General features: G+C 41.1%; 5 protein-coding genes across 12 annotated transcripts; 1 reads left to right on the forward strand and 4 right to left on the reverse strand.

The window, feature by feature from the left end:
- Window positions 1-12,490: 12,490 nt before the first annotated feature.
- Window positions 12,491-26,959, reverse strand: ntpcr (nucleoside-triphosphatase, cancer-related). The gene is made up of 5 exons (XM_063071612.1): window positions 26,829-26,959; window positions 14,781-14,943; window positions 14,582-14,687; window positions 13,538-13,747; window positions 12,491-13,092 (listed from the first exon to the last, which is right to left on the reverse strand). The coding sequence occupies exons 1-5, from the start codon at window positions 26,860-26,862 to the stop codon at window positions 13,012-13,014; spliced, it is 594 nt and encodes a 197-aa protein (XP_062927682.1). The 5' UTR covers window positions 26,863-26,959; the 3' UTR covers window positions 12,491-13,011.
- A 29,097-nt stretch (window positions 26,960-56,056) lies between these two features.
- Window positions 56,057-61,639, reverse strand: map10 (microtubule associated protein 10). The gene has a single exon (XM_063071625.1). It carries the CDS (start codon window positions 61,407-61,409, stop codon window positions 58,644-58,646), a length of 2,766 nt encoding a protein of 921 aa, XP_062927695.1. The 5' UTR covers window positions 61,410-61,639; the 3' UTR covers window positions 56,057-58,643.
- A 329-nt stretch (window positions 61,640-61,968) lies between these two features.
- On the forward strand, window positions 61,969-583,747 carry LOC134341524 (signal-induced proliferation-associated 1-like protein 2). Of its 3 annotated transcripts, none has more exons than XM_063039398.1 (22): window positions 61,969-62,131; window positions 110,665-110,804; window positions 198,942-200,865; window positions 243,959-244,092; window positions 260,074-260,262; window positions 313,239-313,413; window positions 315,876-315,979; window positions 339,648-339,805; window positions 351,606-352,182; window positions 414,177-414,451; window positions 458,820-459,077; window positions 480,049-480,201; window positions 491,641-491,747; window positions 493,658-493,755; window positions 495,871-496,268; window positions 505,720-505,944; window positions 509,236-509,398; window positions 536,281-536,500; window positions 541,103-541,234; window positions 555,802-555,925; window positions 577,542-577,623; window positions 579,202-583,747. In XM_063039398.1, the coding sequence occupies exons 3-22, from the start codon at window positions 199,356-199,358 to the stop codon at window positions 579,346-579,348; spliced, it is 5,229 nt and encodes a 1,742-aa protein (XP_062895468.1). In that variant the 5' UTR covers window positions 61,969-62,131; window positions 110,665-110,804; window positions 198,942-199,355; the 3' UTR covers window positions 579,349-583,747. The 3 variants fall into 3 exon arrangements, with proteins under 3 accessions (XP_062895468.1, XP_062895472.1, XP_062895479.1); XM_063039402.1 differs by having other exon boundaries at window positions 491,641-491,720; XM_063039409.1 differs by lacking the exon at window positions 458,820-459,077.
- disc1 (DISC1 scaffold protein) lies at window positions 561,222-769,387 on the reverse strand. Of its 6 annotated transcripts, none has more exons than XR_010016777.1 (16): window positions 769,160-769,387; window positions 755,324-756,360; window positions 751,731-751,800; window positions 747,962-748,118; window positions 738,858-738,978; window positions 736,185-736,417; window positions 733,705-733,759; window positions 728,235-728,337; window positions 703,226-703,414; window positions 663,499-663,559; window positions 662,572-662,830; window positions 658,642-658,686; window positions 598,736-598,859; window positions 581,425-581,546; window positions 563,564-563,699; window positions 561,222-562,232 (listed from the first exon to the last, which is right to left on the reverse strand). XR_010016777.1 is itself a non-coding variant. In XM_063039422.1 (14 exons), exons 1-14 carry the CDS (start codon window positions 769,272-769,274, stop codon window positions 643,101-643,103), a joined length of 2,679 nt encoding a protein of 892 aa, XP_062895492.1. In that variant the 5' UTR covers window positions 769,275-769,387; the 3' UTR covers window positions 639,411-643,100. The 6 variants fall into 6 exon arrangements, 2 of the variants coding, with proteins under 2 accessions (XP_062895486.1, XP_062895492.1); XR_010016779.1 differs by having other exon boundaries at window positions 561,222-562,246; XR_010016778.1 differs by lacking the exon at window positions 581,425-581,546.
- A 24,011-nt stretch (window positions 769,388-793,398) lies between these two features.
- On the reverse strand, window positions 793,399-894,790 carry tsnax (translin-associated factor X). Its single transcript, XM_063039435.1, has 6 exons — window positions 894,480-894,790; window positions 889,039-889,143; window positions 885,663-885,777; window positions 875,444-875,574; window positions 810,879-811,006; window positions 793,399-797,247 (listed from the first exon to the last, which is right to left on the reverse strand). Exons 1-6 carry the CDS (start codon window positions 894,490-894,492, stop codon window positions 796,861-796,863), a joined length of 879 nt encoding a protein of 292 aa, XP_062895505.1. The 5' UTR covers window positions 894,493-894,790; the 3' UTR covers window positions 793,399-796,860.
- Window positions 894,791-947,592: the final 52,802 nt, after the last annotated feature.

Genomic DNA, 947,592 nt, shown 5'->3' on the forward strand with positions numbered 1-947,592 from the left:
TTCCTGTTGTTAGCAACATAAATGTTTGGAGTAAATACAAATGCTTGGATGTAATGCTTGGAGAGCAGAGAAAATTTACAAGGATGTTGCTGGGACTTCAGCACCTGAGTATTTGGAAAAGGTTTTTTTTTCCTTTAAAAAAAATTTTAAATCTTTTTTATTATTATTAAAGATCAACAAAAAATACATTAAGGTAATCAAGTCAGTATGTCAATATGTACAATGAAGAATTAAATTAGCAAATAACTGATTAACAAAGCTAAGCAATATATCAATAATAATAAGAAAAAATAAAGTGTTAAGAATATTTTTTGGAAGAAAAAAGAAAGAAAAGAAAAAGAACCCCTACTAACTAAAAAAAACCCCGAAAAAAAAACCCCATTGGGAGCACAACCCCGGAGCTCTACGTCATATAAGCTTCCATAAAAGAAAAATATCAATCCACCAACTCAAATCCATTTAAACAAAAATTGGAAGGAAACCATATTAATTACCTCAAATCAAATGATTGATGTCTTTTGAGAAACTAGTAGCTAAATACTCGCTCTTCTATTCACATTTCCTGCAATATCTTCAGGTCAGACACTTCTTACAAGAATATTTAAGTAATTTTCCATATATACAGGGTTCTGACCTGTTAGATATTATTTTAAAAATGAACCCTTTAGTGAAAGGTTTTATTGGGAAAATTTATAATTTATTGTTACAACAGCACAATTACCCTTCACTTAAGATTAAGCAAGATTGGGAGAGAGAGCTTAACATGACCTTGATAACAGAGGATTGGTTGCGGATTTTGAAGTTGGTTAACTCTTCTTCGATCTGTGTCAGTCACTCTTTAATTCAATTTAAAATTATACATCATTACTATTTGACAAAAGAGAGACTGTCTAAAATGTTTCCTAATGTTGATAGTGTGATAGATGTAAAACTGAGACAGCTATATTGACACACATGTTTTGGTCGTGTTCTGTACTGAAACATTTTTGGAAATCTATTTTCTCTACAATTTCTAAAGTTTTAAAAATTAATTTACAACCTAATAAATTGACAGTTTCGTTTGGTATAATCCCTCAATATATTCATGGTATTTCTCTATCAGACCAATATGCAATTGCATTCGCAGACACGAGGAAATCTGCAGATGCTGGAAATTCAAGCAACACACACATAAGAGTTGCTGGTGAACACAGCAGGCCAGGCAGCATCTATAGGAAGAGGTACAGTTGACATTTCGGGCCGGGACCCTTTGTCAGGACTAACTGAAAGAAGAGATAGTAAGAGATTTGAAAGTGGGAGGGGGAGATCCAAAATGATAGGAGAAGACAGGAGGGGGAGGGGTGGATCTAAGAGCTGGAAAGTTGATTGGTAAAAGGGATACCAGGCTCTCCTATCATTTTGTAGATCCACCCCTCCCCTCCTCTCTTCTCCTACCATTTCATAGATCCACTCCTCCCCTCCTGTCTTCTCCTATCATTTCGGTGGCCACACATTTTAATTCCACCTCCCATTCCCATTCTGATATGTCTATCCACGGCCTCCTCTACTGTCAAGATGAAGCCACACTCAGGTTGGAGGAACAACACCTTATATTCTGTCTGGGTAGCCTCCAACCTGATGGCATGAACATCGACTTCCCTAACTTCCGCTAATGCCCCTTCTCCCCTTCACACCCCATCGCTTATTTATTTATTTAATATATCATATATTTTTTATTCCCCCCCTCCCTTTTTTTCTCTTTTTCTCCCTCTGTCCCTCTCACTATAACTCCTTGCCTGCTCTCCACCCTCTGGGTGCCCCTCCCCCTTCTCTTTCTCCCCAGGCTTCCCGTCCCATGATCCTCTCCCTTCTCCAGCTCTTAGATCCACCCCTCCCCTCCTGTCTTCTCCTATCATTTCGGATTTCCCCCACCCCCTCCCACTTTCAAATGTCTTACTATCTCTTCTTTCAGTTAGTCCTGACGAAGGGTCCCGGCCCAAAACGTGGACTCTACCTGTTCCTATAGATGCTGCCTGGCCTGCTGCATTCACCAGCATTTTTTATGTGTGCTGCATGTAATTGCATTTGTTACATTATTGGCCGGAAGGGCTATTTTGTTGAAATGGAAAGATGCTTCAGCTCCCACTTTGATACAATGGTTCTCTCAGGTGATGCTATGTCTTAGTTTGGAGAAAATCAGAAGTCGAACTTTTGATCTTCGAATTGATTTCGAGTAAAGATGGGGTTCATTTGTCCACTACTATCATTTGATTTGAGTTAATTAATAGGAAAAGGTTGAATAGGTTAGTACTTTACTCCCTAGAACGTATAAGGTAGAGGGGAGATTTGATAGAGATATACAAAATTATGAGGGGCAAGTTAAATACATGCAGGCTTCTTTCCCCTGAGATTGGGTGAGACTACAACTAGAGGCCATGGGTAAGGGGTAAAAGGTGAAATCTTTAAGGGGAACATCAGGGAGAACTTCTTCATTCAGAGGGTCATAAGAATGTGGAATAAGCTGCCAGGGCAAGTGGTCGATTCTGTTTTGATTTCAATACTTAAGAGAAATTTGGATAGGTGCATAGATGAGAGAAGTATGGAGGGCTGTGGCCCAGGTGCAAGTCGATGGGGCTTGGCATGTTCATGGTTCAGCACAGACTAGATGAATCAAAGGGCTTGTTTCTATGTTGCAGTATTCTGTGTCTATCTGAAATCGCTTTGCATGATACAAAAACAAAACACCTAATGTTTAATCGAGCAATTCTTCAGTCATTTTGCTCTAACTTTCTATCTGTGTTTAACAACAAGCAACTTGATAAATTATAAACACAAGAGATTCTGCAGATGCCAGATAAGTGATAAGATTCTTGTTGAATTCTGATAATGAGTTGCTATGGTACACTATGCAATTATATCAATTAATCCTATTAGCCTTTTGCACTGTATTAGAATACAGAACAAGTTTAAAATCTGGCAATTTGAAAGATGGTCTGAATACAAGCAATTAGCTCAAGGATGCCACAACAGGTTTCAAATGCTAGGAATGTTGAAATCATTGACTATTTGTGCTAATCACTGTAACAGAAAAGTTACGAGTACCAGATGCTGAGTCATTGCATAGAAAATGTTTTTTGTTTGTTATCATTCCTTCTAAAGTTGATCATAAAAGTATCTTTTTAACTGCTTGATGGTAAATATTTTGGCTTGTTGCAGGAAGCATGTTTTACTATATGATGGTACAAAATGACCACTTGAAATTAGTCATTATTGGTTGTAAAACTTTGACTAATTGCCTTTACAAGGGTCATTAGAACTGCTTACAATATACTCTGTTTGGAATAATAGCAGTACTGTATATTATTGTGTCCTACTTGTTTTGAATGTAATACATTTATGCATTTCAATTTTACTTCTTGCAATATGAATCTTCTTGGAATATAATAATTATTTCTTTGAAATGTTGAAATGCAATTTTAATGTAAAACCAAAAATGATACATTTACTGTTATCCTTACAAAGATAGAAATGAAAGTTAAGAACTCTCCATTTCATAGTCTAATGATGCCTAGAAAAAAAAAATTAATTGTGCTTTAGACTATTCACAGTTTCCCATATTAAATATAAGTGCATGAGGTTGCCTATGAAATATGCTAACCATAGGCTTATAAGTTTACTGCCTTGTTAGGTTAAGTGCAAATTGAAGGCATGAAAATGTTTTAGAATTGAAAATAATGTAATGTTTAGAAAGATGATAAAAATGTAAAGAAAACTGCACTAAGGCTATATTCTTGAACCATGTGTACACTCGTACACATACACATGGAAATATGCAATTTTAATATCAGATTTTGAACTTTATGCTAACTTAAAATGTATATACTTGTAATGTTAATTCAATTGTCTTGGTATGTATGGGTACTTTAAATATTGGAGCATGATTCAGTATGGAATATTATTTCAGAAAATTAAAGTGCAATTTTTACTTTGTTTGCTGAAAGGATCATTATTTGTATATGAACACTACAGATATTGCTTTAACTTTTGAAGGTAGAGCAATTTTAATGTATTACTTAGAGATTTCTTTATAAATCTATCAAGGCAAAATTATTTTAGTGCCAAATGATGCTGTGGGTGAGGTTAGACTTTATCCTGACACCTCTCTCCCTTATCTTGATCTCTCTGTCTCCATCTCTGGAGACAAACTGTCCACTGATATTTTTTAGAGACCTACTGATTCTCATGACTATTTTGACTGTACCTCTTCCCACCCTGTCTCCTGTAAAAATGCCATTTCATTTCTTCAGTTCCTTCACCTCCATCGCATCGGTTCCCAGGATGAGGCTTTCCTTTCTAGGACATCAAAGATTGCCTCCTTCTTCAAAGAACATGCTTACGCTTCTTCTGCCATTGATGCTGTCCTCACCCGCATCTCCACTATTTCTTAGGCATCCGCACTCACCCCATCTTCCTTCCACAACAGGAATAAAGTTCCTCTTGTCCGTAGCAACCACTCCATGAGCCTCCGGATCATTCCCCACAACTTCTTCCATCTTTAACAGGACGACCACAAAACACAACTTCACCTCCCTCCCCTCACCCAACATTCCACTTTCCACAGGGATTCCTCCCTCCATGATTCTCTTGTCCATTCATCCCTTCACTCTAATGTCCCTGCTGGCACTTAACCCTGTAAGCGGCAGAAGTGCTACACCTGCCCATTCACCTACCCCCTCACTGCCATTCAGGACCCCAAACAGTCCTTCCAGATGAGGCAACACTTCACTTGCAAATACGTTGGGGCTGTCTCCTGTATCCAGTGCTCCTGATGTGGCCTCTTCTACATCAGAGACCCAACATAGATTGGAGGACTGCTTTGTCAAGCACCTCTGCTCCAACTGCAAAAAGCAGGATTTTCTGGAAGCCAACAGTTTAAATTCCTATCCCTATTCCTATTCTGATGTGTCAGTCGATGGCCTCCTCTTATACAGTGATGAGGCCACTCTTAGGTTGGAAAAGCAACACCTCATATTCCATCTGGGTAGCCTCCAACTTATACTAATTTTCCTCCTCCTCCTTCTCCCTGTTCCCTCTTCTTCAATTCACCACCTGGGCCTCTTACCTTTTCTCCTCACCTGCCTATTACATTTCTCTGGTGCATTTTCTCCTTCCCTTTCTTCCATGATCTACTCGCCTCTCCTATCAGATTCCTCCTTCTCCAGCCTTTTACCTCCCAGCTTCTTACTTCATTCCCCCCCCCAACCCACCTGGCTTCACCTGTCATCTTCTACTTTGTCCTCCTTCCTCTCCCCCACCTTCCTATTCTGGCATCTTCCCCTTTCCTTTCCAGTCTTGAAGGGTAACAGATTGAAATAAGACTGCTTACTCAATTACATAGATGGTGCCGTTTCCATAGATTGGACAGCAGCACAGATGCAGTAGAAGTGTTCCTGTGCAGGTCTGTAGCGGAGCTTGACAAAGCAGCCAGTTTTCAGTGGGAGTCTTTGATTGGATAGTGGCACGGACATAGTAGAAGTGTTCCCACACTGGTCGGCGAGAACAGGCAGAGGTGAGGTAAGTAGGTAAGTTTACTTTTTATTTCTTTTTCTATTTAACTCCTAAAAGAATAGGGGGTACATCTGCAAGGCTAGGGTTCTGTTCTGGGTGTCAGATGTGGAATTTCCAGGAGACTTCCAGCCTCCCCGTGGTCACACCTGCACCAGATGCATTGAGATGCAGCTCCTTAGAGACAGTGTTGAGGAACTGGAACTACAGCTTGAGAACCTTCGGCTTGTTAGGGAAAGTGAGGAGGTGATAGACAGGAGCTGCAGGGATGTAGTCTACAGGAGACAGATAAATGAGTGACTGCCAGGAGAGGGAAGGGAGAACATTAGATAGTGGAGAGCACCCCTGTGGTCATCCCCCTCAACAACAAGAACTCCATTTTGAGTACTGTTGGAGGGAGGAGAGACCTACCTGGGGGAATCAGCAGCGGCCATGACTCTGGCACTGAGTGTGGCCCTATGGCTCAGAAGCTTAGGAAACTGAAGAGGATGGCAGCAGTAATAGGGAATTCTGTAGTCAGGGGGACATATAGGAAATTCTATGGATGTGATAAAGAAACACAGATGGTAGTTTGCCTCCCAGGTGCCAAGGTCCACATGTTTCTGAATGCCTCCACCATATCCTGAAAAGGGAGGGTGAGCAGCCAGAATTTGTGGTACAAACTGGTACCAACAACACAGGTGGAAAAAGAGAGGAGGTCCTGAATACAGAATACAGGGAGTTAGGAAGGAAGTTGGGATGCAGGACCTCAAGGGTAGTAATCTTGGGATTGCTGCCTGTGCCATGCAACAGTGAGGATAGGAATTGAATGGGGTGGCAGATAAATGCATGGCTTTGGAATTGGAGCAGGAGGCAGGGATTCAGATTTCTGGATGATGGGGACCTCAATAACTCTACTGGCTGTTTTTTATAGACCACCCAATAGTAACAGGGACATCAGGGAGCAGATAGGGAGACAGATTCTGGAATGGTGCAATAATAACAGGATTGTTGTGATGGAAGATTTTAATTTCCCCAATATTAATTGGCATTGCCCTAGAGCAAGGGGTTTAGATAGGGTGAAGTTTGTTAGGTGTGTTCAGGAAGGTTTCCTGACACAAAATGTAAATAAGCCTACAAGAGGAGAGGCTGTACTTGATCTGGTATTGGGAAATGAACCTGGTCAGGTGTCAGGTCTCTCAGTGGGAGAGCATTTTGGAGATAGTGATCACAATTCTATCTCCTTTACCATAGCATTGGAGAGGGATAGGAACAGACAAGTCAGGAAAATGTTTAATTGGAGTAAGGGGAAATATGAAGCTATCAGGCAGGAACTCGGAAGCATAAATTGGGAGCAGATGTTCTCAGGGAAATAGAACATAGAACAGTACAGCACAGTACAGGACCTTTGGCCCACAATGTTGTACCGACCCTTAAACCCTGCATCCCATATAACCCCCCACCTTAAATTCCTCCATATATGTATGGCAGAAATGTGGCAAATGTTCAGGGATATTTGTGTGGCGTTCTGCATAGGTACATTCCAATGAGACAGGGAAAGGATGGTAGGGTACAGGAACCATGGTGTACAAAGGCTTTTGAAAATCTAGTCAAGAAGAAAAGAAAAGCTTACAAAAGGTTCAAAAAACTAGGCAATGATAGAGATCTAGAAAATTATAAAGCTAGCAGGAAGGAGCTTAAGAATGAAATTAGGAGAACTAGAAGGGGCCGTGAGAGGATTAAGGAAAACCCCAAGGCATTCTACAAGTATGTGAAGAGCAAGAGGTTAAGATGTGAGAAAATAGGACCAATCAAGTGTGACAGGGGAAAAATGTATATGAAACTGGAGGAGGTAGCGGAGGTACTTAATGAATACTTTGCTTCAGTATTCACTATGGAAAAGGATTTTGGCAATTGTAGGGATGATTTGCAGTGGACAGAAAAGCTTGAGCATACAAACATTAAGGAAGAGGATGTGCTGGAGTTTTTGGAAAGCATCAAGTTGGATAATTTACCGGGACCAGATGAGCTATACCCCAGACTACTGTGGGAGGTGAGGGAGGAGATTGCTGAGCCTCTGGCAATGATCTTTGCATCATCAATGGGGATGGGAGAAGTTCCGGAGGATTGGAGGGTTGCAGATGTTGTTCCCTTATTCAAGAAAAGGAGTAGAGATTGTCCAAGGAATTATAGACCAGTGAGTCTTACTTCAGTGGTTGGTAAGTTGATGGAGAGGCAGGATTTATGAACATTTGGAGAGGCATAATATGATTAGGAATAGTTAGCATGGCTTTGTCAAACGCAGGTCGTGCCTTACAAGCCTGATTGGATTTTTTGAGGCTATGGCTAAACACATATGAAGGTAGTGTATATGGATTTCAGCAAGGCATTTGATGAGGTACCCCATGCAAGGCTTATTGAGAAAGTAAGGTGGAGGCATGGGATCCAAGGGGACATTGCTTTGTGGATCCAGAATTGGCTTGCCTACAGAAAGCAAAGAGTGGTTGTAGATGGGTCATATTCTTTATGGAGGTCGGTGACCAGTGGTGTGCCTCAGGGATCTGTTCTGGGACCCTTACTCTTTGTGATTTTTATAAATGACCTAGATGAGGAAGTGAGGGATGGGTTAGTAAATTTGCTGATGACACAAAGGTTGGGGGTGTTGTGGATAGTGTGGAGGGCTGTCAGAGGTTACAGCGGAACATCGATAGGATGCAAGACTGGGCTGAGAAGTGGCAGATGGTGTTCAACCCAGATAAGTGTGAGGTGGTTCATTTTGGTAGGTTAAATATGATGGCAGAATGTAGTATTAATGGTAAGACTTGGCAGTGTGAAGGAGCAGAGGGATCTTGGGGTCTGAGTCCATAGGACACTCAAAGCTGTTGCGCAGGTTGACTGTATGGTTAAGAAGGCATATGGTGTATTGGCCTCCATCAACCATGGGGTTGAGTTCAAGAGCCGAGAGGTAATGTTACAGCTATATAGCACCCTGGTCAGACCCCACTTGGAGTACTGTGCTCAGATCTGGTCACCTCACTACAGGAAGGTTGTGGAAACTATAGAAAGGGTGCAGAGGAGACTTACAAGGATGTTGCCTGGATTGGGGAGCATGCCTTATGAGAATAGGTTGAGTGAAGCTGGCCTTTTCTCCTTGGAGCAATGGAGGATGAGAGGTGACCTGATAGAGATTGAAAAGGATGATGAGAGGCAGTGATCATGTGGATAGTCAGAGGCTTTTTCCCAGGGCTGAAATGGCTAATACGAGAGGACACAGTTTTAAAGTGCTTGGAAGTGGATACAGAGATGTCGGGGTAAGTTTTTACGCACAGAGTGTTGAGTGTGTGGAATGGGCTGCCAGGGACAGTGGTGGAGGCAGAAACAACAGGGTCTTTTAAGAGAGTCTTGGATAGGTACATGACGCTTAGAAAAATAGAGTGCTATGGGTAACTCTAGGTAATTTCTAAAGTAAGTATATGTTTGGAACAGCATTGTGGGCCGAAGGACCTGTATTGTGCTGTAGGTTTTCTGTTTCTATGAGAAAACAACAAGTAGAGTGGACAAAGGAGAGGCAGTGGATGTCATTTACTTGGATTTTCAGAAGGTGTTTGATAAAGTGTCACAAATGAGGCTACTTAACAAGATAAAAACCTATGGCGTTATAGGAAAGATACTGGCAGGTATAGAGGAATGGCTGACAGGCAGGAGGCAGTGAGTGGGAATAAAGGTTGGCTGGTTGGCTGCTGGTGAGTAGTGGTGTTCCTCCAAGGTCAGTGGGACCACTACTTTTCACACTGTTCATCAATGATTTAGATTATAGAATTGATGGCTTTGTGGAAAAGTTTGCAGATGATATGACAGGTGGAAGGGTAGGTAGTGCGGAGGAAGCAATACAATTGCAGCATGACTTACACAAATTAGAAGAATGGGCAAAAAAGTGGCAGATGGAATACAGAGTTGGGAAATGTATGATAATGGATTTTGGTAAAAGTAACAAACGTGCAGACTATTATCTAAATTGGGAGAAAATTCATAAATCAGAGGTGCAAAAGGACTTTGGAGTCCTCGTGCAAGACTCTCAGAAGATTAATTTACGGGTTGAGTCTATGGTAAAGAAGGCAAATACAATATTGGCATTTATTTCAAGGGGAATAGATTATAAAAACAAGGAGATAATGATGAGGTTTTATAAGACACTGGCCAGGCCACACTTAAGAGTATAGTCAAGAGTTTTAGGCCCCATATCTCTGAAGGTATGTATTGTCATTGGACAGTCCAGAGGAGGTTCACAAGGATGATTCCAGGAACAGAGGGGTTAACATACGAGGAGCATTTTACAGCTTTGGGCCTGTATTCATGAGAATTTGAAGAATGCGGGGATCTCAATGAAACCTACCCAACGTTGAAAAGACTAGATAAAGTGGATGTGGAGAGGATGTTTTCTATGGTGGGAGTGTCCAGAACACAACCTCAAAATTGAGAGGCGACCCTTTAGGCCAAGACTGTGGGTATATTTAAAGCAAAAATTGAGAATTTCCTGATTGGTCAGGGCATCAAAGGCTATGGCGAGAAGGCAGATGTATCAGGTTGAGTGGGATCCAGGATCAGTCATGATGGAATGGTGGGGCAGACTCAATGGGCTGAATGGCCTTACTCTGCTCCTATGTCTTCTGCTGCCTGACCTGATTTCCTCCAGCATTTTCTGTGTGCTACCCTGGATTTCCAGCATCTCTTGCATTTTGCATTTTATTTGGTCAGTAGGTAGTATATACATAAGATTCAGATTCTGTACAGGTATTCATCATTACATCACTATCATGCAGTAAAGTGTAATTTAATTTTGACCTCCATCTCCATACCACTTAGCCTTTGCAGACATCCTTTCTTTGATAGAACTTCCTTTAAAACTTTTAACTACAAAATATGAGCATTATTTGGGGATAGGGTATTTGATTCACTTTTTTTTTGATCATCCCAGATAAAAAAAAGAACTAGGTTTAAATCTGTAACAGTATGAAGACTTAACCTGCCATCAGTATAAAATGAACTGGCTGACTCCTTAGTTAATTTACTGAAGTATTCACACGCAACACCCATGATAGGATACCTGCACTAACTTAGGACTTTCCTGTTCTATCTGACAGTACATTCATCATATTGCAGACTACTATCGCTGATGGGTTCTTTATTCCAACATTGTAAGCACTCATATCACTCCAATGTGGGAGGGTTTACTGCTTTTCGGTGTGATTTCCTAGTTCCATTTGTTTTCACGTGGTCCACAGGCTTTACATTTCAGTTAAGGTGGGCAGGACAGGTCTTTCTTCTGCACAAAAAGTAATGGTTGCCTCTGTCTATGGTGGTAGCAGTGGAGGCAAAATTCAAGAATGTTTAATGCTATTTCCAATGCACAAGTGCAAAGGAGAATGAAATAATTGTTACTCTGAATCCGATACAGCACAAAAAAATTAAAAAACCACAATAAATACAGTACTGTGCAAAAGTCTTAAGCACATATATATAGCTAGGGTGCCTATGATTTTTGGACAGTATTGTATTTGGCAACGTGGAGCAGAAAGCAAGTTTGTAAATCTGGCAGGAGCAAATGATGTTGGGAATGGCAGGATGCAGCACTGTGGAAGAGATGTGGGACAGATGGAAGAGGAGTACCGGGGCAGGGGGTGACACAAATGCAGACACACCCAGCTCTGAGACACTGTGCAAGGTCATTGGATTCCAGACAATTGGTTTACTGATCATTACAGAATGTCTCTCTGGTGCTTCCCGCTCCCTCCCCACTCCCTTCCCTTTTTCCCAACCATGATTCCCTCCTCCCTGCCCAGTTCCCACTCTCAGTCCACAATTGTGAACCATTATCAGACTCAGCTTTATCATCTCTCGCAGATATCATGAAATTTATGGGTGTTTTGTAGCAATACAGTGTAATACATAAATTTACTACAATACTGTGTAAAGTCTTAGGCAGGCTAGCTCTGTATACATTGTTAAGACTTTTGTACAGTACTGTATAAACATGCAACCTTTTACATTCCATGCATCAATTTTTTCACACACAAGTTCAGATGCGATTTTTCCACGCACGAGTTGTTACAAGAATTGAAAGGGGGTACAAGAGTTGTATGGCATATCTGAACTCATGAGTGAAAAAATTGACGCATGGAATGTAAAAGGTTGGCCACCCCAATCTAGATTGATTAATTGTATGTCCATAAAGTGACACTAAGGACAGATGTGTCTGTACTAAAGTGATTCTAACAAGAAATGGTAAAGTAGTGGTGGTGTGGGGTGTTGGGGGGGGGGTGTATGACTGCCTGGGAAAGTAACCATTTTAGAGTCTGGTGGTCATAGCATGGATGCTAAGTAGCCTCTTCCCTGATGGGAGAGGGATAAACAGTCCATGAGCTGGGTGGGTGGGATCCTTCAAGATGTTACTGGCCCTTTTCTGACACCTTTCTGTACATATCTCCTTGATGGCAGATGGGCTGGTGCTAATGATACACTGGACCATTGTAGAGCATTATGACAGAGGAATTTAACAGGCTCTTATATAGGCACATGAGTATGGCGAGATTGAAAGGATACGGAGTATAGGTAGAAACAATTAGATGTCATTAGTTTAATTAGTTTGGCACACCAGTGTAAGGCAAAGGGCCAATTCCTAATATATTATGTTCTAATCAGCCCTCTTGACCAATGCCTAGGGTTTGATGATGTTATAATAACTACAATTTTTCTTTGCAATTGTATCTCACTAAGTATAAAAATATAATGAAGATCTGGAATTTTACTAAATAGCAACATTTACAGAACAATTAAAGAGTGATTTTTGGTTTGCTTTTGTCTTATAGGATTATAAATTTCAATAGATTAACAATAGAGCAACACCAATAGATATGCAGAATCAAACGGATATTTTAAATCAATAACTCAAACTACCAACTTTTGTACTTCCAGGAATTTATTCAAGAAGATTGGATGGAGGGAGCAACCTTAATACAGTATTCAAACAAATTTCATTACCAAGACAAAAATAATTACCAGAGATACTGAAAACAAATGAACTTTCTAACATTTAGAAAATCTTCATTTTTAAATAATTTCCTGTTGAAGGACTAGCAATGCTCCCTCACAAATATATTCAGCACACTTTGAGATCCTTCACTATACAAAAAAGCAAATGTCAACACATTCTTCTAAGTATTCAGTGCAAAATTAAACACACACATAAATCAGAGGGTAAGTAAGAATGACCACTTTTATATACAAGAGCAAATTATCATATTATCTTGGAAACTGAAAGAGCAAGTTGAAGTATTTGAAATCCATAATCATTACTGAAGGTTGCTTTGAAAAAAAACAAAAATATCTAAAGCATAAAACAAAACTAAGGCCCATCAACACCTGTGCTGTTTACAGAGCACATACATCGTATAATTATCACAATCCAAATCTCAGATTCTTGATAACTCTTCAGTCTCCATTCAGCTTTCTGCAGTCTTGCACCGTTGCAATAATCTCTTTAACAATACTGTTCCTATTATCCTTTGTAATCTGGAAATAAAAAATAATGTTTAGTAGTTTTTATATATATTACACTCTAAATTATTTTAAAACCTGGGAGTACATATGGAAAAGTTTGTATTAATCAAAATTTCTAGTAGTTATGTACTCCAGTATAGAGGTATATTTGGAAAATACTTATACTTTACTGCTTATTATTCGATAGTTTCCACAATACTGAAATCTGTCAGCTTTGCTATTAACCTACAGGAATTACAGAGAAAGAAGCACATTAGAGAGTTACCCTGTTAATCTATTGATTTCTCTGATGGCACTAACAATGTTCGTATTTCCAAATAGAAAAATAGAGGGCTATAGGTAAGCCTAGTAATTTCTAAGGTAGCAACATGTTCAGCACAACTTTGTGGGCCGAAGGGCCTGTATTGTGCTGTACGTATTCTATGTTTCTATGAAATGTCAATATTCAAGTACTTACATTGAAGATTTTAACATCCCTTCTGCTTCTGATTTCTTCCACAAGTCCCAAAGGTTTTCCCTTAGGGACCGGAATAGTTCCAAGTATAGTGGCACCAGTTCCATCTAGGATTTGACGTACACCCTGGATAAAGGATTGACTAAAGAGCTCCATTTTCCCTATCTCATCTATCACATATACCTTTTTTTCTTTGTCATCTTTGCCATTAACCTACAGGAATTATAGAGAAAGAAGCACATTAGAGTGTTACCCTGTTAACCTATTGATTTCTCTAATGGCACTAACAATGTTCATATTTCCAAATAACAATTTTTTCTAACTGTCACAACTAGTCAGTAACGTCTTCTACTTTAATCTGAATCTTCATGAGAGTGAATTTATAAAGATTAGCTGTATTTATCATGTGCATATCAAAACATACAGTAGTGAAATGCGTCATTTGTGTCGAAGATGTACTGGGGGCAGCCTGCAAATATTGCCATGCTTCCAGCACCAACAAAACACTAACCCTAACTCATACGTCTTTGAAATGTAGGAAGAAACCAGAGCACCAGGCGGAAACCCATACGATCGGGGAGAATGTACAAATTCCTCTACAGACGACTGATGGAATTAAACCCTGATCTTACAGCTGGCACAATAAAGTGTTAAGTGTTGCACCTCCACATAGTTAAAGATTAAAGAGATTAGCTTTACTTATCACATGTACATTGAAACATACAGTGAAATGCGTTGTTTGGGTCAGACCAAGCATATGCTGGGGACAGCCTGCTTCTGGCATCAACACATCATGCTGATAACTTACTGTCTTTAAGTCTTTGGTATGTGGGAGGAAACCAGAGCACCCTGAGAAAACCCACGCAGTCACAAGTAGAATGTACAAACTCCTAACAGTCAGCAACAGGAATTGAACCTTGGTCGCTGATGCTGTAAAGCATTATGCTAAGCCCTACACTACCACGCTGCCCTCTTTCCCTTCGCTGCAACTGACGATAAACAAATCCAGTAGCAGTGAATTATTCAAGATCAAAACTCACCACCTACTTTTGTGAGAAGTGGGAGAGCCAGGCACTCAAAGGATGGAATATCTACTACATATTGACCAACTCTGTACTCGCATCTTCCACTGCTCAAAGTACCCGTATCATCCCTTGGGGACAAGAAATCACAACTTTTAAAACTGAGTAAGCACGTTACCCCTTAGAAAAAACTTCAAAGATTTGTAGAATGAAAACAATTTTACCTAGTTCTGGACAAAGTTCCTCGCTTACCAGATACTGTAACAACATCAAATCCAATTCTTCTTCCATTTTTCCTGACTTCTTCAGTATAAAATCCATCAATAGGAACCCCAGAAGATTTCAAGACATCTATGGTTTTGTGAATTAAGGTTGTTTTACCAACACCTAATGAAACATCAAACAGCATCTTCAGGTTAAATTGAATACATAACTGGTATTAGATGTGAAGTAGACTTTGTGGATTAAGTTTAGACCATATGACATAGAACAGAATTAGGTCTGCTATGCCATTCCATCATAGCTGATTTATCAATCCTCTCAACCCCTTTCTCTATCCTTCCCCACACCCCCCTCCCCCTGTAGCCTTTGCTGCCCTGACACCCATGAGACAATCCTTGTCGGAGGATCAGAGGTAGAGTGTCAACAACTTTAAATTCCTTCGTTTTATCATTTCCGAGTGCTTGACCTGGGCCCAGTACATAAGTACAATTATGAAGAAAGCACAGCAGCACCTCTACTTCCTTAGGAGTTTAACTCTGACAAACTTCTTTAGGTTTGTGGTGGACAGTATGTTGACTGACAACATCTACACAGAGCCTTGCCACAGGAAACCAGCATCCATCATCAGGCCATGCTCTCTTCTTGCTGCTGCCATCAGGAAGAAGGTACAGGAGCCTCTGGATTCACACCACCAGGTTTAAGAACAGTTATGACCCCTCAACTATCAGGTTCTTGAACCAAAGGGCATAACTTCACTCAATTTCACTGACCCCATCACTGAAATGTTCCACAACCTATGGACTCACTTTCAAGGACTCTTCATCTCATGTTCTTGATAATTATCACTTATTTATTTAATTATTATTATTAGTAGTAATTCTTTCTTTTTATATTTGCAAAATGTGTTGTCTTTTGCATACCGGTTGAATGCCCAAGTTGATTTGATTATGGTTATTATTCTAATATGGATTTATTGAGTATGTCCACAAGAAAATGAATATCAGGATTGTGAATGGTGACATATATGTACTTTGATATTAAATTCTTTTGGACTTTGAACTTTGACTAATCAAGAACCTATTAACCTAAACTTTAAATATACCCAATGACTTAACCTCCACAACTGTCTGTGGTGATGAATTCCAGATTCACCACCCTCTGGCTAAAGAAATACCTCCTCATTTGAGTTCTAAAAGGACAGCCTTCTATTCTTAGACTGTGCCCTTTGATCTTAAACTCCTCTCCTAAAGGAAACATCCTTTCCACATCCATTCCATAAGGTCCTTTCATTATTCAATAGGTTTCATTGAGATTTCCCCTCATTCTTCTAAAATTTTTACTGCATTTCTCATTCTTTAGTTTTTCCTCTCCCTTGGCAACATCCCCAGTCCTTGGAAAACATTGTGTACTCAATGCCATTCTATAATTAAGTAGTTTTTTCCCCTTTTTTTCAATAACAGTGGTTTCTCCAGCACTCAATACCTTCCTTAGTGGCTCTGTGACATAAAGAATTCATCACATGAAAGCTTGTTTCCGTGAGAACACTAAATATAACACTGACACAGTTATTACAATTTCTGGTTGTGGTTTTTGAAAAGAAAAATCTCACAAATTACAAGTGGATCATTTCCAATGAATAAAAATTAAACCTTCCTTAAAAAGGCAATAAGCTTTTACAGTCCTCCATCATACATTAAACAATAAAATAATTAGCCGAGTTTAAAACATCAAAGATAAACATTAGCACCATTTCAATCATAGAGCACCTTCAAAGGAAAAGGCACATCCTGTAAAATACTCTATGACTAACATTTCCCTAATTAAAACTGAAAAGTACACTTTATTCTCCCAATTTCTCAAATAATTTACAGGATTCAAACAGCTAGCAGTGTACAAATACAGCATCAGGTTAACTAACTGCAAAAGAAATGCTTAGGTATAGATTTTCATTGATTTTTAAAAATCTTGCAGTGTATATTTTATAGTTAGATGTAAAGAAACTTACGACATTATTCACTCTCCAGATGTTTTACTACTCTTACTAAGCTTTGCTTGCCAGTCTATTGTTTTTCTTTGGATCTGTATAAATTTTTGATTACACTTCAGTAAAGAATCATGGGACAATTATGCAATATGTAAACAACATTTCTTTTTATTTATGATGAATAGTATCTTTTCAGGATTTTGAATATTTCTTACATATTCACTACCATGCTGTAGAAACTATAAAATCCTGAAACAATTTTGATTAGCTAAGGAAATACATTCTCAGGGATTAGCCATATAACTGATTTCCTTACTTTTATTCCTTCAGTAATAACTTGCACAAACAGTACACAGACACAAACTGCTGGAGGAACTCAGCATGCCAGACAGCATCTAGGAAAAGAGTACAGTCAGCGTTTCAGGCCGACATTGACTATACTCTTGTCCTAGATGCTGCCTGGCCTGCTGAGTTCATCCAGCATTTTGTGTGAGTTACTCAGATTTCCAGCAACTGCAGATTTTCTCTTGTTTATAATTGGAATACAGTACTTTTAATAGTGAAATATCTGAAAAATATGTAATGGGACTTTTACCAAAGTTTGAGACAAGCCACATCTTCCTCACTCAAAGATGTCGCATGTTTCAAACATTGGTACTCCTGTCACCAATCGTCGCAGCGCCATCGCCTGAGTGGACAAAGTCAGAGTAGTGATCTTAAAGCTTTAGCTCTTTGAGGCTTCCGCAGAGAGAAGCTTCACTCAGAGAAAGCACAGGAAAGAAAAGCTCAAGTTTTTTTCCTTCCCTCCTTTATATCTGCTCAGCTAGGACAGTAGAGATGTCAGGCAGAATAGTAAAATGTTCCTGTTGCGGGATGTGGGAAGGCAGTGAGACCTCCAGTATCCCTAATCACTACAACTGCTGGAAGTGCAGCCAGCTGCGGCTTCTAACAAATTACATTAAGGAGCTGGAGCTGGAACTGGATGAACTGCTAATCATTCAGAAAGCTGAAGGGGTGATAGATTGGACAAATAGAGAGGCAACTACAGCCGAGGTGCAGGACACAGAAAACTGGGTGAAGAAGCCACTGCATAGCCCCCATGACCATCCGCCTCAACAACAGGTACATTACTGTGGAAACTGTCAGGAGAGGAGAGTCACTGTGGTCGGATCTCTGGCACTAAGTCTGCCTTTGTGACCCAGCAGAGAAGCGGGGGTATAAGCACAGAGTGGTGACAGGGGATTTGTTAGCTATGGAACAGACAGGCATGAGGTTCTGTGAGCAAGAATGAGATTCCCAGATGGTATGTTGCCTCCCAGATGCCAAGTCTGGGATATCTTGGATTGAGTCCTCAGCATTCTTAAGTGGGAGGATGAACAGCCAGAAGTCATGCTCCACATAGCTACCAACGAGAGGGGTAGGACGAGTGACGAGGTTCTGCATAGGAAGTTCAGGGTGCTAGGTGCTAAGTTAAAGGACAGGACCTCCAGGGTTATGATCTCAGCATTGCTACCCATGCCACGTGCTAGTGAGGCTCAAATTTAATACGTGGTTAAGGAGCTGGTGTAGGAGCGAGGGCATAAGATTTTTGGGTCACTGAGCTCTCTTCCAAGGAAGGTGGGAACTGTACAGAAGGGGCAATTTCCACCTGAACTGAGGGAGACTAATATCCTAGCAAGGTTTATTAATGCTGCACAGTTGAGTTTAAACTAGCGTTGCAGGGGGTGGGAACCAGAGTGCCAGAACAATTAGTGGAAAGGTTGTGCAGGCAGATGTTGTTAAAACCTCAGACAAAGTTAGGAATCAAAAGGTTGAGCATGGTGTGACTCGTGTCCTGAGCTGCCTGTACTTCAATGCAGGAAATATCTTAGAAAAGGTGGATGATAGTGCTGAAGATGAGGTACACTTTGACCATTGGGACCTGAGGAGTGCCGGATTAGTGAAAATGCCGAATTACAGAAGGATCACATTAAGCATAATCGGTGCCGGATTATCAAAGGAACCGGATTACAGGTCGTCAGATTAGTGAAAGTCGACCTGTAGTTGGTTTACAAAGAGAGGCAATGTTCAGTTTGGAGAGGCTGTTGATAGGGCAAAATTGCAATCAACAAAATGAGTTGCAATGTAAAAGACGGACAAAATCGAAAAGGGTGAATACAGGACTGATGGTGATGTATCTGAATGCACGCAGTATTTTAAAAAAAGGTAGATGAACTTGCAGCACAGATACAGATCGGCAGGTATGATGTTGTAGGCATCACTGAATCATAGCTGAAAGATTATAGCTAGGAGCTTAAAGTCCAAGGCTACACATTGTATCAAAAGGCTAGACAGTAAGGCAGATCTGTTGGTGAAAAAATGAATTCAGATAATTAGAAAGAGGTGACAGAGGGCTGGAAGATGTTGAATCATTGTGGATAGAGCTAAGGAAATGCAAAGGTAAAAAGACCCTGATGGGGTTTGCATACGGACCCCAAACAGTAGTAAGGATGTGGTTTACAAATTACAACGGGAGATAGAAAATGCATGCCAGAAAGGCAATATTACAACAGTCATGGGGGAATTTCAATATGCAGTTAGATTGGGAAAATCAGGTTGGTGGTAGATTACAGGAGGGGGAATTTCTAGAGTGCCTATGAAATGGCTTTTTAGAGCAGCTTGTGGTTGAGCCTATGGGAGGATCAGCTATTCCGGATTGGGTGTTGTGCAATGAACCAGAATTGATTAAAGAACTTAAGGTAAAAGAACCCTTAGGGTGTTCATAATGTATTGTAATATGATTGATTTCACCCTGAAATTTGAGGAGGAGAAGCTAAAGTCAGATGTATCAGTGTAACAGTGGAGAAATGGGAATTACAGAGGCATGAGAGGAAGAGTTGGCCAGAATTGATTGGAAAAGAACAATAGCAGGGATGATAGCAGAGCAGCAATGGCTTGAATTTCTAGAAGCAATTCGGAAGGCACAGGATATATACATCCCAAAAAGGAAAAAGTATTTTAAAGGAAAGATGACACAACCACTGATAACAGAAGGAGTCAAAGCCAACATAAAAGCCAAAGAGAGGGTATGTAATGGAGCAAAAAATAGTGGCAAGTTAGAAGATTGGGAAGCTTTCAAATACGAACAGAAGGCAACTAAAAAATCATTAAGAAGGTAAAGGAGGAATACAAAAGTAAGCTAGGCAATAATATTACTGAAGATACCAAAAATTTCTTCAGATGTATATATAGTGTAGCAGAGTGATGAGTGTGGATATCGCACCACTAGAAAACAATGCCGGAGAGGTAATAATGGGGACAAGAAAATGGCAGACGAACTGAATAAGTATTTTGCATCAGTCTTCACTGTAGAAGACACTAGCAGTATGGAGGAAGTTCCAGGAGTCAGGGGTCATGAAGTATGTTAAATTACCCTAACTAGAGAGAAGGTGAGATTACATTATTAGATTATGAGAACACTCAGTCCTCTTTTATTGTCATTTAGAAATGCATACATACATTAAGAAATGATACAATGTTCCTCCAGAGTGATATCACAGAAAACAGGACAAACCAAAGACTAACACTGACAGAACCACATAATTATAACATATAGTTACAGCAGTGCAAAACAATACCATAATTTGATAAAGAACAGACCATGGGCCCGGTAAAAAAAAGTCTCAAATCCCGATTGACTCCCGAGTCCCCGATAGCAGGCGTCAAAGGGAGAAACTCCCTGCCATAAACCTCCAAGGCACCGACAACTGCTGATGCCTTGGAAGCAGCCGACCACAGCCAACACCGAGTCCGTCCATCCAAAAACTTCGAGCCTCCGACCAGCCCCTCCCATACAGCCTGCCGAGCACCTTTGACCTAGCCCCGGCTGCCAAAACAAGCAACTCTGAGGATTCGGGGCCTTCTGCTCCGAAGATTCCGGTTACCACACAGTAGCAGCGGCAGCGAAGCGGGCATTTCAGAAGTTTCTCCAGATGTTCCTCCGTACTCTCACGTCTGTCTCCATCAAATCAGAATTGTGCACGGTACTCTACTTGACAGATAACAGATATCATTCACCGGAGAGGCCGGGGGCACTGCGTTGCGTCGCCACCTTCTCCTCCTCCTCCTTGGGAAACTGAAAAATTTGAAGGTAGATGTCACCTGGACCAGATGGTGTACACCACAGGGTTCTGAAAGAGGTGGCTGAAGAGATCATGGAGGCATCAGTAATGACCTTTCAAGAATCACTAGATTCTGGAATGGTTCTGGAAAATTCCAAATGTCACTCCACTCTTCAAGAAGGGACAGAGGAAGAAGAAAGGAAACTAAGTCCAGTGAATCTGACCTCAGTGATTGGGAAGATGTTGAAGTCGATTATTAAGGATAAGGTCTCAGGGTACTTGGAGGCACATGATAAAGTAGGCCATAGTCAGCATGGTTTTTTCAAGGGAAAATCTTGCCTGACTAATCTGTTGAAAATATAACAAGCAGAATAGACAAAGTAGAGTCAGGTGATGTTTTATACCTAGATTTTCAGAAGGCCTTTGACAAGGTGCCACACGAGGCTACTTTACAAGCTAGGAGCACATGGTATTATAAGAAAGATTCTAGTGTGGATAAAGCATTGGCTAATTGGCAGGAGACAAGAGGCAGGAATAAAGGGAGTCTTTTCTGGCTGGCTGCCGATGACTAGTGGTGTTCCACAGGAGGGTCTGTGTTGGGACCGATTCTTTCTATGTTATATGTCAATGATTTGGATGATGAAATTGATGGCTTTGTTGAAAATTTTGCAGATGATGTAAATATAGGTTGAGGGGCAGGTAGTTTTGAGGAAGTAGAGAGGCTACAGGAGACAGATGAGGAGAATGGGCAAAGAAATGGCAGATGGAATCCAGCATCAAGAAGCGTATGGTCATGCAATTTGGTAGCAGAAATGAAAGGGTTGACTATTTTCTAAATGGAGAGAAAATACAAAAAACTGAAGCACAAAGGGACCTGGGAGTCCTTGTGCAGGATTCCCTAAAGGTTAATTTGCAGGCTGAGTCTGTGATGAGCAAGACAAATGCAATGTTAGCATTCATTTCAAGAGGACTAGAATGTAATCTTGAAACTTGAGGCATCACTTGGGAGTATTGTGAGCAGGTTTGGGCCCTTCATCTTAGGAATAATGTGCTGAAGCTGGAGAATGTTCAAAGGAGGTTCATGAAAATTATTCCAGGATTGAATGGCTTGTCATATGAAAAGCGTTTTGTGGCTCTGTGCCTCTATTCACTAGAATTCAGAAGAATGAGGGGTGACCTCACTGAAGGCTATCAAGTGGTGAAAAACCTTGACAGAGTTGATATGGAGAGGATGTTTCCTATGGTGGGAGAGTCTATGATCAAAGGACACAACCTCAGAATAGAGGGGCGTCCATTTTGAACAGAAATGAGGAGGAATTTCTTTAGCCAGAGAGTGGTGAATATGTGGAATTCTTTGCCACAGGCAGCTGTGGATGCCAAGTCTTTACATTTATTTAAGGCAGAAGTTGATAAGATTCTTGACTGATCAGGGCATGAAGGGATATGGGGAGGAGGAGGAGATTGGGGCTGAGAGAAAAATTAGATCAGCCATGATGAAATGGCAGAGCAGATGCGATGGGCCAAATAACCTAATTCAGCTCCTATATCTTATGATCTTATGTTACATTTCTTCAATAGTTCACTGTTAAAAGTACTGTGTTCTGTAGGTCCAAGTTATTATGAAAGGAAAAAAAGAGCAGTTTGGTCAAAATGGTTGATTTTAAGGAGCAACTTAAAGATGAAAGGATGCAAAGTGATTTGACGAAGGGATTTTAGAGCTTTGGGGCTTAGGTAGCTAAGGGCGCAAACACAAGTACTGAAGTTATTAAAATTAAATATATACACGAGCCTAGATTTGAAGAAGTGATCTTAAAACTCGCGGAACAGAGTTAGGGAGTTCCAGATCACAATTTCGACTATGTATTATCAGCATGTACTTCCACTTCCATCCTGCTGTTGGTATCTGCACGTCTTTTAATGGAACAATGTAACTAACATAGGACAGTAAGGTATTACATCAATTCCATTATACAAGTGGTTAAAGGCATTTAAAATGGAAATGTGAAACAAGAGTAGAATGAATGTATCTGACATCTGGACTGAATCATATTCCCAGCCCAAACACTCACTTGAATATTATATTTGGTTTTTGACTTAGACCATAAGACCTTAAGACTTAGGAGCAGAAATGGGCCATCTGGCCATCGAGTCTGCTCTGCCATTCAGTCATGGCTGATCCCTTTTTTCTTCCTCCTCAACCCCAGTTCCCAGCCTTCACCCCATAACCTTCGATGCCATGTCCAATCAAGAACCTATCAATCTCTGCCTTAAATACACTCAACGACCTAGCCTCCACAGCTGCATGTGGCAACAAATTCACCACCCTCTGGCTAAAGAAATTTCTTGCATCTCTGTTTTGAAAGGGCGCCCCTCTATCCTGAGGCTGTGCTCTCTTGCCCTAGACACTCCGACCATGGGAAACAACTTTTCCACATCTACTCTGTCTAGGCCTTTCAACATTCGAAAGGCTTCAATGAGAACCCCCCTCATCCTTCTGAACTCCAGCAAAAACAGTCCCAGAGCTATCAAACGTTCCTCATATAATAACTCTTTCATTCCTGGAATCATCCTTGTGAACCTCTTCTGGACCCTCCCCAATGCCAGCACATCTTTTCTAAGATGAGGAACCCAAAACTGTTCAAGGTGAGGCCACACCAGTGCCTTATAAAGCCTCAGCATCACATCCTTGCTCCTGTATTCGAGACCTCTTGAAATTAATGCTAACATGGCATTTGCCTTCCTCACCACCAACTCAACCTGCACATTAACCTTCGGGATGTTCTGCACAAGGACTCCCAAGTCCCTCTGCATCTCAGATTTTTGGATTTTCTCTTTGTTTAGAAAATAGTCTACACATTTATTTCTACTACCAAAGTGCATGACCATGCATTTTCCAACATCGTATTTCATTTTCACTTTCTTGCCCATTCTCCTTATCCAAGTCTTTCTGCATCCTACCTGTTTCCTCAACACTACCTGCCCTCCGCCAATCTTCATATCATCTGCAAACTTGGCAACAAGCCCATCTATTCCATCAGCTAAATCATTTTATATAAATGATATAAATGAGCATAAAAAGAAGTGGTCCCAACACTGACCCCTGCGGAATTCCACTAGTCACTGCCACCCAACCAGAAAAGGATCCTTTTATTCCCATCAGCCATTGCTCTAACCATGTAAGTAACTTTCCTGTAATACCATGGGCTTTTAACTTGGTAAGCAGCCTCATGTGTCGCACCTCGTCAAAGGCCTTCTGAAAGTCCAAATATACAACACCCACTGCATCCCTTTTATCTATCCTACATGTAATCTCCTCAAAGAATTCCAACAGGTTCATCAGGCAGGATTTTCCCTGAAGCAAACCATGCTGACTTTGTAGTATCTTGTCCTGTGTCACCAAGTACTCCATCACCTCATCCTTAACAATGGACTCTGACTTCTTCCCAACCCCTGAGGTCAGGCTAACTGGTCTATAATTTCCTTTCTGCTGCCTTCCTCCTTTCTTAAAGAGCAGAGTAACCTGTGCAATTTTCCAGTCCTCTGGCACCATGCTAGAGTCCAATGATTTTTGAAAGGTCATTTCTAATGCCACCACAATCTCTAATGCTACCTCCTTCAGAACCCTAGGGTACAGTTCCTCTGGTCCAGGTGACTTATGTACCTTTAGGTCTTTCAGCCTTTTGACCACCTTCTCTCTTGTAACAGTTACTGCACCCAATTCTCTTCCTCACACACTAACAACAGACTTCTAACAAATAGATTTATGACATTTAAAGAGTTGCTACGGTTTCCTGAAATAATGCATGATAATCTGATTAAAAGTGTGCATGCCTGCACAAAAACAACTGTAAATATAATTTATTCCATTTTTGTTTTGCTTTTTCAGGATGCAGGCAGAAATTGCCAGGGCTCTAGCAGAGATATTTTAATCACCCTGAGTGACAGGAGAGAAACCAGAGGATTGGAGGATAGCTAATGTTGTTTTGCTGTTTAAGAAAAGCTCTAAGCATAAACCAGGAAATTATAGGCCAGTGAGTTTGACATCAGTAGTGGGAAAGTTATTGGGAGGTTATTCCAAGGGACCAGATACATAAGAATTTGGATAGACACGGACTGATAAGTATAGTCAACTGATAAGTATAGCCTTTGACAGAGTCCTGCATGGAAGATTGGTCAAGAAAGTTCAGTCGCTCAGTATTCAAGATGAGGTAGTTAATTGGATTAGACATTGTCTTTGTGGGAGAAGCCAGAGAATGGTAGTAGACAGTTCCCTCTCTGACTGAAAGCCTGTGACTAGTACAGTGCCATAGGGAATGGTACTGGGTACATTGTTGTTTGTCATGTATATCAAAGATCTGGATGATAAGGTGGTCAGTGGATCAGCAAATTTGCAGATGACACCAAGATTGGGGGTGCAGTGGACAGTGAGGAAGGCTATCATACCTTGCTAACAGATCTGGATCAGCTGGAAAATAGAGCAGAAAATTGGCAGATGGAATTTAATGCAGACAAGTGCGAGGTGTTGCACTTTAGTAGGACCAACAAGGTTAGGTGTTATACAAGTGAACGATACGGCACTGAGGAGTGTGGGAGAACAACAGTATCTGGGAATGCAGGCCAATAATTTGTTGAAATTAGCATCACAGGTAGATAGGGTCGTCAAAAAAGTTTTTGGCACATTGGCCTTCATGTACTGAGTGCAGAAGATAGGATGTTATGTTGAAGTTGTATAAAGCGTGGGTGAGGCGTAATTTGGAGTATTGTGTGCAGTCTTGGTCACCTACCTACAGGAAAGATGTAAATAAGGTTGAAGGAGTACAAAAAAAATTACAAGGACGTTGCCAGGTCTGGAGGACCTGAGTTATAAGGAAAGATTGAATAGGTTACGACTTATGGGAACATCATGGGAAACTTCTTCACTCAGGGGATCGTGAGAGTGGGGAACAAGCTGCCAGCACAAGTGGTGCACACGAGCTTAATTTCAACATTTAAGCAAAGTTTGGATAGGTACATAGATGGCGGGGGTACGGAGGGCTATAGTCCCAGTGCAGGTCGATGTGAGTAGGCAGTTTAAATGGTTTCAGCATGGATTAGTTAGGCCAAAGGACCTTTTTCTGTGTTGTACGATGTGGACAATGATATGTAGGCTTTTATATGCAAAGCCTGCATTTTCTGTTCATTCGTAAGTGCCCTTTAAAACATGCAGTCAAATCAGAATAGACACGTGGTGAAAATGGAGTTAGAAGAGGGAAGAAAAATCTCTTCATATATACGTACATTAAAAAATAAAGTTTCATTTATCCTAGCATCTGCAGACTTTCCCTTGTTTTTCACTTATCCTACCAATGTTTGTTTAAGTAGTTTAAGTAGTTTCCTTTCTTGTCATATGCACCAATTAAATTCCTAGCTCATGTGAAACAGTAAACACTATACATAGTAAATAATAAACAATAATTACAGCAACAAGCGAACAACAGAATGGTGCAAGATAGTACTGTAATGCAAAAACAAATGCTTACGTGACGACAGACACTCCCCCCTCCCCCAAAAAAACCTCGTGGAAAAGCAAACCGGTAAGATTAGCTATGACAAAGTGGAGCAAGTTCCGCCCTCTTCTCCAGGGATTATAACACTTGGGTTAAACTGAGTTTATCTCAATCTGTTCTCAAACAAGGGCTCTACTACAAACAGTATTGCCCGAGGTACGGAAAATGTTACCCAAGCTCGAATCTGGCGACATGGGTAATAATGTCATAAATATTACTCCCCCGCGTTCAAATTAAGTAAATTGATGATGTCTTGAAATGGGACAAACGTCACTACCGAGCCTGCTTGCATCAAAGACCCACGATCAGTAATAGAAAAGGGCTAGAAAAGGTACGGATTGGGAGCAGGCCGCTGCTCTGTTATTTTCTTACACCAGACACGGACTGGAGCGCCGGGACTCGCTTTAAAGCGGAAAGTACCTGGCAGGCCCGTCAGGAAAACGTGGCGTCCCATCACCAACACCCACCGTCACCTGCCCAACGACCGCGCAACGTCACCGAGCACCGCGCTGTCACCTGACTCCCGAGTCCGGCGTCTGACGTCACCCAACCTGGTGGGGCGGAGGTGATGGGGAGGGGGAGGGGAGTGCGCGTGCGCAGTTGTGGTCGCCAGCTTGGCCGCTGAAACTGCACGGCGTTGTAGTGTGTGCTTTACTCTGTACTGTATTACCAACGGGTCACTCCACATCAATAGCTGTGTCATTCTTTCCCCCACACCGATCAGAATCAGGTTTAATATCACTGATATATGTCATGAAGTGTATTATTTTGTGGCAGCTATACAGTGCAATACATAAAAAACCTGTAAGTGCCTTACGTTGATGGGAAAGACGTGGGCTGGAATGTCCGTTTCTCTCCATAGGTGCTACGTTACCTGCTGAGTTCCCTCAGCGTGTTGTGTGTTGGGACCAGAATCATTGACTATTTCAGATATTTCAGACTAAGGAGCTGGTGGTAGACCTGAGGAGAGCTAAGGTACCGGTGACCCCTGTTTCCATCCAGGGGGTCAGTGTGGACATGGTGGAGGATTACAAATACCTGGGGGTACGAATTGACAATAGACTGGACTGGTCAAAGAACACTGTGGCTGTCTACAAGAAGGGTCAGAGCAATCTCAATTTCCTGAGGAGAATGAGGTCCTTTAACATCTGCTGGACGATGCTGAGGATGTTCTACGAGTCTGTGGTGGCCAGTGTGATCATGTTTGCTGTTGTGTACTGGGGCAGCAGGCTGAGGGTAGCAGACACCAACAGAATCAACAAACTCATTCGTAAGGCCAGTGATGTGGGGATAGAACTGGACTCTCTGACGGTGGTGTCTGAAAAGAGGATCCTGTCCAAGTTGCATGCCATCTTGGACAACGTCTCCCATCCACTACATAATGTACTGGTTGGGCACAGGAGTACATTCAGCCAGAGACTCATTTCACCAAGATGCAACACAGAGCATCATAGGAGGTCATTCCTGCCTGTGGCCATCAAACTTTACAACTCCTCCCTTGGAGGGTCAGACACCCTGAGCCAATAGGCTGGTCCTGGACTTATTTCCTGGCATAATTTACATATTACTATTTAACTATTTATAGTTTTATTACTATTTAATTATTTCTGGTGCAACTGTAATGAAAACCAATTTCCCCCGGGATCAATAAAGTATGGCTATGATTATATTTACTCCCCCTTTCCAGCCATGCTGGTAGGCCAAATCAAATGTGGTGAGGAATCAGCATATAGGAGGGAGATTGAAAATCTGGCTAAGTGGTGCTACAGCGACAACCTCTTACTCAATGTCAGCAAGACCATGGAGCTGATTATTGGTCGCAGGGGGCGGCAACCTGAGGTTCATGAGCCTGTCCTCATGGGAGAATCAAATAGGCACAGGGTCAATAACTTTAAATTGTGGAGTGTTATATTTTCAGAGTACCTGCTCTGGGCCTAGCATGTAACTACAATTACGAAGAAAGCACACTGGCGCTTCTACTTTCTTAGGAGTTTGCGAAGGTTTGGCATGCCAACTAAAACTGACAAATATCTACAGCTGTGTAGTGGAGAATATATTGACTGGCTGACTCATAGCCTGGTATGGAAACGCCAGTGCCCTTGAATGGAAAACCCAACAAAAAAGTGGTGGGTATGGCCCATTCCATCATGAGTAAAGCCATTGAGCACATCTACATGAAGTGTTGTCACAGGAAAACATCATCCACCATCAGGTCCTCCACCACCCAGGTCATATTCCCTTTTTGCTGCTACCATCAAAAAGATACTACAGGAGACTCAGTACTCATGCCACCAGGTTCAGGGGCAGTTATTACCACTCAACCATCAGGCTCTTGAACCAAAGGCAATAACTTCACTTGCCACATCATTGAGATGTTCCCACAACCTGTGAACTCACTTGGTGACATATACACTGTGTACATCGATAACAAATTTACTTTGAACTTTGAACATTCTCTTCTGGACACTATCCACTCTTGCCATGAAGGGCATATCCAAGGAAAGCCAAATGTCACCAAGATGTAGGACCACTTCCTCAGCAGCTGATCGTGGGAGATCCTGTACAAAAACACAAATTAAGTTGGTCAACATACAAGAGACCAGTGATGATTCGATCTGGAGCTGATTTAGTGCAATAGACCCGCGCTGTCAGGATCTCAATGCTGCAAGTTTCTGCAACTCCAGAAATCTGATTAAAATTGAGAAAGGTTAGTGTGTCCTTTGTTGAGGGAGACCAATCAATGTTGTCAGGTTGCCTAAATTCTTAGAAGGTTTTGTGATTAATAACCCTTCAAACCCAGTGAATAAACTACTGTATAATCCTTACAGTAAATTCATAAAGACTATAAGACATAAGAGTGAATTAGGCCATTTACCTTCAAGTCTGTTCTGTCATTTGCTGATTTATTTTCCTTCTCAACCCCATTACCATGCCTTCTCTCTATAACTATTGACAGCCTTACTAAGTAAGAACCTGTCAACCTTCACTTTAAATATACCCAAAGAACTCAGCCATCTATGGCATTGAATTCCAGATTCATCACGCTTGGCTAAAGAAATTCTCCTCATCTCTCTTCTAATGGGATTTTCTTTTATTCTGAGAATGTGCTGTCTGATCCTAGATTCTCTTACTATTGGAAACATCCTCTCCATATCCAACGTATCTATATTCAATAGATTTCAATGAGATCCCCCTCATTCTTCTGAACTCCAGCAAATACTGGTTCAGAGCTATCAAATGCTCCTCATGCATTAACCCTTTCATTGCTAGGATCATTCTTGTAGACCTCCTCTGGACCCCTTCCAATGCTGGCACATCCTCTCTTAGATATGGGATCCAAAACTCTTCACTGTACTCCAAACGTAGTCTAACCAAAGCTGTATAAGTGAGATTAATTACAGTTTATAAAAATTCACAACTCTCAAAAATTGAAATTTTGTTCAAGTATGCAATATTCAAAGTTAAAAGTACATTTATTATCGAAATATGTAAATGTCACCATATACTACCCTGAGATTTGCTTTCTTGCAGGCATTCACAGTAGAACAAAGAAATACAATAGAATAAATGAAAAACTACACACAAAGACTAGCAAACAACCAAAATGCAAAAGAAGACAAACTGTAAATACCAAAAAAGATAAATAATAATAATAATAAATAAGTAAATAATTAATGCTGAGCACATGAGTTGTTGAGTCCTTGAAAGTGAAAGTGAGTTGAAATTGAGAATTGTAACCAGTTCTTAATTTTATTGGCCTATTTATTCTTAAAAGAGATTAGCCATCTGTAAAAAGCCTGTCTAGCATGCTGTTCATACAGATCAATTCATTACACAGTACATTGAGGCAATGCAAGGGAAAACCATAAAAGAAGGCAGGATAAAGTGTAGCAGATTCAGAAAAAGAGCAGTGCAGGTAAACATAAGATACAGGTTCGTAACAAGGTAGATTGTGAGGTTATGAGTCCACCTTGTACTAGGGAATCATTCAATAGTCTTATAGCCATGGGGTAGAAACGGTCTTTGACCTAGTGGTACATGCCTTCAAGCTTTTGTATCTTCTGCCCAATGGAAAAGAGGGAGAAGAGAGAATGGCCAGGACGGGTGGTCTTTGATTCTGCTGGTTGCTTTATCAGGCAGTGAGAAGTGTAGACAGAGTTCATGTGTTCTCTGTCCTTTGGTCTGCATCGTCCAGTTGATCAGGAACTGAGATTGGAGGCAAATTTGAATGTATAGCTTGAAGTTTTTTTTTTGAAATTCATGACAGTCAAGTATTAAATACAAAGTATGTCAGTTGTAATAAACCAGATTCTGATTTTGAACTATTACGTATCATTCTCTTCATACTATTTATCTGTTTTTCATTTTTTAAATCTCTTTGAAATTAACTTTTGTATGGTCAACCATGACTGAATCCACTTATTAATTCTTCCTTTGAACAAAATTCTATTATGGACATTAATTTCTAAAGCTCCTTTTGCCTTTACTTTCCTTTTGGCCAGATTGTGTTGAAAGTTAGCTCTCTTTTCTTAGCAAGGAACTTTATAGAGCTCTGCTCCTTTGAACCATATCTGATTTGTTTCCCACACTCTCTTTAAACTCACTGATGTCTTGTCACCCACACTCCCTTTAAGTTTATTCACTGGAATATGTCTCATTGCTCTGTGTAGGTTTTAAATAAAAAGTGAATTATATCTGTGATGATAGTCGAAAAGATCTTCTAGTCAAGCAGATCTAAAGTCCCAAGGAAACCCCATTAAATGATACTTATCATATTCTGTTCCCTCATCCTCTTTGCCAAATACATTATCTCATACTTCTCTGGATTGATTTCCATTCACCAAATTGTGTCTGCCCATTGACAGCTTCCTGTAATTCTGAAACTGCTAATTTCATCAACAAGCTTCTTAGTTATGACCCCTACATTTAATTGATAAATGTTCACAAAAGGGAAGAGATCTGTTATTAAGTGCTTCAGAGCCAACTATGCACAGTTCTCCAGTCACTATAACTCCCTGCCTTTGCTTTCTTCTATTGAGCCAACTCATAATACAACTCACCTGAGCAACACACACAAAATGCTGGAGGAACTCAGCAGGTCAAGCAGCACCTCTGGAAATTAATAAATAGTGGACATTTCAGTCTGAGACTCTTTTTCAGGACTCAAAAGGAGGGGGGAAGATGGCAGAATAAGTGGGTGGAGGAAGGGGAAGGAGGATAGTTAGAAGGTGATAGGTGAAGCCAGATGGGTAGGAAAAGTAAAGGGCTAATGAGAAAGGAATCTGATAGGAGAGAAGAGTGGACCATAGGAGAAAGGGAAGGAGGAGGTGACCCAGGGGGAGGTGATAGGTGGATAAGAAGAGGTAAGAGGCCAGAGTGGGAAACAGAAGAAGAGGGGAGGGGGAGGGAACTTTATTTTGTCAGAAGAAGAAATCAATATTCGTGCAATCAGGTGGGAGGCTACCCAGATGGAATGTAAAGTGCTGCTCCTCCACCCTGAGGGTGAACTCTCCACTCTCCCTTATTCCTATGGTTTCTTTTGGATCGGGACTACAGAGCATCATGGGAGCTGAATTCCGAAGGAAGGCAGTTTTTTAAAAAACTTCGAGTGCAAGAAGGACGAGACTGCACAGGTGCGTAATGTCAACAGAACAGCGCAGAGAGTTTAAAAAGGAGACCACCCTATACAGCGGGCAGCGGAGTGAGTGGGAGCAGAGTGTAGGGCTTTGTCTTCAATGGGCTTCGGCGGTAAACGGGAAGAGGTGAGAGCAAAGCACCAACTTATTTTTTCTCCTCCCCCACTTTCGCGCATCGGCCCGGACAGACAGGAACAGCAGGTGTCACACAGCTAACGGTATGAGCTAACGGTTTAAAAAAGTTCGCTTGTTTGGCGAGGTAAATGGGTGAATAGACTTATGTTTGCTGTTTCATTTCTGTAGAATTAGATAGCATGCCTACAGGGTTAGTGCTTTGTTCAGGGTGTCAGATGTGGGAATCCTAGGAGACCTCCAGCCTCCCTGATGGCCACATCTGCGCCAGGTGCACCGAGATGCAGCTCCTCAGAGACCGTGTTAGGGATCTGGAGCTGCAGCTTGATGACCTACTGCTTATCAGGGAAAGTGAAGGGGTGATAGACAGGAGCTACAGGGAGGTAGTCATCCCTAGGCTACAGGGGTCAGAAAACTGGGTCACTGTCAAGAGAGGGAAGGGAAATGCCCGGATAGTGGAGAGCACACCTGTGGCTGTACCCCTCAGCAACAAATATCTTGTTCTGGATGCTGTTGAGGGGGATGACCTGACAGGGGATGCCCACGGTGACCGGGTCTCTAGCACTGAGCCTGGCGCTGTTGTGCAGGAGGGAAGGAGGGAGAAGAGGAATGCGGTAGTCGTAGGGGATTCCATAGTCAGGGGAACGGACAGGAGACCCATGGTGTGTTGCCTCCAGGTGCCAGGGTACGGGATGTCTCGGATCGGGTTCTGAATATTCTGAAGGGGTCGGTGAGCAGCCAGTTGTCTTGGTACATGTTGGTACCAATGACATAGATAGGACAAAGGAGGAGGTCCTGAAGAGAGATTTCCAGGAATTAGGAAGGAAGCTGAGAAGCAGGACCTCCAGGGTAGTAATCTCGGGATTGCTACCTGTGCCACGTGCTAGCGAGGGCAAGAATAGTAGGATCAGGCAGATGAATGCGTGGCTGAGAGACTGGTGTAGGGGGCAGGGCTTCAGATTCTTGGATAATTGGGATCTCTTCTGGGGGAAGTATGACCTGTTCAAAAAGGACAGGTTACACCTGAACCCGAAGGGGACCAATATCCTGGCGGGAAAGTTTAATAGAGCTGTTAGGGAGGGTTTAAACTAATTTGGCAGGGGGATGGGAACCAGAATGACAGAGCAGAGGAAGGGGAAAACAGAAATAAATCTAAGATAGTGAGCAGTAAAGATGTCAGGAAAGACAGGCAGGTGATGGGGCAAATTTGTAGCCATTGGGATGAGTTGCAGTGCAATAAAGTTGCAGTGAAATCAAAGCAAAAAGTATCAAATACTGGTCTTAAGGTGTTATACTTAAATGCACGCAGCATAAGGAATAAGGTGGATGATCTTGTCATATAGCTACAGATTGGCAGGTGTGATATTGTGGCCATCACTGAGACCTGGCTAAAGGATGCATGTCTCTGGGAGCTGAACGTCCAGGGGTACACGCTGTATTGGAAGGATAGGAAGGTAGGCAGAGGGGGAGGCGTGGCTTTATTGGTAAGAAATGATATTAAATCATTAGAAAGAGGTGATATAGGATCGGAAGGTGCAGGATCTTTATGGGTTGAGCTAAGAAATAGCAGGGGTAAAAGGACCCTGATGGCAGTTATTTATAGGCCTCCAAACAGCTGCAGGGATGTGGACTACAAATTACAACTGGAAATAGAAAAGGCTTGTCAGAAGGTTTGTCATGCTGCACACTACATGTTACTATGCATTTTGAATTATATTTTATGAATTTATTTATGGTAATATTTTGTTTTATCTGCTGTGTGTGATACTATACATGTTTTAAGGATGCACTGTGGTCCGGAGGAACATTGTTTTGTTTGGTCTTATATAGGAACAGTCAGATTACAATAAGCTTGAACTTGAACTTCCAAGACTGAGATACCCTACCAAAATAGGGCAAACTGATGTCAATCCACAATTACTGTAATTGTGTGCTGACACCTGTTTCCATACTTTGAGCTAATTCCTCGACTTCTCATATTGGTACCTAATAATGCAGCTTATGCCTTCATTCCTGTGATCTGGGTATTGTAACTGTATCTAGAATATGTAGTTATTCAGTGGCATGATTTATATCGTTTTTATAATATGAAAACTGTTATGTGTCCCACTTATTCCTACTATCCTAATTTGTTGTCTGACATGAAGAGACAGTGAGGCAGCGGTTTAATAGCCTCAGTAACTAGGATTCTGAAACATTACAGGATTATTCTAGCAAACTGCTTATGTATTCATTGTTATGGCTTTTATAGCATGGAATAAATTGTAGCAAACATTTTGTTCATGTTACCATAAACCTGATGTATCTGTATATTTCTCACATCACATTGTATAGAGAAGGTTAAAATGCAGATATGGGCTTTAATCTGGAAGTTTTCATCACATAAAGTGAAGTGATCATTAAAAGAACCTCAACTGCCATTCCTGATAAGTCCATTAAAATAATGAACCCGGCTAGTAGTGCAGCAGTTGAGTTATTTCTCTTAATTACTGGTTTAGCTTCACTTGTAATATGGTACCACATATAATAATCAAGAACAGAATTAGCAGTTACCTGGCATAGTTTGGACTGATTAGTGAAAGCCAGCATGTATTTGCAAAAAAAACAAATCAAGTCTAACCAGCTTTGTAGAGTTATTGTTTTAATGCAGTAATAGAATGAATTAATGAGGAAATACAATCAGCATGGACCCCCAAAAGGCATTTGGAAAGCACCCATAAAATAAGTAAGCTTGTCATCAAGACTGAAGACTATAAAAGATTTGGTAGCAGCATGGATAGAAAATTGACTAGATAATAGAAAACAAATAAGACATTCCCCAGGTTTCAGCAGGCTTCCATTCCTGAGAACTATTCATAACCCAAAATATATGTTGGAATTGCTGAAGGTAGCATAGCAGGGGTGGCATGGTAGTGTAACAGTTAGTGTAATGGTTTACAATGCCAGCTGTAAAAGCAAGGTTGAGTTTCTGCTGCCAACTGTAAAGAGTTTGCACGTTTTCCCATGACCACATGACTTTCCTCCGGGTGCTCTGGTTTCCTCCCTCATTCCAAAGATGTACAAATTAGGATTAGTAAATTATAGGCCTGCTATGTTGGCTTCGGAAGTGTATCAACAGATGCAGGCTGCCCCAAGCACAATTCTCACTGATTTGATTTGAAGCAAACAAAGCAGTTCTTTTTCTGTTTCAATGTACATGTGACAAGTAAAGCTAATCTTTATCTTTAGAAACAGTTTGTGGAAGGGAATCACAGAAACAGTTGTGATGGTAGAGCGAGCATGTGCAGAAAGAGCAGCTGCTAGCCAGTCTCACTGACTTAATGAGTGAGCCTAATCAGTGCTCACAGCTCTACTTGAATCAAACCAGCCCCAATTTTTGTAGCTCTGTTCCAATCTGACAGAAACTGCCCTGTAAGTCCCAGCAAATTCATCCCCATCCATTCCACCAGTCTCCCACAAGCTCATTTGTACATACTATGTACTCATAAGTTGGGTGTTCCGAACCTGAGAAGGACCTGTAGTTCTGCTTGGTGTGTCACGTTGGAGAGAGTAGTTCATAAGTTCTTACAAGATGCATTGCTTTTTATCATGTATATCGATGAAATAAATTTGGATTTGCAGGACACAGTTTCCAAATTTTTCAGAAGGGACTATGGGGAGGTTAAGTGTTGACTTCAAGAAGATACAGATAGGTTGGTGGAATGGACAGGTAGGTAGGTGGTCGATGAAAGTTGATACAATGAAAGGTAAAGAATTGCATCTTGCTTGGAAGAATGCAAAACAACATAAATTGGAGGGCAAAATTCTAAAGGGGTACAATTACAGAGAGATGTAAGTATTTGTATAATTTGTTAAAACTAGCAGGACAGGTTGAGAAAGTAATTTTAAAAAGCACATGGGATCCTGGACTTTACAAAGACTATAAAAACAAAGCAATCTTGATGAATATTTATAAAACACAAAGTTTGCCATAATCAGAATATTGTGTTGATTTTAGAGTGTCACACTTTGGGAAAAATGTAAAGGCTTTAAAGAAGTACTGAAGAGACTTACTAAAATGATTCCAGGGATTAAGGACTTTAGTTATGTAGATAGAATGATAAATCTGGGGTTGTTTTCCTTGGTATTGGGGAGATAGCAAGGGGATCATAGTTAGGTAGTGGTAAAATGTTCCAATTAGAGCAGCTAACTAGAATTAGGAAACTTTGAAAGAAAATATTTGGCAAAATTAAAATCTTACCCAAGTAGGTACTTATTTTACACAGCTAATGGCTAGGCATGGAATGCACTATTGAGGTAGTGATGTAGCCAAATTCAGTCCACCAGTCAAAATGAAGCTAATAAGTACTGTATCTGAAATGAATGGATGTTTGGTTTCAGAGGTGTATGGATAACTGGAGTGCTCTTGTGTAGAATTCAAATATGGTTGATGGTCCAAGTAGCCTCCTTTCATGCTCTAACCACTCAGTGATTATATGATAAGCAGCAACTGCTCTGAGCATTTTCTAAGTTGAAAGAAAGGGACATTGTTGTGGAAAGATAATCAGCAGGGAATCTAAGATGTTTATGAATGATCTGCATTTTTGCTCTGTCTCTGACCTTGAACTGGTTGCTATGGATACTCTTCAACTGTTTCCTTTATCAGTCATTACCTTTTATTCACAGAATTCACATTTTCACAGAGAACATTGGCATGCTTTAAATAATTCCTTTTAACAACTGATTTTTCAAGACATGGTGTTCCCTACCCTTTAACTTTTTGGTATAAAAGCACAAATCCCTCAATAGTTAAAGCAGATTTATACAGATTTTCTCTGCTTTCCCTAGCTCTTCACAATTTCCTCAATGTTTATCCTAATTTTATGTTGTATTCTTAGTTCATATTTCCTTAAGTCTGCAGTGAGACAATAAATTGACCTGCCTGAGCTGATAACTACATGAGCCTCCTTATCTGTCTTTATCCTTGTCATTTTTTTCTCCCCCGTACTGAACTAGCTTCTCCTAAATCTAAACTATCTGTTTCAACTGATTTTTATAGGTATAGCACATAGCACATTTTTATTACTATTTGCTCTCCTCAGAGATTTGTCCTGAATTTTCTAAGGTTTGACATTGAAAGCCTTTTGAAAATCAAAATATATTAAATATAGCAGATTATTCTTGTCTACTCTTTCTATTATGTCTTTGCAGAATTTAATAATTCATGGAATTCAATCATAACCATTCTTTTTGAAATACATGCTGGCTACATTTCATGATATTTTTGTTTCAATTACATCTTTGAATAAGGAATCCATTAGTTTTCTTATCATCTCCGTAAAGCTAGTGGGTCTATCGTTTCCTGAACGTTTTCTGTCTCCATTTTCTAACTGTCTGATTAGCATTGGCTATCCTCCAATCCTCTGGTACTTCTCCCTCATCACATTAAAAAATATATTTATGTCATCGTATTTCAGTTAACTTTCCTCAAACTTACAATATTTGTGGATTTGGTCCATCTACGTCAGGGCTTTTATGTCCTCATTAGTTTCAAGTTTGTAAATTATTTATTGCCCTTTCTACCTTAAATGCTTTATATTTTTGATCTCTTATAATGTCACCTGTTAGACATCCTTTAAATACCAAGCTGAGATATCTTTTCAATATTTATGCAATATTCTTCCCATTATCTGTGAGTTTAGCTTGCCACCTGAAACACATCCTGACTTTTCTTGCCTTGTTGCATTTGTTATTTCATTTCATGTTCTATTATAATTTAACCTTGTAGTTTTTTTATGCCTTTTTATATACTTTGTAAATCTCTTCATATTTCCTTTTGTCATTTTCACATAGGTACTCAGTATTCTGCCTTTATCCTGTTATTTATTCATGGTGTACCATTGTTGACTAGTTTGTCTTTCATTTAGACCATTTCCTTTGAAATTCATAGATAATTATTTTTAATATGTACCACTGCTGTCCTATCACTATTTTATTTCTGGTTTGAATTCCCTGATTCTTCTTCTTCTGAATTAGCTTGTTTACAATTTAAAATGCCGGAGGAACTCAGCAGGTCAGGTCAAGAGATATCCTTCCCATAGATGCTGCCTGACTGGCTGAGTTCCTCAAGCATTTTTGTATGTGTTACTCAGGATTTCCAGTATGTGCAGAATCTCTTGTGTTATTGTCTACGATCTATGGTTTTATCTGATCTTCATTATGTATGTCTTTACCATCATTGCTTAAACGTTTACAATGTTGTGATTGCTGTAATCTGCACTAACTATTCTTGTCCATATCCTTCACAAGAATCAAGCATGATACTCTTTTTAAAAAAATTAGGTAGCTATTTTAAAATTTTATTTGTTCATTTTACAGAATCTGATTCATGCCATACTGCAAGATCATTTCTAATAGCCTTGGAGAACCAGTTGTAGACACCTTCTAGAGTAGCTGCAGGCTCTTTGGTGAGGCTACGCCCGCAATGCATTCAATAGGAAATTCCAAGGATAGACCCAGCAAATATGAAGGCATGGTGACATGTTTACAAGGTGGGATCATGTGCAAATTGGAGTAGAATGTTCAGGTGATGATGTTCACCTGCACTTGAAGCCCTTGTCCTTCTTGGTGGTAGGGATCCTGGTTTTGGGAGATGCCGCCAGAATAGCCTTGGTACAAAACTGCATTTTGCTGTTGGGCCACACCAAAGCCACAATGCACTGCTGGTGGACAGAATGAATGTTTAGGTTAGTATGTAGGATCCCAAGGGCTGTTACATCCATAGAACATTACAGCACAGTACAGGTCTTTTGGCCACAATGTTGTGCCGACCTTTTAACCTACTGTTATTCTGCCCGGTCCCATTGACCTGCACCCGGACAATAGCCCTCCATACCCCTCCCATCCATGTACTCATCCAAACTTCTCTTCAATGTAACAATTGAACACACATCAACCACTTCTGTACCACATTTGTACCACTCTCTGAGTAAAGGAATCCCCCCTCAGGCTTCCCTTCAACTTTCACCCTGGTGTGTATTTAATATTTCAGCAATATTTGACTAATGAAGAAGAAAAAGAAAGCCCTTAACTCCGAGTGGAGTCATTGGGACGCTGTCGTGACTGCGTTTTTTTTTAAAGCAGGCTTTCTTATTTTTATGAGACTGAGTTGCTAGCTCGACGCTCAACCCAGCACGGATGGAAAACGTGCAAGGGACTGGCTGGATTCGAACTCGGGAGCCTTTGCTCTGAAGTCCGGCGCTGATGCCACTACACCATCAGCCGGCTAATAGTCGATTAATATTGTAAATATATTGTTTTATTAAGCATTCTTTGTTGATTAAATAATTCATTATGGGTTATATGTAAAACTACGTGAATTGTATACTTCATTATACCACGAATTCAAGAGTAAGAAATCCTTCACAGCAATTAAATCTTAAGGCCAGAATGGGACATCTTAAAATTTACCATGCTGTTGATGTCTATATAGTAGTTGCACTATATAGTATACTGTGTATGCATCTCAACTTATACCAGATAAGTTGAGATACATTCTATATTGAGTTGGAGTTTATAGATAAGCAGGAAGGGGTGTTGTGTATTTAATATTTAAGCAATATTTGAGAAATATTGTAAAAATATATTTGATTTAGTATTCTTTGTTGATTAAATAATTCATTAGAGGTTATATGTAAAAATCTGTGATTTGCATATGTCATGACACCACCATGGTATATGTGCGGGCCTCATTTAAAGTAAAAACAAAGCTAAACTTGCATTCCGGACTCCCTTGTTTTCCTTCCAAATAACTTTTAGGCTTTGGAGTTACAAAATGTAACACACACTTAACCTATGACCTCTGGTTCTAGAGTGACTTTGTGGTAGTGGTAACTTTGACAGGCACTGGTAAAGCATGACCACCAGATTCCTGTAGATTATAAAAGTACCAGTTGTCCAAGCAAATGAAGTCTTAATTCAAGACCCTAAATTCTACAGCATAAATATCGAATATGTTGGTCTCATAGATCAAGACCCTAAAATATAGATCATCCATACAAATTTCCAAACTGATGAAAACAAATCCCTCAACGTAAACACGAGGAATTCTGCAGATGCTGGAAATTCAAGCAACACACATCAAAGTTGCTGGTGAACGCAGCAGGCCAGGCAGCATCTCTAGGAAGAGGTACAGTCGACATTTCGGGCCGAGACCCTTCGTCAGGACTAACTGAAGGAAGAGCTAGTAAGAGACTTGAAAGTGGGAGGGGGAGGGGGAGATCCAAAATGATAGGAGAAGACAGGAGGGGGAGGGATGGAGCCAAGAGCTGGACAGGTGATAGGCAAAAGGGATCATGGGACAGGAGGCCCAGGGAAAAGGAAAAGGGGGAGGGGGGAAAACCCAGAGGATGGGCAAGGGGTATAGTCAGAGGGACAGAGGGAGAAAGAGCAGAGAGAGAGGGAAAATGTGTACATATAAATAAATAACAGATGGGGTACGAGGGGGAGGTGGGGCATTAGCGAAAGTTAGAGAAGTCAATGTTCATGCTATCAGGTTGGAGGCTTCCCAGACAGAATATAAGATGTTGTTCCTCAAACCTGGGTGTGGCTTCATCTTTACAGTAGGGGAGGCCGTGGATAGACATATCAGAATGGGAATGGGATGTGGAATTAAAACGTGTGGCCACTGGGAGATCCTGCTTTCTCCGGCGGACAGAGCGCAGGTGTTCAGCAAAACAATCTCCCAGTCTGTGCTGGGTCTCGCCAATATATAGAAGACCACCTTCGGGAGCACCGGACGCAGTATATCACCCCAGCTGACTCACAGGTGAAGTGTCGCCTCACCTGGAAGGACTGTCTGGGGCCCTGAATGGTGGTAAGGGAGGAAGTGTAAGGGCATGTGTAGCACTTGTTCCGCTTACATAGGGAGCGATCCCTGCGGAAAGCGGGGGGGGGGGAGAGAATAAGGGAAAGATGTGCTTAGTGGTGGGATCCCGTTGGAGGTGGCGGAAGTTACAGAGAATAATATGTTGGACCCGGAGGCTGGTGGGGTGGTAGGTGAGGAAAAAAAATCCCTCATCAAGGTTACTATGAACAAACCTTTTCACAGATGCAGGTAGCTCTGAGGTGTTAGTATAGGTACATTTTGTTGCCAGATTTTCAACCTCTCAAAAGCCTTTCTGTCAGAAGTGTTTTTCAGGAAACTCATGGATCCAAGTAATATTGTGAAGGCAAATTAATATCCTGTCATTTAGCAATTAATACTTTGAAATTGACAGTCCTGCTGTCCCATCCGTGGTTTCAAGCACAAAGTCTAATATCCTGTAGTTAAATACTGAAGTTGGTGGTTGGAGCAGTTTCTGGACAGTCTGTCAATTTCTCTGGTTTTAAACACTGACTGCTCCCAAAAGCATGTGCTCATGCACATAAAATTCAACCCATTGTCTTCATCTAAATGCATTCCTTTCCAACGAAGTGTTTGTTATGTTTCCATTGTCTCTAATTAGTGTAGCCAGTTTACCATCCCCCTTCCTTCCCTAACTTTTCTAAATCATTACATCCTATCATATTTAACTTCAATCCTGCTCTCTAGTTAGTTCTGTTGCAGTTATTTCTACTGCATATTTTTACTTTCAAGGTTCTGCTTGCTTTATTTTTGTCCTGAACTATTATCTCCTTTACCCTGCCACACAGAAACCCAGTGTATGCGTTGGATGATTTTTTCTTCTCTGCTAGTAAATTAAATTAAATTTATTTTTCATAGTCCAAACATTGCACACATTTTTGTTAGTTTTCCAAATCATTCAGATTTTCAGAATTTTTGGACAATATAATGTACAGCTACTTTTCAATGAGCAAATGGGGAAACAATTGTGACATTAAAATTATTTCCCTTTTCACTGTTGGTTGAAGTTATCGCTTCCAGAATGTTGCGGATGTAAGAATGTCAGAGGATGTAAGAATGTCAAAGGCTGTAAGTGGTATCTTGTGCAGTTCACATTCAATTGTTTTGCACTGGTAGCAGGAATCTGGCTGCAACATGGCTTCAATAAATTCTGCCCTAAAGGGGCTGCCAGCGTCATACTGAATGATTACATACCTCACGTCCCCGAGTGGTTGAGCTACCTTATGGCAGAGGCGTTTCTTTCAACCTACTGAATTCTGATATCAAATTCTTCTTTCTATATTGATTTTAAAGGATAGTAGGATGGGGAAACTATAATAGAATTATTTATTCCTGAGGCTAGACAAATCTATATAGAACTTTCAATTAAAAGTAATTCTAATAGTCTCCTCTCCAGCATTCCAGAAGATTAAATCAAAAATAAAAGTTAATAGGTTTGTAAATATTTTAAAAAGCGTAGAAGCCAATGCAGAAGATTTCCATATGACAATTTTAATCCCTTGGGCTATTTGGGTTTAAAATGAAATAGTTCCCTATCAATTATTAATACAATAATACCATGAAATCTAAATACTGGCTGTGCAATATTCCTGTTGTCAAAACGACATTCAAAGTGGAAAACATAATGGACCAGTTTTAGCAATTTTATACACTATATGTAAGACTATCTTCATTAACATAGAAAAACGCACGCGCGCGCGCACACACACACACACACACACACACACACACACACACACACTCATGCACACACACAGAGTTGAAGCCACAGGGAACAAGACAGCTAACATTTTTGAAGAGGGGACTGGAAGCAGGTAGTTAAAACCAGAGGGGGTTATTTTTCTCTTTGACTGGTAGTGATAGCTCTTTACTTACTTACACTTACATATAGAGCGTACAATAAATGATATCTGTTTTTAGTAAACAAAGCTATAACTGTCCACAGAAATATTAACATGGATATTTGCATAACAAAATACCTAATTAACAATTAAAATTTGATGTCTATTCACTTCAAAATACAAATTTGTTAAAAGTCTCCTTTTTAACTTTTTATATTGGCTGAAAGAGATGGATCATTCAGGTTGATAAAGCACATCAACACATCAGATTCAGGTTTATTATCACTGATGTATGTAATGAAATTTGTTGTTTTGTGGCAGCAGTACATTGCAATCCATAAAAATTACCATAAGTAATAATGGACAGACAGACAGACCGAAAGAGGAATAGTGAATTCATGTTCACGGGTTCGGAATCAGGCAAGGATAACTTCAAACTCCACTACCTATGAAATGATGATATAACCTACAGACTCACTTCCAAGGACTCTTTACAACTCATGTTCTCAGTATTATCTTTACTTGCATAATATTTGTCTTTATTTGCACTTTGGTTGTTAGCCAATCTTTGTCTGCTTATGTATATTTTTTTGTAATTTCTATTTTTTTCCTGTAAATGCCTGCAAGAAAATGAATCTTAAGGTAGTATATGGTAATATACAGTATATGTACTTCCATAATAAATTTACTTTGAATTTTGAGGTTTATCACTGACACATCTAGTGAAATTTGCAAGACTTGAAAAAAAGTTAAGTTACAATAAATAAATAAATAAATAATGCAAAAAAAGAAGTGGTGTTCTTGGGTTCATGGGCTGTTCATCAATCTGATAAACAGAAGAGATTCTTCAGATGCTGGAAATCCAGAGTATAGCACAGACAAAATGATGGAAGAACTCAGCAGGTCAGGTAACATCAATAGAAAGGAATAAAGAATCAGCATTCTGGGCCTACTTCAGGACCAAACACATTTTCCAGTGTGTTAGTTGTGAAGGCAAAAGATGCATTTCACTGTATGTTTCGATGTACACATAATAAATAAACTTGAGTCTTGATTCTTGATGGGCTGAATGACCAACTTCTCCAACTTTTTAGATTGTGCAGTGATTCTATTTGTTTCAGGATCATGTTGACGTAGGAAAAATTACCTTGAACTACAGTAGTCAGGCAAAATATGTATCTGCTCCTATCCCATCAACTGCAGATAAAACATCGACAGTAGGGTTTTACGAAACATCTTTTATTTGCAAAAGTAAGCTTGAGGTAACTGTGAAATTGGCTCAATTCCTTGCAGCAAGGTTCCACATGTTGATACGGTCACCCTGCCACAAGATCATCAAATTCATGGTAACAAACAAGCTTTGCCATAAAAAAAGCTTAAATCATTGCTTTTGAAATGACATGTGTCCAGTTTTATATGATATGATAGTTGAATCACAACCAGAAAACATCCATCATTCTATCCTTGCAGTTGAAACTCTGACTTCTGGCAGACAATGCAGGAAGATGTCATTATATCTCTGAATACCATTCTTCAAGGAGATTTTGATGTTGTCATGGCACATTAGCAACTGTCTTCTCACAGATTACCAGAATCCCTGTGGCACAAGAAAGTGATGGTGACTCAGTAAAGCACAGATCTGCTTTTCAACATTAAGATGATTAGTTACAGAAGGAAGATAAGACGGGAAGATGTCATGGAAATATTTTTTTTAATATACTTACTCACTTGTGGGTGATGCTAGCTAAATCATCATTAATTGTTTGAGAAGGTGGTATGGATCTGCCTACTGACCTGAATGTGACCTAAACTGATAAGAATGCAATGCTTCACTGCCCTCTGGAAAGGCCCAGTAAGTCACTCAGTTCATGGAACATTTTGACATTCATATACTGTAGCAATGATCAAGGTAGGCAACTTTCGCCGTAATGAATGCTCGTGTCGAATGTAGCACCACACCATAATGTAGCAATTAGCATAATGTTTTACAACACCAATAATTGTGATCAGAACAACCCAAAGAAACGTTCAAAATTATGAGAGGCATAGATACAGTACACAGTATGGAAATGCCAATGCCCTTGTATGGAAAAACCTACAAAAAGAAGTGGATATCACACAGTCCATCACGAGCAATGTCCTCCCAACCATTGAGCATATCTACATGGAGTGCTGTTGCAGGGAAAGCAACATCCATCATCAAGGACCCCCATGACCTATGCTCTCTTCTTGCTGCAGCCATCAGGAAGAAGGTAAAGGAGCCTCAGGACTCGCACCACCAGGTTCAAGAACAGTTATTACTACACAACCATCAGACTCTTGAACCAGAGGGGAGAACTTCACTTGCCTCAGCATTGAACTGTTTCACAACCTATGGACTCATTTTCAAGAACTCTTCATTGTATGTTTTTGATATTTATTGCTTATTTATTGTTTATGTATGTATGTATTTCTCTTTTCGTGTTTGCACAGTTTGTTGTCTGTTGCACACTGGTTGTTTGTCCATCATATTGGGTGCAGTCTTTCATTGATTTTATTGTGTTTCTTTGATTTACCGTTCATGTTCACAAGAAAATTAAGCTAAGGGTTTTATATGGTAACATATATGTACTTTGCTAATAAATTTACTTTGAACTTTGGTAACAATCTTTTCCTGAGGGTAGTGGAGTCCACAACTAGGCAATATAGATTTCAAGTGAGAGGAAGAAGACTTAAAAGGACCCTGAGGGGCAACATTTTATGCAAAGAGTTGAAGAATGTATGGAATGAGATGCCAGAGGAAGTGGTAAAGCAGGTACAATACTATCATTTAAGAAGCACTTGGGTAAGTACATTGAAGGGAGGGGCCAGGAAGGATATGGGCAGAATGCAAGAAATTGGGACTAGCTTGTTGGATAACATCGTTGTAGTGTATATGGATTCCAGCAAGGCATTTGATAAGGTACCTCATGCAAGGCTTATTGAGACAGTAAGGAAGCAAAGGATCCAAGAGGACATTGCTTTGTGGATCCAGAACTGGCTTGCCCACAGAAGGCAAAGAGTGGTTGTAGATGGGTCATATTCTGTATGGAGGTCAGTGCCAGTGGAGTGCCTCAGGGATCTGCTCTGGGACCTCTACACTTCGTGATTTTTATAAATAACCTGGATGAGGAAGTGGAGGGATGGGTAAGTAAGTTTGCTGATGACATGAACGTTGGAGGTGTTGTGGATAGTGTGGAGGGCTGTCAGAGGTTACAGTGGGACAATGATAGGATGCAAAACTGGGCTGAGAAGTGGCAGATGGAGTTCAACCCAGGTAAGTGTGAAGTGGTTCATTTTGGTAGGTTAAATATGATGGCAGAATATAGTATTAATGGTAAGACTCTTGGCAGTGTGGAGGATCAGAGGGATCTTGGGGTCCGAGTCCATAGGACACTCAAAGCAGCTGCGCAGGTTGACGCTGTGGTTAAGAAAGCATATGGTGTATTGGCCTTCATTAATCATGGAATTGAATTTAGGAGCCGAGAGGTAATGTTGCAGATATATAGGACCCTGGTTAGACCCCACTTGGAGTACTGTGCTCAGTTCTGGTCACCTCACTACAGGAAGGATGTGGAAACTATGGAAAGGGTGCAGAGGAGATTAGCAAGGATATTGCCTGGATTGGGGAGCATGCCTTATGAAAACTGGTTAAGTGAACTCGGCCTTTTCTCCTTGGAGTGATGGAGGATGAGAGGTGACCTGATAGAGGTGTACAAGATAATGAGAGGTATTGATCGTGTGGGTAGTCAGAGGCTTTTTCCCAGGGCTGAAATGACTGCCACAAGAGGACACAGGTTTAAGGTGCTGGGGAGTAGGTACAGAGGAGATGTCAGGGGTAAGTTTTTTACTCAGAGAGTGGTGAGTACGTGGAATGGGCTGCTGGCAATGGTGGTGGAGTCAGATACAACAGGCTCTTTTAACAGACTTCTGGATACGTACATGGAGCTTAGAAAAATAGAGGGCTATGGGGAAGTATAGTAATTTTTAAGATAGGGACATGTTCGGCACAACTTTGTGGGCTGAAGGGCCTGTATTGTGCTGTACGTTTTCTATGTTTCTATGTTTCTAAACATGATTGACAAGGACTCATTGGGCCGAAGGGCATAGACCTGTGCTATGTTGCTCTGTGACTCTATGACTCACTGTAAGTTTGAAATTACCTGTAAGATTCAAGATTGATTAATGTAATTTCTAGTACACAAAGGTAAAGGAGAACAAAATAATTGTTAATATAGAGCAACACACATAAAAGTTGCTGGTGAACGCAGCAGGCCAGGCAGCATCTATAGGAAGAGGTACAGTCCACGTTTCGGGCCGAGACCGAGACCCTTCATCACGACTAACTGAAAGAAGAGATAGTAAGAGATTTGAAAGTGGGAGGGGGAGAGAGAGATCCGAAATAATAGGAAAAGACAGGAGGGGGAGGGATGAAGCTAAGAGCTGGAAAGTTGATTGGCAAAAGGGATATGAAAGGATCATGGGACATATACATATCTTGCAAACCCTTCAGTAGTTGCATAGGCACCTGAAGAGCAGACTATCTGTTTGCTGGAAGTGACCGATAGAGGCAGATGCCAACTTTTTAAGCTCACCAGTGGGAGGTGGTGCTTTAGCACTGCTGGTCCACCACCTCGAGGGAGTCTTGATCATAAGTGGGTGGAAACTCCTGAAGACAGGTGGCAGATCAACTGATGATCCCACTGGTGACAGCACAGGACAGTTAACATCTTAGTCCACGTGTATTTTGTAACTCTAATGTAATCTTCATTCCCCCTCCCCCACCCACCTACCTTCCCCCTCATAAGGCTTCACCTATCACCTTCCAGCTTGTACTCGTTTCCCTCCCCCATCTTCTTATTCAAAGTTCAAAGTTCAAATTAATTATGCAAAGGCATATATTATATACAACCTTGAGATTCATCTTCTTGTAGGCAGCCACAAGACAAAGAAATGCAATAGAAGCCACAAAACAAAAACACAACAAGTATCGACAAACATCCAAAGTGCGAAAAATATCAAGAGATTGTGCAAATAATAATAATGATAAACAAATAATACACAGACCATTATGCAGGGTCCCCAAAAGTGAGTCCACAGCCACGGAGCCAGTTCTGCACTGAGACAAGTGCCGATAGCTGCAAAGTCAATTCAGCATGGAGGTGAGTAAAGCCTCATGTTTTCTGGCTTATTTCCCCACCTTTCCAGTCCTGATGAAAGGTCTCATCCTGAAACATAGACCCTTTATTCCTTTCACAGACACTACCTGACCTGCTGAGTTCCTCCAACATTTTGTGCGTTACTCAAGATTTCCAGCATCTGCCTCGTGTTTAAGATATTGTAATGGTCCCTGGTTTCAATCATTAATGTCAGTAGAACCAGATATTATACCTGGTTGTTTTTAGAACTCATATTCAAATATTGCAGGAAATGTATTATAACCAATCCATTACAGAGATGACTATATATTCAGAAAAAGTTAATAATTGTATTTCATTTGTTACCTTTTTCCCATTATAGCTTATAATCACTTAGATGCACATCTATCTTTCTTAGCTGAAACAATAATATGTCTTCTTTTTATATTTCACCCAATAATTACTCACTCCCATTTTGACACTGATAATGGACTTTTTATTGCACTTTCTTCTATAGGCTTTTCCCTTCAAGGTGCCACTTGCTCCCAATCCAATTTCCTCTCCCTGACTTGAATTAAGCAGACAGGGCAGTCAATGTTCCAGACATTACCAGAACTACCTTAGCTCCATGATTGAAGAACAAATTGAGATAATCAGTCAATTTTTTTTGCCATTTCTCTTCCCCGAAAGGCAAATATTGAAATGGAATCATTCACTTGCATGGAGCATTTCATTTAACAGCTGGGATTCAAATCTCCAGCTGGAAATCTGTCATATATCTGTTTAAAATATTGGGCCACTTATCATTTATAGTATCATTTTTTCCCCTCACTCTTACATGCTGGAAATGCAATTAATTCTGGTGATAAAGGCGCATTGGTTTAATGATGATTTTCACAATTTTATCATTATGAAAATACTAAAACGCACTCCGCAGGTATGGACTCACGTCCAGAAACTCTGCAATTCACGTTACAAGTGTTCTTATTTACTTTTTTTCACTATTTGTGCAACTTGATCGAGGTGCTTCGGTGCAGAGCTAGCTCTGCGGTTGTGGCCTGCAGTCATGGACTGACTGACTGACTCATCAGCTCCTGGACTGGCTTCACTCATCTCAGCAGCATGTGGAGTGGACTCACTTTTGGGGACTCTGCAGTTTGTTGATTAATATTCTATGTGTTACTTGTTTGCTTTGTGTTATTTCCACAATTTGCATGTTGGGTGTTTGATGGTCTTTGTTTTGTGGCTGCCTGCAGGAAAACAAATCTCAAGGTTGAATACTGTTTACATACTTTGAAAATAAATGTTCTTTGAAACTTTAACTGTAATTATTGAATTAATACAGTATAATATCACAACATCAATCAAAGCACACTACTCAGCACCAGAAGCAAGTAGCTTCAGGAGTTTATGCAGGGCAAATCTCATTCATGTTATTATAATTGTAACCACGGCCTCTGATGTTTGGGATTGATAATAGATGCTACGTCCTCGGTGTCTTAAGTCAATACAGAAGCCAGGGCAGTACAACATAGAGAGCAAGCTGTTGCCCATGCAGCAGACTCCCCCTCCCCATGCAGCTGATGAATCCAAAGAAACAGCAGAGACCGATACAATTTGGACCAGCAGTTTCACAGGAGTTGCCAGTAAGCATTGAACTCAATGTAGGACGGCCTTAGGGACTCCTGATTTTCCTCAGGGTTTACTCCGGAAGCATTCCCCATAAGTGTGTGTAGTCACAAGACAGCGGAGGTTTGAGGTCAGAGTTTTCCTTCTCCAAAAAAGAGGAAGTTTTCTTAATGAAACAAAAAGAGTGTAAAAGGGCTGGAAATGATCTGGATGATGGAATTTTGTGGCCATGTTAGTAGATGATACAAAGGTAGGTCGAGGAGGAAACAAAGATTCTGCAGAAGGACTTTGAACAAATTAGGAGAATGGGCAAAGAAGTGGCAGCTGGAATACGGTGCAGGGAAGTGTTTGGTCACACATTTCAGTAGGAGGAATAAACATGTAGACTATTTTCTAAACATGGAGCAAATTCAGAAATTGAAGGTGCAAAGCAGAGGTTAATAGATTCTTGAATAGTAAGGGCATTAAAGTTTACACAGAGAAGGCTGGAGAATGGGTTAAGAAGGGAAAAAAATCAGCTATGATTTATTTTGGAGCAGACCAGACAGGCTGGGTGGCCTAATTATGCTCCTATGCCTTATAATACTGTATTATGAAACATAGGAGAAATTATTTCAGCATGTATTAGAAATCCTGATGATCTTTATCAAATATTTTTACAACTGATTTATGGCAATAATGCTATAGTGCATTAATTCTATAGAGTATCTTTTAAAAATTTCAACCCAAAACGTAACTGGAAACAACAACATGAAAATTAATACACAGATACAGTACAAGAAATAGTGGACAGTGTCAGCTGAGAATTTGCGATATTCTTCAGGCATGACTTGGTTAAATTAGTAGCTGTATGTTGCACAGGTCTTGAAAAGGGGGAGTCTGTACTTCAGTCTATGCTTACTGGCCTCACTACTACGCAGCTACACTGAATCATAGATTTTTGACTTCTAAGGGAATTGAATATGTATGTTTGTAATTATAACAAGAAATGTTTTGGTTCTGTTAGACTAGTGATAATGAATGTAGGAGCTCTGCCTTACTCATCTTAAGTGAAATGCAAGCAAATTGAAAACATAGTCTTGTTTGTCTAACTGTCAGGCAGAAAAGTTTAATTGGATATCTTTTGTTTTCCTCGATTATATTTTCCTCCCTCTTGCTTTTTATCAATACCTATGTTTCTTCTAATTCACAACTACTATTATTGAGAAGAAATGGTGCATTAAGATTACGTTGTAAAATGGACAGTTTATAGACTTGTGTTGTTTTTTTTCAAAAGAGAATCTTTCCTCCTTCTGACATCATGCATGAATGCAAGGCTAGCAGCATGTTACTATTCCCAGAGGGTGGGTCTATAATGATTTTTTAAATAACATACATGAACTGCTGGAAGAATTCAGCAAATCAGGCAGCAGCTATGAAGGGGAATAAGGAGTTGACATTTTAGGGATGACCTATTTTTTAGAAATCCATGCTAGCTGTTCCTGGTCAAATAGAAATATCCAGTGAGAAGGGATCCACCAATCATAGTTCGGAAATAGGTATTGATTCGCCAAATAAAGATTCAAATCTTCCTTTGGAGAACAAAAAGAGCACTCTGCTCTTCCTGGCTGGCAAGATTCCCAGAAAAACCCCTTGGAACCAAAGGATCCCATATTCATCTTCTCTTGTAACATGCAGCTGTTTTTTAAATGCTCAGTGGGATTTTTTCTCATAAATGTTTGACTTCTGAAAGGCATACATGCATGTGTTGCAATCATTGGCATAAAAATGGTGACATATCTATACATGGCAGGTTACATGTTTCCAGATATATCTTTACCCATCTCTTCAGATGTTTGTTGTCATCCGTCTGTTTCAAAGGACAATGGGTGATGATGATCATCACAAACCTGGGCAGAAGGAATGGAGATCCTGAGATGTCTAGTTGTCAAGATCCCCCTCTTGGCCTCACCAGTGTAGTCCAAAGGAAAACTTATGAAGCAATATGTTTGGCACCAGCTTGGCTGCAGGAGCTGCTGGAAGGATGTTCAATGATGTCAAGCCACCTTAGGGCTCCACTCTGGTTTTGCTGTCGGGGTTTTCTCCTGTAGACTTCTTCTGTCCTGAGGCTGCACACAAAGCAGTGAGGCTGTTTACCTATTGCTTGGGATCTGATTCACAAGCACCAGGACATGTCCTTGTGCTGGTGGGCCTGCGTGCTACATGTGCAGGGGCCAGACCTCCTCCCTGTCCTCTGAAGTTCAGCCTGCGTCTGAAAGGAGTCAAGTTTCCATGTGTTGCCAGCGAGGAGGCTCCACACGAGGCTTGCTGTTGGAGAAGTTATGTATAGGCAGGCAGAGACTTACACATTCAGCTCTCCTTTTCATAACACTGCTATCCAGTGCTGGAAGCTGAAAGGGAAAGCAACAAGCATTACCCACTCCACCACCACACTTCTCGTGATTTTTATTAACGACCTGGATGTGGGGGTAGAAGGGTGGGTTGGCAAATTTGCAGACGACGCAAAGGTTGGAGGTGTTGTAGATAGTGTAGAGGATTGTCAAAGATTGCAGAGAGACACTGATAGGATGCAGAAGTGGGCTGAAAGGTGGCAGATGGAGTTCAACCCGGAGAAGTGTGAGGTGGTACACTTTGGAAGGACAAACTCCAAGGCAGAGTACAAAGTAAATGGCAGGATACTTGGTAGTGTGGAGGAGCAGAGGGATCTGGGGGTACATGTCCACAGATCCCTGAAAGTTGCCTCACAGGTATATATGGTAGTTAAGAAAGCTTATGGAGTGATAGCTTTCGTAAGTCGAGGGATAGAGATTAAGAGTCGCGATGTAATGATGCAGCTCTATAAAACTCTGGTTAGGCCACACTTGGAGTACTGTGTCCAGTTCTGGTCGGCTCACTATAGGAAGGATGTGGAAGCATTGGAAAGGGTACAGAGGACATTTACCAGGATGCTGCCTGGTTTAGAGAGTATGAATTATGATCAGAGATTAAGGGATCTAGGGCTTTACTCTTTGGAGAGGAGGAGGATGAGAGGAGACATGATAGAGGTATACAAGATATTAAGAGGAATGGATAAAGTGGATACCCAGTGCCTCTTCCCCAGGGCACCACTGCTCGATACAGGAAGACATGGCTTTAAGGTAAGGGGTAGGAAGTTTAAGCGGGATATTAGAGGAAGGTTTTTTACTCAGAGAGTGGTTGGTGCGTGGAATGCACTGCCTGAGTCAGTGGTGGAGGCAGATACACTAGTGAAATTTAAACAACTACTAGACAAGTATATGGAGGAATTTAAGGTGGGGGGGTTATATGGAAGGCAGGGTTTGAGGGTCGGCACAACATTGTGGGTCGAAGGGCCTGTACTGTGCTGTACTATTCTATGTTTCTATGTTCTATGTTCTAGACGCATCACAACAACCATTTGTTGTCATGACTATTGTCAATATGTAAATGGTGTCTGGGCTTGTAGGCACTTTTATCCATAAAGTATGCTGTCTGTAAGGACTTTTGTACGTTCTCCCCGTGATTGCTTGAGTTTCTTACGTGCTCCTGTTTCCTCCCACATTCCAAAGATGTACGGGTTAGGGTTAGTAAGCTGGGGCATGCTATCTGCTGAATTTAATCTTTCATCTGAAAAGATCTTGTAAATCTCAAAGTATTGCATTTGCCTTTTCTGAAATATATTGTTTGACCATTGGAGGAAAGGGTGGTTCACTTCACTTGGGCCTGAATGCCCAAGTGAATACTTATATATATAAATTCTTAAAATGTTATAGTTTATTTTATGTATTGCACTGTGCTGCTGTCACAAAACAACAAATTTCACGATATATATCTGTGACAATATACCTGATTTCGATTGCTGAGGTTAAATTAACTGGAAAGTGGTCATTGTTCAAACTGGTGCATTATGACCAACACAAAAGTACATTCTCCTTCAGTGGATGGAGAGAGTTTGAGGATCATTTTACCTTGAAGTGTTGTACTTCTTGTTTGGTGGGCATAAATGATGCCCTTAGTTCTGAAGATTCACTAAGCAAGTGATCTAACATCACTCTTTGAAGAACCATGTGGAGATTGTAAACTAAAAAAAACAGATACATAGTTTTCTTCTGATGCTGAAGCATAATTAATACTACATCTAAAATTAATGAGCTATATACATAATTCAATCTGCAAATTATAGAAGCAAAGCCATTCACCTCTTTTGGACAATGGGCTCAGGTATTAAAACATCTGCAGGTGAATCTTTTTTCCTCTAAACCTTTAAAAAAAACAAGTGATACTTCCTGTTTCTGTTTGTTTGATACACCTAGTTTGTGAAATGGTACCCACGTACTTAAGAAGGTACTACAGGGTCAGATGCAACAACAGATAAAGTTAGCAAGAACATACATTTATTCTCTTTTTTAAAGTTAAGTATAATACCAAATATTATCTCCAGACTTTCTGAGATTGTTTTAATGAATATCTGCAAATACTGTAACTTAAAGTCACCATGTTTTATTCAGAATGTCCTCAGACTAATGGCTATGAATTTTGAAGATACACACTTCATGAAACGCAATAATCTATCCATAAAAATCCTGAATGAATGCACAGAGGGAAAATGCAATACATTAAGTCCCAAGTTCTGTAACTTATCACAATATATAAGAACTGTTGTGCAGTTTGCTTTTCTGAAATGAGTTTCTATTTGTGCCTTCACACCAATCACTCAGATAATCAACCAAACAGAAAATCAGACACGAGGCACCGTGTGTATAATAAACTGAAAGTGATGGACTGTAAAAGAATGTATTATCACATGTCGAATGTCTTCCATGGTACATTTGGAATTTCTGCTGCGGAATAGGGTGACATTTCTGGGACTATAATAGCAAGGAGCACATCTGGCAATTACTATCACATTTCACAGAATTCTGCAGCTGCTTGTTGACAAAAATGTTAATATCTGTGTTTGCTACTCCAACTTAAAATAACAACGATAATTGGCATACACTTATTTCTTCATTTAAAGATGATTTGAAAGAAAACTAGAACAGACATTTATCATAAAAGTGTAAAAATGACGTTTGCTATAAACTCAGGACTAAGAATTTCAAGTAAATGAATACTGTGGCATGATAAACCTACATTTGCAAAATTTTGGGGATTGCAAATGTTAACCAGCAGGAAATTGAATGAGTTCAGTTTAATATCAGAGAAAATTTGAACTCATCCAATAAAAGATTTGAGGCCATATTAATCCTTGACTGCACCACTATGAGTGACTCCTTTCAAGTTAAGGTCTATCTCTCTCAGGATTACTAATTGTAGTTGTTCTTGTTTCTACCGTGGAGTGTTTTACATTAAACTATTTTAACATATGTGTTGCTTCATTCACAGATTCACTTTCTACAACTGACACCTCCACTTTGATAAGTATCAGGCATGCCATCAATGAACAAGAATGACTCTTGTTGCTCAATTAGGGGTATTTTCTTGACATCGGTATATATCATATACAACAAGTACAAGTCCATATCAGGGTGAAATCAGGTAGCATTACAACACTGACAATGCATCAGAAGTACTTCATTAGCTGTGAAATTCTGAGTTCAAGAAGGTCTCGAAGGAGGCTATGTAAATATATCTTTCCCTGAGGATGTTAAAATTGTGAGTTTTACTGTTCAATGAAAAGCAATAACTTGAGGTTTGCCAAATCTCACCATATGAATGTCATCATAAAATGAAATATTCTCTTTTGATTGTCCTAAGTAGATTGACCAGAAATAACATATTGTTACTATACAGCATGTTAATACTTACTGAGCATATTCCAGCTTTTTGTTAACTGTTGTGAAAATTAAATGTTCCTTTCCTAGATTAAATAATTATGAAAAGTTTTTTATTGTCTAATAATTTAATAATTGATGTTAGATAACAGATTCTCTCTATATATTTTAATGCAAAGTTACTTGAGATCTTTTTACACTACACTAAGATCAACATTCAAGTCTCTGCTGTTGTATAGTTAAATTATAAAGAAAAACTCAGAGGTTATGTTGTATAGTTAAATTATAAAGAAAAACTCAGATGTTAATTGTTGGTGTGTTTAGATAGATCAGATGCATAGGAATTTCTTAATGGGCTGATTTGACTCACGTTGAACAATATCAATATTTGTCCCAGAGAATGTTTCAAGAGCCACTGCTAATGGTGCGAGAGCAAAATGGGTAAGTAAGTGGTATATAAAAAAGTAATCAGGTACAGTATATGTCCCTCTTCCCTAGATCCCTACCCATGTCACATCACTTGTGACCTCCAGTTTGAAAAGGAGCTCAGGCAGAAATATATTAAGCTTTTTAAAGACAGTGCAATTTTTAATTGGATGTCAAAATATTTTAATAGTATAAGTTGTAATACCCATATTGTAATATTGATACAGTATATCTACCAGAACCACATTTTCTTCAGATGCAGTAAAGGTTTCCACTGCATCAAACTGCAAGTTGTCAGTAATCAATACACGAACATCTATTTAGGTGCCAACAAATTGGTTCTGGAATTTGCTGCTGAGAAGAGATGGCTTGTGTAAAGCTATTACAGTGCCAGTGACCCAGGTTCAATTCCACTGCTGTGAGGAGTTTGTATGTTCTCCCCATGATCATGTGGGTTTTCTCTCATGCTCCAATTTCCTCGCACATTCAACAAGATGTACAGGTTAATTGGTCACGTGGGTATAATTGTGCGGCACATACTTGTTGGACCAGAAGGGTCTGTTATCACACTGAATTTCTAGGTAAGTAAATGCAATCATGGTTCAGGACACCAAATGTAACCAGGACACAAAATGTAACCACCACTTCAGACGCCAGCCGCTGTCACGAAAAACAGCCTGATAATCAGACACATTAAGGATATTGGAAGTACCTGCTTGTACCAGCATAATGAAAATGGAAGAATATTTGTACTGATCTAGAGTTTCCGTTATGCTAAGTTGCCACGTATTAAACATTCGAAAAGGGTTATAGTGCGGCCAGACATGCAATTGTAAAATGACAATAAAATTACTTAAAAGTGTGTTCTGATATATTCAAACAAAAAGATAAAAGCTTACAAATCCTGTAAATCTGAAAATAAACATGAAACTATACACTAAGTCTAAATTTGTAAAGCAAAAGGTGAGATAGCTTTATTCACAATTGTATTCAGTCGATAAGAGCATAGTTTGGCTGTAATCATTCGTAAAAATATAATTTACACTTGAAGTATTAACATCTTTTTATCATGAACACAAAAACCAAAAAGAATTTCTGTTACTTTTATTGCATTTCATGTTATCCACAAAAATTGATTTCTCAGACAATTTTTGATGCTTTCCCCAGTCTACTGAAGTTATGCTGCCTGATATCACAATTCATTTTCAGTAGAAATTGCTAATTAAATTCTTTGGTAATGGGGACGTATGCGATACATATGACTCAAAGGTCAGCTTCGAATGGTGGGAGGAAGTGGAGAGAAAAATACAAGAGTCAGAATTTAGGTTATTGCAACATCTTAGTATTTGCTGTACTTACAGGTTATGGAAAAATTAAACACGAGGATACTATTTAATGTAGCTTGAACTTCTGGAAAACTGTTTAGATAGTTCATTATGAACCAGAATGATACACAAGTGAGATATTATGTGGAACACAGCCTACTTGGAAGAGTTTGGATAAGATAAAGTTCATTGAGAGTGAGTGATAAAATGACGACTAGTCCAGAGAATAGAAGGATTAAATCTGAAAGCTTGATGAAAACATGTAAGGAGAATCCAGGACCACCAAATAAACTGAGTTAGGAGCAGAAGCAAGTGATGGAAATAGAGAAATTTGTGTCAATGACACTAAAAGCCTGAGGCCATCTTGGCTTTGGGCCTGTATTTACCTGTTTAGTAGAATGAGGGGAGAACATTCTTTGAAAACTATTGAATATTGGAAGGCCTAGATTGAATAAACGTGATGAGGATGTTTCCTATAATGGGGGAGTCTAGGACCAGAGGACACAGCTTCAGAATAGATGTCCCTTTAGAAAAGAGATGAGGAGGGTGGTGAATCTGTGGAATTCACTGCCACAGATGGATGTGGAAGCCAGGGCAATGGGTATATTTGAAGTAGAGGTTGATAGGTTCCTGATTAATAAGGTGTCGAAGGTTATGGGGGCAAGGCAGGAAAATGGGGTTGAGTGGGATAATAAATCAGCCATGATTGAATAGCCTAATTCTGCTCCTATGTCTTAAGGATGCAAAGTTTGATTCAGCTGGAATAGATCAAAGCTCAAGGTAAATTTATGATCGAAGTATATATGTCACCATATGCAACCCTGAGATTCATTGTGGCAGAAGAGAGGAATGGAGTTGCAGAGAATTTGTGATGGGTGTGAAAACAATTGCTTTTCTTTCTCCAGTTGTAGAATTTTATGTTTAGGGTGGTTGTGAAACAAAGGTTTTACAACATAAGGAATAGCAGGCTCAAGAAAAATGCTGGCAGACATAGGCGGGGCTTGTTAACATGCAGTTCGAACCCAATCAAACAAGTAATGCTTGCAGGGGGCAGCACATAGAGGATGAAATGAAGGGGTCCTCAGGAGAATTGAGGTCCAAGATTGGAAAGAGCAGGAATTGTTATAAATTTTAATGCTACAATTGAATAAGTAGAAAACAAGGAAAGCATAAGAGTGGACAATGGAGGAAAGCTTTTAAGAAGGAGGGTATTGTTACATCAAAGTAGTCACAGAGGTTGAGAAATAGAATACTTTCAGGTGAAGTCTGAGAATTCAATCTAGTATGAATTTAGTCACATACTGTACATGATACATAGTATATTTGCAGATAAAATGTTCCCAAGCGTAACTGAAATATAACAAGTTAGAAGACACTTTTATGTTGCTGAGTACACATTCACATTCGTGGAAATCTCAAGAACTATGGTGATAGATCATAAAGTATATCCAGGAAGCTTGTTGGCTACTAGTTCAGAAATATGTCTGCATTCATTAACTATTCCTGTGCTTCCCAATTCATTAATTTCATCTGTTTGAATATCCTTTGCAGTTATGCCAAGTCCACTGCAGACGAGATCAAACTCACTGGATGGTGCGTAAGAGCTCACCTGAGATATCCCCAAAGACTGGCTCTCCTCCAGTAACCTGTGACCATTCCTTGAACTTGAAAGTTGAAGGACCTCAGGGCTAGCTCGATTGATGTCAAATCCAGAATCTGACTGAACAATTGACTTAAGTTGTTTCTCAGTCTCTTGTTTGTTTGATGGGTTCAGTATTTTTTTCGGTTGATTTTCCTCTGTCAAGCTGGTTGCTTCTTCAGATAGATTTGAGGTTGTTGAAGACAATGTCATTCTCTGATGGTGACTACTTACAAGACTTGTACCTTTTAATGATTGAATTGGAGATTGCTTAGAGAGTGCCAGCAGTGGGACTGAATCATCTTCTGTCTCACTTTGAGCTGCCCCCTGATTGTCACTGGAATATTTGGAAAGGCTCGAATCCAATTCATTGTTAGAACATCTGTGCTTCACCCTAATAGTTTCAGCTTCTGGACTGCTACCTAAAGTATCTGCATATCTATTTGTAGGTTCAGGACTGGTAAAATCTTCTGAGTTGCCAGTTGGTTCAGGGCTTGTGAAGTCCTCTGAATACTTGGGTTCATCACAGCTACTGTAAGAAATCTGTGCATCAACATTTTCAACTATTATTGGATCACTAGTAATGCCAGGATTCATATTTGGAACATCCACTGCTTTACAATAAATCTCATTCACACTGCGGTCAGAATCATGGTTGATTATTTCAGGCAGTCTGACTTTTATATCTTTTTGGTAAAGGTTCCTGTCATTAGCCATCTGTAAATCTGAAATCTCCACATTGTAATCTAGTGGGCCTGGAGGTCGAACAGATGTCTTTCCTGTTCTAGTGGCACTTCCCCGTCTCAAAGTTGCTTCAAAGCTATTATTATCCATAAGCTTTCCACTTCTCTGGACATTTGAAGGATAAGCAGTGTCAGGTTTGATGCTGCTTTGAATCAATGTTTCAGCGTTTACTTTAGCTCTGCCACCAGAAAGTTGTTGGCCTTTTTGAAGAGTTGAAGAACTCCTTTCCCCTTTGCCTTCACGACATTTTTGACCAATCTTCTCTTTCAGTTGTTTCAATTGTCTTCTTCTGGACAACTCTTTCTGTTCATGCACTATCAACATGCCTGGATTTGTCTGTTGGAGCCTTAACCGTAATGTATTTGTTAACCCATACATCAACTTTCTTTTGGGATGTTCCAAATCTTTCTTTGCATTACATCGCCTTGGGTTATTTTCTTTATCAAAGTTTCTAGGAGATACAGGTTGCTTTTGAACTTCTTTCTGCTGCTTAAAATGTGAATTAGATTGTTGTATTGTTGATTTGGTTGGTTCATAAAATTCCAGTGAATCATGCTTCAAATTACTATAAAGCCAAGCAAGCTGAGGATGAACAACGAGAGGAATCTGCTGAGGTAACTGCTCATGATGTAGCAAAGAAAGTTCCAGTAGGAGTGCGTTCAGCAGAGGCAACTGTCTGATGGTATTATATGCATCAGAATTGGCAGGACTCTTTTGAACTTGTTTTTTTAATGTACCTGTTGCTTCTGAGTGACCTTTGGGCAACTTAAAATCACTTTGGTTCATGTTGAACAATTCTTCACTTTCATCTGAATCCAGCTCCTCAAGAAGAGCTGACTCTTCCTCAGGCTCCATTGTTTTCCACATTTCAGAGACCTTCTCTTTGGGCCCTTCCTTTGATTGGCTGTAGTACATAGGGGGTGGACAAAAAACATTGTCCACTTTGATATCCACAGTAGGTTCGAATTTCAGAACCTGTTGTTTAATCTTAGATGCTGCTTTTGCTAATGTGTTCAGCTTATGGTCCCCCTTTAAAACAGAAATAATAACAGGCTCTTTGATCTGTTCAAACTGTCTACCTTCAACAGCCTGGTCACCAGAAATGTGGTTGGGGTACTTTTCAGAGTCAGTCGGAATGTGTCCAGTGCCTTGATCTGCCACCTTCTCATTCTCCCCTTGTTCTGGCACCTGTCCTTCACTGGGCAGGTGTGCAAAGTCCGTGTTTTGCATTTCAGCCTTCAGGACCTGGTTTTTTGGAATATGCGGCAGCAAACCAACTCCCAAACTCATAAGTCTATATCCTGCCGATATTTGGCCAATCTCGACACCCATCAGATTATAAAGAGGGTACAGGCCCCTCTTCCCTTGCATGGATGGTGTTGTAATGCCGCGTCCCTCTACATCCAATCTGATTTTCTCCACGGCATTCGCCATCGAGATCAGGCAACTTCCCACCAATTTGGGTACTTGCTGTGACACGTCTAGTAGCATGGCGTACAGAGGGGTGTTGGTCAGATGGCGGTGAAGGGTTGACATCCCCATCTTGAACAGGCAGGACTTGCCTTTATTGAAAGTGATGCCAGTGCGGGCCCCCGTTCGCACGGGTGCCTGTCTCTCCTGCCCACGCTCCCAGCTCCGCCGCAGGGCTTCCGCTCGCTGCGGCTCGGTCTGATGGACCAAGAGTGTGGGGAAGTCCAGCAGTCTGAAGGCCACCGCCAGCAAAGGGCCGGGCTCAGGCTGGGTTTCAGGTCCAACGTTCACGTAGTCCACTAACAGTTCCAAGGAGAACAGCGTCTCCACTTTGGCGGCTGTATCCATGGTAGTTGCTTTGCCCCTGGTGGCACCGGCGTTGGCAGAACCGGTCCCCACAAACGGATTACATCGGACACCTTGGCAACACCGCACTACAAGTAAACGCGGTACTTTGAGCGCAATGAAGTCTGGGGGCTGTAGTCCTTCAGCGCAGTTACCTTCATCGCTCTTTTGACTCCAACTCCCATCCTGCCTCTGGACTTCATCTTGTCCATTTGAGCAAAAGGAGCGGGCGCGTGGACGATGGCAGACGTTTGACCAAGAGAAAACCGTGGGTGGTGTCTCGTTACAGACATGTAGGATAGACCAATGCTGTGAGGGGCAAAGCCAGCGGTTGACCAATGGGAGAGCATCCAAAGCCAAAGGACAGCGAATAGAAAAAAGGAGTACGGACCAAAGACAGCCAATAGGGAGGAGGGCAGGGCTAACGATGGCCAATGGGTGGAGAGAAGGACCAAATTTCATCCAATCGAGGAAGAGTGAGGGGCCCAGAACAGCCAATGGGAGGAAGGAAGAGCCGGCGGGCGAGGGGGTGGAACATTGGTCGCCAGGTTGTGTTGAGGTGCGGGAGAATGTGAAAAGTTTCCAGCCTGCTGGCCGCAAGAGGTGGTGCTGCGAACCTGGCTTGCGAGCGGTAGCGGGATCTTTGATTCACTGTCTGTCCCATGGTGTGGATTGTGCAGAAGGTCTCCTCGCGTGCACGTGCGGCTCGGCCCCGCGGCTGTCAGGTAAGAGAGGTGGTGGTAGCGGAGGGGGAGTGAGGAGCCCTGGGCTTGTTGACAAGTTGAAGGTCGTAGAGTCGGTGCTGGGTCTCAGGCTGTCCGTTAGTACACTTGCAGACCGTTGGAAGTATTTCCCTCCTTCACGCCATCCTGCCCCCCGACACAACTCGGACCCTCCCTCACCCCCACCATTTTAGTGCACCCCCCCGGCCCATCTTCAGCCCAAACTAACCACCGCCCACTCCCGAAAAATGCCCTCTCTTTCAATCCCTTCACCTCCCTTCTCTCAAATATCTGCCGAAATACCTCAGAACATGTTCGTACATCTCGTCTGCGCCTGCCATTCTTTAGTTGCCTCCCTGGCAAGGGATGCGACTTTCCTCTCTTTCCCCGAACCGTTCACCAATGCAACCCCCGTCTGAAAAATGCTTTCCTTTCTTCACACCCCCTCATCTCCCGGATCTGAGATAAAATTCCTAGCAATCATGTCTAATCCTTCTCGCCCCAAAAAATTGTTCAAATTCCGCCTCCCACCCCCATCTCCTCTCAAAAGGCAGTTCGCACCCTCCCCCACTGCAAAAATATCATTAGCAGATCAGCCTCCCCCTCTTCCCCCAAGGCAGGATAACAACCCGTCGTCTTGCGGGTGGTTGTGTTCTTGGTGAAGCCGAATGGGCTGCATGTTGCGATCGCGGGACCCTTCCGTGAAGCCGGCAGGCTTTGGGGTCAGGTGCTATTCTCGGTTCCGCAAGCGGACGGCAGCCGGCCAATTATGTTGTGTGTGAAATACTCCTCCTTTCTACTCTAAATGAAATCAAACTGGGAATGAACAAAAGGGTTTGTGTCCCGTTCTCTAAATCCAGAAGATTTGGGCTCCCCTCAATTACCTTCAAACTTCAGGATTTTGAGAATAAAAATCAAGTATATCATTGATTGTGTATGTGCAATAATATATTTAATTCGATGCCATTGTTCACGGCGCGTGTACTACGGAGTTCTACTGAGAACCTAATTGCGCGTCGCTGTTTCTCTGGAAGTTGTAGCGATCGGTTGATTTGTTGTGGAATTGGATTTGTTGATTTCTTTTCTGTCTTCTAACTTTATCCGCTAGATGGCTTTGCATGACACAATGGTCAAGGATTTTGGGTTCACTTTGTACGGAAACACTTCCTACATATTTATTTGGTCTGAGCTGTTTACTTTTTTTTGAAGATTTTTAATATATTGCTTATATGTGTAAATCTACAATGAAGCTATGACCATTTTCTGAAAGTTAGTTTCAATTATAAATGTTTTTGCAGCTCTAAGAGACGGGAAAGAATAAAACGAGCGCTGCAGTGCATTTCGTGTTGTTGATCAATACCCTCATCAAGTTTACCAGCTGTTTCAGTGAAAATATTAATATCGTATATCATCTTCACTGTTGTTTACTGGGATATATCAGTCTCCACAGTTAACTCATTGTAATATCTGGGACGAAAATATCCTCTTCCAGCTCGAAATTATAACGCTGTCACTCACTAAGAACAATGTAGTCGATTATTTTGGTTGGTCATTTACAATTTACACAAACAATGGCTCTGGAGGAAAATTTTTAAAAATCTAAGAATACAATGTGCCTGATTTCTGAGGTGATGATTTCGGAAATAGTGTTGGGCTCTTTCATTCTATGCAGTTACTACTGGCAGTGTTTGTCATGGTAACATTACAGAAGGTTTTTGCCTTCATAGAAGGGTATTGGTTAATAACCTTGTTTCTTGTGATTGATCACCTATTGTGATCATGTGTAATAAATTGGTAGGCATGAATTATGAGTTGAATATGAAAACTATTGCAGTGCTTTAGGTACTCTAAATAGTTTACCATCTGTATATATGACATTTGACATAGTTGTGCAAAAATTATTCTAGATAGAAGCAAATTACTTTATAATATTGTAATAAGGTTTTGTCCACTTTGGAGTGAATACATTTAACAAATTGCATTGCTGGAACCAAAATATTTGACACAATTTATACATGAACACGTGTAGCATGAAGGTAAATGGTCAGTCTCTGGAAGTCAATGTAAATTGTTTGATTACTGACATTTTTGAACATGCTAAATAAAAAGGCACTCAAATATCAAAACTGTTCTTACATTAAAGAAAAAAACATTCATGTGACCTTGTTATTGTCTGGTAAAGCTGGTCTTACTGTGTGATGCTTCCTTATTTTAATACAACAGCTGTTGAAAAATTATTCCGAAGTGCTGAAGGCGAAAAGGTTATCCTTGATGTTCTGCTGGCCTAAGTAAGCTCAGTCTTTTGGATTTAGAAGTTGTCAGGGCAACGGTTGATTATCTCCAGTCTTCAATTGCTTCCATTCATTGAGTGTCTTGCTCAACAGCAGAGTTGCCAACGATGAGATCTATGACGATGGCTGTGTAAATGTGCCCTGTAACTAAAGAAATTCTTTCATTTGGTAGTATTGAAAAGTGATCTCAATTTTGCTTTATTTGAGTAAAATGTTTATGGTTAATGTTTCAATTTTTAAAAATGGCTAAAATAGTTCTTTCAACCCTGGGTACAGTAGAAAGTTTCTCCAGGCTTGGATTGTTCAAAGTAAGTATATTATCAAAGTACAGTATGTACCCTTAGATTAATTTTCTTGTGGGTATTCTCAGTAGATACAAAGGAGTACAATGGGTTCAATGAAAAAAATGGGCAAACAACTACTGAGCAAAAGAAGATAAATGGTGCAAATAAAATAATAATAACTAATACTGAGAACATGAGTTGTGGAATCTTTGAAAGTGAGTCCATAGGTTGTGGAATCAGTTCAGTGTGAAAGTGAGTGAAGTTATCCATGCTCGTTGCAGGGTAATAACTGTTCCTGAACCTGGTGTGTGGGACTAAGGCTCCTGTACTTCCTATCCACTGGCAGTAGCAAGAAGAGAGGAAGAGAGCATGGCCTGGAGTGTAGAGGTCTTTGAGGGATGTTGCTTTCTTGTGGCAGTGTTCCTTGTAAATGTGTTGAATGATGGAGTGGGGAGAGGGATTTTCCTGTGATGGACTGGACTGTATCCACTTCTTTTTGTAGATGGTATCGTACTGCTTAATTTTTTCCTGAATAGCATGGGCACTGACTGAGCTTGTAACTGAATGAAACCTGTGATCTGAAGGAAATAATTGTATGCTGTGTATCAGAGCAAACCGAACAGACTGTTTTGCTACCAAGTCTAAACAATTATAGAAAGTACATCAAAGAAAGAATGAGTATAACCTGTCCTCTTACTTAAGTGCAGGGTAGTGAATCATTGTAGAGTGCTGCAACTTAAACTGTAATTTTTAGTCATTGAGTAAGTCAGGGTGATTGGCAATGCAGATCGAAATTATGAAAAGCTGCTAGTTACTGAAATGAGTATTTTTGAAAATTGTGGATAATGAATAAAGAATGTAACAAGCTTTTTAACTAATTGTCTAAAACTAAATAAAATTTTACACAACTGCAGTTTGATTTATGAAGTGAATAGACTGTGTTTCTTTGGAAGTAAGCCCCTTAGTTTTTAAATAAATTGAGTCCGACCTTTGCTCATTCTATGATCAAAAACAGAGTATCATGTGCGTAAAAGTGCTGATGATGCATTGGGAGTTTTTTTTTAATGTTCTTGCCTGAATCTGACTTAATAGATTTTCTAAAATAAATTATTTTCTTTTTATAGATGTGGGGATAATTATATTAGAAGAAAAATGTAGTTCTCAAGTATTTAGTTAAAATGACAAAGTGAAAATGTAAACTGACGTCGGTATAAATTAAATTGAAGAACCACAGAAGATTAATGTTGGATCAATAGTTTTGTGATCAGTCAGATTTTGGTCAGGTTGGGGTATTTCAAAAAACATTCAAATGCAGCTGCCTTAAATATTAAATTTGTTTTCTTCCCTCCCTGGCCCCACCTAATTCCTAAGCTTTAATAATTATTATATATATTCAACTGTTGTATCTGATTCTAATTAGATAAATAAATTGTTCTTTCCCATAAACTTGATGTGGATCTTTCTGAAATCATTCTGATGTAATCACTTATTCCCAAATGCACTTCTTTTGATATCAAAAATCTTGTGCAGTAATAATATAGAGCTTGGAAGGAGGGTTTTTCATTTATGTGGTGGCTCAAATGAATGATAGCTTCCCTATACACTGAAAATAGACCTAATGCATTATATGTTATTTAAAAAAACTATAAACAGAAGTTTTAAAATGTTATTGCTAAAACTTATCAAAGGATATACACTTCCTATCCTAAATGTTTGACATTTTTCATGAATTAGAATAATCCTTCCAAACCTCCAACTCATAGATCTGGTTTAAAAGAAGTTTTTGGTGTTTTGGTTAAAGACCTTTATTTGGTGAGAGGAAGAATGTGACATTGTACTTTTAAAAAGTCCAACTCTGGATCTTGTTCCCTCGTTTCATTTCTAATTACCTTCAGAACATTTAAATAACTCTATCTATGCCTGCTAATGATCTTAAGCCTCTGGGATAATCATTGAAGCAGAGGCATCATTCTGCTGGATTGTGAGACCAGTTGTTGATGGATTGTGTGAACCATTTCAAAAAACTTGTACGTGAGGTCATCCCTATGCAGTTGCAGTGTGCTCATTGTGCTAATTTTATGCTGATGAGTTAATCATTAGGAGGGAGCTGAGCTTTTCCCAAGTGGGAACCAGCAGTCATTATGATACCTTGAATATTTTTTGGCTGGTATGTTGCTTGTTCCTTGAATGGGGGTAGGAATTTTAGAGAAGTTGCAGATGGTTTGGTCATGGTTTTTACTCCACCAATCCGAGAAGGCATTTGTACACTTTGGCTTATCCTGGAACACTGTTAGAATTTGCAGTTAATTAGCTGAATCAGGGTTTCATGTTGAAATGTGTCATGGGCAGATTGGAATAAAATGGTCCACTGCATTATACTTGCACAAGTGATGATTAGAGAAATGTATTTGGGACGGGGGGTGGGGGGTGCAGTGGGAAGTAGATGGAGGAAGGCATGGTGGGGAAAACTTAAACAGAAGAGATTCTGCAGATGCTGGAAATGGAGCAACGCACACAAAATGCTGAAGGACCACAGCAAGTCAGGCAGCATCTGTGGGGGGAAGAAACAGTTGGTTCAGACTTTCAAGATATTGTTAAGGAAAAGGGGACTTTTCCTATTGAGAGGAGGGGACAAAAAGTAGCAGTGGGTCGCTACAGCGAAGAAGAGTTTTGGCCAGCGGCCAACCTGGACATCTGAGGTTTTGAGAGGAGGCAGACTTCAATTAGGTTCACTGCCCCAGTACAAAAGGCAGCAGCGGGTGGCTACAGCATAACAAGAGCTTTGACCAGTGACCAATCGGCACTGGGATTGATTGATGGGAGGTGGGGCAAGCACAGCAGCTGTCCTCTGAGTGGACAGAGTCAAGACTGGTGATCTTGAGGCTAAAGCTCTTTGAGGCTTTAGTGAAGAGAGGCATCAGTCAGAGAAAGCAAAGGAAAGAAAAGCTGAAGGTTTTTTTCCCCCTTCTTTATATCTGGGATGTGGGAAGGCAGTGAGACCTCTGGTGTCCCTGATGACTACAACTGCAAGGTGTATCCAGCTGCAGCTTCTAACAAACTGTGTTAAGGAGTTGGAGCTGGAACTGCATGAATCTGAATCATCTAGGAGGCTGTGGGGGTGATAGAACATGTAGAGAGGTAGTAACACTCAAGGTGCAGGACACAGGAAACTGGGTGACAGTCAGGAAAGGAAAAGAGGTTATGAAATCAGGGCAGAATACCCCTATGGCCATCCCCCTCATCAATAGGTATATTAATTATTATTTTGGATACCATTTGGGGAGATGACCTAACAGAGGAAAGTCACAGTGGTCAGATCTTTGGCACTGAGTCTGCCTCTGACTCAGAAGGGAAGTGAGAAGAAGAGACACACTGTGGTGATAGGTGATTTGTTAGGGGAATGGACAGGAGGTTCTGTGCTTGAAAATGACAATCCTGGATGATATTTTGCCTCCATATGCTAGTGGCTAGTGAGGCCAAAATTAGGAAGATTATACAGTTTAATACGTAGCTAAGGAATTGGTGTAGGAGGGAGGGCATAAGAATTTTGGATCATTGGGCTTTCTTCCAGGGAAGGGAGATTCTGTACAGAAGAGATGGCTGGCACCTGAACTGGATGGGTCTAATATCCAAGCAGGAAGGTTTGTTAATGTGGGAAGGTGGGGATTGCGAATATCCGGTTGGTGCTGCATTCCAGGAGGGGAACTTTCTGGAGTGCCCTCGAGATTGCCTTTTAGAGCAGCTTGTGGTTGAGCCCACCAGACGACCAGCTATTCTGCAGTGGCTGTTGAATAATGAACCAGAATTGATTAGAGGGCTTCAGGTAAAAGAACCCTTTGGGGAAAGTGATCATAGTATGATCAAATTAACCTTGAAATTTGAGAAGGAGAAGGTAAGGTCAGATGTATCAGTATTACAGTGGAGTAATGGGAATTGCAGAGGCATGAAAGAAGAGATGGCCAGAAATGATTGGGGAAAAAGAACTGCCAGGTATGGTGGTGGAGCAGCAGTGGCTAGAACTTCCAGAAGCAATTTGGAAGGCACAGGATATATACACCCCAAAGAGGAAGAAGTATTCTAAAGGAAAGATGATATAACTGTGGCTAACAATGAGGTTTCAGGGTACTTGGAGATATATGATAAAATAGCCTGTAATCAGCATCATTTCCTCATGGGGAAATCTTGCCTGACAAATCTGTTGGAATTCTTTGGAGAAATATCAAGCAGGATAGATAAAAGAGAATCTGTTGATGTTGTGTACTTGGATTTTCAGAAGGATTTTGAAAAGTTGCCACAACATGAGGATGTTTATCAAGCTACAAGCCTTACAAGAAAGATTCTAGCATGGATAAAGCAGTGACTGATTGGCAGGAAGCAAAGAGTGGGAATAAAGCGAGCCTTTTCTGGTTGGCTGCCAGTGACTAGTGGTGTTCCACAGGGGTCTGTGTAGGGACTGATTCTCTTACATTTGTATGTTGATGGTTTGAACGGAATTGATGGTTTGTTGCAAAGTTTGCAGACGATGTGAGGATAAGTGGCGAGGCAGGTAGTTTTGAGGAAATAGAGCAGCTACAGAGTGGCTTAGATTGGGAAAATGGACAAAGAAATGGCAGATGGAATACAGTGTCAGGAAGTGCATGGTCAGGAAGTTTGGTAGAAGGAATGCAAGAAACTAGTTTCTAAATGGAGAGAAAATACTGAAAGCTGAGGCGCAAAATGACATGGGAGTCCTTGTGCAGGGTTCATTAAATGTTAATTTGCAGCTTAAGTCTGTGGTAAGGAAGGCAAATGAAATGTTAGCATTCATTTCAAGGGGACTAATACCAAGCATGTAATGTTGAAATTTTATACAGTATTGGTGAGGCCTCACTTAGAGTATTGTGAGCAGTTTTGGGCCCCTTATCTCAGAAGGGATGTGCTGAAACTGGAGAGGGTTCAAAGGAGGTTCACAAAAATGATTCCAGGATTGAATGGCTTGTCATGTGAAGAGTATTTGATGGCTCTGGGCCTGTATTCATTAGAATTCAGAAGAATGAGGAGTGACCTGATTAAAACCTATCGAATGTTGAAAGGCCTTGGTGGAATGGATGTGGAAATGGTGGGAGAGCCTAAGACCAGAGGACACAGCCTCAGGATAGAGGGCTGTCCTTTTAGAACAGAGATGAGGAAGAAGTTCTTTAGCCAGAGAATGGTGAATATGTGAAATTCTTTGGCACAGGCAGCTGTGGAGGCCAAGTCATTATGTATATTTAAAGCAGAGATTGATAGATTTTTGATTGGTCAGGGCATGAAGAGATATGGGGAGAAAGCAGGAGACTGGGGCTGAGAGGAAAATTGGATCAGTTACGATGAAACGGCAGAGCAGACTTGATGGACCAAATGGCCTAATTCTGCTCCTGTACCTTATGGTTTTATACTCTTAAATTGTTTTTATCTAAGGTGGAAATTCCTAGGGATTAGAGGAGCAAATTGTTCATTGAACGCATGGGGAATATTTTATTTTACTCACAGATGCACGCAGTATTCTGTGTAACACTGTTAATTGCTGAATGTAAAGTTAAAGCTTGAAGCAAATATTTACCCTCTTGTATAATTTTAAAATGCTTTGAGTGCATAGATATATTGATCTTTAAGCATGTTTGTATTTAACATTTTTAGAGGCATCACCAATTCAGTACAGGAATTTTTACATAGATCTAAATAGTTAAATCTGCTACTAAATTGATTACTTTCTCTTCCTAATTGTTCAGTGTCTTGGTTTGAACTTTGAGCTTTGAAAAAGTAGCTCTCAAAGATTGCTTCATAAACCTGTTTTTATTCCCCCCTTTGGTCACCACCTGATATTTCTTTTATGGCTTGTTGTCTGATTTTTTTTTAACATATCTCATAACACTCCCATGAAATGCCTTGTATATCTTTGCTATGTTAACTATGAAAGGATGGAAATTCAAACTAACTTGGAATTGTGTTGTTTGAGATTAATTTTGATCATCAGTTAGTAGGACTTAATTTTTTCAAAATTTGTCTCCTTGCATAAATTTATTATTTAGCTAAAACATTTTATCAAATGTTAGGAAAAACTTGTGGATCAAATGCATATGTTTAACCAAACTATTCCCAGTTTTGTGAGAGTTCATTATTTTAAGACAATTCTATTTCTATTGAAAACACTGAGAAGTTTGATATTTAGTGAGGACAGTACATTTTGGGCTGCTGGTCTGCTTTTGTTTTGCTGATTCAGAGGAGCTGTTATAATTTGACTGAGGATGAGGAGTTTATCTTGGTTACACTGCCTTCAAAATTTCTAGTAGAAGGAGACAAAATGTTATACTCCTACAGTTATCTCCTGTGGAACTGCTTATTTGTGCATCATGACTACAGCTACCACCTCGTTTGAATCTGATTTGAAGTCTTACAAGCTCCATGGCAGATAAACCAAGGTAGCTTTGCCAGTAAAATCTTTTTATTCAGGGCTGTGGATTTTCCCATGCTACTACTCAGCCACTATACCAATATACTGTAAAGGTTTTCTGTGTATTTGTAGAATGATTTCTGATCTACCCCCTCCAGCCTGCACACCTGAGTTACCATTTCTGGTGGGTTTGACCTAGTCCTGGGACTAAATGTACAGTACCTGGAAATTGAAGTGGAGGAGCTTGAAACATAGTCCAACTTGCTGATGGTCTTAGGCTGTTGCTTGACTAGCTTGTGGGATAGTTTTTCAGTTTGGGTACCTAACCCCTGATGTTTGTGACTTTGTCATGTTTAGAACGTAGAAGACTTACAAAACTTTGATCTACAATATTTTGCCAACCCTTTAACCTATTCCAAGATCAATCTGACCCTTCCCTCCCACATCGCCCTTCATTTTTCTTTCATCCATAGGCCTATCTGAGAGTTTCTTGTATGCCCCTAATGTGTCTGCTTCTACCACCACCCCAACAACATATTCTATGCACTTGCCAATGTGTTTAAAAAGAAAAATATTACTTTGGAAATCTTTCTCCCTTTTTTTCCCTCCAAGCTTCTTAAAGTTAAGCCCCCTCATGTTAGCCATTTCTGACTTGGGGACTCTATCAAGTCACCTCTCATCATCCTTCACTCCAAAAAGAAAGGCCCTGGCTCTCTCACCCTATGCTCATTAGACATGCACTCTGGTATACCTCCTCTGCATCCTTTTTAAAGCTTTGAAAATTTTGAATTTAATGCCTTGGTTGATGCCATGTTGTTGGTCCAGTTGTGTTTTATCATTAAAAATGTTGTAATAACTGTATAACTGAGGCCACTTCACAGTCTATTGAAGAGCCAAAATTTATGAAGTTGCAGATAGTGTAGAGGTCTTGGGTAAAGAAATGGACATTGGTGAACTAGATGTTTTTTTTGCCATGAGCTAGTAGTTTTCATGATTACCAATATTACATCTAATTGGAATATTCCCTTCTCCCAAATTCTAGATTTTCAAAACAATTTTTGAAAATAGTTTCAAAATATGAAATTGTGGTACTATTTTTTTTACACCAATCCTCTTGAAATAAAAACTAGTTTTCCATTAAGAGGTGGGGAGAGGGGAAGAAACACATTGTTTTCTGAAATAAAACCATTTTATGGTACAGATGCCTAGAAATTCAATATTGTAGTGCTTCTTTTCCGATATTATTTGCAGTAAATCATTTCTGGATCCAGCTGCGCCAGTTGTGAAATTTGATGTGACATTTCTAGTCACTAGTTACTCTTACATTCCCCCCATCACCATTATAACTCTTGTATGAAGAACAGACAGATGACATCATCCCGTGTGCAGCACTCCTTTTGGTGGGGGACAGCAGCAACATGAGGAGGATTGGGTGATGATTAAGGCAATTAGGTTATCTAGAATGACTTTATAGGAGTGAGACCATGTTCTCTTTGGACAAAATAGCTAGAATATCCTTGCAACAGTTTTGCCTAAATTGTCAGTTACCCACTCCTCTCAGTGCTGTTGTTTCTCCACCTTCATTATTACTTCATGATGCCACCCTCTAGCCTTTCTTCTTGAATGCAGCAGGCCAGGCAGCATCTCTAGGAGGAGGTACAGTCGACGTTTTGGGCCGAGACCCTTCGTCAGGATGTCCTGACGAAGGGTCTCGGCCCAAAACGTCGACTGTACCTCTTCCTAGAGATGCTGCCTGGCCTGCTGTGTTCACCAGCAACTTTGATATGTGTTGCTTGAATTTCCAGCATCTGCAGAGTTTCTCTTGTTAGCCTTTCTTGTTATTTCTCTTCCCTGGATGAACGCTGGAGAGTTTCTGTAACCTGGTGGTGCAGTAGTCAACACTAGTTTATGGTAGCTTCTTATTGCTGTGAGTTCTATAACTCTTCCCTCTCCTGCACCCTCCCCTACAGAAAAATTCACCTTGTGTTTCTCTTTTATCCTAATAAAGTTCAAAGTACATAAATGTCACCATATATAACCCTGTGATTTTTTTTTTCTTGAGGAGGTCAATCAGCTTATTAAGTCAATGTTCGCTTTCTGAATAATTCCATTGATCCTTCCTCACCAACATCTCCCCCACATTTCTCTATAACCTGGTGCCCATCCACTCCATCGTAGTTCTCTTACCACTCCCCTGGTAATTAGCAGTAACCAATTTACTTACTAACCTGCAGATTAAAGATTAGTTTTGTTTGTCATATGTATGTGTACATCAAAATATGTAGTGAAATACATTGTTTGTATCAATGACCAACACAGTCCAAGATGCACTGGCGGCAATCCACAAGTGGCACCATGGTTCCAGCGGCAACATAGCATACCCACAATTTACTAACACTAACTCATCCATTTTTAGAATGTGGGAACAAACCAGAGTTCACGAAGACAACCCACGTGATCATGGAGAGATTGCTAACTTCTTGAGGGTGGCAGGAATCGAACCCCGATCTTACAGTTGACACATGAAGCATTTTGCTAATTGCAGTGCTACTGTACCTTACCAAATGCTTTTGGAATATTGGCAGAAACAGGGTCCTGTCTAACCAATCTTAAGAGTTTTTTGGGGAGGTTTTGAGGAAGTTTGGTGTAGGAAAGGCTGTGGATGTTGTCAAAGCCTTTGCTGAAGGCCACATAGACAGTTCCACGTGGTAGGCTGGTGTGGAAGGGTATGTTGCTTGGCATTCAGGATGAAGTGGTAAAATTGGATTCTGTATTGTCTTGGTGAGAGAAGATGGAGTATGGTGGCGGATGGTTGTGTCTGACTCGACGCCTGTGACTGGCGGTATGCCACAGGGATCGGTGCTGAGTCTGATGTTTATCATTTATATTAATGATTTAGATGATAATGTAGTAAACTGGATTAGCAAATTTGTGAGGAAGGTGGTCAAAGCTTGTAGTGTAATTTGGACCAGCTGGGAAAGTGTGCTGAAAAATGGTACATGGAATTTGATACATAGTGGTGTGGGGTGTTACACTTTGACAGAACAAACCAGGCTGGGAGGAACACACATAAAAGTTGCTGGTGAACGCAGCAGGCCAGGCAGCATCTCTAGGAAGAGGTACAGTCAACATTTTGGGCCGAGACCCTTCGTCAGGGTGGGAGGAGTTAGTGTGAGGCACTGGAGTAGAATAGGGAGACCTGGGATTGCAAATCTATGGTCCTTTGAAAGTGCTGTTGCAGGTAGCTAGGGTCATGGGGAGAACTTTTGGCACATTGTCCTTCATAGATCAGAGCATTGAACGTAGAAGTTAGGATGCAGTCTTGGGGCATTGCTAAAGCTAAATTTGGAGTATTGTATGATGTTCAGGTCACTATACGCAGGAAAAATATCAGAGCACTGAGTTCAGAGAAAATTTTATTTCGAGTTACAGGGCAGTAACAGGTCCTTCTAGCCCAGTGAGCTCACACCACCCAATTACCCCCATTTGACCATTTAACCTACTAATCTATACATGTTTTGGAATGTGGGAGGAAGCCCACGCAATAATGGGGAGAACATACAAACTCCTTACGGACAACAGCAGGAATTGAACCTGGATCACTGGTGCTGAATTGGCGTCATCCTACTATGCCCCCCCCCCCTCGCCCCCAAAGTTTGCAGCAATGTTGCCAGAACTTGAGGACCTGAGTTAAGGAGCAGTTAAGAAGACTGGGACTTTACTTCCTCGTTAGGCAACACAGTCAGCATGGACCTGGAGGGCTAAAGGGTCTGTTTGCATGCTGTATAACCCAGGAAAAACCCATGTGGTCACAGGGCGCACATGCAGATTTTCTGCCAATAGCCTCAGAGGTCACTGTTGAACTTTCATTGGAGCTGAAGCACCAGTGTGTCCTCAGTTGGGGTCATCTACTGTATCTGGTGCTCCTAGTGTCGTCTCCTGTATATCATGAGATCTGACGTAGATTGGTCTCTACTGTTGCGATGAGGCTAGGCTAGACTCCGGTTGGAAGAACAACACCTTGCATCCCGTCCGGGTAGCCTCCAACCTGATGGCATGAAGATTGATTTATCGGACTTCCCATAATGCCCCCTCCATCACCAATCCCCATTTCCATTTCCCCTCTCTCACCTTATCTCCTTACCTGCTCATAACCTCCCTCTGGTGCTCCTCCCTCTTCCTTTTCTTTCATGTCCTTCTGTCCTCTCCTATCAGATTCCTCCTTCTGCAGTCCTTTATCTCTTACACTGATTGACCTTCCAGATCTTTACTTCACCCCTCCTCCTCTCCTGGTTTCATCTATCACCTACTACCTTGTACTTCTTCCTCCCCTACCCCAACCTTACTCGAACTTCTCATCTTTTTTTCTCCAGTTCTGATGAAGGGTCTCGGCCCAAAGTATTGACAGTTTTCTCTTTTTCATAGATGCTGCCTGACCTGCTGAGTTCATCTAGCATTTTGTGTGTGTTGCGCGGATTTCCAGCATCTGGAGATTTTCTCTTGTTTCTAAATTATAGACTGAAAATGTCTCTTGTACTCTAACCTGCAAGCTTTCCTAATGAAATGTATTAAACCTGGGGTCCAGATTATGTTTACTTAAAAGTCTTAGGCTTCCAATTTCAAAAAGCACACATTCTTAAACAAATTTAGCAGCAGAATAATACCTGGTGCAAAACACTTTATTGCCAGTATAGTACTCCATTTCATCCAGTTTACCATGAGAAACATCATAATAGATCTCTAGTTTATGGTACAGTACCTTTTTCAGCTATCTATTTAATTTCGTGCAATGTTGCAATTTAACCATGTGGTTCTAGAGATTGATGACTGCCCTTGATATGGATATAATTAATCTGCATAAAGTAATCTGTAATTTGTAGTTAATCTTGTTGCTGTAGATCCTTGAATATTCAAGTACAGTAAAGGACAATGTGCAAGTGATACCCCACTGTGAGTCATGTAGCAAATAGCACAGCATACATTAGGTTGGCTAAAGGTGTACTGTTTGGGAAATGTGAACATGATGTAGAGTAATTATTGGGCGGCAATGTAACCTTGGGAGGGTGAAACATGTGTCTTCAATGCCTTCTATTCAGCAGTAAAGAAGGCCATTATTAAATTAGACAGTTTTGATCTGGTGTAACTGTTGACTCTAGCAATGAACATTTGAATAATCATTGTTTGAGGTTTAGTTTAAGATTAAGTTTTGTTACATTGCTGTTTTCTATAGATAATTAGAGGTAAATTGAAAGGCTGTAACTTGATTATTGGGAGCCCAGATTATAAAGTACTTAAGCTTGGTTCTTGTTGAATGTTCAATTGTAGAGCTATTTATAGTGTAATTATACCATGATATTTGAGTAGAGATAAAAGCAATTTCCCTTTGACTATGAAGCTACTGTGCTTGGTGACATATTTATCACATCTATCCTTGCCAGTGTGATAATGCATAATAACTAGGGGATTCTGGTTCTATTCACTCCAGATTCTTTTCCATGCGGTTCCTGGTGTGGAATATATTTGTTATTTTAGGCTCTCTGCAGCATTGAAAATTTTGGAGAAGGAAGACACTGAAATAGTTATGAATGCAAATTTGTGTTGAGATTGCTTTGGTAGCCTCAGCGATCCATGTACAGGTTCTAAAAGAAAATCTGCATCATCCAGCACTGTTGTGAGGCCCAACCAGAATTTAAGGAACAGCACATTGAGTTCTGTCAGCGCATGTTGCAGCCTTTCAGGCTACACATTGAATTCTGTAACTGTAGTCAATGCACTCTTTCTTACTATCTATATCAGTCTTGCCATTTCTACCAGTCATGCATCTGCAGCTTTGGCTCTGTTTTTCTCTCCTCCATCAGTTCAGTCTGGCTTGCTGTTCATGTGCCACAGCCTAGCTACTAGCAACCTGTAATGGACAAAGAAGTATAATGTGCTTCTGACTTCCACATGATGTAACCTTGGTCTCACCCTATCAGAGCTATTCCCATTTATTCTACTTCACCACCTCCTGTACTACTGTTTTCTTTCTCAGTTTTGATGAAGGGAGATGTGAGATTGTAGATGCTGAATCTGGAATGTAAACATTGCTGGAAGAACTCAGCAGGTCAAGCAGAACCTGTGAATATAAAGGGATTGTCAGTGTTTTTCCTTTCAAGGAAGTCCCTTGAGAACAGATTAAGAGGAATTTCTTTAACTAGAGAGTGGTGAATCTGTGGAATTCATTGCCACAGACAGCTGTGGAGGCCAAGTCATTGGGTATAGAGTGGATTCCAGTTAATTGGAACACATTGGGACCAGGACATTTTAGCCCAATTAAGTGGCTGCCCCAACTAGCTGAAGTTTCATGGAAATAGTTAAAAAGGTATTTAAAAAAAAAATTAAGTATTTAAATGAAATGTAGAACAACTTGCAACACTACCAATACTACTCCAGTACTATAAAACTGTATTAGTTCCTGATACTTATTGATGGAGAAATTCATCTACAAGGGGTTCTTTTGACTGTAAATGTACAAAATCAAGACAGAGCTGGTACAGATAATGGTCTGCTTTCTACAATACTGTCGTCTATTGTATCCTACAAATCTTCATTTTTATTGTAACGTTCAAGATGATTGTCAATACCTTCAAATTCTTCATAGCTCCTCATTTGTTGAAGCAGTGAAATCATTTCATTTTCACTCTTTGCCATTTCTGGCATCTCCATTGCTGAATGCTTGAAAGCACAGTGAGCAAAACAGTTCTGCGTTGTCTTGTTGCATGCTTTTTGAACATGAACACACATAATTGATGCTGTTTAAAAACTGTTTTGCTCTAAGCACAGTGTAGTGTCTAACGGCCATTCAAGCGCATGTGAATGACGCTAATTGGAAACTGTTTGGCAACAGTCTCCTGCCCCATTTAAGTAGCATTGAGTCCCATTTTAATAAAAAAAAGGAAGGGAGCCCTGGCTGTTTTCTTGATAAGTTTTTGTTCTTTAAGAGTTGTCCCAAATAAGCGACTACCCCAGTTATGGTCCAAATAACCAGAATCAGCTAGACTAAGGGCTTCTCGGTCAATCTGAGCATAGTTGAATTCTTCGCTCGTCAGTGATCTTGAAGCAAATGGAATCAGACTTTCAGATTCGTCTTTTGTAGTGTGTGACAGAATGGCACCGATGCTATAAGGGGACGCATTGCACACCAGTCTAATGGGCTGAGATGGGTCATCATGGGTGAGTAGTCCATCTGATGTTGTTAGTCTCTTTGTTTCCTTAAATGCTCTTTCACATCTTTCTGACTGCTCCCACTTTGCTCCAGTCTTCAATATTGCATTCAATGGGTGTAGCACTGTAGCAAGATTTGGAAGAAACCTGTGGTAGTAGTTTACAAGGCCCAAGTATGACCTGAGTTGTGACTCATTTCTGGTTTGGGTGCCTGCAGCACTGCTTCAGTCCTCTCTTGTGCCCTGTGTCGGAAGCATATGATATCTGGGGTGGCACGGTAGCACAACACTTCATAGTACAGATGACCTGGGTTCAGTTCCCTCTGCTGCCTGTAAGGAGTTTGTACGTTCACTCCACAACCTTGTGGGTTTCCTTTGCGTGCTCTGGTTTCCTCCCTCAGTCCAAAAATGTACAGTTGGTAGTTTAATTGGCCATTGTAACATTGTCCCGTGATTGGGCTCAGGGGATTTCTGTGCAGTGTGGCTCGAAAGGCTGGAAGGGCATATTCCATGGTGTATCTAAATAAATAGGTAAGCCATGCTTGTCAATGACATGTCCACAATATGAGATTTCATTCTTGAAAAACTCACATTTGTCTCTATTTGTACTCACTCAGCCTGTTAAGTACTTTACCAAGGTTCTGGAGGTGCTCGTCATCATTCTTGCCAGTCATGATGATGTCACCTAGGTGATATTGTGTTCCTGGGATATCTTGCAGCACTTGGTCCATTGCTGTTTGACAAATTGCTGGAGCTGCTGTGAGACCAAAGACGAGATGATTATACTGGACCAGTCCCTTGTGAACTGTGATTGTGAGGTATTTCCTGCTTTACCTCTCAATCTTCATTTGCAGATAGGCTTGTGACAAATCAATCTTACAAAACCTCTCCCTGCCTGCTGAAGATGCAAAAATGTCTTTTATGCGTGGTAGGGAATGCTGCGTGGCACAGTATGCAGCACAGGGACTTCACCTTGAAGTCCCCATATATTGGAACAGCTGCAGCCTTCCCTTTCTTGATCACTGGTTCAATGGGCACGGCGGTAGCCTCTTTTGAGTGCTTTGATTATGCATCCCAGATACAAGCCTGTCCCTTTAATGCCTCAGAAGGTCCATCTCTAAAGTCACAGTACTAGGAAAGTTTGCACAGTTCTGCAATGTATTCAGAAATGCTTTCATGTTTTGACTGATTCCTTTTGTGAAATCTAAATCTCTTAGCTATTACTTGCGGTATTGGGTTCGTGATTTTGTAAAATTGCAACACTTTTGTCAAATGTCTTGCTGGCTTTTCAGGAGTTATTAAGTTGAGTAAGAGACTGTATGTTCTAGCATCCATTAAGTTAACCTCACCTTATCCACATTGTTAACAGTACAAAACATTCGACCTTTTCTATATACAATTCCCAGTCCTCTTTAGCACTATCAAATTTGTCAACTTTCCCAACTAAGGCCATCGTCATGTTCTTTTTACTTTAGCTTTGCTATTTGTGTGTTTCTCATTATGTACTGTGCATTGTTACTCATGCACCTTTTCTAGCATCCATAACCATCTTCACCATATTGGTTCAGTTCACTCTTCCCTGTCCCTGTCTCTCTCCCTTCCTCCAAGTTCTGTTGTCTTGTAACTCTTGGTACGGTTTGTGATATCTGCTAACATTCAGGTTTGTACTCATCGCCAGTTTGTTGTGTGTCTACAACTACATATCAAACAGAGACAGATTTGGAGGAGAAGTTAACTGGTATAATCACTTTGCAGAGAGAGCAACAAATCAATGCACATGCATAAGTTGTCGGTGAATAATTAGTGCTAAGAGGAGTCCGCACATTATAGTCTCCTGTGTTTGTTAGTTTTCCACTGTTAAAGAATGGGTTGGGAATATGGCAAAAATATGTAGTTGGAGTCATGGTGTATGGAAACAGGCCCTTCAGTGTAAACACTTTACTCTGAACAAGTTTCTCATCTAAATTAGTCTCATTTATCTGCATTTAGTCTATATCGCTCTGAAATTTTCTTATCCATGTACCTGTCCAAGTACTATTTAAATATGGTTAATGTACCTGCTTCAGCCAATTCCTCTGGCAGCTTCTTCTGTAGAGGGACCACCCTCTGAGTGGAAAAGATGCCCCTTATCCAGGTTTCACCCTAAACCTATATCCTCAAGTTCTTGATTTTTCCCAATTCTGGAAAAAAAGACTGTGCAGACAGCCTATCAATGCCCCTCATGATTTTATACAATCTTATAATATAACCCTCTTTCTCCTATGTTGCACTGAAAGAAGTCCCACCCTATTCAACCTTTCCCCTTTACTATTTCCGTGGGTACCAACAATATCCTTCCAAACATGAGGAAATCTGCAGATGCTGGAAATCAAGCAACACACATCAAAGTTGCTGGTGAACACAGCAGGCCAGGCAGCATCTCTAGGAAGAGGTACAGTCGACGTTTCGGGCCGAGACCCTTCGTCAGGACTAACTGAAGGAAGAGCTAGTAAGAGATTTGAGAGGGGGAGGGGGAGATCCAAAATGATAGGAGAAGACAGGAGGGGGAGGGATGGAGCCAAGAGTTGGACAGTTGATTGGCAAAAGGGATATGAGAGGATCATGGGACAGAAGGCCTAGGGAGAAAGAAAAGTGTGGGGGGGAAAACAGAGGATGGGCAAGGGGTATAGTGAGAGGGACAGATGGAGAAAAAGGAGAGTGAGAAAAAGTATGTGTGTATATAAATAAATAACGGATGGGGTACGAGGGGGAGGTGAGGCATTAGCGGAAGTTTGAGAAGTCAATGTTCATGCCATCAGGTTGGAGGCTACCCAGACAGAATATAAGGTGTAGTTCCTCCAACCTGAGAGACGGAATATATTCCATCTGGGTAGCCTCCAATCTGATGGCATGAGCATTGACTTCTCTAACTTCCGCTAATGCCCCACCTCCCCCTCGTACCCCATCCGTTACTTATTTATATACATGTTCTTTTTCTTTTTCTCTCTCTCCGTTTTCTCCCTCTGTCCCTCTCACTATACCCCTTGCCCATCCTCTGGGTTTTTCCCCCCTCTTCCTTTTCTTTCTCCCTAAGCCTCTTGCCCCATGATCCTCTCATATCCCTTTTGCCAATCAACTGTCCAGCTCTTGGCTCCATCCCTCCCCATCCTGTCTTCTCTTATCATTTTGGATCTCCCCCTCCCTCTCCCCCTCCCACTTTAAAATCTCTAACTAGCTCTTCCTTCAGTTAGTCCTGACGAAGGGTCTCGGTCCGAAACGTCACCTGTACCTCTTCCTAGAGATGCTGCCTGGCCTGCTGCGTTCACCAGCAACTTTTGAGTATTCTTCCAAGTTTCTGTTGCACTCTACCTAGCTTAAATGACATCTTACCTATCATGGGATAATCAAAACTGCATACAATATTGTAAATGTAGCATTTTGTACAATGTAACATTCCAGCTCTATACTCAGTGTCATGATGAAGGTCAGCATTCCAGAAGTCAGCTTCACCAAGTGGAGCCACTTACACAGAACCACCTACTTGTACTCCTCGGTCTCTCTGTTTTACTATGTCCCACAGCCCTACCATAAACTCCGCAAGTCATGCCCTGATCTGTCTGCTAAAGTGCAATACCACCTCCTTATGTGAATTCAACCTCCATTTGCCATTCCTCAGCTCACTTTTTTTCTGCTAATGGACATGTCTCTGTGATTCCTGATAACCATGCCTTATGCATTCTTGTCCAGGCCATTGATATAGATAACAAATGGCAAAGAGCCTAGCATGAATCACTGGGGAATAGCATGAGTCATGGACTTTCTACTATCGGCATCTGCTTCCCACTATGAAGCCAATCGAGTATCCAATTGGATTGCTGTCCTTGGATCCCGTATATTCAAACTTTCCATATCAGCTAACCACACAAAACCTTATCAAAGGACTTATTGAAGTCCATATAGACTACATTTACCACTCTGTTCTCATCAATCTTCTTGGTTACTCCTTTTAAAAAAAAAACTCAAGCCGACATGGTCTCATGCAAACAAAAAAGCAATGCTGAGTATCCTTAACCGACCAATGTCTTTCCAAAGCTTGTTTATCGTACTTACTGGTTTATAGTTCCCAGATTGTTACTTACAGCCCTTCTTGAATAAATGTACAGCATTAAGTACCTTCTTTCGCACTTCAGCTGTCACTAACTATGATGCATATATTTCAGCTAGAGCTTCTGCAATGTCTTCTCTAGCTTTTCAGTGTTTTTTATATACCTGATCACACCCTGGAGATTAATCTGTCTTCATTGTTTTAAGACATCCTGCACCTCTTCTGCTGTAGTATGAATTATCCCCATTAACTATGTCAGATTCCAAAGTCCTCATGTCCATCTTCACAGTAAAAACAGAGAAGTATTCATTGAGGACCTAGCTGTCTCTTAATTTTCCACATGAAGATGTCTACTTTGGTCTTTGAGGGGACGTGCTCTCTCCAGTTGCTCTTTTTTCCCCTTAAATATACTTAATAAAATGTCTTTGGTTTCATGTTAATCATCTTTGCCAAAACTATTTCATGCCCCCTTTTTAGCTTTCTGATATCTTTAAGTATACTCCTGCATCTCTTATACCCTGGGGATTGACTTGATTTGAGCTGCCTGTGTCTGACCCATGTCTCTTTTTTCTAATTTCCTGACCAAAACCTTGGTATCCCTTGTCATCCAGGGTTTCCTACCCTTCACTCAACAGTACCTTGTGTAGTTCTTGAATTCTCATTATTTCACTTTTAAAAGTCTTACAATTGTACCTTTGGGTCTATTTAAAGCAGAGTTTGAATAGGGTTGAGAGGGAAGATAAATCAGCCATGATTGAATAGCAGTGCGTTATGTTCCTGTGCCCTATGTTCTTTGCTTGCAAATGATCTCTGGTCCAATCAACTTCTGCAAGTTCCTGTCTTAAATTTCTCCAGGTCACCAATTCTTGTTTCTTCTCTTTCCTCATCACACCCCTTCCCCCACCCGCCCATAAATAGATAGCAAAAGGCATTGGACTCTTCATCCCATCTCATTCAATAAGATCATGGTTCATTTTCCATTTTGGTGCAACTTTCTTGTATTAACTCTATATCCCATGGTTTCCTAAATGTTTAGCCTTTACCTGTAGGTAAGACTGTTTTGTTAACAATGAGAATACTGTGCTTTAATCCTGCACAGTCTAATTAATCATACTTAATTTGTGATAGCACATCAGAAGAGAGATGTGAAGCCACAATGGGTGTTGAATCCTTTTTATGGAAATTTATATTCCTTGAAGCACATTCATCACTGTTCTATTTTTAAAATATCTAATTTTCATTTAATATTCTCTTCATCCTAATTTCTGGATTTGAATAGTGTAGTTATTCTCTTTCTCAACCCATATTGCCACAAAGGTCTGGAAAATGTTTCATGAAATTTAATATATTTATGATACAGTTTTGTAAATTGATTATTGTAACTAATGATTTCAATTAAGGGGTGAGGTAACAATGTTTTATAAAAGATTAAATTGAAAAATTCAAAGTTAATTTATTATCAAAGTACATATATGTCACCATATACAACCATGAGATTGATTTTCTTGTGGGCATACACAGTAAATTCAAGAAACACAATAGAATCAATGAAAGACCACACCCAACAGGAACAACTGATGCGCAAAAGACAGCAAACTGAATATACAAAGAAAATAAATAAATGAATAAGCAATACATATTGAGAACTTGAGATGAAGAGGCTTTGAAAGTGAATCCATAGGTTGTGGGAACAATTCAGTGAGAAGTTGAGTGAAGTTACCCCCTCTGAGTGTTGATAACTGTTCCTGAACCTGGTGTTGCGGGTCCTGAGGCTCGTGTGCTACCTTCCTGCTGACAGCAGTGAGAAGAAAGCATGCATGGCCTTGATGGTTAGTTCCTTGATGATGGATGCAGCTTTCTTATGACAGTGGTCCATGTAGATGCGCTCAATAGCGGGGAGGGCCTTGTATATGATTTACTTGGCTGTATCCATTAATTTGTAGGATTTTCTGTTCAAGGGGATTAGTGTTTCCATACCAGGCTGTGATGCAACCAGTCAACATATTCAACAGCACTGTCGAAGTTTTAGAAATCATGCATAAATTTCACAAATCTTCAAAAACCACTAAGGAAGTAGAGCCACAGTGATGCCTTCTTCTTAATGGCATTTATGTACTGGGCCCAGGACAGATTATCTAAAATAATAACACCAAGGACTTTAAACTTGCTGACCCTCTCCACTTCTGATCTCCTGATGAAGACTGGTTCATACACCTCTGGTTTCTTCCTCTTGAAGTCAATGATCAGCTCCTTGACATTGAGTGAGAGGTTATTGTTGTAGCATCACTCAGCCAGATTTTCAATCTCCGTCCTATATGCTGAAATGTAATATTAACATATGAACAATTTAAGTAAGATTTGTGTTCTGAATAATTTAAAGTAATAAGGAATTAATGTTCTACCCTTCATGCACAGGGTGTTCTTGTGGAAGATAACCTGCCCAGTTGATCTAGATCTCAGCAAGCTGCTGCTTGAATGCACTAGGTAGGGTGAATAATTCCAAACTGTTGGTGTTTAATTACTGCAATTATTTGTGACTTTAACCATTAATTAGTTCATGACTTGAAGGAGTCAAGCACATTTATACACAATTGCACTTCAGTGGCAGAACTGTGCTTGGATTACATGATAAAATGCTTCCACTCTTGTTAACGTTTCTGTTTAACCATAATACTGAGTGAGTAGGGATTTTTCTCATTGAACGTGGTGATCAGAAACTGCACAGGATTTGCTTATTGAGACTTGGGATTATTTCTTTACCAGATAAGTCATTCTAGTTTTTTTAAAAATAGTGTTTACTGCCGTGTTGCCCAGTCTCTTCCTTTTATCTTTGATACTTTGGACAAGTTGTATTGCACGTAGCTCCATTTTGACCCTTCAGTGAAAACTAATGTATATTTATTGCATTTTAAGTATACATTCTGCGTAGATTATTGAACATTGTTCTTGAGGGATCCTGTTTTGTTACTTTAGTTGTTGGATCTGATGATATTGTAATCCAGAGGTTCTTTGGAAGTGAAGTGTGAGGCATAAAACAACTTGGTTGTTACAGCTATTTATTGAGTGTTAAAAGAATGATCAAAGAAAGGAAAAGACAATGAAGTCCTGGTTATCTTAAAAACTAGCTAAAGAATTCTAGTGATAAGGACTAACAACCTATGAAATAATTGGGTTCAGTAGCATGACAAGCTGTTGAGAAACTTCTAGAAAAATACAGAATCGGCTAAACTATAAATACTGGAAATTCACTGAACATTTACACATAGGCGATTATATAAAAATTGTAAGCAAGCATTGGAAAGTTAAACTACAAGGAAAATACAAAAAAATAATAATGCTACACCCTAATCCAATTCATCTAACCATACACTATTATGGCAAATTGTAACCCACTTCCTACCTGGGATATGCCTGATTTTTGTTTTGCATTTACTCAAAATCACCCTGCTTTTGGAGAAACACACAATCACTCAGTTTTGGAGAAGCTGAGTTAGGTGATTCTTGTGAAAATGCATGTTGATTGAATATTAATTCCTTTTAGTGGGAATTGAACAAAATCCATGGTTTTGGCTAGATAAACAACAATTTATTTTTCAAATTATTGAGTATGTTAAGGTTAAGCACTTTAATCTTGTGCTGTTAATTATTCAATAGTAATAGTTTTGTTTTCTTTGAGCAATGTTAAGTACAATAAACTTACAGTCTCTCTTTTGGTATTGAAAGATCTATCGTGAGTAGGTCTTTTCATGAAGCCTATATACCTGGTAATCGTTCCTTTGAAGTTGAGGTGCTTTAAGTCACAACACTACATTAGGTAACTTTTTTTTCGTGTTACTAATTTATCAGTGGCATTCTGGATGAAAACTTATTTCCTGTTTCTTTGCACCCTCCATTATTTTCTCTGGAATACAACTGAATGGTTAATTTATCTGTCAGGGCAGCCTTGCTATGTGAACTTGTCTAGTTATTTATTCATTCACTTGCCTAACAGTGTCTTGGTATGATAAAACTGGGTACCATGCCTACCACATTCATTCAATTTCAAAATAATTTTTTACAGAGCATGTTTTGGGACAACCGGAGATTTTGCAATTCTATATAAATGTAAATACATTCTTTAAAAATAGTTTGTCAATGTGATTTGTTAAAATGTTCTAAAGCTGAGCATAACTTATGAACTATAGTATTTCTTCACTTCTCCATAACAACAGATCAAATAGTGAACATGGTTGTAAGTTTCTGACCGATACTTTGTTTCTCCTGCTTTGGTGCAGCAAATTTCAGTGATCCAAATTCTGAATTAGAATTGTTCCTAACATGCCCACCCCAACTTAACCCACCTGTAAATGGTCAGAGAATTTTCATTCTGATTTTTCAATGTGTTTGTGTGATGATTATGTGGCATTTCTGGAAAGACAAAACACTTCACTCTGATATTACAGTTGGATGGTAAATGTGAGACAAATTGTTATAAAGGATCTTCAAAATTCCACTATAATATAAATTTGGTGCGACCAACATTGTATCTGCAATCTGACATTTATCATTTCCCTTGGTGTAGATAAAAAAGAATGAAAATACTTGAGTACCAATTTAAAATTGGAGCACTCTGAAAATGGGTCATTTGAAATTGTTCTCTGTAGTGTCTTCTGGCTTTAAAAATTCCTCTGTTGTGTTTCTGAGTGCTAAAACAGTATTGTGTGGTATTCTGCTACTGTTAACCAGATTTCCAAATCTTCCAAAGCATTGTCAATTTCCTCAGCATAGCAGTGTGCTCTTTTTAAAACTTCAGCACGCTCACAGATTGATGTTATGCATTATTGCACAGATGAAACCTTGGGAGTTGAGCATCACAAGAATCACTGCTAGACCACAAAACCTGATCTATTTTTCCTCTGGGTGACTGGTTCTTGCTGTATCAGGAAATAAGGTAGAATGTGCTTCCAGGTTCTTCACTGATGAACCTGTATTGATTGAAGATTACCCACAGTAGGGATGTTTGTAAGGGGCTGTTCAGTGATACAGTTAAGTAAATCTGGTAAATCTGCACAGGAGACCTCTGCGTTAAGTCATGTTACTAGGACTTTAGAAAATTGGCAGAACAATTTCAGATGTAGTATTTCTAGTTAATTGGGCCATCAATTAATCAGGGCAGCAGCTTATTTGGGGCAACTCTTAAAGAACAGCAACTAATGGAGAAAATAGCTTGGAATTCCTTTGTTTATTTGGTACACAATGCTGCTTAATTGGGTAGGTGATTATTGCCAGTTTCTAATTAGTATCAGTCACGTGTACTTGTGTACCCATTAGGTGCTACACCGTATTTAGAGCGAACAGTTTTTAAATAGTATCAGTTACATGTGCTTATGTTCAAAAATCAATGACTTTTGTCATTGATAGTTGTCAAGTAATGAGCAGTAAGACAATTCAAAAATGTTTTGCTCGCTGTAGTTAAAGCATTCAAACTTGGAGATGCCAGAAACAGGAGTGAAAATTAAACAATTTCACTGCTTTAACAAGTTGGGAACTATGAAGAATTTAATGGATTTGAAGGTATCGACAATCATCTTGAATGTTACAATGAAAGTGACGATTTAAGGGATGCAAACATCGACTGCATTGTGTGTAGCTAGTCCATTATCTGCACTAGGTTTCTATGCTGATTTTGTTCATTTACAGTCAAAAAAATGTACACTGGATGAATTTCTCTGTCTAATACGCAGGAACTAATACACAATTTTATAGTACTGTAGTAATATTGGCAGTGTTATAATTTGTTCTGTATTTCATTGAAATACATTGTTACTCAGTTTGTCCTTTTTATATCATCTTAACTATTTCTATGAAACCATGCTAATAGGCTTGAATTTCCAGCATCTGCAGAATTCCTGTTGTTTGCTAATAGGTTCAGCCGTTTAATTGAGCCAAAATTACTGGTACTGATGCATCCCAATTAACCATAATCTACTGTAGATGCAGATAAGTGCTTGGCAGACTTAACACCTCTTAATAATATTTATAGCCTTTGGGTTTGGCTAATTTCACAATGCTGTTGTAAAATCAGCTAAGTAGTTTTTCTCCCACATACTGTATTTGCCACTTGCTCAAGAATATTGATACTAACTTTTCAATCTTACAATCACCTATTTTCCACTTGCATTCTTGTTTGCCAAACCCATTATCTTTGCTCACTGTTCCATGAATATAGCTTCCCCTTCTTACTAGCTCAGCCACTGACTACAAGGCTTTGCTCAAACACACTTTGCACTCTAATACTCACCGTGGCACATAATCTACAGAGGGTTTTGCTGTGCAGAAGCTGAGTATGTGAAAAGGATTGTAATATTTTCTTATTCTGAAGCCAGTAATAATAAAATCCATAACTCTGCCATGGAATGAGGCAATGTTTCTATAAGTAGAGTTACTTCCCATTCATTTTAGTTGGCTTTAAAAATCGGACAATCCCCTTCACTGTCTTGCACTACAGGGTGTCAGACAACATAAGGGCATTGCATTCTTCATATCTTTTCATTTGTGAAATATCTATCACACAGTGGTACTCATTTATATATCTCCTTTTAAGCACATCTTTACAGAAATATGTTATCTTCTTTGGCGATAGATTATTATGCCATTATAAAACAAAGTGCATGCTTTCTTCTGCAAAAGTTAGTGAATAGAAAGTGGCGATCTTTGAGGGATTTTACACTGCCTTCCAATGATGCCACAGGACTAGTGTGCATTTTTTTCCTCAACTGAAAGATTTACCATTTGCATGTGATGCTTGAGCATGCTATTACATTTAGATGGGATTAGTAAATGCCCTTATGACCTCATTGATTAATCCTGCTGTTTTGCAGTGCATAGAAAACAGCAGATGATTATGCAGTATGAATGTCTGGCTGGTGGGGACTGGAGTGATGTAGGCAGTGAATCTCATTTTATTAAGACCCTTGTTATGGTCTTCACTAAGCTCCCAGTAGTGCTTTACTTGTAGTGCTGTTCAAATGCATTTTCTGGAGCTTTCAGGAGTGAGAAGCTTGCTACCTCATTATGTATATCCATCTTTTGGAGTAGTGCAGTCTCTGAAAGCTAGGTTGACCATCTTAAACCGAAGTTGGAGCATACAGTAGGGTGGGGGGAAAAGGGCCCCATGCCTGCATGGCTGATACTTCATTGCCATTTTCCTGCACAAGCTCCATATCTATTGAATCCCTCCTTGAATACCCAGAAACCTATTGAACTCTGTCTTGAATATATTCAGCAAATGAACCTTCATAGTCCTGTCTGGTGGAGAATTAAAATGATTCACTGGTTGTAGAAATTTCTTCCCGCCCCAGTTGTGAATGACCAACCTCTTTTAAGACTGTGACCTTTGCTTGCAGGAATTGATATCATCCATTTATGTAGTTAGTGTAGTATGAATTATATGTTTCTTAGTTATCTTCTCATTCTTGTAAACTCGGGGAGTTGACCCATTCTACTAAATCTTTCCTCTTAAGACAAATATCACCCCCTAGTCCCGGACATCAATCTGTTGAACCTTCACTGTACTCCCTCTTGAAAATACATCATTGCTACCTTCTTGTACTCATCCTCTCACAGTGGAAGGTTGACTGGTTGATTTCTTAATGAACCTGTATTTGAATTAACTTTATTTCTTACATCCTTCACATACACGAATAAAAATCTTTACTTTATGTCTCCGTCTGAATGTGCAATGTGCAAATTATAGTAATCTGTAATAAATAGTATGTACTGTAAGATATACAGCAGAACGGTCAATGTAGCTTAGAAATACAATTGTGTCAGCGTCATTTAATCAGCCTGATGCCCTGGTGGAAGAAGCTGTCCTGGAGCCTTTTGGTCCTGGCTTTAATGTTGCAGTACAGTTTCCTGGATGGTAGCAGCTGGAATAGTTTGTAGCTGGGGTGTCTCCAGTCCCCACTGATCCTTTGGGACCTTTTTACGCATTTGTCACTGTAAATGTCCTGAATAGTGGGAAGTTCACACCCACAGATGCGCTGGGCTGTTCGCACCACTCTCTTGTCCTGCGATTGAGGGAAGTACAGTTCCCATACCAGGCAGTGATGCAGTCAGTCAGGATGCTCTCAATTGTGTCCCTATAGAAAATCCTTAGGATTTGGGGGCCCATACCAAACTTCTTCAACTGTCTGAGGTGAAAGAGGTGCTGTGTGCCTTTTTCACCACATAACCTGTATGTACAGACCACGTGAAATCCTTGGTGATGTTTATGCCAAGGAACTTATGCTGTTCACCCTCTCAACCCTAAATCCATTGATGTCAATAGGGGCTAGTCTGCCTCCATTCCTCCTGTAGTCCACAGCCAGCCCCTTTGTTTTTGTAACATTGAGGGAGAGGTTGTTTTCTTGCCACCACTGTGTAGGCTGCCTCATTATTATTTAAGATAAGGCCAATCAATGTAGTATCATCTGCAAATATAATTAGCAGATTGAAGCTGTGGGTGATGACACAGTCCTGGGTGCACAGTGAGTAAAGGAGATTGCTTAGGACACAGCCCTGGGGGGCTCCTGTGTTGAAGGGCAGAGGTGAGGGAGACCACTCTTGCCACCTGCTGGTGATCTGACAGGAAGTCCAGGATCCAGCTGCATAAGGCAGGGTGAAGGCTGAGGTCTCTGAGCTTCTTGTCAAGCCTGGAGGGAATTATGTTATTGAATGCTGAACTGTAGTCCAAGTACAGCATTCTCACATAAGCAATCCTCTCCTCCAGGTGTGTAGAGCTTTGACTATTGTGACATCCGTCAATCGGTTGTGTCAGTAGGCAAATTGTAGGGGGTCCAGTGTGGACGGTAGCATGCTTCAGATGTAGTCCTTGACCGGCCTCTCAAAGCATTTGCTTATTATTGAAGTGACAGGACGCCAGTCATTCAGACCATGTTATCTTGGTCTTTTTAGGTACAGGGACAATGGTGGATATTTTGAAGCAGGAGGGCACTCTACACTGGGAGAGATTGAAAATATCTGCACACACACACTGCACATATTCCGAGTACCTGCCCTGGGATGCCGTCCGATCCCGCAGCCTTGACCCAAATCAAATCACATCAGGTTTGAGTGATTGTTTATTGATCTGTGTAGATGGAAATTTAGATATGGTTATGGATCCCGAAACACGCTGTATGGATAGCATTTAGTGATGAACTCTTCTGTGTCTCTTTTCATTGATCCTGCTCATGCCTGTGGTGTCTTTGTGTCTTCCAGCAACAGAGTGATACATTGGAAATAACTTAATGTGCCATAATATCACTGCCTGATGACTCTGACATTGGTCATCATGAAGTGTTTTGGGAAGCTGGTAATGGCACACATTAATTCCAGCCTCCCAGACAATCTCAACCTACTGCAGTTCACCTATAGGTCTTACGCTGACACCATTTCCCTGATCTTACTCTTATCTCTGGAGCATCTGGGTGATAAAATAAATTGTTTATTAACTACAACTCTGCTTTCAATTCTACAGTTCCAAGCAAACTGATCCCCAAGCTCCTAGACCTAGGATATAAACCTCCCTTTGCAGCTGGATCTTTGGTCTCTTGATCAACTGACCATAATCAGTAAGGATAGGCAGCAACAATTCTGTCACAATTATACTCTACAATGAGGTCCCACAAGGCTGTTTCTTCCGCTCCTACTCGACTCCCTATACACTCTCAACTGCTTGATCTACAAGTTTGCAGATGATACTGTTGTGAGCAGCACCTCAAATAATGATAATTCAGAGTACAGGAAGTAGATAGAGAGCCAAGTTACATGTGTCATGATAACAATCTTTTCCTCAGTTTCAGCAAAACAAAAGAGCTGGTTACTCACTCACTTCAGTAAAGAGGGTGGTGCAATGCTCCTGTTTATATCAACTTCTCTGAAGTTGAGCATTTTAAATTCATAAGATTGAACACCCCCCCATTAGCTTGTTTAGTACAACCAGATTGATGCCACTGCCAAGAAAGCTCACCAGCACCTCTGCTTCTCAGGAGGCTGAAGAAATTTGGCATGTTCCTTTGAAACATCAACAATTTTTACTCAATGATCCACAGAAATCCTCCTATCCTGATGCATCACAGCTTGGTAAATGCGGAGAGTCGTGGATATAGTTCAGTACATTATGGAAACTCTGTTTATAAAGCAAAGCAGCCTGCATAATCAAAGGCCCCACCTACCCACGTTCTTTCTTCTCTTTTTTTTTATAAAGGATACAAAAGCCTGAAAGCATGTACTACCAGGTTCAAGGACTGCTTCTCTTCTGCTGTAATAAAAATGTTTCCCTAGCATGATAAGCTGGAGTCTTGATCTCAATATATCTCATTATGACCTTGCACTCTATTGACTACCTGCACTGCAAGTTCTCTGCAACACTTATCTTACATTCTGTTGTTGAGGTGCCACAGTAGCATAGCCATTAGCACAGCACTATCACATCTCGAGGCATTGGAGTTTGGATTTAATTTCTGATACCGTCTGTAAGGAGTTTGGATATCCTCCCCGTTAATGTGTGGATTTCCTCTGGGTGCTCCGATTTCCTCCCATGTCCCAAAGACCTGCCAGTAGTAAGTTAATTGTCCTGTGATTAGGCTAGGGTTAAATAGGTAGTTTGCCGGGTAGTTTGGCTCATTGGGCTGGAAGGGCCTGTTGTATGTTGCACCTCTAAATAAATAAATACAATAGTTTAACCTTGGACTATCTCAATATACTGTTATGAGTTGATCTGTACGAACAGTATGCAAGTTAAGTTTTTCACATGTACATGTGGCAATAATTAATTTACTGAATTGACCAGTTTACTAATGTGATGCTGTTGCTTGAGGTCTAAAGCAAGCCTGGAGTTAAATGTGTGCAGTAAACCTGCAGAGTGCTGTAGAGCAGCTTGCAAAGAATGTTCACTGTGTGATAGCCCTTTAAACAGCAGAGCTCCAGAGGAAGAGAGCTAGAAAATATGACTGGTCCTTGGTGTTAAATAGGCAAGTGGATGAGATGCCTTCACAGAAGAGAAGACAGTTCAAGGAAAAAAAAGGAAGATATTTCAAAGGTGCTTCTGTGTCTCTTTCATTTCCCTCCAATACAGTAATCTTGCCCTCAGTCCTCAATGACGGTCTTCATGGACTGCACATTTACTAACAAGATGCTGGATAGGGTGGGTCTTATCGCTCTGCATTTTAACGTGGCTTGGAGTCTCTCACCCCCCCCCCACTCACTTCCAGCCATGGTGATGAACCTTTGTCTGCTTAAAGGTGCCGTATTTGCTTGCTTGAGAGTTAAGTCCCGCTGAGTCCATCGTAAGATCATGAAATCAGTCGATCATTAAGTCGCTTTAAAAGTACGTTGCTTAAAGGCAAATTGCATGCTGTAGGTTGCAGTGAGAGTAATTCAAAAGAAATATGTTTTGTGTGTGTTGCTTAAAAGTACATTATCCTTTTAGGTTTTAATCCATACAAAGTTAAAAGGATAAAGTAGGAACTATCCAGCAATAAACAGTGGTAATAGATTACTTAAATGTCAATATTAAGGTTCATGATTGACTATTCATCCTTTCTGATATTCACATTATTTAAACCACATTCCTTTCCTCTGGTGAAAAAATAACCTGGGTCTGCCAACCACCAATATAAATGTAAACCAGCCCTCAAAGATGTCTTACAGGCCACATAGAAATAAGATACTGGTTGTTAGCTTGAGACATTCTTGCTATATGAAATCCATCACTCCAAATAAGTAAGACCATAAGACAGAGGAGTGGAATTAATCCATTCAGCCCAACAAGTCTGCTCTGCCAGTTCATCACGGCTGATTTATTTTCCTTCTCACTCACATTCTTTATTTGTATTAATAAACATTTAAGCTACCTAAGTTAAGTTTGACTTAAACTTCTAAAAGGACCCATTTTCAATGTTTCCTCAATAAGATTATTAACTGATTGATTCAACTATGGTATATTGTCAAATTTAAAACATTTCACTAGGTGTACTGAATTCTACTCGTTTTTAAAATAAGCCTATATAGTTTTTCCTAAATTAAATAGGTGAAAACGCCATTCTAAATGAAGAAGAAACAGCAGAGCAGAGCTGAAGGACCCAGAATCATTACGTCAGGGCCTCGGGCTACATGCACAATAGCTCAGAGCCCTGTGCATTACATGGTTCCAGTTCAATCCATCTTTTCTAAATAGCCCCAAATTAAAAAAAAGGTTACTATCCCCAAAACAATGGACAATTTTATAAAATTCTATTTCCTTCCTACAATACAGTAAATATCCTGTAAACAAGTACAATTTCCACTAGCTACAACAAATCATTTTATGGGTAGACAGGAAAAGCTCAGGAATTAAAACATTTGCCTCCTCATTTTTAAGAGAACAAATGTTGGGTTCTATATCCTGATTTGCAGGTGGCTTCACAATACCACTGATCAAAACTTAACAGCCACGTAAGTCACACATTTCCTGGCTGAGGAACATATTGACATCTGTGCTAATAGTGAAAAGCATTCTTTATTTTCAATGATGCCCTATGATTCTTGCATAGAGAATCATTCTCTTATGGCTTCATTGTGCTCACATTCAAAGCAACAAGCTACCTTTAGCAAAAAAAAACATAACTCTCTTGTATCAGATCCTTTGCGTTATAATTTAAATACCAAAGAGAATTTTACTGCATGATTTCCTATGATTTTCACACAAATAGCAATTCACTCAATCTTCTTTACTCACCATCCTACTTTTTCCATCTATCTTTTCATCTCTCCATAAATGACAGGCACTTCACCATTCCTCACCCTCATTTTATGCCTGCATTTTTTGTAGATAGTCAAAGGCTCAAAGAATATAGCACCACTGGATTCTTACTCAATATTGCAAGTGTTCATGAAGCGGTGTTGATCTTGGGATGCCTCAAATGGCAGTGGTATGCTAAAGGGAGCAAAGTAAAGGAAGGTTTGAATAAATTATTTCTTCATATCTGTGATCCTTGGTTTAATCATTTGTCTTTAAGGGTGACAATTTATAGTCCTTCGACTGGGGAGAGTTGGAAGAACAGAACAAAGTTACAGGAGGCCAGGTATAATGGAAAAAGCCACCTTCGGAGATGCATGGGCTCTGTTGGCCCTTCTAAGGACAGCAGAGGGACGGGATGACTGGAGAAAGTGAAAGCCCTGATGAAGTGGGCAGGAGAAAGAAGGGGAAAATCTCATGCAAACTGAAGTGTAAATGGGTTAGGGGTAGCAGGGAGGGATTGGGCAGAAGTCTAATTCAGTAATTCAATGTATGTTAGTACTCAAGCTTAATACAGGTGAAGGCCTGTCTACAAATCCTTCAGAGATATGGCACTGCAAAAGTCATATTTTAACAATTTTAGTAATGCATATTTTGAGCTTTCACTGTTAATGACACTATTGGAATTCATTAAATTACTGAAATGACTTCAACGTTATTTCATCATCTTACTTAGTGCCACTAGGGATACATTTAGTTCATAACTATATGTTCAGTCCTTTTGTTTCAAATTGCGTGGACAATTTCTGTTGTGATTCTTGCTGCTTGCATTTAATTTGGGTGTAATATATTTCTGCTTTCCTATTACCCAAAAACAAGGTTAAATAAGATTGCATGAAAATATATTTTTACTGTTGATCAAGTCTCAGTAGTTATCCAGTGAATGACGAGATCAAATTGCTGTAGAGGGAACTGGACCGTTGTTAGAGATTGGAGATGCCAGTTTTCAGGCGGAATGTTAACCAGAAAACATCCCCCATTCCAGGTGGCAATAAAAGATTCCATTATCCTACAGCAGAAAGCTCTCCTCACATCCTAGGCCAATAATCCCCACCATTAAAACATCACTAAACTGGCAGTCAGATTTTGCACTTTACAAGTGTGTTTCCATCTCCATGTAATTGGTTGAATAGCATTTTAGTACTCTTGAAGTACTGAAAGATTAAGATAGAATCATAACTTTATGACAGATAAAAATTATAACCATAATTGATTTACTGTTGGCAAGTGCCGGAGGTAATATTCAACAGAAGAATTCATGACATTCCTCTGTACCTCCAAATCTCCACAAAAGTTCAGAAAGGATTAACTCTCCATTACAAATGACTAAACTAGAGAGCAGGAATGTACAGAAATAATTTATTCAAACCTTCCTTTCTTTGGCTGTATCAGGTTTATCATACACCTTTCAGCTGTCACGTTCAATACAGGAGGTGTGTACAATTGTACTCCTGTCTCAAATCTCAAATCGGTGTTCTAATTTTGAAAGGTCATTTAACATTCAAACAAAAACAGCTTTCAACAGCCTGAATGCATTCACACAGGACACATTCACTCTTCAGCCCTCAAAGTACTGCAGGTTTTAAAACTGCACAGCCAGATTCAATGTCTACAAGTAGTATTTCTACTTTCAATTGTGCAATTGAACAATTAGTTACAATTTGTATTGTATACAGTTTTGCAGCAGCTGTAATGAACATAGCAACTGTTGATGGGGAATGTGATCAAAATTTAGTCTATCTGGAAAAACCTGGCAGGAGATTGATACACAGAAGTTTATTCAAGTTCCCATATCTTGCATCCTATGCAAGGGTGCTGCCTCATGTTGAAGTTGAAGAAGTTAGTCATTTGCGTTTGGTAATTCTGGCCGTATTTGAAAACAAATTAGCATGTTTTTATATAGAACTCTTCACAATCTCAGATATTCCTAATGTGCTTTACAGCCTAAAAAGTACTTCCATGCTAATCAATATTCTAGTGCAAATTTAACCCATAAATAGTATATGTTTGTAACCAGAAAATTTATCTTTTATTGATAGTGGTTTTCATCTTTTATTGATAGTGATGACAAGAGTATAGTTGACATTTCAGGCTAAGATCCTTCAGCAGGTTCTGCTGAAGGGTCTTGACCCGAAACGTCGACTGTACTTTTTTCCATAGATGTTGCCTGGCCTTCTAAGTTCCTCCAGCATTTTGTGTGTTGGGATTTCCAGAATCTGCAGATTTTCTGTTGTTTGATATTGTGCTTTTAACTAACATGACTTGCCTGAGAAAAAGCTTAGTGATGAATGCTTCAGAATATCTGGAACAGGAACAGATGCAGTCATCTTCTGCTTCTCTACTCATCACGCCTTCTCCTGCCCATCACCTCCCTCTGGTGCTCTTCCACCTTCCCTTTCTCTCATAATCCACTACTCTCCTCTCCAATTCCTTCTTCAGCCTTTCACCCCTTCCACCATCCACTGCAGCAGCTCATTTCATCCCCTCTCCCCTACCAACTCACTTTCCCCCTCACCTGGTTTCACTTTTCATCTGCCAGCTTGTACTCTTCCAGCTCCTCACCATTTTATTCTGGCTTTTCCCTCCTTCCTTTCTGGTCTGAAATATCAACCGTTTATTCTCCTTCGTATATGTTGCCCGACTTGCTGAGAACTTAGTGTGTTGTTCAAGATTCCCAGCATCTGTAATGTCTCCTATACCTAAGAAATACTTCTATTTGTTGGGGAGGTGTTAGGGGAAAAAGTATTGGTAATGCAGTATTTACTGTTACCTAGATGACAATGAGAAGTGGTGAGGGTGGAGTGCTTTGACAGCTATGCCTTCTCTTTGAAATAGTAATTGGAATCCTGCTGTTAGAGAAGGAGCTTACAGGACTGCTTTGAATCAATGGACTGGATCATATTCAGGGATTCATCTTTGGATCTGAATGAATATGCCACAATCATCACTGACTTCATCAAGATTCCATAGCTGCCTGAAAGTGGCTACATAGGTTGATAGGGTGGTTAAGAAGGTGTATGGCATACTTGCCTTTATTAGTTGAGGCATTGAGTTCAAAAGTCAGGAAGTTATGTTGCAGCTTTATAAATGTCCTGTTAGGCTGCATCTAGAGTTTTGCATACAGTTCTGGTCACACAATAAGAGAAAGAATGTTGAAGCTTTGGAGAGTGTGCAGAAGAGGTTTACCAGGATGTTGCCTGGATTAGAGGGCATGTACTGTAAAGAGGTTGAACAATAAATTTCACAAGATGTCAGTGGTAATAAATCTGATTCTGGAAGCGGGGGGGGGGGGTGGTGGTGGGAGATGTGATTAGCTTTTTATCACTAGTGCAGATTTCATTAGGTCATACAAAATTTTGGAAGAATTTAACAGATGACTGACAAAGGGCTGTTTCCTTGAAACATAGAACCAAGAATTGTTGGGATATTTTGCCCAAGGTAAGTATTGGGCACAGCACTATAGTAAAGCAATGACTGCATTACCTTACAGGGCCAGCAACTGGGTTCAGTTCCTGCCGCTATCGGGAAGGAGTTTATATGTTCTCCCCATGACTGCATGGGTTTCCTCTAGGTGCTCTGGTTTTCTCCCATGGTCCAAAGACGTGCCGGCTAGTAGGTTAATTAATCACATGGGTGTAATTGGGTGATGCAGGCTCGTTAGGCCAGAGCAGCCTGTTACTATGCTGAATCTCTGAATAAATAAAAGGCTGACCACTTATCACCTGACTGGAGCAATTTCTTTAAAGGATTTCGGAATCATTGGATAATTTCTCTACCAAAGGGGCTGTAGTTGTTCAGTCACTGAATATATATGGTTGTGCCTAATTGTTCTTTTGAGAATAAAGGAACCTTTCAATTTGAAGTTTATTATCATTCAACTGCATGCACGTATACTACCAAATGAAGCATCATTCCGCAAAACCAAGGTGCACAACTCAGTGAATATAACTCACACACAACACTTAAAGTAGCATTTCCACAATGTTTGATAAAACAGTATTTTTACTTTGTTTGTTAGCTATTACTATTGAGCTGGTTGGCCATGATAACTAACTTTTGATCTAATGTGAAAGTACTTGATCAACATTCCACTGAACGTCACTAATGGAATAAGGGACAAAGTAGAATGTGCTGCACAGAGCTGAATCTCGCAATATAACGTGTATATGTCACATGGGTGAACTAACTTCCCTTTTGTAGTCAATCCAGAATGACTAAATATGGATTGGACAGTGTGCCGAACAGATTTGCCTCTTTTTCTGGAGTATGTAAAAATTGTGTAATGCCTGGTATATATCTGCCTATCTGATATAAATTATTTGGCGTGAGCTTGGACATTTTTATAAAATATGGCTGAAAGTTCAACCAGGAAAATCATTTTTTATCTAAAAGCTACTATTGTGGTACTGTAGAAGTATATACAGTGCATTCTGGTTAATTGGGACAAATCAGGACCCGTATGTTTTAGCCTAATTAAGCAGCTGCCCCAATAAGTCGAAGTGTCACGGAAATAGTTAAAAACGTATTTTAAAAAAAAAGACAAACTATTGTCTAACTGAGTACCAAGTTATGTATTTAAATGAAATACAGAACAAATGAGAACACCACCAGAACCTCTATTATAAAACTGTATAATTTCATAATACCATAGTTATCAATGGAGGAATTCATCTGATTTACGCTGCCATGTATCAGTGTCCATAAAGGGGTAGCACCTCTGGTGAAGGAGCTTGTTGTGTCTGTTCTGGGCAGCTTACTCAACTTTGGTCCCCATCGGACATTCAGCTGTCAACCTGTGACAATGGCTACACCCTGGTACACTCCTTTGACAGTGGGCTAAACCAGGTTAGGGTAGCTGGTGGGCCACGTACCCCAGTGAAATAGGGACATGTCTGTTTTAGCATGTGAAGTCAGCTCTGGTGGACTGGGCAGATGAGCTGAACATTGAGATCTAACGGCCAAGAAGGTGGTTCTGCAATACTTTCAGAATTGATAAGGCACTGAAGAAGTCATGGTTATCCACTGCAACCAGGGAAGACTCCACTTTGTTACAACTACTCATACCACTGGAGTCAGCCTTCTAAGATTGAGAGAGTGGAGCTGTCCCAGTGCAATAGCTTTCCTACTTCAAAAACTCTCCTGCACAGATTTCACAGCCATGATTGGATATGATGGACAACCAACAAGCTGCCATGTTCTTTTGATTGACTGTAAATGAACAAAATCAGCACAGACACCTTAGTGCAGATAATAGACTGCCTTCGTACAATGTTTTAGACCATTGCATCCTCTAAATCTTAGTTTTCATTGTAACATTCAAGATGATTGTCAATAACTTCAAGTTCTTTATCGTTCCTAACTTGTTGAAGTAGTGAAATTGTTTTATTTTTCACTCCCGGTTGTTTCTGGCATCTCCAAATCTGAATGCTTGAAACTGCTGTGAACAAAACAATTCTAAATTGTCTTGCTGCTTATTTCTTGCTATCAGTGACAAAAATCACTGCTTTTGAACACAAACACATGCAAATTGTGCTATTTAAAAACTGTTTACTTTCCGTGGTAGTCCAACAGCCACACAAGTTCATGCTACTGATGCTAGTTATAAACTGTTCAGCAACAGTCTCCTGTCCCAGAGAAGCGGTATAGTGTTCCAAATAACCAAATGGTCGTGTTCTCCACTTAGTTTTTGTTCTTTAAGAATTCTCTCAAATAAGTGGCTCCCCTAATTAACCAACAGCCCAATTAGCCGGAATCCACTGTATTGAATTTGTGAAGTTCTCTATTGTAGCTGATTATTTAAAACCAGTAAAGTTTACTTGGCATAATCTATCAAATGTATTCATTCACCGAATTTTTATAACATGCTTCAAAATGTTTGTGAACAGATTGTACACTTCATACTATTTGAGTTAATGGACTATTTTATCATTCAAAATAACTGCCAATGCTCCTGTGACTTGTATTGCATGGCACTGACACAGCACAGCATGCCAGGCACAAGCAAAGGAGTGAAGTTTCATATTCTTCCTGTGTCCCTATTTGAAATACTTCAATATACGATTTGAAAAATGATTGAGGGTTGACCTGCCAAAAGAGAAGCATTCTGTTTGTGTGCAAAGCAGTGCTAATACAAGATATTTGCTTTAAAATGTAATGCAGAGTTGAGAATTATCTTTTCTGAATATGAATGTATGAAAGTCATGACCACAGTAAATAACAAGTTGATGCATTTAAAGAAAATTGAGATGGGTGTATTAGAGAGAAAGGAACAGAACTGGCGGTTGATAAGGTTGGACAGAGAAATGTGGAAAAACGATTAAGCAACACACACAAGATGATGGAGAATCTCAGTGGGTTTGGCAGAATCTATGGAGGGGAAATAAACAGTTGTCATTTCAGGCTTCAGTAGTACTGAAAAGGAAGGGGATGGAAGACAGATTCAAAATGGAAAGAAGCTTGTGTCCAACATAGCAATACTAAGTGAGAAGTCTTGCATCATATATGAAAAATTGTAAATAGCTAAGTGTTGCATTGATTATTTATATTTTTATGAATTGGAGATTTCAAAGTTCATGGTAAATTTATAATCAGAGTATGTACAAGTCACCCTAGATTAATTTTATTGCAGGCATTTACAGGGTTGTATATGGTGATGTGTATGTATTTTGTCAGGCTCGCTAGTTAGATATTTGTATGTCATGTCGTAACGAGAGGACTGTACAACCTAATTTTCAGCCAAAGCTATGCGAGTCAAATGACTTGTCTGAAAACAAATTGGAGAGCTCAGTAATACCACAAAGGGCTGGTGCGTTTTCGCGGTTTCAGTGAGGCACTGTCATCGGACTCTAATGAGGGATGAAATGACCTTTTTTTTTCCTAATTGGAATAACAGCTGCAGCTGTACAGTCTATAAAAATAGTTGCAAAATATAATGTGCATGTGCAGATGGTGCTCTAGCAATGCAAGAATTCGCACTGTTTTGCTGTTTTTCTTATGTATTCAAATAATGAGAAAGATAGCATTCATTCTGTGATGGTGATAAGGCAGATCTTGGCTACAGATTAACTCTGTATGTCGTTGAGCTAGCACTATTTTTGTTTCTTCATTGTGGACCAGACATTCCACCTCTCCTGGAAGTTCCGGGAGTCTCCCGCGTATTGATAGTGGCTCCCTGATGCCCGTAAATTATATACAATATCCGGAAATCAATTTTTTTGAGAGCGCGAGAGAGAGTGCGCCATGGCAGAGTGTTCCAAAAAAAAAAAATGCACATCACCCTAGACTACACTAAAGTGTACCCCTGCCTAATAGGGGTCAACAATAATGACAGTGTTGCTTGCTGCACTGTTTGCAACAGTGACTTTTCTATTGCCCATGGTGGGTTAAGACTGCAAAAGACATGTTGAGGTGAGTTTAATGAGTGTCATTCATTCATTAGCATAGCTAACATTATTTAAACTAGCTGGCTAGCTGCTAAGGAGCTACTCTATTGCAGACATCCCACCTCTCCCGGAAGTTCTGGGAATCTCCCGCAAATTGATGGTGCGACCTCCCTGAAATGAGTTTTTGCAGGGTGGGATGTCTGTTGTGGACCATCCAGTTCACTGCTTAGTTTGTGGAAACTGCCAATATAAATGATCTTGAGGAATTTGGGGCACAATGTAAAATTTGTAAATTTAGCTGATTGATTAGGAAAGAAACAAAAACTACAAATTCTGATCTGGTGGCCTGAAATATTAACATATTCTCTCACCCATAGATGCAGCCTGACTGCTGAGTATTTTCAGTTCATTTTTATTTCAGTTTTCTAGCATGTGCCGTTTTTAATTCCCAGGCATAAATTCTGCTTGGCATTGATTGATTTCAGCAGGTTATTTGATCTTAGACCAGATAGTGCTTGCCTTCTGTCTTTGTATTTATTTATTTATGAGTGTGGATTAGGCCCTTCAGGCCCAACAAAGCACCAACCAGCAACCCACCAATTTAATGCTAGCCTAATCACAGGACAATTTAGAATGACCAATTAACCAACTAACTGGTATGCCTTTGGACTGTGGGAGGAAGCTGAAGCACCTGGAGAAAATGCACGCAGCCGTGGGGAGAGCAGGCAGCGTCAGGAATTGAACTCCAAATCTGAAATGCTCCAAGCTGTAATAGTGCTGTGCTCACTGCTACGCTACTGGGGCGCTCTGTTGACTGGCACCCAGTATTAACTTGGTATGTACTGTGTGCATAGAATAAAATTATAACAAAGCCATTTATAATGTGTGTATTTTAATTAGTGTATCAGTGTTTTCCCATCTCATTACTGTACAACATCCCCATCCCTGCTCTAGCTACATTTTGTTCCTAAAATCTTAACTGAACTTGTGAAATTCCTTCCTAGGGCCTCTCAGACTTAACCTGTAGCATCTTTACTGTAGTAAAATGTTTCCATTCTACATTTTATTCCCAAAAAGTATCATGGAGACATTTTTAAAGGTGCTATGTAAATTCACATTATAGTGCTGTCTTGTTGAATGAATGCAAAGTGAAGTTGAAATATGGGGACCAAAGCAAAACTCACTGGATGGCAAAGGAAACAAAAAGAATGGATGCAGGTGAATAATCCAAATGAGAACAAACTGAAGGGAGGTGAATAGGAAAATAAAATTGGGCAAAGAGCAAAATGGGAACAGAATTAATGCAAAAAAAACTTTCAAAAAATTTCCCCATCCACTTGAATAGAAAGTGGATAATTGGGGGAGGGGTGAAATTTAATGACGATCCAACAGAATAATCTAATTAATGTTGCATTGCAGGGCCACAATGTTTTAAATGAGCCTTTATCTCAGAAACAGAATGTTGCTGGTAGAGGTTAAGAGATGAAAATTGATGAGGTTTTAGAAAGGCTGGGTGTGCTTTGGTAAACCATTCACCTGGTCTGTGTGGGTTGATTATGGATGGCTGATGGAACTGGGGATGGAGATTGTAATAGGGCTGCTGTAAACTCCCAGTAGTCCCTGCATTATGGAGATTGTAATAGGGCTGCTGTAAACTCCCAGTAGTCCCTGCATTATGGATAAGTTGTTCGGAAACTGGAGGTTTACAATTATAACATCCTTGTTTAAATTTTTTTAGCTGATGTAATGGCGAAGTTTGAGGAAGGAGATGGATTGTTTCACCTTTATATCTATGTAGAATGGATGGTTAGCAAAATTGAGGCTGGTGGAGTAAATGGATTAACTGGAGTAACAACTAGAAAAAAGTGATTGGAGGATGAATCAGAAAACAATGTTCCAGCCTTGTATTAATTAATTTGGGTGGGGATGTTAAAATTTGCAGGTGGCATCAAGCATGGAGGTGTAGCAGACAGTGAGGAGGATAGCAATGGACTGCATAAAGATGCAAACTGATGGATAGGCAAACAAATGGCAGAGAAATTGCAGTATAGAAGTGCAAACTGTATTTTGGCAAAAAATGAGAGACTAAACAAGCTTAATGAGCCTATTGGTCATCAAGCATCTATTTACAGTAATTCAGTCTGTTAATATTTCTCACAGTTACCTAAATCACCAGCACACTCATACACCCATACACATATATGAGATTCTACTGTGTGTGTGTGTGTGTCTGTGTGTGTGTGTTCACTCTCACTCACTCTGCAGATGAGGATTGAATGTGGGTCACTAACTGTGATGCAGCTCCAATAACTGTGACACCATTCCTTGACAAGTACACTGACTTCTCAAAGGATCCAACATTGTTCTTACTGAACAGCTTGCTGTGGAATGAGCTACCAGAGAAGTGGTTGAGGTAGATACAATAACATTTAAAAGATGGCTAGGTGAAAAGGAAAGTTTGAGGGATATCGGTCAAATGCAGGCATATAGGGCTGGTTTAAATGGGCACCTCTGTAAACACAAAGCTAAGGGGCCTGTTTCCATGGTGTATGACTCAATGGTGCTGATTATATATGGCAACTGTACTGATGTAGCAATTACTGCAAGCTGAAAGTAGATGCTGTTTTCTTTGTGATAGATCTGTTTAAATACTACTTGCAATTCACAGCAGAATAGGCCATTCAGACTAACTGGTCCATGGTCCTTTTATCTCCTCTTTAACCACCTTAACCTGCAGTATATACCAGACACTTACTTTGAAAGAATAATGTGGCTTTGTATGAGACTTTAACATTGTTACTGTGAAATTGCAAGGGGCATGGTAGCATAGCAGATAGTGAAACGTTTTACAGCACCAGCAATCACCGATCAGGGTTCAACTCCCACCACTATCTGTAAGGAGTTTGTACATTCTCCCTGTGAACTCATGGGTTTCCTCCGGGTGCTTCAGTTTCCTCCCACGTTCCAAAGATGTATGCTTAGGGTTAGTAAGTTGTGGGCACGCTATGTTGATGCTGGTAGCAGAGCAACACTTGTGAGCTGCTCCCAGCACAATCCTTGAACTGTATTGGTCATTGATGCAAAGGACGCATTTCACTCCGTGTTTAGATGTATATGTGACAAATAATTCGAAGAAGGAAGTCTGAGAGTCAGAGTGGGAATGCGGAGGAAGACGTCTTTGAATTTTTCGGTTTTTTTTCCGTCGGCGTTCAGAGAGGCGGGACTGCACAGGCATGTGACGTCGGGCAGTGAAGCGCAGAAGATTTAAAAGGAACAGAGCCTCATACAGCGGGCAGCGTAGTTTGTGGGCTGCGGAGTGAGCCGGCAGCAGAGTGAAGGCTTAAGGGCTTCGGCTCAACGGGCTTAGGCGGAAACGGGTGAGGCGAGGAAGATTTGGTATTCAATTTTTGTTGTTATTTGAGGAGAGGGGCAGTATGAGTGTGAGGGCAGTTTGTTGTTCTCGGTGCCGGATGTGGGAGGCCCTGGAGTCTCCAAGCCTCCCGGACGTCCACATCTGCGCCAGGTGCGCTGAGATGCAGCTCCTAAGGGACCGTGTTAGGGAACTGGAGCTGCAGCTCCATGATCTTCGTCTGGTCAGGGAGAGTGAGGAGTTGATAGAGAGGAGTTACAGGCAGGTGGTCACACTGGGGCCATGGGAGGCAGACCAGTGGGTCATGGTTAGGAGGGGGAAGGGGAAGAGTCAGGTAATAGAGAGTACCCCGGTGACTGTGCCCCTTGACAATAAGTACTCCTGTTTGAGTACTGTTGGGGGGGAACAGCTTACCTGGGGGAAGCGACAGTGGCCGTGCCTCCGGCACAGAGTCCAGCCCTGTAGCTCAGAAGGGTAGGGAAAGGAAAAGGAGGACAGTTGTAATAGGGGATTCGATAGTAAGGGGGTCAGATAGGCGATTCTGTGGACGCAGTCCAGAGACCCGGATGGTAGTTTGCCTCCCTGGTGCCAGGGTCTGGGATATTTCTGATCGTGTCTGAGATATCCTGAAGTGGGAGGGTGAGGAGCCGGAGGTCGTGGTACATATAGGTACCAATGACATAGGTAGGAAAAGGGAAGAGGTCCTGAAAGGAGAATATAGGAAGCTAGGATAGGAGTTGAGAAAAAGGACCGCAAAGGTAGTAATCTTGGGATTACTGCCTGTGCCACGCGACAGTGAGAGTAGGAATGCAATGAGGTGGAGGATAAATGCGTGGCTGAAGGATTGGAGCAGGGTGCAGGAATTCAAGTTTTTGGATCATTGGGACCTCTTTTGGCGCAGGCGTGACCTGTACAAAAAGGACTGGTTGCACTTGAATCCTAGGGGGACCAATATCCTGGCAGGGAGATCAGCGAGGGCTACTGAGGTGACTTTAAACTAGAATGGTTGGGGGGTGGGAATCAAATTAAAGAGGGTAGGCGAGAGGAGGTTAGTTCACAACAGGGGGACGGGAACCAGTGCAGAGAGACAGAGGGGTGTAAAATGAGGGTAGAAGCAAAAAGTAGTAAGGTGAAAAGTAAAAGTGGCAGGCCGACAAATCCAGGGCAAGCATCAAAAAGGGCCACTTTTCAACATAATTGTGTAAGGGCTAAGAGAGTTGTAAAAGCGCGCCTGAAGGCTTTGTGTGTCAATGCAAGGAGCATTCGTAACAAGGTGGATGAATTAAAAGTGCAGATTGTTATTAATGAATATGATATAGTTGGGATCACAGAGACATGGCTCCAGGGTGACCAAGGATGGGAGCTCAACATTCAGGGATATTCAATATTCAGGAGGGATAGACATGAAAGAAAAGGAGGTGGGGTGGCGTTGCTGGTTAGAGAGGAGATTAACGCAATAGAAAGGAAGGACATAAGCCGGGAAGATGTGGAATTGATATGGGTAGAGCTGCGTAACACTAAGGGGCAGAAAACGCTGGTGGGAGTTGTGTACAGGCCACCTAACAGTAGTAGTGAGGTTGGGGATGGCATTAAACAGGAAATTAGAAACATGTGCAATAAAGGAACAGCAGTTATAATGGGTGACTTCAATCTACATGTAGATTGGGTGAACCAATTTGGTAAGGGTGCTGAGGAAGAGGAATTCTTGGAATGTATGCGGGATGGTTTTTTGAACCAACATGTCGAGGAACCAACTAGAGAGCAGGCTATTCTAGACTGGGTATTGAGCAATGAGGAAGGGTTAATTAGCAATCTTGTCATGAGAGGCTCCTTGGGTAAGAGTGACCATAATATGGTGGAATTCTTCGTTAAGATGGAGAGTGACATAGTTAATTCAGAAACAAAGGTTCTGAACTTAAAGAAAGTATGAGACGTGAATTAGCTAAGATAGACTGGCAAATGACACTGAAAGGGTTGACGGTGGATATGCAATGGCAAGCATTTAAAGATCGCATGGATGAACTACAACAATTGTTCATCCCAATTTGGCAAAACAATAAATCAAGGAAGGTAGTGCACCTGTGGCTGACAAGGGAAATTAGGGATAGTATCAATTCCAAAGAAGAAGCATACAAATTAGCCAGAAAAAGTGGCTCAGCTAGGACTGGGAGAAATTCAGAGTTCAGCAGAGGAGGACAAAGGGCTTAATTAGGAAGGGGATAAAAGATTATGAGAGAAAACTGGCAGGGAACATAAAAACTGACTGTAAAAGCTTTTATAGATATGTGAAAAGAAAAAGATTGGTTAAGACAAATGTAGGTCCCCTACAGATAGAAACAAGGGAATTGATTATGGGGAGCAAGGACATGGCAGACCAAATGAATAGTTACTTTGGTTCTGTCTTCACTAAGGAGGACATAAATAATCTTCCGGAAATAGTAGGGGACAGAGGGTCCAGTGAGATGGAGGAACTGAGGGAAATACATGTTAGTAGGGAAGTGGTATTAGGTAAATTGAAGGGATTAAAGGCAGGTAAATCCCCAGGGCCAGATGGTCTGCATCCCAGAGTGCTTAAGGAAGTAGCCCAAGAAATAGTGGATGCATTAGTGATAATTTTTCAAAACTCTTTAGATTCTGGACTAGTTCCTGAGGATTGGAGGGTGGCTAATGTAACCCCACTTTTTAAAAAAGGAGGGAGAGAGAAACCAGGGAATTATAGACCAGTTAGCCTAACATTGGTGGTGGGGAAATTGCTAGAGTCAGTTATCAAAGATGTGATAACAGCACATTTGGAAAGCAGTGAAATCATCGGACAAAGTCAGCATGGATTTGTGAAAGGAAAATCATATCTGACAAATCTCATAGAATTTTTTGAGGATGTAACTAGTAGAGTGGATAGGGGAGAACCAGTGGATGTGGTATATTTGGATTTTCAGAGGGCTTTTGACAAGGTCCCACACAGGAGATTAGTGTGCAAACTTAAAGCACACGGTATTGGGGGTAAGGTATTGATGTGGATAGAGAATTGGTTGGCAGACAGGAAGCAAAGAGTGGGAATAAACGGGACCTTTTCAGAATGGCAGGCAGTGACTAGTGGGGTACCGCAAGGCTCAGTGCTGGGACCCCAGTTGTTTACAATATATATTAATGACTTGGATGAGGGAATTAAATGCAGCATCTCCAAGACTGCGAATGACACGAAGCTGGGCGTCTGTGTTAGCTGTGAGGAGGATGCTAAGAGGGTGCAGGGTGACTTGGATAGGTTAGGTGAGTGGGCAAATTCATGGCAGATGCAATTTAATGTGGATAAATGTGAAGTTATCCACTTTGGTGGCAAAAACAGGAAAACAGATTATTATCTGAATGGTGGCCGATTAGGAAAAGGGGAGGTGCAACGAGACCCGGGTGTCATTATACACCAGTCATTGAAAGTAGGCATGTAGGTACAGCAGGCGGTGAAAAAGGCGAATGGTATGCTGGCATTTATAGCAAGAGGATTCGAGTACAGGAGCAGGGAGGTACTACTGCAGTTGTACAAGGCCTTGGTGAGACCACACCTGGAGTATTGTGTGCAGTTTTGGTCCCCTAATCTGAGGAAAGACATCCTTGCCATAGAGGGAGTACAAAGAAGGTTCACCAGATTGATTCCTGGGATGGCAGGACTTTCATATGATGAAAGACTGGATGAACTAGGCTTATACTCGTTGGAATTTAGAAGATTGAGGGGGGGGATCTGATTGAAACGTATAAAATACTAAAGGGATTGGACAGGCTAGATGCAGGAAGATTGTTCCCGATGTTGGGGAAGTCCAGAATGAGGGGTCACAGTTTGAGGATAAAGGGGAAGCCTTTTAGGACCGAGATTAAGAAAAACTTCTTCACACACAGAGTGGTGAATCTGTGGAATTCTCTGCCACAGGAAACAGTTGAGGCCAGTTCATTGGCTATATTTAAGAGGGAGTTAGATATGGCCCTTGTGGCTAAAGGGATCAGGGGGTATGGAGGGAAGGCTGGTGCAGAGTTCTGAGTTGGATGATCAGCCATGATCATACTGAATGGCGGTGCAGGCTCGAAGGGCCGAATGGCCTACTCCTGCACCTCTTTTCTATGTTTCTATGTAAATAATGCTAATCTAATCTTACAGTCAGACAATCTACCTCATTAAAGGCACGATATAAATGAAGCTGTTCATCCATCCATATGTAATTATAATACTAGCAGCATTTTTTTCCCCTATGTTTTCATTGGCGAATCTTTCTTTTGATTTCCCAAGCTTTCTGCTAGGTTTCCCTTTGACATTTTTAATCTGCAGATTTCTCAGAATTGCATTCAATTCTTTCAATTTTATACTTGCTCTCACTAGTTAACAGTTCAAGTTGGAAGCATTGTTGCATCATTGGAATTGCTGTAGATGTACATAGCCTTGTCAGATTTTAAATGAAAATCTTTTAAGTAACAACTATTTGTCAAGTTTTATACAAAAGTGGAAATTGCAGGGTTTTGATGTAAAGTTGAGGTCTTCCATGAATACTACCTCACAACTTTTTTATTTTCGTACTGCTTATTTAATTTAACTATTAAAAATATATATATTTACAGTAATTCAGTTTTTCCCTCCTATGTATTGCTCTGCACTGCTGTCGCAAGACAACAAATTTCACAAAATATGCTGGCAATATTAAATCTGATTCTGATTCCTTTCTTTGCAGGGCTTATGCAAGTAGTGCTGCTACTTCCCTGGTGATCGAGACAGAATTATGACTTGTGCCTTCACTTTCAAGGAAACTGCTTCATCATGGACTATGGAAGGTGAAATCTGAACTGATTTTCTGTGATTTCAGGTGAACAGGTGAGTACTTAGTGAGCAGCAAAAGCCATGTATGCTCCTGCTGCTGGCCACCAATTGTTAATATTCCTCTTCTTTGTTCATTTGCTCTGAAGAGTCATTGAAAATGAGTCTCTAAACAAGATTGAAGTGTATTGCCTGAGCAGAAGTACAAAATATCCAGAGTATTGATCTTTAATTTGTCTCTTTTACATTAACTTGGCAGTATCTTTGGAGATAAACAGAAATACATCTTCTGAATTCAGCTTATTATGGTATCTTTGTTGATTAAATAAGACATAAATAGTTTTGTACTTGTCTTTAAAAGAAAGTTACAAACTTCTTACTGAACTAGTGCTGCTGTCACTAGCAGTAAATTCAAAAGATCTGATACAACCTTTTGATGGGTGAATAGTTTGAAATAAAATGATATGAATAATAAAGATCTTTCTGTCTCAGCAAGTGTTTTTTTTTAAATCATCCACACAGTCTGTTCTGGTATAGACTGTGTGAACAGCATCCTGTACTATAGTAAATCCCTCAAGCACTTCATTGAGTGTGATAGAAAATTGATCAAATGTGAGGGCAAAGATTGGCAGTAAATAGTTATTTTTCAGACTGGATGACAATGTAGTGTTTCCATCTCTTAGATTTTTGTTTTTGTTTTTTTTATTTTACCTTTACTTCCAAGGTAAAATTTTAAAGGTTTGCAATAGCACAAAGCTTGGAATGAAGTGAACAACAATGTTTAGTAGCAGAGTGGAAGAGAACATGGATGGACATTCTGAAATGTGGTAAATTAATTTTTCTTGTAAAAAGACATTGCAATGATATACTGTATATTGGTAGAATGAATAAGAAGATGCAGTGCAAGGTAGATTGTAAATTTTCTATGGGTGTTCACTTAAAGGACAAGCAGTTAGGTACTTACATAAACCACCAAAGGTAGCAGGAGAAGTTGATAAGAATGCATTTTATTAAAAGAGTAAACGAATACAACAAGATATAGATCAGATACAGATATGGGCAGAGAAGTGGCGGGAGTTTAATCCAGGTAAATGTAAGGTTTTGCACTTTGTATATGAAAGGGGAAAATATACAGTTAATAGTAGGCCTCTTCATAGCATTGAGGCACAGAGGGATCTTGATGTCAAGGTGCATAATTCATTAAAAGAGGCTATGCGATTGGATAAAATGGTAAGGAAGTCATGGGGCATGCTTGCCTTCATTGGTTGGAGTCTTGAGTGTAATAGTAAGGAAGTCATGCTGTAGCTTCAGTCAGACCACACTTGTATTATTGTATGTAGGTCTGATTGTCCCATTATATGAAGAATGTGGAGGGGGTTTGCCATAATGCTGCCTGAATTAGAGGATATGAGCTGTAAGGTAAGGTTAGACAATCTTTGATATTGTTCTCTCTTGAGCATCAGAGTCTGAGGGCAGGCATGATCGAGGTTTCTAAAATTATGAGAGGCTTAGATAGGATAACCAGTCAGAATCTTTTCCACAGTGTAGTAATGTTGAAAGCATTTAAGTTTGGGGGAGGAGTTTAAAGATGACTGAAGGGCAAGGTAGGTACCTGATGTGGATTACCAAAGGCAGGGGTAGTAGTGTACACAGGCAGTTGGGTAGAGTTTAAGAGGCTTTTAGACAAATACGTGACTATGAAGGGAATGGAGGGATACATATGATATACAGGAGGACACAGTATAAATTGGCAGCAAGATTGGCCAAATGGGTGTAGTGTTCCAGAGGTTTTAAAAATTCAACCTCATTTTGGGTGTTATAAATAGAAGGTATTGTACAAATTGAAGCTATAAAATGCTACCAAACTCTCAGCTAGTGTGTTTTGAGCAATTCTGATCATCAGACACTGGGTAGTAATGTTAAAGTATAGCAACTACAAAAGCAGAAATTGTTCTCCTTGTAAATAGTCATAGTCATACTTTATTGATCCTAGGGGGAAATTGGTTTTTGTTACAGTTGCACCATAAATAATAAATAGTAATAGAACCATAAATAGTTAAATAGTAATATGTAAATTATGCCAGTAAATTATGAAATAAGTCCAGAACCAGCCTATCGGCACAGGGTGTCTGACCTTCCAAGGGAGGAGTTGTTAAGTTTGATGGCCACAGGCAGGAATGACTTCCTATGACGCTCTGTGTTGCATCTCGGTGGAATGAGTCTCTGGCTGAATGTACTCCTGTGCCCACCCAGTACATTATGTAGTGGATGGGAGACATTGACCAAGATGGCATGCAACTTAGACAGCATCCTCTTTTCAGACACCACTATGAGAGAGTCCAGTTCCATCCCCACGACATCACTGGCCTTACGAATAAGTTTGTTGATTCTGTTGGTGTCTGCTACCCTCAGCCTGCTGCCCCAGCACACAACAGCAAACATGATAGCACTGGCCACCACAGACATGTAGAACATCCTCAGCATCGTACGGCAGATGTTAAAGGACCTCAGTCTCCTCAGGAAATAGAGATGGCTCTGACCCTTCTTGTAGACAGCCTCAGTGTTCTTTGACCAGTCCAGTTTATTGTCAATACATATCCCCAGGTATTTGTAATCCTCCACCATGTCCACACTGACCCCCTGGATGAAAACAGGGGTCACCGGTACCTTAGCTCTCCTCAGGTCTACCACCAGCTCCTTAGTCTTTTTCACATTAAGCTGCAGATAATTCTGCTCACACCATGTGACAAAGTTTCCTACCGTAGCCCTGTACTCAGCCTCATCTCCCTTGCTGATGTATCCAACTATGGCAGAGTCATCCAAAAATTTCTGAAGATGACAAGACTCTGTGCAGTAGTTGAAGTCCGAGGTGTAAATAGTGAAGCGAAAGGGAGACAAGACAGTCCCCTGTGGAACCCCAGTGCTGCTGATCACTCTGTCGGACACACAGTGTTGCAAGCATACGTACTGTGGTCTGCCAGTCAGGTAATCAAGAATCCATGATACCAGGGAAGCATTCACCTGCATCGCTGTCAGCTTCTCCCCCAGCAGAACAGGGCGGATGGTGTTGAACGCACTGGAGAAGTCAAAAAACATGACCCTCACAGTGCTCGCTGGCTTGTCCAGGAGGGCACAGACACTGTTCAGCAGGTAGACGATGGCATCCTCAACTCCTAGTTGGGGCTGGTAGGCAAACTGGAGGGGATCTAAGTGTGGCCTGACCATAGGCCAGAGCAGCTCCAGAACAAGTCTCTCCAGGGTCTTCATGACGTGGGAGGTCAATGCCACCGGTCTGTAGTCATTGAGGCCGCTGGGGCACGGCGTCTTCGGCACAGGGACGAGGCAGGACATCTTCCACAGTACAGGAACCCTCCGGAGCCTCAGGCTCAGGTTGAATACATAGTGAAGTACTCCACATAGCTGAGGGGCACAGGCTTTGAGCACCCTGGTACTGACACCATCCAGTCCTGCAGCCTTGTTTGGGCTGAGACGTTTCAGCTGTCTTCTCACCTGTTCAGCCGTGAAGCTCACCGTGGTGGTTTTGTGTGGGGGAGGGGTATAGTCATGAGAGCAGGGTGGGGGACTGAGAGGAGGGGTAGGAGGGGAGAGTGGAACATGTGTTGATTGGGGGCCGACAACAGATGGCTCATGTGGGGGATGGGCAGGGGTCACATGTTTCAAGAGGATTTGACAAAGGTATGGAAAATCATGAATGCTTTGATAGTGTAGACAAAGGAAAAATGTTTCACTACTTAATGGTCCAGGAATTGAAGTTTATTTGCAGTGATGCCAGGGACTACATGAGAGTATTTCTTTAAGGTAATGAGTAGCATTTTTGGGTTTAGAACATAGAACAGTACAGCACAGTACAGGCCCTTCGGCAAACAATATTGTGCAGACCCTTAAACCCTGCTTCTCATATAACCCCCCACCTTAAATTCCTCCATATACCTGTCTAGTAGTCTCTTAAATTTCACTTCTATATCTGCCTGCACCACTGACTCAGGCAGTGCATTCCACGCACCAACCACTCTCTGAGTAAAAAACTTCCTCTAATATCCCCCTTGAACTTCCCACCCCTTACCTTAAAGCCATGTCCTCTTGTATCGAGCAGTGGTGCCCTGGGGAAGAGGTGCTAGCTATCCACTCGATCTATTCCTCTTAATATCTTGTATACCTCTATCATGTCTCCCCTCATCCTCCTTCTCTCCAGAGAGTAAAGCCCTAGTTCCCTTAATCTCTGATCATAATGCATACTCTCTAAACTAGGCAGCATCCTGGTAAATTTCCTCGGTACCCTTTCCAATGTTTCCACATCCTTCCTATAGTGAGGCGACCAGAACTGGACACAGTACTCCCAAGTGTGGCCTAACCAGAGTTTTACCACCACGGTAGTTCCAGCACAAACATTAATTAGCTTTGTAAGAACTGGCATGTAGAAATATAACCTTTGTTCTGGGTGATTATACAATAGTTGTCATCCTTAACTGATTAAAAGCAAATACAGTTGAACAAGTTTAATATTTGTTTAGACTTTTAATCCTATCATTCTAACCAGCCATGATGTGTTATTTACTGCTCAAGAATTAAGAATGTATCTGTGTTCTGGCCTCCAGAGGCACAGTTTGTTTGGTATGAACATCATTTCCTGTTCGTAAGCTGCTTTTTAAAATATCATTTCCTGCATGGGTTAATTTGGATTTCGACTTGAAGCATACAGTGTATAAAGACATCCATCTCTACCGCCTCTTTATTTGCCCTTGAAACAACAATATCTTTTTATGAGTAAGTTCTCATTTAAAAACCCTGAAGACAGCTTCTGGCTTGGGTGACTTTTGAGAAGATGATTTTTAGCTCCCTGCTTAGCTTTGTACACGCGCACTGCGAGGGCAGTAGAAAATGGGTATTGACAGTTTCAACAGTTACAATGCTTACTGTGAAATATCATAGTTTATTATTGTTGGTTTATTAATGTCACATGAACCAATACAGTGAAAATTTTAGTTTTGCATGCACCATCCATACAGATCATTTCATTACATCAGTGTGTTGAAATAGTACAAAGGCAAACAGTAACAATGCAGAATAAAAGTTTACAGGGAAAGTGCAGGCAGGTGATAGGTACAAGGGCGTAATAAGGTAGATTGTGAGGGCTATGTAAATCCAAGTTACTCTGAAGAGTACTCCGTAAATAAGGATAATGCAGAAATTCTTTGACACAGAAGGAAGCCTTTCTTGCCAAAAGAGCTACCTACCTAATGTTGCCTCACTAACCGAAATACGCAGGCAGGTGCTAGCTCTTTAAGTACACACTTCACAGATGTGGGGAGGAATGTTGTTCTTCTGTATTTTCAAGCAGCATCTTCCAGACACCCACCACATTCTGGATGGAAAAATTTTCACACCTCTTGTCTAATCCTCGGCCAGTACCTTAAAATCAATACCTTTTGTTTATTTTTACCTTTTTCTAGCAAAGGAAAAAGATTAATTCTCTGTAGCGCCACTCAGAATTCTATGCATCTTAATGAATTGTCTCCTTAATCTCCTCTGTTCCTGAGAAGAAAACCCTAGTTTATATCAAAGTTCTGATCTTACAATTCCCTCAGTTTCCTTGTAAATCTGCATTCTCTCCAGTGCAAGTGCCTTTCTTCTGACTAGAAAATCAGAATCAGGTTTAATATCACTGGCACTTGTTCTGAAATTTGCTGTTTTGTAGACTAGAGTTGTGGTCTAACTGGAGTTATATACAGTTCTAGTATAACTATCCTAGTGCTTGGAATTTGTGCCTTCAGTAGTAAAGGAAAGCCATTCTATTTGTCTTGTGCATCTTATTGACTTGCACTTGCTGTCTGTTAAGTATCTGGGCACACAAATCCAAGGTCTTTTTGTACCTCCATGCCATTCAGCATTGCACCATTGTACATCTCCTTGTCTTGTATCTCGACAAATGCATTTCCTGACATTCTGGATTAGATGCCACTTTTCAGCCAACTAACTAGACCAGTTATATTCTCACTAAGTTTAAAAACTTTCCTCCTCACTGTTGACAACACATCTAAATTTTGTACCATCTGGTAAAATTCCTTATTAGCCTCCTTGCATTGAAGTAAGGACTGAGCACCGAGTCCCATGCATTCCCATTAGTGACAGCTGTGGAAGCTGACTCTTTGGTTCACCTTGTCCGTGCCGACCAAACCTGCATGGACAAGCTGGTCCCGCTTGCCTGCATTTGGCCCATATACCTCAACCTTTCCTGTTTTATGAACCTGTCCAAATGTCTTCAATGTCATAACTGCATCTACTCTAACACTTCCTCTGGCAGTTCATTCCATATACTCACCACTTCTGCATGGAAAAAATCACCCTTCAGGTCCCTCTCATCTTAAATCTATGCTGTCTAGTTTAGCATTCCCCTGCCCTCAGGATGGCTCTTTGGCTATTCACTTTATCTGTGCTCCTCTGGATTTTATAAAACTATGAGATCACCCCTAAACTCCAGGGAAGATATTCCTAGTCTGTTCAGCCTCTCCATATAACTGAAGACCTTATTTCCGATAATATTCTCATAAATCTTCTTGTTTACCCTTTCCAGTTAAATGACATTATCCCTCCTGTTGTTGAGTACCCAGAACTGCATGCATTACTCCAAATATGGCCTTATATCAGGCCGCAAAGCACTCCAGTGGGTGGTGAAAACTGCCCAGCGGATTATTGGCACCCAATTGCCCACCATTGAGAACATCTACCATAAACGCTGCCTGGGCAGGGCGAAAAGCATATGCAAGGATACATCTCACCCTAACCATGCACTTTTTACTCTCCTCCCATATGGTAGGCGCTACAGGAGCCTCTGCTCCCGCACCAGCAGCCTCAGGAAGAGCTTCTTCCCTGAGGCTGTGACCCTGATCAACCTCACATCACAGCGCTAGGCGGTATTGCATCCATATGGTACTGTCTCAGTACTTTTATATTTGTGTGCTGTAGCACTTTTTATTCGCAGTTATTTTGTAAATAATACTATTCTTTTGCACTTCTGGTCAGATGCTAATTGCACTTCATTGGCTTTGTATCTGTACTCGGCACAATGACAATGAAGTTGAATCTAATCTAATCTAATTATGGTCTTGTATAACTTTTATGTGATGTCCCAATTCTTGTTCTCTATATTCTGAGCAATGAAGCAAGCTTGACAAACACTGCTGTCACCACCCTGTCCACCTGTGTCACTGTTGAATCCTTTTGGATTTTAATGTTGACTTCGTGAATTTGTGAAAATCTCTGCTTAATTCCCTGAGAACTATAGGGAAAGTGTTGTCCATGTCAAGTACCCACAAAAATCCAGCCAGGTTAGTGATATTCAGCCTTCTCTTAAAGCCATACTTACTAATTACTGTCAATCTCTTTGAAGGTCAATTTATGCCTTGGAATTGATTCCAATAATTAGTTCACCACTGAAGTTATACTAACTGGTCTATAATGACACTTTGTTCTTTCCTCCTTTTTTAAACCTATGTGTTTGTTAGCAGTCCTCCAATATTCTGCCACAAATGCAGTAGCCAGGGAGGATTGAAATCTTGTGTTCAGGTAATGAAGACTTGGAAGGAGGGAGATTTAAGGAGTTATTTGATGCAATGATTGAAAATTATGATGAGTAGGACAGTAAATGAAAAGTTTCCCTGATAGGTTTAGAACACAGGGACGTAAATCTCCCATATGTAATTTAATACATTTATAATGGGATAATCTTTTTTTTAAAACACTGATTACAAAACTGTGGAAAACACTGATTGCAGCAGAAGCTATGTGAATATTTTTAACTTTTTATGACATTGAAGGGCATGTATTAAAACAAGATGGGAACAGAGCAGACATGGGATCACCAATGTTGATAATGTGTACAATTAGCCAAACAATTTTTTTTATATGTTACATACATCAAAGTTGCTGGTGAACGCAGCAGGCCAAGCAGCATCTATAGGAAGAGGCGCAGTCGACGTTTCAGGCCGAGACCCTTCGTCAGGACTAACTGAAGGAAGAGTGAGTAAGGGATTTGAAAGCTGGAGGGGGAGGGGGAGATGCAAAATGATAGGAGAAGATAGGAGGGGGAGGGATAGAGCCGAGAGCTGGACAGGTGATAGGCAAAAGGGGATACGAGAGGATCATGGGACAGGAGGTCCGGGAAGAAAGACAAGGGGGGGGTGACCCAGAGGATGGGCAAGAGGTATATTCAGAGGGACAGAGGGAGAAAAAGGAGAGTGAGAGAAAGAATGTGTGCATAAAAATGAGTAACAGATGGGGTACGAGGGGGAGGTGGGGCCTAGCGGAAGTTAGAGAAGTCAATGTTCATGCCATCAGGTTGGAGGCTACCCAGACGGAATATAAGGTGTTGTTCCTCCAACCTGAGTGTGGCTTCATCTTTACAGTAGAGGAGGCCGTGGATAGACATGTCAGAATGGGAATGGGATGTGGAATTAAAATGTGTGGCCACGGGGAGATCCTGCTTTCTCTGGCGGACAGAGCGTAGATGTTCAGCAAAGCGGTCTCCCAGTCTGCGTCGGGTCTCACCAAGATATAAAAGGCCACATCGGGAGCACCGGACGCAGTATATCACCCCAGTCGACTCACAGGTGAAGTGATGCCTCACCTGGAAGGACTGTTTGGGGCCCTGAATGGTGGTAAGGGAGGAAGTGTAAGGGCATGTGTAGCACTTGTTCCGCCTACACGGATAAGTGCCAGGAGGGAGATCAGAGGGGAGGGATGGGGGGGACGAATGGACAAGGGAGTTGTGTAGGGAGCGATCCCTGTGGAATGCAGAGAGGCGGGGGGAGGGAAAGATGTGCTTAGTGGTGGGATCCCGTTGGAGGTGGCGGAAGTTACGGAGAATAATATGTTGGACCCGGAAGCGGGTGGGGTGGTAGGTGAGGACCAGGGGAACCCTATTCCTAGTGGGGTGGTGGGAGGATGGAGTGAGAGCAGATGTACGTGAAATGGGGGAGATGTGTTTAAGAGCAGAGTTGATAGTGGAGGAAGGGAAGCCCCTTTCTTTAAAAAAGGAAGACATCTCCCTCGTCCTAGAATGAAAAGCCTCATCCTGAGAGCAGATGCGGTGGAGACGGAGGAATTGCGAGAAGGGGATGGCGTTTTTGCAAGAGACAGGGTGAGAAGAGGAATAGTCCAGATAGCTGTGAGAGTCAGTAGGCTTATAGTAGACATCAGTGGATAAGCTGTCTCCAGAGACAGAGACAGAAAGATCTAGAAAGGGGAGGGAGGTGTCGGAAATGGACCAGGTAATAGTTACTATTCTTGAGAAATCCAGGATATCCTTTGTTCTTTCACTGCAAAACATGAGAAATAGGATCAGAAGTAGGCCATGTGGTGTCTTGACTGCTATACCATTCAACATGTTTGTGGGTGAACTTCAACCTCAAATCCTAATGTCCTGCCATATCTGAATATGATTCCTATAATATCCCAAAATATATCAATACCAGTTTTAAATAGAATCAATGCCTGAAGCTCCAGATCTTGGGTAGATGATTTCAAAGATTTATCATCCTTTGAAGATGTTGCTTCCCATTTCAATTCCCACTTTGAAAGTATTAATGATGCATTTGCAGTTGAAGGCATTTATAAACTCATATGTCTTTACTGTTCTTGTCCAAACTCTGAAGTGCCAGCAATCGTGTAAAGGTAGAATGCTTCAAAAAAAAAGGGAGAGAATGAATGCATCAAATCAAAATGTACTTACCAGCATGAGAGGGTAATCAGCAAGTATGCACATAGTCTGAGCAGTACTGTTTTCTCCAGTGGTTAAAGACCTGTGGTGCTCACAAACTAACAAAAAATCTGTCTCTTGCCTGTCTGCGTCTGTCCTTGTTGTGTTCTGGAGAAGTGCAGTGCATAGTGGGTTTATGTTACGAGAGAAGTCCAACTGCTGATAATTGCAGACGGTATCCTGTTTGGGAAGGGTTTCGAGTGGAATACTTCAAGCTAAAGTAGGCTGCTTAAGCTCCGTGGAACAAAAAGGCATGAATAAATATTATCTTTTCCATCCACAATCATTTGCTTTGCATTTGATTCAGTCCAATGGAAAGGAGGAAGGAGGCAGACACCCAAGCAAGGTGCTTGGGTGGGTCGGAAGCGAGACTGTGTTTTGGCAGCTGGCAAGGATATGACCGTATTTTTAAAAAAAGTGAGAAGCAGCACAGGCATATGGAGCAAGTATCAGGCAGACCTCAAAGTCATCATTTGAAGACAAAAATTTCACAACAATTAACTGGGTTTCACCAGCTGAATGAAGAGGACGGTGAGCTATTTCAGAGAGGTGTTTCCATATTCTGGAAATACAGGTGAAAGTTAATGCTTACAGTTTCAACTTAAATCACAGTAGTTCAGAATAGCAGTTATGGAGAGGAGTCTGCACATGAAGAATATTCCTGCTGCATTGCTAACTATAAGGAAGATTATTGCAGCACAGAACACAAAGGCCACACATATTTTCGGGAATCTTCTACAAGGATGATTCTTGATGATGTTTACCAGGATGCTGTCTGGATTAGAGAGCACATCTGATGAGGAAATACTGAGTGAGCGAGGGCCTTTCTCTTTGGAGCAAAGAAGGATGAGAGGTGACTTGATAGAGGTGCATAGGATGATAAGAGGTACAGATAGAGTGGATAGCCAGAGACTTTTCCCAGGGCAGAAATGGGTAATACGAGAAGACATAACTTTAAAGTGATTGGAGGGAAGTTTTGAGGGGGGTTGTCAGAATAGTGTTTCTTTTTTATATTGGTGGGTGCATGAAATACTCAGCTGGGTTGGTGGTAGAAGTGGATACATTAAGGGCTTTTACGAGACTTTTAGATAGGCACATGGTTGAAAGAACAATGGAGAGCTATGTGGGCAGGAAGACAAAATGATCTGGGAGTAACTTAAAAGGTTAGCACAATATCATGGGCTGAAGGGCCAATATTGTGTGTTGTGTATTTAATATTTCAGTAAAATGGTTAATATTATTTGATTAAGCATTCATTGTTGTTTACATAATTCATTATGGGTTATATGTAAAAGTACATGAATGGCATATGTCATTATATCATGTACGCGCTTTTCTAAAGTAAAATGAGCTAAGGACACGTGATCCCCGAGTTCGTGTTTTTCTTTTGATTAGTTTTATGTTTTGGAGTTGCATAACTGTGATGTGTTTTATTATGTTATATGTTTTTAAGAAATCTTTAAGGGCCCTCAAGAAAGATTAATATGTTGCATTTGTTGAATCTGAGAATGCCCAAATGCAAACTTAGGTTGTACAGGCCAAAACCACATGCGGAGTCACCAAGATAGATCACTAGGCTTGAGTGGGAGCATATCAATATTGTTATGGATTCCCAATATACATAAATGACATTGATATAAGTGGATTATGGTTGCTGTTGACATGGTGTCACCTGAGCAAAGCAGAACTGACTTGAGGGTGTGTTGTCAAAGACCAGAAGAGAAACAGTGTCAAAATCTGCAAAATGAAGCCTCAAAAGGAAATTGGTGGAGGACCAGAATAAGAATAGGAGAGCTTGAGTTTGATATAGCATGGAGTACAGGAAACACAAGAGTGAAGTCTGGGAGGTAGAGTGCTTTGGGTGTGGAGGGTTCTACAGGAGTTTATAAAGGCAAGTGTTTGCAGTGATTTCAAACAGATGTAGCATACGACTGCTGATCCACGGTAAGAAGGTGGTGCAGGTCAAAGGAAAGCAGCAGAGGTGTCTGGAGCCTGGAATGTGTCAAGGAGTTGACACCATGTGCAGATTCAAGATACAAGATTGTTTAATGTAATTTCCTGTACACGTGTACAATGCATTGTTGAATGTAATTAGAGTTAAAACTTTATTTTTGTGTTGACTTGAATTGATTGTAGAATTAAGGGTCCTCCTCCATTAACTGGCACAAAAGAGGAGTTGAGGCCAGTGTAAATTTGTCATGATTGTGTCCAATATTGAGAGTTAGCTTGAGGAGACTGGTGACTACTATTTTTTTCTTGTGTGTTCCTTTGCATTATTTTATAGCTACCTGATGTACATTAATTCAAAAAAAGGTAAAATCCATTTTTCCAAGACCAATACTCGGAAGTGTGATTTAACAACATATGGTAAACATTAAAGAGCTAAGGGTAATATTTTTTTGACAATTTGGCTAAATGTCAATTAGAAGGTGGTGATTTAGCTTCTTGAAATATCGGCTTCCTCACCAGGTCCCATATGTTCAGACTCTATTCACTGTTACATGATAACCTGATTCCTGATGAGTATTTGATTAAATACCTGAATCTTTCTTTACACCTCCTCTTCGCACCATTCTGTTATCATTTTTCACAATGATACATGTTTTGACAGTGTTTCGTCGTAATTGTATTTTACTGGATAAATCAATACTTTCTATTTCAAGCATCCTTGTTATCATACAGCAGAAGCATGTTAATAGGAGCATTTTGTTTAAAAAGTATTAGTCCGGATCTTCATTTGTGACCTTGTATTTATAATATTAACAGTATTTGTATGCAGGCTATGTTTAACATCTGTAGAGTGCTCCTATTTAAAGGCACTTGTGTAATCTTGGCTTTGTTCAGCCAAAACAAATTGAACAAAATATGTAATGGGTTCCTTAACTGCAGTTTGTTTTGATTTTCTTTCCCTTTCTGTCAATGGATCATTATTTACTGCACTGTCCCTTTAGTTTTTATCCACCAACAGTGTCTAGTTACACAAGGTGTAAAGGTGCTGCTGATCCTGCAATTGTTTTCAATAGAATGATCCAGAAGCTCCTGCAAAGACCATGTAGCAATTAATCTAAAAATATTAACAAATGGAAATGCCCACTTGATTTGTACACTTCCTTCCTTCCTTCCTTGCGTCCTTAACTCCTGGTGGAGTCGTCGGGGCGCTGTCATGACAAGCTTTGCACCAGTCTATTCCATCTGTTGCGGTTGTGTGCCAGAGCCTGGGTCACCGCAAATGTTTTCTCTGTCCATTCTTTAATGTTGTCCATCCATCTTTTCCTCTGTTTACCTCTCCTTCTTTTCCCCTCCACAGTTCCTTGTAGAACGGTCTTTGCAAGGCCACTGGATCTTGTTACGTGGCCATACCATCTCAGCTTTCTTCACTGTTGTGAGAAGGTCTTCATGGGAGCCAGTGCGGTGCTGGATGGTCTTGCGGACCTGCTCATTTGTGATGTGGTCCAAGTATGAGATGCCCAAGCTGTTGCGATAGCATCTCATTTCCAATGCCTGTATCTTCCTCTGTAGCTGTGCTGTGAGGGTCCATGTCTCACATGCGTACAGGAAGATGGAGAATACCAACGCACACAGGAGTCTGATCTTGTACTTCATGGTGATGTTGCTGTCCTTTCATATTGTCTTGAGTTTGGATAGTGCAGTCATTGTCTGTACGGTTCTTGCCAGGACTTCTGGTCTTGATCCTTCATCACTGATGATTGACCCCAGGTACTTGAACTGCTGCACTGTCTCAAGTTTCCGACCATGGACTGAGATGTCTGTTGTGATGGCACCGTTGGCATTTGCCATAAGCTTGGTTTTCTCAGCACTTATTTTCCATTCCAAACTTTGTGGAGGCTCTGCCAAGGTGGCTGACCAGGTTGGCCAGTTCGTCCTCTTTTCCTGCAAGTCCATCAATGTCATCAGCAAATCTTAGGTTTGTGATGTTCCTCCCTCCGATGCTGACTGTGCCCACATGATCTTCAAGGGCAACACTCATGATTCATTCCAGGAAGACGTTGAAGAGAATGGGGGAGAGGAGGCAGCCCTGACAGACTCCTACAGAGGTATGGAACCACTCCCTGATGGTGCCCTGAGCAAGTACTGCACTGGTTGCCTTGGCGTAAAGCTGATGGATTGTATGAATCAGCTTCTGCCCCATGTCGAATTTCTTCATGGTGGCCCATAAGGCATCATGCCAGACTCTGTCAAACGCCGCCCTGAAGTCTATGAAGACGTGGTAGAACTCTCTCTGGTGCTGAAGGTGTTCCTCAAAGAGGGTGCAGAGGTTGAAAATCTGCTCAGTGGTGCTTCTGCCCTTACAGAAGCCTGCTTGTTCCTCGGCAATGATGTCTTCTGCCTGAGGTCTCAGTCTGTTCAAGATGATTCTGAGCATTACCTTGCTTACATGGCTGATCAAACTGATCATACGGTAATTCTGGCAAAGCTGGAGATTACCTTCCTTGATTTGCACACTGCATGTTAAAAGATTAGCTTTATTTGTTACATATATATCAAAACACACAGTGAAATACATTGTTTGCATCAATGACCAACACAGTTCAAGGATTATGCTGGGACAGCCCACAAGTGTCAGCCCAGTTCCGATGCCTACATAGCATACCCACAACTTACAAACTCTAACTGTACGTCTTTGTAATATGGGTGGAAACTGGAGAACTTGAAAGAAACCCACGTGGTCATGGGGAGAACGTACACACTCCTTACAAGCAGCATCAGGAATTGGACCCGAATCGGTGATTGCAGGCTCTGTAAAGTGTCGCGCTAACCGCTACCATATAGAAAAATGTGTAGGATTGAGCACCAGGTTGTCTTCCTTGTCTGTTGCACAAGTGTGGACAGTTAATGTGCTATCAGTCCTAGTACACTAGGTTACTTTGTTTTTTTTAATTGCTCATTGTCTGGCCTGTGGGGTGCAATTACGTTGCTGTGGAGCAGTCAAGCTGACTCACCTCTGACTCGTGCTGTGTTTATAAAAACAAATGTGAAAAGTGAGTCGAAGGAAAATGAATAATTGGAGAGAGAAAAATCAATTAATCCATTTATATCTGGCTTGCTAATTTTATGGTTCTGTGTCAGTTATCTAGCAATTATGTCTCACTACTAAGATTTTTCTGTGTTCTTGGCAGAGACATGTTGTCCTCCAGTTACAATAAATCTGCTATAGAAAAACATACAATATTACCTATAAATATTAGAGCTTCCCAATCATGATGCTAAAGATTTGTGGAGAACGAAATATTTCTATGCAATCACCAGAGTCTTTTATCCTCTCTGTGATGGATATGCTCATTAATCACAACTGAATGGGTTTTTAGTTGAATCCTGCATAATGAGCCACTGACTTAATTTTGCTAGAGCTCGCTTGTAGAAAAAGATAAGCACAGATTTTTCTTTGAAAATATTGCAGTTAGAGAGGGAACTGATGATGCTGTTTAAATTTACTTGCTGGAAGCTGATTGCATAGATTCTTAATTTTTTTTCAGATTTCTTAGATATCTGCATAGTATTTAACTTAAATGGGCTTTTGTCAGGTGGACTTTGTACAAAATTTTGGAATCACCTTTTTACTACTTGGCCAGTCCCTCAGGTTTCCCAGTTTGAGAACCAGAATTGTTTATTATCACTGATTTGTATGTTGTGAACTTTGTTGTTTTCCAGTAGTAGTACAGTGCAAAGACATAAACTTACTACAAATTACAAATAAAATTCTATAAAAAAACAGAAGAAGTTCATGGGTTCATTGACCATTCAGAAATCTCATAGTGGATGGAAAGAAGCTGTTTCTCAATCATTGAGTGTTCGTCTTCAGTCTCCTGCATCTCTTCTCTGATGGTAATAAAGAGAAGAGGGCATATATGGATGGTGAGGATCCTTCGTGTTGGATCATGCCTTCCTGACCCACCACCTCTTGAAGATGTTCATGATAGTGGGGGAGTTGTGCCTGTGATCAATCTAGCAACATCTGCAGTCTCTTACAATCCTGTGCATTGACAACTCCATACCAGGCTATGATACAATCATTTTGAATGCTCTCCACTAAACATTTAGAAATTTACAAGAGTCTTTGGTGACATACCAAATCAACATAAACTCCTAACAAAGTAGAACTGCTGATGTGGCACCTTTGTGACTGCATCATTGTGTTAGGCCCAGGACAGATTCTCTGAGATGTTGATGTCCAGGAGCTTGAAGTTGCTCACCCTTTCCACTGCTGACCATTCAAAGAGGACTGGTGTTTCCTCCTGATTTCTCCTTCTTGAAGTCTATAAACAGTTCGATGGTGTTGTTGATGTTGATAGTGAAGTTGTCATTGTGACATCACTCAACCAGCTGATCTATCGCATGCCTCCTTGTCACCTTTTGAGATTCTGCCAGTGGTGTCATTGGTGAATCTGACTTGGGTGGGGTGGAGTGGGGGGGTGGGGGAGGGAAGAAAAATCTTGTGTCTTCAATCAGTAACCCCTGTATTTATTTTTCAGATTGTATCCCTAGATCTAGAATCTCCCACAAGAAGGAACATTATTTCTACATTCATCCTATTATTATCTCAGAATCTTTTAAGTTCATGAAAACCCTTCTTCCTCCCTGAACTCCAGTGGAGTCCTACTTTTACTTTTCAGGCAAGCTGCCCATTTTGGCCATTAATCTAATTAACCATTCTGCTGGAACAAACAAGTTCACATTTTCCCAACATTGTTTACTTGCTGGACTTTTTCTTCTCTTTTCACTATTTTTTCCCCATATATTCTACTGTTTCTGAGGAACTGTGTGCTTGAGGGAATGTGTAGAGCACAGTGGTGAAATAATTAGCAGTGCTGCATCATAGCTCGAGGCACCTGGATTTGATCCTGGTTTAGAGTGCAGTTCATGCAGAATTAACTTATTTTCTCTGTGACCATGTGGGCTTCTGTGGATGCTCTAGTCTTGGATATCTCAAAAATATGATTGTAGGTTAATTGGCCATGATAAATGGCTCCCTTGCTGTAGATTAATAAGTAATTAAAGGGGTAGATGGTGGCATGTAAGAAGAAGTGAGCTGCAGGGTTGCAGACAAGTACGAAGCAAGCAGTGAAGGGATTACTTGGTGCAGGCATGGAGGGATTCATCAGGTCAGGTAAGATATCTGGGCACTGGGCCTTTGGGCAGAATTGGCTTTGGTCTGAGTCATTAGTCGAAACTTAAGTTGCTGCTGTCATCGTTGAAGCCTCTCGGTGCCACAATTTCTATCAAGGAGCACTCTACGAATGACAACAATCTACTCATTGCTGGAAAATGTTGTTTTTCAATGCACCTTGGAAGTTTTGTACCCTGTGGAGCTCAAGTCTAATCTCCAGCATATTAATCAACTGTGGCCATACATAGAAGAATCAAAGTATTTTCAATTTATAGTACATTTTAATAAGTGATTAAAACCTGAGGGAATGGTGTTTCAGATCACCATTATGTGATAAAAATTGCACTATTTCCTTTTTACTTAAAATTTGCAAGTTTACTAAAGGGTTGATCGATCAAACATTGTCAGCCAGTAATCATGTTTTGTTTCTCACATAATGATCTTTTTGATTGCTGGAGGTTGGTAGTGTGCCAAACTAATTAATGAGAATTCAAAAATTAAAGTTTAACAGCATTTTTAAACATGATTATTATACCAGTGAGACAACTGTGATTTAATGAAGAAGGTAATGGCCCAGAATTTGCATTTGTAACAATGGCAAAATAGTCAGCATTTGCTGCTGCTGCTCTTTAGAATTGACAACAACTTTTGACATCTGCTCACGTGTAATTAAATGCAGAACTCCAGAAATTTTTGTAGAGATGCCCTGCACCTCCGTGGGCTGAACCCTTTGCAGTATTTGCACATGCATTCAGCAAAGGATCAATCATTCTCGTCATGAACTTCAGTATTTTGTGGCACTCACTGAACATTTCAATGCATATTATATTATATCTATCTAGACAAGATGAAACTATGCTTTTAATTTCTCTGGCCTGATAAAGCAAATAGTTATAAGGGTTGTGTCATCTTTGCTGTCCCCATCCACTCGAAATAATATGCTAAAATCAGTTTTAATTTTTGATCATCTCCGTTTCCACGGTAATCCCATATGCAAGTTCCTGTCTTATTTTGTTTTCAATAGTGATTTAAAAAGTGCATTATAATTCTAGTTTATTGTCTATGGATTCTTTAATCGAATGGGATGCTCAACCTGGATACCCTGTGCACGGTCCAGACTGGAAGGTTAGTAGAATGGGGGGATGGGAGAGGGGTGTAATCTGTGTTTGAGAGCACATTTAATCTTTCAGGGCGCCTTTATTGGCCTTTAAATCCATGAAATTCTGGCTGTTGATTTGGAATAGAAATCTGTCTGATATATTAAGTATGGTCTATGAACACCACCTCACTTTTTTGCTGTCCTTTTGCAGTATTTATTTTTATATACTTTTTATAATTTGTGATAATATTTTTCTGTATTGCACTCAATGTTCTCTCTAACATTTTTTACAGCTGTGTGGACCAACTATTGCTCTGAGCGTGAAATTTCCATGGCCTGGAAACTGCATGGTTCTTTAAATGGCTTTTTTTGTAATATGCATACTATGAATATTTAGGATGGAATTTGAAAAATCACATTTTTTATTTTTTAATTAAAGAGATAATGAAATACGGTACAACAAAGAAAGTCGTTAACGTTTTGTAAACTATTTCTCATCTGTCTTTATTACAAATCCATTGTCCATAAACACTGTTCAGATTAATTTCACATCCAGATGAAATATGCGTCTTAATCCTCATTAGATCACCCAAATGTTCCACTTCTACTGTTTCTGGATTTGCATTTGATTGAATTCATGAGGGTAAATCCAAGTTTGCAGTCAGCACTAGAAGCTTGGAATGTTTCAATGATGTCAACAAGGATTGACAGTTCTTCAAATTCTTTATTTCTAAACAAAGTTCAAAACATAGTTCAAAATATCAGCAGATGTCTTAATTGAACCAATCTTAACTTTTTCAGAAACGACAAATTTGAAATCACAGTATCGCTGGATATTTTTGAGGTAATGCTTTCATTGTAGTTCATAATAGTAGCTGAGTAAGAAAATTCCTGCTGCGCGGCAACAAAGGCTACGTGCGCGGGAGCATCTCAGTTACTGCGTGGCTGTGCACCCGCACAGCTTAGAGGGAACAGTGATTGCACTGTACTACTGCTACAAAAAGCAACAAATTTCACAACATATGTCAGTGATTTAAAAAAAACCTGATTCTGATTCAAAGGTGATCAGGGCCACATTATATATAAAGCAACTTCAAACTTCAAAGATTTTTTTCAAGTTTCACAGAAGAAACTAGACTAACAATCTCTTTTAACAGCAATTAATGTTGCCCATATGGCACATCCATAATAAATATTCACATGCAGTGCTGGGAGTTAATCCGTACCAAGAGATAGCATGTGTTTTTGCTGCTTTGCATAGTAAGTGTCTGCTGCCAAAGCAACGGTGGTTTCCAGTGGAGTCTTTCAAGTTAAGCTATGTATTTTTGACAATGCCAACACCTTCTTGTTGTTTTTGTTTATCACTAGAAACCAGTGTCTTGTAGCTCAATGTGCATCACCCAGTGTTGCCTTGTATTTACGCATCAGCATTTCATTTACAGACTGTACTAACTCTTTGGTTTCCTTTCCTAGTTAAGACCAAGCAATCTAAGTTTCTCAGGGAAGATTTAAAAGGAAGTTTGAGTCAAAATATTGCTTCAAAATGAACTTTGCTTTACTTCTGCCCTTTTCTGTTCCCTGATTTTTTTTTCATTAATTGACATCCTTGGCACTATGACTGAAATATTGCCAAAGTAGCAGTGAATGTTTTGAAACAGTGTCGAAGGAAAGAGAACACCAGTTATTTCCAGTTGACTTTCCAGTCCTCGAGATGACCTTGTCTTTCCTCTGCAGGAGTTGAGCAGCTGCCACACCAGAGAAACCTCTACCAATAGCAGGAATGATCAGGCAGTTGACGCACGGATGTACCTATTTAGATCGCTTCTGCCCAGGGAGTATCTGCTCAGTGGCCTTGAGCAACAATCCAGATTTTCAGCTAAATCTCATTTCTGTTCTCCTGACCTGAGTATATATCAATCATAGAGCATAGAAGAAACAACATAGAGCATAGAGTATGGAACAGTACAACACGGAACAGGCCCTTCAGCCCACAATATTGTGCCAAACCCAGTAAATTAGTATTCAAATTGCCAGCTAAGTGAATCCCTTGTCCCTGTACAATGTCTTCACCCTTCTATTTTCCTCACAATCATATGCCTATTTAAACAGCTCTTAAATCATATCACATGATCAGGCAATATGAAGAAAAAATGGATGTCAGAGAGCATGTTTGGTGTTCTAATTATCATATGGCATTCTATGTGTTTAATTTTAAATAAATGCCAATGAAAATTGCAAATTCTATCTCTAGTATTTAAAAGAAAAAACAACCCCAACTCATCTCTGTTCTAAAGGGATGTCCTTCTATTCTGAGGCTATGCCCTTTGGTCCTGGGCTACTGCTGATCTCCTGGGATTTTCATGCACAACAGTCTCTAGAATTTACAGAGAATAATGCAAAAAACAAAAAAAAAACATCCATTGAGTGGCAGTTCTGTGGGGGAGAATCGCTTTGTTAATGAGAGGTCAGAGGAGAATGACCAGACTGTCTTAAGCTGACAGGAAGATGACAGTAACTCAAATAATCACACATTACAACAGTAGTGTGCAGAAGAGCATCTCTGAATGCACAACATGTTGAACCTTGATGTGGATGGGCTAAAGCAGCAGAAGACCACAAATGGGGTATCTAATAAAGGGGCCACTGAATGTATACTGTGAAGGGCATTGTGTTACAGTGGGGGAAAGTTAGCAGAGGACCTTGGCCTTGAATATGTTAACTGCAAATTGGTGTGATTGACTCTGAAATACACTTTTGAAATGCCCTGTCAAGCCACTCATTTGTACTATTGCTGCTCCTTTGAAGGACGCCTGCAGTGCCTTCAGAACAAGGACTGCTTTGTTTGAGGCCCTTGACATCACTGCAAAGGGCAATTAGGGATGGACAGTAAATGCTGGTCTTGTCAGCAATACCCAAGATTTACAAAAACTGAGAATATTAAATACATTTCAAGTCAAGTCTCTTTCATAGTTGTAAGAATATGACAAAATTTGCAACTTGTCATAGTTCCCAATAGAGGCAAGAGTTTATTCTGCACAGTATATATTGATGTAGCTTCCAATTCTTTATCAAAATGCTGTGGAAGGAGAGTGTCCTTGCTTCTACAGTTACTTTTCTATCTGTTATGTAACCGGCAACAATGAATATCGATCGAGACAGGTTATATAAAAACAACCAAACATTTATTAAACATGGATAAACAATAAAACACAAACAAAAAAAACCTTAACCAGAAGTTAACTGCTATGCAGCCGTTCAACAAATCGTCACTCAGCACTGGTTCTTAAAGCGTTAAATGCGAAAACAGTTCTTAAAACGGTAAAGTCAGATATAGTTCTTAAAATGGTAAATTTGAAAGTCCAACAGATTTATACTTTCAATTGGGAGAGACTTCTCTGGAGAAGGATTTCTTCATAGACGCGACTTTCCTGTTGGTTCTATCCAAAGGATTCGTGATGCAGGAAATAAACAGGTTAAAACAACTGACCTTAAATTCTAGAGAGCACCTTGCATGAACTCTTTTCTCTTTTGGCAAGAGTTATCTTCGATGCAGGTCACTACTCCTTCAACGAAGACTCAATAAGGTCGATCCTTTGTTAAACTGCCAATTGATGCCGACTCATCTCAATCCTTCGGGTCCTGTACTTCGATAAAGTCTTCACTCTCCAGTACTACTGCTGGAATAAGGTACATCAACACATCTAGCAAAAATTTCCAGTCCAGCACTATTGTACCTTGCAACAGAACGCAACACTCCATTTTAAAAATGAAACTGTGTCATTAAAGCAAATACACAACAGAAACGGAGGCACATCAATGTTCTAGCTGGAAAATTAAAAACTAAAAACTAACTGCGTCATCTGAGGTCTTCCCTTATATACCCGTGGTGCACATGTCATCACGTGACCTCACATCGGCGGGAAAATTACATCAGCTGACCTCCAAAAGACCATTACATCATTCTCACAAAAAAAAATCTCAGATCTCCTTGAGGTATGTAACATATCATAAACATGCCAATTGTTTTTCTTCACTTTTTAGACTTTTAAAGATATTGCTGCTCATTCTGACTGGTCACATCACAGCCTGGTATACAGGCAACAATGCACAGGATCAGAAGAAGCTTCAGAGGGTTGTAGACTCAGCTAGTTTGATCACAGGCGCAACCTTCACCTAGCTTCAGTGACTTCTTGTACATCTGGATCCTCAATTTCCTCACTTGCAGACCTCAGTTGGTTTCGATTGTCATCAGTCACCATCAGTACAGTCGCACTAGTGCCATAGTTAAGTTTGCTGAATTTTTGTTGATCGAATCAAAGATGATGATGAATCAGACATAAGAGGGAGATTGAAAATCTGGCTGAATGGTGCCACGATAACAACCTCTCACTCAATGTCAGCTAAACCAACAAGCTGGTTATTGCCTACAGGTGGAAGAAACCAGAGGTCTAAAAGCCAGCCCTCAGGGGATCTGAATTGGAGGGGTTCAGCAACCTTAAGTTCCTCAGCATTATCATTTCAGAGTACATGAGCCTGGATCCAGCACATAAATGCTATTATGAAGAAGGCATGTTCTTTGATGTTTGCAAAGATTTAGCATCTAAAGCTTCCATAGATGTGTGTTGGCACATACTGACTGGCTGCATCACCAGTATGGAGTCACTAATGCCCTTGAACAGAAAAGCCTGCAAAAAGTAGTGGACAGAGCTCAGTCCATCATGGGTCTAAATGAGGGTTTAAACTAATTTGGCAGGGTATAGGAACTGGAATGATGAGCATTTGATATACAAGTAGATGCAGTGCGTAGTGAGACTGAGGAAGGGCAGACAGATGATAGGGCAAAATTGCAGTCAGTGGGATGAGGTGAAGTGTAACATGGGGCCAAAATAGAAAAGAGTGATGAATACAGGACTGAAGGTGTTGGTAGATGATCTTGATCGCAGTTAGAAATTGGCAAGTACAATGTTGTGGCATTGTTGAGTCATGGCTGAAAGATCATAGTTGAGAGCTTAACATCCAAGATACATAAGACCATGGACCATAAGACAAAGGAGCAGAAGTCAGCCATTCGGCCCATCGAGTCTGCTCTGACATTTTATCATGAGCTGATCCATTCTCCCATTTAGTCCCACTCACCCGCCTTCTCACCATAACCTTTGATGCCCTGGCTACTCAGATACCTATCAATCTCTGCCTTAAATACACCCAATGACTTGGCCTCCACTGCTGCCCATGGCAACAAATTCCTTAGATTCACCACCCTCTGACTAAAAAAATTCCTTCGCATTTCTGTTCTGAATGGGTGCCCTTCAATCCTTAAGTCATGCCCTCTCGTACTGGACTCCCCCATCATGGGAAACAACTTTGCCACATCCACTCTGTCCATGCCTTTCAACATTCGAAATGTTTCTATGAGGTCTCCCCTCATTCTTCTAAACAAGGAATACAGTCCAAGAGTGAACAAACGTTCCTTATATGTTAACCCTCTCATTCCCGGAATCATTCTAGTGAATCTTCTCTGTACCCTCTCCAACGTCAGCACATCCTTTCTTAAATAAGGAGACCAAAACTGCCCACAGTACTCCAAGTGAGGTCTCACCAGCGCCTTATAGAGCCTCAACATCACATCCCTGCTCCTATACTCTATTCCTCTAGAAATGAATGCAACATTGCATTCGCCTTCTTCACTACTGACTCAACCTGGAGGTTAACCTTAAGGGTATCCTGTACGAGGGCTCCCAAGTCCCGTTGCATCTCAGAACTTTGAATTCTTTCCCCATTTAAATAATAGTCTGCCCATTTATTTCTTCTGCCAAAGTGCATAGCCAAACACTTTCCAACATTGTATTTCATTTCCCACTTCTTTGCTCATTCTTCCAATCTATCCAAGTCTCTCTGCAGACTCTCCGTTTCCTCAGCACTACCAGCCCCTCCACCTATCTTCTTATCGTCAGCAAACTTAGCCACAAAGCCATCTATTCCATAATCCAAATCGTTGATGTACAATGTAAAAAGAAGCGGCCCCAACACGGACCCCTGTGGAACACCACTGGTAACCGGCAGCCAACCAGAATAGGATCCCTTTATTCCCACTCTCTATTTCCTGCCAATCAGCCAATGCTCTAGTTACGTATGTAACTTTCCCGTAATTCCATGGGCTCTTATCTTGTTAAGTAGCCTCATGTGTGGCACCTTGTCAAAGGCCTTCTGAAAATCCAAATGTACAACATCCACTGCATCTGCCTTGTCTAGCCTACTGGTAATTTCCTCAAAAAATTGCAATAGGTTTGTCAGGCAGGATTTTCCTTTAAGGAATCCATGCTGAGTTTTGCCTATCTTGTCATATGCCTCCAGGTACTCTGTAACCTCATCCTTGACAATCGACTCCAACAACTTCCCAACCAGCGATATCAAGCTAACAGGTCTATAATTTCCTTTTTGCTTCCTTTCCCCCTTCTTAAATAGTGGAGTGACATTTGCAATCTTCCAGTCCTCTGGAACCATGCCAGAATCTATCAACTTTTGAAAGATCATCGCTAATGCCTCCGCAATCTCCACAGCTACTTACTTCAGAACATGCGGGTGCATTCCATCTGGTCCGGGAGATTTATCTACCTTTAGACTATTCAGCGTCCCAAGTACTTTCTCTGTCGTAATTGTGACTGTGCACACTTCTCTTCCCTGCCACCCTTGAGTGTCCGGTATACTGCTGATGTCTTCCTCTGTGAAGACTGATGCAAAATGCTCGTTCAGTTCCCATTACAATTTCTCCAGCATCATTTTCTATCGGTCCTATATCTACTCTCACCTGAATGACAAAGGAAATCAAAGACAACATAAAAGAAAAAGAGAGAACGTATAATATAGTAGAAGTTAGAGGATTGGGAAGCATATTGTATTGAAAGAACAGTCAAGTACACAGGGGGTTCAGTGGCTTTGTGGGTAAAAAATGAAATTAACTCCTTAGAATGAGGTGACATAGGATTGGAAAAATGTAGTATCCATGTGAGTAGAGTTAAGAAACTGCAAGGGTAAAAAGACCCTGATGGGAGTTGTATACAAACCTCTGAACAGTAGCTAGGATATGCACTACAAATTACAACAGGAGATAGAAAAGATATGTTAAAAGTGCAGTGTTATAATAGTGAGGGAATGAATTTCGATATGTAAGTAGACTGAGAAAATCAGGTCAGTGCTGGATCCCAAGCGAGAGAATTTGTAGAATGCCGACGAGATGGCTTTTTAGAGCAGCTTGTGGTAGAGTACACTAAGGGAAAGGCTATTCTGAATTGGGTACTGTGTATTGAATCAAATTTGATTAGGAAACTTAGGGTAAAGGAACCCTTGGGAGGCGGTGATTATAATATGATAGAATTCACCCTGAGTCTGAGGGAAAGAAGCTGAAATCGGATGTATTATTTTTACAGTGGAGACAATGGAATTATAGAGACATGAGAGAGGAGCTGGCTAAAGTTAATTGGAAGAGGATACTAGCACAGATGATTCCAGAACAGCAATGACCAGGAAGGTGCAGGGTAGATGCATCCCAAAGATAAAGAAGCGTTCTAAATGGTGGATGAGGTCACTATGAATGACAAAGGAAATCAAAGCCAACATAAAAGAAGAAGAGAGGACGTATGATATAGTAGAAGTTAGAGGATTGGGAAGCTTTCAAAAACAAATAGACGGCAAGTAAAAAACCATAAGGAGAGAAGAGATGAAATATGAACATAAGCTAGCCAATAATATTAAGAAGGTTAACAAAAGTTTTTTCAAATATATGAAGAGTAAAAGAGAGGCAAACGTGGATATCTGATTGCTGGAAAATGATGCTGGAGAGGTAGTAATGGAGGACAAAGAAATGGTGTACAAATGTAATAAGTATTGTGTCTGTATTCTCTGTGGAAGACACTAGCAGTATGCCAGAAATTCGAGTGTGTTATGGGGCAAAAGTAAGTGTAGTTATTACTAAAGAAGTTTGTATGAAGCTGAAAGGTTTGGAGGTAGATAAGTCGTCTGGACCTAATGTTTACACCCCAGGGTTCTGAAAGAGGTAGCTGAAGAGATTGTGAAGGCATTAGGAATGATCTTTCAAGAATCACTAGATTTTGGAATAGTTCCAAAGGATTGGAAAATTGCAAATGTTCACTCCACTCTTTCAGAAGGGAGGAAGGCTGAAGAAAAGAAGTCAAAGGTCAGTTAGCCTGACTTCAGTGGTTGGGAATATGTTGAAGTCCATTATTAAGGATGAGATTTCAGGGTACTTGGTGGTTGTGGTTGGCATCAGTCTTTCTCGAAGGATAATGGGTGATGATAATCATTGCAAGCTTGGGCGGAAGGTATAGAGATCCTGAGATACCCAATCATCAAGATCCCCCTCTTGGTCTCCAAAGAAAGTCTTATGAAACAATATGTTTGGCACCAGCTTGGCTGCAGGAGTTGCCGGAAGGATGTTCAATAACGTCCAGCCGCCTTAAGGGCTCCAATCTGGGTTTAATCCCATTGCCTTCGTCTCTCCAGAGACTGCCCACAAGGCAGTGGGGCATCTACCCAAAGCTGGGGATCTTGTTCATGAGCACCAGGATGTGTCCACACACTGGTGCGTCTGCGTGCTATGTCTGCAGGGGCCAGACCTCTTCCCCATCCTCTGTAGTTCAGCCCGAGTCCAAAAGGAGTTAAGTTTCCATGTGTCGCCAGCAAGGAGGCACTGCATGAGACTTGCTGTTGAAGAGGCTATGTACTGACAAGGAGAGATTTGCATATTCAGTTTTCCTTTTCGCAAGACAGCGGTGAAAGTTGAAAGTGAGAGCGACGAGCACTACCCACTACATTACCACACTAGATGCATCACAACGACCATTTTGGCACTAAGGTACTTGGAGATTCATGATAAAACAGGCCAAAGTCATCATGGTTTCCTGAGGGGGAAATCTTTCCTGACAAATCTGTTGGAATTCTTTGAGGAAATAACAGACAAGATGGACAAAAAAAAATTGGATGTTGCTTACTTTGATTTTCAGATGGCCTTTGACAAGGTGCTGCACATGAGGCTGCTTAAGACGATAAGCCACCATGATATTACAGGAAAGTTTTTAGGATGGATAGAGGATTAGCTGGTTGGCAGGAGACAAAGAGTGAGAACAATAGGATCCTTTTCTGGCTGGCTGCTTGTAAGTAGTGATATTCTACAGAGGTCAGTGTTGGGACCACTTCTTTTCATGTTGTATCTCAATGATTTGGATGATGGAGCTGATGGCCTAATAGCCAAGTTTGAGGAAGATACAAAGATAGGTGGAAGGGTAGGTAGTGTTGTGGAAGCAGGGAGTCTGCAGAAGGACTTTAGACAGATTGAGAGAATGACAAAGAAGTGACAGATGGAGTGTAGTGTAGGGAAGTGTATGTTCATGTACTTAGGTAGAAGGAATAAAGGTGTTCCTCTATAATTATTGCGAATGTCTGCAAGAAAATGGATCTCAGGTTAGTATATAGAGACATATATGTACTTTGATAATAAATTTACTCTTTGAACTTTGAATATCCACACTCAATATTTTAGGAACAGCTTCTTCCCATCTGCTATCAGATTTCTAAACAGTCAATTTAACAACACTACCTTGCTTTTCATTTTTTGCAGTATTTATATTTGGAACTTACTGTAATTTTTGGTTTGCACTGAATGGCTGCCATGAAGCAATAGATTTTACAGCATATATCAATGATAATAAACCTGATTCTGAATCTAAAGAATGATGTACATATTGCACTTCACATTTTCTGAACTTGTATAATTTTCATTATTTTCAAATTGAAATCCTATATTTTAATATCAGAATAGAACCAGGCCAGATATGTTGCCCTATGAATTTTTGGAAAGATAAAAGACTCCACAGATTGATTTTGAAATCGTATGCACAGTCATAAAATTGTAAATTTGGATTCCAGCTTTTACCAGCAGCTTCTTTCGCTTGTACCCGCTGTCATTTGATGTTTCTTCACTTGTCCAAACTATTGGTTTGTTTCAGACAATCAGTTGATTCTTTTATATTAACCAGAAAAGTCGAATGTTATGGTCCTTTACATATGCTAATTGTAAGCAGTTGGTCCTTTTTGTTTGACCATAGGTGGAAGAAATGGGGATTATAGATCAGCTGCTTGGATTTTCACTAATTGATTCCCAACGGTAGTCAAACTTTTCTTTTCACAACCCTGGGAATGTTCAGCGTTTGCACTTCCAAAGAAAACTTCACTGTCAGCACTAAATCATGCTGACAATATGTACAGGAAAAGTGGTGTACGGTGTAATGTTTTCAGAAATGAATACCATTGAGTCACAATAAGTGACACAAGGAATGCAAAAATGCGGGCAGATAATTCAGGAGACCCCTGAGAGCATCTTAGTCTCTAACTAGTGTTCAATTCTGAATATAGATAGAAGAGTTTCCCTGTGAGTGAAGCCAGAGCTAATAAAAAAGCACTAGAGAGAATATACTGGTGATAGTTAGCCTTTAAAGAAAGAATACACAAGTTTGAAAGAAATATATTCCCTTTTTAAGGCACAAAACCCCAAAAGGAAAAGTGATTGATCTGAGGCTGAGCAAACAAATTAAAGAAATTTATAAAGTTGCCAGAAGCAGCAGTAACTGAGAACTGAATGCCAACATGCAGGTATGGCAAGTGACTAGGAGGACAAATTATGTCTGAGTCTTTATTGAGGCAAGGATTTCATTACAGGAATAAATAAGCCTTATTACAGTTGTATGAGGCTTTGGTGGGACCTAATGTGTACAATTTTGGTTGCTCTGACCATGAGATCTTATATTTGCCATAGAGGGAATACATTGAAGATTCTTAGGTTGCTTCCAAAGATGATGATGGGTTTACTAAATGAGAGATTCAGTCGAAGAGGTGTGTACATTTTAGAGGGCTGAGAGAAGATTTCAATAAAGCTGATAAAATTCAAATATTTTGATAGGCAAGACGTGGGAAAATTCTTCCCCGATGAGTTTTGGACTAGAATCATAGTCATACAAAAAACTAAGTCATAGAGTAATAAAGCATGGGAACAGGCCCTCAGCCCAACTGCTCTGTGCCAATCACAACTTCCTCCCTGGTTGTCCCAGTGGCTTGCATTTAGCCTATAACCCTCCAAGCCCTTTCCTCCCTTCCATGTACTCATCCAAATGCCTCTTAAATGTTGCAATTGTACCACCTCTCGATCACTTCCTCTGCTAGCTCATGCCAAATATTTTCTGCCTTCAATGTAAAGAAATTACATCTCAGGTCTGTTTTAAATCTTTCTCTACTTATTTTGTATCTACACCTTCTAGTTTTGGATTCCCCAACTGGTGAAAAGACTTTGACTGCCCCCCTCATAATTTTATGAATTTGAGGTCACTCCTCATTCTCCTGCAGTTGAGGGAATAAGGATCCAGAAAGACCAACCTCTCCCTATAATTTAGGTCCTCTAGTCCAGCAAGGTATAGTCTGAGAATAAAAGTGACCTACTTAGGATGGAAATGAGGAGAAATGTGTTTAATTGGAGGGTGATGAATGTTTGGAATTCTTGACCCTGGATAACTGGAAAATTACCTTATGTCATTCAAAATAGAGATCAAGAAGTTTATGGACATTTAAGGAATCAAGAGATATGGGGATATCTGTTTCTTATGTTTCCATTGATGGGTCAGCTGTACTAGCAAGTATACAGAAAATTAAAAGTTCTATCATTATATGGGCTTTTGTCCCTGGAGAAACATTCCTGAAGTCACAGATGTAATTCTAGGACTGTCTGTTGTATCACACTGTCGAGAGGGTCAAGAATGTTACTCATTAAGACCATAATACAAAGAAGTGGAATTAGACGATTTGGCCCAATGAATCTGCTCCACCATTAAAGAAATTCCTTCTCATCTGTGTTGTAAAGGAATGTCCTTCTGTTCTGAAGGTCTATCCTTTCATTTTAGACTCCCCACAATTGCATCCTTTCATTTTAGACTCTCCTGACAATTTTCCTGTCTACTGTCTCAAGGCCTTTCATTAATTAGCTGCAGGAATTTTTGGAGGGAGAGGGTAAAAAGACAAAAGATAGTTTTAGTGACATAGACCATAGAAATTTATAGCAAGGAAAAAAATGTTTGTGACTGGTGGACTTTATCACATCTCTGCTAGATCATTATAAAGCTAACCTCACTGTCATGGCCTTTACTCATGGAAATACACTGTTCACTGCTTCAAATACTCATGCCATTTTTTAAATCTTGAAAAGTAACTGTGTCTCAGTCACTTGTGTGTCAAAGCAACCTGTCCTTGTGTAAATCACATTTAATCTGGTTGCTGTGTGGCCATGTAAAATTAATGATCCATTGTTACTGATTCCATGGCCAGAGGAAATTGTCTTTCCAAAGTCATTCAATCAAATCTCCTTGTGCTATTTAAAACTTGTGCAATGTCCTGTATGCCTTCTCTGCAGAAATAGTAGCTGTATTAGGATCTTGAGTCTCACAGCATTATTGTATTCAGCCTCATTTTGGAAACACCAATGATTTGATATGTTTATCCCTTTGTATGTGTACTAGATACTCTTAAATATAACTTGATGCATTTTAAAAAATTCTATTATCATTACCCAGGTATTTTAAATTCTGATAATGGCTTGCACTTTTAGTGAATTGTGTCTGTGGGTACTAGTAATGCGTTCAAAGTAAATCCATTTTCAAAATATGTATACAGTGCCTTGTAAAAGTATTCAGCCCCAATCCCTTTATTCACATAAATAAGTATTACAAACAGGGATTTTGATTAATTTAACTGAGATTTTTTATTTGTGAATCGCATGCTCCATTTTTCACAGTGAAACCCAAAAGACAGGGAAAATTGTAAGGCATGACAAACTAAAAATTCAAAAACTGAAACATCAGCAGTTCAAAAATATTCATCTTCCTTTCCTCAGTTGGTTGAACTACCTCTTGCATCTGTTTCAGCCAGTAATGTTTTTGGATAAGTCTCTGTTAGCTTTGCACAATGTGAAGGAGCAAGATTTGTGTATTCTTTCATTTGAAGCCACTCCATGGCACTGTGCTTTGGGTTGTTCTCCTGCTGAAAGACTAACTTTGTTCCCAGTTTAAGCTTTCTGGCAGAGGCTAGCAGGTTTTTTTTTATCCAGGATATCTCTGTATTTAGCAGCATTCATCTTCCCATCAATCCTGACCAGATTCGCAGTCCCTACTGCTTAAAAAGTATCCCCATAGCATGATGTAACTTCCACCATACTTTATTGTAGGAATGGTGTTATCAGGCTGTTATGTGGTATTAGATTTGTACCACATGTACCGCTTAGTGTTGAGACCAAGAAGTTCCACTTTAGTCTCATCCATGCACAAGACCTCCTTCTACATCTTTACAGTATCTTCTGAGTAACACTTTGCAAAGTGTTTATCGGCAAGGGTATGTTTTTTTTAAAGCTACGGCTTCTTCCTTGCCACTCTTCCATAAATACCCTTTGTGCAAGGCCTTGGAGATTGTGGAGCCATGAACTTCATCTCCAGTTGCAGCACTGACTTCTGCAGCCCACTCAGAGTGACTGTTGGCATCAGAGTAGCTTCTCATACAAGTGCGATTCTTCTCCGGCAACTAAATTTAGAGAGGCGGCATGACCCAAGCAGGTGGCTATGGTTTCATATTTTTTCCACTTTTTAACGATGGATTTCACTGAGCTCCGAGGTATGTTCAGTGCCTTTGAGATGATCTTATGCCCTTCCCCAAGTTTGTGCTCTCTATTATCACTGGCGAGAAGGGACAGTAAAACTTTATTTTTAGTGCAATCACTCCAGACCATTTTGTGCTACAACCTATTGAGGCTCTTGTCACTGACATTTTTTTTTTGAATTTGCTTCTTCTATCATTGAATGTTGGCCACTGCCGAGTCACTAACTGATTCTGTAAGGAACCTGGTTGTATTATTAATCACTATAGAAGAAAGCATTTATAAAAGATGTTGTGTAGTGCTGGTGGTTACTTTTGGTAAATCCTATTAAAATTGTTCAGATTTGTGTCAGTCTGTAATGTTGCAGAGTGCTTTTGAACAATGACTGCTGATTATCCTAGTATTTTCTATTTTTCAAGCTTGATTTAGGTTTCTTATAACACGTGGTTACTTCAGAGTTACTGATATTACTTGAAGCAGAAGGTCTAACGTGCAGCTTCCACTCTCCAACTCCTTGAAGCACCTATTGTCCCATCTATCCCGAGCCCTGGCAAGATGTTTCTTGAAGGGCTTTTCACTTTGGAGCGAAGGAGGATGGGAGGTCACTGGATAGAGGTGTGCAAAGTCATAAGAGACATAAATAGAGTAGACAGCTGGAGACTCCCCCCACCCCCAGGGTGGGAATGGCTAATATGAGGGGGCTTAATTTTAAGGTGATTCAAGGTAAGTGTTTTTTACACAGTGGTGAGTGCGTGGAATGTGCTACAGGGGTGGTGGTAGAGGCAGAGGCAGATACATTAGGGGCATTTAAGAAACTCTTGGATAGGCACATGGATGATAGACAAATGGAGGGCTATGTGGGAGGGAGGGGTTAGATTGATCTTTGAGTACATTAAAAGGTCGACACAACATTATGTATGGAAGGACCTGTACTGTGATGTATTGTTCCATGTTTTATAATAAAGACAAAATTGTAAAATTGTTTATATTAGTAACTGCAATATACAGTGTCTTATAAAACTATTCAGCCCACAAACCCTTTGTTCACATAAATGAGTATTACAAACAGGGATGTTGATCGATTTAACTGAGAATTTTTATTTGTGAATCAGATGCGGCTTTTTTTTTCCACAATAGAGCCGCAAAAAACAGGAAAAATTGTTAAGCATGAAAACTAAAAATTCAAAACGTCTGCAGTTCAAAAGTATTCATCCCTCTTTGCTCAGTACTTAGCTGAACCACATCTTGCAGCTATAACAGCCGGTAGTCTTTTTGGATAAGTCTCTGTTAGCTTTGCACAACATGATGGAGCAAGATTGGTCCATTCCTCTTTGCAAAGTTGCTCAAGCTGCCAAATCAGTTGAGGAATGGCGGTGGACAGCAATCTTGTGGTCTTGCCAAAGATGTTCTGTTGAGTGAAGGTAAGGACTCTGGCCAGTCCAGGACATCAATATTTGAAGCCACTCCATGGTTGCTCTGGCAGCACAATTTGAGTTCTTGTCCTGCTGAAGGACTATCTTCCTCCTCAGTTTAAGCTTTCTGGCAAAGGCTAGAAGGTTTTTATCTACATATACTGCTTAGTGTTTAGACCAAAAAGTTCCACTTTAGTCTCGCCCACCACAAAACCTTTTTCCACATCTGAACAGTATTCTCTAAGTGATGCTTTGCAAAGTCTTTACAGGAAAGCGTATGCTTCCTTGTCACTCTTCCTTAAATACCCTTTTTGTGCACGGCCTTAGAGATTGTGGAGCCATGAACTTCGTACTCAGTTGCTGCCACTGACTGCAGCTCACTCAGAGTAACAGTAGTCTCTCTTACAACTGCCATTCTTCTTATTTTGGTTTGGTCTGTTATAAATCTACTATAATGTTGGACCTTACAAAACATTTATTTAGGTGATCCTCCAACTTTTTACATCAACAAATTGAGTAAGGTGGTCATGTAATAAATAGTATTGCAGCATAGGAATGTTAGTGTTATAATTAAAAGGGATAAATACCTTATCAGCCTCTCAAATTTTGGTTTTTAATTTTCAGTAAATTGTTGACAGGTTTTTGATTTTTTTTCCTTTTGATTTGACATGATGCACAATGTTTTGTAATTAGCTTAAAAATCTTACAACTTATGCAATGTCCTGTGTGCCTTCTCCACAGAAATATTATCTATGTCAGGATCTTGAGTCTTAAGGCATCATTGTATTCAGCTAGAGAGTGGTTGTAGATGGTTGCGGCTGACTGGAGGCCTGTTACTAGTGCTGTGCCTCAGGGGTCTGTGTTGGGTCCATTGTTGTTTGTCATCTCTGTCAATGACCTGGATGATAACATGGTGAACTGGATCAGCAAATTTGCAGATGACACCAAGTTTGGGAGTGTGGTGGATAGTGAGAAGACTATCAAAGCTTTGCAGCAGGATTTGGATCAGCTAGAAAAATGGGCTGAGAAATGACAGGTTTGGAATTTAGTACAGATTGGTGTGAGGTATTGCACTTTGGGAGGACAAATCAAGTTAGGTCTTACACAGCGACCAGTAGGGCACTGAGGTATGTGTGGTATAACAGAGGGATCTGGGAATACAGATCCATAATTCCTTATAAGTGGCAACACAGGTAGTTAGGGTTGTAAAGAAAGCTTTTGGCACATTGTCTTTCATAAATCAATGAATTAAATGCAGGAGTTGGGATGTTACGTTGAAATTGTATAAGACATTGGTGAGGCCTAATTTGGAGTATCGTGTGCAGTTTTGATCACCTGTCTACAGGAAAAATGCCAATAAGTGCAGAGGAAATTTACAAGGATGTAGCCACAACTTGAGGATCTGAGTTATAGGGAAAGGTTGCGTAGGTCAGGACTTTATTCCACAGAATATTAAAGATTGAGGGGAGATTTGATAGAGGTATGCAAAAATAATGAGTGTAGATAGGGTAAATGCCAGCAGACTTTTCCATTGAGATTGAGTAGGATTATACTTCGAGATGCAGGACAGCTGGTTCAGCAAGAAGGCCGATGAAATCCAGGGCTATGCAGACAGCCACGACATAAAGCGCTTCTATGATGCACTTAAGGCTGTATACGGACCCCAGTCCTCCGGCTCCTCACCTCTCCTCAACGCAGATGAGACGCAGCTGCTGACAGAGAAGAAGCAGATTCTGGATCGGTGGGCTGAGCACTTTAACAACGTCCTTAACCGCCCTGCCGACATCAATGACGAGGCCATTGCCCGCCTGCCCCAGGTAGAGATCGACAAGAACCTCGACACCCTCCCCACAGTAGATGAAGTCAGGAAGGCAGTGAAGCAACTCTCCTGTGGCAAAGCGCCAGGACCCGATGCAATCCCTGCTGAGGTATACAAAGCAGGAGGCCCTGTCATGATGCAAAAGCTGACTGTTCTCTTCCAGTCCATGTGGAAAAAGGGACGGGTCCCGCAACAGCTGAAAGATGCCAGCATAGTCCACATCTACATGAGGAAAGGCAACCGCCAGTCTTGCGACAACCACCGAGGCATCTCCCTCTTGTCCATTGCGGGGAAGATTCTGGCCCACGTCCTGCTCAACCGCCTTCTCCAACATCTTGAGCAAGGTCTGCTCCCAGAAAGCCAGTGCGGCTTCCGTGCTGAACGTGGGACCGCGGGCATGATTTTTGCTGCGCGCCAACTCCAGGAAAAATGCCAGGAGCAACACAGCGACCTCTTCGTGACCTTTGTTGATCTAACCAGGGCTTTCGATACGGTCAGCAGAGAAGGCTTGTAGAAGATCATGGAGAAGTTTGGCTGCCCCAGCAAGTTCATCACAATCGTCCAGCAGTTCCACGATGGTATGATGGTGAAAGTTCTGGATGACGGCGACGAGTCGGAGGCCTTCCCAGTGACAAATGGCGTCAAACAAGGCTGCGTTCTTGCCCTGACTCTGTTCAGTATGGTATTCTCTGCCATGCTGACAGATGCCTTCCGTAACTACGAAGAAGGAATCCACGTCAGATACAGGACTGACAGCAGATTGTTCAACCTTAGGCGCCTGCAGGCAGTTACAAAGGTGCGAGAGACTGTCATCAGAGACTTGTTGTTTGCTGATGACTGCGCACTCAACGCCAGCACAGAGCAGGAGATGCAGCGTGAAATGGACTGCTTCTCACAAGCCTGCGACAACTTCGGACTCACTATCAGCACCAAAAAGACCGAAGTTATGTACCAGCCTGCCCCAGGAAAGCCATACCAGGAGCCGCGCATCACGGTGAAGGGCCAGAACCTCCAGGCAGTCAACAACTTCACCTACCTGGGCAGCATACTCTCTCGCGCAGTGAATATAGACGCTGAGGTCAGCAACAGGATTGCAAAAGCCAGCGCCGCCTTTGGGAGACTCCGTGAGAATGTCTGGGAGTGGAGAGGACTCAGCCTTACCACCAAGCTGAAGGTCTACTGTGCAGTGGTCCTTACCACCCTCCTTTACGCCAGCGAGACCTGGACTGTCTACAGCAGACACGCCAAACAGCTCAACCACTTTCACCTGAGCTGTCTCCGCAGACTCCTCCACGTCAGGTGGCAGGACAAAGTCCTCGACATGGAAATCCTGGAACGAGTTGGGCTTCGCAGCGTCTACACCCTCCTGCTGAAAGCCCAAGCCAGGTGGGCTGGACATGTGGTCAGAATGCCAGACAGCCGATTGCCTAAGCAGTTGCTGTACGGAGAACTGTGGCAGGGCAAGCGCTCAGTCGGGGGGCAGAAGAAACGTTACAAAGACTGCCTCAAAGCGTCCCTCGAAGGCCTGGGTGTCAACATCAACACCTGGGAGACGCTTGCCCTCGACCATCCAGCTTGGCGCAGCAAGATCACCACAGGAGCCCATGCAGCTGAAGTCAGGCGCATCATCGAGGCGCAACGAAAGCGTGCTGTGCGCAAGGCCTGAGCAGCATCCACTGCCACGACAGCACCCACCCACTTGTGTCCCACATGTAGGCGAGCCTTCAGGGCCCGGATTGGCCTCATCAGTCGCCTCTGGACCCACAGCCACCAATCTCCCATTTGGCTTTGAAGCCATGGTCATCTTCGATTACGAAGGACGAACAACAATTAGAGGTCATGGGTTAAGGATGAAAGATGAAATATTTAAGGTGAACATGAGGAGGATCTTCTTCGCTGAAAGGGTGGTGAGAGTGTGGAATGAGCTGCCGGCACAAGTGGTGCATATGGGGTTGATTTCAACATTTTAGAAAAAATTTGGATAGGTAGATGGATGTGAGGGTATGGAGGGCTATGGTGTTTGTGCAGGTTGATGGACTAGGTAGGTTAATGGTTCATCACAGGCAAGATGTGCCAAGTGGGCTGTTTCTGTGCTGCATTGTTCTATGACTTTGAGTATCAAATTAATTTGTTTACTAAGGTGAAATGCTAGCTCTGGTAGTAACATGGAGGAGTCACATTGCTGATTCTCATTGTCTGAGATCTTCAGTTGTGAGGAAAGAATGGAGCGGTTAGGACACTTTAACTGGAGAGATAGTGTCAGAAATGAACTACAGTATCTGAGTTGGTATCATAAATCGTGGGAGGTGAGACTTGGGGACAGATGGAAACTAGCTGGTAATTTTGCTGTTATTGTGAAATTCACCAAATACTACAGCAATCCCAGAGTAATGGAGGTGAAAACACTGTCAGTTAAGGAATAATTACATGATGCAGTGAGAGAGAAAGTCTTTCTGAATGGCTGAATTAAGATGGACAAACAGCCTCCCCTGCGAATACCTTTCTAATGTTGTGCTTTTATTTGTATATTTGTACTTGGAACTTCAATTTGCCTGAAGCAAATACTTTCATCTTCTTAAAACTTAAAAAAAATTAAAATTTCAATGACATGATTTCCTCTTTGGTGTCTTCTTTTTTGCTTTCATTATCCCCTTCACTCATGCCCAATCAATTTTTCCATGTTCTTTATCTTGGGAATTGTAGGGAGTGGAAGATTTGAATTGTTTTGGCATGTTAACTCACTCACCATCCTCTCTATTCCCTTCTCATATCCATCAAATGAGCTTTAAACACTTCTGCATGTGTTGCTCATCGGTTTGTTAGCTAAGATATACTGTAATAGATTATGTCTTTAAAACTGCTTTGATGTATTAAAAATAAGGCAAACTTATTTTCTGCTGTTGCCAGAATGGTTGCAAAGATGTCCATGCCTACTTCCAATCTGTTCTGCAAGTAGAAGAATGAATATTATAGGAAATTCTGCGTAAAAAGCTGTAAGAAACAAGACTACAGAAACAAAATGTGAAAACTTCAAAGATTATTAAGTAATTGAGGTAAAAATTTAATGACAGAGACAAATAGAAAATAAAACAGCTTTGACCAGCAACCAATCTGGAAGTTGGAGGTATGAGAGGAGGAAAATTCACTCAGGTCCGTTGCCGGAATAGAAAAAGGAGCAGTGGGTCGCAGCGGTGTAATAGAGTTTGATCAGTGACCAGTTGCATTTGAGACTGATTAACAGGAGCAAATTAAAGGAAGGCAGGGGCAAGTGCAGTGGCCGTCGTCGAGTGGACAGAGTCAGAGTGGTGATCTTGAAGCTTTAGCTCTTTAAGGCTTCAGTACAGTGAGATTTCACTTCAGCTGCATCCAACTATAAGACCTTCTTCCACAACTTTGCAGTATCTTCTAAGTGGCACTTTGCGAAGTGTTTACGGGCAAGGATATGCTTTTTTTTTAGTCAGGGATTCCTTGTCACTCTTCCATAAATCCCTTTTTGTGCAAGGCCTTAGAGTCATGAATTTCATCTCCAGTTGCTGCCATTGACTGCAGCCCACTCAGTGTAACTGTGGGTGTCTCAATAGCTTCTTTTATAAGTGCCGTTCTTTTCTGGCGACTAAGTTTAGAGGGACAGCCTGACATAGGCAGTGTGGTTGTGATTTCATACTTTTCCCACTTTTTCATGAGGGACTGCACTGAACTCCGAGGTAGTGTCAGTGTCTTTGAGATAGTCTTGTACTATTTCTCCAGATTTGTACTTTTCTATTATCATTTCCCTGACTACTTAATGCCATTTTGTCTTCATTTTGGTTTGGTCTGTTGAAAATCTACCATATTGTTGGACCTTACAGAGAGAGGTGGTACTTACTCAGGTGTTCCTTCAATATTCTACATCAAATTGAGTGAGTTGGTAAGGTAATATACTATATTGCACTGGAGGAAGCATTAGTGTAGTAATTACAAAGGGGAGGAATATATTTCAGCCTCTCAATTTTGGTTTTTAATTTTTAGTAAATTGTTGAATTTATCTTTTAATTTAACATGATGCACAAGGTTTTTTTTAATCTTAGACCAGATGGTGCTTGCCTTCTGTCTTTGTGTGTGTGTGTGTTTATTTGTTTATCTGTCTGCCTGTCCATCTGTGTATCCATTGTAGGACAAGCCTTACTGGCCCAATGAGCTGTGCCGCCAGCAACCCACCTATTTAACACTAGCCTAATCACAGGGTAATTTATGATGACCAATTAACCTACTAACTGGTATGTCTTTGCACTGTAGGATGAAACCAGAACACCCGGAAAAAACCCATGCATTCATGGGGAGAACGTGCAAACTTACAGACAGCACCAGAATTGAACAAAGAATTCAGGCCCGAGGTGCAATGGTGCTAACTAATACACTACTGTGGCGCTATATTCAGAGGTCAGAATGGATGTGGAGTTCAGGCAGTCACACTTGTGCTCTGTACAAGTATGTTCCACAAAGCTGTGTTCCAATCTTTTGTTTTGTTGAGGTTTCTTCACTTACAGGGGAAAACACATTGTGAGCTTCAGATTCAATACACCAAATTGTAAGTGCAAGTAAATTGCTGTGTTGTGTGGGGGAATAGAAGACCTAAAAGGACAGGTGTATCTTCTGTTGTTATGTGGGAAATTGCTGTGAGAAGATTGTTTAGTGGAGATGTGAAGGGAGCAGTCCTTTAAAATGCAGAAAAGAGTAGAGAATTCTAGATTGTCCAGTTGAACTGAGGATTGAGAAACTTGAGAAAATGTGAAATGAGATTTTTGCGTTCTATACACGAAGCAGCACCAGTATAGTCTTCAGTGTTCTGGAGAAAGAAGTGAGTGACCTGAAATGGATTGAGATGAAATTTGTTAACACATATATCTACTTTTCTCTTTGGATTGAAGGAAGATGAGAGGTGACTTGATAGAGGTATATACGATGATAGGAGACACATAGATAGAATGGAAATGGCAAATGCTAGGGGGTGTAATTATAAGGTGATTGGAGGAAAGTATAGGAGGGATGTTAGAGGTAAGTTTTTTTTTTACACAGAGTGCCTTGTGCATGGAATACAATGTCAGTGGTGGTGGTAGAGGCAGAGACATTTGGGATATTTAAGAGATTCTTAGATGGCTACGTGGATGAATGAAAAATGGGGGGCTATATTGGAGGGAAAGGTTAAACTGGATTTTGAAGTAGATTAAAAGATTATGTTCTAGTTCTATCCCATGAGGGAATGGACATAGCACTAACAAAGTAAGTGGAATTAATGACAAGCTTGAGTAGGTGGGAGGGATGGTGAGGTGCGTCAGTATGATCATGGCTGATTTACCCCAGGCCTCAACTTCTCTATGCCAACTTTCCAGAGCCCTCATTCGCCCAATCTTTCAAAAATTATTTGCATTTTAAATGTGTGTACAGGGCTAGCCAGCATTATTCACTGTGGTGGAGAATTTTAGCAATTTCCTCTGAACTCAAACACCTCTCAATCATTTGACTTTTTAAAAAAAAATCAGTTTGTTTTTATTTTTTCTTTACCAAGAGGATTTCCATATTTCTGTAACATCTGTATTTCATCTGCCACATACTCAGCCATCCTCTCAAACCTGCTATAATTCCCCTGTAGTCCCTTTACAGTCTACCCCTGCTGCCACCAGCTTTGCATCATCAACAAACCTGGCCACGTTACACTTAATCCCCTCAACTAAATTGATAACAAAGATTGTGAACAGCTGGGCCCTCAACACTGATCCTTACAGCACCCCACTGGTCACTAGTTCCCAAGCTGAACATGACCTGTTTATTCCTTCTGTTGTCTGTCTGTTAATTATCCCCCAGTCCGGACCAGTAGCAAATGAGTTCCTCCAGCATTTGCACTTTCTTGTGCCTCGCACCAGTATTTTATTCCCAAATTCTGTATTCTAATCTTGCTTAATGGCCACTTGTGTGAAGGCCTTCTGAAAGACAAAGTACATCACATCTACTGGTTCACCTTGCCTTTTCTACATTTTACAACTTTAAGATAAAGATTTGTCAAATGGTTTTTCTTTCCTAAATCCATAATGAGTCTTGCAACCTTAGTATATCTTTTAGCTAGGCTGTTACAACATCGAGATTCAAGCTTATTTGTCACATGTACATCTAAAGATACAGCGAAATATGTTGCTTGTGTTGATAACCTACACATCCGAGGGTGGCCTGGGGCTGTCAGCAAGTGCCGCCATCCTCAAACAAGTCCTCGCATAAAACTATGGCTCCTGCAGGGTTGCTTCATCAGAATCAGAATCGAGTTTAATATCACTGGCATATGTCATGAAATATGTTGTTCTGCAGCAGCAGTAGATTGCAATATATAATTATATAAAAAACTATAAATCGCAAAAGAAAATAAATAATAAATTTTAAGTAAGTAGTTGAAAGAAAGCAAAAAAGGAAAAAACAATGAGGTGGTATACATGGGATCATTGTTCATTCAGAAATCTGATGGTGGTGGGGAAGAAGCTGTTCCTGAAATGTTGAGTGTGTGTCTTCAGGCTCCTGTATTTCCTCCTTGATGGTAGCAATGGGAAGAAGGCATGTCCTGGGTAATGAAGATGTCCTCGATGCTGGGAGGTTAGTGCCGATAATGGAGCTGGCTGAGTTTGCAACTTTCTGCAGCTTTTTCCCATCCTGTGCAGTGATCCCTCTATTACAGACGGTGATGCAACCAGTTAGTACACCTGTAGAAATTTCCACAGTGTGACACATCTGGTCACACTTGCTAAATTCCCTTCACCCTCAAAGAGTGTCACCTGTATGTTTCTTCTCTGGCATAAAGATAAAGAAAAGTCCAGTTTATATTCCTGATCTTTCATGAACTATCCAGTGTTTGGGGAGATGGGAGTGTTATTGTGTCTCAGCATGTTGACTGCCAGCTGCATGGTAATTGGAATCCTGCCAATTTATCAATGCTCATCACTACAGTGAATCACTGATCAGTGTAGTTAGCATAGTCTGTCCTTGAATCTCTTAGTGTTTCCTATTTCTCTCCATTAGTCCATGTTTTTTTCCCCAGCATGAGCAAAAGATACTCTATTCTATTGTGGCTGCACTGAGACAGTACTGCTAACAGGAGTCTGAATTGGAAGTGAGGAAATCTATTGATTTGCTCTGTTTGTAGTGCTAGCTTGTCATTTCAATAAGCAGTTATGAAAAAAGGTTTTACCCGGTCTACTAAACAACCTGTTTATACATTGACATATATTCTTTGTTTTCAGATTCTGCTTTCTGAAATACACTCAGTGGCCACTTTATTAGGTACAGGAGTGGAACCCAATGTTGTAACCTGCTGTAGCCCAATTACTTCAAAGTTCGACGTGTTGTGCGTTCAGGGTTGCTCTTCTGCACACCACTGTTGTAACACATGGTTATTTGAATTACTGTTGCTTTCTGACTGCTTGAAGCAGTTTGACCATTCTCCCCTGACCTCTCGTCCCAGAACTGCAGCTTACTGGACATTTTTTTTGCTTTTCGCACCATTCTCTGTAAACTCTGGAGACAGTTGTATATGAATATCCCAGGAGATCAGCAGTTTCTTATCTACTCAAAACACCCCGTCTGGCGCCAAGAACCATTCAACGATCAAAGTCACCTCAATCACATTCCTTCCCCATTCTGATGTTTGGTCTGAACAACAACTGAGCCTCTTGACCATGTTTGCATGCTTTTGTGCATTAAGTTGCTGCCATGTGATTGGCTGATTAGATATTTGCATTAATGAGCAGGTGTACATGTGTGTCTAATAAAGTGGCCACTTTGTGTATATTGTTGATAAAACAGAATTCAGGTTAAGATTTATTTATCACACGTACATTGAAACATACAGTGAAATGCATTGTTTGTGTTAACAACCAACACATGCAAAGATGTGCTGGGATAGCCCACAAATGTTGCTACACATTTTGATGCCAACATAATGTTCCCTCAAACAGTAGCTATCTTTTTGATAAAACAGATACTGTAGTCCTTTACCCTTTGCACATTATGAATAACTTTTGTTTATTTGAATCTATAAAACACAACACTATGGTAATTAAGTGTGATCTTAAAGCAAAAATATAAAATAAAATCAGGGACTATAGCATAAATAAATGACAAATAACGGCCAATGGTGTTATTAGTAAGTGTCCAGGGATTAGATCAAGGAATTAGATGAGCTCCAGAAAAATGGGATGCGACAATCCAGAGGAATATGCAGGAGTTTTGTTTGAAATCAAAGTTAGCATAGCCATTCAATTACTAAGAATGTCCTCCCATCAAAAGATATGCTGCTATTACTTACTGACAACAGCTATATAGAAATATTGCTCTAATTTTCCTTGCATAAAAAAGATCAAGGCTGATTAGTTGAAATATGATAGCCAGATTAATGTGTACTGAGGAGGGAATAAAAAGCTCAATTTTAACATGTATTCTTCAAGAGTACTGCATAATCTCTGCCAACCACTTCAATTTAACATTTGTCTGGTAAAGTAGTGAAATGGAACTGGAACTACCAGGCTCCTACAGTTTCTCATCTGCACCATTAATGAAGATTCAGAAAACCACTGGCCCTAATTTTTTGGACAATAGAGGTGAACTCGACCTCACGATCTACCTCGTTGTGGCCCTCATACCTTAGTGCAGTGCAGGCAGACAATATGTATGTAACTACAACACTATATTCTGCATCCTGCAAATTGCTTTTTCCTTATACTATGTTGACGTATATACGTTTTGGAATTATCTGTATGGATGGCATACATAAAATGTTTCTTTCGCTGTATCTTGGTACATGTGACAATATTCAACCAATTACCAGTTAGTGAGCTGCAAACTACATAAACTCACTGGCTACCTACCTGCAATTCCCTCTCTTATCTGAAACGGGCATTAACTTCTGCCCAGGGTCTTTGTGATCATGAGTATCACATTCTACACATAGTATTATCTTAACAACCAGTTAAGCTATTACCAGCTGTGAGAGATTGAATGTTTATGAATCTGTGTCACTGCTAGAAAAATCTGCAGAGGATTATGGACTCAGTAAAGAAATATCACATCTCGCTCTTAAATGGCCAACCACCGATCCTGTACGCTATAAAAACTATATTTGGGGAAAAAAAGAGAAACAATAATACCACTAAATTCACTTCTCCCCAGCAATACTCTTTTGTAGACAAGAATGCTCTTGGAGAGTGCAGTAAAGTGAAGGTCACTTTATTTTAATCTCTAATTCCACTGCAGAAAAGTCTTCTAATTTTCTGCTTGATGGAACGGTAACTATGAGGTAAGGCAAGCAAAACTACATACTCACAGTACATCAGTGATTGTATGTCCTCGTACTGTATAGGTTAGCTTTTCTGCCAATTTCTTGCCTGATGCTGACAACTGCAGTCTGTGGTCAAAGCCAAGATGTTATGCTTCTCATTTCTATCCACTAATCCGCTGGCTCTTCTTCTGATGGCCCACAGTACAAAGATCACCAGAGAACCTGGGCAGGATTCTGAACCGTGAAAGCAGTGAACAGATGAAAAGTAATTGTGTGATTGTGTGGTCTGTTTCTCATACAATGTAAGTCTTGAGTATTGTAGCATTGCTCTAATTCACTATCAGCTCTCACAAGTGTGTACATATCCACTCCACCCAGTCCGTTTTAAGAGAGCTTGTTCTACCACAAGCATCCAAAGTTAGTTAGGATCTGTTTTTTTGCAGTTTAGAAGAATGAAGGGTGATCTTATTAAAACGTACAAGATCCTAAAGGGGCATAACAGGGTGAATATTGGGAAATTTCCACTTGTGAAACATCCTAAACAAGGAGAAACAGTGATAAGATAATAGGGCCTCTCATTTTAAAAATGAGGTGCACAGGATTTTATTTTCTAGATGATGAACCTCTGGACTTCTCTACCCCAGAAGGCTATGGGGACTAAGCCATTCCAGGTATTGAAGAGAAGACGTTTTTTTTGAAATATTGGAGAATTGGGTATATGAAACTGGCTCAATCAAATTGATTTACAGGGCAGGCTTAAAGGCCTACTCTTGCTCCTATTTTCTTGTGTTCTGTGTAGTAATTAATCACATAGCTGCTGCATCTTAGCACAGGTTTATTTTTGTGCTATAGGTAAAACAGAACATGAAGGGAAAATGCAGCAAGTCGGGCAGCATCTGGGGAAAAAGAAACAGTTAACGTTTTGAAAAATTTAGATTCTCAAATAATTTTTGTGACATTGTACTTCAAAAAAACCTGAAATCTCAAGTATTAGCAAGAGACTCATTAGATGGAAAAAAAAAGTGTGTGGCTGATAACCAGAGTAATGTCTTAAGTAGCATGTATTCCAGTAGCTAACATTATATTTCTACTGCACTTCAAACTGCTGTTTGAACAAGGAAGGGATTTCCCAGGAGGGTATTGATCACAGACTTTAGTTTACATTTCCATCTCAGTTTTTGCTCTTGCATGTATAGTCCTGCCAAGAACAGCAAATAAACCTTTGTCACTTACAAGTGCCTCTGGGTTTAGAAGCACACTGCAAGATTGAAACAGATACAAATGAAGCCCCACAGATCTTGCCTTTGTGTAGAGTTAAAATCGTTGGACCACAGAATCAAATACAATGGGCAACAGCTGAACTAACCATGTGCAAATGGAACTTCCCCAGGGAGGAATGTGCCATTGATTATTCCACTACAGCTGTTAAAACACAAGTGAGGGAGTGTGTGTGCTGGTAGTGAGTGAAATAACCTCCTGTTATACAGGCAACCCACCAAAGCTCTAAACTATTGTCCAAAAATTATTTAAAAATAAAACAAACCCTTTAAATAATAGCAAGCACCTCACTTCTAGAAAACTTTGCATGGATGTTACAAACTGCACTTGGGGCCTATTTTGTAGATACACCTGCTCATTCATGCAAATCTAATCAGCGAATCATGTGGCAGCAACTCAATGCATAAAAGCATGTGGACATAGTCAAGAGGTTCAGACTAAATACACAATGGGGAAGAAATGTGACTTAAGTGACTGTTTAATGATTGTTGCTGCCAGACTGGTGGTTTGAGTATCTCAGGGACTGCTGATTTCTTGGGATTTTCACTCACAACAGTCTTGAGAGTTTACAGAAAATGGTGGGATAAACAAAACAAAACATCTAGTGAGGGGTAGTTCTGTGGGCGATTTTAATGAGGGAAGTCAGAGAAGAATGACCATACTGGTTCAATCTGACAGTAACTCAATAAGCATGTGCTACATTGATGGTCTGCAAAACAGCATCTCTGAATGCACAGCACATGGAATCTTGAAGTGGGTGGGCTGTACCAAGTTCCAATCCTGTGCCCAATGAGTGTATGTTTCTTTCCATAAAGTTTCTTCGAATTGTGTATTAAATTTCACATCTTATTTTAGTCAGCCATGAACAAGATTTTAATTCATTCTAAATTCAGTTATTGTTCCCCCCCCCGCCCTTAGTTAACAAGGAAGGTAAAGCTCTGTAATGTGCAGTGCAGAATGCAAAGATATAATGACATTGCAGCATTTTGCAATGTTAAAGTGAATCTCTGTAAATGTGCACACAATGAAACTGCTATTTGAGTTGAATAAGACGGAGTGATAAGGCTGCATTGACATTGCACTTTTAATGTAATAAATGACTCGCAAGGTGCACTATCAAATTACATGTTTGATGCGGAATGGGACAAGGAGATAGTGAGCAGTTTATATGGATTTTAAGGGGTGTTTAGGAGTATCATGTGGGATAGATGTGGTTGGTAATAAAAATCCAGAGCTGTGGGCAGCTGAAAACGCAGCTGTCAAAGATGAAGCTGTTAAATTTTAGAAGGTCTGAAATGGATAAACATAGAAATCTGAGGTTGGAAGTTGGAAGAAGATGGTTTAGGAAGAGATTTGATTTAGAGAAATTTGAAATCTCGGATGGAATTTTTCCAATTGGGGTGCTGCTGAACTAGGAAGCCTGTGTAATGAACCAGCATAATGAACTAGTTGTGAGTTAGGATGCAGGCAGCAAAGGCTTGGTTGATCTGAACATTCAAATTCAGATTTAATTGATTATCAAAGTAAATACCACAAACAAGAAAAAATCTGCAGATGCTAGAAATCCAAGCAACACACCTGAAGGAACTTAGCAGGCCAGGCAGCGTCTATGTAAAAGTGTAACGACTTTTCAGGGTGAGACCCTTCATCAGGACTGGGAAGGAAAGGGGAAGATACCAGAATAAAAAGGTGGAGGGAGAGGAAGGAGGATAGTTAGAAGGTGATAGGTGAAGCCTATTAAGGTAAAAGGCTGGAGAAGAAGGAATCTGAATAGAGAGAAGAGTGGGCCAGGGAAGAAAGGGAAGAAGGATGCAGGACTGAAAAATACAGATCTGACATATACAGGACTGAAAGTATTGTATTTGAATGCACACAGTATATGAAATAAGGTAGATGATCTTGCAGCGTAGTTAGAGATTGACAAGTATAACATTGTGGGTATCACAGAGTCGTGGTTGAAAGAAGATTATAGTTGGGAGCTTAGTATCCGAGGATACATTATTAATCCAAAGGACAGGCAGATAGGCAGAAGAGGAGGATGGCTCTGCTGGTAAAAAATGAAATGGAATCTTTAGAAAGAGGTGTCATAGGATCAGAAGATGTAGAATCCATCTGGGTAGAGTTAAACTGCAAGGGTAAGAAGACCTTGATGGGAGTTACTTACTGGCCTCCGAACAGTAGCCAGAATGTGGTCTTCAAATTAGATAGAAAAAGCATGTTAAAAAGGCAATGTTACATTAGTCATTGAGGATTTCAATATGCAGATAGATTGGGAAAATCAAATTGATGCTGGATCCCAAGAGAGACAATTTGTGGAGTGCCTCCAAGATGGCTTTTTAGAGCTTCTTGTGGTTGAGCCCACTAGTGGATCAGCAATTTTGGATTTGGTGTTGTGTTATGAACCTGATATGATTAGGGAGCTTAAGGTAAAGGAACACTTAGGGAACAGTAATCATAATATGATAGAATTTACCCTGCACTTTGAGAGGGCAAATCGAAAGTTAGTGTGTGGAGTAACGGGAATTACAGAGGCATGAGCAAGGACCTGGCTGGGGTTGATTGGTAGAGGACACTAGTAGGGTGACGGCAGTGCAGCAGTGGCTGGAGTTTCTGGGAACAATTCAGAAGGCGCAGGTTAGACATGTACCAAAGAAGAGGAAATATTCAAAAGCAGGATGTGACTGACGGGAAGTTATAGTTAACATGAAAGCAAAAGAGAGGGCATATGATAGAGCAAAAATTAGTGGTAGGTTGGAGGGTTGGGAAATTTCTTAACAACTATCAGGAAGCAACAAAAAGCCATGGGGGGGGGGAGATGAAATATGCAGTTAAGTTAGCCAATAATATAAAAGAATTACACCAAAAGTTTTTTCAGATGTATAGAGGGTAAAAGAGGCAGGAGTTGATACTGGACCGCTGGAAAATGACTTTGAAGAGGTAGTAACACACATCAAAGTTGCTGGTGAATGTAGCAGGCCAGGCAGCATCTCTAGGAAGAGGTACAGTGGACGTTTCGGGCCGAGACCCTTCGTTAGGACCCATGTCCTGACGAAGGGTCTGGGCCCGAAACGTCGACTCTTCCTCTTCCTAGAGATGCTGCCTGGCCTACTGCGTTCACCAGCAACTTTGATGTGTGTTGCCTGAATTTCCAGCATCTGCAGAATTTCTCGTGTTGAAGAGATAGTGAGATAGTAATGGGGAACAAGGAAATAGCAGATGAACTGTATCGTTCTTCACTGTGGAAGCACTATTAGTACACTGAAAGTTTGGGAATGTCAAGGGGCAGAAGTGAGTGAATTGCCATTACTAGGGAGAAGGTGCTTGGGAAACTGGAAGGTCTGAAGGGGGATAAGTCACCTGGACCAGATGGGTTACACCAAATGGTTCTGAAAGAGGTTGCTGAAGATATTGTGGAGACATTAGTAATGACCTTTCAAGAATCAGTAGATTCAGGCATGGTTCCAGAAGACAGGAACATTGCAAATGTCACTCCACTCTTCAAGAAGGGAGACAGGCAGAGTGAAGGGAAATTATAGGCCAGTTAGCCTGACTTAAGTGGTTACAAAGATGTTTGAGTCAATTGTTCAGGATGAGACTTCAGAGTACTTGAAGGCACATGATTAAATAGGGTGTAGTCACCATGGTTTCCTTAAGGGAAAGTCTTGCCTGACAAAATCTCTTGGAATTCTCTGAAGAAATAACAAGCAGGATAGACAAAGGAGAATTGGATGTTGTGTACTTGGATTTTCAAAAGGACTTTGACAAGCTGCTGCACATGAGGCTGCCAAAAAGAACTCAGGATATTACAGGAAAGATAGTAGTATGGGTAGAGCATTGGCTGATTGGCAGGAGGCAGAGTGGGAATAAAGTGATCCTTTTCAGGTTGGCTTCCGGTGACTAGTGGTATTCTGCAGGGGTCCATGTTAGGACCCCTGCAGAACTTAATAGCTTTGTGGCCAAGTTTGCTATCAATATGAGGATAGGTGGAGGTATTATTGAGGAAGCAGAAGGACTTAGACTGATTAGGAGAATAGGCAAAGAGGTGGTAGACAGAATACTGTGTCGGGGAGTGTATGTTCATGCACTTTGGTAAAAGGAATAAAAGACCATAAGACAAAGGAGCAGAAGTCGGCCATTCGGCCGATCGTGTCTGCTCCGCCATTCTATCATGTGCTGATCCAATCTCCCACTTAATCCCATTCCCCCGCCTTCTCACCATAACCTTTGATGCCCTGGCTACTCAGATACCTATCAATCTCTGCCTTAATTACACCCAGTGACTTGACCTCCACTGCTGCCTGTGGCAACAAATTCCACAGATTCACCACCTTCTGGCTGAAAAAATTTCTTTGCATCTCTGTTCTGAATGGGCGCCCTTCAATCCTTAAGTCATACCCTCTCGTACTAGACCTCCCCCACCATGGGAAACAACTTTGCCACATCCACTCTGTCCATGCCTTTCAACATTGGAAATGTTTCTATGAGGTCCCCTCTCATTCTTCTAAACTCCAAGGAGTTCAGTCCAAGAGCAGTCAAATGTTCCTCATATGTTAACCTTCTCATTCCCGGAATCATTCTAGTGAATCTTCTCTGAATCCTCTCCAACGTCAGCACATCCTTTCTTAAATAAGGAGCCCGAAACTGCCCACAGTACTCCAAGTGAGGTCTTACTAGTGCCTTATAGAGCCTCAACATCACATCCCTGCCCCTATACTGTATTCCTCTGGAAATGAATGCCAACATTGCATTTGCCTTCTTCACTACCGACTCAACCTGGAGGTTAAACTTAAGGGTATCCTGTACGAGGACTCCCAAGTCCTGTTGCATCTCAGAACTTTGAATTCTCTCCCCATTTAAATAATAGTCTGCCCGTTTATTTCTTCTACCAAAGTGCATAACCATACACTTTCCAACATTGTATTTCATTTCCCACTTCTTTGCCCATTCTCCCAATCTATCCAAGTCTCTCTGTAGACTCTGTTTCCTCAGCACTACCGGCCCCTCCACCTATCTTTGTATCAGCAGCAAACTTAGCCACAAAGCCATCTATTCCACAATCCAAATCGTTGATGTACAATGTAAAAAGAAGCGGCCCCAACATAGACCCTTGTGGAACACCGCTGGTAACTGGCAGCCAACCAGAATAGGATCCTTTATTCCCACTCTGTTTCCTGCCAATCAGCCAACGCTCCATCCACATATGTAACTTTCCCGTAATTCCATGGGCTCTTATCTTGTTTAGCAGCCTCACGTGCGGCATCTTGTCAAAGGCCTTCTGAAAATCCAAATATACAACATCCACTGCATTTCCCTTGTCTAACCTACTTGTAATTTCCTCAAAAAAAAAATTGCAATAGGTTTGTCAGGCAGGATTTTCCTTTAAGGAAACCATGCTGAGTTCTGCCTATCTTGTCATATGCCTCCAGGTACTCCATAACCTCATCCTTGACAATCGACTCCAACAACTTCCCACCCACTGATGTCAAGCTAACAGGTCTATAATTTCCTTTTTGCTTCCTTGCCCCCTTCTTAAATAGCAGAGTGACATTTGCAATCTTCCAGTCCTCCAGAACCATGCCAGAATCTATTGACTTTTGAAAGATCATTGCCAATGCCTCCGCAATCTCCACAGCTACTTCCTTCAGAACACGAGGATGCATTCCATCTGGTCCAGGAGATTTATCTACCCTTAGACTATTCAACTTCCTGAGTACTTTCTCTGTCGTAATTGTGACTGCGCACACTTCTCTTCCCTGACACCCTTGAGTGTCCGGCATACCGCTGATCTCTTCCTCAATGAAGACTGATGCAAAATACTCATTCAGTTCCTCCGCCATCTCCTTATCTCCCATTACAATTTCTCCAGCATCATTTTCTATCGGTCCTGTATCTACTCTCACCTGTCTTTTACTCTTTATATACAGTCGGCCTTCCTTATCTATGAGGGATTGGTTCCGGGACCCCTTGCAGATACAAAAAAATGCGGATGCTCAAGTCCCTTATTCAACTTGTCTCAATGCGGTGGACCTCAGGACCCAGTGGAACCCCGGACCTTATTTAACCTGTCTCAGTGCGGTGGACGTTAGGACCCGGCAGTGGAGCTTTGAATCCGCAGTGTTTCTGTTCACGAAAATAACCACGATCACGATTGAAAATAAAGTGGAAATAATAAAGCGATCGGAAGGAGGTGAAACGCCATCGTTCATTGGAAAAGTGTTAGGCTACAGTCGGTCAACGATTGGAACAATTTTAAAGGATGAAGTGAGAAAGGCCCTGCCCTGATGAAAGCTACAATTATTACTAAGCAACGCAGTTGTTTAATTATTGGGTTTTGGGGTTTTGGGTTTTTGATCCTCCACATCAACCAGCCATGGATGGAGAGCACGCTCAGGAGCGGTCTGTCACTGGATCGAACTCGGGAAGTCCCGTTCCCAAGCCTGGCGCTGAAACATACATTTCTTATGTGTTTTATATGCTTAGAAAGATAAAATGTATACTATATACTAAGACAAATGTTTGACTAACTGATGCTAAATAATACCGGATGTACCTGTTCCGACTTACTTAGTAAGAGAACTTCCGTTTTTTTTCCGATCTTGATCCATGATAACCTACGCACATCCTCCCGTATACTTTAAATCATCTCTAGTTTACATATAATACCTAATACAATGTAAATGCTATGTAAAATAGTTGTTATACTGCATTGTTTGGGGAATAATGACAAGAAAAAAAAGCCTGTAATGCTTGAACAACAAGTGCTGGAAGAACACTTCTGGGTTTTCTTGATTCGCGGTTTGGTTGAATTCGCACATGCAGAACTCGCGGATAAGGAGGGCCGACTGTACTTGAGAAAGCTTTTAGTATCCTCTTTGATATTATTTGCTAGCTTCCTTTCATAGTTCATCTTTTCCCTCTTAATGACCTTCTTAGTTTCCTTTTGCAAGCTTTTAAAAACTTCCCAATCCTCTGACTTCCCACTAATTTTTGCTTCCTTGTATGCCCTTTCCTTTGCTTTAACTTTGGCTTTGACTTCTCTTGTTAGCCATGGTTGCATCCTTTTTCCATTAGAAAATCTTTTCTTTTTTGGAATATATCTGTCTTGCACCTTCCTCACTTCTCGCGTAACCAGCCACTGCTGCTCTGCTGTCCTTCCCGCCAGTGTCCCTTTCCAGTCGACTTTGGCCGGTTCCTCTCTCATGCCACTGTAATTTCCTTTACTCCAGTGAAATACTGACACATCGGATTTCAGCTTTCTCAAATTTCACAGTGAACTCAATTATGATCACTGCCTCCTAAGGGTTCCTTCACCTCAATCTCGCTAATCATCTCTGGTTCATTACACAATACCCAGTCCAGTACAGCTGATGCCCCAGTGGGCTCAACAACAGGCTGTTCTAAAAAGCCATCTCGCAGACATTCTACAAATTCTCTCTCTTGAGATCCAGTGCCGACCTGATTTTCCCAATCCACTCACATGTTAAAATCCCCCACAATTATCATAACACTGCCCTTCTGACAAGCCTTTTCTACTTCCTGTTGTGATTTGTAGTCCACATCACGGCAACTGTTAGGAGGCCTGTATATAACTGCCATCAGGGTCCTTTTACCCCCGTGTTTTCTTAGCTCGGCCCATAAAGATTCTGCACCTTCAGATCCTATATCACCTCTTTCTAATGATTTGATATCATTTCTTACCAATAAAGCCACACCACTCCCTCTGCCTACCTGCCTATCCTTCCGATACACCGTGTATCCTTGGACGTTCAGCTCCCAGAGACATGCATCCTTTAGCCACGTCTCCATGATGGCCACAATATCAAATCTGCCAATCTGTAGCTGTATGACAAGATCATCCACCTTATTCCTTATGCTACATGCATTTAAGTATAACACCTTAAGTCCAGTATTTGGTACCTTTTGCTTTGATTGCACTGCAACTCATCCCAATGGCTGCAAAATTGCCTCATCCCCTGCCTGTCCTTTGTGACATCTTTACTGCTCAATATCTTAGATTTATTTCTGTTTTCCCCTCCTCCACTCTATCATTCCGGTTCTCATCCCCCTGCCAAATTAGTTTAAACCCTCCCTAACAGCTCTATTAAACCTTCCTGCCAGGATATTGGTCCCCTTCAGGTTCAGGTATAACCTGTCCTTTTTGAACAGGTCATACTTCCCCCAGAAGAGATCCCAGTGATCCAAGAATCTGAAGCCCTGCCCCCTGCACCAGTCTCTCAGCCACGCATTCATCTGCCTGATCCTACTATTCTTGCTCTCACTAAAACATGGCACAGGTAGCAATGCTGAGATTACTACCCTGGAGGTCCTGCTTCTCAGCTTCCTTCATAACTCCCAGAAATCTCTCTTCAGGACCTCCTCCCTTTTCCTATCTGTGTCATTGGTACCAACATATACCAAGACAGCTGGCTGCTCGTCCTCTCCCTTCAGAATATTCTGGAGCCGATCCGAGACACAGATTATTTTCTAAATGGGAAGAAAATTCAAAAATTTGAAGTGCATAGGAACTTGGGAGTCCTTCTACAGGAATCCCTAAAATTCATTTGTAGGTTGAGTCAGTGGTGAGGAAGGCAAATGCAATGTTAGCATTTGTTGCAAGAGTACTAGAATACCAAAGTAAGAATGTAATATTGAGACTGTATTAGGGACTGGTGAGGCCTCACTTGGAATATTGTGAGCAGTTTTTGGGCCCCTTATCTAAGAAAAGATAGGCTGACATTGGAGAGGCTTCAGAGGAGGTTCACAAGAATGATTTGGGAATGAAAGGGTTATCTTATGAGCAGCAAACAAAAGCTCTGGGCCTGTACTCACTGGAATTTTAAAGAATGAGGAAGGCTCTCATTGAAGCCTATTGAATATTTAAAGGCTGAGATAGAGGGATGTGAAGCGGATGTTTCTGTTGGTGGGGGTGTCAAGGACCAGAGGGCACAGCCTCAAAATATTGGTACATCCATCTAGAACAAAGATGAGGAATTTCTTCACCAGAATGTGGTGAATTGATGCCACAAGCAGCGAACACCAATCAGGCAACACACAAAATGCTGGAGGAACTCAGCAGGCCAGGCAGCATCTATGGAAAATAGTACAGTGACTGTTTCGGCCGAGATCCTTCAGCAGGGCTTGGCCCGTAACGTCGACTGTACTTTTTATCATAGATGTTGCTTGACCTGCTGAGTTCCTTCGGCATTTTGTGTGTGTTGCTTGGATCCAGCATCTGCAAATTTTCACTTGTTTGTGAACACTGATTGGGGTTTGATTCACGTCATCTGTAAGGGGTCCATACGTTCTCCCCACGGCTGCATGGGTTTCTCTGGGTGCTCCAGTTTTCTCCCACGTTCTAAAGACGTACAGTTAGGGTTAGGGCTAGTCAGTCTATGTCAGCACCGGAAGCATGGTGATACTTGTGGGGCTGCCTTCAGCACAATCCTTACTAATATAATTTGATGTAAATGACATATTTCACTGTGTTTTGATGTTTCATGTGACAAATTGTGCATGTGACAAATAATCAAATCTAATCAATGATCTTCAATCCTCCCTGTCACTGTAAAGACGTTACACTCCATGTAAAGGCACAAGCTTCTTCATAAAGCCATTAAAAGAGTTAACATACTGTTGTTATTTGCCCCAAACTGTTGTCATCTTGTGTCAAAAGCAATTAGATTCTGATCCTCATTTCCTTAGTCTTCTCCCAAGAAGAATGGGACTAGATATTAAGTTTTCAAAAAAGCAGGCTGTTACCATGTATTAGCAGAAGCTTCATTCATGGACTCTTCATGTAACTGTCAGATCGCATAAGCAGAGTCAAAAAGTTGAATATTTGAAGTTACCACACTGAGCAGCTTGGGTCTGGGGAATTGACTCTTTTATTCTGTGCCTCATTAAACCTTGTGTATGAGGCCCCATTGAGTTCAAAAAGGAATTGTAAGGGGAAGGATTAGGAGGCAAAGGGGAAGTTAGTTTTAATTATTTCTTTTTTTTTAGAATAATTTACGTTTTTTAGTTAAGTTTATATTTTAGATGATTTACTTTTTAAGTATTTAAATACAATTTAAATGTCTGGTTTTTACAAACCATTAAAAGTCAGTTGCAGTTTTTTTCAGTTTGCTTCCACGAATGTCAGCTTTCAACGGCTTATGGAGATGATTCACATATGGAGTCCCTACACTCTGCAGCTGTCACTGTTCAAGCTTGCTGGTGGAGTCCTGGATGCAGAGGATCACAAGCTGATTCTTTTGTATCCAAATAAGTGTGGGGAGTAGTTCAATATCACCCTCGAGATCACAGTTAGATGTGGTGACAGTGATTAGCAATCCTTGAACTGGTAACTGGGTTAGCAAGATCCAACCTATGATTCCTCAAAAGGAGAATTAATGAAATCACTTGTCCAAGAGGCTTGTAGCTGAAAAATAATACCAGCTAAGTTTGAGAGATGATGCCTTAGAGAAATGCTTTGAGATAGCAATCTTAATTTTATGTGAAATAAAAATGAAAATACTGGATGTATTCAGCAGGTTAGAAACAGGGAGTTGATGCTTCAAATGAATAACCTTTAGTTTATAACTGAGAAATGTTAGAAATCCAAGTTTGTTTTAAGTTGTTCTGAAAAGGCAATCTGTGTCAAGAAAGTGGAGTCTAAGGAGAGACTGAATGACACAAATAGTGATAGGTTCTGGCTGAGAGGAGGTGGTGTGTGTAAGTGCCAGGTAGGGATGTTTACCGTAGGAAATAAATGAAAATACAGAAGAAAGAAAAAGAAGAAAACAGTGCTGGAACTGAGAGACTCAAACCAGAGAAGCAAAACTCGGGGAGGGGTGAGTAGGAAATCTAAAGAGTGCTGAGAGTACTCAGCAGGTCACGAAGCAGATGTAGAGTGATGCTGCTTGCAGTTTAAATTGTGGATAAACTAAACTTAAAACAAGGATGTCACTTGCAAAATTTTGTATGGTATCTTATTTACAAAATGTACTGTGCCATAATTTGGCCCAAGTAATGTGTGATATTATTTTCTTTTTTGATATCATGGGAATATTTATGTCCAGTAAAGAGGGAAGAGAAACTCTTAACTTCGTACAAAAGTACTTCCATCTACTCTGTATGTCTGGGATTGTTTTCTAGATTGTTAAACTGAACAGTGCAGCACAGGATCAGGCCCTGTGCCAACCATGACGCCAATTTAAGTTGCATGTATGTTTACAAGTGGTCCTTTTCCCTTCAATGTCTGCCTGTTCATGTGTATGTTTAAATGCCTTTAAAATGTCCTAAAGATTTGATCTCATAACTAGGGTGAAAGTTATTGCTTGACATCTGACTTCTTCCTTACAGTCCAAAAACTCTATTTTGACATTGAATATATTTCATCTACAGCCCTATATGGATGGAGAATTGCTAAGCTTCATAACCCTCTGAGAGAAGAAGTAACTGACCTATATCCTCAGGCTATGCCTATCCTTCATCAAGGGAAACTCTGGCTATGTCCACACTACGCTAGATAATTTTGAAAATGAAGCTTTTTCTCTTCGTTTTGACCTTCCGTCCACACTGAAACGGTGTTTTCAGCCCCCGAAAATGGAGATTTTCAAAAACGGTCTTCAGAGTGAATAAATCTGAAAACGCCTAATATCCATTGCAGTGTGTACGGGATAACCGGAGCTTTTTAAAACCGCTGTCATAACGTGCCGGAACAAATGGCGGCAGCACGGCATTTCATTGTTTTCTTCTTCTTCTTATTATTATTATTACTTTATTGTCACCAAACAATTGATACTAGAGTGTACAATCATCACAGCGATATTTGATTCTGCGCTTCGCAGAACCTAACAATTTCAGAACAGATGGCAACGAGACTGAAACCAGAAGAGTTAGAAATGTACTCACCAAGTACTTTGACCCGTAGCTTACTGAATAAATAGGTATACTCACTTTGCCCTGTTTTCTGTCCTTGCTTGTATGAAGGTGGTTTACCTATTTATGCAAGTACTTCTCTGACAATAGATGTGTAACAGCCTAATGTAACATTGTATGGAAATACAAGATAACACTGATGCAGACATGTTTTAGAAATTTAACAAGGTGCTTTATTAATGCAACAGAGTTAGTCAGTTTTTCAATGTTTGTCGTCAGCCGGGTTATACTGTCCGTGAACTCCCTGTTGGTTGCCTCCATACGCTCCAGTATTTGTTTTTATTTTGTTTTAAGTCCTCCTGCGTGAGAGCCAAGAGCAATCCTTTTAAGTTTTTCTACTCTGTAACTGGACAAACACGCACTAAGTATACAGTTTCCTCTTCGGTTGTTTTCTGTGTGTTCTGCACGTGCCCAGTAGAGGAGATTTGCCCAAATATCCGTGTTAGCGTGAACAGAGATATTTTGAAAAATGCTTAGTGTGTACGCCTGTCGTTTTTACTCGAAACCGGCGTTTTTGAAAATTATCTGGCGTAGTGTGGACGTACCCTCTGTGTCAACCTCTTCCTTCTTCCTTTTTTAATCTTTTTATTAGTTTTCAGGTTCATAAACAAAATAATAGCGATACAAAGAGATTGGAATTACCTTATTGTTAATAAACATGTACAAAAAAGACTTCAAATAGTACAGATGTAATAGACTTCCAAACCCTTGATATAATTAATCATGAAGAAAAAAGAAATAAAAAAAGGATATTGCAAAGAAACCCCCCCAAACAAAAAAAATAGAACTAATTGCTAAACCCAAAAAAACAAACAGAACAAAACAAGGCTGAACCAATATCTTAAATCGAATATATTCATTAATATCGTCAACTCCGCTCCTCTGTTCATATATTCTAAGTTAATAAAAAGGATTCGGAAAAGGTCAAACGACATCATATGGAAATGTTGAATAAATGACTTCCAAGCCTCTCTGATTTTTTTCTAAATTTAAACATGATATAGTTTGGGAAAACCATTGAAATGTAGTAGGAGGGTTGGTCTCTTTACAATTCAATAAAATGGATCTTCTGGCCATTAGTGTAACAAATGCGATCATCCGACAAGCTGAAGAGGCTAAAGATCTATCTTCCGTCATTGGCAAACCAAAAATTGCCGTAATAAGATGGAGTTGTAAGTCAAGAGGCAAAACTATTGAAATAATATCAAAAATATCTTTCCAGAATTTTTCCAAGAGAGGGCAGGACCAGAACATATGAGTCAAAGAAGCCACATCAGAGTGACATCTGTCACAAATAGGGTTTATATGGGAATAAAAATGAGCTGATTTATCTTTAGACATGTGGGCCCTATGCATTACCTTAAATTGTATCAGTGTATGTTTAGCGCAAATAGAGGAAGCGCTAACTAATTGAAACATTTTTTCCCATTTCTCTAGAGGTAGGGGAAGTTGAAGTTCCCTTTCTCGTTCATTTTTAATTTTATCAGATATACCTGGCTGTAATTTCATAATTATATCATAAATAGTTGCTATTAATCCCTTCTGATAAGGTTTTCCTGAGGAGACTGAGGTTCTTTAACATCTGCCGGACGATGCTGAGGATGTTCTACGAGTCTGTGGTGGCCAGTGCTATCATGTTTGCTGTTGTGTGCTGGGGCGGCAGGCTGAGGGTAGCAGGCACCAACAGAATTAACAAACTCATTCGTAAGGCCAGTGATGTTGTGGGGATGGAACTGGACTCTCTCACGGTGTGTCTGAAAAGAGGATGCTGTCCAAGTTGCATGCTATCTTGGTCAATGTCTCCCATCCACTACATAATGTACTGGTTGGGCACAGGAGGACATTCAGCCAGAGACTCATTCCACCGAGATGCAACACTGAGCGTCATAGGAAGTCATTCCTGCCTGTGGCCATCAAACTTTACACCTCCTGGCTTGGAGGGTCAGAAACCCTGAGCCAATAGGCTGGTCCTGGACTTATTTCCTGGCATAATTTACATATTACTATTTAACTATTTATGGTTTTATTACTATTTAATTATTTATGGTTTGCAACTGTAACAAAAACCAATTTCCCCCAGGATCTATAAAGTATGACTATGACTATTTAAACCTAAAATTTTATCCGTGATATCATTAGGGTGTGAAATCGGAAAGGTGGGCAGTGTGGTATTTAAAAAGTTTCTTATTTGAAAATATCTAAAAAAAGAAAAAAAAATGGGATCTGGGCAAATTATATTTATTATATAAATGTTCAAAAGACATGAAACAGTTATTCAGAAGTAAGTCATGGAAACATGTTATACCTTTCATTTTCCATATCAGAAAGGCTTGATCCATATCCGAGGGTTGGAAAAAAAATTGGATATAATAGGGCTTGATAATATAAATTTGTTCAAACCAAAAAATTTACGAAATTGGAACCATATTTGTAATGCATGTTTAATTATTGGATTAACCATTTGTTTATTCAACTTAGAGAATACAAAAGGAAGTGAAGTTCCTAAAACGGAAACCAAAGAGAACCCTTGTACAGAGTAACCTTCAAGGTTTACTCATTGTGGACTTGGAATTATATCCCAATCTTGTGACCAAAATATTAAATATCAAATATTGATTGCCCAGTAATAGAATCTTAGATTCGGCAATGCTAAACCACTATCTTTCTTGGACTTCTGTAAATATTTTTTTTACTTAACCTGGGATTTTTATTCTGCCATATATAAGAGGAAATTTTAGAATCAATAGTATCAAAAAAAGATTTAGGAATAAAATTGGTATTGCTTGGAGTAGATATAAAAATTTAGGTAGAATAATCATTTTAATAGCATTGATTCGGCCAATCAATGATAGAGACAATGGGGACCATTTAGTAATCAGTTGTTTAACCTGACTAGTTAACGGTAAAAAATTGAGCTTGAATAAGTCCTTATGTTTCTTAGCAATTTTAACCCTCAAATAAGTAAAATAGTTAGTAATCAATCTGAATGGTGAACATCTATAAATGGGAACCTGTATATTTGATGGAAAAAGTTCATTCTTGCCAAGATTCAATTTGTAACCAGAAAAACTGCTAAACTGAGCAAGCAGAGATAATACTGCCAGAATGGATTTCTCAGGGTTAGAAATATATAACAGCAAATCATCTGCATATAGTGATAATTTATGTATCTCATTCCCACAGGTAATACCAAATATATTAGGAGAGTCACGAATAGCATTAGCTAATGGTTCCAGGGCAATATCAAATAATAATGGACTAAGAGGGCAACCCTGCCGAGTACCACAGAATAACTGAAAAAAGGGAGATCTTTGATTGTTAGTAAATACCAAAGCCAAAGGAGTAAGGTATATCAATTTAATCCAAGATATAAATATCTGACTAAAATTAAATTTTTCAAGCGTATTAAACAAATATGTCCATTCGACTCTATCAAAAGCTTTCTCAGCGTACAGTGAAATGATGCATTCTGGAGTTCTAGGTGAAGAAGTATAAACAATATTCATTAATCTCCTGATATTAAAGAAGGAGTAACGATTTTTAATAAATCCAGTCTGATCAACAGAAATAATTTGAGGCAATACGTTCTCCGATCTCGTTACCAATATTTTAGAAAAAATCTTAGAATCCACATTCGGCAAAGGTATAGGCCTATAAGATGCACATTCAGTAGGATCCTTATCTTTTTTTAAGAATTAGGGAAATAGAAGCTCGATAAAAAGATTGTAGTAGTTTACCTATAGATACTGCATCCCTAAAGATTCTACATAACCAAGGAGAAAGTATAGTAGAGAAAAACGTTTTAAAAATTCTACTGTGTAACGGTCTGGGCCAGGTGCTTTATCTGAATTCATCAAAGAAATAGCATTTTTAAAAAATTTCTTCTATCGTAATAAGTACATCTAGTTTTAACATTCATTGAGTGATAATTTTGGAATATTCAATTTCTTTAAAAATTCATGCATTGTAGTGGAGTCATCAGGAAATTCTGATGGGTATAGAGAGGTACCTCTGACGTCTCTATACCATGTCAACCTCTTAAGCACACTTGAAATCTTAAGAAAATCTCAATGGGATCACCTTTCATTCTTGTACATCAGACAAGTTAGAACCAAAGAAATTGCCATGACAATGAAGGAGGCCATTTGGTCCATTGTGTTTGTGCCAATACTGAAAGAGATGATCCTACCTTCTAGCATGAGGCCTTTCATTCTGCAGGTCATGGTTCTTTGTACATTTCCTAATGCATTTTAAATGTATCCTTACCTCCCACTACACAAGCCTCTGAATCCAATGCCACATTCTCCATAACTTCCACCATCTTCAACAGGATCCTACCACTAAACACATTCCACCCCCCCCCCACTCTCCTTTTTCTGCAGTGATTGTTTGCTACATGATTCCCTTATCCCTCTCTACAGATTTCCCTGCTGGCACTTACCTCTGCAAATTGGACAAGTGCTACACCTTCCCCTACTCCCTTTCCCTCACCACCATTCGTGGCCCAAACAGTCCATCCTGGACAGGCGACACTTCTCTTGCGAGCCTGCTGGGGATTATTTACTGTATCTGGCGCTCCCTTTGCGACCTCCTCTCCATCAGTGAGACCGCTTTGTTGAATATATTTGCTCAGTCTGCCACAACAGGTGAGATTTCCTGGTCATCATCCATTTTAATTCTACTTCTCATTCCCTTTTCAACATGTCAGTCCATGGTCTGTTTATGGTCCTGATGAGGCCACTCTCAGGTTGGAGAAGCAGCAGCTCAAATTCTGTCTGGGTAGCCTCCATCTTGTTCGCATGAACATTGATTTAGATTTAGATTATGAGGACACTCAGTAGTCGTTTATTGTCATTTAGAAATGCATACATGCGTTAAGAAATGATACAATGTTCCTCCAGATATCACAGAAAAACAGGACAAACCAAAGACTAACACTGACAGAACCACATAATTATAACATATAGTTACAGTAGTGCAGAGCAATACCATAATTTGATAAAGAGCAGACCATGAACACAGTTAAAAAAAAGTCTCAAAGTCCCGATCGATTCCCATTAGTCCCCGATAGCAGGCGGCAAAAGGGGAGAAACTCCCTGCCATAAACCTCCAGGCACCGACAACTGTTGATGCATTGGAGGCACCTGACCACAGCCGACTCTGAGTCCGTCCGTCTGAAAACTTCGAGCCTCCGATCAGCCCCTCCGATACAGCCTCCCGAGCACCATCTTCTACCGAGCATCTTCGACCTCGCCCCAGCCGCCGAAACAAGCAAAGCCCAGGATACGGGGCCTTCTCCGGAGATTCCGGACCACACAGTAGCAGCAGCAGCAGCAGCAGCGAAGCAGGCATTTCAGAAGTTTATCCAGATGTTCCTCCGTGCTCTCATGTCTATCTTCGTCAAATCAGAATTGTGCACGGTACCCTAATTGACACATAACAGATATCATTCAACGGAGTGGCTGCATGTGCTGCATCGTGCCACCATTTTCTCCTCCTCTTAACTAGATTTCTCTAACTTCCAGTAATTTCTCCCCTCCCTATTCTAACTCTCCTCTTATCTCTTCTCCTGCCCATCGTTTCCCTCTGGTGCTCCACCTTCTTCCCTTTGTACTGTGGTCCACTGTCCTCTCCTATCAAATTTCAATAGAAGGGTCTCGGTCTAAACCTACTGTTCATTTCTCTCCATAAATGCTGCCTGATCTGCTGAGTTTCTCCAGCATTTTATGTTTGTGTTGCTCTGGATTTCCAGCATCTGCAGAATATCTTGTGTTTATATCATGTTTTTAAGCCTCTGTCACATGTCATACCCTGTCAAGACAGTGTGGTTGAGACGTCAATCACTTTTAGATGATTTTTTTCCCCAGCCTTTCCCTCTAATCCTTCTAATTAATTACTTTAAATCTATATTCCTTTCTTTAGCATCACTGCTAAGGTAAATTGATCCTTCCTGTTAACTGCAGGCACCCTATCATTTTATGCACTTCATTAAAGTTTTTCATGAATCTTCTCCTTTTGGAAAAGAAACAGTATTAGTTTATCTAATCTTTGCTGGTATCTACATATCCCCTCTTCTGCCAATACCTTTTATAAATTTCTACTGAAAACAAGCTCATAATCTTAGGAATTGATCACAAACTTTTTCGTCACTGCTGTCAAGGTAATTATATCCTTAAATAATGATAATAAAATTGTACATTGTATTTCCGGCTGGTCTTCCCAAAACCCTGCTGCAAGGGTGGCTAGGTTTATCCACTTTAGCACTCCATCCTAATTCCAATAAAGGCCAATGTTTTATTTACCTTCCGTATTACTTGTGCTAAGTGTTGGCCTTCTGCATTACCACTCAGGGTGACTATTCAGGGTGTCTGTCCTAACCATGTATACATTTCTTGAATGTAAGATCCAACTCCCTCTGAACATTATATCTCTAATGAACTAAACAATATTAAGCTTTACCATTTCCCTACCAAAGTAAATAATATCTCATTTCCCCTGATTATATTCTACCTGTAATTTATTGCCCAATAAATTGGGACAGCACAGTAGCACAGTGATAGGCGCGTTGTTTTTGCAGCGCCAGTGACCCGGTTCAATTCCTGCCGCAGTCTATAAGGAGTTTGTACATTCTCCCCGTGATCACATGGATTTCCTTCTGGTGCTCTGGATTTCCACCCACATTCTTAAGACGTGGGTTAGTAGATTGATTGGTCACATGGGTGTAATTAGGCTGGAAGGGCCTGTTGCCATGTGGTATCTCTAAATAAAATAAGTTTAGCCTTTTCTGTCCTTTGTAGATTTTATGTGTCCTCTATTTTGGAGTTTGGAGTTCAATTGCAGCACTGTTCTGTAAGGAGTGTCTGTATGTCCTCCCAGTGGAATGTGTGGGTATTCTCTAGGTCCTCCGGTTTCCTCCCACAGTCCAAAGACATACTTGTTCGTAGGTTAATTGGTCATTGTAAATTCTCCTGTGGTTAGGTTAAGGTTAATTGGGTTTGTTGGGAGTTGTGGTGCAGGTAGGAAAACCTACTCTGTGCTGTATTGTGGAATAAAGTATAACTTCTTGCCTCTTGTCAGTGAACTTGAATTCATCACACTCCTCCCCCTTGTTTAAGTCAGGTAGATTGTAAGTAATTGAGATACCAGCACTGATCACTGAGGCACTCCATTTGCCAAACTCAAAATGACTTCACTATCTCTACTGTTTCCTTTAAGTTAATTGACTCTTTATTTTTTTTTAAATAAATAGTATTCAACTCCATGAGTTCTCTTCTGCAGAAGCATTTTGTGTGAATAAAGGCCATTTCTCATTATTTAGTCTTGATTTAAACTTAAAGCAATTTTCACTCTTATTTGCTTTTTTAGGATTCCACTTCTGTCTTCCCAATTTGTTGTTGCAGATATTCTCTGTTTCTCCGTCCCACCTTGCAATGATTTCTGTCCTTCCTTTCCCTGTCACTTGACCTCCACAATTTCCCTCTCATTTTAAAGATGAAAGAAGGCTCTTAGTACCTTGTTAAATCAGTGTTAGGGGCAAGTAAAAAATAAACCTTTGAAGAGCATTTTCATCTTTGGATCCTACAGGGTGCCATTAACTTAATGATGGGTTGCTTTTCAAGGAATAATAAACCCAATATAGTTTTATTAACAGATTTTATCTGCAGAGGGAAGTTGGAATAAATAGTTATTGAAAGATTTATTTGTTAATCATGTTACATCAAAACATGCAGTGAGATGCGTCATTTACATTAACAACAAACAGAATTTGAGAATGTGCTGCTGCTGTCTGCAAGTGTCACTACACATTTCAGTGCCAGCATGGCATGCCCACAATATCTAGCCCAACAACATGCAGCTAACCTATGAAAAGTTATTGATGATATAAGAGAAAAGAAATTATTGTATTATCTTTGGAGGAAAGATCTGGATAGGTTATTTAAGGAAGCTTGCTGAGCTAGAAGACAGTGACAGCATTTAAAAAAAGTAAGTAATCTAATTTCAGGTATGATAAATTCTCAAGTCTTATTTGGTTCCCTTCAAACATATTAAGACATTTGGGAAGGGACAATTGAGACATTCTCAAGCATTTATAAAAAGTCATTACCTAGTGAGACGGTGCCAAAAGACTGGAGGACAACTAATATATTTATAAAGCAACTTGGAGCAAGTACAGGGAACTACAGACTACTTAGCCTATCAGTGACAGGAGCGGTTATGGAATCTTTACTCAGTGTTATAGATAGACATCTAGAAATTGAAAATATAATTAAGAACAGGCAATATTAATCCTAAACCTTTGTGGAATATTAATCTCAAATTCTTTGTGGAAGTAACTGAGGGTCTGGGTCATAAAGTTGATGTAATAAAGAATGATTGATTTTTAAAAGCACTTCTGTGAAATACAACATATCGTACAAATGACTCAGGTCAGAGCATCTGGAATATGGCAAGCAGCAGATGGATAGAATACTGGTTACAAAACAGAACATAATTCAGTTGTGCATGGTCATTACTCAAAGTGGTCCATATGGTTTGATATTGTTTCACAATGTATAAACAATTTGGATACAAATCTACAATTTTGATATTTACAATCATTCACAAAGTTTGGGACAGCATGAGAGGTATTGCTGAATGTTGGCTTAAATAACACTGACAGGAAGGCTTGGGTTTAGATAGCAAATTTCACAACTTTCCAATAGCTGAAAATAGATTGCATTTTGAAGTACAGCCCCTGTTGTAATGTAGGAACAGCAGCATCTTGTGTCCAGAGAAGGTTCCCTCAAATAGCCACATGATGTAACCAAGCAACACACACACAAAATGCTGGAGGAACTCAGCAGGCCAAGCAGCATCTATGGAAAAGGGTACTGTTGATTTTTTGGGCCAACACCCTTCAGCAGGATTGGAGAAAAAAAGATCTGGCCTACTGAGTTCCTCTAGCATTTTGTGTGTGTTGCTTGGATTTCCAGCATCTGCAGATTTCCTCTTGTGCATAATATAACCAGATATTTGTAATGATGAGAGCTGAGAAATAGATATCGGCCACAACTCTCAGGGTAATCCCTCCCACCCACCTACCCTCCTGTTCCTTGTCAAACAGAGAGCAGATAGACCCTTAATTTAACATCTCATCTGTAAGAAAATGCCTTCAACAATGTGGCATTTCCTCAGTATTGAACTGGATTATCTGTCTAGATAGTTGTTCTGGAAACACTGGAGTGCTCTTGAGTTTGTAATCTTCTGAACCAAGAAGCAGGAACCAGAAAAGCTCCACAGAGGAAGATTCTTTAATTACAAGGCCATCAATAAGTTCATTTAATAAACTTACATAATGGACATAAAATGGAAACCGTATAATTTAATTTAGATATGAATTGGTGTGCTTTCACAGGGGATGGTGGGGCCTACATATTCTGTGAAAGACAATAGTCTAAACAAGGTGGAGAAATGAAGTTCACCTAGATATCTGAAAGTAGTGACAAGCAGGCTAACAAGGATATAAATAATCCAAACCAAGCACTGCTGTCATTTCAGGAGCAATAGAATTGAAACTTTGAGAACTTGTATTAAATTTCTATAGAACCTTGGATTCCGTAAGATGAAAGTATTTTCCTGTACTGACAACTTGCAGTAATGTTACACCAACTATTATTTCCCATAATAATTCACTAGTAACAAAGCTTCACTTGTGAGGATTGGGGATGAAACATCATCTCCTCCTTTTACAGGTTATAATCAAATAGGATAGAGAAGAATCGAAATTTCCAAGGCAATGCACAATGATCTGGAAATGAACATAAATGTGCTTCTTTCTAGGAATAAAAACAGGCAATATATATTTGAACTTCTAGATGCCAAGGTCTTGTAGAATTACATGATATCTTTAACTTTTTTGCATTATGGCCAGTTTTCTTAGAATTGTACTAGTTTCAGACTGCAGAACTGCACTACAGCCACATATTCTGATATTTGTGGAGACCTGGAGTTGGAATTAAATCATTTTTGATGTTTTATAAACAAAAGCTAGTATCCAAAAGAGCTTTAGGATTTTCCTTTTTAAAAACTTGTTTCTAATTGTATGATTATGGAAATGACTTAATTATAATATTACTTTCCCAAACTTAGGAAAATAATTTAAGTAGGTATTATTATTTTCTGTACAGATATCAATGTACACAGAAAATAACAATAGAATTGGATAGAATTAACAGTTGTATGAAAGGAAAATCGTATCTGATAAATCTTGGTGGGTGTTTGTTGTAGATCAGCTGAGAGGAAACAAACGGATGTGGGCAATTGGGCTTCCCAAATGCCCTCGATAAGGTGTCCTACAAGAGATTATTGAATAAAGTTATGTTGGATTGGGGGTAATAAACTAAGATGGATTGAGGACTAGTTACCAGACAGAAAAACAGGAGTAAATAGGTATTTTTTAAAATTAGGCTATGACTAATGAGGCACCACAGTGAGAATTTCAAAATCTGTATCATTGATTTGGATGAGGGGCTTAAGTGTCCTGTATCCAGGTTGTTGGTCATAAAAGATTGTGTGGTAATACAGCTTGTGAGATGGATGCAATGGAAAAGTCTCATATAGAAACATTAAGTGAATGGAAGAATTTATTGTATTTTGAATGTACAGTAACTTTAAAAAATGTGAAGACATCCAATTTGAGCATTTTTAAATGGTGAGAGATTGAGAATTATTAGTATTCAGAGGAACTTGTGTATCCTAATACATAAACTCTAGGAAGTTATACAGGTAAAATAAGCATTTGGGAAGTGAAATAGCATGTTAGCTTTATTGTAACAGGATTTGAATACAAGGGTTGAGATGTATTGCTTCAAATACATAGTGTCCTGATGAAACTGTATCAGGCATATTTTCACAGATCACATCATCTTACTTCTTCAAGAGGAAGACTCAACTAATCTAACCCCCTAAGCATTCACTCCCTCCATTACAAGTGCAACATGGCTGCAATGTGTATCCTCCACAAAATGGATTGCAAGTATTTTCTAGCAGAACCTTCCAAACCCACAATTGATAACACGTACAAAGTTGGCACAGGAATAGTAATGCCTACAGGTTCTCCAAAATGTACCCCAGTCACATTTGGAACTATATTATCATTCTTTCACAATCAATGGGTCCAAATCCCAACAGAATCAAGTGTACAATCCTAAATAGGGGTTTATCTTTTTTTTTAAAAAAAGGGCTCACTGAGGGAAATTAGAGCATAATGACAGTGATGACACCCTCCCAAATGAATAAGAAAAGGCTTTTTTGTAGGTGGAAGTACACCACTGTTAGTTCTTCAAAAAGTTCAAAGAGTATGGGTAACCAAGACTAGTTTTCTTTTAGAATTGCTTTTCATGTTAAATGCTTTTGTTGGATATCTGATCTCCATGTTTAAGTTTTACATTTTGATCATTTTGCCAGGAATGTATTGTGTTTGCTGGGTCCATCATATCTTCTCAATTATGCTTGAATATGTACAGCAGTAGTTTGTTTTCAGTCTTCTGTTACTTTGTCAAAGATGATCAATTTTTTAATGCAATATCTTTCAGCACACTTGAATAAATATCACTTATTTCTGGGGATTTGATTAAACTGTCTTAAATATCATCACTCACCACCAAAGTAATTGATTTTGCTTTTGTTGTCTTTGGATATGAGATGTTGCTTTTTCTGCTCAGTAATCTGGAGAAAGTATTCATTCAGAATCTTTACAATTTCAGAGTCAGTAGTTTAATGCCTTTTTATTCCAATTATGATTTAATTTTCATCTATTTATCCATCACGTAATTTATCGTCCAATTCTAATTGCTCCTGACTTGCAAAGCTAACGCAATGAGGCTGTTGAGAATTGACCATAATCCAACTTCTGGTTTAAGATGGTGATGCAGCTCAGAGACTGCTTCACGAGCCAGATAAACAAAGGAAACAACTAAATACTTTTTCTGCTAAACGATCACTGCAAACAATAGGCTGTAACTTCCCTGTCAGAGTTGAGTTTTTGAACCGCTTGTACAACCTGGCATTTTTACAGTGAGAGCTGAAGACTGGAAAGTCCAGGATGCTTGCAACATGGCATGTACAGGCTGAATCGAGGTGGTGGGTTCCAGGCTGGAGGGTGTGGAATGAGCCAGTGTTTGGCTGGTGCAGAGTTGGAGGCAATTCAATTCAGCAGAACCGAGGCGAGGAGAGTGGAGATGATGCAGAATCAAGATGGTGGGGCCCGGACCTGCACCTGAGAGCGAGGAAAGAACTGAGGTTTGATCGATTTAAGTACTGAGCAGAATTGAAAAGTTGGGTACAGGCCGCATTGAGGTGAGGGGCACTGGCCTGAGAGTGCATTGAAGTGGCAGGGTCCAGGTCCGAGAGCAAAATCTGGACAACTTAAGCACTGGGCCAGATTGAAAAGGACAGGGTGTCAGGAATAGGCTGATTCATATTGCTGCTCTGTGAGTTTTACTTGACTTTGCACTGAACTTCTGCTAGTTGCACAGTGAGGTTTTCTCATCTCTTTACCAAACTGTGACTGTGGCCTGCAACAACCACACTGTGGACTCCATTTTTGTGAACTGAATGCTATTTGCTCACTATTATTGTCTGCACATTGGGCGTTTGACAGTCTTCTTTCATTTTAATGGGTTCTATTGGGTTTCTTTGTTTTGTAGCTGCCTATAAGAAGACAAAGCTCAAGGTTGTATAAAGTATACATACCTCGATAGTAAATGTACTTTGACTTCGACTTTTGACTTTGGCTTGATATAGCAAGAAAAATTAAGATCAGCATGTTTCCTTTCCTGAAGTGGAAACAAGACTGCATTTTCTCATTCATTGCTCATATTGATACCAGAGTTTGCCTGCTTTTTCTACACAGAACTTTTGGTGCCTTGTGCTAGTGTTGTGGGCCAATGCAGGCAGCAGCATCTTCCTGCTCTGGCTCCATATCAGTGGACTCCCTGTTGTGGTGGGATTCAATGGGACAGTGCAAGCTCCATACAGAATCTGGGCAACTACAGAGTTGCAGCAACACAGCAAAGTTGCTGGTGAACGCAGCAGGCCAGGCAGCATCTCTAGGAAGAGGTACAGTCGATGTTTCGGGCCGAGACCCTTCGTCAGGACTAACTGAAAGAAGAGCTAGTAAGAGATTTGAAAGTGGGAGGGGGAGGGGGAGATCCAAAATGATAGGAGAAGACAGGAGGGGGAGGGATGGAGCCAAGAGCTGGACAGGTGATAGGCAAAAGGGATATGAGAGGATCATGGGACAGGAGGCCTAGGGAGAAAGAAAGGGGGAGGGGGGGAACCCAGAGAATGGGCAAGGAGTATAATGAGAGGGACAGAGAGAGAAAAAGGAGAGAGAGGAAAAAAATTACTAATAATAAATAAATAACAGATGGGGTACGAAGGGGAGGTGGGGCATTAACGGAAGTTAGAGAAGTCAATGTTCATGCCATCAGGTTGGAGGCTACCCAGACGGAATGTCCTAGAATTTTATCTACTTCTGATAGTGGGTGAATAGTTTCCTGTGGTCTATCTATACCTCTCATAATTTTACACACCTTAACCTCCTCCACTCCAGGGAGTACAGTCACAGACTCCCCAGTCTCTCATCATAACCTTCCATCCCAATCAACTTCCTGGTTAATCTCAACATCTTTCCAGCACCATCAAATCTTCCCTAGAGTGCAGTTACCAAAATTGCACACTGTACTCCTGTCTGATCAATGTTTAATAAAGTTGGAGCCTAAATACCATCTCGTACTTGCTACCCTGACTAATTAAGGTCCGTATCTGATATGGCTTTCAAAACACAACATCTACCTGTGCTACAGCCTTCAAGGGTTTTCATACGTTAAGGTCCCTCTGTTCTTCAATACTTCCTAGGACCTTGCTATTCATGGTTTATGTCCTAGCTTTATTAGTGCTCCCAGAATGCTGTAGCTCATGTTTATCTGGAATCAGCTCCATCTACAATTTTCAGCCTATATCACTCTTTAGCCTAAAACTATCCTCCACATTATCAACAACACCATCAATCTTTCTGTCAGAATCAGAATCAGATTGTGACATGAAATTTGTTAACTTAGCAGCAGCAATTCAATGCAATACATAATATAAAAGAGAAAAACCCAAAATATAATGATAATAATAAAAAATAAGTAAATCAATTACTGTATACGTATATTGAATAGATTAAAAATTGTGCAAAAAACAGTAATAATATATACTAAAAAAGTGAGGTAGTGTCCAAGGGTTCAATGTCCATTTAGGAATCGGATGGCAGAGTGGAAGAAGCTGTTCCTGAATCATCTGTAAACTTACTGATCATGTTTCTTGTATCCACTCGACAATCATTCACATATATTACAAACAGCCAGAGACCCAGCACTGACCTCTGTGGAACATCACTGTCCACCAAGATCCAATCAACCCTCCATCATCGTCTTCTTCATAGAGTTATCAGGGAGATGCTGCTATTTATAACTGTTGAAAACATGTGCTTCTGGAGTGGCACCATTTTGTCTGCACAGAATTCAACCAAATGTAAAAATTGCATTAAGGATCAAATTGTAAGTATATGTCCAGCAAGATTTCAACATTAGAGGAAAATAAGTCACAGGAGATTTAGTGAGACAGAGAAATCTAAGGGTTGGTAAAGTTGTAGGAGTGCAATTTATTAAACTGGGATGTCAACAGCTATGAGAATCCAGTACAACAAAGTATATTTTAACTAATATTTCATCAGTTCTCTGCTGTTTCAACTTGTAAGGGGCTATTTACATCCACGTACTTATCTAAAATTCTCTTAAATGTTGAAATCAAACCTGCATCCACCACTTCTGCAGCAAATTGTTTCACACTCTCACCACACTCGTGAGTGAAGTTCCCTGTCTAGACTGGCTGTATAGAGGCCTTCTAGGATCATTGGGCACCACAGAAGCTACAAAGCATCTTAGACAAGGATGGTTGTGTTTTAATTTGAGGATAATATAAATATAAAGAAATTTGTATAGATATGTGAATATACCTTGACTTTTTTTTAAACTGAAGTATACCTTGCGCTTTTTAAAAGCAACCTAGCAATATCACTCAAGCTTAACTGCATATGCAATTGAGAAAATACAAGAATTTTAAAAGATTTAATTAAAGTTTCAGATTATATGTGAGAAGAGTAAATATAGACAGCAACTTTCAAGAGATTATTACAGTTTGATGACTTTATTACAATTGAGATGTTTTATAGCAATAGAGATTAGCTTTATTTGTCATGGTGTATATCGAAACATACAGTGAAATGTGTTGTTTGCATCAACAGCCATCACAGTCCAAGATGTGCTGGGGACAGTCCACAAGTGTTGCCATGATCTGATGCCAAATAGCATGCAGATTATTAACCCTAACTTGTACGTCTTTGGAATATGGGAGGAATCTAGGGCACCCATAAGGATACCCATGCAGTCATGGGGAGAACATACTGTATAAATTCCTTAAAATAGTGGCAGGAATTGAATTCCAATCTTATAACTGGTGCTATAAAATTTATAGGTGGTACACAAACTGTTACGCCACTGAGCCATCCTAACTGTGAATGAAATATCATCAAAGTGAAACAACTATGGAGTATTATTAATTACTGCTATTAGAAGCTTTTTACATAATTCCTTCCTGCAGTCTCAATCAGCTGGAGGTCTTCTGCTGTTCAGTGGACCAGATTGGAGCATAAAATCCTTGGGGGAAACTCGAGGCACTGTAGATGCTGGAATGTGGACCAACACACAAATAAAGTATTATTTATGTGTCATAAATCAAAGTATTTGATACAGCAGTTGGAGTGTTATGTTGAATTGGTGAGGCCTAATTTGAGTGTAGTTCCAGTCACTTACCTACAGGAAAAATATCAATAAGACTGAACAAGCACAAAGAAAATTTACAAGGAGGTTGCTGTGACTTAAGGGCCTGGGTTAGAGGGAAAGGCTGAATAAGTTAGGACTTTATTACCTGGAGTGTAGGAGAGTGGCGGGAGATTTGAGAGAGAATTAAAATTTTGAGGGTTACAGATAGCGTAAATGCAAGTACGCTTTTTCCACTGAGCTTGAGTAAGACTAGAACTAGAGATCATGGGTTAAGAGTGAATGGTGAAATGTTTAAGGGGAACATAAGGGGAACTTCGCTCAGAGGGTGGTGAGGGTGTAGAACGAGTTGCAGTAGAAGTGGTGGGTGCAGGATCGATTTCAACATAAAGAGAAGTTAAGATAAGTACATGGATGGGATAGGTATGGAGGGCTACGGTCCAGCTGCAGGTCGATGGGACTAGGCAGAATAATAGTTCAGCGTGGACTAGATGGCCAAAGGGCCTGTTTCTGTACTGTACTGTCCTATCTCTATCTTTTGATCAAACAGTATGCTGGATGAATTCAGTGGGCTCAGCAGCATTGGTGGAAGGAGATCAATTGTCAATGTTCCGGTTCAAAATTCTGCACTGGGAGGGTTTTGACCCAGAACATTGACAATTTTTTTCACCCCACAAGTTCTTGGTAGAGTTTGGTCTGCCAGAATAGGAGGAACTATGTAGTAGTTCCTAGTTCTCTAGTGAAGAGCCAGCTCACTGAGAGTGGGCGATTGGCAGTTCAATAATCTGCAAGGACTGCTGGTTCACCTTCCTTCCAACCAAAAACAAAGGCTTACTTCTCCACATGCTTGCGCTGTACTCTTTCAACTGTTCTTTGTCTTTGACTAGACTTCTTATTCCTTAAACCATGCTAGCTTGAACTTTTTTTTTGTTGTTTCTTCACTTATTTGCCTTTTTTAAGGAGAATACTCTTCAATAGCTTTAACCAAGTTACAAACTTGGCATCAGAATGCCTTGTGATTCATATTTGAGAAAAAAATGAAATTGGATGACTCAGTACAATTATATGAAACAATAGCAGTAATTTTTAGTTTATTTTAGCTGAAAAATTAAACTATTCAGTTGGATGATTTCTCTCATGACAAATCTATTAATATATTTATTTGCTTATAACCTGAAATTGTAAATTGGCATTTTCTGTACAGACAAAATAACAGTTTTAGAAACTGCTATAAGGGCAAAATGATTAAGGGACAAATATTTTCCATATTAGAAGCAGAGTCAAATCACCTGTGAGACATATCCCAAACCAAATTTAAATGAATAACATTGCTTTTTTGCCTTGAGCTGGAGAGCTAACATGCAATCTGCTGCCTTTTCTCTGAGATTCACTCAGTATAACACCAGCTGCCTTCAGAGCCACTTCAGCAGAATGCAGGGTGACACGACTGATTTACCCTAGGCGGGCATCTCCAGCAGCATCAGCTGTTGGTTGGCAGGACTCCCCAGCCCAAATGAACCAGATTGCCAAACCATGCTATAAAATTTTTGTGCATCCCTCTGACACAATTTCCATGGATTTATAAAATAACCACATGAACAGAGCAGCAAATGTTATTTGGTTCCAGCCTCCTGCATTTGCTGCCTCTTTTGTCTTCAAATGGTATCATTTATTAATCTGGAAAGTTGACTTCTAGTATCTTTTCATTGCTATCTATGAATGGAAATCTCCCAGTCTTTTTGTGTACAATGGCAATAGTCATGTCACTTCTTAGATCTTTGTTCGAGGTATTAGTTCTGCTCCAGCATTTAACAACACTCTTCTAAGGGCATATAAGGTAAGACAAGTATGTTATAAAAGAAAACCATTCCTTAGAATATAAGGAACAGAAATAGTTGTATATTATGACCCAACTCCTCAGAATTATAGGGAAATTGTTAAAATGTGACTCTGTCTGATCTTGTAGATATAAAACTTCCCATGGTACTAGTCAAAAGAAATTCTATAAGAAATCACAGTGGGATTGTCCATTTGGTCCTGGATACCTCATTGACTTTATCTCTGAATACAGCTCTGTAACAGCCTAACAAACTCATGCTATGCATTTACACCCATGTAACCAATTACCCTACTAACCTGTACATCTTTGGAATGTGGGAGGAAACTGGAGCACCCAGAGGAAACCCACACAGTCACAGAGAGAACATACACACTCCTTACAGACAGCGATGGAATTGAACCAAGATCACTAACGCAGTAATAGAGGTATGCTAATTGTACCATGCCATGCCACCCTGCAACATCGCATTCTTGCAGTGACCCCATTTCCTTTGATTGCTTTAATATCCAAACACAGTACCACTCCGATATTCCGCTATCTCACTAATTAGAAATCTAGATAGTTTGGCACCAGGATGAGTGGTATTACCCTTCCACCCTTTGACATCCTCGGCACTCCGCTTCCTGCCCTGCTTTAAAAGTTGCCAGGTTCACTAGAAGATTTATCTTAATACTGTAAAGTCATAAAAATGAGATAATTCAAAGTGTGCTGGTGTATTAGAACAAAGAACATAGAAATCTACAGCACATTACAGGCCCTTTGGCCCCACAATGTTGTGCTAACCATGTAACCTACCATTAATAGGAACAATATGCAATAATCCGGAATATCTGCCTGTCCAGCAGTGCTCAAGTCACAAGCATGCCAGATTAATGGAATTTTTTTTTGTACCTTGATTATATTTAGTGACTGAAGGTTCCAAACATTTGCAGTCTCTAGATAAATAAAGTTCTTCATTCTATCCTGAGTGGCAGAACCCATTTTTCGAAACTGGCAGCTCTCTGTTTTAGAATTTGCAGCCAGGAGTGATATCATCCCTGCATACACCTTCTCGAAACTCTGTAATAATTATGTAGATTTCAATGAGTTTACCTCTGTCTTCTAAACTCTGGACCTTGTAGACTCATTTACTCATGGGAGAATTCCCATCCTCATTCCAGAGATCATTCTGGCAAATTAAAAGTTCTAACTAAATAATTATTGAAGTGCATTTATACGTCACCATATATTCTGAGATTAATTTTCTTGTGGGCATATTCAGTAAGTCAAAGAATCATACTAAAATCAATGAAAGACCACACCCAACATGGCAGACAAAGAACCGATGTTAAGAAGCCAACAAACTGCAAATACAAAAGAAAATAATAATAATAATAATAATAATAAATAAATAAGCAATAAATAAATATTGAGAACATGAGATGAAGAGTCCTTGAAAGTGAGTCCACTTTGAAAATCTTTGCAAGTATATACAACTTTAGTTTGGAAGATTAGTCCCATGCACCACTTTCAATGTGTAATCTCATCCGAACCTGATATAGTTGTGGCTGGATTCTTTAATTTTGTATTCAGTTCCTCTTGCAATAAAGAGCAGCGTGCAATTTTCCTTCAGAATTGCTTGTTGTACCTGCACATTAATTTTTAGTGATTTGTGTGCAAGCGACCCAGCTGGTGGCATAGTGGCATCAGCGCCAGACTTTGGAACTTCCTGAGTTCGAATCCAGCCAGCTCCCCTGCACGCTTTCCATCCGTGCTGGGTTATGAGCTGGTGATCTCTTTGGAAACTCAGCCGGCAGAAGGCAATGGCAAACCTCTGCTGTAACTTGCCTCGTGCGCGGTTCCCCACTACTTCAGAGAGGCGTGGAGGGAAATCGTCTGCTAACTGGAGAAACTCCGGATGCGGCATACCTTTCCTTGTTTGCAAGCACATAAAGTTCTTTCCAAACACCAATACCTTTCATTCTCTGATTGTTTAAAAATTACTTAGCATTTTTTATTTTGTTGCTATAAAACTGAAGCCCACATTTTTTGCATTATATTCCATCTGACATATCCTCATCTATTTACTTAGCCTGTGTATATCATAAAAGCCACTCCATTATCTTAACAACTCTCACTGCCGTCAACTTACTACCATCAGCAAACTTGGATATTTATTCCTTTCATCGTTATCAGTAAATTGCTAATAGAAGGGGGCTGTCAGTCGTAATCTCCCAATACAAAATTTATTCCAGTTGTTTTCCCCTTTGAGTCCTTGTCAATAGTAATCCGCCAACTAACACCAATAACAGATAATCCACATTTTTTTTGTGTGGGTGATTACACTTCAAATTTGCATTGGTGGTAGACTGTTTTACTTAGTAAGTAAAGCTAGTTACCACTTAGAACTTGGTACATGTCATGAAAGAGACAATATAGATGTGAGTGTCATTTTTTAGGTAAATTTAGGAATGTTTGCCTTTGAGTTAAGTTCTTCTGTAACAGATACCAAGTGCAGGACATTTTGACAGTGAAATTTAATTGGATGAAGGAGAACTGGATCTGCTATCAGGGAATGTGACAAGGCAGGTGACAGAAGTTTGTGTAGGGGAACACTTTACATCCAGTGACCACAGTTTCATTAGTTTTAAGGTAAATAGGCAAAAAAAAAATGTCTGGTTCGCCAGTTGAGATTCTAAATTGGAGAAAGGCTAATTTTGATGGTATCAGGAAATTATCTTGCAAGTGTACATTGGGACAGGCTATTTTCTGGCAAAGGTGTACTTGCAAATTGGGAGGCCTTCAAAAGTGAAGTTTTGAGAGTACAAAGCTTTTATATGCTGTCAGAATAAAAGGTAAAGGGAACAAGTGTAGGGAACTTTGGTTTTCAAGAGATATTGAGGCCCTGGTTAAGAGAAAAAGGGAGGTGCATGGCAGATATAGGCAAATAGGAACAAATGAGGTGCTTATGGAGTACAAGAAATGCAAGAGAACACTTAAGAAAGAAATCAGAAGGGCTACAAAAAGGCATGAAGTTGTGCTAGGAGACAAGGTGAAGGAGAGTCCTAAGCTATTCTACAGGTATGCTAAGAGCAAAAGGAGTTGCAAGGGACAAAATTGGTCCTCTGGAAGTCCAGAATGGCAATCCATGTGCGGCGCGCCAAAGCAGGTGGGGAGTCTTAAATGTATTCTTTGCATCTGTATTTAATTGGGAGACAGATACGGAGTCTATAGAAGTGAAGCATAGTGGCATCAACTTCATGGATTCTATACAGATTATAGAGGAGGAGATGTTTACTACCCAGAGGCAAATCAGGGTGGATAAATCCCCAGGGCCTAATAAGGTGCTCCCTCGGACTCTATGGGAGACAAGTGCAGAAATTGGTGAGGCCCTAGCAGAGGTAATTTAAAACATCCAAAGTGACAGGGGAGGTGCCGGAGGATTGGGAGATGGCCAATGTTGTTCTGCTGTTTAAAAAAGTCTCTAAACAGAAACCAGGAAATTATAAGCCGGTGAATCTGACATCATTTGTGGGGAAGTTATTGGAAGTTATTCTAAGTGACCAGATATATAAGTATTTGGAGAAACATAGGCTAATAAGGATAGTCAGTATGACATCATACATGGTAGGTCATGTTTGACCATCTCAGAATTTTTCGAGAAAGTGACCAGGAAAGTAGATGAAGGCAAGGCAGTGGATGTTGTCTGCATGGACTTCAGTAAGGCATTCAACAACGTCCTGCATGGGAGACTGGTCAATTGTTTGGCATTCTGAATGAGGTAATAATTGGATTAGACATTGGCTTTGTGGGAGAAGTCAGAGTGTGGTAGTAGTGTGTTGCCTCTCTGGCTGGAAGCCTATGACTAGTGGTCTGCTGTGTTGTTTGCATCTGTACCTGAACTGGATGATAATGTGGTTAACTGGTTCAGCAGATTTGGGGATGACACCAAGGTTGGGAATGTAGTGGACAGTGAGGAAGACTATTATGGCTTGCAGAGGGATCTGCATCAGTTGGAAAAATGGACTGAAAAATGGCATATGGGACAATGCAGACAAGTGCAAAGTTTTGCACTTTGATAGGACCAACCAGAGTAGGTCACACAGTGAACGGTAGGGCATTGAGGAGTGTGGTAGAAAAAAGGAATCTGGGATACAGGTCCATAATTCATTGAAAGTGGCGTCACAGGTAGATGGGGTCGTAAAGGAAGCTTTTGACACATTGGCTTTCACAAATCAATGTATTGAGTACAGAAGATGGAATATTATGGTGAAGTTGTAGAAGATGTTGATGAGGCCTATTTAGGGGTATTGTGTGCAATTTTGGTTGCCTACCTACAGGAAAGAAGGTTGCAGAGAAAATTTATAAGGATGTTGCCAGGACTGGAGAGCTAAGGAACGATTGAATAGGTTAGGACTGTATTCTTTAGAACATAGAAGACTGAGAGGAGATTTGATAGAGGTATACAAAATTATGAGGGGAATAGATTGGGTAAATGCAAGCAGGCTTTTTCCACTGAGGTTGGGTGGGATTACAACCAAAGGTCATGGCTTAAGGGTGAAAGGTGAGAAGTTTAAGGGGAACATAAAGGGAAACTTCACTCGGGTGGTTGTGAAAGTATGGAATGCGCCACCAGGATATGTAGTCCATGCGAGCTTAGTTTCAATGTTTAAGAGAAATTTGGATAGGTACATGAATTGTAGGGATATGGAGGTCTATTGTCCTGATGCAGGTTGATGGGAGGAGACAGTTTAAATGGTTTTGGCATAGACTAGATGGGCCGAAGTGCCTGTTTCTGTGCTGTACTTCCCTATGACTCTAAATCACCAAACACACAAACTCCATTTGCAGTACTGAGTAGGGCGTAAACAGTGCAGTAAGGCCAGTTCAAAGTAAATATATTATCAAAGAACCTATATGTCACGGTATACTACAATGAGACTACATACAATATAAAGATATACAACAGAATCAATGAAAAACTGCACACAAAAACTGACAAATAGCCAATGTGCAAAAGACGATGCACTTTGCAAATGTAAAGAAAAGTAAAAATAAATACATACATAAATACACACATGCATACTGATACTACTAGTGGCGCAACAGACCCAGTTCCCTGTTGTAAACTTGCTGCTTATCTTACCATTTATAGAAATTGTTTTCCACCCCACAACTCTACTTTTACTTAACTGTGCATGTAATTTTTTAAAAATTGGCAAATTCCCCTTTTGTATTTTAAGACAGAAGAAACAGAATGGTGTTTAACAGCACTGGAGAAACCTTATCACAATTGTAAATTTCATGGCAACTTGACATTTGAAGTATAACAGTTCTATAAAACAGCAGATTGAATGTTTGCTGAGAAAATAAGAACCCCACAGTGCAAGCTGGTTTGTTTCAAATTACAAGATGACAATGTTTGAAAATGGTGTTAAATGACACAATACTAATGTGAGATGTGGTTTGTTTTATATTCTCTGCCAGGCATATGCAATCAAAATGCACTGTATTCTCGCTTAATAAAATATTGCACTTGCATTTTCACTGTTGAAAAAAGGTAGTTTTCTTTTTGTCAAGAATAATGTGAGCTGCCTTAATGACTATCACCTGGTAGCACTCATCTACAGTGATGAAATGCTTTGAGAGGTTGGTCATGACTGGACTGAATTCCTGCCTCAGCAAGGACCTGGACCCATTGCAATTTGCCTATCGCCACAATAGATCGGCAGGTGCAATCTCAATGGCTCTCCACACGGCCTTGGACCATCTGGACAACACAAACACCTCTGTCAGGATGCTGCTCAGCATTTAACACCATCATTCCCACAATCCTGATTGAGAAGTTGCAGAACCTGAGCCTCTGTACCTCCCTCTGCAATTGGATCCTCGACTTCCTAACTGGAAGACCGCAATCTGTGCAGATTGGTGATAACATCTCCTCCTCACTGATGATCAACACTAGTGCACCTTAGGGGTGTGGGCTTAGCCCACTGCTCTACTTTCTGTATACACGTGACTGTGTGGCTAGGCATAGCTCAAATACCATCTATAAATTTGCTGAGGATACAACCATTGTTGGTAGAATCTCAGATGGTGATGAGAGGGCATACAGGAGCGAGATACGGAGTGGTGTCACAGCAACAACCTGGCGTTCAATATCAGTAAGATGAAAGGGCCGATTGTGGACTTCAGGAACGGTAAGACGATGAAACACATGGCAATCCTCATCGAGGGATGAGAAATGCAGAGAATGAGCAGCTTCAAGTTCCTGGGTGTCAAGATCTCTGAGGATCTAACCTTGTCCCAACCTATCAATGCAGTTATAAGGAAGGCAAGACAGTAACTATACTTCATTAGGAGTTTGAAGAGATTTGGTATGTCAACAGATCTACTCAAAAACTTCTATAGATGTACTGTGAACAGCATTCTGACAGGCTGTATCACTGTCTGGTATGGGGCAGGGCTACTGCACAGGACCGAAAGAAGCTGCGGAGAGTTGTAAATTTAGTTGGCTCCATCTCGGGTACTAGCTTTCAAAGTACTCAGGACATCTTCAAAGAGTGGTGTCTTAGAAAGGTAGCGTCCATTATTAAGGACCTCCAGAACCCAGGGCATGCCCTTTTCTCACTGTTACCATCAGGTAGGAGGTACAGAAGTCTGAAGGCACACACTCAGTGATTCAGGAACAGCTTCTTCCCCTTTACCATCCGGTCCTAAATGGACATTGAATCCTTGAACACTACCTCATTTTAAAAATATTTACTTTTTACATTTTTGCACGATTTTAAGTCTTCCAATATACATATACAGTTCTGTATTTAGTTATTTTTTATTCAATATTATGCATTGCATTGAACTGCTGATAAATTACATATTTCAGAACACATGCCGGTGATAATAAACCTGATTCTGATTCTGATTGTGATTCCAATAATAGTTGAGGTCATAGAAATTTAGTAAGTATGTAGTGGTTTGCCATTTGACAAGAAAACTCATTTTGGAATATGCGGCTAAGTCAGTTTACTTCTTAAGAGTCATAAATGCATTGTTAATTTTCTCTCTGTACAATGCCCTGTGGACAACATTAAAGATGTTACTGGCTTCACCTGATCTGATGTATATTGTATCACCTGAAATTGCTTTGTTTATATCTGTATTTTCCCGTTTTCTCGGATCTGACACAGTTCAGTTAGAGCTGGCTAGATCAATTTGGTATGTGAAAACTGGGACTTATTCAATACAGCAACTTCTTATCCAAGCAACACACATCAAAGATGCTGGTGAACGCAGCAGGCCAGGCAGCATCTGTAGGAAGAGGTGCAGTCGACGTTTCAGGCCGAGACCCTTCGTCAGGACTAACTGAAGGAAGAGTGAGTAAGGGATTTGAAAATTGGAGGGGGAGGGGGAGATCCAAAATGATAGGAGAAGACAGGAGGGGGAGGAATAGAGCCAAGAGCTGGACAGGTGATAGGCAAAAGGGGATACGAGAGGATCATGGAACAGGAGGTCCGGGAAGAATGGGAATGGGATGTGGACCGTGGATAGACATGTCAGAATGGGAATGGGATGTGGTCCGTGGATAGACGCGACACAGACTGGGAGACCACTTTGCTGAACATCTACACTCTGTCCGCCAGAGAAAGCAGGATCTCCCAGTGGCCACACATTTTTATTCCACATCCCATTCCCATTCTGACATGTCTATCCACGGCCTCCTCTACTGTAAAGATAAAGCCACACTCAGGTTGGAGGAACAACACTTTATATTCCGTCTGGGTAGCCTCCAACCTGATGGCATGAACATCGACTTCTCTAACTTCCGCTAAGGCCCCATCTTCCCCTCGTACCCCATCTGTTACTTATTTTTATGCACACATTCTTTCTCTCACTCTCCTTTTTCTCCCTCTGTCCCTCTGAATATACCTCTTGCCCATCCTCTGGGTCCCCGTCCCCCCCTTGTCTTTCTTCCCGGACCTCCTGTCCCATGAGCCTCTCGTATCTCCTTTTGCCTATCACCTGTCCAGCTCTTGACTCTATCCCTCCCTCTCCTGTCTTCTCCTATCATTTTGGATCTCCCCCTCCCCCTCCAACTTTCAAATCCCTTACTCTTCCTTCAGTTAGTCCTGACGAAGGGTCTCGGCCTGAAACGTCGACTGCACCTCTTCCTACAGATGCTGCCCGGCCTGCTGCGTTCACCAGCAACTTTGATGTGTGTTGCTTGAATTTCCAGCATCTGCAGAATTCCTGTTGTTAGCTTCTTATCCAGTCGTTTTTGCTTGTTCAACTGCACAAAAGAATGTATAAAGAAATGACTGGATCTGAATTTCCTGAAAGATTCCTGTCAAAGGCAAACTGCAAAGCTATTATTGGTTCAAAGCTCAGAAAAATTGTCCAGTTATCTGCTGTCTGCATACATCCAATTGTATTATCATGCATTTTATGGCCTGTCTAATAAGTAAATTGTATTCTACAACTGTGTCAGCGTCTACAGACCTCTGCTTTATTACATAACAGCTATTAGAATGGGTGTTTAAATTTGCTTTTAAAATATCCTAGTACACTGATGATAAAAAGAATTGTGCTAATAATAGTAGTAGAATGGGGTATCAATTGAAGAAATAATAGGCGCAGATCCAGAATAAAGTTTTGTACGCTCTGTCCCCTCAATATTACGAGGCTTTGAGGCAGTGTACGTGCTTTGCACTACTGACAGTGAAAATGTCGAGTAAATAACATCTTGTATAGAAGGCTGGAAATGAATGCACTGCAATATAGTCAAAGTAAATTTATTATCAAAGTACATTCATGTCACTGTATGCTACATTGAGATTCATTTTCTTGTAGGCATTTACGGAAAATAAAGAAATGCAACAGAATTTGTAAAAAAAAAAGTGCATTAACACTGACAAACAACCAACATGCAAAAGATAAATAGTGCAAAAATATATAAAATGACACTGAGATCATGAGTTGTAGAGTTGTTGAAAGTGTGTCTGCACATTCTGGAATCAGTTCAGAGTTGAGATGAGTGAATTTATCAACACTCGTTCAGGGGCCTGATGGTTGTAAGGTAATAACTGTTTCTGAACCTGGTGGGGTGGGACCTAAGGCTCCAGCATTTCAACATGGTAAACATCTTAAGATACTTCACAGGGGTGTTAACAAAATTAATTTTAACCTTGACTCACAAGGCAATATTTGTGCAGATAACAAAAACCTTAGTGAAAGAGGTTTTAATGAGTTGTCTAAGAAAAATTGCAAAAGGATAGATCTATTTAAGGAAAATTTAAAAAAAATGCAGGAATCTTAGTGTAATTACAGTGTAAGTACCGATTTTGTTTCCTGAATACCTTTGGGTGTATCTTAAGAATTTTGGGCTACTGACCATGAAATTTCCCTATCACGCACCATTTTTTGAAATCACTTATGTTTATTATTTCCATTCATAATTCAAGTCAATTAATATGTTGCCAACAATGTAAGCTGGAAGGTTTCCTATCTTGCCCAGGCATACTTAGGCGACACGGTTGCTGCATGTCAGGACAGGTTTTAGTAATAGTTATTGGGTTCAGGACTGTAAGGATGGAATTTGCTATCACCAGGCACAAAAATTTCTATGAAAGATTTTGATATTTGAGACAGATGCTTCCCAGAATAACTGATGCCAAGATTAAGGAAAGCGTTTTTGTTGGTCCACAAATCAAACAGGTCATCAATGGCAGGCAATTTGAAGAATTTCTAGTGGGACTGGAGAAAATGACACGGAAGGCATTCAAGAAAGTTGTCGAAATTTTTCTCGGCATCTACAGAGCACCAAACTACATGCAGCTGGTTGAAAGCATACTTCAAGCATATAAAACCATGAAATGCAACATGTCACCAAAGATTCATTTTCTGCATTCCCATTTAGACTTCTTCCCTGCAAATCTTGGTGCTGTTAGTGACAAGCATGGTGAAAGATCATTGTGGTCATGGAGAAAAGATACCAGGGCAACTGGAATCCATCAATACTGGCAAATTATTGTTGGACACTTAAGCGAGAAGCCTCAGACACTGAGTACAACTGAAAATCATTTTAAAAATATTTTTAACTTAGTTGAACTATTGCATCAGTACCTTTATGCAATTAAACATATTATATTCAATAAAAGTTAATTTGTTGTTTCTCCAAATTCCAACGTGATACAAGTAGTCTGAAATTATATTTGTGTTCATCTTCAAGCAGTCTATCACAAACAAAAAAAATTATGAGGAAGCAACACTTCTGAAAAAAATCTGTTGTCCAGTGTTATATGATGTGGTTTAAATTAGAAGCACAGGCCTATCGGAATGCTGGAGAATATAGGGGTGAGGCAAGACATAAAACGATTTGAAAATGGACTCGATAATTTTAAATTAACACCAGTACACGTTGAAGTATACAAGCAGCAGATATTGAAAAACCTGATGTTTTAAATGGTGTAATTAGAGGGGGTGGTTTGCCAAAGATTCATAATAAAATCATGAACTGAAGCAGGGCAGAATCACATGCATCTGGGAGTAGTTTTAACGTTGAGACAGATAAATGGCCTAAAGCTTATCTTAGGATCAAAGATGACACCAAAATTACTGAGCTAATTGTTTAATTTGACTGATGCTTCATATGAAACAAGACTTAAAGAATATGTGCTGCTAAACTTTTACCATTTTTATGTGTTTCTGTCACTCTTCAGAATGTTGGTTTTAAAATGGAGCTGCTTTTAATGGCCATAACTGTGTCTACCTTTAAAATTGGTTGTAGAGTGTTGAAGGCAGAGTGAAAAAAACCTCAAATCAAAATGTAGTGCATTGTTACCTTGAATTGTATTGATCATCTGGTTTGGTGTGTACACCTGATGATATTTGTTATTGCAGTTACTAAAGTTTCTGAAAAATATTTAGATAATTAAGAGAACAAAATAATATGCTTTGTAAGGAGGACATTTGGGACTAAAATACAGTGTGTGCGGCTGGAGTTAATAAGCTACACGATTTGATTTGACCCAGTTTGCTAGAATTATTGTGCCCTGTGTGAATTTTCTTACTTAAAAAACACAAAGTAATTTGGAATTTTTTTTGCTAAATTTTAATCTTCTGCAAGAGAGGTAAATATTTGTTCTTGGCAATATTTGTTAATTGAAAAGCAACCTGATGTGTTGAAACATGTAGAATATGCTAGAGGAGCTCAGCTGATCAGGCAGCATCTACGGAAATGAATAAACGATCAACGTCTGAGGCCAAATGTTTTGGGAAAGATGTAAATAAGATTGAAAGAGTACAGAGAAAATTTACAAGGATGTTGCTGGGACTTGAGGACCTGAGTTATAGGTAAAGGCCATATAGGTTAGGACTTTATTCCCTGGAGAATAGGAGAATGAGAGGAGATTTGATGGAGGTATATAAAATTATGTATAGATTGAGTTAATGCAAGCAGGCTTGTTCCACTAAGGTTCAGTGAGACAAGAACTAAAGGTCATAGGTTAAGAATGAAAGGTGAAATAGTTGAGGGGAACAACTCAGGGTGGTGCAAATGTGGAACAAGCTGCCAATGGAAGTGGATGTGGGGTTGATTGCACCATTTAAGTGAAGATTGGGTTAAGTGGATGGATAGGATGGGTGTGGAGGGTTATGGTCAAGGTGTAGATCAATGAGACAATACAGGATAACTGTTCAGCATTGACTAGATGGGCCAAAGGGCTTGTTGCTGTGCTGTAGTACCATATGATTCTTCTGGCATTCCAAGTCACTCAGAGAACCAGTCAAGTGATACTCAATGCATTTTAACTGTACATAACTAGATACTGTAGATTCTTCTTGCATAAATGAAGATTTAGATTCTGGAATATATGAATCTCGTCAGCTTGTTACCAAATAATAATTATGTTGTGTTATATTTGACAATATAATCTGCTTGGAGTCACCAAAATTATTATAGTGCTTATCAAGCTGAGCCAAAGATGGGGTAAGCCATTTTGTACTGACAGGAGGATGAATTTTTGGTGAATCTTTGGAGTAATCGATCCCATAGACGTAGATTACCCAGCCAGCTTCTCCTAATTTCCTGCATTGAGCCCATATAACTCCAGGTCCTACTCTTCCATTTCCCTCTTTGAGTGCTTCTTAAATTATACTAATGTACCTGTCTTTATCACTTCCTCTGCAGCTTATTCCATATACTTGCCTACCTCTGCATGAAAATTTTCCCTCAGGTTCTTTTTAAAAATTTTCCCCTCTTACCCTAAATTGCTCTCCTAGTTTTGGACTCCCGTACCTTGAGGAACGGACTGTTATCATCCACATTAACTATGCCTCTCATAATTTTAAATATTTTTTATAAGGTCACCCTTATTCTCCTGCATTCCAAGGATCTAACTTGGCCAACCTATCCCTGTAGCTCAGGCCCTCTAGTCCTGACAACATCCTTGTAAATCTTTTCTGTACTCTTTACAGCTTAATCACATATTTCCTATAAAAGAGTGAGCTGGTGTCAGCATAAAGTTAGAATGAATATGATTGAGGATCTTTCAGGATATTTGGCATTGCTAGGCCAGCATGAATGCCCTGAGACACAAGAGATTCTGCAGATGCCCAAAACATCAGTTGTTTATTTATCTACATAGATGCTGCCTGAGTTCCTCCAGCTTTTTGTGTGTGCTGCTCATGTGTGTCCTCAGACTGTCTTCGATTGTTATCCTAAACCCTCCTGTGGAAACATTTTGAATCAGTGGTAAAGAAAATAGTACCAAAGAAGAAAATGTCAAATTATGCTGATGTTTGTTCTCTGTGTTCATAGTTTTCCTTTCAGCCTTGGTGGTTTTTTTATCAAATTCTACCAATAGTTTTCAATAATAATGCCAGCTCTTATCAAAGCTTGTGTATAGCTTAAATATTGTTAATTATGAAGAGTTTTAAAATATTACTAATAGTGAATTGCAGCCTGGAAAGTCAGATTCAATTTCCAGTTTTCTGTAAATCAGTAGTTGCATATTTTGGTTTAAGTTGTGTTTTTTTTTTATTTTCCATGCAATTACTAATGATAATTTTATCTGTGTTTGTTTTGCAGATTCTTAATCAAAATCCACTTCTGAAACACTGGTGTAGCCCATCTCTGCATTGAGTTGCTGCCTTACTGCACGTTTTGATGCTATTGAGTTATTTGCAATTTGACAAACTGAACACTGATGCAAATAGGATACAGGATGCACAACTCTGACTGCAATTTTCCTTGATTTAATCCAGGTGCTGTTAAAATAATTCAGTGGTGAAGATGGTACACCTGAATGTTCAAATTCTGCAACAATATAGCTCTCTTCAAATTACAAATTAAATTTTTTATCTAAGTACATATGTGTCACAAAATACAACCCTGAGATTCATTTTCTTGTGGGCATTCCTCCCAGTGTTTATACATTGTTAGCACTTCACAACATTGACTGTATGGTGAAGTAGACTAGTGCCATGGTTGCTTGGTTTCTGGATGGATATGAATGACAAAAAGCTAGCACACGAAGAACAGCTTTGTTCCAGTGGTGCTCCAGGATTCTCGGTGGAATCTGTTAGAAGTATGCAGTCCGATGATTTATTTGCTAGGAAATACAAAGTCTTTAATGGTAACATGGGACCTCCCATTCCTTCTGGTACACCCTGCAAGTCAGACAGCAGTAGCCAGGTTAATGGAACACCTGCTGTACCGAAGATGGGTGTTAGGGCAAGGATCTCTGAGTGGCCTCCAAAGAAAGAATTTTCGAAGGAGGGAACAAATAGTAATCTGATGTCGTGGGATAGTAGATCATTGGCCAGTTATGATACCGTACCCATGATGCGAGCCAGTCAGAATGGACAGAATGATCAAACTATTGAAGGTCTAGCTGAAGAAACCACAGATATTACTGAGGACTTGGAATTTGCAGATACTGGATATATTTTTGGAGACCTCTTCACTCGGTCCCCACAAAGGGGACTTCACCCAATAAGACAGAGAAGCAACAGTGATGTTACGATTAGTGACATAGATTCTGAAGACATTCTTGATCAGAATGCAGTAAATCCTAACACAGGTGCTGCTCTTCATCGTGAGTATGGAAGCACTTCTTCAATTGACCGCCAAGGTATCACCGGTGACAGTTTTTTTGCCATGCTTAGAGGATACAGAAATGAAACTGTAGAACCAAGGAGCCCTGGCCCACTTGGGTTTAGTGACCTGTTGTGCTCAGACTCTGGAGTTTCGCCGAGCCTGCAGGCAGCAGCTCGTATTTCTCGAGCTGAATTTGTCAGAATTTCTGGATTTGATTATATTGATAGCCCACTTTTCTTTTGTAAGGACAAGGATAAGTCGTTCAAACGTAGGTTGAAACCTGAAACAATGGAGGCATCTCTTTTTCGAAAATTGAGAACTGCGAAAAGTGAACATGATTCATTAAAGTTCTCTTTTGAGCAAGATGAAAACAGATTGGAGAAAAACAGTCAATTGTGGATGTGTCATAAGTGCTTTGCACACTATGATGTCCAGAGCATTTTGTTTAATGTGAATGAAGCAATGGCAAACAGGGCTAACGTGGGGCAAAGAAAAAATACAACCACTGGGGCTTCTGCTGCTTCACAGCATCCGGTCCCGGGAGGTTACTCCACTAATTGTGAGTCACCTACAGGCAGCAAGGAGGAGCTGAATTCAAAGGACAGCCTGGATTCTGACGAAGGAGATGGAAAAAGCAATAACTTGGCTTTGGCTTGCCCTTACTTCAGGAATGAGATTGGAGGGGAAGGGGAGAGACGCATTGCACTTTCCAGGGCCAACTCCTGTTCATTTACTTGCAGTGAAAGTTGCTCCTTTGAATCTTCACTCAGCTCACATTGCACTAATGCAGGAGTGTCTGTTCTAGAGGTACCAAGAGAAAACCAAGCAATCCATCGAGAGAAAGTGAAGAGATACATCATTGAGCATATTGATCTTGGAGCATATTATTATCGCAAATACTTCTATGGAAAAGGTAAGAGGCATTTTGTTTTCAGGGTTGTCAGCTTTTACAGTATTTGACCTATTACTGAAAAATTCACGTCCTTTAGTTATATTTATTGCTTCCACTTTCTTAATTCTTCCCAAATTGGAGGTCCGCACTTGTCTTTGACTTCCTTTCATTCTGTTTCATATCCAATTTTTTTTGTATCTGTTCATATCTGTTTCCCTTCTTTGCTGTGATTTTTAAAAAGAGGGCATCATTAAATTAAAGCCATTTCAAGAAGTGACATCAGATGATGTTATTGGTAAAGGATGATAGAAATGATCAAGGAACACACACAAAATGCTGGAGGAACTCAGCAGGCCAGGTAGCATCTATAAAAAAAAAGTACATTCAACATTTTGGGCTGAGACTGTTCGGCAGGACTGGAGAAAAAGGATGAGGAATAGAATCTACTCCTCATCTTTTTTTCTCCAGTCCTGCAGAAACATCAACTGTACTTTTTTTTTTACAGATGCTGCCTGGCTTGCTGAATTCCTCCAACTTTTTGTGTATGTTGCTTGGATTTCCAGCATCTGCAGATTTTTTCTTGTATTTGTTAGAAATTATCAAGTTCTTTTTTCCCCAGTCTGCCCCAACCTAACCCACCATTAGAAAAATAAGGAATTTTCAGATGCTGGATTCAACTGAAACTTCCAAGCTTGAGATGTGTAATTTTTTTCTAGTTGGATAAAGTGATTAGAGATTAAAGCTAAACATACATATATCTGCATTGAGGTCAGATCAATCATGATGTAATTGGATAGATGAACCGAAATAGTGCTGCTCTTAATGGCTGAGTAATAGTATTTAAAAGCTAATTAGCAAAAGTGTCATGACTTACCCACAAAATTGTTCTCGCTAAATTTTAAAACACTTTTTTTCCTTTTAACTTTTTTTTAAGAGCATATCTGGCAGAGCGGCCTTCCTGCTGTTTTGGAGTAGATCACATGCATTTCACAAGTATGTAGAATCAGTGGGTGGGTGGTAAACTAGTGGTGAAGGTGGGTGGTGGGTGGGTGGATTACCAGTGGTGAAGGTGAAATATGATCTACTGAAGATGAAAATTAACTTGGTGGTTCAATTACCAATGAAGATTTAAAAATTTGCCTTTTTAGACAGAGTAAATCCCCATCAGTCCTGGAATTTATTCATGTTTAGGCCTGAGGATCATTGAGTACCTCCTCTTCATCTGTGGGGACTTGCATTAAACTTTCATATAACACTTCACTGAATTCCTGAACTATGATGTTGAGATATGTCATGGTAGCCTCTGTGACTGTCCTGATGACTCTTTTCTTTGCAGCCCCCTTAATGCCGAGGAGAGAGTAGGTCCTGCAGAGCAATTAACCAGCAAAACTACACTCCACCTCTAAAGGCTCATGTTATGCACTCTATCCCTGTCTCTGGCACTGCTCTACCAACTCTTGGTATTTAGTTTTCTTAGGTTTAAAGACTTCCTCAATCTGATCTTCCCAAGACACTGTCAGTTCTACCATGACAGTGGATCTGCTTTGAGGTTTCTGACAATGACCACGGCAGGCCTCAGTGATGATGCTGATGCTGTTATGCCAGGGAACTTTAATTGTTTCCCAAGATCAGCTTTTAGTTGCCAGTCAGACACTGTGGCAAGCAAGCCTGTTGGTGATCTGGGCTAAGGCTGTGGTTGGTCTCCAGCTTTGACAAAAGCTATGAGCTTTCTAGGTTGGTGGAGGTGCTTACTGTTGTTAATGGCTGAGGAGATATTTTCTGCCACCTGGTCATGGTGCCACTGGTAGTGGCCTTCTCCCAGGGCTTTCGGGCAGCTTTTGAGGATGTGTTAAAGGGTCCCTCTGCCATGGCAGAGAAGACATTATGGTGCTTCGCTCTTGCCCCAGTCATGAACTTGATGCACTGGGGTTCTACCTGCCAGGTTTTGGACTAGGAGATCTTTAGCTTCAGCACACCTTCCAACCTTGTCTAAGTTCCCTGCCACCCTGTTCCTGCCATCCTGGTGGTACGCACTTCCTCGACAGCTGCTCACACCTCTTCCTTTTGGGTCTGTCTCTGCCCTGGTCCTTGTCAGAGCAGATGGAACAGAAGCTGTTCAGCCCCACCTCACCAGATGCCATTGTCCCTACTGTAATCCTATGCTTCAGATGTGACTTGGTCATCTCCACTGCCTCCTTGGCCTTCCACATTCTGCCTGTCTGGACCTCAGTGCCTGCTGCCGAGACTTTGGGGTTGTTTGAAACTCTATCAGAGTCATAGAGAAGTATAACATTGAAGCAGGTCCTTCGGCCCATCTAGTCCATGCTGAAAGCATTTAAATTGCCTACTTCCATTGACCTGCACCAGGACCATAGTCCTGCATACCTCTACCATCCATGTACTTATCCAAATTTCTCTTCACGTTGAAATCGAGCACGTATGCACCACTTGTGCTCCAGCTCATTCCACATTCTCAGTCCTAACCTGTTCAGTCTTTCTTTATAATTCAGGTCTTCCAGACCCAGCAACATCCTTGTAAATTTTCTCTGTACTCTTTCAACCTTGTTTACATCTTTCATGTAGATAGGTGACCAAAACTGCTCACAATACTCCAAATTAGCCTCACCAGTGTCTTGTACAACTTCAATATAACATCTCATCTCGTATATCAGTGCATTGATCTGTGAAAGCTAATATGCCCAATGTTTTCTTTACAACCCTGGCTACCTGTGATGCTACCTTCAATGAATTATGGACCTGTATTCCCAAATCGCTTTGTTCTCCCACACTTCATGTAGTCCATGTAGACAACATTCACTGCCTTGTCTTCATATACTTTCCTGGTAACTTCTTCAAAGAACTCTAAGCTTGGTTAGACATGACTTATCATGCACAAAGCCGTGCTGACTATCCGTAGTCAGTCCATATCTATCCAAATATTTGTATTTCTGGCCCCTTAGAATACCTTCTGATAACTTTCCCACAACTGTCTCACCGACCTATAATTTCCTGGTTTATGTTTTGAGCCTTTATTAAGCAGTGGAACAACATTGGCTCGTCTCCAGCTTTTGGGTACCTTTCCTGTACAGGGTCCATGAAGTTGATGCCGCTTTGCCTCTCTTCCATAGACTCTGTTTCCATCTCCTGAGTAAAACAGATGCAAAAAAAAATTAAGATCTCTCCCATCTGTTTTGACTTCATATGTGGATTACCATTCTGATCATCTAGAGGACAAATTTTGTCCCTTGCAATCCTTTTGATCCCTTAGGATTCTCCCTCATGTTGTCTGCTGGAGCAACTTTATGCCTTCTTTTAGCTGATTTTTTCCAGTGTTGTCTTGTATTTCTTATAGACAACAAGCACCTCATTTGTGCCTACCTGCCTATACCTACCATGCATTTCCTTTTTTCTCTTAACCAGGGCCTCAATATCCCTTGAAAACCAAGGCACCCTACACTTGTTATCTTTACCTGTTATTCTGACAGACATGTATAAGCTTTGTACTTTCAAAACTTCACCTTTGAAGGCATTCCGCTTACCAAGTACATCTTTGACTGAGAACAGCCTGTCCCAATCCACACTTCCCAGATCATTTCTGATACCATCAAAGTTGGCCTTACTCCAATTTAAAATTTCAACCTGTGGAACCAGACCTATTATTTTTCATATTTACTTTGAAATTAATGGCCTTGTGGTCACTAGTTGCAAAGTGTTCCCCTATACAAGCTTCTGTCACCTAACCTGTCTTATTCCCTTTTAGGAGATCCAGTATTGCACGCTCTGTTGGTGTGACTTCTATGTACTGATGAAGGAAACTTCTCTGAACACATTTGACAAACTCTATCCCATCTAGTCCTTTTACAGTAAGGGATTCCCAGTAAATATGTGGAAAGATAACATCACCTACTATAATAACTTTGTATTTGTTGTAACAGTCTGTGATCTCATTACAAATTTCTTCCTCTAAACCCCTAGGACTGTTGGGTGGTCTGTAGTATAACCCTGTTAACATGGTCATACCTTTCTTACTTCTCAGTTCCACCCAAAATTCCTCACTAGGGTTCTCTAGTCAAGTCCTGACAGAGCGCTGTCGTGACATTTTCCTGACAGGTAATGCCACCCCTCCTCCTCTAATCCCTCCCACTCTGTGATGTCTAAAACAATGGAACCCCAGAATATTGAGCTGCCAGTCCTGCCCCTCCTGCAACCAAGTCTCACTAATGACTGCAATATCATAATTCCAGGTGTTGATCCATGCCTTGAGCTCAACCGCCTTTCCTACGATACTTCTTGCATTAAAATATACTCAGCTCAGGACACTAGTCACACCATCCTCAATCTTTTGATTCCTAACTTTGTCTGATGTCTTACCAATATCTGTCTCCACAACCTCTCCATTAACTGTTCTGGCACTCTGGTTCCCATCCCCCTGCAACTCTAGTTTAAACCCCACCATGCAGCATTAGCAAACCTTCTAGCTAGAATATTAGTCCCCCTCTAGTTCAGGTACAAACCTCCCCTTCTGTACAGATCCCAACTTTCCTGAAACAGAGCCCAATGATCCAAAAATTTTATGCCTTTCTTCCTACACCACCTCCTTAGCCACATGTTAAGCTGTATAATCTTACTAGTTCTGGCCTCACTAGTACGTGGCATGGGTAGTAATCCTGAGATCACAACCCTGGAAGTCCTGTGCTTTAACTTAGCATTTAACTCCCTGAACTCCCTACCCATGTCATTGGTACCTACATGGACCATGACCTATGCTGTTCCCCCTCCCATCTTAGTAAGCCGAAGACTACAGCAGGAATTCTCATGTGCGGGGAAACAATGAATTCCTTGTTCATATTCCTGCAGGAGGCTGATTTAGAATACTGATGAAAAGAATTCAAAGAATTCTTTGTTTTTATTTAGTACATATATTGCTACATAGAAAAGCTAGATAAACAAGATAAGGCAAGGTCAGAAGGAAGACAAGAACTACTCAAATCAATCCTCCTGAAGACAATTCAAGCATTTCCCAAGTTTAAATATTTTAAATTCATATTCTAGACAACTTTCTCCTGAATGTCACCCTTGTTTACAATTCCTTGTGCTCAAATACTTAGACATCAGGTTCTCAACTATATTGAGGCAGTTTCTCAGTGCTTATCTAGTGCTATAGCATGGTGTAGGCCTTTCTGGTCCTTCAGACAACACCATCCCAGCCCCGATTAACCCTAACGTAATGTGAGGTTGTCCACTTTGGTGGTAAGAACAGGAAAACAGATTATTATCTGAATGGTGGCCGATTAGGAAAAGGGGAGGTGCAACAAGACCTGGGTGTCATTATACACCAGTCATTGAAAGTGGGCATGCAGGTACAGCAGGCGGTGAAAAAGGCGAATGGTATGCTGGCATTCATAGCAAGAGGATTCGAGTACAGGAGCAGGGAGGTACTACTGCAGTTGTACAAGGCCTTGGTGAGACCACACCTGGAGTATTGTGTGCAGTTTTGGTCCCCTAATCTGAGGAAAGACATTCTTGCCATAGAGGGAGTACAAAGGAGGTTCACCAGATTGATTTCTGGGATGGCAGGACTTTCATATGATGAAAGACTGGATCGACTAGGCTTATACTCGCTGGAATTTAGAGGATTGAGGGGAGATCTTATTGAAACGTATAAAATCCTAAAGGGATTGGACAGGCTAGATGCAGGAGGATTGTTCCCGATGTTGGGGAAGTCCAGAACAAGGGGTCACAGTTTGATGATAAAGGGGAAGCCTTTTAGGACAGAGATTAGGAAAAACTTCTTCACACAGAGAGTGGTGAATCTGTGGAATTCTCTGCCACAGGAAACAGTTGAGGCCAGTTCATTGGCTATATTTAAGAGGGAGTTAGATATGGCCCTTGTGGCTAAAGGGATCGGGGGTATGGAGAGAAGGCAGGTACAGGGTCCTGAGTTGGATGATCAGCCATGATCATACTGAATGGCGGTGCAGGCTCGAAGGGCTGAATGGCCTACTCCTGCACCTATTTTCTATGTTTCTATGTTTCTAATCACAGGACATTTTAAAATGACCAGTGAACGTACCCAGTTCGTCTTTGGACAGTGGGAGGAAACCACTTATCTGCTTTCTTCTTCAATCCATCTGCAACCACTTTACCCCATTCTCAGCATTCAGCTGGTGGCTCAGTACAATTTAATACACTGTTAGTGAGTTTGCCAGCTTGTGCTGTACTAAATAAAAACATAAAGACAATGTTCAGTACTTAAAGCTGGCTAGCTTTTGAAAATGGAGAAACATGATAATTCACAATAGATTTTAAGATAAACTAGTGAAGAGAGGAGGAAGTGCCTTTAATAGTTGATTGATAGCCAAGGAAGCTGCAAAATTATCACTGTCTTGGTGGATTAATCTGACTGAGTATTTTATAATAGAAAAGTTCTTAATATACAGTAGGTAAATTCAACCTTCAGTTTTGTTTCAAAACCTCCCGAGGGAATAAGTTGGATTCTAACAATGAAGGACACACCTTCAGTACTTGTGCTTAAGATATGTTAGGATATTCTAGATGCAGCTGAACTCAATGTATAAATTATGTGCTGGGAAATTTTACATATACTAAATCCAGTGATATGATTGAAAGTTCCAACTGTTAGGGAAAGTAAAGTCCAAATAAGAATGTTCTGATTGATCCAAACTTTAAAAAAAACAACTGCAAAAGACTTCAATAGATGAATATAATTTTTAAATCTAATTTTTATTCATTTTCATTCCAGCTTAAATATATATTGCATTTCAGTTTTGAAAACTGCTGAACAATGTGATTGGCTTTACGAGGTTGAAAAGCTGACAAGGTTTTCCCATTAGAGCATGTGGACATTACATTTTTCACTTTTTGTCACACATGTCGGAGGGCAAAAGTAAACTTCCTGTCCAGAAGGTTTACATTCTATGTAGCATTTAATGTTTGTACAGAAAGTACATACATCCATGTGTGAAATATGATGGAAGGTGTGAAAGATGAGATGGAGTTAGCTCCAGGATCCTCTGTGGAATTTGTAGGAGTAGGCAGTTGTATTTGCTATATTTCCTTATAATAGAACTGCACTAAGTTTTTTTGTTCCAGGGTAAAATAAATCGAGAGAAATATTTTTGGTAGTAATTATCAACAAAGTATGTGTAACTTACTGGCTTAAGTGACTACAAAAAAAATCTTTAACAAAATATTTACAGAAGAACATTGTAATTCTTCATCCTATTCTGGGAATATTCTTTAAAACAAATGTTTATTAATTTAACATTGAATTAAAACCCCAAGCGAGATCCTTAAACTGTTCCTTACCAACTTTGTGACCTCTTGCTACAATGGCCTGTTAATTGTTTGGATCTGGTGGAGTGAAAATTGTTTTCTCCTGAGTATGAGCCAGAAATAAATTAAAAGCATTTTCTTATTCCAGATTTGAAATGATGCAGAGGTACAATCATAATTTACTCTCTTTTCCACCCCACCCCCCCATCACACCTCTAATCTTTGCTGCGTCATTAACATTCCCTCTGACCTTCCCCTCTCCGAGGCAAAATGTTCTGTCCTCAGCAAGGACCTTACCCTTCTCCCCCTTCATCCACACCTCAGTGAGTTCTGCATCTCCCACAAGGCCGAGCTCTTCTTCCATCGCCTCTGTCTCCAAGCCTATCCCTTTGGCAAGAATTCCACACCCATACTGTTGACCCTTCTCCCGTACCCAACCCTCCTCCTCTTCTTGGCCACCCAGCTGTGGTTCTCTGCCTGCTCCAGATCTTTTCATCTCATAATTGCCAACAAAACGTTAACCAGCTGAAATTAAGCATTCCTCACTCCTCTTCAAACCTTATCTCCTCCGAACGCAGCACCCTCTACTCTCTCCACACCAGTCCCAACCTTACCATAAAACCCGCAGAAAAAGGGGGCTCTGCTGTGGTATGGCAGATTGACTACCTTACTGAGGCCAGGCGGCAACTCTCAGATACCCCCTCATACCTACACCTTGAAGAAGACCTCATCGGACAATCAGAAAGCTATCTCCAACACCATCGCTGACCTCATCCACTGCCACCAAACTCACAGTTCCCTTACCCTGAACTGCTCGCTTCTACCTCTTACTCAGAACCACAGACCTGACTGTCCAGGTAAGCTTATTGTCTTTGCCTGCTCCTGCCCCACTGAACTTGTGTCCTCATACCTCAAATCCATTCTATCCCCCTTGGTTCAGTCCCTTCCCTCCTATAACAACGACATGTTATTCTCATGTTCTCCATCTCCTCAGTAACTTTCAATTCCCTGGCCCTGACTCTGTCATTTTCACTATGGATGTCCAGTGTCTATGCACTTCTCTTCCACCATCAAGAAGGCCTTAAAGCTCTCCTGAACAAGAGAAAATCTGCAGATGCTGGAAATCCAAGTAACACACACAAAATGCTAGAGGAACTCTGAAGGCCAGGCAGCATCCATAGAAAATAATACAGTTGACGTTTCAGGCTGAAACCTGCTGTACTTTTTTCTATGGATGCTGCCCGGCCTGCTGAGTTCCTCCAGCATTTTGTGCGTGTTGCTTAAAGCTCTCCACTTCTTTCTTAATAAAAGAACCAACTAATTCCCCTCCACCACCACCCTCCTCCGTCTGGCTGAACTGGTCATCACCCTCAACGACATTTCGTTCGGCTCCTCCCATTTTCTCTAGACAAGGGGTAGCCATGGGCAACCGCAAGGGCCCTAGCTAAGCCTGCCTCTTCACTGGCTATGTAGAATAGTCCATGTTCCAAGCCTTCCCCGGTTAATGCTTCCCAACTCTTCCTCCAGTACATTGATGACTGCATAGGCATTGTTTCATGCACCCATTCTGAGCTGGTCAGTTTCATCAGCTTTGGCTCCATCTTCCACCCTGCCCTTAAGTTCACTTGGTCTATTTCTGACACCTCCCTCCCCTTTCTCAGTATTTCTATCTCCATCTCTGAAGACAAACTGTCAACTGACGTCTTTTATAAACCTGATTCCCACTGTAATCTTGACTATACCTCTTCCCACACTATTATAAAAATGCTATTCCCTTTTTTTTCAGTTCCTTCATCTCTGTCACATCTGTTCCCAAAATGTGGCTTACTTTTGCAGTGCATTAGAGATGTCCTCCTTCTTCAAAGAGTAGGATTTCCCTTCCACCACTACTGATGTTGTCATCACCCACACCCCTATTTCCTGAAAATGGTGCACATCCCTTCTTCCCTCCGCCTTACCAACCATCCCATGAGCCTGCACATCCAACACACCATCCACTGCGATTTCTGCCATCTCCAAAGGGTTCCTATGACTAAACATATCTTTACTTGCCACCACCCCTCTCCACTTTTCGCAGGAATTGTTCCTTTTATTTATCCCTCTTGACTAATCTCCCTCTCAGTACTTATCCCTGTAAGCGGTCTAAGTGCTACACCTGCCCATTCACCTCCTCCCTCACCTCCATTCAGAGCCCCAACCAGTTCTTCCAGATGAGATAACACATCACCTGTGAATCTGCTAGGGTCATCTATCGCGTCTGGTACTCCTGCTGTGGCCTCCTCAACACTGGTAAGGCCAATCGTAAATCGTCGAACACCTCTGCTCCATCCGCCAAAAGTGGAACTTCCTGGTGGCCAAATATTTTAGTTCTGATTCCCATTCCCATTCCGAAATGTTAGTTGATGGCCATGCCGTGCTGAGACCACTTTCAGAGTGGAGGAGAAACACCTTATATTCTGTCTGGGTAGCCTGCAACCTGGTAGTGTGAATTTTGATTTCTCCTTCTGGTAAAAGAAAAATCCATCCCCCCTCCTCTTCTTCCCCACTTTGCCCTCATGCCTCCTCTCACCTGCCTATCACCTCCCCCTGGGCACACCCCCCTACCTTCTATGTTCCACACTCCTCTCCTCTAGGATTCCTCCCTCTCCAGTTTTTTAAATCTTTTCTGCAGGCCTTGCCTTGCCTGTCACCTTCTAGCTATCCTCCTTCCTCTCTCCCCAACTTTTTATTCTGGCATCTTCCCCATTCCTTTCCGGTCCTGAGAAAGGGTCTCTGCTTGAAACATCGACTGTTTACTCTTTTCCATAGATGCTGCCTGACCTGCTGAGTTACTCCAGCATTTGTGTGTGTTGCTTTTCATAATTTACAGTTGCATTTAATTAGGCAATCTCATTCCAATAGTAGATTTCAGGATTCTAAATTCTTGGTTTATCTGTTGGTGTTTGATACATATAAGTTACTACAAGAAGAGACCTCTTCTATGTGTTACCAGAAAGTGTAATTATAGGATTTAAATAGTAACTGGAAACTGTGCTAAAACTAGTATTTCCTTCCAACAGATTGCACTGAGATTTTCAGAATCAGTTTTAATATTACTGGCATATGTTGTGAAATTTGTTATGCAGCAGCAGTCCATTGCAATACTTAAAACTGTAAATTACAGTACTGTAATCTACAGTTTTATTTTAAATACATATATATTTAAAAGCTACGTTAAATAAGCAGTGCAAAAAGAGAAGAAAAGACGAAGTCGTGAGGTAGTGTTCATAGGTTCAATGTCCATCAGAAATCTGATGGCTGAAAGGAAGAAGGTATTCCTGAAACACTGAGTGTGTGCCTTCAGGCTCCTGTACCTCCTCCCTAATATAGCAATGAGAAGAGGACATGTTCTGTGGAGGCTAATGCCCGTGATGGAGCTGGCTGAGCTTACAACTTTCTGCAGCATATTTTGATCCTGTACAGGTCTAGGATAGATCTTCACAGATGTTGACATGCAGGAAATTGCTCACCCTTTCCACTTCTGATCCCTCGATGCGGACTGTTGTGTGCTCCCTTGTCATACCCTTCCTGATGTCTACAATCAGTTCTTTGGTCTTTTTGACTTTGAGTTCAAGGTTGTTGCTATGACACCAGTCAACTAGCTGATCTATCTCGCTCCTGTATGCCTCATATCACCATCTGAAATTCTCCTAACAATACTTGTGTTGTTAGCAAATTTATAAATGGCATTTGAGCTGTGCCAAGTCACATAGTCATTGGTATAGAGAGAGTAGAGCAGTGGACTAAGCGCACATCCTTGAGGTGCGCCAGTGTTGATTATCAGCGAGGTGGAGATGTTATTTCTGATCTGCACAGACTGTGATCTTCTGGTCAGGAAGACTGAGGATCCAGTTGCAGAGCAACGTACAGAGACCCAGGATTTGGAGCTTTTTGATCAGAACTATAGGAATGATTGTGCTAAATGTTGAGCTGTAGTCAATAAACTGGAGCCCGACATAAGTATTTGTTTTGTCCAGCTGATCCAAGGCCACATTAGGAGCCAATGAGGTCACATCTGGTGCAGACCTATTGTGCGATAGGCAAATTACAGTGGGTCTAGATCCTTGCCTACGCAGGAGTTGTTTCTAGACATAACCAAGCACTTAAGTGTGAGTGCTGAGAGACGATAATCATTAAGGCAGCTCACCCTGCTCTGTGTGGGCACTGGCATGATTGTTGTAATCTTGAAGCAGGTGGGAACTTGAAACAAAGAGATTGAAAATGTCTTTGAACGCACCCGCCAGCTTGTTGGCACAGGTTTTCATAGCCCTACCAGGTACACCATCAGGGCCTGTTACCTTGCAAGGGTTCACCCGCTTGAAAGATGTTCTGACATCAGCCTCTGAGACAGAGATCACAGGATCATCAGATGCTACAAGGATCCTCGTAGCTGTAGCTCTTATTCTTCCTTTCAAAGCATGCATAAAAGTTGTTGAGCTCATTTGGGAGTGAATCTTCACTACCATTCATGGTTAGGTTTCGATTTGCAGGCAGTATTGTCTCCAATTCTGCCTCTAGCCTCAATTGGAATAGTTCTTTTGCTCTTGAGATAGCCCTCCGTAAATCATACCTGGCCTTTTATAGTGCAGGATCACCAGATTTGAATGCCACATATCTAGCCTTATATCTGGATAAAAGAAAAGAAAATTTAGACATAAACATAGTTTGAAATTTTCAGGTTAAAGAAGTTTTTTTTAAAGTAGAAAATCGTTCCTAAAGGCTGTCCTGAAAAATTTAATTTGTTTTAGTAGAGTAGAATACCATGTGGCTATAAATGTCAACCATATGTCTTTTACACTTTCATTCATTTTATTTTAATAATGCTGCACATGGTTTTTAAATTGTTGCAACATCTGTTTGTGTGATAATCTTCAGGGGCATGGTATGGTGAAAATAGTTGTAAAAGGACATGGAAATGGGTAATACACAAAATGTGTGGGGTGAAAGAAAATGAAGATATGATCACAAATATAAAGCAAAACCTGAAAAAATATAACATTGTTATTATCACTTTAGATTTAGTTGTACTTAATAAGGAAGTCAAGGCAGTTGTGATCATCTTTTACTTTAACAACTTAAATATATAATTTTGCTGAATACTTTTTTACGTTCCTTTTTGGATTTGGGCATCTCTGGCCTGACCCACATTTATAAACAGGAGATTCTGCAGATGTTGGAAATCCAGAGCAACACACACAAAATATTCGAGGAACTCAGCAGGTCAGGCGACATCTTTGGAAGGAATTAAACAGTTGACATTTCAGGCCAATGCTTTTCATTAGCACCTGATGAAGAGTCTCAGCCTGAAATGTTGACTGTTTCAGAATCAGAATCAGGTTTATTAGCATGTGACTGAATTTTGTTAACTTAGTAGAAGTAGTTCAGTGCAATACATAATATAGAAAAATAATAATAATAAATCTTAATATACTTTATACAGTATACATATATTAAATAGATTAAAAATCCTGCAAAAAATAGAAATACTAAATCTTTTTTAAAAAAGTGAGGTAGTGTCCAAGGGTTCAATGTCCATTGAGGAATTGGATGGCAGAGGGGAAGAAACTGTTCCTGAATCACCAAGTGTGTGCCTTCAGGCTTCTGTACCTCCTTCCCGATGGTAACAGTGAGAAAGGGGCATGCCCTGGGTGCTGGAGATCCTTAATAATGGATGCTGCCTTTCTGAGACACCGCTCTTGAAGATGTCCTGAGTGCTTTGTAGGCTAGTACCCAAGATGAAGCTGACTAAATTTACAACCCTTTGCAGCTTCTTTCAGTCTTCTGCAGTAGCCCTGCCCCATACCAGACAGTGATGCAGCCTGTCAGAATGCTCTTCACAGTACATCTATAGAAGTTTTTGAGTGTATTTGTTGACATACCAAATCTCTTCAAACTCCTAATAAAGTATAGCCGCCGTCTTGCCTTCTTTGTAACTGCATCGATATGTTGGGACCAGGTTAGATCCTCGGAGATCTTGACAGAGATTTATTCCCTTCAATAGATGCTGACCAACATTTACTTGCCCTTGAGGTGGTAGTGTGTGTTAGTGCCTTGATTGTCTGCGTTTCTTTAGGTTAAGAAAGCACCGTTGGGCTGGGAATTCCAGGATTCAGACCTGCAGTGATGGCACCGGTGATATATTTACAAATGTGCACTGTGTGCAACTAGGAGAGATCCCCACTGGTGCTGATGTTCAAATCTTTCTGCTTGTCTTGCCTTTATTTGTTGTATGTAGATGGCATGGCTTTGGAATCTGCCGGCACAGTGGTGTGGACAGATTACAGTGCATCTTGCAAATGGTACACACTGTAATCTCTAATCAACAGTGTTGGAAGTGATCAGTGTTTAGATTGTTGATCAGGCTACTTTCACTTTGAGGCTAAAGTGATTAAAGATTAACTTTTATTTGTCACATGCACATTGAAACATACAGCGAAATGCATCGTTTGCGTCAGCGACCAACACTCTGAGGGTGTGCTGGGGGCAGCCCACGAGTGCTGCCATGCTTCCAGCACCAACATCTTGAGAGTTGGTGGAGCTGCACTTTTGCTTTATGCTTTGTAGGTACCAAAAGATTTTGGGTGTCAGCAGGTGAATTCTCGCCTCCTCCACTTTACCATAGGATACCAACTGATGACCTATTCTTCTACCCAGTATGCAATGTATATGCGGCTGGTCTAGTTGAATTTCTGGTCAATGGTGACGAATAGAAAAAAATATAATTTGAATTAAAAATAAAACATGAAGTTCAAAAGCTAGAAATAAGTAGCTCTTGAGCTGAAATGAGATGGTAGATACAGTACTAAAGTTGATATGAATGCTCACTGTTAAAGTATCCAATACTGAGCCTTGTGATCAATGGACTGAATTCAAAATGGTCAGATATGTCAGTGTTTGTGTTTGGCTGGTATATATCTCCTTCGAATCACTAGCATCGTAAGTGACAGGTATGAATTTGAATTATATTTTTCTAATTCTGGTTTAACACTTGGCTGAGTGATTATGATAATGAAGGGTCAGAAATATTTAAAAAATTCTTGAACTTTTAAAAAAATATGTAGTATTAATTGCTACATAACTAGACATTGTCTTGTTACCCTTTTTCAGGACAGGTTTTTAAACTCTGAACAATGCCCCCAGTGTTTAAGATAGTCATTAAAACAGTTACCCATTTTCTATGAAATTTTCTTCAGCTTTCACTCTTGTTAGTAATCAGCTTGTACAAGTTCTTTTATTGTGTGTGTGTGGCTACAAATTTCTCTGGTTTTAGAAACACAAATCTGGTGTTAACTGAACTGTGCTAGTAGGAATCAAAACATTGTGTACTGATAACTGGAATATATTGGCACAAAATTATGTAAAGTTAATATATTGCAAAAGAGTCTTGTGGTTATCTTCCTAGAATAGGCTCTCAAGCTTTGCTGTTCTTGGATATGGTCAGGGGGTGGGTGGTTGGTGTATGATACACATACATTCATATTGTCTCGCTCACACAAAGCAAGGCAGTGGGGAAACAAATTATTTACTGGTGGCTTGGCCTGCAGGATCGGGTGTGCTAATGGAAGCAGGATGAAAAGGAATCATTACAGCATTATGTATAAAAGATGACAGTCTGCTTTGCCAGGAACTTTGTGCAAATCACTGTGCAGAGGCTGCTTGTGAGGACTGACTGTTGGCTATTCAGCACTGATGTGTGGATCTCTGACCTGCACCCTGGCCAACACAATTGAGTGTCTTGGAAGCTTCTCTCTTCCCTCCACTCCCCCCTTTGTTTATCTATACAGCTTTTTCCAGCCCAGAGGGCTTTCCATGATAACAAGTTCAACAGTTGACCCTAGAGGTTGATACTATAGAAAAGGGAGCTAAGCAGACATATAAAGATGAGAGATGGCAACTTCCATCTCATTCCAACTGGAGGAGGGGGACCAAAGGATGTGGGTATATTCTGTAAACACAAAGCAGCTACTGTTGATCCCTGGCATTGTTGATGCTCACTGTAACAGATAGGGTGCAGCACTGAGCAGTATCACAGACCCACCCATCAATGGCCTTCAGTGGTAGCCACTCCAAACTGATACCTGGGCACTTCATTGATGGGAAAAGATAAAAACAATGTAAAGGATGTAAAACCCATGTTGGATTTGCTTTTCGTTGTAACAGATATTTAGTTGCATGTGCAATATATTGCATGAAGTATTAGATTAACTACATAGAAATTCCAATCAGAGTTATCTTAGAGAGCACTAATTTGTTGAGAACATCTTTTCGCCCTTATAGTTCCAGTGACCTAGCTTTAATCCTGCCTTCCAGGGCTGCTTGTGCACTTTAGGATTGTGCCAACTTTGCACAATCTTTCAGTGACTTCAATTTCCTGCCACTTTTTAGATGTGCAAGTTGTAAATTAACAGGTACCAGCTCCCCTCCATAGATTCTGTCTTTACTTCTTACTGCCTCAGTAAATCAGAATCTGGGTACTGTAATTATCACCGGCTTGTGTCGTACAATGCAATACATGATTAAACTAGAAAGAAAAAATATAAATAAGTAAATCAATTACAGTAAGTATGTATATGCATATTAAATACTTAGATTAAAAATAGTGCAGAAATAATGTATTTTTTAAAAAAGTGAGGTAGTGATCATGGGTTCAATGTCCATTTAGGAATTGTATGGCAGAGGGGAAGAAGCTGTTCCTATATCGCTGAGAGTGTGCCTTCAGGCTTCTGTACCTTCTTCCCGATGGTAACAATGAGAAGAGGGCATGTGCTGGGTGATGAGGGTCCTTAATAATGGACACCGCCTTTCTGAGGCACTGCTTCTTCAAGTTGCCTTGGATACTGTGGAGGCTAGTACCCAAGATGAAGCTGACTAATTTAATAATTTTCTGTAGCTTCTTTCAGTCCTGTGCAGTAGTCCCCACACCACCCTCATGCCTAATAGTGATATAGCCAGTCAGAATGCTCTCCATGGTACATCACTAATGAAACATAGCTGCTGTCTTGCCTTCTTTATAGTAGCATCGATATGTTGGGACCAGGTTAGATCCTCAGAGATCTTGATACCCAGGAACGTGAAATTGCTCACTCTCCACTTCTGATCCCTGTATGAGGATTGGTTTGTATTCCCTTGTCTTGGCCTTCCTGAAGTCCACAATCAGCTCTTTCATTATACTGACATTGAGTGAAAGTTTGTTGCTACAACACCACTCACCTAGCTGGTATATCTTGCTCCTGTATTCCCTCTCATCTCTATCTGTTGTATCATCAGCAAATTTATAGATGGTATTTGAGCTATGTCTCAATGGCCAAGCAGGGCCAGTGGACTAATTGGGAGAGCCTGGAAAAGAGGAAACTTAGCTGGCGTGACATCTGGGAGATGAAGGGATCTCAGCTAAGTTTTGTCATCAGAGCCACTTATGACCTCCTACCCACACCCCAGAACCTGAACCAGTGATGGGGAGAAGACCCCGCTTACTTTCTTTGTCAAGAACCTGCATCACTAAGGCACATTTTAACAGGATGCACCACGAGCCTCACCCAGGGGCAGTACACTTGGTGGCATAACCAAGTTCTCAGACAGCTGGCATCAATCTTGGAACAGAGGCGAATCACCACAAATGCTCTCCCACAAACATCGGCAGGAAATGTCCACGTCACACGATTTGTACAAGCAGGCCAACCTCCAGAGCACCATATAACATGAAAAGATGTAAGCATTCTGCAGGTTGCTCGGGATTGGAAAATGGACGTGGACTTGGAAAAAAAAGCTTGTGTTTCCCCCAGACATTGCGGTTACAACACTCCGGCCAGACCTGGTCCTGTGGTCCACAACAGCCAAGCTGGCATATATTGTGGAATTGACAGTACCATGGGAAGATGGTGTCGAAGAAGCTTATGAGAGGAAAAAGACCAAGTACTCTGAACTGGCAACTGAAGCTGTCCAGAATGGCTGGAAGACCAAGATTTTCCCTGTAGAAGTGGGATGCAGGGGATTCGTTGCTACATCTATGACCAGTCTATTGAAGAAGATGGGGGTGAGGGGTCACTCTCTCCAACAAGCAATCAAGTCCTTGTAAAATAAAGCGGAAGAAAGCAGCAATTGGATTTGGATTAAAAGGAAAGACAACAACTGGGCTGCAAGATGAAGACAGGAGGGTATGGAACTGAGGGGGGTGTATCTGGGACGCCAGGTAGCACCGTTGAGCCCTCTGGAGACGTTGTGGGCTTATCAATGAAACGTCAAAGAAGGAGGGAGCCCACCTGATGACCCCGATGATGTACCTATCCTCCCTCCTTGTCACCACTCCAAGCCCACTGCCAACATCAAGAGTGCCAACTTACCATAGGGATTGAAACATCAAGTCCTAGTAGCTCTACTATACTACTATACCTAGCCACAGTCATTGGTATAGAGGGAGTAGAGCTTTGGGCTAAGCACACACACCAGAGGTGTGCCAGTGTTGATTGTCAGCAAGGAGGAGAATTATCACCAATCTGCACAGATTGTGGTCTTCTGGTTAGAAAGTCAAGGATCCAATTGCAGAGGGAGGTACAGAGGCCCAAGTTCTGTAGCTTATCGATCAGGGTCAAGCAGCCAGCATGATCAAAATCTTCATCCACCCCAGGGATTCTCTCTTCATCCTTCTCCCATCAAGCAGAAGGTACAAAAGCTTGAAAGTACGTGCCACCAGACCCAAGGACAGATTCTACCCCACTATTATAAGACTACTGAATGGTTCCCCAGTGCGATAAGATGGACTAAATCTACCATGTTATGATCTTGCACCTTTCTGTCTGACTGCATTACACTATTGATTTACCTTGTGCTGCCTTAATACACTCTGATTTGTTTTGTATCAACAGATGCTTTTCACTGTACCTCAGTCCATGTGTCAATAATAAACCAATGCTAATTAGCCACTGCAAATTGCCTAAGTGTGTATGCTCAGATTCAGATTCATTTTATTTATCACCTGCACATCAAAACAGACACTGGAATGCATCATTTGTGTTAACAACCAGGGCACTTAAGAAATGTGTCGGGGGCAGCTCATAAGTGCTGAACTCTGGGGATAGTTGAGGGGAATATTGAGTTAACTAAAATAGAATTAGTATTGGATTAGTGTATTAGTGTAAGTGAGTGACTATTTGTGCAGATTCAATGTGTTGTAGGACCTGTTTCCATGCCATGTTACTCTATGACTGTTTCTCTTTATCTGTTGTTTGTACCTATTGTGATTTCCAAGGACAAAATCGTCTATAAATAAAGCTGGATCTCTGTATTCCCTCTGAAGCCTTGCATCTCTCCTAAAGCATGGCGACAATTAGAACTCAGCTTTTGGATTTGCTCTCCCTGTATGCACATGAAAAGACATTTCCCATATTCTGAGATTTATGTAATTATTGGTCTATATATTGGTTTCCTTCAGTTTTTAGCTGTTTTCTTTCTTGTGGAAGATTGGTGGGGAGGGTAATCTGTTAATTTTTCGTGTGTGGGGGTGGGATTAGGGTTTGGTGCTACTGTTACTATTCTTTAAGTGAGAGGTCGGGGATTGTTATGTGTAGACGGGTCATTGATTGTTATTGTAACTGTCTTTTGCTGTGGGTGAGGGGGGTATTTTGGGGTCTGCAAGTTTTGTTTCTTTTCTTTTTTGTGCCGTTGGGGGGAGTCGATAACTGTTTTTTCATCAAATACATGGTCTTTCTGTGTTTAATGGCTATGTGGAGTAGACAAATATCAATATTGTATTGTACATGCATAAGTTGATAATAAAATGAACCTTTGAAACTTTGTATTTTGAGATACCCACTTGTTTAAAAATTGCCAAGAGATAGCAGTTGTATTTTCTCAAAAGAGATGAGATGCCACCATGTCGTAGATTTTGCTCAACTGATTTCTCCTGATAATATGGTGTGATCTGCACTTCAAGAACATTGAGTTTGTTAGATCTTTAGCTGTATAATTCGTCTTTTATCTCTCAGGATCTTGTCTTTATCACAGTGGGGAATGTCATTTTATAGCATCTGCTTTATATGAATGTTTGCAGTTACTATTTAGTATGTCACTGCTTGTGAGATTTTGCTCACAGTAAATAAGCGTAACTGATCTCATCCAGAAAAATATTTTCAAGGATGTTGTAATGTATGCAGCTGAACTTCTCCGCATTACCACACTGACCATCACAGGTTGCAGCTTTTATACAGAAATAAAATGGATTCCGCAATTGTTATACTGTTACATGCTGCATGTAATTGTATTGTGATCACTGAGTTGAGGGGTTGTCAATTAGTGGGTCCTCAGGTGGCTGTAGAGGCCAGTCTGGGATCCACATATTCTGGTGCAGTGTGGGCAAGAGTAAATGGTGGCAGTGGTTAGTGGTTGTGTCTTTTGGTTGTTCTGTCTCTCCTTTTGCTGCTGCTTGTTCAGTGCAAGACAGCGGTGGTTATTCTCATGTAGTGCTGCTCGTTGAACAGATTTCTTCAAGGTGTATCTATTAAGTTCAGCGTCTTCCCAGTTTTTAGATGTAATGTTAAACTTCTTTAGGCTGACTTTGATGTTATCTTTGAAGTGTTTCAAGTTCAAATTCAGGTTTAGTTTATTGTCATTTAGCTGTACACTGCCAAATGAGACAACATTCCTCTGGTCCAAGATGCAACAACACAGTACATATAACTCACACACATAACACATAAAGCAATATTACATCTGGTAAATTAATGAATAACAGTGTAACACATAATGAGACCTGGAAGGTGGCAGGGAGTTCGGTAATCTTATGGCCCAGGAAAAGAAGCTGTTGTAGCGATGTGCTACACACAGCGCTAGAATAACCACATGGAGTCGCTGAGTTGGAGTTGCGATGAAAGAGGTTTATTCAAACTTCGTGGCCCGCTTTTAAAGCCTTCCCGTTCCCGCCCTTTTTGCTGCCGGCCCTCTGCCTGCGCGCGCTGTTTCGTGAGCCGGTTCGTGGGTGTCAGAAAGTGGGTCGCCACATAACCCCTCCCCCCCCAGAACCAGCAATACCTCCCCCAATGTCCACAGTCTGGATCGGCCTCTGTTTGGGAGGTCTGCCCCTGCGCCGCGGTGCCTGAGCCTGGACCGATTGCGCCAAGTCCATGTGGGCCGGTTTGAGTCGGTCCACCGTGAAAACCTCCTCTCTCCCCCCAATGTCCAGCACGAACGTGGACCCGTTGTTCATGATCACCTTAAACGGTCCCTCGTAGGGCCGCTGTAGCAGTGCCCGGTGTCCGCCCGGTCGTACAAAAAGAAACTTACAGTTCTGCAGGTCTTTGGGTACACAGGTCGGGCTCTGTCCGCGCTGTTTCGTGAGCCGGTTCGTGGGTGTCAGAAAGTGGGGCCTACCTTCTAAGAAGTACCTGAAATGCCGGATTGCCAGGTATAGTGCCAATAGCTCCCGGTCGAAAGCACTGTATTTGAGTTCGGGTGGTCGTAGGTGTATGCTGAAGAACGCCAGGGGTTGCCAGCGACCCTCGATGAGTTGTTCCAGCACTCCACCGACTGCTGTGTTGGATGCGTCCACCGTGAGGGCAGTAGGAACGTCCGTTCTGGGGTGCACTAGCATCGCGGCGTTTGCCAAGGCTTCTTTGGTTTTAACGAAAGCGGTTGCGGCCTCTTCGTTCCAGGTAATGTCCTTGCCCTTACCCGACATTAAAGTGAACAAGGGGCGCATGGTTCGGGCTGCTGAGGGGAGGAAACGGTGGTAGAAATTCACCATACCCACGAATTCCTGCAAGCCTTTGATTGTGTTGGGTCAGGGGAAGTTGCGGACCACGTCTACCTTGGCGGGCAGCGGGGTTGCCCCGTCTTTAGTAATCTTGTGGCCCAGGAAGTCGATGGTGTCGAGTCCGAACTGGCATTTGGCTGGATTGATTGTAAGGCCGAATTCACTCAGGCGGGAGTAGAGCTGGCGGAGTTGGGACAGATGCTCCTGCCGACTACTGCTGGCTATGAGGATGTCGTCCAAATAGATGAATGCAAAGTCCAGGTCGCGTCCCACCGCGTCTATTAGCCGCTGGAAAGTCTGTGCGGCGCTCTTTAGACCAAACGGCATTCGGAGGAATTCGAAAAGTCCGAACGGGGTGATAAGTGCTGTTTTGGGGATGTCGTCCGGATGTACCGGGATTTGATGGTATCCCCGGACGAGGTCTACCTTGGAAAAGATCCTTGCGCCGTGTAGGTTTGCTGCGAAGTCTTGAATGTGTGGCACAGGGTAGCGGTCTGGCATTGTAGCCTCGTTCAGTCTGCGGTAGTCACCGCATGGTCTCCAGCCCCCCGTTGCCTTGGGCATCATGTGAAGGGGGGAGGCCCGTGGGGTGTCGGACCGTCGTATGATCCCTAATTCCTCCATCTTCTTGAACTCCTCCTTCGCCAGTCGGAGCTTGTCCGGGGGAAGCCTTTGAGCACGGGCGTGGAGGGGTGGTCTCTGGGTCGGGATGTGGTGCTGTACTCCGTGTCTGGGCATGGCTGCCGTGAACTGCGGTGTCAGTACTGATGGGAAATCCGCCAGGACCCTGGTGAATTCGTCGGACAGCGTGATGGAGTCCAGGTGTGGGGCTGGCAACTGTGCTTCACCCAGGGAGAACGTTTGAAAAGTCTTGGCGTGGACTAATCGCTTCCCTTGCAAGTCGACCAGCAGGCTGTGGGCTCGTAGAAAATCTGCCCCCAGCAGTGGTTGGGCCACGGTGGCCAGTGTGAAGTCCCACATGAACCGGCTGGAACTGAACTGTAGCTGCACCGTGCGGGTGCCGTAGGTTCGTATTGTGCTGCCATTAGCGGCCCTCAGGGTGGGTCCCGGTTCTCTGTTGCGGGTGTCGTAACTCGTTGGAGGTAAGACGCTGATCTCTGCTCCGGTGTCGACCAAAAAGCGGCGTCCCGACTGCTTGTCCCAGATGTACAGGAGGCTGTCCTGATGGCCAGCCGCCGTAACGATCGGCAGCGGCTGGGCCTTGGCGTTTCCCGGGAATTTGCAGGGCGGTCTGCAGCGGCGGGCCTCTGTGCCCCACCGCTGGTGGTAGAAACACCATTGTTCGTTGGGCTCCTCACTCCCGTCGCCGGATTTTGTAGGCTCTGCTGCCGGGCCTGGTCTGGTCTGTCGTTGGGTACGCGGCTTGGTGATCTGTGCGACGGATGCCCCTCTCTCTTTCCTGGCATTCCACAGCACTCTGCTCGGGCCGCCACCTCCTGGGGTTTGCTGAAATCTGTGTCGGACAGCAGCAGGCATATGTCCTCGGGCAGTTGCTCTAGGAACGCCTGCTCAAACATGAGGCAGGGTTTGTGTCCTTCAGCCAGGGCCAGCATCTCGTTCATTAATGCTGACGGCGGCCTGTCTCCCAAACCATCCAGGTGCATTAAGCGGCGTGCTCGTTCGCGCTGTGGGAGTCCGAAAGTCCTTATGAGCAGGGGTTTTGAATGCTGTGTATTTGCCGTCCTCCGGGGACGACTGTATGAACTCCTCAACTTGTGCAGCAGTCTCCTGGTCGAGGGAGCTCAGCACGTAGTAGTACCGAGTGGACTCCGAGGTTATCTGCCGAATGTGGAATTGTGCTTCTGTTTGCTCGAACCATAAATGGGATCGCAGCGTCCAGAAGCTTGGCAGTTTTAACGAAACTGCGTGAACAGATGCAGCGTCGGTCATCTCTGGTCCAAATATCGTTTGGGCCGTCGGGGTCACCAATTGTAGCGATGTGCTACACACAGCGCTAGAATAACCACACGGAGTCGGTGAGTTGGAGTTGCGATGAAAGAGGTTTATTCAAACTTCGCGGCTCGCTTTTAAAGCCTTCCCGTTCCCGCCCTTTTTGCTGCCGGCCCTCTGGCTGCGCGCGCTGTTTCGTGAGCCGGTTCGTGGGTGTCAGAAAGTGGGTCGCCACACTGTTTCCCATCCTAACAATTCTTGTCCTAATGCTGCTGTACCTCCTACCTAATGATAGTGGGGTGGGGCAGGGAGGTGGAAGTCAGAGATTGTTGGACAGATGGGAGGGATCATTGACAATGCTAAGCACCCTGTGTATGCAGCACTCCTGGTAAGTATCACTGATGTGTGGAAGATGATTCTCTCAGCAGTTCTTGTAATTCTTTGTAGTGACTTGCAATTCCCATACCTGATGGTAATGTAACTGGTCAGGACTCTTGTGTGCAGTAGGGTACAGTAACAGTGCTACTGACACACTGTTAAAAGTGAAATATACATTTTAAATAAATTCATTCATTCTACAAGTTACTGTAATTGACAAAAAACAGGTTAGCTGCACTTGTTTTTAAAAACGCAAACACGACGAATGCTGGAAATTCAAGCAACTTTGATGTGTGTAGCTGAACTTGTTGATGATTGGATTTAAATGAAAAGTGACAGAGCTGCAAAATTAGTGGATCATATCAAAGCTTTGCAGTCCTGTTGCATCTAGTCATAAATAGTGCTGGACAATTAAGTAGCTGACAAGAGAAGGAAGCTATGAGATAACCCTCATCTTATCAACGTCCGGCATGTGAATGACAAACACGGACAGGCATGTTTAGCCATTTATCCAGAACGGCTGTGTGGATAGTCTAACGAAGTTCAAAGTTAAGCACCTCTAGCATATCCTTGGGTGTGTTGGTTGTAAATGCAAATGATGCATTTCGCTGTATGCTTCAAAGTATGTGTGATAAATTTACTTCAGATTCGGATTTATTTATCATCAAGTATGTATATGTCACCGTATACTACCTTGAGATTCATTTTGTTACAGGCATTCACAGTAGAACAAAGAAATACAACAGAATCAATGAAAAACACATAAAGACTGAGAAACAACCAAAGGGAAAAAGAAGACAAATATGCAAATTAAAATAATACTGAGAATGTGGCTTCCTATTAAGGTAGCAACTAAGAAACTGTGACATGGCTTCCTGCTAAGTTGTAAGAGAACATAACTTTGGGTGATCTCAGTTGACAGTTATGAGAACTGGATATAATAAAGACCATGGAGCTATGGAAACAAACAATATCCTACTAATACAGAGAAGATACAAAAGATCAGTCTACATCTCTGACCTAGCTATTCCAGTACATTTACAATAGGGGCACTTAACTGACAATGTGAACGGCTCCTTAACACAAATCATAAATCCAGTCTGCCTAATTACTGCTCATTCGAACATCTCTTTCAATCTTCAGTAAAATGAAGGAAGGTTCCTTCAAAATTGATATTAAGTGGCACTTCCAGACCAGTAATTTAACCAGGACATTTGGCACCAGACCGCTCAATCTTGTTCAAGCACACATTAAAAAGCTGAGCTAGAGAATAAGGTGAGAACAATGCCTCTTGATTTCTGGGCAAAGGCTGACTGACTTTAGCATCAATAAGCTCTTTAAAAATCTGCAGTTTAGTGAAAATACTCCAAATACTGGGAAGCATTTTCACATACAAAAGACAATGATCTGTTAGACAGATTGCTCTCTGTTTACCTTAAGACCAGAAGATACGGAATTAGGCCTTTTGGCCTGCCGAATCTGCTCTGCCATTTCATCATGGCTGATCCAATTTTCCTCTCAGCCCCAATCTCCTGCCTTCTCCCCATATCCCTTCATGCCCAAACCAATCAAGAATCTATCAACCTCTACTTTTAATATACATGAAGACTTGGCCTCCACAGCTGCCTGTGGCAAATAATTCCACAGATTCGCTACTCTATGGCTAAAGAAATTCCTCCTCATCTCTGTTCTAAAATGACACCCTTCTATTCTGAAGCTGTGTCTTCTGGTCTTAGACTCTCCCTCCATTGGAAACATCCTCTCCAAATCCACTGTATCAAGGCCTTTCACCATTTGTTAGGTTTTGAAGATGTCACTCCTCATGCTTCTGAATTCTAGTGAATACAGGCCCAGAGCCATCAAATGCTCTTCGTATGACAAGCCTCAATCCTGGAATCATTTTCGTGAACCTCCTTTGAACACTCTGCAGTTTCAGCACATCCTTTCTGAGATAAGGGGCCCAAACCTGCTCGCAATACTCCAAGTGAGGCCTTTATAAAGTTTCAACATTACATCCTTGCTTTTATAGAAACATAGAAAGCATAGAAAACCTACAGCACAATACAGGTCCTTCGGCCCACAATGCTGTGCTGAACATGTACTTACTTTAGAAATTACCTAGGGTTATCCATAGCCCTTTATTTTTCTAAGAAACTTTCTATCCAGGAGTCTCTTAAAAGACCCTATTGTATCCGCTTCCACCACCGTTGCCAGCAGCCCATTCCACGCACTCACCACTCTCTGCGGGGAAAAACAACTTACCCCTGACATCTCCTCTGTACCTACTTCCAAAGAAGAAACTGTGTCTTCTCATGTTAGCCATTTCAGCCCTGGGGAAAAAGCCTGTGACTATCCACACGATCACCTCGTCCACCGTCACTCCAAGGAGAAAAGGCCGAGTTCACTCAACCTATTCTCATAAGGCATGCTCCACAATCCAGGCAACATCCTTTAAATCTCCTCTGCACCCTTTCTATAGTTTCCATATCCTTTCTGTAGTGAGGTGACCAGAACTGAACACAGTTCTCCAAGTGGGGTCTGACCAGGGTCCTATATAGCTGTAATATTATGTTCTAGTCCTCTTGAAATAAATGTTAACATTGCATTTGCCTTCCTCACCACAGACTCAACTGCAAATTAACCTTTAGAGAACCTACACAAGGACTCCCAACTCCCTTTGCACTTCAGTTTTTTGTATTTTCTCTCCATTTAGAAACTAGTCAACCCTTTGATTTCTTCTACCAAAGTGCATGAACATACACTTCACAATATTTTATTCCATCTGCCATTTCTTGCACATTCTCCTGATCTGTCTTAAGTCCTTCTGTGGTGCCTCTACTTCCTTAAAACCTGACATCAGTTAGCCTGAATTCAGTGGTTGGGATGTTGGTGGAATCGATTGTTAGGGATGAGATTATGGAGTACCTGAAGGCACATGACAAGATAGGCCAAAGACAGTATGGTTTCCTGAAAGGAAAATCCTGCCTGACTAACCTCCTGAAATTTTTTGAGGAAATTACAAGCTGGGTAGACAAAGGAGATGCAGTGGATGTGATGTACTTGGATTTTCAGAAGGCCTTTGACAAGGTGCCGCACATGAGGTTGCTTAGCAAGTTAAGAGCCCGTGGAATTATAGGGAAGTTACTAGCATGGGTGGAACATTGGCTGATGGAATAAAGGGATCTTATTCTGGTTGGCTTCCGGTTACCAGTGGAGTTTCACAGGGTCAGTGTTGGGACAGCTGCTTTTTACAATGTATGTCAATGATTTGAACGATGAGGTTAATAGATTTGTGGTTAAGTTTGCCGATGATATAAAGATGGGTGGAGTTGTGGGCAGGGGCGTATCTACGGAAAATAGCGCCTATGGCAAGCACTGAAATTGCACCCCGTCCAAACATCTGACACCCATCTTTTAGATAACTTTGCCATAATATCAGCTGAAAAATACAAGTCAAGCTCGTTAATCTTTTAATTAACAAATTGTGGCACTAGCTGAAAATTATAACTGCACCTTCCTGGCTTTCACGGATGCAAATTGGTCTATGATGTGATCAAAGTCAGTTTTTTTCCAGTTTCTTCTCTTTCTACACTCAGCAGAGCAAGATCACGGAGTCTGCCTTGATCCATGGAGGCTCTTAAATATGAAAGTATTTGAGAGGCTCTCAAAACTTGCTGAATGATCTCTCACAGCTGGCGATGGAAACTGCAATGGTTAGCATTATCTGAATAGCAATGCGAAGATGGGGAAGACACTGTCATCTCCATAGTGAACAATAAATTCAAGAAGCTCTTCAGGCCTTGATATTTTCATGTTGACCCACCTTGATAGCAACATTCTGCAATCCAAAATTTCTTCATATCGCTGCTGTCCATCAACATCAGAGCTGTACAATTCGCCCAAATTTTCACACTCCTTTAGGCGCCGTAACACAGTCCCTCGCCATCGAGGAGGAACCCAAACTTGGCGTCAGTGTTGTGCAAACGAGCGAACCTTTCATCCATTTCTCTGTGAAGATGGTTGAGTGTTCCCTTCATGACTCTTTCCATTTCCTCCTTAGCTGTTAACCCAGCGTCTCTCGAGTTCTCATCAGCCATTCATTTCTTTAGTCTCTGACGTCTTTCAACTTCAATATTCCATTCTTGACAGAGACCGACTCCTTCTTCGAGTGACTCACTGACCAACACTTCTCTTTCATCATAAAAATGATCTCAGAGGGCTTTCAAATCCAGGGCAGCATCGTGGAAGTTCATGCTAGGATTCTGCAGCCTCTTTTGAATGCGGTCAATGTGAATGAGTACTTTGTTCCAAAATCCTAGCAAAATCAGAAAATCGTAACTCAACATGCGGTTGTACAGCTGCCTTGCGTCACTTCTTGTTTCACTGGTCTCGTTTTCATTGTCTGTCACATCCTGGAGAACTTGAAGTATCTCCTCAAGGTACTTGTTGACAGGCTTCACTGCTTCTGCCCTGCACTCCACTTGGTTTCAGACTCCGACTTAAAAACCACAGGCACGGTGTTTTTGAGTTTTTCCCAGTGCTGTTTTGAATGAGAGAAAAACACGTAGAGGTTCCAAAAAATGTACCATCATTGTATCATGCTTGGCTGCATGTACACCCACCAAGTTGAATGAGTGATTGTCACAATTCACAAACACTGCCAGGTTGTTTTTCTCACTTATTCTTTGACGAACACCACTTCTGTGTCCAACCATCACAGCAGCGTTATCATAGCACTGTGACCGACAATCTTGTAGCCCCATTTTGTCCTTCACTAGCTGTTTCAAGATGTCTTCAACCAAGCTCTCAGCATCCTTCTGGCTTATCTGGATAAAACCAAGGAAGGACTCTCTGACACGGACTGTTTTCCTCTCAAAATCAACTTCCACATACCTCACTACTTCTGATAACTGCTCACGGTGTGCCTGATCAGGAGTCGAGTCGAACAGGAGACTATAGTGCTTGGCTTTACAAAGGCTTCTCAGTAAACTCTGGCGAACAGTGGATGCCATCATGTGGATGTATTCATTCTGGACACCTGGTGAAAGGTAAGACATGGATCCAGGATGACTTTCCAAATGAGTGAGGTCTTCTTTTATGACAGGGTCAAAGATGGCCAGTAGTTTCAGTAAGCCAAGGAAATTTCCCACATTGGAGTCATCGACTAGCTGGACTGACTCTCTGTGTCCTCGCAAAGCCAGGTCCTGAATCGCAAGGAATTTTATGCAGTGAAGGATTCTCGTCAAGATATCACACCACTTCTGCTTTTCCTTCTCAACCTGTGTCAGTAACCCCTCTGTTTCCAGCTAAATTTCTTTCCACTGTGTGAAGCATTCCCAATGATTCTGGGCATTTTCATGAACACCAATCCTTTCAAGTGCTTTCCACTGGTTGAATCCACTTTCCTGCTCCAATGAGGATTGATGGTCTGACTGGGAATAGAGAAGACAACAGATACAAAATGCAAACTTTTTAGAAGAGGGAATAGACCAGCCATGAGAGAGTCACTTCCTCACCACGACCATTTCCCAATTTCCTCTTGAATTAAGTTTTGTTCATTGAGTGGTTATTTGTTGGTAGGAAAGGCCCCTCATTGTTCTGGAAATACTTTGAACTCAGCTTTATTATTTCTGTTCTCACGCGTCAGGCAGAATTGCTTTTCCTTTATCCTTGTCGAACTTCAGAAGTCCAATGTCATGCTGTTCAATCACTTCTGGTATGACAGTTCGAGGCTCTTTGACAGCATCCACTTCACTAGGTTCCGAGTCGTCAGGTTCAATCTGGTCAGGTAAAATCTCATCAATAAACTCAACATCACCACCAGCACCATCATCTTCCCCTCCTGTCATGTCCATGTTCTCTGTGGCAGCCTCACTCTCGTCATACTCGGATTTATCTGACTTTACTTCCTTCTCGGCTTTTGACGTATTTGTACTTGATTCATCTTCGGATTCTAACAAACTTGTAGCAAGTGCAGGCGACTCGATGGAACGTGAAGAACTACTTGTTCCGGGCTTTTAAAGAAGGGTATGAAGAACTTGCTCGACTTACTGGCTTCCTCCACCTCCAACTTTCGTCTCTTCCGTCCTTCAGCTCCACTTTCCTTCTTCTTCGTGAAGAAACGTTTCATGGTCTTCTAACACAATGCTCTGAAATAAGGCCATCCTAGTGCTTCTCACCCATGATAATCAAAGACATATCATACCTCTGAAGAAAATTGTTTTTTCACTCTCCGAGGACGGCTTGTCTGACTTTAATAGAAACTGCTCGGTGGCGCCCCCCTTCAAATGGTGCTCAGGGCACGTGCTATACCTGCCAGACCTTAGATACGCCACTGGTTGTGGGTAGTATTGAGGAAACAGACAGCCTGTAGAGAGTCAGCCTGTAGCGGGCAAAAAAGTGACAAATGAAATACAATGTTGGAAAGTGTATGGTCATGCACTTTGATGGAAGAAATGAACAGGCAGACTATTATTTAGATGGAGAGAGAATTCAAAATGCAGAGATGCACAGGAATTGGTAGTCCTTGTGCAGGATACCCTTCACGTTAACCTCCAGGTTGAAATGGTGAAGAAGGCAAATGCAATGTTGGCATTCATTTCTAGAGATATAGAATATAAGAGCAGGGATGTGATGTTGAGGCTCTATAAGACACTCGTGCGACTACATTTGGAGTATTGTGTGCAGTTTTGGGCTCCTTATTTTAGAAAGGATATACTGATATTCGAGAGGGTTCAGAGAAGATTCACGAGAATGATTCTAGGAATGAAAAGGTTACTGTATGAGGAATGTCTGGCAGCTCTTGGACTGTATTCCCCGGAGTTCAGGAGAATGGGGGGAGGGATCTCATAGAAACATTCCGAATTTTAAAAGGCCTGAGCAGATTAGATATGACAAAGTTATTTCCATGGTAGGGGAGTCTAGAACAAGAGGGCATGACTTCAGGATTGAAGGACATCAATTTAGAACAATTTAGGTGTGGAGAAATTACTTTAATCAGAGGGTGGTAAGTCTGTGAAATTTGTTGCTACGAGTGGCTGTGGAGGCCAAGTCATTGGGTGCAGTTAAGGCAGAGACAGATAGGTTCTTGATTAGCCAGGGTATCAAAGGGTATGGGGAAAAGGCAGGAGAATGGGGATGACGGGAAGAATTGGATCAGCCCATGATTGAATGGCAGAGCAGACTTGGTGGGCTGAATGGCCTACTTCTGCTCATATATCTTATGGTCTAAACCTATTTGCCTCTCCAGCTATCTTCACATCATCTGCAAACTTTGCAACAAAACCATCAATCCCATCCTCCAAATCATTGACATATAACGTAAAAAGAATCTGTTCCAACACAGATCCCTGTGGAACACTTCTTGTTACTGGTAGCCAGCCAGAAAAGGGTCCCTTTAATCCAACTTTTTGCCTCCCGTCTATCAGCCACTGCTCTATCCACCCAGAAGGGCGATGCTCCAACACGATTCAAGTCCATTTCATTGCTGTGCCATCTCAGCCATCATCCTGAACATTCACTCTCTTCTGCCTCATGAATACTGTACAATTAACAAAGTGCTCAGCATCTACTGAACTCGGCAATTCTGACAGTACCATCATAAACTATAGAGGAGAGGAAACTGCAAAATTATGAGAGGCATCGTTTGGATAGATGATCAGAATCTTTTCTCTGGGGAAATTGTCAAATATTAGAAGGCACGCCTTTAATCAAATCAAGTCAAGTCAAGTCAGTTTTTATTGTCATTTCGACCATAACTGCTGGTACAGTACACAGTAAAAACGAGACAACGTTTTTCAGGACCGTGGTGCTACATGAAACAATACAAAAACTACACTGAACTACGTAAAACAACACAAAAACTACACTTGACTACAGACCTCCCAGGACTGCACAAAGTATGCAGAACAGTGCAGGCACTACAATTAATAATAAACAAGACAATAGGCGCAGCGGAGGGCAGTAGGTTGGTAGTCCAATGGCTTGGGGGGGGAAACCGTAACATAAATAAACAGCTGAACGGCGGCATCCAGGATCATGTCCGTTTCTGTACTCCTGCCGAGTATTTCGTTGGAGTCGGATGTAGTCCAATTTAATGTCCATTGGAGAGCAGAATGGACGGGAGAGCTGGCCGGCTAGGGCTTGCTTTCTTCCTGGCATGGACTCTTGCCTGCTCGCCTCGCTTCCGGTTCCTTGCATACCGCTTACGACGTCCCCACCTCCGGCCACTGGCATCAGGCGACTCCGAGGACTGCGGGCCTGATTTCCTCAGCAAGTGGACATTGGAGAGCAGAATGGACAGGAAAGCCAGCCGGTGAGAGCTTTGTGAGAGGCACAAAGCAAATGTTTTTACCTGGAACCAGAGTGGTGGTGAAAGCACCAATGATGATGGCATTGAAGAGGTTTTCCTGCACATGATTATGTAGGAAATGCAGGGATCTGGATCAAGTGTGGCTAGAAGGGATTAGTTTAATTAGGCATCATATTTGGTACAGATGAATAGTCTGTTCCTGTGCTGTATAGTTCTAAGTGCACCACTCCCTAAGATAGGAAATAGATCACAATTACTAATCATCATTCTTTATAAATATTTAAACTCTCTACCCAGTGGCTCTCTGAAACTACTTTAATCAGAAGGGCAATTTCGGATGAACAGTACAAATAGACCATGGCAGCTTTAGCCACATCCCAAAAATTGTATTGAATGTTTTTCGATGAAGTTGGGAGAGAAGTGTGGGGAGAGAGGGTGAAATGGCATCAATGTACTTAAAAAAAAAAAGATCATTGTAAAATTCACTTTTTCACAGAAGAGGAAAACCATTATAGAATGCATATGGTGTACAGTTGACCTTCACTAATCTGACTACCTGTAGTCCGGTTCCTTCGATAATCCGGCACTGATTATGCTTAATGTGATCCTTATGTAATTTGGCATTTTCACTAATTTGCCACTCCTCAGGTCCCAATGGTGCCGGATTAGTGAAGGTCGACCTGTACTTAGAAAGTGGCAATGTACTGAGAGTCCTCCGTTGGTCGAGGTTGGCCATGGATTCTGTGTCCTCACTGTCTATATAATATGCAAGTCTGGAAAGTCGATGTGGAGAGCAAGCTGTGCCCATGCAGCATGTTCCCCGTCTTCACACTGCCGATGAACTCAAATGAATGGCAGAGAACAGTACAGTTTGACACCAGTGGCATTGCAGGAGTTGCTAGTCAGTGTTGAACTCAATGTAGGACTGCCTTAGGGAATCCAGCTCTGAATTTTTCCTCAGGGAAGGGGGAGGCTTCAGGGTTTGAGATCAGAGTTTCCTTCTAGATGAGCTGCCAATGATGGCTGACAAGCCCCCATCTGCCTGAAGTAACTGGTTTTAAAGCTCTAGTAATGTGCCTTTGCCCCTTCTCCAGTCAGTAGAAATGGCTCCACCAGGGTTGGTAGCTAAGCCACATGTGAAGGCCAGGAGCTAGACCTGGTTGTCAAAAGCTTTTTGGGGCACACACCACTTGGAACATTTAATAGGTAGTGGAAGCTTGTGCCCCGTACATGCCCCACCCCCACCACTACTTATAACAACCTTAAGGAACCAGCAACATACTAGAGCCTAATATTATAATCTGCAGACTTCTTTAAGATCCACAAATGTGTTGTAACTACTATTTGATTCAGTAGTTTTACCTGCACTATGTTACTTGGCAGCCAACACGTGGGTTGTGCTACAGTGGAATATATGTCAGTGTTTAGTATAAATCCAATGTAGTAAATGAGTGATAACTTTTTAAAACAAAGACAGAAACTGCTGGAAGCACTCCGTAGTTGAAGCAGCATCCACAGGGAGACAAACAAAGACAATGTTTTTGATCAGGGATTCTTCATTGAATGAATGCTGCCAGCATTTTCTGTTTCTGTTTCAGAATGCCAGCATCAGTAATTTTTCTCTCAAATGCTGCATTAAATTGTTTTGCACTAATTAGAATATGATTCATTTCAATTTAGTTTTTCCACAATATTTTGCAAGGAGAAAGAAAAGAGCAATATTTATTGTGGGGGCGGGGTTTAGATGGGGACAGACAGATGCTTAAGTGATTATGGATATTACCAGGAGGGAACATTCCTTCCTTGGAGCCAGAATCAAGGGTGGAGGAACAAGCCAGATATCTTGGAGCCACAGTCCATTCGGTAACCTACAATGAAGTTAGAAAGGTGTGTGGTCCTGTAGATAGAAATTGGGAAGCTTTGGAGAAGACTGATTGCAGAACCCTAAAGCTAGTAATAGTGGAATGAGGACCTGTGTTTTGTATTAGTGAGTGCAGTAAAAAAAGAAGATGAAGTAGTGAATGCTTGATTGGAAATATAAGAGGGAAAACTAGATTCCTAAGGAATTTGGTCTCTTTCTAGTAAAGATGCCATTCAGGTTGTACCTTAACAGGAATGGGACCAATGGCTTTGCATGGGAGCTTACTATTTTTGACAAGAAGTTGGGAGCCTGTCGAATATGTTAACAAAAAAAAAGTTAAGCTAGAAATGGAAGGTAGGGTTCAGATGAGGTGTGTTCAGAAAGGAAAAGGCAATATTGTGGTCAGGGAGACTGTATTGGGAAGGGCTAAGAAAAATATTTAACTTAAAAGCAAAAAAATAGGAGAAGAGGGGACAGTCCGTATATATTAGGTCAACATAAGGGTTTTGTTTGGGTCAGTGAAAAAGGAAATAACTGTGTTTTGCATTACCAAGCTTATATGGGAATGTGCTGAGTGTGGTAAATAACTCTATGAATAGCAACTATGATGTGGCATTGATATCTTAAACTTGGCTGAAAAAGGGGGTGTACTATTCATTAAATTTTCCTTAAGACACAGACCAAGCCTGAGAGAGAGAAGAACAAATGTACATGGAAATTTCAGAGCAGTTGCAAAACTGTAAAGCTATTACATAGGGTGAACTTAATGGGGGATGTTAATGTAATCTGGGAAAGTTATTATGTTGAGGTCTGAGATAGCGGGGGTGGGGCGGGGTGAAGGGGTGCCCAGGATAATTTTCTTGAACAATAGGTTACTGGAAATCTATGCGGAATTGCTGGATCTAGCTGTGGGGGATGAGGTGGATCAAGTGCACTGTCTTGGTAGTGGAATGATCAGAAGATGATGGTCGTAACATCATAAGTTTTAGATTAACTTTACTACTGCTAGTGGTGAACTGACCCCTCTGCTCATTAACTGTATGTCTGCTTCTGTTTATTGATTAAAATAAGAATTGTATAATGATTAGCAGCTGAGCTCCACTGTACCCACGCCAATCTCAATGATTGCTTTTAGTTACTGCATGTCAGAATCTGGGACATCTGACTGCCAGAACACTCAATCTCATATTGTTTAGAGGTACCCTGTAAATTATTTTTCTTTCTTCAGATACTGCTGATACTTAAGTACAACCTACCAAGGTACTTGGCTATTGTTCTGCTATTATATTTTGTGGAACAATGCTTACATAAGGCAAGTTGTGTAAGTAATACCTAGTCTGAGAGGGTAACATTTTCATTTTCTTCTCTGTATTTGCAGATATTAGCTATTGCAGTGTGAATACTGCCTCAGTTGAGTTATTAATGGCAACTGATCATAGTTATAGAGCACTACAGCACAAAAACAGGCCCTTTGGCGCGTTTTATTATTCTGCCTACTCCCATTGATCCACACCTGGACAATAGCCCTCCAAACCCCTCCCATTCATGTACTTATTCAAATTTCTGTTAAATGTTGAAATTGAATCCCACATCCACCATTTCTACTGGCAGCTTGTTCCACACTCTCACCACCCTCTGAGTGAACAAATTTCCCCTCATGTTCCCTTTAAACATTACACCTTTCACCATTAACCCATGAACTCTCATTCTAATCTCACCCAACCTCAGTGGAATAAAACCTGCTTGCATTTACCCTATCTCTACCCCTCAGGGTAGAACATTTTTGTGACTTGGGACAATTATCAATACAAGTTTGAAAGACCACAAACCATTACTGGTCATATTTTCTCCTCCCCTGCACTTTGCACCTACTATGGGGACCACCCTATCCATCACTTCCTGATCTGCTCATATCTCCCAATCCACTCCTCCCTTTACTCACACCTTTACTGCAACTGCAGTAGTGGCAGCACCTCCCTCACCATCATCCAGAGACTTAAACAGCCCTTCCAGGTAAGGCAGAGATCCACACGCACCTTCTCCAACCTTGTCTACTTCATTCCATCTCCACTCTTTGTCCTGATACAAGATCTTGACTGAAACATCAGCAACTCCTTTTCCCTTGGCTGATGCTGTTTGACCTGCTAAGTTCCTCTAGCAGTTTGTCTTTAGCTCCAGATTCCAACATTTGTAGTCTCTTGTGTCTGTATTGTTATTCTGCTTTATATTTCTGTGTTTTCTAGAATAAAAGTTGTTTTGATGGCCTTTCACTCTTCTTTAGTCCACCAAGAAAGGATAAGCAGTAATATAAAAACAACACCAGGTTCATGTTCCCTTAAGAATATTTCAACAACGCTAGTCTAAATTCCTGACAATCTCTGTCTTATCTCATTGTAGTGATTGTGCTTTTGCACTGATTGCTGTGATTCAAGTGGAAGCCTCATCACCATCCCTACTATCTTCACATTATGCAACAACGATCAGTAATCATTCAGAATAAACATTGTACCCATCTCCTTCCCTATTCCTGCCTTGAAACAGATATTCTAAAATTCTGAAACTGTTGTACAATCTTTTTGGATAAACTCTTGTTTCTATTCAATAACTTGCCCCCGAGTTCCTTATTTTACTACAGATAATAACTTTCTCTTATTTTTAGTTCCCATTGACAGGAATCACTGTCATACACATTAGTGATATCCTTAATGTAATTAAGGGACTGAAACCGCACATGATGTATTTGGAGAAATGCAGCAGGAAAAACTGGCTTTTGTTCCATGCTTTTGCTAATGTGCAACTCAATCTTATCTTACTTACCTTTCTTCTGAGATGAATAATGAAATACCATGCAGTTGCATTTGCAGGATTATCGGCACCCTGGTCTCCATTCTGTATTTCTGGCTTCATTTAGCATTTAAGACCAAATTTTACATCAATACTGCAAAATTATTTACTGAAGAATTTTATGCTGCTGGGATAAAACTTGCATGATGAGCCTTATAATCTGATTCTTGAATAATACTGAGACACTCTCCCAGAAGGCTGAACATATAACCCCTGTGGCCTGGGTTATCCAAACTAATAGAGCTATTTGAAAGCTTAAAAATTCTTAAAACAAAGTTATAAGAAGTTGTTCATGGACTTTTCAGACATCAAGACATTCACTGGCAATTCTGATCTACCTATGCTGCTGTTAAAATGTGACTGAATAATGTGATACCTGCTATAGTTTTAGATCTGGCATTCACCTAATGTGTCTGTCCTGTTTCATATATGTGACGTAATTCTGCTGTCTGTTCTGATATTCTTGGGGACTGCACTTTAAAATTTAAATAGTAGAAAAAAATCTGTGCACTTGATGGATGGAATGGCAAAATGTAGTCTTGCCAATGATTTACCAGTGATATGCAGTGAATCTGGGCATTTTATTATCATGGCCTTTAAGATAGTCTTGATGGTTAGTTGCCCTGTGATTCAGAGGTCAATAACAAACATTGAATAAGCATTATTTAAACAAATTACTCATCATCTGAATAGTGAAATGTTTGGGCATCCAGTTTATGTTCAAAATGTTGGTACATATCTGCATTTAAGAGAATATAAGATATAAGACTAGTCCTTGCTAGATTTGATCCAGTATAACTGTTCCTTTGGTGATTTCAATATTGTGACTACTTATCAGTGATCATTTTATGGAGTGGGCTTTACCATTTAGATGATATTTCAAGATTCTATCCTTTTATTTCTATAAGTCTTGAAAATATAGTGTGTTTCTTATATACAGTATTTCAGGAGATAACAGAATAGTTAGTTTCAACTTTGGTTGGAAACAAATTGATGCAATGCTGTAGATCTTGGTGCTTTATATGATATTGGAATAGCAATGTGGGAGGTCAGGGAATCCCATGGTCTCCATCTGTGGAAAGTGCACCCAGCTGCACTCCTGACAGATGGGGTTAAAAAACTGCAGCTGGAGGCGAATGTACTTCGGGTACAATCGGGATGCTGACTGCATCCAAAGTACAGGCTTCTGATAGATAAGCGTCCGCCAGGAAAATTAAGCGGTGAAGGCAGAGAGAGTAGGGTTTCCTGTGGTCGTTCCCCTAACTATCTTTGGATATTGTTGAAAGGAATGATCTTTCAGGAGTTAGCAGCAATGTGATTGGTTCTGAGGCTCAGAAGGAAAAGGTGCAGTCAGGCAAGGCAATGGTGATAGAGGACTTGATAGGTAGAGGGAACATACAGGAGATTCTGTGGCTACCCAAGAGATGCCAGGGTCAAGGTTGTCTTTGAGCAGGTGTTGAAAAGACCTTGTGCCAAATGAAAAACAAAGCCTCCAGGAATAAGTTCTTCGTGGAGGGGAACCTCAGTCACCAATCCACAATCTTATCTCCCACATCTGGGAAGATAAGGATATGCCAGGGGCTTTGTTGACAAAATCAAAATTAAAGTAAAATTTATTATCAAAGTATGTATATGTTACTATATACTACCTTGAGATTCATTTTCTTGCAGGCATTTACAAAAAATGCAATAGAATTTATGAAAAACTTTACGTAAAGACTGACGAACAACCAATGTGCAAAAGAAGACAAATTGTGCGTATAAAAAAATAATAAAGAGCATGAGTTATATAGTCCTTGGAAGTGAGTCTATAGGTTGTGGAATCAGTTCAAAGTTGTGGTGAGTGGAATTATTCAGGCTGGTACAGGAGCCTGATGGTTGAAGGATAATAACTGTTTCTGAACATGATTGTGTGGGACCTAAAAGGCTCCTGTACCTCCTGTCCAATGGTTGTAATGAGAAGAGAGCATGGCCTAAATGATGGGGGTTTTTGATGATGGATGCTGCTTTCTTGTGACAGTGCTCCATGTAAATGTGCTCAATAGTGGGGACAGCTTTGCCTGTGATGGACTTGGCTAGATCCACCACCAAGTATTGGGCTAAAAATTGAAGAATATGTCTAGTCATAGTCATAGTCATAGTCATACTTTATTGATCCCGAGGGAAATTGGTTTTCATTACAGTTGCACCATAAGTAATTAAATAGTAATAAAACCATAAATAATTAAATAGTAATATGTAAATTATACCAGGAAATAAATCCAGGACCAGTCTATTGGCTCAGGGTGTCTGACCCTCCAAGGGAGGAGTTGTAAAGTTTGATGGCCACAGGCAGGAATGACTTCCTATGACGCTCAGTGTTGCATCTCGGTGGAATGAGTCTCTGGCTGAATGTACTCCTGTGCCCAACCAGTCCAGTATGTAGTGGATGGGAGACATTGTCCAAGATTGCATGCAACTTGGACAGCATCCTCTTTTCAGACACCACCGTCAGAGAGTCCAGTTCCATCCTCACAACATCACTGGCCTTATGAATGAGTTTGTTGATTCTGTTGGTGTCTGCTACCTTCAGCCCGCTGCCCCAGCACACAACAGCAAACATGATAGCACTGGCCACCACAGACTTGTAGAACATCCTCAGCATCGTCCGACAGATGTTAAAGGACCTCAGTCTCCTCAGGAAATAGAGACGGCTCTGACTCTTCTTGTAGACAGCCTCAGTGTTCTTTGACCAGTCCAGTTTATTGTCAAATCATATCCCCAGGTATTTGTAATCCTCCACCATGTCCACACTGACCCCCTGGATGGAAACAGGGGTCACCGGTGCCTTAGCCCTCCTCAGGTCTACCACCAGCTCCTTAGTCTTTTTCACATTAAGCTGCAGATAATTCTGCTCACACCATGTGACAAAGTTTCCTACCATAGCCCTGTACTCAGCCTCATCTCCCTTGCTGATGCATCCAACTATGGCAGAGTCATCCGAAAACTTCTGAAGATGACAAGACTCTGTGCAGTAGTTGAAGTCCGAGGTGTAAATGGTGAAGAGAAAGGGAGACAAGACAGTCCCTTGTGGAGCCACAGTGCTGCTGTTCACTCTGTCGGACACACAGTGTTGCAAGCACACGTACTGTGGTCTGCCAGTCAGGTAATCAATAATCCATGACACCAGGAATGCCTCCACCTGCATCGCTGTCAGCTTCTCCCCCAGCAGAGCAGGGAGGATGGTGTTGAACGCACTGGAGAAGTCAAAAAACATGACCCTCACAGTGCTCGCTGGCTTGTCCAGGTGGGCGTAGACACGTTCAGCAGGTAGACGATGGCATCCTCAACTCCTAGTCGGGGCTGGTAGGCGAACTGGAGGGGATCTAAGTGTGGCCTAGCCATAGGCCAGAGCAGCTCCAGAACAAGTCTCTCCAGGGTCGTCATGATGTGGGAGGTCAATGCCACCGGTCTGTAGTCATTGTAGTCTAGATACTCTTTAAGTTGGGAATTTTATTAGTTTGCATATACTGATCAATTTGAAGACACCCTTAATCTAACCATGTCATTTTGTATGGGATCTGTATGTTTAATATATTGTAGTTCATCTAGATAAAATACTTGAGCTTCACAACATGTATCTGTTAATGAACTTCGAGTCTTTGAGCAGATATTAATTTTTCCATTAGTATTAATGCAATTCATAACATTTGCCAAAGATATTAAGTTTGCAATTCAGATAACAGTGCTGTATCCTGAAAGGTAGTCTGTAAATGAATTATGCAGCAAATCTTCAACTTATGCTGTTTGGCCAAGTTTCTGTGGTGATGGTTGGTTGTTGGTGCAGCAGTAATGCAAAATTTATCATTTGACTTGTTTGCTGTAGGAGAGCTTGATGCAGAGCTGCTAAAGAAGAAATACAGCCCTATCACAGAATAGATTCATCGTTAAACAAATAGGTACACATGGATGATATCCTGCTATTTTCCAGGACAAAGCCTAAAGATAGCATCATCTTAAAAAGATTAGAAAATGTCAATAAAAAAGGAAATCAATAAAATATTCAAGTCATTTTAAAAATTATGAGCAATAATGCCTGTATAATAGTGAAAACGCAAATTACAGAAAAGTAAAATTGGAATGGAGCTAGCTCATTTGTCCATGTTTGTATCAGAGAGAAGCTTCTTGTATTATCAGCATCTATTGGTTAATGATTTTAATGCTGTGTACTGACCTCTGTGATTGTTCAAGGAAATAGTTTATATTATATCAGTTTTGGAGTTGTCTTCAGTCGTGGTGTGCGCTTTGCTTTGTTAAATGCTCTATCATCTCAATCAGAAAATCATGGATTTTATGAAAAACAAAGAATTGTAGATGCCGGAAATCTAAACCAAAAACAGTAAATGCTGAAAATACTCAGCAGGTCAGGCCACATCGCTGCTATCAGGACGGAAGTACAGGAGCTTTAGATCTCTCACCATCAGGTTCAGGAACAGGCTCCTGAACTAGCATGGATAACTTCACTCACCCCAACTCTGAAACGATTTCACAACCTATGGACTCTCTTTCAAGTTTTTAGCTCTTATCTATCTATCCATCTATCTAGTATTTGCAGTTTGGCTTCTTTTGCACATTGGTTGTTTGTCAGTTTTTGTATGTAGCTTTTTATTGATTCTATTGTATTCCTTTGTTTTACTGTGGATACCCTCAAGAAAATGAATCTCAGGGCAGTATATGGTGACATATACATACTTTAATAATGAATTTGCTTTGAACTTTGAACATCAATATTTCAGGCTGAAGACTGTCAGAACTGGAAAAGATTGAAAAGCAGCTTGGTGAGAAGATGGGGTAAAACTAGGTGCCGGGTGATAGACTGAAAACAGTTTATCTAGTCACTGAATGAAAGAGACTAATTAAGCGAATTGAAATGTAGCATGTTGGAATTGTGGAATGCAGAGCTGGAGAATATGCCCAGCCGGTTAGGCTGGGAGGTCTTCAACTCCCAAAGATACTACGGAGCTATGAAAAGTAGGGATGTTCTCCGCTATTTAGATACTACAAACACTTTTTGGGTGAAGCTTTGCCATGCACAAATTAACTTCACTGTTTCCTATATGACGTTACAATGGTGACTGCCGTGCAGATAGGTGCATTAATGAATTGCACTCTGATGATCTGAGATTGTGAATGACATTAAATTAATCCAATTGGATTCTTTTCCTTTCTCATTCACCATCTGGCAAATCATTATGTGGTATGACTACAAGGATATTTAACCAGTTCAAATTATTTACTTAATATTGTTTTATTATTTGCATTTATTTGTTTCAAAGAGATGTTTTGCTTTGCTTCATCAAATATGGAAAGTTACTTGACACCAGGTCAGATCAGACTGTGGACAGCGAATAACAGTAATTCTAAGTAGCTTTTTCCCTTTGGAATGGTAGTGTTATTACAGTACAGAAGGAGGCAAATCTGTTCAAGAGTTACATGTTAATGATCTGGATGACAGAATTGACGGCTTTGTGGATAATTTGTGGATGACACAAAGATAGATGGAGTGGCAGATAGGTTAAGGAAGCAGGGAGTTTGCAAAAGGGCTTGGGCAGATTAGGAGAACGGGCAAAGAAGTGGCAAATAAAGTACAGTGTAGGGAAGTGTATGGTCATGCACGCTGGTAGAACGAATAGAGGTGTAGCCTATTTTATAAGCAGGGAGTGAATTCAGAAATTGGAAGTGCAAAGGGACCCGGGAGTCCTAGTGCAGGATTCCCTAAAATTTAACTTGCAGGTTGAGTTGGTAAGTAGGTTAAGTAAGGGAAGGCAAATGCAATGTTAGCATTCATCATAAGAGGACTAGAATATAACAGCAAGGATGTAATGCTGAGCCTTTATAAGTTATTGATCAGACTGCATTTGGAATACTGTAATGTGAGTAGGTTTGGACCCATATCTAAGGAAGGATGTGCTGCAGAGGAAGTTTAGGAAATGAAAAGGCTAGCATATGAGGAACATTTGATGGCTCTGGGCCTGTACTCACTGGAATTTAGAAAAATGAGGGGGATAAGACCAAAAGCATAGGAGCAGAATTAGGCCATTTGGCCCACCAAATCTGCTCTGCCATTTCGTAATTGCTAATTTATTATCCCTTTCAACCCCATACTCCTATCTTCTTCCCATAACCTTTGACACCCTTACTAATCTTATTGAAACTTACCAAATATTGAAAGGCCTAGATAGAGTGAGCTTGCAGAGAATATTTCCAAAAGTGGGAGAATCTAGGACCAGAGGACCCAGCCCCTGAATAGAAGGTCCCTTTAGAACTCATGAGGAATAACTTCTTGAGCCAGGGGGTGGTGAATCTGTGGAATTCATTGTCACACGCGGCAGTGGGGGCCAAGTCATTGAGTATATTGAAAATGGAAGACGAAAGGTACTTAATTAGTAAGGGTGTTGAAGGTTATGTGAACAAGGGAAGAGAATGGGGTTGAGGGGGATAATAAATCAGACATAATCAGACTTGATAGACCAGACTTGATGAGTAAATTGCTTAATTTCTGCTCTGATGTCTTATGGTCTCATTCCATCCCATGCTATATTTTTTAATATAGCATTCTCATTTTGGACTTTTCCAAGGTTAATTTCTCTGATCCTGTTTCTAGCACCCCCCCCCCCCCGCCTTTAGTTCGTTTACTCATGCACTCACAGTTTGCTCTTCTGTTTCCCTCTCATATCTTGCATTTACACAGAGCACCAGAACTACTTCGGAACTGATGAAAGCTTGGGACCTGTGGCTGTCAGTATCCGGAGAGAGAAGCTAGATGAATCAAAGGAGAAAGAAGGTTTACAGTACAACTACCGGATAGCTTTCCGGACCAGTGAGGTGAGTTTGTAGTGTTGATGCTCTGTACTGTACTTTTATTTCTAAACCAGATTTCCCAAAAATTGACAAGAAAAGCTTAAAAGACTGGGCGTAAACCCTGAAATAAGAATGTAGCTGTGAAATTATTCTTGCGCCTTATTTGTCTTTTCTCATATGTTCAGCCTATATGTGCAGCTGGGATTTGCCAACATGTGAGGAAGGTAGGGAGATTTTTTTTTTACCATCTCTGAAGTGATTTGTTGGGTTACAAGCTTTCCCAGATCTAAAAAAAGTAAGCCCAGGATTTTGTCACGCAGCAACAGCAGCAATTTTCTCTGTTTTGACATACAGTATAAAAATTTTTTTTAAACAGTGCAGTGTTTTTTTGTGCTGGAAAATTCAAGCTTTGTGATAAATTGCTTTTGTACCCCAGAAATCTTTAACCGTCTCACTTTTATGTTATTCTGAAATTTCTTTCAAAATGTGCTATTTTTATTACTTTGATTGAACCTATTGCTCAATTATTATGCTGTTTTTCACCAACAGATGTTGGCTATTGCATGAGACGGTGGTAGGGGGTGTCCTTTTTGACCAGCTAGTTGGTTATTTCTAGCTGATGTTTAATGATGTTCATTTACCTTTTAGTCTGTATCAGTGTCCTGACAGGTGTTGAAAATTCTTTTCAGTTGGCTGATAGAATATCTGTTTGTGTTACCTTTGCCTTTAGAATGCTCAAAAGTCTCCAAAAACAAGATCTGATTCATGGAGACCATTATTTGCAACAAAAAAAGTTTTTAAGGACCCCTAAAGTTTCAAGTTTCCCAGGAACCACAAATCCAGGCAATACTCTCTGTCTTATACAATGCCAGCTGGATTGCAGAGATTTTCTTCAGCTGAATGCCAATCTATGTTGAGTATTATTCTTGATGTTTTAGAACTAAATCGGATAGAAAATAGCCATCTAATTCTTCAGCCAATGTTCAAATTACAGTCGGCCCTCCTTATCCGCGAGTTTCGCATGCGCGGATTCAACCAACCGTGGATCGGGAAAACCTGGAAGTTCTCCCTCCAGCACTCGTTTGAGCATTTTTTTCTTGTCCTTATTCCCTTAACACTATAGTATAACAACTATTTACATAGCATTTACATTGTATTAGGTATTATAAGTAATCTAGAGATGATTTAAAGTATACGGAGGATGTGCATAGGTTATATGTAAATACTACGCCAATTTATATAATGGACATGAGCATCCATGTTTTTTGGTATCCGCGGGGGATCCCGGAACCAATCCCCCGTGGATAAGGAGGGCCGACTATATATCCTAATCTTGAGAATGATCTCAGTGCCATGCAGTTGAGTTCCTTCTGCTGAAATTCATTACTGCAGCAAAACTTGATAGTTCAATACCCTTCAGTACTGTGGTGCTCCACCAGCAGGTTTTCCATATTATTGGATGTTATTATTACCTAGACACGGTAATATTTTGCTTTGTTTTTATGCGTTACACAGTTGTATAATAAATTTTACATTGAATCTGCTGAGTTTAAAGGGAGGGTAAATAGAGCCTGGTGATTTTTAGTTTGTTTTAGATTGAACTCCGACTCAAGTTATACCCTAACTGGCCTTGCACAGCTACAATTAAATGGTCTTTCATGATGTCCTTACTCTGTTAATTATTTAGTTTCTTCGTATATTGAGATTTGTTTAAGTTTGATTATTGATGTTTGTGATTGAGACCGTTCTGCTAATTGTTGATTGCTCATGGCTGTTTACACTATTGTCTTGTAAATTGTTGAATGCTATTGTGTTGTCTGTTATGGTATTGTCCAGTGTTTAATGCTTGGCACAAAACCACAATTAATCCTGACATTAAAGTGATGCTGATTCTGAAAATGCAACAGCTTACACTTATCCAAATTAAATTTACCAAGCTGAACAAGATCTCCTTGTAATTTATGATAACATCTGCAAACATCTGTAGCTTCCAGCCAAACACCCAGCCACAGTCTCAACACCTGCCCCAGCCATGGTCTTTACCCCGCCTCCAGCTAAGCATCTCATTCGTAATCCAGTAGCTGAACTCAAGAGTCTAGACTAATGATTGAGCCAGATACTGATCCATTAGGATCTCTGAACATTTGGACAGTGAATTATCAGAGTTTTATTGTAATTGAAAGAACTGGGTGCAGCAAGAGCACCCATCTGAGTCCTTTCTGTCTGCTTGCGTTGACCTGTCTTCCTTTACTCACGGCTACCATTGTGTGGGAGGTGCAGGAGTCTTCGGTACTATGCCCCCAGGTTGGGAACAGATCTTGCCCTGCAGCCATGAGGCTGCTTGACTGGCTTTGCTCATCTCAGCGCTGATCCCATCCGCGGCCTGTGGACTCACTTTGGCCGATTCTATAGGTCATGTTCTGCATATTATTTGTTTACTTTTATAAAATTATTTGCATGATTTGTTCTCTTTTCCACATCGGATGTTAGTTGGTCTTTGTTATGTGTGGTTTTTCGTGGATTCTTTTGTATTTCCTTGCTTTCCTCTTTGTGCCTGCAAGGAAGTAAATCTCAGGGTTATGTATGGTATACATACATTAATGATAAATTTTCTTTCAACTTTGAACTTTGCTCTGTCTGGCCAATAAACCCCTGCCATAATCACATTCTAAAAACTGATCAAAATTCTGAATTGTGAAGACAAGTTGTAGTATTCTACTTCTTCTCCATCCTACATTTTCTTAACCCTACACAAGATTATTTGATGAATTTGATTCCTGTAATTTCTGCTTTTCCCTTGAATCTTGAGTAGGCTTTTTTTCCTGTGGAAAGCTAAAGTTCAAAGCAGAATCCAACTTGGGTTTGAATTTAGTGTCTGTAGTTACGACATCACCTTGTGTTGTCAACGCTATTTTTAATTGCCTTGTAACACAATTAATGTTCTGTACTAAAATGTCCTAAAGAAACCAATTGCCTTGACTTATCAATGATTGCTCCTGTGCTCAAAATATATTTAATTGACCAGAACATTTTCTATATGAATATTTACAACAAAAAATTCTATTCAGCAGTAATGTGTACTATTGGTTCCATAAATTAGTCTCTGGAGATGAGCTAAAGAAGCTTTTTCTCTAGTTTACTTTTTCTACACTCTGGTCCTTGGTTCCCTACTCCCAGTTAAATTTGTTCTTGTCAAAGTGAAGATAATAAAATTCATTCAGTATGCAATGGCACTTAGAACAAGACAAGGGAGAATTAAACCATCAAACCTGTTTGACTATAGTTGATCTTATAAGTCGTCTGTCTCCTTTATATGCCTTGATTTTCCTTTTGCGCAAAATCTATCAGCTTCAGCCTTGAATACACTCAATAGCAACCATGCCAGGTTTCTGGGATATTAATTTCCAAAGATTTATAAACCTCTGAAATACCATATTATATCAGAATAAGAGGTCCTAAATATTCAACCTCTTAATCTAAGGTAGCCTGTCAGTTCTTGCTATTAGAATCAGATTTATTATATCTAATATATTTTGTGCAATTTGTTGTTTTGCGGCAGTACATAAAAATTAAAATAAGTTACAATAAGAAATGTAAACAAAATAAATGGGTAGTACAAAAAGGGAGGTAGTGTTCGTGGGTTCATGGTCCATTTGGAAATCTGATGGTAGAGGTGAAGAAGCTGTTCCTGAAACGTTAAATGCAAGTCTTCAGGCTCTTTACCTCCTCTTTAGCGTTAGCAATAAAAAGACGGCATGTCCTGGATAGTGAGGGTCCTGAATGATGGATGCTGCCTTTTTGAAACACCACCTTTTGAAGATGTCCATGAAGAACTAGCCCCTCAGCATCTACTCTGTCATAATGTTGTATGTCAAAGATAGGGCACCTCTTGCTCTTAAACTCCAGTGAGTGTATGTCAATCTTCTATTAATCTTTCATAGGCCAACCCAATCATCCAAAGGACCAACCAAGTGAATGTGCACTTGCAAAGGATTATATCCTTTCTTGGCTCTGGAGATCAAAATTGTACACAATATTCCAGGCGTGATCTCTCAGTGACCTTTGTTATTGTAACAAAAGATCAGATTTTTACCCTTCAAATGTTTTTTCTTGAACACTCCTGTTGTACCCTAAAATTAATTAAATGTTTTTCCCCCTCACACTAGGGTGTTATACGCTTGTAGTTACTAAAGCAACCTTCCAAACATTTAACTTGCTTTGTCCACAAGATTATTTCCATTGAAGATCACAGTCTCAGTTGGTCCTCACATTGCAGGAATACAATTCTTGATGTGTGCCTGAAGTTTGTCATGTAATGGGGAATGCATCAGTAGCTGTATGTAGATATTTTGTTAATGTTAATGGAGATGTGATAGTACTGGCCTCTGAGTTAAATTGACTTTAAAACATAAGAAAAAATTAGTCTGTTTTATTGATTTAAGATTGAGTGTTTAGACCCTTCGGTTAAATTTTCATTGTGGAGATAATTTAGACTGAAAAGTTGCAATTTTGCAAAGTCGTTGGTCAGATTGAATTGTCAAAATTGTAAATAAGGATTTTTATTTGTTTTACTTGCTTTTGTTTCATGAACATATTTTTGTAACTTTTCTGTGCAGACGTTATTTTAATGCTGTAAATTTGACATTTTAGAGATTACAAACATGGTGTTCTATTAGCCATTTTAAGAGTTTGCTAATCTATCAATGTGATGCTGAGACTTTATAAAGCACTGATGAGGCCTCACCTTGAGAATTGTGAACAGTTTTGGGCCCCTCATCTTAGAAAAGATGTGCTAGCATTGGAGAGGATCCAGAGGAGGTTTGCAAGGATGATTCCAATAATGAAAGTGTTATCATAAACAAGGAATGTTTGATGGCTCTGGGTCTGTACTCGCTGAAATTCAGAAGGATGAGGGGAGATCTAATTGAAACCTTTCAAATGTTGAAAGGTCTAGACAGAGTAGATGTGGAAAGGAGGTATCCCATGGTGAGAGAGTCCAGGACAACAGGGCACAGCCTCAGGGTAGAGGGGCGCCGTTTCAAAACAGAGATGCAGAGAAATTTCTTTAGCCAAAAGGTGGTGAATTTGGAATTTGTTGTCACATGCAGCTGTGGAGGCTAGTTTGTTGGGTGTATTTAAGGCAGAGATTGATAGGTTTTTGATTGGACATGGCATCAAAGGTTACAGGGAGAAGGCCAGGAACTGGGGTTGAGGAGGAGATGAAAAAAAAAGGATCAGCCATGATTGAATGGCAGAGCAGACTCAATGGGCTAGATGGCCTAATTCTGCTCTTATGTCTTATGATCTTATGGTCTAATCTAGGTGAAATTTAACCTTCATTTTAAGACCATAAGATCATAAGAAAGAGGTCAGAATTAGGTGATTTGGCCCAATGAGTCTGCTCTGTCATTTCATCATGGCTGCCCCAAACTTCTGCCTTCTTTCCATCTCCCTATGTACCCTGACTAGTCAAGAATCTATCAACCTCTGCCTTAAATATACTTACAGACTTGGCCTCTGCAGTTGCCTGTGGTGAAGAATCCCACAGATTCACCACTCTCTGGCTCAAGAAATTCTTACTCATCTCCGTTCCAAAAGGACATCCCTCTATTCTGAGGCTGTCTCCTCTGGCCGTAGACTCTCCACCATAGGAAATAACCTCTCCACATCCAATCTGTCAAGGCCTTTCAACATTCGATAGGTTTCAATGAGGTCACCCCTTATTCTTCTGAAATCCAGTGAATACAGGTCCAGAGCCATCAAACACTCTTAATATGACAAGCCATTCAATCCTGGAATAATTTTCGTGAACTTCCTTTGAACCCTCTCCAGTTTCAGCACATCCTTTCTAAGAGAAGGGGCCCAAAGTTACTCACAATACTCTTGAGTGAGGTCTCACCAGTGCTTTATAAAGTCTCAGTGTTACTTCCTTGCTTTTATATTCTTGGCCTCTTGAAATGAATGCTAACATTGCATTTGCCTTCCTCACCACAGCCTCTACCTGCAAATTAACCTTCAGGGAATCCTGTACGAGGACTCCCAAGTCCCTTTGCACTTCAGTTTTTTGTATTTTCTCGCTATTTAGAAAATAGTCAACCCTTTGATTTCTTCTACCAAAGCACATGACCAAACACTTTCTGACACTATATTCCATCTGCCATTTCTTTGCCCATTCTTCTAATCTGTCTAAGTCCTTATGTATCCTCTATTTCCTCAAAGCTACCTGCCCCTCCACCCATCTTCATATAATCTGCAAACTTTGGCATCATGCTGATCATTGACATATAATGTAAGAAGAATCTGTCCCAACACAGGCCCCTGTGGAACAACATCAGTCACCATCAGCCAGCCAGGAAAGGCACCTTTTATTCCCACTCTTTGCCTCCTGCCAATCAGCCACTGCTTTACCTATGCTAGAATGTTTCCTGTGATATCATAAGTACATAGCCTTCTGTGTGACACCTTGTCAAAGGCCTCGTGAAAATCCAAGTACACAACATCAACCAATTCTCCTTCGTCTTCCCTGCTTGTTATTTCTTCAAAGAATTCCAACAGATTTGTCAGACAGGATTTTCCCTCGAGGAAACCATGCTGACTATGGCCTATTATATGTCTCCAAGTACCCCGAAACCTCATCCTTAATAATAGACTCCAACATCTTCCCATCCACTGAGGTCAGACTAACTGGCCTATAGAGTCCTTTCTTTTGCCTCTCTCCCTTCTTGAAGAGGGAGTGACATTTTCAATTTTCCAGTCTTTCGGAACCATTCCAGAATCTAGTGATTCTTGAATGATCATTACTAATGCTTCCATGATCTCTTCAGCCACCTGTTCAGACCCTGGGATATACTCCATCTGGTTCAGGTAACTTATCTACCTTCAGGCCTTTCGGTATCCCAAGAACCCACCACCATACTGCTAATGTCTTCCGCAGTTAAGACTGATGCAAAATACTTATTCAGTTCGTCCGCCATTTCGTTGTCCCCATTACTACCTCTCCAGCTGTCCAATATCCACACTTCCCTCTCTTTTACACTTTATGTATCTGAAGAAACTTTTGGTACCCCTTTGATATTACTGGCTAGCTTACTTTTGTATTACATCTTTATGTTCTAAGTAATTTTTTTGGTTGTCTTCTGTTGGTTTTTAAAAGCTCTAACTTCCCTCTAATTTTTGCTCTATTATATGCCATTCTTTGGCTTTTATGTTGGCTTTGACTTCTCTTATTAGACACAGTTGTCTCATTTTCCTTCCGAATATTTCTTCCTCTTTGGGGTGTATATATCCTGTCCTTTCCAAATTGCTTCCAGAAATGCCAGTTATTGCTGCTCTGCTGTCATACTTGCCAACTCCTCTCTCATGCCTCTGTAATTCTCTTTACTCCATAGTAATACTGATATATCTGACTTCAGCATCTCCTCAAATTTCAGAGTGAATTTGATCCTATTACGATCTCTTGTTCCTAAGGGTTCTTTTATCTTAAGCTCTCTAATCAATTCTGGTTCATTGCACAACACTCAGTCCAGAATAGCTGATTCTCTAGTGGGCTCAACCGTGAGCTGCTCTGAAAAGCCATCTCGTAGGCATTCTAGAAATTCCCCCCTCCTCTAATCCAGCACCAACCTGATTTTCCCTTTCTACCTGCATATTGAAGTGCCCCATGATTATTGTAACATTACACTTTGGGCGTGCAGTTTCTATCTCCTATTGTAATTTGTAGGCCACATCCTTACTACTGTTTGGGGGTCATCCTGTTGACTGCAATTTGCCCTATCAACAGCCTCTCCTCACTACACATTTCTTCTGTTTGTAAACCAGTTACCTCATCTTCAGACACTATTATCCACCTTTCCTTTGATACTTCTTGCTTTGAAATATATGCTGCTCACAACATTAGTTGCACCATGCTCAACCTTTTGATTGTTTGAGGTCTTAACAACTTCTCTACTAACTGCTATGGCACTCTGGTTCCCATCCCCCTGCAACTCTAGTTTAAACCCCACCGTGCTCATGAACAAACCTTCCCGCAGGTTCCTCAAGTTCAGGTGCAAGCTGTCCCTTCTGTTCCACCTTCTCTGGAAGAGAACTCAATGATCCAAAAATCTTATTCCCACCCCCCCCCCACACCAACACCTTAACCACGTATTAAATTATATAATCTTCCTAGTTCTGACCTCACTAGCATGTGACATAGGTAGCAATCCTAAGATCATAAGCCTGGAGTTCTTGCCCTTTAACCTAGCACCTTATGTCCTGAACTCCCATTGCAGAACCTTGTCACTTGTCCTACCCTTATCATTGGTACTTATATGGACTAAGACTGTTCACCCTTCAATTTAATGCTAAGGACTCTATCTGAGATTTCCCGGACTCTGGCATCTGAGAGGCAACATACCATCCGGGAATCTCGTTCTTGCCCACAGAGCCTCCTGTCAGTTTCCCCAACTAACGAATCCCCCATTACCACAGTGTGTTCTTCTCCCCCCTTCCCTTCTGAATCACAGAGGCAGACTCAGTGCCAGAGACTCAACCACTGCAGTTTTCCTCTGCTAGGTCATCCCACACCCCCCATACCCCCATCCTGAGAGTATCTAAAGTGATATTCTGTTTTGAGGGGGATGGCCATAGGAATACTCTGCACTAGCTCCTTAACCCCTTTCCCTTTTCTGACTGTCACACAGTTACCGGTGCTCTGCACTTTGGGTGTAATTACCTCCATCACCCCTTCAGCCTCTGAATGATCCAGACTTTATCCAGTTCCAGCTTCAACTCCTTAACGTTTGTTAGAAGCTGCGGCTGGATGCACTTCCTGCAGTTGTAGTCGTCAGGGACACTGGAGGTCTCCCTGCCTTCCTACATCCCACAAGAGGAGCATTCCACTATCCTGTTTGTCATCCCCACTGTCCTAGCTGTGGAAATATAAAGAAGAAAGTGAAAAAACAAGCTTTCTTTTCCTTTGTTTTCTCCGACTGAAACCTCTCTTCTCTCAAGCCTCAAGATCACGCTCTGACTATGTCATTTTGTATTTTCATACAAAGACAAGTCTTTGGAAGGGGTCTGTATGTTTCACAAGCCAATAAGAAGAAATAGGTCAAAATATTTGAATCTCTAATTTGTATAATTTTTGTTCATCAGTGCAGCTATCAGCTCCTCGCTTAATAAATTCCTGTCAGAGCAAATAGGTTGGATCCCACTGTTTTAGCTTGAAACTTCATTAATTCACAACTGGATTTCCTTATTAATGAAAAGAAATTTGATATGATACGATGTTTAAACTGGTTTTCATACATCTGAAAATTATAATATAATTTTAAGTTCTTGTAAAACTACATTTTTAACCCTAATTTTCTGCAAATATTACTGGAATGAGATGGCGAGGATCTGTAAAGAGATGGAGTGCTTATCGAGAGTACATATAATCTTTATTGTTGTCAATAGACACAAGTTTTGTGTCATCAGTTTTTTCTTTCATTGAGCAAATGAGTGCATTGCCTCCACAGTGTTACCTTCTGTTATCAAATCCGTTTCCAACTTTTCCCCCTTCAGTTGGCTGAAGTCTCTCTTGGCATACTGGAGGTAGTAGCACCTTTGATATCTGGCTTCACTGACTGGTAGCTCCTTATATATGGAAAGTAATCCACTTTTTTCAGGGTCACATCAAAGATCTTAATTGTTAGGTGAGTGGTAGAGGTTTGATTGAGGGCTTCTGTCTTTTCAGCATAAAACCATATTTGCATGCTCTTGTTGTAAATTGATGGAGGTTGCAATGTTCTTGGCTCTGGAGTGGAGGTGTTGCAATAATCTCAGATTTTACTGGGGTTGATGAGGACAGTGGTGGTGAACTTGTGAGGACACCACTATTTCGTAAGTGGATGATCATCAGCCATCCAGGAGGACATTGTCAAAGCCAATGGGAGTGAACATTTGGGAAAGGTGGAGTTGTGGCCTTGTCCAAGGAGAGAGTTTCTGACTTACTGAAGAGTGCAGAATTAACAGAGGAAGGGAAAGGTGGCAGCAGGGGTTTGGAAAGAGGAATGGGGGCTGAGGAAGAGGTTGTGGGCAAAGGCAGTTGTATATGTGTGGGTGCATGCTTAAAGCTGGAAAGTGAAGAAGCTTTGGTTTGTGCTTACATGTCAAATCTTTGAAGCAGAGTCTGGTCAGCTTGTCTGTTGAACTTGGGCTACATGGTACCTGATGTGCAACAGCTAGCCTATATTTTAAAAGAAAATCATACATGTGTATCTTTCAATACTCAAAATGAAGTCTGGAATTTGGAAAACCTCAGCACTGACTAATGTGAAATTCCACAGGCCACAAAGCTTGGCATCTCAGTAACTCCAACTGAAGGGTAAATACTGACATTCCAACTCAGTCTAACTCAACCAACACATATGTTCTAACCATGATGCCAAAGAAAAGATTTTTTGCAACGGTAAACGAGCCTGTTCCGAGCCCCAGTGGATGCTCTTATTCCAACTTTCTACTGATCCTCTATAGTGTCTTCAGTGACAAAGTTGGGCAAGACTGAAACTCTAGAAAAGTGTGGTTGCAAAGGATGGAGTAGTCCTCCTTCCGAAATCCTTGAAACCCCTGTCTGGTCACAACTAACTGCCTGGTTTATTAGAGAGGCCAGTACAAGACTTTATGCTTTCTCAGCACTGAAGTCCACCAAAGTTAGTGTGTTATGCCCAGGAAACAGAGAATGACAAGAAATGAATCACACGCAAAGCCAAGATGTTCTTTGGCGTGAGGCATCTTTGTATCTTGTTGGGGGGAGGGAGATGGTGCAGTGGAGGAGGACCCACAGGTGTGTGAAAGTTGTGGTAAAACAAAATAAAACTCATTCCCTGCAAAACAGATGGTGGATGGAAGGAGTAGAGGTGATCCAGCAACAAGCTGATAAGCAAGGTAGTCACCAAGACCATCTACTGTCCAAAAACACAAGCACCAACCCCGTCAAGAGCCAAAAGCAATTGGGAGCTGATTTAGGATAAGAAGGCAGTTGGCACCTATATAAAGAGCTTTTGGAAGACTTCCTCAATAGTCCTAATATTTCCTTTTGTAATAGCATAACATTTTGCCAATGACATACCTTGTTTTAAAGATGTGATGTAGATGCAAGATGTGGTATTTTGATTCTTTTCAATGGTGGAGGAGTCTAGGACCAGAAGGCATAACCTCAGAATACAAGGATGTCCCTTTAGAACAGAGATGAGGAAGAATTTCTTTAGCCTGAAGATGGTGAATCTGTGGAATTTATTGCCACAGACAGCTGTGAAGGCCAAGTCATTGGATACATTTAAAGCAGATATTGATAGGTTTTCAATTAGTAAGGGTGTTTAAGATTATAGGGAGAAGGCAGGAGAATGGGGTTGACAGGGATAATAAATCAGCCATGATGAAATGGCGGAACAGACTCGATAGGCCGAGTGGCCAAATTCTGCTCCACTGTCTAATGGTCTTACGGTTTTCAGCCTTTCAGGAAATCCTCTGGATTTTGTGTAAATTAAAATTAAAATCCAAAATCAGGAATTGTCAAGTAACTTTAAAAATCTGACATTTGATCTGACTCTACGCACCGCATTCGTCCTGCCTTGTTGAATATGTTTATTTTTCTGTCTTATTTGCAACTTTCATCTTGCCTTTGCCTGTGTGCTATTAAAGATTGAACTCCCCTCTTTTAAAATTATGGGTCATTCTTAATTTCTTAGGAGGTGACAGTAAGACGGCAGTGCACTTAGACATAGTAGCTTTTACGGGGCCAACCAAAGGTAATATTGTCTTTTTAAAATGTATCTTTTACAATTGGAAGACCTTGCTGGATATTAAATCCTTAAAGTACTGCAGGTCTACCTCATCAGCAAGTTGCTTGCTGGAGGAAAAACTGAAGGAGGTGGACTTGGTGCGGATCATGTTGCTGCCTGCATCAGAGAGGTATCAGAGGAGTTGGTGTGTGAAGGCGGTGTGCAGCGAGTGTTCGTCATAGTCGCTTTGCTTGTGATTGCAAGACCCTGTTGGGCATTGTTGATAGGGAATTCTGCAAGTCTAATACCCTGGTTTATTGGTGACTGACGGGGGGTGGGGCAGCTGCGTGGCCTTGGTCGTAGCGGGGACTTGGCCTCAAGCCACTATGTCGCCTATTAACAGCCTCCCAGGAGAGTCAGAGGTGTCGGAGTCAGTGTGCTCTACCGGTGTGCCAGAGGCAGTATGGCATGGCATCCATGCTGGAGTTGGTGCTGCTCCTCGGTGTACGCTCAGCAGAAAACAAGCTGCATTATGTTTGACTGCATACAGCTGCAACGTTAGTGGACTTAGGGACTTGGACTTTATATTTTTGTGTGACTGTATTTTACTGCAACACACATAAAAGTTGCTGGTGAGCGCAGCAGGCCAGGCAGCATCTCTAGGAAGAGGTGCAGTTGACGTTTCAGGCCGAGACCCTTCGTCAGGACTAACTGAAGGAAGAGTGAGTAAGGGATTTGAAAGTTGGAGGGGGAGGGGGAGATCCAAAATGATAGGAGGGGGAGGGATGGAGCCAAGAGCTGGACAGGTGATAGGCAAAAGGGATACGAGAGGATCATGGGACAGGAGGTCCGGGAAGAAAGACAAGGCGGGGAGGGGGGGACCCAGAGGATGGGCAAGGGGTATATTCAGAGAGACAGGGGGAGAAAAAGGAGAGTGAGAGAAAGAATGTGTGTATAAAAATAAGTAACAGATGGGGTACGAGGGGGAGGTGGGGCATTAGCAGAAGTTAGAGAAGTCGATGTTCATGTCATCAGGTTGGAGGCTACCCAGACGGAATATAAGGTGTTGTTCCTCCAACCTGAGTGTGGCTTCATCTTTACAGTAGAGGAGGCCGTGGATAGACATGTCAGAATGGGAATGGAATGTGGAATTAAAATGTGTGGCCACTGGGAGATCCTGCTTTCTCTGGCGGACAGAGCGTAGATGTTCAGCAAAGCGGTCTCCCAGTCTGTGTCGGGTCTCGCCAATATATAAAAGGCCACATCGGCAGCACCGGACGCAGTATATCACCCCAGCCAACTCACAGGTGAAGTGTTGCCTCGCCTGGAAGGACTGTTTGGGGCCCTGAATGGTGGTAAGGGAGGAAGTGTAAGGGCATGTGTAGCACTTGTTCTGCTTACACGGATAAGTGCCAGGAGGGAGATCAGTGGGGAGGGATGGGGGGGACGAATGGACAAGGGAGTTGCTTAGGGAGCGATCCTTGCGGAAAGCAGAGAGAGTTGGGGAGGGAAAGATGTGCTTAGTGGTGGGATCCCGTTGGAGGTGGCGGAAGTTACGGAGAATAATATGTTGGACCCGGAGGCTGGTGGGGTGGTAGGTGAGGACCAGGGGAACCCTATTCCTAGTGGGGTGGTGGGAGGATGGAGTGAGAGCAGATGTACATGAAATGGGGGAGATGTGTTTAAGAGCAGAGTTGATAGTGGAGGAAGGGAAGCCCCTTTCTTTAAAAAAGGAAGACATCTCCCTCGTCCTAGAATGAAAAGCCTCATCCTGAGAGCAGATGCGGCGGAGACGGAGGAATTGCGAGAAGGGGATGGCGTTTTTGCAAGAGACGGGGTGAGAAGAGGAATAGTCCAGATAGCTGTGAGAGTCAGTAGGCTTATAGTAGACATCAGTGGATAAGACAGAGACAGAAAGATCTAGAAAGGGGAGGGAGGTGTCGGAAATGGACCAGGTAAACTTGAGGGTAGGGTGAAAGTTGGAGGCAAAGTTAATAAAGTCAACGAGCTCTGCATGCATGCAGGAAGCAGCGCCAATGCAGTCGTCAATGTAGAGAAGGAAAACTGGGGGACAGATACCAGAATAGGCACGGAACATAGATTGTTCCACAAAGCCAACATAAAGGCAGGCATAGCTAGGACCCGTGCGGGTGCCCATAGCTACACCTTTAGTTTGGAGGAAGTCGGAGGAGCCAAAGGAGAAATTATTAAGAGTAAGGACTTCCTCCCTTACCACCATTCAGGGCCCCAAACAGTCCTTCCAGGTGAGGCAACACTTCACCTGTGAGTCGGCTGGGGTGATATACTGCATCCGGTGCTCCCGATGTGGCCTTTTATATATTGGCGAGACCCGACGCAGACTGGGAGACCGCTTTGCTGAACATCTACGCTCTGTCCGCCAGAGAAAGCAGGATCTCCCAGTGGCCACACATTTTAATTCCACATCCCATTCCCATTCTGACATGTCTATCCACGGCCTCCTTTACTGTAAAGATAAAGCCACACTCAGGTTGGAGGAACAACACCTTATATTCCGTCTGGGTAGCCTCCAACCTGATGGCATGAACATCGACTTCTCTAACTTCCGCTAATGTCCCACCTTCCCCTCGTACCCCATCTGTTACTTATTTTTATACACACATTCTTTCTCTCACTCTCCTTTTTCTCCCTCTGTCCCCCTGAATATACCCCTTGCCCATCCTCTGGGTCCCCCCCCCCGTGTCTTTCTTCCCGGACCTCCTGTCCCATGATCCTCTCGTATCCCTTTTGCCAATCACCTGTCCAGCTCTTGGCTCCATCCCTCCCTCTCCTGTCTTCTCCTATCATTTTGGATCTCCCCCTCCCCCTCCAACTTTCAAATCCCTTACTCATTCTTCCTTCAGTTAGTCCTGACGAAGGGCCTTGGCCTGAAACGTCGACTGCATCTCTCCTAGAGATGCTGCCTGGCCTGCTGCGTTCACCAGCAACTTTTATGTGTGTTGCTTGAATTTCCAGCATCTGCAGAATTCCTGTTGTTTGTATTTTACTGCTGTCTTTTTTTGTGCCTTATGCTGTGTATGACTGTTGGTACTGTGTTTTGCACCTTGGCCCCAGAATAACACGGTTTCATTTGGCTGTATTCATGCGTATTCATGGTTTAATGACAAAATATTTACTGTTGAATGACAATTAAACTTGAACTTGTTTTAATCGTGAAAACAGGAAAATTGTCAAAGCCCATAAAGCGCATATACAACATAGTAAAGCTAAAACTGAAAGTCGTTTGTGGAAAATGATGGGGATAATCCTTGTCGATATATAATAAAGAGGGAGTTGATGAGTATCAGATGTTGTCAAACTCAAACTCCACAGTGAATGAATCATAAGGAAGAAAAATATAGAAAAAATTCTTTACTAAGAGGACAAAATATTTTCCCACAAGCAGTAGGTTTGGCAAAGACCATTTAACTGAATTGCAGATAAAAAAAATCTGGAATCGTTGATGTTCAGGGTCGTGAGTTCGATGACAGGAATTTTCCACCAGAGAAATGAGTGGGATTTATTACAGATATTTTATGGTATGTTCGGATTTGTCTGTGATTGCTTTTGCACAGAGATCAAAGCAGTGGGATTAATTTGTATTTCCTCCAGAGACCTGGGCTGTAGGATTTGTCTGGGATTACCTAGGCAGAGAGTATTGGGCAGCAGGGTGAGTTTGGGATGGCCTAGAAGAAAGCATTGGGTAGTGGAATTAGTCTGGGATTGCTTATCTTGAGGGCCAGGCTGTGAGATTAGTATAGGATTGCCGTAACAGACCTTGGGCAGTAGGATCAGTTAGCTTTTGCTTTGGCAGAGAGCATTGGATAGTGGGATCAATATCACATTGCCCTACATTGCAGTAAATAGATGTTAATGGTGTAAAATTTTAATAAAGAAGTTGCTTTTTTAAAGAAAAACCTAGGGTCTCCTGTTTAAGCCCCAGCAATGTGTCAAAAATAAGGTCATCTTTCAGGTTCATTCTGACCTCAAAGAAGACATCTAACGGAACAAATGTTTCTAATATAACCAAATCCATTGTGACCAATCCATATATTTTCATACGTTTACAGAATGTATATCATTTTATCACATGCAAATCTGAATTTGTAGAAATAATTAAATTTTGTCTTGGCTGACTGTTAACTCTGGATGACAATGCATCATTGATATAAATGTTCGGTTTGCTAAGTAGAGCCTATTTTAATACATGTACAGTTACAGAAGGATATTTTTGTTAATTTAGCTTTCTACTCTGAGAGGAGCCATTTTGGAAGATGCTGTACCATCCACTGCTCGACATGGGACTGCTCGAGGTTTGCCCATAAAGGAAGTACTGGAGTATGTGATACCCGAATTGAACATCCAGTGCCTTAGGGTGGCTTCAAGTTCTCCCAAAGTAATGGAACAGCTACTGAAACTTGATGAGCAAGGGGTAAGTTTCTTTATGCTACATATGTATTTAGTGTGTGAACATTGGATTACCTTAAATATAATAATTTATATTAAAGGAATAAATATCCCTGTTAAATGCAGGCCAGAGAAACCAACAGATTGGAACTCTATGACTGAGCACGCAACAAGCAGATGGGAACATTATCAATGTACAATTAGATAATGATAAAACAGTTGGCATGGTGGAAAAGGGAGGTGACTGCAGTAAGCTTTTGAGAATGTTTATGACTATAATCTTGTCAATTAACTGAAAATACAATACTGAACATAAGGCTGATGAGAAACACCAGAAACTTAAATAATTTCAAAGAGAAGACACTAAATCTGCTTGTAAAATAGTTTTTCTTCCATATTGCTATTAAGTGGCCTTGATTGTCTTCAGCAAAATTTTCCCCACATATGTACCAACAACATTTTGCCACAGTTTAATGGTTATATATGTTAGGGGCAATTGAAAATGATAAGGGTGGCTGCTGTGCGTGTGTGCGTGCGTGCGTGTGTATGTGTGCGCGCGCGCGCGTGCGCGTGTATTTCTGAACAGGAATTTGAAAAATAGCTAGCAACAAAACAATACCTAGAACAGAAGGAAATCATTGTTGAATGATTGCTAAAATTATTTAGTCCAAAAAAGGTTCCAGAGCGGAGTTGATATGGCAAATGGCCTAATTCTGCTCTTATTTTTTGTGGCCTTATAGTTTAAAAATAGCAGGGAAACTCAGAGAAAGCAGAAATGTTTCACAAATTTTGTACTGAAAATGTAAACTTGAAGATTGGGCAGTAGCAGCATAATTATATCACAGGTTCACATCTGCTAGGTTTTTGATTCAAACCTAGAGACAGAATTAAATTCCCAAACTGCAAATGGAGAATTTAATTTCATTTAAATAAGTAATCTGTAACATAATGCTAAAAGCCAACAGATTATAGCAGAAAGCCATATATGGTGCAGTAATAATCGTGCAGGCAGAAAATCATACTCAGTTTTGTCTACGTGTAACTGAGGGCCCAATGCAATATAGCTGACCCTTAACTGCCTTCTAAAATGACCCAGAAGACTACACTATTGTCCCACTTTTCCACATCAAAACATAATAAAAATGGGCAGACTACTGATGTTGATTTGAAAAAAAAAATAGATTAAGAAGCAACAAAAGTACATCTAAATTGGGGAACTCTGATCTTCACATACAATTGGGATTAATTCCAAAATTGGAAGACCTGCGCAAAGATGAAGGAAACAGTCATTCTCTGAGAATTGTATCTGGCATTGTTGCCTCCTATGCATGTCCTGAACCACTGGCAAGACAGACTTAATAGGGATGGTGGGACTGGGAAGAAGGGCATCTCAGCATGGACAAGCCAGTATGCTCTTCACTGTTGCTTCTATTCAAGAAACATATATTCATCTGCGAACTGATGTGCAGTTTGTTTTTTGTCAGATGTTCTTGGCCCCTGATCTTATTATTGATTTTAGTTCAGCATTCAATACTGTGATTCCCTCCAAGCTGATCACCAAACTTCGCCAGCTTGGTATCAGTTCATCCCTCTGCAATTGGACCTTGGACTTTCTGACTAACAGACCACAATCAGTTAAGTTAGACAACCTCTCCTCCTCCACTCTCACCCTGAACACCGGCGTGCCTCAAGGCTGTGTGCTGAACCCTCTGCTGTACTCCCTTTTCACCTGTGACTGCATTCCTGTACACAGTTCTAACTCCATAATTAAGTTCGCAGATGACACAACGGTGGTTGGCCTGATCAGAGGGGATGATGAGACGGCCTACAGGGACGAGGTCCAGCACCTGATCGCGTGGTATGCCAACAACAACCTGGCCCTTAACATCCAGAAGACCAAGGAGATCATTGTGGACTTCAGGCATGCTAGGAGCCACACTGACGTCCCCACTTACATCAACAGAGCTGTAGTGGAGGGTGTATCAAGCTTCAAATTCCTTGGTGTCCACATTTCCGAGGATCTCACCTGGTCCCTGAACTCCTCCATCCTGATCAAAAAGGTGCAACAGCGCCTTTATTTCCTGTGGAGCATCAAGAAAGCTCACCTCTGTCCCAGGATACTGACGGACTTTTACCACTGTACCATTGAGAGCATACTCACCAACTGCATCTCAGTGTGGTATGGCAACTGTCCCGTATCGGACTGCAAAGCACTCGTGTGGTGAAAACTGCCTAGCAGATTGTCGGCACCCAATTGCCCACCACTGAGAACATCTACCATAAACGCTGCCTGGATAGGGTAAAAAGCATTATCAAGGATGCATCTCACCCTAACCATGGACTTTTTACTCTCCTCCCATCCGGTAGGCGCTACAGGAGCCTCCGCTCCTGCACCAGCAGGCACAGGAAGAGCTTCTTCCCTGAGGCTATGATCCTGCTGAACCTCACATCACAGCGCTAAGCAGTATTGCACCCATATTGGACTGTCTCAGTACTTTTATATTTGTGTGCTGTAGCACTTACTTTTTATTTGCGTTATTTTGTAAATAACAATATTCTTCGCATTTCTGGTCAGATGCTAACTGCATTTCATTGGCTTTGTATCTGTACTCGGCACAATGACAATAAAGTTGTATCTAATCTAATCTAATAAAACCATAATATATAGGAGCAGAATTAGACCATTTGACACATTGAGGCTGCGTCATGGCTGATTTATTATCCCTCTGAAACTCATTCTCATGCTTTCTTTCATGAACTTTGTCGCCCGACTAATCAAGAACCTATTAACCCACTTTAAAGTTGGAAGTTCAAAGGAAAATTTACTATCAGAGTGTATACAATTCACCACACACAAACACAAAATACTCTGCAGATGCTGGGGTCAAAGCAACACTCACAACATGCTGGAGGAACTCAGCAGGTCTCTCACAACACGCTGGAGGGAACCCTGCTGATGAAGGGTTCCGGCCCGAAATGTTGACTGATAGTTTCCACGGATGCTGTCCAACCTGCTGAGTTCCTCCAGCGTGTTGTGAGTGTAACCATGCACAACCCTGAGATTCTTTTTCTCAAGGTTAGTATATCTATAGAACTGTACTTGTAAATGGGGGTCAATGAACAACAAACTGTGCAAATGCAAATATAAATAAATGAGAATAAATAATGAGTATGAAATAACACAAAGTGAAAGAGCATGAAACAACAAGATAAAGAACCCTTGAGACCTTTGGCTGTGGGAACAGCAGAAATAGAATGAGTGTAATTATTTCCTTTTGTTCAAGAGCCTGATGGTTGAGGAGTAGTAACTGTTCTTGAACCTGGTGGTGCAAAGCACATATACTTTCTATCTGATGGCCATAGCAAGAAAAGGACATTATGTAAACATACACAATGACTTGTCCTCCGCAGCTGCCCGCGGCAATGAATTTCGCCACCCTCTGGCTAAGGAATTTCCCCCTCATCTCTGTTCTAAATGGACATCCCTATTCTGAGGCTATTCCCTTTAGTCCTAGACTCACCTACTATAGGCAACATAGTCTCCACACACACTTTGTTGAGACCTTTCAGTATTTAATAGGTTTCACTGAGGTTCCTCTCATTCTATTAAACTCCAGCGAGTACAAGCCCATAGCTATCAAATATTCCTCATACATTAACTCTTTCATTCCTGGAATCATTCTTGTGAACCTCCTTAGGACAGTGTCCAATGCCAGTGCATCTTTTCTTTGATAGGGTGCCCAAAATTGCTCACAACACTCTAATTACGGTCTGACTGTTACATTCTAGCCCTCTCGAAACATTGCATTTTCCTTCCTTACCACTGACTCAGCTTGAGAGTTAACCTTCAGGGAATGCTGCACAGTGATTTCCAAGTACCTTTGTACCTCTGACTTTTAAATTTTCTCCCTGTTTAGAAAATGGTCTATGTCTTTATTCCTTCTGCCAAAATGCATGATAATACACTTCCGTGCACTATGTTCCACATGCCACTTCTTTGCACATTCTGCCAATCTGTCTGAGTACTTCTGCTCCCTCAACACTATCTGCTCCCTCAACACTATCTGCCCCTCCATCTAACCACCTATCTTTGAATCGTCTGCAAACTTGGGTACAAAACGATCAATTCTGTCATTCAGATCAGTGACATCTACTACTCACTGGCACCCAACCAGAATAGACCCCTTTATTCCCACTCATCCTTTATAATGGACTCCAACATTATCCAAACCACTGAAGTCAGGCTAACTGGCCTATAATTTCCTTTCTTCTGCTTCCCTCCTTTCTTAAAGCGCGAAGTGACATTTGCAATTTTCCAGTCGTTTATTTTCATGATTAGCTAGGGCATCAAAGGGTATGGAGTGAAAGCAGGGAGAGTGGGGATGACTGGATGAAGTGGATCAGCCCATGATTGAATGGCCAAATGGCCTACTTCTGCTCCTAAATCTTATGGTCTAAGCTGTCCTCAATGTAACTCTTGTGAACAGGGACACCAAATTGAAACTGACCATTATATCCTTTGGGTTCAGCTGGATGTTGGTTATCATTTTGACAAAGCTGATCAAATTCCTGGTGTGATGCTCACAGCCCCCACAAAGGGAAACACCATGGCTGTTAAATGCTTAGCGAGATAGTGAGTTGAAGAATCTGTCACATTGATGATGGGCCTCAGGAGGAACACTCCCTGTGTATCTTAGGGAGCCTGTAAAGTCTTGGTGGTACTGGTACCTGAGTCTGAAATATTCCTCCGAGGATTCAGGACCGTTGTATTTCCTTGGTCCACTGGTAAAATCCTGATGGTTGGATTTCACAGTAGTGCCTGGAAGGCCAGTCGCTTTCCTTTTATAATGTTCGGTTTTGGCAAAATGGCCCTCTTAAGGGCCATGCAGACCTCTATCCTTACCTCTTCCGCAGTATCCCGTGGTAGTCTTTAAATTGCTTGCTCTACTTTGCCAATGTAATCCCGATAAGTTATAACTCTGGAGACCGGAGCAAAGTTTAGCCCCATGTAATGACTGATCCAGTCGTCTCAACAATGCTTTGCCCAGTTTGATTGATGACATCCTTTCCTGGTTCAATGGGGGAATGGCTGCACTTCGTTTCAATAATGTGCTGTATTTCCTGACCTGCATTATGGTGTTCCTTTGTGAAAATAGTTCACTTAGGACAGTAGTAGACCAATCACTAGGAGTCAAGAGGGCTAACAATTCCAAGTGAAGAGACAGTTGTCTGTTCATGTTGATATCCCTAATCAATGCTTGGCTAGCTTGTCGTAAAATGCATTTAGCTGCCGGAGAAAGCACTGTGGAATGCAACCTCACGAACTTTGGGATAGAAACCATAGAAAAACTACAGCACAGAAACAGGCCTTTTGGCCCTTCTTAGCTGTGCCGAACCATTTTCTGCCTAGTCCCACTGACCTGCACACGGACCATATCCCTTCATACACCTCCCATCCATGTATCTGTCCAATTTATTCTTAAATGTTAAAAAAGAACCCGCATTTACCACCTCATCTGGCAGCTCATTCCACACTCCCACCACTCCCTGTGTGAAGAAGCCTCCCCTAATGTTCCCTTTAAACTTTTCCCCCTTCACTCTTAACCCATGTCCTCTGGTTTTTTTCTCCCCTTGCCTCAGTGGAAAAAGCCTGCTTGCATTCACTCTATCTATACCCATCATCATTTTATATACCTCTATCAAATCTCCCCTCATTCTTCTACGCTCCAGGGAATAAAGTCCTAACCTATTCAACCTTTCTCTGTAACTGAGTTTCTCAAGTCCTGGCAACATCCTTGTAAACCTTCTCTGCACTCTTTCAACCTTATTTATATCCTTCCTGTAATTTGGTGACCAAAACTGAACACGATACTCCAGATTCTGCCTCACCAATGCCTTATACAACCTCATCATAACATTCTAGCTCTTATACTCAATACTTTGATTAATAAAGGCCAATGTACCAAAGGCTCTCTTTACGACCCAATCTACCTGTGATGCCACTTTTAGGGAATTTTGTAACTGTATTCCCAGATCCCTATGTTCTACTGCACTCCTCAGTGCCTTACCATTAACCCTGTATGTTCTACCTTGGTTTGTCCTTCCAAAGTGCAATACCTCACACTTGTCTCTATTAAACTCCATCTGCCATTTTTTAGCCCATTTTTCCAGCTGGTCCAAATCCCTCTGCAAGCCTTGAAAACCTTCCTCACTGTCCACTACACCTCCAATCTTTGTATCATCAGCAAATTTGCTGATCTAGTTTACCACGTTATCATCCAGATCATTGATGTAGATGACAAATAACAGTGGACCCAGCACTGATCCCTGTGGCACACCACTAGTCACAGGCCTCCACTCAGAGAAGCAATCCTCTACTACCACTCTTTGGCTTCTTCCATTGAGCCAATGTCTAATCCAATTTACCATCTCTCCATGTATACCTAGCGACTGAATTTTCCTAACTAACCTCCCATGCGGGGCCTTGTCAAAGGTCTTACTGAAGACCATGTAGACAACATCCACTGCCTTCCCTTCATCCACCTTCCTGGTAACCTCCTCGAAAAACTCCAATAGATTTGTCAAACATGACCTACCACGCACAAAGCCATGTTGACTCTCCCTAATAAGTCCCTGCCTATCCAAATGCTTGTAGATTCTGTCTCTTAGTACTCCCTCCAATAACTTACCCACTACCGACGTCAAATTTACTGGCCTATAATTTCCCGGATTACTTTTCGATCCTTTTTCAAACAATGGAACAACATGAGCCATTCTCCAATCCTCCGGCACCTCACCCGTAGACACCAACATTTTAAATATATCTGCCAAGGCCCCTGCAATTTCAACACTTGTCTCCTTCAAGGTTTGAGGGAATACCCTGTCAAGTCCTGGAGATTTATCCACTTTAATTTGCCTCAAGAAAGCAAGCACCTCCTCCTTTTCAATCTGTACAGTTTTCATGATCTCACTACTTGTTTCCCTTAATTCTATAGACTTCATGCTAGTTTCCTTAGTAAATACAGATACAAAAAACCCATTTAAGATCTCCCCCATTTCTTTTGGTTCCGCACATAGCCGACCACTCTGATCTTCAAGAGGACCAATTTTGTCCCTTGCAGTCCTTTTACTCTTAATATATGTGTAAAAGCTCTTTGGATTATCTTTCACTTCGACTGCCAAGGCAACCTCATGTCTTCTTTTAGCCCTCCTGATTTCCTTCTTAAGTATTTCCTTGCACTTTTTATACTCCTCAAGCACCTTATTTACTCCCTGTTTCCTATATATGTCATACAACTCTCTCTTCTTTATCAGAGTTGCAATATCCCTTGAGAACCAAGGTTCCTTATCCCTATTCACTTTGCCTTTAATCCTGACAGGAACATACAAGCTCTGCACTCTCAAAATTCCTCCTTTGAAGGCTTCCCACTTACTGATCACATCCTTGCCAGAGAACAACCTGTTCCAATCCACGCTTTTTAGACCCTTTCTCATTTCTTCAAATTTGGCTTTCTTCCAGTTTAGAACCTCAACCCTAGGATCAGATCTAGTTTTATCCATGATCAAGTTGAAACTAATGGTGTTACGATCACTGGAACCAAAGTGCTCCCCTGCACACACTTCCATCACTTGTCCTAACTCGTTTCCTAACAGGAGATCTAATATTGCATGCCTTCTAGTTGCTACCTCTATATATTGATTTAGAAAACTTGCCTGAACACATTTTACAAACTCTAACCCATCTAGATCCCTAACAGTATGGGAGTCCCAATCATATGTGGAAAATTAAAATCCCCTACCACTACAAACCTTATGTTTCCTGCAGTTGCCTGCTATCTCTCTGCGGATTTGCTCCTCCAATTCTCGCTGACTATTGGGTGGTCTATAATACAACCCCACTAATGTGGCCATACCTTTCCTGTTTCTCAGCTCCATCCATAAGGGCTCAGTAGACAAGCCCTCGAATTTGTCCTACTTGAGCACTGCTGTAACATTTTCCCTGACAAGCAATGCTACCCCCCGCCCCCCACCTTTCATTCCTCTGCCTCTATCACATCTGAAATATCGGAACCCTGAAATATTAAGCTGCCAGTCCTGTCCCTCCTGTAGCCAAGTTTCACTAGTTGCTATAACGTCATAATTCCACGTGTCAATCCATGCCCTCAACTCGTCTGCTTTCCTCGCAATACTCCTAGCATTGAAATATATACACCTCAGGAGATTTTTACCACCACTCACAACCTTTCTATTTGTGGCTTTGCTTGAACTTTTAACATCATTTATTTTCACCCCAGCCCCACCGTCAGCTCTGGCACCCTGGTTCCCAACCCCCTGCAAATCTAGTTTAAAGCATCCCCAATAGCACTAACAAACCTCCCTGAAAGGATATTGGTCTCCTTGTAGTTCAAGTGTAGCCCGTCTCTCTTGTACAGGTCCCACCTGCCCCAGAAGAGGTCCCAATGATCCTGAAATCTGAAACCCTGCCCCATACACCAGTTCCTTAGCCACTTGTTCATCCTCCAGAGCATCCTATTCTTACCCTCACTGGCACATAGCACAGGTAGCAATCCTGAGATTACCACCCTCAAGGTCCTGCTTTTCAACTTCCTACCAAGCTCTCTATACTCACTCTCCAGGACCTCCTCACTCTTCCTTGTTATGTCATTGGTACCGATGTGCACCACGACATCTGGCTGATCACCCTCCCACTTCAGAATGTCATGCAAGCGATCAGAGACATCCTTGACCCTGTCACCCGGGAGGCAACAAACCATCCTGGATTCTCTGTCACGACCACAGAACCTCCTATCTGCACCTCTAACTATTGAGTCCCCTATTACTACTGCTGTCCTCTTTTTCCACCTGCAGCTTGTCCCATGTAAGTCATCCCCCGCAACAGTATCCAATGCGGTATACTTGTTGTTGAGGGGAATGGCCACAGGGGAACCCTGCTCTGCCTGACCTTTCCTCTTCCCTCGCCTGACAGTGACCCAATTTCCTGTGGGCTCTGCTCCTTTGGCATAACTACCTCCCTGTAGCTACTATCTATAATCTCATTCTCCCAAATGATCCGGAGGTCATCCAGCTCCTGCTCCAGTTCCCTAACGCAGTTTGTTAGGAGCTGCAGCTGGATACACTTCTTGCAAGTGTCGTTGTCAGGGACACTGGAGGACTCCCTGACTTCCCACATCCTGCAAGAGGAGCATTCCAACATCCTGCCTGGCATTCGCTCTACTCTAAACAAACTGGACAAAAAAAAACTTACTGGAACCTACCCTGGCCTCTGCCTGTTCTCGCCGAAGCCTGTTGAGCCAAAGCCGTCCCACTCTGACTCAGTCCACTGTGACGATGGCCGCTGTATATGGTGGTCTGTTTTTAAACCTTGGCGCACTGTGTCACGCGCCTGCGCAGTGCAGACCCTTCTCCCTGGGATGATGTCTTTGTCCTGGCATTTCGAAGGAAGGCTAAAGAACAAAGAACCCCCGCCTTCTCTTTACGTAGTAATTCAAAGCAACAAATATTGCGATCAACTTTCTGCCATAGAAATAAGTGAGAAAGGATCTAGTGCTTTTCTAGCTTATATGACAAAAAATCTCTTCTTGAGCTTCCAGCCATTCAGAATAGCTGATCCGCTAGTGGTTCAACCACACGCTGCTCTAAAAAGCCATTGTACTTTGACTGGAAGCCTGAGAAGAGTTTATTCATCATTGCAGTTCCTTCATTGTTACTTGGTCTAAAGCATGGAATTCCTTAGCCAGCATGTGTGTGTGAATATTTTTACAAGGACTGCAGCACTCTTAAGATTGTTCAACACCTAGTTATGAAAATGGGCGCCACTACCTGTCCATTTATTTGCTGGTCTTTCCTGTGGCATTTACACCCATACATCAGTGAACAAGTATTCGATATCTCTTGATGGTCTAGTTAGTTTATTTGCTAAAAACATAAATTCTTCTTCTAATGGAAAATGCTGGATATATTCAGTAGGAAGAGAAACAGAGCTAACATTTCAGGTTCAAGACCCTTTGTTGGAACTTCAGACAAAAGGTGTTTGACTTGAAATGTTACCCGTTTCTGTTTCCACAAATGTGGCTTGCCTGCTGAGTATATTCAACATTTTGTGTTATTAATATAAATATATGAATTCCTCGTGTTTACGTTTTTATATCCACCATTTTTTTGGTTTTCATTTATTCTTCTAACCTTGATGACAAATTGGAAGGCAACCTATCTACACTCAGTGGCCACTTTATTAGAAACCTCCTGTAGTTAATTAAGTAGCCACTGAGTGTATGTTTGTGGTTTTCTACTGTTGTAACCTATCCACTTCAAGGTTTGATGTGTTGTATATTCAGCGATACTGTTTTGCGTTCCACTGTTGCAATACATGGTTATTTGAGTTACTGTTGCCTTCCTGTCAGCTTGAACAAGTCTGGCCAGTCTTCTCTGACCTCTCTCATTAACAAGTCATTTTCATTCACAGAACAGCTGCTCACTAGATGTTTTTTGTTTTTTGCACCATTCTCAGTAAATTCTGGAGAATTTACTCGAGAAAATCCCAGGAGATCGGCAGTTCCTGAGATACTCAATCCATCTCATCTGGCACCAACAATAATTCCATGGTCAAAGTCAATTAGATCACATTTCTCCCCCATTCTGATGTTTGGTCTGAACAACTTAATCTCTTCACCATATTCACAAGCTCTCTTGCATTGAGTTGCTGCCAAATGATTGGCTAATTAGATATCTGCATTAGTGAGTAGTGAGCAGTTGTACAGGCTTACTTGATAAAGTAGCCACTGAGTGTATACTGCCAGAACAAGTTTAAAAGGAAAATCTGCACTTAGAGGTGTAACTGTAATATAGACGTTAGGTAACATGGATAGTTTGGTCTTTTTCCAGGGTAAAACTAGAAGCATAGGTTTCACATAAGAGAAAGATGTAAAGGGACCTACAATAAGAGGCAAATTTTTCCCTCACTGAGGTTTGGGGAGATATGGTATGAGCTACCAGATGAAACTGTAGAGGTTGGTTTATTTATAATCTTCAAAAGATACTTGGGCAGGTACATGGGTAGAAATGTTTTAGAGAGAAATGAACGAAATGCAGGCAGATGGGACTTGTTCAGAAAGATACTTAAGTTGGTGTGGACAAGTTGGACTGAAGGACCTGATTCCTTATGACTCCAATGGGTACATGAGTTTATTCAGTACAAGCTAGATAGGTAGATTCATTTTTACATTACATACAGCACATGCAGCATCCTTTCTTTAATTTGGTGGTCTGATATTGTGGGAATATGATGAAAAAACTGGAATAAGCCACCACACAAAGGGCCAATCTTTGCTTTCACAGCCAGAAACTGTCTTAGCTTGCTTTCAGTTTTTATCAGCACTTCCATGTGGTGACTTGCTCTGCCACACATCATGACGATATTTGTGTGAGAAGACCCAACTTCAGCGTTGGGTACTCATCAGTTAAGTTGCTTATGGCTTTGTCCTCAAGTTCTCCATGAATAGATAGGAAATGGAAACCTAATCAAAACATCAATGTAAGTTCCCTGCTGACTGAATTAAAGCCCATATTAAAATTCTATTATCCCTGGCGCATTTACAATCTGTAATACCAGAAATTATAAAATTGTTCCTTATTTATTAATATAAGCTTGGCTCTAAATTTTCTTCATTATCATTTGGATACTCTGGATATAGTGAATCAAAATTTGTTGCCTATACCCATGAACCTGTGATTATTACTAACTTTGGTACTAAATGTGAGCTTGACTTTTTTTTTTGATCTGCCAGTGTTGATGTGCTGTCCAAAGACAAAGGCCATAAGATATAGGAGCAGAATTGGGTCATTTGGTCCATTGAGTCTACTCCACTATCTTGTCATAGCTGATCCATTTTCCTCTCAGCCCCAATCTCCTGCCTTCTCTCCGTATCCCTTCATGCCCTGACAAATCAAGAATCTATCAATCTCTGTCTTAAGTATACATAAAGACTTGATCTGCACAGCAGCCTCTGAAAAATAATTCCACAGATTCACCACTGTCTGGCTAAACAAATTCCTTCTCATCTCAGTTCTAAAATGTCACCCCTCCATTCTGAAGCTGTGTCTTCTGGTCTTAGATTTTCTCGACATTGGAAATACTCTCCACATCCGCTCTATCAAGGCCTATCACCATTCCATAGGTTTCAATGAGTTCGGCTCTCATTCTTCTGAATTCCAGTGAATACAGGCCCACAGCCATCAAACACTCTTCATATGACAAGCCTTTCAATCCTGGAATCATTTTCGTGAACTTCCTCTGAACCCTCTCCAGATTCAGCACATCCTTTCTAAGGTAAGGGGTCCAAAACTGCTCTTAATTCCCCAAGTGAGGCCAGTGCTTTATAAAGTACGTAAGATCCTTGCTCTTATAGTCTAGTCCTCTTGAAATGAATGCTAACATTGCATTTGCCTTCCTCACCACAGACTCAACCTGCAAATGAACTTTTAGGGAATGCTGCACAAGGACTCCTAAGTTCCTTTGCAATTCAGTTTTTTTGTATTTTCTCTCCATTTAGAAAATAATTAACCCTTTCATTTCTTCCACCAAAGTGCTTGACCATACACTTCCTGACACTGTATTTCATCTGCCATTCTTTTGCCCATTCTCATAACCTTTCTAAGCCCTTCTGTAGCCTCTCTACCTTCTTAAAACTACCTCCCCCTCCACTTATCTTAACATCATCTGCAAATTTTGCAACATAGCTATTAATTCCAACAGGCAAATCGTTGACATATAACGTATATAGCCCCAACATATTTGCAATTTTCCAGTCTTCCAGAACCATTTCAAAATCTAATGATTCTTGAAACATCAGTACTGATGCTGCCACAATCTCTTTAGTCACCTCTTTCAGAACCTCCTTGGTATACACCATCTGGTCCAGATGACTTACTTAACATTCAGACCTTTCAGTGTCCCAAGAACCTGCTGTCTATTTATGGTAACTTCACACACTCATGGCCCCTAACACCTGGAACTTCGACTATACTGCTGGTGTTTTCTACAGTGAAGACTGAAGGAAAATACCTATTTCATTTTGTCCGCCATTTCGATGTCTCACCCCCCCCGCCCCATTACTACCTGACCAGCATTGTTTTCCAGCAGTCTGATATCCACTCTCACCTCTCTTTTACATTTTATGTATAGAAACCTAGAAAATCTACATCACTATACAGGCCCTTTGGTCCACAATGCTGTGCTGAACATGTACTTACTTTAGAAATTACCTGGGGTTACCCATAGCCTTTTAAGAAACTTTTGGTATCCTCTTTAATATTATTGGCTAGCTTACCTTTGTAATCCATCTTTATTCTGCTCGATTATACACCTTCTCTTTGGCTTTTATGTTGGCTTTGACTTCTCTTGTTATGTCTTTCTTTTAGAATACTTCTTCCTCTTTGGGGTGTAGATATCCTGTGCCTTCCGAATTGCTTCCAGAAATTCCAGTCATTGCTGTTCTGCTGTCATCCCTGCCAGTGTTCTTTTCCAATCAATTCTGGCCAACTCCTCTCTCATGCCTCTGTAATTCCCTTTACTCTATTGTAATACTGATACATCTGACCTTAGCTTCTCCTTCTCAAATTTCAGAGTGAATTCGATCCTATTATGATCTCTTGCTCTTAAGGGTTCTTTTACCTTAAGCCACTGATCAATTCTGGTTCATTGCACAACACCCAATTCAGAATAGCTGACCCTCTAGTGGGCTCAATCACAAGCTGCTCTAAAAAAGCCATCTCATAGGCACTCTAGAAATTCCTCCTCCTGGAATCCAGCACCAACTTGATTTTACCAGTCTACTACTACTAGTCCTTACCAGTATTTGGGGGGTCTGTATACAACTCCCATTAGGGTCTTTTTCTCTTGCTGTTTCTTAGCCCTATCTACAATGATTCAATATCTTCCATCCCTATTTCACCTCTTTCTAATGATCTGATTTCATATTTTTTTACCAACAGAGCAATGCTGCTCACTCTGCCTTCCCATCTGTCCTTTTGATAGAATGTGTATCCTTGGACATTAAGCTCCCAGCTACAATCTTCTTTCAGCCATGATTCAGTGTGCTTACAACATCATACCTGCCAATCTGCAACTGTGCTGCAGGTTCATCTACCTTATTCCATGTACTTTGCACATTCAAATACCATACCTTCAGTCCTGTATTCACCTTTTTCAATTTTTCTGCCTTTTACATTGTATCTCATCCTGTTGACTGCAATTTTGACCTATCAGCAGCCTCTCCTCACTACACATTGCCGCTATTTGTAAACAGGCTGCCTCATCTTCAGCACTATTATCCCCTCCTACGATACTTCTTACATTGAAATATATACAGCTCAGGACACCAGTCACACCATGCTCAACCTTTTGATTCCTGACTTTGACTGAGGTCTTACCAACATCTGCCTCCACACCCTCGCCACTAAATGTTCTGGCACTCTGGTTGCCATCTCCCTGCAACTCTAATTTAAATGCCACCGTGCAGCATTAATAAACCTTCCGGCTAGGATATTAGTCCCCCACCAGTTCAGGTGCAAACCATCCCTTCTATACAGATCCTACCTTCCCTGGAAGAGAACTGAATGATATAAAAATCTTATGCACTCCTTCCTACACCAACTCCTTAGCCACGTATTAAATTATATAATATTCCTAGTTCTGGTCCTCACTAACATATGGCATGGGTGGCATTCTGGAGGTGCTGCCTAGTGCTAACTTAGTACCTAACTCCCTGAATACCCTGTGCAGAACCTCATCACTCATCCTACCCATGTCATTAGTACCTACATAGACCACGGTTTTTGGCTGTTCACCCTCCCACTTATGAATGCTGAGGACTCGATCTGAGATATCCTGGACCCTGGCACCCAGGAAGCAACATACCATCTAGAAATCTTGTTCTTACCCACAGAACCTCCTGACCGTTCCCATACAAATGAACCCCTATCACCGCGGCATGCCTCTTCTCCCTACATAGTTACAGAGGCAGATCCACGGAGACCTGAACACTGTGACTTTGCTCTGTCAGGTCATCTCCCTACCCCCTACTCCCAACAATATCCAAAGTGCTATACCTATTGTTGAGGTGGAAGACCACAGGGTACTCTTCCTGACTGTCACCCAGTTTCCTGTGTCCTGCAACTTAGGTGTAACAAACAACCTCTCTGCATGTCCGATCTATCACTCCCAGGCCACCCAAATGACCCGGAGTTCATCCAGTTCCTGCTCCAATCTAACTCCTTAACGTGGATCGTTAGAAGCTGCAGTTGGATACACTTCTCACAGTTGTGGCCGTTGGGGACACCGGAGGATTCCCTGCCTTCCCACATCCTGTAATAGGAGCATTCAACTGTCCTGCCTGGCATCTCTTCAATCCTAGCTGAGCAGATACAAAGAAGCGGAGGAAAAAAACTTCAGGTTTTCTTTTCTTTTGCTTTCTGTGACTGAAGCCTCAAGATCACTACTCGGACTCTGTCTACTCAGACGATAGTTGCTGCGGTTGCCCTGCATTCCTCTAATTTACTCTTGCTAATCAATCCCAAATGCCAATTGGCTGCTGGTTAAAGCTCTTTTTTGCTGTGGTGACCTGCTGCTGGTTTTTGTACTTGGGCAGCAGATCTCTCTTAAAATGACCGATGTCCGTTGTTTGGATATCTTCATCCAAAAACTGTCATAAAGACAATCAAACAAATCCATCAGATAAACTGCTGACAACACCTTGGCACCTTATTATGCTGCAACCTGTGGTTTTGTTCGTTGTCAAAGATTTTGAATATGGGATATTCAGATGCATTTGAAAATAGGTGCTTTTGGAAATATATGTTTCTTTAAAAAATATTTTGAATCATTGAAATAATTTTGAACACTTCATATCTCTTTTAACCAACTGAAAGCTGAAACAAAACACCCTTCAAAAATTTTAATTATGTTATACCTCCCCTTCCTTGCAGCCATTCCTTTCTGTAGTTGTAGTTTCTTCATCAGGTCCCACCCAGCATAGGTTCAGTGGGCTGATTCTCGTAGCAAACACTGAACTTGGCATCAAACCAAGGAAGTTTTGGCAGTCCCAAGTAAGTTCCTACTTATTATTTAGAGAACTTAGTTTCAAGACTGCTTGCATAACCCATGATTACTTTAGACAGAAAAGTTGATGAATTTGTTTCTTACAATAAAATGACAGATCTTTTTCCAAGTCTGGGCCTGAATCTTGTGGACCAAAAATCAGTAAAATTTAATGCAATTAAATGCTAACAATGTCAGAAAATTAAACTGTATGTCTCAGGTGTTAGAACATCTGTGGAGATCTGGAATATGTTTTCATAGGTCATAACCATCCAAAACAAGAAAAAAATCATAAATAGTTTTATTTTTTTTCTCAGCAGAGCGATTGGAAGATTCGTATTTGATGCACATAATCTTTGTAAAGTTCTTTGTGCGTAAGCAATCTCTATACTGCTTGGATCATCTGTAGTATAGCCTACCCATAACCAAAATCAATGACATACCAACTGCCATTTTTTTCAAATCTATATTTTGGTATTGCTGCCTTTGCTTGAGCCTGGAGACTGCAGGTGTTGGAATCTGTATAAAAAAATAGAAAGCCAGAGAACCCAGCAAGTCAAACAATATCTGTGGAGGAAGCAAACGGTATATTTACATTTAGGTTCAAGACCCTGCATCAAGACTGAAGAGGAAATACTATTAGTACATAGCAGTATGAGGGAGAGTTGAGACAGACTGGCAGTCATAAATAAAACCTGTTGGAGGAGGATTGAATGGGCAGATTGAACAAGAGGGGGGAGGAGGGTAGGAAAGATGACCAAAGGTAGAGGAACCTAGGTGAGTTGCTGGACAGGCGACTGTATGGGAGAATGCCAAGGATGTGGTTTTCCTGAAATTGCAACATTTAATGTTCATTCTTTTGGGTTGTATGCTACCCAAATGGAATATAAGATGCTGTTCTTCCAGTTTGCATTTGGTCTCACCGTTACAATGGAGAAAGCTGAGGACTGACAGATTGGTGTGGGAGTAGGAAGGAGAGTCAAACTGATGTGGAATTGGAAGCTTGAGATGTCTATTCCAACCTGGTCTACTGCATTAAGTGCAAAAGCAATTTTGGTTTGCCATCTCTCCCTGGAACAGTGAAGTGTCTTGCATTTGATAACACAGTGAAGGCCAGTTTTGCTTTATAGGAAACAGTGTAACTGCATGTTCTAGAGTTTTGAGATGCAACACATTAATGTATCCAACTGTTGTTTGATTATTCCAGCATTTTTATAGAAGAAATGGTAGCCATGGCTAAATTCATGTAAGAGTAAACTGTTGGACAACGACAAGAGATTCTGCAGATGTTGGTAATCTAGATCAAAGGGCACAAAATACTTGGGAGCTCAGCAGGTCAGGCAGCATCAGTGAAGAACAGTCAACATTTTGGGCCGAGATCTTTCAACAGTACACTTCATTCCTCTCCGTAAGTGCTGCCTGACCTGAATGCCTCCAGCATTTTGTGTGTGTTGTTGACACACACAACACACAAGGGAACACACAACACACAAGGGACTGCAAGGGAAATTAGATTCCACTGGACAATCTACAAATTTGAGAAAAAAATGAACGTTCTGTCAAACAGAATAATAACCTAGAGTTCAAGTGTTTTATTTCTTTAAAGTGATTGGCCTTGTTTCCTTCACTTAAAATAATATAAAACTATTCTCTTTATAGAGAAAAACAACAACTAAAACTTGTATTAACTAAAGACATTGATGCAGCACAGTTCAATATATGTTTCTTTTTCATTCAGTTTAATTTTTCATTCCTTAAATGGAACAGAATATGGTTAATTATTACCAGTCCTCTATTTGAAATTTGATACTTAGCAGTAATTGTTTTACTAGGGAAAATAAAATTTTCAGTTAGGATTCTTTTTGACGTTTGCCTTTTTTACAAGTAAAACTGCAAGTGAAATTGTGCTGTCTTTTGTTTATTGAAATACAGATACCTGGGGTCTTGGACTCCTCATGGTAGCTTGTTCAGTGAGATCTGAAAATTATTATGATTATGATTATGAAGACACATAGTCCTCTTGTATTGTCATTTAGTAATGCATGCATTAAGAAATGATACATTATTTCCTCTGGTGTGATATCACAAAACACAGGACAAACTAAGACTGAAAAAACTGACAAAACCACATAATTATAACATATAGTTACAAACAGTGTAACAATACCATAACTTGAAGAAGTCCGTGAGCACAGTAAAGTTCAAAGTTTCTCAGATGTCCCACATCTCATGCAGACGGGAGAAGGAAGAAAAACTCTCCCTGCCATGCCAACCACAATCCGACTCTGAATCATCCAAAAACTTCGAGCTCCGATCAGCTCTCCAACAGCAGGTACTGAGTGCCATCTCTGTCCGAATGATTCGACCTCCTTCTCGGTCGCCAAAAGCAGGCAAGGCTGGAGATTTTGAGGCCTACCCTCCAAAAGATTCCCGACCACACAGTAACGACAGCAGTGGACAGGCGTTTCAGAAATTTCTTCAGATGTTCCTCTGTGCTTTCACGTCCATTCTCCATCAAATCAGAACTGTCCACGGCCCCTATTTAACAGATACGATATCATTTTTCACCAGAGAGCTGCGCACACGCAGGCGCGCCGCCATCTTCTCCTCCCATCTATCTGGAAATCCTAATCCTATCAGCTGAATGACATCAGATAATTCTTCACACAATGGGCAGGCTTATTTTTGTTTGCCAGAAAAAATGATTCATGATAAGGATGGTATAGTGGTTTTCTCGCTTCCCTCTTGTCTCCCTTCTTTCACTTCTGACCAGTCTGGATGATGGAAGTAACAGTGTGTAGATTTTTAGACTTTGAAATTCAATTGGCAGGCAGTGACCTCTTTGGGCTGGTCTTTCTCAACAGACCAGAAGAGCTTAAGACCATAAGACATAGGAACAGAATTGGGCCATTTGGCCCATCTAGTCTGCTCCACCATTCAATCATGGCTGATCCGTTTTTCTCTCCCTCAATCCCACTCCCCAGCCTTCTCCCTGTAACTTTGATGCCATGTCTAATCAAGAACCTATCAGTTTCTGCCAGGCCTCCACTGCTGCCTGTGGTAACCAATTCCACAAATTCGCCACCCTCTGGCTTAAGAAATTTCATGACATCTCAGTTTTAAATGGATGTCCCTCTTTTCTGATGCTGTGGCCTCTTGTCCTAGATTCAACCACCATGAGAAACATCCTTTCCACATCTACACTCTCTAGGCCTTTTAACATTCCATAGGTTTCAGTGAGATTTCCACCCCCCACCCCATCCTTCCGAATCCCAGCGAGTACAGACTCAGAGTCATCAGACCTTCCTCCTATGATAACCCTTACATTCCCAGAATCATCCTTGTGAACCTCCTTCTGAACCCTCTCCAATGCTGGCACATCTTTTCTTAGCAAACAACAGGAATACTGCAGATGCTGGAAATTCAAGCAACACACATCAAAGTTGCTGGTGAACGCAGCAGGCCAAGCAGCATCTGTAGGAAGAGGTGCAGTCGACGTTTTAGGCCGAGACCCTTCATCAGGACTAACTGAAGGAAGAGTGAGTAAGGGATTTGAAAGTTGGAGGGGGAGGGGGAGATCCAAAATGATAGGAGAAGACAGGAGGGGGAGGGATGGAGCCGAGAGCTGGACAGGTGATAGGCAAAAGGGGATACGAGAGGATCATGGGACAGGAGGTCCGGGAAGAAAGACAAGGGGGCGGGGGTGACCCAGAGGATGGGCAAGAGGTATATTCAGAGGGACAGAGGGAGAAAAAGGAGAGTGAGAGAAAGAATGTGTGCATAAAAATGAGTAACAGATGGGGTACGAGGGGGAGGTGGGGCCTTAGCGGAAGTTAGAGAAGTCGATGTTCATGCCATCAGGTTGGAGGCTACCCAGACGGAATATAAGGTGTTGTTCCTCCAACCTGAGTGTGGCTTCATCTTTACAGTAGAGGAGGCCGTGGATAGACATGTCAGATTGGGAATGGGATGTGGAATTAAAATGTGTGGCCACTGGGAGATCCTGCTTTCTCTGGCGGACAGAGCGTAGATGTTCAGCAAAGCGGTCTCCCAGTCTGCGTCGAGTCTCGCCAATATATAAAAGGCCACATCGGGAGCACCGGACGCAGTATATCACCCCAGTCGACTCACAGGTGAAGTGATGCCTCACCTGGAAGGACTGTTTGGGGCCCTGAATGGTGGTAAGGGAGGAAGTGTAAGGGCATGTGTAGCACTTGTTCCGCTTACACGGATAAGTGTCAGGAGGGAGATCAGTGGGGAGGGATGGGGGGGACGAATGGACAAGGGAGTTGTGTAGGGAGCGATCCCTGCGGAATGCAGAGAGAGGGGGGGAGGGAAAGATGTGCTTAGTGGTGGGATCCCGTTGGAGGTGGCGGAAGTTACGGAGAATAATATGTTGGACCCGGAGGCTGGTGGGGTGGTAGGTGAGGACCAGGGGAACCCTATTCCTAGTGGGGTGGTGGGAGGATGGAGTGAGAGCAGATGTACGTGAAATGGGGGAGATGCGTTTAAGAGCAGAGTTGATAATACTCAAGGTGAGGCATCACCAGTTCTTTATAAAGCCTCAGCATCACATCCATACTGTTGTATTCCAGACCTCTTGAAATGAACACTAACATTACATTTGACTTCCTCACCACCGACTCAACCTGCAAGTTAACCTTTAAGGTATTCTGTACAAGGACTCCCAAGTCTCTTTGCATCTCAGTTTTTGGATTTTCTCCCCATTTGGAAAATAGTCTGCATATTTATTTCTATTGTCCAAGTGCACAACCATGCATTTTCCAACATTTTATTTCATTTGCCATTTTCTTGCCCATTCTCATAATCTGTGTAAGTCCTTCTGCAGCCTACCTGTTTCCTCAACACTGCATGCCCCTCCACCAATCTTCGTATCACCTGCAAACCTGGCAACAAAGCCATCTATTCCATCATCTAGATCATTAATATACAGCATAAAAAGAAGTGGTCCCAACACCGATACCTGCAGAACACCACTAGTCACTGGCAACCAACCAGAAAAGGATCCTTTTATTCCCACTCGCTACCTCCTACCAATCAGCAATATTCTAACCGTGCCAGTAACTTTCCTGTAATACCATGGGCTCTTAACTTGGTAAGCAGCCTCATGTGTGGCACCTTGTCAAAGGCCTTCTGAAAGTCCAAATATATAACATCCAGAGCATCCCCATTATTTATCCTACTTGTAATCTCAAAGAATTCCAACAGGTTCCCCAGGCAAGTTTTTCCCTTAAGGAAACTGTGCTGACTTTGTCCTGTTACCAAGTACTCCATAACCTCATCCTTAACAATTGACTCCAACAGTTTCCCAACCACTCAGGTCAGGATAGCTTGTCTACAATTTCCTTTCTGCTGCCTTCCTTCTTTCTTAGAGTAGAGTGACATTTGCAGTTTTCCAGTTCTTGGAACTTTGCCAGAGTCCAGTGATTATAGAATATAGAATAGTACAGCACAGTACAGGTCCTTAGGCCCACATTGTTGTGCCAAACCTCAAACCCTGCCTCCCATATAATCCCCCACCTTAAATTCCTCCATATACCTGTCCAGTAGCCTCTTAAATTTCACTAGTGTATCTACCTCCACCACTGACTCAGGCAGTGCATTCCACGCACCAACCACTCTCTGAGTAAAAAACCTTCCTCTAATATCCCCCTTGAACCTCCCACCCCTTACCTTAAAGCCACGTCCTCTTGTATTGAGCAGTGGTGCCCAGGGGAAGAGGCGCTGGCTCTCCACTCTATCTATTCCTCTTAATATCTTATATACCTCTATCATGTCTCCTCTCATCCTCCTCCTCTCCAAAGAGTAAAGCCCTAGCTCCCTTAATCTCTGATCATAATGCATACTCTCCAAACCAGGCAGCATCCTGGTAAATCTCCTCTGTACCCTTTCCAATGCTTCCACATCCTTCCTATAGTGAAGCAACCAGAACTGGCCTAACCAGAGTTTTATAGAGCTGCATCATTATGTCGCGACTCTTAAACTCTATCCCTCGACTTCTGAAAGCTAATACCCCATAAGCTTTCTTAACTACCCTATCTACCTGTGAGGCAACTTTCAGGGATCTGTGGACATGTACCCCCAGGTCCCTCTGCTCCTCCACACTACCAAGTATCCTGCCATTTACTTTGCACTCTGCCTTGGAGTTTGTCCTTCCAAAGTGTACCACCTCATACTTCTCCAGGTTGAACTGCATTTGCCACTTCTCAGCCCACTTCTGCAACCTATCAATGTCTCTCTGCAATTTTCGACAATCCTCTACACTATCTACAACATCACTAACCTTTGTGTTGTTTGCAAACTTGCGATCCCACCCTTCATCCAGGTCGTTAATAAAAATCATGAAAAGTAGAGGTCCCAGAACCGATCCTTGTGGGACACCACTAGTCACAACCCTTCAATCAATAATGTACTCCCTCCATTACGACCCTCTGCCTTCTGCAGGCAAGCCAATTCTGAATCCACCTGGCCAAACTTCCCTGGATCCCATACCTTCTGACTTTCTGAATAAGCCTACCGTGTGGAACCTTGTCAAATGCCTTACTAAAATCTATATAGATCACATCCACTGCACTACCCTCATCTATATGCCTGGTCACCTCCTCAAAGGACTCTATCAGGCTTGTTAGACTCAATCTGCCCTTCACAAAGCCGTGCTGACTGTCCTTGATCAGACCATGATTCTCTAAATGCCCATAGATCCTATCTCTAAGAATCTTTTCCAACAGCTTTCCCACCACAGACGTAAGGCTCACTGGTCTATAATTACCTGGACTATCCCTACTACTTTTTTTGAAAAAGGGGACAACATTGGCCTCCACAGTCCTCTGGTACCATTCCCGTAGACAAAAAGAACATAAAGATCCTAGCCAGAGGCTCAGCAATCTCTTCCCTCGCCTCGTGGAGCAGCCTGGGGAATATTCCGTCAGACCCCGGGGACTTATCCATCCTAATGTATTTTAATAACTCCAACACCTCCTCTCCCTTAATATCAACATGCTCCAGACCATCAACCTCACTCGTATTGTCCTCACCATCATCAAGTTCCCTCTCATTGGTGAATACTGAAGAGAAGTATTCATTGAGGACCTCGCTCACTTCCACAGCCTCCAGGCACATCTTCCCACCTTTATCTCTTATCGGTCCTACCTTCACTCCTGTCATGCTTTTGTTCTTCACACATGAAGAATGCCTTGGGGTTTTCCTTTACCCTACTCGCCAAGGCCTTCTCATGCTGCCTTCTTGCTCTTTTCAGCCCCTTCTTAAGCTCCTTTCTTGCTACCCTATATTCCTCAGTAGACCCATCTGATCCTTGCTTCCTAAACCTTATGTGTGCTGCCTTCTTCCACCTGACGAGATTTTCCATCTCAGTTGTCACCCATGGTTCCTTCACCCTACCATTCTTTATCTTCCTCACCGGGACAAATTTATCCCTAACATCCTGCAAGAGATCTGTAAACATTGACCACATGTCCATAGTACATTTCCCTGCAAAAACATCATACCAATTCACGCCCGCAAGCTCTAGCCTTATAGCCTCATAATTTGCCCTTACCCAATTAAAAATTTTCCTGTCATCTCTGATTCTGTCCTTTTCCATGATAATGCTAAATGCCAGGGAGTTGTGGTCACTGTTCACTAGATGCTCACCCACTGAGAGATCTGTGACTTGACCCAGTTCATTACCTAATCCTAGATCTAGTATGGCATTCCCCCTAGTTGGCCTGTCAACATACTGTGACAGGAATCCGTCCTGGACACACTTAACAAATTCTGCCCCATCCAAACCCTTGGAACTAATCAGGTGCTAATCAATATTAGGGAAGTTAACGTTACCCGTGATAATAACCCTGTTATTTTTGCACCTTTCCAAAATCTGCCTCCCAATCTGCTCCTCGGTATCTCTGCTGCTACCAGGGGGCCTATAGAGCACTCCCAATAGAGTAACTGCCCCCTTCCTGTTTCCGACTTCCACCCATACTGACTCAAAAGAAGATCCTGCTACATTACCCACTCTTTCTGTAGCTGGGATAGTATCCCTGACCAGTAATGCCACCCCTCCTCCCCTCCTCCCCTTCTCCCCCCATCCCTTTTAAAGCACTGAAATCCAAGAGTATTGAGAATCCATTCCTGCCCTAGTGCCAGCCAAGTCTCTAATGGCCACTACATCATAATTCCATGTATGTATCCAAGCTCTCAGTTCATCACCTTTGTCCCTGATGCTTCTTGCATTGAAGCACACGCACTTAAGCCCTTCTACCTTACTACCTTTACACCCTTTATTCTGCTTCTCTTTCCTCAAAGCCTCTCTATATGTTAGATCTGGCTTTACTCCATGCACTTCTTTCACTGCTCTATCACTCCGGGTCCCCTTGCAAATTAGTTTAAACCCTCCCGAACCATGCTAGCAAACCTACCTGCAAGGATATTGCTCCTCCTCGAGTTCAGGTGCAACCCATCCAATCAGTACAGGTCCCACCTTCCCCAGAAGAATCCCAATTTTCCAAAAATCTAAAACCCTGCCCCCTGCACCAACTCCTCAGCCACACATTCAACTGCCATCTCCTCCAATTTTTACCATCACTACCACATAACACTGGCAGCAATCCTGAGAACACCACTCTTGAGGTCCTGTTCTTCAGCCTTCTGCCTAGTTCCAGAAGCTCACACTTCAGGACCTCATCTCTCTTCCTGCCTATGCCGTTGGTGCCAACATGTATCACGACTTCTGGTTGCTTTCCCGCTCGTACCAGGATGTCGTGCACCCGGTCAGAGACATCCCGGACCCTGGCACCTGGGAGGCAACAAACTATGCGGGTGTCCTTCTCATGTCCACAAAATCTCCTGTCTGCTCCCCTGTCTATAGAGTCTCCCATGACGACAGCTCTCCTCTTCTCTGTCCCACCCTTCTGCACCACAGGGTCAGACTCAGTGTCAGAGGCCCTGCCACCATGGCTCACACCTGGTCGGTCATCCCCGCCAACAGTATCCAGGATGGTAAGCTTATTATTCAGGAGAATGGCTACAGGGGTGCTCTGTACTACCTGGCTACTCACCTTTGCTTTCCCTCCTCTGACTGTCACCCAATGACCTGCTTCCAGCAGCCTAGGTGTGACTTCCTCCCTGTAGCTCTTATCTATGACTGCCTCTTTCTCCCTTATGAGTCGAAGGTCATCCAGCTGCTGCTCCAGATTCCTTACGTGGTCTTCCAGATCGCCCAGCCACATGCATTTCTGGCAGATGTGACTCTGCGGGAGAGGGGAGTTCCCCCAAGACTGCCACATCTCACATGAGAGGCACATCACAGTCTCAGGAGGCATTGTAAAGACTAACTGGGAACAAGCTCGTCCTCCGCCTCTTCTCGTTGAAGTCTCTTGAGTCAAAGCCTCATGAAAGATCATTACTAATGGCTCCATAATCTCTACTGCTATCTTTTTCTGAACCAAAAGGTGCAGTTCATCTGATCCGGGTGACTTATGTACCTTTAGGTTTTTCAGCTTTTTGAGCACCTTCTCCCTTGTAATAGTAACTGCACCCACTTCTCTTCCCTCACACCCTGCAACATCTGGCACACTGCTGGTGTCTTCCACAGTGAAGAGTGAAGCAAAATTCATTTAGTTCACCTGCCATCTCCTTGTCCCTGTCATTATTTCTCCCACCACATTTTCTAGTGGTCCTATATCCACTCTAATCTCTCTCTTATTTTTTACATACTTGAAAAAACCGTTACTATCCCATTTGATATCATTTGCTAGCTTGCTTTTTCTATTTCATCTTTTCTCTCCCAATGATTTTTTTTAGTTTCACTCTATACGTTTTTAAAAACTTTCCAATCCCCCATCTTCCCACTATTTATTGCTATGTTGTATGGCCTCTCTCTTGCTTTTACAGTAGCATTGACTTCCTTTGTCAGCCATGACTGTACTGTTTTTCCTTTGTTTTTGGAATACATCTATGCTCCAACTTCATCATTTTCCTCAGAAACTCATGCCATAGCTACTCTGCTGTCATTCCTGCCAGCATCTTTTACTCACTCTCTAATTTCTTTACTCTACTGAAATACTGCCATGTCAGACTTTACTTTCTTTCTATTAAATTTCAAGTTGAACTCAATCATATTGTGATCACTGCCTCCTAACGGCTCTTTTATCTTAAGCTCCCTAATCGCCTCCGGTTCATTACATAACACCCAATCTAATATAACTGATCCCTTAGTAGGCTCAATGACAAACTGCTCTAAAATCCACTTCAACACAAATATGGGAAAAATTTTTGAGCGTTCCCAGACCCAAAAAATAACCTACAAAATCATGCCAAATAACACATAAAGCCTAAAATAACAGTAACATGTAGTAAAAGCAGGAATGATATGATAAATACACAGCCTATATAAAGCAGAAATAATTTTCTGCAGCACTAGACAGCGCAGTGAAAATCTTGCGGAAGTGCTCTCAACAGAAACACTCTCTCCAGTAACCTTTAAGCTATGAAGCTGCCAAATCATACCAAATAACACATAAAAATACACAGCCTATATAAAGTAGAAATAATATATGTACAGTATAGTTTCACTTACCAGAATCGGGAAGACTCCAATAAATTGCAGTTTCGTCACAGTTAAACACTTGCTTATACAAATAACCAACTGATGCAATCAGCAATCGCCTCTGATCTGGGCCGACATTTACGTGCCGGGCAGCACCTAATTAGTTAACCTGATAATTTCGGCTTTTTTCTTAAAGATGTGTTGGGTGCGTTCTGACTACCACTGCACCACTGCATTCTTCTCGTCAATGTATCAGCCCGCGACCCAGAGGTTGGGGACCACTGCTTAAACTATGAAGCTGTCCTCGCCTCAGAAACCGATCAAACCACCCATGACTACCTTTAAATTCCACTTTTGCAACACTTTCATCACCATCGTCCAGTGCTCTCTGTTTCAGCTTATTAAAGAGACTGACTGATTTCTCCTTAAGTATAAGAAAATTTAACAGAGCACCACGCTTTGTACACCCATCAATCCACTCAAGCAATAGACTTTCCATTTTATCCATTATTGGATGCCGACTAAGACCACTTTACCACGAGCAGAACCAACAGTAACGTTGGCAGCTTTCAAAATTCTTTCCCTCTGCGTATAAGTAGTGCGAATGGTGGACGCAGGCAAATTCAACACGCGGACAATGTCCTTACTTCGTTCACCACGATCGAAACGCTTAATTATGTCTAGTTTTACGCTAAGTGTTACACCCTTACGAGCTCTTTTAGGCTTTTCTGATAGCTTAGAACTCACCTTGCTAACGGGTGCACAAAATAAATCGAGATAAAGCACGTGCTTAAGCAATGGCGGTTAGAATGCAGTTCCGGGGGAGGAGCATGGCTGTTCGGGCGCGCACTGCCTTTTTTCATAACAGTGAAAACACCTTCTGTTAGTGAAAACAGGTAACTAATGTAGGTCTTTCGTAACAGCAAGGTGTCGTAAAGTGAATGTTCGGAAAACAGGGGCCACCTGTATTGGTTTATTATTGTCATGTCTACCAAGATACCGTGTCTTGTGTACTGTTTACACGGATCAAATACACAGTGTATTGAATTAGAATATGATGAAACAATAACAGTCGAGAATAAGTCGAGTGAAAGCTGCCAAAAAGTGTAGTGTAGGTAAATGATAACATGCAAGATCATAATGGATAGATACTTCATTGATCACAAAGAAAATTGCAGTGTCACAGTTGCATTACAAATGGACAGATATACAAATATTAGAATGGAAGTAAGGAAGAATAAAAAATAAGTTACCTCAAAAAATCCAAATGGACGGGTCATCACTTCCCAGGCTATAGGTTGACTCATTAGAGAACCTAATAGCCGAGTGTAAGAATGTCCTCATATAGTACTTTTTAGAGCAGCACAATTGTCTTAGTCTATTACTAAAAGTGCTCCTCTGTTCTGCCAAGGTGGCACGCAGAGGGTGAGAAACATTGTCCAGAATTGCCAGGATTTTCCGTAGGGTCTTTAGATCTACCACAGTCTCCAATGTGTCCAGTTCGACTCCTATTACAGAGCCAGCCTTTCTAATCAGTTTATTGAGCCTGTTGGCATCACGCATTTTGATGCCATTGCCCCAGCACACCACCACATAGAAGATGGTACTGGCAACAACAGACTGGTAGAATGTGCGAAGGAGAGGCCTGCATACTCCAAAGGACCTCAGTCTCCTTAGGAAGTAGAGACAACTGGTCCTTCTTGTATACAGCCTCTGTGTTTGTGCTCCACTCAAGTCTGTTATCCAGGTGCACCCCCAGTACTTGTAGATCCCCACCATCAATAATAACGGAGCAGTGCAGGTTTAGTCTGTCTAAAGTCCATCACCATCTCCTTTGTCTTACTGATGTTGAGCTGCAGATGATTCAGCTTTCACCATTTGGCAAGGTTTTTCACAAAGTTTATCCTCCTGTCCTCCCTTTATATACCATCAGAGAATTTCTGCAGATGACATGACTGTGTTGTATCTAAATTGTGAGGCCAACAGTACACCTTATTGTTGTCTGATAACAGTGGGACAGAAGCTGTTCTTGAGGCTATTGGTATGTTATTTCCGGCTATTATATCCTTTGCCCAATAAAAGCGGGAAGAAGGGAGAATATCCTGGATACTGTGGAGTCATTGATTAAGCTAGATATATTGCTGAGGCAGCAAGGTGTAGTCCATGTCCTGTCTGTCCTTTGGTCTGCATCCTCTCGAGTGATCAGGAACTGTGGTTGGGGGCAAATCTAGGAACTCTGTATTTGAATGTATAATTTGAGGCTTTTTTTGGAAATTAATGATGGTTAAGCATTCTTCTGGAGTAAGCACATTCAAAGTTGAAAGTAAATTTATTATTGAAGTACATATATCTCACCATGTAATACCCTGAGATTCATTTTCTTATGGCCATACTCAATAAATCCATAATAGAATAAGCATAACATAATCAATGAAAGACCACGCCAACTTGGGTGTTCAACCAGTGTTCAAAAGACAGCAAACTGTACAAATACAAAATAGATAAATAAACAAATATCAAAAACGTGAGATTTATGGTCCTTGAAAGTGAGTCCATAGGCTTGGGAACATTTCAATGATGGTGTATTTCAAGTGAAGATGGCACCATTTCAAGTGAAGTTGTGTGAAGTTATTCCTTTGGTTCAAGAGCCTGATGGTTGAGGGGTAATAACTTTTACTAAACCTGAGGCTCCTGGGTGGTGGGCTGGAGTTCCTAATGGTGGATGCTGCTTTCCTGCAGCAACACTTCCATGTAGATGTGTTCAATGGTGGGGAGGGCTTTAACTGTGATGGACTAGGCTGCATCCACTACTTTTTGTAGGATTTTCCATTTAAGGGCATTGGTGTTTTCATACTAGGCTGTGATGCAGCCATCAATATACTCTCCACTACACACTTATAGATGTTTGTTGAAGTTTTAGATATCATGCTAAGGAAATAGAGGTGGTGCCGTGCTTTTTTTTGTAATTACACTTGTGTGTTGGGCCCAGGACATGTCCTCCAAACACCAAGGAATTTAAAGTTGCTGACCCTCTCCACCTCTGATCCTCTGATGAGGACTGGCTCATGGACATCTGGTTTTCTCCTCCTGAAGTCAATAAGCTCTGTGATCTTACTGACACTGAGTTATGGCACCATTCAGTCAGATTTCAATCTCTTTTCTGGGTTTGGCTTGATGGTGAGAATGTTGCCAGGACACGAGTCCCTGAGTTATAGAGAAAGGTTACCCAGGGTAGGCCTTTGTTCCTTAGAATTTAGGGGAATGACGAGTAACCTTGTAGAAGTGTTCAAAATTATGTGAAACATGGATAAGGTGGATGATAAGTCTTTTCCCCAGGGTAGGGGAATCCAAAACTATGAGGAATAAATTTATGGTGAGAGGGGAACAATTTAAAACAGACTTGAGGTAACATGATAGGTACATGGAGGAGTGGGGATTAGAGGGGTATGGATGGAATGCAGGAAATTGGAACTCGATGTGTGGGCAACATAGTTGGCATAGATGCATTGGGCTGTTGTGCCTGTTACATGTCAGTGAGGCAGGTAAAATAGTGTCATTTAAGATGCACTTGGGAATTAGAAGGTTATGAGCCAAACGTAGGAATTTGGTTGGCATGAACTTGTTGGGCTTATGGGCCTGTATCTGTGCTGTATTGCTCTATGATCTATGACTGGAATTTTAGTTTCATAAAAATTATAGTGCCATTGAGGGAGCTTGACAATATACTAAGACATGTCACAATTGACAATTCACAAACTTGTACATAGCAATATTTCAGTGGAGTAAGGGAAATTACAGTGGTATGAGAGAGGAGTTGGCCAAAGTAAATTGGAAGAAGCTGCTGACAGGATGTCAGCAGAACAGCAATGGTGTGCGTTTCTGGGAAAAATGAGGAAGGTACAGGACATGTGTATTCCAAAAATGAAGAAATACTCAAATGGTAAAATAGTACAACCGCACTGACAAGGGAAGTCAAAGCTATTGCAAAAGCAAAAGAAAGGGTATACAACAAAGCAAAAATTAGTGGGAAGATAGAGGATTGGGAAGTTTTTAAAAGCCTACAGAGAGTAACTCAGAGAAATTATTAGAAGGGAAAAGATGAAATATGAAAGCAAGCTAGCAAATAATATCAAAGTGGATAGTGAAAGCTTTTTCAAGTATGTTAAAAATATGAGAGAAATGAGAGTTGGATATAGGACCGCTAGAAAATGAGGCAGGAGAAATAATAACGGGGAACAAGGAGACGGCTGATGAACTAAATGAGTATTTTGCGTCACTCTTCACTGTGGAAGACACAAGCAGTATGCTTGATGTTGGAGTGTGTGAGGAAGAGAAGTGGCTGCAGTTACTATTCCAAGAGAGAAGGTGCTGAAAAAGCTGAAAGACCTAAAAGTACATAAGTCACCTGAACCAAAGGAACTGCACCCTAGGGTTTTGAAAGAGGTAGCGTTAAGAGATTCTGGTGGCATTTGAAATGATCTTTCAAAAATCATTGGACTTTGGCATGGTGCCAGAGGATTGGAAAATTGCGAATGTTACTCCACTCATTAAGAAAGGAGGAAGGCAGCAGAAAGGAATTTATAGACCAGATAGCCTGACCTTAGTGGTTGGGAAGATGTTACAGTCAATTGTTAAGGATGAGGTGATGGAGTAGTGGTGACACAGGACAAGATACTACAGTCAGCATGGTTTCCTTCAGGGAAATTCCTGCCTGACAAACCTGTTGGAATTCTTTGATGAGATTAGAAGTAGGATAGATAAAAGGGGGTGCAGTGGGTGTTGTATGTTTGGACTTTCAGAAGACCTTTGACAAGGTGCCACACATGAGGCTGTTTACCAAGTTAAGAGCCCATGGTATTCAGGAAAGTTACTGGCATGGTTAGAGCATTGGCTGATTGGTAGGAGGCAACGAGTGGGAATAAAAGGATCCTTGTCTGGTTGGCTGCCAGTGACTACTGGTGTTCCACAGGGGTCAGTGTTGGGACAACTTCTTTTTATGTTGTATATAAATGATTTAGATGATGCAATAGATAGCTTTGTTGCCAAGTTTACGTATGATATGAAGATTGGTGGAGGGCAGGTAGTGGTGCAGAAGGACTTAGACAGATTAGGAGAATGGGCAAGAAAGTGGCAAATGAAATACAATGTTGGAAAATGCATGGCCATGCACTTTGGTAGTAGAAATAAATGAACAGAATATTTTCTAAACGGGGAGAAAATCCAGGAATCTGAGATGCAGAAGGACTTGGGAGTCCTTGTCCAGAACATCCTGAAGGTCATCTTGCAGGTTGAGTTGGTGGTGAGGAAGGTAGATGACATGTTAGCATTCATTTTAAGAGGTCTAGAATACAAGAAAAAGGATGTGATGCTAAGGCTTTGTAAGGCACTGGTGAGGCTTTATCTTGAGTATCGTGAACAGTTTTGGGCCCCTCATCTTAGAAAAGATGTGCTGGCATTAGAGAGGGTCCAGAGGAGGTTCACAAGGATGATTCCAGGAATGAAGGGGTTATCATATGAGGAACGTTTGATGGCTCTGGGTTTGTACTTGCTGGAATTCAGAAAGATGAGGGGGATCTCATTGAAACCTTTCGGATGTTGAAAGACATGGAAAGGGCATTTTCCATGGTGGGAGAGTCTAGGACAGGAGGGCATTGCCTCAGGGTAGAAGGTCACCCTTTCAAAACATCGATGCGGAAAAATTTCTGTAGCCAAAGGGTGGTGAATTTGTGGAATTTGTTGCCACATGCAGCTGTGGAGGCCAGATTGTTGAGTGTATTTAAGGCAGAAATTGATAGGTTCTTGATTGGGCACGGCATCAGAGGTTGTGGGTAGAAGGTCGGGAACTGAGGTTGAGGAGGGGATTTTTAAAAAAGGATCAGCCATGATTGAATGGCAGAGCAGACTCAATGGGCCAGATGGCTTAATTCTGCTCTATGTCTTATGGTCTTGTAGATCTTGGCTGAAACAAAAGAAAAGCTTTGGAGAAAGATCAAAGCTTTTGCAAGGTCTGTGAAGCACTGTAAACTTTTGATAATTGAGCTGCTGTTCTAAAATGCAAAGGTTGCTTTTTATCTTGAATAATTTAGCATTTCAATTTATAGAGATCCGTATTTCCGGTTTGGCTTTTGATTTGGGGAGTTTTATATGAATGGATTTTATATTGCCACATTTTTCCATCAGAAGAAAACTCTCAGCTTACAATGAGAGCTTCTTGAGCTGCATGTCTACACGTCATGTCTTTCTTATTAGGGATCTTCAAGAAGCTGACACTAGCATGAATATTTCTAGTTTAACTGTGGGAAAACTTTGAATCTGAAAAAATACTTCCAGCTCTGTAAAGAGACTTAGAGATGGTAAATTTCTAAATCATGATCCTCAATGCTGGGCTTTTTGCTTATAATCCTTTTAGCTCATTAGAATTATGTTCTAGTAATTTTGGCATATGGCTCAAACCCAAATAGGAGTCATAAATACGAGACATTCTGCAGATGCTGGAAATCCAGGCAACACACCCAAAGTGCTGGAGGAGCTCAGCAGGCCAAGCAACATCTATGGAAAAAAAGCACAGTCGACGTTTCGGGCTAAGACCCTTTGGCAGGACTGGAGAATAAAGAATGAGGAGTAGATTTAAAAGATGGGGGAGAGGAGAGAGAAACACAAGGTGATAGGTGAAACTGGGAGGGGGAGGGATGAAATAAAGAGCTGGGAAGTTGATAGGTGAAAGATACAGTGCTGGAGAAGGGGGAGTTCGGTAGGAGAGAACAGAAGGCTATGAAAGGAAGAAAAGAGGGGAGGAGCAGCAGAGGGAGGTGATGGGCAGGCTAGGGGATAAAGTGAAAGAGGGAAAAGGGGACAGGGAATGGTGAAGCGGGAGGGGCATTACCGAAAGTTCAAGAAATCCATGTTCATGCCATCTGGTTGGAGGCTACCCAAACGGAATATAAGTTGTCATTCCTCCAGCCTGAGTGTGGCCTCATCACAACAGTAGAGGAGGCCATGGATTGACATACTGGAAAGGGAAGTAGAATTAAAACGAGTGGCCACTGGGAGATCACGCTTCTTTTGGTGGACGGAGCGTAGATTCTTGGTGAAATAGTCTCCCAATCTACGTTGGGTCTCACCAATAAACAGGAGGTCATACCGGGAGCACCAGACACAGTATATGACCCCAGCAGACTCACAGGTGAAGTGTCACCTCACCTGGAAGACTGGTGGCCACCCATTTTAATTCCACTTCCCATTCCCATTCCAATATGTCAATCCATGGCCTCTTCTACTGCCACTATGAGGCCACACTCAAATTGGAAAAACAACACCTTGTATTCCTTGCCTGCCCATCACCTCCCTCTGGTGCTCCTCCCCCCTTTTCTTTCTTCCATGGTCTTCTGTTCTCTCCTATAGGACTCCCCCTTCTCCCGCCCGATATTTCTTTCACCAATCAACTTCCCAGCTCTTTACTTCATCCCTCCCCCTGCTGGTTTCACCTATCACCTTGTGTTTCTCTCTTCCCCTCCCCCCATCTTTTAAAAGTACTCCTCAACTTTTTTTTTCTCCAGTCCTGCTGAAGGGTTTCAGCCCAAAATGTCGTCTGTACTTTTTTCCATAGATGCTGCCTGGCCTGCTGAGTTCCTGCAGCATTTTGTGTGTGTTGTAGTGCAAATATTGAACTTAGCAATAGTCAGTGTGCAGCCAGAGTCGCACTCTGGATCTTGAGTTAATGTCCCACTGGGATCTGGAAATGGATAGTTGTGTTCACAATTCTACTTTATTGCTTTAGTACTAGTCATTGGCTACCTGGCGCTGTGGATTGTGAGGATAAGTTAGAAGCTACTCAGTCTCCTCACAGTAGGGGTTCAGTAAATCAAAAGCAAAGCTACACTTGTGAGAGATTGACTGGTGTGTATCATAGAACATAAAACAGTACAGCACAGTTCAGACCATTCAGCCCATGATGTTGTGCTGACCCTTTAACCCAGCAGTCCCCAACCACCGGGCTGTGGACCGGTGCCGGGCCGTAAAGCATGTGCTACCGGGCTGCGAGAAAACGATATGATTTGGCGATATGAGTCAGCTGCACCTTTCCTCATTCCCTGTCACGCCCACTGTTGAGCTTGAACGCACGCGAGGTCATTACCCACGCGTCATCCATGTCAGCACAGGAAGATCAACTCCTGGAGCTAGCAAACGATGGCAGGCTGAAAAGTATGTTTGACATAACATCTCTGCCGGCATTTGGATCAAAGTCAAGGCTAAATATCCTGAGATAGCCACGAAAGCACTGAAAACATTGCTTCCATTTCCAACATATCTCTGCGAAGCGGAGTTTTCTGCAATGAATGCAACAAAAACTAAATTGCGGAATAGACTGGACATAAGGAAACCCCTTCGAGTATCGCTGTCTCCCATCACCCCTCGATAGGACCGTCTCATTGCAGGGAACAAGCCCAGGGCTCCCACTGATTCAGCGATATTGGTCTGTTGCAATGATTTTATATGTTCATACGGGGAAAATATGTGCTGTGTGTTTAATATCCAAACATTACTTAAAATGTTATGATGCTATTGACTTGTACAGTAATTGACTTATCACTACATTCATACAAGGAAAACATGCGCTGTGTGTTTAATATTAAATTCGTTAGATAAACCCTTTTAGAAACGAAATTGCGTGTATTAACCACTAAAAAGTGACTTATCGTTGACTGATCTTCTATATTCCGATCGTGATTAACATCCCCCCTCCCCCAAACAGAATCGCCAAAAACGATTTGTAGAAAAAAATCGGCACGTACACGCATGCGCACACAGGTGCCCGCACACGGCTTCATGGTAATTGTAGTCTTCTCGGGGTAAACACAATGTATTTGACGGTTACTGTTGTCCGTTGGCAACCCTACCCCCCCCCCCCCCAGTCGGCTGGTCTGCAAGAATATCGTCAATAATAAACCAGTCTGTGGTGCAAAAAAGGTTGGGGACCCCCGCTTTAACCTACCAAGATCAATCTAAACTTTTCCTTCCACATGGCTTTTAATTTTTCTTTCGTCCTTGTCACCTAAGAGTCTCATAAGTATCTCTAATGTATCTGACTCCACCACCACCCCAGGCAGCGTGTTCTATGCACCTAGCACTACCGCTCTCTGTTTATCATTATAGCCTTGCTTTCATTGCCAGTGACCTAAGATGAATGTATAGGTGTTTTTTTTTGATATCTATAGGAAGACAAATAAAAAGGAACAAAAGTGGAGAGAGGAGAAACTAGCTCTGCCATTTGTAAGAGCTACCATATGTAAGCACATCCAGCTTTTGAATTTATTAATAAGACTGTTGGCACATGTATTGGACGGCTGCTTCAGAAGGACTTTCGACCAAGTGGAAGATACCAATGGTACAATACAGATTTTAGACTTGCTTTACAATTCTGACCATTGAATAATTCTTCACTGCATTCAAATATCATTCAAAGCTGAGCTGTATCATAGTGAATTGCTGGAACTCTCAACAATGAAATTAGCATTGACTGTTGTATTTCACAGTTGAGTTTTTCACTGTGATCCAGTCTGTAATATAGTTTGCATTAGAGTACTGGTACAAAAACTTAGGTCATTTTTGTTGTTTAACATAGCAGGGAGAAAAATTAGTTTGTAATTTATTCAAAAGTTAAATATTAAAAGATCATACTGGTATTGAAAAGGTTAAGATGAAGTGACAAAACCCAGGGCTGTTGCCTTATGGATGGAATTAATGTTGCCATGACAACGTCATCATACACTGCCAATGACTGATGAACCTGTCTTCCAGAATGAATGAGGCGTCAAGAATGAAGCAAGGTAAAAAAAAATGGGTGTGTCAGATTCTGCTGACAATTAGTTATCAGGACAGATACAATGGTGTCATTAAGCTCCAGTGGATGAGTAGAAAACCAGTGTAGTGCCTCATGCCGGAAATCCACTCAAAACGCAGGCCATTGTTCCACAGAACATTAACAAACATCAGAACAGTTCAAAGTGTAATAAATAATTCACAGCTGTCCATGCATTGTAAGTATAGAGATTAATCTGACTTTCATAATCCCTATCCTGTTCATTTGTTGAATTGCTATTGATTCAATTCATAGCTCACAGAAGTTCACAGTTATGCATTTGTATCCAAATTAATATAATTATTTCAATATTTGAAAAAATCATGTATTAACCATAATACATTTCTACTAGGAATTCTGGTAATTTTGAAAACTATCCATATGGGGTAAATGTAATCCAGCATCAGAAGAGATGTAGGTGTTAGATGGTACAAGGGAATTTGCTGCACATGGCAGATTACCACAATGTGTGAATATCATTTTGATTAGCATCTTAAAAATGCGCTAACATGGAGTTCCAATGAAAGATCATTGATCTGAACAAACAATTCTTTCTTCCATTGATACGAAAAATTTCGATTTTTTTTCAGATTTCCAGTATTTGCAGTTTTATGTTCTTGATTCTTTGTAGCACATGCATTCAACCTTGTTTTCAGCTTCTCAACTTTACATGGCTGAAATGTCAGAAATGTTAGGAATTAGCAATTTGTCCTGTGCTCTGGATTCCAAGTTGATGTGCATCACTGCCCCCATTCTGCCTCAGTAGGATACACTACTGGAGAAACCAATACGGATTTAATATTGCCTCTTCTCAGTTAGAATATGAATTGGCAATCCAATTTTCTGATGGTTGTTAGTTATCAATACAATGCCTAATAGAATGTAACTTCAGAAACTTTATAGGCAAAGAATTTTTTTACTTGAACAGTCATCAGTTGAAAGACCTAACATCATGGATGAAGACCAGCAAAGACCAAAGATTTTAACTGGATGTCTTGTCTTTGCTGCAATTGTGAAACTTCATAAATATAGCAAAGATAAAACTCAAGGTAAACTTTCTGGCAACACACATAAAAGTTGCTGGTGAACGCAGCAGGCCAGGCAGCATCTATAGGAAGAGGTACAGTCGACGTTTCGGGTTGAGACCCTTCGTCAGGACTAACTGAAAGAAGAGCTAGTAAGAGATTTGAAAGTGGGAGGGGGAGATTCTAAATGATAAGAGAAGACAGGAGGGGGAGGGATGGAGCCAAAAGCTGGACAGTTGATTGGCAAACTTTCTAATAGGGCAGACTGTTTTCACCTCAAAGTGCTAAACAGGTGACCCCTGTTTCCATCAAGGGGGTCAGTGTGGACATGGTGGAGGATTACAAATACCTGGGGATACGAATTGACAATAAACTGGACTGGTCAGAGAACACTGAGGCTGTCTACAAGAAGGGTCAGAGCCATTTCTATTTCCTGAGGAGACTGAGGTCCTTTGACATCTGTCGGACGATGCTGAGGATGTTCTACGAGTCTGTGGTGGCCAGTGCGATCATGTTTGCTGTTGTGTGCTGGGGCAGCAGGCTGAGGGTAGCAGACACCAACAGAATCAACAAACTCATTCGTAAGGCCAGTGATGTTGTGGGGATGGAACTGGATTCTCTGACGGTGGTGTCTGAAAAGAGGATGCTGTCCAAGCTGCATGCCATCTTGGACAATGTCTCCCATCCACTACGTAATGTACTGGTTGGGCACAGGAGTACATTCAGCCAGAGACTCATTCCACCGAGATGCAAAACAGAGTGTCATAGGAAGTCATTCCTGCCTGTGGCCATCAAACTTCATAACTCCTCCCCTGGAGGGTCAGACACCCTGAGCCAATAGGCTGGTCCTGAACTTATTTCCTGGCATAATTTACATATTACTATTTAATTATTTATGGTGCAACTGTAACTAAAATCAATTTCCCCAGGATCAATAAAGTGTGACTATGACTATGACTAAATAGCTCCATTGTTGAATATGATGAGCTTGCTAACATGATTGTTGCCCTGCTGTGAATACTTGTGAAATTGTATTCAGTAGATCTGTAACTTTTGGTTTGGCTACTTGACTAACAAAATGAGTAGGAAATCAGCTGGATTCTTGTACTGTACTAGCTCAGCAATATCTTCCAATGGAGGCAGTTTGGCACCCTTAAATAGCTTATGTATGACAGAACTAAAGAGATGTCCTCCATCTTCAAAGAAAGGGGCTTCACTTCCTCCACCATCACCGCTGCCCTCAACTGCATCTCTTCCATTTTGCGCACGTCTGCCCTCACCCCATCCTCCCACCACCCCTCCAGGGATAGGGTTCCTCTTGTGTTCACCTGCCACCCTACCAGCCTCTGCATCCAGCGTGTAATTCTCTGTAACTTCAAACATCTCCAGCGAGATCTGACCACCAAGCACATCTTCCAACCTCCTCTCTCCCCGCCCCCCAACACTTTCTGCTTTCTGAAGGGATCGCTCCCTAGAAGACTCCCTTGTCCATTTGTCCTCGCCACTGATCTCCCTCCTGGCACTTATCCTTGCAAGTGGAACAGTGCCACACCTGCCCCAACACCTCTTCCCTCACTACCACTCACGGCCCCAAACAGTTTTTTCAGGTGAAGTGACACTTCATTGTATCCGGTTCTCCAAGTGTGGCCTTCTTTATATCAGTGAGACCCAACGTAGAATGGGAGCACCTGGCCGAGCACCTATGCTACGTCTGCTCGAAAAAGCAGGATCTCCCAATGGCCACCCATTTTAATTCTACTTCCTATTCCCATTCTGACATGTCAATCCATGGCTTCCTCTGCTGCCGTGATGAGGCCACACTCAGGTTGGAGAAGCAACACCTTATATTCCGTCTGGGTGGCCTCCAACCTGATGACATGAACATTGATTTCTCAAACTTCCAGTAATGGCTACGCCCCGCTCCCACTTCACCATTCCCTATTCCCATTTCCCTCTCTCTCCTTATCTCCTCAACTGCTCATCATGTCCCTCTGGTGCTCTTCCCCTTCCCTTTCTTCTGTGGACCTCTGTCCTCTCCTGTCAGACTCTCCCTTCTCCAGCACATTATCTTTTTCACAAATTGACTTCCCAGCTTATTACTTCATCCCACCCCCCTTGGTTTCACCTATCTCCTTTTAATTCTTCCTCTCCTCCCCCACCTTTTTACTCTGACTTCTCATCTTCTTTCTTCAGTCCTGATGAAGGGTCTCTGCCTGAAATGTCGACTGCTTACTCTTTTCCATAGATGATGCCTGGCCTGCAGAGTCCCTCCAGCATTTTGTGTGTGTTATTTATAACAGATTCCACATACAGTGCCTATAAATAGTATTTAACCCCTTGGAAGTTTTCTTGTTTTATGACATTGAATCACAGTGGATTTAGTTTGGCTTTTTTGACACTGATCAACAGAAAAAGACTTTCATGTCAAAGTGAAAACAGATCTCTATGAAGTGATCTAAATTAATTACAAATATAAAATACAAAATAATTGATTGCATAAGTATTCAACCCCCCCCCCCTTTAATATGACTCTCCTAATCATCACTGATGCAACCAATTGGTCTTAGAAGTAACATAATTAGTTAAATGGAGATCTGTTTTTGGAGACTTGTGTGCAGATAAGGTGTTTCAATTGATTTAGTAAAAATATGCCGATATTTTGAGGGTCCTGCTGCTGGTGAATCAGTATCCTGGCAAAAACTACACGATGAAGACAAAAGAACACTCCTAACAACTTCACGAAAAGGTTATTGAAAAGCACAAGTCAGGAGGTGGATGCAAGAAAATTTGCAAGTCACTGAATATCTCTTATAGTACAGTTAAGTCAATCATCAAAGAATGGAAAGATTATGACATAGCTGTAAATCTGCCTAGTGCAGGCCATCCTCAAAAACTGACTGACCATGCAAGAAGGGGACTAGTGAGGGAGGCCACCAGGAGACCTATGACAACTCTGGAGGATTTACAAGCTTCATTGGCTGAGCTGGGAATCACTGTGCATGCAACAGCTGTTGCCCACGTTCTTCACCAGTAGAAGCTTTATGGGAGCGAGGCAGAGAGAAAGCCACTGTTGAATGAAACTCACATGAAACCTTGGCCAGAAGGCATATGGGAGACTCTAAAGAAGGTTCTATGGTCTGATGAAACCAAAATTGATCTTTTTGGCCATCAGACTAAACACTATGTTTGGCGTAAGCCAAAAACCACACGTCATCAAAAACACGCCATCCATAAGACATAGAGCAGAATTAAGCTGTCTGACCCATCAAGTCCGCTCCACCATTCAATCATGGCTGATCCTTTTTTTCTCCTCCTCCTCAACCCCAGCTCCTGGCCTTCTCCCGTAACCTTTGATGCCATGTCCAATCAAGAACTATCAATCTCTGCCTTAAACCAATGATCTGACCTCCACAGCTGCATGTGGCAACAAATTCCACAAATTCACCACCCTTTGGCTAAAGAAATTCAGAATCAGAATCAGATTTATTATCACTGGCATGTGACGTGAAATTTGTTAACTTAGCAATAGCAGTTCAATGCAATACATAATCTAGCAGAGAGAAAAAATAATAAATAAAATTTTTTAAAAATAGTAAACAAGTAAATCAATTTATGTGTATTGAATAGATTTTAAAAAGTGCAAAAACAGAAATACTGTATATTTTTTAAAAAAGTGAGGCAGTGTCCCAAGATTCAATGTCCCTTAAGGAATCAGATAGCAGAGGGGAAGAAGCTGTTCCTGAATCACCGAGTGTGTGTCTTCAGGCTTCTGTACCTCCTACTTGATGGTAACAGTGAGAAAAGGGCATGGCCTTGGTGCTAGAGGTCCTTAATAATAGACACTGTCTTTCTGAGACACCGCTCCCTGAAGATGTCCTGAGTACTTTGTAGGCTAGTACCCAAGATGGAGCCGACTAGATTTACAACCTTCTGCAGCTTCTCTCGATCCTGTGCAGTAACCCCTCCATACCAGACAGTGATGCAGCCTGTCAGAATGCTCTCCACGGTACAACTATAGAAGTGTTTGAGTATATTTGTTGACATGCCAAATCTCTTCAAAATCTTAATAAAGTATAGCTGCTGTCTTGCCTTCTTTATAACTACATCGATATGTTGGGACCAGGTTGGATCCTCAGAGATCTTGATACCCAGGAACTTGAAACTGCTCACTCTCTCCATTTCTGATCCCTCTATGACAATTGGAATGTGTTCCTTCTTCTTACCCTTCTTGAAGTCCACAATCAGCTCTTTCGTCTTACTGACGTTGAGTGCCAGGTTGTTGCTGCGGCACCACTCCACTAGTTGGCATATCTCACTCCTGTATGCCCTCTCGTCACCCCCTGAGATTCTACCAACAATGTTTGTATGATCAGCAAATTTATAGAGCTAGGGTATTTATAGAGGTATTTGAGCTGTGCCTAGCCATACAGTCATGTGTATATAGAGAGTAGAGCAGTGGGCTAAGCACACACCCCTGAGATGATTTCTCTGCATCTCTGTTTTGAAAGGGCACCCCTCTATCCTGAGGCTGTGCCCTCTTGTCCTAGACTCTCTCACCATGGGAAACATCCTTTCCACATCTACTCTGTCTAGGCCTTTCAATATTTGAAAGGTTTCAGTGAGATCCCCTCTCCTCATCCTTCTGAACTTCAGCAAGTACAGTGCCAGAGCCATCAAACGTTCCTTGTATGATAACTCTTTCATTCCTGAATCATCCTTGTGAATGTCCTCTGGACCCTCTCCAATGCCAGCACATCTTTTCTAAGATGAGGAACCCAAAACTTTTCACAATACTTAAGGTGAGGCCTCACCAGTACCTTATAAAGCCTCAGCATCACATCCTTGCTCTTGTATAAATGAATGCTAACATGGCATTTGCCTTCCTCACCACTGACTCAACCTGCAAGTTAACTTTCGGGATTTGTTTTCCAGCAAACAATGGCCCCAGCATAAAGCCAAAGCTACAGAGGAATGGCTTAAAGACGATGAAGTTAATGTACTGGAGTGGCCAAGTCAGAATCCAGACAATTGAGAATTTGTGGCTGGACTTGAAAAAGGCTGTTCAAACATGATCCCCATGCAACCTGATCGAGCTTGAGCAGTTTTGTAAAGAATATTGGGGAGACATTGCCATGCCCAGATGTGCAAAGCTGATAGAGACCTAAAAACACAGACTCAAGCCTGTAATTGCTGCCAGAAGTACATCTACTAAATACTGATTTGAAGAGGTGAATACTTATGCTCTCAGCTCTCACCTGTGGCTCCCCGTAGCTGTCTGCATGCGACAGCGGTCACACGCCGGGCAATGGCTTCGACAAGCTGGCTAAACCAGGTGAGGGTAGCCGACGGGTCTCAAACCCTCGGTGAGATAGGGAGTTGTCTATCCCAGCATGTGAAGACAGACTCCGGTGGATTGAGCGGACGAGACCAATGGAAGGTCCAACGGTCAAGAAGGCGGTCTCTGCAAGCGTCGTGGAACGTGTAGCACAGGACAAGACACAGAAGACGTCCTGGTCATCCACTGCTCCTAGTCCCATCTCCAGTCGTCTAGACTCTGTCTTGCCATTGGATACAGATGGGAATTGGGAAGAGAGAGTGAGGCTGACGCTGCGCAACTCTCCCTCACTTAAATCCAAATCACGCACTAGTCTCGGTGTCGAGGTCCTCATCGACGTCAATGATGGACGAACGACTTATGCAATCAATTATTTTCTGTTTTTTATTTGTAATTAATTTAAATCACTTTGTAGAGATCTATTTTCACTTTGATAGGAAGAAGTCTTTTTCTGTTGATCAGTGTCAAAAAAAGCCAAAATGAATTCAGTGTGATTCACTATTGTAAACCAATAAAACATGAAAACGTCCGGGGGGGGGGGTGAATACTTTTTATATACACTGTATATGATTCCACTGAGAATTTTCATAGAATAACTAGGAATAGACTGCAGATACATGCAAGTCCCAAGAAAGAGAGAATGGCCACATGTATAACATTTTAGGTGGCACAAAACCTTTGCAGCTCAGATTCAGAGCGTTCCAGAGTTTGGAGTTCAATTCTGGTGCCATTCTGAAATGCATCTCTATACGTTCTCCCAGTGGAATGTGTGTTTTCCTGGATGCTCCAGTTTTCTCCCACAGTCCATTGGCATACTGGGTAGGTCAATTGGTCATTGTACATAGTCCCATGATTGCGTTAGGGTTAATCATGGTTGTGGAGTTGCTGGGATGGAGTAGCTCAAAAGGCGGTAAGAGCCTACTTCATGCTGTATCACTAAATAAATAAAATAATTATTTTTTGGGAATAACAGTAAACAAATATTTGTTTTAATGAAGAGAATTCTTGTGTATGAATATTTTGGTACTGTTTAATTAAATATCCCCTTTGTTTCAAATAAAATCCCAGCCTCGTACATCTAGTATTTGTCCAGCTCCAGCAACCTGGTAAATCTTCTCTATGCCTTCTCTAATGCTTTCACGTCCTTTCTCTGTTGTAGTGATCAGAATTGTAAGTAATGCTCTGTTTTTGTCAATACTTATGTATAATTCTAGTATACATAAAAGGGTCTTCCAGCTCTTTTATTCCATACCTCTATTTTATATAGAAGTAATTCTAGTATACATAAAAGGGTCTTCCAGCTCTTTTATTCCATACCTCTATTTTATATAGAAGTAATTCTAGTATACATAAAAGGGTCTTCCAGCTCTTTTATTCCATACCTCTATTTTGACTCTTAAGGTATACACCTTCCACCTGTAAGATATTGTTAAACTGTATTCCTCTTGAAAAAGGATCTAGTGCTTTTCTGCCGTATATGACAAAAAAACGCTCCTTGGGCTTCCAGCTGGTGCAAGTATTCATTTTAACTGACATTTTGATGACAAACTCTGCCATCTTCATCAGGGAGGAAGAGCATCCGTTACTCTTGTCTCATCCCATCATTTGTGCCATCATTACTTCTAGCATGACTGTTTTGCTGTTTTTATAGACAGATTTCTGTCATTAGTCCTTAATAAATGTCTGTTTAAACAGAATTGCGTGCTGGTAACCTCATCTTGGACAACAGTATTCACCTATCTATCCTATATTTGCTAACTACATTGTCTGTGAGCCTAGCATCATCTTAATTTAAAAATTTTCATCCTTTAATCAACCCTACCACAGCCTTGCCACTCCCTTCCTCAGCCATGCAAATCCTGCATGCTCCCTGGACGTTAAAGTCTTGCCTCTTGCTTATTAACTGATTTTAATTCATTACTACTGGTGGCCTTATGTTAAGTTGATAGGCTGTTTGCTCCTCCATCTCTTTCACCCATTCAGACTCTAAAATCTAACTATTTGAGCAAGCCAATGATCACATGTCATGATGTTTCTTTCATATCTTTCCAAGGACTATCTTAGCTGGGTAAATCTGGCCTTGGTCTAAATGGGAATAATTCAGAAGATGTGTAGCCTGGGTGGTTGATGGTTGGGTTGAGCTGTTCTCAGATCTTAGCCATTTACTTGCAAACATTTTCATCACCAAGCAAGGGGGCATCATCAGTCAGTATGCTGTTGATTCATAATCAACAGCATACTGACGATGTCTCCTCATATGGCAACGAAACACTTGCAAGTAAATTGCCAAGATTGGAGGATAACTCAGCTCAAGTAAATGGGAATGTTTCTTTCTGGTTCATCATTGTTATTTTCAATGAGTATGCTAAATCTAACCTAATTATGATACTGTCCATCAAATACTAACCATTGATATCTCTTCCATCTGCCAAGCTTCATTCTCTCATGGCAAGTACAGAGCTGCTTTCTTTTTTGATGGGCCTGGTATTTTTACAAAACTTCTTGCACACATCTGAAGAAGTGAGGATGATGTGCTGTACTGGTCTATATTCTTAAACCTTAAATCTAAAACTTTGCTGCTCTACGAACATTTCACTTGTTGATAAAAGTCTCAAAATATATTGACTGTCAAACAGTTATACTAGGAAGCTAATCATCACAGTAACACAATCAGTGCTGATAAAGCATCTCGACCTAAAATGTCGAGTGTCCATTTTCTTCCATAGATGCTGCTTGACCTGCTGTGTTCTTCCAGCTCTGTATGTGTTGCTTCAGGTTTCCAGCATCCTTTGTCTCCAGCACAGTAATAATGCCTGATTTCCTGGTAGTTTGGTGAGGTTGACTACAGACAATCTAAAAAGGTTCTTGATATCAGAAGAATAGATATTGTTAAAATCTGCAAGCATTCTTGAATCTTGAATCTTTCATTTTGTCATGCCTCCACCAAATACCATAGTACCATAAGAGATAAGAGCAGAATTAGGCCATTTAGCCCATTGAATCTACTATACCATTCCATCTCGGCTGATTTATTATCCCTCTCAACCCCATTCTCCTGTTTTCACCCTGTAACCTTTGATGTTGGCTAATCAAGAACCTATCAACCTCGACTTTAAATATATTCAATGACTTGGCCTCCACAGCTGTCTGTAGCAATGAATTCCACAGATTCACCACCCTCTGGCTGAAGAAGTTCCTCCTCATCTGTTCTAAAGGGACATCCCTTTGTTCTGAGGCTGTGCCCTCTGATCCTAGACTCCCTCCACCAATGAGATCACCTCTTATTTTTCTAAATTCCATTATGTACAGGCCCTGAGCCATCAAACACTCCTCATACATTAACCCTTTCTTTCCTGGAATCATTGTTGTAAACTTCCTCTGGACCCTTTCCAATATCAGCACATCCTTTAGATCAAGGGTCCAAAACTACTCTAATGCTTCAGGTGCGGTCTGACCAATGTCTTACAAAGCGTCTACATTATATCCTTGCTCTTGTATTCTAATCCTCTATGCCTTTATTCCTTCTACCAACACATGACCATATACTTCCCCCCACTGCATTCCATTTGCCACATCCTTCCCCATTCTCCCAATCTGTCCTACTCTTTCTGCAGATTATCTGCTTCCTCAGCACTATCTGCCCCACTGTCTATCTTTGTATCATCTGCAAACCTGGCCACAAAGTCATCAATTCAGTTATCTAAATCGTTGACATATAATGTAGAAACTAGTGGTCACCATTAGTCATCGGCAGACAACCAGAATAGCCCCCCTTTATTACCACTCTTTGCCTCCTGCTAGTCAGCAACTCTTCTATTCATGCTCGTATTCCTCTGAGTCACCTCGTGAAAGGCCTTCTGAAAATTCACTGATTCTCCTTTTTCTGTCCTGCTGGTATTTGCACAAGAAGTGTCAACAGATTTTTCAGGCAAGATTTGCTTTTAAGGAAATCATGCTGATTTTGATCTGTTTTATCATGTGCCTCCAAGTACCCCGAAACCTCATTCTTAATAATGGACTCCAACGACTTACCAGGCACTGAAATTGGGCTAAATGGCCTATAATTTCCTTTCTTTTGCCTCCCTCCTTTCTTAAAGAATGGAGTGCCATTTGTAATTTTCCAGTCCTCTGGAACCACTCCAGAATCTAGTGATTCTTAAAAGATCATTACTAATCCTCCACAATCTCTTCAGCTACTTCTTAAAGAACCCTAGACTTTATTCCATCTGGCCCAGGTGACTTATCTACCTTCAGACCTTTTAAATTCTGCAGCACCTTCTCCTTAATAATAGCAACCACATTTACTTCTGTCCCGATACTCTCGAATTTCTGGCATACTACTAGGGACTCCCACAGTGAAAACTGATACGCAAAAACAAAAAAAAATCCAGTAAGCGGCAATTTTCCTGGTGAAAATGCCTTGTTAATGAGCGAACTCAGAGGAGAATGGCCATACTGGTTCAAGGTGACATAAAGGTGACAGTAACTCAAATAACCATGCTTTACAACAGTGGTGTGTAGCAAAGCACCTCTGAAATCATATCATGTTGAACCGAGAAGAGGATGGACAACAGCAACTGAAGACCATGAACATTCACTCAATGGTCACCTTAGTAGGTATAGGGTGTGCCTAATAAAATGGCCACTGAATGTATGTGCTGCTGTCCGTGGCTGCGTTAATGGCAAGGACAAAAACAAAGACAGTTTGTCCATTTGCTCCTTTATATTAATTGGCCAGTGGACAGCTTAATGGTTTTTGGTTGGGTGCCGGACGCTCGGAGAGATTCAGCAGGAGGCGGGCACCCGGCACTCGGCCGGGGGCCGTGGTCGAGTGGTTGGTGACTTTGGCCAGCTCCCCCACCTGACTTAGTCTGGACTAGCAGGACTAAAAAGAGACAAGACCTGACAAAGGGCGGATGAGCTCCTTGTGAGCAAACGGCCATCTTCCGTGGAAGAGATTAAAGCCTCACCATGTATCTACGAATCGTATGCTATGCACCTAGTTAGAAGAGACATATGAACTTGGGCGCTGCACTGTGTGCCTGGACCTGCCCAAGGCCTCCGCCTAAGGAAGGGCCGAGCTTGAAGAAACGGCCGCAGCTGGAGGCCGATACGGCCTCAGGCTCGAGTTCAGTGGGGGTGGCGGCAGCCAGCAAGAACAAACTGGAGGAGAGGCTGTACTTGGTGCTGTCACAAGATCGAAGAAGATAGAGGTGCATAGCCGCCAACCCTGGATTCGGGACGACACCCACTGACTGGACAGCTTAATAAGTTCTCATTTTTAGTGATAGCTTGAAACAATTGTCATTGTCTTTATTCATTCCTTCCCTAATGTTTAATGGTCAGAATAGATTTTCATGAATTTGGACGTACAGTTTGCTGCACATAAACTTACAAACTGATATGGTTTTGTCCTAAGGGCAACATTGCTTAGCATTTGAAAGATCAAAGGCTCAGACAGGCAATTGAAGCGTATAAAGGGAGCATTGCTCAGATAACTGAAGTATTTCATCTGAAGACTAAGCTTCGTGAAATTTTAATGCAGTTTTAACCCATTTTAGAACTTGAATGTGTTTCATGTATACACTTGCTGTAAATTACTTATAAATATTCATTGTGTTTCAAAAATTACTAAAGCCTCATCGTTTAAGTGTATGCAGTATTACTATTTAGGTACATTTCTCATTTTTCCTTCATAGTTTTATTCAATTCCATGCTTTGAACACCATTTTCTTCTTTGACAATCCATTATTAAACCTTGTACACATGCAATACAGCATAATGCCGAGTTTTAATATGAACAGTTGTCATAATGAATTGGAACAGTTTCTGAATAAGTTCAGAAAGATGCTTGTAAAATAAGTAAATTTTTTAAAATAAAATTAATCAACCCAAATACCTGGCATGCAGATATGGCATAAATTATTATTTAGTACAGCATGGAACAGGCCCGCCCAATTAGCCACGCCACCCAGCAACCCACCTATTTAATATTAGCCTGATCATGGACAATTTCCAATGACCAATTAACCTACTAATGGGTATGTCTTTAGATTGTGGGAAGTAAATGGAACACCTGGAGAAAACCCTCATAGTCATGGGGTTTCCCATGTCAAACTCCGTACAAATGGCGCTGGAATTGAACTTCAACCTCTGATATTCCAAGCTGTATAGCTAACCTCTACACTATTGTGGCAGTACGCTCAGTTGGAATGCAGACTGAGTATTTTATTGCAAGGCTATGGAGTACAAAAGATAGGGATGTTTGATGCAACTTTATAGACATCAGTGAGACTGCAGCTGGAGTACTGTGCATGCACTTGGCCTCCATATTTGGTGACAGTACAGAGAAGGTTCAGAGGATTGAAAGGGCAGGTGCGCAGATTGGGTTTATGTTCATCCTAATTTGGAAGTCTCACAGAGGACCTTATAAGGTTGAGAGGATTGATTGGGAGGGTGCTGAGAGAATGTTTCACACAGAGGGCATTAGGACCATGTAATATAAATTCAGAATAAGGGACCATGTATTAAGGACAAAGAAAGAAATTATTCTCTGGTAACTGTTGATTCTGCACCCCAGGATGTTGTAGAGGTAGAGTGATCAAATATATTCGGGGTAGACATTGACATACATTTGAACTTAAAAAAAGTCGAAGGAAATGGCTGAAAAGGAAAATGCTATTGAGGCCAAGTTCAGATGAGCCATGATTTTGCTGAATAGTGGAACAGGCTCGAGGGGCCAATTGTCCTGTTCCTATTTATTTTCTTACGTGTCTTCACCTGTAATGAGCTATATTAAAATGTCATTCCAATGAAAGGGACACTGGGAACTTGGTGGATCTCACATTTGTCTAAAGAAAAGTCTATGTTTACTTTAAAACCTTATCTTCTCTGTCCATATATTTTTATGTCTCTTCTTCCAATTCAATAACATTGCAGTGTTTATATGATTAGATTGTTGGAGGGACAAAAGGAAGGTTTCACCATTTATTCACTAAAATAAATGCAAGTAGCAAGATACCTACCAGAGAATCTTGCGGTAAAAATGGTTTATGCTTTTAAGTATCTTTAGTGACCATAAGATGCTCTGAGATACTTTGCGAACCATAAAGTGGCGTTTTGAAGTGCAATTCCTCTTGAAAGGTTTACGTGGCATGCTTTGAGAAACAATGAGATAGCAAGTAATCTTATTAGTAATATTTGGGTGGTAAATATTGGGAGGATAGACTGAGAACATTTATGAACTTCTCCAAATCAGACATAGCACATTTGACATTGCAGTAGTCCTTCACTTTGCATTTGAAGTCTTGCTCTAAATTATTTGAAAAATTCTAGTGAATGAGATTTAATCTTTTCACTTGGAGGTGAAACTTACAGATGCTGAGCCTTTTACAAAAGACATGGAACAAATGTATTTTAAAATCTATAAGTGTTAAATTGTATCAAGAAGGGACTTGTTTTTGCTAATTTTGTGAATAATTATATAGCTGTTCAGTAAAATAAGACCATAAGACATAGTAGAATTAGGCTATTCAGCTCATCAAGTCTGCTCCTCCATTCCATCATGGCTGATCCCGAATCCCATTCAACCCCACACACCTGCCTTCTCACCATATCCTTTGATGCCCTGACTAATCAGGAAACGATCAACTTCTCCCTTAAATATACCCACTGACTTAGCCTCCACCGCAGTCTGTGGCAGAGCATTCCACAGATTTACTATTCTCTGGCAAAAAAAAAATTCGTCCTTACCTCTGTTTTAAATGGTCTCCCCTCCATTTTGAGGCTGGACCCTCTAGTTCTGGATGCCCCCACCATAGGAAACATCCTCTCCATAACCACCCTATCTTTCAACATTTGGTAGGTTTCAATTAGGTCTCCACCCTCCCCACCCCCCGCATTCTTCTAAATTCCAGTGAGTACAGGCCCAAGCTGCTAAACACTCCTTCATTCCCGGAATCATCCTCGTGAACCTCCTCTGGACTCTTTTCAATGACAACATATCCTTTCTGAGATATGGGGCCCAAAACTATTGACGAAACTCCAAGACTCATGTCTTATAAAGGTTCAGCATTATCTTCTTGATTTTATATTCCATTCCTCTTGAAATAAATACCAACTTCTTTACCACAGACTCAACCTGTAAATTAAAATTCTGGGAGTCTGGCACGAGGACTCCTAAGTTCCTCTGCACCTCTGATATTTAAATAATAGTCTGCACTATTGTTCCTTTTACCAAAATGCATTGTCATACACTTTCCAACACTATATTCCATCTGCCACTTTTTTGCCCATTCTTCCAATTTGTCTTAAGTCCTGCTGCAATCTCATTGCTTCCTCAGCACTACCTAAAGCTCCACCTACCTTTGTATCATCCACAAACTTTGGCACAAAGCCATCAATTCCATTATCCAAATCATTCAAGCATTGTAAAAAGTAACGGTCCCAATACTGACCTCTGAGGAACACCATTAGTCACCGGTAGCCAACCAGAAAAGGCCCCTTTTATTCCCACTCTCTGCCTCCTGCCTGTCAGCTATTCTGCTATCCAAGCCAGTACTTTTCCTGTGATGCCATAGGACTTGATCTTGTTAAGCAGCCTCGGGTGTGACACCTTATCAAGCGTCTTCTGAAAATCCAACTAAATGACATCCACTGCCTTTCCTTTGTCCATCTTGCTTGTTACTTCCTCGAAGAACTCTAACAGATGTGTCAGGCAAGATTTCCCTTTGCAGAAACAATGCTGATTTTGGCTTATTTCATCATTAGTCTCCAAGTGCCCCGACACCTTGTCCTTATTAATGGACTCCAGCACTTTCCCAAACACTGAGATTAGGCTAACTGGCTTATAATTTCCTTTCTAAATAAACTACTGAGATCAGCAATTTTCAGAAGGAAGATGATAATGTCAGCAGCAGTCCTTCACTTTAAGTAAACTTAAGCATCAGCTATTAAAGTTCATTCAGTTTTTACTTATTCTATGAGTCAGCACTCCCTCCACCCCCCAAATAGGGCCCTGCTGTAATATCACTGTAGAACAGATAGATCTAAATAATTCTGAACAATGAAAATGTTGTTATTATATGAAAGCTTATATCAAACTGCCAACTTCCTCGCCTTGGAGTAGATCTCAACACCCACGATTTGTACAGCTGTGAGGGTGGATTTACAGAGATCCCTCTGAAATTCAGTTTATGCTCAGCTTTGCAAAATGGACATTAATGGCTGCAAATCTACTCTGTAGCATTGATTCTGAGAGTACCCACAAATACAATTATGGTAATATTGTACAGTAATCCTCCCGCTGGTGCAGTGGCATCTGCACTGGTCTTCGAGGTGAATGGTCGTGGGTTCGAAATTGGGCTGGCTCATTGCATGGTTACCGTTGTGCTAGGTCGAGTATCGAGCTATCAACTCAGCACGTTTAAAAAAAAACAGACAAAAATGCTAAAGAAACAGCAAGGTTGCCACCCAAACACAATTAAATTAACTACATTACTATTGGCCTGAGAATGCAGAAGCCAAACCAGGGCATTAGTGAACCAGAAAGGACTTTTTAAAATAATAATTTGATATGTTCATGTTTATTACTGTTTGGGCTAGTATTCTTTTGTTATTGCAGCTTTCTCTAATTATTTAAATTTACCTTCCCCAGCTGCTGTAATGGTATTTAAGCCTATATGTTCAATAGCCTCCATCTCTTGATACTGAATTTAACCTTCATCTAGCATACCCTGATCATTGTGGGATCTCACTCTGCAGAAACTGGCTGATACGTTTTCTGCTTGAAGAGTGGTTGCATCTCAAAAGTACTTAATTGGCTAGAAACTATTGGGACTTCATCAATTTGTGAAAAGCCTTGTATAATTGTAGGTTTATCTGCCTTTTCACATATTTTTCGGTAGTAAATTTACTTTGAAGAGGCTGATATGCTTGAAGGTGTTGATGGAAGCCTTGGATTGGCTTCCTCCAATTTATGGCATGGCAACTCCGAATTTTTGCGTAAAATAAATTCTGCAAGAGGAGAGATTGAGATTTAGTAATAATCCATGAAATCATGTATCTGGTAGTGATTTGTTAAAATGATGACTTCTGTTTCAGCTAAGCTTCCAGCATAAAGTTGGAGTCCTTTACTGTAAAGCAGGCCAAAGCACTGAGGAAGAGATGTACAACAATGAGACAGGAAGCCCGGTGTTTGAAGAGTTCCTTGATCTCCTTGGCCACAGGGTGAGACTAAAAGGCTTCAGCAAGTATAGAGCACAGCTGGACAACAAAAGTAAGCCAATTTTGCCTTCTGTTTGTTTGCAAAGTGATTTTTGTATATATTTTATTTTTATCTTGATTGAGAGAGGGAGCAAGAGGATTTTCCACAGAGGACCTCAAATCCTGAGTTGTGCTTCAATCAATTTATCGAAAAGCACACTCAGGGATTAGCTTTACTTGCCACATGTATTTTGAAACATACTGTGATTTGTGTCAAATCAAGTCAGTGAGGATTTAGCTGGGCAGCCCATAATTATTGCCACACTTCACTCACCAACAGAGCAGCCCTACAACTCAGGAGCTGTAAAGAGTACTTGTAAGTGATTCTCTAGGTTGTGGAATCAGTTCAGATTAGTGGTGACTATGTGGTTGAGGAGCTTGACAGTGCTGTGGGTTCTAAGGCTTCCGTACCTTCTGCTTGATGGTAGCATTGAGAAGAGGGCATAGGAAGACTCATTGCAGGCAAATTGAGGACATTTATTTAAAAAAATGGAGTGGTAATGATGAGGGCTTCACCTATCCCAGTATAAAATTGGAAAGTAGTAGCATAATAGTAGAATGAGTGAGAAGTTCTTGAAGTGTATTCAAAGGTTGATAGTTAGATTTCTGGCCAGTGAGGAAAACGGCTTTGCAGAATTGGAGCACATCTCAAAAACAGCAACCATAATATAGCAACAGATACAGACAATGCCAAGCTAAAAATAGTCAATGCGGATGGACCAGTTTCAGTTGGGTAAGAACACATCAACATCAGGTAAATCAAAATCAAGGTGTGACCGGCAAAATTATGATGAAACAATGGGAAGGCTTTACTGTGTAGAAGATTTGAGTACGTTCTAAACATATTCCCATATGAGTAACAAAATTTAAGTCAGGACTCCATGGAAAAAGATAAAGTAGAGCATATGACAGATGCTCTGTTGTTAACAGAAACATAATTGATAAGCAAGTTACCGTATGCTACTTTGAGATTCATCATCTTGCAGGCATTTACAGGAATAAAAGAAATACCGTGTAATTTAATGAAAACTATACATAAACAGACCAAGACTAAAAAACAACCAATGTGCAAATAAAAATAATACTGAGAACAAGAGTTATAAAGAGTCCTTGAAAGTGAGTGCAGAGTAGTAGTGAATTAAATTATCCAGGTTGGTTGAGGAGGCTTATGGTTGTAGGTTAACAACTGTTCCTCAATCTGGTGGTGGGTGTACCTCCTGTTCGATGGTAGTAGTGAGAAGAGGGCATGACCTAGATGGTGGGGGCTTTGATGGACACAAGAAATTCTACAGATGCTGGAAATTCTGCTAAAAGTGTAATTTCTCGGTGGCCAACTATATTAATTCCTATTCCCATTCCCAATCTGACCTGTTGGTCCACGGTCTCCTCTTGTGAGTGATGAGGCCACTCTCAAGGTGGAGGAGCAGCACCTAATATTCCGTATGAGTAGCCTCCAACCTGATGACATGAACACCAATTTCTCGTTCCGGATTAAACAAAATTCCCTCCCCCTTCCCTCATCGTCTTCAACATGAGAACATTTTTGAACAGGGTGAACCCTCACAAGAGGTCAGGCCCTGTTGGTGTACCTAGTAGAGCATTGAAAACCTGTGCAACAACTAGCAGGAGTGTTCAAGGACATCTTAATCTCTCACTGCTGCAGTCAGAGTTTCCCACATGCTTCAGAAGGGCGACAAAGATATCAATACCCAATAAGAACAGGATGAGCTGCCTCAACAACTATCGCCCAGTTGCACTCACATTTAGTGTGTTAAATGCTTTGAGAGGTTAGTCATGGCAATTATCAATTTCTGCCTAATGAAGGACCTGGACCTGCTGCAATTTGCCTATCTCCACAATTGATGTATAGTGGATACAATCTTACTTGCTCTTCAGCCTTGGATCAGCTGGACAATACCAATACCAATATCAGCCTGCTGTTTATTGATTACAGCTCAGTGTTCAACACAATCAGCCTAAGTTCTAATCAACAAGCTCCAAGTTCTGGGCCTCTGTACCTCCCTATGCAACTGGATCCCTAACTTCCTCACTAGCAGGATCCAGTGGGTTCGAATCAGAAATAGCATCTCATTGACAATCAACACTGGTACTCCTCAAAGATGCATGCTTAGTCCACTGCAGTTACTAGCAGTTACTTCAACAACTGTGGATTGAATAAAGAAAGCTGGCATGCTTTTTCCTAAGGGCACATATTGGCAAATTTACTATCTTTTAATGAAGTAGCAGAAGGCCACATGCAGTTCATGTGTTCATATGTTATACAGGTATTTAGACTTTCTATTTGATAAACCACTTCATAATAGGATGGTCATCAAGATTGAAGGTCCTGGCATAAAAGGGGCTGGAGCAGCATGGCTAAATCATGGAATGGGAGGGAACTGTGCACTGGAGATCTCCGTTGCCAGTACCATTTTCCAAACATTTTAAAATTGTCTTTTTATTTTCATATTTTAGCTGACTCCACGGGGACCCATTCTCTCTACACTACATATAAGGATTATGAAATCATGTTCCATGTGTCAACGATGCTTCCATACACACCCAACAACAGACAACAGGTACGTGAGTTACTGATGTCAGATGCAACATCAGTAGAAAAGTTCATAGTTTCAACTGCAAGATAAATTTTGTTCTTTTTTTTTTACCTACAACACTGTGTTACATTCTTGTATTTTAGAGATTGCAGCAATTGCAGTAGTCTTATTTTCTGCAGAGTTTTTAAAAATAAATTCTGAGGTGCCAATTCAACTTTGGTTGGTGCATTAAAATTGGTTCAAAATCCTGCAATATCTGTATTTTAAACTTATTCGGTGCTATAGTTTAACAACTGTATAACTTTGTTCTTTCCTGCAGAGCACCAAAGATGAAGGTTTACTTCCAATGTTTGAGGCATTGCTTTGTACTCAGTACTGTCACACTTTTATATTTTATCTAGTAACATATTTTACTTGATTACAACACCGCTCTATAATGGAAGTTTGCTGCATGAAGGTGCAATCAAGATTTTACTTGTGTAATTGATTCACTATGAATCTTGTTTTTCCTGATGGCTCAGTTGATCAAAGCAAAATTCAATTAAACCATATAAAATCAATTTTATTTTTTACATAGACCTTGAAACGCACAATGAAACGTGTCGTTTGTGTCAACGACTAACAGAGTCCAAGGATGTGCTGGGGCAGACCACAAGTGTCGTCATGCTTTCAGCACCAACATAGCATTCCCACAACTCACTAGCCCTAACCCTAAACCATACGTCTTTAGAACGTGGAAGGAAACCAGAGCACCCAGAGGAAGCCTATGGCCATGGGGAGAACATACACACTCCTTATAGCTAGCGGTGAGAACTGAACCCTGATCGGTAATCCCGAGTGCTGTAAAACAGTTATGCTAACCTCTACGCTACCTTGCCTCCCTATAATACAGAAAGTTGAGGTTTGCTTCTTGCGGTTTAATCTGTTTGCTGTTTTCAACTGGCTTGGGTGGTTTTAAGGTGCTGTATTTGCCAAAATTAAACCAGTTGCTGTAGCTTTGGACTGCCGGAGTAGTGATAGGCAGAGTAACCTGAGTATCCTCTAGCTTGTTGGATTGAGCCAAAGGATCTGTTACCCATGAAGTAATACCATATGTTCAGAAAATTACTTGGAGAGAATGTTTGACTCAAAAAATTAATACAAAACCTTTATAAAACATGATTTAGGTGCTATTTCTAGTTTTGCTCAATACTAGGTAACGTTAATGATAAGTGCATCAAAGGCTTCTAAAACACTTGAGCAAATTTAGTAAAGCGTTGGAACTCTGGGCCTAAACTGATGCATTATTCATATTTTCTGGGTGACTGTTTTTAATTCAGATAGGTACTACTTAATTACCAAACTTTCTGCATAATCACTCAAAGAGTTGACCTGCATGTGCATGTAACGAGGGCTGTATAACTCATCTCCTTCTACCGTAGGCCATGAACTTATCAATCACCCCTTGCTGTGGGCATTTACTGGAGTTCAAGATTCATATGCTCCATGACCGCTGGACTAAGTGTGTAAATGTAGGAGAGGGCTATGTTGAATATTTAATGTGCTAGGTTTTCTAAAATTGACTCCTTCTACCTTAGGCCATGAACTTATCAATCACCCCTCGTACTCCATTTAATCTTACTATTTATATTCCATTTGCATTTTTTGCTAACCAAGAAATAAGAAGGCAAGATAGCTCTTGGACTTTGCCATTCTTGCTCCGTAGGGTAACTAGGTAGTCTTCGATGTGGAGATGTACATTTTTTTTTCAAGATTTCTACCTCCTGTGTATCCCTGAACATTTTATAACCTAATATGCCTTCAGCTACAAAGGCCCTAACATCTAGATACTTTTTCCCTAAGTCGCTTTGCTTTTCTGTCCTCTAAGAGGTTATCGCTAAAGTGGGTGAGCAGCTTTTGGTCCTTGTAGCTCTTTGTGTGACTTGGTGTCAAAATAAGTCAGTGCTGCACCACCACACCAGGTCTTTGTTGTGAGGTTGTTAAGCTGGTTGTCTCCTTGCAAGATTCTGCTGAGTAAATTTTCTGATTACAGATAGATAGGCTTTATTGTCACATGTACATCAAAATAGACAGTAAAAAGCATTATTTGCATCAAATCAAATCAGTGAGGATTGTGCTAGGCAGTCCATGAGAGTCAAGACACTTCCAGTGACAACACAGCTTGCTTACAACTCACTAAACATAGCTGTACATCCTTTCAAATGCGGGAGGAAACCAGAATACGTGGAGGAAACCTACGTGGTCACAGAGTGAATGTGGAAACTCCTTACACCGTCAGTCAGCACTCTCTAAAGTGTGGCGCAAACTGCTGTGCTGCCGTGCCGTCTTTCCATTTTGTCCTTTTGCTTGATTTTGGATTCTTGTTAAATCCAATATCTTATCATTCAACAGAAGAAGGTGAAAAGACTTTTGGAAAAAAAATGCCCCGCTCATTAGTATGTCAATAGAATCTTAAGTAATATATTTTCACTTGGAAATAAATTGCCCCTGCTGTTGAACCAAATATGGGTCAAAAGGGAATTGCATTTAAAACTTTTTTAGTGAGCTACTCTCTGAAATGATTGCAAATCAATTTTTAGTGGCTTTTTTTTGTGTCTTTGATAGATGTACTGAAAGTGAATGCCACTGAGCAACATATCTATTTCGGGACATCAGTGGGAGGAAAATGATGTGCAACTAGACTAATTCCTTTATTTAGTAATACAATTCAGAAGAGCATATAACTGAAATGAAGTAAGGTAGCTTTAAACTGACTAAACTGATAGATCTACCTAATTTGGAGAGAGTCTGTAGGCCATCAGCATGAAGGGCCCTACAGATCTACTGTATAGTACAATAAAGTAAACTAGTGTAGGCAGTCACAATCCAGTTGTTAATAGGTGTGAGAGCAGATATCATGCTCAATTAGCTACCTCATACAAGGAGGCTCCACTGAGAAAGGGGGGGGCAAACATTGCAATACTGTTTGTAGACTGGTTGTCCACCATATTGGTTGGGTCTTTCATTGATTCTATTATGCTTATTAGATTTCATTCAGCTCTGCCATTTGATCATGGCTGGTTCATTTCCCTCTCAATGTCATTCTCCTGCCTTCTCCCATAAACTTTCACACTCTAACATCAATAATCTGTCAACCTCAGCCTTAAATAACTCAATGACCTGGACTCCACAACTGCCTCTGGCCAAAGAAATTCATCCTCATCTTCTAAATGGATGTCCCTCTGTTTTGAGGTTGTGTCCTCTGGTTCTGGACTCCTCCACTATAGGAAACATCCACTCTATCCAGGCCTTTAAACATTCGATAGGTTTCAATGAGATCACTCCTCATTCTTCTAAATTGAGTGAGTACAGACAGATAGGTGGTGGAGTGGAGGTATGTATCTAAAAAAGAGGTGTAAGGTGCTCCTTTCCTCCGCCAGTCTGCAGGTCACCCTTGGGCAAGATGCTGTACCTGCTTAGCCCCTGATCAGGGTCACGTGAAGCTATGGAAGCAGGTGGTAAGTGGTCTAATGCAAAATCAAAAAGGGTAGCAAGTACAATACTCGAAGTGTTTTATCTCAAAGTACAGCGTATAAGAAATAAGGTGGATGACCTTGTTGTACCATTACAGACTGTCACATATAAAGTTGTGGCCATCACTGAATTGTGGCTGAAGGATGGTTGTAGTTGGGAGCAGAATGTCCAAGATTACACAGTGTATCAGAGGGACAGGAAGGTAGGCAGAGGGGGTGGTGTGACTCTGCTGGTAAAGAATGGCATCAACTCAGTAGAAAAACGTGACATCGGATTGTAAGATGTTGAATCCTTGTGTGTTAAGTTAAGAAATTGCAAGGGTAAAAGAACCCTGATGGCAGTTATATACAGGCCTCCCAGGAGCAGCTGGGTTATGGACCACAGATTACAACAGAAATAGAAAAGGTGTGTCAAAGGGCAAGACTACGATAGTCATGAGAGATTTCAACATGCAGGTTAATTGGGAAAATCAGGCTGGAAAAGGATCTCAAGAGTGAGTTTGTTGATTGCCTATGAGATGGGTTTTTAGAGCAGTTTGTCAGTGAGCCAGCCTACAAGGGGATCAGCTATACTGGGTTGGGTGTTGTGTGATGAACCAGAGGTGTTTAGGGAGCTTAAGGTAGAAGAATCCTTAGGAGGCAGTGATCACAAAATGATTGAGTTCAACTTGAAATTTGAAAGGAAGAAAGTAAAGTCTGACATAGCAGTATTTCTGTAAAGAAAATTGCAGTGATATGAGAGAGAAGCTGGCCAAAATAAATTGGAAGGAGATGCTGGCAGGGATGACAGCAGAGCAGCAGTGGCATAAGTTGCTGGGAAAAATGAAGGTGCAGGACATGTGTATCCAAAAATGAAGAAATACTCAAATGGCAAAATAGTAGAACTGTGGCTGACAAAGGAGTTCAAAGCTGATGTGAAAGCAAAAGGGAGGGCATACAACAAAGCAAAAATTAGTGAGAAGGTAGAAGATTGGGAAACTTTTTAAAAACCTACTGAGAGCAACTAAAAAAATCATTAGGAGGGAAAAGATGAAATATGAAAGCAAGCTAGCAGACAATATCAAAGTGGATAGTAAAAACTTTTTCAAGAATGTAAAAATGGTTGGAAAGGTGTTGGAGTCAATTGTTAAAGATGAGGTTATGGAGTAGTTGGTAACACAGGACAAGATAGGACAAAGTCAGTATGGTTTCCTTAAGGGAAAATCTTGCCTGACGAACCTGTTGGGATTCTTTGAGGAGATTACATGTAAAATAGATGAAGTGGTGCAATGGATGTATATTTAGATTTTCAGAAGGCCTTTGACAAAGTGCCACACATGAGACTGCTTACCAAATTAAGAGCCTATGGAATTACAGTAAATTTACTGGCATGTTTAGAGCATTGGCTAATTGGAGGAAGCAGTGAGTGGGAATAAAAGGATCCTTTTCTGGTTGGCTGCCAGTGACTAGTGTGTTCCGTAGGGGTAGATGTTAGGACCATTTTTATGCTGTGTATCAATGCTTTAGATGATGGAATAGATGGCTTTGTTGCCAGGTTTGCTAACGTTACAAAGATTGGTGGAGTGGCAGGTAGTGTTGAGGAAACAGGTAGGCTGCAGAAGGACTTAAGCAGATTAGGAGAATGGGAAAGAAAGTGGCAAATGAAATACAATGCTGGAAAATACATGGTCATGCACTTTGGCGGTAGAAATATATGTGCAGACTATTTTGTGAACAGGGAGAAGATTAAAAAATCTGAGGTGCAAAGGAACTTGGGAGACCTTGTGCAGAACACTCTAAAGGTTAACTTGCAGGTTGAGTCAGTGGTGAGGAAGGCAAATGCAATGTTAGCATTAATTTCAAGAGGCGCAGATTACAAGAGCAGGGATGTGATACTGAGGCTTTATAAAGCACTGGTGGGGCCTCACCTTGAGTATTGTGTATAGTTTTGAGTTCCTCATCTAAGAAAAGATGTTCTGGCATTGGAGAGGATACAGAGGTGATTCACAGAGGATGATTTCAGGAATGAAATGTTCATCATACAAGGAATATTTCATGGTTTTGGGTCTGTACTCACTGGCATTTAGAAGGATGAGGGGGATCTCTTTGAAAACTTTTGAATGTTGAAAGGCTTAGATAAAGTAGATGTGTAAAGGATGTTTTCCATGGTGGGGGAGTCTAGGACAAGAGGGCACAGCCTCAGGATAGAGGGGTGTCCATTTAAAACAGAAATGAGAAGAAATTTCTTTATCCAGTGTGTAGTGAATTTGTGGAATTTGTTACCACAAGCAGCTGTGGAGGCCAGGTCGTTGGGTGTATTTAAAGCAGAGCTTAATAGCTTCTTGATCGGACATGGCATCAAATGTTATGGGGAGAAGGCCAGGGAGTGGGGCTGAGGAGAGAAAAAAGAATCAGCCATGATTGAATGGCGAGGCAGACTCAATGTGCCAAATGGCCAATTTCTGCTCCTGCGTCTTATGGTCTAGGAGCAGCTGGTGCATATAACAAGTCCTGATTATGCAACCACTGACACAACGCAGACAATCTCTGAAGAGGATTGAATGGCTAAGGTCACCTGTCTTTACAACATGGCATGATGATGATGATGACAGGGCCAGAGCCATCAAATGTTCCTCGTATGATATGTCTTTTAATCCCGGAATCATTATGAACCAACTTTGAACCTACTGCAACGTCAGCACAACCTTTCTTAGATAAAGGGCCCAAAACTGCTCAGAATGCTCTTAACTGAGGCCTCACCAGTGCTTTATAAAGGGTCAGCATTTCATCCTTGTTTTTACATTCTAGTACTCTCAAAATGAATGCTAACATTGGATTTGCCTTCCTCACCACCAGCTCAACGTGCAAATTAACCCTGAGGGCATTCTGTACGAGGACTCCCAAATCCCTTTTCACTTCAGATTTTTGAATTTTCTCCCTGTTCAAAAATAACTTACACTTTTATTCCTTCAAAGTGAATGACCATACACGTCCCGACACTATGTTCCATCTGCCATCTCTTTGCCCATTCTCCTAATCTATCCAAGTCCTTATGCAGCCTCCTTGCTTCCTCAACACTACTTCCCTTTCCACTTATGTTTGTATTGTCTGCAAACCTCACCATAAAACTTTCAATTCCTTCATCCAAATCGTTGACATATAACATATAAAGAAGAGGTGCCAATACTGACCCTTGCAGAACGGTAGTCACCAGCATCAATCAGAAGAGGCCTTCTTTATTTCCACTCTTTGCCTTCCAATGCTTTATCCATGCTGGTATATTTCCAATAATACCATAGACTCTTTTCTTTTTAAGCAGCCTCATTTGTGGCACGTTGTCAAAGACCTTTTGAAAACCCAAGTACACAACATCACCGATTTTCCCTTGTCTAATCTGCTTGTTATTGCTCAAAGAATTCCAACAGATTTGTCAGGCAAGATCTTCCCTTAAGTAAACCATGCTGACTGGCCGATTTTATCGTGTGCCTCCAAGTATCCTGAGACTTCATCGTTAACAATTGACTTCAGCATCTTCCCAACCATTGAAGTCAGGCTAACTGGCATATAATTTCCTTTCTTCTGCTTCCCTTCCTTGAAGAATGGAGTGACATTTTCAATTCTCCTGTCCTCTGGAACGACGTCAGAATCTCTTGAAAGAGATGTCTTGAAAGATCATTACGAATGCCTCCACAATCTCTTCAGCTGCCTCTTTCAGAACCCTGGGGTGTAGTCCATCTACTCCAGGTGACTTATCTACCTTCAGACCTTTCAGCTCCCAAGCACCTTCTCCATAGTAATAGCATTCCCCTCTTCCTCCTTACACTCTCAAATATCTGGTATACTGCTAGTGAATTTCACAGCAAAGAATGACGCAGAGTACTTTTTCAGTTTGTACACCATTTCTTTGTCCCCCTTTACTGTCTCTCCAGCACCACTTTCCTGCAATCCAATATCTACTCTATTCTCTCTGTTATTTTTTATATATCTGAAGACACTTTTGGCAGCCTCTTTGATATGATTGGCCAGCTTACCTTCATATTTCATCTTTTCCCTCCTTATGGCTTTTTTTTAGTTACCTTCTATTGGTTTTTAAAAGCTTCTCCTATCCTCCAACTTCACACTAATTTTTGCTTTTTTATATACCGTCTCTTTTGCTTGTATAGTGTGTTTGACTTCCCCTGTCAGCCACGGTTGTGCCATCCTTGTTTCTTCTTCTTTCGGATGTATCTATCTTGTGCCTTCCGAATTGTTCCCAGAAAGTCCAGTCACTGCTGCTCTGCCATCAACCCTGCTGGTGTTCCATTGCAATCAACTTTGGCCAGCTCCTGTCACATGCCTGTGTCATTCCCTTTACTCCACTGTAAAACTGATGCATCTAATTTTAGCTTCTCCCTCTCAAATTGCAGGGTGAATGCCCATTTCACAGCAAAAGGGGAGACCAACAAACAGTCGCTGTTACGATGTTATAATATGCCGTGTTGCTTTTTATTTCAAGAGAGAGTGATCTCTCGATATCAGATCAGACCTCCCTTTTTCCATGATTACCATGAAACTAATAGCATTACGATTACTAGATGCAAAGTGTTCCCCTACACAAACTTCTGTCACCTGCCCTGTCTCTTTGCTTAGTATGTGATCAAGTATTGCACACCCTCTCATTGGGACTTCTATGTTCTGAAAGAGCATTTCAGAATGCACAATTTGAACGTTGAAGTGAATGGACCACAGACATACACTCAGTGGCCACTTTATTAGGTACCTATTGGTCTATGTTCTAGAATTTTATTTCTTCTAGAGAGGAAGTTGTTTCACTGAAGCTACATTTTTAACACATTGACAGCATTTGGATACATCAGTTTAGTTGTGTTCACTAGACTGCATCAACGCTAACTTATTCCACGCGCATTCCATCTGTGCAGTTTGATCCTGAAATCATACATTGGTTTGAAAATATGAAATGCATATAATATTCCAAAGCAAAATAGAAATTTCCAGACTAAATGTAATAGATGCTTCCTGGTCTGCTGAGTTCCTCCAGCATTTTGTGTGTGGTGCTTAAATTTCCAGCATCTTCAGATTTTCTCTTGTTTATAATACACTGCTAATTTTATTTCTGTTATCCCACTGTAAAATTTTTGTGTTGCACTAACATTAACAGTAATTAGAAGAAAAGAGTTTAAAGTATTTTCTTTCTCCTGACGAAATAGTACCTTGTGAATCTTAGACTATTTTGCATCGATCTCTTTTATTACTGTTGTTGTTTTCAAATGCCAGTGGTGGTGGTGAGGCTAGGGAAGAGAAGATGTAAACTTCTCCAATTCAACTGGCTGATGTTATGTAAAAGCAAAACATCTGTAGGATGTCCTGTAGAAATGGAAATCTTCTGTTTCCATGTTCTCCGGCATCCAACATATTTTGCTTTGACTAGTCTAGAGCATTTGAATAAATACATAATCTCTTTATGCTCCAGACAGTCATGAAGTTTCATCAGCCTATGGTCATCAAGCATTCCAAATTCGTATAGAGCTATGAAATTTGAAGTTCTACTTGACTTGGAATCTAGATAGCACCTATGAATGACTTTTTAATTAATACGCATCAACCTTTCCTGTATGACCCAGTCCATTACAGGTAAAACACTCCCAATCATTGAGCACATCTACATGGAATACTGTTGCAGGAAAGCAGCATCCATCATTAGGGACCCCTACCACCCAGAACATGCTGTCTTCTTGCTGCTGCCATCAGGAAGAAGGTACAAGAGCCTCAGGACTCACATCACCAAGTTCAGAACCAATTATTACTCCTCAGTCATCAGATTCTTGAACCAAAGGGGATAACTTCACTTGCCCCATCATTGAAATGTTCCCACAACCCGTGGACTCACTTTCAAGGACTCTTCATCTTATGTTCTTTATATTTATTGCTTATTTATTTATTATTATTATTGTTTCTTCTTTTTGTATTTGCATTTTATGTCTTCTGGTTGAATGCCTAGTTGGGCAGTCTTTCATTGATTCTGTTATAGTTATTATTTTATAGATTTGTTGAGTATGTCAACAAGAAAATGAATCTCAGGGTTGTACATGATAATATAGAACATAGAATAGTACAGCACGTTACAGGCCCTTCGACCCACAATGCTGCGCCGACCCTCAAACCCTGCTTCCCATATAACCCCCCACCTTAAATTCCTCCATATACCTGTCTAGTAGTCTCTTAAACTTCACTAGTGTATCTGCCTCCACTACTGACTCAGGCAGTGCATTCCACGCACCAACGACTCTCTGGGTAAAAAATCTTCGTCTAATATCCCCCTTGAACTTCCCACCCCTTACCTTAAAGCCATGTCCTCTTGTGTTGAGCAGTGGTGCCCTGGGGAAGAGGTGCTGGCTATCCACTCTATCTATTCCTCTTATTATCTTGTACACCTCTATCATGTCTCCTCTCATTCTCCTTCTCCCCAAAGAGTAAAGCCCTAGCTCCCTTAATCTCTGATCGTAATGCATACTTTCTAAACCAGGCAGCATCCTGGTAAATCTCCTCTGTACCCTTTCCAATGCTTCCACATCCTTCCTATAGTGAGGTGACCAGAACTGGACACAGTACTCCAAGTGTGGCCTAACCAGAGTTTTATAGAGCTGCATCATTACATCGCGACTCTTAAACTCTGTCCCTCGACTCATGAAAGCTAACACCCCATAAGCTTTCTTAACTACCCTATCTACCTGTGAGGCAACTTTCAGGGATCTGTGGACATGTACCCCCAGATCCCTCTGCTCCTCCACACTACCAAGTATCCTGCTATGTACTTCAATAAAATTTACTTTGAACTTTGAAGTTCAAGCTTCACTTCTGCCCAATTTGTCACAGACAAAGCTCTCCCCACCATTGAGCATTTGAATAAAACACTGCCACAGGAAAGCAACATCCATTATCAAGGATTCCCCCCCCCCCCCCATTATTCAGGTCATGCTCTCCTCTCATGCTACCATCAGGCAGGAAGTACGGGCGTTTTAGGTCCCACACCACATGGTTCAGGAGCAGTTATTACCCTACAACCATTAGGCTCCTGAACAAGCATGGATAATTTCACTCACCACAACTCTGAACTGATTCCACAGCCTTCAGCCTCACTTTCAAGGACTCAGTATGACTTGACTGAATAGAACACAAAAGTCATTCAGATCTGAGGGGGATAACTACCTTGTTAAAGATTTCAAACTGAACATTAAGAGGAGGCCTTGTCTGTACACAGCTGAATTCTGTACTGACTAGAAAGGAATTCCTAGTCAGTGCTGTATGTCAGCTTGAAGATCTGCCTAATATCCTGAATGGTAGTTGCCAATCAATATTACTAAATTAGACTTCTGCAGATATTTCATTCCTATTTTAGAAAACTTGCTGTGTCAAAATTGGCTTCTGAATTTCCTATATTATAAAGATGATGTGAAAGGTATTTCATTTACTCTGAAGTGAACAAGTGAACATTCTGAATGATTGTTGGATGCTTATATAAAGACAAACCATTCACTTTGAAGCTGTCAACAGCTGTTGACAGCTTCTCTCTCTGATGAATATGTCAACTGTAAAATAGCTTCTCAAATATTAAGGGATTTGCAACTTTTTCACATGTTTATCCACCATCCCCTTATTTGTTTCAGCCACTGCCTCAGTAGCAAGTTTTCATGACTCTTCAGGTAAAAAAAAAATTGCGAATTCCTGAAGATTTCATGGTGCGTTATCTTGTTGGGCCAAATGGCCTAATTCTTCAAGATTGTCTATGGTCTTCTATGGCCTCTGTTGTGTTTGCCATCAGTGGAAACATTCTCTCAGTATCCATTATCACAATTTTTCATAGATAACATTCCTCCCTTCTTTTTCAATAGAAAATGGCCTCAGTATTTTCTTGATGCGTATGCTGTCACATGTAGAGCAACAAATGGTCCTTAGGATGAATCCAGCAAGTTGAGCAGCATCCGTGGGGGTTGGATAGAATTGTAGACGTATTATCACCCTCCATGTTTGCCCTAACCCCCTCGACCTCACTCCACCTGTCTTACCTTTCTTTCTCTCTTTGCTTCCATCCATCATCCTCCTGCCTCTGCCTTCTAACTTCACCCCTCTCCTCTTCACTTAGCTCAACCTTCCCATTGTCCTTCACCCCTCTTTAGTCCACTAATCATCCCAGGCTCCTGCAGATTGTTTGTTGCTCCAGATACTAGCATCTGCAGATTCTTCTGTCTCTCTCATTTAGAATTCAGTCATGGAGTGGTTTCTTGAAGTGCAGAAGGTCTTGAATGTTCTGTTTTTGAGTGTATTAAAAACTATCGAACGGTTCTTGACATAGAGGAATTCAAAGGTTTTAATGGAGAGGACAGACAATTTGGGTCTATATATAGTTTGGAAAAATGAAAATGAACTTTTTTGAACAAACAAGGCCTTATGGGGGCTTCACAGGATTGATGCTGAGATGTTCTCACTGGTGAGAAAATCAGGAACAAAGGACACAGCTGCATGATGAGTTTCCAGTGATTTACAACTGGGGGCATAGAAATTTTCTCAAATGGAAGCTCTGCTCTTGAAGGTGGTGGAGGCCAGATCATGAGAAATATCTAAGTTCCTTCTAGATAAATATTTAAATGATTGAGGAATTAAGGCCTATGGGGTTCAAAGGGGGTCAGAATTTAGCATGATTTCTTTTGGTACACTGTGCTTTTCTGTTAGTGAATGAAGGCATTGAAATCTGTTTTGCGAAATATGCTATTGCTGGCAGCTCTTTATTCATTCCTTTCCCCACAATTCACAGTGGACTTTCTGTATATGAACTTACTTATTGGCATAAGAAATCTATGATTGAGCCTAAAATCTGATGTCCTCTTTGAACTAATAGGTTATCTTCACCTAGCGAACTCTCCTATTATCTCCTGACAAGCAGACACCATTTATAAGTTCTTAAAAATAAACTCATGTAAAGTAATATTCTGTCTCTCACGTGGCCCCTGATAGTCTATGATTGGAACTTAATGCTTCAAAGGATATTGATCCCTTTTGGATCCAATAGAACTCTCAGATAAGTGTGCAACCTGGATATTTTATTTAACTTCTCATTGATAATGATTCTAAGCACATCGATAATGAACCACATACCGGTGAATAGGGTCACCTTGTCCTTGCAAGTAAAGAAATCCTTAAAGTGTGTTTTACAAGAATGTATCATGAGAGTCACATGAGGGAGTAGAGGAGTGAAATCTGATCATAAATATTCAAATACACATTATTTGAAATAAATTCTAAAGCAGCTGATAATAAAATCATCACCTTTTCAGTTGGTATGATTTGTATCCCAGAATAGAAATAAAAGATGGAAAGGACACAGTAAGGTCACAGAACTTAACACAGAACAGATTTTTTAAAGTCTGGAGTTGTACCAAAGAAGTTAATATTGTGAAATGCCACATTGGGAATGTAAATTAGGACAGATTTCTTATTTGTACAAGGTAAAATTAATGTGAACCCATTTACTACTTGCTATATGAAGGTTTTTTGAGTTACTCCCAGTTGTGTTGAAAAGATTCAGAACATTTTACACAACAGAAGTAAAGTAGTAGAAATAAAAGTCTACATCAGAATAGAAACTGATATAAAGTTACTGGTCTATGAAACTGTACTTATATTTTTTGGTTGTTTTGACCCACAAAGTACAGTACAAAATGAATGAACATGCTTCATATCAACTCACTTACAAAACACATCATATTTAACTTATGTATTTGAATTTTAAAAAAGTTACGGTGTGTAAAGGAATAGATGGGATGTTTGCTTGACTTTTCTTAAGCTGATGAAAAATGAAGGGCATGTACTAAGATGAGAGTAGTGATAGCTGGGGGACAGAGTGTATAACTTTTTTTTAGACTATTAGTTTGCTCTATTTTTGCCTCATAGTTTTATTTTTTTGTGTAATAATTCTATTTTTCACTTTTTTATACATGGACCTTAACTGTTGTACCATTGAAAATCAAATACATAAGCACATTGAATAAAATCATTCAAGCTATATGAAGGTACCATAATAAAATGGAGAAATAAGGCTATTTCTCCATGTACCAGGGAATGGTAGATTGGAGATCGTAGTGTGGAGGTATTCTCAAATCCATAACTGAAGAAATAGTATTGTAACTGAAGTAATCATGGAATAGAAGGATATGACAGAAATAGGATAAAAATATTGGGAATTCTTCACATTTTATGGTGGTTGCTTGACAGAGGACATTATAGATTGGGGCAGAGTTCAATAGTCCGTTTACAGTTGAAAATAATCTTGAATCGCTGCTATTCTCTGTAATTATCTTGGAAAATGGACTCTTCTTACAGAACGTATAGTAGTGTCAAAGGAACCTAGTGTTTCCTTGAAAATATTACAGTGGACTTCTAGTCCAGTTTTCCTCCATTTTCTCTCAACTACTCTACATGATCTCTTGAGTTCACGGACAGAATTATTTATCCATGGTGACATTTCACTAAGTGATTTCTTTTTAACCCTCAGTGGGGTCACTGTTCAAGTTATTGTTGAAAGAATTAACAATTTCATTTACTGAGCAGCTTAAATCACATGGATCAGAGAAGCTAACCAGCTCAGAGAATTTTAAGTTGTGTTGCAACATCAAGAAACCATTTTTTAACTGTAATTTCATATGGGAATTTGGTTAAAGGCAAGGGGGCATCAAAAAGTACATAAAATCAAATGTATTTTAAGGGTCTCAAGTTGGTGTTTGTAAAGTTTAAGGAAGAAATGCAAATGCTAGAGGACAAAAATTAATTAAAATCTGTAAAGAGAAGTTGTTACAGTTTCTTCGTTTATGTTCTAACGGATGTAGAATGTATTCTGTAAGTTAGAGGCTTGAGAGCAGGAGAGCACAATAGCTCATGTGATGGTTTAACCAAATAATGATCTTATCATACAAGGATGAAATCCTTTGTTGAATGCAAAAAAGTTCACCAAGAAAATGTAGTGAGAAAACCATCCATTGTCCTCATCTAATACAATTTCATCAGTAACAAGTAAGGTTTAGTTAGTCTGTTAGTTGCAGGGCTAAGGTGGGGTAGTTTGTGGTGTGTGGGCTGTGATGGAGATGAAAGAGGCATGAGGGACTATTTATACCATGTGGTTCATTTTAATAAAGCAATTGATGTGAAACATAGAAAATAGGTGCAGGAGTAGGCCATTCGGCCCTTCGAGCCTGCACCGCCATTTATTATGATCATGGCTGATCATCCAACTCAGAACCCCGCCCCAGCCTTCCCTCCATACCCCCTGACCCCCGTAGCCACAAGGGCCATATCTAACTCCCTCTTAAATATAGCCAATGAACTGGCCTCAACAGTTTCCTGTGGCAGAGAATTCCACAGATTCACCACTCTCTGTGTGAAGAAGTTTTTCCTAATCTCGGTCCTAAAAGGCTTCCCCTCTATCCTCAAACGGTGGCCCCTCGTTCTGGACTTCCCCAACATCGGGAACAATCTTCCTGCATCTAGCCTGTCCAATCCCTTTAGGATCTTATACGTTTCAATCAGATCCCCCCTCAATCTTCTAAATTCCAACGAGTACAAGCCCAGTTCATCCAGTCTTTCTTCATATGAAAGTCCTGCCATTCCAGGAATCAATCTGGTGAACCTTCTTTGTACTCCCTCTATGGCAAAGATGTCTTTCCTCAGATTAGGGGACCAAAACTGCACACAATACTCCAGGTGTGGTCTCACCAAGGCCTTGTACAACTGCAGTAGTACCTCCCTGCTCCTGTACTCGAATCCTCTCGCTATAAATGCCAGCATACCATTCGCCTTTTTCACCGCCTGCTGTACCTGCATGCCCACTTTCAATGACTGGTGTATAATGACACCCAGGTCTCGTTGCACCTCCCCTTTTCCTAATCGGCCACCACTCAGATAATAATCTGTTTTCCTATTTTTGCCACCAAAGTGGATAACTTCACATTTATCCACATTAAATTGCATCTGCCATGAATTTGCCCACTCACCCAACCTATCCAAGTCACCCTGCATCCTCTTAGCATCCTCCTCACTGCTAACACTGCCACCCAGCTTCGTGTCATCCGCAAACTTGGAGATGCTGCATTTAATTCCCTCATCCAAGTCATTAATATATATTGTAAACAACTGGGGTCCCAGCACTGAGCCTTGCGGTACCCCACTAGTCACCGCCTGCCATTCTGAAAAGGTCCCATTTATTCCCATGCTTTGCTTCCTGTCTGCTAACCAATTCTCCACCCACACCAATACCTTACCCCCAATACCGTGTGCTTTAAGTTTGCACACTAATCTCCTGTGTGGGACCTTGTCAAAAGCCTTTTGAAAATCCAAATATACCACATCCACTGGTTCTCCCCTATCCACTCTACTAGTTACATCCTCAAAAAATTCTATGAGATTCGTCAGACATGATTTTCCTTTCACAAATCCATGCTGACTTTGTCCGATGATTTCACCGCTTTCCAAATGTGCTGTTATCACATCCTTGATAACTGACTCCAGTAGTTTCCCCACCACCGACGTTAGGCTAACCGGTCTATAATTCCCCGGTTTCTCTCTCCCTCCTTTTTTAAAAAGTGGGGTTACATTAGCCACCCTCCAATCCTCAGGAACTAGCCCAGAATCTAACGAGTTTTGAAAAATTATCACTAATGCATCCACTATTTCTTGGGCTACTTCCTTAAGCACTCTAGGATGCGGACCATCTGGCCCTGGGGATTTATCTGCCTTCAATCCCTTCAATTTACCTAACACCACTTCCCTACTAACATGTATTTCGCTCAGTTCCTCCATCTCACTGGACCCTCTGTCCCCTACTATTTCTGGAAGATTATTTATGTCCTCCTTAGTGAAGACAGAACCAAAGTAATTATTCAATTGGTCTGCCATGTCCTTGCTCCCCATAATCAATTCACCTGTTTCTGTCTGCAGGGGACCTACATTTGTCTTTACCAGTCTTTTCCTTTTTACATATCTATAAAAGCTTTTACAGTCTGTTTTTATGTTCCCTGCCAGTTTTCTCTCATAATCTTTTTTCCCCTTCCTAATTAAGCCCTTTGTCCTCCTCTGCTGAACTCTGAATTTCTCCCAGTCCTCAGGTGAGCCACTTTCTCTGGCTAATTTGTATGCTTCTTCTTTGGAATTGATACTATCCCTAATTTCTCTTGTCAGCCACGGGTGCACTACCTTCCTTGATTTATTCTTTTGCCAAACTGGGATGAACAATTGTTGTAGTTCATCCATGCAACCTTTAAATGCTTGCCATTGCATATCCACCGTCAATCCTTTAAGTGTCATTTGCCAGTCTATCTTAGCTAATTCACGTCTCATACCTTCAAAGTTACCCCTCTTTAAGTTCAGAACCTTTGTTTCTGAATTAACTATGTCACTCTCCATCTTAATGAAGAATTCCACCATATTATGGTCACTCTTACCCAAGGGGCCTCTCACGACAAGATCACTAACTAACCCTTCCTCATTGCTCAAAACTCAGTCCAGAATAGCCTGCTCTCTAGTTGGTTCCTCGACATGTTGGTTCAAAAAACCATCCTGCATACATTCCAAGAAATCCTCTTCCTCAGCACCTTTACCAATTTGGTTCACCCAGTCTACATGTAGATTGAAGTCACCCATTATAACTGCTGTTCCTTTATTGCACACATTTCTAATTTCCTGTTTAATACCATCTCCGACCTCACTACTACTGTTAGGTGGCCTGTACACAACTCCCACCAGCGTCTTCTGCCCCTTAGTGTTACGCAGCTCTACCCATATCGATTCCACATCTTCCCGGCTTATGTCCTTCCTTTCTATTGCGTTAATCTTTTCTTTAACCAGCAACGCCACCCCACCTCCCCTTCCTTCATGTCTATCCCTCCTGAATATTGAATATCCCTGAACGTTGAGCTCCCATCCCTGGTCTCCTTGGAGCCATGTCTCTGTGATCCCAACTATATCATAATCATTAATAACAATCTGCACTTTCAATTCATCCACCTTATTACGAATGCTCCTTGCATTGACACATAAAGCCTTCAGGCGCTCTTTTACAACTCTATTAGCCCTTATACAATTATGTTGAAAAGTGGCCCTTTTTAATGCTTGCCCTCGATTTGTTGGCCTGCCACTTTTACTTTTCTCCTTTGTACTTTTTGCTTCTACCCTCACTTTACACCCCTCTGTCGCTCTGCACTGGTTCTCATCCCTCTGTTGTGAACTAACCTCCTCACGCCTAGCCTCTTTAATTTGATTCCCACCCCCCAACCATTCTAGTTTAAAGTCACCTCAGTAGCCCCCGCTAATCTCCCTGCCAGGATATTGGTCCCCCTAGGATTCAAGTGTAACCCGTCCTTTTTGTACAGGTCACGCCTGCGCCAAAAGAGGTCCCAATGATCCAAAAACTTGAATCCCTGCCCCCTGCTCCAAGCCCTCAGCCACGCATTTATCCTCCACCTCATCGCATTCCTGCTCTCACTGTCGCGTGGCACAGGCAGTAATCCCGAGATTACTACCTTTGAGGTCCTTTTTCTCAACTCCCTTCCTAGCTCCCTATATTCTCCTTTCAGGACCTCATCCCTTTTCCTACCTATGTCATTGGTACCTATATGTACCACGACCTCTGGCTCCTCACCCTCCCACTTCAGGATATCTTGGACACGATCAGAAATATCCCGGACCCTGGCACCAGGGAGGCAAACTACCATTCGGGTCTCTGGACTGCGTCCACAGAATCGCCTATCTGACCCCCTTACTATCGAGTCCCCTATCACAACTGCCCTCCTCTTCCTTGCCCTACCCTTCTGAGCTACAGGCTTGTAAATTAGTGTGAAGTGAAAGGTTTGTTTAGAATTGTACAAATAACAAATGGTGAGCAATTGCACAGATTTTGCAAATATTAATCCAGATTCATGTTTTTGTTAACTTACAGTTAAATATTGCAAGAGAAAATTAGCTAAGTATTATTCATGAAGCAGCAGGAGAAAATCACATTCTCTTTCAAGAGAAGTGAGCAGAGTCTCAGAGGATGTGTGTGAAAGGTGTAGGGGGGCTTTATAAAATCTTCATACACAACTAAATTGAACCAGTTTGTTACGAATTGCAACTACTTGATTTCTACAAACTTGTCATTTTAGAATTTTGGCAGTCAAGCACTTGTATATATCTGTATTTCTCTTTTATAACCAAACTAAAGCATAACCTCTGGGGATTATATAATGTCAGAGAAGGAATGTTTTAAAACTCGTTTTGCATAGAGACACCTTCACTATCAATCTAGGTCAATCACATTCAATGCAGCTGAATATTCTTCCTTGTGAGCACGAGGATACAGATGGTTATAAGACATAAGAGCAGAATTAGGACATTTGGCTCTGCCATTCCATCATGGCTGATTCATTATCCCTTTTAACCCTTCTGCCTTCTCCCTATAACCTTTGACATCCTTACTAATTAAGAACTTGTCAACCACAGCTTTAAATATACCCAATGACCTGGCCTCCACAGCCTTGTGTGGTAATGTATTGCACAAACTAAATCAATTCCTCCTCATCTCTGTTTGAAAAGGACGGCATTCTATTCTGAGACTGACCTCTGGGCCTAGTCACCCTCATCATAGGAAACATCCTCTTCACATTCATTCTATCAAGGCCTTTAAATATTCAATAGGTTTTAATGAGATCCCTCCTTATTCTGCTGAACTCCAGTGAGTAGAATGTGAAAACTCCACACAAACAGCCAGTGCTGGCAGCGGGATTTGAACCTGGGATATTGAACTTGTGAGGCAGCAGCTCTACCAACAGCACCACTCTGTTGTTCTTGATACATGTAAATGAATTAAATTGGTTATGATGCAGTATCAATTTATTCAGCTTAATAAGGCCTCATTCGTAAGGCCAGTGATGTTGTGGGGATGGAACTGAACTCTCTGACAGTGGTGTCTGACAAGAGGATGCTGTCCAAGTTGCATGCCATCTTGGACAATGTCTCCCATCCACTACGTAATGTACTCGTTGGGCACAGGAGTACATTCAGCCAGAGACTCATTCCACCGAGATGCAACACAGAGCGTCATAGGAAGTCATTCCTGCCTGTGGCCATCAAACTTTACAACTCCTCCCTTGGAGGGTCAGACAGCCTGAGCCAATAGGCTGGTCCTGGACTTATTTCCTGGCATAATTTACATATTACTATTTAACTATTTATGGTTTTATTGCTATTTATTATTTATGGTGCAACTGTAACGAAAACCAATTTCCCTCAGGATCAATAAAGTATGACTATGACTATGACTAATGCTTGATTGATCCAGAGTTATACAGAAGCAAATGTACAAATAACATAAACTATGACATCAAATAACCTCAGGCTCAGTGGGACATTGAATGTAGAGCTTCTAACAAGGGAGACTTGGGGGCAATGGATATCCTGGCAAAGCCTTAACTAATACTTAGCTGTGTAAAACTGATTGGATCTGTTTTACCCTGAGAAGATAGCCTTGCCCATTCAGATAAGAGTACAACATGATCATGTATTCTGTAACCTTCCACTCTGCACAGTGGCTGAGAAAATGAATCAAATGATGTTCTTTGGGTGGAATCTCAAAACTTCACAGTATTTATAGTTCACTTGATAAATTTCCAAATATTCATATAGTTGTGGATGTAAACAATTTAATTCAAAAGTGGTTTACCTTCCTATTCATTTAGTTTCATATGGGATTGCTCAAATTTAGTTACAAATGTGGGTCACATTACTGAGAGGACTGTTTCCTGGATGCCAGAAGTAACCAGAGAATGTAATGACTGAAGTCAGAGTATACTCACTAATCCCTTAAAAGGCACCAGTAGACCAATATCCTGATTTATTGTTAGTGTGATGGCTATTCAGTTGCTTTTGTGTTCTGTTTAATTGCTAATTAACTTGGTAGATTGATGGTTTATTTTTATATGAAATACTTTTGGGTGTGGGGAAGCAAAGTATCTTTTCCATAAACATCAACCTAGAAATCTTTGTAAAGTTGACTACCAAAAAGTATAAGTTTGCAAAGAAAGATCTATAACTGAAGAGTCTGAATAAGTGACCTTTGGATCAGTTTTCAGACCTTTTAGTTTACCCATCTGACATTAGTCTAATTTCTTAAGAACATAAGAAATAGGAGCAGGAGTTGGCCATCTGGCTCGTCAAGCCTGCTGTGCCATTCAATAAGATCATGGCTAATCTGACCATGGACTCACCTCCACCTACCTGCCTTTTCCTCATAACTCTTAGTTTCCCTACTATGCAAAAATCTATCCAACCTTGTCTTAAATATATTTACTGAATTAGCCTCCACTGCTTCATGGGGCAGAGAATTCCACAGATACACCATTCTTTGGAAAAGCAGTTCCTCCTCATCTCCATCCTAAATTTACTCCTCTGAATCTTGAGGCTATGTCTCCTAGTTCTAGACTCACCTACCAGTGGAAACAACTTTCCTGCCTCTAGTTTATCTCTACCTTTCATAATTTTATATGTTTCTGTAAGATCTTCTCTCATATTTCTGAATTCCAGCAAGTACAGTCCCAAGTGACTCAGTTTCTCCTCGTAGTCTAACCCTCTCATCTCTGGATCAACCTGGTGAACCTCCTCTGTACTGCCTCCAAAGCCAGTATATCCTTCCTCAAGTAAGGAGACCAGAACTGCATGCAGTACTCCGGATGTGGCCTCACCAGTACCCTACAGTTGCAGTATAACCTCCCTGCTCTTAAATTCAATCTCTCTAGCAATGAAGGCCAACATTCTATTTGCCTTCCAGAGAGCCTACTGCATCTGCAAACTAACCTCTTGTGATTCAAAACTCTTTCTGCACAGCAGCATGCTGCAATCTTTTACCACTTAAATAATAATCTGACCTTCCACTTTTCATTCCAAAGTGGATGACCTCGCACTTACCTACATCGTACTCCATCTACCAGACCCCTGCCCACTCACTGAACCTATCTATATCTCTCTGCAGCCTCACCGTATCCTCTGCACAATTTGCTTTTCCACTCAATTTAGTGGCATCAGCAAACTTAGATACACTGCACTGGGTTCCCTCTTCCAGATTGTTAATGTATATCATGAACAATTGCAAGCCCAACACCAACACCCGCAGCACATCGCTCACTACTGATTGCCAACCAGAGTAACACCTATGTTATCCCAACTCTCTGCTTTATATTGGTTAACCAATCTTCTATCCATGCTAATACATCACCCCCAACTCTATGCATCCTTATCTTATGGATAAGTCTTTTATGTGGCACCTTATCAACGCCTCCTGGAAATCCAAATAAATAACGTCCATCTGTTCCTCTCTATCCACTGCACTTGCTATATCCTCAAATGCATTTTTAATAATCAATATTGGGGTTGTCTGCTGATTGTTTCAATATTTAGCACCCATTCCTTTTAAAATAACCATGGCAACTGGAGTGCAGCACTTGTAGTGTTCAGCTCTGTATGGCTGGAATGTTATTTATCAACGTAATTGCTTGGAATTGATCATCTCTGAAAGAGAACTTCCTGGCCATTTTCCTTGCATTACCTTGGCACTGTCCTCAACTATAAGAACAAAAAAGATTGTAGCTGAAATTACCATTTTCCTCAATTCTGCTTTCCATCAATGAGTTTATGAACAAAAAACATGACTAGATCAACCATATCAGCAATCTAACTGTAGGCCACAGATGGGATACACTGTGAAGGTCCTCTTACCTGCTGATCACTCCAAAATTCTCTATTGGCAGAGATAATGAGTATATATAACCCTTGCTTGGGGCATAAGGATGTGATCCTGCTCAATGGGTAACATGTTCAGTTCTCAGTCAAACACTTATGTGCCAGTCAGCTTCAATGAGTTGAGCACTAACATCTTGGCTGACTTTTCAGTGCAATGAATAATATTACAAATATGCAGATGCTGGAAATCTGAAATGAAAACAGAAAATTCATCAAACATTCAGATCAAACAGCATTTATGGAAAGAGAAACAATTTAACATTTTCAGGACTGAGATTCTTCATCTGGACTGGGAAAGGAAGAAAACAGTTTTTGTTAGCAGAGGGGATGGATAGGAAAAGAATAATCTGAAAGCTTCTAACTCAATGTCCTAATATGGCAGTTAAGGAATTGTTGAGATCAGATTAAGCTTCTATTTGTAATGTGTGGTCACCTTCACTGAACTGATCATTGAATGCAATGTTTGGACTTTCTTTCAAGAACTCCACAACTCGTGTTCTCGGTTCTTCCCCCCCTCCCCCATCTATCTATTTATTGTTGTTATTGTTATTCTTTTTCTATTTGCACATTTTGTCAGTGTTTGTGTGGTTTTCATTGATTGTATTATACTTCCTTGTTTGAGTGCCTGCAAGAAAGTGTATCTCCGATTAGTATTTTGTGACATATATGTAACCTTGATAATTTTTTTTAACTTTGTGCATTTGTGTTGTAATAGTAAGATAGTGGCATGTGCTAAGCAAGTCACATGAGGTAGTGAAAAAAAACTGAGCCAAAATAGAAAGAGTAAGTTACAAATATCAAATTCTGCAGGCTGCAGTGTGCTCTAGGGAAGATAAGGCATCGTTCCTCAAATTTGGTTGAGCATTATTGGACAGGTGGACACAGGTCTGAATGGCTGCTAACTGGATGTTTCAGATCACTGCTGCAAGCTTGAGTATAAGTGTTTCACAAAACGATTACCAAATCTGAGTTTGGCTTCTTCTGTGTAGAGTAGGCCACATTGTGAACGACTGATACACGACATTAGAAGTGCAAGTGAATCTCTGCTTCATTTGGAATGATGTTTTATTTCAGTATAGTGTTAAGTATGTTATCCACTGTCTTGCATGTGAAATATTAAACTACAATTACATCTGCAGTCCAAGATACCTTACAATTGGTAAAAATCCTGTTCATTGGATGACATATTTGCATCTTCTGTTTTACTTATAAGAAACAAGTGTTACTCTACGTTGAAGAAAGGTTATAATTTAAGTGATTTATCCACTAATAAAATAAAGTTATTTCAAACAGTTAATTACATTTCAAGAGAGAATTAACTGGATTTGAGAAAACACCAAATTTGTTTCTCAGACATAGCTAATTAGACCTCTATTTCTGAACTTCCCTAGCTCTTAAGGAAGAGACACATAGGAAATGACATCGTTACAATTGTCTTTCAAGAGCCTGGAGCACTTCCATTTACTCCCAGAAACATCCGATCCCACTTCCAACATGTGTTTGTCATTGTCAGAGTTCATAATCCATGTACTGAAAATGTCTGCTACAGGTAAGTGATCAGTATCAATACTTTTAGATCCATTATTGATGTTTTTTAACCTTCTCTTTCACCATCTATGTTCTTTCCCAATGATACTTTATGTTACAATTAGGTTGTATTACTTCTCTTTTTTAGAAGGAACTTTACACAGAGTGGTAAAAAGATGAAACTCATTACCACAAGATATTGTTTTAGTGAGTAACAATGAGGTACTGAAGGGAAGATGGATAAATATGGTGGAGAAAGAAGTAGCGGGATATGTTAAACACAAGAGAGTCTGTAGATGCTAAAAATCCAGAATAACAGACATAAGTGCTGGAGGAACTCATCAGGTCAGGCAGCATCTATGGAGATGAATAAAGAGTCGACGTTTCAAACTGAGATACTTCATCAAGACCTGATCAAGGGGCTTGGCCCAAAACATTGTCTCTTTATTCCTCTCCATAGATGCTGCCTGGCCTGCTGAGTTCATGCAACATTTTGTTAGTGGGATATGTTGATCTGAGGCATGCGCGGGAGGTTTATAGAGGCTCTACAGTTCTGCACTAGAGCAATCTCACAGCTCCAGTGATCTGGGTTTGATCCTAACCTCTGGTGCTGTCTGTGCAGGGAGTTTACACGCTCTCCCTATGAGTGTGTGGATTGCTTCAGATTCCAACCCCTGCCCGCACATCATATTCCAAAAACAAACAGGTTGATAAGTTAACTGGTCTCTATAAATTGTTCATGACAGAATGTCAGAATGTGGGAGGAGTTGAGGGAAATATGGAGAGATTACATAATAAGGAATATCAGTGGGGAAATGGGATTACTTTGTGAACTGTCATAGAGGAGCTTCAATGTTGTATGGAAATATGAATATAGATTTATTGAGCCAACTGACCTGTTCTTCTGCTATAACTTGGGTAATATGATTCTGTGATTGGACAGAGTTTAGAATAGAATGAATTGGCTTATGTTGAGTGGGCTGTATCTAAACTTTCCTTGCACATAGTGTAAGACTATCAGAAATGGTTACAGCAATTTCAATCTTAAATGACAAAGGAGGAAGGCCACTGCTGTACACATCTGGATGTCAGGAAAATTTACAATGGATTGTAGGATCAGCTTTCCAAACAACTAGGTGGACCAGAAATATGAATGGAGCAAATACAGTACAATACAAGAGGATTGGCCTATTCCCAAGAAGAAATAGATCTTAGTGGAGTGGAGTGTCCCGAATTAGACCATAAAACATAGGAGCAGAAGTAGACCATTCAGCCTGTCGTATCTACAAACATTTGTACTCTAGCATTCCATCATAGCTGATTTCTTATCCTTCTCAGCTTCATTCTCCTGCTTTCTCCCCATATCCATTACTTATCAAAAAACTAACAATTGAATTTTAATATATCCAATGACTTGGCCTCTGCAGCCATCTGTGGCAATGAATTCCAGAGGTTCACCACTCTGTGGCTAAAGAAATTCCTATTTAGACTGCAGAAATGTTGTGGATTAAAAAAATTAAACTGATCCATAGAATAAAGGACTGATGTAGTGCTACAAAAGTGCTAAAAGGCAAAGTGAGGACTGATGTTGGAACGTAGTTTGTTTTAGCAAGAATGATACTTGGAATAGTCTTCTGCAAGTTCATGGAATATAATTAATTGTAAATTCAGAGATAGTTGGAGAATGTCAAATGTCTTCTGAGCTTAACTGCAGATAGAGTCATAGAAAAGTACAGCAAAGAAACAGGCCCTATGGCCTACCTAGACCATGCTGAACCATTTAGTCTGCCTATCCCCATTAACCTGTGCCGCAACCATAGCCCTCCATACCCCTACCATCCATGTACGTATCCAAACATCTCTTAAATGTTGAAATCGGGTTCACATGCACCCCTTGAGCTGGCAGCTCATTCCACATTCTCACGATCCTCTGAGTGAAGAAGTTTCCCCTCATGTTCCCCTTAAATTTTTTACCTTTCTGTCTTAACCCATGACCTCTAGTTGTAGACTCATCCAACCTCAGTGTAAAAAGCCAGCTTGCATTTACTATATCTACAGCCCTCATAAGTTTGCGTACCTCTATCAAATCTCCTCTCAATCTTCTATGCTCCAAGGACTAAAGTCTTAACCTATTCAATCTTTCCTTATAATCAGGTCCTCCAGTCCCAGCAAAATGTTGTAAATTTTCTCTGTATTCCTTTAACCTTATTTACATTTTTTCTGTAAGTAGATGACCAATACTGCCTCACCAACATCTTATGCAGCCTCAACATAACATCCCATCTCCTGTACTCAGTACCTTAATTTATGAAGGTCAATGGGCCAAAAGCTTCCTTTATGACCCTATCTACCTATGACACCACCTTCAATGAATTTTGGACCTGTATTCTCTAAGAGTATTCTACTGTGCTCCTCAGTACCTACTGTTCACTGTGTAAGACCTACCCTAGTTGGTGCTACCAAAGTGTAACACCTCACATTTGTTTGCATTAAATTCCATCTGCCATTTTTCCAGCTGGTACAGATCTCACTGCAAGCTCTGATAGTCTTCCTCATGTCCACTACACCCCCATCTGCAAATTTGCTGATCCAGTTAACCACATTATCATCTAGATCATTGATATAGATGACAAACAACAACGAACCCAGCACCGAACCCTGTGGGACCCCACTAGTCATAGACCTCCAGTCAGAGAAGCAACTATCTACTACCACTTTCTGGCTTCTCTCACAAAGCCAATGTGTAATTTACTACCTCACCTTGAATTCTGAGTGACTGAACCTTCTTGACTAACCTCCCATGTGGGAACTTGTTAAATGCCTTCCTAAAGTCTATATAGACAACATCCACTACTTTGCCTTCATCAACTTTCATGTAACTTTCTCAAAAATCTTTATGATTAATTTGACACAGCTTTCCAAGCTTGAAACCATGCTGATTATCTCTGATTAGTCCCTATCTATGCAAATGCTCATATATCCTGTCCCTTAGAATACCTTCTAATAACCTTTCCATTACTGATGTCAGGCTCACCGGCCTATAATTTCCTGGTTTATTTTTAGAGCCTTTCTGAAATAGCAGAACAACATTTGCTACCCTCCAGTCTTCCAGTACCTCACCTGTCACTAAGGATGATTTGAATACCACTGCTAGGGCCCCTGCCATTTCTGCACTTGCCTCCCACAGGGTCCAAGGAAACACCTTATGAGGCCCTGAGGATTTATCCACCCTGCCTCAAGACAGCAAATATCTCCTCATTTGTAATATGTATAAGGTCCATGACCTCACTGCTGCTTTGCCTCACACCTCTGACTGTGTGGCTAAGTACAGTTCCAACACCATATATGTTTGTTGATGGCTATATTAAAGGGGGTGATGAATCAGCATACAGGAGGGAGATTGAAACGGCTGAAGGGCTTAGTCTCCTCCTTCATCTTGTCTACTAAGGCAACCTTATACTTTCTTTTAACCCTCCTATTTCTTTCTTATGTGTTCTCTTGCATTTCTTATACTCCATATGTACCTCGTGTGTTCCTTCTTGCCTATACCTGATACGCATCTCCTTTTTTTCTTTAAAAAAAGGCCTTGATATCACTTGAAAACTAAGGTTCCCTAAACCCGTTACACTTGCCCTTTATTCTGGCAGGAACTTGCATACCTTGTATTCTCAAAGTTTCACTTTTGAAGGCCTCCCACTTACCAAGTACACCTTTGCCAGAAACAGCCTATACCAATCCTCACTAGCAAGATCCTTTCTGAAACCTTCAAAATTGGCCTTTCTCCAATTTAGAATCTCAACCCTGAGACCATACCTATCTTTTTCCATATTTACTTTGAAACTAATGGCATTATGATCACTAGATGTAAAGTGATCCTATACACAAACTTCTGTCACCTGCCCTGTCTCATTCCCTAATAACAGATCAAGTATCACACACTCTCATAGGGACTTCTGTGTACTGATTAAGGAAGTTTTCCTGAACACATTTGACAAATCTGTCCCATCTAGTCCTTTTACAGTATAGGAGTTTGAGTCAATATGTGGAAAGTTAAAATCACCTACTACTACATTTCTCGCGCGGTCTGCTACCTCTTTACAAATTTGTTTCTCTAAATACCGCAGATTGTTGGATGGTCTGGAATATAGCCCCATTAACGTGGTCATACCTTTCTTATTCCTCAATGGCACCCATAATGCCACACTAGATGAGTTCTCCAGTCTGTTCTGATTGAGCACTGACGTGATATTTTCCCTGACTAGTAATGCCTCCACTTCTCCTTTAATTCCTCCTGCTCTGTCGTGTCTAAAACAACAGAACCCCAGATTAATGAAGAATTTACCAGAGAGCATGGTCTTGCATGCATAGAATCATAAAGCCTAATCTAAATTCACAATTGTACTATAGATAATGCAGAGGACAATAGGGAGCTGTGTACAAGTTCAACTTATCAATCTATAGGGTATTAAATGTATATATAACAATCAATTTGATCAAGGTGCCAAATTTAATTTTCTATGAGTTATATCCTACTCATGAACCATGTGCCCTGCAGTATATTCCATCAGAAATAAAAGCCATTGATTTAAAGCAAGTGGAAGGAGTCATTGAAAGACTATTGCAGTAACTATGGAGATGTTTCCTGCTGCAACACACACAAAATGCTGGAGGAACTCAGCAGGTCAGGCAACATCTATGGAAATGAATAAACAGTTGACATTTTGGGCTGAGACTCTTTATCAGGACTGGAAAGGAAGGGGGAAGATGCCAGAATAAGAAGATAGGGGAGGGGAATGAGGACAAGCAAGATGATGATAGGTGAAACAGTGGGTGGGGGATGGGGGATGCAGGGAGGTGATAGTTGTCAAAGGCAAAGAGCTGGAGAAGACCATAAAACATAGTAGCAGAATTAGACCTTTCAGCCCATCATTCCACCGTGACTGGTTTAGTGCCCCTCTCAACCCCATTCTCTTGCCTTCTCTCTGTAACCTTTCATGCCCTAAATAATCAAGAACCTATCAACCTCCGCCTTAAAGACACCCAAAAACCTGGCCTCCACATCCGCCTGTGGCAACAAATTCCACGGATTCACCACCCTCTAGCTAAAGAAATTTCTCCTCATCTCCATTCTAAATGCTCATCCTTCTGTTCTGAGACTGTGTCCTTTGGTCCTAGACTCCCCTACATCCATTTCCCATCCATTCTATTTCGGGCTTTCAAAATTCGATAGGTTTTAGTGCGATTCCTCTCTCATGCTTCCAAATTCCAGCGAGTAGCAGCCCAGAGCCATCAAATGCTCCTCATATGATAATAGTTTCATTCCCGGAATCATTCTCGTGAGCCTTCTCTGAACCCTCTGCAATGTCTCTGAGGTAAGGGGCCCAAAGCTCACAAAACTCCCTCCGAGTGAGGCCACACTAGTGCCTTATAAAGCCCCAGCATTACATCCTTGACTTTACATTCTAGTCTTTTCGAAATGAAAGCTAACATTGCATTTGTCTTTCTCACCACTGACTCAACCTGCAAGTTAACCATTATGGAATCCTGCATGAGGACTCCCAAGTCCCTTTGCACCTCAGATTTTTGAATTTCTTCCCATTTAGAAAATAGTCTACACTTTCATTCCTTGTAGCAAAGTGCGTGACCGTACACTTCCTGACATTGTATTCTATTTGCTACTTCTTTACCCATTCTCCTAATCTGTCCAAGTCCTTCTGCAGCCTCCCTGTTTCCTGCCCTTTCCTTTATCTTCATATCATATGCAAACTTGGCCACAAAGCCATCAATTTCATCATCTAAATCATTGATATGTACTATAAAAAAATGTGGTCCCAACACCAACTCCTGTCATCAGCAACCAACCAGAAAAGGCCCCCTTTATTCCCACTCTTTGTGTCATGCCAATTAACCCATCCTCTAATCATGCTAGTATCCTTCCTGTATTACCATCTTGTTAAGCAGCATTATGTGTGGCTCCTTGCCAAAGGCCTTCTGAAAATCTGAGTTTATAACGTCCACCAATTCTCCTTTGTCTATCCTACTTGTTATTTCCTGAAAGAATTCAAACAGATTTGTCAGTCAAGGTTTTCCCTTAAGGAAACAATGCCTTTTTTTTTAAATCATGTGCTTCCGAGTACCCTGAGACCTCATCCTTTACAATCAACTTTAGCATCTTCCCAGCCACTGAGGTCAGTCTAACTGGCCAATAATTTCCTTTGTTCTGCCTTCCTCCCTTCTTGAAGACTGCAGTGACATTTGCAATCTTTCAGTCTTCCAGAACCATGCCAAAATCAATTGATTCTTGAAAGATCATTACTAATGCCTCCACAATTCTTCAGCTACCTCTTTCAGACCCAGGGTTGTTGTCTATCTGGTTCAGGTGACTTACCGAGCTTAGACCTTTCAGTTTCCCAGGCAACCTTCTCCCTAGTAATAGCAACTGCCCCCTTACACTTTTGAACTTCCAGCATATTACAAGTGTCTTCCAGTTTAGACTGATGCGAAATACTTATTCAGTTCATCCTCCAATTCCTTGTTCCCCATTACGACCTCTCCAGCATCATTTTCCAGTGGTCCGATATCTACTCCCACTTCTATTTTATTCTTTGTATATCTGAAAAATCTTTTGATATCCTCTTTGATATTATTGGCTCGCTTACCTTCATATTTTATCTATTTCCTCCTTCGGACTTTTTTAGTTGTCTCCTGTTGTTTTTTAAAAATTTACCTATCCTCCAATTCCCACTAATGCTTGCTCTATTATATGCCCTCTCTTTTGCTTTTATGTTGTCTTTCACTTCCCTTTTCATCCACGGTTATGTCATCTTTCCTTTAGAATATTACTTCTTCTTTGGGATGTACCTATCCTGCACATTTTGAATTGCTCCCAGAAACTCCAGCCATTGCATTTCTGTCATTATTCCTACCAGTGATCCCTTCCAATCAACTTTGGTCATCTCCTCTCTCATGCCTCTAAAATGCCCTTTACTCCACTGTAATACTGATATATCTGACTTTAGCTTCCCCTTCTCAAATAGCAGGGTGAATTCTAATATATTATGATCACTGCCTCACAGAAGTTTCTTTACCTTAAACTCACTAGTCAAATCTGGTTTATTATCTATCACCCAATTCAGAATAGCTTTTCCCCTATTAGTTTCAACCACAAACTGCTCTAAAAAGCTATCTTGTGGACATTGTATAAATACTCTCTCTTGGCATCCAGCACCAATCTGATTTTCCTAATGTATCTGCATATTGAAACCTCCTATGGCTATTGTAACATTGCCTTTTGACATGCGATTTCTATCTCCCTAAGTAGTTTGTACTCCTCATCCCGACTACTGTTTAAAGGTCTTCATATAATTCCCCTCAGTTGCAGTTTCTTTACTCTATCCACAAGGATACTACATCTCCCAATCCTATGTCACCTCTCTCTAAGGATTTAATTTCATTTTTTACCAAAAGAGCCACGCTGACCCCTCTGCCTTCCTGACTGTCCTTTCAATACAGTGTGCATCCTTGGATGTTAAGCTCCCAACATCTCCTGATCTTCTTTCAGCCACGATTTAGTGGTGTCCACAACATCATACCTGCCAACTTCTAACTGCGCTACAAGATAATCTACCTTATTTTGTGTACTACATATCTGCATTGTTCAGGAAAAGAAGGAATCTGATTGGAGAGGAGAGTGTTATATGGGAGAAAGTGAAGGAGAAGGGGCACCGGGGGGAGGTGACAGGCACATGAGGAGAAGAGATAAGAGGCCAGTGTGGGGACTAGATGAACAGGTAAGGGGGAGGGTGAAAATCGTTACAGGAAAGAGAAATTGAAGTTCATGCCATCAGGTTGGAGGCTGCTTAGGTAGAATATGAAGTGTTTCTCCTCTAACCTGAGAGTGGCTGTCTACCACAGGGAGAGGATTGTTCTTATTGTGTCCCAATGGCTGTCTGCTGAATTGCGGTGTAAATAGGTTCCAATCTAGAGACATAATCTTCATGCAGCAACACCGGGCAAGCACAAAGTGCAGCATCAACCACACTGCAAGATCTTTCTGAACTTGCAAAATCTTTAATTTCATCATTCGAGAGATACAGCTATAGAGCTGTAATTGGACCATAGTAATCTATACCCTTCCCATCCATGTATTTATCCAAGCTTCTCTTAAATGTTGAAATCGAACCATTACTTCCACTGGAGGTTCATTACACACTTTCACCATTCTCTAAGTGTAGAAGTTCCCTGCCATGTTTCCCTTAAATATTTCACCTTCCAACTTTAACACGAGTTCAGTTCTAATCTCATCCAACCTCAGTTGAAAAAAGCCTGATTACATTTCCCCTATCTTTACCTCTCATAATTTTGTATACCTGTATCAAATCTCCCTTCATTCTTCTAGGGTCTGAGAAATGAAGTTCTAACCTTCAACCTTTTTCCTGTAACTCAGATCCTCAAGTCCTGGCTACAATCTTGAAAAATTTTTTTCTGTGCTCTTTCAGTCTTACTGATTATCTCTCCTGTAGGTAGGTGATCAGAACTGCACACAATACTCCAATGACATGAAAAATTCCTCAGAAATTTATCTGGATCCTTTGTATTAGCATAGAAGTTCTGAGAGCTTCACAAAAGACCTCATTTCAAAGCATACTGGCGTCATAGGCTGAGAACTTTTCTATTATTGCAGTATTGTATCTAATTTTCAAAAAAGTTCTGATGGAGTGGAACGAACTAACATGATAAATAAACGGTAAACTGTTAAACCTATGTTCCATATGTTCCAGAACAAAGATTACTCCAATCACAGAGGGTGACCTCAATACATGTGTGCATGTTTGGATGTTGACCTCTGCACTGGATAAGGGTGGAGATTGGGTGGGCACCTTTCAGTCCTCTTCTGTTCAAATTCAGGAAGGTTTGTGCTGTTGTGGGCAGTGCGGCACAAGTTTTACATTATGAAAAACAGATGTTGAAGGTGAGATTCACTGTTACCTGCAGAAAAGGATACTTGTGAAGTTCAAGATTTCAAACCTGCACAAAGTTTGGCCAGGCAGAAGTAATCCATGCAACCCTGTATGTTTGTGAAATAGTGGCACCCTCCAACCAGCACCTCAAAGGGTCAAGTTGTCAGGCTCGAGAGCAAATGATGCCAACTTAATTTTACTTTAATGGATTCTTTTCCATTCTTACTTTCAAAATGCTTTCCTTTTGTATATTACATCTTTGAAGCAAGTCATTAAGTTTGCTTCTCTGTGTGCAGTCTTGAAAATCACACCTTGATTGTGAATGGAGTTACACTGCCATGGATGGAGGTTTGGAGCCTCTCCTGCTGACTGAGTGTGTCATAGGTGTGGAGCCATGATCCAGTCATCCTTTCTGTATTATCCCCGAATAGGGCCAATAGGAAGAAAATGAAATTAACAAATACAAGTGGGCAGGCATGGAGACTGAATCCTGACACCATTTGTTATAGGTAGGGATCAAAGACTTCAATCCTCAGTGACATCATGAGACAGAGCAGAATTAGGCTATTCAGCCCATCAACTCTGTTCTGCCTTTCGATCATGGCTGATTCATTTCCCACTCAACACCATTCTCCTCGTAACCTTTGATCCCGCCTTTACTAATCAAAACTTACCAACCTCTGTTTTAGTCATACACAGACTCATTACCCTCTTGCTGAAGAAATTCCTCCTCAACTCTGTTCTAAAGGGATGTCCTTATATTCTGGTCTTAGGCTCTCCCACTATTGGAATTGTTTTCTCCATATCCACTCTATCCAGACCTTCCAGCATTTGGTAGATTTCAATGAGATCTCTTGTTCTTCTAAACCCAAGCAATTACAGATACAGAGCCATCAAGAACTGCTCAGATGTTAACCGTTTCACTGAAGAGATTATTAAGAGGAAGTGGAGAAAGGATTGAACCTGAGGATCAATGAGAAGTACAAGTAGGAGAATTGGACCCAAAAACCGAAAAGAGGTTCCTCTTCAGCACTTCTCAGCTAAAGCTGCTCTTTCCTAATGAGTCCCTAATTAGCAGGGTCACAGGCCAGAGCCCTGTGGGCCTACGCATTAATCCAGAAAATCGAAATAATGTCACAGCATATAGAATATTAATAATATTAAAGGTGAGAAGTGGTTCATAAAATTAGTTATCAAATGTGCCAGTCTTTCAGTGATAATCACAATTTTCACAGAAAATGCTAATCAAGAATTCTGCCAGATCAGTGAAGTGCACGTCTCCAAGTGCACAGAATCATTATGAGATTTCTTCTTGTATGTTCAAATTTGAGTTACAATACTGATGAAGCAAATTGGAATCAGGTTTAACATCACCAGTGTATGTCGTGAATTTTTTTGTTTTGCAATACGTAATAAAAGCTATAAATTACAATAAGAAGTACAATGCCTATAAAAAGTGTTCCGCCCCCTTCATGTTTTATTGTTTTACAACATTGAATTAATTGATTTAATTTGTCTTTTTTGACACTGATCAAAAGAAAAAAAACTTTTGTGTCAGAGTGAAAACAGATCTCTACAAAGTGATATTAATTACAAATATAAACCACATAATAATTAATTGCATAAATATTTACCCCCTTCAAATCAGTATTTAACAGATGCACCTTTAGCAACTTTTAAAAGCGTCCACGATGCATCTGTAGACATTTGCTAGTGCCTTTGGTTATAGCCCAATTCTCCTCAAATCCCAGATGAAATATAGTTGCTGATTCTTTGTAATTGCATCATTTTTTGGGCCCAGGATAGATCCTCTGAGATGCTGACACCCAGGAACATGAAACTGCTCACTCTGTCCACTTCTGATCCCTCAGTGAGGACTGCTGTGTGTTCCCTTCACTTGCCCTTCTTGGTCCACAATCAATTACTTGATATTAACCATGTTATTCAATATTATCCATTCACTTATAGTACAGCTAAGAGAAAAGCTTTACCCACTGTTGAATGAGTAATGATGAAGGAAAATGAAATTGAAGAACAATTGATTACTTTTCAATTGCTTTGAGGGAAAGGGCTAAGTAGATGCACTAAAATATGGCATGAAATCTCCAGCTGTTAACTAAAGAAGGGGAAGAAAAACACATGAGAAGCTATGAATGTATTAATAAAAGTCTGAGGCATCCGTTAGTCTTGCGAGACCATGGATCTGTGCCTGGAAAGTCTTCACTCTCCAGGGCGCAGGCCTGGGCAAGGTTGTATGGAAGACCAGCAGTTGCCCATGCTGCAAGTCTCCCCTCTCCATGACACCAATGTTGTCCAAGGGAAGGGCATTAGGACCCATACAGCTTGGCACCAGTGTCGTCGTGGAGCACTGTATGATTAAGTGCCTTGCTCAAGGACACAACACGTTCCCTCGGCTGGGGCTCGAACTCACGACCTTCAGATCGCTAGTCGAATGCCCTAACCACTTGGCCACATGCCCACACATTAATAAAAGTAAAGGATCAGTATATGCGTCAAATGTATCAATTAATGCTACTTTCAGAATTTGTTTAGCCATGTATGATAGTTTCAAGATCTTCTTGTCACTAGCAATTAGAAAGTGTTAGCTGATCTAAATCTAATGAATTTTGCTTGGAACTTGTGGAATGTGGAGACCAGCATTCCAGAACAAACAGATTAATTTACAAAATGTTTACCCCCTGATATTCTTAGCATTGAAACTCGGATTTATATAGACTTGGTATCATACTAGTTGTATGTATTTTCTCTACTCATGTTTTCCTTGATAAAATCAAAATGTACTTCCTGTATTTTGAAACTGTGATTACAAATCTGATGCATTGTCTGTTTAACCACACACAGTGTGGCTGTCTCCAGGTCTAAAGATGTACCACCATTTGGCCCACCCATTCCCAAAGGAGTCACCTTTCCCAAATCAGCAGTGTTCAGGGACTTCCTACTTGCCAAAGTTATCAACGCAGAAAATGCAGCACACAAATCAGAAAAGTTCCGGGCAATGGCCACCAGAACAAGGCAGGAGTATTTGAAGGATCTGGCAGAAAACTTTGTAACTACAGCTACAGTTGACTCTTCTGTGAAATTCAGCTTCATTACACTTGGGGCAAAGAAGAAAGAGAAGACAAAGCCCCGGAAGGATGCGCAGCTGTACAGCTTTGGAGCTATTGTGTGGAATGTTATTGCTCGGGACTTTGGCCAATCTAGTGATATTGAATGTCTTCTTGGAATCTCCAATGAATTCATTGTGCTTGTAGAGCAAGACTCCAAAAATGTAGTGTTTAATTGCTCATGCAGGGATGTAATTGGCTGGACCTCTGGATTAATGACTATAAAGATCTTTTATGAAAGAGGAGAATGCATCCTGCTGTCTGCCATGGAAAACTGTGCAGATGACATCAGGGAAATAGTACAGAGGCTTGAGGTAAGATGAATGCTTTTAATGCCATCTGCTAAATTTATCATGGGTTTCTGTTATGTGGTAAGTTTGGATGCATATTCTGGAAAAGATTTGGTGCCTTATAGTCTTTTAATACTAAAATAAGATTCAGTCTAAAATGTCGAGATAATTTGCAGTAATTAATTTATTTTGGGAAAATTGTTGATTTAACTAATTTTCTTTGGACCAACATATAGTTTCTAGCTTCAGATATTTTCAGTGAAAGAATATACACTTCATTGGAAGAGACAGGTTTTGCTCAATAGATTGCATTATTTTTCTCATCACCCCATTTTTGTGTTTGAGTCATAAATATTACCAGTGTTCATGTTAATTACAATCAGTCAAAAATTGCAAATGCTAATAGCAATATCTGCATCATTCCACAACCTTCTGTTTCCTGTTTTTAACTGCTTTTGCAATATATTGATTAGCTTACCTATTACAAATATTAGTGTCATTGTTTCAGGTATGAGATTTAAGAGAAGCTTGTACGTTTTTAGGACAGGTATAGGGGACTATGATCCAGATGCAGGTCGATGGGACAGGGCAGAATAATAGTTTTGCATGGACTGTATGAGCCATAGGGCAAAAGTCAATTTAATATAGAGTACACTCAAATCAGCGTGGGTTCATCAGTCTGATGGCCTGGTGGAAGAAGCTGTTCCGGAGCCTGTTGGTCCTGGCTTTTATGCTACGGTACCAGATGGTAGCAGCTGGAATAGATTGTGGTTAGGATGACTTGGGTCCCTGATGATCCTACAGGCCCTTTTTACACACCTGTCCTTGTAAATGTCCTGAATCAAGGGAAGTTCACAACTACAGATGCGCTGGGTTGTCCGCACCACTCTCTGCAGAGTCCTGTGATTAAGGGAGGTACAATTCCCATACCAGGCAGTGATAGAGCCAGTCAGGATGCTCTCAGTTGTGCCCTTGTAGAAAGTTCTTAGGACTTGGGAGCCCATACCAAACTTCCTCAACCATCTGAGGCGAAAGAGGTGCTATTGTGCCTTTTTCACCACACAACTGATGTGTACAGACCATGTGAGGTCCTCGGTGACACGGATGCCGAGAAACTTGAAGCTGTTTACCCTCTCAACCCCAGATCCATTGATGTCGGTAGGGGTTTGCCCATCTCCATTCCTCATGTAATCCACAACCAGCTCCTTTGTTTTTGCAACATTGAGGGAGAGGTTGTTTTCTTGACACCACTGTGTCAGAGAGATGACTTCTTCCCTGTAGGCCACCTCATTATTGTTTGAGATAAGGCCAATCAATGTAGTGTTGTTGGCAAATCTATTTGGCAGATTGGGGCTGTGGGTAGCGATACAGTCATGTAGTGACTTCCTCACTACAGGAAACATCCACTATATCTAGGCCTTGCAATATTTGATAGATTTTAATGAGATTCTTCCCCCCCCATTCATCTAAACTCCAGCGGGTACAGGTCCAGAACCATCAGACGCTTCTCATGTATTAACCCTTTCATTTTAGGGATCATTCTCATGAACTCCTCTGGACCCCCTCCAATGTCAGCACATCCTTTCCTAGATAAGGGGCTCAAAGCTGCTTGCAGTTCTCAGGGTACGGTGGAATCATGCCTTATAAAGCCTTAGTCTAGTGTTAAGTAAACAAAGATTGTTGGGTTGTTCGGCAAGAAGCACTTTAAGAAACTTCCCCAGCACCTTCTATTTACAGAGAGTGAATGAATGATTGATAGTTGATATCAGTAATTAATTTGATTGCTTCTGAGATATCCAAGGGGAATTTCCCAAAGCTTTTTATCTTGATTTTGCTGCAAGTTTTATTAGCTCTTGCTTTGGTTGATGAATGAAGTTATGTACCTCCACTGATATCAAATAGCTTGATGATTTGTGTGGACAGCATCTCCTTAGTGTCATCAATCATTGAAATGAAAATTTAGAGAAATGTAAATGAGGATATATTAGCTTGGATCACAAGGGTCCTATTATTGCTTTCTCTATTTACACTTGCGTTATGTTGACAATATTAGGCAGTAAAGGCACATTCCTGAATAAGGCTGCTTGCATCATTTCAAAGTTTGCTTTGATCTACTTTTATTATTTAAAATGTATTTCTTACTAATTAACAACTTTCTCATTTATATTTTAAAATGTGCAAGTGCTTTTTGTCTGTGCCCTAGATTCAGATTCTTTGTTGTCTATTCTGGAAATGAGATCCACATTAAAGAAATATTGTTTCTGACAGGTCCCTCTGCAGACATTGTGACTTGGGTCACCAAAGATTGACGTGATGCTGTGAATCCTCTTAATGGGTGAATCTGTGTGCATCACAAATGAATCTGGGGGTGTTTTGAATTTAATTACCATTGGGGAAATAGTTACGGTATATAACTACCTCTGAATCTAGCAGCCAGTCTGACCATTTCATATTGAAGGAAACACTGCAGTGATCTTCTGGTTTGTTTACTGACATGTCAAGTCATTTATTTTTCAAGGATTGAATGGTTTTCCACAGAATACTGATTGCTTAGAGGCATTGCAAAGTATAATGTTTTATTGGTGTGTTTCTGAAACTTGTCTCTCAATCATTGATTTTGTGGCTTCTATATTTTCAGGTTTGCTATTTGCAATTAGCAGTTGTGATGCACTTTTCTTGGGGAACTGTCACAGCTTAATACTTGGGATGTCATACAACAACAGCTTGCGTTTATATAAATGTCTTCAAATTAAACGCATACCACAGATGGATATAAGAAATGCAGGCGTCAATTGAGTCAGAGATGGAGATGTTGAGGGAAGTGATTAAAGCTTAGTGAAAGGCATAGACTTGTACACTTATTGAAAGCAGTAAAGCAGAATGTTTAGGAAAGGAGATCCAGAAAAATGGGATTTGACTGCTTAGAGGAATAGCTGCTGATGGTAGGAAAGAAGGAAGTAGAAAAGAGACGCGAGTCAAAGAATCAAAATCTTCAGTTGTGGGAATCACAAAGATTTGTGTAGAGACAGCTAAGGTGACAGTGGAAGGATGCAGAAACAAGAATAATGAACTTCATTTATTGGGGGTGAAAAACTAATTAAATTCCTGGGGGGAAAAAAGACTAGTAACATCATGAAGGATCCCTCCCACCCTGCTCATGGACTGTTTGTCCCACTCCCTTCAGGGAAGAGATATGTAGCTTCCATGCCAGGACCACCAGATTCAAAAACAGTTATTTCTCTAAGGCTGATCAACACCTCCACCCACTAGCCCTTCCAACTGCACCCCCGCCCCCATCAACACTACTTCATAATTTCCTTTCTGGGTCATCTTATGTACGGATGCTCCTGTGCCTAGCATCACTTTATGCACACACTTTACAATCAATCTATGTATATACAGTAGGCTTTCTTATGTATTTATATTTATATATTTTTATTATTATTGTGTTTTGCGTTTTTTGTGCTGCATCAGATCTGGAATAACAATTATTTTGTCTTCCTTTACGCATGTACTGGAAATGATATTAAACAATCTTGAATCTTGATCTTGAAAAGGCTGAGTACACTGAACGCAATGCAGATCGTACATAGCAGAGTTGTATGTGAGTTCAGTTAATGGCGGGCAGAGGAAGGGAAAAGAGATGGCTTTAGATTATGAGGACACGCAGTCCTCTTTTATTGTCATTTAGTAATGCATGCATTAAGAAATGATACAATGTTCCTACGGTGTGATATCACAGAAACACAAGACAGACCAAGACTGAAAAACTGACAAAAACCACATAATTATAACAAATAGTTACGACAGTGCAAGCAATACCGTAACTTGAAGAAGAACAGGCCATGGGCACGGTAAAAAAAGTTCAAAGTCTCTTGAAAGTCCCATGATCTCATGCAGACGGGAGAAGGAAGAAAACTCTTCCTGTCGTGAGCCTTCCAGCACCGCCAACGTGCCGAAGCAGCATCCTGGAAGCACCCGACTACAGTCCGACTCTGAGTCGTCTGAAAACTTTGAGCCTCCGACCAGCCCTCCGACACCGAGCACCATCTCTGCCCAGATGGTGCTCCAGCCCCCGCCACCAGCAACAGGCAAAGCCGAAGATTTGGGGCCTACCCTCCGGAGATTCTCGATCGTACAGTAGCAGCAGCAGCGAACCGGGCATTTCAGAAGTTTCTCCAGATGTTCCTCCGTGCTTCTCACGTCTGTCTCCATCAAATCAGGATTGTGTACGGCCCCCTATTTAACAAATATGATATCATTTCACCGGAGAGGCAGCGCACGCTGTGTCGTGCCGCCATCTTCTCCTCCAGCCATAGAATAATCAAACCTAGAGTTCCAACTAAGGAAGTAAATGAGTTCCATGATGGAAAGGATATTTAAATTCTATACATACACTTAAGTTCTACAGTTACCCAAAAGTTAGTTTGTGTTAAAATAAATGTAATCATCCAGTTATTTAAATTTTGATATGAATACAAGATGAGTGAGAATCTAGTGCAAAAAATGCAGTTATAAATTGAAGGAAACACTGTGTAAGCAAGTGCAATGGCTGAACAAGGATCCTTATTTTATGCACTTTGTACACGTAGGAAAACAGTATGTTCAGAATATGTAGATAAATACAAGGCGAAGTAGGATAAAGTTGCCATAGTAGCAAGGTTTCTTGTAATCTTAGGCCTCCAGCTTGGGAATCCCTTTACAAGAAGAATTCAGGAACGTTAAAGCTTTAGTGCTGACTGCATAAGTGAAGTACAGGGGTTTTACTTGAACAAGTTTGAATGTTCTAAATGGAAGGTATGTTCTTGGATGCAGTGACCTGGCCTTGATCCATGAAATCCACAAGCCTGAATGAATGATCTATTTCATTCAACCCTAAGGTTATATATTTTTTTGGTAAGCTGATACTTGTAAATTATGCCTGATCTGTGTCATTTTTTATATATATTTAATTAAGTGTTCAGTGTTATAACTTAATGTAACAGCTCCCTGACAACCCTCCCAATCTACATTGGCAGGTGTTAAAAGAATGTAGTTGGTAACATGTTCAGTTCATCAACACTTGTCAATGAATTTATCCATGTGGCCGATTGTTGAATTTAGAGGTTGTATATGAGAGATTTTTTTAACGTGCTTTCTAGGCTAGGAGATTTAGTGGTGAAAGGAGGGTGGAATAACTTAAACTTGGCTAATACGATATCTGTTGTCCAAAGCTCAGGAGAGAAAATTAATCAGCATGACAGAATGCTAATCTCAAATGTTCAAAGTTCAAAATAAAATGTCACCATATAAGAAGAAGAAGAAAGCCCTTTACTCCGAGTGGAGTCATCGGGACGCCGTCAAGACAGCGTTTTTTAGCAGGCTTTCTTATTTTTATGAGGCCGAGTTGCTAGCTCAATGCTCAAGCCAGCACGGATGGAAAGAATGCAAGGGAGCCCGCTGGATTCGAACTCGGGAGTCTTTGCTCCGAAGTCTGGCGCTGATGCCACTATGCCATCAGTCAGCTATGTCACCATATACTCGCCTGAAATTCATCTTCTTGCAGGCATTCACAGTGGAACAAAGAAATACAATAGTATCATTGGAAAACCTACACACAAGTAAAGACTGACAAACAATGTGCAAAAGAAGATAACTTGGGCAAATGTGCAAATACATACAGTAGGGAGAGTGAGCAGATAATCAGAGTTACAGGGAAGTAGTCACCCTGAAGTTGCAGGAGGCGAGTAGCTGGATGATTGTTAGGAGAAATGGAAATATAAATAGGCAGTTAGAGCAGAGCTTCGCTGTGGCCATTCCCCTTAAAATCAAGGTTTTTAAGAATATGAATTAAATTTCCCTGATTTCTCCTTAAAAATTAGCCCTTAGAGTCTAGTAAATTTGATAAATCTATTTTGCAGTTAGGCCTGTGCCAAAATAGGTTATAGGTGAGGAATTAATTCAAGTACAGGTTCAAGTTTATTCTCATCTGATTGTACAAATATAGACCAAATGGAACAATGTTCATCCGGATTATGGTGCAGCCACAAAACATATAGCACACACAGCACAAAAGCCAGAAATAAGCTAATAAAATACAATTCAAAATGCATGTAGTCCAGTACAGTAAACAGCTTGCTGCCCTAATGACCAGACCTCTGTGGTAGCAGGATATTCATTAGCCTAACAGCCTGAGGGAAGAAGCTGTTACCCAGTCTGGCAGTCTAGTCCTGATGCTCCTGTACCTCATTCCTGGTGGTAGTGGGTTAAAGAGATTGTGGGATGGATGGCCTCCTCAACAATTCTTCAAGCCCTTTGTCTGCAACGTTCCCAGGAAATGTAACAGATAAAGGGGAGGATGACCCTCTATTTGTGACATTTACTGGGTGAGTTAGGAGTCCCTATGAGACTAAAGTTTGGGAGGGGGATTAAGGATATGAGTGGAGGGTAATTGGAGGAGTTGATCAAACATAGACCTCAGTGTGATTTAAACAAACAGAATGAAAAGGCCAGATGAATATAATGGTCTAGGTTCTGGTCAAGGGCAAAGCCAATCCAAGTGTATGGGTTGGGAATTAATATGTAGCAAATCTTTCAGAGAATATGGGAGTATTGGGGCTGAGAACATCAGAGATGGAAAACTCAGTTCCGATACCGAGGGAGGAAATTCATGAAAGTATTTTGATGAAAGCTTTTTTTAAAAAATTGTATTTGGGGCGGGATTTTAAGAATGAAGGTTTTAAGGATATTGGTAAAAAGGTGAAATGTTTAAAGGAGGCATTGGGATAGGGATGTAGCCAGGTTTGATGATTCAGTCAAGATCTCCTCCCCAAATTAGTTGGGGCAATACATGGCATTGAGACAGAAGTATGTATTTTGCTGAAAGGCAGGCCACTTGGGCCTTCAAGACTGTGCATCATTAAATATGATATAGAACTGTATAACTCAGTACAGGCCCTTCAACCCACCATGTTGTTCCAACCATTTAACCTACCCCAAGATCAATCTAACACTTCATGCCCACATAGCCCACTATTTTGACTTAGTTTCAGCCTCAATTTTGTGCCAGTTGCCATTACACTCAATTCCCTGATGTTATCTATTGTGTATTTAATATTTCAGTAATATTTGAGTAATATTGTAAATATATTGTTTAATTAAGCATTCTTTGTTGTTTACATAATTCATTATGGGTTATATGTTCTATGTAAAAGTATGTGAATGGCATACATCTTTACACCACCAGGTGATAAGGCATGCCTCGTAAAGTAAGAAGCATACATACTACCTGTTGAAGAGTAACAAGACATTCAAGTTTTTTTTAAAAATGCAGCTTGATTTCTTCACAGAAGGAGAAAAACAGTTGAGTTTTTAAAAAATTGCAGCACATTTTTTCCTCTGAAGGGGAGAGAGATAGTTGAGTTAAGAAGAAAGGCAGAAAATGTACAAATTCATGGGCTCATAAACTGAGTACCAGGTGATAATAATCACAATTTTTTTTAAAAAAGGAGAAATAGCTGCTACATCAGAAAGATAGGCTCATTTGATTGCACATTGGGTAATGTATACTGGGTGAATTGAACAGTATTTTAAAGTAGATAGAATAGCCAATGAGAAACAAGTGCCAGTTTTGCTGAGTGCAATTGGTGGAAGAGCATACAGCTTGCTTCGAAGTTTGACTGCTCCAACCAAGCCAGCCAAAATGAGCTTTGCTGATATCATGAATGTAATGTAGGAACATTTAAAATCAAAACTATTGTTGACTGCAGAAAGCTTTAGGTTTCTTAGGTGGAATCAAAAGGCAAGGGAGTCCATTTGAGCTGAATTGAAGAGATTGTCCGAGCATTGCCAATTCAGAGACGGATTTAATGATGCACTGAAAGATCAGTTAGTTTGTGTGAACCTACAAGAAAGCATTCAAAAACAGCTCCTAACTGAAATGAAACTCACATTTAAAAGAGAACTTGAAATTGCTATATCAATGGAAACAGCAGCCAGAAGCGTAATTGAATTCCAGTCTAGAATAAAAGTGAGCATGAACAAAATTGCAGTGACTAGATGGAGGCCTACGTGGCTAAATAAATTGTGTTACTATTGTGGCAGGTGTTCACATACATCAGACCAATACAAGAAAATACAACAAAGTAGGACACCTACTATACAAAGAGCATGTTGGACAGATAAAAATAAGTGCTTGTCTCACTAAAGTAAAAATGGAGTTCATACCAGCCTCCTGTGTTTTCCTTTCAATTAGCTTTGGAGTTACAAAACATAACATTACCTATCTTCTGTTTCCCCCTTGTTAGATTTCAATTTACTTTTCCCAAAATTATTTTCTGTCTACTGAAATTGGCACACCTCCAATAAAGATTTTCTTTTAATTCAGTGTTGCTTTTCTGCAGCTTATTTAAATCCATTGTTCCCAAATGTTCCCCATGTTAGATCCCAGAACCATATCCAACAATGCTGCTTCGTCAATGGATGGAAAATGTCACTCCTCTATAGTTCTTATATTGCTGAGTAAATATGTTCCTCTATATCCTTCCCACCAGTTGGTAACAAGCAGAATATACTCAATAGGGCTCTTAATTGAAAATTTTCAACTTGTTCAGTCACTCTTTCCTTAATTATAAGTTTTAGTAATTTCTTAACAACAGATGTTAGGCTAATTGATCTATAATTTCCTGGTTCCTCTTTCTGAAATAGCTAAGTGGCATATACTATTTTCTACATCTAAAGGACCAATTTCAGAACTGAGAAACTAGTGGAAGTTTATAGTTAGGGCACCAATCATGTTTATTTTAAAAACTCGTTCTCAGCTGTTCATTTTAAATGCTGAGGTAAGAGCTGTCTACTTCTTGGACCTGTGTCACTCTTCACTGCATTCTATTTTCTTTTATTGTGTAATATTATTATTAGTAAGCTTATTCACTAGTTCATATCGGTGAACTCTATCACACTGAAAATACTGGAATAAACTTAACATGTCAACTGTAGCCTAATTTTAATTTGCAACATTGTCAATGACAGTTTTAAAGATTGTATGTTACTCCTGACTACCCTCTTTTTCAAAATAGAATTTCTATGTTGATTTTGAAAATTTTTGTTAGTTTCTTATTTCATTTTGGTTAATTTTTTTATTAGCTCTTGTTCTGTTCACTCATCACCATTAAGACCTCTACTCATTTATGACTTAACTGTTTTCCTTTCAGTTTAATGTTGCTTAACACTTTTTCCAATTAGTTTAATAAGACCATAACATATACCCATTCAGCCCATCAAATCCACTCCGCTGTTTCATCATGGCTGATCCTGGATCCCATTCAACCCCATACACCTGCCCTCCCACCATATCCCTTAATGCTCCAACCAATCAAAAACCTATCAACTTGCGCTTTAGATATACCCACGGACTTGGCCTCAACTGCACTCTGTGGCAGAGCATTCCACAGATTCACTGCTCTTTGGCTAAAAAATTTCCTCCATACTTCTGTTCTAAAATGTCACCCTTCAATTTCAAGGCTGTGCCCTCTAGTTCTGGATACCTCCACCATAGGAAACATCCTCTCCACATCCATCTTATCTAGTCTTTTCAACATTCAGTAAGTTTCAATGAGATCCCCATGCATTCTTCTAAATTCCAGTGAGTACAGGCCCAAAGCTGCCAAACACTCCTCATACATTAACTCCTTCATTCCTGGAATTATCCTTGTGAACTTCCTCTGGATTCTCTCCAATGACAACACATCCTTTCTGAGATATGGGGCCCAAAAGTGTTGACAGTACTCCAAGTGTGGTCTGACTTGTGTCTTGTAAAGCTCAGCATTATCTCCTTGTTTTTATATTCTATTCCCCATTAAATAAATGCCAACATTGCATTTGCGTTCTTTACCACAGACTCAACCTGTGAATTAACCTTCTGGGAGTCTTGCACGAGGACTCCTAAGTCCCTTTGCACCTCTGATGTTTGGATTTTCTCCCCATTTAGATAATAGTCTGCACTAACAGTAAGTCAGGAAAGGCAGGCAGTTGATGGGACAAAATTGCAGCCAGTGCATTAGGGATGCAGAATCAAAAAGGGTAGTAAATACAATACCCAAAGTGTTATATCTCAATGCAGGGAGCACAAGAAATAAGGTGGATGATCTTGTTGCACTTCTACAAATTGTCAGATATGATGTTATGGCCACCACTGAATCGTGGCTGAAGGATGGTTGTAGTTGGGAACTGAATGTCCAAGTTTACACTTCGTATCAGAGGGATAGGAAGGTAGGCAGAGAGGGTGCCTTGGCTCTGCTGGTAAAGAATAGCATCAAATCAGTACAAAGATGTAACATCGGATCGGAAGATGTTAAATCCTTTTGGGTTGATTTAAGAAAGTGCAAGGGTAAAGGGACCTTGGTGTCAATTTTATACAGGCCTCCCAGCAGTAGCTGGGCTGTGGACCACAGGTTATAACAGAAATAGAGAAGTCGTGTCAAAAGACCAATGCTATGATAGTCATAGGAGATCTTAACATGCAGGTCGATTAGGAAAATCAGGTTGGTAATGGATCTCAAGAAAGGGAGTTTGTTGAATGCCTTTGAGATGGCTTTTTAGGGCAGTTTATTGATGGACGTACTAGGGGATCAGCTATACTGCATTGGGTGTTATGTAATAAACTAGAGGCATTTAGGGAGCTTAAGATAAAGAACCCTTAGGTGACAGTGATCATAATATGATTTAATTCAACTTGAAATTTAATAGGGAGAAAGTAAAGTCTGATGTAGCAGTATTTCAGTGGAATAAAGGAAATTACAGTGGTATAAGAGAGGAGTTGGCCAAAGTAAATTGGAGGGAGATGCTAACAGGGATGACAACAGAGCAGCAATGGCATGAGTTTCTGGGGAAAATGAGGAAGGTGCAGAATAGATGTATTCCAAAAACAAAGAAATACTCAGATGGCAAAATAGTACAACCATGGCTGACGAGGAAAGCCAAGCCAATGTAAAACCAAAAGAGATGTCATACAACAAAGCAAAAATTAGCAGGAAGATAGAGGTTTGGGAAGCTTTTAAATACCTACAGAAAGCAACTAAGAGAATCATTAGGAGGGAAAAGATGTAATATGAAAGCAAGCTAGCAAACAATATCAAAGTAGATAGTAAAAGATTTTTGGAAGTATGGAAATATGTAAAAAATAAAAGAGAGGTGAGAGTGGATATAGGGCCACAAGAAAATGAGGCTGGAGAAATAATAATGGGAGGGGGCGGTCAAGGGGATGGCAGATAAACTAAATGAGTTTTTTTGCATCCATCTTCACTGTGGAAGACACTAGCAGTATGCCAGAGGTCCATGAGTGTCAGGGAGCAGGAGTGCCAGGTGTTGAAGGATATGAATGCAGTTACTATTACAAGAGAGAAGGTGCTCAAAAAACTGAAAGACTTAAAGATACATAAGTCACCTGGACTAGATGAACTGCACCCTAGGGTTCTGAAAGAGGTATCAGTAGAGATTATGGACCCATTAATAATGATTTTTCAATAATCACTGGATTCTGGAATGGTTCCAGAGAACTGGGAAATTGCAAATGTCACTCCACTCTTTAAGAAAGAAGGAAGGCAGCGAAAGGAAATTATAGACCAGTTAGCCTGACCTCAGTGGTTGGGAATATGTTGGAGTTATTTGTGAAGGATGAAGTTATGGAGTAGTTGGTGACACAGGACAAGATAGGACAAAGTCAGCATAGTTTCTATAAGGGAAGATCTTGCCTGACAAAGCTGTTGGGATTCTTTGAGGAGATTACTAGTAGGACAGATAAAGGGGATGCAGTGGATGTTGTATATTTGGATTTTCAGAAGGGCTTTGACAAGGTGCCACACGTGAGGTTGCATAAGCAGTTAAGAGCCCATGGTTTCACAGGAAAGTTACTGACATGTTTAGTGCATTGGCTGTTTTGTAGGAGACAGCGAGCAGGAATGAAAGGGTCCTTTTCTGGTGACTGCCAGTGACTAGCGGTGTTCTGCGGGGGTTGGTGTTGAAACTGCTTCTTTTTATGTTGTAGATCAATGATTTAGATGGTAGAATAGATGGCTTTGTTGCCAAGTTTGCAGATGATACGAAGTTTGGTGGAGTGGCAGGTAGTATTGAGGAAACAGGAAGGCTTCAGAAAGACAGACAGATTAGGAGAGTGGGCAAGAAAGTGGCAAATGAAATACAATGTTGGAAAATGCATCGTCATGCACTTTAGTAGAAGAAGTAAATGTGCTGGCATTGGAGGGGATTCAGAGGAGGATCACGAGGATGATTCTGGGAATCAAATGGTTATCATATGAGGAATGTTTGATGGCTCTGGGCCTGTACTTGGTGGAATTTAGAAGGATATGGGGTGGGGCAGATCTCATTGAAACTTCTCGAATGTTGAAAGGCCTTAGCAGAGTAGATGCGGAAAGGATATTTCCCATGGTGGGGGAGTCAAGGACACGAGCGCATAGCCTCAGGATAGAGGGGAATCCATTTAAAACAGATTCAGAGAAATTGCTTTAGCCAGAGATGGTTAATCGGTGGAATTTGTTGCCACTGGCAGCTGTGGAGGCCAGGTTGTTGGGTATATTTAAGGCAGAGATTGGTAGGTTCTTGACTGGCCATGGCATCAAAGGTTACGGGGAGAAGGCTGTGAAGTGGAAAAAAAGAAAAAGAAATAGAACCATAGAAACCATAGAAACTACAGCACAGAAACAGGCCCTTTGGCCCTTCTTGGCTGTGCCGAACCATTTTCTGCCTAGTCCCACTGACCTGCACATGGACCATATCCCTCCATACGCCTCCCATCCATGTATCTGTCCAATTTATTCTTAAATGTTAAAAAAGAACCCGCATTTACCACCTTGTCTGGCAGCTCATTCCATACTCCCACCACTCTCTGTGTGAAGAAGTCCCCCCTAATGTTCCCTTTAAACTTTTCCCCCCTCACCCTTAACCCATGCCCTCTGGTTTTTTTCTCCCCTTGCCTCAGTGGAAAAAGCCTGCTTGCATTCACACTATCTATACCCATCATAATTTTATATACCTCTATCAAATCTCCCCTCATTCTTCTACGCTCCAGGGAATAAAGTCCTAACCTATTCAACCTTTCTCTGTAACTGAGTTTCTCAAGTCCCGGCAACATCCTTGTAAACCTTCTCTGCACTCTTTCAACCTTATTTATATCCTTCCTGTAATTTGGTGACCAAAACTGAACACAATACTCCAGATTCGGCCTCACCAATGCCTTATACAACCTCATCATAACATTCCAGCTCTTATACTCAATACTTTGATTAATAAAGTCCAATGTACCAAAAACTCTCTTTACGACCCTATCTACCTGTGACAACACTTATAGGGAATTTTGTATCTGTATTCCCAGATCCCTCTGTTCCACTGCACTCCTCAGTGCCTTACTATTAACCCTGTATGTTCTACGTTGGTTTGTCCTTCCAACGTGCAATACCTCACACTTGTCTGTATTAAACTCCATCTGCCATTTTTTAGCCCATTTTTCCAGCTGGTCCAAGTTCCTCTGCAGGCTCTGAAAACCTTCCTCACTGTCTACTACACCTCCTATCCAATTTACTACATTATCATCCAGATCATTGATATAGATGACAAATAACAATGGACCCAGCACTGATCCCTGTGGCACACCACTAGTCACAGGCCTCCACTCAGAGAAGCAATTCTCTACCACCACTCTCTGGCTTCTTCCATCGAGCCAATGTCTAATCCAATTTACCACCTGTCCATGTATACCTAGCGACTGAATTTTCCTAACTAACCTCCCATGCGGGACCTTGTCAAAGGCCTTACTGAAGTCCATGTAGACAATATCCACTGCCTTCCCTTCATCCACTTTCCTGGTAACCTCCTCGAAAAACTCCAACAGATTGGTCAAACATGACCTACCACGCACAAAGCCATGTTGACTCTCCCTAATAAGCCCCTGTCGATGCAAATGCTTGTAGATTCTGTCTCTTAGTACTCCCTCCAATAACTTACCTACTACTGACGTTAAACTCACCGGCCTATAATTTCCCGGATTACTTTTCGATCCTTTTTTAAACAACAGAACAACATGAGCCACTCTCCAATCCTCCGGCACTTCACCTGTAGACAGCGACGTTTTAAATATTTCTGCCAGGGCCCCTGCAATTTCAACACTAGTCTCCTTCAAGGTCCGAGGGAACACTCTGTCAGGTCCCGGGGATTTATCCACTTTAATTTTCCTCAAGACAGCAAACACCTCCTCCTTTTCAATCTGTACAGTTTCCATGATCTCACTACTTGATTCCCTCAATTCCATAGATTTCATGCCAGCTTCCTTAGTAAATACAGACGCAAAAAACCTATTTAAGATCTCCCCCATTTCCTTTGTTTCTGCACAAAGCCGACCACTCTGATCTTCAAGAGGACCAATTTTATCCATTACAATCCTTTTGCTCTTAATATACTTGTAAAAGCTCTTTGGATTATCCTTCACTTTGACTGCCAAGGCAACCTCATGTCTTCTTTTAGCCCTCCTGATTTCTTTCTTAAGTATTTTCTTGCACTTCTTATACTCCTCAAGCACCTGATTTACCCCCTGTTTCCTATACATTTCATACAACTCCCTCTTCTTCTTTATCAGAGTTGCAATATCCCTTGAGAACCAAGGTTCCTTATTCCTATTCAATTTGCCTTTAATCCTGACAGGAACATACAAACTCTGCACTCTCAAAATTTCCCCTTTGAAGGCTTCCCACCTACCAATCACATCTTTGCCAGAGAACAACCTGTCCCAATCCACGCTTTTTAGATCCTTTCTCATTTCTTCAAATTTGGCCTTCTTCCAGTTCAGAACCTCAACCCTAGGACCAGATCTATCCTTGTCCATGATCAAATTGAAACTAATGGTGTTATGATCACTGGAACCAAAGTGCTCCCCTACACAGACTTCTGTCACTTGCCCTAATTCATTTCCTAACAGGAGATCCAATAATGCATCCCCTCTAGTTGGTCCCTCTATGTATTGATTTAGAAAACTTTCCTGAACACATTTTACGAACTCTAAACCATCTAGACCCCTAACAGTATGGGAGTCCCAATCAATGTATGGAAAATTAAAATCCCCTACCAGCACAACTTTATGTTTCCTGCAGTTGCCTGCTATCTCTCTGCAGATTTGCTCTTCCAAGTCTCGTTGACTATGGGGTGGTCTGTAATACAATCCCACTAATGTGGCCATACCTTTCCTGTTTGTCAGCTCCACCCATAAGGACTCAGTAGACAAGCCCTCTAATCTGTCCTGCCTGAGCACTGCTGTAATATTTTCCCTAACAAGCAATGCTACTCCCCCACCTTTCATAGGAATGATTGAATGGCAGAGCAGACTTGTTGGACCAAATTGCCTAATTCTGCTCCTATGTCTCATGGTCTTATAAAATTATTTACACCTTATTAAATGTGACTAAATTTGGCTCAATATTGATAAGCCAAGTACAGTAAATGGATGGGAGAGTTACGGTTACAGTCAGACCAACTTTGAGTCGCAAGGCAAGCTCGCAAGGCCTGATTCTAATTTGTATATTCATGAGTAGGCAAAGAGGATTTGAGTACAAAGGTGGCAACATCTTGCTCCAATTACATAAGGGGCTCTGCTGAAACTGCATCTGAAATATGTATGTGGAACAGGTTTGTTTCCTAAGTAAGTATATAGTTATTGAGTGATGGAGAGATACTGTCCGAAAACAGGTCCGTCAGCCCACCAATTTCATACCAGGAGGCCGTGCCCTCTGGTCCTAGACTCTCACACTATCGGAAATATCCTTTTCATGTCCATACTATCTAGGCCTTTCAGTATCTGTTAGGCCGGTAGTCATGGTATCAAATTACGAGGTCACACTTTGAGAACCGAAAGGAGAAGAAATATATTTATCCTGAGGGTAGTGAATCTTGGAATTTTCTAAGAGGGCTGTAAACGTTCATTCACTTAGTACATTAAAGATGGTGATTGGTAGATTTAAATATTATGGATACCAAAAATTTTAGGTTCATTGCAGGAAAAAATAAGTTAAATACCCTGCCTACTCTTGCTACTTCCTGAGGTACTCTTTCCTAGTCGAGTACAGGGCTACTGTAGGAAACTTTGTCACATGGTGTGAGCAGAATTATCTGCAACTTAATGTGAAAAAGACAAAGGAGCTGGTGGTAGACCTGAGGAGAGCTAAGGTACCGGTGACCCCTGTTTTCATCCAGGGGGTCAGTGTGGACATGGTGGAGGATTACAAATACCTGAGGATACGAATTGACAATAAACTGGACTGGTCAAAGAACACTGAGGCTGTCTACAAGAAGGGTCAGAGCTATCTCTATTTCCTGAGGAGACTGAGGTCCTTTAACATCTGCCGGACGATGCTGAGGATGTTCTACGAGTCTGTGGTGGCCAGTGCGATCATGTTTGCTGTTGTGTGCTGGGGCAGCAGGCTGAGGGTGGCAGACACCAACAGAGTCAACAATCTTATTCGAAAGGCCAGTGATGTTGTAGGGATGGAACTGGACTCTCTCACGGCGGTGTCTGAAAAGAGGATGCTGTCTAAGTTGCATGCCATCCTGGTCAATGTCTCCCATCCACTACATAATGTACTGGGTGGGCACAGGAGTACATTCAGCCAGAGACTCATTCCTCCAAGATGCAGCACAGAGCGTCATAGGAAGTCATTCCTGCCTGTGGCCATCAAACTTTACAACTCCTCCCTTGGAGGGTCAGACACCCTGTGCCGATAGACTGGTCCTGGACTTATTTCATAATTTACTGGCATAATTTACATATTACTATTTAACTATTTATGGTTCTATTACTATTTATTATTTATGGTGCAACTGTAAATTATGTAAACCAATTTCCCCCTGGGATCAATAAATTATGACTATGACTCTGACTATGACTATGTTATAAGCAGCCAACTCAGGGTTAAGATTATCCACATTTAAGATTAACTCAGATTTTCTCTCTCCATTGATGCTAGCTGAGGATTTTCATAACTTTATTTATTAATTTCAGAATTCTTCCAGCTGCTTTATGGTCACATTTGTGGCATGTTTTTCTTTCTTTTTTCCAAAACTCCACTCAGTTTCCTCTGTTTACACTCTTGCAGGCAGATTAACTATGATGAAGTATCATCTATTTCCCAAACACCAAAACTTTGGTCACCACTCTATCACAGAGATCTTTTCCCTCTGTGCAACTTGAAGTGTGTTTGTTTTCTCACTTAACATGGGGGAATCTGGAACTGAGGAGCATAGTTTCAAAATAAGGGGTTGCCCATTTAAGATGTAGTTGAGTTGGCAGTTCCTCTAAAGGACGCTGGTGAATCTTTGTAACTCCTAAAACAATGGAGGTGGAGCCATTGAATACGTTCAAGGTTCAGAGAGAGTTTTGGATGAGTTGAGTTATGGAAACTAGTAGGAATGTAAATTTAAGGCCAAGGTCTGATCTGGCATCACTGAATGGTGACACACATCAAAGTTGCTGGTGAACGCAGCAGGCCAGGCAGCATCTCTAGGAAGAGGTGCAGTCGACGTTTCAGGCCGAGACCCTTCGTCAGGACTAACTGAAGGAAGAGTGAGTAAGGGATTTGAAAGTTGGAGGGGGAGGAGGAGATCCAAAATGATAGGAGAAGACAGGAGGGGGAGGGATAGAGCCAAGAGCTGGACAGGTGATAGGCAAAAGGGGATACGAGAGGATCATGGGACAGGAGGTCCGGGAAGAAAGACAAGGGGGGGAGAACCAGAGGATGGGCAAGAGGTATATTCAGAGGGACAGAGGGAGAAAAAGGAGAGTGAGAGAAAGAATGTGTGCATAAAAATGAGTAACAGATGGGGTACGAGGGGGAGGTGGGGCCTTAGCGGAAGTTAGAGAAGTCGATGTTCATGCCATCAGGTTGGAGGCTACCCAGACGGAATATAAGGTGTTGTTCCTCCAACCTGAGTGTGGCTTCATCTTTACAGTAGAGGAAGCCGTGGATAGACATGTCAGAATGGGAATGGGATGTGGAATTAAAATGTGTGGCCACTGGGAGATCCTGCTTTCTCTGGCGGACAGAGCGTAGATGTTCAGCAAAGTGGTCTCCCAGTCTGCGTCGGGTCTCGCCAATATATAAAAGGCCACATCGGGAGCACCGGATGCAGTATATCACCCCAGTCGACTCACAGGTCAAGTGTTGCCTCACCTGGAAGGACTGTTTGGGGCCCTGAATGGTGGTAAGGGAGGAAGTGTAAGGGCATGTGTAGCACTTGTTCCGCTTACACGGGTAAGTGCCAGGAGAGAGATCAGTGGGGAGGGATGGGGGGGACGAATGGACAAGGGAGTTGCGTAGGGAGCGATCCCTGCGGAATGCAGAGGGGGGGGAGGGAAAGATGTGCTTAGTGGTGGGATCCCGTTGGAGGTGGCGGAAGTTACGGAGAATAATATGTTGGACCCGGAGGCTGGTGGGGTGGTAGGTGAGGACCAGGGGAACCCTATTCCTTGTGGGGTGGTGGGAGGATGGAGTGAGAACAGATGTACGTGAAATGGGGGAGATGCGTTTAAGAGCAGAGTTGATAGTGGCGGAAGGGAAGCCCCTTTCTTTAAAAAAGGAAGACATCTCCCTTGTCCTGGAATGAAAAGCCTCATCCTGAGAGCAGATGCGGCGGAGACAGAGGAATTGCGAGAAGGAGATGGCGTTTTTGCAAGAGACAGGGTGAGAAGAGGAATAGTCCAGATAGCTGTGAGAGTCAGTAGGCTTATAGTAGACATCAGTGGATAAGCTGTCTCCAGAGACAGAGACAGAAAGATCTAGAAAGGGGAGGGAGGTGAATGGTGAAGCAGGCTTCTTCCTACTCTAGTTCTTAAGTTCCATGCTTTCTTACCCGGCTTCATCGAAAGGTTGTTGTTTGTGGCTTCAGGCTGTCACCAAGGTCTGGTCTTTGACTTGTTCAATGTTCAAATTTCAAAGTACATTTATTATCAAAGTATGCATATCATATACAAACTGGAGTTTCATTTTTTGCAAGCAACCACAAATCAAAGAAACAATAGAATCTATGAAAAACCCACACAACAAAAACTGACACACATCTAATGTGCGAAAAAAATTTTAAAAATTGTGCATATATAGAACATAGAACAGTACAGCACAGTACAGGCCCTTCGGCCCACAGTGTTGTGCTGACCCTTAAACCCTGCCTCTCATATAACCCCCCACTTTAAATTCTTTCATTTACCTGTCTAGTAGTCTCTTAACTTTCACTAGTGTATCTGCCTCCACCACTGACTCAGGCAGTGCATTCCACACACCAACCACTCTCTGAGTATAAAACCTTCCTCTGATATCCCCCTTGAACTTCCCACCCCTTACCTTACCTTTACCTTACCTTAAAGCTAACAATAAATAATAAACAAATAATGTAAATAGCATGAACTGCAGTGTTCCCAAAAGTGAGTCCACAGCCACGGGGTCAGTTCAGCACTGAGGTGAGTGCCTCTAGTTCAGGAACCCAATGGCTACAGAGCAGCAACTACTCCCAAACCTGGCAGCATGGAACCCAAGACCCCTCCACTACCTACCCAATGGTAGCTGCTCGAAGAGAGAGATTATATTCTTAATCTTATCTATAAGAGATTGTATTATTATTTTTAGTTAGTGAGTTCTGCAATTTAACTTTTCATCTTCAAGCTTATGCAGTTAGCAGAAGTTCCCCATGGATAAACTGAGCCACAGTGTTAGTATGACACTTTGTCCAGAGAGGTGAGTGATTTCCTCCTCTTCCCCCAAAGGATATCACGAAAACAGAGAATTTGACTTTATGTCAGACAATGACATTATTATAAAATGCTGTTTTCTATTGTGCCAGCTCTAGAGGCAGCTGTGGCCATCGTAGTATCTTTGTTCAAGGTTAGGGAGGAAATCAGTGGAGTTTAACTGGAATGGAATCTTTTCAAATCAGTTATCACTTTTTCTTTGATGTGTCCAGTGGGCTATTTTTGAGTAAACAGTGTGCTTTTCAGTATTTTATGAGATGCTTTTATTTGCTGATGAAAAGTGAAGTCACAGAGTGCAGAAGTCAGCAAAGTCACTGCAATGAACTAAACACTACAGGGTAGTATTTCTGCCTTTGGATGTTTGCACCCAAAATGCACTTGAACGGTAACTTAACAAGCGCTGTTTCAAATTTCTCCCTGAAAAGAATGATTAACTTAATTACAAACATGATATTTTCCATGATCCAGTGCAATTGGACAGCTATAATAAAACTGAACTGACCTTTTAGTCAGCAAAAATATTCCTTGATGTATTTAGAACTGCCAGCATGATTTATTAATGTGGTTGAACAATTTTGTTACCAAAAAAATGAATATTTAGTTAGTCACCTAATTAGATTTTTAATGAAAATCTTCAAAACCATTTGAAAGGCTAATTTCATTACTTTTACCAGATTTTGAATAAACTAAATAACCTTTAATATGAGAAACTTTTAAAGGGTCCCACAATTTCCTGTTTATTGGAATTCATGTACCTTGAAGTGCATGAAGTTACCAACACAGTCAGTGGAATCTTGCAGTTTTAACCCTGGGCCCCGATGAGTTTGAGACTGGACCAGCCTTGTCTTAATTTTAGACAAAATAAATCTTGAACTCATGTAAAAGAACACAAAATATTTGATTTTAAGCTTTCTGAGCTCAAATCTGTTGTATTTTAAATGTATTCTAGTTTGCTATTTTTTTGGCTAATGCAGCACAAAAATGTACTTCAGAACCTTGCACCAGCTTGGCCTAGTGATGTGTCATGGTTCCTCAGTAGTTTGCTTTTCAGCTTCAAACCAATGGAGATTGAGGTGGTGTCTGTACAGAGTTTATACATTCTCTGGGTGTTCTGATTTCCTCCCACATCCCATAGAAGAATGCATTTTGTAGGTGAAATGAACACTGTAAATTGCCCCTTATTGTAAATATGTGGCAAAACCTTGGGCCTCTTGTCTAAGAAAGGATGTGCTGCCACTGGAATGTGTCCAGAGGAGGTTCATAAGAATGAACCCGGGAATGAAAAGGGTTAATGTATGAGGAGCGCTTGATGGCTCTGGACCTATACTTGCTGGAGTTTAGAAAATTGAGGGAGGATCTCATTGAAGCTGATCAAATATTAAAAGGGCTAGATAGAGTGGATGTGGAGAAGATGATTCCTATAGTGTGGGAGTTTTAGGCCAGAGAGAACAGTCTCAGAATACAAGGATTTCCTTTTAGAACAGAGATGAGGAGGACTTTCTTTAGGCAGAAGAATCTGCGGAATTCGTTGTCACAGGTGGCTCTGGAGGCCAAGACATTGGATATAATTAAAGCGAAGGTTGAGAGGTTCTTGATTAGTCAGGGTGTCAAAGGTTATGTGGAGAAGGCAGGAGAATGGGATTGAGAGGGATAACAAATCAGCCATGGTGGAATGGTTGAGCAGACTTGATGGGCCAAATGGCCTGATTCTGCTCCTATATCTTATGGTCTTAAAACAGTCAAAGGCAAGTTGTTGGACGTGTGAGAAAGAATAAGATGTAAGACTACAGCGAAATAAGGAAAGGGGGAATAGGACTAATGGAACTAATGTGCAAGCATGGACCAATGGGCTGAATGGCCTTCTCCTGTGAGAGATAGTTACAACATTAGGTTATTCATACATAGATCTCTATTGTACATTTATGCCATTGCACTGAACTATATGCAGTGAGCATAATCTAGGTTTCCTATCACTTTCAAAATAATGCCACAGCTGAACTACCAGACACTTTCACGTAACAGTCCATTAGGTGCAATCAATTGCAGACGAAGTTGCAAGTTGCTGAAATCTCTCTTTAATAACCCCTGACACTTTAAAATAAAAGATAAACAATCCACTAATAATCTGAATAAACTGCTTCCCTTGGTTCTGAGCTAAGCAACTCCATCAGAATGCATTCTTGTTTGTTAGCCTTGATGATGGGCATTGCATATTGAACAGGTAAATGTAAATAAGGAAAACTGCAGATGCTGGATATGTCAAATAACAGAAAATTCTAGAATTGTTTAGTCAGTCGTGCTCTTGCCCCACCATACATGCTTCTTCCAGCCCCTTTCCATTGTATCTGTGATACATCTTAAACCCCCTACTACTGAAAGCAAACCCATTTATCTTTACTATGGACGTACAATCCCTTTACACAATCCCATGTCAGGATAAACTGAGGGCCCTCTACTTCTTCCTTGAGCGGATGCCATTTACTATGGCTATTAGACCTACCAACCCACAGGCCTATGGGATGTGGGAGGAAATTAGAGCATCCACAGGGAAACCATCTAGTTAAACCCATGTATAATCTCCAGATAGAGAGCCGCTGAGGTCGGGTCTGAACCCAGGTCTCTGACAATGTGAGGCATCAGTTCTACTAGCTCTGTCGCTGTTCCATCCTGACTATTTTTATAATTACTCCGAAGGGGCTCGTTTCTGGGCATGATCCAATGTTAATAATGTAAGGAGGTCAGGACAGTCAATATGGTTTTGTGCAGGGCACATCATGCAGGATAGGGATCAGTTATAGATCGATTTTAGGGCCTCAGTTCTTCTTCCCTGCTAGTCCTAAAAGCCCTTTAAATATCCCACTGATCTACCCACAGCCCTCAGAGAATTCCACAGGCTTGTTCACCACAGTCTGCTATAAAAAATGCCTGTACTTAGTGTTAAATGACCACGCCCTAATCTCGTAACTATGCCTCTTGTGTGGAAACATCTTAACATCAGCCCTCTCATGCTGTTTTAGGATCTTAGATGTTTCAATAAGATCACCCCCTCATTCTTCTAAACAACAAAGAAAACTGATTCAACTTCTTCAGTTTCTTGTGAGTGGACAATCCTCTTGTTCTGAAATTAGCTTGGTGACTTTCTATTGGACAACGTATCCTTAAGTAAGGGGACCAAAACCATGCACACTATTCTGGATAAGTGTTCATGACTATTTACAACAATGTTTTCCAGTTTTTAAACTCTAAACCTCTTGTATTAAAGATCTATTTAGTATTTATATTCCCTAATTCCTTAGGTTCTTTCAGCTGAATTAAGGCTGCCAGTGGTGAAGTGACTAAATGCAGTGATGGGAAAGAGGCCAGCATGAGAGAAGCACAGATATCTCTGTGGCTTCTAGAGTTGGATACAATAACAGAGATAACATCATACATGGGCTTGAAAAACAAGGATGAGAACTTTTAGAAGCATTACTAGGCTGAGAGCCAGTGCAAGGCACCAGATGTGGGGACAATAGTTGAATGGATTTAATATAGTTTAGAATTTGATCATTGATGTTTTGGATGAGCTAACATTTTCTACAGTTGTGTACTTCTATGCAATTGAATCTTGGTATCCAAAGCAAAATACTGCACGTGTGATCCCTGGCCTGCCCAGCATAGCCAATTGAATGTAACTAAGTCTTCAAAGCTACAGGTGTTGGCCTAGAAGAAGATACATTAGTTTAAAGTCAGAAGAGATTCTGCAGATGCTGGAAATTAAAGTAAGACACGCATGATGGAACTCAGCAGGTTGGGCAGCATCTATGGAGAGGAATAACCAGGAACTTAGTATTCAAATACACTTTACCTCAAAATATTAAAGGCTGTGCTGATGCATTGAAAGAAATGGTGAAATTCATCTTCAATCTCTGCTTTCTCTAGGAAACTCTTGACATTTGGAGGAGCCTTTACAATGTTGATACTTTCAGTCCATATGTCCAGAGTACACACTTCATCTGTGTAAATTAGTTTATTATCGTCACTGACTCTCCCAACATGGGAAACATCCTTTCCACATCTACTCTGTCTCGGCCTTTCAACATTTGAAAGCTTTCAATAAGATCCACCCTCATCCCTCTGAATTCCAGTGAGAACAGATACAGAGCCATCAAATGTTCCTCGTATGATCACACTTTAATTCCTGGAATCATCCTTGTGAACCTCCTCTGGACCCTCTCTAAATCTTGCATTTTGCCTTTCCAATATCATATAAAGCATCAAGAATCTACAGCATTACATCATTTTGTTTCCAGCCAAAGTTGAAACCAGCTATTCTATTACCTCCTGAAATACTGTACGTAGAACATAAAATAGTACAGCACATTACAGGCCCTTCGGCCCACAATGTTGTGCTGACCCTCAAACCCTGCCTCCCATATAACCCTCCCACCTTAAATTCCTCCATATACCTGTCTAGTAGTCTCTTAAATTTCACTAGTGTGTCTGCCTCTACCACTGACTCAGGCAGTGCATTCCACGCACCAACCACTCTCTGAGTAAAAAACCTTCCTCTAATAACCCCCTTGAACTTCCCACCCCTTATCTTAAAGCCATGCCCTCTTGTATTGAGCAGTGGTGCCCTGGGGAAGAGGCGCTGGCTATCCACTCTATCTATTCCTCTTAATATCTTGTACACCTTTATCATGTCTCCTCTCATCCTCCTTCTCTCCAAAGAGTAAAGCCCTAGCTCCCTTAATCTCTGATCATAATGCATACTCTCTAAACCAGGCAGCATCCTGGTAAATCTCCTCTGTACCCTTTCCAATGCTTCCACATCCTTCCTATAGTGAGGCGACCAGAACTGGACACAGTACTCCAAGTGTGGCCTAACCAGAGTTTTATAGAGCTGCATCATTACATCGCAACTCTTAAACTCTATCCCTCGACTCATGAAAGCTTACACCCCGTAAGCTTTCTTAACTACTCTATCTACATGTGAGGCAACTTTCAGTGATCTGTGGACATGTACCCCCAGGTCCCTCTGCTCCTCCACACTACCAAGTATCCTGTCATTTACTTTGTACTCTGCCTTGGAGTTTGTCCTTCCAAAGTGTACCATCTCACACTTCTCTGGATTAACTCCATCTGCCACTTCTCAGCCCACTTCTGCATCCTATCAATGTTTCTCTGCAATCTTCGACAATCCTCTACACAATCTACAACACCACCAACCATTGTCATCTGCAAACTTGCCAACCCACCCTTCTACCCCCACATCCAGGTCGTTAATAAAAATCACAAAGAGTAGAGGTCCCAGAACAGATCCTTGTGGGACACCACTAGTCACAACCCTCCAATCTGAATGTACTCCCTCCACCACGACCCTCTGCCTTCTGCAGCCAAGCCAATTCTGAATCCACCTGGCCAAACATCCCTGGATCCCATACCTTCTGACTTTCTGAATAAGCCTACTGTGTGGAACCTTGTCAAATGCCTTACTAAAATCCATGTAGATCACATCCTCTGCACTACCCTCATCTATATGCTTGGTCACCTCCTCAAAGAACTCTATCAGGCTTGTTAGACACGATCTGCCCTTCACAAAGCCATACTGACTGTCCTTGATCAGACCATGATTCTCTAAATGGCCATAGATCCTATCTCTAGGAATCTTTTCCAACAGCTTTCCCACCACAGACGTAAGGCTCACTGGTCTATAATTACCTGGACTATCCCTACTACCTTTTTTGAACAAGGGGACAACATTTGCCTCCCTTCAGTCCTCCGGTACCATTCCTGTGGACAACGAGGACATAAAGATCCTAGCCAGAGGCTCAGCAATCTCTTCTCTCGCCTCGTGGAGCAGCCTGGGGAATATTCCGTCAAGCCCCGGGAATTTATCCGTCCTAATCTATTTTAACAACTCCAACACCTCCTCTCCCTTAAAATCTTGTATATAACAAACACACTATACTTTCAAGACTTGTAGAAATAAAAGGATAGAATCTTGAAATATCATCTAAAGAGGGTTGCCCATCTGTAAAATGATCACTGATAAGTAGTCTCAATATTGAAATCACCAAAGGAACAGTTATGCTGGATCAAATCTAGCAAGAACTAGTCTTATATCTTATATATGGTCTTATGTTCTCTTAAATGCAGATATGTACCAACATTTTGAGGATAATCTGCATGCTCAAACATTTCACATTCAAATAACCACCAACTTATTTAAAAAATGCTTATTCACATGTTTGTCATTGACCCCTGAATCACAGGGGAACTAACCATCAAGACTATCTTAAGGGCCATGATAATAAAATGCCCAGTATCACTGAATATGACTGGTAAATTATGATCTAGACATTGGCAGGACTGCATTTGCCATTCCCTTCCACTAACTGCGTGTTATATTTTAAATGCACAGATTTTTTCTACTATTTATACTTTCTATACTTTATACTTTATTATACTTTATTGTCGCCAAACAATTGATACTAGAATATACAATCATCACAGCGATATTTGATTCTGCGCTTTCCGCTCCCTGGATTACAGATATTAAATATTAAAAATAGTAAAATTAGTAAATATTAAAAATTTAAATTATAAATCATAACTAGAAAATAGAAAAATGGGAAGTAAGGTAGTGCAAAAAAACCGAGAGGCAGGTCCAGATATTTGGAGGGTACGGCCCAGATCCGGGTCAGGGTCAGGTTATTTAAATTTTAAAATGAGATTCCCAGGAGTATCAGAACAGACAGCAGGATTATGTCACATATATGAAATAGGACAACCATGATAAATGAATGCCCAATCTAAAACTATAGAAGGTATCACACTATTCAGGCACATTTTAATAGCAGCATAGGTAGAGATCAGAATTGCCAGTGAATGTTTTGATGTTTGAAAACTCCATGAACAACTTCTCATAACTTTGTTTTAAGAATTTTTAAGCTTTCAAATAGCTCTACTAGTTTGGATAACCCAGGCCACAGTGGTTATGTTCAGCCTTCTGGGAGAGTGTCTCAGTATTGCTGAAGAGTCAGATTATAAGGCTCATCATGCAAGTTTTATCCCTGCAGCATCAGGTGCAAGGGCACAATGAGGTAGACTTTGAGGTCAAGGGTCCATCTTATCATACTAAGAGATTGTTCAATAGCCTTATAAAAGCAGCACAGAGGCTGTCTGTAAGCCTTCTGGTATGTGCTTTCAGGTTTTTCTATCATCTGCCCAATAGTTGGGGGGTGAGCGTGGAGGTTGGGGTGAAAGAAGAGAGGTTGTCTGGGGTGGGTGGGGACTCTGATTAAGTGGCAGAAGGAACACACCATCTCACAAACTATTCACAATAAACTGGCAGATTTTCCTGCCCCGCAGTGAAAGAGTCTGCATTTCATACCTTATCCTCATTAGTCACCTCAGAACCCACCAATCCTCAATACCGATGGCAGCATTTGCTGGAAATTTGAAATATAAAGAGAGAAAAAAAAAGTTTAACTTTTCTGGTCATTGGCTTTTCAGGAAGAAAGGTATCTCAGCTGATTGGTTAACTCTTATTGTGGGCATCATATGTTGGCACTAGGATTTATAGCGACACTTGAGGGCTGCCCCCAGCATGTCGTGCTGTTTGTCAATGTTAGTGGTGCGTTTCACTGTATGTCTATATATATATATATGTGATAAATAAGTGAATCTGAATCAGGGTCTGAATCCTTCTGCATATGCCTCCTGAACTGCTCAATATTTCCAGCATTTTGTGCTTTTATTTGGATCTTGACCTGTTCTTGCTGTTCAGTTGGGACATTTCTTCGTTGTGATAATATGAGGCCGGAATTTAGCAGTAAAATGTAGTTTCTCACAGTGATTGATTTTCACTTTTCTTGTTCTTCCAGTTCTTCTTGATCTCCATTTCTCATTTGCATGTCTCCTGTCTAGTGCCATTAATTTGTTTATCAACAGTTGGTGTTATATTAATTTTAATAAAAATTCAGCACTTCACTGCAAGACTAAATAATAAATGAGGGATAGAAATTAAAATATGCATCATACGCTCATTTGAAATATGAAAAACATGGAAAGATGTCAGTTTTACACATGTTCTTTTAGTGCTCATCGAATCTGGTGAATACAAATTACGACCATCCCAAGAAAGCCATTATATTTGTGAATCTGTTAGATTCACAGTGCTTGGTCATATGTATTTTTGCTCTTAATCCCTTTCCCTCTAGTTTCATTTCTCATTGCCCTTGAGGATAGAGGTGGGAAACTGGAATTCTGGTTCCCTGGAATTCAAGTTAAGAGAAAACGTGAAATAAGTTTCACTTGTTTTCATTCTGAAATTGGAGACTTCCAGGTGATCAAAATGATATTTCAAGATTATGAATAATTTCTATAATTGTTCCCTCTGATGAAAAGTTTTGAGCCCTAGAGATGCAAGTTGGAAATAAGTGAATTGGGCGGAACTTTTTCATCAAAGGATAATGGACCTGTGGCTTACATTACCAAAGGAGGGCTTTGAAGTAGGTTATTGAAGTAGTTTGTGTTCAAGAGATAATTGGATTTGTTTCTGAAGAGTGATACAATGACAAAGCGGTTCTGTAGGGTTAATACATCAGACAACAATTTGAATGAAAAGTTAAGCTAGTAACCTTTCATGCTTCTAACATTCTGTTATTCATATACACCTCTACCAAATGTATAAACAAACAAAGTGAAAGAATACAACCCTTAAATAAATGTGTGCACTTAAGTTCCTACTGAGCTTTTCATCCAATTGAGTCTGCACTGACCATCAAGCATCAATGTACATTAATTCTACACTGATCCCATTTTTCTTCATTCCCTTAAGTATCTGCCAGACCCACACTCTAAGAACAACCTTCAATTTCCAATTAACTTACCAGCCTTAGAATGTGAGATGAAACTGGAGCACCTGTCACAGAAAATGTGCAAACACCACATGAACAGCATTAGAGGTCAAAATTAAATCCAGGTTGCAGAAGCTATGATAATCACAGTGAAGACAGATAACCAAGATTAAAGAACCTACATTAAAGTTCCACACAAGCAGAAAAATTCAACAATTTGAACATTTGACATTTTTTGATGTTTTGGAGATTAGGCAGAATTGGGTCTGAGACCTGCGAACTTAGAACCATTGACAGGGATTGTGGGATTTGGGAATGTAGAACTTCAACGAACAAAAGGATTCAAATATATATTGGAATACTGGGGACTGATAGAATTTGTCAGTATTTGGAGGGAAGGAAATTACAAGGAAATAGAATAGTTCAATTCTACCTCTTCAAAAGCTCTTTCGGTGATCTCCAGAATCCAGTAACACTTTTACAGTTAATCACACTTTGGTCCTAAGTAATTAAAGCAGAAATGTACTGCTTGTTATTAAAACTAATGAATGGAAAATCATGGAAGGGGGAGTGCAGTTTCCTGAACTCTTCCAGATTGCGTCAGAAATCTATAAATAGAGTTAACTGACTTACAGTCTTTAAAATACAGAAATAAGATCAAAATGAAACCAAACGGTTTATCCATTATTAACTTTTGTATTCAATAAAACTTGAAAGCTTGTCAAACCATTTGAAATTCTATAGTTCTATAGTTGTGAAAGTCAAAAAAACTACAGACGCTGGAAATGTAGAATATCCTGGAAATACTCATCAGGTCAAGTTGCATCCATGGAAAGAGGAACAGAGTTAATGCTTCACTTCCAAGAAGCATCCTGCTTCTTGTAATTCCATTCGTCCGGCTTCCCCACCTCATCACTGAGAGAATATTCAAAATCTCACTAAAAGAGTTCCAAATTTGCAATCACTTTTCTACTCTCAAGGTAAACTAAATGACCGCAGTAAAGGCCATTGCGTTCTTTGCACAAGTCAATTAAATTTTTTTTAAGATGTATGATTGATGCAAAGAATAAATCTTTTCCTGGAGAATTTCCCTATATCAAATCCAAGTTCAAGTTTATTGTTATTCAATTGTACACATATATACAGCTAGACGGAACAACATTCCTCTGGAACCAAGAGACAAAACACAGTACACATTTCACATATAGCATATAATTTATTTTTTTTTTAAATTTTATTTTTATTTGGATAAGGAATTCACAATTATCATGTACTTTTTTCACACATATAACCTTTTCCATTTTTTTATATGTATAAAACTACAATTATTTATACATTCTTAAGTACACATTGAGATGATATAAAAGGAAAATAAACATTTAAATAGATAATTATGTACTGTGGTAAATCTAACCTATTAGGCTAAGTAATGAAATTAGTTGTTAAGAAAAATGGTAATAATAGTTTCCATACAACCCTTCTGGACCATTTCCACTGGTCCAAAATGTTGCATACAAGCCTATATACCAACCATTGTAGGTGTTTATATCCCAATTTGTTCGTGCTTGTTCCTGCCCGCAGACATAATTATCCAATCCCTATGTACTTATTTACTTAATTTTTTCATTTTTTTTAATCCCTTTCCCAAATCTTTCCCTTTACTTGTGTTAATTCTCTATTTTCCAAAAAAAAACAAACATTTAGACTAGGGGTGCTTACGTTAGCAATATTACTGTGTTGATGAGAAGAGCAATATAAATCATTAGGAGAGTCATCTAAAGTCTGCTCGCATTGGGGTTATATATTCAATCCATTTATTCCAGATTTGATAAAATGTTTCTTTTTGAGTTCTCAGGGAATAAGTCAACTTTTCCATTTTAAATATTTCCAAGATAATTTCGTACCAATCTTCTAATGTAGGTGGTATTGGATTTAGCCATTTTCTAGTGATTGATTTCTTACTTGCCGCTAAGAGGGCCTGCAGCAACTTTATACCTTCCTTCTGTTCAAGGAACAATACATGCCCCAAATAGAGCGTCTCAAAGTTCAGAGGTATCTGGGACCTAAGTACCTTAACTAATGTTCTATGAATACCTTCCCAAAATAGACTTAATTTAAGGCAATCCCAGAAAATATGAAAATGATTTGCCTCCTTGGAGCCGCACCTTCTCCAACACATCACATTTGTATCTTTATATTTTTCCTGATATGGGGTCTTGAAGTATCTTATAATGTTTTTCCAACAATGTTCTCTCCAAGTCAAAGAATTAGTCGAGGACCATTGAAAGCTGCAGATTTTCCCCCAAGCCTCCTCTGAAAGTACCAACCCCGCTTCTTTCTCCCACTTCTCTTTAATATACAGTGTATTTACATTTTTAGCATGGGAGAGTACATTATATAGGCGAGAAACTGACTTACTAGGTATTGAACTGCAAACCGAATTCAGAATCTTGAAAACTTCTAATTCTACTGTTGATAGGTCTGTATATCTACAACTCTGGTTAACATAGTTTCGTATTTGAAGGTACCTAAAAAAGTCATTATGTTCTAGGCCATGTTTGTCCTGCAGGATTTGGAAACTTTGTAATACTCTTTTATCTATAAATGAGAGGTAGGTTGTAAGACCTTTCTTTATCCATAGCTCAAATCTTTTATCTCCTCTGTTGGGAAGGAATTCGGTATCATATGCACACCATCTAAAGAGTTTTAACATGTTATTAATTCCACATGAATTAACCACCTTCTGCCATACTTTTAATGTAAGATTTATCCAAGCATTATTAAATTTTTCCAACTGGACCATCAATCCTTTGTCAGCTATTGAGGCCTGAAGAGGAAAACTGTCAACTAATCCAAATTCTATTTCCTTCCATCTAGCCTTATATTCCCTATTACACCAATATAACAGAGGGGTTATCTGTGAGGCATAAAAATAATTTCTCAGGCAAGGAAGAACCATACCTCCTCCTTCCTTCCCTAACTGTAAGGTGTTATATCGAATTCTAGGTTTCCTTCCTTGCCAAATGAAGCGGGAAATCCATTTGTCCCATTCCCTGAATTGATTATCATCCACCTCCACTGGTAAAGTGCGGAAAAGATATAATAACCGAGGAAGAATATTCATTTTTATAGTATTTATCCTTGAATTTAAACTTAAAAAGGGGATAAGATTCCATCTATGCATATCTGCTTTTATCTCTGAGATTAATGGCCCATAATTTACCTGTGACAGTGTTGAAAGATCCTTCGGCAGGGTTATTCCTAAATATTTCACATATAGCATATAAAATAATATTAGAACATAGAATAGTTCGGCCCACAATGTTGTGCCAACCCTCAAACCCTGCCTCCCATATAACCCCCCACCTTAAATTCCTCCATATACCTGTCTAGTAGTCTCTTAAGCTTCACTAGTGTATCTGCCTCCACCACTGACTCAGGCAGTGCATTCCACGCACCAGCCACCCTCTGAGTAAAAAAACCTTCCTCTAATATCCCCCTTGAACTTCCCACCCCTTACCTTAAAGCCACGTCCTCTTGTATTGAGCAGTGGTGCCCTGGGGAAGAGGAGCTGGCTATCCATTCTATCAATTCCTCTTAATATCTTGTATACCTCTATAATGTCTCCTCTCATCCTCCTTCTCTCCAAAGAGTAAAGTCCTAGCTCCCTTAATCTCTGATCATAATGTATACTCTCTAAACCAGACAGCATCCTGGTAAATCTCCTCTGTACCCTTTCCAATGCGTCCACATCCTTCCTATAGTGAGGCGACCAGAACTGGACACAGTACTCCAAGTGTGGCCTAACTAGAGTTTTATAGAGCTGTATCATTACCTTGCAACTCTTAAACTCTGTCCCTTGACTTATAACAGCTAACACCCCATAAGCTTTCTTAACTACCCTATCTACCTGTGAGGCAACTTTCAGGGATCTGTGTACCCCCAGGTCCCTCTGCTCCTCCACATACCAAGTATCCTGCAATTTACTTTGTACTCTGCTTGGAGTTTGTCCTTCCAAAGTGTACCACCTCACACTCCACTGGGTCGAACTCCATCTGCCACTTCTCAGCCCACTTCTGCATCCTATCAATGTCTCTCTACAATCTTCGACAATCCTCTACACTACAATCCTCAACACCACCAACCTTTGTATCATCTGCAAACTTGCCAACTCACCCTTCTACCCCCACATCCAGGTCGTTAATAAAAATCACGAGAAGTAGAGGTCCCAGACCGATCTTTGTCACAACCCTCCAATCCGGATGTACTCCCTCCACCACGACTCTCTGCCGTGTGGAACCTTGACAAATGCCTTACTAAAATCCATATAGATCACATCCACTGAACTACCCTCATCTATATGTCTGGTCACCTCCTCAAAGAACTCTATCAGGCTTGTTAGACACGATCTGCCCTTCATAAAGCCGTGCTGACTGTCCCTGATCAGACCATGATTCTCTAAATGCCCATAGATCCTATCTCTAAGGATCTTTTCCAACAGCTTTCCCACCACAGACGTAAGGCTCACTGGTCTATAATTACCCGGACTATCCCTACTACCTTTTTCGAACAAGGGGACAACATTCGCCTCCCTCTAATCTTCCGGTACCATTCCTGTGGACAACGAGGACATAAAGATCCTAGCCGGAGGCTCAGCAATCTCTTCCCTTGCCTCATGGAGCAGCCTGGGGAATATTGCGTCAGGCCCCAGGGACTTAACAACTCCAGCACCTCCTCCCCTTTAATATCAACATGCTCCGGAACATGAACCTCACTCATATTGTCCTCACCGTCATCAAGTTCCCTCTCAATGGTGAATACTGAAGAGAAGTATTCATTGAGGACCTTGCTCACTTCCACAGCTTCCAGGCACATCTTCTCACCTTTATCTCTAATCGGTCTTACCTTCATTCCTGTCATCCTTTTGTTCTTCACATAATTGAAGAATGCCTTGGGGTTTTCCTTCACCCTACTCACCAAGGCCTTCTCATGCCCCCTTCTTGCTCTTCTCAGCCCCTTCTTAAGCTCCTTGCTTGCTACCCTATATTCCTCAATAGACCCATCTGATCCCTGCTTCCTAAACCTCATGTATACTGCCTTCTTCCACCTGACTAGATTTTCCAACTCACTTGTCACCCATGGTTCCTTCACCCTGCCATTCTTTATCTTCCTCACCGGGACAAATTTATCCCTAACATCCTGCAAGAGATCCCTAAACATGGACCACATGTCCATAGTACATTTCCCTGCAAAAACATCATCCCAATTCACACCCACAAGTTCTAGCTTTATAGCCTCATAATTTGCCCTTCCCTAATTAAAAATTTTCCTGTCCTCTCTGATCTTAACCTTTTCCATGATAATGCTAAAGGCCAGGGAGCGGTGGTCACTGTCCTCCAGATGCTCACCCACTGAGAGATCTGTGATCTGACCCAGTTCGTTACCTAATACTAGATCTAGTATGGCGTTCCCCTAGTCCCCCTATTCGGCCTACCACAAAAATATTAACAGATAATAGAAAAACATTCTGTAGATGTACAAGTTGACATAAAGTGCATATACACATATAGTTAAATATACAACAGTATACTGCTACTGACACTGTCATAAATAATGTGGTACTAGATGGTAGCAGGGTCTTCAGAGGTCCCAGAACCTGGGGAAAAAGCTGTTACCCAGTATAACAATCCTTGTTCCTGTACTGCGGTAACTTTTTGTCTGATGACAGGAGGTCATGGCGATAGTGGAGTGGATTGCAAATGCTGAAGTCTCTGCAAACCCACCACTTCTTAAATACATCCTGGATGGGAGGGAGGGAAACCATGATTATTCTCTCAGTACTGCTCGCAAGATCTTACAGTCAGAAGCCTTACAATTCCCATACAGTGACACAATTGGTCGTGACACTCAATCAATTCAACTAAACAGTATCGACAACTGTATTTTTTATTTGTATGTTACCTTCTTACTTTCTTTTCAAATCTTTATTATTATTATTCAAAAATAACATGAGTACATCGAAGTAAGCAACACTTACAATGTCTCGAGGAAAAAAAACATTATTTTAAAGCTTGAAAAGTTTTGGTGATTGTATGTTACCTTTAATGCACCAAAAACTTTAAAGTTCAAAGTAAATTTATTATCAAAGTACATTTATGTCACCATTTCATTTTCTGTGGGGAATCTCAGTAAATACAAGAAACAGATTAGAATCAATAAAAGCAACCCACACGAAATGCCAGAGGAACTGAGCAGGCCAGGCAGCATCTATGGAAAAGAGTAAATAGCCGACATTTTGGCCGAGACCCTTCATCTGGACTGGGAAAAAAGATGAGAAGTCAGAGCAAGAAGATGGGGGGAGGAATGGGAGAAGTACAAGGTGATAGGTGAAACTGTGAGAGGGGCAGGGGTGAAGTAAAGAGCTGGGAAGTTGATGGGTGAAAGGGATAAAGAGCTGTTGAAGGGGGAATCTAGGAGAGGGTAGAAGACCATGGAAGAAAGGGAAGGGGGAGGAGCACAGAGGAAGGTGATGGACAGGTAAGGAGATGAGATGAAAGAGGGAAATGGGAATGGGGTAATGGTGAAGTGGGGGCTGCAATTACTGGAAATTCAAAAGATCAATGTTCATGCCATCAGGTTGGAGGCTACTCAGACAGAATATAGGGTGTTACTCCTCCAACCTGAGTGTGGCCTCATCACAGCATAGACTAACATTTCGGAATGGGAATGGGAAGTAGAATTGAAATGGGTGGCCTCTGGGAGATCCTGCTTTTTCTGTTGAATGAAGCATAGGTGCTCAGCGAAGTGGTCCCCCATCTATGTTGTGTCTCACCAATATACAGGAGGCCGCACCAGTAGATTACCCCAATAGAATCACAGGAGAAGTGTTGCCTTACCTGGAAGGATTGTTTGGGGCCCTGAATGGTAGTGAGGGAGGAGTTGTAGGGGCAGGTGTGGCACTTTGTTCGCTTGCAAGAATTAGTGAAAGACCATATTTAGCAGAGCAAACAGCAACCAATGTGCAAAAAAAAACCCAGCAAGCTATGCAAATACAAAACTAATGGAAGACAATGAAAAATAATAATAATAAAGAAATAAGTAAGCAATAAATATTGAGAACATGAGATGAAAATTCTTTAAAGGTGATTCTGTAGGTTGTGGGAAGAGTTCTGTGATGGGGTGAGTGAAGTTACCTCCTCTGTCTCAAGAGTCTGATAGTTGAGGGATAATAACTGTTCATGAACCTAGTGTTGAGAGTCTTAATGTTCCTGTACCACCTTCCTGATGGTAGCAGCAAGAAGGGAGCGTGGTCTTGATGGTGGGGTCCTTGATAATGGATGCTGCTTTCCTGTGACATCTCTATATATACGTTTGTATGTGCTCAATGATGGAGAGGGCTTTACCCATGATGGACTGGGACATATCCACTACTTTTTGTAGGCTTTTCTGTACAAGAACTTTGGTATTTCCATACCAGGCTGTGAGGCGACCAGTCAATATACTCTCCACCACACATCTGGAGATGTTTGTTGAAGTTTTAGATAACCTGCCAAATCTGCGCAAACTTATAAGAAATTGAAGTGCTGCTGTGCTTTCTTCATAATGGCACTTGGGTGCTGGATTCTGAAGTGATAACACTGAGGAATTTAAGGTTGCTGACCCTCTCCACCTCTGATCCCCAGATGAGGACTGGCTCATGGACCTCCTGTTTCCTCCTCCTCGGTTTTGCTGACATTGACTAAGAGATGGTGTTATGGCACCACTCAGCCAGATTTTCGTTCCCCCCTCCAAGATGGTGATTCATCAGCACTTTTGATTCAGCCAATAACTGGTGTTAACAGCAATCTTAAGTATGCCAGTGGAGCTGTACTTAGCCTCACAGTCATAAGTATAAAGTAAGTAGACCAGGGGCTAAGCACACAGCCTTGTGGTGCACCTGTTCTGACGGAGATTGTGGAGGAGATTGACTGGGATCGGCAAATGAGGAAATCAAGGATCTAGTTGCCCAAGGAAGTGTTGAGGCTTAGGATGAAGTTTATGAATTAGTGTTTTCATAACATTTAAGAAGAGGGGTAGCATGCAAAAACTGACACCTAGCTATTATTGTTATTAGGGGAGATGATCAAAGCTTTGTTGAAGGGAACCATTCTTGTCTACCCAGAGTGTTTTACGGGAGCTAGTCTTCAAGATGGGTGCTTTGTATCTTTTGTGGAACTTTCCTTACTAGGGTCTTGAACACATAATATCAAAGGTGCCACCTCTCAGAGGAGAAACTAGACACATGTTGAAACTTTCTGGTAGATTGAATTGCCTCGGAGAGCTTTTGGAAGAAGAGGGGAGAGATCCCCTGTTACATTAAGTACAATATTTATCTCTCAAGCAGCAGAAGTAAAGGAGATTATCCAGATACCATTTCATTGTTACATGTGACAATTTCCTATGTACCAATTTTGCATTCCAAAAATCCTATGGTGATTTGACTATATAGAGTATTTAATTGACCATGAGCTTTCTGCATGTCCTGAACTTGTGAAAGATGTCACTAGAAAATTGCAAATTCTTGCATGCCTTTCCAAATTCACTGGAGAGCATTTTGTGCTACTGAAATAAACCCAATCACTTTTATTCCCCAAGGCTACTAGAGCCCATGTTTTACTTATCAGAGTTTAATTTAATCAAAATCATTAAAGTGGTTTACAGGCTACAGATTTTCCAAATAGAAATTAAAGGAACCTCAGAAATGTGCTTAACATAAAAGAAGAATTACAGAATCAGAAAAGCAACAGTCTGCCCCAAATATATCCATTTCTAAATTATAGATGAAGTAGAAAAAAAACGAGAAAATCATTACTGACAAACTGGTGTGTATAGCTAGTCCTTGAAACTAACTGCATCGTAACTATCCAGTTTTGAAGCAATGCAATGATTTTTAGCAGCTTCTGGTGTGCTGACTGTGGCCTCGTCTGCATTTTTCAGACAAGGTTCACTCAAAGTCACCAATTTGAATTTCAAAATAAAGAACAACAAACTTTCATTTATATTACACTTTTAACATTCTCATCATGTCCCAAAGTGCTGCAAGAGCAATGAAAGAAGAGAGACTTGCATTTACTCAGTGTCTTTCATGACCTCAGGATGTCTCAAAGTGCCTCCAAAAAGATTTAGTTAGTTTTAGGGTGTAGTCCTAGTAACGTAAGAATTATTTGTGTGTTTAAGGGCAAAAATATCCATCACCAAGATCAAACATGTGGCTTACAGATGAATAACCGGGTCAATATGTTTTGGTGATATTGTATGAGATAACAAAGTTAACACTACAATAAAAACAATGGTCCCATGGGGATCTTTCCCTTCCACCTAAACAGATGGAAGAATATTTCATTCAATATTTTTTTACAATCATAGCACAGACTATGCAACATTCCCCTCAGGTCTGTTTTGAAGGTACGTTTTGCTTTGGATTTGGTGTACAAAAATTAGCAACATCAGAAGCTAATGAATCAGTGAATTGGAAAGACAAACTACTGAGGTAAATGAAGTCATGTCAACTCAAGTCAAGTTTACTGTCATTTAACTATACACGTGTATGTAACATATACAATCATATGATATATGTGGAAACAAGACAATGTTTCTTCAAATCAGCGTGTAATTAGGCCCTTGTGGCTAAAGGGATCAAGGGGTATGGAGAGAAGGCAGGTACAGGGTTCTGAGTTGGATGATTAGCCATGATTGTACTGAATGGTGGTGCAGGCTCGAAGAGCCAAATGGCCTACTCCTGCACCTATCTTCTATGTTTCTATGTTTCTAAAGCACAGTACACATAACACCCGAAAACTTATGAAGGTAAGGATAAAATCTACAGATGAATCACATACAAATAACAAACTTAAGAGCATTAATATTAAATATTGTAAGATATGGAACAGATTAATCAGTGACACTTCAAATATGATGCAGCAGGTAGTTCAGAGGCCTAAAGGCCTGGGGGAAGAAACTGTTCCTCATCCTGACCGTTCTTCTTGTTATAGAACCATAGAAAACTACAGCATAGAAAACAAGCCATTCGGCCCTTCAAGTCTGTGCTGAAATATTATTCCGCTAGTCCCATTGACCTGTATCCAGTCCATAACTCTCCAGACCTCTCCCATCCATGTACCTATCCAATTTATTCTCAAAACTTAAGAATGAGCCTGCATTTACCATGTCAGATGGCAGCTCGTTCCACACTCCCACCACTCTGAGTGAAGAAACTCCCCCTAATGTTCCCCCTAAACCTTTCCCCTTTCACCCTAAAGCCATGTCCTCGTACTTATCTCTCCTAATCTAAGTGGAAAGAGCCTATTCACATTTACTCTGTCTATACCCCTCAAAATTTTATAAACCTCTATCAAATCTCCCCTCATTCTTCTACGCTCCAAGGAATAAAGTCCTAACCTGTTCAATCTTTCCTTGTAACTCATTGTAGTCTTCTGCCTGATGGTAGAAAGTCAAAGAGGATGCTGGATGGATGGGTGGAATCCTTAATAATATGCAGCGCTCCTGATAAATGTCCCCACTGGATGGTAGGGAGACCCCTATGGTCCTCTCAGCCATTCTCACAGTCCTTTGTAGGGACTTCTGGTCCAATGCTCGGATGCTCAAATACTAGATGGAGATGGAACTTATCAGGGCACTCTCAATGGTGCTTCTGTAAAACGCAGTTAAGAAGGTGGTGGTGGGAGCCTTGCTTTCCTCAGACTTGTTAGGAAGTGGAGGCGCTGCTGTGCCTTCTTGTATAGGGAGGTGATATTAAGGGACCAGGTGAGGTCATTCATGGTGTGAACTCCCAGGGACTTGGTGCAGTTAACTCTCTCTATGGAGGAGCCATGTATTCGCAGAGGAGAATGGTTCACCTGCACCTTCCTGAAGTCCACAATAATTTCCTTTGTCTTCTCCATGTTCAAACTTAAGGTTGTTCTTTTCACACCAATCCACCAGCCACTCCACTTCCTCTCTATACTCTGTCTCATCATTATTCTTGGTAAGGCCAACCAGTATTGTGTCATCCACAAACCTGATGATGTGATTTGAACTGGATCGTGTGACACAGTCATGCGTCAGCAGTGTGAACAGCAGCAGACTGAGCACGTAACCTTGAGGAGTGCCAGTGCTCAGTGTAATGGGACAAGAGACGCTGCTCCCAGGGAGACTGACTGTGACCTTACTGTTAAGAAGTCCAGTATCGAATTGCAGAGAGAGATATTGAAACCCAGCAGGAACAGGTTCCCCACCAGTTTCTGGAGTATGATGGTGTTGAACGCCAAACTGAAGTGTGTAAGTCTATAGGAGTCAGGCATGTGAGATCCTATTTTCCAAGATTCTCCAAGCTTGGGCCCAAGGGGTCACATTGAAAAGACCTTTTGGTAATTTGCAGGCTGCACTATGCATGCTGCCTACAAATGACCAAAGGGGCTTTTCCATGTGGTTCCCTGGGCCCATGCACCATCTACGGTGTTGAGAATTGTTTTTCACATTTGCTCAGCTTTGGGTATCATATTGAATGCCATTCCATTCTGTTTCAATAACTGTCTAATATTTACAATTTCCATCTTTGCCATGTTGTGTTAAATAATTGTTGATTTCTGTTATGACAGTGTTTCATGCACAAATATAGGTCAACTAGCAGTAAAAGTGAACATAGAACACAGAGCATTACAGAACAGTATAGACTTTGTAGCCAACTCTAAAATCAGTCTTTTCCTTCCACAGAGCCCTCTATTTTTCTATCACCCATGTGCCTATCTAAAGAATTCTTAAATGTCTCTAATGTATTTACCTCTACCACCACCCCCGGCAGGGCGTTCCACGCGCCCACCATGCTGTGTAAAAAAAACACTTACCTCTGACATACTGTCCTCATACTGTCCTGCAATTCCCTCCAAAAGTATGTACCCTCATATTAGCCAAGTGGTTTCCCCTTGTTCTGCGTAGTACCACTGAAGTGGTTCACCAAATTAATGTGTTGAGAATTAAGGAAATAAATATAAAGATAAATGGTTTCAATAGTCAATTAAATGCTGTAATTCCCAAGCATGCTTCACACTTGAACATTGTGACAATATGCATCTGCTCATGGTAAATGATACATTGTAGGATTACAATGTTGTTCGCCAGAAATTGGTGTTAAGGTTATTAATTGTCTTCGATCTATGTTAGTGACCTTGACTTGGCAGCAGGGCATAAACAGGCCAGTGGAACAGGCAAATACACGACAATTAAGTTTAATGTAGAGAAGTTTGGGAAGCTGCATAGGAAGAATGAGGAGTTGCAATATATGGGACCATTTTTCATACGGTCATGGGGAGAACATACAGGCTCCTCACAGACAGCCACAAATTGGACCCTGATCAGTAATTGCACAAGCTGTAATAATGTGACACAAACCTCTATCCTAAACCTTTATAAAACATTGGTCTGTATCAGCTGGTTTATTGTATTCAATTCTGTTTGCTGTGTTAGAGAAATCATGTGAAGACATTAGAAAGCGTCCACTGGAGACTTATGATGTTGTTTCTTGGTATTATGGACTAATGTTATAAGAATAGTTTGGAGAGACTGGGACCTATTTTCTTTAGAAAGGGCTGAAGGGAGATTTGATGGAGGCATGTACAGTGATGAGGAGTTGAGCAAGGTGGATGGGGGGAGAATGTTCCTGATGACAGAAGGGTTGGTGATGAGAGGTCACAGATATACAATAAAGGAGAAAAGAATGATGTGAGGAAATTACTTTTTTTTAACATGTGATTGAAATTTAGAATGCAATTCCAGTAGATGTGATGAAAACGTTCCATTGTGGCCTTCCAGGGTTAAATATACAATGCAATAAATGATTTGCAATGCAAGAGAGGATTTACAGACGAGGAATGGCTCGTAGCTGGAACAAGAGAGTTGTTCCCAATGAGAGCTAGTGCAGACATGACTGATAGAATGAATTCATGCTGTGACCATTCTATCACTTGGGTGAAAGTCCATACTCAAGTAATTAAGAGAAGTCTGTGTCCACTTGCATGGAGTTCTTTGGGATCATTTTGGGAGCAGTTTACATTCCACCTCAGGCCAACGTCAAGCAGGTTTAAGATGATCTGAGCGATGGGATCAACATGCACGAAACAGCACAACCTAATGCCTTCCCCATTGTTTTGGGAGATTTTAACCAGGCCAGTCTGAAAAAGTCATGAAGCAGCTACCGCCAACAGATCACTTGCAATACCAGAGGAAACAACACACTGGACCATTGCTACACCACCATCAAGAATGCCTACAGTGCTGTTCCACGCCCTCACTTTGGGAAGTCTGTTCATCTGGCTGTACTTCTACTCCCTGAGTATAGACAGAGACTAAAGACTGCAGCACCAGCAGTGAGGACCAAGAAGGTACGGACAAGGGGAACACAGGAGCGCCTGCAGGAATTCTCTGAATCGTTGGACTGAACTGTATTCAGAAATTCATCTTCAAACCTGGATGAGTATGCTGCAGTTGTTACCGACTTCATTAAAACCTGGGTGGATAAGTGTGTGCCCATAAAGACTTACTGTACATTCCCAAACCAAAAGCTATGAATGAACCAGGAGGTACATTGTCTGCTGAAGGCTAGATCTGTGGCATTCAATTCTGACGACCCAGGCCTGTACCAGAAAACCAGGTATGATTTGCGGAGGACTATTTCAAGGGTGAAGAGACAATTTCAAGTGAGGTTGGAAGCGACATCGAATGCACAGCAACTCTGGCAGGGTCTGCAAGACATTACTTCCTACAAAGCGAAACCCAATAACATGAATGGCAGCGATGCTTCACTACCAGTTGAACTCAACGCATTCTATGCACGCTTTGAAAGGGAGAACACAACTACAGCTGTGAAAATCCCTGCTGCACCTGATGACCCTGTGATCTCCGTCTCAGAGGCCGATGTTAGGCTGACTTTAAAGAGAGTGAACCCTCGCAAAGCAGAAGGTCCCAATGGAGTACCTGGTAAGGCTCTGAAAACCCGTGCCAACCAACTAGCAGGAGTACCCAAGGACATTTTCAACCTCTCACTGCAACGGGCATAAGTTCCCACTTTCTTCAAAAAGGCAACAATTATACCAGTGCCTAAGAAGAATAATGTGGGCTGCCTAAATGACTATCGCCCGGTAGCACTCACACCGACAGTGATGAAATGCTTTGAGAGGTTGGTCATGACTAGACTGAACTCCTGCTTCAGCAAGGACCTGGACCCATTGATATTTGCCTATCGCCACAATAGGTCGCAACCTCAGTGGCTCTTCACACAGCTTTAGACCACCTGGACAACACAAACACCTAAGTCAGGATGCTGTTCATTGACTATAGCTCAGCATTTAATACCATCATTCCCACAATCCTGATTAAGAAGTTGCAGAACCAGAGCCTCTGTACCTGCCTCTGCAATTGGATCCTCAACTTCCTAACTGGAAGACCACAATTTGTGTGGATTGCTGACGATCCACACTGGTGCAACTCAGGGATGTGTGCTTAGCCCACTGCTCTATTCTTTATATACACATGATTGTGTGGCTAGGCATAATTCAAATACCATCTATAAATTTGCTGATGATAGAACCATTGTTGGTATAATCTCAGGTGGCTACGAGAGGGCGTACAGGATTGAGATATGCCAACAGTGGAATGGTGCCACAGCAACAACCTGGCACTGATCATCAGTAAGATGAAAGAGCTGATTTTGGACTTCAGGAAGGGTAAGACAAAGGAACACATACCAATCGTCATAGAGAGATCAGAAGTGGAGAGAGTGAGCAGATTCAAGTTCCTGGGTGTCAAGATCTCTGAGGATCTAACCTGGTCCCAACCTAATGATGTAGTTATAAAGAAGGCAAGACGGTGGCTATACTTTATTAGGAATTTGAAGAGATTAGGCAGGTCAACAAATATACTCAAAAACTTCTATAGTTGTACCATGGAGAGCATTCTGACAGGCTGCATCACTGTCTGGTATGGAGGAACTACTGTACAGGACCGAAAGATGCTGCAGAAGGTTGTAAATCTAGTCAGCTCCATCTTGGGTACTAGCCTACAAAGTACCCAGGACATTTTTAGGGAGTGATGTCTCAGAAAGGCCGCGTCTGTTATTAAGGACCTCCAGCACCCAGGGCATGCCCTTTTCTCACTGTTACCATCAGGTAGAAGGTACAGAAGCCTGAAGGCACACACTCAGTGATTCAGGAACAGCTTCTTCCCCTCTGCCAACCGATTCCTAAATGGACATTGAATCTTTGGACATTACCTCACTTTTTTAAAAATATATAGTACTTCTGTATTTGCACATTTTTAAAATCTATTCAATATACATAATTGATTTACTAGTTTATTTATTATTATTTTTATTTTATTTGTTATTATTATTTTTTTCTCTGCTAGTTTATGTATTGCATTGAACTGCTGCTGCTAAGTTAACAAATTTCACATCACATCCCGGTGATAATAAATCTGATTCTGATATAATCCAGGTCTAGAAAGTCAGTCATTCCTTCACCTTATATCTTTAATAAAGAAAAGTTTCCCTGGTTATATCAGAAATGGCATCTAGTGGACAATAGCAGATGTCAGGGCATGTGAATAAAGGCATGGAGAAATAAGTAGCATCTTGTGGAACGAGAAAGATGGCACGATTTAGGGAGGAAATTCCATACAGATTTAGGTAGGTAAAGATGTAGCCACTAGTTCGATTTCTTCATGTATCTCGCTGTCTCAGTGAACCAACAAAGTGCTTCGTTTGTAGTCTGTCACTTTTGTAAACATATTTAATGTTTATATTTGAATAAGGGAACTTCCTTTCAATGGGTGTAACCTCTTGAGCTTTTCTTCATTTTGTTCCTGTTTGAAGACTGGTCGGCTGGGTATAATTCAGCCTTGGCTCATCCTTAACCAACTGTCAAGGTTGTCATTTGTAAAGTCGGAGAGGATGAAGCTTTCCAGACTACAATATGCAAACGTATTCTCATTGGAAGTTAATAAACCTTGTATCAATCAGTCTGGACAGTGGTTGGATTCTGAGCAATGGGTTCTGAGGTTGTTATTATCCATTGACAATCAGGCTCTTGAAACAGAGAGGATAACTTAAGTCACTCCATTACTAAACTGTTCCCACAACCCTTTATTCACTTGCAAGGACTCTTAATTTTATTGCTTATTTATTTATTTTTTCTTTTTGTATTTGCATCGTTGGTTGTCTTTTGCACATTGATTGTTTGCCCTATTGGAGGCAAACTTTCATTGATTCTATTGTGTTTCTTGTACTTACTGTGAATGCCTGCAAGAAAATGAATCTCAGCTTTGTATATGATGACCTATACAGTATGTACTTTGATAATAAATTTAAGTTGAACTTTGTCCTATAAATTTAAACCATGGCGAGTTCACTTCAACTTTGAAAGTAATACTGTCACCTGAGCCAAGACCATTTCACATCTTGGTCAAAATCCATAATCTTTGTATCTTAGCCCCTGAAGGATGTCCATATTTGTGAAAAGCAGAAGATTTCCAGCTCTGGAACAAATTTATGCTAACTTTATTTTATTTTATTTGGAAACACTTCATGCTAACAATCCCTTCCAGTCCAGTTATCCAATTTTCACCGTGTGACCTATTAACCTACTAACCTATACCCTTGGAATCTGGGAGGAAACCAGAGCACCTGGTCATGGGGAGAAAGTATAGACTCCTTACAGATAATGGCAGGAATTGAACCCAGGTCGTTGGCGCTGTAGTTGTTTTACATTAACCACTAGGCCACCGTGCCTCCCCATAGGAGTACATTTAATGAACAAGTGTATAGGGAACTGATTAATAGAAAAAGTAGGGTGTGATTGGTACTGTACAACTACCAATTGACTCCTAGTGCTGTTGTCTACTTGTAATCTATTTCCCGTGCTCCACAATCTGGTGGGGTGTCCATTTTGACAGAACAAATTGGTCTCAGTTTTCTGTTCATGTGGTGTTCAATCCAACTGCTTCATTATAATAACCCTAACCAAAGTTACTCAGCTTTGCTGGAGCTAACTAGCTTAACACTATGAAGTGTAGAATCTAAGCCTGTGAAATGCTATGTATTGGTGTGACAGGAAACTTAATGAAATACTTACAAGTTCTTGGAGCCCTGCCCCAACTGTCATTGGATCCTGGCCACTTAAAAGTGTATGGAAGCCTTCTTTGGGAGAAATGAAGGGGCCTAGGAGATATAGGTGACCTTCTCTTGGCCTAGTACCTGGAAACAGTCAGCTTTATTGAGCTGAACCTTTTCCTTCCCGTGAAGGATAACAACGGTGACAAAAGGATGCAGTTCTTTTGCTGCTACATTCTTGTTGTCTTTGGTAATCCTTTGTCTATTTAATGACATCCTTGAGCACCGATGGATGTAGTGAGTCCATTTTAATAACCAGAAATGCAACCCAGCATAATCAAACCCATCTTTCAAGTGACACTTCCTCAATAGGTTCACATATCCACATTTGACCATTTAAAATAGAAAATATTCTATTACAAAAGAACAAAAAGTGCATGACACTGCTTTTTCTTAGTTAGATGGTGAGTGTTAGATTGCAGCACTTATAAATATGCAATACGTTGTCCTTTGAAGTTGAAGTACAAGGGGTGATTGATAAGTTTGTGGCCTAAGGTAGAAGGAGTCAATTTTAGGAGACCTAGCACATTTATTTTTCAACATAGTCCCCGCCTACATTTACACACTTAGTCCAGCGGTCGTGGAGCATACGAATCCCTTCTTTCTGGAAGTCAGCGTCTTGGACCTCCAGAAAGTGGTCCACAGCTGGGGTGATTGATACATTCGTGGCCTAAGATAGAAGGCAATGAGTTATGCAGCACTCGTTACATGCACTTGCAGTTTAACTCCTTGAGTGATTATGCAGAAAGTTGGAAGTTTCATCTCCTTCTGTCTTAGGCCACGAACGTATCAATCACCCCTGCTGTGGACCACTTTCTGGAGGTCCAAGACGCTGACTTCTACAAAGAAGGGATCCGTATGGTCCACAACCACTGGACTAAGTGTGTAAATGTAGGAGGGGACTATGTTGAAAAATAAATGTGCTAGGTTTCCTAAAATTGACTCCTCCTACCTTAGGCCACGAACTTATCAATCACCCATTGTAAATAGATAGATGGATGCTTTATCGATCCCAAAGGAAATTACAGTGTCAAAGTAGTGTTGCAAGTAAAAAGGAATAAAAAATAAATTACCTCAAACAATCCTACAGGAGAGGGTCATCACTTCCCAGCTGTAGGTTGACTCATTATAGAACATAATGGCCAAGAATAAGAATGACCTCATATAGCGCTCTTTGGAGCAGCACAGTTGTCTAAGTCTGTTACTAAAAGTGCTCCTCTGTTCAGCCAAGGTGGCATGCAGAGGGTGAGAAACATTGTCCAGAATTGTCAGGTTTTTCCATAGGATCCTTTGTTCTACACAGCCTCCAGTGTGTCCAGTTTGACTCCTATAATAGAGTCAGCCTTTCTAATCAGTTTATTGAGCCTGTTGGCATCACCCATGTTGATGTCATTGCCCCAGCACGTCACTGCATGAAAGTTTGTACTGGCGACAACAGATTGGTTGAACAGGTGAAGGACAGGCTTGCATACTCCAAAGGACCTCAGTCTCCTCAGCAAGTAGAGCTGACTCTGGCCTTTCTTGTACACAGCCCGTGTGTTGATGTTTCACTCAAGTCTGACATGCAGGTGCATCCCAAGGTACTTGTAGGTCCTAGCCACATCCATATCCTCACCATCAATGATAACAGGGAGCAGTGCAGGCTTCTCCTTCCTAACATCCATTACCAAATCCTTTGTCTTACTGATGCTGAGCTGCAGATGATTCAGCTTGCACCATTTGATAAAGTCCTCCACCAGGGCCCTGTATTCATCCTTCCGACCTCCCTTGATACACCCAACTATTGCTGAATCATCAGAAAATTTCTGCAGATAGCATGACTCAGTGTTGTATCTAAAGTCCGAGGTATGCAGGGTAAACAGGAAAGGGAGCCAATACAGTCCTCTGTGGGGTCCCAGTGCTGCTTATAGCCATGTCTGACTACACAGCTCTGAAGTCACACAAACTGTAGTCTGCCAGTCAGGTAGTTCATTATCCAGGTTGCAATGGAAGTGCCATCCTGCATTCAACGGAGCTTTTCCCCCAGCGGTGAGGGCTGTAAGGTTTTGAAGGCACTTGAGAAATCAAATAACATGATCCTCACAGTGCTGCCCTGCTTATCCAAACGTAGGTAGCTGTGTTCAACAGATAGATGACAGCGTCGTCAATTCCATTCTGCTCCTGGTAGGCAACTTGCAGGGGATCGAGGACTGACCTGATCAGGGATTGGAGGTGCACCAGGATCAGCCTCTCTAGGGTCTTCATGATGTGTGAGGTCAGGGCTACTGGATACTGAGGCATGAAGATGTATCGTTAAAATTCTTCTTCTTAATATTGAACTGTGTTCCTTCTCTTCTCTTCTTTTCTTTTTCCTCCCAAGTTGTTCATCTGTCCACTAATCTTTTAACATACTGTATTGAATAATAATTTTACCGAGACAGTAGTTGGTGCAAAATACTGGAAGCAATCACCAGATCACAAGATAAAAAAAACTTAATGCTTAAATCTTGTTGATCTCAACACAGAAATGGGGATAGATTAGCTGGATTATTTCCCTTGTCTTCTGAATTTAATCGATGGCTTGGATTGTACATTCCATACTGTATGTGTGCATGTAATTTGGTGTTGACGTTGATAAACAAAATTAAAGAAATTTTGAAAAATTATAGTAGAGGGAGATCAATTGAACAAAACCCTTCTTTATTTCCAGTCATGCAATAGACTGTTGATACAAATTACAAGGCAGTATGAAGTTGTGTGGAAAATAAAAGGTCACCCAGTAGTTATAAAATTGGCCTGTTAATGAGGGCTTCAAATGAAGCATCAATAACAACAATGACTTCTCAGTAGTTGCTGATTTCATCAGATTACTCCCTTGGAAATCCAACCTTGCTATGTTGTTTCTCTGCTGTAGATTGAAGATAATCAAATAGTTAAAGCATTGTTCTGCCCCACTTTTAAATGTAATTACAGTGATCTGGTCACTTGGCTTTTCTAGTTTGTTAGTCAATAGCTGAGCACATGCATGGGATTGCTTATAAAAACTGTTTGCACAATGCTGTACAGTGCCAGCTGTCACCAATTCCCACCTCTATCTGTAAGGAGTTTGTACCTTCTCCATGTGACGGTGTGGGTTTTCTCCGTGTGCTTCAGTTTCCTCCCCCATTCCAAAATGTACAGTTAGTAAGGTTGCGGGCATGGTGATGCCAGAAGTCAGGCGACACTTGCAGGCTGCTCCCAGCACATCCTCGGACTGCATTGGTTGTTGACACAAATGATACATTTCACTATTCGTTTATATACATACATCTGACAAATAAAGCTAATCTTTATCTTTAAAACTTACTGGCAATGTCTATTGAGAAATAACTGATCACAGGGAAGAATCCTTTGTGGCTGACAAACACAGAATGGTCACAATGGTTTGTAGTTGCCCTGGGTAAATAACTAACTGAAATAAGGATTTCATATATAATACATTTCCTTTGGGGAAGTTTTATTAAGTCACTGTATGTGTTTTTCAAATATTTAATGTTGTTGTAGACTAATATCATTGCTGCTGTAACTATTGATTTTTGTGAAGCAATTTTAAAAGACATGTTAATGGGAATTATAGATTAGCACAGATAAAAGATTCCATTTACCACCAAAACTTTGCACTATCATCTCTCACTTTGTTACTGTTTCCAGTTACTGTTACTGTTGGGAGCTTCAACTGAAAGTACAATTTCACGTCTTCTCAAGCCACGGGAAAGTATTTGCAAATCTTGGAACCAGTCTTATCCTCCAGCAACTTTCTCCTACAGTTGACATTTTAACCTGAAATAGTATCTTGTGAATAGTTACTAAGGTCCCCTGTCATTCATGATGGAGGAAGCTTAGATGGGGCAGAAGTTGTCACGTGTATCCAGGACTGTTTCTTGATACAGTATACAAGTGATCCAAACAAAGATGGGGCCGTATTAGAAATTGTTGGGAAATGAGCCTGGCCAGGTGATCAGAATTTCAGTGAGAGAGCATTGAGAACAATTACCGTAACTCCTTAAATTTTAAGAGAAGTCTGGAACTTGAGGTAAAGTGGTAAATTGAGGAAAGGCAAATGACAATATTATTAGACAGGAATAAAATGCACAAAATGCTGGAGGAGCTCAGTAGGTCGGGCAGCATCTATGAAAGGAATGAAGAGTCAATGTTTCTGATCAGGTCCCGATGAAGGGTCTCAGACCTTAGTTCCTTCAGCATTTTGTGTGTGTTACTTTGGATTTCGAGCATCTGTACAATCCCTTGTCTTCATTATTAGGTAGCACCAGTGATTGGGATTCAGGTTTCCTCCAGGTGCTCCAGTTTCCTCCCATATTCCAACGGCGTACAGGTTAGTAAAGGTTAGTAAGTTGTGGGCACACTCTGTTGGCATTGGAAGTATGATGAGACTTGTGGGCTGTCCTGAGCACAACTTCATCAAGTTTACATGCAGAGGTTCTATTTCATTACAGATAGAGTATCACAGGAGCATTAGCAAATAAAGCTTCCCCTTAACTCCTGTAAGGAGCCATTAGGGTGGATGACTGTAAAAGATAATATTTATGAAGAATCTAAACAATGAAAGAGAATATGAAGCATTACAGGTTTAGGAAGATAATTGCAAAGATTAGGACCAGAAGAAATGAAAATGCCACTGTCAGTAACAGAGCAATTACATCTGTGGATGCTTAATATGCCAGGATTTGAACACAGTTAACTCAGCAGAAAATTTAATAGGTGGTGAAGAAAAAGAGGATAACCTCCTGTATATAGGTGAGACCTGACGTAGATTGGGATATAACCTCCTGTATATCAGTGAGACTTGACATAGATTGGGATATAACCTCCTGTATATAAGACCATAAGACAAAGGAGCAGAAGTCGGCCATTCGGCCCATCAAGCCTGCTCCGCCATTTTATCATGACTTGATCCATTCTCCCATTTAGTCCCACTCCTCCGCCTTCTCACCATAACCTTTGATGCCCTGGCTACTCAGATACCTATCAATCTCTGCCTTAAATACACCCAATGTCTTGGCCTCCACTGCCGCCTGTGGCAACAAATTCCGTAGATTCACCACCCTCTGGCTAAAAAAATTTCTTCGAATCTCTGTTCTGAATGGGCGCCCTTCAACCCTTAAGTCATGCCCTCTCGTACTAGACTCCCCCACCGTGGGAAACAACTTTGCAACATCCACTCTGTCCATGCCTTTCAATATTCGAAATGTTTCTATGAGGTCCCCCCCCTGTATATCTGTGTATTTCTGTATATCAGTGAGACCTGACATAGATTGGGATATAACCTCCTGTATATCAGTGAGATCTGATGTAGATTGGGATATAACTTCCTGTGTATAGGTGAGACCTGACGTAGATTGAGAGACTATTTTGCTGAGTCTGCCAGAAAAAGCAGGATCTCCTGGTGGCCACCCACTTCAATTGTACTTTCCAATCCTGTTCTGACATGTCAATCCATAGCCTCCTCTACTGCCGCGATGAGGCCGCACTCAGGTTGCAGGAGTAACACCTTATATTCTGTCAAGATAGCTTCCAACCTGACGGCATGGACATCGATTTCCCGAACTTCCAGTAATTGCCACCCCCCTCACCATTCCACCATTCCCGTTTCCCTCTGTAACCTTTACTCCTTCCTTATCTGCCCATCACCTCCCTCTGGTGCTTCTCTCCTTCCCTTTCTTCCATGGTCTTCAAACCTTTCCTATCAGATTCCCCCTTCAACAGCCCTTTATCTCTTTCACCTATTATCTTCCCAGCTCTTTACTTCACCCCTCTCCCTTTCCTGGTTTCATCTTGTACTTCTTCCTCCCCTCCCCCACCTTCTTGTTCTAACTTCTCATCTTTTTTTCTAGTCCTGATGAAGTGGCACGGCCCAAAATGTGACTTTTCCTCTTTTCCATAGATGTTGCCTAGCCTGCTGAGTTTCTCTAGCATTTTGTGTGAATTGTTTAAATTTAAAGTCCAGTCCACTAAAGTCCCATCCACTGCTTCTGTTATTTCCATCCTGTGGTGTACATAACCTAGCATGTAATTTCAGGTGTTGAAGGTTGACACACATTTCATATGGTGCTTCTAAGTGGTGCTGCAAGCTAGATCAGTTAAAAGGACCGTTCCGTAAAGCAAAGGAACACCATGACTTTGGGCATTGCTTAAAACCAAACTGAGAAAGTAATCTTGCTGCAGTAAAGAGGCCTATCAGTATTTCAATAGCTCAGCAAGCCATTTGGTCCTTATGTGCATATAGAGGCCTACTGTTCATGGTACCAATTCTTCAGTTTTACATTCAGTTCTTGCATCTGGAGCTATTTCATTCTCTCCTGCCTACCCTGTAAACCTTGCTGTTATCCACACATATACCGGAAAGCATGAACAGCCCTGCAGTGTGGATATTAACATAATTCTTATCTTTGTAATTATAATTTTAGTGCAGTACAATTTAGAATGTGGCCCTTAAATGTCACTTTTGAAGCTGTCTGTAATGCACAGTGCCCCTGGGTCACACTGTTTCTGACAGCTCAATTTTTACTCGAGACGACTGCCTATCAAGTCCAAGAATGGTAACCATGGCGACGTCAGTCCCAGTAGTAGGGAGTCCTTTATCTTACACCTGGTGAGGTTGTTTCCTGAAGATGTCATCTTTTCATGCAGCGTGGATCAGTCTGAAAGGGAAGCCAGCCAGACAGTCTCTACTTCGCTGACTATTTCTACTTCTAAATCTGGCTGCGTAGCCAGTACTCCAAAATTTTATAATCTTCCACAATTAAATCATTATTTCCTTTTCCTTTTCTGGAGCCAGAGCCTGGATAGAAAATTTAGAGCTTTAATATATTTACTTAGTTTATACAGTGCCTAATGACATGTTGTGACAGGTGTAATACTTGCTGAACTTAAGGGTTCAGTGTTGTTTGCTCCAAGCCAGGACAAAGGGTTAAACATGTTGCATTGTGCCAGGGAACGATAAGTACATGCCTTTGCCAGAAGCGTAATTCTGATTGGCACTGTCAATGGGCATAGAAGAGCCGCAGGTGTACCAATCCCACTTCATCCTTTTGTCTTCTGGTATCCAGCCAACCACATTGGATTAAAGGTGCTTTTTTTTAAAACATGAAATCTGTTCCTTGCAGATGATGGTAAACAATGGAAAGGTAATTGCAAAGGTTTAGGACATTCTACAGTAAGATAGATTAGATTCATATGGCTACTGCACATGCCCAGTTATGTATTTACTTAATTAGAGATACAGCATGAATAGGCCTTTGCAGCCCTTCGAGCCAAACCACCAGTAACCCACTGATTTAACCCTAGCCTAATCACAGGACAAATTACAATGACCAATTAACTTACGAACTACTATGGCTTTCAACCGTGGGAGGAAACTGGAGCACCTGGAGGAAATCCTCGTGCTCATCGGGAGGATTTTGTATAATTTTGTCACTGATACCATTAGGCAAACTTGTATTAAGTGAAGTTTTCTCTGAATGAAATTTGTGTCACCTTAAAGCACCTTTTCTCCAGGTTGTGCCTAATTACTAAAAACAACTAAGACAATGGATTTTTTTTTAATAAAAAAGAGAAAAATCTATAAAAACTCAGTAAGTTGGGCAGACATACAGTTAACTTTCCAGGTTTAAGTCCTTTCATTGAGATTGAGTGAGAAAACAAGTTAGTCTAGGCATCAGAAAAATGTCAGGTTATATACCATACCAGACTAGTACAATATCTAATTGTAGTTTTCAAGGACGGAATGAATGTTTTAATGAGGTTATGGACAGCAGTTTTAAAAGCAAAGGCAACAGTACAAGAGGAGGGGACAGCAGTTACAATATGAGCTAGTAGGAACAGAAGGAAAAGAAACAGTATGGAACTTGTGTTGATATTAGTTTAATATTTTTATTAAGAAAAGCCCAGGAAACATATTGCTTACAAGAAAGAAAACCAAACGCTTGGGTATGAGAAGAGAATTGTATGTAATTTTTTGGATAACCTTAAGATAGTTGCTTTTAATTTTTGTGTAATACTTTCCCTTTATTTAAAGTTAACCATGCCAGGACTTAATATCTATCCTTATTTACACCTGAACTAATAAGGCAACAAAATACCTTACATTTCAGTCTTAATTTGGCTACACTTTCAATTAAAGTGACAAATCTATGGGCATGATATACATTGAACACACAATACAGATTGGTTGATCAAAAATAAAATGCACTCCAAAGGATCGAGACAGAATTAACAGTGGAGACAGTTGTTTAGGATTTGGATGAGTTAGACGTATCGCAAATGAATCTAACAAGTCTCAAAAAGAACACTTGCATTCTACTGTATTTGTTGCAACTACTTTAAAGAGTACTAATGCACAATGTGCAGCTAACATTCCATGTAGATACTTAACTGTGCTATTAAGGACTGAATGGAGTTCACCCGCTGAAGTTCTCAGTCCTAATTGATTCGGGCTGTTCTTGCATAACTTGTAAAGGTCAACAATGAGCAGGGGCTGTTGCATTTGAACATGATGTGAAAATTCGTTATCATAATAAATGAATAAATAATTGGAGGTGACTAAGAATTGAAAAGAACATAAGTTAACACTTTATAACTTGTAATAACATTTGTTGCCTGTAGGGAAAGATTATCAAGTTTCATCTTGTGTGTAATTCACACATCATTATCCTACACCCTTTCCTCTGACGTGTTCTAATTAAAATAATTTTATAAAGGACAATTTAATTGTGCACTATTGTCTATTTAAATTCTTTCATTTCCCTTGTGTTGCACATCTGTCTACAATTTCACTTACACTTTATCTGGTAATGGACCATAGTCTGCATCACATGCCTGACTGAGGTCATATTGCATTGAGCTTGGGTATCCCATGGAAGCATAATCCAAGCAAATCCTAACTTGCCTCAATACCCTTAAATTTATCAGGTAAATGATGAATCTTCCTCTAGGCAGTCTTGAGATCACATTGTCACAAAAATTAGGAGCAAAGATGGCCAGCCCCTCAAGCCTGTCTTGCCATTCAATATGATCATGGCCTAAACTCCCCTCTGTGCCTCTTCCTCATATCCCTCAATTCCTTGATCTTTCAAATATTTATTGATCTCCACCTTAAATATAATAGGGGGTTGTGTCCTAAGCTGCCTCCTTTATTCTCTGTATACCCATGACTATGTCACTACCCATTGCTCCGATCTGCTCATTAAATTTGCTGATGATACTACACTGATTGGCCTAATCTCAAATAATAATGAGGCAGCCTACAGAGGAGAAGTCATCACCCTGACACAGTGGTGTCAAGAAAACAACCTCTCCCTCATTGTCACAAAAACAAAGGAGCTGGTTGTGGGCTACAGGAGGAATGGAGACAGGCTAACCCCCATTGATATCAATGGATCTGGGATTGAGAGGGTGAACAGCTTTAAATTCTTCGGCATACGCATCACCGAGGATCCCATGTAGTCTGTACATACCGGCTGTGTGGTGAAAAAAGCACAACAGCGCCTCTTTCACCTCAGACGGTTGAGGAAGTTTGGTATGGGCCCTCAAATCCTAAGAACTTTCTACCGGGGCACAATTGAGAGCATCCTGACTGGCTGCATCACTGCCTGGTATGGGAATTTCACTTCCCTCAATTGAAGAACTCTGCAAAGAGTGTTGCGAACAGCCCAGCGCATCTGTAGATATGAACTTCACACTGTTCAGGATATTTACAAAGACAGGTGTGTAAAAAGGGCCCAAAGGAACATTGGGAACCCGAGTCACCCCAACCACAAACTGTTCCAGCTCTATCATCCGGGAAACAAACAGTACGGCAGCATAAAAGCCAGGACCAACAGCCTCCAGGACAGCTTCTTCCACCAGGCCATCAGACTGATTAATTCATGCTGATACAATTATATTTCTATGTTATATTGACTGTCCTGTTGTACATACTATTTATAATATATTGCACATTTAGATGGAGGCATAACGTAAAGACTTTTACTCTTCATGTTTATGAAGGATGTGAGAAACATAGAAAACCTACAGCACAATACAGGCCTTTCGGCCCACAAAGTTGTGCCAAACATATCCCTTCCTTAGAAATTACTAGGCTTACCTATAGCCCTCTATTTTTCTAAGCTCGATGTACCCATCCAAAAGTCTCTTAAAAGACCTAATCATATCCACCTCCACAACCGTTACCAACAGCCCATTCCACGCGCTCACCACTCTCTGAGTAAAAAACTTACCCCTGACATCTCCTCTGTACCTACTCCCCAGCACCTTAAACCTGTGTCCTCTTGTGGCAACCATTTCAGCCCTGGGAAAAAGCCTCTGACTATCCACATAAAGTAATATAGTCGATTCAATTCAATTCAATTCAAATGATCAGGGCTCTACCACCCTCGGGCCCAGAGAATTCTAGAGATTCTTTGTCCCCAGAGGTAAGAAATTTCTAGCCATCTCAAGCAAAAGCAAAAAAGTGTTGGAGGGACTCAGCAAGTCAGGCAGTATCTATGGAGGAAAATCAATGGTTTGGACCAAGAACCTTCATCAGGACTGGATGAAGGGTCCTGAAGTGAAACATTGATTGTTCATTTCCCTTCATAGATGCTGCCTGCCCTGCTGAGTTCCTCAAGCATTTTGTGTGTGATACTCAAGATTTGCAGCATCTGCAGAATCTCATGTGATTTCTGTCCATCTCAGTTTTAAATATTTAGCTGCTGAGCTGATGTAGAACCCACTGACTCTGCTATAGATGAAGTAAATGCTTGACTGACTGAGTGGGTAGATTGGCAAATGGTACTTTCTTTCTACCATTCACGCTGGGCTCCTGACAAAGGAACTCACTTCTCAGTGCCACAATGAATGCTCTTCCTCCATTTTGAGAATTCACAAGGGTAAGGCTTCCCACAAATTGGCAATTTTCCATGGAGGAATTGAAAACTTTCTGGAATAGTCTTCTCTGACACACCTCCCTGGGTCTAATCATAAAACTGGCTGTTAATTTGGAAAATATTTTAAATATATTGTATCAAATATTAAAAAAGGAGCAACCAATCTGTTAGTTGGACAAAGGCAATTGAGAAAATTCCAGAATAAATTATATGATGTCAAGACAGAAAGTAATAATTTTACTGAAGAAGGTCAACATAGATTTATGAAAATGAGATCATCTTTGACTAATCTATTAAGGTTTATTTTTAGCAATTATTCTTATGTGCAGTAGATAAGAGAGAACCAGTGGATGTAGTGTATTTGGATTTTCAGAAGCACTTTGATAAAGTCACAGAGAGGAGGATGGTAAATAAGGTTGCACCACATGGAATTGGGGTGGTGGTTAACAGTTAGAAAATTTAAAGTAGGAATAAATTTATTCTGAGGTTAATGGGCCATGAATCCTGAATTCTCACAAAGATCAACATTTGCTGCCCCAATCGTTCTAAATTTGCATTGGTGATTTGGCTGATATAATGCCACTGTTTATTGATGACCACAAACTAAATGGGTTGAGACTTTAACAAATGAGAAAATCTGCAAATGCTGGAAAGCTGAGCAACACACACAAAATGCTGGAGGAACTCAGCAGGCCAAGCAGGATCTATGAGAAAAAGTACAGTCAACATTTTGGGCTGAGACCCTTTGGCAGGACCGGAGAAAAAAAGATGAGGAGTAGATTTAAAAGGTGGGCGAGGGAGAGAGAAACACCAGGTGATAGATGAAACTGGGAAGGGGAGGGATGAAGTAAAGAGCTGGGAAGTTGATTGGTGAAAGAGATACAAGGCTGGAGAAGGGGGAGTTATATAGGAGAGAAGACTATGGAAGAAAGAAAAGGGAAGGAGGAGCACCAGAGGGAGGCAATGGGCAGGCAAGGAGATATGGTAAGAGAAGGAAAAGGAGATGGAGACTGGTGAAGAAGAGAGCAGTAATGGGGGTGGGGTAGCTGTTACTGGAAGTTTCAGAAATTGGTGTTCATGCCATCAGACTGGAGGCTACCCATAAAGTGTTATTCCTCCAAGCTGATTGTGGCTTCATTGCAATAGAAGAGGAGGCCAAGGGTTGACATACCGGAATAGGAATGGGAAGTCGAATTAAAATGGGTGGCCACTGGGAGATTCAGCTTCTCCTGCCACTTCGCTGAGCGCCTTTTATCCGCCAGAAAAAGCTTCAGGAGAATATATATAAAGTTAGATGTGAGGGCATCAACTCGGAAAATGGAGCCACACTGTAGGGAAAAAATATGAGATGGTCCGCTTTGTTCGGTAAAACACAAATACCGATTACTTTTTAAACAGAGACAGATTTGAGTAATGTTGATGTTCAGATAAACCTTGATGTTCTTGTATACAAGTAGGTATGGCAGGCAATTAGAAAGGCAAACGTAGCCTTTATTACAAGAGAAATTGAGTACAAGGATAATGAAAACTTGCTGCAATTATGTAGGATCTTGATGAGAGCGCTCCTGGGGTGCTGTATACAGTTATAATCTCCTTGCCTAAAATAGGCTATATTTGCTATAAAGGATGAGTAAGAAGGTAGACTGGTTCCTGGAATGGTGCATCTATTATTAGAGGAAAAATTGAGTAGTCTAGGCCTGCATTTTTAAGAGTCTAGAAGAATGAGAGATGACATTTAAATATATATTTTTTTTCAAGTTACCAACAGAAGGAATGTTTAATAGTAAAGCAAAGGGTAATTTACTTTACTTTCCCCAAGCAATAAGGCTGATCAAGACCTCCACCCAGTAACCCATCCCTCCACACACCCCCTACTAACAGGACTTCATCATTTCCTGTTAGTCACCTATGTGTTGACACTCAAGTGCCTAGCATCACTTTATAGACATACAATCAATCTGTTTATATAAGCAGTCTTATGTATTTTATTTATTGTGTTCTTTATCTTATTGGGCTTTTTTGTGCTGTATCTGATCCAGAGTAACAGTTATTTTATCTCTTTTACATTTGTGTACTGGAAATGACATTAAACAATCTTGAGTCCTGAGTTGGTGTTACCACACCAGGTAATAAGACTGTTTCCCTCTAGGTCTGGTGGTTTGAAAGACAGAAGCAACAAAGATATTTTAGTGAGACCTATTGATCCAAATAATAAAAACAAAATGAGGGCTCCCATAAAACTGCCCATGTGTACCAAAATAACTTCTATGCCCACTTGAGAGGTTAGATGATTTCTTGGTTTAATATTTTATCTGAAAGGTTGTTCCTCTCTGTCTGCAGTGCTTACTCAGTCAATACCGCTGTGTCAGTCTAGATTAGTTGTTTAAGTTTCTGGGTCAGAGCCTGAATCCACATGTACATCAGAGACCAGAGTGCTATCACATAGTTGACACTTAGCTGTTTTCAGGTTAGGGATATAAAGACAGTTTAAATGAATCCCAGTAGCTGTCATTCATCAAAATGACACTCACATTAGCACTAGTTTTTACGGATACCAGTACTTAATGGACCTTTTCACTTTAGAGACCTAAGCTCCAGACGAACCATTATAAGGGAAGTTCTTTGAAGGCATTTGTAACACTATAATTAATTTAATGGCTAACTTTAGGATTTGGTTTAAAAATTCTGTAATTTATTTTGTATGTAGTTATTTTTTGCAGCTACACATTTTACAATTCCATGAATGCAAAAGTAAAGACAATATTGAAGCAGCAGGCTCTCATTTGCACATGTCTTCCCAATTTCTGTGGAATAAATTGCTGACTTCTCATATTTTTTAGACTGTTAAAAGCTTTGATCAGGAGATCTTATTTCCATTCCTGATGTGAACAGCAGAATCAGATTCAGCTGTTTGTTACTCAAGTTTGAACTATTATTCATTGATTTATGAAGAACTCCTTATACATGGCTTTTTCACCAAATCCCTTAAATATCTTTGATTATTCAAAATATTTTCATATCAGTTCTAACATTAACAGTTGGCTTACTGCCGTTCGCTATGTTTAGGAAAGTGTATAGAAGTGGACTAGGAATCAAGGATGAGGAAATAGTAGTTTCTGTCTTCATTCAGGGAAAGGATCAGTTACTGAAAAATGAATTAAATACCAGCTTCCAGAGTAGCACCCACTTTTCTATTTCATGATTTGACATCCTACTTGGCAAATGAGATATTTCATATAAAGAAATCCCATTGTGCATTTGTTTTAATTATGTCTAAAATGATAGACACTGAGGAAAAACTGGCTAGTATTCCTCAACCCAGGAGATTGAACTATTTGTTTCTAGAAGAAAAAAAGTCAAGACTAATTTGCTGACTAGGTCTCATTTCTCCTGACCTGTGTTTAAATGTGATTGTTGGAGTTTGGCACATAATCTCGAATACAATTATTTTGGTACAGTTGCGTTAGTTGTTTCTAGATGGTTTTCAAAATATAGCTTTGCTATTACTCCCACATTATGCTTGCAGTTCCCATAATTACTGCACAAATATTGCTGGAGAAAAAAAAGCGCAAGTATCTTTCTTTTCTCTTGTTCCTTCTGACTCACAACTGGTGTCAATTACAAAACACTCAAGATGTAATAGTCCTAGAACACCCTCTGGTTAAAGAAGTTCCTTCTCATCTCTGTTCTAAAAGGTCATCCTTCTGGTCCTCTGGTCCTAGTCTATCCCGTTATTGGAAGCATCCACTGCACATCCACTCTATCTAAGCCTTTCAATATTGGGTGGGGTTCAATAAGATTCCCCTCATTTTTCTAAACTCCAGCAAGTACAGGCTCAGAGCCATCAAGCACTCTTTGTATGTTAATCCTTTCATTCCCAGAATTATTCTCATAAACCTCTGAATGTCCATGCCTAAGAAAGAATATTTGCAATATTTCCAGTCAGTGATTCTATTAAAGACAGATTTTTCAATATCATAGGATATAAGATTGGTGTAGGAAAGTGATGCTCAGGTTAAAAAGAAGCCATGATTTTCATGAATGTTGAAACGGGCACGAGGGGATGAATGATCTACTTCTGTTTTAGTTTTCCATGTACTTAGTCACTTCTTGGTCTCTACATTATTTCTAATTTGCCAGATAGCTTATCCAACCAGTTTTGGATAAGCAGAAATTTCGGCAAACTAAACAGTGGGAATACAAGCTCTGTTCCTTAAACGTTAATTCTGTTTGGTATCCCTGACAACTGTCACATGATGCTTCAGGTTATTTGCTGTTTTGGTGCCACATTTGACCTCTGAGTTCTAGATCGCAGATTTCACTATGACTAAGACTACCTATTTTCTCCTGTTTAACAATGCCTAACTGCAACCATTCCCTCAGCTTATGTTTGGCTGAAATCTTCATCTATTTCTTTATTTCCTCTTTACTTTTCCATGCTTTGCTGGTCACCCTTCGATGTTCTAACCCTGCTAAAATCTGAGCTCATCTAACACTCTGCTGCCTTTGTCCTAGCTCTCACCAATCTACTTGTCCATATTTTTATGCTCACTGTCTCAATTTTAAAGGTTTAATATTATTCATTAATCCCTCCATGACTAAACTCTTTCTCTGCCTAATCTTCTGCAGTTCCAGAAGCCTCCAAGATACCTGTATTATCTATTCGAATTCCCCAAATATGCTCCTTAAGTGTCTTTGCCTCTCCTATTTCTATTTCCTCCTCCAAGACATTCCTTAAAGCATACCGCTCTTATCAATGTTCTGATCGCCTCCACTAATGTGACTTTATGTGGCTGGTGTGAGATTTTGTTTAGTAACATGTCTGTCAAGTGTTTAGTTCCTTTTTTTTGTCCCCAGTGAGGCACTATATATTGCCAAATTGTTGCATTTGTTTGAAAATCTATTGTATCTTCACATTTGTTTAAACCTGTTAGATGTTGAATATAGAAGAATGCAAGTCAACAATTACCTATCCACATTCAAATTCTTATTTGTTCCCTCTGAGACAGATGTTGAGAGATTGAATTTTGAAGAGTGTAATGTTCTTCCTCAAATTTCCATTTGATTCTCAGGCAGACAGACAGGTGCTTAGCTCTGTATACAGTTGCAAAGAATAAGGCTATCACAATCCACCCCTGTTACAAGGACTCTCACTTTTCGCTCTTCCAGGCATATTGTTTACAATTCAAATACTTTGAAAATAACAAATGAGTTTGGTGAAGTAATTTGAGATGTGTTCTTGTCTGTGTAAAAATAATCAGATGGAGCAATTATTAAACAATGTGATTCTTTTTATCCAGTTAGTGACCAGAGGCTGTGAAACAACAGAAATGACTCTGAGGAGAAATGGCCTTGGACAGCTAGGATTCCATGTTAACTTTGAAGGTATTGTGGCGGACGTTGAGCCATTTGGCTTTGCGTGGAAAGCTGGCCTGAGGCAAGGGAGTCGACTGGTTGAGATTTGCAAAGTAGCTGTGGCAACCTTGACCCACGAGCAGATGATAGACCTCTTACGAACATCCGTGACAGTAAAAGTGGTGATTATTCAACCGCATGAAGATGGAGCTCCAAGAAGGTAAAGAAATTGGCTTTCTGCAATTTGTCTAGTGATTCATGGTGTATGTCTTTTGACAGATGCTTTAAAAAAGTTTAGACATGACCCAAAAGCATTGAGAATATCTTTATCCTGTTTGCAAACTACAGCAAGGTGAACCAATGTCATTACTGTCTATAAATAATAAATTTTGGTAAAACAAAGCTTTTAAAAATATGACCTAATAAGACTATGAAATGTGCTTAAATCATTCTGCTAGGGCCATGCACATTATCTATGACTGGCATATTGTTTAAAAATAGGCAAATACGATGATTTAATAAGCTTTAAAAAGAATTATAATGGAACCTCCCCATATCAAGACCTGGACAATTTATGAAGAATTGCACCTGGAGCAATGCCTGTGGGTCACACTTGCATCACACTGCTTTTGCTTTAACTTTGCTGCAAAGGTGTTAAAATTGACACCTCTTCAATCACAAATACCATACAGAAGTAAGCTGTGGTTTCCTCTGTATAAATCTATAAAAGGAAATATCATATCTGGGCTAATTATGTGAGAATAAGTTCACGCATACTGAGAAAAGCTAGGAGCAGCTTCTTCCTTTCTGCCATCAAGTTCCTGAACAGTCTGTGAATCCATGAACACTACCTCACTATTTTTCCTCTCATATATACACGAATGTATGTGTATATATGGATGTGTGTGTATATATAAGTGTGTGTATGTGTACATATATATAATTCCATCAGACAGCATGCTAGAAGCAGCCAATGAAGCACTACTCCGAATTGCAACCTCCCACATAACTGAGACCAATAACCTGATCTATGCTTCGGCAGCAGCAAATCTAGAAAAGCTGGGCTACAAAATGAAATACGGTGGAGAATACTGTCATAACCCCCTGGAGACGATGATTGGAAGCCAAGATGAAAATCACAAGGGCAGAGGTCATCAGACTAACTGAGCAGCAGAACAGTGTGAAAATCAAAGACTCATCTTGGCTACTAAGGAAGTACAGAGGTATGTTCATAGCCGAAGCCCTGGAAACTGCCAAGCAGCAATTAACTGCTCTGGCTACTAGACTACAGAAGTACACTATGGACGCAGAGGCCAAGTGAATGAATGCACTCTTCTCCAAAGAACCAGGAAAAGTGCTCACAGATCTGGAATAACAAAATGTCAAAACAGCAACTGAGGAGTACTGGAAGAGTACATGGGAGAAAGAAGCATCACATAACACTAGTGTCCAATGGCTGGAAGACCTACAAGCAAACTTCTGCAACCTTCCAGAAGAAGAACCAGTCACCATCACTCAAGTAGATGGCCAGCAACAGATAGCAAGTATGAAGAACTGGACATCACCAGGACCTGACATGATCCACGCCTATTGGCTGAAGAAACTAACAGCATTACATACACGGCTGGCAGCTCAAATGAACCAGCTGCTTGAAGCAGGCTCCCACCCTGAATGGCTAACTCAAGGAAGGGCAATACTCTTAATGAAGAATCCTCACAGAGCAGCAACACCATCAAACTACCAACCTATAACCTGCCTATCAACAACATGGAAGCTCCTATCAGTCATCATAGCCACCAAGCTGAAGGAACGTATGTGTAAATTCCTGAGCCCTGTTCAGAAGGAGATTGGTAATGGAACCAGAGGCTGCAAGCACCAACTACTGGTAGACAAAGCAGTTATATGACACTCCAAAACTAAGCAAACCAACCTAAGCACAACCTGGCTCGTCTACCAGAAAGCATATGACTCATTGCCCCACATATGGATCCTGGAATGTCGGTCTCTATACAAGTTTGACAAAACACTAAAGACCTTCATCAAGAACTCATTGGGCTGTTGGAGGACAATGCTAGAAGTTATCGCAAAGCTAATAGCACAAGTGTCCATCAGATGTGGAATATACCAGGGTGATGTATTATTCCCCACTGCTTTTGTGCATAGGCTTGAACCCCCTCAGCCAGATCATCTCAAGGAGTGGATATGGGTAGTGACCATCAGCCACCTCCTGTACATGGTTGACATCAAGCTATGTGCCAGAAATGAAAGAGACATTGACTCACTAATCCACTTGACAAAGGTGCACAGCAGAGTCATTGGAATGCCATTTGAACTGGAAAAGTACAGCTGAATGGTAATGAAAAGAGGCAAGCTCATCGAGACTGAAGGATTCAAGTTACCTGAAGGTCACATACCAGGTGTACAGCACAGGACGTGGAAGGTTAAAGTCCCAGTGATGATAGGAACACTTGGAGCTGTGACACCTGAACTGGGAGAGTGGCTCGAACAAATCTTGGGAACACCAGCTGAGACCTCAGTCCAGAAGAGCACACTACTAGGAATAGCAAGGATACTGTGCTGAACCCCCACGCTCCCAGGCCTTGGGTAGAGGACTTATGATTGAGGGGAAAAACACATACACACACCACCCATATAGGGTGAGAAATATACATACATACACACACACACACATATATATATACATACACACACATACATACATATGTGTATGTGTATATAATAGAGAGAGAGAGAGAAATTTATAGTATATTTTTTGTATTGCACTTTATGGTGAAAAGGGACAATGCACTTTCCTAATCTACGCTATTGTGAAGGCGATGTCAGATGGTAAGGCTGAATGGTCAGGATGCAGGTATGGGAGGATGTGTGTAGTGGTTTTAATTAACTCACTGGAATTCTGTAGTGTGATTGCAACCCCTGAGCAACTCTTTTTCCAGCTATTAATTTCCTGTTGTACTTGAATGTTCTTTGTAGATTTTGTGCTTTTATTGTTAGTCAACCCTCCCACCTATCCCTGCTACTGGATGAAAAGGAACAGCCTTGCACTTGAAAATTAACATGTGAGCAGACAATCACTTTGCTATTCTGCTAGAGTGTACTGAATTCCCTGGTCTCCTCTTAAAACCAGTTGCCAGCCATGTTTCCAGCTCAGTCATTGTTCTGCATGGGTCTTTATGAATAACCTTTTGCACCTTTCATTAATGACCTGGATGAGGGGGTAGAAGGGTGGGTTGGCAAGTTTGCAGACGATACAAAGGTTGGTGGTGTTGTAGATAGTGTAGAGGATTGTCAAAGATTCCAGAGAGACATTGATAGGATGCAGGAATGGGCTGAGAAGTGGCAGATGGAGTTCAACCCGGAGAAGTGTAAGGTGGTACACTTTGGAAGGACAAACTCCAAGGCAGAGTACAAAGTAAACGGCAGGATACTTGGTAGTGTGGAGGAGCAGAGGGATCTTGGGGTACATGTCCACAGATCCCTGAAAGTTGCCTCACAGGTGGATACGGTAGTTAAGAAAGCTTATGGGGTGTTAGCTTTCATAAGCCGAGGGTTAGGGTTTAAGAGTCGCGATGTAATGATGCAGCTCTATAAAACTCTGGTTAGGTCACACTTGGAGTACTGTGTCCAGTTCTGGTCACCTCACTATAGGAAGGATGTGGAAGCATTGGAAAGGGTACAGAGGAGGTTTACCAGGATGCTGCCTGGTTTAGAAAGTATGCATTATGATCAGAGATTAAGGGAGCTAGGGCTTTACTCTTTGGAGAGAAGGAGAATGAGAGGAGACATGATAGAGGTGTACAAGATAATAAGAGGAATAGATAGAGTGGGTATCCAGCGCCTCTTCCCCAGGGCACCACTGCTCAATACAAGAGGACATGGCTTTAAGGTAAGGGGTGGGAAGTTCAAGGGGGATATTAGAGGAAGGTTTTTTACTCAGAGAGTGGTTGGTGTGTGGAATGCACTGCCTGAGTCAGTGGTGGAGGCAGATACACTAGTGAAGTTTAAGAGACTACTAGACAGATATATGGAGGAATTTAAGGTGGGGGCTTATATGAAGGCAGGGTTTGAGGGTCGGCACAACATTGTGGGCCGAAGGGCCTGTACTGTGCTGTACTATTCTATGTTCTATCTCGCTGCTTCCACATTGGGGCTGGTACTCTGGGCAGTTTTGCTGGCTTGTGATTTCAGATGTGCTAAGATGCCAACTGTGGTTACAGGTCCATGACACAATTTCCATCCTTGATTGCTCATGAGTTAGTGTAATTCGCAATAATTCCCTCCTAACTATGTCAGCACTTTTTTTTAAATGGCCATCTGCTTCAAAATCCTGGGTAATTGATTTGAATCCCATGTTTGTTGCTGGTGCTGCATTGAGATCGGTGATGAACAGTAAAGTTAGGCATTGTGGGATGGCCGCAGATGTGGCCATTCAGTTTGTATACACTTGTAATAGGCAACCTTTTGTTATTTTCCAAATTAAAGTGTTCTGTGCATTGTAGCATTTAGAAAGAAAATGCTGCCACCCGCAATTTACCAATCAACAAAGCACTGGAATGAGGGTGTCTTCAGCACAATGCACAATGCTTACCACTGCAAATTACCTTTGTGTCTGTAAAAGCAATAAGACTGAGAAAATCTGGATTTGTAATTTATATAACTCCAAGGCACACAGGAAGGTGAACAAGTAATAAAAAGGGTGTACCATACCTATAAAAATTTACAATTTTGTTAAATACCATGTGTGCCCTGTCACTGTCGTGCTCTTTCTGTGGTCCTTAAACTGCACAACTGATTTTTTTATGTAGAGATGCAGTGCAGAACAAGCTGTTCTTGATGTCCCTGCAGTATTTTCTTGACGGTGAATCAGTATCAAAATATATTTGTGTGCTTTTTATGAAGCCAATTGGTGTTTTTTAAGAGATACAGCATTGTAAAGGGCCTTCTGGCCCAGGAGCACAATGTGTCCAATTACAGTGCCTATAAAAAGTATTCACCCCCGCCCCCCCCCCGGAAGTTTTAATGTTTTATTGTTTTACAACATTGAATCACAGTGGATTTAATTGGGCTTTTTTGACACTGACCAACAGAAAAAGACACATTTGTGTCAAAATGAAAACAGATCTCTACAAAGTAATCTAAATTAATTACAAATATAAAACACAAAATAATTGATTGCATAAGTATTCACCCCCTTCAAGTCAGTATTTAGTAGATGCGCCTTTGGAAGAGTTTCAGCTAAAGGGTTTGTGGAAGAAATGTCGACTGTACTCTTTTCCATAGGTGCTGTCTGGCCTACTGAGTTCCTCCAGTATTTTGTGTGTGTTGCATGGATGTTCAGCATCTGCAGACCTTCCCTTGTTTGCGTTGAGTACAGGGTACAGAGTACAGGGATGTTATATTGAATTTGTATAATATGTTGGTGAGGCCTAATTTGGAGTATGATCTGGTCACTTACCTACAGGAAAGATATCACTAAGATTGAAAGAGTGCAGAGAGGAAATTTACAAGGAAGTTACTGGGACTTGACACAAGTTATAGGGAAAGGTTGAACAGGTTATGACTTTATTCCCTAGAGCACAGGAGAATGAGAAGAGATTTGATAGAGGTATACAAAATTATGAGGGGTGTAGATAGGGTAATGTAATCAGGCTTTTTCCACGGAGGTTGGGTGAGTCTAGAACTAGAGGTCGTGGGTTAAGGGTGAAAGGTGAAATGTTTAAGGATGAAATGTTAAATGAGGGGGGACTTCCTCACTCAGAACATAGTGAGAGTGTGGAACAAGCTGCCTCATTGTGGATGTAGGTTCAATTTCAATACTTAAGAGAAATTTGGGTAAGTACATGGATAGGAAGGGTATAGAGTTCTGTGGTCCAGGTGCAGGTCGATGGGATTAGGCATTTTAATAGTTCAGCATGGACTAAAGGGCCTATTTCTGTGCTGTAGTGTTCTATGACTCTATGGTAGAAAGTGTGGTCAGGTAAGGTTAGAAGAGAGCAAAACAACATAGCAGTGTGTAATCAGCAATAAAAATTGGAAATGCGTATGTATGCACACTTGGAGAGTCAAGTAGTCATGTTCTCAAAGTGTGAGTTTGGGTTCATTAGACCATATGGGTTATCCAAAAAGAATGTCACGTTGAGGAATAAAGACTTAATGAATTTGAATGAATTACTGGCTAGATGTAACACCTGTGCAGCACCAGTCTTATCATGTATGACTAGTCGCCGCACTCTTTAGAGAAAATCAAACTACACTAGGTACTAATAGGCCATCAGAAGAATCCAGTCAGGGCTCCTCCACCAATTTACAACAGATCCAGGGGAAGATGAGCAACACAGATAAATTAGAATCATCTTCTAAATGATGACGCCCACCTTTCCCTTACGGAAAAAACACGCAAAGTCTGGCTGACAGGCCTGACTGCAGCTAAGAAGATTGTAGTCCAGCGTTGGAAACCTCCCCATGATATTTCAAATACTCACTGGCTTCAGAGCTTTTTGGACATTTCTTACCTGGAACTTTCATCAGCAAGAGTAAATGATGCACGACCAAACACAATCTCAATGTGGACAAATTTGATATCAAACTTAAAAGATCTTTTGTTAAAATAGGAATGCTATGTCTGTGTATGTACTACTATTCAGTTGGTTGGTGGAGGGGAGAGGGATGGGGGGGAGAGAGGGCTGGAGGGGGGATGGTGATGAAGGTTGGGGGGTGGTTGGGTTAAACAGTCAAAATGTAATTGGGAATTGGTTGTACTGAATGTAATTTGTTGGTGTTGCAATAAAAATTAGTAATAAAAAAAAGAAGAATCTAGGTATTAGAAGGAGGCAGTGAATAGAAACCACACACTTCTGGAAATAAGGTTTTGTTTATAAGAAAAAAAACAATATGTACAAAGTATTTACATGAGCGAGAACAATTCAAAATTCAAACATTCTGTTTAGGTTCCAAATCTTAGATATCAACAAAAGCCAAATTCCTGTTTAGTTAGAATCGGTGATATTCATTAGGATAACCTTTATTACTCCAGCTTCTCTAACTAATTAGAACTAGTGTTACCCCCTATTTAAAAGTTGACAGACTTAACTTTCCTTTTTACTTATCCCTAGGTGGTTAGAAAACCAAATATAATTCCTATTCTCAAGTAGTATAGTTAACTTCAGTTTCAGTTCCGGGCAGTATATCTACAAATTTAAATTCAAATTCAAAAATTATATTTACACAGTTTAACACCCTTCACAACAATTATCCAACATCACAACTCCTAAACAAAGTAAATCTCATTCAGTAACATCAAAGTCTTTGCAAAAATAATTAGTTCTTGCGGAAAATCAAATTCAGATTCTTCGGATGAAAATAAACTTACACATCCAACCGTATTAAATCCTCTGCGTCATTACATGTTTTGTTCTGGCACTGGTTCTTCATCCTGGGTGGCTCGCCATCGTGTTTCTTGGTTCGTTGGAATGAAATAGTTGATCATCCACAGAAAGTCAATTCACAAACTTGTACAAAACTTGACCAACTGCCTTGGTATGATTTTGTAGAACTAATTCTCGACTGCACAGTAGGGATTTTGGACACTGGTCTCTGCCGATGTTGTCTCGTTATAGCCGTAGCTTCAATAAATCTTTTATCGCTATTGTCTCTTCTCCAGGGGTTTCACCCTGAGGGTTTCACATTAGTAGGGTAAAGATACTCACTACTAATTCCTCTCTTAACAGTTAATGTCTTCAGATCCTAATCGTTGCTGTGTTTCTCTCCTTGTCCGTCAAATGTCCAGCCCGCCCTGCCCTCATACAGCGTTTTTTTCCCCATATTTTTTAAAAATCGGTAAACCTCGTTTTCATCCCTCCGCAAGTAGAACTTTCTAACATTACAATTTTGGGTTTAATTAGCCTAGGTTACATAGAATACAATACTATGCATAGTGTTGGGTGTCCTGAAACACAAAAAAACATTAAAGATACAATGAACTATGTCATGGCCAGGATACATATAAGAGAGCTCAAATACAGTATCACCATCTTACATTGGTTCACCTGATCAGTTGGTAGTCTAATGAAGTGAAGCTCAGAGCAGAAAGTGCGGATAGGTACAGTCTTTCTCCCAGGGTACAGGAGTCTGAAATGGGTGGGCATAGATCTAAGGGGAGAGGGGTCAGATTTAAAGGGGATCTGAGGAGTAAGTTTTTCAAAAAGAGCATAGGCATATGGATGGAATAGGCTGTCAGAGGATCTATCTGTACATGAAGTTACAATTGCAACATTTATGCACTTAGGTACATGAATAGGTAAGGTTAAAGGGAATGGGTTATGGGTTAAATTCAGGCAAATGTGGTTAGCTTTGATAAGCACCTTTATTGGCATGGACTTTGTACCACAGGACCATTTCCCTGCTGTATAAATCTTCCTCTAGGATTACTTTCTATCTTTGGAGAAAACAGACTCAGGGAAGAATATTAGAATCATCTAGTGTTGCAATGGAGAATGATGCCATTTAGCCTATCATTTCTGTTATATATAAGGTAGTGTTCATGGGTTCAATGTCCATTTAGAAATCAGATGGCCGAGGGGAAGAACCTATTCCTGAATTGCTGAGTATGTGCCTTCAGGCTTCTGTACCTCCTTCCCGATGGTAACAGTGAGAAGAGGGAATGTCCTAGGTGATGGGGAGAGGGGGATGCCACAGAGGCTAGTACTCAAGATGGAGCTGACTAATTTTACAACTTTCTGTAACGTCTTTCAGTCTTGTGCAGTAGCGCCCCCCCAGACAGAGATGCAGCCTGTCAGAGTGCCCTCCACAGTACATCTTTAGAAGATTTTGAGTGATTTTGGTGCCAAACCAAATCTCTTCAAACTCTTGATGAAATATAGCCACTGTCTTGCCTTCTTTATAGCTGCTTCAAAATGTTGGGACCAGATTAGATCCTCAGATATTTTGACACCCAGGAACTTGAAATTGTTCACTTGTGATTAGTTCATGTTTCCTCATCTCACCCTTCCTGAAGTCCACAATGAGCTCTCTCGTTTCACTGACATTGAGTGCAAGGTTGTTGCTGCGACACCACACAACTAGTTAGTAAATCCTGCTCCCGTTTGCCCTCTCATCTCCATCTGAAATTCTACCAATAATAGTGTATCATCCGCAAATTTATAGATGGCATTTGAGCTATACATAACCACACAGTCATGGGTATATAGGGAGTAGAGCAGTGGGCTAAGCGCACACCCTTGAGGTGCACCAGTGTTGATTGCCAGTGAGGAGGAGATATTATCACCAATCTGCATAGAATTGAATACACAGTCAACATTTTGGGCAGAGACCTTCATCGGAACTGGAAAGAAAAGGGGAAAATGTCGGAGTAAGGAGGTGACTTATTCTTGTCCACCTTCTTATTCTGGCATCTTCCCCCTTCACAGTTCTAATGAAGGGCCTTGGCCCGAAACATTGACTATTTGTTTATTTCTATAGATGCTGCCTGAACTGCAGAGTTCCCGCAGCATTTTCTCTGTGTTGCTCTGGATTTCCAGCATCTGCAGATTCTCTTGTGTTTATCAATTATTACCACTCTCTTAATCCTTCTACATATTCCTGTATCACTTTCTGCTTCAAGTACTGCATTTTACTTCCACCACGTTGCTTAATGATATAATCCAAGCATAAAAACAATGTTTTTCCTCATTTTGCCTCTTGATTTTTTTGGCAATCTCCTTATCCCTGTGTTCTCTAGTTACTGATTCTTCCGTCATTGGAATTAGTACCTCTGCACTTACACTTCTTAAACACTTCAAGATTTTAAACATCTCCTATCTCTTCTTAGCTTTTCCTGCTTTAAGAAGAATAACATCCAGTTTTTCATTGTGACAGTAATTTTGCTCTGACACAATCTTTTATGGCCTTCCAAAGCCTTCTATTCTCTCAAAAGCAATAGAGCTTCCTGTCTTTCGTCTTTTTCCTGTTTATGAAACCGAGAAACACATAAGTTTTTAAACTTGTCTTCGTACATAAAAGTTCCCTTATTCCTGCACCCACTTCAAAATTAAAAGGTTTATTAATATTCTGCAGAATGACTGGGGAAAACTATTTCCTCTGATTGCAAAGATAATGAAAGGTGTTGCCAGTTTAAAAGAGCTATTGACAGTGAAGGAAGAGTTTAGCAGAAATTTTAGATGCATGAGAGGTTTATTGAAGCGTGCAAGACTTTAGAAAAGGGAACCATCACCTCTTTTAAAGAAAGTAAACAAATACTAAAAGGAAGAGCAAAGCACAATATAATTATTTGCAGAGTCAGCATAGACATTAAGGGCCAAATGGCCTCCATCCATGCTATAAATTTGATTGTTTTGTTCCCAGGTCATTGAGTGGACTATACTGTTCATTTGCCAGAATGCTTTCTTAACCATGGGGCAAGGTTTCACAAAGTATTTTATTGCTTTAGTCTTCTATCATAAAATGACTAAACCACCATCAAAATAGAGAGGGACTTTTTTTTTAATATAATTTGTGATGTGAAGCAATTGCTTTCAATTCTGTTCGTAACTTGATTGTAGAGATATGACAAAAGTCCAGTTTATGGAGATCTGGCAGCTGTGTAATGAAGCCCAGACCTGGGTACTTGTGGGGGGCGGGGGGGGAAACAAAGTCATTTGCAAGGGATTTTCATTAAATATTTAACAGCATGATGTCATACCCTGCAGAGTGTTAATCTTAAATTGTATGTGCTCCAACCATAATACCTGAATGAAAAAAAAATTGAAAATCACTTTCTTCCAATATTAAGTTTGTGTGGCAGTAGTTTCTTCTGAAAATGGGAATTCAATATAGGCTTTTATTATTTAGATTTGAGTTTTCTACTGAAGCAGGTCTTTTAATAAATATGCAGGGAGCAGAGACCAAGACTAATTAAAGTATTACTTTAACTATAAAAGACATATTTTGATCTCAAAGTGTCAGAAAGACTGGAAGCCTGTGGTCTCACTTAAAGAAGAGATACTTTCACATTATTGCCATAAGTTGGTTCCAAGGATAGAGGAGGTAATGTAACAAGTACCCTCTTTGTTATTATATTTCCAAAATTTTTGTGTAAAATGTATCTGTACCTAGATCCTTTGTACACTTACGTACATGTTTTTGCTGTGTGTGTTAATTGTTTTGTGTCACTTGTGCATGGACACCACCTACCTGCAAACTGCCTTTTTCCAAAAGCTCCCTTATAGAAAGCGCTATGGGGTTATTAAAACAAAAACTTCACACCATCTTAAAAGGTGCCCCCCCCAGGCAGTTAATCTGTTCAATCATTCTAATTAGCCTTCCCCCATCACAAGTCTATCTGTTCCCCTTACATAGTAAATACTTTAAACCATTTTATATTGTAAATACATGCTGGTATTTATGTATTTGTCTACATTTTATTCCATATCTGTAATATAACCTCTATCTTTATATTTTATATAATTATTTATTCTTTATAATTGTTGTTGTTTTTATTCCATGTTGTGCCCTGACACTACACACTACAGCAAATTCCTAATACATGTAAGTGTATATGATGAATAGAGTTGATCCTTGATTCTTCATCCACCTGACCGGATTTACCCACATGAACTGAACTGTTTTACTATCTATCCCCAGTCCTACTGACTGTTTTCTCTTAGGTATAACTGTTATCTTTAGAAACATTAATAAAGGCACATCTAATGCAAATATCAAGAGATTGGGCATGGACTTTGTGAGTAATTATGAAGGATTCAGAAAGGAGGAAAGAAAAGGAGATTAAGAAAGGGGTTGGAATTAAAATTAAAAGCAGCACAAAAATAGGTGCAATAAATAAACAATTTTATTCAGTCATTATTCTGATTCCAGTTACTCAGACCCATAAATACCATTTCTGGGAAGCATGTTTGGTCAGAATTGAGCCACTCCAGTTTCATAATTATTTTCCTCAACATTGTGTGCTATCGTTACACTGTTTTTTTAAAATATTGAGATTCTTCATACCAAAATCCTCAGAACAGGTTTTCAGGGTTTCACCTGTACTATTACAATGTTTGCACAGCTGCTGGTTCTAAGCCTTGCAGTTGCGGCCTCAGGATTCAGCCATTGAAGAGATGGGCCCCCAAAGCATCCAGCTTATTGTCTCAGGGTAGGTTCTTCCATTATAGTGCAAGGCATGAAGAGTGTTCCCAAGGGCCCTGAGGACTTACCTGGGCTGGTGGAGAAAGCTGCTCACTGTAGGCACATTCTTTATGCAGGGAAGGTCACAGAAATACTTAGACTATGAACACAAGAGATTCTGCAGATGCTAGAAATTTAGAGCAACACATACGAATGCTGAAGGAGCTCTGCATACTAGATCATACTAGAGACAAATTGGCACTGCACTATTACCGACAGCCTTTGGACAAGTTTTACTCGGGTTCTTATGCAAGTGAAAGTTATACAAGAAAATTGGGGTGACATTTTGCATTAGGTACCAGGAGGCCCAGAAATGGGTGCAATATGGCCTATTCCTAATTAAACCTATTTTCAATCACTGTATGTCTATTCTACAGCTTTCCGAGGGAAAAAAATAGTCATCTATATCAAGTCCTCTGAGGAAATGGGGTGTAGTCGGGTTTATATACTGCACACTTTATTTTGCAATTTCCTTGTTCAGTGTTTAACAGCTGATAATATTTAGAGCAGCTGAACAGATTGTTTTGCACTTAACCAGTGCTCCATTTGTTCATTTCTTAGTATGACACCGTGTTCTACACACCTTTGAATAATAAATATATATATGTTTTCACTATCAAGCATGATTCAGTATGGCAATTCCAAACCACTTATTATTTTCCTTGTTTGAGGGTTTAGATTAATCTAAAATATAATGTAATAATCTTGTATATGGAGGCATTTCCAATGTACAATCTTTATTTCTTATTGTCTCTTCTTTGTGGGTATGACTATATTTTCTGTGTTTATTCTTTCATTTGTAAAATGCACCTACTTTTATTCTATGTTTCACCATGTCACTTCATACCATGCCTCTCTTCCCAGTGATTCAGACCTTGCATTTGTGCCACAAGTCTGGGAGTCCTAACACTGCACAAAATGAATTATATGCACATAATAGTGATCTAATAGAAAAACATTTACTATGTGAATGTACATATTGTGTATGAATATTGTGTATGAATTGATCCCAGAAGCTGAGTGACACAGTCCTCTCTTAACTGACTGCATTTGCTGCGAGATGTTTGTCTTTGGCAAAGCTACTTGCAAGAAAGACTGGTGGCTTCACTATGGTTCATTTGGTTACATGGAGAATTTTAAACTATTTCATTAGTCAATTGATAGACTGTGGAAGGAAATAGTTGCTGTTTTGAAAACATAATCTGAAAGGCAATTATGATTAGTGCTGTGTACTGAGAGGGAAAGTATCTTAACCTTGTGGTTCAGTTCATTTTACATCTGTCTTTGTATGCAGGCCATAACATTAGATATATAGTTCATTCTGTTCCTTTACAGTTTAAGGAATTGTTTTCCTAAGGGAACTGGAAGGTACACACACAGCATTAGTACAGTGTCAAAGCAGTGTTCAGCTGAGAGATAGTATTTAGTAGACTTTATGTATACTATTCTCTTTAAATTTATGAATATCTGCCGCATGGTAAGCATTTTTATTGCATTCCTGTAATTTTCATGCTAACTAACCCATTATGAAGAAACAAAACTTTCCATGACACAAACCTTCACCGCATTGATGAATTCCCAACCTACGAAGAAATGCCCCAACCTCTTGTTAAGTAATATGTAAAAGATTCCATACATTGTGATTCAGAGAAAAAATTAGAAAATTGAAGTCTTAATAAATATATATTGGAACATGGAGAATACTATGGAGAGCATTCTAATTGGTTGCATTATTGTCTGGAATGGAGGGGGTTGGGGTTACTGCACAGAATTGGAAAAAGATGCAGAGGGTTGAAAACTCAGCCAGCTCCATCATGGGCACTAGCCTCCCCAGCATTGAAGATATCTTCAAAAGATAATACCTCAAGAAGGCGGCATCCTTAAGGACCCCATCACCCAGAACATTCCCTCTTCTCATTGCCACCATTGGGGAGGAGGTACAGGAGCCTGAAGACACTTACTCAGCGTTTTAGGAACAGCTTCTTCCCCTCCACCATCAGATTTCTGAAGAACCAACCCTTGAGCACTACCTCACTATTTTTGCTCTTTTATATATATACTGTATGTTTCTATTGTTATTTATAGTTGGTAATTTATAGTATTTTATGTTTTGCACTGTACTGCTGCTGCAAATCAACAAATTTCATGACGTATGTCAGTGATATTAAATGTGATTCTGATTCTGACAAAAGAACAATGAAAACCAATTCAGCTCTGCGTTGATTGAAGGATTGTGCCATGTCCAAATAACTATTAAATTTCATACCAGGATCACACTACAAAAAGAAACTGATCATCACAAGGTGGTTTGGAAGATCCTGTGAATGTAAAATTATGCAAGAGCAAGCTCGATGTCTCTAAAACTGTTAGGGAGGAACGTATAAGATTTCTCTTCATACAAAGGATAATTAGAATATGGATTGTTATACCCAAGAGTTTATTTAAACAGACAGGACCCGTGGTATTTAAGAGCTAATTAAAATGCCAAAGAAAAATAATACCCTGTGGAGGAGGAACAGGGAAATATGATTCACCTGATTGGCTTTGAAGTGATGCTTCTCCATTACAGTCAGTAAGGCCAAATAGCTCCACTGAGCAATAAATTGTTAGTAATGGCTAAATCTTTACATTTGCTAATAGTCAAACTGACCATCTAGAATAGCTGAAAAGCAACATTCACAGTACAGCAAAGCTTTTGGGAATGATTTACAAAAAAATAATGGCGTCTTGGCCTCCAGTGAAGTTCGTGGAGCCGGTAGGAGGATATCAGCAAGTTAAGAGAGAAGTAGGCTCCAGTGAATTGAATTCATAGAATTCTGTACAACAATAAATTAATACAGCATCAGACATGGATGAATTAGTAGAGGCAGTCACGTAGCAAGAAAATTAATGAATAAATTAATAAGGAATGAATAACTACAGCAGCAGACAGGAGTGTGGCAATCAATTATTAGAGCCATAGGTCGCACCAGCAAATGAATAGAGAAAACAGCCACATGAATCCATTCGGCCTGCTGTTGATCTAAGATTGGGGTGAGGTTTCTATGGCGGCAATGGTTAGGAGAGCAGAACGGCAAATTTGGCGTTGATAGACGTGGGAAATGTAAAGGCAGCCTGAGTGTTGGAAGATTTAAAAGTGAGGTGTAATCTCTTCAGCACAGTATTTGGAAAGCATGTACAAAGTAGATTAGAGTCACAGAGTTTTACAGCACAGAAACAGATCCTTTGATCCACCACATTTATACCAATCCTATGCCCTGTTTACTTGAACTAGGTCCATATGCCTTGCATATTTAATGTCTGCCTAAATGTCTCTTTATCATAGTGATTGTGTCTGATTCCACCACCCCCTCTGTATATAAGCATGCATATACTCTCTTCACTGTCCTCTTTGCCTGCGTTTCTACTTTGAGAGAGCTGTGGACTTCAGCTCCAAGATCCTTATCAACATTCCTTAGCACCCTAACATTTTCTGCATAAATTTCTGCATTCTATCCCCATCTGATTTCTAAAAATGCATTCACCTTCCAACATTCACCTGTTGGGATGCAATTCCATCTACCAAGCTCTGCATAACTTTCCATTTGTTTCCATCTATACCCTTCTGGGGCATCAGCCATACTAGTTAAATCTCCTACATTTGTATTCACATCATCGATATATCACACACAGTGAGAGTCCTAGTCTTGATTCCTGCAGTACACCAGTTGTCACCAATTTTATTTCTTGAAACTTATGGGACTGTGACCACCACTTTCAAATCATTACCCAAAATAAGATCAACTACTGCCTTGTCTTGAAATGGACACTGTATATTGTCTCAAAAAAAGAATTTCTTAGATACACTTGACAAATTCTGCCCCACCTAAGGCCCTTACACTAAGACAATCGCAGTCAATGTAGGGAGCATTAAAAACCTTCCATTGCTTTAACTCTATTGCTTTTACATATTTCTGCAGTTTGTTTACATATTTGTACCTCTAATTCCCACTGACTATTGTGAGGCCTGTGGTCTAATCTCAGCTAAGCAACCCACCCATGTATAGGTGATCCGTTGAGGATATCCCCTCTAAGTATTACCATTGTTGTTGTTCCGTCAATCACCTTGTGGCGCATCGGGTGGCATTTTTGCCGCTTCTGTAGTATTTGAATTTATTTTATGAGGCCAAGTAGCTAGTCTGATGCTCAACCCAACATGGATGGAAAGTGTGTAAGGAGTTGGCTGGATTCAAACTCAAAACCATTCGCCTTGAAGTTCAGTGCTGATGCCACTACACTAATGGCCAGCAATCATTGCCATTAAGTTCTCCATAACTGGCCAGCAATCATTGCCATTAAGTTCTCCATAACTGGTATTATGACTTCCCTTCTGTCACATATGAAATCTTTTGTACCCTGGAACATTAAAATGCCAGTCCTCCCCTTCCCTTAACCATGCTTCCATGATTGCAATAACATCATAACCCCAAGTGCTGATCCATGCACTAAAATTATCTGACTCAACTGTAAGTCTCGTTTGTTTAAAGTAAATGTATTTGATCTTTTCTGCCCTCCAGTGCTCCCTAGCCTGACTCAGTCTACTCTGCCCCTGGACTTGAATAATTTCTTCTCTTTATTTTTACTTAATAAAAGACATTTGCAGTTTATTTAAGAAGAAGTTTGACTACAGAATTATTCTAAACATGTAAATTCCTGCAAATTTTGCAGGATAATAATACTATGCCCCTCTGTTGGTGCTAGAAATTTATTCCCCTCCTTCCTCTACCCAAAGAGCATGCTGTTTTTTTGACTCCTTGTATGCAGTAGATGATGATTTTAAAGAAACTGATCTGGCTCAACAGAGAGCAGGAAAATCAAGATGGTACTATATCTGGGAAAAATTATCTCAACACAGAGCACCTGGTAACTAAATTGTGCAATTACAGCATGATGTTTACGTAAGGTTTGCTGTCATTAAACAATACTGTCCAAAAGATAAGGATTGGCTTTATTTGTCACATGTACATCGAAACATGTAGTGAAATGGGTTGTTTGCATCAACAACCAACACAGTCCGAGGATGTGCTGGGGACAGTGTATAAGTGTCGCCATGCTTCCAACATTCACACAACTTACTAACTCTAACCCATATATCTCTGGAATGTGGAAAGAAACTGGAGCGTCCAGAGGAATTCCATGCAGTCATGGTTAGAACGTACAAACTCCTTACAGACAGTGGCGGGAATTGAACCACAACCTCTTTCTTACAGCTGGTACTGAGAAGCAGAATCAGAATGAAATACATGATATATAAATATAGAGAAAAAAACTGAATTACAGTAAGTGTATATATATATTCCTGAAATGCTGAGTGTATGTACCTTCAGGCTTCTGTAGCTCCTTCCCAACAGTAACCGTGTGAAGAGGGCATGTCCTGAGCAGTGGGGATCCTGAATGATGGATGCTGACCTCCTAAGGAACTGCTCCTTGAGGAGTCTTGGATACTGTGGAGGCTGGTACCTGTGATGGAGCTGACTAATTTTACCTATTTCGATTGTGCAGTAGCCCCCCTCTCCCCCATACCACCATATCAGATGGTGATGCAGCCAGTCAGAATGCTCTCCATGGTATATCTGTAGAAGTTTTCGAGTGTCTTAGATGACAAACCAAATCTTCGCAAACTCCTGATGAAATATAGCCGCTGTCTTGCCTTCTTTATAGTTGCGTCAATATGTTGCATCCAGGTTATAATCTCGGAGATACTGACACCCAGAAACTTGAAAATGCACACTCTCTCCACCTGATCCCTGTATGATGATTGGTTTGTGTTCCTTCGTCTTACCAATCAGCTCTCTGGTCTTGCTGACACTGAGTGCAAGGTTGTTACTGCAACACCACTCAACTAACTGCTATATCTCGCTTTTGTACACCCCTTCATCACCATCCAAAACAGGGGTCCCCAACCTTTTCCGCACTGCGGACCGGCTGACCCGGGACCCGGGGCGGGGTGGTAGGGTTGCCGACGGACAAGAGTAGCAGTCAAATACATTGTGTTTACCCCAGAAAGACTACAATGACCATGAAGCCTTACACGGGCACGGGCAACTGGCGCATGCGTGTACCTGAAGATTTTTTTCTAAAAATTGTTTTAGGTGATTCTGTTTGGGGGGGGGGCTGTTAATCACGAACGGAATATAGGTGATAAGTGGCTAATACAATCAATTTCGTTTCTAAAAGGGTTTTTCCAACAAATTTAATATTAAACTCAGCGCATATTTTCCTCGCATGAATCTAGTGATAAACCAATTATCAGGGAGGACAGGGGCTTGAAGTAAGTGTTGAACAAACTTCCAGCAGAAGTGGTAGAGGCAGGTTTGATATTATCATTTAAAGAAAAATTGGATAGGTATATGGACAGGAAAGGAATGGAGGGTTATGGGCTGAGTGCAGGTCGGTGGGACTAGGTGAGAGTAGCGTTTGGCACGGACTAGCAGGGCAGAGATGGCCCATTTCCATGCTGTAATTGCTATATGGTTATATAAGTCACTTATAATCAATTTCATCATAACATTTTAAGTAACTTTTGGATATTAAACACACAGCACATATTTTCCCCGTATGAACATATAAAATCATTGCAACACACCAATATCGTTGAATCAGTGGGAGCACTGGGCTTGTTTCCCTGCAACGAGACGGTCCTATCGAAGGGTGATGGGAGACAGCGATACTTGAAGGGGGTTCCTTATGTCCAGTCTATTCCGCAATTTAGTTTTCGTTGCACTCATTGCAGAAAACTCCGCTTCGCAGCAAAATGTTGGAAATGGAAGCAACATTTTTAGTGCTTTCGTGGCTACCTCACGATATTTAGCCTTGACTTTGATCCAGAATGCCGGCAGAGATGTTATATCAAACAAACTTTTCAGCCCGCCGTCATTTGCAAGCTCGAGGAGTTGGTCTCTTTCCCGCACTGACATGGATGCTCAACAGTGCCTGACAGGGAATGAGGAAAGGTGCAGCTGACTCATATCGCCAACTCATATCGCCAAATCATATCGTTTCCTCGCGGCCCAGTAGCGCATGCTTTGCGGCCCGGTACTGGTCCATGGCCCAGTGGTTGGGGACCGCTGATCTAAAATTCTGCCAATAAATGGCTGTATCTTCAACTAATTTATGCCTAACCACATAGTCATGGGTGTAGAGAGAGTAGAGCTGTGAACTATGTACACATCACTGTGGAGTGCCAGTGCTAGTTGTCAGTGAGGTGGCGATGTTATTTCCAATCCACACAGATTGTGGTCTTCCAGTTAGGAAGTTAAAGATCCAGTTGCAGAGGAAGGTACAGAGGCCCAGGTTCTGTAGCTTTTTAATCAGTACTGTAGGAATGATGGTGCTAAATGTTGAACTGTAGTCAATGAACAGCATCCTGACATAGATACTCGCATTGTCCAGGTGATCCAAGGCTGCGTGGAGAGCCATTGAGATTGCGTTTGCTGTAGACCTATTGTGGCATTCCGCTAATGCAATGTAATCACGCCATAGACACAGAATACATCAGACACTGAGTACTTTATGAGAAGTGACTCATTTCCTAACACTGCAAAACATTTCCACAATCAGCAGGACACAAAACAGGAGTATGATGGAATTCTTTCCAATAACCTAGATGAATGCGGTTCCAGAAACTCTCAGAAAGCTCAACACCCTCCAGGACAAAAAAAAATGGTATCCTGTTAACCACCCTAAACAATAAATTCCTCTACCACCAGCACACAGTGGTTGCAGTGTGCACCATCTACAAAATGAATTGCTGTCAATTGTCGGGGCCACCCACATAGCGCCTATCAAACCTAAGACCTCAACCACTAGGCACAGGAAGATCCTGTTCCCATCCAAGTTACATACTCTTCTGAGTCGGTAGGTAACACTGTCATTGCAGTACAGGTAGGCTCTGCCCAGTTCTTTTTCTATGGTCTTGATGAAACTGACCAAGTGAATGTTTGTTTTCCAGACTGAAAAGACTCAAGGCTTCACCTTGAAAGCCCAAGCTGCTTTTATATCCTAAATGCAAAATAACAGCTCAGGAGATCTGTGCCAAATGCAAATCTCTGGTTTACATCATGTGAATTGTACTGGATCAGAAAGAAACACATTGTTTTATCATAGAGGTCAAATTAGAAGGAGGATAGGTCTATGAATCAATAAATGGTGAAGGGGGGGTGGAGAGGGAGTGTGGTGAATAGTGTCAGGAAATAAGGCTTTGAATAAGGCCTAACTGGGTTGTTACCTCAGCCTTTTACCGACCTAGCTTGTAGTCTCTGAATTACTTGGTGTGGTAGGTAATTATTTTACTGTGCCTTGTACCAGTGCCAGTGATCAGGGCTCCACTGCTATAAGGAGTTTGTACATTTCTTCTGAATGCTTCCACGTTCTCAAGATGTATGGCTTAGTAAGATGTAAGAATGCTATGCTAGTACCGGAAGCATGGCAAGACTTGCAGTCTGCCCCCAGCACATTCTCTATCTGTGTTGGTCATTGACTTTATGTTTCAATGCACATGTGACAAATAAAGCTAATCTTTAATCGTATCGCACAGAAGGAGGCCATCCAATCCTCCATGTTTGTGCCAGTTCTCAGAGGTATCTCTCTGTCCCATTCCCATTTATTTTCTGCAACCTCATGTCTCTTGCTTGCCATCAACTTCTGCTGATTATTCTACCACCTACTTTCACCTGATGCACTTTCCAGTTAACCGACCAACACAAATAAAATGATGGAGGAACACAGCAGGTCAGGCAGCATCTATGGAGGGAAATGAAGTGTTGACATTTTGTGCCCAGATACTTCATCAGGACTGGAAAGGAAGAGGGCAGAAACCAGAATAAAAGAGTGAGGGCAAGGGTAGAACACAAGTCGATGGGTGTTTGGTGAGTCCAGGTGAGAGGGGGAAGGAAGGAAGATGGGAGAAAGATATGGAAGGGAATATTGTGAGAAGCTAGGAGATGAAAGGTGAAAGAGGCAAAGGGCTGAATAAGAAGGAATCTGATAAGAGAAGACCTAACAACACATCTCTGGAACATGGGAGAAAAGTGGAGCGCCTGGGGGGAAACTCATATTGCCATAGAGAGAGTCTGCAAACTCCACACAGGTGGCTTACGGGGTCAGGATCAAATCCAGGTTTGAGCTCACCCATCACTGTCCAGCCACGAATGACCATTGACATTTTGAAAGTGTATTTGCCCATTTGCAGGAATTGTTTTGAGATCTGCAGAGTTGCCAGGCTTACCCAGGTGTGAGTGACAATTTAGTTCCTGACATGTCAACTAAACAACAGAGTACAAGATTGAAATCGGGGAGGCTAAATCTGATGTATATAGATTATATACATTTATTAATTATTGATTCATGATTTCCAGTCAGACAATCTTGTATTGGTCGGTTAAGATCTGACCTTTTATCTTGAGTGTTCATGTTTACTTAATTCCAAATAACTGGCTTTGTAGGATATTTTTAAGACTCTATAAGCTTTATGATGAGCTCTATTGTACCATATGTGTATAATTCCTTACTTTTTAGATTAGGTAAGCCCACCATCTGTAAGCTATCAATATCCAGACCATACTTTGCTCTGTGCTCCGCTGTCTGACTTGGCTGGGGATTGATCAAGGAGTTTTCAGTCATTTTGTTCAAAATGAAGCATAAGCTTTGTTCATCCATCTCCTGGAGCTGTCATTGCAATCAATGTATTTGATTTTCAGAAATACAAGCATGTAGCCCCTTTTTACCAATGAGAGTTGTGAGCTTCCATGTAAGGCTTCACACTGAAAATCTGAGCTCATTTTATATCCTCAAGGCAAAAGGGCAGCAGAGTTGATCTGTGCCAAATGTAGAGTTTCTGGTTTGGATCATATGAATTGTACAGGATAAGGAGGAAACTTAGAATTTGCTAATTTATCCTAAAAATGAATGAGTATAAATTAACCATTGTATGGAGTAATTTCCACAGGGTTATAGAGATTCTGAGCTGTACAGGTAATCATTTAGTTTCTTTTATATTTTGTGGTTTATTAAATTTAATGATGGAGTATGGTCACGGCTTTTAACTCAGAAATGTGGCTCATTTCATGTTTTCCCTGAGGCATGTAAGGATCACAAATGTTAGAATTCCTGTGCAACACCCATCTTTTTATAAATTATAGAACTCAAGATTTGATTCCCCTACACATCTAAGATTGTCCACAATATCAGAGGTGGAGACCAGACAGATGTTTCACTGGCTGCATCCCAGTCCTGCTGCTGATGCTGGATATTTACTGCTCTGCTCTCAGCAGTTTGACTTGGTCAACCCATGATAATGGGATTGTGTATTAAAAGATTCTTTAAAAATAGTAACCAAGCACATCAGGAAAAAATGCTTTTTTAAAAGTGGAAAATGTTAGACCTTGAAATAATCAGGCAGGAGAGGAAAAGTGACCACATAATGTTTGAAAATGGATACTGGGCACTCCCTTTCCCTTCTTTCCTTCCACCATTCCCCCACCCAAAAAACTGATTGAGTTACGACTGCAAATGCACATGGACATCAGTGAGTTAGACCAATGGGAAGAATTTAAAAAGAAGACAGTTTAATAGAGGGGGCATTGGAGGAGCGGGCGATGGAGTAGAGGGAGTTAGAGTATAGGCTCAACGGGGCTTTGGCGTTAACGGGTCAAGGCAAGGTAAGTTACTTGTGAAGAATAGAATTAGGAAGTATGTCTGTACTGGGTATCAGATATGGGATGTCTGGGAGACTCCCAGCCTCCCGGATGGCCATTTCTGTGCCAGGTGTTTCAAGCTGCTGCTCCTTAGGCACTGGGTTAGGGAACTGGAGATGCAGCTTGATGACCTTCGTCTGGTCAGGGAAAGTGAGGAGGTGAGAGAGGAGCTATAGGCAATTAGTCACACGGGGGCCTTGGGGACAGATAAGTGGGTAACAGGAGAGGGAAGGGCAAGAGTCAGTTACTAGAGAGTACCCCTGTGGCTGTCCCCCTTAACAATAAGTACTGTTGTGGGGGACAACCTACCTGGGGGAAGCAACAGTGGCCGCGCCTCTGGCACAGAGTCTGGCCCTGTGGCATAGAAGGGTGGGGAAAGGAAGAGGATGGCAGCAGTGATAGGGGACTCTAGAGTTAGGGGGGCAGACATGCAATTCTGTGGACGCAGGAAGGAAACACAGATGGTAGTTTGCCTCCCAGGTTCCAGGGTCTGGGATGTTTCTGATCACGTCCACAATATCCTGAAGTGTGAAGGTGAACAGCCCGAGGTCGTAGTACGTGTTGGTACCAACTACATAGGTAGGAAAAGGAAGAAGGTCCTGAAAACAGACAACAGGGAGTTAGGAAATAAGCTGAAAAGCAGGAGCTCAAAGGTAGTAATCTCGGGATTACTGCCTGTGCCACGCAACAGAGAGTGCAGGAGTAGAGTGAGGTGGAGGATAAATGCGTGGGTGAGGGATTGGAGCGGGGGCAGGGATTCAGATTTATGGATCATTGGGACCTCTTTTGGGGCATGAGTAACCTGTACAAAAATGACAGGTTGCACTTGAATCCCAGGGGGACCAATATCCTGGGAGGGAGGTTTGCTAAGGCTATTGGGGAGAGTTTAAACTAGAATTGCTGGGGGTGGGGGGGGTGGGAACCAAACTAAGGAGATGGAGGAAGGGGCAGTTGGCTTACGTATAGAGAAAGCTTAGAGACAGTACGAGAGGGAGGATAGGCAGGTGATAGAGAAGAGATGCGCTCAGACTGATGGTTTGAGATGTGGCTATTTTAATGTGATGAGTATCATGAGCAAAGCGGATGAGTTTAGAGCGTGGATCAATACCTGGAGCTATGACTTCTGGCCATTACAGAGACTTGGATGGCTCAGGGGCAGGAATGGCTACGTAGAGTGCCAGGCTTTAGATGTTTCAGAAAGGACGGGGGGGAGGCAAAAGAGATGGGAGTGTGGCACTGCTGATCAGAGATAGTGTCATGGCTGCAGAAAAGGAGGAAGTCATGGAGGGATTGTCCACTGCGTCTCTGTGGATGGAACTTAGAAACAGGAAGGGGTCAATAACTCTACTGGGTGTTTTTTTATGGACCACCCAATAGTAACAGGGACATTGAGGAGCAGATAGGTAGACAGATTCTGGAACGGTGCAGTAATAACAGGCTTGTCATGATGGAAAATTTTTATTTCCCCAATATTGATTGGCATCTTCCTAGAGCAAGGGGTTTAGATGGGATGATGTTTGTTAGGTGTGTTCAGGAAGGTTTACTGACACAGTATGTAGCTAAGCCTACAAGAGTAGAGGCTGTACTTGATCTGGTATTGGGAAATGAACCTGATCAGGTGTCAGGTCTCTCAGTGGGAGAGCATTTTGGAGATAGCAATCACAATTCTATCTCCTTTACCATAGCATTGGAGAGGGATAGGAACAGACAAGTTAGGAAAGCGTTTAATTGGAGTAGGGAGAAATATGAAGCTATCAGGCAGGAACTTGGAAGCATAAATTGGAAACAAATGTTTTCAGGGAAATGTATGGCCGAAATGCGGCAAATGTTCAGGGGATATTTGCATGGCATTCTGCATAGCTATGTTCCAATGAGACAGGGAAAGGATGGTAGGGTACAGGAAGCATGGTGTACAAAGGCTGTTGAAAATGTAGTCAAGAAGAAAAGAAAAGCTTGCAAAAGGTTTAAAAAAAACTAGGTAATGATAGAGATCTAGAAAATTATAAGGCTAGCAGGAAGGAGCTTAAGAATGAAATTAGGAGAGTCAGAGGGGGCCATGAGGAGACCTTGGCGAGCAGGATTAAGGAAAACTCCAAGGCATTCTAGAAGTATGTGAAACGCAAGGGGATAAGACTCGAGAGAATAGGACAATCAAGTGTGACAGTGGAAAAGTGTGTATAGAACCGGAGGAGGTAGCGGAGGTACTTAATGAATACTTTGCTTCAGTATTCGCTACAGAAAAGGATCTTGGCGATTGTGGGGATGAATTACAGCAGACTGAAAAGCTTGAGCATATAGACATTAAGAAAGGTGATGTGCTGGAGCTTTTGGAAAGCATCAAGTTGGATAAGTCACCAGGACCAGACAAGATATACCCCAGGCTAATATTGGAAGCGAGGGAGGAGATCGCTGGGCCTCTGGCAATGATCTTTGCATCATCAGTGGGGACAGGAGACATTCCAGAGGATTGGAGGGTTGCAGATGTTGTTCCCTTATTCAAGAAAGGGAGTAAAGATAGCCCAAGAAATTATAGACCAGTGAGACTTACTTCAGTGGTTGGTTAGTTGATGGAGAAGATCTTGAGAGGCAGGATTTATGAACATTTGGAGAGGCATAATATGATTAGTTTAATGAGCCACATCACAAAAATTCTACTTAGAATCATCATGCTCAGAATAAGAAACAAAATTAAACCAGAGATCAGTGAAGAACAATGCGGCTTTGTCGAAGGCAAGGGAACATCAAACACCACTTACATTCTCAGGAATATTATTGAAAGGTCAATAGAAGTACAAGACCGATACTTCTGTTTCATTGACTACACAAAAGCCTTTGACACAGTGAAACACCAAATCATCATGAAAATGCTTAAAGATATTATTATCGACAGAAAAGATCTAAGAATAATCAGGAATCTCTACCGGCAACAAAGTGCAGCCATACGGATAGACAATGAGATTGGTGAATATCAGCCAATAAAGCGAGGAGTCAGACAGGGTTGTGTTCTATCACCAGACCTGTTCTCCCTGTACAGTGAAAACATCATGAGAACCATACAAAACCTACCTGGAATAAGTATAGGAGGATACAATATCAACAACCTCTGCTATGTGGATGATACAGTACTGATAGCAAACAATGAAGTAAATTTACAGAAACTAGTATCTCCCATCAACACAAAGAGCGAAAGACTTGGCCTAACCTTAAACAAAAAGAAAACTGAAGTAATGGTAATATCAAAGAAACCTGGTATCCCAAGCTGTAGGATTGTATTGGGAAATGAAATCCTGAAACAAGTTCACAACTTCAAGTACCTCGGATCATAGGTAACATCTGATAGCAAATGCGAAACAGACGTAAAAGCAAGAATAGCAATGGCAAGAGCAGCATTTACAGAAATGAGAAACATCCTAACAATCAAGAAAATAGCAATTGACATAAGCCTTAGAACTCTCAGCTGCTACATCCTTCCTATATTGGTGAATGGCTGAGAGTCATGGACCATCACAAATGCAATGGAAAAAAGAATCAATGCTACAGAGATGTGGTTCCTCAAAAAATGCTATACATATCATATACGGAGAGGATAACCAATGAAGAAGTTCTACAGAGAACGAAAACAAAACATACATTACTTAAAAAAAATCAGAAAACAGCAATCAAAATTCTTTGGACACATCATGCGAAGAGAGACATTAGAACATTTAGTTACAACTGGAAAGCTGGAAGGAAAAAGAAGCAGAGGCAGACAGAGAATGAAAATGATAGATGGAATAACATAAACAACAGGAATTCTGCGGATGCTGGAAATTCAAGTAACACACATCAAAGTTGCTGGTGAACGCAGCAGGCCAGGCAGCACCTGTAGGAAGAGGTGCAGTCAACGTTTCAGGCCGAGACCCTTCGTCAGGACTAACTGAAGGAAGAGTGAGTAAGGGATTTGAAAGTTGGAGGGGGAGGGGGAGATCCAAAATGATAGGAGAAGCCAGGAGGGGGAGGGATAGAGCCAAGAGCTGGACAGGTGATAGGCAAAAGGGGATACGAGAGGATCATGGGACAGGAGGTCTGGGAAGAAAGACAAGGGGGGGGGACCCAGAGGATGGGCAAGAGGTATATTCAGAGGGACAGAGGGAGAAAAAGGAGAGTGAGAGAAAGAATGTGTGCATAAAAATAAGTAACAGATGGGGTACGAGGGGGAGGTGGGGCCTTAGCGGAAGTTAGAGAAGTCGATGTTCATGCCATCAGGTTGGAGGCTACCCAGACGGAATATAAGGTGTTATTCCTCCAACCTGAGTGTGGCTTCATCTTTACAGTAGAGGAGGCCGTGGATAGACATGTCAGAATGGGAATGGAATGTGGAATTAAAATGTGTGGCCACTGGGAGATCCTGCTTTCTCTGGCGGACAGAGTGTAGATGTTCAGCAAAGCGGTCTCCCAGTCTGCGTCGGGTCTCGCCAATATATAAAAGGCCACATCGGGAGCACCGGACGCAGTATATCACCCCAGTCGACTCACAGGTGAAGTGTTGCCTCACCTGGAAGGACTGTTTGGGGCCCTGAATGGTGGTAAGGGAGGAAGTGTAAGGGCATGTGTAGCACTTGTTCCGCTTACACGGATAAGTGCCAGGAGGGAGATCAGTGGGGAGGGATGGGGGGGACGAATGGACAAGGGAGTTGCGTAGGGAGCGATCCCTGCGGAATGCAGAGAGAGGGGGGAAGGGAAAGATGTGCTTAGTGGTGGGATCCCGTTGGAGGTGGCGGAAGTTACGGAGAATAATATGTTGGACCCGGAAGCGGGTGGGATGGTAGGTGAGGACCAGGGGAACCCTATTCCTAGTGGGGTGGCGGGAGGATGGAGTGACAGCAGATGTACGTGAAATGGGGGAGATGCGTTTAAGAGCAGAGTTGATAGTGGAGGAAGGGAAGCCCCTTTCTTTAAAAAAGGAAGACATCTTCCTCGTCCTGGAATGAAAAGCCTCATCCTGAGAGCAGATGCGGCGGAGACGGAGGAATTGCGAGAAGGGGATGGCGTTTTTGCAAGAGACAGGGTGAGAAGAGGAATAGTCCAGATAGCTGTGAGAGTCAGTAGGCTTATAGTAGACATCAGTGGATAAGCTGTCTCCAGAGACAGAGACAGAAAGATCTAGAAAGGGGAGGGAGGTGTCGGAAATAGACCAGGTAAACTTGAGGGCAGGGTGAAAGTTGGAGGCAAAGTTAATGAAGTCAACGAGTTCTGCATGCGTGCAGGAAGCGCGCCAATGCAGTCGTCGATGTAGCGAAGGAAAAGTGGGGGACAGATACCAGAATAGGCATGGAACATAGATTGTTCCACAAAGCCAACAAAAAGGCAGGCATAGCTAGGACCCATATGGGTGCCCATAGCTACACCTTTAGTTTGGAGGAAGTGGGAGGAGCCAAAGGAGAAATTATTAAGAGTAAGGACTAATTCTGCTAGACGGAGCAGAGTGGTGGTAGAGGGGAACTGATTGGATCTGGAATAACATGGTTAGAAACAGGGGAGGCAACAACTACAATTCAGAGGGTCAGGGACCGTGATGGATGGAGAGACATGATCACCCACGCCGAACGGCAAGGCACCTGAATGATGATGATGAATATGATTGGGAATTGTCAGCATGGCTTTGTCAAAGGCAAGTCATGCCTTACGAGCCTAACTGAACTTTTTGAGGATGTGACTAAATATGTTGATGAAGGTAGAGCAGTAGATGTAGCATATATGGATTTCAGTAAGGCATTTGATGTTATCCCATGCAGGGCTTATTAAGAAAAAAAGGAGGCATGGGACCGAAGGGGACCTTGCTTTGTGGATCCAGAATTGGCTTGCCCACAGAAGGCAAAGAGTGATTGTAGTCGGGTCAAATTCTGCATGGAGGTCAGTGACCAGTGGTGTGCCTCAGGGATATGTTCTGGGACCCCTTCTCTTTGTGATTTTTATAAATGACCTGGATGAGGAAATGGAGGGATGGGTTAGTAAATTTGCTGATGACACAAAAATTGGGGATGTTGTGGATAGTGTGGAGGGCTGTCAGAGGTTACAGCAGGACATCGATAAGATGGAAAACTGGGCTGAGAAGTGGCAGATGGAGTTTAACCCAGATAAGTGTGAAGTCATTCGTTTTGGTAGGTCAAATATGATGGCAGAATATAGTATTAATGGTAAGACTCTTGGCAGTGTGGAGGATCAGTGGGATCTTGTGGTCCGAGTCCACAGGACACTCAAAGCTGCTGCGCAGGTTGACTGTGTGGTTAAGCAGGCATTCAGTGTGTTAGCCTTCATCAACCATGGGATTGAGTTCAAGAGCCAAGAGGTAATGTTACAGCTATATAGGACCCTGGTCAGACCCCATTTGGAGTACTGTGCTCAGTTCTTGTCACCTCACTACAGGAAGGACGTGGAAAATATAGAAAGGGTGCAGAGGAGATTTACAAAAATGTTGCCTGGATTGGGGAGCATGCCTTATGGGGATAGGTTGAGTGAACTTGGCCTTTTCTCCTTGGAGCGACGGAGGATGAGCAGTGACCTGATAAAGGTGTATAAGATTATGAGAGGCATTGATCGTGTGGATAGTCAGAGGCTTTTCCCCAGGGCCGAAATGGCTAGCATGAGAGGGCACAGTTTTAAGGTGCTTGGAAGTAGGTTCAGAGGAGATGTCAGGGGTAAGTTTTTTACACAGAGAGTGGTGAGAGTGTGGAATGGGCTGCCAGTGACAGCGGTGGAGGCAGATACAATAAGGTCTTTTAAGAGACTCCTGGATAGGTACATGGACCTTAGAAAAATATAGGGCTCTGGGAAACCCATGGTAATTTCTAAACTAAGTACATGTTCAGCATAGCACTGTGGGCCGAAGGGACTGTATTGTTCTGTAGGTTTTCTATGTTTCTAAACTGCCCCTCCAATTCCACTCTGATGTTGCTGAAAGTGATGATAGTGGCAGGGATGCTTCCCTGCTGCTGCATACTTGCCATAAACTCAGAATGGGAACCAAGGGTTTGAAACTTCAGATTCATTTATTTGTCATAAGTACATTGAAACACACAGTGAAGCACTTTGTTTGCTTTAACAACCAACAGAACAACTCTGTGTTGGAACACTATGTCACCAACATAGCATTCCCACAATGTTCAGTAGAACAACACAGAACACAACATAACAGAGCATGTCAAGCTAGAAAAACAAGAGAAAATCAAGCCCCTTTCCTCCCTCCCTTCACCCGCCCACCCACTCCTACACACAGACAGTCCTCCAACCGGAGGACAGGCCTCTGGGCCTTCAGCAGACTTACAGACTGTCAGACAATGGGCCTCCAACTACAACAGTAGACTCTCAAGATTTGTAGATCCAGGGCTTTGACAATCGAGCTTCGACTTCTGATTGACCTTCAGGTTTTGATCTTTGGTATCGACTCCAATGACTTAATGAACTTGTTTTCCTTTAAAACTGTAAGATGGGGGAGATTGTCTGAGAGTTGTTTGATAAACTGTCTCGCCTAATTAGCTCCCTGCAATGGTGTTGGACCCAAGGAACTTCAGCTCATTTCCTCAGCATAGTGCCTGTCTTTTTTACACTAGTGTTTGGCTTAGGTATAAAATTATATAAAATTAAACCCCAAATCAATCCCATTTGACCTGAGCCAAAATGACCTGATCCTGGCACATATACTTGGTTTCCTACCACACTTGATTCGAGCAATTGTACTCTTTTTAATGGCTGACACAAGAGAATGCTTGTATTGGAAGATACACCAAAAGCTCCCCTTTCTTTACTCTTCCTGTTTCTTCACACAACTTTTGAACTATGCTAAACTGTACCCAAGAAAAGAGTTAAGATTTACATACATTATTCAGTGCAAGAACAAAAGAGCATTGAAGTTTTTCAGGCTGCCCTCTCTTTCACACGTTTCAAACTCCTTTGAATAACTTGTGTTGGGTTTAGAAATCCCAGTGTAGCTACAAAATGTTTCTTACAATCGCTTCCAGAAAGGTCTCCTGAGTTGATTCCATACCAGCAATCACTATGTGCCAAGTTTTGGCACATTTGGTTTTTGTAAATCCAAAATTAAAATGTGGTGTAATATATTTTGAATTTCTGGCTTTGAGTGTTTGAAAGAATATCAAATGCTGTTTTGGCTCTTCCTACTGAGTTAAAAGGAATCTACAATGGAATATTTTTTATTCTAATTCAAAAGATATTTTGTTGAAACTGTTTTTGTGAATTGTAAAATTCCTTTTCTCTTCATGGAAATGATTCTCACTCGGCTGTTGTACTATTCTGCCATTGAATAGTTGACCTTTCTCTTTCACCCCAATCAGCCACATCCCCTATTTCCCACAGCAGCAACAAGAACAAATTCAGTACCCTTGTTAAAGCAAGATATCTCCTGGTGTCATTAGTGTTGTCAAGCAATATTTGCTGAACCACGCAAAACATTAGAACTGAGGCCCAAAAGCTCAGCAAAGAGGTGAGCTCAAAGTCAAATATATTATCAACGTACATATATACTGCTATATATGACCTTGATATTTATTTTCTTATGAATTTATGAACACTATACATAACAAAGACTGACAAACAACCAATGGCAAAAGAAGACAAATTGTGCAAATAAAAATAAATAAATAATACTGACAACATGAGTTGCAAGGTCCTTGAAAGTGAATCTGAAGGTTGTGGAATTATATACTTATGGTAACATATATGTACTTTAATAATAAATATTACTTTTGGGGAACAGTAAAAGAGGAAAGGGAGCCAAAGTCATTCAGCAAAGGAATTCCTGTACTTCAGGCACTCACTGACAGCTGGAGAAACATTATCCAGTGGTGGAGCTATAAAATTCATGAAGATAAAGATCAGTTTTATTTATCAAATGTACTTTGAAACATATAGTGAAATGTGTCATTTGTGTTAAAGCAAATCAGCGAGGATTGTGCTGGACAGCCCGCGTGTCCCCCTGTTTCTGGTGCCGACATAACATCTGCCCCTATCTCACTGACTCTACGCCTTTGGAATGTGGGAGGAAACTGGAGCATCCGGTAGAAACCCCGTGGTCACAGGGAAAACATATGAACTCCTTACTGATGACGGCGGATGTCAAACACCAATGTTATGGCCAGTGCTGTAAAGTGTTGTGCTATCTGCTATGCTGTCGTGCTGTCCAGTTGCTCAGATAGTTGAACTGGAGGACGGAGTTTTAAGTGATCCTGAACTGTAATGTGAATTCAATAAAATAGCGAAGCCTAGAGGTAACAAAGCATGAATGAGTTAAGCAATGGGGAAACTGGAGGAAGTTAGAGAGGCACAAACAAATGGCATTGGTAATGGTGCAGATGTAGGTATTGAAGTTAATTTCAAGGTCAAATACAGCAAACCAGCTTGCAAATAGTCCAGTTCAATTTCAGACAGAATTATCCTCCCTCCCTCCTTCCCTCTCTCCCTCCCTCCCTCCCTCTCTCTCTCTCTCTCTCTCTCTCTATATATATATATACACACACACACACACACACACATATACACATATATATATATCACCATATACTATCCTGGGATTCATTTTCTTGAAAGTATTCACAGTAGAACAGAGAAATACAATAGAATCAATGAAAAACTGCACACAAAAATTGTCAAACAAATGTGCAAAACAAACTCTGCAAATACAAGAAATAAATAATTAGATGATACTAAGAACATAGGTTGTAGAATCTTTGAAAGTGAGTCCATTGATTGTGGAATGAGTTCAGTATTGAGGTTAGTGAAGTTATCCATACTGATTCAGGAACCTGGTGGTAGTAGGGTAATCTGGTGATATGGAACATAAGGCTCCTGTACCTCCTTCCCGATGGCAGCAGTGAGAACAGATACAGATGAAGTACAACGCAGAAGACAAGAGGACAAGGCTAATCCTTTGAGAGAACAGAGATGGTAACGATGCAGTTACAGGAAGAGACTCCTTTGCAGATAATTCTCTTGCTATGGCTAGATAGATGAGGGATTAATACAAGGTGAGGAAATAAAAGAATCAATGTTAATCCCAATTGATATCATGAATGATTGTAAATACCAAATTGGTTCTGAGCCATGGTTGACATTTAATTAAGGAAATTTTAGGAGTTGGACATGAGATAGTTTTCATGGGTGGATGGTTGAAGGGTTTTTTGTTTTTAAGGATCGTTGAAAGTAAAATATTGAAAGTTGAAGGTGGGAGCAAACGCATGAAGACAGAGAGACAATAGTCATACCATTTATCACTGGACCCTGGAAGGAAAGTTGGGTGGTCACAAATTAACTGAGAATAAGATCCCTGTTTGCTCAACTCCCCACCCAACATATCTGTCACTTTCAACATCTGTCCTCTGGTTACCAACCCTTCTGTCACTGGAAGGTTTTCCCCTGCATTCATGATTATTGAACATCTCTATCAAATTTCCTCTGATCTCTTTCTCCCTCAGCTTCACTCTCATCAATAGTTTTCAGTTGTCATAACAGCTGTTTGTACTTTGTCACCTTCAAAGACTTGTGTAGGTATTCTGCCTAGTGTTCCCAAGAATCCCCTGTGGAATTTTACTGTATGGTTCATATTCTTTTTCCTTATTTTTCCTACTACAACGGAACTCTTCACACTTCCCAACCTTAACTTTACACTGCTTCATCAGGCTGAATATGTTAGACCAGTCTATTACTTTTCTCCTCACTTCCAGGCTTTCTTTAAACTCCAAACTTATTCTTTGTACAACACTAGGTTGGTGGTAAATATTTTAAAAAAAAACAATTTAGGGAACATTTCTATATGTTTGATTCTCACTCTAAAAAGTAAGTCATCTCTACTCTGTGCTTTTTGTTCCTTAACTAATTTCATATGCATCCTGCCAACATCCCTAATCTAATGGCTGCAGTTGCTAATGTCTATTTTGAAGTACTTATCAAAAACCTTCTAAAATTCCAAAGTCTCAAAACTTGTTTGCATACAAGACCTAACACACACTGAATTTCTTGGTGCCTGTGGTTCAACTCCTAAACCTCTATGCCATTGTAAAGTTTCCCCGGTGGCTGTCAATGGAAGAGCAACATACAAAATTCAGCCGCAGTGAGCTCTTCAACTTGAATGGTCTGATAAACAACTCGTTCATGTGTACTCTCAGAGCCACCAAGCTTTTCTTGCTGTTTGCCCTAAAGCCATGCTATTTAGCGGGTCAGCCCTCCATCTGCACTCTTTATCATCTCCAAGTTCTATAGTCCCCTGCGACCACAGCCACACACATGTGCCTGACTGACTTGCCTTTAGATGTCAAGGTCACCGTCACTCGCATTTCTCTCACTAGGGGATTGTTTCACGCTGCTGCTAACTCAAACACATCTCAGTTTGCTCATCACAACTGGAAAGGAAGTCCACAGAACTGCCAACTTGGAGTGAAACAGAAACCTAACCATCTCCTTCTTCAGCCCACTGGAACAGGCAGAGCGAGAGTTTGCCTGCATAACATCGTCAGAATCAGAATCAAGTTTATTATTGCTGATTTACACAATGTGTATTAAAACTTGTTGTTTATCGATCCCAGTACAGTGCAAAACATAAAAATGATTATAAATTACAAAATAAATAGTGCAATGAAAAGGAATTAACCTAGCAGTTCATGGGCCATTCAGAAATATGATAGTGGAGGGGAAGAAACTGTTTCTAAATCAGGCTCCTATACCTCCACCTTGCTGGTAGTAACGAGAAGGGGGAACTTCCCCAAAGTGCAGCCAGTCATAAACAACACTTGTATCTTTAGCAACTTCCATGGCAATCTCATCTAGGAGCACTTAGCTGCAGACTTAGAAGATCTCTTTGACTCCCAAAGTCAAAGTCAAGTTTGTTGTCATACATTGAAGTAATAATACCTAATGTATTGGGCCCAAGATAAATCCTCTAAGATATTGATACCCAGGAACTTAGAGCTTCACTGCTCACCCATCAATGAGGGCTGGTGCATAATCTCTCAAATTCCCCTTCCTGAAGCCCATAATCAATTCGTTGGTCTTGTCAATATTGAGTGTGAGGTGGTTGTAGTGATGCTACTCAAACCAGCTGATCTATCTCACTCCCGTGCACCATTTCATTGCCATCAGCGACACCAACAACAGTGGTGTCATCTGCAAAGTTATAGATGGCATTTGAGCTATGCTTAGCTACGTAGTCATGAGTGTAGAGAGAGTCAAGCAGTGGGCTAAAAACATGTCCTCGAGCGGCACCTGTGTTGATTATCAGCAGGCAGAGATGAAATTACCAAACGTACTGACTGTGGTCTCCTGATGAGAAAGTTAAGGACCTAAAAGGTTGACAGGTCATTTCCCTCAATCAATGCTGCCTGACCTACTGAGTTCCTCCAATCTTTGTATGTTACTGCAATGTCAGCCTAGTATATATGGTATCACCTTGGAGTGGGACTTGAATCCACAATCTTGCAGCTCAGACAGAAGTTCCAATTACACCGAATAATCTTCCAGTATCTATTTTGCATCAGCATGCATTTTTATGCGCTCTTCTACAGTAATTGGTAGCGGGGGAATGTTCATTGCAAACATAGACTCTTTCTTTTTAAATCTTTTTATTGAGTAAGTATACAAAAAAGGTAAGCCATATAAACATTAATACAATGTTAAAGTATAATAAAATTCCAAAAGATAACAATACCAAAAAGAAAATACTACAAACAATGTAATTTAAGCATAAGAAACCAAGATAACATAATAGTATACTAGATTTTATATATATCAATGGAAAAAAAGAAAAAAAAAACCCCAAAAAAAAACCCACCGTGCAACTAACTAAAAGCAAAGCAAAGCAATGGGCTAACTTGAAACCAAACAGAGTTAAACTTAAAATCACGTCCTCAATCCCGACCTCCATTAAAACAGTGAAAAAAAAAACAAGAAGGGTAAATATTACATTAAATGAAAATATCGAATAAAAGGTCCCCAAATCTGTTCAAATTTAAATGAAGAATCATAAAGGTTACTTCTAATTTTCTCCAGATTCAAACATAAAATCGCCTGAGAAAACCAAAAAAAGGTAGTTGGAGCATTAAGCTCTTTCCAATGTTGTAAAATACATCTTTTCGCCATTAAAGTAAGAAATGCAATCATTCTACGGGCTGAAGGGGAAAGATTACTAGAAATTTTAGGTAGTCCAAAGATAGCAGTAATAGGGTGAGGAGAGATATCTATATTTAATACCTTAGAAATAATATTGAAAATATCTCTCCAAAAAGTTTCCAAAGTAGGGCAAGACCAAAACATATGAGTTAAAGAGGCTATCTGCCCCGAACATCTATCACAGAAAGGATTAATATGCGAGTAAAAACGCGCTAACTTATCTTTGGACATATGTGCTCTATGCACCACTTTAAATTGAATTAGGGAATGTTTAGCACAAATAGAGGAAGTATTAACTAATTGTAAAATCTGCCCCCAATCATCCACAGAAATGGTAAGCCCCAATTCCTGTTCCCAATCTACCCTAATCTTATCAAATGGAGCTTTCCTGAGTTTCATAATAATATTATAAATCATAGCCGATGCACCTTTCTGACATGGATTAAGGTTAATTATCGAATCTAAAATATATATAGGAGGAAGCATTGGAAAGGAAGGAAGTATAGTACTTAGAAAATTTCTAACTTGTAAATATCTAAAAAAATGTATTCTTGATAGGTTATATTTATTAGATAATTGTTCAAAAGACATAAGGGAACCATCTAAAAATAAATCCAAAAACCGTAAAATACCCTTAGTCTTCCAAGTTTGAAAAGCACGATCCGTAAAAGAGGGAGGAAAAAATATGTTACCTAAAATAGGAATCGCTAACCCGAATTGATTAAGATCAAAAAATTTTCTGAATTGAAACCAAATACGCAAAGCATATTTAACGATCGGGTTAGAGACCTGCTTAAGGCGTTTCGAATCAAAAGGAAGAGATGAACCTAAAATAGAACCAAGTGTATAACCCTGAACAGATTGTAATTCCAATGCTACCCATTTAGGAATAGATAGTATATCCCGGTCAAGTAACCAAAATTTCATATGTCGAATATTAATAGCCCAATAATAAAATCTAAAGTTAGGTAATGCTAAACCTCCATCTCTCTTAGCTTTCTGTAAATGTATTTTACCCAGTCTCGGATTCTTATTCTGCCAAATAAATGAAGAAATTTTAGAGTCGACTTTATCAAAAAAAGATTTAGGAACGAAAATTGGTAATGCCTGAAACACATATAAAAATTTTGGCAAGCAAACATAGACTCAGTGCTGTTATTGATGGTTGACCTGCCAACATAAAGCTGTTTCATAGTTCATAAAATTAAGTTTTAAAATAGTTTACTGATATATTCTGTGTTCAAAAGGAAGACAAGTGCTGAGATTTGTAATTAGAAAACATAAGCATTCATATTTTTCCCCCAGACGTCTAGTCCAATGATTCAATTATAGGTGATCTGTGCAAAAAAAAATGCAAGCAGTTTTCTGCTATGCTTGCATGTTTTATTGGTTCCTAGCTGTGCAGCACGGTACCTCTTAGCCAATGAATTTGGAGTTGTGTTCAAAAAATAGAGTAATGTGATCAGTGAAAGCTTTAGAGAGGGTACAGAGGAATTTTATCAAGATGAATATAGAATATGTCTTATAAGGAAAGGTGGAGCAGGCTAGGGTTTTTTATCTTTGGAGTGAAGGAGGAATGGTGGTGACTTGATAGTGGTGTATAAGATTATAAGAGCGAAAGATAGAGTAGGCAGCCAGTGCCTTTTTCTCAACGCAGCAATGGCTAATCCCAGAGAACACCCTTTTAAGGTGAGTAGAGGAAGGTTTAGGGAAGATGTCAGAGGTAGGTTTTTTTACGGAGAGTGGTAAATGTCCGGAAGGCACTGCCAGTGGCAGTGTTAAGGCTGATACATTAGGGGTATATATGAGAGTACTGAATAGACACATGAATGGTAAAAAATGGAGGGTCATGGGCTGTGTAGGGGGAAAAGGTTAGATTAATTGTCGAGGAGGTTAAAAGGTCAGCACACATCATTTGCTGAAGGGCCAGTACTGTGATTTACTGTTCTATGTTATAAAGTGTCTGAAATTTTAAAGATCTTCTGTATAGATACTGTATCTGTGTTTCATGCTTATCACTTTTACATTACATCACAAGCAAAAACACTCAAATTTCGAGTAAAGTATGTTAGTGATTCAGTTGTTAAATCATGAGAGTCGCAGTCATGAAAAAATAATAAAAGGAGTTCACAGTAAATCTAGAAATGTTTGAAAGCCTTCCTAATCACTGCTAATAGAAATTGAGTCACATTCATCACCCAGTGGCTTCAGATGACTGTTCTTATGTTTGATATTCTTTAGTTGTGCTTTCACAGAAGCTGAAAGCTTGACATCTATATTATCCATTCATTCTTCTGGGATTTGCTTATTTGGGGCTTTTTCTTTTCTGAACCCAGGATCATATTTGTCTGAGTTGAGTGCTGAACTATGTTGAAAATGTAACCATAAATCTAACTCTCTCTGATTTTCCCTCCCCCTGCTCTCTTTCACTCATCTTCTCTGCCACTGTTTCCCACCTGTACTAATTTTATTTTACTCTCTCGCCATCCCTCCCTGCACTCCCCTCTCCCTGTCTCTACATCTCTCTTCCTCTCTCCCTCCCTTCCTCTCTCCTCCCCCCCCGTCCATCTCTAAAACATTCACTATTTCCCTCACTAACCCTTCTCTTTTAATTTTGCTGTGAAACTACTTTTTGTACTTTGAATTGAATGCCATCAGTCTGTTAATGATCAGAAGGAATTCTATCCCTCTTCCTCTCCAAGACTACTTTTTAGAAATCAAATTGTTTACAACTATGCTTAGTCCTGAATTTCTAATTGAAACGCTCAGACTTTCGGAACAAAATCGTAATTATTTAATCAGAAATTTGGTTTGGAAGACTAACCAGCTCCAACAATGAAGAGGAACTATTGATCCAAGGTATTTTCAGTATCACTTGCAAATCAGTCCTGCCAGAGTGCTTAAATTCATTGCCACTGCAAATGGTACGGCCCTCACTGTTTTTCAAATTTTTTTTACCCTTTTCTAAAAGAGAAAATTATGGTGAACTTCTCTCAGTTGTATTTTATGGGTTTCAACAAAAATGATAGCTACATATGATGCTCATAATTTTCCATGGGACCAGCCCCCAGCCTTAGTCTAACTAATGGAACAGACAAGTCACAGAGCAGGGTAGCATCTCTCAAAAGCAAAGCCCTCAGATATTTTATGACTTTGTGGCAGCTAAGCAGAACAAGCGGCGAGCTAGAAGCCTACAAAGTACCCAGGACATCTTCAGGGAGTGGTGTCTCAGGAAAGCAGCGTCTATTATTAAGGACCTCTAACACCCAGGACATGTCCTTTTCTCACTGCTGCCATCAGGTAGGAGGTACAGAAGCCTGAAGGCACACACTCAGCAATTCAGGAACAGCTTCTTCCCCTCTGCCATCCAATTCCTAAACGGACATTGAACCCTTGGACACTACCTCACTTTTTTTTAAATATACAGCATTTCTGTTTTTTGCACTTTTTAAAATCTATTCAATATACGTATACTGTAATTGATTTACTTGTTTATTTATTATTATTATCTTTATTTTATTTTTTTCTCTCTTCTAGATATGTATTACATTGAACTGCTGCTGCTAAGTTAATAAATTTCACGTCACATGCTGGTGATAATAAATCTGATTCTGATCCTGAAGTTAGAAGTTGAGGATTTGAAGAAGAGAATAGGTCAATCATTCTTTTATGTTCAGGAAATGTAATTACAAAGAAAAATCAGCAGAACTTGCAATATTTTGATTCTGATTTTTAAAATTATGAAGGATTTAGATGGAGAAGGTAGAAATATTGCTACTAGTGATCTGTTTCCATGAATGAATAATGAGGCATATTCAGAGCACCATTCACATACAGGAGATTTTACACAGCAAGCAGAGAAACTATTCTACACAAATGTATGTGACACTGTGAAGTGTCTACTAAAAATAATTATGGTCACATAAGTTAGTTAGAAAGTGTAAGCACAGGAGATTTAAGAGAAAGTTTTGCAGCATTTGGGAAAAGACCAGAGTGTAATGGAAAGGATGGTAAGGTGAAAGAACCATGGTGTACAAAGGATGTAGAAAAGCTAGTTAAGATGACAAGAAAAGCTTACAAAAGGTTCAATAAACTAGGTACTGTTAGAGCTCTAGAAAATTACAAGGGTGCCAGAAAGGAGTTCAAGAATGAAATTAAGAAAGGGGGCCATGAAAAGGCCTTGGCGAGCAGAATTAAGGAAAACCCCAAGGCATTCTACAAGTATGTGAAGAGCAAGAGAATGAACCATGTGGGAATAGGACCAATCAAGAGCAATAGTGGAAACATGTGCATAGAGATGGAGGAAGTAGCAGAGGTACTTAATGAATACTTTGCTTCAGTATTTACCAGTGAAAAGGACCTTGGCAATTGTGGGAATGACTTACAGCAGACTGAAATGCTTGAGTATATAGACATTAAGAAAGAGGATGTGTTGGAGCTTTTGAAAGGTATTAAGTCAGATAAGTTGTTGGGACCGGATGAGATGTATCCCAGGCTACTCTGGGAAGCGAGGGAGGAGGTTGCTGAGCCCCTGGCGATGATCTTTACATCATCAATAGGGATGGGAGTTGTATGACATGTATAGGAAGCAGGGAGTAAGTAAGGTGCTTGAGGAGTATAAGAAGTGCAAGAAAATACTTAAGAAAGAAATCAGGAGGGCTAAAAGAAGACATGAGGTTGCCTTGGCAGTCAAAGTGAAGGATAATCCAAAGAGCTTTTACGGGTATATTAAGAGCAAAAGGATTGTAAGGGATAAATTTGGTTCTCTTGAAGATCAGAGTGGTCGGCTATGTGCGGAACCAAAGGAAATGGGGGAGATCTTAAATAGGTTTTTTGCGTCTGTATTTACTAAGGAAACTGGCATGAAGTCTATGGAATTAAGGGAAACAAGTAATGAGATCATGGAAACTGTACAGATCGAAAAGGAGGAGGTCTTTGCTGTCTTGAGGAAAATTAAAGTGGATAAATCCTCGGGACCTGACAGGGTGTTCCCTCGGACCTTGAAGGAGACTAGTGCTGAAATTGCAGGGGCCCTGGCAGAAATATTTAAAATGTCGCTGTCTACAGGTGAGGTGCCGGAGGATTGAAGAGTGACTCATGTTGTTCCGTTGTTTAAAAAAGGATCGAAAAGTAATCCGGGAAATTATAGGCCGGTGAGTTTAACGTCAGTAGTAGGTAAGTTATTGGAGGGAGTACTAAGAGACAGAATCTACAAGCATTTGGATAGACAGGGGCTTATTAGGGAGAGTCAACATGGCTTTGTGCGTGGTAGGTCATGTTTGACCAATCTGTTGGAGTTTTTCGAGGAGGTTACCAGGAAAGTGGATGAAAGGAAGGCAGTGGATATTGTCTACATGGACTTCAGTAAGGCCTTTGACAAGGTCCCGCATGGGAGGTTAGTTAGGAAAATTCCGTTTTGCCTATCGCCTGTCCAGCTCTTGGCTCTATCCCTCCCCCTCCTGTCTTCTCCTATCATTTTGGATCTCCCCCTCCCCCTCCAACTTTCAAATCCTTTACTCACTCTTCCTTCAGTTAGTCCTGACGAAGGGTCTCGGCCTGAAACGTCGACTGCACCTCTTCCTACAGATGCTGCCTGGCCTGCTGCGTTCACCAGCAACTTTGATGTGTGTTGCTTGAAAGAGGGCAGAGAAGGTTTACAAGGATGTTGCCGGGACTTGAGAAACTCAGTTACAGAGGAAGGTTGAATAGGTTAGGACTTTATTCCTTGGACCGTAGAAGAATGAGGGGAGATTTGATAGAGGTGTATAAAATTATGACGAGTATAGACAGAGTGAATGCAAGCAGGCTTTTTCCACTGAGGCAAGGGGAGAAAAAAACCGGAGGACATGGGTTAAGGGTGAGGGGGGAAAAGTTTAAAGGGAACATTAGGGGGGGCTTCTTCACACAGAGAGTGGTGGGAGTATGGAATGAGCTGCCATACGAGGTGGTAAATGCGGGTTCTTTTTTAACATTTAAAAATAAATTGGACAGATACATGGATGGGAGGTGTATGGAGGGATATGGTCCGTGTGCAGGTCAGTGGGACTAGGCAGAAAATGGTTCGGCACAGCCAAGAAGGGCCAAAAGGCCTGTTTCTTTGCTGTAGTTTCTATGGTTTCTATGGGAGAGGTACCAGAAGATTGGAAGGTTGCAAATGCTGTTCTCTTGTTCAAGAAAGGGAGTAGAGATAACCCAGGAAATTATAGGCCAGTGAGTCTTACTTCAGTGGTGGGCAAGTTGTTGGAGAAGATCCTGAGAGGCAGGATTTATGACCATTTGTTAAGACTCTTGGCAGTGTGGAGGATCAGTGAGATCTTGGGGTCCATGTCCATAAGATACCCAAAGCTGCTGCGCAGGTTGACAGTGTTGTTAAGAAGGCATATGGTGTGATGACCTTCATCAACCATGGGATTGAGTTCAAGAGCCGTGAGGTAATGTTACAGCTATATAAGACATTGGTCAGACCCCGCTTGGAGTACTGTGTTCATTGCTGGTCACCTCACTACAAGAAGGATGTGGATACTGTAGAGAGAGTGCAAAGGGGATTTACAAGGATGTTGCCTGGATTAGGGAAAATACCTTATGAGAATAGGTTGAGTGAACTTGGTCTTTTCTCCTTGGAGTGACGGAGGTTGAGAGGCGACCTGATAGAGTTGTAGAAGATGATGAGAGGCATTGACCGTGTGGATAGCCAGAGGGTTTTTCCCAGGGCTGAAATGGCTAACATGAGGGGGCATAGTTTTAAGGTTCTTGGAATTAGGTACAACAGAGATCTCAGAAGTACGTTTTGCACACAGAGAGTGGTAGGTGCATGGAATGCATTGCAATGCAATAGGGTCTTTGAAAAAACTCTTAGATAGGTACATGGAACTTAGAAAAATAGAGGGCTATGCGGTAGGGAAATTCTAGGCAGATCCTAGAGTAGGTTACATGGTTAACACAACTTTGTGGGCTGAAGGGCCTGTATCGTGCTGTAGATTTATATGTTCTATGTTCAAATTGGACCCAGTCATTTTGTAAGCATGTATGGGTATGATGAACTCAAGGGCCTTCATCCGTAATGTATTCCACCCTACATACTGACACCCCATTTCTTCTGTTTTGATGTGGTTAGTCATATATAAGAAACATCTTCACATTTTTGTAGAACATTTTCACACCAGAGATAAGAATTCTCAAGACTATATGTTATATATGCAGTACAAAGCAGATCGGCATTTTCTCAATAAAAATTGAGTTCACCACTTTATATGGCTATCATGTTTAAATTGGTGGACACACTGCCCAGTATTAACATTTGAGTAGTTTGGATTTTGCAAGATCTAAGTTGGAGGAGAGTGCACTAACTCATAACTCCATTATGTGCCAGCAACTTTGTAGTTATCTGGTTTAACAGCAGTAGGGACTAGAGCAGATTTCACCATCATTTCTTTGACGCTGCTTCCAGGAGTTTTGTCAAAGGTTTGCAGGTCCTTATAGTGAGGAATGGGAGATGTGATTGATAAGCTTTATATGTCACATGTACATCGAGACATACAGTGAAATGCATCATTTGTGTCGTGTCAAATCAGCAAAGATTTTGCTAGGCATCCTACAAGTATCCCTGCTTTTCTGGCACCAACTTAGCATGCCCTCAACTCGCTAACCTTAACTGTATGTTATGGAATGTGGGAGGAAACTGGAGCACCAGAGGAAATCCATGCCGTCATGGGGGTAACATACAAACTCCTTACAGACAGTGGCAGGAGTTGAACCCTGATCTTACAGCTGGCTGCTATAATGCATTGCACTAGTGGCTGTGCTACCATGCCGTGAGTGAGTGCATTAACTACAGCTTGCTTGAGCCTAGCTGGCTCACGTTCTGTGAGGGGTTACAATTTTTCAGATGGTAAGCATATTTAGTTCCATCATGCCTGTGCTAAAAATATATTTCTGAAACAGCTGTGGTATCTTGTGTTATTCACATGTCGCATATGGTAACCCTAACCTCCCCCTTCCCCAACACCCAACATCCCATTTAGCTCATGTCAATGAGAGTACAGAAGTGTAAGTTATAAATGAGGCCTAAGCTCATTCATTAATTGAACATATGTTTTAGATTGATGGGAGAGAGTAAATAGACCAACACATTCAGATCTCTACTTCTGACACTCAGTTATTTTCAACTCTGGTCTTCGTAGAAACTCAATGAAGAATGATGAAGAATATCTATATTCTGTACACCTGGACTTATTTTGCAGGATTCAAAGGATTAAGTGGTGCTACATGAACACCCCCCAGTATGTTCAGTCCAGCCAGCTGCATCTCTACAGGTTGTGAAGTCTGCTTTAATCATAAGAAACAAGGTCATCCCTATTGGACAGCAATGTCATTTGTATTTTGTGTTTCATTATTGTAACTCTATTCTTTTTTTTTGACACTGGGTGGAAGGAAGGGGAGGCTGTTTTCTACTCAAGGTTATTGTACCCTCATCTAACAAACCAACTATTCTTTGTGTGGCAGAGGCTGCTCTGAACTATATAGGATACCGATGGTTGAATACAAAGTGGACAATGAAGGCACACCTTGCGAGTTCAAGACCCCCTTCAGAAGAAACACCACATGGCATCGAGTAGCCACACCTGCAGGGCAACCAGTCTCCAGGTCCTCCCCCATACAAGGAGCACCTGACAGACTCCAATCTCAGCAAATGTTGCAGCAGATCCACACAGCTATCCCTCGCAGTACTTCCTTTGACAGAAAGCTGCCAGATGGAATGAGGTAGTGTTCTTCTTAATTTTTATTGTACTGCTGGAATTTTGCCTCTCTAGTACCACAGATGACATGAAGGGCTGCAAATAAAGCTCACTTGCTAATTGCATGCAACACAGAATGGTGCACAAAGCTTTGAGGGTGAATTTAATACAGAAACCCCACTACCCTAGCAACCAAAATGAGTGTGGTCTGAAGGAGAGACAGCTGTGAATTGTCTAACGGCAGACTAACTTTAGGGGGGAGCAAAGGTAAATCTTGACAGCAGTTGCACTGATGATTTACTTAGCTATTTGTATTCCATTGAAGAATTTCAAGTGTTCTCAGATGTTTTCTGTATTCATTTATGAATGTGCTTGTAAGTGAACTTGCAAGGGTAAATATTTATCTCAGTAGAATGATGTTCATATCTCTCTAAGGCCCCTGTTTGTCAGAAGAGACAAATATATTTAAAAAATACCAGCTCCAATCCAGATGTACTAATTGTAGTTTGGACCAAGGGAGAGAGAGGATACAAACTTTGCCACAACCCCTTGATTTTCCATCTTACACACTTGTTTGCAGAGTCAGATGTAACTGTTAGAAGGCAAGGTAGAGGATGTCTCTTTCCTTTGGAATCAATATTGCTTTTGACCACTGGTACTGGAGGGAAATATTTGTGTGAGAACAGTTCCCACTTATTACAAGCAGCATTCAGAATTACTGTCATTAGAATTTGGGACACTGTTGAAGGCCGAAAATAAAGAACTTGAATTTATGTAGTGTCCCATCACTTTTCAAAGTTCAAAGTAAATTTATTATCAAAATGTGTACATCTCATCATATACTGCTCTGAGGTTCATTTTCTTGCAAGCATTCACAGTAGAACAAAGAAATACGGTAGAACCAATGAAAAAACACACAAAGACTGGCAATCAACTGATGTGGAAAAGAAGACAATCTGTGCAAATAGATGGGTGGATGGATAAATAAACAAACAAACAGACAGACAAATAATGCTGAGAACATGAGTTTTAAAGTCCTTGAAAGTTAGTCTATAGGTTGCGTGAGTGAAGTTATCCCTTCTGGTTCAGGAGCTTGATGAAAACAAGCAGCCATTTGGTACACAAAAAAATCTCATAATCAGCTGGGCAGTATGGAGGGCCAGCCTTTTGGGGGATGTGAATAAAAGCTATGTATTGTTCGATCCCAGTAACAAATTTACAATGAAATGTCTGCTGTCGAATGTAAACAAAAACTCTCCCCAAGATGATTCATAAATGGATATTATGGATGTTGACTCTATCAGGAAAGAGAAATTCAAATTGAGCAGTGTCTACTGAGGAGGAATTAAAATTGGTTTATTATTGTTGCATGTTCCAAGGTACAGAATGCTTGTCTTGCATTCTGTTCATGCAGCTTAATTCATTCATAGGCATTGAGGTAGCACGAGGTAAAGCAATAACAGAATGCAGGATAGTGTTACAGCTACAGAGAAAGGCGCATCAGCCTGGTGCTGAATTTGTTAAAGTTTGTTAATATATTGGTTTTGGTTTATTATTGTCACATTTACTAAAATACTCTGAAAAGTTTGTCTTGCATACTTTTCATACAGATCAAATCATTACACAGTGTATTGAGCTAGAATAAAGAAAGACAATAAAAAATGCAGAACAAAGTGTAAGAGCTACAAGGGAAGTGCAATGCAGGTAGGCAAAGTGTGAGATCATAATGAAACAGACTGTCAAGAGTCTTATTGTTCGAAGGAACCATTCAGTGGCCTTATAACAGTGGAGCAGAAGCTGTCCTTGAGCCTGGTCCTACCATTTTCAGGCATTTGTATTTCCATCTGATGGGAGAGGGGAAAAGAGAGAATGTCCGGGGTGGGTGGGATCTTTGATTAAGTTGCTTTACTTAGGGAGCAAAAAGTCCAATGTACATTACGTCTTTGGGTAGCTATCCAATTATTTTTCCCTCTCTTCTCACTAGCTTCTTGACTGGGGTAGCATAACCAAACTTTCTGGCACTTCTCTATGTTCACACCAATTCTCAACAGGATCTGCACAGAGTGCGAGCGTTGAAACTTCGCAGGCTGCATTTTTAGCCTGTGAAATTCCTGCCGGCCCTGTTGTTGCTTCATATTCCCTCCAGTTTAAATGCACGGTAATCTGCGCTGATACTGTGATGCAGTGTGCGGGAAGCAGTGAGAATTCGCTGTTTTGCTCTCTAGTCCCACTGCAGTCCTCCTGCCTTTGAGCAGCCTTTAGCAACTATTTCACAAGGGGCATTGCCTGCTTAATTAACTTTAAAAAGTGCATACACTGCAATGTGTGAGTCTTTTGAAATAAATGTAAAGAAAAAACCCATTAACATTCCTTTATTTATTCAATCTTTATACTAATAAAATTGGATCACGTTGACATAAACCCAGAATAATCTTGTCATCAAATGAATAGGATGCAGAAATCAAAATGGAGATCTTAAATTGCAATTTAAATTGATGACTTTTATTGATTGAGCTAGCTTGTAAAGCAATGCAGTTAATTTCTGATTGATTTCTTTTCATTCTGTCCTGTTTGCTCTGCACCACTTCCCCTACCTAACCAGCCTTTGAGCTATTCGTGTTAATTATTCCCTTTGGACTGTTAGAGATGTGAACCCTGTGGACAGCAGTGATACTTGCAGAGATGGAGAATGCAATTAAAAACTGTTCAGCCTGCTTTCCCTACCCCCCCAAAAAAAAATAAAGTGGGCATCTGCAGTTGGATATAACACTTACTTCCTGGTGTGAAATTCTTAATCTTGTTTTTAGATAAGAAATAAACTGTCTGAAAACAAAATTATAAACTCGAGATTGTGCAGATGCTGGAAATCCAGAGAAACACATACAAGATGCTGCTGTAGCTCAGCAGGTCAGGCAGCTTCTATGGAAAGGAATAACCAATCAATGTTTCGAGCTGAGACCCTTCATTGGGACTACGCTTAGCCAGCATTTTGTATGTGTTACTCTAATAAAATTATAATCTCTCACACATAACTCATAAGAAGTTAAATGCAAAGGATTAAAATTCTCTTGTCAAAACAAACTGTGTCATATTTCCAAAAAATGGTTGAGTACCTTATTTTGGGAATCTACTGCCTACAATCTGTCAAAAAATGTGTGTAGTGGTGAAATAAGAGAAACACTAAATCCTTTCTCCCACACTAGTTTGGCGAATGACCTAGTGAAATCCATTGCTGTTAAACTGCAGACTGACTGCATATTTTAGCTCAGCTGCAGAGAATAGATATCAGATCTGTCACTTGACCTGACCTGGATGTAGGGTGGAGCTGACGGGTTTGAGATATATTGTATTGTTTATTCTATTTAACAAAGTAGATATATTATATTCTTCCCATTTATTAAACCCATGTGAAGGCACAAAAATAGTTTAATACATAGGAAAATTACATAAATAGTATTGGTTAATTATTTTCAATGGTGTCCAGTAAGTTGTTATAATATTATTTCAATTGTAAATCAGAAGCAAATGTAACAAAGTGCAGGAACAATTGCTAAAATCCTGCCATGAGGAAGGAATATAAATAATTTATAGAAATGACTTCAGAGTCAAAATCAATCTTGGGTATTATTTGGGAAGTGATAAAATGCACCACAGCATTAAGCAGAGCAGTAGAATGCAAAGAAATGCAGATTATTGAAAGAGAAATGTATGGAAATATTTAAATTTGGGTTTTACAAATCCAAGCTTTACCTCTGCTAAGCATTGATTTCACAAAACAAGTGAGGAAGCAATTTAACAATTAAGACAGGATCTAAATGATTGCTATAAATGGTGGACAACATGTAAGCTTTATCAACAATTTTGTGAAAGACCCATGAAAAAAGACCACACAAACATCATTTGCCATGCAGCAAGTTCATTTTTGATCCATATGTATGGTGAGGAAAGGCAGGAGGCAATAATATAACAGTTGAGGAAATTTTAGTGAAATGCTACCAGATTGGAAGCGATGCTTTAAGCCATGCTGTGAAGATACAGAGTGATGTAGTGTGATCAGTTTTAAGGATGAGCCAGGGCTGCATGGTTAGAATAACACTATTATAGTGCCAGTGACCCAGATTCAATTTTGCCACTGTCTGCAAAGAGTTTGTATGTTTTCCCTGTGATCATGAGGGTTTCCTCGGGGTGCTTCAGTTTCCTCTCACATTCCAAAGCCATATGGGTGAGTAGGTTAATTGGTAACATGGGTGTAATCAGGCAGTACAGGCTCATTGGGCTGACACCATGCTGTATCTCTAAATAAATAAATAATTTTTTGGCAGCATAGTGTTGGCATTGAGGATTAGTGCAGATAGTACTTGGTGGCTGATACAGGTTTAGTGGGCCAAAGGGCCTACTTCTTGGTATGCTTTTTGTCTATTAGAAAGGGAAGATGGTGATTTGAATTTCTAACAAGGAATCACTATTGAAGTGCCTGTCAATTTTATGCGCTCAAGGCTCAGGTGTAGGACTTTCAGACTTTGAGGCAACAATGTTGGCAGTCTTGGTCCATCAAAAAAAATTAGTGCAATATGATCACTGGTGACAAGACAACCAAAGTAAGGGTACAGCAAGTGTTACATACTGAGCCAAGTGCCAAGCCGTAGGGATCCATGCAACACATCATAGAGATTGGGATCCAGGTGAGGGGTCTCATGTCTATTGGCCAAGAGAATATGAAGATAAACTCGAATGTAGAGCTGATGAAGACACTATTAGAGGTACTCTCGTGATGCAGGGTTTTCACTGTCTCCTCATCATGACATACACCTTTCTACAACCACACCCCCACCCCACTGAGATATCAGAGCCTGTCAGTCCCTCTAAGATATCCACACTCTTCTACCACACGTTCAGCTATCTGCACCCTTCAAGCCTTTGCTTCAATATCTGCCCCCTTCTGTTCCTGTCAATATAACCGGACCCTTCTACCATCCTTCAAGATATATCTGCTCTTCTATCCCCCCATTGAGATATCTGCTCCCTTCTACCCCTCAGCTACTCACACCCTTTTACAACTTTTGCTGCAATATCCATGTCTGCCAGCTCCCCTCCAGTTATCTGCACCCTCCACCCTCAATAAATCTCCACTCTTCTACCCCTTAGTGAGGTATTTGCATCCAAATACCCCCACCTCCATTTATCTGCAGCTTTTACTCCACTGAGGTACTCCCACTCTCCTGGTCTCATTATCATCCTGAATTGAACTAATGGTATCAAAGAATTGAAAGTTGTTGTTAATGCTGAGCTGGATGAGTTGGAGTTAGTCATGCATTCTGCTTTGTCCTTTTTTTGTTGTTTGTAGAGTTGTTATCTTTCAAGCCCCGGGAGAGTATTCCATTCCTTTCTTGGCCCTTGCCTTGATGTTAGTATAGTGTACATTGTAGCCACAGTACAGAGAACACTGAAACAAACTTAGATACAGATGTGATACAGGAAGGTAGTGGGTGTCATTTACTTAGATTTTCAGAAGGCCCATGAGGCTGCTTAACAAGATAAAACTCTATGGTGTTACAGGAAAATATATTGACATGGATAGAGGAATAGCTGGCTGCAGGAGGCAGCAAGTGGGGAGGAAAGGGGGGCCTTTTCTGGTTGGCTGCTAGTGACTAGTAGTGTTCTCAGGGAGTCAGTATTGGGACCGCTACCTTTCACATTGTTTGCCAGTGAATTAGATAGTGGAATTGATGGTCTTGTGGCAAAGTTGGTGTATGGTACAAAGATAGTTGGAGTGGTAGGTAGTGCTGAGGAAGCAATGTGATTGCAGCGGGACTTGGACAAATTGGAAGAATGGCAAAAATGTGGCAGTGTTGGGAAATGTATGATAATGCATTTGGGTAAAAGGAACAATTATTGTCTAAATGTGGAAAAATCTCAAACATCAGAGGTGCAAAGGGACTTAGAAGTCCTCATGCCAGACTCCCGGAACGTTAATTCACAGGTTGAGTCTGTGGTAAAGAAGGCAAATGCAGTGTTGGCATTTATTTCAAGGGGAATAGAATATAAAACAAAAAGATCATGCTGAAGCTTTACAAGACACTACTAAGGCCACACTTGGAGTTTTGTCAACAGTTTTGGGCCCCTTATCTCAGAAAGGATGTATTATCATTGGAGAGAGTCTAGAGGAGGTTCACAAGCATGTTTCTGGGAATGAAGGGGTTAACATATGAGGAATGTTTGGCAGCTTTGGGCCTGTACTCAGTGGAATTTAGAAGAATGTTGGGGGGGGTGTGGTTCTCATTGAAACTTACTGAATGTTGAAAGGACTAGATAAGGTGGACATGCAGCGGATGTTCCATCTGGTTGGGGTATCCAGATCTAGAGGGCACAACCTCAAAATTGAGGGGAGACCTATTAGAACAGAATGAAGGAGGAATTTTTTAAGCCAAAGACCGGTGAATCTGTGGAATGCTTTGCCACAGACTGCAGTGGAGACCAAGTATGTGGGAATGTTTTAAGCCAAAGTTGATAGATTCCTGATTGGTCGGGGCATCGAGTGATATGGTGAAAGGACAGGTGTGTGGAGTTGAATAGGATCCAGGATCAGCTGTGATGAAATGGTGAAGTGGACCTGATGGGCTGATTCTGCTCCTGTGTTTTGTGGTCTTATGTGAAGTGACAGGGTGACGTAAAACTGTATCTAGATAAAGACGAGATTCTGCAGGTGCTGAAAATCCAGAGCAATACACACATAATCTTGGAGGAACTCAGCAGGCCCTGAAGAAGGGTCTTGGCCCAAAACTTCGACTGCTTATTCACTTCCATAGGTGCATCAAGAAAGCAGGTGTATGGGGTTGAGTGGGATCAGGGATCAGCCATGATGAAATAGTGGAGCAGACTCGATGGGCTGAATAGCCTGATTCTGTTTCTATGTCTTATGGTATGACCTGCTGAATTCCTCCAGCATTTTCTGTGTGCTGATCTAAATAAAGACTTCAAATGTAAATCATCATAGCCTGTTTATGAACTATTTAATTACATGCTATTCTGAGAATCCAATACTTCACCAACAGGGCTTTAAGAATTGGTTTTATTTGAAATTATATGAAAGTGGAATTTTGTTTTGCGATGTTTCCTAAACCTATGCTTTTCTCCATCTTGGTGAAAATCAAACAGTTCCCCTAGTAGCCAGCTACTCATTAGCAGTCATCCACGTAGGACTTCCCATTAATTTTGCTTCCCCTGAGCTTTCCACTCCAGAGATCAGAACACATAATTCAGGATAACACTCCAGTTTACAATACTGTTTGAGTGATGCATACTGAGCTGCTGCTTTCTTGATGAACTGAGGCTCCGTCTATTCCTGTAGGTGTAAAAGATCCTGTCTGAAGGAAAAGCATTAGAGTCTCCTGGTGCCCTAGCACAAACCATAAAAGGCAAATTCAAGATTCGAGATTGTTTATTGTCATCCTTCAGTGCACAAGTGTAAAGAAGAACAAAATGATTTAGTTGGGATCAGATGCAGCATAAAAACACAGTAAATATGAATATAAAATCAATCTTATAAAAGAATGTACAAGTAATTGTTCAGCGTGACTTTATATACAGCAGATTATCTTATATACATGGACTGGCTGTATGTACAGTGCCTATAAAAAATATTCACCTCCCCTTAGAAGTTTTTATGTTTTATTGTTTTACAACATTGAATCACAGTGGATTTAATTTGGCTTTTTTTATACTGATCAACAGAAGAAGACTATCAAAGTGAAAACAGATCTCTACAAAGTGACCTAAATTAATTACAAATATAAAATAGAAAATAATTGATTGCATTAGTATTCACCCCATTTAAGTCAGTATTTAGTAGGTGTACCTTTGGCAGCAATTATAGCCTTGGGTCTGTGTGGATGGGTTGCTATCAGCTTTGCAGATCTAGACACTGCAATTTTCCCCCATTATTCTTTACAAAACTGCTCAGGTTCTGTCAGATTGAATGAGGATTGTGGGTGAACAGCATATTTCAAGTCCAGCCACAAAATCTCAATTAAATTGAGGTCTGAACTCTGACTTGGCCACTCCAGGACATAAGCTTTGTTGTTTCTAAGCTATTTCTGTGTAGCTTTGGCTTTATGCTTGGGGTCATTGTCTTGTTGGAAAACAAATGTTCTCTGAAGTCACAGTTCTCTTGCAAACTGCATCAGCATTTCCCTGTATTTGGCTGCATTCATTTTACCATCTACCTTTACAAGCCTTCCGGGGCCTGCTGCAGTGAAGTGTCCCCACAGCATGATGCAGCCATCACTATACTTCACAGTAGAAATAGTGTGTTTTGATGATGTGTGGTGTCCGGCTTATGCCAAACATAGTGTTTAGTCTGATGGCCAAAAAGCTTAATTTTGGTTTCATCAGACCATAGAAACATCTTCCTGCTGACTCCAAAGTCCCCCACATGCCTTCTGGCAAGCTCCAGCTGGGATTTTATGTGAGTTTTTTCAACAGTGGCTTTCTGTTTGCCACTTTCCCACTCTCCAGTGGTGAAGCACCCTGGCAATAGCTGTTATATGTGCAGTCTCTCCCATCTCAGCCACTGAAGCTTGTAACTGCTCCGGAGTTACCATAGATCTCTTGGTAGCCTCCCTCACTAGTCTCTTTCTTGCACGGTCGCTCAGTTTTTGAGGACAGCTTGCTCTAGACAGATTTAAAACTGTGCCAGATTCTTTCTATTTCTTGATGATTGACTTAACCGTACTCCAAGGGATATTCAGTGACTTCAAACCTTCCAGATACAGGTGTATTTTTACTACAATCAATTGAAATACCCTGACTGTACACGGTGATCTCCATTTAATGAATTATATCACTTCTAAAACCAGTTGGCTGCACCAGTGATGATTTGGTGTGTCATATTAAAGGGGGTGAATACTTATGCAATCAATTATTTTGTGATTTATATTTGTAATTAATTTAGATCACTTTGTAAAGATCTATTTTTAGAGTCTTTTTCTATTGATTAGTGTCAAAAAAAGACAAATTATATCCACTGTGATTCAATGTTGTAAAACAATAAAACTTGAAAACTTCCAAAGGGGGGGAAGGAATATTTTTATAGGCACTGTATGTGCATAAGTACATGTTAAGTGCAGGAATATCTGAACATAACGTGACTGACAGGAAATGATAAAGTAACATGATAAATGGACTGTAGCCCTTCATTGCAAGAAAGATGAATTATAAGAGGAAGGAAGTTTTACTACAATAGTATTGGGCTTTTTTGAGGTTACATCTGGAATATTTGTCTTGAGGCAGGATATATTTGTCCAGGTGATGGCATGGGTGGCAAGGTATTGTAGTATAATGCTTTACAGAGCCAGCAATTGCAATTCATTTTCCTCTCTGCCTCTAAGGAGTTTGTGTGTCCTCCCTGTGACTGGTTTCCTCTCATGTTCCAAATATTGATATTAGGGTTAGTAATTTGCAGGCTGCTCCCAGCATATCTTCAGACTGTGTTGGTCATTGACACAAATAACGCATTTCACTTTATCCTTCAATGTACATGTGACTGGTCAAAGAACACTGAGGCTGTCTACAAGAAGGGCCAGAGCCGTCTCTATTTCCTGAGGAGACTGAGGTCCTTTAACATCTGCCGGACGATGCTGAGGATGTTCTACGAGTCTGTGGTGGCCAGTGCTATCATGTTTGCTCTTGTGTGCTGGGGCAGCAGGCTGAGGGTGGCAGACACCAACAGAATCAACAAACTCATTCGTAAGGCCAGTGATGTTGTGGGGATGGAACTGGACTCTCTCACGGTGGTGTCTGAAAAGAGGATGCTATCTAAGTTGCATGCCATCTTGGTCAGTGTCTCCCATCCACTACATAATGTACTGGGTGGGCACAGGAGTACATTCAGCCAGAGACTCATTCCACCGAGATGCAGCACAGAGCGTCATAGGAAGTCATTCCTGCCTGTGGCCATCAAACTTTACAACTCCTCCCGTGGAGGGTCAGACATCCTGAGCCAATAGGCTGGTCCTGGACTTATTTCATAATTTACTGGTATAATTTACATATTACTATTTAACTATGGTTCTATTACTAGTTATTATTTATGGAGCAACTGTAACGAAAACCAATCTCCCCCGGGATTAATGAAGTATGACTGTGACTCTGACGAATACAGCTAATCTCTTTAGAATGTTTGCTAGATTGAAGATGGAAAATGGAGCAGAGTTGGCAGATACTCTCTGGAACTCTAAGAGTTTTACAGCACAGAAAAAACCTCTTTTGTCCATGTACATTCTTCCCATTTGCTTACATTAGGTCCATATCCTTCCATGCATTGCCTATTTCATTGGATTTCTAAATGCTTTTAAACATAGTGATTGTATCTGATTCCCTCACCTCTTCTAGCTGTGAGTTCCAGATATCAACCACACTCTACGAAGAAGAGCTTCCCCCCCCCCCATACCCTTTAATACTTCTTCATCCCACCTTAACCTATGCCATCTTGGCTTTGATACCGCCACCACAGGAAAAAAGATTTCGACCATCAACCCAATTTTATACTTTCATCAGGTTGCTGCTCAGTTTCCTCCATCCCAGGGAAAACAAAATACATAAAATTAACAAGTGTCACAGTACCAGTCTCTGTGGTGCACCACTGGTCATAGTCCTGTGATCAGAAAAGCATCATTCTACCATTCACTTTGTTTCCTATCACTAAGCCAGTGTTGGAACCATTTGGGCAACTTCCCTTGGATCCTATGTGTTAAAGGCTTTTGTTCTACCACGTACAACCATGTCATATTTTTTACTGGTCTATATAGGCAATGCCTTTTTAGTTACCTTAAAAAAAACTCTAGAAAATTTATCAATTTATTGTCTCCCTGCACAAACCCGTGCTGAACATCTTCTCTACAGGCTCTAATCTCATCATGCCTCAACCCTGCACTTCCTGCTTCTATCTCTTACCCAAGATCCACAAACAGGACTGTCCTAGTAAACTCATCGTTTCTGCCTGCTCCTGCCCCACCAAACTTACTTCTTCATGTCTGAAATCCTTCCTGTCCTTCTGTGTCCAGTCTCTTCTCACCTACATATGGGACATCTCGCATGTCCTCCACCATTCCAATTCCCCACTCCCCAATGCCTCATCTTCACTATGGATGTCCAATCTTTATACACCTTCATACCCCATCAGGAAAGTATAAAAGCCCTTCATTTCTTTCTGCACCAATTATTCAGCCCCACCACCTACACTCTCATCTGCCTGGTTGAACTTGTTCTTACCTTAAACAACTCTTTTGACTCCTGTCACTTTCTACAAATCAGAGGTGTAGCTATAGTCTCCAGCAATGTCTGTTTTTTGTTGACTATGTGAAACAATTCCTGTTCCAAACTTTCCCTGGTATTACTTCCAACACTTTCTTCATTATGTTAGTGACTGCATTGGTGCTGCTTCTTGCACCTGTGAAAAACTCATCAATTTTATCACCTTGGCACCGCACTCAAATTCACATTTTTGACATTTCTCTCCTTTTTCTAGATCTGTCTCCATCTCAAGAGACAAACTAGCCACTGATATTTATTATATGCCCACCGTTATTTAGGCCACACTTGTTCCTATTCTGTTTCTTGTAAACATTGCACTCCTTTCTCACAGTTTCTTTATCTCCACCACATCTGCTCTCAAGATGAGGCTTTCTGTTGAAGGACATCTAAAATGTGCTTTTTCAGGACACTTGGCTTTCCTTCTATTGTGGTTTATGGAGTTCTGCCTATTGTCATTCACTTCTCCTTTCTTCTCTAATGGTTCCCATTCTCACCCCCTTTACTTACCTGAAACCTGCTCTGGTAGCGCTTTGTGTTCCTGCTTATCTCCTTCCAGCAGCTGTCCCCCATCTTCACACTCCCCTTATCCCATCCTGCTCCATCTGTTTTTTTTTCTTTTTCCTGTCTCTCTTTATCTGCCTCCTTCTATCATTCACCTGCCACAATCTTTCAACTCCACCCACACTCACCTCCCTTATCTGGGGCACTATCTGCCTGCCATTTTACACTCTCTTTGGTCTCCCAATCACCTCAGAGTCATTACTCACCACTCCCCTTCCTACCTCTATGATGGCCATCTGACCTCTCCACTCTCAGTCCTGATGCTGGATCTCAACTCCAAATGTCGACAGTTCCTTTCACAAATGCTGCTCAACCCGCTGAATTCCTCCAGCAGATTGTGTGTTACTCCAGATTACAGACACTGTAGTCCCTTAGGTCTCCATTCTTAAATTGTTCTTCCTTTTCCAAATATATGTAGATTTTATCCCTTAGGATCTTCTCTATTTACCTATCACTGATATAAGGCTCACTGGCCAGTTACCTAGTTTATCCCTGATGTCCATCTTAAATAAAGAAGCAGCATAAGCTTTTTGCCCTTTTCTGTGGATAATGAAGATGCAGCCATCTCTATCAGGGCCCCAGCTATCTCCTCCCTTGCTTCCTATTACATCAATCCACATTGCTTATTCAACTGTTATGTACCTATGATAACTAACGCTTTTTCCTTCCTAATACTGACCTTCAGATAAGACACACAACCCTCCCTGAATTCCTTATCTTCCACATATTTATCCTTGACAAATATAGATAAGAAGTATTGATTTAGAATGAAATGCTCTCTTTGAAATCCATAAGATTTTGAGGAAGTTTGATACGGTAAAAGTGCAGTTTTTCCACAAGTGGGAAGGTCTGGTACCAGGGAATAGGAGTCAACCACAAGAGAAATGAGGAGGAGTTTCTCCTCTGAGGGCTATGATTCTTTAGAATTTTCATACCAGCGAGCTGAGAGCACTGAGCATTTTGGCATTTTTAAGGCTGAGTTAGTTTTCAGAATGCACGAGAATTGAAGGATAGCACAACACCTGTGATCAGCGATCATCAATCGGGGTTCCATTATCGTTGCTGTCTGCAAGGAGTACATTCTTCCTACGAGCTCATGGGTTTCTCAAGGTGCTCCGGTTTCCTCCCGCCTTCCAAAAACAAACAGTTAGGGTGAGAGAGTTATGGATATGCTATGTCGGTAACGGAAGCATGGTGACACTTGTGGGTTGCCCAGAATAATTCTTGTTAATTTGATTTGATCCAATACGACACATTTCACTGTTTCGATGTATATCTGCAGATTCACTTAAAAAACTTTTTTTTTGAGAGTTTTGCCAGTGTAAGATAATGAAGTGCATTGTGTAAAAATAAGTCTTTAGTAGTCAGTGCCTTTCTACAGTATAAAATAGACACACCACAGATGGAGAATTTCAAAGAAATAGTCAATAGCTTATTCAGACACACCTTCATCCCGTAACTGAGACATGAGGATTAGTCACTCACTGACAACAGTGATGGTTACACGATCGAAGTAATAACAAATACACCACTTTAATCATTCATTTCTCCTTTGACCTTGAAAGTTCCTTCAATGCTTTGGGTAACATCAGTTCTCTAGGGCCATCAGCATTCCAAAAGGTCTGTTGCCTTAAGTATTATGTGTCAGATTTCATATTGGGATTCTGCATTTGTCTGATCAGCGATACAGAGAGATGCAATTTACTTTTTCTATTAATAGGATTAGACCATCTGCTGCAAGGCAGGTGTGGAATATCAGTTTCATTTGGAGGTGAAAAACTCTAATTGTGTTTATGAAATGCTTGCAGAAATGTAATGCTCAAATCAACCAAGTATTATCCATATGTATCTAATTTCAGAAGTGTCTGTTGTGTTTCTTAAGTTATCTATTACAAATATTAATATGTGACAAAGCATATATAATAGAAATAGCAAGCTACACAGTAAGATTGGTCTTACATAGCCCCAGTAACTCTTCAGTAATAAAATTGACACCAGAAGCATGCATGGTTTCTGGCGATTTTAGCATTTTACTTATGCACTACTAAACTTCAGCTATTCAAGATATTATGTCAACATTTTGAACTGAATTCTTTATAGTATAGTAAATAATTATATTTCTATTACCCCTTTCATGACCCTTGACTTTTCAAAGGTATTTAGTGTCATTTGAGTAATTTTGACATAGTCAGTTTTGGGAAATGAGGCAACTGATCTTGTCAAAGCAATTGCTCACAAACAATAATGATTCACATTTTGTATGGAAATGTCCAGAGTTCTCCCCTTAACTGCTGCTGTTTATCCAAAAGACTAACAACTTAAAAATATTAGTGCAAATGTGGATGTCTGAAAGTTGCACTGTAGTTTTGCTGGATATTCTTGTTGTGTAGTTAATAGAAACTTAGAAAACCTACAGCACAATACAGGCCCATCAGCCCACAAAGCTGTGCTGAACATGTCCTTACCTTAGAAATTACTGAGGGTTACCCATAGCCCTCTATTTTTCTGAGCTCCATATACCTGTCCAGGAGTCTCTTAAAAGACGCTATCGTATCCGCCTCCACCACTGTTGCCGGCAGCCCATTCCACGCACTAACTAATGTCTGCGTAAAAAACTTACCCCTGACATCTCCTCTGTACCTACTTCCAAGCACCTTAAAACTGTGCCCTCTCGTGCTAGCCATTTCAGCCCTGGGAAAAAGCCTCTGACTATCCACATGATCAATGCCTCTCATCATCTTATACACCTCTATCAGGTCACGTCTCATCCTCTGCTGCTCCAAGGAAAAAAGGCCGTGTTCACTCAACCTTTCTTATAAGGCATGCTCCTCAATCCAGGCAACATCTTTGTAAATCTCCTCTGCACTCTTTCTATGATTTCCACATCCTTCCTGTAGTGAGGCAACCAGAACTGAGCACAGTCCTCCAGGTGGGGTCTGACCAGGGTCCTATATAGCTGCAACATTACCTCTCGGCTCCTAAACTCAATCCCACGATTGATGAAGACCAATGCACCATATGCTTTCTTAATCACAGAGTCAACCTATACTTATACTTTATTGTCGCCAAACAATTGGTACTAGAACGTACAATCATCACAGTGATATTTGATTCTGCGCTTCCTACTCTCTGGATTACAAATATTAAATGTTAAAAATAGTTAAAATTAGTAAATATTAAAAATTTAAATTATAAATCATAAATAGAAATTAGAAAAATGTAAAGTAAGGTAGTGCAAAAAAACCAAGAGGCAGGTCCGGATATTTGGAGGGTACAGCCCAGATCCGGGTCAGGATCTGTTCAGCAGTCTTATCACAGTTGGAAAGAAGCTGTTCCCAAATCTGGCCGTACGAGTCTTCAAGCTCCTGAGCCTTCTCCTGGAGGGAAGAGGGACAAAAAGTGTGTTGGCTGGGTGGGTCGTGTCCTTGATTATCCCGGCAGCACTGCTCCAACAGCGTGCGGTGTAAAGTGAGTCCACGGACGGAAGATTGGTTTGTGTGATGTGCTGCGCCGTGTTCACGATCTTCTGCAGATCCTTTCGGTCTTGGACAGGACAACTTCCATACCAGGTTGTGATGCACCCAAGAAGAATGCTTTCTATAGTGCATCTATAAAAATTAGTGAGGGTTTTATGGGACAGGCCAAATTTCTTTAGTTTTCTCAGGAAGTAAAGGTGCTGGTGGGCCTTCTTGGCAGTGAACTCTGCTTGGTTGAACCAAGTCAGGTCATTTGTGATATTGACCACGAGGAACTTAAAGCTTTTGACCTGTTCCACTTGCGCACCACCAATGTAAATTGGGTCGTGCGGTGTACTACTCCTTCTGAAGACAACAACCAATTCCTTTGTCTTGCTGACGTTGAGGGATAGGTTATTGTCTTCGCACCATGCCACCAGGTTCTTAATTTCCTCTCTGTACTCAAACTCATCATTACCTACGCAGCAGCTTTGAGTATCCTATGGACCCAAGATCCCTCTGATCCTCCACACTGCCAAGAATCTTACCATTAATGCTATATTTTGCCATCATTCCAAAATGAACCACCTCACACTTTTATCTGGGTTGAACTCCATCTGCCACTTCTCAGCCCAATTTTGCATCTTATCAGTGTCCCACTGTGACCTCTGACAGCCCTCCACACTATTCACAACACCCCAACCTTTGTGTCATCAGCAAATTTACTAACCCATCCCTCCACTTCCTCATCCAGGTCATTTATAAATATCACAAAGAGTAGGGGTCCCAGAACAGATCCCTGAGGCACACCACTGGTCACCGACCTCCATGCAGAATATGACCCGTCTACAACCACTCCTTGCCTTCTGTGGGCAAGCCAGTTCTAGATCCACAAAGCAATGTCCCCTTGGATCCCATAACTCCTTACTTTCTCAATAAGCCTAGCTTAAGGTACCTTGTCAAATGCCTTGCTAAAATCTATATACACTACATCTACTACTCTACCTTCATCAATGTGTTCTATTGATGCAGAAAAAGGACAAAATTCATGGGTTTTATAAATATTGAGTACTGGGTGATAATAAATTTTTAAAAAGCAGAAATGGCAGGCTACATTGGAAAGATAAACTCGTTGGATTGCACAACGAAAACTAGGTATTGTATTCTGAATGAACTATGCAGTCTTTTGAAGCAAATGAAATAGTCAATGGAAAGCCAGTGCCAGTGTTGCTGAGTGTAATAGGTGGAAAGGCATACAGTTTGCTTAGAAGTTTAGCTGCTCCAACCAAACCAGCCAAAATTAGCTTTGCTGATATCATAGAAGTAATACAAGAACAACTGAGACCATTGTTGATTGCAGAATACCTTACGTTTCATAGGCAGAATCAAAAGGAGGGGGAGTCTACTTCAGCTTACGTGGCTGAACTGAAGGAATTGTCTGATAATTACCAGTTTAGTAATGGGCATAATGATGCACTGAGAAATCGTTTGGTTTGTGGAATCTTACAAGAAAGCATTCAAAAATGGGTTCCTAACTGAAGCACAACTCACATTTAGATATGCAGTTGAAATCATTGTATCAATGGAAACAGTAGAAACGCAATTAAGTTGCAGTCAGGAATGATGGTGAGCGTGAACAAAATTGCAACGTCTGAACGGAAACTGGCCTGGCCAAACAAATTGTGTTACCATTGTGGCAAGGGCTCACAGACACCAGACCAATGCAGGTTTGATGGTGAAACTTGCTGAAAATGCAACAAAGGATGAAATCTCAGGGACTGCAGCGGTTCAAGAAGGCAGTTTATCACACCTTCTCAAAGGCAGCTAGGGATGGACAATAAAAGCTGGTTTAGCTGCCGACGCCCACATCCCATAAGAGAACAAATAAAAGAAAACATACATTGAGCATTTTAGGCAGACAAAAATAAATAGACTGCACAGGGAAGAGACAAAGATTTAAAAAAAACAATTAGCAGTTTCAAAAAGAGCACTAATCTGCATCCTGTTGATAAAAAGTCTGATAATGATGGGAGTGACACAGGACATAAGGTTGAAAGAATACAGCGAAAATTTACAAGGATATTGCCAGGTCTGAGAGATCTGAATTATAAGGAAAGATTGAATAGGTTAGGACTTTATTCCTTAGAACATAGAAGATTGAAAGGCGATTTGATAGCGGTATCCAAAATGATGAGGGGTTTAGATAGGGCAAACAAGCAGGCTTTTTCCACTCAGGTTTGGTGGAATGGCAACCAGAGGCGATGGGTTAAGGGTGAAAGGTGAAAAGTCTGAGGGAACATGAAGGGAAACTTCTTCAATGCAAGTAGTGCATGCAAGCTCGATTTCAACAATTAAGATAAGTTTGGATAGGTACATTGATGGGGATGGGTATGGGTATGGAGGGCTATGATTCCAGTGCAGTTCAATGGGAGTAGGCAATTTCAAAGTTTTCAGCATGGACTAGATGGATCAAATGGGCCTGTTTCTGTGCTGTACTCTTCTTTGACTCTATGACTGAGCAGTCTTGAGATTTACAATGTGAAAACTAAAAGGAGACAAGCAATATGGCTTTCATCAGAAGTGAATGGCAAATTGATTAAAATGGAATTAGACACTGGCTCGGCTGTTTCATTTGTTCCACAAAATGAGTTTGAACAGCATTTCAAAGATACTGAAGCGAAGCCTGCAGATATCCAACTATGAACTTATACTGGAGAAAAGATGACTCCCATAGGAATGACATTTGTAACAGTGAAATACAACAACCAATAAGCCACATTGGACTTGTATGTGGTAAAAGCAGGAGGACCAGAACTGTGGGGACATATTTGGCTGAGACAACCACAAGTTGATGGGAAATCCATTCACCATTTTCATGATACATACCCTGCAATAGAGTCAACCGGAAGTGAATTTTAAAAAGTATTGGATGATGCCACAGCAGTGTATACAGATGAAATTGGAAAACTCAAGCATATCGAGACTAAGATAGTGTTAAATAAAAATGCCATACCCAAGTTTTACAAAGCTCGGAGATCCTTATACCATCTGTGATAAAGTAGCCAATGAACTAGATCTCGTGGAGACGGAAAGAATTCTTTCCAAGGTTGTGTGGAGCATGTGGGCAATGCCAGTAGTCCTAGCAGCCAAGAAGAATGGGTCTGTCAGGATCAGTGGTGATTTTAGTGTCACCAGCAACCTGGTATTCAAAGTAGATCAATACTCTCTGCCCAGGATAGAGGATATCTTTGCAAATCTTTCCGGAGGAAAACACTTCAGCACTGTGGACTTAGCTGAGGCCTACCTCCAGATGGAGATGGAAGGAGAGTCCAAAGAATTTTTCACCTAAACACTCACAGAGGTTTTTATCATGATTAAAAGCTTATTTTTGGAGTAGGATGTGCATCTGCACTGGCAAGAATCTATAGAACAGGTGCTGTAAGACTGCCCAGGCACTCAGTGTTACCTGACTGACATAATTGTTACCAGTGAGGATGACAAAGTACATCTCCAAAATCTCAAGACAGTGTTATAAAGATTAGAAGGTTATGGGCTCAGAACATGATGCCACAAGTGTGAATTATTTAAACCAAGCATCACTTAATGTGGTCACACCATTAACATACAAGGTTTACTAAAGTGTGCCGAGAAAATTCAAGCAGTGAATTTCCCCAAGGTCAATGGATGTGTCACAGTTGTAGTCTTTTTTAGTATTTGTCAATTACTATAACAGGTTCCTGCCAAACCTGGCTACTGTGCTTCACCCCTTGAATTCATTACTACAGATCTAGAAGAAATGGCAACAGGCAAAAGAGTGTGAGGTGGCTTTCAAAAAGGTAAAGAAAATGATAATGTCAGACACAGCACTCACATATTACCATCCACGTCATCCAGTGAAACTTGCCTGTGACTCACCTTATGGTATAGATGCAGTCATGACACATGTCATGAGTGATGAAAGTGAACACCCCAGAGCCTTTGCATTGTGTTCCCTTACCACTGCAGAGAAAAAAATTATGCACAGATTAACAGAGGGGTCTTGAGTCTGGTTTGGGGTGTAAAAAGTTTCAATTTGTTGGGAAGAATTTGCCTGGGGATAACTCATGTACTTCATTCTTCACTGTGGTGGCATAATGTCATATGCCACTTTTACATAAAACCCGAATTGAATATGTAAACAACAAAGAATGTTAATCAAATAATATTACTGAAATATTAAATACACAACTTACTTCCCTGCTTAGCTATAAACTCTAACTCAATATGGAATGCATCTCATCTCAAATATATATATATATATATACATACACACACATGCACACACACACATACACAATGTATCAATGTATGTGTATATATACAGTTGTATGTATGTATATGTGTGTGTGTGTGTGTATATAAATATATGTATATGTATAGATAGAGAGAGAGAGAGAGAGACACACACACACACAGGGTATATGATGTAATACAACTACTATATAGACATCTACGGCATAGAAAATTTTAATTTGTCCCATTCAGGCCTAAAGGTGTATAAGTATTCACCCCTTCAAGTCAGTATTTAGTAGGTGCACCTTTGACAGCAATTACCGCCTTGAGTCTGTGTAGATAGGTCTCTTTCAGCTTTGCACATCTGACACTGCAATTTTTCCCCATTCTTCATACAAACCTGCTCAAGTTCTGTCAGATTGCATGGTGATCATAAGTGAACAGCCCTTTTCAAGCCCAACCACAAATTCTCAATTGGATTAAGGTATGGACTCTGACTTGGCCACTCCAGACATAACTTTGTTGTTTTTAAGCCATTCCGGTGTATCTCATTTTCCTGTGACCATGTGGGTTTCCTCTGTGTACTCCAGTTTCCTCTCACATCCTAAAGACATACGGGTTAGGGATAGTAAGTTGTTGGCACGTTATGTTGGCACTGTAAATGTGCAACACTTGCAGGCTGCCCCCAGCACCTTCTGTGTTGGATGTTGACACAAATAACGCATTTCACTGTATGTTTTGTTGTTTGATGTACATGTGATAAATAAAGCTAACCTCCAATCTTTGCCGTTGACACTGCTGGACCAAGCAGGTTTTGGTGATTAAAAGTGTGGATGAAGTCAGAAGGGATAACATATACAAACAGCAAATAAAGTTGATTAATGACAGTAGAGGGAAATGAAGCATTTGGTTTACAGGTAGCTCAGTAAGGAAAGGTGAAATCAAACAGAGGCCTGATATTTGTGAGTCTAAGAGTCCGGGGCCAGGACTGGAGGCAGTTGTCTATGTGTGCAAGTGAGTGGGTGGATGAGAGGGCTGGAGCAGGTCCTGCTTTCTTGTTACTGTCGTGCTTTGCTTTTGTTGTTGTTGCTGCATGTGTTGTTCTGCTGAAAATTGTGGGTATGCGATCTTGGCATAGGAAGTGTGACAACGTTTGCAGGCTGCCTCAGCACATTCTTGGGTGTGTTGGTTGTTGACGCAATTAACACATTTCAATGTATCTGTGATAGGTAGTCTGAATCTGCCTCTGAATCAGAAGTTAGAGAAGGGTTCCGTGGATCATAAGCACTATCATGGCCAATTTGGCAGAATATTAATGCATAATAAACATTGGTTGTATCTTCAATTCACTGTTCTCTTTTACCAAACTCTGAAAGCATTTGTTTGTCTGTTTTGCAGATCTATGCAAGACGTGGAAAATGTTCAACTCTCACAGTCCAATGTTGGTGATTCTAGTCAACATTACAGAAGCTCTCCTAGCAACCAGTCATCTTCCAGTGATCCAGGACCAAGTGGCAGTAGTCATTGGAGGCAACAGTCTGGATATGATGGGTATGTAAAACTTCTGGATTTATTTACAGAAAGCTGAGTTCAGTCTCCCGGATTCCACCACTGTACATTAGAGATAGATGTCAAACGTCTGAAATATAACTTAGGTGAAAAGCATCTTTGGTGACATTACCATTTCATTAACGATTAGACGATTATATCAAGCATGGTAACCCATTAAAATTTAAACAATTATATTTTCTGGAAAATAGCTACTACTGAGAAAGTGTTAAAACTACATCAGTTTAAAATAAATACAAAACATTCTGCAGATGTTGGGAATCCAAAATAACACATACAAAATGCTGGAGGAACTCAGCAGGTCAGGCATTATCAAATGAAAAGAATAAGCAGTCGATATTTTGGGCCAAGACCCTTCAGCAGTGCCTGATGAAGGGATTCCAGCCCAAAACATCAAATGTTTATTCCTTTCCACAGCTGCTGCCTACCTGTTGAGTTTGTCCAGCATTTTGTATGTGTTATTCCAGTTTAAAATAACTGTAACACAGGATGGGGCTTCAATGAATGAAATGTACATCAGGAGAGGGAACTTTGAATAAAGTTGACATTGGTCGTCATGAATGAGTTGGGCCAGAGGGTCTGCTTCCATGTGGAATAATTATGATTCTCTGATGAATGCCCTGAGCTTAGGGTACGTATTCAGAGATGGACAGGATGTTTTTTTGATTGATTTCAGGAAAATACTTGAGATGTCCTTGTTACTATAGGTAGATAAGTAAGTACAGTCATTACTTTTTTTGTGCATTTAATTTGAAAGAGCAATCCTCTACTGCTAATCTAATTAAAGTGTGCTTTATATTACAGTGCAGACCAAGAATAATTCTTTACATGAAAACTTTATGATATTCAATAATTTGAAAGGAGTTTTAGCTTGTTCCGTGAGTTGTCAAGTCTAGTGTTCAGTAGACATATCTTTTGAGATTATATATGCCAGAACATGCTGGAAGATGCTTCTCGCTAGTTTGACTTAAAAACAAAGCATGACTCTACTCCAAGCCTATTTTCCTAAAAATGAGAGCTTATTATAATCAAAGAATCCTTCGCAGCAAGCAGAGAATTTTTTGAAAAGCTTTACTTTAAAGTTGGCCATAGACAGATAGTCATAGAAAAATACAGCATGGATTCAGGCCATTCAGCTCAATAAGTCCATGCTGACCACTGCTTGTCCCAATATCCTGCATTTGGACCACGTCCCTATAAACCCTGTCCACTCATGTACCTATTCAAATGTACCTGCCTGAACCACTTCATCTGACAGCTTGGTCCATATACTCACCAGCCCCTACATGAAAAGATTTCCCTTCTGGTCCCTTTCAAATTTTTCCCCTCTCTACCTGAATCTATGTCCCCTAATTCTGCTAACATCCATGCCTTGTATAATTTTAAATGTGTCTCTCAGGTTGTCCCTCATGCTCCTGCATTCCAAGAAAAATCAACTTAGCCTGGTCAACCTCTCTTTGTAATTCTGATAAAATCCTTGTGAGTATTTTTGTACTCTTTCCAGTTTAATTGCATCTTTCCAAAAGCAAGGTGACCAAAACTATACACGGTACTCCAAGTGTGGCCTCACCAATGACTTATACAATTGCTGTGTCCCAAATCCTATACTCAGTGCTCTGACTGATGAAGGCCAGATTGCCAACTGCCATTTCATCACCATGTCTGTCTGTGACTCTGCTTTCAACAATCTATGCACTTATACTCCTAGGTACCTCTGTTCCATTACACTCCTACCATTCATAATACAAGTTCTACACATTGGTCATATAGAAAAATGGCAAAAAGTATGTCCTACAGCCCAAATATTCTTAACAATGATTAAGCACCCCCCCTCCCATTTTAACAATTATTCTATTTTATACACGTTAATTCACATCAACTCCAGCTAATCTTTAAAGATGGGATTTCTCCTCATGAACAGGGATGGTCACAGCAAATGTACAGCACACATTACAAAGAGTTCATTCAAAACTATGGGTGTCAGTGGTGCATCTAACAGACACTCTGTCGCTCTGAATCGGTGATCTAGGTTCAATCCAGGCGTCGGGTGCTATCTGTGTGGAGTTTGCAGGCTTTCTCTCTTGTGTTCAGGTTTCCTCATACACACTGAAAATGGGTGGTTGGTAGATTAATTTGCTACCATAAATTTCCCCGAGAATTTAGTGGGTGTCAGAAGCATCGGAGTTGATGTAAATAGACATAAAACATAAAACACTACCATACAGTACAGGTCCTTCAGCCCATGATGTTGTACTGACCTTTTAATCAACATTGAATAAATTGAACTATTTAACAATGGATTATTTTTGACCAGTTATAAACAAAATACTTATTTGTGACAAACTATTAGTGCTGGAACTCTTCCTTAAAATTCTCAGATCACTTGCTAAAACATTCCACAATATCTACAGTTAACACATCAACTGATAGTTCATTTTTCTATTTCTAAAAATTAACACAAAACAAATGAGCAAATTAACTATGTAAATATTAGACCATACTTGTAACAACCATTGGCTTTTTCAATATCACCCTCAGATTCATAAATCTGTAATGAAGGAGTATAAAATAGGTGAGGGTGGAATATATTATGTATGCTCAGAACAAGAACAACAATGGAGTAGTATGATTAAATATTTTTACTGAGTCATGTTAGTAATGGTACACACTGGACAGCTTACAGCTTGGGAGCAACGAGCTAAGCCTGCCAAGAGGAAAGGATGTGAATGCAAAAGCCCATGCCAAAAGAGAGTGCCTTCCACACTTAGGAGGCCCAATTGATTTGCTGCGTGATCAATCAGCCGTGTGCGCATTTGTCACATTCTCACAATCAATCTGATGCGATATAGAATAGTTGTGAAGAAATGTGGAGGGGTGGGGGAAGAGAGGTGTGTGTGTGTAATGCACTCAAAAGTTAATGAAGGATAACTTGCTTAAATACTGACCTAGAAATACCAAAATATTTCACAGTATTACTTTTTTCTTTTTTTCTCCTTTCTTTTTCAATCTTTTTATTAAGTTTCAAGATTAATAAATGTAACAATAATAGTAGTGATACATAGAGATCGGGATTACAATAATCACAGTTAACATGTACAAGCACAATTCCAAGTAACAAATATAGATTAACCTCCCAATCTCATAGTAACTGACCATGAAGAAGATATTTTATAACTAAAGAAAAAAGAAACCCCCTAAAACTAAAAAAAAGTAAACTTAAAAAAAGGAACAAAGCTTGGGCTGTCATATTACATCGGCTAAAATTATTATTTGTTGTTAACTCCACTCCTTTATACTTGAACAAAAAATTACTACAAAGGGTTTAGAAAGTGTCAACTTACATCATATGAAAATATTGCACAAATGGCCTCCAAGTTTCTTCAAATTTAACCAAAGGATCCACAGTACCACTCCTAATTTTTTCCAAGTTTAGGCATGCTATCATTTGGGAAAACCATTGAAATGTAGTGGGGGGATTACAATCTTTCCATTTAAATAAAATGGATCTTCTGGCTATTAATGTAACAAATGCAACTGTCACTGGTAGACCAAAAATTGTAGTAATAGGATGAGGTTGAAGATCAATACGCAGAACTGCTGAAATAATATCAAAAATATCTTTCCAATATTTTTCTAGAAGAGGACAAGACCTGAACATATGTGTCAAGGAAGCTACCTCAGAATTCCATCTATCACAAACAGGATTTATGTGGCAATAAAAATGAGCTAACTTATCATTGGATATGTGAGCCCTGTGAACCTCCTTAAATTGTATCGAGGCATGTCTGGCACACATTGAGGAAGTATTGACTCATTGAAGAATTTTTTCCTATTTCTCTGTAGATAAAGATATTTGAAGTTCTCTTTCCCACTCATACTTAATTTTATCTGATGTACCTAGATGTATTTTTGTAATCAAATCATAAATAATTGCTATTAAACTCTTCTGATAGGGGCTTAAACCTAAATTTTTTTCTGTAACTTCAATTTGATGCGATATCGGAAAGGTCGATAAAGTAGCATTCAGAAAATTTCTAATCTGTAAATATCTGAAAAAGTGTGATCTAGGCAAATTATATTTATTAGACAACTGTTCAAAAGACATAAAACAATCATCCATGAATAAATCACAAATACATGTTATTCCCTTTGTTTTCCATAGAATAAAAGCTTGATCAATTCTAGATGGTTGAAAGAAAAAATTAGATATAATAGAACTTGACAGGATAAATTTGTTCAATCCAAAGAATTTATGAAATTGAAACCATATTCGTATATTTAATTATTGGATTTATCATTTGTTTATTCAATTTAGTAAATGCAAAGGGAAGCGCAGCTCCTAGAATAGAAGCCAGCGAAAAACCCTGTACAGACTCCCGCTGGAGGTTCATCCATCGTGGACGTTGAGTTTCATCCAATTCTTGTGTCCAAAATGTTAAATATCAAATGTTGATTGCCTAGTAGTAAAATCTAAAGTTCAGCAAAGTCAAACCGTCTTCTTTTTTTGATTTCTGTAAATATTTCTTACTTAACCTGGGATTTCTATCCTGCCGTAAAAATGAAGAAATTTTAGAATCAATAATATCAAAAAAAGATTTAGGGATAAAAATTGATACCGCCTAAAATAGATAATCATCTTTATAGTATTAATTCGACCAATCAAAGATAAGGACAATGGGGCCCATTTAGTAAACAGTTGTTTAACATGATCAATTAAGGGTAAAAAATTAACTTTAAATAGATCCTTATGCTTCTTAGTAATTTTAACACCCAAATAAGTAAAATAATCAGTAACTAATCTAAATGGTGATTGTCTATAAATTGGAACTTGTATATTTAATGGGAAAAGCACACTCTTATCAAGATTCAGTTTATAACCAGAAAAACTACTAAACTGAGCAAATAGTGTTATTACTGCAGGTAAACACGAGGAATTCTGCAGATGCTGGAAATTCAAGCAACACACATCAAAGTTGCTGGAACGCAGCAGGCCAGGCAGCATCTCTAGGAAGAGGTACAGTCAACGTTTCGGGCCGAGACCCTTCGTCAGGACTAACTGAAGGAAGAGTTTGTAAGAGATTTGAAAGTGAGAGGGGGAGGGGGAGGTCCAAAATGATAGGAGAAGACAGGAGGGGGAGGGATGGAGCCAAGAGCTGGACAGGTGATTGGCAAAGGGGATATGAGAGGATCATGGGACAGGAGGCCCAGGGAGAAGGAAAAGGGGGTGGGGGAGAAACCCAGAGGATGGGCAAGGGGTATAGTCAGAGGGACAGAGGGAGAAAAGGGAAAGAGAGAGAAAGAATGTGTGTATATAAATAAATACCAGATAGGGTACAAGGGGAAGGTGGGGCGTTAGCGGAAGTTAGAGAAGTCAATGTTCATGCCATCAGGTTGGAGGCTACCCAGACGGAATATAAGATGTTGTAACACCTACGCTCTGTCCACCAGAGAAAGCAGGATCTCCCAGTGGCCACACATTTTAATTCCACATCCCATTCCCATTCTGATATGTCTATCCACGGCCTCCTCTCCTATAAAGATGAAGCCACACTCTGGTTGGAGGAACAACACCTTATATTCCGTCTGGGTAGCCTCCAACCTGATGGCATGAACTTTGACTTCTCTAACTTCCGCTAATGCTCCACCTCCCCCCCTCATACCCCATCCATTATTTATTTATATACACACATTCTTTCTCTCTCTCCCCTTTTTCTCCCTCTGTCCCTCTGACTATACCCCTTGCCCATCCTCTGGGTTTTCCCCCCCTCCCCTTTTTCCTTCTCCCTGAGCCTCCTGTCCCATGATCCTCTCAATCCTTTTTGCCAATCACCTGTCCAGCTCTTGGCTCCATCCCTCCCCCTCCTGTCTTCTCCTATCATTTTGGATCTCCCCCTCCCCCCGCCACTTTCAAATCTCTTACGAGCTCTTCCTTCAGTTAGTCCTGATGAAGGGTCTCGGCCCAAAATGTCGACTGTACCTCTTCCTAGAGATGCTGCCTGGCCTGCTGCGTTCACCAGCAACTTTGATGTGTGTTGCTTATTACTGCATGGATGGATTTCTCTGGGTTAGAGGTATATAGTAATAGGTCATCTGCATATAGTGATACTTTATGTGTCCCATTCCCACGAATAATGCCAAATATAATAGGTGAGTCATGAATAGCAATTGCCAAGGGTTCCAGGGCAATATCAAAAAGTAAAGGGCCTAAAGGACAGCCCTGTCTAGTACCTCAGAAAAGCCTAAAAAACAGGGATCTCTGATTATTGGTAAATACAGCAGCCAGAGGTGTACGATATATCAATTGAATCCAGGATATAAATTTTGAGCTGAAATTAAATTTCTCAAGTATAGCAAATAAATATTCCCATTCAAGTCTGCCAAATGCCTTCTCGGCGTCAAGCGAAATAAGACATTCTGGAGTTTTAACTGAAGTAGTGTATACAATGTTCATTAGCCTCCTAACATTAAAATGTGAGAAACGATTTTTAATAAATCCTGTCTGATCTTCGGAGTCCATTTGTGGTAGTACCTTCTCTATTCTAATTGCTAATATTTTGGAGAAGATTTTAGAATTCACATTCAACAAAGATATAGGTCTATATGATGCACATTCAGTGGAATCTTTATCTTTTTTAGGAATTAACGAGATAGATGATTCATAAAAGGATTGTGGTAATTTACCTACAGATATGACATCTTTGAAAATTCTACATAGCCAGGGAGAAAGTACATCTGAAAAAGATTTATAAAATTCATCTGTATAGCCATCTGGGCCAGGTGCTTTACCAGAATTCATCGAAAAAATTGCTTTGCTTATTTCCTCTTCAGTAATGGGCGCATCTAATGTTAAATGTTCATTGGCTGGTAATTTCAGAATATGTAGTTTCCTTAAAAATTCATGCATTATGGTAGGATCATCAGGAAATTCTGATTGATATAAATTGGTATAAAATTCTTGAAAAGATTTATTAATTTCATCATGGTCAAGTGTCAAATTACCAAACCCATCTACGAAGTTTATTAATCTGACGTTTCGCCAATGCAGTTTTCAATTGATTAGCCAGTAATTTACCTGATTTATCACCATTAATATAAAATTGACTCTCAGTTTTAGATTATGAAGACACGTAGTCCCTTTTTATTGTCATTTAGTAATGCATGCATTAAGAAATGATATATTATTCCCTCCGTTGTGATATCACAAAACACAGGACAAACCAAGACTGAAAAAACTGACAAAACCACATAATTATACATATAGTTACAAACAGTGTAACAATACCATAACTTGATGAAGAAAGTCCATGAGCACAGTAAAGTTCAAAGCTTCTCAAATGTCCCACATCTCACGCAGATGGGAGAAGGAAGAAAAACTCTCCCTGCCATGCCGACCACAATCCAACTCCGAGTCATCCGAAAACTTCGAGCACTTATCAGCTCTCCCACACCAAGTACTGAGCGGCATCTCTGCCGAACAATTCGACCTCCTTCTCCGTCGCCAAAAGCAGACAAGACAGTGGATTTTGAGGCCTACCCACCGAAAGATTCCCGACCACACAGTAACAACAGCAGCGGACGGGCATTTCAGAAATCTCTCCAGATGTTCCTCTGTGCTTTCACGTCCATTCTTCATCAAATCAGAATTGTCCATGGCCCCTATTTAACAGATACGACATCATTTTTCACCGGAGAGCTGCACACGCGCAGTGCTGCCATCTTCTCCTCCTGCCAAGTAAAATCATTTAAATTGATTTTCAATTGCGCCTGTTAATAACAAACTGTGTTACATCTGAAGTTCGACTCTCTCTTTATAAAGTTCCAAATTAGAAGCAATAGAATTTTTTTAATCAATTTCTTTAATCTTATCAGCTAATGTATATATTTCACTATTAATACATGTTTTTGCTCCAGCAGAGTATGAAATAATTTGCCCACGAATATATACTTTAAAAGTATCCCATCATATCCCACTGAAAATTTCTTCCATTGAGATAGATGGAAAGAAAAAAGCAATCTATTATTTAATAAAATCATCAAAATTTAAATCCTGAAGCAAAATAGAATTGAACCGCCATTGTCTAGTACTAAAAATGGCATCCCTAAATTTAATTGATAATTTCAAAGGCGCATGGTCAGAAATGGCGATTGTATCATACTCACAGGTAGTGATAAATGAAACTAATCGAGAATCAATAAAAAAATAATCAATTCTAGAGTAATTATGATATACATGAGAAAAGAAAGAGAACTCTTTATCATTAGGATCTAAAAACCTCCAAGTGTCTAAAATTCCCGAGTCAACTAAAAAGGAATTAATAAAAATAGCAGATTTGTTTGGGAGTGCCTGGTTAGGCGCAGACCTATCCATCATAGGATCCAAACAACAATTAAAATCACCGCCCATTATTAACATATATTCATTTAAATTAGGCAAAGATACAAATAAATGCTTAAAGAATTCAGGATAATCAATATTTGGTGCATAAACATTAAGTAAACCAGTAATTAATAGAAATCTACCATATGGGTCTGAGATTATATCATAATGAACAAATGAGATCGAAGAATCTATAAAAATGGAAACACCTTTCACTTTGGTCAATGAGTTTGAATGAAATTGTTGTTCCTTCCAAAACCTAAAAAAACGCTGATTATCCTCCTTCCTCACATGAGTCTCCTGTGCAAAAATAATCTGAGCATTCAATCTATGAAAAACTTTAAAAATCTTCTTCCATTTAATTGGATGATTCAAACCATTCGTGCTCCATGAAACAAAGTTAATAATACTATCTATTTTCCTTAAATAATCCATATGGTAAACAAAGGGTTAACCAAATTGCACGGGAAACTCACGAATCAGGAAGAGGAACAGAAGTTTAAAGAGGAACCAGAAGTTATGACAATACAGACATTTTTGTAGCTTCAAGTCAGCCCAAGTGAAAAAAAACTAAAGTAAAAATAAGCTGCTTCCCCTCCCACAAAGCCCTGAAACCTGGCCAAAAGTCAGCCAGTAAACTAGCTTAGAACCACCCAATTCCCATCTCCCTTGACAGCAAATCTCCAGTTCTTAAAAAATAAAAACCACCCATAGTCTACACATTGCAAATGGAATTTCAAACACAGTTAGATGAAAAAAAAACAACCCTTTACAGACCATTTTAAAAGACCTGGTCTTAAGAAATAAAACAGAGTACAATCTTAATAATATTTCAAGAAAAATTAAATGATCACCTAGTCAGAGTCTTAATAATTTTCTAAAGTGGACATTTAAAAATAAAAGAAAAATAAAATAATCAAGGAAAAGAAAAGGGATACAAAGTTCTACAAAACGTAAAATGTCCAAATCTATATGCTGGTTATTAACTAATAAACTAGGTGTATACAAACTCAAAAGAACAGTAAATTAACTAAACATCTGAGCTCAAGGAATGTTCTTCGAGAAATTGTTGTGCGTCATCCACTGATTTAAACCATTTAAACGAATTATCAGGTAAAATATCTCTTAAGTGGGCGGGGTATAACAGCGCCGGTTCGAAAATTCCTTTGACATAGATCTGACATCACTGTTTTAAAACACAATCTTTCTTGGAATACCTCAGGGCAATAATCTTTAACCAAACAAAACGTAAGATTTTGATGAACAATAATTCCTTTCCGACGAGCAATTCAAATTGTGCTCCTTAGTACTCACATAGTGAAACCGGAGAATTACAGAACGCGGATGTAACTCTTTCGAGGGTTTTGGTTTTAATGATCGATGCGCGTGATCGAGTACCGGAGGAGAAGAGAAGACCTCCAAGCCGAAGACTTCCATTAAGAATTGAGAGACAAATTTAGTAAAGTCCCCGCTCTCAACGTCTTCACTGAGTCCTATTATTCGCAAATTCTGTCTGCGACTACGACTCTCCAAATCAATAATGGCTTTATACTGCTCCAATATACGAGTAGTCAAATTTAATTTCTTTTCCAGAGAGTTCATTCTGGAGTCCCTCTGTTTCCCTGCTTCAGTAAGTTCTGAAATTCGCTGTTGCTGTTTTTCGCTCGCTTTTCAAAGTGCTATCAATTTACTTTGATTCTCCTTCAACATTACTTCCAATGTAGTGAATCTGTTGTCGAGTTTTTCATCCAATAAATTCGAGATAGCTTGCAAAGTAAGTTGAGGCTGTTTAGGTTTTTCGAAAGTACCTTCATTCTTCCTGTTTCCATTATTAGTTTTTTTGCCTTCGGCTAACGCCTTTCTTAGTCTAGACATTTCCGTCAATTGAAGTTCAAAATTCAAACATATAAAGGTGTTAAAGACATTTTGATATATATAATAGAAGGGTGATAGAAAAATTGAAAAATGTCCGGAGCCCAGCCAAAAATTACCTACTCTATCTAGCACCGCCAAGAGAGTCCTGCAGTATTACTTTTGAACTATAGGTTCTGTTGTAATAAGACATAGGAGCAGAATTAGATTCAGCCCATCAAGTCTGCTCCATCATTCCAACATGGCCAATTTATTATCCATTTGAACTTCATTCTCCTGCCTTCTTTCTGTAACCTTTGATGCTCTGACTAATCAAGAACCTATTAATCTCCACTTTAAATATATCCAATGATTTGGCCTCCATAGCCATCTGTGGACCCCAGGTTGGGAACCCTTGCTTCTGAGGCTTTGCCCTCTGGTCCTAGACTCCGCCATGAAAGGAAACATCCGCTCCATATCCAGTCCATCTAACACTTACAATATTCGATAAGTTTTAATGAGAACTTTTTCCCCCTCCACCCCACACCCTGCATTCTTCTAAACTGTACAGGCTCAGAGCTATCAAATGCTCCTCATACATTAACCTTTTCATTCCAGGAATCAGTCTCGTGAACCTCCTCTGGATCCACTCCAGTGCTAGCACATCTTTTCTTACATGAGGAGCCAATGTAATGCCATGTAATTAATGATATTGTCAATTCAGGATGGATAACAGGAATTTTGCTTGTTTCAGATTCTGAAAATCTTGTAGGTCCTCAGAGAGAATTATTGATCAATGCAGTCTCTCAGCTGCAATGTCAACTCCAAACTTGCTTACCTCTTTAGGTGGTTGTGAAAAGAATCCTCGTGGTGTCCTATTCATCCCTTGAGCATGTTCACTTCACTTTATTGCTACAGGGCCCTTGTTCTCTTACGATAAAGAAAATGACTGCTTCAAAGATGAAGTGATGAAATGTTTGTAAATGCAAATTTGGTTCTTGCTCCATTCAAATAGTAGACCTTGGATCATTTAAGATGTTTTAAAGGGCGATCCAGTGACAGCATGCAGCATTGGCTTTGTGTAGATAAACTTATCTTTCTTAAACTGAGGTCAGTAGCAAATGAAAATTGCCTCTTTATTTGATAAATGGCGTGGTATTAATAGTAAAAATAGTTCTGCTTGTAATTAAAAGGTGCCAATCTCCCGTCCTACATGATCATCAAGGTTCTACAAGTGCTCTGACGGAGTATGATGGGCCAAGAGAAAGAGATGGTACGTTAGAACGGGCCAGAAGCGTTGGTAAGCCTTGCGTTTAGAATCAATTTATTAAAATGGAGCAATTATGCATTTAAAATGTCCCTGATCATTGCAGTGTTACAATTGTTGCTAATTCAACATTTGCCTGGCTTACTAAATTGATCAACATTTTGACTTGTATCACAGAAAGTTATGTGTCTTACAGCTCAGAAATTGATTTTTCAGGCCACCATATCTATGCTGATGCCTTTAGCTAACTACAGTACACTACTCCCATTTTCCCACGTTACCATCAGTTCCTTCTTGCCAATCCCCACAAATTATCAGTGGACATTTTATCATATTCAACCAGAGCTATTAACTGAGTTGGTAGCCAACCCGATACTGTACTGGTAGCGGTTAGCACTACGCTTTACAGTGCCAGTAGTAAGAAGATTGGTGTTCAATTCCTGCTGCTTTCTGTAAGGAGTTTGTACAATCTCCTCCAGTGGGTGGTTTGGTTTCCACCCACATTTAAAAGACATACAGGTTAGGGAGGCTAAGTTATGGGCATGCTATGTTGGCATCAGAAGCATGGCAACACTTGCAGGCTTCCCTCAGCACACCCTTGGACTGTTAGTCGCTGATGCAAGCAGTGCATTACACTGTATGTTTAGATGTACGTGTGACAAATAAAAGTTTATCTTTTTCTTTAAACAGGAATACTTTTCTTCCACAATATGAAGGGCTAACCGACAAGTATGCTGAAGTTGTTGACAGAAGTAAAACAAAAAGGACCACTTGCATTTATATCGCATTTCTTGTTTAGAATATTCCAATGATCTTTGTGGTGCCTAAGTATTTTTGATATGTGGCTGCTGTTGCAATTTGGGAAATAAAGCATCCAATTTGTGCTTGGTAAACTTGTTCAAATATAAGTGCTGCCTTGACCCAATCCATCTGTTTTATGTTGACTGAGAAATATATATTGGAAAGGATATGTGGGATAACTTGTTCTCCCTTGAAGTTGTGCCATGGGAACTCTCATGTCAACTGAAAGAGCAAGTACAGCTTTAATGTTTCATCAGAAAGGCAGTATCTGCAATAACATAGCACACCCTCCGTTCTACACTGAATGTCAGCCTACCACTGGGGAGGAGGTACACAATCCTGAAGACCCACTTTCAACAATTTGGAATCAGTTTTTTCCCTTCTACTATCAGATTTCTGAATAGTCCATTAACACGATCTCATTATTCCTTTTTTAACAATATTTATAACAATTTAAATATAAAGATCAAATGATTAGCTTTATTTATCACATGTACCTCAAAACATACATGAAGTGTGTCATGCAAACACGAGGAAATTTGCAGATGCTGGAATTTCAAGCAACACACATAAAAGTTGCTGCCTGGCCTGCTGCGTTCATTACAACAACTTTTATGAAGTGTGTCATTTATGCCAACAATCAACATAATCTGAGGATGTGCTGGGGAGCAGCCCATAAAGTGTTGCATGCTTCTTATACCAAAATAGCATGCCCACAACTTCACGAACTTGTATCTGTTTGTAATGTGGGAGGAGACTGGAGCACACAGAGGAAACTCGCATGGTTATGGGGAAAATGTACGAACTCCTCGTAGACAGTGGCAGGAATTGAAACCCAGTCACTGGAGCTGTAACTTTAATCTTGCACTGTACAACAAATTTCTCATCATCTAAATCAGTGATGTGATAAGCCTGATTCTGATTCAACTTGGTGCTCAAGTCTCATGTGGCTTTTCAATCCAGAACCTTTTGACTCCAAAGCAGCCACAACCAACAAAATAAAGAAAATCATTGGAAAGTGAAAAAAGGTCAAATTGTGAACTGAAATGTTGCCAGTAGTTTAGAGTGCTGTATCATGCTTTAATCTCTGACCAAAAAAGGAACAGATTTGCATCAATAAAGACAACTCTGCTCTCTTTCAGAGGCAAGATGGCATGTTCCTTCAACGAAAATGCTGAGCTCTTATAAAGGACTGCAAAGGGAAACCATTGGCAAAGAGTCTCCAAATAAAATTTTACATGTAAGAGTCACACATTATTGCTTAACACATTATCATGTTTGTTTTATTTTTCTAGTTCAAGCATGCATTAGCACTGCTGCGATCTCCCTACCATATATGGTTAAGTTGTCATCTGACATTTGCCTTACAAGGGGCCATGTAGTATAGTCTGTTTCCTTACCAATAGGCGAGGATGAGTGAATTATGGAACCTTGAAGGGAAGAGACGAAGACCTCTGGCTCAGGCTGTGATTGTTAAAATGGAGAATATCTCCTTATAGCTTATTTGTTTAAACAAAATAATATTCATAGGCATACACACTCATAATATACAAAAAGTACAGCAGTCATGACAGTAGAAAAGATCATTGGTTGCAGTCCACCATCATTGCAGGACTTGTATGTATTTGGGGCAAAGAAGCAGCAGGAAAAATCATTGTGGACACTATCCACCCAGCAAAGTGTCTTTTCCAAAAGCTCCCTTAAAAGTTTCTTCCCCCAAGCAGTTAATCTGATCAGCCATTCTAGTTGGACCTATGCCCCTTCTTTCTATTACCTCAGTCACTGTAAACACTTTAAACCATTTTTTATTATGCTGTTTACATTTTAAATACATTCTGCTATTTATGCATGATTTATAACGTATCTGTACTTCTGAGTTTGTTTTAATTCTTTATAGTTGTTGAATATTGCTTTTTGTTGCATGTGATGTTAGCACAGCACAGAAAATTGCTAATACATGTAAATATATATGGTGAATGAAGTTGATCCTTGATATCACATTTACAAGCCTGTGCCTCCTGCTGTGCTGAACTCGCAGTACCTGTAACCCTAGTTAAATACTCTATTCTGCAGTGACCTCCACTTCTTTGCAACTTTGTGTTGAGCCTCCATTATATTTGCTTAATGTTCTTCCTTGATGTGCTCCATGCCAAGTCTATACATAGTGCAAATCTCCAGTTGATCACATTTTATATCTTGAAAGAGGAACGTTGCAAGTGGTCCCTTGCTCACACTAAGAACATCAAGTGACATTGTATTACCTGACAGAATCTCCTTTGCCACCCCTGCCACAAGGCAAAGTTAGCGATGTGAATTTTATTTCTCTAGTATTGTATGAAATTTATCACGAAACCTGTCCATTCAGTATAGAATCAAGGATTATCCATTGTACTCCTGCTCATTCTTGACTTCTGCTCCCACCCCTTGGGGCCTGATGTTGGGTCAAAGCAACATTTGCACTGTAGCAGTGGTGTTGAGAAAGAAATGCTCTGTCTGCTATGCACAATAAAATCATGAAACCACGAATCATTTCCAATTTCTCATCACATATTGACAAGAGTAATTCGTCCTTTAATGAGGTAAATATTGCTCTGCTCAAGATAATTATATTTAATATTTAATTGCTTCAGAATCAAAATTATGTGTGGAGCAAATTGGATGTGTATTCTAACCCAGCCATTGGGCATTTTTTCACAGTCTTTTTCAATTTAATTAGAAACAATTAGCATAAGTGGCTTCACTTTCTCATTGGTGTTCAGTGAAAGCATTAGAGCCAACAAAGCGAACCTCAATCAATCTCATGCACCCTTTGTGTCAAAGGTGGCCATGTTCATGAATGCAATTATTGAACTTGATGATGAATTATCCCTTTGTGAAATTAGTGTGGGAAAGGCAATAGAAACTTATTAATCTAGATTTGAACCAATCACTTGTTTTGCATACACTTCAATGCAGCTTTTTTGTAAGTTCGCATGTCTACAGACTGAACCTGAAGCACTTGGGTTCCTCTTGGGTACATCAAGTTGAAATACCAACATATAAAGCCAATGTTTATTTTTATACACTAAATGGGATTTATAATGCAATCACACCACAATATATGTTTGTAACCTGCTTCCACAAAATCAGAATAAATATTTTTCCAATAAATGGCATATCCATTTGTGCATTGTGAATGTTTTTATTTATATCAATGGAAAATTAAAATGTGTTATTAATCTTGTCACAGGAATGTGATTCAGATTTGGCACTAGAACAAAGGGTAAAATCATAGATAAGTACATTTAAATGCATGACCACATTGGAAAATACTGAATATTATTGGGTTATGTATCAACTTTTTCATTATTCTTAGATTACAGATAATAATTGCTCAAGCCATTCCAGCAGTAACACTCTGTCCAGCAATGCATCCAGCAATAGTGATGACAAGCAGTTTGGTTCAGGTGACTTGATGGATCCAGAATTGCTGGGGTTGACGTACATTAAAGGGGCCTCTACTGACAGTGGGATCGACACAGCTCCCTGCATTCCAGCACCATTGATGGCAACAGTTCATTTGACTGGAAGCAGGTCAGCTGTGCAGAGCAGAGCGGAGCAGATGGTGCAGTGGGTGGAGCACTCTGAAGATGGAGGGCCTGAAGATGGACAGGCTAAGTCTTATGCTGTCCACAACTATACAGCTGCCATTTCTGCTGGCCTTGCCGCCCAAGGAAGTACCGGTGACCTAAGTGAGATCTCATCACACTCCAGGTACAGTAAACTTTAATTATTGCAGCCATCCAGTGCCCCTTATACACCATGGATAGATACTATGAAGGAGACTACACAAATGGATGCCTCTGATCAGAGTATAAGTATGTACAGTATCATAAATTACTTGAACAACAGGTCGCTTTTAACTGATAAATGGGGGACAGCATCTTATCATGAAACTCTCAGAATGGTGTAGAAATATAAACCATGAGAATCCTTGTGTTTTATAACCCACAACAGAGCCATTTGACCCATCATATTGGTGCCAGGAAAATTCAGATCAAGGTTGTTACTGCTCCCACCAGCCATGGATGAATCCAAAATCATTTCCTCTGATCCTTGCATAATTCTAAAATCCAATATCTGTCAAAACTCTGCAGCCTTAAATTCGCCCTTCCCCACTCTGTTCCCAGCCCTTTACTATAATCACATTATTTTACTGTAAATGTGACCTTCTGACATAACTTATTCCACTGACCTGCTCTGCCCTTAAGCTTGCTCCTTGTTCTATTACAAATATTTATCTGGTTCCATCTTGAAAGATATAATGTTTGGTGGTTCGATCTCTCCCCACACCCCCTCCCCCCACCGTGGCAAGCATACCATGCACCAAAAGTCAATCAGATCAATACTTAATAAAATACACCAAGAATAGTAATTTTCCTGAGGACTTACTGATCGATTTCAAAATTGAGAGTTTTAAAAGACACTCGGGAGTTCAATTAATTATCAGGACTAGAGCACTATCTTCCTGTTCTACCGAAAGTTTACAGGAAATTTTCATCCTTATAGAATCTTATATAGTAGACCATTTAGTTCATTGTTCCCATGTCTGTTCTCTGAAAGATGTGTATAACTATTCACTCTCTTTTCCTATGTTCCAGTGATTTGTTTTCCTTTTCCCACACCCCCTCCGCCCTCACCTCTTCAAGCATAAATTCAGTTCTTCTTTGAATGCAAGTGTTGAGTCTGCTTCAACCACAGTTTCCACAAATTTAAACAGAGCATCTGAACTTATAGCAATCTCCTACCTAATTTCTCTTGCCTTCCTCAGTGAGTTTGCCTATTATTGTTCTATTAATACACTCATGTATCTACACAGAACTTAATTCTTCTGTTTTGTAATACCTGTCTATGTGAAATAGTATTTTTCAATTTTTAAAATGCCATCTGGGTAGATTAATGATTTTCAGTTTATCACAGTGCAATATGTTCTCTATGAATTAATAATCCAATTTGTGCAATACTCTGGATAAACAACACTGAATCTGAAGAATTAATACTGATTAATTGCTACAGTATACCTTTAATGGAAAGTATCTGGTATAATTTTTGGACTTAAGTACTCTGTCAAGGCCATTGAAACCATCAAATTTGTTTTGTTAAAAAATAAGGAGCAATGTAATGTTGTTTCCTATCACCGAAGTACCTTTCGAAAGCAACATCCTATGGTCAATAATACTTGGTTCTGAACTGAATAGACCAATAGATTTAATGAAATGTGCAGGAAATGCTGGAAGAGCTCAGCAGGTCAAGCAGCATCCATGGAGAGGAACAAATGTTTCAGGTCCTGATGCAGGATCACAACACAAAATGCTGACTGTTTATTCTTCTCCATGGATATTACCTGACCTCCTGAGTTATACCATAAGACATAGGAGCAGAAATAGGCCATTTGGCTCATCAAGTCTGCCCCCCCATTAATCATGGCTGATCTTCTTTTGTCCTTCTCAACCCCACTTCCCAGCCCTCTCCCCGTAACCTTTGATGCCAATTCCAATCAAGAACCTATCAATCTCTGCGCCTTAAATACACCCAATGACCAGGCCTCCACAGCTACCTGTGGTAACAAATTCCACAAATTCACCACCCTCTGGCTGAAGAAATTTAGAAACCATAGAAACTACAGCACAGAAACAGGCCTTTTGGCCCTTCTTGGCTGTGCCGAACCATTTTCTGCCTAGTCCCATTGACCTGCACACGGACCATATCCCTCCATACACCTCCCATCCATGTATCTGTCCAATTTATTCTTAAATGTTAATAAAGAACCCGCATTTACCACCTCACCTGGCAGCTCATTCCATACTCCCAACACACTCTGTATGAAGAAGTCCCCCGTAATGTTCCCTTTAAACTTTTCCCCCCTCACCCTTAACCCATGCCCTCTGGTTTTTTTCTCCCCTTGCCTCAGTGGAAAAAGCCTGCTTGCATTCACTCTATCTATACCCATCATAATTTTATATACCTCTATCAAATCTCCCCTCATTCTTCTATGCTCCAGGGAATAAAGTCCTAACCTATTCAACCTTTCTCTGTAACTGAGTTTCTCAAGTCCTGGCAACATCCTTGTAAACCTTCTCTGCACTCTTTCAACCTTATTTATATCCTTCCTGTAATTTGGTGACCAAAACTGAGCACAATACTCCAGATTCGGCCTCACCAATGCCTTATACAACCTCATCATAACATTCCAGCTCTTATACTCAATACTTTGATTAATAAAGGTCAATGTACCAAAAGCTCTCTTTACAACCCTATCTACTTGTGACGCCACTTTTAGGGAATTTTGTATCTGTATTCCCAGATCCCTCTATTCTACTGCACTCCTCAGTGCCTTACCATTAACCCTGTATGTCCTACCTTGGTTTGTCCTTCCAACGTGCAATACCTCACACTTGTCTGTATTAAACTCCATCTGCCATTTTTCAGCCCATTTTTCCGGCTGGTCCAAGTCCCTCTGCGGGCTCTGAAAACCTTCCTCACTATCTACTACACCTCCAATCTTTGTATCATTAGCAAATTTGCTGATCCAATTTACCACATTATCATCCAGATCATTGATATAGATGACAAATAACAATGGACCCAGCACTGATCCCTGTGGCACACCACTAGTCACAGGCCTCCACTCAGAGAAGCAATTCTCTACCACCACTCTTTGGCTTCTTCCATTGAGCCAATGTCTAATCCAATTTACCACCTCTCCATGTATACCTAGCGACTGAATTTTCCTAACTAACCTCCCATGCGGGACCTTGTCAAAGGCCTTACTGAAATCCATGTAGACAATATCCACTGCCTTCCCTTCATCCACTTTCCTGGTAACCTCCTCGAAAAACTCCAATAGATTGGTCAAACATGACCTACCACGCACAAAGCCATGTTGACGCTCCCTAATAAGTCCCTGTCTATCCAAATGCTTGTAGATTCTGTCCTTAGTACTCCCTCCAATAACTTACCTACTACTGACGTTAAACTCACCGGCCTATAATTTCCCGGATTACTTTTCGATCCTTTTTTAAACAACGGAACAGCATGAGCCACTCTCCAATCCTCCAGCACCTCACCCGTAGACAGCGACATTTTAAATATTTCTGCCAGGGCCCCCGCAATTTCAACACTAGTCTCGTTCAAGGTCCGAGGGAACACTCTGTCAGGTTCCGGGGATTTATCCACTTCAATTTTCCTCAAGGCAGCAAGCACCTCCTCCTTTTCAATCTGTACAGTTTCCATGGTCTCACTACTTGATTCCCTCAATTCCATAGACTTCATGCCAGTTTCCTTAGTAAATCAGATGCAAAAAACCTATTTAAGATCTCCCCCATTTCCTTTGGTTCCGCACATAGCCAACCGCTCTGATCTTCAAGAGGACCAATTTTATGCCTTACAATCCTTTTGCTCTTAATATACTTGTAAAAGCTCTTTGGATTATCCTTCACTTTGACTGCCAAGGCAACCTCATGTCTTCTTTTAGCCCTCCTGATTACTTTCTTAAGTATTTTCTTGCACTTCTTATACTCCTCAAGCACCTGATTTACTCCCTGTTTCCTATACATTTCATACAACTCCCTCTTCTTCTTTATCAGAGTTGCAATATCCCTTGAGAACCAAGGTTCCTTATTCCTATTCAATTTGCCTTTAATCCTGACAGGAACATACAAACTCTGCACTCTCAAAATTTCCCCTTTGAAGGCTTCCCATCTACCAATCACATCTTTGCCAGAGAACAACCTGTCCCAATCCACGCTTTTTAGATCCTTTCTCATTTCTTCAAATTTGGCCTTCTTCCAGTTCAGAACCTCAACCCTAGGACCAGAGCTATCCTTGTCCATGATCAAATTGAAACTAATGGTGTTAAGATCGCTGGAACCAAAGTGCTCCCCTACACAGACTTCCGTCACTTGTCCTAACTTGTTTCCTAACAGGAGATCCAATATTGCATCCCCTCTAGTTGGTCCCTCTATATATTGATTTAGAAAACTTTCCTGAACACATTTTACAAACTCTAAACCATCTAAACCCCTAACAGTATGGGAGTCCCAATCAATGTATGGAAAATTAAAATCCCCTACCACCACAACTTTATGTTTCCTGCAGTTGCCTGCTATCTCTGTGCAGATTTGCTCTTCCAAGTCTCGTTGACTATTGAGTGGTCTGTAATACAATCCCACTAATGTGGCCATACCTTTCCTGTTTCTCAGCTCCACCTATAAGGACAGTAGACAAACCCTCTAATCTGTCCTGCCTGAGCACTGCTGTAACATTTTCCCTGATAAGCAAAGCTACCCCCTGTCCCACCTCCCCCCCCCACCTTTCATTCCTCTGCCTCTATCACATCTGAAACATTGGAACCCTGGAATATTAAGCTGCCAGTCCTGCCCCTCCTGTAGCCAAGTTTCACTAATTGCTATAATCTCATAATTCCATGTGTCAATCCACGCCCTCAACTCATCTGCCTTCCCCGCAATACTGCTAGCATTGAAATATATACACCTCAGAAGATTTTTACCACCACTCACAACCTTTCTATCAGCGGATTTGCTTGAACTTTTAACATCATTTATTTTCACCCCAGCCACACTGTCAGCTCTGGCACTCTGGTTCCCATCCCCCTGCAAATCTAGTTTAAAGCCTCCCCAATAGTACTAACAAACCTCCCTGAAAGGATATTGGTCCCCCTGTCGTTCAAGTGTAACCCATCTCTCTTGTACAGGTCCCACCTGCCCCAGAAGAGGTCCCAATGATCCTGAAATCTGAAACCCTGCCCCCCTACACCAGTTCCTCAGCCACTTGTTCATCCTCCAGAGCATCCTTTTCCTACCCTCACCGGCACCTAGCACAGGTAGCAATCCTGAGATTACCACCCTTAAGGTCCTGCTTTTCAACTTCCTACCAAGCTCTCTATACTCACTCTCCAGGACCTCCTCACTCTTCCTTACTATGTCATTGGTACCGATGTGCACCATGACATCTGGCTGGTCACCCTCCCACTTCAGAATGTCATGCAATCGATCAGAGACATCCTTGACCCTAGCACCCGGGAGGCAACAAACCATCCTGGATTCTCTGTCACGACCACAGAACCTCCTATCTGCACCTCTAACTATCGAATCCCCTATCACTACCGCTTTCCTCTTTTTGTCTGCTTCTTGGTTTTATATGGACATCCCTCTATCCTGAAGCAGTGCACTCTTGTTCTGTACTACCCCACCATGAGAAACACCCTTTCTACATCTATTCTGTCTAGACCTTTCAACGTTCAGAAGGTTTCAATGAGTTTCCCCCCTCATCCTCCCAAATTCCACCGAGTACAGACCCAGAGCCATCAAACGTTCTCCTGTGATAACCCTTACATTCCCAAAATCATGTTCCCAAAACCTTCTCTGAACCTTCTCTTTTCTTAGATGAGGAGCCCAAAACTGTTCACAATGCTCAAGGTGAGGCCTCACCATCACATCCTTGCTCTTGTATTCCAGACCTCTTGAAATGAATGCTAACGTTGCATTTGCCTTCCTCACCACCGACTCAACCTGCAAGTTAACCTTTAGGGTGTTCTACACAAGGACTCCTGAGTCTCTTTGCATCCAGATTTTTGGATTTTCTCCCCGTTTAGAAAATAGTCCGCACATTTATTTCTGCTATCAAAGTGCATGACTATGCATTTTCCAACCTACCTATTTCTTCAACACTGCCTGTTCCTCCCCTTATCTTCAAATCACCTGCAAACTTAGCAACAAAGCCATCTATTCCATCATCTAAATCATTGATATACAGCATAAAAAGAAGTGGTTCCAACACCGGCCCCTGCGGAACACCACTAGTCACTGGCAGCCAACCAGAAAAAAATTATTTCCGCTCATTGCCTCCTACCAATCAGACAATGCTCTAACTATGCCAGTAACTTTCCTGTAATGCCATGGGCACTTAACTTGATAAGCAGCCTCATGTGTGGCATCTTGTCAAAAGCCTTCTGAAAGTCCAAATATACAACATCCACTGCATCCCCCATATCTATCTCCTCAAAGAATTCCAACAGGTTTGTAAGGCAAGATTTTCCCTTAAGGAAACCATGCCAACTTTGTCCTATCTTGTCTTGTGTCACCGTACTCCATAACCTCATCCTTAACAATTGACTCCAACATTTTCTCAACCACTGAGGTTAGCTGACTGGTCTATAATTTCCTTTCTGCTGCCTTCCTCCTAGTGGTTCTATATCCACTCTCATCTCTCTTTTATTTTTTACATACTTGAAAAAACTTTTACTATCTACTTTGATACTGTCTGCTAACTTGCTTTTATATTTCATTTTTTCCATCCTAATGATTCTCTGTAGGTTTTTAAAAGTTTCCCAATCCTCTATCTTCCTGATAATTTTTGGTTTGTTGTATGCCCTGACTTTTGCTTTTACATTAGCTTTGACTTTTCTTGTCAGCCACAGTTGTACTATTTTGCCATTTGAGTATTTCTTGATTTTCGGAATACATCTATCCTGCACCTTCCTCATTTTTCCCAGAAACTCAAGCCATTGCTGCTCTGCTGTCATCCCTGCCAGCATCTCCCTCCAATTTACTTAGGCCAACTACTCTCTTATACCTGCTGTAATTTCCTTTACTCCACTGAAATACTGCTACGTCAGAATTTACTTCCTCCCTATGAAATTTCAAGTTGAACTTAATCATATTGTGATCACTGCCTCTAAGTGTTTCTTTACTCTAGGCTCCCTAATCACCTCTGGTTCATTACATAACACCCAATGCAGTATAGTTGATCCCCTAGTAGACTCAACAACAAACTGCTCTGAAAACCATGCTCAGAGGTGTTCAATAAACTTACTCTCTTGAGATCCATTACCAACCTGATTTTCCTAATTAACCTGCATGTTAAGATCTCTAATGGCTATCATAACATTACCCTTTCAACACACCTTTTCTATTTCCCATTATAATCTGTGGTCCACATCCCAGCTACTGTTGGGAGGCCTGTATGTAACTGCCATCAGGGTACTTTTACCTTTGCATTTCTTGACTCAACCCACAACGATTCAACATCTTCTGATTCTGTGTCACATCTTTCTACTGATTTGATGCCATTCTTAACCAGTAGAGCCATGCCACCCCTCTGCCTACCTTCCTATCCCTCCCAACTACAAAGTACAATCATCTGTCAGCCATGATTCATTTATGGCCTCAACATCATAGCTGACAATCTGCAATAATGCAACAAGATCATCCATCTTATTTCTTATACTCCATGCATTGAAATATAACACTGAGTACTGTATTTGCTACCCTTTTTGATTCTGCATCCCTAATGCACAGATACTCACCCTGCTGGCTGCAATTTTGTTCTATCATCTGCCAGTCATTCCCGACAGTCTGACTGCACATATCTTTGTTTTTTAACTATCCATCCTATCCTTCACTCCGGTTCCCACCCTGCCCCCCCGCCCCCCAACCAGCATTTTGTGTGTATAACTCTGGGTTCCAGCATCTACAGAATTTCTTGTGTTTAATATCAATGAAACATTTCTCATAATTTAATAATAAATGTTAAAGTTCATAAGTTCAAAGTAAATTTATTATGGAATTATGTACATGTCACCATACACTACCCTGAGATTCATTTTCTTGCAGACATTCACAGTCAAACAAAGAAATACAATAGAATCAATGAAAAACTACACACAAAGACTGACAAACAATCAATGTGCATACTGAGGACATGAAGTGCAGAGTCCTTGAAATTTACTTTGAAACCATTAGATTAATCATATCTAGAAATAATGGTTTCAGCAAAAATGAGTAGAAGAGGTACAAGTAGGTAGTCTTAATGATAGAAATAATATGTGCTTAGACTCTGACCTTGGAGATACCCGTGATACCTAATTGTCAGCAGTCTTCCTGAGCTACAGATCGCTGTGAGGGATGAGAATGCCACCACTGAACAAGGTTTCTGGTGAGGATAGAGTCAGTCCCTGCAATATTAGGAGCAAATTTTAGATCACCTAATAGTGGATGTTGAAGCAAGAGTGTTTCAGATCAGTGGAGAGTCAAATGAGATAACAGTGAGACAGGGCTGAGTGTTGTCAACATTCATATTGAGTCTGATGTGTTTTCAGAGGGAATTGCCAAGGTTTAAACATATAGGTGTGAAATAAGGTGAGTGGGGGCTTGTAGGTGAATGCAAAAGCAGGTCTTCAGGCAAATTTCAGAGGTGGTGTCCAGGCGTGGGTAGGAGCAGCCATCATGGGTGTTCCTCTGGCTGCAATCTGATGGGTCAGAACAGTACTGGACTAAGGCAGTTCTATGCGGCAAATCAGTGGAGGACTTGTATTAGAGGAGGATAATGTAGTGAAATGTGCCAAAGTTGGGAGTTAATTTTAAAGGTGCAAGGAGGGATAGCTTACTTGCACAAACCTGTCATTTATGGCTTACATAGCACACATAAAATGCTGGAGGAATTCAGCAAATCAAGCAGTATCTATGGACCAGAGTAAACAGTCATTGGTTTAGGCCAAGACCCTTCATCGGGAATTTTTCCAGCATCTGCAGAATCTCTTGTAAGATTTCCAATGTAATGACAGTGCTGGATAAGAGAGAGAGAGAAAGACATTTAATGAGCTGCAGTTTTGAGGGTGAAAATTCCTTGTTAACGAGGGAGGTCAGACTGGTGAAAGCTGACAGGAAGGTGATGGTATGTTACAACAGTGGTGTACAGAAGAGCATCTCTGAACACACAACACATTGAACCTTGAAGTAGATGGGCTATAGCAAAAGAAGATCACGCTGTGTTTCACTCCTGTATCTAACAAAAGTGGCTACTGAGTGTATATCTTACTCTCCTGTTGCATCATGCATCTGAGTTGTGGCTATGCAGTTAATAGGGAACAAAAGATCAATCACACACTATTCATTTTTCAATCATTCTAAGGATTTTGCCTTAAATCTGAAACCATTCCATTGCTCTTTGTCAGAAAAGTCTCCCCATGTTAGTCTGAAGTACGACTTCTGGTAGTTTTATTTTAAAACTATTATTATCTGGTTCAAATATTATGTGATCAAGATTTAAGAGGACTTTAAGCAATGCTGTAGGGCAAGACTGTGTACTAATTGTAAACTCTGTGACCCCTCTCTTCCACTGTTCCCACAAACCTTTGTCTCTTTAGTGGCTCACATCATTCTGGAAGCCCAGCACCTCGTGTTTCTAAAACCAGTGGATCACTTGATGCATCCAAAGTCTACATAGTATCTCAGAACAGCAGTCAACCACTGCTGGGGTCATTATCAGGATCATATCATCGCCAGGGTACTGCCAACAAATATGTCATTGGCTGGAAAAAGTTAGACAGAAGCCCTACACCTGAGGAGTCTGAAATGGCAGATTGTAGAAGGTTAGTGACCCAGCTGAAAGAAATACTATTATCCGCTTGCTATATCTGAAGTCTGGTGCTTAATTTCTCTCAGAACTATTGGCATTGCTGTGGTTTTCAAGTTGTGGTAACGTTTATACCCTTCTCTGAATTAACCCTGCTTTTAATCATTTCTGCTTGGCACCATGCAAAAAGAAATAACTATTAAATATTTCCAAGCTTGCCAGTGTGATTCCAAACAAAAATAATTCACATTATTCATGTAATGGAGACATTTCAGGATATTCAGCATTGGAAATAATGTTTTTTAAAATTGTTTGATGTGTACATAATTGTAATACAATTAAGTAAGCCATGTCCTACACTGACAAATGAACTTGAGACAACTACTGCAAATTTAGCGTAGGCTGTTGGAGAACAGTGAGGTGCACTGTATATTGTGGAAGGCAACAGGTTTGTCCATATGGCATATTTAACTTAATTTGTGTCGTGAAGGAAGGTGCCAGATGGAAATAAGTTTGTGAGTGCAGCAACTGATCAATGCAAGTTGTTCCTGCATGTCTTCTGGTTCTCGCCGTACAGATGGGGGGTTCAGGGTACAGTGTTCCTAGAACTGGGAAACAGGCACCAAGAGGAAATTAGATATTCTGTTATTTTAAATATTATTAGGACCTTTCTTTAAAAAATATGCATTTTAACAACTTTAGTATGCATACAATTCTTTATAATAATTAAAGTATGTGTTTAAAAGTGGTATACTCATAGCCTCACCACTTATTATTAAATGTAATTGTTAAGAGAAGTTTATAATCAGTTGGATTTAATTCTAGTGATATTAGAGATAAAGCTTCAATATTGAATATATTTTCACTGCCACACTTTTAACTGGAGCAGCCCCTCAAACTTAACTCATCATTCAGAAAGATCTTATCTGTAGGTTCATCAACATCAGTGCCTGGCTTAATTATGTTACCATACCCTTTACGAACAAACCTATCTAATTCGATTTTGACACATTATGAATTTTAATTGGCCTCCATTCTCAATGGGCTTTGGAGGAGAAAATTCTGAATTTCCACTGCTCTCTGAGTGAAGTGATACTTGACATCACCTTTCCTCTTTTTCTGAGATTCTGTAATTGATTGTTCTAGATTCATCCACACACAACAATTTGCCTTAATGTTGCACCCCAATATATTGAAAAGTCCAAATTTCTCCACAGGAGCACTATCGAATCAAAATGTGACATTAGGCTAAAAGTTATTACTGTGTCAGATAACCAGAGTTTCAGTCAAATATCTATATTTTCTGCAGCAGACTGAGGGATGAGAGGTTTAGAATTAGAATCATGTTTATTATCACTGACAATAGTTGTGAAATTTGTTCTTCTTGCGGCATCAGTATAATGCAGGCATGGCAAATTACTGTAAGTAACAATAATAAAAAATAAATGATGCAAAAGAGGAATAGAGAGGTATTTTTTATGGGTTCATGGATCACTCAGAAATCTGATGGCGCATGGGAAGAAACTGTTCCTAAAACACTGAGTGTGGGTCTTCAGGCTTCTGTACACACAACTTTATTTTCGATTGGAGGTGAGAAGCTGGTCAGGAGAGCATTGGAATCTAAAAGTAACAAAAATGTAGTTGAGTGTTTCAGTGGCAAATGAGTTACTATAGAACCCTGCCCACTACCACCACCTTTGCAAGGCTCCTCAAAGATTCTCTTTCCATCTAAGCTTTCTGTACTGTTAAACTGCACTTCTATGGAATGTGGCATTAATCAAATCACAGAGTTGTACAGCATTGAAACAGGTCTTTCATATCTGTCCAGATGCCCCTTCAATGTTTTTACTGTTTTTTTACCTCCACCACCTTCTCTGACAGCTCGTTCCAGATACCAACTGCAATTGGTGTAAAATATTTGCCCCTCAGATCCCCTTTAAACCTCCTTCCTCTCACATTAAACCAATGCCTTCTGTTTTAGACATCCTTGTTAAATAAATCACTCAAGATGTAAACTATACTTGAAGTGGGTTTTCCTCCTGGTGTTCTGGTTTCATCCCACAGTCCAAAGATGTACCAGTTCGTCAATCAATTGGTCACTGTAAATTGTCCTGTGATTAGGACGGTACTGAGGGGATGGATGTCAAGGGTTACTGGTAGTTTTTCACACAGAGAATGGTGGGTGCTTGGAATGTACTGCCAGCAGCAGTGGTGAAAGCAGATGCAATAGGGTCTTTTACAGGCCTCTTAGATAGGTACATGGAGCTTAGAAAAATAGAGGGCTATGTGCTAGGGAAATTCTAGGCAGTCTCTAGAGTAGGTTGCATGGTTGGCACAACATTGTGGACCAAAGAGCCTGTAATGTGCTGTAGATTTCTATGTTCTATGATGGAGTTAAGTAGGTGGGTTGCTGGACAGTGCGGCTTACTGGGTTGGAAGGGCCTATTATGCACTGTATCCCTAAATAATAACAAATAAAACAAAAGGAATCTTAACAGAGATGTTTACAGGGAATATAGTGATTAAAATCCTGTGAACTGAAAACAACCATTTTCCCCATTGTTAAAGCAGTCATTGAACGCCTTTGTTAAATAAATCTTCCAACTTGTGAACCTCTTTATAAGTATGCATTAGTTCTAAAAAATCCACTTATATTTGTGATGTTAACTGTACCTTTGCAGATATATTGTGAGGCTGATGCTGTCAACATGAGGAGGAATTTCTTTAACCAGAGGGTGGTGACTCTGTGGAATTCATTGCCACAGACATTTCTGAAAGCCACATCATTGGGTATATTTAAAGTGGAGGTTGATAAGTTTGTGATCAGTAAGGGTGTCAAAGGTTATGGGGAGAAGGCCGGAGAATGGTGTTGAGAGGGATAATAAATCAGCCATAATGGAATGGCAGAGCAGATTCAATGGCTGAATGGCCTAATTCTAATCCTATGTTTTATGGTCTAACACCACAAATGTATTAGGAGATTGTTGCAGGTTTTTATTGTCTAAATAGTTTATAACCATATAATAACCATATAACAATACAGCACGGAAACAGGCCATCTTGGCCCTTCTTTATCTAATAGTTCAGAACATTAAACAGTTAAAACCCCAGATATACGTATTTGAAAAAAGTTATATTTCAAGTTCATGATTTCTGCAAAAGTAACAAATTGAATGTGCTGAATTTAATTCATTGATTAGATAAACCACAGCAATGATATATGTTCAAAATCTGCAGTCACTGAGCACCAGTATGAATTGATGTGTTGCTTTTTGCCATATCCTCATTCCATTTTTTATTTCTCCAGGAGGTTGTATGGTGACGTAACAGAAATAAGCAATTCCAGTCAACATCAGGACTTGGTGCAGGAATTGAGCCCTGTCAGTAAATCCCAGCAAACCTTCACCAAAGAAGAGTTTCTGAAACTGATGCTGCCAGACAGCCCTCCTTTGGAACAGAGGAGGAGGAAGGTTAGTCTGTACACCTGTCAGATTTAATTCATGAGATGTGTCCACTGGTATTTTAACAAAACTCCAACTGACAGAGAACAAAAAGCTGAACCTCCCCAGGTAGAGCAGTGAGTGCTCTTCTAGAAACAGTCCCAATGGGACAGTCAGGTTGCAACCCCGGCATGCCAGCAAATCCAGTACTGTAGATTGAAGTTAATAGGGGACAACAGCTATTTGAAATTACTTTCTACTCAATGACTGTGATAGGATAGCACCTTCTCTGTTGTGCTGCACATATTGGATATGTGGGATAGTTTACCAAAGCTTGCAATTACAGCCCTCCTTTAACATAATATTAAAAATCCTCAGAATAAGAATCAGGTTTATTATCACTAATGTATGTCGTGAAATGTGTTGATTTCATGTACTGGTGCCACAAAGTATACTGTAAATTACTATAAGAAATATATATATAATTTTTTAAAGTAAATTACATTAAATAAGTAGTGCCCTAAGGAGCATGTGGAGACAAAAAAAAATTAATAGCTGAAGCTATTTTGGCAGACGCTAAGTGAGAAAAGAAAGATGGAAAGTTTAGGAGAAGTGTTTCAAGAATTTGGAGCCAAGATAAAAAAGAGAAAAATGATTACACAAAATGTCTTATTTGGAGGAGAGGATGTGATAACTTAATGGCCAGTTTTCTGATGTAAAGATTTTATCCTTTGCCAGAACAACTGAAAAATATAAATTCATTCAATTAAAACAAAATCTGGAATAAAAGCCAGGTGTCAGTTCTGGTAACCATATAAACTTAGCACAGCACAGGAATAGGATGAAGGAATCAAAACAGCTCTCTCAGTGAAATATCAAGCCCTTTCCAAGTAATTGACGGTTTGTTCTGGAGTTCCTTTGGTAGCCAGATGAGAGAGGTTGATGACAACTTGCACCCGTGGAACTTGTATCAGAAACCCCAGGAACTTGTTCATTCAGCTCCCCTCTTCAGTAATGAAGTTATATTAGCGATTGATTGCACGGCGAATCAGTTGGGCCCTCAAAGCGCAAAAGGCTCTCTTTTAGTGTGCCACATTTTCGCAATTCATCTAATGGAGTGCAGTAAGATCTGGTATTCGTTGTAACCACAGAGTATTTCAAGATGATTTAAACCAATTAAGTTCTTCTCATGTAGGAATGGAGGAAGGGTGAGTTGTGTTGTGCACACTCAAGAATGAAATAGTAGACAAATAATTTGTTTTATGTGTTGATGATGATCAGGGCACTCTGTATTTTCTGCTCCGGTATCTAGATCGGGGCATAAGCCTTTAACCTCTGATTCAGCAGGGAAAATGTAACCACAAAAGTAGAGGTTTTGACTCGTCATCAGAGTAATATGAAGCCAGTGGAAGCATCGGACATCTACTTCTGCAAATAGTTTCAAGCTCCTGGGAGTGCACATCTTGCACAAATTCTCTTAGTCCGAGAACACGTTCTGCACAATCATGAAAGCTCACCAACTTTCTCTATTTTCTGAGGACGCTCAAGAGAACTGGACTATGCACATCAATACTCACGTCATTCTACAGACGCACAGTAGAGAGCATCCTAACAAGCTGCATCACTACATGGTACAGAATCTGCACTGCGGTGTATAGGAATTCTTTACAACAAGTAGTCAGACTGTCCATTGCATCACTGGCACACCAGCCTACCTGCCATCAAGGACATATATACAGAAAAGTGCCAGAAATGGGCCAGTAACATCATGAAGGATCCCACCCACCCTGCTCATGAAGTGTTTGTTCCACTCCCATCAGACAGGCTACGTAGCATCCATGCCAGGACCACCAGGCTCAAAAGCAGTTACTTTCGCCAAGCTGTAAGGCCAGTCAACACCTCCACCCACTAAACACCCCCTCCACCACCACTACTTTATCATTTCCTGTCAGTCACCTATGTACAGACACTCCTGTGCCTAGCGTCACTTTATGGACAAATAATCAATCTATGTAAACAAGCTCTCTTATGTATGTATATTTATTGTGGTATTTTTTTGTTATTCTGTTCTTTATCTTATTGTTTTTTTTTGGTGCTGCATCAGATCCAGAGTAACAATTACTTTGTTCTCCTTTCCACTTGCATTAGACAATTTTGAATCTTAAATATTGAATCTTAACTGGCATTATTGTAACTATATCTTCAGTGGCAAAAACGGAAATTCAGCGAAGGGAGAGAGGATCATTATAAAAGGAAATCTAGGGAGGAAAAAGGGAAAAAAAAGGTGACTTTTGAACTACACCAAGCCTGGGTTTTAGAGGGGTCTGGAGGCAGGAAGACTGTCATCACTGTTATTGCCAGTAAGCACATCTTAATGATCTGACCCTGTGGCCTGGCGCCATTTGCATTCCATGTGGAGACAGCTTAATGACTGTCTGCAAGACCTTTAGCAAATTGCAAAACACGGTCATACACAAAAATCATAAAATCACATGAAATAAACAGCCACTTAATTCCTTATTGCTTAGTTGTATATTTTCTTCAATAACAACACATAAATTGAAGTAAATTATCAGCATGGAATACACTGCAAGAATGCATCACAATTTCACTGAAACCAAAAATTGTTTTCTCTACACACAGGAAAAAGTCCCAACTTCTGCTGTTTCATTTAGGGGTTTTTTTTAGATGAGGAAATATTTTTGTATAAGAAAAGAAAATTGTTTAATTTTATATTTGTATTTACAGAGTACCATAATTCCTAGAAATTAACATTTTAGCAAAATAGGAGTTCATTTGTCTATGCTGATAGTGAATTAAAGCATCAAGATAATGAGTTTGGTAGTTAATTTCACAAGGCTTCCATCGCACTTTACAAAGGTGCCTGGTAGTCTCTTTTTGAAAATATGCTGTGCATATATTGAGATCACCACCCCTTGTTATTCCTTTGGCCTATCCCTACTTTTCCCCTTGCACATGCTCACCTTTTTGTCAGCTACCTGGAATTATAAGTCATTTGCAAATGTGTAACCTTCAGCCAGCAGTTTTTGTCATGAACATTCTGTGGACGTTTTCAATCAATATTCAGTTAATGTTTTTTTTATTAACATTGCTTTATTTGGATATATTTCTGCAGCTGATGTAATGGACATGACATTGTATTTCCCCTTCCCATGTTTTCAAATGAAACCAAAGATGGTAACAAATGGAGTTAAGTTTAAAGACCAATAGATTTTTGCAATAAATACAAAGAAGGATTTGTATTTCTATAACATCCCTCATGACGATCCAATCTATCTTGCAGTTAGTGAAGCATTTATTTTAATGAGCAGTCACTGTAGTGATGTAGAAAATACCACTGTTAGTTTTATTTTTTATTTGTTCAAGGAGCATCATTGTTAGATAAAATTAAGCTAAGATTAGCTTTGCCACATGTACATTGAAATGTGTCAGTAAAATATTAGCACCTACTGCCCCTTCCTAATTGTTCCTGAACTGAGGAGTTGGTTAAGTGGTCCACATCATTAGTCAGTACGGAGTCACATTGTTGAAGAGATCACTCCCCTCAATTACCAGTTTTGTAGTGCATTCAAAGTCAAATTAGTTGATACCTCTGTACTTGCAGCCTAATGCCCCATCTCAAAATTCCCTTTCCTCTCAAAGTTCTTGAACCTTCTCTAGTCTCCCAAATCATTCTCAGATTTCTCAGGGCATCAATCTCAAATACCTCTAAACATACAATCAGTGGCCACTTTAGTATCTTCTGTACCTAATAAAGTGGCCACTGAGTGTACATTTGTGGTCTTTTGCTGTTGTAGCCCATCCACTTCGAGGTTTAATGAGCTGTGCATTCAGAGATGCTCTTCTACACACCACTGTTGTAATGCATGGTTATTTGAGTTACTGTTGCCTTCCTGTCAGCTTGAAACAATCTGGCCATTCTCCTCTGACCTCTCTTATTAATACAGCATTTTCTCCCACAGAACTGCCACGCATTGGATGTTTTTTTTGTCTTTCACACCATTTTCTGTCAATTCTAGAGACTGTTGTGCGTAAAAATCCCAGGAGATCAGCAGTTACTGAGATACTCAGAACACTCTATTTGGCATCAACAATCGTTCCATGGACAAAGTAACTTAGATCATATTTATTCCCCATTCTAATGTTTGGTCTGAACAAAACTGAACCTCTTGACCCTGTTTGCATGCTTCAAAGCATTGAGCTGCTGCCGCATGATTGGTTGATTATATATTTGCATTAATAACCAGATGTACCTAATAAAGTGGCCACTGAGTGGAGGCCAGACTGGAGAGGGTGGGTGGTCTGCCTACCCTCTTCTGTCTGACTTTTATGTACTCCATACTGACCAATGATGTAGACACTTAACTAACTTCCCAGTGAAATTTGCGATGTTTGAATGATAACAGTTTGAGAACTATTGTCAATTATTTTGTGTAGTGTTTGAGTTTAATGTTACTTGTGGCGGCTTGCCCACGCGGCAAGCGAACCGGCTCCAGCAGTCGTGGGCGAGTCCGCAGCCAACGGCAACCGAGAGGGCTCTGAGTGCGGGGCAGACCTCGGCCCGAAAGCCGACATCACTTCCGCCCCACAAAGAGCGGAGCTTGTTGGGAGCAGGCACTTAAGTGCGCGCGGATTGAAACAGTAAATAGATCAACCAGACCCTACTCGACTCAGTGTGTTGCTTTCACTCATTGCGTATCAGCGTGACCACATTGGTGACCCCGGAGGTCCAATGGCATTTGGACCCAGCATGAAGGACTCAGCTCTGCAGAATGCCGTTTCCCTTAAACTGCCAACCTTCTGGACCACTCAACCCCTGGTCTGGTTCGAGCAAGCAGAGGCCCAGTTCCAGGTCAGGCAAATTGTCTCAGACACCACCAAGTATTACTACGTGGTGGGCGCCCTCAAGAGGAGCGAGATACCTTTTCACCATGGTGGACAGGTTCATGAGATGGCCGGAAGCTGTCCCACTCACTGACACGGCCACGGAGACATGCGCCAGAGCCCTGATTACCACCTGGGTGGCACGGTTCGGACTCCCAGCCCACGTCACTTCAGACAGAGGTGTGCAGTTCACATCGGCTTTGTGGTCTGCACTGGCACAACTCCTCGGAACCCAGCTCCACCGAACGACTGCCTACCACCCGCAGTCTAACGGCCTGGTGGAACGTTTCCACAGGCACTTGAAGTCAGCCCTGATGGCACGCCTCTGAGGGCCAGACTGGGTTGATGAACTCCCCTGGGTGCTGCTTGGTATCCGCATGGCACCCAAGGAGGACCTGGCCGCATCATCGGCCGAACTTGTTTACGGTGCCCAGCTCACAGTTCCTGATGAGTTTGTGCCAGCACCCCGTGGGCCAGGAGGACACACCTACGACAGTCCTAACTAAACTCTGGGAGCAGATTGGAACACTTGCCCCAGTCCCACAACACGCTGGAGGAACTCAGCAGGTCGGGCAGCATCCGTGGAAACGATCAGTCAACGTTTCGGGCCGGTACCCTTCGTCGGGACTGTAGAGGGAAGGGGCAGAGGTCCTAACAGAGCGAGTATGTTTTTGTTCGCCGAGGCGTGCACAGACCACCCCTGCAGCAACCATACAAGGGACCCTACAAGGTGGTGCACCATAATGGGACGACCTGTGTTCTCGACATTGGCGGTCGTGAAGAGACTTTTACCATTGACTGTCTCAAACCGGCACATCTGGACCTTGAACACCCGGTTGCGGTGCCACCCTCACAACGACGAGGCCGACCATCTAAAAGAGCTAACAGCGTGCAGGTTGTGGACTCTGCACCTCCTAGTGCCGGTTCTGGGGTGGGGGGTGTCATGTGGCGGCTGGCCCACGCGGCAAGCGAACCGGCTCCAGCAGTCGCGGGCGAGTCCGCAGCCAGCGGCAACCGAGAGGGCTCTGAGTGCGGGGCAGACCTCAGCCCGGAATATCATTTTCAAAAGATCATTGATCCAAGTCCTAAGTCCCACCCAGAAACTGATTTTTTCTCTCAGAAATAAATTTTATGAATTAAATATGCAAAATCACTCCAATTCTATTTATATGAGGCATTCCTCTGTTGCTATCCTCAGTATAGACCCCATCATTTCATTTACATTATGTACAAAAAACACCATTTTCCTTTGTCATGCAGTTGATGACAAATAGTCCAGGTACGTGGTGCACAGATTCCAGATCCTCAGTATGCAGTGGTGGGAGGGCCTTAAACTGTGGCCTTTCCCCACACAACCTTTGTGGCAGCTGCACAGAGTTTCACACCATTTGTCAGCACGTAGTTCCTGACCTTGGGATGTGAAGTCCGGAATATTTTGTCAGAGACAGCCCTTTGTACTGAAAGACCAACATGTTTCAGGCTAATTGGGCCATGTTCTAAGCCATTGATGTTTGTCTTAGCACGTTTCTATAAGAACAGTCATTAGAGCACAGAATTATGCATCAGATAAACCACAACAAAGACCACAGCACCCCCTTTCCAGATCTTGGCAATCATCTGATTCAGAAGGAAATGAATAATGGTTTCACCAACACAAAATAATCTGCAGATGCTGGGGTCAAAGGAACACTCACAACATGCTGGAGGAACTCAGCAGGTCAGGCAGCATCGGTGGAAATTACTGCATTGGTGCTGCTTCCTGCACCCATGCTGAGCTCATCAACTTCATCGACTTCATTTCTAACTTCCACCCAGCCCTCAAATTCACTTGGTCTATCTCGGATACTTCTCTCCCCTTTCTCGATCTCTCAGTCTCCATCTCTGGAGTCAGACTGTCCACTGACATCTTCTACAAGCCCATTGACTCTCATAACTACCTCGACTATACCTCTTCCCACCCCGCCACATGCAAAAATGCCATTCCCTATTCCCAGTTCCTCTGTCTCTGCCGTATCTGCTCCAACGTTGAGGTTTTCCGTTCCAGGACATCTCAAATGTCCTCTTTCTTTAAGGATCGTGGTTTCCCTTCTGCCGGCATCAGTGATGCCCTGACCCGCATCTCCTCCATTTCCCGCACTTCGGCTCTCACCCCATCCTCCCGCCACCACAACAGGGACAGAGTTCCCCTTGTCCTTACCTACCACCCCACCAGCACATTATCCTCTGCAACTTCCGCCACCTTCAACAGGACCCCACCACGAAGCACATCTTTCCCTCTCCACCCCTCTCCGCTTTCCACAGGGATCGGTCCCTCCACGACTCCCTGATCCACACGTCCCTGCCCACAGATCTCCCACCCGGCACTTATCCCTGTGAGCGCAAGTGCTACACCTGTCCCTACACCTCCTCTCTTGCCACCATTCAGGGCCCCAAACAGTCCTTCCAAGTGAGGCAACACTTCACTTGTGAGTCTGTTGGGGTCATCTATTGCATCCGGTGCTCCCTCCTCTACATCCGTGAAACCCGACGCAGATTGGGGGACCACTTCGTCAAGCACCTCAGCTCCGTCCACCACAACAGACAGGATCTCCCGGTTGCCACCCACTTCAACTCTGCTTCCCATTCCCATTCAGATATGTCCACACATAGCCTCCTCTACTGCCATGATGAGGCTAAACTCAGGTTGGAGGAGCAACACCTCATATACCGTCTAAGTAGTCTCCAGCCCCTTGGTATGAACGTTGAATTCTCCAGCTTCCGATAATTCCCTCCCCCTTCCTTCCTTTATCCCTATCTCACTCTGCCCCTCCCCCAGCTGCCTATAACCTCCCTCATGGTTCCGCCTCCTTCCACTACCCATTGTGTTTTCCCCTATTCTTTCTTCACCTTTCCTGCCCATCACCTCCCTGCCTCCCCTCCCCCACCCCTTTATCTTTCCCCTTACTGGTTTTTCACCTGGAACCTACCAGCCTTCTCCTTCCCACCCTCCCCCCACCTTCTTTATAGGGCCTCTGCCCCTTCCCTCCACAGTCCTGACAAAGGGTTCCGGCGGGAAACGTCAACTCATCGTTTCCACGGATGCTGCCCGACCTGCTGAGTTCCTCCAGCGTGTTGTGAGTAATGGTTTCACCGCTAGCACAGTTTCTGAAGAACAGCTGCAGTGGTGCTGAGACTCCATCCGTGCTGGGAGAATCTGACAAAGCAGGGCCCTTCTCACCATCAACCCAAGCAAAACTTGTCTTAAGTTCTGGTACTGCCAGCTTTTTTCCAAAAATAAGACCATAGACATAGGAGTAGAATTAGGCCATTTGGCCCATTCGATTGTGGTTGATTTATTCTCAACCTCATTCTCCTGCCTTCTCCTCTAACTTTTTGATGGGCTTACTAATCAGGAACCTATCAACCTTCTGTTTAAATATACCCAATGATATGGCCTCCACAGCAGTTTAGAACCACAGAACCATAGAAACTACAGCACAGAAGCAGGCCCTTTGGCCCTTCTTGGCTGTGCCGAACCATTTTCTGCCTAGTCCCACTGACCTGCACACGGACCATATCCCTCCATACACCTCCCATCCATGTATCTGTCCAATTTATTCTTAAATGTTAAAAAAGAACCCACATTTACCACCTCGTCTGGCAGCTCATTCCATACTCCCACCACTCTCTGTGTGAAGAAGCCCCCCCTAATGTTCCCTTTAAACTTTTCCCCCCTCACCCTTAACCCATGTCCTCTGGTTTTTTTCTCCCCTTGCCTCAGTGGAAAAAGCCTGCTTGCATTCACTCTATCTATACCCATCATAATTTTATATACCTCTATCAAATCTCCCCTCATTCTTCTACGCTCCAGGGAATAAAGTCCTAACCTCTTCAACCTTTCTCTGTAACTGAGTTTCTCAAGTCCTGGCAACATCCTTGTAAACCTTCTCTGCACTCTTTCAACCTTATTTATATCCTTCCTGTAATTTGGTGACCAAAACTGAACACAATACTCCAGATTCGGCCTCACCAATGCCTTATACAACCTCATCATAACATTCCAGCTCTTATACTCAATACTTCGATTAATAAAGGCCAATGTACCAAAAGCTCTCATTACGACCCTATCTACCTGTGACGACACTTTTAGGGAATTTTGTATCTGCATTCCCAGATCCCTCTGTTCCACTGCACTCCTCAGTGCCTTACCATTAACCCTGTATGTTCTACGTTGGTTTGTCCTTCCAACGTGCAATACCTCACACTTGTCAGTATTAAACTCCATCTGCCATTTTTCAGCCCATTTTTCCAGCTGATCCAAGTCCCTCTGCAGGCTCTGAAAACCTTCCTCACTGTCTACTACACCTCCAATCTTTGTATCATCAGCAAACTTGCTGATCCAATTTACCACATTATCATCCAGATCATTGATATAGATGACAAATAACAATGGACCCAGCACTGATCCCTGTGGCACACCACTAGTCACAGGCCTCCACTCAGAGAAGCAAGTCTCTACCACCACTCTCTGGCTTCTTCCATCGAGCCAATGTCTAATCCAATTTACCACCTGTCCATGTATACCTAGCGACTGAATTTTCCTAACTAACCTCCCATGCGGGACCTTGTCAAAGGCCTTACCGAAGTCCATGTAGACAATATCCACTGCCTTCCACTTTCCTGGTAACCTCCTCGAAAAACTCCAATAGATTGGTCAAACATGACCTACCACGCACAAAGCCATGTTGACTCTCCCTAATAAGCCCCTGTCTATCCAAATGCTTGTAGATTCTGTCTCTTAGTACTCCCTCCAATAACTTACCTACTACTGACGTTAAACTCACTGGCCTATAATTTCCCAGATTACTTTTCGATCCTTTTTTAAACAACGGAACAACATGAGCCACTCTCCAATCCTCCGGCACCTCACCCGTAGACAGCGACATTTTAAATATTTCTGCCAGGGCCCCCGCAATTTCAACACTAGTCTCCTTCAAGGTCCAAGGGAACACTCTGTCAGGTCCCGGGGATTTATCCACTTTAATTTTCCTCAAGACAGCAAGCACCTCCTCCTTTTCAATCTGTACAGTTTCCATGGCCTCACTACTTGATTCCCTCAATTCCATAGATTTCATACATCAAAGTTGCTGGTGAACGCAGCAGGCTAAGCAGCATCTATAGGAAGAAGCGCAGTCGACGTTTCAGGCCGAGACCCTTCGTCAGGACTAACTGAAGGAAGAGTGAGTAAGGGATTTGAAAGCTGGAGGGGGAGGGGGAGATGCAAAATGATAGGAGAAGACAGGAGGGGGAGGGATGGAGCCGAGAGCTGGACAGGTGATAGGCAGAAGGGGATACGAGAGGATCATGGGACAGGAGGTCCGGGAAGAAAGACGGGGGGGGTGACCCAGAGGATGGGCAAGAGGTATATTCAGAGGGACAGAAGGAGAAAAAGGAGAGTGAGAGAAAGAATGTGTGCATTAAAAAGAGTAACAGATGGGGTACGAGGGGGAGGTGGGGCCTAGCGGAAGTTAGAGAAGTCAATGTTCATGCCATCAGGTTGGAGGCTACCCAGACGGAATATAAGGTGTTGTTCCTCCAACCTGAGTGTGGCTTCATCTTTACAGTAGAGGAGGCCGTGGATAGACATGTCAGAATGGGAATGGGATGTGGAATTAAAATGTGTGGCCACTGGGAGATCCTGCTTTCTCTGGCGGACAGAGCGTAGATGTTCAGCAAAGCGGTCTCCCAGTCTGCGTCGGGTCTCACCAATATATAAAAGGCCACATCGGGAGCACCGGACGCAGTATATCACCCCATATAACACCTTATATTCCGTCTGGGTAGCCTCCAACCTGATGGCATGAACATTGACTTCTCTAACTTCCGCTAGGCCCCACCTCCCCCTCGTACCCCATCTGTTACTCTTTTTAATGCACACATTCTTTCTCTCACTCTCCTTTTTCTCCTTCTGTCCCTCTGAATATACCTCTTGCCCATCCTCTGGGTCACCCCCCCCCGTCTTTCTTCCCGGACCTCCTGTTCCATGATCCTCTCGTATCCCCTTCTGCCTATCACCTGTCCAGCTCTCGGCTCCATCCCTCCCCCTCCTGTCTTCTCCTATCATTTTGCATCTCCCCCTCCCCCTCCAGCTTTCAAATCCCTTACTCACTCTTCCTTCAGTAAGTCCTGACGAAGGGTCTCGGCCTGAAACGTCGACTGCGCTTCTTCCTATAGATGCTGCTTAGCCTGCTGCGTTCACCAGCAACTTTGATGTATGTTGCTTGAATTTCCAGCATCTGCAGAATTCCTGTTGTTTCCATAGATTTCATGCCAGCTTCCGTAGTAAATACAGACGCAAAAAACCTATTTAAGATCTCCCCCATTTCCTTTGTTTCCGCACAAAGCCGACCACTCTGATCTTCAAGAGGACCAATTTTATCCCTTACAATCCTTTTGCTCTTAATATACTTGTAAAAGCTCTTTGGATTATCCTTCACTTTGACTGCCAAGGCAACCTCATGTCTTCTTTTTGCCCTCCTGATTTCTTTCTTAAGTATTTTCTTGCACTTCTTATACTCCTCAAGCACCTGATTTACCCCGTTTCCTATACATTTCATACAACTCCCTCTTCTTCTTTATCAGAGTTGCAATATCCCTTGAGAACCAAGGTTCCTTATTCCTATTCAATTTGCCTTTAATCCTGACAGGAACATACAAACTCTGTACTCTCAAAATTTCCCCTTTGAAGTTTGTGGCAATTAATTCCATAAATAGATTCACCACCCTCTGGCTGAAGAAATTCTTCCTCATCTCTGTTCTAAAGGGATATCCTTGTATTCTGAGGCTGTGTTTCCTGACCCAAAATTCTCCCACTAATGGTAACATCCTCTCCATGTACACTCTATCTAGGCCTTTTACTAAACTTTATTCATTAAAATATGCAGTAATACAAGCAGGACACTTATTCACCTTCATTCCCTGAATCAGGCTCACTCCTAACATGCCAATTTCACTGATGTTTAATTTCGAAATGTTCCATCAGTGAAGTGTTTGAGATGCTGTTATACACAGTCCTTCGGTGTCCAACAGCAGCAAGGCCCTACACTGTGGTCTTTCCCCACAGAGACTCAGCAGTGACCACACCAAGCTTCAGTGTGTCCTTCAGCATGTACTGCAACTTGAGATGTGTCAATTGGCAGCATTCACTTCCAGATACCTCCTGGCACTGGAAGACCAATGGACATAATTTCAGACAATTGTCTTTGTGTGCCTCATTGTGTATTCCAGGGAAGGGCCTGCAGAGCACCAAAGTCGTACCTTATACAGAACTTAGGATGAACCTAAACAAACGCCACTGCATCCTTTTCCAGATGTTGGCAAAAACATCACCCACAAAGAGCAACACACACAAAATGCTGGAGGAACTCCACAAAATGCTGCAGCATAGAAAACCATAGAAACTACAGCACAGAAACAGGCCTATTGGCCCTTCTTGGCTGTGCCGAATCATTTTCTGCCTAGTCCCACTATGCCTAGCATCTGTGGAAGGGAATGCAGTGAACATTTCAGGCTGAAACCCTTCACCTGAAATGTTAACGATTTATTTTCTCTCTAAATGCTGTCTGACTTGCTGAGGTCAGTATTTTGTGTGTGTTGCTCCAGATTCCAGCATTTGTAGTCTCTTGTATCAACTGAATGGAGCATTGTGTGGCCTTTCCTTCTCATTACCAGGGATGGGTAGTTTCAAATGGAGTGTTGTTTGCTACTTACTTATTCAGGCTCTAATGTTGCCATATACAAAGATGGCCGTTGGAATGAGGAGTCCATAGGGTATACCTTGACCCTTCCCCCACCCTGCCACCTTTCTCTGGCTATCTCGACATCATTTCCAATGAACACAATCCATTGTTTAATTTCAAAAGTGTATACAGATAATACAATATTCATGCCTGGTTTCATACTCACATTGGGGCCGGCACAGCAGCTAAGAAGTTGACGTAGTATTAATAAAGCACCAGCAATCACCATTTGGGATTCGATTCCTGCCACTATCTGTAAAGAAGTTGTATGTTCTGCCTGTGACCCTATAGCTTCCTTCTGGGTTTTCCAGTTTCCTCCCACATTCCAAAGTCGTATGGTTAGGGATTGTAAGTTGTGGGCGGGCTACGTTGGCACCAGAAGTGTGACGACATTTACAGGTTGCCCAGCTCAAACCTTGCTGATTTGATTTGACAAAAACGATGCATTTCACTGTGTGTTTCGATGTACATGTGACAAATAAAGCTAATTTATGTTTTTGAATCAATACTTCCTCTTGCAAAGCACCAATGTGTCATATTTTTAAACAAGCACTCGATGAAATGTTTATGAGGCTATCACACAGGCTCTATACCGTGGCCCTTCCCACAGAGTCGTGGCATTGGCTGCACGAGCTTCAGCGCATCCCTCAGCACATACTCCCTAACCCGAGAATGTAGCATTTCAATGCAATCCACTTTTCCCCTCCTCCTATTCCAGTGCATTATTGCGGCAGTGTTGAACTAAGGAATTGTACATTTGGATAACAACTTGTGAATACTGTTTCAAAGAAGAGTGGGAGAGTTATCATTGGTGTCCGTGGCAATTTCTGTCTCAGCTAGCATCACTGAAACATAGTAACTGGTTATTTAACCTGTACTGATGAAGGGTCTTGGCCCGAAATATTTACCGTACTCTTTTTCCACAGATGCTGCCTGGCCTGCTGAATTCCTCCAGCATTTTGTGTGTGTTGCTTGGACATTTAATTGACGGTTTTCTGTTAACCTTGCATTATGCAAATTAAATGTAATGGGAAATACTCTTCAAAAGTACTCTAATCTCTGTAAAGCTTTTTGGAATATCCTCAGGCCATGAAGTACACTTATTATGCAACTTCTTTCTCTTTCAAATTTCATTTCTTCATTTGAGCCTTTTTTAAATGTGCCCTTGATTTTTTGGTATTCATACTGAGCAGTCAGTATTAGCCAGTTTCCCTGCAGCTTTGGAGAACATGCTCAATGGGCAGGCTGTTCACCAGCTTCCTGCTCACTGCCCAAGTTTGATTCTGTGATTCTATTCCATCTGTCTTCAGATGCGAAGGTTGGTAAAGCTGATATCAACTTGTGGATGCTAATAAGATTCTCAACCTCAGACTGAAGTACCCAGGGAGGATCCCAAAGAAGTAGGTTATCGCACGTTCTCTGTAAATCAGAGAACAGTTGGCTCATCATAGAATTATAATAAAAATTCCACTATTCTTACAGCATAATATGTCTATATTCCTCATTTCTCTCCTATCTTCTGTTCCACTGTTGCCAGCCAGGAATCGTGGGTCTGAAAATAGTCCCTAAAACCTCTGCAGCTCTCCTGAAAGCTCATAATACTTCTCCCAACATAACCATATCAAATCAAAATCAGCATCAGGTTTATTATCACAGCTATAAATACATCATCATGGCTTGGCTTCGCGAACAAAGATTTGGGAAGGGGGCTGCCCACGTCTGCTGCAGGCTCGCTGGTGGCTGACGAGGCCAATACGGGACAGGCAGGCCCGGCCACAGCGGTTGCAAATGAAATTCTGTTCTGGGTTTGGTGCTGCTGTGTCACAGTTCTTCCTCCTTCTCCTTTTGTCCTCAATGCCAGTCCTACGTGCAGTCAGGCCTCGTGATCGGAGGCTAGATTAGACCACTGGCGATGGTCAATGTGACAGGCACCAAGGGATTTCTTCAGAGAGTCCCTGTACCTCTTCTTCCGTGCCCCTCCGTCACGGTGGCCAGTGGAGAGTTCGCCATACAGCACAATCTTGGGCAGGCGATGATCCTCCATCCTGGAGATGTGCCCTGCCCAGCGCAGCTGCATCTTCAACAACATGGCCTCGATGCTGGTGACCTCCGCCTGTTCAAGGACTTCAATGTTGGTGACGAAGTCCCTCCAGTGGATGTTGAGGATGGTGCGGAGGCAATGTTGGTGGAAACGCTCAAGGAGTCGTAGGTGGTGACGGTAGGTGACCCACGACTTGGAGCCGTACAGGAGGGTGGTGAGCACAACAGCTCTGTACTCGCTGATCTTTGTGCCTTTCTTCAAATGCTTGTTGTTCCAGACTCTTTTGTACAGCCTGCCGAATGCGCTGTTTGCCTTTGTTGTCAATCTCTTGGTCGATCTTGGCATCTGACGAGGTGGTGCATCCCAGGTAGCTGAACTGGTGGACTGTCTTCAGCTCTACCTCACTGATGGTGATGCAGGGAGGGTGGTAATCTTCCTGAGGTGTGGGCTGATGGAGAACTTCTGTCTTCTTCAAGCTGACTTCCAGTCCGAAGAACTCGGTACACATACACACACACACACACACATTCGATAGTTAGGGGGACAGATAAGAGGTTCTGTGGGAGGTCATTTCTTCGGTAGTTTGAACGACTGCACAAGCACGTGAAAGTCGGCCTGTGAGACAGCAGGAGAGTTTAAAACGAGCAGATTGAGAAGGAGAGGTAATTTCTTCAGCAGTTTGAACGGGGCATGACTGCGCAAGTGCGTGAAGGTCAGCCTGTGAGACAGCAGGAGAGTTTAAAAAGCGAGCAGGTTAACAGAGTGGGAGTCGTAGGAGCAGGCGATGGAGTAGTGGGAGACAGAGTAGGAAGGCTTAACTCCAGAGGCTTTGGCGAGCAGAGGCTGAGGCCAAGCTTGCTCCCAGTGAGGTGAGGCCAGATAAGTTCCTTTAATTAATCTAATTAATTTAGGAGTAGGTGATGGAGGCAGCAGTTAGGGCAGTTGAGTGCTCCTTTTGCAGGATGTGGGAAGTCAGGGCGAGCACAATTGTCCCTGATAACTACACCTGTAAAAGGTGCTTCCAGCTGCAGCTCCTGACAAACCGAGTTAGGAAACTGGATGAACTTTGGATCATTTGTGAGGAAGAGGCAGAAATAGACACAAAATAATCTGCAGATGCTGGGATCAAAGCAACACTTACAGTACGCTGGAGGAACTCAGCAGGTCGGGCAGCATCAGTGGAAATGATGAGTCAATGTTTCCACTGATGCTGCCCGACCTGCTGAGTTCCTCCAGCGTACTGTAAGGGCAGAAATAGACAGGAGTTTCAGGGAGTTAGTCACCCTTTAAAGTCAGGAGACAGGTAGCTGGGTGACTGTCAGAAGAGGAAAGGGGAATAGACAGAAAGAGCAGAGCAGCCCTGTGGCCATTCCCATCAACAATAAGTATACCGTTTTGGATACTATTGGTGGGGACTACCTACCAGGGACAAGTTGCAGTGGTCGCGTCTCTGGCACCGAGACTGGACCCTCAGCTCAGAAGGGAAGGAGGGAAAAGAAGAGAGCAGAAGTGATAGGGGATTCGATACTTAGGGGGACAGATAAGAGCTTTTGTGGGAGAGATCGAGAGTCCCGGATGGTCTGTTGCCTCCCTGGTGCCAGAGTCCGCGATATCTCGGATCAAGTTCTCAGTATTCTCAAGAGGGAGGGTGAGCAGCCATGTGGTCCATGTAGGGACCAATGACGTGGATAGGAAGGAGGAGGAGGTCCTGCAAAGAGAGTTTAGGGAGTTAGGTGCAAAGTTGAAGGACAGGAGCCCCAGGGTTGCAATCTCAGGATTGCTACCTGTGCCATGTGCTAGTGAAGGTAGAAATAGGAAGATAATGCAGCTAAATACGTGGCTAAGGAGTTGGTGCAGAAGGGACGGCTTCATGTTTCTGGACAATTGGGCCTTGTTCCAGTGAAGGTGGGACCTGTTCCGACGGGATGGGTTGCACCTGAACTGGAGGGGGACTAACATCCTTGCGGGAAGGTTTGTTAGTGCTGCTCCGGTGGGTTTAAACTAGATTTTCAGGGGGAGGGGAACCAGAGAGTTAGAGCAGATACTGAGGTGGTGGAGGATAAAGGTCATGCGAGAACTGCAAGTATAGTGCATGGAGTAAAGCCAGATCTAACAGTTAAAGAGGCTTTAAGGAAAGAGAGGCAGAACAAAGGGTGTAAAGGTGGTAAGGTAGAAGGGTTAAAGTGCGAGAAGCATCAGGAACAAAGGTGATGAACTGAGAGCTTGGGTACATACATGGAATTATGATGCAGTGGCCGTTACAGAGAAACACGCACAACACGCTGGAGGAACTCAGCAGGTCGGGCAGCATCCGTGGAAACAATCAGTCAACGTTTCGGGCCTTGACGAAGGGTTCCGGCCCAAAATGTTAACTGACCACGGATGCTGCCCGACCTGCTGAGTTCCTCCAGCGTGTTGTGCGTGTTGCTTTGAACCCTGCATCTGCAGAGTATTTTGTGTTTACGGACCATTACACAGACTTGGCTGGCACCGGGGCAGGAATGGATTCTCAATACTCCTGGATTTCAGTGCTTTAAAAGTGATGGGTTGGGGGAGAGGAGGAGGGGTGGCATTACTGGTCAGGGATACTATTACAGCTACAGAAAGAGTGGGTAATGTAGCAGGATCCTCTTTTGAGTCAGTATGGGTGGAAGTTAGGAACAGGAAGGAAGCAGTTACTCTATTGGGGGTATTCTATAGGCCCCCTGGTAGCAGCAGAGATACAGAGGAGCAGATTGGGAGGCAGATTTTGGAAAGGTGCAAAAATAACAGGGTTGTTATCATGGATGACTTTAACTTCCCTAATAGTGATTGGCACCTGATTAGTTCCAATGGTTTAGACAGGACAGAGTTTGTTAAGCATGTCCAGGATGGATTCCTGTCACAGTATGTTGACAGGCTGACTTGGGGGAATGCCATAATAAATCTAGTATTAGGTAACGAACTGGGTCAGGTCACAGATCTCTCAGTGGGTGAGCATCTGGGGGACAGTGACCACCGCACCCTGGCCTTTAACTTTATCATGGAAAAGGATAGAATCAGAGAGGACAGGAAAATTTTTACTTGGGGAAGGGCAAATTATGAGGCTATAAAGCTAGAACTTGTGGGTGTGAATTGGGATGATGTTTTTGGAGGGAAATGTACTATGGACATGTGGTCGATGTTTAGAGATCTCTTGCAGGATGTTAGGGATAAATTTGACCTGGTGAGGAAGATAAAGAATGGTAGGGTGAAGGAACCATGGGTGACAAGTGAGGTGGAAAATCTAGTCAGGAGGAAGAAGGCAGCATACAGGAGGTTTAGGAAGCAAGGATCAGATGGGTCTACTGAGGAATATAGGGTAGCAAGAAAGGAGCTTAAGAAGGGGCTGAGAAGAGCAAGAAGGGGGCATGAGAAGGCCTTGGCAAGTAGGGTAAAGGAAAACCCCAAGGCATTCTTCAATTATGTGAAGAGTAAAAGGATGACAGGAGTGAAGATAGAATCGATTAGAGATAAAGGTGGGAAGATGTGCCTGGAGGCTGTGGAAGTGAGCGAGGTCCTCAATGAATACTTCTCTTCGGTATTCATCAGTGAGAGGGAACTTGACGCTGTTGAGGACAATATGAGTGAGGTTGATGTTCTGGAGCATGTTGACATTGAGGGACAGGAGGTGTTGGAGTTGTTAAAATACATTATGACGGATAAGTCCCTGGGGCCTGGTGAAATATTCCCCAGGCTGCTCCACGAGATGAGGGAAGAGATTGCTGATCCTCTGACTAGGATCTTTATGTCCTCGCTGTCCACGGGAATGGTACCGGAGGATTGGAGGGAGGCAAATGTTGTCCCCTTGTTCAAAAAAGGTAGTAGGGATAGTCCAGGTAATTATAGACCAGTGAGCCTTACGTCTGTGGTGGGAAAGCTGTTGGAAAAGATTCTTAGAGATAGGATCTGTGGACATTTAGAGAATCACGGTCTGATCAGGGACAGTCAGCATGGCTTTGTGAAGGGCAGATCATGTCTAACAAGCCTGATAGAGTTCTTTGAGAAGGTGACCAGGCATATAGATGAGGGTAGTTCAGTGGATGTGATCTACATGGATTTTGGTAAGGCATTTGACAAGGTTCCGCACAGTAGGCTTATTCAGAAAGTCAGAAGGCATGGGATCCAGGGGAGTTTGGCCAGGTGGATTCAGAATTGGCTTGCCTGCAGAAAGCAGAGCGTCGTGGTGGAGGGAGTACATTCAGATTGGAGGGTTCTGACTAGTAGTGTCCCACAAGGATCTGTTCTGGGACCTCAACTTTTCGTGATTTTTATTAACGACGTGGATGTGGGGGTAGAAGGGTGGGTTGGCAAGTTTGCAGACGACACAAAGGTTGGTGGTGTTGTGGATAGTGTAGAGGATTGTCGAAGATTGCAGAGAGACATTGATAAGATGCAGAAGTGGGCTGAGAAGTGGCAGATGGAGTTCAACCTGCAGAAATGTGAGGTGGTACACTTTGGAAAGACAAACTCCAAGCAGAGTACAAAGTAAATGGCAGGATACTTGGTAGTGAAGAGGAGCAGAGGGACCTGGGGGTACATGTCCACAGATCCCTGAAAGTTGCCTCACAGGTGGATAGGGTAGTTAAGAAAGCTTATGGGGTGTTAGCTTTCATAAGTCGAGGAATAGAGTTAAGAGTCGCAAGGTAATGATGCAGCTATATAAAACTCTGATTAGGCCACACAGAGTACTGTGTCCAGTTCTGGTCGCCTCACTATAGGAAGGATGTGGAAGCATTGGAAAGGGTACAGAGGAGATTTATTAGCATGCTGCCTGGTTTAGAGAGTATACGTTATGATTAGAGATTAAGGGAGCTAGGGCTTTACTCTCTGGAGAGGAGGAGGATGAGAGGAGATATGACAGAGGTATACAAGATATTAAAAGGAATAGATAGAGTGGACAGCCAGTGCCTCTTCCCCAGGGCACCACTGCTGAATACAAGAGGACATGGCTTTAAGGTAGGGGGTGGGAAGTTCAAGGGGGATATTAGAGGAAGGTTTTTTACTCAGAGAGTGGTTGGTGCATAGAATGCACTGCCTGAGTCAGTGGTGGAGGCAGATACACGAGTGAAATTTAAGAGACTACTAGACAGGTATATGGAGGAATTTAAGGTGTGGGGGTTATATGGAAGGCATGGTTTAAGGTTTGTCACAACACTGTGGGCTGAAGGGCCTGTACTGTGCTGTATTATTCTATGTTCTATATATATATACTGTAAGTGTACTGTGTGTGTGTGTGTGTGTATATATATACACACCTACACACACACACACTATACATACAGTGGATCTCAATTCTACTTAATTGGGACACATCGGGACCAGCATATCTTTGCCCAATTAAGAGCTGCCCCAGTTAGCTGAAGTTTCATAGAAGTAGTTAAAAGGGTATAAAAAGACAACCACGATTTAACTGAGCAACAAATCATGTATGTAAATGAAATGCAGAACAGATTAGAACATTGTCAATGCTACCACAGTACTATAAATCTGTTCCTATTAGTTATCGAGAGAGGATCAGGGTTTATTTCCTGCCACTGTCTGTAAGGAGCTCATACATTCTCCATGTGACTGCCTGCGTTTCTTCTGGGTGCTTTGGTTTCCTTCTGCATTCCAAAAAGATGTACAGTTAAGGTTTGTAAGTTGTGGGCGTGCAATGTTGGAGCTGGAAGTGTGGGAATCCTCACTGATTTGAATTGATGCAAAATGCACATTTCACTGTAAGTTTCAGTGTGCATATGACAAAATAAAGCTAATCTTTATCTTTAGTCTTTACTGTTTGGAATGTTATATAACAATAAAACCCCCAAACTGTGTGGCCAACTTTCCTTTCCCCGTCTAAGGAACATAAAGAAAGCCCTTCTTGGTCAAACGAGTGGGATGTGAACAAACAATACAACATACACATCTGGCTTTCATTTTCGAAAACCTTGCTGTGCAATGAAGTCCCACTAACCCCTTTGCTTAGCACAGGAATAACAATATTATACACACACACGCGCGCACACTCAACTGAACACCACTCCACTCCCTTTGCAATTTTTGCTCATTTCTTTCTCAATTCCTGCTAAAACATTGTTTACATTGTTTGCATTTACATTTACATCATTTATTTTTGTAATTTGTCCTTTACTGTGCCTATTGTCTTGTTTATTAATTATTGTACTGTCTTGCACTGTTTTGTGCACTTTATGTAGTCCTGTGTAGGCCTGAAGTCTAGTGTAGTTTTGTGTTGTTTCATGTAGCACCATGGTCCTGGAGGATCGTTGTTTCACTTTTACTGTGTACTGTACCAGCAGTTATGGTGGAAATGACAATAAAGACGACTTGACTTGACTTCTTCACTTACCAACCTCAGCTATGCCTCCCCAGTAAAATTATAAACAGACACAGTTGTTTTTTTATCCCTGCAAGAGGTGAGCCCCATGGTGGAGGGAGCTAAGCTCCCCATATGATTCTGGCACCTCCTTATGATTGGCCAGCAGAGGTATTCATGTTCCATCGTATTAGAATGGGATTTAGGAAAAAGCTGAGAGAAAACATTTCAATAGGCAAATCTTCACTCCCTGTAAGTGCTGGTGGGAAGGGGATTGTTTCTTGCAATATCTGATAATATAACTTGTCAAAGCTTTATTAAAACATTTACTGCTGATGAAGATTTGAAACACTAACTTTGGTTCTCTTTTCACGGGTGCTGCCTGACCTACTGAGTGTTTTATAATTACCATTTCAGCTTATCTGATATATTAAACTTTTCCCTTCTGTCTGCTAGATTTCAAAGAGTTTCCCGACAACAAGTTTTATCTGGCATCAGTAGTTTGAGACCTTGGCATCTGCAGACCTATAAGGATTACTGCCCTGGGAATATGTTCCTTTGGATAAATATGAAATTTTCCTTCAAATTCAATTTAAAACAGAGCTTTAGATGGGAAGAACAAAGTTCCATTTATTTGGGTTCATTTTACATCTCACAACAGTGTCAGAATCATTTCTGGGACAAATTTGGTTCTGTTGTGCTCTGTAAATGGATGGAAACATCCTCTTGATTTATAGTGCAATCTTAATAGATTACGTCAGAGCAAGGCCCACGGCTAAAGACGGGTGATGTTCTGACTTGCGCAACACATATCTCATTCATTACTGGAATATTGTTCAACCTTTGGAGGGGATGTCTTATCCTAAATAAAAGGCAAACCTGGACTTAAGTCCAAAACTATCATCGTGGAAAAATATTCATAAATGGACTTGGGGAGAATAAAACATCTGAGAACTGGCATGCAATACCGTCCCTCAATTCTTTAAACTTCGCCCATAATAAAAAAAAGACATAATGATTATCATACTGCCAAATGAAGCAGTGAATAATTTTTACAACTAGAAGGGGAGAGAAAACTTCCAAAAGTTGGAGAGTCTAGATCCAGAGGCCAAAACCTCAGAATACAAGGATGGCCTTTTAGAGCAGAGAGAAGGAGGAATTTCTTTAGCCAGGGAGTGGTGAACCTGTGGAATTCATTGCCATCATTGGAGGCATTTAAAGTGGAAGTTGGTAGGTTTTTGATTGGTAAACATGTCAAAGATTCTGGGCAGAAGGCAGAAGAATAGGGTTGAGATGGAAAATAAATCTATGATTGAGAGGCAGAGCAGTGAGGTGGTTTCACAGGAAATATCTCACGCTGGCTTGACTTCAACTAGATGGTTACAAGAGCATGTGACATTGGATGATATGTTTTGAAATCCTTACAGACGACATGTGCACCAATATTTGTATAGCAAATGATTACAATAACAATACTATTTATAAATGATGTTGTTTTTCATATTAATAATTTTTGAACAGGTTTTCTATAATGCTTCATTTATTTCAATCTGTTTCTGTTATATATTTATTAATTGTAAAATGATGAATATATGTAAATAAGTAACAGGACATCCTTTTTCCTTAAAAAAGCTCATAATTATTGTTACTAATTCATTAATCAAAGATAATCTCTGCTGACAATTATCATGACACATAAAAGAATATTTTTTTAAAGATTTTCACCTGTTTGGGCATACTCTGTTCACCATGCCTGTCCTAGATGATGCTGGCCTTTCAACTTCCCGTAAAACAAAGCATAAAATCAAATGGAAAATGCTGGAAGGACTCAGTGAGGTGGGTAGGTGACCTACCTCCTTCAAGCGTTAGCCAGTTCCATTATGGGCACTAGTCTCCCCATTATCAAGGACAATGAACCAACCCATACATGCTACCTCACTATTTTTGCTCCCTTTTTGCACTACTTATTGAATTCTTCCACACACACAGACATTTTTTTGACATGCATAAGCACACTCAGAGGACCTGATGAATGATCTCAACTCAAACCATTAACTGTTTATTCCTGTCCTTTGACGCTGCTTGAGCTGTTGAGTTCCTCTAGCATTTTGGTTGTGTTGCTCTGGATTTCCAGCATCTGCAGAATCTCTTCTGTTTATTATTTATTTTAAGTTATATGATTAATAGGTAGAAGAAAGGCAGTAAATGGGATTAGAGTGGAAACCCCTGCTCCATGCTTCTGTCAAACATTCAACTGAAGTTCTGAGCTGTAACTTCAATTTCAGTTACCTAAATCCTGGTTGAGAACATCACTTGGCGATTCTATTTTTGTGGATTTGATGCTAGCAAAAACAGAACACCTGATAAAAGTTAATTTATCCTCCTGGCAAACCCGGTCTGATGACAGAACATGTCATCACATGAAATTACACCTGGGTGGAGCTCAAGTGTTGAATGATTCCACTGCAGAGGGTCATGTTGTCAACTGTTTAGTCGTATTTACATTTCCTGTGTGTTGGTTGCAGAGATATGGTGGCACCCTGAGACCTCCATTTCTGTACTGCCTATGGACCTGCAAATGATGAGTTACAGTATAGGGGAGAGAGAGAGAAACAGAGCAGACCTGTAAACTTTCACACTTTTCACTTGAATTGCAAACCATTTTCCAAAGGGAGGGGAACTGCAATATGTGCGGGTCTTGTGCTGTATGTTTTTCATTTTATTCCTTTAGGCAGATTTCCATTGGTAGAGGGGTGCAAGGTCATTAATATTTTGAATGGTTCCCATGTACAATATGATGGACTCTTGAGCCCACAATCTAACATATTATGATCTTGTACCCTATTGTTTTCCTGCCCTGCACTTTCCCTGCAGCTGTGCATTTTACTCTGCATTCTGTTGCCTTGTATTACTTCCCATTAATTAATTTATTTATCACATGTATATCAAAATATATAGTTTGGATACAGTGAAATGTGCAATTTGCATTGACAACCAACACAACCTAAGGATGTATTGAGGCAGCCTGCAAGTGTTCCCAGACTTTCTAGTACCGACATAGCATGCCTGCAATGCTGATCAGAAGAACACAAGCAGCAGCAACAAAAGCTACAAAACAACCCTTTCATACATACAGACAGGCCTCAATGTACTGTGCAACAATTTGATGTGTATGAACATAGCATGCAGGACAGGTTTTTCACTGTACCTTGGTATATGTGAAATAATCAACCAATTCTAGTTCCAATACTTTGAAATTAACTCTATACACAAAGTTGTTTGCCCATTCTGTCTGCAGTGTGTGTACTGGACAAAAATAAGGGAAATACATGATTAATTTGACCTTGCTTCGCTTACCGTGCAGGTGGAATAAAACTGAGATGGTCCATGTTCAGCCCCTTCACAGAGGCAGGGAATAGAGCTTTTGTGTGGTATGTGCTTCTGACCTCAAGTGAGTCCTGTTCTCCTACTGATTAGGGCAGTGCGACATTTACACGATAAGACATAGGAGCAGAATTAGGCCATTTGACTCCTCGTGTCTGCTTTGCCATTCTATCATGACCCTCAAAGACTTTGACCATGTGGGTGATCAGAAAGGTAGTACTCTTGTATTTGGGGACAGAATGGAGCAGAACACTGGAATTAGCTTGTTATTACAAAACAGCTAGTAGTCCCTCATGGTGGCTTCATCCCAGACCACTTCCATGCCTGAGAGTGTTGCTTGTCAGTTAAATGAGCAACCGGTGATGGTAGTGACAGTGAGAGGCAGATGAGAACTTCACTCAAGTGCTACTCCTGCCGGGCAGTGACAAACGGAAAGAATTTCTGTTAGTCATGGGTTGGTGGGAGAACTAATTATTTCTTGTGGAGGAAGGATTGGAAGCTGGCAGTAGAAAGAACCGCAAAATAAGATGATAAAAGGGAAATATGGAAATGTTTTATTTTCTTAAGTGCAGAATGCCTAACTAAATATAGAAAAATCCAGTCACAGTGGGGTAGTATAGTTGAAATGCTAACAGCCTACACGGATAGAGCATCCTCTCCTTTGCAAAATCCTTGATGCTTTGTTATCTAAATGAAGCTGTACATCACATGCCGTTAATCAATGCAGAAAGGCATGATATTAAAATAAAGTCATTTCATATTAAAATCATGCAGGGCAATAGATATCCTTTTAATAAATACTGCCAGGGCAGCAGGCCTCACATCTTCCTGAGAGCCATCACTGTCATTAGGTTAGAAAAGCTTTATTTGATTTTTATCTAGATTTCAGTGGCTGTGTAAGATATAATTAGTTATTTGAAATCTGCCATTAGACATTGTGTTGAGCATTTCTCAAGATAAGTAGTCAGCTTGTCAATCAGCACATCTCTTCTCTTATCTCCACCTCCCCATCTCCAAATTTCAGGTGTCACTAATGATTACCATGCTGTTCAGAGATTGCAAGGTAACTTGAAGGCTGACTGTTCTGTTTAAATTATACAGTGCAGTGTATACTGCACAGAGCTGATATAAGAAGCCTAGATGGTGTAGATTTCATGGCCATTGTTAACCTATGCGCTTCTGGATTTTTTCATGTGGCGAAGTAGTCCTATAAATGCTAAATTAAAAAATGAAATGTTGGAAATATTCAGAAGGTCAGGCAGTATCTGTGGCATAACATCCACAGACATTGCTTTAGATCAGAGGCCTTTCATGAGGATTGGAAAATGTCCTGATGAATGGTCTGAAAAGTCAGCTGTTCACTTCTCTCCATAAAAGCAGCCTGACCAGCGGAGTTCCTCCAGCACTTTGTATTTGTTTCTCTGGATTTCCAGCATCTGCAGAATCTCTTGTGTTAATGGTTGCTACGTTACTTTTTGACTAAGTTCAGACCCAAGAAAGAGGGAAGAATTTTTTAATGAATTCCTTGGCTTTGCACTTGCATAAAACTATTAAAATACTCATCATCTTAATATTAACCACAGTTATTTGGTGAGTGAGCTTGTAACTAAACAGCTTCATCAGCTTTGCTTTCAATGGCACTAGCAATCCCTGTAAAAGCACCATTCTGATTGGAATCAATTTTATCTTAACAGCTTTCCAAACTATTGTTAAAATATTTCTATAGCTTGTGCTTCAAAACCTAATGATGTATTTCACAGCCTCTTTAGGATGCAACTGGACATATCCCAGAAATGGAGGCTGATGAAAAAGTGCTGATGTATGTGACTATATGAGCAACCACTGAGAACTTGTTACAGTGTCCCCATGGTCTTGATATCTCCTAATACCCCCTCACTGGGATAGCCTGGTTACATGCATATACATGATTATGGATTGGGCCTTAAATCTTTTGCCTGCTGATTACAGAGTGAGATCCTTGTTGATCTTTAACTTGGGGAAACTATATGTAATTATCAGTATTAATACTCTAAATGCTGCAGGTCAGGCAACATCTGTATCTGAAAATGAGCAGTTGATATTTTGGTCAAGACCATTCATCAGGACTGGAAAGAAAGAGAAAAGATAGCCAGCATAAAGCCAGTATGTGTTTTTTTAACAAAAGGATAATCATACAGAGCCCATCATAAAAGTTGTTACCATGTAAGGTGGCACATGGTTGATAGAAAAATGGAGGGCACTGTAGGAAGGAAGGATTAAACTGATCGTAGTAGGTTTAAAGGTGGGCACAACATTGTGGGCTGAAAGGCCTGTACTGTGCTGTAGTGTTCTATGTTGGAAGTTCTTTTTCCAACGTAAATGAAATAATGCTACACTCCATATACAACTTTTCAATGCTGTTTTATTGTAAAGTCAAGTTTAAGAATACAGGTTGTTTAATTTTACTGCTTCTTTTCCCCTTGACACAAAGATTTCAGTTTCTGGGAACTTGTCACCAAGGAAATCCTTGTATCGCACACTCTCTGATGAAAGTATATGCAGCAACCGGCGAGGCTCTTCATACAACAGCTCCCGGAGCTCGATGCTTGAACAAGCACTGCCAAATGACATCCTATTCAGCACCACCCCACCATACCACTGCACTCTGCCCCCACGTGCCTCACTGAGTCCCTCCGCCTCTGGTCTACGAAGTAAGTATATAGCAGCAAAACCTTATCACAGAATATTCAGTATAACATAGTGCTTTACCTTCTTTGGAGATACTGCATTCCTAACGGTGAATGTGAAATTATTAGAAACTACTTCTGGATCTAAATGTTACAATAATTTCAGGAAAACTTGTAGCACAAGAACATATCTGTACGGACCTTTAATCATATCTCTCCTGATGAAGGGTCTTGGCCTGAAACATCAACTGTTTATTCCTTTCCACAGATACAGCGTGATCTGCTGAGTTCCTCCAGCATTTTGTATGCATTACTCCAGATTTCCAGATTTATGCACATCTGCTCTCACTCCATCCTCCCGCCACCCCACTAGGAATAGGGTTCCCCTGAACCTCACCTACCACCCCACCAGCCTCCAGGTGCAACATATTATTCTCCGTAACTTCCGCCACCACCAACAGGATCCCACCACTAAGCACATCTTTCCCTCCCCACCTCTCTCTGCTTTCTGCAGGGATCGCTCCCTACGCGACTCCCTTGTCCATTTGTCGTCCCCCCCATCCCTCCCCACTGATCTCCCTCTGGGCACTTATCCTTGTAAGCGGAACAAGTGCTACACATGCCCTTACACTTCCTCCCTTACCACCATTCAGGGCCCCAGACAGTCCTTCCAGATGAGGCGACACTTCACCTGTGAGTCGGCTGGGGTGATATACTGCGTCCGGTGCTCCCGATGTGACCTTCTATATATTGGCGAGACCCAACAAAGACTGGAAGATCATTTTGCTGAACACCTACACTCTGTCCGCCAGAGAAAGCAGGATCTCCCAGTGGCCGCACATTTTAATTCCACATCCCATTCCCATTCTGATATGTCTATCCACAACCTCCTCTACTGTAAAGATGAAGCCACACTCAGGTTGGAGGAACAACACCTTATATTCCGTCTGGGTAGCGTCCAACCTGATGGCATGAACATTGACTTCTCTAACTTCCACTAATGCCCCACCTCCCCCTCGTACCCCATCCGTTATTTATATACACATTCTTTTTCCGTTTCTTTCTCTCTCTCTCCTTTTTCAACTTCTGTCCCTCTGACTATACCCCTTGCCCATCTTCTGGGTTTTCCCCCCCTCCCCCTTTTCCTTCTCCCTGGGCCTCCTGTCCCATGATCCTGTCATATCCCTTTTGCCAATCACCTGTCCAGCTCTTGGCTCCATCCCTCCCCCTCCTGTCTTCTCCTATCATTTTGGATCTCCCCCTCCTACTTTCAAATCTCTTACCAGCTCTTCTTTCAGTTAGTCCTGACGAAGGGTCTCAGCCCAAAACGTCGACTGTACCCCTTCCTAGAGATGCTGCCTGGCCTTCTGTGTTCACCAGCAACTTTGATGTGTGTTGCTTGAATTTCCAGCATCTGTAGAATTCCTCGTATCTGCAGAATCTCTTGTGTTTAACTTATCAGAAGGATAACAAGCAGCCAACATGACTTCAGATTCTGTTCCAACATTTATGGCTGACCATTCACACCAAATCTGCATCATCTTCCACCCTAGCAGTCCTTAAAAACTGGATTCTCTTCTGGTCTAAAAATCACAGCTGTACTCAGAAGGGATATAATGGAGGGCTCACCCACTGAGTCTGTTTGGGTAGAACTCAAAAATAAGAAAGGTGTCAGCACTCTCATGGGATTGTATTACAAACTCCCCCGATAACCACCAGGACGTTGAGAACAGATACTCAGGCAGGGTGGCACAGTAGCGTAACAGTTGTCACCGTAATACTATTACACTATAATACTATAGCATAATACTATTACAGGACGAGACAGGGTGGATGTGGAGAGGATGTTTCCTATGTGGGGGGGGGTGGGGGGGGAAGAGAGGTATCCAGAACTAGAGGGCACAGCTTTACAATTGAGGGGTGACCTTGTAGAACAGAGGTAAGGAGGATTTTTTTTTTTAGCCAGAGAGCAGTGAATCTGTGGAATGCTCTGCCACAGGCTGTGGTGGAGGCCAAGTCCATGGGTATATTTAAGGCAGAAGTTGATCGTTTCCTGATCCATCAGGGCATCAAAGGAGGTGTATGAGGTTGAGTCGTATCTGGGATCAGCCATGATGGAATGGCCTAATTCTACTCCTATGTCGTAGGATCTTATGGTCTACAATATCAGCAACTGGGACTCAATTCCTGCTGCTTTCTGTAAGGAATTTGTATTTTCTCCCCGTGACTGCGTGGGTTTCCTCCAGTGCTGCTGTTTCTTCCCACATTCCAAAAGGTGTATTGGTTAGACTGAGTAAGATGTGGACATGCTACATTGGCCCTGGAAGCATGGTAACAATAGCTGGTTGCCCCAGTACCCATTCGGACTGTGTTGGTCATTGACACGATTCGCTGTATGTTTTGTTTTGATGTACAGTACCCGTGACAAATAAAGTTAATCTTTATTCTTTCTTTCTATCCTTCTATCTTACCTTCTAGATAAGGGAAAGGTGTAAAAACAACAAAGTTGTTGCCCTGGGTGACTTCAACTTTCCCAATATACACAGGATGGAATCTCCCTAATGCAAGAGGTTTACATTGGGCAGAATTTGTTACATGCCTCCAGCAGGGTTTCTTAAGTCAATATGTAGATAGTCCAACAAGAGGAAGGGCCATTCTGTACCTGGTGATGGGAAATGAGCCTCGGCAGGTGATTGACCTTTCAGTGGAAGAACATTAAGGGAACAATGATCACATATTCTTAATTTTAAAATGAAGACCAGATTTCCAGCACCAATCTGAGTGCTCCTCAGGCAGATTTCCTATTCATAGTGAATGCCTGCTCTAGCAGGATTGGTTGACAAATATCACATGTGTGACTTAAAACAGGCCTGACATATTAATGCACTGACAGCACGTGTCAAGTGCTTTCAGTGCATTAATACATTAGCCATGTGCAGAACTGAGAAAACCACCAAACTTGTGATTTTTGTTCAAGATCAGTTTGTTTTGATCATATGGTTTGTAGAAATATTCCATTACCGTCTAATAACCAGTTGTGTGATGGTTTATAACAATGAAATCAGATGTGCTAAACATTGTACCCCGTTGTGTTTCTGTAGTCCTCTAACCTGCCAAGACAAGAATGGTTCTAAATTAGCAAGCTAATTCATTTTCTGAATAATTTATAGAGTAGAGTAGCAATTACATGAAATCCTTTTTGACTTATTCTTAGTGGAATAAATACTCTACCAGTGAATGCTCTGAAATGTTGAAGGAATTCAGCAAGTCAGACAGCATCTATGGAGCAGAATAAGCAGTTGACTGTTCGGGCTGAGAACCATCATCAGGACACATCTCTTGTGTTTATGACGCTGCGACTGAGAAGGCAGCCTTGTCTGCAAACTCTACCTTTCTCCCTTTGTTAGGAAGATGGTAAAGCCTTTCAAATCTTTATGTCCAAAAACTGGTCAACTGATCTGCCAGTCAGAATATGTTGCATCTTCTTGGCAAAGTTCTTATTCCTACTGGCCCTGCCCCCTCCCCCAACTGGGCACTCATGAATGAAGCCATTCTGGGCTTACTTCCGTTGTCAATGCCAAGAACATTTTAGTGATCTTTATGTTTTCTTTTTCCAATATAACTGCCTTGGTGTATGATACGGAATCATATTCATTTATTTGTCACATATACATGAAAACATACAGTGAAATGCATTGTTTGCATTAAGAATGGACACAATTTAAGGATTATCTGGGGGCAGCCCACAAGTGTCACCACACATTCTGGTGGCAACATGATATGTCATAGTACACACATGCAATAACAACTATAACAGTAACAACACAACAGCAAAACAACCCCCTTACCTCCTTCCCACCCACTAGTCTATGTCCACATGGTAAAATTAGCACAGAATATTTTACCTGAGAAATTTTATGTGTCCAGTCGTTCAATGAGAAGCAGAGTTAACTATCCTGAACAGTATAGTGCAGACTCAAGTGAGTAAGTGGCCGTTCCTGCTCCTGTTGTGTTTAGAATATGTGGGGCTATATCATATTAGGAATCATTGGTCAGGATAATTTTTTTTTATTGACAAATGCAATCTCAACTTCATTTAAAATAATGAATTTTAAATGAGCAAATCCATTCCCTGAAGCACACAGTAAAACCTGGTTTCAGTTATGTACAGTTCTGTTAAAGTGGTACTGAAAAGAGCTACTGTTCCAAGGACACAGTTCATTGATGGGAGTGTGCCATCTGTCACTGGTGACGAGGACATATTGCCTAAGGGTGCCTTGGTACCATCATGGTTAGTGTGATGCTATTATGGTTCAATGCATCGGAGTTCATTTCTGGTGCCATCTGTAAGTTTATAGGTTTCCCCCATGACCACGTGGGTTTCCTCCCACAGTACAAAGATGTGGTTAGTTTAAGGTTAGTTGGTCATTGTAAATTGTCCTGTGATTAGTCTAGTGTTAAATACGTGGATTACTGTGTGATGCAGCTTGTTGGTCCAGCTTCAGCTGTATCTTTAGCTAAAATAAATAAAAAAACAGTAGTGGTAATAAATTCTTAAGAATTTAAGAATACAGATTGCAAATATGTGTTATAATATGGCACATTTTTTTCCCTGTCCCTCTGCAGCGGAATTCTGGTTTTCTGATGGGTCCCTGGTGAATAAATCGAGGTTCACTGATCCTGGCTTGATGCCTCTTCCTGATACTGCTTCTGGCTTAGATTGGTCAAACCTCGTAGATGCTGCGCGAGCTTTCGAAGGTAAGAATGAAAATCTGTACCCCCTTTCAGTGAGTCTGATGAATCTTTAACTTTAATCCAAGGCATTTACAACACTAGCCTAGAAAGATTTTCCATTTTACAAATCATAGTGCATAAAAAGTGGCCATGTCTACATGGGAATGCATGCAAAATCAGATTGGGATTGTACCATTTAGATAATGTGGAAATTGTTCTGTTTCCTAGAACATGATCACAAATCTAACTTCTACAACAAGTCTTTACAGTATCGCAGGTTTTAAATTTGGAGCATCAACTTAGAATATAGGAACCTCTGTCACAAACTGGTATCAAGCGCAAAATAATTGGATGGATTTTGTAGTGAAGATGCCGTCAAGTAGAAAAGACCTTCCAGCCCTGTTACACAGAAACCAGGCCCCACCTAAATTTCATCCAATTTTAGTAAGATAGCCTTCTGTTGAATCCTCCATTGTGATTTACCAGTTTTGGATAAATGTGTGTGTGTGTGTATATATATATATCACCTCAGTCTTTTTCATGTGGTTACAAGTTTCATAATCTCTCTTTTCGCTGGAGGAAGAGGCTTTTTTCTGTTTAATTTTGTTGGTGATGGTGCTTTAATTATGATGTCTAGTAACTCCCAAAAGTAGAAATATTTCTCTATAAGTTCCCTATCTAACCTTTTCATTAAAATAAAGATCTCTGTCATGACTTTGAGTATTTGGAGGCCTAATGTTCAAACTTTCCTGGGAAGTGTTTGGTCTTAGATTGTTGAGAAGGCATATGGTGTGTTGGATTTCATTAGTGGACTAGATTGAGTTCAAGAGCCATAAGGTAATGTTGCAGCTCTATAAAACCCGAGTTATACCACACTTAGAATATTCCCGGTTCTGGTCACCTCATTAAAGGAAAGATGTGCAAGCTTTAAAGAGGTGCAGAGGAGATTTACCAGGATGCTGCCTGGAGCAGAGAGCATGTCATATGAGGATAGGCTGAGTGGGCTGGGGGTTTTCAGTTTGAAGTGAAGGAGATGAGAGGTGACAGTAGAGATGTACAAGTTGATTAGAGGCATAGATCAAGTGGAAAGCCAGAGAATTTTTCCCAGCTGGCAATAGCTAATACCAGGGCCATCATTTTAAGGTGATTGGAGGAAGGTATAGGGGGGACGTGAGAGGTAAGTTGCTTACATCGGGAGTGGTGAGTGCTTGGAATGTTCTACCAGGGATGGTGCTAGATGTAGATACATCAGGGGCATTTAAAAAATTCTTAGATAGGCACATAGATGATAGAAACGGAGGGCTGTGTGGAAGGGAAGGGTTAGAATCACTGTTCCTGGCCTAATGCCTCTGCCTGATACTGCTCCTTGCTTAGATTGGTCAAATCTTGTAGATGCTGCATGAGAATTTGAATGTAAAAACAAAAGGCTATCAGTGCCACTTTCATTGGATCTGATGAGTGTTTAATTCTGCCCTGAGGAATTTACCACTGCCTTTTGGCAGGGCATTCCACACATCCACCACTCTCTGTGTAAAATAACTTACCTCTGACATCCCCCTCTTCTTTCCATCTGACACCTTAAAATTAATTCCCCTCATTAGCCATACCCATCTGGGAAAATGTCTCTGGCTGTCCACTTGGTCTGTGCTTCTTATCATCTTGTATGCCTCTGTTACATCATATCTCATCCTCCTTTGCTCCAAACAGAAAAGTTCTAGCTTGCTGAGCATCTCCTCATAAGACAAGCTCCCTAATCCAGGCAGCATCTTGGTAAATCTCCTCTGCACCCTCTCTAAAGCTTCTACATCCTTCCTATAATAATGTGATCAGAACTAAACACAATATTCCAACTGTGATCTAACCAGAGTTTTATAGAGCTGAAACATTTCCCCAGCTAATGAAGATCAACACATCATATGCACATTGATAAGGTTCCCCGTGCAAGGCTTATCGAGAAAGTAAGGAGGCATGGGATCCAAGGGGACATTGCTCTGTGGATCCAGATTTAGCTTCCCACAGAAGGCAAAGTGTGGTTTTAGATGGGTCATATTCTGTATGGAGGTTCGTGACCAGTGGTGTGTCTCAGGGGTCTTTTCTAGGACCCCTTCTCTTCATGATTTTTATAAATGACCTGGATGAAGAAGTGGAGGGATGGGTTAGTAAATTTGCTGATGACACAAAGGTTGGGGGTGTTGTGGATAGTGTGGAGGGCTGTCAGAGGTTACAGTGGGACATTGATAAGATGCAAAACTGGGCTGAGAAGTGGCAGATGGAGTTCAACCTAGATAACTGTGAGGTGGTTCATTTTGGTAGGTCAAATATGATGGCAGAATATAGTGTTAATGGTAAGACTCTTGGCAGTGTGGAGGATCAGAGGGATCTTGGGGTCCGAGTCCATAGGACACCCAAAGCTGCTGTGCAGGTTGACTGTGTGGTTAAGAAAGCATATGGTGCATTGGCCTTCATCAACTGTGGGATTGAGTTTAAGAACCAAGAGGTAATGTTACAGCTTTATAGGACCCTGGTCAGACCCCACTTGGAGTACTATGCTCAGTTCTGGTCACTTCACTACAGGAGGGATGTGGAAACTATAGAAAGGGTGCAGAGAGATTTACAAGGGTGTTGCCTGGATTGGGGAGCATGCCCTATGAGAATAGGTTGAGTGAACTTGGCCTTTTCTCTTTGGAGTGACGGAGGATGAGAGGTGACCTGATAGAGGTGTATGAAATGATGAGAGGCAGTGATCATGTGGATAGTCAGAGGCTTTTTCCCAGGGCTGAGATGGCTAGCACAAGAGGGCACAGTTTTAAGGTGCTTGGAAGTAGGTACAGAGAAGATGTCGGGGCAAGTTTTTTCAGAGGGTGGTGAGTGTGTGGAATGGGCTGCCGGTGACGGTGGTGGAGATGAATATGATAGGGTGTTTTAAGAGACTCCTGGATAGGTACGTGGAGCTTAGAAAATATAGAGGGCTGTGGGTAACCCTAGGTAATTTCTAAAATAAGTACGTGTTCGGCACGGCACCGCAGGCCGAAGGGCCTGTATTGTGCTGTAGGTTTTCTATGTCTCTATGTTTCTATATGCCTTTTTAACAACCCTATCAACTTTGCGGGATCTATGGACGTGGACTCCAAAATCCTTCTGTTCCCCTGCCATTAACTCAAAGTTCAAGGTAAAATTTATTATCAGGTACTTACATGTCACCACGTATAACTCTGAGATTCTTTTACTGCGGGCATACTTAGCAAATCTATAGAACAGTAACTGTAAACAGGATTAATGAACAAGAAACTGTGCAAGTGCAAATTTAAATAAATAGCAATAAATAACGAGCATGAAATAAGAAGGTAAAGAGTCCTTAAAGAGAAACCATCGGTTGTGGGAACACCAGTAGAATGAATGTAGTTATCCCCTTTTGTTCAGGAGCCTGATGGTTAAGGGGAAGTAACTGTTCTTGAACATGGTGGTGTGAGTCCTGAGGTACTCGTACCTTCTACCTGATGGCAACAGCAAGAAAAGAGCATGCCCTGGGTGGTGAGGATCTTTGATGATGAATGCTGCTTTTCTATGCAACATTTCATGTGGATGTGCTCAATGGTTGGGAGGGTTTTGCCTTGATGTACTGGGCCGAATCCTCTCCCTTTTATTTTCTAACATGAGAAAATCTGCAGATGCTGAAAATCCAGAGTTACATGTTGTGTGTGTAACTCTATATTCTGCCTTTAACTTCGACCTTCCAAAGTGAATCACTTCACACTGTCGTCTTCCTTATCTTTCCCACCAGAATACATTGCCTCACGTCTAACTGTGCAATCACTTTGTCAAGCCACCTGGAGAAATGCATCTCTTTCATCATCTCTCAGTAGAATTGCCAACTCTGAACTGATGTATTCCTTGAGGCAACATCATTAACCTCATATCCCACAACACTCATGTATCCTTTTCCCCTTCGATATTTTTATATGCATAAAAAGTATTTCAGGGAAATAAAGAAAATGAATGCTTCCATGAAATTCTAAGGTGCTTGCAGCAATGTCCAGGAGATTCCAGAGTGATGCTGTGTCTGTCAAGTGTGCTTCTGGTTAGGTTAGTGAAGGATTTGATCTGTCCAATGATTATACATTGCACAGAATTTATCCTGTGTTCAGTCAATGAGAGAACTATCATTCAGAACGAAGGAGCCAAAAATAGGCTAGTTAATTTATATGAAACTAATGAGAACGTACACTCACTTTATTAGGGACACCTCTTCCCTTGCAAATATCTAGTCAGCTAATCATGTGACAGCAACCTCACTGCATTAAGAACATGTAGACATGGTCAAGAGGTTCAGTTGTTGTTCAGACCAAACATCAAAATGGGGAAGAAATGTGATCAAATGTTTGTTGTTGCCAGACAGGATGGTTTGAGAATCTCAGAAGCTGCTGGGATTTTCACAGACAACAGTCTCTAGAGTTTACAGAATATGGAATAAAAACAAAAAACACCTTATAAGCGGCTGTTCTGTGGGCAAAAATGCATTGTTAATGAGAGGTCAGAGGAGAATAGCCAGACTGGTTCAAGATGACAGGAAGGCGATTGTAACTCAAATAAAAACACCTTTTATAACAGTTGTGTGCAAAGGAGCATCTCTGAACGCACAATATATTGAAGTGGATGAGTTACAGCTGCAGAAGACCAGGAAAATACACTTAGTGGCCACGTTATTAGGTACATGAGGTACTAAATAAAGTGGCCACTTAGTGTATATGGAATATATATTACTTTTCCAGGAGCCAATTCAAAAGGGATTTAAAGTAATGTGCCGGTGTGGGAAGTGAATGGTGTCAGTTTTGCTTCCATTGGGAGCACTCTTGCCTCTGAGCTCATGTTCCACTCAATAGACACAAGCTCAAAAGTCAATGTTGTCATTGGCTCCATTGCAGTGTAATGGAATACTGCATTGTCCAACATGCAGTTCCCGGATTAAAACACTGCCTTCTCACTCAGCTGCATATAACAGATTGCATGATATCATTTTCAATGAAGTATAGGAATTTGTACCAGATTTCTGGGTGCCGTAGTAGTGTAGCAGTTAGTGCAAAACTATTACAGCTCGGGGAATCAGAGTTCAATTCTTGCATCCTTTGTATAGAGTCTCTGTATGCCCTCCCCGTGGAATGTGTGGGTTTTTCCTCGGTGCTTTGGTTTACTCCCACAGCTCAAAGACGTGGTTAGCATAGCTTAATTGGTCATTTTAAATTGTTCGGTGATTAGGTCAGGGTTAAAATGGGTCCCTTTCAGCATGGCAGGAGGTGACTAGTGGGGTACCGCAAGGCTTGGTGCTGGGACCACAGCTATTTACAATATACATTAATGATTTAGATGAAGGAATTAAAAGTAACATTAGCAAATTTGCAGATGACACAAAGCTGGGTGGCAGTGTGAAATGTGCGGAGGATGTTGAGATAATGCAGGATGACTTGGACAGATTGGGTGAGTGGGCAGATGCATGGCAGATGCAGTTTAATGTGGATAAATGTGAGGTTATCCACTTTGGTGGCAAGAACAGGAAGGCAGATTACTATTTGAATGGTCTCAAGTTAGAAAAAGGGGAAGTACAATGAGATCTTGGTGTCCTTGTTCATCAGTCACTGAAAGTAAGCATGCAGGTACAACAGACAGTGAAGAAAGCTAATGGCATGTTGGCCTTCATAACAAGGGGAGTTGAGTATAGGAGCAAAAAGGTCCTTCTGCAGTTGTACAAGGCCCTGGTGAGACCACACCTGGAGTATTGTGTACAGTTTTGGTCTCCAAATTTGAGGAAGGACATTCTTGCTATTGAGGGAGTGCAGCAGAGGTTCATGAGGTTAATTCCCAGGATGGCGGGACTGTCATATGTTGAAAGATTGGAGCGACTGGGCTTGTATACACTGGAATTTAGAAGGATGAGAAGGGATCTGATTGAAACATATAAGATTATTAAGGGATTAGACACGCTAGAGGCAGGAAACATGTTCCCGATGTTGGGGGAGTCCAGAACCAGAGGCCACAATTTGAGAATAAGGGGTAGGCCATTTAGAATGGAGTTGAGGAAAAACTTTTTCACCAAGACAGTTGTGGATATGTGGAATGCTCTGCCCCAGAAGGCTGTGGAGGCCAATTCTCTGGATGCTTTCAAGAAAGAGTTAGATAGAGCTCTTAAAGATAGCGGAGTCAAGGGATATGGAGAGAAGGAGGAACGGGGTACTGATTGTGGATGATCAGCCATTATCACAGTGAATAATGGTGCTGGCTTGAAGGGCCGAATGGCCTACTCCTGCACCTATTGTCTATTGTCTAAAACGGGGTCATCGAGGGCTGCTGGGTTGGGGTGGCTCGAAGGGCCTACTCCACACTGTATCACTAAATAAAAATAAATAAATACTTAAATAAATAGAGTTATCCCTCAAATTCTCATCTGGTTATAATCTTTTTATTTTCTGCTCAGCCTTGGTATGCCTGATTTGCTCCCATAAATAACAACATACCCGGCTGGTGGCGCAGTGACATCAACGCCGGACTCCAGAGCGAAGGTTCCCGAGTTCGAATCCAGTCGGGCCACTCCCAGGCACACTTTCCATCTGTGCCGGGTTGAGTGTCGAGCTCGCAACTTGGCCTCGTAAACAAAAAAAACTGCGCTGTGAGAAGGACGTGGAGGACCACTCACAGAATCTTTCCTCCAAGACAACCACTTGAAAAGTGGTTACCGAGGCTCTGGCAGAGTATGGGCACACAAAAAAAAAAGACAACAACAGTGGCCGTACTTCACAGAATTTTCATGAGCCATAAAGTGCTTTTGTGGTGTTTAGGGGTTGTGAATAGCACTATATAGTTTTTTCTTTCCATGTGAAGCTCTGGATATATTCAGATTGTCAAGTCAGATTACCTAACACTTGACTACATGCAGTCTGGGGCTTTATTTTCATTGTTGCCATGGATAAGTAATACACTCCAGCTTATTTCATTGCACATAATTGAAAAGAAGCTTAAGTGAGGAGCATTTACAGTGGCACGACTGGGTTTTTGTCCACCTTGGATCACAATGTTAAAAATAAAACCAAAATTGGCACTATCAAAGAGCCTTGAGCTGTAAGGGTCAGTTGTCAGGTGAACATTACAATAGATGACTTCAGAAATATGCTTTCCATAAATATATCTGACAGGCTAGTACATACAGACCCTGATAATGGAATAACAGGCTGCAGGTACAATGTTTGTTAAATGTTTTTACTTTTTTATTTCATTACAACATCTTCCAAATCTTAAAGTCAAAAGAACAGATGGAAGGCTCTGGAATGTGGCAGGTATATATAAGTAAATGCCCACATATCTTCACCCTGTTTCACATCAGCTGTTATTGGTCCCTGCTTCTCTTCCTGTACCTATAGGACAGGCAGAGAAGGCAAAATGTTCTGCAGCTAATTCAGGAAAATAATTATAAATTTCTCTTCCAACCCCACAAAATTTGTACCAGAGAGCCTCAAATTTATTGATTATTTCCGAAGGTTAGTTCCACAGTATTTGAGCCTTCAGCATTAAGCTGAAGTTCATGCAGTGTTGTAACCTTGTTTCTAGCAATTCTTCTCAAGAAAAGTAACATACTTACCAGTTTAACTTCAGATCCTACCTGGCCACCTATGCTGTGGGTCCTCCAGAACAACCAATGATGTTGGATGTGAGCTTCTCTTATTGTAAACTTGGGATAAATCTTTTAATGATGATGTCCCAATAGTCTACACTGCAGATTCTCCAGTTACAAAATCAGATATGTCCATTCATGCTAATGACCAAGATCAGCCAAACACTCGGGAAGAATTTTAATGCACTTCCCATCCACCACCACTGAAAGGATTATATCTCCCATTACATAGCACCACTTCTACCTCACATCACATTGACAGTCCTAATTAAGGTTTAAACTCGCAAGCTTCTGATGTTAAAGCACCAATGTCAGACAGGAATTCACTTTCTCATCTAAAGGTTAGTTATATTTGTCACATGTACATCAAAACATACAGTGAACAGCATTATTTTGCGTCAAATCAAATGAACAAGGATTGTGCTGGGCCACACTTCTGGCGTCAATGTAGTATGGTCATAATTTACTAATCCTAACCCATAGGTGAGCATGGCATCACTTTTGGGCTGCCATCAGCACATTCTCAGAATGTGTCAGTCATTGATGTAAACAATGCATTTCACTGTATGTTTCAATGTACATGTGACAAATAAAGCTAATCTTTATCTTTAGAAACAATATTATTCACATATTTGCAGTCACATCTTGTGGAACCAGTGCCAAGTTCTGGTCTATTTGATTGCAGAACACTTTGCTTCAGTGTGTTGAGGCTGTACTTAGAGTCAACACAGAGCTGTCTACACAGATGAGATCAATCCTAAAGACACTGAAATGGACTGTACTGAACATCCACCATGACACATAATTTCTCTTCTCTAGAGATCTCATCTACCTGAACAATGCAACAACTACATAAGCACAGATCTCAGAACACAGAAAATACAAAATCCAATTCACAATGCAACTCACGATGGCCCCAGTTGGGAAGGTCCCCATGGGACTATGTCAGTCACAGTTTTGTCAGTGAGTGGCAGCTTGTTTAGTTGCACACAATTGAAAAAAGAGCAGCAGTGGCATACCTGTAGATTCTACTCACCTTGGGTCTGCACGTTAACAATAGTCAAGAGATATTATCAAAGTGCCTTAAGGGGCAATTGTCAGGCAAGCATTATAATAGATTACTTTAAAAATAATGCTTTCCATAAAGATATCTACCTCCAACAAACAGCTCATCACTGACCCCTATGAAAATTCTTCCAGGCTCATACCTACTACAGAGTATATAGGCATCTACTAATCAATGCTGTGTTACCTATGGAACATCAGCCTGCCCCTCTACCACTGAAAATCAGATTGTGGCCTTCATGTGGCCCTAGGTATGAACTCTGGGTATCCACCACTGAAGATTTTCACTATACCTCAGTACATTTGGCAATAATAAACCAATTCCGGTTCCAAGGCCTGTGCCATATTCAGGCTTGGGATGAGAAATATAACTTGTCCCTACCAAGTGGTTAAGTGCTGCGTTGATGTTAAGGGTTGCCACTTTTACATCTTTTCTGAAATTCAGCTCTTCTGTCGATGTTTGGACATACAGTAGGCTCCAATGATTATCTGAAATTGTTGAATTTGAATTGAGTCCTGAGGGCTATGAGTGCCTGACTGGAAGATAAGACACTGTTCATTGAGCTTTGGGCTTTACTGGAGTAGTGCTAAGAGATCAGGAACAGACAGATCAGAGTGGAGAATTAAATTGACAGGCAATAGTTAAGTATTGAATTCTCCACACATACCGCTTGACTTGGTGTTGGTTTATGATTGATACAGTAAAAAGTTTGTCTTGCATGCTGTTCATACAAATCCACAGTGTATTGAGCTAGAATAAGGTAAAATAATAACGATGCAGGATAAAGTGTGGAAGCTTCCTCCCAGATTCCAAAGACAGAGATTGGTAAAGGTTAGTGAGCTGTGGGCATGCAATGTTGGCAGTGAAAGTGTGTCTGTGTTGGTCATTGACACAGACAATGCATTTCACTGAATGTTTTGATGTATATCTGATAAATAAAGCAAATCTTCTCATCTCTGTGTCCTGAACACATATTTTGAGATTTGTGAACCCTGGTTCTAGACACAGGATTTTGACAAAATTAAAATCATCCTTGGATTGACCCTGTCAAGCCCTGTATAAAATTTGCATGTTCCAACCTGTTAAACATGAGAGTGTAGCCCACAGATATCTCATTATGAAGATGTTTCATTGGCACCTTTCCTAAAGCAAGCAATAAATTCTTTGGCAGCAATATCCACATGCCCTTATATAATAAAGCTTAAAGTTGAGAGGCCCAAAAAGAAACTTGAATGGACTGATTCAGCATGAATAATAAATTGTATTGCAGCTGTTCAGTGACACACTGTGAGCCCCTTTGTGTAATGCTCATTTATGCATATTGTGTTATGCCTTAGTTTTATACCATGTTCTGTAGAAGTGTGACGTGCATTTTTTTCCACGACTGGAAAAGAATGAGAAAGTATTGTCTGATGTAGTGTGAAAGTACCTGTTGCTGAACCATAAACTCAATTCAAATTTCTGTGATGATCCAGATCTTTCCCCTGGTTTTTGATATTGGGGATGGATAAACCACAAGGCACATAATGTACTGTAATTGAGGCAAGGCATTACGGTTTTGGATACTTATCAGTATGTCTTTTGACAACACACACAAAAGGCTAGAGGAACTCAGCAGGTCAGGCAGCATCTATGGAGGGGAATAAACAGTCAAGATTTTGGACCTTAAAGGAAGGGAGCCGAGACCAGAATAAGAAGGTGGACGAAGGAGAGAAGAGTACAAACTGGCACAAAATGCTGGAGAAACACATCTTTCAATATCAGTTTTCTCCCTTCTGTGTCAAAGCTGGGTGGTCCGAAGTACACTTCCACATGTTTCGTAACTCTATGTACTTTATTGAAGTGCCCAGTCTTTACTTAGAAAGATTAGCTTAATAAAGTTAATCTTTCTATTACTGTGGTTATTAGAAGGTAATTAACTGTGAAAATCATTACAACCTACCTGGCTTTATGCACAAAATACACTCCCTGAATGTCTTCACTTGACTTATTTTCCCTAGTTAATTAAAAAACAATAAATGCTGCTCATTTCCATTGAGGATAATTGAAGTGATCATTAGTTTTGCCCAAATCAAGCATTATTTGTAGAACTATCTTGATATTATTGAGAAATGCATTAACTACATAGCATGGAGGGATTGTAAGCTTTCACTGAATATCAAAACAATTCAAATTCTCTTTAAAATATTCCACTTTGCTTAAGCATTGAAAATAACCTCCAGCTAGCAAAGTAGCATTGAAACTGAAACTGTTTATTTGAAAACTAGAAGCATCCCAGACTTGTGTTCCTTCTTAAGAGACACACATGTCTTGTGTTTGATACGGGGATGACGGTCCTTTGTTAGATCAGCGGCCTGTTACTTAATTTGTTTTAGTTCCATCAAGCCCTGTTGTGCCTAGAATAATCAGTTCTAATCCTTTTTTTAACTCTGCATATTTCACATTCATTCTGTCAACAAAGATCATCTCCCAGGATATGACTTCTGACCTTTCTGGCATTCCATGCATGAAGCTGCATTTTTATTTTCAATCACTTTGCTGTATACTATTTCTTATGGTCGCAAAGGTAATGATGAACCTAGGCAAAATTCTGCTGTAAAGATCATTAATTCTGGATTAATTTAGCAAGTTCCAGCTAGCAGAAACATATTGTTTGTGTGTTGATTCTAAATCCTTTCCACATTGTTATATGTCAGACTATAAAGTTTATTAAGGTAAAGGTATAAAGATTAGCTCTATTTGTCGCATGTATATTGAAACATACAGTCAAATGTGTCATTTTGCGTCAGTGACCAACACAGTCCAACGATATGCTGGGGAGAGCACGTAAGTGTCACCATGCCTCTGGCATCAACAACTCACTAATCCTAACCCATACGTGTTTGAAATGTGAGAGGAAATCCACGCAGTCACAGGAGGAGCATGCAGTCTCCTTACAGATGGCAGCAGAAATCAAACCCTGATTGCTGGGGCTGGAAAGCATTATACTAACTGATATGCTACCATGTTGACCATCATAATCCTTACATTTTTCACAAAACCTTCTGTGGTAATCTGCTCCTATCATTTGTGTTGGTTGAAATGAGTAGGGTGTAAGGGATTAATGTTTACTGTATACTAATCACAATTGAGTTTGAATATATAATCTCCTTTTACTGTATTAAATAATGAGATTCAGGACAGACTCATATGAAATTCCTTTTGAACTATACATTTCCACTAGACCTAAGCCAATTCCCTCACGCTGTCACTTTATATAATTCATAGGTTAAATATTACTGAATTTTACATTTATGCCACAATTACTGTAGTAGTTGTGGAGAAGTGGAAGATGCCCAGAGGTGGACTGGACCATGGGGCTAGGTCTGGATAAGTCAGGGACAGAAGACAGTTTAACAATGATGTGAAGTGTTTTACGGGGAGGCAGAAAACAAGTTAGCTGCAGGGGGCAAAAGCCATGTAGAGTCAAGACCCAGGGTTGTCTTGCAGGGAAGTGGTAGTGGAAGAATGGGTCAAGGTCAAGTTTATTGTTATATGCACAAGTACACAGGGCAATGAAAAACTTACGACAGTATCACAGGTACGTAACATCATGCAAGCAGCATTCACGAGAAAAACATAAATGATACACATTGTTTAACAAGGAAGCAATTAGAACAAATAAAAGTCAATTTTAGTGCAAAGTAGTTCAGTCCATTGATGGATTTGTAAAAAAAACAGACAGAACTTGTATAGCGAATTGATGTCGTTCACTGAGGCAAGTAGTGATGGAGGAGCAAGATGTGGAAGTTTGGTTAGCTGAGTTTGTGTTCAGGTGGATGCCTAGGATGGAGCTCAAATGTCTGTGAGAGATCTGTTGTTAGGTCTTGGGGATGGGGGGGGGGGGGAATTTAGGCAGTGAAAAGGCTAAATGAGGAAGTGTGCAAAATCCAAGAAGACTGTGAGAGCATCACCAGGTCCCCGAGGCCAGGCACCATTGTAGCGTAACACAAGTGATAACTGATCAGGACTCAGTTCCTGCCACTTTTGTAAGGAGTTTGTATGTCCACATGACCCCATGGGCTTCCTCTGGGTGCTATGGTTTCCACCCACATTTCAAAGATGTATGATTAGGTTTAGAAATTTGTGGCCATTCTATATTGGTGCAGAGGCTTGGTGACACTTGCAGGCTCCCCAGAATCGACAAACGCCTTTCATTGTAAGTTTCAATGTACACGTAACAAATAAAACTAATCTGATCTAATCTAATGCTCAGTAGTGAGATCAGTGAGGAGACTGTAAAGGGATAGCAGTAAATCTGTGAGGAAACTGTAGGAGGGACAATGGGAAATCCACAAGGAGACACTAGGAGGGTGTATGGGAGGTTTGTGTGAGGGAGTTTGATCAGTGATAACTCTGTAAGAGGTAAAGAATGTGATTACAAATTTATCTTATTGGCCACAATTCTCAGAGGCAGTAGAAGAATTCTGGTTTAATCATTTTTAAGTGTGTTTTGATAGTTTGCTTTAGGCTAAATTGCTGAATGATTGATTTTTGTCGGCTATGTGATGATATTTTCAACTGTTTATGCTTCCTAATTTCAAGATAGCTTGTTTGCAACCAACTTGGGTCGATCAACCTCCTGGTATAATTAGGTGACCCTGAGGGCATCTTATTATGAAGCTAAAGAGCCTTTCATTGGAAATGCTGTCATACTTCAACTGCATACTCAGGAATGTTCCTTTGTGTGTATGTGTAAACAGAAGTCTGTGAGTGCCATGGGAAAGGGCATAGGGGTTGCTTTAACTTTAGTTTCAATCTTTAACCCCATCAAAGGTGTCAGGCCTGTTCACTTTCACATGTCATGGGCATGTCTTGGGACTTAGCAGTTTTTTGTGACATGAATGTGGTGCCAGTTTTGTGGCTGAACGGTGTGGTTAGATGAAGTAAAAGGACAGTTCTGTCTAAAATGTCTATCCAGATTCTGATGGGCTTTGGAGGCTTGAGTAAGAACAGCCTCGGTTTCCAATTAGAAACAGCTGATCAGAATGGATATGTCAGTTATCTCTGATATGTGTGGACACATGAACTCGGAGCTAGCCTCTGGATGTAACTGTCAAAAAGCAAGTGAGCTTTTGAGAGTTTTGATGTCCACTGCTTTATCTTATGGCATTTGATGCAAAATCCTTCAGTTCTTGGAGTGATTTGAATTGAATGTTTTGTGAATGTCACTAGCCTGCCTTTGGCATTCACAGAATAAGAACATAAAACAATAGGAGCAGAATTAGGCCATTTGGCCCATCGAGTCTGCTCTGCCACTCCATCATGGCTGATTTATTACCCCTCTCAACCCCATTCTCCTGCCTTCTCCCTTTCTGATGCCCTTATGAATCAAGAATCTAATAACCTTCACATTAAATATATCCATCTGTGGCAATGAATTCTACAGATTCACATCCCCTGGCTAAAGAAATTCCTCCTCATCTCTGTTCTAAAGGAACATCCTTGTATTCTGAGGCAGCAGCCTCTGGTCTTTGACTCCCCCATTATAGGAAACATCCTCTCTACATCCACTCAACCTAGGCCTTTCAATATTCAAGAGGTTTCAATGAGACCGCCCCTCCCCCCTTCATTCTTTTGAACTTCAGTAAGTACAGGTTCAGAACTATCATACGCTGCTCATACATTAACATTTTCATTCCCAAAATGATTCTTGTACACCTCTTCTGGACCTTCTCTAAAGCCAACACATCCGATAAGGAGAAGTAATGCTGAATGTGCGGAACCTACATGGTTTGCTGTCCTGCTTGACTGAGCTGCTGTAGCACTAGGGTCTTTTGTTTCTCTCTGAATGTGACACTCTAACTATCCCTGTTTCTATACCGACAGACCAGAGAGTGGCCTCCTTCTGCACACTGAATGACATGCAGTCAGCACAAAGCATGGAGGGAGCTGAGGAATTATCTCTGCACATTGGCCAAACAGACAGGAAGGACCACGCTGATGATACAGGGTAAGTACAACCCAAGATAGTCATCTTCTCGTTAACTACAGCAATCTTGCTTGAAGCTTTGATGAACCAGAGCCACAGGTCTGATGCATTCTTCTCTTGCTTTATATAAAATAAGGGCAGCACGGTAACGAAGCAGTTAGTGTAATATTTTACAGTGTAAGCTGTAACACTGGGGATCAATTCTGTGTATAAGGAGTTTGTACCTTCTCCCTGTGACCATGTGGGTCTCCTCCCACATTCCAAAGATGTACGGGTTTGGGTTAATAAGTTGTAGGCATGTAATGTTGGTGCCAGAAGCATGGTGACATTTGCAGGTTCAGCACATCCTCGGACTGTTTTGGTCATTGATGCAAACAACACATTTCAGTGTTCAAATGTTTCAATGAACATGTGACAAATAAAGATTATCTAATCTAATCGAGCATTTAGATTAAGTGTGGAAGAAAGCTAGAAAAAGACTTGCACCTTATACTCAATAAGACCATAAGACATAGGAGCAAAAAAATTGGCCATTTGGCCTGTCAAGTCTGCTCCACCATTCCATCATGGCTGATTTATTATCCCTTCCAACCCCATTCTCCAGCCTTCCTCTTGTAATTTTTGACTCCCCGACTAATCAAGAACCTATCAACCTCCATTTAAATATACCCAATGACTTAGCCTCCACAGCCATTGGTGGCAATGAATTCCACAGATTCACCATCGTCTGTCTAAAGAAATTCCTCCTCATTGCTATTTAAAAGGGATGTACTTCTATTCTGATACTGTGGCCCCTGATCCTAAACTCCCGGACTATAGGAAATATCCTGTCCACGTCTACTCTGTCTAAAGTTTTCAATATTCAATAGGTTTTAATGAAATCAACCTCCCCCCGACCATTCTTCTAAACTCCAATGAGTACAGGCCCAGTGCTATCAAACATCACTAATTCTATTTGCCCACATTCTCCAATGTCTTGCTTATTCAAGTCTCTGCCTGCGCCTCTTTAATGCAGCAGTTGTATCTGATTCCACCCATTTCCTCAGGCAAAATGCTCCAGTAATCGACCACTCCATGTGCAAAAAAAAAAATCTGCAGATGCTGGAAATCCAGAGCAACACACACAAAATGCTGGAGGAACTCCGCAGGTCAGGCAGCATCTATGGAAAGGAATAAAGAGTCTACGTTTTGGGCAAAGGCCGTTCATCAGAACTCAGAGCAACAGAACTTAACTAAAAAGGCAATACGGGGAGAAAAAATGAGGTATGAACGCAAGCTAGCTAGGAATATAAAGGAGGATAGCAAAAGATTTTTAGGTATGTGAAGAGAAGGAAGATAGTTCAGAACAATGTTGGGCCCTTGAAGAATGAATTGGGAGAAATTGTTATGGGAAACAGAGAAATGGCAGACGAATTTAATAAGCACTTTGGATCTGTCTTCACTAGGGAAGACACAAGCAATCTCCCAGATGTATGGATAGGCCAAGGACATAGGGTAACAGAGGAACTGAAACAGATTGACATTAGGAAGGAAACGGTGATGAGTAGACTGATGGGACTGAAGGCTAACAAATCCCCAGGTCCAGATGGTCCGCATCCTAGGGTACTAAAGGAGGTGGCCCTGGAAATTGCGGATGCATTGGTGATCATTTTCCAATGTTCCTTAGATTCAGGATCAGTTCCTGAGGATTAGCGAATGGCTAATGTTATCCCACTTTTTAAGAAAGGAGGGAGGGAGAAAACAGAGAACTATCGTCCTGTTAGCCTAACATCAGTAGTGGGGAAGATGCTAGAGTCCATTATTAAAGATGAAATAGTGGCATATCTTGATAGCAGTGATAGGATTGGGCCGAGCCAGCATGGATTTACCAAGGGCAAATCATGCTTGACTAATCTATTGGAGTTTTTCGAGGATGTAACCAGGAAGATAGACGCGGGAGATCCAGTGGATGTGGCGTACCTTGACTTTCAGAAGGCATTTGATAAGGTACCACATAGGAGGTTGGTGGGTAAAATCAGAGCTCATGGCATTGGGGGGAGGATATTAACATGGATAGAAAACTGGTTGGCAGATAGAAAGCAAAGGGTAGCAGTGAATGGGTGTTTCTCAGAATGACAGGTGGTGACTAGTGGGGTGCCACAGGGCTCGGTATTGGGACCACAGCTGTTTACAATTTACGTCAATGATTTAGGAGAAGGCATTGTGAATAACATCAGCAAGTTTGCTGATGATACTAAGCTGGGTGGCAGTGTGACATGTGATGAGGATGTTAGGAGAATTCAAGGTGACTTGGATAGGCTGGGTGAGTGGGCAGAAACTTGGCAGATGGCGTTTAATGTGAATAAGTGTGAGGTTATTCACTTTGGGAGCAAGAACAGGAAGGCAGATTATTATCTGAACAGTGTGGAGTTAGGTAAGGGTGAAATACAAAGAGATCTAGGAGTACTTGTTCATCAGTCTCTGAAGGTGAATGAGCAAGTGCAGCAGGCAGTGAAGAAGGCTAATGGAATGTTGGCCTTTATTACAAAGGGAATTGAGTACAAGAGCAAGGAAATCCTTTTTGCATTTGTACAGGGTCCTGGTGAAACCACACCTGGAGTATTGTGTGCAGTTTTGGTCTCCAGGGTTAAGGAAGGACATCCTGGCTGTGGAGGAGGTGCAGCGTAGGTTCACTAGGTTAATTCCTGAGATGTCCAGACTGTCTTATGCAGAGAGGTTAGAGAGACTGGGCTTGTACATGCTGGAATTAAGGAGATTGAGGGGGGGATCTGATTGAGACATATAAGATTATTAAGGGATTGGACAAGATAGAGGCAGAAAATATGGTCCAGATGCTGGGAGAGTCCAGTACCAGAGGGCATGGTTTAAGAATAAGGGGTAGGTCATTTAGGACAGAGCTGAGGAGGAACTTCTTCTCCCAGAGAGTTGTGGAGGTGTGGAACGCGCTGCCTCATAAGGCAGTGGAGGCGAATTCTCTGGATGCTTTCAAGAAGGAGCTAGATAGGTATCTTATGGATAGGGGAATCAAGGGCTATGGGGTCAAGGCAGGAACCGGGTATTGATAGTAGATGATCAGCCATGATCTCAGAATGGTGGTGCAGGCTCGAAGGGCCGAATGGTCTACTTCTACACCTATTGTCTATTGTCTATTGAGTTCCTCCAGCATTTTGTGTGTGCCTCCTCTCACTCATTTCTTCTTGTTTTTGATATCCCCATCATAGAAAAAAATATTTTGACCATCTTCCCTATCCATAATCTTATATATTCCAATCTCACTACATATATTGCTTCATATTTGTGCTAACTCAGTGCTCTTGATTGGCTTTACTGTATTTTCAAGAGTGTGATGTTTGCATTTTTTTGTTTAATGGTGTTTTCTGACTCTTTCATATCCTCAAAAAACAGTCTTAAGTGATCTGCTCTTTGGCATTGACCCAACATTGAGGGATCCAACAGAAGTCAGATAGAAAAGGGCACATTGCCAATTCATGCTGAAGCTGGCTGTAATGTTGGTTTTGTGTCACAATAATTCATCTATCAATGGTATCAGACAGTTGCGCTTTTAACACTGAAACATATTGACAGATGCCTTTGTTTGTGTGGTACTTGAGCAGATCATAACAAGCTTGTGGTTGAATTTTCTGCAATCATTCAGTTACTCATAGTTTTTCATTTATTTTGACCTTGATTCAGTAAATAGCTTATTGATTTGGATTTAATTTTAAACCTATAGTAATGCATCGACTCTTCATCAAGAGCTATTTTAGGTTTGTATGTAGCTCTGGTGAATGTTGCCCTAATTTCTAAAATACATATTCTTTTAAAATTGGGTCCTCAGTTTGAACTATGTGTAAGTGTCAACAAAGGCCTGTGTAACTGTCGATATTTGTAAATTTTACTAGACATCTATTGTACTGAGGAGATGTGGGTAGTGGGTTATGCAGAGTGATTATGTAAACTAAGTACATTTCACTAGAAGAGGTTGAGGGGTAAAATAATTAATGCTATTTAGATTTGAAAAAGACTGGATATGGTCAACCAGAGCAGGCAATTTGACCTCATCCAGAACAGTGGAGTGAAAGGACACAGACTGCAGTTGAAGTGGGAGGCAGAATTAAGACTAATCAGCAAATACAGTAATTTAGTGAATGAATAACCGAGGAACAGACTCCCTACAGAGATGGTGGAAACAGTATTGATTTGTTCAATGCAAATTAGATAGATTTTTGTAGGAAATTAACACAATGAGATCCATTATAGGAATAATTTGAAACATGACGTTGTCCATGCTCGAGGAAGCACAGGAGACTGTGGATATCTGGTTCCCACAAATTTTCACCACTTGGGTTTTCCTCTCTCCATGTCATGACTGTTCTGCACTAATTAAAAGAGCTTGGTTGTTGCAATCAGTCAATGTCTCCACTGTTTCTGTAACATGCAACCAATGAGTTTAGAACATAGAACAATACAATCACAATGTTGTGGCATCCTTTTAGCCTCCTCCAAGTTCGATCTAACTCTTCCCTCTCAAATAGCTCTCCAATATTCTTTTGTACATGTGCCTATCTAAGAGTCTTAAATGTATGAATGTATCTGCTTCTACCATAACACCCAGAAAGGCATTCTACACATCCATCATTCTCTGTATTTAAAAAAAATCTTACCTCTGATGTTACCCTTAAATTTTACTCCACTCACCTTAAAATTTTGCCTTCTTGTATTAGCCATTTCCATCATGGGCAAATCGTGCTGGGTGTCCACTCTATCAATGCCTCTTATCATTTTCTATGCCTCTATCAACTCACCTCTCATCCTCCTTTGTTCCAAAGTGAAAAGCCCTAACTTGTTTAACTTTTCGCCATAAAACATGCTCTCTAATGCAGGCAGCATTCTGGTAAATCTCTTCTGCACCCTCTCTAAAGCTTCCACATCCTCCTATAATGAAGTAAGTAGAACTGAACACAATACTCCAAGTGTGGTATAACCAGAGTTTAAAGAGCTTCAATGTTACTTCACAGCTCTTGAATTCAATACCCCGACTAATGAAGGCCAACACACCGTATGCCTTCTTAACCACCTATCAGCTTGTGTTGCAACTTTGAGGGATCTACGTATTCTCCACACTGCTAAGAACTCAGTCATCAACCTTGTACTCTGCCTTCAGTCTTCAATTATTCAGAGTGCATCCACAGTTTTCTGGATTGAAGTCCACCTGCCACTTCTCAGCCAAGTTCTGCATCCTATCAATGTCCCGTTGTAACCTAAGACATTCTTTCACACTATCCACAACACCACCAATTTTTGTGTCATCTGCAACCTTACTAATCCACCTTTCCACTTCCTCATCCAAGTCATTTATGAAAATCACATAGAGCAGGGGTTCCAGAACAGATCTGTCAAGAACACCACTAGTCACAGACCTCCAGGTAGAGTACACCCCCAGCAGCTACTGCTCTCTGCCTTCTAAGGGCAAGCCAGTTCTGAATGTACACAGCCAAATTTCCCTGGATCCCATGTCTCCTGACTTTCTGAATAAGCTTATCATAGGTTTGGTCCTTTACAATTTTCTTGAGCTTGGTTCAAAGTTTAAAGTAAATTTATTATCAAAGTACTGTACATATCTGTCACCATATACACCCCTGTATTCATTTTATTGTGGGCATTCACAGTAAATACAGAAAACACCATGGAATTAATGAAAGACTGCACCCAACAGCATGGACAAACAACCAATGTGCCAAAGAAAACAAACTGTGCAAATATAAAATCAGTTAATTAATTAATAGATAAATAAGCAAGCATGCAATAAATATCGAGAACATGAGATGAAAAGTCCATGAAAGTAAGACCATAGTTCAGTGATGGGGTGAGTGAAATTGAGTGAAGTTATCCCCTCTGGTTAAAGAGCCTGTTGGTTGAGGAGTAAAAGCTGTTCCATGACCTGGTGGTGTGAGTCCTGAGGCTCCTGTACCTTCTTCCTGATGGCAGCAGCAAGAAGGAAGAGTGGCCTGGATGGTGGAACGCTTGATGATAGAAGCTGCTTTCCTGCAACAGTACTCCATGTGGATGTGTTCAGTGGTGGGGAAGGCTTTACCCATGATGGACTGGGCCGTATCCACTACTTTTTGTAGGCTTTTCCATTCAAGGGCATTGGTGTTTCTATACCAAGTGGTGATGCAATCAGTCAATGTACTCTCCACCCCACACCTATAAAAGTTTGTCAAAGTTTTAGATGACACGTCAACTCTTCACAAACTTCTAAGGAAGTAGAAGCGCCACCGTGCTTTCTTCATAATGACCCTTATGTGCTGGACCCAGGACAGATCCTCTGAAATGAAAACACTGAGGAATTTAAAGTTGGTGGTAGGTGAGCGGGAATAACCCTGTCTTATTTATGTCCATCAATCTCTATATTCCTGTTCTCACTCCCCTCGCTTGCTCTGGCTTTTTTTAAACTCACATTTAAACTCATGACATTTTTTGTCTGCCACATTTTAAAACATAGTTGCTTCAAAATGTCAAAAATATATTTTAACAGAGGCAGTCATTTCATGCTTTCTTTTTTTAAACCTGATGCAGAAAATTTACAACACCTACCAACTTACAAACTTCTGACCCATAATATTTAACCTTCAATTGACTTCACAATATGTTTAATCAGAAATGCAACATTAAAAGGAAGACAAGCTAACTGAGCGTGTAAGTACAATGGTGCATGTTTCATTACATGGCACAACTATCCTGTTGCAAAACAGTGAATAAGCTGACCAAGGAAGAGTCATCAGATCCAGCAGTTTTTCCTTCATTATCCACTACTAATTCATAACTGTCAAATATGTGAACAAAATAACTTGGTTTATTCCTTGGGCAAGCAATGTCATTCCTGTTGGGTTTAGGCTATATGGTGGGATGATTTGAAAAGAAATCTTCCACCTTACAAAATAGTATGCCGGAGTTAAATATTTCCATTCTTGAAATGTAAACTAAAAAGAGTCTACACCAGAGAGGGTCCCCTCTGCTGGCCACAAAGAGGACAGTTGCAATGTTGTTCTTTATGGTCACTGATCTGCATTTAATTTGGCAGACATATCAGATGAACAATATTAGGTTGGTGGTTGTGAGAATTAGACAAACAAGAATTATGTCTACTATGAAGGGGCATAATTTTAAGATGATTGGAGGAAAGTATAGGAGGATGTCAGAGCTAACGTATTTTCCACAGAGAATGGTAAATACATGAAATACCTTGCCAGGAGTGGTGATATAGGCAGATGCATTAGGGGTGTGGAAGAAACTCTTAGATAGACTCATGCATGATAGTAAATGGAGGGCTATGTTGGAGGGAAGGGATAACTGATTATAGAGTCAGTTAAAGTCTGGTACAACATTGTGGGCCAAAGGGGCTGGACTGTACTGTAATGTTCTATGTTCTAATGCGATAGTTCTGTAGGACTACTTTCTGATAGGTATATGAAGGAATTTAAGGTGGGGGGTTATGTGGGAGGCAGGGTTTGAGGGTTCACACAACAAAGTGGGCTGAAGGGCCTGTACTGTGCTGTACTATTCTATGTTCTGTGTTCTATGTAATCATGAAGAGAATTGCACTGATTTGGCATGCCTGCTACCTAGAATGTTTTCATTTTCACCAGTTTCATTTACCTTACTAATAGAATTTTTAAGTCTTCTCCAGTGAATGTTGCCAGTTTCTTTATCTACAAACACGAGAAAATCTGCAGATGCTGGAAATCCAAGTAACACACAAAATGTTGGAGGAACTCAACCAGTCAGGCAGCATCTATGGAAAAGAATAAACAGTCAATGTTTCATGCTTTATCCTTAAAGTTGTCCTTTCCAAAGGGGAAAAAATCTTTTTGTTATATTTGGATACAAGTCATTCTGATGACATTTATTCAAAACATTCTTGAGTATATAGTTTGATCCCTTTGAGGAAAAAAATACTTTAGATGCATTTGAGATGCCGTTATGAAAACTAGTTTATCTTTAATGTTCACTCAGAATAGATTATTCAGTGGCAGTGTTCAGCAGATTTGAGAACAGATTCGGTTTGAACACTATGTACTTTAGGACTGTTGTGTAGTTTTTATACTTGGACCTTGCAAATGATTCCTAATACTAGAGGAGCACCTTGGTTCCCAGAAAAATGGTGGACTATAGATTCTTAGTTATTAAGTTAAAGTTTCTACCTTGATTTTACTACCTTGATGATAATCTATTTACTTTTTATTGTGAGCACATGATAATATGAGCACACAGAAGCTTGCCCAAATAGAAACTGAAGAATTTCAGACCCATATGTGATTAGTCGACTCTTTTGAATATCCAGTGTAGTACAAAAAGAAATCACAAATAGCCCAAACTGTCAAACAAAATTTGAGTTACTGATAACCAGCTCGGGCAATTGGACACTGGTCGGATGGCTGCAGTCTGTGGTGGCATGGACAATATTGATGGGAAAAACTGATGCTGTAGTTACCAGGCAGGCAGAATGGGTTCAACCTGTTGTTGGGTTTGGTTATTAACTGGCTCTTTGTCACTTAGCATCATAGGCTTCAGTATTATCCAGTTTCTATAGTATGCAAAGGTAAACTACCTTGATTTAGTGAAGAAGCTAGGAATAGAGTTTTTTAGAATTATCAGCGAATAGTTTCAGTCCAGCACTATAAAAGAGGGAAGTTCATTAACAGCAATGATGCCACTCTGCATTAAGAACAGATTGGATTCCACAATATTGGTGTCAAATGTGACTTTAATCCTCTGATGGGGTTTCCTCAAATCTAGAACATAGAACCTTACAGCACAGTACAAGCCCTTCAGCCCACTATGTTGTACCAACCTTTTACCCTACTCCATAATCAACCTAAGTTCTTCTCTCCTGCATAGCCCTCCATTTTTCTTTCATCTATGTGCCTATCTAATGTCCCTAATGTCATTGCCTCTACTGTCATCCATTGCTGTGTGTTCTACGTACCTACCACTCTGTGTTTACCTAGTTGATGTATTTGGTGACACTCTCAAATAATGGCAGTTGAGTAGATTTGCAAAGTAGCCTTGATATAACTAGTTTGAAAATCAATCATTTAAAATGCGTACAATTTGATCAGTCTGTAACAACAACAATGTGCCCAAAGCCTCGAATGTTAGAACCAAAAGTATTGGTAGAAATAACTCATGAAAATCCATGATTAGCCTTTTCAGAACTAAACTCTTATAAAGAGTGAAAATGGGTAGTTTGACATGGGAATTTGCCAATTCTTTAAGATAAATTGATGCATGCATATTAATTGAATAATAAATGCTGTTTTATGCTTTATCTAATAAACTTCCTTCATGAAATCCTCATTCTGTTCTAATTAAGATTAACTGTTGCTAAAACTAATTTTGATGGACAGTGCCAAAGGCACACGAAATGCAAGTGCATTAATTTGATGACTTTAAATGCTCACCATTTAAAGTAAATTGGAAGCATTTAAACTAATTATTTCATGGATTTTACTGAAATGGTGTGCAAAATTATTTGTTAAAACACAATTGAATCTGATTTAAAATCAAGGTGTTATTTAATCAAGAACCACCGTAGGATATTAAACACAGGGTAATGAACCAAAAAGACTTGTCCTATTAGGGTATGGGCAGAAGACTTTCTGGTGGATGCCTGGTTTTACATATCCAAAGACACAATGCAGAGGTAATGAAGCTGTGTATGAATGGTGTAAATAGAGCCAAGGTATCTGAGCCCCAGCCGAGGCGACGTGTTGTGTCCTTGAGCAAGGCACTTAAGCACACCTTGGTCTGCAACGACACTGGTGCCAAGCTGTATGGGTCCTAATGCCCTTCCCTTGGACAACATTGGTGTCGTGGAGAGGGGAGACTTGCAGCATGGGCAACTGCTGGTCTTCCATACAACCTTGCCCAGGCCTGCACCCTGGAGAATGAAGACTTTCCAGGCGCAGATCCATGGTCTCGCAAGACTAACGGATCTGAAGGATGTGTAAAGGTGGTAGTAATATTTTCATTATTATCAGTGTTTAAACTTTTTTTAATTTTGAATTTTGTTTATCTAAGAAAGTGTTTTTCTTGATCAACCTGATATGACCTTGACAACAGAAGACAAGACAATCTATATGCTCAAAGTTTGAACAGCCAGCGGCAGCTGTGACAGAGGCAGCAATGACTAACACAGATGAAAACCTCAGCAAAAAATAAATCCAGATTTTAAGAGTGGAAGTAAAACATAGAAAACCTAGAGCACAATACAGGCCCTTCGGCCCACAATGCTGTGCCAAACATGTACTTACTTTAAAAATTACCTAGGGTTACCCATAGCCCTCTATTTTTCTAAGCTCCATGTACCTATCCAGGAGTCTCTTAAAAGACCCTATCGTTTCCACCTCCATCACCGGCAGCCCATTGCATGCACCCACCACTCTCTGCGTAAAAAAACTTAACTCTGACATCTCCGCTGTACCTACTTCCAAGCACTTAAAACTGTGCCCTTTTGTGTTAGCCGTTTCAGCCCTGGGAAAAAGCCTCTGACTGTCCACATGATCAATGCCTCTCATACAGTGGCATGCAAAGGTTTTCTTCTGATGACTCTTCCATGGAGGTCATATTTGAGTAGGTGTCGCTGCACAATAGAACAGTGCACCACCACTCCAGAGTCTGCTAAATCTTCCTGAAGGTCTTTTGCAGTCAAACGGGAGTTCTGATTTGCCCTTCTAGCAATCCTGCGAGCAGTTCTCTTGGAAAGTTTTCATGGTCTTCCAGACCTCAACTTGACCTCCACCATTCCTGTTAACTGCCATTTCTTAATTACATTACGAACTGAGGAAACAGCTACCTGAAAACGCTTTGCTAACTTCTTATAGCCTTCTCCTGCTTTGTGAGCATCATTTATTTTAATTTTCAGAGTGCTAGGCAGCTGCTTAGAGGAGCCTATGGCTGCTGATTGTTGGGACACGGTTTGAGGAGTCAAGCTATTTATAAAGCTTTGAAATTTGCATCACCTGGCCTTTCCTAATGATGACTGTGAACAAGCCATAGCCCTAACAAGCTAGTTAAGGTCTGAGACCTTGGTAAAAGTTATCTGAGAGCTCACATCTCTTGGGGTGCCCAAACTTTTGCATGGTGCTCCCTTCCTTTTTTTCACTCTAAAATTGTAGAAAACAAAAATAATACACTAATTTTGCTTAAAATGTTGAAAAGAATGTTTCATCTCTAACTTTATGACTTTTGGAGATCAGTTCACCTTCTACTCACCTAACTATTCATAGTAACAGAAATTTTGACCAGGGGTGCCCAAACTTTTGCATGCCACTGTATATCTCTATCAGGTCCGCTCTCATCCTCCGTTGCTCCAAGGAGAAAAGGCCTGTTCACTCAACCTATTCTCATAAAGCATGCTCCCCTATCCAGGTATCATAAATCTCCTCTGCACCCTTTATGTAGTTTCCACATCCTTCCTGTAGTGAGGTGACCAGAACTGAGCAACAAATGGGGCCTGATCAGGGTTCTATATAGCTGTAACATTACCTCTCGGCTCTTGAATTCAATCCCATGGTTGATGAAGGCCAATGCACCTCATGCTTTCTTAACCACACAGTCAACCTGCGCAACAGCTTTGAGTATCCTATGGACTCGGACCCCAAAATCCCTCTGATCCTCCTCACTGCCAAGAGTCTTATCATTAATGCTATATTCTGCCATCATATTTGACCTACCAAAATGAACCACCTCACTATTATCTGGGTTGAACACCATCTGCCACTTCTCAGCCCAGTTTTGCATCCTATCAATGTCCCACTGTAACCTCTGACAGCCCTTCACACTATCCACAACACCCCCAACCTTTGTGTCATCAGCAAATTTACTAACCCATCCCTCCACTTCCTCATCCAGGTCATTTATAAAAATCACGAAGAGAAGGGATCTCAGAACAGATCCCTAAGACACACCACTGATCACCAACCTCCATGCAGAATATGACCCATCTACAACTACCCTTTGCCTTCTGTGAACAAGCCAATTCTGGATCCACAAAGCAAGATCCCCTTGGATCCCATGCCTCCTTACTTTCTCAATAAGCCTTGCATGGGGTACCTTATCAAATGCCTTGCTGAAATCCATATACACTACATCTACTGCTCTATCTTCATCAATGTGTTTAGTCACACCCTCAAAAAATTCAATCAGGCTCCTAAAGCACGACCTGCCTTTGACAAAGCTATGCTGACTATTCCTAATCATATTATGCCTCTCCAAATGTTCTTAAATCCTGCCTCTCATGATCTTCTCCATCAACTTACCAACCACTGAAGTAAGACTCAACGGTCTATAATTTCCTGGGCTATCTGTATGTCATCCCTACAATCGCCAAGGTCCTTTTCCATAGCGAATATTGAAGCAAAGTATTCATTATGTACGTCAGCTATCTCCTCCAGTTCCATACACACTTTTCCGCTATCACACTTGATTGGTCCTATTCTCTCACGTATTCTCCTCTTGCTCTTCACATAATTGTAGAATGCCTTGGGGTTTTCCTTTATCCTGCTCACCAAGGTCTTCTCATGGCCCCTTCTCACTCTCCTAATTTCATTCTTAAGCTCCTTCCTGCTAGCTTTATAATTTTCTAGATCTCTATCAATACCTAGTTTTTTGAACCTTTTGTAAGCTTTTCTTTTCTTCTTGACTAGATTTTCACAAGCCTTTGTACACCATGGTTCCTTGTACTCTACCATCCTTTCCCTATCTCACTAGCATGTACCTATGCAGAACACTATGTAAATATCCCCTGAACATTTGCCACATTTGTGCCATACATTTCCTGATAACATCTGTTCCCGATTTATACTTCCAAGTTCCAGCCTGATAGCTTCATATTTCCCCTTACTCCAATTAAACGCTTTCCTAACTTGTCTGTTCCTATTCCTCTCCAATGCTATGGTAAAGGAGATACAATTGTGATCACTATCTCCAAAATGCTCTCCCACTGAGAGACCTGACACTTGACCAGGTTTATTTCCCAATACTAGATCAAGTACACCCTCTCCTCTTGTAGGCTTATCCACATATTGTGTCAAAAACCTTCCTGAACACACCTAACAAACTCCACCCCATCTGAACCCCTTGCTCTAGGGCAATGCCAGTTAATATTGGGGAAATTAAAATCTCCCATCACAACAATCCTGTTATTACCGCACTTTTCCAGAATCTGTCTCCCTATCTGCTCCTCGATGTCCCTGTTATTATTGGGTGGTCTATAAAAAACACACAGTAGATTTATTGACCCCCTTCCTGTTTCTAACTTCCACCCACAGAGACTCAGTAGACAATCCCTTCATGACTTCCTCCTTTTCTGCAGCCATGACACTATGTCTGATCAGCAATGCCACACCCCAACCTCTTTTGCCTCCCTCCTTGTCCTTTCTGAAACATCTAAAGCCTGGCACTCTAAGTAGCCATTGCTGCCCCTGAGCCATCCAAGTCTCTGTAATGGCCACAATATCATAGCTCCAAGTACCTATCCATGCTCTAAGCTCATCCTCTTTGTTCATGATACTCCTTGCGTTAAAATAGACATATCTCAAATCATCAGTCTGAGCACTTCCCCCTCTCACACTGTCTACAAGCTTTCTCAATTTGTGAGCCAACCTCCCCTTCCTCCATCTCTTCAGTTTGCTTCCCACCCCCCAGCAATTCTATTTTTAAACTTTCCCCAGTCGCCTTAGCAAACCTCCCCGCCAGGATATTGGTCCCCCTCAGGTTCAAGTGCAACCCGTCCTTTTTGTACAGGTCACGCCTGCCCGAAAAGAGATCCCAATGATCCAGAAATCTGAATCCCTACCCCCTGCTCCAATCCCTCAGCCATGCATTTTTCCTCCACCCCACTCTATTCCTACACTCACTGTCACGTGGCACAGGCAGTAATCCCAAAATTACTGCCTTTGAAGTCCTGCTTCTCGGCTTCCTTCCTAACTTCCTGTAGTCTGTTTTCAGGACCCGCTCCCTTTTCCTACCAATATGTACCATGACCTCTGGCTATTAACCTTCTCACTTCTGGATATCATGGATGTGATCAGAAACATCCCGGACCCTGGCACCTGAGAGGCAAACTGCCATCCATGTTTCTTTCCTGCGTCCTGACCCCCTAATTATAGAGTCCCCTATCACTGCTGCCATCCTCTTCCTTTCCTTACCCTTCTGAGCCACAGGGCCAGACCCTGTGCCAAAGGTGCGACCACTATTGCTTCCCCCAGGTAGTTCGTTCCCCTCCCCCCCCCCCAAACAGTACTCAAACAGGAGTACTTATTGTTAAAGGGGATAGCCACTGGGTACTCTCTAGTATCTGACTCTTCCCTCTCCTGACTGTTACCCACTTATCTGTCTCCCGAGGCCCCAGTGTGACTACTTGCTTATAGCTCTTCTCTATCACCTCCTCACTTCCGCTGACCAGACAAAGGTCATCGAGCTGCATCTCCAGTTCCCTAAGGAGCTGCATCTCCAGTTCCCTAAGGAGCTGCAGCTAAGTAGAGGATATGAAGTGCCTCCACTGAGATTGAATACCTAGATGGATGGAGCTTTTTTTTTTATTTTCACCAAAAAAATTGTTTCCTTTGACTCAGAGCTACCCTCATAAGACATCAGGCCCCGACGTTGTACCCAGCAGGTACTGAAAACCTGTGCCAGCCAACTGGCGGAGGTATTTAAAAACATTTTCAACCCCTCAGTGCTGCAGTCGGAGGTTTGATCTGCTTCAAATGAGTATCAATCATACCAGTGCCCAAGCAGAGCAGGGTGAGCTGCCTCAACAAATATCACCCAGTAGCAGTCACGTCTAGTATAATAAAGTGCTTTGAGAGGTTGGTAATGGCTAGAATTAACTCCTGCCTGAGCAAGAACCTAGACCCACTGCAGTTTGCCTACCCCTGCAAGTCTGCAGTGGATGCAATCTCACTGGCTGTCCTCTCTACCTTGGACAATAGTCATACCTACATCAGGCTTATTGATTATAGCTCAGCATACAACACCACATTCCTCTCAGTATTAATCAACAAGCTTCAAAACCTGGGCCTTTGTACCTCCAATCTTTGATTTTTGACTTCCTCATCAGGGGACCACAGTTCAGTATGAATCTTTAATAACATCTCCTCACTGGCAATCAACACAGATGCCCCTTAAGGATGTGAGCTTAGCTCACTGCTGAACTCTCTTACACTTGTGACCGTGTAGCTAGGCACAGCTTAAATGCCATCTATAAATTCACACATGACACCACTGTTGTTGGCAGAATTTCTGATGGTAATATGGAAGCTTACAGGAGTGAAATATATCATCTAATCGAGTGTTGATGCAGCAACAACCTTGCACTCAACATCGGCAAGACCAGGACATTGATGGTGGACATCAGGAAGAAGTTGAGGGAATACACACCAGTCTTCATTGAGGGGTCAGCAGTGGAAAGGGTGAGCAGTTTCAAGTTCCTGGGTGTCAGCATCTCAGAGGATCTATCCTGGGCCCAACATATTGTCGCAGGCATGTCAGTGGTTATACTTCATTAGGTGTTTGAGGAGATTTGATATGTCAACATTGAATGCAGCAAATTTCTACAGATGTACTGTGGAGGCCATTTTGATTGGTTGCATCACAACCTAACAAGAAGGGGCTAATGTACAGGATAGTAAGAGTTGGGCTGGACTGGAACCAATGTCCTAGGGGGAGCGTTTGCTTCTGTTGTTCAGGAGGATTTAAACTAATGTGGCAGGGGGATGGGAACAAGTGCAGAGAGACAGAGAGGTGTAAAATGAGGGTAGAAGCAAGAAGTAGGAAGGTGAAAAGTAAAAGTGGCAGGCAGGCAAATCCAGGGCAAAAATCAAAAAAGGCCACTTTTCAACATAATTGTATAAGGGCTAAGAGTGTTGTAAAAACAAGCCTGAAGACTTTGTGTGTCAAGGCAAGGAGCATTCGTAACAAGGTGGATGAATTGAATGTGCAGATAGTTATTAATGAATATGATATAGTTGGGATCACAGAGACATGGCTCCAGGGTGACCAAGGATGGGAGCTCAACATTCAGGAGTATTCAATATTCAGGAGGGATAGATATGAAAGAAAAGGAGGTGGGATAGCATTCCTGGTTAGAGAGGAGATTAACGCAATAGAAAAGAAGGACATTAGCCGGGATGATGTGGAATCGATATGGGTAGAGCTGCATAACAGTAAGGGGCAGAAAACGCTGGTGGGAGTTGTGTACAGGCCACCTAACAGTAGTAGTGAGGTTGGGGATGGCATTAAACAGGAAATTAGAAATGAGTGCAATAAAGGAACAGCAGTTATAATGGGTGACTTCAATCTACATATAGATTGGGTGAACCAAATTGGTAAGGGTGCTGAGGAAGAGGATTTCTTGGAATGTATGTGGTATGGTTTTCTGAACCAACATGTCAAGGAACCAACTAGAGAGCAGGCCATTCTAGACTGGGTATTGAGCAATGAGGAAGGGTTAATTAGCAATCTTGTCGTGAGAGGCCCCTTGGGTAAGAGTGACCATAATATGATGGAATTCTTTATTAAGATGGAGAGTGATATAGTTAATTCAGAAACAAAGGTTCTGAACTTAAAGAAGGGTAACTTTGAAGGTATGAGACGTGAATTTGCTAAGATAGACTAGCAAATGATACTTAAAGGGTTGACATTGGATATGCAATGGCAAGCATTTAAAGATTGCATGGACGAACTACAACAATTGTTCATCCCAGTTTGGCAAAAGAATAAACCAGGGAAGGTAGTGCACCTGTGGCTGACAAGAGAAATTAGGGATAGTATCAATTCCAAAGAAGAAATATACAAATTAGCCAGAAAAAGTGGCTCACCTGAGGATTGGGAGAAATTCAGAGTCCAACAGATGAGGACAAAGGGCTTAATTAGGAAAGGGAAAAAAGATTGTGAGAGAAAGCTGGCAGGGAACATAAAAACTGACTGTAAAAGCTTTTATAGATATGTGAAAAGAAAAAGATTGGTTAAGACAAATGTAGGTCCCTTACAGTCAGAAACAGGTGAATTGATCATGGGGAACAAGGACATAGCAGACCAATTGAATAACTACTTTGGTTCTGTCTTCACTAAGGACATAAATTATCTTCCGGAAATAGTAGGGGACTGAGGGTCTAGTGAGATGGAGGAACTGAGGGAAATACATGTTAGTAGGGAAGTGGTGTTAGGTAAATTGAAGGGATTAAAGGCAGATAAATCCCCAGGGCCAGATGGTCTGCGTCCCAGAGTGCTTAAGGACGTAGCCCAAGAAATAGTGGATGCATTAGTGATAATTTTTCAAAACCCTTTAGATTCTGGATTAGTTCCTGAGGATTGGAGGGTGGCTAATGTAACCCCACTTTTTAAAAAAGGAGGGAGAGAGAAACCGGGGAACTATAGACCGGTTAGCCTGACGTCGGTGGTGGGGAAAATGCTAGAGTCAGTTATCAAAGATGTGATAACAGCACATTTGGAAAGCGGTGAAATCATCAGACAAAGTCAGCATGGATTTGTGAAAGGAAAATCATGTCTGACGAACATCACAGAATTTTTTGAGGATGTAACCAGTAGAGTGGATAGGGGAGAACCAGTGGATGTGGGATATTTGGATTTTCAAAAGGCTTTTGACAAGGCCCCACACAGGAGATTAGTGTGCAAACTTAAAGCACACGGTATTGGGGGTATGGTATTGATGTGGATAGAGAATTCGTTGGCAGACAGGAAGCAAAGAGTGGGAATAAACAGGACCTTTTCAGAATGGCAGGCAGTGCCTAGTGGGGTACCGCAAGGCTCAGTGCTGGGACCCCAGTTGTTTACAATATATATTAATGACTTGGATGAGGGAATTAAATGCAGCATCTCCAAGTTTGCGGATGACACGAAGCTGGGTGGCAGTGTTAGCTGTGAGGAGGATGCTAAGAGGATGCAGGGTGACTTGGATAGGTTAGGTGAGTGGGCAAATTCATGGCAGATGCAATTTAATGTGGATCAATGTGAGGTTATTCACATTGGTGGCAAGAACAGGAAAACAGATTATTATCTGAATGGTGGCCGATTAGGAAAAGGGGAGGTGCAACGAGACCTGGTGTCATTGTACACCCGTCACTGAAAGTGGGCATGCAGGTACAGCAGGTGGTGAAAAAGGCGAATGGTATGCTGGCATTCATAGCAAGAGGATTCGAGTACAGGAGCAGGGAGGTACTACTGCAGTTGTACAAGACCTTAGTGAAACCACACCTGGAGTATTGTGTGCAGTTTTGGTCCCCTAATCTGAGGAAAGACATCCTTGCCATAGAGAGAGTACAAAGAAGGTTCACCAGATTGATTCCTGGGATGGCAGGACTTTCATATGATGAAAGACTGGATCGACTAGGCTTATACTCTCTGGAATTTAGAAGATTGAGGGGGGATCTGATTGAAACATATAAAATTCTAAAGGGATTGGACAGGCTAGATGCAGGAAGATTGTTCCCGATGTTGGGGAAGTCCAGAACGAGGGGTCACAGTTTGAGGATAAAGGGGAAGCCTTTTAGGACCGAGAGAGGAAAAACTTCTTCACACAGAGAGTGGTGAATCTGTGGAATTCTCTGCCACAGGAAACAGTTGAGGCCAGTTCATTGGCTCTATTTAAGAGGGAATTAGATAAGGCCCTTGTGGCTAAAGGGATCAGAGGATATGGAGAGAAGGCAGGTACAGGGTTCTGAGTTGGATGATCAGCCATGATCATACTGAATGGCAGTGCAGGCCCGAAGGGCCGAATGGCCTACTCCTGCACCTATTTTCTATGTTTCTATGAGCCTTCAGAGACTTGTAAACTAAGCCAGCTCCCCTCCCACCATCGAGGACATCTTCCAAAGGTGGCGCATTCCACCATTATGAACCCTCACCATTTGGAACCTACCCTCTTCTCATTACTACCATCACAGAGGAGGTACAGGGGCCTGAAGACCTGCACTCAATGTTTTAGGAACAGCTTCTCACCCTCTACCATCTGATTTCTGAATGATCCATGAACACCACACTACCTTCATCATCGTATATATTTATTTTTGTTGTAACTTTGTTATGCCTGTACTGTATGGCTACCACAAATAACAAATTTCACAACATATCTCAGTGATAATAAACCTGATTCAGATTATGCTAAATTATTCCATTCTACAATGTGCCTGAGTGAGACTGCATTAACTGTGTACTGTACATAGATGACCATGTGATACTGCTTTCTTGAGTGTGTCTGAGATGATCTTTGCATGTATGAATGTGTCCATGTGCAGATATGATTATCCAGTTATGCAGTGTGCATGTATGGACGGATGGCTGTGTTAGATTATGTATAAAGGTATGTGTCTGGATGAGACTGTGGTTGCACTCTGACTTTGTGGTTTTGTCAGATTGAATGTGCTTTCTTAAGTTTATGTTTAAGTCTTTGCATAAATGTCTGTATGCAACTAGCTGTGTGAAACTCCATCTTTGTGTATACATTTATGGGTAGGAGGTTTTTGCATCAGTCATGCTGACACAGCAGTTCATGGAACGTTCCACTCACTATAAATAAATACAGATTAAACAGGATTGATTGAAACTTTTAAATTCTGCATCCTGCCAGCAGGATCTGTGAAATTGATGACTTTACATTCGTCTCGTGTAATGTGATTCCTCTTAAACTCCCAAGTGAAGTAAAAATGCTGCCATCTGTTCTCATTAGCAGCTTGTTTAAGATGAGTTTGCTCTGAATACCAACCATGTTTAAAAGTTTTATGTAACGAAAGCAGTATTCCATTGCTGAACTGTTTTATTCCCCGGCTCACAATTATTTGCAATGGTTTTATTCAATAATCTCAGTATCGCCCTCTAGCACCACTATGAGTGAGTTTAGTAATAAATTATAACAACTTTAATTATATGGCATTCTATAAGAAGAGGTAGTAAAGAGCTAGTATTTCTGCTTTTAAAGAGGAAGAAAACTGAATCTATACTTATTCTTAAATTAATTACTTAAACTTAAGAATTCTGTGCCTAACCGTATCTGAAATAATTAATCTAACAGAACATCTAACAATGTTAAAACACTAAATGAAAACTGCATGAAGAAAATCAGAGTATTAATTGAAGCAACACACACAAAATGTTGGAGAAGCTCAGTAAGCCAGGGCAGCATCTATGGAAAAGAGTACAGTCAACGTTTCAGGCTGAAACCCTTCAGCAGTACTGGAGATTAATTGAAGCTACTACATTATACAAACCCAAGTGGCTTGCTGATGTTAGTCAAGATGGGAATTAAGTTATATCTCTGGCCTTCCACCCATCTGCCCTGTTCAGATTCTACCCAAGGAATATTGCTCGTCAGTTGGCATCACTGGCTGCCACGCCCAACACAGTATCATCCAGAAGGTTGAACCCCTTGGGTATTATCTTGTCCTCTGTGTTATTTATAAATGTAAACAGAAGCACAAATACTGACCTTATTCCTGGCAGTACCTCAGGGTTGAGGCTGACTTGATTCAAATCCAGTCAATCACATCAGATCATCTTCATGTCCGTTGTTGATATTTTTGTACATTTAAATTCTTTAGAAATATACAGTCAAATTTCAATTTCTGGATGATTGTATTTGAGATTCTGTTATCAGCATAGAGTGTGGTCGCTACCCAAATCAGTGCTTTCAGGAGACAGTAATGCACTTTGTAGCCCTTTCATTTTCATATTCCATCTGAGTAGCCTCCAACCTGACTACATGAACATCAATTTATCTAACTTCTGGTAATTTCCTTCCCCCCCCCACCCCGCCGTTTTTCCACTAACCCATTCAGACTCCCCTCTTACCCCTTCTCCTCACCGGCCCATCACTTCCCTCTAATTCCCCTCCATCCCTTTCTTCCATGATCTACTGTCATCTCCTATCACATTCCTTTTTTCAGCTCTTTATCTCTTCCACCTATCACCTCCCAGTTTCTCACTTACTTCATCCATACCCCTCACCTGGTTTCAATTATTATCTGCCAGCTTGTACTCCTTTCCCTATTCCCATCTTCATGTTTTGGCCTCTGCCCCCTTCCTTTCCCTACGAAGGATCTTGGCCTGAAGTGTGAACTGTTTATTCCTTTTCCATAGATGCTGCCTGGCCTGCTGAGTCCCTCCAGCATTTTGTGTGCATTGCTCTGGATTTCCAGCATCTACAAAATCTGTTGTATTTGGTGTAATAGCACTCCCTTTGCATACGCACCCCACTTCCTGCTACTGCTCCCCCTCCTTCCACAGAAGCTTTCCTGGACAATTCACATCTAACCCCTGGGAAACCGCATTTCATTCAGAGCTCCCAGTTACATTGCGGAAAAGTCTTTGCTATATTTTAAGATGGATAAGCTACCATAGGCCAAATTTCTATTCTCATCTTTCATGCCATTTCTGTGATTACAACTAAATTATTAATCTGGTACTGATGGTCTCGGGTTGCTTGCATGTCCCGTATTTAGTTTCTTAGAGACTGCTTTTTTTTTCCACTTTCTATCTTTCTCTAAGGTAGGTATGAACAAATGATAGTTTGTGAAGTATTTAAAAGTAATTTATCTCCCTTGATGCTTTCATCTAGGGGAAATACTGCAAACACCATTACTGGGAAAGTGAATCAGTTGGAGACGATTCTCATTCAACTTCAGGATGACCTTCGAAAGGTACCAACTCTTAACTATTTGTTTCTTTCATCCACTTCACCTTTTAAAATATTTATGAGTTGTAATAAAACCCACTCTTCCTTTACAACCTCCCTCCATAATTTTATCCCTCCATCCCATGCCAAATCCTCTCCTGTCTCCATCATTCATTTCATTCTACTTTCTACCATTCTTCTTGCCCTCTTATGATCCTTCTTCAAAGATCCCCACACCACTGGGCCTTAGCTGAGTATCTTCCCTTTCACACCCTATCTTCCCCTACATTCTCCCAGTCTTATTCCTTTCTCCAGACATGTTCCATTACTACACAACTATACATGATAGATGTGAAGCACTTATGTAATAGACTTAGGATATATGAGACATTGTACCTTCCCCATCATTCAACAATGGGTTATGAGATCTTTGGTCTCAACACCACCTGATTATCATACCTTTGGCTATCCTGCAAGCAAAACACCTCCCTGTCTCAGTTTTCAAAGACTAAATACCTACAGCTCTCCGAGACTAAAAAAAAATACAAATTCATACGCCACAGAAAAGACATTCCTCCTCAGATCATCTGTAAGTGACCAACTCTTTATCTTGAAACTATGTCACTTTATTTTTAAGACCGTAAGACGTAGGAGCAACCTTAGGCTATTTGGCTCAATGAGTCTGCTCTGTTATTCCATCATGGCTGATTTATTATTCCTCTCAATCCCATTTTCCTACCTTCTTCTCATAACCTTTGATGCCCTTACTAATCAAGAAACTATCAACTTCCACTTCAAATATATCCAATAACTTGGCCTCCACGGTTGTCTGTGGCAATGAATTCCCCAGATTCACCACTGTCTGGCTAAGGAAAAAAATTCCTCATCTCTGTTCTCTTTACAGCTTTTTGAGATTAAAATAAATCCTGATTCACATGCCTCAAAATAGAAATTGCTCCTCAGCTCAGCTATAAGAGAGCACCTACTTATCCTGAAACTATGGCCCCTTGTTTATATAGCATCTCCCCTTTCGAGCCCTTATGTTTCATTCATTCACCTTTCACTCTTCTAAACAAGGCTGTAGACCAATTCGACTCAATGCTTTCTCATAAGATAATCTCCTCAGCTCACAAACCAAACTAATATACCTTTGCTACCTCACCCCCATGCTTCCTTTAATACGGCCAGAATTGTCCACAAAACTCATCTCATTTCATCTCACTCAGAGTTAGAGTTGTAAAATAACTCTACAAAATCTCATCTGGAGTGTAGCAAATAATATTTGATGGAATAACATTTCACAAAACTACAAAAAATATTGCACAATTATAGTATGTCACTTTGCTACGTGAATAGTTTGATTTTTTTTCTCTGAAGGAAATGTAAAAATCTGTTCACATTCCTGTTAATTAACCAAGCTGGGTGACCAACTTAATTAAGTGAAGCCTCATTACTTCAATTAGAAAGGTGTAGTCATGTATCACAGCTATTGATGAAACTACAAATTGCAAAAAAAGCACATTGTGCAAGATCTAATTTGCCAAGTCTCTCAGCGTGCAGTGGGATGTAACTTGTGCTTATCCTGTAATAATTGTCTGGTCAGGAAAAGGAAGACAAAGCGATGCTTCAGGCTGAGGTTCACCACCTGCGACATGACAACCTACGCCTTCAAGAGGAGTCCCAAACCGCAGCTGCACAGTTACGGAAATTTACCGAATGGTTCTTCAACACCATCGACAAGAAGTCCTGATGTACTGACAATGCGAACCATGATCAAAAAGCCCTAGCCGAAAGATTCATTAACTCCTAGAATGTTATACTAATCTGTTCAGAAATAAGTATAGGTGTTGTAGGTATTATTTGTCTGGTTCTGTTCACTCAAATACACCACTGACAAAAATCCAGTTAAACTTAGCGGTTGAACTAGCTAAGGGCTTCACAGCCTCGTATTGTAAAATAGAAACTTGAGATGGTAACTTCAATGTAAAAGGTGCTCTATCTTTTGTAATTAGTTTCTTTCCATTGTTGCAGTGTTATAGCAATAAGACTTTAGTAATATCCCGCAGGGCTTTGTTTGGAATTTAGCACTAGTCTGATCAAGCAGGTTTAGATACATTTACTATAGGGGAATGTTCATTTGCTGGAATAAACATTGGTGCCTGAAACAAGCAGTGTTCTGATGTTTAAAACTACCCTTGCCTTTTGAATGGCTCACTTGACTCTACAACTTCACTGATTTTTGTACAGTTCACTTAAAGGCTGTCAGATCAATGGTACACCATTCTACAAAGAGTGTGTGTACACAGTGAGTCGGCAAGCCACTTGTACAATGCCAAATTTGTTTATCTTTGTACAGAAGCTCTAAAATGAAAAGTGTCTTGTATTTAACAATTATTTAAAATTATTTAACTTTAAATTGTTAACTTTAAGTTTGGTTTATCTGCACTATGGAAAAAAACAGTTTGCTGTAAATGGTGTTGTCTGTAGCTTGTGAGTACAAAGACAGTCATGGTGTGTAGTAAATCAAACACTTGGATGCTGCTAGTATATAATATTACATGGTTTGTACGCTTTGAGAAATGTGTTCTTTTTAAACAACTTCATTTGAAATGTGACATACAGTTGCTTTTTTAATAAATGTAGGACGAAGTTAGTTGCTCAATTTTTTTAAAATCTTTTTGCTCCTTTTATATTTTAAGCAATAGGCTTACTTACTTAAGCCCATCACCCCTACTGGGACATAGGCTGCCAACAGTTCCTTCCTCTTTCAGGGATGCGGTCTTTGGAGCGACTGTGATATTTCTGTATCACTGGATGGGGTTGCTAGCCCCATGCCCAACTTTCCTCCTTTTGCAGCTGGCCTTGGAACTGCCCATGGCAGAGTAATTTTAAGCAATGTGCTATGACATTAAATTTAGTCTCAGCTTTTTCTAAAGTTACTTAATCCTGCAGATACAGTGCTCTACATGAATGCACACAGAACATGAGGTTCTAATGAATTGCATTAATTCAGGTGCAATTAGAACACGGTGTCCAGTTGTGCATGATGCACTCTAGAATGGATCCTTTACAATAGATATAACCAAAGTCCCTCAGTCCCATAACCATTCTTATGATTGGATAAAATGGAATTGTTCTTCGAGCAGAGTTTGGGAGTTGATGTGATGGTGTTCAAAATAAGACCATAAGGCTTAGAGGCAGAAAGAGTCTATTTTGGCCCATCGAGTCTGCTCCACCATTTCATCATGGCTGATTTATTATCCCTCTCAACACCATTCTCTTGCCTTCGCCCCATAACCTTTGATGTCTTTACTAATCAAGAACCTATCAACCTGCTTCAAATATACCCAACGACAGCCTCCATTGGCAATGAATTCCACAGATTCACCACCCTCTGGCTAAAGAAATTCCTCCTCATCTTTGTTCTAAAGCATGAGTTCCCAACTTGGGGTCCACAGACCCCTTGCTTAATGGCATTGGCCCATGGCATGAAAAATTTGGGAACCCCTGTTCTAAAGAGACATACTTTAGAATGTCTAATCGTGATTTCTCTTGGCAAAATAAATAAAAGGAACATTTCCATTGGTGGAATAAATGAGATTACTAGAAGGGGATTAGCAAAATAGGCAAAGGCTCTACAAAGAATGAGTTTTTCAATTCAGCAAATATAATTTGAGTTTCACTGCCTGAAGGACAGTGAGAGCAACTTCAATGATGGGATTCACCAAGGAATTGAGCACTGGACAGTGAATAGGATTAACTAGATTTTCATTGTAAAATAAAAATGCCTTTGAAGGCTACATCTATGTACAAAAGTACCACTCACCAGATGGTCAGAAGTGAGATTCATTCACAACCCTTGCAACTCATCTTTCTTCCCCGACTCAATTATCCATCTGAAGTGTCTTCCATGTTTAAAGATCTTGCCGTAGTCACTTCTCGCTGCACCTGTTTTATGAAGAGAGGAAAGAACCTAACATTTCTGGTCAGTGATCTTTCATCAGAATTCTTGCTGATGAAAGATCGTCAAACTGAAACATGAACTGTGCTTTCCCTTCACAGATGCTGCCTGATCTGCTGAGTAAGCGTTCTCTTCACTGGGATTCAGGACTGACTAAATGGCAAAAAGGATGAGGCAGTGGAAATAAGAAAGAAGGGTTTGGAGGAGGTGCAGACAGCTACAGGCAAACATGAATAACATCTTGTTCATCAAATATTTTCCAACTTGCAAATTATAGACAGATTGAAGTGCAATATGCTTGTTCCTTGGAGTAGCTTATATCAACACTATTACCAGGTACCATCGATCATCTCCCCCTACCACAGGACCTCTGATTGGTTGTCTGTCATATCAATGATGACACTTAGATTTGTGCCACTCTTCTGTGATGATGTGAACTGCACAAAACAAAACCTGTGTGGGAGAGTTTTTCAAGTGAAAAAGCAGATGCACTGGAGCAGTTTCTCTCTCGTCTTTGGAAGTTCAGGCCCAGTGATACAAGTAGTAGTCACAAACTGGGGTCTTCCTTGGTGGCAGTGGATGACCATGACTACTTCTGCACCTTGTCATGCCCGTTGCTTTCCATGAAGCGTTGTAGAATCGCCTTCCTGGTCATCGGATCTCACCCTTGATGTCATCCACACAGTCCACTGGAGCTGACAGGCATGTCCCTATCTCAGCAGGGCACAAGGCCTGCTGGCTACCTTCACCTGGTTTAGTCCACTTGTCGAAGCAAGTGTACTAGTGTGTGACCACTTTCGCATGCAAACACCTACAGTACTGTGCAAAAGTTTTAGGCATATATATATAACTAGGGAGTCTAAGACTTTTGCATTGTAGTAATTTTATGTACTGCACTGTACTGCTGCAAAAAAAAATAAATTTAATGACATATGTAAGTGATGATAAAACTGATCCTGATATAGGTCTCTAATGTGAACTGACAGTGCAAGAGGGAAGGGAAAGGGGAATCATGGTTGGGAAGAGGGGAGAGGCAAGAAGCACCAGGGAGACATGCTGTAATGTCAATAAACCAATTATTTGTAATCAAATTACCTTGCCTAGTGTCTCAGGGCTGGGTGTGTCTCCCCTTACCCCTGGCATTCCTTCTCTGCTACATGTCCCATACCTCTCCCACGGTTCCCTACCCTCACCAAGTCCAACATCCTTTGCTCCCACCAGATTAGCTTCACTTGTCACATGTATGTACATTGAAACAAAGCGAAATGCGTCATTTGCATCAATGGCCAATGCAGTCCAAGGATGTGCTGGGGGCAGCCCACATGTGTCACCACACTTTTGGCACCAATATAGCATACCCAAATCTGTATGTCTTTGGAATGTGGGAGGAAACTGGAGCACCCGGGGGAAGCCCATACAGTCACAGGGAGAACGTACAAACTCCTTGCAGACAGTAGTAGAATTGAACCCAGATCAATTAAAAATTTTCAAGGTTTGACATTTAATGAAATAAAAGGAAGCCATTAGGCTTCATCAGTGTATGCTGATAAATAAGGTCAAAGTAGGTCAACACTCACTTCACATTTGTACCTTACACAGCCAGTCCTGTGAGTACACGCTCAATGCCCACTTTATCAGGTACACCTATACAACTGCTCGATAATCTAAATATCCAATCAGCCAATCGTGTGGCAGGAACTCAATGCATAAAAAAAATGCAGAAAAAAAAATCATGTAGACTGCAAGACCCTACAGAGGATAGTAAAAACCGCCGAGAGGTTCATTGGAATCCCCCAGTTGTGACACTTACCAGGAGCATTGCAGATGAAGGGCTGAAAGCATAGTTGAGAATCCTTACTACCCATCCCACTATCTCTTTGACCCACTACCATCAGGATGGAGGTACAGAATGATCAGGACTAGGACTGCCGGTCTGGGTAGCAGCTTCTTCCTTCAGGCAGTGAGACTAATCAATACTCTGCCACCACCAAGGTCTCATCTCCAGGTCAGCAAGCTGCTTACTGTTTAGCTATGCTGTACAATACATGTATTAGGGATTATATTTTTTTAAACTTAATATTTTTGTTTATGTGCTGTGTGATGCAAGTTTTGTGGGTGCACTGTGATCCGAAGGAATGGTGTATTGTTTAGTTGTGTATATGTACAGTCAGATGACAATAAACTTGAACTTGAATGGTCAAGAGATTCAGTTGTTGTTCAGACCAAACTTCAGAATGGGGGAGAAATGTGATCTAAGTGACTTTGACTGATAGTTGGTGCCAGATGGGGTGGTTTGAACATCTCAGAAAATGATGATCTCTTGGGATTTTCATGACAACAGTCTGTTAGAGTTTATGGATAATGCTGCGAAAAACAAAATAAAACATCCAGTGAGTGGCAGTTCTGTGGGCAAAAACATCCTGCTCATTTACTTTATTTGGAGATACAGCACAGTAACAGGTCCTTCTGGCCCAATGAGTCCATGTGACCAATTAACCGACTAACCCACATGTATTTGGAATATGGAAGGAAACCGGAGCACCCAGAGGAAACCGACGCGGACACGGCAAGAACATACAACTCCTTACAGGCATTGGCGGAAATTGAACCAAGTCAATGACACTGTAAAGTGATGCGCTAATCGCTACACTATCGTGCTGCGTTCATGATGAATGAACTAATGAAAGAGGTTAGAAGAGAATGGCCAGACTGGTTGAAGCTTACAGAATATCAACACATGTTACAACAGTAGCGGCAGAAGAGCATCTCCGAATGCACAATACATTGAACGTTGAAGTGGGTGGGCTACAGCAGCAGAAGACCTCACCGGGTTCCACTCCTGTACCGAATAAAGTGGGCACTGAGTGTACATCTGAGAACCTTGCAGTTTAATTTACTTTCCCATGTGCCAAACCAATAGACAGGTCAAGCCAAAGAAATAAACAAATCATTTAATTGCTGGTTTGCCTCAGGCTTTAATGGAGATCTTGCATTTCCTTGTTCTATATGCCCCAGATACAGATCGTTAAATTTAGATTGCGAAGATTGGATTTTCAATGTCAGTGGAACATTTTGGAACCTAGAAGCAATTATAAAAATTCCTGAGGAGGCAGAATCGCATTCCAGTAGCATACAATCACTGCCACACACCGCCTGCAACCCTCCCTCCAACAGAAAAGCTTGCCTGAAGCAAGATTGGAAACAACTCTCACATCTGTTGTGCTTGAGTCCTATAATTACCAAGTACCTGCAGTTCAGCTTCACCAGTGGAAACGGACTGATCAAAGTTACAAGGACTGTCCCTTCAATGAAAGATCATTTAATGTATCAAAACAAAATTAACAAAACGTCTAGACGTAAACACGAGATTTTGCAGATACTGGAAATCCAGAGTAAATTACACACAAAATGCTGGAGGGACTCAGCACCTATGGAAATGAATAAAAAGTCAATATTTTGGGCCAAGACCCTTTTGGAGGTGCAGAATGAAAGTAGGAGCCAAAAATCACCATGGAATTATACAAAACTAAGAAAGTAAAGAGGGCTAGAAATCAACCATGTGTTGTTCAAATGATTAGTTGGAAGAATAGTGTTGTGAGGTGCAATTTTGTATTGGAACACTACACTAGTGGCCACTATATTACGTACAGGAATGACATGCTTCAAGGTTTGACATGCTGTGTACTCAGAGTTGCTCTTCCGCACACCATCGTTGTAACGCCTGGTTATTTGATTTACTGTTTCCTCCCCGTCAGCTTGAACCAGTTTGGCCATTGTCCTCTGACCTCTCTCATTAACAGGGTGTTTTCATACTCAGAACTGCCACTCATGGAATTTTTTAAAGTTTATTTGCACCATTCTCTGTAAACTCTAGACACTGTTGTGCGTGAAAAACCCAGATCAGCCAGCAGTTTTTGAGATACTCAAACCACCCTGTCTGGCACCAACAATCATTTCACATCAACGTCACTTAGGTCACTTTTCTTCCCCATTCTGATGTTTGATTTGAACAACAACTGAACCTCTTGACCATGTCTACATATTTCTATACATTGAATTGCTGCCACGATTGGCTGATGAGATATTTGCATTAACGAGCAGGTATACAGGTGCACCTGATAAAGTGGCCACTATCTTGGTGTATTTACAGTTTTGTGCAAGAAGATGGGTGGTTAATATCAGTTAAATGTTATTGATCGACTTACTCAAGGAAGAGCTTCAAAATATTGATTTATTGTTAAATCTTCTTCATGATCCTTGGCAGGTGACAAATTAATTCCAGTATTTTCCACATTCTATATGTTAGGGGTAAGTTAGGCTCTGAAAACTGGACAGCCAAGCATTATTTCAGTGGTCTTCCCCTGCATTTATTTGCCACATTGGTGTGGCAGGTTCTCCAAGGAGAATTGCTTCCATGTAGTTTTTTTTAAAAAAATACAGTTCTTCCATTGATATTTCTGTTATATGACAATGAGTCCATCTTTATTGTATTAATGCACTCCCTGACCATAGCAGATCTGAAACCTAATCCAAAGAACATTGGGTTTTAAATGTTACAAATATTGATTCAGACCTCTAGCTGCCCCATGGCTTAATGAAAGGACAGTGAATTTATTTCCATTAGTGGGGGAAATGTGATCCATATCCTGATTGTAATAACTTGCTTATCTTTGGTACCTTTTACCTTCTCAGGATGTCCTAAAGTGCTTTACAGACAAAAAAGTTCTCCTCAATGCCAGAAATGTCCCTGAGTATTTCATCCACCAGGTTTTTCAGCCTGGTCTAATTAAGGCTTTTCTGTTTTCTTCTTTTGTAAATTTGGTGTTAAATAGCAAAAATGAATTACATGACATTTTGGACGCACAGGAATCATTAAATTTCACCAGTAATCACTACATGGTTAAACTGGGATGAATCCACTTCTATTTTGTTGTCCTCTTTAGTTGGATTTATGTCACATAATCTCCAGTGTTAGTTGACCAAAATACAATGATTCAGGTGATTGGTCAATTATGACAGGTTTAATACCCACAGTTCATTGCTCCCTAGAAGCTCCTCTCCATTTGCACATTTAACATTGTTGTACTGCAACCTACACGTATTACAGCCCTTCAGTTTGTATGTAGCATTTAGTCTAGAAAACAAGTGGATATTTTAAAAGCACATATGAGATTCAAGATTCAAGATTGTTTAATGTCATTTCCTGTTCACGAGTGTAAGGAGAATGAAATAATTGTTACTCTGGATCCAAGACAGAAGAAAAAAAACACAAAAGATAAAAAACAGTAATAACAATATTGGTAAACAACATGCAATAAATATAAATACATAGATTGATTGCATGTCTATAAAGTGACACTAGGTGGTACTGTACCTGAGGTCTAGGTCCTTAGCTGAACAGAGCTCAACCCTAGGTATTCAAAGACCAGACCTAGAACACTGGCTGCAGTATTGGGAACCACGCCTAAGGAGGGATATGTTGACCTTCAAGAGAAAACAGTGTCGATATCTGGATTGATAAATATAATAGTTATAGAACACCACAGCCAGTCTAATCGGTGCCGAACAATAATCTGTCTAGTTCCATCGACTTGCACCCAGACAATAGTCTTCCATACCCCTTTCATCCATGTTCCTATCCAAATTTCTGTTAAATGTTGAAATCAACTCTGCACCCACCACGTGCACTGGGAGCTCGTTCCACATTCATACCACTTTCTAAGCAAAGAAGGTCCCCCCTCATGTTCCCCTTAAACTTTTCACCTTTCAATCCTAACCCAGGATCTCTAGTTCTAGTCTCACCCAACCTCAGTGGAAAACGCCTGCTTGCATTTACCCTGTCTATAACCCTCATAATTTTGTATACCTCCATCAAATCTCCCCTCAATCATTTACCTTCTCGGGAATAAAGTCCTAGCCTATTCAACCTTTCCCTATAACTCAGGTCTTCAAGATCCGGCAACATCCTTGTAAATTTTCTCTGCCTTACTTACAGTTTTCCTGTAGGTCAGTAACCAAAACTGGACACAATACTCCAAAGTAGGCTTTACCAACGTCTAATACAATTTCAACATAACATCGCAACTCCTGTACTCAATACATTGATTTATGAAGGCCAATGTGCCAAAAGATTTCTTTATGATCCCATCTACCCATGATGCCACTTCCAAGGAATTACAGATCTGTATTCCCAGATCCCTCTGTTCTATCGCACTCCTCGGTGCCCTGCCATTCACCATGTAAGACCTACCCAGGTTGGTCCTCCCAAAGTGCAGCACCTCATATTTGTCTGCATTAAATTCCATCTGCCATTTTTCAGCCCATTTCACCAGATGAAACACATACAGGAGTAAGTCTATGATCTATTAAATCTGCTCCATCATTCATCAAGACCATTGCTGATTTTATAGCTCAACATTTACATGTAATTCCACCCCCCCCACCCCCCATTTCCCTGAAAACCCTTAATTTTCAGGATTTCCTTAATTTCTATTTTGGTTTTGCATGAACTCAGCAGAAGTCCAAAAGCTGCCCCAACAGAGAATGTGACACCCATTCCCACCTTTCACACCAGTAATCTCTTCATCAGGCATATAATCTTTTGCCATTTCCACTAGCAGCATTGAGATCAGCTCACATCTTCCCCACTCCACTTCCTTCTGTTTCCACTCTCTCTGTTAGAACATGATGCTGTGTCAATCATAGACTATTCTAAGGTCAACATAATCCTTCCCTCCATTTTTCAATCATCCATGTGCCAATCTAAAAGTTTCTTAAATGTCATCCCCCATGTATCTGCTTCTACCACCACCCTTGGCAGCGTGTTCTGTGTACCCACCAATCTCTGTGTAAAAAAACATACCTCTGTTACTCCTGGTCCACTCATCCCCCCTCACCAACCCCTCCCTGGCCCTTGACACTTTCCAATACTCACTTCTACTCCTCCTCCCTCATCTCCAATAAGGGAGCTAAAGAGCCGTCCCAGATAGAGGCAGACTCACAGCATCTGGTCCAGCTTAGTCTACTGCACTCAATGCTTGATGCATTGGTGCATCAGTGGGCCCTAGTGTCAACCAGGCAAACATCTTGCAAGCCAGTTCAAATTGCCACCCTCTTCCCACATCAGCTTCTCTACTGTCACATAAACTTGATAAATAACACCTTTTATTCCACTCGGGTAGCAGTCAAATTTTACAAATATTGAACTTTACAATTTCAGTTAACTCACCTCATGTAACTTTCCCATTCTCACTGGCCTAGCTAGGCTCTCACCCCCTTTGTCACCATTTTCATACCACCTTTATCTAGTGTTACTTCCCTCACCTAGTTCCCTCTGTGAAAGAGTGTCCGAGAGAAAAATGCAAGAGGGAGAGCATAAGAGTGAGCACGAGTGAGTCTAAGTGTCACAGTGACTGAAGATCAGAGTAATGAGAGGATGGGAGAGAGAGGAGGGGGAGGAAAGTGGGAGAGGACTGAAGGGGAAGTGGGAGAAAGAGGCAGGAAAGGAGAGAGTAAGAACTGGGGAGAGAGGGCTGAGGGAGGGAAAGATGGAGGGAGAGAGGATTGCTGCCCTCTGTAAGCAAAGAGCTACCACCTCTGGCCCCTAACAGTGGCCCACATTGTGAGTCTCACATCTTGGTGCAGAACAGCTGCAGCAACTACAATAGCCAACCCAACACCACGTTCGTAGGTACCTTGCCACACCGGGCTGAGGGGTGATTTATTGCTGGGTCAGTTTCAACAGAAGTTGGAGATTTGCACCCAGTTCCAGGCACAGCAGTGCATGGCAACGAGATGCCTGGCTCTGGACACAGCATCACATAGCAAAGTGGTCACAGGATACTTTAAAGCATTTTGGGGGACGTACCTATGAATGTTCATGGTGGAGGACTAAGAACACTATAACAGAAGGGAGCTAAGTGTGGCATTAATATAGCTACACTACCATAGATTTACTTCATATCACCAGTCACCGATTGCAATCAAGGCAGGAACTCAAAATGATTTATTTGCTTCTAGTCTGGTGTTTCTTTTGCTGCCTGTACCAGCAATAGCAAATGTAGTTTCTTCCCGCATTTCTAAATTTGCAGCAGACAATATATCAGGAGGAATGATGAAGGGGAACTATTTAATAGTTATAATTGAATTTATCATCTCCCAGGGGTACTTTGAGAAATCAGACGCATTCCAGTGTTCCTAAACTGGGAGATATTGTGCTGTGCTTCATTTATCCATTAGATCACTCTTGTCAGTGGGGGGCAAAAGTCTGCAATGTGTGGGTGACTAGCTCTCATAAAACTAATGTTTTCCCAACAAGTCTGAGAGTAAAAACTCTGCCAAAAGCACAATGGCAAACATTAAACTCAGTTGCATTAAACATAGAACATAGAAACCTACAGCACATTACAGGCCCTTCAGCCCACAACGTTGTGCCAACCATGTGACCGACTCTAGAAACTGTCTAGAATTTCCCCACTGCATAACCCTCTATTTTTCTAATCTCCATGTACCCATCTAAGAGTCTCTTAAAGGACCCTATTGTATCCACTTCCACCACCATTGTTGGCAGTGCATTCCATGCACCCACCACTCTCTGTGTGGAAAAACTTAATCCCTGTCATCCCCTCGGTACCTATTTTCAAGCACCTTAAAACTATGCTCCCTCATTTTAGTCATTTCAGCATTGGGAAAAAGCCTCTGGCTGTCCACAGGATCAATACCCCTCATAACTTTATACATCTCTATCAGGTCACCTCTCGGCCTTGGTCACTCCAAGGAGAAAAGGCCAAGTTCACTCAACCTATTCTCATAATATACGCCCTTCAATCCAGGCAACATCTTTGTAAATCTCCTTTGCATTCTCTCTATAGTATCCACATCCTTCCTATAATGAGGTGGCCAGAACTGAACACAGTACTCAAAGTGGAGTCTGACCAAGGTCTTATATAACTGTAACATTACCTCACAGCTCTTAAACTTAATCCCAGGGTTGATGAAGGCCAGCACATGATTCACCTTCTTTACAACACTGTCAACCTATGCAGCAGTTTTAAGTGTCCTACCGACACAGACCCCAAGGTCTCTCAGATCCTCCACACTGCCAAGAGTCTTGCCATTAATATTATATTCTGTCTTCAAATTAGACCTAGCAAAATGAACCACTTCACACTTATTTGGGTTGAAGTCCATCTACCACTTCTTAGCCCAGTTCTGCATCCTAGCGATGTCCCACTGTAACCTCTAGCAAACCTCCAGACTATCCACAACACCCCCAACCTTTGTGTTATCAGCAAACTTACTAACCCACCCTTCTACATCTTCATCCAAGTCATTTATAAAAATCACAAAGAGGAGGGGTCCCAGAACAGATCCCTGTGGAACACCACTGGTCACCAATCTCCATGTAGAATACGAACCATCTACAACCATCCTTTGCCTTCTGTGGGTAAGCCATTTCTGGGTCCACAAAGTAAGGTCTCCTTGGATCCCATGCCTCCTTACTTTCTGAAGGAGCCTTGCATGGGGAACCTTATCAAATGCCTTACTGATCCATATACACTCCTTCCACTGCTCTACCTTCATCAATGTATTTTGTTACATCCTCAAAGAATTCAATTAGGCTCATAAGGCACGACCTGCCCTTGACAAAGCCATGCTGACTATCCCCAATCAGATTATGTCTCTCCAAATACTCATACCAAGATAAGAGCCCATGGTATTACAGGAACGTTACTGGCATGGTTCGAGCATTGGCTGATTGGTAGGAGGCATTGAGTGGGAATAAAAGGATCCTTTTCTGGTTGGCCAGTGACTAGTGTGTTCTGCAGTGGTCGGTGTTGGAACCACTTCTTTTTATGCTATATATCAATGATCCAGATGATGGAATAGATGATTTTGTTGCCCAGTTTGCAGATGATATGAAGATTGGTGGAGGGATAGGTAGTGTTGAGGAAATAGGAAGGTTGCAGAAGATTAGGAGAATGGGTAAGAAAGTGGTAAATGAAATACAATGTTGGAAAATGCATGGTCATGCACTTTTATAGAAGAAATAAATATACAGATTATTTTCTAAATGGAGAGAAAATCCAAAAATCTGAGATGCAAAGGGACTTGGGAGTCCTTATGCAGAACACCCTAAATGTTACCTTGGAGGTTGAGTCAATGGTGAAGGCGGCAAATGCAATGTTAGCATTTATTTCAAGAGGTTTGGATTACAAGAGTAGGGATGTGATGCTGAGGCTTTATAAGACACTGGTGAGGTCTCACCTTGAGTATTGTGTACAGTTTTGGACTACTCATCTAAGAAGAGATTAGAGAGGTTTCAGAGGAGGTTCACAAGGATGATTCCGGGAATGAAAGGGTTATCGTATGATGGACGCTTGATGGCTCTGGGTCTGTACTCACTGCAATTTAGAAGTATAAGGGGGGGATCTCATTGAAACCTTTCCAATGTTGAAAAGCCTAGACAGAGTAGATGTGGAAAAGATGTTTCTCTTGGTGGGGGAGTCTCGGACAAGAGGGCACAACCTCAGGATAGAGAAGCGTCCATTTAAAACCGAGATGCAGAGAAATTTCTTTATCCAGTGTAGCTAAAGAGCCTGTTTGGCATTTTCTTCGCAGTCATGCTGAAGCACACCTTTGGAACATCAACTGATGGTGTCTACCTCCACACCAGATTGGACAGGAGGCTGTTCAGTCTGTCCTGGCTGAGAGCAAAAACCAAGGTTTGTGAAGTACTCATCAGGGACATGTTGTTTGCAGACGATGTGGCACTGGCAACACACTCTGAAGAGCAACTGCAACGCCTCATGGACAGCTTCTCAAGAGCCTGCCAGGACTTCAGCGTGACCATCAGCCTGAAGAAGATCAACATGTTGGGCCAAGGGGTTGAGCACCCCCCTGCCATTACCATCAACAACTACGGGCTGGAGGTAGTTCACGAGTTTACATACCTTGGCTCCACCATCACGGACAGCCTCTCCCTAGACCCTGAGATCAACAGACGGATCGGACGAGCAGCCTCAACATTCGCCAGGCTGACGAAGAGAGTCTGAGAGAACAGAAAGCTGACGACGCACACCAAAGTTGCAGTCTACAGGGCCTGCGTCCTCAGCACACTGCTTTACAGCAGCGAGACCTGGAGCCTCTACTACAGACGAGAGCGGCGTCTCAACGCCTTCCACCTTCGCAGCCTGAGACGCATCCTGGACATCACGTAGACTAACTGAGTCACCAACAATGAGGTCCTGGCCTGCGCCCAGATACCCAGCCTCTTCACCCTGCTCCAACAATGCTGTCTCCGCTGGCTGGGCCACGTACACCGCACGTCAGATGGGAGGATCCCGAAAGACCTGCTGTACGGGGAACTGGCCTCCGGCAAGAGAGCACAAGGGCGGCCTCATCTTCGTTTCGAAGACGTTTGCAAGAGAGACATGAAGTCACTGAAAATGAACGTCGAGAGGTGGGAGGACATCGCAAGCGATCGCTCTCACTGGAGGCTGGAACTACGCAGAGGTCTAAAAAGAGGAGAAGAGACGCTGAGGCTTGCTGCTGAAGAAAAGCGCACTCGTCGTAAAAACAACACCAAGACAACACTGGAGGACAGCGCCTTCAAGTGCAGTCGCTGCAGCCGAGACTGTCACTCCCGTGTGGGTCTCTACAACCACAACAGACGCTGCTCTAACACAGACTGAAGCAAGACTTTCCAGGCGCAGATCCATGGTCTCGCGAGACTAACAGATGCCACCAATAAAGAGATTATTTAGGCATTAGTAATGATCTTGCAAGAATCAATGGATTCTGGTTTTGTTCCGGAGGACTGGAAAATTGCAAATGTCACTCCATTCTTCAAGAAGGGAGAGAGGCAGAAGAAAGGAAGTTACAGGCCAGTTCGTCTGACCTCAATGGTTGGGGAGATGTTGGAGTTGACTGTTAAGGATGTAGTTTCAGGGTACTTGGAGGCACATGACAAAATAGGCTAAAGTCAACATGGTTTCCTTAAGGGAAATCTTTGGCTGACAAATCTTTTGGAATTCTTTGAAGAAATAATAAGCAGGAAAGACAAAGGAGAATCAATGGAAGCTGTGTATTTGGATTTTCAGAAGGCCTTTGACAAGGTGCCCCACATGAGGCTGCTTAACAAGTTAAGAGACCATGGTATTACAAGAAAGGATAGAACATTGGCTGATTGGCAGGAAGCAAAGAGTGGGAATAAAGGGAGCCTTTTCTGTTTGGATACCGATGACGAGTGGTGTTCTATAGGAGTCTGTGTTGGAACTGATTCTTTTTACATTATATGTCATGATTTGGATAATGGAATTGATAGCTTTGTGGCTAAGTATGCAGACATTACAAAGGTAGGTGGAGTGGCAGATAGTTTTGAGGAAGCAGAAGGATTTAGACAGATTAGGAGAAGGGCGAAGAAGTGAAAGATGGAATACAGTGTTGGAAAGTGTATGGTCATGCACTTTGGTAGAAGAAATAAAGTAAAGACTATTCAAAAAATTCAAAACTCTGAGGTGCAAAGGGTCCTGTGCAGGATTCCCTAAAGGTTAATTTGCAGGTTGAGTCAGTAAACGCAATGTTAGCATTCATTTCAAGAGGTTTAGAATACAGTACAAAAGCAAGGATGTAATGCTGAGTCTTTAGAAGGCACTGGTGAGGCCTCACTTGGAGAATTGGGAGCAAGTTTGTACCCCTTATCTAAGAAAGGATGTGCTGACATTGAAGAGGGTTCAAAGGAGGTTCACAAATATGATTCTGGGATTGAAAAGTTTATCATACGAGGAGCATTTGAAGGCTTCGGGCCTGTACTTACTGAAATTCAGAAGAATGAAGGTGGATCTCATTGAACCCTATCAAATGTTGAAAGGCCTCGATAGAGTGGATGTGGAGAGGATGTTTCCTATGGGGGGGGGGTGTCTAGGACCAGAGGACACAGCCTCAGAATAGAGGGACATCCATTTAGAACAGAGATGAGGAGGAAGAGTGGTGAATCTGTGGAATTCATTGCCACAGGTCCCTATGGAGGCCAAGTGATCGAGTATACTTAAGTCAGAGGCTGATAGGTTCTTGATTAGTCAGGGCATGAAGGGATACGGGGAGAAGGCAGAAGATTGAGGCTGAGAGGGAAAATGGATCAGCCACAATGAAATGGCAGATCAGACTTGATGGGCCAAATGGCCTAATTCTGCTTCTTTCTCTTATGGTCTTATAATAATATAAATGAGGAATTGATTGTGTATCCATAAAGTAATGTTAGGCAAAGGAGTATCTGCACATAAGGTGACTGACAGGAAATAATAAAGTAGTGGTGGTTAGGGGTATGGAAGATTTGGTTAGTGGGTGGAGGTGTTGATCAGCCTTACTATGAGGGAAGAAACTGCTTTGAGTCTGGTGGCCCTGGTGAGGATGCTCTATAGCCTCGTGCCTGATGGGAGTGGAACAAACAGTCCATGAGCAGTGTATGGAGGGGGATCCATCATGATGTTACTGGACATTTTTCTGAACAGCACACATGCCCTTGATGATGGGTAAGCCAGTGCTGGTGATACATTGGACAGTTAGTTGCTAAATTAATGATAAGGAAAATATCTAATCAACCATGTGACAGCAACTCAATGCAAAAAAACATGTAGGCGTAGTCAAGAAGTTACATTGTCGTTCAGACCAAACATCAGAATGCGGAAGAAATTTGATCCAAGTGTTTTCAGCTGTGGAATGATCGTTGCTGCCAGACGGGTGGTCTGGGTACCTCAGATACGGCTGATCTCTCAGAATTTTCACACTAAGGTCTACAGAGAATGGTGCGAAAAACAAAAAAATTCAGTTAGCAGAGTTCTGTGGGTGAAAATGCCTTGTTAATGAGAGAGGTAAAAGGAAAATGGCCAGACTGGTTCAAGCTGACAGGAAGGCAACAGTAACCCAAATAACCACACATTATAACAGTGGTGTGCAGAAGAAAATCTCCGAATGCACAACAAATCGAGCCTTGAAGTGGAGGGGCTACAGCAGCAGAAGACCTCACTGAGCTCCACTCCTGTATCTAATAAAGTGGCCACTGAGTGGAGACAGGGTAGGTTGTTAGTCCTTTCCCCTAGGGTGGAAATGTCAAAGGCTAGAGTGCACAGGTTTAAGGTGAGGGGGGAAAGTTTAAAGGAGTGTTATGACACGAGGTTTTCAGTTTACACACCCATGGTGCCTAGAAGGTGCTGCCAGGTTGGCTGGTGGAACCGGATTTGATGGCAATGATTATGAGGCATTTAGACAGGGACATGAACAGGCAGGGAATAGCGGGTAATAGATCACATACAGACAGATGAGATTTGTTCAAATTACCATCATTAAAGGGACCCAATCCTAGTTCTGTACCATTCTACATTTCATGTTCCTGGCTGTTGCCCATTGTCTGTAACAACATGACAGAAATATTTAACAGAACCTGGATGAGACAATGTAATTTTTAATATTTAACCGGTCCTGAACATCCTGAGGCAAAACCAAGAGACAGTTATACCATTTCTCAGAGAGTTTATGATGGGAAGCTCACAGACTCCCTATGGAATTTGAGAGTGTCTGCGTGGGATGGTTTTATATCCTTTGGACATCTATGAGAGAGGAAATCAATGTGGGTTGGGGTGTGGGGGGTGGTATGTAAATCTGAGGAAGAGTCAAAGGAAATTAAACACTGTGTGTGAGGAGTGGAAGGCAGGGGCTGAGAGAGCAGCAGAGAGGGAGAGGAGTGTGTGCGCGCTTGAGAGCAAGCTGCTTGTTTTGGGGGTGATATCTGAGTGAATAATTGAGTTAGTAAGCAAGTCACAATAAAAACAGCAAGATATAATCACTGAACTTTGTTATTTCCCTGTGAGAAGAATAGAGACCTATATTGTGGCAAGTACAAATAGCTTGCCTGTACTTCTAATAGCACATCATTCATGAGTGTACTAAACACTGTATGGCAAACAAGGGCTTACTGTCTCGACTGTGCATGTCTGAAAGCATACACAATATAACCCACACGTTTGTGTCTTACATTTTAAATAAGGCTCTGGAAACAACTGTAGCAGCAATCTGGTGAGCTCACTTTGAAAGAATGATACAAGACAAAAAAAAGTCAACATTAATATGACTGACATGTACTTGCCAACCAAGCTGCTGAATGTCAGGAAGTTCAAGCCATCTTTACTGAGCAAAATACACTCAGTGTCCACTTCACTAATGATACTGTACACTTGCTCATTAATGCTAATATCGTATCAGGCAATCATGTGACAGCAACGTCACTGCATAAAAACATGCAGACATGGTCAAGAGGTTCAGTTGTTGTTCAGACCAAACGTCAAACTGGAGGAGGAATGTGATCTAAGTGACTCTGGCCGTGGAATAATTGTCGGTGCCAGATAGGGTGGTTTGAGCATCTCAGAAACTGCAGATCTCCTGGGATTTTCATGCACAACAGTCTCTAGAGTTTACAGAGAATGGTGCAAAAAACAAGAAAAAAACATCCAGTGAGTGGCAGCTCTGTGGGTGAAAACGCCTTGTTAATCAGAGAGGTCACAGGAGAATGGCGAGACCGGTTCAAGCTGACAGGAAGGCGACAGTAACTCAAATAATCACACATTACAACAGTAGTGTGCAGTAAAGCATCTCTGAACACACGTTGAACCTTAGAGCGGATGGGCTACAGCAGCAGAAGACCTCTTTGGGTTCTACTCCTGTACCTAATAAAGTGTCCATTGAGTGTATATCCTCCACAAGACATCACATTTTCCAACTCAATTGAAGAGTGAATTTTCTAATATCATGTAACTTTATGGATGATAGAAAAATGGAGGGAGAAAAGGGTTAGATTGACCTTACAGTAGGTTAAAAAGTCAGCACAACATCATGGGTCAAAGGGCCTATTCTGTCCTATGTTCAGTTTCCATGGTCCTCTCCCACTCCCACCACCAGTTCATCCTGCTAAAGCGCAAGATGTAACTATATGTTCTGTGTGTGATCATAGGTACCTCAGCCCCGGAGCTGTATGATTGAATGACAATAAACTTGAACTTGAAGCAAATTGATACACCGAACTTATACCATGAAGACCAAGATGGGATGGAATTCAACCCAATCCATGCGACAACTGATAAAACAGAATAATAGCAACAACACCTACAGCAAAAGCCTTGTTAGTGACAGAGGTCAGAGGAGAATGGCCAGCATGGTTCAAGCTGACAGGAAGGCAACAGTAGCTCAAATAACCACATGTTACAACAGTGGTGTGCAGAAAGCATCTCTGAATGCACAACATATCAAACCTTGAAGTGGATGGGCCACAGCAGCAGAAACATGTAGTAATTTCTACAATCAGAGTTGCATCACCAATACCACAGACAACTTCAATTCATTCAGGGGTGACTATATCCGTGATTACATACTGGAGATTCATTATCTGTGAGATGTTGTGAATAATGCTTAAGGAAATGTTGCAATTAATAAAATTGAGGATTGAAAATAGATCACCAAAGTTAAAGTTATAAGAAAACATACTGCAGTTGTACAAGGCCTTAGTGAGACCACACCTGGAGTATTGTGTGCAGTTTTGGTCCCCTAATCTGAGGAAAGACATCCTTGCCATAGAGGGAGTACAAAGAAGGTTCACCAGATTGATTCCTGGGATGGCAGGTCTTTCATATGAAGAAAGACTGGATGAACTGGGCTTGTACTCGTTGGAATTTAGAAGATTGAGGGGGGATCTGATTGAAACGTATAAGATCCTAAAGGGATTGGACAGGCTAGATGCGGGAAGATTGTTCCCGATGTTGGGGAGGTCTAGAACGAGGGGTCACAGTTTGAGGATAGAGGGGAAGCCTTTTAGGACCGAGGTTAGGAAAAACTTCTTCACACAGAGAGTGGTGAATCTGTGGAATTCTCTGCCACAGCAAACTGTTGAGGCCAGTTCATTAGCTATGTTTAAAAGGAAGTTAGATATGGCCCTTGTGGCTACAGGGGTCAGGGGGTATGGAGGGAAGGCTGGGTTCTGAGTTGGATGATCAGCCATGATCATAATAAATGGCGGTGCAGGCTCGAAGGGCCGAATGGCCTACTCCTGCACCTATTTTCTATAAGTATGTTTTAAAGGGGCAATATAATTGCCCACAGTGTTATAGGGACAAGTACAAGTACTACTTACCTGTACGTTATGCACTGTATCGCTCACAGTAGACTTCATCGTGTTCCTCATCTACTCACATGTCTCGGTTTGCATAATGAGTTGCTGGGGCATCGATTTTATCGAAAGCCTTTTTTGAAATGGCCTGTGGTTTGAAAATGATCATAATGTTAGGCACAGATTTAAACTTCACAGTGCAAGAAAGAGAACAAGCTGATTGCTCTGGAGAAACCCCTGAAAAAAGAACAAGCAGAAATTTTAAAGATTAGCTTTATTTGTCACATGTACAAGAAAACATTGCCCCTGTCATGCCCAAGAGGGCAAACCGCAGTTGCAGCCATGCTTTCACCACCAACGTGGCATGCCCACAACTTAATACCCCTAACCCGTACCTCTCTGGACTGTGGGAGGAAACCCACACAGTCACGGGGAGAACGCACAAACTCCTTACAGACAGAGGCAGGAATTGAACTCCGATGCCTGGCACTGTAAAGCGTTAACCTAACCGTAGCACTACCATGCCACCACCCACCGCTGCTTCAGCTTCTGACCTCTGTCGACTCCTTTCTTCAATGAAGCATCTTGCCCTGTTCTCCTGCGAGGTTACAAGCATCAGATGAAGTGTTACATGAGTGCCCTCTGCAGCCCAAACTCTTACTAAATGACCTGACTGCATGGGGTTTTGAATGATTGTTTTCTGTGAAGCCCTTTGGTCCTTCAGTTTCTTTCAACTTCACGTGGGATTCAATTCCTCTGGTCACCAAAGACACTTGGATGGGCATAGGAGATGATTGGGTGATATTTAATTCAATCTATTTCATGAAGCAAAGGAGGAGAAGTAGAGGCAATAGTTGATCTTTAAATTGCAGCCTTCCTGTTACTGGAGCTATTACTGTTATCAAACCCATGAGTAACACTATTACATTAATAAAACTTGTCACGTTGAGGCAGTTACCGAAATCTGTGGTTCTGCCTCATCAGCTTGCTATTTCCATGATATGAAACCTCAGGGCTTCTAGACGGTAAATAAATCATAGGGTCTTTGTACTTTCAGTTACTGCGCTGGAAAAGGCAGATCGTTGTGTTTGTATTCAGGAGTAGTGAAGAAAGCCCTGCGCTTGACAATTCGATATCTGCTCCTTCTGCACCAGATCTCAGTCAGCAGAATATTCAGGCAGCGTTCTTTCCTCTTGAAGATGGTGAAAACCGCCCCTGGCTGCGACAAACATGATTTCTATGGATTGCCAGAGCAGACTAATATCTTACCATTCAGCAGAAGGCTCCAGTAAAATTAGAAGAGGAGGTAACAGTAAGGTACCAATAAACTTGAAAGAGTGCAGAGAAAATTTACAAGGACGTTGGCGTGACTGGAAGACCCAAGTTATAAACCAGGGTAGGACCTGTAGAGTGAATGGTAGGGTACTAGGGTGTGCTGTAGAACAAAGGGATCTGGGAAAACAGTATAGCTCTATAATTCCTTGAAAGATCATAAAGAGACTTTTGGCACATTGGCTTCATAAATCAGAACATTGCGTATGGGAGTTGGGATGTTACTTTGAAGTTGTATAAGACATTGGCAAAGCTGAATTTGGCATATTGTGTGCAGCTGTAATTTCAACAAAATATCAATTCAAAAGATATCAATAACCTTTAAAGAGTGCAGAGAAAATTTACCAGGGTGTTGCCAGGACTTGAGGACCTGAGATACAGGGAAAGGTTGAACAGGTTAGGGCTTTGTTCCATCGAGTGTAGGAGAATGAGGGGAGATCTTTTTGAGGTATATAAAATTATTATGAGTACAGATAGGGTATATTAATGCTTTTTTTCCCTTCAGGTTGAATGAAACTAGAACTGGAGGTCATAGGTTAGGGTGAAAGGTGAAATGTTTAAGGTGAATCTGAGGGGGACTTCCTTCACTCAGAGAGGAGTCCAACTGTGAAGAGAACTGCCAGCAGAAATGTAAATGTGAGTTCAATTGCAACACTTAACAGAAGCTTGGATAAGTACATGGATGAGAGGGATTTGGAGGATGATGGTCTGGGTGCAGGTAAAGGGACTAGGTTGAGGAGTAGTTCAGCATGGACTAGATGGGACAAAAGGCCTGCTTCTGTGCTGTGGTACTCTATTACTCTACGACAGCGGTCCCCAACCACCGGGCCGCAAAGCATGTGTTACCAGGCTGCGAGGAACTGATATGAGTCAGCTGCACCTTTCCTCATTCCGTCACGCACTGTTGAACTTGAACATAGGGTTGCGAACTGTCCCGTATTTGCCAGGACATCCCATATATTGGGCTAAATTGGTCTGTCCCATAAGGGACCGCCCTTGTCCCATATTTCCTATGAAACATTTTGTGCCGAAATGGCATAAAGCGAAGAAGCAATTACCATTAATTTATATGGGAAAAATTTTTGAGCATTCCCAGACCCAAGAAATAACCTACCAAATCACTTCAAATAACACATAAAACCTAAAATAACACCAACATATAGTAAAAGCAGGAATGATATGATAAATATACGGCCTATATAAAGTAGAAATAATGTATGTAGAGTGTAGTCGGGAAGATCAAGTCAAAACCGATTTGTGGGGAAAAAAATCAGCACATCACACATGCGCACACAGGTGCTCACGCAAGGCTTCATAGTCATGGTATTCTTTCTCGGGGTAAACACTGTCCCGTATTTGACTGCTACTTTTGTCCCTTATTTGGGAGTGAGAAAGTTGGCAACCCTAACTGTAAAAGACATGTTGAAGTGAGTTTAACCCTACTTGAACACCCCCCCCCACCCCCTGGGTCAGCTGGTCTGCAAGAATATTGTCAATATTAAATCGGTCCGCGGTGCAAAAAAGGTTGGGGACCCCTGCTCTATGATTTTAAAAAAAGGCACATAATCAGATCACCTTCATTTTACCTCTGCTGTTATTCACATTGTGATATTGTGAATCATAGAAGGATTAACTATATTTCTTTCCATCTTTTGATCAACTGTCCATTGCTCAATTTAATGTACTCAGAGCATCCAATGAACAGATTACAGGAACAGATCTGTTGCAAATTGTAAACTGTTGTTTGAGTGATTGTCCGTTGAAATCAGCATTCTCATCTGCAGCTACCCACAAGTTAGGTCACAGTCAAAGTCTCTATATTATCATTAACAGAAGGGTATTAAGCTCATGGGAGCTTGTAAAGACACCATTAGTCCTTGTTCCCTCATCCACCATTCATTAGTCAGATCAATGCTATTAAAACCGTTTTTTCCAAGCATTTGATCACAGGTCAGACACTCTCCATCAACTGGTTTGCCTTACATTAGTCAAAATAAAGTAAGTACAGCTTGTGCTCTGAAATTCTTCTGTTGGCCCTCCAAGTCATTAAAGTGAGGGCTCCTTCAGCAAATTGGAAAAAACATTATCTTTTTTGAAACATTTCTTTTTAAAGGGCAAATTTTATTTCAAGTATTTCTACCAGTGGCATCATCTTCCCAGTGATGATCAAGGTCATTTTGTTGGCACAATATCTGGAAATAATTATATAGGGCTCTGAAATCCTACCTTCACTCAGACGAGTCTCACTCCAGACTCAAGTACCTAATCCAGACTAACACTCATACTGTCGTGAGGGAGTGCTGGCACATCTCTCAGGGGCCCAACTGGCCTTTCATCAGGTATATGTTAAAGATCCCACTGAGACAGTTAAAGTAGAGCAGGGCTGTTTGCCGTAGTATCCTTTTCAATATTTCGCAAACAACTACACAAAAATGCTTCTGTTTGAAGTATTTAGCTGCAAGACATTTTCAGGGGAATTCCTGATAATGCAAGCGATTTTTTAAAACCTTTCTTTTAATACTTTACAAGACCATAAGACAGAGGAGCAGAATTAGGCCATTCGGCCCATTATTGCTGCTCTGCTATTCCACCATGGCGGGATCTCAAGACCATTCTCCTGCCTTCTTTCCGTAACCTTTGATGCCCTGACTAATCAAGAACCTGTCAACCTCCACTTTAAATCTATTCAATGACTTGGCCTTTACAGCCATCCATGGCTGTGAATTCCACAAATTCACCACCCGCTGGCTAAAGAAATTCCTCCTCAACTCTGTTCTAAACAACTGCTCCTCTATTCTGAGGCTGTGCCCTCTGGTCCTAGACTCACCAGTCTAGGAACCATCCTCTCTACATCCTCTCTATCTAGGCCTTTCAATATTTGTTTGGTTTCATTGAGATCCCCCCTCATTCTTCTAAACACTACCGAGTACAGGACCAGAGCCATCAAACACTCCTCACATGTTAACTCTTTCATTCCTGAAATCATTCTCACAAACCTTCTCTGGACCCTCTCAAATGCCATCTTATCTTTTCTTAGATAAGATGCCCAAATCTGCTCACAATACTCCAACTATGGTCTGATCAATGCCTTATAAAGCCTCAGCATCATATCCTTGCTTTTATGTTCTCGTCCTCTCAAAATGAATGCTAACATTGCATTTGCCTTCCTCACTACTGACTCAACTTGCAAGTTAACTTTAGTGAGTCCTGCACAAGGACTCCAAAGTCCCTTTGCTCCTCTTATCCTTAAGTTCTCTTCCTGAATTCTCCCCAGATCTCTCTGACCCAATCACACTTCTTAAAGGGCTTTCATTAGATGACTAGTGAGAAAAAGAAGGGAGGGCAGGGGAGGTGAGAGAGAGACAGAAAGATAGAGGGAGAGTCAGAGACAGCGAAACAGACAGACAGACAGAGAGACAGACTCTGGCTGCTTGAAGGCATTTCTAACACAGTGGATCATGCTCTTAATTGAGACAGGAGGTCTTGGGTATAAGCCTCACTCCAGGGATCTGAACTTATAATATGACACTGGTTTTTTGCAGCTACAAAATGTTCATTGCATGGAAAATGTTGGAACAATCCCATGCCCTGTGAGCTTGCAATGGACAAATAGCACAAGAACCAGACATTTGACTATTTTTTATTGGCACTGAATCAAGTGCAAGGTTCATTGCACTGAGAGCGGACACGATACTTTCCTTACAGATACATGAACTGACACATCACAGCTTTTCTCTGTCCCAAAATTTGAATTTTTGGGTGATGGTGGTGACACTGCTATCATTACATTGCAGTGAAATCTGCTTGCAGGCAATTACTAGCTTTCTGTATGTATTCAATTTCAGTCTGCTCTAACTTGCTTCTCAAGAATATTACTGCCTGCTGGCTAAATTTTACACCACGCTTAATCCAGAATATGGAATTTGTATATTGATTGTGAAATACAAGAGGGTCTTTGTTTATCATGTTGTTTCTCATTTCTCTTCCAGATATGTAGTGTCACACATTATCTTCTCTCCCATAGCCATCAGCTCTATTTCCCTCATTACTTACATTTGTGGAAGGCCAGATTTTGACATTGGTTTTACAGCATCCTTTAGAGCTGTGTATTGAAGTGAAGTTGGAACGAAGGAAAGCTTGCAGCATTTGAGCTGCTTAAAAGCACAAGACATAGGAGCAGAATTATGCCATTCAGCCCATCGAGTCATGGCTGATTTATTATCTCTCTCAATCTCATTCTCCTGCCTTCTCCCTGCTCCAGAATAGGAGAAGAAAGAGGTGGTCACAGGAGGCAGAGGTGTGGCTAGGGGATTGCTTCAAGTCAGTTCATTGGGCCACGTTCAAGGATTCATCTGTGGATCTAAATGAATACACCATGGTTGTCACAAACTTTATTGAAACAGCTGTAAATGAGTGCATCCCCACAAATCATTCAGAGGCTTTCCCATTCAGAAGCCTTGGATGAACCACAACATCCATAATCTGCTGAGGACCAGATCAGAAGCATTCAAGTCTGGTGACCAAGAGAGTTACAAGAGGTACAGCTACAATCTCCAGAAAGCCATCTCACGGGTGAAGTTGCAATTCTGGACTAAACCTGAATCAATGAAGGATGCTTGACAGGGCTTGAACACTATTACCTCTTATAAAGTTAAATCAAGCAACATAGGCGACAAGCAATCTGGACCAGACAGCATAAACATTGACTTCTCAAACTTCCGCTAATGCCCCACCTCCCCCTCGTACCCCATCTGTTATTTATTTATATACACACATTCTTTCTCTCACTCTCCTTTTTCTCCCTCTGTCCCTCTGACTATACCCCTTGCCCATCCTCTGGGTTTTATCCCCCCCTCCACCTTTTCCTTCTCCCTGGGCCTCTTGTCCCATGATCCTCTCGTATCCCTTTTGCCTATCACCTGTCCAGCTCTTGGCTCCATCCCTCCCCCTCCTGTCTTCCCCTATCATTTTGGATCTCCCCCTCCCCCTCCCACTTTCAAATCTTTTACTAGCTCTTCCTTCAGTTAGTCCTGACAAAGGGTCTCAGCCCGTAACGTCGACTGTAACTCTTCCTAGAGATGCTGCCTGGCCTGCTGCGTTTACCAGCAACTTTGATGTGTGTTGCAGATGGTGTACGCCGCAGGTTTCTGAAAGAGGTGGCAGAAGAGATTGTGGAGGCATTAGTAGAGATCTTTCAAGAATCACTAGATTCTGGAATGGTTCTGAAAAACTAGAAAATTATAAATGTCATTCCATTCTTCAAGAAGGGAGGGAGGCAGAAGAAAGGCAACTATAGGCCAGTTATCCTGACCTCAGTTGTTGGGAAGATGTTGGAGTCAATTATTAAGCTTGAGGTCTCAGGGTATTTGGAGGCACATGATAAAATAGGCTGTAGTCAGCATGGTTTCCTCAAGGGAAAGTCTTGCATGACAAATCTGTTTGAATTCTTTGAAGAAATAATAAGCAGGATAGACAAAGGAGAATCAGTTGATATTGTGTACTTGGATTTTCAGAAGACCTTTGACAAGGAAACACACATGAGGCTGTTTAACAAGTTATGAGCCCATGGTATTACAGGAAATATTCTAGCATGGATAAAGCAATGGCTGATTGGCAGGAGGCAAACAGTGGGAATAAAGCACTCTTCTGGCTGGCTGCCAGTGACTGGTTGTGGTCCAGAGGCGTCTATATTTGGACCGATTCTTTTTACATTATTCCTCAATGATTTGGATGATGGAATTGATGGCTTTGTTGCAAAGTTTGCTGAAGATATGAAGATAGGTGCAGAGGCAGGTAGTTTTAGATTAGACTTGGATAGATTGGAAGAATGGGCAAAGAAGTGGCAAATGAAATACAATGTTGGAAAGTGTATGGTTATACACTTTGGCAGAAGAAATAAACGGGCAGACTATTATTTAAATGGGGAGAGAATTCTAAGTTCTGAGATGCAACGAGACTTGAGAGTCCTCGTACAGGATTCCCTTAAAGTTAACCTCCAGGTTGAGTCGGGGGTGAAGGCGGCGAATGCAATGTTGGCATTCATTTCTAGAGGAATAGAGTATAGGAGCAGGGATGTGATGTTGAGGCTCTATAAGGCGCTGGTGAGACCTCACTTGGAGTACTGTGGGCAGTTCTGGGCTCCATATTTAAGAAAGGATGTGCTGACATTGGAGAGGGTACAGAGAAGATTCACTAGAATAATTCCAGGAATGAGAGGGTTAACATATGAGGAACGTTTGTCCGCTCTTGGAGTGTATTCCTTGGAGTTTAGAAGAATGAGGGGGGACCTCATAGGAACATTTCAAATGTTGAAAGGCATGGACAGAGTGGATGTGGCAAAGTTGTTTCCCATGATGAGGGAGTCTAGTACGAGAGGGCATAACTTAAGGATTGAAGGGCACCCATTCGGAACAGAAATGCAAAGAAATTTTTTTAGTCAGAGGGTGGTGAATCTATGGAATTTGTTGCCACAGGCAGCAGTACAGGCCAAGTCATTGGGTGTATTTAAGGCAGAGATTGATAGGTATCTGAATAGCCAGGGCATCAAAGGTTATGGTGAAAAGGCGGGGGAGTGGGACTAAATGGGAGAATGGATCAGCTCATGATAAAATGGCGGAGCAGACTCGATGGGCCAAATGGCTGACTTCTGCTCCTTTGTCTTATGGTCTTATCTTAGTGCTGAAACTAGATAGGGTTCAAAGGACATACACAAAAACTGATTCCAGGATTGAAGGGGTTGTTATATAAAGAGTGTTTGATGGCTCTGGGCCTGTATTCACTGGAATTAAGAAGAATGAGGGGTGGCCTCATTGAAACCTATCAAATGGTGAAAGGCCTTGACAGAGTGGATGTGGAAAGAATGTTTCCTGTGGTGAGAGGGTCTGAGACCAGAGGACACAGCCTCAGTATAAAGGGGGTATCCTTTTAGAAAGGAGATGAGGTGGAACTTCTTTTGCTAGGGACTGGTGAATCAGTGGAATTCTTTGCTGAGGCAGCTGTGGAGGCCAAGTCCTTATGCATATTTAAGGCAGAGATTGATAGATTCTTGTTTGGTCAGGGCATGAAGGGATACGGGGAGAAGGCAGGAGACTGGGTCTGAGAGGTGAAATGTATCAGTCATGATGAAATGGCGGAGCTGACCTGATGGGCCAAATGGCCTAATTCTGCTCCTATGTCTTATGGTCTTATGATCTAAACTGATTCCACTAGTTCTCAGTACTATATAGTTGCTTGTTTATTATTTGTTCTTTTTTACAGATTCAGTTTGCCTTCTTTTGCACATTGGTTATTTGTAAGATTTTCTTTGTGTGTATTTTTATTAACTCTATTGTCTTTCTTTGTTCTACTGTGAATGCCTATAAGAAATTGAATACATGTACTTTAAATTTAACAAACAAGAGAAAATCTGATGAAGGGTCTTGGCCCAAAACACCAACTGTACTCTTTTCCATAGATGCTGCCTGGCCTGCTGAGTTCCTCCAGCATTTTGTGTGTGTGTTGCTCGGATTTCCAGCATCTGCAGATTTTCTCTTGTTTGTCTTTTGAAATGAATGCTAACATTGCATTGCCTTCTTCACCACTGAGTCAACCTTCTGCACAAGGACTCCCAAGGCCACTTGCATCTCAGATTTTTGATTTTCTTCCCCATTTAGGAAATAGTCTGCACATTTATTTCTTCTACCAAAGTGCATGGTCATGCATTTTCCAATATTGTATTTCATTTGTCACCTTCTTGCCCATTCTCCTAATCTGTCTTAAGTCCTTCTGCAGTCTGCCTATTTCCTCAGCACCACCTGTTCCTCCACCAATCTTCCTGTCATCTGCAAACTTGGCAACACAGCCATCTATTCCATCATCTAAATCATTGATATACAGTGTAAAAAGAAGCGGTCTCAACACCGACCCCTGAGGAACACCAATAGTCACTGGCAGCCAAACAGAAAAAGATCCTTTTATTCCCCCTCGCTTCCTTCCATCAATCAGCCAATGCTCTAACCATGCCCGTAACATTCCTGTAATACCATGGGCTCTTAACTTGATAAGCAGCCTCAGGTGTGGCACTTGTCATAGGCCTTCTCAAAGTCCAAATATTCAACATCCACTCACGTATATATTCTACCTGTAATCTCCTCAAAGAATTCCAACAGGTACATCAGGAAAGATTTTCCCATGCTGACTTTGTCCTATCTTGTCCTGTGTCACCAAGTACTCCATAATCTCATCCTTAATAATCATCTCCAACATCTTCCCATCCCAAGGGCAGGCTAACTGGTCTACAACTTCCATTCTGCTGCCTCCCTCCTTTCTGAAGGAGTGGAGTGACATTTGCAATTTTCCAGTCCTCTGGCACCCTGCCAGACTCCAATGATTCTTGAAAGATCATTAGTAATGCCTCCACAATCTCTACTGCTGCCTCCTTCAGAACCCAAGGGTGCAGCTCATCTGGTCCGGGTGACTTGTGCACCTTTAGATCTTTCAACTTCTCTGCATCTTCTCCGTTGTAACATTAACTGCACTTACTTCTCTTCCCTCACACACTTCAATACCTGGCACACTGCTTGTGGTTCCACCATGAAGACTGATGCAAAATACTCATTTAGTTCATCTGCCATCTCCTTGCCCCACATTATTCTTGTCCCAGCCTCATTTTCTAGCAATCCTATATTCACTCCCATCTCTCTTTTTTTTATATACTTGAAAAAGTATTTTTCTATCCACCTTGATATTGCTTGCTACCTTGCTTTCACATTTAATCTTTTCTCTCCTAATGACTCTTATAGTTGCTTTCCATAAGTTTTTAAAAGCTTCCCAGTCCTCTATTTTTGCTTTGTTGTATACCCCTCTCTATTGCTTTTACATTAGCTTTGACTTCCCTTGTATTTCTTTGTTTTTAGAATGCACATTCCTCATTTTTCCCCCAGATACTCAAGCTATTGCTGCTCTGATGTCATCCCTGCCAGCATCTCCCTCTAATTTACTTTGGCCAAGTCCTCTCTCATACCACTGTAATTTCCTTTGCTCCACTGAAATACTGCTACAGCAGACTTTACTTTCTCCCTGTTAAATTTCAAGTTGAACGTATTGTGATCATGGCCTCCTAAGGGTTCCTCTATCTTAAGCTGCCTCATTGCCTCCAGTTCATTATATAACAGTATAGCTGATGCCCTAGTAGGCTCAACGACAAACTTTTCTAAAAAGCCACCTTGTAGGCATTCAACAAATTCACTCTCGAGATCCATTCCCAACCTGATTTTCCCCTTCACATCTCTTTTGAAGTTACCCCCTCTCACCTTAAATTCATGACCTCTAGTATTGCACATCTCCATCCTGGGAAAAAGATTCCGTCTGTCTATTTTATCTATCCATTACCCTCCATTCACTCTTAAACATCATACCATTTCCACCACTACCCCTGGGATTTTATGAATCACTTTTTAATTTTAAAAATCACTTTTTAAAACAAAAATCATTGAAAACATACTGCATGTCAGCTGTTGCACTTATAGTACATACTTAATCATTCCTGAATTGAGAATTGAGGCTCCAGAACTGATAAAGATCCCTGTCTGAAAGACATCAGTGAATGATGGTATTTATTTTAAAGACAGTACAGTAGTTTCATGGTTACTGTTTGTGAGACTAATTTTTTTTTAATTAATTCTGGATTCATTAAATATCTTCGATTTAAATACCTCAGGTGTTATAGTGGGACTGGAACTCATGACTCAGGATCAGTGGTTTAGAATTCTGCCACCAGTAATCATTCTTTATAAACTTTATAAACTCTTCCTTGTAAGCAATGTTTTATAAGGGCATTGATCGGACAGCACTTGGAGCATTGTGGGTAGTTTTGTGTCCCTTATCTAAGAAAGGATGTGCTGGAATTGGAGAGAGTCCAGAGACGGCTCACGAGAATGATCATAGGCATGAAAGGGATAACATATGAGGTGTGTTAGATGGTTCTGGGCCTGTACTCGCTGGAGCTTAGAAGGATGAAAGGGAATCTCAGTGAAAGCTATCAGACATTGAAAGCCATAGACAGAGTGGACATGGGGAGGATGCTTTCCATTGTGGGGGCATCCAGAACCAGAGGGCATAGCCTCAGAATACAAGGACGTCCCTTTAGAACAGAGATGAAGAGGAATTTCTTCAATTAGATGGTGGTGAATCTATGGAATTCATTGCCACAGATGGCTGCGGAGGCCAAGTCATTGGGTATACTTAAAGCAGAGATTTAAGAGTTACAGGGAGAAGGCAGGAGAATGGGGTTGAATTAACCATGATGGAATAGTGGAGCAGACTGAATGGCCCAATTCTGCTACTATGTCTTATGGTCTTATTCAGTGTGCTGCCATGTGTAGCATTCACAGAACTGAGACTGGATGTCACATTGCAAGCTGTCTACTCACTACCCTAACTGGGGGGCATGGTGAGTGGTGAACACAAGTGATTCTGAGGTTTGAGTTACTGTTCTCCAACAAAAACAATGAAACACATCATATTTTCAGCAGGGGAATTTAGAGTAACGATAAATGCTGGGAATACTGCCATAATCCTAAAGTTGGTGGCCCTTGAGTGTATTTTCTGACAATAGTTTTTATGTGGTGTTGAGTACAAAATATTATTTTTGACCTGGTTCTTCAAAAATTGCGAGCATGTAGTAAAGCCCTTTTTGCTCTGCATCGCTCTCTCTTGGTAAATTATTTTTACTTGGGGATAGATTTACTTAAATTCTGCACTGTGATGCTATTCAATGTGTCAAGGTATTGTTCTATTGTACGACAATATATTTTTGACAGAAAAAAAACTCTGCAATTTTTTTGATAACAATAAGATATTAATAGCTTGCAGTCTACACCTGTCTATGCTTGTTCAGCACAAGCATTGCTAGCTGTATACACACGATAGGCTGCAAAGTGATGCTGTCCTATAGGATAATTACAATCCTGGCGCTTTAATTATAATGCACTTTATTCAATGGATTCTTTAACTCTTTTGATTTTCTCCAATTGTCCCATTCTATTTAGAATACATTTTCAGATTAATGTCTTTCACACCAGGTTGTTTAATTTAAAAATTAGGTTTAATTGCAAATATTTCACTTGCCGTCTGTGAGAACAAGTTGAATGCAATTCCTTTTTCCAATACAGCTGTCCCTCACCAAGAGAAAGATGCTTGTAGGAGTTTGTAAAACCACTGAATTGCATCCCTTGTTTCACTAATACATGGCTCAGTCCTAGCTCCTAAAGAAAAACACGTGCAGTCATGATAAACTACTGCAGTCCTTGACCTTGTCCTCCATATCGACAGAGTGTGGGAAGGAAAATAGCAAGTCTAAAACTGCTGATAAAGATGGTCTGACACGTTGCACCATCTGATGAAGAAACAGCACAGAAACTATCTAGTTGGATTCCTGTTCCTGCTGTTTCTTGTTATGAGTGCCCCATGTCAAAGTCAAATCAAGATATTAATCAGTGTTTTGCAGCACGCAGACCAAGATAAATGGAAAACAAAAATAAAAAAGACATTTTTTACTCCTTAAATTTATGCTTAGACTGATATGAGCGTATTTACATGTGCAGATCTACATGCTCAGGTATACATCGATGAAGATGTCATGTTTTGCAAGTTAAAGTAAATATATAAAACTATATCTGGCATTAACCGTTCAAGATTCAAGATTTAAGACTGTTGATTGTCATTCTTCAGTACATGAGTGCAAAGGAGAACAAAATGATTGTCACTCCGGTTCCGATGTAGCATAAAAAACACAATAAATATAAAGAGCACAATAAAACACAACAAATGTAAAAGCAATCCTATAAAACACTATGCACAAGTAATTATTTGAGTGTGGCCACAAAATCATATACTATTTATAATTAGCCAGAGACTGGTATCCAAATTAGGAGAAATGTCCACAGATTAATCAGCCCAAAGCCTAATAGAATCATACATTGTAACCAATGTGCCAGATTCTTCCATCCAAGTTTCACAGAATAAAAACTGAAAACATTGGAAACAATCAACAAATATGGAGCATCTTTCATGGGACATAGAACAGTACAGCACAGGAACAGGGATTCAGCCCACAATGTTGTGCTGAACTAGCTAAAAAGTAAATCAATAATATGCAAACACTGATCCCTACGACCTACAGAATGTCTATATCCCTCCGTGTGCCTATCCAAATGTCTCTTAAAAAGTCTCTAATGTATTTGTATCTACCATTATACCAGGCAGTGTATTCTAGGTATCCACCACTCTCCGAATAAAAAACTTACCCCTCACATACCCCTGCAACCTACTCCCTCTCAATTTCTGGTACTTGGGTGCTTCTACCCTGGGAAACAGATACTTCCTGTCATCTCCATCTATGCTTCTCATAATCTTATAAACTTCTATCAAATTTCCCCTCAGCCCCCAGGGCTCCAGAGGAAACAAGCAAGTTTATCCAGCCTCTCATGATTATACAGGCCCTCTAAACCAGGCAGCACCCCACTAAACCTCTTCTGCACCATGTCCAAAGCCTCAATACCTTTCCTATAGTGCGACAACCGGAACTGCATGCAATACTCCAGATGTGGCCTAACCAGATTTTTATAAATTTGCAACATAACCTCTTGACTTTTGAACTCAATGCCGCGACTAATAAAAGCCAGCGTTCCATAAGCCTTATCGTAGTTACTTTCAAGGAGCTATGAACTTGGATCCCAACATCTCTCTGTCCAGCAACACTGTTAAGGATCTTGCCCTACCATGCATTTGTCCTACTAAGGCGCAACATCTCACATTTGTCTGGATTAAACTCCATCTGCCATTTCTACAACTGATCTATATCGCACTGTATTCTTTGCCAGTTTTCTACACTATCCACAACTCCACCAATCCTGGTATCATCTGCAAATGTACTAACCCACCCATCTACGTTTTCAAGCAGGTCATTTATATATATTACAAGCAGCAGAGATCCCAGCACAGATCCCTGCAGAACTCCATTAATTACAGACCTCCAACTCAAATAAGTCCCTTCAACCAATACCCTCTGTCTTCTATGTGCAAGCCAGTTCTGAATCCAAACAGCCAATTTGCCACAGATCATCCTAATCTTCTGGATTAGCTTCTCATGAGAAATTTTGTCAAGCGCCGTACTAAAACTCACATAGACAACATCCACTGCCCAACCTTCATTGATCTCCCTCATCACCTTGTCAAAAAACTCAGTCAAGTTGGTAAGGCATAACCTACCAAGCACAAAGCTATGTTGGCTCTATCTAATTAGGCCACAGATTTCCAAATGCCCATATATTCTATCCTGAAGAATCTTCTCCAGCAATTTTCCTACTGCTGATGTGACACTCACCAGTCTATAGTTCTCAGGATTTTCGCGTTTTCTTCTTAAGTAGAGATACAACATAAACCACTCACCAGTCCTCTGGGACCTCATCTAAGGCAAGAGAGGACACAAAGGTACCAACCAAAGGCCCAGCAATTTCATTCTTGCCTCCTTCAATAACCTGGGGTATATTCTATCAGGTCCTAGGGACTTAACCATCTTAACATTCATTAGGAAGCTCAACTCTTCCTCCTCCTTGATCTCTAAATGCCCCAAAATATTGTTCTCTAGCACTGATCTCCTAGCACTCACATTCTCTGTATCCAAGCAAATATTTTCCCATTTATCTTTGAGTGGTTCCACCCTCTCCCTAGTTATCCTCTTGCTCTTGATGTACATATAGAATGCCTTGGGATTCACTTTAATTCTACTTACCAAGGACTTTTCATGGCCCCTCCTGCCTTTCCCAATTCCCTCTTTCAGTTCTTTTCTGGCTTCTTCGTATTCCTCATGTGTTTCATTTGATCTTAACTTCCGAGGCTTTACGTACTTTTCCTTCTTGACTAAATTCATCACCTCTCTGGACATCCAAGGTTCTCTTATCTTTCCATTCCCATCCTTCCTTCTAAGAGGAACATAACTCTCCTGTGTTCTGTGCAATTAATCTTTAAACACCTCCACATGTTTTATGTGGACTTGCCATAGAAAAGGTGTTCCCAATTAACACTTCTTAGTTCCTGCCTAATGCCCTCATAATTTGCCGTATTCCTATTTAAAACTTTCCCACAAGGACCATACCTATCCTTATCTATAGCTATCCTGAAAGTCAAGGAGTTGTGGTCACTGTTCCCTAACTGTTCACCCACTGAAGGTCAGTCAGCTGGCCAAGCTCATTACTCAATACCAGGTCCTTTCGGGGTCTTTGAAACTTTAACTCTATTTCTCTCTCCTGAGGTGTTGCCTGTCCTGTTGACCTGAGTATCTCCTGAATTCATGGTTCACAATTGGGGGTGTCAGGAGAATTTAATCAATCACAATCTATAACCGTGTGACACACATAAAAGTTGCTGGTGAACACAGCAGGCCAGGCAGCATCTCTAGGAAGCGGTACAGTTGATGTTTCGGGCCGAGACCCTTCGTCAGGACTAACTGAAGGAAGTGCTAGTAAGGGATTTGAAAGTGGGGGGGGAGGAGGGGGATCCAAAATGATAGGAGAAGACAGGAGGGGGAGGAATGGGGCCAAGAGCTGGACAGGTGATAGGCAAAAGGGATATGAGAGGATCATGGGACAGGAGGCCCAGGGAGAAAGAAAAGGGGGAGGGAGGGAAAAACCCAGAGGATGGGCAAGGGGTATAGTCAGAGGAACAGAGGGAGAAAAAGGAGAGAGAGAGAAAGAATGTGTGTATATAAATAAATAACGGATGGGGTACGAGGGGGAGGTGGGGCATTAGCGGAAGTTAGAGAAATCAATGTTCATGCCATCAGGTTGGAGGCTACCCAGACGGAATATAAGGTGTTGTTCCTCCAACCTGAGTGTGGCTTCACCTTTACAGTAGAGGAGACCGTGGATAGACATATCAGAATGGGAACAGGATGTGGAATTAAAATGTGTGGCCACTGGGAGATCCTGCTTTCTCTGGCGGACAGAGCGTAGGTGTTCAGCAAAGCGGTCTCCCAGTCTGTGTCGGGTCTCGCCAATATATAGAAGGCCACATCGGGAGCACCGGACGCAGTATATCACCCCAGCCGACTCACAGGTGAAGTGTCGCCTCACCTGGAAGGACTGTCTGGGGCCCTGAATGGTGCTAAGGGAGGAAATGTAAGGGCATGTGTAGCACTTGTTCCGCTTACAAGGATAAGTGCCAGGAGGGAGATGTGGGGAGGGTACAGTATATCCTTCACTCTGCCTTTATATCCATGCCTCAGGTTCAATGTGAAGTACAGAAAGCACGCTGGGAGTAGCATCAGGAACACCTGAAAGTGAAATACAAATCTAGCAGAGCTATAACTTCGCCCCGTTCAATTGCTAAGTAGCAAATACAGAATGGAACAGGCAGAGCTAAGGATGTTACTGAGGTAGAAGTGGGGGGTGAAGTTACTGAGAAGAAAATGGGAGTTATATCACTGAAATACAGATAGACCGAAGGAAGGTTAAGGTAAACAGAAGTCTTCTACAGATATTAAATCACATTCACCTGTAAGTTTATTGGGTTGCTTTTTCCATAATGAATTTCCACATTCACATCTAAAATGGGAACTGCCTTTGTATACTTATCACACAAGCAAGCAATGTAGCACCACTGATAAGAGAATGTTTTTGTTACTTCAATAACTGTTAACCTGTAGACCACAATCCTGACCAACAGACTATGATCTGTAAGGTTAGGCAGCATAACCTCCACCACAATTCGTAACACTGGTGCCTCACAAGACTGTATCCTTAGCCTCCTCCTTTACTCCCCTACACTCACGAATGTATTCCCATATTCTGCTCCAACTTCATCTTCTACAAGTTTACAGATGATATCACCAGAGTCGACTGATTCTCAAATAACAATAAGTCAGAGTACAGGAAGGAGATAGAGAGCCTAGTGACTGAATGTCATGACAACAATCTTTCCTGAAGAGCTTTCATTGACTTCAGGAAGGAAGGTAGTGCATAAGCTCCTGTTTACATCAACAGGAGGTTGAAAGAGTTCAGAGCTTCAAGTTCCTAGGAAATGCCTCTACTCCCTCAGGAAGCTAAAGAAATTTAGCACATCCCCTTTGACGCTCACCGCTCTTTATCAATGTACAATAGAAAGCACGCTACCTGGATGCAGCATTGCTTGATGTAGAAACTGCTTTGTCTGTAACCACAAGAAACTTGAGTGTTGAGGACACACCTCAGCACATCATGGAAACCAGCCTCCCCCCTATGGATTCCACCTACACTTCTTGTTGCCTTGGTAAAGCTGCCAGCATGATCAAAGACCCCCACACTCTGGGGATTCTCTCTTCTCACCCCTCCCATTTGGAAGAAGATACAGAAGTCTGAAAGCTCGTACCACCAGACACAAGCACAGCTTCCAATCCTTCGTTATACAATTAGTTAAAGATTCCCTTAGTATAGCAAGATAGATCTTTCACCTCACAATCTACCTCATTATGATTTTGCATCTTATTGTCTACCTGCACTGCACTCTGTAACTGTGGCACTTTATTCTACATTCTGTTTTTGTTTTTCTGATACTACTGCAATGTAAAGGCATCCGTTAGTCTTGCGAGACCATGGATCTGCACCTGGAAATTCTTCACTCTCCAGGGCGCAGGCCTGGGCAAGGTTGTATGGAAGACCAGCAGTTGCCCATGCTGCAGGTCTCCCCTCTCCACGACACCAATGTTGTCCAAGGGAAGGGCATTAGGACCCATACAGCTTGGCACCAGTGTCGTCGCAGAGCAATGTGTGATTAAGTGCCTTGCTCAAGGACACAACACGTTGCCTCGGCTGGGGCTCGAACTCACGACCTTCAGGTCGCTAGTCCAATGCCTTAACCACTTGGCCACGTGCCCACAACTCTACTGCAATTTAGAGTTGTAACAAATAGATCTGTACCAATGATATGCAAGAAAATTTTTTTCAATGTACATGTAACAATAATAAACCAATAAAAAAAGGTAGGGTAACCAAACTGTGACTTAAGTGGGACTCTATTGTTGTGTGAATGAAGCTCTGACATTTATGCTAATCAAATTCTTTGGAGCTATGACTTAGCCAGACACTTACCGGAGTCTAGGGCTGAATACCTATAACCGCAGCAGACGGGAAAGTGTCAGAGGGATACAACATCAGATGGTCACGGGGGAAATTCTGGTGAACACACTTGAATATTTCAGTAGAATACAAGCTGAGTTCACATTATATTTAAGTGTTAGCAATCTTGCAGTAATTTCATGAACGCCAATGACATCAGCAAAATGTAAGAAAGTGAAGTATTAAGGCAGAATGAGGTTATTTTATATTCACTGTTAAAAATGGTAAACATCTGGAGAGGGGTGGGGGGCTCACAAACAGCAAGTATCTTGCCTCACTAAGATTTGGTCTTCTTATCAGAGGAAAGATGTCCATGGTAAGAGGACAAAAGTTCACAGTACTAATTTCTGGCAGAGCAGAACAGACAAGATGATACAAAAATTGGGCCAGTTAACCCTGTGTTCATTTGAGTATAGAAGAATGGAAGGGAATCTCAATGCTCGGGATGTCTGAAGGGCCCAGAGCCAGGGATCATGGCTCAAGGTAAGTTATTTACCAATTACTATTTTCAGGTATGGTGAACCTATGGAATACCATAGAAGGCCAGTTCCAAATTTCTCAATGTTAAAATGATCAAGAGAATTGGGAAGAAAGTAGGAATAGGATACTGAAGTGGATGATCTGTCATGAACTTGTTAAATGATGGAACAGGCTTAATGGGTGAGATAGCCAGCTCCTGCTTTCCTATTTTTCCATGTAATCAACTGTAACAGAACACAAACAGGCCCGCAGAATGGGCAGAAAAATGCTAGATGACACTTAATACAAAGAAAGGCACTTGAATAGCCAAGGCATAGCGGGATATGGACTTAATGTGGCCAGAGAGGATTAGTGTAATTGGGCAAAGGGTTGTTTCAAAGGGCCAGTTTCTATGCAGTACAACACTAAACGTGACAAGATTCATAATGGCAATATGGAGAAGAAGAGGCAACAACCACATAATAATAATTGTAAGGAGTGCGCAGAAATAGAAGATACTAAATGATTGCCTAAGGTATTATCATTGAGAGAATAGCCAACAACTTCAATCATCACCTGCAAGTTTTCATCTGAATACCCACCTGGATCAAAATTGTCAGGTCAAGTTAGCAAAAAGGCACCTATTTCTGCTTTTAGTGAAAAAAGACAAAACAATCAAAGCTAGTTTTGTTATTTCATAAAGCTCATATTAAACATTGAAATGGAGAATTTGTTTAGAATAATGTAAATGTAGTTGTAATTTTAGTTCCAAGGAGCAAAAACTCAGTAACTAACCAGCCAAATTTCTACAAGATCTTAAGTGCAGCTACTATAAAGCAGGTGTTTAAGTAGATTTCTATAAATTCTATTGGGTATCACAACACAAAATGAAAAAAAGAATTCAGCAAACATAGAAGAAACATAGAAAACCTACAGCACAATACAGGCCCTTCGGCCCTCAGTGCTGTGCCAAACATGTATTTACTTTAGAAATTACCCAGGGTTACCCATAGCCCTCTATTTTTCTAAGCTCCACATACCTATCCAGGAGCCTTCTAAAAGACTCTATTGTATCCACCTCCACCACAGTTGCCAGCAGCCTATTCCACGTACTCACCAGTCTCTGCGTAAAAAACTTACCCTTGACATCTCCTCTCAGGCAGCATCTATGGAGAGGAATAACAGTTGACTTTTTAGGCCGAGATCCTTTATCGGGACTGGAAAGGAAGGGGGTAGGAACTCGAATAAGGTGGGGTGTGTGGAGGGCAAGGAATACAAACTGGCAGATAATGAGTGAGAGTAGGTGGGGGGGTGGGGGGAAGGTGGGTTGTGGGTTTGGGGAATGAAGAAAGAACTGTGAAGGGACAGGTGGAAGAGATAAAGGGGTGAAGGAGGAATCTGGTAGGAAAGCACAATGGATCATGGAAGAAAGGGAAGGAGGAGGAGAACCAGAAGGATGTGAGGAGAAGGGCTGAGGGGGTAACCTTTTATTTTTTCCCCTCACCTGCCCATTAGGTGAATGGAAAAAGAGAGAAGAGTGATAAGAAATTACCGGAAATTGGAGAAATCGACGGTTCATGCTATCAGGTCGGAGGCCACTCAGGCGGAATACGAGGAGTTGCTCCTCCAGTCTGAGTTTGGCCTCACCTACACATTTATTATGTGGATATCTTACCAATAAAAATGCATCTATAAAAATTGTGCCTCACTTGAATATTACTACATGCAGCTGCAAAGGTCAAAATCTTTGGTCACATGACTGTAGAGGCTAAAGCTATTCCTAATTCAATTTTTTTGGCCTGCAAATCAGTTTTTAAGCATCATTTTCTCTTTGTGCTGTTTACTTAGATTAAAATTGTTGGGCAATTATTTTCTTCACCATTTTAAATAAAATCAAAGGTAGAGTGTGCTTTAATTTAAAAAAAATTGAATTAAAGATGCATCTGCAAATTTGTCACAGCTGAATCTCCTACAGCTCTTCTGTCTCTGTGTTGAAATTAAAAGTCTATAATTGATTACTCAGATGCTTAGATGATAAAATCTTGTTCTTCAGGGTTCCTTGAAGTTAAGGATAGTTTTTTTCCTCTCCAGTTGTGCATTTTGATATGGCCAATAAGATAAACATGCAATCTTCAGTGTCATTATAGGTTGAACAAGGGGTGCTTGATGGGGAGGTGGTGGGGTTCATCTGCTGTTTTTGAGTGTTCTGGTTGTTCCAGAAAAGACTACAGGTTCTCAGTTTCATCCCAGATGTTCCTTTCATTGAGGTTAGGAATTTAACTAACACACCGAGGATTTACATTTTTCCCCAAAAAGAATACTAATAAATCAGAGTAGTGAGCCCATTTCAGGAATATGACGTTGGGCGAGGAGAATATTTCCTTGTATACGAAGTGTTGCAACCAGGAGTAAAGCAAGCTTCAGAATGGTGACACCACCTTGCTTAGCCTCAGGCTAGAGAGGGACTAAGTCCATTGACCATCTACCATTTAGAATCTTAGCCTGTTTGTTCTGGTGCAGCAGATAGAGAATAAACACAAATTTGCAACTACAGCCAAATTTGGGAAGGCTTCTTCACAGTCCCATTCAACTGACAAGAGCCACAAGCCTTTGCAAGGTCAAGTAAAACCACATATAGTGCTTGGTGCTACAGGGTTTGATGGGGAAAATATTTCACTGTCCTTATATACCCAATGGGCAACCAAACTAAATGGAATTTCAAGCTGTTGTTCATTTTTAAAATGTTATTAACACCCTAAGTATAAAGTTTGCAACCATCTCCCCCTTTAGTTATTGGTCAACTGCTGGACTGCCAACTTAAACATATCAGTGGCTCAATATTGGTACTGTAATTGAATTCAATCGGCAATTGGCTTCAAGGGTCGAAAGGTCACATTCCTCAGAACAGCTTAATTTTGATGTTTGCATTTGCTATTTTTGGATCTACGATTCTGCCTTCCAGTGACATATTTGATAAGCATCATTCTGATGAGTTCACAGGTCTGAAAGCATTATCTGTCACATTGTAACTGCCTATTTTATAAAATAATTAAAGCTGGTGTCAGTCAGCAAGAAATAACTTAGAATTTACCTAAAGCTATTTTGCTTCCACTTTGTCTATAATTATTTCATTTGCTGAATACTGAAGCTTTTAGCATTACGTTTCATTTTTCAAAACAAAAGTAATGCGAGGTTACTTACAATGTTGTTTGTAAAAAAACCTGAGAGGAAACATTGTTCTTAAACTCATTAGCCTTTTGAAGTTACCTTCCTGTGGTGCAATTTTCCGTGATTTGACAACCTTTTGTCCTAAACCTTTTGTTCTTAACCTTGCTTTGCATCTCCTTGGAGACATCATCATCGGGAGGAACTTATGCCCATCTACAACAACCTATTAATTTTAAGCATTTCAATTCAATATAATCACACAATCATCTTCTCTGTGCTAATAAAACATCTCAAGTTTACAAATCTCACCTTGTATTTTTACTCTGTCATGTGAGGCAGAATCCCAGCACCTCATTACCAAAACATATACTGTGTGGAGATTATGAACGCACATTCCAACTGAGATCTTACATGGGTTCAGTATTATATCTGAGAGCAACCAACATGGAAAGAGACAACTTGCTTTAGAAATTGCTAGTTTATGAATATTCAATATTGGTTGCACCAACTTCATTATTGTCTTCAATTTCCAGACCAACATCTTATGCCCCAAATCCCTCTGCTTTTTCACATACACCAGTAACACTCCACCATATTATATCACATTATTTTTACCTAAATACATCACCTCATTTTTATTAAATTCTACTGCTGTTCTGGTTGTTTTTAATATGACATCAATAGCAGCCTCTCTTGGTTTATTTCATACAACTGCAATCATTTCCAAACTTGAACACAACCAACACGTTCTAGTCCTATATAGAAGTTATTGATCTCAACAATTCTTTCACTATGTTAGATTGTAAAATAATCATAACACTTTAAAACTGGGAACCAATATTACCAAGATGCTTCTAGTGGGCCCTAACCAAAACTTTATATCACAAAAATATAACTTATTTTAATCAATTATTTTACAAATAAATCTTTTGCACCCACTTGTATGGCTATCACATCACTATAATAACTGTGATCCTTAGAGAGATACAAATTAGAAGGTCCAAATCATTCTTTCTTTAGTGCATTACATGGCTTAAACACATACATTTCAGATATAATAATTAAGTTACATAAAATAGGCAAAAATAGGAAAACAGATTATTATCTGAATGGTGGCCGATTAGGAAAAGGGGAGGTGCAACGAGACCTGGGTGTCATTATACACCAGTCATTGAAAGTGGGCATGCAGGTACAGCAGGCGGTGAAAAAGGCGAATGGTATGCTGGCATTTATAGTGAGAGGATTCGAGAACAGGAGCAGGGAGGTACTACTGCAGTTGTACAAGGCCTTGGTGAGACCACACCTGGAGTATTGTGTGCAGTTTTGGTCCCCTAATCTGAGGAAAGACATCTTTGCCATAGAGGGAGTACAAAGAAGGTTCACCAGATTGATTCCTGGGATGGCAGGACTTTCATATGAAGAAAGACTGGATGAACTGGGCTTGTACTCGTTGGAATTTAGAAGATTGAGGGGGGATCTGATTGAAATGTATAAGATCCTAAAGGGATTGGACAGGCTAGATGCAGGAAGATTGTTCCCGATGTTGGGGAAGTCCAGAACGAGGGGTCACAGTTTGAGGATAGAGGGGAAGCCATTTAGGACCGAGATTAGGAAAAACTTCTTCACACAGAGAGTGGTGAATCTGTGGAATTCTCTGCCACAGGAAACTGTTGAGGCCAGTTCATTGGCTATGTTTAAGAGGGAGTTAGGTATGGCCCTTGTGGCTACAGGGGTCAGGGGGTATGGAGGGAAGGCTGGGGCGGGGTTCTGAGTTGGATGATCAGCCATGATCATCATAAATGGCGGTGCAGGCTCGAAGGGCCGAATGGCCTACTCCTGCACCTATTTTCTATGTTTCTATGTTTCTATAACGTATCTCATAGCACTTACAAGTAACAAGCCCATTCTCTCACCCATCATCTGTAGTCCTGACTCTGGCACAAGTCTGGATATCTTCATTCCCTTTACACTTTATACATAGATCATTAAAAAGTAATGAACAGCAGAAGTCCGATTCTCCCCCCCCCCCCGCCCCCCGCAAATGGTGCAATAAGCCAGTTAGGATGGATGTTCCTTCATATTTCTGAAAATCTAGATGGATAATAGCTACTGGTTTTACATGGTCTGTTTTTTTAAACAATGCAATGACATGAGTAAGCCTTTTTGAAGACTTGTTGGGTATCCTTATTACATTCTTATCTTTTCAACTATTATTCCCAAACAATCCAAACACTATTGAAGTATACACGAGGAATTCTGCAGATGCTGGAAATTCAAGCAACACACATCGAAGTTGCTGGTGAACGCAGCAGGCCAGGCAGCATCCTAGGAAGAGGTACAGTCAACGTTTTGGGCCGAGACCCTTCGTCAGGACTAGTGAAGGGTCTCGGCCTGAAACGTCAACTGTACCTCTTCCTAGAGATGCTGCCTGGCCTGCTGCGTTCACCAGCAATTTTGATGTGTGTTACTATTGAAGTATATGAACTTAAACAAAATTATCAAATAAAACTTCCAATGATATTCATTATTGAGAAAACTGGTGTGAATGGTAAACAAAGTGAAATTCTGAGATGTTGACGTGTGAATAAAACACAAATATGGTTAAGTTGAAAAAAAAACTCTGAGAGAAGGCAGGAAGTGGGTGGTGCAAGTGTGGACAAGATGCCAGAGGAAGTGGAGGATGCAGGTTAGGTTGCAACGTTTAAGAGCAAATTGGATAAGTACATGGATGGGAGGGGTATGAAGGGCTATGGTCCAGGTGTGGGTTGATGGGACTTGGCAGAATAAAACTTCAGCATGGACTAAGTGGGCTGGTGGGTTGAAAGGCCTGTTTCTAAGCTGTAGTACTTTATCACTAGATATCCAAATTAGTTATGCTTTCAGATCATCAGGGTTAATGCTGATGAGAAGCAAATTGAAGTAGAGTGGCAGGGAGGAGACAGTTTAAAAAAATCAGTTTCACTCTACCATTTAAGAAATAGACTTTTTAGAGGTTTTTTTAATACATAAAAGGAAAATATTACATACAGAAGTTATAAATAATTGTAAAGTTACAAAATTTGCTGGAAACACTCAGCTGAGCAAGCAGCATCTAAGGAGAGAGAAACAGAATTAATATTTCAGGTTGAAGACTCCATCAGAACTGGAAAAGTGAGAAAGCAAGTTGGTTTAAAGTTGCAAAGAGGGTGTAGGAGGAATGAATGGGATGAAGAGGATATCTCTGACACTATACGGTCAGGCTTACCCAGGTGATCTTACATATTAACAAGTCATTCTAGTTAACAGATTAATAAGGACTGTGTAAAAGGTGTAGCCATGGGAACTCGCATGAGCCCACACTGCACCTGTTTTGACCCTCTTCTGTATCAATGAATGCACTGATTGTGCTTTCTACAGTCACACAGAATTTGAAAATCATAACTTTTGCTGACAATATCCACCAGCCCTCACTTACACATTTCATCTCTTACTCTTCTCTTTCTTTTTTGGATTTGACTGTCCCACCCTCAGAAGATAGGCTATTGGCAAATACTCATTACATGTTTACAGACTCCCATATTTATAAAGACTATTCTTGCTCCCACCCTGCTCTCTGTAAGGACTCCATTCATTCATATCTGCTCTGATGTCAAGACTTCCCACATGGATACCGCTTTTCCTTAACTGTAGCTTCTCTTCTACCTTGTCCGAGCATTCAATCATATCTTTATATCCCATGCCTCTGCTTTCACCCTTCAACTCCAGAGTAGAACAAGGATAGGATTCCTTTGGTTTTCACCTTTCACCACACCAGCCTTTATAATCAACAAATTATTCTTCACAGCTTCCATTGTTTTTATAGAGATTCTGCCTTCTGACTCATTTTCCTCTCCCCTCCTCCTGTCATTATTCTGATGGGATCAGTCCATTTTGAATTCCTGATCCACTCTTCTGGCTCCACCAACCACTTATCTTTTCAGAACATTTTCCATGGAGATTCAACATCTGCCCTTGTACCCCAATCTGTCCCACCATTCAGGGATGCAAGTAATCCTTCAAAATGAAGCAGCAATTTACTGGAACTACTTCCAATCTAGTATATTGCATTTAGTTCTCACAATGGTATCTCCTTTACACTGCAGAAACTAAACGAGTGACCATTGTGAAGAACTCTTTTCAGTTGTCCAATTATCTGTCACTCAATTCCCCATCCATCTCCCACTCTGGCCGATGTGTGTGTGGCCTCCAACACTGTTGCAATAAAGCTCAAAGTAAACTTGAAAACCAGCACCTTTTATCTTCCATCTAAGCACAGTACAGCCTTCTGGACTAATAATCAAAATCAACAATTTCATATCTCTCTTGTTCAGCTTAAATCAGTATAGGCTAGTTCCTTTGCAAGATTATCCATCCTTAATATTCACTCAGTTTTTCTCTCTCCATAGTCACTGACTGAGCTGCTAAGTAATTCCAATTCTTTTGGTTTCAGATTTATCAAAAAAAAACACTGACCTTAGCCTAGGTAAAAGATTCCTTTATCCTATCCATCCCCTCCCAGAATCTCTGCAATTTAACACAGAACATAGAAATCTACAGCATGTTAGAGGCCCTTCAACCCACAATGTTGTGCTGAGCGCGTAACTTACTCTAGAAACTGCCTAGAATTTCCCTACTGCATAGCCCTCTATTTTACTAAGCTCCATGTACTTATCTAAGAGTCTTGTAAAAGACCCCATTGTATCTGCCTCCACCACCATTGCTGGCAGTGCATTCCATGCACCCCACCATTCTCTGTGTGAAAAAACTTACCTCTGATATCCCCCTTGTACCTACTTCCAAGCTCCTTAAAACTACGCCCTTTGTGTTAGCCATTTCAGCCCTGGGAAAAAAAAGACTCTGGCTATCCACACGATCACTGCCCTTCGTCATCTTATACACCTCATCCTCTGTTGCTTCAAGGAGAAAAGGCCAAGTTCACTCAACCTATTCTCATAAGGCATGCTCTCTAATCCAGGTAACATCCTTGTAAATCTCCTCTGCACTCTCTCGATAGTATCCACATCCTTCCTGTAGTGAGGTGACCAGAACTGAATATAGTACTCCAAGTGGGGCCTAACTAAAGTCTTACATAGTTGCAACATTACCTCACGACTATGGAACTCAGTCCCATGGTTGATGAAGGCCAACACACCATACACCTTCTTAACAACACCGCCAACTACACGGACCCCAAGATTTCATTGATCCTCCACACTGCAAAGAGCCTTACCATTAATATTACATTCTGTCTTCAAATTTGACCTACCAAAATGAACCACTTCACACTTATCTGGCTTGAACTCCATCTGCCACTTCTCAGCCCAGTTCTGCATCCTATCGATGTCCCGCTGTAACCTCTGACAACCCTCCAGACTATCTACAACACCCCCAACTTTTGTGTCATCAACAAACTTACTAACCCACCCTTCTACTTCCTCATCCAGGTCATTTATAAAAATCACAAAGAGGAGGGGTCCCAGAACAGATCCCTGCGGAACACCACTGGTCATCAGCCTCCATGCAGAATATCAACCACCCACAACAACTTTCCATGGGCAAGCCAATTCTGGATCCACAAAGCAATGTCTGTTTGGATCCCATGCTTCCTTACTTTCTAAGTGAGCCTCACATGGGGAACCTTACTGAAATCCATAAACACTACATCCACTGCTCTACCTTCATCAATGTGCTTTGTTACATCCTCAAAGAATTCAATCAGGTTCGTAAGGCATGACCTGCCCTTGACAAGCCATGCTGACTATCCCTAATCAGATTATGTCTCTCCAAACACCCATAAATTCTACCTCTCAGGATCTTCTCCTCCAACCTGATGGCATGAAAATCAATTTCTCAAACTTCTGGTAATATCCCCAACCCCTACTTCTCCATTTCCCATCCCATTTACCCTCTCACCTTATCTCCTTGCCCACACATTGCCTCCCTTTGGTGCTCCTCTCCCCTTCTTTCTTTCTTCCATAGGCTTCTGTCTCTTTCACCACCAACTTCCCAGCTCTTTACTTCATCCCTCCCCCTCCAGAATTCACCAATCACCTGGTGGTTCTCTTTGCTCTCCCTCACCTTTTAAATCTGCTCCTCGGCTTTTTTCTCCAGTCCTGCTGAAGGGTTTCAGCCTGAAATGTCGACTATGCTTTTTTCCACAGATGCTGCCTTGCCTGCTGAGTTCTTCCAGCATTTGTGTGTGTTGCCCACAATTGCCAAGGTCCTTTTCACTGGGAATACTGAAGCAAAATATTCATCAAGTACCTCCGCTACCTCCTCCAGCTCCATGCACATTTCCAGTATCGCTCCTGATTGGTCCTATTCTCACACAGCTCAGCCTCTTGCTCTTCACATACTGGTAGAATACCTTGGGGATATCCTTAATCCTGCTTGCCAAGCCTTCTCTTGGCCCTTTCTAGCTCTTCTAATTTCATTCTTGAACTCCTTCCTGGCACCCTTGGAATTTTCTAGAACTCTGACAGTACCTAGTTTCTTGAACTTTTTGTAAGCTTTTCTTTTCTACTTAGCTAGATTTTCTACATCCTTTGTACGCTATGGTTCCTTTACCCTACCATCCTTTCCTTGCCTCAATGGAACATACCTATGCAGAACGCCATGAAAATGTTCCCTGAATATTTGCCACATTCTGCTGCGCATTTCCCTGAGAAAATCTGCTCTAATTTATATTCCCAAGTTCCTGCCTAATAGCATCATATTTTCCCCACCCCAATTAAATGATTTCCCAAATTGTCTGTTCCTATCCCTCTCCAGTGCTATGGTAAATGAGATAGAGTTGTGATCACTACCTCCAAAATGTTCTCCCACCGAGAGATCTGACACTTGACCAGGTTCACTTCCCAATACCAGATCAAGTATAGTCTCTCCTCTAATTGGCTTATTTTCATATTGCATCAGGAAATCTTTCTGAACATGCCTAACAAACTCCACCCCATCTAAACCCCTTGCTTTAAGGAGATTCCAGTCAATACTATGAAAGTTAAAATCACCCATCACAACCACCCTATTATCATTGCACCATTCCAGAATCTGCCTCCCTATCTGCTCCTCGATGTCTCTGTTACTATTTGGGGGGGGGGGAAGGGTCTATAAAAACACCTAGTACAGTCATTAACCCCTTCCTGTTTCTGACTGCCACCCACAATGACTCAGTAGACTATCATTCCATGACTTCCTCCATTTCTGGAGCTGTGATACAATCCTTGATTAGCAGTGCCACCTCCCCTATCTCTTTTGCCTCCCTCCCTGTCCCTTTTGAAACATCTAAAGCCTGGCACACTCTGCAGCCATTCCAGCCCCTGAGACATCCAAGTCTTTGTAATGGTCATAACATCAAAGTTCCACATTTTGATCCACACTCTAAGTACATCCACCTTGCTCGTGACACTCCTTGAATTAAAATAGACACATCTCAAACCACCTGGCTGCGTGCTTCTTTGCTCCATCATCTGCCTATCCTCCCTCATAAACTCCCTACAAGCTGTCACTACTTGTGCACCAACCACCACATCCTCTGCCTCTTCACTTCAGTTCCCACCCCCCTGCAAATCTAGTTTAAACTCTCCCCAAGGTCATTAGCAAACCTCCCTCCCAAGATATTGGTTCCTCTCCAGTTCAGGTGCAACCCATCCCACTTGTACAGGTCACCCCTTCCCCAGAAAAGGTTCCAATGATATACAAACTTGAAACTCTGCCCCCTGCGGCTTCTCCTCAGCCACTTGTTTCTGTGCTATCTTCCTGTTCTGACCATTCCTAGCTTGTGGCACGGGGAGTAATCCGAGATTACCACCTTGGAGGTCCAGCTCTTCAGCCTCCTTCCTAACTCCCTAAACTTACTACACAGAACATCTACCCTCTCCTGCCTATGTCATTGGTACCAACATGAATCACGCCCTCCCCTTCAATAATATTCTGCAACTGTTCAGAAACATCCTGCACCCTAGCACCCAGGAGGCAACATATTATCCTGGCATCTCCTTTGTTGTCACAGAATCTCCTATCTGTTCCCCTAACTGTCAAATCCCGTATGACTATTGCTCTGTCTGAGTTCACCCTACCCTTCTGAGGCTCAGAGCTAACCACAGTGCTATGGTCTGGCTGCTGCTGCCTTGCCCAGATAGGTCATCCCACTCAGCTGCATCCAAAGGGGTATACCTGTTGCTGAGGGGGATGGCCACAGGCTATGGAATAGCACTGACTTCCTTCTCCCTTTACCTCTCTCGGTGTTCACCCATCTACTCCCTGAATTCTGCACTCTAGGTCTAACCACCTGCTTAAAAGTTACATCTATCAATTGCTCTGCCTCCAGGATGATCCCAAGTTCATCCAACTCCAGCTCCTTTATGCGGTCTTTCATGAGATGGAGTTGTCTGCACTTCCCGCAGGCATAGTCATCAGGGAGACCATCAAGTTCCATGAATTCCCACATCCTACTGGAGGTGCATTCCACTGCCATATCTGCCATCCTGCCTGCACTGTACAATGGGCAACCAAGACCAGATCTTCTAATCTGTGTCTTTGGCTTCAGCCTCTTCTTGTCAAAGCATCATGCTCCTACTCTCACCACTGGCCTACTCCCAACAATAGCTGCCCTGCTTGCCCCTTCTGTACTTTTATTTAATTCACAGTGCTCTGCTCCTGATGCTGACTGGGCCTCTGGAATGTCCGAGTGCCCGTGAAGCTCTTTTTTATACAAGCTTGGCCGACCTGCAAGTAACCTTTTCAAAGTGCTCTGTTCCCAATGCTGATTAGGCTTCCAGAAGGTCTGAATGCCCATAAAGCTCTCCTTTCATACAAGCTTCACCAACTCGCAAGTAACCTCCTCGAAGTGCTCTGCTCCTGACGCTGATTGGGTTTCCCGAAATAAATCTCACTTTTCCACTCCTGACAAAGTTTGACCCTGAAATGTTAACTCTGTTTCTCCTTTCATGGATGCTGCCCAACCTGCTGAGTTTTTTCAGCATTTTCTAGTTATTAGTCATAGAAAAATACAGCACAGAAACAGGCCCTTCAGCCCCTCTAGTCCATGCTGAGCCATTTAAACTACCTAGTCCCATAGACCTGCACTGGAATCATTGATGTACCGATCCAAACTTCTCTTAAACAATGAAATTAAGTTTGCATTGCACTACTTGTGCTGGCAGCTGGTTCCACATTTTCACAACCCCGAGTGAAGAAGTTTCCCCTCATGCTTCCTTTAAAATGTTCACCTTTCAAACCTTAACCGATGACATCTAGTTGTAGTCCCACCCAATCTCAGTGTAAAATGCCTGCTTGTGTTGACCCTATCTATACCCCTCATAATTTAGTATTCCTCTATCAAATCTCCCCATGATTCTATACGTTCCAAGGAATAAAGTCCTAACTTATTCAATATTCCCTCATAACTCAGGTCCTCCAGTCCTGGCAACATCTTTGTAAATTTTCTCTGTACTCTTTCAACCTTATTCATACCTTTCCTGTAGGTAGGTGACCAAAACTGCACACAAAACTCCAAATTAGGGCTTGCCTATGATGCACACAACTTCCAACATAACATGCCATCACCCATACTCAATACTTTGATTTATGAAGGCCAATGTGCCAAAAGCTTTCTTTGCAACCCTATTCTGCCACTTTCAATGACTTACAGACCTGTATTCCCAGATCCCTTTGTTCTACAGCTCTCTTCACTGCCCTACCGTTTGCTGTGTAAGACCTATCCTGGTTGTCCTACACCTTGCGCTAGACTGCATTAAGTTCCATTCAGTCCATTTTTCCAACTGCAAGCTATGATAGTCTTCCCCACTGTCCACTACACCCCCAATCTTGGTGTCATTTGCAAATTTGCTGATCTAATTAACCATATTATAATCTAGATCATTGATATAGATGACAAACAGCCACGGACCCAGCACTGATCCCTGCAGCACTCCAGAGAGGCAACCATCTACTAACAGTTTCTGGCTTCTCTCACAAAGCCAATGTCTAATCCAATTTACTACCTCATCTTGAAAGCTAAGTGACTAACCTCCCATGTGGGACCATGTTAAGTGTCTTGCTAATGTAGATAATATTCACTGCTTTGCCTTCATCAACTTTCCTGGTAACCTCTTTGAAAAACTCTATAAGATTGGTTAGACTAGAATTACCATGCACAAAGCCATTCATGTCTAACCAAATACTCATACATCCTGTTCCTTAGAATACCTTCCAATAGCTTTCCCACTATTGATATCAGGCTCACCAGCCTTCAATTTCCTGGTTTGTTTTTGGAGCCTTTCTTAAACTGCAGAACATTAGCTATCCTCCAATCCTCCTGTACCTCACCTGTCACTAAGGATGATTTAAACATCTCTGCTAGGGACCCTGTAATTACTGCATTTGTCTCCCACAAAGTCTGAGGGAACACCTTATCAGGCCCTGGGGATTTGCCCACCTTAATTTGCCTCAAGACAGTAAACACCTCCTCCTCTGTAATCTGTATGGGGGTCAATGATGTCGATGTTGTTTTGCCTCACTTCTATAAACTCTGAGTCTATCTCCTGAGTAAACGCAATGCAAAAAAATCCATTTAAGATCTCCCCCATCTCTTTTGACTCCATGCATGAATTACCATTCTGATCTTCCAGAGGACCAATTTTGTCCCTTGCAATCCTTTTGTTCTTAACCTATCTGTGGAATCCCTTAGGATTCTCCTTCACCTCGTTTGCCAAAGCAACCTCATGCCTTCTTTTAACCCTTCTGATTTATTTCTCAAGTCTTCTCTTGCATTTCTTATACTCCTTAAGTACCTCAATTGTTCCTACTGTTTATACCTGCTATGCACCTTCCTAACCGGAGCCTCACTTTCTCTTGAAAACCAAGGTTCCCTAAATTTGTTATCTTTAACTTTTATTCTATCAGGCACATACAAGCTTTGTACTCTCAAAATCTCACTTTTGAAGGCCTCCCACTTACTAAGTACACCTTTGGCAGAAAATAGTTCATCTTCATTCACACTTGGCCAGATCTTTTCCGATACCATCAAAATTGGCCTTTCTCAAATTTAGAATCTCAACCCATGGACCAGACCTATCTTTTTCCACATTGGTGCCAGTGAGGGTAAGGATGCTATGGAGGATGAACAAGTGGTTGAGGAACTGGTGTAGGGGGCAGGGTTTCAGATTTCAGGATCATTGGGACCTCTTCTGGGGCAGGTGGGACCTGTACAACAGAGACGAGTTACACCTGAACTACAAGGGGACCAATATACTTTCAGGGAGGTTTGTTAGTGCTATTGGGGAGGCTTTAAACTAGATGTGCAGGGGGATGGGAATTAGAGTGCCAGAGCTGACAGTGAGGCTGGGGTGAAAATAAATGATGTTAAGAGCTCAAGCAAAGCCGCAAATAGAAAGGTTGTGAGTGGTGTATATAATTCAATGCTAGCAGTATTGTGGGGAAGGCAGACGAGTTGAGGGCGTGGATTGACACATGGAATTATGACATTATAGCAATTAGTGAAACTTGGCTACAGGAGGGGCAGGACTGGCAGCTTAATATTCCAGGGTTCCAATGTTTCAGATGTGATAGAGGCAGAGGAATGAAAGGTGGGGGGGGGGTGCGGGGGGTAGCATTGCTTGTCAGGGAAAATGTTACAGCAGTGCTCAGGCAGGACAGATTAGAGGGTTTGTCTACTGAGTCCTTACGGGTGGAGCTGAGAAACAGGAAAGGTATGGCCACATTAGTGGGGTCGTATTATAGACCACCCAATAGTCAGCGAGAATTGGAGGAGCAAATCTGCAGAGAGATAGCAGGCAACTGCAGGAAACATAAAGTTGTGGTGGTAGAGGATTTTAATTTTCCACATATTGATTGGGACTCCCATACTGTTAGGGGTCTAGATGGGTTAGAGTTTGTAAAATGTGTTCAGGAAAGTTTTCTAAGTCAATATATAGAGGTACCAACTACAGGGGATGCAATATTAGATCTTCTATTAGGAAATGAGTTAGGACAAGTGTTGGAAGTGTGTGCAGGGGAGCACTTTGGTTCCAGTGATCATAACACCATTAGTTTCAACTTGATCATGGATAAAGATAGATCTGGTCCTAGGGTTGAGGTTCTAAACTGGAAGAAGGCCAAATTTGAAGAAATGAAAAAGGATCTAAAAAGCGTGGATTGGGACAGGTTGCTCTCTGGCAAGGATGTGATCGCTAAGTGGGAAGCCTTCAAAGGAGAAATTTTGAGAGTGCAGAGCTTGTATGTTCCTGTCAGGATTAAAGGCAAAGTGAATAGGAATAAGGAACCTTGGTTCTCAAGGGATATTGCAACTCTGATAAAGAAGAAGATGACATGTATAGGAAACGGGTAGTAAATAGGGTGATTGAGGAGTATAAAAAGTGCAAGAAAATACTTAAGAAGGAAATCAGGAGGGCTAAAAGAAGACATGAGGTTGCCTTAGCAGTCAAAGTGAAGGATAATCCAAAGAGCTTTTACACGTATATTAAGAGTAAAAGGACTGTAAGGGATAAAATTGGTCCTCTTGAAGATCAGAGTGGCTGGCTATGTGCGGAACCAAAAGAAATGGGGGAGATCTTAAGTGGTTTTTTTGTGTCTGTATTTACTAAGGAAACTGGCACCAAGTCTATAGAATTAAGGGAAACAAGGAGTGAGATCATGGAATCTGTACAGATTGAAAAGGACGAGGTGCTTGCTATCTTGAAGCAAATTAAATAAATCCCCAGGACCTGACAGGGTATTCCCTCGGACCTTGAAGGAGACTAGTGTTGAAATTGCAGGGGCCCTGGCAGATATATTTAAAATGTCGGTGTCTACGGGTGAGGTGCCGGAGGATTGGAGAATGGCTCATGTTGTTCCATTGTTTAAAAAAGGATCGAAAAGTAATCCAGGAAATTATAGGCCGATAAATTTGATGTCGGTAGTGGGTAAGTTATTGGAGGGAGTACTACGAGACAGAATCTACAAGCACTTGCATAGACAGGGACTTATTAGGGAGAGTCAGCATGGCTTTATGCGTGGTAGGTCATGTTTGACCAATCTATTGGAATTTTTCGAGGAGGTTACCAGGAATGTGGATGAAGGGAAGGCAGTGGATATTGTCTACATGGACTTCAGTAAGGCCTTTGACAAGGTCCCATATGGGAGGTTAGTTAGGAAAATTCAGTAGCTAGGTATACATGGAAAGGTGGTAAATTGGATCAGACATTGGCTCAATGGAAGAAGCCAAAGAGTGGTAGTAGAGGATTACTTCTCAGAGTGGAGGCCCGTGACTAGTGGTGTGCCACAGGGATCAGTGCTGGGTCCACTGTTATTTGTCATCTATATCAACGATCTGGATGATAATGTGGTAAATTGGATCAGCAAATTTGCTGATGATACAAAGATTGGAGCTGTAGTGGACAGTGAGGAAGGTTTTCAAAGCTTGCAGAGGGATTTGGACCAGCTGGAAAAATGGCAGATGGAGTTTAATACAGACAAGTGTGAGGTATTGCACTTTGAAAGGACAAACCAAGGTAGTACAGGGTAAATGGTAAGGCACTGAGGAGTGCAGTGGAACAGAGGGATCTGGGAATACAGATACAAAGTTCCCTAAAAGTGGCGTCACAGGTAAATAGGATTGTAAAGAGAGCTTTTGGTACATTGGCCTTTATTAATTAAAGTATTGAGTATAAGAGCTGGAATGTTATGATGAGGTTGTATAAGGCATTGGTGAGGCCGAATCTGGAGTATTGTGTTCAGTTTTGGTCACCAAATTACAGGAAGGATATTAATAAGGTTGAAAGAGTGCAGAGAAGGTTTACAAGGATGTTGCCGGGACTTGAGAAACTCAGCTACAGAGAAAGGTTGAATAGGTTAGGACTTTATTCCCTGGAGCGTAGAAGAATGCGGGGAGATTTGATAGAGGTATATAAAATTATGAAGGGTATAAATAGAGTGAATGCCAGCAGGCTTTTTCCACTGAGGCAAGAGGAGAAAAAAACCAGAGGACATGGGTTAAGGGTGAGGGGGGAAAAGTTTAAAGGAAACATTGGGGGGGCTTCTTCACACAGAGAGTGGTGGGAGTGTGGAATGAGCTGCCAGACGAGGCGGTAAATGCAGGTTCTTTTTTAACATTTAAGAATAAATTGGACAGATACATGGATGGGAGGTGTATGGAGGGATATGGTCCGTGTGCAGATCAATGGGACTAGGCAGAAAATGGTTCGGCACAGCCAAGAAGGGCCAAAAGGCCTGTTTCTGTGCTGTAGTTTTTCTATGGTTTCTATTAACATGGTCATACCTTTCTTATTCCTGAGTTCCACCCTTAATGCCTCACAAGAGAAGATGTCCAGTTTGTCCTGACTGAGCACTGCCATGACATTTTCTCTGACTAGCAATGCTATCCCTCCACTCCGTTGCATCTAAAGCAACAGTACCCTGGAAAATTGAGCTGCCAGTTCAGCTCTACCCGCAACTAAGTCTCACCAATGACTACAATTTCATAATTTCATGTACTGATCTGCCTTTCCTACAATACTTCTTGCATTGAAATATATGCAGCTCAGGATATTGGTTGCACCATGCTCAGCCTTTTGATTCATGATTTTGTCTGAGCTCTTAACATGTTTCTACACCACTCTACTAGCTGTTCTGGCATCCTGGCTCCCACTCACCACAACTTTAGTTTAAACCCACTGTGCAGCACTAGCAAACCTTCCAGTTACAATATTAGCCCCCTCCTGTTCAGGTGCAAATCATCTCTTTGGTACACGTCCCACCTAAACTGGAAGAGAGCCCAATGATTCAAAAATCTGTTGCCCTCCCTCATACACCAACTCCTCAGCCACGTGTTAAACTGTACAATCTTCCTATTTCTGGCCTCATTAACACATGGCATGGGTAGCAACCCTGAGATCACAAACTTGAAGGTCCTTCCTTTTAACTTTACACTTAACTGCCAGAAACACACACAAAATGCTGGAGGAACTCAGCAGGCCAGGCAGCATCTATGGAAAAAGAGTACAGTCAAAGTTTCGGGCCAAGACCCTTCATAAGGTCTGGGGAGAAAAAGATGAGAAGTCTTTATCTAACAATTATCTAACAATCAAACAAATTTAGAAATCCATGAAAGCTTTGATAGAAAATGAAAACATAGAATTTCTTACTTTCCAAGCATACAAGCTGATATATTAAAATCCACTTTGATAAATTACACCAAGCAACTTATTTTTATATAATTTATTGTCAATTAATTACATTGTTAAAATTCTAAATCTGTATAATATATACAACTTTGTAAATGCACCCTGGTTATTCAAAACATTGGCATGCTAAACTTCACCATGTATAAAAGACAGTAAATTATATGGTTATTCTTGAGCTGCCTACATTACCATGGTCATTGAGATTCACAATAAAGTATGTGCAATAGATTTTTAAATACTTTTGTTCATGGTAATACCTATTTTGTTTACATGCAGTTCTTAAAATAAACTACAAGTCCTCCAAAGAATAAAATATTCATGTATTCAACTTTAAAAGCCACAATGGAGCTAAATAATAAGTTAAATTACTGGCAATTGTAATGGAACTAGAAACCTCAATGACCCAATGTTACTTTATTCATTTTCATAATGCATCGTCCATTCTCAACCTCCCTGAAGGCAGTGGGCCCTCAATCCACTGCAGTAGTTGTGTAGTTTGCTAGCACTGGCCAAATGAATACAAATAAGTGGGATATTAAGTCAGTCCAAAGGACAGCAAAAACATTCAAATATATCTGAAGTCATACAAATGTCAGACCAGAAAAATGTTTCCACCCCTGTTGAGCACCAGTGAACCACTCTTTAAACCAAAGTAAGATAGGTACTACTTGACCTAGTTTAACCAGATTTACAGAAAAAATTATTAAAGGTTGAGAGAATACAATGCATCGACATTCCTTGACTTTATATTTAGAAATGTAAGAGGTTCTTCTGAGTGTGGCAGAGTATGAATGTACCAAAAATAAACTCTAGTGAAACCTTGACCAAATGTGCTCTAATTTTCTCTGTTAAGTTACATAAGGAAGGCAGAGGCTGGGTGAAATAGTCAATATAAAATACACCCTTCAAAGGAACTGCATTTCCTGTCTACTTGAAAAGCTGTAACAATTAATCGACAACTTACAGTACAATCCATTTCTCCTTTACCGATGATCTTGTTCTTTTTCAAAAGAACTGGGGTTACTATCAGATTCAAGTTAAATGCCTGTTAAGGAAGAAGTATGATTACATGTTTTGACAATGACATTAAGATTCTCTTGCAGCTGACAAAAAAGGGTCAATAATGCCTCCAACAAGAGAATAAAAATGGCAAATTCAGTGAATCAAATGCATAGCAGCAGCAGCCAGAAAGTAATAAATCCCAGCTACATAATACTGTGAAGGGCAAAATTTAATAACTGCACCAGAAAGGGCAAGAAAGGCCTTTAATTGTATACTTTGCATTCCCTCTGCTGATGAGTAGATGACAATTGCTGCAGTAACAATTATAAAATCATTTTGTTAGACAACAATCTCTTTGTTAGATACCTATAAATTCAAGATTCATTCCTTTGAAGCCTTGGAGGCTAGAGGTGATTGCATTTCAGGAAAGAATCTATTGTAAAGTCACAAATTATTGGGAGCCTTTTACAAAAAGGCAACTTGAAATTCCATCAATGCTCTTTGGACACAATAATGTTGCCCAATGCTTGCAGCTTAAAGCATTGCACGAAGCTTCAGAATCTCTATGGAATGAATGTTAATTGTGTAAGTAGCTCTCTGAAATGCCCTGTTCAAAACATCTGTGGTGGCCATTGCTGCACAGATAAAGATTATAGAGTGCTCTTCAGGACTTGAGAAACCTCCTGCATTGTGGCTATTAGGCATTTCCTACTTGTCAATCATCTCAACAAAGTTTCTTTTGACCATCAATGATCCATAGTAATAGTTATTCTTAAGATTGTACTTTGACCTGATCCTTGGGCACTTAACCTTGGCAAACTGCTTCTTCTCAAACACATAGAAACACCACCCTCCTTTTCTTCAATCATTGAAGGACACAGCTTCACACAACTTCTTTCAATAACTCTATGAGGGAAAATAGGGGCACACAAAGTTGAGGAGCACATATAGGAAAGACAATAGTAAACCTTTCCCCATAGGAGAGGTGATTAAAACTAGAAAGCATAGGTTCAGAATAAGTAGTAATGAGTTTAGTGTGGCTCTCGGGAAGGACTTTTCTACCAGCAGGCAGAAATCTGGAGCACACTACCTAAGTGAGAGATGGAGTTAGGTACTCTCACAACATTTGTTTCTAGACAAGTATTTAAATCATCAAGGCACAGATGGACAGGTCCTGATCAATGTGATTAGTTAGATGTATACTTGGTTGGTATGGACACGGTAGGCCTTAGGATTTGTTTCTTTCCTCTATGACTTCAAAGGTTTCAAAAGTACATTTAATGTCAGAGAAATATATACAATATACATCCTGAAATTCTTTTCTTCACAACCATCCACAAAAACAGAGAAGTGTCCCAAAGAATGAATGATGGTTAAATGTTAGAACCCCAAAGTCCCCCCTTCAGCTCCCCCCACCCACGCTTAAGCAGCAGCAAAGCAACAACCACCCTTCCCCCACCAGCAAAAAAAAGCATTGGTGCCCCTCACCAAGCACTCAAGCATGCAGCAAAGCATCAATAAAGACACAGACTTGCAGGACCCCAAAGACTACTCATTCACCCAGTAATTCAATATACCACAGGCTCTCCCCCCCCCCCTCCAGTAAGGGAAAAAGAGATGTCCCTGTTTCACAGCAAGAGGGAAGAAACAAAACAACTCGCTGATTTATAGTGTTAAAAGACTGTTGCATCACTTTTTCCGAGCTCTGTGCCCAAAGAACTCGGGTCTCTGAGCACACAGCCAGCAGCCAGCTTGCTGCTTTCAATCTTCTGTGTACTCCCACAACACACCAATTTCCTGTGGAGGCACCGACCTCAAGTCCACCCGCCTCCAGAGCCATAAAATCCTGGAACCCTGAAGGCTGCTAGTCTTCTAGGCCGCATCCCTGACATTTTGAAGAGCGGTGTTGCATACTGAAAGTGAAAGAATGTAAAATCTATACAATAGAACTGTGCAGCAAACACGAGGAGATCTGCAGATGCTGGAAATGTAAGCAACACACACAAAATGCTGGTGGAACGCAGCAGGCCAGACAGCATCCATAGGAAGAAGCACAGTCGACGTTTCGGGCTAAGACCATTCATCAGGACTAACTGAAAGAAGAGATAGTAAGAGATTAGAAAGTGAGGAGGAGGGGGAGGGGGAGATCTGAAATGATAGGCAAAAACAGGAGGGGTGTACTGTTATAAATATCATCCTCACAAATTCTCTTCCAGCACTATCTGCAATATTTCTAGTATCTTCACCTATCCTTCCCTAATTAATCGTTATTAAAACAAATTATCTTGCCATTATCTCAATGGTGTCTAAGGTGAGTTTTCAGTTGTAATGTAAATATATCTGAGACATTACTTAAGTTCATGTTCTGGAAGCATATTGCCAGTAAAGTGCATTCTGCCCATTGCTGAACAGTGTAAAAAATCCAAATCATTTTCCATCTCTTTAAAAGGGAAAAGACCTAGAAATTTTATTGTACTGTACCTCAACAAGTGCCTGAAAAGAATCAGTGATTATCAAGAGATTTATATCAGAGATTTCACTTTCAGTGAATGAAATGTTTATTCTGTTCACACCATTCACTTACTCTACGTTACATATTTTACAGATGAAATATCAAATCTTCATGGACCTTTATTTTTTTTTGAATGTAATCAGTTGAATAAGCTGTAACCAACACTACCTTGATACTACTTCCAAAAGGAACTCCATTCTAAAGCTCATTACAACAAATTACTTATATGGTTTGAAGATGAGTGAATGATGATACCCTATATTCAGTGTGAGACCACGGTGTAACCTGAAATTACATGGAAATTGCATTACACTTTTAAAATTACCAACTTAATTTTTCATTAACTCTTCACTGGCCTTAACCTTTAGACCATATACATTCACAAAGATTATCTACTTTTATATTGTGCCATAGCAACGTTAGGCAATATCAATGAAGTCCCTCTGATGGAAACATTGACCTGTTCAGAAGTTCACAGGCCATTCACTGCATACCAATTGTACCCTTAGAGCTCTTTACTACATTGTCCATAAATGTCAGCTACCAGCAGAACTGTACTCCTGTATTTTCTGGTGAGTTCCACAGGCTCTTATGTCAGAATTTCTGCTTGATAATTGGGGAAATCCTGTGTTGTTACTTTCTAGGAAAAGGTCCAAGGCAATTCACAAAAAGGCAAATTTAAAAATATTTAATGCAATGCATTATTCAAGTTCTGAATGTAATCAAACTAAGGAACACACCATCCAAAATGCAATGAAAGTTTGCTTATGATGCCTGGTGACTTGAATAAAACATTCATTTATGGATGCATACTGTTATTATGGGAATTCTGGTGTCACTGTTAGATCTAAGAGAAGCAGTTTATATCAGTGACTTACTTTAACAATGAACTTTGGTTTTATTGAATATCACCCCATTTTGATGGGAAATACTAATCTCTGGCACCAAGCAGTAATCTAGACACAGTCTACATTATCCGGGGTGATGGAGGCACCACCATTTGCTTTAAGTGAAAATACTTAGGTTGCTTCAAGACCAGAATATGACCAAGTCTATCCTATAAAACAATTGGTTGAAGTACAATTTGAGGCAATTAAATGTGTGCTTCAGAATTGGAACATTGTGATCCAAGTAACAAACTAATCAATAACTCCCAAAGATTTTTCTTCAGGTAGTTATAAGGAACAAACTTTGATTTGCTAGTCTCCCTGACAGATAAACGCCATCTAAGGAACTTCAGGAAATACTCTACTTAGGAATTATTCCATTTAAGTTGTATTCTACAGCAAAGCAGAGAAAAAGACCAAGATGCTGGGACTGTATCATGAAATACTGTTTTCAGTTCTGGTCACCTCACTACAGGAAGGACGTGGAAACCATAAAAAGGGTGCAGAGGAGATTTACAAGGATGTTGCCTGGATTGGGGAGAATGCCTTATGAGAATAGGTTGAGTGAACTTGGCCTTTTCTCCTTTGAGCGACGGAGGATGAGAGGTGACCTGATAGAGATGTGTAAGATGATGAGTTGCATTGATCGTGTGGATAGTCAGAAGCTTTTTCCCCAAGGGCTGAAATGGCTAACACGAGAGGGCGCAGTTTTAAGGTGCTGTAAGTAGGTACAGAGGAGATATCAGGGGTAAGTTTTTTTTTAAAAACGCAGAGTGACGAGTGCGTGGAATGGGCTGCCAGCGACTGTGGGAAGCAGATACAATAGAGTCTTTTAAGGGGCTCCTGGATAGGTATGTGGAGCTTAGAAAAATAGAGGGCTATGGGTAACCCTAGGTAACTTCTAAAGTAAGTACATGTTCGGCACAGCATTGTGGGCCAAAAGGCCTGTATTGTGCTGCAGGTTTTCTATGTTTCTAAATACACTGGGCCTCTAATAGTATTTACTTTTGCCTCAATTGCCACTTCCTACTTTTTACGGCAAACTAGGGAGCTGGCTCCACTAATTCTTAAAGAATCACGTCTGGTCTTACTGAATGTTAGAAAACAAATTTTGCATTTGATTTGTGAATAAGGAAGTTCATCTGACCAAATGATTTATGCTAAACAGAGTTCACTGTTTCAGTTTAACATACATTTATTATCAAAGTATGTATGCAGAATATAACCCTGAGATTTGTCTTCCCCACAGAGAGCCACGAAACAAAGGATTCCTAGTAGAATTCTCAGATATTCTTCGTAGAAAATGCCCCGTTGATCATCTTCCTTATGAACAATGAAAAAATCAGAAATGTTCAAATAACGTAGTGGAGAAAATATTGAAAATTTGAATTATAGAAGTGCTATCTTTTAGGAGTGAAATATTTTAAACTTCTTTTTTACTAAACGTGAAGTTGCACCGACTTTTGTTTCTAGTATTTTATGTGAAACAGGAGTAAGATTCACATTAATTCTGACATTAAAGCAAATATTAATATAAGATAATATTACCAGATTAAATTTAAACCCTGGATCTAAATCAAGTGCTTATTATTGATTACAACCAACACACATAAAAGTAGCTGGTGAACGCAGCAGGCCAGGTAGCACCTCTAGGAAAAGATGCAGTCGATGTTTTGGGCCGAGACCCTTCGTCAGGACAAACTGAAAGAAGAGCCAGTAAGAGATTTGAAAGTGGGAGGGGGAGGGGGAGATCTGAAATGATAGGAGAAGACAGGAGGGGGAGGGATGGAGCCAAGAGCTGGACAGTCGATTGGCAAAAAGGATATGAGAGGATCATGGGACAGGAGGCCTAGGGAAAAAGAAAAGGGGGGGGGGAGCCCAGAGGATGAGCAAGGGGTATAGTGAGAGGGACAGATGAAGAAAAAGGAGAGAGAAAAAACAGAATGTGTGTATATAAATAAATAACGGATGGGGTACGAGGGGGAGGTGGGGCATTAGCCAAAGTTTGAGAAGTCAATGTTCATGCCATCAGGTTGGAGGCTACCCAGACAGAATATAAGGTGTTGTTCCTCCAACCTGAGTGTCGCTTCATCTTTACAGTAGAGGAGGCCGTGGATAGACATATCAGAATGGGAATGGGATGTGGAATTAAAATGTGTGGCCACTGGGAGATCCTGCTTTCTCTGGTGGACAGAGCATAGGTATTCAGCAAAACGATCTCCCAGTCTGCGTCGGGTCTTGCCAATATATAGAAGGCCACATCAGGAGCACCGGACGCAGTATATCACCCCAGTCGACTCACAGGTGAAGTGTTGCCTCACCTGGAAGGACTGTCTGGGACCCTGAATGGTGGTGAGGGGGGAAGTGTAAGGGCATGTGTAGCACTTGTTCCGCTTACAAGGATAAGTGCCAGGAGGGAGATCGGTGGGGAGGGATGGGAGGGGAACAAATGGACAAGGGAGTCACGTAGGGAGCGATCCCTGCGGAAAGCGGGGTGGGGGGGGCGGAGGGAAAGATGTGCTTAGTGGTGGGATTCCATTGGAGGTGGCGGAAGTTACGGAGAATTATATGTTGGTTGTCATTATTGATTGTCATTTTTGTACAGCAATTATTAAAACTCTGTCTAAAATATTACAGATAACAAAAGTGGAATGTTACAAGTCAACATCAGGTGAATTTGCCTTCTAGCAATTCCTTCTTTAGTCACCAGATGTTAACTACAAAGTCTTCTGTCGTATCCTCTTCCAAAGACAAAAGCTGTTTCAACATTGCCTGCAGTGCTTCTTTTACCGTCTGGGTTTCTCTTTGTAGATACTGTGGACATTTATTAAGGATAAAACATGAGAATGCTTCGCTGTTGTTGTCTTCAGGATTGATTAGTTACCAAGTGTGTTGACTACTAAAATACAGGCCAGGCAAACTCTGAAACAAAAAGCTTACTTTGTTCAATTTAATCTTAACTATTTTATTAATAAAAATGAACTGAAGATGGCTGAACCATCTGAACTCTGAACAACCACGGTAGTGTAATGGTCAGCATGACGCCATTACAGCTCAAGGCATTTCTGAGTTTAGAATTCAATTATAGACAATAGGTGCAGGAGTAGGCCATTCGGCCCTTCGAGCCAGCACCACCATTCACGGTGATCATGGCTGATCATCCACTATCAATATCCAGTTCCTGCCTTATCCCCACAACCTTTGATTCTGCTATCTTTAAGAGCTCTATCCATCTCTTTCTTGAAAGCATCCAGAGACTTGGCCTCCACAGCCTTCTGGGGCAGGGCATTCCATATATCCACCACTCTCTGGGTGAAAAAGTTTTTCCTCAACTCCGTTCTAAATGGCCTATCCCTAATTCTTACACTGTGGCCTCTGGTTCTGGACTCACCCATCAGCGCAAACATGCTTCCTGCTGCAGCGTGTCCAATCCCTTAATAATCTTATATGTTTCAATAAGATCCCCTCTCAGCCTTCTAAATTCCAGAGTATACAAGCCCAGTCGCTCCATTCTTTCGACATATGACAGTCCCGCCATCCCGGGAATTAACCTTGTGAACCTACACTGCACTCCCTCAATAGCAAGAATGTCCTTCCTCAAATTTGGAGACCAAAACTGCACACAGTACTCCAGGTGTGGTCTCACCAGGGCCCTGTACAGTTGCAGAAGAACCTCTTTGCTCTTATACTCAATTCCCCTTGTTATGAAGGCCAGCATGCCATTAGCTTTCTTCACTGCCTGCTGTACTTGCATGCTTGCTTTCAGTGACTGATGTACAAGAACACTTAGATCTCGTTGTGCTTCCCCTTTTCCTAACTTGACTCCGTTTAGCTAATAATCTGCCTTCCCGTTCTTACCACCAAAGTGGATAACCTCACATTTATCCACATTAAGCAGCATCTGCCATGCATCTGCCCACTCACCCAGCCTGTCCAAGTCACCCTGCATTCTCAGAACATCCTCCTCACATTTCACACTGCCACCCAGCTTTGTGTCATCGGCAAATTTGCTAATGTTACTTTTAATTCCCTCATCTAAATCATTAATACATATTGTGAACAGCTGTGGTCCCAGCACTGAACCCTGCAGTACCCCACTGGTCACTGCCTGCCATTCCGAAAGGGACCCGTTAATCGCTATTCTTTGTTTTCTGTCAGCCAGCCAATTTTCAATCCATGTCAGTACTCTGCTCCCAATACCATGTGCCCTAATTTTGCCCACTAATCTCCTATGTGGGACTTTATCAATGGCTTTCTGAAAGTCCAGGTACACTACATCCACTGGCTCTCCTTTGTCCATTTTCACAGTTACATCCTCAAAAAATTCCAGAAGATTAGTCAAGCATGATTTCCCCTTCGTAAATCCATGCTGACTTGGACCAATCCTGTTACTACTATCCAGATGTGTCGTAATTTCATCTTTTATAATTGACTCCAGCATCTTTCCCACCACCGACGTCAGGCTAATCGGTCTATAATTCCGTTTTCTCTCTTTCTCCCTTCTTGAAGACAGGGACAACATTAGCCACCCTCCAATCCACAGGAACTGATCCTGAATCTATAGAACATTGGAAAATGATTACTAATGCGTCCACGATTTCTAAAGCCACCTCCTTAAGTACCCTGGGATGCAGACCATCATCCATTACCCGAGGTCCTTTGGCCACTATTACATCTGGGAGATTGTTTGTGTCTTCCCTAGTGAAGACAGATCCAAAGTACCTGTTCAACTCATCTGCCATTTCCTTGTTCCCCATAATAAATTCACCCGCTTCTGTCTTCAAGGGCCCAATTTTGGTCTTAACTATTTTTTTTTCCTTTTCACATACCTAAAGAAGCTTTTACTATCTTCCTTTATATTCTTAGCTAGCTTACCTTCGTACCTCATTTTTTCTCTGCGTACTGCCTTCTTAGTTACCTTCTGTTGCTCTTTAAAAGTTTCCCAATCCTCCGGCTTCCCACTTATCTTTGCTGTTATACTTCTTCTCTTTTATTTTTATACTGTCCATTACTTCCCTTGTCAGCCACGGCCTCCTCTTACTCCCCTTAGGATCTTTCTTCCTCTTTGGAATGAACTGATCCTGCACCTTCCGCATTATTCCCAGAAACACTTGCCATTGCTGTTCCACTGTCATCCCTGCTAGGGTATTGTTCCATTGAACTTTGGCCAGCTCCTCCCTCATAGCCCCTTAGTTCCCTTTGTTCAACTGTAATACTGACACTTCCGAGTTTCCCTTCTCCATCTCAAATTGTAGATTAAAACTTATCATATTATGGTCACTACCTCCCAATGGCTCCTTTACCTCGAGGTCCCTGATCAAATCCGGTTCATTGCACAACACTAAATCTAGAATTGCATTCTCTCTGGTAGGCTCCAGTACAAGCTGTTCTAAGAATCCATCTCGGAGGGACTCCACAAACTCCCTTTCTTGGGGTCCAGTACTAACCTGATTCCTCCAGTCTACCTGCATGTTGAAGTCCCCCATAACAACTGTAGCATTACCTTTGTGACATGCTAATTTTAACTCTCAATTCAACTTACACCCTACATCCAGACTACTGTTTGGGGGCCTGTAGATAACTCCCATTAGGGTCTTTCTACCCTTAGAATTTCTCAGTTCTATCCATACTGACTCTATGTCTCCTGATTCTATGTCCCCCCTCGCAAGGGACTGAATATCATTCCTCACCAACAGAGCCACTCCACCCCCTCTGCCCATCAGTCTGTCCTTTCGATAGGACGTATACCTTGAATATTCATTTCCCAGGCCCTGTCCACTTGAAGCCGTGTCTCTATTATTCCCACAACATCATACTTACCAATTTCCAACTGTGCCTCAAGCTCATCCACTTTATTTCTTATACTCCGTGCATTCATATACAATACTTTTAATTCATTACTCCCCTCACCTCCCATATCAGTTCCTATTTCACTTGGCCATACTGTACGATCCCTTCTTGAGCTTTCAGCTCTGTTGATTCTGCTGTCATTCTTAACTTTTCTTATTCTCACTTCCCCTTTATCTCCATCCTTACGTTTCCAGTTCGTCCCCTCCCCCCACTACTTAGTTTAAACACACCCGTGTTGCAGAGGCAAACCTGGCTGCCAGAATGCTGGTGCCCCACTTATTAAGGTGTAACTCGTCCCTTTTGTACAATTCATCCTTACCCCAAAACATACCCCAGTGGTCCAAGAATGTAAATCCTTGCTTCTTGCACTAGTTCTTCAGCCACACGTTCAGATCCATTATCTCCCTGTTCTTGACCACTCCAGCACGGGGAACTGGAAGCAAACCGGAGATAACCACCCTGGAAGTCCTGCTTTTCAGCCTTCTTCTGAGTTCTCTGAAGTCACGCTGTAGGATGTCTTTCCTCTTCTTCTCCACGTCATTTGTGCCGATATGCACCACCACTTCCGGATGCTCAGCTTCACTCTTGAGGATTCCCTGCAATCGGTCCGTGACATCCTGGATCCCGGCACCAGGGAGGCAACACACCATCCTTAAATCTCACCTGTTGCCACAGAAACCCCTTTCTGTACCTCTCTCTATGGAGTCCCCTACTACCACGACTCTGCCTGATGTCTGTCTCCTCGACTTTGCCTCAGCGCCAATTGTTGACTCGCAGACCCATCCGCCTCTCAGACTGGCACTGTCTTCGGTCCTGACAGCTTCCAAGAGAGAGAACCTGTTTACGAGAGGCACATCTCCCGGGGTCTCCTGTACTTCAAGCATCTTTTCCTTGCTTATCGTCGTCCTCCTTCTCCCTTCCTGTATCCTGGGTGTAACGACCTCACTGTAGGTCCTGTCCAGAAAACTCTCGTTCTCCAGGATTAACCTAACGTCATCCAGTTGCCTCTCCACTGCTGCAACATGGTCCTTCAGAAGCTGAATCTGGACACATTTTCCGCAGGTGTAGGATCCAGAGGCACTATCAGTGTCCCTGACCTCCCATATCATGCACGCAGCACACTCAATCAGCCTAGCGGTCATCTCTTCTCCACTTCTCACCCTCTCCAACTGTGGCGTAGTCTCTACTCTCAGCCTCCTCGCCGAAGACTCCTGAGCCAAAGACTCGCACTTCCCTCGACAAGGCCGCTCCTGGACAGGAAGTAAGGAGTTTGTAAGTTCTACCTGTAAACCATGTGGGTTTCCTCCCACAGTCCAAAGGCGTACCAGTTAGCAGGTTAGTTGGTCATTGTAAACTGTCCTGTGATTAGGGTAGTGTTAAATAGGTGGGTTGCTGGGCCGGAAGGGCCTGTTCTGTGCTGTATCTCTAAATAAGTAAAACAAAACTCCTGCAATAATGTCCCGGGGGTGGAATGACTGAACTGCAACAACATAATCACCTTTTGTGCAAAATATGACTCCATCCCTTGGTAAACAACAGGAATTCTGCAGATGCTGGAAATTCAAGCAACACACATCAAAGTTGCTGGTGAACGCAGCAGGCCAGGCAGCATCTGTAGGAAGAGGTGCAGTCGACGTTTCAGGCCGAGACCCTTCGTCAGGACGAAGGGTCTCAGCCTGAAACGTCAACTGCACCTCTCCATCCCTTGGTGTTCACTCCTTCTTCATGTGTGTTAACATGTTTTGTTCCAGGATTCCTCAATGCACCAAGGCTAAAATGAGATCTAGAGTTCGTGGTCCAGACAAAAGCTAACCTAATTATCTGTGAGCAAGTTACAGAACTATCAACAATATTATACCTCACTAATACAGATCGTTAGGTGTAAGCTGACCATGCAATAGTTAACTGATTTGGATCTTAACTGCTTTTGTGACTCGGGCTTAATTGGGCAATTATCCACATCGCTGGGTTAGATGCCAGCTCACCCAAAGGCACAGCTAGTTCTGAAGCACTAGTCTTCAGTAGCACTGCTATCATTATATCTATTTCTTCATATCCCATAATGGAAATTGAATTTACAAACACGAGGAAATCTGCAGATGCTGGAATTTCAAGCAACACACATAAAAGTTGCTGTGAATGCAGCAGGCCAGGCAGCATTTCTAGGAAGAGGTACAGTCGACGTTTCGGGCCGAGACCCTTCGACAGGACTAACTGAAAGAAGAGCTAGTAACAGATTTGAAAGTGGGAGGGGGAGGGGGAGATTCAAAATGATAGGAGAAGACAGGAGGGGGAGGGATGGAGCCAAGAGCTGGACAGGTGATTGGCAAAAGGGATATGAGAGGATCATGGGACAGGAGGCCTAGGGAGAAAGAAAAGGGGGAGGGGGGGAAAAACAGAAGATGGGCAAAGGGTATAGTGAGGGGGACAGAGGGAGAAAAAGGAAAGAGAGAAAAAAAATGTGCATATATAAATAAATAATGGATGGGGTACAAGGGGGAGGTGGGGCATTAGCCAAAGTTTGAGAAGTCAATGTTCATGCTATCAGGTTGGAGGCTACCCAGGTGGAATGTAAGGTGTTGTTCCTCCAACCTGAGTGTGGCTTCAACTTTACAGTTCATGCCATCAGGTTGGAGGCTACCCAGACGGAGATATTGGCGAAACCCGACGCAGATTGGGAGACCATTTTGCTGAACACCTACGCTCTGTCCACCAGAGAAAGCAGGATCTTCCAGTGGCCACACATTTTAATTCCACGTCTCATTCCCATTCTGATACGTCTATCCACAGCCTCCTCTACTGTAAAGATGAAGCCACACTCAGGTTGGAGGAACAACACCTTATACTCCATCTGGGTAGCCTCCAACCTGATGGCATGAACATTGACTTCTCAAACTTCTGCTAATGCCCCACCTCCCCCTCGTACCCCATCCGTTATTTATTTATATACATTCTTTTTCCCTCTCTCCTTTTTCTCCCTCTGTCCCTCTGACTATACCCCTTGCCCATCCTCTGTTTCCCCCCTCCCCCTTTTCTTTCTCCCTAGGCCTCCTGTCCCATGATCCTCTCATATCCCTTTTGCCAATCAACTGTCCACCTCTTGGCTCCATCCCTCCCCCTCCTGTCTTCTCCTATCATTTCAGATCTCCCCCTCCCTCTCCCACTTTCAAATCTCTTACTAGCTCTTCTTTCAGTTAGTCCTGACGAAGGGTCTCGGCCCAAAACGTCAACTGTACATCTTCCTAGAGATGCTGCCTGGCCTGCTGCGTTCACCAGCAACTTTTATGTGTGTTGATGGAAATTGAATTGACTGAAGAGTGACTACTGTGATGGAGTGGATCCAGGTGATCCCAATTCATATTTGAAAAAATGAAATCTCCTCTGACAATAATTATTTTTATATTATCTATGATTTGTCTACATATATGCTCCTCTATCCCTTACTGACTTTAATTATGCCTGTACTATACCCTACCTGAGTCATTACCTGTTTTGGCTTCTTCACAGGTTACCTTTCCTTTTTTCTGCAATAATGAGCTTTTCACTAGTATTGTAATACCACCTCTTCCTTTATAAACTCCATCTCATGGTTGAAGAATTTATTCCAAAATTTTGCTAGTTCTGCCGTTCTGTCAACAACGTTGCTGTGATAGCACAAATATCAAATTCCTATGCACTGATCAGGCTTCAAGGTTAGATTATGATAATGTACTCATCTTCTGCTGAGTTGTGAACTACTATATCTATTCTGTACCTATCCAATTATGCACGATCATAACTGAAAGTGAGTATTCATCTCCGCAAGGACTATACCGTTGGCATTTATTCAATAAATTTAATTAATTACACAGAATAACTCATTAGCCATAAGGTCATAGAGCAATTCAGTGCAGATACAGGCCACTTAACACAACGTGTCCATGATGACCATGGTGCTCAGCCACTAGCCTCAGAACCCACACCACCTACACCACACACACACACAGGAACATCTATTACTCTTCAGCTATCAGACTTTTGAACCAGAGGGCATTAACTTCACTCAACTTCCCATCACTGAACTGTTCCCATAAGATATGGACTTACTTTCAAGGACTCTTCATCTCATGTTCCTGATATTTATTGCTTATTTATTATTATTTTTTCTTTTTGTATTTGCACAGTTTGTTGTCTTTTACACATTGGTTGTTTGTCCATCCTGTTGGGTGTAGTCTTTCATTGGTTCTATTGTGTTTCTTGTATTTACTGTGAATGACTGCAAGAAAACGAATCTCAAGGTTGTATATGGTGACACATATGTACTTTGATAATAAATTTAACTTGAACTTTGAACTTACGATTTCCTGCATTCTGCCCATATGCCTAAAACCTCCAAACCTTCCACATACCCATTCAAGTGATTCTTAATTAATATTGTTGTACCAGCCTCAACTACTTCCAAATATATACTCACTACCATCAGAGAGTCACGTTAAACAAAGTCCTTATTTCATAGTCAGAGCAATACAATGACAATGAAGGAAAAATATAGATAAGGTTGTGATCTGGAACGCATACATAGTTTGCTACGCCCTATTGTTCTTCAACTAGAAATACAAACTGCAATTTAAAAATTTCTCTTTGGACAAAACTCCATTAAGCTTGGAAGAAGCTACTCCCGGCAAATACAATTTCAAAAGACTTTAAAATCTTGCAAATTTAATACCTCCAACAGGATCAAAGACTGGTAACCACTTGCTGCAAAGCCTTAAGTAAGATCTGCAATTCCAACATGAAAGGATATGAGTAAGACTGTCATCCTGATTGTTTATTGCCACTTGCAGCTGCTCTTCCAAATGTACCAGCTTGTCACTAATATTTTCACATTGTTCTTCTATTTTCAATGCAGAACCTTTACAGGCAACCTGCAAAAAAAACCCCAGAAAACAACACCCTGAACATACTGGATTACTTATACAAGTGCTCTTTGAAGCATATAAAAAATGCAAACTTTAAAATTGCCTCTGCTCTATAATATTTTTGTCTATTTACTGTTTGTCATGATGGAGAGGCTTGCAGAAGTGATTATGGCTGATTATGTAGTCTTACTGGCAATAGTTCAGATGTAGGAGTGGAGTCCCTTGTGTATTGGTACTTGGCTCAGTATTGTTGCACACAGGGCTGATTCATTATAGTGCTCTTGGTCTTCCAGCCCAAATACTCATATCTATCACTTGTATTTTAAAAATGATAGGTTCTCTGGCTGCTGTGTGCAGTTTTGCCTGGCAGTTGGTGTAAATTTCTATCCTCCCTCGACTGGTACAGTGTGGAGAGGTTGCTTCTGATGGATGGTGCTGTGTAACTTGGAGGTGGAGGGAGGTGCTGCTGTTCAGTGCTGTAGCATACTGGTCAGGAGATGATGGTGTGAGGGAATCCCTGCCAACACAGTAAGCGTGGGACATTGCTGGGACTGGGCAGCAATAAAGACCAAAACACACAAAATGCTGGAGGAACTCAGCATGCCAGGAAGCATCCTCACTGATTTCCCTCCTGGCACTTATCCCTATAAACTGGACAAGTGTGACACTTGCCCCAATACATCCTCCCTCACCACCAATCAGGGCCTCAAACAGTCCTGTTAGGTGAGATGATACTTCACCTGCGAGACTGTCAGGGTCATCTGGGCCCGAAAAGAAAATTTAAGAGCAACACATACAAAATGCTGGAAGAACTTAGCAGGTCAGGCAGCATCTATGGAGAGGAATAAACAGTTGAATTTCAGGTTGAGACCCTTCATCAGGATGGGAAATGAAGGGAGGATAAGCCAGAATAAGAATGTAGGAGGAGTACAAGCTGGCAGGTCATACGTAAAACCTGATGAGTGGGAAAGTGGGTGGGTGGAGGAGGGGGGGATGAAGTGAGAAAGTGGGAGGTGATAGGTGAATGAGATAGAAGGCTGAAGAAGGAGGAATCAGATAGAGAAGAATGGACCATGGGATAAATGGGAATGGACCACGGGAAGGCTGAAGTAGGAGGGAACTGGGGGAGATGATGGGCAGGTTGCGAGAAGAAAAAGGGTAAGAGGGGAGCACCAGAATGGGAGACAGAGAAAGAAGGAAGGGGGAGGAAGCAGAAATTAATGGAACGTGGAAAAAACAATACTTTTGCCATAGTGTTAAAGGTTACCCAGACAGAATATAAGGTGTTGCTTCTCCAGTGTGAGAGTGGCATCATCATGGAAATAGGTCTCATTGATGTAGAGGAGGCCACACTGGGAGCAAATGATCTAATTATGTCCGTTAGTATGTTCTTTGTAATCTCTTGTCCCTAAAGAGAATTATGTATTGTTAGTAACCATTGTTCTTTGACACCTCTTGTTCCTAGAGCTAATTGTGTATTACACTGACATGACCTCCATTTGCAGATGAAATAAATACAGTTGAAATTGTCAATGTGTTGGGAAATAATATCACCCAAATAATCAAACCTTCCATGAATTTAAGATTAAGTTTTACCTTTGGCTTAAATTGTGAAAACTATTGTTTTTTGCTCTATTGCTAAATCTATCAGAGATATTCAATGATAGTGAGGCTGCAACCTCTGTTATGCCAGTGCTAAGACCAACAGTGATTTCCATGACTAAACTTGCATTACTTTGTGGATTAATTGAGAGACAGTCAATTTGAATGGGCCATCTTTGACGTCTTCAGTCCAGGACTTTTATAGGAAGCCAAATGCTTTGGAGCTGATCACCGTTATCAAAGGGATGCACTCAGAACATTGATGGAGGCCATTTAACCCACAAATGTGCCAGCTTTCACAGTAATCCATTTCTGTCATTTATCTCTTTGCAGTCCATTCTGTCTGCCATTCCCATCAACCCAACCTGATTCTTCTACCACCCATGTGCACTATGGGCAGTTTGCAGTGGCCAGTTCAGTTTCCTTTTCCCTTTGCTCTTTCCTCTTTAAGTCAAATTCTCTGGTTTTCCATCCCTACGCCTCCATAGTCCAAGTCACATATCCTAACATCTTACAGACTCTTTCAGGGACTCATATTTCTATATTTCTATTTCATACTTCTAGCTGGATACACTTGCTTTGAAAGCAGTCCACATCCCAGGAAAAATTGCTATATAGTACCTGCAAAGTGACCAAGTACTTGGTGCTGAGCTATAAAGTACAAAGCCAGTCTGACCTAGGTCTGAGGATCGATAGCATTTATATTTGATCTGAACCCAGCATAAGGTATTAGATTTCTTTGGTCTGGAGTTCTGTCATGAGGCTGTGCATTCAAGGAATCTTTAAAGGGTTTTTTTTTCTCATCATCAGTTGGAGATGTAACGACATGAAATTTGTAACTGATGAAAGTGGCTGCTAATATAGACTACTACAAATAAGGAGGTTGAGCATTAAAGTAATTTAGTAGACATTTTGAGGATAACTTCACACTTCCATGCTGGGAAGGCTGTGCACTTAGTCTGAGCAACTGGTCTCACTTAGTGTTTGACAAGGTACCCTATAGCTGAGATGTATCAAAAACATGCACACATTGAGATTTTTTGAGGGGCTAGGAACTGCAAGAGCTAAATGACAATCATTCCTCAATAACTATTCTGAGACTACATTGTTTGGAAAGTGCATTTTCACAGAAGACTTTTGTTGCTGTGTGCATGACACAAAGAACAATTTGAACCTCAGCACTGTCTATTGATCTTCTTGCATCTGTGAGATTGTGCAAACTATGAGAAGTTGCTGAAATATAATCAAACATAATTCTTTTATTTTTCTTTAGTATAACCAAGCTTTTCTTGATTGCTGTTTCATATTTATTACCATAGAAACCATAGAAACTACAGCACAGAAACAGGCCTTTTGGCCCTTCTTGGCTGTGCCGAACCATTTTCTGCCTAGTCCCACTGACCTGCACACGGACCATATCCCTCCATACACCTCCCATCCATGTATCTGTCCAATTTATTCTTAAATGTTAAAAAAGAACCCACATTTACCACCTCATCTGGCAGCTCATTCCATACTCCCACCACTCTCTGTGTGAAGAAGCCCCCCGTAATGTTCCCTTTAAACTTTTCCCCCCTCACCCTAAACCCATGCCCTCTGGTTTTTTTCTCCCCTTGCCTCAGTGGAAAAAGCCTGCTTGCATTCACTCTACCTATACCCATCATAATTTTATATACCTCTATCAAATCTCCCCTCATTCTTCTGCGCTCCAGGGAATAAAGTCCCAACCTATTCAACCTTTCTCGTAACTGAGTTTCTCAAGTCCCAGCAACGTCCTTGTAAACCTTCTCTGCACTCTTTCAACCTTATTTATATCCTTCCTGTAATTTGGTGACCAAAACTGAACACAATACTCCAGATTCAGCCTCACCAATGCCTTATACAACGTCATCATAACATCCCAGCTCTTATACTCAATACTTTGATTAATAAAGGCCAATGTACCAAAAGTTCTCTTTACGATCCTATCTACCTGTGACGCCACTTTTAGGGAATTTTGTATCTGTATTCCCAGATCCCTCTGTTCCACTGCACTCCTCAGTGCCTTACCATTAACCCTGTATGTTCTACGTTGGTTTGTCCTTCCAACGTGCAATACCTCACACTTGTCAGTATTAAACTCCATCTGCCATTTTTTAGCCCAGTTTTCCAGCTGGTCCAAGTCCCTCTGCAGGCTCTGAAAACCTTCCTCACTGTCTACTACACCTCCAATCTTTGTATCATCAGCAAACTTGCTGATCCAATTTACCACATTATCATCCAGATCATTGATATAGATGACAAATAACAATGGACCCAGCACTGATCCCTGTGGCACATCACTAGTCACAGGCCTCCACTCAGAGAAGCAATTCTCTACCATCACTCTCTGGCTTCTTCCATTGAGCCAATGTCTAATTCAATTACCACCTCTCCATGCATACCTAGCGACTGAATTTTCCTAACTAACCTCCCATGCGGGACCTTGTCAAAGGCCTTACTGAAGTCCATGTAGACAATATCCACTGCCTTCCCTTCATCCACTTTCCTGGTAACCTCCTCGAAAAAGTCCAATAGATCGGTCAAACATGACCTACCACGCACAAAGCCATGTTGACTCTCCCTAATAAGTCCCAGTCTATCCAAATGCTTGTAGATTCTGTCTCTTAGTACTCCCTCCAATAATTTATCTACTACCAACGTTACACTTACTGGCCTATAATTTCCTGGATTACTTTTCGATCCTTTTTTAAACAACGGAACAACATGAGCCACTCTCCAATCCTCCGGCACCTCACCTGTAGACAGCGACATTTTAAATATTTCTGCCAGGGCCCCTGCAATTTCAACACTAGTCTCCTTCAAGGTCTGAGGGAACATCCTGTCAGGTCCCAGGGATTTATCCACTTTAATTTTCCTCAAGACAGCAAGGACCTCCTCCTTTTCGATCTGTACAGTTTCCATGATCTCACTACTTGTTTCTCTTAATTCCATAGACTTCATGCCAGTTTCCTTAGTAAATACAGACGCAAAAACCCTATTTAAGATCTCCCCCATTTCCTTTGGTTCCGCACATAGCCAACCACTCTGATCTTCAAGAGGACCAATTTTATCCCTTATAATCCTTTTGCTCTTAATATACCTGTAAAAGCTCGTTGGATTATCCTTCACTTTGACTGCCAAGGCAACCTCATGTCTTCTTTTAGCCCTCCTGATTACTTTCTTAAGTATTTTCTTGCACTTCTTATACTCCTCAAGCACCTTATTTACTCCCTGCTTCCTATACACGTCATACAACTCCCTCTTCTTCTTTATCAGAGTTGCAATATCCCTTGAGAACCAAGGTTCCTTATTCCTATTCACCTTGCCTTTAATCCTGACAGGAACATACAAATTCTGCACTCTCAAAATTTCTGCTTTGAAGGCTTCCCACCTACCAATCACATCCATGCCAGAGAACAACCTGTCCCAATCCACGCTTTTTAGATTCTTTCTCATTTCTTCAAATGTGGCCTTCTTCCAGTTAAGAACCCCAACCCTAGGACCATATCTATCCTTGTCCATGATCAAGTAGAAATTAATGGTGTTATGATCACTGGAACGAAAGTGCTCCCCTACACAGACTTCTGTCACTTGTCCTAACTCGTTTCCTAACAGGAGATCCAATATTGCATCCTCTCTCGTTGGTCCCTCTATATATTGATTTAGAAAACTTTCCTGAACACATTTTACAAACTCTAAACCATCTAGACCCCTAACAGTATGGGAGACCCAATCAATATATGGAAAATTAAAATCCCCTACCACCACAACTTTATGTTTCCTGCAGTTGCCTGCTATCTCTCTGCAGATTAGTTTACTTCTATAGTGTAATTTTGTTAAAATAGGTTTATTGCTATGTGAACCTGGTAAAAGGTGAATATCAAATTGAGCTAACTTTTTAAGGTTATGACTTGGGGCATTAAGCACAGATCTTGGAAGTAGGTACAGAGGAGATGTTGGAGCAAGTGTTTTTTTTAAAGCAGAGAGTGGTGAGTGCGTGGAATGGGTTGCCGATGACGGTGGTGGAGGCAGATATGATAGGATCTTTTAAGGAACTCCTGGATAGGTACATGGAGCTTAGAAAAATAGAGGGCTATGGGTAACCCTGGATCATTTCTAAGGCAAGGACATGTTCAGCACAGCCTTGTGGGCCAAAGGGCCTGTACTGTGGGGTAGGTTTTTCTGTTTCTATATTAAAATTAGGAGAACACATGCAAAATGTTATTCAAAAATAAAAGGTTCGTACAAGCTCTCTTGATGACCATACGACTTGTGCCGGTAACTGAATGAAAAATGCCGCAGTTCAATATTTTGAAGTATAATCTGATAGTGTTGGTCATTCTCAGTACAGAAGTGTCCAAAAATACATCAATCTCAGTTTTGTATAGGTTTGATCACCTGGCATCTACTGTGCCCTCGAGTAAACAGTTTTAAATTCATAGCTTTTTCAGTGAAGAAATTTCTCTTTGTCTTGACTATGCTATGCTATCAGTTCAAGGCTCTCCAGCTATTGAAAGTAGCCCTCCAGCATAAAGCTTGTTTGTTCCTCACGGTATCTTTAATATTTCCATAACATCCACTCCTTAAACGCCAATAGACTGACTTTATTCTAGCTCTTATGTAATAAATCAATCCTGCAAACATTAGAAGTAAGAGAAATAAAATACATGCTTAGAAGTGCTTGATCAATTAGGTGGTATTTATGAAGAGATGGAATGAGTTCATGTTTGAGATTGTTACACCACATCCAAGGTAAGCTTGACCCTCCTTAGATACAGAGACCAAAACTGCACAGTTTTCCTGTACTCCTCTCCAAAACCACGTACAGTTGCAGCAAGATTGTCTTGTCATCCCCTTGCATATTATTTGCCTTCATCATTCTTTGCTGTACATTCTTTGGCATGCATGATTACTTAATTTTAAAAGAGCTGGGTATGGAAATAATGAATGCTCTGGTTGTCATCTTCTAACACTGATGATTCTGGAACGGTTCTTTCAAATTGCAGAGCAACTGCAGCAGATAGTTATGAAGGCAAAGGACATGTTTATTCACAAACATGAGAAAATCCAAGCAACACACACAAAATGCTAGAAGAACTGAGCACATATGGAAATGAACAAACAGTCAACGTTTTAGGCTGAGACCCTTCTTTCTTCTTCAAGAAGGGGGAAGACACCCTTTAGTCTGCTTCCCATCACTTACTTAACTGCAGAAGACCATTTCTGATCATTCACATTCATAATTGATGCAGTATTTAGATGGGAAGTGGTTCTTTTTATAATTGTTAAGATTTATTTTTGAATAAATTGTTGATAGTAGCTTTTAGTGGGATCACTACTGAAAATGAGCTATATTTGGATCTATAAGAGACAAGAGTGTGGCACGTGGCCAAGTGATTGGGGCGTTGGACTAACGATCTGAAGGTTGTGAGTTCCAGCCCCAGCTGAGGCAGCCTGTTGTGTCTTTGGTCCTTGAGCAAGGCACTTAACCACACACTGCTCCAGTCCACCCAGCTGAAAATGAGTACCAGCAAAATGCTGGGGGTTAACCTCGCGATAGACTGGCGTCCTATCCCGGGGGGGGGGGGGAAGAGTCTCATAGTTTCAGTCGCTTCATGCCATGGAAACTGGCATAAGCACCGGCCTGATGAGCCTATAAGGCTCAGGACAGACTTTAACTAACTTTAAGAGACAAGACTACATACTGGAACTGCGCCAGATCTTAAATTTAAAATATGAAGCTATTGCTCCATATATAGGAAAGACAGCAAAGGGTACTGGGAAAAGGCAGGAGTACACAAGGTGAAACTGTACAAGCCTTTGTTTGTGCTGGTCACACACAAACACTAGAAATTTAGATTCTAAATACTCACCTTTGACTGCGAACCTTTGATGCTGAGAAAACATTTCACTGATACCTAAGAAATGAACAGATAAAATATTATGAGCACATTGAAGGCACTGAAACTAGTTCATATGAGCTATCATCAAACAATCTGTATCTATAAGACTGATAAGGAAAACAAGATACCAAATTTAACGTGAGTGCAAGAATAGCCAAAGGAAAGGCATGGTAAGCTTAGAATCTCTGTAAGTAGTACATATAAAATAGTGAATATCATGAAGAACAACAATTTTATCCCCACATGACAAATTAATTTTGTTTTGCAACGGTTGTGGTAATGAAATCCATTAAATTTCATTCTGTGGCAGATAAAACTATCAACATCATTTTATGCTCAAATCACTAATGGCAGAATGCATGAGAGATTTTCAGATAATTTTTCTAAACTATAACAGAACAACAAGTTGATAAAATCTATGAAGCAATGTAATTAATGGGTGAATTCCCAGAATGTAGCTTTCCACATTGTATTTACCTATTATGTTCAATAAAACTAAAGTACATCTGCTTTACAATTCCTTCTTAATTTGTTCAGGTCTGAATACTTCCCAAACCTATAGCATTTATTAGGGAGATATTCCTTCACTTTAATAGTGACATCCTTTTATACATTTTCAGAAAATATAACTCATATTGAATAGTCTAATCAGTCAATAACATTAACAGTCTCAATAGAATCAATAACATTATGTACAGTGGCTAACTATCCTTTCTAACAAGCTTATCACTTTTAATAAAAATGGGCAAAGACCAGAGGGGCAAACACTTGTAGATTCAAGATTCGTGATTATTTAATCTCAATTCCAGTACACAAATGTAAAGGATAACGAAATAATTGTTACTTCAGATCAGATGCAGCATATATATATAAAAACACATAATAAGATAAAGAACACAATAAAACACAATAAATACAAAAACATAAGATAATTTATATACACTAATTACATATACGTAAAATGAAACAAGGTTCAGGAGTGTATGTGTGTATGTACATAAGGTGAGGTGACTGACTGGAGTCAGAGACATATCAAATTATTCTATATCAATTTCCAGTCAATGCTTCTAACATATTGTTTCTCCACTGGAAGTGCAGAATCAGATATCCTCCAAATTTATAAAATAACACAAATTCATAATCCATTTTAAAGACAGCAGTCTACTACAAAAATACTGGATAGTATTTGTATTACCTTTGACTGTTTCTCACCTTCACTGATTTGGAATCTAGTAGGTTACTGGGAAGGTCAGCGTCTCCTTCAAAGGGATAGAAAAGGTAAACTGCACAGCATGCAGGGCATAGAAAGAGGTCAGGAAGTTAAAAAGCAAGTTTCAGGTATTTATCATATACTTCTAAATAAGTTCAAGAGAAGAATCAAAATTAGATTCAATTACAAAGCTGCTAACCTTCATGCAAAATGCAAACTGAGAATTGGCATGCAATAGTGCATAATATGAGCAAGGCTGTTAATTAAGTCAGTAGAAAGAAGAGAAAGGACTATAGTCAAACACATATAAACCCCATTTTAGCTAAAATGCAATAAGTGTTGCTTTCCAAAGACATACACAACAAAGCTCTGATAAGCTAGTAACCTTGAAACTTCGCTGGTGCCAGACTGGCAAATTTTCTGTACTATTAGATATTATTCATATTAATACCATAACATACTTTTAACATATTTTAGATGCCCCATATTATTATAATAAATTATAGGCCAGTGAGTTGAAAGGGAGTGCAGGAACTGGGAACCACTGCTGAACCACTGGGAATTCAGAATCTTTGCTCTCTTTTAGGACTACTTTGAAAGTGAGTTATTTTTAAGTATGCCATATGGACACAAAATTAGTTCATGTTATTTTATTTATTAAAGTAGCCAAAAAAAAAGACAAAAGTAGCAAGAGTAGCAAATGCAAAATAAGAGCAAGCTTTGACCACGGAAGCTTTGTGACTGGTTATCAAATCTATCCATACTATCCTTTGGCCTTAACAGTCACATTCTAACAGAAACTGATTGCAACGTTTCAATGGTAAACCCACCCATCTTCCTCAGGCACAAGCTAGTCAAATGACAAGTCTCCTAGACACACCTCCTTATATACCCACTCAAGTGAACAGGGCATGGGCCAGAGGGTATATAAGGAGGTGTCTCTAGGGGGACTTGTCATTTGACTAACTTGTGCCTGAGGAAGATGGTTGGGTTTACCATTGAAACACTGCAATCAGTATCCGTAAGTATGTGACTGTTAAGGCCAAATGATAGTAAGAAAGAGCAAGCTTTGTATTAAAAAAACCCCTAAATTACTACCTTTTTGTTCTCTCAATTTGATTTGTGTGCTATTTTCATGAATTTGTTTCCTGAAGCTTCTAAACAAGAATTAAATACTCACGAATATATTTCCCTTTCATCTATTATGTATTTTCAACCCCCAAGTCTGTTAAAGCAAGGTTAGGGAACAGATTTCTGGTAAGTTTCCAGCTCTGCATGCCACCTTGGCTGACCAGAGGAGTATTTTTAGTAATAGACTAAGACAACTGCGCTGCTCCAAAGAGCGCTATATGAGGTCATTCTCACCCTTGGCCATTAGGCTCTATAATGAGTCAACCAATAATTGGGTAAGTGATGATTCCACCCCCCCCCCACCCCATTTACTGTTTGAGATAACTTATTTTTATTCTTTCTTACTTCTCTTCTAATATTTATATCTGTCCACTTGTAATGCTAGTGTGACACTGTAATTTCCTTTGGGATCAATCTATTTATTCCATTCCCCCTTTTATTATCCTTTTAATCTATTCTCTCTACATTGGCCATCAACTTCCCTTTAATCCTCTTTGCCACGTCAGCACTGGAGGGTAACTTAGAGTAAACAATTAACTAACCTGCATTCCAATATTTTGTTTTCATTCTTTGGGGTGAATACATTTTCAGACACTTAGTGGTGAAGTATGTGGATATGCATTTTTCTAAAGGTGAGTAACTGATTTAAAGTTTCCAATGATATTTGTTACCTCCTTAGCTTTTCATTCAGTGCTTCCAACAAATGGGTAGAGATGCATTTAATTTCAGGTAAGCAAATTTGAAACATTCCAATCTGATTGGTGCTTGAAAAGTTGGCTTTGAGCTAAGGTAGTAATCAAAACTTACATACACATATAATTTCTGTAAAAGGCAATTCAATTAAGATTATTCTGAAAATAACTATAAATTTCTTCTTTTAAATAATTTTGCTTCAAAATAAAAAAGCAAAATATGAGCATAAATTTCACTACTGGAATTCACTCAAAACATTATCCTGCTCCTTTCACATATACACCAACACAATGCCATCAGTCGATTCCCTTGTTTTAAAGGTCATTGAAAATCATGTTTTTATCCAAGAAAAGATACTAATCTGATATGTGATTCTATTTCTCCTTAGTCTGAGTATATAGCTAATGAACAAAAACACACATTAAAAGTTCAATCATTCTTGGCCTTTTCTTTGAAGTTATGCAACAAGTCAAACCATTCTTTATGCATAAGTAACAAACAGTAAGTATGTAAGTAGTAAATTTGGAATTAAAATAGAATGTGTGCACGTAATCTATACATTATGCTGTTTTAAAACTAGATGAAAAAATTCTGCAAAGCAAGACACGCATTGAGAATTTGAAACAAATTTCTTTTGGGGAAACTATCAAAAATTGTTTAATGAAACAATCATACATCAGTAATTAGTCAGCATACCCACAAATACAAGGGAACTGTTAAGGACCAGATTTCCAAGCAAGGGTAAGGAACAGATTTCTGGTAAATTTCCTGCTCTTAAATTGATCATCTTTTACTGAATGTAACAGGAGCACCATATTGTCAACTGTCAACAAAATATCAAATAGAATACAGAGAACACTAGTTACCTCACTTGAATCAGTTTCTTTTTGTTCAGGACCAAAGAACTGTATTGTATGCCAATCTTGTTTACTTGGACAGAAATAATCTCCCATTTCTTTAATATCTGAACATGAATCTTCAATGGCTTCATCATTATCTCCTGCTTTGTACTCTTCTCTCTCACATGCACTGTAACTGGACTCCTTCAAGCGCAAACCGCTAATAAAGAGTTGACAGGTCTCTAAGTCTGCTTCCCACACTTTCTCAAATAAATGGGTTCTACAACTGAAACAAAAACCAAGTTAGAGGTTGGAAAAAATCTTCTTCTATTATTGTTTAAATAAATTATTCAGTTTTCTCTCATCAAAATTGTACATTACAAACATACTTCAGAATCTGCAAATGATCTACTTATTGTTCAAAATAATCAAGTCAAATTCTGCTTATTTAATCAGTTAAATGATATACTAAAACAACCACTTCTTAAAAAATATACATAAATTTCTGTTGAAAATGAAGTAAGCTGAAGTATTCAAAAACATGAGCTTGTACTACTGCAGAAGATTTTAACAACTATTTAATATTAACAATATTCTTTTTTATGATATCTCATCACTTATGTGCTCTGCAAAAGGAATGTTTTCCCATTCATTACACTAGATGGAAATAACTGATTATTCCATACTAGCTATTTGTTTCAAAAACCGAGCATGTGTTGTGTTAAGATCTGTTAAAATATCTTTTAAATGTTCCTGAATGTCAAAGACATTTTACAATTTCTGTTCAGTTTCACAATTCAACTTAATTCGGCTGTCAATTGCAAGTGTATAAAAATAGTTAAATTTAGATTTTTACTGTGAATATGGAATAAATGTAGATGGCAGAAATAAAAATGTGTTTAAATCTAAACTTCAGTCTGAAAATGTATTCAAATATCTGATATAAAGCCTTACCTATGAAGTTTGTCTTCCAAGACTCCCATATATTTAATAATGTTTTCTCTCTGGTCATTCTCTGCAATTGAAAACAAAGTATACATATAATATTTATTGGCATTTAATAGATCCTTGGCAAACTACTAATAATACAGAGTAGTTTTATTTGTTGACTCAAAGCAGGCAATAATGATTCATAGCAAGAATCACTACAGTTGACTTCTGGGGCGCCTAAGAGCGACTCGAATAGCAGCAGTACTCTCAATGGATATGATTAAATATTCTTGTTTCAGCCTGATACAGCTGAAAAGCACAACTGCTTCCAAGGTCAGTACAGTCAACAAAGATGTCCTAATGCATTTAAATGAAATATCGCTGCTTAAAATTGACAGAAACAACACTGATGGTGGACGTAAGGGTTCATGTAGGAAACGTGATTACAGGTCGGGGATACAAGTGTGTTTAAGGAAACAGGGTTTTAATACTGAGTATCTTGCTGGCAAACGTGCAGTCTCTGGTGAATAAAATCGATGATCTCAGAGATAGGGTGCTGAATCAGAGAGACATTAGGACCGTGTGCGCCCTTTGTTTCACAGAATCCTGGTTAACCCCTTCCATACCGGATGCAGTAATTCAGATTGACGGGTTTACCATACACCATCAGGATAGATCTATAGAGTCTCTCAAAAGCAGAGGTGGAGGAGTATGCCTCACGATCAACTCTCCTCGGTGCACAAATATATCTGTGCTGTCCCAATTTTGCTCGCCAGACCTGGAATATCTAGCAGTGAAGTGTCATCCTTTTTACCTACCACAAGAGTTCCCTGGGGTCATTTTGGTAGTAGTATACATTCCAACTCAGGCCAATCTCAATCAGGCTTTTGATAATCTGAGCAATGGGATCAACACACACAAAACAGTGCACCGGAACACCTTCATAATCATTTTGAGATATTTTAACAAGGACAGTCTGAAAAAAATCACTAAGCAATTACCATCAACAGATCACTTGCAATACCAGAGGAAACAATACACTGCTACACCACCATCAAGAATGCCTGCTGTGCTATTCCATGCCCTCACTTCGGGAAGTCTGATCATCTGGCTGTACTTCTACTCCCTGAGTATAGGCAGAGACCAAAGACTGCAGCACCTGTAGTGAGGACCAAGGAGGTTTGGACAAGGGAAGCACAGGAGCACCTACAGGACTGCTTTGAATCGGTGGACTGGACTGTATTCAGGGATTCATCTTTGAACCTGGATGAGTGTGCTGCAGTCGTTAAGGACTTCATTAAAACCTGTGTGGATGAGTGTGTGCCTCCAAAGACTTACTGTACATTCCCAAACCAAAAGCCGTGGATGAACCAGGAGGAACGTCACCCACAGTCAATCTTAGTCTCAGATGGAGTTTGCATGTTCTCCCCATGACTGTAAAGGCTTCTTCTAGGTACCGCGGTATCATCCCACATTAGAAAAACATACAGATGGGTAGGCTAATTGGTTATTGAAATTTGCATGCAATGGGAGATTTAAAATCTAGGGGGTGTATTTAATGGGAACAGAGAGAGAATACAATGAGTTAGTGTAAAATTCATGAAAAAAATGAATGCTTGATGCTAGTGTCTTAAAGGGTTTGTTTCTATGCTATACCCCTCTATGACTCCAAAAGGATTAAAAGGGGAAGCAAGTAAAAGCTGAGAACTGACAGTCATTCAGCAAAGCAATATGCATTTGTTCTCCAAGGACTCTCAACAAAATGACACAGTTCAAATGACACAACCACCTTTGCAAGAACAATTATGGATGGACCAAAAAGAAAAGGTCTTACCAGTGATGGCTGCATCCCAAAAAAAATGAAGAAATGATATTATAATCAGCGAAAAGAATATAATGCTATCTTGAAGACTTTACAATAAATCCATGCTAGCTATTCAGAAGAGACCCAAAAATATTGTAAAGATGCACAGCATAATGTAGACCATAATTTTGCAGCAGGAACTGGAGTTGGTTCAAGAAAATTGTTAAGTACCTAGCTAGAGAAAAATAGTCTACATTGACAATAAAATCAGTTTCCTCTTCTTAAATGGGAAAATGTTTTCCAGTGATACAAGGTAGCTTGACAACTTGACCAAGCAACTTCAATTCAAGGCAGAAGTGGTGGATCATTTATTGATTCTAATTTAACTGGAATTTCTCGAAGTTTTATTTGTAATTGAGATTTTAACTCCTGGTGAGACATTGAGATGCAAAAGATATCATGGTTACATAAGCGGTTAAATGGACCGGCAGGAATATCTGCTGGTCCATCTAACTTCTTACATAACCATGAATGTTTCCAGCATTTTTTATTAACATTTCAGATTTCCAGTATCTGCTGCTTTTTAAGATTTTCAGTTCTTTCACTGCATCATTTATCTTCAAAATCCAGAGAACAGAATATCCACACGCAGCCTTGGAACAAGTAGTTGTGCTGTACCAGTGAAATACTGCTGACAGAAGAAGAAATAATGCTAGCTTTTAGGAACAGCTTTTTCTCCTTTACTTTCAATTTTCTGAACAATCCATGTACCCATGAATATTACCTTACTATTTTTCTCTCTTTTAGCACTATTTATTTTTTATCTACAGTACTTTTTATTGTAGCTTATAGCAATGTTTATGTATTGTACTGAACTGCTGAGCAAACCAAATTTCACAACAAAAGTCCAAGATAAAAAACCTGATCTTGATCTTTATGTTTACATTGCTGTTGTACAAAGCGCTATCTGAAACTTCACTCTCTTCTGGAAAAATATATCTTCTTGAATGGAGACTGTCATTTCTGAGAGCTTTAGTACTTTTGTTTTTGTAATGGAATCTACCACAAGATATACAAACAGACTGAGTCAGGGGTAGGTTAAACTATACAGTATGATGTTGCCGAGATCCACATCAATGCACTAAACCTCCAACTTCACTGAAGGGAATAAATATCAAGATAGACTACCTGAAATCTTGCAAAGTAGTAGCAGATGAAAACAGATTAATCTCAGTGCACAGAACAGAGTTAAAGGGGTTACTTGTTTCCAAGAACTCAGCATAGATAATGAACTACTCTCAAATACTTGACTGATAACAAATTTCAATCTCATCTCAGAGACTGCAACAAGAAATCCTAGAGATATTAATGCTTAATATTGAATAAACATTAATTATTTTTCCAACTCAGAGGTTTTATTCCCATGCTTAACATCCCAAAATTAACATTGTATTTGAACAAGAGATTCATACAGAGAAAACATACAGATTGGTGGAGGAACTCAGCAGTTCAGGCAGCATCTAAGGAAAGGAATTAAAAAGTCAATGTTTCAGGCCGTGTCCTGATGAAGGGTCTTGGCCCGAAACGTCGACTGTTTCTCCAGCACTTTCTACATGTTACATTGTATTTGAAGTTTTGTTACCTATCTAACTCTAAAGTGAGCTTCTACACATTTATGAAAAAGTGTCAGAAGGATTGATAATGAGTGAACAGTAATTCACATTTATGACATACCTACTTATAGGATAAATGGAAACAATTAACCACATCATCAATTAATCCTTAGGCTTTTAAAATGCTGATGTTCAAAAGAGTTCTATATTGTGGTCTATTATTTCCAAGGGAGTGTTATGCAAATTGTTTTCCAAGGTATTAGTTATCTGCCCTGTGCAGACTGACTTTCCCCACTAACGCTCTAGAATTAAAAATGAGTTCAAAGCAAAACTGTTAAAGATCATTGTGAATTTGAATGTTATCGCCAGTGTCACTTTCATCTTGAGTGGCTGCATGTCTTCACAAAGCACGCTGCACAGCTTTGTCTCTGCTTTTCTGATGAAATAAAGCTTGAAAACCAATACTTCTCTGCAAGAGCCAGATAAATTAAATACAACAGCATCAATTGTAAAGAGAAGATTCTGTCAGACAATGAGCAAATACAATTCAGTGAAGTTAGGGGCAATAGATCAATAGGATGTGATAGGCAAGGACAATAAACAAAGTCTGATGTCTGAAGTTTATAGTAGTTGATGGACAAGAATGGCTAGGCCCATTGTAAAAATCATAGTAGGTGGTGACAAAGGATTAAAAGGAAAGAAGCAGAAGAGCAGACAAAGTGATATTTTCAGAAAGACAAGATGACATTATTGAAGGGAATATGGATCTGGAGATTCAATTGGTAATGAAATAGAATAATTAGCTTACAATGGAGTTTAATTTTAACCTCCAGTGTTCCAGTCATGGTGCAGTCCTAAACTGTTTAATTTTATTTTATGCACTGCAATTATAAAATTGGAATGAAAAGATTGTATGTTGAATTTTGGTTGTTTTGGAAACCCTATAAATGTAACCGCAACTTAACATCAAACAAAAGGTCTGATGAAAGGTCAATTTGAATTATTTTTCATTCCAGATACTGCATGGCCTGGTTAGTATCTAACACAAACAAGAGAAAATCTGCAGATGTTGAACATCCAAGCAACACACACAAAATGCTGGAGGAACTCAGCGGGCCAGGTAGCATTTATGGAAAATAGTAAACATCGATGTTTTACACGGAGACCCTTCATCAGGTCTGGAGAAAAAAGATGAGAAGTCATAGTAAGAAGGTGGGGAGGGGAGGAAGAAATACAAGGTAGTAGGTGAAGGGGGAGTGGTGAAATAAAGACCTGGGAAGTTGATTGGTTAAAGAGATGAAGGGCTGAAGAAGGGGAGAATCTGACAAGAGAGCACAGAAGGCGATGGAAGAAAGGGAAGAAGAAGGAGCACCAGAGGGAGGTGATGGGCAGGTAAGGAGATAAGGTGAGAGAAGGGAATGGAAATGGGAAATGGTGAAGGGGTCTGGGGCATTACCAGAAGTTTGAGAAATCGATGTTCATGTCATCAGGTTGGAGGCTACACAGACAGAATATAAGGTGTTGCTCCTCCAACCTGAGTGTGGCCTCATCACAGCTGTAGAGGAGGTAATGGACTGACATGTCAGATACCTAACATTTCTGTTTTTGTTAAAGACAAATCTCCTCTAAGTGCCATTTTCATAATCTTTGTAACGAGTGGTCATAAAAACAAAAAGGTGCCAGCTTCAACTGGTAAACTATCTGAAGGAAAATTAAAACCAATTGTACCAATAAACCATTGGCAAAAGAAGTGCGCTTGAAGGAATCTTTCCCTGCGTATATATGATGAAAATCATTAATTATAATATTTGATGTGCATGCTACAGGAATGAAATTAGAATTTTTTCCCCCAATTTGTCTTAAAACAAAACTAAGTTTTAAATAAATTTACAGTAGGAACTGATGGCCCATATACTTGCTTTAATAATTTTAGCAAAGATTAAGCAACACTAACAAAATTAAATTCAAAACTTTTTCAAATTTCATCTCAAACTGACAATCAAACATTTACGTTTTAAGATCCTACCTAGAGAAAAAAACTTCAAGAAATTTTAGAAGAAATAAAAAGGTTTATATCAATAGTGATCTGTCTAATCTAATCAAATATATACCAAAAGGCACATACAGGTTTCCCCCGCTATGGGAAGGTACAGTGTTCCTATGAAATGGTTTGTAAGCCAGAATGTCGTAAAGTGAATAAGCAATTACCATTTATTAATAAGGAAAAATTTTTTTGAGCGTTCCCAGACCCAAAAAATAACCTACAAAATCATGCCAAACAACACATAAAACATAAAATAACAGTAACATATAGTAAAAGCAGGAATTTTATGATAAATACACAGTATTTCTACTTTATATAGGCTTTTCTACAGCACTGTCCAGGGCAGCAAAAATCTCACGGCAACACTCTCGGCAGAAGCGCTCTCAGCAGAAACACTCTCTCCAGTAATCTTTAAGCTATGAAGCTGCCAAATCATATCAAATAACACATAAAAATACACAGCCTATATAAAGTAGGAATAGTGTATGTACAATGCAGTTTCACTTACCGGAATTGGGAAGACTCCAACAAATTGCAGTTTCATCATATGAATAACCACCTTCTGTAATTATTTTCTTCAGTTCTGCTGGGAACTTTACGGCAGCTTCAGTATCAGCCGAAGCACTCTCTCCAGTAAACGTTAAACTATGAAGCTGCCCTCGCCTCAGAAACCGATCAAACCACCCATGACGACGTTTAAATTCCACTTTCACAACACTTTCATCATCATCGTCCAGTGCTTTCTGTTTCAGCTTATTAAAAAGACTGACTGATTTCTCCTTAAGTATAAAAAAAACTTAACAGAACACCACGCTTTGTACACCCATCAATCTACTCAAGCAATAGACTTTCCAGTTTATCCATTATTGGATGCCGACTAAGAGAGACCACTTTGCTACGAGCAGAACCAACAGTAACACTGGAAGCTTTCAAGATTCTTTCTCTCTGCGTATAAACAGAGCGAATGGTGGACGCAGGCAAGTTCAACGCACGGACAATGTCCTTACTTCATTCACCACGATCAAAACGCTTAATTATGTCTAGTTTTATGCTAAGTGTAACACCCTTACGAGCTCTTTTAGGCTTTTCCGATACCTTAGAACTCAGCTTGCTAACGGATGCACAAAATAAATCGAGTTAAAGCACATGTTTAAGCAATGGCGGCTAGAATGCAGTTCCAGGGGAGGAGCTTGGCTGTTTGGGCGTGCGCTGCTTTTTTTCTTAACAGTGAAAACACCTTCTGTTAGCGAAAACAGGTAACTAATGTAGGTCTTTTGGAACAGCAAGGTATCATAAAGCAAATCTTCGGAAAACAGGGGCCACCTGTATCTAATTTCTAATAAATCTAAATGAAAAATTTTCAAGAATATAATCAATTTTATTCACTAACTTTATACACACTCAAATATTAGACCTACATTTGCAGTTGGTCTTGTAGAACATCCTAAGTGCCAACTTGCTTTCTAATTAATAATGTAGCAGAACATTAAAAAAAAATGTATTATACATTTAACTAGTTTCTGCTTGGAATACTGAGACAATAGGTCTCACATTAGCTGTTTGAGCTGCTAACTTACCTGACAGGTAGCTAATTCTGAATTCAGATGTGGCTAAATTAAGTCCAAGCTAATAAATAAAAATGACAAGCAGATGACATTGTTAGTCAGAAGCTCAATATTAATATGGCATATAGATAACCTATTAAAAACAAACTTGTAAATAAAGATGAATAATTGTATATGCTTTTTTGAAAGGCAAATACAGCAACACACACAAAATGCTGGAGGAACTCAGCAGGTCAGGCAGACTGTATGCACAAGAGTAAACAGTCGACGTTTCAGCCGAAGACCCTTCATCAGGACCAAGGAGGAAAGGAGAAGATACCAGAATAAAATGATGGGGGGGGAGGGGCGAGAGGCTAACTGGAAGGTGTTGGGTGAAACCAGGTAGGCGGCAGAGGTCAAGGACTAGGGAAAGAAGAATCTGAAAGGAGAGAACAGTGGACCATAGGAGAAAAGGGGGAGTGCCGGAGGGGATCCAGGGGGAAATAATAGGCAGCTGAGAGGAAGGGAAAAGGTCAGAGTGGGGAATAGACGAGGCGGGGGGGGGGCGGGGATGGGGGAATTTGTTCACCAGAAGAAGAATCTATATTCATGCCATCAGGTTGGAGAGTACCCTGAGGATGGCCTCATCTTGGCACAAGAGGAGGCCATGGATCAACATGTTGGAACGGGAATGGGAATCAGAATTAAAATGATTGGCCACCAGGAAGTCCCGCTTGTGGCACGTACAGCATTTCCTCATTGAATGATGTGCTGATATGTTAAAACATTCCATTCATGCACTGCAGCTCAAGACTTCAGAATTACACAAAGCTAATTCAAGACAAGAATTTTTTTTTTACAAGAATCTGACATTAATTGATTTTTGCAAATTAATAAATAATTATTACTTTCCTGCAATTTTTTTTGGAAATTCACCTTGCAAATTAGATACTGTCTTACAAAGACAAGTGCATGCAAAACTGTAGCTACTGTACACTTGTGGCTAACTAGCAATTTCTATTGGACAAAAGTAAGCCAAACCTAGAATTATGTAGTATCCATCACACTGATAGAAATCATGTGGTGACATTAATCATTAAAACAACTCCTTGTCCACCAATTACTTTCCCACCCTGGAAACTCTGGAGAATTTCCTTCTCCACATGAACCCGTCAAGCCTCACTTTAAGTATAACAATACTATGTCACTTTCTAGCTTCTGGTCAAGATGGCACCAGTGAACAACAATACTTGGGCAACATCTTTCAGATAGCCTATCTCTTCAATTGTTTTACTTTTCTACGCCTCCTCCTTGTTCTTTTTGTTTTTATTATATTTCGGAAACTGTTGGAACCTGTGACATGCAGTTTGGAGTTTAATCGAATCATCTAGCATTCTGCTATCCTTGGAGAGGACTGTGAGCATGAGCTGCCTTGTGTATTGGGCGTGGGGTCATGATCGACACCATTTCAAAGCACCGAGGAAAACTGAAGCATCGAGGTGAATGCGGGGGAGGTCATCAGTTGCTCTCCATGTATGCCACGGGTCAACAGTGGTTGGTAGCCAGGTTGGCTGTGTTCAGAAGCCGCAGGGCAGCAGCCACTCTTCATGGAAGAACTAAGTTCAAGCAACAGCCCTTCTCAATTTGAAATTCTAAGATTTATGTGACTACTGGACTATAGTTTATAATGTTCCCCTTCAGTTTTTTGTGTGAGGAAGGGGTTGGGGATTTGAGGTCTGATGTTCTTGTTGCTTTTCCTGTGTGGGTGATCTGCTAGTTTTTGAGTTTAAGAGAGAGGGTTGGGGGTTTAATGCTATTGTTGCTGTTTTTTTTTCAAGGGAGGGGGTTGGAGACTTGGGGTTTGGATGCATTACCTCACAAAGATCAGTGTTGGGGCCTCTGTTGGTTGTGATTATATATTAATGATTGTGGTGGAAATGTAAGTGGTCCATGTCATGATTTTGCAGATGACACAGTTATTGGTGGAAATGCAGATAGTGGGAATGATGGCCAAAGGTTACAGAAGGATATTTGAGCGCAGAAATTGTAGACAAAATTTAAACCAGACAAGTATGAAGCAGTGCATTTTTTGAAGTCAAAGAGGAAAGTATACTCACCCTTTAGTAGCAGTGAATTCCAGACAGATCTATGGGTATAAGTCTATTGCTCCCTAAAAGCGGCAACACTAGTGGGTAGGGTGGTAATGGAGGTGTACAGCATGCTTGCCTTCATCAGTCAGGGCATTCTATATAAAAGTTGGCAAGTTATGTCATAGTTGTGTAATACTCCGCTTAAGTCACATTTCATGTATGGTCTGCAATTCTGGTCACTATACTATAGAAATAATGCGTTGGCTTTGGAGAGGGTGCAGAATATTACCTGGATTCAAAGTATTAGCTGTATAAAGAGGGTGGATAAACTTGGATAATGTTCGCTGGAGTGCCAGAAGCTGAAAGGAGGCCTGAGAGAAGTACGTAAAATTTTGAGAGGCATAGATAGGATAGATGATCAGATAATTTTTCCCAGGATAGAAAGAGGGTATGATAAAGGGGACAGGAGTAAAGTTGATTTATGAGGAAAGATTTGTATTTTTTTCATTGTGTTGTTGTTGTTTTTTTTTACACACAGCTAGATGGTGGTCTGCGCCAAGAATGCATTCCAAAATTTATAGTAAAAGCAGATACTATAGAAGCATTTATAAAGCACTAAGACACATAAACAGAAAGGGTAAAGGGATATAGACTTTGTGCAAGAATATGGAATTAGATTAGACTGGCAGAGACAGCTCAATCATCGTGAGCTGAAGAGCCTGTTCCTGTGCTGCACTCTTCAATGCTCTATATGCAGTCTCCATGATAACAAAAGTGGTATTGGTCAACCCTATCCACATTTCTAGTTCACCTCACATGCATTGTTCATGGCCGTTCTAATTTTCTATGCCCGGTTGCTTCCAATATACAAGTCTTCTCTATCACTACTGTTCTTAGCAGCAATTTAACTGACATGACGCAATTTGGCCAATGAGGGCCTAACCCAGACTGTCAAGATGGCTTTAGTTATATTCAAAAATAGTTAAATGTACATGTCATTAATTTGAATGGGGTTTTCAACTTGCCCAGAAAAGGTAAATTGTTTTTTAAAGTATTGTTTTAATGAACTTGCATGTTGGATTAGTATCTAATTTGGCTTTTCTCTTCTATAAAAATAATAACTTTTTTTTCTATCATTTAAATGTAGTTCAACCATTTTTATGCATAAAAACTCATTCATCTAAAGAATTTTGCAAATAAATTGGTGTTTGGCAACATTCAAATGAATCAAGAAATAATCTAAGATCAAAGTTTAAGATAAATTCCGAGGAAAACTAAACTAATACCCAAATTATAGCTGTTAACATATTTTCCATATTACTCAATATATGTGGAATCATCAACACTGAAGTACCCTATAAAGGAAATTTTAGGTTTTAAAAGCAGAGAAAATATATCTGTATCCCTTTCCACAGATGATGCCTAATCTGCAGAACATTTTTCCATCATTCTCTGTAATTAAAACTTCTAATATCTGATGCATTTTGTACCTGACTTCAAAATAAATTAACTTGTTCACAGTCAATTTATGGCCTAATGCAGGATGTCACACCTGTGGATAGTTTACTTTATCAAATGTTTTTCTATACAGATGATCTGGACGTTTCTCAACCATACACTGAGAAAAGATTAGTGGGTTTTAAAGGAATGAATTTCAAACTGAGCAGGAGTTGCTGAAATTAGAGAATCTGTAAAAATGAACCAATCAGAAGTATTCTTCTGAATAAACAGTGCTTTGGACACATGGGAACTATGTCTTTTCAAAGTTAAAAGTAAATTTATTATCAACATTCATACATGTCACCATATATAACGCTGTGGACATACTCAACAAATCCACAGAATAATGACCATAACAGAACAGAACCACTGAAAGACTGCACCAGCTTGGGTGTTCAACCAGTGTGCAAAGTACAAAATACTGTGCAAATACAAAAAGATATAATAATAAAAAACAAATAAGCAATAAATGTCAAGAACATGAGATGAAAAGTCCTTGAAAGTGAAGGTTGTGGGAACATTTCAATGATGGGGCAAATGAATTTGAATGAAGTTATCCCCTTTGGTTCAAGATCCTGATGACTGAGGGGTAATAACTGTTCCTGAACCTGATGGTGTGGGTCCTGAGACTTCCTGATGGCAGCAGCGAGAAGAAAGCATGTCCTGGGTGGTGGGGCATTCCTGATGCTGGATGCTGCTTTTTGCGACAATGTTTCATGTAGTTCAAGTTTAATTGTCATTCAACCACACACGAATACTGTACTCACAAATATAGCCAAATGACACAACGTTACTCCGGGGCCAAGGTGCAAAATATAGCACCAACAGTCACACACAAAGCACATACAGCACATAAGATAGCAGTAAAATATAGTCACACAAAAAAAATATAGTCCAAGATCCTGACTTCATGAATGTTCCAGAAATCTGCAATCAAACACAATGCAGCTTGTTTTCTGCTGAGTGAACACTCAAGGGCAGGGGGGTGGGTGGCAGCACCAAATACAGCTTGGATACCGTACCACACCACCTCCACAGAAGCACATCAACTCTGATGCCTCTCTCCTGAGCAGCTGTAAACTGGTGACACTGCAGCTTGAGGCCTATTCCTTGCTACAAACAAGGCCACACAGCTTGTTCACTGTTTGCCCCTGCTGTCTGCCAATAAATCAGTGAATTGAACTTGCAGTGTTCCACATTAACAATGTCCAACAGGACCTTGTGAAGACAAGAAAAGTGACTAAGATAATCACTCACTGTTAGACTGCACAATTCCTTCACGCACTGGCGCCTCTCAGATGCAAGCAACACCCAACCAAGCTCCTTCAGTTTCACCGCCAATGAGCAACTCGCTGATGGGGTAGACCAGCAGTTCTTAATGCCCAACAGAGTCTTGCAATCGTAAAAAATACATTTAAAAAGGCCAATAATGCCTTTGGTTGAGCCCATAGAAGCTGCTGCAATCAAATATGCTGCCATCTTACGGGATGGTAGATGTGTGCAGTGGTGAGGAAGGCTCTACCAGTGATAAAATGGGTTTTTATCCACTACGTTTTGGAGGATTTTCTGTTCAAGGGCACTGGTGTCTCGATACCAGGCTGTGATGCAGCCAGTCAATAAACGGTCCACTACACATCTATAGAAGTTTGGCAAAATTTTAGATATCATGCTGAATCTTCGCAAACTCCTAAAAATGTGGAGGCACTGCCGTGCTTTCTTTGTAATTGCATTTACATGCTGGGCCCAAGATAAGTCCTCCAAAATGATAACACCAAGAAATTTAAAGTTACTGATACTCTTCACTTTTGATGAGAACTAGCTCATGGACTGCTAGATTCCTTCTCTTGAGTTAATAATCAGCTCCTCTATCTTGCTGATATTGAGTAAGATTGTTGTGGTGCACCACTCAGCCAGATTTTCAATCTCTCTCCTTTATGCTGACTCACCAGACCTGGAATATCTTGCGATTAAGTGCTGCAGGAAATTTTTGTGATCATGCCTTCACCATCATTTTGGGGATTTTAGCTAGGACAGCTTGAAAAAGTCACCAAATAATTACCATCAATAAATCACTTGTTGTATCAGAGGACACATCACACTGGATCACTGTTTCACCACCATCAAGAATGCCTACCATGCTATTCCAAGCCCACATTTTGGAAAGTCTGATCACCTGGGTGTACTTCTACTCAATGAGTACAGGGGCAGAGACTGAAGATACAGCACTCGTAGTGAGGACCAAGAAGGCATGGAGAAGCGAAACACAGGACTGCTCTGAATTGGTGGAATGGACTATATTCAGGGATTCATCTTTGAATCTGGATAAATATGCCGCTGTTGTTACCGACTTCATTAAAACTTGTGTGGAGGAGGTTTGTCATCTGTTGAGGACCAGACTGGTGGTTTGTAAGTTTGGAGACTCAGGTCTGTACAAGAAAACCAGGTATGACTTGGAGGTTTATTGCAAGAGTGAAGAAAAGATTCTGAGCAAGTTGGAGGCGACATCAGGTGTATGTCAACTTTGGCTGGGTCTACTTCCTACAAAATGAAACACAGTAGCATGAATGGCAGTGATGCTTCACTACCAATTGAGCTCAATACTTTCTATGCCCGCTTTGAAAGGGAGAATATAACTACAGCTGTGCAGATCCCTGCTGCACTCAGTGACCCTGTGATATCTGTCCCGGAGGCAGATATCAGGCTGTCTTTGAGGAGGGAGAACCCCTATTATGCGGCAGGTCCTGACTGAATACCTGGTAAGGCTCCGAAAATGTGTGGCAACCAACTGGCAGGAGAATTCAAGGACATTTTCAACCTCTCACTGCTACGATTAGAAGCTCCCACCTGCTTCAAAAAGGCAACAATTATACCAGTGTCCAACAACAGTAGTTTGAGCTCCCTTAATGTCCATCACCCAGTTGCACTCACATCTATGGTGATGAAATGCTTTGAGAGGTTGGTCATGGCTCGAGTAAACTCCTGCCTTAGCAAGGACCTGGACCAATTGCAATATGCCTATCACCATAATAGGTCTACAGCAGACACAATCTCAATGGCTCTGCACATGGCTTTAGATCACCTGAACAATACAAACACCTATATCAGGATTCTGTTCGTTGATTATAGCTTAGCATTTAACATCATCATCCCCACAATCCTAATCAATAAGCTATAGAACCTGTGCCTCTGTACCTCCCTCTACAATTGGATCTTCAACTTCCTAACTGGAAAACCACAATCTGTGCGGATTGGTGATAATATCTCCTCCTCGCTGACGAACAGCACTGGCGCATCTCAGGTGAATGTGCTTCACCCACTGTTCTACTCCCTCTATACCCATGACTGTGTGGCTAGATATAGAGCTCAAATACCATTTTTTGTAGAATCTCAGATGGAGATAAGAGGGCATACGGGAGCGAGATATACCAGCTAGCTGAGTGGTGTCAAAGCAACAACCTTGCACTCAATATCAGTACGACAAAAGAGCTGACAGTGGACTTCAGGAAGGGTAAGATGAGAGAACACAAACCAATCCTCATAAAGGGATCAGACGTGGACAGAGTGAGCAATTCCATGTTCCTGGGTCTCTGAGGATCTCGCCTGGTCACAACATATCGATACAGCTACAAAGAAGGCCAAACAACAGCTATATTTCATTAGGAGTTCTACTTCTACAGATATACCATGGAAAGCATTCTGATTGGTCGTATCACTGTCTGGTTGGGAGTGGGGGGTACTACTGCACAGGACCAAAAGAAGCCACAGAAAGTAGTAAAATTAGTCAGCTCCATCTTGGGTACTAGACTCTGTAGTATCCAAGACATCTTCATGAAGTGGTACCTCAGAAAGGCGACGTCCACTATTAAGGACCCCCATCACCCAGGGCATACTTCTTCTCTTTGTTACAATCAGGCAGGAGGTACAGAAGCCTGAAAGCATGCACTCAGCAATTCAGGAACAGCTTCTTCCCCTCTGCCAAACAATTCCTAAATGGACACTGAACCCATGAGCACTACCTCACTTTTTAAAAAATACATTATTTCTGTTTTGCACTATTTTAAAAATTTATAATTTATACACACACACAAATGCACACTTACTGTATTTGATTTACTTTTTTTTTCTTTTTTTTCCTATAGCATCATGTATTGAATTGTACTGCATCTGCTAGGTTAATAACTTTCACAACACCTGCTAGTGATAATAAACCTGATTCAGATTCTGATTCATCACCATCTGTGATGACAGCAGTGTCGATAAAAACCCTGAATATCCACTGAAGCTTTGCATAGCCACAAAGTCATAAGAGTAAAGAGAGTGGAGCAGGTGCCTAAGCACACAGCCTTATGGTGCACCTGTTCTGATGGAGATTATGGAGGAGATGCTGTTGCCAATCCATACTGACTGGGGTCTACAAGTGAGGAAATTGAGGATCCAATTGAACAAGGAAGAATTGAGAGCAAGGTATTTAAGCTTATTGATTAGTTGAGGGGATGATGTTATTGAATACTGAGATGTTGTTGATAAAGAGCATCCTGAAGTACACATCTTCGCTGTCAAGATGTTCCAGGGTTGAGTGAAGAACCAATGGGATGGCATCTGCTATGGACCGGTTGCTCTGGTAAGCAAACTGGAGAGGATTCAAGTCACTTCTCAGGAAGGAGTTGATATGTTTCATCTCCAACCTCTCAAAACACTTCAATGTGGATGCAAGTGCTACTGGACGATAGTCATTGAGGCAGATTACCACATTCTTCTTGGGCACCGGTATAAATGAAGTCTGAATGAAGCAGATGGATACCTCAGATTGCCGATGTCAGAGATTAAAGATCTCAGTGAACACTCCAGCCAGTTGATCAGCACAAGTCTTTAGTACTTGGCCAGGGACCCCATTGGGCTGGACGCTTTTCGTAGGATCACCCTCTTAAAGGTTGCTGGCATGTCAGCCTCAGAAACTGAAATCACAGGATCAACAGTGACTGTAAGAGTTTGCAATAGTCCCTCCATGTTATGATGGTCAAAGTGAGCATAGAAGGTATTGATCTCGTCTGGAAGCAAAGCCCTGTTATCGCCTTTGTCGCTTGATTTATCATTACAATAGGTGATAGCATTCAAGCCCTTTTCTGGCAAAGGTAGATTAATGTTGGTAAATAACTTTAGAAATGGCAACTACACTCTGTCAAACACTTGGTTTTATGATCTTAAAACAGAAATGGCACAGAACATTGCTCAACTCCCAAGTTAACTCACTGCTGATGTAAGTGCTGACCATCAGCAGCTTTTTCTTGTGAGAAAGATGAAATACTGTGTTTTTCAGCACACTAGCAGGAACCAATGAAGCACAAGAAGCCATCAGGGCATGGTTTAATCTCAGTTAGTGTTTGAGTTGAGGTGTAATTAGTCTCAAGTTATAAATATAATGTTAATTTGTTCAGTTGATCCATCTAATTTTATCAAGGTTTAAAAGAAAATGTCTGGCATGTAATGGGCATCTGAAATCTGCACACTGTGGCAATGTGTGATCCAATAACATCCAGATGTTTAAGTGGCCTCAGACCAAATGTTTGAAAATTTCCCCCCTTTTGCTTGACTTTGCAGCTCTGAGCATAGAAAGCAGCAGTGGGCTTAAGAGCTTTTGGAATGCTGTAGGCAGATAGTCTGTTGATAAATTTGTGCAAGGCAATGAATTTTCAGAGTACTGTACTGTTGTTTTTAATTTCATATTAAAAGGGAATGAATCCAGATACTGCGCCAAAACAAACTTACTCGTCCTTGTATCATCTCATGGATCTATTTGTTTCTAACTACTATACCTGTGCACAAAAATGGAAAAGTCAGAGTCTTCTACCCCAGCACATTGGAAAAACACAAATGTCCTGAGCTGACAGGCCAGATTAGACAATAAGACATAGGAGCAGAATTAGGACATTCAGCCCATCAAGACTGCTCCACCATTCCATTATGGCTGATCCTGGATCCCAAACAACCCCATACACTTGCCTTCTCGCCATATCCTTTCATGCCCTGACCAATCAGGAAAATATCTACTTCCCTTTTAAATATACCCATGGACTTGGCCTACACTGGTGTCTTTGGCAGAGCATTCCACAGATTCAGTACTCTCTGGCAAAAAAAAATTTCTCCTTACCTTTGTTCTAAAAGGTTGCCCCTCAATTTTGAGGCTGTGCCCTCCATTTCTGGATACCCACATCATAGGAAACATCCTCTCCACATCCACGTTATCTTGTCCTTTCAATATTCAGTAGGTTTCAATGAGATCCCCACGCATTCTTCTAACTTCCAGTGAGTACAGGCTCAAACCTGCCAAACGTTTCTCATACGTTATCCCCCTTCATTCCCAGAATCACCCTCATGAACCTGCTCTGGACTCTCTCCAATAATAACACATCCTTTCTGAGATATGGGGTCCAAAATTGTTGAGAATACTCCAAGTGCAGGCTGACTAGTGTCTCATAAAGCCTCAGCATTATCTCTTTGCTTTTATATTCTATTCTCCTCGAAATAAATGCCAACATTGCATTTGCCTTCTTTACCACAGCCTCAACCTGTAAATTAACCTTCTGAGTCTTGCATGAGGATTCCCAAGACCCTTTGCATCTCAGATGTTTGAATCTTCTCTGCACTTGAGGGGGATTTACCTGGTGGCCGCTGATGGAGTAACAGCTCTCTGCTGGTGCTCCTAGCTTACTTACTTTTGTTTCCAACCTTTTGAATTACTACTGTTAGACGGGTTATTATATTACTATGACTACCAAAGCAGCTGTGGAAGCTATTCAAAAGCTCACTGAGGAGTTTCAACAATTTCGAAAAGAAGCGTCGGCTGATTCGCAACAAATCAGTGCTGAAATTAAACAAATAGGTATGAAATTAGATGATATTCAAGCAACTCTAACCGAGCTTGATAAGAAGATAAAGGAACATGAAGAGGTTATTACCATACTGGACGAGAGAATGGATGATTTGCAAAAGCTGTATGAAAAACAATCCAAGTCCAACGAAATAGTGAGACAGAAGATTATTGATTTGGAAAACAGAAGTAGGAGGAACAACTTTATGAATCTTGGGACTTAAAGAGCAAACGGAAGGAGATAATCCTAAAGAATATTTTGCAAACCTTTTGATGGAATTATTCCCTAATATTATAAAGTCTCTGCCTTTTATTAATCGTGCTCACAGATTGCCTACCTACGGATCAACTTCAAAATCAAATCCAAGATCAGTCATTACATGTCAAGTCGTCACTTTTTATTGTCATTTCATCCATAACTGCTGGTACAGTACACAGTAAAAACGAGACATTTTTCAGGACCACGGTGCTACATGAACAATACAAAAACTACACTGAACTACGTAAAACACAAAACTACACTAGACTACAGACCTACCCAGGACTGCATAAAGTGCACAAAACAGTGCAGGCATTACAATAAATAATAAACAAGACAATATGCACAGTAGAGGGCAGTAGGGTGGTGTCAGTCCAGGCTCTGGGTATTGAGGAGTCTGATGGCTTGGAGGAAGAAACTGTTACATAGTCTGGTCCTGAGTGGTCTGGTATGTTTCCATGAATTTCAAATAAAAGACCGTCTGATTCGTGATGTCCATTTAAAAGGTATGATTGACTACCAAGGTCAGAAGATTCGTATTGTTGAAGATTTTTCATCAGAAGTTATGACAGAATGTGTTAAGTTTAAAAAAGGTTATGGCAGAGTTATACAGCCAAAATTTTAAGTCTTCTCTTCATTTTCCGGCTCAACTGAGAATCACAATGGAAGATGGATCACTTAAGTAGTTTTGTACGATGGAGCAGGCTCAAGAGTTTTTAGTCTCAAAAAAAATGACTATGTGTGTGTGTGTGTGTGTATTGAATAGATTAAAAATCTTGCAGAAACAGAAATACTATATATTAAAAAAATGACTGTTTAATATTTTTCAGTCTGAATAATTGCTCTTTCTGTTTGATAAGCCTGTCTGAGCTTGTTTTTTTTTACTGTATATTATTTAGTCTTAGTTGGAACAGTAAATAACCTTGAATTCTTTGGAGCGGTTCCAACAGGCTTCCTAAGGGGATGTTTTCAGTGGGGGTAGATAGTGGTTGTTCTTTGACCGATTTTCTCTCTTTGGGAGGAGGGAGGGGGATGGGGAGTTCTTTTTTTCTTGAAGTTGATTTTGGAATCTAGTCAATTCTGTTGCTTAGCTAATATATCTCAAGGTATATTATTTGGGTTCAATATCCATTTCTCTGATTGCTACTTTAATCTTTCTTATAAATAGTTTTAAAATGAATCAAAGTATTAATTTACTTAGTTTTAATGTGAAAGGGCTAAATCACCACATGAAAAGAAATAAGATTTTTGCCTATATGTTTTTCTTCAAGAAACCCATGTACATAAGTGTGACAATTCACACTTTTTTAATCGATGGAAATGATCTCATTTCCATTCCTCGTTCAGGCCAAAGCCAGAGGGGTTTCAATTCTTATAGATAATAATGTTACCTTTGTTCAACATAAAGTAATTTCTGATACTAATGGGCGTTTTGTTATAGTATCAGGTAAACTAAATAACAAACTAATGGTATTTGCCAATGTGTATGCTCCAAATATAGATGACCCAGGTTTCTTTGAGCATTTTTTTTTCATTTTTGCCAGATCTAAGTCTGTACTCATTGGTGATGGGTGGAGACTTTAATTGTTGCCTAGATCCAGCTTTAGATCGTTCATCTTCTAAACTAATGATACCAAATAAATCAACTGTGTTTATTAAATCTTTTTTAATGAGATGTGGTATCGTTGACGCTTGGTGTTTTTTTCATCCAGTAGACAAGAAATATTCATTTCTCTCATGTCCATCATACATTTTGCAGGACTGATTTTTTTTTATTGATAGCCAAATGATTCAATCTGTTCAATCCTATGAATATAAAGAGATTGCTGTCTCGGATCACGCTCCTGTGCTCCTATCTTTAAATCTCACTGGTCTTCTTCAAACAAATAGGTTTTGGTGATTTAATTTAACTTTGTCGTCCGATAAAGATTTTTTAAAGTTTATGGAGAGACAAATTACTTTTTCTTTTGAAGAGAATACATTAGAGGAGACTACTAGTCTTATCAGATGGGATGCCATTAAGGTGTATATTAGGAGACAAATTATTTCTTATACTGCAAGTATTAGGAAAAAAGCTGATAAAGAGAGAAGTGATTTAGCAGAGTATGCCTTGGCTCCAGAACCTGCCTTATATAAAAGACATGTTGGAACTAAAATTAAATATGATCTCCTTTTAACCTATCCAATTGAAACCCAACTCCTAAAAAATAAAAGTCAATTTTATATTCATGGAGATAAAACAGGCAAATTATTGGCTGATCAAATTAAAACCTTTATAGCTAAACAGCAGACTAAAGTAATATGCAAAACTAATGGCGATAAAACAACTGATTATTTAGAAATAAATGATACTTTTAGAGAATTTTATTCTAGACTCGATGCAGGTTTCCCCTGCAATCCAGCGTTCCTATGAAACGGTTCGTAAGCCGGAATGTCGTAAAGTGAATAAGCAATTACCATTTATTAATATGGGAAAAATTTTTGAGCGATCCCAGACCCAAAAACTAACCTACAAAATCATGCCAAATAACACATAAAACCTAAAATAACAGTACCATATAGTAAAAGCAGGAATGATATGATAAATACACAGCTTATATAAAGTAGAAATACTTTTCTGCAGCACTGTCTAACGCAGCGAAAATCTTGCGGAAGCACTCTTGGCAAAAACACGGCGCAAGCGCTCTCAGCAGAAACACTCTCTCCAGTAACCTTTAAGCTATGAAGCTGCCAAATCATACCAAACAACACATAAAAATACACAGCCTAAATAAAGTAGAAATAATGTATGTACAGTATAGTTTCACTTACCAGAATCGGGAAGACTCCAATAAATTGCAGTTTTGTCACAGTTAAACACTTACTTATACGAATAACCACCTGACGCAATCGGCAATCCCCTCTGATCTGGGCTGACATTTATGTGCCGGGCGGCACCTAATTAATTAGCTTGTTTATTTCGGCTTTTTCCTTAAAGATGTGCTGGGTGCGTTCCGACTACCACTGCACCATTGCATTCTTCGCAGCGATGGATCAGTCAGCAGCCCGCAGGTTGGGGACCACTGCTTAAACTATGAAGCTGCCCTCACCTCAGAAACCGATCAAATCATCCATGACCGACCTTAAATTCCACTTTCGCAACACTTTCATCACCATCGTCCAGTGCTTTCTGTTTCAGCTTATTAAAAAGACTGAATGATTTCTCCTTAAGTATAAGAAAACTTAACGGAACACCACGCTTTGTACACCCATCAATCCACGCAAGCAATAGACTTTTCATTTTATCCATTATTGGATGCCGACTAAGAGAGACCACTTTACTACGAGCAGAACCAACAGTAACATCGGCAGCTTTCAAAATTCTCCCTCTCTGCGTATAAATAGCGCGAATGGTGGAGGCAGGCAAGTCCAACGCGCAGACAATGTCCTTACTTCGTTCACCACCATCGAAACACTTAATTATGTGTAGTTTTACGCTAAGTGTAACATCCTTACGAGCTCTTTTAGGCTTTTCCGATACCTTAGAACTCATCTTGCTAACCGGTGAACAAAATAAATTGAGATAAAGCACGTATTTAAGCACTGGCGGCTGGAATGAAGTTCCGGGGGAGGAGCTTGGCTGTTCGGGCGGGCGCTGCCTTTTTTCGTAACAGTGAAAACACCTTTTGTTAGCCAAAACAGGTAACTAATGTAGGTCTTTCGTAACAGCGAGGTGTCGTAAAGCGAACGTTCGGAAAACGGGGGCCAGCTGTAGTTCTGAATCGTCTAAGGATAACACTGTAATGAACAATTTTTTAGAACAACTAAACACTTCTACAATTTCTGCCAACAACAGAAAGTTGTTGGAACAAAAACAACAGGAATTCTGCAGATGCTGTAAATTTAAGCAACACTCGGCCTGAAACGTCGACTGCACCTCTTCCTAGAGATGCTGCCTGGCCTGCTGCATTCACCAGCAACTTTTATGTGTGTTGTTGGAACAACCTATTTTTTTTGAGGAAATTGTTGAGGCTGTGCGCTCATTACATTTGAGGGAAGCTCCGGGTCCAGATGGATTTTCTGGAGAGTTTTACAAGATCTTTTCCTCACTGCTTATACCTCATTTATGTTCAGTTTTTTTGGATTCATTCAAATCGGGCAGACTCCCTCGATCTTTTTATGAGGCTTCCATTTCGCCTATCCTTAAAAAGAATAAGGATCCAACTGTATGCTCTTCTTATAGACCAATTTCTTTAATGTCGATACTAAGGTTCTTTCCTTTTCCAATGTTTTTATTATTATCCAAAATTAACAAGAGTACATCGAAGAAAGCAACACTTACAATGTCTCAAGAAAAAAAAAACATTGTTTTAAAGATTGAAAAAATTTTGGTGACAAAAAAAAGAGAAAAAAAAACCATTAGCTGTTCAACCCCGGAGACATGCGTCATACAAAAAGCTTCCAAAAAGAAACATCAAACTGCCAGCAAGAAAAAAAAAGTACCAAAAATTTACAATTAGATTGTGGAGGAAATCTATCAATTAACTTAAATGATAGTAACGAACAAATGAAAAACCCATCTTTTCTCAAAATCAAACATAGGTTTAGAGGTTTGACTTCTAATTTTCTCCAAACTAAGACATAGCATCACTTGAGAGAACCATTGTGACAAAATGGGAGCCGACGTATCCTTCCACTTCAACAAAATGGCCCTCCTAGCTATCAATGTAACAAATGCAATAACATGTTGGTTAGACAAAGAGATACCACGGATATTTTGAGAAATTATTCCAAAAAGCACAGTTAATTTGTTCGGTTGTAAGTTCATTCTAAGTGCTTTAGAAATTGTAGAAAAAACTGACTTCCAGAACTGTTCCAGTATAGAACAGGACCAAAACATGTGTGTCAGTGTAGCTGTCTCAGTTTTACATCTATCACAATAACTATCTATATCAGGAAACATTTTAGACAATCTCTCCTTCATCAAATAGTAATGATGTACAATTTTAAATTGAAGCAGTGAATGACTAGCACAGATTGAAGAAGAGTTAACCAACTTCAGCATCCAGGTCCAGTCCTCCGTCATAAAAGTCAAATTAAGTTCCTTTTCCCAATCTTGTTTAATCTTAAATAAAGGACGCTTATCCTACTGTAATAGTAAATTATAAATTCTTCCAATGGAACCCTTCATCAAAGGGTTCATGCTCGTAATAATATCTAACAGGTCAGCATTGAATATGTAAGGAAAATTACTTAAATATTTTTGTAAGAAATGTCTAACTTGAAGGTCTTGTAAAAAGTGTGAGTATGAAAGAGAATATTTATCAATTAATTGTTCAAAAGACATCAGTCTATCTTCTTTAAATAAATCCAAAAATTAATACATTTATTTTTCCAAAGTAAAAAAAAATTGGATCAAAGGCGGCTTAAAAAAGTAATTTCGATAAATTAAACTACAAAGTTTAAATTTTTTGAGATTAAAAAAATTACGGAACTGAAGCCAAGTTTGTAAAGAATGCTTAATCACAGGGTATAAATTTAAATTAGCAACTTCAGCTAATTGTATAGGTAAAGCAGCTCCCAATAACGAGGTTAAATAAAGCTGTTCCACAGCTTTCAATTCCAAGTCTACCCAAATCGGCCGATCGTTCTTATCAAGCCAGTGTAACCAAAAGGACATGTATCACACATTAACAGCCCAGTAATACATTCTTAAATTAGGCAAAGCGAGACCTCCATCCTTTTTCAGCTTTTGTAAGTGACATTTCCTCACTGCTCATTTATGTTCAGTTTTTTCGGATTCATTCAAGTCGGGCAGACTCCCTCGATCTTTTTATGAGGCTTCCATTTCACTTATCCTTAAAAAGAATAAGGGTCCAACTGAATGTTCTTCTTATAGATCAATTTCTTTACTTAATGTTGATACTAAGATCCTATCTTAGTATCCTGGCCCATAGGATTGAAAATATTTTACCATCTGTCATTTCCAATAACCAAACTGGATTTATCAAAAATTGATATTCTCTCTTTAATATTTGTTGGTTATTAAATGTTATTTATTTTCATTCCAACATGATATCGGAATGTGTGGTATCCCTAGATGCTGAGAAAGCTTTTGACAGAGTTAAATGGAATTATTTATTTAAAACCTTAGAAAAATTCAATTTTGGACCCGTTTTCATTCAATGGATTAAATTACTTTATTTAGTTCCTTCTGCTAGGATTATCACTAATTCTCATAGTTCCAAACCATTTAAGCTTCAACGTGGCACTAGACAAGGCTGACCGTTGAGCCCTTTGCTTTTTGATCTGGCCTTAGAACCTTCAGCCATTGCCTTTCGAGAATCTAATGATATCACCAGTATTTTAAGAACAGACACTATTCACAAAGTTTCACTGTACGCTGATGATCTGCTGCTGTTTATTTCCAATGTTGAGACTTCGTTACCCCATGCACTTTCTTTACTCTCCTGTTTTAGCCAGTTCTCAGGTTATAAATTAAACCTACATAAAAGTGAACTTTTCCCTTTGAATAATTTGATACCAACAAATTCTAACCTTCCTTTTAAAACTGTAAGAAAACAATTTACCTACTTAGGTGCAACAATTACTAAAAACTATAAGTGTCTACTTAAAGAAAATTTTCTTATCCACTATTGAATCACGTAAAAAGGATACTATTAAATTGGTCACCTCTTTCGTTATCGCTGATTGGCCGAATTAACTCTATTAGAATAAATATATCACCTAAATTTATATATCGTTCTCAGGCATTGCCTGTTTTAATTCCTAAATCTTTCTTTGATTCTCTTGACTCTATTATATCTTCTTATATATGGAAGAATAAGCGTCCTAGATTAAATACAAATTCATCTTCAGGAAGATAAAAAAAAATGGAGGATTAGCCTTACCAAACTTAAGATTTTATTATTGGGCAGTTAATATAAGAAATCTTACATTTTGGTTATATTACATTAATCATGAGGATTGCCCGATGTGGGCGTTTTTGGAAGCTAACTCTGTTAATAAATTTTCTATTATTTCTCTCGTTGGATCCTTACTTCCTTTGTCTCTGAGTAAGTTAACTGATAATCTGGTAGTTAAATGCACTATGAGAATTTGGATACAATTCCGAAAATACTTTGGCTTATTGAGATTTTCTCTTTCAAGTCCCATTTTTTCTAATTATTTTTTAAACCCTCTATGATTGATGTGGCTTTTAAAGAATGGGATAGATTAGGTATTAAATGCTTTCAGGACTTGTTTGTAGAGGTAAGTCTCTTTTCGTTTGAACAACTGTCAACTAAATATAGTTTACCTAAAATTCATTTTCTTCGATACCTACAAAGAAGAGATTTTTTTAACGGTCTCAAATAAGTACATTTCCTAAAAGACCTGATAAGAATCTACTAGATGTAATTTTTAATTTGAAACCTTTTTATAATGGATCTATATTTAATATTTATAATATGCTGTTGGGAATGAGAAGTGTTCCTTTAGATAAAATTAAAAATCTTTGGGAACAAGATTTACAGACTTCAATTTCTGTGGAAACTTGGAATCAAATTTTTAAATTGGTTAACACTTCATCGTTATGTGCCTGCCACTCTCTCCTACAATTTGCGGTGCGGCTGCTGCACGGCAGGACAGGTTTTTGTAATAATTATTGGGTTCAGGACTGTAAAGGTGGAATTTGCTATCACCAGGCACAAAAATTTCTATGAAGGATTTTGATATTTGAGACAGATGCTTCCCAGAATAACTGATGCCAAGATTAAGGAAAGCATTTTGTTGGTCCACAAATCAAACAGGTCATCAATGACAGGCAATTCGAAAAATTTATAGTGGGACTGGAGAAAATCACATGGAAGGCATTCAAGGAAGTTGTTGAAAAATTTCAACAACTCGGCATCCACAGAGCACCAAACTACATGCATCTGGTTGAAAGCATGCTTCAAGCATATAAAACCATGAAATGCAACATGTCACCAAAGATTCATTTTCTGCATTCCCATTTAGACTTCTTCCCCACAAATCTTGGTGCTGTTAGTGACGAGCATGGTGAAAGTTCATTGCGGTCATGGAGAAAAGATACCAGGGCAACTGGAATTCATCAATACTGGTGAATTATTGTTGGACACTTAAGCGAGAAGCCTCAGACACTGAGCACAAATGAAAATCATTAACAAAATATTTTTAACTTAGTTGAACTATTGCAAAGCATCAGCACCATTATGCAATTAAACACATTATATTCAATATAAGTTAATTTGTTGTTTCTCCAAATTCCTATGTGATACAAGTAGTCTGAAATTATATTCGTGTTCATCTTCAAGCAGTCTATCATAATCCAAAAAAAATTCTGAGGAAGCAACACTTTTGAAAAAATTTGTTGTCCAGTGTTATCACCAATAAATTCAAGCAACACACACAAAATGCCAGAGGAACTCAGCAAGCCAGGCAGCATCTAAGAAAAAAAAGTCTATGTTTTGGGCCAAAACCCTTTGGCAGGACTGGGAAAAAAAAAGCTAAGGAGTACATTTGAAAGGTGGGGGGATGGAGAGAGAAGTGCCAGGTGAAAGGTGAAACTTGGAGGGGGAGGGATGAAGCAAAGAGCTCGGAAGTTGATTGGTGAAAGAAACAGAAGGCCATGGAAGAAAGAAAAAAAATGGGGGAGGAGCATCAGAGGAAGGCGATGGGCAGGCAAGGAGATTACATGAGAGAGGAACAAAGGGTTGGGAAATGATGAAGGGAATGGGTGGGGGGGGGGAGGCATTACTGGAAATTTCTGATATTGATGTTCATGCTACCAGGTTGGAGGCTACCCAAAAAGAATATAAGGATTTGTTTCTCCAACCTAAGTGTGGCCTTATCCTAACAGTGGAGGAGGCCATCGATAGACATGTCAGAATGGAAAGTGGAATTAAAATGGATGGTACTGGGAGATCCTGCTCGTTCTGGCGGATGGAGCGTAGATGCTCGGCAAAGCAGTCTCCCAATCTACGTCAGGACTCACCGACATACAAGCGGCCACACTGGGAGCATCAAACATAGTATATGACCCCAACAGACTCACAAGTGAAGTGTCGCCTCACCAGGAAGGACTGTTCGGGGCCCTGAATGGTAGTGAGGGAGGAGGTGTAGGGGCAGGTATAGCACTTGTTCCACTTGCAAGGATAAGTGCCAGGATGGAGATCAGAGGGGAGGGATGAATGGATAAGAGAGTCACGTACAGAGCGATCCCTATGGACAGCAGAAAGTGGGGAGAGGGGGAAAGATGTGTTTGGTGGTGGGATCCAGTTGGAGGTGGTGGGAGTTTCGGAGAATTATGTGCTAGACACGGAGGCTGGTGGGGTGGTAGGTGAGAACAAGAAGAACCCTATCCCTGGTAGCGTGGCAGGAGGATGGTGGAACAGCAGACGTGGGTGAAATGGAAGAGATGCTGTTGAGGGCAGCATTGGTGGTGGAGGAAGGGAAGCCCCTTTCTTTGAAAAGGGAGAACATCTCCTTTGTTCTAGAATGAAAAACCTCACCTTGAGAGCAGATGCTGTAGAGACGGAGGAATTGAGAGAAGGGGATGGCATTTTTGCAAGTTGCAGGGTGGGACAAGATATAGTCCAGGTAGCTGTGAGAGTCCATTGGTTTATAACAGACATTGGTGGATGAGCTATCTTTGGAGATAGAAACAGTGAGATTGAGAAAGGGAAGAGAAGCATCGGAAATAGACCCGTTGAATTTGAAGGCAGGGTAGAAGTTGGAGGCAAAGTGGATGAAATCGATGAGTTCAGCACGGGTGCAGGAAGCAGCACCGATGCAGTTGTCACTGTAGAGTCTGGAAAGTGCGGGACGGTCACCAGTGTAGGCTTGGACAGACACTGTTCCATGTAGCCAACAAACAGGCAAGCACAGCTGGGACCCTGCGAGTACCCATGACTACCCCTTCTGTTTGAAGGAGATGGGAGGACCCAAAGGAGACATTATTTAGAGTAAGGACAAGTTCTGCTAGGCAGAGGAGACTGGTGGTGGAGGGAAACTGATTGGGTCTGGTGTCCAGAAAGAAACAGAGAGCTTTGAGGCCTTCTTGGTGGGTGATGGAGGTATGACTGGACATCCATAGTGAAAATAAGATGATGGGGCCAGGGTACCCGAAATTCATGAAAAGATCAAGAACCTGTGAGGTGTCATGGATGTAGGTGGGAAGGGACTGAACCAGAGGAAATAAAACAGAGTCGAGGTATGCAGATAAGAGTTCAGTGAGGCAGCAACAGGCTGAAACAATGGGTCTATCTGGATAAGCAGGTTTGTGGATTCTGGGTAGGAGGTAGAAAGGGAGGTGCGGGGTGCAGGAACTATGAGGTTGGTGGCAGTGGATGGGAAATCGCCAGAGTCAGTCAGGTTGGTGATGGTGTGGGAGGCAATGGCCTGGTGTTTCTTAGTGGGGTCCTGTTTGAGGAACAAGTACGAGGAGCTGTCTGAGAATTGGCGCTGGGCCTCAGCAAGGTAGAGGTCAGTTTGCCAGACTACCACAGCACCTCCCTTATCCGCGGGTTTGATGGTGAGGTTGGGATCAGTGCGGAGGGTGTGGAGAGCCAAGCATTTGGAAGGAGTGAGGTTGGAATAGGACAGAGGAGTCGAGATGGTTAATATCCTGACAGCAGCTGGAAATAAAAAGGTTCAGAGCAGGCAGAAAACATGGGCAGGATGTCCAGGAAGAAGAGGGTTGAAAACGGGAAAAGGTGCCATTGGTGTGGGGTGGAGAGTCTTTGTCAAAAAAACAGGCTTGGAGACGGAGGCAGTGAAAGAAGAACTCAGTGTCATGGCGGGCAAAGAACTCACTGAGGTGTGGACACAGGGGAACAAATGTGAGGCCCTTACTGAGGACAGAACGTTCTGTCTCATAGAGGGGAAGATCAGAGGGAATGGTGAAAACCCGTCATGGATAAGAGCTGGGATCGGGGGGGGGGGGGGAGAAGAAGGTTGGTGGTGTCTGAGGTTTCCTCCACCATCAACACTGCCCTCAATCACACCTCTTTCATTTCACGCACATCTGCTCCTACCCCATCCTCCCGCCACACGACCAGGGGTAGGGTTCCTTTTGTCCTCACTTACCACCCCAACAGCCTCTGTGTCAAGCATATAATTCTCGAAACGTCTGCCACCTCCAACTGGATCCCACCAAACACATCCTTCCCTCCCCATCACTTTCTGCTTTCCACAGGGATTGCTCCCTATGCAACTCCCTTGTCCATTCATCCCTCCCCACTGATCTCTATCCTGGCACTTACCTTTGCAAGCAGAACAAGTGCTACATCTGCCCCTACACCTCCTCCCTCACTACTATTCAGGGCCCCAAACAGTCCCTCCAGGTGAGGCGACACTTCACCTGTGAAGTGAGTCTGTAGTGTTCATATACTGTGATCAGTGCTCCCAGTGTGGCCTCTTGTATATCAGTGAGACCCGACGTAGACTGAGAGACTGCTTCACTGGGCATCTACGCTCCATCTGCCAAAACAAGCGAGATCTCCCAGTGGGATCCAGTAGTCACCCATTTTAATTCCACTTCCCATTTGTCCATCCATTGCCTCCTCCACTGTTGGGATAAGGCCACACTTAGGTTGGAGGAACAACACCTTATGTTCTGTTTGGGTACCCTCCAACCTGATAGCATGAACAATTTTTCAAACTTCCCCCTTCACCATTTCCCATCCCTCTGTCCCTCTCTCATGTTATCTCCTTGCCCACCCATCGCCTTCCTCTGCTGCTCCTCCCCCCCCCTCAACTTTTTTTCTCTTTCTTCCATGGCCTTCTGTCTCTTTCACCAATCAACTTCCTAGCTCTTTGCATCATCCCTTCCCCTCTACGTTTCACCTGTCACCTGGCATATCTCTCTCCCCTCCCCCCACCTTTCAAATCTACTCCTTAGCCTTTTTTCTCCAGTCCTGCCGAATGGTTACAGCCCAAAACACTGACTGTACTTTTTCCATAGATGCTGCCTGATCTGCTGAGTTTCTCCAGCATTTTGTGTGTGTTGCTCGGATTTCCAGCACCTGCAGATTTTCTCTTGTTGTGATCACCAATAAATTTACTTCTTTGATATTCGACTAAGCCACTTAATGATCAACCAGCTTCACCACCCATACTTCTCCCAGCAGCTGCTCTGGATGAATCAATCTGGAGGTCTGGTTGAACAAAGCACAGCAGGCCTGAACTTCGACTAGGCCACAGGCTACATCCTGTAACTCCAGACCCAACCCCAAACATAGTGTTGACTCATTATAGCTTATCATGATGAAAGAGCTTTAAATATTTTAAATACTTTCAATATTAAGAAAGAATTTTAACATGATAGAGCTCCCAGTAGACAAGGAATGGCCAGGGAATGTACCCTGCCAATCAAGTGCCTTTATCAACCGGCCTCCACCAAAATCAATGACATGGGGGCAAGCCTGCTGCTGGCGAGAAGCTCTCTAGAATATAGCCAGTTTAAAATGGAATGCTAGGATTTGAAGTTCTGAATTTTTGTTCTGGCTCAAAGCAGTTTAATTCAATATTCTATGAAAGGCACTGTGATAGGCATGATGTACATTAATAGACATTTTGCCCAAGAACTTGGTTGTGCTCAGGAACTGTCCAAGGCTACTTTTAATGCCACAGGAGCAATTGATGGTCCACCTCTTCTGTTCCCCACTGGGCACTGCTTAGCTTCTGCACAGCATTTCTCCTGGCAGATTCACAGGAACCCTGTCATCTAGTGAGCTGAATGGTAATGGAATCTGGGTACAGCTCTGTGGACTTCGTATGCCAGTCAACTGGACCCTCACCTTGCTTTAAAACCTGCCTTTAAAAGTGTCACACCCTTTGCTTTGAGGTTATGCAGTGAGGGAAATGAACTATAGACATGTTACACAAAAATGATTCTGGATACCTGAAGCTCCAGTCCTGGAAAATTGACCAGAGCAAGGTATGACTTGATAGAGTAGTACCAGATGATAAAAGGCACAGATTGAGTGGATATCCAGCACCTTTCTTCCCCAAGGCTGAAATGTCTAATAAAAGGCGGTATAATTTAAGGTGATTGGAGGAAAGTATGGGGGGTGGGGATGTCAGGGGTAAGTTTCTTTTTAATGCAGAAAGTTGTGAGTAGGTAGAATACCCTGCCAGGAGTAGCAGCAGAGGTAGAAACATCAAGAACATTTAGGAAACTCTTGGAAAGACACACGGATGATTGAAAAATGAAGAGCTATGGGGAGGGAAGGTGAGATTGATCTTAGAGTAGGTTCAAAGGTCGGCACAATATTGTGGGCCAAAGGGCCTGCACTGTGCTATAACGTTCTATAATCATAGGCATTTAGAACAGTTTAAGTATATTTAACTGATTATGAAACACAAATCGATGAAGATAAATTTTATTTTAAAAACATCTTCAATAGTAAAAATTAATTAAAGGCAAAGTAAAATATAGAAAAAATAAACAAACCATTTAACTTTCTAATCAAGGTACAAGGTTAGGAACAAGAATGTGGCTCAGCGCCAAATCCAATGCCCCATCACCTGAACTCTGACTTCTATATTTCAATGCATTCCTGCCTCTTTCAGAGACAAAATGACACACAAGGAGGATGTTAGCAATTCCATTTGGAGTAACTGGCTAGTGGCAAGTATGCCCTGGTTCTTTTACTTAACACATGTTAACAATTATAGCTGATTACAGAACTAAGAACCTGTCCCATACATGTTTTTTTCTGAAATACATTTTTCATTAACTGATAAAAGCGCTGACAAAATAGACTTAAGGCTTGTTTCTAGAAATTACTACAGAACTGCTTTGAATGTATAATCCTACAATGGCATTCCATTATGATCAACACTAACTACAGATTTAAAAGTTAGATTTTAATTTTTTTTGCGATATCGGAATTTCCCATGATTTCAAAGTTGGTAATGAGCAAGAATGTTTTTTAGTTTGCTGAAATCTACTTCTAATTTAATAGATCATTTGGAATAGTATTCGTGTTTGTGAATACACTCTTTCTGTTCAAATTTAAAATCACATGAATGTTTTCTTTGCATCTACAAATTGATCACAATATTTGTGTTTAAAATCGTGCATAAGCTGGTAGATTAAGGTGCATAAGGTGACCTGATAGAGGTGTATAAGATGATGAGAGGCATTGATTGTGTGGCTAGCCAGAGGCTTTTTCCCAGGGCTGAAATGGCTAACATAAGTGGGCATAAGGTGCTTTGAAATAGGTACAAGGGGAAGTCACAGATAAGTTTTGCACACAGAGAATGGTGGTGTTTGGAATGCACTACCAGCAATGGTAGTAGAGACGATATAATAGGATCTTCTAAGACTCTTAGAGAGGTACATGGAGCTTAGAAAAATAGAGGGCTATGATGTAGGGAAATTCTTGGCAGTTTCTAGAGTAGGTTACATAGTTGGCACAACATTGTGGGCGAAAGGGCCTATAATGTGCTGTAGATTCCTATGTTTCTATGTAAGCTATTTGAGTTATTTTCACTTTCCACTTCGTGTTCTTCAAATGACCGAAGTATCTCATTCTCAGTGTTGCTTTTATTTGTAGTTTGTCTTTAGCACATTGATTTTTTTTCAGTTTTTGTCTGCATATGAAGTGTTTCTCATAGAATTCTAATGTATTTCTTTTTTCTTGTAAATGCCTGCAAAAAATGAATCTTAAGGTAGTATATAGTAACATAGAAACATAGAAAATAGGTGCAGGAGTAGGCCATTTGAGCCTGCACCGCCATTCAGTATGATCATGGCTGATCATCCAACTCAGAACCCTATACCTGCCTTCTCTCCATACCCACTGATCCCTTTAGCCACAAGGGCCATATCTAATTCCCTCTTAAATATAGCCAATGAACTGGCCTCAACTGTTTCCTGTGGCAGAGAATTCCACAGATTCACCATTCTCTGTGTGAAGAAGTTTTTCCTCATCTCGGTCCTAAAAGGCTTCCTCTTTATTCTTAAACTGTGACTCCTCATTCTGGACTTCCCCAACATTGGGAACAATCTTCCTTCATCTAGCCTGTCCAATCCCTTTAGAATCTTATATATTTCAATAAGATTCCCCCTCAATCTTCTAAATTCCAGGGAGTATAAGCCTAGTCGATCCAGTCTTTCATCATATGAAAGTCCTGCCATCCCAGGAATCAATCTGGTGAACCTTCTTTGTACTCCCTCTATGGCAAGAATGTCTTTCCTCAGATTAGGGGACCAAAACTGCACACAAAACTCCAGGTGTGATCTCACCAAGGCCTTGTACAACTGCAGTAGAACCTCCCTGCTCCTGTACTCAAATCCTCTTGCTATGAATGCCAGCATACCATTCGCCTTTTTCACCGCCTGCTGTACCTCCATGCCCACTTTCAATAACTGGTGTGCAATGACACCCAGGTCTCATTGCACCTCTCCTTTTCCTAATCGGCCACCATTCAGATAATAATCTGTTTTCCTGTTCTTGCCACCAAAGTGGATAATCTCACATTTATCCACATTAAATTGCATCTGCCATGAATTTGCTCACTCACCTAACCTATCCAAGTCACCCTGCATCCTCCTCACAGCGAACACTGCTGCCCAGCTTCGTGTCATCCGCAAACTTGGAGATGCTGCATTTAATTCCCTCATCTAAATCATTAATATATATTGTAAACAACTGGGGCCCCAGCACTGAGCCTTGCGGTACCCCACTAGTCACTGCCTGCAATTCTGAAAAGGTCCTGTTTATTCCCACTCTTTGCTTCCTGTCTGCCAACCAATTCTCTATCCACATCAATACCATACCCCCAATACCGTGTGCTTTAAGTTTGCACACTAATCTCCTGTGTGGGACCTTGTCAAAAGCCTTTTGAAAATCCAAATATACCACATCCACTGATTCTCCCCTATCCACGCTACTAGTTACATCCTCAAAAAATTCTAAGATTCATCAGACATGATTTTCCTTTAACAAATCCTTGCTGACTTTGTCCGATGATTTTACCGCTTTCCAGATGTGCTGTTATCACATCTTTGATAACTGACTCTAGCATTTTCCCCACCACTGATGTCAGGCTAACCAGTCTATAGTTCTTTGGTTTCTCCCTCACTCCTTTTTTAAAAAGCGGGGTTATATTAGCCACCCTCCAATTCTCAGGAACTAATCCAGAATCTAAAGAGTTTTGAAAAATTATCACTAACGCATCCACTATTTCTTGGGCTACTTCCTTAAGTACTCTAGGATGCAGACCATCTGGCCCTGGGGAGTTATCTGCCTTTAATCCCTTCAATTTACCTAACACCACTTCCCTACTAACAAGTATTTCCCTCAGTTCCTCCATCTCACTAGACCCTCGGTCCCCTACTATTTCCGGAAGATTATTTATGTCCTCCTTCGTGAAGACAGAACCAAAGTAGTTATTCAATTGGTCTGCCATGTCCTTGTTCCCCATAATCAATTCACCTGTTTCTGACTGTAAGGGACCTACATTTGTATTAACCAATCTTTTTTCTTTTCACATATCTGTAAAAGCTTTTACAGTCAGTTTTTATGTTCCCTGCCAGCTTTCTCTCATAATCTTTTTTCCCTTTCCTAATTAAGCCCTTTGTCCTCCTCTGCTGGACTCTGAATTTCTCCCAGTCCTCAGGTGTGCTGCTTTTTCTGGCTAATTTGTATGTTTCTTCTTTGGAATTGATACTATCCCTAATTTCCCTTGTCAGCCACTGGTGCATTACCTTCCCTGGTTTATTCTTTTGCCAAACTGGGATGAACAATTGTTGTAGTTCATCCATGCGATCTTTAAATGCTTGCCATTGCATATCCACCGTCAACCCTTTAAGTATCATTTGCCAGTCTACCTTAGCTAATTCACATCTCATACCTTCAAAGTTACCCTTCTTTAAGTTCAGAACCTTCGTTTCTGATTAAATGTCACTCTCCATCTTAGTGAAGAATTCCACCATATTATGGTCACTCTTACCCAAGGGGCCTTGCACGACAAGATTGCTAACTAACCCTTCCTCATTGCTCAATACCCAGTCTAGAATGGCCTGCTCGCTAGTTGGTTCCTCGACATGTTGGTTCAGAAAAACATCCCGCATACATTCCAAGAAATCCTCTTCCTCAGCACCCTTACCAATTTGGCTCACCCAATCTATATATAGATTGAAGTCACCCATTATAACTGCTGTTCCTTTATTGCACGCATTTCTAATTTCCTGTTTAATGCCATCCCCAACCTCACTACTACTGTTAGGTGGCCTGTACACAACTCCCACCAGCATTTTCTGCCCCTTAGTGTTATGCAGCTCTACCCATATCGATTCCACATCCTCCAGGCTAATGTCCTTCCTTCCTATTGCATTAATCTCCTCTCTAACCAGCAACGCTACCCCACCTTCTTTTCTTTCATATCTATCCCTCCTGAATATTGAATACTCCTGAATGTTGAGCTCCCATCCTTGGTCACCCTGGAGCCATGTCTCTGTGATCCCAACTATATCATATTCATTAATAACTATCTGCACATTCAATTCATCCACCTTGTTACGAATGCTCCTTGCCTTGACACACAAAGTCTTCAGGCTTGTTTTTACAACACTCTTAGCCCTTATACAATTATGTTGAAAAGTGGCCCTTTTTGATTTTTGCCCTGGATTTGCCTGCCTGCCACCTTTACTTTTCACCTTCCTACTTCTTACTTCTACCCTCATTTTACACCCCTCTGTCTCTCTGCACTTGTTTCCATCCCCCTGCCACATTAGTTTAAATCCTCCTGAACAACAGTAGCAAACGCTCCCCCTCGGACATTGTTTCCAGTCAAGGCCAGGTGCAGACCGTCCTGTTGTATTGGTCCCACCTCCCCCAGAACTGGTTCCAATGCCCCAGAAATTTGAATCCCTCCCCTTTGCACCATTTTTCAAGCCACGTATACATCTGATATAGCCTCCTATTTCTACTCTGACTAGCACGTGGAACTGGTAGTAACCCAGAGATTATTACCTTTGTGGTCCTACTTTTTAGTTTATCTCCTAACTCCCTAAATTCACCTTGTAGGACATCATCCTGTTTTTTACCTATATCATTGGTACCTGTGTGCACCAAGACCACTGGCTGTTCACCCTCCCACTCCAGAATGTCCTGCAGCCGCTCAGAGACATCCTTGACCCTTGCACCATGGAGGCAACTTACCCTCCTGGAGTCTCGTTTGCGGCCGTAGAAATGCCTATGTATTCCCCTTACAATCGAATCCCCTATCACTATAGTTCTCCCACTCCTTTTCCTTCCCTCTTGTGCCGCAGAGCCACCCATGGTGCCATGAACTCGGCTGCTGCTGCCTTTCCCTGATGAGACGTCAGTATCCAAAACAGTATAGCTGTTTAGGAGGGAGATGACCTCAGGGGACTCCTGCGCTACCTGCCCACTGCTACGCTGTCTAGTGGCCACCCATTCCCTTTCTGCCTGTGTAGCCTTTACCTGTGGTGTGGAAAACTCACTGAACGTGCTATTCACGACTTTCTCAGCATCGCAGATGCTCCAGTATATGAATCCAATCGCAGCTCCAGCCGCTCAGTGCGGTCTACCAGAAGCTGCAGCTGGACACATTTCCTGCACACATAGTCATCAGGGACACTGGAAGTATCCCTGATTTCCCACATGCTGCAGGATGAACAAACCACAGGGCCAATCACAGCTGTCATGACCTACCCAATACGTTGCCTCAACTTTTGAAATGTGGACGTGGAACGTTGCCGACTGCCTACGGGGTGGTATGGGCCTCACTGCGAGCAAGCTCCTCCTCGGCCTCCGCTCACTTGAGCCAAAGCCCTTTCACTCTGCTACCACTCACTCTGCTGCCCGCTTCATACTTAATAATTAATTTACTTTGAACTCGATTAAATCTACTTTCAGTCTTCTCTGTTTCAAAGAAAATACATCCAACAGAACTGGTCAGAACTCATAACGATAATTCTCTGGCCCCAATATGCTCATAATTCTCCTTTGTGTTCTCACCAATCACTTCACATCCTTCTTAAACTATACATTGTACAGTCATAATTCCTCTCTTCTTCTAAGCCTTAGACAATGAGGACATATCCCAAATGCAACATACAAAAAATGCTGGAGGAACTCAGCAGGTCAGGCAGCATCCATGGAAATGAGTAAACAGTCGACGTTTTGGATTGAGTCCCTTCATCAGGACTGGAAAGCTAAAAGGTAATATATGAAGTCAGGTGGGTGAGAAAGGTAAAGGCCGGAGAAGAAGGAATCTGATAGAAGAGACAAGTGGACCATGGGAGAAAAGGAAGAAGAAGGGCACCGGCAGGTTTGATGTTGAGGCAGGTTCGATATTGTCATTTGAAGTTAAATTGGATAGCTATATGGACAGGAAAGGAATGGAGGGTTATGGGTTGAGTGCAGGTCGGTGGGACTAGGTGAGAGTAAGAGTTCGGCACAGACTAGAAGGGCCGAGGTGGCCTGTTCCCGTGCTGTAATTATTATATGGTATTATATGGCTATATGGCAGAGGTGGTAGGCAGGTGAGGAAAAGAGCTAAGAGACAAGAGTAGGAAATAGAAGAAAAGGGAAGAAGGGTAAAGGAAAAGGGAATTGTAAAAAGGTACTGGAAAGAGAAATTGATGTTCCTGCCATCAGGTTGGAGGCAAACTAAACGGAATATGAGGTGTTGCTTCTCCACCCTGAAAGTGGCTTTATCGCAGCAGAAGAGCATGCCATGGACCAACATGTCCAAACGGGAATGGGGATAGGAATTAATGGGGATAGGGGTTGGCACCATGAAATTCTGCTTTCGGCCAATAAAGTGGAGGTGCTCATCAAAACGGTCCTCCAATTTATGTCAGGTCTCACCAATGTAGCAGAGGCCACATCAGGAGCGCCGGAAACAATAGACTACCCAGCAGATTTGCAGGTGAAGTGTGGCCTCACCTGGAAGGACTGAATGGAGCTGAGAGAGGACATGAATGGGCAGCGGCAGCATTTCTGTCACTTGCAGGGATATGTGCCAGGTGGGAGATTAGTGGAGAGGGGCAACTGGACAAGGGATTCATGAAGGGAGCAACCCCACAGAAAGTGGAGGGGGGGGGGTAAGGAAGTAAAGATGTGTTTGGCAGTAGGATCGCATTGAAGATGACAGGAGAATAATATGTCAGATGCTGAGACTCATGGGGTGGTAGTTAAGGACAAGAGAAACTCTACTCCTGTTAGGGGAGCAGGAAGATAAGGTGAACTCTGATGTCTGAGAAATGAAGGAGTTGCAAGTGAGGGCAGTATCAATGCTGGAGGAAGGGAAACCTTGTAATTTGAAGAGGGAGGACATCTCTAATGTCCTGGAAAGAAAAGCTTCTTCCTAGGAACAGATGCAACAGAGCAGGAACTCAGAAAAGGGAATAGCATTTTTACAGGAGACAGGGTGAAAAGAGTTATAGTCAAGATAGCATTGGAAATTGGTAGATTTACAGAAGATGTCAGTAGAAAGCATGTCTCCAGAAATGGAGACAGAGAGGTTGAAAAAGGGGAGAGAGGTGTCAGAAATGGGTCAAGTGAAATTAAGGGGCAGGGTGGAAGTTGGAGGCAAACGATGAAATCGATGAGCTCCACATGGGTGCATGAAGCAGCATCAATCCAGTCACCAATGGAGCACAGGAAGAGATGGGGAATATTACCAGGGAAAGCTTTGAACATAGATTAGTTCACATGGCCAACGAAAAGGCAGACATTGCTGAAGCCCATGCAGGTGCTCATGGCTATCCCTTGAGTTTGGATGAACTGTGAGCAGCCAAAGGAGAAATTGCTGAGGATGAGCAGTTCTGCCAGACAGAGGAGGTTGATGGTGGATCTTATTGGTTGGGTCTTATGTCAAGCAAGAAGTAGAGAGCTTTAAGGTTTTCTTGATAGGGTATTGAAGTGTATAGGGGCTGGACATCCATGATGAAAACAACATGGTCAGGGCCAGGGAATTGAAAGTTGTTGAGGAGATCAAGAGCATGTGAAGTTTTGAGGATGTAGGTGGAAAGCATCTCATCTGGAGGGGACAAAATACAGCCAAGATATGTGGACACAAATTCAATGGGGCAGCAGCAGGCAGTGACAATGGGCCTAGTCAGGTTTGTGGGTCTTGGAAAGGAGGTAGAAACAAGCAGTGCAGAGTAAGGCAACTATGAACTTGGTGGCAGTGGATGGGAGATCTCCAGAGATGGTGATGTTAATGATGGTGCAGGAAACAGTGGGCTGTTGGTTCAGAATGGGGTCCTTTTCAAGGAGTAACTGAGAGGTGTCAGAGACCTGCTACTTGACCTCAGCAAGGTACGGGTCAGTCTGCCACACTTACCTCTATATCCCAAATGCCTTCTTACCTACTAGTATTTTCAAGAATTTATGGATATTCAGTACAAGATCTCTGTTTTTCTACATTTTTTCTACCATTTTTACACTTTTTCATCTTGTTTTACCCTTCTCAGGTGCATTATCTCAGACTTCTCCAAACTGAATTCTAAAGTAGCACATTAGGATGATGGGAAGAGAGGTACAAGCAGGGCAAAGCAATACAAATGAATGGTAGGATATTTACTAATCCATTTTAACAGCTCAACACATATGCACACCTATTTCATTAGAGTGTTCCATTCAAATGAAAACAGAATAAAATAACTGCCATTACACCTACAGTATAACCAGAAGAACAACAGTTCGTCTTGTGTTCTCATCTAGCCACTTCCAGAGAAGGTAAACACATTGTACCTAGCATTTCAGAGATCTAAAGAATGAAAATTCTCCTATAATTATACCAATGAATTTTAACAAAATATTCTGCTGCAAAGCATGTATTTGGCCCAGTAATTTGTGACTTCTTGTTTCTTTGCTGAAAATTGTTGCAAAGGTTTTAAAAGCAGCTGCATTTATAAATGGTTTATATTGAGAAGAAATATGTAACCACATTTTATACCTCTTTATTTATATGTTCCAATTACAGAAGTTTAAAAATAAGCAACTGGAAAATTGCTATCAAAAAGCAATTGGAACTTACCAAAGAGCCTTTCTTCCTGTTCCAGTTCAGTTTTCAATTTGTTGTAATCATCCTTGATAGCCTCCAGCTGCTGACCATTTCTAATAATTAAACACTGCAAGTTGCTGATAATTTCTTCAAGTCTACCTTTATCAGATGTCAAACATTTAATCTCCTCAGCACAATCCTTTGCAGTTGAAAATTCATTGCCTGCAGAAACGAAAGCACCCAGAATTCAGTGTTAATAATTAAACTCAAGAAACAAAACTATCTTCCAATTGACGATGATATATTAGTATACTTTATTCCAAATGCAAGTTCGTGCAATGTTTCAGAGCCGAAAAGATTGTTTTGAGGCCAGGATAACCAGAAGTGTGCAATGCACCATGGAGAGCATTCTGACTGGCTGCAATACTAGGAGAAGGCTCCAATGCAAAGCAAAAATTAGTGGGAAGATAGAGGATTGGGAAGTTTTTAAAAATGTACAAAGAGCAACTAAAAAAAGCATTAGAAGGGAAAAGATGAAATATGAAAGCAAGCTAGCAAATAATATCAAAGTGGATAGTAATTTTTCCAAGCATGTTAAAAATAAAAGAGAAATGAGAGTGGATATAGAACCACCATAAAATGAGGCAGGAGAAATAACGGGGGGCAAGGAGATGCCTGATGAACTAAATGCGTATTTTGTGTCAGTCTTCACTGTGGAAGACACTAGCAGTATGCCTGATGTTGTAGTGTGTGAAGGAAGAGAAGTAGGTGCAGTTACTGTTACAAGACAGAAGGTGCTCAAAAAGCTGAAAGACCTAAAGGGACACAAGTCACTCAGACAAGAGAAACTGCACCAAAAGGTTCTGAAAGAGGTAGTGTTAGAGATTGTGGTGGCATTAGAAATGATCTTTCAAAAATCATTGGATTTTAGCATGGTACCAGAGGACTGGAAAATTGCAAATGTCACTCCACTCTATAAAAAAGGAGGAAGGCAGCAGAAATGAAATTATAGACCAGCTAGCCTGACCTCAGTAGTTGGGATAGTACAAAGTCAGCATGGTGTCCTTCAAGGAAAATCCTGCCTGACTAACCTGTTGGTGTTCTTTGAGAGTACAAGTAGGATAGATAAAGGGGATGCAGTGGATGTTGTATATTAGGACTTTTAGAAGGCCTTTGACAAGGTGCCACACATGAGGCTGCTTACCAAGTTAAGAGCCCATGGTATTACAAGAAAGTTACTAATGTGGTTAGAGCATTGGCTGATTGGTAGGAGGCAGCAAGAGAGAATAAAAGGATCCTTTTCTGGTTGGCTGCCAGTGACTAGTGGTGTTCTGTGGGGGTCAGTGTTGGGACCACTTCTTTTATGCTGTATATAAATGATTTAGATGATGGAATAGATGGGTTTGTTGCCAAGTTTGCAGATGATATGAAGATTGGTGAAGTGGCAGGTAGTGTTGAGGAAACAGGTAGGATGAGAAAGGACTTAAGACAGATTCCTGGATTTTCTCCACGTCTGGAAAATTTATTTCTACCATCAAAGTGCATGACCATGCATTTTCCAACATTGTATTTCATTTGCCACTTTCTTGTCCATTCTCCTAAATGGGGAGAAAATCCAGAAATCTGAAATGCAGAGGGACTTGGGAGTCCTCTGGCAAAGCACCCTGAAGATTAACTTGCCGGTTGAGTCAGTGGTGAGGAAGGCAAATGCCATGTTAGCATTCATTTCAAGAGGTCTAGAATACGGGAGCAAGGATATGATACTGAGGCTTTATAAGGCACTGGTGAGGCCTCACCTTGAGTATCGTGAACAATTTTGGGCCCCTCATCTTAGAACAGATGTGTTGACATTAGAGAGGGTCTACAGGAGGTTCACAAGGATGATTCCAGGAATGAAAGGGTTATCATACGAGGAACGTTTGATGGCTCTCGGTCTGTACTCACTGAAATTCAGAAGGATGAGGGGGGATCTCATTGAAATCTTTCGAATATTGAAAGGTCTTGACAGAGTAGATGTGGAAAGGTTCTTTCCTATGGTGGGAGAGTCTAGGACAAGAGGGCACAGCTCAGGATAGAGGGGTGCCCTTTCAAAACAGAGATGCGGAGAAATTTCTTTAGCCAAAGGGTGGTGAATTTGCGTAAGTTGTTGCCACATGCAGCTGTGGAGGCCAGGTCAGTGGGTGTATTTAAGGCAGAGATTGAGATTGATAGGTTCTTAAATGGATATGGCATCAAAGGTTACGGGGAGAAGGTCGGGAACTGGGGTTGAGGAGGACATAGAAAAAAAAGGATCAGACATGATGGAATGGTGGAGCAGACTCGATGGGCCAGATGGCCTAATTCTTATGGACTTACAAGAGGGTGCAAAGGGTCGTACTCTCAGCCATTTTCATCAGGAGTCCAAACCTCCCCACCATCAAAGACATCTTCATAAGATGACGCCTCAAGAAGGTGGTTTCCATCATTACGGACTTCACCATCTGGAACATGCCCTTTTTTCATTACTACCACCAGAGCCTGAAGACCCACATTCAACATTCTAGGGGCAGTTTCTTCCCCTCCACTATCAGACTTCTGAACAGTCCACAAACCTACAAACATTACCTCACTATTTCTCTTTTGCACGATTTATTTGTCTTATTTTATTACTATAACAGTGATTTTTATGTCTTGTTGCCACAAAAACAACAAATTTCACAACACACGTTAGTGATAATAAGCCTAATTCTGGGTCTGAGATCATTACACTCATCTTTTTTGCAGATTTGACTCACCTGAAGGCAACCTGACTAACATTCCGGAGTCTGCAGCTAAGGAAAGATATTTGGTAAGATGAGTCAAAACTATTAGAGGTCAAGAGGTTAACCAGAAGTTATTGGAAATAGGTATTCACTGGTAGAAGAAGAAGTGCATGGGGAAACATGGGAGTTTACTGACGAGCTTGCTGGCCAGAGTAAAGAGCTCGTACTTGCAGCAGATCAATTACTTTATTGGTTCAGCACATCTTAGACCTAATAAGCTTATCACAAGTAAAGAAAAGATCTGGGGAAATTTTGGACCAGAAAGAAATGGGCCAGAAGAGAAACATGGAAATTAGTATTCAACCACTATTATTAATATTTTTTATAACAACTATAATCATGGTTTAGTTTAATACAGTGGAATTACAATTGCACATAAACATCTATTTGAGTGCCTAATTATTTTCTATATTATCTCAATGTGCGCTTGTGAATGTACAAATTAATATAGATTTACTCACATAAAAAATGGAAAAGGTTATATATGTAAAAAAAAGTTGTGTATTACTTGTGAATACCTTATCCAAATAAAAATAAAAAATTTTGGGAAAAAAACCTAATAAGCTTATCAAGACCTGGGAAATCCAACCAATATAAATTTAAATTTTAAATCTGAGATTGGCAGTGGTCACTCATCCCTTTCCCACAATTTATTTAAAATTTAGAAACAAAGAAACTTACAGCACAGTACAGAGCCTTCGGCACACAATGCTATGCCAAACATGTACTTACTTAGAAATTACCTAAGGTTACCCATAGCCCTCTATTTTTCTCAGCTCCATGTATCTATCCAGGAGTCTCTTAAAACACCCTATCGTATCCACCTCCACCACCGTCGCCGGCAGCCCATTCCACGCACTCACCACCCTCTGCGTAAAAAAACTGCGCAGGTATGTCTCCTCCGTACCTACTTTCAAGCACCTTAAAACTGTGCCCACTCATGTTAGCCATTTCAGCCCTGGGAAAAAGCCTGTGACTATCCACACAATCAATTCCTCTCATCATCTTACACACCTCTATCAGGTCACCTCTCATCCTCTGCTGCTCCAAGGAGAAAAGGCCAAGTTCACTCAACCTACTCTCATAAGGCATGCTCCCCAATCCAGGCAATATCCTTGTAAATCTCCTCTGCACCCTTTCTATGGTTTCCACATCCTTCCTGTAGTGAGCTGACCAGAACTGAGCACAGTGCTCCAAGTGGGGACTGACCAGGGTCCGATAAAGCTGTAACATTACCTCTCGGCTCTTAAACTCAATCCCACGGTTGATGAAGACCAATGCACCGTATGCCTTCTTAACCACACAGTCAACCTGCGCAGCAGTTTTGAGGGTCCTATGGACTCGGACCCCAAGATCCCTCTGATCCTCCACACTGCCAAGAGTCTTACCATTAATACCACATTCTGCCATCATATTTGACCTACCAAAATTAACCACCTTACACTTATTTGGGTTGAACTCCATCTGACACCTCTCAGCCCAGTTTTGCATCCTATCGATGTCCCGTTGTAACCTCTGACAGCCCTCCACACTATCCACAACACCTCCAATCTTTGTGTCATCAGCAAATTTACTAACCCATCCCTCCACTTCCTCATCCAAATCATTTATAAAAATCATGAAGAGAAGAGGTCCCAGAACAGATCCCTGAGTCACACCAGTGGTCACCGACCTCAATGCAGAACATGTGAAAAGTATTAAGAATAGATTATATTCTGCATTATTAACCTTTAATTTTAGGCTCTGCTGAACCACACCCATTTTGGGACATTAAGATTCACCCCAATGAACCTGTCAAGTACACTGAGAAGACCAGGTATGTTGCATTTAAGTAATTTTCCTGATTGACTATCATCACCCTACTATCAAGATACAAGTCATACCTCGGCTGATAACATCATCCTTGTCTAATGCAAAGAACACGGGCCTCCAAACAGCAGCCGGGATGTGGATTACAAATTACAGCAGGAGATAGAAAAGACATGTCAGAAGGACAATGTCATGATAATTGTTGGGGATTTTAACATGAAAGTGGATTGGGAAAACCAGGCCAGTAATGGATCTCGAGAGAGAGAAACTGTAGAATGTCTAAAGGATAGCTTTTCAGAACAGCTTGTTGTTGAGCCCACTAGGGGATTGGTTCTGGTGATTTGGGTGCTGTGCAATGACCCGGAGGTGATAAGCGAGCTTAAGGTTAAGGAACCCTTAGGGAACAGTGATCACAATATGATCGAGTTCACTTAGGAATTTGAGAAGGAGAAACTAAATTCCAATTTGTCGGTATTTCAGTAGAATAAAAGAAATTAAAATGGCATGAGAGGGGAACTGGCCAAGGTTGACTAGAAAGGGATACTAGCAGGAAGGACAGCAGAGCAGCAATGGCTGGAGTTTCTGCAAAAACTGAGGAAAGTGCAAGACAGGTATATTCCAAATAAGAAGAAATTTTCAGATGGAAGAGGGACACTACCATAGCTGACAAGTAAAGTCAGAGCCAAAGTAAAAGCATAAGAGAGGACATAGAAGGAAGCAAAAGCTAGTGGGAAGATAGAGGAATGGGAAGCTTTTAAAAACCTGCAGAAGGAAACTAAGAAGGTCATTAGGAAGGAAAAGATGAATTATGAGAGAAGCTGGCGACGAATATCAAAGAAGATACTGAAAGCTTTTTTAACTATAGAAAGGGTAAAAGAGAGTTGAGGGTAGATATAGGACCAACAGAAAGTGACGCTGGAGATATTGTAATGAGAGACACAGAGATGGCAGGGGAATTGAATGCATATTTTGCATCAGTCTTCACAGTGAAAGACGTGCAGTACAGGTTTCCCCCACCATCCGAAGCTACAGCGTTCCTATAAAATGGTTCGGAAGCCGGAATGTCATAAAGTGAAGGAGCAATTACCATTTATTTATATGGGAAAAATTTGTGAGCGTTCACAGACCCAAAAAATAACCTACCAAATCATGCCAAATAACACATAAAACCTAAAATAACAGTAACATATAGTAAAAGCAGGAATGATATGATAAATACACGGCTTATATAAAGTAGAAATACTTTTCTACAATCATTGCCACACTGTTCTCCGTAGCGAAAATCTCACGCAAGCGCTTTCGGCAGAAACACTCTCTCCAGTAACCCTTAAGCTATGAAGCTGTCAAATCATACCAAATAACACATAAAAATACACAGCCTGTATAAAGTAGAAATAATGTATGTACAGTGTAGTATCAATTACCGGAATTGGGAAGACAGCGCTGAGCACACAGGTAATGGTGTGTTAGGCTGAGTCGTCAGAGGTTGGGGTGGTGCAGTGATCCCTAACCTCCAGGCAGCGAACTGATACTGATCCACGGAGAATGCAGCGGTAGCCGGGATGTACCCAGCACATCTTTAAGAAAAAAGCCAAAATGAACAAGCTAATTAATTAGGTGCCACCTTGCATGTAAATGTCGGCCCAGATCAGAGGCAACGCAATCGGCAATCGCCTCTGATCTGGGCCGACATTTACGTGCCGGGTGGCACCTAATTAATTAGTTTGTTTATTTTGGCTTTTTTTTTTAAAAGATGTACTGGGTGCGTCCCAGCTTCTGCTGCACCACTGCATGCTTCGCGGCAATGTATCGGTCCGTGGCCCGGAGGTTGGGACCACTGGGGTGGTGGGACACTGAGGTGTTATCTCATCGTCGTCTGTTTCCATCAGGGCAGGCAGATCATCTTCTATCTCTGCCTGCCTCGATGTCGAAGGTCGAGGTTCATCGTCTGCTGTGGCTGATGTGGAAGGCTTGAAAAACGACAGTATACTTGACTGCTTAGCCTCGTGCATTTTTCTATCATACAGTTCTTTGCAAGCACTCAAACCATCTTGCAAATATGCCCTAAATCAACGTACCCTTTCAAAATTAAAGTCGTACTTTTCTGCAATTATTGCAGCGAAAATCTCACGCAGTTGCTTCACTTTCACTCCGTTCACTACTGCATTTAGTTTTGATTGTTATCCTTTCCTCTTCCAATTGCATCAACTCTTCATCTATCAGTTCTTGGTCATGGGATGCCAAAACCTCTTCAACATCATCTTCGTCAGCTTTCACAAGCCAATCTCACTTTGTCCTTCCTTCGTTCACCATGATCAAAACGCTTAATTATATCTAGTTTTACGCTAAGTGTAACACCCTTACAAGCTCTTTTATGCATTTCCAACACCTTAGAACTCATCTTGCTAACAGCTGCTCACAGGTACGTGTTTAAGCAATGCCGGCGAGAATGCAGTTCCGGGGAAGGAGCTTGGCTGCTCAGGGCACACGCTGCCTTTTTTCGTAACAGTGGAAACACCATCTGTTAGCGAAAACAGGTAACTAATGCAGGTCTTTCATAATAAGGTTTCCCCCGCCATCCGAAGGTAGAGCGTTCCTATGAAACGGTTCGTAAGCCGAAACGTCGGAAAGCAAAGAAGCAATTACCATTTATTTACATGGGAAAATTTTGTGAGCGTTCGCAGACCCAAAAATAACCTACCAAATCATGCCAAATAACATATAAAACCTAAAATAACAGTAACATATAGTAAAAGCTGGAATGATATGATAAATACACAGCCTATATAAAGTGGAAATACTTTTCCACAATCATTGCCGGCACAGATCTCTGTAGCGAAAATCTCACGCAAGCGCTGTTGGCAAAAACATGAAGCAAGCGCTCTCCAGTAACCTTTAAACTATGAAGCTGCCAAATCGTACCAAATAACACGTAAAACATGTATGTACAGTGTAGTATCACTTACCGGAACTGGGAAAACAGCGCCGAGCACACTGACGATGGTGCGTTAGACTGAGTTGTCGCAGGCTGGGTGGTGCAGTGGCCCCCACCCTCCAGGCCATCAACTGATACATTGCCACGAAGCACACAGGGGTCCAGCAGTAGCCGAGATGCACCCAGCACATCTTTAAGCAAAAAGCCGAAATAAGCATGCTAATTAATTACATGCTGCCTGACATGTAATTTTCGGACCAGATCAGTGCCGATTGCATCGCCTCTGATCTGGGCCGATAATTACGTGTGGGGTGGCACCTAATTAATTAGCATGTTTATTTCGGCTTTTTTCTTGAAGATGTGCTGTGTGCCTCCCAGCTACTGCTGCATTCTCCGCGAATCGGTACAGTATCAGTCCGCGGCCTGGGTGTTGGGGTGGTGGGACACTGGGGTGTCATCTCATCGTCTATTTCCATTAGAGCAGCGGTCCCCAACCACCGGGCTGCGGACCAGTACCAGGCCGCAAAGCATGCGCTACTGGGTCGCAAGGAAATGATATGATTTGGCGATATGAGTCAGCTGCACCTTTCCTCATTCCCTGTCACGGTCACTGTTGAGCTTGAACACACGCGCGGTCATTACCCGCGCGTCATCCATGTCAGTGTGGGAAGGAGACCAACTCCTCGAGCTTGCAAATGACGGCGGGCTGAAAAGTATGTTTGACATAACATCTCTGTTGGCATTCTGGATCAAAGTCAAGGCTAAATATCGTGAGGTAGCCACGAAAGCACTGAAAACGTTGCTTCCATTTCCAACATTTTGCTGCAAAGCGGAGTTTTCTGCAATGAGTGCAACGAAAACTAAATTGCGGAATAGACTGGACATAAGGAACCCCCTTCGAGTATCGCTGTCTCCCATCACCCTTCAATAGGACCGTCTCGTTGCAGGAAAACAAGCCCAGGGCTCCCACTGATTCAACGATATTGGTGTGTTGCAATGATTTTTTATGTTCATACGGGGAAAATATGTGCTGTGTGTTTAATATCCAAAAGTTACTTAAAATGTTATGATGCTATTGATTATAAGTGACTTATATAACCATATAGCAATTACAGCACGGAAACGGGCCATCTCTGCCCTGCTAGTCCGTGCCAAACGCTACTCTCACCTAGTCCCACCGACCGACACTCAGCCCATAACCCTCCATTCCTTTCCTGTCCATATACCTATCCAATTTTTCTTTAAATGATAATATCGAACCTGCCTCTACCACTTCTGCTGGAAGTTCATTCAACACTTACTTCAAGCCCCTGTCCTCCCCTGATAATTGACTTATCACTATATTCATGCGAGGAAAATATGCACTGTGTTTAATATTAAATTCGTTGGAAAAACCCTTTTAGAAACGAAATTGATTGTATTAAGACACTTATCACCTATATTCCGTTCATGATTAACAGCCGCCCCCCCCCGAACAGAATCGCCAAAAATAATTTTTAGAAAAAAATCGTCAGGTACACTACACAGGTGCCCACTCAAGGCTTCATGGTCATTGTAGTCTTTCTGGGGTAAACACAACGTATTTGACTGCTACTCTTGAACCCTACCACAGCCCCCCCCCCACCCCCACCCCACGCTGGCCGGTCTGCAAGAATATTGTCAGTATTAAACCGGTCCACAGTGCAAAAAAGGTTGGGGACCCCTGCATTAGAGCAGGCAGCTCATCTCCTATGACTGCCCGCCTCGATGTCGAAGGTCGAGGTTCGTCGTCTGCTGTGGCTGATGTGGAAGGCTTGCTTCACTGCTGAGCCTCGCGCATTTTTCTATCATACAGTTCTTTGTAAGGACTCAAAGAATCTTGCAAATATCCCCTAAACCTACGTACCCTTTCAAAATTAAAGTCGTACTTTATCATTACTCATTCTGTTTCAATTGTTATCCTTTCCTCTTTCAATTGCATCAGCTCCTCATCTGTCAGTTCTTGGTCATGGGATGCGAAAATGTCTTCAACATCATCTTCATCAGCTTCCACAAGCCAAACTCACTTTGTCCACAATCGAAACACTTAATTATGTCTAGTTTTACGTTAAGTGTAACACCCTTACGAGCTCTTTCAGGCTTTTCCGACACCATAGAACTCATCTTGCAAACGACTGCTCACAGGCTCGTGTTAAAGTAATGCTGGCGAGAATGCCGTTCCGAATCCGGGGAGAGCGGCTGCTCGGGGTGCGCGCCGCTTTTTATCGCACGCTGAATTCTTTTCATAACAGTGAAAACAGCATCTGAAAGCAAAAACAAGGTACTAATGTAGATCTTTCGTAACAGTGAGGTTTCATAAAGCGAACGTTCAAAAAGCAGGGGACACCTGTATACCAGACATTCAAGGGAGTCATGGAAGTGAAGCATGTGCAGTGAAAATTACGACTGAGAAGTTGCTCAGGATGTCTAACGGCCTAAGGGTGGATAAATCTCCTGGACCTGATGGAATGCACCCTCAGGTTCTGAAGGAAGTAGCCGGAGAGATTGCACAGGCAATAACAATGATCTTTCAAGAATCAACAGATTCTGGCATTGTACTGGATGACTGGAAAATTGCAAATGTTACTCCGCTATTTAAGAAGGGTGGGAGGCAGCAGAAAGGAAACTATAGACCTGTTAGCCCGACATCAGTGGTTGGAAAGTTTTTGGAATCAATTGTTAGGGATGAGATTATGGAGTACCTGGAGGCACATGACAAGATAGGCCAAAGCCAGCATGGTTTCCTGAAAGGAAAATCTTGCCTGACTAACCTACTGCAATCTTTTGAGGAAATTACAAGCAGGGTAGACAAAGGAGATGCAGTAGATGTGGTGTACTTGGAATTTCAAAAGGTCTTTGACAAGGTGCAACACATGAGTCTGCTTAGCAAGATAAGAGCTCATGAAATTACAGGGGAGTTACTAGCACGGGTGGAGCATTGGCTGACTGGCAGAAAACAGAGAGTGGGAATAAAGGAATCCTATTCTGGCTGGCTGCTGGTTACCAGTGGAGTTTCACAGGGGTCAGTGTTGGGACCACAACTTTTTACAATGTATGTTAATGATTTGGACTACGGTATTAAGGGATTTGTGGCTAATTTTGCCAATGATACAAAGATAGGTGGAGGAGCGGGTGGTGTTGAGGAAACAGAGAGCCTGCAGAGAGACTTAGATAGTTTAGGGGAATGGGCAAAGAAGTGGCAAATGAAATACAATGTTGGAAAGTGTATGGTCATGCACTTTGGTGGAAGAAGTAAACGGGCAGACTATTATTTAGATGGGGAGAGAATTCAAAATGCAGAGATGCAAAGGGACTTGGGAGTCCTTGTGCAAGATACCCTAAAGGTTAACCTCTAGGTTGAGTCGGTGGTGAAGAAGACAAATGCAATGCTGGCATTCATTTCTGGAGGTATAAAATATAGGAGCAGGGATGTGATGTTGAGGCTCTGAAAGGCACTCCTGAGACCATACTTGGAATATTGTGTGCAGTTTTGGACACCTTATTTTAGAAAGGATATACTGACATTGGAGAGGGTTCAGAGAAGATTCACGAGAATGATTCCAGGAATGAAAGGGTTACCGTCTGAGGAACATCTGACATCTCTTGAGTTGTATTCCCTGGAGTTCAGAAGAATGAGGGGGTATCTCATAGAAACATTCCAAAAAGGCCCGAACAGATTAGATATGGCAAAGTTATTTCCCATGGTAGGGGAGTTCAGGACAAGACTGAAGGATGTCCATTTAGAACAGAGATGTGGAGAAATTACTTTAGTCAGAGCGTGGTAAATCTGTGGAATTTATTACCACGAGCAGCTATGTCAGGCAAGTCACTGGGTGCATTTAAGACAAAGATAGATAGGTTCTTGATTAGCCAGGACATCAAAGGGTATGGGGAGATGGCAGGGGAGTGGGGATAACTGGAAGAATTGGATCAGCCTATAACTGAATGGCGGAGCAGACTCAATGGGCCAAATGGCCTACTTCTGCTCCTACAGACTCCTAGACTGGGTATTGAGCAATGAGGAAGGGTTAATTAGCAATCTTGTCATGAGAGGCCCCTTGGGTAAGAGTGACCATAATATGGTGGAATTCTTTATTAAGATGGAGAGTGACATAGTTAATTCAGAAACAAAGGTTCTGAACTTAAAGAAGGGTAAATTCAAATGTATGAGACATGAATTAGCTAAGATAGACTGGCAAATGATACTTAAAGGATTGACAGTGGATATGCAATGGCAAGAATTTAAAGATCGCATGGATAAACTACAACAATCGTTCATCCCAGTTTGGGAAAAGAATAAATCAGGGAAGGTAGTGCACCCGTGGCTGACAAGGGAAATTAGGGATAGTATCAACTCCAAAGAAGAAACATATAAATTAGCCAGAAAAACTGGCTCACCTGAGGACTGAGAGAAATTCAGAGTCCAGCAGAGGAGGACAAAGGGCTTAATCAGGAAAGGGAAAAAAGATTATGAGAGAAAACTGGAAGGGAACATAAAAACCAACTGTAAAAGCTTTTAGCTTTTATAGATATGTGAAAAGAAAAAGATTGGTTAAGACAAATGTAGGTCCCTTACAGTCAGAAACAGGTGAATTGATTATGGGGAACAAGGACATGGCAGACCAAATGAATAACTACTTTGGTTCTGTCTTCACTAAGGAGGACATAAATAATCTTCCGGAAATAGTAGGGGACAGAGGGTCGAGTGAGATGGAGGAACTGAGGGAAATACATATTAGTAGGGAAGTGGTGTTAGGTAAATTGAAGGGATTAAAGGCAGATAAATCCCCAGGGCCAGATGGTCTGCATCCCAGAGTGCTTAAGGAAGTAGCCCAAGAAATAGTGGATGCATTAGTGATAATTTTTCAAAACTCTTAAGATTCTAGACTAGTTCCTGAGAATTGGAGGGTGGCAAATGTAACCCCGCTTTTTAAAAAAGGAGGGAGAGAAACTGGGGAATTATAGACCGGTTAGCCTAACATCGGTGGTGGGGAAAATGCTGGAGTCAGTTATCAAAGATGTGATAACAGCACATTTGGAAAGCGGTGAAATCATCGGACAAAGTCAGCATGGATTTGTGAAAGGAAAATCATGTCTGACAAATATCATAGTATTTTTTGAGGATGTAACTAGTAGAGTGAATAGGGGAGAACCAGTGAATGTGGTATATTTGGATTTTCAAAAGGCTTTTGAAAAGGTCCCACACAGGAGATTAGTGTGCAAACTTAAAGCACACGGTATTGGGGGTATGGTATTGATGTGGATAGAGAATTGGTTGGCAGACAGGAAGCAAAGAGTGGGAATAAACGGGACCTTTTCAGAATGGCAGGCAGTGACTAGTGGGGTACCACAAGGCTCAGTGCTGGGACCCCAGTAGTTTACAATACATATTAACGACTTAGATGAGGGAATTAAATGCAGCATCTCCGAGTTTGCGGATGACACGAAACTGGGCGGCAGTGTTAGCTGTGAGGAGGATGCTAAGAGGATGCAGGGTGACTTGGATCGGTTAGGTGAGTGAGCAAATTCATGGCAGATGCAATTTAATGTGGATAAATGTGAGGTTATCCACTTTGGTGGCAAAAACAGGAAAACAGATTATTATCTGAATGGTGGCCGATTAGGAAAAGGGGAGGTGCAACGAGACCTGGGTGTCATTATACACCAGTCAATGAAAGTGGGCATGCAGGTACAGCAGGTGGTGAAAAAGGCGAATGGTATGCTGGCATTCATAGCAAGAGGATTCGAGTACAGGAGCAGGGAGGTTCTACTGCAGTTGTAGAAGACCTTGGTGAGACCACACCTGGAGTATTGTGTGCAGTTTTGGTCCCCTAATCTGAGGAAAGACATTCTTGCCATAGAGGGAGTACAAAGAAGGTTCACCAGATTGATTCCTGGGATGGCAGGACTTCCATATGATGAAAGACTAGATCGACTAGGCTTATACACGTTGGAATTTAGAAGATTGAGGGGGAATCTTATCGAAACATATAAAATCCTAAAGGGATTGGACAGGCTAGATGCAGGAAGAATGTTCCTGATGTTGGGGAAGTCCAGAACAAGGGGTCACAGTTTGAGGATAAAGGGGAAGCCTTTTAGGACTGAGATTAGGAAAAACTTCTTCACACAGAGTGGTGAATCTGTGGAATTCTCTACCACAGGAAACAGTTGAGGCCAGTTCATTGGCTATATGAGGGAGTTAGATATGGCCCTTGTGGCTAAAGGGATCAGGGGGTATGGAGAGAAGGCAGGTACAGGGTTCTGAGTTGGATGATCAGCCATGATCATACTGAATGGTGGTGCAGGCTCAAAGGGCCGAATGGCCTACTCCTGCACCTATTTTCTATGTTTCTATATCTTATGGTCTTAATGTAGGCTCAAGGACTTCCTCTTCCAAAAATATACTTTATTCAGCATCTACCTGCTGAACAGAGCCTACTCCCATTTGGATAAGCCGGGAGGCACTGTGAGAATCATGTTTTTTGATTTCTCAAGTGCTTTATGCCATACAGCCCTCATTGCTGGGGGAAAGGCTCTATTCCAATGCAGGTTGGCAATTCCCTTGTATCATCTGGATAATGGACTACCTAACTGGTAGACCAGTTTGTGCAGCTTTAGAGCTGTGTGTCAGACATGGCTGTAAGCAGCACTGGGACCCCACAGGGGGGGCTGTATTGGGTCCCTTCCTGTTTACTCTGTATACCTTGAGGTTTAGATACAACACTGAGTCATGTCATCTGTAGAACTTCTGTGATGACTCAGCAATAGTTGGGTATATAAAGGAGGGCAAGAAGATGAATACAGGGCCCTGGAGGAGGACCCTGAATGGTGCAACCTGAATCATCTGCATCTCACTAAAAGTAAGTCAAAGGAGATAGTGTTGCACTTTAGGAAGACTAATCCTGCACTGTTCCCTGTTACTATTGATGGTGAGGATGTGGATGTGGTGAGGACCTACAAGTACCTGGGGATGCACCTGGATGACTGATTTGAGTGGAGCACCAACACTGAGGCTTTGTACAACATGGGTCAGCATCGTCTCTACTTTCTGAGGAGACTGAGGTCCTTCACACTTTCTACCCCCAGTCTGTGGTCGCCAGTGCAATCTTCTATGCAGTGGTGTGCTGGGGCAATGGCAACAACATGGGTGATGCCACCAGGCTCAATAAACTGATTAGAAAGGCTAGGAGTGAAACTGGACTCACTAGAGGCCGTGGAAGAACAACGGACCCTACAGAAAATCCTGGCAATTCTGGACAATATTTCTTGTATGCCACCTTGGCTGAACAGAGGTGTACTTTTAGTAACAAATTAAGACAACTGCACTGCTCCAAAGGTCACTCTTACCCTTGTCTATTAGGCTTTATAATGAGTCAACCTATAGCCAAGGAAGTGATGACCCCCTCCTGTTAGACTGTTTGAATTAATTTACATTTGATTCTTTCTTACTTCTCTTCTAATATTTGTATATCTTTGCACTTGTAATACTACCGTGACACTGTAATTTCCTTTGGAATCAATAAAGTATCTACCAATCTAAATCAAGGGTCCCCAACCTTTTTTGTACTGCGGCCCGGTTTAATATTGACAATATTCTTGTGGACCGGCTGACCGGGGGGTGGGGGTTGTTCAAATAGGGTTAAACTCACCTCAATATGTCTTTTACAGTTAGGGTTGCCAACTTTCTCAGTCCCAAATAAGGGACAAAAGTAGCAGTCAAATCCCAGGACACTTGACCCCAGGAAAGACTATCATAACCATGAAGCCTTGTGCGGGCACCTGTGTGCGCATGCGTGATGTGCGCATGCACTTACGTGCCGATTTCCCCCCCACACACAAATTGGTTTTGCCTTCATCTTCCCGACTATACTGTACATACATTATTCCTACAAACCCTATTTCCAGAAAAGTTGGGATATTTTCCAAAATGCAATAAAAACAAAAATCTGTGATATGTTAACAACAGGAATTCTGCAGATGCTGGAAATTCAAGCAAACACATAAAAGTTGCTGGTGAACGCAGCAGGCCAGGCAGCATCTCTAGGAAGAGGTGCAGTCAACGTTTCAGGCCGAGACCCTTCGTCAGGACTTGACGATATGACGATATGTGATACGTTAATTCACGTGAACCTTTATTTAACTGACAAAAGTACAAAGAAAAGATTTTCAATAGTTTTACTGACCAACTTAATTGTATTTTGTAAATATACACAAATTTAGAATTTGATGGCTGCAACACACTCAACAAAAGTTGGGACAGAGTTAAAATAAGATTGAAAAGTGCACAGAATATTCAAGTAACACCAGTTTGGAAAACTCCATATTAAGCAGGCTAATTGGTAGCAGGTGCGGTATCATGACTGGGTGTAAAAGTAGTGTCCATGAAAGGCTCAGTCTTTGCAAGCAAGGATGGGTCGTGGCTCACCCCTTTGTGCCAAAGTTTGTGAGAGAATTGTTCGTCAGTTCAAAAGGAACATTTCTCAATGCAAGATTGCAGAGAATTTAGGTCTTTCAACATCTACAGTACATAATATTGTGAAAAGATTCAGAGAATTCAGAGACATCTCAGTGCGTAAAGGGCAAGGTCGGAAACCACTGATGAATGTGCGTGATCTTCGAGCCCTCAGGCGGCACTGCCTAAGAAACTGTCATGCTACTGTGACAATTATAGCCACCTGGGCTCGGGAGTACTTCGGAAAACCATTGTCCCTCAACACAGTCTCACTCAATTGCATCCAGAAATGCAACTTGAAACTGTATTACGCAAGGAGGAAGCCATACATCAACTCTATGCAGAAACACCAGCGAGTTCTCTGGGCCCGAGCTTATCTCAGATGGACCGAAAGACTGTGGACCCGTGTACTGTGGTCAGATGAGTCCACATTTCAGCTACTTTTCCGTAAAAATGGGCATCTCCATGCCAAAGATGAAAACGACCATCCAGATTGTTATCAGTGAAAGGTGCAAAAGCCAGCATCTGTGATGGTATGGGGGTGCATCAGTGCCCAGGGCATGGGTGAGTTGCATGTATGTGAAGGTACCATTGACTCTGAGGCGTATATTAGGATTTTAGAGAGACATACGTTGCCATCAAGGCCACGTCTCTTCCCGGGACGTCCATGCTTATTTCAGCAGGACAATGTCAGACAACATTCTGCACGGGCTACAACAGCGTGGCTTTGTAGACACAGAGTGCGTGTGCTTGACTGGCCTGGTGCCAGTCCAGATCTATCTCCTATTGAAAACGTATGGCGCATCATGAAGAGGAGAATCAGACAACGGAGACCACGGACTGTTGAGCAGCTGAAGTCTTAAATCAAGCAAGAATGGACAAAATTCCCAATTGCAAATCTACTACAATTAATATCCTCAGTTCCAAAAACAATTAAAAAGTGTTACTAAATGGAAAGGAGATGTAACACAATGGTAAACATGCCTCTGTCCCAACTTTTGTTGAGTGTGTTGCAGCCATCAAATTCTAAATTTGTGTACGTTTACAAAATACAATTAAGTTGGTCAGTAAAACTATTGAAAATCTTTTCTTTGTACTTCTGTCAATTAAATAAAGGTTCACGTGAATTAACATATCACAGATTTTTGTTTTTATTGCATTTTGGAAAATATCCCAACTTTTCTGGAAATGGGGTTTGTACTTTATATAGGCTGTGTATTTATCATATCATTCCTGCTTTTACTATATGTTAGTGTTATTTATTTTAGGTTTATGTATTATTTAGTATGATTTGGTAGGTTATTTTTTGGGTCTGGGAACACTCAAACAATTTTCCCATATAAATTAATGGTAATTGCTTCTTCGCTTTACGCCATTTTGGCACAAAAGGTTTCATAGGAATGCTCTACCTTAGCGGGGGAAATACAGGACAAACCAATTTAGCCCAATATACCGGATGTCCTGGCAAATACGGGACAGTTGGCAACCCTATGTTCAAGTTCAACAGTGCATGACAGGGAATGAGGAAAGGTGCAGCTGACTCATATCGTTTCCTCGCGGCCCGGTAGGACATGCTTTGCTGCCCCGGTACCAGTCTGCGGCCCAGTGGTTGGGAACCGCTGATCTAAATAAATAACTCATACTATATATTCAGTCTCAACAAGCGTCTTATTTGATCATCCTCTCAGTCACTACATTCTCAATCCTACCATTGGCAAACCCCTTTCTTATCCCCAAATTAAAAGCCTCTTTTCTCTTATAGCCATGCCTATTTTTCCCTATTTGGCCCTCTTCTTGCAAGTCATTTCTGCTGGCTGCTTTACAAGCATATTAAAATGCTGGTAAAGCAGCCAGCAATATCAAGTTGAATAGATAATATGACCAACTTATTAAAAGCTGAATAAGAGAAATTCTGTTACTCCCAGTAGAACCCATACCAGATGTACAATCCTTATCATAATCATTGGAATTGAAATTACCATTAATGTTGTCTAAGACATTCTACTGGTGCACACGTCACTATAATAAACATTAGCAGCCATGGTATCTATATCACTATCTGCACTGCTATCTTTCCTAAAATCAGCGATATTTTCTAAATGAAATAGATCTCTGTTCCAGTGTCACATACCTCCTGATATAATCAGCCATCCAACACTAGTCAGAATCTGTTTATTCAGAGCAGTTTTAAGTTCAGTGATAATCAAAACATTGATGTTTTTCTCAACTATAGTCAAATTACAAAGGCCCTTCTCTTTCAGCCCCTGCCTGAGGAGATGAAGGTCTTTTCCATGGCTTTTTTGTTTCCCTGCAGCATCCTGCCACCCTTTTAAGATCACTAAACATAAAGGTGCTGTGCCATTCATGCTGGACTAGCCATAATTTTGAAGAAAATTCCATTATGCAATATAACTACACCTGACACCCTTCTACATCTACCAAATTGCACCCCTCAACATAACTATGTTTTCTTTCATATTGCATCTGAAAAGCATAAAAAGCAAACACATCACTGCACACAAAATCAAAACCTGGAGAATTTTAAAACTTATTAAAATGCTTAAACTACTCCCAGGCTATCCAAAGGTGCACTCAACCAGAGCTATCCTTTTCTTCCTCATCCTCATAATCTACCACCTCAAAACCTTCATAACAAAGTAGAAGTGTCCCGTGAGCTAAAACTCTTTCACTTAAAATTAAGTAATCTGTAGTAGTTTGAACTCCCAACATTACAAGCAGCCTTGATAGGCTTAAGAAGGTCTGTCCACATTTAGTGCATTTTTGTTGGAGACTTCTGTAGCAGTAATATTTCCCAACATTTAGCACATCTACCCAAAGCACTCTCACAGGAAAGCAGCATCCATCATCAGGGACCCCCAACACCTAATATATGCTCTCTGCTTGCTGCTGCCATCAGGAAGAAGGTACAGGAGCCTCAGACTCGCACCACCAGGCTTTGGAATAGTTATTATCCCTCAACCAACAGGTTCTTGAACCAAAGGAAATAACTTCATCCCACCTGCCCCATCATTGAAATATTCCCACAACCATTGGACTCACTTTTAAGGACTCTATCTCATGGCCTTAATATTAATTGTTTATTTATTATTTTTAGAAACATAGAAAACCTACAGCACAATACAGGCACTTTGGCCCACAAAGCTGTGCCGAACCTGTCCCTACCTTAGAACCACCTAGGCTTTACCCATAGCCCTCTATTTTTCTAAGCTCCATGTAGCCATCCAGGAGTCTCTTAAAAGACCCTATCTTTAAACTCACCTTTTTTTTTTCTCTCTTTCGTGGTACTCGACAAGGCTGTCCTCTTAGTCCCCTATTATCTGATATTGCATTAGAACCTCTTGCAATTGCTATTCGAGAATCTTCAAATATTACTGGGATAACTCGGGGATTAAAGTCCCATAAATTATCACTCTATGCTGATGATTTACTTTTATATATTTCTAATCCTGAGAGATCTATTCCTGCTGTTTTAGAGTTATTAGCACAATTTGGTCTTTTCTCAGGTTATAAATTAAATCTTAGTAAGAGTGAACTTTTTCCGATTAATAAACATCTTCCCTTATATTATAAATTTCCATTTAAATTGATTAATAATTACCTTTCATATCTTGGGATTAAAATTACTTGTAAACATAAAGATTTATTTAAGACTAACTTTTTACCATTAATAGACCATATTACTCAACTTTCATCTAAATGGTTTCCCTTATATTTAACTTTGATTGGTCGTATTAATGCAGTTAAGATGTTTTTTTTGCCAAAATTTTTATATGTGTTTCAGGCATTACCAATTTTCGTTCCTAAATCTTTTTTTGATAAAGTCGACTCTAAAATTTCTTCATTTATTTGGCAGAATAAGAATCCGAGACTGGGTAAAATACATTTACAGAAAGCTAAGAGAGATGGAGGTTTAGCATTACCTAACTTTAGATTTTATTATTGGGCTATTAATATTCGACATATGAAATTTTGGTTACTTGACCGGGACACACTATCTATTCCTAAATGGGTAGCATTGGAATTACAATCTGTTCAGGGTTATACACTTGGTTCTATTTTAGGTTCATCTCTTCCTTTTGATTCGAAACGCCTTAAGCAGGTCTCTAACCCGATCGTTAAATATGCTTTGCGTATTTGGTTTCAATTCAGAAAATTTTTTGATCTTAATCAATTCGGGTTAGCGATTCCTATTTTAGGTAACATATTTTTTCCTCCCTCTTTTACGGATCGCGCTTTTCAAACTTGGAAGACTAAGGGTATTTTACGGTTTTTGGATTTATTTTTAGATGGTTCCCTTATGTCTTTTGAACAATTATCTAATAAATATAACTTATCAAGAATACATTTTTTTAGATATTTACAAGTTAGAAATTTCCTAAGTACTATACTTTCTTCCTTTCCAATGCTTCCTCCTATATATATTTTAGATTCGATAATTAACCTTAATCCATGTCAGAAAGGTGCATCGGCTATGATTTATAATATTATTATGAAACTTAGGAAAGCTCCATTTGATAAGATTAGGGTAGATTGGGAACAGGAATTGGGGCTTACCATTTCTGTGGATGATTGGGGGCAGATTTTACAATTAGTTAATACTTCCTCTATTTGTGCTAAACATTCCCTAATTCAATTTAAAGTGGTTCATAGAGCACATATGTCCAAAGATAAGTTAGCGCGTTTTTACTCGCATATTAATCCTTTCTGTGATAGATGTTCGGGGCAGATAGCCTCTTTAACTCATATGTTTTGGTCTTGCCCTACTTTGGAAACTTTTTGGAGAGATATTTTCAATATTATTTCTAAGGTATTAAATATAGATATCTCTCCTCACCCTATTACTGCTATCTTTGGACTACCTAAAATTTCTAGTAATCTTTCCCCTTCAGCCCGTAGAATGATTGCATTTCTTACTTTAATGGCGAAAAGATGTATTTTACAACATTGGAAAGAGCTTAATGCTCCAACTACCTTTTTTTGGTTTTCTCAGACGATTTTATGTTTGAATCTGGAGAAAATTAGAAGTAACCTTTATGATTCTTCATTTAAATTTGAACAGATTTGGGGACCTTTTATTCGATATTTTCATTTAATGTAATATTTACCCTTGTTTTTTTTTTCACTGTTTTAATGGAGGTCGGGATTGAGGACGTGATTTTAAGTTTAACTCTGTTTGGTTTCAAGTTAGCCCATTGCTTTGCTTTGCTTTTAGTTAGTTGCACGGTGGGTTTTTTTTGGGGGGGGGGTTTTCTTTTTTTCCATTGATATATATAAAATCTAGTATACTATTATGTTATCTTGGTTTCTTATGCTTAAATTACATTGTTTGTAGTATTTTCTTTTTGGTATTGTTATCTTTTGGAATTTTATTATACTTTAACATTGTATTAATGATTATATGGCTTACCTTTTTTGTATACTTACTCAATAAAAAGATTTAAAAAAAAAAAGACCCTATCGTTTCTGCCTCCACCACCACCACCGGCAGCCCATTCCGCGCACTCACCACTCTCTGCATAAAAAACTTACCCAACATCTCCTCTGTACCTACTTCCAAGCACCTTAAAACTATGCCCTCTCATGCTAGCCATTTCAGCCCTGGGGAAAATCCTCTGACTATCCACACAATCAGCACCTCTCATTATCTTGTACACCTCTATCAGGTCACCACTCACCCTCCATCGCTCCAAGGAGAAAAGGCCGAGTTCACTCAACCTATTCTCATAAGGCATGCTCCCCAATCCAGGTAACATCCTCGTAAATCTCCTCTGTACCCTTCCTATGGTTTCCACGTCCCTCCTGTAGTGAGGTAACCAGAATTGAGCACAGTACTCCAAGTGGGGTCCGACCAGGGTCCTATATAGCTGCAATATTACCTCTCGGCTCTATCATTATTTCTTTCTTTTTGTATTTGTACAGTTTGTTCTTTTTTTTCATGTGGGTTGAATGCTGAAGTTGGTGCAGTTTTTCATTGATTCAGTTCTGTTATGGTTATTATTCTATTATGGATTATTGAGTATGCCAGCAATAAAATAAATCTCAGGATTTGATAATAAATTTACTTCAAACTTTGAATAAATGTTACTTTGAACTATAATTACTCCCTAAACACGAATGCTCCACAAGGGGCACCACTTAGAAATGTTTTCTTAATATTTACTTGTAAAACATATTTTCTCAGCAAGCTCTTGCAGGTCAACTTAATCTAGAAAGCCTTAACCCACGAGGTACACTGTGTAGGGATTGGAACTGTATGGTAATGAGGTGCGGTTCGCTATGACTAACTAGCTGTAATCAGTGCCTAACATCTACCAATCTAGTTATGAGAACATGATTTTTTTTTTAATTCAAGTGAATAATGTAAAATCTGTGTGCCCCATGTGAAATCCTCTTCTTTTTCTCGTGACCAACATTTGGGAGTTGAGCCAAGAACAAACAATCTGATTTATTTTATAGCTAATAAATGATTCAAAGCTCTAAATCCTGAAATTTAACTTTCATAAACTTTCCATGACATTTTAAATAACTATTTTCATCACACCATTACTTCCAGCCTACTACAGAAGAATATTTTCAGCTATTTACTTTACAATAATCATTTGGCCCTCTTCTTCCATAATGAAATGTTCCTTGCTAGTTAGGAAAGGGCTTTTATGTTTTTTTATTACAGGTGTCTCCCACTTTTCAAACGTTCGCTTTACGAAACCTCAATGTTACGAAAGACCGACATTAGTTACCTGTTTTCGCTAACAGAAGGTGCTTTCACTGTTACGAGAAAAGGCAGCCACTCTCCCCGAGCAGCCGCTCTCCCCAGGAACTGCATTCCAGCCGGCATTGCTTAAACACTTGCCTGTGAGCATCCGTTTGCAAGATGAGTTCTAAGGTATCGGAAAAGCCTAAAAGAGCTCGTAAAGGTGTTACACTTAGCGTAAAACTAGACATAATTAAGCATTTTGATCGTGGTGAACGAAGTAAGGACAAAGTGAGTTTGGCTTGTGGAAGTTGACAAAGATGATGTTGAAGAGGTTTTGGCATCCCATGACCAAGAACTGATAGATGAAGAGCTGACGCAATTGGAAAAGGAAAGGATAACAATCGAAACCGAATGCAGTAGCGAACGGACCGAAAGTGAAGTTGTCCAAGAACTGAATGTGAAGAACTGAATGTGAACAACTGCGTGAGATTTTCGCTGCAATGGTAAAGTACGACTTTAATTTTGAAAGGGTATGTCAGTTTAGGGCATATTTGCAAGATGGTTTGAGTGCTTACAAAGAACTGTATGATTGAAAAATGTGCAAGGCTCAGCATTCAAGCATACTGTCGTTTTTCATGCCTTCCACATCAGCCACAGCAGATGACGAACCTTGACCTTCGACATCGAGGTGGGCAGTCATAGGAGAAGATGACCTGCCTGCCCTGATGGAAACAGATGACGATGAGATGACACCCCAGTGTCACACCACCCCAACACCCAGGCCGCGGACAGAGACCTATTCATGGAGAATGCAGCGGTAGCCAGGAGGCACACAGCACATCTGTAAGAAAAAAGCTAAAACAATCATGCTAATTAATTAGGTGCCGCCCGGCACGTAATTGTCGGCCCAAATCAGAGGTGATGCAATCAGCAATCGCCTCTGATCTGAGCCGAAAATTACGTGCCGGGCGGCACCTAATTAATTAGCTTGTTTATTTCGGCTTTTTCCTTAAAGATGTGCTGGGTGCGTCCCGGCTACCACTGCGCCCCTGCATGTTTCACGGATCGGTATCGGTTGGCAGCCCGGAGAGTGGCGGCCACTGCACCACCCCAACCTCCGACAACTCAGCCTAACACACCATCGTCAGTGTGCTCGGCGCTGTCTTCCCGATTCCCATAAGTGATACTACACTGTACATACATTATTTCTACTTTATATCGGCTGTGTACTTTTACGTGTTATTTGGTATGATTTGGCAGCTTCATAGCTTAAAGGTTACTGGAGAGATTTTTGCCAACACCGCTTGCGTGAAATCTTCTGCCGAGAGCGCTTGCGTGAGATTTTCGCTACAGAGATCTATGCGGGCAATGATTGTGGAAAAGTATTTCTACTTTACATAGGCTGTGTATTTATCATATCATTCCAGCTTTTACTATATGTTACTGTTATTTTAGGTTTTATGTGTTATTTGGCATGATTTGGTAGGTTATTTTTGGGTCTGCGAACGCTCACAAATTTTTCCCATATAAATAAATGGTAATTGCTTCTTCACTTTACGACATTCCGGCTTACGAACCGCTTCGTAGGAACGCTCTACCTTCAGATGGTGGGGGAAACCTGTAGCTCTATTAAAAGTAGCTCAGCTCCCATTATACTTCTTGTCAAGTGTTTGGCATTAAGGAAATTGGTAAAAATCCCCTAATAGCCTCCTAGGTGATCACTTCCTAGGAATTATAAATGTTTTACCTGTTACTTCAATAATAACTGTCCTGATGAGAGTGATTTATTGAGCCTAATAAAGTTATTCAGAAGCTAACCTTACATAAATCTATCTTACCTTTTTTTTTAACATCCTTCAGCTTCCTCAACCCTAACCTTGTTTTAGTCTGCTTTGGGGCATTTTAATCTACTACAAATTAAAAATGAATAGTAACCTATTGATAATATGACTCTGCATAACATAATATTTGTTGTTGTTGTTTCTCTCTGCGTCTTGAGGCGCATGGGGCACAACCTTGCCGGTTCTTTAGCATTTGTCTGCTTTTCACAAGGCTGAGTTGCTAACTTGACGCTCAACCCAGCACAGATGGAAAGTGTGCAAGGAGCTGGCCAGATTCGAACCTGCGATCTCTCGTCTCAAAGTCTGGTGCAGATGCCACTACACCACCAGCAGGCTAACATAATATTTAGAGATTCCATAACAGATTTTAAAAAAAGGAATTAATAAGCTATTCAAAATCTTTTATGAATGTTAAACTTATTTAAAAAAAGTTAAATTGTTTGATTTTTGATTACATAACACACAACTTACCAGATATGGCTAATACTTTGGCTTCCAAGAGAGTTGGAAGTTGTTTTTCAATATCACTCAGTTTTTCGCTGAAGTTACTGCACAACTTTTGACTGCTGCAGACCTGAATGTTTAAAATATAATGAATATTTATGAACCATAATTAGATTTATTAGAATCAGGTTTATTATCATTGACATATGTCGTACAATTTGAAATTTGAAAGTTGAGTTGTAGTCAGAAGTTTTAGAAAATCTACATTACAGTTTCTAAAATAACCAAAAAGTAATAACATTCCACAATATCAGAAAAATACAAGGACTGTGATATTTAAAGTAGTGTGGGAAGGGTACTGAAAGTGTGCAAAAAGGTCAAGAAAAGTGATGCCACTTTTAAGATAGGATCTCATTATATTCTATCAAAAGAGTGACCATATTTCCAGTCTGAAATAAAAGAAAATGCTGGAAAGATTTGGGTCAAGCAACATACCATTAGGAGATAGAAACATACCAGGTCAATGACCCACTCACACGGACTTATACCTCAACAATAACAGCCATCATCACTTCCTACTTTGATTAACCGTGCAAAAACTATTTTAAACCTGGAGAGTCTCCACAAGGAGATATGACAATTACACATCATGATCCTACAGAATGGCTGCAAAGTGAAGCCAACTGGGCCCTTAAAAGGGCCAACAGAAATACCTGGAAACTTAACAACAAGGAGGAACCCATTGCCTATATGGGTATGCCTATAATGAAGAGGAACCTGTCTTCCCTATATTTCCACTGCTCCTCGAAGGATCACCAGGATCCTGAAGAAATAATGGATTAATACCATCCACAAATCCATAAGGAAGCTCAAGTCACAGCTTATGCAGGTCAAGGATGACCTGGGACTCAGACTGGCTGGCATTTGCAGGATTCCCTGTGAACACAGAGCAGCGTACATCAACCAGATGGGATGCATGGTGGAATCCTCCATCAAGAAGCACATGAAGTGTATCTGTTTGGGTTACCTGAAGAAATCGGCGGTAGCAGAACACTGTATTCACAATGGCCATAGGATTGACTTCAATGGCACAAAACTACTATGCCACACCAATGGTTTTAGGGACCACCTGGTAAACGAAGCCATTGAGATAAAACTAGAGGAAAAGGATTTTAACAAACACAAAGGTCTTGCTCCAAGTAAGAACTGGAATTCAATTGTAAACAAAGTGGGGGAGCAAAAACTTGATTGGATGAGGACTAACCAATCAGGAGGGATGGACTATGTGTATAAATACTACTAGACTAGACATGCCCATATATCACCCTGAAGATGGCAGAGTCTGTCATTGAAGCGCATGTTATAATCAATACTTGTACCAGCCTGGAAGCCCGCAAACAGTTTATTCGTCATATGTGCTGGGAAAGCACTAGATCTTTTTTTAAGAAATTGACAGGTAAACAAGAGAGAATGAAAAAAAAACATCAAGGCCATGGCTAGTAACTCAGAAGGCTTTAAAGAAGGATGATGTGAGATCATGGCTTGATTAGGTGTGTAAAGAGAATGAGGAATAAATGATAGGATAAAATTCAGCAGAAATACTCAAAGAGTGCAATGAAGAAAATGAATAAAAGATGAGGAAAAAAAGAAGAGAGAAAGAGAATGAGCAACAGAGCAAGCGAGGGGAAAAAAAAAGAGGACAGTGAAAGCTTGTAATAAACCAATGGGTGTCTAAAGTTTTCTTCTATAGGTTGGAGAGCATGCTTGCTCCACCAGGCAAACAAGAATTGCTGTTACATTAGAGCTGGACATTCCTGCCTACTTTATTTTGTCAGATTTCTCAAGGCCCAGGAAACCCAAGTCAGTAACATGAATTTTAAAATTGGACCTCATATTTGACATGGAGAGCTGTTAATATATCAGCACTTCTGCTCATATGTGTAATTAAATCATAGTACTTTCATTCAAATGCCAGTTTACATATTTATCCCATGCATCATACAGATACACGAACCCATTTATCCCATGCACCAGGTACACCAACTGCTGAATGCTGTGGTTATTACGACTAACAAATGGCATTTTTTGCCTCCCCTTAAAACATTCAATACACAGAAAGCTAATGAAATAAACTTGTTTGTGGAAACAGTGAAATTCAAAATTAAGGAAAGAGACAATGCAAATCACAGCTCTTCTAAAAAAACCAATTAATTAGCCCTTCATCCCTGCTCTTTACCTATAGCGTACAAGTTTCTCTTTCAAAACTCGCGTATGAATTTGCTTCTAATATCCCGAGAGATGAAGCAACGCAATTAAGAAAAACATGCTGCCTATAAAAAAAATCCAAATTCCTTTTAGTGTCTTACCATCCTGCTCGTGGTAACAAATTTGTCTTATTAAAATCATTTTTGAATAAGTACATGCAAGACATTACCAGCAAAATTTTGATAATCTGGCACCCTTAGGACTTCATGCCATAATGGCAGAAATTATCAGACAAAGGGTTATACTACCCAAATATGACTTTACTTCACCTCCTTTAGTTGAGTGGTGTCGTAGCAACAACTTTGCACTCAGCATCAGTAAGACTTAAAAGCTGATTGTGGACTTCAGAAAGGGCAAGATAAGGGAACACAAACCAATCCTCATAGAGGGATCAGAAGTGGAGTAAGCAATTTCAAGTTCAAGGTTGTCAGTATCTCTGAGGATCTAATCTGACCCAACATATTGATGCAGCTATAAAGAAGGCACGACAGCGGCTATATTTCATTCAGAGTTTGAGGAGAATTAGTTTATCACCTAAAACACTTCAAAACTTCTACAGATTACCACGGAAAGCATTCTGACTGGCTGCATCACCATCTGGTATGGTGGGGGGGGGGGCAGAGGCTACTGTTTAGCATCAAAGTAAACTACAGAGAGTGGTAAAATTAGTCAGCTCCATCATGGGTACTAGCATCCATGGTATCCAAGACATCTTCAATGAGTGGTGCCTCAGAAAGGCAGCGTCCCATCATTAAGGACCCCTTTGGAGCCCCAGCTCACATTCAGACTAATGATCAAGTCAAAGTTTTACTCTATATTCTTTATATGTATTTTTTTAAAAACCAAACTGAAGTTAAATGAATTAGACCTTTAGTTTTATTTTCTTTAAAGGGCAAGGACATTGCGAGCAGGCTAATAATTATTTTCCAAAACTAATTGACCAAAAGGAGTGAGATGCCTTGCTGATCTATGACAATCAATCCAATCTCTCGTAGAATTTTCAGGATTTAGTCCAAACAATGCTGAAGTGGTAATGCACTCCACATGAAGAAGGGTGAGTGAACGCAGACAAACCTGCAGGTGGCAGCATTACCATGCATCTGCAACTGGACCTTGACAATGGAGGTCTTTGCAGTAGCACTGCTGGTCAAATAATTGCATTCTACTGATTGTATACACTGCAGCCTTAATGCACTGGTGATAGAGTGAATGCTTAGAACACCAGACTGGGTAATGATAAAGAGAGCCACTTTGTTTTAAGTTTAAGCTACAGAGTGCAGTTGCAGCTACTTTCATCCAGGTAAGTGGAGTATTCTTTTACACTCCAAACTTGTGACTTACAGATAGTGGAAATTTTTTGGAGAGCATCATGGCACCAGAAGGTACATCTTTAGTAATATCTTGGGGCCTAGGCAAGTTATTTTCAACAAGCATTGTTCTCTGTGCAAGGTACAAATGCACCTGTTGAGAGTTTTCTCATTTCCATTTACATCTGTCAAAGTATGTCTTGATGTTAAGGACAGTCCAAAATTAATTTTGAAATACAGCTCTTTTTTGCCATTTCCATTGAGCTGCTGTGAGACCATGAATCAGTTGACTTTATAACAAATATGAAGATTGGTGAGAAGATTATTAATATGAAAGTGTCATTTTATATAGTATAGTACCACTGCTTTGCTGATGATTAGGAATGGACAACTATGGGTGACAATCTGCTGGACAATCAGGACTGACGAAGGGTCTCGGCCCGAAACATCAACTGTACCTCTTCCTAGGGATGCTGCCTGGCCTGCTGCGTTCACCAGCAACTTTTATGTGTGTTGCTTGAAATTCCAGCATCTGCAGATTTCCTCATGTTTGTGAAGCCAAATACTAGGGTTTATTTCAATGACAGAATTGATTAATAGAGAAATAATGTGAATATTACATGAAGAAATCAGTACTGGAGTACACACAAACTAGATTTACAAAAGATGGGTAAAATCCTACAAAAAAAAACCCAAGAATGAACAAACAGCCTGGCCAACTTCTCGACTGGAAGAGGAAGGCTGAAGGCTAGCCCAACAACACGTGTAAAAATTATGCAAGATGTAAACAGCAAGACTAGATATCGTACAATAAATTTGATTATACATGGAAATCGAAGAATGTCAAATTCTATCCCACAATTGGATATTGAGGCAAGCAGTAAATATATACATTTAAGGAAAAACCTAACAAGTACTAGGGAGAGTGGACTTGACATATAATGAATAATGGATAGATACTTGAGTGGTGCAAAACTAGCAGTGTGGATTGGTTAAATCAAATGTATGATGCATAATCCACATAATACTAGTCTTCACAATCATGGTACATTCTTTACTCTTACAAGAACAAATCAGCATCTCCGGTCCTCCACTTAATTGAAATACCTCATCCTGGTAATTGGTATCCTAGCCAAATCTGATGGAAAAGGTGAATTAAACCAAGCTTTATAAATATTATGAATTTGGTATTTTCAAAGTATGCATTGTGAATAAAAGCTCATTATAATACCATCTGGAGGTATGACTGACAGACACAAAAAAAAGTTAATAATGACATTTCCAAAGGAAATGTTTTTCAGTGACCCTTGTCTGATTGAAAGGTTTCCCACTTTCAGATTGTGACAGGAACTTAGCTAACCCCTCATGTTTGGCTTAAAAAGATTTACTTTCTTAACATTAAAAGCTATCAGTGGCTAACATTGTAGAATGATTTTGGAAGACAAGGAATCTTTTACCATCCCATATTGTCTCACAGGCTGCATACTAGCACCTTTCATCAAGTATCACCCTAGTGACTTTTGGGGTAAGGGAGCTTAAGTGCAGAAGTAATAAGTTAGAATTTAACAATTTAAGGCCAAGCATTATCCCATCGCACATTGCAATTCCTTCACTCTGTTGATGATTTTTTTGTTGGTAACTAATGGGAGCACTCAGTTCCACCACAACAGCAACCGGCATCACTTAATACATACATTTCAATATGTAGCATCTTTATAGTCAAGGCATTCCAGACTAGATATATCAGCTGCTGCACCTCTCAAAATCATTCAGTGAAATACATCAAATTTGTTACTTATTTATCTTTAAAATGTATTTTTCTTTACAGAAAGAAACCACATAACTAAAAATATTATCAACTGGTAGGGGAAATTGTAGGGGAAAAAGTAAAACTTTGCACAAGGAGATTTTATTAATGTACTTGCCTTTGCAGCAGCTGTCTTTATAGCCATACTTAGCAGCTGTTCTTTTCTCTGAAGCCTTTAAAAAAAAACAAATTTACTGGTTACACAATTCAGTTATTATTTTTTATTCATGAGAATGTGTTATCATGCTTCATGAATCCAGCACTCACCAAGATTACTCATTACTGGCAAAAACAGGTTTGGACATTAAAAACTTTTCTGGGAGAGAAAAGTCAAGGAATAGATGATCAAATTCATCATTTCTACCAGTTTTAAGATTCAAAATATTGAAGCCTATCAATTCCATTGCACCTTGTTCTTTCTCACTACATTGAGGACCCTTACCTCAGCTATTTCCAAAACTGGTTACAAATCCCAACCCCATCATCTTCCTGAACTTTACAATTGTCTCATTAACATCTTCTCCTATACTCCCGATCTTTCTCCCAACAACTGATTATGCAACAACAAATTATGGAATTCGTAAGATTCTCTCAATGTCCCTAGTCTTTCTTTCAACCACTCTGTATTCCCCATGATTCCCTCTATACATAGTTTACTCCCCAGGAAGTTTTACACTGCAGCCTCTACAAAGGATAGAAATTAACCAAGTGGAATTTAAGTGTACAAGACTCATTCAATTCTGTTTACCTTGTGGTTTATGTGTGAAGCATCAGCATACAGAATCAGATCATCTCTGGAGTAATCAATGTAGCTTATAAAAGTCTTTTTTATATGCCACATGACTAAAAATTGATATTTTCCATACAGATCTCAAAAATGTAGATATCATGAAAGAGCAGTATAGTTAACAACAAGGCCAGCAAATGATTGCTCTCATTATCTGTTTATGCAAAATCCACTGCAAAAATTGATGACTATATACAATTTTGAGAGTCCATCCCTTTTTATGAACAAATATCTTAAAAGAAACTTGCCTGTTACACAGACATTTCCCACTTCAGTTGAGAAATCCGGAAATTATTTCATCTAAAGTGCAAAATTAACACTTAACGAAAAGCAGGAAGAAAAGCAGAATATTTGTGCTCTAAATCATATCAGGCAACAATATTAGCTAATCATATAAATACTTGAATTATCTATAAGCAATATAGCTTTTCTTTCAGCATGCGTTCATCCCTCAATATGCTAGCAGTTAATAATCACATTAGGCTTTTAAGGGTCTCAGTAAAGGGTCAGGACCACAGGTCATGATGTAGCCTGCACTTCCAGTGATTGGCTTGAGAGAAGTCGGTCACCTTCAAAAGGACATTTCAGACTCAGAAAACCTACAATTGAAGTATACCAGTGGAGCTCCTTGAAACTAATTACATTTTCCCAATGATTCGCAAATTCTCTGCTGCTGAAGAGTAGCAATCTGATCTCCTGTTTGGAAGTCATCTGTTTGAGTGACACCTGTCTGTTTTAGAAGAGTAATGTGCTCCATACAGAATGGACAGAGAACAGGGAGACAGTAAAACATTTTGGATGCATATTACCACTTAAGATAGCAAGAGGCTCTTCACTGTAAGTTAAAAAGATCATGATAATTTATCCCTCTTTTCACTCTAGCTCTTTCTACACATTATTGGCAGATTCCAACCCATTCATCAAATCATAAACACAAGTGATTCTTCAGACACTGAAAGTTCAGAACAGCACATTCAAAATGCTGAAGGAACTCAGCATTTCTACGGAAATGAATAAACAGTTGATGTTTGGGCTGAGACCCTTCATTGGAACTCATTTGTTATTATCTCCCTTTTGGGGCAAACAGGTTTCTCATCATTATATTTAAGTCCATCCATACCCTCACTTTTTATAACTCTTCTTCCCCAGATCATTTGTCCAAACCCTTCTCTCCCTTCTCAGTCAAAAAAGTTATAACTTTCTCTTCATCATCTAGTGCCCATTTTGAAAGCCTTTCTCTCCTCCTGGTTTACTACTGAAGCTTTTCATAACCACCCCACTGAAGGGCTTCTGGTCAGCTTTAACCTTTCTTTCTTGTCCTGCCAAATTTTTTCCTCCCTTACACTGCTACAAAATATCTTTTAAGTTATTAATTTTTAATTTAAAGTTAGTCATGTAAGTTGTTGCTGCCATCCTCTTATGAACTTCCTCCTCTACACTCTTAAAAAAATGTCAGAATGAACTAAAATCGCCTATACTACACTAAGAATTTGACAGATTATATACTATTATTCAAATGAAAATGAAATATTCCCAGTGACTTGGCCAATAATTTTTCCCTGGTGAACATCTCCACAGGAAAATTAATTTGATAATGAAGGAGTTCTGGGTCTTTGCTCTGCACAAAATGATTGTCTTATATACACACATACTGTACTGTACAATTCAGTTCAAGGTATTTCACTGAATGAGGGGTATTAGGAATATCACAGAGAATCTCAATAGAACTGCATAAGATTTTCATTTATAAGACTTTTGGTGTTAGGAGATCAATTTGACTTACAAGCAAAAACAAGTAAAGATCATTTTACCTTTTTATATGTTCAGGGAGCTCTGCATTGAGGAGGACTTTATTTCTTAATGGTAGAATATCCTGTAGTGTTTTACGCAGATCATGTAATTCACTTGCTGATGTGGTTGGTAAAGAAGTAAGTTCACAATCATGTGATTCTGTTAGTCTGTTTCCTTCTTCTATTTCTATACTCAGCTGATAGTCCCTGGCTTCCAACAATGCAAGTCGTTCCTTAATTTCAGCAATTTCTTTCTGGTATTGTATTAAATAAAATTATTAAGTTAAATAACAATAAGTGAACTACAAACTTAATTTCACAGTAATATCCATGGACAAAAATACCAAAAATTTTATATTTCAGATTAGAATTCAGATTGGTTGAGTTATTTTAGTCTGACTTTGCCATATGTTTTATTGTTCATTATTAGCCTCCTCCATTTCACAATTTTGTTTTATAAACAATTTCTGGTAAGTGTAAATAGCAGTGGTTATGCTGGCGAGATTGCTTGCAAATAGAGGGCATTACCTTATGAATCCACAGTGACACATGTTCTGACACCTGACACTGATCAAGAAGCTATGAATTAGAAGTTTCACTTTACCTGCATGTTTATTTCCCTGTTCCTGCTGCACTCTTCTTTTAAAGCTGATGTGTTACCACTGTTTTGTTTTGTCACTACACCTAACGGGAAATCTACCAAGTAACTGCAGCTAAGTTGTTTAAGATCTAATAATGTACATCATGTTCTTAAACCTCTCTGCATAGGTTCTGCACATCCAACTCCTACAAGTGCAAAGAAATCATGAATATTTTTGCCAGTAAGGTAGAGCTAAGTTGTTTTCTTCTATCCAGCTGAACTTCTGAACATAAGCCCCTACGTATCCATTAAGTTTCTCAAGGTTACGATAATATGAAATTCCTGACCTTGCAATCTACCGTGCACCTGCACTGCATTTTCTCTGTACTGTAACACATTACTCTTCACTCTGTTATTGTTTTCCCTTGTACCACCTCAATGCACCTTTGCAATGAATTGATCTATTTGGACAGTACACAAGATACATTTTTTTACTATACTTTGGTACATATAACAATGATAAACTAATCTACAGACTTGCATCCCCTCATACTCTCACAAAACAAGTTTGGTTCAAAAAATTAATTGTCTACTCATTTTACTAGAGTGCAACCAATCCCTTTTGTGTTCTCATTGTTGAAGAGCTCTCTCTCCTCAATTACCATCTCTTGTAGTGTGTTACTTCAAAGTAAAAACAATTAACACCTCTGTTCTTGCAAGCTAATGTCCAATATCGAAGTTCCCATTCCTCTCCTAGTCCTTGAACCTACTCTAGTCTTCCAGATCATTCTCAGATTTGGCAAGTCATTAATCCCAAATACCTTCTAACATATTTCAAATACTGTCTGGTGAAAAAACATTAAAGACCACAGATAACAGCCGGTGTTTCTGTGACCATAGTAGGTTGTTCCTTCTCATCCTTCTGAATCTGCCTGCAGATTCTGACGTGGTTGACCACATGTTCCTCCGCTGTCCACTGTCTAATGGAATTTGACCCTATTACTTCTATGTCAGTGATAAGACTGCATACATCCACTGTATCTCTATCGCTTCAACCACCTCTGCTACTGCTTTAGCACCCCCAGGCTTTATTGCTTCCAGCCATATTTATTCAAACGAGTGCTTAGCTAGTACTCTAGTATCATCTCCATAAAATTGAGCTAATTTAAAAAAACCAAACAACAGGAATTCTGCAGATGCTGGAAATTCAAGCAACATACATCAAAGTTGCTGGTGAACGCAGCAGGCCAAGCAGCATCTATAGGAAGAGGCGCAGTCGACGTTTCAGGCCGAGACCCTTCGTCAGGACTAACTGAAGGAAGAGTGAGTAAGGGATTTGAAAGCTGGAGGGGGAGGGGGAGATGCAAAATGATAGGAGAAGACAGGAGGGGGAGGGATAGAGCCGAGAGCTGGACAGGTGATAGGCAAAAGGGGATACGAGAGGATCATGGGACAGGAGGTCCGGGAAGAAAGACAGGGGGGGGGTGACCCAGAGGATGGGCAAGAGGTATATTCAGAGGGACAGAGGGAGAAAAAGGAGAGTGAGAGAAAGAATGTGTGCATAAAAATGAGTAACAGCTGGGGTACGAGGGGGAGGTGGGGCCTAGCGGAAGTTAGAGAAGTCAATGTTCATGCCATCAAATTTAAAAGTTTGCTGCCCTTATCCAAAATTCAACCAAGTCCCATTCACGTATCATTAATATTATAAATGTTATTATCTTTCAGCCACTCTTTACATAGTAGTCCAAATTGTTCCAAGGAAACAGTTTCTTAATCTTCCTTAAGGCAAATTAGGACATTTAGAATACTACCTAAACATAAATTGCTTAACTTATGAAGAGTCTTACATGAGATGTGAGAAAAAGTTAGAGCATGCCTGCATTGAACACACAATTTTCAGATGACAAATACAGACCAATCAGCATTTCACTTATCACACATTTAAATTTACAATCTCAATGTCTGCATTATGGACACATCTGTGCAAATCAGATTTTTTCTAATTATGTTTGCAGGTTTTATAATTTTTTTTTAGAAATGCTCTGCAGGAAAACATATGTTTATTTAGTCATAATATACAATTAAAAATAAAACATGAAGCGTGCATCACAAACCTGCAACTTTTGTCTATCTTGAATAAGCTGATTTCTCCTTGACCACAAAATAGGTAGTTTATCTGGGTTTAAATCTGAATATCCATGTTCATTACTTTTCAGAAAGAAACTCCCTCCATTCCTGAATATGCAATTTAAACATATATGACATAAACATAAGCATTCTTTTGTTCCTAAACATGATTTCCAGCATAGACTGATTACGTTTAAATATCAGCTACTGAGTTCTATTGTTGACGCCTAAATTTTACCATAGCAGCTAGAAAGAACAATGAAAACATTTCAACTGAAGATAGTTAACAGCATTAAAACAGTCTGTAATTTCGTCTGCCTTGGTGCATCTTGTGGATCATGGACAAAGTTAAAATAAATATACCTACTTACTGAGATTGTAACCTCTGAGGCCAACGTATCTAGTTAGTTTCATAAATAAAATAGGGGAGGGATTTGCAATATAAACTACAAATCCAACTGCAATTCCTTAGCAGAAGCTAGAAACTGGAATGCATAACTTTAAGGTAAAAGGTAGGAACTAGGCGTACTAGAAGAAAAATTTTCACTTGAAGAGTGCTGGACATCTGGAACTTATTGTGTGAAAAATGATGGAAACAGAAGTCATTGTATTCATAGAGTATAAGCCATAACCTACATCATTCTAGCCTGAGAGCGGAAAGTAAGGACTAGATTAATTATTTTGGTCATCTTGGAGACAGTGGGCTGAAAAGCTGCCTTCAATACTGTAAATTTCTATCCTTCTAGCATTAAATGTAGTAGTCCTTTGCGTTTAGACACACCAATATTAAAACTGGACAGACCAAGACAAACAGATAAAAATAAAAGAAACACTATTAATTTTTAGTTTAACTGCCAGGTTGTAAATGGGACCCTCTGTTGGTCAGGGTCAACTATGGATATTGCATCCTAGCTGTCTATGTGATATGCAAGGCAGGGCAGTCTGATATGGGGAGCAAGCTGTTGTCTTTGCAGCAGGCTGTCCCTCTCCATACAGCTGATGAACCCAAAAGAACAGCAGAGACCAATGCAGCTGGCACTAGCAGCATCACAGGAGGTGCCAATCAGTGTTGAACTCAACATAGGACTGCCTTAGGAACTTCAGCTCTGGATTTTCCCTTGGGGTTTACACCTGAAGCCTTCCCTATGAGTGGGTATTGCTGCAAGGGAACTGAAGTTTGAGATCAGAGTTTTTCTTCTCCTAGATGAGCTACCAACTGTGGCTGACAAGCCCCATCTGTCCAAAGCAACTAGTTTAAGGTGCCAATAATACACCTCTGCCCCTTCTCCAGCCAGTGGAAACGTTTCCACCAGGTTTAGTGATTAAGCCACACATGAAGGTCAGGAGCTAGGCAGTTGTCAGAGGCTATTTGAGACGCATGCCATTGGGAGAATTTAATAGGTATTGGGAGCTTATCCACATTACCACCCCCAGCTATAACAAACTTAAAGAACCCAGTTTGTAATAAGTGATTTTAAGTTAACACAAATGTAATTAAATTTATACCATCCACACACAACACAATAAAAATCTGTTCTTGTATGAGATATCTCATAGCACTTAGTCAGCCAACATGCCATCTCCCTTTTGTGTTTGTCAATCTCCTAGCCAAAAATCTGGAAATCCGGTCTATCTCACAGAAGTATTTTTGGGGACTTTTGGAAGCAGAAACTAGCTGTTGTACTTCCTATGTTAGAACAGTGATTATATTTCAAAAATATTTCACATTGTATAATACTCCAGGGCATCCCAAAAAAATCAAATTTCACAAAAAAGGCCTAGTTTTTTTTATGTGTCTTTTAAATGCAATTTACTTGTCTCTCACAGAACATGACTTTTAACTAAACTAGAAATCTAGAAGCTTTTTGCCCTCTTAAGCTACTTAAATAAAGATAGAGCCAATGCGCCTGTTCATGTGTAGATATAGTCCCCTTCTGTTTTCATTAGGTACTTACATAATTTAAATTAGACCTCTGCAAATTCAGGAAGCAGAATAATATTAGTATCCACTGTTTTGGATCCAAATTATTAGTTAGAAATGGTATTGGTCAATATATGCCATCAATTGCAATGGAGCTGCTCTGGGATCCAAATACTTGTAATCAAAGACACTATATAACTCCAGAAGAGTAGGAAATTCAAAGCCCTGCTGGCAGCTGATGGGGTAAAATCTTTTTGAACTTGCTCCTATCTTACCTATCTTTTTGTTTCCTACAAGTTTTTTGAGACCTTATTATAAATCTCAATATTGCTCTATTATGTCTTTGAGAAAGACTAAAGCCTCTGCAAAAGAAAAAGAAGATGATTCTCCATCCACTTTGGAATCAATTGGAGATTTCCTTAAAAAAGCAAAGAACAGAACTTTCTGAGGAATTTCAAGATCTTAACATCAAGTTGGACACTATTCAACAAACTCTAATTGAACATAATAAGCAAATTAAGGAGAATAAAGAAACTTTGTCGATACTGGAAGCAGACTTAGAGGACATGAGTAAGCTCTGCAAAAAAAATCATTAACTAATGAAAAATTAACAAAGAAGATTACCAACCTGGAAAGCAGAAGCAGAAGGAACAATCTACGTAATCTGGGTCTTGAAGAATCAATTGAAGGTGCCCACCCCACGGAGTTCTTTGCAAACTTTCTGAAGCAGCTATTCCCTGATTTACTGTCGTCTGTGCCTAAGTTGGACCGCTCTCACCGGTCACTGGCCCCAAAACCAAAGTCGGGGGAGTGACCTAGGTCGGTTATTTTATGTTTTCATGAATTTCATACTAAGGAGCTTTTAATCCGTCACACCCGTCAAGTAGGAATGATTGATTACAACGAGAAGACAATCAGATTCATGGAAGATTATACACCGGAGGTTATGGCTGAAGTGCCAAATATGAAGAGGTTATGTCATTATTTTCCTACAAGAAACGCACGTACGTAGTTGTGACAACGCATGCCTTTTTAAATCGGTGGAGAGGTTTACAATTTCATTCTTCATTCTGAGCAAAATCTCGAGGGGGTCTCAATTTTTATAGACAATACAATTTCTTTTGTTCAACATAAAGTTGTCTCTGACCCTAATGAGCAATTTATCATAGTGTCAGGGAAACTGGATAATAAATTAATTGTATTTGCTAATGTGTATGCCCCCAATGTGGATGACCCAGGATTTTTTGAGCATTTCTTTTCATTCCTGCCAGATTTGAGGCTTTATTCTTTAGTGATGGGAGATTTTAATTGCTGTCTACACCTAGTATTAGATCGTTCTCCTCCTAAATCAGCCACACCAAATAAATCAGCTTTATTTATTCAATCCTTTCTAATGAAATTGTTGATGTCTGGCGTTTTTTTTCACCCGACAGCAAGGGAGTATTCATTCTTCTCTCATGTCCATCATTCCCATACCAGGATTGATTTTTTTTTATTGATAGTCAAATGATTCCATTAGTTCGATCCATTGAATATAAAGAAATAGCTGTATCCAACCATTCTCCTGTATTTCTATCTTTAAATCTTCCTGGTTTCACTCCTATGAACAGATCCTGGCGGTTTAATTTAACTACGTTATCTGATAAGGATTTTCTATAATCTCTGGTGAATCAAATTACTCTTTTTTTGAAGAAAATGCATTGGAAGAGACTTCTAGTCTTATCATTTGGGGTGCTTTTAAGGCATATATTAGAGGACAAATTATCTCCTATACTGCATACACTGAGAAAAAGCTAATGAAGAGAGAACTGACTTAGTTAATCAATTAAAACAATTAGACCAGAAATATGCTTTGGCACCAGACCCTGAACTATACAAAAGACGTATTGAAATTAACACTAAATATGATCTTCTTATAATTTATCCAATTGAAAGCCAACTTTGAAAAGATAGAAGCCAATTCTATATACATGGAGAAAAAAAACTGGTAAACTATTGGCTAATCAATTGAAGATCTTTATAGCTAAACGGCAAATTAAAGGAATTCGCAAAACCAATGGTGATTTGAAAACTTAAACATGAGGAATTCTGCAGATGCTGGAAATTCAAGCAACACACATCAAAGTTGCTGGTGAACGCAGCAGGCCAAGCAGCATCTCTAGGAAGAGGTACAGTCAACGTTTCGGGCCGAGACCCTTTGTCAGGACTAACTGAAGGAAGAGCTAGTAAGAGATCTGAAAGTGGGAGGGGGAGGGGAGATCCAAAATGATAGGAGAAGACAGGAGGGGGAGGGATGGAGCCAAGAGCTGGACAGGTGATTGGCAAAAGGGATATGAGAGGATCACGGGACAGGAGGCCCAGGGAGAAGGAAGAGGAGGAGGGGGGAAAAAACCCAGAGGATGGGCAAGGGGTATAGTCAGAGGGACAGAGGGAGAAAAAGGAGAGAGAGAGAAAGAATGTGTGTATATAAATGAATAACGGATGGGGTACGAGGGGGAGGTGGGGCATTAGCGGAAGTTAGAGAAGTAATGTTCTCCTCCCACTTCCTCCAAACTAAAGGTGCAGCTATGGGCACCCATATGGGTCCTAGCTATGCCTGTCTTTTTGTTGGCTTTGTGGAACGATCTATGTTCCAAACCTATTCTGGTATCTGTCCCCCACTTTTCCTTTGCTACATCGACGACTGCATTGGCACTGCTTCCTGCATGCATGCTGAGCTCGTTGACTTCATTAACTTTGCCTCCAACTTTCACCTTGCCCTCAAGTTTACCTGGTCCATTTCCGACACCTCCCTCCCCTTTCTAGATCTTTCTGTCTCTATCTCTGGAGACAGTTTATCTACTGATGTCTACTATAAGCCTACTGACTCTCACAGCTATCTGGACTATTCCTCTTCTCACCCTGTCTCTTGAAAAAAATGCCATCCCCTTCTCTCAATTCCTTCGTCTCCGCCGCATCTGCTCTCAGAATGAGGCTTTTCATTCCAGGAGGAAGATGTCCTCCTTTTTTAAAGAAAGGGGTTTCTCTTCCTCCACCATCAACTCTGCTCTCAAACGCATCTCCCCCATTTCACGCACATCTGCTCTCACTCCATCCTCCTGCCACGCCACTAGGAATAGGGTTCCCCTGGTCCTCACCTACCACCCCACCAGCCTCCAGGTGCAACATATTATTCTCCGTAACTTCCGCCACCTCCAACGGGATCCCACCACTAAGCACATCTTTCCCTCCCCGCCCCCCGCTTTCCGTCGGGGTCACTCCCTACGCGACTCCCTTGTCCATTCGTCGTCCCCCCATCCCTCCCCACTGATCTCCCTCCTGGCACTTATCCTTGTAAGCGGAACAAGTGCTGCACATGCCCTTACACTTCCTCCCTTACCACCATTCAGGGCCCAGACAGTCCTTCCAGGTGAGGCGACACTTCACCTGTGGTCGGCTGGGGTGATATACTGCGTCCAGTGCTCCCGATGTGGTCTTCTATATATTGGTGAGACCCGACGCAGACTGGGAGATCGTTTTGCTGAACCCTACACTTTGTCCACCAGAGAAAGCAGGATCTCCCAGTGGCCACACATTTTAATTCCACATCTCATTCCCATTCTGATATGTCTATCCACGGCCTCCTCTACTGTAAAGATGAAGCCACACTCAGGTTGGAGGAACAACACCTTATATTATGTCTGGGTAGCCTCCAACCTGATGGCATGAACATTGACTTCTCTAACTTGCGCTAATGCCCCACCTCCCCCTCGTACCCCATCCGTTATTTATTTATATACACATATTCTTTCTCTCTCTCTCTCCTTTTTCTGCCTCTGTCCCTCTGACTATACCCCTTGCCCATCCTCTGGGTTTTCCCCCTCCCTCCCTTCTCCCTGGGCCTCCTGTCCCATGATCCTCTCATGTCCCTTTTGTCAACCACCTGTCCAGCTCTTGGCTCCATTCCTCCCCTTCCTGTCTTCTCCCATCATTTTGGATCTCCCCCTCCCCCTTCCACTTTCAAATCTCTTACTAGCTCTTCCTTCAGTTAGTCCTGACGAAGGGTCTCGGCCCGAAACGTCGACTGTACCTCTTCCTAGAGATGCTGCCTGGCCAGCTGCGTTCACCAGCAACTTTGATGTGATTTGAAAACTAACCATTTTGAAATAAATGACATTTTTAGAGAATTTTATTCTAAACTGCATAGTTCTGCTTTTGTTAAAGATAATACTGCAATGAACAATTTTTAGACCAATTAAATATTCCTGGACTTTCGGTTGATAATCGAAAGCAGTTGGATCAACCTATTCCTCAGGAGGAAATCACTGAGGCTATACGTTCATTGCATTCTGGGAAATCTCCAGGACCTGACTGATTCTCTGGAGAATTTTATAAGGCTTTTTCTTCATTGCTTATACCTTATTTATGTTCTACCCTTACTGATTCCTTCAAGGTGGGTAGGTTGCCAGAGTCTTTTTATGAAGCTTGAATTTCGCTTATGCTTAAAAAGAATAAGAATCCCACTGAATGCTCTTCATATAGACCAATCTCTTTCCTCAATGTTGATGCTAAGATCCTATCTAAAGTTTTAGCCCACAGACTCGCGAATATTATACCTTCTATAATATCTGATGCTCAGACAAGATTTATTAAAAATCAATATTCCTATTTTAATATACAGCCATTGTTAAATGTTATGTATTCTCCATCCAAGGAAATATCCGAATGTGTGACTTCTCTGGATGCAGAGAAGGCTTTTGACGAGTTGAATGGAATTACCTATTTAAAACCTTAGAAAATTTTAATTTTGGGACCAATTTTATTCTTTGGATTAAATTACTTTACTTATCTCCCTCCACTCGGGTCCTTACTAACTTTCAGAATTCTAAACCAATTAAACTCCAAAGTGGAACCAGACAAGGATATCCGTTGAGCCCTTTGCTTTTTGATTTGATATTAGAACCTTTAGCAATTGCCTTTCGAGAGTCTAAAGATATTGCCAGTATCTTAAGGAAAGGTACTATTCATCAAGTTTCGCTTTATGCTGATAATCTATTGCTTTTTATATCTAATGTTACAACTTCCTTACCCTCTACGTTTCTTTTACTGACTAATTTTAGTCAGTTTTCAGGATATAAATTGAATTTACATAAGAGTGAATTGTTTCCTTTAAATAATTTGATCCCATTCGATATTAACCTTCCTTTTAAAACTGTAAGAAAATAATTTACATATTTGGGTGTAACAATCACTAAGAATTATAAAGATCTATTCAAAGAAAATTTTCTAACCTTAATGAATTATGTGAAAAAGTCACTTACTAATTGGTCGCCTCTCTCTTTCTCATTGATTGGTCGAATTAATTCTATTAAAATGAATATTTTACCTAAATTTATACACCCTTTTCAAGCCGTACCTGTTTTTATTCCTGTCTTTTTCTGATTCTTTAAATTCAATTCTTTCTTCCTATATATGGAAGCACAGAAACCCCGACTAAATAAAGCCCACCTTCAAAAACATTAAAAAGAATGGAGGCCTTGCACTACCCAATTTTAGGTTGTATTATTGGGCAATTAACATACAAAATCTCACATTCTGGTTATATTATATTAATCATGAGGATTGTCCAATATGGGTCTTTTTGGAAGCCAACTCTGTTGCGAAATTTTCTATTATTTCTCTTCTCCAATCCTCTCTTCCTTTATCTTTAAATAAATGAACTGACAGTTTGGTGATTAAACACACTTTGAGGATCTGGCTACAGCTTAGAAAACATTTCAGTTTATTGAGATTTTCTCTTTCTAGTCCTGTTTTATCTCATTGTTTTTAAAACCATCTACAACCGATCTTGTTTTTAGAGAATGGGATAGATTAGGCATTAAACGATTTCAGGATCTGTTTGTTGGAGGGCATCTTTCTTCTTTCAGCAGCTCTCAATGAAATATAACTTATCAAATACCCACTTTTTTCGATATCTACAGATTAGAGATTTTTTAAGATCTAAACTATATATATTTCCTACCAGTCCAGAAAAGAACATAATAGATGTAATTTTTAATTTGAAACCTTTTGATAATGCCTCAATATCTTATATTTATGGTCTGTTGTTGGAACTGAGAATGGCTCCTTTAGACAAAATTTTAAAAAGATTGGGAAAAGGATTTACAGACTTCATTATCTGATGAGACCTGGAGGGCTATTTTCAAAATGGTTAATTCTTCATCATTATGTGCTTGTCATTCCTTCCTACAATTTAAAGTGGTACATAGGGCTCATATGTCTAAGGACAAGTTCTCTCGTTTTTTTGCAGATATATCTCCATATTGTCACAGATGTAATAATGGAGAGGCTTCATTAATTCATATGTTTTGGTCATGTTCGAGCCTTGAAAAATATTGCAAGGATGTATTCCAAACTTTTTCTGTACTTTTTAAAGTTAATTTTAAGCCCAATCCTTTGACTGCCTTATTTGGTATTGTTGAGGAAAGAGCTATAATTTTGGAGCCTTCTCATTTGCGAGTACTGGTTATTTCTCTTATGGCTAGGAGGGCCATCGTGCTTAAATGGAAGAAGGTTGCCACCCCCCCACACATGCTCAATGGTTATGCGATGTTACATCATGTTTAAATTTAGAGAAGATTTGTTATTCCATTTCTGATTCTAATCAAGATTTTCAAATGTTATGGGGACCCTTTCTGAACTATTTTGAAAATCTTTGAATTGTAATTGTTAGTAAAATATAGATCTGGGCTATTATTATAAAACACTATATGGTACTCTTTTTTTCCTTTTTTTTTAAACCAACCAGCTTTGTCTTGGTAGTGGGTGTAGACTTTTTATAATATAATTAACTATATTATTGTATTTCATAATTCAATTTTATTTGATTGATCATGAATATAGGATACCGTGATTGTATCAGTGTGATTTAAAAACAGTGCATTTTGTGCTACCTTATTTTGATTTATAATAACCATCCTTATGAATTCCGCATTTGTCTATATGAAATTTAATAAAAATATTGGAAAAAGAAAGAAAGGGAAGTGGAACTCAGTCATAACAAAATATAGAGCTACAATATCTTGGAGATTTCTGGTGTACTGTAATTAAATTCTTCCATAAAAAGCCACTCTCTCTATTTCAATTGACTGGAAGATTTTATTTATATCCATTTTATGGAAATGTACTTACTTATTTAAAAAACAATTATGCTGGTGCTCAGCAACTTGTAGATGAAGTTCACAATTTTGCAGAAACATCATAATACAAGGATGGTGGGAAGGCAGTTGGAATTTTAAAGAACTTTGCTCTTTCTTCAGTTCCGCTAACTTCCTGTTGAACTTGTCAGCTTTAACAAAAGGAAAACAATTAGTAATATTTGTTACCTTTCTTAATTAAAAATATGATAATTACACAATTGGTGAAACCATAAGATAAAGGGCAGCACATATTCCACCTGTCTTTTCCGCCTGATGCTTGGTACTCTTTGATACTGCACTAGTCCAAAACTCCATCCATTATAGTCCTAAATATCCTAAAAAAATTCAGCTCTGGAAGAAAGCATTCCAAAAGTTCACTGCCCACAAAATAAATTCCTTGTCATATTGTGTGTTTTTTTTAAATGGTTGACCATTAACCTGACGCTATGCCACAAGGGAAATATCCTGTCAGCATTTACCCTGTCATGTTCCCTCAGAAATTGTTTTGATAAAGATTGTCACTGTTAAATTCCAGAGTCTAGGCTCAACTACAAAACAAAATTGAATTTCACTGTGAACACAGAAAAGAAGAAACGCCAAGAGTAACAAGAGCACAGTATGTACTGTGAGTCAAACCCCTCAAAGTCCATTACTAGGAGTGGCTCAGCACAAACAGCTGCCAGACTAGCTCGATTCTGAAGATCTCTCATAAATAGGGCCTTGAGCCAGTGATGAGGAAACCATGTAAAAAATGTCCCTGTCCCTGGATGCCCATGTCTTCTCACAGAAAGGAAGGACTATTTGGGGCCCTGAATGGTAGTGAGGGAGAAGATGGGGTAGGGGCAGGTGTAGCACTTGTTCCGCTTGCCAGGAGGGAAATCGGCAGGGAGAAGTGAATGGACAAGAGAGTCATGTAGGAAGCGATCCCTGAGGAAAGCAGAAAAATGGGGAGGAGGGAAAGGTATGCTTGGTGGTGGGACCCCTTTGGAAATTGCGGAAGTTACGGAGGATTATGCGCTGGATGCTGAGGCTGGTGGGGTAGTAGGTGAGGACAAAAGAAACCCTATCCCTGGTAGGGTGACAGGTGGTTGGTTGAGGGCAGACATGCATAAAATGGAAGAGAAGTGGTTGAGGGCAGTGTTGATGGTGGAAGCCCCTTTCTTTGAAGGAGGAGGATATCTCCTTCATCCTAGGATGAAAAGCCACATTTTGAGAGCAGATGCAGCAAAGACGAAGGAATTAAGAGAAGAGAATTGCATTTTTACAAGTAACAGGGCGAGAAGAGGCATAGTCCAGGTAGCTGTGAGAGACAGTGGTTTTATAATAGACATCAGCAACCACCCCACCAACCTCTACATCCAGCACACAATTCTCCATAATCTCCGCCATCTGCAACAGGATCCCACCACCACGCATATCTTTCCCTCCCTCCCACTTCCTGCTTTCCACAGGGGTTGCTCCCTATGCGACTCCCTTGTCCATTTGTCCCTCCCCACTGATCTCCCTCCTGGCACTTATCCTTGCAAGCGAAAGAAAGTGCGATACCTGCCTCTACACCTCCCCCCTCAATCCTTTTCAAGGCCCCAAACAGTCCTTCCAGGTGAGGTAACACTTCACCTGTAAGTCTGCAAGTATCCAGTGCAGTCTCCTGTATATCAGTGAAACCCCATGTAGATTGGAAGACCGCTTCTCCAAGCACCAAAAGAGCACTCGATAAAGCAGCATCTCCCAATAGCCACCATTTCAATTCTACTTTCCATTCCCATTCCAACATGTCAGTTTCTGGCCTCCTCTGCTGCCATGATGATGCCACATTCAAGTTGGAGGAGCAACATCTTATATTCTGTCTGAGGAGCCTCCAACCTGAGGGCATGAACATCAATTTCTCGAACTTCCAGTAATTGCTTCTCCCCACCTTTACCATTCCCTTTCTCACTTTATCTCCTTAACTGCCTATTACCTCCCTCTGGTGCTCCTCCCCCTTCCCTTTCTTCCATGGTCTTCTACCCTCTCCTATCAGATTCTCCCTTCTCCAGCCTTGTATCTCTTCCACCTATCAACTTCCCAGCTCTTTACTTCACCCCTTCCCCCTTCCCAGTTTCACCCATCACCTACTACCTTGTACTTCTTCCTCCCCCTCCCCCCACCTTCTTGCTCTAACTTCTGAATCTTTTTTCCAGTCCTGATGAAGGGTCTCAGCCCGCCACATTGACTGTTTACTCCTTTCCATAGATGCTACCTGGCCTGCTGAGTTCCTCCAGCATTTTGTGCATGTTGCATACAAATACATTTATTGCCATGAAATTTCTCAAATATTAAATAAATGAAAACCGAAATTGACAATGTCACTTACTACCTACTCCAATTAAGTTTCACCTTTATAAACCAGCTCCAGCCTTCACCCCAAAATGGGAAAAAGAGCTATATTTCATAATTAAGGTAAGAGTGGCCACCCTTAGTGGAAAGTCAATACTTAACCATTTTGAGGGAATCCTGGTAAGTTCAAGTTTGTTGTACATACTGCATATATTGTATAACAAAAGTTAAAATGTTCCTCTGGACCATGGCGCACCCACAAAACACATATCATACACAGCACATAAAACAAAATACTACCACAAATAAGTTATTAAAATATAAATGTTATTAAAAGTCTGTGAAAGTTAAAGAGAATATTTTTCCACTGGTTGGAGACATTACTTTCATAGAGGAAGACAGCAATAGTTGTTTAAGGTGATTAATTTCATCCCTAAGAAATTCCTGCAACAGTTGTTGAAGAGAATGCAATTCTTCAACTGCTTTGCCAAAATCTTCATTCTATCATAAAGGTAGATGTAAGGATGTTCACCATTAAGTAGAATTCATCATAATTTAGCAGGTTAAATATTCAGTTTCGGGCTTAACTCTTCAGTACCAAGCCAGGAGAGAGTCGAGGCCCATTGTTTCTTTACATCACATGGGGTGGACCTTATTGCCCGAAAATGAGCTTTCATAATACTGGGGTACAGTACTCAGATGAAGAATAATCTATGTACAGATTCATGTATCAAAAACTAGACAAAATTTGAAGCATAGCAAGGGGCATTCATTCCAAACATATTAGGAATGACCATGCCAATAAGAACATTTAACTATCTCCCTTTGATATTCACAGGCAATATCAATATCCAAATATCAACAAGCCATCATCACCACTGGGCAAAAACATAAATGGGCCTGCCTCATAAATATAATGGATAAAGAAACATGTTGGGAGAGTAAATCACCACCCTACTTTCCAAAGTCTTTCCACTATCTTTAATGTACTTTAGATTAATGAAGTAATATTCATCTGGGTAAATGTTTAACACCCTTCAATGTAAAGCAATCTATAAGAATAGTACTCCATCTACCACCCTAAATAGCTCCTCCTTAGCCAGTGTACCATTACTATAGTAAAGTGCCAAGGCTTTTGGGTAGTACAACGAAGAAATAAATATAAACTCAAATAAAATTAGAACTAAAATAAATCAATTGTTAATAAAGAAATCCATCAGGTCTATGTTTTTCCATTGATGGACAGCTATTATTATACAGTGGATCATCGAAAGCACACATCACAGTTTCTCTCTCAGTATATCCTCAGCCTATTTGTCGTCCAATATAAATGGACACTGAGCTTGCCTTCCATATCACTCTGGTGAAATTTCATATATACAAAAGGAAGCAGGTCAATACAAAATTTTAGAAAATGCAATTTTAAAAATCCAGCACAAGCTTACCTTTCTCATAATCATCATTCTGTACAGCATTCTTCTGCAGTTTCTGTAGCTTTAAGATCAAGGTTTGAAGCTACAATTATCAAAATAAAAATACATAAGCTAAAAGACAGATCAAATGCAGATTTAAAAGTTCAAAATACATTTATCAAAGTAATAACAAGAGAACACTGTGCATTCAGAGGAGTCTTTAATCTACATATATAGCCTGGGCAAACCAAATCAGTACAAACAGCACAGAGAATAAATTATTCTCTATTAGTATATTAAAGAACTAACAAGGAAACACTTATTTGCATCTATTCCTTAAAAGAAGAAATATTTCATAAAAACAAGTTCTTTCCAAGGGGCGCTCTTACAGTAAAGGATCATCTGGGAAACAGAGGCTAGAATAAGATGCATGTTATATTAAATCTGAAGTGATGTAATTCAATCTGATATCAGGACTTTCAATCTAAAGCAACCATGACAGGGTGAGAGGCAGATTGGTTTGACAGATTAGAAAACTCTGTTGAAGAATATGCCAGTGGACAGGTATTGAGCAATGTTACCAAAAAAAAGTGATACATATACATTCTAAGGCTCAAAGAGAAACAAGAAGAAATGAGATAACAGGAGAAATTCAATCTTAAAGTTAAAAGCAAGCCAGAAAAAGCAACAAACCTGAAAATCAGGAAAATTTTGAGATTTCTAAGGATAATTGATATGAAAAGGAAAATATACAAATGTGAGAGTAAACAGGCAAGAAAAGGTTCTGTAGAGATGTAAAAACAAAATGAGTAGCAAGGACAAATCAGATCCCCAACAGATAAATAAGGGAGAAATTATGAAGGAACAATAAGGAAATGGCAAACAAGTGCTTTGTGACCATATCCACAGATGAAAAATTAAAAAGCCGCCCAAAAAGCTTGGAGAACTAAAGGTTCACTGGTGTTAGTAAAGAAAAACTATTAGGAATTAATAGGAGACAAAACTGATAAGGTCCAAACTACCAGTGCCTCAAAATCTTTAAAGAACTAGCAATACAGATAGCTCTGATTACTGATGTCTAAGATTGTAATCTAAATTAAAAGTTTGATGTGAAGAATGATTGATCAATCTGAGATTCTCTGAAATTACATCTATCAGAGGGGATAAGAACCAATGGAAGTAAATTATTTGGATTTTCAGAAGGGTTTCAATAAGGTCTTACAGAGGAGGTTGCTGAACAAATTTAAAGGTCAGTCTAGTGGGGGTAATACAATATGTACTGAGAATTGATTAACAGATAAAAATTATAGGGCCATAATAAATTAATATTGGGATTGGTGGGCTTAAGCTTATTAAATAGCAGAGGTCACTCAAAGGTATGAACAGTCATGTCCTGCTCCTATTTCTAATAAGAACAGATATAAATATATTCAGAACACATGACTCTAACAAGTGAGACAATTCACCATTTGCATTACTTTAAACAGAAGATAGGTCAGTCATCAGTATTGAAAAGGTGCATAATTTTCAGTTTTATGAAGATACTCAAATGAAACCAAAGTTCCTTAATGGGCTGTCACAAAAATTTGAATAATGTAACTATTACTTTCTATGATAAAACTCAACTGACCCTCACAATCAACACCTGACAAAATTATAAATAAGATGAGGGTTCATTCACCCCTGATGTAATGATATTAAATTACTGTTCATTACAGCTCAAGTACTCTTTCGCCTTTTGTCCAAAAGTCATTCTTAAAAAAAAAATCAAAATTTTTATATATTTCCATATTCAAATTCTCCACCTTTTTTCACAATGTGCTGGCACTGAATGCCTTAAATAATCCTGAATACGTCATCACTTAGTTTATCTATATTCATGATTGTATTTATCATATAAACCTCACGACAGATCATTTTTGAAACCAAATTAAACATTAGTTTATTCAAATAAATCTACAAGCTATGGTAAGATTGATAGATACCCAAGAAATGGAATTTCTATTGGATATAATAAGAATCCACAGGAAATAAAACCAATTGGTATTTAGGCATTGGTGTTTGATTACAGCTTGGTTGAAGAATTCTCATTTTTTGAGTTATTTAAAACATGTTAAATCACTTCGTACTACTGAGATTTATCAAAACCAGACAAAGTGCAGAATTACACAGCTATTTTTTTTGAAGACGTATTTTATACTGTATTTGTTTCAAAAAAAGACAAAAGTGAACGAAATCTAATGGCAAAATTTCAAAGTAATAGTATTGAAAAGTTGAGTCACAACTGTGGGCAAAGTGAAACTTGTGTGGTCTACAAGCAACTTCTCATTTTACATGACTGCCAACAGGCAATCTACTATTTTTAGCAAGTGACAGGACATTTGGATAAAGTCTCAAACAATATTATAGAGAGAATAGATGACATTTTCTTAAACAAGAAATTCTGTAGATGCTGGAAATTCAAAGAACATACACAAGAGGCTGGAGGAACTCAGTAGGTAAGGCAGCATCTATGGAAGTAAACAAACAGTTGATGTTTTGGGCCAAGACCCTCTTCAAGACTGGAAAGGAAGGGAGAAGACACTTGAAGAAAAAGGTGGGGAAGAGGGGAAGGAGGACAGCTGGAAAGTGATATGCAAAGCTACGTAAGTAGGAAAGGTAAAGGAGATGAGAGTGGACCATAGGAGAAAGGAGGAGCTGATAGGCAGGTAGAGAAGAGGTAAGAGGTCAGAGTAGGGAATAGAAGCGGGGGGGGAGCATGGAATTTACTGGAAGAAGAAATTGATATTCATGCCATTAAGTCAGAGGCAACCCAGACGGAACATAAGGCGTTGCTCCTCCACCCTGAGAGTAGCCTTATCCTCAGGGTGGAAAACTAAACTTCCAAAGAATTTTAAATGCATAATGCCTTGCAACATATTATTTCAACAATTTATCTAATTAGTTTTAGACAACAAGGACTGGCCAATGGAATCAATGAGCAAATATGGTATGGATGTAAACGCTTTATAATTAAGACAACTGGCTTTATAATTGGTGAATGCAGCATGATAATTATTCACATCATTGTGTAAGCCCATCTTGCTGTAATGCGAGCAGCAGTGGAACTATTAAACAATACTTATAGCCTCAAATTCACATATTTCAATAACTTACAGCATTGTTAGCAAGCAGTGAACATTTGATTGCCACTCACCAATATGACATTTCTAAGCAAGAAACAAAAGTAAACTTCAACCTAAAGATCCTTTTGTATAATGCAACAACACAAAATACAAATGAAAAAAATCATTAAACTGCAACAAAGATTAAGAATCTGAAGCACCAATCATTTTTCTCACTGACATAGTAGAATGTACACAGATACGCATTGCAGTTCCTATTTTTTCAATACTGCATTCCAAAAATTAAACAAAACTTTTTTGAAATCTGTTTACAGTTATATCTAGTTATACAGTTCAAAGCATTTTAGAAAATTCTGAAAGCCTTACCATTTTAAGTTCTTCCAAGAACGATAGTGTATACATACAGACATCCATAGACATTTTATGTCAACATAATACTGCATTTATAACACGTTATAAATACAACTGAACATTAACCAAGATATTTAAGTAAATACTAGCCTTCAACTTTATTCTGTTTTCATGGAGGCAATCTTGAAGAATTGGTTCATATTTCCTCATTAAAGAATGACATTTCTGGTCAAGTATGGTGATGCTGCTCTCATACCCTGATGTTACAGATGAACCAGCAGAAGAGCCATCAGAAGTATCAGCTGAACATGCACAAATATCTGTATCTAGTGAGAGCAAGTCATAGTCCTGATGACTGTTCTCTGACTTTGCATCAGTACCACACTTAATGCCAACATTTTGACATGCGTGCAAAGAATTGGTGTTAAAATCCTTCCATAAAGATTTGGAGCAGAACTGATTTGTTATGAATGTATTTGTATCATGGCATCGCATTTCTAGTTCAGCATCGTGACGCGGTAAAACAAGGCTATTCTGCTGTGATTCATCTTTATTGCCAATAATAGTGCTGTTACAATTTGACGACATCTGTATGAAATTAAAGCTGGAAATAAAAGTGCTAGCTGAATCCATTTCTCTATCAATGTCCCAAAGCTGCTGTCTTTGCAAATTTTCACTGTCTACTTGTTTATTTGGACTAGTAATAGCTTGTGACTTACTAACATCAATACTTCTTTCCTTTTTATATTGTTTAAGGCAAGCATCTTTCTTCTGCAGATTGCCTGTCAACAAATGCTTGGAATAAGTATTAACCCCAGTATAAAAGGAACATTCTTGACTGTCAATGCTACACGGACAGTTAGAACCAAGAATGTGCTGAACACTTTCTGACCCAATCATATCTGCAACCACAGGACTTCTGGCAGACAACCGATCAGAAACAGTATTCTGATAATCTACATATTTGTCTTCCCTTGTGTGTTTATTGTTTAATCTGTGCTTCTCCTGTTTATTAATGTCAAAAGACAAGCCTGTACGACTATTTGTTTCTTTTCCAGTACGTTGTGAATCCAAATGAATACCAGCAGGTGTGGGATGGCTTAACCTTTGTTCAACATTCTTCCACATATACCCCGGCCTCTTTGAGAGCTTTCTTTTGCAGGAGGTGACTCCAGTCAGTACTGAACCTGGAAAAAAAAAGGGAAAAAAACACTCCTGAAAAATAAAATCAGATACATTGAGCAATTATTCACAATCAATTCTGCTCTTACAATCTCTAACTATTACTTCCTCTCTTTTGCTCTGATTTGGAAGAAAGTTGCAGGGATGTTATCATGTATCCAATTCCCTTTTTGAAGCTATAATCTGATTTCACCTCAATTTGGGCAGTGCATTGTAGACCATAACAATCAGAATGAAAAATATCTTTTCCCTCGTTTGGTTCTTTATTTTAAATTACTTTAAATCTGTCGTCTTCTAGTAGCAAACTCTTCTGTCAAAAAAGTCAAAAGACTGTAACACATAGAACAGAATTAGGCCATTTAGCCTGTTGAGTCTGCTCCACTATTTGATCATGGCTGATCCATTTTCTCTTAAGCAACACACACAAAATGCTGGAGGAATTCAGCAGGCCAGGCAGCATCTATGGAATAAAAGCACAGTCGATATTTCGGGCCAAAACCCTTCTGAAGGACTGGAGAAAAAAAGCTGAGGAGTACATTTCCTCTTCACTCCATTCTCCTGCCTTCTCCCTATAATCTTTTATGCCCCGACTCATCAAGAATTTATCAACCTGCACCTTAAATACACCCAATAGACTGGCCTCCTGTGGCAATGAATTCCACAGAATCACCACCCTCTGGCTAAAGAAATTCCTCCTCATCTCCATTCTAAATGGATGTCCCTCTAATCTGAGATCAGGCTAACTTGCCTATAATTTTGTTTCTTCTACCTCCCTCCCTCCCTTCTTGAAGAATGGATTGACATTTGGAATCTTCCAGTCCTTCAGAACCATGCCAGAAATTAGTAGTTCTTGAAAGAATGCTTCCACAAACTCTTCAGCTACCTTTTTCAGAAACCTGGGGTGGGGTCAATCTGGTACAGGTGACTTACCCATCTTCAGAACTTTTAGTTTCCTTAGCACCTTCTCCTTAGTAACGGCAAATTCACAAACTTCTGCCCCCCCCCCGCCCAGCACTCTCAAACTTCCTGCATACTACTAGTGTCTTCCACAGTGAAGACTGATGTAAAATAATTATTTTGTTCATCTGCTATTTTCTTGTCTTCCATTACTACCTCTCCAGCATCATATTCCAGTGGTTCAATACCTACTCTTGTCCCTCTTTTCTTCTTTATAAATCTGAAAAAAATTGTATCCTATTTGATACTATTGGCTAGCTTACCTTCATATTTTATCTTTTCCCTCCTTATGGCTTTTTTAGTTGCCTTCTGTTGCTTTTTAAAGGCTCCCCAATCCTCTAATTATCCAATAATTTTTGTTCTATGAGATGCCTTCTTTTGCTTTTATGTTGGCTTTACCTTCCTTTTTCAGCCACACCTGTGTCATCCTGCCTTTAGAATACTACTTCTTCTTTGGGTTGTATCTATCCTGTCTCTTCCGAATCTCCAGCCATTGCTGCTCTGCTGTTGTCTCTTCTAGTGTCCTCTTCCAATCAGCTTCTGCCAGGGTGAATGTTATCATTTTTTGATCACTGTCTCCTAATGGTTCCTCTACCTTAAGCTCCCAAATCAAATCCGGGTCATTGTACAACACCCAATCCAGAATAGTTGATCCCCTTGTGGGCTCAACCTCAAGCTGCTCTAAAAAGCCATTTCAAAGGCTCTCTACAAATTTTCTCTCTTGGGATCTCAAATCAGCACCAACCTGATTTTCCCAATCTACCCGCATATTGAAAATCCCCCATGACGATTATATCATTGTCCTTTTGACATGCATTTTCTTTCTCCTGTTGTAATTTGTAGCCCACATCCTGGCTGCTGATCAAAGGCCTGTATGTTACACCCATCGAGTTTTAACCCTTGCAGTTCCTTAACTCTACCCACACTGATTCAACATCTTGCAATCCTATGTTACCTCTTCCTACAGATTGGATTTCATATTTTATTAACAGAACTCACTACCCCCTCTGACTACCTGCCTGTCATTTCGAGACAACGTGTATCCTTGGATGTTAAGCTCCAAACTATAATCTTCTATCACCAATGACTCAGTGATGATCACATCATATCTGTCAATCTCTGAATGCACAAGATCATCTACCTTATTCTGTATACTGTGCATTCAAATATAACACCTTCAGTCCTGTATTCATCATCCTTTTTGATTTTGTCCCTGTTACACTGCAACTCATTGTACTGACTGCAATTTTGCCCTTTCATCTGGCTGTCCTTCTTGACTTTTTTTATTAAACACTGCCTCTCTTTGTATCCCAACTGCCCCATCCTCAGCCCTATCACTGTTTTCTATTCCCCTGCCAAATTAACTTAAAACCTCCCCAACAGCTGTAGCAAACCTGACTGCAAGGGCTTTGGACCCGCTGGGTTCAGGTGTGAACCATCCCTTTTGCACCAGACATACCTTCCCCAGAAGAGATCCCAATGATTAAGAAGAAATCTGAAACCTTGCCCCCTGCACCAGTTCCTCAGCCATACATCCATCTGCCAAATCATCCTATTCTTGCCCTCACTGGCACATGGCACAGGCCGCAATCTAAAGATTACCATACTGCAAGTCCTGCTTTCCAACTCCCAAAATTCTCTTTTCAGGACAGTGCCAATATGCACCAAGACTTCTGGCTGCTCACCCTCCCCCCTTAGAATGCTGTGGACCTGATCTGAGATATCCCGGACCCTGGCACCTGGGAGGCAACATACCATCTAGGCGTCTTTATCATCTCCTCTTTTCCCTCCTTTCCCTCCGAGTCACAGCACCAGACTCAGTGCCAGAAACCCAGTAGCTACGTCTCCCCCTAGGTAGGTCATCCCTCCACCAACAGTATCCAAAACGGTATACTTATTATTGAGGGGAATTGCCACAGAGGTACTCTGCACTGGCTGCCATTTCCCTTTCCTCTGCTGACAGCCAGCCAGGTACCTGCCTCCTGCAACTGCAGAGTGGTTACCACTCTGCAGCTCCAATCTATCAGCTCCTCAGTTTCTCATATGGCCCGAAAGTCATTGAGCTGCTGCTCTAGTTCTTTAACACATTCTCTGAGGAGCTGCAGTTCAGTGTATATGGTATAGATGTGGTTATCCAGGAGGCTGGAGGTCTCCCAGAATTCCCACGTCTCACACAAAGAACACAACACAGTCCCTGGAGCCATTCTCACTGCACCAACTATGCATTAACAGACAAAGAATGAAGAACGAATAAGTAGTAAGTTACCAGACATGTACCTCGCCTAAGCCTGTTATCTTATAAATCCTATCAAAACCTTGTTTAATTTTATACTAATCTATTAAATCGACTGTTTTCTGCTCCAAGGAGACTGAGCCCAGTTTCCCTCATCTCCATCCGCCTGCGGGTCCCTCATCCCAGATTTCAAGGCTTTGAAAGCTTTCATAATCCGGTAACTCAAAACTGCACAGATCTAATTAGTTGGATGTCAGTTTTATCATTTGCTTTCTCTACCCCAATCTGCTTTCATTCCCCTGTTCCTCCCCATTGTTTACATTCTTTTTTTGCATTAACAGTGGCTGTATTTTAATCCTAACTACATGTTGAAATTATAAATATACATCACCAAGAACCTATCTCCCAATCACCAGTTTCGTCAATCAAAACCTGGCTTTCGCTGCAATGAAGACTCAACACACTTGGCTCCAATTTACTAGCCTGTTTTAAGATAAACTTTTCCAGCCTGTTGTCAACCATCTACTGTTGTTGTTCTACTTGATGGTTCTACTGCTTTTACAGCTTCGATTTTGCTAGAATGCTCCTTGTCAAGAAAATCATATGCCTGGGTCCAAGTCCACTTCATGCCCTTACTAATCTTGGTGATCCTCAATTTTTGTTTCATTGTTTTTGTGCCCCATAATCAATTATACACTTCAATCCTATGCTATTATGAAATACTATAGTGATGCATCCTCCCACATTCATAAACTACCTTCTGGATTTACTCTCTTTCCACATTAATCAACAAACCTGAATGTCAGGATATCAATATTTCAGAATCAATTCCACCATAGATCAACTGCATCACACCAAAGCATTTCTGAAAATATTTCTGAACTTCATCTGACTATTTTCAACTACTCACAAACAAGAGAAAATCTGCAGATGCTGGAGATCCGAGCAATATACATAAAATGCTGGAGGAACTCAGCAGGCCAGGCAGCATTTGTGGAAAAAAGTGCAGTCAATACTTCTGGCCGAAACCCTTTGGCAGGACTGGAGAAAAAAAGCTGAGGAATAGATTTAAAAGGTGGGGGGAGGGGAGAGAGAACCACCAGGTTATAGGTGAAACCTGGAGGGGGAGGGATGAAGTAAAGAGCTGGGAAGTTGTTTGGCGAAAGAGACAGAAGGCCATGGAAGAAAGAAAATGGGGGAAGGCGCACCAAAGGAAGGTGATGAGGTGAGAGAGGGAAAAGGGGATGGGAAATGCAGAGGGAAGGGAGGTTAGGGGGTATTACTGGAAGTTTGAGAAATTGATGTTCATTTTATCAGGTGGGAGACTACCAAACGGAATACAAGGTGTTGTTCCTTCAACCTAAGCGTGGCCTCATCACAACAGTGAACAAGGCCATGGATGGACATATCGGAATGGGAATGGTAAGTGGAATTAAAATGGGTGGCCACTGGGAAATCCCGCTTGTTCTGGCGGATGGAGCGTGGATGCTCAGGTCCCACCTACATACAGGAGGCCACACCGGGAGCACCTGACCCCAAAAGACTCATAGGTGAAGTAAACAACAGGAATTCTGCAGATGCTGGAAATTCAAGCAACACACATCAAAGTTGCTGGTGAACGCAGCAGGCCAGGCAGCATCTATAGGAAGAGGCGCAGTCGACGTTTCAGGCCGAGACCCTTCGTCAGGACTAACTGAAGGAAGAGTGAGTAAGGGATTTGAAAGCTGGAGGGGGAGGGGGAGATGCAAAATGATAGGAGAAGACAGGAGGGGGAGGGATAGAGCCGAGAGCTGGACAGGTGATAGGCAAAAGGGGATACGAGAGGATCATGGGACAGGAGATCCGGGAAGAAAGACAAGGGGGGGGGTGACCCAGAGGATGGGCAAGAGGTATATTCAGAGGGACAGAGGGAGAAAAAGGAGAGTGAGAGAAAGAATGTGTGCATGAAAATGAGTAACAGCTGGGGTACGAGGGGGAGGTGGGGCCTAGCGGAAGTTAGAGAAGTCAATGTTCATGCCATCAGGTTGGAGGCTACCCAGACGGAATATAAGGTGTTGTTCCTCCAACCTGAGTGTGGCTTCATCTTTACAGTAGAGGAGGCCGTGGATAGACATGTCAGAATGGGAATGGGATGTGGAATTAAAATGTGTGGCCACTGGGAGATCCTGCTTTCTCTGGCGGACAGAGCGTAGATGTTCAGCAAAGCGGTCTCCCAGTCTGCGTCGGGTCTCACCAATATATAAAAGGCCACATCGGGAGCACCGGACGCAGTATATCACCCCAGTCGACTCACAGGTGAAGTGATGCCTCACCTGGAAGGACTGTTTGGGGCCCTGAATGGTGGTAAGGGAGGAAGTGTAAGGGCATGTGTAGCACTTGTTCCGCTTACACGGATAAGTGCCAGGAGGGAGATCAGTGGGGAGGGATGGGGGGGACGAATGGACAAGGGAGTTGTGTAGGGAGCGATCCCTGCGGAATGCAGAGAGGGGGGGGAGGGAAAGATGTGCTTAGTGGTGGGATCCCGTTGGAGGTGGCGGAAGTTACGGAGAATAATATGTTGGACCCGGAGCCTGGTGGGGTGGTAGGTGAGGACCAGGGGAACCCTATTCCTAGTGGGGTGGTGGGAGGATGGAGTGAGAGCAGATGTACGTGAAATGGGGGAGATGCGTTTAAGAGCAGAGTTGATAGTGGAGGAAGGGAAGCCCCTTTCTTTAAAAAATGAAGACATCTCCCTCGTCCTAGAATGAAAAGCCTCATCCTGAGAGCAGATGCGGTGGAGACGGAGGAATTGCAAGAAGGGGATGGCGTTTTTGCAAGAGACAGGGTGAGAAGAGGAATAGTCCAGATAGCTGTGAGAGTCAGTAGGCTTATAGTAGACATCAGTGGATAAGCTGTCTCCAGAGACAGAGACAGGAAGATCTAGAAAGGGGAGGGAGGTGTCGGAAATGGACCAGGTAAACTTGAGGGCAGGGTGAAAGTTGGAGGCAAAGTTAATAAAGTCAACGAGTTCTGCATGCGTGCAGGAATAGGTGAAGTGTCACCTCACCTGGAAGGATTGTTTAGGGCTGTACTCTCTTCCATAGATGCTGCCTGGCCTGCTAAGTTCTTCCAACATTTTGTGTGGGTTGAATGTCAGGTATGGAAGCATATTACCCAAAAGAAGAAAACTGAGAAGTGGTATGATCACAGGAAAGAGATGTCTGGGAGATGTAAAGAGAAAAGAGGGGAAAAATACATTGGACATTTGGGAAATGTTATGAGGTGCTGAGTATAGTCATGGTAAAAAGCCACTCAGCCCAGCTGGTCCATAATAACTAAGACTCCCATCTAGGCCAGCCTCATTTGCCATGCTTGGTCCATAACGAAAGAATGAAGATTAAATGGTCTTGGCCCAAAACGTTAACTCTTTATTCCTTTCCACAGATGCTGCCTAACCTGCTGAGTTCTGCCAGCTTTTTGAGTGTGTTACTCTGGATTTCCAGCATCTGCAGAATCTTGTGTTTAAGATTAAATGTAGATAGAGTAATAGTCATGGAAAAGTACAGCACAAAAACAAGCCCTTCAGCCCATCTACTCCCATCGACCTGCACCGGGACCATAGCCCTCCATACCTCGAACATCCAAGTACCTATCCAAACTGCTCTGAAATTGACCTTACATGCACCACTTGCGGCTCATTTCACAACCTTCTGACCCTCTGAATGAAGTTTCCTCTCATGTTCCCCTTAAACTTTTCACCTTTCAGCCTTAATCCATGACTTCTAGTTGTAGTCCCACCCAACTTCAGTGGAAAAAGCTGATTGTATTTACCCTATCTATATCCTTCATAACAATGGACAATAAAGATTTTGCTTCCTGTATACCTTTAGGTGTATCTTATGAATTTTGGGCTAGTGATCATGAAAATCACCATGAAATTTCCCTATCACGCACCATTTTTTGAAATCACTTATATTCATTATTTCAATTCATAATTCAAGTCAATTAACATGTTGCCTACAATGTAAGCCGGAAAGTTTCCTATCTTGTCCAGGTATGCTAGGCCATGCTCAGGCGGTGCGGCTGCTGCATGGCAGGACAGGTTTTAGTAATAATTACTGGGTTCAGGACTGTAAGGATGGAATTTGCTATCACCAGGCACAAAAATTTCTATGAAGGATTTTGATATTTGAGACAGATGCTTCCCAGAATAACTGATGCCAAGATTAAGAAAAGCATTTTTGTTGGTCCACAAATCAAACAGGTCATCAACGACAGGTTTGAAGAATTTATAGTGGGACCGGAGAAAATGACATGGAAAGCATTCAAGGAAGTTGTTGAAATTCTTCTCAGCATCTAGAGCACCGAACTACATGCAGCTGGTTGAAAGCATGCTTCAAGCATATAAAACCATGAAGTGCAACATGTCACTAAAGATTCATTTTCTGCCTTCCCATTTAGACTTCTTCCCCACAAATCTTGGTGCTGTTAGTGATGAGCATGGTGAAAGGTTTCACCAGGACATCGCGGTCATGGAGAAAAGTTACCAGGGCAACTGGAATCCATCAATACTGGTGAATTATTGTTGGACACTTAAGTGAGAAGCCTCAGACACTGAGTACAAATGAAAACCATTAACAAAATATTTTTAACTTAGTTAAACTATTGCAAAGCATCAGCACCATTATGCAATTAAACACATTATATTCAATAACAGTTAATTTGTTGTTTCTCCAAATTCCTACGTGATACAAGTAGTCGCAAATTATATTTGTGTTCATCTTCAAGCAGTCTATCATAAACCAAAAAAAATTCTGAGGAAGCCACAGTTTTGAAAAAATTTGTTGTCCAGGAAATTTGGTATACCTCTATCAAATCTCCTCTCAACCTTCTGCGTTCCTAGGGACAAAGTCCTAACCTATTCAATCTTTCCATATAAATCAGTTTCTCCAGTACTGGCAACATTTGTAAATTTTCTCTGTAACCTTTCAACCTTATTCAAAAAAAAATCTCCGGAAACATTTTTTAAAAAGAGGAAGTTAATTTTTGAATGATGAGAGAGTTCAGAGTTATGGGGAATTTTTATGAAAGATGGAAGATTTCAGAGCTATGGGGAACTGGCACAGGAATTTTCAAATTGATCATCCATCAGCAGGCTTGAAGGACAAGGTGGTTTACTTCTGTATGTTCTGAAAGAGAACATCATTATGTTGGTGTTTTCACTGTTCAGACAATAGTAATCAAATGAAAGCTGACAGTTTGGCAGAAAATGTTTAAATAATCATGATTTGGGAGCCAATATACTGTATACATCATAAATGAAAAGATTTTAATATATTTCTTTTGATAATCAGAAAGTGAATTTACCTGTAAGACTTTTATAAACATTGGTTAAAATGAGAACCTCTACGAAACAGAAACTGCTCAGAGAAGCAGCATTTCCTTACAGTAATTCTTGACAATGTTCTAAAAATGGTTTGGTGCACAAGAAAGCACAGAACACCTCATTACATGTTTTTAAAAAGATAAAAATTACATTAAATTTTCCACAGTATTTATCTACTTCAACTTAGCCAAAAATGCTAAAATCTAATTTCCAAGACTGTAAAGGTATCAGATCCTAATGCCTTACACTCAATGTGGTTTTAACTTTCAAATTGTAATTCAAATCTTGAACAATTATATATTATTTATCATCCATTGTCTATTCAACCACACAGTATTTGGAAAGGATGTTGTTTTGACCACTGTGTTAAACTTACTGAAAAAAGTGTCTCTTAGTATCCCAGTATACCAAAATACATTCCAAATTTTGAAATTGGGTGGCTCAAATTAAGTTTAAATTTAGCAGGTATCACAATATGAAAGATAATTTTTCAGATTTACATGGGTATTTCAATTTGCCTTCTAGACATTGTTCAATTACAAATTTCTTTACATAGATAATAAGACAGTTTTGTAATTTTGACTCAGTAAAAACTTGTGTTTGTTAAGAGAAATTAGAAATATTTTAAAAGCCCAGCCTGCACTACAATAACTGAACTCACTCAACCTAAAAGTGAGAGATGACTGGAAATGGTTTCTACACAAGTAGATTCCTAACCTCTCTCATTATTGGGTATCCCCAGATGTAAATATCCACTGAGAGTCAGGACCCACATAAAACTATCTGAACAGACAACCAACAATTATAAAAGGAAAGCAGATGAAATAAACTAAGTATCAAAATCATATAGCACAGAAGCTGATCCACTACACGGTGTTGCTCTTCGAAATTATTGCACTATTTTACATCATTAACTTTCATGCAAGTCAGTTGTATCTGATATAATTTAACAGACATGTTAAAATCTTTGAAGGAATTTTTCAGTAGCATTGATTTTTCACCAGCTTAACTATTCAGAGTTAGAGAAGGGATCATATTTGATGCTCTGTGGTTCAGATTTGCCCAGGAACTTGGTGGAGTGGATCATATCCTTTATTTTGAATCCTTCCCTGCATCAATAATTCACTGGTGAAAGAAAGAGACTTCCATCACTCAATCATTTGCTTACAGTTTATAAAAATTCTCATTTTGTATTGTACAAATGAAAAGCATTACACAATGCTGTTCAATAGAAAATAAATTACTGTGTTACTGGGATTTACAACAACTTGTTACCAACTTGTACAAAATGCAGCCATGTGTGCACTTCTTATAACTGATATTCTTTTGCAAATAATTACTCATTGTAATACATTACATACGAATTTGACACAGTAGGCCATTTAACCCAAAAGCATATTCTACCAAGTAGTGATATCATAGCTACACAAAGTAGATTTATTATCTAATTATGTATACATTATACAACCTTGAGATTCATCTTCTTACAAATAGCCACAAAACAAAGAAACCCAAATGAACCCAGAGAAAAAGACGGGCAAACACCCAATGTGGAGAGAAAAAAAAATAAATCATGCAAGCAGTAAGAGTAGCATTTAGAATGAAAGTGAGTCCTCAAACACGAAGCCTGGAGCAGCCAGAGCAGGCCACAGCCACAGCCTCAGCATCAGTGTCAATTCAGCGCATAACAAAGTAAATGTCGCGGAGCCTGCAGACACGGAGCCTGGAGCAGGCCATGGCCTCAGTCTCAGTGTAGTGAAGAGCACAGTAAACGTCGTGGAGCAACAGGCAGAACTGTCCTGACCCTCACCTCTGGTCACAACACCCTACTTTTTCAATCCATCTGGCCCAACATTTAAATCATCCAAACATCGTGTTGTTCCTCTCTTTAGGACCCGGGCTCTGTCACATCGATATGCTTTGGACCTGGACCCTGCCACCATGTTTCAGCCTGTACCGAACCATTCCAAACCGGCCTGGTGCTGAGATCGATCAAGCCTCACTCTCAGCTTAGGTGGATGAGCCTCAAACTGCCTCTCCTCTGCTCCAATTTTGTTGACTCTACTTGCTCTGGGTTTTCCTTGAATATGCCTGGAACTCGCCACAACTTTGCTTCACCCCACATGCTTCGACCCTCAACTGAGACTCACCTTTGCCTCCGTTGTTTGCGATGATCGCTTACCATAGTTTTTTTTAAAACGTAAAAAGTGTAATTAATGAAGTATTTCGTTGTATTTCTTGTTTTGGTAACCAACATTAAGTTGTCATTCACCTTAAACAAGAAGTTTTTTTTTCTTTATTTTAAATTAGGGTAATTTTGCTTAAGTCTTGGTTTCCCTAGTATCCTGAACTATAGACTCTGCCTTTATCAATCTCAGTGACTGAACTTCCAAAGTCCTTTGGTAAATTGGTTCATTATAATCACATGTATCAAAGGACAGCCAAAAATTTGGCTTGCAGACCAAGTATACATTAATTCATTACAACAATGCATTGAGGTAGTACAAAGTAAAGCAGAGTGCAAAACAAAGTGTTAAAGTTGCACAATAAGGGCAATGCAGATAGACAATAAAGTGCAAGGTCAAAGCAAGGTAGATTTTGATGTCAAGAGTCTATTCTTATCATACCAGGGAACTGTTCAATAGTCTGAGAGCAGCAGGACCAAAGCTATCTTTGAGCCTGTTGGTACATGCTTTCAGGCTTTTGTATCTTCTGCCCAACAGGAGGGGGAAGAAGAGAGAATGTCCAGATGGGGGAGAAAAAAAAATACAATGATTCACTCCCTTCTGGGTGAAAAAAAGTCTTCTCGTCTTGGTCTGAATGACAGTTATGAGTTTGTGACTTCCTAGATTTACTCTATCAAACACCACTAGAATTCTGTGTAATTCAGAGATCACCTATAGTCCAGAGAGAGTAGACCCAATTTGTTTAATCTCATGTTTCAAACCAAAACCGGAAATTTTTTTTTCACATTATGTTCCATGTACATGCCCTTGCCCGTTCATATAGCTCCTGAGATCTCACAGCCACCCAAATTTGTACCACCAAACCTGAATATATTACATATAACAGACCCTGTGAACAGCTGAGACCTTAGCATTCATTTCCATGACATTTCACCCATCACCCTTATTTTTACCCACTCTTAAACCATGTTATTGCATCCCACTGTGTTCAGTTCTGGTCATCTCACTACAGGAAGCAGTGGATACTATAAAAAGAGTGCAGAGGAGATTCATAAGAATGATGCCTGGATTGGAGAGCATGCCTTATGAGAATAGGTTGAGTGAACTTGGCCTTTTCTCCTTGGAGTAACGGTGGATGAGAGGTGACTTGTCAGAGGTGTATAAGATGATGAGAGGCATTAATCATGTGGGTACCCCAGAGGCGTCTCCCCAGGGCCGAAATGGCTAACACGCGGAGGCAGTTTTAAGATGCTTGGAAGTAGGTACAGAGGGGATATTAGGAGTAAGTTTTTCCACACAGAGAGTGGTGGGTTTAGAATGCACTGCTAGCAGTGGTGGTTGAAGCAGGTATAATAGGGTTTTTTAAGAGACTCTTAGAAAATGGAACTTAGAAAAATATAGGGCTATGCAGTAGGGTAATTCTAGGCAGTTTCTAGAGTAGGTTACATGATTGGTTCAACATTGTGGACCAAGGTGTCTATAATGTGCTGTAGATTTCTATGTTCTAGATGATAGTTAACACAGACCAAATGGGCCAAAAGCCCTGTTTTTGTGCTGTAGTGTTCCATGACTCCACTATATCCTTCATTGGTATGCAGGTCATGAAATAGAGGGGATTGTTCAGCTCCAGTCCCATTATTTTCACCAATACTACTTATTTCATTCTGGTGCTAATTTCTTTCATCTCATTCACTCTTGACCTGATGTTCCTTCACCGTTTCTGGGAGGAAAACTGGTCTGTGGCAGGTGCAAGAGAACACAAGGGCTAAAGACAGAGCTCAGGTCCCGTATATTTGATTAAATCACTCAAATCCGCCAGTTTTAAAATATGAATTGTAAGTATCAATAATTATGAAAAACGCCAAAATACACTGGATGTCACTATCGCTATTGTAAACGGGGAGGGCTCATTAGTCACGCTTGTAAGATTTAGGATCGACACTGAAAAGGGTGTGGCTGAACCGAAGAAGCCAAGTGCTGAGCCCTTGCACCAATTGACCGCGGTTATTACCATTATAACCTCAGCCCTGCGCCGATGCCCAGCCCGTTAATAATAATTTTACCTCGTTCCTGCGACCGTTGTTCTCGAGGCCCACCGCCGCTGCCGGGAACGGAGGCCAATCGAGAGGGAAATGTCGGCGAATCCCGGACGGTCATGACGTTCATACCGGCGAACATCTCGCCGTGCGGCCGGGGCTCGGCGCGAGCTCTCTCACCCCCGCGGTCACTCGCGCGCTACACCCCGTTAGGTTTGAATTCTTGCGCCGTGCGCTGCGGTCCGCTCCATCCGATTCTCGGGCGCTCCATCCGGTCAATCAAACCTGACTCCCCTCCTCTTCCCCCGACCGGATCCCATCCCCGGCCCGCACACGCTCTCTGAGGCAGCAAGTCCACTCTGCTCAGGCTCGTGTTCTTAATATTATTCATTATTATTTATTGTATTTGCATACTTTGTCTTCTTTTGCACGTGTTATCTGTCCGTCTTTGTGTTTAATTCAGTATTATCAGAGTACGTATATGATGGCATATACGTACTTTGATAAATTTACTTTGAACATTAGGTCTGTGATCTTGGAGGGTTAAAGTCAGCATCGATTGTAGTAATTATATGTATTTACAGTTTTGCAGCTTTAATGTTGAAAACTGAGGACATTTCCGTCAAAAGTTTGGACAGTTTCATTTTAGACCAAGTTTAATTCGTGATTTGGTATCCCACAATTATATCATGTGCACTACCTTAATCCTGCTCTCATTTTTACCTAAATTTCTTATAGAAGAATATGGTGTACAGCACATTACAGGCCATTTGGCCCATAAAAATACTGATTTTTTTTAACCTACTTCAAGATCAATCCAAACCTCTCCTTCTACATAGTCCTCCATTTTTCCTTCATCCTGTGCCCATTTTAGAGTGTCTTAAATGTTCCTAATATATTTGCTCCACTGCCACTTTTGGCAGCACATTCCAAGCACCCAAGTTTCTTCTAACACCCCCTCCCTAATTATAACCCCTCACATTAGTCATTTTCACCTGGGGAAAAAGTCTCTAGCTCGCCAAACGATCTTATCATCTTGCACATCTCTATTAAGTGTCCTCTCATCCTCTTTCACTCCAAAGAGAAAAGCCCTAGCTCACTCAGCCCTTCCTCATAAGACGTGCTGTCTTAGACTAACCTTATAGCATTTAACTTCTGAACAGGAATTTTTCTTTTACTGAACTGGATGTGATGTGATAACTCTACCTGATGAAGCTTATTCAAGACATGAGAATTGAGGACTCTAGGGTCCCAAAAGTGGGAGTCACTGTTACCAGTCCTGTGAGCAATTTTTTTTAAAATTCAGCGATGAAACCTTGGTGAAGTACTTCAAGTAGAGTTTATTGATGTCCCAAAACCTGTATGCATAACTGTTTCTATAATTATTCTGTATTCAGAAAAAAGTGTTTAGTACACTTTGGTAAAATCTGATGTATTGATATTAATCATATGACCTCAATAAGAGACATACCCACAGATACTAAAGAGATGTGTGATGAAAATTTATTCCTTAGATCATCATATAATCAACTACTGTTGGAAGAGTCACAGAACAGCAGTGAGCTAAGCCAAGAGGTTGTCAGTTTTCCAACTGAGGAGCAAAATCAAAATTGGAGGTAGGCACAGAGCTAAGGAAGTCAAACTAACCAAGCAGGCTAGTCAACAGATAAAAGTGTAATGACTGTACATTTACACACATATATTTTCAAAGAGGTAAAATAGTTTAGTGTGCTTATGTGTAATATATAATTGATCATATGGGTACAGAACAAAATAATGATGCATGCAAATACCATTTTCTGAGATGCCTCCCGAATCAGGATAAATTGGCATAATCCTTTTGAAGCTCTCGGTATGCTGTAGTAGCATTTACCACCATTCTCAGCCTAGTGCAAGGTCCAGCATAACATATACACTCAGTAGCTACCTCCTGTACCTCATAGCATGATCACTGAGTGCATGTTTGTGATCGTTGACTTCAAGGTTCAACATATTCAGAGATGTTCTTCTGCACACCACTGTTGTAATACATGGTTGTTACTGTTACTGTCACTTTCCTGTGAGCTTGAACCAGACTGGCCGTTCTCTTATTAATAAAACACTTTTGCCCAAAGAACTGCTAACACTGGATGATTTTTTTAGTTTTTGCATCATTCTGTCTAAACTCTGGAGTAGGGGTTCCCAACATTTTTATGTCATGGACCAATACTATTAAGCAAGGGGTCCATGTCTCTAGAGTTTAGGGACGTGTGTAAAAATCCCAGGAGATCAGCAGTTTCTAAGATACACAAATCACTCGTCTGGCACCAATAAGCATTCCATGGTCAAAGTCGCCTTGATCACATTTTTTCCCCATTCTGATGTTGGTCTGAATGAGAATTGAACTGCTTGACCATTTTTGCAATCATTTATTCATTGAGTTGCTGCCACATACTCAGTTTCCTTTTGAAAGACATTCTTCAATCTATTCTCATCAGACAGATTAGATACGAGAGCAGATCTGGGGCCATCTCACATGAGCCTTAAAATATAATTAATAATCAGCAAGTCAGACAATACACCTGGGGAAGGAGGAATTTGTTTCTGAGAGAAAATCCTGTTTCTCTCTCTACATATGCTGTCCCAGCTGCTGAGTACTTGCAGCATTTTCTGTTTTTATTTCAGATTTCCAATATCTGAGGGTTTTTTAATATTATCATGTGCCAGTGATAATAAACCTGATTCTGATTCCGCTTTTGTTTTTCAATCAGTTCAGCCCCTATCTTTAAAGACAGTGCAAGTTTGAGAGTCCAAATTGTTGAGTTCTGTCCCTATTTCTTAGGCTGGTTTTAGTCAACGGTACATATTGTGTTGTTTGTTCAAATGTGTGCTTCATTGAAATCCTAGTCTTTTAACCATCTTTCCCACGGAAACTATGGGAAAGATTATTCCAGTCAGTGATGTACTCTCACTTTATTGATGAGGATGCGCATTGTCAGAAATTCTATGTTTCAAATTCTATTTCAGTTCCTTTCTGTTCATAGAAACATAGAAAACATGGAAAACCTACAGCACAATACAGGCCATTGGGCCCACAAAGTTGTGCGGAAAATGTCCCTACCTTAGGAATTACTAGGCTTACCTATAGCCCTCTATTTTTCTAAGCTCCATGTACCCATCCAAATGTCTCTTAAAAGACCTATCGTATCCGCCTCCACCACCATTGCCGGCAGCCCATTCCGCGCACTCTCCACTCCCTGAGTAAAAAACTTACCCCTGGCCTCTCCTCTGTACCTACTCCCCAGCACCTTAAACCTGTGTCCTCTTGAGACAACCATTTCAGCCCTGGGAAAAAACCTCTGACTATCCACATGATCAATGCCTGTCATCATTTTGTATACCTCTAACAGGTTACCTCTCATCCTCCGTCGCTCCAAGGAGAAAAGGCCAAGTTCACTCAACTTATTCTCATAAGGCATGCTCCCCAATCCAGGCAACATCCTTGTAAATCTCCTCTGCACCCTTTCTATGGCTTCAACATCCTTCCTGGAGTGAGGCGACCGGAACTGAGCACAGTACTCCAAGTGGGGTCTGACAAGGGTCTGATATAACTACAACATTACCTCTCGGCTCCTAAATTCAATTCCACGATTGATGAAGGCCAATACACCGTACGCGTACTTAACCACAGACTCCCTGTGCAGTTGCTTTGAGTATCCTGTGGACTTGGACCCCAAGATCCCTCTGATCCTCCACACTGCCAAGAGTCTTACCATTAATACTATATTCTGCCATCATATTTGACCTACCAAAATGAACCACCTCACACTTATCTGGGTTGAACTCCATCTGCCACTTCTCAGCCCAGCTTTGCATCTTATCAATGTCCCGCTGTAACCTCTGACAACCCTCCACACTATCCATAACACCTCCAACCTTTGTGTCATCAGCAAACTTACTAACCCATCCCTCCACTTCCTCATCCAGGTCATTTATAAAAATCACAGAGTAGGGGGTCCCAGAACAGATCCCTGAGGCACACCACTGGTGACCGACCTCCTTACAGAATATGACCCGTCTACAACCACTCTTAGCCTTCTGTGGGCAAGCCAGTTCTGGGTCCACAAAGCAATGTTCCCTTGGATTCCATGACTCCTTATTTTTTCAATGAGCCTTGCATGGGGTACCTTATCAAATGCCTTGCTGAAATCCATATACACTACATCTACTGCTCTTCCTTCATCAATGTGTTTAGTGACATCCTCAGAATCTTCAATCAGGCTCGTAAGGCACGACCTTTCCTGGACAAAGCCATGCTGACTATTCCTAATCATATTATACCTCTCCAAATGTTCATAAATCCTGCCTCTCAGGATCTTCTCCATCAGCTTATCAACCACTGAAGTAAGACTCACTGGTCTATAATTTCCTAGGCTACCTTTACTCCCATTCTTGAATAAAGGAACAACATCCGCAACCCTCCAATACTCTGGAACCTCTCCCGTCCCCATTGATGATGCAAAGATTATCACCAGAGGCTCAGCAATCTTCTCCCTCGCCTGGGGTACATCACATCCAGTCCCAGTGACTTATCCAACTTTACGCTTTCCAAAAGCTCCAGCACATCCTCCTTCTTAATATCTACACACTTTTTCAGTTCTGCCCACAAATTTTCCGACAGATTGAGATCAGGGGTTTGTGATGGCCACTCCAATACCTTGACTTTGTTGTCCTTAAGCAATTTTGCCACAACTTTGGAGGTATGCTTGGGGTCATTGTCCATTTGGAAGACTTACTTGCAACCGAGCTTTAACTTCCTGACTGATGTCTTGAGGCATAATTTTCCTTCCGCATGATGCCATCTATTTTGTGAAGTGCACCAGTCCCTCCTGCAGCAAAGCACCCCCACAACATGATGCTGCCACCCCCATGCTTCATGGTTGTGATGGTGTTCTTTGGCTTGCAAGCCTCACCCTTTTTCCTCCAAACATAACGATGGTCATTATGGCCAAAAAAATTCAATTTTTGTTTCATCAGACCAGAGGACATTTCTCCAAAAAGTAAGATCTTTGTCCCCATGTGCATTTGCAAACTGTGGTCTGGCTTTTTAATGGCAGTTTTGGAGCAGTGGCTTCTTCCTTGCTGAGCAGCTTTTCGGGTTATGTCGACATAGGACTCGTTTTACTGTGGATATAGATATTTGTCTACCTGTTTCCTCCAGCATCTTCACAAGGTCCTTTGTTTTTGTTCTGGGACTGATTTGCACTATTCGCACCAAAGTACATTCATCTCTAGGAGACAGAATGTGTCTCCTTCCTGAGCAGTATGACGGCTGCGTGGTCCTATGGTGTTTTTACTAGCGTACTATTGTTTGTACAGATGAAAGTTGCACCTTCAGGCATTTGGAAATTGCTCCCAAGGATGAACCAGATTTGACATCATTTTCTGACCTCAATCCGATAGAAGGTTTGTGGGCAGAACTGAAAAAGTATGCGCGAGCAAGGAGGCCTACAAACCTGACTCAGTTACACCAGTTCTGTCTGGAGGAATGGAACAAAATTCCAGCAACTTACTGTGAGAAGCTTGTGGAAGGCTGCCCAAAATGTTTGACCTAAGTTAAACAATTAAAGGCAATGCTACCAAATACTAACAAAGTGTATGTAGACTTCTGACCTACTGGGAAAGTGATGAAAGAAATGAAAGTTGAAATAAATCATTCTTTCTACTATTATTCTGACATTTCACATTCTTAAAATAAAGTAGTGATCCTAACTGACCTAAGACAGAATGTTTTCTAGGATTAAATGTCAGGAATTGTGAAAAACGGAGTTTAAATGTATTTGGCTAAGGTATATGTAAACTTCTGACTTCAACTGTACATGCTCAAGCTTTTCAGTCTGCTGCAAGTCATCACTACAATTACCAAGATCCTTTTCCATAACGAATACTGAAGTAAAGTATTCATTAAGTACCTCTGCTATTTCCTCCGGTTTCAGAAACACTTTCCCAGTGTCACGCTTGATAGGTCCTATTCTTTCACATCTTATCCTCTTGCTTGTCACATAGATAGAACGCCTTTGGATTTTCCTTAATCCTGCCCAGCAAGGCATTCTCATGGCCCCTTCTGGCTCTCCAAATTTCCTTCTTAAGCTCCTTCCTATTAGCCTTATAATCTTCTAGATCTCTAACATTACCTACCTCTCTGAGCTTTTTGTAAGCTTTTCTTTTCTTCTTGACTAGATTTATTACAGCCTTTGTACACCACAGTTCCTGTACCCTACCATAACTTCTCTGTCTCATTGGAACATACCTATGCAGAACTCCACACAAATATCCCCTGAACATTTGCCACATTTCTTCTGTACTTTTCTCTGAGAATATCTGTTTCCAATTCAAGCTTCCAATTTCCTGACTGATAGCCTCATAATTCTCCTTGCTCCAATTAAATGCTTTTCTAACTTCAAACAACAGGAATTCTGCAGATGCTGGAAATTCAAACAACATACATCAAAGTTGCTGGTGAACGCAGCAGGCCAAGCAGCATGTATAGGAAGAGGTGCAGTCGACGTTTCAGGCCGAGACCCTTCGTCTGACTGACGAAGGGTCTCGGCCTGAAACGTCGACTGCACCTCTTCCTATAGATGCTGCTTGGCCTGCTGCGTTCACCAGCAACTTTGATGTATGTTGCTTTTCTAACTTGTCTGTTTCTATCCCTCTCTTCAATGCTATTGTAAAGGATATAGAATTATGATCACTATCTCCAAAATGCTCTCCCACTGAGAGATTTGACACCTGACCAGGTTCATTTCCCAATACCAAATCAAGTACAGCCTCTCCTCTTGTAGGCTTATCTACATATTGTGTCAAGAAACCTTCCTGAACACACCTAACAAACTCCATCCCATCTAAACCCCTTGCTCTAGGGAGATGCCAATCAGTATTTGGGAAATTAAAATCTCCATCATGACAACTCTGTTATTATTACACCTTTCCAGGATCTGTTTTCCTATCTGCTCCTCGATATCCCTGTTACTATTGGGTGGCCTATAAAAAACACCCGGTAAAGTTATTGACCCCTTCCTGTTCCTAACCTGCATCCACAGAGACTCCGTAGACAATCCCTCCATGGTATCTACCTTTTCTGCAGCCGTGACACTATCTCTGATCAACAGTGCCACGCTCCCACCTCTTTTGCCTCCTTCCCTGTCCTTTCTGAAACATCTAAAACTGAGCGCTTGAAATAACCATTCCTGTCCCTGAGCCATCCAAGTCTCTGTAATGGCCACCACATCATAGCTCCAAGTACTGATCCATGCTCTAAGCTCATCCGCCTTGTTCACAACACTTTTCGCGTTAAAATAGACACATCTCAAACCTTCGGTCTGAGCGCCTCCCTTCTCTATCACCTGCCTATCCTCCCTCTCGCATTGTCTACAAGCTTTCTTTATTTGTGAGCCAACCTCCTCTTCCCCAGTGTATTCAGTTTGGTTCCCATCCCTCAACAATTCTAGTTTAAACTCTCTCCAGTAGCCTTAGCAAACCTCCCCGCCAGGATATTGGTCCCCCTGGGTTCAAGTGCAACCCATCCTTTCCTTTCTTCTGTTTCAGTGAATGTAAGATTCCAGACTCTACCAGTATTTCCTCAAATGCCATTAAAATCTGATTATGGTTGCCATCATTTTTATTGCTATCTTGACAATCCTGATGTGCACAAGTTGTCTTCATTAAAGGAGTGTCTAAACTCCCATGCAGTTCATTGTACAGGCTATTCCCAAGGAACAAACAGGTTCCAAATTTTTTAAGTACCTTTAATGTTGATTTTGTCTGTCAGTTGGAAAATCACTATTGATGCTGACCATTCCTCCACCATATTGTAATGAATGGCATCGTCACATTGTTCAAAGTTCAAAGTAAATTTATTATCAAAATCACCACATACTACTGTGACGAGAATACACATAGATAAGATGTTAGCTGTCCTGTGTGATCAGCAGTTGGTCTGCCACCTGTCTTCAAGAGAGAGATAAGGAACATAATGAAACAGCATCTGGAGATGTGTAATGAAGGGACGGGAGAGAGAGAGCTGTCTGGAGCGGCTCCCCCTTTGAACCCTGAACTGTTTGAAGTGATGGACAGGCGATACCCCAGCAGGGGGATAAAAAGGGACAGGTTCGCTAAGGCAGGACACACGACACCCGAGGTAACGAGACCCTGGAAGCGGTGCGCCTCTCACGAGTTGGTGAGAAGTATCGGACAACGCACAGGGTGGAAAGGTACGATCAGCGGGAACCCGGTGTGTTTCCACCCTCGCTTGGGTTCCGGGTTCACTGCAGAGGATCGACCGCATCTGGAGGAGGGGTCACAGTCGGTGACCTCAGGCGACATCACAAAGGACCCGCCCGGAAAGCTGCTTGTGAGCAATAACACCGGTCTGTGAGTGGAAACCGTTTCTGAATGATCAGTCGTTCCCGTTCTCTCTCTCTCTCTCTCTCTCTCTCTCTCTCTCTCTCTCTCTCCCCCCACGTTGTCCATCGCCATGGCAACGATTACTGCGAACTGAACTACTAAATTGGACTGAACTTTGTGTCACTTTGAAATTGGTCATTTATCTCTAGACAACGATAGAGCTTGATTGATGCTGTTATCTTAATTCTGTGCACATGTGGGTTTATCATTGCTGAACTGTTGCGTTTATTATCCTTTCGATTACTGTGTTGCTTGTTTCTTTAATAAAACTTTCTTAGTTCTCGTAATCCAGACTCCAACTGAGTGATCCATTTCTACTGGTTTGGCAACCCAGTTACGGGGTACGTAACACTACCCTGCAATTAATTTTCTTATAGGCATTCACAGTAGAACAACTAAATTCAACAGGATCAATGAAAATTACACGCAAGCAAAGACTGACAAACAATATGCAAAAGACAAACTGTGCAATTAAAAAAGACAAATAAAAAAAATACGGTAAGACTAATAAGAAAGAAATGTGAAGAAACTAGTTCTGCAAGTCATAAGATGAACATTAATAACTTGAGAATGATCTGCCTGTGAAATGTTTTGGAACATTTCGTGAACAAGGGCAAGGTATGGTGTGTTGGCATTCATCAACCATGGAACTGAGTTCAAGAGCCGTGAGGTAATGTTACAGTTATACGGGACCTTGGTCAGACCCCACTTGGAGTACTGTGTTCAGTTCTGGTCACCTCACTACAGGAAGGATGTGGATACTGTAGAGAGAGTGCAGAGGAGATTTACAGGGATATTGCCTGGAATGGAGGGCATACCTTATGAAAATAGGTTCAGTGAACTTGGTGTTTTCTCCTTGGAGCAACGGAGTATGAGAGGTGACCTGATAGAGGTGTATAAGATGATGAGGGGCATTGATTGTGTGGATAGTCAGAGGCTTTTCCCCAAGGCTGAAATGGATAACATGAGGTGGCACAGTTTTAAGGTGCTTGAAAGTAGGTACAGAGGATATGTCAGGGGTAAGTTTTTCACACAGAGAGTGGTGGGTGCGTGGAATGCACTGCCGGCAGCGGCGGTGGAAGCGGATACAATAGGGTCTTTCAAGAGCCTATTAGCTAGGTACATGGAGCTTATAAAAATAGAGGGCTGTGCGCTAGGGAAATTCTAGACAGTTTCTAGAGTAGGTTACATGGTGGACTGAAGGGCCTGTAATGTGCTGTAGATTTCTATTTTCTATTGAAGAGTAAGGGTTAAATCATTCTCATCCAAAAGGTGCCTGTATTTACCAGTTTTAGACACCGGATGTCACTATTCGAAATGATGAATGCACTATCCATTCTGTGTCCTATTATAATGTCTCACTCCAGAAACTATTGTGCAGAAATTCTGCTTTTAGTTTCACTTTCTCATTGTCAATCTGTACTGATTTAAAGTTGCTTTTCATTGAAACCACAGTCCCTTGACTACATTTTAGCCAAGACTTTATCTTCATTAATGAACACGAGATTCTGCAGATGCTAGAAATCTTGAGCAAACGCTCGGAGAACTCAGGAGGTCAGGCAGCAACTACGGAGGGGAATAAACAGTGGATGTTTTGGGCTAGGACCCTTAATCTGTTTCGATAAGAGTGTTGCATTTTCAAAGATCCTTTCTTTCAGAAGAGATGACAGCAAATCCATACTGATTGAACAATTTTACCATACTTAACCAAGTGAGGTTACCATGTTGGTGCAGCATCAGCATGTGTGGCTAGTATCACTGTGGTTTTCTGTCCACATCCCTTACTCTTGAGTTTTTAACCTACAGCTGCAGAGCCATGAGGAAATCAGTTGTTCCCTCAAAGGGAAGATATGTCATCTAGTTTCTGTAATTACTAGTGGCTAGCATAAGTGAACATAAAGGGTGGATACACCCATCTATAGTCATTGCCTGCACTGAAGAATGAAGAGGCAACAATGTTACCAACTGAGTAAAGACCAGTATGAGGAAGTTACTACCAGTGATGGAAACCACAAAACCGGGTACAGGCTCTTAGAACAGAACTGAACTACAGCACAGAACTGGCCCCTTGGCCCATATAGTCTGTGTCAAACTATTAATCCACCTCATCCCATGACCTCTACCGGACCATAGTTCTCTATACCCTTATCATCCATGTACTGATCCGAATTTCTGTTTGCTTCACATATGTTAACTGTTTCAGTCTTGCAAACATTCTCATATCTCCTCTGGACGTATACCAATGCAAGTGTTGAAATCGAAACCACTTCTGCAGGTAGCTCGCTCCAGGCTCACACCACCCTTCGAGTGAAGAAGTTCCCCTTTAACATTTCACCTTTCACCCTCAACCCTGTTTGCATTTATCCTATCTATACCCCTCATAATTTTGTATACTTCTGTCAAATCTTCTCTTATTCTCCCTTGCTCCAGGGAATAAAGTTTAACCTTTTCCCTATAACTCAGATCCTCAAGTCCCAGCAACGTCCTTGTAAATTTTCTCTGCATTCTTCTAATCTTATTGATATCTTTCCTGTAGGGGGGTGACAACTTCAATAATCATCTAATTTACTGACAAAATAAAATTGCTGTCCCTACCTAATCTCTTCTAAGGTCACCTCACAACTACAACTTCAAAAGGTCTACCAATAAATAGAATAGGGTTGAGCAATAAATGTTGGCTTCACTGTTTATACAAAACCCCGTTGGAGAAGGGGGTGGTGTATGCACAAATATTAAAAATCTAATTGTCTCCTGCTTGACCCCACTACTTTTCTGACACTTCATCATTTCAATGATACTTTTCAGATTCTACCCACTCTTGGCTTCTGCATTTCTTGGCCCTCAGCATTGTTAAGGATCTCACCCATCTGTCCAACAATCTCTTTGCCCCTCTACCATCAGGCAGGAAGTACCCTATAGCATTAGGATAAGGACTGTTAGGATGGGAAACAGCTTCTTCCCCCAGGCCAATAGACTACTGAACTCCCTGCCACCACCCAGGTCTCATCACTTGTGAAGCGCCAGTAGCATTATACTGTTTACATTTTAACATGTGGTATAAATGCACTTTATACAAAATGACAATTTTCCAGAATATATTTTATTATTTGTTAATTTATTTGTGGTAATACAGTGGATTCCAGTTAACTGTGCCGTTGGTTAATCAGGACAGCTGCTTATTTGGGATAACACTTAAGAACAAAAACTAACCAAGGAAATAGCCGGGATTCTCTTCTTTTATTTGCAGCACTATGCTGCTTAATTGGCACAGGAGACAGTTGCCAAACAGTTTCTAACTAGCATCAGTCACATGCACTACAATGTGCTTAGAGCAACCAATTTTTAAATAGTTTCAGTTGTGTGTGTATTGTGTTCAAGAAACAATGATTTGTTTCACTGATAGTTGGAAAGAAATAAGCAGTAAGACAATTCAGAACTGTTTTGGTCGCTGTGGTTTCAGCATTCAGGCCTAGTTTGCCAGAAACGGCCTGGAGTGAAAATGAAATTATTTCCCTACTTAAACACATTAGGAACTATGAAGAATTTAAAGGTATCAACAAGCATCTTGAATGTTACAATGAAAATGAAGATTTGGAGGATTTAATTGTTAAAAGCATTGTATGAAGGCAGTCCATTATCTACACTTGGTGTCTGCTCTGATTTTGTTCATTTACAGTCAATCAGAAGAACACAGCAGCATACACTGCATTAATTCCTCCATTGATAACTCTTAAGAACTAATACACCTTTTTAATACTGTAGCAGTATTAATTGTGTTCTAATTTGTTCTGTTTTTTAATTTAAATACATAAGTTGTTATTCAGTTCAATGATGGTAATAAATTGTCTTTATTATACCTTTTAAACTATTTCCATGAAACTTCAGATAATTGGGGCAGCTGCTTAACTGGGCCAAAAGTTACTGGTCCCAATGTGCCCAAATTAATAGGAATCCACTGTATTACTATTTGTGTTGAGTGTGAGTTACAGTATATATGTATTGTGTTGCACAACTTGGTCCAGAGGAAAGTTGTTTCATTTGGCGGGATACATGTATAAGGTTGAATGACAATGAACTTGAACTTGAATAATAGTCACATTTAAGAAATAATTCTTTAATTGTAAATTATTTTAGGATGTTCTTAGGATATGTGTTTAGCAAAATGGTTCAAATGATTTTGTTCCTAAATACTAACATAACTTTCACGCAGCTGAATAACTTTATTTCTGTTACAAACTTGTTGATGAATGAAAACCATATCCACTTGTGCTTATTTTTATAAGCCCTAGACCACTATGAACTGAGAACTCTGGCAAGCTGCTGTTGGTGGCCTAAGCCCCAGTAGGGGTGATGGGCTTAAGAAGAAGAGGAGTGCAAAGGTGAGAACTCCCCTGCTCACCATCAAGTGCCATTTGAGTGGGCACCAAAGAGAATTAACTACAAAAGGGAAGGATCAAAATAATGTGCAGCTTTTTAAAATATGTTTTATTTACTAGAGAATCAAAGCAAGTTTAACTGACAAACGCAAGGGCTTGTGGTGATCTGTAAGACCCTACATAATTTTCTGCGCCATGGTCTATCCTCAGCTTCATTCATTCCAAACAAATCAACCTCAGGCTACCCCAGTCTTCTAGGGTGTCCTTATTAATTTTCTCTGCTTCCCCTCGTACAATCACTTGTTTTCCAAAGAGCTGATTATTGACTACAAGAAGAATCCAGAGGTCCATGAGCCAGTCATCATCAGGGATCAGAGGTGGAGAGGGTCAGTAACTTTTATTCCTCAGTGTTATTATTTCAGAGGATCTGTATTAGATCCAGCACACAAGAAATAATTACAGAGAAGGCATGGCAGTGCCTCTACTTTCTGAGAAGCTTGTGAAGATTTGGCAAGTCATCTGAAATTCAGACAAACTTCTATAGATGCACAGTGGAGAGTATCCTGACTCATTGCATTACAGCCTGGTATGGAAACACCAATGCCCTTGAACAGAAATGCCTAGAAGAGGTAGTAGTTGCAGCCCAGTCCATCACAACCAAAGCCCCTCCCACCATTGAGTACATCTACAAGGAATGCTGCCACACAGAAACACCACCATCAACAAGGTCCCCCACCCCCACAATCCAAGCCATGCTCTCATCTCATTGCTGCCACTGAGCAGAAGGTACAGGAGCTTTAGGTCTCACATTACCACATTCAGAAACAGCTATCCTTCAACCATCAGGCCCCTGAACTAGTGTGGAAAACTTCACTCACCCTGACAATGAACTGATTCCACAGCCAGTGGACTAACTTTCAAGGATTCTACAACTCATGTTCTCAGTATTATTTACTGGTCCATTTATCTCACTGTAGTTTCCTTTGGGGCCAATAAAGTATCAATCTTTCTATCTACCATTGAAGTTTCACTGGTCTGTAATTACTATTTTTTGCTTCCTCTCATTGTCAACAAGAAGGCATTAACACTCCTCAAATCCTCCAGCAAAATTTGAAAATACTCAACATTATCCTGGAAATATACACTCAGTGGCTACTTTATTGTGCGTTAATGCAAATATCTAATCAGCCAATCAATGATTAAAAGCACAGGGACATGGTTGAGAGGCTCAGTTGTTGTTCAGATCAAATGTTAGAATGGGGGAGGAAATGACAAAATGACTTTAACTGTGGAATATACATCAAAGTTGCTGGTGAACGCAGCAGGCCAAGCAGCATCTATAGGAAGAGGCGCAGTCGACGTTTCAGGCCGAGACCCTTCGTCAGGACTAACTGTGGAATGATTGTCGATGCCAGAGGGGATGGCTTGAGCATCTCAGAATCTGCTGATCTTCTGGAGTTTTCACACACAACAGTCTTTAGAGTTTATACTTAATGGTGTGAAAACAACAAAAAAAGTCTGTATCAGTTCTGTGGGCAAAAAAAAACCCACCTTGTTAATGAGAGGACAGGGGAGAATGGCCAGACTGGATAAAACTGCCAGGAAGGCGACAGTAGTTCAAATAACCACACATTACAACAGTGGAGCAACTCTGAACACGCAATACGTCAAACCTTGAAGTGGTTGGGCTACAGCAGTGGAAGGCCACAGACATACTCTCCTTGGCCACTTTATTCGGTTCAGGGGGAACCTAATAAAGTGACCACTGAGCGTATTTTCTCAATTGTATTTGCTTTGGTCATTAAATAATAGTACAGTGGGTAGTTTAGTGAAACACAAGAGGGCGTGCTTGTGTACTACATTTGGTCAAAATCCATTGTTCATGTTAGTGAAGTAATAATTCCATTTCCTACTGAACAGCTGCATCTTGGGCCACGGCCTGGTGTTGATCATAGTTGTGAGATTCACCCTATTGGTATCTGGATCAGGAAAATACATTGTAAAAATACAAAAATTTTGAAATTCTCGTTTCTCATCTCACCAGTAGCCTCCAGCTTTCCAGAGAAACTAGAAGATACTTCAGATTAGATTTAGATTTATTTATCTGATATATGTACATTGAAACATACAGTGAAATATGTGATTTGTGTTAGCAACCAAAACACCTAGACTTATGTTGGTGTCATACACATTCTGCTGCCAACATACCATGCTTGGCAGAACAAGACAGAACACAACAAGCAACGAAACAAAAACTGCAAAACAATCTCCTTTCCTCCCTCCCACACACATGGACAGTCCTCCAACTCCAAAACAGGCCTCCAGGCTTCAGCGGTCAGCCTTTGACTTTTGGACTTCCTTGGGCTTCGATCTTCATCACCTGCCACATCACTGGCCTTCGGGCACCAAATGGATTCCCAAACTCTGGATGTCCTTCATCACATGTCCACAGGAGGCTAGTTAAATTAAAATACTGAAATGTTAACACAAGGAAGAAATTAGGTCCATCAAAAATATAGTAACAACCAATACATTGACTTCATTATACCTGGTAGAATAATGAGAAATATATATTAAGGATTTTACTTCTCTCATAATCTCACTCGAGTCATTAGTTTGCATAGTCAGGTATCATTATCTGTCTTTTTTGAATCACTCAATGTGATTAACTAAACCGCAAACATTGTGCCCTGAAACCATCTCGACTTCTACCAGTATTTCCATTTGAGCATTTGAAGGAATTAAGCAGTAGAAGGATTATTAGTTTGTCTGCTTTTATTATGTCATGGTAATTATGGTGTGACTCTGACATTATGAAGATGTTAACATGACTATAATGTTCCCAGAGTTAGAAAGTTGGTTATCAGCAGTGACAATGAAAAGACAATATTATACGGTTATTAAATTATTGTGTTAACAAGTTTATTTTGTTTTTTTAATGCCGCAACAGATCCAGAGTAACAATAATTTTGTTCTCCTTTACAAGTTCAAGTTTAGTTGTCATTCAACCATACATGAATACCCAAGAATACAGCTTGTGTGCTGAAGTAAAACAATAAACAGTCCTGAATCTTGAAACTGTTTGACAATGCTTAGTAACATTCCCTGAGGGTTGATTGAGGTATTTGTTGTGTATTTGTTTATTTAAATGTTTCCTTTTAGATTACATTTAAAATCCATCGAACTCCAGAGGGCATACCCTCCATGTAACAATGGATAGATAGTCTCTACTCTGGAGCACTCATTCACTTCAAATCCTATTGATGTAGCTCTAATGCTCTGCGCCAATTAGGATGATGTCAGGCTAAACTATATTATTTCCAAGGTGTTGCTTTTTATCTTTATACATTCTGATTTTATAAAAATTTTGACCTTAAAGATATTTAAGACATTTTCAATTGTTTCTAATTTTGCATAAATTTGCTATTTGAAAAATAACCTTTCTGTCCGTACATCTCTACTTTGACACTTATTCTCTAATATAAAACCATAAAACAGAATTAGGCCATTCAGACAATCGAGTCTGCTCCACCTTTCCTTATTAGCTGATTTATTATCCCTATCAACCCCATTCTCCTGCCTTCTCTTTAAAACCTTTGACTCCCTTACTAATCAAGAATAAGCAAACTGTCCTAATCAATCCTGCTTTGAAAACTTCTAGTAACTTGTCCAATCTAATTTTTAAAAGTGGGTTTAACTGCTTAATCTGGGAGGCAGTTCCATGGCCTTGCTACACATAATATAAAGAAAATTATCCTACTTTTTTACACAATTCGAATCCCTAGACGAATAGAAAATGCACTGTTTCTATTCCACACATGAAGGAAAGTGCTGCAATGGTATATAATTAGAATTGTCTTTTTTGTCACATATACCGAGGTACCCTGAAAACCTTGCTTGTACACTGTTCATATAGATCAATTCTTTACACAATATTGAGGTAATACAATGTAAAACAATTACAGAATGTAGAATCAAGGAACAACTACGGCCTCTTATCACCACCTGAGATTCTACCAACAATGGTTGTATTGTCAGCAAATTTATAGATGGTATTTGAGCTATGCCTAGTCACACAGTCATGTGTATATAGAGAGTAGAGCAGTGGGCTAAGCACGGACCTCTGAGGTGCACCAGTGTTGCAAGAAGTAAAGGCAGAGTTCATGGACAGGTGGCTGGTTTCTGTAATGTGCTGAGCTGTGTCCAGAACTCTCTGCAGTTTCTTGTGGTCATGGCCAGAGTAGTTGCCATACCAAGCCACGATGGATCCAGGTTTGATGCTTTCTATAGTACATTGATAAAAATTGGTCAGGGTTGATGGTGACATGCCAATTTCCTTATTAAATTTCTTTTGACTCCTGAGGAAGGAGGGACCTTGGTAAGCTGTCTTGGCCATGGTGTCGACATGGTCGAACAGGACAGGCTATTGGTGATGTTCAGTCTGAGAAACTTAGAACTTCCAACGCTCTCTACCTCAACACCCTTGATGTAGTTAGGGACCTGTACACCACCCCCAGCCCACTTCATGAATTCAACAACTACCTCTTTTAGTTTGCTGACATTGAGGGAAAGGTTGTTGTTAGTGGCACCATGTTACTAACCTCTTCTATCTCTTTCCTGTACTCCACCTCATCATTATTTGAAACTTGGCCAAGTACTGTAATACCATCTGCAAACTTGTATATGGAGTTAGATCAGAATCTGGCCACAATCAAGAGTGTACAGAGAGCAGAGTTGGGGGCAAGCGATGTAATCTTATGGGGCACCAGTGTTGGAAATAATTGTGGTGGAGGTATTGCTACCTAGCCTTACTGATTATGGTCTGTTGGTCAGGAAGTCCAGTTGCAGAAAGAAGTGTTGAGTACAAAGTCTCAGAGTTTGGTGAAGAGTTTGCTTGAGGATTATAGTATTAAAGGCAGAGTTGTTGTCCTGAGCCCTGTTGCTTGCCATAGAGCGTTGGGCTTCTAGGTTTCTCAAGCATCTGTATTTACTGATTGTTGTCCTAACTAGAGTCACTAAACTCTTGTGCTTTCTGTTAAATCTTATCAAGGTCATTGTGACTGGTACAGATTTCCCGCATTCTATGATTATTTAAAGTACGCTCTCATTTAGTGCATTGTGGAGTCCTTGTGTTGACAAACATTTGTCTCGTGCTGTTACTCAGTCATACCACCAATGCTCTGTTGGTATTCCCATGTAGAACCTCTTGTTTCCTGCTCTACGCGGGAGTCTGCTGTTCCTCCGTACATGGGTTCAGCCATTGCCAGCGTGCACAGTTGTAGTCAATAAACAATAGTCTAACATTGGTGTTGTTACTGACCAGACACTCCAGAGATGAGTGTCGAACCAGGGAGATGATGTCCACCATAGACCTGTTTCAGCAGTAGGCAAATTGCAATAGGGAGATTGTCTGATTGAAATGCGACAACATTCTTACAGACCTTTATGCTTCCCCTGTTAGGGTGTCTTGAACCAGGAGTAAGAATTCAAAATAGGGGGTTGGCAATTCAAGACTGGGATGAGCAGAAATTTCTTCAAAAAGGACAAAGAATGTTGTGTTGACCTTTGCTGATCCTACAGTGTGTATGTTTTTCAAAAGGGGTAACTAAAACACAAAGGAGCTACAGTATAAGATTTATATGGAGAATTTACTTAGAATTTTTAATAACATTGAAGCAATGCATAGTAAGTACTCTTTTGTTCTCTTGGATGCACAAGTTTGGTTTTAAAAGAACAAAATTTCAAGTTAAGAAAAATTTAACCATGATTTGTACTGTCCACTGAAAAGTGCACAAAATTCCTTACTTAATGCTGGGTGCCACATGATGCTGTTACAGTTCAGGGCATTGTAGAGCTTGGAGTTCCATCACCATCTGTAGGGAATCTGTACACTGTCCCTGTGATCACGTCGGTTTCCTTCGGGTGCTCTGCTTTCCTTCCACATTCCAAAGAATTATGGATTAGTAGGTTAATCAGTCATTGTAAATTGCCTTGTGATTAGGCCAGTGCTAAATAGGTAGGTTGCTGGCAGTGTGGCTTGTTGGGCCAGAAGGGCCTATCCACGCCGTATCTCTGAATAAGAAAAAACTGATCATACAAATTGTGTGCAGGAATATGCCACTATATTCCTTAAGCCTGTTGGGCAGTTTAATAAGTTCATGGACGTGTCGAATGTAACCTTAGTCCTGCTTTCCTGCTCTGATCTTTCACATCCCTTCCCACCGCTCCACTTATCAAGAATTTATCTATTGTGCCTTAAAAAGTCAAAGAATGTTGTAAACTATTCCTTGAGGTATACAGTGTTCCAAAGATTCATAATCCTTTGATAGAAAGCAAAAACTTCATTTTCTATTAAATGGATATGTTTCTATTTCCCCGTTTCTAGAACAGTGGTCCCTAGTTCGAGTGTCCCCCACAAGACAAAACATCTACTCTACATCTACTGTATCAAGATTTTTCAGTATCATAAATTAATCTGCTCCCACTCCTCTGAAATCCAGCAGATATAAGCATGGCCTGTTCACTCCTTTCTCATTAAACAACCCATTTATACCATGTATTAGTAAGTTGATCTTCGACTTTCCTTAAATAAGAGCACCAATATGATGCACTCCAGATGCAATCTCCCCAATGTTCCATATAAATGAAGCATATTTTGTATTCAATTCCCCAGCAAAGCTCTGTGTATTTAATATTTCAGTAACATTTGAGTGATCTTGAAAGTACGTTGTTGATTAAGCATTCACATTCGTTTAAATAATTCATTGTGGGTTTTAAGTAAAAATATGCTAATTGCATATATCATTGAGCTACCACGTGATACATGCGTGCCTTGCTTGAAGTAAACTCAAAGTTGGACCCAACAGTTTGGACTCCCGTGTCTTTGTTAGTTTAATATTTTAAAGTTACAAAACACAACAAAAACAATCACATTTTGTTTGCTGCCCTAATTACTTGCACTAGCTTCATAGTAGTTAGAAATAGAGAAACATAGAAAACCTACAGCACAATACAGGCTCTTTGGCCCTCAAAGCTGTGCCAAACATGTCCTTACCTTAGAAATTACCTAGGGTTACCCATAGCCCTCTATTTTTCTAAGCTCCAAGTACCTATCCAGGAGTCTCTTAAAAGACTCTATCGTATCCACCTCCACCACCATCGCCAGCAGCCCATTCCACACACTCACCATTTTCTGCATTAAATAAAACTTACACCTGACATCTCCTCTGTACCTACTTCCAAGCACCTTAAAACTGTGCTCTCTTGTGCTAGCCATTTCAGCCCTGGGAAAAGCCTCTGACTATCCACACAATCAATGACTCTCATAGCAAATTGTGCACTATGAAACACAGATTTCTCTGGAGTTCAGACTATGCAGATAATAAGCTTTTCTAAATTTTTCTGCCAAGTTGGACAATTCCACATTTCCCCACATTACACTTCATTTACCAGATGATCATATCATCAGCCAAAGCAAAGTTATGTAGAGAGAGATGAGACCTAATAAAAGGACTTTTTGGACGAAGAGTTTTTAGAACAAAACTACATGCAGAGGATGCCCAACTTATGAACGATTTGACTTATGGAAATCCAACTTTCTGCAAATTTTCCCATATTTTTAAAAACATTTTTGAACTTGCTATTTCATGGAATTCTTTAATGAAAGGATGCATTCTATTTGCTTAATTATGGACAGACTTGGGGAATATTCAATGAAATGAATGAATTATAGCAAATGGATATAAAGCAATTTGCTAATGGGTTGCTATAAAAAAATAGACATTTATGATTCATGAAGAAATTGGCTTACAAGCAGTTCTCAGGAATAGACCCCTTACACAAACTGGTGTTTACCTGTATTGATAAACATCTTTAAAAACTTCACCATATATGAAGTTGGTGTGTATACTGTTTGCAGTTTTGTTGGTTATAATGGCTTTTGTGGTCCTCCTGTAGCACAAAAAGGTCACGGATCCTGAGGGAGGAGGCAGAAAGGAACTTTTGTTTGAAGATCTAATCTTTACAATGACACATGCCCACCTAACAACCCTTGGAGAGTCCATTTTTAATCAGTGAGTTGCATCTTGGATGGAGGGCTATTCTCCCCTTCTTATTGGCACATAATGTCACATAAGTACCACCAGATTATGGTGGGGTATCCTTCAGCCTTCTCCAGATGAGATTCTGCTATCTATACCATCCCAGTATACTCTAAATTGATCGGTGTCCCTTGCTGCGTCGTGTCCCGTACAACATTACCAATAAGAGGACGCAGCTCTCGAAATGCAAGAGGGTTATCAAAAGAAGGAAGAGGTCTGTAATAAACACCATATTTATATTTATAAATAAATTGAGTCCCTGATACCAATTTCCGCAGTGTATTTGTTACATCTTCCCAACCAGAGGAAAAATGTTCATGCCGAATGTTTCCTGTTATAAAGCCAATCAACTATCTATTCCTTGGTGGTAATTGCTACACCTTGAGCTAACTCCGTGTGCTAACTCTTCTTGCCTTTCTGATTACCAAGAAATTTTCAAAGTGCCCTCCCACATTGTCTTTAATAATAGCTTCTAACAAATTCCCTATGATAGATGTTAACCTAAATATCACATAGTTTCCCTCTTTCTGTCTCCTTCCTGCTTTGAATAATTGTCACAGTTCTATTTTCATATCAAATGAATCAATTAAGAGAATTCTGGAAAATTACAGCTAATACATTGGCTTTCTCACAGGCATAATCTTTTATAACCTAGGGCAAAGTTAACCTGAACCTGGAGACCTGTTCATCTGCTGTACTGTCAAATTTGCTCCGTACCACATTGATGACATCTGCCCCACATTTCTTCTCCCTTGTAGTTCAAAGTTCAAAGAAGATTTATTATCAAAGTACATATATCTCACCATACACAACCCATGAGATTCATTTTCTTGTGGGCATTCTCAGTAAGTACAAAGAGAAAATAATAATAATAATAATTAAGCAATCTCAAGATCATGAGATGAAGAACCCTTGAAAGTGAATCCACAAGTTGTGGGAATAGATCAGTGTGAGGGTGAGTGAAGTTGAGTGAAGTTATCCCCGCTGGTTCAAGAGCCTGATGGTTGAGGGGTAATAACTGTTCCTGAACCTGGTGGTGTGGGTCCAGAGACTCCTGTACCTCATTCCTAATGGTGGCAGCAAGAGGGTCCCAGATGATAGACACTGCTTTCCTGCAACAGCACTCCATGTAGATCTGCTCAATGGTGGGGAGGGCTTTACACGTGATGGACTGGGCTGTATACATTACTTTTTGTAGGCTTTTCTGTTGAAGGGCATAGGTGTTTCCATACCAGGCCATGATGTAGCCAGTCAATATACTCTCCACTGCACAGCTAGGGAAGTTTGTCAAAGTTTTAGATGACATGCCAAGTATTTGTAAACTTCTGAGAAAGTAGAAGCACTGCACGCTTACTTCATAATGGCCCTTATGTGCTGGAAAACAGGACAGATCCTTTGAAATGATCACACTGAGGAATTTAAAGTTGCTGACCCTCTCCACCTCTGAATCCCTGTAGGGAACTGGCTCATAGACCTTCAGTTTCCTACTCCTAAAGTCAATACTCACCTTCTTGGTCTTGCTGACATTGAGTGAGAGGTTGTTATTGTGGTACCACCCAGCTAGATTTTAAAGCTCCCTCCTATATGCTGATTTGTCACCACCTTTGATTCAGCCAACAACAGTGGTGTCATCAGCGAACTTATATAAATATGGCATTGGAGTTATGCTTAGCCTCACAGTCACAAGTATAAAGTGAGTTGAGCAGGGGGCTAAGCCCGTGTTCCTTGACAGACAACCAATGTAAAAAAGACAACAAACTCTGCAAATACAACATGAAAGAGAAAAAAAAAGAAAAGTAATAATATACAATATATAATAATAATAACTATCTGGATATAATAATACAGAATAAATCAGCAAGAACAACTTATTTAATATATATAGCCATTCCAAACACACATAATTTAAGAGAAATCAATAAGTGAAGAACACCAGAAATATGCTGAATTAACAGAGGAAATTGAAAGACTTCAGAACATGAATAAGGTATACAATGTTCTGATATTAATATCTACAACTGGTGTCATCCCAAAGGTACTGCCCAATAGCATTAAACATTTAGGGCTACACAGTAATATCTATGTAACTCTTCAGAAAGCACCACTAGAATAGTCCCAAAGTTCCTAGCAATTGACAAATGAATGTGCTTGGCTATGCCTGTTCCTCAGGTCTTACCAGACTGAGCTGAGACAGAGAGGAAAAAAAACAAAAGTTTCAAGTTCAAAGTAAAATTTATTTTCTGGGTACATACATGTCATCACATACAACCCTGAGATTCTTTTTCCTGTGGGCATACTTAGCAAATCTATAGAGCAGTAACTGTAAACAGGATCAGTGAACAACAAGCTGTGCAAATGCAAATATTAAAAGAAGCATTAAATAACAAGAGCATGAAGTAACAAGACTGGCTGGCTGGTGGTGCAGTGGCATCAGTGCCGGACTTCGGAGCGAAGGCTCCTGAGTTTGAATCCAAGTCGGGCCACCCCCCCAAGCATGCTTTCCATCCGTGCTAGGTTGAGGGTCGAGCTAGCCACTGGGCCTCATTTTAAAAAAAGGGTCGAGTCAGGAATGTTCATATCGTGACCTGGTTAATCTGAAAGGAGACCAATTCTGACACCACGCGCCAGTCAAGAATGGCTGACTGGTGCGACATACTAGGAGGAAGGAATAACAAAATATAAAGTCCTTAAAGTGAGACCATCTTTTGATGGTTGTGGGATAGCAACTGTTCTTCAACCTGGTGGTGTGAGTCCTGAGATACTTGTACCTTCTACCTGATGGCAGTAGAAAGAAAAGAGTATGGCCTGGGTGGTGAGGATCTTTGATGCTGGATGCTGCTGCTTTTCAACAGTAACGTAGATGTTTTCAATAGTTGGGAGGGCTTTACCAAGGGCCGATGTACTGGGCCGAATCCACTGCCTTTTGTAAGATTTTCTACTCAAAAGCATTGGTGTTCCTGTACCAGGCCGTCATGCAGCCAGTCAGCGCACTTTCCACCACACATTTATAGAAGTTTGCCAAGGTTTTTGATGACATGCCGAATCTCCAGACTCCTGAGCAAGTAGAGGTGCTGTTGTGCTTTCTTTGCAATTACATTTATACAATGTGTCCAGGACAAATCCTCTGTGATAGTGACACCCAGGAATTTAATCTCTGATCCTCCGATGAGTACTAGCTCATGGACTTTGGTTTCACTCTCCTGAAGTCTACAAGTAGTTCCTTGCAACACACATAAAAATTGCTGGTGAACGCAGCAGGCCAGGCAGCATCTATAGGAAGAGGCACAGTCGACGTCTCAGCCCAAAACGTCAACTGTACCTCTTCCTAGAGATGCTGCCTGCCCTGCTGCGTTCACCAGCAATTTTTATGTGTGTTGCTTGAAATTCCAGCATCTGCAGATTTCCTCGTGTTTGTGGTTTTTGGTTCCTTGGTCTTGTTGACATTGAGTGAAAAGTTGTTATTACACCACTCAGCCAAATTTTCAATCTCTTCCTGTATGCTGATTCATCACCCCTTTTGATACGACCCACAACAGTGGTGTCATCAGCGAACTTGTTTATGGTGTTGGAGCTGTACTTAGCCACAACGAGTAGAGCGAGTAGAGCAGGGAGCTAAGCGCACATTCCTGTGGTGCACCTTTGCTGATGGAGATCGTGGAGGAGATATTTTTGCCAATCCGAACTGACTGGGGTCTGCAAGTGAGGAAATCCAGGATAAAATTGCACAAAGGGGTATTGAGGTTCATGTTGTGGATAATGGTATAAATGCTGAGCTGTAATCAATAAAAAGCATCCAGATGTATGCACTTTTGCTGCCCAGATGTTCCAGGGTTGTGTGAAGAGCCAATGAGATGGCATCTGCTGTGGACCTGTTGTTTTGGTTGGCAAACTGGAGTGGATCCAAGTCGCCACTCAGACAGGGACTGATATGTTTCAACACCAGCCTCTCAAAGTACTTCAAAACTGTGGATGTAAGCGCCACTGGGCAACAGTCATTGAGGTAGGTTACCATGCTCTTCTTAGACACTGGTATGATTGAAGTCTGCTTGAAGCCAGAGTGAGGGGTATCTGTGATCAACCCTGAGATTCATTTTCTTGCAGGCTTTCACAGTAAGTACAAAGAGAAATAATAAGTAAGTAAGTCATAAATATCGAGAATGTGAGATGAAGAGTCTACAGGTTGTGGGAACAGTTCAGAGTTGGGGTGAGTGAAGTTGAGTGAATTTATCCCCTCTGGTTCAATAGACTGATCATCGAACTGAATCCTCGACTTCCTAACCGGAATGTGTGGATTGGAAATAACATCTCCACCTCGCTGATAATCAATACTGGTACACCAAAGGGATGTGTGCTTAGCCTATTGCTCCACTCTCTCTACACCCATGACTGTGTGGCTATGCATGGCTCAAATGCCATATATACATTTGCCGATGATACAACCATTGTTGGCAGAATCTAAGATGGTGCTGAGAGGGCATACAGGAGCGAGATATACCAGCTAATTAGCTGGAATTGAGGCAACAACCTTGCACTCAACGTTAGTAAGACCAAAGAGTTGATTGTGGACTTCAGAAAGGGTAGAATGATGGAACACAAACTAATCCTTATGGAAGGATCAGAAGTGGAGAGAGTGAGCAGCTTCAAGTTCCTGGGTGTCAATATCTCTGAAGACCAAACCTGGTTGCAACATATTGATGTAACTATACAGAAGGCAAGACAGTGGCTATACTTCATTAGGAGTTTGAAGACATTTGGCATGTCAACAAATACACTCAAAAACTTCTATCGTTGTACTGTGGAGAGCATTCTGACAGGCTGCATCACTGTCTGGTATGGAGGGGCTACTGCACAGGACCAAGAGAAGCTGCAGAAGGTTGTAAATCTAGTCAGCTCCATCTTGGGTACTAGCCTATAAAGTACCCAGGACATCTTTAGGGAGTGGTGTCTCAGAAAGGTAGTGTTCATTATTAAGGACCTCCAGCACCCAAGGCATGCCCTTTTAACACTGGTACCATCAGGTAGGAGGTACAGAAGCCTGAAGGCACACACTCAGCAATTCAGGAACAGCTTCTTCCCCTCTGCCATCTGATTCCTAAATGGACATTGAAGCTTTGGACACTGCCTCACTTTTTTAAAAAATATATAGTATTTGCACATTTTAAAAAAATCTATTCAACATACATCATTGATTTACTTGTTTATTTATTATGTTTTATTTTATTTATTATTATTATTTCTCTGCTAGATTATGTATTGTATTGAACTGCTGCTGCTAGGTTAACAAATTTTATGTCACATGCCACTGATAATAAACCTGATTCTGAATTCTGAGTACTAACCTCCATAGTATCCAAGCCATCTCCAAGGAGCAGTGCCTCAGGAAGGCGGCATCCATCATTAAGGATCCCCACCACCCAGCACATGCCCTCTTATTGTTACTGTCCGGAAGGAGATACAGAAGCCTAAAGGCACCCACTCAGTGATTCAAGAACAGTTTCTTCCCCTCTATCACCCAATTTCTAAATGGACACTGAACCCATGAACACCACCTCACTACTTTTTTTTTTAATCATTTATTTCTGTTTTTTGCACTACTGTTAACTTAACTATTTAATATAAATATTTAATATATGATTATTGTAATTCAGTTTTTTTCTGGATTTCTCATGTATTGCATTGTACTGCTGCCACAAAGTTAACAAATTTCACAACATATGCTGGTGATGTGGGTCCCAAGCTCCTATGCCTCCTTCCCGATGGCAGCAGCAAGAAAGCACGGCCTGGAATGTGAGGGTCTTTCATAATGAATGCCGCTTTCCTGTGACAGTGCCCCATGTAGGTGTGCTCAATGGTCCAGCCTTTATTGTATACACTATTTTTGTTTTCTTTAAGTACTGTTCTGAGTTTAAAACCATAACATTTTTAGAGACTTAACATTACCTTACTGGGTAATGCCTTGTTTTTTCATTTAGTTGGGGAAATGAAAACTCAGGAGTCTTCTCTTTTAGAGTAGTCAAATGAATTTATTTTTGGGTAAATAAGTGTGGAAGAACAGTTTCCTGCAAAAATATTGTAAATTAAGCTGTTACCTATTTACAATGACAATCCAAGGTAAATCCATCTTTTATACAAAAAGAAGTTCAAACCCAGAAGTAAAAATAACCATAGTTTAGTTTTATATCAAGAGTGCATTTTGTAGCTATCTGGTCAAAATAATGCAAAAAAACGCAAAGAATATGTTCTATTGGCATAAACATTGGAAGCCCATTCAACAGAAATTAATCTTCAGCAGTCAGGTGGAACTTTGAGTTATGAACAAAACTTTACACCTCAAAAACATAAAAGGGTGTAGCATTTAAAATGAAAGCATTCAATAAGGTAGCCAGGATATAGTGGTGAAACTTTATAAAATTGGGTTATTAATCAATGATCTACTTAAATAATTAGGTTTACTGTCATTGTCAGATATGATGGCCAACCACCATTTAAAGAAACAATATTGTTCTGTCATATTCATAGATTTTTTTTTACTGAAAATACATATAAAATGTGCAGCCTTTGACGGAATAAAACTTCTGTTTCAAACATCACATTAAACTTTTTTTGAAATCTGTTGGAATAAAAAATCCCTAGTTCCTGTGCACAGATTACAACCAAATATGTTTTGAAGTAGTACAAACACATTTCATAACAGTGGTTGCAATTCATGTGAAACAAATTCATATTACTATATTTGTATTATATCAAGCTAATTCACTAATTTGCATATATCAAAAGACCGAAGTGCTCTCATGAAATATTTCATTAACTATACACCTTCCACATGTTCAATCATGGATGATTTAGAACTCAGAACATCAGCAAGCACATGTTTTGGAATTTCAGAGCCCCTCACAGTCAACATGTAACAGGCATCTTCTACTTTCCCTAAACTTTGTTTCAATGTGTAAAGCTTCTTGGAAACTTCATATGGTCCGGTATTGCCTATGTAGGTAAACCCATCGTAGACAGCACGTAGAAACTGGCTTACTTCAAAGGGTGTTTCAGTATCTCCATTTCCTACACTGGTGATACACAAGCGCATCAATTCTCCAGTCAGATCTGCAATACCCAAGAGGTAGTCTGTGGGAGTCACTTGCAGAGAGAGAGGTTGCTGTTCTTGTTTTTGATCTTGAGAACACGACAGGGTTGAGTCCTAAATAGTAAAAAGCAGAATTAAAAGTTGAAAATATGCACATTAAGAATTGCCTATCTACAAAATAGGAACTTTAAGCTGTTAACAAGCAGAAAAAGATATTGTGACTAAAATCTTTAATGTGTCTGATCCCTGATTCCACTGTAAAGTAGTTCTTCGTGTGTCTATCTCATAAAATGTAAAATTTTTTGGAACCATGCCCTTTCCCCAAAATCACTGACTCTGTATCTGGGAGTCAGGTGGCAAGTAGGTCTCAGCAGAGGAATGCTGGGTCTTTTTATTAAGATGGTGCTGGTGAAACAGCGTGACAGTTTGCCAGCAGCTTACAGAGCTTCTAAATATACTTCTGAACTACTCTCAATGCAATCTGTAGCCTGTAATTTCCCTTTAGGAAAAGTACTTATGAACCATCTTAACGAACTAGTGATTCTTGATATTTATTGCTTATTTATTATTAATTTTTTTGTTTCTTTGTATTTACAATGAATGTCTGCAAGAAAATGAACCTCAGGACTGTATATGGTGACATATATGACCTTTGATAATAAATTTAGATCATAAGACCATAAAACATAGGAGCAGAATTAGGCCACTCGGCCCATCAGGTCATTCTGGTATTTTCATCATGGCTGATTTATTATCCCTCTCAGTCACATTCTCCCCATAACCTTTGACACCCTGACTAGCAAAGAACCTATCAACATCTGCTTTAAATATACTCAATGATCTGGCATCTGCAGTATCTGTGGCAATGAATTCCACAGATTCTCCATCCTCTGGCCAAAGAAATTCCTCCTCATCTCTGTTCTAAATGGACATTCCTTTATTCTGAGGTTGAGCACTCTGGTCCTAGACTCACTCATGATAGGAACCATCCTCTCCACATCCACTCTGTCTAGGTCTTTCAATATTCAATAGTTTTCAATACGATTCTCCCTCATTATTCAAAGTCCTAGTGAACACAGGCCCAAGAACCATCAAAGAGGATACTAAAAGCTTTTTCAAGTATATAGAGTAAAAGACAGGTGAGAGTAGATATAGGACTGATAGAAAATGATGCTGGAGAAATTGTAATGGGAGATAAGGAGATGGCAGAGGAACTGAACGAGTATTTTGCATCAGTCTTTGCTGAGGAAGACATCAGCAGTATACCAGACACTCAAGGGTGGCAGGGGAGAGAAGTGTGCGCAGAGACAATTACAACAGAGAAAGTACTCAGGAAGCTGAATAGGCTAAAGGTCGATAAATCTCCTGGACCAGGTGGAATGCACCCTCGTGTTCTGAAGGAAGTAGAGATTGCGGAGGCATTAGCGATGATCTTTCAAAAGTCAATAGGTTCTGGCATGGTTCCGGAGGACTGGAGGATTGCAAATGTCACTCCGCTATTTAAGAAGGGAGCAAGGAAGCAAAAGGAAATTATAGACCTGTTAGCTTGACATCGGTGGTTGGGAAGTTGTTGGAGTCGATTGTCAAGGATGAGGTTACAGAGTACCTGGAGGCATATGACAAGGTAGGCAGAACTCAGCATCGATTCCTTAAAGGAAAATCCTGCCTGACAAACCTATTACAATTTTTTGAGGAAATTACCAGTAGGCTAGACAAGGGAGATGCAGTGGATGTTGTATATTTGGATTTTCAGAAGGCCTTTGACAAGGTGCCACACATGAGGCTACTTAACAAGATAAGAGCCCATGGAATTACAGGAAAGTTACATAGGTGGATATAGCGTTGGCTGATTGGCAGGAAACAGAGTGGGAATAAAGGGATCCTATTCTGGTTGGCTGCCAGTTACCAGTGGTGTTCTACAGGGATCAGTGTTGGGGCCGCTTCTTTTTACATTGTATATCAACGATTTGGATTATGGAATAGATGGCTTTGTGGCTAAGTTTGCTGACGATATGAAGATAGGTGGAGGGGCCGGTAGTGCTGAGGAAACGGAGAGTCTGCAGAGAGACTTGGATAGATTGGAAGAATGGGCAGAGAAGTGGCAAATGAAGTACAATGTTGGAAAGTGTATGGTTATGTACTTTGGCAGAAAAAATAAACGGGCAGACTATTATTTAAATGGGGAAAGAATTCAAAGTTCTTAGATGCAACGGGACTTGGGAGTCCTCGTACAGGATACCCTTAAAGTTAACCTCCAGGTTGAGTCAGTAGTGAAGAAGGCGAATGCAATGTTGGCATTCATTTCTAGAGGAATAGAGTATAAGAGCAGGGATGTGATGTTGAGGCTCTATAAGGCGCTGGTGAGACCTCACTTGGAGTACTGTGGGCAGTTTTGGTCTCCTTATTTAAGAAAGGATGTGCTGACGTTGGAGAGGGTACAGAGAAGATTCACTAGAATGATTCCGGGGATGAGAGGGTTAACATATGAGGAACATTTGTCCGCTCTTGGACTGTATTCCTTGGAGTTTAGAAGAATGAGGGGAGACCTCAGAAACATTTTGAATGTTAAAAGGCATGGACAGAGTGGATGTGGCAAAGTTGTTTCCCATGATGGGGGAGTCTAGTACGAGAGGGCAGGATTTAAGGATTGAAGGGTGCCCATTCAGAACAGAAATGCGAAGAAATTTTTTTAGTCAGAGGGTGGTGGATCTATGGAATTTGTTGCCACGGGCAGCAGTGGAAGCCAAGTCATTGGGTGTATTTAAGGTAGAGACTGATAGGTATCTGAGTAGCCAGGGCATCAAAGGTTATGGTGAGAAGGCGGGGGAGTGGAACTAAATAGGAGAATGGATCAGCTCATGATAAAATGGCGGAGCAGACTCGATGGTCCAAATGGCCTACTTCTGCTCCTTTGTCTTATGGTCTTATATGCTCCTCATACATTAATCCCTTCATTCTCAATCATTCTTCTGAACCTCTCCAACGTTAGCACATCTTTTAGAGAAGGATCACAATACCCCAAGTGTGGTCTGACCAATGCCTTAAAAAGTTTCAGCATCACACCCTTGCCCTTCGGTTCCCATCCTCTTGAAATGAATGCTAACATTGCAATTGTCTTCCTTACCAATGGTTCAACCTGCAAGTTAAACTTTAGGGAATCCTGCACAAAGATTCCCAAGTCCCTTTGTACTTCTGATTTTTGAATTTTCTCCCTGCTTAGAAAATAGTCTACACCAGCGGTCCCCAACCACCGGGCCGCAAAGCATGTGCTACCGGGCCGCGAGGAAGCTATATGATTTGGCGATATGAGTCAGCTGCACCTTCCGTCATTCCCTGTCATGCCCACTGTTGAGCCATTACGCATGCAAGGTCATTACCCGCGCATCATCCATGTCAGCGCGGGAAGGAGATCAACTCCTCGAGCTTGCAAGTGACGACAGGCTGAAAAGTATGTTTGACATAACATCTCTGCCGGCATTCTGGATCAAAGTCAAGGCTAAAAATCCTGAGATAGCCATGAAAGCACTGAAAATGTTGCTTCCATTTCCAACATATCTCTGCAATGAATGCAACGAAAACTAAACTGCGGAACAGACTGGACATAAGGAACCCCGTTCGAGTATCGCTGTCTCCCGTCACCCTTTGATAGGACCGTGTTGTTGCAGGAAAACAAGCCCAGGGCTCCCACTGATTCAGCGATATTGGTGTGTTTCAATGATTTTATATGTTCATACGGGAAAAACGTACTGCGTGTTTAATATCCAAACGTTACTTAAAATGTTATGATGCTATTGACTTATATAACCATATAACAATTACAGCACGGAAACAGGCCATCTCTCCCCTTTTCGTCCATGCCGAACGCTACTCTCACCTACTCTAATTTTAATGCTACTCTAATTTTTCTTTGAATGATAATATCGAACCTGCCTCTACCACTTCTACTGGAAGTTTGTTCAACACTTACTTCAAGCTCCCCTGATAATTGACTTATCACTATATTTATGCAAGGAAAATATGCGCTGTGTGTTTAATATTAAATTCATTAGATAAACCCTTTTAGAAAAGAAATTGGGTGTATTAGCCACTTATCACCGATATTCCGGTCATGAATAAGACCCCCTCCGAACAGAATCGCCAAAAACGATTTGTAGAAAAAAAATCGTACACACATGCCAAATCACGAATGCGCACTGGTGCCCACCCAAGGCTTCATGGTCATTGTAGTCTATCTTGGGGAAAACCCAGCGTATTTGACTGCTACTCTTGTCCGTTGGCAACCCCCCGCCCCCCGGTCGGCCAGTCTGCAAGAATATTCTCAATATGAAGCCGGTCCGCAGTGCGAAAAAGGATGGGGACCCCTGGTCTACGCCTTTATTCCTTCTACCGAAGTGCATGATTGTACACTTCACGACACTATATTCCATCTACCACTTCTTTGCCCATTCTCCTAATCTATCAAAGTCCTTCTGCAGACTCCCTGCTTCCTCAATACTATCTGTCCCTTTAGCTATCTTTCTATTGTCTGCAAACTGAGCCACAAAGCCATCAATTCCATCATCCAAGCAACACACACAAAATGCTGGAGGAATTCAGCAGGCCAAGCAGCAGCTATGGAAAAGAGTAAACAGTTGACATTTCCGGCTGAGACCCTTCATCGGGACTGGAAAAAAAGATGGGAGATAGAGTAAGAAGGTGGGGGAAGGGAGGAAGAAGTACAAGTTGAAACCAGGAAAGGGGGAGGGATGAAATAAAGAACTGGGGAGCTGTTAAGTGAAAGAGATAAAGGGCTGGAGAATGGGGAATCCAAATTGTTGACAAATAACATGAAAAGAAGCGGTCCCAATGCTGACTGCTACAGAACATCTTTTGTCACCTTGTCAGGTCCTGGGGATTTGTCCACCCTAATTTCCTTCAAAATGGCAAACATCCTTTCCACTCTAATCTGTATAGGGTCCATGACCTCGAAGCTACATTTCCTCATATCTATAAAATCTGTGTTCATCTCCTGAGTAAATACAGGTGCAAAAAATCCATGAGAACTCCCCCCATCTCTTTTTGCTCCATACATAGAATACCACTCTAATCTTCCAGAGGACTAATTTTGTACTTTGTAATCCTTTTGCTTGTAATATATCTGTAGAAGCCCTTGGGATTCTCTCTCACCTAGTCTTCCAGAGGAAACTCGTGTCTTCTTTTAGCAATGCTGATTTCCTTCTTCAGAATTAAAAGAAATGCAAGAGTGTTGGGACCGAACGGTGTGAACCCCAAGGCCCTGAAGGAGTGTGCTGAGCAGTTGTGTGGTCCCAGCACCCAAGGGCCAATCAAAAGTCTTGAATGACTACCGTCCAGTGGCCCTGACCTCATACATCATGAAGACCCTCGAAAGGCTGGTCCTGGCTCACCTCTGAACCTAGTCAGATCAGCCCTCAATCCCCTGCAGTTTGCCCACCAGAAGCACACTGGAGTCGATGATGCTGTCACCTACCTGCTGAACAGAGCCTACTCCCATTTGGATAAGCACAGCAGCTCTGTGAGGATCATGTTTTTTCATTTCTCAAGTGCCTTCAATACCATACAGCCCTCATTGCTGGGGGAAAGCTCCATTCAATGCAGACTGGCGCTTCCATTGTATCCTGGATAATGGACTACCTGACAGACAAACTACAGTTTGTGTGGCCTCAGAGCTGTGTGTCAGACACGGCTATAAGCAGCACTGGAGCCGCAAAGGGGACAGTACTGGCTTCCTTCCTGTTTACCCTGTATACCTTGGATTTTAGATACAACACTGAGTCATGTCATCTGCAGAAATTTCTGATGACTCAACAATAGCTGGGTGTAATGGAGGAGATGGCAGTTGAATGCATGGCTGAGGAGTTGGTGCAGGGAGCAGTGTTTTAGATTTTTGGATCATTGGGATCTCTTCTGGGGAAGGTGGGACCTGTACAGATTGGATGGGTTGCACCTGAACCCGAGGGGGAGCAATATCCTTGCAGGTAGGTTTGCTAGCATGGTTCGGGAGGGTTTAAACTAATTTGCAAGGGGGATGGGACCCGGAGCGATAGAGCAGTGAAAGAAGTGCATGGAGTAAAGCCAGATGTCACATACAGAGAGGCTTTGAGGAAAGAGAAGCAGAATAAAGGGTGTAAAGGTAGTAAGGTAGAAGGGCTGAAGTGTGTGTACCTCAATGCAAGAAGCATCAGGAACAAAGGTGATGAACTGAGAGCTTGGATACCTACATGGAATTATGATGTAGTGGCCATTACAGAGACTTGGCTGGCACCAGGGCAGGAATGGGGGGGGGGAGGGGAGGAGGGGTGGGTAATGTAGCAAGATCCTCTTTTGAGTCAGTATGGGTGGAAGTCAGGAACAGGAAGGGAGCAGTTACTCTATTGGTGGTATTCTATAGGCCCCCTGGTAGCAGCAGACATACAGAGGAGCAGATTGGGAGGCAGATTTTGGAAAGGTGCAAAAATAACAAGGTTGTTATCATGGATGACGAACTTGAGACTCTGGCACTTGGGAAGCAACAAACTATCCGGGCATCTCGTTCTCATCCACAGAATCTCCTTTCTGTTCCTCTAACCAGTGAATCCCTTATCACTACATCTCAGCTTTTCTCCCCTCTTCCCTTCTGAGCCACAGACCCAGACTTAGTGCTAGAGACCTGCTCACCGCAGGTCATTCCACCCCCACCCCCTTTGGACAGTATCCAAAGCAATACACTTGTTTTGAAAGGTATTCTGCAGTGGCTGCCTATTCCCTTTCTCTCTGACAGTCACCCATGCACCTGCTTCCTGCATTTTTGGGGTGACTACCTCCCTGTAGTTCTTATCACCAACTCATTCTCCTGTACAAGCTGAAGGTCATCAAGCTGTAGCTCCAGTTCCTTAACAAAATCTCTAAGGAGCTACAGCCCAGTGTACTTTGTGCAGCTGTAGTTATCAGGGAGACTGGCAGTCTCCCAAAGTTCCCACATCTCACACAAGGAACATACTCTGGACCCTTTCTCAGTGCACTAGGTATAGTATGTACTAACAGAAAAATCAACTTACTGCAGACTTACAGTACTTAAGAGTTTGCGCTTATGCCTGTAGTTGCATAAGCTATTGAGCTAAGGCCAAACCACTCTAATACTGTCCACCTTACACAATGGCCACTCCAACAATGGCTGCAGCAACCTGAAAAGCATTTGGTATCTACTTTTATATTTGGCTAGCTAACCTTCAGATTTGATCTTTTCTCTCCTTATGATTTTATTAGTTGCATTCTGTAAGTTTTTAAAAGCTTCCCAATCCTCTAAACCCACTAATTTTTGCTATATGATAGGTCATCTTTTTTTACTTTTATTCTGTCTTTGACTATCCTGGTCACCCACAGTTGCCTCATCCTCCCTTTAAAATATATCTTCATCTTTGAGATGTATCTATCCAATGCCTTCCAAAGTGTCCCCAGAAACTCCAGGCATTTCTGTTCTGCCATCATCCATGCTATTGTCCTGCTCTGTAATTCCATTTACTCTACTGTAAAACTGATACATGTGACTTTATCCTCTCTCTTTCAAATTGCAGGGGGGATTCTACACATTATGATCACTGCCTCCCAATGGTTCCTTTACCTTAAGCTCCCTAGTAAAATCTGGTTTATTACACAACCATCCAATCCAGAATTGCCTTTCCCTCAATGGGCTCAACCACAAGCTGCTCTAAAAAGCCATCTTATAGACTTTAAAAAAAAAACCCTCTCTTGGGATCCAGCACAAACATGATTTTCCCAATCTACTTGCATATTGAAATCCCCCTTGACTATCATAACATTGCCCACATTACATACCTTTACTATTTCCCATTGAAATTTATATCACACATCCTGTTCGAGCATTCGTATATAGGCTCCCATCAGGATCTTGTTACCCTTGTAGTTTCTTAACCCTACCCACAAGAATTCTTCATCTTCTGATCCTATGTCACATCGAAGGATTTTATTTCATTTTTTTATCAACAGAGCCACCCCACCCCCTTCGCCCAACTGCCTGTCCTTTCGATACAAGGTGTATTCTTGGATGTTGAGCTCCCAACTTTGATCTTCTTTCAGCCACATCTCACTGATGCCTACAGCATCATACCTGCCAATCTCTAACTGTGCTAGAAGACCACCTACCTTATTCCACATACTGCATGCATTCAAATACAACACCTTCAGTCTCGTATTCATCACCCTTTTTGATTTTACCCCCATATTACACTTCATCTCATCCCAGTCTGTTGATCCCTACAGTCTAACTACACACTGCATTGACTTGTACACCAACTGCCCCATCCTCAGCTGTATCAATCCAGTCCCAGCCCCCACCAATTTAGTTTAAACCCTCCCCAACAGCTCTAATAAACCTATCCACAAAGATATTAGTCCCCCTTGGGTTCAGGTGTAACTTGTCCTTTTTGTACCCAGAAGTGATCCCAATGATCCAGAAATATGGCTAACTGCCCCCTGCACCACTTCCTCAGCCACTCATTCATCTGTATCATATTCGTATTCCTGCCCTGACTGTCACGTGGCATTGGGAGGTCCTGTTTTACAGCCTTTTTTCAAACTCCCTATACTCACTGAGCAGGACTCTTTTTGCCTTTCACCTATGTCATTGGTACCAATGCGCACCATGGCCTCTGGCTGCTCATCCTCCCTCTTTAGAATCTTCTGGAGCCGCTCTGAGACATCCTGTACCCTAACTTTTCTTTCGCAGCCACAGAATCTCCTATCCATACCCCTATGTATCAAGTCTCCTATCCCCAACACTTTGCCTGACTTCACCCTTCCCTGCTGAGCCTCAAAGCTGGCCACAGTGCCACTGGTCTGGCTGCTGCTGCTGTGCCTGATAGGTCATTCCCCCTCCAGCAGTATCGAAAGGGGTATACTCGTTGCTGAGGTGAATGGCCACAGGGGAACCTTGCACTGATTGCTTTGACTTTGAAATAGATTTCATACAAGGTAAAGCTGGGATTGTGGCTTTGGTAACGTTTTAAATGTTATAGTCAGTCATTTAAAAATTTAACAGTAATGTGAATTATTTTAAATGAACTTTATAAATTAGATTGATTAAGGTGGTTTCACTACATATATCAACAGTAACCATAAAACTCCGCCGGCTGGTGGCGTAGTGGCATCAGCGCCGGACTTCGGGGCGAAGGCTCCCGAGTTCGAATCCAGCCAGCTCCCTTGCATGCTTTCCATCCATGCTGGGTTGAGCGTCGAGCTAGCAACTTGGCCTCGTAAAAATAAGAAAGCCTGCTTAAAAAAATGCCGTCAGGACAGCCTCCCGATGACTCCACTCAGAGTTAAAGAAAGAAGAAGAACCATAAAACTAAAGAAAAACAACTGGAAGTCACCTATTCATATGAATGGAGTCTCTGATACCATGTCAGGCCTGATACAGAGCAGGATTCAGTAATTTCCAGAAATTCTTACTGTAATTTTCAGTTAAAAATAAGAAATATTTAAAGACAGCAGCATTGAAACTGGATTCTCTCCATAACACCTCATAATTGCCACATTCACTGCAGTGAGGAGCTCAATAATGGCTCTGAGCCTGTACTTGCTGGAGTTTAGAAGAATGAGGAGGAATTTCATTGAAACCCATCAAATATTGAAAGGCCTAAACAGAATGGGTATGGAGAGAATGGTTCCTATTGTGAGTGATTCTAGGACCAGAGGGCACAGTGTCAGAATAGAAAGACATCTCTTTAGAACAGATATGAAGAGGAATTTCTTAAACCAGACAGTAGTGAATCTTTGGAATTCATTGCCACAGACAGCTGTGGAGGCCACATCAATGAGTATATTTAAAGCAGAGGATGATAAGTTCTTTGTTGGTCAAGGTATCAAAGGTTACGGGGAGGATGGGGTTGAGTGCAATAATAAATCAGCCACGATGGAATGATGGAGCAGATTTGATGGACCAACTGGGCTAATTCTGCTCTATGGTTTATGGACTAAATCACCAGTACTTTGATTGCTATCTCGTTCCTTCACAATTTGCATGCCTTGAACATGTGCAGAATACATAGGATGAGAAGATTTGAGGTCTCAGAATCAAAATAATTAACAGAAAAACAAATGACCTTGATCCTTGGAGGTTAAGAAAAAGATGAAGTCAAGAACTTCACAACTAAGCAAAACTTTAAGTTAAAAATAAAGGAGGCATGTCTGATGAGAACCATAAAAAAAGGTGGACGATTTTATGTCAATTAAACAGCTTTCACACAAAGTAGAGTATAAATCATTTAAAAAGCCCAAATTGATAGGGAAACCATCAGAGAGGCTACAATGGAAGTGCTGGGGTGGGAGACTCAACGAAAATGTATTGGAACTGGATCTTAGGGGGTTTCCAATCTATTTCCAACAGGAGAGGTACGCTTAGACATGGATGCTTAAGTAACTAGTGCTAGGTCAAATTACTTGTGTGAAGCAAAGAATCTTTTTATCAGCACAACTGGCTTGTAAGCACCATGAATGACTGAACTGGTTAAGCAAACCCACATAAGAACCTATTTTTGAATCAGAGTTAGAATCAGGTTTAATATCACTGGCATATATTGTGAAATTTAATTGGTTTGCAGTAGCTATACATTGCAATACCTAATTGTTATGTTTTGTCATTCCAAAACATAGAACTAATTAAAAGCAAAAACAGAGCCGGGAATGACCTGTCCAGTTTCATTTTTACTTTAAGCAAGGTGCGCACATACGATATGGTGGCATGACAACATACGCCTTTTCCAATCTTACTTCCAAGAATTTTGTACGATACAAATCATCAGTTCACATTCTCCAAATGCTTCCACTCCTTCCCAATACCCCACCAAATTTATTCTCCCCACATTCTCTCCCAAAGTTTCAAACACATGACTTTCATTTCCAGCTCCCCCAACCCATACTTCCACTGAACAGAAAATTGTCCAACTTCACTTCTGGACACACAGATCAACTGAGAAAAGGAAAAAAAAATCATTTATCTTCTTGGGTACAGTTCTCAACTACTTAAAATTTGCTGTTATCACCCTTCCTGTCAGAAAAGCAAAGTTTAATTCCTCTATTTTGAGAGCTGTTGTCCCGCCTGCAATTTCCCTTTCCTCTTAAGTGCTTGAAAATATTACATTCCAGATCTGTTCCCATATTTCCCATAATACTATTTTAAGCTTTGAATCATCGCAGTGCAAAATAGCCCATAGCACAACAAATAACATCTGACACAAATGAGACTGTGATAATTTATCCCTCTTTAATCTTGATCAGTTTCCAACCTTTGACAACACTCAATGGTAAATCTCATCCATATTTTAAATGCCAACATATCCTCTCTACTTTCGCTATAACCTTAACTCTGACCAACCTAATCTTTTTCAGTGTTACAACCTTCCAACATTCTATTCTCCTACAGTTCTAATCACTAGGGCATTCTCAATTTTCATCGTTCCACTAGTAGAGCTATCATTTTATCAGCACAACTGTCTTGTTAGCACCATACATAACCAAACTGGTTAAGCAAACTAACATGAGAGATAAACTGATTTCTGAATCAGATTCAGGTTTAATATCACAAGCATACAATTGCAAGAAAAAGTTTGTGAACTCTTTGCAATTACCTAGTTTTCTGCATTAATTACTCATAAAATGTGTGTAGGTAGGTGAGCAGAATTGCGCACCACACTATAAAATTAGGCATCACCAACATTCTATACAACTCCAATATAATATCCAAACTCCTGTACTCCTTAATTTGATTTATGAAGGCCAGTATGCCAAAATCTCTTTTTACCATCCTGTCTACCACACTCCTCAATGTCCTGGCACTCAGGGTGTAAGTCCTACCCTGGTTTGTCCTCCCAAAGTGCAACTGCTCACACTTGTCTGCATTAAATTCCATCTGCCATTTGCTGCCCACTTTTTCAGCTGGTCCAGATTCCACTGCAAGCTTTGATAGCCTTCCTTGTTTCTAGTATGCCCCCAATCTAGATCTCACCCACATATCTGTTGGGCCATGTGGGAAAGATGCTAACTTGGCAGCTTAAAATGGGCTGATCCAAAAACAGCAACAGAAATGTACAATCATATCTCTTAAGATGTAACTGCACTGGAAAGAGTGCACAGATTTCTGAGGATGTTTCCAAGTTGCAAACCAGCTATTATGTGGGAGGATTGGAAAAGCCAAGCCATTTTCTTTGGAACAAAAGTGGCTATAGGGAGACTTAACAGAGCTGCACAGAATTATGAAAGTCTTAAAAAAGAAATAGAAGGGATCCATTTTTCTTTCAGGGGATTAAAACAAATGAAGGACTAAAATTTAAAGTATTGAGTAAAAAGATTAAAAGAGACAGATGAGCAATGATGCTTTAACTCAGAGACAGAGTGGAGGCTAGAATTAACAGCTAAGAAGATAACAGAGACAGAAACTCCCATCACATTTTTTAAGTACTTGGATATGAACTTGAAGAGTTATGACTTGCAGAGCTCAGGACTTAGTGCTGGAAGGTAGGGTTAGGCTAGATAGTTCCTTTTTTTGAACTGGCACATACACAGGTTGTAGCATGATTTTACCATTGCTTCCAAGAGAGGAGATCAGTCCTGGTTCACTAAGGAGTTGAAGAAACAGTCAACATTTCGGGCTGAGACCCTTCATCAGGACTGATCAAAGCTCAGTAGTCTTGAGAACATAAACAACAGTATAGGCCATTTGATCCATTCAAGCCTGCTTGACTATTCAACATAAGACCGCAAGACATAAGACACAGAATTAGGCTATTCAGCCCATCAAGTCTGCTCTGCCTTTCCATCATGGCTGACTTATTACCCCTCTCAATTCCATTCTCCTGCCTTCTCCCCGCAACCTTTGACACCCTTAATAATCAAGAGTTTATCAACTCCTGCTTTAAATACACCCATTTACTTGGCCTCTGATGAGACAATAAATTCCACAGATTCTCTACCCTCTGGCTATCGAAATTCCTCCTCCTGTCTGATCTAAAGGAATGTCCTGGTACTCTAAGCCTGTGCCCTTTAATCCGAGACTTGCCCAATATAGGAAATGTCCTCTTCACATCCAAACTTTCTAGGTCTTTCAATATTCTATAGGTTTCAATGAGATTAACCACCCCCCCCACCCCATTCTTCTAAACTACGGCAAGTACAGGCACAGAGACATCAAATGCTCCTCATACATTAACCCTTTCATTCCTGGGATCATTCTCATGAACCTCCTCTGGATCTACATCAGTGCCAGCACATCCTTTCTTAGAGGGGCCCCAAGATTTGCTCTCATTTACCATTCCTGTAACCACTCTGTAATGCTTCAGATAATAGATAATCTTAGTGCCATCTTCCTGTGAAAATCTCAAATTCCTCAATTCTATTATATAATAAAATCAGTCTCTGTACTAAAAACACTTAGTGAGTGAGCCTATACAGTCCACAAGTGGAGAATTCTGAAGGTTCACTATCCCCAGGGTGAAGATTTCTTCTCTATTTTCTTCCTTTTTTGCATTCAACTTTTATCATTGTGTTAATATTCTACAGTTTTATTTTTACATTTTATCCCAATCCATAAAATCAAAAACGAATTAATTTCTTTTTCTGGAATTGTGCTATACAGTGCAAATCAAGTTTTTCTAACTTTATTTCAAATGATCCAGTGATAATAAAACATGAATAAACAAATTCAAACATCTTTAAATTCAGAAAATAAATCTCACCTCAGTATGCTCTGCTTCCCCTGCCTTTGGAGGGAAGATTAATTGCTTATTGATCTCATCAAGGCTAATCAGAGTTCGAGTCTTTATGAAGTGTTGAAATGAAACAGCTTCCACATACTCCTGTAAACCTAAATTAAAAACAAAGACTACTGAAATAAAGACCCTCATAATTTTAATATTTATCACAGTAAAGTCTACCTTCAAAATTATCTACATATCTAAACCATAAGATATAGGAGCAGAATTAGGCCATTCGGTTCATCGAGTATGCTCTGCCATTCCATTCTGGCTGATTTACCATCCCTCTCAACCCCTTTCTCCTGCCTTCTTCCTGTAATCTTTGACGCCCTAACTTTAAATATAACCAGTGACTTGGCCTCTACAGCCAACTGTGGTAATGAATTCCATAGATTCACCACCCTGTCACCGAAGAAATTCCTCCTCATCTCTGCTCTAAGGGACATCCTTGTATTCTGAGGCTGTGATCCTGTAATCCCTCACTATAGGAATCACTTAGAATGAGGTTAACAACGCAAGCTCCAAATGTAAAAAAACAGCCCTGAACAAATACTCATTACCAAACCCTAAGATGAATATATAAGTTAAATTCTTTATCATTTTATTTTTAAAGAATGATAGAAGGTCCTACAAAGTGAAACCAAGTGACATAGGTGATAATGAAGTTTCACTTCCAGATGAGATCAATGCCTTTTATGCTCACTTGGACTGTCAAAACACAGAGGCACCTTCAGGAATTCCCACAGCCCCCAATGAACGTGATAGAAAGGATCTGGCTGAGCCCTGAACACTTGTGCTGACTACCTGACTGGAGTGTTCACTGATATCTTTAACCTCTCCCTTCAGCATTTCTCACATACCCAACTGCTTCAAGCAGGCTTCAGTTATACCAGTGCCAAAGAAGAACTGGTAACCTGCCTCAATGTCTATCATCCACTGTGATGAAGTGCTTTGAGAGGTAGGTGATGAAACATATCAACTCCTGCTTGAGAAGCAATTTGGTTCCACTCCAATTTGTCTACTGTTACAACAGGTCAAGGGCAGTTGCCATTTCATTGACTCAATCCTGGAACAACTGGATAGCAAAGATGCAAACATCAGGATACACTTCATTGATTACAGCTCAGCATTCAATACTATCATCCCCTCAAAAGTAATCAACGAGCTTCAAGACCTTGGCCTCAATACCTCCTTGTACAATGAATCAGATCCTAGTCAGGTCAGATTGGCAACATCTCCACAATCACCTTCTGCACAGGTGCACAAGGACATGCTGAACCCCTTGCTCTACACATTTTATACTTATGAATGACTGTGAGGCTAAGCATAGCTCCAATACCATATTTAAATTTGCTGATGACATTTTAGGTCATTGGCCTAATCAAAGACAGTGACAAATCAGCATAAAGGAGGTTGATTAAAAATCTGGCTGAGTGGAGCCACAACAACCACCTCTCACTCAATGTTAGCAAGACAAAGGAGTTGAATATTGATTTCAGGAGGAAGAAATTGAAGGTCCATGAGCCAGTCCCCTATTGGGTAAAATCAGAGGTGGAGAGGGTCAGCAACTTCAAATTCCTTAATGTTATCATTTCAAAGGTTCAATCCCAGCTGCAGCATATAAATCCCATTAGGAAAAAAGCATGGCAGTGCCTCTACTTCCTTAGTTTATAAAGATTCAGCATGTCACCTGAAACTTCAATAAACCCCTATAGAAGTGCAGTGGATAGTATGACTGGCTGCATTTTGGCCTGGTATGGAAACACCAATGCTCTTGTATGGAAAAGTCTACAAAAGAAGATACAGTCCAGTCAATCATGGGTAAAGCTGATCCCACCATTGAGCACATCTACAAACGTTGTATATAAGACCATAAAATTTAGCAGCAGAATTAGCCATTTGGCCCATCAAGTCTGCTCCGCCATTTCATCGTGGCTGATCCAATTTTCCTCTCAGCCCCAGTCTCCTCCCTTCTTCCCATATTGCTTCATGCCCTGACCAATCAAGAATCTATCAACCTCTGGCTTAAATATACATAAAGACTTGGCCTCCACAGCTGCCTGTGGCAAAGAGTTCCACTGATTCACTGCTCTCTGGCTACATGGAGCACTGTCAGAGGAAAGCAGTATCCATCAATGACCTTCACCAGCCAGGCCATGCTCTTTTCTCATCATTGCCACCAGGACGGTACAGGAGCCTCAGAGCCTGAATCACCAAGTTCAGGAACAGTTATTAACCTTCAACCATCAGGCTATCGAATCAGAGGGGATAATTTCACTCAATTTCACTTATCCGTTCCCATAACCTATGAATTCATTTTCAAGAATTCTTCGTCACATGTACTTGATATTTATTATGTATTCATTATTAGTATTACTATTTCTCTTTGTGCTTACTGTGAATGACTGCAAGAATTTTAAAAATTTTATTTATTTCTTTATGTATTTGCACATTTGGTTGTCTTTTGCACATTGGTTTGTTTGTCTGTCCTGCTGGGTGCAGTCTTTCATTGATTCTATTGTGTTTCTTATATTTAGTTAAATGCCTGCAAGAAAATTAATCTCAGGGTTGTATATGGTGACATACAAATATTTTGACAATAAATTTATGTTGTACTTTTGTAGTTGCATTAATGATGAAAAGTGACAGTGGCAAATATAAGAAGCATTTGTGACTGGAATTCCAGTCAAGATGGTGCCTGCTTACAATGCTTCCATGGTCGACATCTTCTGGATAGACCATGAAACCATATGTCGCACTTCTTTTATGTCATTAACTTTTGTTTTTTTATCTTGAACATGATTCTGGAACTGTTGGAGCCTGTCATTTCCAGTGTGGACATTATTGGGATGTTCCATTGCTCAGCAGTCTCCAAATGGATTCCAGGAGACAGAGGCAGTGTGCGCGAACCTTGTTGCAGGATGGGGTGCGAGGCAATTTTCAACTCCATTTTACTGATTAAAGCTTCCATTGTCTGCCATTAAAGTGACGAGGTCCAAGTGTCTTTTTTTTCCAGTCAGACGAAACATTGTTCCCCAGCAAGACTAGTATCAACAAATCAAAATTTAAGTATGATTTAATTAAAAAGCTTTGATTGCATCATTATTGTGTTAAGAATTAAAGATGTCAGCACTTACCAATGCTATCACTATTAAACAGGTCAGCAAATTTAAAATATTATAGTAACAGTTAGGTGGAAGACAGGAAATACCATCCCAAGTTATCCTTTACCAGTACTCTCAAACTGCAGCACTGACTTTCAATTCTTTCAAATGAAAGATGTACATGCTAACCTTGATTAACTTGGGGATTTACTTTTTGGAGAGCTTTCAACTGGAGAAAGATATAGAGAGGTGAGAGTTGCAAACACAATTTATAAAGAAATTTATATCAATCCTAAAGGTTATTGATAAAATAGGATTGGTAAAATTTATAACGCATGCAGCCAAGTTTTGTATAATTTAATGAGGTGCAGAGATGGGCATCATTACAAAAGGTGCAAGATAGTGTTTTTGTCATTAAGGAACCTCCTCTCTTCAAACTACTAGCATCAGAGAGGAGCCACACCTCACTGTTTTAGGAACAGCTTCTTCCTCACCACGATCAGAATTCTTAACCAACAACAAACCAACTCACGAACTTCAGTACTTCAATATTTTTGCTTTCTTTTCACACTACTTATTTAATTTAATTTTTTACATATACTTCTTATTGTAAATTATACCATTCTTTATGTATTGCACTGTACTGCTGCCACAAAACAAATTTCATGACATACTGTATGCCAGCAATCTTAAACCTGACTCTGATTTTGTGATGCTACTGATATACTCAAAAATCGTAAGACTATTAGATATAGGAGTAGGACAAGTAGAATTAAACAGTTCCCCCATTAAGCCTGCTCTGCCATTCAACCAAGCAGGCAGCACCTAGGAAAAGAATACAGTCGATGTTTTGGGCTGAAACCTTTCGGCAGGACTGGAGAAAAAAGCTGAGGAGTAGATTTAAAAGGTGGGGAGAGAAAAACACAAGGTGATAGGTGAAACCTGGAGTGGGAAGGATGAAGTACTTAAACATTCAATCATGGCTAATTATTATCCCTCTCAACTCCATTCTCCCACCACTTCCCCATAACCTTTCGTATCCTTACTAATGAAGAACCTATCAGCCACCGTTTTAAGTATACCCAATGACTTGGCCTCCACATCCATCTGTGGCAATGAATTCCACAGATTCCCCACCCTCCAGCTGAAGAAATTACATCTCTTCTCTGTCCAGAATGGATGTCCTTCTATTCTGTGGCCATGCCCTCTGGTTGCAGGCACTTTCGGAAACATCCTCTCCATGTCCACTCTATCAATACCTTCCAATATTTAATAGGTATCAATGAGATCCCTCCTCATTCTTCTAAACTCCAGTGATTATTGGCCCAGGGTCATCAAATGCTCCTCATATATTAACCCTCTGATTCCCAGGATCATTCTCGTGAATCTCCACTGAACCTTCTCTAATGCCACTCTTGGGGGAATCACTGAGTATTATCAAACCATTGGATAAAGAACCACATTGACCCAATCAGATACAATACGATGCTTTGTGGAGGAAACCAATTAGATCAAATGCCCAATGACTATGCCATCACTCACTACCATTGAATGAAGGCCAGTTTGATGATGACAGGCACGTAGCATACAATACAGGATAAGTATTATTGCAGATGTGGGGATATGTTCCTTTAAGTCCAAAGTTTTAATTAGTTCAAAGTCTTAACAACCATATAGACTCCCAGTTAAGCAAATCAAATTAAAAATTCTCACCCGTGTTACACTGTAAGATATAGGAGCAGAATTAGCCCATTCAGCCCATTAAGTCTGCTTTCCCATTGCATCATGGCTGATTTATTATCTCTTTCAATCCCATTCTCCTGCCATCTCTTTGTAACCTCTGACGCCCATACTAATAAAGAACCCATCAACCTCCACTTCAAAAATACCTTTGATCCTAGACTCCCCAACTATAGGAAACATCCTCTCCATATCCACTCTATCAAGGCCATTCAATATTCAACAGGTTTCAATAAGATCCTCCCTCATTCTTCTAAACTCTAGCAAGCTGGTCCAGAGTCATCAAGCACTCCTCATATTTTAATCTTTTCATTCCTGTGATCATTCTTGTGAACCTCCTCTTTGGATCTTTGCTTCCAAAGATCCCCGATTGTACTAACCAACATACCTGTCTCCATATTTGATCATTCTAAGTGTAATGATTTGGCTACGTCATTCTCCTGTAAAACCCTCTGTGGCATTTTCTCATGATTAAAGGGTTTATCTGAGGGGTTCTCAACCTGGGGCTCACAGACCTCAGGTAATGGTAGGGTCAATGGCATAAAAAAGGTTAGGAACCTCTGGGCTAAATAAATAAAACTTGTTACTGACAGTTACTCAGACCTTTCATAACCGCATATAGTCCAGAAACATTTTATGATGAAATCACTTGAAGGGCAACACTGGCTGCTTGGCTTTTCCCTATGATTCTTTTAATACCTTTGGTGGTAGTGCATTATTCATGCTTTCAGGTAGGAAAAATATTTTTCTGAATTCACTTATCATTGATGCTGCATAAATTCTACTACAACATTCTTACTCAAGGATTACTCCACTGGAAGTACCATACCTACATATTCTTTTGTTGTTTCTAAGCCTCATTAAAATAATTTCTTCTCCAGAAATACAACATCATTGTTCAGTGCCTTCATTTCAGGTATTATTCTGATGATTCATTATTGAATCTCTCCGGGGCCAGTACATTCTTCCTACAAAAGGGTGCCTAATTTAAATACAATATCTTAAGTGATCTCTGACCAGCGCCCTGTATAATTGCAGCGTCATTTCCTTGCTTTTCTCTTCTAAATCTTTTAAAAGTCTGACTGCTTTTTGAAGCCATTACAAGTTTGCAATAATCTAATGGACCTTAAACCCCTTCATCTAGAGTTTCTTTCCCAAAACATTCTTCTTTATTTGCACAATTACCTTGAAATTTTTAAAGCTATAGTCACTGTTTGCCCAATGACACATAAACTACCTGCCCAGATTCACTCCCTAGGAATAGATATCACACTATCTAATCCCTAGTAGGACTACTTATGTAACTGGCACAAGAGGATTCTCCTGCATGCACTTCAGAACTTCCACACTAAGACAATTCTTGTTAATAATAGGAAAGATGAAATCTCCAACTGTTATTTCATTTCAGAGCATATTCTAAGGAGTGATGGTTTAGCTTGTCTCCTCACTCTCATGTGGAGAGGGTCAGCAACTTTAAATCCTTCAATGTTATCATTTCAGAGGAACTGCCCTGGGTCCAGCATGCAAGCACATTACGAAGAAAGCAAAGCAGTGCCTCTACTTTCTTAGATGTTTGCGAAGATTTGGCATGTCGTCAAAAACATTGACAAAGTTCCATTGATGTGTGGTGGAGAGCATATTAACTGTTTGCTTCATGGCCTGGTATGGAAACACCAATGCCCTTGTACAGAAAAGCTGACAAATAGTAGTGGATACAGACCAGCCCATCATGGGTAAAGACCTCCACCTCCCCATCCCACCATTGAGCACAACTGTATGGAGCGCTGGCACAGGAAAGCACCATCCATCTAGGACCCCCTCACCCAGGCCATGCTCCTTCCTCACTGATGCTATCAGGAAGAAGGTACAGGAGCCTAAGGACCCACATAATCAGGTTCAGTAACAGTTATTACCCCTCAACCATCAGGCTCTTGAACCAGAAGGGATAACTTCACCCAACTTCACTCATCTCATCACTGTACTATTCCCACAACCTACAGAATCACTTTCAAGGACCCTTCCTTACATCTTCTCGATATTTATTATTTATTTATTTGTTATTATTTTTTCTTTTTTTCTCTTAGTTTTTGTACTTGCATAGTTTTTACTTTGGTTGTTGTCCATCCTGTTGAGTGCGGTCTTTCATTGATTCTATTATGGTTCTTGTATTTAATGTGATTGCCCGCAAGAGAAAGAATATGGTTTGTAGGATCGTTGTAATCATTGAGGGAACAATAAATCTACTTTCAGAAGACTTTAGAAGAAAAATTGTAGAGAAGCACGAAGCTGGAAAAGAATACAATATCTGAGTATTCATCAGTCCACAGTAAGAGAAATTGTCTACAAATGGAGGAAATTCAGTACTGTTGCTATTCTCCCTAGGAGTGGGTGTCCTGCAAAGATCACATCAAGAACACAATGTATAATGCTAAAGAAGATGAAAAGGAACCCAAGGGTAACAGCAATAGACCTGTAGAAATTTCTACAACTGGCTAAAATCTCTGTTCATGTGTCCACCATAAGAAAAACACTGAACAAGAATGGTGAAAGATAACACAGAGGAAACCACTGCTCTCCAAAAATACACATAGCTGCATATCTCATGTTTGACCACCTGGATGTTCTACAAGGTTTCTGTGACAATGTTGAGACAGAAGCTGAACATTTTGGCACAAATGCACTCTGCTATATTTGGAGGGAAAAGGGCAATGCCCACCAACACCAAAACCTCAGCCCAACTGTGAAGCATGGTAGAAGGAGCATCATGGTTTAGGGTTGCTTTGCTGCCCCAGGACCTGAACAGCTTGTAATCATTGAGGGAACAATGAATTCAAAATTATATCAAAACGATTTACAGGAGAATATCAGGGTAGTAGTCCATCACCTGAGGCTTAATAGAAATTGGATGATGCAACAAGATATGATCCAAAACACAAGAATAAATCAACAACAGAATGGATTAAAAAGAAGAAATTTTGTGTTTTGGAATGACCAAGTCAGAGTCTAGACCTTAACCCAATTGAGATGCTGTGGTATGACCTGAAGAAGGCTGTTCATGCAAGGTATCCCAGAAATATTGATGAACTGGAACAGTTTTGCATGGAGGAATGATCTAAAATTCCTGCTTGTCATTGTGCAAGTCTGATCAGCAGCTACAGGAAACTTTTGGTGGAGGTTGTTGCTGCTAAAGAAGGTTCTACCAGTTATTAAATAAAAGAGTTCACATACTTTTTCCAGCCTGGACTGTAAATGATTAAACAATGTGTTCAATAAAGACATGAAAAGTACAAATGTTTCATTGTTATTAGTTTAAGCAGATTGTGTTTGTTTATTATTGTGACTTAGATGAAGATCAGACCACATTTTATGAGCAATTAACGTAGAAAACAAGGTAATTGCAAAGGGTTCACAAACTTTTTCTTGCAACTGCATGTACTTTGATAATAAATTTACTTTGAACTTTGATGTAAACTGATATTGACAATTCCCTCTTCTGAGGTACTGTCCCCTTACATTTTAAACTGCTTTTATGACAATCCACCTCAAAAAGGCCTAGATGAGTGGATATTGAAAGTATGTTTCCTATTGCTGAGGTAGCTAGGATCAGAAGACACAACCCCAGAATAGAAGGACGGACGTCCCTTTTAGAACCGAAATGAGGAGGAACTTCTTTAGCCAGAGGGTGGTGAATCTATCTTTTGAATTCGTTGCCACAGATAGCTTTTAAGGCCAAGCCATTGGATAAAATGGAGGTTGATAGGTTTTTGACTGGTAAAGGCATCAAAGATCATAGGGAGACAGCATAAGAGAAAGGGATTAGAGGATTAATAAACCAGCCATGATGAAATGGTAGAGCAGACTCGAGCTGGATGGTCTAATTCTGCTCCTATGTCTTATACTCTACAAAGTATTTTAATCCCATTTCTGTGTGCAAATAGCTGCCCATCTCCAACTTTATCTTCTTATCCATGATTCTTTAACATGTGGTTATTTCGCAAGCCCAAAGCTATTTTTTTCACAACACCTTGTCTGTTCATTCCAATCAGATTTCTCCCTAACAAGCATACTGAACTGTGTAAATGCAATTATGATAAATATTCCTCTAGCTTTCTCAGCTCTCTATAGCTTACAATTTAGTTAATCATACCATCCCCCAACACTTCTGCTCTGTCATCCAGCTGAGTGGAACTGAAGTTGCCTTGTTGCATTTTTACAAACTTGAATAAATCTGCAGATGCTGGAAATCCAAAGAAACACACGCAAAATGCTGGAGGAACTCAGGAGGTCAGGCAACATCTATGGAAAAGAGTGAACAGTCGACGTTTCGGGACGAGACCCTTCTTCTGCAAGCAATTTCAAACTCCTGGGAGTGCACGTCATACACAACCTCTCATGGTCCCAGAATACATTCTACACAGTCAAGAAAGCTCACCAATACCTATATTTTTCTGAGGATGCTGAAGAGGGCAGGATTTTGCCCATCCATACTCATGTCATTCTACAGATGCATAGTTGAGAGCATCCTGTAGAGCCGCAACACTGCTTGGCATGGAAATTGCACTGCTTCAAAGAGGAACACTCTATCACAGGCAGTCAAAACTACCTAACATATCACCAGCACCAGCCTATCCACCATCAAGGACATATACAGAAAGGTGCTGGACAAGGGCCTGTAACATCATGAAGGACCCCCACCCACACTGCTCATGGACTCCTAACAGGGAGTCCGGGTAGTATCCACGCTAGGACCACCAGACTCAAAAACAACTACTTTCCACAAGCAACAAGACTATTCAACAGCTCCAGCCGCTAACTCCACCACTACTTTACTATTTCCTGTCACTCACCTGATGCACAGCCCAGTGTCACTTTAGGGACACACAATAAATCTGCACGTAAGCTTTCTTATGTACTTATACTTACTGTGTTTTTTATTATTATTGTGTTCTTTATCTTTGTAGGTTATTTTGTGCAGCACTGGATCTGGAATAACAATTATTTCATTCTCCTTTACACTTGTGTACTTGAAATGACATTAAATAATCATAACTCTGCAGAACTTGTTCCCAGTTTTAAGCATTCCTCTTTCTACATGTTACTTCAGGTTTCCACCAAGAAACCATACCTAACTCCCCATTTTTCATTTATATAACAACATTAACTAAAAATCTGATGTGCATTGATGACATCTGTCTTGTCTCAGAACAAAACTCCTTAACACTTTACACGAGGAATTCTGCAGATGCTGGAAATTCAAGCAACACACATCAAAGTTGCTGGTGAACGCAGCAGGCCAGACGGCATCTCTAGGAAGAGGTACAGTCGACGTTTCGGGCCGAGACCCTGTTAGTCCTGACGAAGGGTCTTGGCCCGAAACATCGACTGTACCTCTTCCTAGAGATGCTGCCTGGCCTGCTGCGTTCATCCTTAACATTTTCTCTGATTAGTCACGCATCTGCCACTCAAAGCAGAAATTTCCTCTAACCAAACACAGAAAAGTTATAACTGTTTTGTAATTCTGCAGTCTTACCATACAATGAAGAGGTCTAAATGCATGAGCCGCTGAATACCTATAAACTTGTCTCCATTTTGTACTGTTTAATAAATGGTGCAAAAATCAACAACTAAAGTTCAAATTTGTTTTTGCAACCTTTTACAAATACTTTTCCATCAGATTCGATGCCTGCCAACTTTTAAAGGAAATGCTAATGTTCAAACTATTTCATGCAGTTATCTAAGAACCTTGAAATTACTGGTAAACAAAATCATGAAGTTAATTTTTTTTTTAAATCACAGTGAGAATGATTAGCTGTTCCCATAAGAAATCATTCTGCTGAGAGGTTCCTACTAACCTTTAAATAATCTTTTACTCAGGAATCTTAATGGCATCAGAAATAACACCCGTTTTTATAATGAAATCAATTATCGTTTACTAGTCTGGAAACGGACACAGTGATAATACTCGAGCAGAAACAGTTTCAATTTCTAACCTGATCTGCTGGAATCACAAAACAGTTTAAAGGCTTAGATAATAAACGTAGTGGAAGATACTTAAATGCAGAGAATACCATGCTTGTTTATATTTCAGATCAGCACATAAGCAATGATCCTGATACAAGCAGGAGGAATGTAGGAGTACTAAAGGCAGCATTGATCGACTTGATACAATCTGCCTCAGGGGTCACTAGTAGCTATTTAATGTTTTTATTACTCTTTTTTTATTTAGTGCTTTTTTTCTATTTTATAATAATCTCCATTTTGCATGTACAACTGTAAATATTGTTAACCTAGTAACTTTAGCAATCTTACCTCCTCATTGCAAAGTGGTTGCCCCTTATCCTATTATACAATTTCCTTCTATTGTGAAATTTCTGTCAAAGAGGTTTCCGGAAACATTATATTGAGGTAGCAGTATGCACAATTTTGAGATGATATGTCCTCAGAGTGATTGCCCTGTGCATCTCTATATTTAGTAACAATTTGAATAAGAGACTGAGTTGTCATAAAATAAACATTGTTGTACCATAACAGCAGTGTCAGTAGTGCATTATATAAGTAAAACACCAACTATATAAAATGGATTTGTCATAGAAAAGAACAAAAGATCTGCCAAAATATAATAACTATAGTAGGCATGAGTATTCTTTCTATCACTCTTCCTGTGTCACATGCTAATTTCTTTTCATATTTTCACTCAACGAGCTACTTATTTTTTATTCAATTAAAGTCATAGCTTTAGCGATTGCAATTATGGAAACTTTATCAATAAAAGCAGAGATGGAACAAAAGTCTGTTTTTAGAAATGATCTTGGAAATGAGGCCGGGCAAGTGGTGTTTATATAAGTGGGGAAGCATTTTGAGATCAGTCACCCTAATTCTATTAGTTTCTTGATTGTCATGGAAAAAGATAGAACTGGCCCTCATTCAAGTTCTAATTTGGTGCAAAGCTCTCTTCAATTACATCAGACAGAAACTCTCAAAAGTTGATTGGGAGAATTTTTTTTTGCAAGAAAAGGGATGTCTGTTAAGTAAGAGACTTTTACAAGATGAGATAAAAAGAGCTCATGGTCAGCACATTCCTGTTAAGAGTGAAGGGCAAAGCTGGCAACATTAGGAAACCTTGGTTGATGATGGATATTGAGGGTCCAGTCGGGAAAAAGGAGGCATATGTTAGGTGTAGGCAGCTGTCATCAAATTGGTCACTTGAAGGGTATAAGGGACATGGGAGTATACTTAAAGAAAAAATGTTAAGGGCAAATCGGGGCCATGCTTTAGTATGTCCAGGTGCAGCCTGAAGTCAGGTGACTTCGGGGCCTTGCTTGGCCCTCTGGCCAAATTCTCACTGATGTTGCAAACTGAAGCGTAGTGGGAGCTGAAACATCAAAGACAGCTTGAGTGGCTGTCGGAGGGCTCTACATTCGAGATGTATATATCTCCTCCTTCCCCCCGAGTTGGGGAACTCAAAAACATCGAAATAGCGACTGTTTGTCTTCCCCTCTCACTGTGGAAGGAGTGATACCTGTGGTGCGAGTGCGAGTGAGAGTGAGAAAACTAACCTGTGAGATGTCGAAATGTTGGAGTGAACAGTTAGTTTTCGATACACTGTAGACTATGGTCTCTCTTTGGGAACTTTGCTGTTACTTGCATGGTGGGTGGCGGGAATGCTGATGCTTTATATTAGAATAAGTGGGGGAAGGGACGAGTTGATGCTTTTGCTGCTGCTTGTCGTGGGAGGGGAACAGGGAGATTTTTTTTTCTGTTATTCATTCTTTGGGTGTTTTCTGGTTCAAGGGTGTCTGCAGAGAGTAATAATTTCAGGCTGTATATTGTATACATTCTCTGATATTAAATAGAACAATTGAACTATTGAGGCATCCTGGCAGATAATATAAAGAAGAATCTTAAGATACCATAATTATATTGTGTAATAATTATCAGGGGAAAGATCGATTTCAGGATCAATGGAGCAATCTATTTCTGGAGCCATGGGAAGTGGGTGGAGTCCTAAATAATTACTCTTGTCTGTGTCTACTGTGTAGAAGAATGGAAGCAAGTGAGTAAAGCAAGGGAAAATGCTGATACTTTGTAATAGTGATATTCCAATGAACACAGGAAGAATGAACATGAACTCAAACATGACGAGCAGATGACAAAAGCATAGAAAATTAGGTATATTTTAAAGGGTGTCTTGAAAGAGGAAATTTAGGGAAGGCAATTCCAGAAAAAGGTTCTAGCCTACTGAAGGCATGACCACCAGTGGTAGCTGAATAAAGCCACCAATGATTATACAAATTTTGATTGGATTCACTGTGGAGATCATTCTAACTAGTTGCATCACCATCTGGTAATGGAGGTGCCACTGCACAGGATTGGAAAAACCCGCAGAGGGTTGAAAACTCAGCTGGCTCTGTTTTGGGCATTAACCTCCCCAGCATCAAAAGGTGTTGCCTCAAGAAGACAGCAACCATCATTAAGGACCTCCATCTCCCAGGTCATGCTTTCTTCTTATTACTACCAACTGAGAAGAGGTACAGGAGCCAAAAGACACACACTCAACATTTTAGGTACAGCTTCTTCCTCTCCACCATCAGATTTCTGAATGGACAATGAACAGTACCTCACTATTTTTGTTCTCTTTTTGTGCTACTTATTTAATTTTTATGTATATTTATTGTTGTAATTTAGAATATTTTTATGTATTGCACTGTACTGCTGCTGCAAAATAACACATTTTGTGACATATGTCAATGACGTTAAACCTGATTCTGATAAAAGCACAAGGATGCACAAGGCCAGAACTATAGTGCAGTCAGTGGGTTTTACTCCAGGGTCAAATTTGACACACTGGTTGTGAATGCCTGTTCATCCTCAAACAGCAGCCATAAAAAAGGAGATGCAGTGTGGACAAAAGGAAATGGCTTCCAAATTCCCAGTTTTTATATGAAAAAGATTCCAGATCAAATGAGCTTGAATGTAGAACAGTCAACAACACCCAAGAGCTATGATGAGCCAGTTACCATATTCCATATATCACAAGAGATTGCTCACCTCCATCTCCTCCCCTCTGATCCATAGTCTCAGGCTATGTCCACACTATGCCTGATAATTTTGAAAACAAAACTTTTTCTCTTCGTTTTGACCCTCTGTCCACACTAAAACGGCGTTTTCATCCCCCAGAAACGGAGATTTTCAGAAACGGTCTCCAGAGTGAATAAATCTGAAAACGCCGAATATCCATCGCAGTGTGTACGGGGTAACCGGAGCTTTTTAAAACCGCTGTCATGACGTACCGCAACAGATGGCGGCAGCACGGCATTTCATTGTTTTCTTCTTATTATTATTATTACTTTATTGTCGCCAAACAATTGATACTAGAGTGTACAATCATCACAGCGATATTTGATTCTGCGCTTCGCAGAACCTAACAATTTCAGAACAGACGGCAACGAGACTGATGCCAGAAGAGTTAGAAATGTACTCACCAAATACTTTGACCCATAGCTTACTCACTTTGCCCTGTTTTCTGTCCTTGCTTCTATGACCATTAGGACAGAAAACACCCTCCGCCATCTCCAGTTTAAATTCCATGCGGAATATTTTGGAGGATCAAGAACCAAGAACCAAGAACCAAGATGGTTTACCTACTTATGCAAGTACTTCTCTGACAATAGATGTGTAACAGCCTAATGTAACATTGTATGGAAATACAAGATAACACTGATGCAGACATGTTTTATACGTTTAACAAGGTGCTTTATTAATGCAACAGAGTTGGTCAAATTTTCAATGTTCGTCGTCAGCCGGGTCATACTGTTCGTGAACTCCCCGTCGGTTGCCTCCATACGATCCAGTATTTGTTTTTTTCAGTTTTAAGTCCTCCTGCGCGAGAGCCAAGAGCAATTCCTTTAAAGTTTTTCTAGTCTGTAACTGAACAAACGCGCACCAAGTATACCGTTTCCTCTTCGCTTGTTTTCTGTGTGTCCTGCGCGTGCCCAGTAGGAGGAGATTCGCCCAAATATCCGTCTAATGTGGACAGAGATATTTTGAAAAATGCTTAGTGTGGACACCTGTCGTTTTTACTCGAAACTGGCATTTTCAAAATTATCTGGCGTAGTGTGGATGTAGTCTCAGTTGTAAAAGATCTTAATATACATTCTTCAAAAGATGTGTTAATCATAGGTCAACAACTGCTATTCAGTGGCACTGCAGGTCAGCACTGGCAGCTCACCAGTGTTTTCCTGTAGTTTACAGTTCAGGCAGGGAGCAGCTACTACCTCCCATCAGTGACAATTGAGTGATTAATTCGTAGGATTTTGAAAACAAATGACAATGATCCCCTGGACATTGCTATTTCCAGAAAAAATTTGTGGTAGCCAGATTAAATCGGCTGCCAGATGGGATAACTATTTGAACCAGATCCAAGAGGAAGTAACACAGAAAATGACACTACTGTCTTTGTTTTGCCTATCACAAATAAATCTGAAATAATGTGAAGTATGCAACTGTGATCTATTACTAAAAATCTGGGTCACTGTATATGATCTCATCCTTCTGAAATATGAGCATACCGAATCAAATACCTTCCTTTTATGCCACATTCTGTATTACTTCAAAAATAAATATTCATAACACTGTTTTACATCTCATCCATTTGAAACAAATCCTTCATCAGCTTTCTAGAAGCTTCCACCATTCTCACCAGTATACAGCACTTGGGGCAATTTTAGCAATGTTTAAATATTTCTCTGGATATTTCTATATATCATGAACTTTTTCCCAGGGCAGAAATGGTTAATGCAAGGGAGCATAACTTTAAGGTGTTTGAAGGAAAATATAGCAGGGGATGATGGAGGCTGTTTTTTTAATTTTACACAGAGAGCATTGGGTGCGTGGAATGCACTGCCAGGAATGGCGGTAGAGGCAGATGCGTTAGAGGCATTTTAGAGACTCAGAGATTGGCACTTTGATGGAAAAAAAATGGAGGTTTATGTGGGAGGGAAGGATAAGATTGATCTTAGAGTAGGTTAAAGAATCAGTGCAACACTCTGTACCAGAGGTGCACTGTTCTAGTTTCTATGATCAATGTTCTATGAATGAAAGCAAAATTAAGTAATTCTATTTGGTTCAACATTTAATAACTTAAAAAGCAATTTGGAACAACAAATTGCTTTTAATTCATTTCTTATTTCTATTTAAGACCATAATATATAGGAGCAGAAGTAGGCCATTCAGCCTGTCGAGTCTGCTCCACCATTCAATCATGGGCTGATCTAATTCTTCCAGTCATTCCCACTCCCCTGCCTTGTCCCCATACCCCTTGATGCCCTGGCTAATCAAGAACCTGGCTACCTCTGCCTTAAATGCACCCAATGACTTAGCCTCCATGGCCATTCGTGGCAACGAATTCCACAGATTTACCACCCTCTGACTGAAGTAATTTATCCGTGTCTCTGTTCTAAATGGATGTCCTTCAATCCTGAAGTCGTGCCCTCTTGTCCTGGACTCCCCTACCATGGAAAATAACTTTGCCATATCTGATCTGTTCAGGCCTTTTAACATTTGGTCTGTTTCTATGAGATCTCCCTTCATTCTCCTGAACTCCAGGGACTACAGCCCAAGAGCTGCCAGGCATTCCTCACACGGTAACCCTTTCAGCCCTGGAATCATTCTCATGAATCTTCTCTGAACCCTCTTGAATGTCAGTATATCCTTTCTAAAATAAGGAGCCCAAAACTGTACACAATACTCTGAGTGTGGTCTCATGAGTGCCTTATAGAGCCTCAAAATCACACCACTGCTCTTATATTCTATACCTCCAGAAATGAATGCCAACATTGCAACAGTGGTTAAAAACGGATATCTTATGGCCCATAAAAAGTGCATCATAAAAAACAGTACCAATCCAAAAAAGCTCTGCACATCCTACCGAACTATTTCTAAACTAAATGCTAGAAATCAAGTGCAACTTGGAGGCTAATTTTTATACACCTTAATTATTGAGTACAGAGAGGAAATTAAGAACCTGGTGGCATGGTGTGAAGACAATAACCTATCCCTCAACGTCAGCAAGACGAAGGAATTGGTTGCTGACTTCAGAAGGAGTAGCGCACCGCACGACCCAATTTACATCGGTGGTGTGCAAGCGGAACAGGTCAAAAGCTTTAAGTTCCTCGGGGTCAATATCACAAATGACCTGACTTGGTCCAACCAAGCAGAGTCCACTGCCAAGAAGGCCCACCAGCCCCTTTACTTCCTGAGAAAACTAAAGAAATTTGGCCTGTCCCCTAAAACCCTCACTAATTTTTATAGGTGCACAGTAGAAAGCATTCTTTTAGGGTGCATCACAACCTGGTATGGAAGTTCTCCTGTCCAAGACCGGAAGAAGCTGCAGAAGATCGCGAACACAGCGCAGCACATCACACAAACCAATCTTCCGTCCTTGGACTCACTCTACACCGCACGCTGTCAGAGCAGTGCTGCCAGGATAATCAAGGACATGACCCACCCAGCCAACACACTTATTGTCCCTCTTCCCTCCGGGAGAAGGCTCAGGAGCTTGAAGACTCATACGGCCAGATTTGGGAACAGCTTCTTTCCAACTGTGATAAGACTGCTGAACGGATCCTGACCCGGATCTGGGCCGTACCCTCCAAATATCCGGACCTGCCTCTCGTTTTTCTTTGCACTACCTTACTTTCTATTTTTCTATTTTCTATTTATGATTTATAATTTAAATTTTTAATATTTACTATCAATTTGTAATCCAGGGAGCAGGAAGCGCAGAATCAAATATCGCTGTGATGATTGTACGTTCTAGTATCAATTGCTTGGCGACAATAAAGTATAAAGTATTTAGCCAATGCAAAGCTGCATCAATTTACAAACTGTAGATAATAAAAATAATGAGATTCTGCAGATACTGGAAATCCAGAGTAACACATAAAATGCTAGAGGGACTCAGCAGGTCAGGCAGCATCTATGGAGAGGAATAGATAGTGGATGTTTTCAACTGAGACCTTTCATCAGGACAATTTAGATCAAACTGTTTCCAAATATTGTCTTGAAATTACTGTCAAGACAACCATATTTTTATCTGTATGTTGGCTCTGGCACTCTTTGCATCTGAATATAGTTCTCTTGTCTGGTGCCTGAGCATTTACACATAAGCATGAAAGTAGTGCATTCCACTATTTTGTACTTTCTGTAGTTCGATGTTTTTTACTCGCAGTGACAGAGGATTTGACAGCTTTTCTTGTGCAAGAATAGATCATCATTGATTCTTGCTGTGAATATATCTCACCTAACCAAGATGTATCCTTAACTCAAGCAAACTTTCTGATTCTGTGCATAGAATTGAATTGAAAAATCTGGATGCTCAATATTGGCAGGAAATCTAGTCAGTAACAATAGTAGCCAAGTTAAAGATTCAATTGTCAAGCTTCTGGGTTTTTGCTCACGGTTTTAATCATTGGATTATGTTTCCTCTGTGATCCAAAAGGCATTAAAGTCTGTTAAACCAGTGGTCCCCAACCACCGGGCTGTAGACCGGTACCGGGCCGCAAAGCATGTGCTACTAGGCCGCGAGGAAATGATATGAGTCAACTGCACCTTTCCTCATTCCCTGTCACGCCCACTGTTGAACTTGAATGCACGCGGGGTCATTACCCACGCGAGGACATCAGTCGGTCATTAACCTACAACTACTCAATGAGTAAAAAACGTCGCTTGAGAGTTTCTTTGGAAGACATGGTAGGGGGCATAAAAGGCCTAACGTTGATGATAATGCAGAGACAGCCGAGTCCGAGACTGCAAAAAAAAAAGAAAACTTCCTTCAACAGAAAATACGAGTCGTACATAAAATATGGCTTTATTGCGACCGGTGACTCGCACGCTCCAAGCCCCCTGTGTGTGATATGTGGAGACAAGCTGTCTAATGAGGCAATGAAGCCCTCAAAACTGCTTCGGCACCTTGAGTTCAAACACCCTGCACTTAAAGACAAACCCGTTGAGTTTTTTGAGCAGAAAAAACATGAGCAAGCGGAACAGAAGCAAGTGCTGAGACCCACCACCTCCACAAATGCTGCTGCTCTGAGAGCGTCATACTTAGTGGCTAGCCGTATTGCTAAAGCTAAGAAGCCTTTCACTGTTGGTGAAGAATTGATTCTGCCTGCTGCCAAGGACATGTGCCGTGAACTGTTGGGAGAAGCTGCAGCTAACAAGATGGCACAGGTTTCTCTTTCAGCTACCACAGTTTCAAGGAGAATCGATGACATAGCGGAGGACATCGAAGCACAGCTGTTGGAATGGCTTAACGAGTCTGGTTTCACTACCCGAGTCAGAGAGGTTACTCCGGAATGCCAGTCTACACACTGTGTCACACACAGGGAAATGCTGGCTAGCCGAAAAATGTCACCTGATCTTAACAGCGTATTGAGTGATGTTGTTGAAGTTATCAATCACATCAAAGCAAAAGCCCTTAACTCACATCTGTTTGAGCAGCTTTGCAAGGAAATGGATGCAGAGCACAAACGCCTTCTTTTACACACTGAAGTCAGGTGGCTATCAAGGGGGAGAGCCCTGGCCAGGGTTTTTGAGTTAAGAGAGCAGCTATAGAGATTTCTTTCAGGAAAAAAGTCACCACTGGCAGCACTCTTCTGTGACGAGGAGTGGATAGCAAAACTCGCTTATCTGTGTGACATCTTCAACCTGCTCAATGAACTCAATTTGTCACTTCAGGGGAGAATGGCAACTGTCTTCAAGTCAGCAGATAAAGTGTCTGCTTTCACAGCCAAACTGGAACTGTGGGGACAGCGAGTGGACAGGGGCATATGTGACATGTTCTCAACATTAGCTCAGATTTTGGGAGAAACTGAGCCTGCACCGTCCTCCTCACAGCTGGTGTGCAAACATCTATCTTCGCTGTCGACAAAATTCAAGCGTTACTTCCCAACCGCACATGACCCAAGACGTGCAAAGGAATGGGTCCATCACCCATTTGTGAATGTCCCCGGTGAATCATCCATGTCAGCGCGGGAAGAAGATCAACTCCTTGAGCTTGCAAATGACAGTGGGCTGAAAAGTATGTTTGACATAACATCTCTGCCGGCACTCTGGATCAAAGTCACGGTTGAATATCATGAGATAGCCATGAAAGCACTGAAAACGTTGCTTCCATTTCCAACATCATATCTCTGCAAAGCGGAGTTTTCTGCAATGAATACAACAAAAACTAAATTGCGGAATAGACTGGACATAAGGAACTCCCTTATGACTTATAATTGACTTATCACTATATTCATGCGAGGAAAATATGCACTGTGTGTTTAATATTAAATTCATTAGACAAACCCTTTTAGAAACAAAATTGAGTGTATTAGCCACTGATAAGTGACTTATAGTTGACTTATCACCAATATTCTGGTCGTGATTAACAACACCCCCCACCCCCCCAGTCCGCAAGAATATTGTCAATATTAAAACGGTCCGCGGTGCAAAGAAGGTTGGGGACCCCTGTGTTAAACAAATGGTATATCACAGCTGTCACTGAAATGCAGTGAGGTGCAGTCAATGAGCCATTAACTGTTAAATAAATGTTATCACTTCTGTCATTGCCTCACAAATATGGAATTCTTGTCCTTAGGATCAGAATGGCTGAAGTGAATCAAAAAACCTAATCATGTATTTAAAATTACACTTTTGAATGTTTTGAATAGTGGTTAAAGAAAGTGTTGAATGAAAAATCTAGTTTAAGTTAAATAGTCAATGCATTAAATGAGCTATTTTACTTCTAGCTTGCACGTGAATTGTTTGCATCCCTCTTCATTCAATTTGTCTCAAGTAAATATAGTTTAGGCCGGCTGGTGGCGTAGTGGCATCAGCACTGGACTTCGGAGGAAAAGGTCCCGAGTTCAAATCCAGCCGCCCTCGTTAAGAGTTGGTGATCTCTTTTGAAAAAAACCTCACCCGGCAGAAGGCAATGGCAAACCACTGCTGTAACTTGCCTAGTTTGCGATTTCCCAATATGTCAGAGCGGCATGGAAGGGAATCGTCCGCTACCTGGAAATAATTCCGGATGTGACATACCTTAAATATAGTTTTGTTGAGCAAGATCTGATCACTCTTTTTACTTAGTAATGCTGTTTAATTTTATAGTGGTTGAGTTTCATTGCAGATATTGTTTCTCTGAAATTTCGTGACTGAGCTCCAAATAGAGTACAAGTCATTCTCAATGTTTTCCCTCCTTAAAGCTTGCTGTTTCTTGATGGCTTCTTCATGTTTCTTTTCCACAGCTCCATGCAGTCCTGTGGTGTACGGTCCGATTTACTCATGATACACTGTTTGTTTCTCAACGTTAAATCTAATCTCTATCAGCCTGGCTGAGTGGTTCAGAAAGAACCTCAAGCTATCTTTCTGCCACTGCCAAACCAGACAAAACCGGAAACGGTTGAAGTTGGCCTCCACAGCCATTCATGGCAACAAATTCCACAGATTTATCACCCTCTGACTAAAGTAATTTCTCTGCATCTCTGTTCTAAATAGACGTCCTTCAATCCTGAAGTCGTGTCTTCTTGTCCTGGACTCCCCTACCATGGGAAATAACTTTGCCATATCTAAGTTTCTATGAAATACCCTCTCATTCTCCTGAACTCCAGGGAATACAGGTGGCCCCGTTTTCTGAATGTTTGATTTACGACACCTTGCTGTTACAAAAGACCTACATTAGTTGTCTGTTTTCGCTAACAGAAGGTGTTTTCACTGTTAAGAAAAAAGGCAGCGCGCGCCCAAATAGCCGAGCTCCTCCCCTGGAACTGCATTCTAGCCGCCATTGTTTAAACACGTGCTTTATCTCGATTTAGTTTGTGCATCTGTTAGCAAGATGAGTTCTAAGGTATTGGAAAAGCCTAAAAGAGCTCGTAAGGATGTTACACTTAGCGTAAAACTAAACATAATTAAGCGTTTTGATCGTGGTGAACGAAGTAAGGACATTGTCTGCGCGCTGAACTTGCCTGTGTCCACCATTCGCGTTATTTATACGCAGACAGACAGAATTTTGAAAGCTGCCGACGTTACTGTTGGTTCTGCTCGTAGCAAAGTGGTCTTAGTCGGCATCCAATAATGGATAAACTGGAAAATCTATTGCTTGAGTGGATTGATAGGTGCACAAAGCATGGTGTTCCATTAAGTTTTCTTATACTTAAGGAGAAATCAGTCAGTCTTTTTAGTAAGCTGAAACAGAAAGCACTGGACGATGATGATGAAAGTGTTGAGAAAGTAGAATTTAAAAGTAGTCATGGGCGGTTTGATCAGTTTCTGAGGCAAGGGCAGCTTCATAGTTTAAGCAGCGGTCCCCAACCTTCGGGCCGCAGACCGATACATTGCCGCGAAGAATGCAGTAGAGCAGCGGTAGTTGGAACGCACCCAGCACATCTTTAAGAAAAAAAAGCCGAAATAAACAAGCTAATTAATTAGGTGCCGCCAGCACGTACATGTTGGCCCAGATCAGAGGCGATTATCCATTGCGCAGTTAGTTATTCGTATAAGCAAGTGCTTAACTGTGACGAGACTGCAATTTATTGGAGTCTTCCCAATTCTGGTAAGTGAAACTACACTGTACATACATTATTTCTACTTTATACAGGCTGTGTATTTTTATGAGTTATTTGGTATGATTTGGCAGCTTCATAGTTTAAAGGTTACTGGAGAGAGTGTTTCTGCTGAGAGCACTTCCGCAAGATTTTCGCAGTGCTGGACAGTGCTGCAGAAAAGTATTTCTACTTTATGTTGTCTGTGTATTTATCATATCATTCCTGCTTTCAGTATATGTTACTGTTATTTTAGGTTTTATGTGTTATTTGGCATGATTTTGTAGATTATTTTTTGGGTCTGGGAACGCTCAAAAATTTTTCCCATATTAATAAATGGTAATTGCTTATTCACTTTACAACATTCCGGCTTACGAACCATTTCATAGAAACGTTCTACCTTCAGATAGTGGGGGAAACCTGTACAGCCAAAGAGCTGCCAGATGTTCCTCATAAAGTAACCCTTTCATTCCTGGAATCATTCTCATGAATCTTCTCTGAACCCTCTCCAATTTTTTCAATGTCAGGATATCCTTTCTAAAATAAGGAGCCCAAAACTGCACACAATACAGGTTTCCCCCACCATCCGAAGGTAGAGCGTTCCTATGAAATGATTCGTAAGCTGGAATGTTGTAAAGCGAAGAAGCAATTACCATTTATTTATATGGGAAAAATTTGTGAGCGTTCACAGACCCAAAAATAACCTATCAAATTATGCCAAATAACACATAAAACCTAAAATAACAGTAACATATAGTAAAAGCAGGAATGCTATGATAAATACACAGCCTATATAAAGTAAAAATACTTCTCTACCATCATTGCCTGAACTGTTCTCCGTAGCGAAAATCTCACGCAAGTGCTCTTGGCAGAAACACGATGCAAGTGCTCTCGGCAAAAACACTCTCCAGTAACCTTTAAGCTATGAAGCTGCCAAATCATACCAAATAACACATAAAAATACACAGCCGATATAAAGTAGAAATAATGTATGTACAGTGTAGTATCACTTACCGGAATCCGGAAGACAGGGCCGAGCACACTGATGATGGTGTGTTAGGCTGAGTGTCGGAGGCTGGGGTGGTGCAGTGGACCCCAACCTCCGGGCAGCGAACTGATACCGATCTGCAAAGCATGCACCGGTCCGGCAGTGGCTGGGATGCACCCAGCACATCTTTAAGAAAAAAGCCGAAATGAACAAGCTAATTAATTAGGTAACACACATCAAAGTTGCTGGTGAATGCAGCTGGCCAGGCAGCATCTCTAAGAAGAGGTACAGTCGACGTTTCGGGCCGAGACCCTTTGTCAGGACTAACTGAAGGAAGAGTTAGTAAGAGAAAGTGGGAGGGGGAGGGGGAGATCCAAAATGATAGCAGAAGACAGGAGGGGGAGGGATGGAGCCAAGAGCTGGACAGGTGATTGGCAAAAGGGACATGAGAGGATCATGGGACAGGAGGCCTAGGGAGAAAGAAAAGGGGGAGGGGGGAAAACCCAGAGGATGGGCAAGGGTTTTAGTCAGAGGGACAGAGGGAGAAAAAGGAGAGAGAGAAAGAATGTGTGTATGTAAATAAATAACGGATGGGGTACGAGGGGGAGGTGGGGCATTAGCGGAAGTTAGAGAAGTCAATGTTCATGCCATCAGGTTGGCCGATTACGTCGCCTCTGATCTGGGCCTACGTTTACAAGCCGGGCGGCACCTAATTAAGTAGCTTGTTTATTTCGGCTTTTTTTCTTGAAGGTGTGCTGGGTTTGTCCCGGCTACAGCTGCATTCTCCGCGAATCGGTATCTGTCCGCAGCCCGGAGGTTGGGACCACTGGGGTGTCATCTCATCGTCGATCAGGGCAGGCAGGTCATCTTCTTCTATATCTGCCTGCCTTGATGTCGAAGGTCGAGGTCCGTCGTCTGCTGTGGCTGATGTGGAAGGCTTGAAAAATGACAGTATTCTTGACTGCTAGCCTTGCGCATTTTTCTATCATACTGTTCTTCGTAAACCATCTTGCAAATATGCCATAAACCGACATACCTTTTCAAAGTCGTACTTTATCATTGCAGTGAAAATCTCACGCAGTTGCTTCACGTTCAGTTTCTGGACGACTTCATTTTCGGTCCATTCGCTACTGCATTCGGTTTCGATTGTTATTCTTTCCTCTTCCAATTGCATCAGCTCTTCATCTATCAGTTCTTGGTCATGGGATGCCAAAACCTCTTCAACATCATCATCGTCAACTTCCACAAGCCAAACTCACTTTGTCCTTGCTTCGTTCACCACGATCAAAACGCTTAATTATGTCTAGTTTTACACTAACTGTAACACCCTTACGAGCTCTTTTAGGCTTTTCCGATACCTTAGAACTCATCTTGCAAACGGATGCTCAAAATAAATCGACATAAAGCACAGATGCTCACAGGCACGTGTTTAAGCAAAGCCAGCTAGAATGCCGTTCCGAATCTGGGAGAGGAGCGGCTGCTCAGGGCTGATGCTGCCTTTTTTTCGTAATAGTGAAAACACCTTCTGTTAGCAAAAACAGGTAACTAATGTAGGTCTTTTGTAACAATGAGGTTTCGTAAAGCGAACGTTCGAAAAGCAGGGGACACCTGTACTCCAAGTGTGGTCTCACGAGTACCTTATAGAGCCTCAACATCACATACCTGCTCTTATATTCTATACCTCTAGAAATGAATGCCAACATTGCATTCGCCTTCTTCACCACCAACTTAATCTGCAGGTTAACCTTCAGGGTAACCTGCACAAGGACTCCCAAGTCTCTTTGCATCTCTGCATTTTGAATTCTTTCCCCATCTAAATAATTGTCTACCCATTTATTTCTTCCACCAAAGTGCATGACCATACACTCTCCAACATTGTATTTCATTTGCCACTTCTTTGCCCATTCCCCTAAACTACCTAAGTCTCTCTGCAGGTTCGCTGTTTCCTCAACACTATCTGCTCCTCCACCTATCTTTGTATCACCAGCAAATTTAGCCACAATTCCATTAATCCCATAGTCCAAATCACTGACACACATTGTAAAAAGCAGCGGTCTCAATACCGACCCCTGTGGAATTCCACTGGTAACCAGCAGCCAGCCAGAATAGGATCCCTTTATTCCCACTCTCTGTTTTCTCCCATCAGCCAATGCACCACCTATGCTAGTAACTTCCCTGTAATTCCATGGGCTCTTATCTTGCTAAGCAGTTTCATGTGTGGCACCTTGTCAAAAGCCTTCTGAAAATCCAAGTACAGGTGTCCCCCGCTTTTCGTACGTTCGCTTTACAAAACCTCACTGTTCCAAAAGACCTACATTAGTTCCCTGTTTTCGCTAACAGGTGTTTTCATTGTTATGAAAAAAATCAGCGTGCGATAAAAGGTAGCACGCGCCCCGAGCAGCCGCTCTCTCCCCGGATTCGGAATGGCATTCTCGCTGGCATTGCTTAAACACGTGCCTGTGAGCAGCCGTTAGCAAGGTGAGTTCTAAGGTATCGGAAAAGCCTGAAAGAGCTCGTAAGGGTGTTACACTTAGCGTAAAACTAGACATAATTAAGCGTTTTGGTCGTGGTGAACAAAGTTAAGGACAATGTGAGTTTGGCTTGTGGAAGCTGACGAAGATGATGTTGAAGAGGTTTTGGCATCTCATGACCAAGAACTGATAGATGAAGAGCTGATGCAATTGGATGAGGAAAGGATAACAATCGAAATTGAATGCAGTAGCGAACTGAATGTGAAGCAACTGCATGAGATTTTCGGTGCAATGATAAAGTACGACTTTAATTTTGAAAGGGTACGTAGGTTTGGGGGATATTTGCAGGATGGTTTGAGTGCTTATAAAGAACTATATGATAGAAAAATGCGCGAGGCTCAGCAGTCAAGCAAGCCTTCCACATCAGCCACAGCAGACGACGAACCTCGACCTTCGATATTGAGGCGGGCAGTCATAGGAGAAGATGACCTGCCTGCCCTCATGGAAACGGACGATGAGATGACACCCTAGTGTCCCACCACTCTAACCCCCAGGCCGCGAACAGATACCAATTCGCTGAGAATGCAGCAGTAGCCGGGAGGCACACAGCACGTCTTTAAGAAAAAAGCCGAAATAAACATGCTAATTAATTAGGTGCTGCCCGACACGTAATTGTCGGCCCAGATCAGAGGCGATGCAATCGGCAATCCCCTCTGATCTGGGCTGACAATTACATGCCGGGAGGCACCTAATTAATTATTTCGGCTTTTGTCTTAAAGATATGCTGTGTGCCTCTCAGCTACCGCTGCACCGCTGTACCACTGCATGCTTCGCGGATTGGTATCGGGTCGCTGCCCGGAGGGTGGGGGCTGCCGCACCACCCAAACTCTAACGACTCAGTCTAACACACCATCATCAGTGTGCTCGGCAAGCTGTCATCCCGATTCCAGTAAGTGATACTACACTGTACATACATTTTCTACTTTATATAGGCTGTGTATTTTTACGTGTTATTTGGTATGATTTGGCAGCTTCACAGCTTAAAGATTACTGGAGAGAGTGTTTTTGTCAGCAGTGTCTGCGTGAGATTTTCGCTACGGACAACAGTGCAGGCAATGATTGTGGAAAAGTTTTTCTACTTTATATAGGCTGCATATTTATCATATCATTCCTGCTTTTACTATATGTTACTGTTATTTTAGGTTTTGTGTGTTATTTGGCATGATTTGGTGGGTTATTTTTTAGGTCTGCGAACGCTCACAAAATTTTCCCATATAAGTAAATAGTAATTGCTTCTTCACTTTACGACATTCCGGCTTACAAACCGTTTCACAGGAACGCTCTACCTTTGGATGGCGGGGAGAAACCTGTACACCACATCTACTGCATCTCCCTTGTCTACCCTGCTTGTAATTTCCTCAAAAAATTGCAGGTTTGTCAGGCAGGATTTTCCTTTCAGAAAACCATGCTGGCTTTGGCCTATCTTGTCATGTGCCTCTGTAATCTCATCCCTGACAATCAATTCCAACAACTTCCGAGTCATTGATATAGACAACAGACAATAGGTGCAGGAGTAGGCCATTCGACCCTTCGAGCCAGCACTGCCATTCACTGTGATCATGGCTGATCATCCACAATCAGTATCCAGTTCCTGCCTTATCCCCATAACCTTTGATTCCGCTATCTTGAAGAGCTCTATCCATCTCTTTCTTGAAAGCATCCAGAGACTTGGCCTCCACAGCCTTTTGGGGCAGAGCATTCCATATATCCACCACTCTCTGGGTGAAAAAGTTTTTCCTCAACTCCGTTCTAAATGGCCTACCCCTTAATCTTAAACTGTGGCCTCTGGTTCTGGACTCACCCATCAGCGGGGACATGCTTCCTGCCTCCAGCGTGTCCAATCCTTTAATAATCTTATATGTTTCAATCAGATCCCCTCTCAGCCTTCTAAAATTCCAGAGTATACAAGCCCAGTCGCTCCAATCTTTCAACATATGACAGTCCCGCCATCCCGGGAATTAACCTTGTGAACCTACGCCGCACTCCCTCAATTGCAAGAATGTCCTTCCTCAAATTTGGAGACCAAAACTGTACACAGCACTCCAGGTGTGGTCTCACCAAGGCCCTGTACAGCTGCAGAAGAACCTCTTTGCTCTTATACTCAATTCCCCTTGTTATGAAGGCAGCATGCCATTAGCTTTCTTCACTGCCTGCTGTACTTGCATGCTTGCTTTCAGTGACTGACGTACAAGAACACCTAGATCTCGTTGTGTTTCCACTTTTCCTAACTTGACTCCATTTAGATAATAATCTGCCTTCCCATTCTTACCACCAAAGTGGATAACCTCACATTTATCCACATTAAACTGCATCTGCCCACTCACCCAGCCTGTCCAAGTCACCCTGCATTCTCATAACATCCTCCTCACATTTCACACTGCCACCCAGCTTTGTGTCATTGGCAAATTTGCTAATGTTACTTTTAATTCCCTAGTCTAAATCATTAATATATATTGTAAACAGCTGCGGTCCCAGCACTGAACCCCGCGGTACCCCACTGGTCACCGTCTGCCATTCCGAAAGGGACCCATTAATTGCTACTCTGTAGCGGTGTGCTACACACAGCGCTAGAATAACCACACGTAGTCAGTGAGTTAGAGTTGCGATGAAAGCGGCTTATTCAAATTTCGCGGCCTGCTTTTAAGCCTTCCCGTTCCCGCCCTCCCTGGGGTGGGACTGCTGTGGGGAAAGCATATTCCCAGACCCTTTCCGCGCGCGGGATTTTCCCCCTGCTGGTGAAGATGGCCTGGCGCCCTTTTTGGGGCCGGCCCTCTGCCTGCGCGCGCTGTTGTGAGCCGGTTCGTGGGTGCCAGAAAGTGGGTCGCCACATAACCCCACCCCAGAACCAGCGATACCTCCCCCAATGTCCACAGTCTGGATCGGCCTCTGTTTGGGAGGTCTGCCCCTGCGCCGCGGTGCCTGAACCTGGACCAGCTGCGCCAAGTCCACATGGGCTGGTTTGAGTCGGTCCACCGTGAAAACCTCCTCTCTCCCCCCAATGTCCAGCATGAACGTGGACCCATTGTTCCTGATCACCTTAAACGGCCCCTCGTAGGGCCGCTGTAGCGGTGCCCGGTGTCCACCCTGTCGTACAAAAAGAAACTTACAGTTCTGCAGGTCTTTGGGTACGCAGGTCGGGCTCTGTCTGTGCTGTGAAGTGGGGATGGGGGCCAGGTTACCGAGCCTCTCACGTAGTCTGTCCAGGACTGCTGTGGGTTCTCCCTCTTGCCCCTTTGGGGCTGGTATGAACTCTCCTGGGACGACCAGGGGTGCGCCGTACACCAACTCGGCCGACGAGGTGTGCAGATCCTCTTTGGGCGCCGTGCGGATTCCGAGCAGGACCCAGGGAAGCTCGTCCACCCAGTTAGGCCCCTCCAGGCGGGCCATGAGAGCCGATTTCAGGTGACGGTGGAAGTGCTCCACTAGTCCGTTCGACTGTGGGTGGTAAGCTGTTGTATGGTATAGCTGTGATCCTAAAAGGTTGGCCATAGCTGACCATAGGCTGGAGGTGAACTGGGCGCCCCTGTTGGAGGTAATGTGGGCCGGTACCCTGAAGCAGGCTACCCAGGTTGCGATCAGTGCTCGGGCGCAGGATTCGGAGGTGGTGTCGGTGAGCGGGACTGCCTCTGGCCATCTGGTGAAGTGGTCTATCATAGTTAGGAGGTACCGCGCTCCTCGTGACACTGGCAGGGGCCCCACGATATCCACATGAATGTGGTTGAACCTCCGGCGGGTGGGTTCAAACTGCTGCATCGGAGCCTTGGTGTGCCGCTGCACCTTGGCCGTTTGGCACTACATGCACGTTTTGGCCCATTCACTGACCTGTTTACGCAGCCCATGCCACACGAACCTGTTGGCGACCAGCTGGACGGTTGTCCTGATGGAGGGATGCGCTAAGTTGTGAATGGACTCAAAAACCCGCCGGTGCCAGGCTGCTGGGACGACGGGGCGGGGTTGGCCAGTAGCTACGTCACATAGTAGGGTCCTCTCACCTGGGCCTACGGGGAGGTCTTGGAGCTGCAAACCGGAGACTGCAGTCCTGTAACTGGGGATCTCAGCGTCTGCCTGCTGTGCCTCTGCCAGCGCTGCATAGTCCACCCCCTGGGACAGGGCCTGTATGGTAGGTCTGGAAAGTGCGTCCGCCACGACGTTGTCCTTTCCAGAGACATGCCGGATGTCCATCGTGTACTCAGAGATGTAGGACAGATGTCGCTGCTGGCGGGACGACCAGGGATCGGACACCTTAGTGAACGCAAAGGTAAGCGGTTTGTGGCCTGTGAACGCGGTGAAGGGCCTACCTTCTAAGAAGTACATGAAATGCCAGATTGCCAGGTATAGTGCCAATAGCTTCCGGTTGAAAGCACTGTATTTGAGTTCAGGTGGTCGTAGATGTTTGCTGAAGAACGCCAGGGGTTGCCAGCGACCCTCAGTGAGTTGTTCCAGCACTCCACCGACTGCTGTGTTGGATGCGTCCACCGTGAGGGCAGTAGGAACGTCCGTTCTGAGGTGCACTAGCATCACGGCGTTTGCCAAGGCTTCTTTGGTTTTACCGAAAGCAGTTGCGGCCTCTTCGTCCCAGGTAATGTCCTTGCCCTTACCCGACATTAGAGTGAACAGGGGGCGCATGGTTCGGGCTGCTGAGGGGAGGAAACGGTGGTAGAAATTCACCATACCCATGAATTCCTGCAAGCCTTTGATTGTGTTGGGTCAGGGGAAGTTGCGGACCGCGTCTACCTTGGCGGGCAGCGGGGTCGCCCCGTCTTTAGTAATCCTGTGGCCCAGGAAGTCAATGGTATCGAGTCCGAACTGGCATTTGGCTGGGTTGATTGTAAGGCCGAATTCGCTCATGTGGGAGTAGAGTTGGCGGAGGTGGGACAGATGCTCCTGCCAACTACTGCTGGCTATGAGGATGTCGTCCAAATAGATGAATGCAAAGTCCAGGTCGCGTCCCACCGCGTCCATTAGCCGCTGGAAAGTCTGTGCGGCATTCTTTCGACTGAACGGCATTTGGAGGAATTCGAAAAGTCCAAACGGGGTGATAAGTGCTGTTTTGGGGATGTCATCCGGATGTACCGGGATTTGATGGTATTCCCGGACGAGGTCTACTTTGGAAAAGATCCTTGCGCCGTGTAGGTTTACTGCGAAGTCTTGAATGTGCAGCACAGGATAGCGGTCTGGAGTTGTAGCCTCGTTCAGTCTGCGGTAGTCACCGCATGGTTTCCAGCCCCCCGTTGCCTTGGGCACCATGTGAAGGGGGGAGGCCCACGGGCTGTCGGACCGTCGTATGATCCCCAATTCCTCCATCTTCTTGAACTCCTCCTTCGCCAGTCGGAGCTTGTCCGGGGGAAGCCTTCGAGCACGGGCGTGGAGGGGTGGTCCCTGGGTCGGGATGTGGTGCTGTACTCCATGTCTGGGCATGGCTGCCGTGAACTGCGGTGTCAGTACTGATGGGAAATCCACCAGGACCCTGGTGAATTCGTCGTCGGACAGCGTGATGGAGTCCAGGTGTGGGGCTGGCAACTGTGCTTCACCCAGGGAGAACGTTTGAAAAGTCTTGGCGTGGACTAATCGCTTCCCTTGCAGGTCGACCAGCAGGCTTTGGGCTCACAGAAAATCCGCCCCCAGGAGCGGTTGGGCCACGGAGGCCAGTGTGAAGTCCCACGTGAACCGGCTGGAGCAGAACTGTAGCCGCACCATGCGGGTGCCGTAGGTTCGTATTGTGCTGCCATTTGCGGCCCTCAGGGTGGGTCCCGGTTCTCTGTTGCGGGCATCATAACTCGTTGGAGGTAAGACACTGATCTCCACTCTGGTGTCGACCAAAAAGCGGCGTCCTGACTGCTTGTCCCAGACGTATAGGAGGCTGTCCTGATGGCCAGCCGCCGTAGCCATCAGCGGCAGCTGGCCCTGGCGTTTCCCGGGAATTTGCAGGGTGGTCTGCAGCGGCGGGCCTCTGTGCCCCGCCGCTGGTGGTAGAAGCACCATTGTTCGTTGGGCTCCTCACTCCCGTCGCCGGGTTTTGTAGGCTCTGCTGCCGGGCCTGGTCTGGTCTGTCATTGGGCACGCGGTTTGATCTGTGTGACGGATGCCCCTCTCTCTTTCCTGGCATTCCACAGCACATCTGCTCGGGCCGCCACCTCCCGGGGGTCGCTGAAATCTGCGTCGGATAGCAGCAGGCATATGTCCTCGGGCAGTTGCTCTAGGAACGCCTGCTCAAACATGAGGCAGGGTTTGTGTCCTTCAGCCAAGGCCAGCATCTTGTTCATTAATGCTGACGGCGGTCTGTCTCCCAAACCATCCAGGTGCATTAAGCGGCGTGCTCATTCACGCTGTGGGAGTCCGAAAGTCCTTATGAGCAGGGCTTTGAATGCTGTGTATTTGCCGTCCTCCGGGGGCGACTGTATAAACTCCTCAACTTGTGCAGCTGTCTCCTGGTCGAGGGAGCTCAGCACGTAGTAGTAGCGAGTGGACTCCGAGGTTATCTGCCGAATGTGGAATTGAGCTTCTGCTTGTTCGAACCATAAATGGGGTCGCAGCGTCCAGAAGCTTGGCAGTTTTAACAAAACTGTGTGAACAGATGCGGCGTCAGTCATCTCTGGTCCAAATATTGTTTGGGCCGTCGGGGTCACCAATTGTAGCGGTGTGCTACACACAGCGCTAGAATAACCACACGTAGTTGGTGAGTTAGAGTTGCGATGAAAGCGGTTTATTCAAACTTCGCGGCCTGCTTTTAAGCCTTCCCGTTCCCGCCCTCCCTGAGGCAGGACTGCTGTGGGGAATGCATATTCCCAGACCTCCTCCACGCGCGGGATTTTCCCCCTGCTGGTGAAGATGGTCTAGTGCCCTTTTTGGGGCCGGCCCTCTGCCTGCGCGCGCTGTTGTGAGCCGGTTCGTGGGTGCCAGAAAGTGGGTCGCCACAACTCTTTGTTTTCTGTCAGCCAGCCAATTTTCAATCCATGTCAGTACTCTGCCCCCAATACCATGTGCCCTAATTTTGCCCACTAATCTCCTATGTGGGACTTTATCAATGGCTTTCTGAAAGTCCAGGCACACTACATCCACTGGCTCTCCCTTGTCCATAGTTACATCCTCAAAAAAATTCCAGAAGATTAGTCAAACACGATTTCCCCTTCGTAAATCCATGCTGACTCAGACCGATCCTGTTACTGCTATCCAGATGTGTCGTAATTTCAACTTTTATAATTGACTCCAGCATCTTTCCCACCACTGACGTCAGGCTAACCGGTCTATAATTCCCTGTTTTCTCTCTTCCTCCCTTCTTGAAGAGAGGGACAACATGAGCCACCCTCCAATCCACAGGAACTGATTCTGAATCTATAGAACATTGTAAAATGATTACTAATGCATCCATGATTTCTAAAGCCACCTCCTTAAGTACCCTGGGATGCAAACCATCAGGTCCCGGGGACTTATCAACCCTCAGACCCAATAGCCTATCCAACACCATTTCCTGCCTAATATAAATTTCCTTCATTTCATCCATTACCCTAGGTCCTTTGGCCACTATTACATCTGGGAGATTGTTTGTGTCTTCCCTAGTGAAGATAGATCCAAAGTACCTGTTCAACTCATCTGCCATTTCCTTGTTCCCCATAATAAATTCACCCGCTTCTGTCTTCAAGGGCCCAATTTTGATCTTAACTATTTTAGATATCAGGCTAACAGGTCTATGGTTTCCTTTCTGCTACCTCCCACCCTTCTTAAATAGCGGAGGAAATTTGCTGCAAGTATGAAGATAGTATGGTGATAAAGATAATCACAGCAGTGGTTACCAGAGTCTACAGCTTAGTTAGTTAAGAATATATTTACTTACTAGTCTGACATCGAAAAAGAAATAGTAAGATAGTGAAAGAAAATCAAATTTAGTACAATTCTAAAAAAAAATGTTACCCCCCCCCCCCACCTCTATTTACACAAGACATTCATCTCAGAAACATACACTCAGTGGCCACTTTATTCGGTACAGGAGTGGAACCTGGTGTGGTCTTCTGCTGCTGTAGCCCATCCACCTCAAGGTTCGACACTGTGCATTCAGAGATGCTCCTGCATACCACTGATATAACACGTGGTTATTTGAATTACTGTTGCCTATCTGTCACCTTGAACCAGTCTGGCCATTCTCCTCTGACCTCTCTCATTAACATGGCATTTTCACCCAGAGCTGCTGCTCACTGACTGTTGCTTGTTTTTTTTTACAACATCCCCTTGGCGAATTGCCCCAATGATAGGAAGAGTGATGGTTGAAGGACAATTCTCCAGCTGGAGGCCTGTGACTAATGGGGTGTCTTAGAGGTCAGTATTCATTATTTAGGAAAATTATTAGATATGAATGTATATGACACAATTAGCAAGTTTGATGCTGAAACTAAATTTGGGGTCTTGTTGATAGTGAAGGAGGTTACAATGAATTACAAAGACATCTTGATCAGTTAGGGAGATGGACTGAGGATCGGCAAATAGTTTAATCTTAGATAAACTGGCTTCATGACAGATTTCTCAGAGTTGGATAATCCATGTCAGGGGTGTGTAAAAAGAGCTACCTTTTAATCAGGACGGCTATCGAGATTTTAAAGACAGAGTTTCACGGCAATTTCTCTGAGTTGAGGAGCGATCAATCAGCAAGAGGGATTCATTTAGAAGTGTCAATAAAGGTAATTCAAGTACATGTGGAGCAGACATTCTTTTGAAGTGTGCCAGTGTTTTGCAATACTTTTGTCTTGTAAATTACTCTCTCTCTGTTCTTATTTGTTCATTCCTCATCTGTTAGGGCATAACAATTTAGTGAGAATGACTCCTGGGGCTGAGTTTTGTACTCGGTGTGGTAGTGAGAACTATGCATCAAGTGCACTGAGCTGCAGCTCATGAGAGAACGTATTAAGGAACTGGAGCTGCAGCTCAAAGGACTTCAACTCACACAGGAGGTTGAGGAGGTGATAAGACAGGAGTTACAAGGAGATAGTCACCCCTAGATTGCAGGAAACAGGTAGATTGTCGAGAGAAGGAGGGGAAATGCACCGCCAGTGCAGAGTACATCTGTGCCATTACCCTCAATAATAAGTATGCAACTTTAGATACTATTGAGGGTGACAAGCTACTGGGGGAAGCCACAGTGACTGGGTCTGTGGCACTGTGTCTGGTACAGTGACTCAGAAGAGCAGAAGGGTGAAGAGGAGTGCAATGTTGAGAGGAGATTCCTTAGTCAGAGGAACAGAGACGAGGTTCTGTGGGTGTGATAGAGATACCTGGATGGTATGTTGCCTCACTGGTACCAGGATCAGGATCGGGTTCATGGCATTCTCAGGGGCAAGGGTTAGCAGCCAGAAGTCTTAATACATATTGTCACTGATGACATAGGAAGACAATGCGAGAAGGTCTTGAAGAGAGGTTTTAGGTAGCTAGGTAGAATGTTGAGAAACAAGACCTCTAGAGTAGTAATCTCTGGATTAGGGTTGCCTGTGCCATGTGCCAGAGAGGGGAAGAGTAGAATGATTTGGCAAGTAAATGCAAGACCGAGGAACTGCAGCAGGGGGAGGTGGGGTTCAGATTTATGGAACATTGAGATCTCTTCCGAGGAAGGTATCACCTGTACAAAAGGGACGGGTTACATCTGAACCTGATGAGGAGGGATCAATATCCTTGTGGGCAGGTGAGTTAAAGTTGTTCGGGCGGGTTTAAACTAATTTGGCAGCAGAATGGGAACCAGAGTAATAGTGCTGAGGATAAGGTAGTTGGTTTACATACAGAGGCAATGAGTAGTGAGACTCCTAGCAGGGATAGACTAATGATCGAGCAAAATTACAGTCACCAAGGTGAGTTCTAACGTAAAAAGAGGATAAAATTGAAAAGGGTGAATACAGGACTGAAGATGTTATATTTGAATGCATACTGGAAACGGGTAATGTAGATGAACTTTTTGGACATTTATAGATTGGCATATATGATGTTGTAGACTCATTGAATAATAGCTGAAAGATTATAGCTGGGAGCTTTACGTCCAAGGATACATATTTTATCAAAAAGACAGACAGGAAGGCAAAGCGGGTGGCGTTGCTGTATTGATAAAAAAATGAAATTAAGTCATTAGGAAAAGGTAACATAGGATTGGAAGGTGTTAAATCGTTGTGGATAGAGCTGAGGAACTGCAAGGGTAAAGAGACCCTGATGGGAGTTATACACAGACTCCCAAATAGTAGTAAGTACGTGATCTACAAATTACAATGGGAGATAGAAAATGCATGCCAAAAGGGCAATGTTACAGTGGTCATGGGGGATGTCAATATGCAGGTAGACTGGTTGTGATTTTGAATCCCAAGAATGAACTTGTATAATGCCTACAAGATAGCTTTTTGGAGCAGTTTGTGGTTGAGCCCACAGGAGGATCAGATATTCTGGAATGGATGTTGTGCAATGAACTGGAATTGATTAGAGAACTTAAGGTAAAAGAACCATTAGGGGAAGTGATCACCCTGAAATTTGAGAAGGAGAAGCTAAAATCAAATGTATCAGTTATACAGCGGAATAAAGGGAATTACAGAGGCACAAGAGAGAAATTGGCCAGAATTGATTGGAAAAGAACAATGGCAGGGACGATGGCAAAGCTGCAATAGCTGGCATTTCTGGAAGAGTTTCAGAAAGCAAAGGATATATACATCCCAAAGAAGAAGTAGTATTCTAAAGGCAAGATGACACAACTGTGGTTAACAAGGGAAATCAAAGCTAGCATAAAATCCAAAGAGAAGGCATATAATAGAGTAAATATTAGTGGCAAGTTAGAGGATTGGGAAGCTTTTAAGTAGCAGAAGACAACTACAAAGCTCATTAAGAAGGTAAAGATGAAGTACAAAAGTAAGCTAGCCGATAGTATAAGATACCAAAATTTTTTTCAGATACATAAAGTGGAAAAGAGAGGCGAGAGTGGATATGGAACTGCTGGAAAATGATGCTAGAGAGGTAGTCAAGTCAAGTCACTTTTTATTGTCATTTCGACCATAAAATACTGGTACAGTACACAGTAAAAACGAAACAACGTTCCTCCAGGACCATGGTGGACAACAAAATGGCATATAAATTGAATAAGTATTTTGCATCAGCTTTCACTGTGGAGGATGCGAGCAGTATGGTGGAAGCTCCAGGTGTCAGGGGTCATGAAGTATGTTAAGTTACCATCACTAGGGAGATGGTTCTTGGGAAACTGAAAGGTCTGAAGGTAGGTAAGTCACCTGGACCAAATGGTGTACACCCCAGGGTTCTGAAAGAGGTGGCTGAAGAGATTGAGGAGACATTAGTAATAATCTTTCAAAATCACTGGATTATGAAATGGTTCTGGAAGACTGGAAAATTGCAGATGTCTCTGCCTTCTTGAAGAGTAGAGTGAAGCAAAGAAAAGAAATTATAGGCCAGTTAGTCTGACCTCGGTGGTTGGGAAGATTTTGGAGTTGATGGAAGGATGTGGTTTTGGGGTACTTGGAGGCACATGAGAAAAAGTAAGCTGTAGTTAGCAAGGTTTCCTCAAGGGAAAATCTTGCCTGATAAATCTGTTGGAATTCTTTGAAGAATTTACAAGCAGGATAGACAAAGGAGAATCGTTTGATGTGTACTTGGATTTTTAAAAGGCCTTTGATAAGGCACCACACATGAGGCTGCTTAACAAACAATGAGCCCATGCTATTTCAAGAAAGATTGTAGCACGGATAAACCAGTGGCTGATTGGCAGGAGGCAAAGAGTGGGAATAAAAGGAGCCTTTTCTGGTGGGCTGCCGGTAACTAGTAGCGTTCCACAGGTGTCTGTGTTGGGACTGATTCTTTTCAGGTTATGTGTCAATGATTTGGATGATGGAATTGATGGCTTTGTTGTGAAGTTTGCAGACGATACTAAGATAGGTGGATGAGGTAGTTTTGAAGAAGTAGAAGGGCTACAGAAAGTCTTAGACAGATTAAGGGAATTAGCAGATGGAATACAGTGTATGGTCAGGCTCTTCAGTAGAAGAAATGAAATAGAGAGAAAATACAAAAAGCTGAGGTGCATAGGGACTTGGGGTCCTTGTGCAGGATTCCCTAAAGGTTAATATTCAGGGTGAATCTGTGGTGAGGAAAGCAAATGCGATGTTAGCATTCATTTAAAGAGGACTAGAATATAAAAACAAGGATGTAATGTTGAGACTTAATAAAGCACTGATGAGGCCTCAGTTGGAGCATTGTGAGCAGTTTTGGACTCTTTATCTTAGAAAGGATATGCTGAAACTAGAGGGCTCAAAGGAAGCTCATGAAAATGAGTCCAGGATTGAACGGCTTGCTATATGATGGCTCTGGACTAGTATTCACTGGAATTCAGATGAATGAGGGTTGACCTAATTGAAACCTATCGAATGTTGAAAGGCCTTGATAGAGTGGATGTGGAGAGGATGTTTCCGATGGTGGGAGAGTCTAAGACCGGAGGACAAAACCTCAGAATACAGGGACGTCCTTTTAGAATGGAGATGAGGAGGAATTTCTTTAGCCAAAGAGTGGTGACCTGTGGAATTCTTTGCCACAGGAGGCTGTGGAAGCCTCTGTGGAGGTAGAGGGTTATCGATTCTTGATTAGTCAGGGCATGAAGGGATACGAGGGGAGGCAGGAGCCTGGGGCTGACAGGAAAAGTGGATCAGACATGATGAAATGGCAGAGCAACTCAAAGGGCCAAATGGGTATTTACTCGAGGGGTACTTAGCATGCTGAGCTTCCTCAATCAGGGCATTGAGTATAGGTGTAACAATTGTATAAGATGTTGTGAGGCCACATTTGGTGAATTGTGTATAGTTTTTGGTCACCCTGTCATAGGAAAGGCACTTTCAAGCTGGAGATTGTGCAGAAGAACTTCAGGCAGATGCTGCCTGGATAGGAAGGGCCTGAGTTATGCAGAGTGGTTGGCCATGCTGGATCTGTATTCCCTGAAGTGCAGGAGACTGAGAAGTTACCTTACTGAAAATTCACAAAATCATGAGGGGGTATGGATTATTTATTTTTGTACTTGTTTAAACATGCTTATTATATCTTGAATAGCTCAGTTTCAAGAATGCAATTTTCATTTAAGATTTAGCTGGAGACAATATATTTTTTTCTCTGAGAGGCTCTTTTCTCAGAAATGCTACAAAGGTTTTGCATTCTAATGAAACAATCTTGCTGTATCTGATAACTCCTTGGCAACTAGTCCCAGAATGGTGTGGTTCAATGAATGAAAGCTTAAGGCTGAAATGAAGTCAATAAATTCAGTTAAAACCTTAAAACTTACTATCAGAACTAATGCAGCTATGCTATGTGGAATTGTATCTGAAAGAAATCTAATGACTATAATTAATAACAATCTATATAAACACATATGAGAAATTCTGTACCTTATGCACTGTTAAGCATTTTTTAGCAAAAGTAACCAAAAGCAGGCTGTGTGACACATTAATCTATCGGAACCCCTTCTAAAAACAGAATTTCAAATCTTTAAGAGACATGCAAATTTTCACAGTCATGGAACTGTTTTGTCCTGCAGTCCATGAAGAAAGTTATGCCAGCCCAATATGGCTGTATAGTTGTATATATTAATAACATATGCAGACATCCCACCTCTCCCGGAACTTCCGGGAGTCTCCCGCACATTAATAGTGGCTCCCTGATGCCTGCAAATTATATACAATATCACGGTAATCAATTGTTTTGAGAGCAAGCAAGAGAAAAGCAAGAGAGAGCGCGAGAGCGACCACGAGAGAGAGCGCGCGCGCGCCAGAGAAGGCAAGCGAAAGCAAGTGAGAGCGCACGAGCGAGAGAGGAAGAGAGAGCGAGAGAAAGCGAGAGCACTTGAGAGCGCGCAAGCGACTACGAGAGAGAGAGCACGAGCGAGAGTGCGCCATGGCAGAGTGTTCCAAAAAAATATAAAACGTACGTCACCCCAGACTACACTAAAGTGTACCCCTGCCTAATAGGGGTCAAAATAATGACCGTGTTGCTCGCTGCACTGTTTGCAACAGTGACTTTTCTATTGCCCATGGTGGGTTAAGACTGTAAAAGACATGTTGAGGTAAGTTTAACAGGTGTCATTCGTTCATTAGCATAGCTAACGTTATTTAAACTAGCTGGCCAGCTGCTAAGGAGCTACTCTATTGCAAACATCCCACATCTCCCAGAAGTCTCCCGCAAATTGATGGTGCTACCTCCCTGAAATGAGTTTTTGCAGGGTGGGATGTCTGCATATGGGGAAAAACATGTTAGTTTGTTTGTTAAAACATCTGTGAATAGTCATGGGGTTTGCCTAGACTGTGGCATGAAAATGCCATGACTTAATGTCTTTATGTGATTACTCTTACTTTTCCAAATTAATTGAGATACTCCGCTACTTTTGTCAATTCTTGATAGTAGGCAAATAGCAATTTGATGAAACTCCTGCTTTAAAGAATCCTAGAGTGCAATTTCAGAGATTCTTCACAAAATGCAAAGCTTATGAATTAGGTTTTTAATTTCTCTCACAACACAGCATTAATTGTGCAAAGTTGAAAAGTAAGTAGCATTTTACTACCGTCAAAGACATACTGTTTGGACTTTATTCAAGATGGTTTTCAGTTATAATCAATCATTTCTCACTGTTGCCACCATCAATGAAGTAAATACAGAAGAGTCCATGTTAACAAAGCAGAGGTTCCATGCAGATAACTTTTTGCAGGTGCAACCCAGACATGGAGATATTTTCTAATCATTCCCAATAAAATTATGCATTTAGGAAATATGCACAAGAGTCTCCTTTCAACTGAGGAAACTAAACTAAACATGGAAATGAAACACAGCTGACCTCTTTTTTATTGTAGTCAAAAGGGCACCAAACATCTTGCGATTGAGATTCTAGAGACACAAATCACAAGCATCTGTATTACAGTTGGGTATTTAGATCAAAGGTTTCTACTTTTTAAGGCCCAGTTGGAATAGAAAAATCTCACAAGACTAAATCAGGGTGTTCCCATAAAGTGATTTTTAAAAATTATCCACTGTCATGATCTAAGCATTGCCCTGATTGGCTGCATCACTGTCTGGTATGGGAACTGTACTTCCCTCAATTGTAGGACTCTGCAGAGAGTGTTGCAGACAGCCCAGCACATCTGTAGATGTAAACATCCCACTATTCAAGACATTTTCAAAGACAGGCTCCAGGACAGCTTCTTCCACCAGGCCATCAGACTGCTTAATTCATAGTCATAGTCATAGTCATAGTCATACTTTATTGATCCCGGGGGAAATTGGTTTTCGTTACAGTTGCACCATAATTAATTAAGTAGTAATAAAACCATCAATAATTAAATAGTAATATGTAAATTATGCCAGGAAATAAGTCCAGGACCAGCCTATTGGCTCAGGGTGTCTGACCCTCCAAGGGAGTTGTAGTAAAGTTTGATGGCCATAGGCAGGAATGACTTCCTGTGACGCTATGTGTTGCATCTTGGTGGAATGAATCTCTGGCTGAATGTACTCCTGTGCCCAACCAGTACATTATGTAGTGGATGGGAGATGTTGTCCAAGATGGCATGCAACTTGGACAGCATCCTCTTTTCAGACACCACCATCAGAGAGTCCAGTTCCATCCCCACAACATCACTGGCCTTACGAATGAGTTTGTTGATTCTGTTGGTATCTGCTACCCTCAGCCTACTGCCCCAGCACACAACAACAAATGTCATCATGCTGACACAACTGTATTTCCATGTTATATTGACTATCTTGTTGTACATAATATTCATTATAAATTACTATAATTGCATATTTGAAAGGAGACGTAACGTAAAGATTTCTACTCCTCATGTATATGAAGGACGTAAGTGATAAAGTCAATTCAATTCAATTCAATGTTTATTGCTCCTTCCTAAATGTTCTTGAGAAGATGGTCGCGAGTCACTTTGTGGATGTGTGCAGTCTCTCTGGTGAAGGCGCTCCCATGATGCTGTTTAGTTGAGACTTCCAGGATACAGGCCTAGTGAAGACAAACTAACAATATATTTCCAAGTCACCTGTTCTCCTACGATGTATGTCATGCTCTCTTCTCACTACTGCCATTGGGAAGGGGGCACAGGAGGAGCTTCAGGTCTCACTGCACCAGGTTCAGAAACAGTTATGAGCCTTCAACCACCAAGCTCCTGAACCGGCATGGATAAGTTCACTCATCTCAACACCAAGCTAATTCTACAGCCAACTCACTTTCAAGGACTCTCAGTATTATTTATTCACTACTTATTTATTTTGTATTAATACAGTTTGTCTTCTACACATCGGTTGTTAGTCAGTCTCCATTTCTGTGTAGTTTTTCATTGATTCTAATGTATTTCTTTGATCTCTGGTGAATGCCGACAAGAAAATGAATCTCAAGGTCCTATATGGTGACCTGCATTACTCTGAACTTTGAAGTCAGCACGTTGCACAGCTTGGAGAGGAACCTTCAGGTAGTATTCCCAAGTGCCTGGCATCCTTGGCCTTCTTTAGGGTAGTCATTGTAGTTCTGAGACAAACTATCTCAGTAACTTCGGCTAAAGACTACAGTGCATTTTGTAGGCAGAACATTGTACAGCCACTGTGCACCAGTGGAGGGAACTAATATTTGGTGCAGCTTATGGGTGCCAATCAAGCCAGGTGGCAATGTCCTGGATGACATGGAGCTTTTTGACAGTTGTTGGTTCTGCAGTTTCTGCTGGCTCAGCAATTCTACAGTATCACATCATATTTATGATTTATGCCCAGTTGATTCTGGAAAGACTTTGGAATGGAGATAGGCAAGTTTTTCCCTCAGGGTTCTAATCCTCTGAACCTATTCTTGTAACCATAGTATTTATGTTAGGGGTTGCCAACCCGTCGATCGCGATTGACTGGTCGATCTTTGAGACTTTCCCAGTAGATCCCAAAAAAAAATCAAAAATAAATACAGAAATACCGTTGTAATGTGAGCATTATAAAAGTAAGTAATATTAATTAGGATAATGGTAATATAGCAATATCTTCGTTACAAAGCTGTTTGTAAAGAGAGATTGTTTCTGGGTTGCAGGGTTTTAGTTCCCTTCTTTCTGCCCAGTGCGCATGTGTGTAGTTGCCCCGCCATGCACCGCGTTTTCAGTGTAGCTTGTGCTGCGTCAAAGTGACCAATCAGATTAGATAAGAGTACAGACTGTCGCAAATATCAATATACGGCAGTGGTCTCCAACCTCCGGGCCGCGAAGAATGCAGTGGTGAAGTGGTAGTCGGAACACACACAGCACATCCTTAAGAAAAAAAGCCGAAATAAACAAGCTAATTAATTAGGTGCCGCCCGGCACGTAAATGTCGGCACAGATCGGAGGTGACGCAATCGGCAATCGCTCGTGATATCCTGATAGCATGGCGGAGGCTCCACGAAAGAAGGCGAAAACATACAAATTCCATCCAGAATGGGAAGAGGAATTTCTATTTACCTTCATGAAAGACAAGTGTGTATGTATCACTCACAACACGCTGGAGGAACTCAGCAGGTCGGGCAGCATCCGCGCAAAAGATCGGTTGACGTTTCAGGCCGGAACCCTTCCTCAGGACTGTAGAGGGAAGGGGCAGAGGCCCTATAAAGAAGGTGGGGGGAGGGTGGGAAGGAGAAGGTTGGTAGGTTCCAGGTGAAAAACCAGTAAGGGGAAAGATAAAGGGGTGGGGAAGGGAAGCAGGAGGTGATAGGCAGGAAAGGTGAAGAAAGAATAGGGGAAAACACAATGGGTAGTAGAAGGAGGTGGAACCATGAGGGAGGTTATAGGCAGCTGGGGGAGGGGGCAGAGTGACATAGGGATAGGGGAAGGGAGGGGGAGGGAATTACCGGAAGTTGGAGAATTCTATGTTCATACCAAGGGGCTGGAGACTACCTAGACGGTATATGAGGTGTTGCTCCTCCAACCTGAGTTTAGCCTCATCATTGCAGTAGAGGAGGCCATGTATGGACATATCTGAATGGGAGTGGGAAGCAGAGTTGAAGTGGGTGGCTACTGGGAGATCCTGTCTGTTTTGGCGGACGGAGCGGAAGTGCTCGACGAAGCGGTCCCCCAATCTGCGTCGGGGGTCGGGTTTCACCGATGTAGAGGAGGCCGCACCAGGAGCACCAGATGCAATAGATGACCCCAACAGACTCACAGTGAAGTATTGCCTTGACCCCAGCATCTGCAGATTATTTTGTGTTTAAGTGTGTATGTATGATGTGCCACCAAACACAAGCACTGACTAAAAGAGGGTATCTAGAGTGGCACCGCAATACCAATCACCAGGAATTTAAAGACACCTACCCCCCAAAGAGCGCAATTCGTGCCAGGAAAGTTGAGGAGCTGAAATTGGGGTTGAAGTCCCAGCAATTGTTTTTCACAAAATAAGGCTGCTCAAAATAAGGCTGCTATTAAAGCATCATTTCGTGTAAGTCACCTTTTGGCTAAACACAAGAAGCCTTTACAGATGGCAATTTACTCAAGGAAGCAATGGCCATTACCGCAGAGACTGTTTTTAATGACTTTAAAAATAAAAATGGCATCACAACCGCAATACATAATATACCGCTTGGCCCTGCAACAGTAACAAGGAGGGTAGTGTCACTGTCAGAGGATGTGGATCGACAAGTGTTAAAGGACTTGTCACTCTGTGAATATTTTTCAATACAGTTCGATGAATCCCTGGATGTAATGCAAACAGCTCAGCATGTTGTATTTGTCAGAATGGCTTTCCAGGATTTTACAACAAAGGAGGACTTCCTCACTCTTTTGTAATTAAAGGAAAGAATGAGAGGTGAGGATATCTACAATGAGTTTAGAAAATGACACCCCCATTCATAAACTGGTGGCAATTACTACTGATGGGGCCCCAGCAATGCGTGGTGTGTGAGTTGGTTTTATAGCACTAAAAGTCAGTGCCTACTTTGGGTCAACTTATCTATGTGAAATTGCATTTTCACAGATGAAAATTATTAAATCTAAGTACAGGAGCTGACTTACTGACAGACACCTCACTAGGGTTGCCAACTTTCTCACTCCCAAATAGGGACAAAAGTAGCAGTCAAATGCCCGGACATTTGTGTTTACCCCGAGAAAGACTACCATGACCATGAAGCCTTGGGCGGGCACCTGTGTGCACATGTGCGTACGTGTCAATTTTTTTACCCCACGAATCGGTTTTGGCTTAATCTTCATTATTTATACTTTATATAGGCTGTGTATTTATCATATCATTCCTGCTTTTACTATATGTTAGTGTTATTTTAGGTTTTATGTGTTATTTGGTATGATTTGGTAGGTTATTTTTTTGGGTCTGGGAACGCTCAAAAATTTTTTCCATATAAATTAATGGAAATTGCTTCTTCGGCGTAAAGCATTTCCACACAAAAGGTTTCATAGGAACACTCTACCTTAGCGGGGGAAATACGGGACAGTTGGCAACCCTACACCTCACAGACTGTCTCAGACTGGCTGTCTGTAGTTATGAGCCAAATTTCAGGGAACTAGCAGAAAGTATTCAGCCCCAGTCATCACATTGAGTGCAACACTTGATTTTTATTCATTTATTTTTCGTGTTGAAATAAAATTAAATAATAAAACTTAGAATTAAAGGTGTGAAGTATTGTAATATTCTTAAAGAAAGACAGCTATGGCCTGTTTGATATGCTAGCTACAGTGTTTTCTTGTTTGAATTAATTTGAAAGTGTGACAGAAGTATTTTGTGTAATTCAAATACAATTAGCTCTAATAAAAGGCCTCAAATTGGAAGTACAATCTGAGCTGTTTTTTCTCTAAACGTAGGTAGATCTTGCCTTTCACTAAGGTCGAGGTAGGGGATCTTGGGTTTTAAAAGGTTGGTGACCACTAATTTATGTGGTGGTCAAGTTGAATTTCTGATCCAAGGTGACCCTCTGGATATTGCTGAAGATAGATGATAGTCATGGCTTTGTGTAGCATGAATGTTCCTTGGGCCACGCATGAAGAGTTTGGATATGAAGAAGTGTAGCTAATTCTGGAGCAAATATATTCAGTATTACAAGCAAGAATGAGCAAGAACCCTCGCAGGTGCTACCATTCCGGGTCAGAGCGGCCCTGGGAGTTGTCCTGGGTATGACTCTAAGCTGCAAACCGGTGATGAGGCTCTGATTGGGGACTTTCAGAGCTTTGGGGAAAGTGGAGTTACCCCTTAGTCATTCACTGCTCCAAGGGCCGCTCTGACCCGGAACAGTAGCACCTGCAAGGGATCCTGCTCAGGATACGAGCGAAGGCCAACAACAGATCCGGCAGGTTCAGTAACTGAACTTATGACAGAGAAGGTGGATGAGCTAGGACCTCAAATGTCAATGGCTATAGTACAGGCAGATGAACATTTGGGAAAAGAAATGGAGATTTATTTAGTTCGCCCAACGGTAGGCAATAGCAAACCACTGTTGCTAGATACTAGGTTTCCTAGAATCTATATGCTAAGAAAACCATGGTCAAACTCACAAAATGTATCACACAACAACAGCGTCAAGAGGATCTTCAAGATAATTCTGTAGATGCTTCGCTTGGTAGGGTTGATTCTGGTCAGCAGGGGATCCCTGACTGTCATCAAGCTACTGCTCATAAAATTCAAGTCACACAAAAAGAAAATCATTGCCACTTGGAATGTAAGAACCCTATATCAAGCAGGAAGATTGCACAATGTGATAAATGAAATGGAAAGACTAAAAATTAACATCATGGGAATTAACGAAGTTTGTTGCATAGGTGCTGAAACATGTCAGAATAGAAATAAAACACTAATTTATTCTTGTGGAACATCCCATACTAATGGAGTAGGAATTCTCATGGATGAAAACATGGCAAAAAGTGTTTTAGGGTATTGGGCAATATCAGAAAGAATGCTCCTTGTTAGATTCAGAGGACAACTATTTGATATAGCAATTATACAGGTATATGCACCAACAGATGGAACAAATGAAGATATAGAAAAATTCTATGAAGAGCTTGAACAAGCAAAGAATGGATGCAAATCTCAAGATATTGTTATTATCATGGGAGATCTAAATGCTAAAGTAGAACAAGGTACTGATGGAAATACCATAGGAAAATTTGGACTAGGGGAAAGAAGTGAAAGAAGTGAGAAATGGGTAGAATGGTGCAAGATGAATAATCAGGTCATTATGAATACCTACTTTAAAAACTATCCAAGACGCTTGTGGACCTGGAAAAGTCCAGATGATAACACTAAAAATCAAATTGACTGTATTACTATAAACCAAAGATTTAGAAACTCAGTGACTCAATGCAAAACATATCCAGGTGCAGACTGTAATAGTGACCATAACCCAGTAGTATGTCATGTAGAAGTAAAACTTAAAAAACTAAAGAAGCAAAAACCTGAACAATCCCTTGACAACTTGCAATTAAAGAAAACTTAAGACAAAAATTTACAATTGAAGCAAGGAATAGATTCTAAGGAATAGAAATAGAATCTGTTGAAGATGATAGCAATCATGTAGAAATGAAATTTAACTCTCTAAGGATGCCTTGGTAGAATCAGCAAAGTCAGCGATTCCTAAAAAAGAAAAAAGCACAAAGAATAAATGCATGACAGATGAAATCAAAGATCTAATGGAAGAAAGGAGACGAAAGAAAGTAAATCCTATAGAATGTAAGTCCTTAGATAAAAAAGTTAAATGCATATGTCAAAAAGCCAAAGAAAACTGGTTAAACCAGGAATGTGAGCAAATAGAAAGAATCCCTGTTACTGATCCAAAAAGGTTACATCAACAAATCAAGAATATCACTAATATCACTGGCAAAAAGCTCCTCTGTTCTTCAGGTGGATGTTTGAAAGCAAAGGACAGTACCATTATCATGGAAAAAGATGAGATTATGAACAGATGGACTCAGTATATTCAAGAATTGTTTGAAGACGACCGAGGCGAAAAACCAGAAATTAAGAAAAACATTGAAGGTCCAAGTATTTTAAAATCTAAAGTGTGTAATGCAATAAATAAGATGAAGAAAGGAAGGGCAGCAGATTCTGATGAATTAGTAATAGAATAAATTATCGCCCTTGAAGATTACGGAATTGGAAAAACTTACTGATTTAATCAATGGCATTTATGAGACTGGAATAATACCAGAAGAGATGAAAAAAAAAATTACTATCCAGTTATGTTATATGGCTCAGAATGTTGGACAATATCTAGTAACATGAGGAAATGAATTGAAGCAGTAGAGATGTGGTTTTTGAGGAGGATGTAAAGAATATCATGGACGAAACGAATATCTAATGAGGATGTCATGAACAGAACAAACACAAAAAGAGAAAGAATGTAAGAGATCATGAAAAGGCAATGTGACTTCATTGGACGTGATTAGGAAAGAGGAGTTAGAGTGCACGGTAATTATTGGAAAGATTGAAGGGAAGAAAGCAAGAGGAAGACAAAGACAAATGATAATGGAGACAGCAGCCAGAGAACTGGAAATGAATACCAATGAATTGATCCACTTGACCCGAAACAGGAGTGCGTGGGCCATGGCAGTCAAAGCTCAAACTGGGCATGGCACCTGATGATGATTATGTATCGAATACTCTCAACCATTTCTTGATATTGTATGGAGTGAAATGAATTGAATGAAGACTGGATTCTGAAATGGACACCTCCCAAATCACCTGTGGCCAAGTGTGCAAGTACTATACCTGCCTCATCAGAACACAGAGAATTAGAATACAAACAATTAACTGTCATCTCTAAAGCACTGCTTAAGCCAAAGAGAGTCAACCAGAGGTTTCGTAGCCAATTTGGATTTCAGCTACTAGCCATAGACAGAATAGATCTAGAAATGTTCCATATTCTCATCTGGAATTTTTGCAATTATTGGATGCAAGGTCCATGCTCCTGTGTGTGTTAGTAAGTGGAATAACGATCACTGGGAGATCACCACAGTAGTGTAGCACCAACTGCAAGATTTGGGCTCAGTTTGGCTGCTGTCTGTCGGGAGCTTGCACATACTCCCTGTGACCGTACGAATTTCTTCTGAGTGTTCTGGTTTCCTCCCACATTCCACAGACATATGGGTTAAGGTTAGTAAGTTGTGGGCCTACTACGTTGGCACTGGAAGCATAGTGACATTTGCAGGTTGCCCCAAGAACATCTTAGACTGTGTTGGTTGTGACGCAAACAGTGCATTTCACTCTGTTTTAATGTACATGTGACAAATAAATCCAATCAAATAATCAAATTCTCTGTATTCTGCAGGTCATTGTCTAAATTCTGATGATCTTTGTTCTGGAATAGAAGCAATGTAGGTTGAACTGTTTGCAAGTAATCCTGTATATTTTTTCTGGCGGCCCAATTAAATCGAGAAAGGAGGCTACACACAGGTCGGGACAAGAAATTTTAAAAAGGAGCTTTTGTGGGCTTTCGGCTTTTTCCATAAGCCCAATTGAATTGCGATTCATAAGCAAGGGCAAATAAAAATTGTGTGAGAGAACCAGTTTTAGAGCCGGGTGGCTTTGGCTCAACAGGCTTGGGCGAGATAAGTTTCTGCCGAGTTTCTTCTTCTGCATTCTTCATCAGTTAATGCTATGAGAATGGCTCCAGAAGCTGTGATGTGTTGTGTGAGATGTGGGACTTCTGGGAGACCTCCAACCTCCCGGACAATCACATTTGCACCATGTGCACTGAGATGCAGCTCCTCAGAGAAAGTGTTAAGGAACTAAAGCTGCATCTCGGGGCACATGGTGACCTGCAGCTCATGAAGGAAACTGAGGAGGTGATAGATGAGAGCTACAGGGGAGGTAATCACCCCGAAGGAGCAGGAGGCAAGTACCTGGGTTAATGTCAGAAGAGGGAAAGAAAATGGGCAGCAAGTGCAGAGTACCCCTCTGCCCATTCCTCTTGATGACACTGTTAAAGGAACAACCTACTGGGAGTAGTCGCTGTGACCGGGTGTCTGGTACTGTAGCTCAGAAGGGAAGGGAGGAGACGAGGACAGCAACAGAGATAGTAATAGGGGGTTACATAGTTAGAGGAGTAGACATGAGATTCTGTGGATGCGATAGACCCACCCGGATGGTATGTTGCCTCTAAGGTGTTGGGGTCAGGGATGTTTCAGATCGTGTCCGTGGCATTCTAAAGGGGCGAGGGTGAGCAACCAAAACTCTTGGTACATATTGGCACCAATGACTTAGGAAGGAAAAAAGAGGAGATACTGAAGAGAGAATTTATTGAGTTAGGTAGAAAGCTGAAAAGCAAGCCCTCCAGAATAGTAATCTCTGGATGGTTGCCTGTGCCATATGCCAGTGAGGTTAAGAATAGGGTGATTTAACAGATAAATGTGTGGCTGAGGAACTGGTGAAGGAGGCAGGGCTTCAGATTTCTATATCATTGGGATCTCTTCTGGGGAAGGTATGACCTGTAAAGAAAAAAGGTTCGGGTTACACCTAAACCCGCAAAGGACCAATATCCTTGTGGGCAGATTTGCTCGAGCTGTTCGGGAGGATTGAACTAAATTGGCAGGCAGATGGGAACCATCGGGCTAGGTCTGAGGATGGCACAGTAGGTGCAGTGTGCAATGAGACCGTCAGGAAGTATTGTCAGATGATAGGGCAAAATTGCAGTCAGTGTAACATGGCAACGAAATAAAAAAGGGTGACAAATACAGGACTGAAGGCGTTATATTTGAATACAGGTGTCCCCCGCTTTTCGAACGTTCGCTTTACGAAACTTCACTGTTACGAAAGACCTACATTAGTACCCTGTTTTCGCTTTCAGAAGGTGTTTTCACCGTTACGAAAAAAAAATTCAGCGCACAAAAAAATCAGTGCACGATAAAAGGCAGCGCGCCCCGAGCAGCCGCTCTCCCCTGGATTCGGAACTGCTTTGCTTTAACATGTGCCTGTGAGCAGCCGTTTGCAAGATGAGTTCTATGGTATCGGAAAAGCCTGAAAGAGCTCGTAAGGGTGTTATACTTACAGTAAAACTAGGCATAATTAAGCTTTCTGATCGTGGTGAACCAAGTAAAGACAACGTGAGTTTGGCTTGTGGAAGCTGACGAACATGATGTTGAAGAGGTTTTGGCATCCCATTACCAAGAACTGACAGATGAAGAGCTGATGCAATTGGAAGAAAAATGGATAACAATCGAAACCGAATGAGTGATGATAAAGTATGACTTTAATTCTGAAAGGGTATGTCATTTTAGGGGATATTTGCAGGATGGTTTGGGTCCTTATTAAAGAACTGTGTGATAGAAAAATGCGCGAGGCTCAGCAGTCAAGCAAGCCTTCCACATCAGCCACAGCAGAAGAAGAACCTTGACCTTCGACATCGAGGCGGGCAGAGATAGAAGATGATGAGCTGCCTGCTCTAATGGAAACAGTCGACGAGAAGACACCCCAGTGTCCCACCACCCCTAACCCCAGGCCACGGGCAGATACTGTACCGATTCGCGGAGAATGCAAAGGTAGCCGGGAGGCACACAGCATATCTTTAAGAAAAAAGCCGAAATAAACATGCTAATTAATTAGGTGCCGCGGACATGTAATTGTCGGCCCAGATCAGAGACGACGCAATGGGAAATCAGCACGGATCTGGGCCGACAATTACGGGCGGTACCTAATTAATTAGCATGTATGATTCGGCTTTTTTCTTAAAGTTGCGCTGTGTACCTCCCGGCTACCGCTGGACCCCTGCGTTCTTCGCAGCAATGTATCGCTCAGCGGCCCAGAGGGTGGGGGCCACTGCACCACCCAAACTCCGACAAGTCTAACACACCATCGTGTACTCGGCACTGTCCTCCCGATTCCGGTAAGTGATACTACACTGTACATACATTATTTCTACTTTATATCGGCTGTGTATTTTTATGTGTTATTTGGTATGATTTGGCCGCTTCATAGCTTAAAGGTTACTGGAGAGAGTGTTCTTGCCAACAGCGCTTGCGTGAGATTTTCTGCCGACGGCGCTTGCGTGAGATTTTCGCTTCAGCGAACAGTTCAGTAATGATTGTGGAAAAGTATTTCTACTTTATATAGGCTGTGTATTTATCATATCATTCCTGCTTTTACTATATGTTACTGTTACTTTAGGTTTTATGTGTTATTTGGCATGATTTGGTAGGTTATTTTTGGGTCTGTGAACGCTCACAAAATTTTCCCATATAAATAAATGGTAATTGTTTCTTCGCTTTACAACATTTCGGCTTACGAACAGTTTCACAGGAATGCTCTACCTTCGGATGGTGGGGGAATCCTGTACATGAAGTATATGGAATAAAATAAATCAGTGGTCACCAACCACTGGGCCGCGGACCGGTACTGGGCCGCAAAGCATGTGCTACTGGGCCACAAGGAAACGATATGATTTGGCGATATGAAATGATATGAGTCAGCTGCACCTTTCCTCATTCCCTGTCACGCCCACTGTTGAACTGGAATGAATGTGAGGTCATCAGTGACCCAAGACATGCAAAGGAATGGGTCCGTGGCCCATTTGTGAATGTCCCCAGTGAATCATCCATGTCAGCGTGGGAAAAAGATCAACTCCTCGAGCTTGCAAATGACCCTGGGTTGAAAAGTATGTTTTACATAACATCTCTGCCAGCATTCTGGATCAAAGTCAAGGTTGAATATCCTGAGATAGCCACGAAAGCACTGAAAACATTGCTTCCATTTCCAACATCATATTGCTGCGAAGCAGAGTTTTCTGCAATCAATGCAACGAAAACTAAATTGCGGAATAGACTGGACATAAGGAACCCCCTTCGAGTATCGCTGTCTCCCATCACTCTTCGATAGGACCGTCTCGTTGCAGGGAAACAAGCCCAGGGCTCCCACTGATTCAGCGATATTGGTGTTTTGCAATGATTTTATATGTTCATACGAGGAAAATATGCGTTGTGTGTTTAATGTCTAAACGTTACTTAAAATGTTATGATGCTATTGACTTATAAGTGACTCATAATTCATGGTCCCCAACCTCCGGGCCGTGGACCGACACAATGCCGCGATTCCCGATTGCATCACCTCTGACCTGGGCCGACATTTACATGCCAGGCAGCACCTAATTAATTAGCTTGTTTATTTCGGCTTTTTTCTTAAAGATGTGCTATGTGCGTTCCGGCCACCGCTGCACCACTGCATTCTTTGCGGCAACGTATCAGTCCGCGGCCTGGAGGTTGGGAACCACTGTTATAATTGACTTACCACTATATTCATGCGAGGAAAATATGCATTGTGTTTAATATTAAATTCCTTAGATAAACCCCTTTAGAAACAAAATTGAGAGTATTAACCACTTATAAGTGACTTATAGTTGACTTATCACCTATAGTCCGGTCGTGATTAACACTCCCCCACCCCCCGGTCGGCCGATCTGCAAGAATATTGTCAATATTAAACTGGTCCCCAGTGCAGAAAAGGTTGGGGACCCCTGAGATAAATGATCTTGTAACACATTTAGAGATGGATAGGCATACCATTGTGGACAACACTGAGTTGTGGCTGAGAGCTTAACATCCAATGATACACATTGTATCGAAAGGACAGACAGGTAGGCAGAGGGGGAGGGATGGTCTTGTTGGTAACAAATGAAATCAAATCCTAAGAAAGAGATGACATGGGACTAGAAGATGTACAATCCTTGTAGGTAGAGTTAAGAAAATGCAAGGGTAAAAATACCCTGATCTAAGTTATATATAGGCCTCCAAACAGTAGCAAAGATGTGGGCTACAAATTAAAATGGGAGATAGAAAACACATGTCAAAAGGGCAATGTTACGACAGTATAATATGCAGGTAGATTGGAAAAATCACGTTGGTGCTGGTTCCCAAGAGAGAAAATTTGTAGAATACCCATGAGATGGATTTTTAGAGTAGCTTGTGGTTAAGCTGATTAGGGGAAAGGCTATTCTGTATCGGGTGCTGGGCAACAAATTGGATTTGATTAGGGAGCTTAAGGCAAGGGAACCCTTAGAAGATAGTGACCTCACCCTGCAATTTGAGAGGGAGGTGAAGGTCAGATGTATCAGTATTACAATGGAGTAATGGGAATTATAGAGGCATAAGTAAGGAGCTGGCCAAAGCTGATTGGAAGGGGACAAAGCTCTCAAAAAGAGCTTTGACCAACAGCCAATCCAGACATCTGGTCCACTGTCCAAGTATAAAAGGCAGCAGTGGGTAGCTGCAGTGTTTGGGATTGATTAGCAAGAGCAAATTAATGGAAGGCAGAAGTAAACGCAGTGGCTGTCACCTGAGAGACAAGAGTCAGAGTGGCGATCTTGAGGCTTTAGCTCTTCAAGGCTTCCGCAAAGGGAGGCTTCAGTCAGAGAAAGCAAAGGAAAGAAAAGCTCAAGGTTAAGTTTATTTTTCTTCTTCCCTTCTTTATAACTATTCAGCTAGGACATCAGAGTTGAATGCTCCTCTTGCAGGATGTGGGAAAGCAGGGAGTCTTCCAATGTCCCTGATGACTAAAACTGCAAGAAATGCATCCATCTGCAGCTTTTAACAAACCACGTTAAGGAGTTGGAGCTGGAACTGGATGTACTCTGGATCATTCGGGAGGCTGAGTGGGTGATATAGAAAGGTAGTTACATCTAAGGTGTAGGACACGGGAAACAGTCGGGAAAGGGGTTAAGGACCCAGTACGGAGTACCCCTGTGGCCATCCCACTCAACAACAGGTATATCATTTTGAATACTGTCAGGGCGGGGGGTTGGAATGACCTAATAGAGGAAAGTCACAGTGTTCGGGTGTCTGGCACTGTGCTCCGTGACTCAGAGGGAAGGGTGGGGGGGGGGCGGTGGAGAAGAAGAGGCACGCTGTGGTGGGGCGACAAGGGATTTGTTAGTTAGGGGAACATACAGGAGGTTCTGTGGGTAAGAACAAGATTCCCAGATTTATGCTGCCTCCTGGATGCCAGGGTAGGCACTGATGACATGGGTAGGATGAGTGATGAAGTTCTGCATAGGGAGTTCAGGTGGTAAGTTAAGGGGTAGGACCTCTACGCTTGTGACCTCAGGATTGCTACCCATGCCATGTGCTAGAGAGGCCAGAACTAAAAAGATTATACTGTTTAATATGAGGCTAAGGAGTTGGTGTAAGAGGGGGGCATAAGATTTTTGAATAATTGGGCTCTCTTCCAGGGAAGGTGGAACCTGTACAGAATGGGTGGTTTGCACCTGAAATGGAGGGGGTTGAATATTCTAGCAGGAAAGTTTGTTAATGCTACACGGTGGGGTTTAAACAAGAGTTGCAGGATGATGGGAACCAGAGAGCTAGAACAATTAGCAGAGAGGTTGTGGAGCCAAATGTTGCTGAGACCTCAGACAAAGTTAGGAATCAAAAGGTTGAGCACAGTGTGACTCGTCTCCTGAGGTGCATATATTTCAATGCAAAAGTATTGTAGGAAAGACAGATGATAGTGCTGAAGAAGAGGAGGTAATGTGTAGTGAGGAGAGGCTGTTCATAGAGCAAAATTGCAGTCAACAGGATGAGTTACAATGTAAAAGGTGGTCAAAACTGAAGAGTGAATATAGGCCTAAAGGTGTTACATTTGAATGCACGGAGTATACGGAATAAAGTAGATGAACTTGTAGCACAGTTACTAATTGGCGTACATGATGTTGTAGGCATCAATGAATCATGGCTGAAAGGAAATTATAGCTGGGAGCTTAATGTCTAAGAATACACACTGTAAAAAAGAACAAGCAGGAAGGTGGAAGGGGTGGTATTGCTCTATTGGTAAAAGAATAAAATCAAACCATTAGAAAGATGATTTGCCATAGGATCGGAAGGTGTTGAATCATTGTCGATAGAACTAAGAAACTGCAAGTGCAAAAAGACCCTGATGGGAGTTGTATACAGACCCCTAAACAGTAGTAAGGATGTGGCCTACCAATTACAATGGGAAACAGAAAACGCATGCCAAAAGGGCAATGTTACAATAGTCATGGGGGATTTCAATATGCAGATAGATAGGGAAAATCAGGTCGGTGCTTGATTCCAAGAAAGGGAATTTCTAGAATGTCTAAGAGAAGGCTTTTCAGAGCAGCTTGTGGTTGAGCCTACGAGGGAATCACCTATTCTGGATTGGGTGTTGTGCAATGAACAAGAATAAATTAGAGAGCTTAAGGTCAAACAACCCTTCCGGGAAAGTGATAATATGATCAAATTCACCCTGAAATTTGAGAAGGAGAAGCTAAAGTCAGATGGATCACAGTGGAGTAATGGGAATTACAGAGGCATAAGAGGGGAGTTGTAAACACAAAATACTCTGCAGATGCTGGGGTCAAAGCAATACGCACAACACGCTGGAGGAACTCAGCAGGTCGGGCAGCATCCGTGGAAACGCTGGAGAGGTAGTAATGTGGAACAACGAAATGGCGTATGAACTGAATAAGTACTTTGTGTCATTCTTCACTGTGGAAGACACTAGCTGTATGGTGGAAGTTCCGGGCATCAGGGTCATAAAGTGTGAGAAGTTACCATAACTGGAGAGAAGGTTCTTGGGAAACTGAAAGGTCTGAAGGTAGACAAGTCACCTGTAACAGCTGGTGTACAGCCCAGTGTTCAGAAAGAGGTGGCTGAAGTGATCGTTGAGACATTAGTAATGATCTTTCAAGAATCACTTGATTCTGGAATAGTTCTGGAAGAGTGGAAAATTGCAAATGTCTCTCCCTTCTTGAAGAGTGAAATGAAGTAGACAAAAGGAAATTATAGGCCAGTTAGTCTGACCTCAGTGGTTGGGAAGTTGTTGGAGTTGATTGTTAAGGATGAAGTCCCATATGTAATTTAAGTCTCCCAATCTCTTAATAACTAAACATGAAAAAGATTCAAAAAGTTTTATACAAAGAAAAAGTCCCCCTACACTAAAAAAAACAAAACAAAACAAAGGCGGGGCTGCCATGTTTCATCGGTTAAAATCATTATTTGTCATTAACTCCACTCCTCTATACACAAACAAAAAGTTATTGAAAAGGATTCGGAAAAGGTCAGCTTACATCATATGAAAATGTTGAATAAATGGCCTCCAAGTACCACTCCTAATTTTTTCCAAGTTTAGGCATGCTATCGTTTGGGAAAACCATTGAAATGTAGTGAGAGGATTAGAATCTTTCCATTTAAATAAAATGGATCTTCCGGCTATTAATGTAACAAATGCAATCAAACGGCAAACTGAATGGCAAAGATGAGTACAGATCATCACTGGTAATCCAAAAATTGCAGTAATAGGATGAGGTTGTAAATCAATACGCAAAACTACTGAAATAATATCAAAAAAGTCTTTCCAATATTTTTCCAAAAGAGGGCAAGAGCAGAACATGTGTGTCAAGGAAGCTACCTCAGAATTACATCTGTTACAGACAGGGTTTATATGGCAATAAAAATGAGCTAACTTATCCCTAGACATATGGGCCCTATGAACTACCTCAAATTGTATCGAAGTGTGTCTAGCACACATTGAAGAAGTATTAACTAGTTGGAGAATTTTCTCCCATTTCTCTCTAGGTAAAGATACCTGAAGTTTTCTTTCCCATTCATTCTTAATTTTATCAGATGTACCTAGACATATTTTTGTAATTAAATCATAGATAATTGCTATTAAACTCTTCTGATAAGGATTTAAACCTAAAATTTTTTCTGTAATTTCAGTTTGATGTGGTATCAGAAAATTAGGTTAAATAACATTCAAAAAGTTTCTAATCTGTAAATATCTGAAAAAATGTGAGATAGGCAAATTATATTTATTAGACAACTGTTCGAAAGACATGAGACAATTATCCATGAATAAATTACAAAAACATGTTATTCCCTTCATTTTCCATAAAAGAAAAGATTGATCAGTTCTGGATGGTTGGAAGAAAAAGTTGGATATAATAGAACTTGATAGGACAAATTTATTCAATCCAAAAAATTTACGAAATTGAAACCATATACGTATTGTATGTTTAGTTATTGGAGTAATCGCTTGTTTATTCAGTTTAGTAAGTGCAAAGGGAAGTGAAGCCCCTAAAATAGAAGCCAATGAGAACCCCTATACAGACTCGCACTTGAGGTTCACCCATCGTGGACATTGAATTTCATCCAAATCTTGTGTCCAGAACGTTAGATATTGAATATTAATTGCCCAATAATAGAACCATAGAACCATAGAAACTACAGTACAGAAACAGGCCCTTTGGCCCTTCTTGGCTGTGCCGAACCATGTTCTGCCTAGTCCCACTGACCTGCACACGGACCATATCCCTCCATACACCTCCCATCCATGTATCTGTCCAATTTATTCTCAAATGTTAAAAACAGAACCCGCATTTACCACCTTGTCTGGCAGCTCATTCCATACTCCCACCACTCTCTGTGTGAAGAAGCCCCCCCTAATGTTCCCTTTAAACTTTTCCCCCCTCACCCTTAACCCATGTCCTCTGGTTTTTTTTCTCCCCTTGCCTCAGTGGAAAAAGCCTGCTTGCATTCACTCTATCTACACCCATCATAATTTTATATACCTCTATCAAATCTCCCCTCATTCTTCTACGCTCCAGGGAATAAAGTCCTAACCTATTCAACCTTTCTCTGTAACTGAGTTTCTCAAGTCCCGGCAACATCCTTGTAAACCTTCCCTGCACTCTTTCAACCTTATTTATATCCTTCCTGTAATTTGGTGACCAAAACTGAACACAATACTCCAGATTCGGCCTCACCAATGCCTTATACAACCTCATCATAACGTTCCAGCTCTTATACTCAATACTTTAAATAATAAAGGCCAATGTACCAAAAGCTCTCTTTACAATCCTATCTACCTGTGACGCCACTTTTAGGGAATTTTGTATCTGTATTCCCAGATCCCTCTGTTCCACTGCACTCCTCAGTGCCTTACCATTAACCCTGTATGTTCTACGTTGGTTTGTCCTTCCAACGTGCAATACCTCACACTTGTCAGTATTAAACTCCATCTGCCATTTTTTAGCCCATTTTTCCAGCTGGTCCAAGTCCCTCTGCAGGCTCTGAAAACCTTCCTCACTGTCTACTACACCTCCAATCTTTGTATCATCAGCAAATTAGCTGATCCAATTTACCACATTATCATCCAGATCATTGATATAGATGACAAATAACAGTGGACCCAGCACTGATCCCTGTGGCACACCACTAGTCACAGGCCTCCACTCAGAGAAGCAATTCTCTACCACCACTCTCTGGCTTCTTCCATCGAGCCAAAGTCTAATCCAATTTATCACCTCTCCATGTATACCTAGCGACTGAATTTTCCTAACTAACCTCCCATGCGGGACCTTGTCAAAGGCCTTACTGAAATCCATGTAGACAATATCCACTGCCTTCCCTTCATCCACTTTCCTGGTAACCTCTTCGAAAAACTCCAACAGATTGGTCAAACATGACCTACCACGCACAAAGCCATGTTGACTCTCCCTGATAAGCCCCTGTCTATCCAAATGCTTGTAGATTCTGTCTCTTAGTACTCCCTCCAATAACTTACCTACTACTGACATTAAACTCACCGGCCTATAATTTCCCGGATTACTTTTCGATCCTTTTTTAAACAACGGAACAACATGAGCCACTCTCCAATCCTCCGGCACTTCACCCGTAGACAGCGACATTTTAAATATTTCTGCCAGAGCCCCCGCAATTTCAACACTAGTCTCCTTCAAGGTCCGAGGGAACACTCTGTCAGGTCCCGGGGATTTATCCACTTTAATTTTCCTCAAGACAGCAAGCACCTCCTCCTTTTCAATCTGTACAGTTTCCATGGTCTCACTACTTGATTCCCTCAAAACCATAGACTTCATGCCAGTTTCCTTCATAAATACAGATGCAAAAAACCTACTTAAGATCGCCCCCATTTCCTTTGGTTCCGCACAAAGCCGACCACTCTGATCTTCAAGAGGACCAATTTTATCCCTTACAATCCTTTTGCTCTTAATATACTTGTAAAAACTCTTTGAATTATCCTTCACTTTGACTGCCAAGGCAACCTCATGTCTTCTTTCAGCCCTCCTGATTTCTCTCTTAAGTATTTTCTTGCACTTCTTATACTCCTCAAGAACCTGATTTACCCCCTGTTTCCTATACATTTCATACAACTCCCTCTTCTTCTTTATCAGAGTTGCAATATCCCTTGAGAACCAAGGTTCCTTATTCCTATTCAAATTGCCTTTAATCCTGACAGGAACATACAAACTCTGCACTCTCAAAATTTCCCCTTTGAAGGCTTCCCACCTACCAATCACATCTTTGCCAGAGAACAACCTGTCCCAATCCACACTTTTTAGATCCTTTCTCATTTCTTCAAATTTGGCCTTCTTCCAGTTCAGAACCTCAACCCTAGGACCAGATCTATCCTTGTCCATGATCAAATTGAAACTAATGGTGTTATGATCACTGGAACCAAAGTGCTCCCCTACACAGACTTCTGTCACTTGCCCTAATTCGTTTCCTAACAGGAGATCCAATATTGCATCCCCTCTAGTTGGTCCCTCTATATACTGAATTAGAAAACTTTCCTGAACACATTTTACAAACTCTAAACCATCTAGACCCCTAACACCTAATATCTAAAGTTCAGCAATGCCAAACCACCATCCTTTTTTGATTTCTGTAAATATTTCTTACTTAACCTAGGATTTTTATTCTGCCATATATATGAAGAAATTTTAGAATCAATAATATCAAAAAAAGCATTTAGAGATGAAGATTGGTACCGCCTGAAATAGATACAGAAATTTAGGTAAAATAATCATCTTAATAGCATTAATTCAACCAGTCAATGATAAGGACAATGGGGACCACTTAGTAAGCAGTTGTTTAACATGATCAATTAAGGGTAAAAAGTTAACTTTAAATAGATCCTGATCTTTCAAGAATCATTGCTGGTATGATTCCAAAGGACTGCAGAATTGCAAATGTCACTGTACTCCTCAAGAAGGGAGGGAGGCAGAAGAAAGGAAAGTATAGACCAGTTAGTCTGACCTCAGTGGTTGTGAAGATATTGGAGTCTATTGTTAAGGATGAGGGCTTGGGGTACTTAGAAGCACATGATAAAAAGGATATAGCATGGTTTCCTCAAGGGAAAATCTTGCCTGACAAATCTATTGGATTTCTTTGAGGAAATAACAAGCAGGATGGAGAAAGGAGAATCAATGGATGTTGTGCATTTGGATTTTCAGATTGCCTTTGACAAGGTGCTGCACATGAGGCTACTTAACAAGAGCCCATGGTAGTATAGGAAAGATACTAGCAAGAACAGAGCATTGGCTGATTGGCAGGAAGCAAAGAAGGAATAAACTTTTTCTGGTTGGCTGCCGGTGAACAGTGGTATTCCACAGGGGTTTATGTTACACGTCAATGATTTAGATTATGAAACCGACGGCTTTGTAGCTATGTTAGTGAATGACACGAAGTTAGGTACAGGAGCAGGTAGTGTTTAAGCAAGCAGGGAAGCTGCAGAAGGACTGAAACAGATTAGGAGAATGGGCAATTAAATGGCAGATGGAATACATTGTCAGGAAGTGTAGCGTCATACACTTTGCTAAAAGGAACAAAAGCATAGACTATTTTCTAAAGGGCAGCAAATTCGAAATTCCAAAGTGCAAAGTGACTTGGGAGTCCTCCTGCAGGGTTTCCTAAAGGTAAACCTGCAGCTTGAGTCAGTGATGAAGAAGGCAAATGCACTGTTACCGTTCATCTCAAGAGAACTAAATATAAAAACAAGGATATAATGCTGAGGCTTTATAAGGCACTGCTGAGGCCTCACTTAGAATAGTGAGAGTAGCTTTGGGTCCCTTATGTAAGAAAAGATGTGCTGACATTGGAGAGGGTTCAGGAGAATGATTCTGGGAATGGAAAGGTTATTATATGAGGAATGTTTGATGGCTCTGGGCCTGTACTCTCTGAAATTTATAAGAATTGTTGGGGGCGGGGGGTGTGAAGGAGGATCTCATTGAAACTTATCGAATATTGAAAGGCCCAGAGGGCACAGCCAGTTAGAAACGGGAGGAGGAGGAATAGAGAAACATCCATCTAGAACGGGGTGGAGGAGGGATTTTGTTAACCAGAGGGTGGTGAATCTGTGGAATTCGTCACTACAGGAGCCGTGGAGACCAGGTCATTGAGTGTATTCAAGGCAAAAATTGATAGGTTCTTGATTAGTCAGGATGTGAAAGGGTACAGGAAGAATGGAGTTGATAGGGAAAATGGATGAGCCATGATGAAATGACGAAGCTAACTTTACAGGCTGAATGGCCTAATTCTATTCCTCTCTCTTATGGTCTAATGGTCTATATTAGCTCCACAGACAAGTGACCTGTTCCTGGTTGACATTAATCTGCGCAAGGATTTGCTTTGTGCTAGACCCATTAGTTAAGATCGTAGTGTATGTCTTTATGCTATTGATAAATAAATTTCTGCAGTAACGAGATTTGAAAAATGCTCAAATATCTTCCTTGATAGTTGTATTTAGACTTCTGCAAACTCAAAGGACCATAGGTAGTCCATTTCTTTTAGAAGATTATTGCAAATGTGCTGCTTGATGACAGAATTTGCTCTGCACTTTTCAGAGCAACTGTGTAGCCACTGGGAGTTAATGGCTGAGGAAGACTTTGGCAAGGACATTCCCTGTGGATACCTCTCTTTACTTACTGCAGTTTCATTGTTTCTTTTCTGGATGGTCATGATTACGGCATCTCTGGGGCCCTGCGGTATATCATTGTGCTAGGTTGGGGAAATTAGGTTGCAACTCTAGTTCCAAAATTCCATTCTGCCAAGTTTTAGAAGATAAGCAAAGATACTGTCTTTTCTGGACACTTTGATTTTCAGTTGGAATTTGGACTTTATGACCTTATCAGCCTGGAGCATCAATAAGTCTGGACTAATTTATGGGACAGCTGTCCTGATTCAGTAACACAAAGAATGAATGTGAAAGTAAAAGTTTGGTGCAGCACTATTTAGATTTGAGTATACAACATGATTGTTGACTATATTTTGCTGTCACATTGGGAAATGGAATGGCAATGACCATCTTCAGAAAGGAAATCTAACAATAGGCCAGGATGGTAAACAAGTTATTTACTATCTGTTGTAAAGTGAAACAATCTTATTTCTGAATGTCTTTTTTAAAGTAACACATTACATGGTAATAAATCATTTAGTACAGCAGGAACTACCTTAAAAGACCTTGAAATTTCCACAACATGTACAGGAAATTCAGAATGAAAAGATCATTGCAAGTTATAATTAAAATCAGGGACCAATGGAGTGTTTGTGTTTACTTTGCTACACGTTTGTAGCTTAAAGACATTTGTAGCCTGGGTTTGATCAAACACAAAAACATTAACATTTTGAGTGTCAAATTTTAATCTTCTTTAATTATTCCATTAGATAAGAGAGGCAAGTGAAGAGATTGCTGGAGCCTTGACAGAGATCTCCACATCCTCTTTAGCCAAATGCAAGTTCCCAAGGAACTGAAGAATAGACAATGTGGTCCCATTGTTTAAGAAAAGCAATAGAGACAAACCAAAAAACTACAGGCAGATGACTCTTACATCATTGATAAGGATTTAATTGAAGAATATTCTAAAGGAAGGTATCTACTCACATCTGGAAAAGCATATACATTAGGGAGACATTATGGAATTTATTAAAGTGTTCAAAAAAGTTTCCCATGGTAGGATCATTCAGAAAGTCAGGATGCATGGAATATAAGGAAATTTGGCTACATGGATTCAGAATTGTCTTGCCCACAGAAGGGTGGAACAAGGTAGAGCACATTCTACCTGGAGGTCTGTGACCAGTGTTCCCAAGAGATCTGTTATGGGACCCCTGCTCATTGTGATTTTTATAAATGACTTGGAAAAGGATGAGAAAGTGGTAGTGTGGGTTAGTAAGTTTGCAGATAACACAAAGATTACGGATGGCATAGAAGGTTGTTGTAGGTTACAACAGGACATTGACAGATGGAGTTCAATCCAGAAAAGTGTTAAATGATATACTTTGGAAGGTCCAACTTAAAGGTAAAATACAAGGTTAATGGCAGGATTCTTAGAAATGTGAAGGAACAGAGGGATCTTGGCGTTCATGTCCATAGATACAACAAAGTTGCAAGTTAATAGGGTGGTGGTGTATTGGCCTTCATTAGCTGGGGGAGTGAATTCAAGAGCCACAGCGTAATATTGCAGCTCACACTTAAGAATACTGTGCTTATTTGTGGACGCCTCATTTTAGGAATATGGGAGCTTTAGGGAGGGTGCAAAGAAGTTTTTTTTGGGGGGGGGCAGGAAGAAGCCTAAAAATGGTGGGAAGGTCAAATGAAGTAAGAAGCTGGGAAATGATAGGTGGAAAAGGTAAAGGGCTGAAGGAGAAGGAATCTAATAGGAGAGGAGAGTGGACTATGGGAGAAAGGGGAAGGAGGAAGGACTCCAGAGGGAGGTGCTAAGCAGGTGAGGAGAAGAAAAAAAAGTAAGGCAGAGATAGAGTGTAGTCTACTACAAGACAGATTCAAGTTACTTAGAAACATATAAATGAAATATGGGCATTAGGTTCAAGCTCTAAAAGTTTAAAATATATTTAAATTAGTTTCCTACCTGGAGAAAATGCTCGATGAAATTGGCACACATCTTCACCAATTAGTTCTTGAGCAATCTGCTGGATCTTTAATCTAATATCAGCGAACTTTATCTCAGATTCACTCAGTAATTCACCAACATCACCAACACTATGAAGGGAAACATTTATATAAGTTTGTATAACTTTATACAATTTTAAGGGAAACATTTAATTCAAAAATTCTATCTGAATTTCAATCACAAATATGTTGTTTCATTTTCATTTCTGTTTTGTTCAATTATTTGTTATTCTTGGTAGAAGATATAAGCTTTTAATATATGACATTTACATTGCAACACTAAACATAGTAAAATTTCCAACTGAACTGCAACACTATCAAACTAAAATATAACTCTTAGCCACAAAAAAATATCAGGACAAATAAACAAAATCTTGATCCAAGTTAGTTGTTAAAGAATATGTTAATGAAAGAAAGTCTGGGAGATTTTATACTGAGTCTCAGCCCTTTGGGACAAAACGGCTGAAACCATCACCAGCAACAGCAGTGTGATTAAAATCAAGAAACCACTGGAAGCAAGGATCAAAGCTGGTGGTGGCTTGATAATGATGATAGCAGCAGAATAATTTGAAGGCTAAGATGAGGATCTTAAAACTCCAAAGGAGTTAACGTGCATCAGAAAGTTTATGTGCAATGAGCAAATGAGATGAGTGGCAAGTTAAGATAACCATGTAACCATATAACAATTACAGCACGGAAACAGGCCATCTCGGCCCTCTAGTCCGTGCCGAACGCTTACTCTCACCTAGTCCCACCGACCTGCACTCAGCCCATAACCCTCCATTCCTTTCCTGTCCATATACCTATTCAATTTTTCTTTAAATGACAATATCGAACCTGCCTCTACCACTTCTACTGGAAGCTCGTTCCACATAGCCACCACTCTCTCAGTAAAGAAGTTCTCCCTCATGTTACCCCTAAACTTTTGCCCCCTAACTCTCAACTCATGTGCTCTTGTTTGAATCTCCCCCACTCTCAATGGAAAAAGCCTATCCACATCAACTCTATCTATCCCTCTCATAATTTTAAATACCTCTATCAAGTCCCCCCTCAATCTTCTACGCTCCAAAGAATAAAGACCTAACCTGTTCAACCTTTCTCTGTAATTCAGGTGCTGAAACCCAGGTAACATTCTAGTAAATCTTCTCTGTACTCTCTCTATTTTGTTGACATCTTTCCTATAATTCGGTGACCAGAACTGTACACAATACTCCAAATTTGGCCTTACCAATGCCTTGTACAATTTTAACATTACATCCCAACTCCTATACTCAATGCTCTGATTTATAAAGGCCAGCATACCAAAAGCTTTCTTCACCATCCTATCCACATGAGATTCCACCTTCAGGGAACTATGCACCATTATTCCTAGATCCCTCTGTTCTACAGCATTCTTCAATGCCCTACCGTTTACCATGGATGTCCTATTTTGATTAGTCCTACCAAAACGTAGCATCTCACACTTATCAGCATTAAACTCCATCTGCCATCTTTCAGCCCACTCTTCTAACTGGCCTAAATCCCTCTGCAAGCTTTGAAAACCTGCTTCATTATCCACAATGCCACCTACCTTAGTATCATCTGCATACTTACTAATCCAATTTACCACCCCATCATCTAGATCATTAATGTATATGACAAACCCAAAATAAAACCAGCAGAATTTTGGAGGAGAACAGTTATGTTGATATGGAAAATGAGTGGAACACCAAAATAGTTTGAAATGTTGGGGAAGTATGGAGGTAGGATTATGAATGAGATAGAAGTAGACTTGGAGAACAGAGGTAGTAATACGCTGCCTGAGCATGATAGACACAGACTACGTACTCTGTTAAATACAATACCAAGAATGGTTTGACTTATATCCTTATACAACTTTTATCCTTATATCAACTTAAATCCTACACGTTGCCACAGTGTTGTTGACCTGATTCAATTCACAAATCCTGAGCAAATGAAGCAATCCACACATGCATTTAGAAAGATGTAAATAATGCACATGAATATAAATAACAAGTAACAAGCATGCTAGGTAAAGGCTCAATAAGGAAGATGGTCATTGCCTGGCATTCATGATATTGAATGGCATTACCATCACAGAGTACACCACCATCAACATCCATAGGGTCATCAATGGCCAAATTCTCAACTGGACCAGCCACATAACTACCTCTGTGACAGGAGCAGCTTGGAAGCTGGGTTTTCTGCAAGTCACTTACTGCTTGACACTCCAAAGGATTTCCACCATCTAAATGGCACAGTCAGTAATAAGTTGGGATATTCATATCTATTTGAATGGGTCAGTACTACTTTACTCTAAAGAAGCTCAACAACATTGGTTGAGTGAGCTAGTTTTCCTCTTTGGAGTGAAGAATAATGACAGGTGACTTAACAGAGGTGTACAAAGTGATAAGAGGCATGGATCAACTGGATAGCTAGAGACTTTTTCACAGGGCAGAAATGACTAAAACGAGGGGGCACAATTTTAAGATAATTGGAGGAAAGTATGGGGGATGTCAAAGGTATGTTTTGTACAGAGGGGTGTATGCATGGAACACTCTGCTAAAGGTGGTGATAGAAGCAGATATTAAAAAGTAGGAGGAGTTTAGGAGGATGATGGCAAGTCGTTTGCTTGCATCTTCGGAAACAGCTCTATATCTACCATTAATATCTCTATTTTTCCCTTTCAGGGTTTTTTTGAAGACCCTGACCTGGAGTTACACGCTGACTTCAGTTCTTTGCAGGAATGGGACCCACTCTTGGGGTCTCACGATTGGCCGCTATTTGATATAACAAGGATGCGGCCTAGTGCACCTTCAGGGTTCTGGGATTTCATGCTCTGGAGGCGGGCGAACTCCAGGTCAGTGCCTCCACAGGAAATTGGTGTGTCGTGGGAGATGAAAGATCGAAAGTAGCAAGCTGGCTGCTGGGTGTGTGTCCAGAGACCCGAGTTCCTTGGACTTGGAAAAAGCGATGCAACAGACATTTAACATCGTAAATCAGCCAGTCGTTCGTTATGTCTCCCCGGTTACTGTGAAATGGGGACACCTCTTTTTCCCTTATTAGAGAGAGAGAGAGCCTGTGGTATATCGAATTACCAGGTGAACGAGTAGTCTTTGGGGTACTGCAAGTCTGTGTCTTTATTGATGCTTTGCTGCACGTTTGAGTGCTCGGTGGGGGTGCCGATGCGTTTTGTGCTGGTGGGGGAGGGGTGGTTTGTTGCTTTGCTGCTACTTATGTGGAGAAGGGGGGGAGCTGGGGGGCTTTGGGGTTCTAACATTTAACTGGCATTCATTCTTTGGGGCACTCCTCTGCTGCGAAGAAAAAGAATTTCAGAATGTATATCGTATATATTTCTCTGACATTAAATGTACCTTTGAAACCTTGAAACATTAGAGACATTTAATAAACTATTAGATAGGCACATGGATGATAGTAAACTGTAAGGCGATGTAAGAAGGAAACGTTAAATTGACCTTAGAGTAGGGTAAAAGGTTGGCACAACATCATGAGCTGAAGAGCCTGTGCTGTGAAGTGTTCTATGTTTTATTAACCACATTCTGGGACAAAGTTGCCCACCCAAATGGCACCCCATTAACCACCCTCAACATCCACTCTCTCCAGCACAAAGTGAATCAGTATCTATCTATACCATTGTAACACCCTGGGAAAGGTTTCACTTTTAATGTAATAGTCTTTCTGTAGAAGCAGCATTTGGGTTATGGTTAGTGATAACGCGTGCTTTGGAATGTGAGCTATCCAATGAAGGGAGTGTGTTTTCGTGCTGTGTGCCGGACACCGAGGTGATCTGGGTCTTTTGCTTGGCAGGAAATGGAGAGAGGTGACGCTAGGAAGGAGTGGACTTGGAGTGCGGCCGGGAGTCGATGAAGCCCTGGGAAATCGATGGAGGATTGGGGAAAGGGAAACCGTGAGCTCCAATTTGTGTACATTAGACTGTTTCATCAATATGAGACCTTTTATTTTGTTTTTTCTTTACTAACTCTTTAGTCAAATTAAGAATTATAAAGCTGAATTGTTTAATCGTATATGATGTACGTCTGTCTGTTATTTTGTGGTACTGATTTGTAACAGGGTAACAAATCATGCAGTATCCACACAAACAAGGAGTTTCGGGGTTTTGAACCTCAATCTCACACATTTGGCGGGGCCAGAGAATGCCTTCCCTAGACTTATGCAGCCTACAGAACCCGAGTGTTACAATCGTGGGGGCTCGTCCGGAATCGATTTCATTGGATGCTGTGTGATTGCCCTGAGCATTGAACCAGTGGGTTGTGTATCTAAGTCTGTGCTAAACTATTGTCCCGTAAAGTGATTACGGTATGTGGTTATGGATACTGCAGGGGTGGAGTGGTGGTGCAAATCCACGGGGTGACTGGTAACGAATGCGCATGTGTTCAGTGGGATAGATATTTGTATTCCTGACGAATTGTTAACTCGACTTTTAAGTACTGTTAAAGCTGTCAGCAAAGTTATGATTGTGGGGCAGAGGTTCGATAAAATGGTAGGCAAAGACATAGTTTTTGGTGGAATGGTGGAACTGCCTGGTACTACTGGGGCCACAGCAGAGGGGCAGTCCGTACTTTCCAGGAAAAGGCCAAATTGCAAGTCAAATCTCCTGCACTGGGGGCAGAGACTTCAAAGACAGGGTTCTTTCATTTCTGCAGAGCGAGGGGAAGGAGTGGTCTAATTTGGAATATCTAATGAATCCCCATTCCGCAGTGAAGAGTGAGAATTCTGAGTTAGTATCAGCCCTTACCTCTCTAGCGAATAAATGGCCCAGTGTACAGGCAGAGGGTGTTGCTATCGAACGCTGAGAATGTTCTCTGAGATGAAGCCCACTCCCAAGGGGGAAGAGGAGTATGAGACTTGGGCGGAGAAGACCTCTCAGTTGTCAGATGAGTGACAATGCTCTGATGACGTAAAGGGACAGAGATTGGCTGAGAGTTTGAGGGGGCAGGCTGCTGACGTTGTGAAACCCATAAAGTCACAGTACCTCCTTGCCACCTCTGCGGCTTATATGCAGACACTGGAAAAGGCATTTGGCATGACAAGAAATCCAACAGAGCTTATGACGGGGTTTCAGAATTTGTGTCAGAAGGGGGAGAAGCTTCCTGCCTACAGCTTTCGGCTAGAGAGGCAGCTAAGTTTCTTGTGGAGCAGAGGGGCCATTCAGGCAGCTGAGATGGATCAGTTAAGATTGGGCCAAATAGTGAAAGGCGCCCAGTCCCAGGACCTATCGCTTGGGGTCAACAACTGTCTCATAAGACGCGCCCCTCTCCCTTGTTTATTGAGCTCATCAGAGAAGTACCGGAGGAGAACATGTCAGAGATGCGGGCGGGGGGGGGGGGCGGTGGTGAGGGCTCTGTCAGCAGGGTACAGTCCTCGGTAGTAGCCCCTTATGGTGTAGTGACCACAGATAGCCCAACCCGGGGAGTGGTAAAGGAGATCATCGCAGAGTTGAGAACTGAGATGTCCTGGTTGTTATCAGCAGCAGTTGCCTGTTGCGCCCCCCCCATACAATGGAACCGATAGGGAGGCCGACCCCCTAAGGGGACGGACAACGCAGAGGGCTGCTGGTGGCCGGGGTCTCACGAGAAGGGGAGCGGTCGGTACTGTGGTGAAGAGTGACACTTCAGGCGGAAGTGTGAATGACGGGAAACCCCTCAGAGAGTGAGCCCCCCGGGTACCAAATCAGAGAGGGACATCAGGAAACTTAGGAGACCCAATGAGGGAATGGCTTGGTGTCTCGGGGGGGCGGGGGGGGGGACATGTTCCCAGCAACATATCAAAGAACACTCGAAAGCAAAAAATCCTGTTCCTGAAGGCTTCGTGGGGCCAAGCTCCTACGTATCACTACGGATAGATATTTATGCTAGAGCCATACTCAACACAGGGTCATAGGTCACCTTGCTGCACCATTTGTTTTACAACCAGTATCTGACGCATTTACCATTGACGTCACTCAGTGCATTAGAGATCTGGGGTCTTAGTGTGGGTGATTATCCATACGATGCTTATAGCTGGAGCTTTTGGAGGCCGAAGTGGGAGTGTCTGGGGTTCTTGATACATTAGTGATGGTTTGTCCAGACCCCGTTGAGAAGGGCGGTGTTTCAATTCTTGTGGGGATCAACACCCCTATAGTGAGGAGATTCATGGGAGCCTGCAAGGAGAAAGCTGGAGAGAGCTTTCTGAGAACATCCTCCCTTCACCCAGTGTTTTGAGCTGCTTCTGAGGAAGTGCGTGGCTGCACTGTGCCGGATAACGTTCAGACGAAGGACTGTATGGTTTACCCAGTCAAAACCAATCGTGTTACGGCCCAGGTAAGTGAGAGTAACAGGAAACACCAAATTTCCTGGAATGCCCGAGGGAGAGGCCCTCTTAGCGGATGCTCCAGAAGACCACTAAGAGGAGTCGGGATTACCTGCTGCGGTACTGGTGAGGCCCGAACTGCAGAAGCCCTCGGTTGTACAGGCAAACAGGATGGCAGTGATCGTCAGGAACACAACAAAGAGGGAGGTCACCTTCAAGTGGGGGATGCCCCAGTGCATTCTCTTCCCAGTGATGTTAACGTCTACTATCCCTGTGAGACAAGCCAGGGAGAAACTATCTGCAAAGGGGTGAAAGTTGACCACTGAATCATTCAACTTTGGTGACTCCCCAGTACCTGCGGATTGGAAGAGGAGGTTGATAGAGAAGATGTGAAACTGGAAGGTGTCTTTTCCACTGACAAGTTTGATGTGGGTTGTTCCAAGAGCACTTGTCACACTATCCAGGTGACCAAGGACACCCCGTTTAGATAAAGGTCCTGGCGACTGGCCCCTGCAGAGGTGGAAGATGTTTGGCAGCATTTATTCAAGTTGAAGGAAGCGGGGATCATCACTGAGTCCAGAAGCCCCTATGCGTTCCCAGTAGTAGTGGCCAGGAAGAAGAACGGTAAAATACAGATGTGTGTGGACTATAGGACTCTAAACAGGCATACTGTCCCCAACCAGTATACAGTCCCAAGGATCGAAGATGCGCTGTCCTGTCTGAGTGGTGCGAAGTGGTTCAGAGTGCTGGATCTGAGGAGTGGATAACCTCAGGGCATATTGGGCACCCCTGCGATCTTCCAGCATGTCATGGAGAAAATGGTGGGGGATATGAACTTGCTTGAAGTATTGGTGTACCTGGATGACCTCAGTGTTTGGGTCCACCATACAGGAACATGAAACGCGGCTACCGAAGGTGATGGGCCACCTGAAAGCTGAAGGGTTAAAACTTTCCCTGGACAACTCCAGTTCTGCAAGCCATCTGTCAGTTATGTTGGGCACATTGTCTCATGGAATGGAGTAGTTACGGATCTATCTAAGGTAGAGGTGGTGACCACATGGCCAAGGCCCCAGACTGCGAGCACCTTGTGCTCGTTCCTTTGGCTCTGTCCTGATGAAGGGTCTCGGCCTGAAACGTTGACTGTGCTTCTTCCTATGGATGCTGCCTGGCCTGCTGCGTTCCATCAGCATTTTGTGTGTGTTGCTTAATCCAATAACTGTGCTTCTGTTTATTTAACATTAATGCTTTGATCTTTTAAAGCACAGGGCAAACTCAACAAGAAGTACAATCAGTGGCCATTTTATTAGATAAAGAAGTGCAACCCAGTGTGGCCCTCTGCAGCTGAGCCCCTCTTCAAGGTTCGACGGTTTGTGCATTGAGAGATGCTCTTCTGCACATCACTGTTGTAACGTATGGTTATTTGTGTTACTGTCACCTTCCTGTCAGCTTGAAGCAGTCTGGCCATTCTCCTCTGACCTCTGTCATTAACAAGGCGTTTTTACCCATAGAAATGCTGGTCACAGGATTTTCTTTTATTTTTCGCACCATTCTCTGTAAACTCTAGAGACTGTTATACATCGAAATCCCAGGAGATCTGTAGTTTTGAGATGCCCAAACCACCCTGTCTGGCACCAACAATCATTCCATGGAGACTTACAGTATCTTGAAGCAGTATTCAGCCCCCAACTCTTTGTTCACATGAATGAGTATTACAACCAGGGATTTTGATCAATTTAACTGAGAATTTTTATTTGTGAATCGCAAGCTCCCTTTTTCACAGTAGAGCACAAAAAATACAGGGAAAATAGTAAAACATGAAAAACTACAAATGTAAAAACTGAAATATCAACAGTTCAATAGTATTCATCCTGTTTGCTCAGAACTTAGTCGAACCACCTACAGCCAATAGCCTTTTTAGGTTTGCACAACATGATGGAGCAAGATTTGCCCGTCCCTCCTTGCAAAATTGTTCAAACTGTGCAAGGTTAGTTGGGGAGCAGCAGTGGACAACAATCTTTGAGGTCTTGCCAGAGATAATCAATTGGCTTAATTGAATTGACTTTATTTCTTACATCTATCACATAAGTGAGGAGCAAAAATCTTTATGTTACATCTCCATCAAAATGTGCAAATTATAGTAGTTTGTAATAAATAGTATGTACAGCAAGATATACAACAAAACAGTCAATATAGCTTAGAAATACAATTGTGTCAGTGTAAATTAATCAGTCTGATGGCCTGGTGGAAGAAGCTGTCCCGGAGCCTGTTGGTCCTGGCTTTAATACTGTGGTACCGTTTCCTGGATGGTCGCAGCTAGAACAGTTTGTGATTGGGGTGACTCAGGTTCCCAATGATCCTTCGGGCCCTTTTTACGCACCTATCCTATATATAAATATCCTGAATACTGGTGTTAAGGTCAAGACTCTGACTGGGCCAATCAAGGACATTAATTTGCTTCATTTGAAGCCACTCCATGGTTGCTCTGGCAGTGTGCTTTGGGCCATTATCCTGGTGAAAAATTAACTTCCTTCCTAGTTTAAGTTTTCTGACAGAAGCAAGCAGGTTTTTATCCAAGATCTCTCTATATTTAGCAGCATTCATCTTCCCATGAATCCAAACCTGATTTCCAGTCTCTGCTGCTGAAAAGCATCCCCAGAGAATGATGCTACCTCCACCTGGCTGATGCGCAGTATTAGATTTATGTCACACATACCACTCAGTGTTGAGGCCAGAAAGTTCCATTTCAATCTCGCCCAACCACAAAACCTTCTTCCACATCTTTACAGTATCTTCTAAGTGACTCTTTGCAAAGTCTTTGCAGGCAAGGATATGCTTTTTCTATCAGTCAGGGCTTCTCCCTTGCCACTTTTCCATAAATCCCCTTTCAGTGCAAAGCCTTAGAGATTGTGGAGCCGTAAACTTAATCTCCAGTTGCACCAACTGACCTCTGCAGCTCATTCAAGACTGACTGGTGGCATCAAGTGCCATTCTTCTTCAGCAACTGAGTTCAGAAGGGCAGCCTGACCTAGGCAGTGTGGCCATTGTTTCAGTTTTTTTCACTTTTTCATGATGGACTGAGTTCAGTGCCTTTGATATGGTCTTGTACCCTTATCCAGATTTGTACTTCTCTATTATCATTTCCCTGTTAAGTTTCAAATGTTCTTTTGTCTTCCTTTTGCCCTGGTCTGTTGAAAATCTACCATACTGTTGGACCTTATAGAGAAAGAGGGTATTTATTCAGGTGATCCTCCAACTTTCTACATCAACAAATTGGGTGAATTAGTAAGGTAATTTTATATTGCACCTGAGGAAAGTTAGCGCGGTAATTACAAAGAAGATGAATAATTTTTCAGCCTCAAAATTTTGGTTTTTAATTTTTAGTAAATTGTTGACAGGTTTTGGAAGTTTTTGTTTGATTTGACATAATGCACAATGTTTTGTAGATCAGCTCAAAAAATCCAACTTCAATATATTTTACGTTTAGAAAATGACACAGTAAAATATGAAATTACTTGTGGGAGCTGAATACTTTTTCAAGGCACTGTAGATAACACTTCTTCCCCTTTTCTGATATTTGGTCTGAACAACAACTGAACCTCTTATCTATGTCTGCATGCTTTTACACATTGAGTTGCTGACACATGGTTGAATGATTAGATTATGCATAACACGCAAGTGTACAGGTGTACCTAATAAAGTGGCCACTGAGTGTATGTACTCAGGTCTTTATTAAACAGTCATCAAAATTCATGTGAGCAACATTGAGACATATCTGGTTTGGAAATATAACAGCAATTTCAATGTATTAAATATTAAAAAATCAAATAAGTTCAATGAAGATCTCATACCTGATTACCCTGTGAAGAAGAAAAATAGTGCGTTTGCTGTCAATGGTAACATCCCGACTGAGTTTAACCAGCCTCTCGTGTTTATCATGCTTTGCATCAAGTTCTTTTTGAAAAGCTGATCAAAATGAGGGCAATAGTTAATATTAATAAACACAATTTAGTGAGAATCCCATGGCTCATTCACTGCAAATAATATGTCATTCTTAGCAAACAATAGAAACTGATGCGTATTTCACTTCTGTTAACGTTGAAGAGCACTTCCTGAGAAATCCCTGAGGGAGAGAATGAAACCCAAGGTAACCTCCACAGCAGTGATTTACTTAAGCTATTTATATAACAACAGTTAACCTAGAAAAAGTTTTACAACATTAAACACTCAGTTTCTGAGAGAGGTCATTCAGATTTTAATTCCAAATGTTGCATAAATATACTGTATATCTATTTTTAAAAAACTGAAATTTCAAAGAGTGAGGAATTATTATTAGATGATGTAATTGGTGCTACAGTCTAATTGCCTTTACCTATGAAAATGAATGAACAATTGCAAATATACGAGAAAATACAATGAAAGGATAAATGTAAATAATTAATGCTTTCTCATTCTTTAATAAGAATTACTTAATTGAATTATTTCATTGTTAATTAATTACTTGTGAAAGTTATTATACTTATGTGGGTGAATGCAGCAAACAATTAACACATACAAAATACTTCCATAAGCAAATCATTTCAAATGATTTACTATTTTTTTCTTTAAGAGGAAGATTGGCCAAAATGAATTTCTTTCTTTTCCGTAAAAGCACCAAGGACTTTTCACGATTCAGCTAAAATGATATCCAAAGTTTGTCACCCCCTTAGTACTTCATTGAAGGTCAATTTGAATTATTTGTTCTCATCTGAACCCACGTCATTCTGAATCACAGGCTAGCATGTTACTAGCTGAGCAGTGAAACAGGTAAAAGGACAACTGTGAATATGCAAGTGATATATACAGTTGCAATAAAAAGCTTGTGAACCCTTCTTAATCACCCTGTTTTCAGCATTAATTACTCATAAAATGTGGTCTGTTCTTCATCTAAGTCACAATAATAGACAAACATAATCTGCCTAAATTAATAACTCGGAAACAATTGTACTTACCATGTCTTTATTGAACATATTGTTCAATTCACAGTCTGGGCTGGAAAAAGTGTGTGAACCCTTGTATTTAATAACTGATAAAACATCCTTTAGCAGCAATAACCTCTATCAAATGTTTCCTGTAGCTCAGACAATTTTAGACCATTTCTCTATACAAAGTTGTTTCAGTTCATCAATATTTCTGGGATACCTTACAGGAACAGCCCTCTTCAGGTCATGCCACAGCATATCAATTGGGTTATGGTCTGGACTCTAACTAGACCATTGCAAAATATGAATTTTCTTTTATTTTTAAACTATTCTACTGTTTATTCACTCTTCTGTTTTGGATCATTGTCTTGTTGCATCATCCAACTGCTATTAAGCTTCAGGTGATGGACTGCTACCCTGACATTCTCCTGTAAAATGTGTTAAACAGTTTTGAATTCAATGTTTCCTTAATGATTACAAGCTGTCCAGGCCCTGAGGCAGCAAAGCAGGCCCAAACCATGATGTTTCTTCCACCATGCTTCACAGTTGAGATAAAGTCTTGGTGTTGTTGTGCCGTGCCCTTTTTCTTCCAAACATATCAGTGCGTATTTCTGTCAAAAAGTCCAAATTTTGTCTCATCTATTCACAGAACGTTGTGGAACATCCAGGTGGCCTTTTGCGAACTTGATATGTCTAGCAATTTTTTTTGGACAACGCTGGTGTCCTTCCATGAACACCATCCTTGTTCAGTGTTTTTCTTATAGTGGACACATGAACAGAAACTTTAGAAAGTTCTAGCGATTCTGCAGGTCTTTTGCTGGGTTCTTTTTTCACCTCTTTCAGTATTGCATGTTGTGCTCTTGAGGTGATCTTTGAACAATGCCCACTCCTAGGAAAAGTAGCAACAGTACTGAATTTCCTCCATTTGTAGCCAATTTCTCTTACTGTAAACTGATGAACTCTCAGGTCTTTAGAAATGCTTTTGTAGCCTTCTCCAGTTTCATGTATCTCTACAATTCTTCTTCTAAGGTCCTCTGAAAGTAGTTTTGATCAAGATACGGTGCATGATGCCCATAAAAAGAACTTTCTTGAGAAGCGCGGGCTGTCAGTAGCCTAACTTTGTATGTGTGTTTTATAGGGTAGGGCAACTCTACAACCCATACTTCCAATCTCATCTCATTGATGGGAACACCCAACTCCAAATAGCTTTTGAAGAGGGCATTCCCCCAGAGATTCATGTACTTTTATGAACCTAGACTGTGCTTGTTTTGATGGTGAACTCAGTATTGACAAGAAGTAGTACAATTCTTTGTGTATTATTAGTTTAGGCAGATTGTGTTTGTATATTATCGCGACTTACATGAAGATCAGAAAACCAAGTAAATGCAAAGGGTTCACAGACTTTTTCTTGCAACTGTGTATGTACTTGGAACTTTGAAAATGTGGAATAACAAGTCAAAATCAGAGACCATGCATAGCAGGGAAAGACAAGAGCTACATTTGTGGAGTGCCTTTGGCTCTGTCAAGAAGGGAAATTATTGACGGCACACTCATATTATAAAGTGTCATTGCATCAACTGTCAATATTCCCATAGCAGATATGTGCTTTTGAAAATAATCAACACTGGGCTGCTGGGTGTTGAGGCTCATAGGGCCAGAAGGGCCCAATCCACATTGTATCTCTAAATGAATAAAACTATAAAGGAACATTTTTGAATTTAGCTGACTTGATGCAGAATAAATCAGCATTCTTACTCAGAATCAGACATCCAGAATTTTTACATAAAATGTGGATTTAAGTCAAGATAGGACTGGACTCCGTTCTAATGTTGCTGTGGTTGTACAGCTTCTGATACTCACTGTCAAACCTGTCACTTGAGTGAAGTATTAATTGGTGGAGGAGAACATAAAAATCTCAACAACTCATACCTTCAATAAGATTGAGGTAAAATTTTTTTGGAAGAAATTATCTCAGAGAATAATGGCAGTGAAATGAGATTGATAATATAACAATGCTTATTTGGCTTGGATTTTATTGATCTTTGAACATTATTTTTGCTTAAATGCTATTTTTGAATTTTCATTATATTGTTTCCTTGCATCCTTCTTAGCAATCCTATTTATCAAGCTCTCTGTCGTTTTCTCCATTGTGTCGACCCCAACGTGTCAGTCCAATGATAGCACAAAATTGATCTTGATTGGTGCTGAGCACGAAAAATTTGATGCAAGTAATAATAAAAATTGAGGATCAATAAAACACACTTACACTCAAAAGATAACAGCACAGGTGACAATGGGTTTACTTTACTCTGTCCTTCCTCTTTTTGATTTCGAGGCTGCAGGTTGTCATGCTTTCTCTTTCGAAATCTACCTGAGCTCAAAGGAAAATATAAAAATTACATTGTGTCTTTTACAGATACAAAAATTATTCTATTTCTATAGATCATTATCAATATTCTAAACAAATTTTGCAATGTTTCTTAAGTGTTCTAACCAGCAAAAAAAATCAGACTACGTACTGCCCTGATGAAGCATTAAGATTATAGTGTCATATTATTGATTTGAATCATATAGATGGTAGGTATTTCAACATAAAATTTATTCAAATTAGAAATCTTTGATTTTACAGCAAGAATAGCTTTAGAAATCATTTAAAGGTGCACAATGACAAACAGTAAAGTTACTTTGATTGGTATAATTGGCATTTATCTAAAATCAGTCAGGGTTATAGTTGATGCACACTTAATCAACGTTCCTACTCCCTGAAAATTTGAAACAAATGTGCTTTTAAGACTGATCAAATTTCTTTCATATGTTCCTGACTAATGTAACATGAAGAGCTATGTGCGTTCTTGAATAGTAAAAATGACTTCAAAGTGGTTAAAAGCTATCTAGTACCTAACATGAAGAACAGTTTCAGAACACAGTTTAATAATTAGGAACTTGCACAGGCCAGGCATGTAATTTGAGAGGTGGTGCAGGCCTTCCATTTTTTTTACACTGGGATTCTGTGTGTTCTCTATTTACGGAGTCCAGGCTCTCCATGAAATCCCAAATGCTTCTTCTCTTGATACAGGGTTTATGGGCTAAGGGTACCATAGGTCAATGAGCTGTAACGCCTATTCAAAAAGGATTTGAAAGAATTATTCCATTTTTTCTTCTATTGATTACTTGCCAGAACAAAAAGTTTTAAAAAGTATGGTCGACATTCTAACTACTTGGCTGACCCACTGAGCAGAACTGGGGCTTCAGCACTGAGGACATCAGCTGGAAAAGCACACTTTTGTTCACCTGCTTATCCTGCCACTAAATTTGGAACATCGTGAAAACATTAGTAGCAGTATTATAGTACTTTGAGAAGGCTATTGTAGGGCAGTCCATATCTCAGAAGCTCAGGATGGCAAGGTAAAGATGACTATCTTTGCATCTATGAGCTTTGAGTCAGCTTCAGCTACAAACACTGAGTTTCAGCTACGAACACTCATTTCCTCAGAAAGACAAAAACTCTGTTTGTGCACTGAAAGTCAAAGGTAATATTTGCTTTCACTCAGAAGTGGCTCCCAAAATTTATAAAGTTGTCTGAATTTTCTAGATTCTTTGGGTGGATGTTTATTGAATGGGAAGCAGTATTTATTGTACAGCAAGCTACTACAGGTCGACCTTCACTAATCCGGCACCATTGGGACCTGAGGAGTGCCAGATTAGTGAAAATGCCAAATTACAGAAGGATCACATACAGAAGCATAATCAGTGCTGGATTATCGAAGGAACTGGATTATAGGTAGTCGGATTAGTGAAGGTCGACCTGTATAGGATTTTTTATTTCTAATTGCCTTTACTCCCCCCCCACCCACTCCAACCACAACATCTCCAAACATGCAGAGCTCTGTTCCCTCCTTTCCAACCCAAACTCATCATCAAACCCACAGACAAGGGCAATGCTATTGTTTTCTGGTCAACTGATCTCTGTAGACTGCAGCTCTCCAATATCTCTTCATACCTATTACTGGACCAAAACCCCACCAAAGGACTTCAGGCTGCTATCTCCCATACCATCATAGATCTGACCACTTCAGGAAATCTCCCCTCCACAACCTCCAACCTGATAATTCCACAAATCCATACTCCCCATTTCTATCTCCTACTGAGGATTCACAAATAGGATTACCTTGGTAGTCCCATTGTTTCTTACTGCTCTTATCCAACTAAACTCATCTCTTCATAACTTGACCATCTCATTCCACCTTGTCCAAAATCCATCTGGAATATATTGCACACTCGCCACCATTTTAACCACTTCCAATTCCTTGGGCCCCCATCACCTCATGTTTACTATTGACATCCAGGCACTAAACACCACCACTCCCGAAGCAGGAAGGCCATAGGCATTCTGGGGCAGCAAAATGCAATTACAAGAGATTCTACAGATGCTGAAAATCCAGGGCAACACACAAAATGTTAGATGAACTCAGGTCAGGCAGCATCTATAGAAATGAATAAACATTGACATTTCAGGCTGAGACCCTTCATCAAGACCCTGGACACTGAAGTTCTCTTCTGATTCCTCACACTTTCAACAAATCAAAGTTGTAGCAAAGAGCACTTGCATGGGCCCTAACCATGCTTACCTTTTTTGTTGGCTATATGGAGCAAAGTCCTAATTAGAAAGTCTTGGCCCGAAATAGCAACTGTTTATTCCACTCCATGGACAATGACTGACTTGCTGAGTTCCTCCAGCACTCTGTCTGTGTTGCTGCAGATTTACAGTAGCTGCAGAATCTCCTGTTACTACTCCTAAGGTAGTTCCTGATATGCTCAAAATCTACATCTTTGATTAAGCTCATGTTTATCCCCTTCAATGGTTCAGCATCAAATATTGTTTGATATACTGCAGTAAAGTACACTGGGAAATGGTGCTTTAATATAATATACAAATAATTTGTATTATTTGGCATGGCCAAGTGGATAAGGCGTTCGTCTAGTGACTTGAAGGTCCCTAGTTCGAGCCGGCTGAGGCAGCATGTGTGTCCTTGAGCAAGGCAATTAACCATACATGGCTCTGCAATGACACCGGTGCCAAGCTGTATGGGTCCTAATGCCCTTCCCCTGGACAACATCGGTGGTGTGGAGAGGGGAGACTTGCAGCATGGGCAACTGCTGGTCTTCCATACAACCTTGACCAGGCCTGCGACCTGGAAACCTTCCAAGGAGCAAATACATGGTCTCATGAGACTAACGGATGTCTATATAATAAATACAAATAAAAGTTGCTGGCTGACGATGGATGGAAATAAACTGCCAGTGTTAATATTCAGTTTATTTAAATACTCTCAGTTATGACTTAATGGTAAATGATGATTCAGAGCAGGACACAAAGCAATAACTAATGGATTGTGCTTGTGGTAAACAGGAATAATATTCTGTAAAGTCAGCCAGATCAATGCTGTAACAAATCTAGATAGCACAAGCACAGGTAGAAGAGATGAGCACAAAAAATCCAGCTGATACCATCAGTACAGTACTGAAAACACACAATATCACAGAACTGATATCGTCAAAAGGATAATCTAGTCTCCCAGCCAGCCAAAGAGGTGTCAGAACATTACTCCAAAAACATCAAAGATGATACATATTCTGATTAACTTGCCCAATATTTATCTCCCAAAGTAGTATCATAAACAATTGATCTGTCATACTGGGTTAAAATATAATTCATAAGAACTTGCTGTTAACAAGTTTTAAACTCTGTTGGAAACACTAAACAGGAGTAGAGGATGTGAACCTTCAAGCCTGCTCCATGATTCAATACAATCATGGCCTATCCTTTCAACCATGGATTCCCAACCTGGGGTCCACAGGCCTCTTGCTTAATGGTATTGGTCCATGGCATAACAAAGTTTGGGAGCCCCTGCTCTTAACTCTAGAGGCATCAAGTTTTATAGGAATATGGTCCTGAGACAGAGATCTACCTTCTTTCAAAAAATAATTATTCTCAACAATTTGGCATCCACAACTTTCTTTGGCAGAGAATTCTGCATATTTCCCACAATGCAGACATTTCTCTAAATCAAACTCCAAAATGTCTTAGCCCATATCTTAAGACTGCCCAATATTTATCTCCTAAAACACTACCATATGCAGTTGGTCTGCCATACTGGATTACATTATAAGAACTTGTTAACAAGTTCTGAGTACCACCCCACCTCCAAACCAAGGGAACCAACCTCCTTGTCATCCAATGTGTTGAGCCCAGCCAAAATTAGCTAACGTTTCAATAAGATCTCATCGCATTATTCTAAACTTTGCAAATACAAACCAAGTTGATCTAATTTCTATTGTATGACAACCCCACCATTGCAGAAATCAGTCTTTTTAACTTTTGCTACACACCTTCTACAGCAACTATTTTCTTCAGTGAGGACAAGAGAACTGCATACAATACTCCAGGTGTGGTTCACCACAAGCACTCTTGTACTCAAAAGATTTTGCAGTGAAGACCAACATATCATTTGCTTCTCCTGCATGTTTGCTTTCAGTGACCAGTGCAGAAAGACATCAATATTCCTACATACATTAACATTTCACAGTCTATCACTATATGCCTTTTTGTTTTTCCAAATGAATTGGATAATTTCACATTTATATACTGCAACATACTGACCCACTCATTCAACTTTCTTAATTGCTTCAAATCCTCTTTGCAACCTCTCCATATCCTACTCACAGCCATTTTTGTATACTCAGCAAGCTTGAAATATTAGATGGTTTCCTCATTTAAAATATTGGGCAATATGTGGAGAGTTGGGCCATAAGCAAGGTTAGCTAATTCAATGACTATCAACTAGCAGCAGTCTACCATAATGAAGTGCTTCAAGAGGTTTGCAATGGCTCAAAATAACTAGCCTGGAACTGCTGCAATTCGTCGAATGCCACAACAGGTCAACAATGGACACAATCTCACTACATAGCATGATCCTCTTTTATAAATCACCGAACTTCTAAACTCGTACCTCTGACTTCCTCAAAGGGATACCAGAGTACCGATCAGTGTAAAGTTTCTTTGCTAACAATCAAACACAGGTGCACTTCAAGGATGCATGTTAAGCCTATTGCCCATTCTCTCTACATTCATGACTGTGTGGCTAAACACAGCTCAAACACTATTACAACTTTCCGGTTGACACCACTACCGTTGGTAAAATCTCAACAATGATAACAAGGAGGCATACAAGGTGGAACTGCTGGTTGACTGGCGTTGCAACAACAATCTCAATTATCAGCAAAACCAAGGACTTCGGGAAGGGGCAGTCCTCATCGAGGAGTGAGTGGTAGAAAGGATGAGCAGTTTCTAGTTTCTGGGCATCAAAATCCCAGATTATCTCTCTTGGGCTCAACATCATCTGGAACATGGCAAACTACTTGAATTGCAGCGCATTATTCAAATACCTAAAAACGTATTATCTACGCGAATGGTGTACAGTGCATACTGAAGAACGGCAAAGATTTTCCAATTCGTTTCTAATACTTGTTCCACGAACGAACGTCAACCTAATTTTATGATGTTCGCTCACAAGAACCACCAACCCAACCAAAAAGCTATCATCTCAAATTAAATCTAACCGATCACCAAACACGCTAAGCCAGACTTGGACTGTTCAGCGTCAGTTACGCGCTGAAGTCTTGGACCAAAGGCAACAGCTAAAGTACCTTCCTTGCTCATCTTGCCTGCGTCCGAGAGTCAGAGAGGCTCTTGCACTGGTCCCGTCCCGAGAGTCAGACTGAGATGCAGGCCTAGCTCCCGTTTGCTTGGTCTGGATAAAGCTCGGTCTCGCCTGGATTTTGCCTGGCACCGGTTCGGATTCAGCCTGACTATGAACCGAGCTCAGTCTATGTTTAGATCAATACCGGCCAGACCTACTGATCTTACAATCCTAGACCCATAAAGTAGTCGAACTATTGCAGCACCCAAACAAGTCGGACTGTTGCAGCACCAGGACCCCGCCGGTGTGTAACCACCCATTATCCTGAACCGCCTTCGATTCCAAAACACATTTTGATTTTATTTTTAACGTACGGAAGTTAAAACTAAATTATTGCAAAGCTGCGACGCGATAACGTGTAGTCGGATTGGTTTACTCATTGACGACAAATCAGGCCAGAGCGAGGGCCACCTCCAGCAGTTCGACTGCGGCTATGTAACACTGTCAACCTGCTGCGTCTGGCCGCTGTTAAAATTACAGTAAACACCACGAAATTCGGCCCAGAGGATACAGGTTCGCAGTATCTGTTTCTCCCAGCTCGCTTCACCTCAATTTATTGGGCAAACATATTCCTTTCTCTGGGGGCACAAGAGATTGCATTTACTTTCTCAGTCATATCCATATGTTAATTACAGGACGGAAGCAGACTTTTTGGCCCGTCCGGTCTATCCTGGCTTTAAATGAGAACAATTGAACTAGTTACGCTCACTCCGGCCCTCTCCTCATAATCTAACAAATATCTTAGATACTAAATGCAGTATCCTATTTACTATTACATTTAAATCGACCTCCAGAGTCTAAAACATTCCAATACACTCACAGACATCCCACCCTGAAAAAACTCATTTCAGGGACGTATCACCCCCGCCCCCCGCAACCCCGTATCACCCCTCTCCCCCGTCCCCCGGTCGACCTCCAAGGGTGTATGTAATACTTTGTTTAGTGATTTTGTCTAATCTGTAAACCAAGTTGGGTATATGCAGCAAATGTGACATTAAAGTATGTACTTATTATATCATCATGTTTATTCTGTTACAACTTTAAGCACGTCTACGGGGAGTTTGGCCTCATCACGTAGGGCATCAATAGCGTAGCTCCTTGGCAGCCTGCCAGCTAGTTTAAATTGGGTTCCCAACCTTTTTTGCACCGCGGACCGGTTTAATATTAACAATATTCTTGCGGATCGGCCGACCCCGGGGGGGGCGTGTTAAACGCGGCCAGAATATAGGTGGTAAGTCAGCTATAAGTCACTTGTAAGTGGCTAATACACTCAATTTTGTTTCTAAAGGGGTTTATCTAATGAATGTAATATTAAACACACAGCGCATATTTTCCTCGCATGAATGTAGTGATAAGTCAATTATAACAGTGGTCCCAAACCTCCGGGCCGCGAAGAATGCAGCGGTACAGCGGTAGCCAGAACACACCCAGCACACCTTTAAGAAAAAAGCTGAAATAAACAAGCTGATTGATTAGGTGCCGCCCGGCACGTAAATGTCGGCCCAGATCAAAGACGACGCAATCGGCAATTGTGTATCCCACTCCAATAGTCTTTGATAACAGGGCGTTCCCAGAAAATATGATAATGGTTTGCATTTTGATTTCCACAATTTCTCCAGCAAACGGGGGGTTACTATTAATGGGATTTCTGAGAGGGTGTAATAAAATATCTTATCAAGGTTTTCCACCTGAACTCGCTCCATTTCTGTGAACTGGTACACTTCCATTGATACCTCCATATTATTGTCCATTCTTCCTCAGATATTATTATCTCTCCTTCCTTCTCCCATTTTGATTTAATATATGAAGTCAAATGTGTTTTAAGATTTGACAACCCCTTATAAATGCTTGAAATTATTCTACTGTTGTCTGAATTATATGCTTTTCTAAATAGCTCTATCAGACATGTACTTGCCTTGGTTACATTTTTAACTATCCTATTAACATACTGTCACATTTGTAAATACTGATAAAAGTCCTGTTTTTCTAATAAGTGTTTTTGAGCATTTCAAAACTTCATTCATTCTATTGCAGATAGCTGTTATTCCTTTAGCTGTCCGGTCCTTACATCTAGCATCCAGTTTATTCAGCGTAAAATCCAAGTCATATGCACACCATTTAAGAATTGGAATGTCTCTCTCTGGTTTATATTCTTTTATAATAGTTTTCCATATCTTAAGAGTCCATTTCACCCATGGATTGTCAGTATTATTTATGTAACTTTATAGGTTGTCATCAGCCAAAATTGCCTGTATGGGGATGGAAAGTATCCTCTCCTCAATGTTTTTCCATTGAGCGTCATATGATGGATTGCACCAGCATATCACGGCTCTCAACTGTGCTGCAAAATAATAATCTCTAAGAGAAGGTAGGCCCCATCCCCCCTTTTCCTTGGCTAATTGCAAAGTTTTGAGACGAACCCTAGGCCTTTTACCTTGCCATATATATCCTGATAGCATCTTGTTCCATTCATTGAATTGATTTTGGTTAATCTCTATTGGTAGGGTCTGAAAGAGATTTTAGTAGTCTGGGCTGTATATTCATTTTAATAGATTCAATCCTTGAACTGAGACCAAGAAAAGGAATTAGGTTCTGTCTTGTTATATCTTCCTTAATTTTTTTTAATATACAGTATAGGCTGATAATTGCATTCTGATAATTTTGCCAAATCTTTTGGCATAATAATGCCCAAATATTTGACAGACTCTGTTTGCCATACCCAAGGATATCTACTTTCAATTTCTCTTGGTGGGCTATAGTTATATGAAAGTAGTTGGGTTTTATCTGTGTTGATCCTGTATCCTGATAATTGGCCATATTGTTCAAAGGATTGCATCAATTTAGGTAAAGAGTATGTTGGTTGCCCGAGATAGATCAAAATGTCATCTGCATAACAGGCCAATTTATGCTCTGTCCCTTGAATAGTAATTCCCCAGATATTTTTATTTTGTCTGATGTATTGAGCTAATGGTTCCAGATATAATGCGAAGAGTAGTGGTGACCATGCACAACCATGTCTCCTGCCCCTTCCTAGGGTAAAACTATTAGATAAATATGCATTGATTTTAATCCTGGCGGTAGGATTGTCGTATAGTGCCTGTATAGTTTTAATAATTGTGTCATGTAGACCAAATCTATGTAAAACTCTGTAAAGAAAATTCCAATTAATTAAATCAAATGCCTTTTCAGCGTCCACGCTTATCACTATTGCTTCAATTTCATTTTTTTAATATGATCCATAATGTGAAGTGTCCTTCGTATATTGTCTTGTGTTTGCTGTTGTTGTATAAAACTTGTCTGATCATTATGTATCAGTGTGGGTAGAAACTTTTCTAATCGTTTGGCCACGATGGAGGTAAATATTCTATAATCCACATTAAGAACAGATATTGGTCTAAATGACCCACATTCCATTTTATCCTTGCCTTCTTTCAGTATAGCTGAGATCATCGCCTCCTTCCAGTTGGGTGGCATTTGCGCCTTTCTTAGGGCCCAGTTCAGTGTGGGGAGTAAAACAGGAATTAACTCACTTCTGAACTCTTTATACCACTCTGCCATATATCCATCTGATCCTGGTGACTTGCTTAATTTAAGCCCAATAATTGCCGTTTTTAGTTCAGCTTCAGTTATGTCAGCAGTCATCATTCTATTTTGTTCTTTGCTTAAAGTGGGTAACTCTAGAGAATTCAGGAAGGTATAAATTTGGGTTATGCTTCCCCCTGGAACTTTGGAAAATAGAGTTTTGTAAAACATTTCAAAAGCTTCTTGAATTTCACTTAGCTTATTTTTTAATCACTTTTGTTCTTGGATCCCTTATTCTGTGAATTGTATTTTCTGCTATCTTTTTTTTTCAGTTTCCACGCCAGTATTTTCATAGATTTAGATCCACTTTCAAAGTGTCTCTGTTTCAGAAACATTAAATTTTTTCTAATTTCTTGTGTAGCCAAACTATTAATTTCATTCCTAATTTTTTTAAATTTCCTCTAGTGTATCCTGTGCCAAACTCAATATGTGTTTTTTTTCTAGTTCCTTCAGCTTATTTTGTAATTCCTCTAATGTTCTATTTCTTATTTTTTTCTTATGTGAAGATATCGCTATAATTTTTCCTCTTAAGACAGCCTTCAGAGTATCCCATAGAATGGGAGGCGAAACCTCTCCATTATCATTAAATTCTAAGTAAAGACCAATTCCATTTTTAATTTATTCCTTAAAATAGGGATCATTGAGTAGACTTGAATTTAGTTTCCAGATAATATTCTTTGGTTGTAGGTCAAAATCAACAGATAAATATATAGGTACATGGTCACTTACATTATCTATTGTCCCAATTCCACAGGTGATTACTTTGTCTCTATCTTTTCCAAATGTTATGAAATAGTCTATTCTTGTATATACGGAATGGGGGGCAGAATAATGACTGTAATCCCTTCTGTCGGGGAAAAGGTCCCTTCATATATCAATTAGACCAACATCCTCAAAAGGAGTGTTAATTTTCTTATGTAAGGACTTTGTTTAGAAACCATAGAAAAACTACAGCACAGATTCAGGCCTTTTGGCCCTTCTTGGCTGTGCTGAACCATTTTCTGCCTAGTCCCACTGACCTGCACACGGACCATATCCCTCCATACACCTCCCATCCATGTATCTGTCCAATTTATTCTTGTGTAAAAAAGAACCCGCATTTACCACCTCATCTGGCAGCTCATTCCACACTCCCACCACTCTCTGTGTAAAGAAGCCCCCCCAATGTTCCCTTTAAACTTTTCCCCCCTCACCCTTAACCCATGTCCTCTGGTTTTTTTCTCCTCTTGCCTCAGTGGAAAAAGCCTGCTTGCATTCACTCTATCTATACCCATCATCATTTTATATACCTCTATCAAATCTCCCCGCATTCTTCTACGCTCCAGGGAATAAAGTCCTAACCTATTCAACCTTTCTCTGTAACTGAGTTTCTCAAGTCCCAGCAACATCCTTGTAAACCTTCTCTGCACTCTTTCAACCTTACTAATTTCCTTCTTGTAATTTGGTGACCAAAACTGAACACAATACTCCAGATTCGGCCTCACCAATGCCTTATACAACCTCATCATAACATTCCAACTCTTATACCCAATACTTTGATTAATAAAGGCCAATGTACCAAAAGCTCTCTTCACGACCCTATCTACCTGTGACGCCACTTTTAGGGAATTTTGTATCTGTATTCCCAGATCCTTCTGTTCTACTGCACTCCTCAGTGCCTTACCATTTACCCTGTATGTTCTACCTTGGTTTGTCCTTCCAAAGTGCAATACCTCACACTTGTCTGTATTAAACTCCAATTACCATTTCTCAGCCCATTGTTCCAGCTGGTCCAAGTCCCTCTGCAAGCTTTGAAAACCTTCCGCACTTTCCACTACACCTCCAGTCTTTGTATCATCAGCAAATTTGCTGATTCAATTTACCACATTATCATCCAGATCATTGATAAAGATGACAAATAACACTGGACCCAGCTCTGATCCTTGTGGCACACCACTAGTCACAGGCCTCCACTCTGAGAATCAATTCTCCACTACCACTCTTTGGCTTCTTCCATTGAGCCAATGTCTAATCCAATTTACCATCTCTCCATGTATACCTAGCGACTGAATTTTCCTAACTAACCTCCCATGCGGGGACCTTGTCAAAGGCCTTACTGAAGTCCATGTAGACAACATCCACTGGTTCCCTTCATCCACTTTCCTGGTAACCTCCTCGAAAAACTTCAATAGATTGGTGAAACATGACCTACCATGCACAAAGCCATGTTGACTCTCCCTAATAAGTCCCTGTCTATCCAAATGCTTGTGGATTTTGTCTTTTAGTACTTCCTCCAATAACTTACCCACTACCGATGTCAAACTTACCGGCCTATAATTTCTTGGATTACTTTTCGATCCTTTTTTAAACAACGGAACAACATGAGCCATTCTCCAATCCTCCGGCACCTCACCCGTAGACACTGACATTTTAAATATATCTGCCAGGGCCCCTGCAATTTCAACACTAGTCTCCTTCAAGGTCCGAGGGAATACCCTGTCAGGTCCTGGGGATTTATCCACTTTAATTTGCCTCAAGATAGCAAGCATCTCCTCCATTTTAATCTGTACAGTTTCCATGATCTCACTAATTGTTTCCCTTAATTCCATAGACTTCATGCCAATTTCCCTAGTAAATACAGATGCAAAAAAACTCATTTAAGATCTCCCCTATTTCTTTTGGTTCCGCACATAGTCGACCACTCTGATCTTCAAGAGGACCAATTTTATCCCTTACAATCCTTTTGCTGCTAATACACCTGTAAAAGCTCTTTGGATTATCCTTCACTTTGACTGCCAAGGCAACCTCATGACTTCTTTTAGCCCTCCTGATTTCCTTCTTAAGTATTTTCTTGCACTTTTTATACTCCTCAAGCACCTTATTTACTCCCTGTTTCCTATACATGTCATACAACTCTCCTCTTCTTTATCAGAGTTGCAATATCCCTTGAGAACCAAGGTTCCTTATTCCTATTCACTTTACCTTTAATCCTGACAGGAACATACAAGCTCTGCACTCTCAAAATTTCTCCTTTGAAGGCTTCCCACTTACCGATCACATCCTTGTCAGAGAACAACCTGTCCCAATCCACACTCTTTAGATCCTTTCTCATTTCTTCAAATTTGGCCTTCTTCCAGTTCAGAACCTCAGCCCTAGGACCAGATCTATCCTTGTCCATGATCAAGTTGAAACTAATGGTGTTATGATCACTGGAACCAAACTTCCGTCACATGTCCTAACTCGTTTCCTAATAGGAGATCCAATATTGCATCCCCTCTAGTTGGTACCTCTATATATTGATTCAGAAAACTTTCCTGAACACATTTTACAAACTATAAACCATCTAGACTTCTAACAGAATGGGAGTCCCAATCAATATGTGGGAAATTAAAATCCCCTACCACCACAACTTTATGTTTCCTGCAGTTGCCTGCTATCTCTCTGCAGATTTGCTCCTCCAATCCTCGCTGACTATTGGGTTGTCTATAATACAACCCCACAAATGTGGCCATACCTTTCCTGTTTCTCAGCTCCACCCATGAGGACTCAGTAAACAAGCCCTCTAATATGTCCTGCCTGAGCACTGTTGTAACATTTTCCTTGAGAAGCAATGCTACCCCCCCCCACCTTTCATTCCTCTGCCTCTATCACATCTGAAACATCGGAACCCTGGAATATTAAGCTGCCAGTCCTGCCCCTTCTATAGCCAAGTTTCACGAATTGCTATAACGTCATAATTCCACGTGTCAATCCACGCCCTCAACTCATCTGCCTTCCCCGCTATACTCCTAGCATTGAAATATATACATTTCGGATCAAGAAGACAGCGGTAAGAGGCTAAGGATTTCCAGCGAGAAGACATTTTATTTCTCGGAGTAGGAGAGAGGCCAGAGTGCGCAGGCGCGTGACGTCAGCCAGTTGAGCGCGAACAGTTTAAAAAGAAAACCGCCATATCTAGCGGGCAGCATCGGAGCATGCTGCGGAGTGAGAGGGTGCAGAGTGAAAGGGCTTTGGCTCAACGGGCTTCGGCGGATTCAGGAAGAGGCTTCCTGCGACCGTTGAGTCTCATAGTACAGAGTAAGTTACAGTTTTTTGGTATTTAGTACAAACAGTAGCATTAGAGGTATGCATCTAGGATTAGTGTTGTGCTTGGAGTGCCAGATGTGGGGACCCTGGGAGATTCCCAGCCTCCCCAGGGATTACATCTGCACCAGGTGCACTGAGATGAGGCTCCTGAAGGACCATGTTAAGGAGCTGGAGATGGAAATTGATGACCTTCGGCTAATTAGGGAAAGTGAGGAGGTGATAGATACTACCTATAGAGAGGTAGTGGATAGCATCCCTGTGACAATCCCCCTCTGAAATCGATATATCATTTTGGATACTGTTGAAGAGGCAGACCTGATAGAGGAGGACCACAGTGAACGAGACTCTGGCATTCTGCCCAGCGCCGAAATCAAGAGAGCAAAAGGAAATGCGGTAGTTATAGGGGAATCCATCGTAAGGGGGACGGACAAGAGATTCTGCGAGCCGGACAAGGATACCCGGATGGTGTGTTGCCTCCCTGGTGCCAAGGTACAGGATATCTCAGATCGAGTCCAGAGTATTCTGAGGAGAGAGGGCGGGCAACCGGAAGTCTTGGTACATGTTGGTACCAATGACATAGACAGAAAAAGTGAGGAGGTCCTGAAGAAAGATTACCGGGAGCTAGGAAGAAAATTGAAAAGCCAGACCTCCAGACTAATAATATCAGGATTGCTGCCTGAGGTGCACGCTAATGATGGTAAGAATAGCAGAATTAAGCAGATGAATGTGTGGCTAAGTAACTGATGCAGGGAGCAGGGCTTCTAATTCTTGAATCATTGGGATCTATTTTGGGGAGGGTATGACTTATACAAAAAAGGATGGATTACACCTGAACTCAAAAGGTACTAATATCCTCACAGGATTGTTTAATATAGCTGTTAGGGAGGGTTTAAACTAAGTTGGCAAGGGGAAGGAAACCAAGGTGTTAGGGTCAAGGAAGAGGAAAATAGAAATAAGTCAAAAATACTGTGCGGCAAAGATGGCAAGAAGGACAGGCTGGTGAATATACAGGATAATTTGCTGCAAAATAGAAATATAGCAAAATCGGCCACAGATACTGTTCTAAATGTACTGTACTTAAATGCACGCAGCATTAGAAATAAAGTGGATGACCTTGCTGCACAGCTGCAGGTTAAAAAATATGACATTGTGGCCATCACAGAGTCATGGCTAAATGACGGATGTGATTGGGAGCTGAATATCCAAGGATACACAGTATATAGGAAAGATAGGAAGGTAGGTAATGGGGGCGGCGTGGCCCTGATGGTAAGTAACAATATCAAATCAATAGAAAGAAGGGACATAGGATCAGAAGAGGTAGAATCCTTATGGGTAGAATTAAGAAATGGCAAGGGTAAAAAGACACTAATAAGCAGTTATATACAGGCCTCCAGAAGGCAGCCGGGATGTGGACTACAAGTTGCAGCTGGAAATAGAAAAAGCGTGTCAGAAGGAAAATGTCAAGATAATTATGGGGGATTTTAATATGAAAGTGGATTAGGAAAGTCAGAAACGTAATGGATCTCAGAAGGGGGAGTTTGTAGAATGCCTACAGGATGGCTTTTTGGAGCAGCTTGTCCAGAAGCCCACCAGGGGACCGGCTGTTTTGGATTGGGTGCTGTGTAACGAACCTGAGGCAATTAGGGAGCTGGAGGTAAAGTAACTCCTTGGAAGTAGTGATCATAATATGATTGAGTTCAGTTTCAAATTTGAAAAGGAGAAGCTGGTATCAGGTGTATCGATATCAGTGGAACAGGGGAAATTACAGTGGTATGAGAGAGGAACTGGCCCAAGTCGATTGGAAAAGTAAGCTAAATGGAGGGATGGCAGAGCAGAATTGGATGAAATTCCTAAAGAAATAAGGAAAATGCAGGAAAAATATATTCCAAGAAAAAAGAAAATCATGAATGGAAAAATGGCACAAATGTGGCTAATGAGAGAGGTTAAGGCAAAAATAAAAGCAAAAGAAACGGTGTACAAGGAAGCAAAAATTAGTGGGGAAAATGAGGACTGGAAGACTTTTAAAAACAGAAGGAAACTAAGAAAGTCATTAGGAAAGAAAAGATGAATTATGAAAGGAAGTTGGCGATTAACATAAAAAAGGATACTAAGAGTTTTTTTTTAATATATGAAGAGTAAAGAGTGACAAGGGTAGATACGGGACCGATTGAAAATGATGCTGGAAAAATTATAATGGATAACAAAGAGATGGCGGAGGAACTGAATGAGTATTTTTACATCAGTCTTCACAGTGGAAGACATGAGCAATATACCTGATAGCCAGAGGTATCAGGGAATAGAATTAGGTACAGTCAAGATTACTAGAGAGAAAGTGTTTGGGAAGCTAAGTGGAGAATATATAAGTCTCCCAGTCCGGATGAGGTGCACCCAAGGGTTCTGAAGGAGGTGACTTTGGAGATTGTGGAAGCATTAGAAATAATCTTCCAGGAATCAATAGACTCTGGCATGGTTCCGGCGGACTGGAAGGTCGCAAACGTAGTTCCGTTATTTAAGAAAGGAAGGAGGCAGCGAAAAGAAAATTACAGACCTATTAGTCTGACATCGGTATTTGGAAAGATATTGGAGTCAATCCTCAAGGACAAGGTTATGAAATACCTCGAGGTGCATGACAAGATAGGCCGAAGCCAGCATGGTTTCATGAAGGGAAGATCCTGTCTCACCAACCTATTGGAATTTTTTGAGGTAATCTCGAGTAAGATTGACAAGGGAGAGGCTGTGGATGTTGTATATTTGGATTTTCGAAAGGCCTTCGATAAGATAGGCCGCATATGAGGCTGCTTAATAAGATGAGAGCCCATGGAATTATAGGAAAGATATTGAAATGAGTGGAGCATTGGCTGATAGGCAGAAAGCAAAGGGTGGGAATAAAGGGATCATATTCTGATTGGTTGCCGGTTACTAGTGGTGTTCCGCAGGGTCGGTGTTGGGGCCGCTTCTTTTTACGATGTGTATCGATGATTTGGATTATGGATTAAATGGATTTGTGGCTAAGTTTGCGGATGACACCAAGATAGGTGGAGGAACAGGAAATATTGAAGAAACGGAAAGGTTGCAGAGAGACTTAATCAGTTTAGGAGAGTGGGCAAAGAAATGGCAGATGAGATACAACGTAGACAAATGTACGGTTGTACATTTTGGAAGAAGAAATAATCGGGCAGATTATTATTTAGATGGGGAGAAAATTCAAAAATCGGAAGTGCAAAGGGACTTGGGGGTCCTCGTGCAGGATACCCTAAAGGTTAACCACCAAGTTGGATCAGCGGTAAGGAAAGCGAATGCTATGTTGGCATTCATTTCAAGAGGTATAGTGTATAAGAGTAAGGAGGTGTTGATGAGGCTATGGGGCATTAGTGAGACCTCATTTGGAATACTGTGTGCAGTTTTGGGCACCCTATCTTCGAAAGGATGTACTGATGTTGGAGAGAGTTCAGAAAAGGTTTACGAGGATGATTCCTGGAATGCAGGGGCTAACATAGGAGGAGCGTTTGTCAGCTCTTGGATTGTATTCATTAGAGTATAGAAGAATGAGAGGGGATCTCATAGAAACATTTCGAATGTTGCAAGGGTTGGACAGAGTAGATATGGAAAGGTTGTTTCCCTTGGTGGGTGAGTCCAGGACAAGTGGCCATAGTCTTAGAATTAGAGGGTACCCAGTTAAAACAGAAATGAGGAGAAATTTTTTTTAGCCAGAGGATCGTGGATTTGTGGAATTCGTTGCAACATACAGCTGTGGAGGCCCGATCATTGACAGTGTTTAAGGAGGAGATTGACAGGTATCTAATTAGTCAGGGTATCTAGGGATATGGGGAAAAAGCTGGAAATTGGAACCAGATGGGTGAATAGTTTAGCTCATGGGGGAGCTGCGGAGCAGACTCGATAGGACGAATGGCCTACTTCTGCTCCTTTGTCTTGTGATCTTGCGAAATCTAGTTTAAAGCCTCCCCAATAGCACTAACAAACCTCCCTGAAAAGATATTGGTTCCCTTGTAGTTCAAGTGTAACCCGTCTCTCTTGTACAGGTCCCACCTACCCCAGAAGAGGTCCCAATGATCCTGAAATCTGAAACCCTGCCCCCTACACCAGTTCCTCAGCCACTTGTTCATCCTCCAGAGCATCCTATTCTTACCCTCACTGGCACGTAGCACAGGTAGCAATCCTGAGATTACCACCCTCGAGGTCCTTCTTTTCAACTTCCTACCAAGCTCTCTATACTCACTCTCCAGGACCTCCTCACTCTCCCTTGCTATGTCATTGGTACCAATATGCACCACGACATCTGCCTGATCACCCTCCCACTTCAGAAGGTCATGCAAGCGATTAGAGACATCCTTGACCCTGGCACCCGGGAGGCAACAAACCATCCTGGATTCTCTTTCACATAGTCATAGTCATACTTTGTTGATCCCGGGGGAAATTGGTTTTCCTTACAGTTGCACCATAAATAATTAAATAGTAATAAAACCATAAATAATTAAATAGTAATATGTAAATTATGCCAGGAAATAAGTCCAGGACCAGCCTATTGGCTCCAAGGGAGGAGTTGTAAAATTTGATGGCCACAGGCAGGAATGACTTCCTATGACGCTCTGTGTTGCATCTCGGTGGAATGAGTCTCTGCCCAACCAGTACATTATGTAGTGGATGGGAGACATTGTCCAAGATGGCATGCAACTTGGACAACATCTTCTTTTCAGACACCACTGTCAGAGAGTCCAGTTCCATCCCCACGACCACAGAACCTCCTATCTGTACCTCTAACTATCAAGTCCCGTATCACTACCGCTCTCCTCTTTTTCCACCCTCCCTTCTGCACTGCAGAACCAGAGTCTGTGCCAGAGATCTGGCTGCTGCAGCTTGTCCCAGGTAAGTCATCCCTCCCAACAGTATCCAATGTGGTATACTTGTTGTTGAGGGGAATGGCCACAGGGGAACCCTGCTCTGCCTGCCCTTTCCTCTTCCCTCGCCTGACAGTGACCCAATTTCCTGTGCTCTGCTCCTTTGGTGTAACCTCGTCCCTGTAGCTGCTATCTATAATCTCCTCATTCTCCCAAATGATCCGGAGGTCATCCAACTCCTGCTCCAATTCCCTAATGCGGTTTGTTAGGAGCTGCAGCTGGATGCACTTCTTGCAGGTGTCGTTGTCGGACACCGGAGGGCTTCCTGACTTCCCACGTCCTGCAAGAGGAGCATTCCAACATCCTGCCTGGCATTCTCTCTACTCTAAACAAACTGGACAAAAAAACACTTACCGGAACCTACCCTGGCCTCTGCCTGTTCTTGCCGAAGCCTGTTGAGCCAAAGCCGTCCCACTCTGCTCCCTCTCACTCTGCTGCCCGCTGTATATGGTGGTCTCTTTTTAAACCTTGGCGCGCTACGTCACGCGCTTGTGCAGTGCAGACCCTTCTCCCCGAGCAGTGTTTAAAAAAACTTTTTGCACCCAATTTCTTCACTCCCTTCTTCTCAGCTGCTTGCTTCGACTGAAACAAGTTTCATAAGTTTTTCTATTGGAGGAGTCTAACTTTGGTTGTAATTGTAAATTTAAGTCTCCCCCACATATCAAAAGACCTTCTGTTTCCTTTACTATAATATTCGTAATTTTCTGGAAGAAACTAATATCACTTCCTGGGGGTGCGCATATATTCAAGAAAGTAATTGGATTTCCATCTATATTCCCCCCTACCAGAATATATCTGCCCTCCTTATGTCCCATTTCAAATACTTTTTCAGAAATTTAGCTTACTTGAGATGAGAATAGCAACTCCTCTTCTATGTCCTGATTTATATGAGAAGAAAAACAAATTAGTGAAGCCCATTCTCTTTAATTTTCCATGCTCATTATCACTTAAGTGAGTTTCCTGTAAATATACTACATGGGCTTGTTCTTTTTTCATTTTTGATAGAATTTTACTGCGCTTGACTGGATTCAACAGCCCATTGACATTAAAAGAAATGAATTTTTACTTTGTCCTTAGCCATGTGCATTTATCTGTTGGTATATCATTGAAATTTGCAGAATATAACTTAATCGATCTACTCCCTGAACAAATAAGAGCCAAGAGATGTGAATAATAAAAAAAAAGGTAACGAAGGTGTGATTCCAAGGCTGGGGTCTCCAGACCCTGGGTTGGGCTAGAAGAAAAGTCTAGCTGCGGGGGATAGCCCCTCCTACCTGTGAGTTGAGGGCCCCCGCTGCAGTACCTCTAAAAGTAAGTAAAAAAATCTATGTCCATTACACAGAAATGATTTCCCTGTGTATTCCTCTCATGTATATATTCTCATTTAGGTGGGGAAAAAGGAAGGAATAAATGAATTTTTAAAAATTAAGTAAATAAAATCCACATTATAATACGTATTTCTCGAGATCGGTATATCACCGTCTATTTTTGCTTCTGTTTAGTTTATTGGCACTTTTAAAGTTAGCCAAACCTTATGGTTCTTCTGGAGGAGGTGAGGGCTGCCCTCGGAGAACTGACAGTCTCTTCTTAAAATCCTTCTCTCGTCCTGTTCCCATTCCCTGCTTTTTAGGTTCTCTATTTCCCAAGCAGTTCAGGACAACTGCTCAGCCAGACTTTCCCTTGGTTTGACCACTGTTCTTCATGTCTGTAGTTACCTCCTCCACTGTCTGGTACAGTCGCATCCCTTCTTGGTAAAATACCCTCAGTTTAGTAGGGTACGGGGTTTGGAATTTAATCTTTTCTTGCTTTAATATTTGTTTCGCTTCGGAATATTCCTTCCGTTTCTGTAGGACCGCCGGCGGGGGGGGGGGGGCGTAATCATGATCGAAATATATTAACTTCCCGTTCCAAAAAAACCCTCTTCTTACCCCAGGCCCTGCGGAGAATCTCCGCCTTGCTCTTGAATCGAAGGAATTTAAGAACTATCAAGCGCTGTTTACTTTCTCTGTTTCTGGAGGGCCTCAGGACGAGCAAACGATGTGCCCTCTCAATTTCAACCTCCATAGCTGGGGAATCTCCAGCGCTTCCTGCAGCAGCTTGTCTACAAAGTCCATCATCGACAATCCCTCCGCTCCTTCGGGAACATTATAAATCCTGATATTTTTCCGTCGCGATCTTCCCTCCTGGTCAAGCAATTTACTTTCCTGTTGATTTACTATATTTTAATCATCTTACTTAGTATCTGTTCCATGTTTTGCACACGATCTTCCACTTTCTCAATCTGAGTCTCTGCCACCGCTATTTTCTGATTGACGTTGGCGATCTCCGACTTTATATCATTGAGTTGCTGCTTTATATCTTTTTGGTCTTCCCTTATCTCTTCCAGAATCCTTATCGTCTTTGCTGCTTTGTCTGCACGAGGCCCAGCATCAGCTTCACCACCACGTGCACGTGTAGGAGAGCCGTGCGCTGTACCTCTCTCTTCCATAGGTTCCGCAGTGGTGCTTTTTTAATCTCCATTCTTTCTCCCCTTATCAATTCAAATATTTTCGAAAGATCTTATACTTGATGGATTAACAGGGCAATATATGCATTTTTCCGGAGGAGCTGTTGATTTAAGCTGCCATTCTGAACGATGATGTCACCGGACTCCTTAACCAATATCTTCTATTTCCAGTTTAGCTTCCCTTCCTTCCTATTCTACCCTTAGGTTCCAATTCAAACTGTCTCTTGCAGACTCCTCCCTAAAATCATAAGTGAATGTTCCCATCTGCCCCATGAGGATATTGATCGTCATTGTGGTACAATCCCTCTGGCTTGTAGAAATTCCATTTTACCAGAAACTACTTCAATTATTCTGGAATATAATGCACTACTTCCTATACTATCTCCTAAGCCAATATTCAATTGCTCTGGTTTCCTTTTTATCAAATAACACATTATACTGGTAGCAATTTGGAGATCACTAACTTTGAGGTCCTGCTTCTTAACCTATTTCCAAGGTCCCTAAATTTTGCCTGCAGGGATTCATCCCTCTTTTTACCAAGTCCTTGGTACTGATATTGATCACACCCACTTAGTTTTTCATCCTTATACTTCAGGTTATTCCAGTGCTGTTCAGTGATATCTATAATCATGACACAAGAACTGTACAATGTCATTGAAATGACTGTCTGCCCCACTAACTATTGAATCACCTATAATTAGTGATCTTACTTTTTTTCCTCCCCTTCTACGCAGCAAAGCCATTCATGGTAGCATGCTCCTGGCCTTGGCTGTAATTCCCCAAGGAACTGGTATTGGTGATTTAATTGGATCAAATCATTACACAGCACATTGAGGAAGAACAAGGTGAATTAACAATGCAGAATGAAGTGTTACAGCTACAGAGAAAGTGCAGTGCAGGTAAACAATAAGGTACAAGATCATAACAAGGTAGATTTTAAGGTCATGAGTCCAGCTTATCATACCAAGCAAACGTGTAATAGTCCTATAACAACAGAGTAGAAGCTATCCCTCAGCCAAGTCATAGGGTCATAAAAAAACACACCACAGAAACAGGCCTTTAGGTCCATCTAGTTCATGCCAAACACTACCTGTGCCGCCACTTTCAACGAATTATAGACCTGTATTCCCAGATCCCTTTGTTCTACCTCACTCCTCAGTGCCCTATCATACGCTGCATGATCTACCCTGGTTGACCCTACCAAAGTGCAACATTTTCCACTTCACTGCATTAAGTTTCACCTACCAATTTTCAGCCCACTTTCCCAGCTGGTCCAAACCCTGCCGCAAGTTTTGATAGTCTTCCTTTCTGTCAACTACACCCGTAATCTTGGTGTCATCCATAAATCTGCTGATCCAGTTAATCACATTATCATCCAGATCATTGATATAAATGACAAACAACAACGGAGCCAACACTGATCCCTGTGGTACTTGTCACTGGCCTCCAGTCAAAGAGGCAACCATCTACTACCACTCTCTGGCTTTTCCCACAAAGCCAATGTCTAATCCAATTTACTACCTCATCTTGAATGCCAAGCTGCTGAACCTTCTTGACCAAACTCCCACATGTCCATGTGGACAACATCCACTGTCTTGACTTCATGAACTTTCCTGGTAACTTATTCAAAAAACTCTATAAGAACGACCTATCACACATAAAGCCATGCTGACTATCCCTAATCATGTCCATGTCTATCCAAATATTCATATATCTGGTCCCTTAGTAAACCTTCCAATAACTTCCCACTACTGATGTCATGATCAACAGCCCATAACTTCCTGTTTTTTTTCAGAGCCTTCCTTAAAGAGTAGAACAACATTAGCTATCCTCCAGTCCCTCACCTATCACTAAGGATGATTTAAATATCTCTGCTAGAGCCCTGAAATTTCCGCACTTCCCTCCCACAGGATCCCAAGGGACACCTTGTCAGGCCTTGCGGATTTATCCACCCTAACTTGCCTCAAGATATCAAACACCTCCTCCTCTGTAACCTGCATACCTCACTGCTGCTTTGCCTTATTTTTATAAGTCACTGTGTCCATCTCCAGAGTTAATACAGATGCAAAAAATCCATTTAAGGTCTCCTCCATCTCTTTTAGCTCCATGCATAGATTTCCATTCTAATCTGCCAGAAGACCAATCTTGTCCCTTGAGATCCTTTTGCTCTTAACTTATCTTTAGAATTTTATAGGATTTTCACTTAACTTGTCTGCTTGAGCAACCTCATGCCTTCTTTTAGCCCTCTTGATTTCTTTCTTGTGTTCTTTTACAGTTGTTATATTCTATAAACACCTCATTTGTTCCTACCTGCCTGTACCTGCCATGCACCTCCTTTTTTTCCCTAACTAGGACCTCAATATCTCTTGAAAACCAAGGTTCCCTAAACCTGTTATCTTTATCTTTTATTCTAAGGTGCATACAAGTTTTGTACTCTCAAAATTTCATTTTTGAAGGCCTCCCACTTACCAAGTACACCTTTTCCAGAAAACAGCCAGTCCCAATCCACACTTGCTAGATAATTTCTGATACATAGAAACATACCATTGAAATTGGCCTTTCTCCTATTGAGAATTTCAACCCATGGACCAGACTTATCTTTTTCCATATTTAGTTTGAAACTAATGGCATTATGATCACTAGATGCAAAGTGTTCCCATACACAGACTTCTTTCTTTTCAAATCTTTTTATTGTATATACAGGAAAAATAACATGAGTACATCGAAGTAACAACACTTACAATGCCTCAAAAAAAACCATCATCTTAAAGATTGAAAACAAAAATAAAACCTACTGAGCAGAAAAGTGAGAAAAAAAAAGAGAACCCATTGGGTGTACAACCCCGGAGCCATGCGTCATACAAAAAGCTTCTAAAAATAAACATCAAACCGCCAGCGAGAAAAAAATTAACTCAAAAAAAATTTACAATTAGATCGTGGAAAAATTATGTCAATTAACTCAAATGATAATAACGAGCAAATGAGCCCCATCTTTTCTCAACATCAAATAAAGGTTCAAAGGTTCGACTTCTAATTTTTTTCCAAACTAAGACATAGCATCACTTGAGAGAACCATTGTGACAAAGTGGGAGCTGATGTATCCTTCCACTTCAACAAAATGGCCCTCCTAGCTATCAATGTAACAAATGCAATAACATGTTAGTTAGACACAAATACCGTGAATATTTTGGGGAACTATTCCAAAAAGCACAGTTAATTTATTAGGTTGTAAATTAATTTTAAGTGCTTTAGAAATTGTTGAGAAAACCGACTTCCAGAACTGTTCCAATATAGAACAAGACCAAAACATATGTGTCAGTGTAGCTATCTCAGTTTTACATCTATCACAATGACTATCAACATTAGGAAAGATTTGAGAAAGTCTCTCCTTTGTCAAATGATAACGATGTATAATTTTAAATTGAATCAACGAATGGCTAGCACAAATTGAAGAAGAGTTAACCAACTTCAATATCCGCATCCAATCCTCCGTCATAAAAGTCAAATTAAGTTCCTTTTCCCAATCCTGTTTAATCTTAGACAAAGGACGCTTATCCCATTGTAGTAGTAAATTATAAATTCTTCTAATAGAACCCTTAATCAAAGGATTCATACTCATAATAGTATCTAACAGGTCAGCCTCCAATATGTAAGGGAAATTACTTAAATATTTTTGTAAAAAATGTCTAACTTGAAGGTATTGCAGAAAGTGTGAGTATGAAAGAGAATATTTATCAATTAATTGTTCAAAGGACATCAATCTATCTTCTTTAAATAAATCCAAAAAAGAATTAATACCTTTATTTTTCTAAAGTAGAAAAATTGGATCACTCAAAGAAGGCTTAAAAAAGTAATTTCGGTAAATTAAACTACAAAGTTTAAATTTTTTAAGATTAAAAAAATTGCGGAACTGGAGCCAAATTTGTAAAGAATACTTAATCACAGGATATAGGTTTAAATTAACAACTTTACCTAATTGCATAGGTAAAGGAGCCCCCAATAACGAGGTTAAATAAAACTGTTTTACAACTTTTAGTTCCAGGTCTACCCAAATTGGCCGCTCACTCTTATCAACCCAGTATAACCAAAAAGACATATATCGCAGATTAACAGCCCAATAATACATTCTAAAATTAGGCAAAGCAAGACCTCCATCCTTTTTCAATTTTTGTAAATGACATTTACTAATTCTTGGTCTTTTATTATTTCAAATAAAAGATAAAATAGTAGAATCAATCCGAACAAAAAACTTCCTAGTCAAAAAAATAGGAATATTCTGAAATAAATATAAAAATTTCGGTAGAATCATCATTTTAACTATATGAATATGACCAACAAATGAAAATATAAGTGGACTCCATCTACGAAATAAATACTTCATAGAGTCTACTAAGGGAACAAAATTAGCTTTATAAAGATCTTTATACTTTTTAGTAATTATAATACCTAAATATCTAAAAGAGTCTAAAACTTTAAAAGGAGTATTATCATATATAGAAACAGAATCATTTAAAGGACACAATTCACTTCTACTAAAATTAATTTTATATCCTGAAAAACCTCCGAATTCATTAAATAATTTTAGCAGGGCAGGAATGGATTCGTCAGGGTTAGATATATAAACCAATAAATCATCAGCATAAAGAGAGACCTTATGCATGGTCTCATTCACAAAGATCCCATGGATATTTTTAGCCTCACGAAGAGCAATAGCAAGGGGTTCTAATATTAAATTAAACAACAAAGGACTTAATGGACAGCCTTGCCTTGTCCCCCGTGAAAGCTGAAAAAAAGGAGACCTATAACTGTTAGTGACACAGTAGCAATAGGGGCTTTATATATCATTTTAATCCAATTATTAAAATTAACACCAAAGCCAAATTTCTCTAAAACATTGAATAACTATTTCCATTCGACTCGGTCGAACGCTTTTTCAGTATCCAAAGACACAACACATTATGGAATTTTAGAAGAGGATGACTATATAATGTTAAATAGTCTCTGAACATTGGAAAAGGAATAGTGACCCTTTATAAAGCCTGTTTGATCTTTAAAAATAATTTTACCCAAAATATTCTCCAACTGATTGGCTATTATCTATGACAAAATCTTAGCGTCAACATTCAGGAATGAAATAGGTCTATATGAAGCACAATCAGTAGGATCTCTATCTTTTTTAAGAATTAAAGAAATAGAGGCCTCATAAAAAGTAGAGGGTAAGTCACCTTTCACAAAAGAATCCTTAAACATTTCCAACATATACGGAGAGAGCAACTTTCCAAATTTTTTATAAAATTCCACGGGATAGCCATCAAGTCCTGGGGACTTACCAGATTGCATTGAAAAAATAGTTTTATGAATTTTGGCTTCAGTAATTTGAGCATCGAGAATCTTCCGATCCTCAGCCGAGATTTTAGGAAAAACAATCTTTCGTAAAAAAGCATTCATTTTAGAGGAATCTAATGGACATTGAGATTTATATAGCTCAGCATAAAAGTCTTGAAAAATCTTATTAATTTCCTCATATTCCTGAGCTAGACAGACTTCTGTCACCTACCCTGTCTCGTTCCTTAATAGCAGATCAAGTATCGCACACTTTCATTGGGACCTCTATGTATTGATTAAGGCAACTTCCATGAACATATTAGACAAACTTTTATAGTATGGGAGTCCCAGTTAATATGTAGAAAGTTAACATCACTATAACAACTTATGTTTCTTGCAAGTCTGCGACCTCGCTACAAATTTGTCGCTCTAAATCCCGCGGACTGTGGAGTGGTCTATAATATGGTCCCATTAACGTGGTCAAACATTCTTATTCCTCAGTTCCACCCGTAAAATCTCACTAGGCAAGCTGTCCAGTCTGTCCTCATTGAGCAATGCCGTTACATTTCCCTGATTAGTAACGCCACCCCTCCCCCTTTAATCCTACCCACTTTGTTGTGTCTAGAACAGTGGAACCCTGGAATATTAAGCTGCCAGTCATGCCTCTCCTGCAACTAAATCTAACTTATGGCTACAGTATCATAAACTTATTTGTTGATCCATGTTCTGAGCTCATCTGCCTTTCCAACAATACTTCTTGCATTGAAATATGCTCAGCTCTGGACATTAATTCCACCATGCTCAATCTTTTGATCCCTTACTTTGTCTGAGGTCTTAGCAACATGTCACCACAACCTCTCCGCTGTCTTTTCTGGCACTCTGGTTCCCAACACCCTGCAACTCTAGTTTAAACCCCTCTGTGCAGCACCAGCAAACCTTTCTGCTGGGATATTAGTTCCCCTACAGTTCAGGTGTTAAAATGCTTTCAGGCCTGTGTACCTTCTACCCAATGGAAGAGGGGGAAAGAGAATTCTGGCGTAGGGTAGGATCTCTGATTATACTGGCTGCTTTATTGAGGCAGTGAGAGGTACATGGAGGGGAGGCTGGTTTCCATGACATGCTGAGCTGTATCCACAACTCTCTGCAGTTTCTTGCGGTCACCTGTAGAAAAAGTGACATACCAAACTGTGGTGTATCTAGACAGAATGCTTCCAATGATACATTGATAAGAATTGGTAAGGGTTAAAGGGAACATGCAAGCTTCTTTAGCCTCCTGAGGAGTACAGGTATTGGTGAGCTTTCTTGGGTGTGGTGTCTACATGTTTGGATCAGGACAGGTTGTTAGTGATGTTCACTTTCAGGAACATTGTAGCTCTCAACTCCAACACTGTTCATGTAGACAGGAGCATGTTCACTGACCCCTTCCTCAAATCAATGATCACCTCTTTTGTTTTGCTGATACAGTATTGAAGAAAAAGTTGTTGTCATGACACCATGTTACTAAACTCTCTGTCTCCTTCTTGTACTTGGACTCCATATAACCATATAACAATTACAGCATGGAAACAGGCCATCTCTGCCCTTCTAGTCTGTGCCAAACTCTTACTCTCACCTAGTCCCACCGACCTGCACTCAGCCCATAACCCTCCACTCCCTTCCTGTCCATATAGCTGTCCAGTTTAACTTTAAACGACAACATTGAACCAACCTCAACCACTTCTGCTGGAAGCTCGTTCCACCAGTCTCTGAGTAAGGAAGTTTCCCCTCATGTTACCCCTAAACTTTTGCCCTTTAACTCTCAAATCATGTCCTCTTGTTTGAATCTCCCTCACTCTCAATGGGAAAAACCTATCGACATCAACTCTATCTATCCCTCTCATAATTTTAAATACCTCTATCAAGTCCCCCCTCAACCTTCTACGTTCCAAAGAATAAAGACCCAACTTGTTCAACCTTTCTCTGTAACTCACGTGATGAAACCCTGGTAACATTCTAGTAAATCTTCTCTGTACTCTCTCTATTTTGTTGACATCTTTCCTATAATTTGGTGACCAGAACTGTACACAATACTCCAAATTTGGCCTCACCAATGCCTTGTACAATTTCAACTTTACATCCCAACTCCTGTACTCAGTGTTCTGATTAATAAAGGTCAGCATACCAAAAGCTTTCATCACCACCCTATCTACATGAGATTCCACCTTCAGGGAACTATGCACCATTATTCCTAGATCCCTCTGTTCTACTGCATTCTTCAATGCCCTACCATTTACCACGTATGTCCTATTTTGATTAGTCCTACCAAAGTGTAGCACCTCACATTTATCAGCATTAAACTCCATCTGCCATCTTTCAGCCCACTCTTCTAACTGGCCTAAATCTCTCTGCAAGCTTTCCTGTCACAGTATGTGGACAGGCCGACTAGAGGGAATGCCCTACTAGATCTAGTACTAGGTAATGAACCGGGTCAGGTCACAGATCTCTCAGTGGGTGAGCATCTGGGAGACAGTGACCACCGCTCCCTGGCATTTAGCATTATCATGGAAAAGGATAGAATCAGAGAGGACAGGAAAATTTTTAATTGGGGAAGGGCAAGTTACGAGGCTATAAGGCTAGAACTTGCGGGTGTGAATTGGGATGATGTTTTTGCAGGGAAATGTACTATGGACATGTGGTCGATGTTTAGAGATCCCTTGCAGGATGTTAGGGATAAATTTGTCCCGGTGAGGAAGATAAAGAATGATAGGGTGAAGGAACCATGGGTGAGAAGTGAGGTGGAAAATCTCGTCAGGTGGAAGAAGGCAGCAAACATGAGGTTTAGGAAGCAAGGATCAGATGGGTCTACTGAGGAATATAGGGAAGCAAGAAAGGAGCTTAAGAAGGGGCTGAGAAGAGCAAGAAGGGGGCACGAGAAGGCCTTGGCGAGTAGGGTAAAGAAAAACCCCAAGGCATTCTTCAATTATGTAAAGAACAAAAGGATGACAGGAGTGAAGGTAGGACTGATTAGAGACAAAAGTGGGAAGATGTACCTGGAGGCTGTGGAAGTGAGCGAGGTCCTCAATGAATACTTCTCTTCAGTATTCACCAATAAGAGGGAACTTGATGCTGGTGAGGACAATATGACTGAGGCTGATGTTCTGGAGCATGTTGATATTAAGGGAGAGGAGGTGTCGGCGTTGTTAAAATACATCAGGTTGGATAAGTCCCTGGGGTCTGATGGAGTATTCCCCAGGCTGCTCCACGAGGTGAGGGAAGAGATTGCTGAGCCTCTGGCTAGGATCTTTATGTCCTCGCTGTCCATGGGAATGGTACCGGAGGATTGGAGGGAGGCGAATGTTGTCCCCTTGTTCAAAAAAGGTAGTAGGGATAGTCCGGGTAATTATAAACCAGTGAGCCTTACGTCTGTGGTGGGAAAGCTGTTGGAAAAGATTCTTAGAGATAGGATCTATGGGCATCTAGAGAATCATCGTCTGATCAGGGACAGTCAGCATGGCTTTGTGAAGAGCAGATCGTGTCTAACAAGCCTGATAGAGTTCTTTGAGGAAGTGACCAGGCATCTAGATGAGGGTAGTGCAGCGGATGTGATCTATATGGATTTTAGTAAGGCATTTGACAAGGTTCCACACGGTAGGCTTATTTATGAAGGTCAGAAGGCATGGGATCCAGGGAAGTTTGGCCAGGTGGATTCAGAATTGGCTTGCCTGCAGAAGGCAGAGTGTCGTGGTGGAGGGACTAGCTTCAGTTTGGAGGATTGTGACTAGTGGTGTCCCACAAGGATCTGTTCTGGGACCTCTACTTTTCATGATTTTTATTAACAACCTAGATGTAGGGGTAGAAGGGTCGGTTGGCAAGTTTGCAGACGACACAAAGGTTGGTGGTGTTGTAGATAGTGTAGAGGATTGTCGAAGATTGCAGAGAGACATTGATAGGATGCAGAAGTGGGCTGAGAAGTGGCAGATGGAGTTCAACCCGGCGAAGTGTGAGGTGGTACACTTTGGAAGGACAAACTCCAAAGCAGAGTACAAAGTAAATGGCAGGATACTTGGTAGTGTGGAGGAGCAGAGGGATCTGGGGGTACATGTCCACAGATCCCTGAAAGTTGCCTCACAGGTAGATAGCGTGGTTAAGAAAGCTTATGGGGTGTTAGCTTTCATAAGTCAAGGGATAGAGTTTAAGAGTCGCAATGTAATGATGCAGCTCTATAAAACTCTGGTTAGGCCACACTTGGAGTACTGTGTCCAGTTCTGGTCGCCTCACTATAGGAAGAATGTGGAAGCATTGGAAAGGGTGCAGAGGAGATCTACCAGGATGCTGCCTGGTTTAGAGAGTATGCATTATGATCAGAGATTAAGGGAGCTAGGGCTTTACTCTTTGGAGAGAAGGAGGATGAGAGGAGACATGATCGAGGTGTACAAGATAATAAGAGGAATAGATGGAGTGGATAGCCAGCGCCTCATCCCCAGGGCACCACTGCTCAATACAAGAGGACATGGCTTTAAGGTAAGGGGTGGGAAGTTCAAGGGGGATATTAGAGGAAGGTTTTTTACTCAGAGAGTGGTTGGTGCGTGGAATGCACTGCCTGAGTCAGTGGTGGAGGCAGATACACTAGTGAAGTTTAAGAGATTACTAGACAGGTATATGGAGGAATTTAAGGTGGGGGCTTATATGGGAGGCAGGGTTTGAGGGTCGGCGCAACATTGTGGGCCGCCTGTAATGTGCTGTACTATTCTATGTTCGAAGCTTTGAAAACCAACTTCATTATCCACAACTCCACCTATCTTAGTATTATCTGCATACTTACTCTTTCAATTTACCACCCCATCATCCAGATCATTAATGTATATGACAAATAACATTAGACCCAGTACAGATCCCTGAGGCACACCACTAGTCACCGGCCTCCAATCTGACAAACAGTTTTCCACCACCACTCTCTGGCATCTCCCATCCAGCCACTGCTGAATCCATTTTACTACTTCAATATTAATAGCTAATGATTGAACCTTCCTAACCAACCTTCCCTGTGGAACCTTGTCAAAGGCCTTACTGAAGTCCATATAGACAACATCCACGGCTTTACCCTTGTCAACATTCCTAGTAACCTCTTCAAAAAATTCAGTAAGATTTGTCAAACATGACCATCCACGCACAAATACATGTTGACTGTTCCTAATCAGACCCCGTCTACCCAGATAATTATATATACCATCTCTAAGAATACTTTCCATCAATTTACCCACCACTGACGTCAAACTCACAGACCGATAATTGCTAGGTTTACTCTTAGAACCCTTTTTAAACAATGGAACAACATGAGCAATACGCCAATCCTCCGGCACCATCCCCATTTCTAATGACATTTGAAATATTTCTGTCAGAGCCCCTGCTATTTCCATACTAACTTCCCTCAATGTCCTAGGGAATATCCTGTCAGGACCTGGAGACTTATCCACTTTTATGTTCCTTAAAAGTTCCAGGACTACTTCTTCTTTAATCATCATAGTTTCCATAACTTCCCTACCCGTTTCCCTTATCTTACACAATTCAATATCCTTCTCCTTAGTGAATACCAAAGATATCCTGAGATAGCGATGAAAGCACTGAAAACATTGCTTCCATTTCCAACATATCTCTGCAATCAATGCAACGAAAACTAAATTGTGGAATAGACTGGATATGAGGAACCCCCTTCGAGTATCGCTGTCTTCCGTCACCCTTCGATGCACCGTCTCGTTGCAGGGAAACAAGTATTCAGCCCAGGGCTCCCACTGATTCAGCGATATTGGTGTGTTGCAATGATTTTATATGTTCATATGGGGAAAATATGTGCTGTGTGTTTAATATCCAAACGTTACTTAAAATGTTATGATGTTATTGACTTATAAGTGACTTATATAACCACATAACAATTTCAGCACAGAAACGAGCCATCTCTGCCCTTCTAGTCCGTGCTGAACGCTACTCTCACCTAGTCCCACCGACCTGCACTCAGCCCATAACCCTCCATTCCTTTCCTGTCCATATAGCTATCCAATTTTTCTTTGTGATAATATCGAACCTGCCTCTACCACTTCTACTGGAAGTTCGTTCAACACTTACTTCAAGCTCCCCTGTCCTCCCCGATAATTGACTTATCACTATATTCATGCGAGGAAAATGTGCGCTGTGTGTTTAATATTAAATTCGTTAGATAAACACTTTTAGAAACAAAATTGAGTGTATTAGCCACTTATCACCTATATTCTGGTCGTGATTAACACCCCCCCCAAACAGAATCATCAAAAACGATTTGTAGGAAAAAATTGGCACATACACGCATGCACACTGGTGCCTGCGCAAGGCTTCATGGTCATTGTAGTCTTTCTCGGGATAAACACAACATATTTGACTGCTACTCTTATCCATTGGCAACCCTACACCCCCCCCCCCCGGGTCGGCCGGTCCGCAAGAACATTGTCAATAATAAACCAGTCCGCAGTGTAAAAAAGGTTGGTGACCCCTGGTCTAGGAAACCAGAAGTATCCAAATATGATATAATGCCAGGCTTGCACTGTTTTTAACTTCATGGGACTTCTGATTCCTTGTTTTTATACACAAGGCCTCTGATTCCACACCCACCTGCCCCTGCCTGTTTCTTGCTGGGCCCCATGAGCCTGCAGTTTTTAACCTCTATTCTTGCTGTATATTTTCAAGCTTCTGTTCCCACTGTTTTTAAAATCACTGGGCCTTTGTTCCTGCTCTTATTAAACCATAAGGGACAAAGGAGGATCAGAGTTAATAAAATTTGTAATAATCTATAGAAAGAGGTATAGATCATTACAAAAATAAAAATAGTCATTTGGTAAAGGACCAGTTTCAGTGGGATGTGCACAGATCTTTTCTCTGGGCGGGGTGAATTGGTAACAAATCTGGCAGGCCAAACCGTAATTGAACTTGAAAAAAGTAGATATTTTAGCAGAGTCTTGTTATATTACCATGAGAGAGAAGGTGGTAAAATTAGAGCCAGTGCGCTACGGATGATTAGGAAGATGGAGACTGTAATAGGGCAGTAAAAGAAAGTATAGTTTCTTAACAAAATGGGAACCAGGCTGATTACAGAAAGTTCAGATAGAAAGTTAAAAAAGGTAATGTGAGACAGAGAGAGAGAGAGAGAGAGAATGAATGAGTAAAAACTGGCAGCGGACATAAAAGGGAAACCAAAAAGTTTGCACACATCAGTAAAAAAAAAGTTGTAAGAGAAATGGGACTGATCAGAAACCAAAAGGGCAAGTTATTTATGGATACAGTGTATGATTGAGGTACTAGGAAATTGGATTAACTTCAATATATATCTTATCATCTGTCAGCTTATACTTCTCCCCCTCCTCCCACTTTGTTATTCTAGCTTCTTTCCCCATCCTTTCCAGTCCAGATGAAGGCCTCTGCCCAAAATATCGACTGTTTATTTCCCTCCACAGATGCTGCCTAACTTGCTGTGTTCCTGCAGCATTTTATATTTGTTGTGTTAGATTATCAGCATCTGCAAAATTGCTAATAGGCCAAAGGTCTTTCTACCATGCTATATGACTCTATGACTATAACTCCTTATTTTTAAATAGCGACTCTCTAGTTTTAAACTTCCCCTACAAAAGGAGAACTTTTTCTCCATCCACCCCATCAAGAGCCCTTAGGACCATAAGTGCTTCAATACAGTGCTCTTTGACTTTTGAACCTCAAACCTGATAGTACAACATTTCCTCATAAAATAACTTGCCCATTTTAGGTATAAGTTAAGTAAGCTCTTTTACAAAACCATGTTGCCTTTAATGATTTTATTGAGTTCTTCTAAGTGTCATGCTAAAGTTTTTAAGAATATTCCCCAGGAGTCAGTAATGGGACCACTACTTTTCTTAACAAATAATAATAACAACTTGAACATTGTTCCACAGGGCACATTTTTAAAATCTGCAGATGACAGAAAACCTGGGGGCAAAATGTGCAAAAGAAATATGGGCAGGCAAGTGGAGAAGAAAGATAATCAGCAGATTAAAGTTAGTATTGAGAAATTATACTTTTGATAGAAAAAATAGAAAGAGACAACATCCCTTTTAGAGTTCAATTTAAAAATGTTATAAGAACCACAAGATTTGTGGTTATACATGCATAAGTAAGTGAAATTGGCACTGCAAGTTATGAAAATAGTTAAGAAAACATAAAGGAGCTTTTATTTATAAATGAGCATAGAAGGCATGATAAAACTTTTGTGATACATTGGTTCTACAAAAGTACAATACTGCCCTGTTCTGAGCACCGATTGTTGATATCATGTGGAATACCCAAATTGGTTGAAAGTGGGGATCTTAAAAGAAGCTGAGTTGGGTCATTTACAGTATTTAGCTTTTTTTTTACTGAATATGCCTGCAAATGTTTCACTCTTTTTCATCACTCACATGTGCGTCCCTTCCATTGTTGAAGATGGGGCTATTCCTGGACCATTCTCTGTTTAGCTATCCAACATTGTTCGTGTTTACATGCAATAGGGTAGCAATTCTTCAACCTAATCGATAAATTAAGAACTTGCTTAGTTGTTTCTAACTCCGCCATGGATGATCCCAAGCACAACTGCAATAGAAGGATGACTGGGCATGGGACTAGCAACATCACCCTTTAAAAACCCAGAGCTACAAAAAAATGCCCACAAAAGTTCCAGTGATCTCATCCCTGGAAGAGGAAGGATCTTTGAAGATGGGCTACACCTGGGAAAAACCTGAAAGATTAGCTCAGGACAGAGGACACTGGTGATCTTTGGTCAGCAGCCTTTGCCCAGTAGGGGTGATAGACTAAGTAGGTAAGTTGTGTCTTTTGAATAGTTTTAGTGTGCAGTATGCATATGTTGCAATTTCAGCAGGCTTATACCTTATGTTTTTTTTTTGATAATTGTCAAGGGCCAAATCATAAGGATATAGATTTTAGTGGTATACTTTCTGCCATTGCTGATGTTTCACAGTACTTCATCCAATTTTGATCTGCTGTATCTATTCTATGGTTTTTCCATCCAGCACATTTATAGTGGCCACAATACAGGAAATTGTATTTTATCTTCACAAGGACTTGTGTGGTAATAATTTCTACTCATTCTGTCATTAGATACTTACATATGCAACAGGTAGATTGTGGAGGAAGTCATGTAGGTTTATCTGTTACTCCAGTTCACATTCTACCTGCTGTATCCTTGGTTTGTAATTGTGCTACTAAGTCACTCTTGGCAATGGATGTTAAACTTCATTCACTCTGTAACTTCCCTTTGGACTTGGAAGCAATCTGATATGGCAGAACTGAGGCAAGGCAATGGGTGCATTGCCATGAGTAAGAAAGACAACAGGTTTGATTGATTTAAGTGCTGGGCCAAATTGGAAAGATTGGGTACAGGCTGATTCGAGGCAGTGAGGATATTCGAAGCAACTGAATCAAATGTTTCAATGAAGATTTAAGCACCGGCCAAATTGAAAAAATCAGGTACAGGCCAAATTGAGGTGGTGGGGCCCAGGTCCCAGAGCACATCAAGGTGACTGAACCATGATTGTTGATTTAGTCGGTGGGCCAGATTGTAAAGGCCAGGGTGTCGGGGCCCAAGGCAAAGGACAGGGCAGTTCAGCTTGCTGCTCTGCAACACTTCCTCAGCTCTGCGCTGAACTATGAGCCTCGGACTCTTTTTGGGGACTTCAGTTCAGAATGCTATTTGTTTGCGGTTATTGTTTGCATAATTTGTTTTTTTTTCTCTCTGCACGTTGGGTGTTCGACCGGCTTTTTTTTAAAAAAAAGTTTCTTTTGGGTTTCTTTGTTTTGCTGCTGCCTGATAGGAGATGAATCTCAAGATTGTATAATATGTGCATACTTTAATATAAATGTACTTTGAACTTTTAAAGTTTCAACTCAGAGTATATTCTATATGCTTATTTCTTCCAGTACTTCTTCTGAACATCACCCGGGGGTGCAGCTTGCTGACAGGCTTGAGTGTAGCAGCAACACAGAGGCTGTGTACAAGAAGGGCCAGAGCTGTCTCTACTTCCGGAGGAGACTGAGGTTCTTTGGAGTCCGCAGGCCTCCCCTTCACATGTTCTATCAGTCTGTTGTCACTAGTACAATCTTCTATGTGGTAGTGTACTGGGGCAATGGCATCAACATAGATGATGCCAACAAGCTCAACAAACTGATCAGAAAGGTTATAGGAGTCAAATCTGTTATAGGAGTCAAACTGGACACACTGGAAGCAATGATAGAATGAAGGACCCTCCAGAAAATGCTGGCAATTCTGGACAATGTTTCTCATCTGTGCATGTCACCCTGGCTGAACAGAGGAGCACTGTTAGTAATAGATTAAGACATCTACACTGCTCCAAAGAGTGTGATATGAGGTTATTCTTACCCTTGGCCAATAGGCTCTATAATAAGTTAACCTGTAGCCAGGGAAGCGATGACCCCTCTCCTGTTAGACTGTTTGAGGCAACTTATTTTTTATTCTTTCTTACTTCTCTTCTAATATTCTTTTCTTGCTTTTTCAATCTTTTTATTAAGTTTTGAATTAATAAACATAACAATAATAATGATACAAAGAGATCAGGATCACATTAATAACGGTTAATGTATACAGACACAAATTCCAAGTAAGATATGTAATTTAAGCCTCCCAATCTCTTAATAATTGAACATGAAAAATAATTTTTAAGCAAAAAAAAAACCCTAAACGAAAAAAAACAAAAACAGAACAAAACAAAACAAAGACTGTACTGTCATGTTCCATCGGTTAAAATCATTGTTTGTCATTAATCCACACCCCTATACATTAAAAAAAAGGTTGTTGAAAAGGATTCGGAAACGGCCAGCTTACATCATATGAAAATGTTGAACAAATGGCCTCCAAGTTTCTTCAAACTTAACTGAAGGGTCAATAGTCCCACTCCTAATTTTTTTCAAGTTTAAACATGTTATAGTTTGGGAAAACCATTGAAATGTAGTAGGGAGATCAGAATCTTTCCATTTAAATAAAATGAATCTTCTGGCTATTAATGTAACAAATGCAATCAAACGGCAGGCTGAATGGGATGAATGACTTGCATCTATCACTGGTAATCCAAAAATTGTTTTAAATTAATATGCAAAACCTCTGAAATAATATCAAAGATGTCTTTCCAGTATTTATCTAAAAGAAGGCAAGGCCAAAACCTATGTGTCAAAGAGGCTACCTCAGAATTACATCTGTCACAAACAGAATTTATATGAAGATAAAAACGAGCTAATTTATCCTTGGACATATGGGCCCTATGAACTATTTTAGATTGTATCAAAGAGCGTGTCTAGCACACATTGAAAAAGTATTAACTAGTTGGAGAACTTTCTCCCATTTCTCTATAGGTAAGGATACCTGAAGTTCTCTTTCCCATTCATTCTTAATTTTATCAGATGTACCTGGATGTATTTTCATAATTAAGTCATAAACAATTGCTATCAAATGTTTCTGATAGGGGTTTAAACTTAGAATTTTTTTCTGTAATACCAGTTTGATGTGGTATCAGAAAAGAAGGTAAAATAACATTCAAAAAATTTCTAATTCGTAAATATCCGAAAAAATGAAAGGGAAGTGATGTCTCCTCTTCTAATATTCCTATATCTGTGCACTTGTAATGCTACTGTAACACTGTAATTCCTTTGGAATCAATAAAGTATCTATCTTCTAAACATGGAATTTTCTCATCTGTTGAGAAGGGACTATAGGAGGCAATCATGGCCAGTGAAATTCAAAGGCTACTCCTTTCTGCTCATCTCCCTATGTTTCACCACCTTCAGTAGATCTGACTTGTCGGATGGAAAAGATGTACCCAGGGATTGTAATGGAGAAGGTAAAGTTTAAAAGGTGTTACTGGTCTGTGAGCCAGCTTACTAGTTTCCAAATGTTTGTGAGGAGGACCTAGCCAAGTTTGGAATCAAAGTGATTTGAGAATGTTAGATTTTAGTATCTAGATCAATGCCAGGAATTCTAGTTTCATGAAGAGGGTTACATGATAATCCTGTCTTGTGCCCTGTATATATTGGCAAGATTCTAGAGTACAAGGAAATGAAGAATTTGCTGTGCAATACACAGTCTCCAACCCGCTGCAAAATGTCCAGTACAAAGCACAATGTAATGCAGGGATCAGCAATTTTTTGTGCTTTGGGACAGAATCACGTTGTACAATATACTCAGTCTAGCAATTGTACAACCACCAAGAAGGATAAAACTAGAAAGTGTAATGGAAACCCACTATTTGTAGGTCCCTTTCCTTTCAAACCACACATACTCCAGATTAGGGAATATTTTGAATTCCATATTTATGGTACATCCTAGAACATCCTACCCACAAGAGCTTAGGGGTACTTTTACAAGAAAACCTGCAATGATTCAAGAAGAGAACTTAACTCCACCATCTCAGGAAACATCCACAGCTTTGCTGGTGATACCAATTGTCAACATTTACCAATTATTATTTCCAAAGGACTCTCCACTCTGTCCTGAATCTATGAGATCTATCCAAATTGGCACAAACACATAATTAAATACCTGGAAGGAAAAATTACCAAGTCATCCAAACAATGCACAGTTTTTGCAGTTAACAAGACCCATTTATACAAGGAAAAATGCTTAATTTCAGGCTTCTGCCTCAATGCAGTTAGTGACACAAAACAGAATTGCTTGACGAGTTACTTCCTGTATCTTGACTTCCTCTATCATCATCTTGGTCGTACTCTACCAAGCAAAATCCATGGAGTCCTAAACTCAACGGAAAATCCAACTGGTCATGGAGCCTAATTAAACATTAAAAGATATTTGTTGAAAGTGGCAACATTAAGCATATGAAGTGAAAGCATTCAAATAATAGAATAACATCCTCCTCTGGGGTCTTGACGAAGGGTTCCAGCCCGAGACGTCGACCGATCTTTTCCACGGAAAGCAGCCCGACCTGCTGAGTTCCTCCAGCGTGTTGTGAGTGATGATTGGAAGTCCAGAAGTTTAGGCCCAATAGCCAAAGTTCAAAGACTGTAAATCTCTGCAAGTTTGCTGAGGAAGTTGAAGTCCCAATATGTGCAAATTGAGTGGAGGCTGGAGACAAAAGAAAACCTGCCCTGAGGGTTAGAGGACTATGTATGTGCACGGGTGGATGGCAGAGAGAAACAGGGCTTCATTTGCTGTTGTTGCTTTGTCGATTGGTATGCTCTGTTTTGCTTTGCTGAGCATGATGGGCACCTCACATTGGCGCCGGAATATGTGGTGACACTTGCAGACTGCCCCAGTATCCTTGGGTGTGTTGGTTGTTCATGCAAATTATGTATTTCACTATATGTTTTGATGTAGGTGTGATAAATAAATCTGAATCTAACACAAGTGGATGCAATTTGCTCCATTGGAATTCTTCTAGCTTTTTCAGAGAGCTCGTTGGTCCTAACAACTTGCTGTTTCCCCAAATCCCTGAATATTTTCCTCTACCAAGAATTGCGATGGCTGTGAATGATGAAAAATACAATAATGAACTCTACCAGACCACATATCACAGAATCTCTGAGATAAGGCAACAGTAATCAGCTAGTAAAGATAACAACAAAGGCAAAAAAATGAGGAGCTAAGCACAACTTATTTTAGTTATATTTGTTTTCCACTGTGCATAAATGAATTGAATTGTATCACAATTTGAGTACTACACTTGCCTTGTGACATCTCACCTGTCGAGCCCTTCTATTTACATACATGTCAGCATATATTGCATTTTGCATTGGTTTGTTACACAGTGTATCAATAACCTAAATTAGGAAGGATTGTTGTAGATTTTCAGGGGATTTTGATCAGTTAGTGAAGTGAGCTGAAGAGTGGCAAATGGATTTTAATACGGAAAAGCATGAAACAATGCATTTTGAAAAGTCAAACCAGCAGAGGATTTATACAATGAATGGAAGGGTATAAGAGAGTGTAAAATGACTTAGAAGTACAAGTGCGTAATTAGTCATAGTCATAGTAGTCATAGTCATACTTTATTGATCCGGGGGGAAATTGGTTTTCGTTACAGTTGCACCATAAATAATTAAATAGTAATAAAACCATAAATAGTTAAATAGTAATATGTAAATTATGCCAGGAAATAAGTCCAGGACCAGCCTATTGGCTCAGGGTGTCTGACCCTCCAAGGGAGGAATTGTAAAGTTTGATGGCTACAGGCAGGAATGACCTCCTATGATGCTCTGTGTTGCATCTCGGTGGAATGAGTCTCTGGCTGAATGTACTCCTGTGCCCAACCAGTCCATTATGTAGTGGATGGGAGACGTTGTCCAAGATGGCATGCATCCTCTTTTCAGACACCACCGTCAGAGAGTCCAGTTCCATCCCCACAACATCACTGGCCTTACAAATAAGTTTGTTGATTCTGTTGGTGTCTGCTACCCTCAGCCTGCTGCCCCAGCACACAACAGCAAACATGATCGCACTGGCCACCACAGACTCGTAGAACATCCTCAGCATCATCCGGCAGATATTATGTCCAGCAATTGAAAATGCCTTAACAGGTAGACTGGTGGTGAAAAAGGTGTAAAGGCCTTCATCAGTCAGAGGACCAAGCACCAGTGTCAGGACAATTAGGGAAGTGGTACAAGATCCTGAAGACACATACTGAACATTTTAGGAACAGCTTCTTCCCCTTTACCATCAGATTTCTGAACAGTCCATGAACCCTAAGAATATATGTATAGTATATTTCATGTATTGCACAGTTCTGCTGTCACAAAACAACAAATTTCACAAACTATGTCAGAAATAAGATACCTGATTCAGATATCTTTATTCCTTGGCGAGCTGGAGAATGAAGAACAATTTTATATAAATGTTTAAAATTATAAGAGGCATAGATAAAGTCCTTTTCCCAGGGTAGGGGAGACAAAAGCTAAGGGGTATAGTTTTAGGGTAAGGGGGAAAGATATATCAGAGAACTAACTGAGGGGGAACCTCTTCATGCAAAGGTGATGAGTATAAGGAATCAGCTGCCACAGGAAGTGGCCGAGGCAGATACAATAGTATCATTTAAGAAGCATTTGGATAGGTACATAGAGGGGTGGGACTTAGAAGGATATGGGACAAACACAATAAATTATGACCAGGTGGGTGGCATCATGTCAGCGTGGATTTATTGGGGCAAAAAGTTTATATCCAAGCTGTATTGCTCTATGGCCAACCCTTGAATTGTTCATTGATTTAGTTAAGTCTGACTCATATGTCTTCCATAAAGAAAGACTTGCTTTGCACAAACCCAGATAAGAATCATCCTAAGGATATCTTACCATCTCCTGACCTACAATTATATCATCATCATTGTCACTATGTTAGAGAGAATCACTGACCATCCCAAAATAGTAGCCATGTGAGCAGGTGAGAAGCAAGGTACTCTATAATCAGTGTCACCTTTTCACTACTCTATAAGTCAATACATTATTTCAGCCAGCATGTGAGCAAATAAGAAATTCAATCCTGTCTGCTTTCACAATAATATTTAAGCTCAAAAACTCCAGAATGCTGGCTACAAATTCTATTCCAGGCTCAAAATCTATCTACTCTATCACTGCTGAAATCCACCACTCATTCATACAATTTATTTAATAATCTCATCCTATAATTTCCATAAAACAACACTGTCAATGTTGATGGAACAATATCCATTCCACAATAAAAATCAGAAAATTTAGGAAATAATCAACATATCAGGCAGCATCTGTGAAGAGAAAAAGAGTTAAATATAGGTGAATTTACATCATTATAGTTCATCAATACATAAAACCATATGATATAGGAGCAGAATTAGGCTATTCAGCCTATCGAGTCTGCTGCACCATTCCATCATGGCTGATCCTGGATCCCACCCAACCCCATACACCTGCTTTATCGCTATATCCTTTGATGCCCTGACCGATCAAACAACGATCCACTTCGGCTTTAAATATATGCATGGCCATGGCCTCCACTGCCGTCAGTGGCAAAGCATTTGACAGATTTATTACTCTCTGGCTAGAACAATTCCTCCTGACCTCTGTTCTGAAGGGTTGACCCTCAATTTTGAGACTGTTCCCTCTAGTTCTGGATACTCCAACCATAGGAAACATCCTCTCCACATCCAACTTGTCTAGACCTTTCAACATTCGGTAGGTTTCAATAAGATCTCCCCGCATTCTTCTAAATTCCAATGAGTACAGGCCCAAAGCTGCCAAACACATCTCATATGTTAACCCCTTCATCCCTGGAATCATCCTCGTGAACTTCCTCTGGACTCTCTCCAATGACAACACATCCTTTCTGAGATATGGGGTCAAAAACTGTTGACAATATTCCAAGTGCAGCCTGACTAGTGACTTATAAAGGCTCAACATATCTCCTTGCTTTTATATTCTATTCCCCTTGAAATAAATGCCAACATTGCATTTGCCTTCTTTACCACAGACTCAACCTGTAAATCAACCTTCTGGGAGTCTTGCACGAGGACTCCGAAGTCCCTCTGCACCTCTGATGTTTGAACCTTCTCCCCATCTAGTTAATAGTCCGCACTATTGTTCCTTCCACGAAAATGCATTATCATACATTTCCCAACACTGTATTCCATCTGCCACTTCTTTTTGCCTACTCTTCCAATTTGTCTAACTCCTGCTACTATCACATCGCTTTCTCAGCACTGCCTACCTCTCCACCTATCTTCATATCGTCTGCAAATTTTGCCACAAAGTCATCAATTCCATTATCTAAATCATTGACGATGTGAAAAGTAGCAGTCCCAATACTGACCCCTGATGATAACCACTAGTCACTTGCAGCCATCCAGAAAAAGCCCCCTTTATTCCCACTTGCTGCCTCCTGCCTGTCAGTCATTCCACTATCCATGCCATTATCTTTCCTGTAATGTCATAAGATTTTATCTTGTTAAATGGCCAGCTGGTGGCACAATGGGATCAGCGCCGGACTCCGGAGTGAAGGCTCCCGAGTTCGAATCCAAGTCGGGCCGGGTTGAGCGTCGAGCTAGCCACTCAGACTCATAAAAAAAAAGGGTCGAGTCAGGAACATTCATTTCGTGACCCGGTTAATCCGAAAGCAGACCAATCCTGACACCACGCGCCAGACAAGAATGGCTGTCTGGTGCGACATGCTAAAAAAAATATCATGTTAAGCAGGCTCATGTGTGGCATCTTATCAAATGCCTTCAGAAATCCAAGTAAATGACATCCGGTGATTCTCCTTTGTCCACCCTGCTTGTTACTTCCTCGAAGAGCTCTACAACAGATTTGTCAGACAAGACTTCCCTTTACAGAAACCATGCTGACTTTGACTTATTTTATTATTAGTCTCCAAGTATCTCAAAATCTCATCCTTAATAATAGGCTCCAACACTTTCCTAACCACTGAGGTTAGGCTAAGTGGCCTATAATTTCCTTTCTTTTGTCTTCCTCCCTTCTTGAAGAGTGGAGTGACATTTGCAACCTCTCAGTCCTCTAGAACCATGCCAGGATTGTGATTCTTGAAAGATCATGACCAATGCATCCATTATTTCTTCAGCAACCTCTCTCAGGACTCTAGGATGTAGTCCATCTGGTCCAGGTGACTTATCCACCTTAAGACCTTTGAGTTTGCCTCGCATTTTTTCCCTTTGTAATAGCATCAACATCAACAGGAATTAGCTGTTTTTTTCATTGCCTTTGGTCAGAGCTCCAGAATTCCCTATCTAATGCAGCTCAGTACAAGGATAGTGGCAGTTAAAGCTTTGAGTCCCTGGAGCAACTAGGAACAGGCATAACTAACACCTAGGTGTTTTTCTTGGAATTTTACAACATTCTCATACGTTTCAATTATCAGCACATCATAAAATTCAAAGTAAAATCCATAAAAATTCTGTCAGGAACAAAATAACCTTGTTCCATTTTTGGGATATTTCTGCATGGAATACAGGTTATATGTATAAATATGTGAATTGCATTCATCACCATGCTACCTTGTCATACGTGTGCGCTCAGTTAAAAGGAACACAAAAGTAGGCTCACATTTTGGACTCCCAAGACAGCTACCAACCTATTGAAGTGTATAAGGAGTGAGTACTAGATGACAATAATCATTAAAAAATTCAAAAATGTCTAGCTACGTTGGAATGATGAGCGTTCACAAGAGAAAACAGGCTCATGTATACTGAGTTAATTGAAAAGTATTTTGAAGCAAATGAAATAGCCAATGAGAAGCATGTGCCAATTTTGCTGAGTGCTTTGGGTTTAAAGGCATAACAGTTTGCTTTTAAGTTTGGAGCAGTCAAATTTTGAAGCAAACTATATGCTTTTAAACCAAATGCATTGCAGAAATGAGCAATACTGATTGAATTGAATTGACAAACGAGGTGTAAAAAACTTTATGTTACTTCTCCATTGAAAGTGCAATCATAGTAATTTATAATAAGTTATAATAAATAGAACAGTCGATGTAACATAGAAATACACTCAAATCAGCGCGAGTTAATCAGTCTGATGGCCTGGTGAAAGAAGCTGTCCTGGAGCCTGTTGGTCCTGGCTTTTATGCTGCGGTACTGTTTCCTGGATGGTAGCAGATGGAATAGATTGTGGTTTGGGTGACTCAGGTCCCCAATGATCCTTTGGTCCTTTTTCTCACACTTGTCTTTGCAAATGTCCTGAATCATGGGAAGTTCACAACTACAGATGTGCTGGGCTGTCCACACCACTCTCTGCAGAATCCTGCGATTAAGGGAGATACAGTTCCCATACCAGGCAGTGATGCAGCCAGTCAGGATGCTCTCAATTGTGCCCTGTAGAAAGTTCTTAGGATTTGGGGGCCCATACCAAACTTCCTCAACCGTCTGAGGTGAAAGAGGCGCTGTTGTGCCTTTTTCATCACACAGCTGGGGTGTACAGACCACGTGAGGTCCTCGGTGATGTGGATGCCAAGGAACTTAAAGCTGTTTACCCTCTCAGCCCCAGATCTATTGATGTCAATAGGGGTTAGCCCATCTCTATTAACTCCTGTAATCCACAACCAGCTCCTTTGTTTTTGCGACATTGAGGGAGAGGTTGTTTTCTTGACACCACTGTGTCAGAGAGGTGACTTCTTTCCTCTAGGCTACCTCTTTATTGTTTGAGATTAGGCCAATCAATGTAGTGTCAAAGTAATGCAAGAACATGTAGAACCAAAGCCATTATTGACTGCAGGATACTTTATGTTTCAGAAATGGAATCAAAAGAAGGGGAGTCCATTTCAGCATATGTGGCTGAACTGAAGAGGTTGTCTAAACATTGTCATTTTGGTGCACTGAGAGATCATTTAGTTTGTGGAATCTTACAAGACAGCATTTAAAAATGGCTTACATTTAAAACAGCAGTTGAAAATGTGTTTCAATGGAACCAGAGACATAATTGCAGTGTTCACTTGGATGGAGACCAGCTCTGTTGTGGTCTTCTGCAGACTTTAGTTCCACTCAGTGGAGGTAGGGCCTCAAATCGGTGGGTTGCCTATTTACAGCTGTCAAGAGAGAAGCACCTGAGCTGATGCTTTCCACATGGGGCAGCATGGTGCGTAACCTGTACTGGAGTTGGTGCTGCCCTCCACCTCCGCCCCCCCCCAACCCACCCCACCCCAGTGTTCACTCAAAATACAAGCTCAATTGTGGTTGACTGAAGATTTCACTGGACTGAAGGGTCTGGACTATATTTTGTCTGGCTATATTTTACTGATGTTCAATATGTGCTTGTTATCTTGTATATGTGAGGACTAGGCCACAAGCCGTGGTGTCACCCAAAAGATGCAATGGATCCATTGCACTCCACCGGGAGCGGTGTAGCACGGTGTCTCGGCCAGAACGGATGCTGCCCCATCTTGTTCACTTGGCAAAAGATGAGCTCTATTGTGGTCGACTGAAGATTTCAATGGACTGAAAGGTCTGGACCATACACATATATATTTTGCATGGTTGTATTTTACTGATATTCTATATGTGCTTGCTAACTTGTATATGCGAGGACTAGGACCCAAGCCATGGTGTTGTCTGAGAGAGGCATCAGAGCTGTTGCAATCCCCCAGGAGCAGAGTTGCGTGCCATCCAAGTTGGAGTCGGTGCTGACCCCACCACCACTAGTGCTGGCTCGGTAGGAGACAAACTCTATCTCTATTGTGGTCGACTGTAGATTGATGGCACAAGTTTTGGACTCTTTTATTATGTGACTGTGATACCATTTGTGTTTGCTATCTTGTGTGTGCTTTGTGTTGTGTATGACTGTTGGTACTGTACCGTGTTTAGCATTTCGACCCCGGAGTAACACTGTTTCATTTGGCTGTATTCATGGGTGTTCATGTATGGTTGAATGACAATTAAACTTAAATTGAATTGAGTTGCAGTCAGGAATTAAAGTGAGCATAAACAAAATTGCAACTTTTGAATTGAAAATGTCCAGACATAACTCTCCAACAAAGAACTTACAGTAGAGAAAAGCATACTCCTGTGGGAATGATATTGTTGACAATGAAATACAACAACCAACAAGCTACATTGAGATTGTATGTGGTAAAAATCAGAAGGACATGCATTGTGGGGACATGAGTGGCTGAGACAATTACAACTTGTTTGGAGATCCATCCATCATTTTGCATGCCGCATCCCTTGCAATACAGTCTGAAAGCAAATTAAGAAAGGTATTGGATGATGCTATAACTGTCTGTATGCTGTACACCATGAACCGTTACCCAACAGAGGGCAAACAGATGTTGGTGCCAAACTCTGTGCCTCTGGTTGGAAAGCATATTGGACCAAGGAAACACCATGCTGCTCAGAGGAATTGTAAAAGTGACAAAAGCAGTGGTCCAACTACAACAGGTTTTGCAGGCAACATGTCTGAGAAAGCTCCTGATATGTTAATCAGGTAATTATTTCAAAGGTTCAAAGGTCCAATTTAATGTCAGAGAAATGTTTTTCAACATACATCTTGAAATGCTTTTTCTTCACAAACATCCACGAAAAACTCTCTGAGTGCCCCAAAATGTTACAGCCCTCAAGTCCCCCCCCCCAGTTCCCCTCCCTCCTGTGCGTAAGCAACAATCCCTCCCCCACCGGGAAAAAAAAGCATCAGCACCCGCCACCAGGCACTCAAGCATGAGCAAAGCAATAGCAAAGACACAGACTTGCAATATACCCAAAGACTTCGCGTTTCACCCGGTATACGACATACCACAGGTTCTCTCTCCCTAATAAGGGAAAAGGAGGTGTCTCTGTTTTCCCAACGAGCGGGGAGACATAACAAGCAACTCGCTGGCTTACAATGTTAAAAGTCTGTTATGTCGCCTTTTTCAAGCTCTGTGCCTGAAGATCTCAAAGACCCCGGGTCTCCAGGCATGCAGCCATAGGTATTTCGACTTCCCCGACGACACATGGGTCTGCTGCCATGACACCGACCCTCGATCCGCCTATCTCCAGAGCCCCGAGATGCTAGGATTACAAATCCAAGCTGGACTCTTGGGCCGAGCCCTTGGCATGCCAAACAATGGCCAGTTTGAAACCCTAACAGCGGGTCCTATTCCTGCAAAGAACCAAATTCAGCGTGTAACTCCAGGTCAGGTCTTCAAAAGAACCCTGAAAGGGAGAAATAAAGATATTAAAGATGGAAATAGAATAGTTTCCAAAGATGCAAGCAAAGGAGTTGCTGTTTTGCGCCATCATTACTCCGCTCCACTTCCAGAGTAATAATTTCATTATTTGTGAAACGTGGCTTAGTTTTAGGCCGGAAGAGAGTTCAAGGAGCATCAGGAAAGTTGCAAGTATTTGTCTTTTGTGAGTATAAAGAACCAGAATCTACTCTGCAAGCATTAAGGTTATTCCATGAACTTCAGGTGGGAGACAAAAAAGCTGCTTGTAAAAGTAGATGCAAAGATCAGAGCCCAGCAGGATGAATGGAAGGGCAAAAAGAAACAAGTCAATAGAGAAATTAAATTAGAGGATTTCTATATATCAGATGATGTAGTGGATGAGGAAAGATCAGATCATAAAGGGAGCAATAGAAAGATTAATAAGAGAATACTTCAGTGTGCTAAGTGCACCTTCCCAAGATCAAGATGCATGAACTGGTAGAAGAAAAAGGAAGAAGAAAGGCAACCAGAGCTGTCAGAACCACTTTTGTAGTGTCAGAGTCACCTCCTACAACCACCACTGTGGAGGCCCTAGAACCTAAGGTTGTTTTCATAGCCACAAGTCTCATCTGCCAAGCAGTGATTCCCCTTGTCAGAAAAGATGTTATCCCACAAGAGTATGAAATCCTTCACAGCGATTAAATCTTTAGTCCTGAATGGGCCTAAGTTGTGGATGTCTGTATACAGTAGTTGTATTCTAAAGTATAGGGTGTAAATAGTTGAGTTGCATTATCTATTGAGGGAGTTTATAGCTAAGCTTGGAGAAATGTTGTGTACTTAATATTTCAGTAATATTTGAGTTTTATATATATATATATGCATGTGTCTGTGTGTGTGTTAGTTGATTAAGCATTCTTATTCTTTCAATAATTAATTACAGGTTATATATATACAAAAACGCGTGAATTATATACATCGCACTACCATATGATATGTGCATGCCTTCAAAACATTAAGTGAGATTCACAGTTTGGGCTCCCATGGCTTCTTTTGAATTAGCTTAATGTTTTGAAGTTAAAAAACATAACATCTATAATACAGTAAAGTATCCCAAGGAACTTCAGGAAAGTGTTTTAAAACTGTTTTTAAAAAAGTAGTCACCCATTTAGGATAGGTGAGATGAAATCAGATGACGATATGAATCTTTCTCAAAAGATGGTGGAAGCAGGTGGATAAATAGATAAGAAGGGTTTCAGATGGTAACACTTGTTTGTTTCTGTTAGCATTTTCTATGTTTGAAATTTGTGAGAAATGCTGTTAAGGTTGGAAACGGTGCTCTGTGTCGGAGAGCTGGTTGGAGGCTCGGAGTTTTCGGACGGACTCGGAGTTGGACTGTGGTCCGATGCTTCCAGGATGCTGCATCGGTGAGTTTGCGGCGCTGGAGGTTCACCGTCTGTGTGAGATGATGGGACTTCCGAGAGACTTTGAGATTTTTTACCGTGCCCATGGTCTGTTCTTTACCAAATTATGGTATTTCTTTACACTGTTGTAACTATATGTTATAATTATGTGGGTTTTGTCAGTTTTTCCAGGTGGTTTGTCATGTGTTTCTGTGATACCAGTCTGGAGAAACATTGTATCATTTCTTAATGCATGCATTACTAAATGACAATAAAAGAGTACTGCGTGTCCTCTTAATCTAATCTATCACCCTCCTTACATGGTGTTATAGGATAAAATTAAGGCAAAAAACAAATCGAATAGAAATGTAGCTGTTCAAAATCTATGATATTGCTCCACAAGATGCAAGTCCAAGAACTAAATCAGAAAGAAAATGCGTCACTCTTTCTTGAATGTGCATAAGCAGGCTTTTGTGGTGTTTTAGGCGCATTTGCGAAGACCTCCCACCTGCTGTCTGAGCTTCAGCAAATACTAACAACAAATGGTATGCCTTGCATGGTCCTTCTGCCAGTAGGCTGATCCGTGAATCTAATCATAATGGTTCCTGGTCAAATGTTCATGGATAGCTTCTATACTACTGCAATTAGACTCTTGAATGAATCTCTTATCAAATGAAGGTGAATACTTGATTGCTCAGTCAACCTTGTTGTGTCACTTTCATCTTATTTGTCTACCTGCATTGCACTTTTTCTGTAGCTCTATATTCTGTATTGTATTATTATTTTCCTTTTATACTACTAAAACTATCACTGACATATGTTGTAAAACAATGAATTTCACAACATATATCAGTGATGATAAATCTGATTCTGATACCTCAATGTATGAAATGATGTGTCCAAATAACATGTAAACAAAGGCTTTACAATGTATTTCGGTACGTGACAATAATAAAACAATTACCAGATGCCTCAGCTGTACATGTATCAATAATGTCATTTTAAATTTTTATGTATAAAATGTTGCAGAACCTCTACAGCATCTGTGTATTTCAAAATCTATCAAAAATCTATCAAAATTGGTGATATTGTAACTTCACAAAGAATTCTATAACAAACTACAAGCATGTACAGTGGAATCCAGTTAATTGAGACACCAGCTCCAATACATTTCGGCCCGACTGAGCAGATACACAAATTAGCTAAATTTTCATGGAAATAGTTAAAAAGGTATACAAAAAAAAAGACAAACCACAGTAGATGACCCCAGCAGACTCACAGGTGAAGTGATGTCCCATCCTCCCACCACCCCATGAGGGATAGTGCTCACCTACCACCCCAACAGCCTCCACGTCCAGCACATAATCTTCCGTAATTTCCACCATCTCCAACAGGATCCCACCACCAAAAACATCTCTCCCTTCCCCCCCACCCACTTTCTGCTTTCCACAGAGATTACTCCCTACATGACTCCTTTGTCCATTCAACCCTCCCCACTGATCTCCCTCCTGGCACTTAATCTTGCAAGTGGAACAAGTGCTACACCTGCCTCTACACTTCTTCCCTCACTACCATTCAGGGCCCCAAACAGTCTTTCCAGCTGAGGCGATACTTCATCTGAGAGTCTGTTGGGATCTCCTATTGTAGCCGGTGCTCTCTGTGTGGCCTCCTTGAGACCTGATATAGATTAGGAGACCGCTTTGCTGAGCACCTACTCTCCATTTGCCAGGAAAAGACAGATCTCCCAGTGGCCACCTATTTTAATTTCACTTCCTATTACCATTCCAATGTGCCAGTCCATGGCCTCCTCTACTGTAGCAATGAGGCCACACTCAGATTGGAGGAGCAACACCTTATATTCCTAATGGTAGCCTCCAACCTGATGGCATGAACATCAATTTCTCGATTTCAATTTCATCAATTTCTTCCGGTAATGCCCCTTCACCATTCCTTATTCCCATTTTTCCATTCTCACCTTATTTCCTTACCTGTCCATCACCTCCCTCTGGTGCTCCTCACCCTTTTCTTCCTTCCATGGCCTTTGGTCCTCTCCAATCAGATTCTCCTTTCTCCAGTCCTATATCTCTTTTACCTATCAATTTCCTAGCCCTTTACTTCATACCCACACCACCAACTTTCCAGTTTCACCTATTACCTTGTGTTTCTTCCTCCCCTCCCCCCCAGCTTACTCTGACTTCTCACCTTCCTTTCTCTAGTCCTGATGAAGGTTCTCGGCTCAAAACATCGACTGTACTTTTCTTCATAGATTCTGCCTGGTGTGCTAAGTTCCTCCTGCACTTTTTGTGTGTTGCATAAGTTTCTTCTTTATCATTTAAATTAATACTAATTTCTTTAAATTATTATAGTATATATTCAAATTTAAACTAACCACATTTCCTTAAATTGCCAGTTTAGCCAATGCAATGACCTTCTTCCATTAAAGTTAAAACTACGAGGTCAGAGTTGTATATTTAATATTTCAATAATATTGTAAATATATTGTTTGATAAGCATTCTTTGTTGTTTACATAATGCATTGCAGGTTATATGTAAGAAGCACGTGAATGGCATATGTTATTACGCCACATCATACATGCGTGTCTCGCTTAATGCTAAACCATGAACGGATACAAGTTGTCCCAGCTCTGTGTTTCCTTTCAAATCATTTTTACGTTCTTATATTTTGGAGTTACTATACATAACAATGGCGACAAGGAAGTTTTAAACAAACTCGAGAATACTACCTACCTGATGAAGTATAGTGAGACGTTCAAATTAGAAAAAAGGCAGAATTGGACTAATTCACTGGTTCATAAACAGTGAAAACTGGGTGATAAATATTCATATATGAAAAAAGGAGAAATAGCTGGCTACATCAGAAAAATAGACATGTTTGATTGCACAAAAGATAAATGGAATATGTATACTGAGCAAATTGAGCTGTACTTTGAAGCAAATGAAATAGCCGATGAGAAGGAAGTGCCAGTTTTGCTGAGTGCATTGGATTTAAAGGTACACAGTTTACATAGAAGTTCAACAGCTTCAAGAAAACCAGCTGACATCATGAAAGTAATGCAGGAACATTTATAACTGATGCCATTGTTGATTGCAGAATTCTTTAGGTTTCATAAGCAGAATCAAAAGGAAGGGGAGTCTATTTCAACATACATGGCTGAGGTGAAGAGATTAACTAAGCAGTGTCAATTCAGTGATAGGAACAATGATACACTGAGAAATTGTTTAGTTTGTGGAATCTTAAAGGTGGCTCCTAACTGAAGCACAGCTTACATTGAAAAGAACAGTTGAAACAGCTATATCAATGGAAACAACAGACAGAGACACAATTGAATTGCAGCCAGGAAAGAAAATTTCTGAGAACAAACTTATAGTGTCTAAACAGAAACCGGCATGTTGAACAAATTGTGTTACTGTTCTGACAGGGGCCCACATACACCAGACCAAGGTAGGTTTAAAAAGTGGAACTTACAGATAATGCCACAAAGTAGAGCATACACAAAAAGCATGTTGGGTGGACAAAAATAAATGGTCTGCACAGGGAAGAGAAAAGATAAAATCTTTTATAAAAAGAAAAAGATAGAATTTCTAAGGCTAAACACATAAACAAACAGAGAATTGACTAGTATTTCAACTCTTCGGACCCCCGGCGCATGTGGCATGGTGTATAGGTTATTACAGACTTCAAACCACATAGTACTGTGCCCCTTTCCAGCTCTGCTTTCCTCCCTGATGAGCTCAATTACTTCTACGCTCTCTTTGACCAAGAGAACAAGGAGGTCACCCTCAAAGCTGATCTCCCACCTGGTGAACTGCCTCTCTCACTTTCCACCTCTGATGTTTGTGCCACCCTGAGCAGGGTGAATGTACAGAAGGCAGCTGGTCCGGATGGAATACCTGGCCGTGTGCTCAGAGTCTGTGCAGGGCAGTTGGTCGGGGTCTTCATGGACATTTTTAATCTGTCCCTGGCCCAGGCAGTTGTCCCCACAAGCTTCAAGGTCGCCACCATTGTGCCACTGCTGAAGCATTCCACTGCCACGGGCCTGAATGACTTCCACCCAGTTGCACTCACCCCCATCATTGCAAAGTGCTTTGAGAGACTGGTTCTATCACATCTGAAATCCTGTCTGCCCACTACCCTGGACCCCCATCAATTTGCCTATCGCACCAACAGGTCAACAGAGGATGCCATCTCCACGGCACTTCACTCTGCCCTGACCCACCTGGACAGCCCCAACTCTTAGGTCAGAATGCTGTTCATTGACTTCAGTTCAGCATTCAATGCTGTGATCCCCTCCAAGCTGATCGCCAAACTTCACCAGCTTGGTATCAGCTCATCCCTCTGCAATTGGACCTTGGACTTGCTGACTAACAGACCCCAATCAGTTAAGTTAAACAATCTCTCCTCCTCCACTCTCACCCTGAACACTGGCGTGCCTCAAGGCTGTGTGCTGAGCCCTCTTCTGTACTCCCTTTTCACCCATGACTGCGTTTCTGTACATAGGTCTAACTCCATAATCAAGTTCACAGACATCACCACGGTGGTTGGCCTGATCAGAGGGGATGATGAGACAGCCTACAGGGACAAGGTCCAACACCTGGCCGCATGGTGTGCCAACAACAATCCGGTCCTTAACACCCAGGAGGTCATTGTGGACTTCAGCTATGCTAGGAGCCACACTCACGTCCCCACCTACATCAACGGAGCTGTAGTGGAGCGTGTATCAGGCATCAAATTCTTTGAGGTCCACATTTCTGAGGATCTCACCTGGTCCCTGAACCCCTCCATCCTGATCAAAAAGGTGCAACAGCGCCTTTATTTCCTGCAGAGCATCAAGAAAGCTCACCTCTGTCCCAGGATACTGACGGACTTTTACCACTGTACCACTGAGAGCATACTCACCAACTGCATCTCAGTGTGGTATGGCAATTGTCCCATATCGGACCGCAAAGCACTCCAGTGAATGGTGAAAACTGCCCAGTGGATTATTGGCACCCAATTGCCCACCATTGAGAACATCTACCATAAACGCTGCCTGGGCAGGGCGAAAAGCATTATCAAGGATGCATCTCACCCTAACCATGGACTTTTTACTCTCCTGCCATCCGGTAGGCGCTACAGGAACCTCCGCTCCCGCACCAGCAGGCACAGGAAGAGCTTCTTCCCTGAGGCTGTGACCCTGATCAACCTCACATCACAGTGCTAAGCAGTATTGCACCCATATTGTACTGTCTCAGTACTTTTATATTTGTGTGCTGTAGCACTTACTTTTTATTTGCAGTTATTTTGTAAATAACACTATTCTTTGCATTTCTGGTCAGATGCTAACTGCATTTCATTGGCTTTGTATCTGTTACTTGGCACAATGACAATAAAGTTGAATCTAATCATCTAATAAAAAGTCAAGTTGCAGTTTCAAAAAGAGTACTAAACTGCATGCTGTTGATGAAAAGTCTGATAATGGTGAGAATGACATGGGACTGTGTAGCCTTGAGATTTATAATGTGAAAACTAACAATAGTAGAAGCATTTCCACACAGGTTCAGAGCGGAGCTTGAAAAAGAAATCAGTTTTCAGAGGGAGCCCTTGATTGGACCGTGGCGTAGATGTAGCAGAAGTGTTCCCGCACAGATCCAGAGCGGAGCTTGAAAACCCCAGGCTCCAGAAAAGAGAGGTACTGTCTAGAGGAGTGGTCATTGTTGGAGTGGTCTGAGTCTGAGTGGAAAGACTTGAACCAACAAGTTTCAGCGAGAACAGGCAGAGGAGAGGTAAGTAGGTGAGCTTATTTCTCATTTAACTCTTAAAAGAATAGGTGGTACATCTGCAGGGCCAATGTTCTGTTCTGGGTGCCAGATGTGGGATTTCCAGGAGACTTCCAGCTTCCCTGAAGGCCACATCTGCACTGGGTGCTTTGAGATGCAGCTCCTTAGAGACTGTGTTAGAGACTAGAGCCACGGCTCAATGACCTTCGGCTTGTTAGGGAAAGTGAGGAAGTGATAGACAGGAGCTACAGGGAGGTAGTCACCCCAAGGCTACAGGAGACAAGAGAGGGAAGGGAAAACATCAGATAGTGGAGAGCACCCCTATGGCTATCCCCTTCAATAACAAATACTCCATTTTGAGTACTGCTGGTGGGTAGGAAATGACCCACCAGGGAGAAGCAACTTTGTCTGGCCCTGTGACTCATAAGGGTAGAGAACTGAAGAGGATGGCAGAGTAACAGGGACTCTATAGTTAGGGAGACAGATAGGTGATTCTGTGGACGCAAAAAAACACAGATACTAGTTTGCCTCCCAGGTGGCAGAGTCCGCAATGTTTTTGAACATGTCCACAATATCCTGAAATGGGAGGGTAAGTAGCCAGAAGTCATGGTACAGATTGTTACCAATGACATGATCAGAAAATGCAAGGAGGTCCTGAAAACAGAATACAGGGAGTTAGAAAGGAAGTTGAGAAACAGGATCTCAAGGATAGTAATCTTGGGATTGTTGCATATGCCATGTGATAGTGAGGATAGGAATAGAATGAGGTGGCAGATAAATGCATGGCTGAAGGATTGGAGAAGGGGGCAGGGATTCAGATTTCTGGATAATTGGGGCCTCCTCTGGGGTAGGTGTGACCTGTACAAAAGCGACAGGTTGCACTTGAATCCAAGGGAAACCAACATCCATCAAAGTTGCTAGTGAACGCAGCAGGCCAGGCAGCATCACTAGGAAGGCTGGCCTGGTGTGTTCACCAGCAACTTTGATGTGTGTTGCTTGATTTTCCAGCATCTGCAGAATTCCTGTTGTTTGAAACCAACATCCATGTGGGCAGGTTTGCTAGAGCTGTTGGAAGTGGTTTAAATTAATATGGGAGGGGGGTGAGAACAAGTATGATAGAGCTGAGTATGAGCCAGTAGGCTTACCAGTAGATGATGGGTGTAATATGAATGTAAGGCAGGATAAGCAGTGTGCATTTGGGTACAAATGCAGACAGTGCAAATAGTCGACATGTACCACAGAGGCAAAATTCAAAAGGGTGAAGAGTGCAGGACTGAAGGTGCTGTACTTAAATACACATTGTATTCAAAATAAGGTGGATAAATTTGGGTGGCACAATTAGAGATTTGTCTGTATGACTTTGTGGGAATCACTGAGTTGTGGCTGAAAGGAGGTCAAAATTGGGAGCTTAATATCAAAGGATATACTTCATATTGAAAGGACAGACATGAAGGCATAGGTGGTGGTGAAGCTCTCTTGATAAGGGATGGAATTACTTCTTCAGAAAGAGGTGACATAGGGTCAGAGAATGTTGAATCTTTGTGGGGTGGTGTTAAGAACTGCAAGGGTTAAAAAAAACCATTATGGGAATCATATGTAGTACCCGGGGACGTGGCCAAGTGGTTAAGGCATTGGACTAGCGACCTGAAGGTTGTGAATTCGAGCCCCTGCCGAAGCAACGTGTTGTGTCCTTGAGCAAGGCACTTAATCACACATTGCTCTGCGACGACACTGGTGCCAAGCTGTATGCCCTAATGCCCTTCTCTTGGACAACATTAGTGTCGTGGAGAGGGGAGACTTGCAGCATGGGCAACTGCTGGTCTTCCATACAACCTTGTCCAGGCCTGCCTGCGCCCTGGAAAGTGAAGACTTTCCAGGCACAGATCCATGGTCTCGCAAGACTAACGGGTGCCTTAAATGTAGTACCCGGGTGGAAAGGGGATGTAATAAGGATAATATCACACTTGTAATGGGGGACTTCAATATGGAAGGGGATTGAGTGATCATAATATGATTGAATTCATGCCGCAATTTGACATGGAGAAGCACAAGTCAGTTGTATCAGTATTGCAATAGAATAAAGGGAATTACAGAGACATGAGAGAGGAGCTTACTCAGGTGGATTTAAAAGAGAGCAGAGGTGGCTGAAGTTTCTGTGAATAGTTCACAGAAGAAGTAGTTCTCAAATGGAAAGGGTAAGTAACCGTGGCTGACAATGGAAGTTCAGGACTGCATAAAAGCCAAAGAAAGGCCATATAAGGTAGCAAAAGTGAGTGGCAAGTTGGACGATTAGGAAACTTAAAATCCAACAAAAGGCAACTAAAAAAGCCATAAGGAGGGAAAAGATAAAACGTGAGGGCAAACTAGCTAATAATATAGAACAGGATACGAAAAGCTTTTTCAGATATATAAAGAGTAAAAGGGAGGTGAGAGTTGATATTGGACCACTGGAAAATGATGCTGGTGCGATAGTAATGGGGGACAATGAAATGGCGGATGAACTTACTAAGTACTTTGCATCAGCCTTCACTGTGGAAGACACAAGCAGTGTACCAGAGGTCCGTGAATGTCAGGGAGCAGGAGTGAGTGCCATTGCTATTGCAAAGGAAAAAGTGCTAAGCACACTGAAAGGTCTTAAGTGGATAAGTCACCTGGATCAGATGGACTACATCCTAGAGTTCTGAAAGAGGTTTCTGAAGTGATAGCAGGTGCATTGGTCATGATCTTTCAAGAAACACTTGATTCTGACATGGTCCTGAAGGACTGTAAAATTGCAAATATCACTCCATTCTTTAAGAGGGGAGGAAGGCAGAGGAATGGAAATTATAGGTCCAAACAACAGGAATTCTGCAGATGCTGGAAATTCAAGCAACACACATAAAAGTTGCTGGTGAACGCAGCAGGCCAGGCAGCATCTCTAGGAAGAGGTGCAGTCGACGTTTCAGGCCGAGACCCTTCGTCAGGACTAACTGAAGGAAGAGTGAGTAAGGAATTTGAAAGTTGGAGGGGGAGGGGGAGATCCAAAATGATAGGAGAAGACAGGAGGGGGAGGGATGGAGCCAAGAGCTAGACAGGTGATAGGCAAAAGGGACACGAGAGGACCATGGGACAGGAGGCCCGGGAAGAAAGACAAGGGGGGGGGGACCCAGAGGACGGGCAAGGGGCACCTTCAGAGGGACAGAGGGAGAAAAAGGAGAGTGAGAGAAAGAATGCGTGCATAAAAATAAGTAACAGATGGGGTACGAGGGGGAGGTGGGGCACCAGCGGAAGTCAGAGAAGTCGATGTTCATGCCATCAGGTTGGAGGCTACCCAGATGGAACACAAGGCGTTGTTCCTCCAACCTGAGCGCGGCTCCACCTTTACAGTAGAGGAGGCCGTGGACAGACACGTCAGAATGGGAATGGGACATGGAACCAAAATGTGTGGCCACTGGGAGATCCTGCTTTCTCCGGCGGCTGGGGTGGTGTACTGCGTCCGGTGCTCCTGATGTGGCCTTTTATATGTTGGCGAGACCCGACGCAGACTGGTAGGCCGCTTTGCTGGACATCTACGCTCTGTCCGCCAGAGAAAGCAGGATCTCCCAGTGGCCACACATTTTGGTTCCGCGTCCCATTCCCATTCTGACGTGTCTGTCCACGGCCTCCTCTACTGTAAAGGTGGAGCCGCGCTCAGGTTGGAGGAACAACGCCTTGTGTTCCGTCTGGGTAGCCTCCAACCTGATGGCATGAACATCGACTTCTCTGACTTCCGCTGGTGCCCCACCTCCCCCTTGTACCCCATCTGTTATTTATTTTTATGCACGCATTCTTTCTCTCACTCTCCTTTTTCTCCCTCTGTCCCTCTGAAT

This window comes from Mobula hypostoma, chromosome 2 (assembly GCF_963921235.1).
Source record: "Mobula hypostoma chromosome 2, sMobHyp1.1, whole genome shotgun sequence".
In the NCBI taxonomy this organism is placed as follows: domain Eukaryota; kingdom Metazoa; phylum Chordata; class Chondrichthyes; order Myliobatiformes; family Myliobatidae; genus Mobula; species Mobula hypostoma.

Excerpts from the sequence above, each read along its gene's own strand:
- ntpcr (XM_063071612.1), bottom strand. The coding sequence starts at position 26,862 with ATGGGACGCCACGTTTTCCTGACGGGCCTGCCAG. Across the intron at positions 13,748-14,581 it reads CTCTCCCACTTCTCACAAAA|GTTAATGGCAAAGATGACAA; the intron begins GTAGGTGGTGAG and ends TAATTCCTGTAG. Across the intron at positions 13,093-13,537 it reads GGGATGTTAAAATCTTCAAT|ATTACAAAGGATAATAGGAA; the intron begins GTAAGTACTTGA and ends TTTTATTTCCAG.
- map10 (XM_063071625.1), bottom strand. The coding sequence starts at position 61,409 with ATGGATACAGCCGCCAAAGTGGAGACGCTGTTCTCCTTGGAACTGTTA.
- LOC134341524 (XM_063039398.1), top strand. The coding sequence starts at position 199,356 with ATGGATATGAATGACAAAAAGCTAGCACACGAAGAACAGCTTTGTTCC. Across the intron at positions 244,093-260,073 it reads TAGCTTTCCGGACCAGTGAG|CTTTCTACTCTGAGAGGAGC; the intron begins GTGAGTTTGTAG and ends TTGTTAATTTAG. Across the intron at positions 536,501-541,102 it reads CTCCGCCTCTGGTCTACGAA|CGGAATTCTGGTTTTCTGAT; the intron begins GTAAGTATATAG and ends GTCCCTCTGCAG.
- disc1 (XM_063039416.1), bottom strand. The coding sequence starts at position 769,274 with ATGTTCGCCGGTATGAACGTCATGACCGTCCGGGATTCGCCGACATTT. Across the intron at positions 738,979-747,961 it reads CATAATTGTTTTTTAAATAA|GAATGGAGGGAGTTTCTTTC; the intron begins GTAAGTACATTT and ends TTGCATATTCAG. Across the intron at positions 639,092-658,641 it reads TCAAAGGTTCGCAGTCAAAG|TTAGTCCTGATGAATGGTCT; the intron begins GTGAGTATTTAG and ends CTCTTCTTTCAG.
- tsnax (XM_063039435.1), bottom strand. Across the intron at positions 811,007-875,443 it reads TCATCGAGCATTTTCTCCAG|GTTTACAGGAGTATGTGGAA; the intron begins GTAGGAAACTAA and ends TTTTTAATTTAG. Across the intron at positions 797,248-810,878 it reads GGGAAGCAGAGCATACTGAG|GACTCAACCCTGTCGTGTTC; the intron begins GTGAGATTTATT and ends TTTACTATTTAG.